Source organism: Triturus cristatus, chromosome 10 (genome assembly GCF_964204655.1).
Source record: "Triturus cristatus chromosome 10, aTriCri1.1, whole genome shotgun sequence".
In the NCBI taxonomy this organism is placed as follows: Eukaryota; Metazoa; Chordata; class Amphibia; order Caudata; family Salamandridae; genus Triturus; species Triturus cristatus.
In genome coordinates, this window is record NC_140593.1 from 652,611,895 (window position 1) to 653,567,880 (window position 955,986).

The 955,986-nt window shown below is 46.7% G+C and overlaps 1 protein-coding gene and 1 non-coding gene across 3 annotated transcripts; both read left to right on the top strand.

Annotated features, from left to right (window-relative positions):
* Positions 1-154,534: 154,534 nt before the first annotated feature.
* On the top strand, positions 154,535-920,327 carry ROGDI (rogdi atypical leucine zipper). 2 transcript variants are annotated; one of them, XM_085632220.1, is made up of 15 exons: positions 154,535-154,939; positions 363,399-363,552; positions 374,639-374,780; positions 389,836-389,961; positions 487,510-487,654; positions 583,486-583,557; positions 656,963-657,045; positions 662,248-662,302; positions 662,419-662,499; positions 742,061-742,156; positions 758,988-759,086; positions 794,691-794,804; positions 855,379-855,428; positions 901,190-901,316; positions 919,275-920,327. In XM_085632220.1, the coding sequence occupies exons 5-15, from the start codon at positions 487,616-487,618 to the stop codon at positions 919,314-919,316; spliced, it is 858 nt and encodes a 285-aa protein (XP_085488346.1). In that variant the 5' UTR covers positions 154,535-154,939; positions 363,399-363,552; positions 374,639-374,780; positions 389,836-389,961; positions 487,510-487,615; the 3' UTR covers positions 919,317-920,327. The 2 variants fall into 2 exon arrangements, with proteins under 2 accessions (XP_085488346.1, XP_085488345.1); XM_085632219.1 differs by lacking the exons at positions 154,535-154,939; positions 363,399-363,552; positions 374,639-374,780; positions 389,836-389,961; positions 487,510-487,654 and adding an exon at positions 510,910-511,330.
* On the top strand, positions 228,152-228,274 carry LOC146789855 (U6atac minor spliceosomal RNA). Its single transcript, XR_014970307.1, has one exon. It is a non-coding gene; the product is annotated as a U6atac minor spliceosomal RNA (small nuclear RNA).
* Positions 920,328-955,986: the final 35,659 nt, after the last annotated feature.

A 955,986-nucleotide genomic window follows, 5' to 3' on the forward strand; every position in this document is an offset into this window, starting at 1 on the left:
CCGTTCCTCCCGTACTCCCGAATCCCCTTGGGCCACAGATCGTACATCCTCTTGTTCCGGTTTCTCTCCCTGCTGCGCCTTTCCAAGTCCCTCCTCAGCCTGTCATTCCTGTTGTTCCTGCTGCTGCGTCTACTTCCACTGTTTCCACCCCTATTGTTGCTACGCCTGCATCTTCTTCCTCTTCTCCTTCTGTTCGTAGTCGTCTCATGACTGCTGTTGCTTCTCTTTATTCTCCGCTTTTTGGGCCGATACTTGGCTCGACTCTTTCAGATGTCGCTCAAAGACGCAGTCAGCTTCCTGATGGTAGAGAACGTGAATCGTTGGTGAAAACGGCACGTAGATGGATTCGTAACCCTGTTAAATACACCCCGCGTGTAGTGTTTGAAACGTTTTCTCAGTTTAATGTGCCCACGCAGCGATTTGTGTTCGAAGAATTGTGTAAGTCATTGAAAGAGGAGTGGGACGATGATATAGCTGATGATATACCACCTGAGGTTTCCGAGCTACAGCTTCGGTTTGCCACGGGGGTAATCGTGGGTGACAAAGTTCGAGAGGCCCTAGAACGCTTGTTATCCTTTCGATGTACGGTGCAACCTCGTGCGTTGTTTAAGGACGCGACTGCGGACTGGATGGCACAACCTGGTCAATATCCCATGCGGGAAGTTCCCCCGGTATGGATGCCAGGTGATCCGGCTGCTAACCCTCCTGTCCCAGGCCATTTCCAGAGAGTGTGGATACACCTCCCTTGGAAACGATCGGAAGTTTTACAAGTGAAGCAATCCTTGCCTGATCCCCGTAAGAATCCTGCGGGTTATTACAAGGAGCTGTCCCAATTGGTGGATGCTACTGTCATGAATCTAGCCGATATTGACATGTTGTTTGGCAATGTGGTGCCTCAGCCGATTTGGGCGAAAATTCGTCACGAGAATCACGTAGCCGAGCTAGGCGGTGACTGGGCTGCCCTTACAGCGGCAGATGCCCGGCAGGTCGGTGGGGCTAAACCTGAACAGATTATTGTGGCTTTGCCTCAGAGGATAATTACCCTCATGAAAACACTTATGCCAGCGATGCGCATCAATTGGGACAAATTATCAGCGTGCAAACAAAAGAGGGATGAAAGCGTTTCTGATTTCTTTACGAGATTTGAGGAAGCGTTTGTTGATCATAGCGGTCAGGACATGGGTTCTGAGGGTGGTCAGCGGCTGTTCGTTGATAAGTTTGTATCGAACTTGTTGCCCGACCTTAGCAACAAGTTGAAGAATTCTGAGAGTTCGTGGGCGGTTTCTACTACTGCCCAAATATTGGCTACGGCCCAATATTACGAAAATAGAGAAAAGGAGGAAAGTGAACGCGCAGATACGAAAACGAAGGATCTTAAAACTAAGGTCTTATTGCAGCAAGCCTATCCTCCGCGTTCGAATTTCGGTGATACACAGCAGCTAAACAGATCACAACCACAGTTCTCCAGATCGCAGACGCGAAATGTTTCGCCCGCACCTCGCTTTGTGCTGGGATATAATCAATGCGCATATTGTCGTGGGGAGGGCCATCTGAAGTTCGATTGTCCGGTTCTCCGTGATAGGACCAATGGTGTGTCGGCTCGAGGAGGACGTAGTGGTCCTCAACAGGCTTCCCGTGGTAGGGGTCGCGGAGTTACCCAGAATCAGGCCGACCGCTTCGCCACGTCTTCGGACTCGCACAATTGTTTCGATCGGCGCGAACCATCGTCCGGTCGGTCTGCACAGTATCATGTGGATGATTGCTATGTTGAGTGTGATGTTGATGCGGATGGTATCTACTAGGACAGCCATGGACAAAGGAAGGGAGAAGTATCAGTTCCGGTTGATCAGAGAGGGCCTTATGTTGCAGTAGCCACTTTGGGCGTTGTTGAGCCTTTTCTGTTGGACACTGGTGCAGCAAAAAGTTCCATCATGCATTCGAAACTCCCTGGCGCGCCTTTGTCTGGCTTAACGAATGTTTCCGTTGGATTCTCTGGCGCCCCCGTTAGCAATCCAGTTTCTAGCCCTTTGCCCCTTACAATTGGGTCTCATGAGCTGGAAGCTCCTTTGATTTTGACTACTGGTTGTGGTGAGAATCTTTTGGGCTTAGATTTGTTGAAAAGGTTACATGCGACTTTGTACTGTTCTCCTACGGGTGTGGAGCCTACGTTGGGTAAAAGCGTGATTTCCCCTATGTATTTATCGATCGACAAGCTCCCGGCGGCATTGAGATCTCTTCCGGACTCTTTGTGGGCGACAGGTCCCAATGACGTGGGCCTGTTGGATATACCACCTTATGTTGTCCAACTGAAAGTTGGTGCGCGTTTGCCACGTATACCTCAGTATCGTATTTCCCTTGATGGTGAAAGAGCATTGTTAGCGATCATTTACGATCTGATCGGTAAAGATGTTATTGAGGAGACACGGGGTAATGTGTGCAATAGTCCCGTGTTGCCTATTCTGAAACGAACGGATCCCTCCAAACCTCCTGTGTACCGTCTAGTTATCGACTTACGGGAGGTGAATAAAGTCGTTGTTCCGCAGTTTCCTGTGGTGCCAGACATTACAGCTTTACTGACTCTGATTCCAGCCACTGCATCATGGTTCTCGGTGATCGATCTGAAGAATGCGTTCTTTAGCATTCCGATTGCTGAGGAAAGCAGAGATTTGTTCGGTTTCTCATTAGGTGGTCGCAGCTTCAGATTCAAGCGCGCACCACAGGGCTACTGTGAGAGTCCATCAATTTACAGCCAAGCTCTTAAGAGTCAACTTGATGCGTTTGTGTTACCGGCTGGTGCGGCCTTGATTCAGTACGTTGATGATCTATTGGTCGCTGCTGACACTGAACAGCTCTGTAGAGCCGCTACAGTGTCTCTGTTACAGCATCTCTGCGCATTACATCATAAAGTGTCACCTTCCAAACTGCAATATTGTTGTCAAGAAGTTACCTATCTCGGTCACTTATTGTCAAAGGCGGGAAGAAGGTTGACCCCTGAACGAATTGCAGCAATTGCTCGAATGACTGTGCCAACAACTCAGAGAGATGTGCGTGCCTTTCTAGGTATCACGTCATACTGCAGACAGTGGATTTCCGAACTTTTCACTGTTAGCGAAGCCATTGGTAGCTCTCACGTGCAAGGACGTTTCGACTCCTTTGCCTTGGACGGAGGAATGTCAGAAAAGTTTTTCTGAACTACGTGATGCGTTGTGTTCGGCTCCTGTGATTACAGCAAGCCATTCACATTATACGTCCATGAGAGGGACGGTTGTGCGTTGAGTGTTTTAACGCAACAATTTGGTGATAAGCAGCGTCCGTGTGCATATTTTTCCTCGACCTTAGACCCGGTAGCTAGAGCGTTGCCGAGTTGCTTGAGGGCGACAGTGGCAGCTGCGGCGTCTATTCGACAATCCGCAGGTCTGGTCATGGATAATACGCTCATAGTAATGGTTCCGCATGCAGTTGATACGCTCTTGAATCGGACAAAGACTCAACATCTGACGAGTGCAAGGTTGTCTGGGTACGAGCTGACCCTTTTGGCAAGTCATATACAGATCAAGCGTTGTAATGTACTGAATCCGGCGACATTGTTGCCGATTAATATGGAATCAGATGATGTGCTGCCACATGATTGTTATTTACGGACTGAGGAAGAAACAAAAGGTCGTGTGGACCTGAAAAACACTCCCTTGGCAGATCCCGATGGTACTTTGTATGTGGATGGTTCTTGCTTCAAATTGCCGAATGGCGATGTGACGACCGCGTATGCTGTGGTGACGTTGAGCACGGTTGTGGAAACTGCGAGATTGAACCAGAATTCCGCGCAAGCGGCAGAGTTAATTGCATTGACAAGAGCGTGTGTTCTGTCGAAAGGAAAGCGAGTGAATGTGTTTACTGACAGTCAGTATGCATTTGGTGTTGTGCATAACTTTGGAAGATTGTGGAGAGAAAGAGGATTTATGACATCGCATGGTACGAAGATCCAACACGGGCATCTCGTGAATGATCTTTTGGATGCACTTACGTTGCCTAAACAAGTGGCGATTGTTAAATGCAGTGCACATCGAAAAGTGACGGATGATGTTGGTCGTGGTAATGCATTTGCGGATGAAATCGCTAAGGAAACGGCTAAGAATATTGCGACTCGAATGTATGTTACGAGTTCAGTAAGGTGGCCGACGGAGACTGGTATGTGTGAAAATACCGTTGAGAGTGTGAAAGCAATTCAGAACGAAGCTACTGAAGCTGAAAAGACCAAGTGGAAAGAAAGTACAGGGAAATTGGATATGCATGGATGTTGGGTTGACCTGACGGAATGTCAGAGGTGGATGTTACCAGATGCGTATGTATTAGCTGTTGTGACGATGGCTCATGGGTTGTCACATATTAGTGCGAAAGGAATATGTAAGTTTTTGTCCCCTGTATGGAGGAATGAGGGTATTGCTAAGTGTGCCGAAAGAGTGGTTAAGAATTGTATGGTGTGTTTGATGCATAATCCCGGAAAAGGCACCCCCACTCCTCCTGGTCATTTTGCTCCTCCTGCTTGTCCCTTTGAGGTTATCCAGCTGGACTTTATCCATATGGAGAGATGCAATAACCTGAAGTATGTTTTGGTTGTGGTTTGCGCGTTCTCCAGATGGATTGAGGCCTATCCTCTTAAGGATAACACTGCCCTGTCCACAGCAAAAATCCTGCTGAAGGAATACTTTCCTCGGTACGGAATGCCACGGATTGTATGGTCGGATAATGGGAGTGAGTTTGTGGGAAGTGTAATGCAGAGTGTGTGTAAGGGCCTGGGAATTCGACAGAAATTCCACAGTGCTAATCATCCTCAGGCAGCGGGTTTGGTTGAAGGGTACAATGGTACCCTGAAGCTGAAACTCGCTAAGGTTCAAGCTACGACTGGTCTGTCATGGCCTGATGCCTTGCCTCTGGCTCTCCTATCGACCAGAGCAACCGTACACTCTCGAGTAGGGCTTAGCCCATATGAGATTGTGTTCGGTCGCCCTGCGAATATTTGGGGAGTCCCGAGGCCTAGGGCTTTTGATAGTCTTGAGTATCCAATGTTAATTGATTACTTGCATGATTTGACCACTAAACTACGGTTAATCCATCAACAGGTCCTTGAAGCTCTACCGGCGCAGACAGAGGGTCCTGGACACCAGCTCCGGCCAGGAGACTGGGTGGTTACCCGAAATTTTGGTCGAAAGCGTAACTTGGAGCCAAGATTCGTCGGACCCTATCAAGTCTTATTGACGACGAGGACAGCGGTTCGACTGGAGGGTCGGAAAAACTGGGTGCATGCCAGCCACACAAAGAAGGTACCGATCCCCTTACCAACTGACGGTTGGGTGAGGACTGGGATTTCGGCCTCAGAAACTGAGACTCCTTTGCACTTTGTGCCATTTAGTGACGCTCAACTTGTGGAGGAGGATTCGTCACTGCCAGATCCACATGTGGAGTCATCAGTAGTAGGGAACCCAAGGTCTGACTCGTTGTCCACTTCATCGAACACTGTTGCGTCAGCTGAACAATTGTTTGTAGAGCAAACTCGACCTGGAAGAAGTCGATACTTTCTTCGTTCAAGGACTAATAAAAAGTAACAGTACAGTGGTTTTTGACGTTACGAATATTATGAACGATTACATCCTTTCTTTTTGAGTTGTTTGTGCTTTTCCACTGCTAAGAGACTTGTAATAAATTTGAACGTTTCGTGGAAACCTCGCCATCCGGGTCACCGTAGGGCCGTGCGGGTACTCCTTTCTGTTTAGCAGGTTTCTGACGCTAGGTTGGTTACTTTTGTCGATCTCTGGGAACTCCTGGGGATTGATAATCGCTACTCAGAACGAAGTGCGTCAAGTACGTCACGGACGGTTTGTAGAGGATGGCATTCTCTAAGCTGGTGGTAGAAGAAAGGGTGTTGGCACAGAGATCAGAATTATGGAGGGTTGTACGAACAAAATGTTTTTTGTTTCAGGTGTTTCTACTGTTTCTGGCCTTGTCTACGTTATTGGTGGGTGGAGTGTATTTCGGAGTGCCGTTGTTCTTGCCTTCTGTTTCACCTACCTTTTCTCCTAACCTAAGTTCCCTCACCACTGTCTCCCCACATTCCTTTCATCCTTTGCCTCAACATGAGCAGGTTAGGCGTGCGGAATTCATGAATAATTCCTTTGTTCAACTTCTACATCAGCATCAGTTGGTGGTGAATACTACCAATTGTTGGGTATGTGGGTTAATGCCACACACCATGGATAGGGGTATTCCGTATTTGGTCCTTCCATACAGCTCCCAGGGTTCAGCTCGAGCATTCCAAACTATGTTCCGTAGTGCACTAGATTCCTACCCCAGTCGAGAGCCACGGTCTGTCAATTTTGGTCCTGGGCCGTACCACAAGCCTTTGGCGATAGCCATAGCAGATCTGGATAGAGATATTTTTGATGCATCACTCATTCCAGATGAAGAAGTGCAGGCCTATAAGGATCTGAGTGAGACTGAGTATAGTACGTCAGTGGGTGATAGACAGCTTAAGAGCTCGTCCCCAATATGGATTGTACCGCACCTTGGTAATTTCTGCTTGAAAGGTTTGGGTCGAAATCCAAGAGCACAACTTGGGAACAGTGCTTGCACTGATACGTATGTCCTACCGATGCTCTCCTCCCCTGTTTTTCTGACTGCTAAGGGCACCTATTTTGTATGTTATGAACGCGCGTATACATGGTTACCCCGCGACTTTTCGGGTACCTGTTATATTGCGAATCTTTTACCTCCGACTTTCACAGTTGCTTCGGACTACCACAAAACTAGAGTCGTGAGAGGCGTTATTAGCAAAGAGGACACTGCTGGTCAAGAAGCAGGAGACTTCTTTAAGGGTTTCTTGCCGTTTTGGGGACCTATGGTTAATAGTAGGAACCTAAGACAGTTGACCCGTGTGGTAGAGTCGACTGCTAATATTACTGCAAATGCCCTTGGTAATCTAACAGCTGAACTACAGGCGGATAGACTCATGACGTTGCAGAACCGTATGGTTCTAGACGTTGTTCTTGCAGATAGAGGGGGTGTGTGTAAAATTATCCACTCGAGTTGTTGCATTTTTATTCCTGACAATGCTCCAACTGTTTACCAAGCCATCTCGAAGTTGCACAAGATTTCCGAGTCCATACACGTGGACGAAGGTAATTGGACGCTCCTGGGATGGTTTTGGGGCCTGATGTCAACCTGGGGTTGGAAGATTCTAATGATCGTAGGGGCTGTTGTAACGATTCTGTTCACGTGTTGTCTTTGTGTACAGTGTGGTCCTGCCTTATGTGGCTTATGTGCTGCGACGTGTATAAGGCGGCCATCTGTTACCAAGGAGACGTTGATGAATAGGATGATGTTCCAGCAGCAGCTGAACGATCTGATGAATATTGATATAGATTCCGATCTTGACTAGTGCTTGCCTACATGAGGGCAAAAGGAGCGTCTGAGGTTCCGTATGAGACGGGACGGCACTTTTTGAGTGATGACGAATATGGATGAGTTTGGTATCCCCGAACCGCAAATGACGAGTATAGTGGGTGTACGCAGTTTCGCTATGCAGCCACGTATGGTTCGTTTCATTTTTGGGTTTGTTCACCCGAACCCTCGGGTTCCATTTTAGATACAGCATCCATTTTGTTTCTTGCCCTCAGGTAGCCAGCGAACGGGCTTTTTGTCCGCTTCGTGACCCTGGGACTTTCAAGCTTGCACGAAGGACACGTGTTTCTTTGAGGTGACTTTTACGATGAGGGAAATGACACGAGTAAGGCAGATGGCCCCGCTCAAGGCTCATCTTGCCGCTCCGGTCTATTGTTTCAGTCACGCATACATTAGACACGAGGTCTTTTGACCCTTCTATCGAGTTTCCTTTATTGCCCCTGACACTCTTTTCTAACCTGTTGTGTATTCTTGTCCTTCCCTTGCATCTGTTTTTCGTCCTTCCTCTTAATGTGTTTATGGTTAGGATGGAATGTGTTTATTGCGGAGGGAATATGTTTTTACAGTTGAGAACCGGCAAGACTGTTGTAATTATGTTCCGGCCTCCTGAAACATGAACACGACCCTTTTGAAGTTTATTGTGGGAACTGAGTTGTAACCTTTGTTCGCCATACTGTGCTATGGCAAAAACTTGTATAAAAGGAGCGATCCACTTCTACGAATTTGAAGCAGTCTCCGAGAACCTACACGTTGTGTACTTCTTGTGACCTCTGTATCCCTGCAGTAAATAAACGCTGATCTCTGACGTCGCTGGAAGTGTCCCGTGTCTCTGTGTTTGGTACGCCAGAACAGGTAACCCACGAAGGTTTCAGGTGTTGTTCCCTGGCACCGCTGGGTCTTAAGAATAACCCAGTCCTTCAGCGCTAAGGAATGCTGAACCATTTAGAGAGCAGGAAAATCGGGGGAGTGAAGAGATTTATAGTGGGAAGGCTTTTAGGAACAAAAAAGTTTTCAGCGCCTTTCGGAAGTAAGAGTATTCGGTGGAAGATCTGAGGTGAACTGGTAGAGAGTTCCAAAAAGAGGGGGCGAGTGTGGTCTGAACTGGGGTTGTGTGGTGAGCAAAATAACAATGGATTAAACCCAGATCTGTGACTGGGGGTGAATGTTTTGCCAATGTGCAACATTCCGTCCATCACCTTGTGTGTTTTGCTGACTTTCATACCTGGCTCTACCACCTGCCCCCCTACATTCCACACGAGTCAGGTATGGTCTGACCATGACCCTCAGACTGTCACATTACAACCACATTCAAATGCCCAGCAAGTGTCTCTCTGAATACCTCCTACCAAAGGTTATTAGACAAGCTTGATCAAAATGCTCTGCACGAGAACTTATTGGGGAAGAATCTATTCGTAACTGAGCAATTATCCATTAAGGGCACTTTGTTATTCATTAATTCTACCCTTTTGGCAGCCCCAAAACTCTAACCTGGCAGTCTCTTAAACTAGAACTCCAGGTGGAACGAATACAAACTCTGACAACCGCCATAATTGGTTTGGATGCAAAAATCGCACACCTGGAAACCAAGCTCAGTTCATTCCATCAAACAGACGGACTTACAACATGCTCCGGCGTGCCCAAAGGGGACACGCTCTGCACTCTTCCAAAACTACTTTCTATTCTGATAGACAATGTAAACCTCAACCACCTCACCAGTGCAGACTCCATAACAACAGATCCACCCGTGCCCCCACTTCTACAGAGAAGGGCCCCCTGCAGAGGGTTACATGTACAATAGCACAAGCAAATTAGGAAAGGCCTCTGTTTTTACTGCCGCCCTTTAGAGGCAACTGAACTGTCCGCCATCCCCTTATCTACCCGACAAAAGAAAAACACACAGAAGCTGATGCTTTTGGCATGCATAATTACAGCCTGCAATCCCATGCCTAAGATACATATTGAAGCGCCCCTCCAGCAACACTTGTCGCCCAAACTGTTTCCAAACTTCTGACAGCCTTAAACTCAGAACACATCTCAGCTGAGAAGTCACAGTCTCCAGGGGCAGGAAGTCCTACATTCAGCTGATCGCCTTGGCAGTACAGCAATTTGGCTTAACAAACGCATCCAGCCACATCAAAACTCCTTTACAAGCAGTGCTAAAATGAAAAATCCTGTGTCAGCCCAGTTAGGAACAACGCCCTCTGTAGCAAATGATCCCTCACAGTCATTTGAGACTGGCACAAATAAGCCTTCTGGCCAGCACGTGGCAACCCCTTCTTCAAGGGTATCTGCCAGCAACCAATTACAACGGTATAGTTGAATGAGTGTAACTCAACCTACAACGCTGCTGACATGAGTCCCTGAAACACCTCTCATGCGACATTGCACGTGCACACCAACGCAACCCTACAGAACTGTCATAACCAAACTGACCCTATTACCAATTCTTTAACTAATCTCTAAAGAGTGAGACACTCAAAACTTGACCCATCTGCAAAGGAGCCAGCTAACTTTCTGGATGACGATCAACTAACACCTGCAAAGTTATTCTTTACTCCAACATATACAACACATGGTCAGAACGACATCTTGAAGAGGGGCAACATTCTTCATCTTCTACAAAACGTCCCAACCCTGGCCATGCTCCAATCAAATGACAGTCTCAGAGTCCAGCTCCACAGACTTTCGTCAGTTAAGAACATCGAATCAATAATTGTAACTTGGAGATCCCTGCTAATGAAAAAAAAAAACAAGTTCTTAATGAAACAAAGGGGGATATGTACAAGAAAAATCTGGAGCACGGTGTTATGGCAAATTTGGCAACGCCGCGCTCCGACATTTTTAAAATGCTGGGATGCGCCGTATTTACAAAAATACGTTGCACCCTTATGTTACCCCTGGCGCTGGCACTAAAAAAGTTGCCTGCCGCTATCGCAGGCACCCTGCCGCCATGTTGCAATTGTGCCTGCGCCAGTGGCGTAGCTAGGGGGGGCGGTGGGGGCGGTCTGCCCCAGGCGGAACTATTTTTGGGGCGGACAAATGCATTCAGATAAGGCTCGGCTTGCTTTCGTGGACGTTCGGGGACGGGCAGAGAAGGAATCGGACTCGGGCAATGTCCTCTTCTTTTTTGTGCTGGCAGCTGTCCCCCCCCCCCCTCTCTTCCTATTATTCCCTCTCTTTCTGTCTTGCTCCTCACTTACTGAAAACCGTAACTTGAAGAAACGGTTCACAATCTCTCTTTCCTTCTTTCATTTAGTTGCTTCCCTGTGAAATGGATCCAAAAAAGAAAAACACTCTTGCGGGAAATGCCCTTTTTCTGACATTTTTGTATTCCAAAGTGCAGCGGGATGGAGAGAAATAGAAGGTTTTAAATATGAAAAATAAATACATAAATAAAGCTAGACAGAGTGGTTGCAAAGTGGCCAGGTTGGTTTTATTCACATCCAAACACATCAGCCTCACTTTACAGACTTTGCAGTGAAGCGCTACTTTTGTTTTCTAGTCTTTCTTTGAACAGCATTGTTGTCCCCAGGTGGGAAAGTGTACCATTCCTGGAGGGAATGCAATACCTGGTTGATGGGTGGATTGGAAAACAAAAGGTGTACCATGGCTCTGTGTTTATGGATGTGGTCTTTTTAAACCATACTGCTTACGTTTTGTAGGGATATAAGCAATGGAAATTGAATCGGTTCCCTTCAGGGCCCTGTAGTCATGTCCTTAACTTTTCAGGTAAAACCACTCCCTGATTGTGAGTGAGAGATCGTTAAGGTAACCATGTTGTTTCTGCTTACATTTCACATGCTTTACTTAATCTTGCATTCCCTATGAGTGTTTGCTTTTACTTTTTTTTTTTAGGCACCATATTACTCTTATCAAGTGCATAATTTGAATTGAGCCACATCCAAGTGTTTGTAGCGGGCACAATTAGGTTGTAGCTGAAGACAGTGCGTGTTTCTCTCAGTGGGGCAGTATGGTGTTCAGTGGGGGAGAGGATGTGGCACTATGTCCAGAGCTGTCGAATTTGGAACTGGGGAAGTGGGTTCAGCCTTCATGACCAGTCCACCAGACCACTCTACTGAGGGATCATATTCCCATGCTAGACCTTAGAAGGCCCCACTAGACCTTAGAAGGCTTGATGTCTTAGCACAAGCAGGTGTACCCTAGTGATGTCAATTGTGAGTTAACCTTGAAGGCCTGTCCACCACAATCCATACTGAAGTTCATCTCCAGTCTTGCGGGCAGGCCTACGAAGCAGCACACCCTAGAGCAACAGTGATCCAGTCACTGTGACTCTGTCACTGAGGTCACATTGAACCTTGAGCGGTGTGACCGCACTGGGTACCTATTTCGGGTGGGTGTGTAGTGTTTGCAAGTATAATATGGTTTAAAAAAAACTTACTGCCTCCTTCCTGGCCTCCATCAATTTTCAGAAACAATAAAAATGTCATGATAACTTCGGTGATTAATGTTCTTCCTAGAGAGAGATCTGAGTTTTGTCTAGTGGAAGGGTTGACTTCTGGAAAGGTAGCACAAAGGGTTAATGTGCCTGCTGCAAAGAACATGTACCATGCAGATCACAAAGTGCACTGCTTTAATGGGGGGACCGTGATGAATGGTCATTTGATGTCAGCTGTAGATGATGGATCCCTTAAAAGTGTCATGTATGTGCATGTTTGGATTGTGCTAAGGGGATTACCAGGTAATTGTTCACGCAGCTCTCTGATGGATGTCACATGCGGTTTTTCTGAGTCCCCAGATAGATCATGCAGTCTGTGTGTTCTCTTTAGTTCTGCCACTCACTGCCAGTCACTGGTGTATTCAACTGTGTAGCCTTGGACCGTGTCATGTATGTGCATGTAACTTGCATGATTGAGGTAACTATTATCGGCGATACTCCGTGTCTCTCGGTCCTCTTTCAAGTGTGTGCCGTCCTTTTTCCCCAGCAACCCCCCACCCCCCCAGGGGCAGCAACCTGAGGGATAGCCCCGGGCGCCACAAGCTCTAGCTAGGCCTCTGGCCTGCGCTGCAGGGGTGATTTTTTATGTGCAGGAAGGTCCCTTCCTGAACATAAACAATCATTCAGGGCGATTTGCTCTTTCGATGAGTTGCAGAATGCAGCATACATAGAAAGGGCAAAAAATGAAGAGAAATTAACCCCTTCTGTGCCCATGACGAGATGGTCTCGTCATGGAGCACAGTCGCGCTGTGCCCATGACGAGACCATCTCGTCATGGGACCCACCCTTGGGGGAAGCGCTGGCGCTCCCCCCGTGATTCCTCGATTTGTTTTTTTTTTACTGGGGAGGCAGGGGAAGACCTTCCCCTGCCTCCCCCCGCCGCTCGCGTCATCAATGACGTCAGCGCGCGAGCCGCGCTGACGTCACCGGAGGCTTCCCCTTTGCTCTCCGACGCGCAGGAAGCCATTTGCTTCCTGCGCGTCGGAGAGTAAAGGTCAGTTTTGGGGCTGGGGAGGGGGTATTATTGCATCGGTGGGTTAGGTAGGGTGGGGGCACAATGTTGGGGGGGTGGAAATGTTTTTTTGTAGACTCCGCTTTGTTCCTGCGCTTGGATCGTCAAGCGCAGGTGATTTTATGTGAAATTGTCGTTTTCTGTGTTAGGGGTGCTGCTAGCGTGGGATGGGGGTGGGGGGCGAATTAAAGTAAGCCTTTGGGGTTGCAAAGTGGCCAGATTGATTTTATGTGCATCCAAATACACCAGCATCACATAGTTTTCCAGTGTAGTGCTACTTTCGTTTTCTGGTCTTCCTTTGAACAGCATTGTTGTTCCCCGGGGGCAAAATAAAGTTAGACAGAGGGATTGCAAAGTGGCCAGATTGATTTATTTTACATCTTGTGATCGGTGGGTGCTGGTAGGGGGGTGGGGGGTGAAACAAAATAAGTCAGAGGGGTTGCAAAGTGCCCTGTTTTTTTTTTTTAGTATGCAAATACACCAGCCTCACAGAGTTTGCCAGTGAAGTGCTACTTTTGTTTACTCGTGTAACGTTGAAGAGTATTGTTGTTCCCAGGGGGGTGAAATAAAGTGAGACAGAGGGGTTGCAAAGTGGCCAGATTGATTTTATTTGCTTCCAAGTACACCAGCATCAGAGTTTGCCAGTGAAGTGCTACTTTCGCTTACTCGTCTAACTTTGAACAGCAATGTTGTTCCCAGGGGGGGCGAAATAAAGTAAGACAGAGGGGTTGCAAAGTGGCCAGATTTATTTTATTTGCTTCCAAGTACACCAGCATCAGAGTTTGCCAGTGAAGTGCGACTTTCGTTTTCTCGTCTAACTTTGAGCAGCATTGTTGTTGCCAGGGGGGGGCGAAATAAATTAAGACAGAGGGGTTGCAAAGTGGCCAGATTGATTTTATTTGCATCCAAGTACACCAGCATCAGAGTTTGCCAGTGAAGTGCTTCTTTCGTTTTCTTGTCTTCCTTTGAACAGTATTGTTGTTCCCAGGGGGGGCGAAATAAAGTAAGACAGAGGGGTTGCAAAGTGGCCAGATTGATTTTATTAGCATCCAAGTACACCAGCATCAGAGTTTGCCAGTGAAGTTCTACTTTCGTTTTCTCGTCTAACTTTGAACAGCATTGTTGTACCAAGGGGGGGGGGGCGAAAGAAAGTAAGACAGAGGGGTTGCAAAGTGGCCAGATTGATTTTTTTTGCATCCAAGTACACCAGCATCAGAGTTTGCCAGTGTATTGCTACTTTCGTTTTCTCGTCTTCCTTTGAACAGTATTGTTGTACCAAGGGGGGGGGGCGAAAGAAAGTAAGACAGAGGGGTTGCAAAGTGGCCAGATTGATTTTTTTTGCATCCAAGTACACCAGCATCAGAGTTTGCCAGTGAAGTTCTACTTTCGTTTTCTCGTCTAACTTTGAACAGCATTGTTGTACCAAGGGGGGGGCGAAAGAAAGTAAGACAGAGGGGTTGCAAAGTGGCCAGATTGATTTTTTTTGCATCCAGGTACACCAGCATCAGAGTTTGCCAGTGTATTGCTACTTTCGTTTTCTCGTCTTCCTTTGAACAGTATTGTTGTTCCCAGGGGGGGGCGAAATAAAGTAAGACAGAGGGGTTGCCAAGTGGCCAGATTGTTTTTATTTGCATCCAAGTACACCAGCATCAGAGTTTGCCAGTGAAGTGCTTCTTTCGTTTTCTCATCTAACTTTGAACAGCATTGTTGTTCCCAGGGGGGGCGAAATAAAGTAAGACAGAGGGGTTGCAAAGTGGCCAGATTGATTTCATTTGCATCCAAGTACACCAGCATCAGAGTTTGCTAGTGTATTGCTACTTTCGTTTTCTCGTCTTCCTTTGAACAGCATTGTTGTTTCCAGGGTGGGAGAGTGTACTATTTCTGGAGGTACTGCAATACCTGGTTGATGGGTGAATTGGAAAACACAATGTGCACCATGGTTCTGTGTTTATGGATGTGGTCTACCATACTGCTTATGTTTTGTAAGGATGTAAGCAATGGACAGTGAAACGGTTCCCTTCAGGGCCCTCTAGTCATGTCCATAACTTTTCCGGTGAAACCACTCGCTGATTTCTGAATAGTTAGTGAGAGATCGTTTAGGTAACCATGTTGTTTCTGCTTACATTTCACATGCTTTGCATTCCCTAGGAGTGTTTTTTTTTTTTAGGCAGCGTATTACTCTTATCAAGTGCATAATTTGAATTGAGCCACATCCAAGTGTTTATAGCGGGCACAATTAGGTTATAGCTGAAGGCAGTGCGAGTTTCTCTCAGTGGGCAAGTATGGTGTTCAGTGGGGATGTGGCACTATGGCCGGAGCTGTTGAATTTGGAAATGGGGAACCGGGTTCAGCATTCATGACCAGTCCATCACACCACTGTACTGAGGGAGCACCTTCCCATGCTACACCGTAGAAGGCCCCACTAGACCTTAGAAGGCTTGATGTCTTAGCACAAGCAGGTGTACTGTAGTGGTGTCAACTTACAAAAGAGTACAAAGTACAAGTAGAGGTATAAAAGTGCAATAAATGGCAGAAACGCAAAACACAGGAACACACTGGGTAGGCACTTCTACGGGCATGGAGAACAGAATTTCCTATAATGTAAAGACTTCCTTCACACAATAGAGAGGGTGTGAATTAAGTTTGGAAGTGTCTTTGCAGGAGGAGAACTTTGAGGTTAGTTTTGAAGGACTGGGAAGAGGGAGGGGGTGGTCCGGAGCTGAGGCTCAGTTCCAGATTCTCGCCGCGTTGCTTGTAAAGGATTGGGCCATCGATCTTTCCTTTTTGAAAGTGGGAGGGTCAAGCAATACATTTTGCGCAGTACGTGATGGTCTAGAGCATTATATGCATATGTTACAATAACGTTTTTTTTCTTCTTTTTATTCTAGTCTAAAGCTTTTCGACGGTGGCTGTTCTGCAGTTTTGTGTAGTTGCATTGTGTTGGTAAGAAATTTTTTGTTGTTGTATTTACACCAAATGAGTAATAATATAATGTCTGAATGAATTTTTTTGTAAGTGATGTCATAATGGCAGCATATTTAGTTAGTGGTTTGAGCATGAAATTCTTTGCGATGTGTTTTGCATAGTCTCATGTGTAATTGCTTTTCTCTTTCTTTTTTAGTGGGATATTGTTGATCCATACTGTGTCTGTACAGAGTTGGTGGTGGTGAGTAGTTTAGCTGCCTCTGGCAAGTGAGTGGTATTGTTTTGGAGTATATTTGAGTTTTTGATAAAGGGGCTTTTTGTTTATTACTTATTTTACAAAGAATTTGTTGTTGTTGACTTGTTTGACAAGTTACCTTTATTAGTAAGCAATATGGCTAGCCGTAGAATGACTGCTCAACAGGTGGTCGGTATGCTTCTTGAATCTTCCTCTGAGCATGATTATGAGACTGACAGTGCGTCTGAGGGAGAGGAGGGAGGGGAAGATTCTGGCAGTGAGTTTTCACTCAACATGGAATCATCGGATGATGAAGGTACTCTCAGTGCAGATGAAGGTACTCTTGGTGTGGATGAAGCAACTCTCAGTGCGGAGGAAGTGCCTTTCTTAGAGGAGGAAACTGCTGTGCCGATGGTGCAAGAGGCATCTGGATTGCAGTCTGAGGCTGCTAGGCTTCCTACTGGAAGTGCTGGACTTTGGGTTGATCCAAACATGGTGCAGCCGGTGTTGCCTGCCTTTAGCGGTGATGCAGGGTGTACAGTGAATTGTGAAAACTTTTTGCCTATACAGTTTTTTCAGTTGTTTATGGATGATGTATTTTTGGGTGAGATTGTTGAGCAGACGAATTTGTATGCTGAACAGTTTTTGAGGAACAACAGCGACAAACTTAGGCCCCAGTCTAGAGCTACCCGGTGGACTCCCACATATCTGGAAGAGATTAAGAAGTTTTTGGGTTTGACTTTATTGATGGGTGTGGTAAGGAAGCCAACCTTGGCTTCATATTGGTCTACTAGCCCCTTGTTGGCAACTGCCATATTTCGTGCAGTTATGACTCGTAATCGGTATTTACTTTTGCTACGTATGCTGCACTTTGTTGATAATTCTATGGCGTTGCCACGAGATCACCCTGACTGTGACCGTCTTTTTAAGATTCGGCCCTTTCTTGATCACTTTGTGGATCGATTTTCTGAGATCTATACTCCAGGGAAAGAAATATCTATTGATGAGTCTTTGGTCTTGTTCAAGGGCCGTTTGGTTTTTAGGCAGTACATCCCTAGCAAGAGGGCACGCTATGGAATTAAGCTGTATATGTTGTCTGAGAGTAGGACAGGATATGTTTTTAATTTTCATGTGTACACTGGTAGAGATTCTGCTATTGACCCCCCAGGTTGTCCGTCCACTTTTGGAGTTGCAGAGAAAATTGTGTGGGATCTTGCTAGGAGACTGTTTAACAGAGGCCACCATTTGTACCTTGATAACTTCTATACTGCTGTGCAATTATTTAAGGAATTGTATAAAGTGGACACTTTTGCATGTGGCACAATCCGCTCTAACCGTAAAGCTTATCCGAAAGAGCTTGTTTGCAAAAAACTTCAGAGGGGGCAGTGCAGTTCCTTGCGTAGTGATGAACTACTAGCTGTAAAATTTGTGGACAGGAGGGATGTGTACATGCTGACTACCATCCATGATGAGAGTACTTCACCTGTGACTGTTTGGGGTCAGGTTGCTGAAGTGCGCAAACCTGTGTGCATTCTAGACTACAATAAGCACATGGGTGGTGTTGACAGAGTAGATCAGAGGTTGGAACCTTACTCTGCTATTCGGAAGGCTTATGTTTGGTATAAGAAGTTGGCCATCCATTTCTTCGAATTACAATGTTCAATGCTTTTATTGTGTTCAAGGAGTGTTCTCCTGCGTCAAAGTTGACATTTCTTCAGTTTCAGCACTCTGTGATAGCTAGCCTTGTTGTTGTGGAACAGGCAAGTGTTCCTAGATTTGGAGTAGTGGAGGATGTGGTTCGATTGAAAGATCGCCACTTTCCTGATTTCATCCCTCCCACACCGGCAAAAGATTTTCCCACTAGGAGATGCAGAGTCTGTTGGCGAAGAGGTACGCGGAAGGAGATTCGTATGTATTACCCCAACTGTCCATCTAAACCTGGGCTGTGTGTCCCTGCTTGTTTTAGAGCGTACCATACGCAAAATAATTTTTGGGAGCATTCATGAGTGGTAAAGTTAACTGATTGGTTTGTATTCTTTGAAAAATTTGATTCTGTTTCAAGGTTGCCGTTAGTGCAATGTGTTTAGTTTCTGATTTTGTGTTTGTAGATTTGTATCTATTTGTGATTTGTTTGTGTTTCTATTTTTGTCTAAAAAAATCCTAAATGTGTTGGCAGTGTGTGTGGACTGGCACTTCTTTGGCGGTGTACGTAGAGTGGTGCTTGGCTGGCGGTGTGCATGGACTGGTGCTTGGCTGGTGGTGTGCGTGGACTAGTGCTTGGCTGGCGGTGTGCGTGGACTGGTGCTTGGCTGGCGGTGTGCGTGGACTGGTGCTTGGCTGGCGGTGTGCATGGACTGGTGCTTGGCTGGTGGTGTGCGTGGACTGGTGCTTGGCTGGCGGTGTGCGTGGACTGGTGCTTGGCTGGCGGTGTGCGTGGACTGGCGCTTGGCTGGCGGTGTGCGTGGACTGGTGCTTGGCTGGCGGTGTGCGTGGACTGGTGCTTGGCTGGCGGTGTGCGTGCACTGGCGATTAGCTGGTGGTGTGCCTGGACTGGCGCTTGGCTAGCGGTGTGCGTGGACTACTGTTTAGCTAGCGGTGTACGTGGACTGGTGCTCGGCTAGCAGTGTGCGTGGACTGGCGCTCGGCTGGCTGTGTGTGAGTAGTGACTTGCTGCTGGTCACTACACACACTGCTAGCTGAGTGCCACTCCACGCAATCCATCTGCTTGTGTAGTTGCTGCATCAGGAATGTGGGCGTGTGAAAGTGATGGGCCCTTGAATGGCGCTGTGTGCTGGTGTGAGTTTTGTTATGTGATGGGCCCGCGGCTGGCGGTGTGAATGGTTTTGTATGTCTCACGCGTATGAAAGGTGTATGAATGGCCTGTAAAGAGGTTGGTGCCTTGTCGTGGCTTTACAGCTCACGAGCTGTGAGTCAATGGTTCAGTTTCTCGCCCTTTCAATTATTAACAGTGCATTTCATTTTTGTGAAATCACTTGCTAATACAATTGTATATTCTGAACCATCACTCACCCTCGTGCCAAATCCAACCAGTATGTGTGTGTGCTTTAGGATTAGATGGCTGTGCAGTAATATTTGCCTTTCTGAAGCAGGGTGTACCTTGTCCCTTTTGTGAATTTTGTAATGTGTTGTTTTTGTGCCTGATGGTGCGAATGGTCTTGTGTGTATCACGTATGAAAGATGTGTGAATGGCCTGTAAAGCGGTTGGTGCCTTGTCGTGGCTTTACAGCTCACGAGCTGCGAGTCATTGGTTCAGTTTTTTCTCCATTGAATTATTGACAGTGCATTTCATTTTTGTGAAATCTCTTGTTAATAAAATTTAATGTACTGAACCATCACTCGCCCTCGTGCCAAATCCAACCAGTATGTGTGTGCGTTTGAGGAATAGGTGGCTGTGCAGGATTCTTTGTCTTTTTAGTTTCTCTGCCAAGGTGTATGTTCCATGTAAAAATAACCCACTAACTGTAGATATTGTCGTAAACCCATGGGAGTTCATGGTGATGTCTCTCTTGTGAATTACAGAAAGGTTTTTTATCCTCAATGTCCTGCAAACCTCAAAATGTCTGTCACATTGTCCATGCAATATTGTGCCGAAATTCTCACGTTGTAGAAACAATGTCAAAACGTTCTGGTTTTGCAAGGGGGTCAACTGTCTTTTTGGCCCGTGCTCGGCGGCCATCTAGGCAAACCTACCAAACCCATACATTTCTGAAAACTAGACACCCGGGGGCTTCCAGGGAGGTATGGCTTGCGTGGATCCCCCAACGTTTCCTTACCCAGAATCCCCTGCAAACCTCAATTTTAGCTGAAAAAAATCACTTTTTTCACACTTTTTTGTGTGGGAAAGTTGTGGCATCACCGGGCTCACTCAAATTTCACACCTCCCAGCGTTCCCCTGGGTCTCCCGGTAAAAATGGTGCCTCACTTGTGTGGGAGGCCCAAGTACCCGCGACAGGCAAGGACCCAAAACGTAGTGATGCGACATCAACATTGCCTATCTCAAAACCACCTGGTTTTGCAAGGGGGGTCTCTTGGGTTTTTGGCCCGGGGCACGGCGGCCATCTAGGGAAACCTACCAAACCCATACATTTCTGAAAACTAGACGCCCGGGGGCTTCCAGGGAGGTATGGCTTGCGTGGATCCCCCAACGTTTCCTTACCCAGAATCCCCTGCAAACCTCAATTTTAGCTGAAAAAATCACCTTTTTCACACTTTTTTGTGTGGGAAAGTTGTGGCATCACCGGGCTCACTCAAATTTCACACCTCCCAGCGTTCCCCTGGGTCTCCCGGTAAAAATGGTGCCTCACTTGTGTGGGAGGCCCAAGTACCCGCGACAGGCAAGGGCCCAAAACGTAGTGATGCGACATCAACATTGCCTATCTCAAAACCACCTGGTTTTGCAAGGGGGGTCTCTTGGGTTTTTGGCCCGGGGCACGGCGGCCATCTAGGGAAACCTACCAAACCCATACATTTCTGAAAACTAGACACCCGGGGGCTTCCAGGGAGGTATGGCTTGCGTGGATCCCCCAACGTTTCTTTACCCAGAATCCCCCGCAAACCTCAATTTTAGCTGAAAAAATCACTTTTTTCACACTTTTTTGTGTGGGAAAGTTGTGGCATCACCGGGCTCACTCAAATTTCACACCTCCCAGCGTTCCCCTGGGTCTCCCGGTAAAAATGGTGCCTCACTTGTGTGGGAGGCCCAAGTACCCGCGACAGGCAAGGGCCCAAAACGTAGTGATGCGACATCAGCATTGCCTATCTCAAAACCACCTGGTTTTGCAAGGGGGGTCTCTTGGGTTTTTGGCCCGGGGCACGGCGGCCATCTAGGGAAACCTACCAAACCCATACATTTCTGAAAACTAGACACCTGGGGGCTTCCAGGGAGGTATGGCTTGCGTGGATCCCCCAACGTTTCCTTACCCAGAATCCCCCGCAAACCTCAATTTTAGCTGAAAAAATCACTTTTTTCACACTTTTTTGTGTGGGAAAGTTGTGGCATCACCGGGCTCACTCAAATTTCACACCTCCCAGGGTTCCCCTGGGTCTCCCGGTAAAAATGGTGCCTCACTTGTGTGGGAGGCCCAAGTACCCGCGACAGGCAAGGGCCCAAAACGTAGTGATGCGACATCAGCATTGCCTATCTCAAAACCACCTGGTTTTGCAAGGGGGGTCTCTTGGGTTTTTGGCCCGGGGCACGGCGGCCATCTAGGGAAACCTACCAAACCCATACATTTCTGAAAACTAGACACCCGGGGGCTTCCAGGGAGGTATGGCTTGCGTGGATCCCCCAACGTTTCCTTATCCAGAATCCCCCGCAAACCTCAATTTTAGCTGAAAAAATCACTTTTTTCACACTTTTTTGTGTGGGAAAGTTGTGGCATCACCGGGCTCACTCAAATTTCACACCTCCCAGCGTTCCCCTGGGTCTCCCGGTAAAAATGGTGCCTCACTTGTGTGGGAGGCCCAAGTACCCGCGACAGGCAAGGGCCCAAAACGTAGTGATGCGACATCAGCATTGCCTATCTCAAAACCACCTGGTTTTGCAAGGGGGGTCTCTTGGGTTTTTGGCCCGGGGCACGGCGGCCATCTAGGGAAACCTACCAAACCCATACATTTCTGAAAACTAGACACCCGGGGGCTTCCAGGGAGGTATGGCTTGCGTGGATCCCCCAACGTTTCCTTACCCAGAATCCCCTGCAAACCTCAATTTTAGCTGAAAAAATCACCTTTTTCACACTTTTTTGTGTGGGAAAGTTGTGGCATCACCGGGCTCACTCAAATTTCACACCTCCCAGCGTTCCCCTGGGTCTCCCGGTAAAAATGGTGCCTCACTTGTGTGGGAGGCCCAAGTACCTGCGACAGGCAAGGGCCCAAAACGAAGTGATGCGACATCAACATTGCCTATCTCAAAACCACCTGGTTTTGCAAGGGGGGACTCTTGGGTTTATGGCCCGGGGCACGGCGGCCATCTAGGGAAACCTACCAAACCCATACATTTCTGAAAACTAGACACCCGGGGGCTTCCAGGGAGGTATGGCTTGCGTGGATCCCCCAACGTTTCCTTACCCAGAATCCCCTGCAAACCTCAATTTTAGCTGAAAAAATCACCTTTTTCACACTTTTTTGTGTGGGAAAGTTGTGGCATCACTGGGCTCACTCAAATTTCACACCTCCCAGCGTTCCCCTGGGTCTCCCGGTAAAAATGGTGCCTCACTTGTGTGGGAGGCCCAAGTACCCGCGACAGGCAAGGGCCCAAAACGTAGTGATGCGACATCAGCATTGCCTATCTCAAAACCACCTGGTTTTGCAAGGGGGGTCTCTTGGGTTTTTGGCCCGGGGCACGGCGGCCATCTAGGGAAACCTACCAAACCCATACATTTCTGAAAACTAGACACCTGGGGGCTTCCAGGGAGGTATGGCTTGCGTGGATCCCCCAACGTTTCCTTACCCAGAATCCCCCGCAAACCTCAATTTTAGCTGAAAAAATCACTTTTTTCACACTTTTTTGTGTGGGAAAGTTGTGGCATCACCGGGCTCACTCAAATTTCACACCTCCCAGGGTTCCCCTGGGTCTCCCGGTAAAAATGGTGCCTCACTTGTGTGGGAGGCCCAAGTACCCGCGACAGGCAAGGGCCCAAAACGTAGTGATGCGACATCAGCATTGCCTATCTCAAAACCACCTGGTTTTGCAAGGGGGGTCTCTTGGGTTTTTGGCCCGGGGCACGGCGGCCATCTAGGGAAACCTACCAAACCCATACATTTCTGAAAACTAGACACCCGGGGGCTTCCAGGGAGGTATGGCTTGCGTGGATCCCCCAACGTTTCCTTATCCAGAATCCCCCGCAAACCTCAATTTTAGCTGAAAAAATCACTTTTTTCACACTTTTTTGTGTGGGAAAGTTGTGGCATCACCGGGCTCACTCAAATTTCACACCTCCCAGCGTTCCCCTGGGTCTCCCGGTAAAAATGGTGCCTCACTTGTGTGGGAGGCCCAAGTACCCGCGACAGGCAAGGGCCCAAAACGTAGTGATGCGACATCAGCATTGCCTATCTCAAAACCACCTGGTTTTGCAAGGGGGGTCTCTTGGGTTTTTGGCCCGGGGCACGGCGGCCATCTAGGGAAACCTACCAAACCCATACATTTCTGAAAACTAGACACCCGGGGGCTTCCAGGGAGGTATGGCTTGCGTGGATCCCCCAACGTTTCCTTACCCAGAATCCCCTGCAAACCTCAATTTTAGCTGAAAAAATCACCTTTTTCACACTTTTTTGTGTGGGAAAGTTGTGGCATCACCGGGCTCACTCAAATTTCACACCTCCCAGCGTTCCCCTGGGTCTCCCGGTAAAAATGGTGCCTCACTTGTGTGGGAGGCCCAAGTACCTGCGACAGGCAAGGGCCCAAAACGAAGTGATGCGACATCAACATTGCCTATCTCAAAACCACCTGGTTTTGCAAGGGGGGACTCTTGGGTTTATGGCCCGGGGCACGGCGGCCATCTAGGGAAACCTACCAAACCCATACATTTCTGAAAACTAGACACCCGGGGGCTTCCAGGGAGGTATGGCTTGCGTGGATCCCCCAACGTTTCCTTACCCAGAATCCCCTGCAAACCTCAATTTTAGCTGAAAAAATCACCTTTTTCACACTTTTTTGTGTGGGAAAGTTGTGGCATCACTGGGCTCACTCAAATTTCACACCTCCCAGCGTTCCCCTGGGTCTCCCGGTAAAAATGGTGCCTCACTTGTGTGGGAGGCCCAAGTACCCGCGACAGGCAAGGGCCCAAAACGTAGTGATGCGACATTTGGGATAGGCAATGTTGATGTCGCATCACTACGTTTTGGGCCCTTGCCTGTCGCGGGTACTTGGGCCTCCCACACAAGTGAGGCACCATTTTTACCGGGAGACCCAGGGGAACGCTGGGAGGTGTGAAATTTGAGTGAGCCCGGTGATGCCACAACTGTCCCACACAAAAAAGTGTGAAAAAAGTGATTTTTTCAGCTAAAATTGAGGTTTGCAGGGGATTCTGGGTAAGGAAACGTTGGGGGATCCACGCAAGCCATACCTCCCTGGAAGCCCCCGGGTGTCTAGTTTTCAGAAATGTATGGGTTTGGTAGGTTTCCCTAGATGGCCGCCGTTCCCCGGGCCAAAAACCCAAGAGACCCCCCTTGCAAAACCAGGTGGTTTTGAGATAGGCAATGTTGATGTCGCATCACTACGTTTTGGGCCCTTGCCTGTCGCGGGTACTTGGGCCTCCCACACAAGTGAGGCACCATTTTTACCGGGAGACCCAGGGGAATGCTGGGAGGTGTGAAATTTGAGTGAGCCCGGTGATGCCACAACTTTCCCAAACAAAAAAGTGTGAAAAAGGTGATTTTTTCAGCTAAGATTGAGGTTTGCAGGGGATTCTGGGTAAGGAACCGTTGGGGGATCCACGCAAGCCATACCTCCCTGGAAGCTCCCGGGTGTCTAGTTTTCAGAAATGTATGAGTTTGGTAGGTTTCCCTAGATGGCCGCCGTGCCCCGGGCCAAAAACCCAAGAGACCCCCCTTGCAAAACCAGGTGGTTTTGAGATAGGCAATGTTGATGTCGCATCACTACGTTTTGGGCCCTTGCCTGTCGCGGGTACTTGGGCCTCCCACACAAGTGAGGCACCATTTTTACCGGGAGACGCAGGGGAACGCTGGGAGGTGTGAAATTTGAGTGAGCCCGGTGATGCCACAACTTTCCCACACAAAAAAGTGTGAAAAAAGTGATTTTTTCAGCTAAAATTGATGTTTGCAGGGGATTCTGGGAAAGGAAACGTTGGGGGATCCACGCAAGCCATACCTCCCTGGAAGCCCCCGGGTGTCTAGTTTTCAGAAATGTATGGGTTTGGTAGGTTTCCCTAGATGGCCGCCGTGCCCCGGGCCAAAAACCCAAGAGACCCCCCTTGCAAAACCAGGTGGTTTTGAGATAGGCAATGTTGATGTCGCATCACTACGTTTTGGGCCCTTGCCTGTCGCGGGTACTTGGGCCTCCCACACAAGTGAGGCACCATTTTTACCGGGAGACCCAGGGGAACGCTGGGAGGTGGGAAATTTGAGTGAGCCCGGTGATGCCACAACTTTCCCACACAAAAAAGTGTGAAAAAAGTGCTTTTTTTCAGGTAAATTTGAGGTTTGCGGGGGATTTTGGGTAAGGAAACGTTGGGGGATCCACGCAAGCCATACCTCCCTGGAAGCCCCCGGGTGTCTAGTTTTCAGAAATGTATGGGTTTGGTAGGTTTTCCTAGATGGCCGCCGTGCACCGGGCCAAAAACCCAAGAGACCCCCCTTGGAAAACCAGGTGGTTTTGAGATAGGCAATTTTGATGTCACCTCACTATGTTTTGCGCCGTTTCCTGTCGCGGGCACTAGGCCGACCCACACAAGTGAGGTACCGTTTTTCTCATAAGACTTTGAGGAACTCGGGGTGGGTGGAAATTTGTGGATCCACGCAGATTCCGGAACTTTCCACGACAGAAATGTGTGGAAAATGTGTTTTTTTTGACAATTTTTTAGGTTTGCAAGGGATTCTGGGTAACAGACACTGGTGGGAGGCAGTCAAGTCACCCCATCCTGGATTCCCCTGGGTGTCTAGTTTTCAAAAATGTATAGGTTTGCTAGGTTTCCCAAGGTGCCCGCAGAGCTAGGGTTCAAAAACTACAGCTAGTCATTTTTCCAAAAAAGGGTAATTCTTCACTGCGAAATTGAGGTGTGACCAGGTTGCGTTTTGCGCCGTTTCCTGTCGCGGGTACTAGGCCGACCCACACAAGTGAGGTACCGTTTTTCTTGTAAGACTTTGGGGAACGCGGGGTGGGTGGAAATTTGTGGATCCACGCAGATTCCGGAACTTTCCACAACAGAAATGTGGGGAAAATTTGGGTTTTTTTACAATTTTTTAGGTTTGCAAGGGATTCTGGGTAACAGACCATGGTGGGAGGCAGTCAAGTCACCCCATCCTGGATTCCCCCGGGTGTCTAGTTTTCAAAAATGTATAGGTTTGCTAGGTTTCCCAAGGTGCCCGCAGAGCTAGGGTTCAAAAACTACAGCTAGTCATTTTTCCAAAAAAGGGTCATTTTTCACTGCGAAATTGAGGTGTGACCAGGTTGCGTTTTGCGTCGTTTCCTGTCGCGGGCACTAGGCCGACCCACACAAGTGAGGTACCGTTTTTCTCGTAAGACTTTGGGGAACGCGGGGTGCGTGTAAATTTGTGGATCCACGCAGATTCCGGAACTTTCCACGACAGAAAGGTGGGGAAAATGTGTTTTTTTGGACAATTTTTTAGGTTTGCAAGGGATTCTGGGTAACAGACCCTGGTGGGAGGCACTCAAGTCACCCCATCCTGGATTCCCCTGGGTGTCTAGTTTTCAAAAATGTATAGGTTTGCTAGGTTTCCCAAGGTGCCCGCAGAGCTAGGGTTCAAAAACTACAGCTAGTCATTTTTCCAAAAAAGGGTCATTTTTCACTGCGAAATTGAGGTGTGACCAGGTTGCGTTTTGCGCCGTTTCCTGTCGCGGGCACTAGGCCGACCCACACAAGTGAGGTACCGTTTTTCTCGTAAGACTTTGGGGAACGCGGGGTGTGTGGAAATTTGTGGATCCACGCAGATTCCGGAACTTTCCACGACAGAAATGTGTGGAAAATGTGTTTTTTTTGACAATTTTTTAGGTTTGCAAGGGATTCTGGGTAACAGACCCTGGTGGGAGGCAGTCAAGTCACCCCATCCTGGATTCCCCTGGGTGTCTAGTTTTCAAAAATGTATAGGTTTGCTAGGTTTCCCAAGGTGCCCGCAGAGCTAGGGTTCAAAAACTAGAGCTAGGCACTTTGCAAAAAAAGGGTAATTTTGCATTGTGAAAATGTGGTGTGACCACGTTGCGTTTTGCGCCGTTTCCTGTCGTGGGCACTATTCCTACCCACACAAGTGAGGTACCATTTTTATCGGGAGACTTAGGGTAATTCAGATTTGTAAAGGAACTGTTATTATCTATTGACTTTCCATGCATTTCTGCTTTCCAAATGAAAGGTATTGTGTAAAAAAGAAGTCATTCTAAAAAATGACTGATAATTCTCATGCTAGTATGAGTATTCCCAATTTCAGAAATGTGCAAAAATCTACTGTTTCTAAACTCTATATTTTGTTCCCATTTCAGAAATACATAGGTGTCTTTCATACCGATTTTTCCATGTACACTTTTTTACAGAATAATTACTATATACTCGGTACATAATAAAAAACCATTGCAAGTTACAACTCAGTTTTTGGCTCTGGGTTCGTCGGGTTCTTGGTGAACCTACAAGTCCTATATATCCCCACAACCAGTAATGTCCAGCGGATGCAACGGTATATTGCTTTTAAAGAGCTGTCATAATAAGAAGAAGTTACAGGTGAAAACGTTGACACAAAAGGCTGTTTTTTTCAACTAAATTTCAATTTATCCTACATTTAACTGTTTGTTTCTATAAAAAAACCTTGATGGATCTACACAAATGACCCCTTGCTGAATTCAGAATGTTGTCTTCTTTTCGAAAATGTATAGCTTTCCAGGATCCACTATTGCTTTTGTACCCATTTCTGCCACTAACTGGAAGGAGGTCAAAAGCACAAAAAATTGCAAAAATAGGCTATGTCCCAGAAAAATGCCAAAACTGTGTAAAAAATGTTGGGTTTCTGACAAAAGTCAAGTATCCCCGAAAAGCTGGGAAAATGGTGATTTCAACCCCACAAACCCTTTTTTGATAACATTTGCAGGGAAAAACCCAGATGCTTTCATTTGCAGCCCGTTTTTCCAATTTTTCCAAAAAAAACCAAAATGTTGCTGTATTTTGGCTTTTTTCTGTGACCCCTCCAGGGGAATCCACAAACCCTGAGTACCTTTAGAATCCCCATGATGTTGGAAGAAAAGGACGCAAATTTGGCGTGGCTACCTAATGCGGTCAAAAAGTTACAGGGGCCTAAGCGCGCACTACCCCAAATAGCCAAAAAAAGGCCTGGCACAGGAGGGGGAAAAGGCCTGGCAGCGAAGGGGTTAATAATTTCTCGTCGTATTGCCTCCTAAGAGCAGGTTTTACCTGGCCTTAGATTTGGCTCTGCTCCAGCCTTATAAATCTGGGGCAACATCAAAAAGCAATGGGTGTAGCGGTGGAACGAACGCCCACAGGAACACTCATTGCATGCCCCTTTGCTGCTACAGCGGATTAAGCCACGTTAAGTGGCTTAGCGCCACTTTCTAAATATGAGGAATGGCGCAACTCTACCGGAGCATCAGAAAAGGTTACGCTCCGGTGGCGTTAGGGGCTTGTAAATATACCCTAAAATCCTTAGCATCATGGGGCATTGACATGCGACCAATGCAAATAGAAAAATATCCTCGTATTTTGATCAACAGCTATCTTTTCCCAAAACTCAAACCAAAATAAAGCATCTTAAGGGGCACAAAGGGGCCTTCAAACTCTAACCACTTCAGCAGCTTCAGGATACAAGTCTGCTCAGATAAAAGCCCGCAGGAGCAACGTGCAGTACTAGCCTTCTTAAATCCTATGCCAGAGCCAGACTGGAGTTGGATTGCTGCATCACTATCCGCGTATTCGAACCATTGCTCCTAGCAGCTTGCATAAAAACCTGCACACAGGGCCAACTTCTCACAAGTCCAATTTTACCATGATTTCTTAAAATGTAGTCGGCTTGAAGTGGACAATAATGCAAAATGAGCTACAAAGATTTTTTAAGGAAGCTGACCTTCCATGTCTTCAGGAAATGTGGGCCCTGGTGCAGATCCCAATCGCAGCCTTTTCCGGGCTACACAAACTTGACATTAAAACTAATCACTTCGGACGCCTGTCAGATCACCTGGCAATCTACACAGCCACAACCACTAACCTCCATACAACTGCGGTTGAATCAGATTGCCCATCAATCCTGGCAGCTGCTAGTAAGGGCTGCAATACCAACTCAAGGGTGATTTCAATTTTACTAATTAAATTGTATTTAAACATTCAGAGAATTAGCAGACCTATGCTTACCTTGTCTCTCTGCTTGGCACTTACTGATGTAGTCCGTACATGGTCCACCATTCAGATCACACTGCAGAGTAGTACCATGAGTCCAGCCTCTCTTCACTCGGAGACATAGCCGCTAGCATGGTTACAAATGCATGAACTCTTGTCTCTGAATCATAAAGACAGTAATACATTTACTTACAATCCCATACCTTAATTCAGGGGTATTTCCATGTCAGACTATACCTTCTAAAGTGCAGGCCTGCTGGCTAAATGGAAATCCATAATGGAAAATCATGAAAGCGACCACCATCCAGCGATAAAACAGTTTGACCTAGAGCATCCCACATGTCATTCCTTACACATATTAACCTGTTCGACACGTCGGACGACCGGGAGTCGTCCAACGCCACAGTGCTCTTGTGCGTCAGACGGCTCCCGACCGTATGTGCTCATGGCACTGGAAATCCCTCTGGTGCGGGCACCAGAGGGATTTCTTTCAGTCTAAAACATTCTCAGAGCTGGGTAAGGGCTTCCCCAGCTCCCAAGGCGGATCTGCACGCACATCACGCTGACGTAATTTCAATGAAACCGAAACTAAAATGAGCTGATCGGCTCATTTCAGTTTCACTGCCTACGTGCTGATGGGGCTATCTCAGCCCCTCAAGCACTTAGGCAGACGGGGGAGTTATCGCTGGAAAGGGGAGAATCTCCCCTTTCCAATGGTACCCCTCCCTAGTGAATCCATACTTGGGATCACCACAGGAGGGTGACCTTAAGCAGGGATCCACCCACTGGACACCAGGGAGGGGGGAGCCGCCCCATGGGCAAGGGCCTTTGCTCACCCCAATTTTTTGGAGGCCTATTCGGTCTTTCTGCTCCCCAGGCGGGCAGATAGCACACTATGCACCAGGGATTTAGTTTTAGAGCAAATTTAGGGGTGGGGGCTGCCCAAAATGGGCATGCCTATGCCCCCATCCCCATCTAAACAACCTCCACAGTCTTTGGGTTCTTTCCCCCGATCTGCCCCCCAGACACCAAGATTTAAAAAAAATAAATAAAAGAGGGGTGGGGGCTGTCCACATTGGAAAGACCATGCCCCCACCAAACATTGTTTAGAAACAGTCTTTCTGCCCCCCCTGGGGGGGCTGATCGGGGCAATAGCCCCTGATTTACCCCCAGTGGGGCAGAAGCACAATAGGCACCAGGGATTTTTATTTATGTACATTTAGGGGTGGGGCTGCCCAAAATGGGCATGCCAATGCCCTTACCCCCCTAATAAAATTGACACTGTATTTCTGTCCCCCTGGAAGGCCGATAGGGGCAATAGCCCCTGGTTTGCCCCCCCTGGGGGGGCAGGAAGCCCACTACGCACCAGGGATTATGTTTTGGTTCTATGGGTGGGGTCATTGGCCTACCCATTTTGGGAAGCCCCCACCCCTACTAATTGGACAGTCTATCTGCCCCCCTTGGGGGGGAAGCAGAAAGCACAATAGACAGCCAGGGACTATTTTTTTGTAGTTGAGGGGTGGAGGCTGCCCAGAATGGATATGCCAATGTCCCACCCCCTAAAACAATTGCCAGAGTCTGTCTGCCCCCCCCCCCCGGGAGGCAGATGGGGGCAATAGTCCCTTATCTGCCCCCTCTGGGGAGCAGCAAGCCCACTAGGCACCAGGTATTATGTGTTTTTTTATACATAGGGGTGGGGACAAAATGGGCATGCCAGTGGGCCTACCCCCAGAAATCAAGGGTCAAGGGTCTGCGACTGGGAAGGGCCAAAAACATAGAGATCCAGGAGATAACATAGCAATCTCTAAGCGCTATATATTTTTTTTAAATACATTTTTAGGCGATTCTGCATTAGACACCCACACAAATGAGGTATCATTGTTATCGGAAGACCAAGGGGGAACACTGTGTGGTAGGACATTTGTGCCGGCACGGTGATCCCACTCAGAAAATATGATTTTTTAGCTAAATTTGAGGTTTGCAAGGGATTCTGGGTAGGAAAACATTGGGGGATCCACACAAGTCACATCACCCTGGACTCCCCTGGATGTCTAGTTTTCAGAAATGTGTGGGTTTGATGGGCTTCCCTAGATGGCTGATGAGCCCGGGACCAAAAACACGCCAGTGCCCCTTTGCAAACCAGGTCATTTCGTGATTGATAATTTTGATGCTCCTACAATACGTTTTGGGCCCTTCCCTGCCTTGGGTACTTGGCCGACCCACACAAATGAGGTACCATTTTTATCAGGAATCCTGGGGGAACGCTGGGTGGTAGGAAATTTGTGTCAGCCGGTGATCCCAAAACTTTCCCACACAGAAATGTGAGAAAAATGTGATTTTTGTCAGCTAAATTTGAGGTTTGCAGGGAATTCTAGGTAGAAAAATGTTGGGGGATCCATTCAAGTCACACCTCCCTGGACGCCCCTGGGTGTCTAGTTTTCAGAAATGTGTGCAAATGATAGGTTTCCCTGGATGGCCGCCGAGACCAGAAATGCATGTGCCCCCCTTGCAAAACCAGTTTGTTTTGTGATAATTTTGATGTCTCCACAATGCGTTTTGGGCCCTTCCCTGCTGTGGGTACTTGGCCCACCCACACAAGTGAGGTACCATTTTTAGGTCGAGCCTAACATTGCAGCGCATGTGCTGCTCGCTTTGCGAGGCATGTTGTATTCGAGAATGTTTTAGAAGTGCAGTGGAAGCTCTGCCCATTTTTTTTATTGGCTGGTGTCATCGTCCATGGTAAATGCTGGCTTCCAATTGAAAATGAGGCTTCTTAGTCCCTCCTTGTTACCACCCTGTCTCCTTTTGTGACTGGCCATCAGGACTGGATCTTTTACTTGGGGCGTTATGCTGTCGACTTCAATTAGTCGGTAAGCACTTATTTTTTTCATTTGCGCAATGGCGATAGCTTGTTTAAAACTGAAACGGAGACTAAAACTATAGCCATAGGGTAACTTCGCCATCTGCTCTTCTTTGGGCTCATATGACAAGTTCCCTAGGCAGTTTGAGTTACTTTTCGGTGTTGAGTGGACTTCCATAATTTCCGACCATCCCTCTGAAGGCAGAAGCAACAGGTTTGTAGTATTTTAATAACATAGCCTTCTATGATGTTCACGGTTCCTTGACCCGTTGCAGCTAACAGTTAGGTGGTCATAGTAACATTCTGAGGAATAACAATTGCTCTGCTCTTCGTCTTCTTACTGTACGTTCTTCCGAGCCGTTCGTCTTTTCTGTAACTGACGCTTCCATGGTGAAACCAGGGAAATGTGTGGATAGAGCTGTTCTAGAGCCAGAGAACCAGGTCAGCAGAGCTGCGCTGTAGAGCCACAGAACCAGGTCAGCAGAGCTGCTCTAGACTCAGAGAACCAGGTAATCAGAGATGCTGTAGAGCCAGAGAACCAGGTCAGCAGAGCCGCTCTAGAGCCAGAGAACCAGGTCAGAAGAGACACTCTAGAGCCAGAGAACCAGGTCAGCAGAGCCGCTCTAGAGCCAGAGAACCAGGTCAGCAGAGTTTTTTTTTTTTTTTGTCCTCATACTACAGAAACATGCTCTTAATTCAGGAAGATTAAGCTTCTTAGACCGATATTGTAGCCCGAAGAGAAGGAACATCTACCCCCGGTCTCTTCTCATTGAAGGATGGGTAAATTTGGCCCCCGGGGGGTGTCTTCAAAAGGGGCTTATCGGATATGACCAAAGCTCCTCCTCGTTCAAAGGGAATTCACTCCTAGCTTTAGCTAGCTTCCCATCATCTCAGCCCCATGAGCAAGTTCATAATCATTGGATTTAGGAGTGTATAAATTATATTTCTTTACTTAAATAAATCCAATAATAAATGATGAGTAGCCAGATCTATGAAGGTCAAAAGATGGTAGAAAAAAGACCAATACACATTAAGTTAAAACCTATGGATTGTAAATATAAGTTGTAAACCAGTTATCACATAAATCCCAGAATTTAGTTTTTTTAACCCTCTTACTTGCTCGATCTAGAGTTGAAATACGCTGGACTGAGCTTATCCATTCCGATTTAGTAGGTGAAATAGGTAAGATCCACTTTATACAAATTTCCCTACGTGCCAGAAAGATCAGGACAAAAAGAAGTGCCTTCTGATTTCTTGATAGAGCCAGGTTATCTATCCCCCTTGGAATTACCCCACAAATGACAGTAGCTACTGTTAATCTAACCTCTTTCCCCATAATTTTAGAGATGATCTTACTCACATGTTCCCAAAAGAGCTCCAACGAAGGACACTGCCAGAACATATGTACCTCATTTACGTTGATTTCATCACACTTCGGGCACTTCTTTGTCGCTCTATTACCCAATTTAGAAAGTTTCAGTGGTGTCCAATAAGCCTTATGGACAGTAAAGAGATGATTTCTTTTTAGGGGGGCAGCTTTCACATATGACCAAAGAGTAGACATAGATACTTGCCCAAGAGTTTCGAGGTCCTCACTCGGCATGTCCTCCTTCCAGCTCTCTGCAAAATAATTCATTTTTTCCTCTCCAGTCTCGATCATTAGCCAGTACCATGCTGCTACTTCCTTTCGTGCTGGTCTTGTGCTGATTCCTTTGACCAGCTCTCCATTCCCAGCCTTTTCTTTACTTATTGATTTGGCCCAACTTAGAATTTGCAGATACTTAAATCTAGAAACAGAGTTATTGGTTAAAGTAGAGAAGCACTGCCAAGGGATTAACTCATTGTCCACTATTAGCTCTCCCCATCTTAGTATCCCAGCTCTACGAAGGGGGAGTGTGAGAGCGTCTTGTAGGCATGCCGGAGAATCCCAAATCGGCGTTTCTTCATTATAGTAGGGAATATCTAGTAGTGCTCTCACTTGAATCCATACTCTAATAGCTGCTTTAAGAATCTTCAATCTAACCTTTTTGAAGAATTTTGGATGTCCAAATTTTAAAAGAAAGAAGTCAGCTTGTATATTATGAGCAAGTGTTAAGGCTGTAAAGAGAGGTGAGTAGGTCTGACTATCGTTTAAAAGTTGGCGTGAGTTCTTAGGATGAAAAGTGCAATAGTAAAGGTATAAATCAGGAGTAGCTATACCACCCTTAGGTTTTTTCCTCCTAAGTTTTTTTGGGGAAATTCTAGGGTTTTTCCTACCCCATATAAAGGAGGAGAATAAGCCTTGTACCTTCTTAAACCAACTTTTAGAGAATTCTAAGGGAATAGTATCAAATAAAAAGGTAAATCTAGGTAAAATTGACATTTTCAGCAGGTTAGATCTGCCTACAATAGAGAGAGGGAGAAGATCCCATATCTGTAACTGCTGTCTTACACTTGCAACCGTTTTATCTAAATTTAACTGAGCTATCATATTTATGTTCTTTATAATTTGAAGCCCAAGGTATCTTATTTGGTGTTTTACAAAATCGCTTTTATAAGGGGAATTCCATATCATTAGCTCAGTTTTCTGCTGGTTTATGGAATATCCCGAGACTTTCCCAAAACTCTCCAACTGATCCCATATCTCAGGAAGTGCTTGTTCTAAATCTCCGGTCAGGACCATAAGGTCGTCTGCGTATAGACCTATTTTCCTTTCCCAACCCATACAACCAAAGGGGGGAATACTATGGCATGATCTGAATTTGCATGCCAATGGTTCGATGTACAAATTGAAGAGAAGGGGCGAAAGGGGGCAACCCTGTCTAGTCCCGTCGGAAATTTTAAATTGTTTTGTTAAGATCCCATTAACGAGAATCCTAGCAGACGGGCTATTGTAGAGAGCCTTTACTGCTGTTACAAAGATTTTTCCCAGATTGAAGCGTTGGATTGCTTCTATTAGAAAGGGCCAACTGACCCTATCAAAAGCTTTAGCAGCGTCAAATGTTAAAACTGCCAGTGGAATCTCATATAAATTTGCTAGATCTATTGCTCCAATAAGGTCTTGGGTTAATTCATACAGTTGTCTCCCCTTCATAAAGCCCCTTTGGTCGGGGTGTATTATGGAACCAGCAACTTTATCTAGCCTCTTAGTGAGGAGTTGGGTATAGAGTTTGTGGTCACTATTTAAAAGGGAAATAGGTCTATATGATTCACATAGTTGTGGAGTCTTATTAGGTTTTAAAATAATTGTAATCGTGGCCTCGTTCCAGGATGCCGGTAACTCCCGAGCCAGGGAAAACACTGAATTAAAAAATTGGAGTAAAAAAGGTGTTAACTCTTCTTTCAAAATTATATAAACTTCATTCGGGATGGCATCCGGGCCAGCTGCTTTCCCTTTTTTTAGGTTTTTGATAACCTGATTTGATTATTTAGACTATTGCTAACAACAGTCGAAAGAGTAGGGAGTTGAAGATCTCGGAAGAAAGCTTCTAAGCTTTCTTCACTCGGAGTTAAGTCTTCAGAATATAAATCTAGAAAGAAGCAGACGAAAGCTTCCTCAATCTCTGAGTCCTCTTCAATAATTGTCAAAGTACTTGAACATTTGAGGCTCTTCACCATATTTCGGACATAGTCTGATTTAGTTTTCCATGCTAGGAATCTACTACAACCCTCTCCATACTCATGTTGGGCAAGTTTACTTGCCTCCCATTTCTTTTTATGTATTGCCTCTAGGTGGTCTATTAACTCATTCTTGGCTAGAGATAGTTGTTGTATTCTATTTGGATCATTTGGCGCTCGTTTTAATGCTGTTATTTTTTGAGCGATTTTAGCTTCCATTACTTCAATATCCTCCCTTGCTTTCTTATTGTATGTTATAGAGAGAGAGGTCAATAAACCTCGTAAAAAGGCTTTACATGAATCCCAGACGATGTGATGGGCAGCTGAATTTACGTTAAATATAAAAACAAATCGAGATTTTGGTGTGACCCCTTCAGCTCTTTTAGACGTAGAATCATAATTAGGATTTAAAACTACGTTAAAGTCTCCTCCCATAATGATTCGATCATTTACATCTCCCAAATGGAGGAACAAAGACTGAAGATGAATTGGGTCGTCAGTGTTGGGGCCATAGTAACTGGCAAAACGTAAACCAAGTTGTATTAATTTTTGCCCTGGCAGTTACCCACCTACCATGAGTGTTTGCCGTTACATTCCCGATAACTGCTCGGGTATTTTTCTTAGAAATAATAGCTACACCTTTTGTCGGCGTCATTAGTGCTGAATAGAAACAGTGCTCTATTCATTTATGATCTTTAAGTATTCCAGCCCATTCTTCCTTAATAAGATGTGATTCCTGTATGAGTATGATGTCATGATTAGTGATACGCAAATATTCCAAAACTTTCTTCCTTCTAGCAAAAAACCTAAGCCCACATTCCAGGATAGAATTTTTAGGTTTTGTACTCTATCCATACTTATCCATACTTTATCGTAAGATCCATTAAGAGTATCTTCCTACCTACGATGTCGTGATTTCTAGAGCAGTATTTTGTAACTGAGAACGTTTTTTTTATATTTTTCTCCCATATGCTCCCCCACCCTGTGATAAGGATTTTTTTCTGAGTTTTGTGATTTATGTGCTTTCTCTTAAACCCCCCTCCCCTTCCCTCCCTGGGGAATCCTCCCTCAGCTCTAGAGACATATTAAGCCTCTTTCCAATGGGCTCACACCCTCCCCTGACAGATAGGATAAAATTTGTAACTTAGTCATTAATTGGACGAGCCTTTAATCTGATTAATCCAAGTGCTGACTTCCTTGGGGTCTCTAAAATTAAATATTTGTTCTCCCACATCACCTTCAGGGAGGCAAGGAATTGGAGCTTTGCAGTGGCTCCCAAGGCCTTCAGTACCTCTATCTGTTTTCCCAATTCCCACTGCCTCTCCTGTGTGGTGCGTGAGATATCCGATCTAATGCGGAAAGACCAATCCCCCTTGTTATAAACCCCCCTTTTTAACCCTTCTGAAAGAACCTTTTCTTTTATGGAATATGTTTTAAAGTTTACTAGTATTTTCTTGGGGTTTTTCCTTCCGGGCCTTTTAGTAAAGGGATCTCGGTGAATTCTTTGGATATCGCTTTCTAGAATCGACCTCCCAATCTCAGGGTGGAAGTCATTTAGGAGATCAGTTACAAAAGTTTTTATATCTCTTCCCTCAAGATCTTCTGGAATGTTTAGAATCCAAAGGTTATTCCTTCTAGCGTTGTTCTCTAAACTCTCCAGTTTGTCCGAGAATGCTCTTTCTTTCGATTTTAGTCTCTTGATCTCCACTATGTTTTCCTTAACCTGCCTTGAGAGGTCTTCAACTGTAGCTTCTACTACTTCCACTCTACCCATTATTTCGTTGATTCTTAATTCGAGCGACTCACAGGCCCCCTGGATCTTTTGCTGATTTCTTTCAGATGTCGTAAATTTTTCTCTCATCTCAGAGATCAGATTTAGGAGTAGATTCTCTGTGGTGGAACTAGGCCCTGTCACCTGTCCTCCTGCTCCTCCTCCCTGCTCGGTTAATTGATATGACAACTTATCTGGGGAAGTACTTCTAGCAGGGATTAGAATTGAACTGGAAGCAGAAGTGGAGTTGGAGCTAGCGCTAATAATTTCTAAATTTTGCTGCGCTATGTTTTGTTCTGCAATACTGATTCGTGGTGCTGCTGATGCGTCCTCCATTTCTGTTAAGCTAGAAAACCTTTTCTCCAGCCGAATCGTGTCGCTTCTCTGCTCCATGGCTCCCAAACCGCCGTTTAGTCTCTCATAATCGTAATTATGGGGGGGCCTGGGTAGTTTGGACTCGGGTCTGAGCTTGAACTTTAAAGTAAGTACGGAGAGATGGCGTAACCTGAGTACTCACTTGGTTAATTAGCTTGGGTTGATTATATTTTGTTTTTAAAGATTTTGTGGATTTTGTATTTTTTTTCTCTCTTACCTGAGGTCGAATAGTCGTTTTCTCCACTTGTAATATATTAAGTGGCGCTTCAATGCGGGGCAAGTCCTGCTCCCAAAGACCTCTACGACGCAGGGTATATCTATTGAGGGTGCTGCAATTACTCCTCCCTTCTGTACCTGCAGCCACAGAACTCCCTGAGGATTGTTGAGCACCAGGGGCACCAGGATTTTCACAACCGCTACCAGCTTCATTCCCTACATTCCCTCCCTCTAAGTGCAGCTCCCGTGCCCCCTTCTTCTTTTTTCTTACCGGGGTCATTTGCGAGGGGCACTGCTTCTCCTCAATGTCTTCCCTACCGTTTTCCGGAGCATTTACTTTTTCGCCGGCCGCCACCCCAGTTGAGGCCGTACAGGGGCTTCCGCATCCGGGAAAGCCAATCCTGGTGGCCGCGCGACGGCGCCTGGAAATACGCAACGCTGCCTCCGCCCAGATCCCACCTCTCAGCAGCGGATCGGCGTCTCCAACCACCGCGGCTACCGAGAAAATCATCGTAGCGGGAGCCGACCTAAGGCACACCAGGTAAATCAATCCGTAAACTTATTGCGCTTCACCCCCGAGTTCACCATTTCGAAGCTTTGCCCATCTATAATGCGATTTTTCCTTCCGTCAGGAGGGGGAGAGACCGCGACCGCCCGGCACTAACTAGCGGCCGCCATGTTCCCCAACCGCCTCATGCTTTCATGCGTCTCACATTCAAAGCACAATAGACAGCCAGGGACTATTTTTTTGTAGTTGAGGGGTGGAGGCTGCCCAGAATGGATATGCCAATGTCCCACCCCCTAAAACAATTGCCAGAGTCTGTCTGCCCCCCCCCCGGGAGGCAGATGGGGCAATAGTCCCTTATCTGCCCCCTCTGGGGAGCAGCAAGCCCACCAGGCACCAGGTATTATGTGTTTTTGTATACATAGGGGTGGGGGCTGCCCAAAATGGGCATGCCAGTGGGCCTCCCCCCAAAAATCAAGGGTCAAGGGCCTGCGACTGGGAAGGGCCAAAAACATAGAGATTCAGGAGATAACATAGCAAACTCTAAGCGCTATATATTTTTTTAAAATACATTTTTAGGCAATTCTGCATTAGACACCCACACAAATGAGGTATCATTTTTATCGGAAGACCAAGGGGAACACTGTGTGGTAGGACATTTTTGCCGGCACGGTGATTCCACTCAGAAATGTAAGGAAAATATGTTTTTTTAGCTAAATTTGAGGTTTGCAAGGGATTCTGGGTAGGAAAACATTGGGGGATCCACACAAGTCACACCACCCTGGACTCCCCTAGATGTCTAGTTTTCAGAAATGTGTGGGTTTGATGGGCTCCCTAGATGGCTGATGAGCCCGGGACCAAAAACACGCCAGTGCCCCTTTGCAAACCAGGTCATTTCATGATTGATAATTTTGATGCTCCCACAATACGTTTTGGGCCCTTCCCTGCCTTGGGTACTTGGCCGACCCACACAAGTGAGGTACAATTTTTATCAGGAATCCTGGGGGAATGCTGGGTGGTAGGAAATTTCGTGTCAGCCCAGTGATCCCAAGACTTTTCCACACAGAAATGTAAGAAAAATTAGATTTTTGTCAGCTAAATGGGAGGTTTGCAGGGGATTCTAGGCAGGAAAATGTTGGGGGATCCATGCAAGTCACACCTCCCTAGACGCCCCTGGGTGTCTAGTTTTCAGAAATGTGTGCAATTGATAGGTTTCCCTGGATGGCCGTCGAGCCCGAGACCAGGAACGCATGTGCCCCCCTTGCAAAACCAGGTTGTTTTGTGATAATTTTGATGTCTCCACAATGCGTTTTGGGCCCTTCCCTGCTGTGGGTACTTGGCCCGCCCACACATGTGAGGTACCATTTTTAGGTCGAGCCTAACATTGCAGCGCATGTGCTGCACGCTTTGCGAGGCATGTTGTATTTGAGTATGTTTTAGAAGTGCAGTGGAAGCTCTGCCCATATTTTTCATTGGCTGGTGTCATCGTCCATGGTAAATGCTGGCTTCCTATTGAAAATGAGGCTTCTTAGTCCCTCCTTATCAACACCCTGTCTCCTTTTGTGACTGCCCATCAGGACTGGATCTTTTACTTGGGGCGTTATACTGTCTCCTTCAATTTGTCGGTAAGCACTTTTTTTTTTCATTCGCGCAATGGCGATAGCTTGTTTAAAACTGAAACAGAGACTAAAACTAAAGCCTTAGGGTAACTTCGCCATCTGCTCTTCTTTGGGCTTGTATTACAAGTTCCCTAGGCAGTTTGAGTTACTTTTCGGAGGTGAGTGCACTTCCATCATTCCCAACCATCCCTCTGAAGGCAGAAGCAACAGGTTTGTAGTATTTTCATAACGTAACCTTCTATGATGTTCACAGTTCCTTGACCCGTTGCAGCTAAAAGTTAGGTGGTCATAGTAACATTCTGGTTGAAGCAGCAGCCTTAAAACTAAATCCACTAAATGCACGAGGAATAACAATTGCTCTGCTCTTCGTCTTCTTACTGTACGTTCTTCCGAGCCGTTCGTCTTCTCTGTAACTGATGCTTCCATGATGAAACCAGGGAAATGTGTGGATAGAGCTGTTCTAGAGCCACAGAACCAGGTCAGCAGAGCTGCTCTAGACTCAGAGAACCAGGTCAGAAGAGCCGCTCTAGAGCCAGAGAACCAGGTCAGCAGAGCCGCTCTAGAGCCAGAGAATCAGGTCAGCAGAGCTGCTGTAGAGCCAGAGAACCAGGTCATCAGAGCTGCTGTAGAGCCAGAGAACCAGGTCAGCAGAGCTGCTCTAGAGCCAGAGAACCAGGTCAGCAGAGCCACTCTAGAGCCAGAGAACTAGGTCAGCAGAGCTGTTGTAGAGCCAGAGATCCAGGTCCTCAGAGATGCTGTAGAACCAGAGAACCACGTCAGCAGAGCTGTTGTAGAGCCAGAGAACCAGGTCAGCAGAGCTGCTGTAGAGCCAGAGAACCAGGTGAGCAGAGCCGCTCTAGAGCCTGAGAACCAGGTCATCAGACCTGCTGTAGAGCCAGAGAACCAGGTCAGCAGAGACACTGTAGAGCCAGAGAACCAGGTCAGCAGAGCTGTTGTAGAGCCAGAGAACCAGGTCAGTAGAGCCAATCTAGAGCCAGAGAACCAGGTCAGCAAAGCTGTGGTAGAGCCAGAGAACCAGGTCAGCAGAGCTGCTATAGAGCCAGAGAACCAGGTCAGCAAGCTGCTGTAGAGCCAGAGAACCAGGTCAGCAGAGCTGCCTTAGAGCCAGAGAACCAGGTCAGCAGAGTCTCTCCAGAGCCTGAGAAGTAGGTCAGTAGATCTGCTCTAGTGCCAAAGAACCAGGTCAGCAGAGCTGTTCTAGAGCTAGAGAACCAGGTCAGCAGAGCTGCTCTAGAGACAGAGAACCAGGTCAGCAGAGCTGCTGTAGAGCCACAGAACCAGGTCAGCAGAGCTGCTCTAGAGCCAGAGAACCAGGTCATCAGAGCTGCTGTAGAGCCAGAGAACTAGGTCAGCAGAGCTGCTCTGGAGCCAGAGAACCAGGTCAGCAGACCCACTTTAGAGCCAGAGACCCAGGTCAGCAGAGCTGTAGTAGAGCCAGAGATCCAGGTCATCAGAGCTGCTGTAGAACCAGAGAACCAAGTCAGCAGAGCCAATCTAGAGCCAGAGAACCAGGTCAGCAGAGCTGTTGTAGAGCCAGAGAACCAGGACAGCAGAGCTGCTCTAGCCTCAGAGAACCAGGTAATCAGAGATGCTGTAGAGCCAGAGAACCAGGTCAGCAGAGCTGCTCTAGAGCCAGAGAACCAGGTCAGAAGAGGCCGCTCTAGAGCCAGAGATTCAGGTCAGCAGAGCCGCTCTAGGGCCAGAGAACCAGGTCAGCAGAGCTGCTCTAGAGCCAGAGAACCAGGTCATCAGAGCTGCTCTAGAGCCAGAGAACCAGGTCAACAGAGCCGGTCTAGAGCCGAAGAACCAGGTCAGGAGAGCTGCTCTAGAACCAGAGAACCATGTCAGCAGAGCCGCTCTAGAGCCAGAGAACCAGGTCAGCAGAGCTGCTGTAGAGCCCGAGAACCAGGTCAGCAGAGCCTCTCTAGAGCCAAAGAACCAGGTCATCAGAGCTGCTGTAGAGCCAGAGAACCAGGTCAGCAGAGCCACTGTAGAGCCAGAGAACCAGGTCAGCAGAGCTGTTGTAGAGCCAGAGAACCAGGTCATCAGAGCTGCCGTAGAACCAGAGAACCAAGTCAGTAGAGCCAATCCAGAGCCAGAGAACCAGGTCAGCAGAGCTGTGGTAGAGCCAGAGAACCAGGTCAGCAAGCTGCTGTAGAGCCAGAGAACCAAGTCAGCAGAGACAGAGAACCAGGTCAGCAGATCTGCCTTAGAGCCAGAGAACCAGCTCAGCAGAGTCTCTCCAGAGCATGAGAAGTAGGTCAGTAGATCTGCTCTTGTGCCAAAGAACCAGGTCAGCAGAGCTGCTCTAGAGCCAGAGAACCAGGTCAGCAGAGCTGCTGTAGAGCCAGAGAACCAGGTCATCAGAGCTGCTGTAGAGCCAGAGAACTAGGTCAACAGGGCTGCTCTAGAGCCAGAGAACCAGGTCAGTTGAGCCGCTCTAGAGCCAGAGAACCAGGAAAGGAGAGCTGCTCTAGAGCCAGAGAACCATGTCAGCAGAGCCGCTCTAGAGCCAGAGAACCAGGTCAGCAGAGCTGCTGTAGAGCCAGAGAACCAGGTCAGCAGAGCCGCTCTAGAGCCAGAGAACCAGGTCACAAGAGCTGCTGTAGAGACAGAGAACCAGGTCAGCAGAGCCAATCTAGAGCCAGAGAACCAGGTCAGCAGAGCTGTGGTAGAGCCAGAGAACCAGGTCAGCAGAGCTGCCGCAGAACCAGAGAACCAGGTCAGTAGAGCCAAGCTAGAGCCAGAGAACCAGGTCAGCAGAGCTGTGGTAGAGGCAGAGAACCAGGGCAGCAGGGCTGCTATAGAGCCAGAGAACCAGGTCAGCAAGCTGCTGAAGAGCCAGAGAACCAGGTCAGCAGAGACAGAGAATCAGGTCAGCAGAGCTGCCTTAGAGCCAGAGAACCAGCTCAGCAGAGTCTCTCCAGAGCCTGAGAAGTAGGTCAGTAGATCTGCTCTAGTGCCAAAGAACCAGGTCAGCAGAGCTGTTCTAGAGCCAGAAAACCAGGTCAGCAGAGCTGCTCTAGAGCCAGAGAACCAGGTCAGCAGAGCTGCTGTAGAGCCAGAGAACCAGGTCAGCAGAGCTGCTGTAGAGCCAGAGAACCAGGTCAGCAGAGCTGCTCTAGAGCCTGAGAACCAGGTCATCAGACCTGCTGTAGAGCCAGAAAACCAGGTCAGCAGAGACACTGTAGAGTCAGAGAACCAGGTCAGCAGAGCTGTTGTAGAGCCAGAGAACCAGGTCAGTAGAGCCAATCTAGAGCCAGAGAACCAGGTCAGCAAAGCTGTGGTAGAGCCAGAAAACCAGGTCAGCAGAGCTGCTCTAGAGCCAGAGAACCAGGTCAGCAAGCTGCTGTAGAGCCAGAGAACCAGGTCAGCAGAGCTGCCTTAGAGCCAGAGAACCAGGTCAGCAGAGTCTCTCCAGAGCCTGAGAAGTAGGTCAGTAGATCTGCTCTAGTGCCAAAGAACCAGGTCAGCAGAGCTGTTCTAGAGCTAGAGAACCAGGTCAGCAGAGCTGCTCTAGAGACAGAGAACCAGGTCAGCAGAGCTGCTGTAGAGCCACAGAACCAGGTCAGCAGAGCTGCTCTAGAGCCAGAGAACCAGGTCATCAGAGCTGCTGTAGAGCCAGAGAACTAGGTCAGCAGAGCTGCTCTGGAGCCAGAGAACCAGGTCAGCAGACCCACTTTAGAGCCAGAGACCCAGGTCAGCAGAGCTGTAGTAGAGCCAGAGATCCAGGTCATCAGAGCTGCTGTAGAACCAGAGAACCAAGTCAGCAGAGCCAATCTAGAGCCAGAGAACCAGGTCAGCAGAGCTGTTGTAGAGCCAGAGAACCAGGACAGCAGAGCTGCTCTAGCCTCAGAGAACCAGGTAATCAGAGATGCTGTAGAGCCAGAGAACCAGGTCAGCAGAGCTGCTCTAGAGCCAGAGAACCAGGTCAGAAGAGGCCGCTCTAGAGCCAGAGATTCAGGTCAGCAGAGCCGCTCTAGAGCCAGAGAACCAGGTCAGCAGAGCTGCTCTAGAGCCAGAGAACCAGGTCATCAGAGCTGCTCTAGAGCCAGAGAACCAGGTCAACAGAGCCGGTCTAGAGCCGAAGAACCAGGTCAGGAGAGCTGCTCTAGAACCAGAGAACCATGTCAGCAGAGCCGCTCTAGAGCCAGAGAACCAGGTCAGCAGAGCTGCTGTAGAGCCCGAGAACCAGGTCAGCAGAGCCTCTCTAGAGCCAAAGAACCAGGTCATCAGAGCTGCTGTAGAGCCAGAGAACCAGGTCAGCAGAGCCACTGTAGAGCCAGAGAACCAGGTCAGCAGAGCTGTTGTAGAGCCAGAGAACCAGGTCATCAGAGCTGCCGTAGAACCAGAGAACCAGGTCAGTAGAGCCAATCCAGAGCCAGAGAACCAGGTCAGCAGAGCTGTGGTAGAGCCAGAGAACCAGGTCAGCAAGCTGCTGTAGAGCCAGAGAACCAAGTCAGCAGAGACAGAGAACCAGGTCAGCAGATCTGCCTTAGAGCCAGAGAACCAGCTCAGCAGAGTCTCTCCAGAGCATGAGAAGTAGGTCAGTAGATCTGCTCTTGTGCCAAAGAACCAGGTCAGCAGAGCTGTTCTAGAGCCAGAGAACCAGGTCAGCAGAGCTGCTCTAGAGCCAGAGAACCAGGTCAGCAGAGCTGCTGTAGAGCCAGAGAACCAGGTCATCAGAGCTGCTGTAGAGCCAGAGAACTAGGTCAACAGGGCTGCTCTAGAGCCAGAGAACCAGGTCAGTTGAGCCGCTCTAGAGCCAGAGAACCAGGAAAGGAGAGCTGCTCTAGAGCCAGAGAACCATGTCAGCAGAGCCGCTATAGAGCCAGAGAACCAGGTCAGCAGAGCTGCTGTAGAGCCAGAGAACCAGGTCAGCAGAGCCGCTCTAGAGCCAGAGAACCAGGTCACAAGAGCTGCTGTAGAGACAGAGAACCAGGTCAGCAGAGCCAATCTAGAGCCAGAGAACCAGGTCAGCAGAGCTGTGGTAGAGCCAGAGAACCAGGTCAGCAGAGCTGCCGCAGAACCAGAGAACCAGGTCAGTAGAGCCAAGCTAGAGCCAGAGAACCAGGTCAGCAGAGCTGTGGTAGAGGCAGAGAACCAGGGCAGCAGGGCTGCTATAGAGCCAGAGAACCAGGTCAGCAAGCTGCTGAAGAGCCAGAGAACCAGGTCAGCAGAGACAGAGAATCAGGTCAGCAGAGCTGCCTTAGTGCCAAAGAAACAGGTCAGCAGAGCTGTTCTAGGGCCAGAAAACCAGGTCAGCAGAGCTGCTCTAGAGCCAGAGAACCAGGTCAGCAGAGCTGCTCTAGAGCCAGAGAACCAGGTCAGCAGAGCTGCTGTAGAGCCAGAGAACCAGGTCAGCAGAGCTGCTCTAGAGCAAGAGAACCAGGTCATCCGAGCTGCTGTAGAGCCAGAGAACTAGGTCAGCAGACCTGCTCTAGAGCCAGAGAACCAGGTCAGCAGAGCTGCTGTAGAGCCACAGAACCAGGTCAGCAGAGCTGCTCTAGAGCCAGAGAACTAGGTCAACAGGGCTGCTCTAGAGCCAGAGAACCAGGTCAGTTGAGCCGCTCTAGAGCCAGAGTCCCAGGTCAGGAGAGCTGCTCTAGAGCCAGAGAACCATGTCAGCAGAGTCGCTCTAGAGCCAGAGAACCAGGTCAGCAGAGCTGCTGTAGAGCCAGAGAACCAGGTCAGCAGAGCCGCTCTAGAGCCAGAGAACCAGGTCATCAGAGCTGCTGTAGAGCCAGAGAACCAGGTCAGCAGAGCTGTGGTAGAGCCGGAGAACCAGGGCAGCAGGGCTGCTATAGAGCCAGAGAACCAGGTCAGCAAGCTGCTGTAGAGCCAGAGAACCAGGTCAGCAGAGACAGAGAACCAGGTCAGCAGAGCTGCCTTAGAGCCAGAGAACCAGGTCAGCAGAGTCTCTCCAGAGCCTGAGAAGTAGGTCAGTAGATCTGCTCTAGTGCCAAAGAACCAGGTCAGCAGAGCTGTTCTAGAGCCAGAAAACCAGGTCAGCAGAGCTGCTCTAGAGCCAGAGAACCAGGTCAGCAGAGCTGCTGTAGAGCCAGAGAACCAGGTCAGCAGAGCTGCTCTAGAGCCAGAGAACCAGGTCATCAGAGCTGCTGTAGAGCCAGAGAACTAGGTCAGCAGTGCTGTTGTAGAGCCAGAGAACCAGGTCAGCAGAGCCAATCTAGAGCCAGAGAACCAGGTCAGCAGAGCTGTGGTAGAGCCAGAGAACCAGGTCAGCAGAGCTGCCGCAGAACCAGAGAACCAGGTCAGTAGAGCCAACCTAGAGCCAAAGAACTAGGTCAACAGGGCTGCTCTAGAGCCAGAGAACCAGGTCAGTTGAGCCGCTCTAGAGCCAAAGTCCCAGGTCAGGAGAGCTGCTCTAGAGCCAGAGAACCACGTCAGCAGAGCCGCTCTAGGGCCAGAGAACCAGGTCAGCAGAGCTGCTGTAGAGCCAGAGAATCAGGTCAGCAGAGCCGCTCTAGAGCCAGAGAACCAGGTCATCAGAGCTGCTGTAGAGCCAGAGAACCAGGTCAGCAGAGCCAATCTAGAGCCAGAGAACCAGGTCAGCAGAGCTGTGGTAGAGCCAGAGAACCAGGTCTGCAGAGCTGCAGCAGAACCAGAGAACCAGGTCAGAAGAGCCAACCTAGAGCCAGAGAACCAGGTCAGCAAGCTGCTGAAGAGCCAGAGAACCAGGTCAGCAGAGACAGAGAATCAGGTCAGCAGAGCTGCCTTAGAGCCAGAGAACCAGCTCAGCAGAGTCTCTCCAGAGCCTGAGAAGTAGGTCAGTAGATCTGCTCTAGTGCCAAAGAACCAGGTCAGCAGAGCTGTTCTAGAGCCAGAAAACCAGGTCAGCAGAGCTGCTCTAGAGCCAGAGAACCAGGTCAGCAGAGCTGCTCTAGAGCCAGAGAACCAGGTCAGCAGAGCTGCTGTAGAGCCAGAGAACCAGGTCAGCAGAGCTGCTCTAGAGCCTGAGAACCAGGTCATCAGACCTGCTGTAGAGCCAGAAAACCAGGTCAGCAGAGACACTGTAGAGTCAGAGAACCAGGTCAGCAGAGCTGTTGTAGAGCCAGAGAACCAGGTCAGTAGAGCCAATCTAGAGCCAGAGAACCAGGTCAGCAAAGCTGTGGTAGAGCCAGAGAACCAGGTCAGCAGAGCTGCTATAGAGCCAGAGAACCAGGTCAGCAAGCTGCTGTAGAGCCAGAGAACCAGGTCAGCAGAGCTGCCTTAGAGCCAGAGAACCAGGTCAGCAGAGTCTCTCCAGAGCCTGAGAAGTAGGTCAGTAGATCTGCTCTAGTGCCAAAGAACCAGGTCAGCAGAGCTGTTCTAGAGCTAGAGAACCAGGTCAGCAGAGCTGCTCTAGAGACAGAGAACCAGGTCAGCAGAGCTGCTGTAGAGCCACAGAACCAGGTCAGCAGAGCTGCTCTAGAGCCAGAGAACCAGGTCATCAGAGCTGCTGTAGAGCCAGAGAACTAGGTCAGCAGAGCTGCTCTGGAGCCAGAGAACCAGGTCAGCAGACCCACTTTAGAGCCAGAGACCCAGGTCAGCAGAGCTGTAGTAGAGCCAGAGATCCAGGTCATCAGAGCTGCTGTAGAACCAGAGAACCAAGTCAGCAGAGCCAATCTAGAGCCAGAGAACCAGGTCAGCAGAGCTGTTGTAGAGCCAGAGAACCAGGACAGCAGAGCTGCTCTAGCCTCAGAGAACCAGGTAATCAGAGATGCTGTAGAGCCAGAGAACCAGGTCAGCAGAGCTGCTCTAGAGCCAGAGAACCAGGTCAGAAGAGGCCGCTCTAGAGCCAGAGATTCAGGTCAGCAGAGCCGCTCTAGAGCCAGAGAACCAGGTCAGCAGAGCTGCTCTAGAGCCAGAGAACCAGGTCATCAGAGCTGCTCTAGAGCCAGAGAACCAGGTCAACAGAGCCGGTCTAGAGCCGAAGAACCAGGTCAGGAGAGCTGCTCTAGAACCAGAGAACCATGTCAGCAGAGCCGCTCTAGAGCCAGAGAACCAGGTCAGCAGAGCTGCTGTAGAGCCCGAGAACCAGGTCAGCAGAGCCTCTCTAGAGCCAAAGAACCAGGTCATCAGAGCTGCTGTAGAGCCAGAGAACCAGGTCAGCAGAGCCACTGTAGAGCCAGAGAACCAGGTCAGCAGAGCTGTTGTAGAGCCAGAGAACCAGGTCATCAGAGCTGCCGTAGAACCAGAGAACCAGGTCAGTAGAGCCAATCCAGAGCCAGAGAACCAGGTCAGCAGAGCTGTGGTAGAGCCAGAGAACCAGGTCAGCAAGCTGCTGTAGAGCCAGAGAACCAAGTCAGCAGAGACAGAGAACCAGGTCAGCAGATCTGCCTTAGAGCCAGAGAACCAGCTCAGCAGAGTCTCTCCAGAGCATGAGAAGTAGGTCAGTAGATCTGCTCTTGTGCCAAAGAACCAGGTCAGCAGAGCTGTTCTAGAGCCAGAGAACCAGGTCAGCAGAGCTGCTCTAGAGCCAGAGAACCAGGTCAGCAGAGCTGCTGTAGAGCCAGAGAACCAGGTCATCAGAGCTGCTGTAGAGCCAGAGAACTAGGTCAACAGGGCTGCTCTAGAGCCAGAGAACCAGGTCAGTTGAGCCGCTCTAGAGCCAGAGAACCAGGAAAGGAGAGCTGCTCTAGAGCCAGAGAACCATGTCAGCAGAGCCGCTATAGAGCCAGAGAACCAGGTCAGCAGAGCTGCTGTAGAGCCAGAGAACCAGGTCAGCAGAGCCGCTCTAGAGCCAGAGAACCAGGTCACAAGAGCTGCTGTAGAGACAGAGAACCAGGTCAGCAGAGCCAATCTAGAGCCAGAGAACCAGGTCAGCAGAGCTGTGGTAGAGCCAGAGAACCAGGTCAGCAGAGCTGCCGCAGAACCAGAGAACCAGGTCAGTAGAGCCAAGCTAGAGCCAGAGAACCAGGTCAGCAGAGCTGTGGTAGAGGCAGAGAACCAGGGCAGCAGGGCTGCTATAGAGCCAGAGAACCAGGTCAGCAAGCTGCTGAAGAGCCAGAGAACCAGGTCAGCAGAGACAGAGAATCAGGTCAGAAGAGCTGCCTTAGTGCCAAAGAACCAGGTCAGCAGAGCTGTTCTAGGGCCAGAAAACCAGGTCAGCAGAGCTGCTCTAGAGCCAGAGAACCAGGTCAGCAGAGCTGCTCTAGAGCCAGAGAACCAGGTCAGCAGAGCTGCTGTAGAGCCAGAGAACCAGGTCAGCAGAGCTGCTCTAGAGCAAGAGAACCAGGTCATCCGAGCTGCTGTAGAGCCAGAGAACTAGGTCAGCAGACCTGCTCTAGAGCCAGAGAACCAGGTCAGCAGAGCTGCTGTAGAGCCACAGAACCAGGTCAGCAGAGCTGCTCTAGAGCCAGAGAACTAGGTCAACAGGGCTGCTCTAGAGCCAGAGAACCAGGTCAGTTGAGCCGCTCTAGAGCCAGAGTCCCAGGTCAGGAGAGCTGCTCTAGAGCCAGAGAACCATGTCAGCAGAGTCGCTCTAGAGCCAGAGAACCAGGTCAGCAGAGCTGCTGTAGAGCCAGAGAACCAGGTCAGCAGAGCCGCTCTAGAGCCAGAGAACCAGGTCATCAGAGCTGCTGTAGAGCCAGAGAACCAGGTCAGCAGAGCTGTGGTAGAGCCGGAGAACCAGGGCAGCAGGGCTGCTATAGAGCCAGAGAACCAGGTCAGCAAGCTGCTGTAGAGCCAGAGAACCAGGTCAGCAGAGACAGAGAACCAGGTCAGCAGAGCTGCCTTAGAGCCAGAGAACCAGGTCAGCAGAGTCTCTCCAGAGCCTGAGAAGTAGGTCAGTAGATCTGCTCTAGTGCCAAAGAACCAGGTCAGCAGAGCTGTTCTAGAGCCAGAAAACCAGGTCAGCAGAGCTGCTCTAGAGCCAGAGAACCAGGTCAGCAGAGCTGCTGTAGAGCCAGAGAACCAGGTCAGCAGAGCTGCTCTAGAGCCAGAGAACCAGGTCATCAGAGCTGCTGTAGAGCCAGAGAACTAGGTCAGCAGTGCTGTTGTAGAGCCAGAGAACCAGGTCAGCAGAGCCAATCTAGAGCCAGAGAACCAGGTCAGCAGAGCTGTGGTAGAGCCAGAGAACCAGGTCAGCAGAGCTGCCGCAGAACCAGAGAACCAGGTCAGTAGAGCCAACCTAGAGCCAAAGAACTAGGTCAACAGGGCTGCTCTAGAGCCAGAGAACCAGGTCAGTTGAGCCGCTCTAGAGCCAAAGTCCCAGGTCAGGAGAGCTGCTCTAGAGCCAGAGAACCACGTCAGCAGAGCCGCTCTAGGGCCAGAGAACCAGGTCAGCAGAGCTGCTGTAGAGCCAGAGAAGCAGGTCAGCAGAGCCGCTCTAGAGCCAGAGAACCAGGTCATCAGAGCTGCTGTAGAGCCAGAGAACCAGGTCAGCAGAGCCAATCTAGAGCCAGAGAACCAGGTCAGCAGAGCTGTGGTAGAGCCAGAGAACCAGGTCTGCAGAGCTGCAGCAGAACCAGAGAACCAGGTCAGAAGAGCCAACCTAGAGCCAGAGAACCAGGTCAGAAGAGCTGTGGTAGAGCCAGAGAACCAGGTCAGCAGAAACAGAGAACCAGGGCAGCAGAGCTGTCTTAGAGCCAGAGAACCAGGTCAGCAGAGTCTCTCCAGAGCCTGAGTAGTAGGTCAGTAGATCTGCTCTAGTGCCAAAGAACCAGGTCAGCAGAGCTGTTCTAGAGCCAGAAAACCAGGTCAGCAGAGATGCTCTAGAGCCAGAAAACCAGGTAAGCAAAGCTGCTGTAGAGCCACAGAACCAGGTCAGCAGAGCTGCTCTAGAGCCAGAGAACCAGGTCATCAGAGCTGCTATAGAGCCAGAGAACTAGGTCAGCAGCGCTGGTCTAGAGCCAGAGAACCAGGTCAGCAGAGCCGCTCTAGAGCCATAGAACCAGGTCAGGAGAGTTGCTCTAGAGCCAGAGAACCAGGTCAGCAGAGCTGCTGTAGAGCCAGAGAACCAGGTCAGCAGAGCCGCTCTAGAGCCAGAGAACCAGGTCATCAGAGCTGCTGTAGAGCCAGAGAACCAGGTCAGCAGAGCCACTGTAGAGCCAGAGAACCAGGTCAGCAGAGCTGTTGTAGAGCCAGAGAACCAGGTCATCAGAGCTGCCGTAGAGCCAGAGAACCAGGTCAGCAGAACTGTGGTAGAGCCAGAGAACCAGGTTAGCAGAGCTTCTATAGAGCCAGAGAACCAGGTCAGCAAGTTGCTGTAGAGCCAGAGAACCAGGTCAGCAGAGACAGAGAACCAGGTCAGCAGAGCTGCCTTAGAGCCAGAGAACCAGGTCAGCAGAGTCTCTCCAGAGCCTGAGAAGTAGGTCAGTAGATCTGCTCTAGTGCCAAAGAACCAGGTCAGCAGAGCTGCTGTAGAGCCAGAGAACCAGGTCATCAGAGCTGCTGTAGAGCCAGAGAACCAGGTCAGCAGAGACAGAACCAGGTCAGCAAGCTGCTGTAGAGCCAGAGAACCAGGTCAGCAGAGACAGAACCAGGTCAGCAGAGCTGCCTTAGAGCCAGAGAACCAGGTCAGCAGAGTCTCTCCAGAGCCTGAGAAGTAGGTCAGTAGATCTGCTCTAGTGCCAAAGAACCAGGTCAGCAGAGCTTTTCTAGAGCCAGAGAACCAGGTCAGCAGAGCCAATCTAGAGCCAGAGAACCAGGTCAGCAGAGCTGCTGTAGAGCCAGAGAACCAGGTAAGCAGAGCTGCTCTAGAGCCAGAGAACCAGGTCATCAGAGCTGCTGTAGAGCCAGAGAACTAGGTAAGCAGAGCTGCTCAGGAGCCAGAGAACCAGGTCAGCAGAGCCACTTTAGAGCCAGAGAACCAGGTCAGCAGAGCTGTTGTAGAGCCAGAGATCCAGGTCATCAGAGCTGCTGTAGAACCAGAGAACCAGGTCAGCAGAGCCGATCTAGAGCCAGAGAACCAGGTCAGCAGAGCTGTTGTAGAGCCAGAGAACCAGGTCAGCAGAGCTGCTGTAGAGCAACAGAACCAGGTCAGCAGTGCTGCTCTAGCCTCAGAGAACCAGGTAATCAGAGATGCTGTAGAGCCAGAGAACCAGGTCAGCAGAGCTGCTCTAGAGCCAGAGAACCAGGTCAGCAGAGCCGCTCTAGAGCCAGAGAACCAGGTCAGCAGAGCCGCTCTAGAGCCAGAGAACCAGGTCAGCAGAGCTGCTCTAGAGCCAGAGAACCAGGTCATCAGAGCTGCTGTAGAGCCAGAGAACTAGGTCAGCAGGGCTGCTCTAGAGCCAGAGAACCAGGTCAACAGAGCCGGTCTAGAGCCAAAGAACCAGGTCAGGAGAGCTGCTCTAGAACCAGAGAACCATGTCAGCAGAGCCGCTCTAGACCAGAGAACCAGTTCAGCAGAGCCGCTCTAGAGCCAAAGAACCAGGTCATCATAGCTGCTGTAGAGCCAGAGAACCAGGTCAGCAGAGCTGCCTTAGAGCCAGAGAACCAGGTCAGCAGAGTCTCTCCAGAGCCTGAGAAGTAGGCCAGTAGATCTGCTCTAGTGCCAAAGAACCAGGTCAGCAGAGCTGCTGTAGAGCCAGAGAACCAGGTCATCAGAGCTGCTGTAGAGCCAGAGAACCAGGTTAGCAGAGACAGAACCAGGTCAGCAAGCTGCTGTAGAGCCAGAGAACCAGGTCAGCAGAGAAAGAACCAGGTCAGCAGAGCTGCCTTAGAGCCAGAGAACCAGGTCAGCAGAGTCTCTCCAGAGCCTGAGAAGTAGGTCAGTAGATCTGCTCTAGTGCCAAAGAACCAGGTCAGCAGAGCTGTTCTAGAGCCAGAGAACCAGGTCAGCGGAGCTGCTCTAGAGCCAGAGAACCAGGTCAGCAGAGCTGCTGTAGAGCCACAGAACCAGGTCAGCAGAGCTGCTCTAGAGCCAGAGAACCAGGTCATCAGAGCTGCTGTAGAGCCAGAGAACTAGGTCAGCAGAGCTGCTCTAGAGCCAGAGAACCAGGTCAGCAGAGCCACTCTAGAGCCAGAGAACCAGGTCAGCAGAGCTGTTGTAGAGCCAGAGATCCAGGTCATCAGAGCTGCTGTAGAACCAGAGAACCAGGCCAGCAGAGCCGATCTAGAGCCAGAGAACCAGGTCAGCAGAGCTGTTGTAGAGCCAGAGAACCAGGTCAGCAGAGCTGCTGTAGAGCAACAGAACCAGGTCAGCAGAGCTGCTCTAGCCTCAGAAAACCAGGTAATCAGAGATGCTGTAGAGCCAGAGAACCAGGTCAGCAGAGCTGCTCTAGAGACAGAGAATCAGGTCAGAAGAGTCGCTCTAGAGCCAGAGAACCAGGTCAGCAGAGCCGCTCTAGAGCCAGAGAACCAGGTCAGCAAGCTGCTGTAGAGCCAGAGAACCAGGTCAGCAGAAACAGAGAACCAGGTCAGCAGAGTCTCTCCAGAGCCTGAGAAGTAGGTCAGTAGATCTGCTCTAGTGCCAAAGAACCAGGTCAGCAGAGCTGTTCTAGAGCCAGAAAACCAGGTCAGCAGAGCTTCTCTAGAGCCAGAGAACCAGGTCAGCAAAGCTGCTGTAGAGCCACAGAACCAGGTCAGCAGAGCTGCTCTAGAGCCAGAGAACCAGGTCATCAGAGCTGCTGTAGAGCCAGAGAACTAGGTCAGCAGCGCTGGTCTAGAGCCAGAGAACCAGGTCAGCAGAGCCGCTCTAGAGCCATAGAACCAGGTCAGGAGAGTTGCTCTAGAGCCAGAGAACCAGGTCAGCAGAGCTGCTGTAGAGCCTGAGAACCAGGTCAGCAGAGCCGCTCTAGAGCCAGAGAACCAGGTCAGCAGAGCTGCTGTAGAGCCAGAGAACCAGGTCAGCAGAGCCACTGTAGAGCCAGAGAACCAGGTCAACAGAGCTGTTGTAGAGCCAGAGAACCAGGTCATCAGAGCTGCCGTAGAGCCAGAGAACCAGGTCAGCAGAACTGTGGTAGAGCCAGAGAACCAGGTTAGCAGAGCTTCTATAGAGCCAGAGAACAAGGTCAGCAAGTTGCTGTAGAGCCAGAGAACCAGGTCAGCAGAGACAGAGAACCAGGTCAGCAGAGCTGCCTTAGAGCCAGAGAACCAGGTCAGCAGAGTCTCTCCAGAGCCTGAGAAGTAGGTCAGTAGATCTGCTCTAGTGCCAAAGAACCAGGTCAGCAGAGCTGCTGTAGAGCCAGAGAACCAGGTCATCAGAGCTGCTGTAGAGCTAGAGAACCAGGTCAGCAGAGACAGAACCAGGTCAGCAGAGCTGCCTTAGAGCCAGTGAACCAGGTCAGCAGAGTCTCTCCAGAGCCTGAGAAGTAGGTCAGTAGATCTGCTCTAGTGCCAAAGAACCAGGTCAGCAGAGCTGTTCTAGAGCCAGAGAACCAGGTCAGCAGAGCTGCTCTAGAGCCAGAGAACCAGGTCAGCAGAGCTGCTGTAGAGCCACAGAACCAGGTCAGTAGAGCTGCTCTAGAGCCAGAGAACCAGGTCATCAGAGCTGCTGTAGAGCCAGAGAACTAGGTAAGCAGAGCTGCTCAGGAGCCAGAGAACCAGGTCAGCAGAGCCACTTTAGAGCCAGAGAACCAGGTTAGCAGAGCTGTTGTAGAGCCAGAGATCCAGGTCATCAGAGCTGCTGTAGAACCAGAGAACCAGGTCAGCAGAGCCGATCTAGAGCCAGAGAACCAGGTCAACAGAGCTGTTGTAGAGCCAGAGAACCAGGTCAGCAGAGCTGCTGTAGAGCAACAGAACCAGGTCAGCAGTGCTGCTCTAGCCTCAGAGAACCAGGTAATCAGAGATGCTGTAGAGCCAGAGAACCAGGTCAGCTCTCAGAGAACCAGGTCAGCAGAGCTGCTCTAGAGCCAGAGAACCAGGTCAGAAGAGCTGCTCTAGAGCCAGAGAACCAGGTCAGCAGAGCCGCTCTAGAGCCAGAGAACCAGGTCAGCAGAGCTGCTCTAGAGCCAGAGAACCAGGTCATCAGAGCTGCTGTAGAGCCAGAGAACTAGGTCAGCAGGGCTGCTCTAGAGCCAGAGAATCAGGTCAACAGAGCCAGTCTAGAGCCGAAGAACCAGGTCAGGAGAGCTGCTCTAGAACCAGAGAACCATGTCAGCAGAGCCGCTCTAGAGCCAGAGAACCAGTTCAGCAGAGCCGCTCTAGAGCCAAAGAACCAGGTCATCATAGCTGCTGTAGAGCCAGACAACCAGGTCAGCAGAGCTGCCTTAGAGCCAGAGAACCAGGTCAGCAGAGTCTCTCCAGAGCCTGAGAAGTAGGTCAGTAGATCTGCTCTAGTGCCAAAGAACCAGGTCAGCAGAGCTGCTGTAGAGCCAGAGAACCAGGTCATCAGAGCTGCTGTAGAGCCAGAGAACCAGGTCAGCAGAGACAGAACCAGGTCAGCAAGCTGCTGTAGAGCCAGAGAACCAGGTCAGCAGAGACAGAACCAGGTCAGCAGAGCTGCCTTAGAGCCAGAGAACCAGGTCAGCAGAGTCTCTCCAGAGCCTGAGAAGTAGGTCAGTAGATCTGCTCTAGAGCCAGAGAACCAGGTCATCAGAGCTGCTGTAGAGCCAGAGAACTAGGTCAGCAGAGCTGCTCTAGAGCCAGAGAACCAGGTCAGCAGAGCCACTCTAGAGCCAGAGAACCAGGTCAGCAGAGCTGTTGTAGAGCCAGAGATCCAGGTCATCAGAGCTGCTGTAGAACCAGAGAACCAGGTCAGAAGAGCCGATCTAGAGCCAGAGAACCAGGTCAGCAGAGCTGTTGTAGAGCCAGAGAACCAGGTCAGCAGAGCTGCTGTAGAGCAACAGAACCAGGTCAGCAGAGCTGCTCTAGCCTCAGAGAACCAGGTAATCAGAGATGCTGTAGAGCCAGAGAACCAGGTCAGCAGAGCTGCTCTAGAGCCAGAGAACCAGGTCAGAAGAGTCACTCTAGAGCCAGAGAACCAGGTCAGCAGAGCCGCTCTAGAGCCAGAGAACCAGGTCAGCAGAGCTGCTGTAGAGCCAGAGAACCAGGTCATCAGAGCTGCTGTAGAGCCAGAGAACTAGTTCAGCAGGGCTGCTCTAGAGCCAGAAAACCAGGTCAACAGAGCCGGTCTAGAGCCGAAGAACCAGGTCAGGAGAGCTGCTCTAGAACCAGAGAACCATGTCAGCAGAGCCGCTCTAGAGCCAGAGAACCAGGTCAGCAGAGCTGCTGTAGAGCCAGAGAACCAGGTCAGCAGAGCCGCTCTAGAGCCAAAGAACCAGGTCATCAGAGCTGCTGTAGAGCCAGAGAACCAGGTCAGCAGAGCCACTGTAGAGCCAGAGAACCAGGTCAGCAGAGCTGTTGTAGAGCCAGAGAACCAGGTCATCAGAGCTGCCGTAGAACCAGAGAACCAGGTCAGTAGAGCCAATCCAGAGCCAGAGAACCAGGTCAGCAGAGCTGTGGTAGAGCCAGAGAACCAGGTCAGCAAGCTGCTGTAGAGCCAGAGAACCAAGTCAGCAGAGACAGAGAACCAGGTCAGCAGAGCTGCCTTAGAGCCAGAGAACCAGCTCAGCAGAGTCTCTCCAGAGCATGAGAAGTAGGTCAGTAGATCTGCTCTAGTGCCAAAGAACCAGGTCAGCAGAGCTGTTCTAGAGCCAGAGAACCAGGTCAGCAGAGCTGCTCTAGAGCCAGAGAACCAGGTCAGCAGAGATGCTGTAGAGCCACAGAACCAGGTCAGCAGAGCTGCTCTAGAGCCAGAGAACCAGGTCATCAGAGCTGCTGTAGAACCAGAGAACTAGGTCAGCAGGGATGCTCTAGAGCCAGAGAACCAGGTCAGCAGAGCCGCTCTAGAGCCAGAGAACCATGTCAGCAGAGCCGCTCTAGAGCCAGAGAACCATGTCAGCAGAGCCGCTCTAGAGCCAGAGAACCAGGTCAGCAGAGCTGCTGTAGAGCCAGAGAACCAGGTCAGCAGAGCCGCTCTAGAGCCAGAGAACCAGGTCATCAGAGCTGCTGTAGAGCCAGAGAACCAGGTCAGCAGAGCCAATCTAGAGCCAGAGAACCAGGTCAGCAGAGGTGTGGTAGAACCAGAGAACCAGGTCAGCAGAGCTGCCGCAGAACCAGAGAACCAGGTCAGTAGAGCCAATCTAGAGCCAGAGAACCAGGTCAGCAGAGCTGTGGTAGAGCCAGAGAAGCAGGTCAGTAGAGCTGCTATAGAGCCAGAGAACCAGGTCAGCAAGGTGCTGTAGAGCCAGAGAACCAGGTCAGCAGAGATAGAGAACCAGGTCAGCAGAGCTGCCTTAGAGCCAGAGAACCAGGTCAGCAGAGTCTCTCCAGAGCCTGAGAAGTAGGTCAGTAGATCTGCTCTAGTGCCAAAGAACCAGGTCAGCAGAGCTGTTCTAGAGCCAGAGAACCAGGTCAGCAGAGCTGCTCTAGAGCCAGAGAACCAGGTCAGCAGAGCTGCTGTAGAGCCACAGAACCAGGTCAGCAGAGCTGCTCTAGAGCCAGAGAACCAGGTCATCAGAGCTGCCGTAGAGCCAGAGAACTAGGTCAGCAGCGCTGGTCTAGAGCCAGAGAACCAGGTCAGCAGAGCCGCTCTAGAGCCATAGACCCAGGTCAGGAGAGTTGCTCTAGAGCCAGAGAACCATGTCAGCAGAGCCGCTCTAGAGCCAGAGAACCAGGTCAGCAGAGCTGCTGTAGAGCCAGAGAACAAGGTCAGCAGAGCCGCTCTAGAGCCAGAGAACCAGGTCATCAGAGCTGCTGTAGAGCCAGAGAACCAGGTCAGCAGAGCCACTGTAGAGCCAGAGAACCAGGTCAGCAGAGCTGTTGTAGAGCCAGAGAACCAGGTCATCAGAGCTGCCGTAGAGCCAGAGAACAAGGTCAGCAGAGCCGTTGTAGAGCCAGAGAACCAGATCAGCAGTCACTCTAGGGTCTGAGAAGTAGGTCAGCAGAGCTGCTCTGGAGCCAGAGAACCAGGTCATTAGAGCTTCTGTAGAGCCAGAGAACCAGGTCAGAAGAGCTGCTCTAGAGCCAGAGAACCAGGTCAGCAGAGCTGCTGTAGAGCCAGAGAACCAGGTCAGCGGAGCCACTCTAAAGCCAGAGAAACAGGTCAGCAGAGCCGCTGTAGAGCCAGAGAACCAGGCCAGCAAGCTGCTGTAGAGCCAGAGAACTAGGTCAGCAGAGCTGCTGTAGAGCCAGAAAACCAGGTCAGGAGAGCTGCAGTAGAGCCAGAGAACCAGGTCAGCAGAATCGCTCTAGAGCCTGGGAGGTAGGCCAGCAGAACTGCTCTAGAGCCAGACAACCAGGCCAGCAGAGCCACTCTAGAGCCAGAGAACTAGGTCGGCAAGCTGCTGTAGAGCCAGAGAGCCAGGTCAGCAGAGCCGCTGTAGAGCCATAGAACGAGGTCAGCAGAGCTGCTGTAGAGCCAGTGAACCAGGTCGGCAGAGCTGTTGTGGAGTCTGAGACCCAGGTCAGGACAGGTGCTGCAGGGACTGGAGAGGTGCAAACATATTCAGATACATAAGAGGTGCAATGATGCAGCATAATATGGCACATTCCGTGGCAATATTTTGCTATTTTGTCATTTTACAACACAGTAGTACTGTCTGGACAAACGTTTCTCCTCATTAGCAGCACTCTAACACCTGAATACAGCCGTCCGCAACGAAATGGTGACAGTTAATCTTTGCAAAGGGTCTGTCCTACCAGGGGACCGCAGCTGATGCTTTTTAAAGCCTGTTTTGTTCCATCTGAGCTAGAATCAATGTTTGCAACTGATACAGAAGATCTGAATCATGCAGCAAGTGTGGAAAATATGTAAATACTCCGAGAAGGCGGAGGCCACAATATTGCGTTATTCCAGTGGTCCTGCCTATGAGCAAAGACTTTTAGTGTAATGGTCTGGATTTACTGACTGTGTTGTAAATCCATGGAACTGTCCCCCAGAAGAATATTTGGGCAATAAATAACCTCGAAGTACTGATTCTGTGGTACTGATAAAGTAAGGGTAAAAGTGGAGGCCATGCAAGGTCACTGAAGTCAGGAAGGAATGGGCAGTTCTGGACAGCATTGTCATTCTACAGGTAGGAATTCCCATGCAGGGCAGCGCCAAGTAGCTGGGATGAAACAAGAATTTGCAATGCAATCGGTCTCTCATTTACGTAAGTTGAAGCTATTGTCATTGTAAATGACAATGTCTTTTATTTATGTTTTAAAAATCAAAACACACATAAAAGGCATTGTTATTTACAATGCCAATAGCGAGACCTATTGCATTGCAAATGCTTGTTATCAGGAGACCTCGGGGATCGCTGGGTGTTGGTAAATATTTGTCGGCCCTGTGATCCCAAAACTTTCACACACAGAAATGTGAGAAAAATTTTATTTCTTCAGCTGAATTTGAGATTTACAGGGAATTCTGGTTAGGAAAACGTTGGGGGATCCACGCAAGTCACACCTCCCTGGACTTCCCCGGGTGTCTAGTTTTCATAAATGTCTGGGATCTGTTGGTTTCCCTAGATGGCCACCGAGCCTAGGATCAAAAACGCAGGTGAATCCGTTGCAAAACAAGGTCTATTTGTAATAAATCATTTTGAAGTCTTCACATTACATTTTGGGCCGGTTCCTGACATGGACACTAGGCCTACCCACACAATTGAGGTACCATTTTTATCGTGAGACTTTGGGGAATGCTGGGTGTGTAGAAGTTTCTGGATCCACGCAGATTCCAGAACTTTTCCTCACAGAAATGTGTGGAAAATGTGTTTTCTTTTTACAAAGTTTGAGGTTTGCAAGGGATTCTGAGTAACAGAACCTAGTGAGAGCCACACAGGTCACCCCATCCTTGATTCCTCTGGTTGTCTAGTTTTTAAAAAATTATAGGTTTTTTAGGTTTCCCTAGGTGCCAGCTGAGCTAGGGTTCAAAATCTACAGCTAGGCACATTGCAAGAAAAGATTTCATCTTCACTGGAAAAATGTGATGTGTCCATGTTGCGTTTTGGGATGTTTCCTGTCACAGGCACTAGGCCTACCCACACAAGTGAGGTACCATTTTTATTGGGAGACTTTGGGGAGTGCTGGGTGGGAGCAAGTGTGCGGATCCAAGCAGATTCCATATAAATGTAAGGAAAATGTTTTTTTTTTTTTTTTTACAAAGTTTGAGGTTTGCAAGGGATTCTAGGTATCAGAACCAGGTGAGAGCCACACAAGCCACCCATCCTGGATTCCCCTGGCTGTCTAGTTTTTTAAAATGTATCAGTTTGCTAGGTTTCCTTAGGTGCTGGAAGAGCTAGGTTCTAAAATCTACCGCTAGGCACATTGCGGTAAAAGGGTCAGTTTTCACTGTAAAAAATGTGATGCGTCCACATTGCGTTTTGAGCCGTTTCCTGTTGCGGGTACTGGTCTACCCACACATGGAGGTACCATTTTTCTAAGGAGACTTTGGGGAATGCTCCATGACTGGATGTGTGTGGCTACCCACAGGTTCCAGAACTTTCCATCACAGAAATGTGAGAAATTTTCTTTTTATTCCTTTTTTTTTTTTACAAAGTTAGAGGTTTGCAAGGGATTCTGAGTAACAAAACCTAGTGAGAGCTACACAAGTCACCCCATCCTGGATTCCCCTGGGTGTCTAGTTTTAAACAATCTATAGGTGTGCTAGGTTTCCCTAGGTACCGGCTAAGCTAGGGTCCAAAATCCACAGCTAGGCACATTGCAAAAAAATGGTCAGTTTTCACTGGAAAAATGCCCATGTTGCGTTTTGGGATATTTCCTGTCGCGGGCACTAGGCCTACCCCCACAAGTGAGGTACCATTTTATTGGGAGATTTTGGTAAATGCTGGGTGGGTGGAAGTTTGTGGATCCGCACAGATTCCAGAACTTTCCATCACAGAAATGTGAGGAAAATGTGTTTTTTTGACAAAGTTTGACGTTTTCAAGGGATTCTGGGTAACAGAACCTGGTGAGAGCCACACAAGTCACCCCATCCTGGATTCCAGTGGATGTCTAGTTTTCATAAATGTATAGGTTTGCTAGGTTTCCTAGGTGCCGTCGGAGCTAGGGTCCAAAATCTACAGCTAGTTGCATTGCAAACAAAGGGTCAGTTTTCACTGCAAAAATGTGATGTGTCCACATCGCGTTTTGGACCATTTCCTGTCGCGGGTACTAGGCCAACCCACGCAATTGAGGTACCATTTTTTTTTTTAAACAAATGTTATTTTGTCTATGATCATACATGGGGCAGAGCCCCTGGTTCCAGAAGGCAGCTGCCATAATATACATCTCAAAGCATTGTCATTGACCTTTAGTTTACATAGTCTTGGAATAAAGAATATACAAAACAAAGCTACATGAACATATTGACCCCCGCTTTGCACTGTTCCACTGCTGTGTCTCTTTTGCCACCACATCGTCCACTCCAATCTATGCGTCCCACAGCTATACGTTTGGTCCCTCGCCCAATGACCCCCTACATCAGAAAGGGCATAGACGCTTCCGCAGAAGGCACCGGCTCCAAATACAGACCCGGTAGTCCGGCCATCGTTTCCAGATCTTGGGGTGCTTTGGCGGGCATCTCCTGGCCTTAAATATTGATATCTCTAAATCCATACAAAACTCAAGTCCATTCTTCAATGCCGCTATAGAGGGTGGGGCCGACGCCTTCCACAATTTTGCAATATCTCTTTTAGCTAGATTCAGCCTCAACAGCAGCAAATGTGTTTTATAGATATTGCCTCCAATACCCTCAATGATATTCTGGATTACCAATCTTGGCGTGGCGGGGATCTCCCACCCCAGGACCTCTGTAAAGGCAATTCAGAACCCCCCGCCAGAACCTCGTGAGCGCTGTGCATTGCCAAACTGTGTGAATGAGGGATTCCCTGTCCCGACCACATCGCAGGCCCATCCGGGATGACACCAGGCCCGCCCTCCACAATCTCAATGAGGTGTAGTAAGCCTGGTGCAAGTATTTGAATTGGATAAGACGCAGCCGAGTTGCTATTGATGCCCCCTGGGGGGAGGCGAGTGCATCCGCCCAATCATCCCCATCTATTTGGCCGAGATCACGCACCCACGCTTCTCTAAGCTGGTCTAGTGTGGTAAAGCTATTTGTCACCAGTGTCTGATAGATTTTCGCAATCTTATGGTCACGTAGATCAACCATAAACACCTTTGCCAAGATGGGACTAAATTCGGGAGAGCCTCTATTCCCAAAATGCTAGGAGAGATGGCATGCCGAAATTGGAGGTACTTATAGAATTGAGTTTTAGGCATCTGGACGTCTCGCTGTAGATCCTGGAAGGATTTCAAGGTAGCACCTCGCATTACATCTCCTAGTGTAGAGATCCCTATGTTATCCCACCCGCGAAAGCCAGAGAGCGCAGCCAGTTGCGGCAGTCGACCATTATGCCACAGCGGGGTTTCCCATGTTAGCCTGCCCCACTACCCCATCTTATGTAGGGACTGTTTCCAAAGTCGGAACACCATCTGTGTGGCCGACGGCAGGGAATTGCGCTGGGGTGCCGAGTACAATATGGTATGGAGAGTGGATTCTCTCATGCGCCATCGCACCACCACATATGCGGGGTCTCGCCTATCCCCATACCACCATTCATTTTGAACTAACAGGTGGGACGCCATATTGTACGTTTGGATGTCCAATGTAGCTAAGCCCCCACAATACGTGGACTGAAAGTAAGTCCACAACGCGACTCTAGAAGCCCCCTCGCCCACAAAAACTGGTCCAATGCCCCATTGACGTGGCGAAACCAGGAAGGAAGGATCGGGTATGGGTAATCCTGCAGTTGGTAGAGCAGGTGTGGCAACGACACCATTTTAAATATGGCCGATCTACCATAAATGGATAGGGGCATGTGCACCCAGGCTTTCATTTCCTCCCATACCCGCGCCCATATCAGAGCAATATTTCTGCCCCATGCCACGCAGGGTGAATCAGACAAGAAGACTCCTAGGTACTTCACTGCCTCCGTCATTGTTTGAATCTGCGATGCCCAGGACCCTAGACAAAGGTGCCATTTTTATATGGAGACTTTGTGAAATGCTGGCAGGCTGAAAGTTTGTGGCTCCCCGCAGATTCCAGAACTTTCCATCACAGAAATGTGAGGAAAATGTGTTTTCTTTTTACAAAGTTTGAGGTTTGCAAGGGACACTGGGTAACAGAACCTAGTAAAAGCCACACAAGTCTAGTCTTCAAAAATGTATAGGTTTGCTAGGTTTCCATAGGTGCCGGCTGAGTTAGGGTCCAAAATCCACATCTAGGCACATTACAAAAAAGGGTCAGTTTTCAATGGAAAAATATGATGTGTCCATTTTGCATGTTGGGCCGTTTCCTGTTGTAGGCACTAGGCCTACCAATACAGGTGAGTTACCATTTTTACCGGGAGACTTAGCAGAATACAGAATCATAGAACAAGTGTTATTATCAATTGACTTTCTTTCCATTTCTGACTTCCAAATGTAAGACGATATGTAAAAAAGAAGTCATTTATCTTTATATTTTACCAAAAGAATTGCTATATACCCGGTATACAATAAAAAATCATTGCAAGACGCAGCTCAGTGAATGGCTCTGGGTACCTCGGGTTCTTGGTGAACCTACAAGTCATATATATCCCCACAACCAGAAGGGTCCACCAGACATAAAGGTGAATTGCTTTTAAAATCTGCCATACTTAGAAGAAGTTACAAGTGAAAATGTTGACACAAATGGCTGTTTCTTCCAACTCAATGTCAATATTTTTTTATTTCAATTGTTAATTTCTATAGAAAAACCTTGAAGGATCTACACTGGCTGAATTTAGATTTTTGTCTTCTTTTCAGAAATGTATAGTACTCCGGGATCCATTATTGCTTTCACACCCATTTCTACCACCAACTGGAAGGAGGTTGAAAGCACAAAAAATAGGAAAAACAGGCTATGCCCCAGTATAATTCCAAAACTGTGTAGAAAATGTCGGTTTTCTGACAAAACGTAATTGCCCACTCAGGTGTTTGTGAGGTACTAGGCGCTCATATAGTTATCCCATATAAGTACAGAAAATAAGGCTTTTGCATGCGGTGCATTCAAATATGGGACGTTACACCCTACTTCCCTTAATACAATCCTGGGATTGAATAACAATGTCTGACTTCATGAAGCACACGCAAATGCAAGTTAATCAGCACGATCTGATGAGGTGATACAATAAACATTAGAAAATTCTCATCTTGTCTTCTAGTATCGTTGGTTTTCTTTGCTTCAGTACACCTTCCTTTATCCAACACGTGTTTCATCGTCTTTGGGAGGCATCGCTACGACTGTGTCGGGCTAAAACAATACAAACATCATTATTGATATATGATATTTTGACACAGTATTCAAATAGAAGATTGCACTACAAACTTATTTACAGTTAGAACTGCTTAGAACACCATCACACTTGATGCGTGGATCTGTTGTGTTTACATAGTGGAGACCCATGCAAAAACATCTCAAATGATTGCAATAAATCTAGTTCCAAAATGTCAAAACATTTGTGCGGTAGCATGTCCGTTATCAGAAAAATATCAAGGCAAGCTTGATTAAGTGTGAATTTGATAGCCATGCATATGACAGCGATACATTTGCACGTCTCTATTGTACACACGTGAGGTGTAATGTTAAATAACACGATTGGATCAAGCCTCTGTTGTTCCTTATAGTCCAATAGGCAATGTGATGTTAGGGGCAACTTGTAATGTGAAAATACCATTTATAAAGTTTAATGTAGCTAGTGATACCGACAAGCCTCAGCAGTCAACCTATAATTGACAGATAAAAGTAAGGCTGTGGATTAAGAATAAGGTAAACATTGACCAAAAGTTAATAGAGGTAATGATTAGGTTTTTGTTTTCCCCAAAACGTACCTCCTGCAAGGTATGAATACGCTGACGTGGAAGGTTAATAATACTTGATAGGTGCAGATAGGTACATATTCTATAAGGAAAACAGGGGATATGTAGATCATGACAAAGGGGGGTTGCTATCAATCATTAGTCCCCACTATAAGGTAATGCCACTTACCTAGTCGTGTATAATCCAGTAAGTCACACTAGTCAAACTGCGGCATGGCAGCAATACCCGCCGTGTATTGAATATACAGTTGGGAGTAATACCTAGAATAAATAAGTCTTGTCTTATGATCGGCAGCTGTTTGGTAAAAGAAGTGGCATACATGTTCAGCCTCAAAATAAAGTGACCGCCAAGTGAAAGCACAACCGTTGGGTAATATCACTCACTCAATGGTATAAATTCCAAGAAGCAGCTCTACTAAATTTGTAGGTATGGCAGCTGAATCCACTGCCAATGATAAATATAATCAGGATTTTGTCCCTAAAACATAAAGATAAAAAATCAGATACTATCTAGATCGAAGGCTAAACCAGTCGAGTTGAGTGTTAGAAATCAGGCATAAAGTGCCCAACCCCATAATGACCCTGGAAACCACGTGTTGCGATATCATAAGCAGCTTACTTTAAGGAAGAATACCCCGCCTATGCATGCGTGTCTGCTGCCGTGTGAAGAGCCAGCGAGGATACCGGAATGCCCATTGTTATCGCGAGTGTAAGTGCTGACAGACTGCGACACTTGGCGGCCGTTTTAGTGGTCAAAAGCGGGTGCCATATTGTAACATGCAAATGGTAGGCGAAATGTAATCAATTGTCCCTAGTAGATAGAAATGTGTGTATGGATATTATAAATTCCACAGAATCAACCGAACCATGTATACCGATTCTTGCAACTATACACCACCTGCATAACCATGTACTCGGGACAGTGGCTTTTTTTTAGATTCCCTTGCGTTGTCTAAGTCGCAGTATTATTAAATACTACGTCAGGTTCCCAAAACCTGGTAATGTGCCAGTGCTATCTTTGGCGTATTATAAATGGAAGATAGGCAATAAAATACCCAGTTTCCATGGTAAAAATATAAATTAAATTAAATCATCCTTTTGTCCATTTGGTACATGAGTACCATGTTCCCAGAGTCATATTTGAGTCCGAGTATAATTGCGCTAGTCCTATATCTATATTTCAGTCCCCCTAAACGAAGTTAGCAACTCAACCGTATAATGAGGGCCAGTGTTGATATAGAATGCTTGTGTGTAGCGTAAATCTCAAAGGGGTAAAAACGTAATCTGTGCATTGAGGCCCCCAAAGTCATCAGTCAAATTATAGAAAAAAAGACAAAATATCTGAAAACCAAAAAAGCCTATAGAGGGAATATGGGCAAAGTATAAGATTTGTACCTCTAAAGGGATTACTATTACTCCAGTCTAAAGACCAGGCCATTTCCTGGAAACCAAATAATTACTGTCATTTAGGTCTATTTAAGCCAAGCCATTACTTTAAATCAAACTTCAGTGTCGATAGTAATAGCAAGATATGGGTTAGATTATGGGGAATCAGTCACCTAGAAAGTTTTGCAACTCATGGTCAATGTTTAGACCCTCCTCCACCGCTCTAAGGCACATAATCCACATAGCTTCATTCCTTCTTAGTCTCAATTCCCTATTACCTCCACAAAGATCTCTTGTAACATGTTCAATTCCATAAAAAGTGAAACTCTTGTTTGGTCCCTGTCCACTGCAACTGTGCGTGTGCACCGCTATTGGGTATCTCTCATTACCCTGTTTGAGGGCCTGCATATGTTCACTCACTCGTTCTTTGAGAGACCTAATAGTGCTCCCTACATATAGCTTTCCACATTTGCATACAATCACATACAGAACATATTTAGTATTACAGTTGGTATTGGTTTGAATTACATACTTATTGTGTACATCTGTTCCAAATTCATTGGTTTTTTTCCTGGGTCCATTTGCATATGCTGCAGTTGCCACATTTATAGAAACTCTGTGTATATTGTGACAACCACTGGTTCTGTGGTTTTTCAGTCAAGTAACTAGGGTCAGAATAGCGCTCAATGATTTTCCTTTGCGGAACGTAATGTCTGGCTTGTCGATATTGACTCCTCCAATGTCTTGTCAGCTTTTAAAATATGCCAATGTTTTTTCATGCTCCTGCGTATTACATCTGACATGTGTGAATAGTCCATGATCATTACAATGGGTGTTGCTAGATCATGTTTTGGTGGGGTGGGTCTCAATTGGTTGGTCCGTTTTATTTTCAGGGCCCTTTTCTTTGCCGTAGCTAAATCCCTAGCATGGTAGGCTCTTTGTGTGAACCGTGATTCCATGTCTTGCAGACAGTCCCAAAAACTAGAATCTTCACTACAGTTTCGTCTAGCCCGATCATTTCTCCATGAGGGATGGCTTTAATCTGGTGTCGGGGATGGGCGCTAGTTGCATGCAAAACTGAATTGCATGATGTTGGTTTGCGAAACATCTCACTCTGTATCTTATTGTCCTTGACATATAGTTTCACATCCAGAAATACCACCTCTGTCGTGCTGGAATGGGTAGTAAATCTAATATTGGCATTATTACTATTTAAGTAGTCACAAAATTCTTGTAGCCTGTGTTGTGAGTCTGTCCAGATCATAAAGCAGTCATCTATAAAGCGTCCCCAGTATAAAATGGATTCGCTCCATTGGGGTCCACCAGTGCCCCAGATCCACTCCTCCTCCAGCCACCCCATAAAGAGGTTGGCATACAAAGGAGAGAACCTGGAACTTATGGATATGCCCTGTACCTGTCTGTACCATTCATTCCTAAACAGGAAGTAGTCATTGTTCAGTATCAATTCTGTCATTGAATCAGCATTTCCGTGTGTTCCCACAGACTTGCTGACCTCCTGCCCAGAAAGTGTCGTAGTGCCTTTATGCCCAGTTCATTTTGAATACTTGTATAGAGTACTACCATGTCTAATATTACCATTAACATTCCTGGTTCCCAGCAGATGTCACTCAAAAGGTTCAATACTTGTCTTGTTTCTTTGATGTGGGAGGGTAAATTCATGACATAAGTCTACAAACTCTGAAAGATTCTCTGTCGAACCCTCAATGCCTGATAAAATGAGCCTCCCAGGTGGAAAAAGGAGACCCTTGTGAATCTTCGGAAGTGTGTAAAAGCAGGGGTACCCAGGATGATCTATCCTCAGATACATAAATTTATCCATGTCTAATAAACACTAGTCATGTCATATTTTCAACATTTTGTTAAGAACTTTAGTGAGTCTCAACATCGGCTTCGAAAGGATTTTTACATAACATTGTACATCCTGTAATTGAGAGTAAATTTCTTGGTCATAATCACAAAAGTTCATCATTAAATTATTGACCCCTTTGTTTGCCTCTTTGATAGTTATATTGCTGTTCTCTTGTAGCTGTTTAAGAGCCAGACGCTCATTATGACTCAAATTGTCCCTCCGATGTTTTGACGAATAGCTCCCTGCTCTTTTGCATGTATGTCTAGCTCCCTAATCACCAATCTGCGGAACACTTTTATATTATTGCTGCTCGACAAATTAGGTGACCAACGAGATTTGATTTTCAGACCACTGGTTATTGTAAGATCTGCTTGAATATCTAAATCCTCCAGTACCTTAGCTACTATGACAGGGTCCTCCTTTGAAACCGTGATGGAAAGGAGTGTCACTGTTTCATGAATGTCTTATATTGTTAATGGACTCAACACTACACTTGTTGATGAAAATGTTTGTGGTTTATTCTCTTGTGGGTTCTGTTAAGAAACATTTCTTTAACTTAAGTCTTCCAATAAGTTTTAACAAGTCAAATTTAATTCTGCAAATATTACCTTTACTTTCCGGACAGAAACCCATTCCCTTTTTCAGCAAAGAGATCATGTCACTTGCCAATATCTTGTCTGATAGATTCCCTACATTGACTTCACTTCCTGTGCTTAGTGTTAGGTTCTTTTGTCCCATGATCTGGATTTCATCCCTGACCACTCGCCTGGTGCTGCCTCCTCTTTCCCCCGCCTCGTTTTCTAGTGGTTTCTACCCCCCTGGTCTGTTCCCAATCTCCTCTTTTTATTCGTCTCACTTCCTGTAAAAAAGATGAGTTCCCCAAAGTGTGCATTTGTCTTGCTGATGTTCCTTCTCCTCCATCATTCTCACTGTCACTGGTGGGCACAACACTAAGTGAGGTGGAGCTAGAGCTGATTGAAATCGCCTCACTTGCTTTTTTGTCAAAATCTGTGTGAACTAAGTGGTCATACTTTTTAGAGAATGTAAATATTCTACCACTATTATAGTGTAACTCATCTCTTTTGAGTTTTCTGGCTTTTCTTTGTTTGATTTTGTTTTGGGGTTTGGATAAGATATTATTTAGAGTTTCAAAGTTCTTGCCAGTGGCTTCGAGTAGGTTCAGGGCTTTGATCTTATTCTTAAATTGTGTAATCTCAGCCTGAAGCTTGGTAACCATCCTGTCTGCGCTCTCCACTAGGATGTCTATCAGCTTCATAGAGCTCAAAATTAGTTATTTTTCTCATAGATTTAAGAGATCATCATCAAGATCATCATAGGTATGGATGAGCTGGGATCTTAGGACCCTCAGAATTCTTTGAATCTTAATATATTGTTTCAAGGTGGTATCATCCCACCACTTTGACATTTCATTTTTCTTCAGTCTCTCTAGTCTGATAAACTTCTCCCAAAGCCCTTCTTTTTGCGATAGGTTTCCACTTTTTACTGCTTCAACTATTGTGCTACCCTGACTCAAGTTGTCGAATAATTCCTCTGGTAGTCTGTCTCGATCTAAATTATTACTCAACTTGTAATCTAGCTACATATCTTTCGTTTTTATTTCTTATGTCTCTAGTACCGCCTGCCTCTCTTAAATCGTAATTGCTCAGTCGTATGTTTGTGAGGTACTAGGGGCTCATATAGTTATCCCGTATAAGTACAGAAAACAAGGCTTTTGACTGCGGTGCATTCAAATATGGGAAGATACACCCTACTGTGACAAGGTGGGTTGGTATATGCTGTCCACTAATGAAAGTGGGCACCTTGTACCAGGCCACACGACCCTTATGATTTCTGAGTTCAAAGATAACCTTATTGAAAGCTATCCTAGTGGTAGCTATGGAGAACAGCCTTCAGGATTAATCTTGAAGGAATGTAAAGCAGCTTGTTTTACCAGAATATCACCTCCTAAATGATTAAATGAAAGGAGAACCACACAGTGTTTATATAAAAATATGTATTAATTAACATAACACTCTCTACTAGTCTCTATACGGGACTAGGGCACAAAGCACACAATACTGAATCAATAGAACATTCTTAAATAGCGAAATACACAGCGGGCTCCAGGGGGAGACCAAACTATATACAAAAAAAATGGTATAACAACAACGACTTCAATAGACACAGTGCCTACAGCACGTAGAATCGCTGGGACCCCAAGGAACCACCCAGAGAAGTGACTCAGGAAGCCCACGGAGGATGGGTGCAGTGAGGAAACACAGACGCGTGGTCCGTACAACTCTATGGGAAAGTCGCGGTTGGAAATTTACAAGTTAAGGACACTTCTAAGAGGACTTCGAGCAAACCCTTTGGAACTTAGGAGGTTCTAAGGACAACCCATCAGTGAGTACCAAAGTACCCCTGTTACCTATCCCAGAGGAGCCGGGTGCATAGGGGCAAAGTGGTGTCGGAAACCTTCGTCATTTTCAATGGAGAGCTGCAAAGAAGTCCTGCTGCCCGGAGGGTGAAGAATGTCCGGTGGAATCCAAGCCTGTATTCTAGTTGAGAAGAACCTGAAAGCAGAGGGGACAGAGTCTGGGTCACTTCAGGTGACCAGGGGCTTGGTAGTCGAATGCCCACGGATGTCAAGTGCTTCAGGGATGAAGAAGGGTTCCTTGACTCTGCAGCCACGGGGACCAGGAGACGTCGAGGATGACCAAAGTCCGGAGGTGAGCTGTCCCACGAAAGATGTCGAGAGCTGAGGGGTCGATGTTCGGCTGGAGCACAAAAAATCCTTGGCAACTGCAATCCACGCGGTCAGAGGAAATGTGTTACGGTGTAGACTAGCAAGGTCCATGGGACTCTCCAAGCAATGGAGAGTCAGGGCACGTCTGGACCAACCAGGTAAGCCCAAGAATTAGCAAGGTGACCCTCGCCAGGACCCACAGGCCAATGGACCTCGGATCGCGAGGAGACCTCAAGAAAATCTGCAAAGCACTAGCCCACAGGACACTTGTGGAGTGAAGGCCGGAAATATTCGGTGCAAATACTGCTCGGGGTCAGGACTACACGGAGTCCAAAGCACAGGCTCAGGAATTGTCACTAAGCACATTCCCTTTGGAAAAGTACGAGATGCACAGGGGTTCGGGTTGCACGGTCCCCACAAGGGATATTAGTCTCAGAATAGCTGAGAGGGAAGATCGACCTCAGGGACCTTCGGGAACCCACCTCCTGTGTTGCTGAAATCTTCGGAGTCCTCAGGAGCTCGGGAGAAGCAAACCGGTCAGATGCGTTTTAGGTGCCTGCTTTTGCAGGGTAGTAACTCCTTTACTCCAAGGGAGATTCTTCAGTCGTCCAGCGTCGTGCAGGTGCTGGAGTGAGGTTTTCCCTAAGATTCGTATACCTCCTCCATTTTATCATTTTGCATTAAAACGAATAACTGATTACTATTAATAGTATTAATGGTTTGCTGTGTTTGATTAATCAACATTACTAATTAGAAAATACACGTGGGAATCGCATTTGCATGGCCAGATTGATATGTAAACTAATTTCGTATGCATACTAATGTCAGATATTTAGAATTTGCATGTTATATGTTGCTTTTGTGATGTGATTTGAGAATCGTGCTTTAAATTGTGAGTATAAAACCGCAATGCGTGTTGCTTTTTGCTAGATAAATACACACACATAGAGTGTTTAGTGAGGGAATAACATTTTAATAGTCACTTCCATGTATTAATTACGTTTTGTGTTTCCTTGCTTAAGTTGACCTTTCTGGAGTGGCCACAAAATGGCTGCTATCCCTATTTTGACGGACAGACGAGATACAGGAGTCACTGAGTGAAGTGCGCCTGCGCTAAAAGATGAGCAACAATAACCTCGTCCTGACCCCAGGCAGACTGTACTTGTGAAGGTCGCACCGGGAGGAGTGCCAATCCTCAGACAATGGACTTCCTTGAACTAAGAACTGTTATAATTGATGACACCATGGACACAAACCCGTATGGGAATCAACATGCCCTGAATGGACTAGTAACTGTTGCAAATTATTAATTAATTGAGAATTACATCTAATGAAACATTGAACGCATGAGACTCAGGAAGAATGATCCTGGTTCCAACAATCGGATTTGTTTAAAACATGTATTGTAACATTTTGTTGTTGATTTTACTATAAAAGAAGTAGACTAGAGAGGGTCTATATCTATCGCGCTTTAGCCTTTTTCCCTGATGTTATGCTGACGGAGAGGACGGTGACACTGCTGGACAGCTACTTGCCAGAGACTCGGATGGACTGATCAGATGCCCAGTTAATTTACGAACTGATTGATCGATTTATGGGCATAGAGACGAAAGATCTGAATTTGACATAGAGGACGCCATTTAGCCAGATTAGGTAAATATGCGAATCAAAATATTGAATGATTTATGATTTTCTTATGCTTTATTTAGATAAACATTTCAATTCATTTAAGAACTGTGTCGGGTTATTATTTGAAGTGTAATGATGTATATTGTTTAGAAGAATTAGGTGTCGCTTTTCCCAGCAACTCAGCTGATCCATGGCCTATCCATGGGAGGAATTGCTAGGTTCGAAGGTACTGAGACCCTGGTGAGGTAGGGAGGAATAGGTGAACTTGTCACTCATCAGGGGATTTGTACATTTATCTCCCATTTTCCAGCGCATGGAATAGAGAAAGGAAATTCCTCTCTCTCTCTCTCTCTCGAGGACCATTGATCTAAAGTAGAATGAATGATTGGTGTTATGGGCCACACCAGTGAATGAGTGAATGAATGTGGTTGAAGAGATCTGTGGTCTGTGACGTAGAAAGGGGATTTTGGTATTCAGCGCTGGAGCACAGGCAGTCGAAGTACTTGGTTTCTTCTTAGCAGAATCTTGTCCAGGTAAAATCTAAAATCCTGTGATCAGGTAACCCACTTTATACTCATGGGAAGGGGTTGGAAAGACTCTGTGGACCCTCCTAGTGGAGGGGCAGGACAGAGGGGTGGCTACACCCATGTCCTTTGTCAAGTTTCGCACCAGAGCAGGAGCAAATGGCTCCTGGAACTGGTTTGAGCTGGACTATGCACAGGGACACCAAATGTGCCCCCAGTGCAGACTTTCTGGCACTCTTAAGAGTGCACCCGCCCTAATACACTAAATCCTGTCTGGGAGGTGGTTACTAAGCAGCCGTTTTAAAGTTAGCATTTACCGCGAGGTTATAATGCACTTAAACATATATGTCTGGCTGCATCACAGACAACCCCGGAGAATGGTCTCCGAAGGCTGCAGAGGGGCCCTGCTCATGCAGGGGCACCTCTCATGTAAAACCCAAACCCAGCACCCTGCCTTCAGGATTGTTAAGGCCTGCCATAGGGGTGACAGATAGGTATTTTAGCGTAGTGATTTAAATATATATAGGGAACCTATATCTTAAGTAAGTTGTGGAAGCACAAGCTAACAGAGTCTGCTGTAGCAGGCTGGTCGTGTCAATTTGGATGGCCTCTCAGGGGTGGCACAATACATGCTTCAGCCCATGGGAGGCCTCTGGGGGTAAACAGGATATTTTTAGGGTTCAGGGTAGGTTAGGGTTTTGGGGTGCACAGGGTAATTTGAGGGTTCAGTGTGAGTTTAGGTTTTGGAGTGCTTGGGTATTTTTAGGGTTCAGGGTGGCTTTAGGTTTTGGGGTGCTGGGGTATTTTTAGGGGTCAGGGTGGGTTAGGGTTTAGGGGTGCAGGGGGGATTTTTAGGGTTCAGGGTGGGTTTGAGTTTTGGGGTGCACAGGGTAATTTTAGGGTATAGGGTGGGTTTGTGTTTTGGGGGTACTAGGGTATTTTTAGAGTGGGTTTGGGTTTTGAGGTGCTGGGGTATTTTTGGGGGTCAGGGTTGGTTAGGGTTTTGGGGTGCAGGGTGTATTTTAAGGGTGGGTTTGGGTTTTGGGGTGCTGGGGTATTTAGGTTTTGGGGTACTGGGGCATTTTTAGGGTTTAGGGTGGGTTTTGGAGTGCAGGGGGTATTTTTAGGGTTCAGGGTGGGTTTAGGTTTTGGGGTGCTGGGGTAGTTCTAGGGTTCAGGGTGGGTTTAGGTTTTGGGGTGCAGAGGGTATTTTTAGGGTTCAGGATGTGTTTGGGTTTTGAGATGCACAGGGTAATTTTAGGGTATAGGGTGGGTTCAGGTTTTGGTGTGCAGGGGTATTTTTAGGGTTCAGGGTTTGGGGTGCAGGGGGTATTTTAGGGTTCAGGGGTTTAGGTTTTGGGGTACTGGGGCATTTTTAGGGTTTAGGTTGGGTTTGGATTTTGGGGTGCAGGGGATATTTTTAGGGTTCACGGTGGGTTTAGGTTTTGGGTTGCTGGGGTATTTTTAGGGTTCATGGTGGGTTTGGGTTTTGGGGTGCGGGGGTATTTTTAGGGTTCAGGGTGAGTTTAGGTTTTAGGGTGCTGGGGTATTTTTAGGGTTCGGGGTTTGTTTGGGTTTTGGGGTACAGGGGTATTTTTAGGGATCATGGTGGGTTTGGGTTTTGGGGTGCACAGGGTCTTTTTAGGGTACAGGGTGGTTTTGGGGTGCCAAGGGTAATTTAAGATTTTAGTGGGTATGGGTATTGGGGTGGTATGTGTAATTTAACAATTTTGGGGGAGTTTAGCCATTGGGATACAAATGGACATTTATGGGTTTTAGGGGTTATTGTAAAATAATTAAATATATATGTATATATAATATTTATATAAATAAATAATATATATATATATATATATATATATATATATATATATATATATATATATATTATATTTATTACCTACTGGCGGTCGCCAGTAGGTAGATATATTTAGGACCTATTTTCCATAGGAAATCCGCAACATTCTATTTGGAATAACTTTGGCGCCGATTGACGAATCTTCGCAACATTTTCCAAACTTTTGGCCAGCTCCCGTCCGCTCCTATCCTGAAAGTTTCATGGTGATTCGACAAGCGGGGGCCGAGACAAAAAGGGGGGTCCCCAAACGCGTTTTACCCATGCATTTTCCCGTAGGACCTTTAGCCGCAGCTACAGCCCAAACTGCTGAACGGAATTACACCAAATATGGCAAAGAGGTAGTCTTCAGTTCAGACTCGTGCCTTTTGCTTAAATGGTGTAAATCCGTTCAGTAATTCCTGCGAAAATGAGAGTTAAAAGTACATATATATCTATGGCGTCGGAGGATCCGCGCACCCTCCCGTGCACGAGCTGTATTCTAATTGGCTGTCAACACTCCAAATCAGGAAGTGTTGGCAGCCATCTTGATGCCTCGGTAGAACCGAGGCACAAGAAACCTAAGAAACAAACGCGCAAAACGCGAAAAGGGGGCAGGGTAGAAACACCCTGACCCCCTAGGCCTGCTCAGGGGGTCTCACAAGGACCACCAGGGCCAAAAAAACAATTAAAAAAAAATCGCCGAGATTCGTGCACCCAGCACGAATTTCGTCCGAAAAAAAAAAAAAGAAGCGCGGGCTCCAGCGCTACATATGGTAATTTGCCCCCGGGGGGCCAAATCCCAGGGGCATATTTAAAAATTAAGTGTGGGGGGTCCCAATCCCCCCACACTGCCCCGGGGACCGCCACCCCCCGGGGCACCAACATAAAATAGGCGGGGGTACACGGCCCCCCCGCAGCCCCGGGGACCGCCACCCCCGGGGCTTCTTAAAAATGGGTGGGGGTGCTCTCAGGCCCCCCCCAGCCCTGGGGACCGCCAACCCCCGGGGCAACTTTAAAATAAGTGGGGGGGCTCTCAGGCCCCCCAGCCCTGGGGACCGCCACCCCCGGGGCAACTTTAAAATGTGGGAGGGGGGCCGCGCGGCCCCCCTCCTGGAGCCTTGAACAGGCCCTGGGGACCGCCACCCCCCAGGGCCGGCTCCTGCAGTGTCCCGGGACACTGCTACTTGCAATGGCAGGGCGGGGTTCCTCGCGACTCCCACCCTGCCATTGCAAACTGCTTTGTTTCAATGAAGCGAGAGCAGGGAAACCTGCTCTCGCTTCAATGAAGCAAAGCAGATTGCTTTTCCACATGGGGAGCAGCATGTTAGCTGCTCCCCATGTGGAAAAGCAATACCGGCTCCCGCAGGAGACGGGGAGCCGGCTGGGGACCGTGGGGGGATTGGGACCCCCCCACGGTCCCCAATGAGGTGGCCAGGCCCCAGGGGATGGGGTCCCCGTGGTCATAAGTGGCCCGGGAGGGGGGCCACGCGGCCCCCCTCCCCATTGATGAAAAAATAAAAAATCAATGGCCGGCACCGGGGGATGGGGTCCCCGGGGCCTTAAGTGGCCAGAGGAGAGGGGCTACGCAGCCCCCCTCCATAAAAAGATTTTAAAAGTTGGCCATGGGTCCCCGGGGGCCAGAATTGGCCCGAGATCGTCCCTAGGCCCTGCCCCCTCACAAGCACACTCTGCAAACGCGCCCTGTGGCGCTTTTTAAATTGGGGAATTGATTCCCATTCAATACTGGGGGTCCCTGGGGGCCAACTAGCACACCAGGTACCTCCAGTAAGCGCCACAGGGCTGCATTGCAGAGAGGTGTTCCAGGCCACGCCCCTTTTTACACCTCTCTGCAACGCAGCCTTGTGGCGCTTACTGGAGGTACCTGGTGGGATAGTTGGACCCTCAGTCTTCAAAGGGACTTAAGCCCCCAACTTAAAACGCGCCACGGGGCGCGTTTGCACATTGGTAAAGGTAGGGGGCGGGGCCTGAGGTGATATGTGTGCAAACACGCCCTGTGGCGTGTTTTAAGTTGGGGAATTAATTCCTCTTCAATCCTGAGTTCCCCTGAGGGCCAACTAGCCCACCAGGTACCTCCAGTAAGCGCCACGCATCTGCGTTGCAGAGTGTTGTAAAAAGGGGCGTGGCCTCTGAACACCTCTCTGCAACCCAGCTCCCTGGCGCATACTGGAGGTACCTGGTGGACTAGTTGGCCCCCAGGGGACCTCAGGATTGAGGAGGAATTAATTCCCCAACTTAAAACGCGCCACAGGGCGTGTTTGCACACATATCACCTCAGGCCCCGCCCCCTTCCTTCACCATTGTGCAAATATTCTTCTAAAATCAGCCGAACTACGAATTCCGATGTACTCACCTGTTATCATGAGAGAACCCAGTGCTGCATCTTTTAGCCGCGCACTGACCCTGGAAAGTAATTCTAAGCGTACTTACCAGTAACTTGTATTTCCTTCCATAGGAATCCATTGTGTGGTTTTCACCAGAAAAGTTTCTAAGTGTCTATTTTCACAAACTAAAAATATTCTGAAAAAATCGTCTGTATGACTTAAACACATTCTTTCAACTGTTTACAGGAGATTCACCAGTGCTGGATCCAGGATCCACCACTGAGTAAGAAAAAGTAACAATTACACTACCTACCTGATAAGTGAATTTTCTGCCATAGGATAACATTGGTGATTCTATGTGAAAACATTTATAAGTGTCAACTTTTAAAATACAATAATATTCCTTAAAAATCACCACTGTAACCAAAACGCTTTTACTCAACTGTTTACAGGAGATGTCCAAGAACTGAATCTAGGATCCAGTCCTGCGGTTAGAAAAGTAATCCATAAAGTAACTAATTGCATTTGACTAGAAATTCACATTGAGCTCAATGTTGCATTGTGTTTGAAATTGTGTTACCCATTGCAACAACTGTAACTACTGTACTTAGAAGTCTAATGCCTATTTGCAAAGTATTTGAACTAAAGTAATTCATTCTCAGAAAGTATATTTTGTATTGTAATGTATAATGTAATTATAATGTAATTTAAAAAAAAATCTAAAAATAAATAGTTTAAAAAATGTAGTAAATCAGTATCAAAAAAATCAGTATAACAATTAATACATTAAAAATTGTCATTTACAAAACCTTTGAAATTCACTGAAAAAAACCATAGGTTTCAGGCCTCATATAGTTAGGAATTAGCATTTAAAAAACCTTTGAAATTCACTGAAAAAACCATAGGTTTTAGGCCTGATATAGTTAGGAATTAGCATTTAAAAAACCTTTGAAATTCACTGGAAAAACCATTGGTTTCAGGCCTGATATAATTAGGAATTAGCATTTAAAAACGTTAGAAATTCACTGAAAAAACAATAGGTTTTAGGGGTGTTATAGTTAGCTGGACATTTCACTCGAACAAAACCATTGAAATTCCTCCGATATAGTTAGTTGTACTAACTACATCTCGCACGCCCGCAATCTACTGCTGATGATGTCACATATTACATCATTCATGCCCTCTCGGTCAGGAGCACCGCGTCTTTCAGCAAATCTTGTGGTGGAATACGAGGAGTACAAACGCGGTGCCCCCCCGAGCGAAAACTACAGCCATTAGGCTGTTATACTTGCGAGGGGAGAGAGGAGGTAGCGAGTGGCTGCCTGTTAAGGATACAGATAAGGGTGTGAGCCGGACCAACATATCCAAGAGAACTGTGGCAGTATACAGTCCAGCGCCAAGAACTTTGGGGCATCACTGGGTGTTTGGAAGTCCCCATCACTGTATGAGGTACCACGTTGGACTGCAAGTACCATCATGCAGTTCACCTGGAGTCCAGCAACATAATGATAACCACCTGTTTTAAGTAGGAGGAGCCGAGAGACTGCTTTTAAGGAGTGATCTCTGAGCCAAAGGTGAATCTACCAGCCTGTGAGACCGGCACTGATGACGGCCATTCCGGCTAGAAACGCGTCTGCCAAAGCGTTTCACGGACTGTAAAGCTAAAGCTGGGAATCTGCTCAATAAATCCATTTGTCTGTATCCGGAGCTGTGTCCCGCTTGCTTTTTAATTAAGGTGAGCATTGGTTGTATATATATATATATATATATATATATATATCAAGGATAGCTTCAAGCGCCCTTCCACCGAAGGTGATAAAGCAGAGGAACGTCACACCAGGAGAATGTACAAAGTTTTATTGTACACAAAAGCAAGACGACGCGTTTCGGCGTTAAGCCTTTTTCGAGTGAAATAAAATTGGCAAATTCCCTAAGAAATAGGCACCAGTGTTTTCAAAATAAAGAAAAACATAGAAGACATACTGCAATCACGTTGGCCAAAGTCCCAAAATAACATACAGGAGAGCTAAATCCCTCAGAGATTCTCTGGTCCATAGCTATCCTCAGGAAGCAGTGGGCCTCAATTGGCTAAATCCTCCCAATGGATTCACCACGTGTGGATCATGTAAGGCGTGCAAAAATGGGGTGAATCGTACAAAGTACAAAACAATAACTGGGGTAACCAAGAAAATCACAAATTATTAATTGCAACAGTGACTATACCATCTACGCTTTGGAATGCCCGTGCGGTTATTACTATATTGGTAGCACTAAGTCACCACTGAAAACACGTATTTTTCAGCATCTACGGGCAATAACTAATCGAGATAGGAATTACCCAGTAGCCCGACACTTTGCACACAAACACAATAGTGATAACAAACTATTGCGTTTTTTTGGTATTGACCGAATTTTGCCACATGTTCGGGGTGGAGATCGGGAGCGCAATTTGAGAATAAAGGAATCCAGATATATTATTGACTTAAACACAAAAACCCCAAATGGTCTAAACAGTGGGGAAGAATTGGCCACCCACATAGGTTGAATTTGATGTAGCAGCAGTATCTCGTTCTTCATATCAATATTAATTGCACTGAATCACTGATTTTAATTGGAATTAGTACAGGGCTAATTCCCCAGTTTTCCTTGTAGATCATCGCATGGAAACATTTATGACTATAAATCTCTTAACATAAAAGAAAAAGGGCCTCATGTAGGTGACATACTATTTACCGATTCATAAATACCGAATTTTACCGAATCGGTATTTATGAATCGGTAAATAGTATGTAGGTAAACATTCGGTAAAAATTACAGATTTGGTCAAATTCGGTAAATGAATACCGAATCCACAATACCGGCCGGAATCATGATTCGGTATTTACCGAATCGGTAAATACCGAAGTGGTATTTACCGATTCGGTAAATACCGAATCGGAGTTTACCGAATCGGTAATTCAAATATACATCACTTGATGAATCAGCCAATCCTGTGCAAGGCCAACCCCACCCAACCAGGAAGTGGCCACACCCAGGCAGGTGCACACAATCAACAGACTCTGGAGAGGCAGGTAGTGCAGAGCAGAGCAAGGGAGCCAGTGCCTGATTGTGAACCTCAAACTGACAATGTCCAGCCAGGAGACAGAGAGAGATGGAGGGGAAAAGAGGAGAAAACAAAAATTCAGCCCAAAGGAACTGCAGGTACTAGTGGAGGAGGTGGTCAAGCAGCACCAGAAGCTGTTCGGGAAGCAGTCCCTGCAAGTGCCTGAGTCCGAGAAAAGGAAGATCTGGCTGGGAATCCAGGTGCAGGTCAATGCAATTGGAGTGACCCCCGGGACATAGACATGCTGAAGAAGCGGTGGTACGACCTCCGTATCGTCACAAAGAGGAAGATGGGGGAACTGCAGAAAGAGGCCAGCCGGACAGGAGGGGGAAGGAACAGGGCACCTGCCCTGACAGAACTTGAGGAGCTGGTGGAGACAACAATTGAGCCCGAGAGTGTCGTGGGGATTGGGGATGCAGACAGCTCTGCCAGAGCCGCCACCAAACAAGGTAAGACGCATGCACAGCAATGTGGCCCCCCCTACCCCTATCCCAACTCCCCAAAAGGGCAATGAGAATCCCACTCCAGTACAGGTGTTAGTGCATACTAGCAATGCATTATGGGAGATGTAGTCCCTGAAACCCCAAACATGAGACGAATAGCACAGAACAACAAGGCATGTTACACACATTAGCGAGAAGCAGGCAGAGGATAATGAGAGAGTGTTTCAGAAATGTAGTGTGATGCTAGCAATGCTGTGCTTCAGGTACACTTAGCTGATGTTGCATTTCTGTCCACAGACGATACTTTGCGCAGAACTGCACATGAGAAGGGAGAGAGGGCACACCAGAAGGACAGCTCTGAGAAGGCCACCACCAGTTCTGGGCAGAGCTCAGCACCACAGCCGGCCTCACCACCACAGCCAGCATCGCCACCCCAGCCAGCATCGCCACTCCTGCTGGAGTCACCGGCATCATCACCACCTGCATTGCTCAGGTCGAGGAGGCGTGCTGCTGCCAGGTTCAATGTCTCGGAGTCCTCATCTGAAGACTCGAGGGGGGCGGAAACGTCCACTGTGCTCCTGGATGTTAGCCATGCCAGTGTGCCCTCCGCCTCTGAGGGAGCACACACAGGTGCCAGACGCCGCCGCAGGGCTCGGGTGCAAAGTCCACCTCCACAAGGTGAGAGCCATGGAGTCTTCTCAGGGCTTGAGGCCACCATGGTCAAAATACAGCGCCTACAAGCAAAGGCAATGATGTCGGTACAGCGCCAAATGCGGGGCCTCAATGCTACTTTTGTAAATATTGACAGGGGCATCAGCGCTATGGCTGAGGGAATGGTTGAGATGGCTGCGGGCATGCGGGACATGTCCCAGTCCGTCATGCTGCTGTGCTCGAAGATTGATGAGGACAGGGCAGCACGGCGCCGGGAATGTCAGAGAAAAGACCATCACACAAGGGCAGTGAACCGTCTGGCAACTGCCACTTCGCTGCTCTGCAGGCGCTCGGTGGCAATGCAGGAGGGCCTTGCGCACAGCAGCAATGACGTGTTCAGGGGGATGGTGAGGGTCACCAGTGCACTAGAAGTGCTGCTCACAAGCCAGTCTGCCACAACTGGTGCTGTGGATGCTGGGGACAGCGAAGAAACCACCAGCAGGAGCAGCATTACCCCCCCTGTCCCAGACACACGGAGGAGCAGCAGGAGGCATGGGGCTGCCACTGGTCCCACAGCCAGTGAGGACGCACACTCAATGGCATCCCGCACTGGAGTGCGTGGGCGCAGACACTAATGCTGCACACAATAGCATGAGACAATTGGGTGAAGTAACACTTGACTCACAAATAGTGATTGCACAATATTGATGGGACAGGTTTTCCTTTGTGTTGTGGCGTAGTGCCGCATGATTAAACTACGTCATGGCATCCAACTACTGGCTGTGTCCCCTTACTTCCTCAGAAATAGTTGTATGTGATCTCTGCCCGTCTCTCTCTCCCATCTGTTGCTGTTGCCACTCCTGCTGTGTTGGCCTCTGGCTGTGCAGACTCATCATCATTGTCCTCACAATCAGTTAGTTCCACCTCCGTACCTCTCTTCGTGGCAAGGTTGTGCAGCATTGCAATAGTCCAAACGTGCGCTCCACAACGTTGCGTGTTGATTTGTGTGCCACATTATATCGTCTTTCACTCAGGGTTGATGGGTGTAGATAGGGAGTGAGGATGAATGACCGCACAGCATATGCACTATCGCCTAGGTGAGTAAGAGAGTAGCATTAGTCACATGCCTCAATACACAATCATTTGCAATCAGTATTAGGGAGCGTCACAGTGTATTACCTAGCAGGTATCCTTCTCCGAATTCTCCGGCAACCAGTCGTGTGTAGATCCCACTGTTCTGGAAGATGAAGGAGTCGTGGGTGCTCCCTGGAAACTTAGCTACGATATCAGTGATTATGTTCCCTGCATCGCAGATTACCTGTACATTTATGGAGTGGGTGGACTTTCTGTTACTGTAGATGTGCTCAGTGGCTGCTGGTGGGCAGATTGGAATGTGTGTGCCATCAATACAGCCTATGACATGCGGGAACTGTGCCATCTGGTTAAAGTCTGTCTTGGTTTTCTGCAGTTCAGCCTGTGTGTTTGGGAAGCTGATGTAGTGTTGCATTCTCTGCATCATGGCATCCAGGAACTTCCTGAAGAAAAGGGACAGGCAACTCTGGGATACACCGCCTACCGCAGCTATGACCCCCTGGTAACTGCCAGATACAAGTAGATGTAGGCTACAGAGAACCTGCACATGTGGTGGTATGGCATGCGCCCTTGTTGTTGGCTGGTCCAGGAGTGGGTGCAGGTCCCTTATCAGGTCCATGATGGTTTGTGGGTGTAGCCTGTACCTTTCATGTATCTCAGCCTCAGTCTGTTGAAAGAGTGTGATGCGCTGTCTGTAAATGCGTTCCTCCCGTCTCCAAATCCTCAGACCTGCTGCCTGTAGACTTAGGCGCCTTGCAATCACATACAGAGCGGCCATGGTGTCCACGCTGTTGCATTTTGGGATTGCTTATATGCACTGTTGCTGATTACCACCTGCTTTCAATCTGTGTTAATTACCGACTCTTAAATACCGAATTTCATGGATTTCTTAAATACCGAATTTACCTACATCTCTTTTCTCGTTTTACCACTTCATATTTACCGAATCGGAAAATATGTATTCGGTAAATATGAATCGGTAATTTAGAATTCGGTAATTATGAATCGGTATTTACCGAAACCTTCTTTTTGGCCTCCTACATCTCAATTGACAAAATACCGGTCGGTAACGGGATATTTACCGAATTTCGGCCGTTACCGACCGGTATTTAGCTACCTACATATGGCATAGTATCTTTTCTTCGAAATCCCTTTTGCATATGGGGAATTGTCATTAGCGATAATGCCAATTATATAGCCTGTCCAGTTCCATTTATGAGCACCATCAGCACTTTTACAGTTTAGATATCACTTATTACACTTTAGGCGCACAAGTTTGAAGTGGCTGTCCCCCAGGACATTTAAGAGGACCAGTAGGCTAATATGAAATATGTATAGGTGATGATATGGTGGAGATGGCTGTTTACATGGTTTGCAGCGACAGGGTACATTACCCTTCAGTTTACTACTATTGTTGTAGGGATCTGAGCAACCAGTATATAGACAAGTAAGGGTACATTACCCACAATACATTGTCTTGACGTTTATGATTGTTATATGTTGCGTTGTGAATTTTAAAGAATGTATGACCTTTGTTGGCGTAATTGAAGATAGAATCCATGCTGACAGGGCAATATTCGCATATATGGTATTTTATCAGTAACTATGGCGAAGTAATGTCCAATATTTAATTCCTAACGCAAATCGTATATGGTCATTGATGATTATTACTGTTGCCTATACCCAGCATCTATGCCTTTATAAATGGAAAATGTCCAGATGAATGCATATTAACGGAGCGTTCGCAAACATAACTAATAACTTTATTGTATACACTGAGGCACAGACAAAATGTATATTGTTTGAAAAGTGCAATTCAGCATGATCCATTTTTTCAATTTTGTGTTATCTTAATTTCATGTTATTTTTTATTGTTATGTTTACACAAATAAGTATCGGAGACCAGTGAAATGAATTGGATTTATCGTTGACACTTAGTCTCGTTACTGATTGAAAGACCGAAGCTCCGTACGTGATTGCAGTATGTCTTCTATGTTTTTCTTTATTTTGAAAACACTGGTGCCTATTTCTTAGGGAATTTGCCAATTTTATTTCACTCGAAAAAGGCTTAACGCCGAAACGCGTCGTCTTGCTTTTGTGTACAATAAAACTTTGTACATTCTCCTGGTGTGCCGTTCCTCTGCTTTATCACCTTCGGTGGAAGGGCGCTTGAAGCTATCCTTGGTACATATTTCGGTTGCTGTAACCGCTGAATCGGCACCAACATCGTGGGACTGGTGAGCCGCTAAGCACAGCAGTTTATATATATATATATATATATATAAACTGTCCACTTCCTCAGTCCTCCGGGACACAAATGCGGCGGTGCACAAACAGGGTCCGAGGAAATCCTGTATTATAAACGTCTCACCATGTGTATCTCGTACACAAAGGCACTCCTCCCCAAGAACGACACAGCATATCCAAAGTTCCTTCACGAAAGTTTTAATGTGCTTTAAGCCAAAAGGTTTACCCAACGCGTTTCGACGAACATATCGTCTTGGTCACGGGTAAGTATCTGTTTGATTTCAACAGTTAAATACATTCACCACAAAAGAAAAGAGGCATCGGCACTACGCGCAAGTCTGGCGTACAATAACATAAAAAGAGGACTACAGTTTGTATATGTGCCTGGTTGATAGTTTGGCGGCCATCTTAGAATGGTAACACACTTTTGTGATGTTTACCTTAGAAGTTCAATCTCAATAAAGTTATACAGTTAACAGTGAACAGTGGCGAGAACAAAAAATGTTAATTCACATTTCTGCAAACATAGCAGTGTGAGCAATGTGCCAATAACAAACAAGTTTGCTTAATCCTCTATTCTTCTTTTTTTATATATCATTCACGCGACTATAAATTCATTAAACATTGTTCTCAAATTGCCTCAACATCGTATTGTAGGTCTAAAGCCTAAGAGTTCGCACAATCTCCACATCCTACCCAAGTGGGTGAAAATTCTGAAAAAAATGAAAAAATGAAAAGGTGTCCTATCCAAGTGGATGGCCTGACCAGATACCTGAAAGGAAAATATCCATGTAATAATCACTTTTCTGCACTGCATAATATGGTTATATTTTAAATTTACACAGTCAATTTGCATACTTGCTCTTGATTAATTGACAAGAGTCTAAGAACTATCATGAAATAAATCAACTTCAATATAGCAACATCTGTAAACACATTCAAGCCCAAGTGGGCCAGCAATTAATTCTATGCTTCTTGTTCTGACTCTTGTGATTATGCTTCTTTTTGTCACTTTCAATCTTGATCGTTGCCTCTTTCATCCTTTATTCTACATCTGGAATCACCTAAATATGGCAAGTGGAGATAGCAAACAAAACAAAAGTCAGACTAGTCCTCTTATATCAAAATTGTAGCGCCGATGCTATCCAACTAGAAAGGATTAATACAGATTAAATAGAAGAAAACATCAGAGCTAAATCACTGGTACAAAATTGTGTGCTGAACTTTCCGGCAGCCTAACTGGAGATAATGCCGTGAGGTTAAGAACATACGCTTGGAAATCAGAAAATAGAGACCTGATTATTTAGAATATAAAGCAGCAAAGTCTCACTTAAACCCATAAAGTTTCAAGGGGGAGTAATAGCGATCAAGACATTTGTCCCAGTTCTGAAATAAAAGCTTTCAATTTTATAGCCAAATTATGTTCAAGCTTAGTCACCCAAATGCCAAGACAATTCTTCTTCCGAATTTAAACCTGCTGGAATCTTAGTATCGAGTTCCATAATGTACCTAGACTCAAGTTGGCGTAATTTGCGAATTCTATCGCCACCTCTCATGGAGGGCAAGATTCGGTCTAAGACAAAAAATCTTAAAAGATTGCGATTACTTTTATGGAACTCTTCAAAGTGCCTGGCAATAGGGGACAATTTGTCCTTGTTTTGGATTGCCCTCATATGCTCCAAGATGCGTTTCTTAGCGGCAAACATAGTGCTGCCCACATATTTCTTGGGACAAGGGCATATCAACACATAGACACAATAATCTGACAAGCACGTCAGGTGTTTCTCAATGCGTCTATTGATGTCAGAAACTGGAAAATACACTGTTTTAACATTGGTACTGGTTTTGCATGCCTTGCACGACATGCATGTAAAAAAACCTTGAATATCCATATAAGATCCTCTTTTACCAGGTACCTCATTACTACATAGTCTGTCCTTTAGAGAATTAGCTTTTCTGTAGGTGACAATTGCAGCATCTCCCACAATATCCTCTAATGTAGGTTCAGTCTTCAAAATCCCCCAATGTCTATTTAGACATCTTCTTACATCATGAGAGCTAGAGTTAAAAGTCGAGATGAATCTAACACCCAAAATGAAAGCGACTGTATGACAAAAAGATTTGTTGAGAGAGGCTATAAATTAAATGTGATTCAAGATGCACTCTCAAAGGCAGAGCAGTTTACACAATCTGAACTATTGAAACCAAAGAATAAAGTGCAGGAGAATGATGTTCAGGCTGTGAGATTCATCTCGACTTTTAACTCTAGCTCTCATGATGTAAGAAGATGTCTAAATAGACATTGGGGGATTTTGAAGACTGAACCTACATTAGAGGATATTGTGGGAGATGCTGCAATTGTCACCTACAGAAAAGCTAATTCTCTAAAGGACAGACTATGTAGTAATGAGGTACCTGGTAAAAGAGGATCTTATATGGATATTCAAGGTTTTTTTACATGCATGTCGTGCAAGGCATGCAAAACCAGTACCAATGTTAAAACAGTGTATTTTCCAGTTTTTGACATCAATAGACGCATTGAGAAACACCTGACGTGCTTGTCAGATTATTGTGTCTATGTGTTGATATGCCCTTGTCCCAAGAAATATGTGGGCAGCACTATGTTTGCCGCTAAGAAACGCATCTTGGAGCATATGAGGGCAATCCAAAACAAGGACAAATTGTCCCCTATTGCCAGGCACTTTGAAGAGTTCCATAAAAGTAATCGCAATCTTTTAGGATTTTTTGTCTTAGACCGAATCTTGCCCTCCATGAGAGGTGGCGATAGAATTCGCAAATTACGCCAACTTGAGTCTAGGTACATTATGGAACTCGATACTAAGATTCCAGCAGGTTTAAATTCGGAAGAAGAATTGTCTTGGCATTTGGGTGACTAAGCTTGAACATAATTTGGCTATAAAATTGAAAGCTTTTATTTCAGAACTGGGACAAATGTCTTGATCGCTATTACTCCCCCTTGAAACTTTATGGGTTTAAGTGAGACTTTGCTGCTTTATATTCTAAATAATCAGGTCTCTATTTTCTGATTTCCAAGCGTATGTTCTTAACCTCACGGCATTATCTCCAGTTAGGCTGCCGGAAAGTTCAGCACACAATTTTGTACCAGTGATTTAGCTCTGATGTTTTCTTCTATTTAATCTGTATTAATCCTTTCTAGTTGGATAGCATCGGCGCTACAATTTTGATATAAGAGGACTAGTTTGATTGACTTTTGTTTTGTTTGCTATCTCCACTTGCCATATTTAGGTGATTCCAGATGTAGAATAAAGGATGAAAGAGGCAACGATCAAGATTGAAAGTGACAAAAAGAAGCATAATCACAAGAGTCAGAACAAGAAGCATAGAATTAATTGCTGGCCCACTTGGGCTTGATTGTGTTTACAGATGTTGCTATATTGAAGTTGATTTATTTCATGATAGTTCTTAGACTCTTGTCAATTAATCAAGAGCAAGTATGCAAATTGACTGTGTAAATTTAAAATATAACCATATTATGCAGTGCAGAAAAGTGATTATTACATGGATATTTTCCTTTCAGGTATCTGGTCAGGCCATCCACTTGGATAGGACACCTTTTCATTTTTTCATTTTTTTCAGAATTTTCACCCACTTGGGTAGGATGTGGAGATTGTGCGAACTCTTAGGCTTTAGACCTACAATACGATGTTGAGGCAATTTGAGAACAATGTTTAATGAATTTATAGTCGCGTGAATGATATATAAAAAAAGAAGAATAGAGGATTAAGCAAACTTGTTTGTTATTGGCACATTGCTCACACTGCTATGTTTGCAGAAATGTGAATTAACATTTTTTGTTCTCGCCACTGTTCACTGTTAACTGTATAACTTTATTGAGATTGAACTTCTAAGGTAAACATCACAAAAGTGTGTTACCATTCTAAGATGGCCGCCAAACTATCAACCAGGCACATATACAAACTGTAGTCCTCTTTTTATGTTATTGTACGCCAGACTTGCGCGTAGTGCCGATGCCTCTTTTCTTTTGTGGTGAATGTATTTAACTGTTGAAATCAAACAGATACTTACCCGTGACCAAGACGATATGTTCGTCGAAATGCGTTGGGTAAACCTTTTGGCTTAAAGCACATTAAAACTTTCGTGAAGGAACTTTGGATATGCTGTGTCGTTCTTGGGGAGGAGTGCCTTTGTGTACGAGATACACATGGTGAGACATATATATATATATATATATATATATATATATATATATATATTTAGCTTAACCACTTTTGCAGAGGTTATGCCTTCACCGCGCAAGCCTTTGCGTTGTAATGGCATGCGTGGTAAAGGCATATGCGGAGTGTAAGTTTGCGGGGTGATTGTCTTGCGTTGTAACATCACTTGCGTTGTAAAAAATGCGGGGTGATAGTATGCAGGGTGATGACTTGCGGACAAACAACATATATTCAAATTTAAGTACGGATGTTGGTGGAAATGCCTTTACGATAATCCCTCAGAACATAGGGCCAATACCGGTCACAGACATCCATTCTGCTGAAGGTGGTAACTTAGCCAATTATACTGAGAATAATCCAGGGGTCACATCACAGGAATTGTAGCGGAGAAATGTAGTACCCCCTGAATTAATAGAGGACAACCGCCCACTGGATCTAACAGACACACCAAATATTAAGGAAAATAGTACAACACCACATCTTCTGGGCTGTTAATTCTGGAACGTGGCCGGTCTCCGGAGCAAAATACAGACTCCAGAGTGGCTAGACTTCCTAGTGGATTATCCGATTATATGTGTACAAGAGACATGGGTTACAGAACCCATCCACATAAACGGATATAGAACCTATTTTACCTTAGCTGCCCCATCAAGATATGGTAGGGCGAAAGGGGGTCTGTGTACTTACATAGCTAATACGCTGCAATTCATAAATATTATGCCCAACGTAAAGAATTGCTTTTATCAAATAATGGTCTGCAAGACAAAAGGTGACGCAATAATGGTAATAATCAATTTTTATAATAATGCCACCACAGAACAAATCCTAAATGTTATCCAGGATCTAAATAATGATTTGGATGGTATAGTCAATACTAATAAAAAACACCCGACGATCTTGTGGGGTGGTGACTTTAATAAGCGCCAGTGTATGTCACACTCGAACAAACAGTGTGGTATGTCAGAGTTTGAGAGCGAGGACCAGTCTCATTTCATGCACAGTTTATATAGCAACAAGATTAATGAACTGTTGCTCAAATTTGATTTAACATTCGCCAATGAGATCGCAATCCCTAACGCCATCAGGAAGAAAACTTTTAAACCCTTCCACGCGCATGACGGAACCACGCCGTCATGAGCCACGGGCGGCGTGTGCTCATGACGGCGTGGTTCCGTCATGACACGGCCGCTTTGCCCATGCGGCACCGATTCGCCGCCTGTGTGGGGCGAAATAACAAGTGGGCGGAGTCGTGACAGAACCACGACGTCATGAGCACAGCTCGCCCGTGACTCATGACGGCGTGGTTCCGTCACGAGCATGGCAGCGCCGCACTCACCCCGCACCTCCAGGGTTGGTTTGATGTATCATGTACAAAAGCTCACAAGCTTCTGAGGGAGGCATTGCATAGAACACCAAGAAGCACTGACAAGATCCAGCACTGCAGAGTCCTGTATAAACAGGCATTGAAGAAAAGGAAAATGCAGTTAAGAGAGGCTGCCTGGTATACATTACAGCAGGCAAGCATCTGTAAAGATGAAAGAACCTTCTGGAAGATAATTAACTCATCCCAGTGGAGTACAGACATGGCCCCCAAAATCGAACTCGCAATCCTAGAAGATGAATGGATTAAGCACTTCTCAAACATCTGCTCTTTTCCCTCCCAGATAAATTTATATTATGTCTTTATGTGATTGTTTCAGCCCGAGTGAAGTTCCTTTTGCCCAAAAGAATGAAACGCATCAGTTTTTAAAATATTATTTTGAATAAAGAAGACTTACGGACTGATCTTGTTCTTCTGAATAATGTTTTTGGTGCACCTTCCTTTTCAACGAACTATTATATACCAGTTGCACCTATCAACGGCGGGTGCTGGAAGTAGTTGCACCGAACTTCACTACACAAAACATTTAGGATTTAAGTGCTTAACCTTGGTCGGCTGTTGTTTCTTTGTTTTTCTGTTCTCAAAGAAATGTGTTTTGTCCTGAAAGACCACGCACAATCTTGCTGGAAAGAGTAGATTGTACTGTAGATTGAGGGTGCAAAGTTTTTGTTTAACGTCTGTATAGGAATGTCTCTGTGTTGGAACATCCCTGGTATATTCTGGAAATATCATGATGGTGTGATTTTGGTAAGTTACAGTTTTCCGGACACAGGCTTGTTGCAGGATCAGATCTCCGTCTCTGAAGTCGAGGATCTTTGATATAATGGGTCGGTGTGGGGCACCTGGTGGAGGTTTTGGAGCCAGGGAGCGGTGTGCTCGTTCCACCGCAAACCAAGTAGAGAGCATGTCTTTGGGCGTCCATGATTTAATCCAATTTTTGATGAATGATTCCATTGGTCTGTGTTCTACGCTCTCTGGAAATTCCACCAAATGCAGATTGTTGCATTTGGATCTGTTTTCGGCATCTTCTGCCCTTCTGTGAATTTTTTTGGCTTGAGTTTGCAGGCTGGTCATCTGTTCCTTCAGACTTTTAACATCATCTTCGACAGACAACATGCGAGATTCGGTGATCCTGGCAGTTGCATTACGGAGGTCCTGCCGGAGCAGGGCAATATCGTCTCAAACCTCTCCAATCTTATTTTTGACCGAGATCTATGAGGCGGAGATGGCTTGCAGGATTGTGTTGAGGTTTCCACTCGCAGTGTGCCCTTCTGCTGCCTCGGAATGGGTCCATTAACCGTGTATGGGTCCATTTTAGTCTGTGTCACTGGTGGTTTTGAACCCGGGTCTTTCCCCATGGCCGGGAGGTCTGGGGAGGGCCGGCGGAAGGCAGTAGTATTGCTAATCATTAGATGGTCTCAGCAGGAGGGTATTTACTGGTTCGCAAAGGTGGTGTGTGTGTCCTCGTGGATCATGTGTGACTTCTCAGGGTGACGGGATCACTGCGTTCTTCCCGATTGGGATCGCAACGGTAATCAGGTTAGTTACCTGTGAGTAGAGGGGTACTCTTCTGATACGCAGCTATGTATTGGTCGGGGTGAGAGTCAGTCAGTTCCAATAGATGGTCAGTTTCGCCCAAGGACTGGGCGCTGTTTAGTGTTGTTGCATGGGAGAATGTGCTGTGTGATCAGGGGTGAAGTCAGGGTAAGCAATTGTTCCCTGCTCACCCACTGAGCAGGTGGTTCTGGTGGCTGTCAGTCACCTAGGTACTGAACCAGGTGCTTCCTTGTAGTGGTCAGATGGGAGGCGAGTGCTCACTTCCTCCTAGTGAATCGGTTTGCACACAGAGTTGCTGGGCCCAATCTCCTTGTGTTTGCTTTGTTCGCCCTAAGTTGGCAGGGTATGCCCAGATGTGGGTCCCTTGCTCACTTTGCCACTGGATTCAAGCTAGTTTGGCTGATGAAGGGTGTTACCCACAAACCGGTCCCAGAATGCTTGTTTCCGGTTCAGGGAAGACCTGGCTTGGCAGTTCGAGCTGGACAGTACCCATAAGGCACAGGGTCAAGACTGATTTACATATAGTTGGGTCTGAACTGAGGTGGCGAAGTGAGCTAAAGAATGATGATGGATTCAACCCAGATCTGTGACTGGGGGTGAGTGTTTGTAAAGTTTCAGCACTCCGTTCATCATCTCCTTGTGCTTGCTTTGTTCGCCCTAAGTTGGCAGGGTATGCCCAGATGTGGGTCCCTTGCTCACTTTGCCACTGGATTCAAGCTAGCCTGGCTGATGAAGGGTGTTATCAAGAAGCTGTAGAGGCACACACCTATTTAATAATATAAACTCCTTGCTAAATCAGCTTTTTAAATCTTGAAACACTGCGTGCTACAGTAGGTGGCACGTGCTGCCTGAGGTGTGCCTGTTCATGAACTATCAAGACTCACTGCGACTCATACCTCTGTGCTCTGTTGCAGAGAGTATAATTACCATAAATACAATAACAAATCTACACGAACAAAATTGTTCAGTAAATGAAAAAAAGCATTTATCTTAACAAGAAATTGCAAATGGTTTTACAACATATTTACATATTGTGTTGTTGAACATTCAATGTGCAGAACAAAAAATAAATGAGTTTAGTTCAAGTGATTCAAATCATTCCAAAAAGTTTAACATATTCAAATTGCAATAATTAGATTCAATACAATGGCTTTCGTAGTGCCCAATGCATTTCGGGCCGAAATTGGTCCTTCTTCAGGGACTGGAGCTCTATAAATATGAACAAAATGTAAATGGGTATGAACAAATATAGAAGGGAAATTAATCCCGAAATGCATTGGGTCATGCAAATAAAGTCGTGATATGCAGATTTACGCTGTCCTCCGATTTTTTAACACCATCATTCATGGACTAATGAGTATGATAAATCGAAGAGGAAGAATGCAAAGAATACAAAGTTTACGTGTAAAAAATAATGAAATACTATAAAGGTGGAATTGAAAATTTGATTTATTGGATTCATTCAATCCAGTAATTGGCTGTGCAGCAGGACAGGTTCCTAAAAGTGGTTCCTACGTGTTCAGTCTTGTTACATTGCGCAACGGGGACAGGGCGCACTCCGCGCTTGCACGCCTTACCTAGTTGAAATGTTAAGCAGAAGATTACAAAGTATGAAATAATACAGTGTGCATCTCACTACATATGTACTTTATTGAATGAACTCTTGTCCTCAATGTGAGATTGCACCCACTTTCAAATTCGGGAATCTGGAGAGCACCGGGAACTGTCAACATGATGATTATCACAGGAGGAGCGTTATCTGCTAAGAACGGCTTGCAAGGAAAATGGACTGTTAAACAGACTTTTTTTTTTTTTAAAAACAATATTCCTTTACTAGCGGATTTTAATGGTTGTCACATATTGCAAAGGGTGCACAGGGAATCATTCACTTCATTGTTCAAATGGACATAAAAACATAGTTTACGGGAGTGGGGAGAGATTTTTGTCAAAAACAGGATAACAAAAGAAAGGGCATTCTGGGAAAGGCAGTAGCAGTTTGACAGTGGGAACGTCACCGGGTACAATCCGTTCCGTAGCTTGGTCACCGCTCATGCACGTGTGCTGGACCGTTAGCGCTAATTGAAAGGGGAGGTACAAGTAGAAAGGAATGTTTGGCAGTGCTAGGAACTTTCTGGTACGAGCAAGGAAAGAGCTCCGGCTCAGCACTGAAATGACGTGACGTTGGGGGATTCATCTTGTGCAGACAGGATGCGAACTTGGAAGCTTGGCTTTCAATTAACCACACATATCACGGTAAATATTCATTTGGGCAAGCGCAGTGTGGAATGGTAGGGTTATAATGGTATGAGGAGGGGAAAGGTGTTTCAAAAGGGTTGCCCCACTAGTAGTGATTTGGGGTGGGGAAGCGGTTGTTTTGGAGGTGAGAGTGTGGGATTTGGCAAACAGTTAATAAACCTTTCTTTCTATAAATGAGGGAACGTAGGCTATGTACATAATTCACATGCATACAGTTTATGGTGAGCATCGTATTTAAGGAATATTGTAAAGTGACACTGTAGTAATTGTACACTTGTATTGCAGATACCCCTGAAGAAGGGAAATTAATCCCGAAATGCATTGGGTCATGCAAATAAAGTCGTGATATGCAGATTTACGCTGTCCTCCGATTTTTTAACACCATCATTCATGGACTAATGAGTATGATAAATCGAAGAGGAAGAATGCAAAGAATACAAAGTTTACGTGTAAAAAATAATGAAATACTATAAAGGTGGAATTGAAAATTTGATTTATTGGATTCATTCAATCCAGTAATTGGCTGTGCAGCAGGACAGGTTCCTAAAAGTGGTTCCTACGTGTTCAGTCTTGTTACATTGCGCAACGGGGACAGGGCGCACTCCGCGCTTGCACGCCTTACCTAGTTGAAATGTTAAGCAGAAGATTACAAAGTATGAAATAATACGGTGTGCATCTCACTACATATGTACTTTATTGAATGAACTCTTGTCCTCAATGTGAGATTGCACCCACTTTCAAATTCGGGAATCTGGAGAGCACCGGGAACTGTCAACATGATGATTATCACAGGAGGAGCGTTATCTGCTAAGAACGGCTTGCAAGGAAAATGGACTGTTAAACAGACTTTTTTTTTTTTTAAAAAACAATATTCCTTTACTAGCGGATTTTAATGGTTGTCACATATTGCAAAGGGTGCACAGGGAATCATTCACTTCATTGTTCAAATGGACATAAAAACATAGTTTACGGGAGTGGGGAGAGATTTTTGTCAAAAACAGGATAACAAAAGAAAGGGCATTCTGGGAAAGGCAGTAGCAGTTTGACAGTGGGAACGTCACCGGGTACAATCCGTTCCGTAGCTTGGTCACCGCTCATGCACGTGTGCTGGACCGTTAGCGCTAATTGAAAGGGGAGGTACAAGTAGAAAGGAATGTTTGGCAGTGCTAGGAACTTTCTGGTACGAGCAAGGAAAGAGCTCCGGCTCAGCACTGAAATGACGTGACGTTGGGGGATTCATCTTGTGCAGACAGGATGCGAACTTGGAAGCTTGGCTTTCAATTAACCACACATATCACGGTAAATATTCATTTGGGCAAGCGCAGTGTGGAATGGTAGGGATATAATGGTATGAGGAGGGGAAAGGTGTTTCAAAAGGGTTGCCCCACTAGTAGTGATTTGGGGTGGGGAAGCGGTTGTTTTGGAGGTGAGAGTGTGGGATTTGGCAAACAGTTAATAAACCTTTCTTTCTATAAATGAGGGAACGTAGGCTATGTACATAATTCACATGCATACAGTTTATGGTGAGCATCGTATTTAAGGAATATTGTAAAGTGACACTGTAGTAATTGTACACTTGTATTGCAGATACCCCTGAAGAAGGGAAATTAATCCCGAAATGCATTGGGTCATGCAAATAAAGTCGTGATATGCAGATTTACGCTGTCCTCCGATTTTTTAACACCATCATTCATGGACTAATGAGTATGATAAATCGAAGAGGAAGAATGCAAAGAATACAAAGTTTACGTGTAAAAAATAATGAAATACTATAAAGGTGGAATTGAAAATTTGATTTATTGGATTCATTCAATCCAGTAATTGGCTGTGCAGCAGGACAGGTTCCTAAAAGTGGTTCCTACGTGTTCAGTCTTGTTACATTGCGCAACGGGGACAGGGCGCACTCCGCGCTTGCACGCCTTACCTAGTTGAAATGTTAAGCAGAAGATTACAAAGTATGAAATAATACGGTGTGCATCTCACTACATATGTACTTTATCAAATATAGTATTTAACATATATAAGGCAAAAAAACATCAACATAAGCAAGGAAACAACCAAAAATGGTTAACCATAGAATCAATAAAGGTTTGTGGATCATGGTGAACCTTCAGGAGAAATACGAGAAAAGGAGAAAGACCCTCCACCTACATGTGTAAAACTCGAGTGAATACTCACTGAAAATCACTTTGAAAGCCACTTATCTACGAGGAAAGAACGAAAAATGGTGACACTAAACCATCATGCTGAAAAACAGACCAAACTGAGCTGACCTTCGTAATATGCAAACTCATACCTTCAGTCCCGATAAACCGGCTGAAACACCGTGGAGCAAATCAAACAAGAACCTACGAAATTAAACGAACATAGGCTCAAGCACCGAACTTGTGCATAATCACGGAAATAAATAGCGTATCAAGAACCAAGTAATTACCTTCTTAGAAGACTGACAGTCCACAACTTAAATATCTGCAATGTTACAGCCTCAGGACGTATCGATTGTACACAACGCCACAAGTGGAATGCTGAAATAAAAAAACGCGCCGAAAACGCGAATCTCAATCGACGTAAAGGAAATCAACAACTGACTTATTCAGTGCCCCCAAAAGCGGCCGCCATGTTAGAAATGCCCAGTAGATATCATACTCAGCACTCATACGATAAGGGGGGCTTGGGGGGGGTAGGCGACCGTAGGGAGTCCCCACCCCCGGGCAGTTTGGGAGGGGGCGTGTGGGGGGGGCGTGGCTGGCCTCGCGCGGCCTTTTTTCAAACTTGGGCTCCTTTATAGCCCAAATGTAGCCGGAATGTAGCCCAAACATAGCCCAGGTATAAATGCCTTGGGCGCCGGCTCCCGGCCACCATTTTAGGTTTGGTGACCTGGTGGCCGGGAGCTTGGCGAGTGGAGTGTTTTTTGTCAGGGTTTCTAGTGAAGAAATTGTCTTGTCTCAGCGTTGGCAGCCCACGATGCCGCGTGTACTTCACCGAAGCGCTCAAAGATGTCGGTGAGTGAGCGGGGCCGCTCGCGTTTGCGAAAGCCGGCCCCCGCTCGTTATGGCAAAATGCGTCAATCGGAGGTGTCAGAGGAGGCGGAGGGGGGGGGGTATTAGCGGAGAACACGGCTGGGCCTGGGGCGGGTTTCCCGTTATCTGCGGCGCGTTCCTTGTCATCGTCCGCGGTGGGGGGTAAGCGCGGGGGCGGGTGCGGCTCGAAGAGGCGCTCTTCGTCAATGCCGGAGGTTTCTTTATTGAGCGCGAGGGAGGGGGGACGCGCAGTGTGTGAAGCTCGGTCTGCCGGCTTAGGAATGGCATTGTTTTCAGAGCGCGGGGAAGTTTTGCATGTACGGCCAGCGGGGAGTGGAGCTGTGGATGGTCGTTTTCTCGAGAGGAGTTTAAGTAGGCGGGAGACAAGAGGAGAGTATGCAGGGGAACAGGTGGCAGGTGGTTTGGGTTTTGAAGGGACTCAGGAGGCGCACATGGTAGACGAGAGGCACCGGGTTCCAAGGGAGGCAGAGCCCAGTAGTTGTTGTTTTCTCCGGGTTCCTCTGTGGGGGCGCGTCTTTTTCTGTGGGGGCGAGCTCTTTAGGGGAAGGGGAATGGGCGCAAGTTGAGGGGTGGGGTTCTCAGCAGGGTTGGAGGTCTCATGGAGCACAGCGGGTTTTCGGAACGCCGCTATCTTCAGATGAGGGGGCTGGCGTTCATTGAGTAAGGAGGCTCTGGGGAGGGCTGGCGATAGGGGTGGCAGGGGCGAGGGTTGGTTTTTAGAGGGAGGGGATTCGGCTGGGGGGGGCCTGGAGGGAGAGGGCCTGGACATATTTCCTTCCTGGGCAGAAGGCGTTCGGGGCATTGATGGGGGGGATGCATCGGTTTTGTCAGGCTTTCGGAGGCAGGATGAGGTGGGGGCAGGTTCAGCGAGGGAGGTCTATGGGGCGAGTGGTCGCGAGCGGTTTGGGTCGGGAGTTTCGCGGGTTCATGAGGAATTTGGCGAGGGTCCTGCGTCTACTTTGGGACATGCTATGTTGGAGTGGAGTGGGGATGAGGAAGAGATGATTTCGCCATCTCATGTGGGGACGGGTTCAGTGGGTCTTTCTAGAGGTAATGTGTCAGGCGAGGGTTGTTGAGTGGTCTCGGGCCACAGGTGTCGGGTAGTTTACAAGTTCCCGGCACACCAGTCCAAATTTTCTCTTCACAGGTTAGGAAGGGTAGCAGAGCAGCGGACTCGGTAGGGCGAGGTGCGGCCCGTTATCGCCGAGGAGAAGGGAGGATGAGGCCTTGCGCGGCACATTCCGTACCGGCGGGGGATCCCGTCGCGGCCAGCTCACGAAGGTCTGGCGCGACCTCGCTGGCCCCAACGTCACGACGCTCTTCGCAGGGTAGGACGTGTAGCAGAGCAGCAGACTCGGTAGGGCGAGGTGCGGCCCATCATCGCCGAGGAGAAGGGAGGATGAGGCCTTGCGCGGCACATTCCGTACCGGCGGGGGATCCCGTCGCGGCCTCGCTGGCCCCAACGTCACGACGCTCCAGGTGGACGGAGTTTTCTAATAAGGTGGAATTTTATGTAAATCAGCGAAAGGGGGAGGACCTGCGTGTACAGTCGGCTCCCCCGCAAGGTTTTCTAAGGCCGTGGAGGCCGGTGGTATTAATGCAGGGTCTAGTAAGGCCCGTGTGGTGGATTTTGCTGAGGAGATTTTGCAAGTGGAAGAGCCACTCTTGCTTGATTATGAGGAGGACAGCCCCGAGGAAGGGGAAATACGGGGTTATGAAGGGGGGGGGGTCACTCTCATGTCTCTCGTAGTTTTTTACAGGTCTCAGGTGAGGCACCCATTCAACAGGCTGTGGTGGCGAAATCTAAGGGAGAACACGGCCCATCGGTGAGGGCTCATCCTCCAAGGGATTCTTCTGAGAGGTCGGCGAGGCGGCCGGAGTCGGTCCGCACACCCTCTTTAGAGCCAGGTGAGAGCGCTAAAGCACAGGCCAGACCTATTATGGTGTCTGTGGGGTCTGGAGTGGATGGGGGTGGGGGTGTGTCGGAGGGGAGGTTGTATAAAGGAAAGTATGTTAAAGATACAGGGGTTTGGCACGAGTACAGAGCAGAGGCGGGGGATTTTAAAGACAAACCACAGAGTAAAGAGTTAAAGATTAAAAAGCTTCCTTATATGGGGGTGACTAAGCCTCTGGGGGCCCACTTAATGTTAGCAACAAAGGAGCGTATATGGAAGGGCGATTATGTGGAGATCTTGAAGCTATTACACAGGGAGGTGAGGTCTAAGGAGGGTTCTCGGGAGGAGGTGTTCGAACTTGCTAAGTGCCCTAAGGTGCCGCTGACAATTGAGAATTGGACGGCGGCATTTCTAATATACGCCAGTGTGTCATTTGAGAAGTTTCCCGAGTGCTGCGTGGCCATATTCAAATATATGGATGTAATTCGGAAGGCCCAGATTACAGGTAGCGGGTACGCTTGGGCACAGTATAACGAGGAATTTAGGGCACGCATGGCTGGGGACTGAGAGGCGAAATGGGGTGAGTTAGATAATTATTTGTGGCAACATACCATGGGGGCCGCGCCAAGGGGGTAAGACTAATTTTACGGCTAGTGGTCTGCCTCTAGTTTACCGGCCCTTTCAGGGAATTCCCACCCGGGGTGGGGTGGGAGGCTCAGCCGCATCGCAGTCTGGAGTTGGGGCGTGTTGGGATTTTAACAAAGGCTTATGCACACGGGAATCTTGCTAATACCGACACGAGTGTTCCAAGTGCGGTAAGCGGCACCCTCTCGTCAACTGCTGGGGTGTTGGACCATCAGGTGGGCAGCAGGGGCACCAGGTGGGTGCAGGGATGTCTGGCAATGCGCAGCAGTCGCGGGGTGGACGGGGGGGCAGGGGCGCACAATGTTCTGGGCCAAAGGGCTCCTACGCCAATTAAATTGGCTCAGCGGGAGAAGGCATTGGAGGGCTACGGGGATCTGGTGGCAAAAAGAGACACTTCTGGATGGTTTTCAGTGGGGTTTTCATTTGGGGTACCACGGGCCCCGACTGAGGAGGTGGGCAGATAATTTGAAATCAGCTTCGGAGCACAAACTGGTGGTGCATGAGAAATTGAGTACAGAAGTGCAGGAGGGGAGGATGGCAGGCCCCTTTTGGAGAGTGGCCAGTTCAAAACTTGATCATTTCCCCCATTGGTGTGGTGCCCAAAAAAGAGGTTGGGCAGTTTCGGCTGATTCAACATTTGTCATGGCCTTAAGGGTCGTCAGTCAATGATTTTATCGATGAGGACGCTGCTTCGGTGTCATACTCCTCAGTTGACGTCGCCATGTCACTTGTAGTGACCACGGGCGCAGCTGCAGGCAGGGCACAGTGTGACATCAAATCGGCTTTTAGGTGCTCCCGGTTCAGCCGGACGATTGACCTTTGCTGGGGATTCAATTTGAAGGTAATGGTATGTAGACAAGGCCTTACCAATGGGTTGTTCGGTGTCATGTGCTCTGTTTGAACTTTTCAGCACTTTTTTGCAGTGGGTTTTTCACGATTCGCACTGGCCACACCTTGGTTACACATTAGCTGGATGACTTCTTTTCTGTGGGTTCCCCGGTTTCTTCGGAGTGCCAGCACGCTCTGGACTCTTTTCATGAGCTTATGGAAGAGCTGGGGGTGCCGTTAGCTCCGGAAAAGACAATGGGGCCTGATACGGTCATCTCCTTTCTGGGTATTGAGCTTGACTCAGTTACAATGCAAGCTCGTTTGCCGGAAGATAAGAAATTCAAAATGTTGGAGTTGCTGGACTCGATGTTGGGTAGGTGGAAAGTGACAGTGAAGGACATCCAGGTTTTGTTAGGCCATTTGAATTTCGCTTGCAGAGTTGTAAGGGCGGGTCGGACTTTTGGCAGGCGCTTGGGCCGGGCTTTGACAGGTCAGCATTTACCGCACCATCATGTGCGCTTGTCGGCTGGTGTGAAGGAGGACCTGCGGATGTGGTCCTTTTTCTTGCGCTCCTTTAACGGAGTACCACTGGCCAGGGACGAGGATGTGCAGTGGGATGTGCAAATGTTTTCGGATGCAGCAGGCAGTGATGGTTTTGGTATTTACTGGCAAGGACGATGGTGTGCAGAGAAATGGCCGCTGGGTTGGAGGAATGGAGGGCGGAGCATTACCTTTTTGGAATTTTTTCCACTACTTGTCGCTTTGACTATTTGGGGCAAGGAACTAGGACATAAGTCTCGTTCGCAGTGGAGGAGATTCCGTGGACTGGCCAAGGAGGCGGACGGGACACCGACCCCGATGCCGGAACACCTCTGGTCTGTCGGAAACGTAGGGTATTTCAACTGGTGGTAGGTTCTTTGTCTGCTTCCACGCGTGCTGCGTATGCTTTGGCGTGGAAGGAATTTTTGTCCTCAGGAGCTTGTAGGCGGGAGGAGTCGCGGCACAGTGCAGATGATGTAATTCAATTTATCCTGGACCTCATTGAGAGAGGTTTGTCTAGAGTCACCATTGCTGGGAAGCTGGCTGGGATTTCCTTTATGGGTAAGCTTGTTTGGGGTTATTCCCCTTCTGCTGGGGAAACCAGACGCGGGATGCTTGAGGGCTGGGCTGGGGAGCGGGGTGGAACCGTTATGTCCCGTTTACCCATTTCCTGGCAGACGTTAGCTCGTTTGTTGGCGGTTTTGCCTGCTGTTTGCAGGGAAGATTTTGAGGCTTCATTCTTTGCTAACCTTATGGTGTTCATGTTGTTTGGGGCTTGTCGGGTTTCTGAGCTCCTCGGGCCTAAGGTAAAGCAGGGCATTTGTTGGCAGGACGTTTTCTTTTTGGACACAGGTGTGCACATTTGGCTGGCCAAGTCAAAAAACGGATCAGAGGGGTGTCGGGAAGGGGGTATGGTTGGAAGCAGCAACCCCCAGTGGTACTTGCCCGCTGCGTTTGGCGAAGCAATGGAAGACACTATCAGGGGGAGATGGGGGCGGCTTGGATTTTACACATATGAATGGGTCACACGCCACTGACTATCAGCTACGTATGGTTTTACGTAAGGGGTTACAGCACATGGGTTTGGACGGGGCCCAGTTTGGGACTCACTCTTTTAGGATTGGGGCAGCGACTGAAGCGCATAACCGTGGTTGGTCTCAGGGTGATATCATGCGCTTAGGGCGTTGGTCATCAGACTGTTTTCGCAAATATGTGAGAGCAAAGGCAACAGTGGCGCATGCGTCCACCTCTTTGGTATGAGTCTCATTCTTTTTTCTTTTCAGGTTCGGTGGCTGGACCCCACTCTACGGAATTGACGGTGTGGATTGTGGGGCATTCCTTCGTCAAGCGGGCACTTTTACAAGCGTGCAAAGTTATTTTGGGGGAAGTTTGGGGTTCAATGACAGCCTGTTTCGGTTTGATCTGGAGAGGGAAAGGGGGTATGCTTTGGAAGGAGCTTATTCCAAGTTTAAATAAGGCCTTGGTGCGGGGACAATGCCCGGATATCCTTTTGAGACATTTGGGGGAGACCGAGCTTTGTAGTGTGAAAGGGGTGGTCTTATTGCGCGCCAAGAAAAGGGATTTGGCTTTGTTGAGGGAGCGCTGGTCGGGTTGCCATGTGCTGTGGTCGGAATTGGTCCCGCGGAGGGTGTGGAGAGGGGCTTTGAATCCCAGAGCTATTCACAGGGCTCGGAGGAAGGTGAATGCAGAGATTTCCCGGTTTTGCCGTGGTTTGGGTTTCGGGAGAGTGACACACAAGGATATTCGTTTTGAGACGGTAGAGTTTTTTCGGGGTGACGGGGTGCATTGGTCTAGGTTGGGCATGGACCTTTATTTGTTGGAAATTAGGGAGGTTTTGTCTCGGTGTATGAACGTGCGGAGTCATGCTCGAGGGGTTTAAAGCTCTCTGTTGAGGGGGGGGCAGAAAGAGGGGTAGGTGGTGGTTGCCCCCCCCTCTTTCTGGGTGGCGGGGGTTATGGTGAATTTTGGACAGTTTTACCGGAGGTTGGTGGAGTTATGTTGTTGAGTTGGGTTATCGACAGGGAAAGGATAGGTTGGTAAGTTTAGTTCGTTTCCACAGTTTGGGGGCCGATAGCTGTAAAGGGGCAGGCAGGGGAGTTTGGTTAACGGAAGGTTTGTATTTAGAGATTGTTGGGGGGGTTTATACAGGAATGTAATGTTTGATATTGTTGTAATGTTGTAATGTGCGGGCTCGAGGGAATTTAGGGGAGGGGGCGGGGGGCGGGGATAGGTATGTTATATTTAGTGAGGTCTAGTTTTGGAAGGCGTTCGGCCAAGGTTTTTAATTGTAATGTGCACCTGTTTCCAATAAAGCGGCCTTTTACACACAATACTTGGTCAGTGGCCTGCTTCCCCCCCTCACCCCTCCCTCCCAAGGGGGGCTTGGGGGGGGTAGGCGACCGTAGGGAGTCCCCACCCCCGGGCAGTTTGGGAGGGGGCGTGTGGGGGGGGCGTGGCTGGCCTCGCGCGACCTTTTTTCAAACTTGGGCTCCTTTATAGCCCAAATGTAGCCGGAATGTAGCCCAAACATAGCCCAGGTATAAATGCCTTGGGCGCCTGCTCCCGGCCACCATTTTAGGTTTGGTGACCTGGTGGCCGGGAGCTTGGCGAGTGGAGTGTTTTTTGTCCCCACCCTTCCCTCCCACAAAAAACACTTTTTCTTATTTTGGCACTCTTTTCCTTGGTTTAAAATTTTTAGTTTAATTTTTTCCTCCTTTTTCCTTTTTGTATTTTTCGGGCGGTTTTTCTTGGGACAGGTGTGCAGGGGGTTTTCAATGCTTGTATTTTTGTCGCTTGGAACAGGTGCTGTGCGGGGGTTATGGTGAATTTTGGACAGTTTTACCGGAGGTTGGTGGAGTTATGTTGTTGAGTTGGGTTATCGACAGGGAAAGGATAGGTTGGTAAGTTTAGTTCGTTTCCACAGTTTGGGGGCCGATAGCTGTAAAGGGGCAGGCAGGGGAGTTTGGTTAACGGAAGGTTTGTATTTAGAGATTGTTGGGGGGGTTTATTCAGGAATGTAATGTTTGATATTGTTGTAATGTTGTAATGTGCGGGCTCGAGGGAATTTAGGGGAGGGGGCGGGGGGCGGGGATAGGTATGTTATATTTAGTGAGGTCTAGTTTTGGAAGGCGTTCGGCCAAGGTTTTTAATTGTAATGTGCACCTGTTTCCAATAAAGCGGCCTTTTACACACAATACTTGGTCAGTGGCCTGCTTCCCCCCCTCACCCCTCCCTCCCAAACGGAACTGCTCAAACGCATATCACCGAAAGAACGACGTGTAACACCCAAAGATCAGAAAGAAATACTAATACCAAACGAAATGCAAAACCCTCGCCACAATAAGAACTCATTAATAATACAAAGACTTAAACCTGATGAAATCAGACATGAAACTTGTGACCAGAAAAAAGTGTTGGAAACATAAGAAGAAAAATAGCAAAGAAACAGTGAAAAAAGAGAATACCATGATCGCATTCAAATGTGTACAGTCATAACAATATATGCAGGTATACAAGCCATGCACAAACAATTAGTGCAGTACCAAACAGTATATGAAGTGTTATAAATAGCATGAAAAATCAATTTTGTCATTCATTCCTTTGTCTACCAGAGTATCAAGGCGCCTAATCCAAAAAGTTTCCCTTTGTAAAAGGGATCTTGTAAGATCCATGTCAGGGTAATGTATAACTCTTTCTAGAACTGTGAATTTCATTTGGGCTATACTGTGCCTTTCTCTAACCAGTGTGCTGCTAGACTACTATTCTTGTTTTGAGTTCTGATTGTACTTTTATGTTCAGATATACGAGTTTTAATTTTACGCTCAGTTTTACCAACATATAACTTGCCACAAGGGCATTTAATGTAATAAATCAATGTGGTAGAATTACAATCTGAATTGTGAAATAGGTTGATCGTTTCTCCTGTACGAGGATGGTGCAAGACATTGCCCGTGATTACATTATTACAGTGTACACAATTAGAACACTTACTCATGCCTTTGAAGGCAACCTTGGAAGTTTTAGTTGGAGTACTGATGATCTCTTTCAAATTTGTTGATCTGGTAATGCGGTCATGGTATTCTCTTTTTTCACTGTTTCTTTACTATTTTTCTTCTTATGTTTCCAACACTTTTTTCTGGTCACGAGTTTCATGTCTGATTTCATCAGGTTTAAGTCTTTGTATTATTAATGAGTTCTTATTGTAGCGATGGTTTTGCATTTCGTTTGGTATTAGTATTTCTTTCTGTTCTTTGGGTTTTACACGTCGTTCTTTCGGTGATATGCGTTTGAGCAGTTCCGTTTATCGTATGAGCGCTGAGTATGCTATCTACTGGGCATTTCTAACATGGCGGTCGCTTTTGCGGGCACTGAATAAGTCCGTTGTTGATTTTCTTTACGTCGGTTGCGATTCGCGTTTTCAGCGCGTTTTTTTATTTCAGCATTCCACTTGTGGCGTTGTGTACACTCGATACGTCCTGAGGCTGTAACATTGCAGATATTTAAGTTGTGGACTGTCGGTCTTCTAAGAAGGTAATTACTTGGTTCTTGATATGCTATTTTTTCCCGTGATCATGCACAAGTTCGGTGCTTGAGCCTATGTTCGTTCTATTTCGTAGGTTCTTGTTTGATTGGCTCCACGGCGTTTCAGCCGGTTTATCGGGACCAGGCGCGGTGCGTCCATTGGGGCGTGGTGGCGTAGCCCCCCCGCCCGCGCCTCGCGCCCGCAGCTCCCTCCTCTGTGAATGTCAGTCAGCATGACGTCGGACCGTGGGCGGTCCGGCGTCATGTTGACTGACATCATTGTCAGACGCATTTGGGAAAGGCAGCACAAGTGCGCATGAGTGGGCATGGAGCTTAATTTTTACTCCGTGCCCAGTCATGCGTACTTGTGTTTTGCTGCCTTGCGCATGCCCATTAGGAGCCCCTCGGTCTCCTAATGGGCAGGCGGCGGGCGAGGAGTAGGCTGTGCCGTCAGCAAATCCTGGCGCTGCTGCAGCGCCAGGATTGACTGAGGGCCGGGTTGCCAGTCACTTGCGTCACGTGGACGTGGTGTTCCGGACCGTTTGAAGGGGCAGAGAGGCGCCAACGCGGGCCAGGAGAAGAGGCGGTCACCGGTCTGGTAAGTGTTTTTTAATTTTAGGGTGGTTTGGCTGGGTTGGGGTTGGTCAGGTTTGGCTGGATAATCTGGCCGGGTTGGCGCCTCGGCAGTGCTGGGCTTGCTTGCAGTTTTGCTGGTACTAGTAATAGGTTAGTAAAATTAAGGTCGGGTGAAAGTTTGACCTTTTATTAGATTACGATTTGGTATTGTTTGCTGAACGGTTGACTGAACTCTGGCTTCTCTCAAGATTACATTTTGGTAACGGCTGCAGTGCTTGTTCTCCTGCTTCATCCCCAAATTACAGGTTCGCTTTCGCCCTGGTAATCCACCATTGATGTTACCGGCAACATTTATTGTGGCTTTGGTTCCCTGTGGCCTACCACTACGAAGTTGATAAGCTTAAACACCAAAATCTACTTTTCTAAGATAAATTCAATGTTTATGCAACAAAATAAAATCGCGTTTGTTTTTTATATCTTTAGCATACATTTGACAATTTCCTTTGAAAAAGCTATGGTGAATCAATGCCCTGGAGTATGCAGATGTGTGAGTGACGAGATTGCACCATTTCACCTGTGGCTACCCTCTCACCTCCACTGCCCATTGCCCTTCCCCTTCAGGGTTTCGTTTTGCTATTCATGCTCACTCACGCACAGGCGGAGTTAGAGCTACCTTCTGGGGAGTGGGAAATCTTTAGACATAGTCGATCAACACCTGCGAAGCCTGTCATATAGCACTACAGCCACATATATGGTGCCACAGTGCTTTACCGCACAGTTCTAGAACTGAGGTTCAACACCTAAGGGGAGTTGCAGTGTAAAGCAGCCAAACGGACAGAAATGAATTTCTGGCAGAGAATGCGACGGCTAGTTTTTAGAGGGTTTAAACTGAAGACTTGGTAGGTGAGAAAGCGATTGGCAACAGGATCGGGAGGAAGTAGCCATTCATCCAGAACCGCACCTTCCTAGCACGCATTATAAAATTAAAAAACAAATGCACAGTCTCACCTCGCCTCATTCATAGAATAAGCAGGTTGTAAAGAGGGATGTCAAGTCAGCCTCCAGAAGCAGATTCACGGTCCCTCTCGCTGCCTCAGACCCCCGGCCATCTCACGCTTGATGGTTATGATTTGCGATGGTATGTTCTGGTATTTTTAACAATTTCGTGCATTATGTACTCATGGAAGTTGAATTTAGCCATAATTTCAAAATCTGATATGAATCCAACCTTCATGGACCAACATTGGACATCACTGCCAGAAAGGGCCTCTGTGGTGGTCTGGTAACAATGGCCCCTTTCAATATACATTGGCTATGAGCATGTGCGTTGTCAGACTCTCTCTCGTCGTGGTGATGCCTGGGGATGCCATTGGGCCACGTACAGGCCTTCAGACTCTATGTTAACTAGATTTTCATTTCTGTGAGGAGGTTGTTTTTGATGCTATGAATGAATTCACAAATGTCCAGAAAGCAACCAGCAGCTACTTGTAAAGTGTTCATTAGCTTTCACACTAATTTGTTTTTCGGTATATAGTTCTCTGATGAAACAGTGTGCATCTTTGAGTGCAGTGCAGCGAAGGGTGAGTGATGTCTGTGTGCGTGCAGGTTGAGCAGTGTGCCTGTATGAGTCCAGGGTGAGTTATGTGGATGGGTGAATGCAGACTTAGTGAACCCCCTGTAGGTTGTTCCGGCTCGCTCGCTACGCTCGCTCGCCACAGTGCAGTATTTACGCCTCACCACTTTCAAATGTCACCAGCCGCCACTGATCGGGACTGAAGGTATGAGTTTGCAAATTACGAAGGTCAGCTCAGTTTGGTCTGTTTTTCAGCATGATGGTTTAGTGTCACCATTTTTCATTTTTCCTCATAGATAAGTGGCTTTCAAAGTGATTTTCAGTGAGTATTCACTCGAGTTTTACACATGTAGGTGGAGGGTCTTTCTCCTTTTCTCATATTTCTCCTGAAGGTTCACCATGATCCACAAACCTTTATTGATTCTGTGGTTAACCATTTTTGGTTGTTTCCTTGCTTGTGTTGATGTTTTTTGCCTTATGTATGTTAAATACTATATTTGTTCATACCCATTTACATTTTATTCATATTTATAGAGCTCCATCCCCTGAAGAAGGGACAATTTCGGCCGAAATGCATTGGGCACTACGAAAGCCATTGGATAGAAACTAATTATTGCAATTTGAATATGTTAAACTTTCTGGAATGATTTGAATCACTTGAACTAAGCTAATTTATTTTTTGTTCTACACATTGAATGTTCAACAACACACTATGTAAATATGTTGTAAAGCAATTTGCAATTTCTTGTTAAAATAAATGTTTTTTTTCATTTACTGAACAATTTTGTTTGTGTAGATTTGTTATTGCATTTATGGTAATTACACCCTCTGCAACAGTGCACAGAGGTATGAGTCGTGGTGAAGGGTGTTACCCAGAAACCGGTCCCAGGAAGCTTGATTACGGTTCAGGGAAGACCTGGCTTGGCAGTTCGGGCTGGACTGTACCCATGAGGCACAGGGTCAAGCCTAATTTGCATATAGCTGGGTCTGTACTGAGTTGGCGAAGTGAACTAAAGAATGATGATGGATTTAACCGAGATCTGTGACTGAGGGTGAGTGTCTTTAAAGTTTCAACGCTCCGTCCATCATCTCCTTGTGTTTGCTGGGTCCCAGGAGCCCACCACTGCACGACTTCACAGCCGGTTCTGATGAATACAGGCCCCAGCTAGGCCCGCAGGACACAAGGGTTCGCTCTCCTGTAATGGAATCTATAAGGAAGTTGGCACGGAAACTGCAAAGTACAAAGACAGCATTTATTAACCCTTAAGGGTGGTCCTACAATCCACACAACACTCTTCAGTATTGCATAGAGTAGCACAAAGAACTTACGTACATGGTCCCCTTTTATACACAATAGAGGGGCTCATAAGTGGGTGGATACAACATGAGGCCGAAGAACATTACCATTTATGGTCATTTTCGATACTGAATCAATATGTGGGCGGAGCTAACACACTCCTTGAGCCCGCGAAAACATGGTCAAGCAAGGCTAACTGATAACAGATGTGGTCAAGTCTGGGCATGTGCCAGATGGACAAAGGAGCTATTTATAGACTGTTACTAGGCAGATTACAGGAGCAACTAACACAGAGGTTGGACTCTTCTCGTGGGGAACACGTGGAAGCATGACAATACAAAATGGAGTCCGAACTTCGGTCAACATAATCGGAGAAAACATGATCTAAGTAAGGGAATTAATGTCTTTAGTAAATGCTTAATCACATCATTGTTTCAATTTACAACAGACGACCCTTTCAGCATTTACTGAAGACATCCGGTCTGTTAGAATAATCATCATATATCAATTGTCATCATTTCTTCAACTTCTTTAGCTAGACGTTTCTGGTGAGCAACATTGGCAATAGTTTTCTTATCAGGGATACAAAATGATACACATAATGAGCAGAGTAAGGGACCACATTGAACGCAGATACAGCACGAAAACAGAACCGCTACAATAATGCAGAGACCAGTTAGAACCTTCCATCCCCAGGCAGTAATTAATGCCCAGAACCATCCAGAAAAGGACCAAGTGCCGTTTTCTGTATGGATCTCAGCTGCAATTTTATGCAGTTTATTGATGGCATTATAAACTGATGGCGTATGATCAGGGATAAACACACAACAGCTACTTCCGATAATTTTACATGCTCCTCCTCTGTCAGCTAGCATAACGTCTAATACCATACGATTCTGCAATGCAACAATTCTAGTAATTTGCAATTCCTCCATAAGATTCCCAAGAGCAGCAGCAGTCTGATTTGTCACAGCCTCTACCACTCTTGTTAATCTTCGAATCTTCCTACTATTCAGGGCAGCTCCAACAAAGAAAAACAGTCCTAAGTTAAAATCAATATACTGCTGCAGACTGGTATCAGTCTGATCTACATCGTCAATTGATAAAGTACGTTTATACCTATTTACAGTCACATTATTCAATAATTTCAGATCCTTATGATAAGATGCGGGAGCTAGAAATACGGGAGGTAATAGAAATGATACATAGCATACCCCAGACCACCCAGCCGGCAGACGGTAATAACCTTTATTTCCACACACAAAGTACGTATTATGGGAGGCTAGAAAGGTACTATTGTTCAACCCATCAATGTTCAGGACAGTAATACAATCACTAACACCAACAGGGATAAAACCCACACTCTGGACACACAGGTCCGCTTGAGCTTGTGCTACTTGAATCACAAATTTGTCCTTTCCCACAGTGTCTCTTGTGTTCGTGAAGATGTAGGGAATGGATTCATTGTCTGGTCGGTACTCTTCCCACTCCCAAATTGTCCCATTCGCTTGTGGATACCCATTTTTGTCTTGATGGCATTCTTTATTGAGTCTGAAGAGCAATCGTCCCACTGTCGGTTTCCGAGTAGCAAAAAGCAAAGTATACCATGCTCTACAAGAGCCATTATGAGAGAAAGGAAGTGGTATAAATGGCGTTCCTCCTTTCTTCTGATGAGCTGGCATCATCCCACATATCCAACAGTTCGTAGCATTCGTAGCAACGTGGGTATGATGCAGCATCTGGATGAAAGTGTTATTCAAGTAAGACTGTCGATGCTTCAACTCTTGATACGGTAATGTATAAAAGTAGTGCTCCTCAGGCACCGGAGTTGTCAACACAAGAATCTTCCGAGCTGGTGTTACATCCTCCACGAACCATGTGGTTATCCCAACAATGGCTACTGTCAACATGAACCCTAATGCACAAAGGATTTTCTTTTTCTCCATGTCAAAGTTAAAAAAAAAAAAACCCAATATCTTCCTGAAACTAAAAGTCTGTCAGAACTCTTCCCCTTGGGCAGCGGTTGATTTCTTCACCAGCGGGCCAAGACGGGTGTCGCTACACTAATACAGGGCTGATCCCCCCCCCTTGCCTCATCGGCTCTCCGTTTCACTAACCCAAGGGCCGTTCTGACAGTATGTCCCGGTACTGGAAAACTCACTTCCTTGGTCGAAGATGATATCGCCTTCCTCCAGGAGTCGCGTGGTCCGGAAAGAGCTCCTCAGTGGCGTTTGGCTCCGCAGCACGGCCTGTCTCTGCAGCCAAGATTTCTCGTTGATCGGTCAGCACGGCAGGTTCCACCAACCCGGGCGGCACCTTCCTACAATGCAGGGAGTGGATCCAATTCTTCCGGTTGGAGACTCACACAGCCGTCCTCGTTGCGAGGAGGACCTGCTCAGGACCCACCCATCTCGGTTCCAAGCTGTTTGTTCTGTCAAATATTTTCACCATCACGTGGTCACCAGGTCGGAGACCATGTCCTTCACCGGTAGACCGATCAGGGAGCGCCTCTCGGACCTGTTGATGAATAGAAACCAAGTTATCCGTTAACTGTGCCAGATAATCGTTCATCATTACACAAGGTACATCATACACAGCCTTAGGTTTTGGTGGACCCCAAATATTCATTGGGCGTCCGAAAACAATTTCGTACGGTGTAAGGCCAGTTCGAGAGTGTGGTACCGATCTAATTGACAATAACGCCAGCGGTAGAGCATCTGGCCAAGTCAAAGACGTCGAAGCTTGAATTTTAGCGATCTTGAGCTTCAGTGTACCATTATACTTCTCGACTAGTCCTGCAGACTGAGGGTGGAATACCGCGTGAAACTTCTGGGTGATGCCCAGGCCCTTCAAGACATACTTTATAACATCCGCTACAAAGTGAGGCCCATTATCACTCCACAGAAGTCTGCAGACGCCATATCGAGGGAAGAACTCTTTCAGCAGCAGCTTCGCAGTAGTCATTGCAGTATTGTCTTTCGTAGGGTACGCTTCAACCCATTTGCTGAAAGCGCAGACCACTACTAGAACATACTTCAGATTGTTACAGCGCTCAAGCTGAATGTAATCCATCTGCAAAACCTCAAAGGGTGCAGTAGGTGTCACAAATCCTCCTGCCGGAGTTCGAGTACCCTTTCCTGGGTTATACCTCAGGCAGATCATACAGGTCTGCACCACCCTCTTTGCTGTGCTAGCAATCTCTGGATGCTCCCAGACTTGGGTAAGCAATTTCACAATTGCGGAAGCTCCAACATGTGCTAGCCCATGTGCCATCTGAACCATAGGTTGTACAAAAGCCGTGGGTAATTTCCATCTATCCATCTGCTTATTTCTCCAGCAGCCCTCGTCATCCAGTTCTCCCTCACTAGCCCATTGTTCCCGCTCTTTGTCAGAAGCGGTCCTCTGCATTTCTCGCACTTCCTCCTTCGCATCATGCCATCTTTCCACCTGTGACTTTACTACATACATGGCAGTAGTACCGGGCTGCATCGCAGTCTCCCGTGCTACTCGATCTGCTAACGCATTCCCTTCTCCAACTTTATCAACTACTTTCCTATGGGCGCTACACTTAACGATGGCAATTTTCTTTGGGTACGTCAATGCGGTTAAAAGATTGTGAACTAACTCTCCATGCATTATCTGTACTCCATGTGACGTTAAAAACCCTCTCTCCTTCCAGAGTAGGCCGAAGTCATGCGCTACTCCGAAGGCATAGCGGCTATCTGTATAAACATTCACACATAATCCTGTACTGAGCTCACATGCTCGTGTTAATGCTATCAGTTCCGCTGCTTGAGCTGATTTCTGTGGTATGCGTGCTGTCTCCACTATCGTTTGCAATGTGGTAATCGCATACGCTGCTGAAGTCGTACCATCTGGTAGCTTCAGGCATGATCCATCCACCCACAGTTCTCCATCTACATCTGGAAAGGGCGTATCCTGGAGATCAATACGACCCTTTGTTTGTTCCTCAGTCACGAGAATACAATCATGTGCTTTCCGCGCCTCAGGCTGGGTTTCGGGGTATGGCAACAATGTTGCCGGGTTTAACGTTACGCACTTTTTCAACGTAATATGAGGAGCCAAAAGCGTCAATTCATATCCCGTTAAACGGGCGCTGGTCAAATGCTGCGTCTTCGTTTGATTGAGCAGGGCATCGACAGCATGGGGGACTAATACCAACAACTTATGAGATAACACAATTCCCTCACTTTGGCGTATTGACGCCGCAACCGAGCGAAAACACCCTGGTAATGCTCGGGCGACAGGATCAAGTACAGCCGAAAAATATGCACAAGGGCGCTGCTTATCGCCGTGCATCTGCACTAAAACTGACAATGCACATCCATCTTTCTCATGCACATACAACGAAAAGGGTTTTGCATAATCAGGGGTCCCTAACACTGGTGCTGAACAAAGGGCCTGTCGTAGTTGCTGAAAAGCAGTATCACACTCATCTGGCCAAGGGATTGGGATAGGCGTGTCCTTAGTCAAGAGGGCTAACAATGGCTTGGCTATGTGCGAAAACCCCAATATCCACTGTCTACAAAAAGAAACAAGACCCAAAAATGCACGCACGTCCTTCTGCGTGGACGGTCTCGGTGTGTCCAAAATTACTTGGATACGATCCGGTGTGAGTGCACGTCCCTCCTTAGACAAAAGGTGACCCAAATAAGTCACCTTTGGTCTACAGAATTGCAATTTCTTCCTAGATACCTTATGATTGTGGGATGCTAAAAAGGAAAGTAAGGATAACGTACTTTTTTCACACAACTCCAGGGTGTCAGCCGCCAGCAAGATGTCATCGACATATTGAATGAGGGCGACCCCCTCGAGCAGAGCAAAGGAATCCAATTGTCGTTTCAAAGCCTGACTGTAAATGCTAGGGCTTTCTGTGTAGCCCTGGGGGATCCTACAAAAACGATAAGATCTATTATTTAATGTAAACCCAAAAAGATATCGGCTATCAGGGTGAATGGGAATGGAAAAAAAGGCATTCTTCAAATCGATCACGGAGAACATAGTCGCCGTAGGCGGTACCAAAGTAAGCAACGTCGTGATATCGGAAACCACTGGGTATTGAGGTATCACAATCTTGTTCACTTCTCTCAAATCAATTATAAACCGATAAACTCTGGCATCCGTATCCTTTTTCAGTATAGGAAGAATCGGACTGTTACAAATGTTGTAGGGGACTTCCTCCACTACCCCTACCGCTATCAAATCCTGCACTATCTGTATGAGAGCCTCCTCGCCCTCCTGGGAAATACGGTACTGTGGGAGGCGTGGTAACACCGCCCCCTCCTGGACGCTAATGTGGACCGGTGGAATCACCATTTGTCCCACATCAGTATCCGAAGTTGCCCATAAAGCACGAGGGAGGGTAGCTAACAGCGCATCCTCTAACATCGCACACATCCGTTCAGATCGGGGGTAATTGTCATTCAATATTACCCGCACACCAGCAGGGGAGCAGCGGATCGTAGCCCTAAAATGCTTTAACATATCAAGACCCATAATGTTGTCCGGCGTGTACGGGGCAAGCAGAAACGGACAGGGTGCAGAAAAAGAATCAACCTTAAACATGAGGGGCTGCGAAAGAGGGCTTCGGGAGAGTGTACCGTCAAACCCTACCGATGTGACCATTAAGCCGGATGGGGGAGCCCCCGGAACCAATTGCTTAGACAGTGCACTACGTGTCGCTCCTGTATCCACTAGGAACTGATCAGTAGAGCCCAAAACCTCAGCCGATACATAAGGACCCTTCTGATCGACCGGCACCTCAACTGATTCTAACCCCCATCCAACGCATCCCTATGCATGCTGAGAGTCATGGTACCCCGACCGGTCAATCCCCGACACTTGATACTGATGCTGACGATCGAAAACATTTGATCTGTCTCGGCGCTGCCCAGCAGAATCAAAACGAGCCTGTTCGTTAGAATTCCCTCGAAAGTTCGAGAAACCCCCTCTACCTCGCGGGCCACCGTGGGTATGCCCCTGACGCGATGCATGCAACACCGGGCAGTCCCTAGCCCAATGACCCGATTGCTTACAATACGCACATTGGTTCCTATTTAAATCAGATCGGCCCGAGGGAGGACCATAAGATCCTCCCCTGCCTCCATTACTACCCCGTCGGGGCGGGCCATAGACTTGTGCCAACATCACCTTTGTTTTCAAATCTTTCGATTTCTTTTCCTCCTGGCCCTTTGCTTCTTGCTCCTGACGCTCATAATACTGGGCGATAGTCAGGAGGGCTGTCGGTGTAGCGGAAGACCAAGAACTCTCACTCGCTTTCAAACGGGCCGCAACTGCCGGCAGCAGATTAGCCACATATTTATCCGCAAAAAGGTGGCGGCCCGTATCGTCAGTAAGCGACTGGCCACTAAAATCATGAAACGTCTCCTCAAAGCGCGTAAAGAAGTCCGCAACTGACTCATCAACTTTCTGTTTACATGCTGCTAACATATTCCAGTCAATCTTTTTAGGGGGGATAATTGTCTTCAACTTAGCCACAATAGCGGCAGGGAGATCTAAAATACTCTGGGGCGGTTTCTGCGCGGGCTTCCGCTCCCTATCCTCATCCTCAAGGTCAGACCACCGGGCCTTAAAGGCAGCTATATCATCTACCTTTCGGACAGATCGCCACATATCCGGTGGTAGAATAAGGCCAAAGAACAGGTCTATATCTGCTAAAGTCATAACGCAAGAATTCAAGGTCCCCTCGACTTCTTCGTAAAAGGCCGCTGGATTCTTGCGGGGGTCAGGCAGCGCATTCTTTAATGCCATAACATCAGCTCTATGCCACGGAGTATAAACCCAATTATACACAAAATATCCCTTAGCATCGGCGGAGGTAATGTCCGAGCTAGTCCCCGCTCCTTTAGGAGGAACATACAAAGGCGCCGCCTCGCGCATTGGCTTAGCATGCACTAGATCGCTCTTATCTGATTGAGAGGTGGATGAGTGGCCTTCTGCGGTACACGAATCCGACTGCGTCTCCTCCCCTGCTCGTTGGCGCGCTTTTTCTTTATGGGCCAGCACCGCGTCCCGCAAGGCGAATAGCCGCCGAGCCGTATCAGGAGCCTTAGAGGGAGAAAAAACACCATCATGCAATGCTTTAGCATCCGATGTCACTTCTTCAGGCTCAAAGACACTAGAATATTTCCGGAAAGCAGCAATCACTTCCTCAGCGAAATGACTCAGAAAATACAATCTCTCTCTATCCTGCCACGACCCCCAAGTATGGAACAATTCATCCACTGACACCTTGCCCTTAAGTGCACGGAAGGAAATTTGCCGAAGCTCAGCCATGTGCTCAGCCGATAACATGGACCGCGTATCTACCTTACCCGTACCCGGGACAGAATCTTGTGGCCTCGGAGCAGATGCGCCAACATAAGGGGGCGGAGAGCGATCTAGTAAATAAAAATCATCATCAAGATTATTAAGGACAGGATAAAGTGGCTGCCGAACAGCATATTGACCCGAGACTTGCAGCCTACGCTCTTTCTCTTGTCTCTCCGTTTGTTCTTTGTCCTCCCGACGCCTCGCTTCCTGTGCTCGCACATGATCATTCTTCCGTTGTTCTTTATCAAACAGCGCTTTCTCACGCTTCTCTCGCTCACGCACCTCCTTCACCCACAACCGCACACACTCAAACATATCCTGACGAGCACGCCGCTTACACATACACTGTTCCACATACTCAATCTTACGTATATCAAACGATCCATACAAAGGCCATCGTAACTCAGGATCTTTTTTAGTATATTTCCTCCATACTGTGCTGTACATTATGGAAGAAAGACCATGCTTCACATACATATCCCTATTAGGAGTCCCCTCTGGGGGAGCTGGAGCAGATTCCTCGAGGTTCAACCGGTTTCCAAAACAGCAACACCACTTACGGAGTGCGCTAAAAGCAGGCATGCTCAGGAATAATGCAAAATATGCAATATTATAGAGAAAATGGAACTTAATCGTTGCGCCGTTCAAAGTTACACAGCTCCGGAGAAATCTCTCCACATTACCTGCCTATATGTGTTGCAACGCATATATTTTCACAAAGACAAATACAAAATATGACTAGTCACCACAAATCAAACTCAAATAGCCGGACCAGGCTTCAAAAACTCGGAGCAAGTACCGTACACCGGTTCTTACCAATCAAGAGTCCAGATTCCAACTGCCAAGCTCCACAATCGCCCAAACGGCTTTCACGGCAGGACCGACAGAAGAGGTCTCAGTCGAGGACCGGCGCCACCCAGACGGTCAGCTCGGAAGGGAAGGAAGAAAAACCTCGGGATGCCAGGGCTAAGACGCCGCTGGCAGTGATCACGTCCCCGGCCAAGTTCCTCACCTTCGTCGCGACCAGTCCTTCGAGCATCCGAGTCGCCGATGAGCCCCACGTGACGGGCGCCAATTGATGAATACAGGCCCCAGCTAGGCCCGCAGGACACAAGGGTTCGCTCTCCTGTAATGGAATCTATAAGGAAGTTGGCACGGAAACTGCAAAGTACAAAGACAGCATTTATTAACCCTTAAGGGTGTTCCTACAATCCACACAACACTCTTCAGTATTGCATAGAGTAGCACAAAGAACTTACGTACATGGTCCCCTTTTATACACAATAGAGGGGCTCATAAGTGGGTGGATACAACATGAGGCCGAAGAACATTACCATTTATGGTCATTTTCGATACTGAATCAATATGTGGGCGGAGCTAACACACTCCTTGAGCCCGCGAAAACATGGTCAAGCAAGGCTAACTGATAACAGATGTGGTCAAGTCTGGGCATGTGCCAGATGGACAAAGGAGCTATTTATAGACTGTTACTAGGCAGATTACAGGAGCAACTAACACAGAGGTTGGACTCTTCTCGTGGGGAACACGTGGAAGCATGACAATACAAAATGGAGTCCGAACTTCGGTCAACATAATCGGAGAAAACATGATCTAAGTAAGGGAATTAATGTCTTTAGTAAATGCTTAATCACATCATTGTTTCAATTTACAACAGGTCCCTCCACCCGTGGGGGTCTGGGTGCCGCTCCCCCATCGGGATCACAGCGGCAGCTAGGAAAGTCTTACTGCGGCCAGGGGCGTTCTATTTCGCAGTACAGCTATGCCTCAGCTAGGACGGTGGGAAGTCAGTTCTGCCACTCTGGAGTTTGCCCAGGGCTCAGCGTGTACCTCACTTGCTGCATGCAGGGCTCTGCCAAGGGCTCAGGGGCAGGGTCGGTAAGTATCTTTCCGTCCTGGTGGGTGGACCAAGTCCAGTACCGCAGGGTCCAACAGGGCAGGAGGGGGGTCCCAGAAATCCACCACTGCGTGATCTCGCAGTTGACCCCTCCGCCTGTGATCGTCCAGGTGTTGCCATGCCAGGCTGCTCAAGAGGTCTGGCTGTTTGCTCACCCCTCAATAGAGTTGGAGGCCCAAGGACCGGCCACGCGCTGGGCCAGTGTCTATTTAGTAGCAGCGGGGGGAGAGGGAGGGCCTCCCAACAAGGCTCAGCAAAACGAGCGAGGGGCCTAGGCCCAGGGCCGCAGCAGCGCAGGGCAGGGGCACCTCGGGTTAATCAGGGGCTTCACCATGTGTCTTTTGAACTGCGGGGTGCAGTAATGACTCAGAGCACCCCTGGGAGTCCTGCAGGTGAAACCTTCGCTGTTCCATTATAGCAGTCGATCCACCTCGCCTTGGTCCCCCTCCGCTACAAGTCGGGAGGGAGGATTTAATATAGGGCAGGTCTCCTCTCCCTTATGCGCCACAGCCTCCCGCACTCACCAGGCCTCAGGAGGTCCGGGCATCAGGTGCTCTTCTCGCAGCGGTGGACCCACATGTCACACGCTCACAGGGCCGGCCGGAGGGCCACCACTAGCCTAACACCTCACCCAAGCCCGTAGCGTTCTCGGCTGGAGCCGGGAGGCAGCCTCCCGCCCGCAGGATTTCAGTGCCAGAAGGGGGGGAGGGGGGAGGGGGGGGGGGACCCAGTCAATGGCTCCCCACTGCCCGAAACAGCAGCCGGTCCCCCAGCCTTCGTCTTGCACGCCAGCCAGGCGCAGTCACTGCAGGCTTAAGTTTGTTTACCAGCTCCGGAGGCCCGGTCGGGGGGAGGAAGGCCTCACCTCAGGCCGCACGCCATATCTACCCCCTGTGCGCAGCAGGGAAACAGGGTCTCCACACAGTCTCACGGTCCAGCACCTGGCCCACGTTCAGTGAGTCACTCGGCACCCCTGCCCGTCAGCAGGCCACAGTATAGGGTGCACCCGACGCGCCGCAGGAATATTTCTGTCACCAGTCCCCCTGCCTCTAGGCACAGGTCATGGCCTCGGTGCGCAAGGAATGGGCGACACCATTTTGACCTCGGCTCCACCCGGAGACCTGGGTGTGAAGCCGGCCACCGCTCCCGTTTCATCAGTATTTCCTGCCACTGGTGGGCAGCCCGGGTCTTAGTAGAGTGCTGACGATGATTTAGGGGAATGGATGGTTGCCAATGGTGGCGGATTCTGAAGCGGATGACGGAGGGGTCCGGAGCACTCTTAGAGTGCGACCGCCATCTTGATGCTCCAAGCCACGCCCCAATATATGGCATTTTAGAACCCTTCCTGGGCTTGCGAGTTCGCTCTCCCATACCAATTCTTGGCCCCCCCTCTATTTCCTTCCCTTCTTCTCACATACTTCGAAGGACACAAGGTTATAGTAAAAGAAAAGGTTGCAGTTTATTGCATATCACATAAAGCATGGATCAACATCTCACAACGTTCATGGTTAGTCATACACGACTTATGTTTTTTTTCATAATTTTGCATCTCTTGGTAATCATGTCCCACTTGTCCTGTTTCATTCTAGCAGACAGCCTAACTCCTGAGCAGAGGTCAGTTTCGCAGGTATATCAGTGATTATGGATTCTAGGCTTTTCTTGCTACTGACCTCGTGGACGGCCGTTGGACCTGGCCCGGGCTGCAAGTGCCGTTCCGCTTGGCATGTCCTCCTTCTGACCCTTCCCTGCTCCTCCATACCCCTGCAATGTGGCATTCCAAGGCCACTGTTCGGGCAGCCCTCCCTTCTGGCAGTCCTTGCATGCTGTCATCAGTCCACCTGTGCCCCTGCCATGAGGCATCCCAAGAGCACCGCTTGAGCACCTCTTCTATCTAATTTTTTTTTTTATAAATCTTTTTATTAAACAGACTCGACAGTAGGTACAGTGTCTAATTCGATGCCATCTCCAGTCCATTTCTCCCGTAGTGACAGTAAGGGGTCATCCATATTGTTAATGAGTTTCGATAGGTAAGGGAAATTGCCTTTTCGGGTAGGTGACCATCTAATAGTCTGTCCTCTAGTGGGGAGCTATCTGGTGGATAGGTGTTACCATGCAACGCTGTCTGTAGTGCGTGCCTGACTTGGAGGTATCGGAAACGCTCTGCATCCATCAGGGAATATTGATTTTGGAGAGTCTCGAAAGGCTTCACGCCCTCTGTGTTCCATAGGTCCCTAATGTGGGAGATGCCAATCAGGTTCCACTTGTCAAAACCCTTGGAGATTCCCAAGTGTCCTAGCTTTTGTGAGTTCCATAAGGGAGTGGTGAGGGTCAACCTATTGCTCCAGCCGAGTGATTTTGTTGCGGCGTGCCATATTTTAACTGTGTGGCTGGTAGGACCAGTAAGTGGGTATCTGTCTGGTTTGGAGTATAATGCACGGGTGTAGGTACCGTTCGGAAGAAACCAACGGTCCATATTGAATCCCGGGTCGTCAGGGCGGCCGTAGATGCAATGGTTTATTGCCGTAAGGTGCGCTGCCCAGTAATATTTTTTAATGTCGGGTAGTCCGATACCACCATCATACCAGCTGAGAGTAAGTTTTTGTAAGGCAATACGCGGTCTTACACCCCATAGAAGGTCCCGCTGGAGCCCTTCAATCTCCTTAAAGTACGAGTTTGGGACAGGATCGGGCAAGTTTTGTAGGGCATATAGGAAACTGGGTAGGGACATCATTTTAAAAAGGGTCGCCTTGCCCAATAGGGAGAGCAGGAGTGTCTTCCAATTTGTTTGAGTCTCTGCAGGGGGGGAACAAGGTTACGGGCGTATCTGACTGAGGGGTCGGGTCGGGAGTTCGGAAACTATCGGTATAGTGCAGTCCCTGGGTAGCGGAGGAGGGCCCCCACAGAGGACATATAGGAGAGATTTTTGCCAGTTGAAACGGAATCCAGAATATCTACCAAAAATGTCTAGGAGGTTGAAAACGGCAATCAGGGATCTCTTGGGGGATGTGAGATACAGAAGGATTTCATCCGCATACAAAGATATACGGTCTTCCCAGTCTGCCAACCATCGCATCTCTCAAATCATTACATCCTTAAGGATCCATGCTGCAAGGGGTTCGAGGACCAAAGCAAATAGTAAAAGGGAGAGGGGACATCCCTGGCGGGTTCCCCGGCTAAGAACGAATGTCTCCGATTATTTTATTGTTTACGACTACTTGGGCCATAGGCGCGCTGTATAGTAGCCGCACCCACCAGCTGAAAGCCGGTCCAAATCCCAGTTTTGCAAGTACGGCAAAAAGATAAGACCATTCAAGTGTATCAAATGCCATAGTGGCATCTAGGGAGACTATGACTGCATCTTCACGTGCAGTTGATGCCCTTCCCACGACCCCGTGCACTCTGCGCAAATTCAGAGCAGTGTTCCTCCTCGGCATAAACCCCGATTGATCAGGATGCACTAAATCCCCTATTACCTTGATTAGTCTATTGGCAAGCACTTTAGCTAGGATTTTGGGTTCCGCATTCAGCAATGAAAGTGGCGGTAGGAGGCGCAATCTGTATTGGGTTTTTCTGTCTTTGTAAATTGTAACAATGGTGGCAATTCTTTGATCAAGGGGCAGTAATCCTTGTTCAAGGCTGTCTTCATACATGGATTTCAAATACGGGGCTAATTTGTCAGGACGGAGCTTATACAGTTCAATTGGGATTCCATTTGGGCCAAGGGCCTTACCCGGGTGAAGCGCTCGTATTGCGATTGCTATTTCGTCAGTGGGAAGGGCACTATCCATAAATGTTCGGTCAGCGTCCAAGAGTGTAGGAAGGGAGATATCTCTAATACGGTCTGAGAAATCAGGTTCTGTATAAGGTGCCACCGAGCTATAGACTGTGTGGAAATGGGTTGCAAGGTGATAATCATGTCTTCGGGGTCCGTTATGGGGGACCTGTCAGTGTCTCTGAGTTCTGGAACGAGCCTACTAGCATGCTCTGTTTTATCAAGCCAGGCAATTAATTTCCCAGCTTTTTCCCCCCAGTCATAGATCCGGCCCAGTTTGTCCTGCCCCCAAATTTTAGCACGGTCGGTGACCAGAGCTCAGTATTAGTCCTGGCATAAGCGAAGTGAGTGAAGTGCTTCAGGAGTGGCATTAGAGTTCACGTCTTGTTCAAGACAGTAAATCTCTTGTTCCACATCTGAGATGTCTTTTATCTTGTCCTTTTTTGATCCTGCTATGAGGGAGAGGGCTTGACCCCGGACCACAGTTTTAAAGTGTCGGGTTGTCAGCGGCACAAGGTAATTAGGAGAGCCACTAACCTGTGAAAACAGCCAGCAGGGACGATCGCAGTGGAGAGGGGCCTCCCTATTCGCCCTGATACTGCCTCCCACCCAGGAATGGTCACTGGTATGGAAGGAAGCACCGTGGGGAACAGGGAAGAGAGAGCAACTCGGGTAACAGCGGATGTGGGTGTCGGGCGAAGTTCTCGTTCCACACGGCTGGGAGTAACTGCGGAGGGATTAAAACAGGAGCATAAATATGTTGTTTGGAATGAACATGACCAAGACAGTACAGTATTAGCAGTGGTTAATCCTCCTACTCACAAGCCTGTCGTGCTGGTACGCTATTGCGTAGTGGTCTCCACGCTTCCCTGTGACTTCTCAGCGCCCCAATGTCTGGGATGAGAGTCAAGGTGGTGGACTGTGGATTACGATGTCTCGAGCGTGTACTCAACAGGGTCGTGAAGCTAGGCAAAGTAATAGACAAGTGAGCGTCAATAAGGGCGTAGGTAAACACGCACTTAGCGCCCCTTACCTGTCACCGTTGGCCGTAGTCGAGTCTGCGTCTGTGAGTACGGCTTGGGATAGGTCCGTATACCGAAGCGGGTAGGAAAGCGTCCGCCTTCGGTACACCTGGGTCACGCTGCCGACAGCTCCTGCGGGAAGGAAAGCGTCCGCGCTGCGACAGGGGCTTAAATGCAGATGGCGGGAAGCGCCGCTGGTCCTAGCGGGAAGGCAAGCGTCCGCGGTGGGCTGAGGTCCCAATGGTAACACGGGGTCTGTGGAGGTTCTTAGCGGGAAGGCAAGCGTCCGCGGTGGGCTGAGGTCCCACTGGTAACACTGGGTCTGTGGCCGCTCCTAGCGGGAAGGCAAGCGTCCGCGGTGGGCTGGGAATCCTCGGCGAAGGGAAACTGCAACGAAGCCTCGTAGCAGTCTTCTGGTTCCGGTCGGATTGTCAAGCACTCACCTGGTTCCAAGGTGGAGCTTATATAGGGGCGGGATTCTTCCTGGTTCCCGCTCTTATCCCGGCCCTGCCCCGCGGTGTTATGGGAGTTGTAGTGCGGGTGTGTGTGCACTACTCCCGGCGTCTCTGGAGGATCGCTACAGAACCCCCTCTCAAGGACCGCCGACTCGGCGGGCGACCAGGTTTACCAGGATTGTGTCTATGGAACCGGTCTAGCAATTCAGGGCATCGGAGATTCTGTATGGGTTCCCAGGTTCTGTCTTCCACCCCGTATCCCTTCCATTCAACCAGATATTGCACTCTCCCTCTCACCAATCTGGAATCAAATATCTGGTGGACCTCAAACTCTTCTTGGCCATCGATATCTATGGGTGGAGGTTTATCTGGCAACCTCATGGCAGTGGGGCAGGGTTGGAGCAAGGACACATGAAACACAGGGTGTATGTGCCATGCCTCGGGTAAGGTCAATCTCATGGCAACGGGATTTATGACTTTCTCAATAGAGTAGGGACCGATGTATTTGGGTTTGAGTTTTCCCACTCCCTTTAAGTGTAAGTTTTTTGTGGCCAACCATACCCTGTCTCCTACTTGATACTCAGGTTCTCTTGTTCTCTTTGTGTCAGCATAGCGTTTTTGTGCTGCTTGAGCTGCGACGAGATGCTGTTTGGCGTCTAGTAGAACCGCCTTCAGGTGTTCATGATGTTCCTTTATACTGGGAAGATTGGTGGTAACCGGCAATTCGAAAGGTAGCATGTTCGGATGGTATCCATAGAGACAAAAGAAAGGGGAGCATCCCAATGTTGCATGGTCCGCATTGTTGTATGCGAACTCCGCCGTCCACAATAATGTTCCCCAATGGGCTGTGTTTTGTATAGAAAAACACCGGAGATACTGTTCTAGAGTCTGGTTGAGGCGCTCCGTCTTTCCATCTGTTTGGGGATGGTAACTGGAGGAAAGGCGCGCTTCAATTCCCATTGTTGTGCATAAGGCTTTCCAGAAGCGGGAGGTAAATTGAGTTCCTCTGTCTGTGATGAAGACACTAGGTATACCATGAGGTCTCACTACATGCTGTAAGATCAAAAGAGCTAGTGCTGAGGAAGTAGGCAATCCTTTCACTGGTACAAAGTGGCCCATCTTAGTCAAATGGTCCACTATTACTAGTATCGTTGTGTATCCTTGACAGGGGGGCATCTCCACTATAAAATCCATTGACACTGTATGCCACGGTCTAGGAGGTATAGGGATTGTTTGAAGTAGGCCAGCGGGTTTTTCATGTCTCGCTTTTCCTTGGGCGCATACCGAACAGTTCTGGACATATTCCTTGGTATCTCCTTTCAGGGATTTCCACCAGAAGGCTCTTTCCACACAGCCGATTGTTTTATTGATTCCTAGATGTCCCCCCAGGTTGGAATCGTGTGCCCATTGCAATACTTGGCGCTGTAGGTCAGGGATGGGTACATACACGGCATGGAAGTGGTAGAGTAATCCACGGTTCATGGTTCTATGGTTTGGGTCTTCCTCAATCCATTCCTGCTCGTTTACGTCTCTTACTGCGGTTCTGATTTTGTCTATGAAGTCGGTTTTTGTTAGTAGGGCTACTGCCTGTTTCTGGAACACACCTTCCGCCAATATCGAAGGGATCTCGGAGACGTCCAAGGGTGTGTCACTATCTGTGTTCAGACTGCGTGAAAGGGCATCAGCCTTGCCGTTTTGAGGCCCTGGCCGGTATTTGATTACAAAGTCATAATCGGCAAAAAAGAGAGTCCAACGCAACTGACGGGGTGTGAGGGCCTTGGCGGTTTTCAAGAACAGCAGATTCTTGTGATCTGTGTAAATTTCGACTGTGTGATGGGCCCCTAGTAGATAATGCCTCCATTCCTCGCACGCCCTCTTTATTGCCAGCAACTCCTTGTCTGTGATAGAATAATTCACCTCACTGGGGGTGAGCTTTTTCGAGAAATACGCCACGGGATGTATTTGTCCGGATTGAGGATGTCTTTGGGATAACACTCCTCCAAGGGCGTAATGGGATGCGTCGGTTTCGACTATGAAGGGGAGTTGCGGGTCTGGGTGTCTCAGTATTGGGGCTTGTGTGAATCTTGTCTTGAGAAGTTGGAAAGCCTTTTCTGCCTCTTCGGTCCAGTCGAATGGAGTATTTTTTCTCAACAGACTTGAAATGGGATGTATTATTTTTGAGAAATCTTTAATAAACCTACGGTAGTAGTTTGCAAACCCCAAAAAGCTTTGTACTGCCTTAACGTGTTGGGGGGTTTGCCACTGGGTAATGGCTTCAATCTTTCCCGTTTCCATCTGGAATCCCTGGGCGTTGATGACATACCCTAAGAAGGCTACCTCTTGCACATGAAAAAAGCATTTCTCCAGTTTTGCGTAGAGCTCGTGAAGACGCAGTCTATTTAGGACGGTTTTCACGTGTTTCACATGATCTTGAAGACTCGATGAATAAATGAGTATATCATCTATGTAGACCACACATATGGTATCCAATAATCCCCTCAGCACTTCGTCCATGAAATATTGGAAAGCGGCAGGGGCGTTGCAGAGCCCAAAGGGCATTACTTTATACTCGAAGAGTCCGAACTTCGTTCGGAAGGCTGTTTTCCATTCATCCCCACTTTTGACTCTCACTAAATGATATGCGCCCCGGAGATCTAACTTATTGAAGTAACGAGCTCCCTTGAGCTGATCCAGTAAAACAGGAATCAATGGTATCGGGTATCTGTTCTTTACTGTTATACTGTTGATTGCTCGGTAATCTATGCAGGGTCTTAGCTCGTCGCAGTCCTTCTTCGGTATAAAAAAAAGTGGGGAAGAAGCAGGTGAAGAGGACGGGACAATGAATCCGGAGGCCAGATTCTCCTTCAAGTAATTTTGTAGATACAGTGTCTCGGGTTCGGTTAGTGCATATACTCTGCTACAAGGGATATGTGCTCCTGGTATCAAGTCGATACGACAGTCGTAGACTCTGTGGGGAGGAAGTCGTGTAGCCTTTTGTTTATCGAAGAGAGAACGATATTCTTCATACTCTTGTGGCAATGTGTTGTTGACGAGGGTCATCTCTTGTGTGTTGGCTATCGCTAGCAGGCATGCTTGAGTATCGGGGGAGCTGATTCCCGAGAAGGGGTCTTTATGACAGTTCTTGGAGCAGTATTCTGAATCCAGGGTCACTGTTCTCTCCCCCCATCTCACCGTGGGATCATGGAGGGTTAACCATGGCATACCAAGGATGAGGCGGAATTGCGGTGCATCTATTAAATCAAACTGTATATACTCGTGGTGCCAGGCGTTAAAACGCATCAATAGAGGCCCCGTATGGGATGTCACAGGGCCTGAGGTTAACGCAGATCCGTCGACCGCTTTCACGAATTCTGGTCTTTCCTTTTTCTCCCACGGCACGCCGATGCTCTTGGCATATCCTTGATCCATGTAATTTCCTGTAGCACCCGAATCCAATAGGGCATCCACCTCTCGAGGGTCGTTAGCGGAGATCCATAAGGTAACGTTTACACAGAGATGAGCCACCGATGGCTGCAAGGTATTTGCTAAGACGGTAGAGATCAAATTTCGTAGTTCACCCGACCCAGCGATCTCCTTCTGGCTCGGGCGCTTTAGTTTTCCGAAGGGTCTTGTATTCCCATCACGGATGGTTGTCTGGAAGAAGACGCCCGTTCGGGTAGCTGGGCTCTGGCTCTACATTCCCGAACGAAGTGTCCTCCTTTCCCGCAATAAAGGCACAATTTCATCTTGCGTCTTTTTTCCTTCTCTTCGGTGGTGAGGGGGCCTCTAATGCCTCCGATCTGCATGGGTTCTGTCCCTTCCACCGTTTTATGCGGTTCCTCCGTGCTTACTTTGGGTTTTGGGTACCACCCTCGAGGATCATTTTTACCCTTATCTCCCTTTCTTTCCTGCAACCTATGGTCCAATTGGACTGTGAGGTCGATCATGTCTTCACAGGTGGCGGGAAGTTGTACTACCTGTGCCAGTACGTCCTTTAGTTCCCCTCTCAGACCCTGATAGAACAGAGTGGTCCGCTTCTCTGGTGGCCAATCTGTTTCTACTACCAATCTATTAAAGGAAGTGATGTAGGACAATAAATCCTGCGATCCTTGCCGCAGGGTCAGCAATTCTCTGTCCAGGGACAACATGTGCGATTTGCGATCGAACAGTTTCCTCAGTGCCACACAAAAGTCAGGGAAGGAATGCAGCGTTGGATCATTTCGTTCCATTAACGGTATAGTCCAACTGGCAGCATTGCCTCCCATGTATGACATCATGAACGCCGTTTTAGCCACATCCGTTTGGAAGACTGCGGGTTTGCAGAGGAAATGGAGTCGGCATTGATTTAGGAATGTTTCAAATTTCTTCGGGTCTCCATGGAAGCGCTCTGGAGGTGCCAGGGGAATCCCCGTGTTTTGTATTACGTGTACTGTAGGGTTCGTGCCGGAGGAGGGAGAGGAGACAGGAGGTATCACAAAAAACCCACCCTCACTTGTTGTGGTGGTCACCGGGGTGGGGGCTGCCGCCCCTGGTGCAGGAAGGGTAGCCTCACGAATATAAGATCCTGTCCCGGGGCCCCTACGTGACAGCCCTGCTACCTCCCTTCGTAAGGTATTCATGTCTTTTCTTAGGTCTTGGTTTTCTACTCTAGCGGTATGTACTTCTTGCTGGAGTGCCGTAAGAGTCTCCAGCAATGAGGACAAAACCACATTGGTGTCCATCGTCCAGGCCGGTCCTTTTAACTTGGGCTTGACAATCTGTCGGGTTGTCAGCGGCACAAGGTAATTAGGAGAGCCACTAACCTGTGAAAACAGCCAGCATGGACGATCGCAGTGGAGAGGGGCCTCCCTATTCGCCCTGATACTGCCTCCCACCCAGGAATGGTCACTGGTATGGAAGGAAGCACCGTGGGGAACAGGGAAGATAGAGCAACTCGGGTAACAGCGGATGTGGGTGTCGGGCGAAGTTCTCGTTCCACACGGCTGGGAGTAACTGCGGAGGGATTAAAACAGGAGCATAAATATGTTGTTTGGAATGAACATGACCAAAACAGTACAGTATTAGCAGTGGTTAATCCTCCTACTCACAAGCCTGTCGTGCTGGTACGCTATTGCGTAGTGGTCTCCACGCTTCCCTGTGACTTCTCAGCGCCCCAATGTCTGGGATGAGAGTCAAGGTGGTGGACTGTGGATTACGATGTCTCGAGCGTGTACTCAACAGGGTCGTGAAGCTAGGCAAAGTAATAGACAAGTGAGCGTCAATAAGGGCGTAGGTAAACACGCACTTAGCGCCCCTTACCTGTCACCGTTGGCCGTAGTCGAGTCTGCGTCTGTGAGTACGGCTTGGGATAGGTCCGTATACCGAAGCGGGTAGGAAAGCGTCCGCCTTCGGTACACCTGGGTCACGCTGCCGACAGCTCCTGCGGGAAGGAAAGCGTCCGCGCTGCGACAGGGGCTTAAATGCAGATGGCGGGAAGCGCCGCTGGTCCTAGCGGGAAGGCAAGCGTCCGCGGTGGGCTGAGGTCCCAATGGTAACACGGGGTCTGTGGAGGTTCTTAGCGGGAAGGCAAGCGTCCGCGGTGGGCTGAGGTCCCACTGGTAACACTGGGTCTGTGGCCGCTCCTAGCGGGAAGGCAAGCGTCCGCGGTGGGCTGGGAATCCTCGGCGAAGGGAAACTGCAACGAAGCCTCGTAGCAGTCTTCTGGTTCCGGTCGGATTGTCAAGCACTCACCTGGTTCCAAGGTGGAGCTTATATAGGGGCGGGATTCTTCCTGGTTCCCGCTCTTATCCCGGCCCTGCCCCGCGGTGTTATGGGAGTTGTAGTGCGGGTGTGTGTGCACTACTCCCGGCGTCTCTGGAGGATCGCTACATAAAGGCTTCCCATAACACCTGAGGGGACTCAACGATGTGTTAATTTTCTAAGAAATAGTCGTCAATAGATTTATTAAGGTCTTTACGTATTTTGGGATTTTTGAGGTACCAGGGATTTATAGTGGCAATGCGCCCTAGTTGTGTATGATCAAGGACCATGTGGACCCATAGTGGGGAATGACCGGAAATACCTCTGGCCAGATGTCGGATCTCGTGGATGTCCGTGACTTGTGGAGCCGGGACAATTATGTAGTCAAGACGGGAGAGACTGTTATGCGCTCCGGAGTGGAAAGTGTGCTGAATCTTATCTGGATTGTAAGTCCTCCAACCGTCCACTAAACCCATCGCCTCTAAAAAACTGGAAAAAGAGTGAGTGGCCTGGGGTAGTGTGCGGGGGGGTGTCTGTCTAGCGAGCCTGACAAAACTGAGTTGAAGTCACCGCCGAGTACTAAGTGCCCATCAGGCAGTGTTAGGAGCATAGCACTAGGTCAGTGAATGTCACGGATTGTAGCCCTGGGGGTGCATATATCGACATGAAAGTAATGGTTCGGCCCTCCCAGGTGCCCGTAATCCCAGCATATCTCCCTCGGTCATCTACATAGGTGGATGTAATAGATAAGGGGAATGATTTTTTTTGCATTATGCCCGCCTCTCTTGAGTTGGACGCAAGGCCCGCGTGTGCCACCATTGAGTATCCCCATCTATGCATTGCTTTGCATACATTGCCTAGGAGGTGAGTTTCCTGGAGCAATACAATATCCGGCGATAGTCTCTTGATATATTGCAACACCACACTTCTCTTAATTTTGTCCCCCAACCTGTTAACATTCCAACTTAAGATTTTGACTTCTTTGTTCCGTTGTATACCTATTGACATGCATGTGGAGTGTGACAGTTTGCTTAGCAAACAGGGACTATGCCATCGACATAACGCAAAAAATAAGAAACAAGAAAAAACAACCCCCGCCCTGCTTCCCTGCACTCATGACTAAAAGAAGAACGTGGGGGGAGGCCTTAGTGCCCCATCAACCCCCCTTCCTACCGTTGTAGATTATAGATGCATTATAAAATAGAAAGCCAAAACACAGAATATTAGATACTTCAGTACTCTAGTGCACAGTCATGGGTCTTCGAGTGCAAGAGACTGCGAGCGGAGTCCAGCCTACAGAGAGAAAAGGAGGTCTGGAACCACCAAAAGCCATCCGAATAGAGTACATTTTCCGTATTCAATGGTCACTGGGGCTTCTTTCTGGTGATGTTCTCCAGCTGTCCAGCCAGTCAGATGCCTCCTCTGGCAGGTCGAAGAATCGGGTTTTCCCATCAACCTCGACGCGTAAACGCGCGGGGAAGAGCATGGCGTATTTAAGACCTTTTTCCCGCAACCTTCGTTTAACATCCAGGAATGAGCGTTGACGCATCTGCACTACTCGAGGGAAGTCTGGAAAAATGGTGATTTCTGAGTTGTCTAGCTGGACCGGAGGAGCGATCCTGGCAGCTTGGAGAATAGTGTCCCTGTTTCTATAGTTTAGCAACCGGGCCAGTATCAGGCGGGGTGAAGCTCCCGGCCTCGGACGGCCTCTGGGTACTCTATGCGCTCTTTCGATCACAAACAGCTTGGACAGTCCCTTCGGTTGTAATTTCGTCGTAATCAGGTTTTCAATGAACAGATCCACGGCGGGACCCTCCGATTTCTCCGGCACTCCAAGGACGCGGATGTTATTGCATCTTAAGCGCCCCTCATAGTCGTCCAGCTTATCTTCTGAGAATCTACGGAACGCTTGGAGCTCTTTGACGTCTGTCTGCAATTGTGAAGTGTCTTCCACAAGGCTGGCGGTGGTGAGTTCCAACTGTTTCACCTTTTCCCTGTTCTTGGTGAGGTCAGCCCTGATCAGTGTAACTTCAGAAGGTAGGGCGTCAATGGATGTGCGAACCCCGGTTATTGCTGCCATTAAGTCTTTCATTGTGGGTTCGGAGGGGTCCTGCTCTGCACCGCTGAGTTGTTTATCGCCTGCTCCCTTCCGCTCGGGTAAGTCCGCCTTCGGACAGGTGTAGCGAATCAGCCTGCTCTGTTGGGACGTCTTCGTGCCTTTTGCGTTGGACATGGTGAGGGCTTTGTTCGCGCGTTAGGCCTACGATGTGCTGACTGATGAGTACACTGGGTCAGAATCGCCGTCCCAAAGAAAAACTGGCACAGGACCATGAACAAATAGTCAACTTGAGGAGGGGCGCCCAGTACGCAGGCTGCAAATTAAGTACTCCAAACAGGCTCTCGCGGCGATCCACTCACTCCCTGCGAGTCGTGAAGACCTCCTCACGCTTGGACATCAGGCTCGGCGTGGCAGGCTATTGAAAGTTGCGTCACAGAATGTGAAGAGCACAAGAGCCATTGTCACTCCCTTCGGCGTAGGTCAGTTGCCGTAGCTCAGATGGAGGAGCTAGAAGAAGGCTAGGAAGGGAGTGGGGGGGGGGTCAGTGCAGGGGGACCCCAGCGGCTGGCACTGTCATAGCGCGAAGAGTGAGGGGCGCCCGGTGTGAGAGGTTTGCCTGATAAATGCTGTCCACTTGTTCTAGTGGGCACCTTGTATCAGTCCAAACAACCCCTTATGGTAAATTGCTTAAAGACAACCTTTATTGGAAGCTATCCTAGTGGTAGCTATGGAGAGCACCCTTCAGGCTAAGTCGTGAAGGAATGTAAAGCAGCTTGTTTTACCAGTCTATAATCTCTTGAATGATCAAATGAAAGGACAACCACACCAGGTATATATTTAAAATATATGTATATAAAATAAAACACACCCCTCTAGTCTCTTTATGAGACTGGAGTTCGAAGTACTTAATTTACAAGTTAGCAATCAACAGTAATAGCACAAATACACATTTGAGCCCTAGGGGCCTACCAAACATATACCAATAAAGTGGTATAAGAACCACGACTGAACTAGACACAAGGCCTAGAGCCTGTAGAATCGCTGGGACCCCAAGGAACCACCCAAGGTAGTGACACAGGGGACCCACGGGGGCCGGGGGCCGTATGTACACACAACCGCGGTTCCCGTTAGCTTCTATGGGCAATGTCGCGGTTGGAAATTTAAAGATTAGGGACACTTAGAATCGAGTAAGGACCAAACCCTTTTGGACTTAAGAAGTTCTAGGGCTAGCACCCACAGGAGCACCAGAGTACTTGAGTTACCTCACCCAGGGAAGCCGGGTGCATAGGTGTCTTTTGGTGTCGGGTCGTGTCGTTGATTGCAATGGAAGCCTGCAAAGAACTGCTGCTGCCGTGAAGAGGAGAAGTATCCGAAGAGATCCAAGCCTGGATCTAGGATGGAAGGAACCTGAAAGCAGAGGGGGCAGAGTCTGGGTCACTAGCCAGTGACCGAGGGCAGGATGGACCAATGCCCACAGATGTCGGGTGCTTCAGGTGAGTTGACAGGTGTCTTGACTCTTCAGCCACGAGGTCCAGGAGGCGTAGAGAAAGTCCACGAGCCGGATTAGAGCTGTCCCACGAAGTCTGTCGAGTGCTGCAGTGTCGGCGACCAGATTGGACCCAACAAGCCTTGGCAACGGCAAGTCTCGTTGAGACAGAAGAAGGACGTCGGTGCAGACCAGCAAGATCTGAGGGACTCACCCAGCGGGGGTAAGTCAGGGCACGTCTGGAGCAACCAGGAAAGCCCAAGCAGAAGAGGAGTCGCCTTCGTGGGGACCCACTAGACAATGGGCTAGCGATCACGAAGGAGCCTCGAGAGGTTGCACTGGAACCTGGCCCACGGATCACTCATGGAGTGGAGGCCAGAGATCTTCGGTGCAGTCTGTGCTCAAGGCTGGGGCTACTCGGAGCCCAAAGCAGAATTTCAGGAATTCACAAGAAGTCAATGTACCAGCAATAGTACGCGGTGTCCAGGGGTCCAGTTCCTCGTCACCCACGATAGCCACGGGCCTCAGCTTTGCTGTGGACTCAGTGTAGCCTCGGGGAAGTCAGGAAATCCACCTCTGGTGATGCAGAGACTTCGGCGTCCAGCGGGAGCTTCAGAATTGCAGACTGGACAGTTGCTTCTTTGGTGCCTGCCAAGCAGGGGAGAACTCCTTGAGCCCAAGGGAGATTTCTTCCATCTTCTAGTCGAAATAGAAAGTCGAAGGTCCAGGATATATATTGCAGAGTTTCGTTCAGGGTAATCTAAAGTCTCTAGGACTGGGTTCCCATACTTATACTAAGTTTGGGGGTTGGACATACTCTAGGGACCCACCTATGGGAGGGTTTGGAAAGAGGGGTGGTTACACCCATTTCCTTTGTCCAGTTTCCCGCCAGAGCAGGGGCAGGTAGCCCTTGCAACCGGTTTGAACTGTACTATGCACATGGATACCAAATGTGCTCCCAGTGCAGGACTTCAAAGCACCAGAGAGTGCTCCCGCCCAGCCCCAATACACATCTGCCTGTCTGGGAAGGCAGTTACACCTCCCTTCGACAGGAAACCTATTGTCCAAGCCTCCCCTGCCGGAGTTTCGGTCAGCAGCAGGAGGCCAGACCCGTGTCTGTGGCAGAGGCATCCATTTTGTGATGCTAGGGCTCAAAGTCCTACCGGGTTAGACCAGTGTGAACATGTCTCTCCCTCTAGAAGGGTGGAATGCTACCCCCGCCGCCAGAACTGGTGGGGGTAGTATTCCAAAGCGTTTGACACCAAACACGACATGTTTCCGTGCATCCATCCCAAAGTTAGCATTTACCGCGAGGTTATAATGCACTTAAAGAGTATATGGTCAGGCTGCACCACAAACAGCATCAGAGGAGATACTCCGAATGCTGCAGAGGGGCTTTGCTCATGCAGGGGCACCCTCTCACATAAAAACCAAGCACTCTGCCTTCAGGATTGTTAAGGCCTGCCATAGGAGTGACTTGTAGGTTTTATATGTGTGTGCAATGGTAGTTATGTAGGTAGCCTATACCACTGTAAGGGGTGCAAGCACACCCTTACCCAGGGTGCAGTAGCAGACCTGTGGTGCCATTTTGGAGTGCTTCCCAGGGGGGTCGCATAATACATGTTTCTGCCCCTGGTAGGCCTCTGTGGTACCTATGCCCTAGGTACATAGTATACCATATACTAGGGGCTTATACGGCACTCCAGAATCCAATTAGATATGTACCTAATGTACATGCAAACCATTTTAGAGAGGAAGCAGCTAGGCTGTGGTCCTGATTAGCAGGGCCACAGCCAGACTAAGGTCGAAAAACAGTGAAACACCAGCAAAAAGTGGGGGTACCCATGTGAAGCAGATCCTACTCTCCTACACCCGGTCTGTCAGCACAAGTGCAGGCTCCACTCGGAGTCCCCCATGGCCTGTACCGGGAGCTGTCCGCTTCGTTGGGAGAAGCGCAGGTCTCTGGAGCCCCAGGGTCAGGAGCTGCGAGCTTAACAATCTAGGCCCCTCACTTGAATTTCGCAGCTCTCCCGGGTTGATGCAAGGGCGGCCCGCCGGTCCTTTGAAGTTCCGCTATAGCAGATGCAGCCGCTCTGGGTGTCAGCCCGTGCAGATAAAGGCCCCCAGGCCGTGTGTACCACAGTCTCAGTCCGGGGTGAGTCCACTATCGCGGGGTTGCAGGGTCTGGCCGCTGATGGCCGTCCGAAGCTCGCTGGTCCGATGGTTGGGACCCGGCTCCGTCACGTCAGATCCAACTCATGGGCTGCAGTCCTCGATCCAGAGTGTGGGTCTGCAGCGCTGCGACTTTCAGAGGTATTTTTAGGTGTTTTTGAGCCTCTCGTTTGCGATCTGTGGCCCCCCGGGGATGGGGGAGGGGGGCCACGCCGACACCCTCGACATCAGCTACGGCAGGCGCAACCACTCGAGGCCCCGACTTTTCCTCGCCGCAGGCCCCGAAGCGCCGATCAGGATAACTTTGGCCCACGACATCCGATTTTGTTCAGGGCTGCAGCGTCGGACACCGCTTTTCCTCCGATTATCAAATTCGCACCTTTGAGTCGGATTTATGCGGTGGATTGATGGAATAGGAAAGGGGGGCTCCGGAGAAGCCCTAGCAAGCGGCCATGTTGGTTTGCCACGAAGCCACGCCCTCTCTATCTAATTTGAATCTTTTTGTGGGTACCATTCTGTGCTACCTCTGCTCCGTCCTTCCCATCTGACCGTACGTCTGCGACTACCATATTTTGGTGTGGGTGGGAATCAACGACGAAGTAAGTTACTTCTAGACAGAGTTGTTGAGGGAACCCCTGTCCCCTTCTTTAAAGTCTGTCCCTGGCTGCCCCCTTGGTCAACTATTGTGTGGCCACTCGGATTTAAATGACGTTCCCAATCCCGGCGCGGCATTTTTTTGCAGGCATTGCCCCCCCCCCCCCCCCCCGCGACTCCGATCCCGCTCCACAGCCGTGAGGGGTTCCCTGTGGGCCCTCATTGGTCAGCTGGGCCTCCCAGCCCACACTACAACCCCTCCCAGACTTGCAAGATCGCACTCCCTTACCAATTCTTGGCCCCTCCTCTATTACCTTCCCTTCTTCCCACATACTTCGAAGGACACAAGGTTATGGTAAAAGAAAAGGCCGCAGTTTATTGCATATCACATAAAGCATGGATCAACATCTCACAACGTTCATGGTTGGTCATCCGCAACCCATGTTTTGTCATAATTTTGCATCTCTTGGTATTCATGTCCCACTTGTCCTGTTTCATTCTAGCAGACAGTCTAACTCTTGAGCAGAGGTCAGTTCCACAGGTATACCAGTGATTATGGATTCTAGGCTTCTCTTGCTACCGACCTCGTGGGCGGCCGTTAGACATGGCCCGGGCTGCACGTGCCGTCTGTTTGGCATGTCCTCCTGCTGACCCTTCTGTGCTCCTCCATACCCCTGTCGTGTGGCATACCAATGGGACTGTTCAGGCAGACCTCCACTTCTGGCTGTCCTTGCATGCTGTCATCAGCCCACCTGTGCCCCTGCCGTGAGGCATTCCAAGGGCACAGCTTGAGCACCTCTTCTATCTAATTTTAATCTTTTTGTGGGTACTATACTGTGCTACCTCTGCTCCATCCTTCCCCCCTGACCTTACGTGTGCGACTACCATATTTTGGTGTGAGTGGGTGGTAATCAACGACTAGGTTAGTTACTTCTGGACAGAGTTGTTGAGGGAACCCCTGTCCCCTTCTTTAAATTCTGTCCCTGGCCGCCCCCTTGGTCAACTATTGGATGGCCACTCGGATTCAAATGACGCGCCCAATCCCAGCACGGCTTTTTTTTGCGGGCTTTGCCCTCCGTGACTCCGTTCCCGCTCCACAGCCATGAGGGGTTCCCCGTGGGCCATCATTGGTCAGCTGGGCCTCCCGGCCCACACTACAACCCCTCTCAGGCTTGTGAGTTCGCTCTCCCTTACCAATTCTTGGCTCCTCCTCTATTATGCTACCTTCTTCCCACATATTTCGAAGGACACAAGGTTAGGGTAAAATAAAAGGCCGCAGTTTATTGCAAATCACATAAAGCATGGATCAACATCTCACAACGTTCATGGTTGGTCATCCGCGACCCATGTTTTGTCATAATTTTGCATTTCTTGATATTCATGTCCCACTTGTCCTGTTTCATTCTAGCAGACAGCCTAACTCTTGAGCAGTGGTCAGTTCCACAGGTATACCAGTGATTACGGATTCTAGGCTTCTCTTGCTACCGACCTCATGGGCGCCCGTTAGACCTGGCCCGGGCTGCAAGTGCTGTTCTGGTGCAGTTCGGGTTACTAAATCTCCCCCTGCTTCCACGGACGGAATGATTTCTCAGTAACACGCACATACACACATCACACGCTGGTGGGGCCCATAACACCAACATTCATTCTCTCAAACTATCCGTGCCTACAGGGGGATCTCAAATCCCAAACTACAGCTGTTCACTTGGATAGAGGAAACCCTTCTACTGAATCACCCTAACAGTTCCTCCATCCGGAGGTCGATTAGATCATTTAGTTGTTGTATAATTTGATGACGCGCTTAACTCTTAAATTAATCAATACACATTTCAAAGAAATAATCACACGACACAGTTCTTCAAATAATGATTTTTCTTTATCTAACTAAAATGCAGGTTAAATCCTAATAATGCAATATTATCTTTTGTCATATTTACCTATTCTGGCTAATTGTCGTTTTCTAAGACAGAACTGGTCCTCAGAAAGTTCATCAGAGTTCTAAAGTCCCCGTCCTCTTCCGTCAGCATAAGGATCTCTAGCGAAGGGCAGCAGCATAGAGTGTAGCGGGTAGAAGTAGTGTAGCCTATCCCTCTCTAGCCTACTAATATTTATACTAAAATTTACATATAACAGTAACATTTTCTTTATTCCCAGGCCACTGATTGGCTGAATTCGAATGCATCTCAATACATTAGGAAACATTTCCAATTTTTCTCATGTGGATGAAATCACAAAGAAGACGTATGGGAAAGACTAATCCCAGGTCAAAAATGTATCAGTTAGTTGAAAATAGGTTGAGTTCGGTAGTTCACTTTTCCCATTTGGCAACAATTGCTTCATGTTCAGGGACATTGGCACCTCGCCCAGGGTAGTCTTCATGGGCATGGTCTGACAGGTCACACAAGGGACACGAGCGAAGTCAGTGCAGGCGCCTTTCTCCATTGTTCAAATGATGAAGTCATGTACTTTAGTTAGGTTTCAGTCGGCGGCCATCTTTTGGTAGGCCAGAATAGTCAACTTTAAGCAAAGAAACACAAAATCGTAATTAATACATAGAAATTATTACAACAGTGTTATTCCCTTGCTAATACCCTTATGTGTATGCAATTATCTAGCCATATGCAACATTCAAAGCCGTTAATGCTGATTTATTTAAGCGCAAATCACATTAACACTGCCTAAGCAACACTTATCGTTTTAATATGCGTACAAACTTAGTTCACTTATTATTTTAGCCATGCAAATGCATTCCCACGTGTATTCTCTTGGTTAATAAGGTTGGTTTAGTACCATCACATCAATCAATTAATTATTAGAATTAATTATTAATCATTTTAATATAAACTTATATAAATGGATTAGGTATATAAAAAGAAAACCTTTTACCCGCTCCATCAATCCCCCCTTTGGTGATTTATCACCACAAACAAAACCCACAAAAATCAATTTATTTCCCCTCTTACGGAAATTCGAAATGTTTTCTTGCTCAATCAAAATTCTGTTTCCCTTTCATCTTCTCTTTTGGTTTTGTCATACATACTCTCCTTCCATTCTTCCAATTCTATTTCATTAAGATCTCTTTCTGGTTTCTTTTCCTTCTTTTTGTAAATTTCTCGTTTAACCTTCTTTTTATTTCTTCTATGTCTACAACACATACATCCTAATCTAAGTATTAATAATACGAAAATCACACAAGTTAATGGAAATAATATTTTCCCTATTATAGTACTACCTAATTTACCTAAGAAAGCTTTAATAGCAGCCATCTTATTACTAATTCTAGTCCAGATACCTTCAACCTCCAGTGGTTTTATTTCATCATGCAATTCTGTAATATTCTTTTTTTTTTTTTTTTTTTTTTTTTTTGAAGACCTTTATTGATAGAAAAAGGGCAAATACAAGTCAAACAAGGAGCCCGGGGGGGCTCACACATAAGGTACATTACAACTTACTGAAAACACAGAGGATATATTACAGAAGGACTGAGGTCAAGTTTTAAAAGTTTTCCTTGTAGGATAGACATAAGCAGGATCTCGTAGCACAACAAGTCAATACTGGTGTTAAACAATCTGGATAGATAATCTTATAGCAGTAGAAAACACCAGAGTCGCTACGTGGCACCCAGAAAGGAACGTCTGAACCCCAGGGAAGGAAAAAGGACAAAGAATAGAAGGCCCATAGAACAAAAAGAAAAAACAAAAAAGAAAGCAACCCCACCCCCCAAGTGCCCCCCACCCTGCACCCCTGCAGCTGGCTACGGCCTTTCCCCCCCTAGCAGTGTGCCTGTCGCCCAAGAAAAGGAGTCCCGAAATATAGAAAGTAAGAAAAAGAGAGAATCCGAAAACTCTTATAAAATTAAGAAAGGTGGGGAGGAGCCCACTATTCGTCCCCCAGCTCCGCCATCTCGCACCCATAATAGCAACAGTAGTCTAACACCCAATAGTAATAACATGCCCGGTATGACGAGAGAACTGGGGTCACAGCAGCAGCGCGCAGGGTAAGTAAGGCAGCAACACCCAACCGGAACATCCAAAATATCCACAAGGAATCTTCAAGCCATGATTGATAAGCGTAAGCCCCCGCAATAGTCTTCTAGCACCACCGATACATGTCCCGGTCACTCAGAGAAAACTAGTTCCCCAGCTGCCCTACCCACAAGAACGGTGCAAAACATTTATCAACGGAGGAGGGCCAACCCAAGAGAACAAAAGAAAAATCAACAGACGTGTATCCGGCCATCACCTCCCGGGCCCCCATGCAAACCATACCCAAAGTCCAGCGTTCTCGTCAGTCCAGCACAGTCCCAGGAATGTAGTTACCGGTATCAGGGCAAGAAAAAGACAAACTCAACCCTGACCCCTACGTGCCAGTGCGCCAGCATAATGCAGTTGCGGCGTAGTCCCGCAGAGTAGGAAGAGCAGCCGATGTGAACACCCAGAGAGATGGCAACAGCCAGTAATCGCCATCCAAAGCAGGACAGTGTTATCCCCAAGAGTGCAGTACGGGTAGGCATACAGTGATAGTCCACCAAAAGTGGGCAACTCACTCCCGGGCAACATGTGCAGAGTAAGCAGAGCGATCTTGTCAGCAATACCCGCTGGCGGTGGTAGTCCTGGCATCCGACGGCGAACCTCTAGGTTCCGTCCAAAGATAGAATGCACTGTGTCCTCCATAGGTGCGACAGTCCGAGCGGCGGTGATGGTAAGTTCACTCACAATCAGTTCCTCTACGTCTCCCCGGAGAGGCTGCACACGACTGCCGAGTCCTGGGCTCGGCGATCCGCTCCGCGCACAGCCGCCCGTCCGGTCAGCCAAGGAGAGAACGGGCACGGCGTCGTCTAGCCGGCGCTCCAGGTCACGGGCGTTGGAACAGAAAGCGGCTCGCATAGCAGCCAAAGCTTCCAGGACGTCGCCGATACTCACGGGCATAGCGTGAGAGGATGAGATGCCAGCTCCCTGTTCCCGGAATCCGCAAGCGTGTGGCGACCCTCGAGCCCAGTCTTTAGCGTACATGTCCCGGCGTCGTTTAGGAGGTCAGCTCCCAGAGAGGCAGCGCCAAACCACAGGGACAGGGCAGTAACCCCCAGCCCAGCGCCACGCACAGGGACAGCACAGGGACGGTCCAACCAGGCGCCGTGTATAAGCGCCGATCACTCAATAAAGATGGCCCCTTCCATTACACTTCGTAGCGAGAGATCAAAGGGGAACTTCCAACAGGGGGGATACATTTGTTGCATCGGTGGTGGTAAAGCAGCGTAGCGCCAAAAGAAACTGTTGCGCTACTTCTGGGAATCTCGGTGGCCTACCGCGTCTCGCCGGCGGTTTTGGATTCTCCTGTAATGGCCGCTGTTGTTGCCCTCCAGCCGGACGCCGCCGAGAACAAAGGACCGGACCCACTCCGTAGGCGTCTGCGGGAATTCAGGGCATTTCTTCACCCCCGGTGCAGGAGGGACGACGGGGAGCCCACCATCGGATGCAGCGTCGCCTCCCCTACCCGTTACCGCACAACAAGCACGATTCAGCAATCAGGAGAGGAAGCGGTACGGGAGGGAAGCGGACGAGTCGGCGGAGCCGAGGGCTCAGGCGGCCATCTCTGTTGCCGGCTAGGCTCCTCCCTCTGTAATATTCTTAAGATAGACTTTTAGATCTCTGCTTTCAGCAGGAATGTAAGTACAACAATGTTGAACTTTCAGCATTCCACAGACTCCACCCTCCTTTGCCAATAAGATATCAAGGGCAAGTCGATTTTGCATAATCATAGCACGCATAGCAACCAGTTCAGTGTTTACCAAAAGAAATCCTCCAGCGGTGCTTGTTGACAAGCGATCCACTATGGTTGACAATTTCCAAATATTATTTGCATTCAAAGATATTCCCACTGCTGGTATCAAGGCTCCAAAAATATCACCTACAATTTCTAACCAGGTTTCTCTTCTGCTACGCATTAGTAGGTTATTTGGTCCACTATTTTCTACTCTATCCATGTGAAAGATCTTTGGAAAGACCAGGCCAACATAACATGTGCCATACCAATGGTCGGGCAACCTGTAATAAGCCTTGTTCCCACAAATATAGTACAGTCCAGGGAAAACTGGATCTTCTCCGCCTCTAAATCCCCATCCAGATGCAATGAAATATGTATCATGACACTCACTTGTCCCTATATAATAATAATCATATTGGGATCTTTCTCTCATAATGCATAATTTGCCCTTCTGTGGTGAATCTATAGCTATTGTTGGTCTAGCATCACCTTTTGTCGCCTTTTTCCCATCTATTTCCCAAGTGTTTTCCCCTCCTTTATGTCCTTCTGCATTCTTGTGTATTTTCAAACTCCTCTCTTCAACCATATCCAAAAATGTTTTCTCCTCTGTTATCAAACTGCAAGTTAAATTGTTCTTAAAAATATATTCTAAAGTTAGTTCTTTAGTTTCTATAAAAATCTCACCTAATACATTAGCAGCTTTAGCTGGATTTAATTCACTATTCATGGGCAATTGTCCAAGAATGTTATCTATATTAGACAGATTATACTCTAATTTCCCTACTTGATAAAATATACTAGTTAAAACGCTACATGTTATTCCATAAGTTGCTGGGAGGTGATGATAAGTCACCCCTTCTGAAACAGAGGCAGGTAATTGCATACATACATAGCAATCCCTTACGTCCATTGTTTTTACATATTCATACAATAATTTTGAAAAAACATTGCTAGAAAAATCAGTTATAGACCTATCCTTGTGCATGTGCTCAGTGCTTGTTTTAACTGGAATTACTTTTTGTGAACTCTTCACTATGTTAGTCATATTCTCTGTATGTCCTTCTAATGTATCTAAAGTTACTTTGAAAGAGATCAAAAGAGCGAGTACGCTCCAAAGAAGCATTAATAGTCCTGTACAACAACAACATGTCTTGCACCATCTTCTCCTAAAGGTACATCTACTCTTGTTATCATCTATGTTAGCCATCTTGTTAAAATTAACCTTGTCTTTTGACTTAGCCTCTTCTACTCCACCTCTTGTAGCTCTCCTACAAGAGCTAGAACCTTATCAGGTGATCCAAATACTTCAATTTCTTATTCAATCCTTTATATTTCTATAAGGATCTGTTTGAAATTACTCAGCTTGGCCTCTCGTCGTTTTTCACTTCTTTCTCGTCATCTACATACAGAATTACCTGATCTTCCGCTTCTTCTCCGATATCGGATAAGATAATTCTCAGGATTTCCTCTGTTTCTTCTTCCTTTACCACTCTCAGTAAAGTCTCCTCTGGATTTCCTTGACTATCTGCCTCTCCTCCTTGTTCAGGCAGTGCCACATACGTCCATTCAGGTGACTTATACTTCTGGTTTGGTTTTCTCAATCGTTTGTTTGCTTCAGACACTTCCGTCTCTCCCTCTTTTTCTTTGTGCTGACTGGTTACTTCATTCACTTGTTCAGCTTCTGAGGGTTTGACTCGTGTCAATCGATATCTCAGTCTCTTAATTTTGTTTGGCCAAAGATCTCCTTTAGCATTTCTTCTTGTTTTGCCGTCTTTACTGTTTCTTTCCTCAATCCAAGTTCTCTTTCTTAGAACTCGACCCTCTGGTATTTCAGTTTCACTGTCTTCAGATTCTGACTCATTTGGTTTTTCTTTTTCAACAGTCTCTTTTTCCACCTCTTGTGTTGGCCCTACTTCTGTCCCTCCGCGGGTCTCCGGCACGCAATCTTCCTGCTGACTACTTGTCCCTTCACCTAGCTGTGTGTTGCAGTTCCCTACACCTCCTCGGGGTTTTTCCGCAATCTGTCCCTTTCTTTCTGTGACTGTCCCTTCTTCTCCTTCCAATATTTTCTCAGGTGGTACTTCTTCTACTCTCTCATTTGGTGTAAATGTCACTTCTGACTGGACATTCTTTTCTTTTCTTTTCTTCTTTCTGTGTTCACCACTGGCGTTTTGTTCACCTCCAGAATCTGAACCATCTGAAATCTGCAATCTTTTCCTCAGAATTTCTTCTCTTGGAGTCTGGACTAGTCTTGGCTCATTTTCCCCCCTTTCAGGATTTTCTCTTGACTTTATATTCTCATTGCCTGACTCATCACTTGATTCTGATTCATCAAAATATTCTTTTCCAATGCTATCTGCTAGATTTGGAACTCTCAAAGTGTGACTCGCATGTATCCAATTTTTCAATCCAGCACACTTCACAGCAGTTGTTGTGGTCAAGATGACTTGCCTTGGCCTTCCCCACCTCGGAACCAAGCAATTTCTTCTTCTGTGGACTTTTATTCTCACCCAGTCCCCTGAGCTCAAATCATGGGCTGGTTTCTTTTCGAGTGTGGTGGCATCCGCTCCAACCTGGTGAAACACAGAATGGACTGCGTCAGCCAGGCCTTTACAGTAATCCAAAATCATGTCATCAGTTATAGTCATCAGCTTGTTGACGGGTACAAACACGTGTCTCATGGCGCGTCCCACGATGATTTCGTGGGGACTTAAACCTGTAGTTCTGTCTGGAGTAGACCTAATGGTCATCAAAACTAGAGGCAAGACATCAGGCCATTTCATTCCTGTGGCTAAACACATCTTCCCTATTCTGTTTTTGATGGTACCATTCATTTGCTCGACCACACCGGAAGCCTCTGGTCGGTAGGCACAATGCAGTTTTTGTTGTACACCCAATGCTTCACAAATCAATTTCATGATCTCATTGTAAAAGTGTCCTCCTCTGTCTGATTCTATGGTTATTGGGAACCCGTACCTTGGGATGAATTCCCTCAACAAGAGCTTGGCCACTGTGATTCCATCATTTCTTCTGGTTGGGTATGCTTCCACCTACCTAGAGAACAGACAGACTACCACCAAAACATACCTCAGCTTGTTATAAGGGGGCATTTCAATGAAATCTACTTGCATTCTGGTGAAAGGTCCTCCCTCCCGGCCTATGGTGCCTAGACTCACCACAGTTTTCCTTCCAGGATTGTACTGCTGACATATCAGGCATCTTTGACAGAGACTTTCTGCTATCAACCTGAATTTTGCATTGTACCAGGTCTGCTTAAAAGCCCTTATCATGGCATCCCTTCCCAGATGTCCTTGGCCATAATACATCCGTGCCATAGTTGACATCATGCTATCAGGTATTACTGGTGTTCCATCCCGATAGACCCACACATGATCTTTTTCCCTGGGTGCACAACCTGCTTTTACCCACTGCGTCATTTCTTCATCACCTGCTTCATCCTGCAACTGTCTCACTTCATCCCATGTTCCCACAACGTTAGCAAACATTATGGAGCAAGAAGACATTTCCCTTTCCTTTGACCGATTGATAGAATATTGGTTTCGGGCACAATACTGAGCCATGTCATTCGCAAAACGATTCCCGGTAGTGATGTAATCACTTCCTTGACCATGAGCAGCACATTTTACCACAGCCAGTTTTTTGGGCATTTGTATTGCCTCAAGCAATTTTCCAACCACTTCTGCATTCCTTATGGGAGTTCCACTTGAGGTTAGGAAACCTCTCTGTAGCCACAATTGGCCAAAGTCGTGGACAACTCCAAAGCCATACTGGCTATCAGTCATCACAGTTACTCTCACATTCCTCCCAATTTTGCAGGCCTTGGTCAATGCCACTATTTCTGCTACTTGAGCGGATTTAACTCCTTTCAAGAGTGATGCTTCTATAACTGCTGAAACTGTGCATACTGCATATGCTGCACTCAACACTCCTTCATCTGTTCTCAGACAAGATCCATCCTCAAAGAATACATAGTCACTTTCTGGCAGTGGCGGATCTCTTATGTCAGGTCGAGGTTTCGTACAGTAGTCAAGCACATCCAGACAATCATGATCAACGTCCTCTCTTACCTCCACTCTCTCTGCATCAGGCAAAAGTGTAGCTGGATTCACATTCACACATCTTTCCAGACTCAAATTGGTTGCACCTAGAATGACCTTCTCATACTTAGTCAGCCGACTATGTGACATGAACTGTGTTCGACTCCTGGTTAAAAGGATCGCCACACTGTGAGGTACAAACACTCTTACTGGATACCCCATCACGATTCCCTCACTCTGCTCTAGGCTTCGGCATGTAGCCGCTACTGCTTTCAGACATCCTGGCAGACCTATCGCCACTGGATCTAACATTGACGAGAAATATGCCACTGGTCTCCTTTGCCTTCCATGTTTCTGTATTAACACTGAGAGTGCACATCCGTTTCTCTCACTGCAGTATAGTTCAAACTCTTTCTCATAGTCTGGCATCCCCAGAGCTGGGGCTTCACAAAGACTGTTCTTCAGCTGTCTGAATGCTGCCAATTCTTCTTTGTTCAGTTCAAGAGGGTCTTTAACCTCACTTTTTGTCAATTTCATCAATGGTTTGGCAATCAGGGAAAAGTTACTTATCCACTGACGACAGTAACCAACCATTCCTAGGAACATTCTCACTTCTCTTTGGGTCATTGGAGCTCTCATTACTCTAATGATTCTGATCCTGTCTATGGTTACTTTTCTCAGCCCTTTTTCGATGGTATGACCCAAATATTGTACTTCTTTTTTACAGTATTGCAATTTTGTCGGAGATACCTTCAGTCCTCCATCTGCCAAATGATTCAGCAAAGCTGTGGTGTCTGTTTCACAGGCTTCGCGTGTCTTTGACGCCACTAATAGTTCGTCAATATATTGGACCAAAACTGAATTCTCGGGCATGTTAAGACTTTCCAGAGATTTCTTTAGCAACTGATTGAAAATGGAGGGGCTCTCTGTGTACCCCTGTGGGATTCGGCACCATGTCAAAATACGCTCTCCAAACCGAAATGCAAAAAGCGGCTGGCTGTTATGATGCAACGGAATGGAGAAGAAAGCATGACACAAATCAATTACTGTGTACCATTCTGCATCATGAGGAATCTGATACAAAATTACCGAGGGATTTGGATCAATGGGACAACATGACACAACAATCTTGTTAATCTTTCTCAAATCTTGCACAATCCTGAACTTCCCACTCGGCTTTTTCAGTCCCATTATAGGCGAGTTACATGGACTGCTCAATATTTCTCTTAACACTCATTGCTGGATCATTTTCTCAATCAAAGGGGTTATTCCTGAAATTATTTCGGGTGTCAGTCTGTATTGTGGAATGTTTGGGTAAACTGCTCCTTCCTTTACAGCGATTCTCACTGGGTCTACGTTTCTCATCAGGCCTACATCTTCTCCAGTGAAATCCCAGACTGCTGCCTTCACTGTCTGTTTCAATTCTGGGGGCAATTCATCTGGATTGAATATTGCATAGGTTCCAGCAACCTCACTCTCTCTGTTAGCTATAGTCATTTTATACAGAACATCCTCATCTGGTGTTTCAAAGGCTATTCCGTCTGGTGTACAGAATATGGTGTAATTCATTTTGCACAACAAATCTCTACCTAGCAAATTCACAGGACTGGTGTCACACACCACAAATCGGTGCATATCTGCAAATTTCCCTATTGTAACCTTTACCGGTTCAGTAAGGTACGTTCTAATCTGGGTGTTTGATACACCAACTACTTGGATTGTTTCATCCGAAAGAGGAAGATTTTTCACGTCTGCTGATCTGACAGTAGATCGCGTAGCTCCAGTGTCTACTAGAAAAGTAATATTTTCATCATTAACTTTCCCATCCACAAATGGTCCAGTCTGATCTATTTCTAGAGATGCGCCAAGTACGCACCCTGCTTCCTCTTTTCGGCACCGTCAATAAATCTCTTCTGACTCACTCTCGTCATTTTGCAGCCAATATTGTGACACAGCGCTCGCGCATTGCGGTTTGTTTACCTGTTCTTCATTGTAGAATCCGTCTCCTTACTATATCTCTGGGTATTCCGGCTCTGCGGTAAGGGCGGTTTTGGCACCTGATTCTGTGGATTAACAGCCTTCTGCTGTTGCGGCGGTGGGCCACTCCCCTCACACTGCACCTGTGGATTCAATGATGGATTTTCATTATTAGTACCTGGTGGATATTTACACTCGGATTTCCAGTGCCCTAACCTTCCGCAATTGTGGCATGGAAACTTCTTTTTAGCTTCTTCTATATTTCCCTTCCCTTTTCCTGGGCCAAATCTTGGTTTAATACCTGGATTATTAGCTTGTTCGACCAGCTGAGCTTCCTGTCTCTCTGCAACTTTCACTTGAGCCCACATTGCCTTTTCTTTTAGTTTTCGCTGCTTTGCCTCAATCTCATCACTAAAGTATTTTGCATGCCTTAGGATCTCATCTATTTTCTTGCTCATCCAGTCAACGGTGTGCTGCTTAATCATGTCCCCAATTTCGGGACGCAGACCATGCACAAATATGTACACAAAATGACTCAGGTCCTTCTCTCCCAGACTGTCATCCCCACTGAACTGTTTGAAAGCTAAAATTAGCCTCTCATAGTATGCGTGGACTGACTCCTTCGCTTCTTGATGTGTTCGATCTATTTTAACCCAGTCTGTTTCTTTTGGAGGCACTTTGTTTTTCAAGAACACCATGACCTGTTCATATTTCTTCATTACCTCTGGGTCTGGGGCTCCTGTTTTGGGATCTCTCGGGTACTCTTTAGTTGGCCAATCTATGACTATCTTGCATTCTGCCCACAAGTCTGCTGGCACTATTATATCAAACAGACTATTCAGATCGATCCACAGCACTTTTGACAATTTAACAAATCTGTCTACCTGTCGGTACCATTCGACCGGCTTTTCTCGTAATCGAGGGAAGTCATTTGTAAATGACAAAATGTCCTGTCTGGTCCATGCGACATGCACATATCCCCCTCCTGGAATCTCTCTCATGGGGAACTCTGTCACCACCTTCTCCTTTTCTCTCACAGGAAACGCTGGAAATGTTCTGTCTGAGGTGTCATCCCGCTTCCTATACCACCTGCTTTTCCATTTGTCCACATCTCCCCATTTCCTCAATACTGTGATTATGTCCCTAATCTGCCCTATTCGTCCTGCAGTGTTCAGATTCTCGATATCTTTTTCTGTGAAATCCACTCGGTATGGTTTCTATAAAGCTTTTACCTTGTCCATGTCAATTCCCATTTCACTTGCTATTTCTGCTAGTCTGTCATGTAAATTCTTTGCTCTCCAAGTGACACTTTTGCACAAAAACAATAGTTCCTCAGCCTGGTAATTTTTCAGCTTTTCTGTGGGGATGGTCCCTACTATCAATTCTTCTAACACCATCCGTAATTTTGCCACATCAATGGTATGGGATTCTTTCTCTTTACCCTGCAAGCCCTTCAGCCATTCGCTCAATTCGTCGGTAGTTATACCCACTGATTTTTCTACATTTCCTGGTTCTGTCAGTCTCTGTGGTTCTAATATTGATCCTCCTATCATTCTGCTTCTCTCTACAGTATCAGGACAATAGAATGGGTTATTTGACACATGTAATTCACCTTCACTCATAGTATGTCTCCAGGAATTCTCTTTTGCTCTCATCAGGGGCTGTTCTGTCTGTCTATTGTTCACATACGGGGCTGTTAGTCCGTGCTCACTGTCTTTCTGCTTCTCAAAAATAGGCATAACAGGACCTATGGTCACCGGGACAGTAACTGCTTCTAGATTTTTCGTCAATTCTCTTATTTTCTCTGTCAGCTCTAATGTGGTTTTTGCTAGTTCCCTGGAATTTTCACTCTCTACCCTATTTTCCTTTCCCTGTTCCCTAAGAGAATTCCTTCTCTTTACCTCCGGAGTCACATCTTCTGTCTTAATGATTCTCAGAGTCTCCCTCACTGGTGTATCTGCGGTTGGCGTTTCTGATTCCTGCCTATACGGAGGTGGGCTTTTGTAAAACATATCATCTAAGACATCGTCATCCGTTTCGTTTGCCCCATACCTCCGGGTTTGTACATGGTTTTTCTTTTCTAGGCATTTCCATCCCTCACTTTCCCCTGCAGTTCTCACTGGAAACAATCCTTCAGTCATACTTGCGTCTCGCCACCTTCTCATTCGGTCACAGTGAGTTTCGCGATCATTTGGCCGTCTGAACATGTATCGATACCTACTGCCATTTCTCTGTTTTTCTCGCTCATGCATCTCATCTTCCCACTCTGTCAATGCCTCAAACTGCGTAGGCCTAGGTCGCGGATCTGAGCTCATCATCCTCTCCCGTAAGTTCCTTAATATTGCCTAATTAAAGGAACCATCCTCTGGAAACACTAAAACTCCATCTTCCTTTGTATACTTTGCCCAATTGTCTAACCAGATGCAAGTATGGTACCCATATTTCGCAACCATGAAGGATGCGGGGGGTTTTGCTGGAGGAAGTAACTGTCCTTCCCTAGTCACAATCTCTTTGTCTTTCACGAACCAATTTCTTAACTTACTGAACAAAGACTTTTTCTTTTTCTCGGGTGAATGATAATACATCTTCCTTTCTTTCGTGAACCCTTTAGTCTTTTCTGCAACTGTACGATCTTTAGTCCAATAGCAACGCGACTCTTACTCACGCACCAATCCTGGCGCGTCTACGTCACTGTCACAATCTCCAATCCTTGCGCGACTCACACTAACGCACCAATCCTGGAGCATCTTCGTCACTGTCACAACCTTCAATCCCTGCGCGACTCACACTAACGCACCAATCCTGGAGCGTCTACGTCACTGACTAGCTGTCCAATTCCAGCGCGGTCCTCCTGACGTCTGCAGTCGCTGCAGCAGCTCCTGCTCCTGACTCCTGTCTCCAGTCCACCCCTCCTTTACAAAACTACTCCGTAGACTTTGTTTCAATTTTACAATACTGGTTAGTTACAACGTACAAACATCTCCATTGTCTGCTCCGCTAACCACAGAATAGCAAAAGACCTTTCCCACGAGAATCCTGTTTTCCCGAGAGCAGCGCTTACCTCTGCCCTACTACAGAATTATCACGTCCGTTGGCAAAGTAGTGCATCCCTCTACTTCACCCTTCTATCAAGCATCAATTAACTGTTTTCTCCAGAATTAAGATACGTAGTTGGAAACACAATGCTCCTGAGAAATAAATCCAGAGTTCCGCAATTAACCCGAATGCTATTTCATTCACGCACTTACACGCAAGAAAATATAGTTCATTCACACAGAATCCTGTCTTTTCCGAGAACAGCGAACAGTCTGTCCTACTACAGAATTATAACATACGTTAACAAAGCAGCGCTTACCTCTACTTTGTCCTCCTAACAAGCTCAGAGAACACCTGCTATCTTTTCAGGGATAAGCGTTATCGGTATGCCAAGTGGTTTCCTGGTACCTAAGACCAAAATTTCACAGATAACCCTTTGCTATCATTCACACCTTTCTCACACAGAAAATATCACTAATGGCAACACTCGGCGATGCTACCGAATCGAACCCAGACAATGCGCCGTGCAACTTCAATTGTCACACGTTTCTCCCATGTACCTACGGGCAACCACAATTCCGTCTTTCCCGAGAGCAGCACTTACCTCTGCTCTACTACAGAACTGTCATCAATTCCCGACTTCCTACCTCCCAGAAGCCGTACAGACAACATAAAACTCAATACGACTTCAGCATATAGTGTTAGTACATTCATCAATACCAATCAATAATCGATAAGCTATATACATGCCAAAATCATCAAACCAAAACAATAAAAACCATCTCTAGCTACCAGAAATACTGGTGCAGTTCGGGTTACTAAATCTCCCCCTGCTTCCACGGACGGAATGATTTCTCAGTCACACGCACATACACACATCACACGCTGGTGGGGCCCATAACACCAACATTCATTCTCTCAAACTATCCGTGCCTACAGGGGGATCTCAAATCCCGAACTACAGCTGTTCACTTGGATAGATGAAACCCTTCTACTGAATTACCCTAACAGTTCCTCCATCCGGAGGTCGATTAGATCATTTAGTGTTGTATAATTTGATGACGCGCTTAACTCTTAAATTAATCAATACACATTTCAAAGAAATAATCACCGACACAGTTCTTCAAATAATGATTTTTCTTTATCTAATTAAAATGCAGGTTAAATCCTAATAATGCAATATTATCTTTTGTCATATTTACCTATTCTGGCTAATTGTCGCTTTCTAAGTCAGAACTGGTCCTCAGAAAGTTCATCAGAGTTCTAAAGTCCCCGTCCTCTTCCGTCAGCATAAGGATCTCTAGCGAAGGGCAGCAGCATAGAGTGTAGCGGGCAGAAGTAGTGTAGCCTTTCCCTCTCTAGACTACTAATATTTATACTAAAATTTACATATAACAGGAACATTTTCTTTATTCCCAGGCCACTGATTGGCTGAATTCGAATGCATCTCAATACATTAGGAAACATTTCCAATTTTTCTCATGTGGATGAAATCACAAAGAAGACGTATGGGAAAGACTAATCCCAGGTCAAAAATGTATCAGTTCATTGAAAATAGGTTGAGTTTGGTAGTTCACTTTTCCCATTTGGCAACAATTGCTTCAAGTTCAGGGACATTGGCACCTCGCCCAGGGTAGTCTTCATGGGCATGGTCTGACAGGTCACACAAGGGACACGAGCGAAGTCAGTGCAGGCGCCTTTCTCCATTGTTCAAATGATGAAGTCATGTACTTTAGTTAGGTTTCAGTCGGCAGCCATCTATTGGTAGGCCAGAATAGTCAACTTTAAGCAAAGAAACACAAAATCGTAATTAATACATAGAAATTATTAAAACAGTGTACAAACTTAGTTCACTTATTATTTTAGTCATGCAAATGCATTCCCACGTGTATTCTCTTGGTTAATAAGGTTGGTTTAGTACCATCACATCAATCAATTAATTATTAGAATTAATTATTAATCATTTTAATATAAACTTATATAAATGGATTGGGTATATAAAAAGAAAACCTTTTACCCGCTCCATCAGTCCCACTTGGCATGTCCTCCTGCTGACCCGTCCCTGCTCTTCCATACCCCTGCCGTATGTTATCCCAAGGGCACTGTCCGGGCCGCCCTCCACTTATGGCTGTCCTTGAGTGCTGTCATCAGCCCACCTGTGCCCCTGCCATGAGGCATCCCAAGGGCACAGCCTGAGCACCTCCTCTATCTAATTTTAATCTTTTTGTGGGTACCATTCTGTGCTACCTCGACCATGCTGCCAGTGGTTTCCCGATCTGTGGCAGCTCCCCCTTTACTTTGCTCCCTTTCGAGAAACCCAGTTGCTCCAGGACCCCAACTATGTTCAACCGGAACATATCCATTCCTACCCCTGTCAGATGTACCCCATCCTCTCCGTAATACCCTGGTGCCCTAAGATTATTCAGCCCAAGTCTCACGAAGTCCCAGCCGTATGCCCTACATATTTTTGCCGTTGAGTCCTTGCAGGCCACGTCCATCGTCGCGCCCACGTGACGTATGAATGCCCCACTATCCACACCACACGTTGCTTCCCAATCGGACGGTATCTGTTTGCCATTTTTGGGGCTAGCACGTTGTCCACCAGTGCCCTTGAGTCCATGATTTCCCACATTTGCCTGGGCATCGCTGTCATGTTCCGTTCAGCTTCTGGACTGGTGCCAGCTCCTGAATCTGTCCCCTGGAAACGCTATTTAGTTGTCCAGCCCTGGAATGTGTTGCGCCCTTACTGCTATGTTCGCCCCCAGCTGGATACCCACCAACGCCCTTAGCAGCCGTAATACCCCCGGGCATTTCACATATCCTGTGTTTATAGCCTGGATTACCGCATGATTGCCTTACCACAGCGTGATTTTTCTGTTTGCAAGCCTGTTTTCCCAGATGGTGAAGGCCACTATGATTGGAAAGAGTTCCAGAAACGTAAAGTTTTTTGTGAGCCCTATGCTACACCAGCTCGGGCCAGCATGCCGCTGTCCATGCGTTGCCCACGATTGCCCCATATCCATACCCGCCCGCGACATCTGTGAACAGCTACAGCTGTCCAGATGTCACCACAGTGCCCTCCACGAGTCTCCCATTTAACCCTGCCAGGAAGGTGTCTCATTGTCCCAGGTCCGCCTTCACCCCTTGCATGATGCAAACCCTGTTGTGCTTTTGTATCAATCCTGTCTTCAGCCATGCCAATCTTCTGGCAAATGACCGACTGGCTGGGATCACCCTGCTGGCAAACTTTAGTTTTCCCATCAGTTGCTGTACTTCTGTCAATGTTTCTTTTTTCTTGTGTCGGAGCTGCTTTTTGGCCGGTCCACCACCAGCCCCATCGCCCATGTGCTGCTCAACCCATGGCTTTCCTTTCCGGGCAATCAGGGCCCTGGATGTGGCCAACATTGCCTCCAAGTCGTCATCCATTGCTGGCTAGGCATTTCCTGTCTTTCCCTTGCCTGGCCTTAACTGTTCGTCATCCTCCTGGAACCGCGCCGGGCGTCGCCTGTCTCTTTTTGTCATCCTGCTGGTTGGTTTTTGTACCGGCTGTTGTTGCTGTCTGGCTGAAGTGTTTGCCACTCCCTGGCCTCCCCCTGCTGCTCCGACTTCTTTAACACTGGGCTACAAGTTGCAAACCTGAGACTGTGCCAGAAAATCATGGACAACTGGTCACCCTGAATAAGAGCGGAAATTCGAATTCCTCCTGAAAATTTTCAATGTTGTGCAATTCCAATGGCACGTGTGGCTCCACGGTGCGGAAGTGCTCACAGTGTTTCACAAGCTGTAGTGTTGGCCGGCAAGGGCAGCTGACCAACGGGGCAATCCTTAAATTAAGTTGGGGCTGCTGCTGTGTCTTGTTGCGGCAGGCAGGAACATCTGTTCCGATGCTCGTCCCTTCAGATGGGCACCAGGAATCCCTCTGTGCAGCTGTTGGGGCCGTTTTCCGGCTGTATGGTGCCTGTGGGGCCTGCTACCTGCAGTGAATGGGCCTCTCCGCTTTATCATGCCAGCTTTGTCATGCCAGCCCCACCTCCAGTTTGTTCCCCACGAGCGTTCGTGCCCGGGCCCTTGCTTCTGGCCGTCCACTTGCCGGCGTGCGCTAACAAGGAGAGTTCCCGGCATTGGATGGGGTTGCTCGCAGGCACAGGTCTCCCGGTCCCCGGGGAGGCACTCGCTTTACTACTTGACCACCACGAGGATTTGCTCTCCGCTCTGCTCTGAGGCCAACACCGGCACGCCTCCTTGCTTCCTCCTCATTTCCGTTGCCCTCTCTGCCGGACGCCGAGTTCGTGGAACTGGTCTGCCCCAGGCAAACCCACACCTCAGTGTCGGCGGGCCTGGGATGAAGTCAGACGGGCCCAGGATGCAGTCGTCGGGGTTCCGGTGAATAATGACGACGGCAGGAACCAATGCAGCGGGCATCCACAAACTCCCAGCACGACGAGGAATCAACAACGAGGTTAGTTACTTCCGGACAGAGTTGTTGACAGAACCCCTGTCCCCTTCGTTAAACTCTGTCCCTGGCCACGACTTTGGTCAACTATTGGGTGGCCACTTGGATACAAATGACACGCCCAATCCCAGGACGGCATTCTTTCGCTGGCTTTGCCCCCTGTGACTCCATTCCCGCTCCGCAGCCGTGAGGGGCTCCCCGTGGGCCCCCATTGGTCAGCGGCGCCTCCTGGCCCATGCTACAACTGTGTGTGTTTTTTTTTTTTAGAAGTGGGATTTCATTTTTTATATGTGCATGCATGTAGTCTTATGGTTATTCTTGTATTGTGCGTATATGGAGATTTTAGGGATTTATTATCAAAATTAAATCTTTATGAACTAAAAGAGAAAAACAGCTCAAGCAAGTGACTACGACAAAAAAGCTGGACCCTACAATTGCTTGTCGTCGCCTCTGCCCACACAACGCTCATGCACATTTCCTGTAGCACGCCTTGTCCAGAAGTTTTATCACCACAATGACCTGCAAGAGGCAGTAGGAAACCAACGGCACTGCACATGTAGTGAATGCTGATGGGCAAACCACTAGCCAACCACCTGACCTGAGGCGAAGCAACAATTGTTTACAGTGGTATTATTTACAACACAATTTTCGGGGTAAAAAGGTAAATCTGAAGATGAATCAGTTCAAAAACAAAAAAAAATCACTCAATACAAAATAGGAGAGAAAACAGGGAATGTGTAACAATGGAATATTTCAATATAGACAGGGTGCAGAGTGCTCCCGTAATTGTACAGTGATATATTATGGAGTCAAAAAAGTCTATGTACAAAACAGGGTAAGAGGCTAAATCAAGACCAGTGATGATCACAAGTGAGTTGTGCCAGAAGATCAATTGCACCGAAAAGTGCAGTTTTTAGGTCGAGCCTGGGCAGCGCATGCACTGCTCTGCGAGGCATGCTGTAGTCGAGTATGGACTTGAAGCTCCTCCCACTCTCCGCCCCTATTTTTCATTGGTTTGTGTCATTGGCCTTTGTAAATGGTGGCTTCTGATTCGTTATTAGGCTTGCAAGTCCCTCCTTAGTACCTCCTTATCTTCATTTGTAACATCCCATGAGGACTGGCCCTTTTACTTCTGTTATTACACGGTATGTCTTATTTAGCCTTTAAGCACTATTTTCTTGAATGAGTTTCTCCTACTGCAAGCACAACATTTTCCTGCAACATTCAGCATGCCATGCGCGCTTTTACTTTCAAGCAGCCCAGGGCAATGGCAGCCGCTTCTTTGAAATGAAATGGATCTTGCATTTACAATGGCAATGTCTTTTATTTATATGTTAATTATCAAAACAGATAAATAAAAGGCATTGTCATGTACAATGCTAATAGCTTAAACTCTTGCAAATGCGAGAACTATTGCATTGCAAATGCTTGTTTGTAATATCAACCATAGAGGACAGAAAGGTAAGTGAACAGAACGAGCAAAGAAACCCGTCTCTTCCCACATAGTAGCTTTGCTTCTGTCATCATCAGTTGTATTGATCTCTTCTCTGGGACCTCCTCACAAGGATGAAACCAAGGTCATCATGGATGGGGGATGGGCATTTTAGATTTATCCGAGGATGGGTTTTATTCTCTTTGTTAAAATGTGTTGAACGAAATGTATTTTAAGTTGTGAAAAATAAAGCAAAACTTTCAAATTTGCTCAGTTCTAAGTGTCTTTAACACGGCCATTAACTACGTAGTCAACATGTATGTGGCACAAAGTGTGTGATGTGGCACAAAGACCTTTGTGCATGTAATGTCCTTCCCCGCGGGTAGCCTGCATCGGGTTCTCCTTTTGCTCGCGAGGAGGGACGTGAGTACAGAAAGTGGTTTAATGATACTGAAAATAGACAACAGCCACCGTTACTTTAGGCAGCAGCCATATTTACTCTAAAATGGCCGCTGCAACAAGTAAATGCTGCACTTTCAGGCCTCGAGGATAACAAGACCAAGGCACGCAAACAATCTGGAGATTAATATCATGTGAGTAGCACAGAGAGCTAACATTTATGCGACGTGTAATTGAAAGCATGTGGGTGAGGCTGCGCATCCGCTGAGTGACTGTGGCCTACATACAGCAACGCCATGAATAGAAGATTAATCTGTTAATTGTGCTGCTCGCGCGTTAAACATGGAGCAGAATAATTTAATTTAGGGTAGTTGGCTCTATGGCCCTACGCCAACTGGCAGTTTATCTTTTCATTAACCACTTTACCAGGGCTATAGGCTTTAAGTAGGCCGGCAGTTGTTTAAAGGGTCCTAGAAACGGGTCTCTATTGGGCTCTGATTTGTGCCCTGGCACAGGCGGTCCGTTTTAGTTCGGACAGCAGTGACCGCGGCACATCTATGTGCGCGTGCTCACACTGCTCACTGCTGAAGTTACGGCATGACGTCATGCCAGGTGAGCGATTTAGGGGAAGGGAAATCCTTTAAAGAGAGTTATTTTCTCTCTAGATTTCCCTTCTCTTTTTGAAACTCAGGAGCACCAATGTTGTCCTGGTGTCACCAGGGCTTTAAGTGGAAGCCTTTTCAGTATTATATACAAACCATAGTTGCTGCTTATTTATCTTATGCAACTACCAACCATTGACAAAGCCAATATTCCTAACTCGTTGTAGCTATGATGTTACTTGTTGTATCATATATCTGGATGTAATGACGGAAACAGCAAAATATAAGTCGGGCGGCACACTATGCTAAGCACACAGCCGATATCGGCAACCCCCAGCTTAGCATCAATAGTCGTGCTGTGCAAAATAAACAGTCCACACAAGTTTTGTTAGGAAAACAGTTTTCTGCAGGTTTATTACGTACAAGCAGTATGACAACATGGTGGGTTAACTTACGGGCGATTCAAGGGCAGGCAGCGGTGACCAACCTAGGCTGCCCTGCCCGCCTGATAAGCCAAACTGCACCGTGGCCAACCCAATTGGTGCTACCATTTATGTGGGGGTTATCCCCCTTACATACCATGGATCCCTAGTCCATCACTTTTACTCATGCTTTTTTAGGGGCAGAGCATATCCAGGCAAGCCCCCAGCTGCTCAGGCTTACAACCGCCCGAAGGACTTGCGGGGCACTGTTGTTTTTAACCAGGGTCCTGCCGTAAAGACTCTTGGGATTTTGGCATAATGCACTCTTATTGTGCGCCTGAAAGGGTACCCCTCGTACCAATCAGCCTCCGGATCACCCTGTAACTCCACCTGCAACACAAATGTATACATTAATACGTTCAATTCGTTAGTCAGCCTTACCGCTGGTATGCAGGGTAAGCGGATGGGAGGGTGACAGCATGTCCAGCGGGGGACAAACAGGGTGGCCAGAAGGTGGGGGAAGGTATAGGTACCTGGCCCCAGCCCACTGCACACCAGAAATGATGCCACAGAGGCGCCGGATGTAGTGGAGATTCCCAGAGTAGGCGCTCCCTGCAACAGGGCAATGTGCAGTGCCTAATGTGGCACTAATTGGGCCGCCCCGGGCAGCCGCATAGTGCTGATATCGGCAACCCCCCAGCTTAGTAATAATAGTCGCGCTGCGCAAAATAAACAGTCCGCACAAGTTTTTTGGGGAGAACAGTTTGCTGCAGGTTTATTACATCAATAACAAAAAAGGAGCAATTCCAGAAACGGATTACTGTTGTGAAAATTCCTTTTTAAAAGAACCCTCACTCACGAACCTAGTTGGTGACATGCTTCATCATATGATTCCTACCCGAGGGGCAGAGTGCCTCTCGGGTGTGCTACAACGCCTTATTACAGCGGACCGTTTTTTTTGTGCAACGTGAATAGTGATTTTTAAATTATCTCTATGCACCCAAGGAATTTAATAGTGGGGTTACAGGACAAGATTAAAAACGAAGGCGGATGTTTCTATATGGTTAGATTGACCAAAGACATCCGTGTTATAAAAGTGACAGGGTCTACATGTTTCAGCCTTCATGCGCAAGATCGCAAGGCTTTCTTCATGACCGGTGTGAGTGATTGGGTGTGCACACGCTAAGGTGCACCCTCTTTTTTTTTACGGGCCTAGCCGCCAACTTACGTTTTTTTCTCGTACTCATTGAGTTTCTGGAAGACAAAAACATACTGCATGAGATATGGTATATTTCACAAGATTATCACGGATGTTTATACAGTAATCCCACACAACAGTGTAATAGGGTGATATAGATCCACATGTCTGGATCAGCACTGACTTGCTGCACTCACCCTTTGCGCTACATCCGTATGTCAGGCATACGGCATGTGCATGCTTACACCCACATAAGTGTAATACTGCTGCATGAATAATTACACTTTCTGCAATTGCACCTTTTTTGTTATTGATATAAATTCTTGGGGGATCAGAAGCGGTTCTTTCCTCCCTCCTCTCTTCTTGTTTTTGAGCAGGTTTATTACATACAAGGAGTATGCCAACGTGGTGTGTTAACTTACTTACGGGCGATCCAAGGGCAGGCAGCGGTGACTAACCTAAGCTGCCCTGCCCACCTGATGAGCCAAACTGCATCGTGGCCAACCCACTTGGTGCTACCATTTATGTGAGGGCTATACCCCTTACATACCATGGACCCCTAGTCCATCATTTTTACTCACGCATTTTTAGGGGCTGAGTGTATCCAGGCAAGCCCACAGTTGCTCAGGTTTACAACCGCCCAAAGGATTAACGGGGCCTTGCCTTAAAGACTCCAGGGATTTTGGCATAATGCACCCTTATTGTGCTCCTGAAAGGGTACCCCTCGTACCAATCAGCCTCCGGATCAACTCCACCAAAGCCCTGGATGTGGCCGCCATCATATCTGGACCCCCCACCATGGCAGGCTCCATAACCTCCTGCAACGTGTGGTTACCTGTCCTTCTAGCTGGACAATTTCCATCTACCTCTGACCTGTTACCAGTCCTCCAGCTGGACAATTCCCATCTCCCTCTGCAGGTGTTCCCCGTCCCTATCGGGGAACCTTGTGGTGTATGCACTAAAGAGACCATGCCTTATTTACCAGGCCCTTGTTATTGTATTTGATTTTAAATAAGAGGTGAACCAAGCCCTCCAGCTTGGTGGGCTTGTGCATGGCTTATTTACCCTTTCGTAAGCAAGTTTGAGGGCCTTCATTTGAATTGGTAACTACTGTCCTCTGTTTTAACTACAGCTTTAATTACTCAACGTAAGCATGTTCAATGCGCCCCCCCGGAATTGGGAATAACTGTACTCTACTTTGACCACAATTCAGGGGGACATCTCTATGGTGCCCTCTGTGCCAGTAAGAGCCTACTTGTTAGGTGTTGCCGGGTCGTGCGTTTACCCATCACCGCCCAGTCCCTGATTTCAGGATACGCTTGAAAACATGTTGGAGTTTGCCTCCCAGGCCAACTGTGTATTTATTAATAAGTTATTGTGTGTGGCCAACACCATACCCTTATCTTTGCCTGCTGGTCTCCTCCAGTATGGGAGTACAATGCCGGCAAGAATTCGTGCCCCCTAGGGAATGTAAAACTATTGCTCTCACATAACCATAGTTCTGTCTGATGTAATCCATAGTGTTTAGGTAGTTGGGGGACGGAGAGTAAAGGGATTTGTGTGTGATGCAGGCCAGTTTGTCAATACACCTCCCTTCCATGGGAAGCCAGTTGAGGGAATTGAGAGCTGTTGTGATGTGTTCAAATCTTTTTACCCCAGATATGAGTCAAGCGGCCATGTTCAGCACTGCCCTTAGCGGGGCTAGGTGAGCTTTTGGAGTCCCTGTTAGGATGGCATTCCCTTAGTCAATTTTAGAGAGAACTAGGGATTTAACTATTGTCTTGAGATCCTCATGGGGAAGAAAAGGTTTCAATTTCTTTAGGTGTTTTAGTAAGCAAAGCGCACCCTATGCAGAGTTTTTGATGTGGGCCTCCACTGATAAGTTCTTGTCAAGGGTAATGCTTAGCGACTTAACTGAGTCGGATAGGACGAGGGGGCAGTTTTGGGCATCCAGATTCTTGGGCCACTCTTGGATTGGACGGTGGTTACTTTTTGGAGTGAAGAGAATCAATTCTGTTTTATCTGGGTTGAGCTTTAAGTGGTTAGCGTTGAACCAAGTTTGGATCTCAGTTAGAGTGACAATGAGGTGTCGGATGTCGTGGGGTGATTTGATTTTGTAATAGATTTGGGTGTCGTCTGCCTAAAGGTGGTAATTCACTCTTGCTTTTTTCAAGTTGATTGTGAGGGACTCAATGAAGAGATTGAAGAGGGAGGGGGAGAGGATCTAGCCTTCCCGGACCCCTAGTGTGACTTTTGTTGGCTTCGAGAGACAGGAGTTGATGTTGGATTGGTAAGCACTTCTTTACACCCCTACATGGTTATTCCCAAATAGGGGTTCAACTGATAACCGTGTGCCACACCAGCAAGTGGGAAATTTACCTGCTCCTTCTAACTTTGAATGCAAGCTGTGTTCTGGTAATTGTCAGCATTTGTGCTACAAACCCTTTTTTCTTCACCCTATTGGAGTCACAGCACATACTCTTTTGGAATGACAACTTTGCGCAACCCACCTATTTAAAACCCACTCTGTTTGTGCATTCCTAGCCTGTACCCTTCTGCCCAAGTATGGGCAAATGTACGCCTAAAGCATTGCGCCTACACTTCCCTTATTCTGCTTCATTTCATGTCCAAAGTGCATGTCAACCCCTCACAGTCTGATTGCTATATTTAGAGGCAGTGTTGTCATGCTGATGCCCCCACTCTAGCTCATGCCGTCCACTTACCAACTTCTGTTAATGCATACCAGGGAGCAGACAAGTGGGTGGGAACTGGAGAACAATATGTACCAATACCAGCCCTTTCTTGAATCATGGGAATGCCAAATATTCTTATTTCCTTGTAGCCTTTTTGTGCTCTTACTCATTGTGTCCCCAACTCTAGGAACCACAGAACACTTGTTAGATGCCAATTTTCACAACCTGCCATGGCTATAGGGCGGGTTAAATTTAACTTAACTGAAGCAACCTGTAATATTCCCTTGTTTATAGCGTGCACCTACTTTGCTAAATTGACCAAACCTTGCACATACAGTTTTATTGCTAAACTATGGCGAACAAGTTAATGGAGTCAAATCTAGTTTCACTGAGTGTCTGTCCCTTATGCATCTGCCAGTAAGTACCTTGATCTGTTTTGGCTGTGTTAAAATGGTTGCTTGCATCACACTCCACCATACAGAACTGTGCTAATTCTCTTGCTGTCTTCACTGCTGTGAGCTTGGTACATTCACAGGTGTTTCTTTACCTTTTCCATTTCTGACTGTAGAACGTAACAAGATTGCAAGCAACCATCCCATACAACTAAAATTACACGTTTTCTGACAGGGGCCCAGGCCTCGTCTTCGCCCTCTGTGAGGTGATCCTGACTGCTATGCCAAGCGTCAATGGGGCCTCGGCAATCACTTGTACCCGTCCATCCTATGATACACCCGCTATGATAACTAATCTGCTCCCTATACATGGTACTTTGTAGTAAATCAATGATGGCAACAGCAAGGCCTTTACTGGGCTTTAACCCTGTTGCTTAATCCAGGAATTGTACCTAGATCAAAGGTTTTCCCCTAAAATTAATTGCCATCCACCAGAATCAAAGGCCTGCCTGTTTACTGGTTTTATGTTTATGTTATGTTATGTTATAGGTTTGTTGAGCGCGACAGCTGCCCCAGCAACGGGGCGTCCCGGCGCTAAGAACCATAGCACAACCTACTGGGGGGGGGGGGGGGGTAGGGAGAGTAGAGACTACATGAGAGGGAAGAGGTGAGTTTTTATTGCTTTGCGAAAAGCGGACAGATTGTCAAGGCGGCGGATGTGTAGGGGCAGGGAATTCCATAATTTTGCTCCCAACAGTCTGAAGGAACGACCCCCGATACGGCAGAACTTCGTGCGGGGGACCACTACTAAGTGTTGGCCCATGGAGCGAAGATTGCGTTGGGGGGTGTAAGGTGTTAGCAGCGATCGGAGGAGTTCGGGGCCATCAGTTTTAAGGATTTTGAAAGCAATGGTAAGTGCCTTAAATTGAATGCGGGCTTCCACCGGGAGCCAGTGGAGTCTTTGTAAGATGGCTCTAGCAGAGCACCTTCTGGGAAGGCCTACAATTGCCCTGGCCGCTGAATTCTGAATTCGCTGAAACCTGGTTGTTTCGGCTTTGTTAGCGCCTAATAATAGGACGCTCGCATAGTCCAACCGGGCAAGGATGGTGGATTGGACAATGAGCTGCCGTGTTTTGGAGTCAAAGAAGCCTAGAATGGGATTAAGGCTTCTCAGCAGCCCAATGCATGTGGCTGCTACTTTTTTAGTGTGAGTTTGGTAGTTCAGCGAGGAATCTAGCCAAACTCCTAGGTTTTTGACCAGAGATTTGGGAGGGGGGATGGGGCCCAATAAGGGGGGCCACCAGTGATCATTCCAACAACTGGTGTTCTTGCCCAGAAGTAGCACCTCGGTTTTCCCTGCATTCAGTTGTAGGCAGTTTGCAGTCATCCAGTTGGCGATTGCGGCCAACCCATCCCTAAATCTTGTGGCAGAGACCGAGGGCATATCAGTAAGGGTGATTACCAGCTGTGTGTCGTCGGCGTACGACACCAACGTGAGATCCCATTCTTTAGCCACTGCCGCAAGGGGCTGCATATACAAATTAAAAAGGGATGGACTGAGGGCAGAGCCCTGCGGGACTCCTTGGCCGATAGCATGTGATTGGGAGATAAAAGGGGGGGCTGACACGCGAAAGGATCTGCTCGTGAGGAACGATCGGAACCACTCGAGTGCCAGATCACTGGTCCCAATGCTTTCTAGGCGACTCAGTAGGATATTATGGGAGACCGTGTCAAAGGCTGCGCTGAGATCGAGCAATATCAGCGCAGCACTCTGACCGGTGTCCATAATCCTCCGGAGGTGTTCAGTGGTGGACAGAAGGGCGGACTCCGTACTATGTCCAGGCCTAAACCCGTGTTGGGAGGGGTCCAAGATGTTATTTTTGGCCATATGGTCAGTGAGTACGGTGTTCGCATGGGCTTCTGCTAATTTGGACACCCAAGGGAGCAGAGAGACGGGCCTGTAGTTCTCCGGCTTTGTGGGGTCTAGATTGGGTTTTTTAATAATGGGAGTGACACAGGCCTGTTTCCAACATATGGGTACTGTAGCCGATGAGAAGGAGAGATTAAGGAGCGTGGCCAAAGAGGGAAGAAAGAAGTCCAGAGCTCCTAGAAAATGGGCTGGTCTCATGGGATCTGAAGGGGCACCGTTTTTCACTTTTCTGCAGAATTTAGCTAGGTCTTCAAGAGTGATAGCTGGCAGATAGGTGAGCCTGGGACCTTTAAATGAGAAATTGGGGGAGCTAGTGTGGTCAGAAGGGATATGTGAAAAGGTGTTGTAGATCTTCCTCACCTTTTCTGTAAAGAAAGTGGCGAGGTCCTCGCATTGCTGAGTGGAGGAAATACACGAGGCAAGGTTGCCACTGTTTTGTAGTTTTTGGACCAGTTTAAAAATTGTTTTCGTGGGGTTGGAGCTGGAGTAAATTTCCTTGGCATAGAAGGATGCGCGAGCAGTGCGTATAGCTTTATGATATGACTTGAGTGTGGCCAAATAAAGAGTTTTGTCCTTGTCCCTATAGTCTTTCCTCCAATGACGTTCCGCTCTTTTGCATTCTTTTCTAAGAATTTTCAAGTTCTCGTTATACCATGGGTTAGAGGGGGTGCTCCGTCCTCTAGTCCATTTGGCAGGTATGATAGTGTCGAGTCCTTTGGTGACCCAATCCTGGAAGGCGGCATATGATGTGTTAATGTCATTTGTGATTTCAAAGTTGGGTTCTCCTAAACTGGCAGGAAAATCCATATTCTGGAGTTTGTGCCAGGGCCGTTTAAGACAGGAGGCGGACGACGCCCTGTTAGATTGGATAGCGGCCGGTATCACAAATGTGACAAGGAAGTGGTCAGTCCATCCCATGGGTTTAGGAGGATCTGCTCTGGCTTCCGGAATATTAGTGAAAACCGGGTCGAGTAGGTGACCAGCAGAGTGAGTAGGGAATTGTATCAGAGGGGTCAGCTGCAAGGCAGTCAGGTCCGCTAGGAGATTACTGATGGTTGGATCCGAGATGGAATCGAAATGGAGGTTTAAGTCCCCCAGGATCGTGAAATTAGCGGAGCGTGCAACCAGAGCATGGGCTATCTCTAGGAAATCCTCTGTGAATTTAGAGGTGGGCCCCTGGGGTCTATAGATAAAAAGGCCAGAGAAGGAAAAATGAGGGCTAGTGGTGATTTTAACACGTGCGCACTCGCAGCCCGTAATATCTTCCTTTACAAATGAACAAGTGTATGATGTTCTATAGATGGCGGCAATGCCGCCACCCCTAGAGTCTCTATTAATGGCGGACATAGAGAATCCATCTGGTAGCGTAAGATTCGGGATGCTAGTTAGTTCATCCTTGAGCCAGGTTTCACTCATGAACAGTATGTCTGGGTTCTCGTCTGTCAATAACGTAAATACCTCAGAATGGTGCTTTACCAGGGACCTGACATTAAGCTGAGAGATTGTGAGCGAGGAGTGGTTCCTTCTGGTGGCTCTGTGTCGGGGCAGTCTTGGTTCAGATATAATTAAGTTACAGGAATTGCACTGAAGAGCAGTCTGACCAATGCAGCCCTCTAGCTTGTGACAGCGTAGGCGCGGGTTAAGTGCTAGGAGATGATTTTTATCATAACAGTGTGCCGTCCGAGTTTTCTGAGCAGGGGGACTGGCGAGAGGCGATGACTTGGCGATGACGGGCGCAGACGGGCTTGCCTTAGGCGCGCCTTCGGCGCGCAGACGGCACGCCCGCTGCGCCCGTCCGCTGCGCGTACGGTAAAGACACATACTTTTATGGGAAGGGAGGAAAGGGGCGTGGCCTCCAAGGGGGCGTGGCCTATCTGCACGCCGGTAATGGCGCCGTGGTTGTTTGGGAGTCCGCTGACAGCGCAGGGGCAGCTGTGCGGTGTGCTTTTAGGACCAAGTCCTGTGAAGCCTGGGTGAGTCAGTGCTTATAAAATCAACAATTTATCCACAGGTGACACACAAATATTTAAAAACAGATTAGCGGCAATCTCCCGGCTTTCCGCCTCAGGAGGTTAGTAGGTTCTGGCAGGCGACGCTAGTATTCAGCGTTATATACCTGCTCGGGAAGGGGGTGTGGCCTCCAAGGGGGCGTGGCCTATCTGCACGCCGGTAATGGCGCCTTGTTTGTTTGGGAGTCCGCTGACAGCGCAGGGGCAGCTGTGCGGTGTGCTTTTAGGACCAAGTCCTGTGAAGCCTGGGTGAGTCAGTGCTTATAAAATCAACAATTTATCCACAGGTGACACACAAATATTTAAAAACAGATTAGCGGCAATCTCCCGGCTTTCCGCCTCAGGAGGTTAGTAGGTTCTGGCAGGCGACGCTAGTATTCAGCGTTATATACCTGCTCGGGAAGGGGGCGTGGCCTCCAAGGGGGCGTGGCCTATCTGCACGCCGGTAATGGCGCCGTGGTTGTTTGGGAGTCCGCTGACAGCACAGGGGCAGCTGTGCGGTGTGCTTTTAGGACCAAGTCCTGTGAAGCCTGGGTGAGTCAGTACTTATAAAATCAACAATTTATCCACAGGTGACACACAAATATTTAAAAACAGATTAGCGGCAATCTCCCGGCTTTCCGCCTCAGGAGGTTAGTAAGTTTTGCCACCTAGTACCATTCTGGTTGGTGATACGGAACCTTCTACCCAGCATAAGCTGACAGTCTCGCGTTGTCATTGCCACTACACCACCTGTGCCCCTTGTAATCATCCCCCAGTGCAGTAGTCATTTGGCTAAAAGCCAAGGGGGACCTTGGAATGCTCTGTAACCCTCATTTCCTCTGCATGAAGGGCACGCACCATTCGACATACACACACAGCTTGTCCAGCGGGGGACAAAGAGGGTGGCCAGAGGGTGGGGGCAGGTATAGGTACCTGGCCCCAGTCCACTGCGCACCGTAAATGACGCCACCGAGGTGCTGGATGTAAGAGGGACTCCCAGAGTAGGGGGTCCCTTCAACAGGGTGCGGTGCGGTGCCTAATGCGACACTAAGGGCGCCGCCCTCTTACAGGGCCCATTGTGTGCGCCGCGGGCAGCCGCAGATTTTTAGCTTATGTGTTTTTAAGCTACAACCTTAATTACATCGGACACACCCCTTATAGAGACCCCCTAGTTTTTTTAAACCACTTAAAGCCCTGCACTTTACCCTGCAAGTGTTTTATTATAATTCTTTGGGCCATAGCATCATCACAGTGCATACTCTGCCAAGCAGTTTTGGCACACATGGATGATCACTGGAAGGGTTTGAGGCACACTCACTGGCACTATGGCACACTCATAGGCAGTACGAGGAGCTGGGGTTACATTAACAAAGTGGGGAGCGAGTTGCCTGTGCCTAGCCAGATAGTGTGAGAGTTTCAGGTGTATAAGTGAAAGGCAAAGGGATCTTGGTGCACTGAGACAGCGCAGAGCAGCTGCCCATGGTCAGAATAACAAGCATGGGGCACACAGACATACAGCATAACTGGCCACCTGCACAGATATCTTGGAAAGCTTGGTCCATATGGTCAGGCAGTGTGAGGAGCTTGGGACACATGGATTGGCAGTGGGAGCTTGTGATGCATGGACAGTCAGTGTGAGGAGCTTGTGACGCATTGACAGGCAGTGTGAGGAGCTTGGGGTACATGGACAGGCAGTATGAGGAGCTTGTGATGCATGGACAGGCAGTGTGAGGAGCTTGGGGCACATGGACAGGCAGTGAGAGAAGATTGGGGCACATGGGTAGGCGGTGTAAGTAGCTTGAGGCACATGGAGAGGCAGTGTGAGGAACTAGGGGCGCATGGACAGGCAGTGTGAGAAGCTTGGGGCACCTGGACTAGCAGTGTGAGGAGCTTGGGGCACATGGACAGGCAGTGTGAGGAGCTTGTGATGCAAGGAGAGGCAATGTGAGGAGTTTGGGGTACATGGCAGATAGTGTGAGGAGCTTGGGGCAATGGGCAGGCAATGTGAGGAGCTTTGGGCATATGGACAGGCAGTGTGAAGAGCTTGGGGAGCATGGACTGGCAGTGTGAGGAGCTTGAGGCGCATGGACTGGCATTGTGAGGATCTTGGGGCACATGGCAGATAGTGTGAGGAGTTTGGGGCACATGGACAGGCAGTGTGAGGAGCTTGAGGTACATGGACAGGCAGTGTGAAGAGTTTGGGGCGCATGGACAGGCTGTGTAAAGAGCTTGGGGCACAAGGACAGGTAGTGTGAGGAGCTTGAGGCACATGGACTGACAACAATGCTCCTGCATTTCCAAAAAGCCTTTGGGCCTGTCTATTCGGCTCATAGTATTTGGGATCCATCGACATCCGTGGAATTTAATTGGGGGTACAGGCACGCGCACAATAAAAATGGGGAGTGTGAGAGGAGAGGAAGATAGCCCACCAAAAGCATTTAATTGAGTGAAGATGTGGAGAAAGGCGGTTAAAGTGTGAGGGTTTGACGAAGATGGTTTATCTCTAAGCTACGTCTCTTCTTTGAATTTTTAGTGGGTAAATAAGATAGGATGGCAGTGAAACAGGCTGGAAATGACTACTTTTAGTGTCAGGAGGTATGCCCAAACATTTTGGCTTTCCTGTGTGCTGACTTCCCTGTGCCTTCCACCCCAGACTGCCAAATAAATGGCTTTTCATTGGTGCTCCTGTAGGTCTCTATTTCAGAATGTATGGTATATCTTTAGATTGTTAAATTGCTTTTCATTGATTTATACGTCTATAAGATCCATAACATGGTACACTAAGAAAATCCTATAATAAACAAGAGGATGGGAGCTGGAGGTTACTAGGAGAGTAATAAAAAAAGGCACGAAAGTTCCTGGTGTGCTCATTAAAGTTCAAGTTATTGGGATGGGTGCTAAGAGTATCTTTCGCCTGTACGTGATATTATATCATTTAATTTGAAAAATGCTGTTTTGCATGCCAAAAAGTGCCCAAACAAAAATATTTGCCAAGACAATCTGCACACTTCGTTGTCTTGCTCAAACTGACTCTGAAAATAACATGTTTTTCAGAAGCACAACCTGCTAATAATACACAGGAAGATACTTGTCAGTGTGCTTAAAGTGCTGAACCTAGCTTTCAAGAATGGTTCTTCAGGGTATTTGCAGATAGTGTTTGGTGACATGGGAAGCATTGGCAGATTTGTTCATTACTGTAACAGGGTGTGGGAAGGGTACGTTGTCAAGACCTGGGTAAGGAGTAGAGGGTGAGAAGAAGGTATTGTCAAGAGTATGGGCTTTCAGTTGCAAGCAGTAAGCTTTGAAATGCTGGTTTGCACTCCAAGCACCGGGTACTTAAGGTTGGTTTGTGTGTATGTGGGTGCGTGTGTGTGGGCATTTCATGTAAGACTTCTTTTTTAAGTTTAAAAGAAAACCTTTATTGAAATAGAAATACAACAGAGCATATACAGTCAATTAAAGCTTAAATGCAATTATTAACAATGAATTGACTAGTATTACAATAAAAAATCTGGGAAATCGAAAGGGTTGCATATATGGGATAGGTTACAACAAATCTCAAGAGAAAGAGAAACAAAAGGGTGAATAATGTTATAATAATATAATGTTAATAACAAAGGAGTAGGAGAGTACAATACATATTCAAATTATCCATATTGTAAGAAGTAATAGCTGTAGTATGGAATTTGGGAAAGAAAAATAGAAACAAAATGAAACATATAAAATAATTAATGGTGGTTTGGGAACTTCTTCCACCAAAGGGTGATGTAGGGTAAACGTTCGAGCAGAAGCATCTAAGAAAATAGTTATAGGGGATCACATGCATTCTCTTTTAAGCAGTAGAGCTAGAGGAGAGACGTATGCACGATCAGGTCGGTGATTATAGCAGACACTATACCACCAAACTTGAAAATAAAGTTGTGTGGATTGTTTCACATTTTGTGTTATTTGCTGGAGAGCAACTGCAATTAATAAATCTACAATGGAAGTGTTAGATGTAAGGGATTGCCATCAGTCAGAGAGTGTACCTAGAAAAATACTCATGGGAGAAAATGGAAATTGGGTGTGAAAAATGATATTAATTTGAGACCATACCTTCAACTAGAACTGATGAGTATAGGGACATGAAAAAAAGCATATGAAAAAAATCAGCATTTAAAGCATTACATGACCAACAATTTGTGGTGACTTTAGACTTAAATTTATGCAAAAAAAATGGATAATCATAAGTCGATTGTATAGAAAAAAAAAGGTTTGAGTAGTACTAGCCGATCTTGAAGTCCTACAAATTTTTTACTTCAGCTTATCCCAAACCTCAGTGGACCACGAGGTATGGAAATCTTGTTCCCATTGTAATTCAATGTTAGTCTTATTTCTGTGATTTGGAATTTTATTGAGGAATTTGTAAATAGACGATGCACTCGATTGGGCACTTAATAAAGGAAGAATATTGTTTTGAGATAATGAAGAGGGAAAAATCGAAGATAATGAAGACGAGGAGGATATGGTTTGAAGTAAAATCTCACATTTTTCAGAGTATGATTTGGGTAACTTATAAAGTAATTGTGCTTCAGGAAAGGAAAGAAATGTGTAATTTGAATAAAGTTAATGAACCCAGAGCAAACCTTTATCCTGCCAAGTTTTCCAGTAAATGGATTTATGATTGATTTTTATTAGATGATTATGCCAGATTGAAGAGTTAAGAAATCGGTCACTGTCAGATAGGGTGAGTGACAAGTGTTGAGTGAAAGAGTTTGTGGGGAGTTTTATGTATAGGTGAGGATAGGTAGTGTATCTTATGAGTGAAAGAAAGAGATTCTTGGAATAAAGAAGGAGAGAGAAAAGAAAGTTAAATTTCTTTCCAGAGTGGAGAGAGGTCCATGACTTGATGTAAACATTTAGAAAGCTGTTTAAGGAGAAAGGCATTATGATAAGATTGAAAATCTGGAAAATGTACACCCCCATATGATTTATTCCGTTTAAGCCTGACTAGGGACATACATGATTTGTTTTTATTCCATAAAAAAGAAGATAAAATAGAATAAATTATTTTGAAGAAATATGCGGGAATAGTAAGAGGAATGGCGGAAATAGTATAAAAGACAACAGGGGCAAGCATCATTTTAAAAGTGTCAAATCTACCCACAATGATAGATATAGAGGGTGCCATTTAGAAATGGAGTTAGTGTGGCTAGAACTTGAGTCATATTTAAAGATAAAGTATGTTTTATAGATGGAGCAAACCAAAGTTCTAAGTACTTACATTTCTGGGAATTCCATGTCAAATTGGTAAGAGTAAAATCATAATTAAAGCAGAGAAGATTTAACCCCACAGCGTTCCCCTCAGTCTCCCGAGTAAAATGATAGCTCACTTGTGTGGGTGTCCAATGCGGAATTGGCTAAAAACGTATTAAAAAATATATTTTGCGCCTAGAATTCTCAGTGCTATACTTTTAATCCCTAACAGGCACATGCATCAAGCCAAAATGTGGTCGCAAAATTAGCAATTAGCAATTTGCGAGCTCATTGTAGCGTTTCCCAATGCATCAACCAAATAACCTATAATCACAAAAATACCGACTCGCAAATACCGGGAATCCAGAAATAGCGAATCCTTATCAGCGAAAATATTAAAAGCGTGAGCAAATAAAGAATCGCAATAATTAATCGCTAAACGATGCATCAAAAATCGCAAATAGCGATTTTACCAAAAATCGCAGTTTTGCAAGTGCAGATTAAGGAGAATCAGAAGCCGGTGGTAAAAATTTTTTTATTATTGTTTCACTACAGCTGATAAGCTGGTGAGGGGTATTGCAACTGACCAATGAGTCCATAGAGGACGCACACAATGGCGGCACACTACGTGTTTGTGAGGAGGATGAGGATCCATGCAGCAGGCCAGAGCAGAAGGAGATTCCAGGAGAGGATATTCTGCCTGTGCATCACTCTGTTGTGACAAACTGATGAGGACATATATGATTAGTACAGGATCAACGCTGCCATGAAACTTTACCTCATAGCTGAATTTGAAACACTAATGTAGCGCAAGACACGTAGGACCCATGCCATCCCTCCCCATGTCCAGGTGTAATGTTGCCTGCACCTACTTGCATCAGGAGGTTTCCAGGGGGTAGTGGCAGTAGCGGGAGGGGTATCACAAGGCTCCCTCTCACGTTTCTTTAGATCCTTCCTGGCTGCCATGATGACTCTGATCCACAACCAAATCAGCCTCCCCACAACCCAAAGGGAATTGAACCCACCCAAACTCCATTCATATCGAATTGCACAGTTCCCTAATGTGATACGATGCATAGATTGAACCCACGAGCCATATGTCCACCAGCATTCAATGAGTAGATCTTCCGTAACCGGAAATCGTATCACTCCATCAATGTCCAAGCAATGTGAATAACATCATGACCGACATCGTAGCGCAATATCCTGGGAGCATCCATGATTCATACATCTTCTGATACATTGGCATACACACACACCTGCTCTGGGGGGGATATGGCGAGGGACACCTGCTAGGTCAGACAATATACTTATGCACACAAAATCATTCTGTAATGGCAATGCATACCTGACACAAACACATTCCACATTACCCTGTAGGTGACAGTGCATACACCGTGAGGAACTATATCATGACTCCATAGTTGAACCCAGGCTCCCAACAGGAGCAGCGGTACAACGCAGCACACACCAGGACAGGTTATGTGATTGAACAGACATTTGGATAGCTCAAGAGTCGCCTCCACATCCTGCACAGACCTGGTGGTGCGATGCAGTACCAGCCGGTGACCTGCTGTAGGATAGTGGCAGCATGTGCAATGTAGCACAACATAGCTACCACGAGACGCATACCCATAGATGCCTACGGCACTGCGGATAACCAGCCCCCTGTACACCCACGACACCCGCATCCTGCAAGCTCAGCGGAGGGGCAGTGGAAACGTGCACACGTCACCCAACATCACTTCAAAGGAACGTAATCATGAGACAGAAACTATCATTCTTTACATGCAAAGTTTTTATTTGCACGTGAACATGGACTGTTGTGTGTCTAAACATACACGTAGCTTAAGGGTACATTCACGGCATGTACCAAGGCACTAATCAAATAAGGATTCGGACTTCATTACCAGTCCCTCTGTATGTCCTGACCATGGCTAATTGTCCGGAGGTATGTGTGTGCTCAGCGCTTCCTCCCATGCACACCGAGGCGTCTTTCGCCTGCATCGCCACTCATTGGTGCAAGTGTAGGTGTCGAACGACGTGTACTACACCTCCTGTCAGTGCTGACTGGCGCAGACATGCTGCTCAGGCTGGATGCCCCCTCACTCCCCTCATCTCCAGTGGCATTGCTGAGGCCACCTGCACCAGCCTGGAGCTGTTCAACAGCAGTGGTAACTTGGCCAAGGGCCCTGGCCACGTCCCCACAACAATGCCTCATGTCAATCTGCATTGCCACCGATCTCCGTGACAGCAGTGCAGTAGCGTTGCACAACTTATTGTTGGATCTTGTATATCCAGCCAGGCGCGCCATGAATTGGCGATGCCTCATCCTCTCGGTGTTGTGTCCCTCCTGCATCACACGCACGAGCTCGTGCAATGTGGCGTTGGTGTTCCTGTTGCCTTCCACAACTGCTTGAGTGAGTTTACTCACGCGATCTGCCATGGTGGAGAAGTTCTTGTTTAATTTAGACATTTGCAGGTTGATGGCTCCCATGTGTCGTGCCTGCTGGCGCTGCACCCTCATCATCTGCAACTCGACACCTCCCCAGACATTTGGAGTCGATGCCTCCTGTGCTGATATGTGGCCCCTTGCCCTGCGTCTTCGCGTCATCTGGACCGGTGTCTGCGGTGTGGTGGACCTGACACTAGGCAGGCTTTGTGCAGGTGCCCTTTCAGGTTCCGGAATGCTCTCCATTGGCTGAAGGGGAGGGACTGTAGCCCTGCGTCTTGTGGGTGCCTGGGATGTGCTGGGAGGTGTGACTGGTATGGCAACGGCAGTCTCTGCAGTGGTCTGTGTGCTCTCCCTGCATTCGCTCTCATCAGTGTCTCCTTCCTCTGCACCTGTGGTGTGAAACAGTGCAAGATTAATATTTGTGTGGGCTAATGTTTTGCAACATGGTGATTTTGTTAGCTCTTACGTTCTCACTGTCTGTAATCACTGTCTGTAAAGCTTTTTTGGCACAATGGCCACACAAAGTTCAATGTGACTCACTAATTGGTTCAGGGGACTACGAATCCCATGATGCATTAGTAGCTATATATGAACTGTGGCCTGGGGTTGATTACAGCTGCTTGCCTTCTTATTACTGTATGGGCGCTATTATTATTTGCATTGATGGGTATATTATAGTGCCTCTTACCTTGTGTACTGCAGGCTGCGCCGCATGTATCCATCTGCGTCACTCCCACTGCAGCTTCTGGCAGGATTGTGCCCTCCACCAGGTCCTCCAGGGCTGCGTTGTACGGGACTGTTGAGGGTCCTCCTCCAGTGCTCTTTGCCTCCTTCAGCCTCTGTGCAATTCGCTCCTTGTCACGGCTCCGCAGATCATACCAGCGTTTTTTTAACTCTTCAATGCCTGGGTGTGTCACACCCACAGCATTGACTTTTGTTTTTATCGGGTTCCAGATGCGTCTTTTCTCAGCCTCTGGGACTTTTAGCGAGAGCTTCCCAAAGAGCTTGTCATGGCTCTTTACAACCTCTTCAATGAGGTACTCGAGTTCCCTCTCACTGAATTTGATCTTTCTTTTTCTGGCCCCTGCCCCCTCCTCTGCTCATGTGTGGGCCATTTCTGGTTTTAGCAGTGGTCTGGATGCCAAGTCTTCCTTTGCACAGCTCTCCAAAGGCACTCTGCTTCCTGCTCTGGCTTCCTATGGGCACAGACTGCAACATGGGAAGAGTTACTTCCTGGTTGTGAGGTCCTCATGCTGATCCCAATGCGACTCGGTAAAATTGCGATCTTGCAATTAGCGATTTCGCTAATAGCGCGCAATTTGTGTGTTTTCAGCGATTAGCGATTTTCTTGGTTTTCTCGCTATTGCGTTTAGCGATTTTTTGCGAATCGGTAATTTTTCGGTATCTGCGTCATGCATAGGAGATACCAAATCCTTATTTGCGATTCCTTAAAAATCGCAATTAAGGACTCACTATTTCTTAGCTTGATGCATGTGCCTGTAAGATTTTGGCTCTTCCCAGTCACAGACCCTTGCCCCAACCACACAAGTTAGGTATCATTTTACTTGGGAGAATGAGGGGAATGCTGTGGGGTAGGATATTTGTGCCGGCACGGTGATTCTGCGCAAAAATATGTGAACAATGTTTTTTTCTGCTAAATTTGGGGTTTGCAGGGGACTCTGGGCAGGAAAACGTTGAGGGATCCACGCAAGCCATACCTCGCTGGACTGCCCCAGGTGTCTAGTTTTCAGAAATATGGGAGTTTGGTAGTTTCCCAATATGGCCGCCGAGCTCGGGGCCAAAAACCCAGGTGACCCTCCCTTGCAAAACCAGGTTGTTTTGTGATAGGTAATTTTGATGTCTCCTCAATACGTTTTGGGCCCTTGCCTGTCGCAGGTACTCGACTCATCCACGCGAGTGAGGTACCATTTTTATCGGGAGATCTGGGGGAACGCTGGGGGGGGGTAGAACATTTGTGGATCCATGCAGATTACAGAACTTTTCCAAACAGAAATTTGAGGCAAATGTGATTTTTTCCAGCTAAATTTCAGGTTTGCAGGGTATTCTGGGTAGGAAAACATTGGGAGGGTCCATGCAAGCCATACCTCGTTGGACTCCCGCAGGTGTCTAGTTTTCAGAAATGTGTGGGCTTGGTAGGTTTCCCAAGATGGTCGCCGAGCCCTCAAGTGGTACATTGTTTTAAAAATACGTTATTAGCCAATTCTGCATTGGACACCCACACAAGTGAGGTATCATTTTACTCGGGAGACTGAGGGGAACTCTGTGGGGTAAGACATTTGTGCCAGCACTGTGATTCCATACAAAAATATGTGGAAAATTTGAGGTTTGCAGGGGATTCTGGGTAGGAAAACGTTGGGGGATCCACGCAAGCCATACCTCACTGGACTCCCCCGGGTGTCTAGTTGTCATACATTTGTGGGTTTGGTAGTTTCCCAAAATGGCCACCAAGTCCGGGGCCAAAAACCCAGCTGACCCCCTTGCAAAACCAGGTTGTTTTGTGATAGGTCATTTTGAAACCTCCTCAGTACGTTTTGGGTCCTTGTCTGCCGCGGGTACTGGACCCACCCATGCGAGTGAGTTACCATTTTTATGGGGAGACCTGGGGGAAAGCTGGGTGGTAGGAAATTTGTGGATCCATGCAGATTCCTGAACTTTCCCTCACAGAAATTTGAATTATTATTATTTTTTTTTCCCAGCTAAATTTGAGGTTTGCAGGGGATTCTGGGTAGGAAACCTTTGGGGGGTCCACACAAGCCATACCTCGCTGGACTCTCCTGGGTGTCTAGTTTTTAGAAATGTGTGGGTTTGGTAGGTTTCCCAAAATGGCCGCTAAGCCTGGGGCCCAAAACTCATGGGACACCCCCCCCTTGCAAAACCAGGTTGTTTTTGCGATAGGTCTCCTCAATACGTTTTGGGTCCTTGCCTGTTTTGGGTACTTGACCCACCCACACAAGTGAGGTACCATTTTTCTCAGAAGACTTTGGGAAATGTGGTGTGGGTGGAAATTTGTGGATCCACGTAGATTCCAGAACTTTCCACCACAAAAAATGTTAGGAAAATATTTTTTTTGTTTGACAAAGTTTGAGGTTTGCAAGGCATTCTGAAAGTTAGACACCCAGGGAAATCCAGGATGGGGTGACTTGTCTGGTTTTCACCAGGTTCTGATACCCAGAATCCCTTGCAAACCTCAAAATTTGGGAAAAAAACACATTTTCCTCACATTTCTGTGGTGGAAAGTTCTGGAATCAGTGAGGATCTACAAAATTCCACCCACCCGCATTCCCCAAAGTCTTCCGAGAAAATGGTACCTCACTTGTGTGGGTAGGTCTAGTGCCTGCAACATGAGCCGTTTCCTGTCGCGGGCACTAGGCTTACCCACACAAGTGAGGTACCATTTTTCTCGGAAGACTTTGGGGAATGTGGGGTGGGTGGAATGTTGTGGAGCTGCGCAGATTCCAGAACTTTCCACCACAAAAAATGTTAGGAAAATATTTTTTTTGTTTTACAAAGTTTGAGGTTTGCAAGGCATTCTGGGTAACAGAACCTGGTGAGAGCCAGACAAGTTACCCCATCCTGGATTACCCTGGGTGTCTAGTTTAAAAAAATGTATAGGTTTGCTGGGTTTCTCCAGGTGCCAGCAGAGCTAGGGTTCAAAATCTACAGCTAGGCACTTTGGGAAAAAAGGGTCAGTTTTCCCTATGAAAATGTGGTGTGTCCACGTTGTGTTTTGGGCTGTTTCCTATCGCTGGCACTTGGCGTACCCACATAAGTGAGGTACCCTTTTTCTCGTAAGACTTTGGGGAATGCGGAGAGGGTGGAATTTTGTGGATCCACGCAAATTCCAGAATTTTCCACCACAGAAATGTGAGGAAAATGTGGCTTTTTTGACACATTTTGAAGTTTGCAAGGGATTTTGGGTAGCAGAACCTGGTGAAAGCCAGACAAGTTACCCCATCCTGGATTCCCCAGGGTGTCTAGTTTTGAAAACTGTATAGGTTTGCTAGGTTTCCCTAGGTGCCGGCAGAGCTAGGGTTCAAAATCAACAGCTAGGCACTTTGCAAAAAAAGGGTCAGTTTTGACTGTGAAAATGTGGTGTGTCCACGTTGCGTTTTGGGCCGTTTCCTGGCATGGCCCCTACGCCTACCCACACAAGTGAGGTATAATTTTTATAGGGAGACTTAGGGAAGCACAAAATTGTAGAGCAACTGTTATTACCTATTGACTTTCAATGCATCTCTGCCTTCCACATGTAAGACAATGTGTAAACAAGAAGTCACTTTGAAAAAAAAATAATATATATATATATACCAAAATTGACAAATCTTAAATCAATGGTCTATCAATAGGCAATATATGTATTAACAAGGCGCAACATGGATAATACCCACTAGAGGGATGATGACGCCTCCTTTCAGCAAGCTTTTCTGCCATAAGCCCTTGTGATAAGAGCCTGCTCATAACATTATTAGCGGGACAAGATAAACCATGCACTGTAATCCAATATAACATGAGGGTGCTGAAATGAATGGATTACCCCCTTTTCTCATTGTTAGGACTTCTAACATATTAACATATATACCCACTGGAGGGGAGCAAAGTTGATCCATCGTAGAATCGTCGAAATATGTCGTTTGAGCTTCTACACGATTATCAAATCAAGGTTAAAATTTATTATGTGGGATAGAGTGTTATATATGATTTTGTCAATGACCACCTTCCCTTCTTTTTCTTCTTTATGAATTTGAATTTCATTTAGAATTTTTAACAACTTACACATGTGTTAATTCAATGCACTACATTGACCAGAATGCTTTGCAACTATGGAAACAGGAAGTAATTGCAATAATAGAAATAAATGATGTCTGGTCATGCCCGGTTGTTACCCGTGATCAAGGTTCGAGTTGCGAACCGAAATGCATTGGGCATAGCTTTGTTTTGCTCATGAATATGAATTAAAAGCAACTTCAAAAGCAACAGATTCCGAGTGAGTGCGTGTTCATCTTGACTTCTGGGCACAAAAGTCACCTGCTTTCATATTTACCGGCTGCTCTGCCGTACGAACTTCGCACCGTGCCACAAGAGGAGCGCCGACATTCAGAAGAGGGCACCACAGGATTTACGTTAAAGGAATAGTCGGCAGCCACCACGCATTGAACACTGAGAGATGTGGAAAGGAGAAACTTTGCACGCGAACCTCTGAAACAGAAGGTGGATACCTTACCTTGCAGCCGGAGGGACGCAGGATACGTTGAAACCTGACTGTTAGAGGTAAGAATACGCGGCAATATTGTATCTTTCACCAATGTTCTCTAGATACAGTGCTCATGGCGGGTTATGGAGCTCTCAGTAATCTAATCCGTGTAAGAGTTACTTTGTCTAAACGCTACAGCAAAATTTAACCAAGTCGCGTAATTGTCTATGCGCTACTGATATAACACGGTTCATTTCAGACTGTAAATCTTAGCAGAAACAGACTCTTAGACTTACAGGTTACAAGCGAAAAAGTTTTCCTAATCAAGAAAAGTCAAGCAATTTTCAGATTTCACTCTGCTATTCATGTCTGTATGAGAGAGAACTCAGAATCTAACTCATAATAGTGCAAAGAAAAGGAGAACTTCAATATATCTCTTTTGAAATAAAGCGAACAAATAAGCAACACATTAGCTATGGAAAGAAGAGAAGCCAAATGTAATGCTGAAGTGGCTCAAGTATTTGAAACCATTCCAACTTCATACCAGTCAAAAGGCAAACCCATTGTCAATGCTCTGAACGACAATAAAGAAGCTCTCAGATATTGGGAGAGACTAGCCAGAAAAGAAATCAACAAATGGTGGGAATTGATCACTTTAAAAAAATACGTGGAGGTAAAAAGAATTCCCCGAGGACTACGCCTGACACTCATGCCCAGTCATCAAGACACTAGTGGAGAGCTACTGCAAGAATGGGGCGAACATCTTCTGGGCTCCTCAATGGGTCTAATAACAATCCTCATCAAACACACAGAAAAAGTACTTAATGATACACAAAAAGAATTAAGTGAGATAGAAGAATCCTTGGAAAAACTTACCTTATCTGAAGAACATCAAAAACTGAAAGAAGAAATGACTAAAAATTTTGAAAAACACGAAGAGCGCGTGAAACAACGCAAGCAATTCAAATTCCAGAGGGATAAACTTGATTTCGAGGAGGGGCGCATTTTCACTTTCGCTAGAAAGTTTGAGCAACAAAGAAGCAAAGAACAGCTGGAAACTGCCAGTGCACAATTTTCTAGCTATGAATCTCTAACAAGCACGGATCTAAGTGAAAATGAAAGCACCAACGTCCCCCAACAAACCCCAACAATTAACAACAAAATTCCTTTTTTAATGAGAATGTGCCTGGCCCTGCAACAACAAAATTGGGAAAAGATAAAACCATTGGGCCGGGGAAGAGGAAGAGGAAGGGGAAGAGGACAGGGCAGAGGAGGAAGAGGCAAACAAGGAGAGGCCAAAGAGGGCAAGGAAGGCAACAATGCATCAACGGAGACCCGGGGCAGGACAAAACGCACCAAGTAATAAGAGATCAGGAAGAAAAAGATAAGAGAGGTGACTCCCAAGAACTGAATGTCATGAATCTCTCAAAACGACAACTCACGGACTCAGAAGAACAATTACTAAAGAAAGGTCTCAACTTTTGTCCTAATATACATCTAGACATCGCACAAACACGTATTGATCTTTACAAATATATCCGCAAAATCAAATTGGTTAAAATCTCTGCGGAAAAGACACCATTGAAAAAAGATAAAATCACAACTACTTTCAATAGTGAACTACTTGCAGAAGATGAAAAAGCCTTGGAAACTCTCATAACCATGGGAGAAGTGGAGCCAGCAGATCATCGAGATAGTCTTGGTGCATTACTACCATCTTTAGGAGCAGGGGTGAATGGTAAAAAACCGAAATCTTATTATTACCCCACCTTACCACCAGGCAATAAGATTGATCTGTTCCACGAAACAATCATACATGACTTATATCATCTTAACCAACGTAAAGTCAAGGACAATTTATTGTTCCTTGAAAGAAAGGCTTTAAAAGACCTCCAACAGGATCCCACAATCGAAATAAAACCCGCTGACAAAGGCGGCAATGTGGTAATCCAAAATAAAGAAGACTACATATGGGAAGCTAACAACCAGCTACAAGATGAGTCGTGTTACAAAGAATTAAATTCTAATCCAACTAAAGAAATTAAAAAGACTATAAATAAACATCTTAATGACTGGCTTGCAAAGGGTCTGATAGACGAAGAAGAGAGAAAATATTTAACAGTCGCAAATCCGATCGAAGCCACGATCTATTTCTTACCAAAAGTACACAAACGTCTAATCAAACCACCGGGCAGACCCATCATTTCTGCGAATGGCTCAATAATGGAACCTATGTCAAATTACATCGATCATTTCTTAGCTCCCATGGTAAAAGATCTCACCTCCTATTTGCGAGACACAACAGACCTACTTCAAAAACTTGAAGGGATACCTTGGAACCAAAGATACAAGCTTGTTTCAATGGATGTAGTCTCACTATACACCAGTATAGAAGATCAAATAGGTTTAAAAGCGTGTAGTTTTTTTCTGGGAAAAAGGAACATCCAATACAAACAACATAACACCATGTTGCTGCAAATGATAACCTTATGTCTACAAAACAATATTTTCATCTTCAATAAAAAACATTACCGACAAATGAAAGGTACAGCCATGGGCTTTTCTTTTTCTCCAAACTTTGCAAATCTCGTGATGGGATGGTATGAACAAAAAATAGCATGGAACTGTGAAAATGACAAATATGTACAAAAAATCATTGCATGGTGGCGTTTTATTGACGACCTTTTTATAATATGGGATGGCACAGATGAAGAATTTGCAGCATATTTCCAAATTTTAAACAACAATGAGACCAAATTACAATTCACTTATGAGATTAGTTCCAATAAAATCTCGTTTCTGGACATTGAAATATACGTGCAAGATAACACACTACAAACCACCCTATTCAGGAAACAAACAGCCACCAATTCAGTTCTCCATGCATGCAGTTTTCATCCCACTAACCAAAAATGGAATATACCCTACGGAGAATTCCTAAGGTTGCGTAGGAACTGCTCGGCGGACAATGAATTTGAAAACCACAGCAGAGCGATGAAAATCAGATTTGAAAAAAGAAATTACCCTGGCAAAATAATTAAGAAAAGCTTAATGAAGGCGAAATTGAGAAATCAAACTGAAATACTAAAGAATAAACAAAAAGAAAACAAAGAGGATTTCACGAAAATACGATTAATAACCACCTACTCAACTGAAACCAGTGATCTGTTCCACATACTTAAAAAGCATTGGGGTATTCTGAAATTAGACACTACCATTTCAAGCCTTATAGGGGACCATCCCAACGTTACATACAGGAGAGCGCCTAACCTGGGTGACAAACTAACCCGCAGTCACTTCAAGTTAAAACCACAGAGACCATGGACTGATATTGAAGGCTTCTGGCCATGCAAAAACTGCAAAGCCTGCAAAATCGCAATTTCAAAAAAGGAGGTTGAAATCAGAAAAAGCGTAAAATGGAAGATCAAACAACATATCTCCTGCAAAAGCAAATATGTGGTATACATAGTGGAGTGCCCATGCAATTTAAAGTACATAGGCAGCACTATTTGTGAAATCAAAAAACGCATCTTAGAACACATTAGAGCCACTGTAAATTTGGATCGCTCTAATGCAATCGCTAAGCACATGGAAAGAATGCACGAGAGCAAATGGGAACTGCTGAGATTCTACGCAATTGAACAAGTACCCAACTTAGAACGAGGAGGTAATCGAGAAAAACTTCTTCGACAAAAAGAATCAAAGCACATTGTATTGTTCAGAACTTTGACCCCTTATGGTTTAAATCAGGATGAGGAACTTTTTGTACACTTGTAAATTTCAGCACATATGATTTTTTGGACATTAACCTTGCTTTTAAACAATTCTGATGTACAAATTGTTAAAATGTCACTAACGATCATTCTAATTTGATACAGGGCTTACCAAAATTGACAAATCTTAAATCAATGGTCTGTCAATAGGCAATATATGTATTAACAAGGCGCAACATGGATAATACCCACTAGAGGGATGATGACGCCTCCTTTCAGCAAGCTTTTCTGCCATAAGCCCTTGTGATAAGAGCCTGCTCATAACATTATTAGCGGGACAAGATAAACCATGCACCGTAATCCAATATAACATGAGGGTGCTGAAATGAATGGATTACCCCCTTTTCACATTGTTAGGACTTCTAACATATTAACATATATACCCACTGGAGGGGAGCAAAGTTGATCTATCGTCGAATCGTCGAAATATGTCGTTTGAGCTTCTACACGATTATCAAATCAAGGTTAAAATTTATTATTTGGGATAGAGTGTTATATGATTTTGTCAATGACCACCTTCCCTTCTTTTTCTTCTTTATGAATTTGAATTTCATTTAGAATTTTTAACAACTTACACATGTGTTAATTGAATGCAGTACATTGACCAGAATGGTTTGCAACTATGGAAACAGGAAGTAATTGCAATAATAGAAATAAATGATGTCTGGTCATGCCCGGTTGTTACCCGTGATCAAGGTTCGAGTTGCGAACCGAAAAGCGTTGGGCATAGCTTTGTTTTGCTCATGAATATGAATTAAAAGCAACTTCAAAAGCAACAGATTCCGAGTGAGTGCGTGTTCATCTTGACTTCTGGGCACAGAAGTCACCTGCTTATATATATATATATATATATATATCCCCAATTTCACTCGCGTTGCTCTGCCTCTTAATGGCGGCGGGCTCCGGTGAGGTAGCGAACCTCAATATCACTCCAATTCATGCGATTTGTTTCTATCACAGAAACCGAGCCCAGATCCGTATGTGTGGTTGAAAAGATTTATTATCGTTACATGGCAAACAAAAGCCCGACGCGTTTCGGAGCAGCCGCTCCTTTGTCACGGGTCAATAAACGATTGTTTGTTTAAAGTATAAATAAAGTGTTTCACATCACATGACATAACATAAAGGTAGGACTACTGCGCCACATCGGGATCTTTGTGAGAATGGCGGCCATTTTAGAGTGGTACTTTTGAATCATAAAATATTCATTACATTGTTATATTTAAACACTGCACAATAATTAATGTTCAAACAATTAAACATTGTCAATGCTATGTTCCCAAAATTATACCAACATTATGTTTTCACAATTTGTGAGAGAAAATCATGCCCCAGTGGGCTGTTGCTCAATATCCCAACATTACATTATTTCTTGGAACAAAACCATAAACTTAAATAAACGCCCCAGTGGGCCAATATTCAGTATTGCGGCGTTTCAATGTATAACATACATGTCAAATACCCTTAATTCATGTCCCGCCAAATATCTATTTACATCATGCCCTAGTGGGCTATATACTTTAGATATCACTAGCTTTTTGCTTTCATCCTCATCATCTGATGATGGCGTCTCCATCTCCTACAACATAAAAAACAATTCTGATCAAAATCACTTTCTGACTGGTTAAAATACAAACTTATTCAGGATTTACACGGTTCATTTAGCAGGGTTACAGATTGTATGTACAGATTATTGTCTAACCTAAGTGGACAGACAGTTCCTCGTCTTTATTTAATCCCGTCGGATGCATTGTCTCATAAATAGATATTTGGCGGGACATGAATTAAGGGTATTTGACATGTATGTTATACATTGAAACGCCGCAATACTGAATATTGGCCCACTGGGGCGTTTATTTAAGTTTATGGTTTTGTTCCAAGAAATAATGTAATGTTGGGATATTGAGCAACAGCCCACTGGGGCATGATTTTCTCTCACAAATTGTGAAAACATAATGTTGGTATAATTTTGGGAACATAGCATTGACAATGTTTAATTGTTTGAACATTAATTATTGTGCAGTGTTTAAATATAACAATGTAATGAATATTTTATGATTCAAAAGTACCACTCTAAAATGGCCGCCATTCTCACAAAGATCCCGATGTGGCGCAGTAGTCCTACCTTTATGTTATGTCATGTGATGTGAAACACTTTATTTATACTTTAAACAAACAATCGTTTATTGACCCGTGACAAAGGAGCGGCTGCTCCGAAACGCGTCGGGCTTTTGTTTGCCATGTAACGATAATAAATCTTTTCAACCACACATACGGATCTGGGCTCGGTTTCTGTGATAGAAACAAATCGCATGAATTGGAGTGATATTGAGGTTCGCTACCTCACCGGAGCCCGCCGCCATTAAGAGGCAGAGCAACGCGAGTGAAATTGGGGATTTTTTGAAAAACTCTGCCCGCAACCGCGGTCCGGTAAACAACAGTGGTGACACTACGTGGATCAAGGGGCGTTCTTCGGGAGAGCAAAGGCTGGCGAGGTCGGAGGACCGGTAACGAGTGTTTGTCATCCCGGAAGCCTTCTGGAAGTCCAATTGTCGGAATTGTGAGTAACGCGGACAGCGGCGTGCAGGCGGAACCGGTGTGACTCAAGCGGAGTTGCAACCGAGGAAAGTGTGGTTGGCGCGAATATTCATTTGGCGCACAGAGTCAGATTAGTAATTAGCCGACTCCATATCAGCATTATGTTATCGGCGAACAGGGAAGCAACACGGAGACAAGCAGCGGAGCTTCTATTCATCCCCAAAGACACTAATACAGTAGCGGAGGATGGGAGAAGCAACAGTACAGTAAGCGAATCCCAAAGTAAAAAAGTTCTTTGGGATAAACTATGGAAGGCGGCAAAACTCGAACAAGTAAAATGGTGGGAAGCTACTGCGCTTCAAAAATACGTAGATGTTGAAATGGTCCCAAGAGGTTTAAGAATCTTCATCACACCCACCTTTAACGACCCTGACCCTGAACTAATAGAGGAATGGGCCTTAAATAATCATACTTGCTCCACTGTCATGCTGAGGTTACTAATTAAATATGCCAACAAAGAAACTCAGAGGCTGGCAATAGAAATAGACAAACTAACAGTGCTACTTAAACAAAAATGTACCGAAAGTGAATTCGAACTAGACATGAAGAAATTGAATCTCAGATTAGAGAAAGCTGAAGAGGAAATCAAGCTTAAAAAACAAAGAAAATTCCACCGTGATCAACAAGATTATGATCTAGGACAGATTTTCACTTTCGGGAAACGATTTGATTATCTAAGAGAGAATACTCAGAAGGAGGTGCAAAGAGAAGCGCAAAGAGATGTGCAAGATATAGTTACGTCTAAACCAGCAACAAGTCAAGCTACAGTGGAACTAACGAATGCTACAAATGGAGTTACAGATAATACAACAGTTGTAAATGGAACTATAGATGAAGAAACGGAGCCAATCACACCAGAAAATGTACAAGTGGAACGAGTTGAAAAGAATGGAGTAAAATCCAAAATTTTAAAGGAATTCGACCTAATGGCCTACGCGCGGCAAGGACTTGGAAGTCCAGGACCCCACGAGAACAAAGGTCGTGGTCGAGGCGCCAGAGGAGGAAAAAGGCAAGGCGCAAAAAAGCCGGGGAGAGTGGATTTCTTCGAGGGAATGAGAACACGAGGAAAGTCCACCAACAAATAGAAGATCAACTGACTGTGGTAAATTTATCAGACTTTTCACTTACTGTTGATCAAGTAAATATTTTGTCCCTGGGTTTAACATTCTGTCCCACTAAAAGGTTTGATTATACGCAAGGAAGAATTGATTTGTTCCATTTCACTAGAAAGTTGCGACTCAAAAAATGGTATGAACACAAAACCTATTTAGAACGTGTAGCAACCACTGAAAGCTCTTGTTTAACTATAGAGGATTTGGAGACATTAGAAACCATGCATGAACTAGGGGGCAATGATGAAGATGATACAAATGTACTAATTATGGACCGCAGCAGTGACAGTGGTTTTAAACCGAAATCAATTTTTTTACCACAAATTCACTGCGATGCAATTGAAATATTTGAGAAGGGTGTGAAAGAAGAATTAAAAAAGTTAGGTAAGAGTAAAAATAACATAAGATTGAATCTCACTTCACAACAACTGGTGGCCATACAAGAATTACAGGAGAACAAATCTATTGTAATTAAGAAATCCGACAAAGGCGGAAATGTTGTTGTATGGCCACTACAGATGTATCTTGATGAAGGGACTAGGCAGTTAGATGATGAGAATAACTATGCGAAATCGAACAGAATATGCTATGAGGAAAGCAATGAACAGTACAGAAATAATTTGGTGAAATGGAAAAATGAACAATTGTTATCCGAAGATGAATTTAAATTTCTGTTCTGTGAATATCCCAAATTGCCAGTTATGTATCTCTTACCGAAATTACATAAAGATGCTAAAAAACCTCCGGGAAGACCTATTGTCTCCTCAATAGGAAGTCTATATGAAAATACTTCTAAATATATAGACTTCTTCCTAAGATCATATGTCCAATCCTTACCTGCTTATGTGCGGGATACGGGTGACTTCCTAAGGTTGATCAAAGATGTGGTATGGGAACCAGACATGTTATTAATGACATTAGACGTCAACAGTCTCTATACATGTATCCCCCATGACTTGGGTATGGAGGCCAGTAGACATTTTTTGAAATCTCGTAATTTGATGTATTTTAATCATACTGAAATGTTGCTCTGTATGATGAAAGCATGTCTAACCAACAATTTTTTCTTGTTCAATCATGTCATCTTTCGCCAAACCCAGGGAACGGCGATGGGAACCTGCTTTGCCCCCAGTTACGCGGGTTTGTACCTGGGCTGGTGGGAGGAGCAGGTGGCCAGTAAGATCACGGCCTTTACCCATAACGTCGTTCTCTGGGCAAGGTACATCGATGATGTGTTTTGTATTTGGAAGGGCTCTGAGAGGCAAGCAGAGGAATTTGTGGAGTCCTTAAATAATAATGACTTAAATCTGAAGTTCTCCAGTACTATTCATGAAATGAGAATAGAATTTTTGGATGTCGAATTAAGAGTAGAGGACAACAAATTAGAAAGCAGACTATTCAGGAAGAAAACGTCCGGTAATAGTCTGTTGCATGCTGAGAGCTGCCACCCTAGGAATTTGATCAACAGTATCCCGTACGGGGAACTATTGAGAGCCAGGAGAAATTGCAGTGTAGATAGTGATTTTTTGGAAGAAAGGAAAACTATGATATCTCGATTCAAAGAGAGAGGATACTCTAATAAGACAATAAATCAGGCATGTGATAAAATCCAATTGATAAATAGGATTGATTTATTGCAAAACACAAAGGAAGAAGAAAATCAAGAACTACCCTTACGATTCATAACTACATACAATAACCAACATTGGGAAGTCAGGCGTTGCCTTAAGAAATTTTGGAATGTGCTGGGTACAGACAAAACTCTGAAAAAATACTCAGGCGACAATCCTAAAATCACTTTCAGGAAATGTACCTCGCTAGGAGATAGACTGTGCAGTAGTTCTATTCCCACAACAACTAAGAGTCATGAAATAAAGGGGTTTTTTACATGTAGATCATGTAAGGCATGTGAATACAGCACCAACATTAAAGAAATCGAGTTATCTAAAAATCAGAAGCCATTTACCATTAATCAACATCTCACGTGCAAATCTGACTACTGTGTATATGCGCTTGTATGTCCCTGTCCACTTATTTATATTGGGAGTACTATTCACCAAGTCAAAAAACGGATTTTAGAACACCGAAGAGCTATCATTCATGAGGATAAACAATATCCGATAGCCCGGCATTTTAAGGAGAGACACAATAAAAATGTGAATCTGCTGAAATACTGTGCTCTGAAAAGAATCCCTATTTCACAAAGAGGTGGGAACAGGATTAAGGAATTAAGACGATTAGAATCTAGAATGATTATCAGATATGAGACAATGCATCCGACGGGATTAAATAAAGACGAGGAACTGTCTGTCCACTTAGGTTAGACAATAATCTGTACATACAATCTGTAACCCTGCTAAATGAACCGTGTAAATCCTGAATAAGTTTGTATTTTAACCAGTCAGAAAGTGATTTTGATCAGAATTGTTTTTTATGTTGTAGGAGACGGAGACGCCATCATCAGATGATGAGGATGAAAGCAAAAAGCTAGTGATATCTAAAGTATATAGCCCACTAGGGCATGATGTAAATAGATATTTGGCGGGACATGAATTAAGGGTATTTGACATGTATGTTATACATTGAAACGCCGCAATACTGAATATTGGCCCACTGGGGCGTTTATTTAAGTTTATGGTTTTGTTCCAAGAAATAATGTAATGTTGGGATATTGAGCAACAGCCCACTGGGGCATGATTTTCTCTCACAAATTGTGAAAACATAATGTTGGTATAATTTTGGGAACATAGCATTGACAATGTTTAATTGTTTGAACATTAATTATTGTGCAGTGTTTAAATATAACAATGTAATGAATATTTTATGATTCAAAAGTACCACTCTAAAATGGCCGCCATTCTCACAAAGATCCGGATGTGGCGCAGTAGTCCTACCTTTATGTTATGTCATGTGATGTGAAACACTTTATTTATACTTTAAACAAACAATCGTTTATTGACCCGTGACAAAGGAGCGGCTGCTCCGAAACGCGTCGGGCTTTTGTTTGCCATGTAACGATAATAAATCTTTTCAACCACACATACGGATCTGGGCTCGGTTTCTGTGATAGAAACAAATCGCATGAATTGGAGTGATATATATATATATATATTTGGCTCCAAAACTCTCGTGCAAATTTCATCAACATAAATGTAGGACTACTTATCCACATGTCAAGGAAAAACGAATCTCCATTTTGGAATGGTTAAATGAAATGCATTTCTAGCAAAAATAACCACATCACTTCATGAAGCTAAACAATGACTTGATCCATGGAGTGTTGTACTGATCTACATTCGTTGCGAACCATTGGTAAATATACAACATATTTTCTATTACCTTGTGGTTTTTAGCAATTGATTATTTCTATCCTTCAATCAATTCGCCAACATTGTCCTTGTACAATTCTGCCCCAGTGGGCTAAGATCAAAACACTCCCATCTATTTAATCACATAATTGGTTGCATTCTGTTCAAATTAAACAGATATCTAGTAAATAGTCTCCTTAGCATCACAGTGGTGTTAAACGCTCTGATGCACTTCTTCAACCTGACAAGCTGATAATTCCGTCTCCTACGAAAAATTTAAAATAGTGCAATGAATATTGCATTCATTCCAAAAAGTCTTTATTCGATTTTCATCATAAAAGACATACTATACATAATAAAATTCATATAAAATAGTTATATCATACATAACAAGAAATGTGTACATAATAAAACCAATAAAAAATTATTAAATATACATATTATTGAAACACAATGACAGTACATAGTAGATAAATGTAATAAACACATAGGTGCCAATTACGATCCGGTAAAAAATTTCCCCGTACGACTCGTATCCGGTCTTTTTACCGTACGAATCGTACAAGTGGCGTACAAACTGCCAATTACGATTCGCATGGGAAAAAGACCATACGAATCGCATTGGGAATCATTCCCCACACGTCCTCGGGTCGGAAAAAGTGTCCGACACGTCCTCGGACGAATCACCGTACAAATGTGAAAAGTGAAGTCCGACCGCGGAATCACGATCCATCCCGTGCGTCAGAAGTTACAACCGTATGGAAAAAACACCGTCTGCACCGAACACCCATAGCAACCATGGAGACATGTGCCCGCATACGCGCCGACCCCCCCCAGCCCCCGTACGTACGCGCCGACATCCCCCCAGCCCCCGTACGTACGTGTCGAACCCCCCGTGTATGTACACCCGTGTACGTGTCCTACCCCCGTGTATGTACACCCCTGTACGTGTCGTACCCCCCGTGTATGTACACCCGTGTACGTGTCCTACCCCTCTGTGTATGTACACCCCTGTACGTGTTGTACCCCTCCGTGTATGTACACCCCTGTACGTGTCGTACCCCCCGTGTATGTACACCTGTGTATGTGTCCTACCCCCGTGTATGTACACCCGTGTACGTGTCCTACCCCCGTGTATGTACACCCCTGTACGTGTCGTACCCCTCCGTCTATGTACACCCCTGTACGTGTCGTACCCCCGTGTATGTACACCCCTGTACGTGTCCTCCACCCCGTGTATGTACACCCGTGTACGTGTCGTACCCCCCGTGTATGTACACCCCTGTATGTGTCGTACCCCTCCGTGTATGTACACCCATGTACGTGTCCTACCCCCCGTGTATGTACACCCGTGTACATTAGAGTCGTACCCCCACCCGTGTATGTACACCCGTGTACGTGTCGTACCCCCCGTGTACGTGTCGTACCCCTCCGTGTATGTACACCCGTGTACGTGTCCTACCCCTCCGTGTATGTACACCCCTGTACGTGTCGTACCTCCGTGTATGTACACCCCTGTACGTGTCCTACCCCCGTGTATGTACACCCGTGTACGTGTCGTACCCCCCCTGTATGTACACCCCTGTACGTGTCGTACCTCCCGTGTATGTACACCCCTGTACGTGTCGTACCTCCCGTGTATGTACACCCCTGTACGTGTCCTACCCCCCGTGTATGTACACCCGTGTACGTGGCCTACCCCCGTGTATGTACACCCATGTACGTGTCCTACCCCTCCGTGTATGTACACCCCTGTATGTGTCGTACCCCTCCGTATATGTACACCCCTGTACGTGTTGTACCCCCCGTGTATGTACACCCGTGTACGTGTCCTACCCCCGTGTATGTACACCTGTGTACGTGTCCTACCCCCGTGTATGTACACCCCTGTACGTGTCGTACTCCTCCGTGTATGTACACCCCTGTACGTGTCGTACCCCTCCGTGTATGTACACCCCTGTACGTGTCGTACCCCCGTGTATGTACACCCCTGTACGTGTCCTACACCCCGTGTATGTACACCCGTGTACGTGTCGTACCCCCGTGTATGTACACCCCTGTACGTGTCGTACCCCTCCGTGTATGTACACCCATGTACGTGTCCTACCCCCCGTGTATGTACACCCGTGTACATTAGAGTCGTACCCCCACCCTTGTATGTACACCCGTGTACGTGTCGTACCCCCCGTGTATGTACACCCGTGTACGTGTCGTACCTCTCCGTGTATGTACACCCGTGTACGTGTCCTACCCCTCCGTGTATGTACACCCCTGTACGTGTCGTACCCCCGTGTATGTACACCCCTGTACGTGTCCTACCCCCGTGTATGTACACCCGTGTACGTGTCGTACCCCCCCTGTACGTACACCCCTGTACGTGTCGTACCTCCCGTGTATGTACACCCCTGTACGTGTCGTACACCTCCGTGTATGTACACCCCTGTACGTGTCCTACCCCCCGTGTATGTACACCCGTGTACATGTCCTACCCCCGTGTATGTACACCCATGTACGTGTCCTACCCCGTGTATGTACACCCGTGTACGTGTCGTACCCCTCCGTGTATGTACACCCCTGTACGTGTCGTACCCCTCCGTGTATGTACACCCCTGTATGTGTCGTGCCCCTCCGTGTATGTACACCCCTGTACGTGTCGTACCCCCGTGTATGTACACCCCTGTACGTGTCCTACCCCCGTGTATGTACACCTGTGTACGTGTCGTACCCCCCGTGTATGTACACCCCTGTATGTGTCGTACCCCTCCGTGTATGTACACCCGTGTACGTGTCCTACCCCCCGTGTATGTACACCCGTGTACATTAGAGTCATACCCCCACCCGTGTATGTACACCCGTGTACGTGTCCTATCCCCGTGTATGTACACCCGTGTACGTGTCCTACCCCCCGTGTATGTACACCCCTGTACGTGTCGTATCCCTCCGTGTATGTACACCCCTGTACGTGTCGTACCCCTCCGTGTATGTACACCCCTGTACGTGTCGTACCCCTCTCTTGATGTACACCCCTGTACGTGTCGTACCCCCCGTGTATGTACACCCCTGTACGTGTCCTACCCCCCGTGTATGTACACCCGTGTACGTGTCGTACCCCCGTGTATGTACACCCCTGTACGTGTCGTACCCCTCCGTGTATGTACACCCGTGTACGTGTCCTACCCCCGTGTATGTACACCCGTGTACATTAGAGTCGTACCCCCACCCGTGTATGTACACCCCTGTACGTGTCGTACCCCTCCGTGTATGTACACCCCTGTACGTTAGAGTCGTACTCCCACCACAACATCCTAGGTACGGAGCGCACACCAGGCCCCAACATCACAACCGCATGTACCAGTCGTACCAAGCCACACACAAGGACAGCACTGTACAACAAAATGGCCCATGTACACCCCGTACACACGCTAAAAACGCACGTACACAACCAGGACAAACCAAAACAACACAAGAATACACCATTCGAATGGCACAAAGCCACTAAACATGTCCAACAACCACTAAAACAACACATTCACTGACCTGCAACTGCCAAAAACAAACAGAGGCCCAAAACACCACCACTCCTTATAACACACCCACCCAAACTTCAAACACAGCCACACCCACCAATGGACCAATAAAAAGGGCCCACACACACAAACCATGAGCCTTTGCAACAGACTCACTGCTGCCAGACCCCACAGACAACCTACAGCACCATACTACAAGCTTTACCACACCTTACACTTGCACACCTTCACACACACACCTTCACAAACACCCCCTCATCACATTCACACACACACCTGCACAACCACACCCACACACCCACAACCATCCACACACCCCCCCCACCATCCACACCCACACCCCTCACCATGCCCACTAACAAGAATCCAAAGTTCAGTAACCGAGAGTTGGAGGTCCTTATCGATGAAATCCTCAGAGTCGAGCCACACCTCTTTGGAACATTGGTCAGACAGACCACCATTTCAGCAAAAACAGCCATGTGGCAGACCATCGTCGATGCTGTGAATGCTGTTGCGGACACCAGAAGGAACAAGCAGGAATGCCAAGCCAGGTGGTACGATCTGCAGAGGAGGGTCCGAGCCAAGATGACGGATGAACACAACCAGGCCAACGTCACTGGAGGAGGGCCGTCCCGCAGACCCGTTCACTACCATCCCTGGGAGGAGAGGGTGATGGCCATACTGCCGGTGGAGGCAGTCGAACGATTAGGAGGACTCCGAGACCCGGGTGAGTACACAAACAACGCACCTCACATGGGGGGAACGTCATGCACAACCAAACTCACAAACAGGCACGCAACCACCCCAAGCTATCGCATGACTCAACCACACTCCATGAACACGCACATGCCACTGGCGCCACCATGCCCCATGCACCCAGCTGGACAATGTCAAGTCACAGGCCACAGAAGACACCAACACATGACACGATAAGCCGGATGGTGGGAGGGTGGGCCCCAAAAATCACATAGTGCAACTCAGAAGCAGACAACAATGCCCTCTGCCCATATGGCCTAGGTCACAGCCAGACAAACAGTGTGTCCCCACACAGGAAAGACTCGCCAGCAAATGGCGGACGCCTTGCATTAACACATGGGGGTGAAGGCACTGTTTTGCACATGACAGCAGCTAATGAACAGCCAACACTGTGAAAGAGTGGCAGCACACACCACCACAGCAGCAGCGCAGACACAGACACTACACCCAATGGGTGCCTGGAGATCAGAAACAAACTCACATCAACAAGCCAAGGGCCATTCAAAGATCTGCTAACAGTGTGCGCCCAGGAAGCTGGGCTGAGGTGACAGAGGGTGACACACAGAGGGAGGGAGAGGGGGAGAGAGAGGGAGGGAGACACAGGGAGACGGACAGAGGGAGGAGGCTGACACACAGAGGGAGGGAGAGGGGGACAGAGAGGGAGGGAGAGTGGGACAGAGAGGGAGGGAGACACAGGGAGACGGACAGAGGGAGGAGGCTGACACACAGAGGGAGGGAGAGGGGGACAGAGAGGGAGGGAGAGGGGGACAGAGAGGGAGGGAGACACGGGAAGATGGACAGAGGGAGGAGGCTGACACACAGAGGGAGGGAGAGGGGGACAGAGATGGAGGGAGAGGGGGACAGAGAGGGAGGGAGAGGGGGACAGAGAGGGAGGGAGACACAGGGAGAGCAAATCAGCCTTGTGGTGTGTGGGAATGTCTGCTTGTCAGCAGGTGGACTGCGTGCATGTAGACAAGGGTGGCCAGTGCCAGCACCCCCCCTCTCCTCCATGGCAAAACACATGGCCATGTCACAACCTGTGAACGAGCACAACGACAGCTACCTGCATCATTGAAGTGTGTGGAACAACTTCATGTGCCCACGTACAGTGCAACACGGAAGGCCCCAATGCACGGCTCGCCACACCTGCCCACTCCACTGCTGACTGCAGTCACACTTGACGCAGCAAGTAAGACTGTGCCACACATAGTTAAAGTCGCCAAAGCTGTGCCCAAGGGACACACCCATGCACAAGTGCACTGTGAGTGGAATGCAAGACAGATCCAAATTCCCAGAGGAAATGTGCCAACTTTGAAACTAATGAAACATGGATGTTGCATGGAACAAAATTAACATTGTCTCTCTCACACACAGGTCAACCTCGTGGTTCACCCCCCAACACTGGGGGGGAAGACTCACAGGACCCGGCTCTGCGGGAGGCCGATCCCACCGGCAGCGACGACTCTCACCACTCTGTGGACGACCCCGACCAACCTGGCCCCTCTGGTGTCCAACGACCTGCAGCACCTGCGTCAGGTACAACGGGGCCAACCACCACCCCCACTCCTGCCATATCCCAGGAGACACCCAGGATCCCTGCCCCACCACCACAAAGCAGCCAGTCTGTCCAGGAGGGACAAGGTTCTCCGGGCACCCAGGAGGAGGCAGGCAACACCGCAAATGCCATCCCTCAGGGGTCCCGGAGACGGCGGAGGCGCCAGCCTGACCAGTTGGCTGGGGAACCGGTATATTCCCATGTCCGAAACATCCTGGACACATACCGGCAGGACACCACGGGCATGGCCCAGGTTGTGTCCACCCTCAACGATATGAAGGGGACCCTCGATGAGATCAAGACCCAGCAGGCCCAGCAACATGCGGAGCAACATGCCTGTCTACTGCAACACCAACGGAGGATGGAGGACAGACAGGCTGAGCTCGTGACGGTGTTCACGGGAATTCACACTACACTCCGTCGGATGGCCGACAACATGGGCAACCCTCCCTGTGCCAGAAGGCGTAGAACATCACCACCCACAGGGAGGGAGGAGGAGGAGGAAACATCCGATGGAGCATCCCAAACATCGTCACGGCCTGCTTCTGAGGGTCACCGCAGGAGGGCGGGTCGTCCACGGAAAAGACCGTGAGGGTCGGCGCTACATCACCATCTCCCAGGACACCTGGCCTGGCCCACTGGAGCAACAGCATCACAGCATCAAAAGACATTCTCTGCCACATGGCCTTGCTGGTCACTGTCTGACCAATGTTGACAAAGACTGTGGCATGGACTCTGAGGATTTCCAATGGCAAGGACACCAACTCCCCTACTGAACTTTGGATTCCAAACTCCCGGAAAGCCCCTCACGTCATACCCCCCCCCCCCCCCCCACTACGATAAAAAGTCACACCATGAAGAGAAGATGCCTGCTGGTTGCATTATTACCTTACATATGTCTTGTAAAGTCTAAACATGCCTGAGTTCTCTTTTGACTTCAACCATCCACACCCTGGGGCCTGAGTCTGGCACAGGACACACAGGTCACAGTGTATTAGGCAAGACAGACATGGAGCACCATACACACCCGTGATGGGCCCAACCAGCTGAGGGGGTGGCCGCACAACCGTGCCGACAGACATATTGAGTACAGCGACAGCCATGCGCAGAGGTCAGGGATCATGTGGAGTGTCCTGTGGGGCACCCAGGTATGTGTGGACAGGTGGCAGAACCATGTCCTGCAAGCTTGAGTCAGGTGGATGCAGAGAATGGTGGCCTGGCCAACATTGGATGCATGGGGATGGCACATGTCACAATACCCACACAGTCATGGACATCATGCACAATACAGAGTCTAATCCCACAGAAACAGCTTGCATCTTGCTACTCTACACATAGACACATAGCCACTATCACTGCAAACCATGCCAGACATGCCGGATGCACCGTGGCAACACACCAGCATTGACTGAGAAGAGGCACCTTAGAGGCTTAGGGACACCTTTATTAGTCATGTATTCGGGATTGCAGAGGCAACTCGGAGTACACATGAACGGGTCATGTGGAGTAACATGTGGGTCCAACACTGGAACCCCCCTTCTGCAGCCCAAATGCGTGATAGCCATGGAACTGGCACACAAGTGTCGGCTAACAGCTAAACACCCCCTGCTGCTCACGGAGAGGCTGCCATACACCATTGATCCTCTGATGTGGAAGTCCCACACCATGTCAAGCCAATGCAAACCGTATGTGTCCGAGGGCAGTGTTACACACATTGATGCCATCATCACAATCCACTATCCCATCACAGATGCCTGTCAACTAGTCTGACCATCTATTCAGGTGTACCCAACTGCATGTCATGTGTACCATGGTGATGCAACATGTCTGCAGAGGAACCAAACATCGACAAGGGCAGTGTGCATACATCGTGAACAACTGCCACACCCAATACACCCCTGATGCATCCCTTACCCTAAGGAGACTTCCAAACGTGTCCGTGCCTGTAACGCTGAGTCAGCACACGATGACGTGTCCATGAGGAATAGCAGTGCCACAACAATGCAAGCAGCAGACGGCATGCGCAAGTACCTGGGGAAGAGAGACACACAAGAAGTCAGCCACAAAAAGCACAGCCACTTGCATGTTCATTTACTCGACACATGTATGGATGACAACATGATAGGTCACAATTATGACTGAGGAAATACAACCATCACTGGCACCATCACTCCAGTGACACACCCACACACACCTCTGACTCACGTGCCATACATGCATGTGGAGACACACATCACAACACATGCCACACGGGGACCAATGCGTGCACACTCAGACACTGGTACTCACCACTAAGCAAAGAAGTCGCGTATGAGCCGAGTCCGGATGTCCTCTTGCGGCTCCACATCCTCCACATCACTAGCCCCATTGCCAAGACCTTCGTCCTCCACGGGTGGATGGTCCTCGTCATCTTGATCCAGGATGAGTGGCACAGCTTTCTCAACTGCCATGTTGTGCAGCATGCAGCAGACCATGAAGATTTTGCAGACCTTCGCCGGGGCATATGGGAGGGCGCCGCCGGTCTTGTGTAGGCACCTGAATCGGCTCTTCAGGAGGCCAAACGTCCTCTCTATCACTCGCCTTGTCCGGCCATGGGCGGTGTTGTAGCGGAGCTGGGCCGGCGTGATGGGGTTTCGGAGAGGTGTGATCAGCTATGGCATGTTGGGATAGCCAGCGTCCCCTACATGGAAAGCACATGGACATAAGCAGGACAGGAGAAGCGGGCGTGCTGGAAGTGTAAGCAAAATACAGGACAGACAGACTGTACCCACCAACAACACATGCTCGTTCGTTGCGCAGCTGCGTCATCATTTCAGGCACCCTGCTACGCCTCATGATGTAGTCATCGTGTGCTGATCCTGGAAAACGAGCACAGACATGTGAAATCACCATGTTGGACAGACACACCACAAGGGCATTGATGGAGTGGTAGTGCTTGCGATTCCGGTACGCTACCTCCTGTGCCTGTGGTGGTACCAAAGCAACATGTGTCCCATCTATGGACCCAATGACATGGGGCATCCCTTCCAGGGCATAGAATCCATGCTTGACCCCAGTCAACATTTCAGGGGTAGGAAAATGGATGAAGTCATCCAGGTGAATCAACATGGCCTCTAAGAAATCATGCAGCACACGGCAGAACATGCTCTGGGACATGCCACCAACATGAGCTATGGTATTTTGAAAGGTACCCGTGGCTAGAAAATGTAGGGCTGCCATTACCTTCAGCTTGGGTGTCAGTGCCGTAGGATACCTGTGCAGCGGTTGCAGGTGTGGTGCCAGTCTCGCCGTCAAATCCAGAATCAACCATTGGGGGAAGCGGTAGCACCGGATACAGTCATTCTCCCGCATGGCAGCCAAGTCCGGAATTGCTCGGGGAAGAGGCGGCGCTCTGCAGTAATTTGGAAGTGACAAGGAAGAGTGAGTGCACCACAACAACAATTTATATGTACTGAGCACATGTTAATCTGTCTATACACATATGCTACATACGGAGTCAGGTATGTGCCACATGCCCTAGACACGTATGGCTGCCAGGTGACACTCCTACCAAGACCCAGCTACACACGGAGATTCTGAACCTCCACATGCCATGGCATGGGAGTAGCTGTGTCCCAGTGCAAGTGAACAGCCAGACGCAACACAGGAGTGACATACATCCACACATCAGCAGAAGTAGGATGTCGATTGCAGAGACTGGTAGCGGAACACTAGAGCCACGGGTCACATGACATTACACTAGGACAGCCCACACACCTTGCCATGAAGGTGTACATGTCATGACTCACCACACATTCATAGAGAGGATGCAGACATGTCCTTGTTACGCTACTCCGTGTCCCATGCATACATATGCAACTCACATCCGATACCACATGTGGCATGGTGTGCGGAACAGTGTGCAATGTCAATCTACACACAGACACATGTTGGTTGCTGCAACAGCTGCAGCTTTTGAGGGTGCTCCAACATCAACCTAATGGGAACCCCCCACACATACATGACATAGTCACATCGTGCACCGTGGGTAGTGACATGTCAGGTGTGGTAACCCCTGTACCGGGCATCAGGGGACACTTCCGTGTGTTGGTGTCCGTGCCATGGCAGTGACGCTCAACCCAAGTGTGCAGTACGACATGCACACATGTCAAAGGAGTCAAGGGCATGCCTGGCACACATTGCACCATCACACATTACATCTGTACACATCTCATCATACATCTGGTGCCTTCTCGACTCAGGAGTAATGTGCCACATCACAGCCTGTCACACCTGTGCCCCACACATGTAGTACTGCCCAGACAATGCCTTGATGTCCATCCATGGACAAGTATGTCCGCCCTATTCCTTCCTGTGTGCTGCCTGTCACCACTGTGATGTGTGAATACCACCGTACTGCTGCTAAGAGGGCCTGTGTACGTTCCCATATCACTATGGGAGTGCTGCCGTATGTGTACCCATAGTGATGGTGAGCGTACAGGCATGTGTACGGGCAGTAAGTACGCATACGCAAGAACACCCATAGTGGTACGGCCCGTACACGCATGCGTACGTTCACTATCACTATGGGTGTCCTCGCGTATGCGTACTCGCAGTGGTACGGCCCGTACACACGCCTGTACGCTCACTATCACTATGGGTGTCCTCGCGTATGCGTACTCGTAGTGGTACGGCCCGTACACACGCCTGTACGCTCACTATCACTACGAGTACGCATACGCGAGAACACCCATGGTGATAGTGAGCGTACAGGCGTGTGTACGGTCCGTCTCACTATGGGTGTCCTCGCATATGCGTACTCGCAGTGGTACGGCCCGTACACACGCCTGTACGTTCACTATCACTACGAGTACGCATACGCGAGAACACCCATAGTGGTACGGCCCGTACACACGCCTGTACATTCACTATCACTACGAGTACGCATACGCGAGAACACCCATAGTGAGACGGACCGTACACACGCCTGTACGTTCACTATCACTACGAGTACGCATACGCGAGAACACCCATAGTGGTACGGACCGTACGCACGCCTGTACGTTCACTATCACTACGAGTACGCATACGCGAGAACACCCATAGTGGTACGGACCGTACACACGCCTGTACGTTCACCATCACCATGGGTGTTCTCGCGTATGCGTACTCGTAGTGATAGTGAACGTACAGGCGTGTGTACGGGCCGTTACACTATGGGTGTTCTCGCGTATGCGTACTCGTAGTGATAGTGAACGTACAGGCGTGTGTACGGTCCGTACCAGTACGAGTACTCATACGCGAGGACACCCATAGTGATAGTGAACGTACGCACGTGTGTACGGGCCGTTGCTATGCATTTGGGGTGCCCTAGGGGCCCGGAACGCACCGTACCTGTGGGTGAAGCTTAATTTTACATAGGGGACACATGAGGGACAATTGTTAAGGCCTACATGCATGCTGGTTGTCATGGAGACCAAGTTTTAAGTTTGATTTTGTTCTGGAAGGTGCACAGCAGAAGTCAGTTGGAATGAATCAACTTTGTTGCAATGTGTTTGTGGGTTTGACATCATGCTGAAGAAAAAAACACAATAAGAACCCACTGACTGTGCTAGGTTTGAAGGGATTGAAGGAAACATAGGATGCAAATGTGAGTGACCAATCACTCTGTACTCCTGTGCATGAAACAGGCCAGCAAGGCAGATATAAGGCAGCCATGTCCCATGAGGGAGCACTTGCCTGCACATCTTTGGATTTGACGACCCAGCTGCTACTACTGATTCCCTGGAACCATGTCAAGGTCTGTGGAGAGGTCACAGCCTTTCACCCTGGAGGAGAACCTGGCTTTGCTGGATGTGATCCTCCCACAGTACCCCCTGCTGTATGGGCGACCAGGGTATCAGGTGAGTGCAGAGTCTACTAGCACAGACTGTGTCCCTTGTTTGTGACTGTGACTTCTGGCATTGTGTCCAGGTGTGACACATATGCTATGTACTGTAGGGGGGGTCCCAGGGGGGGGAATGCCTGATGTCTCCCAGCCAGTGCATGCTGTGGTGCATGTCTGCCGTCCTCACTTGCATTGTGTTTACTGTGACAATCACTGCATGGTGCATGCCACATTCTGCCTGTCTTATCCTCCTGGGAATGTAGCCTCTACAGTCCTCATGTGATTATGTGGTCAGCCCAGTGTGACAGGTGACTGTACAGATGTGTGTTTGTTCAGTGTACCTGTGCTGAGAGTGTCCACATGATGTGTTCGTACCCTGGACATCGGTGTGTGTGTAAGTCCCCTGTCATGTGGGTGGGTGCATATGTGGAGTGTAGCACCCGGGCTGCATGAGGGATGGATATACCCTGCCCATCTGATGTGAGCAGGGAGCAGTGCTGTGTGTCTGACGTGCAGAGCCAGCCCCACACCTGTGAGCCCCCCCCGTCTAGTGGCACATGTGCAGAGTGAGGTTTGTCGCTGCATTTGGCAATGGCAGGTGAATGTCCTGTGCCTGTGTGTGTCTGTGTACTCTGCTGCGGTAGCGTCAGTGGCCTGTGGCATGTGACTGCTTAGAGGTGCTGCACATTATCCTGGTGTAGCTTGTGATGCACAGTGTGAGCCTGGATCATTGATTGTGTAGTTGCCCTCATTCCACCTGTGTCCTTTCAATGGCACGTACTGCTTTTGCCCTTCCCCAGAGGATCATGTCCCTATGACAAAGGTGCAATGCGTTGGATGCATACTATGCCTTGTTGTAAACAGCAAATTTGTTCTCATATGTGTCTCTGTGACATGTTGCAGGTGTATTGATGTAGTGTCACTTGTTCATCCTCACAGGTAGGCGCCTCTGCCAAGGAGCAGATCTGGCTGACCGCCGTCAGTGCCGTGAGGAGTGCGGATGGTCGGAAGCGGCGCCTGTCCCAGGTGAGGAAACGCTGGCAGGATATCCGGTGCCGGACGCGGAGGATCGCACGGGTCCTGCTGGGGGGCTCACCTGAGAGCCATAAGAACCGCGGGCGCCGCTGTCTCTCCCACATCCACAAGCGTGTGCTGGCGGTGGTATTTCCCGACTTGGACAGGCGCTTACAGGAGATGCAGCAGCAGGAAGGGGGTAGGTACATGTGTGTTTGTTGTGTTTCACCAGCATTTGTAAGTGCACTGTTCCATGGATGCACTGCCAGGGTTTAATGGTGCTGTGCAGATCCTGTTACCCACAGTATTGCAGTGCTCTCCTGCCTCCCTTCCCCTCCTTGCAATGTGTTCCCTGGTCTGTGTGAAGTCACTCCGTCACAAGGTTATGTAGCCTGGCACCTTCTCCACATGTACAATGCCTGCAGCATCATGTGTGGGGGTGGTGTGTAACAGGTTTTGGGACCTTGCCTGTGCCCTGTCCAGTTCTGATCTTGTGGGTTCCATGTCAGTTGGCACTAATGATGAGTCCAGACATGGGAGTTAGTCTCTCAAGTGTGAGGCCTTACAGCACGCATGCCCTATGTGGTGGCCTGTGACATGATGTGCATGAGTGTGTGGTACGCATAGTGCGGGGATGGTAGCGTGTGTTGCAGTCATTCCCATTCAGGAGCATGGAGTTGTGTGGCCACTACTGTCCCCAGGGGCATATTTTCCTAGGTATCATGTGTGTAATCCAAATATGTTGACAATCTCTGTGTCTACAGCATAGGTTGTGCTCTGTGCCATTGTCCCCTAGCCAAATGTATATTGACGTGAAATGTGGTACAAGTGTCCACTGTACAGCCTGACCTGATTTTCCTTGTTCATACTCACGGTGGACATTGCCTGTGTGTCTTGTTACAATCATCTGATGATGCCCATTTGTACATGATTATTTGGACAGGCGCACCTGGGTATTTTGTGTGCAACCTTGATTTGTTGCATCCCATGTGTATTTCACCCAGACTAAGGGATGTAAGTGCTTCCTGTGTCTCCAAATAATAGTCTCATGTAGGTGGTGGGTGGTGCGGGCATGGCCTTCATGTCACAACCTGATATCTCCTTGCTAGGACTGGCCAGTGTGTGATGTTTGTCTGGACATGCACTCAAGGTGCAGTGGGCCAGTCATGGTGGGCATGTTTTCAGTATAACCTATGCTGCATGTGCCTCTTGTTCCTGGATATGGTCCCTGCTCATCCCTATTTCCTGCCACGCTGTGTGGTGCAGATGCAGTGCTGGATTGTCCCCAGGGCCTTGCTCCTCAGTCAAAATTTCATTCCATCTCATTTGCTATTGTGTCATGCTCTCCATAGTTTTAGGTGGCATGGTGGGTCAAACAACTGTGTCTTGCATGCCCTACATATGTACCTTGTTTTGTAGATGTAACTCTTCTTTTGTTTCAGGCTATGCACTGTGACCTATGTAGATTGGTCTCATGTGACATATGTATACAGGTGTATGATTAATTTCTGTCTCTTCACCCTGCCCACAGCATCGTCGGGGGACACGGAGGGAGACATGGGCACAGACGGAGCAGAGGGACCGAGCACCAGTGTCAGCGGTGACATCGGGGCTGGCACATCAAGTGGGACTGAGGTGGAGGAGAGTGAAGCCGGGGACCTGTCGACTGGCACAACGGAGTATGAAGCTGACGGGTTCGAGGATGATCTCTCCGAGTGGGCGGCGGCTGCACCGGCAGCTGACAGCGGCACGACATCTCGCCCCGCCCCCTCCATTGCCATCAGCCGCCTCCCACTTGCTCGTGTCCCTTCCCAACGTGCCCGGTCACCACATGTCTCCTTCCTGCCAGGCACCGCATCCCCTGCCCCTGTCTCCACTGCTGCCGCCAATGCCGAGTCTGTGGACATCCAGCGGCAGTTGCAGGTTGGTCAGGCTGCGATCCTTAATGTCCTCCATGGCCACAGCCAAGTGCTGCACAACATGGAGGTATACTTGGAGGGCATTCATTCATCGCAGGCTGACCAACGCAGCTTGCTGAGGTCGATAGACTCGACACTGACTGCAGCAGTGGGTCTTCTGCAGCGCTACGTCCCACCCCCTACCCCTGCCCCATCCACACTTCCCACTCCCATGCCTGTCCCACGTACACCCAGACGTCAGCATGCACCCACCACAACACACACAGGCACCACACCAGCAGGGAAGGTCCACCGCACACCTCCTGACACGCACACACAGGGTGAAGTAGGCACACCCACTGGGTCGGGGGGCAAACGTGTGACACGCAGCCAGAGTGGGAGTCCGCATTCCACCCAATCCACTCCCTCCAAATCCCCTCCCCTCAGCTCTCCTGGCCACATCTCCCCCAAAGACTCCTTCATGGCCGCTCTGTCCCTGAGCCCCACAGTGACGCCACCACGCAAGCGGTCAAGGAAGTCCTCGGTCAGGGTGGTTGATTCCCCCCCCCTGTCTACACCCTCCCCCAGTGGCGCTGCGACCCATCCCTCTGACCCCCCCCCTCCTTGGGGCCTGTGGTTCCTTCGGGTGCAGGGGATTCCCTGGAGGACCTTGCTAAGGTGTGCAGCGAGCTCCTGGCCTCCACCTTTGGCCCTGCCCCACCCCCTGTGGTGGAGTCCTCCATCCCTGCACCCACAACGCCTACCCTTCACCCTCCTGTCCCTGCGGTGCCTGTTTCTTCCCCCCCACATGATGCCCTCACCCCTGTGGAAGACGACGGAATGTAACTGTGCAGGCAAGCTAGGGGACACGCATCCCACTGTGTCCCCCATCCAGCTGTGACTTCTGGACTGCCCTATGGGCTTTGTAAATATTGAACTTTATACGAACATACAATTTTTGATCATGCTGATTAAAGCCATTTTTGTTTCCTTTGAACACTACTGCTTTTCTGATATGGCTGTTGGTGGGGCTGCTACATGATTTTGGGTGGTGATCATGTGTTGGTTGTGTGGGAAATGTAGTAGTGTGCTGGTCATAGGGGGGACCCTGGGATCTGTGTGCCATCACACGGTGTTAGCTAGGTTTCTGTGTTCATGTAAGCAGTTGCTGCATGGTGAAATTGTCCAAAGGTGTATTCCTTCCTCTGTGTACCCTGACATCTTCCCTGCAGGGTGTTCCCAATATTTAGCACAGAGCTGTGTGTACATTAGCTGGGTGTGTGGCGGACTCCTTCTACTTTGCACATGCATGCTGAGCGATGTCTCCACCTGCATCATTCGTGGCATTCTTGATAGTCATTGTACTTGTGTATGTGGACTATTGACATGACTTCATGTGTACATGTTTTCTTTTCTGCGCTATGCATGCGTATACTCCCAGCCTCGCACACATGTGGTACATGTACTGCAGGGTCTTTGTGCACCTGACTGAAATTTGTGGGCATGGTATCTGTGGCTACTCCACCCTTTGCGTTACATGGGAACTGCTGTAAGTGTTAGGCACACACCCCTCCTGCGTCTGGGCACTGCTGGGAGGACTCTGCACCCACCCCTTCTGCGTCTGGGCACTGCTGGGAGTGATAGGCACCCACTCCTCCTGTGTCTGGGCACTGCTGGGAGGACTCTGCACACACCCCTCCTGTGTCTGGGCACTGCTGGGAGTGATAGGCACACACCCCTCCTGACTCTGGGCACTGCTGGGAGTGATAGGCACACACCCCTCCTGTGTCTGGGCACTGCTGGGAGGACTCTGCACACACCCCTCCTGTGTCTGGGCACTGCTGGGAGTGATAGGCACCCACCCCTCCTGTCTCTGGGCACTGCTGGGAGGACTCTGCACCCACCCCTCCTATGTCTGGGCACTGCTGGGAGTGATAGGCACCCACCCCTCCTGTCTCTGGGCACTGCTGGGAGTGATAGGCACCCACCCCTCCTGTCTCTGGGCACTGCTGGGAGTGATAGGCACCCACCCCTCCTATGTCTGGGCACTGCTGGGAGGACTCTGCACCCACCCCTCCTGTTTCTGGGCACTGCTGGGAGGACTCTGCACACACCCCTCCTGTGTCTGGGCACTGCTGGGAGGACTCTGCACCCACCCCTCCTGCGTCTGGGCACTGATGGGAGTGATAGGCACCCACTCCTCCTGTGTCTGGGCACTGCTGGGAGGACTCTGCACACACCCCTCCTGTGTCTGGGCACTGCTGGGAGTGATAGGCACACACCCCTCCTGACTCTGGGCACTGCTGGGAGGGATAGGCACACACCCCTCCTGACTCTGGGCACTGCTGGGAGTGATAGGCACACACCCCTCCTGTGTCTGGGCACTGCTGGGAGTGATAGGCACCCACCCCTCCTGTCTCTGGGCACTGCTGGGAGGACTCTGCACCCACCCCTCCTATGTCTGGGCACTGCTGGGAGTGATAGGCACCCACCCCTCCTGTCTCTGGGCACTGCTGGGAGTGATAGGCACCCACCCCTCCTGTCTCTGGGCACTGCTGGGAGTGATAGGCTCCCACCCCTCCTATGTCTGGGCACTGCTGGGAGTACTCTGCACCCACCCCTCCTGTGTCTGGGCACTGCTGGGAGGACTCTGCACACACCCCTCCTGTGTCTGGGCACTGCTGGGAGTGATAGGCACCCACCCCTCCTATGTCTGGGCACTGCTGGGAGGACTCTGCACCCACCCCTCCTGTGTCTGGGCACTGCTGGGAGGACTCTGCACACACCCCTCCTGTGTCTGGGCACTGCTGGGAGGACTCTGCACACACCCCTCCTGTGTCTGGGCACTGCTGGGAGGACTCTGCTGTGGAAATTTAGCTTGCAAACTGAACATTATCTGCGCCATCTTGTCTCTCCCCAGCGCGACACACAGGAAAGCGCACGGCAGCCATTTTAGGCACCCTGGTCTCTCCCTGCTCATTGCCGATCGCCAGCGCGTTCCCCTGGCGCTGCAAGCATCCCCCGCGCACCGGCCACCCCCGCTCTCTCATACACAGGCCATAAACCCTCTCCTTCTGCGCGACCCTGCCATAGAACCACATCCCACGCCTGACCGACATCCCATACATGGTCATGCATCTCTTTGATAACCCCCTTCCTCTGCGCCCCATTGTCCGAACCGATCCCAGGCCATCACCTAGCCCTGCGGATGCAGTTTATTACCCCTACTGTAAGGGAAACACCCCACATCAAAGGGATTACAGTAGATCAAAGCCCCTACCCCCTGAGACCCGGCCGGTCACACACATCCCCGGGAATTGGCGGAATGTCCAGCTGTGTGATAGCCATCTCCTACTGTGGATGGGGTGGGGACTTCCACTGTAGATATGTGTGGGAACGAGCTCGAAGTGGGGATTCCGAGGATGTTCTTTCATGTTCCAAAATAATCTCAAGAATGTGCCATGTATGATAAACCTGCAATAAAGTCATAAACCTGTGTATAAGAGGCCAGGCCTCAGAGAAGCAGTTAGAGCACCTCGTGACGATACCTTGCTGTCTGATCTGATGTGGTCTGCTCCGACGGAATAAAAACTTTGTTTCCTGCCTTCCAGTCTCCGGCGCCTGCCTCTTTCATTGGTAAATTATCGAATGGTATGAGAGGCGATTACCGCCGGGCAATACTTGAAGGGTTATCGACTGAAACTGCCGCTACCATTTAACAATTGGCGTCCCAAGCGTGGGGCCCATCAGAGACACGTGGATCCAGTGGGAGAGGTCCTGACGACAGAGTGAACGACTGCAACGATCGGGAGAGCTCCTGCCCGATAGACCCTCGTCTGGCAGCCGATTATCCGAACTTCACTGGTTCCGAGCAGACCTCTCTCGAGTGATCTACGGTCCTGACTGGGAACCATCAGGAGTGCCGCGGCAAATACGGAGAGTAGAGGACGATCGGGCGCTGGAGGCGGAAGACGAGAAACTGTCCACGCGGTCCGGGTAAGGTCGTGATACACGACAAATTGCGAAATAATTGATTGATTGTTTGAAGTTTTGAAATACTAGTATTGCTCATTGATTGTTCTCTTTGAGATATTCGCTGTCTACAAACAGGGAGGAGTAGAAATACTCTCTCTCTCTCCCTTTGCAGATAGTGAAGGGTAGGTAACGCAGACTTTTGTCCCCGTTGTAACCCGTCGTGCCTATCTTTATCTCCCCACTGATTGATTGTCCGAACATTGATTGTTTTGAAGAATAGTGCTCTTTGAGATATTCTCTGTTTGCAAATAACGTAGAATAGAAATATTCTGTCTAGTCTTTGCAAATAGTGAAGGGTAGGTAACGCAGACTTTTGTCCCCGTTGAAACCCGTCGTGCCTATCTTTATCTCCCCATTGATTGATTGATTGATTGATTGTCCGAACACTAGTTGGTCGATATTGGTTCTTTGGAGGTATTCTCTGCTTACAAATAACGAGGAATAGAGATATTCTGTCTAGTCTTTGCAAGCAGTGAAAAGATAGGTAGTGCTGACTTTTGTCCCCGTTGAAACCCGTCATGCCTATCTTCTCCCCACTGATTGGTAGTTGGTTCTGCCCGGACCGCTTATTAGAGGTGAACCATCCAGCTCCACTGGAAGGCACCCCTAATAAGGACATGTTCACTAAATATGGACTAGTCGCCGTAGCTTATAGCAAGCTATGGCATAAATATACAAGGAAGGACCCCGAGAGTCAGTGGCCACTGATGGGATCCTTCGATGACCATAAGATAGAAATGCTAGAAATAGCTCTGCGTAGTAATAAAACGACGCCTACTATGCTCGACAGTATCGGCATGTGGCGCAAAGAAGCAACGCAACGGAAAAAGAGGGAAGAAGTAAAAGCAGAAAAGGAATTACGAAAGGCAGCTCACCTTGCCGCTAGAAAGTTAGAAGAAGAAATAATGGAGAGAAGGGAAACTAAACTAAGACAGGAGCCCGAAACATCAGGCCAGTACGCTGTTAGGACCCCCTCTATGCTCTACCCTGAGTTGTCCTCTAAGCAACGAACGAATGACGAATTACTATTAGGTCCCCCGATCATTTACATGCCCCCTCCATACGCACCCTCCCAATCGATAGTGCAACACCCACAACCCCTAAACACGAGCGAAAGCAGTACAGGGGCCTCGGTCCTCACGGCCTCCGCGCCGGCCGAGCCTCTTGTACTGAACACAACGTCGGCAATAACGTTGGATGACCCTGAGATGAGAAAGAAAGATTCCACCAGAATGAATCGACTGACAAGGGAGGAACGAGCAGGAATCGACAAGATAGTAGGGACACTGGTGGAGCGAAAGGAAAGTGAGGAGTATATAACAGACGTGTATAACTCAAATGCCGACAGCCGCAGACGACACTTTGTCGTGCGACTCTGTTATCACGCCCTGAATACATATGAGGATAGGTACCACGATAAAGGTCCCGAAGGCTTAGCGGCCCTATATAGGAAGGTAGACATTGGGGAAGAAGGAGAGGGCGATGTGATGAACCTCTTCACTCGTACACTCGAGGTCTATCGACACCTTAAAGAACACGGACAGACAACCAAAGCAGAAACCCCCATAGCGACTAAGCCCCAGGAAGGAAGGACTGATACCATGATGCCCATCAAAGAGGCCGCCCCCTACTGGGTCCCCCCACGAGGTCAGGGAACACATGACGACATCAACCACCAAGATGCGAAGGGGAGGGTTGTATATAATTGGGTCTACCAGCCATGGGACCGACAAGATATTTTGACCTTTAGAAAAACTCTACCCGACTTAAGAAAGAACCCGACTGCCTTCTACACCGAACTGGGTACAGCCTTAGGTTCAACAATAATGACTTTAGCAGATATCGACTTGTTCTTCGGGCTATGTCTGCCGGCTGATGTGTGGAAACAAATCCGGAAAGTTGACCATGCTGAGCCGTTTCGATATACCTGGGTACAACTCGATACCATAGATAAACAGCGAGAACTGGGACAGAAACCCCCGAAAGCCATATTGGAGCTCCCAGACAAGATTGTACAGAAGTTGAAGACTCTAATCCCAGAAAGAAAAGTAGACTGGTCGATAGTGACGGCTTGTCGCCAGAAACCCCAGGAGGATGTGTCTGAATACTTCTCCCGATTCGAGACTGTGTTTTCCGATTATAGTGGCCAGGACATGACCACTGCAACCGGACATCACCTCTTTGTCCAGAATTATGTGAAAGGTCTGTCACAAGAAGTCTCCCAGAAGCTACAGACCAGCGAGAGTAGTTGGGCAGCCTCCAAACCCGCAGCAATCCTCCAGATGGCCCAATACTACGAAAACCAAAAGAATGAGAACGATAGGGCGTCAGAGAGGAAGAAAAAGGAACTGAAGGAGAGGGTAATGATAGCTCAGTTGCAAGGGGTGACTATAGGAAGGGAACCACCGAAAGGGAATTACCAACCAACCGCCCCTAGAAAGCTACCCCCTAGAGACCATACACCTGCACCCTACAACGGACGGAGAGACTTAGATGGGAACCAATGTGCGTTCTGTAGAGGGTTCGGACACTGGAAATCCCAGTGCCCGGTCCTTCTGGAATTGAACAAAAATAGGGACCCTAGAGACACAGCATATGACCCCAGAAATAGAGGACAGGGATGAGGGTACACGAACGACGCCATCAACGACAGGCCAGGCAGACCAAACACCTTTGATCGCCCCCGGCAAAACCAGTGTCAGCAGTCCGACTACGAAAGCACCCATGACTTCGCATAGGACCGCCAGGGGCAAGGGAGGGATCCAGTCGAACTCCGTGTTGACCAGCAAGGTCCTTACGTCACCGCTAAGGTCTTGGGCACAAAATCCCCATTCCTGGTAGATACTGGGGCGACACGTAGTGCATTATCTAAACGACTGATTACTAGGGCACCCTTGTCTGGCTCACACGTAACCTCAATAGGCTTCGATGGAACGCCCTCCACTAACCCCTTATCAGCACCAATCTCCTTTGACGTAGAAGATAACGCCACTGACACGACCTTTCTGCTCTCCTCCAACACCCCCGATGCTATTATGGGACTTGATTTGCTAAAACATTTTCGAGCTACCATCAGATGCTCCCCAGACGGAGTTCGAGTCATCCTGCACGATAACCCAGATCTGTTCAAACCCTGTCACACACGGCGTATGCTCTCTATAACCGATGCTGACCTATCCCTACTCGACACATTACCTTCACATCTATGGGCTAAAACTGACTCAGATGTAGGGCGCATGGTGATCGACCCAGTACACATAACCGTCCGACCGGACGCAGTGCTCCCAAAGCTTCCACAGTATCGGATATCGCCCGAAGGCGAGAAGGCATTGGTGGAAATCATCGAGTCCCTAGTCGATGCAGGAGTGGTAGAAGAAGTAGTCAGTAATGTTTGCAACAGCCCTATCCTACCCATTGTAAAGAAGCAAGGCGAGGGAGATGAGAAAGCATACCGCTTTATTGTTGACTTACGAGAAGTTAACAAAGTAGTCATGCCTCAGTACCCCGTGGTCTCAGACATCACCACCATCCTCACCCTGATTCCATCCACTGCCACCACCTTTACCGTTATTGATCTCAAGAACGCATTCTTTTCCATCCCCATCCACCCAGACAGCCGCTACCTGTTCGGCTTCACTTTAAAAGCCCGTTCGTACAGATTCTGTAGGGCACCCCAAGGCTACACTGAGAGTCCCAGCATTTATAGCCAAGCCCTCAAGAGGCAACTAGATGCAGTCCAACTACCCGATGGAGTGGTGTTAATACAGTACGTCGATGACATTCTTTTGGCGGCCGACACCACTCCACTTGCCGTCACAGCCACCATTCACCTCCTCCACTTCCTCGCGGAGAACGGTCACAAGGTCTCCAGGAAGAAATTGCAATTCTGCCAACCCCAAGTAACATATCTAGGCCACCTACTATCCAAAGACGGGAGAAAACTTACCCCTGACCGAATTCAGACCATCCTAGAAACCCCTGTTCCCAAAACTCAGAAGCAAGTGCGGTCCCTAGTAGGCCTCACCTCCTTTTGTCGACAATGGTTGCCAAACTTCAGTCTCATCGTAAAACCTCTGCTTTCCCTGCTGGCTAAAGATGTCCCCTTCCCCCTCCCCTGGACACCCGAATGCCAATCCTTCTTCAAAGAATTACGAGACGCCCTCTGCTCGGCCCCAGTCCTAGGAACCCCAGACTACACTAAACCTTTCTCCCTCTACACCCACGAAAGGGAGGGATGTGCGCTGTCTGTCCTAACCCAGTCCATAGGCCCTAAACAACGCCCTTGTGCCTACTTCTCTGCCACTCTTGACCCCGTAGCCAGAGCTTTGCCCGCCTGCCTTCGAGCAGTAGCCACCGCTGCTGTCTCCATCCGACAAAGTGAGGGGATCGTGCTCTCGAACCCCCTCACAGTATTGGTACCCCAAGCAATTGAACACCTCCACAGACTTTCCGCAGAGGTTCATCAGGAGCAAGAAGAATGGTCACTGGGGAGTTGGTTTTGGGACACTATTAGAAATTGGGGATGGAGGCTGTTCTCATTTATCCTAATACCAATTGTGATACTATGTGGATGCTGCTTGGGGATTCAGTGTCTGCCACCTTTATGCTCGCTTTTTATGAACTGCATCTGCCCTAAGACTTTGAACTTTGAAGAGGAACGAATGAAAGCTCTGTATGAGATGGAAGTTCGTAGTATTATGGGGATAGATCCAAACTAGACAAGCTGGCGAGACATGTTAAAAGGGAGGACTGTGGAAATTTAGCTTGCAAACTGAACATTATCTGCGCCATCTTGTCTCTCCCCAGCGCGACACACAGGAAAGCGCACGGCAGCCATTTTAGGCACCCTGGTCTCTCCCTGCTCATTGCCGATCGCCAGCGCGTTCCCCTGGCGCTGCAAGCATCCCCCGCGCGCCGGCCACCCCCGCTCTCTCATACACGGGCCATAAACCCTCTCCTTCTGCGCGACCCTGCCATAGAACCACATCCCACGCCTGACCGACATCCCATACATGGTCATGCATCTCTTTGATAACCCCCTTCCTCTGCGCCCCATTGTCCGAACCGATCCCAGGCCATCACCTAGCCCTGCGGATGCAGTTTATTACCCCTACTGTAAGGGAAACACCCCACATCAAAGGGATTACAGTAGATCAAAGCCCCTACCCCCTGAGACCCGGCCGGTCACACACATCCCCGGGAATTGGCGGAATGTCCAGCTGTGTGATAGCCATCTCCTACTGTGGATGGGGTGGGGACTTCCACTGTAGATATGTGTGGGAACGAGCTCAAAGTGGGGATTCCGAGGATGTTCTTTCATGTTCCAAAATAATCTCAAGAATGTGCCATGTATGATAAACCTGCAATAAAGTCATAAACCTGTGTATAAGAGGCCAGGCCTCAGAGATGCAGTTAGAGCACCTCGTGACGATACCTTGCTGTCTGATCTGATGTGTTCTGCTCCGACGGAATAAAAACTTCGTGGACCTTAAAGCGGCCTTCGATTTGGTTCCCAGGGGGCAGTTATGGAAAAGGTTGAGGGATATGGGTGCCCCTGGGGACATCTGCCATCAATTGATTAGGCTACACGAGGGTAACTATGCAAGAGTAAGGTGGGGGCCAAATGGAGAGCTATCGGAGAGAATAAATATAAAGAGAGGTGTCCGACAAGGTTGTGTTTTGGCACCAACTCTTTTCTCTCTCTACGTAAATGACATCCCTGAAACCCTCTTGGGCTGCGAGCATGACTCTCCCAAGTTGTGTGGTCAAGCCGTTCCGGCATTATTATTTGCGGATGACACGATTTTAATCTCCCAGACACCTAATGGTCTACAAAATCTTTTGAATAAATTTCGGGACTACTGCTTGGATAAAAACCTTGAAATTAATGCTTCTAAAACGAAAGTTATGGCGATTAATCCCCACAGAGGGTTTAACAAAGTCTTTAATGTAAATAAGGAAAAGATTGAACAAGTGAACAATTTTAAATATTTGGGTATCACCCTTGACACTAAAATGAACTGGAAACCGCAAATAGAAAAATCGAGGTTAACATTAATACAAAATAAAGCCCCTATAATCAGGAAGTTTAAAAGTAGCCCTATTAAAGCAATATCACCTGCTATTGAACTTTTTAAATATAAAGTTCAATCAGCTACCCTATATGGGGCAGAACTATGGGGCCATGTACCACGAGATTCTTTTTCAGTCCAAGAAAACAGTTTTTTCAGGCAACTCTTAGCGATCCCGGGCTGTACCCCTCTTGTCCCGTTATTTTGGGATTTGAATATACGTCACTTGGACGATCAAGCTCATTTACGCCCATTACTGTACTGGGTGCGCCTGTGGTCAACTGATGAGCTTGCAGACTACAGAGACGCACTGAAGGAAATAATCCAAATAAAGAATGCTACTCAGTTGGTTTGGTTAGCGTATATTGAAAACTGGTTCACAAAGCTGGGCTTACGCAACTTTTGGACAGATCCGGATTCACTAACCAATTCCTCTAAAAAATTGTTGAAGGACACATATTGGGACTATATTAATAACTCTGTATTACATAACCCCAAACTTGGACCACTGACCCTTAAATTTTTAAATTTTAAATGTGAAAGCAAATTCGAAAATTATATGGATGAAATTGAACCCCCTTTGGCTAAATCACTGTATTTAAAGTATCGCTATGGTATTTTGCAACTCAGTTCTAGAACATCAAAATGGGCGCCCAATAATAATAATAATAAATCTGACCTGTGCAAATTGTGCAATATGGAGGCAAAGGAGGATGAGACCCATGTTCTTTTTATATGCCCTGCATATATGCGGCCAAGGATAAAATGGATCAAACCTATTTGTCTAAACTTGGGTCTTCGTCGTGTCCAGGATGGGGAAAGAATATTTAAGGGCGACTCATCACAGAGGATAGTATTTAGCCTGAGTCGTTTTTTATTTAGTGTTGCGATAATTAGGAAAAGGAATGGTCAAAAAATGTAATGGTATCTTCACTAAGCCTGGTTCTTAAAAATTTTTTAAAAAACTTTTAATTCCTATTTTAAAAGGTTGGTAAACCAACAGTGTGTATAAATTAATATTTTAAAATTTTTTTTATATTGTATTTATGTATGGATTATTTGTACCCACCAGAAATGCTGCACTTTGTCATAATGATTGTTTTTTATTGTACGGTACTCTTTTATGGTTATTATAACCGAAATAAAGAATTGAAAAAAAAAAAAAAAAAAAAAAAACTTTGTTTCCTGCCTCCCAGTCTCCGGCGCCTGCCTCTTTCATTGGTAAATTATCGAATGGTATGAGAGGCGATTACCGCCGGGCAATACTTGAAGGGTTATCGACTGAAACTGCCGCTACCATTTAACACTGCACACACCCCTCCTGTGTCTGGGCACTGCTGGGAGGACTCTGCACCCACCCCTCCTGTGTCTGGGCACTGCTGGGAGTGATAGGCACACACCCCTCCTGACTCTGGGCACTGCTGGGAGTGATAGGCACACACCCCTCCTGTGTCTGGGCACTGCTGGGAGGACTCTGCACACACCCCTCCTGTGTCTGGGCACTGCTGGGAGTGATAGGCACCCACCCCTCCTGTCTCTGGCCACAGCTGGGAGGACTCTGCACCCACCCCTCCTATGTCTGGGCACTGCTGGGAGTGATAGGCACCCGCCCCTCCTGTCTCTGGGCACTGCTGGGAGTGATAGGCACCCACCCCTCCTGACTCTGGGCACTGCTGGGAGTGATAGGCACACACCCCTCCTATTTAACAATATGTCAGCTTAGTCCATACACGTGTGTGGGTTCGCTCCATGGGGGTACGGGTCGTACTTACACTGTTGGGGTGGGGGGTACGCTCCATACGTACGCGGGTGAGGGTACGGGTCGTACTTACACTGTTGGGGTGGGAGGTACGCTCCATATGTACGCGGGTGAGGGTACGGGTCGTACTTACACTGTTGGGGTGGGGGGTACGCTCCATACGTACGCGGGTGGGGGTACGGGTCGTACTTACACTGTTGGGGTGGTGGGTACGCTCCATACGTACGCGGGTGAGGGTACGGGTCGTACTTACACTGTTGGGGTGGAGGTACGCTCCATACGTACGCGGGTGGGGGTACGGGTCGTACTTACACTGTTGGGGTGGGGGGTACGCTCCAAACGTACGCGGGTGAGGGTACGGGTAGTACTTACACTGTTGGGGTGGGGGTACGCTCCATACGTACGCGGGTGAGGGTACGGGTCGTACTTACACTGTTGGGGTGGGACGTATACGTACGCGGGTGAGGGTACGGGTCGTACTTACACTGTTGGGGTTGGGGGTACGCTCCATGCATACGGTGGTGGGGGTACAGTACGTACATATCCGTAACCACGCTATGTGATGCTTGTGCGACCCGTACCCAGGCCTTTGCCACGTGGGTACAGCCGTCCCGCCATTGTTGGGGTGACGTAGGTGTGGGCGTGGTACGACTCGTACCCACGCTCTTAAGGCGTGGGTACGGGACGTACCTGTATAGTTGTGTTGCCGGTTCGCGTCGTGAGGCACTTCCTTTGTGGCGGACGCTGGCTTTGCTGGACACGCCCCCACCCCCTCGTGGTGACCAGGGCATGGGGGTCAGGTATGTCCAGGGCATGTGTGCTGTGTGACATTGGTGGTGGTTTTGTGGCCTGCCCCTGGTCCTGCCCCCCCCCCCTTTCCCCCCCTCCCTTAGTTGTTCTGACCTTCTGCGGCGTCTGCGTCGTAACCTGTAGAGGAGGTCGACTGCTATGAGGGCCGGGATGACACGTAGGTTCGGGTCCATGTCTGTCCGTCGCGTACAGGTACTCCTTGTTCGCGTCGTCCTAATTTCCCGGCAGTTTTTGGCAGCCGGAAAATATTCACCGTGCGGGATGATGTCGGTGCGAATCGTAATTCCTGGTTCGTGAATGGCAGGCTGCGTGCGTCCCGACGTCACGTCGGCACTTTCCCGGATCGCATTTGTATGTTTCTTTTCGTCGGTCGGGGTTTTGTACGATTCGTACGGAAATGGTGTTTCCGTGCGAATCGTAATTCCATGTTTGTACATTTTAACGACCGGGTACGCGTCAGACGGTGAATTTGCTCTGTCCGACGGTTCGTACCCGGTTTTTACAGGATCGTGATCGGCACCATAGTACCTAACCCTATAACCATAAAAATAACAGTTGTTAAAATCAACAGAATGACATATGTGACACAAAGTTAGATTTTAGCCTTCCGAGACCTAAGAATCCAAGCCCAACTGACAAATTTTGCAACACCTATAACCACAGGTTTTGAAGTGTCGGATTTCAAAATTCTACTAGCTACCTGTGCAGAACGAGTTCTCATTAGTCGACATACGGGACGGAGCCATACACGCCGTGGAAATAGATATGCTGGACAACAGAAAGGAAAATGATCCATGATTTCTATCTAGTCCACACAAAAGGGGCACTTATCACTACCAAGAAGACTCCAGATTTTTGTTAGCCCTCGCAATGGTAGGGAGCCCACTCTAAACTGGTGATACAGTTTACGATCATGTTGCTTCGTAATAGTGTCCCAATATCCTTCATAGGTGGACTCATCCTTAAGAGCAAGGAACGTTACTGTCATAGAACTACCCGTAAGGGAAGCAAATCACTTGGCCTTAATCCTGCACCATAAGCATCCCTGAGAACAATTTTCGAAGGGAAAACAGCTGTGTCCGGGTTTGCCCAAAGATTTCACAGACAACGCCAAAACGTGAGGGGTCTATACCTTACCAAGTCCTCAATAGGCTGGAAACCTAAATCATATAATAATGGAATACAAGGTGTTGATTGAGGAAGCCCTATTGCGGACCTAAGAAATTTATTCTGTGCGATCTTTAATTTAGACAAATTGCTAACTCCCCACAATTCAGCACCGTACATAATGGCAGGGAGAATCTTGGAACCATAAATCTTCATCAGGGGAGCTATAGGTTTGGTTAAAGAATAGCTATGCTCTTTCAACAAGGCTCCACCTAATTGGGCATGTTTAAGAACAAGGAGGTCTAACTGTTGTTTCCAACTAAAATTCTCGCTGAAAGTAACCCCCAGGTATGTAAACACAGCCGTTTGTTCCAAAATAGCACCTCCCATACGAACCTGCGCACTAACACGCCTTGGGCCACGGAAAACCATAAACTTAGTCTTCCCTACATTTATTTCCAACTCATGTTCACGGCAAAATAACTCAAAACGAGACAGGGCCAACTGCAGGCCCTGTCTTGTCTTGGAGATCAAGAGAGTATCGTCCGCGAACATGAGGAGGGGGATCTTCATACCAGCCAAAGTGGGAGCATCTGTCGGGTGATTAGAAAAATAACTTATAACCCTGTTAATGAACAACGAAAACAGGGTAGGGCAAAGCACACACCCTTGTCGAACTCCCTTTGATACCTTAAATCTTTCTGTCACCTCCCCTGGTTTACCCCAGTGGACACAGGCATACGTGTTATCGTGGATATTTACCAGGATCGACACCAACTCTTTAGGCATACCCATCTCCAAAAGAACTTCCCATAACTTAGCCCTTGGCACAAGATCGAATATTATATAGAGTGAAAAATACAAGAAACAAACAAACAAACCTTCCAATATACATGTTACCTATGCAGTAGAAGAGATCTGACCTGATTTGTAAAATAAAATAAAATAAAACTCTTAGACAACCTTAACCCAAATGGACCCACATCTCCTCATCCTTGTTTAATCCCTTAGGGTGTACTGTGTTGTATTTTATGATAAATTTGGATTCAAGACACCTCAGTTATTTTACTCTGTTCCCTCCTCTCTCTGGTTTTGGGATTCTATCCAAAGCACAGAATTGTGTTTTTATTGTGAAACTCTTTGAAGTGTCTTGCCACAGGGTATTGTTTATCCTCCTTAACAATTGCCGTAGTGTGTTCCAAGATACATTTTTTTACTGGATGAATAGTACTTCCTATATATACAAGTGAGCATGGACAGCTCAGTGCATATATACAAAAATCAGATTTACAAGTGAGAGGTTTGGTTTTCACAAATGGTTTCTGTTCTTTGGATAAAACAATTTCCAAGCATTTGGAACTATATCTGCAGGCTTTGCATGACCTACAAGGAAAAAAGCCCTGTACAGAATTGCAATCTCCCTCATCCTTAAGTGTGTTACTACACAAAACATCCTTTAATGCAGTGCATTTTCTATACGTTATTTGTGGTTGGGTACCTACGAATTTGCTTAATGATGTGTCTGTTCTTAACACATGCCAATATTTGCTTAAACTTCTTCTAACCTCCCACACTTCATTATTGTAGAAGGTTATGAATCTTAAGGGTTCTTCAACATTTTTATCAATTTTCTTAACTTTCAATGTGTCTGCTCTATCAATGGTCAAAACTTTTCTACAAGCTTGCTTGACCATTTTTTCAGAGTAGCCTCTAGCCAGAAATCTCTCTGTCATGTGTTCTACTTCCAATTTAAAGGTCTGATCTGAGCTGCAATTTCTTTTCGCCTGTAAAAGCTCACCGTAAGGGATGCTGTTGATCAGATTTTTCAGATGGCAGCTCCTAGCGTAGAGCAGACTGTTGCCTGCCGTTGATTTGCTAAACAGCCTGCTAGTTAATTTATTGTCAAGTACATCAATTTTAACATCCAAGAATTCAATACTTTCCTGGTGTACTGTACTGGTAAACTTCAAATTGTATTGATTGTTGTTTAATGTATCCACAAAGGGTGCTGCCTCTACTTCTGTTCCTTTCCATACACAGAACCCATCATCTATAACCTCACCCAGAGGACCACATTATGGGTGAAGGCCATGATGTTACTGGCCACCTGCTCCTCCCACCAGCCCAGGTAAAGACCTGTGTAACTGGGGGTGAAGCAAGTTCCCATCGCAGGCCCCCGGGTTTGGCAATAGATGACATGGTTGAAAAGAAAGTAGTTATTGGTCAGGCAAGTGTTCATCATAGCGAGCAGCATTTCAGTGTGTTTGAAATAGACTACATCTCTCTGTTTTAAAAAATTTTGGTTAGCTGCAATTCCCAAAGTATGTGGTATGCAGGTATTTACGCTATTGACATCTAAGGTCATCAACAACATTCCCTCAGTCCAATTGTCTTTCTCGATCACCGTCAGGAAATCCCTAGTGTCTTGTATAAAAGACGGAAGTGCCTGTACAAATGGGCGTAGAAAAAAATCAATATATTTTGTTTCTCATATGTACTGCCAATTAAGGACACAATTGGACACCCTGGTGGTACTTTGTTATCCTTATGTATTTTCGGCAATGGATACATTACCAGCAATTTGGGATGATCACACTTAAGATATTTATATTCATTATCTAATAACAGTTTTTTATTTTTCCACCTTAACAATTGGGAATAAAAGACCTCATTACTTTTCTCATAATTGATTCTATTACTCACATGATAACTTTCTGCGTATTCCAATTGTCGTTTTCCCTCATCCAAACACATCTGTTTCGGCCAAATAACAACATTCCCACCCTTGTCAGATTGTTTTATGACTATCTTTTTATCTTCCTGCAGTTCTTTAACTGCTATAGATTGTTTAAGGGTTAGATTGTTGCATGGTTTCACAGTACATTTTCCCAGTTTTTAAATTCAGAAATCACTTCCTTCTCAAAAACTTTGATTGCCTCAGAGAGAGGAGGGAACAGAGTAAAAGAACTGAGGTGTCTTGAATCCAAATGTATCATAAAATACGACATAGTACACCCTAAGGGTTTAAACCAGGATGAGGAGATGTGGGTCCATTTGGGTTAAGGTTGTTTTAGGGGCTTTATTTTATTTTATTTTACAAATCAGGTCAGATCTATTCTACTGCATAGGTAACATGTACATTGGAAGCTTTGTTTGTTTGTTTCTTGTATTTTTCACACTGTATAATATTCATTGCACTAGTTTAAATTTTTCGTAGGAGACGGAATTATCAGCTTGTCAGGTTGAAGAAGTGCATCAGAGCGTTTAACACCACTGTGGAAATTTTAAGCAATCTGACAGGATGCTAAGGAGACTATTTACTAGATATCTGTTTAATTTGAACAGAATGCAACCAATGATGTGATTAAATACATGGAGTGTTTTGATCTTATCCCACTGGGGCAGAATTGTACAAGGACAATTTTGGCGAATTGATTGAAGGATAGAAATAATCAATTGCTAAAACCCACTAGGTAATAGAAAATATGTTGTATATTTACCAATGGTTCGCAACGAATGTAGATCAGTTCAACACTCCATGGATCAAGTTATTGTTTAGTTTCATGAAGTCATGTGGTTATTTTTGCTAGAAATGTATTTCATTTAACCATTCCAAAATGGAGATTAGTTTTTCCTTGACTTGTGGATAAGTAGTCCTACATTTATTTTGATGAAATTTGCACTATATGTTTAGTGAATGGACAAACGTTTCTTTGACCCGTGACCAACGTGCTGCTGCACCGATACGCGTCGGGCGTTTTGCTTGCTTCATGTTTATTTAAATAAATACTCTCATGCTTGAAGAATCTGGGCTCGAGTTTAACTTTCGGTGGATGCACGAGAGTTTTGGAGACGAGTATTAAAGGTTCGCGACCTCACTCGAGCACGCCGTCATAAGCGACAGAGAGACCCGCGACTCTCTCGGTGGCTCTATATATATATATATATATATATATATATATATATATATATATCCCCACAACCAGAAGGGTCCATTGGATGTAACGGTATATTGCTTTCAAACATCTGTCATACTTAGTAGAAGTTACTGGTAAAAACGTTGGCACGAATGGCAGTTTTTTTAACTCATTTTCAATTCTTTCTATTTTCTACTGTTAGTTTCTTTACAAAAACCTTAAAGGATCTACACAAATGACCCCTTGCTGAATTCAAAATGTTGTCTACTTTTCAGAAATGTATAGCTTTCCAGGATCCATCATTGCTTTCATACCCATTTTTACAATTAACTGGAAGGAGGTTGAAAGCATAACAAATGCATTAATAGGCAATGTCCCAGAAAAATGCCAAAACTGTGAAAAAAAAATTGGTTTTCTGACAAAAGTCTGCTTGTTCCTGAAAGCTGTGAAGATGTTGACTTCAGCACCACAACCCCTTTGTTGATACCATTTGCAGGGAAAAAAACAGACACTTTCATCTGTAGCCCTTTTTAAAAAAAAAACAAATGTAGCTGTATTTTGGCTAATTTCTAGGTCCCCTCCAGGGGAATCAACAGACCCTGGGTACCTGTAAAATCCCCATGATGTTGGAAGAAAAGGACGCAAATTTGACGTGGATACCTTATGTGGTCAAAAAAATTACAGGGGCCTAAGGGCGAACTACCCCAAATAGCCAAAAAAAGGCTTAGCACATGGGAGGAAAGGTATAGCAGTGAAGGGGTTAAAGGAAGGATCTCACATTTATCATGATTCAATTCATAACCACAAAGTAAGGGAAAAGTATTAACTACCGCGGTGAATGCTGGTAGAGAAGATTCTGGATTAGATAGGTATAATAGGATATCATCTGCGCAGACACTCGATTTTATATGAGTTTTACCATGCTGAAAGCCATAAATATGTGAATTTTGTTTAATTTTAGCAAGAAAAGGTTCTAATGGAAGAATGAAAAGAAGTGGAGAGAGAGGACATCCTTGACGAACTCCTCTTTGCAAGGGTAAAAGAGTTGAAATAGAACCATTAGCGAAAATAAAAGCTTTGGGTGACGTGTATAATAAAGATATATCAGAGATAAACTTAGGACCGAAGCCAAACCAAGAAAGTGTATGAAAAATAAAAGACCGGTCCATAAGGTCGAAAGCTTTTTCTGCATCAAGAGAAATAGCTGCAAGTGATTGGCGATATTTATTGGACGTATGTAATATACTAAAGAAAACTCGGATATTGTCAGAAATAGTTCTACCTTTAATAAAAAAAAGGATTGTTCCTTGCAAATTATCGAAGGTAGAAATGGTTGTAATCGAAGTGCAAGAATTTTAGCAAAGACTTTATTGTCGGAGTTAATTAAAGATATTGGTCTATTATTTTTACAAAAATGAAGGTCCTTTCCCTCTTTAGGAATTAGACAGATAAGAGCTTCTTGGAAAGTACCACTGGAAACTTAAGATGAAATGAAATGTATAAATAAAGAATGAAGGTATGCAAGGAAAGTTTTAGAAAAGTGGAAGTAAAATTCAACAGGGAAACCATCCGGGCCAGGAGCCTTCCCTGTTTTAATGAGTTTTAGTGCATGAGAGATGTCTCTGATGGAGATATCTCTTTCTAACGATGAAAAGTCAAGATCAGTAGGAAAGTGTTTTTGCAGCGAGAGAGATAGTTTTGTATATCCATAGGGTTCGGAATGGTTTTGGGGTGTAGAGAGTAGTGTAATATTTTTTGAATTAATCTTGAATATCCAAATTTTTGACTACTGGAGTTGAGTTAGAATTTAAAACATAATCAATATTTGTATGTTCTTTCTTAATTTTAAGGTATGAGGCAAGGAGTTTGCCTGCTTCATTTTGGCCTCCATAATTATGGCCACTACCTCTAAGAAGGTAGGAATTAGCATTTTCTGTAGATAGCTTATTATATTTAAATTTTTCTACAATAAGATTATTGAGATCAGATTTCGAATTAGTGGGCGTATACAATGTTTCTAACAATTTGATGTTTTTAAGAATGTGAAGTGCTTTTGGGAGTTACATCTCTTCTTTCTAGCAACATAGGCTTTAAAGTATCCCACACAACAGGGAAAGAGGAAACGGAGGAGATGTTACGAGTAAAGTAGTCAATAATAAAAGTTTCATAGGTAGACGTAAAAGTTTGGTCAATTAATAAGGAGGTGCTAAAACGCCAACTTTTGTTGGTCATGGGAATCGGGACTAATTCTAAATGTACAATAAATGGAGCATGGTCATAAATTAATATAGAACCAATGTTTGCCTGTGATATGTGTTGTGAAAGTGGTTTAGAAACAAATAAATAATCTATACGAGATTGGGAGAGGTGAGTAGGTGAGAAAAAAGTATACTCGCGTAATTGCGGAGTACATAATCTCCAGGAATCAACGAGAGCTCTGTGAGTAATTAGGGTGGTAAAGTGTTGGTGCATTGGAGAAGGAACAAAAGATACTTTGGATGTGCGATCTATGTACGGGTCAACGACTAAATTACAGTCTCCACCCAAAACAACATATTGTATAGAGATAGACATCAACAGAGTAGATATAGCTGGCCAAAAATGATTATTGGGTTTTGTAGGAGCATTCACATTAAACAAAGAAATAGGTATATTATTGACTTTGAGATAAACAATCAACCATCGCCATTCATCATCTGAATCTTGAGATAGGTGATAAACATTAAGCTTTTTGTGACAAAGAATCATAACTCCATTTCTTTTGCCGGTACCAGGGGAAGAAAAAACATTCCCTACCCATTGACGCTTAAGCTTTAAAACTTCTGAAGCAACAAAGTGAGATTCTTGTAAAACTACAACATATGATTTAAGATTAGACAAATGGGTAAGAACTCTTTGCCTTTTAATAGGCGTAGCCAAACCTTTAACATTCCAGGAAACGATACGTAATGTAATTCATCAAAAAATAGCGAAGAAATGCAAAAAATGACAGCATAGTCATTAAAAAATTTGAAATAGACAGGATAGTAGGAAGTAAAACTCTCAGGCGGAAAGGAAGCGAGATAAGAAATAAAGGTAAAAGAAGAAGTGATAAAAGAAAATGAGAGAAAGACAGGAAAGATAGAAAGCGAAAGATAAATGGAAAGGAAAGAAAATAGATCCAAACAACAGATAAAATAAACAATGAAACATATCAAAGACTCAAACATGGGTGGACGGCGTTGAAGCCACAAGGAGGAGACGGAACAACCAGTCAACAACTCCTAGACAAGCAACGAGGAAGAGGGATAATCCAGATGGACAGTACAACGATGGGTGAAACAGAGAAATGACACCTGTTCTGTAAAAACATAAGGGAGAAGTGACAATTATTCGAAAACATGTTGTAGAAACAAATAAAAAAATAGCATAATTAATGTTTAACACAATAAAGAGAAAAAAATATTATCAAGTAGAAGATGATGATCTTGCAATTTCCATGGTCTCTTCTTTACAACTGTCAATGAATCGTTGAAGAATGTCTGGGTCCTCATAAGTAGTTGCCTTATTTCTAGAAGTCACCTTGAAAAGCCAGGGGTGAATTAAATCGAATCTGGCGTTTAAATCTCTTAGTGTTGCTCGTAAGGCTAAGAAGCTTTTCCTTCTATCTGCCGTGACTTTAAGTATAGTCTTGTGAGAAGAATAAGGGAGAGCCTTGCCAGGATATACTACATTTAGACTTAACTGCCTGCAAAACTTTCAACAAACCCGTATATTCAAGAAAGTACAAAATTACACCTCTTGGTTTGCGTGAGGACGTTGAAGCTTGAGGGGTATGGCTAAGTCTATGTGCTCGTTGTATATTTAATTGCGGTGATGTAGGAAAATCAAGGATCTGTAGAAGGAAGGTCTGAAAGAAAGAAATAGGATTGCCCTCCAATCCATCAGCTAGACCATAAATTAGCAGATTATTAAGTCTTCTTCGATGTACAAAGTGGTCACACTGGCTTGGGACTATGTAGAGCAGAATTCTTTCATGTAGTAGGCCCAACTCAACATCATATTTCAAGGTAGCCACCGTGTAAATGAGTCCAATTTTCATTAAATCTATGAGTCGTGTAATTGCCAAATGCACTTGACTATACTACAACTTCTCTAAACAACCTCTATTCTAGCTTTTCTTATTGGAATGTGTGTTCCTGGGAGTAAACAACAGGAATAACTCCCCTTACCACCTTCCTTGTGAGCAGCCTAAGCTTGAAGCATGCTTAATGCCTTCGTAAATAATGTAGCTGTGGGTCTCCAGAGCGAGAATGAACACAAACTCACCTGCCTCTTTAGGGAAAAAATATTAGCACATGCCTCAGGAGAAGCAAGAAAAAGACCACGAGAGGAGAGATAGTGCAGTGGTTAGCAGTCGTCGCGCTTTTCAGACAATAATGGATCATTTCACCGTTCACAACGAGAATAAATGGGGAATTCCTGATTTGTAACTAAATTAGTGCTTAATATGAGTCGGTGGTTTCCGGAGCTCGACCCCGGGAATTATCTCCAGTCTGTGGAGCGAGGAGGAACAAAAACAAAAGCATTAACAAACGATACAGCACTTATTTTATTTACAAATTAAGAACCGTTGCTAAGTACAAGCTGATAGGGTTTCAGTGCCTAGCTGTCTTAATACACGTCATAGTTTGCCACAACAGCAAGGCTGAGCAAGCTAGGAATTAGCAGTAAAACAACTGAACAACATATAAACTTGGAAGGTGTGCGGCCAGGACAGTAGTGTGCCATCGCATTGGTTATGCAAAAGGCCCCAGGACATGGTGTGGGGGGGAGTATTGCGAGATATGACGGCGTGCAGTTGTGGGGTGAAAAATTAGTTAGAGTAGCAATACTGATGTGAAGGTAAATGAGACGGTGGGAGAGATACCTGGGAAAGCAGCTCCGGAAGCCAGAATAATCCCGCGCGAATCACCGCATGAGAAGCAAGACTCAAGCCAGGTTTGGACTTTGCTGAATGACCAAGTGGATGTGAGAGGGAATGTGTGTTACTGGGAGTAAACAGAAAGAACTCCCCGTAGAGGCCTAAAGGACTACGTGCCTTGAAGAGTGTAATGCCTATCGTGCGAGAGTGCAAATGTTTGCAACAAGCCCCCTGCATACATTCTAATATTTCAAATATGATACATCTGTGATCGGACGGTGTTTGTTTTCGTAGTTGGACGCATGGAGCTCGGGCGCATTCCTAATGGAGGTGGTTCAGGGTAGGAGCGGTTAAATGAAAACGGACAAGCGATTAGTTTAATCTTTTTGCAGTGTGCTTCTACGTGTGAGGGGTCAACAACACCCAACCTGACAGCGCAGCAAAACAAACAAGCCGTCCACCATCCCTAAAGGGCTTTAAAACTCAATAACAAAAAATTAGCGGCTCTCTTCTACCTATGACTTACAAATCATAAATGACTTAACAATCTACAATTATAAATGTTAGCAATAAACACACATATACATGTGGGACTCATGGAGGGCTTTCGGTGTTACAATGGCGGTAATGCCGCTGACCGCGGCCCCCGCAGGGGGCCACTCGGCGGTCGGCGCCTTAGTGGCCCCGGGGCCCCGGTCACCCCTCCCCACTCCCTCCCTTGGGGGGGGGGGCAGGGACACAGACTGGTGCCCCCCTTCCGTGTCAGGGCCGGAAGTGACGCGCAATGCGCGTCACTTCCGGGCCCAGGTGTGAGGGGGAGGCTATTTAGCCTTCCCCCACCCTCACTGGCGACCTCTTTTGTCGCCCACCTCGCCTTTCGGACGGTCGCTGGCTGCTCGTCGCTGATTCCCGGGTTCCACGCCGCATCGGTCATCGTCGCTGCCCCCCTTTACCGGTGAGTCTTGTTGCTTCCGCTCCGCCCCGGCCCCGTCCCTGGGCAGTACCAGGTCGACGGGGCCCTGTGGCTTGGATGACCACGGGCGGAGGGGGCACAAGATCAAAGCGGGAGCCGAATTTGTATGTAGTGCGGCGTGGATTTGTGCGGCGATGAGCAGTATGTTTAAGCGCCTGCGGGCGCCCGTGGGGGAGTGAGAGCATTATTGTCGGGTGCGCCGTCGGAAGTTTCAGCGTGTAGGGCACGTTTGGTGCCGAGCGTTACGGTGGTTATGGTTAAGTCTTGGGCCTATTGTGTTGTACTAAAGGAGAGGAGGTTAGCACTCCCCTTGACAAGGATGGAAGAGGTCCCAGTGGCCTTGACTACGCATATACGGTTAGGCTCTGCCACTGACTTCGCTCCCCCCCCCGCTTTTGGCGTCCATGCTTTGGGGGTCGCGCTTATCTTTCTCTCGCTGGCGATCCCGGTTAATGAGTACACCCAGCAGCCCAGTGTATCGAGTCTCTGTTCATTAACTCCCCCCCGCACAAGTAGAGGTGTCAATTCCCATTGCCGGGGTGCGGGTAGATCTGGGGGAAGGTCCCTATGAGCGGTGAGTAAGGGGGGGGCCCTCAGGCTGGCTGAGGGCGGGGGATGCTGCTCCGCGAGCGCGGCCGTCTCGGGCGTGCCACCCTCGTGGTCGCCCCGGCATGCCTGCGCGATGTAGGTTTAAACCAAAGGCTTAAGTAACCGGGTTCTCTGGTGAGTGGAGGGCACACAGCCTGACGTTCCACACCACCTCCCTCCCTCTGTGAGGGGTTATGCAAGGCCCGGTGACAGTCGCTGGGCTGCCCTACCAAGCGCACACTCTCTCTGCACTTGCTGCCTCTATCTGTGGAATGCGTTCGATAAAGATATAATTTTGGCCTGGAAGCCTGCGCCATTCCGCAGCTGCGGGGAAGACGTGCCATGGGGGCCATGCGTCACGCGGCCTCCGGAGTCTTCGTCAAGCCCACCGAGCACGGCGAGGAGCTTGACAAACAGGAAAGTGTGAGAGAGAACGAGGGCACGCGACCGGGAAAGAAAATAATTACCAAGAATCCCACTGTGCAAATTAACATAGAAAAGGTGCTCTAAGTGAGAAACCTCTATTTTGTTGGTCGGCCAGCGCTCCGATTGTAACTGGCTGCTCTTAGACGCGCTGCGTCGCGTGGGGAATGCCCTTTTACACAGTGCTAACTGAAGTGCTGCTCTGTCAGTTCCCTGAGAGGTCCCGTCCATTACAATAAACGAAGCTCCGCAAACAACTCCTGCTTTGTTACCCTCGAATACGTGAAACCTGTTTCTGGTGAGCACAGAAGCATGCCAGCTTTTACAGTAACTCCTTCGGCAGAGGCATGCTAACAACTCTTCGAGCTGAAGTGCACTTTGAAGAGATGGCCTCTAACTGGATTTCCAGTGAAACGATTTATATTTAGTATTGCCTCTACATTTTATTTTGTTCCCTCGGCAATTACGAGGCCTCGCTGTATGTCAATTATTCTCGGGTGGTTGACTGTGATTCTGAACAAAACGCTTGATCTCCCCCCTGCCGACATTATTTTACAATGATAAACATAGTAGTTTACACCACGGCTCACGAGTTCTAACTGTTCCGCATCTCGTTGGTGCTCGTTTCATCATTCTCCGCGCGTGTTGCGCATCAGAAATGAAGGCTAGGCTGGGCTGGTGGACGCACTGAATAGTAAAATCATGATTTTCAAACTGGCTCAGTGCAACCGCATCTATGAGGCATCGGATTTACAAATAATCGCTAACGGTATCACAAGGGACGGGGCGGGCGCTCACCTTGCATCATGCTTCTGCAGGCAGTGTCCGCGATGGCGGAGATGTGCAGCGCCATCTCGTGGCGCTTTTCCCTTGCACATGTCCACAATCTCCTCAGAATAAATGGGTAAAATTCTTATATGGGTTGATGACTACGCAAAACAGGCCGGAGTAAGTCCGTGGCGCGAGGCGGGGCGCTGGGTCTCGAGTCTGCGCGGTGGCCCCGGACGATTCGCCTAGTCTCCCTGGGCCCGGCCATGTATGTGGTTGCGATGCTCTCTCGCGGCGCTCCGGTGCCTTCGGGAGTTCGTGCGGCGTCTCGGGGATACGGTGCTCGTGCGCTGCGCGACAGTGCCTTTTGCACGTGCCCAGATTCGCGCGCATCAGACGATTCTGGACATTACGACACCCCCCTACACCTCTAGCTGGCCTACCATTCAAGGGGCAAAACATATACATACCCAGATGCAGGCATTCGCGCTTCCATGTTTGTTTGGCCTCGCGACTTTTGGGGCCGGCAGGTTTGACGTGGTGGCCTTTCAGCTCCATACGCTGTGCTGGGGGAAGCGCCCCACTAAAGCGCTCCAATACCTTCGGGTCGAGTTCGCGCTATATAAATAGGCAACAATTTTCACAACCTTTCAAAGAGGTGCAGTTCTCGTCCAAGGGAAAGTTCACTGGCTTGGGAGTGTGGTTAGCATGGTTGACTCAAGCGAGTGGGACAGGTACACAAAGTTGTGGCTATAAAAGATAGCCTGGTTTAGTTGTGTATTCCGTGATCAAATCACGTAATCGCCGCGACGAGGATGTGCCCACCTCCTGTGATCTTGGGCTAATCACTTGGCAGATGGCAGGCTCTAGTTCATATCACAGCGCCGCAGTTTGAGTTCGAGGAAAGTTCATGCATTGTTCACATTACGCGATTACGGCCATTACTAAACCCCCCGCACCTCCATGGATAATCTGGTGCGGTGCTCGCGTGATGCGGTACGGGAAGCGTGTAATTTGGTACGATTCTCTTAAGCACCCCCTGCTTAAAGGTGTAATGTAATTACGGTGCTCATGATGGCGGTGGACCTCGCGCACGTTAGTTGATATGGGAGCGGCTGGCCAATAAGCCACGCACCCGGCGCACGGTGGGAGCGGGCATGAGCGTGCGTGGGTCCTGGGCCCTGGGACGCTTGCTCGCAAGGTCGCAGGTTCAAGTTACATTGATTCTGTTTCCGTTGGCGTACCTTTCGTGGCGTACCCCTCACCCCCCACGCATCTTAGGTTTCGGGGGTCTCATGGGCTCGGTTTAAGTCACCCCCTGCTCACGCGTCGCACGCGGGAGCTATAGTGCGGTGTAAAGATCAATTACCGTCCGGCAGAGCACACATTTTAGTGATCGCGTGTCCGTCGGCCTTTCGTCCGCGGGGCATACTTCGCAATGGCGGTCGGCCTCGCGAGCAAAGTATATTAAGGGGGGTGCGGCCGGCTAAGAAGCTGCATACCCTGTGCCGTGGGAGCCGGTAGGAGACTAGCGTGGGTTCACGGCCCCAAAACACCAGCACTGCACGGCTGGGAGCTGCCTGGGTCCCCGCTGATCGCGGGAGGTGCAACACATGTGGCGCTCCCTGGTTAAGGTTATCGCCCCCCTCCCGTCGGCTACGCTGCCGTTGAGGGTGGGGGGGCATGTAGTGGGCTGCGTGCGGCAGACGCAATGGACCTGGCACGGGGATCGTTTAGTATGATACGAATCTTGTAAGCTGCTTGAATGTGTAATGTAAATAAGGTGCTCAGGTAAGGCGCTCCAACACCTTCAGCTTGCGCTATATAATTATGCAACATGTATTGCTGGCTTCCTATAAGGCAGATAAATGATACAAGTGCATGCAATTTTCACATACGCGATTACGGGCATTAATAAACCCCCCCGCACCCCAATGGAGAATCTGGTGCGGTACTCGCGCGGTTCGGTCGGGGAGCGGGTAATATGGTATGAATGTCGTAAACACCCCCTGCCTGAAGAGGTAATATAAATACGGTGCTCATGTTAAAGTGCTCCAATGCCTTCCGGTCAAGTTCGCGCGATATAACTATTCATCATGTAATTGCAGGCTTCCTATAAGGCGGATACATGATACCAAGAAATGCACTGTCCACATCACGCGATTACGGGTACTACTAATCCCCCCCCGCTCCTCAAGGGTTAATCTGGTGCGGTGCTCGTGTGGCCGGGCACGGCGATCGTGTTATATGGTACGAATCCCCTATTCTCCCCGTGCCGGCTTGTGTAAGTACGGTGCTCATATACAGCGCTTCAATACCTTTGGCGTCGAGTTTGCGCGACACAAATATGCAACATGTATGTGCTGGCTTCCTATAAGGCAGATACTTGATACAAGTGCAGGCATTGTTCACAAAATTTGCACCAATACCTTCCGGTCGAGCGCGCGCTAGATAAATAGGCAACATGTGGTGGCTGGCTTCCTATGATGCAGACACATGATACAGGTACATGTATTACTCACAAGAAGTTGCTCGTGCCCACATTCGCGCGCATTAGGCGATCCCGGGCATTACGACTCCTCCTGCACCTGAACGGGTTATTTGGTCGGTGCTTGTGTCCGGCGCTCTAATAATTTGGTGCGCAGTACGGTTTGAGCTAACCACTAATCGACCGTGCCCGAATAAGGTATGTAAATACGGGGCTCATGTACTGCACTCCCAACACCTTCGGGCGGGTCACGCGGTGACTCTGGCCAGATAATTATTATCCACGTGCCTGATGATGTAGGTATATACGGTGCTCATGAACGGCGCGCCATTTCCTTCCGGGTCGAGTTCGCGCGACATATAAGTGCTAATTACAGTAAGGGTCGCGCAGTCCGATCCTGACCACACGTGACCACGTGTCGCTCGTCTCCAACCTTTTGCTGAAAGGGGGCTTGGGTCGCTTGTCATTGTTGTTGTCTCGATACCCACCCCCATTGCTTACGGCCTCGCCCTCCCAGGTGCATCAGTCCTTGGGCAGGGCGGACCAGTGTGGGGATAGTCCTAACGTAGAACTGTCATTGCCATGTTAGTAACAGTTAAACACGGGTCGCTGCCGACAGTCTAAAAGAGGTATGCTTAAGCCCGCAACTTGGCCCCGCCAACATGCTTATGTGGGCCGCCTTCAACGGTCACTGATATGGGGAACTCACACATATCTAACTGTAACCCTGGGAGCACACGCGTTGCCCTAACTCTGTGGCCCTCCCAGAAGGGAGCCGGGTAGCAAAACAAGTGAATAGGCTCCTTAGGCGGGCCTCTGGCCTTCAGCTGGGTGTAATCACCATCAATTGGAGATAGGCCCAGGCAAATGTTAAGTAAAACCCTTCTCGTCATAATAGTCAAAGCGGGCAGGCCCAGGATTGTGAATAGGTGTAACCTTCCCGCTGGGGGGCGAATAGTTATTGCACATCTTCACAGGCCCCTTTATTTCAACAGACCCTATCCGATTAGGATAGCGTCTAGGGATTGGGGACATAGATGGGGCCATCTTCAACTCCAGGAGCTATAGCTCACTGGTAAGTCTTGGGCCTGTGGTTATAAGGGATCTCACAGGGTTTGAGTCCCGCGAGCACTGTCAAACTGTCATGAGGTGGCAGAATGTCAAACTCTTCTGTCTGCAGGGATGGTTCCCTTCCAGCTAGTTGCAGGAAGCCCTAGATAGGAGAGGTGCAGGTAAGAGCTAGGTTGGTGGGGGGCCCTGGCTGCGACGGTTAGCCGCCTCCAGGGCTGTGGCGGAGTTACAGGGCGATCTGGAAGCAGGCAGGTACAAAGGGTACCTCTGCGCGGCACCACGTGGTGCCTGAGCCAAAACGAGGAGCCTCCAGAGAGGTCCCGGAAGCCGGTCGGCGCCCCGCTAGTCCTGCGGGCGGTTGTGGGCCTGAACAACCGGGGGCTTGCTATGCGACGCTCCGCCCCGAGAGGGGGGGTGTGAGTAGAATTTCAACGGCACGTGATCGTAAAAGAATCACTGGGGGGCAGCACTTGCGGGTCGTTCCCGCGCTGCCCGGCTCATCAGGCGGGCAGGTGAAGTAGATGGTCGCCTGCCCTTGGATCGCCCGTAAGATAACCCACCCATTACATATACTGGAATTATGTAATAAACCTGCAGCATTTGTTACCCACTTACAACTGTTTCTTGTGTTTTCATTGGGTAACCTAATTTGGGGGAGGGGGGAAAGCGGGGTGCCCCTGGGGGTACTATGCCGCTGACCGCGGCCCCCGCAGGGGGCCACTCGGCGGTCGGCGCCTTAGTGGCCCCGGGGCCCCGGTCACCCCTCCCCACTCCCTCCCTTCGGGGGGGGGGGCAGGGACACAGACTGGTGCCCCCCTTCCGTGTCAGGGCCGGAAGTGACGCGCAATGCGCGTCACTTCCGGGCCCAGGTGTGAGGGGGAGGCTATTTAGCCTTCCCCCACCCTCACTGGCGACCTCTTTTGTCGCCCACCTCGCCTTTCCCTCCCTACCGCTTACCCGGCGTAGGCGTGGTTGGGGGGGGGGTTTCCTGAGCGTTGTAATGTATTCCTTTTCGTTGCAGGCGGAGTTACAGGGCGATCTGGAAGCAGGCCGGTACAAAGGGTACCTCTGCGCGGCACCACGTGGTGCCTGAGCCAAAACGAGGAGCCTCCAGAGAGGTCCCGGAAGCCGGTCGGCGCCCTGCTAGTCCTGCGGGCGGTTGTGGGCCTGAACAACCGGGGGCTTGCTATGCGACGCTCCGCCCCGAGAGGGGGGGTGTGAGTAGAATTTCAACGGCACGTGATCGTAAAAGAATCACTGGGGGGCAGCACTTGCGGGTCGTTCCCGCGCTGCCCGGCTCATCAGGCGGGCAGGTGAAGTAGATGGTCGCCTGCCCTTGGATCGCCCGTAAGATAACCCACCCATTACATATACTGGAATTATGTAATAAACCTGCAGCATTTGTTACCCACTTACAACTGTTTCTTGTGTTTTCATTGGGTAACCTAATTTGGGGGAGGGGGGAAAGCGGGGTGCCCCTGGGGGTACTATAGAGCATGAAGGTCAGAGGGTTGAATTAGAGATATGGGTAAATATTCAACTGTCTTGGATGATACGATTTCTCTATTTGACGCACTTGGTAATCTTGTCTAATATCCTCATCCGCTCCATTGTCCTCGTTTTCCCCCCGGCTTTTTATTGAGAACGGTGGGAGACGACAAACACCTGTCATTAGACTATGTGTTTATGCTGCCCACGGACAATGACGGCGCACTGGCCCCCAGTGACCTCCCACCCACCCCCAATTTCGGCCAGCATGACAAGTGGTTGCAGGGTTCGTGGGGCAGGGGGAGGCGGGACGGGGTTAATTAAAATAAAAAAAGTACCTTCCCCCGGGTCCCGCGCTGCCGCCTCGGCTCTTTGCCAGGTCCGACGTTTTCCTGCTGCTCTCCTGAACAGGAAGCAGCCACAGGCAGCCTCCCACCCCTCCCCTAAGCCAATCACAACGCTGCTGCAATAGCAGCGTTGTTATTGGTGCGGTCAGCGCCTAGCGGGCGCTCAATGGGGAGGCCATTTTCTCTATGTAGGCTGCATGCAGCCTACATAGAGAAACGGGAGAGTGCACATGACTGGTTTGGTCGGCCCCAGAGGGCCGGCCAAACAGTCAGGGCTCACAGCATTTGGCTAGCTGCGCCTCCCCGACCCGCCCACCTGCCCGCCCCCAACCAGGCATACCTTTCTGCTTTTGCGCAGCACGAGAAGCAGAAACATAAAATGGTAGTTTTACCATTTTATGTTTCTGCTTCTCGCACCCTAATGGAGGAGCCGCCACTGGCATTAAAATGCATTTTTACAAAGACAATTTGAATACCAATACCTTATCTAATAAGGAAAGATCAAATGTAAATAAACCCATAAGAGAAAAAACCTAATGCCATCTGAACAATTCCAAGTGGGAGGGCTCCAGGCCCAGATGGGTTCCCGATTAGTTTTTATAAAATCATGCTAGACAAAATCTTCTCCCTGCTTGAGGCCACACTTAACCACTTTGCCAGCACTGGTAAGGCTTCAGGCACGATAGCTGAGGCAACAATAGTCGTAATCCAGAAAGAAGGTACAGACTACTCTGATCCAAAAAACTTCAGGTCAATCTTTTTAATTCTCTTCAATTAATATGGGAGTTCAAATCTATACAAAAGTTTAGCAAACATTCTTGAAACTCATTGTCGCTAAGCTGGTTCAGAAATCGCAGACTGGCTCCTTGAAAGGCAGGCTTGTGAGTGACACCTGCACATTATGCCACATCGTTGAAAAAGCTCATTTTGCTTCTCTCCTGCAGAGGCAATTGCGCTTGACGCAGAGAAAGCCATTGGCAAGGTAACTTGGCCTTTGAAGCCCATGGCGAGAGTCCGAATGGGATGGTTTGTATCGGAGGCATTCTCACTACATAGGGGCACAAGACAGGGTTGTCCGCTGTCCCCTCTGTTATTTGCTCTTGCGATGGAGCCACTGGCGTGTTGCCTCTGGACAAAGCTGCAAGGCCATGGCATCAAGATAGGCCAAACGGAACACATAGTCTCAACGTTTGCGGATGACGCCTTAGTCTATTTGCGACGCCCTTCCCTATCGGTTTCCCTACTGATCCAGGCATTGGGGAGGTTTGAGGAGGCGTCTGGTTTACGTATTAACAAACAAAAAGTGCAGTTGTATCCAATAGGACAGAAGGGAGTAGAGATTCCCAGTCCTTGGATCTGGAACTCCCGTGGGAAATGGATTTGTTGCGATATCTTGGGATCCGAGTGGCCAGAGAAAAATATACTTTCTACGAACTCAATATTGGTAGGATAATAAAGGGCCTTCAGGGGAGTATAAAGTTTTGGAACACCCTAAAATTATCCCTGTTGGGGAAAATTGCTTTATTTAAACTGGTGATACTACCTAGGTGTTTGTATACAATGCAGGGTTCCTTCTATGAAATACCACATAGGGTATTCAAGGATTCATATCCAGCTGCAATGGAACAGAAAAAGGTGCAGGGTCAGATTGGAGGTGATGAAAAGACAGTGGGGCAAACGGGATCTCGAAATTCCGGATCTAGAGTTATATTACCTAGTATCTCAATTGCAACATGGTTGGATACTGATCTCTCCTTGAGGACTCCTATGGTAGGAAACAGTTGGTGGTGCTCCTCAGGATAGATAAGAAGCGGGAGGGGGCATATCCCCCTGTAATCAGGCTTATGGGCATCATCTGGGATAGAATGACTAAACACCTCATTAAACGGGTACCCTATGCACCAGAGGCGGATATTTGGGTTGTGGCACAGTTTCCTCACATAGAGCATGATATGTCCATCGAAAAATGGAAAGAAGGGGGCTGTTTGATGTTCTCCGACCTTTCCCAGGGAATAGGTTCATTACTTACCAAGACGCAGTCGCCACATTTGAATTAAAGAAGGGTCAATTCCCACAATATGCCAAAATGGCAGCCACAGCCCACAGTCTCTGGCCGACGTTCCCGGAGGCTCCTAACCATACACAGACATTGGTCACCATAATCGCAATGGCGGGTGGGTGAAAATTTGTATCCCACTTATATAGGGCACTCAGGGAGGATAAACCGATTAGGCCTCTAAAAGTAGAAGAAAAATGGCAAGCGATCAGTGACCACATGATATTGACAAGAGACTGGGAAAAGATCCACGAAAGTATCCGCAAAGGTTTGATCTGTAATAGATTCAAACAAATACAATATAAGATAGTACCTATGACCTATCTTTCGCCCAAGAGGTTTCGCGCTATCAATTCATCTAGAGACCCCAAATGCCCTCGTTGCCAGCAGGCACAGGCCGATTTCCTCCATATGGTTTGGCATTGCCAAGTAATACAAAGTTATTGGGCTGAGATTCTGGAACAACAGCATCGAATTACGGGATGGACAATGGCCTCAGAGATACAGACGTGCCTCCTTGACTTGATCCCTAAAAACCCCAAACGTAAAACTACTAGGCAGTTCTTGGTATTAGGTCTTATGATAGCCAAGAGGAGATTAGCGATCCACTGGATGTCCCCGCAGGGTCCGCAGGTGGGAAAATGGAAGAAAGATTTAAAAGAATGGGCAATGGTGGAAGAACATCATATGAGGAAAACCAGGAGGGATGATAAGCTTCCAGAAGTGCTGTTGGCCTGTGGGGCAATCATACGAGAAATAGAAGAGATAAGCGAGGCGACCTCACAGACTCTAACTGTCCCGGGAAGGAAGAACACCACAATGCGATGGCTAGTCGTAGTCAGGAAACAAGGGCAATAGAAAACTAATTAGCTACGTTAGATATGGAGATAAGATATCATTTAGCGGAACTGGTAATTTGAGGGGGGGGGAGGTTACGAGGGTTAATAAGTTAATTGAATAAGGTAATCTGTTCATCAATTGTTATCTTTGATGGGGAAAAACTGTCAACATAAGTTTTCTGAACATTATATTAGTAGAACCATGCTGAGATAAACTGTATGAAGGATGTAAAGTGTATATTGCACTGGTTATATTGAACAATAAAGAATTGTTTTTTTTAAAGGTGGCTTGGCCTTACTGAGAAGCAGTCTTACTGCACTATGACGTAGGCCCAACTACATAAGTTTGATTATGGTTCTGTATGGCAAACCGACAGCCAGGGTGAGATTCAACACATCTCTTTTGGAAGTCTTTCCTCACCGACCGGGCACTCAACAGGGGTGTCCTCTCTCCTTGTAATTGTTTCTTCTGGTCATCGACCATCTGCTACACTACTGAGTACTTCAAAAGACATAATACATATCACTTTTAAATCCTTCCAACTTAAAACAGCGGTCTATGCTGATGACATTTTCTATTCTTGGAAAATGCTAATTCGGCCCTTCCAGCAGAACTAAATAATATACAGTGTTTTCTGCCATTTCAGGTTACAGCCTGAATAGAGGCAAAACTTAAGTCCTTCCACTAAATGTACACTGCCTCCCAAAATGTGGAGGTGATTCAGACTTGCACTGGTAACCCAAATTAATTGGGTTTCCTGGTGTCTGCTTTTCCAATTACCTAGCATCTTCAGTAAAATACAGGAAAACAGAAACCTGGAGAAGATTACATTCTTATTGGACTCTTGGTCCCCTACACATATATCGTGGTGGGACAGATTGGAATCCTTAAAAATGATGATCTCAGCACTGATCAATTTTATTTCTGGCATAATATCTGTTCACTTATTGATCCAAATGTTCTCGGTATACAAAATCACTTCTTTTTTGTGGAACAGTGAAAGGGCTAAAGTTAGAGAGTTCGACCTTGCAGCTGGGGAACTGGGTTCAAGTCTCAGTAGGGACGTTCAACATCCGGTCATTCTGAGCAAATCACGTAATCTCCCCGTGCCTAACAAAATGAATGTGTCCTTCTGTAATGCAACTAGTGCTTATGTAAAGCGCTCTGATTCCTTCGGGTCAAGTTCACGCTATAGAACCCCCCACCCCAAAAAAAAACCTAAGAATAAATCATAAAGCTCAAGCGTATAACCTCCCTAATTGGTTCAATTACCAAATTCCCTATCTCGCCTCTCAGGGAGTTCAATGGTGTCTTGATAACCTTAATACCCAACCCTACTAGTGCTGTATTGAAAAAGAACTAGCCTCTCCCCATAATATAATTGCAACAATAACGAAGCCCCAATACAAACTTCTACACACGAAATACATTTTAATGAACAAAACCAAAGCAATTCCTTCCTAGACAAAAAAGTGTCCACTCATATCTTAAATTCCAACCTACTATGATTCTGGACCAGCAAAAAGATGAACATTGGCTTATCAGCTGTAGATGGGCTCAGGTGAGCGGAAAGGGGTATCCCACTAGTCGGGGATCTTTATTCCACTATCATTCACTGAAATTTAGTAATGTAAAAAGTTTACCAATCTAGACTCCTACAGATTCTCAAAATGTAAGATGACGATATCCAAAATCATCCCTCTTAAAGATCCGGAGATGGGGTCCCTACTATTGAAATGGCTCAAATCAGGTCACACCACTTCAAAAATGTACAACCTATTAAATTTGCAGACAAACAAACTACTGTCTTCCTTCTCAATCAAGTGGGAAAAACATTTCAGAAACCTTAATAGGGCACCAGCAGATGAAAAAACGTAGTCAATCATATCCATCAGCTCTCAAACACAAAACAATGTGTTCCCGGGCACAGTTCAAAACTTTCATGCTCCATCTGACTTATTGGATTCCGAGCAGACTAGCCTAACCTAACATAATTGCATCCAACACTTTTGTTAGAATTGCAAAGAAGGACCAGGAGACACTGAACGCATGTTTTTCAGCTGTAGACTAATGAAAGACTATTGGGATAATGTGACTAATATTTTTAACCTATCTATTATTGGAAATGTCCCTACAATTATATAGAACCCACTAGAATCCACAATTTCTCTTTCACTGAATTGTTTAGAGTATGCTTTACTTGAAGTCCTGTTAGCTATTGCTGTCAAACAGACTAGATTGGATCTTGGCCAATGATATTTCGTTCCACATGTGGTGTGCTGCGGTCAACTACATGTACAGTTTTCACATCAGACAAAGCCCACCTCAGACTTCTAACAGGATATCTACTAAAGTTTAGCAACCACTGGAGAGATTCATTGAGTTGGTGGCCTCACATAGCCTTCCCCCCATCACGTGTCCTCGTCAGGATCATATGAACGTCAAAGGTTTTTTGTTTCTTATGTTAAACCGTGATTGGCACAGCTATCTGACAATGCTACCCTCCCCCACCCGCTTTGCTATGTCTGCCCTCTGTTTTCTCTCCTGTTCTTTTCTTCTCCCATCTTTCCGTGGTCTTTATTGCCGTTTTGGTTATGGGTGTTATTGAGCCACTCTACACATATAATCATATCATACTCCCATGTATCATCACTCGTCACTATGCTATTGTAACAAGCACCACACGCTGTCCACAACCGCTTGTCTAATAATAAATTAAACAATCTTTCTTCTATTGAATACCGAATAGGTTACAATGTAACTTTTTCAGGAATATTGAAAATTATCTAACTCAACCCCTACTTCCTTTGTTGTTTTGTTTGTACAGAAACTAAACAAAGCACATTGAACTAAAGAAAATGCATTCTTAAATTTTTAGTGAAGGCAGAAAATGTCCGTTGGAAATGTTATGAAGGATGATTTTTGTAACAAGGTGACAAGGCTGGTAAGCCTGTGATTTGGGTCTTCGAGGAAATGAGAACCTCCCACTTCTGATGTAGGGGTCCTGGCCAACAGGGGCTGTTCAACTTAGCAGAATACATCACAGTGTCCTGGCACAGATGGCTTACTGTTTTGACACTGCTGTTGGTGTACCAAAACAGATACTCCAGATTCCCAATGGTGCCTGACAGATCCTCTACTTCTAGCATCACCAGCATCTTTGATAAGCATGCATTAATATATCGAAAGGACAATAGATTACTTGGTCTCACTCCTCCCAGTGACTATCCATGACACAAATTAGCTAGTAAGTCCATCATGCAACTCTAAAGCGGTCTGAAATAGCAACAGTGCATCAACAGGTGGAAAATATGTAGGAGGGATTTAGCTCTTGGCAGCACTGCTGGTAGGCAACTGGTATTCTCCATCACCACACCTGAAGGAGGTGACTGGAGCTTCCTATAGGGAAGAGAATAGAGGTAATATGGTATGGTGTACCTCCAGGGTAGTTTGTAAAACGTACCCTACTCTGGTGTTGGATGAATGTGGTGTGAGTGTACCTCAACTCAGAGTTCAAAACCTTTGAATGGGCAAGAGGATTGAATAAGGACCTGGTGAGGTACCTGCAGGGAAAACGTCACAATTCTGATAAAAAGCGATATCTTCGGCAATATGTTTGTAGAGCTAGATAAGCAAAAAGTAGATTAGAGCAAGTGATGAGAAATAAATATGAAAAAACTGTGCGCACTGCAACCAATAAATATTTCAATGCTTCTGAAGTGTTTTCATATTGCGAGGATCCCGGGGTAATAGAACAGGAAGGAGCCACAGATGAGAACTTACCATAAATTCTATGTCAGGACCGGAGGCGAGCATTATATATAACTTTCTTCACTTTTTATTATTCATCAGACTCAAAGTTAAACAGAAAAAACATCCAACATTACAGAACCCATGAGTGCAAGGGATAGTGTCCATGACAACCATTACCCATAGTAATATTGTCCGTAACTGTCATACAAGTCCCTGCTGCAAGCAGTCCTTTCTCTTTCTTTGCTGCTGCATCAGTTAAGTCCTTCAGTCCCTTAACTGTCGGGTTGTGTGGTTATTTGGGGAGATATTGAGCACTTGTTGACTGAGATTTGTTGACATTATTGTGTTGCTAACAGTTCGCCATACAGCGATTTTCTCTGCACAACAGGCTTTGGTCCGAGCACATTCTAGTACCACGCGTGTCCGTTAGGGGCACTGTTTTACGCTGTCTACAGCCTCAGTGAGGAACATTGAGGCCTGTGCAGCAGCGAGTTTGATTTTACTGTGCTCAGGGGCGGCCTTAGGCATGTGCAAGCTGTGCACCTGCACAGGGCCACCAAACCCCAGGGGCCACCACGAGGAATCAGATACAATACATATTCGTGGCGGCCCCTGGCAGGGATTTGGCGCATGAACGACTGAGGCGTGCTAAATCCAATGTGATGCATGCTGAATGGTTGTTCTTCTACTCTTTTCCTTTCTAACCCAGTCTCGTCTTTGTGTGGGGTCGACCTTGTTTCGGGCTCTTCTGGTAGGTCTTGTGCTTGTTTAGAACTTTTTTTCCAGGATAATCGAGCTTGTTTTAATAGTCCAGATCTGGCACCTCCGGAGGCTCGCATGCGCAGTGCCCGCGAGTCCTGTAGCGAAGGGGTTACAGAAGCACCACGCATCACTGGCGGCAGGAGGGGTGGCAGCACCCGTGCCCGGCGTGCAGCGAGCAGCACCGAGACCGGCCGAGGCCATGCAGCGGCGCGCCTAGAGACCCTGGGCAAGAAAGGCCGCCTTGCAGAGGATAGCATTCCAGTGTGCAACCTTTGGTGCCAGCTGCGAGGTGAGCAGCCCGAGGGTCAGGGCATGGGGAGGGGGAGTGAGGAGGTCAGTGTGTGCCACTGCAGAGTGAACCCGAGGGAAGGTGAGCCATTGGACGAGAGTGTGGGGAGCCCTGGGGAGGAGGGCAGATCAGGCGTAGGAATGTATCACAGCCCGTGGGGGTGAGGAGCCGGGGGTGTGGGGAAGGTTGGGTGAGGATGTTATTGTAGATGGTGTGTGCTTTGGGTCTGGGTGGAGGTAAGCCATGTGAGGTGGCGAGCTGGAGGTATTCTGGTGGTCATGGGAAGGGAGGGCATGATGAATCGTGAGAGAGAGCCTCTCTCTCATTATTCATCTCTGAGAGGGCGCGGGTCGGAGAGGTGGTCAACGGCGCCAGGGGTAGGGAGTGGTACAGATCGGCGCTGTATGTTGAGGGAAGAGTGAGTCAGGAGTGCAGGGGCGGTGTTTACTTGTGGCTGAGGGGAGGCATGGTGACTTTTGGAGGTGTAACTTGGGAGGCACGGTCGTATTGGGGGGAAGAGGAGAGCAGGGTACGAGGTGTTAGACGTAATGTTAAGGATTCATTAAAATGATTACAATTACTTATCAACAATCATGAAAACAGAGTATGAAGCTGATACTTGTGATCTAATGAGTGGATCTGCCTGCACAAATCTTTTAAAACATTGAGTGTTCGAATGTACTTGGCATTTGGATATGTCTGTTTATATGGTGTTGAGGCAGACATGAAATGCAAGCACCTATGGATGGACGCCTGGAATAGGATGGCAGTGCCTACCCATGTTAACTCAATCTAATGCCCTTTTGCAGAGACCTTGGTAGGAGACTGGCTTCTTGATAATTTCTTTAATTACATTCCAGTGCTTGTCATGTGACTAGCAGAGAAAACTAGTTTAACTAGTCCTCAGTTTGCAATTGGTGAAGCAGCCTTCTCTGTCCATACTAGGGGCATAGTTACCATTGGTTCAGCAAGTACAGTGGTACTGAGACCCAAAACCCTCAGGGGCCCATTGAACCCTGATAATTGCTATATTTAAACTTCCTGAGCAGCAGCCAAAGGGGCCATTTTCCTTGCTTATGCCACGGCCCATGGGGTCGTTGGTACGCTGTGCTAGTGATTCGTACGTCTGCTTGAAAGTTGTCTCCTGACTGGATGTTCCTTGCACATTAATTTTGCTTCAGTGAACCTCTAGTGCCTTTTCATAGCCTTAGGACTCACTGCAATTAATCCTTGTTTAATAAGTGCTCTGAAAGCGAGCAGAACTGGTTGCTGGAATATGGCACTATACAAGAAACCTTAATTAAATATATTGTATTTTGTCTTTTGACAATGTGGTAAAGTGGACGAGTCTTTGGTTACCTGTAGGCTGTCTTCAGGATCAGTTAGTGACGTACTGAGACAGGTCTCTGTGTGCCATGATTTCAAGGTAGCTTACTCTCTTCCTGCTAAGGTCACTTCCCAAATAGATCATGAACTATTCTCCAGGCTCTACTGTTCTCAGTGGACTGAGAAAACAGACCTTGTATGCCAAGTCACATGATCTACCCTATAGTTTTATAACACTCTTCAAATAAACCTTCCATATGTGGCTAGTCCTCATAATGTGTCATACATGTAGTGGGAAGGGTAATTACTATCAATCAGTCAGGGTTTGTAAAGCTCAGCTGCTTCACACATAAGGGTCTCGAGGCGGTGTGGGATTCATGCTGCTGGATCATGCTGCTTGTTGGTTGAACAGCGAGGTCTTGTGGTCCTTCCTGAACTGCTGGGGCGATGGTGAGGCTCTAAGGTGCAGGGGGAGGGTTTTCAGGTCTTCACTGCCATGTGGGAGAAGTAGCGGCCTCCACTGTTTTATCAGCGGCTGCATTGGGTGGCTGCTAGGGAGATGGTTCTGGAACATATTTTCCTGGTAGGTTGGTGGAAATTCACTCGTTCATTAAGGTATGCTGGTCCTTCATTGTGTAGTCCAGGGAAGACATGGCTTGGCAGTTTGGGCTGGACTGTTCCCATGAGGCACAGGGTCAAGGCTGATTTGCATATGGCCATGTCTGAACTGGGGTGGTGTGGTGAGCAAAAAAAACGATGGATTTAGGCCCAGATCTCTGTACTGGGGTGAATGTATGACATTGTTCTGCATTCTGTCCATCAACTGTTGTTTTTGCAAGAAAATAAAAATGACACATCAAAATCTTTCAGCAGCCGCCACTGCTGATTGTCTTCTTTTTTTCCCTACCCACTGCTAGCCTCGCCCGCTGCATTGCAAGCAAAATGAAGAGAATTAGAGTACACAAATCTGGTTATTCGAAACGAAAGAGAAAGGTGGCTCAGCAGGCTTTCGTAGTGTCACAGGAAGGAGCAATCCTGAACTTTATCACCCAAGGGAAACCTAAAGATGGAGAATCCTCTGGCCAGAGTACTGCTGATGCATTCGGTAAAACAGGCGCTGACGACCATACAAACAATGATGATATCCATGAGCAGAATGATACTCATGAGCAGACCAATGAAAATGAATAAGGTGACTCTGAAATTGATACAAACATGCAGCAATTACCAACTCAGGATGAGGATTATTACAAAAGACCCTCAGACAGAGAAACTGAAACATCATTCATCGGTCCATCAACATCTGGCATTCTGAAGGAGGTTCAGAGTTTACAGACGGATGATGCTGGTATTGAAAAGGAAGCCAAAGAGCAAGACCATGTTACAGACCCGTGTTCTGAATATGATTTATGTGATTGGAGGGATCCTGCTTTGTGGCCGAACTCTCTTACGGACGCGCAACGTGTTTTTCTTGTTGAAAGGGGTCCTTCCAGAGACCCAGATTCTAAAACAAAGTATCCAAGTGATGAGCACTCAAAAAGTAAACGTCGTTTTTCTGTTACCATGTTACTGGTCATCTAACGCCTTTTCTGGACGTTTTGTTAAAACACCTTCCTGAGCTCCGCCCCGCCCGGACCCCCTCTTCCGGGGCCCCCTACCTGCGCTTCCTGCACAGGGCCACCATGAGCCTAGAGCCGCCCCTGCTGTGCTCCGCAGACTTGCATCGCACGTTAACGAGCTGCGGTGTGTGTCAGCTGCTCAAATACATAGCGCCCGACCGCTGGGCTTCCCCCTCTCTATCAGCCCTTGCATGACACCCCTGCGGGGGTAAGAATCTAAGGCCCTTCCTAGGCCATTTGACAGAGTATTTTGGCTGTTTTCTGACTGTCATCGAGCACCTGCGAGGGAGCTGCCCTTGGAAATACTTACAGGGCGTTTTTTCATTGAGTATTGGTGCTCACACCCCCTGATTTATATGGCATTCTTCAGGGACCACGACTAATTACCTGAGCTGGCCTCTGAGGAGTAATGGCCCCCACACGCTGCTTCCCTGCAGAGGTGGACAGCTTCCTTTCCCAAGCTATAACTAATGCGCTGTCACTCCTGCAAGAAAGCGTGGACAAGTTGACTTACCAGACCTCGAGCGGCTCTGGGATCTTCGGGGACCCAGGGGCAGGGCCTAGCAGTCTTACTGCAGAGAACACCCAGAAGACCCTGAAACGTGATGCAGGGCACCTGGAAGGCTTCGATCGACTGAGAGAAGCCTTCCGTAACAGTGTGCACACGTTATGAACTGTACCCTCTTGAGAGGAAGACTTACCTGGGGCAATTGGTTACCTGGTCACACCAAACTTTGACCCTGAGGAAGGGTTACTCGATATGGGGGGCGGAGGAAGGGATGGGTGACGCAGGCTATGCCAGGTCCCCTGACAATGGACAGTATTCTGGGAGGTCATGGCGCCCCAGTTCAAATGCCTCTGGATCCTTTGAAGGGGATCCCTCCCCGACAGAAATGTTAGAATTGAATGGGATCTACCACCCAAGGTCCTCAGAGTGATACCCAGATCCGTAGGTGGTGGATTATGTAGCCAGCAAAATCCGCCAGCCCTTGGTTTGAGGCAGTCTTCTGACAAAGTGCCCTAGACCAACTTTGGGGGAAAAGTGGCAGCCACCCCTAACATAGACCCTCAACTCTGCACGTTCTTCACAAAGTGTATGAAAGACCCCAAGAAGGGAATTTACTGCTCATGGAGAGTGTGTCAGGACAAATTACTGAATGCGGTAGGTCCACTGATGAAAATAGCAGAACTGGCAGAGCTGTTGAGACAATCTGGGAACCCCTTCCCCAAGGATATAGTGGCAGGCTAGGTTCAGAGGGTGATATGCCTGTTGGGCAACGCCAACTGTGCCCTGTCGGCAGAGAGACGAAGTTCCCTACTAATCAAAGTAGACCCAAAATTGGGGGAACTGTCGTCATCAGAAGCAGGAGCAGTGGCTAAAGGCAATTTGTTTGGAGAACACTTTGTAAAAGAACTGGGGAAAGTCGTTGCCACCTTCCGGGTGGAGGACAAAGCACTGTCATTGGTAAGAAACTTTTTTCCGGGGAGGTTTTCATCAGAGCCGGAAGAGGCAGGGGTCACTCCTACGGCCGCTCTTTCCAAACAGGCCCCCACATAGGTCATGCCCGCTGCGACAACTGCTGGAGCGACGGCCGGCAGGGGACCTTTTACCCCAACCGGGCTGGCAGAAAGGGCAGAGCCAACCATGCCAGAGGGGGGCTAATGCTCCCGTAGGTTTCAACGGTAAGCAGTATCTTTTCTTTCCCTTAAAAGGCTAAGGGGGGGCTGAGACTCTTTGCACACTAGTGGGCATAAATCACTATGGACCCATGGATCCTACAGAGAGTACAGGGATACCAAATAGAGATCTATGGAACTCTGGTTCATGTGGCCAGATCACGCCCCCTAGTTTTCCCCCAACAAAATATGGTGCTGATAGAGGTGGAAGTACAGGATCTGCTTGCCAAAGGAGCAATCCAGGGGTCAGTATTACACCCTCAGGGTTTTCTCAGCAACTTTTTTTAGTAAGGTTTTCTCAGCGACCTCTTTTTACTAGAAACGAAAGACAAGGGCTTTCACTCCATGATTAACCTAAGAAGTTTCAAGGAGTGGCTGGTTTACCGTCACTTCAAGATTGAGGGCATCACCTCCTCAGACATCTCTTACTACAGGATGACTAGATGGTGCGTCTAAATCTCAAGGACACGTACCTCATGGTCCCTATCTTTCCCACTCGTTGCCATTTTCTACAATTCGAGTGGAGGGACCAGATTTTCCAATTCCTATCTCTCTCTTTCAGTCTGTCCTCGGCACCTAGGTGCTTCACAAAACTCCTGCCAGTGTTGGAGACAATGACGACAAAGTGCATCGGGCTGATTATATACCTCAACATCATCCTCCTGATGTACTAGTTACACTCAATTGTGGTGTCACATTTGAACATGACTATTGCGCTTCTTCAGAATCTGGGTTTCATCATCAGCTCGCTGAAATCAGAGTTGACTCCGTCGCAGACGATTAATTTGCTGGTGTTTCTCATAGACTCCACCACAGCCACGCTGAGCCTTCCGGTTTTGAAGTTCCACAAGATGTGGAAGGAACTGGCCATGGTACTGAGAAAAGGAAGAATCTCCCTCAAACAATTGGCCAGGATAGTTGGCTTATTGTCTTCTTCGATTAAAGCCATATTTCTAGGCCCACTACATTACAGGGTATTACAACTTTTGAAAGCGATTTTCACAAGAGTAGCAATAGTAATCCTTGATGTGCACTATCTAAAATCCCACTATATCACCAGATAATGTGCCAACTCCTAGAGTTCCGACTGCTCCCAGAACTCAATCTCAAGCAAAAGTTTTTCCTAGGAGGGCAACAATGTGTCCTTATTCTGTTTTACTGGCCATTCAATTTTGTAGCTGTAATCACTCTTATTTCCAATCCTATAAACAGTATTTATTTTCTTTTTCCTTATGATAAATCATGAAACATTGAAAATGCATATGAAGATCCTTTATTCAATTCCAAACATCACTTTTTGGCAGTCCCAGGCAACACGATTCATCCCTTATACAGACTTCATCAGGGCCTTTAAAAATGTTTGTACATATACAAGAATCGGTGCTTTGCATACGTTAAAATTGATTTTACAGTTTTTTATGTGGTACATTTTTAATTTTTTTGTTATTTTAAAGTTTTAAATAAAAATAATTCATACTTTGGAAATGAGTAAACAACTACATTTCTGTGCCAATTGATCCGAGATTACCCAGTGTAAACACTGTTGCTATTACCTATCTGTATGGAACGGATTTTTATCAATTTCACCCCACCCGCTTAATTTGAGTGATTACAGCTGCTTGGTTCATCTATTCTTTTTTCACTTGGGCATGATTCTTCTATTCTACATGAAAAAATATATATATATGTATGTATATATATATATATATATATATGTATATATTATCTACTGGTGGTCGCCAGTAGATAGTTATAGTTAGGACCGTGTTTCCATAGGAAATCTGAAAATTCTATTTTGAATAACTTTGGCGCCAGTTGGCGGATCCTCGCGAAATTTTCAAAACTAATGGGGCGCTCCGCTCAGCTCCTACCCTGGAAGTCTCGGGGTGATTCGTCAAGCGGGGCTGAGAAAAAAGGGGACCTTTAGTCGAAGGTACAGCCCGAACGGCTGAACAGATTTACTTGAAATTTGGCAAAGAGGTAGTCCTCAGGTCAGGGATGTGCCTTTTGCATATATGGTGTCAATCTGTTCAGTAGTTCCTGAGAAAATTGCAGTTAAAAGTGCATAAATATCTATAGCCGCGCACGGTAACGTGCGCGAGCGTAATTCTGATTGGTGGTTACATGTCAGTCAACATTCGAATCGGTCGAAATCAGGAAGTGTCGGCCGCCATTTTGTGTGTTGTGTGTGTCACAGGGAAAAAGAAAGGTGGAGAACGTGAAAAGGGGGCAGGGTAGAGAGTTCCTGACCCCCTAGCCTTTGTCAGGGGGTCTCTGAAGGACCCCGAAGGGTGAAAAAAACATTTTATTTTTTTTCAAAAAATCGCGGGGTGCGTACATGGTGCGCGCACCCCCCAGCCACCATTTTGAGTTTTAGAGGCAGAAGAGAGTTAAACACACAAGTGGAGAACGTTAAAAGGGGGCAGGGTAGAGAGTTCCTGACCCCCTAGGCCTTCTCAGGGGGACCATGAAAGACCCCTTAGGTCACAAAAAAAAAAAAATTTTTAAAGTATCGCGGGGTTTAGATATTGGTTGGCTCTAAAAAGAGCCGTTGTGTTCATTGAGTGTTTTTTTGTACCTACAAGTAAGTACCGATGCAGAGTCTAAAGTTCAAGAGGAAGACTCTGTTGCCTTCATCTGTGAAATGTACACCGTCTCTGCTATAAATGCCTTGCATGTTGTAACGCAAGTTGTTGTGGTGTATAGAACCCATACCATAGTCTCTGAGGAAAGCAGAAACAGACTTATTGACGTGCTTTCTTGCTTTGTCAATCTGCGGACAATATTGGTTGGACCAGTTCCACTTTTGCCTTTGGCATATATTAGAATATACAAAGGTAGTTTGTGGAAAAAGTGACATCAATTGCACAAAGGTGTCCTTAACTAGCATTTCCAGACCTACCCCAGTTAAAGTGCCTAGGTCATTTCCACCACAGTGCACAATTATAAGGTCAGGCTGTGGGAGATGTAGAAAGGATTTCACCAAAGGCATTAATTGGTGACACTTTAACCCTCTCTGACCAATCCATTTAATGTCTACATTTGGCAAAGCAAGGTCTTTCACAATACCTCTTTTTTCTGCATACTTTTCACTCCAGAAGACATAGCTATGACCTACAATCCACACTGTGAACATCTTTCAAGGAGATCTGGATGCACTCAGAAGGTGTCTTTCAGTAGAATGGCAATATGAAAAGAAAGATAGTTGTAAAATGGAGGCTTACATACTTTTTTTTTTAATAAAAAGAACTCATTGGCTGTTTCAGACCATTCAACACTAAAAACTAGGCTGTATGTTTAAATTTTTAAAAGCATGTTTTGTATTGGTTCTGAAAAATGTGTTCCCACAGAACATTACTTTGGATTTGCTGTTAGGTTTGAAAAGTCAAGCACTCTTGCTCTTTGGATTAGAAACATTGTGTGCTGAACTTCTGACCTCTCTGCTCACACCAGTGTTCCATGACCTGTTGCTATGGTAGCAGGCAGAAGTCATGTTGGGGGTAGGGATCATTTGGAAAGGGTTGAAATTTGCAACCAATAGAAATGTGTGTTTCCATTTGAAAAAATGTGGGAAGCACTGTGATTTGAAGTTAACATGTATATGTGTGAAAAAAGAGAGGGAAAGATTGCCATTTACTGGTTCTGGTGAGAGGTATACAGCTCAGAGATTCTGGCTCTGATAATCTGCTGTGTGAGTCCCACATTTCTTTCTCAACTAACTACTTTTAAAGGTGAGTTATGAATTTGAGAGGGTATGTGGTGCATTTTGATATAAATATTAGAAATGTGATTCTTGTTTTAAAGTTGTGTTTTACATTTTATGTTTTGGAAGATATTTAACTGCCTTGAACTTGTAAGATATTATAGAGTATGTCTTCACCATAAGTTAAGGTGTACTGGTATCACCCAGGAATACTGTTTTCTGCCTAGAATCACACCACGAGTCTGTGTGCACAAAGGAATTGTTGTCAGAGATTTAATTTGTGTTGCTCTTGTTCTGTAAGACTTGCATTTGTAGAAAAGGGGCAGCTTGTTTTCTTGAAGTGTGATGGCTAGCATTCAGCACAAATCAATATCTCACAAATGAGAGGCAAATGCTAACACATTTGAAATCAACATGGTAGATTTTCCTTCCACTCCTGCAATGGGTGAGGTAGTTCCTACATGTTCAAAACTCCAATTAACCCTTACCCCACATGTACTCTTACATTCATCTCTGCAGTTTTCATGCAGTTGTGCAAGCGTCCATGCAGATCTCTCTTGCACCTGACAATACACAGTCTCCAGAAGCACGCTCTTAGCACACAGGCAGCTGCTTCTCCTGCACTCCCATGCTAAGTATTCAGCACTGTGTGGTATTTTAGATAGTAGTGTGTAACGCTACCACATTCAACATCACCAAGGCTCATTTCCTTTGCTCTAGTCTAATCACTCACCCAGGTTCCACATGTTCATGGTCTCAAGTAGCTGTTAGGACATGTGCTCTTTTCTGCCTCTCTAAACTATAAGGAAAATGTGTCAGGCTTTTACTGTAATTATCACTTGCAAAACCACAGTAGTAAATGTGCTTTGAAATTGCCAATCAAATATCGTTTTCTGCCTAGAATCACACCATGAGTCTGTGTGCACACAGGAATTGTTGTCAGAGATTTAATTTGTGTTGCTCTTGTTCTGTAAGACTTGCACTCGTAGGAAAGGGGCAGCTTGTTTTCTTCAACTGTGATGGTTAGCATACAGCACACATCACTATCTCACAGATGAAAGGCAAATGCAAACACATTTGAAAACAACAGGGTAGATTTTCCTTCCACTCCTGCAATGGGTGAGGTAGTTCCTACATGTTCAAAACTCCAATTAACCCTTACCATACATGTACTCTTACATACATCTCTGCAGTCTTCATGCAGTTGTGCAAGCGTCCATGCAGATCTCTCTTGCACCTGACAATACACAGTCTCCAGAAGCACGCTCTTAGCACACAGGCAGCTGCTTCTCCTTCACTCCCATGCTAAGTATTCAGCACTGTGTGGTATTTTAGATAGTAGTGTGTAATGCTACCACATTCAACATCACCAAGGCTCATTTCCTTTGCTCTAGTCTAATCACTCACCCAGATTCCACATGTTAATGGTCTCAAGTAGCTGTTAGGACATGTGCTCTTTTCTGCCTCTCTAAACTATAAGGAAAATGTGTCAGGCTGTTACAGTAATTATCACTTGCAAAACCACAGTAGTAAATGTGCTTTGAAATTGCCAATCAAATATCGTTTTCTGCCTAGAATCACACCATGAGTCTGTGTGCACAAAGGAATTGTTGTCAGAGATTTAATTTGTGTTGGTCTGGTTCTGTAAGACTTGCATTCGTAGAAAAGGGGCAGCTTGTTTTCCTGAACTGTGATTGCTAGCATTCAGCACAAATCAATATCTCACAAATGAGAGGCGAATGCTAACATATTTGAAAACAACAGGGTAGATTTTCCTTCCACTCCTGCAATGGGTGAGGTAGTTCCTACATGTTCAAAACTCCAATTAACCCTTAGCCCACATGTACTCTTACATACATCTCTGCAGTCTTCATGCAGTTGTGCAAGCGTCCATGCAGATCTCTCTTGCACCTGACAATACACAGTCTCCAGAAGCACGCTCTTAGCACACAGGCAGCTGCTTCTCCTGCACTCCCATGCTAAGTATTCAGCACTGTGTGGTATTTTAGATAGTAGTGTGTAACGCTACCACATTCAACATCACCAAGGCTCATTTCCTTTGCTCTAGTCTAATCACTCACCCAGGTTCCACATGTTATTGGTCTCAAGTAGCTGTTAGGACATGTGCTCTTTTCTGCCTCTCTAAACTATAAGGAAAATGTGTCAGGCTGTTACAGTAATTATCACTTGCAAAACCACAGTAGTAAATGTGCTTTGAAATTGGCAATCAAATATCGTTTTCTGCCTAGAATCACACCATGAGTCTGTGTGCACAAAGGAATTGTTGTCAGAGATTTAATTTGTGTTGGTCTGGTTCTGTAAGACTTGCATTCGTAGGAAAGGGGCAGCTTGTTTTCTTGAACTGTGATGGCTAGCATTCAGCACAAATCAATATCTCACAAATGAGAGGCAAATGCTAACACATTTGAAAACAACAGGGTCGATTTTCTTTACACTCCTGCAATGGGTGAGGTAGATCCTACATGTTCAAAACTCCAATTAACCCTTACCCCACATGTACTCTTACACACATCTCTGCAGTCTTCATGCAGTTGTGCAAGCGTCCATGCAGATCTCTCTTGCACCTGACAATACACAGTCTCCAGAAGCACGCTCTTAGCACACAGGCAGCTGCTTCTCCTGCACTCCCATGCTAAGTATTCAGCACTGTGTGGTATTTTAGATAGTAATGTGTAACGCTACCACATTCAACATCACCAAGGCTCATTTCCTTTGCTCTAGTCTAATCACTCACCCAGGTTCCACATGCTCATGGTCTCAAGTAGCTGTTAGGACATGTGCTCTTTTCTGCGTTTCTAAACTATAAGGAAAATGTGTCAGGCTGTTACAGTAATTATCATTTGCTCTACCACAGTAGTAAATGTGCTTTGAAATTGCCAATCAAATATCGTTTTCTGCCTAGAATCACACCATGAGTCTGTGTGCACAAAGGAATTGTTGTCAGAGATTTAATTCGTATTGGTCTGGGTCTGTAAGACTTGCATTCGTAGGAAAGGGGCAGCTTGTTTTCTTGAACTGTGATGGCTAGCATTCAGCACAAATCAATATCTCACAAATGAGAGGCAAATGCTAACACATTTGAAATCAACATGGTAGATTTTCCTTCCACTCCTGCAATGGGTGAGGTAGTTCCTACATGTTCAAAACTCCAATTAACCCTTACCCCACATGTACTCTTACATTCATCTCTGCAGTTTTCATGCAGTTGTGCAAGCGTCCATGCAGATCTCTCTTGCACCTGACAATACACAGTCTCCAGAAGCACGCTCTTAGCACACAGGCAGCTGCTTCTCCTGCACTCCCATGCTAAGTATTCAGCACTGTGTGGTATTTTAGATAGTAGTGTGTAACGCTACCACATTCAACATCACCAAGGCTCATTTCCTTTGCTCTAGTCTAATCACTCACCCAGGTTCCACATGTTCATGGTCTCAAGTAGCTGTTAGGACATGTGCTCTTTTCTGCCTCTCTAAACTATAAGGAAAATGTGTCAGGCTGTTACAGTAATTATCACTTGCAAAACCACAGTAGTAAATGTGCTTTGAAATTGCCAATCAAATATCGTTTTCTGCCTAAAATCACACCATGAGTCTGTGTGCACAAAGGAATTGTTGTCAGAGATTTAATTTGTGTTGGTCTGGTTCTGTAAGACTTGTATTCGTAGAAAAGGGGCAGCTTGTTTTCTTGAACTGTGATGGCTAGCATTCAGCACAAATCAATATCTCACAAATGAGAGGCAAATGCTAACACATTTGAAATCAACATGGTAGATTTTCCTTCCACTCCTGCAATGGGTGAGGTAGTTCCTACATGTTCAAAACTCCAATTAACCCTTACCCCACATGTACTCTTACATTCATCTCTGCAGTTTTCATGCAGTTGTGCAAGCGTCCATGCAGATCTCTCTTGCACCTGACAATACCCAGTCTCCAGAAGCACGCTCTTAGCACACAGGCAGCTGCTTCTCCTGCACTCCCATGCTAAGTATTCAGCACTGTGTGGTATTTTAGATAGTAGTGTGTAACGCTACCACATTCAACATCACCAAGGCTCATTTCCTTTGCTCTAGTCTAATCACTCACCCAGGTTCCACATGTTCATGGTCTCAAGTAGCTGTTAGGACATGTGCTCTTTTCTGCCTCTCTAAACTATAAGGAAAATGTGTCAGGCTGTTACAGTAATTATCACTTGCAAAACCACAGTAGTAAATGTGCTTTGAAATTGCCAATCAAATATCGTTTTCTGCCTAGAATCACACCATGAGTCTGTGTGCACAAAGGAATTGTTGTCAGAGATTTAATTTGTGTTGGTCTGGTTCTGTAAGACTTGCATTCGTAGAAAAGGGGCAGCTTGTTTTCTTGAACTGTGATGGCTAGCATTCAGCACAAATCAATATCTCACAAATGAGAGGCAAATGCTAACACATTTGAAAACAACAGGGTAGATTTTCTTTACACTCCTGCAATGGGTGAGGTAGATCCTACATGTTCAAAACTCCAATTAACCCTTACCCCACATGTACTCTTACATGCATCTCTGCAGTCTTCATGCAGTTGTGCAAGCGTCCATGCAGATCTCTCTTGCACCTGACAATACACAGTCTCCAGAAGCACGCTCTTAGCACACAGGCAGCTGCTTCTCCTGCACTCCCATGCTAAGTATTCAGCACTGTGTGGTATTTTAGATAGTAGTGTGTAACGCTACCACATTCAACATCACCAAGGCTCATTTCCTTTGCTCTAGTCTAATCACTCACCCAGGTTCCACATGCTCATGGTCTGAGTAGCTGTTAGGACATGTGCTCTTTTCTGCCTCTCTAAACTATAAGGAAAATGTGTTAGGCTGTTACAGTAATTATCACTTGCAAAACCACAGTAGTAAATGTGCTTTGAAATTGCCAATCAAATATCGTTTTCTGCCTAGAATCACACCATGAGTCTGTGTGCACAAAGGAATTGTTCTCAGAGATTTAATTTGTGTTGTTCTGGTTCTGTAAGACTTGCATTTGTAGGAAAGGGGTAGCTTGTTTTCTTGAACTGTGATGGCTAGCATTCAGCACAAATCAATATCTCACAAATGAGAGGTGAATGCTAACACATTTGAAAACAACAGGGTAGATTTTCCTTCCACTCCTGCAATGGGTGAGGTAGTTCCTACATGTTCAAAACTCCAATTAACCCTTAGCCCACATGTACTCTTACATACATCTCTGCAGTCTTCATGCAGTTGTGCAAGCGTCCATGCAGATCTCTCTTGCACCTGACAATACACAGTCTCCAGAAGCACGCTCTTAGCACACAGGCAGCTGCTTCTCCTGCACTCCCATGCTAAGTATTCAGCACTGTGTGGTATTTTAGATAGTAGTGTGTAACGCTACCACATTCAACATCACCAAGGCTCATTTCCTTTGCTCTAGTCTAATCACTCACCCAGGTTCCACATGTTATTGGTCTCAAGTAGCTGTTAGGACATGTGCTCTTTTCTGCCTCTCTAAACTATAAGGAAAATGTGTCAGGCTGTTACAGTAATTATCACTTGCAAAACCACAGTAGTAAATGTGCTTTGAAATTGGCAATCAAATATCGTTTTCTGCCTAGAATCACACCATGAGTCTGTGTGCACAAAGGAATTGTTGTCAGAGATTTAATTTGTGTTGGTCTGGTTCTGTAAGACTTGCATTCGTAGGAAAGGGGCAGCTTGTTTTCTTGAACTGTGATGGCTAGCATTCAGCACAAATCAATATCTCACAAATGAGAGGCAAATGCTAACACATTTGAAAACAACAGGGTCGATTTTCTTTACACTCCTGCAATGGGTGAGGTAGATCCTACATGTTCAAAACTCCAATTAACCCTTACCCCACATGTACTCTTACACACATCTCTGCAGTCTTCATGCAGTTGTGCAAGCGTCCATGCAGATCTCTCTTGCACCTGACAATACACAGTCTCCAGAAGCACGCTCTTAGCACACAGGCAGCTGCTTCTCCTGCACTCCCATGCTAAGTATTCAGCACTGTGTGGTATTTTAGATAGTAATGTGTAACGCTACCACATTCAACATCAACAAGGCTCATTTCCTTTGCTCTAGTCTAATCACTCACCCAGGTTCCACATGCTCATGGTCTCAAGTAGCTGTTAGGACATGTGCTCTTTTCTGCGTTTCTAAACTATAAGGAAAATGTGTCAGGCTGTTACAGTAATTATCATTTGCTCTACCACAGTAGTAAATGTGCTTTCAAATTGCCAATCAAATATCGTTTTCTGCCTAGAATCACACCATGAGTCTGTGTGCACAAAGGAATTGTTGTCAGAGATTTAATTCGTATTGGTCTGGGTCTGTAAGACTTGCATTCGTAGGAAAGGGGCAGCTTGTTTTCTTGAACTGTGATGGCTAGCATTCAGCACAAATCAATATCTCACAAATGAGAGGCAAATGCTAACACATTTGAAATCAACATGGTAGATTTTCCTTCCACTCCTGCAATGGGTGAGGTAGTTCCTACATGTTCAAAACTCCAATTAACCCTTACCCCACATGTACTCTTACATTCATCTCTGCAGTTTTCATGCAGTTGTGCAAGCGTCCATGCAGATCTCTCTTGCACCTGACAATACACAGTCTCCAGAAGCACGCTCTTAGCACACAGGCAGCTGCTTCTCCTGCACTCCCATGCTAAGTATTCAGCACTGTGTGGTATTTTAGATAGTAGTGTGTAACGCTACCACATTCAACATCACCAAGGCTCATTTCCTTTGCTCTAGTCTAATCACTCACCCAGGTTCCACATGTTCATGGTCTCAAGTAGCTGTTAGGACATGTGCTCTTTTCTGCCTCTCTAAACTATAAGGAAAATGTGTCAGGCTGTTACAGTAATTATCACTTGCAAAACCACAGTAGTAAATGTGCTTTGAAATTGCCAATCAAATATCGTTTTCTGCCTAGAATCACACCATGAGTCTGTGTGCACAAAGGAATTGTTGTCAGAGATTTAATTTGTGTTGGTCTGGTTCTGTAAGACTTGTATTCGTAGAAAAGGGGCAGCTTGTTTTCTTGAACTGTGATGGCTAGCATTCAGCACAAATCAATATCTCACAAATGAGAGGCAAATGCTAACACATTTGAAATCAACATGGTAGATTTTCCTTCCACTCCTGCAATGGGTGAGGTAGTTCCTACATGTTCAAAACTCCAATTAACCCTTACCCCACATGTACTCTTACATTCATCTCTGCAGTTTTCATGCAGTTGTGCAAGCGTCCATGCAGATCTCTCTTGCACCTGACAATACCCAGTCTCCAGAAGCACGCTCTTAGCACACAGGCAGCTGCTTCTCCTGCACTCCCATGCTAAGTATTCAGCACTGTGTGGTATTTTAGATAGTAGTGTGTAACGCTACCACATTCAACATCACCAAGGCTCATTTCCTTTGCTCTAGTCTAATCACTCACCCAGGTTCCACATGTTCATGGTCTCAAGTAGCTGTTAGGACATGTGCTCTTTTCTGCCTCTCTAAACTATAAGGAAAATGTGTCAGGCTGTTACAGTAATTATCACTTGCAAAACCACAGTAGTAAATGTGCTTTGAAATTGCCAATCAAATATCGTTTTCTGCCTAGAATCACACCATGAGTCTGTGTGCACAAAGGAATTGTTGTCAGAGATTTAATTTGTGTTGGTCTGGTTCTGTAAGACTTGCATTCGTAGAAAAGGGGCAGCTTGTTTTCTTGAACTGTGATGGCTAGCATTCAGCACAAATCAATATCTCACAAATGAGAGGCAAATGCTAACACATTTGAAAACAACAGGGTAGATTTTCTTTACACTCCTGCAATGGGTGAGGTAGATCCTACATGTTCAAAACTCCAATTAACCCTTACCCCACATGTACTCTTACATGCATCTCTGCAGTCTTCATGCAGTTGTGCAAGCGTCCATGCAGATCTCTCTTGCACCTGACAATACACAGTCTCCAGAAGCACGCTCTTAGCACACAGGCAGCTGCTTCTCCTGCACTCCCATGCTAAGTATTCAGCACTGTGTGGTATTTTAGATAGTAGTGTGTAACGCTACCACATTCAACATCACCAAGGCTCATTTCCTTTGCTCTAGTCTAATCACTCACCCAGGTTCCACATGCTCATGGTCTGAGTAGCTGTTAGGACATGTGCTCTTTTCTGCCTCTCTAAACTATAAGGAAAATGTGTTAGGCTGTTACAGTAATTATCACTTGCAAAACCACAGTAGTAAATGTGCTTTGAAATTGCCAATCAAATATCGTTTTCTGCCTAGAATCACACCATGAGTCTGTGTGCACAAAGGAATTGTTCTCAGAGATTTAATTTGTGTTGTTCTGGTTCTGTAAGACTTGCATTTGTAGGAAAGGGGTAGCTTGTTTTCTTGAACTGTGATGGCTAGCATTCAGCACAAATCAATATCTCACAAATGAGAGGCGAATGCTAACACATTTGAAAACAACAGGGTAGATTTTCCTTCCACTCCTGCAATGGGTGAGGTAGTTCCTACATGTTCAAAACTCCAATTAACCCTTATCCCACATGTACTCTTACATACATCTCTGCAGTCTTCATGCAGTTGTGCAAGCGTCCATGCAGATCTCTCTTGCACCGGACAATACACAGTCTCCAGAAGCACGCTCTTAGCACACAGGCAGCTGCTTCTCCTGCACTCCCATGCTAAGTATTCAGCACTGTGTGGTATTTTAGATAGTAGTGTGTAACGCTACCACATTCAACATCACCAAGGCTCATTTCCTTTGCTCTAGTCTAATCACTCACCCAGGTTCCACATGTTAATGGTCTCAAGTAGCTGTTAGGACATGTGCTCTTTTCTGCGTCTCTAAACTAGAAGGAAAATGTGTCAGGCTGTTACAGTAATTATCATTTGCTCTACCACAGTAGTAAATGTGCTTTGAAATTGCCAATCAAATATCGTTTTCTGCCTAGAATCACACCATGAGTCTGTGTGCACAAAGGAATTGTTGTCAGAGATTTAATTCGTATTGGTCTGGTTCTGTAAGACTTGCATTCGTAGGAAAGGGGCAGCTTGTTTTCTTGAACTGTGATGGCTAGCATTCAGCACAAATCAATATCTTACAAATGAGAGGCAAATGCTAACACATTTGAAAACAACAGGGTAGATTTTCCTTACACTCCTGCAATGAGTGAGGTAGATCCTACATGTTCAAAACTCCAATTAACCCTTACCCCACATGTACTCTTACATACATCTCTGCAGTCTTCATGCAGTTGTGCAAGCGTCCATGCAGATCTCTCTTGCACCTGACAATACACAGTCTCCAGAAGCACGCTCTTAGCACACAGGCAGCTGCTTCTCCTGCACTCCCATGCTAAGTATTCAGCACTGTTGGTATTTTAGATAGTAGTGTGTAACGCTACCACATTCAACATCACCAAGGCTCATTTCCTTTGCTCTAGTCTAATCACTCACCCAGGTTCCACATGCTCATGGTCTCAAGTAGCTGTTAGGACATGTGCTCTTTTCTGCCTCTCTAAACTATAAGGAAAATGTGTCAGGCTGTTACAGTAATTATCACTTGCAAAACCACAGTAGTAAATGTGCTTTGAAATTGCCAATCAAATATCGTTTTCTGCCTAGAATCACACCATGAGTCTGTGTGCACAAAGGAATTGTTGTCAGAGATTTAATTCGTGGTGGTCTGGTTCTGTAAGACTTGCATTCGTAGGAAAGGGGCAGCTTGTTTTCTTGAACTGTGATGGCTAGCATTCAGCACAAATCAATATCTCACAAATGAGAGGCAAATGCTAACACATTTGAAATCAAAATGGTAGATTTTCCTTCCACTCCTGCCATGGGTGAGGTAGATCCTATATGTTCAAAACTCCAATTAACCGTTACCACACATGTACTCTTACATACACCTGTGCAGTCTTCATGCAGTTGTGCAAGCGTCCATGCAGATCTCTCTTGCACCTGACAATACACAGTCTCCAGAAGTACGCTCTTAGCACACAGCCAGCTGCTTCTCCTGCACTCTCATGCTTACTATTCAGCACTGTGTGGTATTTCAGATAGCAGTAAGTAACGCTTACACAATCAATATCACTAAGGCTCATTTCCTTTGCTGTAGTCTCATCACTCACCCAGGTTACACATGCTCATAGTCTCAAGTAGCTGGTAGGACATGTGCTCTTTTCTGCTTCTCTAAACTATAAGGAAAATGTGTCAGGCTGTTACAGTAATTATCACTTGCTCTACCACAGTAGTAAATGTGCTTTGAAATTGCCAATCAAATATCGTTTTCTGCCTAGAATCACACCATGAGTCTGTGTGCACACAGGAATTGTTGTCAGAGATTTAATTCGTGTTGCTCTTGTTCTGTAAGACTTGCACTCGTAGGAAAGGGGCAGCTTGTTTTCTTCAACTGTGATGGTTAGCATACAGCACACATCACTATCTCACAGATGAAAGGCAAATGCAAACACATTTGAAAACAACAGGGTAGATTTACCTTCCACTCCTGCAATGGGTGAGGTAGTTCCTACATGTTCAAAACTGCAATTAACCCTTACCATACATGTACTCTTACATACATCTCTGCAGTCTTCATGCAGTTGTGCAAGCGTCCATGCAGATCTCTCTTGCACCTGTCAATACACAGTCTCCAGAAAGCACGCTCTTAGCACACAGGCAGCTGCTTCTCCTGCACTCCCATGCTAAGTATTCAGCACTGAGTGGTATTTTAGATAGTAGTGTGTAACGCTACCACATTCAACATCACCAAGGCTCATTTCCTTTGCTCTAGTCTAATCACTCACCCAGGTTCCACATGCTCATGGTCTCAAGTAGCTGTTAGGACATGTGCTCTTTTCTGCCTCTCTAAACTATAAGGAAAATGTGTCAGGCTGTTACAGTAATTATCACTTGCAAAACCACAGTAGTAAATGTGCTTTGAAATTGCCAATCAAATATCGTTTTCTGACTAGAATCTCACCATGAGTCTGTGTGCACACAGGAATTGTTGTCAGAGATTTAATTTGTGTAGCTTTTATTGTGTAAGACTTGCAGTCGTAGGAAAGGGACAGCTCATATGATAGGATTTGAAAAGCTCCTAAAAAAATAAATATAGTAATATAGTTAAATTACATAAAGGTATTTTTTTTTTAGTTTCTTTCAGGTTTTGCAGAACAACACTGAAATAAATTAAAGGCCGAGCCAGCCAAGATGGCGGACTCCTATCCTTGAAGCTCCTGCCCGGCGGCCCGTAAACCCCACGATCCTACCTGCCCCGGGCGTCCATCGCCCCTGAAAAGGAGTGCACCGGACCCGGTGATCATCGGGGACCCCTCCGACCCGCAACCAGCTCCCCGAGACACCAGCGGGAGCAACGCGGGGAACCCCGGGCGCGGACACGGACGAGCCGCGTTCAAAATGGCGGCCATGAAGGAGCGGAGCAGCGACGGGACAGCGGTGTGTCGGCGCCCCAGACGGCGCGCTTGACCCAGTAGCAGCGGCCCGTGAGAGTGCCTGGGAGAAGCGCGACAGAGACGGGGCCCCGGGGGACGGCCTGGGTGCTCCGGCGGCTCGAGGGGCGATCGGACGGGAAAGCGCGCCCCCTGCCCTCCACCCCCGGTGACCGCGGACAGACGACAGAAGCAGAAGCAACCGGGCGGGAATCGCGTCACAGAGAGGACAGCCAGAAGACACGACCCGCACATCAGGTGAGCCCCCGATTGGGGCGAGGGATGCGTGGTGACTCCTGGGCCCCCACCCCCCCCCCACATACTGTCGCAGGGAGAGGATTGACATAACACCCGACGGGGGTGTGGGGTGCAGCCCGCAGTCCGTGAGGGCCCGGGCCGAGAGTCCCTAGCCGCAGCCGCGGTGGGCGTCTGGGCGACAGAAGAGGTGTGGAGCCCCAGACGAGGTCGCTGCAGACGGTGGGGAGTGCGCCGTCTCTCGCCTGGCATAGTCGTACGCACCCCCCTGGAGTTGGGGAGACAGTCGGACCAGAGGGCAGAGGAGGTGTGCGAGGCCAGCGACGTAGGCACCACGAAACTAGACGATCCGAGTGGGTCCTGCTAACAGACGAAAAGGCGACCGGGGGGACTCTCTGAGCCCTCAGGAGAAGGGTTCACTGGGATTGGGGCCCCACGAAGTGGATACGCACACATCCAGAACGGGCCGACGGCCGCTGCCGCGAACCGGAAGGGGCGCAGACGGCGCGCTTGCTGCCAAGTCAGCGGGACGAAGCCGGATGAGGGCTGATCCTTGAAGAGTCACACCGGCGGGCAGAGCGCGCCTGCCGGACCAGCTAGTGTGTGGCCACCAGTGAACGATCCCCGAAGAGTCGCACCAGCGGGAAGAACGCGCCTACCGGACCAGCTCGTGTGTCCACCAGCGCACAGAAGAGCCCATAGCCGCGGTGAGGGACCCCCCCCCCTACGATGGGTCGCCAGAAATCGGCGGGGGCGCCACCGGCCTCTCACCAGTCCAGGACGACCGAATCGATGTCGGCGAAGCCTCCCCGTTGCCCCGGGCCGATCGAAGAGGACCCCACGACCAGAAAACTAGACCAGGTCCTGGCAGCCATAGAACACTCTCGAGTGACAATGGAAGGGAGATTCGGCGAGTTGTCATCAGACCTGGGCCTCCTCCGCGACGACCACAGGAAACTGGCGGACAAAGTGGCACAAAGCGCGCACCGTCTCCAGATACTGGAACCGCAGATACAAAAGCAAGACAACACGCTCCAGGACCTACTGACACGGATAAGGACGCTGGAGAACAAGACAGACGACCTAGAAGGGCGTTCCCGACGGAGCAATATCCGAATCATGAACCTGCCGGAGGGAATCGAAGGGCCCGACCCGGTCAAATACATCTCTGACTGGATCGCCACATTCACGCCAGCAGATGCTCTTACCGCATTTTTTTCCGTGGAGAGGGCCCACAGAGTGCCAACCCGCAGACCACAGCCGGGCATGCCCCCTCGTCCTTTCCTGCTCAAACTCCTGCACTATCAGGACCGCGACGCCATCCTGCGGGCGGCCAGGCAACGGGGACGGCTACAACTAGAGGACAAGCAAGTCATGCTGTTCCCGGACTACTCCCGTGCGGTCCAGTTACAACGGGCCACCTTCCTGGCAGTAAAGCGGACCCTGCGCTCGAAAAACATACAATATGCGCTTCTCTTCCCAGCCCGCCTCAAGGTCATCTATGGAGGCGAGACGCACTTCTTCACAGACCCGGGGGACGCGGCGACATGGGCGGAACAGCACGCACAGCACCCCGGACATGACCCCGGCTCTCGCCCGAAGACTACGCCCGGGCGCTCAGGCCGCCGGACCCGAAGGGTCTCCTCCACGCCGACTAGCAGGCGCACAGGAAATACCACCGCCAGCTCCCCGGACCTAGCACAGATTATTGCGGAGCGTCGGAGGGCTCTCCAAGCGGTAGCCACACTGAGTCCCCACGACAGAGGATCGGACTCGGAACGTGGCCCTCACATCTTTAGCTCAGACGACGAAAAGAGCGCAACGCCAGGATCACGAGAGGGCTCGGTGACACCCCCTGTGGTGACCCCCCAGACTGCGGACACGCTCATCTGACAAGTAACCCACGGATAGAATCAGCATCACATTGAGCACGCCCGGCCGCGCAAACCACAAAGAACAGACTAACCGCTGAGCCCGACATCGGGCAGGACATTTATAGTCATCAACGATGTACGGGCCGCCACCAGAGCGGGAGTCGGCGGCCATCGGATCCACCACCCCCGTGGTTACGAACTAAAGTCACGCCAAAGCTACCAGTTTGGGCACATCGCCCTGCGCGATGCGCCCCCAGTATTGGGACTGTTTCCCACAGTTGTTGCAGTTCACCTCCCCATCCTTTGTATTCCTTCCCGGTCATTCCCAGTGCAGGCATGGCGATCTCCACAGACGATACAGTACACGGACAGACGGTAGGTGGCGGGAGAGAGGGCGGGTACGGCAACGGAGAGACCCGTGACGCATCAAGGACATATCATTATGACATCCCACAACATTCCTCACAACTCTCCTAACACGGACATAAAATTCCTGACACTTAACGTTAGGGGAATGCACACTGCCCGCAAGCGCTATTCAGTCTATGCATACATTAAGAGACAGAAGGCCCAGGTAGCACTCTTACAAGAAACGCATCTGACGGCAGGGGAGGCAGACAGACTACAGAGAAAATGGCGAGGCATTATATGCGCCACGACCTACTCCGCATTTGCTAGGGGCGCGCTAGTATGGATCAGGCCGGGGGTGCCATTTAAAGAGCAGAGCAGACTGGTGGACAGAGAGGGCCGCTACGCGATACTGACGGGACTGTTAGAGGGCCAGCAACTACTGATAGGGAGTCTCTACGCCCCCAACACAGAACAGGAGAGTTATTGGGACAAACTCACACGCATGTTGGCCCATCACACTTCGACCCCGTGGCTCCTGGGAGGGGATTATAATTGCACCCTGGATCCACACCTAGACCGTTCACACCCCCCCCAAGCCCGCTCCTCCGCATACAAGCAAGCCACAGCCCTCCGCAGCTGGGTAGACAAATGGGGACTAGCAGACATTTGGAGAACTCGCCATCCCACCACAAAACTGTACTCCTTCCATTCGGTCCCCCACGATTTACGGGTCAGGCTGGATAGATTCCTATGCTCCACGTCGCTCCTACCCTCAGTTCGGGAGTCGGACTACCTAGGCAGAGTGATCTCGGACCACGATGCGCACACGGCGGTCCTCCGATGGAGACCCCCTCACCCCCCGATTCCAACGTGGAGGATGCCCCGGGAATGTCTCACAGACCCGGTATTCCACCGAACCTTAGAGGACTTCATGCAGGGCCATTTTCGACGAAACGACAACACGGCATCTACGCGCTCGCTGGAATGGGATGCATTCAAGGTCTGTGCCAGGGGCCACTGCATTCAACAGGTAGTGGGAGTCAGGAGAGTGCTCGACAGGGCACTGCTGGGGGCGGAGACCCGGCTCACGGAACACTCGAAGAGGGTGGACCGCGGTGATGCCACGGAGGCGCAACTGTCAGAGGCCAAATCCTCCCACTCAATAGCGCTGAGAGATCTGCGCAAATATAATTTTCGGGCGTACGCAACGCGAACACACAAGGAGGGAAATAGGACGGGGGCCCTCCTGGCTTGGTTGGCTCGGCAAGATACAGCGCCGCGCCCGATCACGGAACTCCAAGCCCCAGATGGGCAACTTAAATATTCGCAGACAGATATCCTCCACGCATACTATGCGGCCCTGTACCGAGCCCCGCGGACCGGACCCACGGGAGACCTTGCCGGTTTCCTAGGTGGGGCGTCCCTGCCCAAGATCCCCCCCGCGCTCGGGAAGGACCTGGACGGGAAACTTAAGCCGGTCGACGTGAAGCAAGCAATCAAAGCCCTGGCGCGCGGGAAGGCACCGGGCATGGACGGACTCCCGATCGAGTACTACCACACATTCGCGGCACTATTGGCGCCACGGCTGGTCTCCATATACGAAGAGGCAGTGACCCACAGAATGCTCCCGGCCTCGATGCGGGCGTCGATCCTGGTGACCTTCTTAAAGCCGTACAGAGATCCCGTACTCCCGACATCCTACCGGCCAATAACGCTCCTGAACACGGACTGTAAGATTCTAGGGAAAATCTTAGCGGACCGCTACAGCCAAGTCCTTCCCACACTGGTGCACACGGACCAGTGCGGCTTCGTTCCCCGGCGTAACACCTCACATAACTTGCGCCGTTTTTTCCACGTTCAGGATCAGGCGAAAGGACGATTTCCCAGAGCGGCATGCCTGGTCCTGGACCTGGAGAAGGCGTTTGATACCCTGCAGTGGTGGTATCTATTTGAGGTCTTGCAGCAGATCGGTGTTGGTCCCACGTTGCTAGCCTATACTCGACTCCTGTACGGAGGCCTCACCTCCAGGGTGAGACTTGGCAAACTTATATCGGCGCCATTCCCAGTGACCCGTAGAACCAAGCAAGGGTGCCCCCTCTCTCCTCTCCTCTTCGCCCTGGCGATGGAGCCCCTGGCCATACGACTGCGACGGGAGGGGGAGACATGGGGGATACCCATAGCGGACGTCACCCATTGTGTGTCACTATATGCGGATGATCTCCTGATATATGTCCGCGACATCACAGCCGATCTCACACCCATCTGGACGACACTCCGGGAGTACGAAGGGCTATCGGGGCTCCGGGTCAACTGGGAGAAATCGTCCATCTTCCCTCTGGGCGTCCAGACGGAACCCCTAGAGATAACCCTGGGCGATCAGACGCTGGGATGGGATGGAACGGCCCCCAGATACCTGGGAGTGCGCCTATATCATTCCCCCGGTGACCTCTTCGAGGGGAACCACCGAAGAGCACTGACGAGCCTACGATCGGCGGTAGGGTTTTGGAAGACATTGCCACTAGCTCCCATAGGACGTGTCGCTCTGGCAAAAATGATTATGGTCCCAAGACTGCTCTACTTCTTCACAAACCTCCCTATTGTCCCGCCGCGATCCTTCTTTCGGGAATTGGACTCGCTGTTGATGGCTCTGATATGGGGGGGCGGCCGACACCGAGTAGCGCTGCGCACACTGTACCTCCCCACGACGGCCGGGGGCCTGGGGGCGCCCTCCTTCGAATCGTACTTCCTCGCGGCACAGCTCCAGTGGCTGTCCCACTGGACGGCGGAGAGACAAGTGGGGGAGACGATCACGGAGAGAGGCAAACTGCCTATGCCTGAGATCCGCCGACTGCTCCTGCCGGGCTCCAAACCGACACGCACGCATCCACTCCAGGTCGCCATCGCCCGCAGATGCATGATGAGGGTTCATCGCATGTCAACGGGCAAGCCACTATACTCCCCCCTGCTCCCCCTGGTGGGCTTCCCCCGACGGAACGGATGCTTCACCGCGAGGGCCCTCCAAGTGTGGACAGATCATGGGATCACGGAAATGGAGGCGTTGTTCCAAGAGGGGCAACTGAGGACATTTGAGCAATTGATGGAGTGGCACGATCTCCCCCAGGGGCAATTTCTGACACACAGACAGCTGCTGATGAGTGGCGACCGTTTCTGGCGCGCGTGCAATGGGGAACCCCCGACACACCCGGTGCTACACACGGTGCTGCGTATGGGAGCAGGCAGCCATCTCATTACCTGGCTCTATAAAGCGATCCGGGAGCTCACAGACACCACCCTGGACAAACTGCGGGAGACGTGGGAAGACGATGCAGGCAGGGCATTCCATGATGCGGAGTGGCGCAAAGCCCTGGAGTCACCGAAAAAAGTGTCCAGGAACGCGCGCTTTAAAAATATTCAATTTAATATCCTACATCGGGCGTACCTTACCCCAGCCAAACTCCACCGATTTTACCCCGATACACAATTCGAATGTCCCCGCTGCCACCAGGCAGACGCCGACTTCAAACATATGTTTTGGGTCTGCCCAGCCGTACAACGTTTCTGGGGCGGTGTACACCGAGCCGTTCGAGCCGCGACCGAACTCCAGTCCACCCCCACATGGGAGGAATGTGCTCTGGGGATCGCCCCGAAGAGGAAATCCGCGAAAGTACAGCGGAAATTCACCTCCTTGGCCCATCTCCTCGCGAAGAGAAACATCGCAATGCATTGGAGGGCCCCAGAGGGGCCGTCTGGCCCGGCATGGGTGGGCGCGGTACTCAAGTGGGGAGCGGCGGAGGAGGAACTGCTACGAGAGGAGGAAGCGAAGGGCGCCCGCAAACACCCGATATCCATGGAGTGGGCACAACTCCTCATCCTGTTTAAGCAAGCAGACAATACAGGGGACACCCCAGACACGTCACAGCCCTCTCCCCGCACCCCGGCGACCCCCCCCGACCGCCCCGGATCAACGGAGGACACAAACAACCCATAGGAAAGACAACATACCCAGCAGCGAAGGCATGTACAGACCCGGTCCCCCGGCTGGGCGTTAAATGGCAATCCGACCACCCGCCCCCTCCCTTCCCCCCTGGGGAGCCTTAAAGCACACCGCATACACCTACCACCAACCCGTACATACTGTGTCATAGGAGCACCTCGCCCGCCGGCCTCACATCCCCCCTCCCCCCCTTCCACACTTCACGCACTTCCTCCCTTCCTCCCATAACATACCCAGTTTCGGGGGCCCCCCCCTACCCCAGGGCCCTTTCCAAACAGCCTCACAGGCGTAGATGGTCCCAGTTGGTGGTTTACATTCTGTTGTTCTAGTTACACGACATGCTAGGGAATGTGAGACAAGAGGAGACGCTAGATAGACCGTGATGGGAAGATAAATTCACCCCTGATCGAGACGGCAGATATAGACACGACCAGGGCGTTAGACAGGGAGACCAGATGATACCGGCACAGGGGAGGACAGATCTCTCGAACCATCGGGGAAGACCCGATGGCTAATGGACTACAGCTTCCACACACTATGTCTTTCCCAATGACCCAGAATGTTACAATACAGCGATTCAGACTCATATCTGTGAATGTTTCATATGATGTAATATATGCAAAACCCTAATAAAAACATGTCAAAAAAAAAAAAAAAACACTGAAATAAATTAAAGATGCCTATAAAATCAAGAAAGAGAAAAGAACAGCAACAACATCTATATTTGAAGACAACTGGACAACAAAAATTAGTTGAAGAACCTCATGTTGGAAAAAAGAAAAAGTCTTCTTGTAAGCAGACTAAGGATTTTATAAAAAATATCCTCAAGCAAAGAAAAAATGTAAAAAATATATCCACTGCAAATAGTGTTTCAAGTAGAAAACAACAAGACAATCGACAGAATATACTAAATGCTAATGTACAATCAGAAGTAAGAAAGAATGACTTAAAAAGAAAAATAGATTTTAAAAACATTCGTAGAAAAATGTTTCAGAGAAGAGTGATGTTCAATTTGCTAAAGGATGTGAAAAAATATAGGAAGAAAGCCAAATTTTATAAGAAAAAGAAACATATTGAATCAATTGTTGCAAAGGCTTTGGAATTAAAAAGAAAACTATTCATTTTAATTTTGAACAGGATCCGTACATCAGATAAATTAGTGAATGTAATGAAGTCAAAAAGAAAAAGAGAAGTGAAAAAAAAAACTTTTGTAAAGTGTACTTAGGAGAATAGAAGCATAGTTCAAGTACTGAACCATTTTTTAATGAAGAGAGTTATCTTCAAAGTAATAGTTTGCTGCATGCAGTTGACACCAGTGGTCGAGCATATGAAGTTAAGGATGGTTGTGTAATGGAAAAGGAGAAAATGGTTCCAAGAAATGAGGAAGAAGTGTTAGCTGATGAGGTTATGGGGAGATGTCCTAAAGCTCCAGTGTACACTTGGAATTGTAGTAGTATTTGTACTGTACGACAGGAATCTATTGATAAATTACTTGACTTTCTAAGAGAATATAGTAAAAAAAAGTGTTAAACAGAAGATTAAGGTGCTTCAAAGACTAGATCCATGCAGAGTGAGAGAGAATTCTGGTTTGCAAGGACATTCTCTGGCTTGTCTTTCTAGGAAAGTTTGTCAAAGTGTTTTTCACCATTTTAGGATGCTGGCAGTTCATCATACTGAAATGAGAAAATTTGTGAGAAGATTGTATTTTGCTAAAAGTCCAGCACTAAAGTTAAATGAGTTGAATAGTGCTCCGTTCCGTGGATCTGTATCAGATGTGAAGAAGGTTTGTGAGGATATTGAGTTTTGTTACTTTGGTCCAGAGCAAGAAAGTGCAGGAAATGACACAGTTATTGAAGAAAATGTGGAAGAGAATGTAGAACTCACTGTTAGTAAAAACTTTGAAGATCAAATGACAAAATTTGCTATCATCTCTAATGAAAGACCAAATATTACTTGTATTTGTTGCCAGAGAAGCCATTATAAAACTCAAACAAGGAATGTTGATCTCTATAAAAAAGTGAAAAAGAAAATAATTCTAAGTGGAAGGATTTTGCTACATATTTATTTCTGGAAAATTGTTTTGATTTGGGTGAAGATCAGCGTGTTTGTAAATACTGTTATAACAAGTTAGAAGAAAATAAAATGCCAGCTAGAGCTGTACATAATAATTTAGAATTGGTTGACATTCTTGCAGAACTTAGTGATTTAAATACGTATGAGTCTATACTCATTCAATGTGTCCATCAGTTTCAGACTATAGTTCGTATGGAGCCCAAAACAGGTAAATTACCTCCTTCAGATTTACAAAGAGGTTTAAAAGGAAGAGTTGTCTATTTGCCATTAGATTTGAAAAAACATATTGAAACAATTGATGCAGATAGTTTGGAAACTGAACCATTAGTTATTCTGGTTAATGGTGTACCTACAAAGAATAAGAAAATTTGGCAGGAGCTGGTAAATGTACGAAAAGTACAAAGAGCAAATTTATATTTGAAAAGAAATAATAAATGGTATGAATCAATTTATATGGATGAAGATGAAGAAGTTTTACTAGCAGACACAGGAATACCAACTGGGCAAATTGAAAAAAGTGGATAAATCAAAAGAAGAAGAAATTTATGAACATTTCAGCATACATCCTCTTCATTCTAAAGAAGTTATGGGAAACACTATTGATCTGTTTCAGATGAAAAAAGCAAAAGGAACTCCCGTGAGTGTATGGGAGGAGAGCTTGGAAGCTCGTTGTTTCCCCCAGCTGATTCCTGCAGGAAAAGGTGGACGATATGATGAACGTCCAGTACAGATTCCTGCTTCTGAGTATTGGACTACAAGATTATATGCAGAAGATCCAAGATTTCGTCAAAGTATTCCTTATTTGTTCCATCTTTTATTTGAAAGTGACTTGTCTGCACTATCTCATGCAGTAAATCACATTTTAAAAACTGGAGTACATCTACATAATGTGTCTGCAAAGGATTTTCTGAACAAAGTGCAACAGCGAGATGATCTTTTGGAATCTCAATTGATTAATCTGATGGCTTGTCAGCGTGGAACTAATGAATATTGGTACCGACGCCATGGAGAATTGAAATGTATGTTACGGAATTTAGGAACTCCTACATGGTTCCTTACCCTAAGCTGTGCTGAGTACGCTTGGGATGATTTACTGGATTTTCTTCGAGAGGCAAATTCAAATATTGAAAATATCCAATACAAGACAGCAGGAGAATTGTGCTCATTGGATCCGGTTAATGTTGGCAGATATTTCAATCATAGATTTGAGGCTATGATGTCCTTCATCTGCAATAAAAAAAATCCACCTCTTGGAGAAGTTGTGGATTTCTTTTGGAGAAAAGAGTACCAAGCAAGAGGTGCTCCTCATATTCATATGCTGTTGTGGATCAAGGATGCCCCAAAATTTGGAACATATTCTGATGATGCAGTTTTATCTTTCATTGAAGGATATGCAACATGTGCTATACCTAAAAGCACAGAAGAAAAAAACTTAAAAGAGCAAGTTTTACGTTTTCAAAATCATCGGTCTGGAAAATACTGTCGATGAAAGTACAAGAGTAAAGATAAATTCTACACAAAATGTCGATTTGGATTTCAACGACCTGTTCTTTCAAAAGGAAGAGTAAACAGTTTTATGTCAGCTGTGCGACATACTATTACAAGAAAATCGCCTAAAAATACCTACAACCTAAGAAGAAAAGAAGGGTCAAAATATATAAATGACTACAACCCAGTCATTTTATCCATGTGGAATGCTAACATGGATATTCAGTATGTAGCTGACAATTCTATTGCTGTTGCTCGGTATGTCACATTTTACATCACTAAATCTGAGAAAACGGAATTGAAAGAAATGTGGGAAGAGATTTCTCACGAGAAGACTGTCAGTAAAAAGCTATACAGTTTCAGTTTAAAGATGTTATCGCATCGAGAAATTGGGTCATACGAATGCTCAGATAGGTTATCATCTGCAAGTCTGTACTCCAAATCCAGAAGAATAAATTGGGTAAGTTTAGGCCTTGCAGGAATGCGAAATCGGGTATTGAAATCTATTCGAGAAATTGAATATTTAGCAGAGTACGAACCAGAAAGTACAGACATTTTAAGAACAAACATGTTGGACACATATTACCCAAAGAGAAGTCATCATCTTGAGAACATGTGTCTCTATGAAGTGCTGCAGAACTACATTTTTAAACGGAATACCACAGAAGACATCAACAATGGAAAATATAAAGTCATTGGTGAGGAAGGATGTTTGGTAAAACAAACAAAAGGAAGTTTGATTAATCACAGAAAGCTGAGTTGCGACACTACTGACAAGAAGGAATTTTACTACTTAGCACTTTTACAGTAGGTTTAAACCATGGCGTTCAGAGGATGAATTACTTGGACATTTTCAAAGCTATGAAGATTCCTTTAATGCATGCAAAGATACCATAGAATGCAGTACTTTCACAACTTATGTACAAATATTAAATGAAGAAATTGAACAAGAAGCAACAATTGCAGCTGAAGTAGCTAGAGACAGTTCTCAAGACAGTCAAAGTTCTGGGACGCTCAGTCAAGATCCTCTAGGACAACCAATCGTAGAAAATGAAGCTGCAATAGCCATGACTGAAGTGGAAACAGCTATGAATCAAGCTCAGGAAGATTTAAGAAACTTACCAAATTTGGAACAACAACTGAATGATGAACAACAACAAATTTATGTGGAAGTCACAAAACAAATTGATCATGGATTACTACATGAAAATAAAGAGTGCTCATGCACATCATTTGGACCAATCAGAATGTATGAGTGGACAAGCTGGAACTGGAAAAAGTTTCTTAATTAAAGTAATTAGAAGCTACCTACAGAAAAAAACTGATTCAACTTTGTCTTGTGTTGTTACTGCTCCAACTGTGTTAGCAGCATATAACATAAAAGGAATTACCCTCCATCGTTTGCTAATGTTACCAGTAGAGCATGAGAACAAAATACAATACCACAAGCTAACAGGAGAAGCATGTTTTGAAGTTTCAAGAGTATTGAAAAAAATTAAAGTTCTCATTATTGATGAGGTAAGCATGGTATGAAACTTAATGCTTGCCTTTGTGCATTTAAGAATGCAGCAAATTCTAAAGACAGACTATGACCTGCTATTTTTAGGAAAACATGTTATAGTTTTTGGGGATCTACTGCAGCTCACTCCAGTTAAAGGACAACCAGTATTTCATACTCTTACACATGAAGACACGAAAAAGTCGTAAGGAAGTATAGGTAATGTGAATATTTGGACATACTTTGAGTACAAAGAACTCATTACCAATATGCGGCAAGCAAATGATGATGATTATGCAAGTATTCTCAAAGATATCAGAATTGGACTACTCACAGAATATGGCAGAAAAGTTTTACAGAGTCGATTGCTATGTAATTTGTTTCCAACAGAACAAATAGTTCCAGAGAAAATATACAAGAAAATTGCAGGAAAAAATACTGTAATCTGCTTAATGCCAACACTACATGAATGCTCTATATTCAATCAAGAACTTTTGAAATTGGAAAATTAAGAGATTATAAAACTGGAAGCTGTGGATAAAATACAGCATGAAGGAATAACTATTATATTGACAAGCAAATTGACAACTAAATTGGATTCTCTAGAGAAAAACATACCAAACAGCTGGTTTAGAAAAGAATCTTTATGTATGTATGAACTGTCGAGTAATTTTAAGACGTAATTTGGATGTAGAAAAAGGTTTAGTGAATGGAGCTATGGGTAAAGTTGTGGGTTTTGTTAATTACCAGAAAAAAGATGGAATTGAATTTTTAAAAATACAATTTGATCAGATTGAAGAGTTTAAAGACATTAGTCGTTGTTCAGTTCGTTTCTTGCTTGTGAAAGACTTATATGTACGTAGGAAGCAGTTTCCGTTTTCTCTAGCATATGCTGTAACTATTCACAAATCTCAAGGATTAACTGTAGATAGTGCTTTTGTAAACATTGGATCTAGTGTGTTTAAAGAAGGTATGGCATATGTTGCTTTGTCACGCGTGAAAAAAATATCTGGTTTATTCATGATAGACTTTGATGAGTCAAAAGGTAGTGCTGATGCAAACTGTGTAAAGGAGTATAATAGATTAAGAAGAAGCTATGCTCCTCATTTAGGTCAGTATCCTGTGTTTGAAAAACGTGTTGTTTGTCGGAAAAGGAGAATTGAAAATATCTGTAATGAGGATGTACAGAAGAGTAAACAAATAGAGACTGATGTGATTGCAAGCAAAAAGAAAAAGGACAATGCTGAAGAGGTTGTTGGTTGTCATTTTGAAAGTAGCTCTGGTGTCAACTGCTACGCTAATGTAGTGCTGAATGTTGTATTTTATCTTGAAAGTTTGAAAGAGCAGATAATACTAAATCATGAAAAAAGATTCTGTTCTCTGCTGAGTTTCCTTTATGAGAATTGATAAAACGAAAATAGAAAGTGCTTCTGATGTTAGAAATCTTTTAGATGTATGTTCTGGATGTACACAGTTTACTCAAAATGTCCAGCAAGATGCACAGGAATTCTTAATGTATATGCTTATGGTACTGGAAGATGAAGGGGTAGAAATAGAAAATATGTTTGGTCTCTCTTATAAATGGGAACATAGTTGTGAAAACTGTTTGAACACATGCAGCTCTAATGTTGATTCTGAAAGGTTCATATATTTAACATTACCAGAGAGCAAATCAGTGACTTTTAGTACATTAGGTAAAGATGCAAATCACAACATGGAATGTTCTCAATGTAAATCAGAAATGTTATCAACGTTATTTTTAAAGAAATATGGACAGTATGTAATTTTAATGATGCAATGTTGTAGAGCTGATGGAACAAAATTGGACACTTTAATAAAGAAGTTTACAGGAAATCAATTATCAATATCAGGAAAGACTTTTGTTGCAGTTGCAATAATTTTCCATGATGGACCTTGTATAACTTCTGGTCATTACACAGTTTATCTAAAATGTGAAAAAGGCTGGACACTGTATAATGATTCACAATTGATTTTCAAGCAACGTTTGCCTGCAGAATTACCAAATTCCTACTTAATTTTTCTAAAACCAAAATTTTAGATACAAATTGCAGCATCTGAAGAAACCATTATTTCGATTTTATTGGATTACCATCGGATATTTCACCAAAAAAGAATTTAAAAAATACCATTTGGCCTCATGGAAAGGTAACTGTTTCTATTGTGGACTTCTTTGACAGATATTATTTTGGTGCATGTGCTTAAGCAACAAGATTTACAGACGATATTTATTGCAAATAGTTATTGTTCTTAGAAGATATTTTTAATATATATGTTACATTTCTATCAATGTATGTTTTACTGAGGATAGATTCAGGGCTTTTTTTAAACAATCTTTCAGATTGTTAATTTTTTTGCCCGCTGTTAAGTGATGAATGCAATTGATATCACTATTTTCAGTGAAATTCAATATATCCTGAAAACAGCAAAAAAAGGGCAAAAAATTACTTTGTTAAATATGAAAATATGTGTACTGTATTCTAAAATGTATTGTTAAATATTAATACTTTTTTTCTTTTTTTTCAGATCGAGAAAGAAAATTGAGGAAATTTAATCCTTTTTTCTAACAATTAAAAAATGTTTTATTTCTAATTAAGTTATTTTGTTGGTCAGGTAAGTTTACAATATCTGTATTTCTCACCCCTTCACTTTCATGCTCCCTTTTCTTCACTTCTACTCATTCTGCTTTTCTCATTCCCCTTCTTCTTCCTCTACTGCTCTTTCGTAACTCCCTCACTCCTTCTCTACTACTCCCCTAGGTTTACTGCCTCCATCACTATTTTTTCAACCATGTTTCTCACCCTGTTTCCATATGTCTCAGTCATTCTAACTGCCTTACTCCTTCTCAGTTCCTTGCTCTCTGTCTCTGTTTCTGTCTCTCTCCCTTTTTCTGTCTTACCTTAATTGATTTCCTGTAAACTTCTTTATTAAAGTGTCCAATTTTGTTCCATCAGCTCTACAACGTTGCATCATTAAAATTACATACTGTCCATATTTCTTTAAAAATAACGTTGATAATATTTCTGATTTATATTGAGAACAATCCATGTTGTGATTTGCATCTTTAACATCTCTGTTTCTACCACTTCTCCTCTCTCCATCACTCATTTTCCATCTATGTTAATTTTTTAACCTTCTCCGTCATTCTCCTTCCCTCACCTTCCCTAACTGTCACTATCCTTTACTCATAGTCACTCCTATTCTCCTACTTCACTTCCTCCTGTCTGTATCTCACACCCCTTCATCTTTTCGCATTCTTTCCTTCACTCTCCCTCACTCTCCTTTGCCCATTGAAATCCTGACTCCCTTTCTCTCACTTGAGTTTCCTAAATCCTTCCATCCCCTCACTCCCCATCTCTCACTTTCCCTTACCCCCTTTTCTAATCCTCATACCCCTTATCTCACCATCACTCCACTTCTCTTACTTTCAATCCCTTTACCCTGCTGTACTTCATCCGCTTCATCTGTTACTCCCTTTTCCTATCTCCGTCCCTTACTCCCCTTTTCTCACTCCCCCTCCATCACTCTCCATTACTCACTGCCATTCCCTTACTCATTTACTCTTCTTACCTGTATCCTCTACCCTTAGTCCTTTTGTTGCAGTCAGTCTTTCACATCCCTTTCATGACTGATCATAATTTCCTTTTCTCACTCATTCTGTCTGTCCTTTCCTCCTCTTCACTCAGTCATTTCAATCATTCTTGTATACACTACACATTCATTCAATCAAAATAAAAAACAGTATATTAAGAATATAGCTCTTTTTGGAGAAGCGAAGTGAGTTCTTAAAAGAACAGTTTTTTTGTCTTTTTTTGGTTTATATTTTTTTTTTAGTTTTCAAACTGTTTCTTTTTTTTGGGGGGATTTTTTTACAGCACCAAAACAAAACTGGGAATCAAAAAACTGCTCAACAGGAACAAAAAAAAAAAAAAAAAAATTATGACCTGGAGTATGTGTGCTGCTGTATACGGTTTTCAATTAAATTTATGCTACTCTCTCCGTAGCAAATTACCTCATTGCACATATTGCAATGAATGTGCACTTTTTGGAACAGGCGCCGGATGTCAAGAGGCCTGGTGCATGGTGAATCTGCAGCCGCAGATGATGTACTCGGCTGAGAAGGTCCAGGTGGAGGGTTCTCCCTTAGGGCTCTTGTGGTTTCACGAGCAAACCGAATTGGATGCATTGATTTAAAATGCCTGAGCATGCAATAAATGCTGAAGGAGTATTTTTTGGCCGGATCCCCTCTAGACAGGACACTTCCGCAAATTGTACAAGTGACCTTTGGCGCATTCACTTTTTTTGCCCGTCTGGAAAAGTGAAATAATTCCAAATGAAAGAGTGCTTCTGTTTGCTCTTTCTTGGTGGTTCTTGAAAGGTCTCCTCACTGTCTGAAGATGACTGGTGTTCTGCCATTTCACTGGTGTAGCTCTTCAGCAACCTTCTCTCAGGAAATTAGTAGAAAAAGTGAGGGGAGTGGGTGTGGTGTTTGAAGATTCAGAAACAGAAACTAATATGAACCAATGAAAAGTGTTGTTTTGTAATCACATGACTTGCCATGCGCGCATCGTACGCGCAGGGAGCACGCACGCATGCATGCGCACTCCGGTACGTGCACCGTACGCGCACGGTGCACGCACGCATACGCATACGGAGCACGCGCGTAGGGTCTACGCGTGCATGCGCGTATGGAGCGCGCGCGAATGGAGCACGCACAACGTACGCATGCGCACTCGGAGCGTGCACCGTACGCGCACGGTGCACGCACGCATACTCGTACCGAGCACGCGCGTAGGGTCTATGCGCGCATCCGCGTACGGAGCACGCACGAACGGAGCACGCACAACGTACGCATGCGCACTCGGAGCACGCAGGTGCGCGCACCACACGCGCACGGTGCACGCACGCATGCGCGTACGAAGCACGCGTGTAGGGAGCATGCGCGTAGGGAGCACACGCGCACGGAGCACGCACTACGTACGCAGGCGCACGTGACCATGTCATGAGTGATGTAATATGTGCCGTCATCAGCAGTGGATTGCGGGCGCGCGAGTTATAGTTAGCTGAACTAACTATAACGGGGGAATTTCATTGGTTTTTTACGAGTGAAATGTCCAGCTAACTATAACATGTGTGAAACCTATGGTTTTTTCAGTGAATATATATATATATATATATATATATATATATATACATACATACACATGCAGGAGGACCAAATCCTTAGTTACAAATATCTGAGGCTCCATATCCTACATTGACATTTTTTCAATCTTGATCACTTATCATCTTTGTTCTCACTGCCAAGAAACATTTTAATTTTAATTTTTTATTTATTTTAATTTTTGCATTCACACCAACAGAACACCATCCCACACGAAGACTCATGTGTTCCAATTTCTGGCACTCATGCTGCTAGCTCTAAGACTTTCATGCAAATATGAGTGCGAGATTATTGTGCTTGCAATAAATCTTCTACATAAGTAATTTGCACCTTATGTTTGACGTGTGTCAAATTTTCCATAATTACTGCATTTGCGTACTTGCTACAATTTTCGTTTATATTCAGGCATATCCACTTCATTGACTTGCTCAATGTCAGTTATTCATCTCATCTATTTTTTAGCGTAAGCCAAAGCTTTCAAAATATTTGTTTGGATTTGCGTGCTTTCAACTATTCCCCTCACTTCTCCTTTCATACCGCTAAATTTAACATAACAAGCACCCCATGAACATGCTAAATGTCAATTGTTCATCACACTTTTTGTTTGGCGTGCACACATTTTTTAAATTTGCTGCATTCGCATACTGACAACAATTCACCCTGTGTTGGGCGCGTCACTTTCTTCACAATAAGCACCTCATTAACGTGCTCAATGTTAGTTATTCAACATACCTCCTATTTTATGTGTGCTAAAGTTATCGGAATCTCTGCATTTCAGTACTGACTGAAATTCTCCTCATTTTTCCTTTCATACCTCGGTATTTAACTTAACAAACATCTCATGCATGTATTCAACAACAGTTACTTCTCACATCTGTTGTTTTGGCAAGTGTCTAGGTTTAAAAAGTCTCCAAATCGCCCTGGAGTGCGGAAATCAGCTAGCATCAAGTTAACCCATTCTTTATTCACAATCAACAACATATGGACGTACCAAGTTTCAGTCAATTGCTACTCTCCTTTTGTGCCCCATAGTTATCACCAAGCGTCCTTATTCTTACCCCTTCTCTTCCTACCTAAACATTCATACTCCAATCTCTGTTTAGACCTGCTCCCCTCCCTCTCTTAGCGTCTGCTTTTTGGGGGGGGTTATTGAACATTTTGTAAAATCAACAGAAAACCACAGGCCGTACAAGACAAATCGATACATGCAGCTTGTAAACTCCACTTCAGATGTGTAATCTCGTACGCACAAAAGGTAGGGGGAGAGAAAAAGGAAGGAAAGAAAAATAAAGGAGAGGAGAGGTGAAGGAAGGGAGGGAGGTGAAGAAATGAAAAGGGAGAGGCAAAAAGGGACAACAACCCCAATAATGGGGAGAAACTAGTGCAGCAGCTAATTTACGTTTATTTACAAGCTAAGCTTACGTCAGTTACAGCATTTATCAGAGAAAGTTGACATTAGATGGAACAACCGATTCATGAACAAAGTGTATTGTTGCACAAAAGGGAACGCTATCATAACAGCGGATTACAGTATGGTGGCATGGTGATCAGGGCCAACATGAGCTAGTTCCTAGTGGAACCCTAAGGCTCGGTTGTGTGATCATCTAGTGAACTTTGAGCTCAAATCCAGTCTTGAAAGACACCCCAAATGTCCCAGGATCTAGAGGCTACTGTTGCCGATCCGCCACGCTGACTGCTAGCTCAATCTACGGGAGCGACGAGGAATTCCCCGCACTCCTAAGGCACCACTATGGGAGAGCTGTGTGCAATGGAATGCTCACCCCCAGTGGAACCCACGGAGATGTGGGGTCGGTAAGACGAAGGCAGCTGTGTGGAACCCCCAGTTGGTTGTTGGCCGCAGGCACAGAAAGGGACAACCTACAGAAAGATCAAGGAAGACAATGTTAATTAACCTTGCCCCCCTCCCCTAGTTCAAGATACACAAGAGATTTTCAAGTGCAAACGTTATGTATGACACACCACACTAGGTCTCTTACCAACTGAACATCTCCTATTGCCGTAAGAAGATCTGAAGGACTCAGCAGGATGGCAGGTAACACGCTTAGGACCCAAAGCGTCAAAACAGGATAGGTCTCTTCCAACACAGAACACACAAGGTGACTGACACTATCACCTAGGCAATACTACAAACTGATAGGGAGCAAAGCAGTTCTAACCCTTAGCAAGGAAGGAAGGGATTGGGGACTAGAGAAGACTCCCTAAATGGCAAGAACGATTAGAGAACTCTAGTCTCTAGCTACACTCCAAGGGCTTCTAATAGCGCGGCCGCGCATGAACTAACTTTTGCTATACAGGGGAGTCTGCGATAGATGCAACAATGTATCTAGCAAAAGCGATACAAGGCGAAGCACTCGCGAAGGGAATCTAGAGGGGTAGTCGTGCACACGGGTATGTGGGGAAACACAGTAGCGCCCACGAGATTAATATCAGCCCTACAGCGAGTGCCGGGAATAATGCTGCACAGGCGTGCGGAGATCGTCACAGAGCAGGAAGCGGGTACGGAAACACACGGTAGAAAGAAAACACTCAGCGCCTTCTCTACCGATACTGAATACTCCGCAATCCTCGTTACAAGGGGAACGTCTCACCAGCCTTTAGACCAGAGTTGGTGCAACAAACACAGAGGGATCTAGTAGGAAACGCCGTTTGCACAGATACCGTCGTCGTTAACCTAACGGGCACAGCAAACGCTGAAACAGGAAACAAAGGGGCGTGGACCAGGGTTCAAGAATCCAGAAGCCAAGCACCGGATTCGAGGATAACCTGGGTCTATATAGGAGGTATCAGGGGAAGACTCCACCTCCTTAAGGGACCGTGTACAAAGTGTGTCAACAGAATGCAAGCATGAAAATCTCTATGCCATAGTCGAAACCCCCTTAACGACTGCGCAAGGGATCTGACCCCTAACAGCTACCTGTATCAGCTCCCAGAGTGTATTAAGCTGTTCTTGACAGTATGTCATGTCAGTAACCCAAGATTTGGTCTTCAGGACCTCTGCCCTTCTCCAGGTCATGGCCACCCGTCTCTTCGCCAGCAACAGTAACAATGCAAGCAGGCGTCTAGACTCAACAGTGGTGTCTTTTGTGTACCCTAAAATACCCAGAAGTGGTGATGGCTCCAGCCTCGATTCTAATATCTCGTTAATTAAAGTGAAAATTTCTACCCAGTATTGTGCTAACTTAGGACAGTGCCAAGCTATGTGGAGGAAGGAGGCCTGGGGTGAGCTGTATCTCCAGCACCTAGCTCCTAGCATCTTCGCGTATCCCCATCTGAAAAAGCTGTGCTGGCGTCCTCTAATACCTATGTAGGAGTTTAAAGTGAATTAATCTGAGTTTGTAGTTCGGGGACAGCATCTTCCACTGTTCCTCAGTAAGGGACGTGGGTAACTCTTCATTCCAACCCTCAAAAGACTTGGGACGAATGATCGGGGAGGTGAGTTGCATAGTTGTATAATCTTGTAATTAGCTTACGCTGGGATGTATTGTTTAGTACCTGTTCTAGGGCTGTTACAGTGGGTGGAGGGGCAGGGAAGGAGCTATGCAGCTTGCGACAATTGGCCCTGATCCGATAATATAGGAATAGGTCAGAGAAATGCACTGTGTTGTCTCCGGGTTGCCTCCGGAGGGGAGATAAATGTATTTCTGGGGTAAAGATCGGCAAAGGTCCTCCAGCCGAGCTTGTCAGCACGCACTATCTCGCCAGGGTCTACCATTGCCGGTATCTGGGGGTTACATGCGATAGAGGCGGAGGGGGCATATAACAGCAGACCGTCCCAGGCCCACCGGAGCGTCTCGGTAGTGTCTATTTCGTTTCTGGGTCTTTTAAATTTAGAGAAGACTGCAACATTTAGTGAAATGGGCGCTGTTCTGTCTAGTTCGATAGCTATATGCGGCAGAAATGGGGTGGGGAATATCCAGTAATTTAGGAACTGTCTTAGCGTCTGCTTGACATGCTTGGGACTCCTGTAATGGCATCCAAATCGCTCGAATAACCCTGCCTCCTTAGAATTCCTTATATAGGCTTTCAATTAGTTTGATCAGTTTCACCAGTCACGGAGCCTAGTCCCTTCCCAATTTTCTCTCTAACGTGGGAGCCATCTCAACCTGCCTTCCCGGCTGTTAAATTTGTGCGTTCTAAATGTATTCTTCATATATATTTCCTAATTCCTACCTTTTAAATCTACGTTTCAAATTTACCGAAATTTACCAAAACGTTCCTCGGCTCATCTATTAAAATTACATATCGTTTGTAATCTCCAAAAAGTTACAATATCACGGGTAGTTTCTGGGCGCCATTTTGTGTTTATGTCTCCCCTAAATATGTATGAAGCCAATTTATTTCTACATAGATGGCTAATAACAGTTCCTCAAGCACCGTCCATTATAAAAATATACCCATTGATTCCCAATTTATCCGAGCGTCTTCAGTTCATCCATTGGAATTACCCATTGCTTGCAATCTCCGATATATTATCATCTATTGGGTAGTTTTAGGCACCATCCTGTGTTTACGTCGCCCCTCGATGTGTCTAAAACCAATTTATTTCCACGTACATGCCTTATATTTGTTCTTAAAGAACCGTCCATTACAGGAATATGCCTACTAATTAACTTTTAATGTCCAATTAGGTTATTGTAAACCCTGTGCTTCGAGTGGATGTTATCATCATCATTCCCTTTTTTTGTCTATCCCTTGAATGAATTCTGCTTGTCTTCTAGAGCCTGGTCAGCCCCATTCATATTTTATCATTAATTTCCTGTATGAATTTAAATAATTTGTTGTCCATTGTCTATAGTTGATGACACTTATTAAAAACAATTAAACAAATTAAATAATTTTTTATGCCCAGTCATTCTTATCCCTAAATTATCATTTTATGAGATTAATTATACTTGTTAAGATGAATTACCTTATATCGGGTGACACTCCTTAATAAAACATTACTATCCACCCCACGTCAAAGGTGGCGTGTTCCCCCTTCCCCTTCAATATAGACTTACAATTTCTAGTGTACATTGCATGATAAAATTACCGACAGTGGGAGACATAATGTTGCATCCACTCCAATACTATTACTCAACGGGTCTAAAATGCCCCAGTTTCCTGCCCTAATGTTTCCTCCTTTTTATTCAATTCTTTCTATATTTGAGGAGAATGAGATACTTATTCCAAAATGTAATAAGCCATCTTCCATTGGCCATTCCTTTCCTCTCTGAAATTCAATCATCTACTTTCTTTCTCATGATGTAAATGTGACTATGGGTATTCTTCCATCATCAGTTTTCCTTCGAGGCCACCCCAGTCCTTCTACATCATCCATTTACACTCTAACTGTGTAAGCATCCCTTTAGGCAAGTCCTACTTCTTATCTTGTATTCCGTATTTCCCTTAAGAGGGGGTGCACACTCTCAAATTGCTGGTATCTGACATTGACACTGTATTCTTCCGTTATTGCACCTCCTTACTTTGTACACTACCAGGACCTACATTTTTGGGCCTAAACTTTGTCATTATTCAACCTTACGGACTGTTGTGATCCCAAGGCGCAATGCAATGTACATCATCCTGACCTTCATGCGAGCATGACTCTGTTAATACCTATAGGAAATAATGTAGTTTCTGTTCTGTTTTTAAATCCTCCTCTACAGACCTCAATCTTGCTATCCATTTTGCTTCCTCCTGTCTGAGTATCAGTTCTCAATCTCCCCCCTTGGTCTAGGGTTGATCTTTTGGATCCCATGGAAGGTGAAGCCAAGGTCCATGGGGTGATTCTCTCTAATATGCTGGAAAATTGGGCTTTTGTTGTCTCTGTTTTTTACACCTCTCTGATGTTCCTGAATTCATAGTTTCAACATCCACATAGATTTGTTGACAGTTGCACACTGTTATATAGATCACATGTGTACTATTACAGTTTATTAATTCATTAATGTAGTACTTTCTTACTAAGTTATAACTGAAAGATTTGTTTACCCCATTCAACAAACGTTACATTTGGAACATATGTAATTTCCCTTGGGTTGTTTAGGTAACCAATCTCAGCTACGGTTCCTGAATGGGGGCTTGTAACTGTGTGTAACCAGGCTCTTAACAGTGGCCCCTCTTCTGTAGGTCACCCATGGTTTTTCTGTTATCCAGTTTGCCAGACCTGGTACTCCATGAAGCAGACCCCAGTGTTTTAAGAATTCTATTCTCAGCATGTTCTAGGACCTTCTCACTGTAGCCTCTGCTTTGTAATCTTTTTTGCAAACCATACAGTTCATTCTTTATTCACTGTGTCCAGTGCAATTCTGCCTTATTCTCACCATTTCCCTGTATGGTATGCTGTCGATCACATGTATGGGGTGTGCACTCTCTGCTCTCTGTATACTGTTTGTAGCCTTGGCTTTGCGACAGAGTTTGCTACAAATTTTCCCTTTCCCTGTAAACAGTTCTACATCCAGGAAGGTGACGGACCATTTGTCATGTGTCATGGATTTTCATTCAGGTATGCAAAGTACTCCTTCCATTCAACATGTGATCGGGTCCAGATCAACAAGATATCATCTTTGAACCTCCCCCGAAATAACACATTTGGTGTCCATTTTTTGGCCGATGAGGCCCAGACGTGCACTCTCTCAAACCACCCCATGAAGAGGTTTGCATAGGAGGGAGCAAATCTGGACCCCATTGCAGTCTCTTGCAGTTGCTGGAACCATTCCCCATTGAACATGCCACATCCTTAGTGGTTAGTAAGCTTTAAAAATGCATAATCTTCACCTCCGGTCATGACATAAAATGAGAAGTTTCCTAGCACAAGTAAAGGAAAGTTTTGATTCTATTAAGGACGCTAAGGCGAGGATTATCCCACTCAAGTCATATTGTTATATGCCTACCCCCTGAGATGTTTGGATTGCAGGGATTATATCATATCCTGTGTATGACAGATTAAACCATATCAATTGCGCATAACAGGAAGTATCACATATCCTATGCTGTTATCGTATTCAAGATATTTCTTACGATGTCGTTAGTAAATTTGTTTACTGAGTGCTTTATTACCAGATAGGGTTCTTGGTAAGTTACTAGAGGCTTGATAGTATGTCAAGATATTACGTTGTGTTTCCTTATCAGGGAAGTTCAAAGATGTTTTTTGGAATCACAGATCATGTAATGCAACTGATTACTGTATTGGCCTTGTTATGAGTTCTTAATACAATAGTACATACTTAATGGTTATGTTTCATTCTTCGGTTCTGATTGCAAGGCAGAACCTGCTGTTTGAACTTAACTTCCTATCAGTGAACAAGATGAAGGACTGCGTGTGGCAGGGGTTTATATAACAGAAAGGGACAGTGGTTGTCATGGACACTATCCCTTGGACTCATGGATTTGTAGTGTTGGATGTTATTTTATTTTTAACTTTGAATCTGGTGAATAATAAAAAATTAAGAAAGTTGTGCATAATCCTCGCCTCAGCGTCCTTTATAGAATTGAAATTTTCCTTTGCGTGAGCTAGGAAATTTCTTATTCCACGGTAGTCTAAGCGGGATCCCACACCTACAATACAAGAAGAAGTAAAAACGAGTGAAACAAAGAAAGTAAACAGGCAGGAAGTAACAAAAGACACAAAAACAAAGAAAGGACTATATTCCCAACAGGAAGAAGACCGAGTCAGTGAAAGAGAGGGAGGATTACAAAAGGAGGAGGAGCCAGAAGGCTCAAGGAGCTCGGAAGACATGAAAGAGACAGTAAAAGTCCTAATTGAAGGGGAAACTGTGGTGCAAAGGAGAAGACGGACAGAAGAACAGGAGACTGTTATATTTGCTGAGGGTCTCCAGAGTGCAGGCATCTCCTGAGAGGCCCTCGGTCATGCCGCAATCCTTAAGGAGCGCCCAGGTTTGTGCAAGGGTAGAGGGCATGGACTGGGGAAAACCGCATAAACAATTAATAGTAAAGTCTATATGGAGAGCGGGAAAGAAAACATGTATATAGTAAGCAAAAGGACTCTAGGGAGAGTCGGCAAATGGGGAGACCCGTGACCAAGCAGGAACAAGGGTTACTCTAAAAGCAAAGAAAAAACCCGAATAAAATAAGGAATAAATTAAACAAAACCTGTAAAGACGATTTCAGTTGGATTGTGTTTTCTTGTTTGTGTTTGTTTGATGAGTTCTTTAGGTTTCTTCCACTTGCTCCTCACGAAATTGCTGTGAAATTCCCTTCATGGCAGAAAGAGAACCAAAAAACCCCGCTTTGCCAGGATCAGTAAAACAGTAACTCTGCCATCAAACCCCAGAAGGAAAGAGAGTCTTAAAAGAGCAAGTAACAAAGAAACAAGACGAAGAAAAGAGAAGTTACAGAAAGAGGCTGAAGAAATAGAACAAAAATGCTGTTACCTGTGATTTACTTTCTCTTTCTGAGGGACTCCGGACAGGACTCTTCCATCTAAATGGAAAGACCAGAGGGAAATTGAATGACAGTGTGATTATGAGTCCTTTTTCGGACGAACTTCACGACACCCTGCTAAAAAGGAGGAATTAAGAGGCTTAGGGCCTTTTTGCGGGTTTGGGAATCCTCCTGTCAGCCCACCACCACCACCACCACAGGAGAATCTCCAAGTCCGTAGTGCGCCCGTCTGCTAGATTACAAGTGTAATTCATGGCAGATGCGCGATGCTACTACGGTCTCACAGCAGGGGCCTGTTAGGCTCATAGGAGAGCCTAACCTGTAGTTCACCATTTCGAGAATGCCAACTGCATGTTCCTGCACGGTGTGGCATGCACCATGTTGTGCATGCCACACTGTGTAGGAACAGGGGTGCAATTCCAGGGGGGTATCAGGGGGGTTGGCTCTCCGTCACACTTATTTGGTCAGGCTCGCAACTATGAAATGGGCGGTGGACAGGCAACTATTAATATCCTCAGAAGTGCTGCAGCGGCGCCGCTAGCATATTACTGCTCCTGACCGCTGCGCTATCGCTGGATCCCCGGCAGACAGGGCAGTCCTGTGGCAGTTTGACCGCCACACTCAGAATACCGCAGACAGGCCTGCAGTGGTGGTCGGACTTCCACAGCGTGGTCTTCGTAATAAGCCCCTTAATATTACTGTGAAAGGTGTTACATAAGTAAAATGCATATCATAATTATAATTCTACTAAAGAGGGTTCTGTGTCATCCGTTGATACCCAACCCACACAGCCAACACAAATAACTAGCGGAAACTATAATAACCCTACTCTTTCTGATGTTTCAATGCATTGTATTATTTTTACTTATAGTTTCTATTGAGCACAATCTGCCTTTGACATGGCATCACTGTGCTTTTGGTAGGCCAGGTAGGTCTTTCCAAATGGTTTTGAGGTTTCAACAGCATACTAGAGTCCGATTTGGGTTGTGAAGATATGCATTTAGTTAAGGCAAAGGAGAGTGTCTGTGTTAGGTACGTGTGTCATCCTCATTGAGTTGTAGGTATGAAAGAGGAGGCCACAGAGATGTACCTGGGAATAAGGAAATATAAGTCAATCTGCCACTAGGTACCATATCAGAAAGCAAATAAAGATACATTGACTACATAATCATACATAATCAATACGTATAAACAGTAATCCAATTCCTACACATTCAGTTCAAACGAAAATTCATTAAATCAATGTATTATTCATTAATGTGATTCAATGTAGTGCTAAAAAAGTGATATCACTGTGCAACAAGTTTGAGAAAAGTCAAATGTGTGTATACAGTATACAGTAAAATAGTTGACTCAAGACACACGGATGTACAGAAAAGAGAATAGTCAAGGAGACTAACTGTACCAAAGTAGACTACGTTTCTACCTTTTATATAAATTGAAGGTCTCCATCAGTACTGATAGAGATATTAGCACAAAGAAAGAATAGGCCAGGGGAAAAACATTTCTAGGTGAATCAGGTAGTGTTGTGGAGGAGAATGAAGTGTGGGGCACAGAGGCCGATCAGTTGAGAAGGGCTGCTACCAGGCGTTACTGGTATGCTAACTATTCACAAAGTCCAGAAGACTGGTCTTAGAGTAAAGGCCTGCATGTAGAACAATAGTAGGGAAGTGAGTCTCAAAAGACTGAAAATGGGGTGGTGGAGATGATTCCAGGGCAGCAGCACCAAGAAACCAATTAGTGCTCAAAAGGTGTAGGCAAAGGAATTATGCCAAAATGAAAAATCCAGGACACACCTAAGCATAACCAGTAATTAGATGTGCTTGGGGACTTGGAATCTACAACAATTGCGTGCTTCCAAGTCCAAATAAATCAAGACATGGTCTGGCGTCCCCACGAAGCAAATATCAAAGGTGCAGGACGTCTGGGGAAACAATGACTGGGTAGAAGAAAAACTAATCGGCTGCCCTCTGGCCTGAGTGAATCAGAATAATACCATAATCATCATTAGGCATCTGACATGCTCTACCAGGTCACTTACATGTCTTTCCATTAGGTACACCTGGACTTTGCTCAACAGATGTGTTAGGTTGCACACTGAAGCATGTGTGGTTGAGCACCCTAACATCCAGTCAGTTGCATATTTGGGCAGTGTTGCATTTATGTTCAGACTTCTTTCTTTGTATCCTATTGTACAACTGTATGTGGTGTCTCTTTGAAACAGTATTGTGTGTATGGTGATACTCAAGTATGTTGTGTATCTGAACTGTGTTGTCTGTGAGTAGTGTTCTGTTTAACATGTACTGTGGCATGTTGCGCAAAAGGTGTTAGATGTGCCTAGTGTGCTTTTTGGAGCACACCAATACCCATCAAGTGTCATATCTGTGCTCTATGTGAGGACTGTGCAATGTTCTGTTTCATATTCCTGTTAGGGGTTGAGCATGTTACAAAAGACATGCTATTTGTTATGAGTACTGTTGTGGATAATTGATACCCAACTTATTGGCATATCTTTTGGGGCTCTGTATGTATGTGCCAGGGTTGACCTAATGTTTCCTATTGAGGGTGATATAAACAGACATAAAACCTTTGACGGTCTGGAAGAGACAACAGAAAACTCACGACATGACTTCTAAGGAAACTGTCGGACACGCTATGGGCCCAGAGCTGGTGAGCAGGATCAATGGTGCTTGCCTCTGCTGTGATCCACTGCTGCGGCTGGAGTGGAGGGTACAATTTCTGTGGGTGGCAGCTTGCATGGATCCAGTGATCCTCTGAACCCTCAAATCTAGGGTAGCCGAGAGCTGGAGTCCATGAGTAGCCGTTTGACTGAGCGCTTTGTTAGCAGTTTTCTCAAAAGCTGGGTCATACTCTGATGTTCCATGGAGTTAACTTTTGTCATCTGTCCCATAAGGCTCGCTGTCTTCTTGTATTCCCCCAGGCTTCCTTCGCACTGTGCAGCTCACTAACTGATTTCTGAGGTTCCCACAGATCCAGAAAATGTTGATGTTCAGGTGAAGTCACTGGACTGATTAATTTTTAAATTTTGCTTAACTCCTTAAGTGCTTAGTCTGCCCCCCATCCCCCCCGCCCAGAGTACAGCCCTTTTGTAGGTCAAAGCCTACCAGACAGCACTGCTGTTTTGTTTGCTAACGACATCTTGAGGGATATTCGAAAAGCTAACCTGAGAATACATTCCGCCCATTAGTTACCATTGGCTTTGTGGTTTGTAACTCACAACTGCTGGGTCTATTTGTGTTAAGCTGTACAGCTTGTGGTCGTCCCTATCTGCAGTGCTTTTCCACCAGTACTGGATTTCTGTAAACACGACTTTAATCCCTTTGCTTCTAGACCCCCACGTGTTAAGCTTTTTCTTTGGCTATTTGGAGTAGTTCACGCTTAGGCCTCTGTAACGTTTTGTCCACATAAGGTATCCACGTCAAATTTGCATCCTTTTTTTCAACACGCTGAGGATTCTAAAGGTACCCGGGGCTTGTCGATTCCCCTGAAGGGGAAACAGAAACTAGCCAGAATACAGCTAATTTAAAGAAAAAAAGAATGTAAATGGGTAAAAAGTGCAGCAGAAGAAAGCATCTGTTTTTTCCCCTGCAATTGGTTTCAACAAAGAGTTTGTGGTGCTGACATCACCATCTACTCAGCTTTCAGGGACAGGCAGACTTTTGTCAGAAAACCAAAATATTCTGCACAGTTTTGGCATTTTACTGGGACATTGCCTATGTTTGCTATTTTTTGTACTTTAAACCTCCTTCCAGTTAGTGGTAGAAATGAGTATGAAAGCAATAATGGATCCCAGAAAGCTATACATTTCTCAAAAGTAGGCTCAATTCTGAATTCAGCAAGTGGTCAGATCCTTCAAAGTTTTTTTTATACAAACGAACAGTTGAAAATAGAAAATGTTGAAATTGAGTTGAAAAAAACAGCCATTTGTGCCAACTTTTTCACAAGTAACGTAAGTAACGTAAGTATGGCATATTTTTGAAAGCAATACACTGTTACGTCCGCTGGAGGGGGCGGCGAAGATGGGCTGATAGTTCTTGAGGTTGGTGGGGTCAGCTGTGGGCTTCTTGAGCAGGGGTCTGACTTCTGCGCACTTCCAGTTGTCTGGGAAGTTGCCTGTTTTGAAGGTGGTGTTGATGGTACATTGTAGTTTGGGCGCGATGGCGGCTGCGGCTCTGTGGTAGATGTGAGGGGGGCAGGGGTCGGTGGGGGCCCCCGAGTGGATGCTTTTCATGGTCAAGGCGGTGTTTTTGGCCGTGATCGGTGTCCAGTTGGAGATGGTGGGCTGGTTGGTGTTTCTGGGGGACGGGGGGGCCGTCTGTGGTGCCTGGTGTATGGTCGATGAAGTTGTCGTAGAGGTTTTTGATCTTGAGGTGGAAATAGGTTCCAAGCTTGTCGCAGAGGTCTTGGGATGGGGTGATGTCTGGGGCTTCGCTGCGTGAGTTGGTGAGCTCTTGAATGACACTGAAAAGTTCCTTGGAGTTGGTGGAGTTGGCCAGGATTTTGTTGCGGATGAAGTTCCTCTTGGTGGCTCTGATCTGGTTGTGGTAGTCGGTCATCACGTCCTTGTAGGTGGTGTGGTTTTCGGTAGTCTTGGTGTTTCTCCTGGCGTCTGCAGGTGCGTCTGGCTTCTTGGAGAGCGGTGGTGAACCAGGTGGCTTTCCTGGGGCTTTGTCTGTCAGTGTTGCATAGCGGAGCGAGCACAGTTGGAGATCCAGGTGTGGAGTTCTCTGGCTGCGTCGTTTGCGTCGGGTGCCAAGGTGTGGTTGTCTCGGGTGAGGTGGAGTTAAGTTGCTCGTCGGTAACCTTGCTCCAGTTCCTTCGTGGTGGGCGTGGGGCTGGTTTGAGTGCTTTGGGTTTGTTGCTGGCGAAGTGTACGCAGTGGTGGTTGGTCCATGGCGGCTGCATTGTGTGGCTGAATTGGACGCTGTTTCCTGCCGCGAAGATGGGGTCGAAGGTGTGTCCTCTGTGGTTCGGTGAGTTGACGAGTTGTTTAAGTCCGATGCTGGCGAGGTTGTCACGAAGATTAGTGGAGTTGGGGTCACTGGGGTTGTCGAGGTGGAAGTTCAGGTCTCCAATAAGTATGTAGTTTATTGAGGCGATGGCGTGGGGTGTGATGAAGTCGGTGATGGTGGTGGCAAAGGGTGTTCAGGGGCCGGGGGTTCTGTAGACTAGGGTTCCTCAGAGTGTGGCTTTGGGGGTGGTCTGGATCTGGAAGAGCAGGTGTTCGGCAGAGGGGAAGGTTTCGCTGGAGGTGGTGAGGCGGAGGGTGCTCTTGTGGGCGATGGCGAGGCCCCCTACTGGGTGGTTGGGGCGGTCTTTCCCCTGGATCTTGTATCCGACTGGGATGGCGGGGCTGATGTCAGGGCGGAGGATGCGTTGGTCCAGGTCTCTAGGAAGAAGGCGATGTCGGCCGAGAGAGAATTGAGTAGGTTCCAGATTTCCATGGTGTGCTTGTGTATGGAGCGTACGTTGAGGAGGATGCATTTTAGGGTGTCGCCAGGGCTGGCGTCGGCGGTGTTGGAGGCTGGGGTGACGGTGAGGGTCTGGCAGCAGTGGAGGCAGGAGAACTGGCCATGGGTCATGTTCGGCGAGGCCTGTTGGCATTCTCTAAGTCTTCCAGGATTGAGTGCGAGGAGGGTGGTGGTGTCATAGCGATGGGTAGTGGGAGGTCCAGGCGTTGGCGACGGTCAGGTCGCGTACGCCGGCGGTGTGCCCGCTGCGCGCGACCGCGCAGCGCCTGCCATAAAGTAGGGGAGGGGGAGAGGCTGGGAGGCGGGACTGGGGGAATTCCGAGGGGGAATCCCGGGGGGGAGGGGCAGCAGGCGCAGCAGCGGTGAAAGGCAAAAGAAACAGGCAGGCACGAGAAAATAAAGACAGTGGTGGAATTAGAGCAAGACACAGATGGGCACAATAACAGTGGCACAACAGGGAAAAATTAAGAAAAAAAACGGTTGAGAAAGGTTACGTGGTTGCAGGCAGTCTGGTCCCAGTTGGAGAGGACAGCAAGCGCAGCTCCAGACGCGACCTACCAAGGAGGAGGTCGGGTCTGGAGGCAGGAGACGGCACAGCGGAGCTGCGGGGAGAGAGTGCACCTAGACCGAGGGTCGAAGGTCTTACTCCCAGAGCCAATAACTGAGCTGGTCTTGCAAAGGGTTTTCATTCTGTACCGGGTATATAACAATTCCTTTGGTAAAATATAAAGAGTGAAAAAATAGGTACCAAGGAAACCTATATATTTACTAAATGGGAACAAAAGATAGAGTTTTGAAGCAATGGTTATTTGCACATCTCCAAAATTGGGGGTAACATACAAGCATGTAAATTAGAAGTAATTTTTCAAAATGGTTTATTTTTTACAAATTGTCTTACATTTGGAAAGAAGAAATACAAAGAAAGCTAATAGGTAATAATACTTGTTCTACTATCTTGTGTTCCCCTAAGTCTACTGATTAAAATGGTACCTCACTTGGGTTGGTAGGCCTGGTGCCAGTGACAGGAATCGTCCCAAAACCAGAATCCCCTGCAAACCTCAAATTGAGGTGAAAAAAAATCTCATTATTCTCTCATTTCTGTGTGGAAAAGTTGTGGGATCACTGGGCTGACACAAATTTCCTTCCACCCAGCATTCCTCCAGGTCTCCCAACAAAAATGATACCCCATACAAGCATGTGAATAAGAGGTCTTTTTTCAAAATGACTTCTTTTTTACAAATTGTCTTACATTTGGAAACACTTGTTCTACTATCTTGTGTTCCCCTAAGTCTCCTGATAAAAATGGTATCTCACTTGTGTGGGTAGGCCTGGTGCCGGTGACAGAAAACGTCCCAAAACGCAACGTGGACACATCACATTTTTCCACGGAAAACTGACCCTTTTTTTGCAATGTGCCTAGCTGGGGATTTGGGACCCTAGCTCAGACGGCACCTAGGGAAACCTAGCAAACATATACATTTTTGAAAACTAGACATCCAGGGGAATGTATTTTTGTGTGACTTGTGTGGCTCTCACCAGGTTCTGTTACCCAGAATCCCTTGCAAACCTTAAACTTTGCCAAACAAAACACATTTTCCTCACATTTCTGTAATGGTAGGTTCTGGAATCTGTGGGCAGCAACAAACTTCAACCCACCCAGCATTTCCTCAAGTCTCTTGATAAAAAGGAAACCTCACTTGTGCGGGTGGGCCAAGTACCCGCGGCAGGGAAGGGCCCAAAACATATTGATTGTGGAGACATCAAAATTACCTATCACAAAATTACCAGGTTTTGCAAGGGGGTCAACTGAGTTTCTGGTTCTGGGATCGGCGGTCATCTAGAGAAAGCTACCTAACCCAGACATTTCTAAAAATCAGACAGCCAGGGAGTCCAGGGAGGTATTGCCTGCATGGATCTCCCAACGTCTTCCTACTCAGAATCCCCTGCAAACCTCAAATTGAGCTGAAAAAACTTTATTTATTCTCACATTTCTGTGTGGAAAAGTTGAGGGATCACTGGGCTGACCCAAATTTCCTACCACCCACCATTCCCACAGGTCTCTCAATAAAAATGGTACCTCACTTGTGTGGGTAGGCCAAGTATCTGCAGCAGGAAAAGGCCCAAAACGTTGTCGCAGCCTTGAATCCTCAGGGTCGTATGTTGCTCGTTATGGTCCACCTCTTGATACCACCACGGTCTGATTTAGCACACAGACTCCATGGAGTGATCAAGCGGGGAAGGGAAGGATGGGAACAGCGGGGAGGGAGACCTGTAAGGAAGCAACACCAATTTACACACTGATATCAAACACAGCCTGAATTCAACTACGTTTCACCAGTATCTCCTCTCTTGTTCTATCTACCTGAAAGGGAAAAAGGCGTGGGTTTTCGTAGTCAGCACATAGAGATTATCAGGTCGCAGTTCATATCTAAGGGTATGGAAGAAATAGGTTAATACCTGTATTATCCAGTTACCTGTACTTCTCCGCACCTCATTATTACCTACCCATGGATATGCTGTGCTGAATGTTTACAGGGGTGCAGAGCTGACTTTAGGGATCTCAGGTTCCCCTGTAATAAACAATACAAGAAGGCCCCCACAGGCTTGGGAGCGTGAATATACTGTACACAGTAAAACGATACACTCAAAGGTTGGGGCGAACCCACACCCCCTTTCCACTTTGTTCAAGCGTGGGCTCTTTGCCAGGTTTGCCAAGGTCTGATGCTTCTCAGAAATATAGAATACCGGGTTCTGATACTTCTCAGAATCCTAGAACACCAACAGCCATTGTGGCGCAGTTCCGCAAGCACGTAAGCACCATACACAGACTGTTTGTGCAATTGTTATGTATCTTACTTTCTTCAGGGTAAGATTTGGGGTAAATGTAACCAGGGTTGCACCCCCTTACAATGGTTCAAGATATTAGGAAGAGCGCCCCGGAGGTCACCGTAAAGTCAGGCGGGAGTATTTGATTCATACTCTCCCACCCTTCCGCTTGGTGAGCTCCCACAACTGGGCCTTTCCGCTCTCCCGCAAGGTCCCAATACCGGATGACCAGCCAACGGGAGTAGCGGTAAATATGACACAGTCTCCAAAGTTTGCCGCTGCTGCTGAGCGTACGAGGAACAAAGATTACTCAAGAGGCGGTGCGTCAGCACCCTTACCAGACCGTCGGGGGATCCGAAGCTCAGCAGGCAAAGTAACCGGCATCCGCGGCTTTCTCCTCCGCGTATAAGAATGTTCTTCCGGGTACGTGATGACGTCGACGACTCGATCGGCGCAGGGAATCATGGGTGTTGTAGTTCCGCTGCAAGCCGGCTTCGTCATTGTCTTCCCCGGTGACCTCTGACAAACGTATTGTGGAGACATCAAAATTACCCATCACAAAACAACCTAGGTTTGCAAGGGGGTCACCTGTGTTTTTGGTCCCGGGCTCGACAGCCATCTACGGTAACCTACCTAACCCAAAAGGAGGGTACGGAGTTCCTATGTGATGTATTAATCACTCGAAAGGGGAGGGTTTTAAAAGTACTACAGGTAGTGAGGAGGGGGATACCTCCTGTCGGAACTAGGGCCCTCACACACCGAGCAAGCTAGGTGTCATGCTTCATCATATGGGCCTGCTCCTCGTCAAGCCGGCGCTGCAATGCCCGATGGGCACCCTTAAAGGGGCTCTTATTCGGAGATCTTCTGTTCCTCGCCGTATGGGTGCCGTGGGTGTGGAGTGCCTACGTGAGTGTAGATGTGAAGAGTGGTGATAAAACAGGTAAGGGAGGGAGTCCTCTATGGTATTATTGAACATTCTCGACATGAAGGTACAGATTCACAAAATCAGTAAAGGGGTTTACAGTGAATTGAAATCTACATACAGATATAACAGCATAGTTCATTGTAAATCACGGGGACGGGGCATCATCATCACCGGTATCACGGGGAGGGGTACATATATCGCCACGGTATGCATTCCAGGGGGCCCAGACCCTAGACCATTTGCGGGGCCATCCACGGGCCACATAAACTGTTCTCTATGGTAATTTTTATTCTGTGAGGGACCCAACCTGGTTAAAAGTCAATAGGGAGGGGTGGCTCTTTTGTTATATTGTGACAAAAAATGCCCTCTACTCCCAGATGGTCAACATGTTTCTCGCCCTCGAGGTGATCACTGGCGATTCTTCAGGACCGAGTGAAATTAAAGAACTATCTACACATGAATGGCAAGGTGCAACGCTACCTACCACTAGTTGTACCCCTGGGGCATTACCCTTGGGGAATGAGGCAACCTGTAGTACAATCGAGAACACAACAGTCTGTGTAGGTTTCACATAAGACAATGGTGATGTGGTGTGTTCAAGTTACTTAATTTAAAAAAAAGAATGCTGATCATGCATTACATTCTAGAGCATTTTGTGACTTTCATTAGAAGACCCCTTTAGTTATCTGAGCACAAGTGAGTGGAGTGTAGACTCACCTAGTTAGATATCGAGTGCTGCCTCATCAGTTGCAGAGTGTAAAAGACACAGTCAGTGGTGTCTCTGCAATTGTGAAAATGACACATATCACACTCTCAGGGGTTAGTATCCTGATTTTTTGCACAATGTCTCTGTCAAGTAATAAAACAAGTATAAAGGATCCTGGACAGTCCGGGTGTAGCCTAAGTGGGTGCCATTACACCCTCTCGAAACTTCCTATTAAAAGAGACTGCCGTGGTCACAGTCCGTAAGCCAAGGGCGAAGTACTAGACGCACCACAGCATTAACGGATAATGGAGGCCATGGTGGTAAACGCCGCGTACAAGCTCCCCAAGGTCCCGGCTGCGTGTAAGGCAGGTTCTTGGGAAGTTTTTAGGTAAAAGTGGCAGGCTCCACAGGCAGGCACAAATCAGATACTGGCATCGGTATCCCTTACCTATGTATGTCGCAGTTGACATGCAGAGCCTCCAACCAGTAGTGCTAACTCACCTGCTCCCATTAGGAGCCAGCCGGCAGACCTACCCCGCTCCGCTGCATCCAGGAAGGTGTTTCATCCCGGTACTTGGCAGCGTTAAATACCTTCTGTGTTTGCAGCAGAGGCGTGCGCGGGAAAGCCGAGAGGCTATAGGTCCTATTAATGCGTGTCATGTGATGGTGTAACGTGCTCGTGTAACTGTGTAAACACGGCGGCCATCTTGGAGTGTACTAGCAGGATGGTCCTATAGTCCGTGAGAGTGTGTCACGGATCTTAATTCCAACTAATATATTACTGATGCACTATAAAGCCAAAAATTGTTACAATGTAGGTTGGAATTCATAAGGAATTTTTAAAAAAGACCATGGCGTGTGTGTTATGCCAAGGTTAGAAAATTAAATTAAAATACATTTAAAAAATGAAAGTAGCCCGTGTGATTTTATTGAGCTAGTCAGACAAAGTTAATAGATGTCGGCTCAATGACATGTTCAATTCTAATGGGCTGGGAGATGTAGGGCCCGTGTGGTTGGGGTCTACAAGTGTATTCAAAGGCGCGCGGTTAAAGGGCGCCAGTGGGTTGGATTCCATATGGTAACCTCTGGATCCAGGCTTTAGATAGTGCAGACCCGAATTCAGTTATGACTGAAGAGGTCACCATTAATGGTGATTTTGTGGCCAGATGGGGTCATCACCTGAGTATGGAGTGTAGGGGTTACATATTTTTATGTCGCTCTAATCTCAGCGGGTGCTCACAGTAAGGATTGGCGGATTGTCAATCAATAATTCAGGGTGCGCCAAGGGATTTCATCATTAAGGCCACAGTAAGCTGAGTCCAAACGATAAACCCATCTCTGCTCCATCCTGAAAAGAGCTGTTTGTGTTCTCTGTTGGTGTGCTTCTAGCACCACCCAGCTCAAACTCTCAGGAGGATGTCAGTTTTCCGAGAAGTGGATGTGGAGTTTCGTGTTTGTCTTCAGGCAGCGAATATTACTTTTATGCTCTGTTATCCTAGTTTTAATGGTTCTCATGGTCATCCCTATATATTTTTTCTCACATGGGCATGTCAACAGGTATATGCAACGTGTCGTATTGCAATTAGTATGTTTTGTGATTCTCCATGTGAACCTCTCAGAGATTTTCAATTCTTTAGTTGGTTTTGTCTCCGGGCAAACAGCACACGACCCACGAGGAAAATGTCCTTTGATCGGTGGAAGGTCCCATTAATGTCTTTGGCTAGTAGTGGGTTTGTTTTTGGGTCTTGTGTGTATCAACACGTCTTTCAGATTGTTTGTTCTCTTGAACGCAAATCTTGGTTTAGGAATTTCAAGGTCCTCAGTATTTAAAATACCCCAATGTTTGTTCACGGCTTTCTTAATCAAGTTCGATCTGGGTGTGTAGGTAGTCACACAGGTGAGGACATTGTCAGATTCCTCTCTTTTTACCTCTAAGAGGGTCTCACGGTGATTATTTTGGGCACATTTCATACATGTCCTGACTTGTTTTTTATGGTATTCTCTTTTCAGTAAGTTTGTAGACAATAGTTCAGCTTCAGTTTTGTAGTCATGTGTTAAACTAAATAACTGTGAGACCCTCTTAGAGATTGGCCTTCATAAGGGGCCGACACAAGTATAAGAAAATAATGAGGGGGTGATCCTTGCCCAAGTGATCTTCCCTATGCATTTAAAAAAAAAAACCTGGGTCTAGTGGGGTTTCCTGCCCCCCTGGGGGCAGAAAGGTGAAAAAAAGGCTGATCTGTCCCGGAGGAGGGGGGTGGGGGGGGGGGGGGTGGGGGGTAAACAGCAGACAGAAAGTTGCCCCCTTTGGAAGCAACCCTTGCCCAAGGGGTCGCTTTCATTAGCAAAAGAAATAGATCACTGGTGCCTAGTGGGGTTTTCTGCCCCCCCAGGAGCTGACAGGCCAAACAAACTGGCCAATCTGTTCCTGGGGGGCCAGACACCAGCAGAGAGTAATTTTCCCCTTTTGGAAGCGACTCTTGTCTAAGGGGTGGCTTCCATCTGTAAAGAAAATTAATCCCTGGTGCCTAGTGGAGTTTTCTGTCCCCCCCCCACCCAAGGCAGAAAGCCCCCAAAAATGAGCCGATCAGTCCTGGGGGGGGGCAGAAACCATCAGAGAAACAATTACCCCCTCTGGAAGCGACCCTCGCCCATGGGGTCGCTTCCATCTAGAAAAAAAGAATCCCTGGTGCCTAGTGGGGTTTTCTGCCCCTCCCCCGGGGGGGCAGAAAATAGATACAATTAAATTACCCTCACTGGAGGAAACAGTTGCCCAAGGGATTGCTTCCATTTCAACAACAAAAAAATCCCTGATGCATAGGGGGGCATTCTGCTACACGATCACAACCCGTACACGATCGTGCAGTAGGAATGCCCTGCAAAGAGACATCAGGGGAGAGGAAAAACTCTTTCCTCTCCCCGATAACCTCGATGCACATAGAAACTCCTACCTGCTTCCAGCGTGTCCGGCTACTTCTGATGACGTTGGCATGCGTTGTGCTCGCTGACGTCACAGGATTGCCAGGGAGGTGGGTTGGATGTCATCAGAAACTCTTTCGCTGCCTTCCCTGTTTGGGGGGTGTAGCTGGGCTGCACATGGGGGGAGCACCAGCGCTTCCCCCATGGGTGGGTGTCATGACGGAACAGTTCCATCATGAGCACATGCCCACCGTGGCTCATGATGGAACCGTTCCGTGATGAGCATAGAAGGGGTTAAATCATGTTCTTATCTTGCCATGTTTGATGTGTATTCAAAGACAGTGGTCAAATGTCAGGCTCTGTCTTCCAGGGAGCTTGGTGTTTACTTTTCTTTCTTTGACTTTAAAGCGAGAGGATTTATGTGGCATTCATGCTGGCTACTGTGGGTTCGCTTGAGGAAGGCTGTACAATGCTTTTTTTTCTAGCACACTAAAACATTTAAATGTCTGTAAATTACCTGTGCTGATATTTCAGAATATATCCAAACTAGAAAAGCACAATTAAAGCACATTTTTTGGTAAATCTGAAGTGTTGTGATCAGAACAAATCAATACACTAAGTGATAACATTTCCACTCATTATTATTTGTGTGCTGAATACTTTGACTAGTAAAACTGTATGTGTGTAAAATGTAATTGTCATTTAAATTCAAGATGTGTTGTCTGTAAAGGCAATTTTCTACCATGCCATGCATACTTCACATTGCCCTACTCCGCTCTGCACCACTCCATACCACTATAGTCTACTCTGCACCACTTTACACTGCATCACTGCACTCTAGTCTACACCACTCAACTCTATGCCAATGCACTCTGCCCCACACTACTATACACCAATGCACTCTACACCACTCCAATACTCCACTCCACAACACTGCACTCTATGCCATTGCACTCTACACCATTGCACGCTACTCTGTACCACTTCACTGTACACCAGAGCACTCTATGCCAATCCACTCTACGCCATTCTAATCTAATCTGCACTCTGCACCACTTTACTGTGCACCACTCCACTCTACTCCGAAGCAATCTCCTTCCTGTCACTCCACTCTGCGCGACTCCACACTGCGCCACTCCACTGTGCACCATCGCACTCTTTTGCCAACGCACTCTACACCACTCTAATAAAAACAAATGCACTATATACCACTGTACTCTATGCCAATCTACTCTGCACCACTGCACTCTACTCCACTATACTCTATAAAACTTTATGCCACTGCACTCTATGCCATTGTACTCTGTCACTGCACTTTGTTCTACTCTGCACCACTGTGCTCTACGCCACTACTCTCTATGACACTCTACTCGACACCACTCTATACCACTGCACTCCAAGCCAATGCACTCTACACCACGGCACTCCACTCTTCACCACTCTACTGTGTGACACTCTACGCCAAAGCGCTCAATTGCTATTGCACTCTACACCACTAAACTCTATCCTCTACACTCCACTTTACTCTGCACCTCTTCACTCTATGCCACTGTTCACTACACCACCGCACTCTATGCCACTGCACTCTCCTCCACGCCATTTTATTGTACTGTATGTCAATGCGCTGCACACCACTACACTCTACGCTACTCTACTCTGAATCGCTCCACTCTACACCATGGCACTCTACCCCAATGTGCTCTAAGCCACTCTAATCTACTGTGCACCATTGCACTCTGCGACACTGCACTATACGCCACTGCACTCTAATCTGAAGCAATCTACTCTACACCACTGCATTCTACACCATTCTATCCCACTCTTCGCCATTCCACTCTATGCCACTGTATTCTACCCTGCACCACTCCACTCCACTCTATTCTATGCCGCTGTACTCTATGCCACTGCACTCTACACCACTTTACTCAAAAACAATACACTCTAGGCCACGGCACTCTATGCTAATCTACTCTTGACTACTGCACTTCACACCACTATACTCAACACTAGGCCACTGCACTCTACACCATTGCACTCTACATCACTTACTCTGCACCACTCTATGCCACTGCACTTTAGACCACTATACTGTACACTACTGCACTCTACAACACTCTACTGTGCAACAGTGCACTCTCTGCCACTCTACTCTACATCACTCTACTCTACCCCACTCTACCCCACTCTACTGCACTCTAAGCCACTGTACTCTACGCCACTGTAATCTATTGTGTACCACTGCACTCTACCCCACTTCACTCTATGCCCCTCCACTCTACTCTGCACCATTCTACCATATACGAGTGCACTATACCCTGCTCTACTATGCATCACTGCACTCTTTGCCATTGCACTCCACACCACTCCAGTCTAGGACACTCCACTCTATTCTGCACTGCTCCACTCTACGCCACTCCACGTGACTCTACTCTGCAGCACTGCACTCTATGCCACTCCACTCCACTCTGAGCCTCTGCACTCTACACCACTGCACTCTACTCTGCACCACTCTACTCTACGTCACTGCGCTCTACGCCACTCTAGTCTAAACCATTGCACTCTACGCCAATGCACTTAACACCACTTTACTCAAAACCAATACACTCTATGACACTGCACTCTACCCCAACTATTCTACATCGCTGCACTCTGTGCCACTATACGCTGCAACACTCTTTGCCACTGCACTCTATGTCACGCTACTCTACTATGTACCACTGTACTATACACCTCTGCACTACTCTACTCTGCACCATTGCACTCTACCACGCTCTATTCTGAGAGACTGCACTCTTCACCACTGAACAGCAAGCCACTCTACTCTGCACCACTGTACTCTTTGCCACTGCACAGAACACCACTCTACACTGCTCTACGTCACTGCAGTCTACGCCACTCTATCCTGCTCTTCACCACTCCATGCCACTGCACTCTACTCCGCACCACTCAATTCAATGCCACTTTACTGCACTCTATACCAATGCACTCTACACCACTAAACTCTGCATCACTCCTCACCACTCTAATCTATTCAGCACCCCTGCACTCCACTGCACTCTACACCACTCTACTCCACTGCACTCTACACAATTCTACACCTCTGCCCTCTACCCTGCACCACTCCACTCTATGCCACTTCACTCTACTCTGAAACAATCCACTCTACACCACTGCACTCTACACCAATGCACTCAACACCACTTTACTCAAAATTAATGCACTCTACACCAATCTCGTCTGCACCACTGTACTTTACGCCACTTCACTCTAAGCCACTCTATGACACTCTACTCTATGAAGTTCTACTCCACTCTGACACTCTACTACAGCCTATGCCACTGTACAACACTACTCTACTTTGCGACGCTCTATGCACCTCCCTCTATGCCACTCCATTTCACGCAATTCTATGACACACTACTCAACTCTACGCCACTCCACTTCACTCTCTTCTATGCCACTCCACACTACAACACCCTCCTCCACTCTGCCATTCAGCTCTCCTACACTACTCCACTCTATGCCACTCCACTCTACGACAATCTACTCCGCTCTACGCAACTCTACTCTACAACACTCTATTCTACGCAAGGTAGAGTGGCAGAGAGTGTATTGTTGCAGAGTAGAGTGTTGCAGAGTGCATTGGTGTAGAGTATAGTTACATAGAGTGCATTGGTGTAGAGTGCAGTTGCGTAGAGTTGTGCAGAGTAAAGTGACAGAGTGCAATGTTGTAGAGTGGCGTTGCGTAGAGTAGAGTGTTGCAGAGTAGAGTATAGTGGCGTAAAGTGCAGTGGTCTAGAGTAGATTAGCGTAGAGTGCAGTAGCGTAGAGTGTACTGGTTTTGAGTTAAGTGGTGTAGGTGCTAAGATGGACTGTTCTCTCTCAGTATTCAGCACTTGTAGTCTTTGTTCTTATTATGTTCCCCCTTTTTCCTTCCCACATCGAGCCTCTCTAGTGTTTAATAAGATGGATTGGCCAAAAGTTCAATGGTTGCTTCCGGTCTCCTATTTTTGCGAGTATTTTTCATCTATCTCTCACCATTTTCCAGTCTATATATTTATTACTATTTCAATTTTAATTTTCCGTCACCTTCCCAAGCCTTCTTCTCTTTCTTCAACTTTTGTCTTCTATGGGAGTGCCTGCGTCGTTCAGCCCAGCTTCCTACTGTGCACCACTCTTTGTCTGCCTTCCTGCAGCGTCTCTCCAACCGCCAGCCTCAGGAGCTAGGCCACCTGACCGTGACCCACAGCTCGACGAATGTCCCTATTCGGGCTCCCTGGGAACCTCCTCCCTTCTCACCTTGTGCCACATAGGTACTTGTCTCTTTTCCTCCCCAGAAGGAGTCTTCTCTGATCTTCACTCCACCCACCTCTTGCACCAGGTCTCCGGGAGTGCATAGCTGGCAAGTTTTCAGACTGCTCATTTGTGATATTTCCATGGCTTCAGTGTGCATGTGAGTGACATTCCATTGCCAAATGTGTGACAGGTCAAGCGACATGTTAACACAAGTAAACTATGAAGTCTATTAAAACAGACAAACAATGTAAATTGCAGCCTTTTGAGCAATATGAAGCTAGGGAAAAGATCTGTTTCTTGGCTAAAATGCACCATGTGAAATCCCGACTTTCCAACTTCAGTAAACAGTGTGATCCTAAGCAAATATTTTATTTCACTGTTCCTCGTTTTTCTCCATGATCACATATTCAAGCACTTTCAAATATGTGAGTTCATGATTTGCTCTGTACTAAAACATTATTGTGTTTTATTTAATGGAATACATTTTTGCTCCATCTATAATAAAAATGTAGGCCACTTACAGAGTGTACATGAGAAGTCTCCTTTCCAAGTATTAGACTTTTATGACCGCTAAAGGACGAATTTGACAAAGGATTGTAGCAGCCAGCCAAGGGGCAGAGCACAGCTTCCTCATGTGGATAAAGACCAAAGGAGTCTGAAATGTTTATGACTGAAAAAGAGGAAGGGGGTTGTAAATAGCATTGGCTTTATTATGCGGTAAATTTGCACAATACATTTTGGGTCTATTAAAATAACAAGAGTTTTTTATAATATGTGAAAGGAAACTGCTGCTATTGATTCGTATGTAAGATGAATTGGAATTTTATATTGTTTTATTCTTTTATTTGTGTTTTTATGATCTTATCTATTTGATATAATACAGAAAGAATTGATTGATTGATTGATTGATTGATTGGATGCTGTGTCACATTGGGAGATAAGCATTTATACAGATGACACGCTTTCAGTTTGTTCTAAACTTGTTCATTGAGGCGAGGGACTAGATCCCTCAGGGCTCTTTTGGTGGCTGCAATGCAAAGATGTCCTTCATGGCGAGCTCAATGACTTGTTGTCTCAGGCTCTCAGGTATGACGATTCCTTCTGAAGTGATGGATAATTTATTGTGTACATTTTTTAATTTCTAATTATCAACATAATTAGCAAATGGTCTAACACTTTTCTTCCACAAGTGAGTTTACATAATGAGCTTGTTCTTGTCTGTGTTAATAGCAGCAATGATCTGTTCAAGTGATAGAGCTGCTAGTGTACTAGACATCACAGTAATGTTAACATACTCCTCAGCCACTTTGGATGTTGAACTGTGACGCGGTAGCGGCCCTCGTGAAAAGTAATCAGCAGGGTTATGATCTTTCCCCGGCTTGTGTACAGTTTCATAATCATATTCTTTTAGTTACAATCCCCTCCTCTCAATGCGAGGAGTCATCTTTGTCTTCAGGTTTCCAAAGATAATGAGCAGTGTATGATGATCTGTGATAATGATTAAATATTTTTCATACAGAAACACATGAAAATGTTCGCAGGCCCACACCACAACCATACTCTCCATCTCTGGCTGAGAATAGGAACGTTCAGTTTCAGACAGACTTTGATTGGCATAGGCCACAATGTGTCTTTGAGCATTTGAATTGTGTTCAGCAAGAATAGCTCCCTGCCCCACTGGGCTCACATCTACTGTAATCTCAGTATGTCATTTGGGGTCAAAGTAGGCCATTTCAGTTGCATTTTCAATTGCATATTTTATTCTTTTAAAACTTTGATCACATTCAGGGGTCCATTGGAATGTGACATTTTGCTTTGTCAAGTCTCTCAATGGAGCACTCACTGTAGCAAAGTCACAAATATCCCTTGAGCAATAACTGGCCATGCCTAAGAAGGATCGCAGCATAGTTACATCTTGTGGGGGGCAAGTAGATGACAGTGCTTGCACCGTATCTGGATCAAGAGTCATTCTTCCCTCTGAGCATATGTGCTCAAAGAACTTGAGTTTGCTCTTGTGAAACTCACACTTTGCTGCAGTTAGAGACAGACCTACATCAGCAATTAACTGGCACACTTGTGTAAGAGCTTTGTCGTATTTCTTTTGAGTTGTCCCAAATGCTAATATGTTATCACTGTAATTGAAAGCATGTGTAACAGGTTGAATTATTTGGCGTATAACATCTTGAAATATTTCTGCAGCCGAAAATATGCCAAAATCTAGTCTTTTGTATCTGAACAAAACCCACATGAGTTGAAAAAATTAGTAATGTACCTGCAGTTCTCCTCTAGCTTGAGTTGATGGTATCTCTGGTTCAAATCAAGATGGGAGAAGACGATGGCTCCATTCCAGTGGTGTAACGAAACTTGAGGGGGGCCCCCAATGCCCCGGACCACAGTGCCGGAGGGGGCACCTGGAGCTCAGGGGACCCCCCTGCCCCGCGGGGACTGCGGGGGCTATCGTTATGCCACTTACCCATAGGGAATCTGTATCTGTATATGATAATCTGATGTGACACATCTCAAATCAAACCAGCTTCCCCAGAAGAATGGGCATATAACAGTAGAAGACACATATTAAAGAAAGGTCCTAAAACAGCAAAAAACGCAAACTGCAGGATGCTTCTTTGAATGCCAACCTATGAAAGTACCTACAAACTTTATCAGAATTTCACAAAAGGGTAAAGTTACTAGTTGATCCCCTGTCACAAAGCACACGATGCACCTGTAGTGTATACAGATCATTTTTTTCAGCGTCAATTGAGGTGATAAAAAAAAACGCTAGGAATTGCTTAGGTTGTTAAATCAAACAGTAAAGGTGGAAAACTGCATTCCTGGTTAAATGGAGTGACCTTCCAAAAATGTATCGAAAGCCTGAGCCATCTTTAAACAAGCAGTATGCGATGCCGGCTGTAAGAGCGCTAGAGGACGTAACCTGGCTCAGGGGCACAGCTATCATTGGTGGCGCAGATGCAGTGGAACTAGTGCCCAGGGGTGTGAGGGCCCCACTGCACTATACAATGGCTGCATTTGACTACTCAACCTGTAAGCAAGAGGATGGTTTTCCTTACTTGCATTAGGGCCATATGCACCCTTGCTACGCACTGACCACCTGTGTCATTAATGCGACAGTTCGAATGAAATCTCCTGGCAGTTGCTTATCTATTTTCTTAATTGAGTCACGTCTTGGTATGCAGGACATTCAAAGATCTCAGAGTCGGTAGCTGATGAACATCATGTTTTAACAAGTCCAATTAATTACACCCGTATTTTAATATGAAAGCTAGACAAATAAATCTGAGGTGTATAACTATTCATTTTAAAAGCATTTAATTAGAAACGTGTTTTACAAACAAAAAACATAAAACAACTGGTCCTACAGAGCATGGTTGTTCGCACTTAATCTTCAAACTAACAAAAACCAGCGCCGCCTGTCACGTGGGCGTTCTGCGTGCTTATTTCTGGAAACTGACACAGTCAATTCATCAACGGAGCCTCTTTGATAAGTAAATCACTGTCTTCGTCGATGGCCCAAGCTAAACAGTTAGCGTACACGCAACAGTGCTTGATTTGTAAAATATTAAGTCCAGGAGCCCACACCCATTTCTCCCAGCTCCATCCACTTCCTCCACTGGCTCCACCCACTTACTCTATTGGCCCCACCCACATCCTCAACTGGCACTGCTGAAAGCCAGATGTAATTACCCGATCTGAATTTCAGCAAGGGAGACTTCTATCTTTGTAACCTGTACCATTCTGTTTACATCTAGCGCTTTGATGGCAGTTCATAGCTCACTGTGCTAGATCATGACTTTATCTTATTAATTGCACAGTAACAAAAGGGTCTCTGTGACATAAGCAGCATTCCACTGAGTTATCTTGGCACATTTATTGTTGCCTGAAAACTGTTGGATATACAAGGAACTCTGCAGTGCTTTAAAAGTGCTGCACTGCTATTAAAGTGGCACCCCAGCCATCCACCCTCCCGGTATGGCTTGACCGACCTTGATGTAGATCATGTATTAAGGACAGATGGAGGTCTGTGCTAAAGGGAACAGGGCAGTCTTTACATTACGGGCAAGTAGCTCACTCTTTGTAGCAAAGAGTAGTCTGCCACCATTCGGTATAATGGAAAAGCAGCACAATGTGTGCAGTAAGGACACTTGACACCATCTCTGCATTTGAGGAAGGTGGGTGGCCTCTGTGTTAAGGGCAGGCCGCACATGCCCCTTTCCAAGAGCTCCTCTTATAACCCTCACTGCTCTACGGTGTCTCACACGCCTTCGTCCTCTGTAACCACAAGGGCCTCGGGACCCTCGCTCGTCCACAGACCCAGACTTCTCCAATAACCTGCACCCCCACTCCCTGACAATGCAGCCCCAGAGACCCTGTTACTTTGATTTTCCCCTTTACAGCCGGCTACTGTGTCCGCCGTACTGACTGCAGCCTTGGCCCATTAACTCTCAATGGTCACAGGCACTTTGGAAACGTAATACAAGTACTGCATAGTCAAATCAATTGACACTGTCATACAGATATTGTTTACTTACAATTTGTAAAACAGTAAGTGCCAAGGCTCAAAGTTTTACTTAGAAGAGAATGGCCAGTGCTGCTGAATGTCAGCGTGCAGAATGCCAAGTTTACCAGGGTCGGACTAGCCTACAGGGCAAGTAGGTAGTGACCGATGGGCTGGTAAGACAGGTCAGTGTGTGGCCCATTTATTTTGGCTGTTTGTGGAGTGTTTTATGGTCTACTGGGCTGGATTTTTCCTGTTGATGTCCCTGGTATTGAAACAAACATCATGTGCAGCAAGCTCAAATCCATGCAAAATGACATAGCTTGAAAAGTACTTATATAACTTTTTTTTACAAGTTCAAAGCTGAATATGAAGGCTGCATACTCTTGAATCCATCGTATACCTTTTTAATCCACCCCCAAAACACTCCCTAGCACTTTTTCCTCACTCTTGCAGGTTCCTTCTCATCCCTGCTTTTTTCCCCTTGTCACAGTTTTTCTGTCTTGTTCCATTTTGATCTATAACAAAATCTTTCGATTTGCATGCAGGGCAGTCCACCTTAGGGAAAATAACATTTTAAAGTGCAACACATTTGATAGACTGTTACCTGAGGCACAATATATCCAACAGTCAGTGCTCCTCAATCAAGTTTGACAACCGGAGGCCCGGAAAGTCTGCACTTCTTACACTGGGTTTGCAAACAAAATTTGTTTAGTACGTATCAGCCATGACTTTATACACAGATCTGTTGTTGCTGCGTTCTACCTATCTGCGCAGCCCGAGTCAGGCTGCATGACATGTGGCTTTATTCAGCCTCAGGAAGACTTGTGGTTCCGTGGCCCAGCTTGACTGTTCTCCTCACACATCCCCATCTGGGCCTGAGGCAGTGAAAGTTGGCTTTTGCTTTCTGCATAATAAGGGTTTCGAGTGAGGTGAAACAAAACCCTTGTAGCTTAGCAGGGAAAATAACATTTTAGCCAGGCATTAACCGTAGGGCTCTCTAACTAATATTTGAGGTTAATGACCTTGCAGTAGGGTTCTGCCAATCCTATGTAACATGAGGTGACGTCCTGTAGTCCTGTCACTGAGGACTCGCCCCCTGATGAGGCACATAACATCAGTATTGAGTTTTGTAACCACAGATGTAATACCAGACTGACTCTATCCCAGCTCTTCTAGCCTTTCAGAGGCTTGTTGGGAAGGTGTCATATATCCCCGGGTGGGCGACTGCCTCGAGATGACAGAGGGGAAAGCAGACAGAAAGGAGGGTGTGCGGAGAACATTACCAACAAAATAAGCGCACGTCTCTTCGATTCAAACTCAAGAGAGGGGGCGAGCAGCTAGTGCCCACGGCTGGCGCCTGCTAGAGGACCATGTAGTGTTATTGTTTCAGTGCAGAGGTGGTGTACGAGGAGAGACTTAAAACGGAGGGAGGGCCGAATAAATAATACACACAATGTGCAAAAGAACTCTGTGACTGTCCTGGGAATTTCCAAGCGAATATATGGGGAGTCCCCACCTACTACACAATGATGCGACATGCAACGTAGCGTACATTTGACATTCCATACTTGCTTCGCCTTCACAGTTCACAAACACTACTACTAGCACCATGTTACAAAATCGCTACTTACTGGGAATGCCTTTTAGTTTTAATTATTCTGAGGCCTGCTGCAAAATACGCTGCTTTCTTCATGTCATCGGTTGAAAAGAGCTGCGGCTGCGCAGTAGGCTTGGGCGGGCGTGGCGAAAATACTGATCCCATTGGACGACTCAGGACACACACTTGCTGATTTGCCAAGTAGGGACGGAGCGGGCTAATAATATAGTTTGTAAGCGGTCATCATTGGTAGCGCTTGATTGGAGTGACCTCTAATTTACAATGAGGCAGGGACCCTGGCAGTTTCTGAGTGTGTGCCTCATAAGGCGGTCCAAGTTGTAATAGTTTACACACAATCACGTGCAAGATCAGCTCTTCCCCGGTGAGACCCGAGTCAATTTAATGAGCAGCCAATATCGAGTGTAGAGCCAGCCCTGAAAATGAAGTGCCGGTGCTGCTTAGCACCGGAAAACACAGGCACAAATTAAGCACTGACATGCAGGAACTCCGAGCAGCCACAGAGTACTGTGCTGAGGGCCCCCCTGCTGCTCGGGCCCCCCGCACTGCGGGGGCCTGTGTTACGCCCCTGCTCCATTCAATTGCATGATCATGTTTGCTAGGTGAAGACCAGAATGTCTTTCGCTCTCAATTGCTTTATTGGCCTGGCACATATCAACAGAAATGTGCACGGCACCTCCACTGTCCTTTTTTTGGCTCTACAACTATGGGCATTGGACCAGTTGAGCATTCAATGATGTCATGTTTCAGAAGTGTCTCTAGTTCTTTATTGACAGCTTCTTGTAAATGAAATACGATTCTACAGTGTCGTTGACCAACAGGGAGAATGTTCTCATTGAGATGAAGTTGCACTTTCAGCATTTTGAGTCTTCCTAAACCATGAAACAACAATGGGAACTTACTGACAATCTCAGAATAAGTGCGAAGGTTGTAATTGAGTGATATCAGTCCCATGTCAGCAGCGGTGTCAAAGCTGAGTAGACAGGTACAGGATGAAGCTCCTTGAAGTACATGGATTGGCGCTTGTACTGACGTTTTTGTTGCATGGTTGCTATGAATGATACTTGGCTTTGCAGTGGTTTGGAAGCAACCCTTGTGCCTGATGGAGTGAGGCTAGGCACATGAGACAAACTTTCCCACTGCCATGATGTTCATTGAAGCACCACTGTCTATGATGAAATTTACTCGTTGATCATTCACTTTCAGTGTGATTTTGGGACAGCATCCAAATGAAATTTGTCATTTTGTTTGATGAGTTTCTTATGAATTGTATTGAGCAGCTATTCCTACATGTGCACGTTGTTCCTTGGTAGCTACCATTAACGCACCCCATCTTCTTCATTGACACTGGATTCTGATGAGCTTGACAACGAGTGGTCTGGTCTTGTTTCCATTTGTTGTAGCTGATGTTGCTTTTTGGTTTTGTGGGTGTGGCAAAAGAATGCTTCTGGAAGGTTTGGGCGTCCATTTTTCCCTTCCCTCATGGTGCATTTAAATTTTCTTTTGCTCTGCTGACTGTTATGAAGTGGTTTTCTTTCCCACAACCTTTACACGTCAGTCCTATGGCTGGGCTATTACCTTTGTGGGGGTATGAAAATCTACATCGGAAGCATAATTCTGATTTCTTTAAAGATGTCAACTTACTTGCATCTTGTTTTCGCTGATGCTTACTTTTCATGGTCAGGGACGATTCATGTTGGGCTGTTCCTGCTTCCATTTCAGCATCTTCACGATCTGTTCGCTCTTCAGCTATCGCAGCCGTTAGCAGTTTCTCCAGACTCTGTTTCTCCCAACATACGTCTTCTAAATAAGTCGAAAAGTCAGCCATCAATAATTCTGAGTTGCATGGCTTCTTCAATTGTGAAATCACAGAACTTGCAATGTTTAATGAGTATCTCAATTCTTTCAATAAACCTACCCATTGTTTCATTAACCTGTTGTCATGCTTGGCTGAAGATTTATATACCTAGTCAATGTTCTGCATCGGGTTGAACTTAGCTTCCAACGCTTCTTTTATCTTTTGGTATGATTTGACTTCAGCCGGCGAGACTTTCTTTATCACTTCCTTCACCCCATCACCAGCAAGGTTTTTTAAGTATTTAAAGATTTCTTATTGTCTTCTTCTAGTGCATCTATGAAGTCATTGAATGTTTTGATCCATGCAGCCCATCTGGCACCACTGTTCTGCTTCTTCGCCGTGTTGAATGGCGGTGGTGGTTTCAGAAACACAGCAACATTGTATTTTGTGCTTCCCTCTGTCGCCATTGGAAGTATATGCTGTTCGGGCAGTGTTCATTGCACTGGATGCCACCAGCAACGTTTGCACACATCAGCCCCTCACCTGGACACCAGGCCGTATGGCCTTCACTCGCTTGTGCTGGTAAGTAGATTTCTGCTTTCGTAACAGGTTGTCACCACCTTTAGTGTTTGCTTTGCATGGATGATGGCTCTGTGATCTGGCGCAGCATAGTGATGCTTCCTTTGGCCTTATCAGCAGATTTTTGTGGGCTTTTCTACTGTGCTCCTCTGTTAGGTCTTCAACTTCTCCCAGAGACATGTATAGGCTGGAGTAGCACATTGACTCAACACACGCTAATCTCAGACTGCTTTGCATCGATCTGGGGTGCATGAGGCACACATGAGCAGTTTGCTACATAACTGTAAACTCTCAGGGAGAGCAGTCCTGTTCCTTCGGAGCATGCATCCCATACTTGCCTCCAGTTATCGCGTCCTCCCCAGTCCAAAAGTACGTAAATGAAACATGCCACACATGGAGCTCTGTAACAGACGTCTTTATTCTTCAGCATACGAACGCACAACTCCCTTATGGTAGGCATTATGTCATCATTTTAATAGCCACACCTTAACACCTCCCAGCAGCTGACGTAATAACTGTTTGAAGTCCTCTCAGAACTGCGAAGGTCCTAATGCTCACAACATCAAGATTCTTCAGAAATCACACCATCACGCTAAGAAAACCTCAGGCAATTCCGAGGGGCAGAGAAGAGCTGTAAATGAGTGAAAATGCATTTCAATGCGCTGATGCGAGAGCCAGCATTGAAATGTGTTAGTGTCACTTGTGATGCCTGCCACTTTGCAGGGCTGGTACTGATTGTCACATCCCTCAACCCCATTATTTTTTTTCATTGCTGCTTCAAGGCCCTGTGTTGGTTAGGAAGGGAGCTCTCACCTCGGGTCCTGTTGTACTTGATTCGGCCTAATTCAGGGCAGCAGCCCAAGCCTCAACATGGAGCATTTAAAGCGTAAGGCTCTGCCTTGTCATTGCTCTCCTCTGCCTCAGGGCCTATTTCCCTGCCTGCAGTTTCGACTTTGCTGTCTTTTTTGGCTCCTGGAAGGTCTAATGTCAAGGTTGGAGCATGGATTAAGCATTTAAGCATACATGTCAACAGGTCCCACTTTTTTTTTGTACCAAAATTGGTTTTATTTTAAGTGTTTCCTGCCTTAAATTGCCTCTCATTCAATATAAGCCAGTGGGGAAAATTAATTTTCCCGATTTCTTTTTCAAAATCTCCCACTTTGAAAATGTTGTCAAAGGAGTTAAAGTCTGGCTGAATGGGGCGTGGTGCAACCTCACAGAGTTGCCCCTGCCATCTTTAGGAAGCTCTCTCTGCCCCCAGGGCTCAGAATTTAACATAGGTTATATCTGAGCTCAAAGTGCGTTTTTCTTAGGGCACTGATGCATACATATCGTATTGCTTTGAAGACTCTTTCAAGTGTTAAGGAACATCCGGAGGAAGTCACAGTCTCTTAGATGTCAGATGCCACGAGTCAGCATAAACGAAAGGGAAGTCACAGTGAGTAGTGTGCGGGAATGCATGCTGACCAAGTGATGTTTGGTCATCCTTTAGTGATGTGAGCATTCAGGACAATCAGAAGATCATGATTGGAAAGTGCAACAGGCAGAGAGTTGCACTGGCCTGGATGACAGTGCAGGTGTGCAGGGAAGACACTGTTTCTTCACAGCTTTCGTTCATCATTTAGGGAATGGACGAGACTCACATGGGTGACTTGCCACCACACAGGGTGACACTTACAAAGTCATACACTGGTTTCACGTTTGTGAGGTGCAAGGGACTTATAGCGGTGACAGGCAACCTCAAGGGCTGCCACTCGCAAAACCATGCATTCGTGTCTTGTCTACTGGATGAAGGGACTCACAACAGTGATGCACCATGTCATGGGGTGCCCCTTGAATAGCTGGTCACACATTAGCCTTGTAACTCAGTTGTGCAGGTTCTAACAGGACGCCTGCCTCTTGTCCTGTTCGTCACACTTGGAGTGCCTTGTTGAGAGGGTTGCTTGGCTCTTCAGCTTCAGGCAGGGCCAGACAATACAATGTCTTACACGGATTCCTTCACCGGCACTCATTGCAGCGCAGGCACATGGAATCAGTGTCTTGCTGTGCAAAGCAGGTTCTCAGCAGGCGTTAGCAGTATAGTTCGCCTTTGCTGTCCTAGGGATTGAGTCTCAACAGCCTATAGGAAGACAGCGATGGATACAGGGTGTAGTAAGTACGCTGGATTGGAGGGTGCAAACTATATAAAATGTCTTTGTTCTATCAGGCATGTCAGTGGTCCTGCTGCTTTATGGGCATAATGAGGTGCAGTTGGGTTAAATGTAGTAACCTCTGGCATATGTAAGAATGATAAATTGGTCAAAACAATTGACTAATTTACAGAGAAGTGGGAAATTTTAATGAGATGAAAATACCATTGAATATGCTGGCTTGTGTTCTATTAAAGCTTTTATGAGAATATACCGAACATGGGAGATAACTAAATAAAACATTCTGGTTCTGTTGAAAGAAATAGAGGTATCTCAAATGGGGTGTTATTAATGGATTCTTTTGAACCAATACATAGTGTGAACAAATACTTGTATGCAAAAAAATAAATGTCATGGGTTAGATGTAGGAATATCGTATGCAGAAATACTGTCTGACATAAACATTGCTCTAAATGGCGGTTACCAAAATATAATCCGATTGGGTGCAGATTTCAAATATGAAATTCAATGAGCCAATATTTTTGTAATCAATATTTATGAACACAGAATTTATGTTAGACAATATTCTGTCAATTATATTCTAATACTGTAAATTGGCACAGTGCAGTGAACAGCAGGACTAAGTAGTTCAGTTTCAACTTCATCAATTTGTTGGGATTTTGTTTCATGGTCTGCAGAAATAAATTTATGCTTGATAGGACTTCCTAAACCCAGCGCACTCAGGTTAGTTTGCATAATTGTTCTTTTTCGTCATCAATAAATCTTTATTTTGGCACTTGGCCATAAGAGAATAAATAAAAACACAATACAATAAATAAAAGAAAAAAACAAATTACCTAGAATTCCAAATCATGAAGTTATCCAGCCTAGCTTGTAGCAAGGAACTTTACATACATTGTTTCATACTGCCTAGCAATCAAACGTACATAAAAAATTACATACAGATTAAAATCAATCAAGGCTTGAAAACACCATGCTCATTAAATAGCAATAAAATCGGGGGTAACTCGAGATAAAAACTGCACCCACTAACTTAATACGTTTTTCTGTCTATACCTCCACATATGCATCAGAAATTGAGAGACAGAGAACACAATACTTTGACTGGTGTTGCTTCCTAAAATTCTAGATACAGTCCTGTAGTTCCTTGTCTACAGGTTTTGGCAAACAGATAAAATCCACTTATTTCTGATTGCTTGATAACCTGGGCAAAAAAATATAACATGCTCAACCGTCTCATCAACCTGACGGCAAAAAGGACAGGTGCCATCACCATCACTGGGGTGATTGTTCCATTTGACTGTAAAACCTCATAGGGGAAGAATCCCTAAGCGGAATTTAATATATAGGGTCTTTGTACAGTAATCCGCTTTAAATTCTAAAATGGAATCAGTGAGCGATGCTGCCCTTAGAAAACATAAGGCTTGGTTATCTATCGCTAGTAGGCACTTTTTAATTCAGATTTGGGGACTGACCCAGCATCGCCAGGGGGGGACCACAGATTGGAATACCCCATCCAACCCAAAAGAATGTTAAATTCTGCATAGTTATTCTTCCCTTCTCTAACTTGGGGACAAGGAATTACAGGGTTGCATTTGGAATTTTAGGAAGCAATACCAGTCAATTTATTGTGGTCTCTGGGGGCTACTAGTGATCCCAGCAGAAACATGGCCACCTTCTGGTGAGGCTCTGCAGGCAAAACAGTAAATCTGTCAACTATCCAGCATAATGGACTGGCATCGACATACCACAGATGCACAGAGGGCATCCAGATACAACCAGGAACCCGACTGATACCGCCTGGGGCAGGCAGACTGCACAGAACAGGCTGGGGACGGCGATAGGCGTGTGTCCATAGAGCGAAGACGTGGCCTTGCTGAGGCTTAAGACATGGCCGCGTACCCTGCATGAAGGATGTGATGGACCGGTCCACATTCGCCGTGTATGAGGGCGGCTGAGCGCCCCCCGGAGAAACAGTGGGCTGTGCCTGTGCTGCTAGACTGTGGCCTGAAGAAGAACGGTGCTGTGGTGCGGAGGAGCGTCTGAAGTCAGAAGACTGCCTGGGGCTCTGCGAAAGAGACCTGCCCACCCGCACAGCAGCTGCCGTGGACCGCAGCTGAAGGTAGGAGGGTTGAGGGGCTGCCGATGACACGCAAAGGAGGGCATAGAGTAACCTCGCCTGATCGATGAGACTGCTTGCATAGCGTGGTGAGCAGCGACTGTGAGAAGGTGCAGTGGCGGAGACACAAACAGGGCAGTGCAGGCCTCCTGGGCGAGCAAAATTCGGGGCCTAGAGTTGCAGAGTACCGCGATAGCCATCATTCAGGCAAGACCACTGACCGCTCTCGGCAGAGGCAGATAGGCTCGCACAAAAGGGAGCATTCGAACGGGACATGGAGGTGTGTAGCCCACAAACCCATAGCCTGTACTCCCTACAATCAACAAGCACGTCTCCACAGAGACTGGTGCGGCGCAGGGTGGTGGTCCGGCCGGCTGCCCAGAAATTAGATCATGAAGAGAAATTGGGTGCACAGGTCCCTGCAGATGCTGCACCAGCCATAATCTAGCTTTTGGGCTGGGCCAGGGCGTGCCATTAATAAGGTATACTCAGAGAATGAGCCCACCGGGGGGAGGTAAGCCCTGGCAACCTTACTCCTTGCGACTGGCCGGGAGCCAGGAAGGAACCTGCAGGACCAGTGAGAGGCTCTCTGAACGTTGCCATCTGCAGAGCTGAGTGTGGGAGGGTGCCCAAGCTCAGAAGCCCTCAGGGAGCGCAGAAAAATCACTCCACTGAGGAGAGAGGCAAGCTGAGAGAATGGGGAAATCGGATAACCGCCAATCGAAACTGGTCTTTGAGCAGCGGAAGCTTCCCAAAGGCCCGACAACTATGGAAGACAGCCAGCAGGAAACTGATTTGGGTGGCGCAACTCCCCCTGAACCGGACATTTTCAAAATGTTCAGGGATCTCAAACAGTCCCTCACAGTGATTGATAATAAAATGTACTCTCTAGCAGATAGATTTGACCGTCTAAAGGTGAAGGTGGCGAGCCACGACAAATGTACTGGGCAGGTCAAAACCGCACCTTTACACTGGAAGATGAGAGTGGAGCAACGCAGGAAATACTTCTCAGTATGGAAAAGGTGTTGGAGGTGATCAGAAATAAGAACAAGGACCTCAAAGCCAGATTCCCCGCAACAACTTGCAGATTTTGGGAGTGCCGGAATCCACTGCAATGGCCCAAGTGGAAGACTATGTAGAGGGAATGCTGAGAGCGCTTTGGGGACCCGCTTTCACCAGTGTGCATCTTAGAAAGAGCGCACAGATTGCTGGGCCCTAGACCACCGCCGGGCGTGCCTATCTGACCAATTATCGTACGCCTATTAAACTATTGGGACAGAGACACGGTCCTAAGGATAGCAAGAGACCAGCAAAATGTTGTGTACTAAGGGATGACTGTATCCTTTTATCCCGATTTCACTTTAGCGGTGCAGGCAGCCAGAAGAGACTTTCTAGCAATCAAACACTCCTTAACAAAACTTGACGTCATGTACTCCCTACTATACCCGGCTAAACTGTGCATATTCCATGCAGGAAGGACCTTGTGCAGCCAAATTTGTGAAAGATCTTCGTCCAGCTAAGCAGACTTCACAATCTGATAAGGACTCGGAGGAGAGGAGCTGCATCAATGATATTGACTGAACTTGAGGGACACCACCGCCCAGTACATGGTTGCTTGAGCCAGATCCTTCATGGCAATAAGAATTGAACTGTGGAAATTTAACTACCCTCTCTATTCATCTAAATGTTTGTTAATGCTTGTTGATGCCGCTTATTTGGCAATAAAGTGTACTCGTTTACGTGCGCAAGCTGTGTCCATCCACCCAGCTACTACCAGTTGGGATTCCCCGGGCATCTAGTTGTTTCCCCTCTTGGGATGATTCCCTTTTTCAGTAAGATCAAAGGCCTTAGTTGGCACTATGGGACATTGAGGGATGTAATTCAGCCTGTTTTGGGGGGCTGGAATGGGAGGGGGGTGGGTGTTAGTAGAGGGGTTTTTTATGTTGTTAAGCTTTCAATGTGAAATTCCCTCTTTCCCTTCTTCCCTCTCCCCCTGGCCGGCCTTCGTACCATCCTGCAGAGGGCCCTCCCAACTGAGGGAAAGTGTACGACGCTGACAGACCATACGCAGGACCAAACGAGATGTCTAGACTAAAATGCATTACATTGAATGTGCGAGGCCTGAATGGTAAGCGCAAAGTGAAGTTTGTCGCCGCACAGCTAAACCGCCAAGGGCCAGACATATGTTTTCTGTAAGAATCACACCTAACAGAGCACAAGCGCGAGCGCCTGTGCACAGGGTGAATAGGCGAAAAGCATACAGCGTGCTACACGAATTACGCGCGGGGTGGCCATTCTCATTAGGAAGGGACTACACTGACACACACATATGGCCATATGCGACAAGTAGGGAAGATACGTGATGCTGGCGGGCTCATTGGGGGACTCCCCACCAGATTGATCTCTATATATGGCCCCAATGCAGATGAGCCGGAATTCTTTGCAGAAATCTGGAGACTAGCAGACACTCTCGGCCTGGGCGCGATACTATAGGGGGGAGACTATAACGTAATACTTGATTCTAGCAAAGACAGATCGGACAACTCCCGCCATCCTCATTCTAGAGCAGCAGCACAACTGCATTCTATTATGGTTGATAACAACCTGGTGGACACCTGGCGGTGCAGGAACCCAAACAGTAAACAAGGCACTTGCGTGTCCTCGACTGGGCTCACCTGGTCGAGCATTGACTACTGGCTGACATCCCGCGATGCGACGGCCTGGATCGTTGAGCGGCTCACCTGCCCGGACCCTCTCTGACCTCTCCCCGGTTCTGATCACACTGGACCTCCCTGAGTACCCTACCAGGGCTTTTAGCTGGATGCTCCCGCCTGGAGCTTTACACAACCAGGTGTTCTGGGAGACCATTTGAAAAGCTATTGTTGAATACTCTGCGCTTAACAAGGACACGGTCGACTCTCCCTCAACCTTATAGGAAGCGTTCAAAACCATCATACAAGGGGAATGCATCACCAAGCAGGCCGGAGTCTTGCGCTCGCTGCAAGGGGACCTTAAGCGACTCGAAAAAGAAATACTGGGCTTAGAACAAGATTTTTTTCAATACTAAAAGTGAGGACTCTTTACCTCCAATTAGAGTGAAAATAGGCGGTTTCGAGAAGGCAGCCAAACATGAAACCCATTATCTCGGCAGGGAAACTAGGGCCCGGAAATATGGAGAGGGTGACCGGGCGGGCAAGACCCTGGCGGGCCTCCTTTGGAGTTATGCACATCTCAGAATGATCTTGTTGTGGGACAGGCAGCTGTTCAAGCTGAAATTATCTCTTACTATTCATCCTTATATAGTACACAACAAAAGATGTTTCCCCCAGCCCTAGAGGAATTCTTTGACTCTATACAACTGTTGTGGCTGGAAGGCAGAAATAGATCCTACTTGGATGAGCCTTTCATGGAGGAGGAGATGGTTAGCATTATTCAGGCTCTGCCAGGTGATAAAACTCTGGGCCTCGATGGCCTTTCAGCTGCATTTTATAAGGCATATGCGACATAAGTGCCCCACAAATCATAAACATGTAGTAAGAGTCCCTGGAGCGGGGGACGCTCCCTCCTTCCCTTCAAAAGGCACACAACTGCATCAAGGGCCTGCGAATAAGCACACAAATGCGCACAAATACACCATCCCGTAAGTAACATAGGAGGAGTCAGGAATAAGCAAGGTATGCAGCAGTCCCCCAACACTAAATTTTTGTTGCAATGACCCCGATATCATTGACAATAACAAAGGACGATACCCCTCAATCAGCACTCTACTTGTCACTCCTCCTCCGGCTCGCCAGATTCCTTCCCAACTAAGTATTGCAGATATAAGCTTCAAAAGCCTTTAGGGTGACACTGCGGGGAAGAAGTTCATTATACACGGCAGATTGTATATTGCAGTATAGCATGTCCGAGTTCCCATCATGGATAATTGGTGTGGGGCCCCTAGCCCCAGGGAATTGCAACCCCACGCTTGGCCCATAGCAGTCCTATAGCAACCAGTTTCCTGCAATCGCCTGAATATCTCTGTCATATCCCAGTAGTGTGACTAAAGGGCTGGGCGTTAGGCGTTGCCCCACGATCTCGCTTAGCACCAAAAATACTATCTCTCAAAAGGCGTAAATCTTAGGGCAGACCCACGCCATGTGTAGAAATCCAGCGTCCGGCTCAGCTTATCTGTCACATATAGCATTCTCCCTCAGCCCATATTGCGCTAGCCTTCGAGGGGTGTAATACAATCTATTCATATATTTAAATTGAATCAATCGGTGCCTACCGTTCAGTGACACCCACTTCGTAGCCTCGCAACAGTGCACCCAGCACCTGTCGTCTATAACTGTATCCAGGTCGCCTTGCACTCAATCCTGGCTCTACGAGTGTGAAGTTTCCGAGGGTCCTGGGCCAAGGAATATAGAACTGTGATAAGTTTGCCAGTGTTTTAGCTTTAATAATATAAGAGAGAGCTGGGAACTCCATCCGTTCCTGCATGTCCTCCACCAGCAGCTGACACCATGCATGTCGAACTCTAATATAGTGGAACTTATCCAATGACGAGGAGCCATACAAGCCCGCTGTGCAGTCCCCCCTACCTCGCAGTTCCCCATCCTGGTAAAAATCGCCCACCGTACGAATGCCTATGTGTGCCATGGCGTTGAGGACTGCCCGCTCTCCGCACGTCAGGAGCCAACTGCTCCCCAATTGTAAGTCAAGTAGTCTGTCCCATGCTTGTATTGTGGAATTCAGTGAATCAATAAACCCTTGTCTGCGGGCTGGAGGAGTAAATAGAATCTGTGGAAGCGTCAAAGGGCCTGCTGTGCTCCGCTCCAGTAACAAATGTGGCAAATCGTGAGGGCCATGCAGCAAGCTATATGCATGCGAAGCCTGTGCAACCCTATAGTTAAGTTCTAAGTCTGGTGCCCCCAAGCCACCCGCAGCATAGGGAAGTGTCAGTGTGTCCCATTTGACCATTGACAGCTTCCCGGCCCAGGCCAGTCTAATCAATAATTTGTGAAGAACCCCAAAGAGAGAGCACGGGAGCGTGATCGGGATATTCAGAAATAGGAAGAGGAACCTAGACAAAATAACCATCTTCATTAACGAAATGTGGCCTATCAAAGATAGAGGTAATTTGCTCCACTTGTTGCTGTCATCCTCTAGTTTAGAAATAGCCTTCCCATAATTCTCAGCTATGACAACTGCTGAGTCAGCATTTGTTTGAACCCCCAGGTAACGGATTGGGTCTGTGGTCCACTGCATGGGGAAGTCTAATGCGTCTGGGGCAGTTACCGGGGTAAGAGGGAACACCAACGATTCGATTCAATTAATACGTAGTCCTGACATACTCACAAATTATACCACCTCTGCAAGGACTGGATTAAGGTTCTGCCCTGGGTCTCGGACATGTAGCATGGTGTCGTTTGCGTAGGCAGATATTATTAACTGATGTCCCAGATACCCCAGTCCCCTGTGTGAGTGATAATCCCACAACACGCAAGCAAGGGGCTCAGCAACCAGGGTATATAGGAGTGGGGACAATGGGCAACCCTGCCTAGTACCTCTGGTTATGTGTATAGGAACCATGACGTCCCTGCCATGCTTGACCCGTGCAGTGGGTTGTGCTTACAAGGTCATCACCAACTGAAGGAAAACATCTCCTACCCCAATTATCTGCAAGACACACTTCATGAAGGCCCACTCTACAGAATCAAAAGCCTTCTCTGCATCTAAAAATACCGCTGCTGCTTTGATCCCCGGATCTATCCTCTGAATAGTACCAAATATGGTATGTAAATTAGAAGTAAGGCTAAGCCCTGGGACAAACCCCGACTGTTCTGGGCAAACCACTATTGGAAGCAGTGGGGTCAGTCGATTTGCTAGAATTTTGGCATATATCTTGGTGTCTACATTTATAGGAGACAATGGTCTATACGAGGAGCAGGACTCAGCGGGCTTCTCGGGTTTCAGCAACATAATGATCAACGCTTCTCTAATGGAAGGAGGCATAATGCCGCTTGAGCCACATGTTCACACAGAGTCATGAGGTGTGGAACCACCAGGTCTTGAAAGGTTTTATAGAAGAGGACAGTAAGCCCGTCCATACCAGGAGCATTACAGAGTTGCAGGAAATTGATAGCCGCCCTAACTTCACCTGGTGTAAGAGGAGAAATGAGAAACTCTCTGTGCGGGTTCGATAACCAGGTCATTTGGATGTGTTACAAATAATCACGTATAGCATCATCCTCCGGGGAGGTCTGTGAGATGTATAATTGCAAGTAATATCTATGGAATCGATTTGCTATTTCTTGACTGCAGTGCAATAACTAACCACCCTCATCGAGTATTTTGGAAATAGTGTCCACTTCGCACTTAGGGTGCATCAGTGCTGCGAGCGTTGCCCCTGGACGATCTCCCTTACCATAAACCCTGACCATGGCATACTTGCCCAGATGTTTAACCTCCCTGTCAGCTGTGTACTGGAACTCCTCTAGGGCGGCCTTAATGTTGCCCAAAATATTGATGTCCCTTGTCTCCTGAAACTTTTGTTCTAGCAATGAAATATCCTGCTTTAGGTTTTTAGCAGATGGGAGGCAAGATGGCCGCGGACGAGATGAGCTGAGCAGTCGCTACTGACCTCCCCTCTTGGCAGTAAACGGAAGATGATGATGCATTGGTTAATGTAATCAGACCCTGATGGCTTTTTTCTATACATGGTACAAAGATTTGCATTCTCCGGTCCGGACTCTTACTGAAACACCTAACCTAACGGAACTGACTCGATTAAGGGAGAGCTTTGCGAGGCTGTGGAGCGCATGCTGGAGGTATTGCTGTAAGCTAAAATTACGGAAGCCACACTTGTATAACATGCCACCTCGTATTGCCAAAGCTGACAAGGCGAGAGAGAAAACAAAAGATCAGACACCCTTCTCAAAAGATGCAGCGGGGGAAACGACGGCGCATATCAGAGAGCTAGGGGCTACTCGGAAGATAATGCCTCCACAGCGGTTAAAGAAGACTGAGTCAAGGAGAGCTGAGAAGCCCGCTACGATCACCCCGTCTGAGTCAGGCAGCCTGTTAGACGCAAAGTTACAGAAATCGGGAAAACTTGACGAGGGGATAGGAAGATCCAAACACAGCAGCGATCTCGGCGAGCTCGGGGACGCTGGAGGCGCGTCAGGTACGGACGCTCCAGTTGCTCAGCAACAGCAGAACCAGCAGCTCAGCAATACTGACGGAATCCAGGAGCTGTCGGGTCCTCGTACAGAACCCGCCTCTGCCTCTGCCTCTGCTTCTGCAAGGGTTTCTCCCCCGCTGAACACCAAGGTCTCACAGTCAGGTAAAGCTACCTCGGGGGGAACACGGAGTGTAGATGTAGAGATGATGGAGGCAATTACGATGCTCGAGACAGAGCTAAGAGACTCTAAGGCCCCTAATCCTTTTGAGTCCGTGAAGGCGCCGCTGCCCATCGGCGGAAACTCTTTGTGCCTCACACCAGAGGCAAGGCAACTGGATTACAAGGAGTTGGCGCCATTGAGGGGAAAAGGCGATGTGGGGTCGGGGGATGGCGAGAGGTTTTTCTCCCTTAACGAAGATTCGGACTCACAATCATTCCTTCCGAGCGAGGACCTCACAGAGGAGGATGAGGAAGACGAAGATAACGATCTGGAAGAGGTCTCAGTATCTGACTCCAGCTCCTCTGGGGGCGATATTGGCCAGAATGCAGGTAACGACTCAACTACGAGGAAGAGACAAGTAAAGTTAAAATCAAATACCCAGCAGCTTGGCTCGCTGGGGGGGGCCGAGAGAGGATTGCTGTGGGACTATTCAGGAACCTCTCAGACATATCAGGAGGATGAAGTCAATGAGCCTTTGAGACAGAATGCTCCTTTTGACACCCTGCTTAATATGTTAAAACAAACAGAAGCTAGAGTTGTTAGCCGTAAAGCGAGGCAAGACGCAAAAAAGATCCAATCTTCATTGAGGAAAACTAATAAGCTGTATGGCGAGTTGGTTGGCAGAGTTACGGAGGTGGAGGAGCGTACGAGTAAGCTCGAAGATGACTGTAGCAGCTGGCAGACTTTCAAGACAGTTCAGGAAAAGGCGACAGAGGACTTGCATTGGAAAATGGAGGACTTTGAAAATCGCCAAAGGCGAAACAATGTCAGAATTCTGGGGGTGGCTGAAGGGATCGAAGGTCAAGACATAATGCGCTTTGTGGTTAATCTACTTAGAGGGGCGTTCCCGGAGTCTCAGTGGCAGTGGGACAGAGAGGTCCAGAGGGCGCATAGGTTTCCTCTTACGCCCAAAAAGGGGTACGGGGCAGATGGCGGAGGAAAAGCGGATTATCCAAGAGCTATTTTAGTCTAGTTTGGGAATTTTCTTCTTAGACAGGAAGTTATTGAAAAGGCAAGGCCTAATAATAAGAGATCATTTGATGGCGTCACATTTTTTGCTAGGCCAGATTTCTGCCACGTGACGGTTGAACGAAGGTGGAGGTTGAGGCAGTTGAGCCCAAATTTCCAGGCATTACGTTCAGAAGCTTATTTATTGTTCCCCGCCAAGCTGAAAGTAATTACTCAAGGTAGAGTCAGGATGTTCTTTTCTGAGGTCAAAGCCCAGCAATTCATGGACGAGTTGAAAAAACAGGGTACATAATATCTTTACCTGATTTGTTGGTTCTCAATGTAAGCTGATGTGCTTAGAAACTCTATTCATAGTCTCAGGGGGTATTAGTTAGCTAGAACTAGCATTAGTTTGGAGATGAAGTGGGGAGAGGGGTACGACTACAGCCGCTCAGAACCGGCTACATATAGGTCTCATTGACCTATTTGCCTGTTCAGGGGAGGGTGGGGGGGTGAAGGGAAGGGAAGGGAGGGGGGGTCCTTTCTGGGTAAAATTTTGTATTTTTGATGGTTTGATAATGCACATTTTTTTGCACAGACACATTCTTATGTTTACCACACTCTTGTGGGTAGCATGGTACACACAAAGTAGGTGTAGCAGACAGTATCAAGGGGTGATATTTCGATGTATGTATTGGTTGTTAATAGTATGGCGGTCTAGGAGTAGGAATTCCGGTGATCTCCTGTAATGCCTTGCAAGATTGCTTCAATAAATGTTTGTGGGTTGAATAATCCTGGGAAAAGAGTGAAAGTGGCAGGGTTGCTGAGTTCTTTGCAGCTGGATTTGGTTTGTCTTCAGGAAACCCACATTGAAGCCACACAGATGTATTTGTTAAAGCAGCTGGGGTATGAAGTATTAGCAGCAAGTAAACAAGGGACTAGAACAAGGGGCGTAGCAATATTAGGAAGGAAAAGGGACTTGGTGGTGCATCGGAAAAAAGAGGACCAATGGGGTAGGTGGGTGATGGTAGAGCTGAGCTTCAAAGGGGTACGGATGACATTAGCTACAGTATATGGTTCTACGGAAGATGATCCTGATGTCTGGCAGTTTCTGGACATCGAACTGGCACAGTGGCCAGAACCAATTATCTGCTGTGGGGATTTTAACATTCACGCTCCAAATAGCTCCTTTTTAGAACCCGGGGGACGGTATCTAGGGAGAAAGAGGAAGACATTTAAAGCCCTATCTAATATGGTTCTACACAACTCCCTTACCGATCCATGGATAAAGTTGCATCCCCTTAAAGATGGTAGCACCTATTTTTCGGCCCCGCATAAAGTATTGGTCAGGCTGGATTACTTTCTAGTTTCTAATTCCCTAATCTCTCATGTAAAAATCGAGAAACAACCTAGAATTATTTCAGACCACAGCCCCCTAGTTTTAACATTAAATACTACACAGATAAGTGTTATAAAAACTCAGTGGACTTTTGAGCGTATATTGCTAAGGGATGTTGCATATCAGAAACAAATGGAATCATGGATAAAGCTATACTGGGAGATTAACAGAGATACTGCCCCTCCTGGCGTGGTTTGGGATTGCTTTAAGGCTGGGGTCAGAGGAGAAACACTGAGTTATGTGTTGGCTAAACGGAAAAGTGAAAGAAGACACCTGGAGGATATAAGGGTTAGATTACTGGCAGCGGAAGACAATCTTGCTAGAGCTATAATACAGGGGCTTCCACTTGAGACATATCTAGCTAGTATTACTATCCTTAAATGGGATGCCACTGAAGGCATTAGCTCAAAAGCCGCTGAAAAGTACTTAGCGCATAAACAAGACTCATACGAGCTGAGCGAGAGAGTTGGACACATCCTCGCTGTCAGAACTAGACAGCGCATAGCCATGGCTGACATTAAGGAAATCCAAGATAGTCAGGGCAACTTAGTCACTGATCCCGACCTTGTTAGGGAGGAGTTTCGGAAATTTTATGCTAATCTCTACACTGGGGAAGAGGGGAGTACGTCACTAGAGATGGAAATGGATCGGTATCTTAGGGACATTACAGCTCCCTTCTTGTCATCACAAGCCAGAGAGGAGCTCGATGCTCCATTTCATCTAGATGAATTTAAGGGATCTTTGGGCGGTCTGCCCTCGGGAAAAGCTGCTGGGCCAGATCAAATCCCGGTTGAATTCTATAAACTGTTCCAGGATATTATAGCGGTAGATATGCTTAACGTTATGATCCATACACAGCGGGGGGGGGTCACCTCCAGAGTCCTGGGGAATGGCAGATATCATAGTTATTCCTAAAAAAGGTAAACCCCCAATACTCCCAGGATCATATAGACCCATTACTCTTATGAATTCTGACATAAAAATTTACTCCAAAATGCTGGCGATGAGGCTTGGAGGTAACATAGAGCAGCTAGTAAGTTCCTCGCAGCATGGTTTTATACCAGGTAAGGGAACCACTCAGCATGTCAGGACGGCCATTACAATGTTTGATGCCGCAGGGTCCCTGGGTGACCCTATCGCAGCACTGTTTCTAGATGCCGAAAAGGCCTTTGATAGGGTCGCCTAGGGATTTTTGTGGGCAGTTCTGAAATGGTGTGGTATTGGAGATGGCTTCATAACTGCTCTCCAAGCTCTATACGTAGGTCCAACAGCCAAAATTAGAGTAAACAGGGGCCATTCAGACACAGTGGTAATCTCTAGGGGTACGAGACAGGGATGTCCCTCATCTCCCCTGCTCTTCGCACTATTTCTTGAGCCTTTTTTACGAAGGTTGGAGAGAAACAATAAAATCTCCCCAATGGTCTTAAATGGCCGAGTAATCAAAATCTTGGCATACGCATATGACGTCGCCATACTCACTTCGAACCCGGATTTAGCTATCGGCGAGGTTGAAAGGGAAGTTGGCATATTTGGGCAATTTTCGGGCTATAGGTTGAACAGGTCTAAGACCCAGATAGTTAAGAATAAACATGTTTTTTGTACTGATACTAGAGTTGCCCTTTCCGCTATCTATCTTGGGATAGTAATAACTCCAAACTTGGATACTCTCGTTGAGTTAAATATAAGCCCTCTGGTTGATAAAGTAAAAATAGACCTAGAGAGAATCAACAATCTACATCTCTCGCTAGTCGGATGCACCAACGTACTTAAAATGAGCATTCTACCAAAGTTTCTCTACCTATTCAGGGCAATTCCGCTAATTTTTTAAACTAAGTGGTTCAATATTTTGGAAAGTACCTTTAATAAATTTATATGGAGCCACGGGAAAACTCGTAGGGCCTATAGATTTATGACTCTACCGAGAGATAGAGGTGGATGGGGAGCCCCGGATTTCAGACTATATTATTTAGCATCTGCTCTTCAATATATGCAGGGGTTAATCGGAGGAGAGGGACATCTTCAGAAAGTTACTTCCTCATCTACAGATATCTATGCAATTTTATTAGGACAAGAGACAGAAAATTGCTTCTTATATTATACTGATCTTGCGCATTTAAGAGGGAAGCAGTTTAGGGCTCTTAACGCAGCTATACATATCTGGAAGGTTTTTCAGAAGCGGATGGGACTTGGCCGATTTAATAGATATGTCAGATTATACAATAATAAGCTGTTTCCCTCGGAAATTTTTTCAGACTCAGTTATGGCCACATGGAATCAAAAAGGAATTGTACAAATTGGGGATCTAAGAGACTCTGAGGGAGTGGTACAGTTTGAAGTTCTTGTAAATAAGTATGACCTGTCTAGAAAAGATTTTTTTAAATACTTACAGGTTAGAAGTTTTCTTGGAGATAAACGTGGTGGTATAGTAGGATATAACACCAATGACTTCATGGAGATATTAATTAACGGTGGTCTACATACAATCAGGTCAGCGTATGCATTATTAACTAAAACTAAAGTAGATGATCTGGATAAACATAGTCGCAAGTGGGCTGAGAAACTTGGAGGAGAAACTGAGGACTTTCAGGAGTCGCTCGAACTGGGCTGTACCATCCTACGTTCTGCTCCTCTACAATCCCAACATTATAAAACCTTATTCTCGCTATATCATACACCTGCTAGAATCGCCAAATGAGGGGGCAGAGCTGCGATAAACTGCCCTCGCTGCAACGCATCTGAGGCTGATATAATCCATATGTTTGCTACTTGCCCCCAACTACACACCCTTCTTCGGGATATAGAGAATTTCTTGGATAGGGCACTTGGGATACAGATAGCCCTCTCTCCCTGTTGGATTTTGCTTGGAATAGGCCACGATGGAATTAGTAACGAAGTTAAGGAGTTTGTCTTTATGACAATGGCGGTATTCAGATTAATTATAGCTAGGGCCTGGTTAGATAAAACTCCTCCTTTAATGCAAGTATGGCTAGCAAATCTTATTGCGACATTTAATCTGGAAAAACCTATATATGCAAAAAAGGGTAGAGCAGGGAAGGCTCTGGGTAAAAGAATTTGGGAACCGCTAGCAAGGTGGAGAGAGGGGATAGGGTAAACTGGTAGTATGTAAACCATTACTCGGTTTTGATTTGGTTAGCTGGATTACATTTTGCTTAAAAAGTAGGAAATGGTTATGTTGTACTATTGTTTATCTGCATATATTATGTATAAAATGTGCACTGTTTATTGAGAAAATATTAAAAAGAATAAAAAAAAAAAAAAAAAGAAATATTCTGCTTTAGTGTGGTCAGACTGTTCCTTAGTGATCTGAGTACCCCCGAATGTCTAGCCATGACCATACACTGAATATACAATTTAAAGGCCTCCCAGATGGTAGAGAAGCTATCAACTGACCCCATGTTTGCCTCGAAGTATGTTTCTAAATTAGTGGAGATTTCTGTCACAAACACAGGATCGAGAAGGGATTAGGGCAGAAACCTCCAAAGGATTTGGCCCATCAGGCCCACAGACGCTAGCCAGTAGTCGATTCTCGTGTGAGTGTCATGCGGCGCAGAGTAGTGAGTAAGGCCAGCAATATCGAGGGAGAGGTGCCTCCAGACACTCGTCAGTTTGAAGCCCTCGAAGAGACCTACGATCACGCCGGCCGCCGCCAAGCTGCGACGCGGTGGACCCTTTGAGTGGTCCTTATTAGGACCCAAAATACAATTGAAGTCCCCGCCCACTTGTTGTAAATTAAGGCAGAATGTGATTAAGCATTTACTGAAAACATTAGTGTTTCCCTTTGTTTTCGTGTTTTCCTCATTATGTTGGCCGAGGTCCGGACTCCATTTTGTATTGACATGCTGCCATGTGCTCACCACGAGGAGAGTCCGACCTCTGTGTTAGTTGCTCTTGTAATCTGCCTAGCAACAGTTATAAATAGCTCTCTTGTCCATCTGGCGCATGCCCAGACTTGACCACATCTGTTATAATTAGCTTTGCTTGACCATGTGTTTTCGCGGGCTCAAGGAGTGTGTTAGCTCCGCCCATGTATTGATTTGGTATCGAGAATGACCCTAAATGGTAATGTTCTTCGACTTCATGTGGTATCCACCCACTCATGAGCCCCTCTGTTGTGTATAAAAGGGGACTGTGTACGCAAGTTCTTTGTGCTACTCCTTGCAATACTGAAGAGTGTTGTGTGGATTGTAGGACCACCCTTAAGGGTTAATAAACGTTGTTTTTGTACTTTGCAGTTTCCGTGCCAACTTCCTTATAGATTTCGTTACAGGAGAGCGAACCCTTGTCTCTTGCGGGCCTAGCTGGGGCTTGTATTCATCAATTGGCGCCCGTCACGTGGGGCTCATCGGCGACTCGGATGCTCGAAGGACTGGTCGCGACGAAGGTGAGGAGTTTGGCCGGGGACGTGATCACTGCCAGCGGCGTCTTAGCCCTGGCATCCCGAGGTTTTTCTTCCTTCCCTTCCGAGCTGACCATCTGGGTGGCGCCGGTCATCGACTGAGACCTCTTCTGTCGGTCCTGCCGTGAGAGCCGTTTGGGCGATTGTGGAGCTTGGCAGTTGGAACCTGGACTCTTGATTGGTAAGAACCGTTGTACGGTACTTGCTCCGAGTTTTGAAGCCTGGTCTGGCTATTTGAGTTTGATTGATGGTGACTAGTCATATTTTGAATTTGTCTTTGTGAAAAATATATGCGTTGCAACACATATAGGCAGGTAATGTGGAGAAATTTCTCCGGAGCTGTGTAAACTTGGAACGGCGCAACGATTAAGTGCCATTTTTCTTGATAATACTGCATATTTTGCATTATTTCTAGCATGCCTGCTTTTAGCGCACTCCGTAAGTGGTGCTGCTGTTTGGATAACCGGTTGAACCTCGAGGAATCTGCTCCAGCTCCCCCAGAGGGGACTCCTAATAGGGATATGTACGTGAAGCATGGTCTTTCTTCCATAATGTACAGCACGTTGTGGAGGAAATATACCAAGAAGGATCCTGAGTTGCGATGGCCTTTGTATGGATCGTTTGATATACGTAAGATTGAGTATGTGGAACAGTGTATGTGTAAGCGACGTGCTCGTCAGGATATGTTTGAGTGTGTGCGATTATGGGTGAAGGAAGTGCGTGAGCGAGAGAAACGTGAGAAAGCGCTGTTTGATAAGGAGCAACGAAAGAATGATCATGTGCGAGCGCAGGAAGCGAAGCATCGGGAGGACAAAGAGCAAACGGACAGACAAGAGAAAGAGCGTAGGCTGCAAGTTTCGGGTCAATATGTTGTTCGCCAGCCGCTTTATCCTGTCCTTAATAATCCTGATGATGATTTTTATTTGCTAGATCGCTCTCCGCCCCCTTATGTTGGCGCATCCGCTCCGCGGCCGCAAGATTCTGACCCGGCTTCGGGTAAGGTAGACACACGGTCCATGCTGCCGGCCGAGCAAATGGCTGAGCTTCGGCAAATTTCCTTCCGTGCGCTTAAAGGCAAGGTATCCATGGAGGAATTATTTCAAATTTGGGGGCCATGGCAGGAGAGAGATAAAGTGTATTTTCTGGGTCATTTCGCGGATGAAGTGATTAATGCTTTCCGAAAATATTCTCATGTTTTTGAGCCTGACGAAGTGTCTTCGGATGCCAGAGCAATACGTAACGGTGCTTTTTCTCCCTCTAAGGCTCCTGAGGCGGCTCGGCGGCTGTTCGCCTTGCGGGACGAGGTGCTGGCCCTTCGAGAGAAAGCACGCCAACGAGCGGAGGAGGAGAAGCGGTCGGATTCAGTTGCGGCAGGGGGCCACCCATCCACCTCCCAGTCAGATAAGGATAATGTAGTGCATGCTAAACCGATGCGAGAGGCGGCACCTTTGTATGTTCCTCCTAAGGGAGCAGGGACTAGCTCGGATGTTAACTCCGCCGATGCAAGGGGATATTTTGTATATAATTGGGTTTATACTCCATGGCATAGGGCCGATGTTATGGCATTAAAGAATGCGCTGCCTGACCCCCGCAAGAATCCAGCGGCCTTCTATGAAGAAGTCGAGGGGGCCTTGAATTCTTGCATTATGACCTTAGCGGATATAGATCTGTTCTTTGGCCTTATTCTACCACCGGACACGTGGCGGTCTGTCCGAAAGGTGGATGATGCAGTTGCTTTTAAGGCCCGGTGGTCTGAGCTTGAGGATGAGGATAGGGAACGGAAGCCCGCACAGAAACCACCCCAGAATATTCTAGATCTCCCTGCTGCTATTGTGGCTAAATTGAAAACAATAATCCCCCCTAAAAAGATTGACTGGAATATGTTAGCGGCATGTAAGCAGAAAGTTGATGAGTCAGTCGCAGATTTCTTCACGCGCTTCGAAGAAACGTTCCATGACTTTAGTGGCCAGTCGCTTACCGACGACACAGGCCGCCACCTTTTCGCGGACAAATATGTGGCCAATCTGCTGCCGGCAGTTGCGGCCCGGTTAAAAGCGAGTGAGAGTTCTTGGTCCTCCGCGACACCGACGGCCCTTCTGACCATCGCTCAGTATTATGAGCGTCAGGAGCACGAGGCGAAGGGCCAGGAGGAGAAGAAATCGAAAGATCTCAAAACCAAAGTGATGTTAGCACAAGTATATGGCCCGCCCCGCCGGGGTAATAATAGTAGGGGAAGGGGTGGATCTTATGGTCCCCCTTCGGGCCGATCGGATTTGAATAGGAACCAATGTGCGTACTGTAAGCAGTTGGGCCATTGGGCCAGGGGGTGCCCAGCATTGCGTGCTTCGCGTCAGGGGCACACTCCGGGTGGCCAGAGAGGTAGAGGGGGCTTCTCGAACTTTAGAGGGAATTCTAACGATAATGTCCGTTTCGACACTGCTGGCCAGCACCGAGATAGCTCAAACGTTTTCGATCGTCAGCATCAGTATCATGTATCGGACATCGATCACTCGGGATATCATGATTCTCAGCATGCATAGGAATGCGTAGGATGGGGGTCCGAATCAGTTGAGGTGCCGGTCGATCAGACGGGTCCTTATGTATCGGCTGAGGTTTTAGGTTCTACTGATCAGTTCCTAGTGGATACAGGAGCGACACGTAGTGCATTGTCTAGGTACTTGGTTCCGGGGGCTCCCCCATCCGGCTCAATAGTTACATCGGTAGGGTTTGACGGTACACTTTCCCGAAGCCCTCTTTCACAGCCCCTTGCGTTTAAAGTTGATTGTTTTTCTGCGCCTTGTCCGTTTCTGCTTGCCCCGTACACACCGGATAACATTATGGGCCTTGATATGTTAAAACACTTTAGGGCTACGATTCGCTGTTCCCCTGAGGGTGTGAGGGTGATTCTAAATGACAACTACCCCCGATCTGGGCGGATGTGTACGATCTCAGAGGATGCGTTGTTGGCTACCCTCCCCCAAGCTTTATGGGCGACTTCAGACACAGATGTCGGACAAATGGTGATTCCTCCGGTCCACATTAGTGTCCAGGAGGGGGCGGTGCTACCACGCCTCCCACAGTATCGTATTTCCCAGGAGGGCGAGGAAGCTCTCATACAGATTGTGCAGGATTTGATCGCAGTAGGAGTAGTGGAAGAAGTTCCCTATAATATCTGTAACAGTCCGATTCTCCCTATTCTGAAAAAGGACACGGATGCAAAGGTCTATCGGTTCATAATTGATTTGAGGGAGGTAAACAAGATCGTGATACCTCAGTACCCGGTGGTTTCCGATATCACGACGTTGCTTACCTTGGTCCCGCCTACGGCGACCGTGTTCTCAGTGATTGATTTGAAAAATGCCTTCTTTTCTATTCCCATTCACCCTGATAGCCGATTTCTTTTTGGGTTCACACTAAACAATAGATCTTATCGTTTTTGTAGAATTCCCCAGGGCTACACAGAAAGCCCTAGTATCTATAGTCAGGCTTTGAAGCGACAGTTGGATTCCTTTGTTTTACTCGAGGGGGTCGCCCTCATTCAATATGTCGATGACATCTTGTTGGCGGCTGACACCCTGGAGTTGTGCGAGAAAAGCACGCTATCCCTACTTTCCTTTTTAGCCTCCCACAATCACAAGGTCTCTAGGAAGAAATTGCAATTCTGTAGACCAAAGGTGACTTATTTGGGTCACCTTTTGTCTAAGGAGGGGCGTGCACTCACACCAGATCGTATCCAAGTAATCTTGGACACACCGAGGCCATCCACGCAGAAGGATGTGCGTGCATTTTTGGGCCTCGTTTCTTTTTGTAGACAGTGGATACTGGGGTTTTCACACACGGCTAAGCCATTACTAGCCCTCTTGACAAAAGATACGCCTATCCCAATCCCTTGGTCAGATGAGTGTGATGCTGCTTTTCAGCAATTGCGACGGGCCCTTTGTTCAGCACCAGTGTTAGGGACCCCTGATTATGCAAAACCCTTTTCGTTGTATGTGCATGAGAAAGATGGATGTGCATTATCAGTTTTAGTACAGATGCATGGTGATAAGCAGCGCCCTTGTGCATACTTTTCGGCTGTACTTGATCCTGTCGCCCGAGCATTGCCGGGGTGTTTTCGCTCGGTTGCGGCGACAGCTGTGTCAATACGGCAGAGTGAAGGAATTGTATTGTCCCATAAACTGTTGGTGTTAGTTCCCCACGCTGTTGATGCCCTGCTTAATCAAACAAAGACGCAGCATTTGACCAGTGCCCGTTTAACGGGATATGAGTTGACGCTTTTAGCTCCTCACATTACGTTAAAAAGGTGCGTGACATTAAATCCGGCCACATTGTTGCCATACCCCGAGACACAGCCTGAGGCACAGAAAGCGCATGATTGTATTCTTGTGACTGAGGAACAAACAAAGGGTCGTATTGATCTCCAGGATACGCCCTTTTCAGAGGTAGATGGAGAGTTGTGGGTAGATGGATCATGCCTGAAGCTACCAGATGGTACGACTTCAGCAGCATATGCAATTACCACGTTACAGACGATAGTGGAAACAGCACGCATACCACAGAAATCAGCCCAAGCAGCGGAACTGATAGCGTTAACACGAGCGTGTGAGCTTAGTACAGGATTGTGTGTGAATGTTTACACAGACAGCCGCTATGCCTTCGGAGTAGCGCATGATTTCGGCCTACTCTGGAAGGAGAGAGGGTTTCTAACGTCACATGGGGTGCAGATAATGCATGGGGAGTTAGTCCACAATCTTTTAACTGCATTGACATACCCAAAGAAAATTGCCATTGTTAAGTGTAGCGCCCATAGGAAAGTAGTTGATAAGGTTGGAGAAGGGAATGCGTTAGCGGATCGAGTAGCACGGGAGACTGCGATGCAGCCCGGTACTACTGCCATGTATGTAGTGAAGTCACAGGTGGAGAGATGGCATGATGCGAAGGAGGAAGTGCGAGAAATACAAAAGACCGCTTCTGACAAAGAGCGGGAACAATGGGCTAGCGAAGGAGAACTGGATGACGAGGGTTGCTGGAGAAATAAGCAGATGGATAGATGGAAATTACCCACGGCTTTTGTACAACCTATGGTCCAGATGGCACATGGGCTAGCACATGTTGGAGCTTCCGCAATTGTGAAATTGCTTACCCAAGTCTGGGAGCATCCAGAGATTGCTAGCACGGCAAAGAGGGTGGTGCAGACCTGTATGATCTGTCTGAAGTATAACCCAGGGAAAGGCACGCGAACTCCAGCAGGAGGATTTGCGACACCCACTGCACCCTTTGAGGTTCTGCAGATGGATTACATCCAGCTTGAGCGCTGTAACAATTTGAAGTATGTTCTAGTAGTGGTTTGCGCCTTTAGTAAATGGGTCGAGGCGTACCCTGCGAAAGACAATACTGCAATGACTACAGCGAAGCTATTGCTGAAAGAGTTTTTCCCCCGATACGGCGTCTGTAGACTTCTGTGGAGTGATAATGGCCCTCACTTTGTAGCAGATGTTATAAAGTATGTCTTGAAGGGCCTAGGCATCACCCAGAAGTTCCACGCCGTGTTCCACCCTCAGTCTGCAGGACTAGTCGAGAAGTATAATGGTACGCTGAAGCTTAAGATCGCCAAAATTCAAGCTTCAACGTCTTTGACTTGGCCAGACGCTTTGCCACTGGCGTTATTGTCAATTAGGTCGGTGCCACACTCCCGAACCGGCCTTACACCCTATGAGATTGTATTTGGACGCCCAATGAATATTTGGGGTCCACCAAGACCTAAGGCTGTGTATGATGTACCTTGTGTGATGATGAGTGATTATCTGGCACAGTTAACGGATAACTTGGTTTCTATTCATCAACAGGTCCGAGAGGCGCTCCCTGATCGGTCTACCGGTGAAGGACATGGTCTCCGGCCTGGGGATCATGTCATGCTGAAGGTTTTCGACAGAACGAACAGTTTGGAGCCGAGATGGGTCGGACCTGAGCAAGTTCTTCTTGCAACGAGGACGGCTGTGCGAGTCTCGAACAGGAAGAATTGGATCCATTCCTTGCACTGTCGAAAGGTACCGCCCGGATTGGTGGAATCTGCCGTGCTGACCGATCAACGAGACATCCTAGCAGCAGAGACAGGCCGTGCTGCAGAGCCAAACGACACTGAGGAGCTCTTTTCGGACCACACGACTTCTGGAGGAAGGCGATATCATCTGCGACCAAGGAAGTGAGGTTTCCAGTACTGGGACATACTGTCAGAACGGCCCTTGGGTTAGTGAAACGGAGAGCCGATGAGGCAAGGGGGGGGGATCAGCCCTGCATTAGTGTAGCGACACCCGTCTTGGCCCGCTGGTGAAGAAATCAACCGCTGCCCAAGGGGAAGAGTTCTGACAGACTTTTAGTTTCAGGAAGATACCAGGGTATTGTTTCCTTTGACATGGAGAAGAAGAAAATTCTTTGTGCATTGGGGTTCATGCTAACAGTAGCTATCGTTGGTATAACCACATGGTTTGTGGAGGAGGCAACTCCTGCCCGAGAGACACTTGTGTTGACGACTCCAGTGCCTGCGGAGCACTACTTTTACACATTGCCATACCAAGAGTTGAAGCATCGACAATCCTATTTGAATAACACTTTCATTCAGATGCTGCATCACACCCACGTTGCTACGAACGCTACGAACTGTTGGATATGTGGGATGATGCCAGCCCATCAGAAGAAAGGAGGTACGCCATTCATACCCCTTCCTTTCTCTCACAATGGCTCTTGTAGAGCATGGTACACTCTGTTGTTTGCCACTCGAAAACCGACAGTGGGACGATTGCTTTTCAGACTTAATAAAGAATGCCATCAGGACAAGAATGGATATCCACAAGCGAATGGGACAATTTGGGAATGGGAAGAGTACCGACCGGACAATGAATCCATTCCCTATATCTTCACGAATACCAGAGACACTGTGGGGAAGGAAAAATTTGTAATCCAAGTGGCACAAGCCCAAGCGGACCTGTGCGTCCAGAGTGTGGGTTTTATCCCTGTTGGTGTCAGTGATTGTATAACCGTATTAAACATCGATGGGCTGAACAACAGCACCTTCCTAGCATCCCATAATACCTATTTTGTATGTGGAAATAAAGGTTATTACCGTTTGCCGGCTGGGTGGTCTGGGGTATGCTATGTATCATTCCTATTACCTCCTGTATTTCTAGCACCCGCGTCATATCATAAGGATTTGAAATTGCTGAATAATGTGACTGTAAATAGATATAAACGTACTCTATCTATTAATGAGGTGGATCAAACTGATACCAGCTTGCAACAGTATATTGATTTCAATTTAGGACTGTTTTTCTTCGTTGGAGCTGCTCTGAATAGTAGGAAGATCCGAAGATTAACAAGAGTGGTAGAAGCTGTGACTAATCAGACTGCTGCTGCTCTTGGGAACCTTACGGAAGAATTACAGATTACCAGGATTGTTGCATTACAGAATCGTATGGTATTGGATGTAATGCTAGCAGATCGAGGAGGAGCCTGTAAAATTATTGGAAGTAGCTGCTGTGTGTTCATTCCTGATCATACGCCATCCGTTTATAACGCCATTAATAAGCTGCATAAAATAGCAGCTGAAATCCACACAGAAAACGGCACTTGGTCCTTTTCTGGATGGTTTTGGGCGTTGGTTACTGCCTGGGGATGGAAGGTCTTAACTGGTCTCTGCATTATTGTAGCAATTCTGTTCCTTCTCTGTATGTGTATTCAATGTGGACCATTGTGCTGTTCCGTATGCATTTCATTTTGCATTCCAGATAAGAAAGCTATTGCCGATGTTGCCCGCCAGAAGGGTCTAGCTAAAGAGGTTAAAGGAATGATGATAATTGACATATACGATGATTATTCTTGGAAACCGGATGTCTTCAGTAAATGCTGACAGGTCGTCTGTTGTAAATTAAGGCAGAATGTGATTAAGCATTTACTGAAAACATTAGTGTTTCCCTTTGTTTTCGTGTTTTCCTCATTATGTTGGCCGAGGTCCGGACTCCATTTTGTATTGACATGCTGCCATGTGCTCACCACGAGGAGAGTCCGACCTCTGTGTTAGTTGCTCTTGTAATCTGCCTAGCAACAGTTATAAATAGCTCTCTTGTCCATCTGGCGCATGCCCAGACTTGACCACATCTGTTATAATTAGCTTTGCTTGACCATGTGTTTTCGCGGGCTCAAGGAGTGTGTTAGCTCCGCCCATGTATTGATTTGGTATCGAGAATGACCCTAAATGGTAATGTTCTTCGACTTCATGTGGTATCCACCCACTCATGAGCCCCTCTGTTGTGTATAAAAGGGGACTGTGTACGCAAGTTCTTTGTGCTACTCCTTGCAATACTGAAGAGTGTTGTGTGGATTGTAGGACCACCCTTAAGGGTTAATAAACGTTGTTTTTGTACTTTGCAGTTTCCGTGCCAACTTCCTTATAGATTTCGTTACAGGAGAGCGAACCCTTGTCTCTTGCGGGCCTAGCTGGGGCTTGTATTCATCACACTACTATTGAGGAGCCCCTGTAGCAGAGCAGACTACTACCCAAGCCATGATAAAATTGTGGGTCCTCATAGTTAGGCCCATATATGTTTACAAGTGTCAAGGCCTTCTTTCTGGCACCGTATAATAACATACCTGCCGTGAGGGTCAATTTCAAGTGCCTGCACTGCAATACCCGACATCGGTCTCACTCAAGTCAAGACTCCCCTAGCATGCGACATAAATCCTGCTGCAGAAACCCTTCCCTGAAACATTTTGTGCGCCAACATACTGCTATGTGGGGACAAGTGAGACTCCTGCAGCAGCACGACGTCTGTTTGGTGCCGTTTCATGTACACAAATACCTTCCTGATCTTCCTATGATCAAAAAGCCCCCTAATATTCCATGTTAGGATAGGTACTGCGCTACCCATGGTCAATGGAAGTGAAAGCGACTGCGCATCATAGCCCTTCCTGCAATATGCTCAGCATTATTGGCCCCAGCAAGCATGTATACATCTAGAAGCTCTCTGCTATTCTAGTGGATGTCTCGCCTTCCTCCCACTAACCCCCACACTCACAATATGCCAACCCCAACCGTGCAAGCAGTTCATCCCTCCAGAAATCAGTAACCCCGGGGACCGCCATCCCACTGCATGAATCCCACATTGGACTAGTGTCTCTGTTGGGAGATTGTCACTCACAGTTCCTGGGTTGATATACTGGGCTGCCGCTTGTGAGGCAACCACTCGCCAGGTCTGTCCCCGGCCCGAGCAGATTCCCTACAAACCATCTTGGATCCGCCTTTTGGAGTTCTGCCGACTGGAGAGTCTCATCTTCACTGCCCAGCCCAGTGACATTTTGGGAGCCAGCAGTGTTCCTTCGCTTGAGAAATTGCAGCACTTGGGAGGGATCAGTGAAGATGTGTGTTTTGCCATTCGCCGTGACCCGCAGCTTTGCCGGACACAGCATGTTGTATTCTAAATGCAGTTTGCGTAGTTTCCTCTTAGCAGGTGCAAACAATCTGTGTGCTTCCTGGACCTAAGGCATAAAGTCCAGGTATAGGGACATCACTGTCCCCTCATATTGCAATTTATGCAATTCTCTGGATTTTCAGAGAGTGCTATTGCGGTCCCTGTAATTGAGAAGTCTCGCTATAATGAGGCACGCCGGGGCCCCCGGGACCGGCCTGGATGCCAGCGACCGGTGTGCTCTTTCCACCACTAAAATCACAGTGAAACAATCTGCTCCCAGCAGCATGGTAAGGAGATGCTCCACAATTAGCTCCATATTGGGGATGTTCGTGGGCTCCGCAACTCCCACAATCTGCAAGTTGTTCTGCCAGAAGCGGGCTTTCAAATCCTCCGCCCTGGTCTGAACCACCTGGAGCTGCTTCTCAACGGCTGCCTGAGTTCTAGAAGCTGTATTTAGGATATCTTCCGCCTCTGATACACACTGTTCGACGCAGTCAAGCCTACCCGCTTGCTTGTCTAATCTTTCTGACGTCCTGTCCATTCTGAATGAGAGGGCATTTATCCTACCATCTACCTTGTTTAGACTGCATTGCATAGTAGTCAGCAGCCGCTTGATATCCATGTCAGGGGCGGCATCGCTGACTTCAGAGCCCGATTCTGAAAGGTTCTTATCGTGTTCCTGCTGACTTTGAGATTTCCCGGGCTCAAATAGTAGCTTTGATTGCGATTTGTCAGACTTCCCCATTTTTGAAGAATGCCACCAGCGCCTCAACCCACTGAAGACAGCTCCTAAGCGTAGGGCAGGATCACTATGGCCACAGCACCAGTGCAATGTAAAGGACCCCAAGTGCATTTGATTCAGTGCATTCTCTATGCGGCTATTGGACTGCCAGATGAGCAGTGCCCAGGGACCCACGTTCCAACAAGCAAATACGGAGGGTCACCCCTCCAACAGAGCACAGCAATTGTTATCAGCACACCTGAGACGCCCCCCGCACCGGACACAATGGTGGGGCCTTCTATTCGCAGGGGTAGCCTTTGACCTTCCAGTCACCAGGTACTGCTCAGTCCCACCGCTCCAGCATTCTCCCAGGTGCTGCCTCCAGATCCAGATTGCGGTGTGTAAAGTGGGGAGGGGGCTGAGGCTGCGGACGCACCAACCTTCAACTACACTGTCGTCTTCAGCAGGGGGCTGACACACTTCAACAGCTGCCGGAGCCTGCCCGGCACCTTGCCCGATTCCTCGGGCGCGCACTGGTCAGAGCACTGGGAGGCAGAAGTGCCCCCCCTGTTACCCACAGCAGCTATCCGTGGAGCGCCGCAGAACAGCTCAAGCCGCCGCCCCAGAGGCCCCAGCATAACCGCCCAAGCAGCTGGCCCATCCGGGATCAGGGCCCGAGCCCAGGCTGCAGCGCCCCCTCCAGTCAGAGCGCTGTGTCTCAAGTAAGAGCCAAATCCGTGAGAAATCACAGGCACCAGTGGTGGTCCGCGATGGTTACAGTGGGAGCGCGCCCTAATCCAGGAGTCACCGCACCAGTGGGGGCAGCGCAGCCAGCCACCTCAGCACCACACTGGAGCCCCAGCCGCCGTCTGCACGGTGTCGCGCACCAGCCAAGGTGGTCAATTCCACTAGCACCGCTACTGATCTCCACACCTCAGCAAGTTATCGAGCCGGAGGGTCCACAATGTCCCACGATGGCAGTCCAGGGCAGGCAGGCCCCCGACCCTGGGCTCAGCGCCCCAGATCCACGACCAAGGCTCGGTATGCAGCCACGCCAGTAGGCAGGAAAGCCAGGCCACACCCAGACCCGATACAGTCTCCGATCACAGCTCAGCGCTCCAGGGCACCAGGGAACCAGCGGCTACCCCATTTGAATCTACCTCTGTTCTGAGGGCACCCGTTATATATGAAGATATTGAAGGATAATGAGCCAGTTACGGCGGAGCTGCACTAGAACACAGCAATCTTGAAGCCAGGCAAGCTCCACCCCCCTGGCTTTCTAGAATACTTCTCAACTGGGCAAAGTCTGTAATGTTCCTGCTGACAGAGACCACAGTGAAATTCCAATCGAAGTTCCCACTGCAATGGACGGAGGGCTCTGTGAAGTACCTGGGTATCCGGTTAAGTTACAACATTGACAAATTATGGCGCTCTAATTATGGTCGACTTATGGCTGGACAACCGTTTAAAAGGGTGATTGAGGCTGCTACTATAACTGACTGTCTACCTCGCCATCGCAAAAATAGTAGTCTTATCCAAATTCCTCTAGATTTTCACCAATCTCCCGCTCCCACTTAACAACAGTTTCCGGCAAAGACTGCGATCCAATATGATCTCATTGGCATGGGCTGGGAAACAACCCAGAGTCTTCTGGGAAACCCTCACATTACCTTTTGAGCAAGGTGGTACGGGCACACCCTACTTTGACCTTTATTATTGCTGTGCTCAAGCACAGTTTGGATTTCACTGGGTGTTCCCTACGCAGTTCATGGCTCACCCTGTGCCTGAACATGACCGAGCATCACCACACCCTATGCATATGGCACTATACAGAGCGCAGTTCTGGCCGTGCTCCGGGGTGGATACAGTGGGATGCACGGTGTGGGCATGGCACGGGCTACGCTGTCAGGCGCTGCTGAAGGCACTATATTCCCCCATTTGTCCCTCTGCCCCAGCACGCCGCATTACCCCCCCTTTGCGGAGGCAGGTCTCTGCGCCCAACTGAAGAAACTCCAGCTACACGAGATGGGAGACACGTTCCCAGAGGGGAACTGCGTACAGCTTCATCAGGTGCAGGGGGAAGAGCTGACTGCATTAGAACAAATGACCTATTAGCAGTTGCAAGCGGTGCTGCGCGCCTATTCTACTTCCTTCCCTTCTGCTCCACCCACGTTACACACATTAGAGCGCTTTTTAAAGGACCCCTCCCTTCGCAGATTGATTACACAGCTATACTCTTATTTACAGCACACAGCGCCCATATGCATTCTGGGAGCCCAGCAGGAATGGAATATTGATCATACTGGAACAGTGGAATTTTGGCTAAGCACAGGCAAGACAATTGCCCCCCAATTATCGGCTCCACCTTATTCACTTTAAATATCTACATAGACTGAATAGGTCACCTGAATGGCTTTATAAAATTGATCTGAAGGAGGATGCGGGCTGCCAGCGTTGCAGGTGCTCTGACTTGACCTTCCTTCATCTCACATGGAAATGCCCAGGCATTCACTAATACTGGGCAACCATCTTTGAGGCCATCAATAAGATGGTTGACAGTCGAAGAGAGCGATCCCCCCTAGTCGTGCTGCTGGGATATGTGAAGGGTCTGCCGACAGACAGTAGACAACAGGCTGCCATGCTTCTGTTGCTTGCCAATAGACGTGTTACGATGTGCTAGGGTGGACGCCGGGTTCCATATCGAGAGGACTGGCTGAAGTATGCGGTGTTCTGCCAGGGGCAGCTGTCAGACTACTGGGATCTTATGCCTACCTAGTCCCTGCCCAGAGACATATGGGAACCACTGCAGGCTTACTTGCGGGTTACGCGCGGAGGTAGGGGCCCCCACTGGTATTGCACTGGACACATAGACTGGACAATAATCTAGATTAATGCACTGCACATCTGACATGACGAGAAGAGACCGGCCAACACCCCCTCCCCACTGCCGCCTTGCCCCCTCCCTTTGTTATTCTAGGTTATATACTCCATCTCTGTGGTGCATCAGACAGTCATGCACGTGAGCATTTGTTAGTGCTATGTTCCTGTTCTGGTCTGAGACTGGAAAGGTTCCGACTGTAGAATGCATGACTTTCAAAATGTGCTCCCTTTCACCAACTCCCAGGTTCCTGGAAACACACGATATGTATGCTATCTATGTCTGCTACGCTGTACCCATAGATATGCTTAATAAAAAAAGAATTTAAATTTTAAAGAAAATGTATTGTGTTCTCTATCTCAATTTCTGATGCATATGTGGATACATAGACAGAAAAACTTATTAAGATAGTGGGTTCAGTTTTTATCTTGAGTTGCCGCAGTTTTTTTTGCTATTTAATGAGCATGGTGTTTTTAAGCCTTGGTTGATTTTAATCTGTGTGTCATTAGGTCTCGCATAGGGCAGCGCATGCGCTGCCTCTACGAGGCATTAAGTAATCAGCATTGCTAGTTAAACTCCACCCATTGCATTTCTCTTTACTTCCTCACTTACCATTGGTGAAATCGGTCATTGCTCTTCTTAACGTGCTCTTTGTTGGCTGGTGGTCCGTCACGTCATTTCCGTTTTCTTCCGTTTCTGGCGGAAGCAGCATCGATCAACTACTGTTAAATTGCGCGGAAGGGAGGCATCTTTAAATGTAGGCACTACTTTTTTTTTTTCCCATGGCGCCTGGTTCGCGCCCCTCGCTCCTTGTTGTTCTCAGTAGGCTGAGGTCTTCCAGCCTGTACAGGGACCCGCGCCGGCTCGGCTCCTCCAGCCGCCTACTCTTGTTACACAGCCAGTCGCCATGACCCCTCCCACTCCCTAAGCAAGGAGGTGGATACGGGAGGCCGTGCGCCTTTCATATTTTCTGCACAGCTGTGCTTGATTACTTCGAGCTGCGTCTACATTCTGCACAGCGATGCTTGATTTCTTTGCGCCGCGTCCACACCAGGAGGTAAACTGCTGACACATCAGAGGAGACAATGGGGCTGCCGGCAGAAGCACGGGGCTTTGCTTAGTGTTTGGGGAGGGGAGAGCCCGTGTTGCTGGGCTGGAGGGGAAGCAGTGAGAAGGGCGAGCAGCGACAGCATTGCTAGAGCGCGACATGGGCTAGCCACTTCCTACAGTGTGTTGATCCGATTCCACCTTCACCCTGGGCTGGTCCTGCTGCCATCTTGGAATGGGATAGTCACTTTCCTTTGGTAACAAAAAAAGTCCCCTTTCTATGCCCATGTATCCGTTTCCTGTTCGGCTGCTTCAGACACATGGAACAGAGTTGAACACGGGCTTTGCGGCCGCCGGTTCTGGTCAGTATTTGACTCGTCTTTCAGTCTCTGATCCATCCCACCTAGTGTGTACTTCCTCTCGAAGAGCAGCAATGAAGCTCTGAGTCCGAAGCAGTTTTGGGGTTCTTCCAACCGAATCCGCTGCAGCCTTGGGACTCTTCTAACCCCGGTAGCACCAAGGTCCGATCTACCTGCCCCCCCTACAGCCTCAGTGCCCCTCTAACCTCTGCCCCGCCTTCCCTTCCCTTCCGCCTGCCACTCCTGCACCCTCCTAGCCCTCCATGCCCCCAGTTAGCCTTTGAAACCCCTTTCCAGCCTCAGTCCTCCGCTCACCCTTCTACTGTCCCTGTGGTCTGCTGAGCCCCTTCCAAACCCAGGGTCCCCCTGGCCATCAGGGACTTAGAGGTGTGAAGTGTGTTACACTGTTACACAGAGCTTTGTTATCTCTCCTGTCAGTCTTAACTAACCGGGTTCTAGTGCTCTCTTACTTTTGACCGGTTTCCGGTTGCTGCCTTCTAAAATATCAATTTCAGCGGGAGCCTCAGAGCTGCCAAGAGTTTTCATAGCATACATGAAACCTTCAATTACTTTTCACGTTTAAATAATCAACAGTACGTTTAATCCAGCGTTCATACACCTGCAGTGACTCCCCTTTATAGGTTTAGGCCTACAAATCCCGGCATGCAGTGCTGTGTTGGATAAAGAACTAGTATAGATTGAAGCTGTCCTGTATGATCTTGGCCACAGTAGGTATGGAGGTACTGAACGAGTGGCCAGGTTTTTGGTGCATTTCGCACGAGGTGTGCCGAATTGGAAGACTAAGCAACCTCGGAAATGGCACACTCAAGGCATTGTGTGGATTGGAAATGTGCGTAACACAGAAGCTGGAGAGCATGGCTTGGTTTTTATTTTTGGAAATGTTTTACGGAGTCCGGAACAGGAACGGGCACGGTTCTTTGGCAACTGTTCATGTCAAAGTAAGAAGATCCGGGGCTAGGCACTTGAATAATGGGTGTTACAGGGGCCATACGGTGTAGGGAAAAAGCAGATCTCTCTACCCAGTCTTACATTTATGAAAGTCATCAACAATAAGCATTCTAAAATGTTGCTTTGTTTGATGTTGTCAGCTGGGGGTTTGAATGATGTTGTGACGTCATTCACTCAGGGCTTCATTTGAGCTTGTGGTGTCCTGTGCAGGGCACCATCTCTTAATTGTCAACATCGGCGCTCATAGCACAAACTCGACCCAAAGATATTGGAGCGCTTTGCACGAGCACCAGTTGAGGACACATTAATGTTTTTGGAGGCACAGGGAGAGTAAGTGATTTTCTCAGAATCACAGGACGTTGAGCCTACGCCAAGACTCAAACCTGGTTCCCCAGCTCTAAATTCGGCAGCTCTGGCCGTTACGCTAAATCCTCACCTCACTTATAGGGTTTCATGGTTAATAGTTCTATTATAGGCGGCTCTAATAGGGGCAATGGGCTGGTGCAAACTGCCTCCTGACGAGAGCCCTGGCACATATTTTTTCACACATTAACCACTACATTCACTGGAAGGCCACTCAGTGTTAGTTTTACTGCCTACTAGAATGATGAAACGTTGATCCATGCTAACAGCATTTGTAGTTGAAGGTGCACAGAAATACCTGCAACGTGCTTGGCCTGTCAAGTTATTTAAGCAGTTACATTTCCGCTTTAGCTCTGGTACTACTGCCTTGTTATATTAATCTTGTTTATGTTTTACCTTTGTTCCAGTACTGATTCAGGTACTGTTAGATCAAATGGTACCCCTACCACTCTTCCGGTGCTGTTGGGTACTGTTTTGATACTGCCACTGTTTGCATTTATAACAGTCCTGGCAGTGTTAGATCATGGTCCCTAGCTTATCAGGTTCTGTTCCAGTTCTGACACAGGTCCATTGTTACCCATGGTTACTGTTCGATTTCTTTGCAGTTTGCTACTCTCCAGTTTTGTTCCTGTTCTATGGTTTTTCTCGTTCTTTTGCCTTCCTTGCAGTCTTTGGCCCTGTTCCAGTTCAGCTTTCTGTTCTGTCCATGCCTCCTAGTAAAGCTATAGAAATTCTGTTGTGTGCAATACTTTTTATGAGCTTCTATTTTAGCAGGGGTACTTTAATAATTCACCCAAACAGCCAGAATGGGATAGTATACTGTTGTACCTTCTATCCTAGACTATTTGGGAAAACTGTGGTTTTTGTTAATGTGATTACACACTATGTATGTTGTGTTCGGTCAGTACAAGGATTAAGATGGGGCCAGCCGCAATGAGGTTCGAGCTAAAGTGACTCATCTCCACAGTGTCCTGAAGCAGTATCCACAGCAGTAGACATAACAGCAATCCCAACAGCAGTGTGTGATTTCTGGGTATATGCTGGGCAGTTTGTAGCGAGTAGGCCATTGGTCACTTTTTCCCACTCATCATTGCACCTGGCTCCAAAGGTCTCACTTTTTTGATTCCTTCTGTCCAATCAGGGTGAAGCTAAAGCCAGCAGAGCAGGGTGTCCCCACACCTTTTCCCACATTCAGTAGCCCATCACGGCAAACAAAGTTAGTCTAAGCATGTAATTTCACACGGTGCAATTCTTTTCTTGGCCAGTATTTTTCCCAATGTAGAACATTTTGTGCCTGTGCGGCCCTTTGTTAGGTCTTACCTAACAGCGAGCACATGCACTGTTGCTGCGGGGGGTATTGTATAAAGTAAATACTTAAACCCACCCATTACTTACCATTTGATGGCTTTTCTTTCTTTTTTTTTAACACCCAAAGACACAGATCTGGAGCTGGGCTCCTACCTATTTGTTTTTTTTCGACACCAAAAAAGCTAAGCTATTCACACGGTTCCGCGCTACACAATTCAACTGCACACCTTTCCAATCCACACCACATAATTCGACACCAAACCACATAACTCAACTCAACAACCCAATTATACAACACACCACATACATCAAAAACACAGCACATAATTCCACATCATGCCACAAAATTCAACAGCACACCACATAATTAACTACATACCCCTCTAGAAAATAAAATACCATCCCACACAATCCCACTCCATAACACACATTCCCCCTCCAAATAATTCCAGTACACTCAATACCACATAGTTAATATCCACATAATTACACTGCACACCATGCCATACAATTCCACTACACAAATCCACACCACACCATTCAACGCCACACAAATCCACAACTAACAATTCCGATCCAACCCACATAATTCCACTACACACCACATACACTCCATAAGACATGGGTAAAAGACACTGTCATTTACAACATCAATAGCTCTAACACAAGCAAATGCGAGACCTATAGCATTTCCAATGCTTGTTTTTTATGTGCATTTGATTTCTAGGCAGTATGAAACGATTTATGTAAAGTGTCTTGCTAAAAGCTAGGCTGGATTAATTCATGATTTGATATTCTGTGTAATTTGTTTTATTCTTTTATTCATTGTATCATGTTTTAATTTATTCTCTTATGGCCAAGTGCTGAAATAAAGATGTATTGATAATAAGAACAATAATGCAGTCTAACCTGAAAGCACTGGGTTTTGGAAGTTCTAGCAAGCATCAATTTATTTCTGCAGCACATGAAACAAAATCACAACAAATTGATGAAGTTGAAACTGAACTACCGAGTCCTGCTGTTCACTGTACTGTGACAATTTATAATATTACAATATTGTTAACAGAATATTGTCTAACATAAATTCTGTGTCCTTAAACATTGATTACAAAAATATTGGCTCATTGAAGTTCATAACTGAAATCTACACCCAATGGGACTATATTTTTGTACCCACTATTTAGAGCAATGTTTCTTTCAGACTGTATTCCTCAATACAATATTCCTACATCTAACTTGTGACATTTATTTTTTGTATACGTGTATTTGTTCACACTCGGTATTAGTTCAAAAGTAACCATTAATAACACCCCATTTGAGATACCTCTATTTCTTTCAACAGAACCAGAACTTTTTATTTAGTTATCTCCCATGTTTGGTATATTCTCATAAAAGCTTTAATGGTATTTTCATCTTATTAAAAATGCACACCTCTCTGCAAATTAGTCAATTGTTTTGACCAATGTATCATGCTTACATTATACATTATATTTGACCCAACTGCACCTCATTATGCCCACAAGGCAGCAGGACCACTGACATGCCTGATAGAACAAGGACATTTGATACCGTTTGCACCCTCCAATCCAGCAATACTTACTACACCCTGTATCCATCGCTGTCTTCCTATAGGCTGTTGAGACTCAATCACTAGGACAGCAAAGGCCAACTATTCTGCTAACACCTGCTGAGAACCTGCTTTGCACAGCAAGACTCTGATTCCATGTGCCTGCGCTGCAATGAGGTACTTAGTGCCGGTGAAGAAAACAGTGTAAGACATTGTATTGCCTAGCCCTGCCTGAAGCTGAAGACCCAAGCAACCCTCTCAACAAGGCACTCCAAGTGTGACGAACAGGACGAGAGGCAGGCGGCCTGTTAGAACCTGCACAACTCAGTTACAAGGCTAATGTGTGACCAACTATTCATGTGAGTCTTGTGCACTCCCTAAATCAGGGATACTCATAGTACGGCCCGCGGGCCGCCAGCGGCCCGGAAAGCCTTTCTTGGCTGCCCGCGGACCTTGCAGACATCGTACCCAGACATGCCAACCCTCCCGATTCAGACGGGAGACTACCGATTTCAAGGCTAGTCTCCCGCCTCCCAATTCCTGCAAGCAAAAACCCGATTCCTCGGGGGGGTTTCAGCTGACAGGGCTTGTATTGTGTAGAGTGCTAATTCTTCCAGCAATAATCAGAGTGGCGATGCAGGGGCTCTAGAAAGGGTGAAAAAGCAAAACAAAGCCTCATCAACAAGCGAATGGTCTTTTAAAGACCCGTGAAGTACTCAGGGGTGGCTGTGTGTGTACCTGGAAGCTGTTTCAGCCCGCCGGGCTGCCACGGTGGGGAGGGGGGGTTGTATGCACTACCAGCAACCTGCCAGGCCAGTGCACAACACTTGCATCACCCTCTCTCTGACTGCCACTGCGCTCAATGGTTCTGAAAGGTAAGGAAAAAAACGTGCATTTTGCGTTTGAAATGTCCGATCCTGCAGCAGCACAGTTCCAACGCCCATACATGATAGTAACTCGATTCAAGGCCCCATTCTCCCGATTTTTTATTTATTTATTTATTTATTTAAATCTCCCACTTTGCTCTTCTGAAATGTTGGCATGTATGATCGTACCGGTGGTTTTTTATTAACAGTGTCAGCAAACACAGACTGCTCTGTGGGGGCCTGGGGATTCAAGCGATAGTCCGGGTGGAGCTGCTGGGGCGCCAAGAGGTGAAACCAACCAAGCCTCGTTAGGGAGGGAGACGGAGGAGGGAGGGAGACGGAGGAGGGAGGGAGACGGAGGACAGAGGGAGAGGGAGGGAGACGGAGGACGGAGGGAGACGGAGAGAGACGGAGAGGGAAGGAGAGGGAGAGAGGAGGGAGAGCGAGAGAGGGATGGAGGGAGACGGAGGAGGGAGGGAGACGGAGAGAGACGGAGAGGGAAGGAGAGGGAGAGAGGGAGGGATAGAGAGAGAGGGAGGGAGGGAGACGGAGGAGGGAGGGACACGGAGGAGGGAGGGAGACAGAGGAGGGAGGGAGACGGAGGACAGAGGGAGAGGGAGGGAGACGGAGGACGGAGGGAGACGGAGGACGGAGGGAGACGGAAAGAGACGGAGAGGGAAGGAGAGGGATGGAGAGGGAGAGAGAGGGGGAGGTGGACAGAGAGGGAGGGAGACAGAGAGAGTGGGAGACAGATGTTTTGAAAGGTTTTTTTTTTTTACTCTAGCTCCGCCCCCCACTGATCCCGCCCCCACTGACTCCACCCCTACCAGTGCGGCCCGCGGCAACTAACCACACTGTAATTTTGGCCCCGACAGAAAGTTTGTGAGCACCCCTGCCCTAAATGATGAACGAAAGCTGTAAAGAAACACTGTCTCCCCTACACACCTGCAGCTGTCATCCAGGCCAGTGCAGCTCTCTGCCTGTTGCACTTTCCGATCATGATCTTCTGGTGGTCCTGAATGCTCACATCACTAAAGGCCGACCAAACATCACTTGGTCTGTATGCATTCCTGCACACTACTTACTGTGACTCCCTTTCACTATCTTGACTCGTGGCTTCTGACATCTAAGAGGCTGTGACTTCCTCCAGAAGTTCCTTAACACTCGAAAGAGTCTTCAAAGCAAAAGGATATGTACGCATCAGTGCCCCAAGAAAAACACACTTTGAGCTCAATTAAATTCTGGGCACTGGGGGAAGAGAGAGCTTCCCAAAGATGGCGGGGGCAACTCTGTGAGGTTGCACCATGCCCCATTCAGCCAGACATTAACCCCTATGACAACATTTTCAAACTGAGAAGTGGGAGATTTTGAAAAAGAAATCCGGAAAATGTATTTTGCCCACTGGCTTATATCGAATGAGAGAAGAAAGAGCGATTCCCTTGACTTAACAATTTCAATTTCAGTGGATACTATTAATTTAATAGAGAAATTGAATACTGGATCAATGGTTCTATGTTATCACAATATTTTATTTAAAAATATATATATATATATATTGTGTTCGATTGTTTACCAAACACATACAATAAAATACAATCTCATAAAGAATTATCACAATATATAAAAAACATTCGTTCACAAAAACAATCTACATTTCATATTAAACAACAATGTAAATGTGTAATACATCACAATTATGACCAACATAATAGAGACAGACATGTACGTAAGACAAAAAAAGGGTTACTGTTCTTTACGGATACACATCCAATTGGACTTCAAAACATAGCTCCTTAATACGTTGATATAATCAGTATTTAATTTCTCTATGTTGGTCCTTGGATTGTGCCTTCAAAAGCGTCGACACGTTTCGATGGCCTATTCGTACCATCTTTATCAAGACACCAATTTGTCTATCTCCTGTGTTCAGTCCTAAATAAGACAAACATACATGGTCATATATAGTCTAAATTTCTATATATAATGCTCTTATTCTGACATTTATTCAGACTACTGTCAGTTAGCAGTAATGAAAAGGGGGTTATCTATGACATACTATTTCCCAACACAATAGAGTTCTAGTTACTTTGAGGAAAAATATAAAAGACTGCTCCATTTCCTATGATTGTATCTGATGTATTGCCTTGCCTTTATTGTATATCTCTTAATAAGGAGTATTTCTTATGGGCTCTTTAGAGGTTCCCATGCTGACCGCTATTAACCAATTTTATCTCGTTGCCCCAATTGTCACCCGCTTTATTCGTCCATTACTGTGCTGGAATACTATTTCTGCCTCCACAATTATAACAATAATTTATCTAAATGCCAACGTATTTGTGTTTATTCTAAGGTTGGTAAATCTCACCTCTGTTTCTTTTAAAATCAGGATTTGATTGTAATCTTTCGTTTGGCAGCTATTCAATTTTCAGCAATTATTGGTTCGATGACCTGTCTTTGGCTACTTGTGACCACCTCCTTTCTCATATGTCTGGATGAAAAAAAGGTGAAAAACGACTTTCAAATTTGACTGTGTGTTATTTGATGGTTTATTTAGTCCCCTATTTTTATCTACTTGGCAATCTAGTATCTAGTATTAATTACCTTTAGTGTCCTCTTATTCTTACTCCTTCTTATCTTCTTATATTCAGTGTTTCGAAGACTGAAAGGTTCCGCGCACTATGAGGCTTTCGTTACACTCTTTTAGTCAGGCGGATCTAACAATATAAACATAAGCTCGTTTTTAGGAACGAGGGAGACCAACAACCTCCTTTGGATGTATGTCCCCTCTGTGAAGTTACTAATTATAATGTAATTCCTGCATTGCTATTCTTACCTATATTAAAAAGACATCTGGTCCAGAGAGCGGGCGTCGGATTTAAAATTGGTCCTCTATTTACCGATGTTCTCTTATACCTTATCCTTCATTCCTTTCTTCTTATATTCCGTTTTCGGAGAATGAAAGGTTCCGCACACTGTGAGGCTTTCGTTACTCTCTCTTAATCAGGCGGATCTGATTAGATAAACATAAGACAGTTTTTAGCAACGTGGGAGACCAACATTCTCCCTTCGACGTAGTTACCCTCCTCTCTAAGATTACTGTTTACAATGTGGTTCCCACACCGCTATCCTTACCTCAATTTTGATGTATTCTAGTCCAGAGAACGGGCGTCGGGTTTAAAATTCGCTCTTTCTTCTCTGGTTATAAGAACCTCATTTCCCTTGATAATTTTAAGGGGTCCCTCTTATTTTTTTCACTTATATCGAATGAGAGTCAATTTTATTTGGTAAACACTTAAAATAAAGCAATTTTTGGCTTAAAAAAATGGCGAATCTACCGTCTAAATATGGCTGTTGACATGTATGCTTAATCCATGCTCTAACCTCAACATCAGACCTTCCAGGAGACAAAAAAGATAGCAAAGTCGAAACTGCAGGCAGCGAAATAGGCCCTGAGGCAGAGAAGAGAAATGACAAGGCCGGGTCTTGCGCTTTACATGCCCCATGTTGAGGCTTAGGCTGCTGCAGCGAGGCAGACCAAATGAAAAACAACTGGACTCGAGATGAAAGCCCCTTCCTAACCAACACAAGGCCTTCAAGCAACAAAGATAAAAAAAGACTGAGGTGGAGGAATGCGACAATCAGCACCAGCCCTGCCAAGTGCCAGGCATCACAAGTGACACTAACACCTTTTAATGCATCACCGCATTGAAATGCATTGTCACTGATTTACAGCTCCTCTCTGCTCCTCGGAATTGCCTGAGGTTTTTTTAGCGTGATTGTGTGATTTCTGAAGAGTCTTGATGTTCTGAGCATTAGGACCTTCCCAGTTCTGAGAGGACTTCAAACAGGGATTAGGTAAGCTGCTGGGAGGTGTTAAGGTGTGGCTATTAACCCCTTTTATGCATCAGACGCGGGGGAGACGCCTGACGCATGAGTGCTAATGTGCGTCAGATGGCTCCCGCGCGTTTGACGCCATGGCACAGGGAATCCCTCTGGTGGATTCCCTTTACCCCCCAACAGCCTCGGGAGCTGGGGAAGAACTTCCCCAGCTCCTGAGGTCCCTTCCCTCCCTGGTTTCCCTGAAATGACGATCAGCGCGCACGTCGCGCTGACGTTATTTCAGTGAAACTGAAATGAGCCAAGAGGCTCATTTCAGTTTCACTTTCTGCATGCTCAGGGGGCTATCCCAGCCCCCTGAACTCGTAGAAAGTCAAGAGAGGTATTTTTGGAAAGGGGAGAATCTCCCCTTTCCAATGGTACCCCTCCCCAGGAGGGCGATCCCCAAGCAGGGATCCACCCACTAGGCACCAGGGAGGGGGGAGCAGCCCCTTTGGCAAGGATCTTTGCTCCCCCCAATAAAATTGGCTAAATTCAGTCTTTCTGCCCCACCTGGGGGGGCTGATGTGAGCGGTAGCCCCCAATCTGTCCCCCAGGAGGGGCAGAAAGCCCACTAGACGGCAGGGATTTTTTTTTGGCAATTTCAATTATGGAAGGGGCTGCCCAAAATGGGCATGCCAATGCCCCCCACCCCTGCCAAAATACAGCCTTTCTGCCCCCCGGGGGGGGGGGCAGAAAACCCACTAGAAACCAGGTATTTTTTTTGGCAAGTACAATTAGAGGTGAGGGCTGCCCAAAATGGGCATGCCAATGCCCCCAGCCCCTACAAAAAATACAGCCTTTCGGCTCCCCCTGGGAGGTAGATAGGGGCAGTAGCCCCCAATCTGCCCCTCGGGGGGGGCAAAAAACCCACTAGATGCCAGTGATTTCTTTTTTGTTCAATTTGAGTTAGGGTGGGGCCTGCATGCCAATGCCGCCCCCCCCCCACAAAAATTGGGACAGAAAGCCCACTAGAAACCAGGGATTTTTTTGGCCATGTACAGTTAGGAGTGGGACCTACCCAAAATGGCCATGCCAGTGCCCCCACCCTCTCCCACAAAAATTACAGTCTTTCTGGGGGGCAGAAAGCCAACTAGAAAGCAGGGATTTGTTTTGTATTCACGTAGGGGTGGGGGATGCCGAAAATGGGCATGACAATACTCTCACCCCCCCAGAGAAATTCCAGCCCTGGGGGGGGCAGAAAGCCCACTAGGCGCCAGCAATTATGCTGGCTTTTTTTATGCATGGGGTGGGGGTTGCCCAGAATGCCCAGAATGGGCATACCAATGCCCCCACCCCCCAAAAAATAGCCACAGTCTTACTGCCCCCTTATGGGGCATATCAGGGCAAACTCCCACCCCCCCGATTCCCCCTAAGGCGGCAGAAAGCCCACTAGGCACAGACTTTTTTTAGCAATGTGCCTATCTGTGGATTTTGGGCCCTAGCGCAGTCGGCACATAGGGAAACCTAGCAAACCTGTACATTTTTGAAAACTAGACACCATGGGGAATCCAGGATGGGGTGACTTGTCTGGCTCTCAACACGGTCTGTTACACAGAATCCCTTGCAAACCTCAAACTTTGTAAAAAAAAAACCACCTTTTCCTCACATTTTTGTGGTGGAAAGTTCTGGAATCTGCATGGATCCACAAAATTCTACCCACCCCGCATTCCCAAAAGTCTTCTGAGCAAAACGGTACCTCACTTGTTCGGGTAGGCCTTCTTTCCGCGACAGGAAATAGCCCAAAATGCAATGTGGACACACCACATTTTCTCAGTGAAAACACCCTTTTTTTTGCAAAGTACTTACCTGTAGATTTTGAACCCTAGCTCTGCCGGCACCTAGGGAAAACCAGCACACCTATACATTTTTGAAAACTAGACACCCAGGGAATATAGGATGGGGTGACTTGTCTGGCTCTCACCAGGTTCTGTTACCCAGAATCCCTCGGAAACCTCAAACTTTGTAAAAGAAAAAACAAATTTTCCTCATATTTTTGTGGTGGAATGTTCTGGAATCTGCACGGATCCACAACATTCCACCCACCCCGCATTCCCCAAAGTCTTCAGAGAAAAATGGTACCTCACTTGTGTGGGTATGCCTAGTGCCCGCGACAGGAAACGGCTCATGTCGCAGGCACTAGGCCTACCCACACAAGTGAGGTGGAATTTTGTAGAGCCACACTGATTCCAGAACTTTCCACCACAGAAATGTGAGAAAAATGTGTTTTTTTCACAAATGTTGAGGTTTGCAAGGGATTCTGGGTATCAGAACCTGGTGAAAACCAGACAAGTCACCCCACCCTGGATTTCCCTGGGTGTCTAGTTTTAAAAAATGTATAGGTTTGCTACGTTTCCCTAGGTACCAGCAGAGCTAGGGTTCAAAATCTACAGCTAGCCACTTTGCAAAAAAAGGGTCAGTTTTCACTGAGAAAATGTGGTGTGTCCATGTTGCGTTTTGGGCCGTTTCCTGTCGCGGGCACTAGGCCTACCCACACAAGTGAGGTACAATTTTCTCAGAAGAGTTTGGGGAATGCACTGCTTTTTAACCATGCCAATTTGGACAAGTGAATAAAAAGGGTTTTGTACCTAATTAGGTAGTTTTAACATCACTTTTGGACTTTCAAATACACCCAGCGCTGCACCCTCACTACACCTAGTTCTCACATATGGGATTTTAGCATTCTCTAACAACATAGGATATTTGACAAAACATCTCCAGAGCTCCTACCTCACAGTGAGGGAGTTGTAGCCCTCAGTGGAACTAGGTTTTTCCACTGGGAGGAGAAGCCCATATGATGAAGCATGTCACCTATGGTGGGTGAGGGCATTCGTCCTGAAAGGGATTGCTCCCCAGAGGGGCTTTTTTGAGAGACACATTTTCACTACACTTTTGAGAGACCCGAGAAGTATTGTGTTTTGATTATTGTCGATGGGGAATCACTTCTTGCAGGTCTATAAATATTTTCCCTTGGACCCTCCCTCTACATTCTCTTTGTGCTTTGGTTGATGATTAAGTGCCAGTGCTAAGCACCAGAAACAACCGGCTCAAATTAAGCACTGCTTAAGAGTCATACTATTGCCTGAAAACCATCAGCTGAATTGAGGGACACATTTATGACCCTGCAATGATGTAGGGATTTCACTAAATTGCATTAGATGGGGCTGTGACTAAGATGGTGATCTGCTAGCATATATCTCCTATTTCTACTCCCAGCCCAGGCCTTCATTAGCGACTTCAAGCCCACTTTCTGAGCCTTGGATAGCAGCAATACACAAGAGGCCTTATATTTATGAGAGGGTTGCATAACGTTTGGACCACACAATGTGTTTCATGCATGACGCAAACTTCCAAGTCAGATCTTTGAAGGCACGCAAAGCCACTTTACGTGGCTGTGAGAGGCTTCAATAACCTGGAGTAGCACAATTTGCTGCGCTTTGTTACTCTGCCCTGGGTATGCGTTTTATGTGCGTTGCGTGGGTGTTCCCAATCATCTACCACGGATTTTGATGCATCACCAGATTTACAAGAAATTGTAAACCTGGTGTTAGACCTGTCACGCTTAGGGTAGTCGTCCCCATCTTTTTGCCTGCTTTCCTCCAATTTGTGCTTTATCTTTTTGTTGGCCTTAGGACTCTGAGCACTTTACCACTGATAACCAGTGTTAAAGTGTATGTGCTTCCCGCCTAAACATGGTGACATTGGTGTATAACAGATTGGCATATTTAGTTCACCTGTAAGTACCTAGTAAAGTGGTTACCAGATACCCAGGGCCTGTAATCTAAATACTATTTGTGAGCCTGCAGAACTAGTTGTGCCACCCACACAAGTAACCTTTCAAACCTGTCTCAGGTCTGAGATTACAGGGCCTGTGTGTGCAGTTTACTGCCACTTCGCCTTTCATTTACAACCACTTGCCAAGCCTTAAACTCCCTTTTTATTCACATAGGTCACCCATAAGTAAGCCCTAGATAGCCCTAAGGGCAGGGTGCTGTGTAAGTAAAAGGTAGGAAATTTAATTTTAAGTGTTATATGTCCTGGCATTGACAACCAGCTAAATTAATTTTTCACTACTGTGAGGCCTTCTCCTCTCATAGGATAGCATTGGAAATTCCATAAAACACTTTTAAGCTCTAATTTATGATTAGATAGGAGTAGCTAAATTATTTCTAGTATATTTGGAATGGTAATGATAAATCCTCGTTAGTGGTAAAGGTGGATTTAACATTACTATTTTAGAAATACCACTTTTAGAAATAGGACATTTTTCTGCTCTTAACTTAACTCTGTTTGCCTTCAGCCTGTCTCCAATACATGTCTGGAGTGGGTGACAGCTAGGCTTTGTGCATTCCCTCTAGACAGCCACACCACAATTACAGAAAGGGTGGGTGTGACAAAGGACTCATCTTCATTCATCTGCATTCTGATAGCATTCCTGAGCAGGAAGGAGGAGCTGACACTTACATCTGAATTAGTTGTGTCCTGTCCTCACACAAAGGATATATTACCCCCACAGATAGCCTGTCAGACAGGGCTGGGATGAAAGGGGACCTGTGCACGTCAAGGAGCTGCTTTCAAGTCACCCCCCAATTCAAAGGCACATTTGGGTATAAGGACTGGGGCTCTGACCTCACCAAACAGTACACTACTGGACCTATGAAGAACTCTGCCAGGAGTAAAGACTGCCGTGCTACAAGGACTGCCACTCTGCTTGACTGTGTGTTCCAAGTAACTGCTTCACTGCTGTGCTGAGCTGCCCCTGCTGATCTCTGCCCTGCTGAGGACAAGGACTGAGCCCATCTCACTTGAACCCAAATTGACACCAAGGGCTTGCCGGCTTGCCTCCTGTTTTCGCAAGTCTAAGGGTCATAAAAGACTTCCTACAACTCTGCTGGTTCTGGTGGACTCTGCCATCTGTGAGTTCTTCCCTTGCCTGAGGTGCCCCCTCTAGTCCTGGGCCTCAGGAGTGGGTTCTTGCAGCTGTCAGTACCCAGAGACAATCCCTCTGAGGACCATGACTGCACCTGCAATGGCAAAGGCCCTGATGGGGATTTTTACATGAGTGGGTTTCCCCAAGGAAGTTGTGTCTGACAGGGGCACAAACGTCATGTCTGCATACATGCAGTCAATGTGGAAAAAGTGTGGGGTAACATGCAAGTTCTCCGCTCCTTATCATCCACAAACCAATGGGATTGTTGAGAGATTCAACATGATGATGAAAGGCATGATTAGAGGCCTACCTGAGGCCCGAGGAAGAAGTGTGACATTCTCTTACCATGCCTGTTGTTTGCCTACAGAGAGGTATCACAGAAGGGAGTGGGCTTTAGCCGCTTTGAGCTTCTGTACAGGCACCCTGTTAGAGGACCGCTGAGTCTCGTGATGGAGTGGTGGGAGCAAGCTCCCAGGAAGACTCTCCGGGATGTAGTGAGCTAAATGTTGGTTTTCAGAAGCCAAATGGCTAAGTTGTGGAAGTAAGCTTCTGACATCTTGGAAGCCAGTCGGGCTGTGAAGAAAGAGTGGCATGACCAAAATTCTACCAATGGAATTACATCTTGGGCAGAAAGTGTGGGTGATGGAAACTATGGAACCCAGGACCCTGTAGGACCATTGAACTGGGCCCTACAAGGTGATTGAAAGAAGGCTAAGCCACCTACCTGGTGGACCTCAAGACCCCAGATAACCCCACAGGGTGTTTCTCAGCTATCACCTCAAACCCTACTTTGAGAGGTCTGATATCACCATGCTCTTTGTGACAGTTGAAGAAGAGGAAGAGGAAAGTGAACCTCTCCCTGAGCTGTTGGACTCCAAGGAAAAGGATGGGTCTGTGGAAGGAGTAATCCTTTCCCCTACTCTGACTCCTGAGCAGCAGAGGGACTGTCACCAAATGTTTGGACAGTGCTCCTCTCTGTTCTTCCTTATTCCAGGAACTACCCACCTGTGTACTCATGATGTTAAAAGGAGACAACCTCCCTGTTAAAAATAAGTCTTACAGGTTGTCGGATAAGTTGAGGGCAGCTCGCCCTAACAGAAGGTGCCAAGGAGAGGTCAGCCTTCTCTACTCCAGAGGGCCACTATCAGTTTAGAGTGATATCGTTTGGACTCAAGAATGCCCCTGCCAACTTCCAGGGGTTGGTGGACCAGGTTCTTACTGGTATGGAGGCCTTCTCAGCTGCTTATCTGGATGACATAGCTGTCTTCAGAAGCAGTTGGAAGGACCACCTTTTTCACCTCTAGGAATGCTTCAGGCTCTGCAACAGGCAGGCCTCACTATCAAGGCCAGTGAGTGCCAGATAGGGCAGGGATCTGTGGTGTACTTGGGACACCTGGTAGGCAGGGGTAAGGTGCAGCCTCTCCAGGCCAAAATGGAGACTATCATGGCCTGGGAGCCCTCCAAAACCCAGACTGAGGTCAGAGCATTCTTGGGCATCACGGGGTACACCTGGAGGTTTGTCAAGGGATATGGCACTGTTGTTGCCCCATTACAGAGGTGACTTCTAAGAAGCAGCCCAGAAATGTGATTTGGACAAAGGCATGCCAAACTGCATTTGACTCCCTGAAACATGCTATATGCACAGCCACTGTGCTCAGGGCCCCTGACTTCTCCAGGGAGTTTATCATTCAAACAGATACCTCTGAACATAGCATAGGGGCAGTATTAACACAGCTAAATTAAGAGGGCCTGGACCAACCTGTAGCATTCATCTCCAGGAGGGTACTCCGCAGGGAACAAAGGTGGAATGCTATAGAAAGAGAAGCTTTTGCTGTAGCCTGGACAGTGAAGAAATTGAGGCCATACCTGTTTGGCAATCACTTCCTGATTCAGACTGACCACAGGCCCCTCAGGTGGCTCATGCAAATGAGGGGTGAGAATCCAAAATTGTTGAGGTGATCCATTTCTCTACAGGGTATGCACTTCAGGGTGGGACACAGACCAGGAGTAGACCATACCAATGCTGATGGTCTGTCTAGGTTTTTCTGCCTTAGTGATGAGAACTCACCTGGAGGCTGGGTAGATCTCCACGCTTTCAGCTGGGGGGACACGTGCTAGACCTGTCATACTTAAGTTGGTCTTCCCCCAACTTTTTACCTGCTTATCTCAACTTTGTGCTCTATCTTTTTGTTGGCCTTAGGACTTTCTGCACTTTACCACTGCTAACCAGTGGTAAAGTGCATGTGTTTCTCCCCTAAACATTGTGACAATGGTGCATACCTTATTGGCATATTTAGTTCACCTATAAATGTCACAAAATCACCCACCTGTTCTCTGGTTTGTTCCAAAATCACCAGAAAGACAAGGATGGAAAACACTTGCCGTCTCGGTAGACTCCCGGGGGAGGGGGGAATTGGGATGAGACAAAGAAATAAACACACTGGATTCCAGCGGACTGACTTGTCGCTTGGATCGTGAAGAGCGTCTCTCTTTTCAGGTGAAGTGGTAATGGGCTTTGGTTTTCTGCTTGTATGTGCATCTAGTTTTGGTAATTGTACCTATCAAGAAAGAAAATAACAAATGCAATGTGTTAGCACTATCTCGGGATTCTACCTATTACTATTACTCTTGCTCAACTACAACGAACCAGATTTTTCTGAATGCCCCACATCACTTCTTTAGAGCAAAACATCTTCTCTTGCTTTTCTCAATTAGGTATACCTTCACAGAATGTCACAAAGATACAACATAATCTCACTTATGTCATCACTTTCAAGTTGTTACTTTTCTTACATATGAAGTTCACTTAAATTTCACATACCTGATTTATTCTCACTTTGCTTCCCAAAAGGATTCTCAAAACTAAAGCAAGAAACAACAACAAAAATACAACAGGTGCACCAATAGTCTGCGTTAGATTTAACGACTAATTATCACTGATATTACTGTTTTCCTTTTCTTTGCTCAGTAATTACACAATAGTTTTTTCAATGATATAACCAAGAGTTCTGATTCCTATCAGTCTTCTTAGCAGACCCAAAGAATCTCTGTTCATTCGTTTTTTCTATCAACAAAAATATTTAAACCTTGTGAAGATCTCACAGAGCTTTTTTCGAAATGTTCTCAGTTGCATTTGCAGGTTAAGAAGTATGTCAAGACTATAAATGAGTTTTTTAATTCTTACCGGAAAGTTTGTATTAATGTGCACACTTTAACATTCTAGTGAAGCGTTGCCTGGCAACTCTTCTGTTGACCGTCTTTCTTTTCTTTTCTTTTCTGCAGGAGAATCGGACGAGTTATTCGGGGAAGCCAGAAATGCAGAGGCCGGAAGGAGCGCCTGAAAAACATCTCTGGATACTGCCAGTCGGGTGAAGAAAGCCGGGTGAAGAAAACCGGGTGAAGAGCTGCGGAAGATTCGCCACCGGTCCGGAGTCAGGTAGGTGTTCTGTCACGAAGCGAAGCATCGGTAGCCTAGCGGGTGGGGTTTAAATATCTTTGGGGATCGGTTTTCTCTCATGTGTGCACGTGAAAGCAACGTGAGTTTTGGGTCTTTCACAAATACTTCAAGTGTGCAAATCAAAACGGTTTGCACGTGCAAGACGCCTACAGAGCTAATTACTCATTTGCCTAATGCTCTCATTTGCCTAATGTTCTTGAATGTCGTTTTATGGAGGAAAGTGTTAACATAATCAACCATTGGTTCCAATAATTCTCCAAACAAGCATTGGCCTCAGCAAATTCCATGACTGTACAACATGTCAACTGGTTAAACAAAAATACAACATAACACCAGCCCTTGCATATTACCTTTCAATCATTGCTGAGTTTAGTTATCTCGTGACAGTCCCTCCCCCCTTCACCAAGGTCTTCTTAAGGGACGGGGTTTTTCCGGATGCAAGGCATGGAAGGATCTAACCGACCTCGGGGCATGTACATGAGTTTCTGGTTCCTAAGATCTTTCTGACACATCATAACCCTTCCAATCAATCAAATAATGTAACCGACCACGTATGCGTTTTGCATCAATAATACGATTAACTTCATATTCAATATGATCTCCTACTACAATTGGTGGAGGTGGATTGTCTTTTCGTTTGGACGGATCATGTGGTTTAAGGAGGGATACATGAAATACCGGGTGAATGACATATTCTGTGGGCAAGGTTAATCTCATTGAAACTGGATTCAAGACTTTGTTAATGGGAAAGGGACCAATGAACCTAGGTTTTAGTTTCTTGGGACCGTCAATCTGAATATTTCTGGTTGATAACCAGACGAGATCTCCTACTTTATATGGTGGTGCTGGTGTTCTGTGTTTATCAACTGATAATTTGACCCTTAGTTTATTCTTGGCTAAACTACTCTTAGCTTGTTCTTGGTATTCCCGTAACTTTGTTAACCTTTCGGTCACTGCAGGCATTGTACTTATTAGTTCTGGAAGAATGGTAGTAATAGATCGTGGATGCAAACCAGTCGTAAAAAAGAAAGGGGAACAACCTAAAGCCGAGTGATAGCTATTATTGTATGAAAACTCGGCTAATTGTAGGACCTCACCCCACTGAGCTGATATAGTGGAAGTTAGACATCGTAAACTTTGTTCAAGGTGTTGGTTTACTTTTTCTGTCTGCCCGTCAGTCTGTGGATGAAAAGCAGAGGAAAGTGCTATTTCAATTCTAAATGCTTGCACAACTGACTCCAGAATATTTAAACAAATTGGGGGCCCCGGTCGGGAATTATCTTACTGGGAAGCCCATGTAGTTTTACAGTATGCTTAATGAAAATATCACTAAATTCTCCCTGGAATACCCCAAGAAGGTATCTAGAAATGCACGCTTTAAAAATATACAATTCTACATACTCCATAGAGCGTATCTGACACCAGCACGCCTTCAGCGATTCTATCCAGAGACGCAGTTTCTTTGCCCCAGATGCCAATTACAGGACGCAGATTTCTATCACATGTTCTGGAGTTGCCCCACAATCCGATCATTTTGGCAACACATTCACGCCTCCCTAAGGGACCTCACAGGACTCACATACATGAATACATGGGAGGCCAGTGCAATAGGTATCTTCCGAAAACAAAAACAATATAAGGTGCATACTCGATTTATTTCACTAGCCGTGTTGCTAGCTAAGCGGAGTGTGGCCTTGCAAGGCATTCTCCCACTGGTCCCCCGCTCGCGGCTTGGGTGGGAGCAACACACAAATGGGCTGCAGCGGAGGAGGAAGCACTGCGGGAGGAGGAGGTGAGAGGGTTACGCAAGCACCCTATTTCAATGGAATGGGCCCTGTTACTACATCGCTTTAAGCAATTGACTCCTAGTGAGGACTCAGGCGGCGACATACATACACCAACGATCCCGCAATCACAGGTTCAGACCCTAACCGACCATGCCAGACCCTCTCCGGTGGCGTGATCAAACCACCGGCAGTACAATCGCACACAACGTCACTTTCGCCGATCGAACTTGAGAGTTAGACCGACCGCAATCCATCGACACGACACACCCACACACCTATTCCGACGTCCGACTGGGAGGCCCGGGCATAAAATTCCATGACCATCCCCCAGTTCTTTTTATGTTATACCCCAGTTCACATGATATGCACATAATAAGAGACCATAGGGTTCACAAATTACCTTTTGATCAACCCCTCTTTCTATGATTAGTGATATATGATGGCATGAGCTGTAATATGCAATTCAATGGATCGTATCCCTTTTCCTGTTATTTGTCACGATAACCTATAAATGTCAATAAAAATATGTTACAAAAAAAAAAGAAAATATCACTAAATTCTGTTGCAGTTGATAGTTTTTGTAAGGGAATAAAGTGTCCCATTTTTGATAATAAATCTACTACAACTAAAATTGTTGTGAAGGTGTTAGATGTGGGTAAGTCTGTAATGAAGTCCAAACTTATTGTATGCCAGGGAAATGGGGGTATAGGCAATGGTTGTAAAAGGCCTGTGCGTGATGAATGTAAGGACTTTTGTTGTGCACAGACTGGTCATGCTTTTACATATTGTTGGACATCCTGTTTGATATTCTTCCACCAGAAATGTCGCTGACATAATTCTAAGGTTTTGTTGACTCCAGGATGACCTGCTGTACTTAAATCATGATTCCAATTTAAGACCTGTTGTCGCCATTCTTCTTGAGGAATGAATAGCTTATCCTTGTGAAAGAAATAACCCTCAAGTATGGTGTTTTGTTTCTGAGCTAGCCATTGCTGTTCATTAAGTGTCTTGACACCCAACTTAACTTGATCTAGAAAGGTATCTGCTTGTGTGACTGCCACTATTTTTTCCGATGGAATTATATTTTGTAAAGTTTTTGTTTCATTCATGTCTTTTCCACAAACTAATCTAGACAAGGTGTCCAACAGGAGTTGTTTTTGTCCAGGACGGTATGTTATGATGAATTCGAACTCACTAAAAAAAAGTAACCAGTGCATCTGCCTAGGAGTTAGTGCCTTAACTGTACTAAAAAACTGGAGATTCTTGTGATCAGAAAATATGGTAATAGTGTGCTTGGCACCCAATAGATGATGTCTCCATTCAAGAAACACTGCCTTAATTGCCAATAACTAACGTTCTGCTATAGTATAATTCTGTTCAGCTGTTAACAGTGTGTGTGAGTAAAAGGCAATTTGGTGTGAGTGCCCAGTTGCAGCATCTTTTTGCATTAGTACGCCTCCCAACGCAGTTTGGGAAGCGTCAGCCTCGATAAAAAATGGCTTATCTGGATCTAGGTGAATCAGAATGGGTGCTGATGTAAATGCTTGTTTTAATTTTTCAAAAGCCTTTTCTGCGTCTTGGTTCCATTGAAATTTCTGACCCTTACGAAGTAATTGAGTGATAGGTGTCACTATCTCTGAAAACTTAGATATGAAACGTCTATAAAAATTGGCAAAACCTAGCACTCGCTGAGTGTCTTTTACAGAAGAGGAATTGGGCCAATTTAATATTGCTTCAACCTTTTATGGCTCCATGATTATTCCTTCAGGAGAAAGCCAATATCCTAAAAATTCGACTTTCTTGGAGTTGAACACACACTTTTCAAGTTTCACATATAATGAATTGTCTCTTAATCTTTGTAAAACTGAGCGATCATGTTTCGTATGCTCTTTCTCAGTTTTGGAGATGACCAGTATGTCGTCAATATACACAATGATGCAGATATCGAGTAAATCATGAAGAACATCATTAATGAAATACTGAAACGCTGCCGGACCATGACAGAGACCGAATGGCATTACAGTATATTCAAATAGATCGTATTTCGTGCGAAAAGCAGTCTTCCATTCGTCTCCTTCTTTAATACACACAAGATGGTACGTGCCCCGTAGATTTAATTTTGTGTAGATACTTGATCCTTTGATTTGGTTTAACAAGACTGGAATTAAGGTTAACGGGTAGCGATTTTTAATTGTTGCGTTGATAACCGCGCGGTAATCAATGCACACTCTCAGATCGCCAGACTTTTTAGCTACAAAGAAGAGTGGCGAAGAGACAGGTGAAGTAGAGTGTCTTATAAAACCAATCTCCAACATTTCGTCTAAGTAGGTTCTCAAATATTGATTTTCAGGTTCACTTAGGGCGTATATCCTACTACAGGGTAAGACTGCACCAGGAATTAAGTCTATCCTGCAGTCATATACTCTGTGTGGGGGTAACTTAGTTGCTTGGACAGGATCAAATACATCGGCATAATCTTGATATTGACTAGGCAACTGTGGTGAGTCTTGTTGTGGAGCAGCACAGAACAAAGGGGTTATATGATCCTGGGTTTCTGAATAACAATGGTTTCTATAATATGGGGAGTCTAAAGTGACTGTTCTCTTAATCCAATCTATTTTCGTATTATGTAACTCTAACCAAGGAACTTCCAGTATGACACCAAAAGTGGGTGTATCAATCAGATCAAACACTGTTTCTTCAGTGTGTCCATTTTCTCCAACTATGGTCAACGGCTTGGTATGAAACGTAATTAATCCTGAAAATAAAGCAGAACCGCCAACGGCCCTGACTGGCTCTGGTTCGGATTTTGGGACTTGAGTTATGCCTAATTTGCTGGCCAATTCTAAATCAAAGAAATTGCTGGTAGCCCCGGAATCAATAAAAACCGCTAAACTGTGTCTTTGTTGGGTTGTTAAGATAAAGGTTAGTCTAATTGTAAAGTGTTTCAGAGTACGATTAATAACACTAGTGGCATACTGTGAGATCTGTACTGAAGTTGTTCTCGAAGAAACAATCTGTTCTTTCTCCGAGAAGTCTAGTTTTCCGACTCACTGGTTGTCTTGTTTGTTAGGGCTATTGCTTACTTTTTGTTGGTTTTATTTGGACAATCTTTGGTAAAATGACCAGCCTTGCCACAGTAAAGGCACAAATTGCCCTTACGCCTGCGCTCTTTTTCTTCTATAGAAAGTGGTCCTTTCAGGCCACCTATCGGCATTGGTTCAACATGTGTGTTTTTATCTTCTGTTTCTTTTTTTTCAGCTCTAAAATGTAAAGTTCTAAAATCTCTTTTGGTCTTTCGCTTTTTCGCTCCCCTAATCTGTGATCTAATTTAACCACTAGATCTAAAAATTCTGCATAGTCCTCAGGCAGATTAACAATATGTGCCAGAGAATCCTTTAATTCATCTCTATGGCCTCGATAGAACAAAGATATCCTTTTCTCCTCGGGCCAGTGTGTTTCTGATAATACTCTGTTGAAATTGGTTGCATAGGTTATCAAATCTTTTGACCCTTCGCGTAAATTTAGAAGCTCATTATCAGAAGCTTGAATAAAAACATGCTTAGCAAATAAACTGGACATTGCAGTTTTAAAAGCAGCTAAATTGTGTAACAAAGGATCGTTTGTGTCTACTAAAGGCATAGCCCAGTTGGCCGCTACTCCTCCTAAATAAGAAATGATAATTCTTGGAATGGTCTGTGGTGAAAACCTGAGTTTTGCACAAAAAATGCAATTGACATTGACTCATAAAAGTGGTATAATGATTACTATCTCCTGTGAATCGTTCCGGATTTGCCAAAGGTACTGGGGTAAGAGTTACTACAGTGAATTGCAAGTTTTGATTAGTGTTGGAGCCTGATGAACTAGGAGACATAAAAGACGCTGGACCAAACTTAGCGAGAGCAACGATGGACTTATGTTCACCTGGTTGTGGGTCTCTCCAACTAGTGAATCCTGTTCTGGTCCTATCTAGTTCTTGCATTTCTTCGGACAACTTACGGATTAAAATGGTCAATTGAGACAAATCCATGTTATCCTGCCCAAGGTCCATAATTGCAGAATCAAAGAAGGAACAAAGGGTGTAGTGTTGGCTTCGCTTTCTGTCACGAAATCACCCACCTGTTCTGTGGTTTGTTCGCTCCTTGATGCTGTTGCTTTTTTCCAACTCCCCTGAAAATCACCAGAAAGACAAGGATAGAAAACACTTGCTGTCCCGGTAGACTCCCAGGGGAGGGGGGAATTGGGATGAGAGACAAAGAAAAAGACACACTGGAATCCAGCCGACTGACTTGTCGCTTGGATCATAAAGAGCGTCTCTCTTTTCAGGTGAAGTGGTACTGGGCTTCAGTTTTCTGATTGTATGTGCATGTAGTTTTGGTAATTGTACCTATCAAGAATGCAATCTGTAAGCACTATCTTGGGATTCTACGTATTACTATTACTCTTGCTCAACTACAACATACCCGATTTTTCTGAATGCCCCACATCACTTCTTTAGATCAAAACATCTTCTCTTGCTTTTGAGTTGTTACTTTTCTTACATATGAAGTTCACTTAAATTTCACATACCTGATTTATTTTCACTTTGCTTCCCAAAAGGATTCTCAAAACTCAAGAAAGAAACAACAGCAACAAAAAATACAACAGGTGCTCCAATAGTCTACGTTAGTTCTAACGACTAATTATCACTGATGTTACTGTTTTCCTTTTCTTTGCTCAGCAATTACACAATAGTTTTTCAATGATATAACCAAGAGTTCTGTTTCCTTTCAGTCTTCTTAGCAGACCCAAAGAAATGCACATTAAATCTCTGTTCATTCGTTTTTTCTATCAACAAAAATACCTTGTGAAGATCTCACAGAGCTTTTCTCCAAATGTTCTCAGTTGCATTTGCAGGTCAAGAAGTCTGTCATCGAGTATAAATGAGTGTAGTGTCCTAGCATGGACACGTTCTAGTGTTCAGAAGTGTATGTTCTACACTTTACACCCACCCACCACCTACGTCACTGGGTCAGGTGACTAGGCTAATAAAAGGGCCGAGCGCACGTGCTCGTGGCCAGTTAACCCACCATCTAAGTATGTGTCTGCGTCAGTCATTTCTAGCATGAGGGCCTAGGGCCCCAACACCACAATGGCGATGAGGGTTGTGAGCCCCAGCGTGCCGCAGCAGCCCTTCCGTTCGTGAGGGGGAGAGGAGTGCTCCCACTAAGGTCACCCCCCTCTAGAAGAAGGCGCGACGCGCCGAGAAGACAGCCGGGTGAGTCGGAGCCCACAGCACCGCCGTGGGCGTGCACAGTGCCCCTGAGTGGAAGCGTGGCAGTCGGGTGCCCACCCCGACCTGCCGCTGTGCTGAGAAGCGCCCAGAAGGAGAAGTGCGAGCCGTGCGGAGCCCACCCGCATCGGCCGCGACGCCGTCGTTCTGCAGGCGGAGGCCGGGTGCCCACCCCGACCCTGCCGCCGTGCCTGGAGGTGCCCGGAAGTAATGGCAAGCCGAACGGTGCCCACCCGCATCGGCTGCGACCCCGCTAGAGGCGTGTAACACGCGGTGCCCACCCGCGGAAAGAAGGAGGCCCGCCAACTGCAAGTAAAAGCGGAGCCCACCCGCGTGAAAAGCCCAGCCGGGCATAAGGTGAGCCCTGGATGGAGCGCCGGACCAATTGAAGCGGACGGGAGCCTACCCCGCCGCGATAGCAAAGCGCCACCAGCAGCCCCCCCCCCCCGCGCGGTCCGTGACGATATGAGACCTGCTGCGGGGGCGGGACGACCAGAAAGTAATAGCGGAGCCCACCCGCGACGGTGAACAGGAGCGGCACAAGCAGCACCCCCCCCCACGCGGTCCGTGATGCTAGGTGACCGGCTGCGGGGGCGGGACGAAGAGAAAATGGAAAGCGGAGCCCACCCGCAGTATGAGCAGGTACCTGCCTCCCCTATTCTAATGCACCGCCCGGAATAGCAGCAGCACCACTCTCCCCCGCCCCGGCCAGCGAGCGAATGAAGGAGCTGCCGTGGGCGGGAAGAGCAGGAGGAGAACAGCGCCGGCACCCGGGGAGCACTCCCGAGCGAGGGGACAAGGACATCGAGCCCCGGTGGTGCCTGCAGACGGGTGCCCTGATCGATGCCCGACAACCGTCGATTAGGCGCCTGAAAGCGCAGATGCAGGGCAGCGCGGTGAAGCGCAAGGTGCCCCAGGCGAGAGCAACCGAGTGCTCTGGAATCGAGGGGACTGCCAGGGGTAGAAGGGATTACCTGTGCACCCGGAGGAAGTGACCCCCCACCGCCTATCTCACACACAGAGAACTGCCTCGCCCACTGAAGTGCCTGTGCCCCCTGCACCTCAATAAACAAGTGCCCATAGAAAGATGCCTCATCCTCTCTGCAATGCCTGTGCCCCCTGCCTTTTAAATAAATAAAAGTAAGGAAAAAGACTTACCTGCTGCCACGTGTCCTGGACTCCACTGCTCTGCTCCAACTCCAGCCCCATCTGGACTCCACTGGTCTGCCTGGCTCCAGCTCCCCTCCAGCCCTCTACACTCTACCGGAGCCTGGGGAAATGGTGGAAAGGAAAACAAGGCATAGAGTTCTGGCAGTACAGAAGGTAGCTGCTGAAGCCAAAGAAAAGCAACACTGCCACCCAGTGGCCACTGGTGGTACTGCAGCACAAAGAAACCAACAAGCCTACAGCAAGCCAAGGAAGTCCAGCAGCTACAGGAGACCGACGGAAAGGGAGAAGAGGCAGCAAGGCAAGTACCGCAAGGTCTGACGGAGGCGCGATGGTGAGCGCACGGGAGTGCGACGGAGGCGCACAGGAATGTGCCTGAAGCGCAGGAACGCGACAGAAGCACAGGAAGAAGAGAAGGTGTGCCACAGGGATGCAGCGCTATCCCACAGCAAGGAGGAAGAAAGAAGAACGGTGTCGAGCCGCATCCACCCCAGCGAGGACTGCGCTGTTGCCGCATCAAGTGGAGCGAACCCTCGAGAGAACAAACGGACTCAGCGCAGAGGTACCCCGGACGCGGACAGTACACTGCAGCGCCTACACAAGAGGAACCCACTGAAGAGGATGGGCGCAGCAAGGATCCAACACTGGCGGGCAAGGATGCCGAGCCCCACCCAGTGGCGCCAAGAAGCCACCACATCAAGTAATCATGATACTAGGAGCAACGCTACACTGAAGATGTACCACGACGGTACGAAGAGTAGCACGCACCAGCGCCTGACAAGGCAGCGGACAAAGGTAGTCACACGACGTGACGCACCTCGTGAAGACGACCAGCCAAACGGTCGCACCACAAAGGCCCAGCCGACCTGCCAAACGGTCGCACCACAAAGGCCAAGCCGACCTGCCAAACGGTCGCACCACAAAGGTCAAGCCGACCAGCCAAATGGTCGCACCACAAAGGCCAAGCCGACCTGCCACATGGTCGCACCAAAGAAGCCGACTCGCCAGGAGTTGCACAAAGAGGTCTGACGCAAGACCGAAGATATCCTGCCAGTGATCGGCAGCGCGGACCGTCAAGTGGTCCAAGAAGCTCAAGAAGAACCAAAGCAACTGGTGAAAGGGAGAAGACCGAAGCGGACCATGAGCATGGCCCCACGAACTTCAACCGAAGTAACTGGTGACAAGGTGAAGATGAAGAGAAGGTCACGACCCTAACTCGGAATGCTGAGGAAGATGAAGAGAGTGTTCTCGGACGAGTACAAGACCAGGGGGAACACGTGCAGAGTGCGCGCGCTGCATGGAGAAGCCTGGCCAGATAAGAGGAGAACAGAAACGGTCCAGAGTAGGTCGTGAAGCGAAGAGATGAAGAGACCAGAGTGGCACGTCCGCCACTAAGAAGAAAGAAGACATCGCAGTGGCACGTTTGCCACTACAAGAAAAGAAGATGTCTGAGTGGCACGTTTGCCACTACAAGAAAAAAAGATCTGAGTGGCACGGTTGCCACTGTAAGAAGGAGAAGAAGTCAGAGTGACATGACATCCTCACGGAGAAAGAAATAGAGGACAGAGAGAAGAGTGTGGCAAGACTACTCACACCTCAAAGACAAGGAAGGTGACAAGCGTCAGAACACAGTGCGCAAGTCCTGAAGAACACCCGTGGCACGGAGAAAAGACCATCTGTTTGATGATGCTTTCAGCACACCTGGGATCTGCAGAGGTGAGCAGGCCGGACCATTCGAAACACCCACCTTTGGGGTTACACGGACACTGGTCAATGCCAGCCGTGGTGACTCAGGGGCAAAGGCCTCAGGGATGCCGGTGAGAGAGAGTATCCCCGCGACGAGAGATGGTCATCAGCCGCCCTTCAGCAAAGGTCTCAGCAGGATGAAGACTTTGCGTGCTAAAGACAGGAGCCAACAGCCACCCTCCAGGTCTGACTGCGGCATCTGAGGTGAGACCTGCCGTCTCCTCCGCACCCGTACTTATCGGCATGGGAGTAACACGATACAGGACACTGAACCCAGGCCAGATCTGAGGAAGAGGGCCTCAAGGATATCCCGTGGCAGGGGAACACCTGTGAGAGGGGCATCCTGGTGAGAGGGGTGTCTTGCGAATAACCCGTCTTTCTGCAAAACAGAACACACGCCACCGATAAAGAAAAGGACTGGACTAAAAAGATAAATGGCAACATCTAGCGCTGAACCAAAAGAACTCAACAACTGCGTTTGTCGCCAAGAAAGTAAAGCGAAGAAAGACTGTGAGAGCAACTTCAAGGCAGAGCCGTCAAACAGACTAACTCCATCGAGCACCCATGACTGGTGCCACAGTGAACTGGTGATTGTCCGCGACAGGAAGAACATCGTCCGCGACAGGAAGAACATCGTCTGTGACTCCAGGCTGCTGAAGCGTGAGCGACTCTGCAGAAGTTTAGTCACTGTATTACATCTGTATATATATGTCTTTTCTCCCCTAGGTTGGACATTTGACTCTGGGTTTTTGTTATTAAAAATTGGGAGGAATGTAGTGTCCTAGCATGGACACGTTCTAGTGTTCAGAAGTGTATGTTCTACACTTTACACCCACCCACCACCTACGTCACTGGGTCAGGTGACTAGGCTAATAAAAGGGCCGAGCGCACGTGCTCGTGGCCAGTTAACCCACCATCTAAGTATGTGTCTGCGTCAGTCATTTCTAGCATGAGGGCCTAGGGCCCCAACACCACAAATGAGTTTTTTAATTCTTACCGGAAAGTCTGTATTAATGTGCTTGCTTTAACGTTCTAGTGAAGCGTTGCCTGGCAACTCTTTGGTTGACCGTCTTTCTTTTATTTTCTGCGGGAGAATTGGATGAGTTATTCGGGGAAGCCGGAAATGCGGAGGCCAGAAGGAGCGCCTGAAAAACAACTCCGGATACTGCCAGAGACGTCGGGTGAAGAAAGCCAGGTGAAGAGCTGCGGAAGATTCACCACCGGTCCTGAGTCAGGTAGGTGTTCTGTCAAGAAGCGAAGCATCGGTAGCCTAGCGGGTGGGGTTTAAATATCTTTGGGGATCGGTTTTCTCTACCGTGTGCACGTGATAGCAACGTGAGTTCTGGGTCTTTCACAAATACTTCACGTGTGCAAATCAAAACGGTTTGCACGTGCAAGACGCCTGCAGAGCTACTCATTTGCCTAATGCTCTCATTTGCCTAATGTTCTTGAATGTCGTTTTATGGAGGGAAAGTGTTAACATAATCAACCATTGGTTCCAATAATTCTCCAAACAAGCATTGGCCTCAGCAAGTTCCATGACTGTACAACATGGCAACTGGTTAAACAAAAATACAACATAATACCAGCCCTTGCATATTACTTTTCTATCATTGCTGAGTTTAGATGTCTTGTGACAATAAGTCCCTTGTAAAGTGGTATACCATATTCCCAGGGCCTGTAATCTAAATGCTACTAGTGGGCCTACAGCACTGGTTGTGCCATCCACACTAGTAGCCTTTCAAACCTGTCTCAGGCCTGCCATTGCAGGGCCTGTGTTTGCAGTTTACTGCCACTTTGACTTGGCAGTTAAAACAATTTGCCAAGTCTTAACCTCCCCTTTTATTATACATTGGTCACCCATAAGGTAGGCCCTAGGTAGCCCGAAGGGCAGGGTGCTGCCTAAGTAAAAGGTATTGGCAAACAGCTATATTAATTTTTCACTACTGTGAGGCCTACTTCTCCCATGGGGTAGCATTGGGAAGTTCTTAAAACACTTTTACGCTATAATTCCTGATTAGAAAAGAGTAGCTAAATATGTTTCGTATATTTGGAATGGTAATGATAAATCCTCTTTAGTGGTAAAGATGGATTTGACATTACTATTTTAGATATGCCACGTTTAGAAAGTCGACCATTCTCTGCTCCTAAATTAGCTCTGTGTGCCGGCAGCCTGTCTCCAATACAGGTCTGGGGTGGTGACAGCAACACTTTGTGCATTCCCTCTAGACAGCCACAAACACAAGAAGAGTGAGTGTGACAGAGGATTCATCTGCATTCATCTTCCTTATGATTGCCTTCTTTGGCAGGAAGGAGGAGAGAGAGCTGACACTTAGATCTGAATAGACTTGTTCTGTCCCCATACAAAGGACGTAGTACTCCCCACAGATAGCCCGGCAGACAGGGCTGTGAAGAAAGTGGACCTGTGCACTTCAAGGAGCTGCTTTTAAGTCAGCCCCCACTTCAAAGGCACCTTTGGGTATACGTACTGGGGCTCTGACCCTATGAAGACAGTACACTACTGAACCTATGAAGAACTCTCCCAGGAGTAAGGACTGCTGTGCTACAAGTATTGCCACTTTGCTTGACTGACTGTTCCAAGGAACTACTTCACTGCTCCGCTAAGCTTCCCCTGCTGCATCCTGATCTCTGGCCTGCCGAGGACAAGGTCTCGGGGTCATAAGAGACGTTCAACAATTCTTCTGGTGCTGCTGGACTCTGCTATCTGTGAGTCCTACCCTTGCCTGAGGTGCCCCTTCCTGTCCTGGGCCTCAGAAGTGGGTTCCTGCAGCCTTTCCTACAACGACGTCAATGCAGCAGTGACTTTGCGCCGATCGGAACAGACGCATCGCCTTCAACGCTGAAGCAGCGGCGGCTCTATGACAGTGATTCGACACCAACAGACAGTGCCGCTCTACATTGATGCAGTGCCTGCAGCATGAAAGGGTTCGACACTGAAGCTTCCAATGACGGCGCTAGCCTCCATCCACGGATCAATAACGACACAGCGCCTCCTCGACTCCTCCCCTCTAGTCTTCTACGTCAATGATTTGCTCCATCCAAAGTACTTTGTCTGTTGGACCCGTTTAAGTCCTGTAGCCGGCCTGCCCTCCATTGTAGTCGGCCTGAACTTTGAATTTATCCCGGTCTAGCGCGCCCTCAAGTAACCTTTTAGCGCTATTGACTTCTAAACACTATTTTTGTTTATTCTTTCAAAATTCATAACTCTGATTCTACTTGTTGGAATATTGTCATTTTGATCTTGTTTTACTCACATAAATATTCTCTATTGTTCTGTGGAGTCTTTTGTGGTGTATTCATTGTGTTACTGTGTGTGTTGCACAAATACTTTACATATTGCCTCTTAAGGCAAGCCTGCCTGCTCTATGCCAAGCTACAAGAGGAAGCGTACAGGTTAAATTGTGTATATTGCTTACCCTGACCAGGAGTGACTGTGGTCCCTGCTTGGACAGGGTGCTAACCTCTGCCAACCAGAGACCCGATTTCTAACACCTGGGAATGCTCCAAAAATGTACACCTTTGCAGGAGAGGTGTGACGAGGAGAAATATCTCTATTTCTCCTAGTTTCTTCCTCCTCCTATGAGTGCTGCATTCTGCAGCACACATATAAGGAATATGCCTCTCATGATTGGTTTTGAGCAGGAAAGTGCCCCTTTCTGCACAAAACAATCCTGCATGCAGCACAGGCACCATTGAAACATGGTGCAAGGGTGTCTATGTTGGCGCTAGGCTGCCAAAAGGAGACCAGCAAATGGGAAATGACAGGAATGCACCATATTGCTTTAAATACGGCACATTCCTGCTCTTTCCCTGTCATGCAGTGCAGCGCAGCAAGGTGACTTGCTGCTCTGCACTGAATGATTTACTCATAGATGAGACCCAGAGGCTATAGGGAGATGTACACTCCTCATGGTGGTCAAGGCGGGAAGCAACTGAAAGAACGGATGCACCTGATTGATGGCTGCATAGCAGCCACCGGTGAAATATCAAGATGTACTGGTGCCGGGTGTTCCCAAGTCAGGGCCCAGCACTAGCAGGCCTGTAGCTCAGACACATGAGACAGAGCAGCGAGGAACCTGACAATGAGATGAAGCCCCCCCCCCCCGAGGATGCCTTGTCTGGATCAGCTGGCTCCGAGGATAGCATTACACCAGGTGCTCAGTGCTTGGGAGCTAGCCAAGAATTTCATCTGGTGGGCGCAGACCCAAAAAGACAGATGGGGAATGGCTTGTTATAGTACCTGGGCTGAAGTGATGAGGAAATGGCATTGGGTGCCCATGGTGAGTCGTGGGGAATGACTACGGGCCATGCCTGCCTGAACACTGATGAAATCAGCAACTATAGCACTTAGGGCATAATAAGGAATAAATGGCAGACTGAGACGCATACATGCCTAGAAGGATCAGGCCCGCCCATAATCTTTTTAAACCTGATAGAGAGAGCACAACAGGCATACCAAAGGGATCTATTGGTATTTGCCTTGAGGGGGTCCCTGATTAACAGTGGATAGCAGGCAACTGGAGGCTCATCACGCCAGGTCAAAGCACTCTTACTCATAAGATAGCTCGCAATTACTGAGGAATAGGGTTACATAATCCCCTCACCACCTTTCTCACTCCCCCATTGATATGAGACTGCCTGTGATGCATGAACACACTGCACTGAGAAAATATGGGGAGTGATGCTCGGTTTGGGATTCCTCACAGGGATTCAGACCTGCACAGTTCAATACATATTGCCCCTGGCCTCTGGCCAGGGTGTGAGCTTCTAACAGCACAAAGGCCTACATAGTTCTCTTATCATCCTCCTGACTAGAAATAGGAGAGCCAGTGGTAAAACTCCTCGCTGAAGACATCATGGCTTCGGAAAAACAGAAGAAGGAAACTAATATCTGCGATATGCTGACTAGGGCAGTGCTGACTAAACCATACTAAGGCCTGAATGAAACTTCAATGCCATACAGCATGGAGGGAAGTATACAAAAATGTGATAGGTGGAATGCTTGAATTTATCTCAGTCACTGGTAATTACTCATCTGCGTCTCAGTCCATCATTATTTTATACACTATGTGTTAGACCTGTCAGCCCTTTGGGTGGTCCCTCCTCATCATTATTTATTTTGTCCCACTTTTGCCTCAAACCCTGTTTGAATTTTTCCTTTTTGGGAACCACCAGACTTTTTCGTGTTGCTGCAGATTCAGGGAGCCATTTTAGCTACCCCTGAAACTTCTGTCTGAGGGCCTGAAGCACAAAATGGTGGCCACCTGTGACATCACCAGCATCCACTGGAACCTACCAGCACCTTCCAGAACATTCCAGAACTCTGTGACAGTTGGAGGCGGTTTAGAATGTTGGGAGGTTAAGACAGAGTGTTGGCAGTTGGAGCTGGCAGTTGGCACCTGACTGGTGAAGAGAGAGCAGCACAACAGTGAAGGAGGAAGGAGTGAAGCAGCAGGGGTGGAAACTTGTGCCTGGAGTGGGGTCCATAAACCCACCCTTGATACTAGTCCCTACTGATGGATCCCAGCCTGTAGCCCTGTGTGGGAAGAAGCCAGAAAAACTCATCCTAAGGACCTGGACAGCAGGAACAGGCCTTAGAAGCAGAAAGCAGCAAGATCCTGACCTGGAAACTGGTTTCCCTGGAGTCCGGCGTCGAGTAGCCTAAGACCTGGAGCCCGAGGTGGAGAAGCGACGCTGACTGAAGAAGCAGACGTCGTACCCGGAGCCGCCTGAGGTCGTGAGAGGGCGCCGACGGAGGTCGTGAGGAATACCAAAGGTCGAGGAGGAAGTTAACCGAGGTCGAGTGAGCGGCGTCATCGGAGGAGTGAAGTCCGCCCTCCGGAGTCGTCGGAGACCGAGGTGAAGTGTACCGGAGGTCAGGAGTGAGGATCGCACTCCGGAGTCGCCCGGAACCTGAGAGGAGGAGCACCGGAGGTCGGGGGTGAGGATCGCACCCCGGAGTCGCCGGAAGTCGACATCGAGGCCAGGCCGGCCGACGTCATCGAAGCCGAGAGCGCCATCGGACCGGAGCCGCCCGAAGTCGACATCGAGTAGAGACTGCCCGACGCCGTCGAATCGGAGGTCGAGATCGAACCGAGGCCGCCGACATCGGACCGGAACCGCCTACCGGCGTCGTCTAGAACTGACATTGTGCCGAGGCCGCCGAGACCGAACCGGAACCGCCTCACGGCATCGACACGACTCCAGCGGCGTCGGAACATCAGAAAAAGGGCAGTAAGTGGAGTAGAGGGCGCCTAAGGCCCTGTGGAGACCTGAGAGACTGCTCTAAGGGGCTAGGGAGGTGCTGGAACCAACCTGACTGTGCCAGGGGTGAATTGGGACTAACCTAGAGAGGTTGTGTGGAGAGAGAAAGCCAGGGCACTGGTATTCCCCCCTTGATCTACCTCAGTTTAGGCCTCAGCCTTGTCCCAGCCAGGGAGTAGAACCCCTCAAGCCTTCCACAACCCTACAAGCTGTGCCTGGGCCAAATCAGCCCTTAGGAATTGAAAAGTGATCTGATTACATGAGTGCTGCTGTATACTTTTAATTATTTATTGGGGGCACTGTATTTATTGTGTTTAACCTATTTATTGCTTCACTATATTTATTGGTCCACAGGACTTGTTGGTGTACAATATTTATTGGTTCAGTATTTATTGCCTCAGAATATTTAATTGCCTGTATTACCTGCACTTATATTTATGTCCCTTGTATTTATGATCATCCCTATTTATTGAATCTCCAGACAGTATTTATTTGACCTGCACTATTTAAATTTGTATATTGTGATTGTCTTATTTATTTTTCCAATCAGCAACTAAGAGAAAAAGATAAAGAAGAATATTTTCATAATTTTTACGGTGTAGAGTCGTTTTTGGAACGGATGCACGCATGGTTATTGTATGGGTATATTGTATGCTTAGCACGGTGCCTGTTTCCTGACCACTCGAGCCAAGCTACCACAGTGTGTTCGGGGAGTCCATCACCACCCTGCGGAGTGGGAGTGGGCTGTTTCCAACATAAATTGGTGTTCAGTGGTGGGATAGAGCTGTGCCTACGTATACTCAACAATAACTGTGGGTAGTCCATAGGCCTACACCGGGAGTTTTCTCAAGAGCGGCCTTCCTAATTGTGGGTTTTTGTTCTTTCCAAATTTACTCTGGTGGTGGGAGGAGGTATTATTAAAGGTACCCCCCTGCATTGTTACTACACAAAACCTGTCCTCTAACCTGAGTGGGCAAGATGGAGTTTGTACTAGAAAATCTAGAAACGTACACTGTGGCCCAACTCAGGGAGTTTTGCCAGCGGGAGGGGGTGTACTGCCCCCCAGGAGCAAAGAAGGGTGCACTCCAAACCAGCTTAAGGGCTTGGGGGGAGGCACGCAGGGAAAGCAAGGCTGAGGAGGAAGACAGGGATGGAGAGCCTGACCCCGAGGGGGCTGAGATGTACCAACCTGAGGTGGGGAACCTGTCAGCAGGGCCCAGAACCATTTCTAGGAAGGGCAGCAGTGCCTCTAGCGGTGGCTTGTCTGAAGTGGAGCTAACAGACCGGAGGGAGAAAAGACAGCTCACATGGGACTTAGCAAGGCTGGAAAAGGAGAAGGAGGAGCAGAGGATGGCCCATGAATTGCGACTGAAAGAAATAGATCTTCAGATCTTGAGAATCGGGGCACAACCTGTTCCTAATGGTGGCAGCCAAACCCAAGAGATCACCAGGGAATCTAAACCATACCTGCCAAAGGACATAGTAGCTAGCTATGGAGTGGGCGACGATATCGCCAAGTGGCTAGCGGCCTATGAGGTCTCGCTGAGGGCCCATGGGGTTCCAGAGAAGTACTGGGGAGGGGGATTGTACAAGTACATGCCTCCAGCTGGTAGGGATGCTTTATTGGCCCTCGAAGAGGATGAGCAGACCCACTACCCCACCATGAAACTGGCGCTCATCAGAAAGTTTGGACTAACACCTGAAAAGTACCGACAGAAGTTCAGGGGTAGTCACAAGCTGGGCACGCAGAATTGGGTGGACTTCCTGGACTATGCGAAGAAGGCACTGGAAGGTTGGATTCAGGGCAGTGAAGTGAGGAACTACGAGGAGTTGTTTGACCTAGTACTGAAGGAACACCTGCTCGAGAAATGTTTCCCTGAACTGCGGCAACACCTGGTGGATAGCAAGCTGACCGGTCCCCGGAAGCTTGCTGAGGAGGCGGACATTTGGGCTAGTACCCGGGTGTTCACAAGGGGGACTGGAGGGGATACTCAAAAGGCCGGACAGGGCGCCCCCCAGAAGAAAGAGGGAGGGGAAAAGAAAAAGGAGTTCTCCAAAGGCCCCCAAAATAACTTCCAAGGGAAGGGAACAGGATTCACCTCTAAGGCTAACCCACCCAGAAACCCTAATCCTGGCCAGAGTCAGCAGCCAAGGGTTGTCCATTGCTACGAGTGCGGTGGCGTTGGACACTATAAAGGAGATCCGAAGTGCCAGAAACGACCACCCCCTCCCACTGGAGGAAAGACCCCCGGAGTAGCTAGTGCAGTGCTCGGGGAGGAGATGCCCTTAACTAAGGGAAGGGAGTGGGCGGGTGTCACTTTAGTGTCCCTGGGAGAACGGGAGATGGTTCCTAAGATCCAGGTGCCCGCAAATACCGCAAAGTATGGGCAGTGGGTCACCATCAACGGCCAAAGAGGGGAGGCTCTGAGAGACACAGGAGCCAGTATGACTATGGTGCGTAGTCAACTGGTGTCTCCAGAGCAGGTAATTCCCGATGTACTCCACCCAGCCGCGATGGCTGACGGCAGAACAGGTCACTATCCCGTGGCCGAGGTTCCCTTTGAATGGGGGGGGGTTGCAGGTTCACTTCGAGTTGCCGTAAGCCCTGCCGTGCCAGTCGATTGTCTGCTGGGGAATGATATGGAGCACAACGCTTGGAAGGAGGTGGAATACCGGACTCACACCGAGATGCTGGGTACACCTGACTGGGCCTGTGTTAGCACAAGGTCCGCGACTACCCGAAGAGGGAGTTCATTTCGGCTGGAGCCTGGAACAAAGGCCCAGCCAGCTGCCAGTCAAGGGAAGAACCGAGGACAGGAGGAGCCTGCCTCGGCGTCTCCACCCCGTAGGACGGATAGGCCACCGGAGGTGGTGGACCAGGAGTCTGCGGAGGGGGACGTTACCAACCTGGAGGACCTACCCATCCCGGCCGAGTGGCACGTGGAGGGAGGCCCGTCCAGGGAGGAATTCTGCCAGGGCCAGAGGGAGTGCCCTACCCTTGAGGGGCTGAGGCGACAGGCCGAAGCCCAGGCAGCAGGGAACGTTGAAGGGAACTACAGTGTTTACTGGGAGGATGGCCTCCTCTACAGTGAACCCAAGGCACCCCTACATGGATCGTCACGAGCCTTGGTAGTTCCTCAACGTTATCGAGCCTTCCTTCTGGAGTTGGCTCACGAGATACCATTGGCAGGACACCTGGGACAAGACAAGACCTTCGCCCGTCTTGTCCCACACTTTTATTGGCCTCAGATGAAAGTGTCGTCCGATACCTACTGCCGGACATGTGTGTCTTGCCAAGCCAGTGGGAAAACAGGGGTGAAGCTGAAAGCTCCCCTGGAACCACTTCCTGTCGTTAGCACCCCCTTTGAAAGGGTGGGCATCGACATTGTGGGTCCGTTAGATCCGCCAACATCAGCTGGTCACAGGTTTATCCTGGTCCTGGTGGATCATGCCACACGGTACCCAGAGGCAATACCTCTGAGGACCATAACAGCACCTGTGGTGGCTAGGGCCCTGATGGGAATCTTTACCCGAGTGGGTTTTCCCAAGGAAGTTGTGTCCGACAGGGGGACCAACTTCATGTCAGCGTATATGCGGGCAATGTGGAAGGAGTGTGGAGTGACCTACCGGTTCACCACTCCTTACCACCCCCAGACCAATGGTCTGGTGGAGAGGTTTAACAAAACCTTGAAGGGCATGATCAGAAGTCTGCCTGAAAGCCTGCGGAGGAAATGGGACGTCCTCCTACCCTGTTTACTTTTTTCCTACAGGGAAGTGCCACAGAAGGGAGTGGGCTTCAGCCCCTTCGAGCTTCTGTATAGGCACCCTGTACGTGGACCTCTCAACCTGGTGAGAGACGGATGGGAAAAAACTCCCAGAAAGCTTCCCCAGGATGTGGTGAGCTACATGCTGGCCTTCCGGAGCCAAATGGCTAAGTTGTGGAAGCAAGCTTCTGACAACTTGGAAGCCAGCCAAGCAGTAATGAAGGCGTGGTATGACCACAATGCTCACCCGGTGGAGTTGGAGCCTGGCCAGAAAGTGTGGGTGATCGAACCGGGAGAGCTTAGTGCCCTCCAGGATCGCTGGTCAGGACCCTTTGAGGTGTTGGAGAAGAAGGGTAAGGCTACCTACTTGGTGGACCTGAAGACCCCTCGTCAGCCCCTGCGGGTGCTGCATGCCAACCGCCTCAAACCCCACCACGAGAGGCCCGAAGTCATCTTGATGATGGTGACTGACGGAGGAGAGGACGTGGAAAGCGAGCCTCTCCCTGATCTGTTTGCGTCTCAAGAAAAGGATGGGTCGGTGGAGGGAGTGATTCTCTCCCCATCTCTAACTCCTGAACAGCAGGAGGACTGCCGCCAGGTCCTGGGGCAGTACTCTTCGTTGTTCTCCCTTGTCCCGGGTAGGACTCACCTGTGCGTCCATGACGTGGACACAGGAGACAGCCCACCTGTGAAGTCCAAGATCTACCGGATGTCAGACAAGGTGAAGGCCAGCATTCATAGTGAAGTCACTAAGATGCTGGAGCTAGGAGTGATTGAACCTTCTAGCAGCCCCTGGTCTAGTCCGGTGGTGTTAGTACCGAAAGCTGCACCACCGGGTGCCCAACCAGAACTGAGGTTCTGTGTGGACTACCGGGGACTGAATTCAGTGACAAAAACTGATGCTCATCCGATCCCTAGGGCGGATGAATTGATTGACCGGCTGGGAGCTGCCCAATATCTAAGTACCTTTGACCTTACTTCAGGGTACTGGCAGATCTCTTTGACTGATGGAGCAAGGGAAAGGTCAGCCTTCTCCACGCCCAATGGCCACTACCAGTTCTGTGTGATGCCCTTTGGGCTCAAGAACGCACCTGCCACGTTTCAGCGCCTGGTAAACCAGATCCTCACCGGAATGGAGAGTTTCTCTGCTGCTTATCTGGATGATATAGCCGTCTTCAGTAACAGCTGGGAGGATCACTTGCGTCACCTGCAAGCTGTTCTCCAGGCCCTGAGACAAGCTGGATTGACGATCAAGGCCAGCAAGTGCCAGATCGGGCAGGGGTCGGTAGTGTACCTTGGACACTTGGTGGGTAGGGGAGCGGTGCAACCCCTCCAGGCGAAGATCGAGGCCATCATGGCCTGGGAACCCCCCAAGACACAGACTGAGGTCCGAGCATTTTTGGGCCTCACGGGATACTACCGCCGCTTCGTGAAGGGGTACGGTACCATCGTAACCCCCCTCACGGAGCTCACGTCCAAGAAACAACCTCGACGGGTAGTCTGGACGGAGGCTTGTCAGCAAGCCTTTGAGAGATTGAAGAAAGCCATGTGCGAGGCCCCGGTCTTAAGGGCCCCAGACTTTTCCAAGAAGTTCATTGTCCAGACAGATGCATCAGAACATGGCATTGGGGCAGTGTTATCGCAACTCAACGAAGAGGGTCTGGATCAACCCGTGGTCTTCCTATCCCGGAGATTACTTCCCAGGGAACAGAAGTGGAGTGCAATAGAGCGTGAAGCCTTTGCAGTGGTATGGGCTCTGAAGAAGTTGCGGCCATACCTGTTTGGCTCGCACTTCCTAGCTCAGACCGACCACAGACCCCTTCGTTGGCTGATGCAAATGAAGGGGGAGAATCCCAAGTTGTTGAGGTGGTCTATTTCCCTACAGGGGATGGACTTTCAGGTGGAACATCGGCCTGGAGTGGACCACGCCAATGCAGACGGTCTCTCAAGGTATTTCCGCCTTAGTGATGAGAACTCCCAAGGGGTTGGGTAGCTCTCCCCACTTTCAGCTGGGGGGACGCGTGTTAGACCTGTCAGCCATTTGGGTGGTCCCTCCTCATCATTATTTATTTTGTCCCACTTTTGCCTCAAACCCTGTTTGAATTTTTCCTTTTTGGGAACCACCAGACTTTTTCGTGTTGCTGCAGATTCAGGGAGCCATTTTAGCTACCCCTGAAACTTCTGTCTGAGGGCCTGAAGCACAAAATGGTGGCCACCTGTGACATCACCAGCATCCACTGGAACCTACCAGCACCTTCCAGAACATTCCAGAACTCTGTGACAGTTGGAGGCGGTTTAGAATGTTGGGAGGTTAAGACAGAGTGTTGGCAGTTGGAGCTGGCAGTTGGCACCTGACTGGTGAAGAGAGAGCAGCACAACAGTGAAGGAGGAAGGAGTGAAGCTCAGGGGTGGAAACTTGTGCCTGGAGTGGGGTCCATAAACCCACCCTTGATACTAGTCCCTACTGATGGATCCCAGCCTGTAGCCCTGTGTGGGAAGAAGCCAGAAAAACTCATCCTAAGGACCTGGACAGCAGGAACAGGCCTTAGAAGCAGAAAGCAGCAAGATCCTGACCTGGAAACTGGTTTCCCTGGAGTCCGGCGTCGAGTAGCCTAAGACCTGGAGCCCGAGGTGGAGAAGCGACGCTGACTGAAGAAGCAGACGTCGTACCCGGAGCCGCCTGAGGTCGTGAGAGGGCGCCGACGGAGGTCGTGAGGAATACCAAAGGTCGAGGAGGAAGTTAACCGAGGTCGAGTGAGCGGCGTCATCGGAGGAGTGAAGTCCGCCCTCCGGAGTCGTCGGAGACCGAGGTGAAGTGTACCGGAGGTCGGGAGTGAGGATCGCACTCCGGAGTCGCCCGGAACCTGAGAGGAGGAGCACCGGAGGTCGGGGGTGAGGATCGCACCCCGGAGTCGCCGGAAGTCGACATCGAGGCCAGGCCGGCCGACGTCATCGAAGCCGAGAGCGCCATCGGACCGGAGCCGCCCGAAGTCGACATCGAGTAGAGACTGCCCGACGCCGTCGAATCGGAGGTCGAGATCGAACCGAGGCCGCCGACATCGGACCGGAACCGCCTACCGGCGTCGTCTAGAACTGACATTGTGCCGAGGCCGCCGAGACCGAACCGGAACCGCCTCACGGCATCGACACGACTCCAGCGGCGTCGGAACATCAGAAAAAGGGCAGTAAGTGGAGTAGAGGGCGCCTAAGGCCCTGTGGAGACCTGAGAGACTGCTCTAAGGGGCTAGGGAGGTGCTGGAACCAACCTGACTGTGCCAGGGGTGAATTGGGACTAACCTAGAGAGGTTGTGTGGAGAGAGAAAGCCAGGGCACTGGTATTCCCCCCTTGATCTACCTCAGTTTAGGCCTCAGCCTTGTCCCAGCCAGGGAGTAGAACCCCTCAAGCCTTCCACAACCCTACAAGCTGTGCCTGGGCCAAATCAGCCCTTAGGAATTGAAAAGTGATCTGATTACATGAGTGCTGCTGTATACTTTTAATTATTTATTGGGGGCACTGTATTTATTGTGTTTAACCTATTTATTGCTTCACTATATTTATTGGTCCACAGGACTTGTTGGTGTACAATATTTATTGGTTCAGTATTTATTGCCTCAGAATATTTAATTGCCTGTATTACCTGCACTTATATTTATGTCCCTTGTATTTATGATCATCCCTATTTATTGAATCTCCAGACAGTATTTATTTGACCTGCACTATTTAAATTTGTATATTGTGATTGTCTTATTTATTTTTCCAATCAGCAACTAAGAGAAAAAGATAAAGAAGAATATTTTCATAATTTTTACGGTGTAGAGTCGTTTTTGGAACGGATGCACGCATGGTTATTGTATGGGTATATTGTATGCTTAGCACGGTGCCTGTTTCCTGACCACTCGAGCCAAGCTACCACAGTGTGTTCGGGGAGTCCATCACCACCCTGCGGAGTGGGAGTGGGCTGTTTCCAACACTATGCCATTTCAGATTTGCCCCAGCGATATGCAAATCAGTCTTGACCCTTCTCCAATGGGAACAGTCCAGCTCAATCTGCAAGGCCAGGTACTTCCTCAACAGGAACACAAGCAAACAAATACCAAATTCAGCCTGATTGGGGCTCTTCAGTGGCCTGTAGCTTGATCCTAGGTCGTCACTGAGTAAAGAGCCACGTACTCACTGTGCTACTCAGTATAAGAAAGGTATAGCAAAAATATGATTTGCTGTTCTAAGAGGCAGCCCGTACAGATGCTGTCCCCACACTACTGTTTTAGATAAAGTTACACTTTGAAATATTACTGCTGCCTTGTTTTATTCAATTTTAGGCTTCTACACTGTGTCTCTGGAACCAAGCTACACCTGACTCACAATCCCCAAATAAGCAAAACCATTCTTGGGTATATTGTGTTCCAATGAAGGGAGGATCTGGTCTGGCAGTACAAGCTGGACTTTTCCTATAGGAGCAAAGTCAAGACTGATTTGCATATGACTGGATTCAAATTGGAGTGGCATAGTGGGTAAAATAATGATGGTTAGAATGCTACCCCAAGCAATTGCTAGTGGTAACTCTTATTAAAAGCATTCCTCCCATTACCTTTTGTGTGTTTGATGTAATGCCCTAAGAAGTAATAGAATGCCCAGACATGGGTCCGGTGCACACTGTGCCACTGGAACCAACAAACTACAGCCAAATGATGAGCCTCAATCAGGGCAAAACCAGTCTTGGGTTGCCCAGGTTTTGGTTAGGGAGGACTGATCCTGCCAGTAGTGGTTGGACTACTTTTGGGGCAGGGATTATCTGAAAAGACGCAAGTGATGAGGCAATTGCTTAAGAAAGGCGCTCTGTTTAAGTGGTCAGATGAATGTGAAACAGAATGTTTGGGGACCAAGAAATGTTTGCAAGAGGCACCGAATGTGCAAGCTTTAGCCCCTGGCAAAAATATATATATATATATTGCTACAGATGCAAGCATGAAAGGGATTGGGGCGGTTCTTATGTAGAAGCCAGAAGATAAGGCTGTCACGGTTGAATTTGCAAGTCAGTCATTGAAGGATACTGAAGCCAATTATTCAGCTATAGATAGAGTTGCACTTGCTGTACATTTGGTCCTTACAGAAATGTAGGAATTGTGTTTGGGGTGAATTTTTTGAAGTGAAGACTACTCACAAGCCATTATAAGAGATTTGTATGAATAAGGGGTTTGATGTGGTGTCTTCCAGAATAGGATGATGGGTAATTGACCTAATTTTTCATCTGAGGTGCAATATATTCCTTGTGCATGCAACCATGCTACGGATTGTTTGTCAATATTGGTTAGTAGTAAAGTGAAAGATGGTGATGAATTGGATGGTTTCATGGATGTGAATGTGTGTGTTGTTACTGAAGGAGTGTTTTCAGAAGTGGAATAGAAGGAATAGATAGGTAAGGATAGTGTAATGACAAGATTAATGATCAAATTAAAAAATGGATGGAGCAAAAGTTGGAAGGAAAAAGATGAAAATGTGAAACCATCCTGGAATGTCCAGGAGGAACTAAGTGAGAGGAATGGTTTATTGTTCAGGTGATCATGATTCATTACTCCTGAAAGTCTCAGGCACTGACTTGCTTATTTGGCACACACAGGACATCTGGGAATTGTTAAGACAAAAGAGTGGATCAGGCAGGATTTTTGGTGGCCTGGTTTGGACGTTGTGGTGGAGAAAATAGTATGAGTCTGTGTTGAATGCTAGAATAGTGAAAAAGTATTGAAGCTTAAAAGACCACTGATGCAGAAAAGCCAGTTGCTGGAGGCTCCTTGGGAGGAGATCGCAATTATTAACATGAGCCCGATACAAGGGAAACATGCTACTCCATATGTGATTGTACGTATTGACTTCTTTTCAAAGTTACCTGAGGTCAAATGTGAGTTGGACATTTCTTCTAAGAGTATGATAATATTTTTGGAGATTTCTTTTTTCTGAAGGAAGGGTATCCCAAATCTTTACTGTCTGAAAATGGGGTACAATTTTGTTCAAAAGAAATTGAGACATTCCCGAATAGACCTATAGTTTTCCATAAGAAATGTGCACTGTACCACCCAGAGACAAATAGTGTAGCTGAGCGCTTTAACCCAACCTTGAGAGAGGGTATTTAAATTGCATGTGTGAATAACATATCATTGAAAGATATATTTAAGAGGAGAAGTTTTGCATATCGTATGTGTTGTCATGCTTTAACTGGGCGTTTCCCCTTTGAGTTGTTTATAGGAAGGAAAACCAACACATATGTATCATCACGGTGGATGATGTGGAGAAAGGATATGTTGAAAAACCTGAATGAGGTGGTTTTGAAGGAAAAAGAAAATAAATCTCAAGACAAAGGATAAAAAAGAGGTATGACATAGAAAAGGATACTGGTGTGCCAAGAGTGGAGATAGGAGACTGGGTAAAAGTGAAGACACCAGTAGGCCATGCGTCATGGTCCAAATTCTCTAAACTAATGCAAGCGGTGAAGTTATTTAAGGACACAGTCAAAACAAATGACAACAGAGTATGGAATTTTAGTAGGATTTCTAAGTGTCGAGAACAAAGTGTGAATCCGCCAAATGGTAGTAAGGGTATTACTGCTTTGTTGAGTGATGAAACATGCCATGAGGCCTGTTAGGAGGGCTCTGATAAAAGAAGTAAAAGAAAAACAAGACTCCTGCTTATCTGAAAGATTTTATTCAAGGTTAATTTTCCATAGGGTAATAGTTTAATGGGGTTCATGTAGAGTTTAGTAAATGTTACGTGTTCCACTATGTTAATGTGAGAATATGTTCTTTGTTTATTTTAAGTTTAATCTGCTTGGATGAATCAATGTATTAGTAGTTTCATTGTACCAATGTAACTGATGGGTGAATCATTATATTAGTAGTTTCATTCTACAAATGTGACAGATATTTATATATTAATTTGGGGTTTGTTATTTAAAATGTTAAAGAAAGGGGGATATGATGTTATAAGTAATAGAAGCTTGAGGGTAACTAGAACCTTGGAGGTGTGAGATTTCAAGAGATGTCAGTTATCAGAGAGAAGCAGTGGATGAGGTCTGTTGAATAAAGATCTAACTGGCTGAATGACTATTGAAGTGGATTCATCTAATTTCACAGACCCCTTAGGTCAATGAATATCTGACTTTTTAAATTGTATGCTCCAATGACAGTATATTTGGCTGCCCAACTGCGAATGCTACTCAGCGGCCCAATGAGATTGGCTAGCATGGTGGATGGCTAACACGCCAGAACCTGAGACTAGAGACACAACACACCAGGACTTTTGCTCTTCATCGAGGGGTAACAGACCCCATCAACAAGCACTGCCAGCCCTCTAGAAGGGACTTCCGCCACCGGAAATCTCTGCACACAGAGCCACTGCATCAGAGAAGAAAGGGGGCGGGTCTGCCCTTCATCCGCATGCTTATTGTGCCTCGGTCTTCCCGCAGTGTGGGACATGGGTTGGACAAGGCGAGCTGGGTCCCATGTCTTGGCCCTGAGGCCCACCTTCAGAGTCTACAGAGGCTGCACCCTGAACCAAAAACCTGTTCACCCAAGAAAATATGTGGTACTATTCTTTTTTTTTACTATTGTCTTCTATTGATGAACAAGAAGTGCAATACGATGATTTTGTGTAGATTTGTATTTGATAACTGAACTGAATGGCGTGATCTCTGAAGAACCGGAAAAAAAAGTAAAGCAAGGAGTTCACCATGCAAGTAAATCTAGCTAAGTGTGAAAGTGCCAGTCACCTTCAGGCAAAATCACCCCTCTACCCCCAAACATTGTAAATCATCAAAATCAAGTTTACAAATTAGTTGAACACCCACACTGTCTGCCACCAAAAGAATCATCTATCATCCCTCACAGTCACTTAATAATATATCACTCATTGGTGCAATAGTTACCTGTCCAATCCAAGCATGGTTGTACACAATTGTTGTATTGTATCTCCTCTTTTGCCATGAAAGCAACACATTGGCAGTCTTGTAAATTAAATTATCATTATTGGGTCAGCCCTGCTAGGGTATGAAAAAAAGAAGGGCAGGCTTGGGACCTGAGGCAGGCATTGTCTCCCATGTCCTTGAAGGGAATAGGGAGGCTTCTTCACTGCACACTGATCCAGCTCCAATCCGGCCATAATAATAATAAATCCAGAATCCATGTGCTTAACTGGTGGGGCTACATAAGTCAGACACAAAATAATGTAATATTCCTCTAGCTATAACCATTCTTTTTTGGCAAAGCATTTTGATGATAATCTGAAAGTATTATGGCAGTCTACTCAGTCAGGAAAATAGAGTTTCTGCTCAAACACAGGGGGTTCACTCAGAAGTTGATCAGCTGATGCACTTGAGTCTGACCAATCACCCTCATTCTTCTCCTCCTGTGATGTTTCATGAACAGTTTAATTGTGTGGTATGAAGTGTTAGTTCCTTTTAATCATGGTTAATCTCTCCACGTGTTGAGGCAAGAGACTGGTCCTTCTAACTGTGACAACTGCAGCAGATGCACTGAACACACGCTCAGTAGACACACTGGCTACCGGACGAGCCAGATACTTTATTGCCAGTCTGCTGAGCTCTGGCCATTGGCACATCTTCCCATACCATTAGACCAATGAATTTTGAGCCACATAACCCTCTTTTAGGTCATCCAGACAGTCTTGTTACAGCCTTTGAATGGTCATTGGTGCTGCTAATTGCTCGACCTTTTTTGCCTTCACCTCTGCAGTTGACTTAAGCCCTGCCAAGTGAAACCAAGCCATTGCAGAGGTTGGGTCCAATTCTTCTGTTGCTGTTGTTGCCGGTGGTCTTGTTGCTGGTGTTGGTTGCTGTGAGACAACAGCACTGCCCTCTCTGGAGGATGTGCAGCCACAGAAGCTAGCAACTGACGGGGGTCAGAAGCAGGGTGCCGGGAGAAGGGGCGAGAACTGCATGCCCCAGATTGCCCCGCTCTCATCCTCCTCTTTGTTTGTGCAAATAGGCACTTATTTCCAGCACCTGGGCCCCCACCGCACGGGACATGCGTGGGATGTACCCAGGCACGGCATGGGCGAAGACCACGCCAAAAGTTTGGTTTGTTGGCCCCTGTAAGGCATTCCTGGGATATTTTTGCTATGAAGACAAACATTTCAGCCAATTATCAAGTGAAACAGTGAGACAGAAAGTGGCCTACTGTGCATAAGAGTTTCTCATATTTTGTTGGTGTCCTGATAAAACCAGTAACCAATTGCTAGTAGCAATATGGGTAAGCATAAGGTTGGAGGTGCTAAGATACCAGTAGAGACAAGTACAATTCCTAAGCAGACCTCTATAGACTAATTTTTATTGTGCGCCATGGGAGTTATATCTAAAGAAATAGATCTAGCAGAGTGGCGCCTGTCTCTGAGTACGACTGGGCCGAATAGCCCAGACGAATGTGTGGCACTTACCGATAAACAGGAAACGGAGTTGTTTAAGAGCAGGAGCATAAAACACTGGATCTACTGGACCTATTAAGAACCTGGAGGGTCTTACTGTTTATCAATCACCCACCGTGCCTGGGACAGTGGTACCTTCGTCTCCTCTATGCCTGGCTTCCATGGCTTCAGCCCGCCTACCTGCAGCCAAACGCAAAAGGAAGTCACGGATTGATGTAACTGTTAATTTGAGCTCCACTGATCTACTTGTTCTACAGGGAGCTGCTGATCACTTTAACCCTATGGACAAACCCTCTTGGACCCTTTTCTGGAATAAATTGACAGTTATTATACATTATTTATTACTGGCTCTTAAAGAAAAACGGGGGAGGTTGGAGGGGGAAATGAAAAATGTTACTTCCTTTTGTAATAAATTACCTAATGTGCATAGAGTAAGGGTTGAGGAGTCACAGCCATTAAAATCTAGGCAGATAAACGTTGCAAAAAAACCTCTCCCCCTTCTGATGCTGTGGTTCACCCCAGTGCTCGTACTGTCTTACATCAGACCTTGGCGAGCAGTGTGGATGGTAATGTGCAAGGGGCTAATAATGTGCTCCCCACACAGACACCCATTATGGGCCAACTTTACCAGAATCAAACGGATATACATCCATACTATAAAAACATGCCCTCTCAGGAGTTAGTAACTATTAATCGTCCACCGCTTGTTGCCTTTATGTGGCAGTCTGGGCTAATGTTCTCCCATTGAAACCAGGGGCTAGGGAGACCCCAAAATCCCTAAAAAATAAGGTTGTTCCCTGGCTTAGTTCCAATCGTTTGTTTCCGCCTGCCAGAGTACATCAAATTCTATTTACAAGGAGAATGGGATGGATAGGGCCTCTAAAGAAGAATTTTGAGTGTGACTGCGTAGTAATTAACTTCCAAAACCCCAGTATTGCTTGAGATATACATACAAAGGCAGTATTACCATAATTGGCAGTTTGAAATATGGCCTTACTCCCATTGGTGTTCTTCTTTTGACAATTACAGAGTTCTGGCCATTTCCATAATGGTGCACGAAATTTGCAGACATAGCGGGGGTGTCGAGGTTCATTCTATCTTATTGTCCTGACCTAGAAGTGTCCAATAGATTCCATGCACTGAGATCCCTAGAAGACAATGACTGATTTAGCTGTGGTAGATATCATGTTGGGGGTTCTGTGATTTATTGTAATGCGGGCACCTTTACGGGTCAGAAGAATAATATGTCCCCCAAAACTCCTGCATGTATTTCTGGGCTGGCAACGGACCACAGGCTGGTTGTATTTAGGTTCAATAATTTTAATTGTAATTACCAATCTATCCCTAGTAGCCCACACACCTTTGTTCATACAATGGATCCTATAGGTCAGTATCTTGAGGGAAGCTATAGGTTTATAACATGGAATGTGAGTGGGCTATTGAATATGATAGGAAATGCCGATTGGACTAATATATCTGGTTTTAATATTATATGTATGCATGAAACCCGGTGTAGGAGCCCAGTATATGTAGAAGGGTTCTCGTCACATTTTCTAGAAGCTATAGTGTTTCAAGCTGGGCAGGCAAAAGGGGGGCTTCAGATTCTCATCTCTGTGAGAAGTTGGCCTGGTATATGCTGTCCACTAGTTATAGTGGGCACCTTGCACAAGTCCAAACGACCCTTATTGATGATTAGGTTAAAGACAACCTTTATTGAAAGCTATCCTAGTGATAGCTATGGAGAGCAGCCTTCAGGCTAAGTCCCGAAGGAATGTAAAGCAGCTTGGTTTACCAGATTATAACCAAATGAAAGGAGAACCACACAAGGTATATATAACATATATGTATGTATTACTAAACACTCTCTACTAACCTCTTTATGAGATTATAGAACAAGGCACACAATATTAAAGCACTAGAGCGACATTAAATAGCGCAAAACACAGTGGGCTCCATGGGGAGACCAAACCATATACTAGGAAAGTGGTATAACAACCACGACTTGACTAGACACAGTGCCTAGAGCATGTACAATCGCTGGGACCCCAAGAAACCACCCAAGGTAGTGACATACGAGACTCACGGGGGACGCGTGCAGTGTGCGAACACAGGCGCGAGCTCTGTACAATCCTATGGGAAAGTTGTGGTTGGAATTCTATAGTTTAAGGACACTCAGGAGAAAACTTCAAGCAAACCCTTTGGAACATAGAAGGTTCTAAGGCCAGCACCCTTGAGAGTACTGAGGTACCAGTGTTTCTTATCCTAGGAGAGCCGGGTGCATAGGGGTCAAGTGGTGTCCAAAACGCTCGTTGATTTCAATGGCGTGATGCGAAGAAGTGCTGCTGCCGGGAAGATGAGAAGTGTCCAGTGTGATCCAAGCCTGGATCAGAGCTGAGAAGAACCTGAATGCAGAGGGGACAGAGTCTGGGTCACTTCACAGTGACCAGGGGCACGATAGATAAATGCTCACCAATGTTGGGTGTTTCAGGTGAGAAGAGGTGAAGCTTGACTCTGCAGCCACGGGGACCAGGAGATGTCGACGACAACCAAAGTCCGCAGGTGAGCTGTCCCACGAAGGATGTCGAGTGCTGGGGGGTCAGTGTCCGGATTGAACACCAACAAGCCTTGGCAACTGCAACTCATGCGGTCAGAGAAAAGATGCTTTGGTGAGGACCAGCAAGGTCCTGGGGAATCCCCAAGCGATGGAGAGTCAGGGCACATCTGACACAACTGGGAAAGCCCACTGAAAGTTAAAGTTCCCTTCTCAGGGACCCACAGGTCGACGGAACAAAGATCGCGAAGGGACCTCGAGCTGAATCACAAAATACCAGCCCATGGAACACTCGTCGAGTGTAGGCCGGAAATCTTCAGTGGAAATACTGCTCGGGGTCTGGACTACAAGTAGCCCAAAGCACAGCCTCAGGGGTTGCCAAAAAGCATATGCTGCTGTAAATGCACATGGTGCCCAAGGGTTCGGGTTGCACGGTCCCCACAAGGGATGTGGATCTCAGAATTGCTGAGAGCACGGATCAACCTCAGAGACCACAGGAACCCATCGCCTGTGTTGCAGAAATCTTCGCAGTCCTTCAGGAGCTGCGCAGATGCAAACCAGTCAGATGTGTTTAAGGTGCCTACCTTGCAGGGGAGTAACTCCTTTACTCCAAGGGAAATTTTTCAGTCATCCAGCGTAGTGTAGATAGTCGAAGTACTTGGTTTTTGTAACAGAGTTTCGTCCAGGTAAATCCAAAGTCCTGTAACCTGGGGTTCCCACTTTATACCCAGGTAAGGGGTGGGACAAACTCTAGAGACCCACCTATGGGAGGGTCAAGACAGAGGTGTGGCTACACCCATGTCCTTTGTTCAGTTTCACACCAGAGCAGGGGCTGATAGCCCCTGCAACCAGTTTGAGCTGGACTATGCACAGGGACACCAAATGTGCCCCTAGTGCAGACATCAAAGCACTCTCAGAGTGCACCCACCCAGCCCCAATACACTAAAGCCTGTCTGGGAGGTGGTCACACCTCCCTGTGACAGGAAACCTATTGTCCAGCCGTCCCCTGCCAGAGTTTTGTCCAGCAGCAGGAGGGCAGACTCGTGTCTGTGGCTGGCAGCATCCATTTTGTGAAGCAAGGGTCTGTGAAGCTGGTACCGGGTGTACCGGTGTTGTCATATTTCTCCCTCTAATAGGGTGGAATCATACCTCCCACACCAGTTACTGGTGTGGAGGTATGATTCCAAGGTGTTTGACACCAAACACAACATGTTTCCATGGAGCCGTTTTAAAGTTAGTATTTACCACGAGGTTATAATGCACCTAAATATATATGGTTGGCTGCAACACAAACAACCCTGGAATATAGGTTCTGAAGGCTGCAGAGGGGCTCTGCTCATGCAGGTGCACCCTCTTACATAAAACCCAGCACCCTGCCTTCAGGATTGATAAGGATTGCCATAAGGGTGAGTGACAGGTTTGTATGTGCAGTGAACCTATATCTAAGTAAGGGGTGCAGGCACCACCTTACACATGCTGCTGTAGCAGACCTGTTGTGTCATTTTGAATGGCCTCCCAGGGGTGGCATAATACATGATGTAGGCCCTGAGAGGCCTCTTGGGTACCTATGCCCTAGGTACATAGTATACCATATACTAGGGACTTATAAGGGTACAGTACAAAAGGGGGTGGTGATGGACGGAGTATCAGAACCAATCAAACACTCACACCCAGTCAACAGATCTGGGTTTGATCCATCACCGTTCTTTAGCCCACTCTGCCACCCCAGTTCAGACATGGCCATATGCAAATCAGTCTGACCCTGTGCCTCATGGGAACAGTCCAGACCGAACTGCCAAGCCATGCCTTCCCTAGACCGGAAACAAGCTTCCTAGGACCGGTTTCTGGCATTTCAGCCGTCTTCAGCCAGGCTTGCTTAAATCCAGTGGCAAAGTGAGCAAGGGACTCATGTCTGAGCATACCCTGCCAACTTATGGCAAACAAAGCAGTACAAAAGGGGGTGGTGATGGACGGAGCATCAGAACCAATCAAACACTCACACCCAGTCAACAGATCTGGGTTTGATCCATCACCGTTCTTTAGCCCACTCTGCCACCCCAGTTCAGACATGGCCATATGCAAATCAGTCTGACCCTGTGCCTCATGGGAACAATCCAGCCCGAACTGCCAAGCCATGCCTTCCCGAGACCGGAAACAAGCTTCCTAGGACCGGTTTCTGGCATTTCAGCCGTTTTCAGCCAGGCTTGCTTGAATCCAGTGGCAAAGTGAGCAAGGGACTCACGTCTGAGCATACCCTGCCAACTTATGGCAAACAAAGCAGTACAAAAGGGGGTGGTGATGGACGGAGCATCAGAACCAATCAAACACTCACACCCAGTCAACAGATCTGGGTTTGATCCATCACCGTTCTTTAGCCCACTCTGCCACCCCAGTTCAGACATGGCCATATGCAAATCAGTCTGACCCTGTGCCTCATGGGAACAGTCCAGCCCGAACTGCCAAACCATGCCTTCCCTAGACCGGAAACAAGCTTCCTAGGACCAGTTTCTGGCACATCAGCCGTCTTCAGCCAGGCTTGCTTGAATCCAGTGGCAAAGTGAGCAAGGGACTCACGTCTGAGCATACCCTGCCAACTTATGGCAAACAAAGCAGTACAAAAGGGGGTGGTGATGGACGGAGCATCAGAACCAATCAAACACTCACACCCAGTCAACAGATCTGGATTTGATCCATCACCGTTCTATTGCCCACTCTGCCACCCCAGTTCAGACATGGCCATATGCAAATCAATCTGACCCTGTGGCACATGGGAACAGTCCAGCCCGAACTGCCAAGCCATGCCTTCCCTAGACCGGAAACAAGCTTCCTAGGACCGGTTTCTGGCACTGATTTGCATATGGCCATGTCTGAACTGGGGTGGTGTGGTGTTCAAAATAACGATGGATTAAACCCAGATCTGTGACTGGGGGTGAATGTTTGCCAATGTGCAACATTCCGTCCATCATCTTGTGTGTTTTGCTGTTCGCCCTGTGTGGGAAGGGTATGCCCAGACGTGGGTCCCGTGCTCACTACGCCACTGGAGTCAAGCTATCCTGGCTGAAGAGGGGTGAAACCCTGAAACCGGTCTTAGGATGCTTGATTCCGGTCCCAGAAAGACATGGCTTGGCAGTTCGGGCTGGACTGTTCCCATGAGGCACAGGGTCAAGACTGATTTGCATATGGCCATGTCTGAACTGGGGTGGTGTGGTGAGCAAAATAACGATGGATTAAACCCAGATCTGTGACTGGGGGTGAATGTTTTGCCAATGTGCAACATTCCGTCCATCATCTTGTGTGTGTCAGGTTTGTCAGACTGTCAGTCGCACACAATTAGAGAGCACCACTGACCTGTTGTCTTGATCTCAGCGGGGACGATGATTGCAGATAATATCCCCAATTCCCCAGAGTGCAACCCCGGCAGGAGACTGGAAACTCAACTGCCGGAGACTGGACCCAGCGGAAAGGAAGAACAAAAAACACAAGGGACTGGGAGTAGGAGAATCCCTTCGGAGCAGTGGCTGGGAGGTAGGGAGTTCCTGGGAGGCTTGCAACCTGCAGGGATGAGAAAGCGAGAGTCAAGGATGTAGTGATAATCTCGACACTCAAGTACTGAAACTTCACGCTCCCTAGCTTATACCCACCTGTTACGACACAGTAGGTGCGGGTATCAAACGAGAGAAAATTAGTCCCTTCGTGCTATTCTCCCTGCATTGTCTCGTAGTAGCTCTGGAAACTACTCTCCGGCGTAGTGAAGGAGTTTGCTTACAGAGTATTTCAAAACAGAGACTTTTTCCTATGATAATCACAAGTACTTGGTAGCTCCTCCCATCGGAATAACAGAATGCCTTCCCCACAGTGCCTCAGGAAAATGGTAGGCTAGTACTGCTCACAATGTCTCGATTAGTACTGCCAGGGGGAGTGTTTCGTCACACTCAAATGCGTCAGTTCACGAGGACGGGGAAGTATTCTAGACTCCGGTCCCACTATAATTAAGGGGTGCCAAGAAAGAAGCGTACGAGTTCTGGGCGCTTCTAAAGAACACTGATAACAGATAATCCAACTGCACGGATCAGCACGCCTGTGCCTGTCTCTGTGCTACTAGAAAATAAAGCAGGATGCGGACATAGAGAGGAACTCCCGGGCGTCTCTCCCGGGTTACCTGGTCTGTTCCGCGGGTTTCTTCGTCTTGTCTCGTCTCTTCTCTCGTCGGGGCCTTCTGGGGAATAGGGAACTCGACACTGGATGAACTGCTGAAAATTCTTCCAGCGGAAGTGCTTATGTAGCGTCTTCCGGGGATTGCGCCCCAGGGCATGTAGGGAAGTGTAGTTTCCTATTTGTTTGTACTGTTGGAGCCTGGAACGGGGCTCTTGCGCTCCACGCTGTTGGGCCGCTGTTTGCGCTATCGCGCGGGTGATCGCTACAGTACCCCTTCTCAAGGACCGACGACTCGGCGGTCGTCCAGGTTTACCTGGGTGTCCCTCATGAAACTGCTCCAACAACTCCGGGCAATGTAGATTTTCCTCAGGTTCCCATGTCCTATCTTCCACCCCAAACCCCTTCCAGTCAACCAGAGATTGAACTCGTCCCCGCACTAGCCGGGAATCGAGAATCTCCTGTACCTCATACTCTTCCTGCCCATCTATGTCTAGAGGCTGCGGTTTTTTCGGTAAACGGGCACTGATTGGACATGGCTGGAGTAGGGATACATGGAAGACAGGGTGGATTTTCCAGGAACTAGGCAATGATAGTCGCATAGCCACTGGGTTGATAATCTCCTCAATACTATAGGGACCTACGTATCTTGGTTTTAATTTATCAACCCCCTTTAAATGTAGATTTTTTGTAGAGAGCCATACTTTGTCCCCACTTGATACTCAGGCTCTTTGTTTCTTTTCCTGTCTGCATAGGTCTTTTGTATTGCTTGTGCCGTTGCTAGACTCTGTTTGACTTCTAGTAAGACAGCCCTGAGGTGCGCATGGTGCTCGTGGATGCTGGGTATAGGGGAGTGAACCGGCCATTCAAACGGGAGCATGTTGGGGTGATACCCATAAGTGCAATAAAACAGAGAGCAGCCTAGTGTGGCATGTGTAGCATTATTATAGGCAAATTCTGCTAGCCATCACAAGGTGGGCCAGTGTATGGGGTTTTGCAGAGTAAAGCAGCGTAGGTATTGTTCAAGGGTTTGATTCAGGCTTTCAGTTTTTCCATCTGTTTGGGGGTGGTAACTGGAGGAGAGTCGTGCCTCGATGTGAAGAGTTTTGCAGAGGGATGTCCAGAAGCGCGACGTGAACTGTGTACCCCTATCTGTAATCAAGACGTTTGGGATTCCATGGGCACGGACCACATGTTGGAGGAAAACTAAAGCGAGCTCTGCTGATGTGGGTAGCCTTCTTAGTGATATGAAATGGCCCATTTTCATTAAGTGATCAACCAACACTAGTATTACTGTTTTACCTTCACAGGGGGGCATTTCTACTATAAAGTCCATGGATATGGTGTGCCATGGCCGTGGGGGAGTGGGTAAAGATTGTAGGAGGCCCACTGGTTTTGTATGAATGGCTTTTCCCTGCATACAGATTGCACAGTCCTTGATGTAGTCCTTAACATCCTTCCGCAGTCCGGGTCACCAAAAGGAGCGTTCTGCACAGGCAATAGTCTTATGGATCCCTAGGTGTCCTCCTAAAACCGAATCGTGGCTCCACGTCAAGACTTGTTGTTGCTGGGTTGTGTGTGGTATATACAGTGCATGATAGTGATAGGCTAACCCATCCACTTCTGACCGGTGCTCTGGTTCTTCTTTGATCCAGGCCTGTATGTCCAGGTCCGTTGAGGTTACTCTCACATCCTCTAGAAAGTCTTGGGAGGTTATTAGAGCGATGGCATTTCTGGGTGGTTGGGCTTCGGTAAGTATAAGCGGTGGATTCTGCGGGGTTAAGGAGGTATCGTTCTCCCATTCACCTCTACGAGAAAGGGCATCCGCCTTCCCGTTTTGAGGTCCTGGTCGGTATTTGATGACAAAATCATAATCTGAAAAGAATAAGGTCCATCGCAACTGACGGTGTGTCAGCGCCTTAGCGCTTTTCAAAAACAGTAGGTTTCTATGGTCTGTGTAGATTTCCACGGTGTGCAAGGCTCCTAAAAGGTAGTGTCGCCATTCTTCGCACGCCCTCTTGATGGCTAGTAATTCCTTGTCGGAAATGGTGTAGTTATGTTATGTTATGTTACGGTTATTTATTGTGCGCACAGATACTCCAGCCAAGGAGCGTCCTGGCGCAGAGACAAGGAAGCACGTAACATAACCACAAGCTAAAAACAGATACTAAAAGAGGGCTAAAACAAGAAGGTTTTTATAGCCCTCCGAAAGGTCAAAAGGTCCTCCAACATGCGGATCTCAACAGGCAGGGAGTTCCATGCTGACGCAGCCATAACCCTGAACGAGCGGCCTCCCATGCGGCTAAGCCTGAATCTGGGAACCACCGCAAGGGCCAGACCCTGAGAGCGAAGGCTGCGGGCAGGAACATAGAACGACAGACAGCTCGACAAGATCTCCGGACCTGTGCCTCGCAAGATTTTAAAAGCAAGACACAGTACCTTGAAGAGGATGCGCTTCCTGACCGGAAGCCAGTGTAGGGAGCGAAGGACACCTGTCACCGAGCAGAATCTGGGCAGGCCCACGATCGCCCTTGCCGCAGCATTCTGAACCCGTTGTAGACGGGTTAGTTCAGACTGATTAGCCCCAGCCAGGAGAGAACTGGCGTAATCCAGGCGAGAGATGATGGTAGCCTGGATCACCAGTTGCCTGGTCGGGGCATCAAAGAACTTGAGAACAGGTCTCAAACCCCTCAGAAGACCGAAACAACAGGCCGCGTTTTTTTTAGTGTGGCCAACAAAGGAGAGGCCTGCATCCAGCCATACCCCCAGATTTTTCACTTCCGATACCGGGATCGGAGTAGGACCCAACTCTAGAGGCCACCAGTGGTCGCCCCACAGCTCCACACCCTTCCCGACGACCATCACCTCTGTTTTACTGGCGTTAAGCTGAAGGCAGTTGCCTGTCAGCCAGCTAGCCACCGCCTTCAGTCCGGACTGAAACCTGGGGGCCTCAATCTCCGCATCCCCGCTGAGAGTAACCGCCAGCTGAGTGTCGTCGGCATATGAGACTAAAGTAAGGCCCCACTGCCTCGCGACATCTGCCAGCGGTCTCACGTAAAGATTGAACAACGTGGGACTCAGCGAGGACCCTTGCGGAACCCCCATGGCCAGTGGTTGGTAGTTGGACTTGAAGGGAGGGATGGCAACACAGAAGGAACGGTCATCTAAAAAGGAGCGGAACCATTGCAACACCCGACCGCCAATACCAGTCTCCTCGAGCCGACGCAGGAGGATGCTGTGATCTACCGTATCAAAGGCGGCGCTAAGATCTAACAAAATAAGCGCCGCCGTTTGACCAGCGTCCGACATTGCCCGGAGATGTTCCACCATCACAAGTAACGCAGTTTCCGTACTGTGCCCAGCACGTAATCCGTTTTGTGAGGGGTCGAGGGCATTGGTCCGAGTCAGATGTTCAGACAGGGCCAGGTTCACATGGGCCTCCGTGATCTTGGCTGGCCAGGGCAACAACGAAATGGGGCGATAGCTTTCAGGCTTAGAAGGGTCCAGGGTGGGCTTTTTAATAATCGGGGACACCACAGCTTGTTTCCACTTAGATGGAACAGTTCCCGTTTCCAAGGAAAGGTTGACCAAGGAGCATACAGCTGTACGCCCCATGAAAGCTTGATCTCGGAAGAGAGTAGGCCTTACTGGATCAGATGGGGACCCAGATTTGACTTGCAACGCAAGTTTATCAAAACCATCCAAGGTAAGGGAGGGAAAAACAAGCAAGGTAGTCTGGTGATGAACCCCAATTATACTTTCCTCAGTGGACCCTATGCTAGGGAATGTCCTATATATAGCTTGGACCTTCCCCAAGAAGTAAGATGCAAGGGATTCACAGTGGGAAAGGGAGCTTACGGTCGTAGAGGTAGTCCGCTTTGCTGTAAGATCTTTTACGGCCTTAAAGATAGCTTTGGACGGATTCGGACTGTTCCGGAATTCGATGGCATAAAAAGCCGCACGGGCTCGGCAGATAGCTCGATGGTAGAGCTTAACGGACTTGGCATATGCAGCTTTTAGCTCAGCCCCATAGGTTTTCCTCCAAGCCCTCTCTGCTCGTCTACAGGCTCCCTTTAGGGCCCGGAGAGTGTCATCGTACCAGGGACTCGACTCTCTGGAATTGATTTTAGTTGACACAATAGGTACCAGAGAGTCCAAGGCCCTAGTTATCCAAGAACAGAAGAGGTCATACCCCCTTTCCACATCCGTCAAAGGGCCCAGCGGCTCCTCTAATAGAAGACGATGTAAGTCCTCTAACCGAAGCTTTTTCCATGCCCTCTTCAGAACCCTTCTGGCCGAAGAGATGAAAGGAGTGGCCGAGACCGGGCAAAGGACGGACACCAAGAAGTGGTCCGTCCATTCCACCGGAGAGACAGACTTAATTTGAATCCCCACCACTAGTTGATCTCACTGGGTGTAAGTTTCTTGGAATAAAACGCGACAGGGTGGTGCTGTCCGTTTTCAGGATGTCGTTGTGATAGTACCCCTCCCAGAGCGTGCTGTGATGCGTCTGTTTCGAGAACAAACGGGAGTTGTGGGTCCGGATGGCGCAGGATGGGGGCATGAGTGAATTTATCCTTCAATATCTGGAATGAGCGAGCTGCTTCCTCTCCCCACTCGAACGGGACGTTTTTCCGCAACAGTTGGGAGATAGGGCGTATTATCTTTGAAAAGTCCTGAATAAACCGCCGATAAAAATTGCCAAAACCGAGAAAGCTTTGCACAGCCTTGACGTTCTGCGGGGTTTTCCACTGGGTGATGGCTTCCACCTTACTCGTTTCCATTTGGAAACCCTGGGAATTGATGATGTAGCCCAAAAACGCAACCTCCTGAACATGAAAGAGGCATTTTTCGAGTTTGGCGTACAAAGAATGTCGTTGCAGTCGCTCTAAGATGGCTTGTACGTGGGTGATGTGTTCTTGAAGAGTAGTGGAATAGATTAAAATATCATCAATGTATACCACACAAAAGACATCCAGATATCCACGCAGCACCTCATCCATGAAGAATTGGAAGGCCGCCGAGGCGTTGCAGAGCCCGAAAGGCATCACTCGATATTCGAACAGACTGAACTTAGTTCGGAAAGCGGTCTTCCACTCGTCGCCTTTTCGGACTCGTACGAGATGATATGCTCCCCGGAGGTCGAGCTTGGTGAAGTATCGTGCTCCTTTTAATTGATCCAAAAGTACCGGTATGAGGGGAAGAGGGTAACGTTTTTTTATAGTGATCCTGTTGAGGGCGCGGTAGTCGATACATGTCCTCAATTCTTCGCAGTCCTTCTTCGGTATGAAGAAAGGGGGAGAGGAGGCCAGTGAGGAAGAGTGTCTGATAAATCCGGAAGCCATATTGTCTTCTAGGTATTTCTTTAGGTATAGCGTTTCAGGTTCCGTCAAGGCGTACACTCGGCTGCAAGGGATGTTTGCTCCTGCGATAAGCTCCATCCGGCAGTCATACTCCCGATGAGGAGGCAATCTGGTCGCCTTTTGTTTATCAAATATCTCGTGATACTCTCGATATTGAACAGGCAGGGTGATGGTACAGCAGTAACTCTCTTGAGTACAGACTGCAGCTAAGTGCGTGGCTGGCATTTCCTCGTGTTCCGTACCTTCTTCTTGGTGTTTACAATGTTCTTGGCAATAGACCGAAGCCATAGTAACTGTGCGATCTGTCCAGCTGATTACGGGGTCGTGTAACGTCAACCAGGGCATTCCCAGGATGAGCCGGAACTGGGGAGCATCGATAAGGTCGAATTGGATACGTTCGTGATGATCAGGACCCACCGCCATGTGAAGAGCCCGAGTCCGGTACTTCACTGGCCCAGAAGAGAGGGTCGTCCCATCAACAGCTTTTACAAGTTCAGGGATCTCTTTCTTTTCGCAGGGTAGTCCAAGTCGGCGGGCATTTTCCTGATCAATATAATTGCCCGTTGCTCCTGAGTCCAACAGGGCATCCACTTCTAACACATCCCGGGAAGTGAGCCACAGAGACACTCCAATATTCAGATGAGCCACAGCAGGTTGCAGGGTATTTGCTAATACGGAGGAGATCATCTCACTTGACCTACCCAAATCAGAGACCTCATCCTGACTTGGGCTTATTAGTTTTCCGCCGGCTCTTCTCGTCTTGATGTGGCTTGTACCCGGGAAATAGAAGGCCGGCTGCTTACCGGAGTTCGGGCCCGGCATTCTCTAATGAAGTGCCCTCCTTTTCCGCAATAAAGACACAACTTCATCCTTCGGCGTTTGTCTCTTTCTTCGGAAGTAAGAGGACCTCGGATTCCCCCCAACTGCATCGGCTCTGGTCTTTCGACTGTTTTTGGTTGTTCTCCCACCGAGTCCTTTGGTCGATGGTAAGAAAACCTAGTTTCGCTTCGGTTCTTGTCACCTTTTCTCTCCAGAAGGCGATGGTCCAGCTGTACGGTTAGGTCTATAAGTTCTTCACATGTTTGCGGCAGTTGCACCACATGGGCGAGAACGTCTTTGAGTTCTCCCCTCAGTCCTTGATAGAACAGGGTGATCCTTTTTTCAGGGGGCCACTCCGTTTCCACTACCAACCGATTGAAGGTGGTAATGTACGTCAGCAAGTCTTGGGATCCCTGTCTCAAGGTGAGTAGTTCCCGATCCAATGACAGCATGTGGGACTTCCGATCGAACATGGTGCAAAACCGGATCGTTTCTTTCCATTAAGGGAATGGTCCAACTGGCGGCGTTACCCCCATGTAGGACATCATGAATGCCGTCTTTGCGGCTTCTCCTTGAAACACGGCTGGTTTCCATAAAAAATGCAGTCTGCATTGGTTCAGGAAGGTTTCGAACTTCTTGGGGTCCCCAAAAAGTGCTCTGGGGGGGCTAAAGGGATACCTGTGTTTTGTGATACATGGACCGTGGGCACCGTGTCTGTGGTTGTGGGGGGATATGTGGTGGCCGTGAAAAACCCCCCTCCGGGGGTAACGGGATTTACTTGAGATGTAGCTGACCCAGGAGGAGGTAGAGTAGCTGGCTTTATGTACGAACCTTCCCCCTGACCCCTACACGTAAGACCCGCCACCTCCCTACGTAACAAGCTCACCTCTCTCTGTACGTTCTGGTTCTCTAACCGTGTGGTCTGCACCTCCTGCTGCAGAGCTGTCAGGCTTTCCAACAACGAGGTCAGCACCACGTTAGTATCCATCGTCCAGGCTGGGTGCAAACGTGGGCTTGTCAATCTGTCAGGTTTGTCAGACTGTCAGTCGCACACAATTAGAGAGCACCACTGACCTGTTGTCTTGATCTCAGCGGGGACAATGATTGCAGATAATATCCCCAATTCCCCAGAGTGCAACCCCGGCAGGAGACTGGAAACTCAACTGCCGGAGACTGGACCCAGGGGAAAGGAAGAACAAAAAACACAAGGGACTGGGAGTAGGAAAATCCCTTCGGAGCAGTGGCTGGGAGGTAGGGAGTTCCTGGGAGGCTTGCAACCTGCAGGGACGAGAAAGCGAGAGTCAAGGATGTAGTGATAATCTCGACACTCAAGTACTGAAACTTCACGCTCCCTAGCTTATACCCACCTGTTACGACACAGTAGGTGCGGGTATCAAACGAGAGAAAATTAGTCCCTTCGTGCTATTCTACCTGCATTGTCTCGTAGTAGCTCTGGAAACTACTCTCCGGCGTAGTGAAGGAGTTTGCTTACAGAGTATATCAAAACAGAGACTTTTACCTATGATAATCACAAGTACTTGGTAGCTCCTCCCATCGGAATAACAGAATGCCTTCCCCACAGTGCCTCAGGAAAATGGTAGGCTAGTACTGCTCACAATGTCTCGATTAGTACTGCCAGGGGGAGTGTTTCGTCACACTCAAATGCGTCAGTTCACGAGGACGGGGAAGTATTCTAGACTCCGGTCCCACTATAATTAAGGGGTGCCAAGAAAGAAGCGTACGAGTTCTGGGTGCTTCTAAAGAACACTGATAACAGATAATCCAACTGCACGGATCAGCACGCCTGTGCCGGTCTCTGTGCTACTAGAAAATAAAGCAGTATGCGGACATAGAGAGGAACTCCCGGGCGTCTCTCCCGGGTTACCTGGTCTGTTCCGCGGGTTTCTTCGTCTCGTCTCTTCTCTCGTCGTGGCCTTCTGGGGAATATGGGTCTCGACACTGGACGAACTGCTGAAAATTCTTCAAGCTGAAATCCGGCGGGGAACACCGTCCGCCATTATTCTTCAGCGAATACGATTGACAAGCACCTTCCGCTTCCAGCGGAAGTGCTTATGTAGCGTCTTCTGGGGATTGTGCCCCAGGGCATGTAGGGAAGTGTAGTTTGTTATTTGTTTGTACTGTTGGAGCCTGGAACGGGGCTCTTGCGCTCCATGCTGTTGGGCCGCTGTTTGTGCTATCGCGCGGGTGATCGCTACAGTGTGTTTTACTTATAAGGGTACCCCAGAATCCATTCTGGAGTGTACCTAAAGTACATGCAATCAATTTAGAGGGGAAAGCAGCTAGGCTGATGTCCTGGATAGCAGGATCCCAGCCAGTCTAAGTCGAAAACAGTGAAACATCAGCAAAAAGTGGGGGTAACTATAAGAAGCAGATCCTACTCTCCTACAATCTCTAATAAATTCTCTGTGAATGTTAAGAAGACCTCATCAGTGGGCTCACATTCTCAATTATTTTGGTTGGAAAAAAGGGAGGGAAAGATCTGGTAATAGTAACATTTTATCACAATTTTTTGATACTACACATTGCAGAGTACCTATGGCACTCGAAGTCTTATTAGGTCCCATCCATAAGAATTTTGTATTATTGTGGGCAGATGATTTTGATATTCATTCTTGTGCATTATCTGCTACTCAGGCATGTAGTCACATTTAGCAGAATGGGGTGGGAAATTACAATTTTTTGCGATAATAAATATGGGGAAGGATTGATTTCTATTATTTCCAAATATAATTTACAGCTACTGAGGTGTGGCTGCGACACAAATGAGTGCTTGGGGACGGGACCCTGGACCAGACGGGGCACTGGTAGATGTTTTAAAATCTGCTACTGAACTCTGAGGGCCTATCCTAACTAGGGTGTTTAATGTAGCCATTGTATCTATGATTCCACCTTCCTGGGGCACCCCTATTATTGTACCCATATATAACAAGCATTTGCAATGCAATAGGTCTCGCATTTAATAGAGTTTGAGCTATTGGCATTGTAGATTACAATGCCTTTTATTAATGTGTTGGTTTTTTAAACAAATAAATAAAAGGCATTGTCATTTACAATGCAAATAGCATAAACTCTCGCAAATGCGAGGCCTATTGCATTGTAAATGCTTGATACATTTCCAGTGAGGCCAACATTAAACACAAAAGATGACCACAGCAGCATACGTAGTGAATATGGGTTAAATACGGATTCACTACCTATGATCCTGCAGCCATCTTCTGTGTTTACTGCCGGCCTCTGTGACCTTACACATGGCAAAGTCGGAAAGCTTCCTAAAAGGTCCTTTAAAAGTCAGCTGTAGGCGCTTTCACAGCTGACTTTTAAAGGACCTTTTGGGAAGCTTCCTGTTTCGTGTTGCCAATGACCACATCCTCTTCTCCCGCAGCCTCTACTCCACCCACAGAGACCGAGACACACACATACAGACACAGAGAGACACACACACAGAGGCACACAGAGACAGAGAGACACACACAGAGACAGAGAGAGACAAACACACACACACACACACAGAGACACACAGAGAGACACAGAGACAGACACACACACACACAGACACCCACGGAGACAGAGACTGAGACAGAGAGACACAGAGACAGAGACACACAGAGACTGAGACACACAGAGATGGAGAGACACACACAGAGACAGAGAGAAACACACACAGAGACTTAGAGACACACACAGAGACACAGAGACATGACACACACACGCACATGCACACAGAGAGACAGACACACAGACAGAGAAACACATACACACACAGAGACACACACACAGAGACAGACAAAGACAGACAGACGTGTGTGTGTGTGCTGGGTCTGGTGGCTCAGTGGACTAATGCGTCCGCTGCAGGGGCCTGTGTTCAACCTCATGATCACGTTTTTTATTTACTCTTTACTCTAGCCCCACGACCCTGCCCCCACAGGTGCGGCCCTCGGCTACAAACCACACTGTAAATTTGTCCCTCGAGAGAAAGTTTGGGAGTACCCATGCCTTAGCTAGTCGCTCCCTTAAAAATGGCCCTCAAAAACAATGCACACGCGTCATCGGAAAGTGATTTCATCAGTTGAGGCTAATACCGGCTTCCCAGCACCCTTTAGATGTGCAGATTGACCAGTTGCCACATTTGCATTTCTTCCGGCAAGGAGGCACCCTGGCAAGATGGGTTGTTCAGCTGTCTGCACATCCCTTTGTTTCACAATACAGGAGACTCCATGGCTTACAATAAGCTGAAGTATTTCAACTGTCCCAGGATGGTCGTCTTTTCACACAAAGTAGGGAACTGTTTTTCAAAAATTCAAAAAGTATGGGCATGTCGTGCCCCTCCGACCCCCCATCCCCCTCACTTTGGCCACTGACAGTAAACATTCTTTAGCTATACAAGACCACGGGAAAAAGTCAACGTGTCACCTTCCGCCCAGTCCTTCACAGAAATTCCACAATATAGTCAGCGGATTTGGAGTTCTTCTGCATTTATAAAATAGCTCTTCCTTGCCATTCCCGTTCCTTGTAGCAACTTCTCACCTCCAAGTCACAAGAGCCATTTAGCCTTTATCTACGGTGCATTCTTTAATTGCCTTTGCCTGGCTAAAGACGATAGCAATCCCAGAGCGGATTTGTGGCAGGCTGTTTCTTTCCACAGCCCTTGACAATGTGTGCTGAGGGCTGCTCATCGACTTTAGTGCTCCATCATGTGCCTTGTTTGCTGCCCATCGACTTTAGTGCTTCATCATGTGCCTTGTTTGCTGCCCATCGACTTCAGTGCTCCATCATGTGCCTTGTTTGCTGCCCTTCGACTTTAGTGCTCGATCATGTGCCTTGTTTTCACAAGTGTAATGTTTAAAGCTCATTGTAATTTTTAAGGGAACACACGCGCTATATCCCGTCATGTTGTGTCACCAATATTTTCATGTGTCAGAGCCATTGGTCCTACCAATACGACAGTAACAGATTTGTGTCCAAAATATTTGAAAACATATTTGAATATGTCTGTCATAAAAAAAGTCAACCTTATTCCTATTTATGAGCAGTAATTTGCGCGGGGGTGGATCTTAGCACAATACTGGTTCATATAGTGTAACTCTTTCTTACACTGATGCCGGTGGTATTTAAACCAATTACGTTTTGTGGCTTTTAAAAAAAAAAAAAAATTTGCACAACAAATAAAAAAGAATAAATTGGGTCGACAGGTTTTAATGCAGACAAGTTGAAATATCGCTGGGAAAAATCTCATAGTGCCATAGGCATACCCCGACAAATTCAAAATGATGTCAACATAGAACGTTTTTTTTGCAATAACATACAGAACTCTGGCCCTACTTACTTTTTTTTAACATGTCTTTATTAGCAATTGACATAAAAGGGGGTACGAGAACAGCTCGGGCATCACGTAACCACATAGGGCATCAACGTGCCCGGTACATCATCCCGCTTAATGAAATAAAACACAATCTGTGCAGGCCGAGGCAATTAAGTACACACAAACAGAAAGCGGAGGGCAGCAGCATTAGGAATAGTAACTCTCTTGTAAGTACACACTGAAGCTTGCTCGCAAAGCAAGTGCCCCCCCTTGGCAGCCTGAAATACTCAGAAGGATCATTAAAAGAACTACAGTACTGCAGAATACCATGGTAGAAACAACGATTTCTTGGGGAATTTACAAGATTTAGGAGTAACAAAAACAACACAAAGGAATGAGTGGTATTGCTTGCAGAGGTGGTGAAAGTATTGTTAGGAGAAGATCCCTTCATTAGCATCCTGACCCCATGCTCACCTTCGCAGAGTCTATAGGGTACACAGCGCTTTTTGCACAATAACCTAGAACACTTATCTAGAGTGACATGCACCCGGATCTGCTTGAGCCTCCCAGGGTGTTCTCCGACAGGCGGCTATAGATGAAAGCTGCAGCCATCTTAACATTGTAAAGCCTGTGGTGAACTGCAACGTATTATGGGCAGCGCATCCTCCTCCACTCTGGCAGACTCGGACAGGTTCACACAGGCGTGGAGGAGGGGGCGTGATGCCTTCAAGAAGCCTTGTACAGATAAAGAAGTTCTGTTCATCAATAACTAAACAAGAAAAAAAAAATCCACAAAACGAGGTAAAGGGAAAAGGAGTAAAAAATGTAACAGTCACACTGCACTACACTGCAGTTGCTTAGATGCACGTTACCGTAAGGGCAAAGGGAAGACAAACACCGACAAGTCGCACTGCAATTCCAACCGGGAGGATCGTTATCAGATGCACGCACTGTAGTTGCGATCGCGACGATTGTTACCAGATGCAGAAGCACGTCCCCGTAAAGGAAAGAGAGAATGAATGAGGGGCCATCAAATGATGTATTGTTTAGTATGAAAACTAGAATATCCTAGGAACGATACTATGAATTAGATGAAAATATGGTAGAAGGCTAAGTTGAAAGTCGATGGTCAGTTGAAGCAAAGAACTACACATGAGGGCGCTTCCGGCACACAACAGAAGGAATAGTGTGACTGCATTGTCCATAGTGGCGAAATTTAAAAGTACGCACCTTCAGCTGTTTGCACGCTTTTTGCAGCAGCTCTGCCAAGTTTCTGCTTGCCAAATCATACTTCTGCGGTTTGTTTAAAGCCCTGACCTAGCTGGAGCACGTGAATGATTGTAAGGGAGGGGGAGAGATGAAGAGCAGAGAATGAGGTGGAGGTGCAGGGAAGAGACACAAGAATGAAATTAAAACTAGCGCGGCGCTCTTAAAAAGGGGCGCTGCGCTGCTAAAGTATAGCCACAATATTAAAAACTCCACAGGATTTACTTCCCGCCACATCACGAGAGCTGCCTGGGCACAAACTTACTTATTTTCCCAAGTCTCTGCTCCAGGTATGCTTCATTGAAAAGGCTCACAATGTTCAGCCTTTTACTACAAGCACCCTTGACAAAGATGGGCGGAAAGTGGGCGGAGCTTCCCCCACTATAGTGTATACAGCATCTCTCATCGAGACAGCGCATGAGCTGCCTAGGCGAAACCTAAAAAGGGGGATAAAGCAGGCTCCAAAAACTACTGCCCTATTTCCCTCCTGGACTCTTCAGTGAAAGTAATGAGTAGAGTTTTACTAACAAGGCTGGAGGAATGGGCACAAGAGCAATCTATTTTATCCCTTGTACAGGAAATACAGGAAATATACTAGGGCCATGGCAGGCAACCTATATCTAAGCTTTGCTGATTTAAGTAGCGCCTTTGATTTGGTTGACCAGAATCTACTTTGGGCAACACTGATTTCCCTTGGTGCACCTAGACAACTATTGGGTTTCTCTCCCGCCTTTATGAGAATTTACCTAGCCAAGTTTGCTTTGGCCACCAAGGAGAATGTTTGACTAAATTCAAAGTGGGGCGAGGGATTCGAACGAGGTTGTGTGCAAGCCCCATTACTTTTTTCTCTTTTTATTAATGAGGTGGATAATCACCTGCAGTCTCTGCAAGTTGACGTTCCTCGGGCAGCTAGATGCCATATACCAGTATTGTTATATTCTGACAATGCTGTTCTACTTGGCAGGATACCGGTGGGCTTGCAGAGACTGATGAGTGCCTTTGGAGAATTTATTGCCTCCAGGAAAATGGTGATAAATAAATCCAAAACTTTTACCATAGTCTGTGGGCCAAAGCAGAAGGCATGTAGAACACCAATTGTTTCAGTGAATTTGTTTTGTTATTTGGGAATTTTATTTGCAGTTAATGGTTCCTGGTCACAACATGTTTCGAATACCAAAGCTAAAATGAGTAGGGTTTCGCAGGGGATTTTTAAATTTTCCTTTAAATTGGGTAGTCGACCTATTAAAGAAATTACCACAATATACAAAGCAAAAGGAGTGACTAGTGCCTCATATAGGGCAGGCATCTGGGGTTATGCTCCTGGTACCACTTTGCAGGAATAGCTTTTTAAAATGGCTTTTATGTTTACCCTCTTCTGCTTCAAATACAATTTAATATCAAGAGGTTGTCTTGCAGTTTTTAGAAGATCTTCTTCTGGTGAGACCTTTGTTATTATGGTTTTCACTTTGGAAAAAAAAGAAACTGGTTTCACCAGAATAATTATTTTCAGATCGTCTTGCCTTGGATAATGCTTTAAGTATTGCTTTGCTATCGTATATTAATTCTTTCCTTGGTAGGTTGTTTAATCTGTCTTTTGGTCAGATCCTACCCAGGTATTATCACTAACTGAGAGGATGATTAAAGACACCTGGTTTTACAGTATAGACTGGATCAGCGACTGGCAGGCGATAGAAAAAAATCGTCCATCATTTTTTAAAAGTCTTTGGACCTGGAGGAGAGAGGGAATAGTAATCTATCGTATGTGACAAATATGCAGCATTGCTTTGTGTTGGTAAGATTGAGATGTGGTATCGTGCACCATCTAGTTGCCTTTCCAAATATGTAGACCTGTCCTTCAGATGTGGCATTTTGCTCCTGTGATGGTCAAAGTAAGCAAATCACATTGCACTTTTTACTGTTTTGTAAATTTTACCAGAATCTAAGGTGTTTCTATCTTAAACCTATGTGTGTTGAACAGAATATTAGATTATATAAAGCTGCTATGAAATTCCTGGTGGCATTAAGTGAACCTTCTGTGTGTTATAATGTTGCCTCTTTTATCGTGAAAGCCAATAATGTGAGGAAAAGTATCATGTTATAGTATAGCTAATGAATTATATTACCATGTTTGTATGTACTGCACACAATTGGATTTTTTGTATGCAACTAGATATCGAGATGTTTTAATGTGTTTTATGTACGCTCTATCATTTATGCACTTTTATGGCTGTTCATTATAGCCAAATAAAGTTTTATGATGATGATGAGTCTGAGCAATCGCCCTCATCCGCCTCCTCCTGTGATGTTTCAGAAACAGTGCATTTGTGTGGTATGAAGTGTTTGTTCATTTTAATCATGGTATCTCTCCACGTTTGCGGGCAAGAGACTGGTCCTTTTAACTGTGACAACCACAGCAGCTGCACTGAACCATCGCTCAGCAGACACACTGGCTACCGGACAAGCCAGATACTTTATTGCCAGCCTACTGAGCTCTGGCCATTGGCAGATCTTAACATACCATTAAACCAATGGGTTTTGAGCCACTTAAATCTCTTTTGGTTCATTTAGACAGTCTTGGAACATTCCCTGAATGGGCATTGGTGCTGCCACTTGCTTGACCTCTTTTGCCTTCGTCTTTTCACTTGACTTAAGCCCTGCCATTTGAAATCAAGCCATTGCAGAGGTTGGGTCAAATTCTTCAGATGCTGCCGTTGCCGGTGTTCTTGTTGCTGGTGTTGGCTGCTGTGAGACAACATCACTTCCCTCTCTGGAGGTTGAAAGTTGCCTGCCAGAACTTCTCCTTAGGACTCTAACTTCTAGACGTTCTTCTTCTAGGTCTCTTGCTTGCTCAACAATTCATGTCTTGTATAGTGAAACATCCACTTCTGAAAAATATATATATTACCTACTAAAGGTAGTTATAGTTTGGACCATGTTTCCATAGAATAAGTGTATTTTGACTTGCTGTAAGTCTCGTGCATGGAAGGTTTCGGGGTGATCCGTCAAGCGGGGGCAGAGAAAAGGGGGGGTATGAAAAAAGTGTGTTTCCCATGTTAATTCCCATAGGAGGTTTAGACACGACTGCAGCCATAACTGCTGGACGGAATTACACCAAATTTGGCAGCCAGCTAGCTTTTGGTCCATAGATTGTGTGTTTTGTTATTTGGTTTAAAACCGTTCATTAGTTGTTGAGACATTTGAGGAAAACCAAAAAATGTTATCTGTGATCGCTGGAAAATTTGTGACAATTTCGCAATTAATGGCGAGTGGTCAAAGGTCTTATTTATGATTTCAGTGCCATGCCTGGGGGAATGGGGAGGGAGCGATTTGGGGGGATGGGTGGGGGGGTTAGTGGAGGTTACATATGCAGGGTCACCATGTTGGCAGGAAGGCTCACAGAGGGGCCTACTAAGCACTGCGGGATCCTGAACTGAGGGTGGGCACGGGTTCAAGTTGTGCATGCCTATATTCTCCCTAAAGATGGACTGGCAGTTGACTCTAAAGGATTGTTATGTATTGTTGTGAACCTCTGTGCTCCATACTGAGAAGGACATCATGCTGACCATGTGGCCCTGCGGGCTGTTTTCACGGCCTTATTGAAAAATAATAACATTTGTTTAAAAAAAAAAAGACTGGTCAAAGGTCTTCGGCAGGGTAATCGGACTCCCTTGCTATGCTATGCATTCATATCATGCAAAAAAGGAAAAACATTCCTACTAGTACCATGTCCAATTAGACGTAAACCTTTAGGATTAAACAAAACCCAAGGCATAATAATCATCAGCATTGGTAACATAACCCATGGTGGACAATGAAACATATAATCCATATTGTGACTGGTATGTAGGGTATGTCATAACCACAGGAAACAACCCTACTCAAAGGGAATAATACACTTTAAAATCATATCATCAAATTTAAATCATCACCACTAAGTGGACACTGCTATCAATACAAACTCTATCAATAGTGCCTAGATATAAGTGTCAATTACCTAAGACATCAGTCATACACTGGAACCATTAACATTACATGCTAGAATTACCATATGCTGATGGTCTTTTTGTGGTATGGAATAACACACTTACCTGAGTCATATTAAACCACTGGCTTCATGGTTCAGTGTGGGGGAACACCTCCTCTGTAGTCCCACTCTAACAATCTGTTTGATAAATACATCCTGATGGACAAAGAAAGACACATTAAAACAGCATACTATCACTAGTTGGCACATAGTAGGAATGCACCCTTTCATTATAGTCATTTAGTGTAATTGTCTGTACTTTCATCACCCAAAGTATTCATCAATTCATCCTTGATGGTCTGAAATATTTATATGTGAATTTCGTGATCAAGCTCTTTACTGATTTCTCTCAACATCTTTAGCAGAGTAACACCATGGTACCGATCTTACAGACATACATATAAGACAGAGACATACAGGAGACATATTCTTTGCCCATTGTGTGGTTCCAGCTAAGTCACTCCAACACTCGATGATTGGCGGGAACAGAGTTTTTTCAAGCTTTTACCAATATTTGCCCCATGTATTATGAAGGACAATAGCAGTAGAGTACCTTCTGTTAGCCTTCAATACTAAGGCTAATTAGTTAAAGAAAATGTGGTTACCCTACACGTGCACCATTAGACCATTGATACTGGCAGACCCGTTGATATAACCCAAGCGGTGTCTCTCGGGGTTCAGGCATATACACATGTAAGATATAGAGACAGAAAGGCAACATCCTCTTTGCTGTTTGCATGGTCACAACCTGATTCCATGACCGGTGGGCTCAGAGTTATATGGCTTTGATATAATGCTCCAGGTATAATGGCAGACAAGTGTGGTGAGGTATAGCTCCATAACCCTTGACAATAAGACTCATTAGTCAGATACATGCATGTACTGTATACATGTGGCGTAGCTATACCATATGTGCTGGCTCACCCGCAGGGCCGGCTTTAGGGCGGTGCGACCGGTGCCACCGCACCGGGTGCTGGCTTCCTGGGGGCGCGTGTTTGAAAGTTTATTATGCTTTTGAAGCACCTGCTGCAGCGTCCACCTCCCCCTCCCCCGCAATTACCAGGCCTCACATAAATGTCAAGATAACTTGTGTGATTAATTATCTTCCTGAAGAGAAATCAGTATTTTGTATAGCTGAGGTTTTGATTTAGGTGAAGTTAGTGCAGGGGGTTAATATGCCTGCTGCAAAGAACGTGTACCAAGTAGATTACAGAGTGGGTAGGATGTAAACAGATCAGCAGGTTACTGCTTTCTAAAGAGACATCCTTTTGTTACTTGAAATTTATAACTTAAAGTCCTAATATAGAATAGTGAGCTATTAACTTTCATCCTAGAACTGCATACACACCGCAAAGTATACATTATTAGAACATTGATTAATGTTGCAAAAAGGGTTAATTTGGCTAGAAATCGATTCTTATTATTAAAGAAAACTCCCAACTATGCTGTTTCATTTTCACCTCGGAGTTTGTGCTTCTCCACACCAAGCACTATACTGCCTACCAGTATGGATGACATGTGACTCCTACACTTAGAGTCCTTTGGCTTATGTAACATTTCCTATACACTGATTTACACACGTATGATTGATTGTCTCTGTGTAATGTGTGTGTGATGCAAAGTGCTCGGACCCCCTACACTGGTATGAGTGGCACTATAACTAATTCAATGCATCTGAGAGAGTGTGATTATGGTCACTGTTAAAGGGTGCTAGCGAGAGATACCCGTGGTGGTGGAGGTGGTCATTGGGGGGGCGCCAACAAACCCTGTCGCACAGGGCGCCACCAGCACTAAAACCGGCCCTGCTCACCCGTGTTGCAGCATTCACAAGTTGACCTAGATAAACTCCGATCTGCTTTTGACGGGTGTCACCAACAAGACACACACAGACACGCACTTACTTCATCAAGAAGCTGGCGAACCCTCTGCACCTAGCGCAAGCCCCCGTCCACTGCCGTATTGTAGATCTCTGTGCATTGTAAGGGCCTCATTAAAATAGTGGAAGCCCTGATCACGTGAGGCCACGTACGGGATTCCTCTCAATCATGTGCAGCTCGCATCCCAGCTGTGGCACGAGTGTTGCATGAACCCATAGTCCAATTTGGGAGCCAAGCCCCCACTCGTACAGGCTCCTTTCCTTGTTATATGTGTACGATGCTTTCCTCGATCCTACTGATCCTACTGCTACCACAGCGACGCCTGCAGCTGCGTTGCTATCTTTGTAGCAATAGCAGTGCTGTGAGGTGTTGGTTTTAATAATCCTTAGCTCCATCCATCACAGAGACATCATAGAGACATGACCTACGAGCATCAGCACAATGAGAGGTGTGCACCTTTCCGCACATGCTCAAGCCTACCGTCTCTGACACGCCCCCACTCCTCGATGAGGTTGGACAGCTGGGCTAGATAAAACCCAATGTTTGGCAGGACACTGACGATCATCAATCATTTTGGTGATTCTCCGATTGGGAGTGCGCCTGTATGCCGCTCTAGCCGCTTTATTCTTTCCCCACAGGGGCCTTTGCTTGCATTAATACAGGTAAAATTGCCTACGAGGAAATATTTATATCAAGCATAAATGGTCCTTATCTCCTTGTGGTTTACTGTTTCCCAGCCTGAACCCTTTCTTATTATTTCAGGGTCAGTCCCTTGGGTATAATAATTTCATTTATCCTTTTGCATAGTGGCGAATGCTAACCATTGCGTTTTTGTTCACCTCCTTGCATGGCCCCAGGTATGTGACTATATCCCTACATAAAACACACCTTACCAATACAATCTTGTAGTGAGCCTGACATCATGTACATTTCCGACAGAGGCTTATCTATTGTCTGGCCTCTTTCAGTCTCATGGAGTCCTAGAGCTACATCCTGCACCCAGACACCTTCAAAGAAGAGGGGCAGTATATATTGTTAGTTGTTCACTCACATAGCCACCTATGATTATACTACCTACAGTAGCTAACCCTGCTCATATTATTGCCCCCCCCAGGTTATCATCAGTTCTGAAGAGACCCTCACATCTGGCACAGGGTTGAAACACCATCAACACCAATATAGAAAGACCTTGTACGCAAATCCTCACACTGTGGGAACTGCCCAGTGTTGTGTTACATTATATGCTAATTGGGCTAACTTGTAAATATCAATTTACCATTGACCCTCACTATTTTGTCACCTATTTCTTCTATGGTTATGGTTTTCTACTTGGGGCTTCTCTTAAAAAACATTTTCACTGGTCACTACACTACGCTATTTGCTTATGCATTTTTGTTATTGCTTAAACCTTTGATTTAATGTTAATCTGGATGGATTGAACCTAATTATGTGATACTGGCTTCTTTACCTTTGAAAGCGATTGACTCACTACAGATATATTCTGCCTTTTAATCAAAATTGGGTCTTAAGACAAATTCTAGACAGTTATCTGCTGCCGTATTTGCATTTTTTCTAAACATGAGTTCCATGTGAATGCATGTTCCAAGTTCAATACTTTATACACATGTTTAAATGGACATTTGGGTAGCTCTTGTTATTCTTTACTGATAAGGGAGAATGAGGGCAAATTATTTAAAAGAACAAGACAGAGCACAGGAAGGGGGTGGAGGCAGATGGCTGAATGTGGTTGAATAGATGTGAAGTGAATTGAATGCTAGCCTTCGGATTGATCATTCCCTAACTTTCCTAAAAGTAGCATGTCACAGACCGGGCTCAACCCTTAAAAAAAGCAAAAATAAAGATTTATTAGATAAGCATGAAATAAAGATGCATTAGAAGCCTTTATTGCACCATGTCTGTATACTGAATCCACTGATCCAAATCTGAAAGTGATTCAGTTAACAGAACTGAGCTGTCTCTATTCATTCTTATAGAGCTGCTATGCAGGTAGGATTGCACCTTCAACAATGCAAGTGCCTTCAAGATGCATTGTCACAAGAGCAGCTGTACGCACATGGACACTGTAATACGGTGTCCCTAACAGCCGAGACTTCCAAGATGGCACCTGTGGACCACCGCGCAGAGCTGGAAGGTGACGCACCAGCAGGAAGGAGAGACCAGTTCGAGGCATCAGGGCGGGCACAAGAGGAGCGGCAAGAGGAGCAGGAGAGGCGAGAGGAGCAGCAGCGATGAGAGGAGCAGTAGCGGCGAGAGGAGCAGGAGAGGCAAGAGGAGCAGGAGCGGCGAGAGGAGCAGGAGCGTCTGGCAACCGAAGGAAGCGACCGGGTGGAGAGAAGACGAAAGCAACGCAAGTCACTGCCTAGAGGCAATGCAAATGTATCCTGTGGGCCCCTGGAGAGAGAGGACACATTGAGACCCTTTTCTGCGAACCAGGAGTGCCACAGTTCCAGGCAAATGCCATTGCTCATGGTTGTTAAGAAGTGGTGGGGGAGTGGGAAGAAGTAGTGCATACCTCATCCCTAAGGCAGCACTTCCTTTTCACTACCCCCTCTTTTCCACTCACACCTGGTGGAGGCACAGGAGCTTGGTAGTTGGAGGAACAAACTCTGCCCCCCCCCCCCCAGGCCGAGTTAATTGGTCTATTTTGTTAAGTTTTTTTTCTTTTTGAGCACTACTTTACTCTGGGGGCAGCAGACAGACCGCCCATTAGAACTGGGTGAACCTACGCCTCGTAGTCCTTGAACCAAGATTGGAAAGAACCGGATGGACTGACTTTTCTCTTGGTTTATGTTGTCAGAAAACTGTATTCAAACAACCGTTTTCCCCTTTACCTGATTCATACCATTAAACCCTCGACAAATCTAATAAAAGACTGTGACCTTATATGTGAGTAGAACAGCTCCTTGACCACCTCAACTGCCTCTATATATAACCGACACATTTGTAGTTCATTTCATGCATGTACACTGAACGCCTATTTTTAAGAACTAACTGTAGGAAAGTAGGATCTGCTTCTTATGGTTACCCCCACTTTGTGCTTGATGTTGCACTGTTTTTGACTAGTCTGACTGGGATCCTGCTTATCAGGACCCCAGTCTATCTGCTTTCTCCCTTAAACTTAAATTGTCATGCATGTACCTTGGTACATTCCAGATTGGAAACTGGGGTACCCTTATCAGTCCCTAGTATATGGTACCCATGTACCTAGGGCATATCTACCCCAGAGGCCTCCGAGGAATTGGCAGTAATCAGCGTTGTGGACAGCGCTCAGCTCAAGTCACGCTCGAGTCTGCTCAGCTGCCTAACACCGGACCTACCCCAGCGTTCCATCCCCGGAAATCATTCACCGGAGTTCGTTGCCCCGACCTCGGATTTAATCCTGCTGAGCGCTGTCCACAATGCTGATTACTGCCAATTCCTCCTTCATTGAGTCGTTCCATTATTCTTCTACTGACGCACAGACGCCTCCGTTTCTCTAAGACTGAGCCAGCGTAATTTTTCTCCCTCCACTAGACCAGAAGTACCTATTGATTCATGTGTAACCTTAGTCCTGATGATGATCTCAAGTTAACGAGATCGAAATGCCGTTGACTCTACAACGCCATTTGCGGCATTGAAACGGGTCATGCCCTAATCATGAAAATAATGTTTGTAATGATCAACGTTTTGTAAATACTTTGTTTGACCCTTATTATTCATTTATCCTGCGCCGACTCACGTTGCTCCCTTACCTTTGTGTCACTGCGCCGTTTCACTCAATACTACACCCCCAGTGCTCACATGGTTGTTATGGTTACTGTAATTTAGTTGTGTTCTGTACTTCTATCTACAAATAACAACCTTTACCCTTGCCTTGGTCTTCCTTGTTTTGTCCTGTTCGCTATGATTAGTTCCAAATTCCTAACGGTCCCTCTACATGATTGACCAGTTGAGACATTGTTTTTTTGCTATTATACTTGCCCGGACTTTACTGGGATAACGGTTCTACTCCTGTTTTTGTTTTCCTCCTAATTAGTGGACAGCATATATCAGGCCAACTTCCCACATTGATGTGCAGTGGTTGGGATCCAAGCCTGCATTGTTTTACTAGATATATCTCGTTGTATTGATTAACTGAAAACCACTAAAGTACTCAGGGACATATAATACTTAAAGATTAGAAAAAGTAAGTTCTACTGAATTTAGGGTTGGGTAAGTTAAAGGTCTAGCACACCCCTTCTCTAACCTAAGAGAGTTTAGTTCCCACAAGGGTAGGTAGGCGCATACACCACACCACACTAGTTATGTCTTCTAAAGGAGAAGCCAGTGGCTCTGTACCATCTAGGTACAATGGTCTTACATTTCAGGAATTGAAAGCCGTGTGTTTCTAGGAAGCTGAAGACAGGAAGAAATGCCAACACCCAACGTCTCATTGAGGTGTTACTCCTTGATGACCTTAGGAAGACCCCAGGGTCAGATGAGGTAGAAAGAGTAGGTGGGGCAGGGAATGAGGACAGGTCAGGAGGTGAAACCTTTTTTGATCTAGACTCAAACCCTGGCCAGGAGGATCAAGATGATTCCCACCTGGACAACTTAGATCTTCAGGAAGAGGGTGGAGAAGGCACCAGTGGCCCTCTCTTTACTCCTCCTGGAACAGTGCAGAGTTTACCAAGGAGATCTAGATCTCCCTCTGCAGAATCTGACCATTCAGGACATTCTATAGGGACCTCCATATCTCATAAGAGAGATATCGTTTATGAAAGACAGTGTCAATTTCTAGTGCTTGAGAAAGTCAAGCTTAGGCTCAGGCAAGAGCAATTGGCCCTAGATAAGGAATCCTTAGAACTCCAGAAAGCCAGAAAGAAATTGAGACTAGAGTCCCATTGTGGCAGGAACAGTGTCTCTAGGGTTAAGGAGTATACTTATGACCGTAGGAACCTGAGCAAGATAGTTCCCCACTACCATGGTGGGGATGACATCCACAAATGGATAATTGCTTTAGAAAAGTCCTCTAAGGGACAGAGGGTCCCTCAAGAGTAGAGGGCAGCTATCTTGTGGCTCCCTTTTGCTGACAAAGGTAGAGATAAGCTCCTCACTGTTAGAGAAAAGGATGCTGACAACTATTCACTCCTGAAGAGTGCTCTCGTTGATGGGTTTGGCTTAACCACTGAACAGTACAGGATTAAGTTGAGAGACACCAAGAAGACACAGAGTCAGGACTGGGTAGACTTTGTAGATTGTGCTACTAAGGCTTTGGAAGGCTGGTTACTTGGCAACAAAGTGAATGATTTCAAGGAATTGTACAATTTGATTATGAGAGAGCAGATCCTTAATAATTGCCAAAATCCGTTGTTGCATCAGTACTTGGTTGACTCTGATCTGACTTCTTCCCAAGAACTAGGAAAAAAGGCAGATCGGTGGGTCAGAACCAGGGTGAAGCAGAAAAACCAGACCACAGGTGGTGACCAAAAGAAGCAAGATGCTAAACCTACAGATAGGGGTATGGAGAAGGGTAAAGACCTGAAGTCTTCATCAGGACCCCAAAAACCTGCATCCGGAAGGGAGTCACAGTCTAACAAATGTAAAGGCAGAAAGAAACCTTGGTGCTTCCTGTGTAAGGAGAAAACCCATTGGACAAAAGATGCCAATTGTCCAAGGGCCACGGATCCTCCTACCACCACCACAGCCCCTAAGGCAACTGTCCCCCTAGTTCATCTCAAAGTGGTGATAAAGGGAACAAGGGTATAGTAGGGTTAACCCTGGGATCTGAGATAGGTTCTGGCCTAGTCAGAAGTCCAGCTCAGGCTGTTTTTGTCTGTGATGGATGGAGGCATAGATATTGCCTCCTTATTTGTGAGCCCCAGTAATCTGGGCAAAAACAGACAACAGCCTTTGGTCAATGGTAAGGAGGCCATGGGATATAGGGACACAGGAGCAAGTGTCACAATGGTGACAAAAGATCTTGTAGACCCTAACCAGATCATACTTGGTGAAATGTACCAAGTGACCGATGCTAGCAATATCAGGACAGACCATTCCTTGGCAGTTGTTAATTTCAGCTGGGGGGGGGGGTAACTGGCCCTAAGAAGGTTGTGGTTAGCTCAGACCTCCCTGTGGAATGCTTGTTGGGCTGAAGTGGAACTCAGGATACTTGCAGCTATGTTGGGCATCTCTGCAGATGTGTTTGCTTTAGCAGGACACTTAGGCCAAAGTAAGACTTGGGACAGGCTTGTCCCTCACTTTCACTGGCCTCACGTGTCAGAGGACACAAATAAGTTTTGTCGCTCCTGTACCACCTGTCAAGCCAGTGGTAAGGCAGGTGGTACCACAAAGCCCCCCCTGATACCACTAACTGTGGTGGGGGTTCCCTTTGAGAAGGTTGGGATTGACATAATTGGTCCCATGGATCCTCCAACTGCATCTGGGCACAGATATATCCTACTGGTGGTGGACCATGCCACTAGGTACCCAGAAGCAATACCCCTTAGAACCATCACAGCTCCTGTGGTGGCCAGGGCCCTCGTTGGATTTTTTTTCCAGCGTGGGTTTCCATCCCTAAGGAGGTCTTAACTGACAGAGGTGCAAACTTCATGTCTAGTTATATCACTGCTATGTAGAAGGAGTGTGGAGTAAATTACAAATTTACCCCACCCTATCAACCACAATGCAATGGGTTAGTTGAAAGGTTCAACAAAACCCTGAAGGGTATGATCGTGGGCCTCCCAGAAAAGCTTAGGCGAAAATTGGATGTCCTGTTGCCCTGCCTTCTCTTTGCCTACAGAGAGGTTCCTCAGAAGGGGGTTGGCTACAGCCCTTTTGAACTTCTGTTTGGACATCCAGTTAGAGGTCCCTTGTATTTAGTGAAGGAGAGATGGGAGTTACTTCTCAAACCACTTAAACAAGACATAGTGGACTATGTACTTGGTCTCCGCTCCAGGATGGGTGAGTATATGAAGAAGGCAAGCAAAAACCTTGAGGCTAGCCAAGAATTACAGAAAGCTTGGCATGACCAACACAGTGCTGACTGTGTACCAGCCTGGACAGAAGGTATGGGTGTTGGAGCCTGTGGCCCGAGCAGCTATCCAGGACAAGTGGAGTGGGCCCCATACCATTCTTGAGCAGAAGGGAGAGGTCATCTACCTGGTGGACCTTGGAACTCCCAGGAGCCCCTACAGGGTGCTCCATGTGAACAGACTCAGGCCATATGTTGACAGGGCAGACATGGGCTTGCTCATGGCTACTGATGAGGGACAGGAGGAATAGAGTGACCCACTCCCTGACCTCCTCTCACAGAACCCTGATGAAGGCTCAGTAGATGGTGTAGCCTGGGCAGGCAGCCTCACTGAGCAGCAACAGACTGATTGTAGAAAGGTCCTCAATCAGTACAGATATATGTGTTTCCTGACTCTTAGTCAGACCACTTGGTGTACCCATGAAGTGGACACAGGTCAAAGTCTGCCTGTTAAAAATAAGATTTACAAGCAACCTGACCATTTCAGGGACTGCATCAGGACTGATGTCCAAAAAATGATGGAAGTGGGAGTGATTGAACCCTCAGATAGCTCTAGGTCTAGTCCAGTGGTCCTGGTACCTAAACCTCATACCCAGGGTGGTAAGAGAGAAATGAGGTTTTGTGTGGACTACAGGGGGCTCAATGCAGTCACTGGGGCTGATGCTCACCCTGTTCCTAGGGCAGATGAGCTCATTGATACTTTGTGTCAAGAATTCCTGTCATACAAGGGAAACACGCCCTTATGTAAACAGGAGAGCTGTTACATAACTCAAGGGAAACACGCCCTTATGTAAACAGGAGAGCTGTTACATAACTCAAGGGAAACACGCCCTTATGTAAACAGGAGAGCTGTTACATAACTCAAGGGAAACACGCCCTTATGTAAACAGGAGAGCTGTTACATAACTCAAGGAAAACACGCCCTATAAAGGGAGGAACCGGGAGGTACAAGGCTGTCGGATATTGTGTTTACACCGACGTACCTGCTTCGTGAAGAGCAGTGTTCCGGAGTGGTGCTCCAGTAAGGCAAGAACGAAGGTAGGTCGAGTCGTTACTCCCTGGGCCGTGTCTTGCCCCATCGTCACCTGTGAAGGACCCGGAAGCTCTACCGGTCAACCATTGAGCTTCGCTTTTTGACTCGGCTGAGTCCAAGCGCAGTGGCGCTTTTGCTGGTTGGAGTCGTAACTCCCAGCCCGACCAGAGACACAGGGACTGCCAGCTGTAACGCACACCAGGAGGTGTTTGCCGCGTTACAGACTCGGAAGTCCACAGGATCGATCGAGCGGCTGCTCTCGGTTCAGTCTTCTTGCTTGTGATTGGGGTATCGGTGACGCATCACCAGGAGGTGACTCCGCGTCCCGGTGCAGTCTGAGGAAGAGGTTGAGCGGCTGCTCCCTTCAGGTAGAGACCCCGGCTGGGTGTTTCCCTGACTCCTCGATTCTCCCCAACACTCTTCGTGCCCCTCACAGCCTACCGATTGACATTGTCGGCCATTTCATTTCTGCCCTCTGTTGGCATACGCCGGGATCGGCGTATATGCAGAGGACGGTTAGGACCATCCGTGCTGTGGGCTGGTAACGTACTTAGCCTGGAGGATTCCAGTGACTATAACTTTTGTTTGTTCTTTGTATTTTATTTGCCTTCATTAAAAGAACTAACCCTTCACAAGTGGTTGCGTCCTCATTGTCGTGTCTGTTAAACGATCCTGAGACGTTCAGGGCGTTACAAAATATCCGACCTTAATAACACTAACTGTCTCCCGGTCGATAACAGACATGGCAACACTTGATGATGTGCTGGCTGCTTTAGCGGCCATGCAAGTTGAAGTGGCTGCCTCTAGGCAAGAAACAGCCGATGTAAAAGCCAGACTGGATGCTATCCAATTGGACCCGCTCACGCCCAGCACCTCCCTCACGAACCAGACCCCTGCGGTAGTAGTGGAAATGCCGGTAGCCATCCCCTTGGCAACACCAGAGAGGTACAGTGGGGATCCTAACACAGTGCAGGTATTCCTCACACAAGTGGCGCTACATTTATCGTGCAAACCAAAGGCGTTCCCCACGAGTCAGGCTCGTGTGGCTTTCCTTATATCCTATTTGGCTGGAAACGCGGCACAATGGGCAGTACCTCTGGTGAGCAGGGACGACCCCCTCTTATGTGATTGGGGTGCTTTTCGCGAGGAATTCCTGAAGGTATTCGACAGAAGGGCTGACTTGTACACGGCGGACCGTGAAATGCTTGAGTTGAGACAGGGATCCAACGACCTGGTGCAGTATCTCAACGCGTTCCGAAGGCTGGTTGCGGAAACCAAGTGGCCTGTTGCTAAACAGACGGCGCTCTTCCATCAAGGGATGTGCGATGAGCTCAAGGACGCCGTGGCTCATATTGACCCTCAACCCAAGACATGTGAGGGCCTTATCAACCTGGTATTACGGCTGGAACATAGGCTAAGTGAAAGAAAGGGGGATCATGGGAGAAAAGGAAAATCCCTTCCATCCTATGTGACGGTGGGAAGTCCTGAAACTTCCACCGCATCCAAGGGAGAACCCATGGACATCAGCGCAATACGAGCGAGCCTCACAGCCACGGAGAAAGAGTCACGCCGTAAACAAGGATTGTGCCTATATTGTGGCAAAAAAGGCCACTACGTACGTGAATGCCCTGCCAAACCGAAGATGTCACGTTATCGGGCCAACCGGTCGGTAACAGCCGTGGTGGACATACCGGCGGAAAACTAGAGGACTCCAAGACCAGAGAAGGGGCATCTCGGAGTCACTCATCCATCCCTTCACTTTCCAACTCGGTCACTAAGGGACAACGACACCTGTTTATCACGGTGCACGTGGGAGTGCATGACCAGTGGATACCCGTTGTGGCCATGGTGGATTCAGGGGCCACTGGCATGTTTATGGACCACAACGAGGCATGCAGGCTAGGGCTAGTGCTTCTTCCCAAAGCAGTACCCGAAGACGTCTATGCGGTAGACGGAAGGCGATTGGTGACGGGGCCCATCGGACAGCACACGGGGGTCCTTCCGATGAGATATGGGAGGAACCATTTGGAACAAATCGATTTTAACATCATCCGAGCGCCCCAATATGGCGTCATATTGGGATTGCCGTGGCTACAGAAACACAACCCCTTTGTGGATTGGCCAACACATCGCATCGAAATGACGTCACCGTATTGCATCCTGCATTGTGGAATAAGAACGGAATCCCTTGACGCAGATGAGAGCGGGAGTCAGACGGTGGCTACAGCGGCAGAAAAAGATGTGGCTCTCCCCCAGGCTTATCACAGTTTTGAGGATGTATTTGATGAGGTGAAGGCGGAAGTGCTACCACCACATAGACAGTTTGACTGCCAGATCGACCTGGTGCCAGGGGCCAGCGTTCCCAGCGGCAGGCTGTATGCCCTGACGGAGCCTGAAAACGTGCATCTCCGGGGGTACCTGGATAAACTCCTCAAGCTAGGATTCATCCGCCCGTCCAAGTCTCCGGCCGCCTCGCCACTCTTCTTCATCCCGAAGGCTAATGGGGAGCTGAGAGCCTGTGTGGACTTTAGGGCATTGAATGCGATAACCATAAAAAATCGGTACCCCTTGCCTCTCATCAGTGTACTTCTGGAACAGGTCAAGAAAGCTCGTATCTACACCAAGTTGGATTTGAAAGGGGCATACCATCTGGTGCGCATGAGGGACGGAGACGAGTGGAAGACCGCCTTTAAGACCAGGTTCGGCCTTTTTGAGTACCTCGTCATGCCGTTCGGTCTGTGCAACGCCCCGGCAGCCTTTCAGTACTTTTTGAATGAGGTATTCAGAGAGGAGTTGGATATCTACGTGGTCGTATATATCGACGACATCCTCATCTATTCGTCCAGTGTGGAGGAGCACGTACACCACGTCAAAGCTGTGCTCCAAAAGCTGAGGGAAAACATGCTGTTTTGTAAACTCAGCAAGTGTGACTTCCACGTCACATCCGTGGAATTCCTCGGAGTGATGCTGAGTCCAGAGGGACAGGAGATGGCAGAACGAAAGATCAAGGCGGTGAAAGAATGGCCGGTGCCCCAAAGCGTGAAGGACGTCCAAAGTTTCATTGGCTTCGCCAACTTTTACAGGCGGTTTATAGATGGATTTTCAGGAGTGGTGGCCCCAATCACACAGCTACTGAGGAAGTCCAAGGAGTTTGTCTGGTCCCCTGAAGCGAACAAAGCCTTTGAGGCCCTGAAAAGCGCCTTTGGTAAGGCGCCGGTGTTGGCTCACCCCGATCCGGATCTCCCCTACGTGGTGGAAGCGGACGCGTCGGATGTGGCGCTGGGGGCTATCTTGTCCCAACGCAACCACGACACAGGGGTGCTTCATCCCGTTGCGTACATGTCCCGCAAACTCAACGACGCCGAACGCAACTACCATATTGCGGAGAAGGAGCTTCTCGCAATCAAGGACGCCTTCACCGAATGGAGGCATTGGTTGATGGGGGCAAGACATGTGGTATCGGTGTACACGGACCATCGGAACCTACAGTTCATGACGGCCACTAGACACCTTTCTCCCAGGCAGCTGCGGTGGATGATCTTCTTTGCGGGGTTCAACTTCCGCATCACATATCGGCCGGGGACGGAAAACCGGAAGGCGGACGCCCTGTCCCGTCAATCTGCAGTTAAGGAACCATTGCCTGCAACCGAGCGTTCCATCATTTCCCCGAGGATGGTATTGGGGGTTATCCAACCGGATACTTTCCTGAGGGGAATAAAGAGAGGGATCAGGTCATTCGCATGGCGGAGGTGGCTCCTCAGTCACAGAGAATGGCAGCTGAAGGACGGGATACCCCTGAAGGGCAGGTGCCTATTGATACCCACGCCTAGGCTAAGGAAACAAGCATTCATCTGGTGCCATGACTCTCCATGCGCAGGTCATTTGGGCTTTGAAAAAACGGTGGCTAGCATGGGACGGCATTTCTGGTGGCCAACCATGAGAGTGGATGTCAGGAGGTGGGGACAGGAGTGTCCTACGTGTGCTACCATGAAGGCCGACCATGGCCGAACCCAAGGGCTCTTACATCCACTTCCGACCCCGGATAGACCATGGGATAGAATATCACTGGACTTCGTGGTGGGCCTACCGGTAGACCAGGGGATGACGGCAATACTGGTGGTGGTGGATTACTTGACGAAAATGGGGCACTTCATCCCCTGCAAGAGAGTCCCTACGGCCGGCGAATTGGCGTCACTACTCCTAAAGAATGTGGTACGACTGCATGGATTACCTGGGGTGATCGTGTCGGACCGGGGGTCGCAGTTTACTGCGCAATTCTGGAAGACTTGGTGCACTGCGCTGCATGTTAAGACCGCCCTGTCCACCAGCTACCACCCTCAAACGGACGGCCAAACCGAGCGCCTGAACCAAACGCTCAAACAGTATCTGCGATGTTTTGTGGACCAGGGCAGGGAAGAATGGGTCGACTTGCTATGGGTTGCAGAGATAGCCTATAACAACGCCACTCACAGCTCCACACAGTCATCTCCGTTCTATAGCAACTATGGCCAACATCCCAGGTTCTTGCCATTTCTACATCCGTTCAGAGAGGACAGGATTCCCGCCACAGCGGACAGGGTGGCACACATAAAAGACACGTTGATGCGCTCAAGGGCTGTCCTAATAGAGGCCAAGAGAAGATACAAGGCTGCGGCAGATAGGAAGAGAAGGCCCGGGCCACTGTACCGCACTGGAGACTACGTCTGGATATCCACAAGAAACATGAGGTTTCGAAAGAACAGTGTGTTCCATCCCAAGTACATGGGCCCCTATCGAATTACCAAGTGTATGGGTCCCGTGAACGTGAAGGTGTGCTTGCCCCAGTCATTGCGGATACACCCTGTCTTTCATGTATCATTGCTCAAACCAGCACCCTCCAAGCCGTCTGGGACACCTAGGCCGGTATGCGTGGAGTCGGAGGTGGAGTATGAAGTGTCGGGCATACGGGCGTCCAAATGGCGCAGGGGGAAGCTGTGGTACCTGGTTGCGTGGAAAGGCTATGGCCCGGAGGAGCATTCATGGGAACCGGCTGAAGGGGTTCATGCTCCGCGCTTGGTCTCCTTGTTCCATCGGCGTTTTCCTGCCAGCGCTGGACCCGTGGGGAGCCGCTGAGAGGGAGGATGTACTGTCAAGAATTCCTGTCATACAAGGGAAACACGCCCTTATGTAAACAGGAGAGCTGTTACATAACTCAAGGGAAACACGCCCTTATGTAAACAGGAGAGCTGTTACATAACTCAAGGGAAACACGCCCTTATGTAAACAGGAGAGCTGTTACATAACTCAAGGGAAACACGCCCTTATGTAAACAGGAGAGCTGTTACATAACTCAAGGAAAACACGCCCTATAAAGGGAGGAACCGGGAGGTACAAGGCTGTCGGATATTGTGTTTACACCGACGTACCTGCTTCGTGAAGAGCAGTGTTCCGGAGTGGTGCTCCAGTAAGGCAAGAACGGAGGTAGGTCGAGTCGTTACTCCCTGGGCCGTGTCTTGCCCCATCGTCACCTGTGAAGGACCCGGAAGCTCTACCGGTCAACCATTGAGCTTCGCTTTTTGACTCGGCTGAGTCCAAGCGCAGTGGCGCTTTTGCTGGTTGGAGTCGTAACTCCCAGCCCGACCAGAGACACAGGGACTGCCAGCTGTAACGCACACCAGGAGGTGTTTGCCGCGTTACAGACTCGGAAGTCCACAGGATCGATCGAGCGGCTGCTCTCGGTTCAGTCTTCTTGCTTGTGATTGGGGTATCGGTGACGCATCACCAGGAGGTGACTCCGCGTCCCGGTGCAGTCTGAGGAAGAGGTTGAGCGGCTGCTCCCTTCAGGTAGAGACCCCGGCTGGGTGTTTCCCTGACTCCTCGATTCTCCCCAACACTCTTTGTGCCCCTCACAGCCTACCGATTGACATTGTCGGCCATTTCATTTCTGCCCTCTGTTGGCATACGCCGGGATCGGCGTATATGCAGAGGACGGTTAGGACCATCCGTGCTGTGGGCTGGTAACGTACTTAGCCTGGAGGATTCCAGTGACTATAACTTTTGTTTGTTCTTTGTATTTTATTTGCCTTCATTAAAAGAACTAACCCTTCACAAGTGGTTGCGTCCTCATTGTCGTGTCTGTTAAACGATCCTGAGACGTTCAGGGCGTTACACTTTGACCTCAGCCGAGTTCTTGAGTACATTTGACCTCACTGCTGGTTATTGGCAAATCAGACTAGCGGAGGATGCCAAACCAAAAACTGAATTTTCAACCCCTGGTGAGCAGTATCAATTTATTGTGATGCCCTTTGGCTTGAAGAATGCACCTGCCACATTTGAAAGGTTGGTGAATAAGGTTCTCACAGACCTGGAAGACTACAGTGCAGCTTATCTAGATGATATTGCTGTCTTTAGTTCCACCTGGGAGGATCACCTGGTCCACCTGAGAAATGTTCTGGAGGCCCTACAGAAAGCAGGCCTCACTATCAAGGCCACCAAGTGCCAGATAGGGCAGAGTAAGGTTGTGTACCTGGGCCACCGTGTTGGTGGAGGCCAGGTTCAACCATTGCAGAGCACAATCCAGACCATCATGGACTGGGTTGCTCCAACTACCCAGACGCAGGTCAGAGCTTTCTTGGGCCTGACTGGGTATTACAGGAGGTTTGTCAAGGGATATGGATCTATAGTGACCCCCTTGAATGACCTGACCTCTAAAAGAATGCCTAAGAAAGTTCAGTGGACTGTTAGCCGTCAGAAGGCACATGATGACCTGAAGCAGGCCATGTGCACTGTTCCCATTCTGCAAACTCCTGACTGTTCCAAACAATTCATTGTTCAAACTGATGCATCTGAGTTGGGGCTGGGGCTGTGTTATCACACTGAAAGAAGAGGGTCAGGATCAGCCAGTAGCTTTTATAAGCAGAAGGCTGACCCCCAGAGAGAAACGTTGGTCAGCTATTGAGAGGGAAGCCTTTGCTGTGGTGTGGGCTCTGAAGAAGCTGGGGCCATACTTGTTTGGCACTCACTTCATTGTTCAGACAGACCATAAGCCCCTCTTATGGCTAAAACAGATGAAGGGTGAAAACCCCAAACTTTTGAGGTGGTCCATTACTCTACAGGGGATGGACTATATAGTGGAACATAGACCTGGGAGTAACCATGCCAAAGCAGATGGACTCCCCAGATATGTCCACTTAGAAAATGAAGACTCAACTGGTCAAGGTTAGTCTCATGTCCTTTCATTTGGGAGGTAGTGTAGGAAAGTAGGATCCGCTTCTTATGGTTACCCCCACTTGTTGCTTTATGTTGCACTGTTTTAGACTAGTCTGACTGGGATCCTGCTAATCAGGACCCCAGCCTATCTGCTTTCTCCCTTAAATTGTCATGCATGTACTTTGGTACACTCCAGATTGGATACTGGGGTATCCTAGTATATGGTACCCATGTACCCAGGGCATAGGTACCCCAGAGGCCTCCCATGGGCTGAAGCGTGTATTATGCCACCCCTGAGAGGCCATGCAAAATGGAACTACAGGTCTGCTACTGCAACCTGTGTAAGATGGTGCGTGCACCACTTACTTTAGATATAGGTTCACTATATCTATAGGTCACTACAGTTAAAACTTATAGGTCACCCCTATAGCAGGCCTTATCAATCCTGAAGGCAGGGTGCTTGGTTTTAGTGAGAGGGTGCCCCTGCATGAGCAGAGCCTCTCTGCAGCCTTCGGAGACCATTCTCCCATGTTGTCTGTGACTCAGGCGGACATATAGGTAGAGGTGCATTATAACCTTGCGGTAAACGCTATGTCGAAAACGGCTGCATAGAAACATATTGTGTTTGGTATCAAACACCTTAGAATCATACCTCTACACAGGTAACGGGTGTGGGAGCTATGATTCCACTTTTCTGAAACGAGCTTCGTGGGGTCACTGGTCTATCCGGTGCCAGCCTTCTCGACCTGGTCAGCACAAAATGGATGCTGCTGACCAGAGACACATTTCTGCCCTCCTGCTGCTGAGCCAAGCTCGAGCAGAGGAAGGCAGCACAATAGGCATCCTGTCTCAGGGAGGTGTGACTACCTCCCAGACAGGATTTAGTGTATTGGGGCCGGGTGGGTGCACTCTGAGAGTGCCTGAAAGTCTGCACTTGGGGCACATTTGGTGTCCCTGTGCATAGTCCAGCTCAAACCACTGACCTCCGCTCTGGACTCCGACTGGGCCCGACTTCGTCTCCCTCTCTGTCCAAAGCTTTGTCTGCACCCAAGCTCCATACAGGCTCCGTGCAGGACCTGTGGTGCACTAAGGACAACTGAAGAATTTACCTTGGAGTGAAGGAGTCACTCCCCTGCATTTGCAGGCACCTTAACGCAACTGACCGGTCTGCTGCTCCTGAGCTCCTGCAGACTCCAAAGATTTCAGCAACACAGGAGGTGGGTTTTCGAAGGTCCCTGAGGTCGATCTGCCCTCTCAGCAAGTTTGAGGCCAGTATCCCTCATGGAGACTGCATAGTCTGAACCCCCTGTGCACCGTGTCCATTTGCAGTTGCATATGCCTGTTGGCGATTCCCGAGCTTGTGCATTGGACTCCGTGTACTCCTGACCCTGAGCAGTATTTGCACCAAAGAACTCCGGCCTCCTCGCACCGAGTGGTCCGTGGGCTGGTACTTTGCAATCTGGCTCGAGGTCCTCTCGCGACTCCTGGTCATTCAGCCTGTGGGTCCTCCTGAGGGTCATCTTGATTTCTATTGGCCTTTCCTGGTTGCTCCAGGCGTGCCCTGACTCCCCATTCTTTGGTGAGTGCCCTGGACCTTGCTGGTCCATACCGTAACCTGCTTGACCTTTATTTGGGTTGCTTTTGCCAAGGCTTGTTGGTGCTCCAGCCGGACACCGACCCCTCAGCACTCGACATCCTTCGTGGGACAGCTCTCCTGATTTTCACTGACATCTCCTGGTCCTCGAGGCTGCAGAGTCAAGCTACCCTTCCTCGCACCTGAAGCACCCGACATCGGTGGACCTTCGTCTACCGAGCACCTGGTCACTCTGAGGTGACCCAGACACTGTCCCCTCTGCTTTCAGGTTCCTTCCTTCCAGAATCCAGACTTAGATTCCACCGGAACCTTTTCACCTTCACGGCAGCAGTACTTCTTCACAGCCCTCCATTGAGAACGACTGCGGTTTCTGACTCCACTCCAGACCTATGCACCCGTCTCCTCTGGGATAGGTAACTCGGGTACTATGGTATCCATGGGTGGGGTGACTCTCCAACCTCTTAAGTTCCAAAGGGTTTGCTCGAAGTCCTCCTAGAATGGTCCTTCAACTTTAAAACTGTAACCGCGACTTCCCCATAGAATTGTACGGAGCCCGCGGTCGTGTTAGCACACTGCATCCGTCCTCTGTGGGGTCCCTATCTACTCACCTTGGTGGATCTTGGGGTCCCAGTGATTCTACGGGCTCTACTTGTCTTGACCCGAGTCGTGGCTGTTATACCACTATTTGTGTGTATGGTTTGGTCTCCCCCTGGAGCCCACTGTGTATTGTGCTACTTACAACTGTTCTATTGATTTCGTATTGTGTGCTTTGTGTTCCATCCTCGTGTAGAGGATACTAGAGAGTGTTATATTAATAAATACATATTCTTATATAACTACTGTGTGGTTCTCCTTTCATTTAGTCAATATAGGAGGTGATATTCTGGTAAAACAATCTGCTTTACATTCCTTCAAGATTAAGCCTGAAGGCTGCTCTCCACAGCTGCCACTAGGAGAGCTTTCTAAAGTTTATCTTTGACCTCATACATCATAAGGGTCGTTTGGACTGGTGCAAGTTGCTCACTTTAATTAGTGGACAGCATATACCAGGCCAACTTCTCACACTAACCTGTTGTATGATAGACTTTACCCTTCGGATTTCAAACAAGCTCCAATTCCTTTATCTGTCTGCAATTCTGTCTTTTTGTGTTGGTGATACCTAATGGGATCCGTTTGTCTTATCTAAGTTGAGGAAAAGTAGGTCGCACACCGCTCGTCACACCAGCAAGTTGCCCCAAAGGACTGTGGGAAATGTAGTGGCGACGGCGGGTACGCCTATGCCACAAAAAGTAAATAGAACAGTATGTGTATGCGTTAGCCATCCCTGGACACGTGTTTCGAGGTAGTTGCCTCTCGTCAGCAGGGAGCAGGTCAGTGTAAAGGGGTGCCATGTGGACTGCCAAATGTAATTAAAAGCAGGTCAAGTACCTCTCCTGGCGCGCAGGTGCAGACTCAAGGCTCGTCAGCCCGTTGGCTTAAGGAAGCCGTTTAAATTGAGGAAAAGTAGGTCGCACACCGCTCGTCACACCAGCAAGTTGCCCCAAAGGACTGTGGGAAATGTAGTGGCGACGGCGGGTACGCCTATGCCACAAAAAGTAAATAGAACAGTATGTGTATGCGTTAGCCATCCCTGGACACGTGTTTCGAGGTAGTTGCCTCTCGTCAGCAGGGTGCAGGTCAGTGTAAAGGGGTGCCGCGTGGACTGCCAAATGTAATTAAAAGCAGGTCAAGTACCTCTCCTGGCGCGCAGGTGCAGACTCAAGGCTCGTCAGCCCGTTGGCTTAAGGAAGCCGTTTAAATTGAGGAAAAGTAGGTCGCACACCGCTCGTCACACCAGCAAGTTGCCCCAAAGGACTATGGGAAATGTAGTGGCGACGGCGGGTACGCCTATGCCACAAAAAGTAAATAGAACAGTATGTGTATGCGTTAGCCATCCCTGGACACGTGTTTCGAGGTAGTTGCCTCTCGTCAGCAGGGAGCAGGTCAGTGTAAAGGGGTGCCGCGTGGACTGCCAAATGTAATTAAAAGCAGGTCAAGTACCTCTCCTGGCGCGCAGGTGCAGACTCAAGGCTCGTCAGCCCGTTGGCTTAAGGAAGCCGTTTAAATTGAGGAAAAGTAGGTCGCACACCGCTCGTCACACCAGCAAGTTGCCCCAAAGGACTGTGGGAAATGTAGTGGCGACGGCGGGTACGCCTATGCCACAAAAAGTAAATAGAACAGTATGTGTATGCGTTAGCCATCCCTGGACACGTGTTTCGAGGTAGTTGCCTCTCGTCAGCAGGGAGCAGGTCAGTGTAAAGGGGTGCCGCGTGGACTGCCAAATGTAATTAAAAGCAGGTCAAGTACCTCTCCTGGCGCGCAGGTGCAGACTCAAGGCTCGTCAGCCCGTTGGCTTAAGGAAGCCGTTTAAATTGAGGAAAAGTAGGTCGCACACCGCTCGTCACACCAGCAAGTTGCCCCAAAGGACTGTGGGAAATGTAGTGGCGACGGCGGGTACGCCTATGCCACAAAAAGTAAATAGAACAGTATGTGTATGCGTTAGCCATCCCTGGACACGTGTTTCGAGGTAGTTGCCTCTCGTCAGCAGGTCAGTGTAAAGGGGTGCCGCGTGGACTGCCAAATGTAATTAAAAGCAGGTCAAGTACCTCTCCTGGCGCGCAGGTGCAGACTCAAGGCTCGTCAGCCCGTTGGCTTAAGGAAGCCGTTTAAATTGAGGAAAAGTAGGTCGCACACCGCTCGTCACACCAGCAAGTTGCCCCAAAGGACTGTGGGAAATGTAGTGGCGACGGCGGGTACGCCTATGCCACAAAAAGTAAATAGAACAGTATGTGTATGCGTTAGCCATCCCTGGACACGTGTTTCGAGGTAGTTGCCTCTCGTCAGCAGGGTGCAGGTCAGTGTAAAGGGGTGCCGCGTGGACTGCCAAATGTAATTAAAAGCAGGTCAAGTACCTCTCCTGGCGCGCAGGTGCAGACTCAAGGCTCGTCAGCCCGTTGGCTTAAGGAAGCCGTTTAAATTGAGGAAAAGTAGGTCGCACACCGCTCGTCACACCAGCAAGTTGCCCCAAAGGACTGTGGGAAATGTAGTGGCGACGGCGGGTACGCCTATGCCACAAAAAGTAAATAGAACAGTATGTGTATGCGTTAGCCATCCCTGGACACGTGTTTCGAGGTAGTTGCCTCTCGTCAGCAGGGAGCAGGTCAGTGTAAAGGGGTGCCGCGTGGACTGCCAAATGTAATTAAAAGCAGGTCAAGTACCTCTCCTGGCGCGCAGGTGCAGACTCAAGGCTCGTCAGCCCGTTGGCTTAAGGAAGCCGTTTAAATTGAGGAAAAGTAGGTCGCACACCGCTCGTCACACCAGCAAGTTGCCCCAAAGGACTGTGGGAAATGTAGTGGCGACGGCGGGTACGCCTATGCCACAAAAAGTAAATAGAACAGTATGTGTATGCGTTAGCCATCCCTGGACACGTGTTTCGAGGTAGTTGCCTCTCGTCAGCAGGGAGCAGGTCAGTGTAAAGGGGTGCCGCGTGGACTGCCAAATGTAATTAAAAGCAGGTCAAGTACCTCTCCTGGCTCGCAGGTGCAGACTCAAGGCTCGTCAGCCCGTTGGCTTAAGGAAGCCGTTTAAATTGAGGAAAAGTAGGTCGCACACCGCTCGTCACACCAGCAAGTTGCCCCAAAGGACTGTGGGAAATGTAGTGGCGACGGCGGGTACGCCTATGCCACAAAAAGTAAATAGAACAGTATGTGTATGCGTTAGCCATCCCTGGACACGTGTTTCGAGGTAGTTGCCTCTCGTCAGCAGGGAGCAGGTCAGTGTAAAGGGGTGCCGCGTGGACTGCCAAATGTAATTAAAAGCAGGTCAAGTACCTCTCCTGGCGCGCAGGTGCAGACTCAAGGCTCGTCAGCCCGTTGGCTTAAGGAAGCCGTTTAAATTGAGGAAAAGTAGGTCGCACACCGCTCGTCACACCAGCAAGTTGCCCCAAAGGACTGTGGGAAATGTAGTGGCGACGGCGGGTACGTCTATGCCACAAAATGTAAATAGAACAGTATGTGTATGCGTTAGCCATCCCTGGACACGTGTTTCGAGGTAGTTGCCTCTCGTCAGCAGGGAGCAGGTCAGTGTAAAGGGGTGCCGCGTGGACTGCCAAATGTAATTAAAAGCAGGTCAAGTACCTCTCCTGGCGCGCAGGTGCAGACTCAAGGCTCGTCAGCCCGTTGGCTTAAGGAAGCCGTTTAAATTGAGGAAAAGTAGGTCGCACACCGCTCGTCACACCAGCAAGTTGCCCCAAAGGACTGTGGGAAATGTAGTGGCGACGGCGGGTACGCCTATGCCACAAAAAGTAAATAGAACAGTATGTGTATGCGTTAGCCATCCCTGGACACGTGTTTCGAGGTAGTTGCCTCTCGTCAGCAGGGAGCAGGTCAGTGTAAAGGGGTGCCGCGTGGACTGCCAAATGTAATTAAAAGCAGGTCAAGTACCTCTCCTGGCGCGCAGGTGCAGACTCAAGGCTCGTCAGCCCGTGACGAGCAGTGTGCGACCAACTTTTGCATAATTTATTACGGCTCCCTTGAGCCAACGGGCTGACGAGCCTTGGATCTGCACCTGCGCGCCATGAGAGGTACTTGACCTGTTTTTATTACATTTTGGCAGTCCACACGGCACCCCTTTACACTGACCTGCTCCCTGCTGACGAGAGGCAACTACCTCGAAACACGTGTCCAGGGATGGCTAATGCAACACATACTGTTCTTTTTACACATCGTGGCATAGGCGTACCCGCCGTCGCCACTACATTTACCACAGTCCTTTGGGGCAACTTGCTGGTGTGACGAGCAGTGTGCGACCAACTTTTGCATAATTTATTACGGCTCCCTTGAGCCAACGGGCTGACGAGCCTTGGATCTGCACCTGCGCGCCATGAGAGGTACTTGACCTGTTTTTATTACATTTTGGCAGTCCACACGGCACCCCTTTACACTGACCTGCTCCCTGCTGACGAGAGGCAACTACCTCGAAACACGTGTCCAGGGATGCCTAATGCAACACATACTGTTCTTTTTACACATCGTGGCATAGGCGTACCCGCCGTCGCCACTACATTTACCACAGTCCTTTGGGGCAACTTGCTGGTGTGACGAGCAGTGTGCGACCAACTTTTGCATAATTTATTACGGCTCCCTTGAGCCAACGGGCTGACGAGCCTTGGATCTGCACCTGCGCGCCATGAGAGGTACTTGACCTGTTTTTATTACATTTTGGCAGTCCACACGGCACCCCTTTACACTGACCTGCTCCCTGCTGACGAGAGGCAACTACCTCGAAACACGTGTCCAGGGATGGCTAATGCAACACATACTGTTCTTTTTACACATCGTGGCATAGGCGTACCCGCCGTCGCCACTACATTTACCACAGTCCTTTGGGGCAACTTGCTGGTGTGACGAGCAGTGTGCGACCAACTTTTGCATAATTTATTACGGCTCCCTTGAGCCAACGGGCTGACGAGCCTTGGATCTGCACCTGCGCGCCATGAGAGGTACTTGACCTGTTTTTATTACATTTTGGCAGTCCACACGGCACCCCTTTACACTGACCTGCTCCCTGCTGACGAGAGGCAACTACCTCGAAACACGTGTCCAGGGATGGCTAATGCAACACATACTGTTCTTTTTACACATCGTGGCATAGGCGTACCCGCCGTCGCCACTACATTTACCACAGTCCTTTGGGGCAACTTGCTGGTGTGACGAGCAGTGTGCGACCAACTTTTGCATAATTTGTCTTATCTAAGTGTTCATATATTGCTGCAATGCATTCAATAAAACACAGGTACATGGAGTCTATGAGCAAACAATATTTACACCCTAGTTAGAGAAATTGTGTAATCACAGTGCCTGAAAGGTTAATTCACACAGTTATTCACGAGTGCATTGATGATTCCTGCGCTAGCAGGTAGGAGGAAGAGGGTCCCAGAAATCATCATGATTTAGGGTGGAATCCCTCAACGTATATTTCTGGCTGGTCTCAGCAATATTTCATATCCTGAAGCCAGTCTGCAAGCTTCAGCGCCGTTCTACTCATTCAAAACATTGCCACTCACCTTTTGGCCAAAAGCAAAGTCATTCTGACAAAGTGTCGAACAAGCCCTAAAAACTTTTGTCCATGTTTACTTCTGTTAGCACTCACCTCTGTGTAAATTTCAGGGACCATAAAGCACTATTGGATGGATTAAATTTCAAAACTGAGATTGGTCAACAAAACAATACATTAAATAAATGCGAAGCACTTTAGGCTCCAGAAGGAAACCATAAAGGTTTATTGAATAGTTTACACAAAGCAAAAATCAGATTAGTATTGATTAATAATCAAAATGGGAATGCATCAAATAATCTGAGGCTCAAATCAAGTCAATGTTTTAAAAATCAGATGATGAACCAGTATAGGGTCACCTCAAAAGGAAACAGCAAAGTAAAGTCAGTTCTTTCTCTGAGAAAGTACTCTAAATATCCTACTCTGCTCTGCTGTAAGCTGTATGAAAAACAGTCTGAACACTAATCTATACTGCACAAATTTAACAATTAGAAAAAGCTGATGAGAGGCACAACACAAAATCAACAGGTTATAGTGTACACAACGCAAAGTACAGTCTTCAGATGTGGTCATGTGGCAACTGACCATTTGAGGTGGACAATATGACCTTAGTTTACTGTTGGTGACAAGCCTAGGTGGTGCTGTTGACTCTAACCCTGCTGCCCCTCTGCCTTTGTTGAAACAAATTTAACAATTCTAACATTTTACACACACACATGCAGTTCTCATGAGACTATCCAATCAGGTTAAAGCAAGATGATACAGTTATATGCTTGTTCTTTTCTTAGGACTCCTCACAATTCAAGCTTCTCCCAGCATCCTTTAGACTCGGCCTATACTCTGCAGGTGTCTTCATGAATGTGTTACACATTTAAACATTTCGGGGCAGATTTACAAGAAAGTGATGCATATGTAGAGATGCGTCACTTTCTCTGCGCCACCCTGAGAACCCTTGTGCTACCATGGATGTGCCGTATTTACACTACTGCGCACCATGGCGCAAGGATTTACAGATGCATTGAAATTCTGACGCATCTGTTGGTGCAAAAGTCACGCATTGGTGGAGTCGTGTTGCAAGCACGACACAACTCCAGCAATGCATGGGGAGGCCTATCCTTATTGTGCTGCGTCACTCCTTATGCCTGCTCTAAGCAGGTGTAAGGTTTTGACGTAGAGGCATCCTAGAAGTGGTGCAGTGAAATCTTGTAGATGTCACTGCGTCACTTCAATGAGGCTTTTATGTGTGGGAACGCCAACCCTGCATACATTATACCTGATGCAGGTATAATGTGACATAGGGCTTTACAACGTGACGCATCTCCCTAGATGTGTCACGTTGTTAATAGGCCACATTTTTATGCCGCTGCTGTATCACAAAAAGTGATGCAACGGCTGCACAAAAATTACGCAAGGGGCTTGTGAATCTGCCCCTTCCTGATCATCACAAAGAACAGAAAACAATTTTTTACATGGGAAAGAAGGCAAAATAATGTTATGTTCCTTAATTAGGCCTTCAGCTCACCTAGAAATAAAATGTTCATGTGTTACAAAGCAACAATGGCAAACAACAGTAGCCATTTTAAAGTTTAGCCCACCTTATCTATATAGTAAGTATAAATGTGATTTACATGCTTCCTCTTCTACAAATAGCAAATGGGTGGCTACTTGTTATTGTTGGGCTAATAAAAAACATTTAATGAAAAACAATCTTCACCAATTCCCCATCTGGTGATTCTAAAAATCATCACAAATCACACTTTCTCTAACTGAATTCCTCAATTACATAGAAGTTGTTGATTTTTTGCAGCTTGCTTCTGGAGTCCTCCAACCCTTTAAGCTCACAATACACTTTAGACCACATGTATGACCGTCAGGTTTTCTGACTCACAAATTGAAATCTTGTTGCTGACAGCTCCTTTTCTCCACTACAGCTTTGTCCACCCTTTGCCGTATTCATTTTGATCTGCCTTATAAAGAGAAATAGGCATATTGCACAAATCAAAATTTTAGTATTGGGGTTAATAAAGTTTTAAGAATTCCTCTACCAGTACTACTAAACTACTTGCCAATCTTTGAAAATCCTTTCCCTGTTGCATCCCAGGCGCCTGTCCCCCTTAAATCCTTCACCTTGAGAGAGACATCTGTCATGTTAATTATTAACTTGTTAATCTGATTACTTTTATCAGGTATATAAGTACAACATTTCTGAATGTGAAGCATGTGGCACACTCTGCCCTCCTTAGCTACTAAGATCTCTAAAGCAAGCCTATTCTGCAATACCATAGCTCTTATGCTGTAAGCCCTGTTTCAGTTCCGATGACTCCATTGTTATAAAGCTAGCTGACAAAGGAGGAGCCATCGTGATCCTCCCTAGAGATATGTACCAGGGTGAGTGAATGAAACTTCTAAATGATACACGACATTACAAACGACTGAGTAGGGATCCAACCAACAAAATACGAGAAGAAGTAACCTTCTCAATGAATGAGGGGCTAGAGAAAGGTTGTATTACAAAACATGATGCAGATTTCCTTATTCAAAAAGAGCCATACACACCCTATTTCTATATTTTACCCAAAGTGCATAAACAAAATTTGCCGCCGCCAGGCCCATAGTTCTAGGAATTGGTTCCCTCCTTGAACCCTTCTCACAACTTTGTGATTTTTTTCTAAGACCCCTTGTGAAAAAAATGCAGACATACTTGCAGGACACTAAGGATGTTCTCAATCTGATAAAAGACTGTCCTTTTGACACTTCTAAAGAACAACTCCTTAGCTTCGATGTTGAATTGCTTTACACAAATATCGCCAAGAAGCGACACTAGAGGTAGTGGATGAAATCCTCAGTACCATTAAATGGAATTCCATCACCACTCAGCAGCGTTACCATCTCCCACGCCTGGAGGCGTTTTAATATCGGCTCCACTCCCCGCGTCGCGCGGGCAAAGGGTGGGCCGTCAGAGGCCGAAGGAGGCTGGGCTGGGCCACTTGCTGTTCATTTTCTGCTAGCTGTACTGTTCTGGTGGGCTGGCTTTGATATTTGTTGCTGTTGCTGTAGCCAAGCCCGCTAGCTGTAATTTTGTAATTCTGTGGTATACTCAAAATGATCAAACGGAAAACTGGGGATAAGGTGGTGGGCACTTTGGATGCTTTTCTAACACGGGCCGAATCCCTGCTGGTCCACGAAATTGAGGCTACCGAGCGGAGACTTTCCTTAGATCCTAGGTTGTTAGGGGGGGGTTTATACCTCCTGCCCCCTTATATGTCCCTAGTTCACCACCTAATGTAACTGATCCCATCGACCAGCCCCGGACTCCTACTCACAGTCTGGTCCCTATGCCCACTGAGTATCCCTCCACCTCTGCTACCCAGAGTATTCTGGGTAGTCCTGTTAGGGTTAAGACCAGAGGGATGAAAGCGGTGGGTAGAACTGCTAAGGATACACAGAACAAATTAAAGAAGGGACGTAGTACAACTAAAACTAAACCTATTCTTGCTAAAGTCCCGATTGAGGCTTCTGCTTGTGGTAGTTCCAACTCTTTAACTAAAGATAATCATACTAGTGTCCCCCCAGCAACAAGTTGCTCTTTGAGCAAAAGGGATTTTATTAACCTATTGGAGGAAAATCTAGCAATTATTCTCGAGCCGTTTTATAAACGCTTGGATTCGGTTGACCAAAGGCTAGCCAAGATGGAGGTGGCACTAGATCGAGTTACCTCAGAAACCAGAGTACAGCCCCAAGCTACAGCAGGGACATCTCTGGTTACGGTAGGTGACATCCGCAGTGAACAGACCGGTGCCACGAGCTATTCTAAAAAACTGGAGGATGTGACAAGGAAAGTGGGGAACGCAAGGACCACCGTGCCAATAGAAAGAACTAACGTAGAGGCAACTACCAACCAAATATCTTCGGCTCTCAAGAGTCCCCGTGGGCAGGCTGTTAATAACAATACAGGTGATCATCTGAAGCATCCCTTCCTTCATCTGCCCCCACAAGCGACTCCTTATACCATTATCCTGGCAAACGTTCCCCCCCAACCAGCGGGCTCACAAGAGCATTGGTCATCTCTTAGAAATAAGGCCCTACACTATTTGAACAAAAGGACTGGCATCGGGGAAAGATTGTACATGGACTTCAAAATGGTTAGACGGATTGACTGGGTTGGCCACTCTGACAAAATCTTAGCAGGGGATTGTGTGGTTTTAAGCTTCAGGTCGCCAGGGTTGGTTAGCCATATTCTTGAGATTGCTGCCACTGCCCCTAATGATTGGTTGTCCATTAGTATACTACCACTAGGTTATTTCTATAAACAGGATATGGCACCGAGAACTAGAGGCGTTCGATCCTACAAGGGAGATGACCACAGACCAGACCCCACAATCGAGCTTAATAATCGCTTTGAGGTCCTGTCTTCTTTAGAAGATATAGATTGACAGGGGTCGGGTGGCTCAGGGAATCTTGTGGAGGGTGCTATCGGAATTAATGTAGGGCCCTCTGTAGCCCACCAAGCTAATTTATCAGAGCTCGACGCCCAAATTCGGATTTCCACCCCGTCCACAATGAAACCTGGTAGCCCCTTAGTAGAGCCAACAGTCCCCCTTGGATGCCCGTTAAACTCAAGATTGAGGAAACCCATGGCTATTGCCTCTTGGAACATTGCTGGGCTGGATACTAAGGCTGGCCTAGCAGATTGGTCATCATTAATCAACGAAGTTGACATCTGGGCATTCCAAGAAACTTGGGCAGTGGAGAATATCTTTCATGCAGGCTACCTAAATTTCTCGAAACCTGCAATCAGGGGACACAGGGGGAGACCGGTGGGGGGCTTGACATTCTGGGTTAGGCAAGCTATGGGGGTTACAGCAGATGAGATTCCCCTTGATAACCCGGACATTTTGGCAATTAAAGTTAGATTTCAGAGTGGCCCCAACTTATTTTTGCTTAACATATATGCTAGGGGCCAAGTGGGTGGAAAGAGTTCACAGGTCATAACAGCACTGGAGACCTTTTTAGCTGAAGGCCCCTTTAACAACAATCTGATTATTATGGGGGATTTTAATACCTGTTTTGAACCCCTGGATAGCGATGATGGTAGACTTAGCGAGGAGGAGGACGCTTTCTGGGGTGTGCCCCAGTTGGACTTACAACCCATAAAGAAATGGACTGAGGTAGTGCTCCAGGTAAAAGGGTTGTGCTTGGAATGGGGCCTTAGAGCTGCCAATGGTAGGACCAAGTCTGATGCTCTGGGTGCTGCGACTTTTGATAACGGGCGATCCAAAAGTAGGATCGATCACATCTTGGTAAACCTGGAAATTTGGCACATTGTGCTAGATATGGTAGTACAAACTCGCACTGAAAGCGACCACAACCCTCTGATTCTCACCTTGGACATTCAAGGCTTTAGTCCCACGGCCGTTGGGAATACAGCAAGTTGTGGTGCCCCGTTAATAATGGGTAATGACTTTAGAAGGGTCAAATGGGCTAAGGTGGCACTCGATGAGACAAAGGTGTTAGAAATTAGGGCCCTGGTAGCAAGGGCACTAGGAGATATAAATGAGTGTAGTTCACAGGAAATCCTCAATGTTAAATTGCCTTTGATTCATACCGAGCTCACCAGTAGGCTGAAGAGCTTTTTTATTAATTCAAAGCCTATGAGGGTTAACCAAAAATTTGAACCTAATTCTTGGTACAATGAGCTATGTAGGTCTACTCATAAAGCCCTTCTGACCGCCATTAAATCTAGGAACCACCCCATAATTGAACAGGCTCGAATCTTGTATAAATCTACCCTAAGGCAGGCTAAAAGAGAGTGGGACGAGGAACATTGGAAGGACCTGCTGAAAGCTTGCAAAGGCAGGAATATGACCCAATTTTGGGATTTAATAAAGTGGGGGAATGGGCACAGGTCAATAACCCCAAATAATAACATGGACCCCCACCATTGGGTTGCCCACTTTGAAGCCCAATACCAGCAGGGCACACAGCGGGTGTCCTTTGTCCCACCCATGTCCATTGATGCTCCCTTACGGTTCAGTACTAAGGAGGTTGAAGTGGTTCTGAAGAATATACCGAGTGGCAAAGCACCCGGTCCTGACTGTATCCCAGCGGATTTATTTAGGCAGGATGGTGACCTTTGGGTCCCATATATAACCAATCTGATGAACTCATTGACGGGGGGAACCCCATTTCCCCACTCTTGGTCCGGTGCGGAAATAATCCCGATATTTCAAAAGGGGGATCGGTCTGCACCGGGCAATTATAGGCCAATTAGTCTTATCGATGCCTTGCAAAAGATCATTGCCCGTGTCATTCTAGGAAGAATCCAAAGCTGGATGGAGGAAAATAATATATTATCTAATCTTCAAGTAGGGTTCCGGGTCCATATGGGAACACTGGACCAGGTTTTTAGGTTGGTTTTACTTTACTGGAAGGAGGTCCTTTTGGGTAAGGGGCTTATTTTTGCAGCCTTTGTGGATTTAAAATCTGCATTTGACCTTGTCCCCAGATCTAAACTTTGGGATGTTTTACTAAGGTTAGGGATGCGCAAGGAATTAGTGGACTTCGTGATCAAGCTTCACAGCTCCAACTATGCTCAGGTTCGTTGGGGGAAACCAGGAGAGGTCACCGAAAGATTCAAAGTAGAGAAAGGAGTCCGCCAAGGGTGCGTCCTGGCCCCAACACTGTTTTCCTTGTTTATAAACGGGGTTGTCCAGTACTTCGACGATTACCTGACGATTCCTCGGACCTGTCTATTCTCGCCTCGGTGCCTATTCTAATCACGGGCCCCACGCTGCAACTCTGGGCAATAGCTTGCTTAGCCTCCACACCGGCCCCAACAGCGCTAAGGATGCCTGGCTTCACCCTGGGGGTGCCCAGGAGTGGACACTTCACAGGGAAAGCCAGGAGGGGTTCCACAGCGGTATGAGTATCAGCGCCAGGAAACCGCAAAGGCGACACCGCAAGGTGGCCGTCTGGTGACAGTGCGCTCTATAAGTACCTTGACATTTACATTTACATTACCCCACCGATGCTCCAAAGCTGGTAGGCCAAAAGGTGCCCCTGCTCATGTTCGCTGATGATACCCTGATATTATCTAAAACTCAGCAGGGTTTGCAGCGGGCCCTATCTCGTTTTGAGGCCTTTTGCAGCGAACATGAGCTAGAGGTTAATGTGGAGAAAACTAAATTTATGGTACTCCATGGGGCAGGTGCTGTTTCGGCAAACGTTTTTATGTGTGGGAAGCTATTGGAGCAGGCCAAGGTATTTACTTACCTTGGCATTACCTTTGGCGAAAAGTTGAGTTGGACTCCCCAGGTGAAGCTCCTAGCTTTGAAACATTCACAGCTAGCAGGAGCCCTTTTAAGGGAGCATAGGCTCTCACAAACAAAGCCATTGGCTCCAGCTGTTACGCTGTACTCCCTGAAAATAGTCCCTGCTATTTTATACGGTGCTGAGATCTGGGGTTGTAGTAATTTGTCTGATTTAGCCCTGGCCCAAAACATATTTTTTAAGATCACTTGTGGGCCTTCCACGATCGACCCCACGAATCCCCCTTCTGTTTGATCTTGGCTGTAATCCCATTGAGGACATTGCACAGCTTAGAATGTTGCTCTTTTGGAGAAGGCTGTGGTCTACCCCCGAATTACATCATTTCGCAAAGGCTTTGCTTGAGGTAAGGGGGTTGGACACCTTAAACAAGATCATTTGGTTAAAAACTATCAAAACCCTTCTTAGTGACATGGGAATGAGGGATTTGTGGGTATCCCCGGAAGCGGCTGTTTTTCCAACTAAAACAGAATTTAGAGTTGCATACTGGAGCTTAGTAAAATCTAGGAGACACTCTACTCTGGTAGGCTCCCCATTGACTAGAGATTTCTGGGATTTTAAAGATGAACCATTCCTCGAATCCTACTGGGACCTAATTACCAAACCTAAAGATCGTAGGTTGTATCACCAGTTTAGGGTTGAAACGCTCCCACTTAGGAAATTTACCAGCAAATGGAAATCTGGTAAGGGAGACAGATGTCCATTTTGTCCTAAGTGTATAGAAAATGTAAGCCACTTTCTCTACGTTTGTCCAGCTTATCATTTGGCTAGGAGCACATGGCTCAAACCTTTGAGCAGAACTCTTGGTACAACTTCTGCTCTGACTGCCAAAAGGTTACTGAAAATTGGTGACAACGAAACAATTATCGTAGGGGTAGCCAAATTCCTTAGCTGGTCCTGGGCTATTCGCGAAAGAAATGGTGGACCATAGCAACTTGTTAATTTTATTCTTTTAGAAGGAATTTTAATGGTCATTTTAAAATTTTAAAATGTATTGTATGGTTGTATAAGATCTTATTTGTTGTGATTTCCAATCTACGGCTGTGGTTTTTCACATTGTTTTATTATCTGTATATATATGTCTTTTAAGATGAATAATCGAAATAAAGACTTCTTTGAATTGAATTGGAATTCCATCACCACTCGGAATTTTGTGCTGGATCTGGCACACTTGGCACTCACACAAAACTTTTTCAAATTTGAGGGACAACACTACTTACAAGTACATGGCACTTCAATGGGGAGCATTTTTGCCTCCATCCTTGCCTGCTTGTATGTCCATGCTTTCGAAGCAAAACATATCCAAAGCGATCTGAATCCCTTGAACAACAGTATACGTCTATGTAACTGTTATATTGATGATGTGCTGGTGATATGGAAGGGCACAGCAGTGGAAGCCTTTACCTTTGCCAACTGGTTAAAAGCCCTTGATCCACACTTACGATTTACCATGTAAATAGCAGGTAATTGTTAGACCTGACATCCTTGGCGTGGGTTTTTCCCCTATCTTTTGCCTCTGCTACCTGGATTTTTGATGCTGTGCTGGATTTCGTTTTTGCTGGTTTAGATGCTTTGGACACTCTGCCACTGCTAATCAGTGCCAGAGTGTAAGTGCTCCCTGTGTAAAATATCATATTGATTGGATGTACCTGATTGGCATATCTGTATCACCATGAAGTCCCTAGTAAAGCGCACTGTGTGTGCCAGGGCTGGTGATGACAGATGCTACTAGTGGGTCTGCAGCGCTGATTGCGCCACCCACCTGTGTAGCCCTAAAATGGTGTCTCAGGCCTGCCACCGCAGGCCTGCCTGCAGTCCCCGGACTGCCATGTCCTCCTGGCCAGTGTCCACACTGACCGGGCCTAACCCTTCCCTTTTTATACACGTCAGTCATCCCTATGGAAGGCCCAAGGTACCCCCCTGGGCAGGGTGCAGTGTATGTAAAAGGTAGCGCATGTACTAGTGCAGGTATCATGCTCTGGTAGTGAACAGCGGCCATTTTGTGTGTTCACTGCTGCAAGGTTATCTTGCTCCATAGGCTAACATGGGGGAGGCTGGTGCCAATGGCTATCAGCCTATCTTCTCATAGGAACAAGATAAGACATGTTTGATATCCCTGAGCTCAGCATTTAATAACACATCTTTTAGGAGAGGTTGTTTTTAAATCCTGAGTTGGAGAATAGTACTTTTTAGAGAGTAGCTGTTCTCTTGTCTGACCCTTCTGTGTGCCTGGGCATGCTTGTGGATTGACTGTCTGGCTTGAGAATGACAGGGGCTGGGGATCCCCAAGGAGGTTGGCTGAGTCAGCCCTTTGCTGAATGGCGACATTTGCAAGTAGAGTGGAGGGAGGAGATAGCACCTGGGAGTGAATAGGGCTGTGCCTGCCTGCCACACTGCTGGCTCCACCTCCTGCTGGGCGGCTGACGACTCTGCCCCTCACTCTGAAAAGAAAGCAGAAGCCAGGAAAACAAAGTGCTCCAGCAACACCCAGAACTGGATCAGACCGGGCTCAGGACCCACTTGCACAAAGACTTCAAAGACTTTTAGGGGTATAAGTACAAGACCCCTGACAACAGATTTTTAGATTCTACAATCAAGAGGAACCTCTGCCAGAAGAAGTACCGCTGAGGAACTGAAGGAAGATTGCCTTGCTGTGTGCTCTAAGGGCTGACCTGTTCTGCTGTTCAACTGAAGGAGAGAAGAAGGGCTTGCTGTGTGCTGTGCCCCTGCCTGCTTGCACTACCAAGACTTTCTGTGTGCTGTGTCTGAAACTGAATCTCCAAGGGCCTGAGAAGAGCTGGCCTCCTGTCCTGGAACCCAGGGTAAAAAGGTTCCCAAGAAACTGAACTAAGCTATCAAGATTGTGCTGCACCGGCCTGGAGTGGGAAGTTGCCTGCAGCTGCTAAAATCCCTGTGGCCGTGAGGGTTTTGCACTGCCAGAGGGCCGCACATCGCCCCGCAATCTCGCCGTACCTTGCCGAGGCTCCCGAAGCGAAGATCGAGACCCGCTACCCTCTCATTGGTTGAGAGGATCGAGCCCCCTCACTAACGCCGCGCTGGGATTGGTCAGTGACCTTAGGACGTCCCGAGAAGCCGGCAGAGTGGTGCCCGAGTCATCTGCGTGACCAGTCTTCATTGAAGGAGCAGCGAGTGTATCCAGCGTGCCCCCAGCCTGTAAACCCAAGAAGAGAAGGGCCGCACTGCCTTCCCGCCGCTCGTTGGATTGTCGAGAGCGGGCGGAAGGGCGGACGTGACCGGCCGGGGCCGCCAAGGAAAGATCTGCCCACGCTGAGGCTGCAGCATAACGCGCACGGTGAGACGAGCTGACTGGATATTACAGCCCTGCTGTAGTACCCCCTACGATAGCGAGTAGAGACTTGAGACTGTTCTTAACATAGAAGAAACTTCCTAGTAACCTAGTGCAACCATTAAGTTCGTGTGCAACATATCCTGTAAGTGATCATATTTTCCCCTGCTACACTATATAAAGATATATTTTTGATATATACCTGTGTGGTCTACCTTTGTGGTGTACGAGGGGGGGGTCATTGTGGGGATTGAGTGCAAATACGTAACACATTGCCTTGGGGATAAGCCTGACTGCTCGAGCCAAGCTACCTAGAGGGTGAGCAGGGGTTATCTACCGTGTGTGTCCCTGTACCCTGACTAGAAGCAAGGGTCCCTATTTGGTCTAAGGTACTTACCTCTGCCAACTAGAGACCCCCAGATCTAACATTGGTGGTCAGCGGTGCGGATTAGAACCAGTATTTGCACTTGACCTGCAGTGATTCTTTGTACATCACTAGTCTAGTTAGCAGTTGCATTGCACAAAGTTTTTGAAACCTATTTTTTTGGAAGACCTAGGAAGCATCATGTCTCTGAATGGAGTAGGCGAGGAGGTGGAATTGCAATTTGAAGTAGAAAAGTTGCTCACATACAAGAAGGATCAACTAATGCAATTCTGCAAACAGCTTAGATGCCCAGTGAAGGGCAGCGCTAACAAGGCAGAGCTACAGAAAGCTCTAAGGGCCTGGTGGGAGGCCAAAAATGGTGTGACAGAAGAAGCTACTGGAGAGGATGGTACACCGGAGCACGGATTTGGATCCGATGATTTGCCAGTAAATAGGCCAGCGTCTAGGGCTGGCAGCACCCATTCCAGTAGGGGCCTTTCTCCAGAGGAACTGGAGGAAAATCAGAGGATTAGGGCCCATGAGATTGAACTTTTTAAGCTCAAAGCTCAAGCAGAAGAGAGGAAACTGCGCCTTGACAGTGAAAAGAAGGTGGAGGAGAGGAGGAATGCTCTCGCTTTGGAAGAGAGAAAACTCCAGTTGGCTCATGAGTTGAGCATGAGGGAGCTGGACATTAAAGCTAAACAGGTGGAGTCCAGTCCGAATGGTGGCAGCGCACAACCAGTACAGGCGGGTAAAGTATACATACCGAAAGATTTGGTGCAGAATTATCAGAGGGGTGAGGATATCTATGCATGGTTTAGATCCTACGAGCTTGCCTTGAAGATGAATGAAGTGCCTGAGAAGAGTTGGGGAGCAGGTTTGTGGAAGCATTTTGAGGCCTCTGGGAGGGATGTCTTAGCACCCTTAGAAGCAGCAGGTACCTTAACCTACCCCACTATGAAGGAGGCCTTATGCCTCAGGTATGGGCTTACACCAGAACAGTACCGCCAGAAGTTTAGGAACTTCAAGAAACTTGATTCAAGTACTTGGGTGGAGTGTGTGAGTGTGTACACGCGTGCACTGGAAGTTTGGATAAAGGGCAGCAAAGTTACTGATTATGTGGGGTTGTGTCACTTGATTAGTTGGGAGCACTTGAGTAGTCTATGTGTTCCAGAGCTGCGCCAGCATCTTTTAGACAGCAAGTTAACTGATCCCAGTGAGCTTGCCAAGGAGGCAGACCGCTGGACTAGCATCAGGGTCAACAAAGGGGTGGTAAGTATCCCAGCCAAGGGTGGACAGGGTCCCCAGCAGAAAGGTGGGGAGGACAAGGGTAACAATAAGGAGTTCTCTAAAGGGCCCCAAAACAGTTCCCAGGAAAAGGAGTCCCAAGCCCCCAAGCCTAAGAAGTCTTGGCCCCATAAGGGCAGACAGGATAACAGACCACCGCCTACTTGCTATGCTTGTAGGGAAGTGGGGCACATCGCCCCTAAATGTCCCTAGAAACCCCCAGCACCAGCTGCTGCTCCAGTCCCAGGGTTAGCTAGTGTAGCTTTGGGAGGGGATTTGATTTCCAGTGGGGAAGAGGGATTAGCTATGATGACCCTTGTCTCTTTAGGAGACCAAGAGATGGTCCAGGATACCTTGATACCCGCTAACACTAAAAAATACGGGCAAAAGGTGACCATCAATGGGAGGGAGATAGAGGCTCTGAGAGACACTGGGGCTAGCGTGACATCTGTCAGGTGTCAGTGGGTGTCTGAAGAGCAAGTCATTCCCAATGTGCTCCGCCCCGTAGTGGCAGCTGACACTTCAGTGCGCCTCTGCAAGATGGCGCGTGTTCCCTTTACATGGGGGGGGAGTCTCTGGTACCTTGGAAGTCTGTGTCAGTGATGCCTTGCCAGTAGATTGTCTGTTGGGTAACGACCTGGAGAGTTCTCCATGGAAGGACGTAGAGCACAGAACTCACTTGGAAATGTTAGGACTGCCAGCGTGGATCTGTGTATCCACACGTGCCATGACAGCCAGTAAGGGTGGATTAGTGGAACTGGAGCCTGGAACAAAGGCCCAGGAACCTGCCAGGAGAGGAAGAGGCAGAGGGCGCGGGAAACCGGCCCCCACTGTTCCCACGGTCCAGGAGGAAGCAGAACCTGAGGGGGATGCCCTGGAACCTACAGGGGAACAGGTGGCCGAACTGGGGGAATTGCCTGAGCTGACCCATTGGCAGCAAGAGGGTGGTCCCTCCAGGGAGGAATTCTGCCAGGCTCAGAAGGAGTGCCCTTCTCTCATTGGTGTGCGGCAGCAGGCTGCAGACCAGGCAGCGGGCCTAGGGTCCAAGGAACATTTGATTTACTGGGAGGACGACTTACTTTATAGTGAGCCTAAGTTTGCTGAGCCCGGTGCAGCCCGTGTGCTGGTGGTACCCAAGCGCTTCAGGAACTTCTTACTGGGTCTGGCTCATGACGTGCCTCTCGCAGGACATCTGGGGCAAGACAAGACCTATCACAGGCTTGTCACCCACTTTTACTGGCCCCAGATGAAGAAGCACGTCAGTACCTTTTGTAAGTCTTGCCAAACATGCCAAGCCAGTGGTAAGAGTGGAGGAAAGTGCGTGGCACCCCTCCAACCTTTTCCTGTGGTGAGCACCCCTTTTGAGCGGGTGGGCATTGATATCGTAGGGCCCCTGGACCCCAAGACTGCCTTAGGCAACAGGTTCATCCTGGTCTTGGTGGACCACGCCACCCGGTACCCGGAAGCAGTCCCTCTCAGGACAATCACAGCCCCCGTGGTGGGCCGTGCATTGATGGGGATCTTTTCCCGCGTGGGGTTCCCCAGAGAGGTGGTCTCCGACCGGGGTACCAACTTCATCTCTAGGTACATGAAGTCTCTGTGGGAGGAGTGTGGGGTAACTTATAAGTTCACCACTCCTTACCACCCTCAAGGAAATGGGTTGGTTGAAAGGTTCAACCGCACCCAGAAAGGTATGATTATGGGCCTAGCGGAGCCCATGAGACGGAAGTGGGACGTCTTGTTACCATGCCTGTTGTTTGCCTACAGGGAGGTGCCTCAGAAGTCCTTAGGGTTCAGCCCCTTTGAACTGCTGTATGGCCACCCTGTTAGAGGACCTCTCACACTGGTGAAGGAGGGGTGGGAGAAATCCCGTGGGAAAACCCCCCAGGATGTGTTCAGCTATGTGCTGGCCATCCGCAACCAGACACAGCGCTTCAGGAAGCTCGCTCAAGAGAACCTAGAAGCCAGCCAGGAGGAGATGAAAAAATGGTACGACCAGAATACCACTCTGGTAGAGTTTCATCCTGGGCAGAAAGTGTGGGTTATGGCACCGGTGGAGCCTTGTGCGCTCCGCGACAAGTGGACCGGGCCATACGAGGTGGTAGAGCGCAAGAGTGAGGTGACCTACCTGATCAACATGAAGACTCCTAGGCAGCCCCTGAGAGTCCTGCATGTGAACCGCCTCAAGCCCCACTTTGAGAGGTCTGAAGTGACAATGCTCATGGCTACAGCTGATGGTGGGGAAGAGGATAGTGATCCTCTCCCTGACCTCCTGGCAACCAAGGAGCAAGACGGGTCAGTGGATGGTGTGGTCCTCTCGCCCACCCTGACCCCAGAACAGCAGAGAGACTGTCGCCAGGTGTTGGGTCAGTTCGCCTCCCTGTTCTCCCTGACCCCAGGTGTCACCAATTGGTGCGTCCATGATGTGGACACTGGAGATAGTCTACCTGTGAAACAGAAGTTTTACAAAGTAGCTGACTGTTATAATCTTATTGTCATTGTATAGTTGGTATGTCAGGGCCAGCATCAAGGAAGAAGTTTCCAAGATGTTGGCGTTAGGGGTGATTGAGCCCTCAAGCAGTCCCTGGGCTAGCCCAGTGGTCCTAGTTCCGAAGAAAGCTGCTACACCCGGTGACCCGCCAGAACTTCGGTTTTGCGTGGACTACCGTGGGCTCAATGCGGTCGCCAAGACGGACGCATACTCCATCCCCAGAGCTGATGAGCTTGTGGATCAGTTGGGAGCTGCCAGGTATCTCAGCACCCTTGATTTGACTTCGGGGTACTGGCAGATTGCCTTAACTGAGGGGGCAAAGGAGAGGTCGGCATTTTCAACACCAGAGGGGCATTTCCAGTTTCGCGTCATGCCCTTTGGATTGAAAAATGCCCCTGCCACCTTCCAGAGACTGGTCAACCGGGTACTGACCGGGCTGGAGCAATTCAGCGCCGCATACTTGGATGACATTGCGGTGTTCAGCTCCACTTGGGAGGAACACTTGCAACACCTCTGTGAAGTGTTGAGGGCTCTGCAAAAGGCAGGCCTCACTATCAAGGCCAGTAAGTGCCAGATAGGGCAGGGATCAGTGGTGTATTTGGGACACCAGGTGGGGAGCGGCCAGGTGGCGCCCCTACAGGCGAAGATTGATACCATTCTGGCTTGGGAACCCCCCAAGACCCAGACAGAGGTGAGAGCCTTTCTAGGACTCACCGGGTATTACAGACGGTTCATTAAGGGATACGGCACCATTGTTGCCCCCTTGACAGAACTAACCTCTAGAAATCAGCCCAGGAAAGTGAATTGGACTGAGGCCTGTCAAACTGCTTTTGATGCCCTGAAAACTGCAATGTGCACAGCACCAGTGCTTAAGGCACCTGACTTTTCCAGTGAGTTCATAGTGCAAACAGACGCTTCAGAGCAAGGTGTGGGAGCAGTACTCTCACAGATGGACGACGAGGGCGGGGACCAACCTGTAGCTTTCATTAGTAGGAGGCTACTCCCCAGGGAACAGAGGTGGAGTGCTATTGAAAGGGAAGCATTTGCTGTGGTCTGGGCCCTGAAGAAGCTGAGGCCCTACCTGTTTGGGACTCACTTCCGTGTTCAGACCGACCACAGGCCCCTCAGATGGTTAATGCAGATGAGGGGTGAGAATCCAAAACTGTTGAGGTGGTCCATCTCCCTACAGGGAATGGACTTCACGGTGGAACACCGTCCCGGTACAGAACACGCCAATGCTGATGGTCTGTCCAGGTTTTTCTGCCTTAGTGATGAGAACTCCCAAGAGGGTGGGTAGTTCTCCCCACTTTCAGCTGGAGGGGACACGTGTTAGACCTGACATCCTTGGCATGGGTTTTTCCCCTATCTTTTGCCTCTGCTACCTGGATTTTTTATGCTGTGCTGGATTTCGTTTTTGCTGGTTTAGATGCTTTGGACACACTGCCACTGCTAATCAGTGCCAGAGTGTAAGTGCTCCCTGTGTAAAATATCATATTGATTGGATGTACCTGATTGGCATATCTGTATCACCATGAAGTCCCTAGTAAAGTGCACTGTGTGTACCAGGGCTGGTGATGACAGATGCTACTAGTGGGTCTGCAGCGCTGATTGCGCCACCCACCTGTGTAGCCCTAAAATGGTGTCTCAGGCCTGCCACCGCAGGCCTGCCTGCAGTCCCCGGACTGCCATGTCCTCCTGGCCAGTGTCCACACTGACCGGGCCTAACCCTTCCCTTTTTATACACGTCAGTCATCCCTATGGAAGGCCCAAGGTACCCCCCTGGGCAGGGTGCAGTGTATGTAAAAGGTAGCGCATGTACTAGTGCAGGTATCATGCTCTGGTAGTGAACAGCGGCCATTTTGTGTGTTCACTGCTGCAAGGTTATCTTGCTCCATAGGCTAACATGGGGGAGGCTGGTGCCAATGGCTATCAGCCTATCTTCTCATAGGAACAAGATAAGACATGAGTGTTTGATATCCCTGAGCTCAGCATTTAATAACACATCTTTTAGGAGAGGTTGTTGTTAAATCCTGAGTTGGAGAATAGTACTTTTTAGAGAGTAGCTGTTCTCTTGTCTGACCCTTCTGTGTGCCTGGGCATGCTTGTGGATTGACTGTCTGGCTTGAGAGTGACAGGGGCTGGGGATCCCCCAGGAGGTTGGCTGAGTCAGCCCTTTGCTGAATGGCGACATTTGCAAGTAGAGTGGAGGGAGGAGATAGCACCTGGGAGTGAATAGGGCTGTGCCTGCCTGCCACACTGCTGGCTCCACCTCCTGCTGGGCGGCTGACGACTCTGCCCCTCACTCTGGAAAGAAAGCAGAAGCCAGGAAAACAAAGTGCTCCAGCAACACCCAGAACTGGATCAGACCGGGCTCAGGACCCACTTGCACAAAGACTTCAAAGACTTTTAGGGGTATAAGTACAAGACCCCTGACAACAGATTTTTAGATTCTACAATCAAGAAAAACCTCTGCCAGAAGAAGGACCGCTGAGGAACTGAAGGAAGATTGCCTTGCTGTGTGCTCTAAGGGCTGACCTGTTCTGCTGTTCAACTGAAGGAGAGAAGAAGGGCTTGCTGTGTGCTGTGCCCCTGCCTGCTTGCACTACCAAGACTTTGCTGTGTGCTGTGTCTGAAACTGAATCTCCAAGGGCCTGAGAAGAGCTGGCCTCCTGTCCTGGAACCCAGGGTTAAAAGGTTCCCAAGAAAGTGAACTAAGCTATCAAGATTGTGCTGCACCGGCCTGGAGTGGGAAGTTGCCTGCAGCTGCTAAAATCCCTGTTGCCGTGAGGGTTTTGCACTGCCAGAGGGCCGCACATCGCCCCGCAATCTCGCCGTACCTTGCCGAGGCTCCCGAAGCGAAGATCGAGCCCACTACCCTCTCATTGGTTGAGAGGATCGAGCCCCTTCACTAACGCCGCGCTGGGATTGGTCAGTGACCTTAGGACGTCCCGAGAAGCCGGCAGAGTGGTGCCCGAGTCATCTGCGTGACCAGTCTTCATTGAAGGAGCAGCGAGTGTATCCAGCGTGCCCCCAGCCTGTAAACCCAAGAAGAGAAGGGCCGCACTGCCTTCCCGCCGCTCGTTGGATTGTCGAGAGCGGGCGGAAGGGCGGACGTGACCGGCCGGGGCCGCCAAGGAAAGATCTGCCCACGCTGAGGCTGCAGCCTAACGCGCACGGTGAGACGAGCTGACTGGATATTACAGCCCTGCTGTAGTACCCCCTACGATAGCGAGTAGAGACTTGAGACTGTTCTTAACATAGAAGAAACTTCCTAGTAACCTAGTGCAACCATTAAGTTTGTGTGCAACATATCCTGTAAGTGATCATATTTTCCCCTGCTACACTATATAAAGATATATTTTTGATATATACCTGTGTGGTCTACCTTTGTGGTGTACGAGGGGGGGGTCATTGTGGGGATTGAGTGCAAATACGTAACACATTGCCTTGGGGATAAGCCTGACTGCTCGAGCCAAGCTACCTAGAGGGTGAGCAGGGGTTATCTACCGTGTGTGTCCCTGTACCCTGACTAGAAGCAAGGGTCCCTATTTGGTCTAAGGTACTTACCTCTGCCAACTAGAGACCCCCAGATCTAAAAGTAATGAACTTCGTTTCTTGGACCTGCTGATAAAACCAAGCAATGGGTAACTTACGAATGAAGTCTATTATAAATAGGGATCCTGGTTTTATGGTATTTATTTCTTTGACATTTCCGTCTGTATTTATCCATATTTATTTTTGGGGCATTTTATCTGCATTTATCCATATTTATTTTTGCCACAAGCAAAAGACGACGCTACAGCTAGTATTTTTCCACATTTATTTAAATTGACAATGCACACATGCGCTCGGGTTTATATTGGTCAACACTATACATTCATCTGAAATCTTTGCCATTTGCAGAATGTCCCAAATATGCTTAAAAGTGCTATCACAAGCCATTTGTCTCAGAGCCTTGCAGTTTCTGTCATAGGCAGAGTGCCACATCCGCTCCCTCGCTGAACACCATAGTGCCCCACTGAGAGAAATTCACACTGCCTTCAACTACAATCCAATTTGAACTGCTATAAACAACTGGATGCGACTCAATTCAAATTACGCACTAGGCAAGAGCAATATGCTCCCTAAAGGAAACAGTAACACCACCCTGGAAAAAGCAAACATTCATAGGGAATGAAAGATTAAATAATGGAATATAAGCAGGAACAACATGGTGAACTTAACGCTTTTACACTCACTATTCAGAAATCACTGAGTGCTTATGCCAGAAAACTGCAGGGCACAGAAAGGACCCATTTCAATGTCCACTGCTTATATGCTTACAAAACGTAAACAGTATTGTTTAAAAAGACCACATTCGTGAACACAAAGCCGCCGTACACATTTTGTTTTCCAATCCACCCATCAACCAGGTATTGCTGTACCTCCAGGTTTGGCGCACTTCCCCACCGGGGGAAAACAGTGCTTCACTGGCAAACTCGGTAAAGTGACACTAATGTTTTTGGGGTTTGAATAAAACCGATCCGGCCACTTTCAGAACACTCCGTCTTGCTTTATTTAGTTATTGATTTTTCATATTTTGAACCTTTTATTTCTGTGGCTGCACTTTGGAATAGAAAAATGTCAAAACGGCATTTCCATCAAAAGTGGCTTTCTTTTTTGCATCCATTTCACAGGGGAACAAATGAACGTCACGAAGAAAAAGAGGTTGAGAACCGTTTCTTGAGTCACGGTTTTCGGTAAGTGAGGAGGAGTTAGACAGAGAGGGAATAGGAGTAAGAAAGAGAGGGGGGGGGGCAGCTGCCAGCGGCAGAGCAGAAGCGGACACCTTCCTTGTCTTGTCTGGGCAGGAAGCAAGAGACGGAGACCTTTTCCTTCTCTGCTCCCCGCCCGTCCCCGAACAGCCACTAATGCCGAGCCTTCTCTGCAGGCCTTGGCTTGAATATTGTAAAACCCAGTCTGCGAGGAAAAGACGGGTGCTGGTGCAATCGGCAGAGGCTAAGGGTGAAAGAACATCAAAGACTCATTAACAAGGAAACGGTCTTTCAAAGACCTGTGAAGTACTCGGGTGCGGCTGACTGTGTGCCCGGGAAGCTGTCTCAGCCCGGGCTGACACCTCATAACCCTCTAAGGAGGGGGAGACACCAGATGGTCAATGACAAAATGTACGAGTATTTTCCCGTTTTTATATATAAATACAGATAAAGGAAATCTTGTTTTCCATCTGTATTTATATGTAAAAATCAGTTTAAACGGAAAACCGGGAGCCCTAATTATAAACCAACGGACCGTAATAACCTTTTACGCTTTGAAAGTTTCCACCCCTGCAGCTTGCAAGAAAACCTACCAGTGGGACAATGTCTCCGATTATGACGTAGCTGCATGGAGATAGTAGCCTATAGGAGACACGCAAACAAATTGCATAAAAACTCTTTGAAAAAACCTATCCAGCAAGAATTGTAAAAGTGACTGACAAAATGTCTCTCAATAACAATAGAGACCAACTGCTGAAATTACATAAACGAGAATACCAAGATCAGTTAATATGTGTCTCAACCTATAACACATTATCAAACACCTTCCAGAAGATAATAAAGAACAACTGGAAAATACTACTCACTGGGGGTCTTAAGATAGAGAGGCCCATGTTCTCGTTCAAGAAAGGAACAAGTATAAAAGACCTACTAGTACGTACACGCTCCAAAAGGATTGCTGTAACCCACTGTTTCCCAAACTGTGGTCCGGGGACCCCCAGGGGTCCCTGACACTTTCCCAGGGGGTCCGCAGGCAGCAGTTTGAAAAGCACTGCAATTGTATAATTAGCAGTTTTCCAGCAACAATAAAAGTGTCAAGATAACACCAGTGATTAATGTACCTGCTGGAGAGAGATGAGTTTTGTCCTGTGGCAGCTTTGAGTTATCTAATGTAGCACAGAGGGTTAATATGCCTATTGCAAAGAATGTGTACAATGCATTTTAAATACAGTATTTTATGTGCATAGGTGAGTGGGTTACTGCTTTTGTCACAAAGATTATTTTGTTACTGTGCAGTACATAAGTGACAACTATAATCTAGCACAGTGACCTATAAACTGTCATCAAAGAGCTGCTTGCAAACTGCATGGTACAAGTTAGTAATTTATGTTTTTACCCTGTCTTTCATTATCCCGATGCTGCTAAAAAGGTTTACCAGGGTGGAAATACATTTTTATTGTTAAAGTCAATGCTAACCACTGTCTTATGTTCTGAATCCCAAGTTTTTTGTGCTTCTCCAGACCAAGCACTCTTTAAAAATGTCTACCAGTATAAATGACATGTGAATCCTCACCTTGTAGTCCCCTTTGCCTTATGTAACATTTTCTATACACTGAGTTACACTTATGATTATTTGTCTCTATATGTGTGTGATGTAAAGTGATAAACGTGTTGTAGACTGCACCATTGTTTCCTAAATTTCTTTGGGTGTAGAGCCTCCCAAAGCCCCCTTTGTAGTGGTCAGGCACACTCAATGCACTTGGTGTGCACCGTATGGGGACTGGTCTGAAAACATTTGCCAGGGCTGCTTTGGGATCCCAGTCTGGCCCTGGCAGGAGTAGGAGCCTCGTACTGCGAAATAAAACCAACCATTTAAAAGTTAGTCACAGAGATGCAGCACCAACCTTCCCATAAAAATTTTAGTTTTTTGCAAATTCTTTCAATATAAAATACTAAGGGGGATATTTACAAAAGAAGTGGTGGAGCGTGTCGTTAGCCTCTGTGGCATAACGACACGTGCCGCCACTTCAGAAACGCTACGCTGCACCATATTTACAAGAATATAGTGCAGACCTACATTTCGCCCTGTGCTGGTGCTATACTTAGCAGTGTAGCGCCAATGCAGGCACCCTTGCAACACAGTGCAAGGGTGTCTGCAAGAAGGGGAAGATTGTTTATGTAAAGGAAGGTCCCCCCCTTCCTGCACATAAACAATCTTGAAATTAGGTTTTGTCACTTGTATGTGTGCTGCTTAATGCAGCACACATGGAAGTTACAAAATGCCATTTTTTTTAATGATTGTTTATGTGCAGGAAGGGTCACCTTTCTGAACATAAATAATGTGAGGCGTTTTGGTTTTTCCATGTGTGCTGCACAAGGCAGTACACATGGAAAAAGCAAACATGAGGAGAGATAAAGCATTCCTCCTCGTTTCGCCAAGTTAAGATCTGGTTTTCCCTGGTGTTAATTTTGTCGCTGCCTTCTATTTACGCTGCCCCTGTGAATAGGGGGCAGCATCAAAATCAATGGGTTTTGCGGTGGAACACCCACTGCAAAACCCACAATCCACCCCTTTCACGCTAACCATTGCGCGAAAGAGGGCCTTATTTACAAGGCAGCGTTAAGCCATGTTAAGTGGCTTACCGCTGCCTTGTAAGAACGTTGCATAAAGTGATGTTTCCATGGTGGTAGGGGTTTGTAAATATGCTCCTAAAGTCCTTAGTAATTCGAGTATTTGTTTTGTGTGCACACATGTTTCTTTTTTTCAAATTACTGTTTCAACGTTTGAAATTTAAATCATGCAAATTGCTTGGGGGTCCCCGACTTCCAGTGGTGACTCAGTGGGGTCCTCAGGAGTCAAAAGTTTGGGAACCACTGCTGTAACCAATACATAGTCTACCCTATGGAACCTTCCACCACCGTCCGGACACTCACTGTGTGGCAAGTGTAGGGTGGGCCCCCTAACCAAGAGAGTGAAAGAGGTAAACATAGGCCTTAGGACACCTTGGAAGTTAAAGACCTTTACGAATAGCAATTCGAAAAATGTTGTCTACGTAATCAAATGCCCGTGTAACCTCTTCTATGTAGGAAAAACATCAAGACAAGTCTGTACAAGAATAACAGACACGGAAGTACTATCCGGTGTGAAAAAGAGGCCACAAAATTAACACCACACTACATTGAGAAGGGCCACAGTGATGTTGAGTTAGAATGGGTTGTACTTGAAAAACTTACACAAACCGGCCCAGACATGAGCGGACCTCTACTTCGATACGAACAAAGATGGGTTCAGGTTATGTACAGACTTATATGGACTGAACGATGACATTCAGTGGGGCTGCTTGCATACATGATATTGAACCAGAAAGGTGATTACCTGCAAGACTACTTTGACACTGTCTGATTAAATCAGATGAAGTGGTAATCCAGTTAACCACCTTTTTGGGGTCTAAGGTTAATAATATACCTGTTATACTAAAGAAATCAGGGTGGGTTCCATAGACATAAGACAAACATAAGGAGCTAATATCACCCCACTCTTAGGTTTTTTATATGATGATCAGTTGCACAGATAATGAAGAGTGTAATAGCTATGGTACATTAGTAATGTCTAATGGTGTATGTTTTTCTCTATTATATTTTTACAAGTGAAACAACCTCCATTGTTAATACTCTTTCCCCGGTAGTGTGATACTATGAAGCTGGTATTCCCTAAATTTAAGGGTAAGGAATTTTTAGGTTAAAATAGACATTATGGAAATTCCACTATGTTACAGACTAAGAATATTGTCCCGGACAGGCCTGTGGCCATGACACTAAAGTTCACATAGAATTCTCCATATTCTGGAGATTTTTGTTTTTGAGCACTTATAAAACCACAACCTTGGATGTTTATCCTAGATATTATGGTTCAGTCTGGTTTCAATCCTAGATTTTATGAATAATGATTTCTCCTTTTGTTTCTCTCCTTTATCTTTTCTAATACATGTTTTATACTTCTACTCAACAAACAGGTAGGACAGATAGTAAGGGCCTATTTAGGCACCTCACAAGGTAGATTGTACTAGTCTTAAAATAGGATTAGTTAACACATATACTACCAGGAGGGATCCACATGCCATGACGAATGCCCGAGACCGTGTAGGCTGATTACCAATGGGCAGAAACATGTTGACAGGTGAGGGATGGGCGTGAGTCATTATACTCCTAGACACTCATCTAATCCATTGTTTTAATTTTACCTAGTGTCCCAGTCATTAAAGGTAATCCCCAGGGCACACTAAGGCATTTTTAAAGTTTTCCATCTGGATCCCCTTCCCCTGTGGTGTTGTCTAGTAAGATGTATGCAAGAATTCCCTCCTGGTGGAACTGTCCTACCAGGGTGGGGAGAGGATTCCTATGATGAAGAATGACACCAAAGGTGTGTGAGGTTTCCTCTTCCATTAAGGAGGACTTCCCATAAATTGGAATCTAAGTTTTTGTGTTGTAGGAAACAAAAAATCTTGTAGTATCCACTTACACAGCCTTTTGTTCTTTGATATTTGTCACTGTACTATTGTGTTTTGACAGTTTTGTGAAGGGACGTATGGTGCCATACCCTTCTCCTCTCCCCTTTTGTATTCTCTCTTAATTCCAGTTAAAACACCTGATGTTTTAGTATCCAAACGATCAACTAAAGTAGACAGCTTTCTGATCTTCAAATCATTTAAAGCTACTGCTACTGAAGGTGTTATAGTGCCTAATATATCTCCTACTATTTGTGAAGCACTGCGCTTAGCTTTTTGAGGAGCCAATCATTTATGTCATCTACATGATACACTTTTAGAAACACTAAAGCTAAAGACCAACCACCTACCCCATTATTCTGAAGCTGAAAATAATAGTTCTTTCCACACACATAATAGGTTCCTTCCATGACAGAAATATTAAGAAACACTTCTGTGACCACAACTGCCTGAAGGTGTGGACCATGTCAAAACTATACTGATTGTTGGTGTGAATGGTGAGACTCAAATTATTGAAAATGCTCTAGTCAATTTTACTCAGTTCAGCCACTGGTGCTAAACTCTTGTTGCACAAATAAAAGGCTTCCAGAACACCATATCTGGTGCACACAGCATATAAGGCTTTCAACATTCCTTGTCCATCTCTTAAACAAGAGCCATGAACAAACAAGGTAAAATCAGATTCTTCTAGGGGAACATATCGAATGTCAGGTCTTGGCTTGGTGCATAACTCAGTGACATCAAGAAAGTTGTGGTTCACAATATAATTGTCTGAAATGCCCTTTGGGAGGGCAAAAAAGTAGCAGGATTTGAAAAGCTGCCCCGCCTGAGGGAGCCATCTTCTGCTACCAAAATCACTTGTTCATGTTTAGTGAGCCTGTTGACTGTTGATTTGAGTGTGGGTTAGTAAGATCTCAACTGAGTGTGGAACCATCACAAAAATTGATTAACCCATAACTATGCCTTCACACCGTTGGTTAATTAACACCCACTGCGGCTACGACTTTTAGGCATCCGGGAAGCAGCACAGCCACTGGATTAAGTGTAGCAGAGAAATAAGTCACTGGTCGATTTGCTTCCTTGTGGGTCTGTGTCAGAGACAGTGCCACCTTTCTTTGTCATAGCAATAAAGTACAAAGTCCTTTTTGTAATCTGGCATTCCTAGTTTTTCTCTGAGCTCTAGGAAAACCCTCATACATTTGCTGTCCCAGGATAGCGGATCACTCACTTCATTGTGTGTATGTCTCTGTAGAGGCTGAGTTACTAGGGAAAAGTTGGGCAACTGTCGCAAGTGGATTCCCATCATTCCCAGGAACATTCTGACTTTTCTCTGTGTCGTAGGGGGATTTATTCTTAAGATTGTAGAGATACGTTCTTGGGACACTTCCCTAGCTCCTTTATCAATGTGATGTCCCAAACACTGAACCTCCCTCTGACAGCAGTGTAATTTTGTAGGGAACACCTCGTGTCTATTCTCTGCAAGGTGACTCAGCAAAGAAATTGTATCTTACTTGTAGGCCTCTCAAGTTCTAGATGGCACCAGTAGGGTGTCTATATACTGCACTCGAATCGAGAAAGCATCATCCATCTGCACAGGAAATCAAATTACTGCATTTCCCATGATCCATCTGCACAAGAAGTGACATCTTGGGTTTCCCTCTAAAAAAGTATTTCAAAGAAAAAACTAAGCAAGAGGACATCATTCCCTGTCATCCATATGCACAGGAAGTGACATCACTGCACTTCTCATCATCCATTTTCACATCCAAGTTTAACAGCAAGATCAGCAAGTAAAGGGTCTCTGTCCGGCTTTGGTATCATGGCCACCACTGCCTCATGCATGGAGGCCGGTAAAGAATGAATCTCCAATCCTTCATTATAGACCTCCAAAAGGCAGTCAACCAGCAGAAGGGCAAACCTTTGATAAAACTCTGCTCTTTCCCAGCTTGAGATGCCGATTGGCAGCAAGGAGCTTCTCCCTAGTAATCTGAGTGCTCAACGCGTCAGTCGGCTCCGGTTCTAATCTGGGGAGTGCAACAGAGGTCAGGAAGTCCTGCTCAGGTTCCCATGGGGGGACCCCTGATTCGTATTAACGTCAGCAAGATGCGCAGCCAGGAAGTCAATAATCGCAAATTGCGTATACACTATCTCCCCATTACTACCCTGAAGATGTATTATAGGTGGGGTAGGCAATTCCCATTTTACAAGCTGGGCTAGCAAAGCTCCCGTTCTGTACCATGTGCAGGTACTGTCGTTATGTGGTATATGTAAAGTTTTCTAGTCTACACCAGTCCTCCATCAGGGTCTCCCAGGCAGCGCACCACTTCTCCATAAGATGGGATGCCGTGGGAAGTTACACCTCCAATTTGCCCAACTTTTGTTACTGTTTTTATGTCTTTTTCCAACTGTTACCGTACACCAGAAGATGTTTTTATACGCACCCCCCTAAAAGCAGACACCCAATTTTCTTCAAAGTAACGTGACAAAGTGTCCGAGACGTAGCTGCAAAAGGGGGGGGGGGAAATCAGTCAGCGCCTCTGCTCTAAGGCGCAAGAGGGGTATTCGCGGGCGCTCAGGCCCCCCCCCCCCCCGCCCCTCCACGACTCGGCAAGTCAGGGAAATGGTCTGAGAGGTATCTGGGTAAATAGATAACCCCCTCCACCTCAGAGGAGGGTTCAGTGGAGAATACATAGTAGTCCAGGCGGCTAAAAGTCCCAGACACCGGGGTATGACATGAAAATAATATCTTTGCAGGATAGCGGTCTCTTCACACATTGCATAACTACATGCCACTCAGGATATCCCTTAGGGTCCCAGTCATGCGGGGTTTAGTGTGTGCTCAAGGGGGCTTGTGATTCAACATGGACACAGTTAGTGTCACCTTCCAATATTATCGCTTCACCGAAATAGGGAGTCGCCGCTGCTATCACAGCAGGAAAGAAGGCAGGGCAGTCAATGTTGGGGGAATACACGTTAATAATACAGCTCTCCTTCCCCTCCCAACTTTCCATGCAGAATAACATATCTCCCCTTGGGATCCGTCACATGGTGTAAATATTGAAAGGGAACCCCCGGAGCCACCCATTTAAGGACCTCACGTGCAAAGCCTGAATAGGAGGTGGCTAAGAGCTGCAGCCGTGGCCGCTGCAAGTAAGAGTGGTGGGGCAGTGGGGGGGATTTCGAGAGACAATCATGAGGGATATTTAATTATTTCTTTAATTTTCCCTTGTGGTCGTCTCTCGAAATCCCCCCTACCTGGCCCCACCGAGGCTGCAGAGCTGCCCTCTACATCGCTGCCGCAAACATGCTAATGAGTCCCCCCTATATATGCGTTTCCTGTACGCATGCCACTGCCACCCTGTAACGTTTCAGATAAGCAAACACCCGTCTGTGTTTTTTAAAGGCAGCTATGCCACTGACCATCTAGGTGATTAACTTTGTTATAGACGCAGCCATGAGATGCAGAATACTCTCAAACCACTCCAGCTCAGTCACACTACCCTGCTCAACCCCATTATCCATTGGGACGTTTCTAGCAATGCAAACATAGTTCTTAGACACGGAGGCAACGATAACAACCCAAACCATATTACAACAAGTCCATTATGTTTAAGGCTTCCAGTTTGACAGATTTTAACAGATAATTTCTGTCATACACAGAGGATGGTTAACACTAACCTTACAGCCGGGTACAGCAGGAACGATGGATGACGAGAGTTAATCCCTTCCACTATAGAGGACTGTCCAGGAGTAGATATATTGTACACGCCTCAGACAGCCCTTCCAGAGGGGAAAGGGAAAAAAGGGACAAAGGAAACAATAACGTTGCCGCAGTAAGGCCCAGAATAGGGATGTCATCAGAAGATGTAGACCTCTCTCTTCTATAACTCACCCAAACTGCCCGGTAAGTGGGAACACAATAGACACGTTAGCTTTCTCCCCCTTCCCATCTGTAAGGCCCCTATACCCCCCAAGTGTCATGTACTTACTACTATGCTAGCGGTGCTTCTCCTATGAAAAAAGGCACAACAGAGAAAAATAAAGAAAACAAAAAGAACATCACAGTCTTGGATCTGAACGAGGTACTTATCTTACTGCAGATAATCCTCTTTTGCTGAGTTCTCCAGCTCGTGCTTGTGGTCCGAAATGGAACTGCTCCCCTGAGATGTTGCAGAGAACTGAAGGAACCACCTTTCCCTGTAACGGCTGTGGGAACACACAATAGCCCACGACGTCTCCGTGAAGATGAACACTGTAAATCCCAAAAATAAAGAAGGCGCTGCACAGGCGGCGAGCCTCCTCCTCGTAGTTTCCGAGGAAGGCTTGCCGTGGTTGCAGAAATGCAGTAACCGCCTTTCCCTGTGCCGGCGGAGGAACACGCAATTGTCCCAGGCGTCTTCCTGACGGTGGACGCTTTCGAATCCCAACAACAACGAAGGTGCGGCACAGTCGTCGGGTGGCTGTAGGGTCTTTCGTTGTCCGTGTACTCCTCTCTAAGCGCGCTTGAGCCTGGAAACCATCCGAACTGCTTTGCTCCAAACACACTTCCTGGCACGGCCCCGGGTTCCCAGTGCGGCTTCAGGAATTTCCGAAACACCGCTCCTGGGCGGAGAACAGTCTGCGCATAGCGGGATACACAACGGGGAGTCTCTGATGATGATGGCGGCTACCTTCCTTCAGATAGCGGCCGTAAAACCAATCACCAACGTAATGGACGAGTTCAGGTACGGCAAGGCTCGCAGGGACCGGGGATTAGCTCGAGTGACAAGCCTCGAGTTCTCTGAAGGTGGAGCTTAAATACTCGGTTCCACTGGCGGTCTCAAGGGATTGTGGGTGTTGTGGTTCACGGCTGTGTAGTTCTCTCATGCGTGTACTAGCGACCCCAGCCTGGCCATGACAGTACCCCCTCTCCTTGACCGACGCCTCAGCGGACCTCCAGGCTTGGTGGGGAAGTGTACATGGTAACGTCTTAGAAGGCCGGGGCAGTGTAGATTAGCCACCGGCTCCCAAGAGCGCTCCTCTGGGCCATACCCTTTCCACTGAGGTAGTGTAACCGCCCTCTAATGTATTTGGAATCTACAATGCTCTGTACTTCGTATTCCTCGTCTCCATCTATGTCTACAGGTGGTGGTCTTACGGGTAAACGTGTACCCTGCAGGCAGGGTTTCAAGAGGGAAACGTGAAACACTGGGTGGATGCGCCAAGCAGGAGGGAGTTTTATTTTGAGGGCGACAGGGTTTATGATTTTCTCTATCAGATAGGGCCCCACATACTTAGGCTGCAACCTGTGGCTTCCCTTGAGTCTTAAGTGTTTAGTGCTAAGCCACACCCTTTCTCCTATTTTATAGGGAGGTTCTTCTGTTCTCTTTTTATCTGCCTGTGACTTGTCTCGTGTGCGTGCTTCTTCTAGGTGTGTTTTGGCCTTATGCAATACTTGTTTTAAATGTGCGTGGTGTTCTTGGATTGATGGATGAGTAGAGGCCACAGGACTTTCAAAAGGCAAAATATTGGGATGGAAGCCATAAAAAGGGGAGCATCCCAGGGTTGAGTGATCAGCGTTATTGTAGGCGAACTCAGCTGTCCACAAGAGCCTACTCCAGTCTCCTTCCTGTAATAACGAGAAACATCTCAGATATTGCTCCAAGGTTTGATTTAGTCTTTAGGTCTTCCCGTCTGTCTGAGGGTGATAGGTTGTCGATAGGCGTGCATCGATCTTCATGACCCCACACAACGCTTTCCAGAATTTGGAGGTGAATTGGGTTCCTCTGTCCGTGATGAGGACCGATGGGATTCCATGTAGTCTCACTATATGCTGCAAGAAGACCGTGGCCAACTCTGCAGAGGTGGGTAACTTGGTAAGAGCAACGAAATGACCCATTTTAGTCAGATGATCCACTACCACTAGTACGGTGTCATAACCGGAGCTAGGGGGCATTTCCACGATGAAGTCCATGGACACCGTGTGCCAAGGCGCTGGAGGCGTGGGTATAGGCCGGAGTAAGCCACTGGGTCGTTGCTGTTTGGTCTTGGCTTGGGTGCAAACGGAACATTCCGCTATGTATTGTGCAATATCTCTCCGAAAGGACCCCCATCAAAAGTAACGAGTCAAGGTTTGCAATGTTTTATGAATACCCATGTGTCCTCCTAAGGTTGTGTCGTGGATCCATTGTAGGACTTGATGCTGAAGAGGACCCTCTGGAATATACAATCTGTCATCATGGAACAGCAATCCCTCTTTTACGGAACGGTGTAATGCTTCCTCCTGGACCCAAGCGTCTTTATCGATACCAGTGATTTGTTTCTTGACTTCAGTCAGGAAGTCGTGAGAGGTGGTTACCGCCGCTGCCTCCACGGGAAAGGAAGCCTTCTGTAGTATGCAGGGGGGTGCTTCTGTATTCTCCTTGTTATCCTCCGGAATGGGGAATGGCCTTGAGAGTGCGTCTGCCTTCCCATTTTGTGGCCCTGGTCGATACTTGATCACAAAGTCATAGTCTGCAAAGAACAAGGACCATCTTAGTTGCCGGGGTGTTAGTGCTTGAGCGCTCTTTAGGAATAATAGGTTACGATGATCTGTATAGATTTCCACAGTGTGCTTGGCCCCCAGGAGGTGGTGTCTCCATCCCTCACAGGAGCGTTTGATGGCTAACAGCTCCTTATCAGCGGTGCTGTAATTTACCTCACAACTAGTCATCTTCTTTGAGAAAAAGGCTACTGGATGCAACTGGCCAGTGTCTGGGTGCCTTTGTGAAAGGATTCCCCCTAGGGCGTAATAAGAGGCATCTGTCTCGAGTACAAATGGTTGAGATGCGTCGGGATGTCTCAGCACTGGAGCACTGGTGAAACAAGATTTTAACTTCTGGCAGGCATTCTTGGCTGCCTCAGTCCACTCGAAAACGGCTCCTTTCCGGAGAAGAAGTGTTAGGGATTGAATAATACAGGCGAAGTTCCATATAAAACGTCTATAAAAGTTTGCAAACCCCAAGAAACTTTGCAGGGCCTTCACACCGGAAGGCGGTTTTCAGTACAGGATGGCTTGCGTTTTATTTTTGTCCATATAGAGCCCATTGGGGCCTATAACGTAACCCAAGAACTCCACTTCCGAGACATGAAAGAAACATTTTTCCAGTTTTGCATAAAGCGAATGTTGCTGCAGTCGTTCCAGTACTGCAGATACGTGTGGGATGTGTTCTTCCATTGACGTGGAGTATACAAGGATATCGTCAATATACACGATGCAGGATACGTTCAATAATCCTCTTAATACCTCATCCATGAAGTATTGGAATGCGGCAGGGGCGTTGCATAGCCCAAAGGGCATCACCTGATACTCGTATAGCCCAAATTTGGTCCGGAAGGCTGTCTTCCATTCATCCCCCTGCCGCACTCTCGCCAGATGATACGCACCGTGGAGGTCTAACTTGGTAAAGACGGTAGCCCCCTTCAATTCGTCCAACAAAACGGGTATTAATGGCAGAGGGTACCTGTTCTTTTTGGTTACTCGATTGAGAGCCCGGTAATCTATACAAGCCCTCAGACCTCCTTCACATTTCGGTATAAAAAAAAGAGGAGAGGAGGCCGGGGAAGAGGAAGAGGAAGGACGTATAAAGCCGTTAGCCAGCAGTTTCTCCAAATACTGTTGTAAGTAAGTGGTTTCTGCTTCTGTTAGGGTGTAAATGCGGCTGCACGGAATGCTGGCTCCTGGTTCTAGGTTTATTACGCAATCATATGCTCTGTGTGGTGGCAGCTTACTTGCTTCCTGCTCGCTGAATACTGAGTGGTATGCCTGATATTTGGGTGGCAGCTACTGGCTAGCAATTCTGCAGGGTTCATTGGTTGTGGGGCTTCTTGTAGCTTTCCTAGCGTGCAATGTTCTTTGCAGTAGGCGGAATTCAGCGTAACCGTTCGTGCTGCCCATTGCGCCAAAGAATCATGTAGAGTGAGCCATGGCATGCCCAGTATGAAAGTGAAATGGGGGGCGTCTATCAAGTCGAAGTGAATGTATTCATAATGATGTAAGCCCACCTGCATCTGGATTTGTTGGGTATGATAACGTATAGGACCTGAGGTGAGTTCTGTGCCGCCCACGGCTTTTACTGGTTCTGGGACGCTTTTCTTAATACAGGGTATGCCTAGTTCCTGTGCGTAGCGGCGGTCAATAAAGTTACCCGTAGCCCCTGAATCTAGCAAGGCATGCACAAGCACAGACCTGGCCTCGGGTATCTCCAATGTGACACACACATTCATATGTGAATTCTGAACGGTGTTTACCACCGCAGAACAGACCTCTTCCTCCTGAGGCCTCAAACAAGGGGTCTGTGTCTTGCTTGGGCATTCTAGTTTTCCGAGTTATCTAGGAAGTAATCCACCACGGGCACTTTCTGTGTTCCCCGAAAGTCTTTGGTAGGCACCCTCGTTTTCGCCTTACAGTCCTTTATGAAGTGCCCTGGTTTTCCGCAATACATGCAGAGCCGTTGTTTCCTCCTCCGCTCTCGTTCGTCTGTGCTTAGAGGTCCTCGTATGCTGCTCACCTGCATGGGTTCTGTTCCCTCTGCACCCGTAGCGGGCAATTCAGCACTTGCTCTTGGATGAGGGGTTACATATCTGGTTTCGAGACGCGTTTTGTCTCCTCTCCTTTCCTGTAGCCTATGATCTAGTTGCACGGTGAGGTCTATAAGTTCATCGCAGGAGGATGGCATGTGCACCACCTGTGCCAAAACATCTTTCAATTCGCTTCTCAATTCCTGATAATATAGTGAAGTACGTTTTTCCATAGGCCAGTCAGTCTCGGCTATGAGTCTATTGAAAGTCATAATATAGGACAACAAGTCCTGGTTGCCTTGCTTGAGGGTTATTAATTCCCTGTCTAGGGAGAGCAGATGCGCCTTCCTATCGAAAAGTTTGTGCATTTCCTCGCAAAAGGTGTCAAAATTACGCAAGGCGGGATTGTCTCTTTCTATGAGGGGAAAAGACCAGCTGGCTGCGTTACCCCCCAGATAGGACATCACAAAGGCAGTTTTAGCTTGGTCAGTGGGAAACACTGCTGGTTTGCACATAAAGTGCAGCTTACACTGTCCTAAAAAGATACCAAATTTCTTTGGGTCCCCAAATAATCTTTCAGGAGGGGCTAGGGGGAGCTGTGCGGGCTGTATGACCTGAATGGTGGAGGGACTTGTGCCACTTCCCAATGCCTGTGTTGCTTGTCCAGCATTTGTCTCCTGAGAAGCAGGAGGGGGTAGCGTCCAGTTTCTAATATACTGAGACCCTCGTGTTCCCATGGGACTAGAGCGAGACAACCCTGCTACCTCATGTCTCATAGTACTCATCTTGTTTCTCAATTCTAAGTTCTCGCCTCTGAAGGCATCCACCTCTAGTCTTAAGGGTGTTAACGTTTCCAACACCGACATGAGGACGGTATTAGTATCCTTCGTTCGGGTCGTAGGTTACCGTGGGCTTGTAACTCTGTCATACACAGAGGATGGTTAACACTAACCTTACAGCCGAGTACAGCAGGAACGATGGATGACGAGAGTTAATCCCTTCCACTAGAGAGGACTGTCCAGGAGTAGATATATTGTACACGCCTCAGACAGCCCTTCCAGAGGGGAAAGGGAAACAAGCATTTACAATGCAACGGTCTCGGCATTGTTAAAGTTAGATCTATTGGCATTGCTCATGACATTATTTTTGTTTATGTTTTCGTTTTTAAAACATTTAAAGAAACGGCATTGTTATTTACAATGTCAATAGCTTAATCACTCTCAAAATCGAGACCTATTGCATTTGCAGCCACACACAGAGCCACACACACAAAGCCACCCACACACACAGAGCCACCCACAGAGCCACTCACATAGAGCAACCCACACTCAAATAGAGCCACCCACAGAGCCACCTACACACACACACGCAGAAGCCCACTGACCTATTTACATTATGTACACTTTGTGATCTGCATGGTACATGTTCTTTGCTGCAGGCACATTAACCCTATGTGCTACCTTTCCAGGAGTCAAAACTTCCACTAGACAAAACTCCGATCTCTCTCTAGGAAGAACATTAAACCCCAAAGACAAAAATGATTTTCTTTTTTGGATCCATTTCACAGGGGAGCAAATAAAAGAAAGTAGAGGAAAGAGAGTGAGAACCCCATCTTGAAGTCAAGGTATTCGGTAAGAGAAGAACTGCTAGAATGAAAGAGAGGGAGGAATGAAAGAGTGGGGGTGGGGCAGCTGAGGCGTCAGAGCAGAAGCGGACACTGTATTTTCCTTCTCTAAGTAAGAAGGAAAAGACAGAGTCCTGTTACTTCTCTGTCGCCCGTCCTCGAACGCCAGGAAACGCTGAGCTTGAGGGGTGAGGAGGAGGGGAAAGAGTGGGGGGAGTCCTAGTGACTGACATGCACGTGTCACTCCTGCGCAGGTGTCACTATCACACAATCATAGTGTAAGAGATACGTGCTCGCATGTTGTGTGTACTTTTCTGTCCATAATGTAATGTATGCATCTATACATATACATACCTATCACTATTGTAGATATCGCTTGCATGCCAATCTAGGCATGTGTTAGGCATTCGTGTGCACCATATCATTCGAAAACCTGTTTCTCTTCTTGGCATATGTGCAGTAATATTTCTGTAGTTCATGCGCATGCCTTTCACGTGTGCATCTCAGCTACGTTGCATCGTACTATAGAGTTTATATAGCGCTGCATACCACTGACCAGGCTTGTTCCTGGGACTGTCCCTTGTATATGTGTTGGTAATCCACACACATGCCCTTGTGCTTCCAGTCGCATGTGCATGTCCGTCCCGTGGCACAGACACACCCGTAAGCATGTCCTCATGTGCTTGATGTTCTCATAGTCGGGCGTTTCACTTAATAATTATTTGTGTCATGTCTTACTGTGGGTCTTGTATTGTTCTGCCTTTATATGTATGTATATTTGCCCCTGCCCCGCGTGTTAGTGTGAGTCTATGATCCCTGCATATTTGTGTCATTGTGCATCTTTGCGTGTCAGTAACGTATATATATATATATATATATATATATACCTGTCCTTTGCGAAGTACTTGGGTTATTCTAATGCCTATATGTTTTACCAATGTTCGTCTGTGCCTGGCGCCTATACCCGTGGCACGCATGCAGGTTTCATTCATAGACTGTATTTGTTATGACTTATTCCGCCCATCACTCGCTCCTATAGATGCACGCCCGGGACTCCTACAATTAAGCTGTTTGCTGCTATAGGGCGTGCTACTACAGCCAGTGTGGGGGGGCGGTGGAGGGGGTGGATTCTGGGTGGGAGGGGGCTGTGGGGGGTTGTGGTGAGACACGCGACTCCGGTGCTTATGGCAGCCGGTGAGGCCATTTTGATGAGCAGCTGCTGTCAGCATGACATGACCCCTGCTCCTCCCGCACACAGGCCAACAATAGGGCTCATACCTGCAATGGTCAGGCTCCAAGTGTAGAACTCCATTGTGTCGTTCATCTTCTGACTCAGGAGCTCCAGCATCTTTCCCGGGTAGCCCAGGCCCAGCAGCGCCATCATCGGATCTGTGCCGCACCTCGTACTGCAGGGAGCGGGACAAACCCCGAGCCCTGAACCACGGTGTTACAACGCGCTCTGCAGACACACTGTGTGGTCTGCAGAGGAGACCGCACAGCCGCTGCACCTCGCCCCTTCCCGTCTGAGGATTCGGATGGTGGCTCCCACACTGAGGAGCGGGCGCCTAACATCCCATAGCAGCCGCACGGGGAGCTTAGTAACGGCAGCCGCACCGCACATAGGCTCCATCGTGTCGTTCATCCTCTGACTCAGGAGCTCCAGCATCTTTCCCGGGTAGCCCAGGCCCAGCAACGCCATCATCGGATCTGTGCCGCACCTCGTACTGCAGAGAGCGGGACAAACCCCGAGCCCTGAACCACGGTGTTACAACGCGCTCTGCAGACACACTGTGTGGTCTGCAGAGGAGACCGCGCAGCCGCTGCACCTCGCCTCTTCCCGTCTGAGGATTCGGATGGTGGCTCCCACACTGAGGAGCGGGCGCCTAGCAGCCCATAGCAGACGCACGGGGAGCTTAGTAACGGCAGCCGCACCGCACATAGGAAACGCCGAGCCGAGCCTTGCAGCAAGGAAGAGGCAACCCCACGTCCCGCTCCCTTCCGACCGCGCAAAAGATGGCCGAACCTTCCGATGTAAAAAAAACCAAACACGCCCACCACGTGTAAAAGGGGCGGAAAGGGGAGGGGCTTCGAAAAAGAGAAAGAAACGAAAAAACGCCCCCGAATCTGAAAAAGACAGGGCTTGTTTGGAGAGACAAAGCTCTTCTCCAATGGCTGACCGGCATTTAAGACGCCAGCCAATGGAGAAGAGGGAAGAAGAGGGGCGGGCTCAAGCCCCACTTCTGAAAATCATTAAATCTCGCGAGCGAGACTGCGCAAGCGCAGCCTTCGCTGGCCGAGACCTAAAAAGGGACAAAGGAAACAATAATGTTGCCGCAGTAAGGCCCAGAATAGGGATGTCATCAGAAGATGTAGACCTCTCTCTTCTATAACTCACCCCAACTGCCCTGTAAGTGGGAACACAATAGGCACGTTAGCTTTCTCCCCCTTCCCATCTGTAAGGCCCCTATACCCCCTAAGTGTAATGTACTTACTACAATGCTAGCGGTGCTTCTCCTATGAAAAAAGGCACAACAGAGAAAAATAAAGAAAACAAAAAGAACATCACAGTCTTGGATCTGAACGAGGTACTTATCTTACTGCTGATAATCCTCTTTTGCTGAGTTCTCCAGCTCGTGCTTGTGGTCCGAAATGGAACTGCTCCCCTGAGATGTTGCAGAGAACTGAAGGAACCACCTTTCCATGTAACGGCTGTGGGAACACACAATAGCCCACGACGTCTCCGTGAAGATTGCCACTGTAATCCCAAAAATAAAGAAGGCGCTGCACAGGCGGCGAGCCTCCTCCTCGTAGTTTCCGAGGAAGGCTTGCCGTGGTTGCAGAAATGCAGGAACTGCCTTTCCCTGTGCCGGCGGAGGAACACGCAATTGTCCCATGCATCTTCCTGACGGTGGACGCTTTCGAATCCCAACAACAACGAAGGTGCGGCACAGTCGTCGGGTGGCTGTAGGGTCTTTCGTTGTCCGTGTACTCCTCTCTAAGCGCGCTTGAGCCTGGAAACCATCCGAGCTGCTTTGCTCCGAACAGACTTCCTGGCACGCCCCCGGGGTTCCCAGTGCGGCTTCTGGAAGTTCCGAAACACCGCTCCTGGGCGGAGAACAGTCTGCGCATAGCGGGATACACAACGGGGAGTATCTGATGATGATGGCGGCTACCTTCCTTCAGATAGCGGCCGTAAAACCAATCACCAACGTAATGGACGAGTTCAGGTACGGCAAGGCTCGCAGGGACCGGGGATTAGCTCGAATGACAAGCCTCGAGTTCTCTGAAGGTGGAGCTTAAATACTCAGTTCCACTGGCGGTCTCAAGGGATTGTGGGTGTTGTGGTTCACGGCTGTGTAGTTCTCTCATGCGTGTACTAGCGACCCCAGCCTGGCCATGACAATTACAGACAGAATACAGACTATTTCCTGTCTATATTTATTTTCAAAAGTGGAAAATACAGAAAATTGTGCTTCTTCTGAGTGACTCTTCTTGTTGTCCTTCATGAATTCCAGACTAACTGCTAAGTAGATAGACATGTATTAGTATATAATGCTAATATTTACCTGTTTGAGTTTTTTTTCTTATATGTGCCTGCTTAATTTGCTAAAACTCGACAGGCATCAAAGTATGAGTGCATGTTCATCAATTAAATAAATGTGGAAATATACTATTTTACGTCTCAGTTTATTCTCAAAACATAAAATAAATATGGATAAATACCAATAAAATGGCCCAAAAATCAAAACAGACGGAAATCTTTAAAAAAATAAATACTATAAAACTGGGAGCCATAATTATGTTTTAACCCAACAAAATCCCTTGGACAGTACCACCAACCCTTCCAGTCTAGCATCGGATAAGGTAAGGATTCGCAAGTGCTGCCCCATAGCGCAACCAAATCCCGAACAAAATAGAAGAACAAAAAAAGACATTGCCATATTCCTCATTCCGTTTTATGTTTCTGGTCTTTCTTCTAGTATGAGTGTTATAACAGTTCCTAAACATGTGTGCAGCACTAGTGCCTGGACAGCTGGTAGGGTGCGAGGCCGAGACCTCCAGCCCGCCACTCGGATGCCAACCTCTGGGGGGAAGCCCCCCGTCAACAGTGATCAAGTATATGTTGCAGGAATAACCCCAGCCTATAGTACCTTATACAAACATCTCCCCCCAGTAAGCATTTCCAGCGCTTCCCCACACTGTCACCAGGACCCATCATCCCACTTATCTGTTCCAACCAGGCATGTCCATGTTTCTCTTTTCCAATCCTTAAATAGCACCATTTTCATTTGGACTCTGGTCTATCACTTGACCTTGGGATGCCCTATCCGAATCAGGCACAGCCCCTGAGGCCTGCAACGTCCCATCAGGTAAGACTGGGATCCGTCCCGGACTCCCAGTCTTACCACTGGATTTCCACTGATTTGGTCGCTTCCAATCGCGGGCGGATCTGCCCGATGTCTACGATCGAGATGACTCTGTCCTCAGGAGTCCAACCATTCACTTGCCTCCGCAGCTGACAAGAACAGGTTTCTATATTGCATTCAACTCATAGTTTAGCTGGGAAGAGGAGGCTGTACTTGAGATTAAGGTCCCGGAGGTGACATTTTACCTCAAGGAACGTTTTCCTTTGGTCTTGACCTTGCAACGTGTATTCAGGGTAGATTGAAATTGGGTGACCCTCAAACAGCAAAGGCCCTCTGGTACAGGTAGCTTTCAGGATACCGTCCCATTAATTGAAAAGACGGGCAATAATAGCACTTAGGGGTGCGCCAGGTTTAGGGGACGAGTGCTCTGAGTGCTCTCTCAATGGCAAATAATTTTGAGAGCCTCTTGGGGGCCAGGACGGTTACAATCCAGTCTTCTAAAAATAACTCGGCTGAAGGCCCTCTGCTTTCTCACGGAAGCCTACAAAATGCAGATTATTCCTACGCAACCTCCCTTTAGAGTCCTCTACCTGGTCATCTAGTCACACCACCTGTTGCTGGAGACTGAGGACAGTGTTTCGGAGAGAGTGGACTTCTGTTTGTAAGTTATATTTTGTTCAGTAGTGGTCACCCGGTCCGATACTTTACGTAGGTCACATCTCAGCAAGTTGACCTCGATAGCAACAGACTCAATCTAAGGGACCATCTCATCCTGCATAGTTTGGATCACCACCCGTACATCTACCAGAGAGGGGGCCGTATCCCCATTCCGCTGTATCTCCTCACCACGGTCAGTCATAGTTGTCTCCTGTGATGCCCATAAATATATTAACAGCACAAAAGTCATTACAAAAGTGGACAAAATACTAATGTTGATGGACCTAACAACGCCCTTTGGGTCCAATTATGGTGTGCAAATGACTTTACAGGTCTTTCTCAATGAGGAGATTACTTCATATATATGCTACTATGAGAGGCATAGAAACTGAGCTTGTATGTCAAAAGAGAAGTAAAGGTGAAGTTAGCAGAGGTGAATTATGAGGTCGTGTGGAAATGTAAGCATAGAAGACTCATTGTTGTTTTCTTAATACATTGTTCACAAGGCTGCTCGAAACATGCTGTAAATAATCCACCCGCCACAACAATCTGAGCAACGCTATCAGGTTGTTTGAAGAGAAAACTACAGTTTGGGCAGTTGGGCGAAGTTTCCACTGGTCCCTGGTGGCTTCGCTGTATGGAAACATCAAGTTTCCCGAGTGAAAATCAACAGAGACCACAATTGTGCCATTGGTGGTTCCAGTGAGGTATGGAGCCTCACATCTAGGCGGCCATCTTAACTGGTGCTCTAACCACACCCCCTCACTGTCAAGTGCTAATGCGGGCTGGAAGCATAGGTGCTCACTAAAGTTCACAATGGGAGAACCTCTCAAGTCACAGTTTGGGGACAGATAGTGAAGTCCACAAGTCTACCTGTGTACTTGATTACAAATAGTACATGGGTGGAGTGGATAAAAATGACCAAGTCCTTCAGCCATATAATGCGAGTTGTAAAACTCACACATGGTATAAGAAGTTGGCTATTCATGTGATCCAATTGCCAACATACAATGCGTATGTGTGTCTATCGGCAGACCAAAACAGGAAGACTGATGTCCTTCTGTGACTTTCAATTGTCTGCTATTGAAAGTTTTACTGTTGTAGAAGCAGTAGCCTCTACTTCGTCTGTCGTGGAACAAGTTGCAAGGCTACAGAATCACCACTTTGCTGACCGTATTCCTGCAACAAAGCAAAAGAGTCGCTGATATCGCCGATGCAGAGTTTGTGCACGGCAAGGAAAAAGGCAGGAGAGTAGATATTATTGTCTCTAGTGTCAATCTCAGCCTGGCCTGTGTTTGCCAACCTGCTTCACCTTGTACCACACAACAGTGAAGTTCTGTGAAACTTACTGAAGTGGAGCACATAGATTAGGAGTTACTATTTGTTCCTGAATGGTCATGGATACATAACCTTCCATGGGCCATTACATGAGAAGCTGTGTAGCCTTGGAAATTATTCTATCTAATTTAGAAAGAAGAACTCTAATCCAAGACTTTCTATTTCAAAATTAGATTTGATCCACCATGTATTTACTGACTCCAGTAAGAAGGCACTGTTAGGGGACGTCGTCCTGACAGCCTGACGGAAGATACCTGGGGAGGAAAAAGGAAAGAGAAGAGTGACTGTTTGGAACCTCATGGAATGTCAACACCCTTTCTGTTCTGAAATATTGCTTTATATTATTACAATAAAACTACACCAAGATTGAGCGATACAGCAAGCCTCCTAGATTCTGGTTCCACCTTTCCCTCCAACAGGCACACATTGGTCTTGCTTTTGTCTATTTGTCACCTTCATCTCCCATCAAAAATGTGGTGAAAATTCTGTCCACTGTAGTACAAGTGCATTTCAGTGAGTGCACTACCCATTATGGTCAACAGGGCATGCGTCATGTTTTGACTGAGAACCCTGTCCACCAAATCCTAAGGTCCTTAGTCTTTCCAGAAGTGCTCTTTAGGGAATTTATGGTCTGATTTACATTTTGGCAGATGGGATAATCCATCACAAACAACGGATAACGTGTCCTCCGAATCACAAGTGCCATAGGATTTTATACTTCGTCATAAAGTATAAAGGTCATGTTTGTGATGGAGTAACCCTATCCGGTGAAATCAAAATCAGAACCTTAGTATAGTCTTCCCCAGAATGTTTAACCCCTTTTTCAAAGGTAGATTTGCTAAAACGGTCTAAGGAATGGGCCAAAAATTCATCCTCCGACACCCTCCAACTTACTTCTACACACTGGAAGGGGTTGGATTTAGTGAGCTGAAGGTGCATGAAAGAAAAGATTCTCTGAGCCTAATTAGGCTTCCACTGTGAGGCTTTAGTAAAGGTGCACATGGCACCCTGGCAGTATTAGACTGTAGGTGAGATGGACTTGAACAGGTAGTGAAACCATTACCTAGATTTTTTTCACAGAAATCTTAAGTAGGTAGAAGCAGATGTTCATGGTTGAAGGGACACTGCTCAAGGAACTGACCCAACCGCAGCTAGAAATGTGTGTGTAGTGATGATTGGGTGGCTGTTGGCTGGTCGAAAGAGTGGCGGTTGGCTGGAGCAATGTCTGGCTGCTAGCTGGTGAAATCTGTGGCTGGCAGAATGTATGGCTATCGATTGGTGGAATGTGTGGTTGTTGGTTGGCGGATAGTGTGGCTGTCAGATGATTAAATTTGTTGGAGTCAGCTGGTGTAAAGTGTGACTGTCGGCTGGCGTAATGTGTAGCTATTAGTTGGCAGAATGTGTGGCTGTAGGGCGGTAGAATGTGTGGCTGTTAGCTGGTGGAATTTGTGGCTGTTGGATGGTGGGGTGTGTGTATTGGTGTGAAAGAGGTGTGTTTGTATATTAGGTTGGTTGATGAGTGACTGACTGGCAGTGTGATTGGTGTTTTAGTCCAGTTGGCGTATGAATGTGATGGGTGCTTGAATGGTGGTGGTTTGCGGATGTCAGTGTTGGGTCTGTTGCAGGCAGTATAAATGGCTTTGTGTGGCTCGTATGAAAAGCGTGTGAATGGACCATAAAGCGGTTGGTGCCTTGACGCAACTTTACAGCTCACTAACACCAAGTGATGGATTTAATAGTCAGATACTGTTATTAGTGTTGACGCTATTACTGCTGGTAGTGCCAAAAACAACCGGTATGAATTTGTGCTTGAGTTGTGGATAGACTCATAAGGAGCATTTACAGTCCAGCACATTTCTGAGAATTAGATAACTGGGGGGAGTCCAGGGTGGCCTGTCTCTTGTGGGTTGCATAGTTTTCTTACCCCCCAATGGCCTGCAAGCCTCAAACTTAGCCAAACAATACACGTTTTCCTTATTTTTCTGTGAGACACATTTTAGGATTCTGAGGGGAGCCACAAATCACCTACCTCCGAGCATTCCTGCAAGTCTTCTGATACACATGGTACCTCACTTGTGTGGGTAGGCCTAGTGCCCACAATAGGAAAGGGCCCACAACACAACATGGACACGTCTCATTTTTCCACTGAAAACTGACCATTTTTTTAATGCAATGTGGTTTTACTGTGGGTTTTAAGCCCTAGTTTAGCAGGCACCTAAGGAAACCTAGCAAGCCTGCACAGTTTTGATAACTAGGCACCTACGGTAATCCAGGGTGGAGAGACTTGCATGGATCTGAATAGATAATTTTACCCAGAAGCCCATGCAAACCTCAAACTCTGGCAAAACCCCATAATTTCCTCACATTTCTGTGACAAAGTTTTCGAATCTGCGGGGACCTACAAATTTCCTACCACCCAGAGTGTCTCCATTTGTATGGGTGGTTCGAGAGACCGCCACACAAAAGGCCGTAAAGCACTTGTTGAGAGATGAGCATTCGGGACAGCTACGGTATTTAGGGCCAAGCAATCAGGATATCTGTGGTATTTAGGGCTGTGCTGTGGCGACACCCATGAAAACCTACCAGCCACAGATTTTGGGGGAAAACTAGGCAACCAGGGGATTCCAGGGTGGTGTGCCTTCCGTGAATCCTACAAGATTTTCTTACCCACAATACCCTGCAAACCACAAACTTTGGGTGGTAGGAATTTTATGGATTCCTCCTGATTCAGACGTTTCCATCACAAACTGTAAGATTTTCAAGTCATGTTGTTTACCTCTTTGAAAAGTGCTAAAAAACATAACAGTATTTTTGATTCAGCTCTCCATGTTCTTGAAAGCTGGGAAGATGGTGACTTTAGCAAAGCAATCCTTTTGTTGATGCCATTTTAGACAAGCATTGGCAACACCAATTTGTCTCGCCTATGCAAGAGCTATTAGCTTTACCAATATGTTTTAGCAATGTTGTACACCAGCGTGGCTGCTGTTCAGCATGGCTAACAGTTAGTGGGATTAAGAAGAGTGTTGTAAAGTGGAGTCTTATTGAGTAGCGCACAGTAGAGCATAGTGACGTGGAGTAAACTGGTGTGCCATGCAGGGGCATGGAGTGATGTAGAGTGCTGTGTAGTGTCATGGAGATAGTAGAGTGTTGTGCAGTGGAAGTGCGTGGAGTAGAGTGTCAGAGTGGAGCACAGTGCTGTAGAGTGGAATGGCTTAGAGTGTCTTGAAGTGGTGTAGAATGGAGTGGCGTAGATGGTGTTGCTTTGAGTGGAGTGGAGATTGAGTGGCGTAGAGCAGAGTGAAGTGGTATAGAGTGGAATGGAGTACCGTAGAGTGGAGTAATGGAGTGGAGTGGAATAGAGTGTAGTAATGTGTCATAACAGAGTGGAGCAAAGTAGCATTGAGTGGCATAGAGGGAGTTGAGTCGAGCGTTGTAGAGTGGAGTAATGTAGTAGAGTGGCATACAGTGGAGTAGAGTGTTGTAGAGTGGAGTGGCATAGAGTGTAGTAGAGTATCAGAGTGGCATATTGTAGAGTGTAGTGTCATAGAGTAGCCTAGCATGAGGTGGTTAAAGTACAGTGGTACTAAGTAGATTGGTGTGGAGTGAAGTGACGTAGAGTGCATTGGCGTAGAGTAGATATTTTCAGAGTAGAGTGAAGTGGCGTAGAGTGGAGTGGTGCAGGGTAGACTGGAGTGATGCAAGGTAAAGTGCAGTGGCATACAGTAGTGGGGTACAGTCCACTGGAGTGCAGTGGCACAGAGAGCAATGTTGCAGAGCAAAGTGACGTACAGTGGAATGGTGCAAAGTAGAGTGGAGTGGCCTAGACTGGATTTGTGTAGAGTGCAGTGGTGAAGAGTGCAGTTGTAGACAGTAGAGCGGGTTAAAGTGCACTGACAAAGTAGAGTGGTGCACTGTAGAGAGGCGCAGAGTGACATGGCAAAGAGTGCAATGTTATAGAGTGCAGAGGTGCACAGTAATTGGAGTGGCATAGAGTGTAGTGGTGTAGAGTCAAATGGCGCAGAGTGCATTGGCGTACAGTGCATTGGCATAAAGTAGAGAGGTGCAGTCACGCAGATTAGAGTGGCGTACAGTTCAGTGGCGGAGAGAGCAGTAGTAGAGTGCTGTAGAGTGTAGTGGTGTGGAGTAGAGTGGCATAGAGTGCATTGCTGTAGAGTGCAGTGGAGTAGAGTGGGTCAGAGAAAAGTGACGTAGAGTGCAATGGTATTGAGTAGTGTGGCGTAGAGTGCAGTGGCTTAAAGTACAGTGCTGCATAGTTGCGAACATTGCAGTTGTGCAGAGTAGATTGACGTAGAGTGCAGTCCCGGAGAGTGTTTTGGTAAGTGGAGTAAGTGAGTAAAGTGGTGTAGAGTGCATTGGTGTGGAGTGCAGTGGCATAGAGTTCGGCGGCGTAAAATAAAGTGGAGTGGAGTGGTACTGAGTGGAATAGAATGGCATAGACTGCAGTGGTGTAGAGAAGATTGTTTCAGAGTAGAGTGCAGGGCATAGAGTGCAGTGGTACACATTTCTGAATGGCAATGCCCCGTTTCAACCGTAATACTACTCAACAGACTGATAGTACACCAATAGAAGTCCATAATCCTTTCAGTGTATTACAAGAGAATATGGAAGAGGTTGTTAATGATCCTGTTGCGCCAAGTGGTGCTTCTCCTAACATGCTTCGCTCAACTTCTTAGTCAAGCACTAAGATACCCTCTGCACCTTATTCTTCTGGCAAACGATTAAAGACAAATTCTCCCTCACCTACTAACTCTTCTTCCTCAGTATCCATGGAACTTTTACTAGAAGAGATTTGTTCCTTTAAACCTTACATGGCAGAAACCAATTCTCGACTCCAGAGTCTTGAGGATAAATGGCTGCATACTGAACAAAAAGTCGAGGAACTTGAACAACAAATGGATTCTGTTCTGGCAATTACTGATCAAGTCCCTTGCATACACAGAGAAGTACAACAACTTAAACAGCAAATTGAGAATTTGGAAAATCGAAATAGGCTTAATAATCTACGCATTTATGGCCTTGCTGAAGGACTTGAAGGTTCAGATCTTCTATCATTTTTTTAACCTTTCTGCCAACGTTACTTGGTTTTCCTGAGCAATCTCCACTGAATATTCAACTAGCTTACCGCTTGAGGCAAAGTCCTCGTTTTTCCTCAGCAGCTTCCGCCCACACGAAACCTAGAGGAGTCATTTTTTATTTTTTAGAATATACGGAGCTACTCAAAGTCCTCCACGCCGCCAAATAAAAAGGGAAAATTTCCTGGAATGGTTCTAATCTTTTCTTCGCCCAGGATTATGCTAAGGCAACTGCGGATCGTCGAAAGAAATTCCTTGACATGAGACCTGCTCTTCGCTACCTGAACTCTAGATATGGCTTATTTCATCCGTGTTTGTTCAAGGTGACTTACAACAACAAAACGACAAATTATGAAGACCCAGCTCTCCTCCAGCACTTTTTGAACACTTGCAGAGATTAATCCATGGACATTCCTCGGCCATAAATACTTTTTGACTATTTAAATCTGTTTGTGATTAATTGTTTTTTGTCCCCATTTCTGATGCATTTTGTTTTGTCATAATGTACTTTGTTAACATTTTTTTTCTTCTTTTTTTATTAGATGCCGTCTTGTGGTCCTTCGAGTTTCTGTTCCTCCGTTGTTCCTGGAGGGTATTCCCAGTCCGTCTTCCCTCCTGGAGACTTTTGTTCGGTGTGCTGCCCTCCCTATGTGGCCTCGACCTCCCCGCTCTCATTGTCTACATGTGGTATGTCCTCTGTTTTATTTGATTTGTTTTTCTGTTCTTTGCCCTGTCCTCCCTGTTTCCTTACTCTTTCCTTTTCCTATTATTCTCCTTCTACTTACTTCATGATATCTATTTTCTTATTCCCTTTTCTCCCGTTCTAGCCTTGAATATACACTTCTATCTTTCTTTCCCTATCTTTTTTCTCTCTCTTAATAATAGTTTTAAGATTTTCACTGTTTGCTTAGAGTTTGTTCATGTAAAATTTATTGGTTACTTTCAGAGTTATTACATGGAATGTTTAGGGGATAAATAATCCTATTAAAAGACAACGGGTGTTAACCCACTTAGCCAAATTAAAAACAGACATTGCATTGATTCAAGAAACCCATTTATCTGCCACTGAAGCGTCTAAATTGAAAAGATGTTGGGTAGGCAATGTTTTTTCTTCCCCGGGTCTTGGTAAGAAAAATGGAGTTTCTATTCTGTGTCACAAGAAATTTCAGATTTCAGTAATTCATCAAGAATTAGACTTAGATGGTCGTTGGGTAATTCTTAAACTTCTTATTAATCAAATACCTATAGTTCTTTTCAATGTATATGCAGCAGTTAATGTTGACAATGTGTTCTGGACTCATATTTCTGAAAAACTTTGTTTATTTGATGATGAATACATTGTTTTTGGTGGAGATTGTAATCAAGTTCTAGATCCCTTATTAGACAGACATTCCTCAGTGAGCTTTGTTAACACTAAAATGCACACACAATTTACTTCTGCTATACAATGTAAATCGTTAACTGACATATGGAGACTTTGCAATCCTGATCTTCGAGAATACAGTTTCTATTCCCCTCCTCACCACTCACAATCCCGAATTGACTATCTTTTTCTTAGTAAATCCCTATCCCAACTAGTCTTACACTCTGATATTGGATCTATTTTAATTTCAGATCATGCCCCAGTATCTGTTGAGTTTGATTTACTTCTCTTATTTCAACATGCTGGTAGATGGCATTTCAATAATACCTTGCTGTCTGACCCTAATTTTTCAAGCCAATTCAACGCGTTTATGTCAGAGTTCTTTTCTTTGAATTCTACTCCAAATACCTCTCCTGTGATGATCTGGGACTCTTTCAAAGCTGCTGCCAGGGGTTCCATAATGAACTTTGTTTCTAAGAAAAAGAGGGCTTTTGAGGTCCAATCTCCCCTTTTACTTGCCAAGATCAAGCAACTTGAACTCACTTATTATAACTCAAATACTGAATCATCCTTAAAAATTCTTATTGATGCCAAAATCACTTTCAATAAGATAGCTACAGAAGCTGCATCATCCTATCTCTTAAGAAGTAGTTCCTGTTGTTATGGGGGCCAAAACAAAATGGGAAAATTATTAGCGAATTACTTGAAAATAAGACGAGATCGAACTAGGGTAGAGTCCATACGGGATAATACTGGTAATTCATTTTTTAAAGAGGGTGATATTTTAAATCAATTTGTCTCCTTCTAAAAAACTTTATATACTCCTGAACATCAACCATCCCCCATGATTTGTCTTCTTATTTTCAATCTATTGAACCCCCCTCCTCCCTTCATATTGATTTTGCTTCTCTGGATAAGGATATTACTCTAGCAGAAATTACACTTGCAGTCTCGGTATTAAAAAGAGGGAAAGCTCCTGGTCCTGACGGATTTACTATTGAATTCTATGCTTTCTTGCCTCTTTACTTCTTCCAAAACTATTAAATCTTTTTAACTCTTTTATTGCAGCTGGCTCCTCATGTGGAACTTTTCAAGAAGCCATGATTTGTTTAATCCCTAAAGATAATAAAGATCCATCCCTTTGCAAGAATTATCGTCCAATTTCTTTAGTTAATCTTGACTATAAAATCTTTGCAAAAATCCTTGCTCTTCGTATTGACCCTATTTTACCCTATCTTATTGGTTCGGAACAATCGGGTTTCGTAAAAGGTAAGTTATCTTCTGATAACTCCAGAGTCTTCTTTAACATCCTTAATAAAGCCTCCTCTCTAGATTATCCCATTGCAGCTATAGCTTTAGATGGAGAAAAAGCTTTTGACAGAATTGGATGGGATTTTATGTTTAAAGCCTTAGATTGGATAGGTTTACCTCCCAAACTAATCTTTTTTATTTCCTTATTATATTCTGGCCCTAAAGCATCTATTTTCATTAACGGTAAGACTTCAGATTATTTTCCATTTTTTAGAGGAGTACGGCAAGGTTGTCCACTATCTCCTCTCTTATTTATAATTGCATTGGAACCTTTTTTAACCAAGATCAGACAGGATCCTCAGATCTGTCAGCCCTTTGGGTGGTCCCTCCTCATCATTATTTATTTTGTCCCACTTTTGCCTCAAACCCTGTTTGAATTTTTCCTTTTTGGGAACCACCAGACTTTTTCGTGTTGCTGCAGATTCAGGGAGCCATTTTAGCTACCCCTGAAACTTCTGTCTGAGGGCCTGGAGCACAAAATGGTGGCCATCTGTGACATCACCAGCATCCACTGGAACCTACCAGCACCTTCCAGAACATTCCAGAACCCTGTGACAGTTGGAGGCGGTTTAGAATGTTGGGAAGCTAAGACAGAGAGTTGGCAGTTGGAGCTGGCAGTTGGCACCTGACTGGTGAAGAGTGAGCAGCAGAAATCTGAAGGAGGAAGGAGTGAGGCAGCAGGGGTGGAAACTTGTGCCTGGAGTGGGGTCCATAAACCCACCCTTGATACTAGTCCCTACTGACTGAGCCCAGCCTGGAGCCCTGTGTGGGAAGAAGTCAGAAACACCATCCTAAGGACCTGGACAGCAGGAACAGGCCTTAGAAACAGAGAACAGCAAGATCCTGACCTAGAAACTGGTTTCCCTGGAGTCCGACGTCGAGTAGCCTGAGACCTGGAGCCCGAGGTGGAGAAGCGGCGCTGACTGGAAAAGCAGACGTCGTACCCGGAGCCGCCAGAGGTCGAGAGAGGGCGCCGTCAGAGGTCGTGAGGAGTACCAGAGGTCGAGGAGGAAGTCACCCGAGGTCGAGTGAGCGGCGTCATCGGAGGAGTGAAGTCCGCCCTCCGGAGTCGTCGGAGACCGAGGTGAGGTGTACCGGAGGTCGGGAGTGAGGATCGCACTCCGGAGTCGCCGGAACCTGTGAGAATCGTGCCGGAGGTCGGGAGTGGAGGTCGCACTCCGGAGTCGCCGGAAACCTAAGGAGAGGAGCACCGGAGGTCGGGAGTGAGAATCGCACTCCGGAGCCGCCGGAAGTCGACATCGAGTCAAGGCCGGCCGACGTCATCGAAGTTGAGGTCGCCATCGGACCGGAGCCGCCCGAAGTCGACATCGAGTAAAGACTGCCCGACGCCATCGAATCGGAGGTCGAGATCGAACCGAGGCCGCCGACATCGAAACCGGAACCGCCTCACGGCGTCGACACGACTCCAGCGGCGTCGGAGCATCAGAAAAAGGGCAGTAAGTGGAGTAGAGGGCGCCTAAGGCCCTGTGGAGACCTGAGAGACTGCTCTAAGGGGCTAGGGAGGTGCTGGAACCAACCTGACTGTGCCAGGGGTGAGCTGGGACTAATCTAGAGAAGTTGTGTGGAGGGAGAGAGCCAGGTCTCTGGTATTCCCCCCTTGATCTACCTCAGTTTAGGCCTCAGCCTTGTCCAAGCCAGGGAGTAGACACCCCCAAGCCTTCCACATCCCCACAAGCTGTGCCTGGGCCAAATCAGCCCTTAGGAATTCAAAAGTGATCTGATTCTATGAGTGTCACTGTCAGCTTTTAAGTATTTATTAGGGGCACTGTATTTATTGTATTTAACCTATTTATTGCTTCACTGTATTTATTGGTCCACAGTATTTATTGATGCACAATATTTATTGGTTTACAGTATTTATTGCCTCAGAATATTTAATTGCCTGTATGTATTGCACTTATATTTATGCCTTCTTTATTTATGATCACCCCTATTTATTGAATCATTCAGCCAGTATTTATTTGTCCTGCACTGTCTAAAAAGTTTGTATATTGTGATTGTTATTTATTTTATCCAATCAGCAACTAAGAGAAAAAGAAGATAAAGAAAGATATTTTCATAATTTTTACGGTGTAGAGTCGTTTTTGGAACGGATGCACGCATGGTTATTGTATGGGTATGTCGTATGCTTAGCACGGAGCCTGATTCCTGACCACTCGAGCCAAGCTACCACAGTGTGTCCGGAAGACCACCACCACCCTTTCAGAGTGGGAGTGTGGTTTTCCAACATTAATTGGTGTTCAGCGGTGGGATAGAGCTGTGCATACGTATACTCAACCATAACTGTGGGTAGTCCATAGGCCTACACCGGGAGTTTTCTCAAAGCGGCCTTCCTAATTGTGGGTTTTTGTTTTTTCCAAATTTACTCTGGTGGTGGGAGGAGGTATTATTAAAGGTACCCCCCTGCATAGTTACTGCACAAAACCTGTCCTCTAACCTGAGTGGGCGAGATGGAGTTTGTACTAGAAAATCTAGAAACGTACACTGTGGCCCAACTCAGGGAGTTTTGCCAGCGGGAGGGGGTGTACTGTCCCCCAGGAGCAAAGAAGGGTGCACTCCAAACCAGCTTAAGGGCTTGGGGGGAGGCACGACGGGAAAGCAAGGCTGAGGAGGAAGACAGGGATGGAGAGCCTGACACCGAGGGGGCTGAGATGTACCAACCTGAGGTGGGGAACCTGTCAGCGGGGCCCAGAACCATTTCCAGGAAGGGCAGCAGTGCCTCTAGCGGTGGCTTGTCTGAAGTGGAGTTAACAGACCGGAGGGAGAAAAGACAGCTCACATGGGACTTAGCAAGGCTGGAGAAGGAGAAGGAGGAGCAGAGGATGGCCCATGAATTACGACTGAAAGAAATAGATCTTCAGATCCTGAGAATCGGGGCACAACCTGTTCCTAATGGTGGCAGCCAAACCCAAGAGATCACCAGGGAACCTAAACCCTACCTGCCAAAGGACATAGTAGCTAGCTATGGGGTGGGTGATGATATCGCCAAGTGGCTAGCGGCCTATGAGGTCTCGTTAAGGGCCCATGGGGTTCCAGAGAAGTACTGGGGAGGGGGATTGTACAAGTACATGCCTCCAGCTGGTAGGGATGCTTTATTGGCCCTCGAAGAGGATGAGCAGACCCACTACCCCACCATGAAACTGGCGCTCATAAGGAAGTTTGGACTAACACCCGAAAAGTACAGACAGAAGTTCAGGGGTAGTCACAAACTGGGCACACAGAATTGGGTGGACTTCCTGGACTATGCAAAGAAGGCACTGGAAGGTTGGATTCAGGGCAGTGAAGTGAGGAACTACGAGGGGTTGTTTGACCTAGTACTGAAGGAACACCTGCTCGAGAAATGTTTCCCTGAACTGCGGCAACACCTGGTGGATAGCAAGCTGACCAGTCCCCGGAAGCTTGCTGAGGAGGCGGACATTTGGGCTAGTACCCGGGTGTCCACAAGGGGGACTGGAGGGGATACTCAAAAGGCCGGACAGGGCGCCCCCCAGAAGAAAGAGGGAGGGGAAAAGAAAAAGGAGTTCTCCAAAGGCCCCCAAAATAACTTCCAAGGGAAGGGAACAGGATTCACCCCTAGGGCTAACCCACCCAGAAACCCTAATCCTGGCCAGAGTCAGCAGCCAAGGGTTGTCCATTGCTATGAGTGCGGTGGCGTTGGACACTATAAAGGAGATCCGAAGTGCTTGAAACGACCACCCCCTCCCACTGGAGGAAAGACCCCCGGAGTAGCTAGTGTAGTGCTCGGGGAGGAGATGCCCTTAACTAAGGGAAGGGAGTGGGCGGGTGTCACTTTAGTGTCCCTGGGAGAACGGGAGATGGTTCCCAAGATCCAGGTGCCCGCAAATACCGCAAAGTATGGGCAGTGGGTCACCATCAACGGCCAAAGAGGGGAGGCTCTGAGAGACACAGGAGCCAGTATGACTATGGTGCGTAGCCAACTGGTGTCTCCAGAGCAGGTAATTCCCGATGTACTCCACCCAGCCGCGATGGCTGACGGCAGAACAGGCCACTATCCAGTGGCCGAGGTTCCCTTTGAATGGGGGGGGGTTGCAGGTTCACTTCGAGTTGCCGTAAGCCCTGCCGTGCCAGTCGATTGTCTGTTGGGGAATGACATGGAGCACAACGCTTGGAAGGAGGTGGAATACCGGACTCACACCGAGATGCTGGGTACACCTGATTGGGCCTGTGTTAGCACAAGGTCCGCGACTACCCGAAGAGGGAGTTCATTTCGGCTGGAGCCTGGAACAAAGGCCCAGCCAGCTGCCGGTCAAGGGAAGAACCGAGGACAGGAGGAGCCTGCCTCGGCGTCCACACCCCGTAGGACGGATAGGCCACCGGAGGTGGTGGACCAGGAGTCTGCGGTGGGGGACGTTACCAACCTGGAGGACCTACCCATCCCGGCCGAGTGGCACGTGGAGGGAGGCCCGTCCAGGGAGGAATTCTGCCAGGGCCAGAGGGAGTGCCCTACCCTTGAGGGGCTGAGGCGACAGGCCGAAGCCCAGGCAGCAGGGAACGTTGAAGGGAACTACAGTGTTTACTGGGAGGATGGCCTCCTCTACAGTGAACCCAAGGCACCCCTACACGGATCGTCACAAGCCTTGGTAGTCCCTCAACGTTATCGAGCCTTCCTTCTGGAGTTGGCTCACGAGATACCATTGGCAGGACACCTGGGGCAAGACAAGACCTTCGCCCGTCTTGTCCCACACTTTTATTGGCCTCAGATGAAAGTGTCGTCCGATACCTACTGCCGGACATGTGTGTCTTGCCAAGCCAGTGGGAAAACAGGGGTGAAGCTGAAAGCTCCCCTGAAACCACTTCCTGTCGTTAGCACCCCCTTTGAAAGGGTGGGCATCGACATTGTGGGTCCATTAGATCCGCCGACTACAGCTGGTCACAGGTTTATCCTGGTTTTGGTGGATCATGCCACACGGTACCCAGAGGCAATACCTCTGAGGACCATAACAGCACCTGTTGTGGCTAGGGCCCTGATGGGAATCTTTACCCGAGTGGGTTTTCCCAAGGAAGTTGTGTCCGACAGGGGGACCAACTTCATGTCAGCGTACATGCGGGCCATGTGGAAGGAGTGTGGAGTGACATACCGGTTCACCACTCCTTACCACCCCCAGACAAATGGTCTGGTGGAGAGGTTTAACAAAACCTTGAAGGGCATGATCAGAAGTCTGCCTGAAAGCCTGCGGAGGAAATGGGACGTCCTCCTGCCCTGTTTACTCTTTTCTTACAGGGAAGTGCCACAGAAGGGAGTGGGCTTCAGCCCCTTCGAGCTTCTGTATGGGCACCCTGTACGTGGACCTCTCAACCTGGTGAGAGACGGATGGGAAAGAACTCCCAGAAAGCTTCCCCAGGATGTGGTGAGCTACATGCTGGCCTTCCGGAGCCAAATGGCTAAGTTGTGGAAGCAAGCTTCTGACAACTTGGAAGCCAGCCAAGCAGTGATGAAGGCGTGGTATGACCACAATGCTCACCCGGTGGAGTTGGAGCCTGGCCAGAAGGTGTGGGTGATCGAACCAGGAGAGCTTAGTGCCCTCCAGGATCGCTGGTCAGGACCCTTTGAGGTGTTGGAGAAGAAGGGTAAGGCTACCTACTTGGTGGACCTGAAGACCCCTCGTCAGCCCCTGCGGGTGCTGCATGCCAACCGCCTCAAACCCCACCACGAGAGGCCCGAAGTCATCTTGATGATGGTGACTGACGGAGGAGAGGACGTGGAAAGCGAGCCTCTCCCTGATCTGTTTGCGTCTCAAGAAAAGGATGGGTCGGTGGAGGGAGTGATTCTCTCCCCATCTCTAACTCCTGAACAGCAGGAGGACTGTCGCCAGGTCCTGGGGCAGTACTCTTCGTTGTTCTCCCTTGTCCCGGGTAGGACTCACCTGTGCGTCCATGACGTGGACACAGGAGACAGCCCACCTGTGAAGTCCAAGATCTACCGGATGTCAGACAAGGTGAAGGCCAGCATTCATAGTGAAGTCACTAAGATGCTGGAGCTAGGAGTGATCGAACCTTCTAGCAGCCCCTGGTCCAGTCCGGTGGTGTTAGTACCAAAAGCTGCACCACCGGGTGCCCAACCAGAACTGAGGTTCTGTGTGGACTATCGGGGACTGAATTCAGTGACCAAAACTGATGCTCATCCGATCCCTAGGGCGGATGAATTGATTGACCGGCTGGGAGCTGCCCAATATCTAAGTACCTTTGACCTTACTTCTGGGTACTGGCAGATCTCTTTGACTGATGGAGCAAGGGAAAGGTCAGCCTTCTCCACGCCCAATGGCCACTACCAGTTCTGTGTGATGCCCTTTGGGCTCAAGAACGCACCTGCCACGTTTCAGCGCCTGGTAAAGCAGATCCTCACCGGAATGGAGAGTTTCTCTGCTGCTTATCTGGATGACATAGCCGTCTTCAGTAACAGCTGGGAGGATCACTTGCGTCACCTGCAAGCTGTTCTCCAGGCCCTGAGACAAGCTGGATTGACGATCAAGGCCAGCAAGTGCCAGATCGGGCAGGGGTCGGTAGTGTACCTTGGACACTTGGTGGGTAGGGGAGCGGTGCAACCCCTCCAGGCGAAGATCGAGGCCATCATGGCCTGGGAACCCCCCAAGACACAGACTGAGGTCCGAGCATTTTTGGGCCTCACGGGATACTACCGCCGCTTCGTGAAGGGGTACGGTACCATCGTAGCCCCCCCTCACGGAGCTCACGTCCAAGAAACAACCTCGACGGGTAGTCTGGACGGAGGCTTGTCAGCAAGCCTTTGAGAGATTGAAGAAAGCCATGTGCGAGGCCCCGGTCTTAAAGGCCCCAGACTTTTCCAAGGAGTTCATTGTCCAGACAGATGCATCAGAACATGGCATTGGGGCAGTGTTATCGCAACTCAACGAAGAGGGTCTGGATCAACCCGTGGTCTTCCTATCCCGGAGACTACTTCCCAGGGAACAGAAGTGGAGTGCAATAGAGCGTGAAGCCTTTGCAGTGGTATGGGCTCTGAAGAAGTTGCGGCCATACCTGTTTGGCTCGCACTTCCTAGTTCAGACCGACCACAGACCCCTTCGTTGGCTGATGCAAATGAAGGGGGAGAATCCCAAGTTGTTGAGGTGGTCTATTTCCCTACAGGGAATGGACTTTCAGGTGGAACATCGGCCTGGAGTGGACCACGCCAATGCAGACGGTCTCTCAAGGTATTTCCGCCTTAGTGATGAGAACTCCCAAGGGGTTGGGTAGCTCTCCCCACTTTCAGCTGGGGGGGACGCGTGTTAGACCTGTCAGCCCTTTGGGTGGTCCCTCCTCATCATTATTTATTTTGTCCCACTTTTGCCTCAAACCCTGTTTGAATTTTTCCTTTTTGGGAACCACCAGACTTTTTCGTGTTGCTGCAGATTCAGGGAGCCATTTTAGCTACCCCTGAAACTTCTGTCTGAGGGCCTGGAGCACAAAATGGTGGCCACCTGTGACATCACCAGCATCCACTGGAACCTACCAGCACCTTCCAGAACATTCCAGAACCCTGTGACAGTTGGAGGCGGTTTAGAATGTTGGGAAGCTAAGACAGAGAGTTGGCAGTTGGAGCTGGCAGTTGGCACCTGACTGGTGAAGAGTGAGCAGCAGAAACCTGAAGGAGGAAGGAGTGAGGCAGCAGGGGTGGAAACTTGTGCCTGGAGTGGGGTCCATAAACCCACCCTTGATACTAGTCCCTACTGACTGAGCCCAGCCTGGAGCCCTGTGTGGGAAGAAGTCAGAAACACCATCCTAAGGACCTGGACAGCAGGAACAGGCCTTAGAAACAGAGAACAGCAAGATCCTGACCTGGAAACTGGTTTCCCTGGAGTCCGACGTCGAGTAGCCTGAGACCTGGAGCCCGAGGTGGAGAAGCGGCGCTGACTGGAAAAGCAGACGTCGTACCCGGAGCCGCCAGAGGTCGAGAGAGGGCGCCGTCAGAGGTCGTGAGGAGTACCAGAGGTCGAGGAGGAAGTCACCCGAGGTCGAGTGAGCGGCGTCATCGGAGGAGTGAAGTCCGCCCTCCGGAGTCGTCGGAGACCGAGGTGAGGTGTACCGGAGGTCGGGAGTGAGGATCGCACTCCGGAGTCGCCGGAACCTGTGAGAATCGTGCCGGAGGTCGGGAGTGGAGGTCGCACTCCGGAGTCGCCGGAAACCTAAGGAGAGGAGCACCGGAGGTCGGGAGTGAGGATCGCACTCCGGAGCCGCCGGAAGTCGACATCGAGTCAAGGCCGGCCGACGTCATCGAAGTTGAGGTCGCCATCGGACCGGAGCCGCCCGAAGTCGACATCGAGTAAAGACTGCCCGACGCCATCGAATCGGAGGTCGAGATCGAACCGAGGCCGCCGACATCGAAACCGGAACCGCCTCACGGCGTCGACACGACTCCAGCGGCGTCGGAGCATCAGAAAAAGGGCAGTAAGTGGAGTAGAGGGCGCCTAAGGCCCTGTGGAGACCTGAGAGACTGCTCTAAGGGGCTAGGGAGGTGCTGGAACCAACCTGACTGTGCCAGGGGTGAGCTGGGACTAATCTAGAGAAGATGTGTGGAGGGAGAGAGCCAGGTCTCTGGTATTCCCCCCTTGATCTACCTCAGTTTAGGCCTCAGCCTTGTCCAAGCCAGGGAGTAGACACCCCCAAGCCTTCCACATCCCCACAAGCTGTGCCTGGGCCAAATCAGCCCTTAGGAATTCAAAAGTGATCTGATTCTATGAGTGTCACTGTCAGCTTTTAAGTATTTATTAGGGGCACTGTATTTATTGTATTTAACCTATTTATTGCTTCACTGTATTTATTGGTCCACAGTATTTATTGATGCACAATATTTATTGGTTTACAGTATTTATTGCCTCAGAATATTTAATTGCCTGTATGTATTGCACTTATATTTATGCCTTCTTTATTTATGATCACCCCTATTTATTGAATCATTCAGCCAGTATTTATTTGTCCTGCACTGTCTAAAAAGTTTGTATATTGTGATTGTTATTTATTTTATCCAATCAGCAACTAAGAGAAAAAGAAGATAAAGAAAGATATTTTCATAATTTTTACGGTGTAGAGTCGTTTTTGGAACGGATGCACGCATGGTTATTGTATGGGTATGTCGTATGCTTAGCACGGAGCCTGATTCCTGACCACTCGAGCCAAGCTACCACAGTGTGTCCGGAAGACCACCACCACCCTTTCAGAGTGGGAGTGTGGTTTTCCAACAGTACTGCTCATGTCAAATTGTTCCCATATGCAGATGACATTCTTTTATATTGTTCCAATCCGGTCTCATCTATTCCCTCTTTCCTCAATCAGGTAGACTCCTTTTCCCAACTATCCGGATATCATCTTAATTCGGACAAATGCGAAATCCTACCCCTCAACAGGACGTGCCTTAAGCATGATTTTGAACCTACTGGCTTTTCTTGGCAGTCTTCTAAAATAAAATATTTAGGTCTATGGATTCCTCAAGCATTTCTGAAACTTTGAAGTTAAATTTTGACTCTTATCAAAACCTTGTCTAATACTATTGACCGTTGGCACCCACTTTTTCTCTCTTGGTGGGGCAGATTAGATTCCATCAAAATGATGCTTTCCCCTTTGATTTTGTACATTTTGTCCATGATCCCTTTACATATACCCGGCTTATATTTTAAGAAAATTGACTCCCTGTTAACAAAGTTTCTCTAGAAAGGTAAATCACCACGCATCGCCCTATCTTCTTTGAAAGCAGATAAATCCTCTGGTGGTCTTAAATTTCCCGATTTTAAATCATACCACTACGCATTTTCTTTAAAACAATCGTCTTGTTGGCTTTCCAATGATCAATGTATTCACCCTCCAGTTTTAATCACTATGGAAAAATGTCTTTTATCCCCATTTTACTTTCAAGAGTCTCTTGCTTTTACCAACAATACTCCTTCCTTCCGCTCCCTTGTCATCTCTCATACACGTAATCTTCTCATACCTCTCCTACCTTCCTCACATCCTTCATTTTCTTCCCTAGATCAACAGTCCATTTGGCATAATACTTTATTACGTATAACAAAACGCACCATATATTGGAAATCTTGGAGGCTTAAGGGATTGTATTGGATCTCTCAATTATTATTAGATAAGGTACCCTTATCCCTTTCTGATCTTCAAAAGAAATTTTCATTACTGACATCTTTTAAAGTGCAACATGCTCTCCTACCCCCCTAACTTACTCAATATCTTAATTCTCTAGGATCTGCTCCTAACTTACTTTCCAAATGTTTCACTATTTTTCCCTTATTGACTTCTTCTCCTTCAGCTCTCTTTATATAAAACTTTATTTCTCTCTTCAGATAGAGACAAGACGAAGGCTGAATTGACTTGGGAAAAGGACTTAACAGACTGCTGGTCAACCCTTATTTGGGATAAATTATGGCTTAAACTTCATAAAACCTCCCGAGCTTCTAACATTTCTCAAACCCTTTATTTTGTTTACCAACACCTCTTATTCACCCCTACTAAATTGGCTTCTTTCTCCCCGGATTCATCACCCACCTGTTGGTCATGTCCCTGCACACATGCAGACCTGAAAAATATGCTTTTTGAATGTCCTCCTATTTCTCGTTTTTGGTTTTTAGTTTGGTCCCAAATTAACAAAATCTTTAAAACTAGTGTCCCTTTCTCTCTTTCTACCATTTTCTTAGGATCCCTATCTCCTCAATGACCCCAATCTCCACTGAATTTCAAATTAATAGATTTATTACCAGCAGTGGCCCTCCATTTAATAATGTCCAATTGGAAACAGGCAGACAAGGTCACTTTTAGAGCTTGGTGGAATGCCGTCTGTTTTAATCACAGACTAGATACTAATTACGTTACTCCTATCTCTTTATCTATAAAAAGAGACCTAGTGTGGCTTCCTTTGACTACTTACCTAACCTCGGTTGCTCCTTCTTCCACCACAACACAGATTAACAAGGCAGATGAAGTCCGTAAACCTCCTTGATAAAATGTATTGTCTTTTTTGTTTTCTTCTTTTCTATCTCATCATATTGCCCCTAACGTTGTATTTCGTATTTGCAATACGAGGCTTTTATGCTTAAATTGATTTTTCTTACACTCAGTGAACTCTATGTAATTGTTATTTCTTGTTGTTTTTAGAGTTATTTCTTGTTGTTTTTAGAGATATAAAGTTTCAGATATATTCCTTTTCTCCTTTCCTTCTCCTTCCCCCCTTCTTTCACTTTGTTGCATACAATATGTTCTTTGATAACGATAATGTTTTTGGTTCCTTTTCTCCTCTTGTATTTATAATCCAATGGAGATATATTGTATTTCTTATTTCATGTTATTTTCCATATTGTTTTATTGCACAATAAACTTCAAACTTTAAAAAAAGAGAAAGAAAAGTAAACATCAAGCTCCATGGAATACGGAGCCTGACATTTCACCTCTGTCTTTAAATGCACAGCAAATGTGACAAGATGAAAACAAGAATTAGAGGCCTGTTTACAGGATGAATACAGTAAACATGGTTTGGGCAATAGAAGGGACGAACTCGAGCTGGACAGTCTAAAACAAATAGAGCCTGCAAATAGAAATCAAGCAAAAAGCCTGCAAATAGAAATCAAGCAAATGTGTGTTACAAACCACAAAGCCAATGGAAAACAATAGGCGGAACGCATTCCATGTAAGCTTTCCAAATGTCCCCAAGATGTTGTTAGCATGCTATTCGTCCTAAAAAACACAACAACAAAGAAACCAGGGGCGTAACACAGGCCCCCGCAGCCCCCGCGTTGCGGGGGGGCCTGAGCTCCAGGGGCCCCCTCGGCACACAGTACGTTTGCAGACAGCAGGGTCTTTCTGTAACGTACTTTTAAAATAACTCCCACTGGCGCGTACGTGAAGAAATTTTGCGCAGCACGCAGCTGCGTGGTTTTCAGCATCAGGGTGAGGCATAGGGTGGGCAAGGGTGGGCCAGTATTGACATGCGCAGCCGCAGCGTAGCGTAACCTGCACGTCAGGCGGCCGGTGGGTCCCAGGCAGTGAGACCGAAACCATAATTTAAGAATTGATGCTCGTGGTCTTCTGCAGCCCGCCCCTACCTGCCACCGAAGCTGCAGGCCTCAGGTGAGCCAGTCGGAAGGGACCCGGGGGCAGTGTTTATGGTAACGAGGTGACTGGCCTCTGTATACAATCAGGCGGGCAACTAGAGCCAAATTTCGGGGGGGGCTGAAAAAGATTTCGGGGGGGCTAAGTCTCCCGGCCATAGGCAGAGTGGCTGTAAGAAAGGGCGAAAGCACAACAAAAGCCTCATTAACGAGTAAATGGTCTTTTAAAGACCCGTGAAGTACTCTGGTGCAGCTGCAATTAGAGGGACGCCAGCCCGCGAGGCTGTCTCAGCCGGGCTGTCACACACGACGGGGGGGGCTGAAGCCCGGTGAGCCCAATGGGTGTTGCGCGCCTGTATACAATAATGTCTCTGTGCTCTGAAACCGTCCCATGCCCAGCGCAGCCCCAGCAAGGGGGAGAAGGGGGAGTCAGACACTACATCAGGACGGACATTACTCTGCTTAATCAAACTGATCTCATGGAGATAAGCATCCAATTTTTGTTTAATTTTCACTATTCAACTAACAACTAATTGTTTCAATTAAATCTCCATGCTTTCAGGAAATCCTCACAGTGTTTCTATCAGTAGCTTCGAGGGTTCTTTGAGGAGTCCGGTGGGCACGAGGCTGTAGTGTATATAAAAACTAATGTTCAATTGAGAGAGGCTACTGCGGTGCGTGAGGGGCAATTGATAATAGCATCCATGGTTTCCAGAGTCGAATAGAAACACTATCCCTTGCGAACCTTGGGGCCCCACCCTGAGACAGTCAGTAATCCCGCTTCTGCAAACCCCAGGGATTAGCACGTCTGCAACGCTCATTGTGCTCATGTGTTTATGATAACAAGGGGAGCATATCCCTATAGCGGACATCCTTCAACATCCTGCCTGGCCATCTGGCCCTTCAAAAGTCTTCCAATGCCTCCTCTGTCAGTGTATGAGGGGATAAAACCCGCAAATGTCAGACCAGGAACCTGCCAGCGTCACTGCACATGGACTGATTTGCATGTGGTTGGTCCTTGACTGTAAAGGACCATCTAAAAAACGGTGCCAAGACATGTCATCAGTGGTTCACATTAATTTAAACATTTCAACCCACCATATTTTTGATACATGAATCACCTTCAGCGGGGTTCCGTGTCCAGGGATAGTGCTAAAATCTGGTCTCGGGTTGCTTGTGTTTCTGTTCAGAGAGGGCGTGACATTGATGTTTTGGGATGAGTGTCTCCTTTGGCTGGGTCTGGCTGACGGGGTGCCACTTCCCCTAGCGACTACCCTCAATCAGCTCCTTGAGAGGAGGCTTCCTTATTGGTGGAAGTTTATTACTTCTAGGGTTCACAGAGACGCTTTGAAGGATCACGGTCCAACATCAGTGCACCAGCGATGCATCAGTTCAGTAAAACCCTGGTCCAACATCAGTGCACCAGCAATGCATCAGTTCAGTAAAACCCTGGTCCAACATCAGTGCACCGGCGATGCATCAGTTCAGTAAAACCCTGGTCCAACATCAGTGCACCGGCGATGCATCAGTTCAGTAAAACCCTGGTCCAACATCAGTGCACCAGCGATGCATCAGTTCAGTAAAACCCTGGTCCAACATCAGTGCACCAGCAATGCATCAGTTCAGTAAAACCCTGATCCAACATCAGTGCACCGGTGATGCATCAGTTCAGTAAAACCCTGGTCCAACATCAGTGCACCGGCGATGCATCAGTTCAGTAAAACCCTGGTCCAACATCAGTGCATGAGCGATGCATCAGTTCAGTAAAACCCTGGTCCAACATCAGTGCACCATCGATGCATCAGTTCAGTAAAACCCTGGTCCAACATCAGTGCACCAGCAATGCATCAGTTCAGTAAAACCCTGGTCCAACATCAGTGCACCGGCGATGCATCAGTTCAGTAAAACCCTGGTCCAACATCAGTGCACCGGCAATGCATCAGTTCAGTAAAACCCTGGTCCAACATCAGTGCATGAGCGATGCATCAGTTCAGTAAAACCCTGGTCCAACATCAGTGCACCATCGATGCATCAGTTCAGTAAAACCCTGGTCCAACATCAGTGCACCAGCGATGCATCAGTTCAGTAAAACCCTGGTCCAACATCAGTGCATGAGCGATGCATCAGTTCAGTAAAACCCTGGTCCAACATCAGTGCACCGGTGATGCATCAGTTCAGTAAAACCCTGGTCCAACATCAGTGCACCAGCGATGCATCAGTTCAGTAAAACCCTGGTCCAACATCAGTGCACCGGCGATGCATCAGTTCAGTAAAACCCTTGTCCAACATTAGTGCATGAGCGATACATCAGTTCAGTAAAACCCTGGTCCAACATCAGTGCACCGGCGATGCATCAGTTCAGTAAAACCCTAGTCCAACATCAGTGCATGAGCCATGCATCAGTTCAGTAAAACCTTGGTCCAACATCAGTGCACCAGCGATGCATCAGTTCAGTAAAACCCTGGTCCAACATCAGTGCATGAGCGATGCATCAGTAAAACCTTGGTCCAACATCAGTGCACCAGCGATGCATCAGTTCAGTAAAACCCTGGTCCAACATCAGTGCATGAGCGATGCATCAGTTCAGTAAAACCCTGGTCCAACATCAGTGCACCGGCGATGCATCAGTTCAGTAAAACCCTGGTCCAACATCAGTGCACCGGCGATGCATCAGTTCAGTAAAACCCTGGTCCAACATCAGTGCATGAGCGATGCATCAGTTCAGTAAAACCCTGGTCCAACATCAGTGCACCAGCGATGCATCAGTTCAGTAAAACCCTGGTCCAACATCAGTGCACCAGCGATGCATCAGTCCAGTAAAACCCTCGTCCAACCTCAGTGCATGAGCGATGCATCAGTTCAGTAAAACCCTGGTCCAACATCAATGCACCGGCGATGCATCAGTTCAGTAAAACCCTGGTCCAACATCAGTGCACCAGCGATGCATCAGTTCAGTAAAACCCTGGTCCAACATCAGTGCATGAGCCATGCATCAGTTCAGTAAAACCCTGGTCCAACATCAGTGCACCAGCGATGCATCAGTTCAGTAAAACCCTGGTCCCACATCAGTGCATGAGCGATGCATCAGTTCAGTAAAACTCTGGTCCAACATCAGTGCACCAGCGATGCATCAGTTCAGTAAAACCCTGGTCCAACATCAGTGCACCAGCAATGCATCAGTTCAGTAAAACCCTGGTCCAACATCAGTGCATCAGCGATGCATCAGTTCAGTAAAACCCTGGTCCAACATCAGTGCACCGGCGATGCATCAGTTCAGTAAAACCCTGGTCCAACATCAGTGCACCGGCGATGCATCAGTTCAGTAAAACCCTGGTCCAACATCAGTGCACCAGCGATGCATCAGTTCAGTAAAACCCTGGTCCAACATCAGTGCACCAGCGATGCATCAGTTCAGTAAAACCCTGGTCCAACATCAGTGCACCAGCGATGCATCAGTTCAGTAAAACCCTCGTCCAACCTCAGTGCATGAGCGATGCATCAGTTCAGTAAAACCCTGGTCCAACATCAATGCACCGGCGATGCATCAGTTCAGTAAAACCCTGGTTCAACATCAGTGCACCAGCGATGCATCAGTTCAGTAAAACCCTGGTCCAACATCAGTGCATGAGCCATGCATCAGTTCAGTAAAACCCTGGTCCAACATCAGTGCACCAGCGATGCATCAGTTCAGTAAAACCCTGGTCCAACATCAGTGCATGAGCGATGCATCAGTTCAGTAAAACCCTGGTCCAACATCAGTGCACCAGCGATGCATCAGTTCAGTAAAACCCTGGTCCAACATCAGTGCACCAGCAATGCATCAGTTCAGTAAAACCCTGGTCCAACATCAGTGCACCAGAGATGCATCAGTTCAGTAAAACCCTGGTCCAACATCAGTGCACCGGCGATGCATCAGTTCAGTAAAACCCTGGTCCAACATCAGTGCATGAGCGATGCATCAGTTCAGTAAAACCCTGGTCCAACATCAGTGCACCAGCGATGCATCAGTTCAGTAAAACCCTGGTCCAACATCAGTGCATGAGCGATGCATCAGTTCAGTAAAACCTTGGTCCAACATCAGTGCACCGGCGATGCATCTGTTCAGTAAAACCCTGGTCCAACATCAGTGCATGAGCGATGCATCAGTTCAGTAAAACCCTGGTCCAACATCAGTGCACCAGCGATGCATCAGTTCAGTAAAACCCTGGTCCAACATCAGCGCACCAGCGATGCATCAGTTCAGTAAAACCCTGGTCCAATATCAGCGCACCAGCGATGCATCAGTTCAGTAAAACCCTGGTCCAACATCAGTGCACCAGCGATGCATCAGTTCATTAAAACCCTGGTCCAACATCAGTGCATGAGCGATGCATCAGTTCAGTAAAACCCTGGTCCAACATCAGTGCATGAGCGATGCATCAGTTCAGTAAAACCCTGGTCCAACATCAGTGCACCAGCGATGCATCAGTTCAGTAGGAAGGACTTGTGCAGCACTGAAACCCTTGTCCAATAGCAAAACATCACTGCATCTGTGATGCATCAGTTCAATAGAAAGGCCTGGTACATCAGTGGCATTCTGGTCCAACTAAAATGCATCTGTGCATGAGCAATGCATCAGTTCAGTAGCAAGGCCTGGTTCAACAGTGAAACGCTGGTCCAACAGCAATCCACCAGCGTTGCATGAGTTCAGTAGTGAGGTCTGGTACAGCAGTAAAACCCAGGTCCAACAGCAACGCACCAGCGATGCATGAGTTCAGTAGTGAGGTCTGGTACAGCAGTAAAACCCTGGTCCAACAGCAAGGCACCAGCGATGCATGAGTTCAGTAGTGAGGTCTGGTACTGCAGTAAAACCCTGGTCCAACATGAGTGCACCAGCGATGCATCAGAGGTCTGGTACAGCAGTAAAGCCCAGGTCCAGCAGCAGAAGCCCAGTGATAGCAATGACAAGATGCAGCATTGCATGAGTGATGCACTGGTGCAGCAGGCATTCACAAATGCAACAGCGATGCTCTGGTGCAACATTGATGCATAGGTGCAGCACTGGTGCGCAGGGACAGCAGTTATGTACCAGTTCACGCTAGCATTGCTTCAGGACCTACAGGTCCTGCAGGGATACAAAGGTTCTGCAGTAATGTGAAAGAGCAGAAACGATATGCAGATTAGTAAGAATTCACAGGTGCAGTGATGATGCTGATCTACAGCACTAATGTCCAAGTTTAGCAGTGCAGTTCAGCTGAAGATATGACATACAACTGCAGCGGTAACAGCCTGGTGCACATTTGCAGCTGTGATGTCCATGTACATGAGCCATTCCCCGGAGAAGCAGCAATGTGAAGATGCAGCCGTAGTGCCCAGTACACCAGTCGCACGGTGATGCAGCAGTCACGCCTTGCACAGTAGCGATGCTTCAGTGGCGCACAGGTGCACAGGTGCTGCGAAAAATCCTCACTACTTCCAGGATTCAGAGGCAGGTCATTTTTGCTTTGGTAAAACAGTAGTACCTCAAAGATGCAGCAATTCTTTGACACAGATGCAATGCCCTGATGCACCATTGATGGTGCAGGCACAGTAGTGAAGCTTAATGCAGCAGTGGCCCACAGGTAAAGCAGCACTACAAAGATGCAGGATTTACACACAGGAAGATGTGATCCCGACATGCAGTACAGGTGTCCTGGTGCAGCGGTGACGCACAGATGAACCGGTGGCGCCATGGTGCATGAAGGACATAGAGGTAAATCTTTGATGCCCTTGTGCAGCAGGAACCCTCAGTCGAAGCAGTGATGTCCTTTTGTGGCAGGGGCACACAAGTGAAACAGTGATGCCCTGGTGCCCATTGACAGACAGATGCGAAGCAGTGACACCGTGCTGCAGCAGTGACACACAGGTGATGCAGCGATAGTCTGTGCAACAGAGACGCACTGGTAAAACAGTGACACCCTGGTGCAGCAGTGAGAAACAGGTGATGCAGCGATAGTCTGTGCAACAGAGACACACTGGTAAAACAGTGATGCCCTGGTGCAGCAGCAGGAAAAAGGTAGGAAGCAGTGACGCCCTGGTGCAGCAATGATATACAAGTGAGAAGCAGCGATGCCCTGGTGGAGCAGTGAGGCATAGGTGAAGCGGCGATGCCCTAGGCTTGGCCACACAGGTAAACGGGTGAGAAGCAAATATTTACTTCTGCAGCAGCAGTGTGGTTCAGCAGCAGTGTACAGTTGAGAAGCACCGATGCTCTGGGCAGCAGTCCAGTCTTGTACAGGTGAGAAACAGTAATTCCCTAGTGCAGCAGTGGTGTACAGGTGAGAAGCAGTAATTCCCTAGTGCAGCAGTGGTGTACAGGTGAGAAGCGGTAATTCCCTAGTGCAGCAGTGGTGTAAAGGTGAGAAGCGGTAATTCCCTAGTGCAGCAGTGGTGAACAGGTGAGAAGCGGAAATTCCCTTTTGCAGCAGCGTAGTGCAGGTGAGAAGCAGTAATTCCCTAGTGCAGCAGTGGTGTGCAGGTGAGAAGCAGTAATTCCCTAGTGCAGCAGTGGTGTGCAGTGAGAAGCAGTAATTCGCTAGTTCAGCAGTGGTGTGCAGGTGAGAAGCAGTAATTCCCTAGTGCAGCAGTGGTGTGCAGGTGAGAAGCTGTGATGCCTTGTTGCAGCTGTGGTATTAAGGCGAGAAGGTAGTGCCCTTGTGCAGCAGCAGCATACAGGTGAGAAGCAGTGATTCCTTGGTGAGCAGCAGCATACAGTTGAGAAGTAGAGATGCCCCGTTGCAGCAATGAGACAAAGGTGAGGCAGCAGTGCCCTGGGCAGCAGCAATTTACAGATAAGAAGCAGGGATGTCCTGGTGCAGCAGTGGTGTAAAGGTGAGAAGCAATGTTTCCTGGTGCAGCAGCAGTATACAGGTGGAAAGCAGTAATGTTCTGGTGCAGCAGTGGTATACAGGTGAGAAGCAGAGATATCCTTGTGCAGCTGCTGTGTAAAGATGAGAAGCAGGGATGCCCTGGAGCAGTGGCAGTTTAAAGGTGAGAAGCAATGAAGCCCTGGTGCAGCATCAGTTTAAACGTCAGAAGCAGTGATGCCCTGATTCAGCAGCGGTGTAAAAGTAAGAAGCAGTGATGCCCTGTTGCAGCGGTGGTTTAAAGGTAAGAAGCAGTGATGCCCTGCTGCAGCGGTGGTTTAAAGGGGAGAAGCAGTGATGCCCTGTGGCAGCAGCAGTATATAGGTGAGAAGTAGTGATGCCCTGGTGCAGCAGCGGTATATAGGTAAGAAGTAGTGATGCCCTGGTGCAGCAGCGGTAAAAAGGTGAGAAGCAGCGATGCACCGGTGCAGCAGCGGCTTAAAGGTGAGAAGCAGTGATGCTCTGTTGAAGCAGTGGTTTAAAGGTGAGAAGCAGTGATGCCCTGGTGCAGCAGCGGTTTAAAGGTGAGAATCAGTGATGCTGTGGTGAAGCAGCAGTTTAAAGCTGAGAAACAGTGATGCCCTGATGCAGCAGTGATTTAAAGCAGACAAAACAATGATGTCTAGGTGCAGCAGCAGCGTAAAGGTGAGAAGCAGTGATGCTCCTGGAGACTCCCCACTGAAGCTACATCGCTTCCGATGCCAAAACAGCACTCTGCACCCGGCCGCCCCAGAGCCGCTGAGGGTGCATCTCTTGTGCTTGCCTAAACCCCCATTTGCCCTGAGCTTAAGTCCAGGAGCTTTGCTCCCACAACCCAGTGGCCTGCTCGTCAGCAGCCACCAACTGGAGGCCCCCTATCCCCCATTGGATAACATTGGGCCTCAGCACTCTGCACCCGGCCACCCTTGTACTGCTGAGGGTGCAACAAGAGTGCATCCTTGACCCAGGGGGACCACTGAGTCTAACCCCAGAATACCAACTCCCACAACAAAGTACTTACCTTTGAACTGTTAACACTATTTTCCTCCATAGGATACCATTGACTGTTTTTCTATGAAACGTTTCTAAAAGTGTGGCAATGGGAAATCTAAAGAAATTCTTCAAAATTGTGCGAACTAGCAAAAACGATTTTACTGACCTGTTTTCAAGAAATGTTCCAGTGTAGTATCCAGGTATACTATACTGTGTAAGAAAAGTAATCTCAAAAGTAACTTACCTGTAATTTACCTAAAAAGCCCATTCAAAGTATATGTACTGTATTCTACAAAGCATTGCATTTCTCAGTGACAATACTGTAAGTCAAAACAAAGTGCATATACAATTTCAATTCAAACTATTTACAAACTTCATTACTACTGTCTAGTATTTATTGCTTACCTGTGCCAGGCTTGCTTGGTTCTAGAAAATAAAAGAACTAAAATAATATTTTTATACAAAACAATTGGTCTGAAGTTCAGTCTTTGAGTGTGTGAAATCACATGCTGACTGAGTGTGTACAACAAATGCTTAACACTGTCCTCTGATAAATCCTTACTGCTCGACCACACTACCACAAATAGAGAGTAAGGTGCTATCTAACTTTACCTGTGCCTACCTTGGGAGTTCCACTGGACTCTGTGTACACTATACCTCACTTTGGTATAGTCTATACAGAGCCAGCTTCCTACATGGCCTCTCCATCCAAATCAGCCATAGCTTAGAGTGTAAGAAAACAGCAGTGAAGGGCCTGCATTGTGCCAGCAGAAGCATTTAGAAATGCTTGGGTTCCTGCTGGAAGTATAGTGTCACAAGAAGAGACGAGGTAACCAGGCACTACTGGAATGAGGCCATGTCTGGCTCCAAGGTCAGAGACCAAGGAGCAGCCACCGTAAAGGAGAGGGTAGCAGGAGCACCAGCCAGTGGCCTAACATAGGCACCCGTCACGTGGGGGGGGGGGGGGGACGACTCCAAGGGCCCTATCAGCACAATACCCTGGCTGTAGAGCTCCTGATTGAGTCCGGAGGGGCCCCTTCCACGTATCCTGCAGGGGGGCCGCCTCAAGTTTCGTTACGTCACTGAAAGAAACGTTATGTTTTTGCAGAGCACTTTTTAGATATTTATCACATAAAACTCAAAATGTAGCCTCCAAGTAAATCCACAAACCCCACAAAAAGAAGTTAAAACCGCTGTACCGTGCATAGAAATACAAGGTTGTACCCAATCGCGTGGAAGCTTGTTGCATCGCTTTGTTATGTGACGTCTTCGGGGTATCTTCCAATAACGTGACAACGGGTGGGCGTAGCTTCTATGCAGAGTAGTATTTCTTTATACTTGTACACTGCGTGGGGTGGAGGGTGATGCAGAACGTCTTTGTGTGTGCGTTTAAGTGCTTACCAATGTTATGGTTACATGTCGTGTGAGCGAAAGTAGTTCTTAACTAAGAAGACTGGCGAGCGTTTCTTCAGTTAGTAGAGATGTTGTGGGCGGGGCAACTGACAGGTTAATGTGACCCGAGCATGGTCTACGAGTGACAAGAGTTCTGCCCTATAGTGTTGGAGCTGGGCGCTGCTCTCTCTCGTGCAAAGGCGGGGCTGGTTAGTGGGCGGATTTGCTTGTCTGGCGGCTGCTGCAGCTGACTGTATTCAGTCAGTTTGTCTCAGGCTGTCATTGACGCTGGACAATGGCTTCCCTTGCGGCTTCAGCGACCGGCACTGAGCGGAGTGTTCTGGTAAGCGTGCGAGGGGATGTGACTCTTCTCCCTCAAACTATACTATTAATTCATTGCATCCGTGTACTATTTTTCTCCAACCCAGCAGCCTATTCTATCCTAGGAACTGTCTATTATTGTGGTAACAGCCATTCCGAAGAATCTGTCCCTTGCGTGGTGCAACCCCCACCCCCTCTGCCCCGCCCCTAAACTGTGACCACACGCCGTGGAACAGCCCACGTTCCCAGCACCTTTCCCCAAGCCCTGTATCACATCCCCAGGTAGCTCCCACTCCTGCTGATCACAGCTGCCTCTTCATATTCACACATTCAGGTGACGTCTTCCTCAGTTACAGCTCTCCCAATAAAGTGTCTCATCATTGTGATAAAATAGGCCGCCAATAGGCATGTTGAACATTAACCACCTTCCCCAGTTTGTCACGGACACGGTCCCTATAGCGGGCTAGAATGCCACCGCCGCATTAATATTTGTTGGATGAATACTTCACTGTGCTTCTCATCCTCACTTAGAGGATAGCAACAGCTTTTACATTATGTTTATCATCCACCTCAAAAGCAGCACGCCTCCATGGACTTCACCAGGGTTACCTTCTCTGCAAACCTGTGACACGGTATTGAAATGTTGCAAATTCGATTCGCTTCAGTGAGATTATCCTCTTGACTATCGGACTTCACCATAATTCATGAGCCACCATGTTGGTACATTTCAATTGATTAGGATACCTATAGTTATTCATACCAGAAAGAGGCACGGTCAACAACAGCCATGCCAGCACCAGTGTAATTGAAAGGGGTGACGTATATGAATTCATAATCCCCCCCCCCCTTCCCAGGATAGGTCCGAGTGGGGGAATATGTACCAGACTTTAACAAAAAAAATATAGCGTCCCTCCTATGGACTGTTTCACCCCTGACCCTGATTAGATTCCAACTGTGTGGAAAATGCTGGTGATTCTGACCTGTCTCGCCCCCCCTTTATTCTCCTGTCTCTTCCTTGGACAGGCCTCCAGCCCTTTTACCTGAAGCAGTCTTGTGTACATAGTTATACAAGATACTGTCACCTCTTCTTGTGGGCATGGTGCTTCTAGGGTTTTCTTAGTGTAGTACAAGACCACGTTCCCTACATAATTCGCAATACTGTGTAGAACGCTAATGGGCAGAATTACATGAGTGTCTATTTGCATCCACCCACTGCCTTGCCTTATCCCCGCCAACCACTGCCTATTATACAGGTTTTTCATTAGGATGCCCTTAAGGGTTCACAAATTGTAGCTTGAAGATATACAGAATGCATGGAATAATTCTAAACTGTGAGTATCTTATTGATATAACTCAAAATTTCTGAACAGTGCTTGTGATTTAAACGTGTTTGCCTGAATAGTGAGTCCACATATTTTAATCACACAATTCTGACCACCCTATTTGAAAATTGTTAAGGTTTTATTTCTAGTGGCAGACAAACGTATTCTTCTTCCACCCCACATTTCTCGGTCCATCCCTTGAGGATATTAACATCACCACTGTAAAATTCTTACAAGTTTTAGTGCCTCAATATAGCAATAAGTAGCTGAAGGTAACCACCAATTGTTTGAGAATATTCTGGCTCTGTGTTTTGCTCAGAGCGAAAATATTTTAGTAACTTTTTTTATCTAGAAAAAGACTTTTGTCAAGCTGTAAAGTATGAAGCGGATGAAAGGTCTGGTAAGTGTGGCAAATTAATAATTACGCGGAACGGTCACACAGATAACTCACAGTGGAAATATGGAAATTAATCTTATGGTAATGCTTAGCAGGTTAGACTTTCGAAAGCTAGCTGCTAGTTTTCTGGTATTGCTAGCGGTCAAAGTGGGCAGTGTGTATTGGAAACTACATTTCTAACCTTTTTTGATTTTATCAAAACGGTTTCCGTAAGGTTTGTTAAAACAATTACTGTTTCAGATTGTATGATACCAGTCATGGAGGAGGTCTTCTGTACTGTCAAGAGAGTGAAGAAACAGACATCTAAAGAATAAGAAAGCCTTTTCCCCAGGGTGCCTGTTATATCAAAGATATGAACATGGGTGCAGTTGGTTAATCAGAACATTTCAAGGCTTCTTGGGAGCCAATATAGGCTTTACCTGATGGCATCATTTGAAGCTTCATGGTGATACTTATTCTTTTTAAGAGGCACTGTAAGGGTGATACCAGTTCTGGAATGCATCTTTTCAGCGGAAACCTAGAAAAATTTTGCAATAGACACAGTCTAAAAACATTGAATTTTTGCACATTTTGCATCAGCCTCTTTAGTACTGTTTGCAGCCTATCTTTTATAGTGTGTGTATTATATATTTTTTCAGCCGTAGCAGCCTATCACATGGCTTGTCATTTTTTTAAAAACTAATAACTTAGTTATCCACAATGCTTTCTGTCACAGGTTGGGATGTTATAGCACCTAAATATACATGTCACTATTCCCAGGGCTTTAAGTGGGCCGGATCCTGCTGGGTCTCAGATCCACCAGTCATTTAAAAACGGACTTTAAATGGGTGCCTATCGAGCCCTATATTCAAGTGCTTAACCATACAGGAAATTGTTTAAAAAAAAAAAAAAAAAAGAAACCTGAATTGCCCTCATTAAAACATAAACTTATTCAAACTTTATCCTCTTGGACACAAAATTACAATAGCCCACAAATTTTTGGTGGTGCAGCTATATGTCCTCTGCTCCAGAACACCCCAGTAGAAACTGTAAATGGTGCTGTATACAGACTAACCATATACATTTCTAGGGAAAATCCTAAAGAAATGTATCATGATTAAAGCTTCCGATTTTCTGTTTTTACAGATAAATACAAACAGAAAACAATGTGTTTCCTTTCTGTATTTATTTTTAAAAGAGGAAAAATGCTGAAAATGGTGCTTCTGGTTAGAGACTCTCCATGCTGTATTTTATGAATTCCAGGCAAAAGCTGAGAAGATAGCATGGAGTGTGAAAAAACAGGATGAGATTTCCTTAAATACAGGCATATATTAACATATATTTGTAGTATAACGCTAATATGCACCTGTGAGTGTAGTATTTTGCTATACGCAGCTGCATAATTTGCTACAATGTGTAGGCATCCATGAACGAGTGCATGTCCAAGAGTTGAATGAACATGGAAATATAAAATTTTACTGCTCAATTTATTCTCAAAATAGATATGGATAACTACACATAAGACGGCCAAACAATAAATATGGATAAATACAGTGGGAAAGGTTAAAAAAATAAATACCAGAAAACTGGGAGCCTTATCTTGTTTCACAATGTTTTAACTTGGAATATTTATTATTCAACTATTTTAAACGTAGGTCGTTTCCATCCAAAATAATTTGATCATTGAACATATGAAGAAAAGAAGTAAGCAATGTTAATTCACATTTTTAGGAAATCATGACCACGTTGCTCCTGTCATAATCACGGTGTACTTCATGCTCCGCTCCAATACATTTTGGCAAAGGTGTTCCCTTCAGGGAGAAAGGAACTCCATCAACATATATAAGGTTACATAATGAAATTTACCTCACGGTCGCCAAATAGACAGGTTCACAAGTGTGACCAATACTATCACCCAAAAATAAACTAATACCAATCTGCTATGATCTTCAGCAATAAAAAAAACAAAAAAAAACGCTCTGCGTAACTGCTAATGTGGCAAATCCCAAACCATGCATTTAAAAACTGTCCCCACGTAAAAAAGACATATATCGGAGGCAAGTTTAGTGAGTCTGCTGACAGAAACCGGGGGTGGAGCTGTCCATAATAATCCATTTCAGACAAAGGCAACAACCAAACAGACAAATCCAAAATAGTGTAACGTGAAAGGGCTTGGAACGCTTGGTGAATTTGGGTTTCCGAGCGGAGTCCTATATGATTTTATTCACAGTCTTTCATGTTACATTAGTATAGAGTGGCGTGGAGCTGCGTGGAGTAGCTTTGTGTGGAGTGCTGTAGACTGCTATATTGTAGAGTGGTGTAGCGTAGCTTGCCATGGAGAGATGTAGAATAGAGTGGAATAGAGTAACGTAGAGTGGCGTAGAGTAGTACTGTTGTAGGTGTAAGTAACCAAAGCGTCAATAGAAATGGCAGATTGGGTGCAACGTAAATAGGCAGCTGTATGCTTGTGTTAAAAGTAGGAAAGCACACTGCACATCCAGGAATAATACCGAAACGCTTATAGAATAAAAAGTATTGTGTTGCAAAAGGACAAGAAATAACAAAGACTAGGAAGAACACATACTTGATCCATGCTCCAGGGAGGTGCTAAGATCAGAAAGGAAGGGAAGCCTACAGGAGCTAAGCAATTGAAAAATTGCAAATGAGAGTGATCATGAAAACTAATAGTATGCTGTGGAGGAGTTATAATCACACTGAATTGTAAATTACATGTCTTGCAGCATAGTTTATGCAGTGTCTAGGCGACACTTAAAAAATGCCTCAGCAAACATGTTGGTCTTCAGTTTTTTCCTAAAGCTAGTTACAAAGGGTTATAATCTAAAGTCTGTCAGCAGTGTATCCCAAGTTAGAGAGGCAAGCGCCAAGAAGGAACATCTGCCCAAGTAGAGAGGGTGCACATTTTCGGAGGGTCTTGTTATTATCCGAGCTCTCTGATAGAATTATATGACTGACGGTCAGACCAGGCAAGCTCTTTTAATTCTAATGCCGTTTGCCATTTGTAGCCAGTGCAATGATCTATGTGCTCAGGAAAATTGGTATTTTACTTAGGCCGGGAGTGGATTTACTGCCTGTGTTTTCAAATTGCTGCAGTTGTTCCTCCAAAGATAGCGGTAATCTGTAGTGGTAAGCATTAAAATAAGAGTTTCAAAGTCTGTGCTATATCTAGACCCAGGTTAATACCTTGATACAAAGTGATACAAAGCTATCCTCACTTGCTGCTCTTCCCTGTTACCCCAGTCAGCCTGGTGTGGCTATCTATTTAGAGCCCTTTCTAAAGCTGGAGAAGAGTTCTTAATGCTGCGCTGCAATGACCCCTTGTAGGACTCTACCACAGTCTTCTTTACTTTCGTTCATGGCTTTTTGTTAGCCCACCATAGGCTTTGCTAACTGAGGCACTCTTGGGAGCCATAGCCTTCATAGCAATGCAGATGGTATGTACATGCCTCCTGAGAGACTGGTTCACTTGAGGACAGTAAGCAAGTCTGCAAAGAGAAGGTGTCGAACTGGTCAGCCTTGTCTTATGCAAGTAAATAATGCTCAACAGAAAGTGATAGGTGGACATGGATGACCAAAGACCTTCTAACCCTTGGGATTCCCTCTTAGTAGCATTATACTCTGTTCTCTTTAGCTTGTCAGTGTTTACAGAAGGGTGGAAGTCTTATTCAATTTTACCTTGGCTCTTCCACATGGGACCAGACCAAAAATGTAAAATGCTGAGATTGCAACACATTCTTTTAACATGTTGGCATTGAGTAGTGCAGCCAATAGATGTAGAAGGTGTATTGCATGCAAGCAGTGTTGGATGAAATGGGCACAAGTGTCAAAGTTAATTACTCCTTCCTTCTGCTGTAAATTCCTGACTCTTGTCCAGGAGTTCTGCCATGCATGCTGTGAATGCATGGTTTATGTGAATGTATCAGCTGCAAATTAATGCTTTGGCATGCTCTCTTTTTCCAATGAGCACTTCAGTAAATGCCGTAATGCTCTTCCTGCTGTCTAATTCTTATATTCCCACTTTTTCTTGCTGTTGTTTATACCGCAAACTCGGCCCAAGTGCATTGGATCGCTTTACATGAGCACCAGTTACATTACACAAGGTTAGATTCATATTATTTTGTAGGCATGGGGAAATGAAGCGATTTGCCCAGAATCATAGGCTGTTGAGCCAACGACGCAACTCCAACCTGGTTTCCTCTCTCCAAAGACAGCAGGTCTAGATGTAAGTTCATATCCTCTACTGCATCTTGCCTTTTTCTGCCTACATCTTCCCCTTCCAGTCCATGTTCTTGAATCAGGCATAGCCTGTTGTGATTTTTCTTGAACCATGCTGGCAAAATATGCTACCTTTACCTGTTAGCTGAAGGCAAGTCAGTGAGACATTAAGGGGCTCCCTTGGCTGCTTGTGCCCGTGCTGGGGCCTGACCTGGACGGCTGTGGCTGCGATAGGATGCTTCAGGTGTAAAAAGACACCTCTGAATCGTACTGTAGAACAGAGCAGGGGGAGACTTGCTTTGTTCCCTTCCCTAATACATCCCTTGCAGGGTCTCAATCTAACAAGAAATGAGATCAGGACCCTGTGACAAAACTGCAAAAGCTTATTAATCTGAACTATGTCTTGGAACACCATGAGAGACAAGAATCCGCTGGGAGTGCTGTTGAGCAAGAGGAGTGGTGACAACAGCTCACTAGAACTGTAAGGAAATCAGTGTAGTGATAGCAGACCTTCCAAGCCCCTTTTACTAGCTCCTTAGCTTTGAACCTCCACGTGAATTGCCTTGTGTGTGTGTGTGTGTGTGATTGCGCCACAATATCTGGTGCTTCTGGTTTGTGGTTAGCTAGGGTCCTAGCTAGATGTTTTACATCTATTGCCCAGGCATTTAACCCCACCATCACCAACCAGTAGTCTAGGTGGCACTAAGATGAGTGCACATATGAGTTGAAATTGCCCTCACGTCTGTCTGGGTTCCTTACACGCCACAGGTCCAACATACCAAATTCTTCCAGTCCGTCCCTTATGACTCAGGCTGACTGCTGAGTCTGCCCTCCACTCTGTGATGACCCATCTCATAGGGGCTCTATTTCTGCCCCGCCCCACCCCATATTACTTCTGACATCGGTAGGGATCATAATTTGTTCCATATGTTAATGTAAAATTCAGGGTCATCTGTATGCAGCCCACAAACATTCACAAGAGTGACCAAGGACCCGCACAGGTTACCTTGTATTATGGCAACTCTACCCTGATCGTATGTAGCCGAATAGGCAGTAGCAAAGGGGACACCTTTTTTTAATTAAAGTCTGCACCCCCCATGAGTACGATGAGTAGGAGAAGGCCAGCTGAACCGCCGCCCATCTCATATCTATGGTGCCTCCTTCTGCTTCGTCAAGTGCGTCTCCTAGAGAATGGTCTAAGTATGCCTTTACCTGTCACGTCTTACGGTAGTCAATGAGCCCCCTCCCATTCCAGGTCATGAGTGAAATTGTACTTAACGTTTGGGGTCCATCTCTTCCCGTCATGCAAGAGAGATGTCATTCTAATTACCCTCAGCATGTGCGTGTCAACCGCTTTAAGCACTATTGTGCTGAGGCAATAACAATCCCTTACTCCTCCCATCAACCCACTTAGGCATCCCAATCATGCAAAAGACACATTCCCCTGAAAAGTGTCGCAGCAAATTGCAATTGACATCCCATAACAATGAAAATACAGTCATCTTACTTATCATCATCATTCGGGGTGCACTGTCTTGGGGGTTGCCAAAGTCCCAGTACCCCTCCAATATTACGGAGGTGGCCGAGCAGATATATGCCCGCCATCCTACAGCGGCTCTAGTAGTGGTTGGGAGATGCATGTTCACTCAGTCATTCACCCAGCGTTAATGTGGTATAGCTCTTCTAGGTTAATTGTCTGGGTCCTTTTCAAGTTAGACTTCCATTCTTCTTTTACATGCCTTCTGCATCACCATCTGCCACCTGTGGATAATGCCTCTGCTTTGTAATCGCCTTCAGATAGTCTTTAGCAGACTTTGGAGTTGCACAGATGTTTTATTGCCCTCCATGGTCAACGCAAAGGCGCGCAGGATAAAGAATTGCATACAGAATTCCGGCTTTTTGGAGTTGACGTTTAATGGGCAAACATTCCCTCCTCGCTGCCTGCACCATAGCGGTGAAGTCTGGGGAGAATGATACCTGGTATCCTTGATTATTAAGTTCCTTCTTCTCCTGTGCTAATCTGAGCACTGCATTGCGGTTGCAGTAATTGAGCAAATGGGCAATAATGGGGCACGGAGTAGACCCTGGTGGCGGCTGTGCCACCAGAGACCTGTGAGCCTATTCTACCACCAGTATGTTAGACATTTTCTTGTCCGACTAGTGTGGTGAGCATATATTCAACAAAAAGTTCTATCCGACCTGTGATGGCAGACACTGGAATACCGGTGATACACAGGTTATTACGCCTTGAGTCCACTTCTAAATCTTCATTCTTTGCTTGGATTACCGCCAAAACTTTTTCCATATCGAAACATTGTGCATTCACAGTTTGAAGCTCCTCTTCCGCCGTAGATATCTGTTGCTCAGCCTCCGTGAGCCTGGATTATTGCTTATCCAGCGTGGCATAAATTCTTATGTTTAGAGAGTCTATTTTCCTATCTATTGTTTGGAGGCTTTGTTGCATAGCATGCAATTTTGCCTTTAGAGTGGACGTACCTTGTGCTTCAACTTCTTGAGCGGAGTCTTTTTGTGGGTTCTGTGAGGTCCTTTCAGTCCTCCTGGCTTAGAACGTGAGGTGCATTTGGGTTTTATCCGCTTTCCCCAAACTGCGTTCCTGGCTGCGTCACCAACTGTGCTGCCGCCGCACCCTCAGAAGTTTCTAGAACTGGGTCCCAGCAGTTGAGTTGCAGTTTATGTACCTGGTGGTGCTTGTCACCTTCAAAGGCAGTGTATTCTCACTGCTCACGTTTCCTGCAGGAGAGTGCTGGGTTGATCTTTGGCACTTAACCAGGATCTACTGCTTCTTAGGTTTGTAAACAATGTGTATGTATCTCTAGTCCATGCACTTCCCAGCTCTCCAGTGCACCCTACTCTTCTCAAAGCAGCCTACGTTGTCGTGTTGTACTTCGCAGTCAGGGGGCAATAGAGCAGTGACGCAGCGAAGCACCACCATCCATTAATGCCGCAGCTGTATGTTCTCACCCTATGCCTAGGTCTGCAGAGGTTGCAGACACTCGCGGCAGTGCAGAACTGTTGAAGTCCTACATCTTTGACATACGTGAAAGTGAATGGGATTGGGTGGCCTAGAAAGAACCTCTCAGCCAGCCCACAAATGCCATTAGGGCAGGGCGCGGTGATGTTCTCCTCCCGCAGAGCAGCTAATTGAAGACGACTGCAATTGCAGGCATTATGGCCGCTTATGGTCTGGGTTGCTCATAGCAGCCTAGGGGCGTAGATGGAGTCAATATGGAAACAGACAATGACAGAGAAGTTGGAACAAACCAGGATCTCTTTGGCCCATGAGTATCCATGGGTAAATGATTAGACAAATTGGATATGGAGCACATCAGTACTTCCAGTGCACTTCTTCCACTGCTTTAGCCTCCTTACACACTAGTCTTGAGACATCTACCACAACTCCTCTGACTCAGACCCTCATACAACCAATATGATATCACTCCGTGGTGGGCAGCAAGATTTCAGATCAGAATCAAATAGTGACACATAACTCCTCTGACTCAGACCCTCATACAACCAATATGATATCACTCAGTGGTGGGCAGCAAGATTTCAGATCAGAATCAAATAGATATCCTCGATGTATACCTTTGTCCTCTGACGGTATTGTATTCACTGTTGCAATATGCTACTGGCAGACATTTCTCATACTTGGGCAAATGGGGCTAGGTGCGGAGTTGCATGTACACATAAGGTGTACAACCTTAACTTTGTAGAAGTTGTTAATATTATTGGTCTGTTAGGTGACATACTTCCTGGGTAGATGTACAGGGTAGGGTAGTTGTGTTTTTTGTTGTCGTTTTTTTGTCAATTTTCGAGGCTTCAGTTTTCTCACCACCGCAGATCAGATCAGGTTGATTAATTCAACCTTTAGCACAGTCATTTAGCACAAATAGTGGTGAGTAACACTGAGCCGACAAAATACTGTGACTTCTCTTGGAATGTAAACTCCACAAATAATGCAATAAATGAGGAGCTGTGTTGCAATACATTTAACACTGTTCCCCAGAGATCATTCTATTACAAACACGTACCTCCTAGGCACTGATTGCAGCTTACTGTGGAGATGTAAATATTCCAGTGTTTATACCCAGTCTTCAATAAGAGCCATAGAAGAATGGCCGTTCTATTAAATAAATCCTTCCCAATCACGATCCCTAGAGTAAATACAGATACTCTAGGACAATGCATCATAGTAACTGGCCCTTTTGACGGTACTTCCTGGACGTTCCTTAGTGAGTACTCCCCATCAGCCCTAACTGATAGTACACTTAACCAACCTTCTCAGTGACACCCCACAAGGGAATATAATCATTGTGGTGTTTTCCAATCTATTATGAATCCTGATTAGGATTCTTGGAGTCCTAAAACAAAGGGTGGCCCATAAATCAGATGCCCTGTCAGGCTAGATTGCCCTGCTGGAACTGTGTGATGTTTGGAGTACGTAGCACCTGAGAGAGACTACACAAGTCCTTTACTCACCTAGATCACTTTTCCTCCCTGCACAGACATGAATGGATGATGGGGACCCAGATACTTCCTCCGAGTATCTCGGGCCATAGTAAGGCATGTTCATTACCTCCTATGGCATTTGAAAGTCTCATGGATGACAGATGCAGATTTCTCAATACACCTGTAGAAATGAATAAAAGCAGATTTCCAACAAAAATTGGGATCAGTTGCTGCTGTTGCAGTACTGTGGGAAGCCCTTAAGGCAACCCTTTGTGTGAAAGCTAAGACTTTTCTATGCAATTTGTCATAGAAAAGGGAGAAGACCATCCACCATAGAGACAGAAGTCCTTGCCCTAGAATAGAAAGTCACTTCCTCCCAAGATGAATCAACAAAAATTCACGTGAGACAACTTGCTTGTAGACGCAGCTATACTTCCATGTTGCCCTTGCAACATCACACCTATGGGTTAGGGAACAAAGTGGGGAAATCGCTATACTGGCTCACCAACTGCGAGGCTACATCCAGGATTATTCTGTCAGAATATGACCCTTTGGGTCGTCAAGTGCAGGTGTAGCTTTCATCTTTGCTGATTGCAACAAAACCCTATGTATAGCACGGCCCCGTTCGGAGGTAGAATCTGTTAAATCCATACTACTAGAACTCTCAGCATGAGCTCTGTCAAATCCCTAGCACAAACATTTAGATCTTCTCATACACCCTGTTGAAGTTCTTGACGCAATAAGTAGGATGCAGTCGGGCAAGACTCCTTGCCCAAACAGCTTTCCTATTAAATTCTTTAAGAAATGTAAAACCCTCCTGATGCCTCATCTTTTAGATGTATTCAGTGATGCACCTCCGAAAGGCTTCCTCCCACTAGACTGGAGAGGCAGTACTGTTTTGCCCCTGTTAAAATCCAGCAAGGTCCTGCAGTAATGTTCGTCATATCGCCCAAAATCCCTTATAAATTCAGAACCAAAATTGTAGCACAATGTCCTCGCCAACCAGTTAATGTGTCATAACCTCCCTGCACCAACATACCAACATTAAAATGGTTTTATTTCATGGCCCCAGCAGTAGGCACTGTCTTAGATGATTGCAACTTGCCCTATCCCGACCACACATATTCTCTGGCCCTAGCACATTTTTAGTAGATTTTGAATAAACCATTGACTCTATTAGTAGGAAATTGCTCATACAGGACCTTGAGAAGGGTGCCTTGGCCCTAGACTTCTCTCCTACATACCAGTTCTGTACCACTCTCCCTGGGTTTAAGTTAGAATTAATATTGTGCTCTCCAAACCTTTCTCTATTGAGAGGAACACCTGATTGTTCCCTTTCGCTGTTGTTGTTTGCACTGGCCATTGAGCTCCTGGCAGAAAGGATTGGGTGTGATGACCTGGTCTGAGCTTCCATTGAAATAGAGATATGGAGGACCACATTGCTTTATGTATATGATATGTTTTTTATGTGGCTCCCCTGATGGACAAGGCAGAATCTAATGGAGATACCCTACATGGTGATAAATCTGGGTTTAGGATTAACTGGGATAACTATACCCTAGTCCTAGTCCAAGGAGGTTCTAAAGCTACTAATTGGCAAACTGCACTGCAGATCTAGACCAACTACAGCAAATATCAAGGTGACTGCACTGAAATTAAGCCTAAATGGCACTGGGATTTAAACATGACCCATTTTGCTAGAAGGGATGCAGGAAGACTTAGAAAGATGGAACATCTTTCCTTTCAAAATCTTTAAAAAGAATAGCATTATTTAAATTGATTACACTTGCAGGGCTGCTATATTCCCATCGAACTACCCGTACAACATTTACCACAGGTTCTTTGTGTCTGTATACTCTGATGGCCGCCATTAAATGGGAGTCGGCCATCAGCCTAGGATATCCAATCAGTCTGACTGAAGCTTTGACCTCCCTGACTTGCAACCTTAATGTTGGGTATTCCAGCTTACTATGATCAATAACTTGGCAACAAGGAAGAGATGCTGACAGATTGGAAGTATACCCGCTCTGAAGGGGTTCTTTTACGACTCCACAATGCCCATGACATTGCCCACAGTAACTGTACTGTAAATAACCCTGGGCGTAGGACTACGCTACGCTTGCGTAATTTACTCAACTACGCGCTACGTGAATTGCACATAGCACAGTGCAAAAACACGTAGCGTAGCGGGCATTTTTCGCTTACTCGCGGTCCTCAACATCAAGTTGGCGACCGCGAGCGAGCAAAATGACATCCCGGCGAGACTTTTTCCTCGTTCGCGATCAGCAGCATCAAGTTGATGATCACGAGCGTGGAAAATAAACCTTCCGGGGAGATTATCAACACAGGGAGGTCAGGTTTCTCATTGCGAGTGGTCGTGTATGCTCGCGATGAGAAACTACCAGTCCGCGTTTAGAAAACTGCCGCTGGAGTACAAATTTACTTGAGCGGCAGAAAACGACCACTTGCACTGTGCAAGATGCCGTTTGCAATGATTGCACAGTACGGACAAGCATCCGGCACTGTGCAATCAGTGCGAACAGCATTTTCCCTACCGCACTACGCAGCTCACGTAGCTTGCGAAGTGCACTTCAAGTAGCGCTACTACGCAAACTACGCCCAGGGTCAACTGTAAATCCTCAGGCAACCTTATCTACTGATTCACACGTGTAGATTTACATAATTAACAGAGCTCATGAACACAGTGAATTAGCAAAAATACGAAAGTGTTATCAATATTTAAGTATTGTCCGCACATGTAACATGTACATAAATATAAAAATATACAGCTCTAAAAACACATAAGTCAATCACATCTATCATAACCCATACATGAACATGGATCTCATTTGATAAATAATGCAAAATCCTCAGTAATTGGGTCTACGTCTTGATAATGACCCTTCAAATGTGCATTGACATGATTGTTGAGATTCAATTTATAACTGAAAATCCAAACTCCTGATACCAACAACAGTTGATAAATCTGATGCAACTGGAGTGCATGATGCATTTCGCGTTTGTCTCCAATATCCTGGCGACTTTCAGCACATCTCTCTTTGTGCGTTCCAGCTCACAGGCCTTCATCAGGAGAGCCATATTTCCATGATTTGAATGATACCTCATCCTGTTTCCTGCTTTTTTGACTGCTAAAATGGCAGCGTAGTACCAGTCTTGTCCACAGTAACCACATCCTCTTTCACATGTTGGCGAAGTATTGAAAAAAATAGGCTGGAATAATAAACTCAGGTGGAAATCACTATTCTGGCAGGGTATGTGGTTGGCTGATACAGCAGATTGTACAGCACTAGGATGTGGTATCTCAAAGCTGGGAGATTTTTGGGAGGGACAATACATGAAGTCTTTTTAACTGTTATAAGGGGATTATGCTTTTTAATACAATTTCCAATTTTACAGCTACCTGCAGCTGCGACATGCCCTGGACTGCCTAGAATTACACTCCATCTCTGGTAATAAACTCTTCAGACCACCTAGGACAGCTTTGCTTTCTCACAGTGTGACTCTGGGCCCGTAGATGAAGGCGAATGGAGGGAAGCTAAGATGCCCTCGAGTACTGCTAATCTGTCTCCGATTACGATGAGTTCAATTTAAATACCTCTGTAAAATGTACTACATACCAGAAGAGCCAGTCTACTCCTCCTATGGGCCCCGGAGTGGCGGCTGTAGCCCTTCTGTATGGTGGATGCCCAGTGAGCACTGGTTGCGAGAACCCCATATCCTATATAGAATCCTGGAATGGCATCTACCTGAACTCAGTGCTTCCAGGACTTGTAGAGGAACTGGGTGGTACATAGGGCTCCCGTACCTAGTTGGGCCTGGGTCTTCTCATTGCTATGTGGAACACTGTATGATACTGGGACAGGGTAAAGGGATGCCCCTAGAAGTACAACAAAACACAGGGCCTTGTTGGGCACACTTTCAAACCCATAGTGAGGTGCTCACCACCTTCATAACTACATTGACACGTAGGAGCAGAATCATACCCCAATATTTAAGACACACCAGAATTTCAGATCACCCACAATTTACCAAAGACTGTTCTTCCCCTAGTTGATCGTACATGAAAAGTCACCCTCCCCAACATCAATTTAGCAGAGTAGTGTACACCTACAGCATGTGGCCTGTTGGCTCACAGAGTCGGATAATTGGGAGAAGTGGCTTCTGGGGGACTGAGTTTGGGGCGGACACCCTGCTCCAGCTCCTGATGCATGGGTGGGCAGATCGGGACTTCCGATGCCATAACTGGTTACCCTTACTGCAGGGATCTGGGAAAAAGTGCTCCAGAGAGTACTTCGTAGGGCTTCCTTCAGTAGGGAACTGAAGCTATGGGATCTGGCGCTGTTCCAATGTATTGATTCCACCATGTCCATGGAACTGTGGCTGGAGGGTAAATGTCTGGATGTAGGTGACCTTTTCCCTGGAGACACCTTTATATAATTTCAAGAGGCACAGGACTGTTTCTTCATTATGCTATTCTGGAGAGCGTGGCAAACGACCTCCGGGTGGATTTCCCAGTGGCCCCTTGGCGCTACTCATTGGATGAGGAGAGGGGCGCTGTTAGATGGTGGCCTGGTATATGCTGTCCACTAATTAAATTGGGCACCTTGTACCAGTTCATTCGACCCTTATGATGTATGAGGTCAAAGATAACCTTATTGAAAGCTATCCTAGTGGTAGCTTTGGAGAGCAGCCTTCATGCTTGATCTTGAAGGAATTTAAAGCAGCTTATTTTACCAGAATATCACCCCCTAAATGACTAAATGAAAGGAGAACCACACAGTGTTTTTATAAAAATATGTATTATTAATATAACACTCTCTACTAGTCTCTATACGAGACTATGGCACAAAGCACCACAATACTGAATCATTAGAACATTCATAAATAGACAGCGGGCTCCAGGGAGAGACCGACCCATATACTAAAAAAATGGTATAACAACAACGACTTAACTAGACACAGTGCCTAGAGCACATAGAATCGCTGGGACCCCAATGAACCACCCAGAGGAGTGACACAGGGAGCCACGGAGGACGGGTGCAGTGAGGAAACCGACGCATGCTCCGTACAACTCTTTGGGAAAGTCGCGGTTGCAAATTTACAAGTTAAGGACACTTTTAAGAGGACTTCGAGCAAACCCTTTGGAACTTAGGAGCTTCTAAGGCCAACCCACCAGCGAGTACCGAAGTATCCCAGAGGAGCTGGGTGCATAGGGGTCAAGTGGTGTTGGAAACCTTTGTCGTTTTCAATGTTTAGCTGCAAAGAAGTCCTGCTGCCAGGAGGGCGAAGAATGTCCGGTGGAATCCAAACCTGGATTCGAGGCGAGAAGAACCTGAAAGCAGAGGGGACAGAGTATGGGTCACTTCAGGTGACCAGGGGCTCGGTAGTCGAATGCTCACCGATGTCGAGTGCTTCAGGAGTGAAGAAGGGTTGCTTGACTCTGCAGCTAAGGATACCAGGAGATGTCCAGGATGACCAGGATAAGGAGGTGAGCTGTCCCACGAAGGATGTAGAGTGCTGAGGGGTCGATGTCTGGTTGGAGCACCAACAAGCCTTGGCAAATGTAACCCACGCAGTCAGAGAAAACAGGTTACGATGTGGGCCAGCACGGTCCAGGGGACTCTCCAAGCAATGGAGAGTCAGGGCATGATTGGAGCAACCAGGAAAGCCCAAGAACAAACCTGGTGACCCTCGCCAGTACCCACGGGCCAACGGACCTGGGCTCGTGAGAAGACCTCAAGCATGTTTGCAAAGTACCAGCCCACAGGAAGCTCGAGGAGTGGGGGCCTGGAAATCTTCTGTGCAAATACTGCTCGGGGTCAGGACTACACGGAGTCCAATGTACAAGCTCTGGAATTGTCACTAAGCATATGCAACTGCAAATGTACGCAGTGCACAGGGGTTTGGGTTGCACAGTCCCCATGAGGTATTCTGGTCTCGCAATCGCTGAGAGGGCAGATCAACCTCAGGGACCTTCAGAAACCCACCTTCTGTGTTGCTGAAATCTTCGGAGTCCTCAGGAGCTTGGGAGAAACAAACCGGTCCGATGCGTTTAGGTGCTTGCTTTTGCAGGGGACTAACTCCTTTACTCCAAGGGAGATTCTTCAGTCGTCCAGCATCATGCAGGCAGTCGAAGTACTTGTTTTTTTCTTAGCAGTATCTTGTCCATGTAATATCTAAAGTCCTGTAGTCAGGTAACCCTCTTTATACCCATTGGAAGGGTTGGAAAGATTCTGTGGACCCTCCTAGGGGAGGGGCAGGACAGAGGGCTGGCTACACCCATGACCTTTGTCCAGTTTCCCACCAGAGCAGGTGCTAATGGTTCCCAGAACTGGTTTGAGCTGGACTATGCACAGGAACACCAAATGTGCCCCCAGTGTAGACTTTCTGGCACTCTGAGTGCATCCACCCGGCCCCAGTACACTAAATCCTGTCTGGGAGGTGGTCACACCTCCCTGTGACAGGATGCCTATTGTCAGGCCTTCCTCTGCTCGAGCTTAGCTCAGGAGCAGGAGAGAAGAATCGTGTCTGTGGCTGGCAGCATTCATTTTCTGCTGCCCAGGTAGAGAAAGCTGGTACCGAGTATACCGGTGACCAACATATGTCCCTTTGGAAGGGTGGAATCGTACCTCCACACCAGTTACTGGTGTGGAGGTATGATTCCAAGGTGTTTGACACCAATTACAACATGTTTCTAAGCTGCCATGTTTAGCATTTACAGCGAGGTTATAATGCACTTAAACATATATGTCTGGCTGCATCACAGATAACCCCGGATAATGGTCTCCGAAGGATACAGAGGGGCTCTCCTCATGCAGGGGCACCCTCTCACGTAAAACCCAGCACCCTGTCTTCAGTATTGTTAAGGCCTGCCATAGGGGTGACTGATAGGTATTAAAGTGTAGTGATTTAGATAGATATAGTGAACCCATATCTTAAGTAAATGGTGCAAGCACCAGCTTACCCAGTCTGCTTTAAAAGGCTTGTCATGTCAATTTGGATGGCCTCTCAGGGGTGACCTAATGCATGCTTCATCCCATGGGAGGCCTCTGGGGAAGCTATGCCCTTGGTACATGGTGTACCATATACTAGGGACTGATTAGGTACACTCCAGATTGGATTCTGGGGTACCCTTAAATACATGCATATCAATTTAAGGGAGAAAGCAGATAGACTGGGGTCCTGGATAGCAGGATCCCAGTCAGACTAGTCAAAAACCAGCAAACACCAGGAAAAAAAGTGGGGGTAACATGCAGTCAGAACCTTCCTTCCTACAGGCGCCATCTCATTACCCATTTCTACAAAGCCATTAGGAGTGATATGCAATGCCCATAGTTCCCTGCACAGATGGCCTGGGAAGGGGAAATCGGAGCGCCCATCTCTGATACGGACTGGGAGACGACGTTGAACCTTGTTCGTACTGTATCCTGTAACGACTGGTATTACCTCTTGCATTTCCATTTTCTACACTGTACATATGTCACCCCGTATAACCTCAATGAAATAGACCAGCAAGGAATTCTGCCTGTGCGCTTTGTGAAGTGGTCGGGGCTACCATACACTTGGCCTGTGAGTGTGGTCCCGTTCAGTCCTACTGGACACTTGTGATACCCTGCATAGAAGCGGCCACTGGGATTAGTGTCCATTGACCCTACTCACTGGTCTCCTGGGAGTAGTGGTGCATCCTAGGAGTCGTAAAATCCCCTATAGGCTAGCTCAGCTGGCTTTACTGTTAGCGAAAAGGCGTGTGACTGTTGCATGAATGGGGGGTGCAGGCTCTGGTGATGACTCGTTGGCTGAGACACCTGATGGAGTGGGGAGCTACGGATGAATAACATATGCACCTATAATGCAATGATGAGTGGGCGTCTGAGGCTACAATGCAATGAGCCCAATTGTTGGGTATGTTCCACAGTGATGGGGATCAACCCATGGAGGAAGAGTCAGAAATCAGGGACTGAAGGGTACTTGAAATATTGTCTTTGTTCGTTTTTGACGACCAAGTGAGCATTACTATGTTATTGTGTGATATATGGCTCAATGACTTGGTGTTATTTCATGGTGTCTTGGAATATCTTTAGACCTACAATTATTTTCACATGTGCATTTCATTTCTCACTGAATTGTATGTGTCTTTATTATTTGTCAGATAATGTATCCGTTACAAAATTCCCGATATGCACTGCGTGTTCGCTGTTGAAGGAAAATTCAATAAAATACAGTTTAAAAATATTTTAAATTAACAGAGTAGCAAAATAAATCATTAAGACCACTCAATTTAGTTCTGGATCAGAGGAAAAGTTAAAGGGTTATATTCTAGTAAGCACCCTAGTAGAATTGGAAAGTCTTCTAAAAAATCTCTGGCTCAAACCCAAATCAAGGGATTCCTATACATAATTCTGGCATAGCAAATTGAGAAAAGAGCAGACTCTTTGTGGCATGATCACAAGTAACAACTCTCTTGGTAAATCACAAAAATACAATTCACTACCTAAAAACATAAGCACAATCCCATTCTAAACAAGCATCCAGCATCTTGCTTGTTTGTGTGGAAGAGAGAAGTTCTTTGTTGGAAGCCCATCCCCAAACATGGATAAACATGGATATAATTTTAGTATACTCTCTAAAACAAGACTAAAAACAATTATGGTATTTGGTCAAATAAAAAGTACTATTAACTTTGAATTTCTATAACCTCAAGTCATTTTTTAAACACAAGGATAACTTAAAGGAAATAGGCTAAAAAAGGATAAACCATGGAAAGAAAAAACATTGACAAAATAAAGTATTGTCCCCCCAGCCCTAGCTCTGAAGTACACTTGTGTTTACTGCAAAAAGAACAATTGATGGACGAAATGCTGAACACTCGCCCCTAGTCGGAGATCTGGGCCTAAATCTATTGTTTTGTAGCTCACCTTGCCATTCCAGTTTAGACCCAGCCATATGCAAATCAGTCTCAATCCTGCACCCCTTGGGAACAGTCCAGTCCGAACTGCAAGACCCGGTCCTGCCTGGACAGGAAACAAGAATCTTGGGACTGGTTTCGGGGTGTCACCCCTCATCAGCCAGCCAGGCTGGCTTGATTCCAGTGGCATGGTGAGCACAGGACCCACTTAGGGTGACGGATGCAAACATTGATGGACGGAATGCTGAACAATGTCAAACATTCACTCCCGATACAGATGCACACGCGATGAGCCAATATACCGTCACATTGCTAGTGAGCCAATGACTGGATTGGGCTGATCCATCGCCCCATGCTGCATGCTGTGGTAAATAGAAGCATAATATGCAAGACAGCTTAACAGACCCATGGACATAAGTGATGATCTAAAGCCCCTTTACATATGTGTTGTGTGAATATACAATTTTTTAATAAATCTTTTTATCGATTTTATAGATCAACTACACAATACAAGTCAGACGTATAAACTCACTCCCCAGCACAATGAGAATGTCCACAGTTAATTGGGAAGCCACGGGCCACATCTGTAATAGGAGTACAAGTATACTGGTGACAACCAGGCAAGCGATCAACAAAGTAGAGAGAGCACCTACATTAGAGACTTTCAGTTGAATGGTCCCGCAATTGAGTGCATATCCTGATATGTTTCTTCTGCACCCCAGGGGCCTTATGCAACGATTCTAGCACAGAAATCCATGACCCTATTCCATTACTCCATAGCAAGAGGTTTCCCCTTTCGCCAGCGGTGTTGTAAATTCCTTTTAGCAATCCAGAAGGCAATGGCAATGAGAATTCAGATGTGCTTAAGAGCAACCAAATGATACATCATTCCCCACATCGTTACTCTGGGGTCTAAAACCAATGACCTCCCCCACTGTACGACACACCCTGCACCAGTATTCTTCGCACCTTTTGGCATTTTTTTTTTGCTTTCCCCATTTTCCATAGACATAGGTATTATAATAGTACCTGAGCAAGTATTTAAAGTGAATAAGACACAGGCAGGCATTTATGGCTAGCCCCGCTGAGTCATCTTCACCTTGATCCAATCGTTGTCCAGTTCACCAAAGTCAAGTTGCCACATTTCCCTCTGTTTCAAAGTGGGTTCAGGGGAGTTGACAGCTAGGGAACAATATAGCTGCGCTATTTCTTTCTCTAGATAGTCACTAGTTAATTTGTCCTCTAAGGGACTAAATTTAGAGAGTGCTATCAATGTACCCTCGTAACTCTCAAGTGTATGCCGCAATTGGAGGTATCTGAGAAATTGGGTTTTGTGTAGTTGAAAATCTGTGACCATCTCCTTGCCACACTCTGCCCAGCGAGGAGATGCCGGTCATGTCCCATTGCGAGAAGCCTGCCAGCTCCACCGTCTCGGTGAGTCAAGTGCCTCGCCATAGCGGAGTAATCGCAGAGGGTTTTGCATACCATTGAATGTTCTTAAGCAACTCTTGCAAGCATAACAGCTGGATTCTAGTGGCTGCCCGTAACGTTTTAGGGATTACCTTGCCATATAGTATGTGAAATAAATCAAATTTGTCTAGGAGGTCCAATTCTAACCTAGTCATGGGGTCTTTTCTGTCCCCGAATATCCAATCATTAATGGGATGAGCTGAGACGCCCTGTAATGTAGCTGACCATCTATAACTCCCAGCCCTCCATCTCAAGAGTCTTGTCTACACTTCATGAAGGAGACCCCCAGGACCACCCCGCCCCATAGGAAACCACTAATCTGAGATTGTAAATCTGTGAAGAAGATTGGTGGGAGTATAAAGAATGCTGGACTAGAAGATCATTTTAAATAGTGCACACCAACTCTTCATTGTGAGGGGGAAGAGAGGTCCAGGAAGCAAGCTTCCTCTTCTATTTGTCTAACAGAGGAACTATATTCTATACCAACCCTCTTTTTGGCTTGCCGTAATTTCCATAAACAAGTACTTGAAATGGACCCTTGTGATCTAACTGGGTGTTGAGGCCGAGAGTGAAATCCAGGTCACCAATTTTGCGCATATATGTATTTCTCAAAGTTTAATTGAAAGCCATAGGTCATGCCATATATTCGGAGTATATCCATGAGGTGGGGGATCGAGGTCTCTGGTCTTTAAACGTACAACAATATATCATCCGCATATTGCGAAATTCTGTCCTTGCCCCTGTTTGTATTGTGGACTCCCTCTAGCTGGGCATCTATACGTATCCATGGAGTGAGGGGCTCAACCACAATCGCGAACAGCAAAGGAGAGAGAGGGCACTCCTGGTGCATATCATTTCCCGCTCCAAATGGTGATTCATAATTCAGTTCACTCTAACCTGTGCTCATAGCTCCACATTAAAGACCTCAACAAATCTGCAAAGGTGCCCCTCCCCTCCCCAAATTAATTTTTTCTACCATCTGATGGAGGCAAACCCCTTGTCCATGTCCAGCGTCAGCAGTGCACAGTCCACTAGGTTCTTATGTGCCCACACAAGGACCAAATGGAGCCAGTCGGGCAGTGTTTTGGTGCTGCGACTGAGAATTAACCTATTCTGGAGAGTGTCCATTTTCAAGGGCGTGAATGTGAAACAAGGGGCTCATCAAGGCCCCCATTTTTGCCACACACCACGGTGAAACAACAAATTCTCCTCCAGGCTGTTCCCTACACCTTGGAACTGCTTCTTACGCGTATGAGAAGTTTCATTGCCACACTAGACTGTACATTTCTTGCTTCGCTCCATGGTTCTTTACAGTTTACATGAGAAGTCCCCCAAATGCTGCTTTTTGACAACAGAACAATATACCAGCTACGACTTCCTTATGGTTTATCCTTCTGTACCCTTATGCCTTGAAAAATTCACTACGTGACGAAACACGTGTCGGCTGTTATTCAATATCTAGAACTGAAGAACGTGAATTTTGTGAAACATAAATGTATGAATCAACGCATCCTCACAATAAAGAACCATCGCATTTCTACATAAGTCCTGACTGTCTGGACTTCATTCAGTTTACGTTATTACTAATTGAGTGCTTTGGTTTTCCTTGTTTTTAAACCATTCTGGTCATTGTGAAACAAATAGTTCACCACCCCAGAAAGGAGATTTGTGACTATTTTAGATTCAATGTTAGTGAGTGATATAGGAGTAGGCGTGCAAAGGCTTTTTAGATTTAAGGATAACTGCAATAGTAGCTCCACGTAGGTCGTATGGTAGAACTCCATCCTTGAATTCTCCCTCAAACAGACCTCAAATGTGGGTGGCCAGTAAGGAAGTGCACTCTTTAACTGTACATTTTAAAATATCAAAAAAGCACATGAATTAGGTTTGCTTGCCAAGGCCTCAAACCAATTTAGCAAACGAGATCAAAAGGAGGAAAGGCTCACTCAAACCAATGAGAGAACACGATAGAGCAATCGGGATGCCAAACAATTAAATGGCACTAATCCTGATAGCTTTCTAACTTAGCTATTCTAGTTCCAGTTTGGACGCATCATACTGGAGAACTCTCCAAAGGCACCATTTACTGCATTGATATTTTATGGTTTGCTTAATAAATAGTTTCTGTCCTGATGCCGACTCTTTGACTTACTGGGATTAAAATGCCATTGATGCTTCTGGCATTTGAGAAGGGTTTAAAACTCTCAAATTTCCAATTGGTTTTGGATCTACGCATTATCTTGAAAGTATATTATTCCAATGGCCGCTTTTGTTTGCTTTTAACGCACTATACATAACTGAATGTGTTTTTGAAGTGTTATGAATGGAGCACAAAGTACTGATACATATTCTTTGTTTGGTTCATGTTTTCTTTTTGTTTTTTGCAATAATAATTTACTATGCTTTTTTTTTTTTTTATTAATGTGTGGGCACTTTATTTTTATTTTTGTGACGTCTATTTTTTGTGACGTTTATGTGCTTTTCATCGATTGATTTTGTATGTATAATTTCCTACCTGGAACCATTGTTGCTTCTATGGATAATGTGAGTCGTAGGCGCAGGACGGTTGCACTGCAAATCGATCACGTCATTGAATTCCCTTCCCATGATCGCTGTGCCTGGAAGCGAGTCTGCTAATAGTTGGGTAAGAATGGCTAGGGTCGACTTCTGTGGAGTTGGAGGGTCATAGACACTGACAAGTGTCCTGGGTTGTCCTGCTATTGAGCATATTACAGCCAAATATCGGCCCAAATCATCAGTATGCACGGAGCTCCGCACTAGGGGAAATAATTTCTTTGAGAAGAATCCTTACTCCCTTGGAGTCTCAACTGAAAAGAAAGACATTTTAAGTTCACATGAAGCAATCCATATAAGTCAGAAAACGTGAGGGAAATAGGGAAAAGAAGGAAGGAAGCGCGCAGAAGGCACCAAGTAAAAGACAAGTGCTCGCATCCATCTCAGTCCTCCAAATAACAGTACACATGTCCCCTCCCATGCAGTGGGTCACAGTAGGCAGTTTGTAGTCCTGTGGGAGTGCGAACCCAGAGGTGGGAGACAAGAGGTTGGTGTACTCCAGTAGCCAGTAAGGACAAGACATAGCCTCCTTGTCGGTGGCAGACCTGGGCGCTCTTCACAGCGTCTCTGATAAAGTAGATGTGGCGGTCTCCAGTCCACTCAATTGTGGTTCCACATCCTGGTCTGAAGGGATACCCCTAGACTATCTTATCACTCTTACTTACCATCCCTTGCTTGAGACGTATGAGATCGCGGTCTTTGGCTTCTATGCGTTCTCTCCACCATGGCTACCTCTGCACTGAAAAAAGAATTTGGATGCCGATTTATCCCCGCCAGGTTCTGCGTGAAGGGTATGTCATTCTTGCACCCAGGCCCAGGCTTGTTCCAGAGAGCCAAAGAAATGTGCCTTTTTGTTGAAGAGAACCTTCAGTTTTGCTGGATGCAGCCATATATGGAGTAGACCCATGGTGCTTAGCTTTTGTGTCAGCAAGTTAAAAAGTACAGAGATGCTGCTGGACACTGCAAGTTTAATTCGTAAAGAGAAGGGTTTTATGTGAGTCGAATGTAAGTTCTTGACACCAATGTGGCACCTTTATAATGGTGTCTCCGTTCCAGTAGTTAAGAAAAAAGGAAATCTACTTTTTTTTTTTTTTTTTTTTTTTTTTACTTTTATATAACGCAAACTTGACCCAAAGGTATTGGGGTACTGGTCATGCGTGCCAGTTACGTTACACAAGGTCACATTTATATTTTAGGCACGGGGAGATTCAGTCAGTGATTTGCCCAGAATCCTAGGATGTTCAGCCGATGCTGAGACTTGAACCTGGTTTCCCTGTTCCAAAGTCGGCAGTTCTAACCATAACGCCACATCTGCTCAACAATGCATGTGCAAGGAGAGGAGTCTTACGGGGGCCATGCCCCAGTTCCTGGTGTGCTTGTTCTATTAAAGAGCAATGCAAAAAATTGTGTGTCGGGCAACTGAGTTTTAAGCCATTCCTACAAAAATGTTTTGGGGTTGTCCTTCTACCTGCTAATAAAACCCAGCAAGTTGAAGGCTGTTGCGCCTCGTTCTTCCCTCCGCGTCCTCCGCACATGTGCAAAGTTTGTGAGTTATTGCTTTTAATTTCTGAACAGTCTTTTTGAGGCCTGTAATATGCCTCATGCTTCAGTGACCCTCCCTGCCATGTTCTGTAAGTCGTGTCACCTCAGCACCCACCGACCATGTTGGTGTCTCCAGGGCCTGCCTAGTGGCTGCGACAGCCTGTAGGATGACCGTAGTAGCCTCAGCAAGTTCACGGGGTGTCTCGGTAGATCCACTCGCTTCACGCATCACGTGAGTAGGTGGGTTGTGGTACGTAGTGATAGGCTGAGTAAACCTATGTAATTTCCCCTGTTTTGGAGTTGCCGCAGACCACCACATGTCATGGTGAAATGTCAGCAGCTAGGCGCCATCCAGCTAACCAGTAAGGTAAGAGTCTCTCTAGTCCGTGTAGGGCAAAGCAAGACAGCTGCCTCTTTAGCTGGCCCCACTGGTCTGTCACACCGAATCGAAAGTGAAATCCTCAGTGACCCACCAGTCCTGGGCAGCATGAGCGGTGGCCGCAGTGGCACAGCTTGCTGGGTGCAGGCCTCTCCTCGCTTGCGGCAAAGACATTGCCCTCCGAGGCTCCACGTGAGATGATGCACAGCAGGGCCACCCGGGATTGAAAAGGAACATCGTCCTGTATGTACAGGCTCCAGCAGGCCTCTGCCTTTCTAGCAGTGGTGGGGGAGGGCCCAACTCCAGCCCTCTCTCAGGGTGGAATGCGTGGCTGACAGTCCCTCTGCAGGTGCAGACCATCTGATCAACATGGGACTCTCTGCCCTCCCGGTCTCCAAGACGGCAGATTAGTCATATGCCGGCTGCGACCACCTCGGGCCCATGGCTCTGCCCCACCCAGTTGGCAAGTCTGCCCTTAGCCCCAGGGGGAGAGTGGCCAACTCACCATTCAGCTTACCAGCAAACGGGGCTCAATGAAGCACCAGACACCGTCCGCAGCTCCTCCCCTAGTTGAATCTGGCCGTGCTCGCAGATATGTAGGCCAAGCGGACATCAGGCCCAATCTGGTGGGGATCTGCCTGACTGACCAAGGATCCTCAAGTCAGAAGTTTCAGCTGCCACGGGTGGCAGGCGATCCCCCCCTCTGTCCTCCCGACACCAATTACGGCTGCCTCATTGGAGGCTGGTAGGAATCTGCAGGATTAACAAGCAAGGGCACCCAGAGCCCTAATAAACAGTAGATAAACCATGCCCCCAATATCTATATATCTAGCACTTTTTTTTTTTAAAGACATGAGGCTGACAGTACAGTTAAAACTGTCTGATCCCAGACCTAAAAATGACCCCTCGGTTTTGTAAATCGTAAAGCTGGTTTGCCCCATACTCGGATTTAAGTAAACCTGAACTCCACTGGGTCCAGTGTACTGATTTTACCCATTCTAACTAGTAATCCAAGAACAGATATCATAACAATAAACCTCAGGAGGGTTACTTATACCTTTTTGTTTGAGTTTTTCGGAAATGGGTAAATCTATATCTCATATGGGTGCATTGACCGAAGTAGTTTAAGGGAGGAGAGACGCATGTTAGCATCTGGGCTACACTATCGCTCATTCAGAGGGTAATCGCGGAGATTGAAATGTGTGGCATTAAGCTCATTAGGGACATCCCTCTCACTTAGGGGTGCTACAGCGTAATGGTGGATGGCCACGTCACCTACAGGGGTACATTGAAGTGGACAGCCCCTTAGTGTTTCCCCACTGCCTGGGGGATAGTATCTTTTCAATACATCACTGTGATTCTGGATGGCGTGATATTGGTTTCAGAATGGGTGTTGGTGGTTAGTCGTAAAAGGTGCTAAGCACTTGTATCATCCGTAAGTTAACCCTACCTGTGTCTTGCATAAAGAAAGCATGAATTACAGTTTTTCCCAACAAATAACGTGTGGTCGGTTTTGTGAGATGCAAACTGTGTGTCGGTTACAAAAGCAAGAATGTCAAATAACAGAAGGGCTAGGGATGGAAACGCTAGGTGGGTGACAACATGACCTGCAGGGGGACATTAAAGGGGACACCCCCTTAGTGTTTCCCCACTGCCTGGGGAATAGTATCGTTTCAGTAGCCACCTGGCTAAGCAAGGTAGCCATGGCCAACACGAGATCTCAGCTCCTGAACCTGGGCAGATGTTGTCATTTCCGGCCCGGGTGGGGGGGTTGGGGGGGGGGTCTGCTCTCCCTCTTATTGTTGTTAGCAGAAGAGGAATTAACCACCCACCCGGTATGCACTGGCATGTGAAGTAAGAACAACCAGTTGCTCTACAGCGTCACAAGCGGAGTTACTGGGCGATGCTTATGCAAAAAGTGAATAATGCCCCAAAAGATGGAGCTGGGGCCGCAAGCTATGATATTCTTAGCCTATTAGGGGCCATGAGAAGAATGCGACTGTGATTCAGTTATCCTGCAAGCGACAGTTGACACCGGGAGGCTGGCCGTAATTTGCTCTGGGGTGACATGAGTGCAGCAACTCTAAAATTGAGCGGGCCGCAGCCCCAATGCAAAATGTAGAGCACCTGATGGCAAATGATACATCGCTGGGATTCCCGTGACATGATGGCTGTCAGCAGTTCGTCTTAGACGGCGCTGAGCACTTGGATCACCCATAAATTAACCCTGCCCGTGTCTTGCATAAAGAAAGTATGAATTAACTTGCGCAGTTTTTCCATACAGTGTGTGGCTTGTTTTGTGAAATGCAAACTGCGCGTCTTTTACAAAAGTAAGAATGTCGAAAAACAGGGCTAGGGCGGATGAGGAAGTTCAACGAAGTTGCTTTCCAGCTCGGGCCCCATGCAAATGCCTCACTAAAAAGCGATCTGCAACTCTGTTTGTCTGAGTCTTAGCCTGGCCATAGACAAACAGTTGGAGGTCGGGATCCCAGTTAGATCCCAACACCGTGTTACGGACTCAGACGCCCATCCAAGCAAAGCCATCAAGACACCTGGCGTCACCTCGCGAGTTGTTCAACAATTCATTGCGATTTTACGCAGTTACGCTGTTTAGGGTCTGTGTGCGTGCCGTGTAATAATGACGTGAATATCTCTCTATAGTTGTCATTACAGAAAACAACATTTATGTGGCATTTACTGACGTGTTCATTACCTAAAGGATCCAGATATAACCGCATTAGTCTAAAGATTGGGGGGAAAACGGCAACGTTTTAAACTTCTGCATAGCCGGTTATGTACAACTCTGATGCAGTGCATAAATCACTGAGCTATATTGACGTGATCAGACCTGTAGGTAACGCAGTGATCTCTACAACAAAAGCATTACCTCACTCAGCTGTCTACATATCCAATAGGAAATAGTGTTGTGCATGGTGCACTCTGCGCTGCAATTGGCTCATTAACCCTCTGCGCTATTTTATATTGAGTCAAGCGTGACTGGATTGCGCAGTGGGCTCTCCACAATAGTTCTCTCCCGCCACGGTGAAGTAGGGCTTAGCGGGAGCCTCCGTTCACTGACACGTGCGGATGTTTCTTCTCTTCCTCTGTGGTCTCGTGAGTTTATTTTCAAGTACAAATGTCTCGGTGCAGCTCGTCGTGGTTCACCTTTCTCCCGTTAGTGGCTCAATCCTTTGCAGTTCTGGCAAGGGAACAGGTTGAGACTGTTTGTCGTTCCTCTCTGAACGCTTGTTGTGTAAATAGTGGTGTGTTTATCCAACATCGAGATATTTATGCAGAATGACCCCGGCGGACCTGTAATGGTTAAGCGGGGATCTCCATTTAGCGTCTCAAGGCTTCTGAAATGCACTGTTGGTGCTGTGCACTGTCTCTTACCAGGAATTCGTTTGCTGAGTTTTTGTGCTGCGGGCAAACTTGCCTCTGTAATGTGAATCGCACAAGGACAATTGCAAGTGACTATTTTTACAATACAGAAAATAATGCAGAGGTTTGGTATGTTCTTAAGTGCTCCAAGTTTTCATACACGAGATACAAAAATAGAATGACGTGCTCAGGCATATTGAAGTGGGTCAAGTGATGAAGCTGGAGTTACATTATGCTGCTTCTGGTAAAGATTTCAGGTCTGGCAGAGGGCACTGGAGCCTTGACACTTACGCCCTAATCACTGCTCCTACCATTGCATGCCAGCACCGATTTCACACTCTGTAGGAAAGTGCTCCTTTTGGCATGGTTACCCCCACTTTTTGCTTGACTCTGATGCATCTTTGAGTGTGCACTGGGTTCCTGCTAACCAGGTTCCCAGTGCCTGTGTTCTTTCCCAAAACTGTACCTTTGTTTCCACAATTGGCACACCTCTGGCACGCATGTAAGTCCCTTGTAAAAAGTACCAGTGGTACCAAGGGCCTTGTGTCCAAAGAAGGTCTCTGATGGCTGCAGCATGTATTGTGCCACCCTAAGAGATCCCTCACTAAACACGTGCACACTGCCACTACAGCCTGTGTGTTTTGGCGCAAATAAAAGTGAAGAGTCGACCTGGCACACATGCCTGTGTGCCAGGCCTACCAGCACTGCAAGAAGCATAGGCAAGTCACCCCTACAGCAGGCCTTACAGCTCTAAGGTGGAGTACACTATATCTCTTGTGAGGGTAGAACTGCATGAGCAGATATGCCCCTATAGTGTCTACGTCCATTCTTTGACATTATAAGTGCACAGTGAAGCCATACTGAGTACATGGGTGGAAGCTTGTCGTCCTAAGGTCCACAGCTCCGTGATGGCTTCACCGAATTCCAAAATGTTTGTATCAAACATCTCAGATTAATGAGCCCACCTGATGCCATTAATAAATGCACTCAGAGGGTACTCCAGAGGTGCCCCCTGAACACCTTCCAACCCACTAGTGTGTGTCTGACTGATTTGCACCAGCCTGCCACTTTTAGACATGTTTCTAACACCCTAAGGTGGGATCCTATTCCTCTTGTGGGGCAGAAACTAAGCCTCCTCTGGGTGGAGGTGCTTCCCATCTGCCCCCAAGTAGGAACAGCATAGCAAGGCGGTGAGCCTCAAATGCTTCCTTCCTTTTGTTATGCCCTCCAGGGCCTCTCCAGCTAGTAGAGATGCCTAACCCCGACCAAGCCCCACTTTTGGTACAAGGTCAGCCGGAAAATTTGTAAGTAGGGGAAGTGTCCCTTCACAGCCAGGACCACTCCTAAGGTGCCCTGAGCTGAATTGACCCCCCCCCCTCCTTTAAATATTCTCCATATTGTTTGAGGATTCTAGCCACTGGGGTTAGGGGTATGCCCCCTCCCTAGAGAGATGGACATACAAAGGGTGTAGTCACCCTAAAGGTAAGTAGCCCATTGGGTACAACTACCTTTTTATTTTTGTAACGCCCGTAAATTGAGTATTTAGGGGCATGCCTAAACCGTAATCCTCAGATTACCGACAACCTACGAAGAAGAGGACAAAAAAGAGCCATGCAGCAGCGAAGACTGAAGACACCAACTGACTTTCCCCCAGCTAGATCTGCCTGTCTACAGCCCTTAAAGGCCCTGCTACAGAAGAGCAACTCGTCCCACAGCCCAGCAACCCCCAGAACCCTTGGAGGACTGCCTCCCTTCTAAAAAGACTCCTGATCTCCCATGGACAGCGGACCTGTCCAGAAGAAAACCAAGTAAAGACCAAAGCTCTGCCTGTGGAACTGGAAGTCGACCACCTCTGCACCCAACGCCCACAGCCTGAGTCCATGAAGCCCACCAGTCAAGAAAAGGTTCCCCAGCGATCCTGGGCAAGAGTCTCTCGTGGGTTGACCCCTGCTGGCTTCCATGTCGACGCCTGCAGCCTCTGCAGGACAACCAACCCCCCCCCCCCCACAACTGCCAGCATATTGGTAAGCTGACTTCCAATGCCAAAGGACACCCCTGCATCCGGAGCCCCTGGGGAGATCTACTGATGTTGTCCCGACACTCCAGCACATCCCAACATATACCTGTACTGCTGTAGGATTCTTTCATCCAGACTCCTGGCCTGAGCTTTCTTCCAAGTTCGAGATTCCCCATTGACTTGCATTGGGCGCCTAATATTGTGTTGGCACTCTCCACCCGGCGGCCCTGTGCTGCTGGTGGTGTAAGTTTGGTGCTGCCTTGTAGCCTCCTGTGCCTACCTTAACCCGCAGAGACTGGGTTCCAAAGCCTTGCAACTCACCTGCAAGTAGTACCACTTAATTTGTCCTCTTACTCCATTTGATAACATTGGTACCAGATACCGAGTTTGACCTCTGCACCCAGCCGCCCCTCTGCGCTGGTGGTGCACTAAGATCTCTTTCCTGAACCGTGCGTGGTACTGATTCTTCATCCAAAAGCTTAATTTCGTAAATCGTTTACTTACCTACAAATTGCAGATTGTGATTCCTCCCTTAGGATAACATTGTATTGATTGAAAAATGCAGTGTCCACTTTTGGTATTAAAAAAGAGTGATAATGCAAAACGTAATTTACTGCAACAAAGTATCTTTACTTCAATTAAATATACTAAAAGTTCAGAGGGCTATGGGATGGGAGGGAGTCATCACACGGGCGACGCCGCTCTGGGATACTAACAAGCTAGGGAGGCTCAAGAACACGAAGGGCTTCCGACAATGGGACCTGATAGGTATTTCGAGGGTGGGGGACCTGTGGAAAAAGGGGGAGATCATCACATTCACGCAGCTGCAAGAGAGCTATGGCCTGGCGGACTCGGAGCACTACAGATACTTACAGATAAGGCACGCATTGACGGCACGCATACCCCAAGGCACAAAATTGCCTGAATCCTCTCCACTAGAGGATAGGCTCCTTACTGATTATATGGCTAAGAAAGCCATATCATTCACTTACAAAAAAATCATAAATAACCAGCCAGATCCTACGCAAACTCTAAAAGCTAGATGGGAGACTGACGTGGGGGAGTTGGATGAGGCGGATTGGCAGGAAGCGTTAGCGTCCCCCAGGGAGGTGGCGATTTCGGCCCGATTTAAACTGGTACAACTTAAGATACTGCATCGTACCTATTACACGAGGACGCTACTACACAAATTACACAGAGCCGATACGCCGCTTTGCGTTAGACAGTGCGGGGAACAGGGCACGTTCTGGCATATACTATGGGAATGTGTCGCCATCCAGAACTATTGGAAAGCAACAATACGCACAATGGCGCAGGTGATGGGAGTGACCCTGATTCCCGATCCACGGGGTTGCATCCTGAATGTCTGGGAGGCAGCGGACATCACTCAGACAGTACAAACATGGGTGGCTCTAGGGGTGGCCTTAGCAAAAAGGGATATAGCGCAGCACTGGGGAGCCAGGCAAGCCCCGACACTCAGGAAATGGTGCAGTGGTATGGACGAACTGATAGTAACCGAAAGAGCAGTCTACGTGCATAGAGGCTGCCCCAAAAAATGGACCAAGATATGGGGAAAGTGGAATGTATATCGGGGCAACATCTGCGATTCCCCCACAGGACGACTCACAATCAGACACTTCCGACTAGTAGGGGAGCACGCGGAGGGATTGGGGAAGGAGATGAGGGAGTGTTGAAGGAGACAGGTGTCAAGATAATGAAGAACCCGACAGGGGTCTCTCCTGTTGATTACGATTGTATTCACAAAAGCTGTAATGTACGTTGTGAAACACGATATGGTAATGCAGTAAAGGTTGTAAGTAAAAAGGTTAATAAAAAGATTACAAAAAAAAAAATATACTAAAAGTAAAATTTTTGAAAACCATTGGTCTCTGATTTAGTCATTGAGTGTGTTTAATCCTTTATTGCCTGTGTGTACAACAAATGCTTAGCACTACCCTCTGATAAGCCTAACTGCTCGCCCACTATACCACAAAAGGGAGTATTAGTATTCTCTACTTTAGCCGCTGTAAAGCCACTAGACTCTGTGCATACTATACCTTACTTTGGTATAGTATATACAGATCCAACTTCCTACAATGTCCACCAGGGAGAACTGCTTGTTTTTCATTAGTCAATCCTCACTTATTTACATCTATTTCAGGATTTTGGGGTTTAATAGCTATACTTAAACAAGCATTGGCATAGCCAATAGGTCTCGCTTTTGGGACCTTATAAATATTTAGTTTTGCAGCACAATATCCTTGGTGCAACAACATCAGCTGTTGCATGGCTAAACCTTGTGCCTTATAAGTGTTTAGCCATACAACAGTTAATGTTGTTGCACCAAGGATATTGTGCTGGATAACTAAACACTTATAAGGTCTCAAAGGTGAGACCTATTGGCTATGCCAATGCTTGTTTAGTGATGTCGTGCAGCATTGATAAAGAGGAACACCCCATTTAAAAAAAAAAAAAAAAAGTGCTATTATGCAGTCGCAGCAGCTGTGTTTTTTTTGTAGGTAAAAGCACAACACATGAACGCACCTACAGCGTGCGTGTGAAGTTTTTATTTTTTTTTTTTATTTACTGATCAAAGTTGTACTGGTAAATAAAGAAAAATAAAGCAGTGCCTAAACGCGTTTTTAAGGCGGGTGGAGGGAAATAACGAAAGCAGGGCTCAGAAGCAACACGGAGAGTACTGGTGCGGGAAAGAACACAGAGGATGGCGGCTGGACAAGAAGGGCGAGAGAGAGCAACGTGGAGCACGTGAGAACAGAAGCACACAGGAAAAAACTACAGTAGTGCTAGGCCCTAAACTGGCATGCCAAGCAGAGCGAACATGCAAGACGTACTCACATATTGTGACTATTCACAGCAGTGTTTCGGTACCCCACGAGACAGCAGTGAAGGTGTTCAGATTAGGCAAGACCACAGTGCAGCTTGGCCTACAGCATTTGTGAAGAGCTTACCTACTGTAGTAAATCCCAACAAGACCCGCGGCCGCGAGATGCGCTCTGTGGTGGGGGAGGGGCGTTAAAGCGTGAGCAAAACATGAAGCGTAGATGTCTTGTAACTTTCCATGCTGAAGCAGCACAATGCGTGAAAGTTGCCGCATTCCAGCCATAAGAGGTTGCAGCATAGCACTGAGAAGTATGTTCATACCGGCATGAAGAGAGGATAAAGACTGAGAAGGACATTGATGGTTACTTAAAGCAGCTAATAAATGGGCAGGAGTGCTTTAACTGATCAGATAAGTACCAGTGGCAGAAGAGTAATAGACCGAGTTAAGATTGTTCAAAGTGGAAAGACTACAGTAGTGCTAGGCCCTGAACTGGCATGCCAAGCAGAGCGAGCATGCAGGACTTACTCGCGAACATATTGTGACTGTTCACAGCAGTGTTTCGGTACTCCACGAGACAGCAGTGAAAGTGTTCAGATTAGGCAAGACCAAAGTGCAGCTTAGCCTACAGAATTCCTGAAGAGCTGACGTACTGTAGTAAATCCCAACCAGACCCGTGGCCGAGAGACGCGCTCTGTTGAGGGGAAGGAGAAGAGGCATTGAAGCACAAGCAAAACAAAGAGGCGATGCACGTGCGCTTGGGCGAGCGAGAGGAAAGCCAGATGGTGCCTCTGCTCGTAACTGTGCGCATACCCGCACGCTCTATGCCACACAAAGCTGTGGTCAGCATTTTAAAGCCCACTCACTAAATGTCTCGCCAGAGCAGCGCATGCGCTGGCTCAGGCGAGACCTAAAAATCTGGTTATGGAGAAAGCAGTAGGACCAAGTAAACAAGCTCCAGACAAGCAGACATCTGAGCAAGCAATCAAAACACCTGGCGTTGCTTCCCATGTTTTTTTAAACATGAACTACGATTTGGAAAAGGTTTTTACTTGTGCGTAGAGTGGATTGGCATAGAAATGAAGTAGAGCAGTGGCATGGAGTAGAATAGTTTAGTGGAGTAGCGTAGAGTGTTGTGGATTATCATAGGGTGGAATAGAGTGGAGTTGTGTAGAGTGCAGTAAAGTGTCGTACATTATAGTGGAGTAGCATAAAGTGTCGTGGAGTGGAGTAGGCATGGTGTGGTAGCACACTACCATTAGAGAACACATTTTCAATAGAAATTACCATAACATTTGCACAGACATTCAGTTTTACTGATAAAACTATACAACGCACAAGCAATGGGTGGAAATTGACATCACCTAGTGTATTAATTTTGTTTTGATCGTATTAGCATGTTTCCCCTGCACGTAAAAAAAAGTTACATTTGTACTTTCATAATTCTGAAATATTTGTACAGTTCATTTACTTGCATTTACAGTTTTCTGTGTACTAGAAAAAAGTAACATCTTACATATAGCCTTTCCTTTCACACCCCCAGTACCAAACAACATTGCCACATAAATCCTCTCACTTTGCTTTCAGAGAAAGAAAAGTAAATACCAGGCTCCCTCGGAAGACAGAGCCTAACATTTGACTCCAGTCTTTCACTGTTCAGCAAATGTGACAAGATAAAGGCCTGTTTATTGACCATTTGCTTCTAAACCCCAGCATGTTTATTTTGTGGGTGCTTCAGTATCTCCCACCTCCCTACTTCAGCGGCTGTGGCATGGATGTGAAATTGAGGAATGTTGTTTAAGTTGTGCACAAACCAAAGTTAACAAGCTCGTAAACAGAATATTGTGCCTCGCAGGCATGCAAGATTGATGAACTTGTACTGGCAGAGATAAGTAGAATCAGGTTCAAAGATAGGAGGCAGGAAACCTTTACATAGAAATACAGCACATTTTCTGTTTCCTGAACTAGCATAAAAGGGACAAAACTGAAAAAACATGCACTTTCGTGGAGTGCCTCACGAAAAAGAAAAAAAGAGTTCCCAGAAAGAGAGTACTCATGAAAGAATACAAGGAGCTAGTCAGAGGTGGTAAACAAGCTGTGCTTCACGGGAGACAGACCACCAAATAAAGGCAACAAGTAGAAAGCAAGCAAATGTGAGTTACAAAACCAATGGTAAGCAGTAGGCAGAAGGTCTCCCTAGGGAAGCTTTCAGCATGTCCCAAAAATGTCTTTGCACAGTTTGATAAGCTTCACCTATATGAAAAATATAGCAGCAAGCACTGGTCTGTCTCTCTGCTCAGGATCACATGGAACATCCACTTTTGAGAAGTTTGTACTGATATCAAGGTATGAACATGTGAGTGTAAAAATACAGTCAAGTCCTGTGATGAGATATGTAGTGCTGAAGCGGGCAGTAAACAGTTTGGAACTAGCATTGAGGCTGTAATAGGACACAGAGCAACGGTTGTTTGGAGAGTTCTTGCTGTGATGCTAATTTCATTGCATGTTAACTGCAGTTATCTACTGCTGCTTTTCCAGCTAATTTATGAGGCAAAGAGAAAGAGGTGCCTCCATGCTTATCATATGTTTATACATCAAATGGAATCCTTCTGGGAGCTGTCGTCCGCTCTTCTGTGGTTGGTTGTTTTGTGCTAGAATGGGAGGGAAAATCCAGCATATGGAGATAGTGGTGAAAAAGGCAGAAATTCACCTAGATGTATAAAGAGATGAGTTGCTGACTCGATTACAGCTGATTAAGAGCCAATCATGGAAAAGTAGTGCTTGTAATGAGTTAGCATGTTAAAGCAAGTGTAGTGTATCCTTTTGGCTTGTGTGCTGCTGGAAGGTCTTTTGGAGGGTTTTTTGTCTCTCGGGTTGATAAAGGTGGAAGAATTCAGCATTAATGAATCCAGGAGTTTGTTTGGGGGTGTGAGTGTCATTTGCACCAAGACCTCTCAACATCAAGAGTTAGTTAGGGGTGGTGGGAAGCACACCAGAGAAACAGAGCGTGGGTGGGCATTTTGGGGGAGCCCACGGGAGAGGAGAGCGCTGTAAAACAAATACACTCTCATGGAGTGCTTAAGCACAATGAAAAAAGTAGTTTCTAAAAGTGAGCAGTGGAAGGATAGCTAGAGTCCAGCCAGTCAGAGAGATTGTAAAGGGGGTATGCTCCAGGGGAATGACAAACACAAGATATAAAGCTAGGAAAAGAAAGCCATTGAGTAAGAAGCAAGCAAATGAGTGACAATACTGCCAACTAAAGTTAATCATCGGCTGGGCTATAAGCCCTTGTTCGTTCATAGGTCTTTTGCAAGAAGCTGCTTTTGCTGTCTGATAGGCTGGTTCTTAAATTCAAATGAACATGGGGATGTAGAACGACCACCTGAAACTTGTACCTGGGCTGTCTAGGCCATGGACTTATTAGCATCTGGGTTACTGTGAGTACTGAAGTTGAGCAGTTTTGTTGATGATCTTCCTAGGACCAGTCGTCCTGTCAGTCTGGAATTTTCCTGGTGGGCTGCAGGACTGCTTTCTGAGCTCAATGGGGTCCCATGGCCCCACATGACGTATCCATCCAACACACACCCACTCCCACCTTCTCCTCCCCTCTGCCTCTCGTAGGGCCTCTTGCAAATTCGTTTTTTTTTTTATTAAACATTTTTGACAGTGGTGTCGACTTCCAAATTATCTTCAAGGACTTGAGGCATGAGCTTTTGAAGAAGATTGCAGTGTGAAAAACCACTGCAAAGATGGAAGTGGTAATGTAGTTAAAGACTCCGCATGCTGTACCATAGATACTGCGCACCATAGATTCCAATATCAAACGTCGAGACCCTGGAAGGAGGGGTGCTGGCGGTACATTTTGGTGTAAAAAGAAGGGCAGCTTCCCTAGTGAATCATATGAGAGGGCAAGCACTTGGAGGTGGTCCCCCGCCATCATCATCATCATCATCACTCTTATGGGATGGGCAGTTTGTCATTACCTACGTTTCGGAGGAGCCAGAAAATGATGGCTCCACATGGTAGGCTATCCTCCTCTGCTACTGCTCTTCCCCTGGCACTGAAAGGGATGTCTGGCTTGTCGCCCTAGGGCTGTGGCCTCTCAAAGTCGACAGAGAGCCCACAGCCCCCAACAGCATTCTCCAGGTCTGGTATAGAACATCAGGGTAAACCTCTTTGATATCCGTAAAGGACAGCCCATTGTCTCCGATGTTGTTCTCAGTTTACCCTTCACAGTCAACAAACTTTGTGTCCTGTCAAGGTCTGTTAGAGTAGTATCATTTTACCATTTCATACTTGGACTAAAATGAATATGACGTTGGGCACTTTGAATCTCTGCTTTGAAAGAATCCCGAAAGGTAACTGAAGAGCTCTCTAGTGACCTTAGCCCTGCATTCTGCCTCGATTGTGTCGACCGTACAAGCTAAATTACCTTCATCAAAGTCTGCCTAATTCTTGCAGCTTTGAGTTTGAACAAGGGGTTAATTGACATTTATCAATTATTTCGGGAGAATTCCTATAGGAACCCATGCGTCTCCCATTAATTTAAACAAAACTGCAAGTTTCAAGACCACAAAGCTGCTCTTTAGTTTGCGACTTGCACATTAGAAATGTAAAAATGTGTATGATGATATTTAATGTATGTATGCTGCCCCAGTCTTGCGACGTCTATCAGACAGTTCTTAAAACCACCTCAGTGGTGCTCATTTTACTCCACTCCGAAGGATAAAGGTTTAGCGGAGGTGCTAGAACGCATCCAAGGGGTAGATGAGCTAAGAAGCAGCTTCTCTAAAGGCAGCTTCTGATTAGGACCCGGGCCGGGGAAGGCAAAGCCGGACCCGATGGAGGCCTGGGTAGAACGCCGGCCGGCGGCGGGACCCCCCCCACGCCACGCCTCCCGCAAGTAGAAAACCCGGGGAGGGCATGGATAGGCCCACAAACAAAGAAAGCTCCCCCCCCCCCCCAATCAGGGGGCGAGAAAGATAGGCAAGGGGGAGGTTAAGAAGGGCCAACGGCCCGGGAAACCACATTTCAAATTTCCCCCCCCGCAAAAGAAGAGCTGACACGAGGAACCTAGTAGAGAACAAAATTACTAGGAGATAGATGAAAGGCTCGCATGGTGTCCTTGGGATGACTCACGGCAGGGGCACTGGGGGAGCCATTGGGCGGCGTGCCGCCAGAGAAAGAACAAGGATGACACTCCTGCAGTACCCCGGGGATGCCTTACGGCAGGGGTACAGACGGAGAAGATGACGAGGACCCAGCCGCAAGAAAATAGAGTAGATGCTCAAGTAAGGTCCTTGGGATGCCAAACGGCAGAGACCGCTGGGAGAAGGGAGGGCCCCGAAAGGATACAGGACGAGCGGGACGGCACTTGCAGCCCCGGCATGCCCAGAAAGGGACCCCCTCCAAATCGGTAGCAAGTTGAAGCCTAGACCCGTGAATCGAAACACAGGGATTGGGGCCCCTCTCTCCTCTCCCAGGCAATTGAGGCGGCTGGGTCCAGAATGCGAATAGAGAAAATGATGAACAATAGATAAAAATGAAACATGGTCATTGAAGGACTATAATAAGACCATGAGTGTTGAAATTTGAAATATGAAGATTTCCTGTTACCAAAATGTTTGTTGTGAAAATATAACTGCGACCTTTTCAGGCACCAAGAAGTGGTCAAGTACTAATTAAGGGAAAAGCGCGCAGCGATGGCAACAAACATGGGGGAGCGGGGAGGGAGTGCTCGCCGCCTGGACGGGGTTAAGTCTGGTGATGATGACTGGGATGTCTTTGTGGAGTCGGCTAAATTATGCAGCAAGAATAGATAAATTATAGGGCACGTTCAGTGGCAGTATTTCTGTATTTGTCACCTTTAGCACACATTGATACAAAAAACATTCCTTCTAGACAAAGGCTTCTTTCTTCAGATCTCAGTCGGGTCAAGCCATAAACCTTCTAAAAAAAAACACTTTGAAAAATGTGAAACAGCACTCCTAATCCATTCAAACTTTACATGTCAAAATACAAAAGAAAGTAGTGCAGCATTTTCGGAGTCATTTGATAAAAAGATCTGCAGACAGATTGCTCCACCCTGTTACAAATAACAATCTGCTCTGGAATAATTTAAGAGAAATTACATGAGGTGAATAGTTTAAAACTATGATGAATACTAGCTCATTAGTCGATTGTCAGACCAACAACCGTCACCATACTAAAAGAGATCATCTCTTGCCCTGTTTTGAATGAGTCTCATCGAAGCTTCACTTGCTCAGAACTACTCCACTGTCGGTAAATAGGTCTGGTCAGCCCAATTTTAGAAAGCCGATGATGATCCAGACGATCTAAATAAATCTAATCCAATATCTATTCATGTTATTTACAAAAATCATAGAAAGCTGCGGATAAATGATTCATACAGGACAATGACCTTTTCATATGATCTGCAGTTTGGTTTTAGTGCTGCATGTAGGAAAGAAACAGCTAAGTTCCAATTTATTGATGAATTGCTCAGCTTATTGGACAAAGGTGAATTGTCTACTAATTTTACTTGATTCTTCATCAGTGTTTGATATGGTGGATTCCACCACCCCTCTAAACACACTCGAGGTAAGAATGTGTGTGAATTGCACAGTTCAGAAATTATCTTTTTCATACCGTTAGATTTGATACCAACAAATACATTTAGGAATAATCTCTCTTTAATCCCCCCCCCCCCCTCACCCCCCTCCCCTTCCCCTTCGCTCCAGACCAGGGAGTGCCACAAGGTTCAATCCTATCCCCAACTCTGCATACTCTGAATTTAGGAACTCTGACCAGTCTTCTAATACAATCTAATATGGGTATACCTAAAAGTCTACTCCAATAAGAACATACTTATTTAGGGCTTTTTAAGGCTCTTTTGCTTAACACGTTCTCTTCAGAAGCATGAATCTCAGGTCTTTGACCTTCTGCAAGACTCTCTCCCCGACTTAATGTTTCTAACTGAAACTTGGTTGACTACATTTTCTAATCCCACTATTGCCTCAGCTATACCACCTGGGTACAAGGTGCTCAGGAAAAACCGTCCTGTTGAGAAAGGGGGTGTGTGTATGGCTATTATTTTTCAACAAGAATTTGATTGTAACTTAGAGGATACAAAATGTCTTGGTTTCCGCTGCACTTTATCTTCTCACTAATCCCTTGCCGGTGCCCTAATATACAGGCCTCCTGGAGCGGCCGGCACCTTTTTGTGATCACTTACTGAGGTGATTGCACCCCAGGCCCTCGGATACAGCCACTTTCTTGGTTTAGGTGATCTAAATCTGCATATGGATAAACCTATGGAGTCAGATGTCATCTCCCTTACAGAGACTCTTTAAGCGCTCAATCTAGTATCCACAGTTTGGGTCACACCCTAGACCAATTATTTTCAAATGTAGAGCTGGAGGTTGATCACCCTCTACCCCGGTCTGGTTAGACCATTCTTAGGGTTCGCAGCTGTTGGACTGTCGGCCAGGATCTACCTAATAGGGTGGAAAAAAGGTACAGAGCCCTTCAGACTTTTACTGTCCGCTCTGGGGGATGCCCTCAAATCCTCTGTCCCTCCTTTACCAGAGAACCCAGATGGGGACATGCTTCAACTTGAATCCTGGCTGAGGCAGAACTCCCATGAATTAGCCCTGCTGACAAAATGCACTACCGTGAAGGCTAGGCCCTCAGCCCCCTGGTTCAATGATCTTTTGAGAACTAGCAAAAGGGTATGCAAACGCTTGGAAAGGAAGTGGCGGAAAAACTATAATCCTGAGGATAGATTGGAGTATAAGGCGGCATTGAAAAATTACTATACTAAAGTCAGTGTTGTCAAGAAGAGCTATCTGGAAGATAAAATTGAGACTTCCAACAATAAGGAAAAAGATTTTTTTAAATCGTGAAAACATTTGCTACTCCAAAGGCCGTCATCCGTGATCTCCCGCGTTCTGCAGAATGGACTAACTATTTAGCAACGTTCTTCCATGAAGATATCGTGACCATTCAGAACTCTTTCTTAAGGGGGCCTCCTGATGACCATGCACACTTGCTTGTCCCTGCTAGGGAGCTGCCATCCGGTGAAATCCCCTTGCTATTACGCAGCCTGAGGTATCCCTGGATATCATGAAGGGTCTTAAGTCAGGCTCTCTTGCTGACCCTTGTCTAGCAAAAGTGTTGGCCTCTGTTGCCACGGTCATAAATCCAGTGGTAAATAAGGTTCTTAATTCCTCTCTCTCAGCCGGCTAAATGCCTTCCATCTGGAAGCTCGTGAAAATTCCTCAGCTGCCGTAGAAACCGTCAGCAGATCCGAATGTGCTTGCTAATTACAGGCCCATATCTCTTACCGTCTTTCTCTAAGGTGTTGGAGAAATATGTGAATAGAGTGATTTCTGAATTTCTGACTATGTGGAAAAATAATATTCTTTTGCACATTAGTCAGTCAGGTTTTAGGGCTAACTATAGCACTGAAACAGCTCTTCTGGAGGTGACGGGTTATATCAAAGAGAAGTTTGATCAGGGAGTAGAGCCATTCTAATTCTATTGGACCGGTCGGCGGCCTTTGACACAGTCCCCCATGACAGGATCCTGGATAGGTTGAGAGAACTTGGAATAGGCGGATCTGCATTTGAATGGTTGACTTCCTTTCTTGAGGACAGAAGTCAGGAAGTTCGGACTCCTCCCTTTGCATCCTCCATTCCTATTTTGAAAGTGGGGGTCCCACAGGTATCTTTATTGAGCCCCACTCTTTTCAATCGTTATATGTTGCCCCTTGCACCACTAGTGGAAGCATATGGGGCAAAAATAATTTCATACGCTGATGATGCCCAGCTGATTTCCGACTGTGATAAGGGAGCCGACTTTGAGGTTGATTAGATCAGATTTTGCCTCACTATGGTGTTCAGTTGGCTCAGGCGGAACCAATTGAAATGTAATTCAGAGAAGTCAGAGGTCCTCTTTTTTGAGATCCCGCTCTCAGAAGAGTGGAGACGTTGGTGGCCTGAGGATATGTCTCCTCCACTCTTGGCACAAACCACAGTAAGAAATCTGGGCATCTATGTTGATAGTGTTCTCTCGATGAGATCACTAGTCCAGTCAGTAGTAGGCAACTGCTTTAGCCTATTACGAATGTTGTGGACATTTTTTCCACTACTTTCATTGGATACCAGGAAAACCATGGTCTAGGCCTTGGTTACTTCCAGACTGGACTATGCCAATGTCCTGTACCTAGGCCTCCCAGAGTCTTCTCCGCTGCTTGCAGGTGGTTCAAAATGCTGCTGCCAGACTGTAACTTATGCTTAAGCCAAGGACTCATGTCCCCATACCTGAAGGCATTACACTGGCTTCCTATGAGAAAGAGGATCAGATTTAATGGAAAAGAGGGTGAAGAACTAAAACAAACAACTATGAAGAATATGTTCTGTGGACTGTCTGCCACTCTGCTTGGGGTAAATGCTCACTTCACCCAGCAGGTAGATTACTTCCAAGAAAATATCGACCTTTGTAAGAAAATATTGCTAGTTTGCGTAGAAAAATTACACTAGTGTGGAAATATAGGAACAATGAGAGACACCGCAAACTGTGGCCAGCAATCAGAATCTACATTAGGCTATGCTCCCTAATAAAAACTTTGCACTTCCTTGAAATGTTACACTGTCAGCGTGATGCAATGGAGAATGCCTACTTGGTTTCAGTAACGCTGAACTAGGGCTCACCACCTCACTGTAACTTCCACCCTAAAGGAGCCAGCTATATGTAAGCACGTTATCTTTCATTTTATACATAGCCTACCTTTGAGTTACATCAGCCTGCCAGACATAAAAGCATCATACCAGAAAAGATACCTTGCATTATTGTGTTACAATACTCTACATCACAAACTCTGAAGCATTGCTGCTGTAGGTTGGGGTGATAAGGGTAAAGAACAAGACCAACCATACTCGCGTAGGTTAGCAACTTGGCATATGGCCATATCCAGCAATCTCAAATTTATAGAGCTATAAAAAACAACTGGTCTTCCTTTCAAGGAAAGCGGCTCCAACATTTAGTGACCAGAACTGGTGAATAAAGCACATCATTTTAAATGTTTGGAAATCATTTTTTGTTGCATTGATTTAAATACTTCTGCACAAAACAAAAATATCTGGGTCATGGAGGAGAAAACAGGATTATGCGACACAGTCCCTATTTGAAGGGGATAATGCACATTTGTAGCGATTGCTTTTGTTTTTATACTCCTTGCGACATAGTGCGTCTGCCACAGGTTCCCTAGGGCTAGCTGTGAGTGCCCTACGGAATTTGTGATTGGCTTCGGTGCACTCATGGTCAAACCACCTGGGGTTGGAGGAGGATTTCCGTAGGGCATGGGTATTCACAAACATTTTCCCAGTTTCCACATATTTGGTCTTTGATGTGACAGTGGGCTGCATTGGTACCAGCAAGGTGGTGGTTGGGGTTTTGGGAGTGGTTTGTGATAAGGTGGGTGTAAGGGAAGCTAGGCATATACATCTAGTGTCTGAATTACAGTGTGAAACCATAAACTTTGGATGAATCCCGGCTTTTCCACTTAACCAAACTGTGCGAGCCTAGGTAGTTATCTTATTTCACTTTCCCTCCTTTTTCTTCATTAGCACATAAGGACTACAAAATACATGCCTTCATTATGTGTGCTGTAGAAAGCCTTCTCCAGTGTTTGATTTAATAAACTATATGTTGTTAATGCATAAAAGAAACCCCAGCCCCCAAAAGGTGCACATGACAACTGACTTGCCTCTTCGTACACTTTTGGCATTATTAGAGTTCAGTGAAGAATGAATGTTTCTCAATTCATGTTTGAAAACTATCACTTAAAAAATACTTTGAAGTTGTGTAGGACACCCTAGCTAGTTCTTTTCTTTAATTTTAATTAACCTTTAAATAAACGCTTGCCCGTTTATTTAACATTTTTTATGTTTGTGCTGAGTCGAGTAAACATTAGCCCAGTACTTATCTTGACCAGGGGGCCGCATGTATAGGTCAGGAGGGCTGCATGCGGCCCATGGGCCGTACTTTGAGACACAATAAATGTATTGCTTGTGAGGAGTTGGCCTGGTATATGCTGACCACAAATTAATGTGGGCACATTGTACCAGTCCAAACAACCCTTGTTGATGATTAGGTTAAAGATCACCTTTATTGAAAGCTATCCTAGTGGTAGCTATGGAGAGCAGCCTTCAGGCTAAGTCTTGAAGGAATGTAAAGCAGCTTGTTTTACCAGATCAGAACCTCCTGAATGACCAAATGTATTTATTACTAAACACTCTCTACTAACCTCTTTATCCGCTTCGGTGCTCATGACGAGCCCAGCTCAACATGAGGCATAGTGGAGCTGTGCTCATGGCGAGCTGGGCATGTCATAACCGTCGCGGCCCGCCCACGCGCGGTTGATTCCCTGCCTGTACGGGAGAATCAATCAGTGGGCGGGGTCGTGGCAAGCTGGGCTTGTCACAAGCACAGCGCCGCCACCGCGGCCACCTCCCTCGCCCCCCCCCCCTGCGTGGGAGGGGTTATGAGATTAGAGAACAAAGCACACAATATTAAATCACTAGAACGACAGTAAATAGCACAATACACTGAGGGATCCAGGGGGAGACCGAACCATATACTAAAAGTGTTATAACAACCATGACTAGACACAGTGCCTAGAGCGCTTAGAATCTCTGGTACCCCAAGGAACCACCCAAAGTAGTGACACAGGAGACCCACGGAGGACGGGTGCAGTGTGTGAACACAGATGCGAGCTCCATACAATCCTATGAGAAAGTCGCGGTTGGAATTTTAAAGATTAGGGACACTTCGGAGAGGACTCTAAGCAAACCCAGTTAAACATAGAAGGTTCCAAGGCCAGCACCCTTGAGAGTACTGAGGTACCCGTGTTACCCATCCCAGAGGAGCCGGGTGCATAGGGGTCAAGTGATGTTGGGAACCTTCGTCGTTTTGAATGGCGTGATGCAGAAAAGTGCTGCTGCCGGGAAGATGAAATGTCCGGTGGGATCCAAGCCTGGATCCTAGGTGAGAAGAACCTGAAAGCAGAGGGGACAGAGTCCGGGTCACTTCACAGTGACCAGGGGCACGATAGACTAATGCTCACCGATGTCTGGTGCTTCAGGGGAGAAGAGGTGAAGCTTGACTACAGCCACGGGGACCAGGAGACGACGACCAAAAACCGGAGGTGAGCTGTCCCACGAAGGATGTCGAGTGTTGGGGGGGGGGGGGGGGTCAGTGTCCGGATTGAACACCAACAAGCCTTGGCAACTGCAACCCACGCGGGCAGAGGAAAGATGCTTCGGTGAGGACCAGCAAGGTCCTGGGGACTCTTCAAGCTATGGAGAGTCAGGGCACGTCTGGAGCAACCAGGATAGCCCATGGAAAGTCAAAGTTTCCTTCACAGGAACCCACAGGCCAACGGACCAGGGATCGCGAAAGGACCTCGAGCTGAATCACGAAATACCAGTCCACAGAACACTGGTGGAGTGTAGGCTGGAAATCTTCGGTGGAATTACTGCTCGGGGTCAGGACTACATGTAGCCCAAAGCACAGCCTCAGGGATCGCAAAAAGCATATGCTGCTGCAAAAGTACACGGTGCACAGGGATTCGGGCCTCAGAATTGCTGAGAGGGCAGATCAACCTCCGAGACCTCGGGAACCCACCTCCTGTGTTCAAGAAATCTTCGGAGTCCTCAGGAGCTCGGGAGATGCAAACCGGTCAGATGCGTTTTAGGTGTCTGCCTTGCATGGGAGTAACTCCTTTACTCCAAGGGAGATTCTTCAGTCGTCCAGCGTCGGGTAGATCGTTGAAGTACTGGGTTTCTGTAGCAGAGTTTAGTCTAGGTAAAATCTAAAGTCCTGTAGTCAGGGGTTCCTACTTTATACCCAAGGAAGGCGTGGGACAAACTCTGGGGACCCACCTATTGGAGGGTCAGGACAGAGGGGTGGCTACATCCATGTCCTTTGTCCAGTTTCGCGCCAGAGCAGGAGCAAATGGCTCCTGCAACCGGTTTGAGCTGGTCTTGCATAGGGACACCAAATGTCCCCCAGTGCAGACTTCAAAGCACTCTGAGAGTGCTCCCACCCAGCCCCAATACACTGAAGCCTGTCTGGGAGGTGGTCACACCTCCCTGTGACAGGAAACCTATTGTCAAAACTTCCCCTGTTTGAGCTTGGCTCAGCAGCAGGAGGGCAGACTCTAATCTGTGGCTGGCAGCATCCATTTTGTGATGCCCAGGTCGAGAAAGCTGGTACCAGGTGTACCGGTGTTTCAGATAAGTCCCTCTAGAAGGGTAGAATCATACCTCCCCCGCCAGTTACTGGTGGGGAGGTATGATTTCAAGGTGTTTGACATCAAACACGACATGTTTCTATGCAGCCGTTTTAAAGTTAGCATTTACCGCGAGGTTATAATGCACTTAAATATATATGGTTGTATGCATCACAAACAACCCCATAAAATAGGTTCCCAAGGCTGCAGAGGGGCTCTGCTCATGCAGGTGCACCCTCTCACATAAAACCCAGCACCCTGCCTTCAGGATTTATAAGGCCTGCCATAGGGGTGACTGATAGGTTTTATATGTGCAGTGATATAGAATAGATCTAGTGAATCTATATCTAAGTAAGGGGTGGATGCACCACCTTACACAGGCTGCTGTAGCAGACCTGTGGTGTCATTTTTGAATGGCCTCTCAGGGGTGGCACAATACATGCTGCAGCCCCTGGGAGGCCTCTGGTGTACCTAGGCCCTGGGTATATAGTATACCATATACTACGGACTTATAAGGGTAACCCAGAATCCAATCTGGAGTGCACCTAAAGTACACGCAATCAATTTAGAGGAGAAAGCAGCTAGACTGGGGTCCTGGATAGGAAGATCCCAGTCAGACAAAGTCGAAAACAGTGTTACATCAGCAAAAAGTGGGGCTAACTATAAGAAACAGTTACAAGGCTGCAAATTCAACTGCAATACCTAGCTTAATTACCCACCTGCTATCGCACTCTTCTCTCCTTCCCCCCCCCCCAATCTAGGAGTGGTTATCATGGGTATAGCTCTGCTACTCTAATGCAGTCACAGGCACACTTGCATTTCATTGGGTCTCTACTCGCTCAGAGTTTCTTGTAGTTCAGTTCTTCTTACCAAAATTAAAGGGATTGCGATTTCTACTGCAGAAAATAGTCTGTGCAGCTAGTTTAGCCTTTTGTGTGAGGCCCTGTTACCACCTCACACTGTAGTGGTCAGCAAGGTGCTGTTGGGCGCTCTTTCGGCTGGTGCACTCAGCAGCATCTCAGCTGCTGAGGTAACACGGTGGGGGTTTCACTTGGGACTGGAACTGGGGCGGGGGAGCAGCATGGCAGACCTGCTCAGCTGGTGTCCACCCCGGCAAATATGGTCTCCAGGCTATGGTCCGACAGGGGTTTGTTGCGACCTCTGGGCCTTGTAACACAGGGCATGAGGTGGAGGGAGGTGGTGCTTCTTTGGGTAGTTGCGGCCTCTCATTTGGTGACAATGGCATTTGCTCTTTGTGATTCTCTGGGATGTTTGCCTCTGCAGCAGCAAGCTTTCAGACTCTTCCTGAAGGGTTGGCACTCTTTCCTTCTCTGAGCAAACTGGAGGCTTCTGGTGCTAGGCAGACCTTCAGTTTCTCCAACAAGGGTACTCTTAAGGTACTCTGCCGAGCTCTCCTTTCCTTGGTCAAGCAGAAATTTCAACAGGAACCGTATATTTATATCCATTTTCCAAAATGGGGATGTGGATCAACTGTTGTGGATTTCAGAAATGATTTTGCTTAGTTTCCTTTCAAATGTAATTTTTTTGGCAGTTCTTCAGACACGGCTTTGTGCAACATGATGGCTCTCTCATAGTACATAGCAGTGGGGCAGGTTCCAAGCAGGTGGCATTCAAAACAAGAGCACAATGAAGTGTGAGATCTTTGAACCCGACTGTCATCAGCTTTCTAGAAGTAATCCGTGACGGGCAAAAGGACAAGCTCTTCCTAGAAACCTCCTCTCCCTGAACAGCAGACACTGCAGTCCCACTCCTCACTCTCACCGTCTACGAAATAGCAGTGTTCACGAAGAATGGATCCGCAGCCCTTTTGCTCACAAGGTTCTCATTGAATTTGAAAGGTTAATCCTGACTCTCCCTCCCTTCTTTCACTGTCTGTGTCTTCACTCTCCAGTGACAGAGGAATGCAGGCAGTAAAATTCCACTGCCTGGGGAAGCTGTACTCCTGCCCCATCGTGTGCCATGCTAACTAAGGGGCATCCAAAATGAATCCCATTGGTCCCATTACTCACTCGTACCTCACACGTTCCTACTACCACACATGTGCTACACACTCACTATACATACACATACTCTGCTTGTTCAACAAATGCCAGTATGAGATTTGGGGTTCACATAACAGCAGAACTTTACACGAGGGGTCAGTAAACTCAGTTCTCTGACAAAGAGAAAATGCTATGATCACACTAAAGAGTGACAAAACATGGTATGCTGTCACTACGGTTATATGGGATGCACCCATAGCAGGGTGGGCCATTGCCCCCTGTGAGCACATTCTTGATATGCCCCTCTAGGTCACAGAACAGGTTTTGGACCTCACATTACCAGGGACAGGCCTAGGCCTCTGAGCACATGCTGGGTTAGTATTACAACCGGGCCAAAATAAATAATCACTTCTTTTAAACTGATATCCTGAGTAGGGGTACACATGCATTTACCTTGCAGGGGACATTACAGCCCCAACAAATGGTCTTTTGTGAGGTTTGGCAAGATTTCCGGTATAAAGATGACGTTCTTTTTAAATCTTATCTGGCAAATAGGTCAAGGGTAGATATGCAGTAAATAGGAATGTTTGGTGTTGGAATGGTAAAAAAAGTTACCCATTCAAGGGCCAGATGTACTATATTATTTTGCGGTTGCACTCTCTGTTATGCAAAATCCTAAGGTGGTGGGCCTTAAAATGCCATTTAAAGATGTACTAAATCCCTTCTGCTATTCGTTCCAAATCGCAATTAGATGTATCAATAGTTTGCAGCCGCAACTGCTGTCGCAAGCCATTGTAATGTTTCTGGCTCCTCCAAGGAAGTGGGAACCGATTTGAAGAAGGGAAGATGTGCCCATGAGATGGTTTTGGGGGTAGAGACTGTTGTCTGCCCTTCTCCGATATCTTCCTAAACAGGAAGCATTTGTAATATTTAACACAGCATTAGTTCCTTTATCCATCATTGGCTGCTTAATAAAATATCAAAAACGTTTGGGAAGGCAAACTCCGGGAAGGTGGTCTGTTCCTTGCAGGCCACCATCAATGTGTTTGTAGCCAATAGCAAGGGGCTATGCATTTTAACATGTGAAATTAATATTAATTAGCCAGGTCATTGTGTTTACCTCCCCCCGCCACAACTTGACTTTTTCAACACGACTTCTAAGTACAGAGATCGCATTTGTAAAATAAGATACAGGGTGCTAATAGGTGTACAGTTTGGGACCACTTTTTCCGATCGGTCTTTGTCCTCCTGGGCCTCTCTTCACTGTTACAGAACACCCATACTCCTCCTCTTGACCTCTCTTCTCCTTCTGGTCTCATCTACTTCATCTTGCAGAGAAACTCTAACCTTTTCTCTGCAACAGGCCCCGAGTCTCACTCCTGTGCCCTTCACTTGAGCACCCTTCTTCAGCAGAATCAGCTAGCGGCTCCCATTTGCAGTCAGTTTGGCTCTGGTTGCAACATGCGTTGTTCACTGGCTAATGGTACTGCATAGCTCTTGTAATTGTGCACGCCTGCTTGTGAGTGTAGTCTGCCTCCAGGGCGGGGAGAGGACTGCGTTGTTTATTACTAATGGAGTGACACATCCCATGTCATTATGACACCTTGATTACTACACTGTACTTGAGCCGCCACAGATACTTCTCGCGCTGGCTGAACTTGAGTTCTTCTAGCCCCCATCTGCGCCCACAGCCTTTGAATGTCTTTACCCCTGTGTTTTAGTGATAATCCCAGGCCATCAAAATTCATTGCAATTTCTGAACCCATCTCCTTGTGAAAGGCGATAATCATCCTGCACTCCAAGATGGGATTGTTAGGATTATTGCCACTAGCTGGATCTCTTCCACAATCAAAACGTCTGTCTCTGGAGTCAGTTTCTTCACCTCCCAACCATAACAATGCCATGGTGCCAACAAACAGTACTCGGGTGTATGCATGGGATGGGTCGAGCCCCTTCGCCTTTTTCTGCTCCTTGGTAAGGTAATGTATGCAGCAGAAGGATAAGCTAGCAGAAGAGTTGTTGATTAAAAGGGCCGTTGGCCACTTTGGTTTGTGCATTGTCAGCAGGATCAGGATATCTTGATGAAGAGATTTGTGCCTTTACTATTTTCCTGGTTTCTCCAATGCCCAGATTTTTTTTTAATGTGATTTCACAGATGTCTTTACATGTAGAACTCGGTTTGCTTCAAAGTCTCTGGGTCATGTGAAAGCCAAGGATCCAAACAAAAGATTGTGGAGTTTTTATGTTTTTTGGGACCTTGAGCTCTGTGCATTCCTGTTTTGTATTGCACACCTTCATTTTTTTGTTCGTTTAAACTCGTATTTTTGGGAATGTTAATTCTCGAGGACTAGATCTTTCATAAATTCACATGCTTGACCTTTTCCCCATGTTTACGTTTGGAATCACCTCATCACGACTCAAACACTGGTCAGTGATGTGGTGAGACTTTGAGGTCCAATCCCACACACGGTTTTCCATAACTTCAGATTTTCTACCATGTCAGTGAATGGATGGAATGCATAGGAGTCCTGCTTTTAAGATCAGTTTTGAAGGCTTCTGCAACAGATAAGACTTTACTTTTGCCTGATCTCCTCTGAGATTCCATGTCCACCTCTGGCAGGAGATAGATAAATGTTTATTTTCTTATTTTTGGGTGGTTATCTCCCAATTGTGTGTTGTTTTCTGCCTACATCATGGGTGACTCTTCAGCTAAAACCAATCGCTGTTTACATCCTGTCAGTTAGTCAAAATAAGTGTTGTATGGACGACCTCCATTTACTGGCTTTGTCCAGACCTTTAGCCACACAAACGTGATATATGCCAAATGTTTACCTTTTAGGCTCCCAAATATAGATAGCAGAGGTGGAGGCCTGATTCACTAAGGTAACTTACACTTTTGGGCAAGTTGATACTTGATGAACTCCAAATGTAAGTTACTATTGATAAAAAAAAAACTGTATAAAATCCAGCACTACACATTGCCAGCCACTGGTACTGCAACAACCTCCTATAGAAAAGAATGGAGGTAGTGAATTAAAACAAACCACAATAGGAGCCATGTTAAATTCAATGAAATTATTTAAAATGGTTTTAAAGATATAAATGAATGTTCAAAATATATAACAATAGTACCTAGGTTTTAAAAATATTTTATAATTAATCATTTGAAAGTAAAAAATAATGAAACGATCTATTTTTTTTTAAAAAATGTAATTCATTTTATAAATGACTTGCATTTTAATTTAAAAGCAAGTTCTTTACGAGGGATTTAAAAAAAAAAATTATACTTCAAAAAACAATTTTAATTGAATATATTTCCATTAGAGTTTTAATTCAAAATTAATTTAATGTTGCAGCATTTAAAATGTTGTTCTACACTTAAAAAAAAAATATGTACAATCAATATTTAGCATAAACATTTTTAATATGTATTTTTTTTAGAGTTAAATACGTGTGTGTGGTTTTTTAGATTACACTTTTTCCCTATTCTTTCCCATAAGGAGATTCTGTAGTCAGGCAGAGATCTACACATGAGAAAATATAGTAAAGGTGATATAACTCGGGGGAGGGGGGGGGGGTCTCTGTATTCCGCTTCAGTCTCCAAACAATTAATCTCCAATGTTTTCACAAGCTTTGGTAGTTAGGTCTGACAACAGCAACAAAGTACCTTGATTGCCTCGCAAGGACGCAGTGAACCACAAGGAACCGTATACTCTATACTTCAAAAGAGTCGCTGACATTTCCAAACACCATCATATGAACAAACACACAATCCGTCCAAAGTAGCAAAGAAATAAGTTGGACCAGTCCTTTGAAAAACATCAGCGACCACAGTAGTCTGCTTCTTCTAAAACTGGCTACTCCGAACCTATTAGGAATGTGAATACCCTGTTAGGATGCAGTTCATGACCTAGTCAACACAACAGCCCCTCCGAGACCAAAACAAGCCGACCTAAAACAGAGGCTTCCCAAATTCAATAATAAATTATTCAAACTAAGATGATTTTGTACACCGTAGAAAGGAATAGCGTGCCACTAAACCACGTTGTGGTAAATCTAGACCATTCTTCGCTAGAAAGAAATACAGAGAACCAATTCAAGAGTATAAAACTAACAATATTTGTAGGAAGCTGGCTCTATATATGGTATACCACTAAGTGGTTATACAGTGCACAGAGTCCAGAGATTCCCCCAGAAGTGTACAGGACTTAATGTAACCCCAAAGTTGTTATTAGTGGTAGTGTGGGCGAGAAGCCTTCGGCCTAACACAGGTGTATAAGACATTTATTGCACACACATTGACCAATAACTGACACATGACTCAAAAAGGTGATCCACACCAATGCTATAAAAATAATCTTTGTTTGAGTTTCATTTTAAGACCAAGATCTTTGCAAAAAGGTAAGTACGTTTTTCAGGAAAAATACTTTAGTCTAGTCTTTTAAAAGTCAGCAGTGCAATTTTCAAACAATTCAGTGTTGTCCTATGGAGGAAAACAACAATGCTGTTTTATGGTTAAGTACCCAGCTTACAGTTCCAGTCTTCGAGATTTAAGGTCAGCAGAGGGCAAGGTTCAGGTAAGCACAAAGTCTGCGGCACAGCAGTGGGCGGGTGCAGAGTTGAGATTTGCAGAAGGGCCCAATGCGTTTCAAAGAGACTGGGGGTGCTTGTAGGCATGCTGCTTGCAGGTAAGTAAATCGGTTGCAGGGGCTAAGCTTCAGGGGTTACAGCAAGCACGGGGGAGGCACAAGGAAGCACCAAACATACACCACCAGTGGCACAGGGGCGGCTGTGTGCAGGTTGCAAATACAGCATTGGGTGCCCAGTGCTTGTCAATCAATTGAGAAACGTGGTTGAACAAACAGGCTGGAGACATCGAACCGGAGGCTGCATGAAGGAAACCAGCGACAGTAGAGGTAAGTTGGGGCATTGGGGGGCGTAGGGTCACAGTCAGTCGAGCTCCCCTTGGTTCAGAGGCTTCAGGCAGGGGTGTCCTCTGACATCGGATTTTCACAGTTCCTGAGCAGCGGGGGGGGGGGGGGGGAGGGCAAGGTGTGTGTGTGTCGGTGTGTGTCCGTCCTTTGGATTCACCCCGCAGGTGTCGTCATGGAGTCCAGGAGAGGATCATCCAATGCTGGATTTGGACTCCGGGTCGCTGAGTAACATTTTCTGGATCGGTTGGCCACCTGAATACAAGCCAGAAGCGTCTGGTACAGAGTGGTCAAGGAGCTTGGATCCGGAGGCACCAGAGTCTTTGGCTGTTTTCTTCATGGACAGAGCTGCTGTCCTCTGGAGTTCTGGTCTTCTTCAGAGGCAGGCAGTCTTCCCAAGGTTTGTGGAGGTCGCTGACTGCTGGACAGGCGTTGTTTCTTCGCAGGAATTTTGAGAGCTGCAGACAGGCCGGTAGAGCTGGGGCCAAGTCAGTAAACTTCTTCATTCTTCTTCTACAAGGCGTCTTCTTCATCCTTTTCCTTCTTGGGTCGACTGGAACTAGTTTAAGGGTCTGGGAGAGCCACCTAAATACTAAATTTACGGGTGTTTGTATATGGTGCTTCATTTTGGTGCAATTATGTAACCTGTCTTTTCAGGTTTTTGGAAAAGAAAAAAAATCACGGATATTTAATGGAGTATCACGTAGGGCCAATGGGAGCCTTACCTGGGGTGACTGAACCCTCAATGATGCTACCCTCTTGTGGGAGGGGGCATAGTCCTACCCCTGATTAGAGGGTCCTCCCATCTTCATGTTGGCGGGGACTGAAAGGTGTACTTCACTTCGCCTACTTCACCGTAGGGGTGTAGTTGGCAGAGGGGGGCACACCGCCTATTCTTCCTAGGTTTTCCTGCCCAAAGTGGGGGTGTAAATGAGGGGTTGCCATCTTCTGCAAGTGGCAGAGGCTGGGCGTCTCATTACAAAAGCGGCAGGCCTTTTCAGCTCCCCTTTCGAATTCTGTGTCCATCCTGGAGGAGGAGGTGTGACACCTGTCCAGGATGGGCTTTGTTTCTGGTTACGGAGAGCAGAGGGTCTCGACCCAGGGGGTCCAGAAACATGTCTGGTGGTGGCAGGCTGCCTAAAGCTAGTCAGTGGCCACACCATGGTTGGTAGCTTTTCAGGGGGCACCTCTGAGAAGCCTTCTGCGTACATGTTTCAATAAATCCCACCATGACATCAATGTGGGTTTATTGAGAGGAGTAGTTTGGCACAAAACACTCCTGGGTTCAGAGAATCCATGACAGTGCTGGGGAACTCTAGTTCCCAGCCCATGTACTCGATCTGGCTTCTCTGGCACTTACAATATCTAAGAATGGACTTCAGTATTGTTGGTGAATATCTACTCATGTAGATATGCCCACACCTGGGATATAGTGCACCTTGCCTTAGGGTTGTAAGGTCTGCTAGACGGTTGACATACCTATACCTTAGGCAGTGCTATGTTGACTGTTGTTTTGTCTGCACCAGGCCATGCATGCTGCAGTGGCAGTCTGTATGGCCTAGGCGATGGGTTCCCTAGTGGACCCTCTTCAGTGCCAATGCCCTAGGTACCCAGGTACCATTTACTTGGGACTTAACAGGGGCCTGAAGGGCCAATTGTGGAACATTTTTAGGGAAGAGGCACTGGCACAGGGGACCTGGTTGGCAGGGACCCTGTGCACTCTAATCAAAACCACATCAAATACCAGGAAAAAAGTGGGGGCTAACCATGTCAAAAGAGGCACTTTCTTACAATAGTCAAGAAGAGAATTCAAGGACAATGGATCCTGACAGATCATACTTAAATGTATTCAAGAGAACATTGCATCAAGAGGTTAACACCTCTTATCACATCTCGAAAAATGCAATTAATGTCTTACATTATTCAATTATTGAACAATAACAAACCATAACATCCACAAAAACTCATTGCCAGTGCTTCTTAGCCCAGCAACACAGAACACTTGCGCATCCTTTTCAACTATTTTGTTAGACGTCTGAAAATTGTGAAATACCTCTGACCCACCTAGTATTATAACAATAAGCTTCTGCCAAACTTCATTAAAGCTAACTTTCAGCAGCTAGAAATGACTTATGGTCTACTGATTTATTGCATACCAAGACAAGAAGAGTTCCCAAACCACCCGAAAACTGGTCAGATCTCTCCAATATTAGAGATTAGATTCAAACATTCTAACTAACTACAAACTGATCTCTAATTCACTGTGGTTAAGTAGGACAATTGAGACAAATGTTTCTCTTTAGTTATCAACTTGCATAAATGAAAACTATCTGTTGGAAGAACACAAGTTTGGCTCTCTTAGTGGTTAATGCCCAGAAATGACAACTTTAGAAATTTTACATGACATCTTTCGGATACTGTACAAAATGTAACCTTGTCTTTTCATTTTGCTCAATCTGTTGACAGCTTTTGAACGTTTATCCCCTTAAGCTCCTTAACACGTTGGAAAATCATGTCGGCCTCAGAAAACGAGCCTTAAGTAACTTCATCTCCTTTATGAAACTACACTAGTTGTGAAAATTGGCATCATACCTCAAACCGATGTTCTGTGTTGTGTGGAGTTCTTTAAGGCTGCATTCTGTGACCTACACTATTCCGTTTGTATTTTGATTAGCTTAGCGCACATTTAGAAGAATCTGAAATCAAAATGCACCCATTTGTGGATAACTCACAACTAATACCAAAATATCACTTCATTGTATTAAGGCCTAACCCTCCACACTTCCCTAAAACACCTTCAAATCTATTTTAAAAATCAATTTAAAAAAAAATGTATTAAGAAAAACAAACTCGACATACAGCACGTTCTATGTTTATCCATTCCCGATAACAATTCTGTCCACGGTGCAAAGCTTAGGAGAAGCCAGTACATTCCCATAGAACTGAGTCTTGTGCAATTTATATTCCTGTTGCAAATCGTGATGGGTTTTAGCTGTGTGCCCTGCCAGATGTCTCCCACCCATGTGTTTCCAATAAGATCCCATTTAGAGAATCCCTCCAGCCTCATACAGCGTTGGAGCCATCTCCCATGCCACATGGGTGTCTACAATGTTATTTTTCACTCCTACCGCGTCCATTTCGACAACGCCCATCTAGCCATCAACTCCACCCTGGTAGCCTTTGGGAGGTCCCTGGGGATAGCCTTGACTTAGAGCATATCCAGAATCCTGTCCCTACCCATCAGGGATATTTCAAGACAAAAGGCAGGTTTAGAGACCCCCCCCCCCCCCAACACACACACACACACACACCCCCACGCAGCCAGTCATTCAGTATCCGCACCTAGGCGAGGTAGTATAGATCTATATTAGCCATATTCATACCGCCATGTGCATAGACTGTGAACATTTGCTGAGCTCGATATGTGGAGGCTTCAACAGCCACATAAACAGTCTAGTCTTATTAAGTAGGTTGTGGAACCTGGACCAGAGCATGACTAGGGAGAAACTCTGCAGAGCGTATAGCAAGCGCAGGGGTACCATCTTTAAAAAAAAAAAAAAAAAAAGAATAAATCCCCCTTTCCAGGGCATTCAGTGGGAGGGAGGCCCGTTTAGCAAAGTCTTGCTTCATGTGGAGCATTATCAGGTTGAGTTTCAATGTTCACGTGAGGTTGGGTTCAAAGGTATGTAGACTCCTTGATATTTGAAGTTTAGGTATCTTACTGGCAGGTGTGCTTGCCAGTCTATCTCCCATGTAGCCCTGCAGTAGCACCTAGAGTGATTTGGACCAGTTCACTTAGAGCCCAGATGCAACTCTGTAGAGCCCCAATATATGCACCAGTCTGGGCCCCATAAGAGATGGTCTGGCAAGGAATAGTAGTAATTCATCGGCGTTTAAGGCTATCTGGTCCTCTCTTACCACCCTCCAGTCAAAAATCCAGTCTTGTGCTTTTCAGCGGATCCATACCTCCAGCATCTCTATCTCTAATGCAAAGAGGAGAGGCGATGACTGGCACCACTGTCTCGTGCTCTGTTGGATGGGGAACCGGGGGTAGAGTACACCATACTTGGGCTTGTGGGTGAGCATATTGAATACGGCTGTAGGATAGGAAATTCAGGCCAAATCCCATCTTCAAGGGAACCTCTCATAGTAAGTTCAGGTCGAGAGAATATAAAGCCTTTTCAAAATCAATAAGTAATCAGGCTGTGGGGTCTGCTAAGGGGTGCGTATGTGCTAAGGCAAATCACACCCTTCTGATGCAGTGCCTTGCTCTGCGATTTAATATAAATGCAACAATATCTCAGCTGGATTCATTGAAACTGTTTAAATTTTGTATATATAAAATATTACAACAAGGAAAGGAAACGAGAGGCTTCAAAACATTTTCTGAATGTGCCCTTGAGCATCATATATTTCAAGAAGACAAAAAAGTATTATTATATACACAACAGTTGTAACAGCACTGTTTAGGCATAAATGCCAAGGCTACCCAAAAAAAAAAACAGTGTACATAGTGCTCGTGATAAAAAAGTGACGGCGCATGTGACAACGTGAAAGGAAACCACAGCTTGTGGCGCAGAGAACAATACACAATATATATACAAGATTAAAAGGTTCATACAAGAATTACTTTCAATGCATCAATTGTTATTTACAATGTTTTTGAACCAAGATTCAAAAAGCGCCTAAAGCGTATGTAAGCTGATAGGTAAGGGTCGACGGCGTTTCGATCCTATTAATTTCGGATCATCTTCAGGACCAGGGTGGCCTAGTTGAAAAGAGTGCTGTGTGAATAAAAAGAAAGTATGAGGGCGGCAACAGAGAAATGGAAAAAGGGCAAGGGGAGAGGGGGGGGTGGGGGGTTGTTGTGAGAAGGGCCGAGGGGTGGGGGGAGGGAGAGATACAACTCAATAAATAAGAAGGGGGAGCTATATACCTGTGTTGCACGATGATTAAAAATTGGCGCAGGACGTCTGAGAAACCAATTTCGTAGTAGAGGTAATGATTAGTTAAGCGCTAGAGTTAAGCAGCCAGATCAATCTGCAACAAGGTAAAAAATTGCTATCACTAAATGCGGACAAAACCGGAGAGACGAATAGGGGAAGAAAAAAGGAAGGGGAAGGGCGAGGGAGGGTGGTGAGGGACCGTGGTGGGAGACAAAGATAATGGAAAGGAATGGAAACCTCATGCCAATCAATACCCTCCAAGTGTAAGGGGTGCAGGGGAGGGAAATACCAAACAAATCAACTCACCGGCCAACGGCCGTGCGAGGGGTTGAATAGGTAACAAGGATTCAATCCCGAGTAGTTATCAGGAGCCAGGCGATATCTGTTCGGGGCAAAAGAATGTCAGAAAAAAGGGCCCCCCCCCTCCCTCGGCCCTTCTCACAACAACCCCCCATCCTCCCCCCCCCCCTCTCCCCTTGCCCTTTTTCCATTTCTCTGTTGCCGCCCTCATACTTTCTTTTTATTCACACAGCACTCTTTTCAACTAGGCCACCCTGGTCCTGAAGATGATCCGAAATTAATAGGATCGAAACACCGTCGACCCTTACCCATCAGCTTACATACGCTTTAGGCGCTTTTTGAATCTTGGTTCAAAAACATTGTAAATAACAATTGATGCATTGAAAGTAATTCTTGTATGAACCTTTTAATCTTGTATATATATTGTGTATTGTTCTCTGCGCCACAAGCTGTGATTTCCTTTCATGTTGTCACATGCGCCGTCACTTTTTTATCACGAGCACTGTTTTTTTTGGGTAGCCTTGGCATTTATGCCTAAACAGTGCTGTTACAACTTTTGTGTATATAATAATAATTTGTTGCCTTCTTGAAATATATGATGCTCAAGGGCACATTCAGAAAATGTTTTGAAGCCTCTCGTTTCCTTTCCTTGTTGTAATATTTTATATATACAAAATTTAAACCGTTTCAATGAATCCAGCTGAGATATTGTTGCATTTATATTGTGTTCACCCAGATCTCGGCCTGGTTTATGGGTTGTTCTCCTGTGGTTTTTCTATATTGCTCTGCGATTTGGCATAAAGCCACACTGATGGGCATGGACCAGGTTATGGATCACACAAAGACGTCTGGGTAAAAAAGGGTTTGTGGTTGTTTTAACTCTTTCCGTTCTGTTAGGGTTTGTTTGAGAGTGGCACATCCAGCATCCATGGGGAGGCAGGTTCCCGTTCGGGGCTCATGTTTCCTGTGTAGAAGGAGCGGTAATATTCTGCGAAAGCCATCACAGTTTCCTCCCTCTCCGAAACCAGATCGCCCTGTACAGTAATATTTGCGGTTACCAGTCTTGAAGCTTCCTCTTTGGTAGTCAACCAGTACAGGAGCTTGCTGGACTTATCGCCCCACTCATAAACCCTTCTATTGGACACCATTCAATGTTGACATGCCTCTTTTAGGCAGAGTTGCCCCAGAGAAGGCCTGTCTACTTCTTGTTGGTGAGACAGACCTATGTCTTTCCGAATATGGGGTTACTGTTCCAGTGCGTGGATAGGAGTTTTAAGCTTCGGAATTTGATCATTTTTACTCTCTGTCCAGTCTTTTTAAAAAAGCTTGTTCTAATCCTGTCAGGGCAGCCTTTCAGGCCACCCACACTATATTCGGTGAGTTTACGAAATCTTTGTTTATGTTCAAATCGAACTTCTGCTCTTCTGCCAGGAATGAACAAACTGTTTGTCCACTAGGTACCAGGCGTCAAGCTGCTAAATTGGCCAGTGAGGGCTCTCTCCTGTTCCGAAATGGAGCGTAACTAGTGCATGATCAGATTTGTGGCATATAAGCGGCTGATGTTTGTGTGACATCCAGTGTCGGTAGCACCAGCATGTCTTTTTGGGACATGGTTTAGTGGGCTAATGATAAATGTGTGTAAGCTTGTGAATGTAGTGTCATACTCCCCAGGCATCCCAAAGGCCGAGGCCCACTGACCAGTTCACCAAGTGCCCTCAACTGCTGCAGTCAGCGGGCCCAACCCTTGTTGAATCACTAGTTTGTTGCATGTCATCATTGAAGTCTCCCCCAATAATCCTAGTCCCTTGTGGAAAGTCGAGAACAATCTTCTGTAGGGTCTCTAGTGTGGATTTGGCTAGGCGTGGGGCAGTGGCGGTTTCTCTGTGTGGGTGTCGGGGCTCCGCCCCAGGTAATTTCCCAGTTAATTAATTTAACAAGTTTCCTTTGATTTAAAAAAAAAAAAAATACCAGTACGTTTCTTTTTTATTAAGAAAATAAAAAAACGCAAAGAAAAAGAACACATCGCCGCAAACTTTAACATGGGGCACTGTCGTCAGTCTGCTGCCTCCCACTGTCAATACCCCCGCGCTGCACCACCTGCTATGTCTTTGCCGGCTGAGAACCTCACAGCCCTGAAGGCTGTGACGCCATCAGCAGGCAAAGACATAGCCTGGAGGCCCAGTCTCCACCCCCTGATGGCGTGGAGATTAAGTTAGCCCCGGGCGTTTTTTACACAAGCCCGGGATTGCTAACATCTCCACGTCAATCAGAGAGTGGAGGAGACAGGAGAGTGTGAGATTCACCCCCACCCCCTCCCAACTCGTCACAGGGCGTGGTGAGAAGTGAACCACCTGTCCCTGTGACGAGTGGATAGGACCCTCTGCGCAGACTCGGAGTAGTTCTTCCCGCGCATGTAGCAGCAGCCGCCATTTTCGGGACGGACTGTGTCGTGTCAGGAGCGGTGGAGACTGACTAGTGAGTCAAGGTCGGGGCCTTTGAAAAAAGAAAGCGGACCGGTCGTGCTCTGTAGCAGCAGCCAGCCTAGTCCACCATCCATCCATTTGGTTGCACTTGCAGGAGGTTGCTGTCAGGAGGACCGAGAGTGAGACGTGTGTGAACTCGGGCAGGTAGGGCCTACCGGACCGTTCTCTAGACTCCCATATGTGGACGCCATGGCTCGTGCTAATGACATCAGAGATTAATCTAAGCCTACCCTAGGGGAGCAGGGCGGAAGAACCAGCACAGAGCATACGAATCACCGCGGGGTATGAGAAGGAGACTGTGAGCGATGCTAGCACGCTGCATTACAGAGACATTTATGAGGCCTTCCTTCCCGCGCGAAACGTAATTAAATACAGCTGCGAGGTTTCGCTAGCATGGAATCCAGCCTAATTGAGGGTTCTCACTGGTAACCTACAGTAACATTCTATACATTTTTGTTTAGGGAGTATTTTAACGTTTGTATGAGGCATATTATGTTACATTTGTTTCCAGGAATTTAGACATAAGTATGTTGTGAGCAGTAACATATTGTATTTCACAAGTAGCGCGTTTGTGTGCATGTTTGCTTTTCAACCCTCCTCCTTCGCTTGAGTGTCTGTTTTTTGGTCGCGTTCCGTTGGAAGCCTCGGTAATCTTTTTAAGTCTGGCAAAACAAGTCGGTTTCTATGGGTGAGCCTAGGGGCATTGTCGTTATCGGTATGAAGTGACTTGGCGGCTGCCTTGACTCCTAAAGCAAATTGATACATCTAGATGTGACATCGTTTAGAATTCAACTAGGAGTCCTACAAGAGTAACATAAAACAGAGCCGGACTCAGACAGAAAATTGGGCGGGGCACCAAAAACAAAGTAGTCCTTTCTAGCGAATCCGATATCTAAAAAAAAAGTAGTCCACATTTGCAACTGAAGCCAGTTTTGAACTTGTAGCTGTATATGTGTTTTTCCAAGATATCTGTAATTGCATTCACATGTGCTTGCTGCAGGCAATGTTTGTGGTATTACCAAATAACAATTCAGCCACAAGACTATTAAAACAGGCAACCCACAAACAGCCAATGAAACGGCCAGCCCATCTGGCGCTGACAGAGTTCGCTATAGGCCAGTCCGACTGTGACATACAATGAAACCCACACTGGAACTTTTAGATGCATCAAAACCTTTTACAATCAGGTTTTAAATCCATTCATGCTGTGGTAGGAATGTACATCTGTGTTTGGGTCCCATAGCCTTCACAAACGTTCTTGAAATAATTGTTTTACAAGATATTGCAATCCAAAGCAACTTGAATTGAAGTCTGTTTAGTAGAGATGGCCCATTTCTGTTCATTACACATTGTTTTAGACCACTGTCTGCGGTGAGCATGAGCATTGATTCACTAAAATGTCTGGGGTAACGGAAGTGATATCATATACCCTTTGACCCTAATGATGTCAAAGGAAGTGACAACACAGGACCTTTGACTCTGAATCTTCCTAGGGAGTGATGTCACATGACATTAATCCTGATGACATCACATTAATTAACATTTCTGAAATTCCAAAATATTTGCATGATTAATGTAACAACACACCACAAACAAATGTCTGTTTTGACTGTCATCTATATAAAGGTGTGGACATGATATGTCAAGAGAGCAGGCACCTGAATTGTAGTAATCAGGTGGGTGTTTCTCTCCTTTTGAGAAACATTGGAAAAAATGGGCACTAATAGTGAATTTTAAAGCACAATTTTCACATAATTTTAAACTTTCTCCCATAGTAGCCTGTGAAATTAAATTTTAGAAATGTAGGCTATTGCATTGTTGTGCCTGTTTTAAGACCACTTATTGCACACCTACATGATTTTCGATGAGTTTCCATTTTGTGAACCTGTGCTGTAAATACAAACCTTTTTTCTTCGTCATCTACCCTTCTGCGTGCAATCATTCCACTTGGTCAGTAGGCAGATCCAACCTATTTATGCAACATTGTTAAAATTAATTGTGGTTTATTGCAATTTAGAATGGTTTATTCATGAGGCCTTGGAACTGATGATAGTTTTAGGGGAGGCAGTGGCCTGTTTCTGTTAAGCACAATGGCTTCCGAAAGTCTTGAAAATCCACCATTTGGCTGCTAATTTTTCAAAATTTTCTCGGGGGGGGAACCCCCCCGAACCCTCCGTAGGTGGTTCGGGCTCGCTCGCTGCGCTCGCTCGCGCGCCTTTCGACACCAAAAATTTTCAGCCCCACCACTTTAAAATCTCACCAGCCGCCACTGGCGTGGGGGAACATAAACCAAGGCCAAATTGACGTGCTGGCCTTATAGGAAATCCTCTGTAACCATATATCTCTCCACAGGATCACTTGGTTTCTGGGAAACAACCATGGAGAAGGATTTATGTAATAGAATTGCGACCCTCCTGTAGCCCCCCGTATGCACTGAATGATATCCTGTCATACCTGAAGCCGGCCAGCATGGGGCATTGTCAAGAAGAACACGGACGGGGACTGCGTACCACACGATCGGGGGCTCGACCCTCTATTGTTGAAGAGAAAGGATCCGGCATCCGTAGGGTTAACAAATTCCTCACACCCTCTCCTCTGCAGGATGATGCGGAAAGCGTCGAGGCCGACGACCAATCGGGGACAAGGGAGGCGTGGAAATATTACTCCCCATGAGAAGACTGGGTGAACCCGGAAGCCATCGAGTACGGAGGAAAAGCAGGAAGAAACCAGGACGCTGGGCCACCCTGTGGAGCTGGACGAGGAAACCCAGAGGACCGACCACATCTCCAACGCTGCCAAAGAACCGGAGATGTGGAGTGAGGACTGGTGGATGCCCCCGGGAAACGCGAGTTTGCCGCCGTAACTCTGGAGAGTTACGGCTGTGGCGGGGAGTACAACAGTAACCGGGGGTATTAAGCGGGAGAAAAGGGGAGGGGGTGAACGTTGGGTTGAAAGTGAGACAGACCCAGGCGGGGTGTTGAGCTGTAGCAAAACTGTTCCGGCCTATGCCTATAATTTCATTTGACTTTGTTTGCTTTGTTGCCTCTCGAGCTTTACGGGCTGCTTCTTATTTCCCTTCTATATGCATTGAGTTTTGCTAAATATTGATGCGGCACAGACCCTCAACCCCCAAGCCTACCACAATTCTTAGATTTAAAGGAAACGCTCATATTTTTCACTCAGTTTCTTCTTTCTTCGACCCGTTCTATCCCTGCACTCCCCTCCCTCACGCGTCCCACCGTCCTCTCTACTGTACAGCACTCTGAGCACTCAGAACGGTGAAAAGTGTCAGGAGGTGCTCTATAGAACAGCAAACTTACCACCACTTGTTTCTTGTTTTCCTTTGAGTATCCTGGGGAATCACCAGTGGACCTGGAAGAATCCAATATCTGAAGACAAAGGCCCTCTACTCACGACGAACCAACCATATCCACATCTGGAAGGACTGTATCACAGACTTAAAACTCCAGCCGCAAATCAAACGTTTTTTCTTTGTTTCGTTTTTTTTTTTTTCAATCACCTAGGTGTCTATACTGTGAACTGCAATAAACACCTTATCACAATTGCACACCCAATACGCCCTCCTAGCTTTCATTTCCAACCATCCCTCCGACAGGCATCTAGTGCTCAGCAAATGGGTTTCCTGAAACAGAAGATCCGCTGGGCCTTGATGCTTTGCATAATGGAGTACTGCCCAGCACTTAATCCAGTTGTTCAGACCATTAACATTCTAGGTCATAAGCTGAAACTCGTACATTAGAGATATGGACCTAAGTAAATAAGGATGTTGGCAATGTAAGAGGCATTAACATTTTTACCATCGATGTGTGCATGAATCTTTTGAGACCTCTACAGTGGAAAGACACTTCACAATGTAGCTGAATGTGTGGCGAAGAGAGCTGCCCTGTGAGAACAAAGAAAAAAGAGAGCACAACAATAAACTCTGAACACCTTCCCCCAAACACCCCACTCCCCCCCCCTTCCACCCCTCGCCCACACACTTCCACCTCAGAAGTCTGTACCCCCTCACTCAACAGGTTGAAACTATGTGTTCAGTCTTATCCCACCCCCCTATGTCTCCATTCCTCATATAAGCAATGACCATGTGATCAGGAGATTGTGTTGCTGGCTCCTTAGAAAACCAGGAAAGCAAAAATGCTGTCACTGAGAGGGAACTTGTGTGTTTTCCTGACCGTTTCAACCCTGTTCATGTTCACTGGTTTCCTACTCTGTCCAGTGCCCTTCCCCATGCAGGGTTGGAACAAAATCTCTATCTGTCCCTGACTTAGTGGGATCAATCTGGGGTGTTGCTGGGCGAGTTTCCTCTGCTCCGTGCTCCTCCACGGCTGCAGGGTTTGTAGGACTGGCCCCTGCATTTTTGGGCGCTTAGGTTCAAGAACGCCATCCAAACTTGGAATCGGATTACATGTGATTGAGATCTTTTAGTAGGTGATTCCCAAGCGGCCTCTAGGGAATCAAAGAAAAAAGATTTCGAGTTGTGCGTCCTCTTCAATTTTGTGGAGTAGAGGAGCATATATTGCAATTTCATGCTTCCCAGTTTTTGCTTGAATGCTTGGTAGGACCACCATCTTTTCTGCACCTGGGTTAGATAATCTGGGAAGATCATGATACATGTTGAGTGAAACGTTAAGTCACTTGCTACTCGAGCGTCCTGCAGGATAGCGTTTCGGTATTTAAAGTTTAATATTCTAATTATCATGGAATGCAGAGGGCCACGAGGCAGAGGTTTGAGTGCTAGTGAGCGGTGGGCTCGCTTTGTGACAAAAACAGGAGAAAGCTGGTCTTGGGTATCCAGGATGGTCTCCAGCATTTTATGATTTCCCAAGGATCTGAGCCCTCTGCCCCCTCCGGGAGCCCAACCAGAGACAGACTGTTGCAGCGGGCCTTGTTTTCTGCATTCTCTGCTCCATCTGCCAGTATGTTTAGTGGTCTTAGAGGGGTGGAGGACACTGGACTTAAGTTTGTTGACTTTGTCTTCAAGCTCAGAGATGTAGGCCTCAGTCTAACTCATGTTAGCCCATATTGTGAGTGTCTTGACTGACCAAAGTGACCTCCACACCGAGCTCCCTGATTTTGGATTTCCAAGGTAGCTTGGGAAGGATGGATAGCTTACAGTATTACCCTTGCCTCTGAAGTTCGGGAGGTTGACACAGGTGCACCTCGTTTTCAGGAGGCTGTATTTGTCGATTTTTGGGCTGAGCTTGGGAGGAGCTGGGTTTGTTGCTCCCCATGGCCTTTGTGTGGAGTACAGGGTGATGCAATAGTTTAAATGTGAATTGCTTCACCAGCCCCTTTGCACCGCTGCTGTTGAAGTGCATGGTCCAGTCTGTATGGGACGTGTTGTCTTATCTCATCTATTTCTCATCGGATCGGTCCAGGGCTGGTACATTAGTGAACAGTTGGATCCTCTCCACCCCTCCCTCCCCCCAGCTAGGCAGAAGCAGGGTCTCCAGTAGTTGGCCAGCAAGTTTGAGATGGATTGTGGGTACTCACCACTGCCTCCTCAGATTAGTGACATGGCCCTGTCCCATTCGGACTACAACAGGAGCTGTCACCAGGTCTTTGTAGTTCCTATAGGTCTCTGGGCCCACTTTGAAGGGAACCAGGTCCACTGCCTTTGTTGAAGACTCTCCGTGACTTCCAATCAACTGTCACCTCACTCTGTGTCTGCCGTGTGGCCTCGCTGAGTGACTGGCTCACTTAATGGCAGGGCATCCCCAGCTAGGGGCATCCCTCGGCTAGCGCTCCTCCACAATTAACGTCTGGCAAGGCACCAGTCCACAGCCATTCAGCGGGAGCCATACACTCAACGGCCTCATTATCTCTTGGCATGTTAGATGCATAGGCTGGGGATGCAAACCAAGTGATCTTCACTGTGGTGGTCCTCCACGGCAGCCTGTTACTTCTGGCGATTTCCCCCCACCCCCCTCTCCCCCCCCCCCCCCCCCCCCCCAACCCACCACTGCGAGCTTGGTGACTACCGGTCCCGAGGGTTGGTTTGGTGCTGTCTCCGCCTGCTCCCCAGATGCTCTGGCAGGTCTACGGACCCCTGGGTACAACACAGCCGACTCAGGACTCTGTCACAAGCCATACCTGGGCTGTTAGTAGCTTGTAATCAAAGCCTCCATCTTGTCACCGCTGCTGCCTGTCTATTCTCTGCTTTTATTGGGCCTGAAGCGACCTTCCTCTCACTCCTGATTGGGCCCCCTGGTGGGTCCCGCCCAACCTGCGCAGGTTCCCGTGAAGAATGTCTCTAGTATTGAGCCAGCAACCAGGATGGAGGACGATTTAGGGACTGGGGTAACAGAAACTTGGTCGGAGCCATCCACCATCTTGGCCGGCTAGGCTATGCCCCGGCAGACCATTAGTTAATGCTGACCCCCACAAAAGACAAAGTTTTACCCTCTTCTTTACTAAAGGGAAAGACAAATTTAACTTCAAACTTCTTGATCAAGTTAAATTCGGTTTTCCTCCCTCTTTTTCTTCAGAAGGAAAATTCGTAAGTTCCACTCAGTAGAGGACTGTATTGCACATACTTAATGCAAACCGAAATCTACCTTCTTTCGCTAAATAAAAGTGTTCGTTAGTTAATCGTGTGGATACAGATCAGAGTTTCCCGTTTGGGGAGCAAATAGCCCATTTCAGAAGGTATCATAGGCCTTTTAGCCAAATATGCTTTGTAAATAGTGCAGAGACCATTTCTCATGGGCCGCTGGCTCAGAGCCAGCAAGGGAAAAATAAAACGATATCTTAGTATTGTTTAATTTTTCATTTACCGTCTTTGAGCCAGCTTGTGCAGGGAGGGCCGGCCATGGGAAGGGGGGGGGCGGGGGTATCGAGTGCTACGTGCTCGTTTAAGTGCGCATGTGTATTTGGCCAGCCATCTCAGGCCGGCTAAACACACATGCCTAATTAGGTTTCTCCAGCCCTGCTGCATTGAGCAGCCGGGCTGGAGAAACCCCACAGACTCCATGACCTGCCATTTATACTGGAAAATAGAAGAATGCTTTGAGTGCATTTCTCATTTCCTATACAGGTGGTGATCAAAGAGTCAAATTTCTCCCAAAGACCAATTAAATAGGGACTGTTTCACACCTATTAACTGGTGGCCAAACTAACTTTAATATGGGAACTAAATATGCCATTGTGTGCTGAAAAGAAAATCCCATAAGAACCAGTCTACAAGATGTCCCTGTAGCACCTTTCGTAAAGTGCCTCTGCCACTGACAGTCTCCACAAGTGGGGTTGCAGAGTGGCAAGTATTGTTTGATTTATGAGCCTTAACAGACTTTCTGCAACGCTAAAGTAATCTTGTGGACAAATACACACTTCATTCAGAAAGTACTACTTTTTCACGGCAAACATCGGGGTTTTTGTACCCACATTTTTACAACTCTCGTACCAGATGGGTTTTAGTTTTTTGTAGGGGAAAGTGTCTTGTGGGCTATAGGAAAAACTTAAATTGGGCTTAGTGCCCACTGGCTTTTTTTTTTACCTTTTGGTTGGCTTTGTCCCTCTCATTTGCTTGCTTTTTAGTCAGTGGTGGACCTTCAATCAAACAAGGTATTGTATAGCGTGGCAAATCACCTTTGAGGGTCTCAAGGTGCTGGAGTTGCTAGCTGCTTCACAGAGAAAGCAGTGAAAAACAAGACAAAAGCAGGAGAAAGTACTAAAAGGGGAATGGAAGTCCAAAACAGTAAAAATAAAAACTAGGAGAAAGCACTCAGAAAAACGGGGGAGAAGAAGGAGAAAGCAGCACAATATGACGTGTAAGCAGGAAAAGCACACAGAAAAACTGGGGGGGGGGGGAGGACGGAGAAAGCAGTAAAATATTAGGCAAAAGCTGGAAAATAACTAAAAAAAACAGGTTGGGGGAGGAGAAAGGAGCAAAACAAGACTAGGCAATATCAGGAGAAAGCTGTCGGATAACCTGGGAGGAAGCAGGGCAGGGCAGGGCAGCAGCACATCGAGAGCTAGGCCTGGGTCCTGCTGTGTTGTTGGGTTTGTCCCTTCCCTGAAGCATTGCCCGTTTACAATACTTTTGCTTCTCTTACTTTTATCCTGCCACTGCTCACATTTATGGAACTACTTTTTTATTTTTTACTGAGCACTCCATGAGAGGGCTTGTGATTCTGGTTTTCTCGCTTGTCCTGCCTCCCCTTTCCTATAATACCTGCCTCCATTGTTTCCCTTTCACAAGCCCATTAAACCACTCTGCCATTGCTTCCCCATCCCTTGAAGTCCATAAAAAAAAAAGAAAAAAAAAAAAAGAAATACTTTTCATTTCTACTAATAGGGGGCTTAGTATCTGCCATTTGCTACCAAATACAAAAATCGCTTTTACTTGCTTCTGTTGCTCCCTAACTTTATTGCTTTCCCCATCCGCTCTGCCTGTTGTGCATCTGCTCCTCTCCCTCGCTGTACTAAAAAAGAAAAAAAAATTGTTTTTTTGGAGGGTTTCGCAGCTCTTACTTGCGGTTTGCTACTCTGCAGTGTGAACAGTTCTTTTGCTCTTCGTGTTTTGTTTTTTCTTCAATTTTTCATTTTTGTTTGTTTGTAGTTCCTTCTTTTAAATAAATTGTTTACTGATCCAGGTGGCACCTGCCACTTTGGTGAGGTAAAAAAACAAAAAAGAACGCTTGTGCATCATTCTTTGGCGCAAGCATGCATCGTGATGCATAACCGTGGATCCGCACGCATGTGCTCAAATATGGAAGGATGTGGCCGTCAGCGGTGCAGAGTATTTGCACCTCTTCTATTTTCCCTTTTTCATTGATGCTGCACATGATCTGCTTTTTTCAATATTGCACAGTAATGGCAAAAAAATGGCCAAGCCAATAGGTCAACTAGGTGAGACCTATTGGCTTTGCTAATGTTTGTTTTTCTGAGCCATCTACTAAGTCAGAAAGATCACTTTATTCCTTAGATTCAAACCGTATCTAAACTGATATTTGGCTAAAACTAAGAATTTCTGTAAATCATATGTTATTGTTTGCTCCGTTATCCTTTGCTGCTGCTTCAAATTGTCACACTACCGAAAGCTTGTATAAAATGATGTCACAAAAAGCAGGTGCACCTCTAAGCTGGAGGGTGGGAATGAATTCCACCGGGAAAATGGAAGACATGGAAGACTTGTGCCTTAGATGGACATTTGTAAGGTGGCCACCTTGGGTACAATGCACACCTTACCAAATCACTACTGCTGGGGCTTCCAGGTGAAAATAGAGATTATGTTGAGAAAGGCGGTGTTCCAGAACCTTCTGAGATGAGGCGAGGCTCCTTATTTTGTTCCCTTCCTTGGATAGAAGTTTTACTCCCTTGCAGGGCATTTCAAACATATGAATCCATGAAAGATCCAGTGCTGTAGATAAAAGCTACTTACCTGTAACTATAGCTTTCCAGGTTTGATGGCTTTCATAGATTCACATGGGGCCCTTCCTCCTCCCTTCATTAATGGGGCTCATCCTTGAACCTTCAACCTGAAGTAGTATAAGCCTTTGTTCAGAGCAGAGCTTAAAGTATCTCTATGTCAATTGATATAGTTTGTGTCCTCTAATGAGATAGATAGGCCTATATTCTTGCAATGTTAACCTGGATGTTGACTATCACTGCTATTCAACATCATTACCAAGGATTTCTGGCCTAATAACTGAAAATAATTCAAGCGTGTGACTCTCTGAGGGGTTACCAAAGGTGGAGAACTGTTACAGAAAAAAAACCTTATTTCCTCCCGTTGCGTGCGGGTTGGGTCACGGAAGTCTTCCCTCCTGATGTTCCTGGATATCTTCAGTGCGCTCTCCCTCTGTGGTTCTCCATAGCCAGTATTGCAGGTTGCTATATTTCCTCCCTGCTGTGGGCTTGGACTGGTAACTTAGAAGCCACAGTCTAGCTCCCTCCAGGGAGGTGCCTTGGGGTAGCAACAGACAGTCAAGGGACCGATCCATTTGTCATGAACTACTCACCTGGTTAAGTGGGTCCAGATTCATGAGTATGTCTCCTGTTTCCTGGGAGGGGTTTGAGGGTTTCAACTCTCTGTGCCCCTATGATGGACTTTGTCTCCGGTTTTCCTCAACTTTCTCGGTAAGGGCCTTCAACTCTTAGTTTCTTGGAGCAAGAGTGATGGGCCAGAGTGTCCACTCTTCGTTCTTTCTATGAAGCCAAATGTCCCTGTCAGTGTTCCCCTCCATAACCCCTTCTCTGCTCCACAGTAGAGTGTTGGGCTCCAGCTCTGTGGCTTCCACTGCTTTCAACCTGGGATTTCCTGGCCACTGTGCTGCACTCCCGTCTTTCCTCGGTCTCAGGGCTGACATATGATCATTGCTTTGCTCAGTCTGTTTTTGAGGAGAATACTCTTCATAAACCGACGTTTGGGCCTCGATCATCTCTTCCAGCGATAGCGGCATCAGATCTGTGGGCCTACGGCAGCACTCCTCTGTGCATGTGGGACAGCGGGCACGTTTAACACGGGGAAGAAATGCTAGGGAAGAGCCAAAGAGGCCCTTGAAGGCGGGGTGGGGTATACAGCCCTGTGACCAGGTGACAGAAAAAAGGTGCTTGGGTGTAATGTGGGTTAAATCTGAACCTTAGTGCTCCATTTCTGTGGTGTGGGTGTAATATGAATCGTGTTCTTACATTACCGTTCATCCTTACTCTCCCGTTTGTGTTTTTAGGAGGAGGAGTTCAAGTGGCTGTTGCGTGAAGAGGTGCATGTTGTCTTGAAGCAGTTACAGGAGATTCTGAAGGTAAGTAGCTGTTCAGTCATTCCCAGGTAGCTTTGGTCCCTAATAGTGCAGTATCCACTGTTTGCTTCTTGTCCTTCAGAGGGACGAGCAATGATTGTTGTGTACATAGATTATAATCGTTTGTTCTGTAATCCCCATATAAACGGCAGTCTCTTCATTTCTTTGCAATAGATGGGATTCTGCAATTCCTAAATAAAAGGCAGTCTATAATTTTTTTGTAATCGGCGACTAGTGACGCACTCAGTAGCCGATTTTTATATATTTTCTTTAAATAAAGGCATCTGAACTCTACTGTTATAAATTATTACAGTTGGGTTCTAACATCACAATACCTGCTGCCAGACAGTGTGACGTAGCCGCGGTCTTCTCCTCTATTTTTTAGCTTACAATGACCAGCAGAGAGAACAGGTTTATTTTTGCACTCATTAGATAGAGAAGGTAGAATCTTTGTGCATGTTTCTACACATTCCAAGCTACAGTAGTTTTTAAAAAAAATTGATTCTGTTGAACTGTTACTAATATCTGTTTGCAGCAAATGCCTAACCGATTTTTATGTGTTTAATTTTTCACCAGAGGTTTTATTTTTATTCTTCATGTTTGCAAACGTGCTCGCTCTTTCAAGAAAGAGCTACGTTCCAAAGGTTTAAGTGGTTTGTGGGAAAGGTGATGGTGTGACCACCAATCAGGATTCGTAAAGCACGGCAAATCACCCGTGAGAGTCTTAAGACACTGGAGTTGCTAGCTGCTTTGCACTGCTCTGTTCATTCAGACAGCCAGGTCTAGAGTGCTTTCCTGAATTCCTTTCCTTTCCACGTATTATACGGGATAAAGTCTCCCACTTACCTGGCGTACACAAGGATATTGCAAGTTACCTCAGAGTTCCATAACTTTATAAAGGAGCTCCACATTTGGGTTTGTTCCTCTATATGGTTATTAAACTCTTCAGTGACTTGCAATATCCTTTAAAGGTATGGCATGGAGTACTTTATCCCCTGTGTATCATTTTCAGCAACTAGTTAGTCATCAAAATAGGGGGGTAGTTCTTTATGCCGGGTGGTCAAAGGGGAGGGACCACATGGCTAGTACTGCTGTCGCGGGGAGACCTGAAGTTCAAATCTTGATGCCCTCACACACCTGTAAGGGTGTAATGCTTCATCATTGGGTCCTCCTCGTCTGGCTGATGCTGCAATGCCTGACGGGCCTTGGGGCTCTTTGTCGGAAGTCTTTTGATCCGAAAACGCTGTTTAAGTGAATGCATGTGAGGGGGCTATGCGAGGGTGTGTCAAGTGAAAAGTGAGAAATGTCTAAAATAGACTCTGGTACCCTCAAAACGATTTTTATAGGGTAGGGGGGTAACAGGACTAGATAATAACAGTGTTGCTATTGTGTGGTCTCATTGTACCTAGATAGCTGTTAGCAAAGTGGGGTCGACATGTTTCATGCCTAGATTGCCCAAAGGATCAGACGGCACTTCATCAGGACCAAAGATAGTGAATTAGCGCCCCCTTAGAGGCATGAAACCTCCTTTCTAATAAAGGATGACCGCTCAATGTATATGATACTTCACCTGGATGGTCACCGCACAACAATTCCACCTAGAAGAGAAAGAGACAAAAGGTGGAAAAGCATAAGCAATGAATTTAAAACCAGTAACCGATGTTCACAGTGTAAATATAGCAGTTAATTTTGGAATGCACTCAGAAGTAATGGTGTGCGCCTGCAAGGCTAGAAGGTGAGATGAGTTTCTTAAAACAAAAACGAATGAGCAGGCACTCTGTTTTAAAACACATGAAGGCACACTGGAATAATGTCAGGGGCTTGACAATCTATGTCTAGAAGAGTTTGGTTTAATCAACAGACATTCACATGTTTCGTTCGCCATCAGACATACTCGCGTGGTGTAACGTAGAGCACATTCAAGTCTTTTATCAACTTACCCCAAGGTGAGCAGAACAATGCTCCGTAGGCAAATTGTAGGCTCCCAGACAAACTGCGAGATACCTTGATTGGAAAGGAAAGAAAAGGTGACCAAGGCCATCATTTAAAAAGTACACAGGCAGAAACCACACAAATGAATATGCAGTGCTCAGTGCCAGCCCCCATTGTGTGGATTCACAAAATTGTGCTGTGTGGTTAAGGATACAAATGGACCCCTGTTTCTCCAGATTACTGCTCGCCATTAAGAGAACTTAATGGTAGCAATAGAAGGGCATCTTAGCTGGGCTTGATGATACTCGTCCTGCAGAAGACTGGTAGCCCCCAGTCTAAGTCTACGTGCAGTACGGCATAAGCATTAGAGGCACATGGCACCCTTGGCTGTTAAAGGACACTCCTGAGCGCTAAGCTTAAGCCATTTATAAAATAATTGCAGCTGATACTGCTAGCGTCCGTAAGCCTTATGGGCTCCAGGACACCATGGCTGTTAATACACACTTTGGGCAATCTAGGCATGAAACTTGGCAACCTCACTTTGCTAACAGCTATCTAGATACATTGAGAGCACGTGATAGCACCACTGTTTTTATCTAGTCCTGGTACCCTTACCCTATAAAAAAAAAAGATTTTAGTGCACCAGAGTCTATTTGAGACATTCCTCACTTTTAGCTTGACAGACCTTCGCATTGCACCCTCACATGCATTCACCTAAATGGCGTTTTCGGATCAGAAGACCTCATCCGACAAAGAGACCCCAGGCCCCATCAGGCATTGCAGAGCCAGACGAGGAGCGCCCAATCATGAATCATGACACCCTAACAGGTGTGTGAGGGCATCAAGATTTGACCTTTAGGTCTCCCTGCGACAGCAGTACTAGCCACGTGGTCCCACCCCTTATGATCACCTGGCCTATGAGGAACTACCCCTATTCTGATGTCTTGCTAGTTCACCTCTGGCAGGAGCATAGGTGTAGGACCTCTATAAACATTGAGCTCTTCATTCCCCCTTTTTATTAAAAAAATAATTTTTAGCAACGTCATCATTCCTGTCTCTGGGTACTGCACTTACAGTTATTATAAATCAAATAACCAATACTCCTTTAATCAGCACAGAAAGATAAAATGCTCAGTTGAACTGTCAGGATATTACCCGTAGAACCTTAAAAACAAGAATTTTAGGCCTTTGACCTGTCCTCTTCTACATCACACTTGCAGATGTCTAATAACTATTAAATCCCTAAATAGGAATTTCTCCTACAGATGCTAAGCTTTCTCTAAAACCTGTTATGTTTACATAGACAGTAACACAGTATGTTCATAGGATATCGTAGAAGGATCATTATTGGTAGGGAAGTGCTTGAATATTCCTGGTTTCCCTGTTGTATATTTTGAGTTCAGGTCACATTCACTAATATCTGAAAAGATTATGCTTTTATTGTACTTTATATAATATAAGTGTTGGAGAAACTTGCACAATACTGTTGGCCTCCTAGCAGAAACATACTTCGGTCTTTCTGGTGTCGAATGTGTGTACCACAGAACGTGCCATGCTGACGTCTGCTCCTCAACCCCTTGTAATAAAACCGATGGAGCAGACACTGGAACAGGTTATTCAGCATCACATTGAGAACCATATGTCTTCCAAGCCAAACATTCCTTGACATTCGGCGACTACCAGCATTAAGAAAGTTTCCAAATCTATTGATACTGGAAAAGACATTCTTTTGAGTGAGAGTAGGCTCCGACTATTCCAAGGACGGCCTTTCGCCAACTGAAGCGTTCTGGTTAAGGAAAATTAAGTAAGCTTTATAGCACTTTTGAGTGTTAGAACCCCTTGCCCTCTTGTCATTTCTGAGTAGAAGGACTTTCCTTCCAGAATGTTGACGCCCTTTGCCACATTGAAGGATGTATTGTTGCTTGTACTGAAGGCGAGCGTCTCTTAACTGAGGTGCAATAGTAACATCCCTATCTTTATGTTGTTGATGAGCATACTGATTGGGAAGAGACTTGGTTTGCTATGTACCATCCTATAGATTTTCTTGCATTAGTTTCATTCTTCACTTTGATTTTTTGCTCTCAAGTTGGACCGAGTCCTAAAGTAACACTATTATTAGCAGTGATTACTTGCTACAGTGACATTCATAAGATGACTTGTTGTAAGTTGGTCCTTTGGTGCTGGCAGATATTGTCTTCTAATTTGCAGGTTCTCTGTTGCTGAAAATATCTGATTTAATTTGTATGACTTGCAGGAGCACAGGAATTTTTTTCCCCTCTGTAAAGGAGTGAGTGTCTTCACCAAAACACAAGGAGTCATCCTCCTCTGAAAGATGAACCCTAAAGAGATCAGATGATGATGGCTTTTGGTAAACTGCTGTATGAACCCAATTCATCTGGCGTGTAAAATTCAGAGCGGCTATGATTTCTAATTCATAGAGAGTGGGTCATCATTGCAAATGAGTGCTTCCTATTCCTCACGACCACAAGAGATTGCTTATGTTTCCGCGAGGGGTGTCCTGTCATGTGCTCAGTGGCAGCTGTGTGTTGAGTCGGCTACTTACTGTTTTTTTTATCTAGTGAATTGGGTCAGTTGTGAGCAAAGTTTCTGTTTTTTTATCAGGAACCTTCTATAATCAAGGGCACCTCTTTTGGTTTCTTGAAAGTACTTTCAGATGGAAATCCAGGGCACGGTAGTTCAGATTTTGATTGACAGCACTGCCTCATGTCTTGAGCAAACAGAACGTGGTCAGTATTGGTAGCATGTGTTGGCTACAGATACACATGCTATGCACACCCCTACCATCTAGTGTTGGGCCTGGACTCTGCAAGTTGTTTTTCTGGAGGTAGTTTTAAGAAAGAAGCATGAACCATCGACTTCATGCATCGTGTCCCTTCCTCTTTTCTAGGTATTGTGCATTTTCAATGGCTCCTTTGTTAAATTATTTTTTCCGCCATCAGACTCAGATGGACTGCGTCCGAGCCCTACAGTTTTGACGTCCACAAAGCCTAGGGACAAAAAAAAGAGATCCATGCAATCGTAGATGGATAAAGAATAACAACAACACACGACTATGCTACACTTTGGAATAGTGTACAGAGGGAGCGCTCGCACTAGTGTTTCATGTCGACACGGCCCACACCCATCAAATGCTCATCTCTGGGTAATGGAGGCGAAAAAAGAAAGCTTATTTCGACTGTGCCCTCAGTGCATGGCCAAATATGCCTATTTGGACACTTGTATGGTCTGTAACCTGTTTTTATCTCCAGACTTCAAGAAACTGCGCAGCGTGCAACCACTACAAGACGAGATTAATGCTTAGCGCATACCATGGCGATGGCAACAGCGGCGGATTTCTCGCATGAAGAATCACACAGGGAGAGCAAGCTCGACACTGAGACAACAATACAAGGTGAGGTCGTCATCGCCAGCCTCCACTGTGTTGCCTCCGACGAATCCAGTGAGGAAGAAAAGTCAGAGGTGCAGGTCGAGGATCCCATGCCAAAGACTCCGGTACCTGGGTCGGGACCGAAAACGAAGACACAATGGGCGCGAGTACTATTAGCTCACCCGTGCACCGCAATGTCAATGGGGGCTTTGCAATTTACACCACAAAAACAGCAGCCTTTTCACCGCTACCACAGGAGAGGGGCCTCCAAAACTGCCACCACAGTGGGCCCCTCATACCAACGTCAGCAACAATATCATCGACAGGCTGATGAGATTATACAAGTGGCAGCAAATCTAGAAGAAAGGATATAGGCACACTCTCAAAGGGAACCTCTACCACCAAACAGTGACTCCCCAAGACTCGATTTCCCGATTTTTTTTTTTTTTTTCCCCCCATCCCCCCCCCCCCCGATCACAAACGACCTGTCAGTGGGAGTCTACAACAATTCCATCAGTTGTGGCCAGAAATAACATCGGATCAATGGGTGTTAGACATAGTCCGTTAGGGATATTGCCTAGAACTAAAACAACAACCACCAAATATCCCACCAAAAAGACACTTGCTCAATCGACAGCTTCTACATCTTCTATAAGAAGTAAAAGCATTACTATAAAAGGAGGCCATATAACCTGTACCAATTAAACATCACAACAGGGGAGTGGATTCCCTCTACTTCCTAATACACAAAAAGGTTGGGTCACCAAAAGGTTGGGTCACTACGTCCCATACTGGACTTATGCCCTCTCAATCAGTACATTATATCAATACACTTCCACATGGTAACACTTCAGGATGTGATACCATTACTACAGAAAGGTGACTTCATGATTGCATTAGATCTGAGGGATGCATACTCTCATATCCCAATTTACTTAGCCCATCTGGAATGTCTCTGGTTTTTGGTTAAATGAACGTTCTTATCAATTTACAGTACTACCATTCGTGGTAACAGCCCTGCGAGTATTCATAAAATGTCTAGCTGTAGTAGCTGTGAAACTAAGAAGGGAAAACATACATGCGTTTCCCTATCTCGACGACTGTCTGATCAAGAATCACGGCAAACCAAAATGTCTGAAGGACACACAAAACACCATTCACCTATTACACCAATTGGGGTTCGTAATCAATGCCACCAAGTCTCATAAACAACCGTTCCAAAAACAGCTGTATCTTGGAGCCATTACAGCAAAAGCATACCCAAATCCACTGAGGGTTTCCTAATCTCCAGAACCTCCTGGCTCTTAACAGTCAAAACAGTGATGTGCCTTCTAGGTATGATGGCCTCTTGCCTAGTGAGTTTCACATGCAAGACTACATGTGAGACCCCTACAGGAGTGTTTAGCATCACAATGGTCCCAGGTGGGAGGGCAACATAGAGGATCTATTGGTGGTTTCACCCAAGATCCAACAGGCACTATAATGGTGTAACTCCAAAAACACACAAATGGGAAGAGCCTTCAGGGACCCAATCCCGCAGATAACCATTAAATCGGATGCATCACTCATGGGTTGGGGTGCTTATATGGACAACATTTGTGGTACAGGGGCATCGGTCTCTACAACAACTGACATTGCACATCAATATGTTAGAGCTGATAGCCATTTAATTGGCTCTCGAAGTGTTCCTACCCAAAATACTAGGAAAAATGTCCTTCTACGAACAGAAAATAAGACCGCAGTGTACTACATTCAGAAACAAGAATGGGCCCATTCAGTGCAACTATCTCAACTAGCACAAGTGATCTGGAAATGGGCCAACAGTCTCCCTCCTAGCACAGTACATACCAGGAGTGGACAACTCTCTAGCAGACCTAGTAAGCAGAACGCAACAGCAGGTACACAAGTGGGAAATCCACACTCCGACACTACAAACTTACTTCCAACTGTGGGAAACACAATCTATAGATCTCTTCGCTACCGAAGAAAACGCAAAATGCCAGGACTTCGCCTCTAGACACCCACAATCCAAGGGCAATGCTCTATGGATAAACTGGCCAGGGTTCTTTGCGTACGCATTTCCACCTCTCTTACTCCATTCCTTTGCGTGGTCAGGAAACTCAGACTACACTAACTATGATACTCCTAGCTCCAACATGGACACTACAACCTTGGTACGCAACTCTGCTGGAGCAGAAGCAATGTACAGAAGCAAAAATATATGTGAAAACACAGTCACAGAGATTGTAGATAGAGTTGGGTGGGCACGTGGTTCTGGGAAAAGCAGTTAGTTATTTTTCAGAATGTAGGGATGCTAATGGAATATGGCATGTGAGCAGTTGAGTAGTATGGTGGAGCAGAGTTTTATAAGACGTTTCAAAATTTACCTTGTGCTTTTTTTTGGGGGGGGGGGTAAAACAACCCATCTAACTTAATGGAAGTTAATTGTGGTAGGTGATTGTTTTGGCAGGTTGAATAATATCTGGGTTACCTTGCTGCATGGTGATTAAGCATGTAAGAGAAAGCTAACAAGTAAACATTTTACGTATTTAGCTTACTCATTGCCAGAATATTGATCATTTACTAGGCTGCCTGCGAGGGAAAATGCTAGGCAGAGTACAAACTCAATCATTTCACATTCAAAATAGCTGGCAGTTACCATTCTGTGTAGTGTTGGTGATTTTGTGGCTCTCTCAGTGCAGTAGCATGCTTGCTTCAGGAATGTATTGCCAGCTTAGCTTCTGATTTTCACATCAGGTTATTTAATGTGCTGTTATCACTGATTCCCAATTAAAAGTACATAAATATGCTAAATGTTAGAATTGCTATATGGGATCAAGGACCTCAGATGACACAATTGCAGTTTTAGGTCTTTTTCACTTCACAGGAGCATCAATCCTATTACTAAATCGACTATTCCACGCTACATGGCAGTGTATTCATCTGGGTTATTCATTCAGTCCTCAATGAATAGTCATTTGGCAGGTTCGTCCCTTCAAAAACTCCCACTAGACGGAGATTATTCTGACGTGATCTGTTTTCGTCATCCCTGGCACGCCTATGGAGGTTGGTCGTGTGGGATAAAAGCTGCTTGACTTGCTCCTTCAAATGTGACACGTCATCCTCCACTTCCGACAGTCTGGATTCGGCCTCTTTTATTCGGGCAGTGGCATTACAAAGATCCTGGCGGCGGAGGGCCATATCCACCCGAACCTCCCCTATCTTGGTCTCCACAGAGTCCTGGGAGGCCTTTATAGCTTGCAGGATCATAGCTAGGTCTCCTTCTGGGTGAGTGATCGAATTCGGCAAAGTCTACCCATGGCTGGGCCCACTGTTAACATACTATTCCATGCAGGTGTGGGTTGGCGGCTGCTTCGCCCCTCTCTCTTTCTCCATGGCAGTGCTGTGTTGGAGGAGACTGTGTGTGGATTCGTAGCGAATGCTCGTTACCAAGATCCCAGTTCCCCAAATATCCAGAGTGGTGGGAATAGCCTTTCAGCTCTCATCCTCGGTGGTGCTTGATCGGAATCGTTCAATCATGTCAACATCATGACCCTCGGGGATCCTCCACAGGGGACTACATCAGGGTGGGGCTCAGAGGGCCCTCGTTCATATTCTGGGGATGTTCCAGGGAATGTTGGCTTAGTCTTCTATTTCTTGCTCCGTATTCGCGATGGCTGGCGAGATTGCCTCATTTCGCTGTCTACCTCTGACTGTGCCTACACTGCACAGAAACTGATGCAACCTGTCAAACTGGCTTCCTCCTGGCCCAGGCAGGGAGACTACCTCTCCCCCCCCCCCCCCCTTACCCCTCCTCAAGAAGCATCCGGAGCACCACCACACTTTTCCGGGACCCCAAATTCCTATAGGAGCTGTTGCTCAACCTGGTTCTTGTTTTGACGCCTTAGGGCCCGGACCATGTACCCGTCATCCGGGAACCAGCAAGGGCATCGCAGCCGTACACGCCCAATGACAGGGCTGCAAAGGCAAGTCAATTTGTCCGTCCAGACCATAGGCTCATGGTATCTGAATCTCTAGGTCCATCCGCGTGCGTTAGCACCCCTCTGGTAGGACTTCAGTACAGGTGGCACTCCCTGTCTCAGGATTGAGAGGGCTATGAGGGGGCCTAGTCTCCTCCCTCCCCCATGGCCGCCTCGTCGAGTCACAGGTCCCACGTGCAGTCTTCATTGTGCCAGGGGGAGGAGAGAGGGGAGGCGCGGGCAAGGTGGACCCCTTCCGGAGGGTGTCAGACATATGTCTTTGGTATCACTCCCCCGCACTACATGCTTGAAAGATGGGGGAGCCCAGCGTTGTGTCACAATCACTGCACAGGTCTTTAATCCCTCAGGTTTAGCCCACCCAGCAACTCTCTGCTCAGTACCTTGCTTCGGCCTTGGCTTGTGGGGGGCAAGCTGGTTCCCTTTTGGGCTCCGCTGCCATCCATAACCTGCCAGCCCTGTGGAGGCTCTAAGAGAAGCGTGCACCCTTGCCTCAGGCCCACACCAGAAAGGATCTCGAGGCCTCTGGGACTCGTTGGCCTGGAAGAATTCTGGTGGTAGTGACGTCAGTTCCAGCCTACCAGCCGCTGAACCTCCTGCACCAGCCCACCTGCTTCACATGGCACACGTCTCTAAAGGGGGAGGGGCGGGCCGCCGATGCGCCGTCCTTCTGATCGCAGGCCTGAATGTCTTTACTGGCATCCCTCACAGGTGGTAGGAGGAAGCAGGATCAGTCAGTTGTTACCTCGTCTCTCACAGATGCTGCTCTAGGCTGGGCCACCACCTCTCAAATAGCGGCCGCCACCTTGCGATGCCCTGCCGCTCGCAGGCTGAGTGTCACTACTGCATCTCCCCTTATCGGGCAGAGGGAAGGAAGTGGGCCACCCCTGCACTGCTAGCCGGTCCGGCTGCCCGGCGGTCCTAAGCCGGTAAGTCACCTCAAGTTGTTGGTGCTTTCAGTCAGGCTCACTGCCTCTCACTCGAAACATTGCTTGACCACAAAACAGGTCCATGGCACTTGGTCCCTTTTGTGTCGTCCTGCCGATCACAGGCCGAATGTCTTTACTGGTGCCCCTCACCGGGGATAGGAGGAAGCAGGATCAGCCAGCTGTTACCTCGTCTCTCGCGGATGCTGCTCTAGGCTGGGCCCACTATCTCTCCTATGGCGTCTGCCATCTTTCGACGTTCTGCTGATCACAGCCCGAGTGTCACTACTGCCCCCCACTGGGGACGGAAGGAGGCAGGAGGGCTGGCACTGCACTGCTAGCTGGTCTGCAGCCTGGCAGTCCCCAGCCGGTATTTCACCTCACACCCTTGGTGCTTTCAGTCCGGCTAACCGCCTCTCTTGCGACACCTTGCCCGACCACAGGACAGGTCTGCGGCACTTCATCCCTCTCGGGCCGTCCTCAGGGCTTCAGGCGCCACCAACCATGTATGACCACACCACAGGGGCCTCTGCGATTCCCAACGAAACCCAAGTGCTCCCTGTAGTCTGCAATCCGCAGACCTCTCGGTCTCGGGTTATGCCGCCGCCTTCTTGTTGCTGCCCGAGCACTACTGTGGATCCGTGTTACCGGCGTCTGTAGCCCAGCTAGGAGCACCCCTATGATTCGGACGCTTTGCAGGTGTGACCAATTTGTTTGGGGTGCTATGTATAGGTTTTTGTCCCTAGAGGAGTACGAAGATGTGAGCGGATGACAGAGGGGTCCGCAGCATTCTTAGAGTGCAACCGCAATCTTGACGCTCGAAACCACGCCCAAATGTTTTGTTTTAGCTGACATTTTCACAGTGTGTTAGCCACATTGTGCGAGAGACATAAAAGGGAGCGAACAGGAGAAGAAAAAGAGGGCGTAAGTTGCAAAGTAGTTACTCATTCAGTTCAGTGCATGTGCTCTAGTGAAGACGAATATGGAAGATGGAAAGATAAATTCCAACTGCTATTGATATCCGAACATTTATCTGCACAGGACGTGACATCACTCCTCACCCTCCAAGGACCTACTTAATGGCTGTCACAGCGTTGACGTAAGAGCTAAAGGCAAGCCCGTCTGCGCCTGAACTGTGCCCAGCACCTGGGTCCCTCCTCGTCCTTCCACTACCATGCTGCAACCCTCTGTTGCCTCAACCCCGGCCGCAGCTCAACACGCTGCTGCCTTTGCCACACAACACTGAGGGAGCATTCCCCTGTGCCTCCGACAAGTTTTTGTGCACACTGCACTCTCTGAAACTCGCCCAATCCTGTAACCACCCACACAACACTCCACACTCTCATGCATGCTCCTCAACACCTGCTTTCTCACCAAACACACCACAGATCTGGGACCTGCTGTACATCAATTCCCCTGGTATACTTTTTCTCACGGAAACCTGGCGGATCCCTTCATCGGCACCTGACATCGCTAAAGCCATCCCCACTGGATACAAGATTGCCAGGCAAGACAGATTTGACAAACCCGGAGGCAGTATTCTCGTCACCCACAATAACACCATCAGCTGCACCACTTCCATAGATACATCATCCTCCAACATCAAACACCTGTTGTTCAAGCTCCACATCACCGCCACCTTTCCCCTTTGTGGCACCCTCATTATAAGACCACTGGGTCATGCATCAACTTCAACAACCCCATAACGGATTACAGCACATCACTCGCCCTCAATGCAAGCAATTGCATCCTACACTGAGATCTGAACTACCACCTGGAATACCACGCTGGCCCCAACTCAAAACCACTCATTGAAGACCTTGAAAGCCTGGGTCTCACCCAGCAGGTAAAGGGACTTACATATTTTGCCGCACACCACCTGGATTTTCAGCAACTTTGGTAACATTCTATTTGACTATCTCACACAAGTTCCCTGGACAGATCACGCCCTCATCCAGTTCAGTATCCCTGTCCTGGTCCAAAAAATACACCCCACCAGCAGACCAGCCTGAGGTAACTGGGACAAAATCACTGAAGAGGTCTGGAACACTGCTCTCAACAGCCACCAACCCAAATACAGCATCGGCCTCTTCAAAGACATCAAGAATTTCAACAGATGGATCAACTCCTGTGCCGACTCGCTGGCCTCCTCAAACTCCGCAATGCAACAAGATCCAAACCCCAGGCCAGTTGGTACATGGAGGAACTTAGAGTAATGAAACACCACTGCAAATAACTGGCACAAAAATGGAGAATAAGCCAGGACAATGCAGACAGGAGCACGTTCAAATCCACCCTGAGATGTTAGCACCAAACGATCTGGACCATCAAATGTACTGCTCTGGTCGGCATCGATGCCAGCACCAACAGAAGCAGCGCAATCTTCGCCATTGTGAAAGATTTCACTTCACCAGCAGCTGCCTCCAACTCCATCACTCTTGCAGGACCTCTGCAATAATCTCTCTCAATTCTTCAGCAAGACAATCCATGCCCTTTATAGCAACCTCAGCCCACAACCAGACCAAATAAACCTTGACAAACACCTCCTACTTTCTCCAAAGAACCAATGCTAACCATACGCTATCACCCCAGAAGGAACTGCATATCTACGCATTCGTAATGCATATAGGACTTCAGGCAAGGTTCTAGTTTTCATATTACTGCAGAACTTTACACGAGAGAGGTCAGTAAACCGTGCTCTTAGTGACACAGGGGAAAGCTCTTGTCACACTATAGCTTCAAAAGCATGATACGCTTCCACTACAGCTTTGTTGTAAACCTAGGATGTTAACAGTAGTCCACTCCCTGCTATAAGGGTACGCTTGGTGCTCTCCTCTAGGTCATGGAACAAAACAGTTGTTGAAATCAGTTTATTTTGTGGGAAAGATGCTTTCAAGCCAGGTGGTTCCAGAAGGATCTTCTACTTATGGTAAAACAGTGGATGACGGAACCTAGGAAACAAAGGAGAACTTATGTCTGTGAGCTACTTTTGCAGGTCAGTATCACTTCCCCAAAAAATATCTTGATCCACGTGAGTATTTGCACCATTGTCTCATGCGGATAATTACTGCTAGTGTTCAGCAGAAAAAAGAGAACTGGACAGTGCTCCTCTGTATGCAGGGAAAGGGGAGGGATATGCCGAACACGATGCGCCATGTGTGCATGGTACCAGTGCATAAAGTTTTGGATTACGTTTTTGAGCATTGTAACTTGCACATGAGTAATAGGGGAGAGCCTTCAACCTTCACCTTGGGAATTAATTGCCACAAAAGTAACCTGATCCTTAAAAAAAGCTTCTTGTTTATATCCTACTACAGCATGCATTCAATTTTTTAATATGCTGCTGTAAAATTAACTGCTGTAAAATGTTTCAGAGGTTTCGAGGGTTTATATGAATCGAGTACATGCTGAATTATAAATCCGTTAAGAAATCAGCAGAGGCCATGCTTAATCATTCATTTATTACATAGTGCTTACATATAGCAGGATATCTATCGAATTGAAAGTTTTTGTTAATCTTCTAATAGCCCTTCCACCAAAGTGTTTCTAATAATAATTAGAAATGGTATTATAAGTAAAGGTGCAAAAAGAACGGGGGAAAAGTAGAAATGTCAGAAAGAGTACTGACAAGAAAGGAAACTATAGTTATGCTTGGAACAGCATTTAAGTAACAGTTGAGTCTCTAAACTACTCTACAGTGAGGGGGTAAGGCCAAAAAATGGCGGTAGGTTCACACACCACCAATTAACTGGTACCTGTATTAGGAAAACCGGGACAGCTTTATTTGGTAACCGACCTGGTTTATAAATGTTTGATTACTTAAAATCATTACATATAATAAAAACAAATGCCTTCAAACCCCCCCAATTAATTCCTAAACTCAGTCCTATGACATTTGTGACTCCATATCCGTCCAACAGGCAAATTGCAAGTACTTAGTGCCTGATTATGTTTAGTGGATCAGTCCTAATCAGAATCTGTTCGAGCATTTCCCTTGTTACACCTAGTTCCCCTTGGAGTCCATGATCCACCAAAGCATAAGATTCATATTTCACAGTTCCCTTATTGCATCATTCCCTTATTGCGCTTGACCCACCCAAATAACCCTAATGACGTAAATTGGCCTGAAGCAACATCAGATACCCATAGTTGTGAAGAACATTCCCCAGAGTATAATCCACTTAGACATTTCGCACTTTTTTTTTTTTTTTTACTTTGTTTTTCATTACGTTCCATAAAACAAAAGCAAATGGACAATCCAATACAGTTATCTTTGGTAGGTACATCATAGGTATCGTGTCATTCTGCATAGTTGACAATGTAATGGATATAGTCATCTCGAAACTCCAGCCATGGATATAATATACAGTACTATACATGACCATGTTTGGCAATCAATGTGTCCCGCGTCTGAATGCTCCTCTCATGTATGTCAATACATCCAGAGTCTGGTCTGACATCTGCAAGAATCCTAATCCACACTCAACAGAACATGCTGCTTGGATAAAAAATACGGTGTAGCGAAAATCAGCAGTGTCATATAAAGCTTCCTTTTACTTGTCCAGGTGCATTTCACATAAACTATCCTATACCCGCTGGTACAATCTCCGAACTAGATTGGGAGGAAGAAGAGTTGCGCAAATTATCAAGATATGTCTTGTATGGGCCCCAGATATCCTTAGGGCGGGCAGTGTTGGGCATTAGGCTAGAGTAGATCTTGCTGTGTGTATTACAATGTGCTAAGCTATTCAACCAGCCTTGTAGCGTGGGAGAAACTTTGCTGCCTCAATGTAATGCTATCTCACGTTTTTGCTAAGAGAAGGCCATGAGAAGCAAGCTTCTCACTGTTTTGGGAAAATTAATTGTGTAACCCATCAACGCCACTTCCGGTATAAGGACAAGTGGGAGCCCAAGAATGTCCCCTAATGTTTTGTGCACCTGTGCCCAATAGGAATGTATGTGTGGGCATGTCCAGGTCAGGTGAGCACAATCTGCATGCTGGGCGCCACATTTCCGGCATCTGTGTGGCCTATCTGGGTCAATTTTATGCAATTTGGCAGGTGTCATGTAGATTCTTCGGAGAAATTTAAAGTGTAATAATTTATGGTGACTATTTAAGGAAATGGCCTTTGTGACTTTGCAGCAGGCAGTCTGCTAGTCGTCCAAAATCGGACTTCCTAAATCTGCCTCCTACTCCGCTCTAAGTTTATCATCCACGATAGGGTCCTGTGCTATGCATAGCTTATAAAGTTTGGAAATTATGTGTGTACCACTCTTATTCTCTATCAGGAGAGACAGTGGTTTGAAGGAGACGGGCTCCAGCGGGAAGCCAACGATCGTGGCTCTTAACGCCGAGTGTAGTCTCTTGAGAACGAATTTATCCATGAACGTGGCCTCTTGGAAGAGGGCGTCCTCAGTAGCTGAGAGAACTTTCCCGCCCGGGTACAGATCACCTACCGAGCTGATGTCAAATTTAGTGAGTGTGCCTCTCCCCTGTTATGGGAAGCCAACGAGCATTCGGCAGTGGAAGGGCAGAGGAATAAAGAACTGCAGTGCCGGTGTAGCGGACCAGCCTGTTCCAGGCCCAGCTGGTAGTAGACACAGTTTGTATGTCTACTGGACTCCTGGGTTCGCCCCTGGGTAAAACAGCAGCTAATCTCTCAGGAAGGACGAAGTCGGCCTCTGACTGCAGAAATGGGATCCTCAATCTGGGTGGTACCAGGCAAAGGCATAACTGCCCTGCGCCACTAGATAGTATAAATAAGTCTGGCACCCCAAATCCTCCTCTATCATATGGTAAGGTAAGTATCTTCCATCATACGCGTGGACTCCCGCCTCCCCACACAAGCCGGAGAAGATGAGAATGCAATGTGCTGAAGAAACTGTGCGTGAGGGGTATGGGAATATTATTAAAAAGATATAAAAATGTAGGTAAGACCATCATTTTAATTATGGCGATTCTGCCTGCCATGGACAAAGGGAGTCGTAACCATTTCTCCACCTGGGTCTCCAGTCTCGCAACCGCTGCACCGTAATTAAGGCGCATAATCTGGTCTTGATCTAAATGGACATGAATGCCCAGATATTTGACAGAATCCAAACACCATTCCAGTGGGAACTCACATTCCCAAGGAATCGTGCTGCTTGTCAATGGAAAAAGAATCGATTTGTGCCAATTAATACCCAACCCAGAGTGTTGTCCAAATCGAAGCTTTTCACGGATGAGGGGGACTAGGTTCAGTTGTGGTTCTCTGACATAAAGAATAGTATCGTCCGCGTATAATGAAACCAGCAGAGGACCTGTTCGAAATTGCAGTCCTCTATGGAGATGACGTTCCTAAAAATGTCGTATCAGGGGGTCCATGGCCAGAATGAATAGAAGGGGCGACAGAGGACATCCCTGACACGTACCTCGGGTTCGTAGATACGGTGAAGGCGATCGTCCAGGCCGCACACTAGCACAGACTCTTGGGCTCTGTTATATGCACTGGCGATTTCCACTGCAGTATCAAGGGTTAAATTAGCCTGTTGGCGTACCCACTTTTGAATGGGTGGATGGAGCGAGGTCCGGTATTGCTCCAAATATATTTTGGCCATAATCCCATCCTTATCTGTGGTGGCTAATTTTAACCAGCGATCAGCCATATCTTTTACCCTGAAGTACAAAGCTCTGGGTGTCTCTTGGGGACCTTCCTTCATTTGTCTCAGTTTCAGCCTGTAGGTTTCATCATCCACGCCTAACCTCTCCATAATGCATCGTTTTATGTCTACATAGGGTACCACCCCTTAAACGGTAGCTGCCTGGTAGGCTGCCGGTAAATCCCCGGACAGGAGAGGTCCTAAGTATTGGCCCCACTTCTCAACCGGCCAAGAGGCCGCATTTGCCATCCGTTCAAAATTGTTAAAGAAATATCAGGAACTTCCCCACTCACATATCGTTGTAGAACAACGGAGGCAGGGTGGTGGGACCTCTCTGAAGTCCCAGGGCCTCGGTGATTTTATCCATGGCTGCTCCATGGGTTTGACTCTGTCCCGCGATTGCTTGTTGTAACTTGCCCCCATCTTCTTCGACCACGGTCCGGAAGCGTTCCATCACATTCCCCAGATGTTCCTGGTTTTCCGCCATTTTTGCTAGGGACGCCTCCATGTTGCCTTTCAATCCCACTTCTGACACCACTTGTGGGAGCGCAGGTTTGATAAACAGGCGAGGAGGCTGAATATTTTTTTTTGTAACATGTTTTTATTGGCATTTTCAGGTTCATTGCAATATAGATCAGATAAATCATTCAATCCATGAGATTGCTTATTACAGTATCCAATATCCCCCATAATTAATCATGTGTACAATGGTTGCTGGATACACAAGTTGTAAACCCTATGGGTCCTGGTAGTGAATATGCCACGTGAACTGGGGTAAAATACAGGAAGAACTAGGGGTTGGGTATGGAAAATCGCGTCCGGGCTCTCTTATCTACCACTGGGTTAAGCGTGTGTGTGTGTACCATGTCAATATCTTACAGCTGAGCTGACGTTTACACCAGGCCGGCAGAAGTGCCGACACACGTCACGAGGTTGCTCGCGACGCAATCTGGCCCCCAGAGTAGGGAGGGTTTAGTCGATGACTGACGAAGGCTGTGTTGGTAAGGCTGTTCGTGTAGGTGTGCCCCCGTGTGAGTCCTCGCCAGGGGTCAATTGCTTAGCGAGGAGGCTGAATATATGTTCCAAAAGGACGAGTTTTATTAGAGAAAATAGAACTGGTGGGTTGTTCGGTTGGTGTTTCTTCTTGCTCCTCTCTGGATTGGGCTGGACTTGACGGGGTTGTAGAGGTTGATGTTCCAGGCTCCTCCTCTTCAGTACAAAGGTGTTTTCCCCGGAGGCTCATAAGAGAGGAAAAAGGGAGCCGTCAGTTTATTGTTCTAAATTCTTTAGTGTCAAGTACCCGTCACCACACCTGGAAGTGCTTTTATAAACTAGGGCTTGAGGTCGTTTTCCTTGTGCTGGGTTTTCCCTGGGAAGTCTATTAATGCCTTAACGGAAGCGCAGTGGGAAATTAAAGTAGTTTATATGTCACGCTAAATCCTGCTGTTTAAGGAGGTTGTGCTATCCAAACAATAAGTCATGCTCATGCTACGGGAAGCTCACGCTATGGAGGCACGCTAAATAAAGAAATTTGAGACACGCTAATAACAGAGGCGCGCGAGAAAAAAACCTAAAGCATGCTAGAGAGAATAAGTCTCCCTAGTATCATGAGGCATGCCAACGAAGTGAAGTGCGCTAGAAAAATAGATCCTGTAAGGGAAATGCAACTTATGCACGGAACATGATTACATGGGCGCGCAACATACACATGGGCGTTTAGAGAGATAGAAACCCCGCTATCCGTGCCCTTTTCCGTGCTCACCGACCGCCTCCCTCGAATCCTCCCCCTGGTCCCTCGAGACGCTACCACTCACCGGTCATGCCGCAACTCTCCTGAGTTGCGGCCGCTCTCCAGCATCCTCTGGCGGACACCACCACTCTTCACACCAGCGTTCGTCCGTTTCCTCGTCTCCGTCTTCAAGCTTTCTCCAGGCGTTCTCTCGTCGTGTCCATCTTCTCTCGTCGGTCTCTCTTCTTCCCTCGGTTCCATTCTTGTAATCTCCATGTTACCGATCTCTGCTGATTCCACTTTGACTTCCGCCCTTTTCATTGGGCGGCTGCCAAACCTTCCGGAGTTATACCCGCCTACTTCCGGGGTCACGTCTGCGTCTCTCTGTGAAGAGACATGAGAGGGGAATGGGTCTCGTAGTCCGTTATGGCCCCTCCTACGTCGATCGGTGGAAGAAGTATGGGTCCTACAAGGAAGATCATCCCATGGCGTTATCCAGGTGGGCCCCTCGGGCATTTCCTCACATGCCCGAATAGTGCGTGTAAGTGGTTGCGGTAGGATTGCGCCTTCGCCAAATATCCGTTAATGAAAACTGGTCACATAGGTCTCTAACTGCACGCCACGCTTTAGGTTTTGTGTCGGAAGCAGTGGATGTACTATCCAGGTCTGTGTTCAATGTGAGATTGAAATCCCCCCCCCCATCATAATCCGAGTCGGATCTAGTTTAGAAAGTTGGCTGTGGATTGCATGAAAAAATTTCGGGGAGTCAGTGTTGGGGGCGTAGACACACATCAAAGTGACCCTGTGACCCATCAGAGACCCCACTACACGGGTATTTCTACCTTTTCTATGACCTGTTGGCAACTAAAAGGGACTCTCTTGTGTATCAGAACAGCCGTGCCTCTAGCATAATTACTAAAGTTGGGGAAATATCGATGCGCCCCTCCAACTAGAGGCGAAGCGAGCCGTATCCGAAACTGGTAAGTGTGTTTCTTGTAAGAAAGCGACATCTGTTATGTCTATCTAGATAATGCACTACCTGACGCCGTTTATGCTGCTTATTAAGACCTCTGATATTCCAAGAGCACAGGGACAAATTAGAGGGACCTGTATTTAGACCTGACTGTGCCATTTGTGAACTTTAAAAAATCTGATGTGGACGAACAGCAGCTGGAAAACAATAAACAGATACAAAGGACACTCCTTATGATAATCAAGAAGAAAAACATTTAACCCTGCCCTGACCCCCCCCCTCCCCCCCCCAGCCTTGCTATAAAAGAGGCATGGCCAACCCCAACCTGTAAGCAAAAAACAGCGTACCAATCAGTATTACAGTGCAATAGCCCAACATGTTATAGGTACATCAAAATCAACCAACACAAACCCATGGTATCCACCTAGGGGGGTGACAACGCCACATCAGCCGACCAACTGTGCAATATATTAGAAAGCAAAGCATAATGTGTCCCCATAAATGTCAAGAGTCAAAAAAGGAGGAAAATGCATAACTATGTCACCCAGTACCGGAGCCAGAAAACAGTTCCAAACTTGCAACGGAGCCGCTGTGTGGGAGAGACTGGTCGTCCCTATCATCCTGTGACTGGTTATTGAGTTTATATGTGCAACAGAATTCTTGGACCTCAGTAGGATTGTCAAAAAGCCGTACCTGGCCTCCGGCCTCCACCCCAAGCCGTGCAGGATATAGCATGCCGTATTTGAGTCCAAGGTTCCGGAGGGTAGCCTTCACCCCGGTGAACTTGCGTCTGGCCTCCTGCACCATCACTGTGAAGTCTGGGTATAGAGCAATCTTCGTGCCCTGTCAGATAGTGTCCCCACATTCCCTGGCTAGGCGCATAGCTGTGTCCCTATCGCCAAAGTTCATAATACGGACAATCAGCAGGCGAGGCGAGAGGCACGGGGTCGGTCGAGGTCCCAGGGTGCGGTGGGCCCTCTCTACCATAAAGCCCGGCATGAAAGCATCCCTTCCAAACATATCAGTCAGCAAAGTCTCAAGAAAGAGGTCCAGTCGGCCCGTCGCTGTAGACTCCGAGACCCCAAGAATACGCACATTATTGCGGCTACTGCGTGCTTCAAGGTCCTCATTTTTTATAGCCACCTCCTTTAAAATGCGCTCCAGCCGGTCTAATCGTGTAGTAGCCTGTGCCGTTCTATCCTCGATGTCAGAGATCCGCGCTTCCGCCACGTCGAGACGTCTACCGTGGGCCTGGATCTTGGCACCCATCGATTCGAGCGTTTTGTCTAAACGATTGTCCAGGTATCTGAAACCGGCTTTCATCTCCTGTAGCCAATTGGCAGGTGGGGCCGGGGGGGGCTGCGTCGGGCACAGAATTCTCAGCTTGCACAGCCATGTTCGGGCTCTCCTCCGTGGACTTCTCCACTGCCCTCTCAAACTGCAGTGTCCTTTGCTTAGAGTCCTTGCGACCCATGCCCCTGATATATTGAGGGACCTCATAGCCGCCGCTGTCTTCTTGGGGATGGCACTGTTCATGCACTGGGTGGTGAGGCAAGGAGTTGTCCGATGGGCAATACAGCACACCGTTACGACCCAAAGCCCCACCCAGGTTAAAGCGGTGTAAAATTATGTCTAGAACCACCCAACTGCACAAATCAGGACTCTGATGGTGGTCAGAGAGATGTCCTCACCGAGCTAGTGGACATGGGAGCGCCACACCAGTGCTCTCTGATCAAGCCGTGCAACGCGGTGAGAGGTGGGCCGCCCCGCACATTTATTAGCATTTCAAATAGCACCAGCAATCAACCAAGCAAAGGGGTGCCAGCCAGCCAGCGGGGTGAATCTTATCGGGCTAGGAAACACACAGGCTTCCATGAGCGCTGAGTCTGCCTCAATTACGACGACAGCAGAGGCCAGGGCACACTCTCCTCAAGCGCCACAGTGCCCACTTCTAGTCTGGCCCAAGGGGCCGGGGCCCGCACGGGAGACACTCTGGGCACCGGGGGCAACCGGCAACCTCACGCTCAACCCCTCCCAGCAACTCATGCGCTGCCTCCCTTATGGCCGCAACAATGACCAACACACTGGAGGGAGCTTCGGGGGGGCGGGAGACAGCGCGGCGGCAACTTCGCGTCTGAGCCAGTCAGGCCTTGCCTCCGCCCAAGCGCCCGTAATTAAGAAGTGCGGAAGGGAGGGGGGAATGCCTCACCGGTACCTGGGCACTCACCGTCATCGAGGGTCCCTGCTCAGGGTGAAAAGCCGCTCCAGCAACGTCAGCTGCTGGGCTCCGTCGCAAGCGTTAGGCCGCCATTTTCCTTTTTTCCTCCGGACCAGCAGTCACTGTCGTTTAGGGGCTGATTCGTGTGCCCCGCGTCGCTGAGAAGCCTCGCGCCGTCCTCCGTGCAGGCTCATGGGTGCATCGGTGCATTCGCCTCCCCTATAATCATGCTGGATACGGGGAAAACGCCTTCAACGTTGGTCGGCTAGAGGAGCTTCAACGCCGCGCTGCCATTTCGGTCCGCGGCTTGGCCACACCCCATAACATTTTGCACTATTAAATTGAAATCATTGCAAGATTCAACAATTTAAAAAAAAAACATTTTTTGCCATGTAGATATCTGTAAAATGTGGAAGAGTATGTCGATTAGTTAAATAGATATATGTGAAATATTTAACAGTACATGAATTAGTCAGGCCACAATTAAATTTCAATCTTTACAAGGTTAAAAATTAAAAAATAATTTTTGCCTACCAGATATCTGTGAAATGTGGAAGAGTATATAGATTAGTAGATCAATCATAAATCTTTATTTGGATTGTTAAAATCCATCAAAGAAATGGAACATACAGATAACTTTCATGTATTACAATTCTCAAAATAGCCTTAAGTTCAGCCTTAGCATCATATCCTTATTAAGTCAGGACAATTATACAATACGAGCAAGGTCAAATTATGTTCTATAGTGCAAATGAACGTAGATATAAAAAAATGGTGTGAAAATATAAATTAAAAAAAAAAGGTAAAAGCTCGTATTTGGAGCCTTCGTCTTTTCATTCTAATGTCATGCCTGCATTAACAACAACAATCTATTAAGAGACTGATCCATACTATGCGATTAAAAACAACAAACATGAATGTTTTAAACTGCACAAGGGTATACATAAAATATTTTAAAACACAATTAGACTAATATATAATTAAGTATAATGGGAGAGGTACATCACATGTATAATTCACGCTAATATAAAATAGACTTTAAAAACATTCCACTGTACTCAAGATGTAAAGAAATGTAACCAGAAAGTTATTTTAGATTTGACGGGTTGGATGTTTGAGACCAAGACTCGTTACTCCATTAATCTATCTCGCATGTTATACTATCTAAGTACGTCAAAGATTTCCTTCTTATTATTGCAAACATAATGTAGGTCGAAACAGCATAACAGATGACATCAGTCTCAAGTTTACGTAGAAAGCTAAAGGCGTTCTGATGGTAAATACATTTCTCTGATAAAGACGGTGCAGCAAACGCTTTTTAATATCTTTGTAAAACCTACAAAACGATATAAATGTAGTGTAGATTGGGTGGCTTTCCCATCGCATGGGCATTTAGGTAAATTTGTAGTTCATGGCTTTGTTTTTGGGAATGCTACTAAGTAATGTAAAATGCCCTACTGCAGTCTAGCAAGATATAATATGTTCTCTATATTTGTTATGTTTATCAGATATCCATGTAAACCTTGTTGTATGGGACCTGTCCAGTATCTTAATACAGTCAATTTTAAACGTTATCTTTTTTCTTTGACATTTTCTGATTTAAATCATTTTCAGCTCTTTTTTACTGAGCCGCAAAATATTAGTGGGACTCTCGATAGTAATATTTTCATCAATTTCTTTTAATAGACGATTACCATATATCAGCCAGGGGATCTTATCGTAGTGCTCAAGTGTGAAACTGACTTTAATGACTTCCTTAGTAAATTTAGTTCCTGTCTTACCCAAGATATTATACCAGCTAGTGATCACACTTAGCTGGATTGCTTCTTCGAGATGAGGTATATCTTATTCTTTGTTTTTTTTTTTGAAAATTCTTTTTATTGGCATTTTGAGGTTTAAACGTACATACAGCGTGTGTCGCAGAGAGAGTTGTGGTACATAGGTATTAGAGTAGACCTCTGTCAACATAAGGAGTACATCAATATCTTGTTCAGTGAGGATGTGGTCTGTGTTGTAGCAGAGCATTGCCATAGAGGGGAACTGGGGAAGAACTGAACTGGGGTATGCCATGGGGTGTGTAGTGTTAGAGTGGGCGTACGCGACGGGTCCATTATTGCCTACTCGACAGTGCAGTTGCTGATCGCTCAGGGGGAGGCGGGTGTGTAGAGTGATGTGGGGGGCCGTTGAGTGTGATAGAGTGACGAAGACGGACCCGACTGGTCCGGTGATGGCACAGGGGGTAGTGGTGGAAGATCCACTGTCTCAGGGGCCTGTATAGCAGAAGGCTGTACCGTGTTGGGGGTCTGGATGGCAGTGGCTGTGGCTTCCGGGGTCTGGGATTGTCTGAATTGGTACAATAGGAGCGCCCATTCCAGGGAAATAGGGGTTTTGCGGATACCTTTGGCTTCTTCCGCACGGATTACCTCTTCCTCAGCAGCTGCCCATTTAAGAACCGCTCCTGCCCATGCCGCCAGCGGGGGGCCCGATGGATCACGCCAGTGCATGGCTATACAGCGCTTGGCCAGCAAGTGAGCTAGGGATACAAAGCGCATTGGTATTTTGTGTCGTTTCCTCCGTCCCAGTATGCCCAATGCACAGCCCTCCCAGGTGGTCAGGTGGGTCAACCCGGTAAGCTCCTTGAGTGTTGAATGGATAGATGACCAATAGGTCTGAATGCCCGGACACGTCCAGAACATGTGATAAAAGTCAGCGTCTCCAGCTGGGCAACGAGGGCAGAGGAAGATCGTGTCGGGGTAAAAGCGTTGGAGGCGTGCTGGTGGTAGGTAGGCCCTGTGTAGGATATGGTACTGTATGTTCTTGAACCGGGCATTCCTGGAGACTTTTTTGGGGAATTCTATTGCTCTTTCCCATTCGCTATCGTGGAAAGGTCGACCAATTTCCTCCTCCCAGAGGGTCCGTAGGGGTCCTAGGAGCGGGGGTGTCAGTTCCCTGATCGACTTGTATAACCATGTAGTGTGGTGGCGCCCCGGCCCCATTCGTAGTATGGCGTGGAGAACCGGGTGTGTGGGGGGTTCACCCAGGGTGAGGTCGGCGTATGGCCGGTAGTGGCTGAGGAGTTGGCGATGACGCAAGAATTGGCCGGGGGGCAGGTCACACTCATCCATGAGTTGCCGGTACGACCGCAGCTGTCCGTCGTCGAACAGTACTTCCGCTTCGGTGATGTCCCTTGCCGTCCATTCCCGCAGCATGGCGGAAGTAAAGAACCCTCCCTGTCTGGGCCAGCCGACCAGCGGTAGCAATGGTGTGTACGGAGGGCAATCTGGCGCCATGCGGTGTATACGTTGTACGCACTTCCGGGCTATGTCTACTTGTAGGGGGTATGTCCGTGTGGGGCGAGACCCCGGTATAAGTAGGCGGCGTAACTCCGGTATGGGTATGTTACCTGCGGCAGTACATGTTTCGAGTGTGCATCTGTCCGCAGTCCAATAGGAGAGCCACTGGAGCTGTGATGCCAGGAAGTAGGCTTCGAATGATGGTGCGCCGAGCCCCCCTTGTGTCGTGGGTAATTGCAGTTTGGCTAGCGCGATTCTATGCCGTCCCTTGGCCCATATGAGAGATCTGAGGAGCGTGTCTAAGTCCTTGAAGAAGGAGTGGGGCGGGATTACTGGGAGGTTGGTGAAATGGTATAAGAGCCGCGGGACCAGGATCATCTTAGCCAAGGCGACCCGGCCTATCGGGGCCAATGGGAGGTTCCGCCAAAACCCGATGGAGGATCGTATCCCTGCGAGTACCCTGCGGTGGTTGCCCTCGTAGAGGTCGGCTGGGGAGTGGTATAACCTGATTCCGAGGTATCGGGGACCCTCTGCCGCCCAGTGTAGTTTCTGGCCACCGATCCGTACATCCTGGGGAGATACGTCTGGGTGGAGGGGGTACACCATCGATTTGTCCCAATTCACTTTCAGGCCCGAGGCCTCTGTGAATTCCGCCAGGGCGGTCTCTAATGTGGTGAGATCCGCTGTCACGTATGTATATGAGGAGGTCGTCGGCGTACATGGACACGCAGTGCGTTGCGTCCGCTAGTGGAATGCCCCAGTCTTGCCCGTCCCGACGAAGTCGGATAGCCAAGGGTTCCACCGCGAGCGCAAATAATAAAGGCGAGAGGGGGCATCCTTGGCGTGTGCCTCGATGTATTTCAAATTCCGGGGAGATGTAGCGACCAAGACGAACCCGAGACGTGAGGTTAGTATATAACAGGCGCGTGTAGGCGAGAAGCGTGGGACCCAGCCCTGTCCGTTCGAGAACGGCAAAAAGGAACTGCCATGTAAGAGTATCAAACGCCTTCTCGAGGTACAAAATTAAACACGCCGCCCGAGGGAATCGACCGCCCAGCTGATCCTGGATGTGAAAGAGGCGCCGAATGTTGTGAGAAGTATTCCTCCCTGGGACAAAACCACATTGGTCCGGATGTACCAGCGAGCGGAGAATTTGTGAGTATCTATCCGCTAAGATTTTCCCCAGGATTTTACAGTCGGCTGTCAGTAGCGTGATGGGGCGATAAGAGGCCAGGAGTTGGGGGTCCCGGTCGGGTTTCGGGAACGTCACTATCACCGACGCTCTCATAGAGCCGGGTAGCTCACCGATCCTGAGTGCCGCGTCCAGTACCGTGAGGAAACGGGGAGTCAACAGAGAGGCGAAGGTGGAGTAGTATTCGAGCGGAAACCCATCCAGACCTGGGGCCTTGCCTCGGGCCAGGGCCCTTACCGCGCTGGTAATCTCCGTGGCTTTTATTTTAGCGTCCAGCCCTGTCTTGTCCTCAGTAGAGATCTGAGGGAGGGGCAGAGGGTCCAGGAAGTGGCCGACGGCCCCTGGGTCGAGAGATGAGGGGACCGTGTATACCGCTGAATAGTGTTGGTAAAATGCCTGAAGGATCTCGTCTTGGGATTGCACCAGGGATCCTTGGGGATTTATAATTGCAGTGATGGGCCGAACCTCCGTGTCTTGTTTAGCGAGCCATGCCAGGAGTGTGCCCGTTTTATCACGGTCCTTGTGCATGCGGGTAGCGTACGTCCGGAAGTTGTGACGTCGAAGATCTGTGCACGCCGTTTGATATGCCGATTTGGCTTGGGCGACTTGGATCGTTGTCACTACCGATTGGTCTGCGGCTTTGGTAGCCGTGGCCAGTCGCTGTTCCGCCACTTTTAGGGCGTGTTCTAACATGTGTCTCATCCCGACCCGCTGTTTAATACAGTCCCCACGGGCCACCACCTTGAAGCCGTCCCACTCGACCAGGGTTGACGACGCAGTCCCCGCGTTATGAGTAAAATAGTCTGAAATGCTTTGTTGGTGGTCATGTGTGAAGACCTGGTCTGTGAGGCATTTCCCGTGAGAGACGCCATGTGGGGACGGGGGGGTGCGGGGGTCTCCATTGGAGGCAAAGGAGATGTGCATCGTGATCGGATACAACTCTGCCTAGATAGTCCGAGTGGCATACTTGCGGGAGAAGCGTAGCGGAGCATAGGAAGCGGTCAAGCCGAACTCGTAGATTGTGTGGGATGGAGTGGAAAGAGTAGATGCGGGCCTGAGGGTGGTGTGATCTCCATGCGTCTGTGAGCGACCAGTGCGCCACCCATGTTTTAAAGCGTTCGATTTGTCTGAGGATGGGGGAGTGCGGGGGTGGGGGATGTGAGCGGTCCAGTCTCGGGTCCAGGATACAGTTAAAGTCCCCGCCTAAGATCCAGGGTACATGGGTGAATTGGGCCAGGGAGTGTGTAAGCCGGTCCCAGAATTTATCCTGGTCTACGTTCGGGGCATATATACTTCCCAAGAGGGCAGCCCTGCCATCCAAAACCCCCTCCAGCAAGGCGAATCTACCTTCAGCGTCCACCACCCGTCTAAGTTCCCGGAATGGGGTCCCTGGGCGAATCCATATCAGTGCCCCCCGGGCGAATGAGGAGTAGGTCGTGGCGCAGATTAGGCCGCGCCATTTTGCTCGCAATTTGCCCACTTCAGTCGAGTTAAGATGGGTTTCCTGTAGATAGAGGATGGATGCCTTCTGTCGCTTCGCGTAGGCGTATATCGCATAGCGCTTACGTGGGGTGTGTAGGCCGCGTGTGTTGAGCGTGAGTATGTTTATGTCTGCAGTGCTCGGCAGCTGTGCCATGGGTGTGTGCGTCTGTGTGCGGGTCGGCCAAGGCTCCCGACAGGTAGATTATGTCGTAGCCCTCTGAGAAAGCGCTGCGCCTGTGAAGAGTAGGTAGGTGGGAAGCCCGCCCAAGCGGAGAGTCTGTAACGTGAGGCCCCATGGCAGGGTGGGACGAATTTGAACTGGGGTGTTGATAACGTGTGGGGGTGCGGGAAACTGTCCCAATACCGAGGACTCATCGTTTAGGAAACGAAGCGTCCAAACTTCCTCCCGTAATACGAGGGGGGATAACTGCTCTATATGAGGGGGGTGACGGTATGCATATGCGAAGCTACCCGTTAAGTGGGCATGTAGAAGGAGCAATGCGCGTCGTGTGCAGGGTGTCAGCCTCTGGGTGTGAGTTCGTGTGCATCAGACAGACATATATGCAAGGATACAGTGCGGCATTCCGTATGCCTGAGTTGCCTCAGGGCCCGGTAGGAGAGGTCAGTCCGTCCAGCATTCCATCCGCAGTTTGCGGGGTGGCGTGGGGGAGCACCGCCAGGTCCATCCCAGAGACGGTGCCGTCGCTGTCGTTTTCGCCTTCTGACGAGAACAGGTGTGGGGGTCGATCTATGAGTTCCGAGGGCGGTGTAGAGCGCCGATCAATTGCTGCTTGTAGAGCCCCGCGTCGTTCACGCATAATCTGCTCGAGGTCGGGTGAATCGTGGGAGCTGCTTGTGGGCCTGGATTCAATATGGTGAAGCTTCTTGGGGCGTTTCCGGGTGCGGAAGGTCTTGAGAGGCGAGCCCCTTTGGGGATGAGGAGTGGGCGCCCGTGAACAGTGCTGATCCGCCCAGTCCTGTGCAGCCTCCACGGATGTAAAAAAGAGAGAGGACCCGTTGTGGATGATCTTGAGACGGGCGGGGAACAGTAGGGCGTATTGAATCTTATTGTCTCGTAGTCTCCGCTTTACGTCCAGGAAGGAGGATCGCTGCTGTTGTACGGCACGAGCATAATCCGGAAAGATCATTATCTGGTGGTTTTCCACCCGTAGTGGCGCCGCCAATCTCGCCGCTCGGAGCACCGCATCCCGATCTCGAAAGTGGAGGAACTTCGCCAGGAGTGGCCGGGGCGCTGCGCCGGGCGGGGGCCTCTGGGCCGGAACCCGGTGTGCCCGCTCGATGGAGAAGAACGCTGTCCGGTCCGAGGGCATAGTAAAGGATTTCAGCCATGTGTCCATGTAGTCTATGGGATTTCCTGCCTCGATACCTTCCGGGAGCCCCAGCACCCTGATATTACAGCGTCTTGAGCGACCTTCCAAGTCGGTAGCGCGCTCCTCCACCGCGGTCAGACGGGTAAGGACCCCCTGGAGTGTCGTCTGATGTTCCTTCAGCTTTGGCTGTATTTCCGCCATCGTCCGTTCCTCCGTGTGTACCCGGTCGGCCAATTTCCGGTGGTCATCGCGGAGCAGGTTTACATCCGTCGCTAGGGTACCTAGCCTTTCCTCCATGGACAGACGGGATAGTTCAATGGCGGCCAGGACCTTGTCCAGGATTGAGAGGTCCGTGGAGGACGCCGTGCTGGGAGACCAGGTCGAGGTCTTGGGCATGTTCTCTGGAGCCGTCTCCGGGACCGCCTGGTGCGGCGCGAGCTTTGATTTCCCCATCCTGTCTTCTCCTAGGGTGGACAAAGGGCCGGCAGCGCCGGCCAGGCCTCCAAAGCCTGCCGCGGCGCCTGGGGTCCGTGGGAGGAGGAAGGGTACGGTGATAAAGGACCACGAAGGCGCGGCTAATCGAGCCGGTGTCCCGGGGCTCTCTCCACTGGCAGGACGCCGGGGGCCCCCAGCGGCAGACCGCAGCAACCCCCCGCGCGGCACCCCCAATTGCCTACCCTCTGTGCAGGTAGCTCGCTTGCATCCGATGACGTGGGTGGGGGATCACGTTCGGCGTCTCCAGGGCTCGGCTGCACCCTCCGCCGGACCCCCGGGCGGTCCCTGCAGCCACCACCTCAACCAAGTCTCGTCCAGAGGCCCGCAGCAGAGGCGAAGACCCCGCAGCACTCCAGGAAGTAGTCCGTGAGGCCTGTGGCGTGGAGAGCTTAAAGGGCGCTTGGTGTCTTGGGCGCCGGGTGTTGGGCTGGTCACCGCCTTGTGCCGGTGCAGCTCGTCGCGTCGATCTCCTCCGATCTCCAAGGCCCCCGGGACCCCTGGGGGCCCTCAGGTGGTCTGCGCTGGAGAGATGGCGGAGAGGCCGGCCGGGCCGCCGTCGTGACAGTCACTAAGGCGAGGGGCTCACCGGCGGCGCAGGGGAGTTGCTAGTGTCCCTGTAGCGGCCATGTTGAAGTCAGGCAGGTAGCGTGTGTCAGGGAGTCCCCGGGTCGCGCTGCTCTCGCCGGATCCCAGCGCCACCTCTCCGCCTCCTCAATAATCAGGTATGGAGGGTACCTGGGGTCCCCGGTGGCGACGTCGATGTCCAATCCCGGTTCACTGCGGGCACCCGGGAGTCAAGATGGCGGGTCGGTATGTGGCCGCGACGAACATCTGCTCCAGAGCGCTCCGGTCCGCAATCCCCAGAGGTGCTGCCAGCTGCTCCCGTCCGAGCCGCCGCGCGAGGAGAACGCACCGCGCCGCCGTCCTCAGCGCCCCGCTCCGTCCCCGTCTCCTTTATGGAAGCCCCGGCGCCATCTTGGGTCACGGGCTGCGGCACTGGCAGCTCCGTCCGGAGGAAGCCTCGACACTACCGCTCCTGACGTGTTCAGGCGCCCAGCGGGACTGCTCTGCCATGCAGGTGTCGTCCGGTGGTCTCTGGGCTGACGATCGCCCGTTTCAACGCTCCGAGACGCTATGAATTGGCGCCCTGGTCACGGAGCCTCAGCATTGCATTACCGCCATCGTGGCTGGCTTGGCCACGCCCCGTATATCTTATTCTTTGTTGGTGATGTTAGTTGATACTGAACTGGGGACTGCCAGGAATCTACATAAAAAGGAATTTTCCTGCGTTTGCAATATTGTGTTCTCTGCTGTGCAAGGTTGCCCCGTATCTGGCACTAAGAATGCCTTTACTCTTGTATAGCTTCATCATTTCTCTTACTGGTTTGCTTCCGATCTTTTTTGCCAATCTAAACAGAGCTTCAATTGTCCTTATGAATTTTCGTTTTACATATGTTAATTGGGGGCCCGAGAAGCCTGCTTGTGAGAAGAGTATGCCCAGGTAAGATACTTTTTGAGTTTCCTCTGAATTATGTCCTCTCACATAGTGGGTCTTTTTTACTGTCTTTCCCCTTTCCACAGACAGTTACAAAGTTTTTTGTCAAATTTAATTTCAGGTCTTTCTCCTCCATATATGTAACAGATTTATTGATCAGCTGTTATAGACTGTTGGCGGTTCGAGATATCAACTCAACATTATCTGCATATAGGAGCACGGGGCTCCAACCAGGGCCAACTCTTGGTACATCGGCATCCCCCTGTTAATATTCTGTCTACCCTGTTTACATATAACGTGAATAGAAAGTGGGCAAGGACGCAGCCTTGCTTAATGCCTCTGATGACCCTGAAACTTGGGGTACATTCCACATTTAGACCAAAGCGTACTTGTGCTGTCAGGAAAGCGTACATTTGGTTCAGGTGTGATATCTCTTCTGAGGAGCCCATTTCTGTCATGGCCTGCCATAGCTTCGGATGGTTAACTAGATCAAAAGCGCTTCTTAGATCAGCGAAGCCGACATGAATATGATCCTGCTTCACTAGAGTATATTTACTGATGAGGAGATTAAGGTTAAAGTACTGCTCCACAGTACTGATATGCCTTCTGAACCCGTACTGGGAATCTGTCAAAACATGATTTTCTGTTGCTCAGGTGTCTAATCTTTCCAACACTATTCTAATCATTAATTTGTCTGATGAGTCCAGAAGGGAAATCGGCTGGTTGCATTTTGCATCTCCTCTGTGCCCTTTTCAAATATTAGAGCAATTAAACTGTCTGTCCATGTAGATGGGATACACCATTGTGCAGCAGCATTGCGTACTTGTATCAAAATTGGGGCCCGTAATATTGTACAGGATTTAAATGCATCTACTGGGACCCTGTCGGGCAGGGATATTTCCCACTTGCAGATTTTTTTAGGGGCAGAAATAACCTCTTCTAGGTAAACCGTTTGTAGTGGCACTTACTTTGTAGTGTGTGCATCACCTGCAGAGGTGGCCACGCTTTCGTTGTTTGGATTACAAATACTTCCAAAGTGGCTTATCAAATCCGCCGGGGAAACTAATACCTTCACCTTTTGGGCAAAATTATCTTAAAGAATTGGGTGTTTAGGGTTTTCCAGAAGAGCACATAGATTCTAGTTTGAGCTGCCTTTTCCAAACTGACCCAAGCTTGTTCTTGTAGTTCCTTCTTCCTCAGACCTACCCGTTCTGTGGTTGTCGAGTTGATGCAGCGTCACAAAACCCTTTGGTCATGGGACGTTTGCCAGGGGCTTATACAAGAAACCAAAGAGTACAACAGAAATATCTTCCCCTCTGGGCTATTCTGTGTGTTGTCGACAATGAATATTAAAAAGAGACTTTACCACGGCTGGGTTTTGAACGTTTACAACAATACAGTCACATGACCTTATTTTCATGAGTGCCTGACCCAGTTTACCCTCCTGACCATAATTATTTCATGGTACACAACGTTGGTGTTACAAATGTGATCCAACATCCAACGGACAACTTTATTTCTCAGGTTAATCCAGTTTTCTTTGGTATGTGGCTCTAGTTTAGGAACTTCCTTCAGGACACTGATGTAGGGAGTGGCATCGGGCAATAAATGTAGGGTGTCTGAGGCAAGTGCCAGAGTTCCTGTACTATCATTACCCTGTAGACATGCAGTATTTACCTCCTGATCTATTGATGATGTATTGGGGGGCCCTCCTGGATATCACTACTGGTGTGTGCACTTGGTAGCCTAGATGGTCGAGGCATATGGGTGGGCTTTTTGGTGCAGAGTGTTCCCTTATTTACTGTGGTAGCGTTCAATTCTGTATGTGCAATAGCTCCGTTCTGGATTGTGGTAGGAATATTTTTAACCATGTTCTCAAGCACTAAAACTCTCCATTTGATTTCCAATATTTTCAAGTTTATTGTGTACTTTTTGTATCAGTAACTCCAGGTTCTTGGCTGTGAATGCATCCTGGTCTTTTGTGTTCCCCTTGTAGTTGTCACCTTTTTGGATTGTACTGGCGTTTCGGGCACTAATTGTCTTCTTAGGAATAATACTCCGAGTTACCTCTGGGTGGGTTATTTTTTTTTTCTGGTGGCGATTTCGGGTCTTGTTTAAGCAAGAGTTCAATAATTTCCAGGGGCTTATTAGAGACACAGGAGCCTGGTTGATCCTCAATGGGCGAATATTCAGTTTGGGTGCATCGGTAAGATTTAAGGACTTGATAATGGATGGGATTATTTCTCCTGTGACTTCCACTTTGACACTACATAGGGTCTTGTTTTCAGCCTGTTTAGTCATGGTCAGTTTTATTCTACATTAATTTTCTATCGGGCCCACAGTGTCTGTTAAGTAGTTAGTTATAGTATTAGTAGAGTTTAAGCTCTTCAAACCTTTCCCCGCAGGGGCCTTGGGTGAGTTTCCATATAACCATTTTGGGATGGTATATGAAGTCTTTATCCTTAAAATTAAGCAGAAGAGACTTCTTACCTCAGTCCTATGCCAGGAGTCTGAGTCAAGAAGTTGGGCCCTGCCTGGCCTCGATCGGCTGAACAACAGGTCCGCTCTTGACCGTGTCTTTGCCCGGGTGCGTCCCATGCCATGAGAAGCTGAATGCGCTTTTAGTGTGTTATCAGGTGCATGCCCCTCCTCCTTAGTTCACTGCCGCCCCAGACATCGCTTGATGATAACAGCAACTGTGTAACAAAGCAGTAGCAAAATTTGTGACCCTCGCTGCGGGGAGCTAAATGCACTTTTAGCACGTTATCCGGTGCATGCCTCTCCACTGTGATTCATTGGTTTCTGGGAGATGAAGTCCCAACCCAGACAGGGATTGATGATAGCAGCAACAAAGCACTAGCAAAACTGGCATCCCCGCTGATAATTAGTAAAACCCATATCTGTAAACTATTGAAAAATATATCAATTAGCCAGGGCATAGAGTAAGATGCAATTTTATTAGACAAGTGGAAATACTACTTCATTAGGTCCTGGGTAGTGGAAATCCCACCTTCGCCCTAAGTATAAGGTCTGCTTTTATAAAAAATTTAGTAAATGACTTTTGCAATTTATCCAGGGGAGTAAAGCAGTCTAAAATTTGTCTGCATGATCGTGTGCCCCAGATGTTAAAAGGTGCTCTTAGAAGAGCCGAACTTTTGATTAAAAGTTTAGGGCAACTGCATAAAAGTTGGATCAAGCCTTCAACACCTATGCCACATAGACAGGAAGTTGTGCCCTCATGCCAAAGCCAGCAGTTGTAGGTAAAAGAAGTCCAACTGTAACCACAGAAGTAGGTTACAACAAGGTGGTTTATTGTTACAGAAGATGAAGATGGTAAATAAGATGGTAAGTAGATAGCTGAATACCCCACCAAGAGCAGCCTCCCTGCTGCTCAGCCTGCACACACCAACTGACATACAGCACAACGCCATGCACTCTGACATCACCACACACTCAGCATTCCACTCATCACCAAGCACTCCAGCACTCATCCTGGTTGAGCAGTAGGGAAGATGTACCTAAGGGAACGAGAGGCGACCATTAAATCACAACATATCCCTTTTCTTTACAGAAACAAAAGACCGAAGTAATGCAAAGAACAAAGGTAAAACTTTTAACCAGATGAAGGCAAAAACGATAAACGTTACATGCACAAATGTGGAAATGTAAATTCAACAAACTGAAAATGCAACAAATATAAACGGTTGCAAAAATCATTAAATACGTTAGCATCACCAAATAAAAGACATCATACTCAAAATGTCCTAAATGCAATAAAACATGAAATGAATTGGTAGAGCGTTCTTTTTTTTTTTTTTGTTTTTTTTTTTTTTAGGTTTGATTTTATTAAGGAGAAAAACAAGAAAATAACAGCAATAATATGAATATAAGTAATCCTATTTAACAAGAAAGTGAATAAAAGAATGCACAAAATGCAAAGAGATAGAACGATATAGCTGTATAACAAAGAAAACTTTCTCATTAAAAAAACTATAACGAGAGAAAGGCAAAGAAACAAGGTAAGTGATATAAAGCAATTAAGCAACATGTAAATTGTAAGAGTTATAAAACATTATAAGGTGCAATTTAAATTGTGTGAATTATATAACATTGTAAGCATAACAATAAAACTGGAGATCTTAAACATGGTAGTAAAACATTTGGAAATAAAGAACCAAGTAGTCATCTGTGAGAGTGAAGGCAAGGACAGAAAACTTAAAGTGGCTTTCGTACAGCATCTGATTCATTTTTAGAAACCGCATTAGAAGAGGCAACTTGGGATAAATACGTTGTTAAGGGAAACCATAGAAGATCTCTTTTAATTGCCAAAGATATGGGAGAGACATAATTAGTATCCAACCGATGGAAAACACACAGCATTCCACCAGGATCTGAAGGTTACTTTATCAGCTTGCTTCCAATTTGAAGTTATTAAATTAAATGCAATAGCTAGTAATAGATCTAATAGTTTAAAACGTAATGAAGATTAAAACGTAATGAAGATTGAGGCCATTGGAGGGATAAAGTACCTAAAAATATGTTTGTGAAAGAAAAAGCGATCTGAACCTTAAAAAGTGTTTTGATTTGAGACCAGATTAATTGCCAAAATTGATATATTGGGGGATAGTCAAAGAGCATATGTTTTAAGTCTGCAGCAGGACAGGGGCAGGACCAGCAATTAGGGGATGATTGTGGAGAGAAGGACGCAATGGACACTTGTGAGAAAAGTATTTGGTGATAAATAAAAAATAGGGTCTGTGTGGTATTATCAGCGTGAGACGTTTTATGAAGTTTGGACCATATTTTATCCCAAGTAGTAATTGGCCTATTTTGTGATAAAATCTTTTTCCCATGTGTTCTGCTTGGGTTTTCGGATCAGATAGAACCCGCTCATCAGAGCCTCACTAACCCAGCCAGAACGTTACCCCCTCCCTAGAACCTATTTACAATAGTGCAACCACATATATCTCCCACCTAAGGACAGGGAATTCCTACTATACATACCAAGACCTCTTCTAATCGGCGGCCTCGCGATCCCATACGGATCCAGACCTCTCTGCCCATACGACAGTATCACAAGTGGCGGCCTCGCGATCCCACACGAATCCAGACCTCTCTACCCAGACGGCAGTCTCAGCACAATCGGCGGCCTCGCGATCCCATACGAATCCAGACCTCTCTGCCCATACGACAGTATCACAAGTGGCGGCCTCGCGATTCCATACGAATCCAGACCTCTCTACCCAGACGGCAGTCTCAGCACAATCGGCGGCCTCGCGATCCCCTACGAATCCAGACCTCTCTGCCCATACGACAGTATCACAAGTGGCGGCCTCGCGATCCCACACGAATCCAGACCTCTCTACCCAGACGGCAGTCTCAGCACAAGTGGCGGCCTCGCGATTCCCTACGAATCCAGACCTCTCTGCCCATACGACAGTATCACAAGTGGCGGCCTCGCGATCCCACACGAATCCAGACCTCTCTACCCAGACGGCAGTCTCAGCACAAGTGGCGGCCTCGCGATTCCATACGAATCCAGACCTCTCTACCCAGAACGGCAGTCTCAGCACAATCGGCGGCCTCGCGATCCCCTACGAATCCAGACCTCTCTACCCAGACGGCAGTCTCAGCACAGTCGGCGGCCTCGCGATCCCCTACGAATCCAGACCTCTCTGCCCATACGACAGTATCACAAGTGGCGGCCTCGCGATCCTATACGAATCCAGACCTCTCTACCTAGACGGCAGTCTCATACGACAGTTCATCCTATGATCACCATAACATACAAAAAGGGAATCAGTCTCACTATTCATCAGATCACACAAGGATTGCCAGTTCGAGCATAGCCTGTTCTCAGGTTCGAGGGGCTCCTCTTTCCCTTATTCAGTTACCACTTACCTGATCAGGGTTAACATCTGTTCATGTAGCCGCAGCTGACTAGAAGAATAGGCTACCCTCTCATACAAGAACACGCAGCACATGTTGGTTCACTACAAACTGGGTACTTTATTACTCATTACATACACAATCACATAACATTACGATATAACACATAACCTGCAAAGAAAAGTGAAAGATTAAGTTGTACACTCTAATAAGAAAGGGTCGACATCACCTTAGTAGTATGTAGCCTGCACTCAGTGGTCATCTAGGTTCCCTTCTCGTCTGTGCCTCGGCTCGCCTGGAATCACCCTTCTCCGAGTCACTGGGACCTCTTCCTTATCGGCTACTCTCTCCTCTCTGGCTATTCTGCTAGGAGAGCATCTGTCTCTCGGTTCTTCTCCGCCTTCAAGATGGCGTCTGTCTTCCCTGGAATAAGTAGTAGCTTTTCTGCTAACGGCTAGATGCCGCCTACGGACTGAACATGTAACTGCCTCAGACTTTCACTAATATAGAGGTGCGTTTCCTCATGGAAAATTCCGGCCCGTAACCTGCCGCCCACCAAATTCTTGTACCTCCCCGTACCAAGGACACGTTCCCAGCCGGCCGGCCTGATGTAGTGTCTTCGGCATGAAGAAAAATACAATCCTTCGATAAGGACCGGCCTGAACCGGTTCTCTCCAAGCGAATAACACCTCATAACTAAAACATTACATTTGACCTAGAAGCATCCCAAGCTGCCGGAGCAGAAAGAAAGATGGAGTCTCTCCCGTTTGAGGCCTACCAGGCCTGAATTCAGCACAGCTCCATGAAATACCCTCACTACAGGACAGGTTATCCCTAATACTAACGAATCTATCCCCTAGGCTATGTGTGCAAGCCCTGATCTATGGGGAAGAGCACAGAATCATGTCGAAGTGCCTAGTAAATAGGCTCCATTCACTACTCTAACCCTTAGACTTGAATGATAAGAGACTGAAGTCACATTCCATCATTGTGCCTCACAAGAAGGCCGGGAAAAATCGAGCAGAACACCATGCCAGTTCAACTTTTTATTTTTGCCGTTCACAAGGAAATTGCAGTGATTTATAAATATTGGATGCTGAAGGGGAATTTTCTAGGATTGAGAATAAGTGCCTGTAATTTGCGGGAAAATCAGCAGTAGTTGGTAAGTTGTGAAGAAATTGGATAAGAGAAGGAAGGAGAAGATTATATTGTAATCTAGAGGAAGAAGGTAAAGAAAATTTAGATTGGAGGTCAGAGAAAGTAAGGGGTTGATTATCAGATAGAAGCTAGGATATCCAACGTATACCTCTAGAGTGCCAAATTTTCCAGTAAAGGGGATTATTACGAATCCGTAATGAGTTATACCAAATATATTGTCGAAGAAGGGAACTAGTAAAGGGATATGAAGAGGGCAGAAACGGGTTCAAAAGTTTATGAGAGTGAGAAATGACAGGGGAACGCAAAAAGGCAGTGTTAGTAGTGAAAGATAAGATCTTTTGGAATTCAAAAGGGGCAATAAGGAAACTTCCCATCTTTAACCAGGGGATAAAAAGGAAGATCCGTAAATAACCACTTAGCGGCTTGCTTAAGGGAAAAAGCGGAATGATAAGTTTTAAAATCGGGGGAGTTAAGACCTCAGTTAGGCCTATCCTTCTTTAAAGAAGACAAAGCTATACGCAAAGGTTTACCTTCCCATAAGAGTTTGCTCAAAGTGGAATCAATTTTCTTAAAACAGTATTGAGGAATGTGAATAGGAATCATAGAAATAATAAATAAGATAAGAGGGGAAAGCATAATTTTGAGTGAATGCAATCGACCCCACCAAGATAGGAAAAGGGGTTGCCATCGATCAATAGTATCATTTAATTTTTTTATAATATATTCAAAGTTTCATTTGAATGTTCACAATAATGAAGGTGCAAACAACAGGCCTAGATATTTTATTTTAATTGGCTGCCAAGAGAAGCCAGATTGTTCAAACAGGTGTTTTTGACAGAAAATATTTAAAGCGAAACTTCGGATTTATCAGTGTTTAAACGGTATCCTGAGTGCTTAGAAAAAGAATACCTGCTGAAGAGAAGTTTCAGTGTTCTAAAAATATAAAAGAATATCATCAGCATATACTGACATTTTAGCCTGATGAGGACCAAATTGAAATCCTGTAATATGATCGTCCCGTCTAATTTTACTTAAAAAGGCTCTAATGCAATGACAAATAATAATGGAGATAAAGGGCATCCCCGTCGTACTCCTCTACTTGATGGAAAATAATCAGAAGCTTTACCATTAACAAAAATCGAAGCATGAGGACTTGAGTATAATAAGGAAATGAGAGCAATTAGTTTAGGGGGAAAACCTGCCCATTTCAGAGCATGGAACATAAACTCCCAACCAATCCTATCAATCCAATCCTATCAAATGCTTTTTCAGCATCTAGGGTGATTGCAGCCAAAGGGTGGTCTAAGGAAGAGGCTTTGCTTAAAACGTTAAAGAAAACCTGAGTATTGTCAGCCAATTGTCCTTTAACAAAACCTGCTTGTTCAGGGCCAATAAGGTTGGGCAGAATGGTGTCCATACGAAGTGCCAAAATCTTGTAATCTGTATTCACTAAAGATATAGGTCTGTAGTTCTTACAGATAGTAGAATCCTTATCCTCCTTGGGAATTAAGCATATCAATAATTCTTGAAACGTACCACTAGAAGAACCATTATATACAAAAGATTGGAATAGAAGTAAAAGATTGGGCAAAAGGAGTTTCGCAAAATGAGCATAGAACTCAATGGTAAAACCATCAGGCCCAGGTGCTTTCCCATGTCGTAAGACTGAGATAGCATCAGAGATATCCGCTAAAGAAATATCAGTACCCAAAGATTCAAAATCAATGTGATTGGATGTAGGAGAGGGAATTGAACTAAAATAGGAAAGAAGGTCAGCCATATCTGGTGATGATTCAGGAGTATAAAGGTTCTTATAGAAGGAGACAAATTTTGTTTAAAATGTCCTTATCTTTGAAAATGGAAATACCAGCCGGACCTTGTAGAGATTTAATTTTTGTTCTTTTTTTCCTCACTTTTAAGTAGTTAGCCAATAGTTTCCCCAATTTATTTTGGCCACCATAATAACGAGAACTACTTTTCAGTAGATAATTGGAAGCTGCATTAATGGACAATTTGTTAAAAGTAAATTTAGCGTCAATGAGGTTCTTCAGCGAGGATTCACTATAAGAATGATAATGTGTATTCTAATTGTTTAATTTTATCAAGTAGTTGAGAGGATTGGGCTTCTATGGATTTTTTTTATTTTTTGTGATACAATATTTATAATAAAACCTCTGGCAGCACCTTTAAAAGAACCCCATACCATCTCAAAAGGGTAATCCGGGGTAGTGTTGGTGGAGAAAAAGAATTTAAATTTTGACAAAAAATAGGGTCCAGGAGTAGGGAATTGTTAAAACGCCATCTTCCTGAGTGAGGAGTGACGGGGATAAGATCTATATCTACCAAAACAGGAGCATGGTCAGAGATGAGGATTGAACCAATTTCAGATTGAATGGCATGCTGGGCCAGGGATTTGCTTAGGAAAAGGTAATCAATACAGGATTGAGAATGGTGGGCAGCAGAATAAAAACTATTCTCTAAGGTCAGGATGACAGTCGCCAACTGTCAACCAGCGCTTTGCATCTAACAGTGGAGGCAAACTGTGAATGCATTTTAGATGGAACATATTTAACTTTAGAATTCCTGTCTGAAATGGGGTCAAGGATTTGATTACAATCACCACCAAATTCAATGTAATTATCATCATATGTAAGTAGTTTGTCAGATATTTTAGTCCAGAAAACTTTATCCACCGAAGTAGGTCCATATACATTAAAAATAACTAACGGAATCTTATCAATAAGAAGCTTAACAATAACCCAGCAACCTTCAGCATCAGCGTCCTGGTGAACCACGGAAACATGCAATTTCTTATGACATAGAATCAAGACTCCATTTTTCTTACCCAACGCTGGAGAATTGAACACGTGACCCACCCAGCATCTCTTCAATTTGGAGTCTTCAATGTCAGATATGAGATTCTTGGAGCAAAGCAATATCAGTTTTTAATTTTGCTAGATTGGAAAGTACCCGTTACCTTTTTAATAGGATTGTTTGGTCCCTTAACATTCCAGGTAGTGATCTGGAATGCAATTTAATGAGAAAAGTGTGATTAAACAGCATGCTTACAGAATTAAGAATTACATCTGTTTGGGATGAGTATAGAGAAAAGATATGAAATAAATGAAGTTATTGTGATAAAAAGGGAGATATATGAAATGAAACAGTAGAAAACAAAAAAAGAGAAAAAAGGAGTAAAAAAGAATCTTTACAAGAAATAAACTGATACAAAAGAGATGAGATGAAGAACAAAAAGACAGTACAAGTCATACAAATGACGACTGAAGGACATACCTACAAATACAAGACGAAAACGGGTAATGACCACACCAGAAGATGACGTCGACAGCATCGGAGCCACACCGAACTCCTGAGGGGTCGTAATCAAATACTTCAAGATAAAGGGAGACCATACGGGTGAATGGGTATGTAAGAAACAGAAAACCCGTATTATGAGAGAAAACAGCAGTATAAGAAGCTAAACATTAGAAAGAGAGATAAGAGAAGAATAAACGGAAGGGATAAGCATCAAGACATTGAGAAGATAAGTAAGACAAAACTAGCATATAATCAAAACATGAGAACATCTACACATGACAGAGAATAAGTAATAATCATGGGGGAGTTTAAATGTCCATGACTGAAGCTCCATGATGATGGAGGAACTCTTGTAATGCCGCTGGATCCTCAAAAGTTGTAGTCTTATCTTTGTAAGTGACCTTAAAAATACAAGGATGCAGAAGACCAAATTTGGCATTGATAGCTTGTAGTTGAGGACTTAAGTCAAGAATTTTTTTCCGATGATCTGCCATAACTTTAGCCACATCCGGAGATAAAAAGAGACGATGACCTTCCCAAATAATTTGCTTTTTGTACTTGACAGCAGACAAGACAAGAAGAAGGTCAGTATATTGCAGAATAGCATAATGACACCACAAGGTTTTATAGAGATTTGTGGACCAAGTCTGTGTGCACTTTGAAGGTTAAGAGGAGTAGTAGTAGATCGGTCCAAGATCTTGAGCAGGAAAGACTGAAAAAAGGCAGTTGGATTGGACTATAAATTCTAAGATTATTTCTGCGATTTCGATTTTCCAAAGCATCAGCTTGTTTTTTAAGAATGAAAATTTCAGACTCCAGATGTGAAATAAGAGAACATGAACTTTGAAGAGACTCTGTTGTCTGTTCCCCAATAAGTACTTGTGAGTCCAATAAAGACCATTTGTCATTCAAAAGCTGTAGAGTTTTGTTGGTTTCCTCCATGAAAGGTCTTAAAGCACGAATTTCCTCAAGTATTAAGTCCATGGAGGTCGAAGATGAATTTTCTGGAGGAGGAGGATCTTTCTTCTGCCGTTTAGTAGAAATCGCAGGTAATTTGCTTGAAGACTGTGTTTTAGGAATGGTGCCCGACGGATGGTCAGATTTTGAAGAAGACGTGTCATCCATGTCGTAGGAATTGAAGTCTGAGATTGGGCACTTCGCTTTAGAAGGAGTAGAAAGCTTAAGGTTCCTCAGTCTTCCCATAAAGTGACGTTGGAGTTTAGTGAGCAAAATACTGAACCAAACTCTTAAAGTATACTTCCTTAAATTGTCAAAGACACTACAAAAAGAAAGTCAAGGCAATAAAGGAAGCACAAGGAAAATCATCGATGACTTGAAGAAAATAATTCAAAGCATAGCGAGAAGGGTCCAATGTAACTAGGTAAAAGTAGAACTCCTCAGAATAATCGTAGTGTGATTGATTCAAGGAGAGCAGAGAAAAGTCACACCAACAGGAGTAGTCGAGTGAGAACCAGCCATATCAAGAGGAAAGGTCACCTCACAAAGGCAAGTCAATGAGAAATGGTAGAAGAAAAGGAGCAAAAAAGCAGAACAGAGTCTCCTAGGATATGAAAAACCAGTTGTATATTAAAGCAAATCATTATTAAAAACATTTTGGAGGCTGAAAAATTGAGCACGCCGAGGCTTCAAGAAAAAACGTTGCAATAATGAGGAGAAACTAAGATGGCGGCCGTTTTCAGTGAAACGAGCCGCGACAGCAAAACGTTGTTGAAAAAACACTCCGAAACGGTGTTTGTGAAGTTAGAGGGCTCACCGCTGTGTTGTAGTGCCTGAATCTCACATCGTTGGGGCAAAAAGAGGGCAATAGCTCCTAGGGAAACCTCAGACGGGAGACGGTGGCGCGTAGCTCCGCAGCTATGCGGCCATCTTGTTTGGCGTCGTAGCCACGCCCCGGTAGAACATTCTTGAAGTCATAAAACCTTACATTATGAAAATGCGTTAAATCATGAAAGAAGACATAAATGTAATAAAAGATGAAAATAATTGATGGAACATTCCTGAAGTCATAAAAGCATTAAATTATGAAAATACACTAAATCACGAAAAGAATTACCTTGAAATCACCCTCACCATCCACTTTCCTCACAGAAGAAAAGATGCAAGCCCACCGCACACTATACTGTACGCATGACATGAACTACCGTCACAGGCAACACATGTATGCACTCCTATAAACCTGGCAGGACCTAAAGTCTCAGGTAAAAACACACTACTCTGTAAACTCTAGGGCGAGCAACCCTATAACGCATACACTACACTGTAAACCTGACTAGACAAAATGTCTCCGGCAAAGCACACATTACTCAGGAAACTCCAGGACAACCAACCCTATAACTCAAAAACTGGGCTGTAGACCGGACAAAACATAAAGTCTCAGGCAAAACACCTCAGAGTACACAAAACCCTTCATGCAGCACAAAGATAAATAACCCTATAACTCAGTACCAAGAACACAACATTACCATGCAGTACCAGGGAACAAGACCCTTAGCACACTGAAAATCAGCACCCAAACATAGTAAAATACCAGTAAACCCGAAAACAAATAAGGTCTGACTAAATTCCATAGCATAAATAACAGCACCCTTAACAGTAAGTCAAGAAAATTAGTACAGCATATAACCATATATAAGTGCTTAGTAATGCAGAAACGTATGAAAGTTTTCCATTTTTTAACTGTGCCATAATGGTGAAAACATTGAAGAAAACATCAGGAAAGAATGTTCACCAACAGTCCCAGCAGAAGGATGTAAAAGTAGATGCAGGACTTGATATGACATAATACATTTAGAGCTAAAAAAGGAGTGAACATACCCAGCAAGAACTCCCACAAATGTGGAGAGCTCAAAAACACCCCCTTCTGTTGTACCAAAGCACTTGCTCTAAACAACAAATAATCAAAAACATATATTACCAACAACAACAAAACAACCCTACAGTTCTAAATAAAATCATGTTGGATTGTAAATAAACGGCAGCTGGGAACACACATTTTCAAAGTCCTCTTCAGCAATACCGTGTGCAAGAGCATAGCATGCTACGACTAATACGGAATTCAACAAAGCCATAAGAGAATCATCTGCACCTCTGGCTTGCATTTCAAAAATTCCAGTTTGTAGAGCGGCTTCCTCTAAATATACTTCATACGGAGCGACAGCATGATAAACGGAGAGAGCCACAGTCTGAGCGATGCCGATGAAACAGCTGACTGACCTAAGTTGGGAGAAGAATATCATCGCTATGTCTAGAAACAAGGAGGGCGGCACGCAGAGATGAAAAGCGTAGGGTGGCTCACGGCAGGTGGGTGCTCCCACAGAACCGCAGAGCAATACAACGTCAAAGTAAAGCTCGCAATCAACAATGGCAGGTGAAAACCTCACAGGAGCTTCACGCTACACCACACTAAGGTATGGTGTGCGCGCTCTGGCCAAAATCACGCGGACTGTGACATATTCAAATGCCGCATGAGATAACGGCAAACAGCAATCCTCAAACACAGTGAAAGAGCTACTCACCAAAAAAGGAAAGAGAGTGGAATCTCCCTTTGCCACACCATCACTAATCCAAATGGCTTACTATGCTGAAGTGAGTCCACATCAATATCTTCACGCCGTGGCAGAGATTTGCCAGACTATATAGATGAGTTGTATGAAGTCTTGCCAGTCACTGTGAAGAATAAAAATCACGCTCTGACAGTAACTGCAGGTCGCTGCACAAATAAGGATGCACATAAGCTCCCAATGTCCATGTTCCTAGATTCAAGAAAGGTCAAACACTCAAAACAGACTGTACAGGTAGTAAAGCTCCCTGGTGGGGTTAACAAGAGCATTCTTTTCCTTCAACTTATAAGCTTCTTTAGGACAAGTTTATTTAGATATTTCCAGTAGTGCAGTTCATTAACCGTTTTGTTAGGTTTCAGGTTTCCACAGCAGTTTCAAATGTAGTTCAAATTCCAACACACACACGTTCTTGTTTCAAATCGTCGCCGAAATGTTATAGGAAAAAGAAGTCCAAATGTCGCCACAGTAGTAGGTTACAAAAAGGTGGTTTATTGTTCCAGTTACAGAAGATGAAAATGGTAAATAAGATAGTAAGTAGATAGCTGATAACCCCACCAGGAACTGCCTCCTTGCAGCTCAGCTTGCGCACACCAGCTGACACTCAGCACATCACCAGGCACCCATGCACTCTGACATCACCACATGCTCAGCATTCCACTCATCACCAAGCACTCCAGCACTCATCCTGGCTGAGCATTAGCGAAGATGTAGCTTAGGGAACGAGAGGCGACAATTAAGTCACAACACCAGGGTTAAGTGTGCAGCTGTGCATGTAGTTGGGCAAAGCAGAACCCCGTACATTTCCTCTTCAAAGGCTGGTTCCACTCCGCAGAGAAATAGCTCTGTGGTTTTAGGGTTTTATAGTCCTTTAAAATCATCCAGCCATGTGATCTTTTGGCTAGTAAATCTTAATCCTCAACTACTGATTGCTTCCTCACTAACCAATTTATAGTTTTTTTTTAAACTGCAGGTCGATGTTAAGATCCCATAGTGATCGTACTTCAAGAGTGGTAATTGTCGATTCTAAATAAAGCAGAGCAGAGACACTTTAATTTCCAGAAAGCTCTAGCCTTAAGATTTTACTTAATGCGTCGTCAGGCAATGCTCTTAGTTTGTGCCAAGCTTTAAAATATGCCCCCATCCTTGCAATTGAATGGTTTGTCAGCCCAAATTCTAAACGAAATTGGGCTGGGGAGGCGTTGACTGGTAAGCTGAAGAGATTCCTATAGATTTTTGAGATGTCTATGTCAAGGAAAGCTGCATCTCTCCTCCTGCGGCGGGCTTCGCTGCCATAAGTCATTGTTGGTAACGATTTGTCAGTGATAAACTTTAAACAGGGGATCAAGGCTGGGGCCAACCAGGGAGCTTTTTAAAGTTAAAAAAAAGCAGTTAGTGAAGTTCTACTTTTCAACTTTAATTCCTGTTTATGATGAAAAATGTTCCACTATCATCAAATAAAAAACCAAGTTATTTATACTCCTTGGCATAGTCCAGCTGCTGATTTCATAGGTATGCAGTACAGTTGTACCGCCTGCGGTTACCTATCTTCATAATCATAGTTTTTTTACTATTCATTTCCATACTATTCTTTATTGCATATCGTGAGAGTTCATTGAGACGTTTAGGCCAATTTTTGTTTGGCTGATTAGTACGATATCATCCAAATATAAAAGAATTGAGATTGTCTCATCTGCGCTAACTAAATCAAGAAACTTTGACAAAACGACCAGAAATAAGTTAAATATTCGTCCAGCGCACAACCTTGTTTCAACTATCCAGGAGTGTACATTTTCCTCTACAGTGTAGAGCCATCACCAATTTATATTCTTGTCCATGTGCCTGTGTAGAGGAGTTGTTTAACTTTTAATAGTGCCGAATGTACACCCCAAAATGATTGTTTCGCCGAAAGAAGGTTGTAACGAACGTATTCTAAAGCTGGCCTAAAATCAACATGTTAGAGAAAGTGATTTTTGTTTTATCAAATAAAAGAGAAAGTTCCAGAATGTTGGTTGTGGCTCGCTGCTCGGGTAAAACTTGTTTGATTTTGTGGTATAATTTTTTCCTTGGCTGACCATTTTATGAATTTGTTTAAGAGCAGCCCAACAAAATACTTGGCCTCATTGTCGAAGGGAGAAATTAGCCTCTAACGTTCTGGACACTACAGTCTCCTCCTTTGTAAATTGGGGTAATCGCTGATCCTCGCCACAAGTCGGGATTACTTGTGACTCCAAGGCACTGTTAAATACTAAAGTCATTGGTCAAAAGGCACGGTTAACTTTAAACAGTGCTTGCGGAATGCCAGTAGGGCCAGAGGCGCACGATAGCGTCGACCAGCCTGAATTTTATTAAACTTGCTTTTCGATAAATGATAAACTTTCTTCCAAAACAACGATTTCCTACACTGAAAGGGTGAGTAAAGCAAAAGGTTAGAGCCCTGGCAGTTGCAGACCTCCCAGTTTCAAACACTGAGTTATCTGTGCTTGGACAGAAAATGTAATTTTAAATAATGTGCCCAGCTGAATTCTGAAGTGGTCGAGTTGTTGATCTATTAGGGGATCTATTCAGGCTGTTTAGCAATGTCCAAAAGTCCCTAGAGTTTACTTCCTGCTGAGGAATAGAGCCTTGGTCCAAAATGCCTGTTCTGAGGAACATCTTTACTCTCATGTTTTTTATACGACTTTTTTTACATTTTCTAAATTTCCCAGACTACATTGATTGTTTGGGGCTCGCCTCAGTAAACGCAAGGCTTTGTTTAACTTATTTTTTTAGCAGTCCCTGCTGTTGGGGAGAGGCTAATTTTTTCCCACTCTTAAGCAAAGGTTGCTGGTTTATATTGCCTTCCATGATTATATGGCGACTAAAAATATAACGGGGTGTTCATGAAGAGTTCTCAGTTAGTAATCGGGCATTGATCATTAATATTTCACCAATTGTAGGATGCGTACTGCAAAAATTCTATTATTTTGATAGTACACTCAGTCCATCCAATCCCCCTGAGTTTGATTGTCTCAGGTTACTACGCAGAGTATTTGTGGGTTTAAGCTTGAGACAAGTAGTAGCTACATCAATGACCTTCAGGTGATGGTCACTTTCCAAGTTGTCATCTATTCGAAATGTATCTATTACGGCAAAAAGGGATACCAATGCCAGTGGGAAATCAATATTAGAGCTTGTAGTCAATGTGTGATAGGTCCATGCCGGTGGTTGATCAGTGTGGAATCACCCATTTAAGATTCTTCTTAGACCGAGTGCCTCAGCTTCCTTCGTAATAGATTACCTCTTGAAGTCCCTGCGCCTTGTTTGGAATGCACCTAAAGAAATCTTGTTGAAGTGAGAAGTCTTCTCCTTCCAAAAATGGCATCCGGTTCCTATTTAAGTCCCCTTTTACAATGATGTTGGCTGCAGATAACATTTTGTAAGCAGATTGATCAAGTTAACTGAAAAGGATTTTCTTGAGTTTTTATCTGGCTGTACATATATGTTAATGAGTAGCAACGAGTGGTCGGCCTCAGAATTCCAATTTTTTTTGTAGAACAGTTGGCTTTTGAGCATCTTTATTTTCAATATGCTAAATATCTATTTTTAATGAAGCAGCTATATAAACGTGCTAAACTCCCCGTGGGATTACCGTACCTCTTTATATTTGTGGCTGCATTGAAGAAGCGTAGGAAGCATTCAAGGGGGGGGGGGGGGGCAGCCTCAACCAATTCTCCTGCAAGATAATTTTGTGAAAGGAACTATGATAGCTTACTGTTGTATCTTATATTGTTCCTTCCATTTGGTTCTTCCCTTCTTACCCTGCTTAGAACGCTCCTAGAATGTTCACAGGATTCTAACCTGCACTACCACTGCGAACTGTCAAGCTTCTCTGTCCGTTATGGATGTCGGTGAGGTATTCCATCGCTGCAAATCACGCCAATCAGGAGATAGAATCAAAGTGCCATCGATCTTAACGCCCTCTGTTTGGAGCATGGCCTCAGAGCAACCAATGGTAGATCTAATTCAGACCAATTGGGGGCCCACACGTTCAACAGAGTAGGGCATTCCTCACGGATTGACTACATTCTGCTGAACTATTGTTTGTGGCCTCATTTGCTGGATATGGCGGTCTTGCCGTCCATTGACAGCGATCATAACCCGCTGTCCCTGTCCTTGTCCCCTCTGTGGTTGGGACACTCCCCACCCCCAATTCCACACGTGTGGAGAACTACACATGAAGTGTGTCCCTCTAAATGTGGTAGGCGCCTGAAATGGAATAATATTGTTGGTAATGAGGGAAAGATCTTGGAGATAAATTCTATAATGGCAATTATCCCTCCACGTTTAGACTCTCCCTCTATCAGTGCGCAGGAGGTTTCCACACTGTTTGCCCAAACCACGCACGCATTGGGCGAACTGTTTTTAGCCAACAATGCGGGAAAAGGGTTAATAAAAAGTGGCACGAAGGGTAATGCTGGGTGGTTTTCACTTGCTTGTCGAGACGCCAAAAGGGAATTAATTAAGGCGGTGAAATCTAAGAATAGAGCCCTGATCAGTGTCGCAAGGGGCACCCAAAGGAGGGTCATAAATAAGGCTAAGGCAGAATGGGAGAACCAGTTTTGGTACGACCTGAAGGCCGCTAGCCTAAGGAAGGACTCGAAGGGTTTTTGGGACCTACTAAGAGCTAGGGATAAACCCGTGGATTCATTAATTACATGTAATATACCAGAGGGCGTGTGGTTTGACCACTTCTCCCAGCTCTATACAGTGGTCCCGGGTATGGGGGCAAGTTTGCCAGAACAGTATCCTTCAGTATCCTGTGAGTTTAACGATGAGCACCTGTTCACAGTTAAGGAAGTGGTAGGGGCGATTAAATGCCTTGTCCCCAACAAAGCAGCAGGCCCGGATGGCTTACCAGGGGATTTGCTACGCATCAACCCGGTGGAGTGGGGAAAACTCATCGCTGCCCTACTGAATGCTAGTTTTGATGGGGCAACTTTCCCGGGCTCATGGAAAGGTGCTGAAGTCGTACCAATCTTCAAAAAAGGGAGCCGGACCGACCCAGCTAATTACCGACCCATAAGCCTTTTAGACTCCTCGCAGAAAGTGTCGGGAAAAGTGGTTCTGGGTAGGGTATTACACTGGGTCGAGGAAAAAGGCATTCTCTCTGACCTTCAGGCCGGATTTAGATCAGGTATGGGGACGATAGAACAATCTTTCCGTCTTTTGATGCTTTACTGGAAAGTGGTTGTACTGGGCAAAGGCAGCCTGTATCTTGCCTTTATAGATCTGCGGACTGCCTTTGACCTGGTCCCACGCAGCCAACTCTGGAGTGTGCTTAATGACCATGGCATCCCACCATACCTACTAAGCCTATTGGTAAAATTGCATGCCGATAATTTTGCACAGTTCAGGTGGGGTAATCAGGGAAAACAAACAGCTTGAATACCTGTAAATAGAGGGGTACGCCAGGGATGTGTCCTAGCCCCCACTCTGTTTTCATTGTATGTAAATGGAGTGGTGGAGCATCTGCTGAAAGTTCCAGCGGACGCACCATCCCTGGCTGGTAGTAGAATACCTACCCTTCTATTTGCAGATGATACCCTCCTGATCTCTAAAACCCCGGTCGGCCTGCAGAGCCTGTTAACTAATTTCAAATCCTTCTGTGATACAAGGGGGTTAGTTATTAACACAGAGAAAACCAAGTACCTGGTTCTTAACCCACCGAAAAAGATAGCCAATCCACCGACCCTAGACTCTGTTTCCCTCGAGAGGGTTACTGAGTTCGATTACCTCGGCATTCGCCTCTGTGATTCGATGAGCTGGAAATGCCACTTCCAAAAGATGTTGCTGACTCACAAGAGGGTGGTGGGCGTTCTCCTTAAGGAACAACGTGCATCAACCCTGAAACCTATTGCACCCATACTAGATATCTACAGGGCAAGGGGTTTTAATGCAGCACTATACGGGGCCGAACTCTGGGGGGTACACAAGGCTGAACAGATATCCCGCTCAGAAAGCAAATTCCTCAAGGATTTAATGGGGCTCCCCTATAGTACCCCAACCCTCCCACTGCTTTTAGATATGGGTAATCGATCAATTAGTGATCAGGCTAGGCTTCGCCCTCTTCTATTATGGGCGAGAATTTGGAGAGTCCCAGAAATGTCCTGCTACGCAGATGGCTTAACCAACGTGTTGGGGTCACCCGGCTGGTCCAAGATCCATTGGTTGAGGGAAGTCAAGCGTCTTCTCGTCAACTTAGGCCTTGGCGATGCCTGGGACAATAGAACTACCCCCCCAAGTCTGTCCTGAAGAAAATATACTGGAGTTGGGTAGCTGATGGCAGAACTAGCAATGCCAACTTGTGCAGGACCACCTTGGACTTCCTTTTGGTAAAAGACATGCCTTTTGGCGAACCATATCTGGATATTATTACAAAGCGTAGGGATAGGGCTCTGTACTTCCAATTTAGGATAGGCCTACTCCCCGTCGGGGAACTAACCTCTAGGTGGAAGGCCCCGGCCCAAACAATTTCTTCCTGCCCATTCTGTGAGAACAGGATAGAGTCAGTCCCGCATTTGTTCTTTGTATGTCCGGCCTACATAGCTCCCCGCAACAGATGGTTAAAACCATTATGTAGAGAACTTGGAACAAGGTATTACAAGGAGGCCCTACGTATACTGAAAACCGATCCTCGGACCCTTTTTACTTGCGGTTTAGCCAAGTTCCTAGGATGGGCTTGGCGCATTAGATCAGCTAGGCTTTTGTATCTTGTTTAATCTGCATTTTAAAATAATTTTATTTAATTTATTGGGGCCATTTGTAGTATGAATTGTATGGCTATTTTCTAGGTATTGGCTCCTTTTACTGTTTTATTGTTCTTATGTCTATGTACTGCTTTTTAAGATATTTTTTATATCGAAATAAAGCCTAATGATGGATTGGATTGGATGTCCGTTGTTTAATACCCATGCTAATAAAACGATGCGCGATTACAACTTTATCTTGAAATATTTCACTGGTGACGAGCTGTTGGGCGGAGGACAACACACTGACATCCCCTCCGGACGATACCAGATCTTAAGAGTACGTTTAGAAGACGTTCAGGTGTAAATTGATAGTTTTACGTGAAGGAAAACTACAAGTAAGCCTTTTGAATTTATTCGGACAAAGAGTACGCAGAGCAGCTGTCTCATGACAGGAATGGTACACGTTTAAAAAAACACTAAGAAGCAACAATAGTGGAAGTGAGTACCTTTAATGTTCGCATTTGGTTGCTGTTGCTCTCCTCACGTAACCTAGAGGAAGCGGTTTCCGATGGATGGAAGGTCTTTTCACTGGTAGCTGACTACGTGTGTCAATTTGGTAGGCAGGCGTTGAGACGATATCTGCCGACTCTGTGAGGAATTTTTAACCGGCTTTCAGCTGTCAGCCTGGAGCGCACAGTAACCCATGCTCATGCGCGGATCTGGAAAGAAATTAATCAAACCGGCCTTCAAGCTGGTCTGGTCGGGTACTGTAAAGAAGGAAATTGACATTTCCTTATCGTTGTGGAAGAGGGAGCCGGCTCTACATTTCTGCCCTGTGGAGACTTCAAGAATTACGAGTGCAGCCGTACACACTTATTTCTGAAGGAGCTGCAAGAGGAGTTTGCTGCTCAGCCATTAAGCACTGGCAGTAAGTTCTAAGGTGACTTGTTAACTATTTGTGAACAGCCTGCAAGTATTTTATTTTACAGGTTTAGACTTTTTTTTTTCTTTTTTCTGTGAAACGCCACGTGAGTGCAATTTCATATTACTCAGAGAGGAGTTTTCAAAGTACAAGTGCCCTTCTGAAGTGCCACAGTGAAGATTTTCTGACGAGTGAAGTTGAAGAACTTGCATAACTTTAAAATAGAGCACATTTTATATAAGAAGTTTTCATAGTAATTATCGTGGTATCACATGTGAGACATACTTTGTGTTGTGGAAATTTCCAGCAGTTAAGAATAGTTTTCCACATACATGAAGGGAGGGCACAGCTGGAAATTTTGAACTTCATTAGTATTTGTGTTATATTTATCATACTGTGCAGGAAACCTCTTATTTAAACTTAGAGATTGTAGTATTAAGTGCCATTGCAAGTGTGAATTGTCAATACCCTTTATTTACAGGTAACCTATTCAATAGTTCCAGCTAATTCCTTGCACACAGTTCATAAACACATGTCAGCGTCCAGTATGAATCAACTACCACCATTTCTGTCCGAAACAGGGGAACCAGTAGTACCATGGAAAGAGTGGAGGAAAACTTTTGAATCTTACTTGATTGCCATTGGTGCTAGTGGTTTCTCAGCATTAAGGAGGCATCATATCCTCTTACATAACCTGGGGGCAGAAGGGCGGAAAATGTTTGACAGCCTTCCAGATTTAGAAGAAGAAGAAGAGGTGGGAATAGAAGAAAGAGATGTGTATGATTGTAGCATCAAAAAATTGGAAATCCAATTTGCAGACAAGATTAACTTAGTTTTGGAGAGACCTGCATTTTTTGGAATAGTTCAAGGTAAGAATGAAAGGGTGGGAAATTACATAGCCAGTTTAAGGGGATTAGCCAATACATGTGAATTTAATGAATTTACTGAGTCTTTGATCCGTGACCAATTGGTACGATGCACAAACAACAAAAATATTCATGAGAAATTATTAATTGGTAATCCAGATTTGAAAACTGCTATGTACATTGCTAAAAGTGTTCGAACGCAAAATGACAACAGTGAGGTCAGTAAAGAACTCAGAAATGTGTGTGCTATCAGGGGGGCTAGGTGGAAAGAGTTAACAACAATTAAGTTTAATAAAGAGATAGTGGTTACGGAGAATAGATTAAGATGCTTCAGATGTGGCAGTAGTGAGCACTTAGCCAATAATGTAAATTGTCTAGCGAGAACATCCATGTGCCGCAATTGTAATCGTAAGGGTCATTTTACACGTGCTTGCAAAGACATATCTAGCAAAACGGTAAATGTTATTGAGACTAATGAAGACTTCAGAAGCAAATACGTGTTACAAGTAGACGTGAAAGAGAATTGTAATGTTCATAAAATTGTGAAATTGGGTTGGATGGGCATAAACTAAAGGTATATGCAGACTCATGTTCACGGTTCACTTTTTTTAACAGTGAAACTTTTAATGCAAATTTTAAGGAGGGGGAGATACCTCTTGAGAGACAAGATGTAGTCCCTGTGGGATATAACAAAGATCCCATTCCCCTAGAATGTGTAGCCACGATTAAGATCACATTTAAAGATAGGAGTACGGTAGGCAAAGTCTACATAGCAAAGAATGGTGCAGACTTGCTAGGACGGGCTCATCAAAGAGATTTAGGGATGAAACTTGACCCTTCAGCAGAATACCCTGTGATGCTGGTAGAGAGAACAGTCTATGGAATGGAGGTTTTTGAGGAGTCCCCTGATGTGTTTACCGATAAACTTGGTTGTTTAAAAAAGTACCAGCACAGAATTAAGTTGAAAGAAGGAGCTAAACCAGTGGCACATAAATGTAGGAATATTTCCCTTATGATGAAAGAACCTTTGAGACTGGTGTTAGACAAATTGTTAACTCGGGGAGTTATTGAACCAGTGGAATGTGCAGAATGGTTTGCACCCATTGTTATTACTTCCAAGGCCAATACAAAAAACATCAGGCTATGTATTGACCTGAGAGAATTAAACAATAACATGTGGATTGACAGGCATCCTTTGCCGAACATAAATGAGATGTTAAACCAAATTAGTGAGGCAGAGGTTTTCACCGTGATAGATTTATCTGCCGCATACCATCAGGTGAAGCTACATTCCTCGAGCAAAGCTCTAACCACCTTTATCACGCTGTTTGGAGCATTTAGATTCTGTAGGATGCCTTTTGGTTTAACCTTCGCATTGACGGTTTTCCAGAGAGCTATGCAAAACATCTTGGAAGAAATGGAACATGTATTGTGCTTCCCAGATGCTTATTTATGGAAAGAACGAAAATTAACTCAATGGAACCTTACGTAGGGTACTTACTTGGTTAAGAGATGCTGGACTCACGTTAAGAAAAAAAAATGTCAAGTAGGAGTTCATTCTGTTACTTACTTAGGACATTTTATGTCCAGGGAAGGAATTAAGCCCAAAGTTGATTTGGTTGATGCCATTAGATTACTTCTTCCTTAGTGTTCAGTTTGGGAGCTAAAGTCCTTCCTTGGATTGTCAGAATATTATTCTAAATGTATTAAAAATTTTGCTGACATTACTTATCCTTTGAGGAGCCTATTGAAGACAGGAGTCAACTTTGAGTGGGATGAATACTGTTCTGAAGCGTTTAGAAAATTGAAGCACCACATTGCCAATGCACCATTTTTATGATGTTTTGATCCCAGCAAGCGTACCATTATTACAACTGATGCTAGCTCGAAAGGTATTGGAGCCACTGTCAGCCAAATAACAGAAGGGGAGGAGAGAGTTGTAGCTTTTGCGTCTAGAGCTTTGACGGATGCAGAATCCTGTTATTCATTTGTTGAAAGAGAAGCACTTGCGTGCTATTTGGCAGTGTTACATTTCCAAGTGTTCGTTTGAGGCATTCCTTTCACCATAAGGACAGATCACAAGCCTTTGGTAAGGGCATTCTCCTCAAAGAACATAGAAAGAACGACACCAAGAATATCAAAGTGGTTTCTAGGTCTTGAAGGGTATCATTTTGCGATCGTATACATACCCGGACTATTAAACCAAGCAGCTGATTGCTTGTCTAGATTACCTATGAAACACAGTGAACCAGAGAGTAATTTTAGTGATGAAACAGTAGTGGCAATTGTAACTGAAGGTATAAGCAGGAATGGGAAGAGGCCTTGCGTAATGATATCCTATTTCCCAGAGTAAAGCAACTTTTAATGAATGGATGGCCTACCAAGTGCTCAGAACTCAAGAATGGTGAGGAGGTGTTTTGGGGAGTCAGAAATTAATTGTACTTCCGTGAGCAGAATCTTTACAGGGAGAGCAAACTTGTACCTCCCGAGAGTTTGAGGGAGAAAATTGTATTTTTGACCCACAAAGGCCATTTAGGTTGCAGCATTGCAAAGAGCAAGATTCGACTGAATTACTGGTGACCAACCATGGACACCATGGTTGAGAGGAATTGAAGACAGTGTGTGCTATGCGCTGTGAGTGACAAGAGTAAACATGTGAGTAAGGGACAAATATCAGCGGTAGAGGTTCCATCTGTTCCTTGGAACAAATTAGCTATGAACATTATTGGACCGCTAAACGTAAAGGGATTAGGTGGTGGATTAATTCTCGCTCTTGTGGACTACCATTCTAAGTGGATAATATCACCACCAACACTGTAATTGCATTTTTACAAGAAGTTTTTCATACTGAAGGAGTACCCCAAACTTTAGCTACGGACAATGGTGTCCAATTCACTTCTACATTATTGAAAGAGTTTTACATCAATTCTCTGTTAATCATTTACAAACTGCATTGTATTGTCCAAGGGCCAATGGTTTGGTTGAACGCATCAGCCGCATGATTAAGGACTGTGTTCAACTCCATGTACGCAGTGGAACCGATATAAAAAATTAAAAAAAACCCTTGATGAAATGGTCTGGTCTTACCTAGTCACCCCTCTATTCAAGTCCCTCAAAGGTGACGTGGTAAGTAATGACAGGATTGTAAATGATAACAGTGAAGGTGTATCTGAAAACATCTGTGAACAAAGTGCCGATGTAAACAACAATGTTGTCATTCCCAACACCAGGGAGTCTTTGAGAAATGCTCACTCCAAACCTGGTTGGCATAGAGACTATGTTATGTATTAACAGTGCTCTTTCTGCTTCTTTTTCGCATCTTCCATTTTCCCTACCCCTAGGGAAGGAGAGGTGTTGTATCTTATATTGTTCCTTCCATTTGGTTCTTCCCTCCACCCCTCCTTGCCCTGCTTAGAACGCACCTAGAATGTTCAAAAGATTCTAACCTGCACTCCCACTGCGAACTGTCAAACTTCTCTTTGGGTAATGGATGTCGGTTGTTTAATACCCATGCTAATAAAACGATGCGTGATTACAACGTTATCTTGAATTATTTCACTTACTAAATTCGGATCATTGATTTTGTTCTCTATACCATTAATGTTCCAGGAGCAGAGACTCAGTCAGCCCCCAGTGATTGAGCATTAAATGAGTGCCTCGAATGCCGTGGCTTACTAGAAATGATGAAGTACAGGTTAAATCTGACTTCTTGGATTTAGGCAAGTCAGTTATAAAGTTGAGGTGTACGCGTCTGTGCTTCTGCTCATCAAATATGCTGCTTCTTGGATGTTTGAGGACTGAGTACACTTGTTTACTCGTTTTCTCTCTGTTCACCTCTATATACTCTGTCTATTCCAGAGGTGGTCTGGAGTAAGGATTCGGCATATGCAAGAAACAGCAATATCCCACTTTGCAAAAGATTCTTTTTCCTGCAATATTAATCTGCTGTAGAGTTGGAGGACCAGGTTACTAGAGAGTGCTACCTTGCAATTCCTCCCTATGTGAGTTAGCAATTCAGTGGCCCCTTGTCAAAGTACTGCAATGAGAAAGGTTAGTGAGGGTGTGCAAGAACTTTAATATGTTACCACAATTTAAAATATCACACCTCCCAATAGAAGGATAACCAGGACGAAAGATTGTGCACCTACTACCTGAATTGTCATCCAAGGTAGCCAAATTTCAGATACTTTTCTCTATGCATCCGGATTTACCAAGTGACTTAGACTGTAAAGAGTGATCGCCCGGAGTAACACCCGTGGTGGTGATGCTTGTTCCTGATTTTTCACAAGTCGCTTTTCTCTTTGGAGGTTAGAATCTGTATCCAGGTCAAATGCAGTTGTTAATTGGACAGAAGCCTCATCTGTTCGGTCAAAGTTCACCCTATCCCCTCTTTAATTGGAGTTTGAGGGCCAGTAGCTTGTTGTGTGTGAGACCGGTTTTCCTGGAGGTAGGGAGACGAAAATATTTTTTTATTTGTCTCTAGCCATACATAGCTTTTTTTCTTTGCCTTTTTGTTGGTGAGATACTGGTTTAACAATTCAGTGCTGCGGATTCGCCAGCACACTGTTTCCGAGTTAGTATTTTGTTTGGTTTTAATGTTGCTGACTTAGTTGTAGGCAGTGCCAAGGGAGAGTCAACGAGTGAGCAGTCACCCTGACTAACATGGACTATACTGGCCCACTATGTTACCTGATCAAGATGAGGTTTTGTGGCCTTTGTTGCTTTCAGATTCTTGAGACCTTGAGTGACATTTATAGAACAGTAATTGTATTTGATTTCTTGTATTAAGGTGTCCCATACCTGCAGAAGAGTACTTATTGTACCAATAATTGGTGCACAAAGGCACTCCGTTTGCTGTAGTGCAAAGCAATCTTGTGCCCTTTGTATCAGACTATTCAAATCAGTTGGTTACCGGTCAATTCCGGATACAAACATTGTAAGTGTGGTAAATAAGGCCACCTGCAGGTCAATTTGTTTAGGTTGATAACTCAGGGCATCCACAGTTAGCCGAGATGTCCTTAAAAGGGACTCCCACGGGGTGTGGCCAAGATGGCGGTACGAGCGGACGCGTAGAGTCGGAGCTCCCGCCGACGGCCTGTGGCAGCACCGGCCTTTTGGCCGTCATAGCACCAGCCGACCCTCACTGTGGGGCCGGGTGAGATCCAGTATCGCAGAGCTGCCGATTTGGAACACTGGTGGTGAGCGGGCACGCTCCGTGTCAGCAGCGCCGGTGGTGGAGCGAGGTGAGGCCTGCGGTGGAAGGTTGCGCGCCGCGCGGCCTACGCGACGTACGGCCTGCCTGGTTGCCGGCCGGGGCGGCGTTCGCCCGCCGAGTTGGTGGCCTTGCTGGAGTGGTTTGGCAGCGGCGGAGCAGAGGCGCCGCACCAGGCGGATGAAAGACGGGCCCGGTGTGACCAAGATGACCGGGAGCCGGTCTGCCAGCGGTGGAGCGGACTCTGCTGGCGCCTGATATAGCAGGAGGCGCGGCTGCCTACGGAGCGAGCTGAGGCTGGAGGGCGGTGGATGGCTGTCCTGTGGGCCCAGTAAGCGGAGTGGGTGGTGCACGGGCCCCCTGGATTCGGCAGACCTGCGGCGGCGGTTGCCCAACAGGACGGGGGGGGGCCCCCTCCTGGGTCATTGGTGGGAAGAGGAGTCCCCACAGAGGCTGCCAGCAGGGAGGACTGAGAGGCTGTCGTGGTCTGAATGTGTGGGACACAAGAGAGCTCTGTTGGAAAGGCGTTCGCCGGAGGGGGGTTCGATGCCCGTCTTGCCCACCCCTTTGACCCACCTCTCCCACGTAGGCCGAACCAGGCGCGCACACCCTGAGCTAACACTACGAACAGAGTGACACCACACGTATTCTTTGTAGGACGATAGGTTCTTTTATCGATGGTTTCAAGGGATCTTTATGATCCAAGGTGCAAGCAGTACAGCAGTGGCACAAGGTACCACAAATCGGTCGTGGGGAATGGGGGTAGCGGGACAGTCTTTAGAGATAGTGTCTCTGCGAAGTACCCTGCGGATAGCTCACAATGCTCGAGCTGGAGGGTGTCGTGTCTCTGGGCGATCTCTTACCGAGTCGTCGTCAAGGAGAGCGCCGCGAGTCTCTCAGCAGGCACAGGTGGTCGGAGTTCGGGAGCCGCGATTCCGTCTGCAAGGCTCAGATGGTTCAATAGCGAGAGGCCGCGAGTCACTCAGCAGGCCCAGGTGACTTCAGCGTTCAGGAGCCGCGACAGCGTCAGCAGGCTCGGATGGTTCCAGGTCTTCTCTGCATTCGTTCCTCCGGCACCCCTTGTTATACTCCGCTTGCTCTTTGAAGTCCGGAGTCCTCGCAGAGGGGGGACTGGGGTGACGGAGGGGGTTCGGCGGGATTTCCTGCCGCTCACTTCTTTGGTCTTTTAAGGTGGGTCTGGGAGGGACCCCAGACGCTCGGCAGGGGAGGCGCCTGCTCCCCAGGGGCCTGGTGGCCGATCGAGTCTTCCCGGGGAAGGAGACCCGAGGTGTGACTGGGCTGGCGCCTCTGGGTCTGGCTCGAGGGTTCCCGCTCCCTTGGTCGGACATGCGTGGTAGGGTGTCGAGTCTGTCAGGGCTCTGGCCGGCCCTCGGATCTGGGTGGCTGGGGCGGCCGGAGTCGGAGATGTCGTGTCTTGAGGGTGGTTGCAGGTTGGCTGGATGATTGGGAGGGCAACGCCGTGAGGCCGGTCTCACACGCGTCCCCCCCCCAGCTGAAAGGCGTGGAGAACTACCCATCCACTGGGGGGTTCTCCTCGCCGAAGCGGAAGAACCGGGACAGGCCGTCGGCGTTGGCATGATCCGTCCCGGGGCGATGTTCGACAGTGAACTCCATCCCTTGGAGAGAGATGGACCATCGTAGTAGCTTGGGGTTCTCCCCCCTCATCTGCATTAGCCACCGCAATGGCCGGTGGTCGGTCTGTACTCGGAAATGGGTTCCGAACAAGTAGGGCCGTAGTTTCTTGAGTGCCCAGACCACGGCGAAGGTCTCTCGTTCTATAGTACTCCAACGCTGCTCTCGCGGCAGCAGCCTTCGGCTGATGAAGGCTATGGGCTGATCGATGCCCTTGTCGTTGAACTGCGAGAGGACGGCCCCGATGCCGTGTTCGGATGCGTCGGTCTGGACCACAAACTCTTGGGAGTAGTCGGGGGCCTTGAGTACGGGGGCGGTGCACATGGCGGTTTTCAAGGCGTCGAACGCCTGCTGGCACTGGGGGGTCCACTGCACCTTCTTCGGGAGCTTTTTGGAGGTCAACTCCGTGAGGGGCCCCGCGAGGCTACCATAGTTTTTAATGAACCTCCGGTAGTACCCTGTAAGGCCCAGGAAGGCCCGGACCTCCGTCTGCGTGGTGGGGGGCTCCCAGGACTTGATGGCGTCGATCTTCGGTTGGAGGGGGGCGACCTGGCCGCTGCCCACCTGATGCCCCAGGTAGACCACGGAGCCTTGCCCGAGCTGGCATTTGCTGGCTTTCACGGTTAGTCCGGCTTGGCGCAGGGCCATTAGTACTTGCCGGAGGTGCTGGAGATGCTCGTGCCATTGAGAGCTGAATACGGCGATGTCGTCAAGGTACGCTGCGCTGAACTCCTCGAGTCCGGCCAGGACCTTGTTCACCAACCGCTGGAACGTGGCTGGGGCGTTGTTCATCCCGAACGGCATGACCCTGAAGCGGTAGTGTCCATCTGGTGTGGAGAAGGCGGAGCGTTCTTTCGCTCCCTCCGTGAGAGCAATCTGCCAGTATCCGCAGGTCAGGTCGAAAGTGCTGAGGAACCGGGCGGCCCCAAGGCGGTCGATGAGCTCGTCGGCGCGGGGAATAGGGTGAGCGTCTGCTCGGGTGACCGCATTGAGCCCCCGGTAGTCCACACAGAATCTTAGTTCGGGGGCGACCCCAGGGGAAGCCGCTTTCGGGACCAGAACCACCGGGCTGGCCCAGGGGCTGTCGGAGGGTTCGATTACTCCAAGGGTGAGCATCTTCTGTACCTCGGTCTTGATGCAGGTGCGGACCCGGTCAGGCACCCGGTAGGCTCGGTGTCTCACAGGCGGGCTGTCGCCGGTGTCCACATCGTGGACACACCAGTCGGTGACCCTTGGAATGAGGGAGAAGAGGTCTGCGAATTGTCTGAGCAGCTGGCGACAGTCGTCGGACTGTTGGGGAGTGAGGGTGGTTGAAAGTCTCACTCCCTCCACGGAACCATCCAGGTCTTTAGCGCACAGGGGGTCGGGCAGGGGTTCGGTGTCTTCTTCCGCCCCATCATCGGTGGCCAGTAGCAAACTTAATTCCGTTCTCACAAAGTGGGGCTTGAGACGGTTCACGTGGAGGACCCGGAGGGGGTTCTGTGGGGACTGTACATCGATCAGGTACGTGACCTGACTCTTCCGCTCGATCACCTTGAAGGGACCAGTCCATTTGTCTTGTAGGGCGCAGGGCTTCACCGGGGCCATGACCCAAACCTGCTGGCCCGGCTGGAACTCGACCAGGGTTGCGTTCTGGTCATACCAGCGCTTCATTTCTTCTTGGCTGGCCTCGAGGTTAGGCTCTGCGAGTTCTCTGAACTTCCTCGTCTGGTTGCGGAGCGCCAGGATGTAGCGGAACACATCAGGGGGTGTCCCCCGGGGGCTTGTCTCCCAGCCCTCTTTGACCAGGCTCAGGGGCCCTCGGACGGGGTGTCCGTATAGCAGTTCGAAGGGGCTGAACCCCAGAGACTTTTGGGGAACTTCTCGGTACGCGAACAGGAGGCAAGGGAGGAGGACGTCCCATCTCCGGCGCAGGGGCTCTTCGAGGCCCAGGATCATTCCCTTCAGGGTTCGGTTGAAGCGTTCCACTAGGCCGTTGCCCTGGGGGTGGTAGGGGGTCGTGAACTTATATGTGACTCCGCACTGCTGCCACAGGGACTTCATGTAGCGGGATATGAAGTTAGTTCCGCGATCACTCACAACCTCGCGGGGAAATCCGACACGGGAGAAGATCCCCCATGAGAGCCCGGCCCACCACGGGAGCCGTCACGGTGCGGAGGGGAATGGCCTCGGGGTAGCGGGTGGCATGGTCCACCAGGACAAGGATGAAGCGGTGGCCCTGGGCGGTCTTTGGATCCAGGGGTCCCACGATGTCGATGCCGACCCGCTCGAACGGGGTACTCACAACGGGGAACGGTTGTAAGGGAGCTTTGCGTTTTCCGCCACTCTTCCCACTGCCCTGGCACGTGAGGCAGGATTTGCAGTGTACTTCTACATTCGCTCGCATCTTGGGCCAATAGAAGTGGGTAACCAATCGCTGATATGTTTTGTCTTGGCCTAAGTGTCCTGCCAAGGGTACATCGTGGGCCAGGCCCAGGAGGAGGCTTCGGAAACGCAGGGGTACCACCAGTACTCGGGCTGCGCCTAGCTCGGCTGACTTTTGTTCGCTGTATAGGAGGCCATTGTCCCAATAGATCCAATGGGTTCCGGTTCGGTCACCGGCGGCCTGGGCTTCGGCTTGTTGTCTGAGGGAGGGGCAGGTGGCCTGTTCCTGGCGGAACTCTTCACGGGAGGGCCCTCCCTCACAGCGCCATTGGGCCATCTCGGGCAGTTCTCCGAGCTCAGTCAGTGCCTCAGGGGCGGACAGTTCCGGCCCCTCTCCCGGGTCCGTGGCTTCTCCTCCGTCCAAAGGAGGGTTGTCCGGCTCTGGTAGGGCGTCCCGGTCCTCAGGGACAGTGTTCGGGGCGCGGCCCTCACTACCCGCGGCGAGAGGCAATCGCGCGGTCATGGAGCGCGTGGTGGCGCAGACCCATTCTGGTAGACCCATCATCTCGAGATGGGCTCTTCGTTCCACTTGCCCCCACGGGGAACTCTCCAGGTCGTTGCCCAGGAGGCAGTCTACGGGCTGTGATGTTCGGACCGCTACCTTCAATTCTCCGGAGACCCCTCCCCACTCGAAAGGCACCAGCGCCATCTGGCAGAGGCTCTCAGAATTGTCGGAGGATATGACCGGACAGAGGGCACCGGTTAGGATCTGGTCTTCTGAGATTAGGCTGCGGTGGACCGCGGTGACACTCGCCCCGGTGTCGCGGAGGCCTTCGACTCGGTGTCCGTTGATGGTCACCTGCTGTCGGTATTTCTTTGTGTTGGCGGGCAAGGGTGTCCTGGGGAACCATCTCTCGATCACCAAGGGAGACCAGGGCCATGGCCGCTGGTTCCCATTCTTCGGAGTCCTCCATCTCTTCCCCCAGAGCCACGGAGGCCATCTGCCGGGCCGGGGGGTTGGTCGTTGCGGTTCGCTGATACTGGGGACACTGGGGGTCATTGGCGTAGTGTCCGGGCTGTTGGCAGCGGAAGCAGGTGATCCTAGCTCGTGGACCTAGCCGTCCTGGGGCTCCGGTGCTGGCTGGGGACGGGGCTGAACCTGCCGCTGGTGGGCTGCTGGGGGGGCTGTGTGAGGACCCCCCGGGGAAGTCTCTTGGTCGGCCGTGGTTTCCTCCGCCCCTCTGGCGGGGGGGGCCTTGACTGTGGCGGCCGTAGTCCCCCACGGGGCCCCGGGTGGCCCGGGTGTTCACCCAACGATCAGCCTCAGCGGCCAGCTTCCGAGGGTCGGTGAGTTTACTGTCCAGGAGATGTTGGCGCAGTTCTACAAAGCAATTGGCCGCTAAATGTTCCCAGGCAATCAGATCAAACAGTTCTTCGAAGGTGGAGACCTTGCTGCCCTTGATCCACCCGTCCAAGGCTCGGCTGTAAAAGTTCACGTATTCTACCCACGTGGTGCCCGGTATCTTCTTGCAATCTCGGAACCGTTGTCGGTACATTTCGGGGGTGAGTCCATACCGGCCCACGAGGGCTTCCTTCATGTGGCTGTAGGAGTTCATGACCGTGGAGGGCAGATCTAGCAGGGTGTCTCTTCCTTCGCTTAAGAACCGGCCCCATAGGCCAGCCCCCCAATCCTTCTGAGGGACTCGGTGAGAGGTCATGGCGACTTCGTAGGCCTTAAACCACTGCTGGATATCGTCATTTTTGTAATACTCTTTTACCACATCCTTGGGGATGTGGACTTTGGTTTCCCCGGTGGGAGCGGACGGTGGATTCCCGGGCGGCTGTGACTTTTCGTTTTTAGCCCGCCACTCGATCTCCTTCAGGCTGCGTTCATGTTCTAGCTGGAGTTTTTTTCCGTCGTGCTCTCTTTGGCGTCTCTTCTCCTCGAGTTCCCCTTGTAGCCGTAACTGCTCGACGGCCAACTTTTTCTCTGCCAGTTTTATTTCTCCCTCGATTTTTAGCTTTGCCAGTTCAAGTTCGTGGTTGCGGCTTCTCTCTCGGTCCGCTAGCTCCTCGGGGGACAGGTTCCCCTCTGGCCCGTTGTTTCTCACCGGGATGCTTGGTGGTTCATGGGCAGAGTCTCCTTCCGTTTGGGTCGGGGGCGCCCCCGTCTCGACCCAGGTTTTCAGTACTTTTTGGAAGTCTTCCTTCGTGCTTAATCCGGTGGTAGCGATGCCAAGGTCCTTGCAAAACTGTTTTAATTCTCTATGCGTGTAATAGTCCAATTGATCCTCTCGGAACGGTGAGCTTATTTCGGTACCTGCGGCACCCAGGGAGGTTTCTCCTTCCATCACTGTTTGGTAGTGCGTCAGTCGTTCACTGCACGCTCTCTTTCGGTGTCGGTTCGGATCGCGTCGTCTGCCACCAAATGTTGGAAAGGCGTTCGCCGGAGGGGGGTTCGATGCCCGTCTTGCCCACCCCTTTGACCCACCTCTCCCACGTAGGCCGAACCAGGCGCGCACACCCTGAGCTAACACTACGAACAGAGTGACACCACACGTATTCTTTGTAGGACGATAGGTTCTTTTATCGATGGTTTCAAGGGATCTTTATGATCCAAGGTGCAAGCAGTACAGCAGTGGCACAAGGTACCACAAATCGGTCGTGGGGAATGGGGGTAGCGGGACAGTCTTTAGAGATAGTGTCTCTGCGAAGTACCCTGCGGATAGCTCACAATCCTCGAGCTGGAGGGTGTCGTGTCTCTGGGCGATCTCTTACCGAGTCGTCCTCAAGGAGAGCGCCGCGAGTCTCTCAGCAGGCACAGGTGGTCGGAGTTCGGGAGCCGCGATTCCGTCAGCAAGGCTCAGATGGTTCAATAGCTGGGGGCCGCGAGTCACTCAGCAGGCACAGGTGGTTCAGTGTTCGGGAGCCGCGACCTCGTCAGCAGGGCTCAGATGGTTCAATAGCGAGAGGCCGCGAGTCACTCAGCAGGCCCAGGTGACTTCAGCGTTCAGGAGCCGCGACAGCGTCAGCAGGCTCGGATGGTTCCAGGTCTTCTCTGCATTTGTTCCTCCGGCACCCCTTGTTATACTCCGCTTGCTCTTTGAAGTCCGGAGTCCTCGCAGAGGGGGGACTGGGGTGACGGAGGGGGTTCGGCGGGATTTCCTGCCGCTCACTTCTTTGGTCTTTTCAGGTGGGTCTGGGAGGGACCCCAGACGCTCGGCAGGGGAGGCGCCTGCTCCCCAGGGGCCTGGTGGCCGATCGAGTCTTCCCGGGGAAGGAGACCCGAGGTGTGACTGGGCTGGCGCCTCTGGGTCTGGCTCGAGGGTTCCCGCTCCCTTGGTCGGACATGCGTGGTAGGGTGTCGAGTCTGTCAGGGCTCTGGCCGGCCCTCGGATCTGGGTGGCTGGGGCGGCCGGAGTCGGAGATGTCGTGTCTTGAGGGTAATTGCAGGTTGGCTGGATGATTGGGAGGGCAACGCCGTGAGGCCGGTCTCACAAGCTCCTTCTGGGAAAGTGAGGGAGGCAACGCTGGAGGCCTGAGGCGGCTCCCGAGTGGGCCGCCATCTTAGAGATCAAGAGGGAAATGGTGGCCTGAAAATCTTCCTGCGGACTGGCTGTTGTACCTGGAGGTCGAGCCCGCAGTTACTGCAGCGCAGATGTGTATCTCGGGAGCCTTCAGCACTGCTTGGAGGGGGTCATCCAGGAGTGAACGGCGGAGAGGACTGGTCTCGGGCGTCCTTGGCTTGCAGGATCCCCGGCTCCCTTGGCGACGGTGGAGGACTGAGGGACACCAGTGAGTGCCGGCTTTGCCGCTCTAGCGAGCTTCCGCGATGCGACCACTGGCGCGCTACCCACGCCGCGGGTGGGGGGCTTGGTGCGGAGACTGGTCCGAGAGTGGAGGAAGTGTGTGCCTTCCTGAACGGTGGAACCCTGCGGCCGCTTGCCGGGGGGGGGGGGTGGGGTGCCCAGCACATAATCTGGGGCGACCCCTGGGGGCTTGACCCACGAAGGTGCTGAGTGGGGTGCACACACCCTATGGAATAACACCAGGAATAGCCGCCGCTCTGCTTGTCGTATGCGTACATCCCGGTGTGTACTTGAGGCTGTGATCCACCGGGGACACGTGGCTCCCGGATACGGGGCGGAAGCGGGAGGCGCCCTTTGACAGCAGCTGGTGACCCTGTGAGGGAGTCGAGGAGACGATCCGCGCACCGCAGTTGGGAGGAATTGGCAGAGTGCAGGGGTGCGCGGAGAGGCCTGCCACGGGTGATGTGCGCCTGGTGCTTCTGCGGCTACTGGCCAAGGAGACACAGCCAGACGACGCGCCTGCCTGAGACCGGGGACGGCGTAGCAAGGCGGGAGATCCTAACGCCTGGGGGCCCTCTCGGCTTGGAGTGCGGCACGCTATGGTCCCTCCTAAAGGGTTTAAAGACAAAACTTTGAAGGACCTGTTTGCGAAGGTGCAGGCGAATCAGTGCTCTGATGATATGGCGACTGGCGGGGTTCGCCCAGCTGCAGAGAAGGGTGAGGGTACAGAACCAATTACCAAGGCCTTCCTGGAGTTCATGTTCACTGCTTTGAGGGCCGATATTCCTACTCTGAAACAGGAGTTCTCGGCGGAACTCAGAGAGGTTCGCCGAGATGTGGACAGCTTGGGAGAGAGGGTGGCGGAGCTGGAGGGCAAAAGCGACGGCTGGGATATGGAGCTGGCGGCACTGCAACAGGAGGTCCTCAGGATCCACGATCAGCAGGTAGACCTACAAACACATGTGGAAGACTTGGAGAACCGGTCCCGGCGCCACAATATTCGGATCGGATATGCCAGAGAGCTCTTTAATCATATTCTGGGCAGGCCACTTGAGACGGAGCTGCGGATTGACTGTGCCCACAGGGTGGGACCCCCGCGGGCGCCACCCTCTTCGACCCCCCCCCCGGACATATTGGTGTGTGTCCCAAGACTATCGCATCAAAGAGGATATAATGAGAATGGCCCGCCAGATGCATCCAAAGTGTTGTTTCGCGACCAATGGCCGGTTTTGTTCCAGGACCTCTCTGCCCTCACCCTTCACAAACATAAGACCTTTAAGCCCATTACCGCGCATCTTAAGCAACGTAAGATTCCATATAGTTGGGGCCACCCTTTCCGCTTGGTGTTTCGGATTGACAATACGCTTTACAAATTACGCTCCCTAGCCGAGGCTGGCCGATTGCTGGGAGTGGAATTACCAGCGGTGGATAGCGACGACGACAATCACCCACCGGAGGTCAATGATTCGAAGCCGCAATCGCGTCAGCAGGGCCGTCGACGGCGGCCTAGGAAACCCCCAATAGCGGAAATACTCAAAGGCCAGCAGGCGGCTCTCGAGTCTGTCTGCGGATCTGGCTGGCTCTCAGCATGGCTGACCCCAGCAGCAGCGAGGGTCTGGCTAAGTGACTGTCACGTGCATGGGTCGCTGGTGGGAGGGGGCGTCTCACAGTGAGCCACTTTCTCCATGCTACCAACCTTCCGTTCACCGCGAGGTGGAGGACAATGGGAACTGCTATACCCTTTTTCTTGGTTGGGTTTATTGTTTCTGTATGTGGGGACTTGGTTGGGGGGGGGATTCAGGGTTCCATGTCCACCTTGGGGGAGAGGGGGGCCCACAGGGGCTTCCACAGCTGACAATAAGCGAGCGACCCTCACCTCCCTCACTTCTCCTAGGAGAGCTTATGGGCCCCGCTTGAGCTGCCTGGTTCCGCGAGACACCACGAATGCCGGCTTCCACACTTAAAATACTAACTCTCAATGTGCGGGGTCTCAATAACCCCGTTAAACGCAGGGCGGTTTTATTGTGTCTGGAAATCTCCCAGGCCGATCTATGCCTGTTACAGGAAACGCATCTACTAGCTAGGGATTGTTACCGGCTCCGTTCACGGAAATTCCCGACACAATTCTTTTCCTCCGGCCCGACTAAGTTTGCGGGGGTGGCGATATTAGTGGCGCAGCGATTTAAGGGGGAGGTTCTGCAGAAGGCGGCAGAAATAAGGGGTCGGCTGCTAGTCTATAGGTTTGCCTTGGGCACCGCGACCTTCACCTTGGGCTCCATCTACGTCCCCCACACCATCAGTCTGTATGCGGACGATGTGTTGCTCTCACTAGCCAGCCCGCGCACAGCGTTGCCGGCGTGCCTCGCGGTTCTGGACACTTTTGCGCAGGCTGCGGGGTTTAAGGTCAATACCGACAAATCTTGATCTCTCCCTGCACCGATCCACTCGGGAATATCTACAGGGTCTGCTACCTATTCAGTGGGCTCAGGAAACGATTCCCTATTTGGGGATTCAGTTGGCGTCCGCTCTTCCGCAAGTTGTTGCCATCAATTATGCCTCCCTGCGCCGGAAGATCCGCTGGGAACTCGGCCGCTGGAAACATAGTCCCCTTTCGTGGCTAGGCAGAATTACAGCGGTCAAGATGACCATTTTGCCTCAAATCCTCTATCTCTTTCGTACTATTTCCCTACATCCGCCCGCGGGCTGCCTACAGCAGACCCAATCTGAACTTGCCCAGTTCATATAGCAGGGCAGGAAGCCGCGCATGAAGCTGGCCCTGTCTACTCTGCCCTCGGAGGGAGGTGGCTTGGGAATTCCCGATTTACAGCTTTACTATCAGGCTGCCCAGCTGCGACATTTGGTCGAATGGAGTCGTTGGGAATCAGAAACATTGGTTGTTTCAAGACCAAGCGATAGCAGCACGACCTTTACAGGAGATCCTGTTTCTCCGCAAGCACCATAGGCCCCTAAACCTGTACGCCTCGTTTATCACCCGTGTTCCTCTCGAAGTGTCTGACCGCACTAACATTAAGCATGATTTCACTACCTTTCCCTCCCCGCTAACACCTTTGCTGGACAATCCAGACTTTGCTCCCGGAATGGACCAGATGGCCTTTGCAGGATGGAAACCGGCGGGATGCCGCTTTCTGTACCATTTATATGGAGCGGATGGCGTCATCCCCTTTGAGCACTTTAAACAGGAATACGGGCTGCCGGAATCGGAGAGGCTCCGGTACTTACAGGCTCGGCATTGGGCGCTGGATGAGCGAGTCCGTCCGAAGGCTGATCGGCGTTCTTCCCCTTACGAGCGTTGGCTTCTCACGCGCACGTCTGACAAACACGTACTATCGGATTCATACAAGATGCTCCAGACTAGACTTACATATATTTATAACCCTGGCAGGGTGCGTTGGGAGAAGGAGCTCGGCAGGACACTTGGCAACAAGGAGTGGGAGGGTATCTATTATAGAGCCCGGCATTCAGCCTATCACATGGGGCTTACAGAGACCCTCACGAAGGTGGTAACATATTGGTATTACACCCCAGAGCGTCAACACTTAATGGACCACACAAGGGAGGCGCGGTGCTGGAGGGGGTGCGACCAGACAGGCACATTGGTGCACTTGTTGTGGTAGTGTGAGCTTATTCAGACCTATTAGTCGCGGGTGCTTGATGAGGTGGATAAACATTTCAATACAGAGGTACCCCGTTTCCCGGTGTACATCTTGCTTGGTCTATCAAACCCATTGACTTACCCGCTTCGAGCACGCAGGGGACGGCAACTAGCAATAGCACTGGGGTCGGCGAAACAGAACATACTTTCTCATTGGTGCACCCCTACCGTTCCGACTTTCACGGGATGGTTGCACCGCTTGTGGTATGTCCTCGGGATGGAGAAACTTACACTGACAATAGCGGGTGAGGGTTCCAAGCTTAGAGAGTTGTGGCAGCCATTTCTAGCATTGTTGGCAACTGAATTCCGAGAAGTCACTTGCCCACGCTATCTACGATTACTACGCCTAGCGGACACACCGGGGACGGCGGGGTGAGGGAGTCCTGTTAGGGGGTCAGGAGAGCTATAGGGTGGACATGGATGGAACGGGGGGGGGGGTTGGGGGGAAATTGGGGAAGGGGGGGGGGGGGGGAAGTTATTTGTGCTTGTTTTTCCCTTCCCTTGTTAGGGTGTATTAGCCCCTATTCGACTTAGGGTGGTTGATTTTCGCAGGAGTAGGCCTGTCATCGGACCCACGCTTCCAAGCTGGCTTGTTCAGTTGAGGGCCTTATGTCAGCGGGGTACGGATAGCTCCCGGGCCCGCATGATCTGGCATATGCTTTGCCTTATTTGCCCTTTTTGAAAATCCAAGAAAGATCTATATCTCACTATGGAGCGTCCTTCAGAGCCGCTGGATTTTAGCGGGCCATTTTTCTGGGTCAGGGACGCACTGCATCCTGAACGTTTGGCACGCCTGTTTAGGCTAACACTTGTTACTATGACTCCCTGCCTATATTTTTCAGACGCGGCCGGCCCGGAAGGGTTGTAGGCGACATGCTGTGTTTAAATTGGACATGTTCGAACTGATGTTGTTTGCTTTGCCTTTCTGATACGCTAAATCTGTAGCACGCCGGCCCGTTGGGTTGTAGGCGCTGAGCTCTTGTATCACCGCTGATGTTCTTTCTTTCAATAAAACAGATTTAAAACTAAAAAAAAGTGACTCCCACAGATCATTTACAGTGGCAGATCGATTTCTCTCTGCAGTTTGGAGATCAAGATGTAGCTTATGATCTGCATCAGTCAATTTTGAAAGTGTAGCCTCCAGCTTCCTGGCCCCAAGGTCTTGCTTGTAGTGCTTAGAAGAGGACAGGAGCGGGTGTGTGAGAAGCACATCTTGAGAAATAGTCTAGTGGAGATTTTTAACAGTTGTAAGTCTAGCGGAGCATTTATGCCTGTTTTCGGGTGGAGAGTGTGTCCATTGTGGTTCAAGATCACATACCAAATCAGACATTAAGTTATGAGTGACTTTTGGAGACCAGAAGCGTTCTTGTTAATCATTTGCTGTCTTAGTCCCCCTCCTGCTGCCAGTCCTCCACACACGCTTGTTCTGAGACCATTTGAGGGTATGGACTCTGACCTGCCCTGAGGCTGTATCTGTTTCTGTTGTTTCCTTTAAATCTTCAGCAACTTTGTTGTCAGTCTTGGAGTGGGATCAATTCAACGGGGCAGGTTACCTTTCAACGACTTATTTTTGGCCAGCGTTGCTTCTTAAAGTTATGAAATCGGAGAAATGTAAACGTGCTTGTTGGAGTTGCGAGCATGCCTGCTGCACTACACCACTCACTGTCCCCACTATAGCTTAAGTTGGAGGCTGAGCAAACGGAAGGGGAGACCAGAGCAGAGGGGACCATGACGTGTTCCAGAGTTAAGATGTTGCGCTAATTAACTCTGAATAGTACACAGGTCCCCACAGTGCATCTGGGTTCACCTTAAGTTTCATACCTTCTTTTTCAGTACTTTGAGTATTAGGTACGGGCTTTAGGGAGATGTGGGTTGAGAGCCCCTGAAGTTCCTCTATCGAGGAGAATATTGCTTCACCAGGATCCTTTAAAAAGCTACATTTGTCAGGGTCCTTTGCACATTTTTCAAACATCTTAGCCAGGGATGAAATCAGGCTTTGCCCACCTTGTGCAGTTTTAGATTTTATGTTTTTAATGTAGGAAGTGATTGAGCCCTGGTCTCATGTTCCTAGGAAGTAGTTTTCCCAGGGCGTATTACCTTGGGTAGCTTGACTGATGTATTGAAATTGTTTGTGTTGAACCCTCCGTGAGAGATAGAAAATAGCCAGATCCACAAACTACGCTGCAGCCTAAGGCCTTACCCTGCCTGTGTGCCAAGTAGAAGATCAGTCCACACTTCCCATTTGTATCCTGCTGCCCAAGGCCCCAACAGATGAGGCAGCATCCTGAATCGAGGTATGACACAGTCCTCAAGGAGCCAAGGTTCGGCAGTGGCTGCATCAGCAGCAACCCCCTACATCTACACTTTATGATGAACCAGAAGGGAGACTTTAGTTGCCAGTGAAAGGAAGGGTAGGGACTCGACTTTGCCATTGATACCTTGGGGGCCTCTTGATATGGAAGTCCGAGACCAGACGGCGCCATGCCAGTCCAGTACCAGAACACATGCCACACATGCCAGACACCACCACAGACGCATGCAGCTGTCCTGGCTGAGCTGCCTGTGACAATCTGCCTATCAAACCACAAACCTTCAACCACCAGCAAACACGTTTCAGGGCTTGCAGGAGAACTTGCCGAATGATACTATCCTAGAATCCCCCCCCTTTTTTTTTTTTTACTCCTAAATGTATGTTTGTCGCATTTAGAAATTTAGGTGACCTTGGAGATGACAATAAAGAGTGAAAAATATGTTGCACCTTAATTATATTCTATACCTTCTGTTTTAATGTTTTGTGCTGCATGTTTTAAAAGTGTGGTTGGGGAAGATCATTTTGGTGCCAGATGCCAGCGAGATAAGGTGATAGAGCAGAGTGACCTTCTGTCTACTTTCAGATACTCAAATCCCCAAGGAAGCCATTTTAACCTCTCACCTTTTCAGGATCAATAAATTGTGTCTGAGCTCTGGTAGGAAATACTAGCCTGTTGTGAGCTTAGTAAAGCGCCATGATACCTGCTCAGGTGCGCTCCGCGATGTATAAGCCAAGATATTATTGTAAGCAGCTGTCAGAACTGACTGTCTGTAGATGGATTGACTCGATCATGTGGAAACCAAATTAATGTATTTTGCTTTGTTTCTTGGCAGGAAGCATCTCGGCGTTTTACGTTGCCATCAGGAGCATCTGAAGGACCAAGCAAGCAGGAAAACTTTATATTGGGTAGCTCCACGTGAGTATCCCGGCCCAATAAGCCAATTTCCTAAACCCCTCCCAGGTGGCGAGTTGGCCCTCCCCCTCCCATAGTCCTTTTCCAACTGCACCCTTTATCATGGACAACTTGCTTGGTGCCAAAGGTCGCTGTTTATTAAAACACGTAAACATTTTATACATTTTGTTTCTCATGGTGATACACAACATTTTTGTTGCATTGTCTTAACGATTTGCCATCGTGGCCCATTCAGTCCATTTGGTTAATATCTGCTTTTCAGACAGATCACTTTCTGGAGGAGACCCCAATACCACGGCTACTGTTGCCAAGGGGTTAGGCTACAACTTGCTACCGACTTGGTGGGTGTCCGTCCGGACTTGCCTGGGCTGCAAGTGTCGTCCCACTTGCCTTAAGTGCCGACTTGGCCCCTTCCTGCTCTTCCGGGGGTGCGCAATCTGCGCAGGCCTAAACATTGCAGCTGGCACCAAGTACTGCGCAGCTGTGAAGGTCAGGGGCAAAGGAGTGCATCCCACTCCTAACTCAGACATGTCCCCCAGATAAAGAAAGGCCTAAACACTGCAGCTGCCCACTACTTGCTGGGCAGCTGTAAATATCAAATATGGCCTGGCACCACTGTGCCCTTTGATTCAATGTGCCAACGTTGGAGTCACACGGGGCTCTAAAACAATCAAGGCCACAACTGGAGCAACCACGGGCCCCTCTGGCCCTTAAAACAAATATGCCCCCTTCGTTAGAGCCACCTAGGCTCTAAGAATAACTATGCCACACGGGGCTCTGTAAACAAATAATGAACAGGCACCATTCTGGCTGGGGACCCCCACTGTGGCCCTTTCAATAAAATTACCCCACCGGTGCAGCTGCCCTCTGCAAGCGGGGCAGCTGTAGTCATTGCACAGCGGGGAAGCACTGGCCCCTTAAACAATAGCAAGGCCCCTCGTTGGAGTGGCCCGCTGCCATCTGGGGCCGCTCTGACTCCGTACAACCACCGTCAGTGTCCCGCGATCGGCCCAAACATTGTGCACCCTGGAGCCCCCACTCACCATACTGGTCTGGGGAGGCGCTCGTCGTTAGGCCAGACACTGTTGGCAGCAGGCGGGGCTCTCTCTGGAGGCTGGACTCTCACCGTCTCATCCTGGCTTCACCTGGGCCCCCCCTCATGGGACGTGGGACTTCCTCATGGAGCCTGCGAGGGTCCGTCCAGATCTCTGCCGGCGGGGCGGGGACTTCCTCTCCTCGCTCCGCTCCTGTCCCAGGCAGAATGTGCCTGACTTACGGCCTCGATCGGGCCGGCGGCAGTGGTATCTTCTCCGGCGAACTGAGGGGTAGGCTCCCTCTTTAAGTAGGCGCATGCTGGGTGGGCACCCGTCAAGAAAAAACACATGGAAGCTGGGTGGGCACCCGCATTATAACTCCCTCATAAAGCGGGGTGGGCTCCCGTTTCGGCTGGCAAAACGCGGGGGAATCCCTACGCCGGGGGATTCCCTCCTGCACAGGCAGATTTGCGCTGCGGAGCCCTCGCGCTCCTTTTGCCTGGGGGCCATGCAGTTAAAGAGCCCCTCCTTAGGACAATTACAACGCTTTGCTGTAATGGAAATAAAGCGCTCCCAGGGCGCTAGGTCAGCAAACAAAAAGGTCCTGTAGGAAGAAGAAATAAGTCCCAAATGTCCTTAAGGCATCCAGGGGCAAGGCAGGGCCCAGGGAGGCAAGCTCTCATGGCAGCACCCCCCCTGGGCCCCAGCAGCAGCCCGCCCCAGCAGAAACAGCAACCAAGAACTCAATTTTATGGGGACACAGCCCCTGTATTTATATTAGTAACCCCCCCCCCCCGTCTCCTGGAGCCACCCACACCTCTCAGCTCCTGTCAATCACAAGCCAGACATGCAATTCGCATCAGGCTGGCAGACACACTGTACACAGAAATGCCAACTTCTAAAAGTGGCATTTCTCCACCAGTCACCATAAATCTGCGCACACCATTGCGCAGTATTTATCCTCACGAGTTCATACATACCAAACTCGCCCCTGCAATCCTTTCATACCAGGAATTACCAGGGACACACATATCCCCCATGCATTCCTATGGGAGGGCAGGCCAGTCTCACCACACATACACAGAGAGCGCACGCACTTTACACTGGACCACAGTGCTAAAGTGCTCAGAGGCCTAAAATCACCAACACCAGGTTACAGAAAAAGGCTAGGAGAACGCAAAAGGTTTCGGGGTGAACCTGCCAAAAGGGCCAAGTCCAACAGTCTGGCTTTGCCTTCCCTGTCCCGGTCTCCTTTGCATACAAGCAACTAACAAACCTCTTACTCTTCTGAAATGACTAAAACCCCACCTCTCATTTCTCTCCAAAGTAATTCCTCACAAAAGCATGAGGCAGTTTATGGTTGTCAAACCACAGTTCCCCCCCAACTGTACTTGATTTCCTTCTTTCACCACCACCACCTGTGAGCATCGACCCCTGCACATGCGGTATCTGAGAGCACCGCTAATCGCAGCTTCAACATTTGCCGCACACTCTGTGTCTGTGTACATTCTACCGGCGAGCAGAGTCTAATATGCTATCTATTATTATTTTGCGTGCCATGATTATAGAGCGGCAAAGCCCCTCTAGTCCCTCAAAAGTGGTAATTGATAGCTTATTATACTCTTCTTATATGGCTGTATGAATAATGCCACGGATTGTTTTTAAATTAATTTGTTTAAAAGGGTGTTTAATTAAGGTAAGATAACGACTGTATTCTTTGTTTTTTCCTTGTATAAAATAACTGGAACAAGCAATCTGTCAGGCAGTGGCAGTGTTTTTCTCATATCTGTTTCAAAATACTATAGTACTAAACTAGAATTTAAACTTTGCATTCTTGTAATATATCCGATGCAGTTCATAACTCGCACAACAGCCACACAAACCAAAATTCTCATTCCAAATGTATTATCCGCAAATGAACGCTTTTTTGATTGCCACTCCCTCTGATTTAAGTCTGCACCACTTGACAAATGTACATGAAACTCTAAATAGCAAGAGTAAGCTATGACTCGCAGAAACTGACGTGTGGAGTGTGCAAAAGGTTCAAAATATGCTTTTATGTGTTTCTGCATGTCTTTATTTCTCCTTTGGCTGGTATGTATGTATGTATAGATATACTTGTATAGCGCAATGACTGTCACCCAAAGGGCATCCTGGCGCTTAGACTGATGGTGAAAGAAGCCTGCATGAAAAGAAACGATCCACTGTATAAGAAAAATTACGCCGCTCTTGGAAAAAGGTGAGTTTTCAGGGCTTTTTTGAAGGAGGGGAAATCTCCCGTACTCCTCAGTGCAAACGGCTGAGAGTTCCACAGCGTTGCTGCTGTGAATCGAAAGGACCTGCTTCCCTAACGAGTCCTTAAGATTTTTGGAACTACAACCAAACATGCCGTGGCGGAGCGGAGAGACCTACGCGGGACATACCACGAGAACATATTCTGTAAGGGAAAAGGGCCTTGTTCATGAAGAGCTTTAAACACCAAGCAGAGGGCTTTAAATTCAATCCGCTGAGGGACAGGTAACCAGTGGAGGTCCCTGAGCGCAGTAGTGGAGGAGTCCGCGCGCCGGCGTGACAGAGCCAGTTTAGCCGCCAGATTCTGCACGCGTTGAAGTTTACCCACCAGGGTCACCGGGGCTCCCAGAAGTAGTGCGTTACAGTAGTCAAGTCTACTTAGGATGGTACTCCGCACTACCTCTGGTCTTGCCTGCGCTGGGAGAAAAGGCAAGATTTTCCTTAACGTGCGAAGCAAAGCCATGCACGTGGCCACTGTTTTTATTAACAGAAACATCCAGTTGAAGGTTGGAGCCAAAATAGACTCCCAAGTTCCGCACACAATTTGTTGGTAAACTGGTGCCCTGGAAGGATGAAGGCCAGAAGTTCGATGGAAAAGGCCTTGGGGTGCTGCCAGATGGGCAGTATAGGACCTCAGTTTTTGAACTATTAAATTGCAGAGAGTTGTGGCACAGCCAGTCTGCCGTAGAGGTCATGCAGCGATGGAAAGTCTTTTGTGACACCGCCTCCTTACCCTCAAACGAGAAGATAAGTTGGGTGTCGTCCGCATAGTTAGTAACTGCAATGCCGAAAGATTTTATCAGCTTAATCAGGGGGCGGAGGTAAAGATTAAAAAGGATAGGGCTGATGGCTGACCCTTGAGGCACACCCTGACCAACGCTTCTGATGGTTGATTTGTACGGAGGAAGGGCCACTACCTGGTGTCTATTATCCAGATAAGACGTCAGCCAGTCCAGGGCCAAGCCAGTCACCCCCACTTCCTCCAGCCTCCTGAGTAAGATCACATGGCTGACCGTATCGAACGCGGCCGACATATCTAGCAGCACTAAAAAGGCTGCCCGACCTTGGTCGGCACGCGTCCTGAGGTCATCGAGCACGGTCACTAATGCTGACTCTGTCCCATGGGCTGGTCTAAATCCAAATTGAGCCACATCCAGACAGGCGTTACTCTCCAGATAGCAGGAAAGATGTTTTGTGGCCCATTTCTCCAAGATTTTGATTGGAAAGGGGAGAAGGGAAATGGGCCTATAATTGGCAGGGCAGGAAGGATCCAAGGTTTCCTTTTTGAGGAGAGGAGACACCACTGCCAACTTCCAGCAGTCCCGTACTCGCGCAGACCTGAGGGATTGGCAGCAGGTCGCGAATCCATTGCCGTTCATGTTGCTGGCTTCCCATGATGAGGGAACTCAAGGTAGTGCATTTGTTAATGGCCCAGATGCACTCTTGATGATCATGACAAAGCAAAAGACTACCACTCACATGCCGAGTAAAGTTGTTCTAAATGGCTTGATTCAGGAGTTTCACTCTCCACCCCACCCCCCTTCATTACTCACATGTTTATTCTCTGATCGCACACCCCTTTCTGCATCTCAACCGTCCACCCTGGACCTATGTGCATTTACTTCCTTCCTTCTACTTGCTAGGCTGTTCAGAATTACAATTTGAACTGTGCTCTGCTTCTGAAAGGTGATGACTTGCTCAGTCTTTGAAATATGAGTGAGTACTGCTGTCGGTCTGTTATGATTATACCTACACCTTGGGTTTTACACATCGCGATGCTCTTGGATGGAGATGTGTTGAGGATAGGGAAGACAGAGGTGTTGAAATTACGTTATGGACAACGATCCTAACTTCTGTTCTTCTGTTAATCTCGTTTTAGGGCTGATCTGGTTAAAGGAGTGTTGACCCTGCAGGGAGATGCGTTGTGTCAGGCTGTAAGTTCCTCTTTACCACTACCCTCAACATATTTGTCTATTTATGCAGCTATGTGGGGAGGTTTAGGGTGTAGATGCTTTACTGCTTCCACTAATTCATCCCTCTCTTGTAATAGGATGTGAACTTGAAAATGCCGCGAACTAACCAGGTGCTACACTTTGCCTTCCGTGATGACAAGCAGTGGAAAATGCAGCAGGTATGGCAAGTAGTGTGAGTAGGCTGGAGAGGAACTAATGGGAAGTAGCGATATGTGTTGTAGTACCTCAAGGGTCGGCTAAAGAGATTATCTCAGTGATCGTTTGGTAGTGGTTAAGGGCAGTACAGCTGGTCTACTTTCTTGTCCATACTCCCTCTAAGTAGTTACAAAGCAAGAAGTGCATGAACTGTAGATCATCTGGAATAAATTGCATTACCCTAAATACACACCCGATGTCAGTCTAGAACCTCTTCCCAACATAACCTATTCCTCAAGGAGGTTAGACTGGATATAAACAAGTAGCCTGAAACTTTATGGTGACAAAACTGAAGTACATGTGGTTAGTAATAACAGGTCAAGATTGCTGGAACTGTCATGGCCGGACCAACTTGGAAAAATACCTAAGCTTGCCCAGTCAGTAAAAAGCCTTGGTGTCTGGATAGATGACAAACTCACTAAGGAAACGCAGGGTCAGAAACTAGCTTTGTCCTGCTTTGGCATTCTGAGAGTCCTCCGAAATTTCTTACATATGTTACCACCATCCTCTACGAGGGTGGTGGTGCACAGCTTAATCAGACAGTGGAAGCTCCCTTATTTATAGAGTCCAAAATATGTGATAAAAAGACTTCAAGTAGTCCAGAATACAGCAGCCAAAATTCGTCACAAAATTCCTAAGCATCAATCAACCAGTCCAGCCCTAGCAACCCTGCACTGGCTGCTGGTTCAGAAAAGCAGTCAGTTCAATGTGCTTTGCATTGCCCATCGGGCCATCCATGGTAAAGGTCCACTCCTCATCCAGAAGCTTCATAGTCCCTATGCTCCAGGTTAGCCCCTTCGGTCCAGTAAGCTAGGATTTCTGATGGTACCCAAGGTGAAAAAAGCAAGAAGCAGAAGCCACTTTTTTGCATGTCTTGTTCCCAAGCTCTGGAACATCCTGTGCGCCGCCCTTCGATCCCAATAGTCAGAAATCTGCTTCAGAGAACTGCTCAAAACCCATCTCTTCTGAAGCTTGACTTCTATTCCAAAGCTCATGTAGGTACAACATTTTGAGGTTGCATTCAGCACTGTGTGGCCTGGACGTGTAGCTGCGCATTGTACAAAAACATACAAATTGAATTAAGAGTTCCACAGTCAGTACTAGAAGATCAGCATACCTGTAGAGACTTTAATCAGACAATGATCACCCAGACACTTTTTTAAATACTCGAAGATGCTACTAACTCCAAGGGGACAGGGATACTACCAGAAAACACAAGTGGGGCATTGGTACCAAATTGGGATCACACCAATTCCACAAAGGAGCAGGAATATTGGAATTTAGCTCTCCAATATGTCTGAGGGGGGGGGGAAGACTGTCTAGTGCCTGATGGTGAGTGTGTGTTGCAACCCATTTCTTTTCTCACTTTTTTCTCTGGTTGACTGGTAGACTTTCAGCCCCTTTTGGGAATAGCAGATGAGGGGTAAGCACCCTAATGTGCCTACCCAGGAGGCAGAAAGCTAACTAAGCCACAGGGGAAGCATTGGTTTAAAAAAAAGGTTATGCAGTGCGTTGCTGCCTCTCCTGACATTGGAAAGCTCCCCATTTGATGGACCCCAGGTAGTCTTTCTGCCCCTTCCTGAAACAAATTGGGGCGTTTACCGCCCATCTGACCACCCTAAGGGGGATTGAAGACCCACTAGACTACCAGATAAAACAATTAGAAAAGGGATAGGGTGTTGTGCCAGCCCATCTTGTCATCAAGCCCAACCCCAGTGTACTATCAGTCTTTTTGTATCTTGGGGCAAGGCAGAATGGCAGGCTTACTCCATCTCTGCCGGCCCATACGTTAAAACTGTCCAAATAAATCCAATTTTTCTCTGTCTTTGTCTTAGAAGATGTCTGCAGTATGTGGTCCCTAAGTCAGCCTCTACCCAGGCAACCCCACCAACCCTGGGTTATTTATGAAAACTAGGGACCAAAGCGCGTCCAGGATGGTGTGGCTTGTGCATGTCTCCCACATGGTATTACCCAGAATGCCATTTGAACATCTACACTGTGCTTAAAACACCAAATGTCGTCTTTGTGTGGGGGTGCAGCAACAATTGAGCCTGGAGTCATCCACAGACCCTCCCACAAAATTTCAGAAAGCTAGAGATTCAGGGCAGTTGTGTTTTGAATAGATCCCAGCAAGTTTTCTTACCCAGAATGCCTGACATGTTAAAATATTGATCAAAAGAATATTTTCCCCACATTTATGTGGCAGAAATCTCAGTCACTTCCAGACAATGACAAAAGTCTTACCATCCTGCATTCCCACATGTCTACTGAGAAAAATGGTACATCACGAATGGTTGGACCTAATGCATGTGACGGGAGTGGATCAAAACTATAAGCATGTGCCGATCATATCCATACTATTAAGTTATATGGTCCATGTACGGTTTGCAGTTGCAATCCAGGAAATTAGACTTATTTTGGGGTGCAACATTCTTCTTTTTATGTAACCTACAATTAAATTAGAATGTACCTTTCCATGCCACAGTGTAGTGCAGCGCCAATTCCTTAGGCAATAGCCTTAGCTTTGACATCCCCCAAATGGTAGGGCACAAAAGTAACTATGTTGTCATCGAAATTCTTTGGGAGGTGGCATTCCTGGATTTGTTAAAAGGGGAATGACTCTTGGCCAGAGTTTCTACCCGAAACATTACCAACCCAGCCTTCCTTTAGAAGAGGGATTGTCAGAGTTGTGGCTCTCCTGAGGGGATAGTGAAAGGAGGAAAGAAAAAGTAAGATGTGGGTCTGATACGAGAGGTATACATTCTGTGGTTGCCCCAAAACTGGATATACATCCACTGTGTGCGTTTTAGGTCTCTAGTTAAGTGAAGACTACATGACTTTATAACACAGAGTGGGAGGAAGGAGGAGAATAACTGTATAGTGCAGTAGTCAGTTTGAGGTGGTGGAATGAGGGGCACAACAGTCTCCACCTTGCGGGTGTAAGCCAGGGTCAGAGATTCAAAAACATGTATAGAAGTGGGGTCAGTGTAGTACCATATCTATACATCTAGTCGCTGGATCGGCGTAGAAAGTGTCCCAAAATCAAATATAGAATCTTCATCGTTGAGTCTTGAGCTTGTTCAATGGTCGATAGACAGATGCAGGTATGGTGGTTTTAGGTGTATTGCTTTGTGTTTTATGTTGGAAAGCAAGCAAATGGTGGTCTGACCATGTGACTGGAGTAATCGTTTGAAAAATAACTAGGTCTGGATTCTCAAAAATAACGTCTAGGATGTGTCCAGCTATGTATGTGGGTTTGCGGATGAACTGATGTAGGTTCAGCGTATCTAGGCCAGTGATGATTGTTTTTGGATGGGGCATATTGGGTTTGTCAAACCAAATGTTTCGGTTGAATATATAGGTTGGAGAGTAGTGTTATAGTGTTTGAAACTGTGTCTAGAAGTGTGTCTGGAAATGTTGCATTGCTAGGTGAGCTTTGTAAAGGAGTAGGAAGTTACAGGAGGAAGATGATGTAGCTGGGACTGGGAGAACCGCAAAGTGAAACTATGGCCCTGCAGCTGGAGTTCTGCCGAACTGGGAACAGGCCTACTGGGCTGGGTCAATCCCCTGCCTCTATTGAGCTGCCCATAGTGGGGCCGCACTGGACGGCTGGCCTTCAACAAGGAGGAGCCAGGACAGAGGGTGGATTACATCTCCCCCCGTACTGAGGAGAGAGCAGCTATCAAGGGGCTTCAATACTTGGTCATCTGAGCAGTGTGTCTTGGCAGCGGGAGCTGACTACATTGCGCCCTTTGGGGAGCAGGCGGATGGGCACTGCTTTGGTGAACACGAGGGGACACTTGCACCCATTGATCACTAGAACCCGCAGTGGGCTCCCCTGCTTTATGGACAGGCAAGTTGACATGGTGGTCAAACTTAAGGTGAACAGGCCTCCTCCCCTTCCTACAAAGGCATATAATTGATTACCTGCACAGAAGGAGGGTCCCTTTAGCCAACTTGAGACCACACTGGAAAAGCATTCAACCCAATTTGACAGAGTCCTGCAAGCTATCCTTGACACCAAGACTTTGATAGAAGCCAAGATAACATGATTACCCTGGAAAACAACTTACCTTTCGCTGACTACAGGAAGTTGACCAAGAGGGTGGACGATGCAGAAACTGCCCTCATCATGATATGCCCCACACTTCTTGAGGTGCTGTCTTAATTGCGAACCACGAAGCCCGATATACAGCCTTGCAATGGAGAGCAGAAGACAGGGAGAGGTGTTCATGACACATTAATGTGTGCTTCATAGGCTTCCTGGAGCGCTCTGAGGGACCAAATGTAGAGTTGTTCTTTGAGCAATGGTTGACGAACACTGTACTCATAGGGAAGGTCCCGAAATTATTTTCCATGGAAAGGGCACACCGAATACAGTGGCAGCCTCTATTACCGGGAGTGGCTCCACACCTGGTGATTTTTCAATTGTTGAAGTATGGAGACAGGGACCTCATTCTACAGCTCTCCTGGATAAAATGCCCATAGCAGTTCGAGGGAAGTGTGATTACAGCCTATCCAGACTACACAGCAGAAGTACAGTGGCGATGCAACTCTTGCGCAACGATCACCAGCAACTGAGGCTACGGGGCCTCAAATAAGCTCTCCCCTTTCCTACCAAGCTGATTGGTCGAGGACGAAACATCAGACTTCTTCCAGAGTTCAGAAGAAGCTTGGGCATGGCTGCACACAAATGGAATGAAGACCCCAGTGCTAACGGACCCATCCTACAGGGATAGGAAAAATGCATGACTAAACAGAGCTGCACCCGAAGGTCACGGAGCCTCCTCACTAATGAACAGCCAGCTAGAGAAAGAACACAAGTGGTGGCTGACTCATTGCAGCACAGCAAAGAACCCCTTTGCAGTCCTACCATCGGATCATGACTCGGACTCCGAAATAGGTACTTTGGATCTGGCGATATGGGAAACAGCGGGGACTGGACCCGACACCCCACCCAGCAGATGGCATTCTTTAATGATCAGTTAATATCACCGTAGATGGCTAGCAGACCTGGAGGCATTTAGGAGCTGGTGAGAAGGTACAGGTGGAGGATGAGGAGCCCGTTGCCAAGCCAGGGCCCACTCAACTGCCAGGAATCATGAATCGTGCTAAGCAGCCTCACCCTCCTCTTGTTTTTCCGAGATGGACATAAAGCCAACTCTTATGCATCTAGAACTCAAAATTCACATTTATGTTTAGCGGGACATAATGGGTGTAGCCAGCCTGTGAGTTCAGAGTGGTGTTCAAAACGTTATTTATTAGTTGGAGACAGCACCACATGATAGGCCGGTCTAAATCAGCACTGATTTACATGGAGAACCACACACTAGATACCATAGAGGGACTTGCAGTTCTCACCTAAAAAAAAAACCAACCGGGCACATGAAAAAGCACCTACAGCATTAACCCCCACAGGATCTACTAACCCTGAAGTGCGCAGAAATCCTTACAGATGCTATCAACCACACGAATCTCACCTATCGCGCCCTGACGTGGAATATAAGTGGTATGGCCACGCCAAGATAGAGGAGCAAGATGTACACGCATCTCCAGCGCTTATGAATACATATAGCAGGCCTGCAGGAAACTCACAAACACATCCTGAATTACAGAAGGTTTGCGCGCGCAATGGTGGGGGTGAGGGGTGACGCTCTATGCACCTCTTTCTCAGCCTTCGCAAGAGTTGTTCTAATCTGGATTGCCTCTGGAGTCCCGCTTACAATAGAGCACCACAAAATAGATCAAGAGGGGCGATACGTGGTTTCAGAGGAGAGGATCGACTAGACGGGGAACCACTGACACTCACAGCAGTCTACGCACCAAACATAAACCATTCTGAATTTGTAGATCAGCTGACCCTTGCCCTTTTGCATAACCCTCAGGCCCCATGCATCTGGTGACGAAATTTTAACAGTGTCCCAGATGTAAATTCTGATAGATCCACTCTTCCCCCCCCCCCCCCCCCCCCCGAGGGAACCACGTGCCGTAAACTCACACAGCACTTTCAACAATGGAGGGACAGCAGGCCTGTCCATAATGTGTGGTGTCTGCTACATCACAAGAACCGAGAATACTTGTTTATTTTCTGAAGCATGAAGTCCACACACGTCTCAACCTTTTTCTCTGCAGCAAAATGTTATGCCCACGACTTGGGGGTGGGGAGTATCTTGCACACACCATATTGTATCAATGTCTGCTGCGAATGGTATTGCAGTGGGGCAGAGACTGGCTGAAAATACCAGCATGGCGGCTGTGGGCGGAGGCACAACAGGACAATCCTTTCTGCAAGGCCATTGCAACACACACATTGCAATACGTTGTAACAAATTTGGACACAACCTCAATTTGGACAGGTGCGTGGGAGGCATTCAAGGTGGTCATACTGGACCACTGTATCAATACTGCCTGGGGCATCAGACACTATGCAGGATACTCCTAGACACTGAGCATGACCTGTGCCGCCTGGAAGCTCTTATACCCACGCAGTCCAATGGGTAAAACAACTGCGATCCCTAAGACTTGCACACTCAAAATAGATTCCCACATCGTAAAATTAGACTACAGGAAACATCTAGCCCACCAACATGGAGAAGGGGATCGTGCTGGCAAAATGCTGGCATGTCTGTTCCATGATGACGCAGGGCAGCTCTCAATTGGAACCATCAGAGCTCCAAACAGTACACAATATAACACACAGCACCGCTTTCGGTGATTACCATACCCGATTTGCTGTGAGTGACAGAACCAATAATGTCCAAATACAGGATTTATCGGAGATCGCCCTACCTCGACTCAACCATTGCAATGGGCTGACCTAGATGAGCCACTTCAAGTGGCCAATATTCGTGCAGTTATTGCCCAAATAGCAGATTTTAGAACTCCGGGAACAGTTGACTTCCACGTTGAGTACTATGGAACCTACTGCACACAGCTCATCCGGAAACTGCATGAAGTTTATGAAAAGGTGAAGGAGACCGGCTTCCTACTGGAGTACCTCTGCTACTACCCAAGGCGGTGTGAGATCCTCAAATGTTTGGTCCTTCAGATCACTCTTGCTCCTAAAGTAATAGGCATCAGGCTGCAGCTGATAATCAGCACGTTGGTCCACATGGTCTAGAATGGTTTCATACTGGCATGGTGCGCTTTTCTGAACATCAGTCTGTTATTGGTATTGATGAAGACCTGCACGAGTGCCCACGAGGGATGCCTAGCGGTGTCAATTGACACCAAAAAGGCATTCGACACCCTAGGATGGGGTGATCCTCAGGCAGTGCTAAAGAACATGGGAATGGGTCCAACGTTCCTCAAGTAGGTCAGGACACTCTATAGTCAAAAGGGGATGTGGGTGGTGTGTAGGGGGTTCATTTCCATCCAGTTTAGAATTTACAGAAGCACCAGACAGGGATGCCCGCTGTCCCCCATGATTTTTGCACTCACCATGGAGCCGTTGGCAGGTACGCTACGGATACAAGCCTTGCAACGGGGAGGGGGGGTGGCAGAAGGGGGGGTCCCCAGCTTTTAGTATGTGGCACATCATGCCACTGTGTGGATGAAACCCTGATCTACTTGTGAGATGCTCACACCTCCATTCCGACATAGTTTGCACCTCCATCCCGACATTGATGGGGCTGCTAGACCCGTTCGGAGAAATATTGGGTCTCAAAATAAACGGGACCAAGTCCTGCTTGTTTCCCTTAACTCAAGTGCCCATACAAGAGAGTATCCATGATTGCGACCAGACTCGCATAGAACTTTGATATGCTTAAATATCTGGGAGTTCACTTCTTGTACACAGACATAGACCTAATTGAAGGTAATCTGAATAGGACGATTAACGTACTCCGCTGCTCACTCCTCTTCTGGGTCTTTCTGCCACTGTCCCTACCAGGCTGGGTGGCAATTGCTAAAATGCTGGCATTACCATGTTTGCTATACTACTTTGTGGCTTTGCTGCTACTTGTTCCCCAACAGTTCTTTAATGGTCTCCTGTTAGACTTGATATGGGGAAAGGGGAGGAAGAGGATTGCACTGAATAAAAATGCAACACCCTGTGTTGGACAGGGGCTGGGTGCTTCTGATTACGAGTTTTAATATATAGCAGACACGCGCCTGAGGCCGGGAGATGCATCAAATGCTGAACGATCTGACATTCAAAGAATACTGAACTGTGAACACATCATTATTTGGGGGGGGGGGGAGCACTCTCACCTTATGCCCCTTCCCTCCCACTTTGGTCCCTGTCAGAAACAAGGAATGTCTTAATACATCATGATGCATATGCGTGATAAGAAGTAAGTGTACCCTGCGGACCTTTCAGGAGTGCAGTAACGCACATATCCTACAACCAGGTCCGTTTCTAATATACAATGCACTACAACACGCCATAGACACTCAGTGGGGGAGGGGATGCACAGAACCTCCCATGTTGACACTCCCACAAATTATACTCTCGCGTGGGTGCTCATGCAAGCCTATCACTATCCTATATGCCGCTCTCCCTTCACAGCGCTACATGACAGATGCCAGGGAATGTTAGACCACAGACCTACATTCACGACAAAAAATGAATACGCATCACTCAACACGTAAGAGATTTCCAGGAATGCCTGGTTTCAATATACTCCAATTCAACTGTTTGCACCTGGCCTACTCCACACTAAAGCGCACTCGCAGCATGTTCCTTGAGGTGTCCTCAGGCTATGCCAGATGACTGATGCAGGATTTTTCCTAATATTGTGGGACTGTCTAGCGATCCACATTAGCAGGGGCAAGAAGTGACTGGGGAGGTCTTCGACCTGGTGGGCTGCATCGTACCCCCTACACCGAAAAGCTGCTTGCTTGGTCTCCGACCCAACACCAAAGGGAACAAACACACACTCGGGTTTACAGACCTGGCCCTTGTACTTTTTGAAAGACCGATTTCAGTGTAATGGAAGGCGTGCACAGCACAGGACATGAAATGGTGGCCCCGAAGCCCTCTTGAAGTGGAACAAAGTGGAAACTGTTATGCTTTCCAAGACCCAATTTCAGGTTGGTGGGGGCCCATTCACAACCACTTGGTATATAGATGTCGTCAACCTCTAAGAAGAAAGTGGTGATAGACCGCCTTGAGCCCCAACACACCTGCCGCATAGACTTTGAGGATCGTTCTGACCATTAGCGGGGCAGTCTGAAATAAAATGAACTGGCAGCCAGAACCTGAGATAACAGTCTGAAATATCCATGGATGCCCTCGGTGAGAGAGCCAAAAAAAGGCTAGAGTATTGGCTCCAACTTCCGTTCTTGAGACTGGTCGGCACTGGAGACACCATTCAAGTCTTGAGAGAACTCAAAGTCGAAACACCAAGCCTTGCAGCCAAGAGAACACCAATCGTCTTCAGACCCAAAGTAGACCTCGATTCTTGCTATGAAGACGGAAGTTCAATCTGACTACAGACATCTCACCATATGCCTTGATCCTATAACAGGTTATATTGTTGCAAAGCCACCTTTAAGCGGCTATATGAAAGCGTAAATGAACATATGAGAATAATCCATGCTAAAGAAAAAAACAATTAGAAACCACATCTGCACCTGCAACAGCGGGTGTTGTGTTGCTCTCCATTCATTGTGGTTCTGATCGCGACACGCATGCTGAATATGATTAGCTGTGTGATTATCCAGGCATATGTTATCATCAAGATGACACCTGGCATGGCTACCAAGTGAACCCTTAAAGTGAGCTCACTCTCTGAACATAGCCAGTAAAAGCATCCTCACCATATGGCACATCCATATATCATTCGGTCTTAGTCAGGACAGTCAAGCAAAGCATCAGAAGGTCCCTAATCTGTGGATGAAGTGGAAGATCACTTCTTAATAGAGACCACCTCCCCCCAAAACCGTGTGTACTACACAGTTCCTGCCCAAGTTAAAAACTAAAGAATTCATGTGTACAATTTAACATTAAAAAAAACTCAAAATCTAGGGTTGTCACTCTTAAGAATTGAAAAGAAGTTCAAAACAGCTCCAGGGTCAGCTATACATATAGGGACATGTGCTACCTGACTCTCTGTAGTGCATAACAGAGAAACCAGCGTTAATGCAGGTAACAGGACACTCTTCACCACCAGATCAGGAAATCAAGCGCATTGGCAGAGCAGAAAAACGTGTCCTCGGCGCATCAACACAATGGCACACAGCCAGTCCACTGGTGCTTCTATCTCTCAGTGATGGACATCTGTGGGAGGAAATGGATTACATACTGCATTACCCTCCTGATGCTAAAAAAATAACTCTGGATGGCAGAATCATTTCTAATGCCCTCATTTTCTGTGCCGTAGATGCGGCCTATACGGCCTGAATGCAAGCATACATAAAATAAATATCTGATTACAGACTATAATTTTTAGCTGTAAAATAGGTCATCATGCAGAAGATAAATCAAAACAGCCAATTAAAAGCCAGGGAGTACTAAATACTCCCGTAGGCCACTAAAAAAAGTGATTAACAATGTTCCTAACCAATGGCTGGACAGTATTGAGCCAACTAAGCCAATGACTGATGGAAGCTGGACCAAAGCCCCTTAGATTATGTACAGAACAGAATGCACGTGCCATGAATAGTGCAAGTGCCATTACACATCAAACTCAAAAAAGGAAAACCGTTACCACTACTCTACGTCGCTGCATCCTACACTACTCTGCTCCACAGCACTCTATGCTACTCTACTCTTCTCCGCACCACTTTCCATCCACTTCACTTTATCTCCTGTGCCTTCCCCAACAACACATAATGCCATCTTAAAATAGCTGCAGGCTTGTCCAGCTCTCATCGCTGCACCCTGCTTTGTATTCTTTAAATATAGTGGCCGGTCTTGCTTTTGTTCTGTGCGTTGTGGCTCGCTTTGAAACATACTTTATCTTTCAGCAATGCGTTCATGAAACAGGCACCACGCTTTATTTTAATTATTACAACGTGGCATGCCAAGGAGTATCTTTAAACAAAGTGGCCGTGCTTTTCTTTTGTTGTGCACGGCGCATTTAAGTTCATACTTTCACTTTCATCGTGAAGCTCATAAACGTGCGCCATGCTTTAGTTGGTTTCGCCTGGTTTAGAACATTCCTTTTGGATCACTGCTTTTGCCCTTAGCAGTTAAAGAAATGATGATGCTAATTAGAAGTACTGCTTACAAAAAGTGCTTGAAGAATGTGCGCTACACAAATGTAAAGTGCACCATTTTGAGGGTGGGGGTCGGGGCGGCGTTGCTTGTGTTATTTCAAAATCTCATACATTTTCAGCCAAGAAGCCTGTTAGCAATGGGCGACGGGTCCCGGGCTGACACACAGCCGCATTATATACCCCCTCATTCTGACCTGTATTTAGAAAGCCCGGGGTGCAAAAGGCAGGCGCCTTTAATTTCATGGCCAGTACAATATTCCTCTGTCCTGACCCCGGACCGAGGGGGCAGCTGTGGGGGTATTACTGGAATGAAGAGCCGGTTGCAGACTTTCGCAAATTCTCCTCTGTGGCTTTTACCCGTGGGCCGGCTGGAGCTCTGATCGGAGGTTGAGAAGTTTCATGCAGCGAAAGGGGAAGTGCCCCAAAACGGAGAGGACAGGGTGAGGAGAGGTGAGGACACCAGAGCAGCAGCCGGACGCAGGGGGAGCGGACGAGCACACCACCGCCTTTCTCCGAGGCAGAGCAGAAATGCCTCGGAGAAACGCAGCGTCCTTTTCGGAATCGGGGGCGTGTTTGTCTTTTCTCTCCTCCAGCCATTGGCTGGAGGAGAGAATGAGACTTCTTGCAAAACACACGCCCCCCGATCCGAAAAGGACGGGGCGTAATCGGAGTGACTGACCTCTTCTCCAATGGCTGGCCAGCATTCAAGAGGCCAGCCAATGGAGAACAGGGGAGAAGAGGGGCGGTTTCAAGCCCCTCTTCTCCAAGTCATTAAAACTCCGACTTCCGGTTCTGCCTTTCGGCAGACCGGACGTCCTCGACCTAAAAAGGGCACGGATCCCACCAAAGCCATTTGCACTTTGCCTCATCAGCAGCAAAAGCAAGGCTTTGAGATTAGATCAGGAGGCACTCAGATTATAGTTCCTTCATATTTCCACATCCAAAATGTTGATTTTCATGAATCTTCTTTATTGAACACTTCTTTTAAAACCGTGCAGTCAGCATGTTTCATTCATAGCACTTCTTCAGGCCTGCAAATGACACTGATGTCTGTACAAGTATAAATATATATAAAAGAAAAATATTAACACCTTAACTCACAATGCAGTCAAAATATGTTGGGGGAAGGGAGATCTAAGGATGAACCCTATCACCAAGAACTACAAATAAATATGTAGAGAGAAATAAACTCCAGAGAATTATAGTACCAACATACATTTACAGTACAACAATATTGAAATGGAAGAGAACACATGCGTGTAGTATCTTTAATAATGTAACAAGATGGAGTATGTCAATCATGACCTGAGCACGACAAACGTGGTTCTCAGTGCTACTGGAAACAGGGGTGGCTCCTTGCTGTGGCGACGGAGCGTCGCCCCACTGCTGCTACCCAGCAGAGGCAACAGTGAAAAAGAAAAAGATAAAACGATTTCATTGCCATTTCCTTTTTAGCTGCTGCCTCTGTTAGGCAGCCGAGTTGCAGGGCGAGGCGGGGCTGTCCTCTTGACCTTCAGGAGGAGGAGTTGTGGGCACTACTAAGTGTGCATAATGGTTTGGCCGGCTGTTTTAGGCTGGCCAAAGCGTTGTGTGCTCTAAGCACCATTGTGCAGCCGGGTGGAGAAAAGCCACAGGCTCCCGGCAGGCCGGTCAGACCAATCCCAGCGCTGCTGTCATGCTGGGAATAGTATTTGGGCGCCTGCACAGTGTGTACCAGTCAGATCGGGAGAGGAGGAAGACTCTGCGTCAGGTAGGTCACAATTTATTTATTAACTTTTTTTATATATATTTACTTTAATATATTTGTGCCTCCCACCCCTTCTTGCCGCCTTACCACTTTGCATCGTGCTCAGCTGCCACTGCCTGGAAATGTCAGTTCATTCATGTGAGAAGCTGCCGCCACACCCAAATCTGCTTACACAACATCATGATCAATTATGGCATCCCAGTCCAAGGGAACACAATCTAGTCTTATGGTTACTGAGATTTTGCAATTTAAATATGCTTGAAACCTTCAGAAGAATATATGGAAATACTAAAGGCTAGAAAACCAGCAGCTAAGGCATTTTATGCAGATATGTGGAAAGTTTTCGTTTGTTGCTGTCGGAAGTTTAAACATGCAGCCTTTAAATGTTCATGTTAAATCTATTATTTATAACAATTAAATAGGTCAGGCATTGCCTACACATCAGTACGCTTATTCCTAGCGGCTGTATCTGAATAATTACAAAACCGACAACATCGGTCTATTTTTAAGATCCCATTTGCCAGAATCCTTCTTGGACGGTTTAAAGCAGATAATACGCCCTGTTTTACTGCCAATACCTTCATGAGATGTCGACCTTGTCCTTGCTTGACTTATGGGGTTGTAGCTCCTAGATTGAACAAGCCAGCTGCAGTTCCTTTCGTGGGAAGTGTTTTTTTTCTAGTAGCGATCATATCAGTCAGTAAGCTACAAGCTTCGTCAGTTGAATCTTTTGTAAGGTGCACAAAGAGATTTGTGTTTTCAACACGCTCTTGCTTCTTATAGAAGTTGGTGTTGCACTTTCATTGAAAAGCCATCTTTCTTGCAACAAACACTTGCGGGGACTGCTCTGTGTACTCTAGGTGTTAAGTCACTATGTACTATATTGACCCAACAGTTTACAAAATAAAACTTTGTTTTGTTCCATGTGCTCAACCACACCTAGATTCCAATTTCAAAAGGCACGTCTGGTCATGTGAACTCTAATTTGTATTCAAATAGGTTGAGCAAAAGCTTCATGTACATTAACAATCCCACCTAGAGCACATTCAGCTCATATTAAAGATGCTACAATTTCATACATGCCAAACCTGCTGCAAAAACCTGGTTCCTCGGGGGGGGGGGGGGGCCTTCAGATGGCAGGGGCAAAAACGTTCTGCTAACCAACCGAGCAAAGCATGGAGCCCGAGACCAGGTAGCCATCCCTTGCGTCTGAGGAGGCTGGAGGCCGCCATGATAGTTCAGGAAGCACGTGAGCATCACAAGGTCAGCAGTCTGCTGAGCCCTTCAATGTCATGTTGGAATGGGCCAACTGAGTTCAGATTTGGGGGGAGGGGGGGGTCTTCAGTTGGCAGGGGCAAAAACGTTCTGCTAACCAACCGAGCAAAGCATGGAGCCCGAGACCAGGTAGCCATCCCTTGCGTCTGAGGAGGCTGGAGGCCGCCATGATAGTTCAGGAAGCACCTGAGCATCACAAGGTCAGCAGTCTGCTGAGCCCTTCACTGTCATGTTGGAATGGGCCAATTGAGTTCAGATTTGGGGGTCTGAGTGGGGCCAGACTCAAGAATGGACACTTAAACGAGCCCTGCTTGAGATGGAGCCAAACTCAGATTAATTTCCAGCACACATTTCCCATCTTTTAAAATACCAACACAATTTTGACACATTTTGGTTGTTTTTTTTTTCATTTCTCTGCAGGAAAAGACACACACCCTTGATACTTTTAGAATCCCTAACATGTTGGGGAAAAAAACATTTTGCAGGGATATTTTCCGCGGACCTAAATTTATGATTGCTTATGCGCAAGCTGCTACCAATATCCAAAGAAGGTCCTAGCTGTGGGGGTTGGAGCAGGGGTGTGGGGTGTGGGTGGTGTCTTGACTGGTGGGGTAAGGAACCCCTAGCAGTCAAGTGTATCTATTTCAAAGTAGGCATGCTAGCTGCCTCCTCTGCAACTCACTCATCATTTCAAATATTTTTCAACGGATGAGTCATCTAAAAAATATTTAGAATTGGAAGGTACCATGATCAGTTTACCACTAATCGATCATAAACAATTTAGATGACATGTTCTTTTTCTTCCAATAACTTCAGATGCCAGTGATTAATAGACCTAAACCACTCTGGGAGATGCAGGAATCTCGGTTAGGAGCTACCAGTGGGCCCCCATGTGTATTCTGTTCATGCATTTAAGACATTTTCATACAGATCTCTTAAGTCTTAAATTGAGATTATAGGGTGGATTTGAAAGAATACACAGAATACACATGAGCATTACAAAATAGTCTGGGTCCACTCAAACCTTGATACTGCTTTCATGGAAAGGAACATTGGAAAAACATATTAATTGTAGAAAAAAACCTTTTTGGCAGTTCTCAAACATAAAATCATTCTCTAAAGTAGAATTGATTATACATAAAGGTGGAGTCTGCCAAGTGCCTCTGATGGTCGGATCGTAAAAAAAAAATCTACTGTGCATGGCAACTATAAGGCCTATTCTTGTAGTTCCAGTGTAATCCATTGGTATTGAAGAATATCTGAGGTGGGTACAGTTGTTTACAACTAATGTCCCCCCCCCCCCTGCCACAATGCTTTGCATTCCAGTTATGTAAACAAATAACTCCCTTTAGGCACTTGGCTTTAGGGGATGGTGAAGTCAAGCAGTGAAGACTTGCTGGAGTAGACAGTTGAGTTAGAGAATCAGTACAGCCTAACGCATTAAGTAACATGCAAACATGGCAAAAAACCACACCTGAAGTTACTTGCACTATTGAGGCTGGGATACGATCCTGACCTATTTAGTGTTACTTTGAATGAATGAGAAAATGTATTAAGCTCCAATAAATTCCCGAAGGCATCTTGGAGCTAAACGGGACAAGAAAGGATTTCCCTAATCTCCTATTTTCTGCACAAAAAGCACGTTTTCAAGGACATTCTAAAAGCAGAAAGGGAAAGATCTGGTTTGAGTTCCAACGGCATACTATTCCAGAGTAAGGCTGTTGATCTGAAGAAGCTTCTCCCACCCCAAGTGGTTCATCGAAAAGCAGGTACCACTACCACCAAGTTCTTGGCAGAGCCAGACCCAAAGATGTACCACCGCGGGTTGTTCTTAAAATAAGAGGTGCCTTCCTCACGAAGAGTCTTATAGGCCACGCATAGAGCCCTAAAGATAATCCGTTGCCTAACCGGCAGCCAATGAGGTTTACTGAGAAATGTAACTGATGAATCTCACACAGTTTGAGCTGCATGTACGAACAACTTACAAATAAAAGATCAGTGGGCACATGATTATGCAGCTCAGCACATAAATGTTTTAAATTCAAGGCAGTGCATTTGGCAATAAAAACTTGCCAGATTCAAGCGACAGGAAAGGTCGAGCCAATTCAGACAGAAAACACAACTGTGATGATTTACATAAATGTGTGGAATAAAATCATACGTACTCTGTAAACCAGCACAAGCTATTGGTAAGGGGTGCATTCAAAAACATATGTTTCTTTTGGCACTTTTCTTAGAAGAAGATGAAAACCGAGTCCGGTCGACTTAGCCGATATGCAGGTATTCATGACCACTGTCCTGAGGGAAAATCTGGTACGAACAATTTGTTTATGCTTGTCCACCTATCCCGCTGATACCTTTACTCATCGCCTAATGCAGGGAGGAACACTTGACAGTAGTACTAATAGTGCCTCAGTGGGCCAGTCAACAGTGGTCCTCGCATGTCATGAGAATGGGCAGGTGCAGATCACAGACCTTTCAAACTTCCAAAGATTTTAACAATACAAAAAGGAGAAATTGACTGCTCATTTCTGTGCAGTTTTAGCCTTTCATCATGGTTTGTCACATAGGAAGTAATCAAAGAGGGAAGAAATACAACCCCACACACATGCTGTGCAACAAAATGGCTTAGTTTTGTCAATTACTAGAAATGTATTGTTATAGTAGGAGACTTATCACACCGGGCAAACAATGTTAATTATTTAACGTAATTATTGTACTGTCTCTGCAAGCTATTGTTTGCATCACCAAGGGTCATTTCATCCGCAGAAGTGGATTGCCCAAGGAGAATGGCGATATTTTTTCTCACGCTTGAGTATGTATTAAAAAGTTTCTTGAGGAGGGGGAAATTAATTTACTCAACACACTATCCTTACACCAGTGTGGAACATAAACTTGTATTTTAACATTTGATATGGGCACTATTTGAACCAATGCACAAGACAATTCCAAAATACCGAACATTAAAGCCAACTTTGATAAATGCAATTACTGCTTTACATAGAGAGGGTTGACAAATTCGACTGTTCAGGAGCCATGTTTAGATATGTGTGAGCTTGAAGTAGTAATGAGACCCTCAAAATGTATTCCAAATGTGGTATCTCATTTTCATGTCAACCAGTCAATATCATTTCCATCGTTCACTTAGCTGCCTAACACACAGGCAATAAAAGGACCCTGCATTTTATAGATATTTTTAACTGTTTTTGTATTGGTTACATCCATTATACCACCAATAGCTGTGCATTGTTACATCAGCTTTTTCTTTCAGACAAAATGATAAGTTTAATGTTCTTATGCTTGTAATTGTGTAAATTGTATAATTTGTATGTGTGTGTTTGTGGTTGAATGATACAACCATGTATTGTTTTAAGTTAGTTAACATTGGCTGCTTTTATGATATGGGCAATGTGTGTAATATTTCTATGATTTATTTCTTGGAAAAAAAGTATTTTGGCTTGGATAAGATTTCTCAGTACATTTTCTAGCACAGTTTCAAATGAATGACTTAACACATTTTTTTATCTTTTTCATTACATAATGTGAGAGAAAAGGGTAAATGTCACGAGTCTGAGGAGAAAGAGAGAAGATAAACATATTTAGTGGTTTACAATGTTTTCTGTACTTGAACCAGCAATGGTATTGTTTAAACAAACCAACACTTTTTAACTCCGGATGACCATTCATTCACAAGTGTCATGTTTAGTAGTACGTTAACTACTGCAGCATATTAACTTATTTTACAGCTAAGACAAGTGTTAGGTTTGCCAGTTGATATATTACATTTTAAACATCGACTATTCAAAGAGCCACACTTGTACTATAGTTACATTGGGGTCCGATTCCGGTTTTAATTTTAGTAGTACCTTTAGATCAAATTACGATATGCCCCTAGCAGCTTAAAGAATTGTGGGTGTTATGAACTTTAATGTGTGGACATCTGCTTCCGTTTGCATTGATGTAGTTTCGAATGTCCTTTGCTACTTCATCCGATAAATGCGCTATCTATATTTAGGTCTCGCCTGAGACTGCACATAGGCTTACAATTGTCTACTTTTTCTTTTAAAAACAACTCGAAAATGGGGCTTTTAGCCTACCCATTACTTACCAATAGTCGAATACATTGTCACGCTTATTTTCTTCATTTTCATTTGTGAGTGCGTGTCTGCGCTTGCAGACTTCACTTCGGCTCTGTGTTTGTTTTCTTCCCTGGAACATGGACCAAGTGCTGATTTATTTCTTGATTAGTGTTCTTCCGCGCTGCTTGCAGTCGGATTAAGGTGTTTTTTTATGCGAGTGTTTATTTTATTTCTATGTTTTTTTTACACACTCATAAGCTGCCCTATCACCCTCACCTGCCTCTGACCTCTGACCTCTACCCACCGAACCCTGAAGTCAACCTTACCTCCCTTTAAATCTACCTATCCCTCAACTCTAAAAATAGTTCTCTGAAAGAGACAATTAGTTATAGATTCCTTACCTTAGAATTACCCCCAGGGGTTAGACTGGATCCGTAAAGTTTTTCGTCAGCAGTACCCCTGCGCATCTAAAGGTGGCATTGGTCGACTCCGCATTCGTCGTTTGCGTCGTGGTCGCCGGGATGACGTTGCTGTAGCTACTTAGACGCCGCCCTCGTGCGCTGACCTCAGTTCTTTCTTTTTCCGTGACAGCCAGCACAGATCTGGAGAAAGCGGTACCTCCATTCTCTTTTTGGCTGACTTTTTGACTACTTTTTGCGACGCCGTTTTTGCGTGTTCGACTCCTTGTGCACATCAGGGATGCCCTGTTTTAAGGCTTATGGTTCCTGTAGCCGGCTGATGTTGGTGACGGTTCCGCACCGCGTGTGCCTGTTTTGCCTGGAGCGAGACCACGACCCCAAGTCGTGCTCTGACTGCCGGACCATGAATCTGAAGTCTTTGCGGGAGCGGTCCCGAAAGCTTCTCGAGACCCGGCAGTCTGCTTCGCGCCTCCTCAAGTAAGTCGCAGCACAAGGAGAAGTCGAATAAGCATAGTCGCTCTTCGACTTCTCCCTGTCGGTCGGCAGAGTTGACGAGAGATGTGGGTGGTGCCCCTCCTGTTGCTCCGCGTGCAGAGCCTGAAGGGTCAACTCCTAGTTTCCCTCTCTTCCCGGGACCTGGAGCTACCCCTGCCCAGCTTCGCACCTTCTATGAAGCGATGCATGTCATCTTTGGGCAGCCCGACTCTGCCAGCGCGCCTTCGGGCCCCGCAGTTTCAGCTGGGGGCCATGGGCCTTCGACGCCAGCGGCTCCGGCACCACAAGGTCCTCTTGGATCCAGGCCTGGATCCAGGTCAACGCCGGTCGACCTGATTACACCTTCCCTGGCGTTGATTCCAGCGGCACCACGTCCACACCAAACCCTCCTAGTCTGACCTACTGGGGCCACCATTCACCAGTGGGCGGCAGGATTCGCCATCACCTCCCTCAGTGGCGCACCATTACGTCAGACAGGTGGGTTATGCATATAGTCTGAAGGGGCTAATCCCTCCCCTTTTGAGAGTTTCTCTCCCCCCCCCCCCCCCCCCGCTATGCCACCTCAGTACCATCGCATGTCGGAGGATCATATGGCCCTTCTCCAACAGGAATTTATGGCTCTCTTGGCCAAGGGAGCCATCGAGCGAGTTCCTGCCCCAGAAGTAAGACGTGATTGCTATTCCCGCTACTTTCTGGTGCGCAAGAAGGACAAAGACCTGCGTCCTATCTTGGATCTTGGGAACGTCAACCGCTTCCGGAAGGAGAAGTTCAAAATGTTTACGCTAGCTCAGGCCCTGGAGACCGGATGGTAGCGTTGGACTTGCAGGGCGCTTACTTTCACATCCCCGTCCTGTCGGCCCACCGGTGTTACCTGCGGTTCATGGTAGGCCACAAGCACTTTCAGTTCACAGTGCTCCCCTTTGGCCTTACCAGTGCCCCATGGGTGTTCACGAAAGTGACGGCGGTGGTCGCAGCTCATCTGCACAGTTCAGGGGTTCCAGTCATCCCCTATCTCGTCGACTGGCTGTTGAAGGCGGGCTTGCCCCAGGATGTCGTCGCCCACCTCCAGACTGTGGCCGATCTCCTGCATCCACTGGGGTTCTCCATCAATGTGCCGAAGTCGTACCTGACTCCCTCTCAAAAGCTCCTTTTATCGGAGCGGTTCTGGACAGGACGCAGTTTCGGATATATCCTCCCGAACAGCGAGTCCGGGATATTCGGGCTATAGTTCCAATCTTTCAGGCTCTCTCGGGTTTCGGTCAGGATGACCCTCAGGCTACTGGGCCTCATGGCCTACTGCATCCTGCTGGTGGACCATACCAGATGGCATATGTGGGCTCTGCAGTGAGACATGAAGTTTCAGTGGGCACAACATCAGGGGAACCTGTCCGATTGCGTCCCGATCTCGATGGGCACTGCACTCCAACTGCAGCGGTGGCTAACGAGCCAGGATTGGGTCGACGGAAGATACCTCTCCCTTCCCCAACCAGAGGCCTCTGGTCGCCGGCGGAGTCTGATACCCACATCAACCTTCTGGAGCTTCAGGCGATTCGTCTTGCACTCAATGCATTCCTTCCCTCAGTCTGGGGAAGAGTAGTGCAGGTGTTCACAGACAACACCACCGACATGTGGTACTGCAACAAGCAAGGCGGGATGGGGTCGTGGACCCTATGTCAAGAGGCCCTCTGCCTCTGGACATTGCTGGAACGTCAGGGCATATCCCTGGTGGTTCAACATCTGGCAGGTTCACTGAACGCCAGGGCAGACAAATTCAGCCGCAAGTGCTTGATGGATCACGAATGGCGTCTTCACTCGGAGGTGGTGCAAGGTCTATTTCAACGGTGGGGGATGAGCCTTGGTTAGATTTTTTCGCCACCGAAGAGAGCACGCGATGTCAGCAATTCTGCGCGTTGGAATTTCCAAGGCGGCACTTGCTTGGCAACGGATTTCGTCACGAATAGAGTTGCGGTCTTCTATACGCCTTTCCGCCCAGAGTGCTGAAGATCAAGTGTGACCGGGCCAAAGTCATTCTGGTGGCTTGGGATTGGGCACGTAGAGTCTGGTATTCCAAGCTATTACACATGGCCATTGATCCTCTGATCCGACTGCCTTTATGGGAGAAACGTTTGTCGTAGCAACAGAAGACGGTCCTCCACCTGAACCTGTCCAGCCTCCACCTCCTTGCATGGAGATTTAGCGGCGACAGTTGACAGCTTTGGACCTACCTCCCGAAGTCTCTGATGTTATCTTGGCAGCCAGGCATCTCTCCACTAAGACAGTATACGCCTGCAAATGGAACAAATTTGTGGCATGGTGCGCAGCAAAGGCTGTGGATCCCCTTTCCGCCCCTCTCTCCGCCTCTCTTTCTGAGGTTCTCTTGTTCCTCCTTTAATTGGCCCAGCAGGGCTCTGCTCTGGGCACTCTTAAGGACTATCTCTCAGCCATTTCAGCCTTAATTAGGCTGCCTGATCATCCTTCTCTTTTCAAGTCCCCTGTTGTAAATCGCTTCCTTAAGGGCATTACTCATCTTTTTCCTCCTGTTCCCTTCATAATTCCCCAGTGGGACTTGAACTTAGTTCTTACATATCTTATGTGCGCTCCCATTGAGCCGCTACATAACTGTCCTCTCAGGCTTCTGACTTTTAAAACTGCCTTTCTGATGGCCATCACCTCTGCGCGCAGGGTGAGTGAGCTCCAAGCTCTTTCTTCAAAGCCTCCTTTTCTGGTTGGTCATCCGGACAAGGCCGTCTCAGAACCCGTCCTTCGTTCCTTCCCAAAGTGGTTACTTCTTTCCACATTGGACAGACCATCACTTTGCCCACCTTCTTTCCGCCTCAGCATCATTCCAAAGAAAAAGAGAGGCTCCACCGTCTGGTTCCAAAACGTGCGCTTTAATTTTATTTGGAGCGAGAAAGCAAAAGACATACAATTGATGGACGGAATGTAGAACAAATCAAACATTCACCCCCAGTCAAGAGATCTGGGTTAAATCCATCATTATTTTGCTCACCATGCCACCCCAGTTTAGACCTGGCCATATGCATATCAGTCTTGACCCTGTGCCTCCTGAGAACAGTCCAGCCCGAACTGCCAAGCTAGGTCCTCCCTGGACCGGAAACAAGCATCCTAGGACCAGTTTCGGGGTTTCGCCCCTCTTCAGCCAGGATAGCTTGATTCCAGTGGCACAGTGAGCCCATGACCCACGTCTGGGCATATCTGGCACACTTAGCGCGAGAAAGCAAAAGACAGACAATTGATGGACAGAATGCAGAACAAATCAAACATTCACCCCCAGTCAAGAGATCTAGGTTAAATCCATCATTCTTTTGCTCACCATGCCACCCCAGTTTCACTGTGCCACTGGATTCAAGCTAGCCTGGCTGAAGGAGGGTGACATACCCTGAAACCGGTCCCAGGATGCTTGTTTCCGGTCCAGGGAGGACCTGGCCTGGCAGTTCGGTCTGGACTGTTCCCATGGGGCACAGGGTCAAGACTGATTTGTATATGGCTGGGTCCAAACTGAGGTGGCGTACTGGGCAAAAGAACGATGGATTTAACCCAGATCTTTTGACTGGGGGCGAATGTTTGCATTGTCAGCATTCCGTCAATCATTTGTTTGCTGCAACACTTCATTTTCTTTGGATCGCACAAAGCAATTCTGGGTGGATGACCAGCTCTTTGTTGGCTACGTGGGTGCCAAAAAAGGTTGGGCCGTGCACAAAGAGACCATCTCTAGATGGGTCGTTTTGTAAATCAAAGCTTGTTATACCTTGGCAGAGAAGGAGCCTCCAGTGGGGTTACGCACCCATTCCACCAGGGCGACTGCGGCTACCACTGCTTTGGGACGTGGAGTCCCCCTTAATGACATCTGTCAGGCAGCAATGTGGGCATCGCAGCACACGTTCACAAAACACTACTGCGTGGACAGCAAAGTCCAGAGAGACTGCTTCTTTGGCCGTTCTGTTCTCCAGGACCTTCTGGTGTGAACTTGGTTCGCAGACCCACCTCCGGGGTTGGTATTGTTATCTATTCTAAGGTAAGGAATCTATAACTAACTGTTTCTTTCAGATGAACAAGTTACTTACCTTCGGTAACAATATTTCTGGAAGACATAGATTAGTTATAGATTCCTTGCCGTCCCACCCATCCTCCCTGTTATGCGAACTGATTTCTAGGGTTAAGGACTCCCTTTCAGGGCCCTAGTTTTGTGCACCAGTGGTCAGTGTCTTGCATGACTCTGCACTTCTGGCGTGGAATGTCGTGTACAGAACTGATGCCAGTGCGCGAGGGCGGCGTCTAAGTAGCTACCGCAACATCATCCCGGCGACCACGATGCCAATGACGAATGTGGAGCCGACAGCGCGCAGGGTTACTACTGCCGAAAAACTTTCCGGATCCAGTCTGACGCCTGGGGGTAATTCTAAGGAAAAGAATCTATAACTAATCTATGTATCGTTACCAAAGGTAAGTAACTTGTTCTTTTCAACTAACATAAAAAGTATGTAATTTAAAAAAACAAACAACAACGTGCCTGAGTGGTAAAGACTGCGGGGTAGAGGCTGTGAGGTAAAGGTTGTTTTCCTTCAGGCAAGGTTCATGTTTGAGGGCTCTGTCAGTTATTTTATGCTCGTTCATATGTTTGGCGTTCACCTCTGCCACAGTTTGCCCTTGTTACTCCAATACCCTATACTTTAGGTCTTTCCTGAGGCAGCACATGCGCTGTCTCTTGCAAGACATTTTGTTTACTTAGGGAGCTTAGAGTCCACCGTTGCTTAGCATTGCTTGGCTTCATGGTCCCTCTCATTTCTTTTCTTCTCGTTAGTCTGCGTGTGCTGGCTTTACTTCATCTCTGTGTTTATCCCTACCCGGAAGCATGGCCCCAGTACTGCTTTCCTCCCATTCGCTTTCCACTGCTCGCTTTTTTCAGAGGTACTTTTCTGCCTTTTAATTGCACCACCTGTCTCCCTCTCCCCTCCTGGATTATTGTCCTGCCTCCCACACCCTCCTCCTGTGTTGTTGCTTGTCTGGTCCTTTCCTCCCCTGTTGTTGCTTGCCCCATTCACTCGCCACCACCTTGTCCCTCTTCGTTGCTTGCCCTCTCCTGGTCTTTAAGGAAAAACAAGCACCCAAAAGGCATGCCAACAGATGTCAAGACACCAGAAAGATTCAAACGGTACTGCACTCCCTGCTCTGCATGGCATTTTGATGCTCTTTTCACATGGGGCCAAAACAGCGAGCTTTAGATCTGATGTAAGATAATTAGTTTTTATTTTGTGAAGGCAGAAAATAATCCCATACTAAGAAAATGGTCACTACCCCTTGCTGACAGCACTTTTTCCCCTCTAACTTTCAGCCATGCTGCACAGCAGCTGAGCTGCTGTTCAACTTGGCTAAAAGAAATTGACAAAGCGAGTCACTCTCCCATACGCTAGACCAGTTGGTTTTTGCCAGTGTCTGAACGAGGGCGCTTGTGATGAACACCAGTTCATTGCTATTGAACACTTCGTAATGATGAGCATTAAATCAATAAATGTATTGGTGATGTTTGTTTCCCCCCCCCCCCCACACTTTGGGGCATTTAAAATTAACTAGCAGGCAGTGTGTAGGTGTTCAAAGTTTATCATGCTCCAGTGTACCTTGTAAAATGCTAATGATATGTTTCCAGTAAATATTTATGATTGGGCAGCCCCAAGGCGTATGGTAGTTTCTGTTCAGCGAAAGCTTCTAGGGCATGAAATAGCTCTGCGATTATGTATTTATAGATAGGTTTAGGCGCAAGGTATTCTATTTGTGTGACATTAAATTGAATGTAATTTAGCCTCACATATCTAGATACCCTTTTGTTATACTCCAATATACAGTTACTATCCTTATCAGCTAGATTCTCTTTTCAATCTGTTCTCAACTTAATCTTTAGTTAAGGCATGTCTATTTTGGGTAATGATCTCCATACTTTGTACAACCATTTGACTAGGTGCAGACTGTCTCCATATATATTACTTGAAGTACAGTGTGTTGATGGCTGTACATTTTCCTTAACTCATTGTGTTCTCATTACTATGACAAATGATCTGTAGGTTAGGAATGGGCCTCATAAAAGCCCAGTGAGTTGCTGTAACAATTTTAGACTCCATGTGACTAAGTATGCTCCAATCCAGCATCTTCAGAAGTCATGATACCAACCCATTGTGATATATTGTCATCATAAACAGTAGCATTTGTTTTTACAAGCCTCTCTAAATGGCTGTATTCACTTTGTTTTTGAAACAATTCGTAGCCAGAACTCTAGATATTGGTTGAACGTAACCCCAAATGTTACCCCGTATCTCAGATGGCAACCCAGGAGAGTTTTATTTGATTAGTCATCCCAGACGTGCTCCATGCAGAAGGATATGGTAAATCACTTACCTGAGGTATATTATACTACAGGCTTCATGATACATTGAGGGTGGGTGGGGCTCGGTGCTGCCTTTGTAGTCACACACTAATGATAAAAGACAATTAGCCCAGAGGGGCGTACCAGCGCAATCACACCAATAACACTGTATCAATCCTTTAGTGACATTCACATGCATTTATTGAAAGAATTAGAATATTAATGACCCAGTCATGCCTGTCTCATAGTCATTCACCTTAGTATGAATTCAAGGTGTGTGTGTATCATGTGTCATGCTCATAGCTTCTATATATATCCCGAACATGCTGGGTGTATGCGTGTTCACTTCCCTCTTATTTCCCAGTGCTACCGTCATACACACGTGACATATTACATTAAACTGCTGCCATGTCAGCCTCGGTAGTTAATGCCATATGCTTCTTGGTTTTATCCAGTCTGTTTTTCCAAATTGAAGACCCACACGGGGAGTTGTTTCTGTAGTTTTTCACTCGCCATGTTGACATGATTGGGACTTCTGGCTCCGTAGTCCAATACACCACCAATCTGGTATTGTTAGTTAATGCCAGTATGGTCTAATCGAGTCTACTTGCCAAGTACAATGCCCCCGGGGACATATAGTTCTGTGGTTGTTTTAATTTTAACTCCCCATCTCAGTGTCATTAGATATTGCAGTGTACGAACAGTTGCTTCCGTAGTTTCATATTCGCCTTATAGGCGTCAATAGGATAGGTGGCTCCATGATCTAAAACCCATGTAGGTATCATTAATTAATGCCAATATGGTTGAATCCAACCTGCTTCCTAAATAAAGCCCCCCGCGGGCAAATAAGTCTGTAGTCATTTATTACCCCTGCCCATATCAAAGATATTGCTGTGTGCGTGCTAATGGAGGTTGAGCTTATGTAAGCATGCAGGGCTCAGGCAGGCCGTAATTGGATTGCCCCGCATCACTGGTGTAGCGAAACTCCAGGGGGCCTCCCTGCAAGGCACGTGGAGGGCCCCCCTCCGGGCACAATCAGGAGCTCTGCAGCCAGAGTGCTTTGCTGAGGGGGCCCCCTGGAGCTTGGGCCCCCACCCCTGCACCGCAGGGGCTGCGGGGGCCTGTGTTACGCTCCTGCCCCGCATACACTTACTTAGTCAGAAGAACTGTGCTCCCTCTACACCTATGGGAGCCTCCTTTAATGCCGCATACCGGGAGATGGGCCGAAGTGCTTCTTCAATAGCCCGTAAATGACCGACGTATACGTCATGACTTCATCCATGCTGGCCCGGGAATGCTGGGGCTGTCTGCCACTAGTCCAACTCGATCTTACAAGTTGTAATTTGCCGTATTTCATTACCCAACTGTTAATACCTCATGAGCAGATATCCAAATATCCAACCTGTCCATTTATTCAGTTTGGAAAGCCGGATTTGATAAATCTGCTCCTAGTCATCAAATAAAATAGCCCTTTAGGTCTATTATTGCCCTGGCATTCAGACGCCACGATATTAAATCATAAAATTGCTCTGGACGCTTACTGGTATAGGGTAAGGAGGGTTGTTTTTTTGTTATTCTTGATATAAGAAGCTGCTGTTGCTCACCAGGAGAGCCCTCCTATATTTTCGTGGGGATGTTGCATCTTGACCGACCCCGCATTGTGACTGTCGCATTATCTGACTGTCAAGAAAATGGAATTGATCCTAGATTTGGGAGCACTGTACTTCATTATTGAGACCCCTGCTTGATGTTCCCAAACTGTAAATCTATCTTTGTTGTGCTGCTGAACAGGATGTTTGTGTTATTGTTAGTTGATGTCACTTGCTCTATAATGGACCATTGAAAATCTTTGTCCCCATTGTTCTCGTTAAAGTGTCTCATCAACTTGGTTGAGCTCTTCTAACATCTAAATGTGAAGGGATGTTCGTTGATCCCAGTTTTTATTTGTCTAGTGGTCATTTCCACATATCTTTGTAGGTCAGTAGATAAACAACATTTTTGGAGTCACAATTGGTAAACTTTTGCTGCACCCATGGGGTCTTTTAACCCAGGTCAAACTGTTTAGATATTTTTGTGAGCTTACATACACTACAGTGCCCACAAGGGCATTATATTGGTTGGGAAGTAGCCTTGAGAAGTCAGAAAGCAAGGCAGCAGCAGTGCAGACGCTTACAATGTCTTACATGTTAGAGAACAGCGCTGGGTGTTTCGCCTTGGGACATGGAAAAACGGATTGAACGATGATATCCCATGGCTACAAATGAAGTAACTTCCCTTAGCGCTCACTAAAACATACACTTTAACAGTACCCATTATAAAGACAAAAACACAAACAATAGACACAGTAATACATGTGAATAGAGCTATATGTAGTTTCCCTTACTCCCTAAAACTAGAATCATCTTGATCAGCAATCATGCGGTAGCTGTAAAATCAACTTGTGTACTAATTGTGGGTTTAACCACACCGTCACCTTGACTGTAAACAATCTGGGTTTGTTTTTCTCTTCCTTTCTTCTGTGTAAATACTCGAAACTGCTCCCGTCATGAAATAAAACTCATGAGCAGGGCACATGTTCCCCATATTTCTATATAACGTGTCTACACACGTTAAATCACTCCCTTGTGTCTCCAGAAACTATGGCAGGCGCTTTCATTGGACCACAGCTGGTCCCGCCCCACCCCAGGCAATCATCTGAGGTAATGACGGGACACAGGAAGCGGCGTGTCATAGAGCAGCGCCATGTGCTGACACCCCCCCACGAGGGTCAGGCAACAAACAGGCAACGTGCAGTCCTTTCTGCATGCTTCGCTCAGGACACAGGAAATGCAGCATCATCACTGTGCGCCACGCTCACCTGAAACCCATATCGCATGCCACGATCCCACCCAACAGTATAAAAGCTTGCTGCGCACTACACTTGATGTCACCGGGGAGGAGGCTGGACGCATGCAGCACTAGGTTTTCTAGCGGGGAGTACGCCTTGAACTGTAAGTCGTTGTTCTGATTTCTTCTTCCAACAGGTTGAAACTATAGTAGACCAAGCACGCCCTGACGTTTTTTTCTGCTAACTAATTCAGTATCTTTGATATACCTTCCCAACCAGTCTGGTTTTTAACCCTTTTGTCTTCATCCTTTATCGTCTCCCACCAGAATGTGGCCACAAGGATTTCCCCCCTACCCCTCCCATGGGGCAAATAGGTTTTTCCAATAGGGTAAGACTTCTATATTTGTTTCACATGAATGTCAGAGTGAACACAGATGCCTGACACTCATATACATTTTTCACCTTTTTCACTTTTGGAGAGAGCAGTAAGTATGGAGCGTGACTGTGACACATCAAGGTCTACCGAATGACAACCATTTTGAGTATTATATGTTTGTCTCACCCCCTCTCTCTTACAGGTTTCTCTAAACAGGTGGCAGCTGGCTATAGGCCTACGCCCCTAGTGGTAAGATTGGAGCCCAATATTTAAGGTCCTGACGAATGCCACGTACCCAAGTGGACAATACAGGCAGAAACATGTTGACCCCCTATTAACAATCACTGATTCACAGCGGCGACGGGATGATAAGGTCCCCACTCACCGCACTTATATATTTTAATCCCACATAGTAACCCCATAGAATAAAAATTGTTCAGGTATACTATGATGGTTTTTAAATTCACTCACTCCTTTTTAGGTCTCGCCTGACCCAGCGCATGCGCTGGTCTGGCGAGACTTATTGAGAGGGCTCCAAAAAGTGCTACCAGGCCAGCCTAGAGGTACAGTGCATGTGCGCGGGAGCGCGCGCCGCGCTTTACCGCTATTACTTTCACTTCCGCGGCCGTACGGCCGCTTTGATGTTTGATCGTGATCGCGATTGCGATCACTTTCACTTTCGCGGCCGCATGGCCGCTTTGCATAGCCAATAGGTCTCGCTTTTGGGACCTTATAAGTATTTAGTTATGCAACTGTTGCATAGCTAAACACTTATAAGGTCCCAAAGGCGAGACCTATTGGCTATGCCAATGCTTGTTTTGTTTGGGCCCCCACTTAGTTTAGAAGTGCCATCCCTGTCTTCAGGTGTATGCCCGCCCTCTATCAAACGCGGTTTTTAGAGGGCGAGGACTGGCAGATGATGAAGCATTACACCTGGTGGTGTGTGATGCCAGTCCGTCAATTTTTGTGATTTGCCCCCACTAAATTGGGCATCTCTTAGACACAACTAGGGACGGTCCTTTCTGTGGTTCATATCTTTGGTTGGAGGCTGACCGTTCTCTAGTGCCCTAACGCCTCTAGTTCCCTCCCCGGGCCAGACCCTGGGTGTAACTGTGGTTCTTTTCCCAGGACTTGAGAGATGCCAGTGGACTGGTCACCTCCCCAGATACTGGCGTGATCTCTCCTTTTACTATGGCTACAGAGGAGGGAACTTCTTTTACTATGGTAGTGAGAAGTGTGGTGAAAGTCCTGGATCTTAGCCTGCCCTCAAAGCTAGTGTTGACAGAGGTGTGTCAACCGGGAGGTACCCCCTCGGAACCACTTCTCCCATTTAATGAAGCCCTTACGGATGTCCTGCTTGCGAACTGGTCCAAACCCTGCCCAGGGGTTCTTGTGAACAGGACAATTGCCCGCCACCATCGCCCTGTCCCGGGGACCCAATGTTCTCATTCAACGCCCTATCCCAGAGACCTTGGTGGTCCAAGCCTCCATCTGTCCCTTAAACCCTGGTGCATTACCTACCACTCCACTGGATAGGGATTCGAAGAGACTGGACACCTTAGGCAAGAAAATGTTTTTTCCACCAGCCGTCGCATGCGGTCAGTGAGCACCATGTGCCTTTAGGCAGTTACTCCCATGCAGTGTGCGATTCGATTGCACAGGTGCTGCCCATGTTCCAGGAGGAGTCCCAGGCCATAGCAGACGGGAGAGATGCAGCTAAATTCAAGACCAGATGAAAACTGGGCATGACCAACTCGCTAGGCAGAGATGTTTCAGCATCGGTGGCTTTACGGCTCCACGATTGGCTGAGAATGACTGGCTTTTCTGGGGATGTCCGATCATCACTTAGGGCATGCCCCTTGATGGCTCCTGTATCTTTGGAGATAAGGTGGACTCCGGGCTGGAGCGCTTCAAGGATAGCAGTGCTACGGCCAGATCCCTAAACCTTTCCATGGCCCATCGCCAACCCCAGTTCACCTTTTGCTCCTTTCATAGCCAAAGAAGGGACTTCCACCCGCGTTTATACCCACCTAGCCACCACGGTGTATAAGCTTCCCAGCCCATGCGTGGCCGAGGATGCAGTACCCACGGACCCCGTAGGTCCGGTAGCTAGAAGTTAGTTCAGTCCAACCCTCTTCCCCCCCCCCCCTCCCCCGCTCCTCCTAGCAGCCACAGCCTCCAGGCCTCTTTAGTTTGCCTTCCAACAATCATGGGAAGCCAGTGGGTAACAGGATACACCATCACCTGCACCATTGGAGGCTAACATCAGACCAATGGGTCCTCCAGATTGTCCGACAGTGCTACTCCCTCCGATTCACGACTACTCCACGCATGCCACCTACTTGCGAGAGGCTCACAGAGGACCAGCTCTCCTCACTCCGCCAGGAAGTGGTGTCTCTCTTGGCCATAGAAAGGGTGCTGACGGCAGAAGTAGGTTGTAACGGTTATTCCTGCTACTATGCTACCCAAGAAGGACGGAGGCCTTCGTCCTATCCTAGACCTGCGCCTTTTCAATTTCTTCCTCAAAAAGGAGAATTTCAAAAGGCTCAAGCCCGCTCAAGTCCGGTGTGCCCTGTATCCGGCAGACTGGATGGTAGCGTTAGACTTACAGGACACATATTTCCACATTACGTCCTGCCTGCGCACAGATGTTACGTGTGTGTGTCACGGTGGACCTTAAGCACTTTCAGTTCACCATGCTCCATTTTGGCCTTACTAGTGCCCTTCGGGTGTTCACTAAGGTGATGGTGATGGTTGCAGCTCCTCTTTGGAGATCGTGGGTACCAGTCTTTCCCTCTCATGACAACTGGCTGTTGAAGGCGGAGTCGCCTCTAGGCTACAGTGAATCTCTTGCACTCACTAGTGTTCACTATCAACATGCCGAAGTTACACCTGACTCCCCCCTCAGATGCTTTCTTTTATCTGAGCTGTTCTGGACACTGTGCACTTTCGGGCTTGTCTTGAATGGCGAGTACTGGATATCTGATACAGATATATAGCGCAGTTTCCTTACCTTTGAATTTCCCAGGCATCAGACTAGACCCAGAAGATTTTTCTTTGAGCAATACCCCTGTGTGCAGGTAGGTGGCGTCGGTTGGCTCCAACTAACATCGGCGTCATCTGCTCCGTGATGTCTGCGTCACCTATATAGGCACCACTTCGGCTCACTGACGTCTGTTCTTTTCTTTCTGCACCAGTCAAGCACTGATCCGTGAAGAGAGCTACCGTCTGTCACTTTGACAGAATTTTTCGACCTTTTGTTGACCCCCTTTTTTGGTGTAGGATGTTCACTAGGAAGACATTGGGGTTCAAGCCGTGCAACGCCTGTCATCGCGCCATGTCAGTGTCAGACCCTCATTTGGTCTGCCTGTGGTGTCTGGAGCGTGACCACAACTCCAAGTTGTGGTCCAACTGCCAGGACATGGCACGAAGGATTTAAGGGAGTGGTCCCTCTGGTAAGAAGCACAAAAACCACAAGAAGTCGAAGCGTGCTTTAATTTCTCCATGGCCCAAAGCAACAGAGGAATCTGTGTTCAAGGCCTCATTCTCCGGAGCCTGGGCTGACTCCTCACCTCCCCACTTTTCCAGGAGCTGGAGAGACCCCCGCTCAAATTAAAGAATTCTATCAGCCCATGCGCCTCAGTTTTCACCGCCCTGAACCATCCAGCACTCCTTTGAGCCCCGCAGTGCCCCGCCTGGCTTCACATTGCAGTTCAGACCTGGGTGCCGATGGCCCCTCATGGAGCCGGACCACACCGGTCGTACCACTGCAGCCTTCCCCGTTGCCGATGCTCCAGGTGCCCACCGCCGGAGTCACCGACACATGTAATGGCACCTACAGGACCAACAGGTCCTAGTTCGTTTCCTGAGCCTGATTCTGGAGGGCTAGGATTGGGAGAAGAATGGGAGGGGTCACTGGACCCTTTAGAAAAACAGCTTTATAAACAGGATATGGTCTGGTATGAGGAATTGGGGAAGCTAGCAGACAGGAAACTTCTCCAGATAGTGACTTGCTTTCTAGCCCTGACTGAGTCTTCTGGCCTCATGGCCTCCTGCATCCTCCTAGCGACACATGGCAGATGGCATATGCAGGCTCTGCCGCGGGACATGAAGTTCTAGTGGGCACCGCATCAGGGGAATCGTGATTGGGTCAGAGGCAGACCCTTCTCCCTTCCCCAACCAGATCTCGCACTAATGACTGATGCGTCACTTCTGGGATGGGGTGGCCATCTTGGAGAGGTGGTGATCAGAGAACTCTGGCCTCCAGCGGAATCCGGCCTGAACATCAACATGCTGAAGCTCCGAGTGATCGACTTTGATGTTGGAAGCCTTTGTACCCTCCATCAAAGGAATAGTTAGTTCAAGTGTTCACAGACAGCACCACCGCCATGTGATACTGCAGCAAACAGGGCAGAGTGGGGTTGTGGAGACTCTATCAAGAGACCCTGCTTCTCTGGATATGGCTGGGACAGCAGGCATATCCCTGGTGGTTCAACACCTGGCGGGTTCCCTGAACACTAGAGCAGACTAACTCAGCCTTCGATGTCTGGCAGATCATGAGTAACATCTCCATATGTAGGTGGCGCAAGGTCTCTTTCAGCATTGGGCTGAGTCTTGGTTAGATCTGTTCGCCTCCGCAGAGAACACGTAATGCCAGCAGTTTTGCACACTGGAGTTTCCAAGGCGGCTCTCGCTCTGAGACACGTTTCCTCTCGAGTGGAGATCAGGCCTCCTGTATGCCTTTCTGCCCACACCACTCCTGCCCAAAGTTCTTAAGAAGATCAGAAATGTAAAGGCCCAAGTCATCCCGGACAGGGCACGGAGAGTTTGGTATCCCGAGCGTCTGCAAATGATCATCGAACTTCCAATCAGCCTGCCCCTTCGGGAGGATCTTCTTTTGCAGCAGCAGGGAAGGGTTCTCCACCTGAACCTGTCAACTCTATACCTTCTTTCGTGTAGATTGAGCAGCAGCAGGTGATAGCCTTTGACCTTCCTCTTGAAGTTTGTAATGTTATTCTGGCAGCCAGGCGTTCCTCCACTAAGACAGAATACGCCTGCTAGTGGAATACATTTGTAATGTACCATATAGAGAAGTCTATCAACCCACTTTCTGCTTCCCTTTCTGATGTTTTACTTTTTATTTTGACCCTTGCCCCGCAGGGCTCTGCTTTATGCTCCATGAAAGGGCATTTGTCTGCTTTTCTGAGGCTGCCAGACCAACCCTCTTCATTTAAGTCACTCATTGTACATAGATTCCTAAAAGGCCTTGTACATATGTTTCCACATTCCCCCTTCATTATGCCTCAGTGGGGCCTTAATTTGGTTCTCACCTTCCTTATGTGTGTTCATTTCGAGCCACTGTACAATTTCTTCTTCCGGCTGCTCACAATAAAAACAGCATTTTTAGTGGCAATCCCTTCTACCAGGAGGGTGCGAGATGCATGCTCTATTGTCCAAGCCTCCTTTTTTGACGATATTCCCTGACAAGTTGGTTCTTTGCACTAGAGCCTTTTTTCCGCCTGAAATGGGCAACACCTTTCCATGTAGGAAAATGTTACCTTGCCCTTTTTCTATGCTCCTCCACATCCCTCTAAGGAAGAGGAGTGACTCTGGACCCAAAAAGAGCTTTGCCATTCTACCTTGATCGCACAAGAGTTCCGGTGGATGACCAACTCTTTGTGTGGTATGCTGTTGCGAGAAAAGATGGGGCGGTGAAGAAAAGGACTGTTTCTATAGGTTCTCCACCTGAACCTGTCAACCCATCTCCGTTATGCATGGAGAATAAGCGGCGACAGTTGACCGCTTTTAACTTCGTCCGAAGTCTGCAGTGTTATCTTGGCAGCTAGGCGTCCCGCCTCAAGACAGTTTATGCCTGCCGCTGGGGCAAGTTGGTGGCATGGTGTGCAGAAACGCAAGTTGACCCTCATTCTGCTCCCCTTACTCAGCTCCTTCTGCTTATTCTTTTTCTTGCCCTGCACAGCTCTGCTTGGGGCACCTCAAAAGGCGATCTGAGTGCCATCTCAGTCTTTCTGTGGATGCCTGTTCAGCCATCCGTACTCAAATCCCCTGTTGTAATTAGGTTTTTGAAAGGTCTCCAACATGTTTTCTCCTTCACCCTTTATCATGCCTCAGTGGGACCTCAATTTCATACTGACACTTCTGATGTGCCCTCGCTTTGAGCCGCTACATAATTGTCCTCTATTGCTCCTTACCATCAAGACGGCCTTCCTAGTGGCGACAACATATGCCCGGACGGGCAATTAGCTTCAGGCTTTGTCTAAGCCACCATACTGCTGGTTCTTCGCACTAGAGCTTTGTTTCTGCTGAAAGTTATTACTTCCTTTCATGTAGGCCAGCCCATCACCCTGCCTACCTTTTATGCTCTGCCACACCCATCTAAGGAAGAGGAGCGACTCCGTCGACTGGACCCAAAAAATGGGTTGTCCTTCTACCTTGACCGTACGAAAGATTTCCGGGTGAGCAACTCTTTGTGGGGTATGTCAAAGTCCAGAAGGGGAAGGCTGGCAATGGATAGGTGCATGGGTGCCGAAATTGTCTTTCTAGCGCGGGGATGCCGACAGAAACACAGAAGAATTTGATCCCGCTGGGCGACATAAAGGTGCATCGACTTACCCCCATTACCACACTCAGACTTTCATAATCCCACTGGGTAATGTATGGGTCCTATTCAGATTTCATAGTCAGACAAAATTGATCACTAACAGACATGTCTTTAGCAACGCGCAATTACAAATATTTAGGAGTGTTTGGTGTAGTTTTTTACTCATCAAGTTGTTATGGATCGATAAAATCAGGTACTCTGTGTTTTGCATTATATGTAATGTATTTGTTGGGCCCTGCCCATTCTGAACCTTTAAAAACGAATAAAATTAGTTGTGAAAGAAGGGGAAGGCTGCGCAGCCACTGACCATATATTGATGGATTATCCTCTGCATTAAAATCTGCTACACACTGGGTAAGAGGCAACCCACTGAGGGTTTTCGTGCTCATTCCACCAGAGCTAAAACTGCGACCACTGCGTTTGCATGCGAAGTTCCGGTCCTGGATATCTGCCAGTCAGCAATGTGGGCTTCTCTGCACACGTTAGCCAAACACTTCTGCCTGGACAGTCAGGTCTGTCAGGATGGGCATTTTGCCCGTTCGGGCCTGCAGGATATTCTAGTGTGAATTTGTTCCACAGACCCACCTCTGGGGAGGGATTGCTTGGATATCTACTCTAAGGTAAGGAATCTGTGGCTAGAAGTCTCTATCAGAATAACTTTGGTAACACCTTATCTGGGAGAGACTATCTAGCCACAGATTTGTTACCGATCCACCCATCCTCCCGAAAATTTGGATAGATTTCTATGGTCAAGACTGTTCCTGTTCAGAGCCCTAGTCTTCCACACCAGTGGTCGGTGCTATTCATGGCTCTGCGCTCCTGGCATGGAAGATTGTGCAAAGAAACTGGTGGTGGCACGCTGTGGTGGCGTGCATATAGGCACTGCGTACATCACTTTCGGCATGGATGCAAACAAGACGCAGAGCTAAACAATGCCATCTATGGGCGCGCAGGAGGTACTGCTCACGAAAAAAATTCCGGATTGAGTCTGACGCCTGGGGATAATTGAATGGTAAGGAATCTTTGGATAGATAGAATCTCTACCAGATAAGGCATTACCAAATGTAAGTAGCTTGTTCTTCACAAGCACCAGCATAGACATCAAGAACAGATGGAGACTTTAAGAGTGCATTACACAGTTGAACATCTGAAGTCACCAAAACCGCTCACCATTAAGGAATATGCCTACCATTGTCTCCATGTTTTCACATGTTTATGCGGGCAACTTCTGTAAATCGGGGCCTCCATTTTAGCACATCTGCCCATGGCAGTTCTCCAGTCTGACAACTTGGCCAGGAGCATTTCTTTTCAGCATTGGGCGGTATCTTTTTGCCAAGAGCCTGGCAAGGCCCACCATTGTTGTCTCGCGGCGTTTGTCTTCTCCAGAATCCCTAATAAAGCAAATCTGGGAGTCAGACTGAGGGAAGTCTCAAGCACCCTAGTCAGTACCGTTTCTGTGAGTTCTCACCATAGCACAGAAGTCTGTTTTTGGTTTGAAGCACTATTAATAGTCTAGTAACGCAATGCTGCAAGTATGCTAAATAAGGCGGGTGAATAATGTGTATGTAAGTAGTGTAGTTGGATTATCCGCTGCCGCAATGAAGTTGCGCAGGTCGAGCGAGCCATTTGGCATCTCTCCAGTCAGCCTCTTCCAGTGCGCTTACTCACCTTTCCCATTTGTGTTTAAGGCACGTAAATTTGTCTAGTGAATTAATGATTTGTAAATCTTGGAGGCTCCTTCCTTCCCCAAAGGACTGATCAGAGGTCTGGTCGCAATGGGGCTACGTTCTTGTGTATTGTTTAAATCTGTGTGATAAGCTGCAAGTACGTGCCTGAGCTGCAAATACTTGTGAAATTGCATATTGGAAATGGCGAAAAGAGACTAACTTCTGAAATAATTTCTCCATTGCCCCTCTCCAGACATCCGCCAAATATGTGATATTGAATTCTGTAAATCTTGGTGAAACCTTCAGGTGGTGAGGCGTGGCATAGCATGTTATCCTTCCAAAGGGGCCTGAGTTGTGTGGGTTTTATCACAGCTGATCATTCGTATCACCTTACTACAGATCTGGAAAACCACTCTGGTGGGTACTAGAAGGTTGTGAGATATAGTGTACTAGAAGGTTGTGAGATATAGTGTGAAGAATATTGTCAAGAAGCAGGTGGGCGGGTTCTTCTTTGTAAGCCAGATTCCCACCAGCACTTGTTGAGCCAGTCCATGATCACCAGTAGATGTGGCGCCCAGTAAAAGAGCTGGATGTTGGCCATGCTGAGCTCCCTACATGTCGGTTGGTAACATTTGTCCAGAGCAATGTGGGATGGGTACCCTGCCCTGAGGAAAAATCTAATTGTTGCAGTCAGACCTCGAAACCAGGAAGATGGAATCGGCAAGGGAAAGTTATGTAAGGCGTAGAGAAATCGAGGTACGATCTTCATTTGAAAGAGGGTGATTCTTCCAAGGATCTGAAGTGGAAGGTTAGCCCATTGCTGAAAGTCCCCTTTCATGCGTGATACCAGAGTCCCCAGGTTAAGGTTCTATGTCGGACATTATTTTATACATACATATTCACTCAAGTACCGAATACTGAGCTACCGTATCGGGATCGACACCCACCAAGTGTTAACTTCTGCGTCTCTACAGAACTGAGCCATTATAGACCTAGACCAGTTAGTTCAGAGTCCTGAGGCTTCCCCATACAGGTCAAGGATACAGAGTACGTGTGGTCCAGTGTTTCTGGGTTGGGCAAGATATTGTTTTACATATTTTTACATATTCACCAAACCTTTTATTTCTCTAGAGAATCCCTGTAATCCGGGACGGCAGTCTAGTGGCGTGCTCCTGGCTACTATAAAATCTGATGTGGATGTGCAGCGTCTGCACACACATGTCACCAGGAGCCAGTTTCCCTGCCTTTTCTGGAACAGAGAGTGAGTCTACTAGCAGACTTACTTATACTGCTGTTGAATTGCATAGGCTAGGGCATTCTTATGTGGCCAATTGTTGCAAAGCCTTTCTTAAGTTCTTGGAAGGTCTTGCTGGTTTGGGTTGCAAATGGCAAGGCTGCGATGATATTTCTAAAATAATATAGGCTGAGGCGAAATCAATGTCTTTCCCTGAGATGTCTTCATCTGCTGACTCCTTTTTGCACAATGCTGTTCCCAGTATCCTTAGGTCCTCGGCGTCAGTTGAACTCAATTGTTTCTTATTAAATTTTAGGTCACTGCCCAAACCTGTGGTAGAACTTTGGAACTTGCTATACTCCTCTGCGCCTCAAATAGGATTTTCTAACTGAAACATGGTTACATTTTACTGTGCTAACTATCATCGCAACAGCCTTCCCTGACAACTATCGCATGTTAAGGCTTGATAGAGAAGGCAGGTCAGGGGGAGGTATTGCAATTGTTTTGAAAGATACTGTTAAAATGTTGCTATTGGACTGTTATCTCCGATTGGACAGATTTCTGTGTTTTTTAAATTGGAGGTCTCCCTCTAATTACTGTGTGTGTGGGGCCTTAATTTATCTGCCACCTGGTTAAAAAAAAAAAAAGTAATTACTCATCAGCTTATGGAATTTAGTGCACCCCATGACTTGTCCTCCCAGCAGTTCTTATTGTGGGGAGATTTCAATTATCATGGGGAAAACCTTCAAGACTTGGAGGTCTCGCACCTTAAGATTGATCTGGCTGCAATTGGCCTAACTCAAAGTATTATCGGCCCCACTCATGTTGCTGGGCATACTTTGGCTTTGATTTTTACTAATTCTATTTTGCTGACTTGTGATAGCCCTCCACAGCTTATTTGGTTGAATCATGCCATCATCCGTTTTCAGATTCCTCATTTAAATAGGCCTAACACTGTAAATCGTGCTGAGTCTAAGATGACCAGACAATGAAGGAAGATTTTGCTTGATTCTTTTGGAGAGGTGTATAATCCCTCCCTCTCCTTTTTGGCTAAGGTGACAAATGTAGATGCAGGGTTGTCAGATTATCAGAACTCATTAATGCTTGCATTTGTAAACTAGCACCTCTCAAATCTTGCTTTAAAAAGCGACATGGCGCACATGCCCGTGGTTTACATCAGAATTGCACGTGGAAAAACCTTATGTAAACCGCTGGAAGGATGATGGTGTCACACAAAAACTCAGCTTCCAAAGAATCTTATAGGACGGCTTTGACCAGCTTTTATTGCAATTTTAAGAGCTAGAAAGCTCTATATAACTAACCAAATCACTACAGCAGGCAATTTCTCTAAAGAACTGTTTAAAGTTCTAAATTCTTTTATTAATCCTCTAGCTTGTACTCCAAGCATACGGCATCTCAAGCCTTATACAAATCTCTAGCCAACCATTTTGAAGAGATAATGAACATGATTTATGAGAACTTATCGGACGTAAAGTCACAGACAACTGAGGAACCGGATCTTGATAGTTCTAATACCAGATGTACGCCTTGTCTTGAGCATTTTACTATTTTTACGATAGAATACATCCAGGCGGCTCTTGCTCGGGTGAGATTTGGGTTTCCTCAAGACATTTGTCCACCAAGGATATTAGCCTCTCTCTCTCTGAAATACTTGCACCTACAGTAGGCACTTTGTTTTGTCTATAACTTGCTGCACAGGTGATCCCCCCCATACAAAAGAAACTTAATGTGGCGCCGAACAATTTAACTTCCGCCCTTTTTCACTGCTTCCCCCTATTGGTTAAGTTGCTGGAAGGCCAGATAAACAGATAACTTATGGCTTACTTGGAATCAAATCACCTCTTAGATCCTTTACAACCAGGGTTTCGACCATTTCATAGCTCTGAAACTACTTTAGTGGCTGTCACTGATCACATTAGATTTGATTTAGACACTAACAATTACATTATGTTAGTATTACTCAATTTATCTGCAGCTTATGATACGGTGTAACACTCTTGCCTACTGCGGAGGGTAAGGGAGTGTGGCATTTGTGGTCTAGCTTTGGGATGATTCAAGGACTTCCCTACTAATAGAACACAGACCATTACTTTGGTTTATTTTAGATCTCACACTGTACTATTGGATATGGGTGTCCCTCAGAGCTCATGTTTGAGTCCCACGTTATTTAATAACTATGTGGCCCTCCTGGCAAAGATAGTGAAATCATATGGCCTGGAATTGTACTCTTATGTGGACAATACACAGCTTTTGATTTCCTTTGACTGCGAGTCTAGTATAGTAAAGAAAGCTATGTGGCTGGTCTGAGAGCTACAGTGGCCTGGATGACGGAGCACTGTCTTCCGCTAAATGCAGATAAATCCGATATTATGCTATTTGGAAAGGCCCCTAACATATGGGCTTCTAATTGGTGGCCAGTGGAACTCTGCATAGCTCCAACTCCAAAAATGGTTGTTAGGAATCTTGGAGTGTACCTAGACCAATCTCTTTCTCTGAAAGATCATGTCTGTAACATCTCGGGACTCTGTTTCCACCTGTTATGCCTGTTAAGACTGGCTTTTCCGCTTCTTCCTCCTTCAGCAAGGAAAATATGAGTTGCTCGGATTACAGCAATGCTTTCTTTGCCTCCATAAATGTGTCCTTGTTAACAAAACTACAGGTGGTACAAAATACTGCAGCCCACCTTATTTATAATGCTCCTGCGAGGTCTTCATTTTCTCCCCTTCTATACTCCATAAACTGGTAACCTGTTCGCAAGAGAATCATCTTTAACATTTGCTGTTTTACCCACAATACCCTTATAGCTAAAGGGCCTCGTTATCTAGCTTCGAAGCTCACCCTTTGCAGTCCTGAAAAAGTTCTAGGATCATGAGATGTTGCTAACAATCCCTCAAATTAAAAAGTCTTGCTCAGGGGTAGTGTGTGCTCTTATCTGGCTCCTTTTTACTCGAATGCCCTTCCAGTTCACACACTTCTCTGCGTGGATCATCTCAAATTTAGGAAGGTACTCAAAACTGAATTGTTTTAGGGAATGTTCTATGACTACTGTTTGTTGTCGGGAAGGCTTCTGCACGAGATACCCCTTCAGGGGTGAGTTGTGCGCATTATAAATAACTGTAACATAACAATATTAATATTGTAACCACCATACTTAGTTATAAAGATTTGCAGCATTTTTCTGCTATTTGCCATGTTTCATCTATGAAAAAGTCTAATAAAATTTTAACTGCTAATTTTGCGGCACATAATCAACAAAACGGCACATTCACTTCATGTCTTTCAAGAAGGACATCCTAGTATCTTTGACTGGATATCTAAGGTAAAAAAACATACTTTAACTATGGACATTTTGCAGAGTTCACAAATTCAGTTAAAATACAAGTTTAGTATTTAATCAAGGAGATATTCTGCAATTATTGTTTCAGCTTTTTAATCAGTTAATGCTCATGGAGGTTCTTAAAAAATGAATGGATATGTCAATTTTTTACTTCGGCATCTGATTGCTTGGATTACTAGAAATCTACCTGAAATGGCCATTCAGAAGCTACTTATTTGTTGTTAGGCACTCTTAGTCTCTTTGGTCTTTTAACTTTCAGCAGTTCAATATTACGGTCATCTTGCTCTATTTGCTCTTACTTGTTCTTCAATTGTATTGGTCTTTCTTCAATTTTGTTTTCTCCTTTTTTTTTTTTCCCCCTTTTTCTACAGCTTTTGGCCACTCTGCCTCACAATACCCTATTCCACTTCAAGTGCTTACAACTGATTTGTGATTCACAGTACAAAATTTCCTCTTTGTTTTTTGACCACTGCTGGTACGCTTACTCCCTTTCAACAGGTTGAAGACTGTTTTTGATTTGATTAACTTCACCACTTGTAGCAAGTCAAAACTCATAAGGGGATTGGGAGATATGGAGCTTTAATCTTGATCTCAGTTTCTTTCTCTGATCTTGAGACTATTCATTGTCTTCTCTTTGATATTGCCCTGTAATTCTATTGCTTGATCTGACTGGTTTTGTTGATGCTAATTTTTTAAAGCCTGTCTTGTTGTTCCACTCCCTCTGTATCCATGCATCAGACTAGAGTTCGATTCGGTAAATCAGTGGCAGTTGTCACAACTTGATAATCAGCTTGCCTCACTCTTTGCGTGCTACGTCTGACTCCACTCTGGCAATCCAACATACTTCACAGCAATGGTGGTCATAAGGATCACTCAAAGTGGGCCCTTCCAGCGAGGCTCTAGACCAGTCTTGCGAACAGCTTTTTCAACAAATTCCGGTCACCAGAGTTGAGACTATGGTACTGTTTCTGTACTGCTGATTTTGTCGCCAAGTCAGCCTGAACAGTGGAAGAATGTGCTACGTAGCTCTGTAACATTCACATAGTCGTGGTCAAACCTCTCTTCCTTATCATGGTATGGAACAGGCGAAATTATTGTGGGATTCCAAACATTGCATTGTCTTTTGGAAATTTGTTCAGCTGCCAAGTTTACTTGTAAATCGTTCGTCAAACAGCTGTTTATCTTACGTTGAGTTCAAGTAAGAGTCCACAAAATCTCAACTGCATGAGGAACCATCATAATGAGTGTATAACCCATCACAATTCCTTTGCTCTGTTAGATTCCAACATCGGCTGCTGCAACCGACTTCAGACATGTGGGAAGTGTCGCGGACATTGGATCCAGTGAGGCCGAAATGTAGGTCACTGGTTGCTTCTCTCCTCCATGAGTTTGTTCTAACACAGATAAATGTGCACCCTTCACGTATTGACAGAACATAAAAAAGTCCTTCTCAAAAGTCTGGCATTCCAAGAGCTGGTGGACTACAGAGTTTGTCTCTGAACTCTAGGAAAACTTGACATTCCAAGGTACCAGTTCACTTACATCAGTGTGAGTAAGCCAATGTAGAGGCTTTGCCACAGGCAAAAGTTAAGAATTAACTGTCAACAGTAGCTAACCATTCTCAGAAACATCCTCACTTATCTTTGTGTTGTAGGAGGCTTCATTCTCAGAATTGTAAAGATGCGTTCTTTGGACACGTTTATCACTTCCTTTTCAATGTGATGTCCCTAATATATGACCCCTCTCTGACAATATTGCAGTTTGGAGACACCTTATGCCCATTTTCTGTGAGGTAATTCAACAAGGCAGTTGTCTAATCTGCAACCCAACCTTGTCTTGGACACAATCAACAGATCATCGATATATTGGATAGCACTGAAATCCATCGGAAATGTAAAATCTTCAGGTTTCTCTTCAGTATCTGATAAAAGATTACATGACGTTCTATATACCTCTTAGGAACCCTACACCAAACTAAAATTGTGTTGAAAAATGTAAATGTACAAAGAAATTGACTGTCCTCATGTAGGGTATCGGAGAAGGTTACTTGGTACAAGCCTATGACTGTGAACCATTCCACATCTTCTAGAATTTGAAAAAAGTTTTAAGCAAGATTTAGTACCGCAGGACAACATGGGATTACAATGTTGTTAATTTTTCCAAGAGCCTAAACTGTTCTCCCATTTTTACTTCCTTTAAAATACTGTGGGCTATCATGTGTTAAGTCACTGACCTCATTCCTGACACTTCCTCTTGAGTAAGCTTATATTTGCCCTTTCAAGGATAAACTGCATTTGGTTTAACATTTATTGTCACTGGCTCTTTATCTTTTATCAGCCCAATTTCTTTACCTATCCCAAACTTAACCTCTTACTGTGCATTTTAACTCGGGAATCAAGCCTTCATTTATCAAGACAGAGAAGAAATGGACATCTGACTCTTTTGAATTTATATTGAAGTCAGCGTCTTCGTCTTGGTTCTGAATTGCCACTCCATCCAGTGTGCAGAAAATAATGCAATTAATCTTGCACAAAAGCTCTCTTCCCAACAAATAAACGGGACTGGTCACATATTATGAATTAATGTTTATCTGCAATTGGACCTATCTTTACTGGAACATTCACAAACGTAATTAGTAATTTACGTATTGAATATGCCTACAACTTGGATTTCTTTTCCTCAGCAGGGTAGGGTTGGAACCTCTGCCAGATGAATCATGGAGCAGGTAGGTTCTGTAGCTATCAAAAATAATACTGGGTGGCCGTTCACTTAACCTATATATTGGCCACTCTGGTCTACCCCTAGCCCTGCATCAGGCATGCAACCCTCCTCCCCTCTCAGGCGCCGTTATTGTGATTGGTTACATCCAAGCCCAGTAGGACTTTCTAAGGTTTTATTGTATTTCAAGTGGCAATCAGGAGTAAAATAGGGCTCACTCCACGTACATTTATAGTGCTAGAGGCACTCTTATGGTTTGAAACCACGTGATGACCTTTGACTACCATCGTTTTAATTGACTTTGGTGTGTTATTTGGTGTGTTATTTTATCCTAGCCTGAATGTACGACATCCTGCACATGCTTTTTTCCCTTGATGGTTTCTTTTGTGTAATCTTGCAGTCTTAAAATGGGAGCTGTCACAATAGAACAGCCTTGCCAAGAACAGAGAGAGACCGAGACGGAGACAGACCGAGAGAGAGACAGAGAGAGAGAGAGGAAAAAAAACACACACACACAAACAAGAACTTTTTGGTTTTAAAGTGAAAGGTTATGAGCAGTGGTGCATAAATGTGCATTGTGTTGTACATTGGGCAGTATTATGAAGTTCTTACTATTGGCTTTGACATGACCTCATGACATCCTGACTCGGTTTAGATAGAGCTTTCTGCACGCAGAGTCCTACAGGGCATTGCAAGTTGTTTGGGTTAATCACGTTCAAGGTTGTTTTGTTTTTGGAGAAGCAATAGTTTAATGTACCAAAGGCTTTCGTAAGCTTCTTTAAGATAAAGGCTGGAACGTGTGAGAATGCAGAAGGAACGTGGGAAATCTTTTTGTCCTGGAAGGCTTGCATGGAAGGTGGCCAATTCCAGTAAGTTTCCTTGGCGTGGAAGGAAAGACTCTCGAACCCTCTTGTGTGTTTTGAGACTGTAAAGCTGAGGGTTGTTGACTTAGAGATTTTGGAATCTGAATGAAGATGGACGCGTCTACTTCGGTACAGCGGAACCCTGGTTGCTGAGGCTCTTAACCCCTGCTGTAAATCCCCCGGTCTGGAGTGGGCTAAGATGCAGCGTTTGCGCCAGGTGAAATGTTTGAGTTTTGATTATTGCCATTGTGATGTGTGGCCAGTGGCTGTGATCATTTGAGGTGTTTTCTTTGTGATGTGTGAGAGTCAGAGTGCATATCCAAAGTATTCATTTGATGTATTTAGTGTATATATCTTTCTGATATTTTGCAGGACGTCTAGTAAGATTTGCAGCTTGTTTATTCATTATTATAATTCATGCATTTAACTGTTACATTTACCAAGTGTTATTATTGCTTGCATCAGTGGCGGCTGGTGACATTTGAAAGTGGTAGGGCGTAAAATTTTTGTCATAATGCACCGCAGCGAGCAAGCGTAGCGAGTGAGCCGGAACAACCTACCGCGCACTGCAACGGGATATTAAGCGCTACGTGAGTGACACAATACGCTACCTTATCTCTTCCTATCCATCACTAACCCATCTCTCCTCTGCTTCCTTCCCTCCCGCGGTGTTGTCGCACCTCTTTGTCATTGTGCCTCTCTAGCCTCCCCCGACCCTCTCATCTCCCTCTCTCAACGCCCTTCTCCCACCCTTCACTCTTCTCATTCACCCCTTCTCACCCATCCATCGCTTTATGTCACTCCTGACTCACTTTTAACCTTTCCTCTCAATGTTCCATGGCGTTCTCCGTTTCAAGCTACTGTTTAGTTTCTTCCCTCTTTCTCTGCCCCTGTCCACCCTCCTCTTTGTCTTTCCCTTTTCCATTTGACCCCCGTCTAGTTTTTATTCTCCTCTATCCATGTTGTCCCTTCCTGCTCACCCCTGTGTCACTTTTCCCCTCTCCAAATGTAACTCTTACCTCTGTGCCCGTCCCACACAAGCGGTTATTCGCCCACAGTCCACTGCGCCAGAGCCTCAGAGGTGCCATACCATGGTACCGGGCGCCATCAACTTACATATTACTTTCTCACAAACGCACGTCTTAAGCGCAGTAACCCCACGTGCTGCCTCCTCCTTAAGGCAAAGCGCACAAACCACCATAAAGCTACTACTCCCCCCACACTACACGCAGAGACACTGCACTGGTCACTATTATATGGATATGGATTACAAATATGGATTATTATTATAAATCCCCGTCACCACAGAACTCAAGTGCGAAGGTCCACACGTGGGCAGCTCATCAAATCCGCGTTTCTTTCTATGTATTCTGGGACTGGTAGTGGCCCTGTACCTCTAATTAACTGGGACTACAAATCCCAGAATAAAAAGACTAAATTAAAACTGTGTGCGCGCCTAGAAATGTGAAACTTGTCAGCTCCGCAATCTTCCACCATGAAAGACACATGACCCTGACCCCCCTCCCGCTCCCCAACACCCCCCACCCCTGCCTTCCGTGGAGGACCTTTGCATCAGCCACCTTAACCCTCACACACTTTCTCCCTATACTCATCCTCACCTCGCCAGAGAAACTATTCAACGTCTCTTCAACAAAGACAGGAGCAGGCAGACAATAGGACGCTTGAAGAGGAGCAGGCACACAGGAGAAGTGTGAGGGATGCGAGACGTGCATAATTTACTGTGACACAGTCATTGCAAATTTACAATGAAACGCACACTTCACATACCAAATCTCGGTATGAATCTCAAATGCAATACCGATATAAACACTGGACGCACAGGCGATCAGCTGATCAAAATGCCAAACACGTTTGTCTCCCTATCGACTATCAAATGGTATATATTTGATCCTGGTGCAGTTAGTGAAAAGTAGTGCACAGCATACTATGAAAAGTCACGTGGCAAAAGTTAGCACATATCTAAATCAAAACAATCCAGGATGCCATACACACGCCAGATAACATTTCAACACAATAAAATGCCATTTACAATTAATTGGGCGATACTGTGGGATTTCACTGCTTTGAGTAGTTTTGGAAGTAGCAGTCCGAACATATTTCAGAATATTTAAAATACAGAGACAGTCAAATATTAAGTGAAGAATCCAAAAATTAATCCACGCCAATACTTACAATAACGGGCAAATGTGACGTTATTCACTCAAAAAAAGATATTGCTTCTGACTGAGCAGCACGCATATGATAAAATCACGCTTTTCATTTCAGTAAATTTATCACTGAAAACCTTAAATAATTTCTAGTATCACCACCATACGAGTGAATACATAAATGGTGGTACTTTTGCCACATCGTGTGAAGAGTAAATCAAAACTGCAGCATTAACCCCTCACTTTTTAACTCTCGCACCGCAGGCAAGCCCAGCAGCCTTTCACCGTGAAAGGCTGGTAAGAGGAGTGCTAGTAAGTGTGTGGGATCTCCGAGTGCTGAGAGGAGAGCAGGTGGTGAAGGGCAGCACTGAAGCAGATCTTGGAACAGATGGGGGGGGGGGGGGGCAGAGGGACCCAAGTCTGCAACGCATCCCCCTCCACCCAAGCCGTGGGGCTTTGCAGTGCATCCCCAGGGGGTTTGGATAGAGGAGCTCTTGCCTTTTCAGCAAACTCTGAGACTTGCACACTTGTGTGCACCGGCAGAAATCAAACGCCTCACCCCTCTGTGCAGACAGACAAGCCTCACAAAAACAGCCCCGGCACTCCAGCGATCAGCGCAAGGCTGGAGACATTTATAGAGGCACGACATCTTCTATTTTATTTTTCAGACACGCTTTTCGTGCACTTTTGTGTCCCACTTGTGCCCATGTTTTAAAAGCTTTGCTGAACATCTTTCACTGTCAGCTCACTTTCCATAAGAGCAGTAAGAAATGCAAACTTAGATGCTATCTGGTTTGGCTGTTTGAGACCCAAAAAGGAATTTTTCTGCGTTCTCCCAAATAGTGGCTTCGAAGGAACGTCGACCAAAACGTAGGCAGATAAGCCAAGAGGCATATCAGATAGCTGGCCAGACGGCTGGCCTGGAGACTGGAGCAGAGAGTCCGATTCAAGCTTCGAATCCTGACTCTAACCCTGACGGCCCCGGTGACCTTGGTCAAAGCACTTACACTCATCACCTTTGAACGTTCTAGAGGGCTCCGCCAACCTGCAGGTCACTGAAAAGTACTCCAGTAGCGCCACGTTATACAAGCCCCATAGACCACACAATGCTTCTTTTAATACATAAGCTGACCTCTGGGCCCACTCACACACCTGGACGTACTGTTGATCCGATATTTGTCATCTCTGTGAGTTAGACCTATACCGTCACTGGACAGTCCACTGTGTGTCACAATTCAAACTCTCCATCACATATTTGTGCCTGGTTAAACAGTGCTTTGAGAAGTTGGTTTGTCATCTTTTCCTGGAATCATTATGTATCAAACCATTGCTAAAAAGCACCTCTGTCTCTGGAAGATTTAAATACCTTCCAACCCACGTATCTACTGCCATACCTCAGGAAATTGGTTGAGAACCTCGTTTTAAGCTAACTGCAGGAAAATACAGAAATGGCTGGCATACTTAATACCAGCGGCGGCCGGCATCCTCGAGGGAGGGGGTGGGGGCCGCGGGTGGGGATTAAAACAATTAAAAATAAAACATACGTACCTGAGTGTGTTGGGTACCTCACCGCCTCGGCTCCTGGCCGGTCACGCTGTACTGGTGCAGCGGCGGTTGGGTCCACGTGTTCCTGCTGCAGGAACAGGAAGTAGCCAGCAGGCAGCTTCCTCCTCATCGCAAGTCAATCGCTGCGCAGGCGCAGGCGCAGCAGGAGAGCGCCCCAGCCGGGACATTTTCTCTGCATAGAGAAATAGTGTGTGTGGGCGGTCCTACGCGAGGGCAGGGGGGAGTGGCTTACCCACACTGTTGTGGGTACTGACTGTTTGGTCGGCTCAGGGCCGACGGCCAAACAGTCAGTATCTACAACAGTGGGTAAGCCACTCCCCCCCTGCCCTCGAGCACGACCGCCCACCCTCCCGCCCCCAACCAAGCACAGAGGCACTTCTGCTTTCTCGCAATGCGAGAAGGCAGAAACATAAATGGTCGTTTTTACCATTTATGTTTCTGCCTTCTCGCACCGCGAGAAAGCAGTGGGGCAACGCCCCAACGCCCTAATGGGGGAGCCGCCACTGGCTTGCATATAAATATATCGCTGTATAAATTTGAATGCTATTCATTTAACATCTGGGAAAGCCTTTCTGTTAGAGAGCACTGCATAAATAAAACCCCAAGGCTCATTCTAAAAAGAGTCTTTGATGTTTTTCATTTTATGAAGTGAAACCCCTTTCTAGGTGTTGTTGTGTTTTATGTCTCCTGCTTCGTCGTGTTTGGGCCAACGTGTGGGAGTCGTTTTTTTGAGGGCGAAGCAAGACCATTTTTATTCAAATCCATAAAGTCTCGGTACTCCAAGAGAAAGGAATGGTTGCCTATCATTCCTTAGTAGGACGAAAACTCCCAAAATTAGCAGAATTAATCCTAGAACAGACCTAATATCCAGTTATCCAAGGAAAACTCGGTACTGTAAGTGTTCTGAAGTCTACTTTGGTTTTTCCATTCTAGCCAACACATGTTTTGTCATAGGTTGACTTCATCAGGGCTAGAAAATTATAAAACACAAATCACTGTATATTTCACTTCATAAGTTCTAAAATTGGTTACGTACAAAACACAAAAATCCATTTTCACCCTTATTGAGAGTGACCTTACCAATACCTTTTTCATACTATGATACATGATACATCCATAACATATTGTGTTTTGCCTGTATTTTATGATATCTAAAGCCAAATTCAACCCCCCCCCTATTGACATACATTATATACTATAAGTATCAACATTCAAACTGAATTCATCACAAACTCACCCAAAACAAAGTTTTAATCAACCTCACATCCAAATATAATATCAAATATTGCAATATATCCGTATTATCTGAAACCAAATAAGCAATACATTTATTGGTCACCCACAAATGAATCTCGTCCATTCCTCTTTTACATTGTCATGTATACCCCTATTTACATACATTATCGAATCCACACAACAGTAACGATTCCAAACAGGTGAACTTTTACTTAGTAGCTTGCTCCTGTCTCTTCGACTCCAGGATCTTAGTATTCTATCATAATACCTGTACCTGACGTACATAAACATGTCCCCAGAAACGGCATAATTATTCTGTGTAAGGGTCATCACTTTTTTCATCCTTGGCCAACAGCCCGCTGTGCATGATCGCATTTGTTTGGAAAAACATTTATGATTGTTTTCAAAACATATCGATTCTAGAAGAAACCCTGAAGTTACCACTCTAGTACATAAGACCCTTATTTCCCCATGCAAATTAGAGGAGAATTCCTTCCAAGCTGACACAGGGTCCTGCATGCTGAATCTTCGACACACAGCGGTCTGACATCCATTGTGGGGTGGCATCCTCGAAGCAGAGATGGGTCCTTCATTCTCAACCATCAGGTGATGAGGCTGGTTCTTCCCTAGGGGTTTATTGGCTAGATATACACATATACATGCTACACATACATATCTAGGCTAGGTACATTTAGGAAAATTACTTGGGGCGCGCATTTTAGGAATATGTAAGTGCTACTGTTTTTATCTGAACTGCTTATATTCATCTTATTGGCACGAAGGTAGAAATCTTCTATTTTACTATATTGGTACTTGCAATCTTTCATATGCTTCTGTCTCCTGATTGTCGCAGCAAATATGTTTTACACAAGACTGACGCCGTACCAATAAAATACTTATTGAAACGTCCTAATCGCCACCCTGTGTATTATCTGAGAATAAATGAGCATATGTGACTGAGCGAAAAGTACTGTACTGTTTTTCACGATCCCGGAGGAATCATGATTGTCTGGTTCAGTGGTTGCCTGAAACTACCTACACCACTGTAAGATACAGGGGGTGGTAGTGGCACTCTAGGTCTAGCTGGTCTAACGTTTGACATATCCTGTGGGGTTGTCCGAAAGCGGGTGGGACACCAAGCCCTCCGTTTAGGTCATCCAAAACGCGCAGGTCCTGGGGATTCCTAGGAACTACACAACATGGCGCCGCCAACATAGATTTTGTTCTTATATTAAGAGTGAAAATATGAGTAGTTCAGTCGTGCTTTCTCAGAAAGCCCTACTCACACTTTTTCAGAGACGTCTGAGGTGGTAAGGGAAACCTGCCTCAGCTGAGCAGATACACCCTGTGTATTGGCTGAAGGTTTAACAAGCTTGTAAGGATAAAAGGTTCCCCACATTTTGTAAAATCCTTAGTCACTAAAACTTTTTCTTCTCCTGAGAATGACTGAGTCCACCAGTGGTGGTTCGGGCTCAGGGTAAGACAAATTTGCAAATGCTCTTATCAAAGAGAACTGCAGACATGCAGTAACTAGAACGTTGTTAGAACACGGAGTACCAGCAACAGGTGGCTGTGTTACCTTCGTGATTGAGGCACACTAGGTGTTCGGATCAGAGGTATTTTATTCCTGGGTTCAGTTCCCACCTGCAGATCCACAGACTAAATTGTTTCACTCATAGTTTAACCATCGGAAGAATACATTCCATACGAAGGCATTGAAATCTTGTTAACTTACCAGCAACACAGTAACTGGTTAAAGGCGCCCTCCCACACACCTGTCGTAAGACTCGGTCCACTAAGCATAGAAGGAGCGACCTGGCCGGTCTTGGCGACACACACTCCACACCCAGAGATAGATACACTACCAGTGGACGATGTCGATACAATATATAAAGACATAGTCTGGCTATACAGACCCATTGTGCAGTTCGTTATGCGAACATTAACAATCAGACCACACCGACCATTAACCCACAGACTCTAAAATCAGTGATAAGAGCAACACCTTCCAAACTGGAGCAAATTCCGTTCTGGATAGCACAACAAATTGCATAGCTGGAAGCAGTATTTCCCTATACAGGTCCGCAGGAAAAACATAGAATGCTAACCATTTGCTTGCCAATCGGGATGGTTCCCTCGATTGAGGATTTTACAACTTGGGGGAAAAAACTTTACTGCCGTATACATTACCCCTTCCGTAGCAGTCGTTCCAGAGGTATTGAAAAAAATATAGAATGAGTACGGGGCTGGACCTGTCCTGGACTTGGGGATCAAACTGATGGGTAATTTTGCCCAAGTCTGTGCAATCAGGATGAGCCACATAAACGGGGAGGCAGGAGCAGTGGCCATGCACAGCTGCCTAAGGGAAATAGCACCTATAAATAAGGAACAAGAATAATCAAAGATTATCGAAAAAACCTATGCTGTATTAGGTAGAGATAATTTGGGAACCAAAGCAGGGAAGCCACAAATTGCGGGTAGTCCCGACTAGGACAACTCGAAGCAACCACCCACTTCTTGATGAGAGAACAAACCATCTAAAAATAGCAATGCAGAAAAGAATTCACGATCAAGGGGTGGGTCTCCCCAAATGGAGTCCTCTGAAAAGAGCTTTAACCTTAGGAATCATGATAATATTAGGAAACCTGACCGGTATCCGGACAATGTGACCCGTTCCTTATCTTCCTTTCAGGGTTCATCAAAAAACACGGAGAGGGACGAGCGAGCAGAACAAAAGCAGTAAGAGCGGCCACAAACAAAACTGAAAACACATTGAAATTCAGATTACATTATCAAACAGGAAGAACAACCTTAAAGCAAAACCTCAATTCAAAAAGAAGAAAGTAGCTGGCTTGAAAATTAGACGTGCCAAGGTTACTGAGGACTCCGCTTCTGAATGGGGAATGGGCTCTGACGATGTTAGACAGTGCATCAGAAGTAACAATAGCTTGCCAGAATCTGAAGGATTTTCTGGTGACATCAGTATTGAATGAACACATCACAGTGGAAACACCTGATACAAGAGTTAGTGTCCCACGTCAATTACACAAAATTACACTCCAAATAGAGGGAGATATTTCAAGAAAGGTTAAAGGTTTCTTTTGGGAGAACTTAACATATGGATATAACGTACTGCTAGCAGAAAAAGATTGTCCGCCTGAGTTTGTGATGGGATTGCCCAAAGGGGGAAGCGTCATTTTGCCTGCTTTCTCCGACCTCGTTCGAAAATCTATAAAACATTAATATGCACAGAAGTGGCGCTAGCGCTAGCTCCAGCGTTATTCCCATTAAAATCTACTCCAAATCCTCAGAGCAATACCCTATAATAAATGGGTGCAAAAAGACAGGTCAAAGAAATCTGAGACCAACTTGAAAACCAAGGTGTGATTGAGACTTGCACCTCCCCCATGAACAATCCTTTGTTTCCAGTTATAAAACCTTACTAAGCATATTGGCTAGTTTTAGATTACCGACATTTAAACATATGCACCCAAGCATTTGCAGTTCAAAATGTATATAGTGCCGCATTAATGAATAACATTGTGCGGAAGAAAAACAAAACGACATTAGATATCTCGAATGGATTCTTCTGCCAAAATATAGCTCCAGAAAGCAGATATTTGACAGCATTTTCTGCCCTCTGCACTCAGCGCAATGTTTGTCATTTGCCCCAGCGGTTTAAAAACAGCCCAGGGCTATTCTCGGCAAGAGTGTCAGAATTATTACAAACATGCGACGAGGAGGCAGTGTCCTATGTAGATGACATCTGTCTGATGGACGATGAGTTACTTGAACACTTGAGCAGGTTGAACAACATAATTGTCGGATTCGCCAATTTGAGCTACAAATTTAATTTCAAGAAATCTAAAATTGCCCTTCTCAATGTCCTATTTTTGGGATATGAGCTATCAAGTGAAGGAAAGAGCTTGGCAGCCAACTTTTCAGAAAAGTGTGTGCTGTTTCAACCTCCAAAGACTCTCAAAGGTTTGCAATCCATATTCGGATTTCTAAATGTTGGCAGAACGTACATTCTGGATTACGTGGAAAGAGTAAAACCCTTCTACGACTTAATCAGACCTGATTTCACACCACATCAGTGGACACAGCAACATACAGATACTCTCCGTTCAGTTTAGGCTGACATGATAGCATCCAAACATTTGCACACACGTGTGAATTCTACAAACCTGATGATCCGGGTGGTCCAGGGTTTATCAGGATATACATTTATTACTTTCAATGAAGGTGAGACAGTCCCAATTGCATACAAATCACATTTATACACAAATGCTGAAATGCGATTTACGGCAACTGAAAAAATATTGACCGCAGTACGGACTGCTGTAGTGAGAGAATGAGCACTAGCACAGGGGAAACGCAATATCGTTGTAACCCGGGTACTGACTTTAGATGCTGTTACCAAAGTGAGCATTCCAAATGCAAAAGCACTGCATCTGCGATGGATACAATGGGCTACTTCTCTCACTGCAACAGATGTAGATTACAAATACGATTCTACATTAAAAACACAAGCGTTCCTGCAGTACGAACAAGAATACCCTCTCCCGAATGAAATATTGCCTCTAGAGAAATATGAATACATCATTTATACTGTTGGTTCTGCTCAGCCTGCCATAGGAAGTAAACAACAGTAAAGCGCAGCAGCTGCTATAGTGAAGGGACTTATGCGGGACGGTAAATTCCATCGCAGCAATATGACTACGTAATCTCTAGGAGATTGTACAGCACAGTTGACAGAGCTGATAGCTCTAATACTACCACTACAATATACGGATCGGGAATTCCCCACACTAATATTGTGCGATTCGTTTTATTGTGTACAGTCCTATATCTTCTTTCCTGGGGCCAGAATGGGATTAGAGATTCCTATGGTTGCACAATTAAGCATAAATTGTTATGGGAACAAATGGCAAAGCTGAAAGCATGCTTGCCATGGGCTCAATTTATTCACACGTTGAGTCATCAGCGTGTTGGCATACACGTTGAAGGGAATTCACTGGCTGATGAAGCCGTCAAAGCGACAGTACGAACTGTTGCCATTGCTGCTATCACTCGTTCTAGCATGAGGATAGACTGAGACCTACTGATAGCTATCAACGCCTCAAAGAACCGCTCTGCCTTCCCGAATGGCTTTCCACTCAAATATTCCTATAAATTGGATGCGCAAAACACACCGTATGCTCAAAGGCCAGGAGTGGGGGATAGAGTTATACCAAACATGGATCGCAGATTAGGTTTAATTCTAGCTGCACACGAGGGTCTGGGCTCAGCACAAGCAGGAGTCACTGCTACAATTTCGTTACTGAAGCGGCGATTCTGGTGGCAAGTTTGTCTAAACAAACAAAGCCTTACGTTTTGAAGTGCGACATCTGCCAGCAGATAAAAGGTTCCACCGTACCATGGCCACCACAAACACCATTACTCATTTCAGACAGACCTCCCACATGTGTCTATTTGGATCACTGCTGCCCCTTAAATTCAGGCAGGGCTTACAAGTACATCTTTGGGGCAGTAGATTCATGCTCTAGATTTCTACAGGGTTTGGCCTCAGCGCTCGGCTGAGGCTCAAAATGTTATAAAGGATTTGCAAGTCTTCATCGTAGCATACGCAATTGGCACGTTACATTCTGACCATGGCCCTGCGTTTAGCTCTCAGGTTTACAAGGAAGCCATGGAAAGAATGGGTGTGGCCTTGCGGTACTCCTCCCCCTTCCATCCCGAGGGAAATTGTGTGGTGTAGAGAAAAAACCGGGATCTAAATCAATCCTGAACAGCAAGGGTATTAGGTGCGGCCGGTAGTTGGGTCAATCACCTATTTGGGGTCCAGAGGGCACTAACAAAATGCCAAGAAAATCCTTGGGATGACGTACCCCCTATGAGATCCTGTTTGGAACGTAGGTACCTGACCTTGATTGTGCCAGCACCATTTGAATTGAATGATCATTTGGCAGTTTTACAGGAACGCAATGAATTCCGGGCATTACAAAGCAACGTCCAAGTAAAACGCACCACCACTGGGGAAGTGAAAACCCTACCGGCAAGACCTGTATTGGTCCCGAAGATTGGGGTCCTGGTCAGAGCAAAGATCATGGACAGGGAGGAGTTTGGGCCATCTTACAGAACACCTGTACCTGTCCTGGTGGTTCAAGGAACAAGAGCAGTACTTCATCCGCCTCTTGCCGCAAAAAAGAAAGAGGATTTGTCTCCATTGATCTGATCAAACCACACTATGTGGACGATCCTCAACAGTAGCCACGTGGAATCCTGAGTAGCCACAGATCTCCTCTCGCTACTATACAGGAAGTTCAGATGGAAAGACTAATAACGTTTCAAGATTAACCTGCGCAAAATGCAGGAGTATCTAATAACAGAGTACGAATTACACCTGTTGAAATAGAACAACATCCAAATGAAATTGAAACAACAAATTGCAATTTGGCCCAATAATGAAGTTTACATCAATGTGCCTTCACAAGAAGCAACTGCCAGTTCTACAAACACTGCTGAGCTCCCAAAGATGCTTCGAAGGCAAACTTATCTTGCTACTTGAAAGACTCCCCAGCTGCAGTGATTCATCCAGTTTTTGAGTTATTTTCGAATGAGAGTTATTTAATGCTGAATGATAAAGGCTGTTGCGGGATGGCGCCAGGCATCGCATATCTAGTCACAGGAAACCTGAGGGTTGTTTGTTGTAGCCAAGTATTGTTTCCCTCAGCTCGCATAGTTCGTTGAATGTTTCCTGTATAAGGTTTGATTCGCTGAGCAGACTGAAAGCCATGTTTTAACAAAATGTGGCCGTAACTTCAGCCCAAGAGACTTTTGATCGCCAGGTTGCAAGGTCTTCAGCAGAGATACAGGCCCTGGTCCGTACGAAATTCCCGATCCATTTCAGGGAAATGGTTCATAATAATTTTAACATGTATGACTCGATTGGGATTGTAGACTTACTTAAGAATCTTGGATCAGGTCTCTTAACCTCCTTTCAGACCATCTTCGGAGTAATGCCAGCTTTCATACACTCTGTACTTGGAAGTGTTTTTGGAGGGCTTCCTTTGGTCCTTCTGTCTGTGGCAGGCATCCTGATTTTAATCCTATTGATTCGCAATGGAAGTCTCAATCCTTCAAGACATGGAGAGAACACTGCTGGAACGATGTTGTGAGCGTATGGTGTTCTACCAGACTACGTCTCGGCTTCGAGAGCTTAGTGAGCATTGTTTCCTGTCATTTAGAGCAGTCTGACTAAACTGTGTCTTACCTGTGTTCCGTTACCTCTTCCGGCGGATTCGGATGCATGTTGGATCTTTGTCTGATACTTCTATCGGTTGCGCCACCCAACATAGACGTGCTACTGGAGCCCTTGCAGGCCCACATGTACAGTTGTCCACAGCGTATTGCCATGTTGATGACCGCATTTGTAGAGCCTCAAAGGGATGCTTCAGCTCCTGTTGGAAGGGAAATCGGCTCTGCACCAGAGGTACAGGCCTCGGTTTCAGGCGTGCAAGCATCTTATTCTTCCCCAGCGGCTGCTGTGGGAACCAGAGATGACCATCTTTGCTCACTCGACATTATATTGGAAGTGCTGGAGGGATTGCCACTTGCGGATTCAATGTTCAGCGATGTTGAGTCCTCTGGACAGGATTCATAAACAATCTGGCCTTTACTGTGCTGGGAACTGTTCAGCATCTTTTAAACATTTACAACATCGAAGGTCGAAACTGACTTTGTTTTACTTTTTCCTTCTCTGCTCTGACTGAGTGTAATGGCTTTCAAGGTGCTCAGTGTAATAATAACTACATATACAAATTTAGAGGACCTTTTGAACGCTTTTATGGAAAAATGACTTTTCTTTTATGGACATTATTTCATGCTTTTTAAAGTGCTTTTAGTATTTTTATTGTAAATTATTTTTATTCTTTTTAATGGCTTTAGCTTTATCATTATCTAGCTGACCCTGTTGACCATTTGATGAGGAGTGGGTGTCATGTCCTTTAGGCTAGTCCTGTCATGTATACCCTTATTTACATACATTGTCCCATCCACACGATAATAACGATTCCAAATAGGTAACCTTTTACTAGTAGGTAGCTCCTGTCTCTTCGACACCAGGCTCTTAGTATTCTACCATCATCCCTGTACCTGATGTACATAAACATGTCCCCAGGCACAGCATAATTATTCTGTAAAAGTGTCACCACTTTTTTTCATCCTTAGCCACCAGCCCACTGTGCATGATCACATTTGTTTGGAAAAACATTTGATTGTTTTCGAAACATTTGATTGTTTTAAAAACATATCGATTCTAGAAGAAACCCTGGAATGACAACTCTAGCATACAAGACCCTTATTTCCCCCTGCAAATTAGAGGAGAATTCTTTCCAAGCTGACATGGGGTCCTGTATGCTGAATCTACAACACGCAGCAGTCTGACATCCCTTGTGGGATGTCATCCTTGAATAAGAGATGGGGTCCTTCATTCTCAACCATCCGGTGAGGCGGCTGGTTCTTCCCTAGGGGTCTCTTGGCTACAAATATGCTTATACATGCTACATATCTATTCTAGCTACATTTAGGAAAATTACTTGGGGCGCATTTTAGGAATATGCAAGTGCTACTGTTTTTATCTGAACTGCTTACGTTCCTCTTATTAGCACTATGGTAGAAATGTATCTACTATTTTGCTATATTGGTACATGCAATCTCTCTCGTAGGCTTCTGTCTCCTGATTGTTGCAGCAAATATGTTTTACACAAGACTGACACTGGACCAATACTTATTGAAACGTCCTAATTGCCACCTTGTGTATTTTCTGAGAATAAGTGAGCACGAGTGACTGAATGAAAAGTACTGTACTGTTTTCCACGATCCCTGAGGAATCCAGGTTGTCCTGTTCATTGGTTCCCCAAAACTACCTACACCACTGTAAGATACAAGGGGGTGGTAGTGGCACTGTAGGTCTAATGGCTGAAATATCCTGTAGGGGTGTCCGGAAGCAGTTGGGACACTAAGCTCTCTGTTTAGGTCATCCAAAATGTGCAGATCCTGGGGTTTTCTTGGAACTACACAACAAAACTTTTTCTTATGCAGGATCATTGTTGAGATATTAACTATATCAATAATCACTCAGAAAATATTACAACTCATGATTTGTATTAAGATATTTCTCAACAGCCTTTAAGCTCATTATCCAAAGTGCCTCAGCCCTACTTAACTTCAATTCTCGCTACACCCCCCCCCCCCTCCCTCCGCCAGGTTAGACCCAATATATCAATTACTTGAAAGTTGAAATGGGGAGTTTTAGTCAGACATGATGCCAGGACCACCACCATGGGTAATCTCAAATTACCCATTTTTACAAGTCTTGTATATTCAGATACTCTTTCACGTAGTGTTCTGAGTGTGCTACCTACAAACTGTACATCCCCCCACATTTGAGGAAACCTTTGATTATTGCATTAAACCAAGTAGTGGTCATATTATTGTTCTTAGGATAACTGGGACTCAATATATTAGTAACCGTTTTACCTCGTTGAAAAGTCATACTCTGGTATTGAGTAATACACTCACTTGTCAATTTATCGTGTCAAAATATGCCAGTGTTTGTGCAGAATATGGCTAAGTCTTCCAGTGTCTTTCTCCAGTATTGAATCTTTCATAGATTCACACGCTTGTAACATCCCCGTCGTCATGGTGGGAGTCTCACGGTAACAGAATGACCACAGCAGTATAAGAAAACTGCATAGCAAAATCCCATAGGGAATCATCTTATTTGGTAACCAAATCTCATCATTATGTGGTCCAAAACTCAGCCAATCGGCTGCTAGCCCTGCCCTCACACTCCCCAGCAGAGCCTTCCTGCCTCAGATTTCCAACCGCCTTCGTGTGAAGAGGAGTCTCCCTGAGCCTTGCTCAGTTTTTCTGTTCCAGTGTGAACTTTTGACCCCTGGTTCATCTAAATTACCTTCTTCTTGCTGGTTTAAGGTATTGTGCTTCATCTTTACTTCTTCAATATGGCTGAAAGCTCTAAGAAGAGGCTTTTCAGGCCCTGCAGATCCTGTGGAAAGCCTAGATTATTCTCTGAGGACCCACATAAGGACTGTTTATATTGCTTGCACCCTAAACATGTGCCTAAGGACTGTAAACATTGCAGAACCTTTTCTGCGAAGACCCTGCGTGACAGGGAGGCACGTCTTCTGCTGTGGCTTCAGAAAAAGAAGGTCACTTCAGACTCTGACTCTGAGGAGGATTCAAAGTCTACAAAGAAGAGAAAATCTTCAACTTTGGAGGATGTTTCAGAGGTAAAAAAGCAAAAGACGAAAGACAAAGGAGCTCCTGCGTCTTCTTTACCTCATACTCCTCTTAAGAAATCTAAGGAGTCAAGAGAAATTTCCTCAGCCCCGTCGACGAAGATTAGAGCGTCGCCGGCGCTTATTACTTTGAAACCGTAGACTACGTCGACGACAACTCCGTCGACGACGACCATATCGACGACGACTCCGTCGACGACCACCATATCGACGACGACAGCGGCATCGACAACGACGAACACCTCGTCGTCGAAAAAACACCCGTTGACGATTCCGTCGACGGCCACAATACCTTCGTCGACGAAGACTTCGTCGTCGACGACTACGGTGTCGACGATAATACAGATTACTCCGTCGACGAGGTCGACGACGGTTCCGTCGACGGGAGCTTTCAAATCCCCTAAGGTGAAGAAAATAACATTGAAGTCTATGGCGTTGTCGACGGGCTCGTCGACGAAGCAGACTAAGTCTACGGATTTTACAGCGTGGACGAAAATTTCTCCGCTTCCGCCCTCAAATTTACTAGATTTACAGTCCGATGATGAGGACTCTTCAGGAGTGGCTTATAGTCCTTCCCAACTTCGCATAAAGAGTCAGGAAACAGATGAGGAAGAATTCCACGAGGTGCAAGAAGTCTTCTCATTTCAGGACCGTCCACCGAGAGATTCACAGAGGTATGAATCTTTTCAGGAGTCTTATGCCTACGAGGAGGAGGAAGAGCCTCAGCATACTTCGAGAGAGGACTCCATTTCCATGCCAGTGTCCTTGGTGACTGACTTGCGCCTCATGATCAACGATTACTATCGCCGGTTCCCGGATGCAAACTCTCAAACGCCACAGACGGTGGAGAAGCCGGCACAGGTACGACCACCTCACTCGTCTCCCAAAACTTCCACTCAGAAAATCCGATCTCCACCGATTATGACTATCAGAGATGACCTAGAGGACAGTGATCCCGATCAACTAGAAGAAGGAGAACTCCTTCAAGATAAGCAGGGTGACGATGAATGGGATCAATATATTCTCCCAACTACGCCGTCGACATCTCCAACACCTGCAAACTCTCGGCCACAAGATATAGGCGGATTCCATGACATCATGGAGAAAGCATCAAAGCGTTTTGATCTTCCTATTCCTGTTCAGGAAGCTGAATGTTTTCTTTATGACTTTAAGGAGGAGTCACGCAAGTCTATGCGATCCATTCCAATAATCGACCATATTTGGGAAGAGGGCTTGAAGATAATGAAGAACCCAGCTTCGGTGCCTGCTTCAGTACCTAGAATAGACAAAAAATATAGGGCACCGGAATCGTCTCCGGCCTGTTTGATTGGTCATCCTCGACCAGACTCGGTGGTGACGCAGGCCGCCCAACGAAACTCAAAGAATCCGGTTTCAACATCAATGGTTCCCCCGGACAAGGATGGAAGAAGAATGGACGGTGCAGGGAAGCGCTTTGCAGTAATGGCAGCGTCCTCAATAAAGGCCTCTAATGCATTAGCCCTCATCAGCAGATTTAACCGGCAGATGTGGTGCGATATAGCTCCCTTGCTTTCCCATGTTCCAGACGATAAAAAAGAGGAAGCGGCTGCTATACTTCAGGATGGGGCTAGGGCAGCATCTGAGTCCATTGACATCGCTATGGATTTGTCCTCAGTGGCTTTTCGTCAGATGGCAGGTGCAGTAGCCCTGCGGAGACAAGGATGGTTGAAGGCCACCTCCTTCAGACCGGAGGTACAGGCCAAGATAGTGGACATTCCTTTTGATGGAGAGAACCTGTTCGGGAAGCACGTCGATGAGGCCCTCCAAAGCATTAAAACGGACACAGATACAGCGCGGGCGCTGGGATCTCTACAACAGGGCAGGTTTCAGTCCTTCCGGAGGAGAGGATCCCGAGGACAATTTACACAACGATCCTCGTTCCAGTCGAACAGGTATCAGCCATACCAGCAGCAGGGTTCTCGACAGTACTCGAGCAATCAACAATATCGACCTTCGAATAACTATCAACAACAGTCCAGAGCAAGGTCTTCTACGAGAGGGAAGTCCCAGCAGTCCAACCGACGTCAATGACTTCTCCAACACATCCGCCACTTGCCCAACAAGCAGCGCCCATTACCTGACTCCATTTTACCCAGCTTGGCTGTCAATAACATCGGACAGATGGGTTTTAGATGTAATTCAACATGGCCATACTCTGGAATTCGTAGAAAAGCCTCCAATTCAGCCTCCTATTCGCAGGAGACCAGAACATCTATCAGCCCTCAAAGCGGAAGTGATGGCCTTATTGCAAAAGGAGGCGATAGAGGAAGTTCCGCATCTTCAACGCGGGAAAGGCTATTACTCGCATTTCTTTCTCATAAAAAAGGACACATCAAAATGGAGGCAGATAATGGACCTCAGAGTTCTCAACAAATTTATTCAAAAGAAATCATTCTGGATGTTATCCCTGCAGGAAATTCTTCTCCTAATTGGCAGAGGAGAATGTTTGGCGTCCCTGGACCTCTTAGATGCTTATTTTCACGTCCCAATCCACGTAAGACACAGAAAATTTCTACGCTTCATGGTGGCGGAGCGCCATTACCAATTCAAGGTCTTACCTTTCGGGCTAAAGTCGGCACCGAGAACCCTTACAAAATTTATGGCGCCAATTGCGGCCCACCTACGTCTCCAAGGTCACCAGATCTTCCCTTATCTGGACGATTGGCTTATCAAGGGAAGTTCGTTCAGAGATACCCTTCGCTCCCTTCATGTTTGCATGGAGCTTTTCGATCAGCTGGGTCTCAGAGTCCACCTAGAGAAATCACATCCCAGACCAGCGCAGTCCATTCAATTTCTGGGTGCTCTAATCTGCACGGAGGAGGCCAAAGCTTACCCGTCAGAGGAGCGTATTCAAAAGATCATACGGATGTCAACACAATTGCAAAGAAAAAAGTCCGTTTCAGTGAGGATTTACAAGTCATTGCTGGGAATGATGTCCTCTTGTATCCCCCTACTCCCAAATTGCAGGTTCCGCATGAGACCTACACAAGAACTGCTAGACGAGCAATGGCTTCAGTCGCAGGGATCCTTCGACGATCAAATAATAATCACCCCTCGGATCAGAGACGCCCTGTCATGGTGGAAAATCAGGGATCATTTGGAGGAAGGACTCACCTTCGAAATTCAAACCTACAATTTCGTAATGATGACGGATGCTTCTCTCCAAGGGTGAGGAGCGCATCTCCAGGAGCTCGAAATTCAGGGTCACTGGTCAAAGTACGAAACGCAGCTCCACATCAACTTGCTAGAGCTGAGGGCTGTGTTTTTGGGACTCAAAGCTTTCCTTCCCAGAATTCGCGGATCTACGGTTCTGGTGAAGACGGACAGCTCAACTTCTATGTTTTACCTGCTAAAACAAGGGGGCACAAAGTCGAAACTTCTGTCACAAGAAGCACAGGCCATTTGGAACGTATCACTGCAAGTGCAGCATATTGCAGGAGTGGACAACATAAGGGCGGATATTTTGAGCAGATCTCCCGAAATCTCTCACGAGTGGGAACTACATCAGAAGCACCTCTCCAAAGTTTTCAAAGTATGGGGCACGCCAAGGCTAGACTTATTCGCGGACCGCCACAATTCAAAATGCAAGAACTTTGCAAGCAGGTTTCCGCAGAAGGGATCGTGGGGCAATGCGCTACAGATGTGCTGGACAGGAATGTTTGCATATGCGTTTCCCCCGTTTCCTCTGATATTGAGAGTCTTAAGGAAAATGAAATCAGAGCCGTGTCATCTGATTCTGATTGCACCAGCATGGCCGAGACAAGCATGGTTCTCCGAACTTCTCAGGCTATCGATTACACCAAGGATACAGTTCCCGTTAACACAGGATCTGATAACTATGCACAATGGCCAGATACTGCATCCAAATTTGAAATCGCTCAGCTTGTCAGCATGGAACCTCACAAGCATGAATTCCACCTCTTAAAGATCCCTCAGGACTGCAAAGACATTCTGTCACGATCCCGGGCAGTCTCCACAAACATAACATATACGGTGAAATGGAAAAGGTTCTGTCACTGGTGCGTAGCTAACAATTTGCATCCATTTCGGGTCTCGTCTGCCCAGATTCTTCCATATCTGTTGACATTGGCCAAATCCGGACTCTCTCATATGTCCATAAAAGTACATCTGGCCGCGATTTCAAGGTACACAAGAGTTCCTGGCCGTCCCTCTCTTTGGTCCCAAAGAGTCATTAAGGAATTCCTCAGAGGGCTCTTCAGAATGTTCCCTCCTGTTCAAAGACCAATTGTTCCTTGGCAACTGAATACAGTTCTTACGCAGTTGATGAAGCCGCCCTTTGAACCCATCCATAAGGCGGAATTGCAGTTTGTCTCATGGAAGACAGCGTTATTGTTAGCACTTACATCGGCAAGAAGGGTCAGCGAGATTCAGGCCTTCTCAATCGCAGAACCATTCCTACAATTCAGGCAGGACAGAGTGATTCTCAGGACGAATCCCAAATTTATTCCTAAAGTCCCCTCCAGCTTTCACCTGAATGAACCAGTAGTTTTGCCTACATTTTTTAAGGACCCGTCAACAGCGGCGGAAAGAGCGTTGCACTCTTTAGACATCAAACGATGTCTCAAATTCTATATCGACAAGACCCAAGCATTCAGAAAAACAAATCAGCTTTTCGTAGCCTTTGCCGGCCCCAGGAAAGGGGTGGCACTTTCCAGAGCCAGTATCTCGAGATGGATATCGTCAGCAATATCCTTGTGTCATACCAAAGCTGGAAGGCCTTTGCAAACCAAAGTACGTGCACACTCAACGAGGAAGATGGCAACTTCTACGGCCCTATTTGCGGGAGTGCCATTGCCAGACATTTGTAGAGCTGCGACATGGAAGAATGCGCACACCTTTACTAGACATTATTGTCTGGACGCAGCGTGGAAAAAGGATGCAGCAGTGGGACAAGCAGTTCTACGGCACCTATTTCATTAAGGTATTTATCATGGATTATAACAATGTATATGTACAGATATATGTATGGTTACACAAATTTTCAAATACTGCAATGTATGTTAACATCCTACCCAAAAGAGCAGAGCCCACGTTTATTGGGGGGTTCTAGCCTGGAAATGCAGTTTGGGATAAGTACTGCTTACTATTCTGATACAAGCATGTGAATCTATGAAAGATTCAATACTGGAGAAAGAACTAGTTACTTACCTGTACACTATGGTTCTCCAGTATTATCTTTCATAGATTCACATGCGGCCCGCCCACCTCCCCATTTCTCAGGCAGAACCTCATTGTCTCTAAGAGTATTCTAGTCTCACACTCGGGGCTGGAAATCTGAGGCAGGAAGGCTCTGCTGGGGAGTGTGAGGGCAGGGCTAGCAGCCGATTGGCTGAGTTTTGGACCACATAATGATGAGATTTGGTTACCAAATAAGATGATTCCCTATGGGATTTTGCTATGCAGTTTTCTTATACTGCTGTGGTCATTCTGTTACCGTGAGACTCCCACCATGACGACGGGGAAGATACAAGCATGTGAATCTATGAAAGATAATACTGGAGAACCATAGTGTACAGGTAAGTAACTAGTTCTTTCCTATACATAGTAATCATCCGGAGCACATTTTTGTTTGTTTTGCGGGTATTGTTACAGTTTATGCTAACATTTCAATTCCCCCCCTTCTTTTTACTTGCTGATTTTATCAACCTTTGATCATACCCTCTAACCAGAAATATGCATTATCCATAATTTCCTTGTCCACACTACAGTTTCTTCTTGTTCAAGTCATTTTCCCAAATGGAATTGCTTTGATTTGTGATTGTGAATGTGAACTTGAAGCATGTAAATTTGCATAGCAAGAGGTTTTTTTTCCCCAAAACATCCTACACTTTTGATCCTGTACATATGGCTCTACATCCACAAATGTCATCTTGGTCTTTCTATAAGTCAAAGTGAATCCCCTATTGTAACTGTTCTGATTCCAGTGTGCAAAAACAAATCCAAAAGTTCCTTCTCACTCCCCTTCCCAATCATTGATATGTTGTCTATAAATCTCCCCCAGTATTGTATCTTGTCACACCAGACTTGCTGAACTTGGAACCACCCCATTAAGAGGCTTGCGTATGAAGGAGCACATTTGCAACCCATTGCAGTCCCTTGAACCTGATGGTGCCATACATCATTATGCCAAAAAACGTTATTCTCCAAAATAACTTTAGTCCTACCTACTGACTTCTCTGTATGCTCCATAGAATTGACTGGTTTCCTTTTTAGAAAATGACTCTATGCATATAATCCTCATGAGTAATATTGGTTTAGAGTGAAACTACTTCTAGTGTCACTAATGTCATATCACCCCCTACACACTCACTCACTCACTCTCACTATATCACTCATTAAATTCACTACGTTTAGTATCTTGGATGTATGATGGTACGTTTCTTACTGTAGGTCTTAAGAACATATCAACATATGCAGATAAACTTTGCGTTGTTGAGCCTATTCTTGATTTAATTGGTCTACCAGGTGGGATTTGTTGTTCCTTGTGTATTTTAGGTAACGTATAAACATGGATAGCTACAATTATCAAGTTTTAAATACAAGTACTCATCATTATTGAGTAAACCTTCATCAAACCAAATTATCACTTTCTTAGCATTTGGAATAGGGTTAGCATTCACTTTACTGCAGCAAGTTTTATCTGAAAGTTGTCAATATTTCATAATCCTTCCTATTCATTACCACAATGATTCCACCCGTGTCTGCTTCTCTAATTATCACACTTTCATCTTGTTTCAGATCCCTTAATGCCATATGTTCATGTTTGTTTACATTTTTATATCTCCCCATACCTTTCCTATTTCTATCCTCAATCCAATCTAAGTCAAGATAGACTGCTGTAGAGAAAAGATCCAGATTGTTCCCACTTGGCATCTGTGGTGTGAATCTAGATTTTTGTTTCAAACCACTACAAACATTAGAACTCACTTTGATAATGAGTCTGTCCCAATCCAGCTACATGAGGTTGATCCTACAAGCTGAAACACTTCTTCAATTTAAAATTCTGAACAAATTAGAACAGATCAATTTTAATCTGATAATTATCACAAACTTTTATCGGGAATAATCCCATACCTTTACGCCAAACTGAAATCATTTAATTAGTTAACACTTTATCAGACAAATTGATTACTGACGCATCCTACTCCTGAGAAATATCAGTTCCACTTCATTTTGAATTAACATAATATATTCTCATTGTTTGCCTCTGTTCCCGAGGCCTTGTTAGGATGCCTTTTCTTTCCTTTGGTTGTCTCCTTTCTTTTCTTGCTTCTTGTCCTTTTGGTAAACTTAGGGTTTGTGAATCTGTATTTATACTTCTGTTCCCTATGCGAATCCTTTTAACTTACTCAGGAAAAACTCACATGTGCACTGATTCCATTCTAACTACCTTCCAGCGGATCACTTTGCTCCTCCCCCTCCGTACTATAGTAAATACTAGAAGAGGAATCTGCAGGTTTTTCCAGAACTCTATTTCTGTCAGAAGCCAAATTTGTAGTTTTGATCAAATTATCAAATCTTTTTGCAAACGTGAATACACTTCCACCTCAGAAATCCTGATCATCGTGCCTCCGTTTTCTGGCCTTGCACTCTTTTATCTCCTCTTGAGGGAGTTCTAACACCAGTTGTAGAATGTTATAGTTTATTCTTGGTGGGTTCTGGTGGATATAGAGCCGTAATTTTTTTAATCTCTTACTGTAATTGAGATACTTTCCTAATAACAGAATGAACTTTCAAGATTTTCATCAGATTATTTAATGAGTTAGTCAATTCTTGTTCCCATTCTCACATTAAATCTTCATCCAAATTATCATATTTTGTATATAGTAGGGATCTTAGACGTCTGGGGATTCGTCTATTCTTAATATATTGTTTCATTGTTACTCCATACCACCATTTAGACTTCTCTGCCTTTTTCAAGCTTTTTAGGTTTATAAATTTGTCTTTAAAACCTTCCTACGAATTGATATTCTGAGCCCTAATTTTCCCTACTGTCACTCCTGCATAAAGATCTCTAAAAAGGTCTTCTGCAATTATTTCCCTTTCTTCAATAAAATTCCATATCTGAACAAAAATCCAAAAGTGCGATACAGTAGATCAAACAAACCTATGATGCTGCACACTCCTAAACTACATTACATTGCAAGTGGCAACCAGGAGAAAAATAGGGTGCACTCTACATAAAGTTTTAACAATTATATGCATCCATAAAGTCCTGGTGCTCCAAGAGGATAGAATGGTTGCCTATCATTCCTTAGTAGGAAGAAAACTCCCAATATTAGCACAATTCCTTGCCGAGCACTGTCAATACCCAGTTGTCCAAAGAAAACTCAGTACTGAAAATGTTCGGAAGTCTTTATTTTTCCATTCTAGCCAATATGTGTTTCATCATATATTGATCTTATCAGGGCTAGAAAATTCTATAACACAAATCACTGTACATTCAACTTCGTGAATTCAAAAATTGGTTTTATAAAAGGCATGAAAACGGAACACCCCTCATTTCACTCTAATTGAGTGACCTTATCTAAGAATACAAATTTCAAAGGGATAATGATTTTTTTTTTTTTATTAAAGCAAAAAGCCTTAGGAGATTCTGCATCTGGAGATTAAGAACAGAGTATCTTCGCCCACAGGTAAACTCAAGCATGAGGAAGGATACCTTATATGGCAAAACTTCCAAGAAGCTTAAAGATCATAAAAGAAATCAGCAGATGCTTAAAAATCTGTGAAAAAAAGGGATTCAGTCTCTCCTTCGTCTCTAAAACGTCCTGAAAAGACTACATCTGAGATGGCTATTCCCTTCAAGGAATACTCTTCTCAGAAAACACTGTTGACGACTGACTCGCCACCGAAAAGCAGACTGTTTACGGTTGTCATGTGGATGAACACAACTATGGCTTGGGCCACAGCCCACAGTCCCTAGCTCTTTCTCTAAAAATGTAACACGCGAGCTAGAAATCTGAGCTGTAGTGGCCCTACAGAGAAAGAGTGCTCGGGGAGCTGCGCTCTGATTGATTGAAGTTTGATTCTTGCAAAACAATGTGAATTGGTGAACAATGCCACTTGATTTTACTGTTGGTTTCAATGCTTATCTATGCACCACTTGTAATCATTACTTTGGGACTCCCACCATAACGACTGGGAAGATTCAAGCATGTGAATCTATGAAAGATATTAATACTGGAGATCCACAGTGTACAGGTCAGTAACTTGTTTTTTGTTTTTTTACCAAACCTCCTTCTGTTCCACAGATCAAAGCCTCATGAGCCAACCCCTCACAACCTCATACATTTTTCATGATGTCAGAAACTGACTACAAATCTTACAATTCACTGTTCAACATACAATATTATACTCTCAATGTCACACTCTACCTGTACTTATAACCCTATTTATACTTGCTTCTTTATTCAAGGACCAGCTTCAGAAACACCGGATCAATCCAAACAAGACCATTGGAATTTGGGAATACAGACTAACTCGGGCGCATTTTTTGGTTCTAATCTGTAACATCAAGATTGTCTGAACCATCTAGTTCCAGTTTCTACATTTCCAGATCCAGTTTCAAAACATCTGCAGATACCAAATTTGATGGCACTTTCTTTTTCTGTTAAAGTAAAGTGCTTCTGAAGGACTGGGAGCGATGTTAATCCCCAAGGATGTTGTTACTTCTCAACAGGATAAATTAAACGCAGAAGTAATAATAAGAGTTAGAAATAGGTCAGTTAGTCGTTTACACCAATAAATAGCATAAAGCTCAGAATACATTGCAGGAAATATTCTGACAGAACTAGATACAGTTCAGCTCTGGTGAATAAATCAAATCCCTAACTCAGAGGCCAGACCAGCGTGGTGCTGCATCCTAAAATAGAAGGGGAAAAAAGAAGCCCTCCACCCCCAAGAAGAGACTTCTTTTAGAATGCGTTACACAATGGAAGCCATACATTTAGCTAAATGATGGGAGAGTCGCACAGTTTGACCCCATCGCATTAAAGAGAGGACAATATCGTTTCTGAACTCACCCACTGAGAATTATCTCAGATTCACAGAATGTAGTTTTAGCCTTTCTCATCCCTGGTTCCCTTTGGACTACTTAGTTGTTGATGCAAATGTAATTACTTAATATACAAGGATAAGTCTCAGATGAAGAATCACTTCATGGTCCTAATAGGAGAGGCCTTAAGTAAATTTACGGTCAGTGCAGCAGTGGGCTATAGAACTCTTGAAGGAAATAAACCTCATTCTGTACATGAAAGTGACATTACATCTCAAAACATTGTTTACAAAGTTGCTTGTGCATGACTCATCTACACGTAGGGTGAGACAGAGGCGAAAAGATGACTACGTGCTTAGAGATGGTTGCAAGTAGTACCTGACCTTTTGAAATAGAGACCTTTATTATCAACATTAGGATAAGCCCAGTTCTCCAGCATTGAATCTTTCATAGATTCACATGCTTGAATCTTCCCCGTCATCATGGTGGGAGTCTGACGGTAATTAGAAATATAGCAGTATTAGAAGAAACATTTCTGTAAGCCCCATGTAAAGGGGACTCCATTTTGTTACCTATCATCCTCTTTATAAGGTCCAAATGACAGCCAATGAGACGCCAGCCCTTAGGACCACAATCCCCTGCAGATCCATCCAACCTCAGATTTCTACTGCACGTCGTGTGAGAAGGAGTCTCCCTGAGCTCTGCTCAGTTTTCTCTCAACAAGTGAACTTTTGACCCTGCTTGTTTCCACTTCAGACCTCTCTTCAGGAAGAGGTATTGTCTTTTCTTCAAATTGGGAAAAATGTCTGAGGGATCTATAAAGAGAATATTTAGACCCTGCAGATCCTGTGGGAAGGCTAGATTATTTTCTGAGGACCCCCACAGTCTCTACTGTTTACATCCTAAGAATGTTCCTAAAGATTGTAAGCATTGCAGGACTTTCTCTGCGAAAACTTTAAAAGACAGAGAGGCACGTTTAGTTCTGTAGCTACAGAAGAAAAAATCCAGATAAGAGTCTAGATCAGATATTGAGGAGGTTCATTCTACGCCTGAACGCAAAAGAAAGCTGTAGCCTGCTTCCACTAAATCTGAGACCAAGAAGCCTAAAGTCTCTAAGACTAAGGACATTTTACCAGCCTCTTTGCCATCTGTGAGCACATCGATTAGGAAGCCTACTTCATCTTCCTCAGTGCCTCATACGCCACAAAAAACTTCTGTGGAAAAAAAAGACCCCGTCGACGGCTACAGCGTTGACGAAAACAGCAAAAGCGTCGACCGTCAGCCCCTCCCTGATAGTAATATCAACGCTGACGACGACGGCATTGTCGACGACTGGGATTACAACGCTTACCACGTCGACTGCCGCTTCGAAGACGACATCGATGACTAAAACGTCATTGACCATGAAGACACCATCGTCGACTAAACGAACTTCGTCGATGACGACAACCCCATGGACGGCTGTTTTCAAATGGCCAACAATGAAACACTTGTCGACGACTATAATGATAAAAAGGAAGACACCGTTGACTATCTCATCGGATGCAAAACAGTTTCCCATGACGCCGGAATCAGGAAGGAGGTCATCTGAGTTGATAACCTGGAGTAAATTTTCACAGCTTCCACCCTCTCATTTATTAGAATTACAGGAATCTGAGGAGGAAGGCCCGTATAGGCCTGCTCATAGTCCATCACAACTCAAAGTGAAATGCCAAGACACAGATAATGAAGAAGAAGATCAAGAAAATTCAGAGTATTTTGAGATGGAGTTCCCTTTTGACGATCGTCCACCTCCAAAATCACACAGATCTGAATCCTTTCAGGAAAGCTATGATTTTGAGGAGGAAGAGGATACTATTCCGCCACCACTGGAAGATACCAGATCATTTCCAATTTTATTGATTTCAGACCTGAGACACATGATAGGCGACTATTACAAGAGGTTCCCAGAAGCTAATGATCCAGCACCTTACACTCCGAGCAGGCAGCACCTTCATTAGAAGTTTCACAGCCGCCACAGATTATGCAGAAGACATTACCTCCAACAGTGATGGCCATCAGAGATGACTATATAGAAAGCGATGTGGAGGACCAGCCGGAAGAGGGAGTGCTGACTCAAGAGGAGGTGCCTGTGGGCGACGAACGGGACGACTACATTGCGCCATCTTTACCTTCTCCCACACCATCCCCAGCGAACTCGCCGCCGGAAGAAATAGGAGGGTTTCACGAACTACTGGAGAGAGCATCTACGAGGTTCGACTTCCCTCTTACCGTAAAACAGGCTTACTGTTTCCTTTATGATTTTAAGGATTCCACTAGAAAATCAATCCGAGCCATCCCAAGAGTGAACCATATATGGGGAAAAAGGGATAAAGATTATGAAGAGCCCCGCTTCAGTGCCGGCAGCAGTACCAAGAATGGAGAAAAAAATATAAGGCTCCAGATCGTCTCCAGCATGTTTAATTAGCCACCTGAGACCGGAATCAGTGGTCATGCAAGCAGCCCAAAGACGCTCAAGAAACCCATCAGCTGCATTCTCAGCTCCTCCTAATAAAGAGGGTAGAAGACTGGATAGTACAGGGAAACGCTTTGCTGTAATGGCGGCCACGTCTATCAAAGCTTCAAATACTGTAGCTATTTTAGGTGTTACGACCGACAAATGTGGTCAGATTTAGCACCCTTTTTAGACCATTCACCAGTAGATAAATAAGGAAGAGTCACTGCAAATCTTACAAGAAGGAGCTAGGGCAGCCTCAGATATCATAGATATCTTCGGTGGCTTTCCGGCAGATGGCAGGGGCCATAGCTCTTCACAGACAAGGCTGGCTGAAAGCTACATCCTTCCGTCCGGAAATACAAACTAAAATCGTCGATATGCCCTTTGATGGTGAGAATCAAGGCTGACAAGGACACAGCACGCTCTCTGGGGTCATTGCAACAGCAGCGATATCAATCCTTTCGAGGCTTAAAGTGGAAGAGGCCAATACCAGCAAAGGAGGGCTTTTCAATCCTATTGATAATTCTATTAGCATCAAGGGCATCGCCAATAGGCAAATCAGCAGCAATATCGATCACATAATGTACCATATCATCAACAGTCGGCCAGAAGAAGCCCTCCAGCACAATGAAAGTCGCAAGACAATGGTAGACGACAGTGACACTTTTAGAGCACCGCCCATCTCGCTCTGGCTCAAACCTCATCAAACCCACTACCTCTCTCGATATTACCAACAATGGTTAGCAATAACAAAGAACAAATGGGTGCTAAATATAGTTCATCTGTGGTAAATATTTCGTTACCGGTACTATTTTTTATGCGGTAAAATCTATCAAGAATAACTCAGTAAATATAAGAGGCAGAATCCGTGGTAGTAGAGGTTTAAAAATGCTTTATTCCTATACAAAGGAAGACAATTCGAATTGTGGGCCTTCTGTTCCATCACCACGAAAGTTTAGGAAGGAAGGGCGCATATATTATTGACAGTTAAGCAGTTTTATAGAAAATACATTACAGTGAAACAGATGTAAGAGGCGTAACAGCTGATAAAAGGTGCATACGTAGTTAATAGAGGGCGTAATTCAAGAAACGTCACTAAACATGATGTCACAAGTGGGTGGATCCATAAAAGAATCCTGCAATGTCAGCAGAAATGTTTGGCAAAGATGCGCACGCAGCCGCATGACGTGTGATTGACGTGCAACTAGAGAGTGAAGGGGACTTGACATTTAGTTCTACGTGTGGAGACAGAAGTCTGGGGTTATGTCAACCTAATCCCATATCATATCTAATATCCTATATTTAAAGAACTGTGTTATCCAAAAAGAGAGGTCTCTTAGGATAGAATCTTATTCTATACTGACTATACTGACTGTTAGTGCGTGTACAAGCGTCTAAGTGTCTACACTAGATGCGAGGGGGTAGGAATATTCCATGGTAACGGGGCTATGAATTACTTGCATGAGGACAGCGAGGCCTGGCCCCTTTGCACGGTAGCTGGAGGAATGTTTACCTAAACTGCTAGACAGGAATGCATCGGATGAGGAGCGAAAGAGATAATCTCGAAGGTGAAATACAGTTTTTGGCAGGCGACAGGCTGGATCAGGCACCGTTAGCCGCGCAAGGAGTAAGACAAAGTTCATGGTCACATATGCAGGCTCAGACTGGAGCTTTCAGAGGCAGAAGGCAGGAAAAGGCTTGATGACAGAATTCGGGCTTACTCGCCTGAATCTGTGAAATGTGGAAAGTGAACCACATAAAGTCGGTGGCCTTTCATACTTAGGAATGGAATATCTGACCCATTCATGGCGGATCTGAAAGAGGACATGTTGACGGTGGACGCACATATGTTTGCGTCTTCAGAACTGGAGCAGGAGGGAACATACATGTACGTATAGCATGCACATGGAGCCGTTGGGGTCTACGATAGGGGACATAACTGATCACAAAATTCATATTTCCTCACATCAGGGACAAACCTTAAAGTTCATTTAAAAACCCCTGAGTCAACCTCCCATCCACAAGAAACATCATCATCTGAAATTGCTAAAGAGGAAGATTACAGATCTCCTTTTGAAAGGAGCAATAGTGGAGGTCCCTCATCAACATCAAGGAAAAGGTTTCTACTCCCATTTTTTCCTAATAAAGAAAAAAGAAGGTACCAAATGGAAGCAGGTGATGGATTTAATGGGTTTGAACAAATACATAAAGAAACAGCTCTTCAGAATGCTATCGCTACAAGAAATTCTTCTAATGTTAAACAAGGAAGACTTTATGATATCATTAGATCTCTTAGATGCATACTTCCACGTTCCCATTCACATCAAACATCGAAGGTATCTCAGGTTAGAGGTGGCGGGGTGCCACTGTCAGTTCAAGGTGTTGCCCTTTGGTCTGCGGTCAGCGCCGAGGGTGTTCACAAAATGTAGGGCGCAAGTGGCGGCGTTTCTGAGACAACAGGGACACCAGGTCTATCCGTATTTAGACGACTGGCTAGTAAAAGGTCCTACTTATCGCTCCGCTCAAAGCTCATTAACGTCTTGTCGTTGGCTATTCAAAACCCTAGGTCGTTAAGGGTCAATGTGGAAAAATCTTCACTGGTACCATCTCAAACTCTGCAGTGTCTGGGAGCAGTGCTGAACACAAGAGAGGCAAAGGCATACCCATCAGAGGAACGCATTAAAAAATTCTGAAACTCGCGTCTCAGATCAAAAGAAAAAGTATGTTTCAGTGAGAATGTACAAATCTTTCATGGGGATGCTCTTATCTTCCATTCCTCTAATTCCAAAGTGTCGCCTGCATATGCGGCCACTTCAACAACAAATCGATCTGCAATGGGTACAGACTCGAGGATCATTGGAGGATCCTGTTTTTATCACTCCACAAATAAGGGAAGCTCTGTCATGGTGGGGAGTAAGAACGAACCTTTTAACAGGACTACTTTTCGAGCCTCAATCTCCCAGTTTCATAATGACAATGGACGCATCCCTACAGGGATGGAGAGCGCACTTGCAGGACCTGGAAATTCAAGGTCATTGGAACTCTCCGGAAGCGTTGATGCAAATCACCCTGCTGGAAAGCTATGTATTTAGGCCTAAAAGCAGTTCTCCCCAGAATCCAAAATTCCCCAGTTCTGGTGAGAGCAGACAACACTACCGCTATGTTTTAACTGTTCAAGCAGGGAGGAACAAAGTCTCAACCTTATCCGCTCAAGCTCAAGAAATTTGGCAGTGGCTTCTGAAGCACAATATCTCACTACAGGTGCAGCATGTTCCGGTAATTTACAACACATGGGCAGACTTCCTAAGCAGATCCTCAAACCTCTGCCACGAATGGGAGTTGGATCACCATCGAATCCGTCAGATATTCGATCAGTGGGGACCTCCAAGTCTAGACCTTTTTGCAACAAGAGAAAATAAGACATGCAAAAGGTTTGCAAGCAGATTCCCTCAGAAGGGGTCATGGAGGAATGCTCTTCAACTCGGATGGACAGGGATGTTCACATACGCTTTTCCACCATTTCCCCTAATTCCAAAAGTTCTACGCAAAATGAAACTAGAACCGTGTCATCTGATCCTTATAGCACCAGCATGGCCGAGACCGTTCTGGTTCACAGAACTCCTCAAGATGTCAATATCACCTCATATCCCTTTCCCACCTGTACACGATCTGATACCAATGAATGGAGGACAAGTAGTGCACCCACAGATACGCTCTCTGAATTTGTCGGCCTGGAACCTCATGACCGAGCATTTCAGTTCATGAACATTTCTCAAGATAGCCGAGATATCCTCATTCACTCAAGGGCAATTGCCACCAATAAAACGTATGCAGCTAAATGGAAAAGGTTCTGCCAGGGGTGCTTAGATAACGCTTTACATTCTCTATTGTCAAAACCCGAGCAAATACTACCATATTTACTACATCTAGCTAGAACAGGATTAGCTCACTCGTCTATTAAAGTACATCTAGCTGCAATCTCAAGATACCGCAGACGACCTGGGAAGGTTTCTCTTTGGTCTACCAGAGTAATGAAAGAATTTATAAAAGGACTCTTTAGAGTTTTTCCACCACTAAAACGTCCAGCAACTCAATACGGTTCCATCACAGCCGATGAAAGCTCCTTTCGAGTCCAGTATCCATAAGACTAACTGAAGTGTGTGTCCTCAAACTGCAATATTGCTAGCCCTAACTTCGGCCAGGAGAATAAGTGAAAAACAAACTTTTTCAATTTCTGAACCCTTTATGCAATTCAAGAGGGATAAGGTGATACTGAGAACAAATCCAATGTTCATCCCTAAGGTCCCAACTTCATTCCATCTCAATGAACCTATTGTTCTACCGACATACTTTCAGGAACCATCGTCTCGAGCCAAAAGATCTCTTCACACGCTAGATGTCAGACGCTGCTTAAGATTTTATATTGATAGAACAAAGAGATTCTGAAAGTCAAATCAGTTACTCATTGCTTTACTCCTCCCAGGAAGGGGTATGCTTTATCAAGCAACAGTTTATCCAGATGTATTTCGTCAACAATTGCCTTTTGTCACGAGAAGGCAGGAAGACTTCTGACTTCAAGGGTGTCCGCCCATTCGACAAGGAAGGTAGCTACTTCTACTGCATTGTTCGCGGGAATGTCGCTCCCGGACATATGTAGGGCGACGACATGGACAAATGTCCTCACCTTTACCAGACACTACTGTTTGGATACAGCATGGAAAGGAGATTCAGCGGTGGGACAGGCTGTGCTCTGCCAACTATTTCGCTAAGGTATTCTTAAAGAATTGTATAAAGTTATATACATAAATGTGCGTTATCATCCTATGAGTATGTTATATATTCATATATATAGTTGATCTTTGATGTTCTGACTTTCAAAACACAAATAGATGTCTGGATTTTTTCCAACAGAAGCAGATGTAAGTTTTTTCCATGGCCCATAAGGGCTAAAAAGGTTCTGCTCTTAAAACGCCTATTAGAAAAAGTGTGTACTGCTTACTATTCTGATTCAAGCAAGTAAATCTATGAAAGATTCAATTCTGGAGAAAAAAACAAGTTACTTACCTGTACACTGTTGGTCTCCAGTATTATTATCTTTCATAGATTCACATGCGGCCTGCCCACCTCCTCGTTTTAAGGCAAACCACTTTAACTTCAGGATGGGAAGCTCACTCTACACTTGTGCTCGATATCTGAGGTAGGATGGCTTCTCAGGGGATTGTGGTCCTAAGGGCTGGCGTCTCATTGGCTGTCATTTGGATCTTATAAAGAAGACGATAGGTAACAAAATGGAGTCCCCTTTACATGGGGCTTACAGAAATGTTTCTTCTTATACTGCTATATTTCTAATTACTGTGCTACTCCCACCATGATGGGGAAAATTCAAGCATGTGAATCTATGAAAGATATCAATACTGGAGAACCACAGTGTACAGGCAAGTAACTAACTTGTTTTTTATCAACATAATGACCTTGTCACAACTGCATTTTATTTGCATTGTGTTGATACTAGTATGCATGTGGTTAAAAGAACAATTTTCAGCACCAGCCCTCCCAAGATTCATTTGTGATGCGCTGCTCCGGGTCAGGTTTTTACTTTAAATTCTGGGAGCAATAGTCTTATTTATTTCATTATAAAATAGGACTGCAAGTCCCGGAATTCAAAGAAAAACCTCGACTGAAGCAGCACGTCACACATGGACCTGGCAAACTTGGCAGCTATGCAACACTACTATATAATCTCTGCACAGCAAGTGATTTGTGACTAGATTCACACTGCAAAAGGATTTAGGTACTTAAAACAGTATTTTTTGTAGCCGGAATCTCTTCTAGATATGCATGTTACTTTCCAAACTCCCTGCAAAGGAGGGGAAGTTGGTGCAGAGCACATGTAAATAACAGAATGACTGTAAAAAAAGAAATCATCTGAAGACTGCAATTACGTACTGTGGGCTTATGCTCAGAGAGAGTCCAACTGAGTCAAAATGACTCCACTTTCTGTTAGTGTCCATAACAGAACTGGGGTTACTAATGTTGCTGGACCTGACCACCAAATGACAGATTTATGCACAAAACATAAATCAAAAATCGTTTAAAGTTTTAAAACTATTGTTCGAGGTAACAAACTAGTTTCTTGTCGTTGGGACTCGTATTAAAGCTGATGAAGATGCCATATGGAGGTGTGGAGGGAGGGCGCTCTTGGGCTTGCAAGTATGGCATGTTGGTGTTGTACATATTCCTTCCTGGTTTGGAATTTTGTTACTTCAGACTCTCTTCAAGACCTGCACTAAAATTAAGATGGTAATGATTATATAGATAAAAATGTTAATGAACCCAAATTTATGAACTTGTTTTTATTGTTTATAAGTCAGCAGATATTACTTTATGGGGTGATTGAGCACTGTTTTCCATGCTGATATTTCTTTTTGCTAATTTTCTTATTTGTCCTGTGATTAGATTCAAGATGCAAGAAACCATGTGAATCAAGCAATGTACCTTCTAGCAAACCGAGATGAAAATTACAAGTTTCAAACTGGGGCAGAAGTTCTCAAGGTGAGTGGCTTCCAGGATGTGATGAAAAGGCATTTGGTATTTGTTGCATTGTTGCTACGAATTTGATAACAAGTTTTAGTCTGTGTGAAAGTCAAGTTTACGCCAGCAATCATCTGTTGCAGGCTCCAGGTGTTGCCTGCATCTGTTGCTCTTTCTAGTACAGCTTCCTAAGGTTTCAGATTGATGTCCTTTAAAATAATAAAGCATTGATTCCTTAGGTAGAGTTTAAACTTGTCCCAGAGTCCAGTGACAGATCTCATGCATGATCTAATTTTCAGGTCGAGCCTGGGAGGATGCGCTGTTCTGCAAGGCATGCTGTATTCCGGTATGGACTTGAAGCTCTGCCCATTCTCCGCCCATATTTTTCATTGGCTTGCATCATTGTTCTTTGTAAACTGTGGCTTCTCATTTGTTAATAGGCTTAGTAGTTTCTCCTTAGTATGGCCTTGTCTCATTTTGTAACCTCCTATCAGGTCACCCCCTGTTACCTGTGTTACTTGGTAGGCTTTAATTACAGCCTCCAAGCACTATTTGGTTAAATGGTTTGACACACTCCCCCCTCAACGCTTTATTTTTTTTCTTAGCACGCCATGCTGATGCAGTGGTGGCCCTGCCTTTAGTTTGTTGTTTGTGGCCTTGACGCGGCCACTTGTTTTTAGTTCTCCCCTGAGACAGTGCATGCTGTCTCTTCGAGACATTTAGTAAGTGGCTTTTAAAAGTGCCACCAGAGGCTTTTGGTGGCCTAAAGCCTGAGTGAGCGTGCACGCCTGCAGCTGCCATCTGCCTTTCGGTCTCCTCCTCCACCCCCTTGCTGTCTGCTCTCACTCCCCCCTCCCTTCTCCCCCCTTCTCCTCGTTAGCTTGTTATCAGTTCTGTTTCGGCTTAGCTTGCTTCTTTTAAGTACTGGTTTTCCCTTTGACGTTGCTCTGTTGGGTCGTGCCCTTCCTCCGCTGTCATAAAAAATACCTTTGACGCCTATGTTTGTGCTGTGGGAATTGGAAACCCGTAATGTTTCTCACTAGCAGGTACCAGTTATTTAGAACCCAACTTTCACTGCAAGGCCAGGGCTTTTGTCAATGTCTTCGTTTTGGAGTATCTCAGTTAAATAGATACCATTGTATTACGGAATGGAACGGCATTTGTCGAATGTAATATTTTTTTAAACATCAAGCATTCAAGAATATCCCCATGCTCCGATTACGTTACCTATTACAGTTTACCACGGGCTCTATTTTATAGTGATGTAGTTCTAATTATGCCCTACAGCTACTGCGAATGTATTAAAATCAATCATTCCTCTGAATTTCCCTTGAAACAATTCAGGTTCTAACATTTAAATTGCTAGTCAACTCACGGATGCACCCCAGGTTATGCTACACAGTTAAATGTTGACATATAATATGCCTCGGGCGTTTGTTTCCAGGCACCATCTCGAAATAAGAGCCGTCAGTCAGAGGACTCTATGGTCTTTCTAAAGGTAAAACGGATGTGAACATTACTGTTGTAATGGATGAATAGTCCGTATTCTGATGGTATCTTCATGTAGTTTATTAGGTAACCAATAAATGAAGTAAGGTACAGATGAAGGAAGAAACAAAACCCAGAAAACAAGTAAGAAAGAAAACCCCAACAGGAGCAGCCTGCTTGCTGCTCAGCCCTACTCTCAACTGACTCATGCACGCATACAACACTCTGACATCATACACTCATACTAACATTCTACACCGTTGTAGAGGTGTGGGATTAACAGCACGCAGACCAGGACGTTTAACGTAAGGTTTTATTGTGGAAGTTACACGTCTAAATTTGCTAGGCAGTCTCTCTTCCTTCTTTGCTGGCTCCGTGGTTGCGACGTTGGTGTTGGTCCCCTCTTCGGCTATGGGAGCGTTCTCCGCTGGCAGTCCGGTACTCCAGGACCCACAGAACGTATGTGAAGGAAGGGAGAAAAGGACCGTTAGGACTTTACTCTGGGATGTGAAGACAGCCTAACACCGGGACCGGGAGTGAGGACACACCTACTCTTGTGTTTCAGTGCGGTACAGTTAACTCAGTGTCACGTGTGATTAGTGCAGGGGTAGGGAAACAGAGAAGGGGAACACGGCGGTCTAAACGCTCTTTCGCCAGCCCATCAAGCCCCTGACCCGCTCCCGTACCTGGGGTAGCCACCCTCCTCCGGGAGAGTGGCAGGGCGCTGCGTGAGTACGTTGGCCTCCTGGCTTTCCTCTAGGGTCCGTCGGGTAGTTCTCGTCAGGTTGCTCCACTGGGTCGTCTCCTCCGCTCTCCGATGTCCGTCTCCGTACTTCGCCTCCCGGAATCCACTCGTCGGTGATGTCACACGCCGAGGTCTGGTCTTCCGTCCCAATATCCAATCCCGTACGACCACGTGATGATGGGGGCGTGGCGTCCGCGAAAAGGCAGGGCTGCTTAAAGGGACCCGTCTCGTAATCCTTATCCACTTCTGTATGCTCGCGCATACCCCAATCGTCCTGCGGGTGTGTAAAAGAAGAAGATAGTGGGGGTGTAGGTAGCCACCAGTCCTGGTTATCCCGTACCTCCTCCTGAGAAGCCGTGACCCGTTTACAACCATACACTGGCTGAGCAGCAAGCTGGAAGCAGACACCACACTTCTCCCCCCCCCCCCTTTAATAAAACGCCAAAAAACGAAAATGCAAAGAATAAGCATAATAGCGACATTAAAGGGAAGAAGCAAACAGTCTGAATGTCAATAAAGAAAAGTAACTAAAAGAGAACATATTGCAATTATTATGATAGAGGATTCTGCAATAAAACAATGGAATTAATAAGCAGACTAACGATGAGAAGATAAACACTAAAATAAGGAAGAAAAGTGGAAATGCAAACCTCGACAAGGAATAACAGGAATATCCAAATAACACACACCCATCTTCCCCCTTTAATAGAACGACAAAGAAATCCTGTGTAGGAAGAGCAAAAGAAGAGGAAAAGTAGGAAATGTCAACAAGCTAAGGAGAACTAACAAAATACGGAAGGACAACAATACCGTAGCAATAGAAATGAAACACACATAGCAAAAAGGAATTGACGCTCCAAATCGCCACCTAACATACTAGTTGGCCATACCAGAATGAAGATGGCAAGAAGAAACAGCAAAAGAAAACAGACAGTGCAAGTCAAAGACAAGAAAAACACTCTCAAATGAATAAGAGATGTATAAGGAAAACTCATTTGGAATTAGAAAATACACATGAGAATAGTAAAATAGTAAAGCGATACAATGTAAAATCAACGTACAGGTACCATGTAAGATGAAAATACAGAGTGTCATAGATACCAAGCACAAAAATATGTAGATAAGATACCAAAATTAACAAACATAAGCTATTACAACACAATTACATACATAACATATGCCCTAAAGTAAGGCACAGTAAGGAAATGCAACGTAAAGCAATGTAACCACTAATGTATGTAAGAAACATTGTGAATGACAATCACGAAGGATAAGGAACATGTAAAATAAGGTAACCCTTGGATAACATAGTAAGTGACCTGACGAGTCGCGAAACATGGCAAGGTAACATACCATAAAGGATAGAAGAGTTGGTGACCTGGCAAGACACGTAACATAGAAATGTAACATACTATGATAACTAAAACTGGTGACCTGACAAGTCACGTAACATAGGAGCAAAATCACTCTTAGATCTCAATATGAAATTCCCTATGGAATTTTTAAACCTATAAACGTTGCAATACAACTATGATAAAAACACTCTAGACTCTCCCAACAAGAATTGAGAAGTATACAGCCAGTAGGCTATTAAAACAAAAGCGCTAAACCCTGGAAATACTGGTCCAAAGAATGACTGTAAAGTAAGGTAAACAGCCATTAGGTTATTAAACAGATGCTCTAAACCCTGCAAATACTGGTCCTCTGAGGTACTGAACAAAATGTAAAATAAGTACTAACAATAGTTAACAAAAAATGTCAGCGTAAAATGCGAGAACAAGGAAATGCATGTTGTCAAAATGGTTTATAACTGAAATGAAAAGCATTTTAAACTTTAAACAATGTTCCAATAAAATAATAGGATAAAACAAGTAAAGTGCAAGCAATAACACTTATGGCAAGATATCAATATGCATAGTAAAAAAGAAAAAAAACAGGTGCAGGCACCGGTGAGCGATTTCTCACCCGAGCTAAATCATTGTCCCAAGAAAATAATAAAATAAAATAAAAGAAGTGGTCACCGTGGTCATGCTCAACCTTGGAAATGCGAAAACAGTACCTTAGTAGTAGATTAAAGATAGCAAATGTCCTCAAGTCACACTGGATGTTGTAGATCTCTTCAAATAATCGATAAAAAGGAAGTTCCTTAGACGAGACGGATGGAGACATTGCAGCACGCAGGGGCACCTGAGCCAGGACAGGACAACTGATCCAGAAGAGGTCACGAAAATTGTAGCTGCGAAATAAAGTTGATCCAGAAGGCTCATAGGCATGCAGAAGCACGAGCGGGATGACGGTGAGAGTCTCATAATTCGTCCAGTTGAAAATACGAAACAGGAAGAGAACCAGAGCGTGGTTGGCATTTGGAAGCGTTCACCGGGAAACAACTAAAGAAATGATGGCTGCCAGCCACAAGATGGTGGCACGTTTTCTGCATCGTGCCGGGTGGCTCACAGCACACTGAGGCAGCTGGGAGACTCTCAACAGGAGGAAAGAGAAAGAACGTCATGGTGCGCACATCGTGCGAACACCAGAGGTGAGTGGAACGCGCCGGATGGGTATTTCAAACTGCGGTGCGGCAGTTTATTTTCCAAGTGGCGCAGTGATCAATAAAGACAAAAACGAAAATACATAAATTGAAAGCACAACAAAATACCTCCTTTTGATGGCTTCGCCCTAGCGCTGTGGGTATTAAAACAGCACTGTTAACACAGCTCCTTTGAAGTGGAAACCAAATCAGCAGGCGAAACCAAAATCTGAAGGACTGGCGTTAAGGGTAGCCCGCATCGGAATGGGCCTCCTCCCAATACTTCTAGAAAGGCAGGAAAGCCGGAGATAGGGCAAGTAGATAACAAGGGAGACGGAAGCAGGACATCAGGGACAGTCCATTTTTGCGTAATGCCAAATGGGGTCGCAGAACATTGAATTAGGTGGCAGCGATTTCCACTTACACTGCCGCCATCAGTTTAGTTAATGGCTCCAAGAAAGTACATAAAGGTCCTCAAAATGCTCGCAATGAAGAAAAGTGAAGACTCATTTACAGATCCAATTAGGTTAGAAGGACATCAGCAAATACAGCAGGGACTGGCATGTAGGTGTTGAGGGCGACCGGTGGAAGGTCACTGTTGGGGATCGTAAGATGGTGCCAGTTAGCTTTAAAGTTCATATGTAGTTACAAGATCATACCTTGTAGTTGCTTCGTTTTTCAAAGTTCAGAAGTCCTTGAGAAAACAGATGTAGGTTCTTCAGATCGTCGCCAGTGTTGTAATGGATGAATAGTCCGTATTCTGATGGTATCTTCATGTAGTTTATTAGGTAACAAATAAATGAAGTAAGGTACAGATGAAGGAAGAAACAAAACCCAGAAAACAAGTAAGAAAGAAAACCTCAACAGGAGCAGCCTGCTTGCTGCTCAGCCCTACTCTCAACTGACTCATGCACGCATACAACACTTTATGACATCATACACTCATACTAACATTCTACACCATACACTGGCTGAGCAGCAAGCTGGAAGCAGACACCACACTTTCTATGATCTTTCTAAAGGTAAAACGGATGTGAACATTACCGCGAACTTCCCACTGTCTTCAGTGTTAATAATCATTAACTGCAAACTACAACAGCACACATGAAATAGGCATCACGAACAAAGGAACAGTCAGTCCGCAGAAACGCAGCTGTGTTGTGGCTTAAGCTTTTGCAGTGTAGTGTTTTGTGATAGGTTAGGATGAAATGAATAGATATCATAAATCTGTATTAACCATCTGACTCATTTGTTCTGCCGTATATCTGAGAGACTACAGCGTTGGGCTTAAATTGTGCACCCCTCTGAGGTGTTTTACCTGAGCAGCGGAGAGCTCCGTGTGGCAGGAACACGAGCAGTTATTAAAGTTAGCAGTCACTTTTAATTTGATTACTTTTCTAGATCTGGATTCAGTAGTACAATACCAAACAAGTAATTGCAATACAATAGGTCTCGCATTTACACGAGTTTAAGCTATTAGCATTGTAAATGACAATGCCTTTAATTTATGTTTTAAATACCATAACGTACATAAAAGGCATTGCCATTTACAATGCCAATAGCTAAAACTCTCGTAAATGCGAGACCTATTGCATTGCAAATGCTTGTTTTTCTTACTATTTGATCAGTTTTTGGTTTAGAAGCGCTTTCACTTTCATATCGGCCACGCCTCTTTAGACAATTACATAAGGCAAATTTGGAATAGGGAGGCAGTAGAATACACTGGTAATAGTCTGATCACTCTGCTGGATCCTAAACATCCCCAATATACCCCTTTCATTGCACTGTTGGTATTGGCCTCTGTATGGACCAAGATAAACTATGATATTGCGTGGCTGGCGTCCACATCCCTAGGGAGCCATATGAGTGGTCGCGATGGGCAGCAGGTGAGGCCACCCTGCCTTGTGGAACCTCCACCGTACTGCGGGGTAGGTGGCCAGGCGGGAGTGGTCACGGGCGGCTTGGTGCTCCGTAGGGTAGGCCACCTCTCACATGATGTCTTTTATGTGTAATATTGTGGCGCTTGGGGGAAGGGTCGAACATAAGCAAAGGGGTATGATGTCCGGGGCGCAGATTTTATTGATAGCACCTAATTTGTGCCCTATATTCCAGTAGTTATGTTCCATGTTTTCTTTTATCCTTCAACGGATGTGCTTGTTCACAGTAAAGGTGCTCGCCTCGCACGGGAGGTTCATTTATGGGGATTAGGACTCAGCGCTCTGTGGCAACCCAAGCAAAGGTATATGGCGTCGCGGGTGATTGTTTAATAGGAACGCAGCGATTTTACAGCTCATCTGTGTGCGGGGGGATCCGCTCGGCGCGTCTGGTTTTTCCAAACTGCAACACGGCATCAATAAGGGCCCTTCCGTTTCTGGTGCTTTGCATCAGGGGTACGATCTTTTGGGGTTTTGTTGCTCGAACTGGTGCAATTTCTTATATTTATGTCTCCTTGGCTTGATTATGCTCGCGATAAGTGTCACTCATAGTTTGGTAACTATCACTCTTTACTCTGTTCGCGAAAACGTCACACATAGCAATCTAAACCTTTGGCAGTATTGTTCAATGTGTTTTGACCCAAGTCTGGTGCCATCCATATTCGAACCAGATCCTCTATGGGTATGTTGAAAAACTTCAGTCACATCATGCAGCAAGTCGGGTGATTCGGGTCTCGGCCGCGTGCATGCGGTTATCCCATAGGGCCTAATCTTCACCTACTGGTCAGACTGCTGAGTATTTGTCCACTCAGCAGCGGTCTGTTGGGAATGTCTGAGAATCTTTCAGACATGGTGAGGGAGGACAGGTTCGCGAACTGAACCCCTGGATATGGTCTTGAGCCTTATTTATTACATCGTTTTCTTATTTCCGGGTATATTTCTACCTTGGGTACTGTCGCTACACGTGTCTCTGCGTTACAGCTTTTATTAAAGCACAATTATTATGTGGTGTGCAGTTGATAGGCTGTATACATTAGTGTCATAAGGAAAGGTTGTTTCTGATGTCCCCTTCCCTTCATAAGAGCTTGTATGTATGTGTGACATACCGTCCAATTTCCGTGACACTATAAGTATTTTCCAATCAAGAGTAGAATTATTGAGCAGGGATGAGCGTACAAATGGATTTTTGTGGATGTTATTTGGATACCTGCATGCTAGCGTCATATCAAATTACATTCATGAATCGTGAGGTGTTGCTAGTTTTGATGACATCAGTAGGCTTGATGAAAGGGAAGCCTGGCAAGTAAATAAAATGTAAGAAGAGGGCACGTCCGCGCTGGAATGCCAGGGGCGGTGTTGGAACTGGGCAGGCGATGCAGCGCGATTATTGGAGGGTGCAGGGACGATCATGCCGTCAACCAGGTCCCGGGGTCACCACGTCGCAGTGTTGATTGCGCAACAGGGGTGATGAGTGAGGCTCGCCAGTCATTGCTTTTTTGAGCGGTAGCTGACTTCACGTTATCGGGGCATTATGTTATACAAATTGCAGGAACAATCGTTGTTTGCTTCATTTTCTTGTCCCTTACATGTCTGCAAGAGGCGCACCGCGGCAACATGGCTCAAGACAGGTTGAGGACTGGTGCCAGCTGGCATAGTGGCGGCGTTCTATGACAGTATGGTAACTAGGTGAGAGGTGTATGCAGTCGCCGCTGTGGGGTGCCTAGTTTGCTACTATGGGTGTGCGGTTTGAATAGTATATTTACACTGCCTCTGGGATAAGCCCTGAGGCTCTGGCTAGCGACCTAGGGGGTGAGTAGGAGTTAGCTGTAAGGTGTACTCTCTTTTCCTGACTTGTTGGGGGTCGGCCAGGCTCAGGTGCAGACCTTAGCCAACCAGAACTCCACTTTTTACATTGGTAGCGAATGCCTAGGAGTTGTTCGCAGTCCATTTGCAACCGCCTCACAGGGTGAATGTTTTAGGCCACATGGCTTGTGAAGGGCTCTTGTGGTGGAGACTGGTTCTAGAGTTAACGTCGTACTAGTGGGTCTTGTGCTCTCATCGCACGGTTAAGTGCCGGTCATGAGCTGATTTTATCAGGGTTAGCTGGCTGGGGGTGCCGATGCATCAGAAGCACTGAGCAGCTTTCAGCCAAGAGGGTATGGTTGATATCTGATGCAAGGGGCATCTGTTAGATCAGAGCTGTACTCCATTGTACCGCCTCCGGTGCTTTGAGGTCTGTTGCCACCGCCGTTTCAATGGAAGCCATTGGCTAGCGGGTTGCTCTGAGTGGAGTATTTGCAGGCTTTATCAACGCTATCCGCTACCAGTTCAAACGTGCATCTTTTACTAATTTATACAATGCAGAGCACAAGCACCAATTCCCAGGCTCCTGCAGTAGGTGCGTAATAAGTTCGTAGCAACCTGGCAAGGGGACTGTGCCATGTGTGGTGGGTAGCTTGTCCTTTGGTTTGGGCATGAGCGCGGCCTGTCCTTTCGCCGAGGGGCGGCGGAGTTGGTGGCCTGTGCTCCCAGCAGTACTGTTTACTGAATTCGGGTTGACCACATTGGCAATCTTTCGTTGTTTGTGGCAGGTCACCTTATTTGGGGTTAGAGGTCCACCGGTCTATGGGCCGGCCAGTGTGTCTTCCTGCACTCAGGGCGGTGAGCAATAACTTTGGGTGTTGTGGTGTCTATGGTAAGTTCTGGGCAGGGAGACTCGGGTCTGTCCACACCCTTTGGTCGACCAGGACAGCCCGCACAATCTCTTTCAGCTAGGATCTTTTCAGGGATGGGTCATAGGATTAAAAACGTGTCAGCAGGGACAATGCAAACCCTAGTCACCCTGGCACTGGTATTCTAGATTCCTGCAAGTTGAATTTAGGGTTATGATATAGAATGTATCATTAAGATGGGCCCAGTGCGGGCACGCCATGGTCTATTATTCCGTGGCTGTAATTTCGGCCACATCAGGGTGGGCTAGTGCATAACAGCGACATGTAACATGTAAGTCTCTGTGGCGGGGCGAATAAAGGATGCTTGGTCTGCACGCAGTGGCAGGCGATTTCTTTGGGGGCTTAGCCCTGCAGGCTACATGGCGCCCTGGTTTTTGACAGATTACGATACGCAGTGATATGTGTGGCAGGCATGTGCCTAGAGATGGGTCTTCCGAGACATCTATACCTGGTTTCGTTCCGAGCTACTGAGTGGTGGCATAACACTCTGGAGTGGGAGGTGGTCAGCCGGTTGGCAGGCCTTTTAGATGTAGGTTTTTAGCTCGGGCATGTCCAAGTAAGGGTTAGGTGCCAGAAGGCGGCCCAGGGCTACAATTTCAGGCCTGTGGAGCAGCAGAAAAGTAAGGAGCTTGGATTCGACCTCTTGTTTAGAAAGGGTAGGCGGCACCCACCAGTGCCTTGTTTTCGGCGCCGAGGTCTGCCCTTAGAGTGAGAAGTGGTTTTGGGCCATGGAAGTGATCTTGAGGGCCCGCACCTAACCCCGTGCAGCATGGGTTAGGTTCAGAGACGGACATGGCCACTGATTATCAGAAAGTGGCAGGGCTACTCGGAACCAAGATAAAGGGACACAGAGTTCTGGCAGGACTTCTTGTCTGGGTTATGCAGGTGGATCTGCTAACAGCTTGGACTTTACATGTGTCCAGGCATTGTCTGTGCACACCCATAAGTTTTCCAGGTAATAGGAGCAGTGAGTACCGGTGCATCTAAGCTCAAGAATGAGTTGGCTTTTATCTCTGTATTGGACTTGCTGCGCTTCTATGACGGGGGTTTGAATGCGAGGCTATGTCCCCGGAACAGTCTGCTTGCATTTTAGTTTTAACAATGTGATTGGTCTTCCAATCTCTGGACGTTTTGCAGTTAAGTCCACTGGGAGTTTCTAGAGGATGCAACAGCGAGGTGAAGAGGCCTACCTTGGTGGGGGGCCCTGGCTGTGACGGTGGCCACACCCAGAGCTGTGGCGGAGTTACAGGGCGATCCAGAGGCTGTAAGGACAGAAGGGTACCCTCTGCACGAGCACAGTAAGGGTGCTAAAGCCATATATCCCCAGGGAGGTCCTCGCGTTGGACCCTGGAGGAGCGACGGCGCCCCGTTAGTCCTGCGGGCGGTTGTGGACCTGAGCAACCGGGGGTTGCCTCAACGCTCCGCCCCTCTTAGGGGGGGGGCGTGAGTAAGGGGGTGGGCTGGTGGTCCACCGGTGGGAGGGGCTATCCCCTCCCCCAAATCTAACAAACACCGGTTGGCTAGGGCCATGGTGAATTTTGGCTCATCAGGTGGGCAGGCGGTGAGGGGCTGCCTGCCCTGGGATCGCCCGTAAGATAACCCACCATGTTGGCATATTTGTTATGCAAATAAACCTGCAGCAATTTTCTCCACTAAGAATGTGTCTTGTCTGATTATTTCTCTAAGATGTTGCTGTGGGAGGGATGGGGAGTGTTGCCGATATTGGCACTATGCTTGTCTAAAGAAAGGTGCGCAGCTGCTATTAAAGTGAAGCTAAGGCATGGGGCACTTGTACAAAAAAATACTTTTGTTTGTCAACTTGACAAACATGTTTTTTGTTGTAAATGCGGCCTATGCCGTGCTTTCACTTTAATGGCGGCCTCGCCCCTTTTCTTTAGAGGAGCCGGTTCTAAAGAATTAGGCGTGGCCGCCATTAATGTGAAAGCGCTTGTAAACCAAAAACTGATCAAATAGTAAGAAAAACAAGCATTTGCAATGCAATAGGTCTCGCATTTACGAGAGTTTAAGGTATTGGCTTTGCCATTTACAATGCCAATAGCTCAAACTTGTAAATGCGAGATCTATTCCGTTGAAAATGCTTGTACTCTACTTGTGCGTCAATCGCCTACAGCAGGGACACCGGAGACTGAAGCTCTGCTTCTGCTGCCGCCTGCCTGTACAGGTGCCGGTCTGGTGTCTTTTTGTAGCGCCTACTGTTGGCATTGTTAGCTCATTGATGAAAGAGACATGCGATGAGTTAAAAGGGGTGTTCACAGAATCATACATGGTGGTCAAATGGGGATACAGAGTACTGCACTTAATTAATTCAAAATGGAGTACCAGCACTTCTCAGCAGGGTCTCAGTACTTTTAAAGGGAGTATAGCTACTGCACAGTACCAGACTGGTGCTGTGGGATGGTGCGTACTCTTGTTTCTACATTTCAGTTTGAAGCACTGGTCTTACTCCAGGGTGTGAACCGGAGCAGAGGGGTGACATGGCGGAAGACCACGAGGTAGCTCAGTTGGGTAGCATCCTTGCTACTGGTGTTGGTGAGACATTGAGGTCACTGGTTTAAATTCTCGGGGCTAGCTCACCTTTGTATCGTACATTAGTCAACACAAGGAGTGCTATTCATTTGGGTTGCAATGACACCTTCTAAAATGTGTGATCCATGCTGCTTTCACATGTGCATGCAGTCTTCCTTCCTCTGCAAAATATCTACACATCTTTTCTTTACAAGTTCAAAACTGCCCTGATATGCAACCCAGTGCCACTTTTATTTTGGTGCCGTGCCAGGGCATCATTTCTGTCCCATCCCGACACTGTAGCTGTGTATTTATGTAGCGTGTGAATGTATGTGAGGGCGGGGTCTGCCTCGGGTGTGCCACAAGGCAGTCTTAATCGCCCTTTCGCACACATGCTTGGTCATGTCCGCTCTGTTACTTGGCTGTGGGAGACTTAAATGTAATCAGCAGGCAATTAACGCAATTACCCGCAGAGTGAGCCACCCGGCCTTTCCAGGGAGCTGGAGCCCGGCTTTGCAGCAACAGGCTCTTGGAAGGCGTTTACTTGTATTGATCAGTGACTGGGTGCAAAGTGGGGCATTATTATAATAACGCGTCGTTGAGGTTGGTGTATCTTTAAGTTTAAAGGCTTGTATAGCAGTTACCTTCATATCCCACTCGCTTGTATCTTTACAAGCAGTAGCCAGATTCTAAAATGTTGTTAGAATACAGGCAGAACACTGCTTCGTTTGAAGCTGCCTTTCACTTTTGGACGTTGTGGGTGTTACTGTGCATCACTGCAATTAAACGTTTCTCGTTACATGCAGCCGCATTTCAGTTCTGTGTCCTTGTGTACTGTGTAGATGGTACACTTTAGGGTAGGCGTTATTTTTTTATAAATTTTCAGGTGTTGCATCCCTTCTTCCTCAGCATGCTTGGCTGGCAGAATCTTATTTATTAATTATAGTTGAGCTTTTTTCTTTCAGTTAAACAATGAAGTGACATTCGGACAGCCTAGATTCAGGATGCTGCCTCCCTGCCAACATTTTAGGCATCCCTGTTTTTTAAAGTCCGGAACATTCTGTTAAAACCGCTGTTTAGCTGAGATGTAAGGTATCACTTCTCACTAAATAGACTGAATTGTGATGTTCATGTGCTTAATGCAGCCAAGGGCCTTCTGAATCAATGTAAATAATTGCAGTGCATACTACCTAATGTTCTATATGCGATTTGCCTTCAACTAGCAATTACCATTGGATCATTGTGTGCTGCCTCACTCTAAAGCCTGTCTAAAACAAGCCCTTGCAATGCAATAGGTCGAGCTGTTGGCATTACATTATTATTTGCGACGCCAATAGCTCAAATATTCAGCAATGAGAGACCTATTGCATTGCAATTGCTTGTTTGCTTTCTTTCCCTGCCTCCCACAACCTTGCTGTTGTACATATGTATTTACCTTTCAAAAAAAATGTAACTAATGGGGAATGACATAGAAAATCCTAAATTACACTGCAACACCGGGGTGTCCCGGACATCCCACAGATTCGATTAGCGGTAAACTAATCCATTTATTCCGCACTGGGTACCCTCTGAACGTATATGTAGTGTACAGTACATTGGTGCTGCAAAGAATGTTTTGTTCTAAAATGGATTCCATCTACAAATTAAAGATTCAACAAATGGGGGCTTCATTTGTCCCAACCTGCTTCGTATGTTCCTTGCCGAATGTGAAAATGTGGCGTTTAAGCTTTCCTTTTGTAAGGGTCACACATGGAAGTACCAGAAAAGAATTGTACTTTGTTCTCGGTTTCTACTGTAACACTAAGCCAGACTCCTTCATTATCCTTCCAATTAGCCTTTCTAATCCGTTTTCCATTTTTTCTTTTTAAACGTGTGTTTCAGTATGGCCACTCAGTTCTGGAGTGCAATCACATGCTGGGGTTTATTATTGTTTCTTGTTATTGCACCTTCTCTATAGTCTTCCTCCTTTGTCACGTTGGAGAGGGCTATTGTTGGTGTCTTTCTCTGCCAAGTTGAGGCCTGGGATAGTGCCTAGTGTTGGGATGGTTACTTCTATGAATTGTTTTGTGCATGGCATTGCCGGATGGGCTGAGAACTGATGTTTTCTCCATCACAATTGCCTCTGTCTGTTTGGTAGGTAATCTGTATAGTGAATGCTTTTCTTGGCACCTGTGTTTCGCTAGAATCGTCTTTGGTCTTGTTTCTACACGGTCTCTGTGTCTCATTGGAAGTTGCAATTTTTTGTGGGTATGTGCATTTGAAAGAGGAGCTGCCTGTTTTTGAATTTTCCAAGTGTGATTTGCAGGAGACCGAGTATGGGTTGTGCGATTGCTGTGCTAGTCGTGCGGTGAGGATGGGCTGTACATCTGTTGTGTTATGTTTCCTTTGTGTGTATGTGATATTGTCTCAGGAAGGATGGAAGGGGTGTGGTAACCTGTGTGTGTGTGTGTGTTCCCTCAGTGTGTATTTATTCGTCATGACGGTTACAGGTAGATAAATAGAATTTTGTGCTTTGTTTGAGTGAGTGATGTAGTGTTTTGCAATGCACTAGGTCTGGCAGTTGAATACATGTGTGCCCTGTCAGTTGCTGGCAGATGTCAGAGCCTGTGTTGAGATGATCGCAGCACCTGGTGAGACTAGTATATTCTATCTCATGTTATAACCTAGAACGGGGAGTAGAGATTCTTTTTGTGGAACTTGCTTGGAATTCATTTCTTTTCAACGTATATCCGCTTTAATCTGGATAGCCTAGTTATGTCTGGTAATCTCTGTCTGCCCGAGTTACCACTTTTGTCAGTTTACTGTTACAGTGAGTAGTGCCCGCAAAGAGTTCCACGACGACAATAATGTGTAATAGCACTTCGAAGTATTCAAAGGAGTGATGGATGGAATGCTTGATGTGTTCTCAGCCACTGGTAATTACTTGGGCCGCATCCCAGAGCATCATTATTTAGCACACCATGTCACCTCAGTTTGGACCCAGACAAATGCAAATCGGTCTTGACCCTGCTCCAATAGAAACAGTACAGCCTGAACTGCCAGGCCAGGGCCTCCCTGAACCGGAACACAATCAACCCAAGGCCAATGGCATCCTTATTAGGGCCCATCAGAGGGTAGACTTTGTTCCAGTGGCTCACTGTGCACGCTTGGTTCTAGTGCTTTCTTTACAACAGTCGTAGCCTTCAAATTTGACCAGTTAGCTGGTTCTTTTAGAGGTGTTCTAGTAGTCTGAGGTATCCTGGTGTGACTCGCCAAATTGAGTGATGCTAGTGCAAGGCAGGAATGAATACTGCACTTGGTTGCACTTTTCTTGCTATTCTTGATTATCAGGGGTCTAAAGATCACTATTCTCGATGACGCCGCTACCTTGCTGTGAAACATTTGCTTAACATTTTCCTTTATTTGTAATGGTTGTTTTTTCACTGCATATGTGAAGTTGACCTTGGCTGTGATGTTTTGGCACGATGTGCAATCTGCAAAAACGGAGACTTAAATTTGAACAAATGCAAAAATACACAATGTCTCCCTCAGTCGGTAGAGAGCCATTATCAATGCATTATATGGTATTCTTTTCACTGGTCATTTATTTTTGCTTTGCCGTGTGAAAGGGAAAATGCCAAAATGGCCTTTACTCTGTCTGTGGCCCACGTCAACTTCTCACGATCAATTTAATTTACATTGATTTCTACATGTACCATTTATGTTGGGCAAGCGAATAGGCCTGAGTTGGAATTGAGCACGCTATCCATGCCTTTTTGATTTGCCAATGTTTGTTTTATGTTTACTAGTGCCTGTTACTGCCCCTTTCTGCTATCTATACATTTTCTTTGTAATGTTTATCTAGTATGGACCTAGCCTCAACGTGCAAGGGTGTGTCCCACAATGCATAAGGGGGAGTCCGTCAGCTCAATAAGTTTCATTCACATGGTACATAACAAAACTGATAAGTTCAGTTCAATTTTATGTAGTCCACAAGTTGATATTTTAAATTGCTCAGTATTTGACAGTGGAGCTACAGATTGAGTCGAATTTTGAGCAGTGGATATGGATCTAGTAAAAAAAAAAACATCCAGAAGAGATACTGAGGGTTTTAGTGCAACTACATTATTTGAATTATGGAGTTTTAGTCTTGCAATGGTGTGGCTGTCATTTTTTCAGGGCTGACCAGAAGGGTACTCTGATTTCTTGTAGAGAATTAATTTTTTGTGATGCAGAAAAGTCGATTGAGGTACAAACTACAATGGGAAGCAAGTGCAGACTCCCTTAGAAAAGGGAAATGTGTTTACATTTTCTTTGGCTTTTGATTGGGCAGGCAATATCATTGGAAACTGGCTTTACTGGTGCCACAGCGGGGCGTTTAGAGCCCAGTTAGGAGAGTCTTGCACACAGCAGTGTGGAACAAGACTAGAAACTGTATGATAAAAGCAGAAGATGGCATTGAGAAGGAAGGCTTTAATTTGTAGAGGAGACTCCACTGAAGCCTTTCTCCCCTGCGCTTGTTAAAGGAGTGTGACTGGAGGTCGTGTTGGTGGGATGTGCGGTGGAATTGAGAGCACTTGTGCAAAAGTTGAGATGTGATGTGCTCCAATGTACCTCCAATTCCAACATCCAGGATTGAATTTTTGGTTTATTCATTGGCTTCTCCTTCAAGGAGAACAAATTCTTTCTTGGACTGGGTATGTTTATGATATACAGTGAACAATCTAGATTTGTATGTGGTTAAGGCTCAACCTCAGTCGTTGATTAGTAGGGGATGGGTGACTACTGTGGTGGATAAACCAACAGGGTCATAACCCCGATTGTGTGCCCTGCAGTACATGGGGCTAAAAAAGAGTGCTTGCAACTGCCATGAATCTTTCTTTTTCTCCCATACTTATGGAGGTTTATTTTAAATCCCTAGTTGATGGATGCTGTGATGCTGCAACTGACCAGAGCTCGGAATCGCCTTACTACACCAGCCACTTTGACTCTTCCGGAGATTGCCTCAAGTAGCTTGACGGTAAACATTAACCAAATGAGATTATGGCTTATGCCTTATGTGATGCTTTGTAACATGGAAACTGCGCGGGAACCTCTGTATAAGCATGGTTTACTCTACCCTGTGGAGTGCCTTTTTTATTGTACCCCAGAACATTTTAGAGATCCTCGTTACCCTATTCCCTTCTGCAGTTTTTGAGGCCCCACCCCTTTTTCTTTTTATTGAGGTAGGTTGGACTGTAATGTTTTGGGAGTTTGGTGGCCATTGTGCTACCCTAGTGCCATTAACTTGCATAGAGGACAATAATAGCACCCTCAGATGAAATAATATTTTGGTCATTCTGTTAAACTAAAACTGCAATATAGAGCATTTTATATTTGTGTTGGTTAAACTATGTAAGTTGATGCATCATTTTCCAAATTTATTTCCCTGTGCACCTATCTTAGCATAGCAAGTGCACAATGAGACACTGGTGTGGGATTACCTCTACTGCTTTTTCACAATTGTTTCTTTAATCAAATAACAATAATTTGAATGCCACCTCCCTTGTCAAGTTGAGAATCATGAAACCCTTAAATTGTAAACCTTCTACATAGCCATGTTTTTTAAGCCTTTTTTTAATTATATTTTGTGTATAGGTTACAATCATCATGCATCGCTCAGACATTGCACAGGATTATTAGAACATCTTGAATTCTTAGGATTTTTATTTTGAAGGTTCAGCAGAGGTTAACAATCAAACTATTAAGTGAACATATACACACATGGGTCCTATCTTGGTTTTTAGCCTTCAACAGTTTATTTAGGACTGTGTGGGTAGAGTAGGTTGTGACCGTCTGGGCCCAGCCACAAGTAGATCAGCCGTTGGCTTCTGGGGCTAGTTGGTATCTACCCATGTGTTGGCTTCGCTACCATCTCTGTAGACCATGTGGACGTTGCAGTCTGGTTTCGGGGTCTATTCGGATAGTGTATCATTGATTGTAGGGTCTCACTCCATGTGTCGAAAGAGGTTGCCGGCGCACCCTGCTCCCTCCGGAGGGCTTCCTTCTCGGTCCTTGTCCAGTACTTCACTTCTGCTATCCACCTGTCATAGGTCAGGACTTGTGCTGATTTCCAGGTCTTGGCGATCTGTTCCCTGGCCAAGGCTAGGGCTAAATCCATTCCTTTTTCCACCACTTTGTTTGGTTTTGGTCTGTTGAACCCTGCCATCAAGCAGAACTCTGTCGCCTCCTGTGTACTGTCTTGAGTCCCCTCCCTAAAGCTTTGACAATATTAGCACAGTATGGTTGCAGCCCGGGGCAGCGCCAGCTCTAAACCATATGCAGAAACCTAGCTAACTGTATCAAGCCTTTTGGGCAGTATCTAGGCTCACACCCATTCATATTGCCAAATTACTTTGGTGTAAGATATGTTTGATGAAAGAAATTAACTTGTGTGAACTTTAGCCATGTGTTACATGACACTTTTCAGGTGTATTCATAAAATCCGATCCCACTCCTCATCTATGATTATATGCCCGAAGTGTGCTTCCCAGTTCGCTTTGGACTCAAGTGATTGACTTCGTACCATGGCATTGAGCGGCTTATTTAGCCATGTAATAAGTTACCACGTATGTTGAAAGTTGTTCAGGAGAGAGGTCGTAGTCCTCCATTAGTTGGTCCATAGTCCGGGGCTCTCCGTTTTGGTAGTAGTCCCCTACCAAAGCATTGCCCAATTCATTGCATTGTGTTAGATGTGTGGCATTGAAAAGTGAATAATTAATTATTCCCACCTTGTGAGAGGCCTACCAGTGGTATTGCCGGCAGGTACAGGGGATAGTGTGCCATCAGTTTAATAAATGTCCTCCTGCACCTCAGCGCTATGAACTATGTCGGAGCAGTCTGTGGTACTGATGCTTGTTCCATCAAGAGGGCTACCAGTGCTCCCTGATTGAGGTCAACACCTATCTGCCCCAGCTCACCATCATGCCAGTGGGCTATCCACCAAAGCTGTGCCACTAGATGTTAGAGGTTGAAATCTGGACATTAAGGCCCCCAGAAGGGATTGTGGATTTAATCGTATCCAGAGCGAGACTCTTCTTCCCCATGTCACCTCCCGGAGCAGAGAGTCCAGCTGTCCAAACCAGTGCCGGGGAACCCATACCAGCAAGTTGAGAAAAAGATCGAGGAGTCTGGGCAAGGAAGACTATCATTTTTGTCACTGTTATCCTTACCATAATCACGAACTGGAGCGATCTCAAGAATGTTACCAATCCCATCAGCACAGGAAATTACATCATGTACCCTGCATTCCTCCCAGGACCTACTTAATGGCAGCGGCAACACCGACGCACCACTGGCGCACCAAAGTCAAGCCTGTCTGCTTACATTTGTACCTGGATCACACCCAGCGCCAGGAACCCTGGTTCTATCACTGCCCACCTATACTCTGCAGCACTCCTTAGGTCAATAGACCTCAGAAGCCATTCCCCAAACCCATGTAAAAACAAACTACCCCCTCAAATCCTCCTCCCAACACGCATGCCACACAAGCACCAACAACGCCTACACCCCCGCACTACACCACACGCCACAGTAAACCCACACGTCAGCTCCCACTTACATGCATACCTCTCAACATACGATCACTCAGCAAGCACACAATCAAAATATGGGACCTGCTGAGTAGCTATGTGCCCAATATCCTCTTTACCACAGACAACTGGCTCAACCCCGCATTGGCTCCTGATATCACCACGGCAATCCCAGCTGGCTATAAGATCGCTTTACAGGACCGCCTTCACAAGCCGGGTGGAGGACTCGCTATCACCTACAAGAAGTCCAGAGAATGCCACCCCATTCATGGAACACCTGCACTTTAAACTGGTTTAGTGCCGAGGACGTAACGGTTACGCTCTCTGCACACAACCCTGAAATCCCTCTGCTGTTAACAGCAGAGGGATTTCCTTTTTTGTTTTTCAGCCTCAGGAGCTGGGGAAGAGCTTCCCCAACCTCCTGAGGCATCTTTTTTGACAATGTAATGGCAATCAGCACGCATGGCGCTCTGATGTCATTACATTGAAAGTGATATGAACCGATTGGCTCATTTCACTTTCACTGCTTCTGTGCATGCGGGGCTATATCAGACCCGAGCACCGAAGCGCATGGGAGAGGTAGGCATTGGAAAAGGGAGAATCTCCCCTTTCCAATGGTACCTTTCCCTAGTGGATACCTGCATGGGGATTGCCACAGGTGGGTGATCGCTGAAACAGGAGTCTACCATTAAACACCAGGGAGGGGGTAGTGGCCTCTTGGGCAAGGGCTTCCTCCCTCCCTCCCTCCCTCCCCTTCGGCAAAATGTTAGGATAAACTGAGCCTTTCTGTCCCCCTTCTCTTGGGACTCTAAGTCCACTAGGAATCCAGGGACTATTTTGTTTGTAGTTCTGTGGTAAATAATTTAATTACCGGAACTGAATTTGATACGGAATCTTAGTAAAATAGCTCAGTAAAATAAGAGGCAGAATCCGTGGTATAAGAGGTTTCAGAATGGGCTTTATTCCAATGGACGATTCGAATCGTGGCCTCCAAGTTCCATCACCACGGGGGTTCAGGAAGTGGAGTACAATACTTTATTGATAAGTAATCATTTTTATAGAACAGACATTACAATGAAACCAATGTAAGAGGCGTAACAATTGATAGCAAAGATAACATTTCACATGCGTAGCTGAAAGAGGCGTAATTGGGAGTAACAAGGAAACGTCATTGGTTGTGATGTCACATGTGGGTGGACCTATGAAATAATTTCGCAATGTCAGCAGAAATACTTGGCAGAGATGCGCGCGCAGCAGCATGACGTGTGATTGACGTGCAACTAGGGGGTGAAGGGGACTTGACATTTAGCTCTACATGTGGAGACAAGAAGTCTGGGGGGTCAAGTCAACCTAATCCCAAATCATATCTAACATCCTATGTTTAAAGAACTATGTTATCCACAAAGGAAGGACTTTTGGACAAAATCTATTCTATACTGACTGTGTGTGCGTGCACAAGCGTCTAAGTGTCTACATGAGATGCAAGGGCAGAAACCTTCCATGGTAACGGGGCTATGAATTACTTGCATGAGGACAGAGAAGCCGGGCCCTTTGCTCAATAGCTAAAGGAAATGTTTACTTAAACTACTAGACAGGAATGCATCGGCTGAGGAGCGAAACAGATAACTTGAAGGTGAAATACAGTTTTTGGCAGGCAGACAGACCGGCCGAGGCAAGCACCGTTAGCCGCACAGGGAGTAGGACAAAGTTCATGGATACAGATGTGAGCTCAGACTGGAGCTGTCAGAGGCAGAAAGCAGGGAAAGGCTTGATGGCAGAATCAGGGCCTACTCGCCTGAACTGCAAAAATGGAGTAACTGAGCCATATAAAGTCGGTGGCCTTTCGTACTTAGGAGTCGAATATCCAGCCCATTCATGGCGGATCTGAAAGAGGACATGTTGACGGTGGACGCACATGTATTTGCGTCTTCATAACTGGAACTGGAGGGAACATACATGTACTTGTAACATGCACATAGAACCGTTGGGGTCCAAGATAGGGGACATAACTGACCAGAAAAATCCATATTTCCACATTCCCTCCTTGTCCCCTACTTGCCCATCAAGAGATATCAATCTTCATCAATCCATTGATCTGTTCATATAGCATCATTTGTTCTTCTTTTTTTCTTCTGGGACGAACGAAATCTTGGTGGTGGAATACACGATGTGGCACACAGACCACAAATCGCTGGTCCACATTGCAGGCATAAGCAGCAACTGAATAGTATAAGAAGGCCAATACCTAGGAAGGATAGAACTCTCCATCCCCAGGCTGATAACACGCTCCAAAACCACCCGGACCAAGTCCAAGTGCCTGGATTCTGGTGTATCTGGCTCACAATCTTATGAAGGCGGGTTATAGCTTTATATACAGATGGCGAATTTTCTGGTATGAATACGCAGCAGCTTGATCCGATGACCCTACAAGCTCCGCCCCTATCGGCCAGGATGACGTCAAGAACAAGACGATTTTGAAGAACAACAATCCTCATCGCAGACTGCTCCTCTGTTAAGTTGCCTAGGGCGGAAATAGTTTCATTCACTACGGCTTCAAGAGTCCTAGTTAATCTACGTATTAGCTTACTATTGGTAACTGTACCTATATAGGGAAAGAGCCCTTTATTAAAATCTACATACTTTTCCCATGCCGTCTCAGTGTAATCGACAATTGGGAGATCTCTCCGTTCTCTATTGTGTACTAAATGAATATTTCTGTGATAATCAGGAGGAGCTAGGAAAACAGGTGGCAAAAGGAATGCAATGTAGCAGGTACCATCCCAATCTAGAGGCAGACGCATATATGCAGCCTGACCACATATGAAGTAGGAATGGCGGGAAGCTCTAAACGAAGACTTGCCTTGATCACTGAATTCTATTACAGTAGTGCATCTACTATGGCCCATATGTATGGAACCATTCTTTCTTACACACAATTCACCCTTAGCTGGGAACACTGACATGGCAGGCAGAATTGGTGCAACTTCGGATTCGACATTCAGGATCATGAGATTAAGTGTAAAATTACCTAATCCATATACTTCATTTTCTAGATCAGTTCCTGTTCTCTTGGGACGACCCTCCTTGTCGGGGTAGCAGACTTTGAGTAAAACTAAGTTCAGATTTCCCCATACCCAATTGTCTTGATAAACTGCTGTATTTGAATCTAAGGAATTAATTAAACTAAACCATGCTCCACATGAGCCATTGTGTGTAAACGGATATGGAAAGAGGGGCAGAACTCCCTTATAATTCTGATAGGGAGGGAGTCGACCACATATCCAACAATTGGTAGCATTACTAGTCTGATGGGAATGATGTAACATACTAATGAAAGTGTTATTGCGCAGCGCAAATCTATAGGACAATTAATGCGGGGGTAGGTCACTAAAAGAATGTTCAGCAGTAACATTATAGACATGTTTAGAAATAGGATAATATATGTGCAACAATATACTTGCAGTTATTATTATAAGACTCAAGAAAAACAAAATTAATAACGTCACTATACAATGACTACGCAGTGATTTACAGTACGCATGTCGTTTCAACATTTTTCGAGTTTTTTCTCTATTCAGGTCTAAGGGATACATGTCAGAGACAAATTCAACCGCTTCACCTTGGAGAGGACTTAAACAATCAAATTGTCTGACTTATTAGACCTGAGTTTTAATTTATATTGTTCCGGGCTACTAAGTTCAACCAAAGGAAGCTTTGAGTCAATGGGTGAAGACACACGAGGTGTGGCATTTACATCCGATGGTAGTCCATGAAATTTCTTGATATGACTTGAATGTATCCAGCCTTTTCTGCCCTCGATCTACACGGCTGTCCTTGTGGTGAGCAGGACCAATTGCGGCGACTTCCACCTAGGATCCAGCTGAGTCTTCCGATCAAAGTTCCTCACTAAAACGAGATCCCCCGGAATTACGTCATGGGGTTTCACCTCAGTGTTGTCAGGAAAGGCTGCAGCTACCTGTGAACGACAAGATTGTAGTGCAGACATCAAGGAAGCCAAGTAATCTGTCAGCATATTACAGTCAACATCAGTTATTTTACGGGGTATAGGCGTCCCCCACATATTCGGTGGTCTTCCAAAGATCACCTCATAAGGGGATAGCCCTGTTTGAGAGTGTGCTACCATTCTCATGTAAAAGAGTGCAACTGGTAAAGCTACTACCCAGTCAACACCTTTCTCTCTACATATTTTGGACAATCTGATTTTCAAAGTTTGATTATGTCGTTCCACGAGACCTGCTGCCTCGGGGTGTCGGACACAATGAAACTTCCACTGATATCCTAGCAGAAGTGAAACATGTTTCATCAGTTCGGATGAGAACGGCTGGCCGTTATCTGAATAGATAACACGTGGTAAACCGTACCGTGGGAAGAATTCTCGAACTAGCTGCTTGGCAGTAGTCGGGGCAGTGTAATCTGATACTGGGTACGCTTCGGTCCAGCGGGAAAGAGCGCAGACAACTACGAGAACATATTTGAATCCTCGACATCGTTCCATCTGGATATAATCCATCTGAAGGGCTTCAAAAGGGTGATCAGGAGGCTGAAATCCACCCTGCTCTACGGGGATGCTTTTACCTGGGTTAAACTGACAACATATCATACAGGTACGGACTTTTTGCTTAGCTGCTGCTCGTAAATGTTTGTTGAACCAAATGTGTTGAATGCTGTCTAGCATAGCTTTCTCTCCTAGATGCGCTGGACTGTGTATTGTATTTATGATAGCTTGGACCATAGAGTCAGGAAGAAACCATACAGATTTCTCCTTCGTCATCCATCCCTGGTCCGTTTGGATCCCTCCTAATTCCGTCCATTTCTTTATTTCGTCTGGTGTAGCATGTGTCTGTATGTCAATTATATCAAGAGCGGGATCCTTAATCGTCATACAATGTGTTGGTGTCTGGACTATTGTCTTTGTCATGTCGGATGTGCGAGTTTGCGCAGTCTGTTTAGCTGTTCTGTCAGCTAAATCATTGCCTTGAGAAATGATATCAGTAACTTTCGTATGAGGTTTGCATTTCATAATCGATATTGCAGTGGGTAAATGTATTGCATCTAACAGAGCATGAATGAGGGATCCGTGCTGAATGTGGGCACCGTGAGAAGTTAAATAACCTCTCTCTCGCCACAGCACGCCGAAGTCATGTACAACTCCGAATGCATAACGTGAGTCAGTGTATATGTTGACTTTCTTATTTGTGGCTTGGATACAGGCTTGTGTCAGAGCAATAAGCTCTGCTGCTTGAGCTGACAAGGTATTTATACAGTTTGTTTCAATGACTTCAGTATCTGTCGTGACTGCATATGCGGCCACTAAATCTCCTGTACTTGTTCTCATACATGAACCATCTACATACAACGTCAGGTCTGGATCTAACAATGGAACATCTGTCAAATCTTGTCTGGGTTTCGTCGTTATTGTAATAACTTCAATACAATCATGAGCTAGTGGGTCTGTTCCGATTACAGGTAAAAGTGTGGCAGGATTCAATGTATTACAGCGTCTGATTTCTATGTGTGGCTGAAACAATGTTAGTTCGTACCCTGTAAGTCTTGCTATGGTCAAGTGTTGTGTTTGCGTTCGGTTCACAAGAACCTCTACTGCATGCGGTACTTGTACTGTCAATGGATGTCCTAACACTATGGCATCGCTTTGTCTTATTGCTAGAGCTGTTGCTGCCACTGATTTCAGGCACGCAGGCAAAGCCTGGGCTACGGGATCTAATGTACTAGAGAAATAGGCACATGGTTTGCGTGATCCTGCTTGTTCCTGAGTGAGTACGGACAAGGCAGTACTTTCGCGTTCTGTAACGAAGAGTGTAAAATGTTTTCTGTAACATGGTGTTGCTAAAACAGGTGCTTGACATAGAGCTTTCTTTAAGCTTTCAAAAGCTAGTGTGTGTTCCTGAGTCCAAGGGAGGACAGTCGATGTGGCCGCCTCCTGTGTTGTCAACTGAATGAGTGGTTTTGCTAAAAATGCATATTGAGGGATCCACTGCCTACAATATGAAGTGAGGCCTATAAAAGCCCGCACCTCCTTTTGTGTCTTGGGTATTGGCATGTTAGCAATTAACTGAATGCGATCGGGTGTAAGCTGCCTTCCCTCCTTGGACAGCGAGTGACCAAGATAAACAACTCGCTGGACACAGAATTGCAGCTTAGAAGGGGACACCTTGTGCCCTTTTTCGGCTAGAAATTGTAAAACCATCAGAGATGCTTTTTCACATTCCGGTTCGCTTCGGGCGGTGATCAGCAGATCATCCACATACTGGAGCAGTTCAGTGTTAACTGGCATGTGTATACTGTCAAGTTCTCGTTTCAGTGCTTGGCTATAGATGCTGGGGCTTTCTGTAAATCCTTGAGGTGCGCGTGTGAATTTAAAACTTCGTCCATTTAAACTAAATCCGAACAAGTATTGGCTCTCCGGATCTATTGGGACGCTGAAAAAAGCATTCTTGAGATCAATTACAGTAAAGAATGTTGCGTTCGAATCAATGGCTGTCAGTAATGACGAGATATCGGGGACCACAGGGAATTGTGGCACAATGCATTTGTTTAATTCGCGCAGATCAATAACCAATCGATATACTGGCGGGGCCTTTGGATCAGTTCGTTTAAGAATCGGAATTATCGGGGAATTACATACATTGGAGTCGGTTTCCACAACCACTCCTTGGGCAATGAGCTCGTCAATGATTTGCAGCAAAGCCACTACAGCATCTGGTGGTAGCTTGTATTGTCGTATTCGTGGTAGTACCACTCCTGCCTTTAGTGTGACTCGATATGGTGTAATGTTCATGCAACCAACATCAGTAGGGCCTTGTGCCCATAAATGTGTGGGTAAAGTCTGTAGTCGGTGATCCATGTCTCGGGATACATAGTGACCTTTGAAATCACGCAAAAATAATCTTACTCCTTCCGGAGAACAACATATTATCGCTCCTAGAGCTTTCAATGTTTTTATACCTAACAAGTTTTCTGGACATGATTTAGTAAGCAATAAATCTGTAGTTCGTGTCAAGGGTCCGATCGTAAGTGGAAGAGGCTGTGATACTTCATTAACAATAGGTTTTCCTGAAAAACCAAGGGATATATTCTGTGAGCCTGAGAGGGGTGCCTCCGGAACTTCACTACGTTTTATTGTTGTTCGACTTGCCCCTGTATCAAGTAAAAATTTTCTATCTTGACCCAATAATTCACTGTGCACATAAGGTCCTTCTTGATCTACAGGGACCTCGATAAGGGGTAAATCAACTTCCCTCTCTAGGCTGGTTCATGCGTATCGTTGATACTCAGGATATTCATACTGTGCGGCCTGATACATTTGTCGTGTCGTGGTTTGTGTGGCAGCAACAGGCAGCGCTGGTGCAGCTGGCACAAACTGTATAGACTGTTGCGGAGCTGGCATGGACTGTTGCGGAGCTGGCATGGACTGTGCATGCTGCGGGGCTCCTTGTTCATTCTGATCCTGTCTGGGTGGCCGTGGCCTTTCCTTTGCAATACCTACGGCGATATTACGTTTCAGGACTGGACAATCGTGTACATAATGACCTGGCTGTTTACAATAATTGCATGTCCCTTTTACAGGAACTGCTGAATCTCCGGAATGTGTCACACCCTTTTTGTGACCGTCTGTTGGAACTGTCTGGGAGACTAACATTTTCATTTTTGTGTCTTTCATACGTCTTTGTTCATGTTCTTGTTCTTCTCTAATTCTATTGTGATGATACTGTAACATTTGTAACATTTGTGACGGGGTGTTACCTTGCCAGGTACTTTCGAACTTCAATACTCTATTCTTCACTTGGGGCAAGGAATTTTCAACTAATTTCGTCACAAACAGATGTGGATATGACTCACTACTTGCTTTTATGCCACTATTTATACCAAAACATTTCTCGAATCGGGCATAGAAATCACTAGTGTCTTCATCTTGCTTTTGTTTACAGGCTGAGATTGCACCCCAGTCTTCCTTTTTCGTAGTTAATAAACGTGGCAGTACCTGTACTAGTAAACCTGGTAGTGCTTTAACTTTATCCCCGAGCCCTGCTCCTGCAGTTCGGGCCTTTTCTTCTGCTTCTAATGCTGTCCAGTCTATCTTTTGGTCTCCCACTTCCCACTCTTTTTCCTTAAGTTTTTCATAAATGCCAGCAGGCATTAATACCTTTAATATTGTCATAATGTCAGGATAGGTATATTCTCCCATGAGTAACATGTCTTTAATTTCTCGGTGGAAACCCGCTGGGTCTTTGTCATGACTGGGTACTACTTTCTTCATTTCTAACAATTCTATTTTAGATATGGGCGTATATACAAATACGCGTTTAAACTCATTGTCTTCGCCTTTTATTGGGTGCACTTCTCGCAAGGGATTCTGTCTATCTATGTAATACGGCGTTCTTTCTTTGATGGGCAATGAGACATGTTCTGGGCATACAAAAAGAATGTACTGCTTTCTGGATTCTAGTATTTCTCTAATTAACTTAGTACCTGAACCTCTCCATCTATTTGTGAGTAATTCAGTCAATATTTCAGGTAAAGGACCAGGATCGGAATGTTGGTTTTTATATCAGATAAGGAGTTGTTGAATCATATAAATCCCAGCTAAACGCTGTTCATCTGGGCTGAGGTTCAAAAACGTGTGTGCTACTGTTTCATCACCATATTTTCCGGGACTGTCAATCCAGTGAACGGCTGATCTGGCTAATTCTTGTTCATCCATAGAATCGAGTAGGTGATAACCCCTTCGTTCTCGGAGTAGTTTGTCAGCGGTTTGGAACGAATGTTCGGGAGACCTTATATTTATTATAGGTGTTGGATAAGTCCGGTTATTATCTGGACAAATCGGACGTATTGGATCAGTGAAACATCTAGTATTATTATCTATCTCCTTGTTCTAATTTTACTCGTGTACCTTCTTCAATTAACAGATTTTCTCGAACTTTATTTGAATTTTCCTTACTTTTCTCTTCCTGTCTACGTGCTTTTTCTGTACGTCTATACGATTCTTTACGCCATAATTCAATGGCGTCTTTCTGTGACTGTCTAGCTTTCCTTTTCCATAACTCTTCCTCTACTTTCACGATGCACTCTGCATCCCAGGTCCAAGCTGCGGGCCACCTGTGACTTTCTGGTAGTTCCTTGGTGTAGTCCGCCCATAAATCAAGAAATAATATGGCGTCTAAGCCATGTTTGAGATACATAAAGTGCCCTGGAGTGTCCCTAGGAGGAATAGGAACAGCTTCTTCGAGTACCCCTCTTCTAGTTGTGATCTGTCTTAATTTCGAAAAGAGCGGCATACTGACAACTGATCTGATACTTATTCTTAAACACACTTAATACAAAGCACAATAATGAACAGTCATTCATACCACAATATGCAGAACGTATTTAAAACATTTAACATTTAATATTTAATGAACAACAATGATGGCCGTTCACTAAGCATAATACTCGATACTAATTAGATAATTCTGACTTCATATACTAGACATACTCGATATACTGCTAAACAGTACATATACACTGCTGAAACAGTGCAGACCGGATTTGTGTACCCAAATCCGTCTTGACCGGCACAACCTATGTGCACGTCAGAACGCCTCCCCAGCAATGGTACTCACCGGGTAGCTCGGAACGGAAGGCCTCGGAACGGAACTGAACTTGAACTGGACTCGACTCGAAAACTTCGGCACTTCGGATCATCGGAAACTTCGGAACTTGGTGGGCCTCTGTATACCTCGGATCTTGCTCTCTCAGCTAGGCTCTGGTTGGGATACTTCGCACTTCTCACCGCCTCGTCTGGGTGTTGATCGCAGCCTCAGTCGCCCCCGCTTGACCGGAGGGAGATACAGGAAATCCTGCTGGTACGCGTTGTTGTCCGTCCAGCTGTGGCAGGAGACCGGGCCTGCAACGCACCACCGGCGCGTGAGATGAGAAAGTGTCCCTATTCGGGCGCCATTCATGTGGTAAATAATTTAATTACCGGAACTGAATTTGATACGGAATCTTAGTAAAATAGCTCAGTAAAATAAGAGGCAGAATCCGTGGTATAAGAGGTTTCAGAATGGGCTTTATTCCAATGGACGAGTCGAATCGTGGCCTCCAAGTTCCATCACCACGGGGGTTCAGGAAGTGGAGTACAATACTTTATTGATAAGTAATCATTTTTATAGAACAGACATTACAATGAAACCAATGTAAGAGGCGTAACAATTGATAGCAAACATAACATTTCACATGCGTAGCTGAAAGAGGCGTAATTGGGAGTAACAAGGAAACGTCATTGGTTGTGATGTCACATGTGGGTGGACCTATGAAATAATTTCGCAATGTCAGCAGAAATACTTGGCAGAATTGCGCGCGCAGCAGCATGACGTGTGATTGACGTGCAACTAGGGGGTGAAGGGGACTTGACATTTAGCTCTACATGTGGAGACAAGAAGTCTGGGGGGTCAAGTCAACCTAATCCCAAATCATATCTAACATCCTATGTTTAAAGAACTATGTTATCCACAAAGGAAGGACTTTTGGACAAAATCTATTCTATACTGACTGTGTGTGCGTGCACAAGCGTCTAAGTGTCTACATGAGATGCAAGGGCAGAAACCTTCCATGGTAACGGGGCTATGAATTACTTGCATGAGGACAGAGAAGCCGGGCCCTTTGCTCAATAGCTAAAGGAAATGTTTACTTAAACTACTAGACAGGAATGCATCGGCTGAGGAGCGAAACAGATAACTTGAAGGTGAAATACAGTTTTTGGCAGGCAGACAGACCGGCCGAGGCAAGCACCGTTAGCCGCACAGGGAGTAGGACAAAGTTCATGGATACAGATGTGAGCTCAGACTGGAGCTGTCAGAGGCAGAAAGCAGGGAAAGGCTTGATGGCAGAATCAGGGCCTACTCGCCTGAACTGCAAAAATGGAGTAACTGAGCCATATAAAGTCGGTGGCCTTTCGTACTTAGGAGTCGAATATCCAGCCCATTCATGGCGGATCTGAAAGAGGACATGTTGACGGTGGACGCACATGTATTTGCGTCTTCATAACTGGAACTGGAGGGAACATACATGTACTTGTAACATGCACATAGAACCGTTGGGGTCCAAGATAGGGGACATAACTGACCAGAAAAATCCATATTTCCACAGTTCAGTGGTGGTGGCTGCCCAGAATGGGCATGTCTATGCCCCCACCCCAATAAAATAGCCAAGGTCTTTCTGTCACCCCTGGGGTGCAGAAGGGGGCAATAGCACCTGATCTGCCTCCTGGGGGTGAGAAAGCCTATTAAGCACCAGAGTCTTTTTTTTTTTTACAGATTTGGGTGGAGGCTGCTCCGAATGGGCATGCCGATACCCCCTCAAAAATAAATTGGCACAATCTTTTTGCCCTCCTTGTGAGAGGGGGGGGGGGTCATATGGAGGTAATAGTCCCTGATCTGCTTCCATGGAGGGCAGCAAGCCCACTAGGCACCAGGGACTATCGTTCAATAGTGTAATGCCCCCACTCCCCCTAAAAGAAATGGGCACAGTCTTTCTCCAGAATGGGCATGTCTAAGCCCCCACCTCAAAAAAATAGCAAAGGTCTTTCTGTCACCCCAGGGGGGTAGATGGGGGCAATGGCACCTAATCTGCTCCCCAGGGAGTCACAAAGCCTATTTAGCACCAGGGAGTCTTTTTTGTTAGTCCGAGTAGGGATAGAGGCTGCTCTGAGTGGGCATGCCAGTGCCAATACCCCCTCAAAAACAAATGGGCATATGAAGGTAATAGCCCCGGATCTGCTTCCACAGGGAGGGGGTGGGGGGGGGGGGGAGAGAAAGCCCACTATGCACCAGGGATATTTTTATGGACATGGCAAGGGTTGCTCAGATCAAGATGGGCAGAAAACCACTAGGCACTAGTGATAGTTTGCGTGTGTGTGAACTGGAGTTTGGCTGATGGTCTCCTTGTTCTGGCGTATGGCTGGCTGCGTGGACTGTCATTTTGCTGGTGGTGTGTGTGGACTTGCCCTTGTCTGGCAGTGTGTATGGACTGTCACTAGGCTAGCGGTGTGCGTGGATGGTGCTCGACTGGCAGTGTACATGGATGGCACTTGGCTGGCGGTGTGCATGGATGGTGCTTGGTGTGCCGGGACTGTCACTCGGCTGGTGGTGTGCATGGACTGGTGCTTGTCTGGCGGTGTGGCTTGCGTAGATCCCCCAGCGTTTTTATTTCCCAAAAACCCCTACAAACTTCAAATGTAGATAAAAAGGCAATCTTTCCTCACATTTCTGTGTGGAAAAGTTGTAAGATCACTGCACCTGAGCAAATTTCCGACCACCCAGCGTTCCCCTCAGTCTCCGAATACAAATGATACCTCACTTGTGTGGATGCCCAAAGCAGAGTCAGCCTGAAAACATATAAAATGAAAACAGAGGGGTGAACCATAGTGGGTCCAAAAGGGCAGGGGTTTTTTAATGTAAGTTTTTAGGCTGACTCTGCTTTGGGCACTAACACAAGTGAGGTATCATTTTTATCGGGTGATGAGGTAAACGCTGGGTGGTGGGAAATTAGTGCCGGCCCGGTGATCCCACAACTTTCCCACACAGAAATGTGAGGACATTTATACCTTTTTGCTAAATATGAAGTTTGCAAGGGATTCTGGGTAAGAAAACGTTGGGGGATCCAAGCAAGCCATACCTCCCTGGACTCTTCCAGGTGTCTAGTTTTCAGAAATGTCTGGATTCCCCTAGATGGAAGCCGAGCTCGGGACCAATAAACACAAGTGCTCCCCTATCTATCGTAAAACAACCTGTTTTTGCAGGGGTGGGGCACCTTTGAACAGTTCCTGTTGAAAGCAAAAAAATGGTATGGGGGGAAGGGATTAAGCTGCAAATCTCAGAAAACTTGAGTCTGAGCGAAACTCTCGCCTACCGACCACCCAGACTATGAGCCACGTTCACCAATTTCATCACCAACTTCATCGCTTCTCTCACCTTCAACTCGAGAGCCTACATTCTCCTCGGTGATCTCAACTTTCACCTGGGAGACTGAAACGACCTCTGCTCTAAAGCACTCCTTGAAAGCTTGTACAATATCGGACTCACCCAGCTTGTTCCAAAACCAACAGACTGGACCCCATCTTTACCACAAGCAGCATTATCAAATACAACTCCGCCACACCGGTCACATGGACCGACCACTCCATCATCCACTTCCAAATCAGCACACCTCAACTCAACACCCTGTTAGAACTAGGGTTTGTGGTTGTCCGAGTATGCATCCTGTGCAAGCAGGAACCACCATTTTAGTAAGGGTAAGGTAGATACACATTAAAAGATAACCTGTGGTCACCCTCTTGTAGCTTGCGTTGAGCAGTCCGGTTTATCTAAAGAGGCAATGTGTAAGGTATTTGTGCAAAACTCTCTCTCCCTCCCCTCAAAACAACAAAAATCCCAAAATTTGAACAGGCGTTCTGAGTTTTCAAATAATAAATAAAAAAATAGTGCTTAGAAGCAAATAGCTCTTAGGGGGTTACTCGAGGTTTTGCTGGACTGGGGTGAATCTAAAGTTCAGGCCTACAGCAATGGAGGGATGGCTGGCTACAGGGCTCACGCAGGTTCCGCTTAAAAAGTACCTTGGATGGAACAATTCGAAGACTCGATGCGTAGGATCCAATGCACACAGGCGATGGAGGTGATGATGAACCCTTTTACAGTGCAAGCGCTGCATAGTAATTGAGTCGCGCAGTCTTGTCGAAACGATGTTGTCGATCATCTCCTGTGTAGGCATCTAAGGGCAATGCTTTGGTTCCAATTTCCACAAAAGCGTCACTGCATCAATTTTGATGGTTCTGGACAGCAGAAGTCACCTTTCAAGGGCCCAGGAGTGGATTGGCACCACTTGGGAGGGCAGGACTCGCAGATGGCAGACTTCAAGTTCTGTTGCAAGGTTGAAGAAAGTCTTTGATGGCCCTGAGACTTCAGAACAAGGGGTAAGCCAGCAAGCGGTTGGAGTCACTCTGGGTTTCAGTAAGATGGGTCTAGTCCTAGTCCTCAGCAGGGCAGCAATCGGCAGGCAGCAGGACAGCATAGCACAGCAGAAAATCAGTTGTTCCAAAACTGCAGTCAAGCTGAGTGGCAAACCTTGGAGCACAACTGTCTACTCGTGGCAGAGTTCTTCACTGGTCCAGTAGTGTACTGCCTTAGTAGGGTTAGTGCCCCAGTACTTGTACCCAGTTGGGCCTTTGAAGTTGAGGTAACTTCAAAGAAGGGTCTTTGAAGTGCACACAGGCTCATTCTTCCCAGCTCTGGGTCTTTACTATCAGTAGGGGGTAATCAGCCCCTTGTGTGGGAAACAAGACACTGCCTATTCAGGTGCATGTGTCTGCTCCCCCCCTCTCTTCCTGCCCACGAAGAGCTACCAGAATGCAGATAAATGCAGATGAGTTCTGTCACACCTACCCTTCCTGTGTTTGTGGCTGTCTAGAGGGAATGCACAAAGTGTAGCCGTCATCCACCCCAGACCTGTATTGGAGACAAGATGCAGGTACACTAGGTTAAGAGCAAAGAATTGTCCACTTTCTAAAAGTGGCACATCTTAAATAGTAAATTACAATCTAACTTTACCATTAAAGAGTGTTTATCATTACCATTTTAAAGATCTAAAACATGAATGCAGCTACTCCTTTTCTGGTCTGGAATTACAGCTTAAAAGTGTATTAAGGAATTCCCAATGTTGGCCTATGAGAGGGGTAGACCTCACAGTAGTGGAAAACGAATTTAGCTGTTTGTCATTACCAGTACATGCAAAACCTAAAAGTAAATGTCCTGTCTTTTACTTGCACAACACCCTGCCCTACGGGCTACCTAGGCCCCACCTTAGAGGTGACTTATGTGTAATAAAAGGGGAATTTAAAGCTTGGCCAAGGGTTTTATTACCAAGTCAAAGTGGCAGTAAACTGCACACACAGGCATCATATTGGCAGGCCTGAGACCGTTTTGAAAGGCTACCTCTATGGGTGGCACAATCAGTGTTGCAAGCCCACTAGTACCATTTAATGTACAGACCCTGGGTATATAGTATACCGCTTTACAAGGGACTTACAGGTAAATTAAATATGCCAATCATGTGCACACCAAATACACACATGTTTAGGAAAGAAGCACATGCACTTTAGCACTGGTCAGCAGTAGTAAAGTGCTCAGAGCCCTAAGGCCAACAAAAGGATTCAGCAAAACGTGTAGGCAAAAGGTTTGGGGAAGACCACTATAAGGATGACATGTCTAACACATCCCTACCAGGTTCAGCATTCCAAGCCGCAGCTGTTGCAAAATCACAGAAGCAGAGTGGCTCGGCGCCGTCAGTACAGATCAGCCTAGCCCCACAGACAACCTCAACAACGACATCACAAGTGGATCAAGAACTGCACAGACTCCATTGCACCCATCAAAGTTGCACCCATCAAAGTTAACAAGCATAGTAGAGCATACAAGCAGGCCAATTAGTACACTCCAGAGGACCCCTGAGACACCAAAACAACACTGTAAAAAGCTAGAAAGGAAATGGGGAGCCAGCCATGACACCACTGACAGAACTACCTACAAGGCTGCACTCACACTCTATCATCAGCATATGAGAGACACTAAGGAAAAATCACTAATGGACTGCATCAGAGGAAGCAGCAATAGCTGCAAGGAGATCATCTTGATCGTTAAGGATTTCACCTCACCTTGAGCCACTGCCACCAACATCACTGCCTCCCTACAACTCAGTGACAACCTATACAACTTCTTTCACAGCAAACCTCTACAACAACTTTGCACACCAACCCAAACCCAGAGAACTTGCTGCTAACCTACCCACCACCAACCCGGATGGCCACCTGACCGAATAGACAACCCTCACCAGAAATGACACAGCAACAATCAGGCGCCCATTCACTCAGGGGCCCCAACTGACCCATACCCCCTACAACATCTACGACCTTGGAACATCACCAATCAGCACCACCCTGACCCACATCATCAACAACTCCATCATGTCTGCCACTTTTCCCAGATGAATGGAAACTTGCAGAAAACAACGCAATCCTCAAGAAGTCCACATCCGCCCAAATCAACTGACTAAATTATGACCCATCTCCCGGCTTCCCTTTCCAGCCAAAGTGATTGAGAAGGCCATCAACAAGCAACTCACAGCCCATGTCGACCTTCACCATCTTCTAGACAATACTCGATCAGGATTCAGAAAGAACCACAGAACCGGAACAGCACTAATCGTAACCATCAATGATATTCTAATCATCCTGTACTGAGGAGAAACAACTGCCCTCATCCTGCTCGACCACTGTGCAGCCTTCGACACTGTCTCCCACAACACCTTTATTAGAAGACTCCATGAGATTGTCAAAGAAGGATCTCAAATGGTCCTTCCTCACTGGAAGAACCCAAAGGGTCAGGCTTCCACCCTTCACATCCGAGGTCAAGTAATTGATATGCGGAGTCCCACAGGATTCCCCCTCGGCTCCACCCTTTTCAACATATACATGGCACCGCTCGCCAACATCATCAGATCACAAGACATCACTGCATCTGCTTTGCCAATGACACCCAACTCATCCTCTCCCTGACAAACAAAACAATCAGTGCAAACTAACTTGACCAACTGCATGACCATGGTAGCAAACTGGATGCGAACTAACTGCCTGCAGCTCATAACTGACAAGACTGAAGTACTGGTCTTCGGCAACAAAACCTCCCCATGGGGCTCCATCTGGTGGCCTTCAGAGCTTGGACCACCACCCACACCCACAGACCATGCAAGAAATCTAGGGATAATCCTAGAAACAAGCTAAACATGACTGCTCAAGTCAATGCAGTGTGGTCCTCCTGCTTCCACATATTGCTCATACTGCAAAACATCTTCAGATGGTTGCCTCACAACACCAGACAGACAGTTGCACAAGTACTCCGTACCATCAGACTGGAATATGGCAACACACTCTCTATGACGGAATCGCCAAACAACTCCTTAAGACTCCAGATCATCCAAAACACCTCTGCAAGACTCTTACTCGACCTCCCACACCTCACCGACATCACACCGTATCTCAGGAAGCTTCACTGGCTCCTCATTCACAAGCGGAGCCAATTCAGACTTCTCCCACACACTCATACAAAGCCCTACACAACACAGGACCAGAATATCTGAACAGCTGCATACACTTTCACCAACCCACCAGAAACCTACGCTCTGCCTCACTCTCACTTGCAAACATTCACCGCATCCACAAAAGCAAAGCTGGAGATTGCTCATTCTCCTACATTGCACCTAAGACATGCAAGGACCTCCCTCACCACATCAGCCTTACTTCTTGAGTTCCGCAAGAAGCTGAAGACCAGGCTCTTCGTATAAGCACCTTGCTGACCACAAACGTGCACACTTGCCCAAGCGGCTGGATACCCTCTTGGGTGATTACTGCGCTATACAAATCAATATAACGTAACGTAACTTAAGTGCCTGAAACACCACTCCCAGATTCTCTTCAAAGAAGTCCACTGGGTTATGGTAAATATGGACACTTAGGTGTTTGAAAGTGTGGGGAGACCACATCATTCCTATCCTCTGTGTTTGCACCTCGCCCTCTGGGTTCACAGGAAATATGCACGTTTTAGAGTTCTTCACCTTAAGCCCAGAGATTGTACCAAATTTGCTGAGTAACATTTGTATCTGGGTTAAATCCTGGTCCCCATGCCATAAAATAAAATGTCATCAACTTAGAGGGATATAATGTGGATGTCATCCATTGTGCAATGTCTCTGTTGGTACACTCCGCCCGGGCTGCTGGTGCCAGAGGTTCTATCGCAATAGTGAAAAACAGCATCGATAGTGGGCAGTCTTGTATGGTGTCATGTTGAATTGATTACTGGGGGGAGACGCGGTCTCTTGTCTTAATCTGCACATAGGGTTTGGTATAGAGTTTTGTGATCCATCTGGACCATCCCTATCCCAAGCCCATAAGGTCATGGTGGCCTCCAGGAAGCTCCACTGCACTGTATCAAACATATTCTCTAGATCCATTGAATCTACCATCTCTTGCTGGAAATGGTCATCCCTGGTTTTGTCCAATATCCTGTCTTAGGTTATGCTAGGTATTCTGCATCTGTAGAAACCCATTCTGATCACTAGTACTCAGTGTTGTCATGTGAGGGTACAGGCATGTTGCAAACATCTTGCTGAGGATTTTAAAATGGCTATTCCGCATGGACAGTGGTCGGTAGGAGCTTGCAGTCTCCTGAGTTAACCCGGCTTCAGCAGGGGTACCATCAAAGCCTTTCATATTGTCCCCAGGAGCTCTCTCTTCTGGGAAATTTAAGATCTCTGCTCTCAGGCCCATCCTGAAGTACACAAATAAGATCTTTGTGAAGCTACGGCTTATGCATCTCAAGTTAGATTCTAATCTGGGTTACATAACAAAAATGTCATGTGCGGGTGATTGTGGCATTGTCAGCTGCTGTTTTTCTCCCACTTGCTGCACATGAGACCTGAAGGTGGTTAAAACTATTGCTCATCACCTGGCACAATCCCCTGCAGGGTCCTAATAATCTCTCTACTGCCTTGCTACGCAGGAGACGCACAAAGGTAATCATACCAGACAATTGTGAAGGCATGTATCACTTTTCATACAGCTTTCGATATCAATATATGGGGGCACTCTAGGCTGATAATCACAATGCCAATGTGGCATGCTCAGTCTTGTACCCCACAAATGGGAGACCCATATGTTTGGGTATAGCGTCATTTGGTGACTAGTGGGGCAACCATAGTGTTTTTCCAATTAATGTATTTTTCTCCATCTGTAGAGGAAAATCCTTAATTTCTTCAGTATTTGATCTTTCATTGATGCACATGCTAGAATCATCCCTGTTGTCGAGCTACATTACAATAGTAGTTTCATGTTAAACATAGCCCTACAGCTATAACAATAGCTCTTTAGTAGCCCAGGTACATCATTTTAAATAAACCAAACTTAAACCAATCAATCAATCTGAAGATCACACCCTGAGAGACAAACATCCTTCAGATTTCTACCATCCTATGTTAAGAGAGTCTCCCTGAGCTCTGCTCAATTCTCCTCAGATAAGCTGGTTTTGCTTACGTTTAGTTCTTACTGGTTTGTTATCTGTAGGTTCCGAAGAGGTATTCAACCTCTGACATAGTCAGCATGCAAGATACTACCAGAAAAATCCCTTTTTAGACCCTGTGTCTCTTGTGGCAAAAGTAGACTATATTCAGATGATCCTCATAATGACAATATATATTGCATCCACCCATTTTACAAGCCTAAATAAAGACCGCAAGATATGCAGAAAGTTTTCTGGAAAACATTAAAGGATAGGGAGGCAAGGCTCTTGTTATAGCTTTAAAAAGCCTGGGAGGTAGGTGCCTCAGGTGAGGAATCAAGCTTTTCAGTTCCAAGAGCAGAAGATCGAACTATTTCAAAGCAAGCTGTGATGGGATCCAAGCAGCCCCGCAAATCTCCTGAGAACTCAAAAGCACAAGAAGCTTAAACTAGAACTATTTTCAGGAAGGAAACCACATACTCACTTAAAAAGCTCCATCTCAAAGAGCGTGGGTAAGATGATGGAGTCGGTGGATGCACGGCTTTGCCTAATCTGCGTTATTTCTTTAATTCCGTGGCGCATTCCACACAGGCAGTGCCTGTTTTTCTCTGCTGCAGGGACCTGCTGAAAGCTGGTGGAATTTCAGCCCGGTGTGGGCCTCGGGCAGAGGTTTATCTTGGAGTCTGTACTCGGTGAACTTGCCCGGCACTGTGTACAGAGCGTGCTGGTAGGGCTGAGCTAAGCTTGTAATGGCCTGACGCAGGCAGAGGCCCAGGTGGTTACAGTGGTAGTTTACGGAGAACATCTAGAACACAAAAGGTGAGTGCTGGGCCCAGAGACTTGGTGGCGTGGTGGTTCAGCGGAACGGTGGTGCTGCGGCTGGGACTGCGGGCCTCGGTGTGGATAATAAAGCAGTGCCTCATGAACGCTGTTAGATTCCTCGTCTGCTAGAGCGGTAACTGAGCATGGATTGAGCCCCCTCGCCCAATCACGGCGAGTCAGCATACGCCCCATGCTTACTAATGCACTTTGGTCAGCCATACATGTGAGCAATGTTCAGTCGAAGTATTTTTCTCTGTGTGCGTCATCGAAGGGTCTCTATCCACTGCAGCCAAGACTTGCAACACTTCAATGCGCAAGCAAACGCAGGCCATGCGCTACAAGATCAAAGATATGTTTAAAAAGCACTGGCTGACTAATGTGGTGAAATAGAGCTACTGCAGCACCTTGAATAGGGAAGAACATCAGCCTGCTAAAACTGTGGCAAAGACTGAGTCTACACCTAGCGTTCACAATTAGAGGTGGGTGAGCCACCCAAGCTCCCTCTGGCTCATCTCGAGTTCATCTGGGACATCCAGGCCCAAAATGAACCAAGCCTTCTTGTGACCACTGACTGCCTTCCATACTATTACCTCATGCTCCCAGACCCATCCATCTCTACTCCTGCAGCACAGGTGCTGCCCTGCCCTCTGCTGTGCTGTGCAGAGAGGCCGTAGTGAACACCTGCGGAAGTGCTTTGAAAGTGCTTGGATAGGGGCGTTATCGTAATGATAATTCAAACAGTCTCTCTCTGAGCACCTTTCTAGTCTCTACAGGATCCACATGTACTGCTGTTCCTCGTCCCGAGATGGTAATACATATGCAAAAGGCCTCTGATGGGATCTTTGTCAAAGGCTGCTTCGGCCGCAGCTGCACCTCTGCACTTCACCTGTGTGGGTGCGAAAACGTGTAAACGTTGAATTATTGGAACCTACAGGTCTTTGCCTTGCTAATACGTGTAATTGCCTTCACTCTGGTGCGGAGTCTCTCAACATTAATGACTTGTGTTGACATCTTCTGGCATGTGGACACATTCGTGAGACCATGTGTCTGCTCAGTCAGTGTTGAGTCTGCATTCTCGCAACAAGTGCACATGTAGTATGGTTGTACGTGTATTTGTGTACCACCAAGTATGTGCAGAGTTTGTGTGAAAGTTGTAGATCACTCACTCCAGAGAAAAGGCATAGGATGAAGGTTTTAGTATTTGTGGTCTTCAGGTAATTCTACAAATCACACCAAAAGGGCTGATGGTGACACATGCCTTTTCTTTAGGGTGATGCAACCAAAAGGCGCACCAGGTTTCCTTTAGTCTTTGCCTGTCGCTGCTTTGGTTTCCTTTAGTATTTGCCTGTCACTGCTTTGGTTTCCTTTAGTCTTTGCCTGTTGCTGCTTTCACTGCCTCATTTCCTTCATCACATTTAACATCAGCTTAAAGTACATAATTTCAGGATGTGCACTTTAAACAATGCTGTCTTATGTTGACATTTTAAATTGTCCCCAGGGTGACATCAAGAGATGATTGAGGGCCTGTTCGTCACCATGGAGGTCAGAGTTCATACTTTAAAACCTGCCTCACAGAAAAGTGGGAACAGTCTTCAGCAGACTTGCTCTGCAAAAGAGAGACCACGCTGCTTAAAGAAGGAATAGCTTCACGGAGAAGAAAAAAAAGCACTCCGCTGAAAAGCTGTCTTTTTAGGTCTCGCAGACCTAGCACTGGAGCGCACATGCGCTCCTTGCTCTGCGAGACATATTGGGGTAGAAGAGATTTTAGTAAAGGACTCGAAGCCCCACCTATCATTATGACTGGCTAACGTCATCACTTATGTTAAACGCAAGCATCTGATTCAGGATCAGGGTTTATTGTTACCGCCCTGTCTCCATTCAGCTACGCCCATCCGTATTTGATCTTTTACTGGTGGCAAAATACAAGGTGGCTTTATCTGTGGAGTATGCACTATTTTATTTCATTCGTCTTTTTCTAAGGCAGCCGCGTGATCATTTTTTGCATCGCGCTTTCACTAAAGTGAAAGCACGATGCAAATATAAACAAGCAGCTGCTTTTGTTTCATTAAAGTGAAAGCGCGATGGAGCCCTGTGGTTGTACCGCTTAGTCTGGTCGCCGTGTACTTTTAAGACCACTCATTGCAAGCCCTTTGGTAAATGCGTGCACACACAGCGCTCTCGCCTATAGACTACAGGGCTGAATACCCAGGCAGAGCTTCCACCAGCCTTTAAATTACATGCCTGCCGGGCAGCGCTGCAGGTCCAGACTGCTTCTTCGGGGCAGAGTGAGCTTCCAGAGGCGACTGCCTTTGGCGCAGAGCTCCCCACAACGCAAAACCAATTTTGATTAATAAAAGAGCCATTTCAATCTAAGAACAATCTTTTCATGTGTTTTCTTTTCATTTAAGGCCAGCATGTCAGTAACCATGTAGTTTTAGACACTAGGTCAACATCCTCCCCATGTGTTATTTTTTTACTAAGATCTGACAGTATTTCAGAAACACGCGTCACGCTAGCTGGTTGTGTCCGCCCCAGCTGTTCTTCGGGACCCAGCCGCCACGGGTTTCATTCCTTCCCAGAGGCCGTAGCCGACTTTCCTCCCATCTCTGCTGCCAGGTATAAGCTTCCTCTCACTCCGAGCCGTAGAACCCACAACTCTGCTCCCTTCCGGAGCTGGGATCCACGGCTCTGCTGCCTGCTGGCCCTAGCCCACTGTTCCTACTGCTGGCCAGAGATATAGAAAATGGCCGCTTAGAAGAGTGCGGTTTCCTGCCTGTTCTGCCGCCCGGCCTGCCTGCGCTTGTGTGATGGGAAGCAAGGGGATTCAGGGGGGGGTCAGTAACCCCCCTATACCGCTTCCAAAGGAAGGTGTACCCCATCTAAGATTTCTCTAAAAATGACTCCATGGGTCCCCACCAAGAAACAGGAAAAATACGGTGTGGGTGAGTAAGAACACCAGTTCATTCGTTTGCTTTTCCGGTTTTTCTTTGCTTTTTTACATTAATTTTTTGGGGGGAGTGCTTGCTTCAGGTTATTGGGAGACCAGGCAGTGTGTCACTATACTCGGGAGCTGCTGCTGGCGCCGTCAGGCTTCATTCGCATAAAACATATGTCCGGGAGGTTTCGCGCGTGTTTATCATTGAATCACAACAATAAAATAAAAGCAGTTACTCACCAGCAAACATTTGCCCTGATTTCCAGATTCAGGAAGTGTCTCTATTTTTGTACTATTTTTAAAAAACAAATCTGCATTACTTTGTTTTAAAACACAGGTCTTCACAATCACAAAATTTAAACAAAAAAGTAAATATTGGTGGTGGCTGTTGGGGCGAACTTGCCTTAGTGCCTTTTCAGAGCATGATCCCTGGTATGGGTGCACCATGCTCTCTTAAACTTTAGTGACGGGGGTGTGTTTACATTCTCATGCTACAAACATGCACGGTCAAACGCCAGTGTTGTGGGGCTAGCGCACTGTTATTGTACAGCGTGTGTAGGGATGCCTAACAATCACACAAGCTGCACCTCTCAAAGAAAGAAGAGGAATAATTAATCGGAGCTCTTTCCAAGGCCATACGTGTGTAGGTCTTCCAGGACAATATTCTTTTGTTGCTTTGCATTCTGTGGATTGTAGTCCTGATTTTATAATGCTCTAGATAGAACCACAGGCCCCAGAATACAATGCAAAAAACCTTCGCTGGATGAGCTATTTATGCATGTATACGGTAAAGGTTATGCTTTCAAGGCAGTTTCTACTTGGCATGATAAGAGACTGAGTAGGAAATGTTTGGGGACATTTGAGGAAGATAAAGCGCCTAGTCTTCTGAAATTGAAAACAGTTCTTAAATAACAGTCTATGTTGAATTAGACATTATCCTTCCCTCCTGATCCAAATCAAAACAGATGGTTTTAAGCCGAAACGGAGTATTATTTACTTGTTTGCAATTTGTGAAGCACTAAGAGCTTTGCCATGTAACACGACTAACCTAAGCTACGTTTTTCCCCTTATCCTATCTCCCTGCATTCTTTCTTCCCAAAACACCACCGAAACGAAGTTTAGATATTAATCCACTTGTGAGCTTTCTGAGACTGGAATCAATCCTTACATGACTTTAAGCTATTGGCATTGTAAATGTCTTTTATTTATGTTGTTTAAAAACAAAACCTTTAAGAAAAGGCATTATCATTAAGGATGCCAATAACTCAAACTCACATAAATGCAATACAATATGTCTTCCCATTTACAAGAGCTTAAAATATTAGCATAGTAAATAACAATGCATTTTATTGATATTTTACAAATAAAAACAGAAATAAAAGACAATGTCATTTACAATGCCAATTGCTTTTTAAAACTAAAACAAAAATAAAAGGCATTGTTATTAGCAAAGTCAATAGCTCAAACAAGCCTAAATGCGAGACCTATTGCATTGCAAATGCTTGTTTAATTAGCTAGTGTGAAAAGACGGCTTTTCACCAGAGTGAGGTGGATGATTACCTTGCTCTGTGGTTGCCTGCACGCTTCTAGAGGGACCGTGGGTGCAGTGGCGTAACAAAACTTGGATTCCCCCCCCCCCCCCCATGTTACACCACGGCACGGTTGAAAGCTGCCAGCCTGAACTCAGCATGTGAGGCATGTGTACACAAGGAGTGTGCCTGCTTCCCACTGCAGCTGACCAAACGGAGCCCCGGTATAAAACTCTGAATAACTCTGGTCCTCTGCCGCCTTACATAGGGAGGTTGACTAGCAAGGCTGTCCCACCCCCCTCCCCCGCATCACTGTCTGCAGGCCTGGTTGGGGCACTGTTGCTACATATTCAAGAGTATTAGAGGCAGCCGTCCCCTTGGATTTCAGTATGAGGACCTTGGGGTGAATTGAAAACACCTGAGCACCGTGTCTGGCAGGGTTACCTGATGAATTCAACCCCCTCTTGCCATTGACTGTGGCTCAAGGCCCTCTGTTACCGCCTTCTCGTGGAAATGGAGGTTGTTCCCGGTCAGATTTTCGTACAAAGCCAAATCACAGGTGAGGTTCCACATGTCCCCAAAGATGAAAGCAGCAAGAACATCCTCCTTGCATACCTGGATAGGCTAGTCATCTCTGCTGATTCTACTCCTTCCTTCTCTTATGAAAGGTTCTTAAAGCTCCTGACTCTTTTGAAGTTAAAACTTTGCGTCATTACTAAGATTTCTTCTTTCTGCAGGTCATTTCCATCTAATGGTGTACCTTTTCTTCTCTCTGAAGTTGATCCTACACGTGGCATGAGTGGACTAGGCGTTTGCCTCATAGTTTCTACTTTTCGTAGATGTCTTTTATTCTTTTCTTACTGGATTGTTGGTCTTCTAGGGCGCAACTCTTTTAGTCATATACCTTACTCTAGTTGTTGTAGTTAAGTTCGCACTTTGCGAGCTGTGGTCCCTAGATGGCATATACATATTGCTGTTGAATTTATATAACTTTTGGATTCTTTAATTAAGGAATCCTTTCGAATTCCCCAGTTTCAGTATGAGGGATTTTTTTCTACATCATCTGTCAATGGGTCTCTATACATATTGTAAGATTACATACTAACCTTGGGTTTCGTTAAGATTCAAGGTTTCTTTTTTATATTTTACATCTTATTCAACTTTATACTCTATTGCTTGCTGATGCTTTCTCAGGCCGTTTGCATTATGCTAATGTTAAGGATGACTGTTGTTTTCTTAGTGGGTTTGATGGTCTTTAAGGTTTCCATACTATTATATCAGCATTGTCTGACTGATTATTCGGCTGTACTTTATTTCTATGTGTTATATTTTCTTTTGTCTATACATAGGTGGTTATTTATTTACACCTATGTCAGTGTATTTCTTGGAGCTATCCTAGCGGTCTTTCTATTATGTCTCTAGGGACATGACTGCTTCTATGCCCCTAGTTGCTGTTGGGTCTGGGATCTTAGTGGACTAGGTGTCCATTGTAGGGGCCTATGTTTAACCTTATGGTGACAGGTTCATATTTCGGCGACTTGGCCTTTCTTCATTCTGAGGTCGATAACTTGCGTACCTTTCAGTTGAGTAACTTTAAACATCTGTTTTTCAGCGCCATGATACCCTTGTGGTGAAAGTGCGCTTTACGACTACAAATGTTATGTATATTGTATTTGACTCTTTTTTTTATTTTTTATATAGAGCTTTGGTTATACTTTTCCACAAGTGATGGACCTGTCTTGCTGTTTCAGTGCAGGTCTGACTCAGTAGAATTCTTATGGCACAGAGGTTTTCCTCCGTGACTACACCTGCTGTTCTTTGTCTCACAAGTATCGAACAAGCCGTTCGAGTCTGGAAATGTGCGACAATAGCTTTATTTTTTAGAGTTGGTTGGCAAGTTATCCTACTATTATGGGTAACGTTCTTCCCATGCCTTCTATGTTTTTATGACCTTTCTTACTGCAGTTCCTTCCGCCGTGCTTATGCGGTGAGCATGCATGGATTCGGACCCCCTTAAGGATGAGAGTACTTTTCTATTCATCTTGTTGATAGTATTCAGCAAATGTGACTGTAAAGGCTGTGGCCGTCTGACACTATTCCGTCCCCAGTCTTAATCAAGTGGATGATCCTGGCGGCTACCTCTCTCCTCGCCAGCCAGTAAAGAAGTTTGCAGACTTGTTCCTCCCTGCTCTCGTAGACCATTATTTTCGATGCTAGCCAACATTGGCGGGCTTCATCAACGAATAATTGTCAAAGGGCATTCTCACTAATGCCAGTTGGTGGCGTTAGGAGTCAGTCATGTTCGCGTAACCAGTGCATTCTACTTTAAGGATGATGGATTCCAGTTTGGTTATTTGTTGACGTTTGGCTCAATCTTTCACTTTCAAGTGGGACCGCACCAGTCCTCAAAGTATGGCTTTGCTAGCCAACCACAGTGTGCCTGGGGAGTTCACAGTGCCCTGATTTAGGTCATAGTCTCCTGTTTTCTAAGCAAGGATGTCCCAGAGCTCACCTTGCTGCAGGTGCCAAGCGTTCAGCCGCCACATTGGGCTAGAGCCTGTTTGTTGCCGGCCAAAGGTGAGGGCCACTTGGGCATGATCTGAAATACCTCTTTGTAGTATTTGCAAGCCTGTGGTATATGCGCAGTCAGAGGCTTGGAGTAGTATTAGATGCTTGAGTCCTGGGGTTCCATGCTCTCCAAGCATCCCACGAACCAGGTCTTCAGTCCAACTCTGCAACCCTTCTCTCCCTGTCATGGGTGGTGCTAAGACCCATGGATTCAGACAATGGGAACATGAGATCATTTAAATCCCCTCCAATAAAGGTGGTCCCTTGGAGTAGTTGGAAGATAATTGTCTGCAAGTCGTCCATGGTGTGGTGTGTCAAGGTGGGAGGGACATTTTGCTAATAAAGTGGTATGTGGGGGCTTTTAGGGTGTCCTCAACTTCCACATAGTGTCCCATGGGTTCTAAGGGCACATGTGATTCAACCAACCGTAAGGATTTGTGTAGGAGCACTGCTGTTGCTCTGGACCCCTGTGTGTATCCTGCATGATAAATGCACGGGAAAAGAGGCAGCCTGGCTCGTGCACAGGGTTGGCTAGTAATGATGTTAGGTGCTGTAGAAGTAGAGTGCAAGCCCCATGTGTGTAGTGGCCAATGTGGTGTTATGTAGAACAGAAAAACATAAAGAACTGTAACTCAGGGAAGCCTAACCTGGCTCCCCCAGGAAACATTTCTACCCCCCCCCCACCAACGTCCTTCGACCCCACGCTCCCCTCCCCCTCCTTCAGAAACATTTGTCATCCTCTCTTCAAAAACAGTTAAAACAAATGTTGGTTTAGACCCAAGAGATTGATCCCTGTGTAGGTCCGTGCCGGCCTGCTGTAAATGTATGAGATATTGGTGCTGTCTGGGTTCATTATGCTGGATATTGAGGGAGGCTTCACGCCATGTCTCTCTTGTCCACTGTCAGTTCTCGGGCCATGGGCTGGTAACTGCCACAGTGAATGTCCTCACATATGCCAGGGCCTGGACCCCGAGTGGTATTCGTCTGTTTCAGAGTGAGAGTCTATAATCTATTCTCTGTGGTCTGTTCTCTGTGGTTTCTGGCTCTTGGCAGGGATCCCGGTGCGCCGTCTCTGGGTGTGGGACCCTCAAGAGAGTGACCTCCAGGCGGGAGGTGGGTTGTTCTTCAGAGTTCGTTGTTCCATTGTCCATTAACTTGCTGACTCGGGGGATGTAAAAAATGATGGTATTGAAGTCATGAATGATCTTGAGTTGTGCAGGGAACATCAGCATGTACTGCAGATTGATTGCCCGGAGTTTCGCGGTAACTTTATTTTAGGTTTTCCAGGCTTTTTGAACATGGCGGGTGTAGTCTGGGAAAATCATGATACATTGAGATTGATTATTGGGGTTCCCAGTTTTACAAGCTTCCTGAAGGATCTTGTCTCGGTCTTTGTAATGTATGATCTTTGCAATGATTGGGCAAGGAGGGAGTTTAGGTGCCAGGAACTCTCCACCACAAAGCAGGAGGACAATTGGGGTGTGGGCACCCAAGAGGCAATCCATTTCTTTAGGAAAATTTCCGAGGTTGAGCTTTCTGGGAAATCCATGAAACAAAGATTACAGTGCTGGGCCCGGTTTGTGGCATCCTCTGAGTGTCCCTTTAGGAGTTTAGATATAGCTGTCAATTTGGAGACAGTGGATTGAGTTCACTCAGGTTATCGTCCAGTGCTGAGACCCAGCCTTCGGCCTCAGTGACCCTGTCTGCGACACCACAACATTTTTAGCGCAAGAGAGATTCCACCTCACGGATTTTAAATTTGAGCGCAGTGCAGGAGGCCTGACTCGCCAGAAAGATGGCCCAGGTGTCTTCTGTCAAGGAGGATGCTGGTGGGGTGGTTGCGGGGTGTTGGGGCCCACGAGCTTTGGATGTGGTGGGCTGTATACTTGTCAATCTTGTGTTGCCCTTTGGATTTGTGGGTTTGTCGCGGCCCATGACTGAGCGCCATGATCCGGTTCGTTCGCCTGGTGAGAAAACTGGGTCAGACCAAGTGATTGCCTTACCAGGACCGGTAGAACATTCTGTGAATACTGGCTCCCCCGCATTATCTGTGGAGGTTAGCAGCACTTCACCCACTGCACCACTCCCAAGCAGAGGCAAGCCAGTGCTGGGGTAGAGTGTGCTTGCTGCAGTAGTTCCTGGGCAAGGAGGGTAGAAAGATGATATCTGATGGTGGAGAGGAGCAGGTTGGCACTGTTCAGGCATGGGGGAGAGTTACATGTCAATACAAGCCCACCCTCCCGGTTCAGGCGGGAGACTACAGATTTCAAGGCTAGTCTCCCGCCTCCCGATTCATGCATGCAAAAATCCAATTCCTCTACGTACTTCAGACTGCAGGGACCGGTCTTGTGTGACTCTGACCATGCACTGCCATTAACCTGCTCCTGCAGGCAAGAGCACAAACTTTGTCACGCCCTCTGCCTACCGGAGTGATTTCTCTGTGCTCCTGACAGGCAAAGAAAAAAATGTATATTTGCATTTGATATCTGCTTCTGTAGCAGCACACTTTCAATTCCCATAATGCCATTAGACCTGATGCAGGCCTCAACAGACGTTAATGGGAGAAATACATGCTCCCGATTATTTTAAAGAAAATCTCCCACTTTACTTTTCCAAAATGTTGGAACATATGCGTGCCTCAAATTCCCCTGCAGTGAGGGTCTGTGTGGGACAGTGCCCCCCCATCCCATTGTCCCAGGCCACAGTGGTTGCAGGCTGTCGCTGCCTCGGCGGCCCACGCAGAAGGCTGCGCTACTCTGAAAAGGCTCCACTCTGCGCACCCGCGGCCACCGGCCCAGCCTCACCACTTTGAGACCTGAAGGGGGTCTCCTTGTCTGTCTCTTGGTGGGCAGTGATCAGCTCCTGATGCATGCACTACTGTGATAGTCTTTAGAGCCGCGTCGCCACCATCTTTGATGCAGGTCTCTGTCTGGTCGACTCCTATTTTGTCTGCAATGGATATCCTCCCTGGGAAGCGGCGATATTCCCCCCAGGTTCCTCGATCTGCGCAGATAGGGGTGGTGGTGGGGGGCCTCCCAGGCCGCCGATTCCCCATCACCCCACCGGTAACCGTCACTGGCGTTGGCAGTCGGGAGCTCTAACGGTGAACAACCACCATCTTCGGCTGCTAGGCCACACCCAACAGTATGGAACTTTAAATGGCACTTAATAACTTTCATTTTCAGGCATCACTTTATTATAGGGAAGTAAAATATTCTACACTTTCAGTGTAAATCTACAAAGAAAACCAGAAAATTTCAGTCACATTACTTGGAGTTCGGCGACCAGTAGCTGCTGGGCTCTATTTTGGAAATAGTGGATGGCTGGGACGTCAGTTCATCCTGCATGTCTCCTGCTGCATGGTTAGGTTTAAGGAGGGGAACCTATAATTCTACAAATCACTGGTTACGGTCACAATTTTCCAGTGGTGGTGGGCACCCGCATTTCAGAGACTCCCAGAGTGGACCCTGGAGTGTCCACTATCCTGTTGGCTAGTTGCCTGGATGAGTGGCCATCATCAGGGCTTTAAATGGCAGTAGCTCTGGTACTGCTCTAGCTAGTTGATTTCTTCTCCAGACAATGAAACTGTATCCCAGACCAGAGTCCTATGTCCATATTTCTCAGAATCTCTAGTACTTGCCACAGTGGTTTGCACAGCCACCATACAGGTACTGAGACGGTTCAGTATGGAGCAGCCTTGCCCTTTTCAGTGCTTGATGGGGCTAGAACAGCTCCTCCATCTAGTTTTTGCTAATTTTTCCTGAGCAACTGGCTGGGGAGCCATGTGGCTTTTGAGCACTTTTAGTCTTGTCAAGATTCCCTTTTGAAATGCGTATTCCAGTTCCTTGTGTATGCTAGTAAGTTTTTATTTCCAATCCAGCAACACCACACCTCTATAGATTGACCAAACTTATGCTGAGTCTGACAGGAGAATTACAACTCTCCGAGTTCCTGGCTAGCCAGTCAGGGAGATTATATGCTTTGAATTTCTGGGTGCTCATCCAATCCAGGAGTCAAGGCTTTTAGTGTGATATTTTCGTCAGGTGGTTATGCAACCTTGTTGGTCCTTCCTGAGACTAGTTTTAGCTGCTCAGGTAGATGTGGAATAGTTTCAGGAAGGAGGTCTTCTCACAAGGGAATGATGACCACATAGGAAATGGGTAGAGGGTAAGGTTTCACTCTGGCAGGGGAGCTATGACTGTCAAAGGCATCTGGTGGGCTGCCTTACTTTACCCATCAAAGACAAATTGTTCTAGAGGTGGAGACAGGAGCTGTGTGCATTCAGAATCCAGTGTCTGAGAGAGATTTTGGCAAGCAAGCTCCAAGGTGAGTATTCTAATGGACCTTAAATTTCGTTACACATGTGAGAACAGACAAACACATGCACAAACCCCTCATTCCCTCACACTATGGTGTGCTCCCATGATCAATAGCAAATGTCCTTACATTATGTAATTATTAGGATTTTTAGTAAATAGGATAGCCTATACCCATTTAATTCGCTAGTCAATGCTTTTTAACAAAAATAAGATTGTTGGGAGCAAGAAAGTTGGAAATTATGCAATTGAAAGCTTACTTTTGATTTCTTTTCAGTTTTATATAGCATGAACTTGGCCAGAGGTCATAAGAGCCCTTTACAAGCGACCAGATTAAGTTGCATGTTTTTTAGACATGCAGATTAAGTGATTTGCCCAAACTCACGGGATGTAGAGCCTTATTATTGTTAATTTATATCTTCACTTGGTACTTAATTTCTTGATGAAGTGAGCATGTTGCATATGTATGTATATTTTATGGTATTGCTTAAATAAAAAAAACTGAATTTGAATAAATCTGCTCACAGCAAAGTCTCTCCAGCTAGGGTAGCTACTCGCACACAATTCTCAGATCAAAAAGTCTGCAATCCATTCCCATTCCACACAGGCGTCACTCCAATACAGGAAAAAGGATCGACAACCACCCATGAGCAAATCCTGTTGTATAGATGTTGAAAGCAGCCACATACAAACCTGGTCAAAATCTTTGAAAGCATTACAGCCAAGATAGGCCTCTTGGGTGAAGGTCAGATGAACTCTGCTCAAAGCATGTGCATCTATGGATCATCCAGTGCCTGAAAGAAAGATTACTTGCAGTAGTTGTCCTTATACATATGTGTCCTACTGAATGTGTATTCTCCCCCTTTCAGAATGAGATGCCATACCATGTGTTCCTGTTCTGCTCAAAATGGAAACTAAAATGACGCTGGTAGAAAACAAACCTAGGAGTTTTTAACAACTGACCCAAACCTATGGCTTCCTGGAATAGGATCGAGAAGTTTACTTAACATTTTTTGCAATTATATTATTATGCTTTTGAAAAAATGTCACCGGAATGATGACCCCATCCCCCGTCCATCATACTTCTTATAAGAGGGATAAAGGGAAATAGCCATTCATTTCACAGCTGGGCAGCATAGTAACCTTTATGCTCCGTAAAGCCAGGCTTGCTACAGTTCAAGTATGGAAATCTCCCCGCCCTCTATTGCAGTTATGCAGGAGTAAGATGTGACAGTTGTGTACCATGGAAAAGCTAATAGCTATGGTCCATGACCATTTTAAGAATATAAACATATCTGGACTTGCTTTGTAACTTAGTCGAACTGTTCTCTCTCGATGGCTGAATACAAATTTTGAAATGCGCTATATACCTCTGGCTTTCTCGCACTTTCCCTACCCTATATCTTTTCCCTACATCCTTGAAAAATTGCAAAACCGAAGTTTAAAAAAAGTAGTGCGTGATAAATGTTCTGATTCTCACCTCTTTTCCTTACTGACACTCCTCCTCCCTAAAGCATTGAGAGATTTTTAACAGCAATGGAGCTGGGAAATATCTGTAAACTTGTAGAACTGTTTTCATAAGGTAGTAAAAATGTGAGTACTTCAGATTTTTCTTGTAACTAAAAACTGGTTTACCTGGAAACTCTTCTTGGTTTCTGTGGGAATGCTATCAGTTTGCTTTTCTTCTGAATTGAACAGTCAGTTATGGTGCACTGGTGTTGATAGCCTGTTTGACTAAGTTTTGTTTGGTTCCTTTCTTAAGAAAATGTTTACTCCTGCACTGCCTGGAGATGTCCTTGTGAACTTCTACATCAACCTGAACAAACTTTGCCTGCTTGTCTATCAGCTTCATGCTCTACAGCCTAACTCCACCAAGGTATTGTCTGCTGCTTCTTTCTAGAACACGCACCTGTCTCTTACCTTACACACATGCTGCCTGCTGTTCTCTCATCGTCTGCCTCAGTTTTCATATTAGCCTTATTCTGTATTTTTTTAGGTTGTGGTGTATCCGTAGAAAATGAAATTAGGTTTCTCATGATAACTGAATGAGCAATAATATATTGAGCTTACCAACCTCAGCATGATATAAAAGTCACTGACTTAGTCAGCCAAGGCTTTTTTTGTCATATCCCCAGTTGCTGCAGTAAAGTTCAAATGCTTTGTTTTGTCAAAATATCTTGTGAATTTTGCCTAGAAAATTATCAAGATCAACATCTGTCCCACATTTCTGTAAAAATGACTTGAAAGAAAGGGCAATTGCAGTTACTTTATTAAGCATGCTCGGGAAGGTGCTACCTTCATCCACTTTGCCTTCATAAGAAGCTGGACTGTGCCTGCTAGATGGATCCCCACCAAATTCTCAGGAAGACCTGCCCTGTGCCAGGCTGACTAGAAGATCCACGTGCGCAACCTCCTGGTCATGAGAGTGCCATCTAAGCCATGTTGTCGCCTGTTGTAGAGTGGTTGACATGCACATTTCCTGACTATTCTGTGACTGTAGGTTATTAGTATACCTTCCTTTCAGGCACCAGTGCACCTAGGAGGCAGTTCTTAACACCGCTGGTTAAGGGTACGGAGGAGGCCACCTAGGTTCTGCAACAATTTGAATAAACTTTATGGTTTTGGAAATATTGCTAGATGAATTGGCTTTTAGACTCCTAGCTCTAAAAGACCTCCTTGAACGTTTCGGCATTAATGGCACAGTCTTTTCCTGGTTCACATCCTACTTCCAACATAGAGCCCAACAAATCAAAATTCAAAACAGCCTCTCCAGGCCAACCCCTTTCTCCCTTGGTGTTCCTCAAGGATCCATCCTCTCCCCCGCCCTTTTCAACCTCTTTATGGAACCCCTGACCATCATACTCAAACAAGCAAATATCAACTAACACCTATACGCTGACGACACACAACTGTACTATAAAATAAAGTCCCATGCCGATATCCTTCACCTTAACACTACGCTTACCAAGATCCAGTCCTGGTTCCATAATAACCATCTTAAACTAAATCCTAACAAAACTGAGATCATTCTCTTCTCTCCCAAAAACAACCCTCTCCCCATCCAAACATGGATCGCTGACCTTAATGCCCTAAACTGTTCTTTCTCCCTTGCCGAATCTGTCAAATCACTGGGCATAACCATCACCAATAAACTCACACTCAACTCCCATATAAAGAACTCAGCAAAAAGTGCACTTTTCACACTGACATCTTAAAAAAATCAAACCCTTCATACCAGCTGATGACTTCAAACTAATTATCCAATCTCTGGTCCTATCCAAAATTGATTACGGAAATGCCCTTCTCTCCGGTACTCCCAAAATCCACCTTGCCCCCATCAAATCCGTCCTTAACCTCGCAGTAAGACTGACAACCAACTGCAACTGCCTCGACCGCATCTCCCCTGCCCTCAAGGCCCTCAAATGGCTCCCCATCGAAGGCAGATCCTCCTACAAAATTGCATGTATCGCACACAAAGCCCTCTATCAGAATGCTCCAACCTACCTCTCAACCAAACTCAAAAGAGCTGGCAGTGCCCGCATGCTGAGAAGCTCCAACACTCTTCTTCTCATTCCCCCTCTTCAAAAAAAACAAAAAAAAAAACGCCTCGAAATCCCACTCCTTCTCCGGCAAGGCCCCAACCATTTGGAACGCCCTTCCCAAAGACCTCCGCTGCAACCCCTCCTACGACCGCTTCAAAAGAAACCTCAAAATACACCTTCTCAATAAATTATTGGGGTAATCACTCCCCTGATCTCCGCTCACCATACCCTCCCTCCTTACTATGTGACATAAGTCCCCCCAGGTATACTGTTATATCACTACTTATAACTTCATTCTGGTCCTCTCATTTTGTTTCCTGTTTACAATTTACGCAATCTGCCAAATATGTAATCTTAATTCTTCCTTTTATTTATATAACATTGTGTTTAATTGCTTTATCTATTGCTATTGTTGTGTCCAAGTTTTTATTTCTCATAACCGTTGTAAAGCGCTCTGATACCCTCGGGTGTAGCTAGCGCTATATAAAACCTTTTCAAATAAATAAATAAACAAGTCCAGTTTTCCATCTGGGATCTGTAGATTTCCCATAAATAAGGTAACCTATGAACAACCAGCCAGGAACAGTGTCACCGGCACATTACCACTGGGAGCACCAGAGACTTTCCTGGTCAAGGGCCTGGTTGATTGGGTGGAGGTTTTGTGGGATGTGCATTTTTAGGATCGCACATTAACTTTTATAACAGCGTTGGTACCAGTGTGGTTACCAGTGTCTGTATCGGTGCCAGAATTGGGTCAAGAGTCCCTGCACCTGTATCCCTAGTACTTCTTTTTGACCCATTTGCAAAGGTAGCTTTTATCCCTTGGGATAACATTGGTATCAGGGCCATTGTTATCACAATTTTCGAGGCTACCAAGAGGTGTATTTTGGTACAAGAAGATGCTAGCATCTTCTGGTTTTTGTGTATATCTTCTTTTTTATTTGAACTACTTACATTAATGAGCGTTCTTTGTTTCACTGGCTACCTTACAAGTCGCCTTTCATAGAAAAAAGCTGTATTGTACGTTGTTACTGTCAGAATATTCCAATTGATGCAGACTATTTTCAAATTTTAGATTGATAAGTATTGAGTAATGGAAAGTATCGTTGTCTTTTATAAGGATAATTTAAAGCTTATGGGTACCCGCTATTTAATTGGTCTGTGCTGCAAGCTTCCTACTGTGAACTTAAAACTTGAGCTAGACTGCATCAACAAACGTTGATGGCATATAACAGTTTCTATATTCTGCTATTTTAAATGACAAGTTATCTGTTATTTTTATTTACACACAAAATCATGTCTTTCCTGTTTAGGAGCTTTATTGATAGTCAAAAGCTTGGGATACAAGGCATACTTTGATCTAGGAAAGTATTTTTTTTTTTTAAACTTTATTTTCCAGTTTTATCGTACAGTAAGAGGTAAACAATGTCAGTGTGGTACATTGTCAGGCGTTTCATCACATAGCAATAATATGCAAATCACAATATTAGGCAACACAATTGGTAGACTGATCCAAATAGTAAAAGAATTTAGCATACTCCAAGGCCCTGGTTCGTCCTATCTGAGATCTACCAGCACGTCAATTAGTCATGTTATGCAGTATTTACCCATCACATCGTCCGTTACAACCAATGATGCGTGCACACAATAGAAAGGTGAGTTGAGGGCAAATTGAATAACCGGAATCACATGCCAATGCTATAGCCCATCACCCCACCCAGTACTATGCCGCACTCGATCTGTGTGGCGGAATCCCGACACCTCTCAGCAATATTTGCCCTATATGGGCCCCATATATCTTTGGGGAGTGAGGAGCTAGGCATTAGGGAAGCATAAGTTTCGCTATTTACATTACAATATGCCAGGCTACGCATCCAGGCCTGTAAGGTGGGAGCAGTTCCCTTACCCCATACTAGCGCTATCTCCCGCTTAGCTAACAGGAACCCAAGTGCGGCAAACCCCCTGACCTTCTTGGGAAAGTTAACCGTGTATTCCAGGAGAGCTATTTCCGGTGTGGGGATCAGCAACAGTGAAGAAATTTCACCTAATGTAGCATGCAGCTGTTCCCAATACGGCTGTAGTTTAGGACAAGTCTATGTAAGATGGGCAAAGTCCGCATGAGGGGCAGAACATTTCCAACAATGGTGTGGCCTGGAAGGGTCTATTTTGTGCGAACAGTCTGGGGTGTGGTATAGTCTGCGGAGGAATTTGAAATTAATTAGTTTGTGTCTACTGTTTAGGGATACTTCTTTTGTAACCTTGCAGCATTTTTCCCATTGGTCATCCGATATTGGCCGGCCTAGATCCCGTTCCCAAGCAGTGCGTACTTTAACATCAGTAAGTGGACGAGCATTAGTGCAGGACCTGTACATTTTAGAAATGAGGTGAGTACCCGTCTTGCTCTCAATTATCAGCGTTAATGGGGCAGCTGGCTCCGGCGCAATCAGATATGTAGGGAGTGCGGCTCGCAAGATAGTGCACGCGTCGCATTACAAAGGTATCCATGAATGAACTGTCTTGAAACCAACCGGGCGTCCTCCGTCATAGAAAAGACATGATCATTTGGGAATAGATCGCCTATCTTTTTAATATCAAATTTGGCCAACGTACGTTGTACCAGTGTTTCTCCCGTGATGGGGAGCCATGAAGTATTTGGGAGCGGCAAAGCCGGTGAGTACAATAAGTCTAGACCCAGCAATCTCCGTAGCTTATCCCATGCCCAGCTAGTGGTGAACACAGTCTGTATGTCAATTGGGTCTCTAGGGAAACCCTTGGGAAGTACAGTGGACCGCTTCTGAGGAAGCACTAAGTCTGCCTCTGGTCTCAGGAAAGGAACCCATGCGCCTGGGTGGTACCAAGCATATGCATATCTGCACTGTGCAGTTAAATAGTATAAATACAAATCAGGAACGCCGAAACCTCCCCTTTCATACGGAGGAGTAAAAATCTGCCAGTTAACCCGAGGTCGCCCCCCCCCAGACCAATCTTAGAAGAAGTTGCCGTAACTGAAAGAAAAAGGACTGAGTGAGGGGAATGGGAATATTATTAAAAAGATATAAAAATGTAGGAAGTACTATCATTTTTAGGCTAAGCTTTTATCCAACGTTTCGAATCTGCCGTCCAAGGCCTTGAAACCTGCCTTCATTTCCTGGAGCATTGCCGCAGATAGTACCGGCAGGTCTTCCGAATCCTCGGCCCCACGGGCGCCGTCCGCCATGTCTGTAGGGTCGTCAGTAGTGTTGTCTGCAACTTTCCCAAAGGGTAGGGTCCTTTGCTTAGGATCTTTGCGGCCCATGCCGCAGGCTGTGGAAAGAGCTCCACTGGAAGAGGTACGGTGGGGCAGGTGCAAAGGCAGGGACCAAAGGTGTAGCAAATGCTTCACTGCGGATGGACAGTCAAGGATAGAAGCAGAGGCTGCGGCCTTGGTGTCCAATACAATAAACCCAATATGGAAGGAGAGGCAGCATGGATCCTGCACGTGATAGACTGCAGTGCGGACTCCCAATGCGGGACTAGAGCCATCAGGACCATGTTATTGCAGAATGCCTGACCCCCAAAACAGTAAGGGCCATGAGTGAAGCGATGCAAGGGAGACCAATGTGAGAAGAGAGTGCCTAGGTTCAACGTGATTCGAAGAAGCCTGCAAGTGTTATGCACCCAGAAGCGCCACGCTATATACTCTGGATCTGTGACACGGAAGCACCCCTAGGGAAGAGTTCCTATCGTGTCCTCCGGGGTATGGAAGTATCTGGATTATGAGGCTCACATAGAGGAAGAAGTGTCACAAAACTATAGGTAAGCTGGCCCAGGGAGACGTGTAGTACACTTATAGCCAGATGAGTTCACTGCCAATGATGTCTGGGCGAGGTATCCATGGATATCCACACTGGCCCACAGTCAGGTGATTAGCACAGCGCTCTCAGCCATTCGAAAGATGAATCAGCCCTGCGAGAAACCACCGGGCCTCTCCCAACGTCTTGACAGGGATCCCGGCAGCGATGGACACACAGGACCCGAGGGGGGAGGAGCCGCACAGCAGGGCCAACCGCCACACCAGTGCCGCTCACGGAACCCAATCAGGCTGCCCCCGCATGCACACTGCACCCCCCACGGCACTCGGGGGACCGGAAGGCCCTCTCCCCGACTCGGTGCCCCTGCGGAGCGCTAACGGTCTGATCGAGGCGCGCACTACTCGCGCAACACTCGCTGCCTGATTTGAAGTGTGCCTACGGGGGGGAGGGGGGCAGCCCAGCCGCTATGTAGCAGACAACGGCATCGGAACACCGACCGGCGGCCCCCGCTCACCTCCTATCTCAGCTGCACCACTCCGCCACAGCGACTTCAGCAGGGCCTCGGGCCGCGATTCTCGGAGCTCATAGGCTCCACATGCTGCATGTGGAGCCGCGCAGGATCGGGACATCGCCGAGGCTACAGAAAGGGATTGCTGGAGTCCTCCACACTTCGTCGCAGCAGTGGTGGGCTTTCCGTGTAGTTAACTTCAGAACTTCATGGTGTAAATTGGAAATGAGCAAGTCCGACAGACGGAGCTTCAAGAACGAGCGGCCATCTTGGACGCTTGCATGGCCACGCCCAAAAAAAGACTTAGTATTTTTCTGTGTGTCTCATGGTGAGGTACACATTTGGGACCAAGAAGATGCAGGACACCATTGAGCCTAGGATAGACCATATCTGCCTTATTTTTGAATGGGCTGTATTCTTCAGATTGCTAAATTCCTGAAGGATAAATAATAGTCTCTCATCCAAAAGAATCACTCTTGTGTTTATAGTATCCAAAACTTAAAGCCTTGATCAGCCAATCCTTAAGGTAGGTCCTAGATCAAGATGTGCTGCAATAATTGCCAGGCATTTTGAAAACATCCTGGTTGCAGGATTCAAACCAAACTGATGGACTTTGTATTGGCAATGGTCACTTTCCACTGTAAATCTCAGGAAATTATGATGTTTCTTGGCTGACTGGTTTGTGAAATTACACACCTTGCAGATCTACACCACATAGCCATTTCCCCTGATCTGATGGAGGTGAGAGTATATCTTATGCAGCACCAACATCCTGAGCTTCTTTTTGCAAATCTGCTTTTCTTTTCTGGATTCAAATACTGTATATTATTCCACCATCTAGTGGTTGACTCCTCTTTTAGTTTTTTCTCCCTTTATTTTTTGTTGGGCGTTGTAGAAAAGTGGAACCTTTCTTGCTTAGATACACCTACTTTTGGCCGATGTCAGTGTGTTTTGAATGCAGATCACTGGGATCTTGCTAACCAGGACCCCAGTGGCAGTGCTCTCTACTCTAAATTGAACTCAGTGCACAGTGCCTTATCATAGGAGGACACTATATTGAGCCAGCCACCCATGGGAGCCCATGCAAACTGTGTCTGCAGAGCTGCCATTGCAGTCTGCGTAAAAATGATGCTTGCACCTTTCACTTTGGATGCAAGGTTTCCCTTATATCCCGGTCACTGCACTTTAAACCCAAGTGACCCCGAACGTAGGCCCTTCAGTCCAAGGGCAGGGTGCAAGTTCCAAGTGTGTGGGTACCCATGCACAAGATGGGGTACCCTTACAAACTCCGAGCTCCATTCTCTAGGGCTTTGTAAGTGCACGACAGCCATTATAAGGTATATAGTGAACACTGGCAAGTCAAGAAGTCCAACTTCATAATGGCTGCCCTAAACTTGGTCATGTTTGGTATCAAACATGTTTGAATCATGCAACTACACCGATTCTAGTGAGACATGATACCATGTACAGTGCGGCTCCCTAGAGGACTCCCCAATAGCTACCTGTGTAGCCTTACAGTGTCTGTCTGCTGGCCCGCGCTTCTGCCGACCCTAGACTGTGTTCTGCCCCACTGCTGATGAGCTTAAACAAAGCCAAACAAAGGATTATCTGCAAAGGAGGGGTGTGACTACCTCTCCTTTAGAATTAGGTAGGATGGGGCGCTTTCTAGTGCCACCAGACTGCAATGAAGGGCACATTCAGTGCCCTCCTTGCATTAACCAGTTTTGCCCAGTACAGGTGCCTTTGGCTCCCGCTCTGGTGTAAAACTACACAGTGGGCAGGGGAGTGTCCACCCCTCTGTCCAGCTCCTCCCTAGGGAGGTGCCTACAGCTCCTTCAGGTGGCCACTTGATTCTGCCATGTAGAATCTTGGCCCCTGGGAGCTAAACCAGCTGAGTAGCGCCCATGACCCCTTCTGATAGGTGTGTCTCCACAGACGAGGTCCCCCCCCCCCCCCCCTTAGGGTTACTTAAGGGCTCCCCTTAGGGTAGGCCCTTAGCTTTGTCCCAACAGCAACTTCAAGATCTGACTGCCTGTCGTCTGAAGACTGTTTAAAGACTCTTTTGATGGTGGACACTAGAACTCTGCTGTTCTTAAAGCCAAGATCTATGACCAGACTGCTTTCCATGGGAAGATTCCTGCTTCATCTTCATCCCGGTGCTTCAAGTTCTGCAACTCTGATGTCGTGAATCTGCCGAGACACCAAGGCATCAGCCTGCATCCCAGCCAGAAGGAATATCCCTTAGAGTGAAGGAGTCACTTCCCTGCATCCACAGGCACCTCTACGTCGACAACAGGTTTTCTGATCCTGTTTTCCCATGGACAAAGCCTGGGTCTGCAACACAGGTGGTAGTTTGTTGGTTCTCCAGAGGCCTGACCAGTCTTCCCTGCAACTTGGGCGACCGTAATCCCTCACCAGCCGTTGTGAACTGCCTCCCTATGCACCGCGTCGGTTTGCCGTTGCCAAGGCTTTTTGGCTCTCTCCACGAAAGATCTTCAAGCTCCAAGAATCCTCACCTCCAGCATTGCACAGCTCCAAGAACAACGTCCTCCCTGCGACTCCCTGTGCCTGCTGCCAGTGGGTCCTCAAGGAAGCTCCATCGATCCCTGATGGCTCTCCTCCGTGCTGAGGGCTGGCTCTGACTTTCCCTTGCTAGGTTAGTCCTACAGACCTTCCTGGTCTGAAACGCAGCATCTTCTTCTGCGTGCCGTTGTTTGCATTTCCCAAGGCTCGTTAGTGGTCCTGCTGGCTACTGACCTTCCTGCACTTGAGTGGTGTGGGACATTTCATGAACTGCTCCTGTGCTCCTGCATCATGTCCTGGGCTCCATAGCTGCTGGTACAACCTCACCGTGCTACAGCAATAACCTCCAACAAGGGCTGGTAACGTGCTCCTGTGCCTCCTGGTCACCCCTGGGTGGTTTGGATTCTGCCCCCTCTGTTGTCAGGTTCTTCTCGTCTGGACTCCACATCTTGGTTCCACAGCCCTGCTCTACAAGACTCTGTAGCTGTTGATCTACCACAAACCTCCATTGGCATCCTCGGGCAGTTTTGACAACACTTCATCCCTATGCACCTCGGATCCCTGGTGTATCCACGGGTGGGATGGCTATCCAACCTTGCTTGATCCAAGCAGTTACTTCAGGGTCCTTTGGAAAGGGTCCTAGAACTGTAAAAATCCAACCGTGATTTACCCTGTGTTATCCCATGGACGTTTGACCTGGTGTAACCACTCTTCACCCAGGAGCCTTGGGGTCCCTGGCTCTCTCCTTGAGTGGTTCCGTGCTTCCCCTGGGGTCCTCCATCCTTTGGTTTTAGTCCTGTTTTGGTACTTACCACACATTCCACTATTTTAGTACATTGTTTGCCCCCCCGGTTGGGCCTTATGTGTTTTTCTATGCTACTTACGTATTTCTGGCGTATTTCTTGTGTGTAGTTAATATCTCTGAGTAGGAGATATGCCAAGTTAGTGTCTAGTGTGTGTTAATAAATACAAAGTATTTTTGTACACATCTGGTGTGGCTGTTTCTTGTGTAAAAAGCTAGCTGACTGAGGGACCTAAACACCATCATTAAGTGTTGCCTGGACTCAGTGCACAGTGCCTTATCATAGGCGGACACTATATTGAGCCAGCCTCCTACAGGCATTATTGGTTACCATCTGTTAATAAAACATCTGCCAGAACAGTACCAAAAGAGAGTATGCTCCCTCATAGAAGAAGGAAAGAGCATAGCCAACGCATCTTGAAATCAGCCATAGAAGCCGCGAGCAGGCATCTGGTGACTAGAACAACATTAAGGAGTCACACCTGGCTGTGAGTGTTTAGGTTTTAAAAATGAATTCCAGGCAAACATAATCTACACACCATTCAGTGGGGATCAACTCTTTGGCAGTGCAGTGGATGGCACAGTGCAACAACTAAAGAAGGATAACGAGCCAACAAAGTCCATGGGGCTTTACAGTTAAGGGGCCACCAGAGGCGGGAAACTGCCCCCACCAGAAGACAGAAAGGGGGATATTTCAGCCCACCACTTCACATCAACCGTTCTAACAAGCAGGCCAGACACAGAGGACAACACAACAGTGGCAATATCAGGCACCACAAAGACAGTCATTTAGTGGCTAAGCAAAAGGTAGGAACAACTTTTCAGAAGAACAGGCCCGCAAATAAGTAGGGCCCTTTCTCTAGGAGTGGAGAGAGCTCACATCGGACACATAGATTCTTAACCTCATCCAACATGGCTATTGCATAGAACTACTAAAATACCACCTGAGACCGGGACTAAAGGAGAGATCACGTGCAGGAGAGGATAGATTATATCTACGACTGGAGTTGAAAGAGCCGGTGCAGAAACAGGCACTAGAAAGAATACCTCCAAAGGGGACCATTCGGGGAAACTGCTTAATATACTTCCTGGTTCTTGAACCAGACAAGTCACCATGATCAATACTAGATCTCCGCTTCTTAAACGAATTCATCTGATATACTTCTAGCCACGCCACAGATTACTTACTTTAGAATTATCCCCAGGCATCAGACTAGATCTTGAAATTTTTCGTGAGCAGTACCCCTGCGTGCCGTTAGTTGGCGTGGTCAGCTCCTCCTGGCTTCGTCAGCGCCGGAAGTGATGTTCGCAGTACCTATATTGGCCCCACCCTGGCATGCTGACGTCAGTTCTTTACTTTCTGCGCCAGCCACCACTGATCCAGGAAGAGCTAACCCTTAGTAATTTTTTGACTCGTTTTTTTTTAGAGGTTTTCCTCCTAATGTGGCAGTGATGTCCTCAAAGAAGAGCCACTTCAAGCCCTGTGGCTCCTGTCACCTACAGATGTCAGTGACTGACCTGCACTTTGTATGTCTTTTGTGCCTTGAGCGGGATCACAACCTAAAGGCCTGCTCCAACTGCCGCACCATGCAACCGAAGGCCTTAAGGGAGTGGTCCCTCAAGCTTATGGCGGCTCAACATGCGACAACCTGACAATCACTGTCCCAATCGAGAGGAAGGTCCTGGGAGCAGTTGCGGCGCCGTAAGTCACCTTATTCCAAGTAACACAAGAAGTCGAAGCATGCTTCGACTTCACCTCTTCTATCAGCCAACAAAACGAGGAAACACTGCCACTCGAGGTCTGGTTCCACGTTGAGCCAGCGTCTGGGTTGGCTCCACGCCACTCTGAGTTTACAGGAGCCGGAGCGACCCCCACCCAATTGAGAGAGTTGTATGAGGCCATGCACCTGATTTTTGGACAACCCGTTCCCTCCAGTGTGCCTTCGGGCCTGCAGGTTCAGAAGGGGCCCCTATTGGATCCATGCCGCCGGCTCTGTCACCAGTCGAGTCCCAAGGACCCAGAGATGGACCTAGATCGGCACTGTTCATACCACCCCGGCCCTCCCCAAAACTGATCCCGAGGCCGATGCCTCCAGCGCCCACTGGTGGCGCCATCCCCATTCTCATTCTCATCCCCAACTCTGACACGGAGCCAGAGAAGTGTCGTCTGACTCCAGCCCCAACTGGAGCCATGCCTTCCAGGCCAGAGCCTGAGCCCTATTTTTAGAGGCTAGAACTCTGGGAGTATTGGGAGGGGTCGCTGGACCCTGAAGAATACCAGCCTTCTGAAGAACTGGACTGGGCTGAGGATCTGAGTGAAGTCAGTGGGCTGGATACCTCTCCAGGTACTTGCATGCTTTCTCCCCCTACCATGGCTACAGAGGATGGAGCTTCATTTGCAATGGTTGTGCAGAGAGCAGCTGAGGTCCTGGACCTTGCCTTGCCCTCGGTGGCAATCAAGGCTAATGTTTTGACGGAAGTGCTTCAGGCGGGAGTGTCCTCATCAAAGCCACTTCTAGATTTAAATTAGGCCGTTACTGATGTTGCTTGGGACTTGCTCCAAGCCCAGCACAGGGGCTTCTGTGAGCAGGACAATTGCTCGCTGCCACCACCCAGCTTCAGGGGACCCAAAATTTCTCACCAACACCCTACCCTGGAGAGATTGGTGGTCCAAGCCTCCACGTACGTAATTACTGGCGCATTCCCTACCACACCCCTGGACAGCGAATTCAAGAGGCTGGACAGTCTTGGAAAGATGTTTTCTTCCATCAGCCTGGCACTGCAGTCCTTGGACACTGCATGCCTTTTGGGCCGCTATGCCTACTCTCTTGTGGAATACGGTTGCGCAGGTGCTGCCAACTGTCCCGGAGGAGGCCTGGGCTGTGCTCTCCCAAGCTATTGCCATTGGGAGGGATGCAGCGAAGGTCACCATCCATTGTGGACTCCATGCCAAGACTCACTAGATAGAATGGTTTTGTTGACTGTGGCACTGTGATGCCATGCCTGGCTGAGGGCGAATGTCTTGTCAGGGGATGTCCAGTCCTCGCTCATAGACATGCCCTTTGATGGCTCCTGTCTCTTCGGAGACCAGGCGGATTCGGCGCTGGAGCACTTTAAAGACCGCAGGGCTACGGCTGGTTCCTTGGGTCTTTTTATGGTCCCCTCGTCACCCTGAATCGTCCTTTAGCTCATGTGTTGGTCACAGAAGGGGTGTGCAACTAAATCATTAACCGCCCAGCCATTGCAGAGTGCAAGTTTCCCAGCCTCTGCGCAAACTCTGTTCCTACCGGCCCAGTGGGTTGGCTGGCCAGCAGTCTGGTCAGTTCGCCAACCTCCCTGCAGCCCAGCATCCAAACCCTCCTATTCTACCCACTTATCATGGGTACCCAGTCGGCAGCAGGATTCGCCATCACATGCCCTGCTCGCAGTCCATAACATCGGACAGGTGGGTTTTTTCAGATTGTCCGAAGGGCTACTCAGTACCCTGTGAGACCACGCCCCCACCAGGCCACCTACTTATGACAGTCTGACGGAGGACCACCTATCGCTTTTCCGCGAGTAAGTGATGGCTTTTTCTGCCTCCTACAGTTGTCACCTGTAGTTCACAGTGGGCCATGGGCACTTTCAGTGTGCTGTGCTCCCTTTTGGCCTCACCAGTGATCCTTGGGTGTTTACCCAAGTGATGGCGGTGGTTGCATCTCATCTGCGGAGATCAGAGGTGCGAGTCTTCCCCCATCTTGACGAAAAGCTGTTTAAGGCTAGCTCGCCCCAGGCTGTCCACTCCCACCTCCGGCGGACCACCTGCATCCACTGGGGTTCATTATCAACATGTCGAAGTCTCTGCAGTGGGACCTGAAGTTGCAATGGACACAGCATCAGGAGAATTTCTCCAACATGGAACAGATCTCGGAGGAAACTGCAGTGGTGTTTTACGAACTGCGATTGAGTTCAGCAGCAAACCCCTCTCTCTTCCCCAACCAGATCTGACAGTAGTGACAGATGCTTCACATCTGGGATGTGGTGGCCATCTGGGAGAGGTGGAGAACGGAGGACTCTGGTTACAGTGGAATGCGGACTCCACATAAACCTGTTGGAGCTCGGAGTACTTAGATTGGCATTGAATGCCTTTTTACCCTTAACCAGGGAAGGCTTGTGCAAATATTCACATACAACTTCACCGCCATGTGGTACTGCAACAAGCAGGGCAGAGTGGGGTAAGGGACCCTTTGTTAAGCCAAGAGGCCCTGCCTCTCTGGACAAAGAGGGAACAGCAGGGCATAACCCTGATGGTTCAACATCTGGTGGGTTCTTTGAATGCCAGAGTAGACAAACTCAGCAGTAGATGCTTAGAAGATCACGAATGGCATCTCCATCCAGAGGTTGTGCAAGGTCTCTCAGCAATGGGGAGAGCCTTGGTTGGATCGGATTGCCACAGACGAGGCTGCCCCTTCAGGAGGATCTTCTGTCGCAGCACCAGGGGACGGTTCTCCACCCGAATCGGTCAAAGGTCTGCCTTATTGCGTGGAGATTGAGCGAGGACAGTTGATGGCCTTTGACCTGCCGCCCAAAGTCTGTAATGCTATCTTGGAAGCCAGACATCCCTCTACCAAGATGGTTTATGCCTGCTGTTGGGCTAAATTTGTGGCATGTTATTCACAAAGAAAAAACTATCCCCTTTCTGCCCCCCTTTCTCTGGTGCTCCTGTTCGTTCTTTCCCGTGCCTAGCAGGGCTCTGCTCTGGGCACTGTTAAAGGATACCCATCTGCAATCTGTACCTTTCTTCGGTTGCATGACCAACCTTCCCTTTTCCAGTCCCCTATTGTACATAGGTTTTTGAAAGGTTTGCAACATATGTTATCCAGTATTAGGGTATCTTTCATAGATTCACATGCCTGAATCATTCCCCGTCGTCGGGAATGGGAGTCACCGGTAAATAACAAAGTAATGTCCAGAAGACATAAGACAGCAATAGGCCTCAGAGGCCTTAGCTTAGTAAGCTATCCACGTCCTTATGTAAAACAGGACCAAATTTTGGCCAGAGCCAATCAGCTAACACCACCCTCTAGAACCTTCCTGGTAGGAGCTCTAGTCCCTCAGATTTTCTACCGCACGTCGTGCTAAGGGAGTCTCCACTGAGCTCTGCTCATTTCTTCGGATTTGACAGTATTTCTTCTCAACTTTCTGGATTTTCAGCATGGCTGATACACCTAAGAAGGGTTTATTCAGGCCCTGCGCCTCTTGCGGAAAGAAGAGGCTACATATCGACGACCAACACAAGGACTGCTTGTATTGCCTCTATCCCAGTCACAGTTCTAAGGACTGCAAGGTATGTCGGACTTTCTCTTCTAAGACCTTGAAAGACCGAGAGGGGCGCCTTTTAATCTGGCTGCAAAGGCTAAAGGACAAGGAGGATGTGGTGTCCTCTGAGGAGAGTGAGAGTTCCTCAGTTGCGTCTCACTCCTCATGTAAAAGACCAAGGGTGGCATCGCCGGGCCCTTCGTCGCAGCCACCTCAAAAGAAGACGCAGAAAAAGTCTTCAGAGGTCCAGGATTCGCCTGTTCCAGGGAGCTCGTCTCCTAAGGTGATGCCCCACACCTTCAAAAAGCCTATTGCCACCTCGTCGACGACAACAATGTCGACAGTAGCGTCGACGAGAAAATCTCCTTCGACAGCGATTTCAGTTACATCGTCGACGACGACTCTATCGACGATGACATCCCATTCCATGTCCTCGACGACGACAACTCCATCGTCGACGGCAGGCAAGACAATCCCGTCGACGTTAGCCATAAAAAAGTCGTCGTCGAGTAAGCTGTCGACGGGAGGGTCGACGACGACACCGTCGACGAGAGCTTCATCGTCGACGACAACATCGTCGACGAAGCTACCAACGACGAAGACACCGTCGACGACGAGGGTACCGTCGACGAGAATATCACCGTCGACGCCATCGTCTGCGCAATCGTCGACGTCATCGTCGACGAGGAGACCGTCCTCGTCGTTGACGACGACCCCGACGACGATCCCGTCGACGGCATTGATACCTGTAACGTCGGTTACAGCTATACCATCGAGCCCCTTGAGGGGTATGGACACGGACGACCAGAGTAGATTTGTGCATGTACAAATAACCAAGCGTGCATTAACTCCGGCCCTCACTTCGCCCTGTAAGGTCTCAACCTTGCCTCCCACTCGCCTCTTTGAAGAGGAGGATTCGGACGACGCTAGTCTCTTTCCTGCGGCGACTAGTCCATCACAGCTCCATGTAAAGTACCAGGATGTCTCGGATTACGAAGAAAATCCCCAGGATTATGAGGAGCTTCCTCATCAAGAATACATGCCGCCTTCACCTTCCATGGTGTGTCTACCGGCAGCCTTGGTCACAGACCTTCAGCTCTTAATAACGGACTATAAGCAGCGTTTTCCGACTCCGGCACCTCCACCGATGCCTGTGGGGCCTTCCACTACACGGCCACGACCGCCTCCACTGCTTTTGGAGAGGACGGCACTTCCGCCTCGGCCCACCACGGACGACGAGGAGGAGGAGGAGGAACCTGAGGAAGGAGAACTCCAGGACGTCCAATCCCAACAAGATGAATGGGACGATTACATCCTTCCGGCTCCTGTTTCGCCTGTCCCTACCACAGCCGACTCACCGCCCGACGACATCGGCGGTTTCCACAACATCATTGAAAGAGCGGCCCAGCGCTTCCAGATCCCGATGCCTTCGCATCAACAAGACTGTTTCTTATATGACTTTAAGGAACCCTTCAAGAAGTCCGTCCGGGCAATTCCGATAATTGATTATATTTGGGACCAGGGCATAAAGATAATGCAGAACCCTTCATCAGTGCCACCGGTTCTACCACGCCTGGACAAGAAATATAAAGCTCCGGACACTGCTCCGGTTTGTCTTACAGGCCATCCAAAGCCGGACTCGGTTATCACTCAGGCTGTGCAGAGGAGGTCAAACAACCCAGCTGCGCTGTTGACAGCTCCGCCGGATAAAGAAGGGCGACGTATGGATAACATAGGGAAACGTTTCTCCTCTATGTCAGCCTTGACAGTGCGTGCCTCCAACGCTACTGCACTATTGGGACGGTACAACCGACAAATGTGGGCGGACATTGCCCCATATCTAGCGGATTTGCCTTCTGACTTAAAAGAAGAGGCAAGGAAGATTCTGTTGGAGGGTGAACGATCTGCCACGGAACTGATAGACTGTGCAATGGATATTGCTTCCACAGGTTTTAGACAGCTGGCTGGTGCGGCTGTACTCCGGCGCCAGGGTTGGCTCAAGGCAACTTCTTTCAGGCCGGAGGTCCAGACAAAAGTCCTGGACATGCCTTATGATGGCCAGCTTCTATTCGGTTCTCTTATTGACAAGGCATTGCAAGGTATCAAAAAAGATACAGATACTGCCAGAGCCCTGGGGTCTCTGCAATCTCGGAACCCTTCCTTTCGTGGGTCAAGAGGAAGAGGTCAGACTTCCTCCAGAGGAGACTTTCAACAGCGTTCCTCTTTCTCCTCTTCCCAGCAGTACCGTCCACAATCTCAGCAGCGACAACAGTCGTCTTACCACAAAACTTCCTTTCGTAACAGAGGAGGAAGACAAAAGGGTGCCGCGCGGCGGCAATGACTTCCAGATGCAGCCGGTCTCAAACTTGTCTCCACCCTACAAGATTGGCGAAAAAATCTCCCATTTTTTAAAAAATTGGCAAACGATAACTACGGACCGATGGGTCCTCCAATTAATACAATTCGGCCATTCCCTGGAATTCATACAAATTCCTCCTCAAACTCCTCCCCGCCAAAGGGCTCACAAAAACCTACGCCCATTACTCCAAGAAATAAAGATTATGCTTCTAAAGGGAGCTATAGAGAAAGTTCCCCTAAGCCAACGAGGGAAAGGGTTCTACTCCCATTTCTTTCTCATCCGAAAGAAAGAGAAAAAATGGAGACCCATATTGGACCTCAGAAATCTCAACAAATTTCTGAATGATTACCATACAGGAGGTTTTGCATTTACTCAACGCAAACGACTACATGGTGTCGGTGGACCTTCAAGACGCCTATTTTCATGTCCCAATACACCGCAACCACAAGAAGTTCCTGCGTTTCATGGTGGCGGGCAGGCATTACCAGTTTCGGGTTCTGCCATTTGGGGTCAAATCGGCGCCACTCATTTTCACGAAATGCCTAGCACCAGGGGCGGCGTACCTACGCCGTTTCCACCACCAAGTCTTCCCGTATTTAGACGACTGGCTTATCAAGTCCCCATCACAAGAAGGCGTGATAAGATCTTCCAACGCTTGTCTGACACTCTTCGAGTCACTGGGGCTCACTCTCAACCACGACAAATCTGTCCTGCAACCATCCCAATGCATGCAATTTTTGGGAGCCACACTAGACACCATCCACAGGAAAGCATTGCCGTCACAGGAACGCCAGGACAAGCTTCAATCTCTGGCACTCCAGGTAATGACAAGAAAGACCCTGTCGGTGCGCCTCTTCAAATCCCTCCTCGGGATGATGTCCTCCTGCATTCTATTAATCCCACATTGCCGCTTACGGATGCGACCCCTACAAGAGGCTCTGTCGAACCAGTGGATCCAGTGTACAGGGTCTTTCGACGACGTCATCCAAGTAACCCCGGCGATCAAACAGGCTCTGCAATGGTGGGTTCGCCCCAAGAACCTTTCGCAAGGCTTGCCTTTCTTGATTCCTGCTACTCCTCATATAATCACCACGGACGCCTCCTTAGAAGCCTGGGGAGCTTTCCTTCAGGAGCTACAGATAAGCGGAAAGTGGTCCCTTTCAGAGAAAATGCTTCATATCAACCTTTTAGAGCTCCGAGCAGTCTACCTAGCTCTAGTGGCTTTCCTCCCGAGGATAAAGAACTCAGTAGTGCTTGTCCGGACAGACAACACCACGACAATGCACTACCTGAACAAGCAGGGAGGGACTCGTTCACTGACGCTTTCGCGCGAATCGCAGAAAATCTGGAACTGGCTGCTCCGCCACAACATCTCTCTCCGAGCAGATTATGTTCCAGGCACCCACAACGTGTTGGCAGATTATCTAAGCAGGAGGCAGGCAGCGTGCCACGAGTGGGAACTGGATCAGCAGGTCCTCAACAATATCTTCGCCCAATGGGGCACACCTCAGCTGGACCTATTCGCCACCCAACGCAACGCCAAATGCCAATACTTTGCAAGCTGGCATCCCCAACCAGGATCCCTGGGGAATGCCTTTTCGATAGCATGGTGCAATGTCTTTGCATACGCCTTTCCGCCATTTCCCCTGATCCCCAGGGTACTACGGAAGATGAAGGCGGAACCTTGCACTTTGATATTGATAGCCCCAGCTTGGCCACGCCAACACTGGTTCTCGGAACTTCACCTCCTCTCTCAGGAACCTCCGATCAGGCTGAAAACGTTTCCATCTCTTCTGACGCTCAGCGATCAGCAGATTCAACATCCGGATCTAGCCTCTCTCAGGTTATCAGCTTGGCTCCTGAGTTCAGAGAGTTTCGGGGCCTAGACATTCCTCCAGACTGCAGACGAATTCTAGCTCGGGCTCGAGCAGATAGTACCAACAAGACCTACTCACTCAAGTGGAAAAGATTCTGCATCTGGTGTAAGACGAATAAGTTGCATCCTTTCTCTTCCACCCCAGGACAAGTCTTACCCTACCTTTTACATCTGGCAGAATCTGGTCTTGCTCATGCCTCCATTAAAGTTCACCTAGCTGCAATCTCACGTTTCAGAAGATCTTCTTCCGGCCCCTCTTTATGGTCTCATAGACTCATAAAGCAATTCATGAAAGGACTGTTTCGCACATTCCCTCCAGTAAAGCCTGTTCCACCGGCCTGGCACCTTAACATAGTTCTAGCTCAACTAATGAAGCACCCGTTTGAGCCCATCCACAGAGCTGACCTTAAATTTGTTTCCTGGAAGGTGGCACTTCTACTAGCTCTTACCTCGGCGAGGCGAGTGGGAGAGCTCCAAGCGTTCTCTATCCAGGACCCATTCCTGCAATTCAAAAAGGATAGAGTCCTTCTCCGCACAAATCCAGCTTTCATTCCCAAGGTTCCATCTCACTTCCACCTCAACGAACCTATTGTTTTACAATCATTCTTCCCAAATCCACAGACCGTGGCGGAACGAACTCTACATTCACTAGACATTCAACGTTGCTTGAAATTTTACATTGAGAGAACGAAATCTTTTCGTAAATCAAATCAGCTATTCATAGCCTACAGCAGACCTCGAAGAGGGCTTCCGCTCACAAAACAGAGCATTTCCCGCTGGATTTCTTCGGCCATTTCTTTCTGTCACCAACAGGCAGGACGTCCGTTGAGAACAACGGTCCGTGCCCACTCCACAAGGGCCATGTCTACTTCCATGGCTCTTTTTGCTGGGGTGCCCATTGTGGACATTTGTAGAGCGGCCACATGGAAGACGCCGCATACCTTCACCAAGCATTACTGCCTGGATGCGGAGATCATGAAGGATGCATCAGTGGGTCAAGCGGTACTACGTCATCTTTTTAAATAGAGGTGAGCCCTTTCTTTCATCCCACCATCCTGAGTTTATGCACATTTCGCACTATAATGTATGCATTACTTATTCATTGCTTTACAGTAGCACTGTTGTTTATCTCAGATAGATGTGGTTATCTAATACCTGTATGTTATCCATATCTTTCGAAATGTGCTTTTTTCACTGCTTGCTACTCTGATTCAGGCATGTGAATCTATGAAAGATATCCTAATACTGGATAAGGAACGCGTTACTTACCTGTAACTGCGGTTATCCAGTATTGGTATCTTTCATAGATTCACATGCAACCCACCCGCCTCCCCTCGAAGGGCTCTCTCGGATCTCTCAGTATACAGCTGCTTAGCACTGTGCTCACGAAAATCTGAGGGACTAGAGCTCCTACCAGGAAGGTTCTAGAGGGTGGTGTTAGCTGATTGGCTCTGGCCAAAATTTGGTCCTTTTTTACATAAGGACGTGGATAGCTTACTAAGCTAAGGCCTCTGAGGCCTATGGCTGTCTTATGTCTTCTGGACATTACTTTGTTATTTACCGGTGACTCCCATTCCCGACGACGGGGAATGATTCAGGCATGTGAATCTATGAAAGATACCAATACTGGATAACCGCAGTTACAGGTAAGTAACGCGTTCCTTCCCTCCAACTCCCTTTGTCATGCCCTAGTGGGATCTCTCTCATCCTCACCTTCCTTATGTGCGCTCCCTTTGAGCTTCTGCACAATTGTCCGCTCTTGCTCCTTGACTGCCTTTCTTTGCATTATAACATCTGCCCAGAAGGTCAGTGAGCCTCAGGTCTTGTCATCCAAGCCTCCTTATGTAAACATCTACCCAGACAAACTGGTGCTTCGTACAAGGGCTTCCTTTCTTCCAAATAGTGGTAACTACTTTTAATGTAATCCAAACCATCACTCTGCCTACTTTTTACGCTCCTCCTCATTCCTCAAAGAAAGAGGAACAACTCCACCGACTGTACCCAAAGAGTATTGTCGTTTACCTTGACCGCACACGTGAGTTCCGGGTAGGTGACCAAATCTTCATGGGGTATTTCGGAGCGAAGAAGGCCAAGGCTGTGCAGAAGTGGACCATCTCCAGGTGGATTCCTGCTCTGCATTAGAATCTGCTACACATTGGGGAAGAAGCAACCCCCAGAGGGTTTGCATGCTCATTCCACCGGAGCTAAAGCTGCAACCACTTCGTTAACTCACGAAGTTCCGGTCCGGGATATCTGCCAGGCAGCACAGTGGGCCTCATTGCACACGTTCACCAAACATTACTGTCTGGACAGTCGGGTCTGTAGAGATGGGCATTTTGCCTGTTCGGTCTTTCACTTCCTTGTGTGAATTGGTCAGCAGACCCTCCGGAGAGGTATTGCTTCTGATCTATTCTAAGGTAAGGAATCTGCGGATAGAACTCTATCAGTTGAAAAAGTTACTCCCCTTTGGTAATGCCTTATCTGGTGGAGACTGTCTTGCTGCAGATTCCTTACCGACCCACCCATCCTCCCCGCTCTGTGAACGAATTTCTAGGGACAGAGTTTTTCTCCTTTCAGGGCCCTAGTTTTCCACACCAGTGGAAAGTGTACTTTGTGGCTCTGTGCTTCTGGTGTGGAAAGTCGCCGAAAGTAACTGACATCAGCATGCCTGGGTGGCTCCTACATAGGCTCCACCAATGCCAACGACACCATGTGGAGCCGAACGACAGCACCTACTGTCGTGCAGGGGTACTGCTTACAAAACCTTTCCGGATCCAGTCTCACCCCTGGGGATAATTCTACGGTAAGAAATCTGCAGCTAGATAGTCCGTACCAGATGAAGTGTTACAGAAAGTAAGTCACTTGTTCATTAAGACACACAAATTCAAGATGACAACATTGCAGTAAGTCATCCCAGGACTCAAAAAGGCGGATTGTATGCCATCCATAGACCTAAAAGATTCCTGCTTACACATCCCCATGACCCGTGGTCACAAGAAGTTCTTATGCTTCGTAGTGGACAGAACACACTACCATTTCAGAGTACTGTCCTTTGGAATAAAATCAGCACCCAGAGTATGGACAAAATGCTTGATTGCTGTAACGGCACACTTGAAGAAACCAAATACAAGTGTAGACCTACCTGGATGATTGGCTGGTAAAGGGAAGCTTGTTTTTAAGTGTGCAAGCAGCATCACAATGTTGATGGAGACATTTCATAGAACATTTTTCTCTATAAATACAAAAAAGTAATCACCTGCGCCAGAAAGGGGAAACTCTTTCTAAGCACAAGAATCAATACTACACAAGCCAAACCATTTCCCTGCAATAATGCAGCAAGCTCACAGTTACCTCAAGGGTCAGTCTCTGGCAGTGAGGACAGTGGGAAAGATGGTAATCATGATAGCTTCCTGCATCCCACAAAAAAATCATATGCAAGGCTACAAATGAGACCAATTAAGGAATAGATCCAGAGCCAATGTGTTATATCCTGCTTAGGTGTTTCTCCTATGTTACCTGGCTCCTAGCTGCTCAGCCAGTGTGAGTGTTCTGAGTGGAATGTTGGTGTGATGGAGATGATTGGAATGTTTGGGCGCCTGTGTGGTGAGGTGTGACAGTTGTAGTATGGGCTGCTTTACATGGATGCTAACCTGTAACTAAGACTTAATAAAGAATCTTCGAAGCTACTTCTCGGCTGCTTGTCGTACATCACAACACAATGGTCACAGGGAACGGGGAGTTGGGAGGATCTAGTGGTTGTCATGCAGAAAGTACAAGAGGAAATAGCATGGTGGAACTAAGAACATAAAAGTGGGGAGACCCTTCATACTACCAACTCGTAGAGTGAGTATCACCACAGACTCCACTCATACGGGGTTGGGAGCACACATGGGGAACCTCAGCATCAGAGGAGTCAGGAAAGCAACAAACTGCATAAACATACTGGAACTAAACATAGTGTTCCAAGACCTAAAGGTATTCTAAACACTAGTATGTGGAAAATCGATACAAACGCAGATGGACAACACAACAACAATGTTCTACCTCAGCAAACTTAGAGGTTCAAGGTCGTTCACACTAAGAAAACGAGTGCAGGAAATGTGGAAGTGGGCCATTCAAAGAAGGACAACCTTAACAGCAATACACCTGCCAGGAGTGGACAAACTGACCAGACAAGCAGCCTTCTCACATGAATAGGAACTAAATCAGTTGGTTTTCGAGTGTGTTCCAGAAGTGGGGGACATCGCAGGTGGACCTGTTCACAAAACCACATAATGCAAAACGCCAAAGCTTCGCCTCCAGGCACCCACATCACCACTCCCTGGGAATGTACTGTTGATAGACTGGTCAGGGAAATATACATACACTTTTTTGCCAATCCCACTGATGCCACGAGTGATCAACAAATGCAGACAGTTGTGGATGATGCTAACCCAGAAAACACCCTCCAATGGGCGAGACAAACATGGTGTTCAAGGCATGTGTGGCTGTAGATACACATGCTTTGCATACGTCCGCCATCTAGTGTTGGGTCCAGATGTGTGCAAGTTGTTTTTCTTCGAAAAAAGTATTTCACTTCACGATACATTGACTCCTCCTCTTGGTGATAATGTGCATGGGCATTGACTCCATTGTTAGATTGCTTTCTTTCTGCCCTCTGGTTCAGACGTGTTGTGTAGTGCTCTGGTTCAAGACTGTCTCTGGCTCTTTTCAGTTCGCTGGTCATTTCCATCCTTGTCGGTAGTGTTTCGGTTGCGTTTCCCATCATCGCATACAGAAAAACAAAAAACTTTCACCCATCGATTCAACGTGCTCCAATCGCGGCCTTGTCCGTTCGGCCTACTCTTTATTTCATCGGCTTTGACCAAGAAGGTGCTGCTAAAGGAACAAACTCCATTTTGCTTCTACCCCAGGTGCCACACGAAGTACCAGAGAACCGACCTCCATCATGTTTGCAACTTACACATGGCTCTGGACCATCAGGAAGCGGACTGTGAGGCTTGTTGATCCTTTTGATCGAAAAAGACATTGCTTGACCGTCTTGCGCGTGGCAAAGAGATGCAGCGCAGAGATATAGAAAAAAACACCTGAAATCTTCGCATAGAATGTCGAAGAGGAAGAGTGTAATAAGGCCTCTGCTGCGAAGGAAGAGGCCTTTTCCATCCATGACTCTAGGTCTAGCTCTGACTCCGACCTTGACTTAAGTCTCCAGATGCAAGATCTTACTTTGGGGCAGTGTACGGTGAGTACCCATGCCCCTGTTCCACCCCCAAGAAACACTCTGTTTCGACCGAATATACGGCTCCTGGGCCACCACTGGCAGGCAGCGATGGTAGGCACCAACCATCTGCTTCGGATGCTCTCAGGCTCTGCACCGAAAGCAAATCCTAAACTACTACTTCCTGCACCGAACTGTCTCTTGGGTTCCGAGCAGCCCGCTTCCAGAAGCATCGGCTCCAACCACCTCTGCTCCGAAATTGAAACTTGTTTTGGCACAAAAAACTTCAGCTTCGGCATCCGAGTTGCCTCTGAAACCAATCCTCCAAATCCGGAGCTGCTCGATCTGAAGCTTAAAAAACTACATATACAGCTCACACTAGCCGAATTTTAGCTCAGACTGTGCACTTGATGTCCAACTCATCTAAGCACCAGCTTTCTTTTGCAGAGGCAACACATGTACCAATGCCTTCTAAAAAGGAAGACATTGCCACCAGCCCTCTGCATCCTCCTCTTCCTCCCCCCTTCCTTTCCTCCCCCCTCAACCACCTCCTCCACCCTCTTCACCACCAACTCCATCACAGCATTCACATGGTGAACCAGAAGACATTGTACCACGGGGGTCTCCACATCTCCCACTGATGATCATGGAAGAGGCGATGAATCATATCCACAGCTACAAATTCTTGGGATAATAATGGCATTGATTCCCCCAGGTGATACTGACCCAGAGCTCTACACAGCCAGACCACCATCTCCTGATGATGCTTCATCTTTTGAAGACCTCATTACTAGGGCAGCAGCATATTTCCAGGTCCCCATACACAAAGACCCTATTTAGGGCAATTTTCTTTTCAAAATATTGTCCAGCATGCATAGATGGTGTCAATATCTTCTCATGCTTAGGGCATGTTGCGACATTATGACCACATTTTTAAAGAACCAGTGCGGGCATCTATATTTATACCCAGGGTCGACAAGAAATATGCAATATTTACATCAAGGGTCAGCTTTCCCCAGACTCATTAGTTGTATCCAATGCCCTAAAAGGGCCAAATCACAATCATCAGCAGATTTTCCTCCACCTGATAAGAAATTCAAACTTATTGGGTGGCAGCATAATCCTCCAATCACTGGTGAGTCTCTAGCACCAAATCCTTGTTAGCAAGATATGACGGGGCACATTGGGACTAGATGGAGGAGCTCGTCCAACACATCCCTGAGAAGTATAAAAAATAGGAGACTTGATATTGTGAATGAGGGAAAGTAAATCTTTAACAATTCAATCAGGTGAGCCCTAGACTCAGCCGACATAGCAGCCAGGGGCATCAATACAGGTGTATTGTTGTGTAGACATTCTTGGTTACATATATCTGGCTTCAAGCCCAAGGTGCAATGAACAGTATTAAATGTGTCTTTTGATAAAGAGCAACTCTTTAGGTCCTCAGGTGGACCAAGCATTGGAGAAAATGAAAAAGGACAACCAAGTAGCTAAATCTATGAGAATGCTCCAAACTCGTCCTTTGTGTGGCTTCTATCGGCGTCCCTCATAGAAATAAGCCGCCAGAAACTACACCATCTGATGCCTTTACCTCCTCATTTAGGCAGTAAGAAACCTCCCCCTCGAGGGCATACTACAAAGGCATTTATATGGGGGAAATAATTTAATGGGTCACTGTAGGTGTGCCTCAACACTCTCTGCTCCCTCTTCTTCCTGACAATTTAACACTTGTCGGGGGCTGACTGCATTTCTTCCCCACTTGGAAAACTAGAACATCAGATCAGTGGGTGTTGGACATTATTCGACATGGTTATTGTCTGGAGCTGCACGAATATCTGGCGCGCCAATGGTCTCAATCACAGGGTCAGCTGCAAGATCTAGTTTTGGTAGACAGCCGCACTCCTCGATCTCTTCAGTGGTGGAATACACAAACCTGTTAAAGGGGTGGCCATTTTTCAACCCTGTTCCCCAGGTTATTTTCAAAGCGGATGCATCCTTTGCAGGTTGGGGTGCCCACCTTCAGGATCTCACAGTTCAGGGCCTCTGAGATATCAATCACCAGGGTCTCCACATCAACTACCTCGACCTTCTAGCTGTTCACATAACATTGAAAGAATTTCTAACTCGCCTGGCTGGCAAGGTTGTCTTAGTCCAGATGGACAACATGGCAACCATGTACTATTTACAAAAACAGGGGGATACACTCTCCATAGTTATCACATCTTATCTCTGGCGATTTGGCGTTAGGCAGTACATCACAACATCCATCTGCTGATGCTGCACCTCCCAGGAATGGATCCTCAGCAAGATGCGACATGTCCACTAGTGGGAACTCCACCCACAAGTCCTCCTCCCATCCATTCAGAAGTGGGGGTTTCCACAGATAGACCTGTTTTCAACTGCAAACAAAGCAAAATGCCCAAACCATTATACAAAGGCAATGCACTATGGATGAACTGGTCAGGGATATTAGCCTATGCTTTTCACCTCTCCCTCTTCTTTAGTTTGTGGCTCAGAGGCTCAGGCAAATATCTATCATCCTCATTCTAATAGTTCCCACTGGGGCTTGCCAACCATGGTTCACTACACTGCTCGAACTCTATTTAGTTCCCCACGAGAAGCTTCCCCTCAACCCTGACCTTCTCACTCAGAGCCAAGGAGAAATCGGGCACCCAAATCCAAAGGAGCTCAAACTTGCAATTTGGCTCCTGAGAACATAGAATTTGGTTACCTTAATCTACCCCCAGATTGTATGACCATTCTTAAAGAAGCTCGTAGACCTACAACTAGAGCATTTAGGCAGCGAAGTTAAAAAGATTTTTCTAATGTTGCAGTAAACGAATGAATCCATTTGATGCAACTGTGACAAGGAAAACGGGAGAGTTATCACCCCATGGATGAGCCGGACAGCGGAGTCTGTTTCCGTCACAGAGAATGGTAACGGGTCTAACCTTTCAATATGCAAAAGAGAATATGTAGCATCTTTCATGGACATAAACTGTTGTTTTGTTGTCAAGTTAAATGGTAAAAATAACGATGACACGTTCAAGTAATCCCCATGGAACTTTACTTCTCTTCAGAGTCTGTAAAGTCCATGCAAATTGCATAACTGAACGCAATTGATTCTGACAATGATACAGAACAGAAACATCCTCTTGCACGATGTCAACAATAGACGAAACAATATTGTCCAATGTGTAAATGCGGGAAGAAAGGTTGTCAATACTGTTATCAACAACAGCAAGCACTTTTTCAAGATTAGCCTGATCTTTTGCCCTTAAACGTGAAGCTGCTTCAATTTGAGTTAGTTTCCAGATTTCATTGTAAGTTGCATATATAAATCTTTTTGTTCTAGGACCAGCGAGTCACTTTATAAAATCTGTCAAATCAATGTCACCTGATAATAACGCCAAATGTTGTTTAACTGAAGCTAGTGACGAGTGTTGTAACCAATTTTGACAACGGTTCCCTACCGAATAGGTGGTAATGGAATGGGTGGTAGAAAAACGAGGATCAGGCCTATCCTGTGCGTAACCAGGAGCCTTGGCGAGGAAACGAAGTTGGCAAGCATCTGAACTAGTCTGCCAAACCAACCAACCTACGGGGTCCAGACTAGACCGATTAAGGGTGTCATTTTTAAAAAGTGATTGTAATTTGTCCATGAAATAGTTAGTAAAACTGCTCCAGTTCTCATAAGCAGCCAGAGCAGATATAGCAGGGCCATTCATTTTTTTTTTTAGAAGTTGCCAAACCAAAACAGGTAGTTTGATCAATTGAGTCATTTAAAAATAAAATCTGTGTTGGTATGAGGCAGGCCCGGTGTAATGCCTCTGTGCATCGCACTTGCCAAGAATTTGAACCCCAGACAGATTTAAGATCAATTGTTGACTTCCACAGCTCATAGCCCCAACTGTTAAATCATCTATAAAGAATTTAGAATATAATAATTTAGTATGGGTGAGCATCACCTTAGAATAAGAGGAAACATTTAATTTAAAATAGAACGAACCAGGGTTTGATGTGTCAAAATCGGTAAAATAGGTGAATTTTTTTCAAAAACGTTTTAGAGCTGCCTCCCAAAGGAGCTGGGCAATGTTACCATTGTGTACAGTTAAAAACATTTGTAAATGTATTAGCTTTATGCAGATGATGACCATAGTGCTGGAAGCAAACAAATCAGCATAATTTGCAGTATTCAAATACAAATCTTCAGCATCAAAAGCAGTATAATATTTCAAATCTACGAACAAGGATTGCACGGCCTGTACGTCCTAATCATCAGATCTTATGTTATGTTTCACAACATCACCCATTGAAACACGAAGTACATTAGGGACATTAATTATCTCTGTAGGGCCATGGATTTGAAAATCCACAGCATCCCAAACAATGCCGTCGATTACTGGCCAGGCAGCGATGTTGACAAAAGTCTGGTCTCTTTTCATGATGTGTGAAGAGTGCAGAGCGAAAGTTCCATCAACCAGTTTAACAGCAAAGCGTTCAGAAAGATAGTGGCCATTGATCAGAAGAAAAAAGAATGTCACAAAACCAATGGACATGAACAAAAAATTTGCGATTAGCACCAACCAGATGTAAGTCCAAGGTGGAATCAAATAAGTTGGTTTAAACCAGGCAACAAAAATGGAAAATTTAGAAGGGGCCTGTGATGCTGTGGAAAGTGAGTCAAAGGAAAACTTGATTCATTAATGGCCTCAGGTCGCAAGCCAGGTAATGACACTGTAGTTTGATATGCATATTCAGTTTCTTCATTATCTGTAACAGCAAGGGATTGTTAACAGAATCCATCTCAATGGCGCTGTCATCCTGCGCGGTGTTAGAAGCGGTCAAACCTGGATCTATAGTTACTTTTGTTGTAGACACCGCTGGTGTGATGCTATTCAGGATCAGCCAGATGTTGTAGATTGACATTGTCAACTGAGATGTATCTGTTGTCTTTTCGACCAGGAAGTGATGGTAAAATGACTGTACGAGTACCCTGCACTCCAAGCACTGGGACCGGTGCTCGATAAGAGGGGCCAAACTCTTTCCTGTTCTCCACCCTCTCTCGGACCAGGTCTCCAATTTTTGGTAGACAGCAGACTACTGGAATCTGCAGCGCAGCATCAGTGGGTGAGGGCAAATGTTCATTGGCAAGGCTGTCACAGGTCTCTTGTAGTTTCTGTAATACAGCACAATGATTATCTACGTCAAAGGATGCGGCAGACGCAGCAATGTCTGGACCATCAAGGTCAGGCACAAACATTTTCATGCCGAAGAGCATTTCGTATGGGGTCTGCCCACCCAGAGATCTTCTAGGGAGATTTAGTGCACGTTGTACGCTATACAAATGGGCGAACTAGTTCTGCCAGTACCTATGACCCTAGCTGTCAAGGGTTGTTTTAAGTCACGGTTAATTCATTCCACAACCGAATTGCACTCAGGCCTGTATGGAGACGAAAATTTGACCTGCACCCCCATAAAACCGCATGGTATCCTTGTACGCCTTAGAGGGGAACGTGGGACCCTGGTCCGAATGGAAAGTGCCACATGCAAAAATTCCCATAAAGACGCACAAATCCCTGATGACAGTTCGGGCGTCTGCACTGCGTTGTGGAAAAACCCATAGAAAGCGTGTGCACGAATCAACTGCAACGAAGATGAACTTGTAGGCAGTATCTGAAGAAAAAGGACCGCAGTGATCTAAATAAACACAACCGAAAAGTTTATTAGAAATGCATAGCTGTGTTAGTGGTGGGCGCGTTGCCGTGGACAATTTAATCTGCTGCAAATGTCACAAGAATGCACGTAATTACGGGTTTGTTTATATAAGCCGTGCCACCAGTAACCCTGCTGCATGATCAAAACAGTCGCAGACACTCCAGCATGCGCTGAGGCCATTCCTTCGTGTGCAGCTGTTATCAGTGCAGGCTTGCGGTCCGCGTTGGGAATCAACCTGTCACCAACGTCGTTAATTCTCACGTAAGGAACATTATCAGGACTTAAATGATAACAGTATTTGGAAGGGAAATCTTGCAGATAATTTTTACCCCTCTCAGTAGCAGCTATTGCTGCCAAAATGTCATTATCAATCGTATTCATTGATCTTGTAACTGCTGCAACTGAACACGTGGCTACTGCTGATTTGGCAGCTTCATCTGCCCAACTGTTGCCAACTGCGTGTACTCCTACACGCTGATGACCAAGAGTATGAATTACTTGTGTGAGAGGCAGACGGTCTTTAAGCTCTGCGACTCAAACCCAAAGCATTTTAGGTTTAATTGCGCTGCCCTTAGAATCATGATAGTCATTTTGTGACCAAAAGATTAAGTTGTCATTGAAAGACTGAACACAGTAGTAAGAATCGCTTACAATTAAAGTAGTCACTTTTGGATCTGCAAACTCCAGAGCTAGTGCCAAAGCGCGCAATTCGGCTAATTGTGCGGTACAGTCACCTAGTGCCTGTGTATGGACCACATTGGACTTGAACTCTCTGTTCACTATGGCACCTGCCACTATAGCGCAGGCCACCGAGTAAGAATGTTTAGGTTCGGTTGCTGGTTGAGCGGAACCGTCCGTATAAATGATACATTGTTACTGCTCAAGTGGGCGCATTGACAGAGGAGGAGGATGAATGAGTAAACTCATACTGCAAAAACTCCTGCGTCCGCAAAGAAGAGTCAAAAATAAAGGTGACATCTGGAGAGGTCAATGATGTGACCCACTGTTTCCAACGGGGATGCAAAGCCTTTGAGTTTGGTACACTCGCCTTTGTCACCGCTTCAAGAGCGGGACATGGTGTCACAACCAAAATCCGTTTCCCTTGAGCCAGTGCGCGTTCCTTTAGGATCGCCATCTGGACAGCTGTAAAAACTTTCTCAATATTGAAAAACCTCAATTCTGCTGAAGCGTACAAATGCGACTTGTAAGCAATAGGCAGTGTCTCCTTCATTAAACGTCAAGTACGTGAAACCCACATGTCCTGGGACTATTCTTATCACCAGGTTAGTATGGTCATCACGAGTCAATAAGAATTTTGATTCAATAAGATCAGACTGCAAAGATTGTAGTATAGCGGAATGTTCCGGAAGCCAGCAGGACTTTGAAAAAGAGGGTTGTATCAAAGCATACAAGGGCTTGATACGCTGGGCATAATCGGGGATGCAAGTCCTACCGAAATTAAAAAAATCCCAGTAAAGACTGTAATTTTTTCAGTGTAGACGGATGGCGCAAACGTGCGCATTTTTCCAAGAAGTGAGGCACTAAGCCTCTTCCTTCGTTATTGAGCACGTAGCCCGACAAAAAACAATGTGTACTCTGCAATGTGTAATTTAGCAAAGATACATTTGTAACCTTGGTCCGCAAACAATACTATGATGCAATCCACGTGACAAAGATGCGTCCATAATTCGTCATCTGTCACATAAATGTCATCAATGTACGAGTAAGCGTCTTCGTCTATGCTGTCTAACAAAGAGACAACACGGGCGGCGAAAACACCAGGGCTATTTTTGTAGCCTATTGCCAAACGTTTTTTGCTTTTTTTTGTTTTCCGCCCGCAGTGAAGGCGGTCCATTGACTGCTTTCAGGTGATGGTTTGTGCGTGGAAAAGCCGTTGGAAATGTCAAGTGTCGTTTTATATTTTTTATGAACCAGACTGTCGACTAACGCTGAACTATGGGTATGCACCGCATAAGTCCGACAATGTGAGGACAAATGTCGGCAATCCAAAACCAAGCAGTACGACCCATCGGACTTAGCTACTCTATTTAGAGGGTTATTCATTGGCGACACACGTCTCAAGTACTCCCTGATACTCTAGTTGATCTAGAATATCGGCTACGGGAGCCTTAGACTCCCGTCGGAGGGGATATTGAGGTTGTGGCTGTGGCATAGACCGTAATGGTATCTCATGCAGGGGAGAATCTTTATCCCAGCCTACTTGATTTCGGTACACAGCTGGTGCAAGCACCAAAGCCCACTCCTCTGCAAAAGCCATAGCTTGCTCCTTGGCTAAGTTATGTGAAAAACTGGGGAGTATTACCTCCTTTCCACGGGGAGCGGCTAGATCAAAAGGCGGCAGCCAATCTTTTTCTGCCAAAAGTATATCATACGATGGAGTTAGATTTTCCCAAAAAATCCCTTTTATTACACGTTGTATGTCACCTTCAATGAGAAGAACTATGTCATATAATCTGTCGGAGGGAGTCACTCGGGTGTCAGCTGTCTCAACTGTGATGAAAGTTTCAGTTGCTGTCGCCTCCAGAAATGGACGCAGTGCTTGCCGCACTATGGTAACTTCCGCTGCGCTGTCTAGCAGCGTTACTGCCCATGTTAGGTTCTGGAGCCGGGTTCTCACCGTCTGTGGCATATCTCGCTGTTAATGCAGCAACTTTCTTTTTCTGAAAAAGCGAGCGCTGAGGAGGAAAATCGTCCTGTTTCCCTTTGCCGTCAGCCAGGCGGGGCACCTCAACCTCTGCCGCGATCCTGGCTTTCCCCTCCACCGGCTGGTGAGCCCGATGTTGCCTGTGAAGAACGTGGAGAACGCTAATCAGTAACCTGAAACCTGTCCAGAGACCTAATTCTCGCGCGGTCGCGCAAATCATAAGTGCGCTCAGAAGGTTCGGGAACCGGTGATGCTGCACGCCACCCCTGTGTCTGTTGTCGCTTCCCCTGTTTCTTATTTTTCCAATTCTTTTTAGGAAAATTGGGACGGTCGTCTTTAGCAGACTGAGCTGTCTGTGTCTACTGTTGTGCAGATATTCTAGCGAAAGGCTTAACACCCAAACTATTGCGCGCAATTGTTCTATAAGCTTCTGCAATCATTTTTGGTAATTTCTCCTCATCCCGGACAAGGCGCAAAGCATTAGATACTTGAAAGTTGACAGCATCTCCCTTGAAGTTCGCAAGGATCAGATCAGCAACTACATCAAACACTCCGACCAACCTCATCCCTAGCTCCACAGCCGCCTCTGGTCCGTGTTCATCCTGAACACGTTTAATCACGGAGGGAAGCACAGTCATAGATGGTGTCCCGAAACATTTCGCATACACCGCCGCGAACACTTTACCCCTATTTTCACAATCAGTGACTTCGGGTATTAAGTCTTTCTTCAAACTAATAGTAAGAATCCTGTGTTTCTCCACAGGAGTTGTATTTGGAAATACTGCTTCCAGCTGGTCAAATTTCTCCACAAGCCAGTAAGGTAAAACTTCCTTATTCTGTGGACGCGTGCACATAACCGAATTAACCATAGCTGGACTAATAGTTAGTCCAGCAGGTCCAGCTGGCTGCGCAGCAACCCCAGGTGCTCCCACCTGAAGATTGCGTGAGACGTATTGTACTAGAGCCCTGTGCACCGCAATCAAGGAGGTGTGTAAGACGCGTAACTCGTCTACAGTGGCCACTAGATAACGTGGATGTGGTGTGTACTCGGCCAAAACTGGCCAAGTGGCCCCGGAATCGACAAAGGGCCTAACCGGACCAGGGTCACGATGTGGGGTAGGGCGACATTAAACCAAATATGGTGTTGCCATGCTGAAATCGGAACCTCCAGAGTTGTATATGGCCGATACGCTATAGGGATTGCAGTGGGAGAGTATTATGGAACAAGTCATCATCTCCATCCACTGCCGGAAACATGATCCAAGAATAAAAAACCTCAAATGGCTGAGCCGGAGCAGCTCCTACCACAAAAATGAGTGAGACACCCACGTTGGGCACTCCAAAAGCAGTCAAATGATGACGGAGCGCCCTACGGCTATGTGCCGAAATATCCACCTCTGCCATATCAAGGTAAAGAAGAACAACCTAAATGCGTGGCAGCACAATATATAAGTAACTCAAAAAGGACTGTAAAACCTTTTTATGAATCAAGCTTGAAGAAAAACCGATAAAAACATCAATATAGGTAGGTTATGCTGTCATAGCTGTTTACCGGAAAACAGAAGCAAGGGTATCGTGGACAAGCACAAGTGCTACTGAAGTGTCTCGTATGTAAGAACCAGACCAAACGTTAAGTGGGCAATGTTGCAGGGATTCTGCACATATACAGAACTATGCGCAGGAAACCAGGACCTCAGTGTGTAGTGGTGTACCAAAATACCCACCTCGGTACCCAGATCCCCTATCCGACTAGCTACAGTGTCTCATTCGTTCTCCGTGCTACAGCTAAGCTACCAATGATTAGACATCCTAGAACATGCTACTCCCTTCCTCTCAGGATACGTGGGAACAAGAACACTCTTTCGTTCAAACTCTCGTACTTGTCCACAACATGAGTAAATGGAGTCGAAGTATAGTTTGAAAAGTTTTTTAACTAACGTGCTCTATAATGCTGTACACACGCCAATACTAGCAGCAAAATGCATAGGATAAAACAAATCTGCATAGTTACAATTCCATATAGAACAAAAGGGGAAATCATTATTATAGTGATGGTATAAGCAGGCCTATAGCGCCTTTCCACCCTCCCCGTACTAGAAGCTAGTTTATTATAATTATAGAAGACCTCCAGGCTTTGTTAGGGGGACCCCATACCTCCGAGTTCAGATGCAGGAATTTACATCTCCGGAAAAGCCCAGCTCTTCTATCCTGGAAAACGTTTTCTCCAAGTGTATTAACATGCATGCACAGCAATATTAACAGCACCAGATTTCCAGGGTTGCAGCTGTGTTCCATGTTATGGCTGGGGATGTGAGTCTGACCAAAGCAATTCAACTGAGCTCATGGTTTTTTGACCTTGAACATGCTGTGCAGACGAGGAGCAGTGTTCAACTAAATACATGAAATACAGACAGTTCTCATGTGAAAGCGAGCGAGCAAAGTGTTTAGTAGAAATGTGCCATGTAGTAACGTGAGCAAAAGCGGCAAAATGGCGTCCAACTTATGCTAACTTAACAATGTCTGCAGGTGTGTCCTTATCCTCACTACAGTTTGCTACCTCCTTCATTTGAAGACCTCTGGCCTAGTTTCCACTTCCATACGTCTACCTTTAGCTGTAGTTGCTGCCCAAGTAAAAAATCAGGCAACATTTATTCTTGTTCAAGGTTCCAGTTATTAAGGCATTTGTGGAAGGCCTTAAGAGTATTTCCACCTAGAGTCCCACCTGCACCTGCATGGAATCTCAATATTGTACTTACCAGACTTTTAGGTCCACCATTTGAACTATTGCATAACTGTTCCTTGCACTTCTTGTCTTGGAAAGCTGCTTTTTTAGTGGCCATTACCTCACTTAGACGTGTCCGTGGACTCCAGGCATTAACCTTGGAAGAACCTTTCATCCAGCAGCACAGAGATAGTATGGTCCTTGGAACCAACCCAAAATTCCTTCCAAAAGTGATGTCATCTTTCCACCTCAATCGGTCAGTTGATTTATCGGTTTCCTTTCCACAACTAGATTGTTACGGAAAGAGCTCTTCATACCCTAGATGTCAAAAGATCTCTAATTTATTACGTTGACAGAACTAAAGAGTTCCGTAAAACTAAACGACTCTTTGTAGCCTTTTCACCCCCCCCCCACACACACGAAAGTCCATATCTAAAACATGAATTTCTAGATGTATAATTAAATGCTTTCAGACATGTTATGCCAAAGCTAAAAATACTTTGCCTACACCCCCCAGGGCACACTACTCGTAAAAAGGGCCTTCCTTGGCTTTCTTGGGCAGTATCCCATTAGCTGATATTTGTAAGGCAGCTACATGATCTACAACACACACTTTCACTAAACATTATTATGTGGGTGGTTTAGCACGCCAACAAGCCATTGTAGGGCAGGCAGCGATACATACTCTTTCAAACAACTGCAACGCCCACAGGCTAGGCACCGCTTTTGGAGAGGACCTGCTTTACAGTCTATGCAGAGCATCTGTATCTACAGCTACACATGCCCTGAACGGGATATGTTACTTACCTTGTAAGCATCTGTTTCTGGCATGTAGTTCTGTAGATTCAAATGCGCCCACCCTCCTCCCCGGACACCTGTGGCCCTTTCAGTTCCTTTATTCTATTTCATTTGCATGGATATTTCTTTACTTATACTTACTCCCACTCCATTCTCACCCTCCTGTGGAAAAGCAATTTAACAATGAAGTTGATGTCCATGTGTATTATCAAGAGGATGAGTCGCTTTGTCTTGCGACTCAAAAGTCTTTATCGAAGAAAAACAACTTTCACACATCCGGACTCAACACAAGATGGCGGAAGTATGCAGAGCATGTGAATCTACAGCACTACATGTCACAAACAGAAGCTCACAGGGTAAGTAACATATCCCTTTCTGAACTAATTGAGATGGTACAGAGCAACATGCAGACTGCTAGTACCACACAAGCTGCTATCCATGTATTTGGGGAGAGTTCTCCACTCAGAACCTAACACCCTGAGCTTGGCAACATGGATTCTTGGGATATGGAATTCAGACATGGGAGTCTTCTGGAGAGGGCAATGGAAGTCCTAAGGGAAACAAGAAAGCCAGCTACGAGGAAGTGATACATGGCCAAATGGGAGAGGTACAAAAGTTGGTGCCAGAAATCTGGCCTGTTTCAAAACAGGACGCAGGGCACCAGTCATCAGATAACTAACGCACCTACTGGCCAATAAACTGATCTATGCTTCCTTGAAGGTGCACTTGGCAATGATAGTGGCCCACACAAGCAAACATTTTTTTTACTACAATGGTTGTCAAACTGTTCCTAAAAGGGACAAAGAGAATGGCCCCACCAAGATGACAGCTTACACCTATGTGGAACCTAAATGTAGTGTAAACTCAACTGATCTAAGACCCCTTCGAACCACTCCAGGACAAACCTCCAATTTGTCACACTGAAAACAGCTTTCCTAATGACAATCTCATCAATACACAGGTTAAGTGAAATATAATTGCAAATACACAAGGACAGGGTAGTCATGAGAACGAACCCTCACTTCCTACCAAAGATCCTATCACAGTTCCACGTAAACCAAGCTATCCAACTACCAAGTTTCTTCCAGGAACCAAAGACCTGAGCCGAAAGAGCCCTGCATCTGCTGGACATATGAATAGCAATAATGTACTACCTAGAGAGAACAAAACTAGTTATGTATCCTTAACAGACAAAAACAGAGAAGTGCCAGTAACTAAGGGAACTATCTCCAGGTGGATAGCCCAGACAATACAAATGTTTCACAAGAAAGCTGGCATACAGATGGAAACAAGTCCCCTGGCACTCCATGTTAAAGAAGAAAACAAACCCTAGGCTTCCTGGCAAATGTTTCTTTAAGTGACATGCATGGCAGCTACCTGGTCATCCGTGCAGACATTCGCAAAGCACTACTGCGTAGATATCCAGGTGAATAGAGAATCACAAGTGGGACAGAGTACTAAAACGTTGGTTTGCAAGTTCAAGCTCATTTCAAATCCAACCTCCACAGTAAACTCAGACACTGCTACAAAGTCAATGCACAGCATGTGAATCCAAAAAAGATTAATCTACAAAATAAAATGGTTGCTTACCGGTAGAACTAGTTTTGCAGCTTGAAGAATTTTCTGGATTTACATAGGACCCAACCACTTCCCCAGGAAATGAGGCAAAACAAAGGAAACCAGGATAAGAGTAAAATGCAAGACAAAACTTGAAACCATGAGAAGCCCATGTGAAGTAGACGGAGTACATAAATCGCTGGGAAAAAAGAATCTGAAGATTGCGAAACCTAACAGCAATATAAAAAAAGGTATTTGCAATGTAATAGATCTCACATTTGGGAGAATTATAGCTATTTGGTGTGGAATTATGTGGTGTGGATTGTATTTGTGTAGTGGAATTACGTGGCATGGTGAATAGATGGAGTGAGAGCTGCACAGAATAGATGGAAAGGAAGACAGAGAGGGATAGGTAGTCTATGCAGGAAGTGGTGAATGAACTCTAGAAAGAGTGTGAGAGAGATGAAGAAGGGGAGAGCAGGCCACAGAGGCATAAAGCGGGAGTACGCAAAAGACATCTGAAGATGAGGAGGAAAGCATGGGTTTGAGGGACGGAAACCTTGAAAAGGCACAGGAAAGAAACTGCTTAGTATGTGTGAGGCAGTATAGATAGGAGATAGGGAGTGTGAGAGAGGCATGAGAGGGGCAGTGGGATTGCAAGATGAGGGGGTAGTGGCAGTGTGGTGGAGAGTTGATAGGGTTGGTGGAAGTGGAAGGGAGAGATGTGTTGCATTGGAATTGTTTGTTGTGGAATTGTGTGGTGTGAAGTTTTGTAGTGGTAATAAGTGGTATGTCAGTGACATACCTTTGAATGTTGTTTCCTAGAATGACTACTTATCCATGCTCAAAATGGCGAGGGAGAAAGGGAGGCTGCTGAAATCACACTGGCCAGGTTACTGCAAAAACCTTGAAGGTATATCAGTGTGCACCTCCCTACATAAAGTTCACAAGTGACTCTTTATAAAACAAAATACCTTATTCTCTTCCAGGGGATCCTCATCAATAGTCGTACGCATTAGAATATTCCCGCCCATGCGCGGGACCCCGGAAACACTATATTATATGTGCCCCACATATAAATATCCATATATATATCCATATATATATATATATATATCTATATATATATAAAAAAGCAATTGCAGCCTAACCAACATCAGAGCTGAAACATGCTGTAATGAATTTCCACTAGACATATAAAACATGCATTAGAAACAGGAGAAACAACCGTAAAAAATTGCTTAGAAACTGTTTTAATGCTCAGTATACAGTAGAAATTCTCATAAACCACTGAAAGCATAGTAAGCTCCCAGGCTGCATTGCAAATACCCAGTCTAACAAGACTGAAAAGCTAACCTGTAGCTGCATAGCAATAAACTGACACCGTGCCTTTAAGGCACACCTAACCCCCCAGCTTCCCATCATGCCTCAGGGGTGGCAGTTAGCTCAGTTGTTCTTTCCGGCTCCTTCTGGAAGGACCCTGGCAACACAGCTCCACTTTTTTTCTGCTTTCTTCAGAAAATCATTTCACTTTTAACAACTTTTTATACCTTACTTCGACGTTTTCTATCTGTTCAAGTAAGAAGCTGTCTTTTTTTGACAGATTTAGGCATTTTTTAATACCTAAAATGCCATCCCTTTTTGACCCTTGCCCTTCTTGTGGCAAAAAGAAGGCAAAGACTGATTCCCATAGGGTCTGTATCCTATGTTTGCCGGAGGACCATGATCCTAAGACCTGTCCTCACTGCCAGAACCTGGCCAAACGAACTTTGAAAGACAGGGAAAGGATTCGCATTTATGGCCTGGCGAATCCATCTAGAGGAAGATCTCCGGTCAAGAAGGGCTCCAAGAGGTCCAGGACGCCTTCTAGAAGTAAGTCCTTGCGTCCCTCTCCTTCAGCGTCGGGCTCGGTGCTGAAAAAAGACCTTCAGATGGGACATATCTCCTCAAAAAGACCCTCGACAGCGGGCTCGCCGTCGAGGAAAGGTACGTCGTCGACGTTGAAGAGTCGTCCGCCATCGTCAACCCGGCGACTATCGGCATCCAGAGACAAGTCCCCTCCGCCGTCGTCAACCCGGCGACGTTCGGCGTCGAGAGATGAGAACCCTCCGCCGGCGTCAACCAGGCGACGCTCGGCGTCGAGAGATAAGACCCCTCCGCCGGCGTCAACCAGGCAACGCTCGGCGTCGAAGAGTATCACCCCTCCGTCGTCGAGGGCGGACTCTCTCCCATCGTCGCAGTTCCATCAGCGGTCGACGTCGAGAGTGAAGAAGACTCCTCCGCCGTTGTCAACCAGGCGACGATCGGTGTCTAGGTTGAGGTCGCCGTCGTTGTCTCGACGGCGTTCGGCTTCGAGGGCGAGAACTACCCCTCAGCCGTCGTCGCGCAGACTGTCGGCGTCGAGAATGGGCACTGCTCCGCCGTCGTCGACTCGGCGTTCGACGTCGAGGGAGAGGGTCCCTCCTTCGTCGGCTTTGCATCGCCGTTCGCCGTCGAGGCACCATTCTTCGCCTACCTCTGATCGGCACAGATCTCCGTCGCCAAGGCGTTCGACGTTGAGCAGACGGGAGGCCCGGCATGCACACAGATCGGTGTCAAGAGCACGGTCAACGTCGAGACAAGCCTCCGTAAGGTCTGGGGACTCCGTGGTACTGGTGACGGAGTCAGCTTCGCACCATTCATCCTCACACTCATCCAGGAGGGCTTCTCCGAGGTCAGTGACTCCTCAAAGCCGTCCCAAGGATACTGGCCGGTCCCGCAGGTCTCCTTCAAGACCACATGAGACCACTTCGGCGGTTCAGCTGTCGCCCGAATGGCTGCGACCCATGCATCACTGGCGGGATTTAGGGGCTACTAGGAGGATGCGAGAATATGCCGGTCTGCACCATAGGTCTCCTCTCCAGAGGCTGGTGGAAGAAGTGGACAGGGGGAGTCCGCCTAGACGAGCACGTGAGAGGTCACCGGTGAGACCGCGCTCTAGATCGCGCTCCCCCAGGCGAGATGAACGTGCTGGGAGATCCAGGGGTCGAGATGATCGTGCGGAGACATCCAGGGATCATCGGCGGAGTAGGAGAACCCCGTCTACTTCTTCAACTTCATCCACCCGGTCCTCGAGGCGGGATTACTCCCCCACACTCTCGGACAGCCCGGTATCCAGGGTCTCGCCGATTGATGATATCAATACGTATCATGAGGTCCTACAAAGAGGTGTGCAGAAACTCAACATTCAAGTGTCAGTCCCCCAGGTCACAACAACTGTGATTTTTGAGACTCTTTCACCAGAAGTCAGCGTCTCGCCCTCTGCTTCCCTTGGTTGCGGGGATCCTCGAACCTGTTATGGACACCTTTTTAACTCCTTCAACCATCAAGGCGGTGCCTGCTCGCATCCAAAAAAAGTATAAGCCGGCTGCCTCTGATCCGGTGTTTGTCAAGTCGGACCCTCCGGCGGACTCTGTGATAGTAGCAGCAGCGAGGAAGACTCTCACAGTATCGGCATCTTCCTCTGTCCCTCCTGACAGAGAGTAGATCTCAGGACTCATGGGGTCGCAAAGCTTGTACGTCAGCGGCTGCATCCCTGAAGGTCTCCAGCGCGGCGGCGCTCCTGGGCCGTTACGATAGGGCCCTCTGGGACTCTTTGGACCGTTTTAAAGCCAAGCTTCCAAAGGAGGACCAAAAAGACTTCGACGAAATTATCACCGAGGGATCTCTGGTGGCTAATCAGTCAATCAGCATGGCAGCGGATGGGGCATTACTGGCAGCTCATTCGTATGGGGTGTGCGCCAGAAGATCGTCCTGGTTGAAACTGACCGGGCTGAAGCCAGATGCTCAACAGAGAATATTAAACCTCCCATTCTCTGGCTCTTCTCTGTTCGGCACGCATGCGGATGAGAAAATGACCCGCATGAAAACTGAGCTGGACACTCTCAAGGCGGTTGGGCTGGAGAAGAAGAAAGAGTTTCGGCACCGCTACAGACCCAACCAACGCAAAGGGCCTCAACAGAGGGTTCAAACCCCTCAGTGGACCCAGAGCAAAGCGCAGGGAAGATCGCAGTTTCGAGGAGGAAAGGCCAGCAGAGGTAGAGGAGGCCACCAGCAGCAGTCCTCTACCACAGCGAAGGCAGGCGGAAAGTCATGAACAGTGGCTTCCTCTGCTGCCGTTGCCCACTCCAGTGGGAGGAAGTGCTTCACAACATCTGGCAGAGTGGGTCAGCATCACAAAAGATCGCTGGGTGCTGAATATACTGCGCAATGGATATGCGCTACGTTTCCGTGCGCTCCCAAAAGACATTCCACCAAAACAGTCAAGTCATCATCAATTATTACTGCTCCGAAAGGAGGTAAGGACCCTTCTCCAAAAGCAGGCTATAGAAAGGGTTCCTCCGTCTCAAATTGGCAAGGGAGTATACTCCCGGTACTTTCTGGTCCCCAAAAAAGATCAGGAGCACAAATTTCGGCCAATTCTGGACCTTCGCCTTCTGAACAAGGTCATAGTCAAAGAGAAGTTTCGCATGTTGGCACTTCATCAGATATGTCCACATCTGCAAGTGGGGGATTGGATGTGTTCAGTGGACCTCCAAGATGCGTACTTCCATATTTCCATAGCAAAACGTCATCGCAGGTACCTGCGGTTTGTAGTTGGCCGCAAGCATTATCAATACAAGGTCCTGCCCTTTGGTCTCAAGTCGGCTCCGCGAGTCTTCACCAAATGCATGGCAGTGGTGGCGGCTGCCCTCCACAGAAGAGGTCTCTTCGGCTATCCATACTTGGACGACTGGCTGCTGAAAGGTCCATCCCAGCTGCAGGTGAGGCACGACTTCCAGATATGTCTTGCAACAGTTGCACGATCTCGGCCTTCATGTCAACATGGAGAAGTCAGCGCAGCAGCCCACCCAAACCATTCACTACCTTGGCTCCGTTCTGGACACAAGCGTGGGAAGAGCGTATCCTTCGGAGGAGAGACTGTCCTCAATGAAACGGAAGTGCGGCCTCCTGCTCCAGGTACAGAAACCGTCGGTCCGACAGGTGGCATCCCTGCAGGGTTCCATGGCGTCCTGCATCTTTCTTATCCCCAACGCAAGGCTGCGGATGCGGCCTTTGCAACAAACTCTGGAGGACCAGTGGGATCAGTCAACAGGTCACTGGGAAGATCGGATATGTCTCTCCCAGGCGGCGAGATCCTTTCTCACATGGTGGACTCAGCAGCGGAATCTGATGGTGGGAGTCCCTTTTCACCAGCCACTTCCAGTGCAATCGGTGGTGACAGACGCGTCTCTACAAGGCTGGGGGGCACACATGGGGTGCCTTCAGATACAAGGGCGGTGGTCGGCGAAAGAACAGACCTACCACATCAATATGCTGGAGCTCCGAGCAGTCCACCTTTAAGCTTTCCTACCGGCAATCGAGTCCAATTCGGTCCTGGTCCAGACCGACAACGCAACGACCATATTCTACCTGAACAAGCAGGGCGGAACTCGGTCACGTCCTCTCTCCCTGGAGTCTCAGGCGATCTGGCACTGGCTTCTCGCCCGGAACCTCTCGGTAGTGGCAGTGCACCTTCCAGGAGAGCTCAACATCAAGGCAGACGCACTCAGCAGGCACTTCGAAGATCAGCCAGACTGGGTGCTGCACGACGAGGTGGTGGCGGACCTTTTATATCGTTGGGGTCGTCGGGAGATAGATCTCTTCGCAGACGACGAAAACACAAAATGCCACGCCTTCGCGTCCAGATTCCACCGTCCAGGGACAAGGGGGAATGCGCTTTTGATGGACTGGTCAGGGACATATGCCTACGCCTTTCCTCCTCTGCCCCTGATCCCCAAGGTGGTGTCCAAACTTCTCAGATCCAGCATGACGATGCTTCTGATCGCTCCAGACTGGCCACTGCAGTGGTGGTACCCGGACCTTCTTCATCTGTCGGTACTTCCACACAGGAGACTGCCTTGCGGGCCGGACCTGCTGACCAAGATGGGCGGGAGGATTCTGCATCCCAACCTTCCCTCACTGAACTTGACAGAATGGCTCCTGAGGTCCTGCAGTACGGACATTTGAATCTGCCTCCTGATTGTATGCATATTTTGAAAGAAGCAAAACGACCCGCCACGAGAGCGTCATATGCGTTCAAGTGGAAAAGGTTTTTTCTTTGGTGTAGGGAAAATCACCTTGATCCTACAAAGGGTCAGGAAGATGTAATTCTCCCTTATCTTCTATACCTAGCTAGATCAGGTTTAAAGTATGCTTCTATCAGGGTCCATTTGTCTGCCATTACGGCATACAGAAAATCACCTAGGCAGCCCTCTTTTTTCCAGATGCAGGTGGTCAAGGACTTCTTCAGGCGTTGAAAAAGGTGTATCCCCCGGTTAGAAACCCTTCTCCTCCGTGGGAGTTGAACCTGGTGTTATCCAAATTGATGGGCCCACCGTTTGAGCCCATCCACAGAGCTTCCTTGCAGCATTTGTCTTGGAAGGTTGTTTTTCTGGTAGCCATTACATCAGCGCGCAGAGTAAGCGAGATCCAAGCTCTGTGTATCAAAGAGCCTTACACTGTTTTTCACCATAACAGAGTGGTCTTGAGGGCGCATCCATCTTTTCTCCCTAAGGTAGTGTCTGATTTTCATATCAATCAGTCCATTTCCCTTCCATCCTTCTTTCCAAATCCTGCGACCCTGGCTGAGCGGTCGCTCCATTCCTTGGACCTTAAGAGGGTACTTAAATTCTATTTAGAAAGTACCAAAGGCATACGAAAATCGGACCAGTTATTTGTCAATTATGGCGCCATGAGAACAGGCTTCCCAGCCGCTAAGAGATCCATTTCGAGATGGATTGTGTCCTGCATTACCTTAGCTTACCAGCTGGCGAAAAGGCCTTTACCGTTAACCCCAAAGGCTCATTCCACTAGGAGGAAAGCGGCCACAGTTGCTTTCTTGCATGACGTCCCTATGTCAGAGATCTGCAAGGCAGCCACCTGGAAATCAGTTCATACCTTTACGAGGCACTACTGCCTAGAATCTGATTCCAGGGCTGATGCTCAAGTAGGCCAGGCCTCCTTGAGGAATCTGTTTGGATAGTTTTTTTTACTCTATCCGAGCTCGGTTGGTTAAGCTTTCTGATCACATTTCTATGTTCTCCTTTGCCCGCAGGGAGATGAGGTGAGGCTCGCTATTCTATTCTAATGCTTATGACTATTGATGAGGATCCCCTGGAAGAGAAGGAGTAGTTACTTACCTGTAATCCTAGTTCTCTTCCAGGGGTATCCTCATCAAAGTCATAAGCAACCCTCCCGCCTCCCCGGGCAAAGGATAGTTATCTTTTACAGATGTGGTCATCTCTTTGTGCCATGGCTTTTTCAGTCTCTGCAAAGAACAACTGAGCTAACTGCCACCCCTGAGGCATGATGGGAAGCTGGGGGGTTAGGTGTGCCTTAAAGGCACGATGTCAGTTTATTGCTATGCAGCTACAGGTTAGCTTTTCAGTCTTGTTAGACTGGGTATTTGCAATGCAGCCTGGGAGCTTAGTATGCTTTCAGTGGTTTATGAGAATTTCTACTGTATACTGAGCATTAAAACCGTTTCTAAGCACTTTTTTATGGTTGTTTCTCCTGTTTCTAATGCATGTTTTATGTGTTTAGTGGAAATTCCTTACAGCATGTTTCAGCTCTGATGTTGGTTAGGCTGCAATTGCTTGTTTTTATATATATATATATATATGTATATATATGGATATTCTCTCTCTTTGATAGCTTTATTTCGGTCGTTGACCATAAAAGCACAGGTAAAATATGTACATACAAGATAAAACATAAATAATTATTCATACAAGTAAAAAGTTATTAAACAGCAGTTATCAAAGATGAAATTTACACATCATTAATTTAATTAATAAGGGCGGACCTCCTCCGCCACATACTATGTAAAAAACGGGAAACAGTAAACACAATTGGGGGTGAGGTATCATAGCGTAATATCCTGCATGCTTGTGCACAGTGTTTTAAGCCTAAGTTTCTACATAGTGGCACAAGCCAGGATCTGCGTATTTCTTTGTAAGCAGGACAGAAGAATAAAATGTGGGCTAAATCTTCTTTAGTTTCGTTGCAACCCGGGCAAAGTCCCTCACTTCGCCCTGCCCATTTGCAGGTCAGGTCCCCGTTTGGAAGGCAGCCATACCTTAGCTGAATATATAACTTTTTAGCAATCGGGGGCTGAATTTGGTCTAGGAACTCCTCCCTGCTGGGTACCATCTTAACTTGCAAGAAGTCTGTGGTCAGCCTACCCATGAACTGTGAGCGGTATAACAGAGCTAGTTTATACTGTCTGAGTAAAACTAGCAACTCCTTCTTCTGTACCGTTATACAGCTCACCCCTGGGGTCTCCCAGAGTTGCGGCAGGCCTATCTTATGTATTAAGGCTTTGAGATGGGATAGCCAGTGTATGTTTTTAGCCTTCAATTGGTCCCAGATTGCTAAGAATTCAGCTCTATAGTCGTTGAGCTCGGGCGCTGTCCATAACCTTCTCCAATATAGAAGGGGTCGGTTTGATAAGAATTCAGAGATGGGTTCCAGATCTAGGTCTAATCTCATAGGTATAAGAGGTGTACTCTGGGGGAGCCCTAGCAGATTTCTAGCGAATATATGTTCGGCCTTTGAGAGGGGTGATACACGAGTGTGGCCCCAAAGTTCTGCGCCGTATGTAGCGGCAGGTCTGGCTTGAACCCTGTACATTTCGAGGGCTGGAGAAACTGGTTTAAATTGTGTTTTCCTATGGAACTTACTAATGCCACCCGCTATCTGCGTTAACTTTAAGGCAGATTTGGCCACCTGGGGGCCCCAGCCGAAATCTTCGGTCAGGGTGACACCCAGCTAAACAAAAGTTCTGACCCTTTCAAGCGGGATGCCGTTCAAAGATGGGCAGGGGCGGGTGCGCTTTGGTGGGCCGAAAATCATATACTTTGTCTTATCTAAGTTAATTTCAAGACCCCTCAGAGCGCAGAATGTTACAAATCCATCCAAAACCCTCTGGATGCCTGTTGATGTTCGCGATAACAGCAGAGTGTCATCCGCGAACATCAGAGCAGGCACCCGCCCAGTTGACAAGCGAGGGGCATCATTGTTTCTGACCGCATCCAGGTCACCAACCAAGCCATTTATGTAAAGGCTGAAGAGTGTGGGCGCCAGAGCGCAACCCTGGCGTACTCCTCTGGTGACTGGGAAAGGGTCCGATAAATCACCGTTCTTCCCACAGCGTACCTGGGCATAGTTCCCTTTATGAAAACGCTTTAAAACTTCTAGTAGGTATGGTGGGAGCTTTAGGTCTTCCAATACCCTCCATAGGTTTTCCCTGGGCACAAGGTCAAAAGCGGCCCGTAGGTCTACGAATACCAGGTATAAGCTGCCACCCTCCAATATTACCGTCTTCCAGTACAGAACCTGTAATCTAAAAAGCTGGTCTAAGGTCGAAATCCCGGCTCTGAACCCAGCTTGGAGAGTGGTTAATATTTTATTTTCTTCTGCCCATTCTAGAATTCTATCCAAGATGATCCGACCCATAAGTTTCTGTGAGGTATCCAGGAGGCTTATCGGTCTGTAGTTTGAGGGGGCTAAGGGGGAACCTTTTTTGAATATAGGGACAATTTCAGCCCCAGCCCATGTGTCTGGGATATTAGTTCCCTGTAGCACTGCATTAAACAGTGCAGCTAAATAGGGTGCCCAGATTCTAGGTTGGGAATGGAAAAGATCACCGGGCACTTTATCCAGACCGGGTGCTTTATTAAGGGGCTGCCTGGCGATGGCGTGCTCTACTTCCTTAATTGATATCCTAGCAGTGTTTTCAGAAACTACCCCAGCCCTAGTACCTGATTGGTCCGTGTGTTCCGCAAATGTCATAGACCCTCGTGTTCTGGACTCACACTGTAAGTCCGGATTCGGCGTCATACAAATAGAACCATCCGGTTGGAATGCCCTCTCACCAACTGGGTGCACCAATGTTACCCCCGAGGTAGAACTATATAGGGTCGCAAAATGTGCTTCCCACACTACGGGGGCAATATTTGGCAAAAAAGGTTCAGCGCTATTTCTCATAGTATTATTCACTAGAGCCCAGAAAAGTTTGGCGTCCTTCAGCATCAGGGCATTCCTCAATTTTCCCCATGTATCCTCTTCCCAGTCCATCCGACTTCTATGTAGTTCCTCCTTATATGCCTTCCTAAGGGTTCTAATATCCAACTTATTTTTTAGCTTGATTGCTGTTAAAAGTTCCTTTCGTAATTTCCTACAAACAGTGTTATACCAGGGATGGCTATTCGGTACACACCTCTTGGTACGAATTACAGGATGGAAAACATCAGCCAGTGCCATGACTAGTTGTTTATGGATATCCAGTATTTGTGCATGCTCTTTTCCCTCAGCCATATGGGCTATAAACGGCGTGGCCATTTGGTAAATTTTAGCGAGTTGTAAGGGTGACTCTACCAAATGTGGCCATTTCACCCGCCTTCTGTTATTAGTTAATACGAGGGGATGGGTTACTAAAGTAGGGTTGGTCTCACTATTTTTCAGGCCAAAGGACCCTGGCTTCAGGGTTAGGATCAGTGCGTTGTGGTCACTGTCCTGTCTTTTCTCAATTCTGAAGTCCAGCAACTTGTCCCAATTTTTGGCCTCAATCATTACATAATCAATGATGGAGACTCTGTTGGATCGATTAAATGTTCCAGTTGCTGGGCGGTCAGAGTCCAATCTCCCGTTGCATGCCCGCAGAGACATTGCAAGGGAGAAGGATTTTATTTGTAGTGCCAAAGGTGTCCAGGCTCTTACAGGTACAGTGTCAGGAGCTGGGATATGCCACAGCTCATCTACTTCATCCTGATCACCCAACTCAGCTTCACCCAGCGGTTCAAACTGGCAATTAAAGTCCCCTCCAATAACTAAGGCAATAGAGGGATCGAGCCCTGAAATAAATGAGGCCAGATCACCAAATACGGTTGATTCTTTGCCGCTTTTGGTGGGCCTTGAGTATACATTTATTATTGCTACTGGAGGATTACCTGGGGGTTTTAAAAGAACGCACTGGAAGTCCAGGGATTTTGTTGGTATTTGGGTGGCCTGAATTCCCAAGTGTGTGGCTATCCAGATTGATAGTCCACCAGAAGGCCGGCCTTTGCCTGCGAATGACGCCAAGATGTCATAAGTGGCAAAGGTCGTACTAACACTATTTTCAAGTGCCCAAGTCTCCTGCATTAGGCAGATGTCAAATTTGGCCATAAATCCTACCCACTCTGGGGTGGGCAGTTTGTTTTTGATACCAGCTATATTCCATGAGACCAATTGTATACAGCATTGATTCGGGCCATCAGAGCCCTTAATAGCCCCGGTATTAGCATTAATTACCCTTTCCTTAGATCTCTGTTCGGGTGGTAAGGTGGCTGTCTGGTCTTCTTGCAGTATTTTCTCTACCGTAGCCTCTGCCCAGGTAGGAGTCTCGTTAATGGCGTGGGAATTTGAGTTTACTTCTGGAGTGAGTCAATCCACCTCCTCCAAAACACTGAATCTATTCCAGTGTGACTGTATCGGGAAAAGAAAAGGGTGGGTGGGCCTGCTTTCCCTGTATGACCCTCTATTTTCCGGGGTATAGGGTAGGCGATAATAACCTCTATTTGCTGGCCTAACTCTTTGCCAGAGTGGTTCCAAGCTAGGAGTGGGGTAAAAGTGTGAGAGGTGCAGTGCAGATATTTGGGTGTTTTGTATGTAGGCCTCGGTGCTGCATATATATTGCACAGCACTGGTGTCCCTAAAATTTAAGATTATCGTATCCCCTGCTATAGTCTTTGGATTCCTCCCGATCCAGCCCACTCTTCTGGCGAGAAGGATTTCACCTGAGATATTAGTTGGTAGGGGCCTGTTAACCGTTAGCCATTGGATGCACTTATTTTTGAGCTCATCCTCCCTTTCTCTTTTTCCCTCACTTAAGGGTGGTACTCCCACAAGTACTACAACAAATGGCAGGGCTTCTGGGGGTAAATTTATTGTTAGCAGCTGGTAGGAGCTAGTTCTTGTCATCGTGTCGTTTCCCATAGGTATAATGGTTTTGGGCCCCTGGCTAACTTCCTTCAACTTTGTCACAGCTTTATCAGCTGTGTTTGTCAGAGTTACTGTGGGTAGGGTGCTATTGCTCTGGGGACCAGGGATTGGCGCGGTGTGGGATGGAACAGAAGTTAAACTTTGGGTATCTATGCTTGGACCCGTATCACTACTCTGTATTAGGTGTTTATTGCTTCCGACATTTGGGTGACAAGAGGTTTTACATAATTCCGCTTCCACAGTGATGGGTCCCATACTTTTAAGGGGGTTAGCTATCCCTGTTTTACCTCCCCCTTTGGCATTCATTGCAGAAATAAGTTTATCGATTTTTGACACCAATGGCTTTAGTTGTGTTGTTATTATCCTCTCTAAGGACGTTTGTAAATCCGTGACCATACTAGCAACCCAGCAAGGTATCCCTGTCATAGAATCGGGGAGACTATTAGAAGGGGTCACCAAATCATGGTTTGCGTGGTTGTATTTGCTCGACCTACTAGTGTTGCATTTCTTCTTAGTTCTGGGACAGGATTTTCGTGTGTCTAGCTTTTTCCCTGCAACAGCGGAAAGGATTGTGGAAGTGGGTCCACTGTGAGGCTCTTTGTCATTTTCTACAGGTAGCTGACTACAAGGCAGGTCTATATATGAAGATGTCATGCATAAGCTGGCTCCCAACACCTCATTCATAGTAATGGAAGTATCCATTTCCTGTACTGGGATACATAAGGATGGAGTAATAGAGAGCCTTCTCTCTGTGTTCTCAATGGCGGTGGCCACAACCCCAATGGTCTGCTGTAACATTTTATCTATAGCAGTCAAAGTTGGTAGGGGCTGGGGTTCCACGGTCAGTAGTCTGGTATGTGACCGTGTGGCAGGGGATTTAGTATTAGTTTTTTTACCCCGTTTCATCATTTCGTTAAGTGCTGTGGACTATTAATACAGTGCAAGCTGGTAGCAGGTCTAGCACTAACAGAGAGTAAGCTGAATAATACCACAGAGGGGAATGGATAACCTCAGTACTAATCGTGGATGCCAATACAATATGCTAATTGGAATATTTCACTGCCTTACACACTATGGAGTAAGTCATATAGTCCAGCAAGAGTCAATCGGGAACAAAAGTACTGACCAAGAGTTGTGGCCCTGCCCGGCCTCGATCAGCCCCGGATGGCCACAGACGGTCCCGCCCTTGTCCCGGGCTTCTCCCGGCGCCGCCCGCGCGCGTCCGCGAGGCGGAGGGAGTTGCCTTCCTTTGTATGCCTCCAGGCGCGGGAACCGGGTGGTGGGCGGTGATGCAGGGCTTGCTGGGGGATGTAGTCCGGCCCTCTTCGCGGCCGCGCAGCGGCAGCGGCACGGCGGCGGGGGCAGCCCAGACGCAGCACTCAGCACTCTCCGGCAAAGCGGCAGGGCAGGCAGGGCAGCAAGGCGATGGCAGGCGCAAGGGAATCCTCCCCAACAGGACTTCACAGCAGGCAAGTGTTTCCCGCTCCCCGAAGGGAGCTGCCTTCCTTTGTACGCCTCCAGGCGCGGGAACCGGGTGGTGGGCGGTGATGCAGGGCTTGCTGGGGGATGTAGTCCGGCCCTCTTCGCGGCCGCGCAGCGGCACGGCGGCGGGGGCAGCCCAGACGCAGCACTCAGCACTCTCCGGCAAAGCGGCAGGGCAGGCAGGGCAGCAAGGCGATGGCAGGCGCAAGGGAATCCTCCCCAACAGGACTTCACAGCAGGCAAGTGTTTATATGTGGGGCACATATAATATAGTGTTTCCGGGGTCCCGCGCATGGGTGGGAGTATTCTAATGCTTATGACTTTGATGAGGATACCCCTGGAAGAGAACTAGGATTACAGGTAAGTAACTAATCCTTTACGCTCTTGGTCATAATCTCTTGTATTCTGGTGTTCTGTGATAATCTGTTTTATTTATGGCAAACCTCTCTCACTACCTGAATGCATTAGATTGTTTGGAAAAAAGACAAGTCTTCAAAACTGCTTCCTTGGTTTAACCTGGAAACATCTGGTAGCTCTATTGATACATAACCACTTGAATATACATAATATACACTTCATTATCTAACATCGATACCATCCTAAAAACGCACAAAATCAAACAAATAATGCAGTGACCCCCATGGCCATCCATAGCACTGTACAACATAACCATTATTGTCTACTACTCATACCTCACACTCCTAACATTTGTACCTTGGGTTTTTCAAAGAAACCAGTACTTCCTTCCAGCCACCTTCCAATAGGAAACTGCGCACTAGTCCCTTCTGGACTGTGGTTGGTTGGACTTTGACTACAAGGGCCTGTGAAGTATGAAAAGAATCATGTACAGCGCTAGACCTTGGGGCCAGGTTTGCGCTATACAGAACTGCAGAACAAAAAAGCAAACCGGCGGAAAGGCAGCACTTAAATTGAGGGCTGCAGAATAACACATTTGTTTTGTTTACAATATTAAAACAGAATGAGTCTATTCATAGGGCAGTGGGGAGCTTTACACATAACCATTCAAGTACAATAGAACATCGCACAACATTAACTTTCAACAGTATTCTAGGGAAGTCAGAACAGCTGCGGACAATCTAGTAGGTGGAATTACGATAGGAAAAAGTCTGAATAGGAGGATTTTTTCGGACGGTAAGATGTTTTGATAGGGTTCTTTTGAATTGTATTATCTGGTTCCAAAGTACGGTGTCTAGGCAGGAAAAGGGTCCATCAAAGTTCCCCCAAAGTTTCTGTCTGAGTGTACAATAATATCAAGATGGAATTCGACGGTAGCAAGGACTTTTATGATTGCTGTGGTTGATCAGCAGTAGATGAATCCTCTTTGACTGTACTTAGCATTAGGAGGTGCAGAACAATTCCCTGCCCATCTACAGCAAGGCAATAGGTGCGGATAATGAGGTGAGGTGGCTTTGGCAATTTACTTGGGCAGCTTGGTTAAGGCGATTGGTAGTCCTGAGATAAGAGGTGAAAATGTCCCAAATTGAGAGTTCATTGGTGAAATGGTGTAATGCCAGAAGAGAGAGGCCCAGACAGACTTCTCTATGCCAAAAGGCAGAGGGTGGCCGTAGAGCGAAGGGGACTTCAGTACACTAAGAAGTATTGAATGGCTAAGTAAGAAGTAACCTAGAAGAGTTCAGTGCATTGGATGCCCAGCGTAGTCTCAGATAACTGTAGAGAACCATTTGCATTAAATGAGGGAGGAGTCAAGGAGAAAGCAAGGAAGACAAGTGGTTGTAATGGAGATGTGGTGGAGAAGTTTGAGATGTAAATGAGCACAGTTTCAGTGAAGTAAAATCTGTGAAGGACTGACTCCAGTGGTTTATAGCTATTACTGTTGGAGGGGGTGACGATAAGCCAGTTCATTGTAAGGAAGAGGGGTACAAGGATGGGGAATGGCATACAGTGAGGAATGGGAAAAGGCATACAGTGAGGAATGGGAAAAATGCTTATGATTCACCTTTTTGTAGAGAAGGAGGTTGCAAAGTGATTGGGGGATGCGGCGATTGTGTGCGGGACTCAGTGAGGAGCACATAGAGGATCCTAATAGCACAAATTGGTAGAGAGAGAGATAGAGACAGAGAGACACGAGGACAGTGTTTGGGAAGCATATTTGGTTCCAAATGCATTGCATTGAAGCTGTAGTGCAGGTGTTCAGTTATGTATGTGTGATTTGCGAAATCTAGGGGCAAGGTTTAGAATATGAAATTAGCACAAACTTCAGTACCTAAAGTTCACAGATGAAGCCATGGATGTTTTAGCTTAGGCACTGGAACAGGGTCTACCGACCAGCAGCCAGAAGGTGGTGGTTTGGGGGGGGGGGGGGGGGGGTGGTATGTGCCCGGGTCTGCTGATCAACTGCCAAAAAGGGAGGGTGTGGGACAGGGTTTGCCGACAAGTGGCCAGGGCAGGGATGCGATCTGCACACTTGGCCACAGTGGCTGCTCGCACACAGTCTGCCCCTAGGTGCATCTGTCTCTGACTGCTGCACACCTTTGCATTTTTGTTGAGCGGTTCGTCCTCTGTGGCTGCCTGGATGCCGTAGGCCAGGAAGCAGTGGATTGCACCGATCCACAGCAACATCGAGAAACCCCTGAACAGCTGCCTGGCAGAACTTCACTCACTCTTGGGTGGTTGGGGGTGGCGTGAGCATATTGGGTACATTGCGGGCCAGGATCTCTGCAGCACTGGTGGTCATCAGACCCTAGCCAGAAAGGAGGCAGGTTCAGCAACAAATATAAGGAAAAGCTCAGACAGATCGAGGTGCAAAGTGCAAAACAAGCAGGAACCATTATCCACTTAGAAACAACGCTTTTTGAAGGATACTGACCAAACGCCAGTCAAAAGCTGGAGGTGGGCTGTAAGCTCACAGAGTGAATACACATGTCATGAGATACAGCTCCTAGGCTCTACCTAATAAAAAGAGGCCTTGTTAATAAGGAAAAACATGGGTGCATGGCCTAGCCACCAAGGAAGATGGCCGCATGAGTGACTTGCTCCAACAGTTGGCCCCGTCCAGACGGCATCCTGGTGCCCCATTTGGGCACTCTTGAGTCCGGGTGCAGATTGTGGAAATGCAGAGGCATGCAGTGCAGAGCAAGGGGGACATAAGGGCAAATGAAGCGTGGCGGCCGTCGCGCTGAGCATCCTCAAAGTTAAAATAAATTAAAATAACATTGCACGAAGCATGTGTATAAATTAAAGGAACATTGCCTCCGTGAAGCGTGTTCCACGAGGGAAATGCTAGATTACATTTAAGTGTGGTAGCCATGAATCGAGCGCCATGCTTAGTGGGAAATGCTTCTCTAAATGTAAAAAATTGTTCCAAAAACATGAAATCTAATGGCGCGAGTGGAAGAGCAAATTCTGCATCAATACTTGATGGGAGTTAACAATTGAGAAAAAGGAGGGAGAAGCAGGAGCAATGTTTTTTTTTTAAGGACACTGACACAAGCTAATCAAAAGCTGGAGGTGGCTATAAGCCCACAGACTGAATACAGCATGTCTCGAGAGACAGGGCATGCACTGTCTAGGCTCGACCTAAGAAGGAATAGAAGACTACAAGAGGAGAGTCCCTGACCAAACTACTAGATGGCAGAATAATGCACAGCATGTGAATCCAGAAAATTCTTCAAACTACTCATATCGGTAAGTAACCATTTCATTCATGGCCGTCTTGAGGCGTAGAATGCGCCTGAACTCATTCTTTAGTCTCTTTTCCTTCACTAGAAAGTACGAAGAGTAAGGAATTGTTTCTTAGTTATAATCCTAGTTCTCCTTGAGAGGAATCTCTAGTGAAATCCTTAGTACTGACTAGTCCTGTCCACTTCTGGGGATCCCAGGGCTCTTTTTCCAAAGACACAATGTCTGCAGTACAAGTAACTAAATGTATAATTTAGCAGCTTAAAAACTAGCTATAGTACAAATTACATTAATTTATTTTAAAAGATGAAAGAAATTAAATAACTCTTTGAAGGTCACTAAAAGAGGGAAAAGTGACATTTTAAAACATTCTTTCTAAACCCTTTTCATTAGCTTGTAAAGTGAATGGTTGGTAAGGATAGGCCAGTGTAACTTTATCGGCTGCAGCAATGATAGAATGATAATAGAACACTGCACCTTTGAGGGCCCCCTGACCTCCAATGTCCCATCATGCTCTGTAGGTGGGAATTAACTTAACTTTGTTCTTTAAGAGGTAGTAAGTAACATTTTAGTATAATCTAATTTCATCTATTCCATCAGAGAGGAGGGAGGGTTGCTTATAATTTCAGTGGTGATACTCCTGGATGAGGACTAGGATTACAGGCAAGAAACCATTCCTTCTCCTTTAGGGGATTTTTATTGCTAATCATAAGCACTGAAAAGAATGGCAAGCTTATTGCTTACACCGCGGGGAAAGAGTTAAAGGGGATAAAACTAAGCAAAGAGATTCCTCAAAGAGGCTTGCCCTAATTTATGTATCTGCTGTAGTATCTGAATCAAGACAATAGTGTATTTTTCAAAGTGCGAACAGATCTTCACAGTGGTGCCTTTCTTTTCTCAGAGATTGGAATATTTCTCAGAAAATGCAACAGTAGCCACTTCTTTTGCCAGGACAAAAGCCCATTCAACCAGAAGTAAACATTTTGTTAGCTTTCGGATAGCACAGGAGTAGGCAAGAGTTTGCATCTAGAGCGGGATTGTTTTGACATGGTAAACGCTGTCCGCAATGTTTCATAGTTAACAATCAGTTGTCTCGACTTTCTCAAGTCTTTACCATGAAATTTCAAGACTACTTTAGGGAGGAATTTGGGTGGAGTTCTTGCTATTACCCTATTACTGTGAAAAACTGTAAGGTTTATAGGAACATAGAGCTTGAATTTTGCTTTTTGAATGCAGAGGTTATAGCGAATAGGAAAGAGGCTTTCCATGATAGATGTTCAGTGGAAGCCAAATGTTCAAAAGGAGGGCCCATGATCAAGTGAAAGAACACTATTCAACTCCTATGAAGGGTGAGGTCTCTGGATGGGGGTAAACTTTCTGAATGCCTTCTTGAAAATCCTGAACTACAAGGATTTCAAAAAGAAATTGTGAAGGATATTTTTTGTAGGCCTTGATTGCTGAAAGGTGGACTTTAATAATGGAAAATGGCAGCTTTGCCTTCGCCAAACAAAGTAGATATGGGAGAACTGATTCTTTGTGTCAGGTGATAAGATCAAAACAACTGAAATTAACTTATACATGCATATAGACACATGAGAGTAAACTTTTAGTAGCAGTCATACTCCCGCCCCCCACTATATATACACACCCATATGTACAGCAATATTCACATGTACACATGTATCTTGTGGTGAAATACACAATGATTGTTTAATGGATCTGTTAATAACATGAAGCATAGTTCAGTGTACAAATACATGTTTAACAACAATCATCTCAATGCCCTGAGAAGGATAGTTTGCATGTCTTAGTATACATGGACTGTCAAAATATATATTCAATAAAACTTTATTTGGTTCATTACTTTGATAAATCACAAAAGCACGCATCTTAAACATTTCGTAAGTGCAGTAGATCAAGACTTACTTCCCTTTTAGTGACTACTCGTCTTGAAATAAGGGAAATATATTCTTATATAAAATACATATGAGTTAAAATAAGTCTCGTTGGTGTTTAAAACTACTCTTTTCTTTAATTGCAATGTTAGTTTAAACGAGTAAAAATTATGAGAAAACATCAATCACTATCTTATCAATTAATGTCATCTTCAATGCCTGAAAGTACACCATGCTAATTCCCGGTTATAAAATGGGATTTCCAACTGTATTGCAGACAAGTGGAGGAAAACTTAAATCAGAATTTTTACTTTTGTCCTCGTGTAAGATCCAAAGTGCCAAGTATGGTTGGTAAGTGAGGCAATATCCATCTACCTGCAGCCCTTTCCTAATTCTTAATACATATATGAAGTATTTTTCTTAAGCATAGCTGACCCTAATGTCATCCATAGCCTTTCAAAATTGGTCAGCTTTTTGATAATAGTGCGGGCCTTCATGTAAGAAAAGATGCTTTAAGTACTTTTTCCTACACTCCACATAGAATTTACAAAAGATGGATTATGCATTGTTGATTGTGGAGAGAGATTGCCACACGGACGTTTCATGGAATTATCAGCCCACTTTGTACCCATCGGAACAGCCGCCATGTTGTATATTATGGAGAAGCGGAATCTTGTCAAGAGAAATCTATTTTGGACATTTTGTACCCAGCCAAGTTAATTCTGTAAGCCTTGTTGCCTATGATGTGATATGTATGCCCTTACTATGCTTTTAGCCTCCTCCCTGACTTTAGTTGCATCCAAGCACTCATCCCATGCAAACTTCTTCCAATGTAGTTTTAGGGTAGTCTAAAATATTTTCTGGTTTCTCCCACAAATTCATATCCTTGCCTTCTAGAAGTTGTAAGCTCTTCTTAACGTAGGATATCCACAATATTTTGCTTGTTCTAATGCCTTGCAGTCCCTAAGTATTTCTAGGGTCAGTTGATGCCTCTTGTTTTGTCCAGACATCACCGGTTTGGACTCTATAATATCCATATGGGCTGGAGGCCCACCTCCATGGGTCCACTTTTTAGCAGGATCTTATTTTCTCCAAGGCCACAGACACCTGCTCCACAAATTGCGGCAGATACCGTCTTGGCATTGTAGAGGGTTAACATTTCTAACATTGTTTTTTTGCTTAGTTGCGTGGCAAATCTAAATATCCACTTGTTATTCCTGGAAATATTAGCCACACAAGCCTCTTTATGCGCATCCCATCCCCCATTATCAGAAAAACTCATCCCTAGGTAGCAGAATTTCTTTGTACTTGCGATCTTATTACCTTTTAAGAAGGGTTATGTTTACCTTTTTTACTGTGATATGACATAGTGAATATTTTCTCCTGATTTATCTTCAAATCAAAACATTGCATACAATCATTAAGAGACTCAATAAGAACCTACAGATTTGCTGGGTTTTAGGGCCAAAAGAACAGCATCATATGCTTATAGTTGAATCGGTTATTGTCACGATCCTACTCTCAGGGTGTCGGCTCAGAGTGTCTGCAAGCGCTCATCTATTCCAATTGATGTATAGTGAGAAGAAGCAGGGAGCTAACCTGCACCCCTCTTGTGCCTCTGCGTATCCTAAATGATCTGGTTAATTCATCTTGCATTCCATATCGTATTCTTGCGATTAAGTTACTATATATATCGGCAAGTAATGAAATGATTTCTTTCGGGCCCTAAGGCAATCATACACTTCCATAATGTTTCATGGTTCACCAAATCGAAGGCACTGCTTAGGTCCTTGAAACACATATATAGGTTGCCTGCTCTAGCCTTTAAGTACTTCCCCATTAAGAGATTTAGAGTACGGCATTGTTCCGCAGTCCCGAAGCCCCCTTTCAATCCTTACTATGCTCATGATAGAATGCTATTTTCCTCTGCACAGTCCTCTAATTAGTCTAAAAGGACCCTCCCTAAAATTTTAGCTGCAGTATTGAAAAGTGAAATGGGTCTGTAACATTTGCAGATCTTGTTTAGAGCCCTTTTTAAGAGTAGGGTAATTACAAATTCAGACCATGCAGCTGGTACCCTGCCTGAGCCAGCTGTGTTAGAAAAATTAGTAAGTAGAGGGGTCCAAAGGTCTAGGAGGTATTTATACACATCAATAGGAACTCCATCCGCGCCGGGTGCTTTGTCCAACGCAGATTTAGATAATGCCCTTTAAATATCCTCTGAGGTAAAATTAATATCAAATTCAGTTATATCTGTTAATGTCCCTTCCTTTTGAACGAACTCTGTAGAGGGTGTAAAATTAGAAAGGAAGGGATCCACCCTAACATCTGCCGATATTGAAAGGGCATAGTTGTCTTTGAGTAAAGGGGTGTCAATAGTCTTCCAGGATAGTGTTATCCTCAGTTTTGGTGGCCTGCACTAGAGTTTCACAATCGATCTCTTGGTGAGCTTTCTTTCAGGCTTCAATAGCCGATTTATAGCGTGTTCTACTGTTTAGACTCGCTACTCAATGCCTCGGGTACGTGTGCAGCTGCTTAATTAGATCTCTTCTTGGTTTAGTGCAATTATGATCGAACCATCCCTTGGGCCCTTGTCTAGTGCCTTTAGTGACTTTACTCAGGCACTGATTTATGGAGTTTGAGATCATATTATGTGCGTCAATAATTAGAGCATGCTCCGTATCTCCTTCCAAATAAGTTAAGAAATTATCTTTATCCTCCTTTATTAACTCTGACTTTAAGGCAGTAGGATTGACAGCTGTCCATTTGGTTCTTATGGTATTTTGCCCACCCGGTTTGATTTTTGATATTTTTGCCGGACAATCACACATGGAGCAATGCAACTGTATTGTTGGGATTAAAAGGTAATGCTCACTAACACAGTTATTCCTAACCTCTAAATCAATTATAATCACCCTGTAATTTCTGGAGAGCAATATATGATCATTATTACTCTGCCCCCTGATCCCAATGAGAGGCATCATAGTGGGAATGATTAAAATCATCCATGTCTTCTTCAGAGGTATCAATTAAACCACATAACTTGTTCAGAGCTACAGTGTATTTAGATATGTTGAAATCTCATGTCCATATCACAAACACATCCTTTACCTTGTCTGAGTGGAATCTCTTTATTGCAGTATGCAGGCCTTCTACAACCTTGGCCCTTTAGCTATCAAATATGTTATTATAATTTATTACCAGAATATCTAAATTTGTATCCAAACCTAATAAGACAAGCTGTCATTTGAGATGTCATCAGTGATGTCACTGACTTTGTCATGAGTGATGTAATATGTGAGATCATAAACAGTGCATTGTGGGCCGTAAGTTATATTTAGCTCTGGTAACTATAACTGCTGAATTTGGATGGTTTTGTGCGTGTAAATTCTGGGCCTGTAACCTTTGGATTTTTTAAATGTACTTTTAAGGCTTTTGAAATTTATTTCCTAACTACACATCCCTTTAACCTTTATTTTTTAAGTAAATTCCTAAGATTTTTTTAAAATGTATTTCCTAACTGTAATTTGTAACCTTAGAGGATGGGTATGTGAGTGGCTGTATGTGTCGGTGAGTGGGTGGTGCATTTGCTGAATGGGACTAGAAGTGGATGTGTAGTGGTTTTGTGGGTGTGTGAGTGGCTGTATGGGTCTGAGTGGCTCAATGGGTGAGTGTAAATGGATATGTCAGTGGTTGCATAGGTTTGTGAGTAGGTGTGAGAGTGCCTGTTTGGGTCTCTGAGTGGGTGTGTGAGTGTCTGTGTGAGCCTGAATGAGTCTGTGGGTCTGCAAGTGGTTGATTGAGTGTTTGTGTGAGGCTGTGTGGATTTGTGAGTGTCTGTATGGTTCTGTGAGTGTGTGTGTCTTATCTGTAAATGTTCTTGTTTTAGCTTATTACATTTTTTCCTTTCCTAATTTTGTTGCTGCACCGTATCTTTTTGTTATTAATTTCTTTTTAATTGTATCTTTTTCAGAACTTCCGGCCTGCTGGTGGCTCCATCCTACACCATCCCGGAGCCATGTTGTGAGTATTATAAAATGTTTTGTTTAAATATATATATGCCTCAGTGAAAGCAATCTAACAGCAAATCTCATAAATGGATTTCTAAATCAATGCTTCAAACATATTTCTTGGGAAGTAGTGTTAAAGTACGTCGGTCTCTTTTGCTCCGAGGACCCACTAACCCCTACTGGCAACTGTTTTAAAATAGGTATTGTCAGTAGACATGTACCCATCTCCTTTTAATGTGATACTTGGTTCTTCTCATTCCAACGTTGGTGGACAGGAAATAATTCCACTGCTCATTTGTGATGGTGATGTCATTAGTTACACTGTTTTTTTTACGGTGCCTGCTCGAATGACTGCGTGGTTTACAGGAAACTGCTTGTGGATATAAGCACCCCTAAAGGCTTGTGTCTGCTGCTTCAGAAATTGTTTGGTTTCTGCCAAACCCTGTGCTTATCACAAACCGCTCTCACATGAAAAGTCTCCAGCACAAGACAAACAAGTTATCCAGTTTTAGGGTATCTTTTATAGATTCACATGCTTGAATCATTCCCTGTCATCAAGGTGAGAATCGCGCAGTATGTAAAACTACTATAGGCTATAATGGCACTAGAACATAATAGCCTAACAATCTACATTTTTAAAAATTTTTTATAAAGGACTAAACTTCAGATACAACCAATCAGTAGCTAGCACCATCTAGAACATTCCCAAGAGAAGCTGAGTCTCTCAGATTTTCACTGCACGTTGTGTGTGAAGGGAGTCTCCCTGAGCTCTGCTCAGTTGTCTTCTTCAAACTACTTGTACAGCTTTAGATCTGCTTCTTCTACTATATATGACAGGAAAGCCCTTTTCCATCCCTGCAAGACCTGTGGGAAGGAAAGAGTTCCTGTGGATGACCCACATAAGGACTGCATCTATTACATCCATCCCCAGCACAAGGTAAAACAGTGTAAGATCTGTCACACTTTTCCCCCTAAAACTTTAAGGGATAGAGAGAGTAGGCTACTTTTTAGACTTCAGAAAACAAAGTCACTCAAGCCCTCTTCAGAGAAGGACAGCAACACTTCTGCCGGGTCACACATTGGGCATTAGACTCCAATAGGGAGAACCCAAAAAGGCCACCGGACCTGGCTCAATGTCAGTACAAATATCAGGCGGTTGTTAAGAATTAAGAGTAACAATTTTGAAAGTTGAAGTGTTTTTTAGGATATACTTATATACAGGTGCTCCAGGTGGGATAGTGCTCAAGGAAGTGCTCATTGTGAGGGTTTGGAAGTGTGGAAAAGGGGTGTTTAAAAAATACTTAGTGTTTTTTAAAAGAAGACCTGTCTGATAGCCTGCGCGGTCATAATCAATTGGAAATACATTATATAATAGATACAGTAACAAAATTACTGTTATCTAAGTTGTGCAACATAATCAGTACAGGCATTAAATTACAGTTGACGCTTCGACCCAATCAATAACCAAAGTTGCATTAAGTCCTTAAACCGGAGTCCTCTTCGGGACGAAGGGAGACACCATAAATCCAACCATGCAATTGGTAGAATGACAATATAAACATGGGCCCATAGGCTCCTATGTCAGAGGGGTTAGAAGACACAGTTCAGTCCCATCTGTGGAACTAATTTAGTAGAAGAAAGTAAGGACGCTGCGTGCTGTCGTTTATTTAATTAGTCCCTCTCAAGAAAAGAGAGAGGGACCCAAACACCAAAGGAGAAGAGTACCAGAATAGACCTTAGTCAGAAAGAACCCCCTTTGGGTAAATTCCACATGCACTAATCCACACTTTCAATAGGAACCTTATGTCACCAATATAAAGACCATGAACAAAGAGATAAATGAATCAAGTAACAAATACAATTATATAGTATTTTAAATTAATACATTTACATGTGTCTGTGAGGCTGGGTGTGCAGCGGGCCGGAAAAGCAAGCGAGGAGGCCGTATGTAGTGTGCTATAGTAGGGATTTATTGAAGAGTCACAAAGGTAGAACACAAGGTAAACAAGGAGGACGTCCGGGTGCTGGATCCACTCTAGGCCGGCGATGCTGGTTGCGGTCTTCGGCGGCTCCAATGGAGGTTTCGGCGACGTGGAGAATCCACGGAGGGCAGGGAGCAAGAAGAGAAACAAAAGGGACCGTTAGTCCTATCCTTTTCGGAGGATCATTGCTCCCGTCACCGTCACCCGGGTGTGTGGGGAAGGGGCGGAAAAACGAGACAGTGAGGAAAGGAAGGGACCGGGGGAAAGGAATACGGGGCGGAAAAAAGAAAGGGTGTTCGGTCGGGACGTGAAGGACGAGGCAGGGCACACAGTGCAGTGCTATACAGTTATAATACAGTGCAGGGAACGTAATGCTAAAGAGAAGGGGAATGTATACAAGGACTATACAGGGGACTCCTAGTGAGTAAACTAGTGAGGTTAAAGGCACTCACGCGGTCCGCCGTAACTCTCCCGTTGAGTTACGGCCGCTCTACAGCCACCTCCTGTGGACTCCACCACTCTTCGGTCCACACGTCTGCTTCAGTCGTCTGCTCTCCGTCTCTTGCCTCTTCTCCTTCGCGTCCTCCAGTCCGAGGTTCCTGCCACAAATCTCCGACCCTTCGCACTTCCGGGTTCTCCTTTTTATCCGGTGCTGTCGCTGCCATAGGGGCGGAGCTTCCGGAGTCCGCGATATTTGAGGCTGTCTGACCCGATGTTCTGGTTGGGCTCTGTGGGGAAAGGAAGGGTGTGATTTTCCGGTGTTTTGCTGGCGTCTCAGGTCGAGTCCTTATGGGGGCATTATGAAGCCGGGGATACAGTCCCGGGGCTGGCGAAGGAGGTAAATTCGGGGAAAGACGGTGTTCCGGTTGGGGTTGTCGGGGCGCCGTTTCACATCCCCTTCCCCTAGCTGTCCTTCCTGTAGGGGCGGGAGACGTAGGGTATCTCGAAAGGAAATCTGCGTTGCCCTGTTCGGACCCCTTCCTATGTTTGGTGGTGAAGCGGAAGGGCTGTAGGGAGAGAAACCATCGGAGGACTCTGTCGTTCTGGCCTTTGTTCCGGGCCATCCACTCCAGAGGGGCGTGATCCGTGTAGAGGACAAAATCTCTGCCCTCCAGATAATAGCGGAGATGGTCCACTGCCCACTTGATGGCCAGGGCTTCCTTCTCCACCACGGCGTAGTGTTTTTCACGGGGGAACAATTTGCGGCTGACAAACAAAATAGGCCTTTCATTATCTAGGGAATCCTTCTGGGATAGCACCGCCCCTAACCCATGATCAGAGGCGTCTGTTTGTAGGATAAAAGGCCGGCAGAAGTCGGGGGGTACCAAGACAGGACTGGAGGTCAAGGCTTCCTTCAAGTCCGTAAAGGCTTGCCAGGCTTCAGGAGAGGGGTTCCGTAGCTTCTCCTCGGATCGGTTTGATTTTGTTAGCAGGTCCGTCAGGGCTGCTGCTCTTTGGGAAAAGTTTGGTACAAAGCGTCGATAATATCCGAGAAGTCCTAGGAAGGCTCGGAGGTCTTTTTTTGTGTGGGGGAAGGGAAGGGATCGAATAGCGGCTGTTTTGTTTTCTTGGGGTCTTATTAAGCCATCCCCCAGAAGGTACCCCAGGTATTTAACGGTTCTCGCCGCCAGGGTTGTTTTGGCGGGGTTGATGGCGAACCCAAAAGACCCTAGAGAGGAGACGACGTCAAAAAGATGTTTCAAATGTTGGGGCCAGCTGTCACTGAAGATGATGATGTCATCCAAATAGGCCCCAGCATACTGTGCGTGGGGTCGTAAAACCTGATTCATAGCGCGCTGAAAGGTGGCGGGGGCGCCATGTAGACCAAAGGGCATAACCAAAAACTGGTACAACCCCTCAGGGGTGGAAAAGGCGGTCTTCTTTTTATCCTGTTCCCTGAGGGGGATTTGCCAATACCCTTTGCATAGGTCCAAGGTCGATATGTACTTTGCTTTGCCTATCCTTTCAATCATTTCATCCACCCGGGGTAAGGGGTAGCTGTCGAAGGTAGAGACCTTGTTGACCTCTCTAAAGTCAATACAAAAACGGACCGATCCATCTGGTTTTGGCACAAGGACGATTGGAGAATTCCAGTCACTCACTGAGGGTTCTATGATTCCCATTTTCTGCATGTCTGCTATCTCTTGTCGTATGACCTCTCGGCGTGCTTCGGGAAGTCTATAGGGCCTTAAGCGGACTATTTTTCCTGGCATGGTCTCTATCGCATGTTCGGTGATGTTGGTTCGGCCAGGAGAGGAGGAGAAGACCGCTTTCAGGGGTGTCAGACAATCCCGTAATTCCTGGGTCTGTACCGGAGCCAGTTCCGGATCTACACAGGAGTCAAAAGAGAGAAGTCGGGGATCGGGGTTTCCGTATAGAACGGGACGGGGTCCTTCCCATTTTTTTAGCAGGTTTACATGGTATATTTGGGAGGTACCACGGGTAGGGTCTATCTCTACCTCATAGGTAACCGGGGTCACCTGTCGGAGGATGGTGTACGGCCCTTGCCACTGTCCAAGAAGTTTTTGGTCTGATGAGGGCATCATGAGGAGTACCAAGTCGTTGACAGCGAAGACGCGGGACCTGGTACCCTTATCATACTGCTTCTTTTGGTTATCTTGAGCGTTCTCGAGGTTCTGTCTCACTATGTCCCGGACCATAGAGAGGTGGGTTTTCAGGTTCTCAAGGTATTCTGGAAGGGGACGGGTGCGATCCGGTTCAGCCTCCCAGGCCTCCTGTGCCATGTCTAGCAGGGTACGCGGGGGACGCCCGTACAGTAACTCATACGGTGAGTAACCGGTGCTGCTCTGGGGCTTGCAGCGGATGGCGAAGAGGGCCAAGGGCAGCATGTCCTCCCACCTTTTGGCTTCTAGGCCCAAGAGCTTCTTGAGGGTCTGTTTGAGGGTGGCGTTGTAACGCTCCACCAATCCGTCCGTCTGCGGATGATAAGCAGACGTACGGATCTGTTTAATTCCCAGTTCAGCGCACACTCGCTTCATCAAGGCAGAAACGAAAGGTGTGCCCTGATCGGTTAGGATTTCCCGGGGAAACCCTACCCGGGAAAACAGGGAGATCAGGGCTTTGGCTATCGTTTGGGTAGTGGGTTGTCTCAGGGGTATGGCTTCAGGAAAGCGGGTGGCGTAGTCCACTACGACCAGGGCATAGCGACACCCGCTACGGGAGGGCAAGAGTGGTCCTATAATGTCCATCCCTATTCGGCTAAAGGGGACGTCTATGAGAGGGAGGGGTTGCAGTGGCACCCTGGGAGGTCTATGTCGGCTGTTTTTCTGGCATATGATGCATTCCTGACAATAGTTTTTGGTCCTTTGGTACACCCCGGGCCAATAGAATTTCTCTAAAATGGTTTGACTGGTTTTGACGTCGCCAAAATGACCCCCCAGAAGGTGGCTGTGGGCAAGGAAAAGGACTTTGTCCTGGAAGGGACCCGGGACAAGCAACTGGGCGTTCTGTTGGGGCCCACCTTTTCTGTACAGCAGCCCGTTTTTTTTAAAGAAATAGGGACCTACTTGCAAGGGTTCTTCGTGGTCGAGGGCCCTTCCCCAGGCTTCCTGAAGAAGGGGATCCTCCTGTTGGGCTGCTCGGAATTCCCTGTCCGTCTGCCACGGGTGGTCATCAGTAAAGGCGGGATACGCGCTGACGTATTCTTTCCTCTCTTTTCTTTTCTGGCTTCTGGTTTTGTGGGTTTTTGGAACCGTTGCAGGGTAGGTCTGGCCTGGATAAGGAGCGTCCTTCCACCACTGAGACAGGGAGTCGGAGGTGTCCTGGAGAAGCGTAGGCAGTCCTGGATAGTCACTCCCCAGAATGGCTTGTTCGGGGAGAGCGGGGACCAGACCAATAGTGAGGGAGCTCCCGGGGTCGTACCGGTGCTGGATCCGCACCTGGGTAGTGGGGTACTGTTTAGTGTCCCCATGGACACACTGTATGGCAACCACCCCCGTAGGACGGACGGGATGTCCCAGATCTTGAGGTCTCAGGACGCTCTGACGGCAGCCGCTATCGGCAAGGGCCATGAGTTGTTGACCATCGATAGAGACCGGACAATGGAAGACTGGTGGTGTGGTGTCCGGAGGGGTGCAGAGATAGTTCCGGACAAGCCCGACCTCCATAGGTTCTTCCTTCTGCGGGCACATCCGGGCAATGTGACCGAAACCGCCACAGGCATAGCACTGAGGTCCTGGATTAGGGGGACGGACCACAACCGGGGAGGGATACAGGGGGGTTGGTTCTGGTCTTCGGAGGAGAAGGGGCCGGAGAGGCCGTGATGGTCCAGCGTTCGGGGTACGGTGCGGATGCTCCTCTTTGCCCCGCTGGAGTTCCTGTGCCCGGCTGAAGGCCGAGGCTATCTCAACGGCGGTTTCTAGGGTGAGTCTGGAATGTTGTCTCACCCACCGCTGGGTGGCAGGATATAAAGAGTTCAGGAACTGTTCCAAATAGATTTTCTCCAGTATCTCGTCTTTTGTAGAGTTTTCCGACCGGAGCCATCGGTTTGCAAGATCCCTAATTCGGAATGAGAGGGCCCTGGGATTCTCTTGTGGCCTCTCTTTCGCCTGGCGTAGCTTTACTCTATACGTGTCATCGTCGATCCCAAGTCGTTCCAACACACATCTTTTGATATCTGCATACGGGGTGGTGCCCTGTATGTTGGCCTGTTGGTATGCGGCTTGTAGATCGCCTGTGAGAAGGGGTCCCAGGTATTGCCCCCAACGGTCCGTTGGCCAGTTGGCTGCTTGGGCAAGACGTTCAAAGTTAGTAAAGAAGTAGTCCGGGTCTTCCCCCGGGACATACTTCTGCAGTACCACCGAAGGGAGGGAGGCTAGTGGTCTCTGCAGACCCAGGACCGTTGTTAGCTTCTCCAGGGTCTCTCCGTGGGTGGTCCCTTGACCCTTCAAGACATCGTGAAGTTGGCCCCTGTCGTCTTCAGCCGTTTTTAGGAACTGCTCCATCAGTTTGGCAAACTGTTCCTGAGACTCCGCCATCTTCTTGACAACGGCCTCCATGCTTCCGGCTGATCCCACTTCTGACACCAAATGTGAGGCTGGGTGTGCAGCGGGCCGGAAAAGCAAGCGAGGAGGCCGTATGTAGTGTGCTATAGTAGGGATTTATTGAAGAGTCACAAAGGTAGAACACAAGGTAAACAAGGAGGACGTCCGGGTGCTGGATCCACTCTAGGCCGGCGATGCTGGTTGCGGTCTTCGGCGGCTCCAATGGAGGTTTCGGCGACGTGGAGAATCCACGGAGGGCAGGGAGCAAGAAGAGAAACAAAAGGGACCGTTAGTCCTATCCTTTTCGGAGGATCATTGCTCCCGTCACCGTCACCCGGGTGTGTGGGGAAGGGGCGGAAAAACGAGACAGTGAGGAAAGGAAGGGACCGGGGGAAAGGAATACGGGGCGGAAAAAAGAAAGGGTGTTCGGTCGGGACGTGAAGGACGAGGCAGGGCACACAGTGCAGTGCTATACAGTTATAATACAGTGCAGGGAACGTAATGCTAAAGAGAAGGGGAATGTATACAAGGACTATACAGGGGACTCCTAGTGAGTAAACTAGTGAGGTTAAAGGCACTCACGCGGTCCGCCGTAACTCTCCCGTTGAGTTACGGCCGCTCTACAGCCACCTCCTGTGGACTCCACCACTCTTCGGTCCACACGTCTGCTTCAGTCGTCTGCTCTCCGTCTCTTGCCTCTTCTCCTTCGCGTCCTCCAGTCCGAGGTTCCTGCCACAAATCTCCGACCCTTCGCACTTCCGGGTTCTCCTTTTTATCCGGTGCTGTCGCTGCCATAGGGGCGGAGCTTCCGGAGTCCGCGATATTTGAGGCTGTCTGACCCGATGTTCTGGTTGGGCTCTGTGGGGAAAGGAAGGGTGTGATTTTCCGGTGTTTTGCTGGCGTCTCAGGTCGAGTCCTTATGGGGGCATTATGAAGCCGGGGATACAGTCCCGGGGCTGGCGAAGGAGGTAAATTCGGGGAAAGACGGTGTTCCGGTTGGGGTTGTCGGGGCGCCGTTTCACAGTGTCGCAATATACATTTACTGTAAATAAAATATACATTGAAAATTCTTCATAAAAAAAATTAAAAAAACATATGGAGACCAATATGGTTAATACTGTTAAAAAGCATACATAATTAATAATGACTCATATCAGCAGCAATAAAGATGGGAGAACAAGCAGGAAAATAATTCCTAATCACGGAAAGAGTTACTAAATCTCACATAGATCAATTGTTATATTGTAAAAGAAATTATGAATCTTAACAGTTGTCCACACAGATTCTCAGTAGGCTTTCCTTTATCAGTTATCCCATCTTTATTGCTGCTGCTATGAGTCCAATTCTGTATGCTTTTGGTGTCAGCAGAACACCTTGCATCTGTTCCACTTTTCTCCAGAGCAGATCTTACCAGATCTGCTCTCACTGGCCAATCTGGCCACAGTTCCACTCTGCTGTGTGTTTGTATTGTGTTAGGTGTATATGTGCATGAGTTATAGTTAGGACCAAAGTTTCCATAGGGAAAACTTTTTTATTTTGCCAATAATTTTGGCGCCGCTTGACTTCTCTCCACAAAAATTTCACAAAACGTCTCCTTTTTGATTCAGATGCTGTGTTGAAAGTTGCGGGGTGATCAGTCAGAGGGGGCAAGAAAAGAGGGGGGTCCCAAAACATGTTTTTCCCATGTTAGGTCTATGGGGATTTTTCTGCTACAGCCCGAACTGCTGAATGGAATTACACCAAATTTAACAGAATGCTAGATGTTGGTCCAGAAAGCATGATTTTTGTGATTTGGTGTCAATCCGTTCAGTAGTTTCAGAGAAATTAAAGTTTAAAAACTATAGATTTCTGGGGACGCGTGTCTTTGTAGTGGACTCGTGGATCCTATTAAATTTGATTGGCTGCCAACACTTCAACCACTTCATGCCGAGTTCCAGAAAAAAGTTAAAAATAAAGAAAAATGGGCAGGGTAGGAATACCCTGACTCCCCAGACATGGTGGGTGGGGGGTGTTTAAAAGCTTTTTTTATTTTGCCACGGACTCGCAGGTGGACCCCTGGCAAAATGTTTTTAAAAGGATGCAAGCTGCTTCTAGTCTTTTTTTCTAAAGCCCTCAGGTGGACTAAATACCGGGGGCATACGGGTAAACAAAGAGTGGGGCTCATGGGGCACCCTCTCCTAGCTTTATTAAGCTTCGAGGATCGTCACCTCCCCAGGGCCCTCAGCACTAAAAATGCAGGGGACGCACGGCACCCCCACTGCCCAGAGGCCCGCCACCTTCCCGGGGCACATATATTATTTAATCAAAATCAATGGGGGACCACCACCTCCCCAGGGCAGTAATAATTTGCGGGGGAGCCACGTGGCTGCCCCAGGGACGGTCACCTCCGCGGGGCACTGTAATCTACAAATACAGGGGTGCTGTTCATTCTCCCCCTGCGTGCTGCCCCGGGGACCGCCACCTTCCCGGGGCTCAATAACATATTTGCGGGGGTAGGGGGGCTCGCCCAGCCTCCCAGCTCCCCTGGGGACTGCCACCTTCCTGGGGCTACAGTGAAATAATGGAGGGGGTCTGTTGCGGACCCCCGGCCCTGGGGACTGCCACCTCCCCAGGGCAAATTCAAAGTAAGGAGTGGGGCTGCACAGCCCCTTCCTGGGACTCTAGCTGGCCCTGAGGACTGCCACCCTCCAGGGGTTCCCAACCCGTGATATTGCAGTTTGCTATGCCTTGACGGAAGCCGTAGCAAACTCTCTGCTTTCAGCATTCAAGAGCAGAAAATGCTCTCACTTGCTGAAAGCAGAGTATGTCTGTTTCCCTGTCGGCTGTGAAGCGAGCAGGGAAACAGATATTGCTTTGGGATCCAGGGAGCTGCATGTTAGCACCTCCCTGGATCTCCAAGAAATGAAGGATCCCGCAGGAGGTGGGGAGCCGGCAGGAACCGCAGAGGCCTTCTGTCCCCCCCCCCCCTCTCCTCCGGCGCAGTCCCCAACGATGTGGCCAGGCCTTGGGTTGGGGTCCATATCGGCCCGAGGAGGGGAGGTAGTGCGCTGTCCCCTCATTTTTCAAAAATAAAGACTTGGCCCTCCGGGTGGGGCCCCCAGGGCCGATATTTGCCTGGGAGGGGTGCCGTGCAGTCCCCTCCCATTTAAAAAAATATATATATATTTATATATCTCCCACATGTGACCCCCCTCCCTTCCTAAAAAGGCCAGAGTCCCCATCCCCTTTCTCCACCACTCTGCAAATGCTCCTCCTGGAGCACTTCTTGTTGGAGGTGAAGTTCCCTTGGCTGCTTAGGGTCCGACAGTACCTCCTGCTAACCCCAGTAAGTCCCACAAGCGGGATTGCTGAGAACTGGTTGGAGGCCGCACCCCCTTTCTCCAACACTCTGCAAATGTGTCTCTCGGCTCACTGCTGGGGGGTGGTGAGGTCCACTTGCTTGGTGGACTTCTTCCCCCAAGCAGCAGTGCGCCAGGAATCGCGTTTGCAGAGTGGTGGAGAAATGGGGCGTGGCTTCCTATGAGGTCTCAGCAATCCTGCTGTGTAGGACTTACTGGAGGTAACAGGAGGGGTAGTTGGCCCTCAAGGGCGTCCTTGGGGGACAACAACCCCTCCTGTTATTCTTACACAGCTAGTCACTGATTCATAGATCAACACACACATCCACTCACTCAGCCTTACAGTCACTCACAGTGTCAGTCATCCATATTTAGTGACACACCTACTCACCCATACAGTCACACAGCCACCTACCCATACAGCTGCACACACACACACACACTCACTCAGTCACTGACACAAGAACACACCCACACAGTCACTCACATACTCCATCACTCTCCTATTCTGCCTTTCACATACCCTGTTACCCACCCATATACCACTGACACATGCACTCGCTCAACGACACAGCCATACACACACTCACTCAGCCATATAGTCCCTCGCATACACACACCCTCTCTAACCCTTAGAGCCATTGACTCACCGACTCACTCACTCATCCATACAGGTGATCACACGCACCCCCATCCACTCAGACACCCATAGAGGTACTCAGACAACCAATCATTCACCCATACAGAAACTCAAGTACCTACTCACACACCCATACAACCACTAAGACATTAACTGCCAGATACAGACATTCACACAACCAGTCACACATAAATTATCTGAGGCACCTAATCACTCACGCAGTTAGTCATGCATCCACTGAATCATCCAATCAGAAGATATATATATGTATATGTGTGTGTATATGTATATGTGTGTATATGTATATGTGTGTATATGTATATGTGTGTATATATATATGTGTGTATATATATGTGTGTGTATATATATGTATGTGTGTGTATATATATGTATGTGTATGTATGTATGTGTATGTATGTATGTATGTATGTATGTATGTATGTATATATATATATATATATATATATATATATATATATTACCGACTGGCGGTTGCCAGTAGGTAGTTATAATTAGGACCACGTTTCCATAGGAAATCCGCAACATTCTATTTTGAATAACTTTGGCGCCGGTCGACGAATCCTCGCGAATTTTTCAAAATAGGTGGGGCGCTACGCTCCGCTCCTGCCCTGAAAGTCTCGGGGGGATTCGTCAAGCGGGGGCTGAGATAAAAGGGGGGTCCCAAAACGCGTTTTTCCCATGCATTTTTCCATAGGACCTTTAGACAGGGCTACAGCCCGAACGGCTGAACAGAATTACTAGAAATTTGGCAGAGAGGTAGTCCTCAGGTCAAGGAAGTGCCTTTTGTAGGTTTGGTGTAAATCTGTTCAGTAGATTCTGAGAAAATAGCCTTTAAATCAATATATATATCAGACCCAGCTTACGGTACGCTTACCGTACGCGTACGGTGGCGTGCGCGAGCGCGATTCTGATTGGCTCTTAGATCTTAGTAAACATTCGAATCGGCCGAAACCAGGAAGCGGCGGCCGCCATTTTCTCTCTCGCACTGAGAGTGATTTTTAAAATATAAAGCCCAAAAACATGTAAAGGGGCTGTTTAGACAGCTCCCACACACATAGCCATGTTGAGGGAGTCCCCAAAGATCCCCCAAGGGCAAAAACTGAATTTTTATTTTTTCGGTAATTTCGCCGATTACGCTTACCGTACGCGTAAGCAATCTTCTGCTGATGACATATGTGTCTTTATGAAGAAAAAATATTTGTAATATATGTATAGCTAAAAATGTATGGAAGAAGACATGGGCAAATAAGTGTCTAAATACAGTATTAGCATCAGCAGAGGATTGCGGTCGCGTGAGTTATAGTTGCCTGCACTAACTATAACGGGGGAATTTCATTGGTTTTTTATCAGTAAAATTTCCGCTAACTATAACATGTGTGAAACCTATGGTTTTTTCAGTGAATATATATATATATATGATGCTCCGAGTTGCCCACAAGCGACGCGCACTCTGGATGCGATGAATCTCGCTTCCCCCAAGGAGCCAGACGTGATTTCAAGCCCCACGGCCCGCTTGCATGTGCGGTGTTGCGCTGTCCACGGTTGGGCTACCGTGAAAATATTCTGCTCCAAGTTGCCCATTCAGCGAAGCGCACTCCTCAGGCCTCAACACACAGTGGGATGTAGCCGACGCGTTTCGGATAGTATTCCTTCTTCATAGGCTGGTTTACCAAGTGCACAGCGTTTCTTGCCACACCTTAATACCACTTTCTGCCTTCTGATAGGCTGATAGGCTTGCTCCAATGAACTTTCTCCAAGGACTTATGGGAGTTGTAGTGCAGTTCATTCTACCCAAATGGGTGCTGTGTGCATAGGGTCCCCAAATCAAACCCTCAAATGGGCCCCATCGTGTGCTGGGTCTCTATTGCTGGGTATTGCTTCTCCCAGGGTGCCTGACGTGATTCCAAGCCCCTCAAACCGCTGTTATCCAGTATTAGGGGTGTCTTTCATAGATTCACATGCCTGAATCATTCCCCGTCGTCGAGACGGGAGCCTCCGGTACATAAAAAAGTAATGTCCTATAGACATACATAGAGAAAAATAGGCCTAAGGGCCTCCCCTTAGCAGCCTATCCTAGTCCTTATGTAAAAAGGACCAAACTCTTAGAGTCAGCCAATCAGCTATCACCTCCCTCTAGAACCTTCCTGGCAGGAGCCTCAGTCCCTCAGATTTTCTACCGCACGTTGTGCTAGGGAGTCTCCAACCTGAGTTCTCCTCAGGATTTCTTTCAAGCCAGATTGTTCACTTTTTTGGTGACTTTCTTCTTCAAGGACTTCAACGCTGACTACTTCAGGCCTCTTATTGCTGCAGTGAGTGTTTATTTAATCTACAACTCCTGGCATGTCTGAATCACAGAAGAAAGCCCTTTTCAGGGCTTGCTCTTCATGTGGGAAGAAGAGGCTTCATGTGGACGACAAGCATGACCTATGCTTGTATTGCCTTTATCCGGACCACGTCCCTAAGGACTGTAAAATATGTAGGTCTTTCCCACATAAGACCTTGAGAGACAGGGAGGGTCGCCTGCTTATCTGGCTGGACAGGCTCAAGGACAGAGTGTGGTGTCCTCAGAGGCAAGCTTTTCCGGAACCTCTGAAGTCTCCCTGAAGAGGCCGAGAGTGACATCTCCTGGCCCCTCAGACGCACCTCCTATGAAGACACACAAGAAGTCTTCAGAGGCAAGATCTTCAAAATCTTCTGTGTCTGACAAGGACTCTCTCACTTTCAAGAAGCCTACTCTGTCGGCCACAAAAATTGCGACACCTTCCTCGGCGCAAAAAAGGCCATCAGGACATGTCTCCACAGCGACGACGACCGTGTCCACATCCACAGCGGCGTCATCATCGTCAGCAGGTACTCCTATCTCGTCTATTATACTGTTAAAACCGTCATCGACGTCTAAGTCATCGTCGACGACGAAGATTGTCCCGTCGACGACGACCTCGTCGATGAGGAGCCCACCGTCGACGGAAGAGTCGACGACGAGGATGTCGATGACGAGTGCGTCGACGACGAAGGCGTCGGCGACTAAGGCGTCGACGACGTCTGAATCGTCTACGACCGCATCGTCGACGAAGACATCGTCGACGAGGAAAATATCGTCGACGGGGACACCGTTGGTGACAGCCATACCGTCGACGACGGGGTCGTCGACGGGAACGTCGTCGTCGTCCATGAGTCGGAAAACATCAGGGGTTTCTGTACAAGGATCTGCTCCTGGCAAACTGTCCAGACCACAGATTACACCGGAAACGTCATCTCCAAGTAAGGTGCAAACCAATCTGCCTATGGAGATTCTGCAGAGTGAAGAGTCTGAAGAGGAGCTCTTTCAACAGGCTACTTCCCCTTCTGAACTGTATGTCAAATGTCAAAGCACGGACGAGGAGCAGGAAGATATAAGCGCGCAGGAGCGCCCCGTCCACGAACAGGTTCGCACGGAGGTCACTCCGATGGTATGCCTTCCTCTGTCAATAGTTCAGGACCTCAAGTTCCTTATCAGGGACTACAAACAACGTTTCCCGGAATCACCGGCGCTGGATACAGGGGTCCCAGTGCCAACTACAAACCCACCAACGACAGCCCCAAGGCAATCACGGCCGGTTACGCAGGTCTGCCACGAGAAACCGCCACCTCAGGTGATAGAGTCATCGGATGAGGAGGCTGAGGAGATGGAGGAAGGAGAGGTCCAGGGAGACCAGTCGGACCAGGATGAGGAGGAGTATGTGGCATCCTCACCACCTTCCCCACAACCGCGCCAAGCTGATTCACCGCCAGTGGATATTGGTGGTTTTCATAAGGTAGTTGAACGGGCCGCGGCACGGTTCCATATGGTCATGGAGTCGACGGAGACGGAGTGCTTCCTGCATGACTTTAAGGAGCAGACGAAGAAGACGACGAAATCGATCCCTATCATCGACTTTCTCTGGGACCAGGGAAAGAAGCTAATGCTGACGCCGGCTTCCGTTCCTGCGGTGGTTCCACGCCTGGATAAGAAGTATAAGGCTCCGTCCACGGCACCAGCTTGCCTGACTGGCCACCCGAAACTGGATTCGGTCGTGACCCAAGCGGCCCAGAAAAATTCTCGAAATCCCTCCTCGCCTCTGTCAGCACCACCGGACAAGGAGGGCAGGAAGTTGGACACAATTGGCAAGAGGTTTTCAACCACTTCGGCAATGACCATCAAGGTGGCCAATTCCATAGCCCTCATTGGGCGTTATAACCGCCAACTTTGGGAGGATATAGCCCCATATTTAGCAGAACTTCCGAGCACAGTTCAGGAGGAGGTGAAGGCACTACTTTCCGAGGGCCAGACCTCTGCGGCGAGATCATCGATTGCGCCATAGACGTGGCCATGACAGGCTTTCGTCAACTGGCTGGGGCTGCGGTCCTGCGCCGCCAAGGATGGCTGAAGGCAACATCGTTCAGGCAAGAAGTGCAGACGAAGGTGCTGGATATGCCCTTCGACGGACAACATCTATTTGGAGATAAAATTGACGAGGCGCTCCAAGCTCTTAAGAAGGACACTGACACGGCTAGAGCGCTTGGAACCTTGCAGGCAAGGAATCAGTCCTTTCGGGGCAACAAATCTAGAGGCCAGTCCTCCTACAGAGGATCCTTCCAGAATAGGTCCTCGTATTCCTTCCAGAATAAGACCCAGTACCAGCAAAAGCAGCAACAAGGTCGGCAGTCGTCTTATGGAAGATCTAACTTCAGGGGTAAAAACCAAAAGAGGGGCACCGGCGGACGCCAGTGACCAGTTACTCCAGCCAGTCCAGCTACCATCTTCTTCTTCACAAATTGGAGGAAAATTGACCCATTTCCCGAAAAATTGGCGCATCATCACCTCAGATCGCTGGGTGCTCCAACTCCTCAGATTCGGCCATTCCCTAGAATTTACCACCATCCCGCCTGCAACCCCTCCCCGCAGGTTCCCACACAGGCATCTACGGCTGCTGCTCCGGGAAATATCGGAGATGTTGAGGAAAGGAGCGATCGAGCGAGTTCCATCGGCTCAGAGGGAGAAAGGATTCTACTCCCGCTTCTTTCTGATACGCAAGAAAGAAAAGAAGTGGAGGCCCATTCTAGATCTCAGGGCACTCAACTCTTTCCTGAAGAGTCAGTCGTTCAGGATGGTGACGCTCCAAGAAATCCTAGGCATTCTAGAGGAAGGGGATTTCATGACATCCTTAGATCTTCAGGATGCCTACTATCACATCCCGATACTCGGGGGGGCACAAAAAGTTTCTCCGTTTCGAGGTGGCAGGACAGCACTACCAATTCAAGGTCCTACCGTTTGGCCTCAAATCCGCTCCGCGGATTTTCACCAAGTGCCTTTCTCCTGTGGCAGCTTTCCTACGTCAAATGGGTCACCAAGTTTTCCCCTACCTCGACGACTGGCTGGTCAAGGCGCCCACGGCTGTAGGCGCAACCAAATCCTCCAACGCTTGTACCAATCTTTTCCAACATCTAGGATTGACTCTCAATCTTCAGAAATCACATATGTCCCCAACAAGAATCATCACCTTCCTCGGGGCGACCTTGAATACGGAATGCGCAAGAGCATTTCCTTCAGACGAAAGAAAAAACAAGATCATATCGCTGGCCACGGCGGTGGCATCAAGGAAATCCCTAAGAGTTCGCACCTTCAAATCACTCCTGGGAATGATGTCTTCTTGTATACTACTCATCCCTCACTGCAGGCTTCGGATGCGTCCATTGCAGGAAGCTCTCACGAACCAGTGGACTCAGAGTACAGGTTCGTTCGAGGACATTGTGAGCATAACACTGCGAATATCCAAGAGCCTCGAGTGGTGGAAGGATTACAGAAACCTGTCGAGGGGACTGCCGTTCCTGCTTCCAGCAGCGCCACTTGTGATCACCACCGATGCATCTCTAGCGGGCTGGGGAGCTGTCCTTCAGGACCTCAGAGTAAGTGGCAAATGGTCAGATCAGGAGCAACGCCTCCATATCAATCTGCTGGAGTTGAGGGCTGTGTACCTAGCGCTGCAAGCCTTTTTACCACGCATCCAGAACTCACAGGTGCTCGTCAGAACGGACAACACCACGACGATGCACTACCTAAACAAACAGGGAGGAACGCGTTCGCTCACTCTATCGTGCGAATCGCAAAAGATCTGGAACTGGCTTGTTCTCCATGGGATCACCCTCAGGGCGGACTATGTCCCGGGAAAGGACAACACCATTGCGGACGCCCTAAGCAGGCAGAAATCCCTCTCCCACGAATGGGAGCTCGACGAGAGTGCACTGACACACGTATTCTCAGAATGGGGAGTCCCAGGAATCGACCTGTTCGCCACCAGGGAGAACGCCAAATGCCCAAGCTACGCAAGCTGGCATCCCCAACCGGACTCGCTCGGAAATGCCTTTTCCATAGGCTGGTTCAGCGTATTTGCGTACGCTTTTCCACCGTTCCCGATGATTCCCAGGGTCCTCAGGAAGATGAAGGCGGAGCCCTGTACCCTGATCCTGATTGCCCCGTACTGGCCGAGGCAGCACTGGTTCTCAGACCTTCATCGCCTATCCATCAGGACACCGATTCGTCTAACACAGCACCCGAACCTGCTGACAATGTCCAATGGGCAGGTGCAATACCCGAACCTGCAATCGCTCAGGTTATCGGCCTGGCTCCTGAGCACAGAGAGTTCTGCCATTTGAACATCCCGCAGGAATGCAGGGACGTGCTAGCAAAAGCAAGGGCGGACAGTACCAACAAAACCTACTCTCTCAAATGGAAACGCTTCTGCGTATGGTGCTCGGAGAAGGGCCTGAGACCACTTCATATCACGCCTGAACAGATATTGCCATATCTCCTGCTCTTGGCACAGTCCGGATTAGCGCATGCATCCATAAAGGTGCATCTGGCGGCAATTTCACGTTTTACCAGGACTTCCAAAGGCCCGTCTCTCTGGTCCAGTAGACTTATCAAACAGTTCCTTAAGGGTCTATATAGGTCCTTTCCAAGACCTCGACGGGTCCCACCGACATGGCACCTCAACTTGGTCCTTAACCAACTCATGAAGCACCCCTTTGAGCCCATTCATCGAGCTTCCATCAAGTACATCTCATGGAAAACGGCTCTGTTACTCGCTCTAACATCTGCCAGGAGAGTCGGCGAGTTGCAAGCTCTCTCCATTCAGGAGCCCTTCATGCAGTTCAAACAGGACAGGGTGGTGCTGAGGACAAATCCCAAGTTCATACCGAAAGTGCCTTCAGAGTTTCACCTCAACGAGCCGGTGGTCCTACGTTCCTTCTTCGCTAATCCTACCACGGCAGCAGAAAGGACGCTCCACTCTCTGGATCTCAAACGGTGTCTTAAGTTTTATATAGACAGGACAAAAACCTTCAGAAAGTCATCGCAGTTATTTGTGGCCTACAGCAGGCCAAGGTTGGGTATGCTTCTAACAAAACAGAGCATTTCAAGGTGGATCTCTTCTGCAATAGCATTCTGCCATGAAGGGGCCGGACGGCCTTTGAGAGACAGGGTGGAAGCACACTCCACCAGAGCGATGTCCACATCAGCAGCGCTGTTCGCTGGAGTGCCGATTTTGGACATCTGTAGAGCGGCGACGTGGAAGTCACCGCACACCTTCTCCAGACACTACTGCCTTGATGCCGAACTTACGAAGGATGCGGCAGTGGGCCAGGCGGTGCTTCGCCATCTATTCCAGTGAGGTGAGCCTTCCAACATCCCGCCATCCTGGTATGCACATTCTTTACTGATTTACTGTTTTGATGTATGCCAATGTTTCAAACTGTTATGATAATAGTGTATTATCTCAAATATCTTTTATCTCAAATATCTTTATGGCATGTTACATCAGAAATGTGCATAATGTATTGCTAACTACTCTGATTCAGGCATGTGAATCTATGAAAGACACCCCTAATACTGGATAAGAAACGCGTTACTTACCTGTAACAGCAGTTATCCAGTATTGGTGTCTTTCATAGATTCACATGCAACCCTCCCGCCTCCCCTGGAAGGACTCGCGTCTCTCTCTAACTGTGTTACGCCTACCTAGCTTGGTGCGTACAAAAATCTGAGGGACTGAGGCTCCTGTCAGGAAGGTTCTAGAGGGAGGTGATAGCTGATTGGCTGGCTCTAAGAGTTTGGTCCTTTTTACATAAGGACTAGGATAGGCTGCTAAGGGGAGGCCCTTAGGCCTATTTTTCTCTATGTATGTCTATAGGACATTACTTTTTTATGTACCGGAGGCTCCCGTCTCGACGACGGGGAATGATTCAGGCATGTGAATCTATGAAAGACACCAATACTGGATAACTGCTGTTACAGGTAAGTAACGCGTTTCTTATGATGCGGTGGTGCGCATTCCACGGCTGGGCTGCCGTGAAAACATGATGCTCCGAGTTGCCCACAAGCGACGCGCACTCTGGATGCGATGAAGGCAAACCCTATATATATATATCTATATCTATATCTATATCTATCCTACTGGCGGTCGCCAGTAGGTAGTTATAGTTAGGACCACGTTTCCATAGGAAATCTGCAACATTCTATTTGGAATAACTTTTGCGCCGGTCGACGAATCCTCGCGAAATTTTCAAAATAGGTGGGGCGCTACGCTCCGCTCCTTCCCTGAAAGTCTCGGGGGGGATTCGTCAAGTGGGGGCTGAGAAAAAAGGGGGGTCCCAAAACGCGTTTTTCCCATGCATTTTTCCATAGGACCTTTAGACACAGCTACAGCCCGAACGGCTGAACAGAGTTCCTTGAAATTTGGCAGAGAGGTAGTCTACAGGTCAAGGAAGTGCCTTTTGTAGGTTTGGTGTAAATCTGTTCAGTAGATTCTGAGAAAATAGCCTTTAAATCAATATATATATCTGAGCCAGCTTACGGTGCGCTTACCGTACGCGTACGGTGACGTGCGCGAGCGCGATTCTGATTGGCTGTTAGATCTTAGTAAACATTCGAATCGGTCGAAACCAGGAAGCGGCGGCCGCCATTTTCTCTCTCACACTCTAAAGCGGAGAGGAAAAACAAAGGCAAGAAACATGTAAAGGGACTGTTTTAACCTTATACTAAAATAGTGGTATAACAACCACGACTTGGGTCAAGACAAGGCCTAGAGCACGTAGAGTCGCTGGGACCCCGAGGAACCACCCAAGGTGAGTAGATAGGGACCCCACGAAGGACGGGTGCAGTGTGCTAACACGACCGCGGGCTCCGTACAATTCTATGAGGCAGTCGCGGTTGCAATTTTACAGTTTAAGGACCCTTCTAGGAGGACTTTGAGGAAACCCTTTGGAACTTAAGAGGTTGGAGAGCAACCCCACCCGTGGATACCGTAGTACCAGAGTTACCTATCCCAGAGGAGCATATGTCTGGGGTGGTGTCAGAAACCGTCATTGTTCTAAATGGAGGGCTGCAAAGAAGTACTGCTGCCGTGAAGGTGAAGAGGGTCCAGTGGAATCCAAGCCTGGATTCTGGAAGGAAGGAACCTGAAAGCAGAGGGGACAGAGTCTGGGTCACTTCAGAGTGACCAGGGACTCGGTAGATGAATGCCCACCGATGTCTGGTGCTTCAGGTGCGAAGAAGGGATGCTTTACTCTGCAGCCGCGTGGACCAGGAGACGTCGTCGACGACCAGGAACCAGATGCGAGCTGTCCCACGAAGGATGTAGATTGCTCGGGGGTCAGTGTCCGGCGTGAACACCAACAAGCCTTGGCAAAAGCAACCCACGTAGGAAAATCAAGCAGTTACGGTAAGGACCAGCAAGGTCCTAGGGACTCTCCAAGCAATGAAGAGTCAGGGCACGTCTGGACCAACCAGGAAAGCCCAATAGAAATCAAGATGACCCTCGAGGACTCACAGGCCGAATGACCAGGAGTCGCGAGGGCACCTTGAGCAAGATTACAAAGTATCAGTCCACGGAGCACTTGGTGCGAGGAGGCCGGAGTTCTTTGGTGCAAATACTGCTCAGGGTCAGGACTACACGGAGTCCAATGCACAAGCTCGGTAATCACCAACAAGCATATGCAACTGCAAATGTAAGGCGGTGCACAGGGGTTCGGGTTATGCAGTCCCCACGAGGGATACTGGCCTCAAACTTACTGCGAGGGCAGATCAACCTCCGGGACCTTCAAAAACCCACCTCCTGTGTTACTGAAATCTTCGTAGTCCGCAGACCGGTCAGTTGCGTTGAGGTACCTGCTATTGACTCCTTCAATCCAAGGGAGATTCTTCGGTTGTCCTTAGTGCACCACAGGTCCTGCACGTAGCCTGTATGGAGCAAGCAACAAAACACCAATGGGTTTGGCCCTAATCAGTAAGGCTGAGCCCTTAAACAACAAAAACACTAGAAGTGCCAATACTGATAATCCTTTTCAATAGGTTTTACCACGGCGTATGAACATTCATCAACAGCAGCCGGAACTATTCAATAGTTTTTATGTTAGAAAATTCATTTCATTTCTATTGTTTTCTTTTATTTATATATAATAATATATATCTCACATTTGGATAAATACGTACAACATTACAGGGACACAACCAACTTTCAGTGAACATGGAAAAACACAAAAAGACAAATTAACCACAAACTGGATTCATCTCACCATTCTCACTCACAAAATGTTCCAGCATACACAAACAACTAGAGCCAGATTTCGGGTGGTCTACTAAAAATTTCGGAGGGGGCTGACTCTTCCAGCAATATGCAGAGTGGAGATGCATGGGCTCTAAGAAGTAGTGAAAAACAATAAAGCCTCATTAACAATCAAATGGTCTTTTAAAGACCTGTGAAGTACTCTGGTGCAGCTGTGTGTGTGTGCGCCCGAGAAGCTGTCTCAGCTCGGGCTGCCACATACAAAGGGGGGGGCTAAGCCCTTTGAACCCAATGGGCATTGCGCGCCTGAGTGTAACAATTTAAAGGAGAAAGCAGATAGACTGGGGTCCTGATTAGCAGGATCCCAGTCAGACTAGTCAAAAACACTGCAACATCAAGCAAAAAATGGGGGTAACCATAAGAAGCAGATCCTGCACAGTTACCGGATGATGTCATCAGTGATGTCATTTGAGATGTCATCAGTGATCTCACTGACCTTGTCATGCGTGATGTAATATGTAAGGTCATAAGTGCATTGCGGGGGCACAAATTATAGTTGGCTCAGCTTACTACAACTGCTGGTTTTGTACGAGTGAAACCTGAGCCTAACTATAACGTCCCTGTAACCTTTGTTTTTTTTCTGTGAAAATATATATATATATATATATCTATCTATCTATCTATCAAAAGACTCACGAACTCCCGCAACCTTCTTACGGCGATGAAAGAGAGACGGACCCAAAGGTATCAGGCAAGATGTTTAATCGACCTTCTCCTCACAAAACAATGACGCGTTTCGGGCTACAGAAGCCCTTGTTCACATTTTTTCAGTGTATATATATATATATATATATATATATATAAAGTAATTCCCCAAACGAATCTCAAATGACGTGCGCTCTCAGGAAAAATCAGGTCCACATCTCGATAGATAGCAAGTTGTTTGATTCACACAACGCGCTTCAACTTCTTCCGCAGTCTTGATCACGTGTAAACGTGCACCACATGTGGTAGGTTTATAAAAGAAAAACATGGTAACAATAGAAAACGGTTGTGTACATATTGGAATGTGATTGAGACATACAAATAACATCTTCAAAACCAAGTACTGCACAAACATGGACATATTCAGAGAATAAGAAGTAAAGTACCAATTCTAATTCCCACAGTATTAACAAATGCTTGTAATAGCTGTGGCCAGGTCGAGCTATGTGTCATAGTAAATGAACACCCATCGCTACTGTCAGACGAGGTGCTATCAGTATAACCACCCCCAGACCGCACTCGGTGAATGGTGTAAATTAAATTCAACGTACATGACAGCCTTCCTAGTGACCCCTGATACAAAAATAATCGCTGCACCAAGTGGCTAGCAAAATGTTTAACAAAATGTCTAACACAATATCAATATGCAAGGAAACGCGGTAACGTAAATCCCTGTATGTACGCTGCATAATGATATCTAGTCACACTAGACTGTCATACCTCTTGGAAAATGCAAAATTGCATAAATGGCAAGTGCCTGGATAAAACCAGAGGGAAGAGCAGAGTTGGAAACAGAGTGACCTGGCTCATGTAGTTAACTAAAAAAATTATCCAATATACAAGGATACGCGTTAACGTGAATCCCTGTATGTACGTTGCATACTGATATCTAGTCACACTAGATTATCATACCTCTTGGAAAACGAAAAGTTGCATAAATGGCAAGTGCCTGAATGGAACCGGAGGGAACGAAAAAAGGGTTGGAAACCGAGTGACCTGGCTCATGTAGTTAATTTAAAAATCTCTCTTTTCTTTATATTTGCCTTTATAATGTTAGGACCGTGCTGCTTAGTACTTTATATTTTTTCATGGTGCCACTCGAGGCACGTGCCAACACCAAGAGCTCCCTTTTTTACTTACCAACATGGGTCATTTTTTTTTAATTAACTTTGAAAATAAAGAAATTTGGAAAACCGCCTTCTGTGAGTGCGACTTTATTCTCCCCAAAAAGGATTGTGTTTTAAATAATTGATGGCTTGGCTCTGCCTAGAGGTGGTTCGCACAGGTTTGATGCGCCGTGGGTTTTCAGCAATCGTGAACCAAAGAGGAGGATAGATATATATTTACTGAAAAAAACATAGGTTTCATGCACGTTATAGTTAGGAATTGGCATTTAAAAAAACCTTAGGAATTCACTGAAAAAACCATAGGTTTCAGGGGCGTTCTAGTTAGCTGGACATTTCCCTCGTACAAAACCCTAGAAATTCACCTGTTATAGTTAGTTCAGCTAACTATAACTCGCGCCCCCGCAATGCACTGCTGATGATGTCACATATTACATCACTCATGACATGGTCAGTGACCACTCATGACATCTCAAATGACATCACTGATGACATCACTGATGACGTCATCCAGTGAGTCTGTGTTTCTCTAAAATGTAAATATGTTTAATATATATAGGGAAAGGGCTGTGGAAGAATGAGTGGGTGTATAAGTATGTGAATGGATGATTTAGTAGGTGCGTGACTGACTATTTAAGTGAGTCATTAAACGTATCTTACTGCAGACTAGTGACTAAACTGTGTGAATATGTGTATCTGCCTATCTGTTGGTGTATAAGTGGCTGCATGGTTTTGTGAATAGCTATATGAGTGTCTATATGGGTTATTGATTGGTTGTCTGAGTATCTGTATGGGTGCCTGAGTGTTTGTGTGGGTAGGGTGTGTATGACTCTGTGCATAGATGTGTGAGTGGGTGATTCTATGGTGCATGGTTTTAAGAGTGCATATGTGATGGACTGTATGGGTGGGTGACTGTGTGTATGGTTGTGTTAGTGATTGAATGTATATCTCAGTGGTACATGTGCCAGTAACTACATATGTGAAAGGCAGCGTATATGTGTGTGTAAGAGTATATAACTGGCTGTATGTGAGAGTGTGTGATTGTGACAGTGGCTGTATGGATGAGTGTGTGTTTGTATCAGTAATTGTATAACAGCGTCAGAATATGGTAGTGTTATTATGAGTAAGTGAACTTGTGTGTGTATATCTGTATAGGTGAGTTAATTGGAGTGTGATTAATTATTTGCATGACTGACTAGGTGTGTGAGTACGTCTATGGATGATTAGCGGTGTCTGAGTGTCTATATAGGTGTATAATTGCATATGATAGTCCTGTACTGAGTGAGTGTAAATATGTGTGACTGTACAGGTGGTTGAGTGGAGGTGTGTGTAGACTTAAGAGTCAATGAGTTATTGGTATTGGAGTATCTATGGTTTTGAGAATGGCCATCTGAAATTTTGAGTCGGTATATCAAAGGTTATATTAGGGTGTGAGAAGATGCACTAATTTATCACATGGATGACATCATCCGTGATCTATCTATCTATGTTTACAAGGTCTCGAGCCAGAGCAAAGTGTCTCAACTCAACACCTCTCATATTGGAGAGGCAAGTCGTAGTGCCAATATTACGATAGTACATAGAACTAATATCAGAATTTTTATATCTATCTTTTGTGTTAAAATCGCCTCAGATCATAATGCTACGTTCCGACTGAGCAGAATTAAAATTGGACATAAGTTTGCCAGTGATACTAAAAGTCTGAAAATTCCTATTTGACAGAACTAGAAAAATCTTTATTATAGAATTTAATAAAATAAAATTTAAAATGATGAGACCCACTCGTATCCAACACCCGGACCTCAGAAAGCTGGGCTTCAAGGAAATATTTTGTCCTTCACTACAAGTTTTAACCATATTGGCAAACCTCCCTTTGGTCACCCCGATGTAGAAGGAATAGCAGGGATAGAAAAACATGAATAACCACTGAAAACCATTGGAGTTATATCCCAGGTTTCTTGCAAGATAATAAAATCAAACTGTTCAACTAGGGAAAGCCAATCTCTCATTACTAATTTGCTATTAATTCCCTGCAATATTCCAGGACATGAAAGTAAACTTAGTCAAACATCCCCTGGGCTTAATACTATGTACAAAACTGATCAGGTGACGGCACCGCTGTTCTAGCAGGGAATAAAATACCTGAAGAACAATATTGTGTAGTGTCTCCCCTGGACATAGAAGACAAAACATCATTATTAGCAGCTTTAAACTCCAACTAGTGTTGACCACCCCTGCAGTGAGCAAACTCAACATCAGGCGCAGCTATAAGTCAATCACACTCCTCCATCCTCTCCAGGGATGCAAATTTGTTGCTAAGAGCAACCCCGGAAAAACTGAAATTATAATGCGCCAAATTGGATCTCAAAACAGGAGCGGGAACTGAACCAGAAACAAAAAGCAGCCTAATGGTATGGTATTTATAGAAATAGCCCAATGGAAGGGCGTGTATCTGAGAGAACCCAGAAAAAAAAGTTTTGGATGGGTTAAAAGACTACAAACAACATTTGGAGCTCTAAAATGTACAATTATATAGTCACCAGGTAATGTTTTTGGAGATGAGCAGATCCAGTCAAACCTTTCTAGCCATTAAAATGTGAGCCGAAAAAGAGAGCTCAAATCCCATATCCTTAGTTAACCAGTGGAGGACCTTAAGAATCAACTGGGTCAGTAAACTCGTTTTGAACCAATTGGAGTCTGGGAACGTTAGCCTATATTAAAACATAAGGCTGAGGGAGGCAAATTCAGTACCAAGTCCTTCCCGCAAGGATGCATACATCGCCTGTCCGATTGCTCAGGATGGATAGGAAGAGCATGCTCCTCCTGCACGATGGACTCTGGTTTGTTAAACATGGCTGCCTGCAAGGGGGGCGGGGAGGGGGGGTTTACAATAGGTGTATATACAGGGGCTGATAATGTCTGACTTGTCGGGCCACAAAAGAAAGAGTATTGCTATCCCTGACTTTGGGGACCACAAACTGCATTAGAAAGTGCTGTATTAGTGTTTTTACACGTTACTAGCAACTTCAAGGTTCGCTAATACTGGGAGAGTAGCTGAAGATACAAGGGGCTGATGCCTGTAAATTGACAGTAGACAATGTGGCCAAACTTGCTTCTGTACTGTCAAGACGATCTAGCTGAGGTTTTAGGTGAATTTTTAATATGGTTTCAAACTTGATACTTATTTCAACATAATTGTTCGGTGCAGGATCAACAGCCCCAGTGTCATGTGTGGCTTTAATCGCCTTGGGACCAGGTGGTGCCTTCCTTCTCACAGTCCCTCCTTTCTTCTTTTTAACAGGAAGTTAATTAAATAAAGTGTCTACGTGATTAGTGCAAACATTGTCCATACTCTCCAGGTGTGCAGAATCATTAGTAAAAGGGATACTGTCCCCCGGAGTTTTAAGTTGAGCACATACAGGCAAATCTCCCCTCCCCTCTCCAATGAAAGCTTCCTTTCAGTCAGTTCAATTTCCTAAGGAAAGCACCCCTGCTGTCTGCGTCAAAAAGGAGTCAATAGTAGCAATTGTTATCCGCAGTAGTACTACTCATGATTTTCCTTTTGAACACAATAAAGGGCAACATCAGGTCATATAGTACAGATTAATGGAACCAAGAAAGGTGCTTCGTTCCAACCTCTTCCTGACGCAGACGGGTCCACTCTTTGCAAAGTCTTCGCCCGGGCCTGTCCCGCACTGCAGGACAGAGGCACTGACTTCAAGTGCTGAACGCGCTTTCACTGAAGGTGTGGCGGCTTCTGCCTCAATTAATAATGGTGACCGTAGTCCTGGGCTCATGGTACGTTTGCTCCCCACGCTGCAAGACAGAGGTGCTGATTTTAAGTGCTGGACGCGCTTTCACTGCATGTGTGGCATGGCAGCTTTTGCCGCAATTAATAAATGTGCCTGTAGTCCTGGGCTAACGGTGATTTGCTCCCTACGCTGTGGAACGGGGTGCTGGTTTTAAGCACTGGATGCACTTTTTCTGCAGGTGTGGCTGCTCCTGCCACAATGAATAGTTGTCACCGTAGTCCTGTGGTGGTTGTTCACTCATTTCATTCAGATTTGGATCACAATAACAAGTATGATGTTCAAGATCCTTATTTTGAGCCTGCACCACCTGGGAATCGGATTGACACCTGCAGCGATTATCAGGTTGAGCACAAGATTCTATTAACCTGGAGCCATATCCGGTTAAGCGCTCACCTCTGGGTGACATTGCTGCGTACCTTGCAGTGGAACAAAGAGCTGCTGAACACCATAAAGCTTCACTCCATAAACTGGAGAAAGACAATAGAATCCCAATAGGAACACTATCCATCATTGAGAGGATGGTGCAACATTTGCCACGGCTGAAAAGTAAGACAATGTGTGCCACAGTAAACTTTAAAGAGCCTGTAAACGTTTATTTGGATACACCAAGGATAGAGTAAAAAATAGTAGCCTCTTCCTGGTGATCCACATTACATCAGTGGGCAAGTTCCATGGGAGTCTTCAGTTGTCACAGCCAAGAAAAGAACTGCTGCCCCAGGCTACAGAAGCTACCCCACTTCTTGTCAAGGAAAGGAAAGACTGCCATCTCTTGGAAGCTCGTCACAGTGAGTGCATCAGCCCGGTGGAAGATATTTAATGTTGTTGGGCTCCGATCCACAAATGAATGGCTGCTACTGGGAGAAGATGGAGCAGCTGGTAAAACACCTCCAGAGGCATACTGTAAACGAGGGAAAGAGTTCAAGAAGGCAAAATGGAATCAAATGCCAATATTCAGTGCCCCGTGCTCCACCAACACAGCCTCCAGTGAAGTCAGAATGAGTATTCTCACCACCACCATGTGTCGCTTAGAAGTCCTGACTTCCCCTTAACGTACACCACCACGTCATTAATTTGCCATTTACTAGAGAACATCCCTTTGGACCTCAGATGGATAACCTGCTGGAACAGATAAAACCGAACAGGGACCCTGCTGAGGCCATTGAAGTGCTTCATACGCAAAACTGGCTTTTGGAAACCACAAGCTTGAGGGGAAGCCAAAGCTGCAAATACAACTCAGCATGAAGGTTTCCAGCAGCAGTCCTTTCAAAAGGTTCTGCCCTCCAAGTTCTACAGCTGAGGTATCAACTGTGGCAGCAGCTGAGACCAGTGTAGTGACCGCTCATGCAAGGGTGCCCCCGCCTCCAACCAGAGACCTGCCCTTCTTTCCACCCGATTACACAACATCTGTTGGTAGAGACTGTGGTTATACCATCCACAAATTGAAGCAAATAACCCCAAACAAAAGGGTCCTATCTGTTATTCCGCAAGGATACTCGCAAACCTAACCACCTCAACAACAAGAAGTGTGTCAACAACATCTAAGAGGTGAGGAAGTTGCAGAAAATAACCTTGACTCTCATGTTGGGGGTGGCAGCCATGATTTCAGTGATTATGAAAACATCAGTCCATCCGCATGAGAAACCACTTATCAGACCAAACCAACATCAGGGTCACGTCCGACCTCTAGACCTCAGGCAAATGAATCTAAAAATTTGGCATCTGAAGACTTAGTTTGACTGTCTGCAACTCTCTGAATAGTGTTTGCAAATCCTGTGTGAGGCACGCACAGTTACTACATAAGCCTGCTGTGCTGCAAAGATTTGCCCACTATCTATTTATTATTAGTCACATGTGTTAGGCACATGAATCATCCCTACAGGGATCTCTAGGGGCTGTTGCAGTGTGGGCATACAGAGGGATTAGACTACTGAGAGAAAAGCCAGGTTTTCAGGAGTTTTTTTTATGTGGTGAAGTCCGTACATGCTTGAATAGATAAAGGTAACCTATTCCAGTGGTAGGGGGCCAGGAATGAGAAGGCGCCGCCTCCGTGCCTCGTTGTTCTGATGCGTTTTGGGCCTAGAAGCAATTTATCTACTGTTTAAATAAACAATATAATAACTAAAAGCATTGGTGCAGGGTGTAATGTTTTGCTATTGAATACACCGCCAGAAAGCAGGATTAGCATTCACTTCTGTTATGTTTTGCAGACAGATTTGGTTCTGCCAATGTAATAGCTATTTATTGCATTTGCAAAACCTCACTTAAAAATGCCATCTCCAACGGGGTCATTGCAAGATAGTTAATTGTATTCTAAAGTAAATGTGCACTGCAAGCATTCCCTAGGGCACATTCCAACAGAAAAAAGGGTGCAACTAAGGCCTTCTTAGTAAACATCCTATGGCAGACATGTGTAAAGTTGCTCAACACCACACGTTTACCAAGCATTGCTGTGCGAACATTCAAGTTCCCCCCAGAAGCTTTAGTAGGCCAAACTAAAGACTGTGTCAGGCTTCAGCATCATCTGCTCGCTAGTCCCTGGGAGGCAACTGCTTTACAATCTATGCAGCTCTTGTGATCTGCATCAGCACACACTACAAATGAACAAATGGCACCCTGTAACTTTCTGTTTGTAGCTTGTAATCCTGCAGAAACACTTGTGCCCTCCTGAAGCAGTCCATGATCTACAATGTTTATCATCAATCCCATATTCACTTTGCACTATATAAATATCTGTGTCTAGCCATACCACACTCCATTTACGTCACTCATCTACTGGGGAAAACAATTTGACTGAAGACTTTTCCAAAGAAGAACAAATTGCAAATGCTGGCACCCCACACTAGATGGCAAGAGTATGAACAGCTACTAATACATAGTTGGAGGGTGAGAAACATTTTTCTTCTTGAACAATGTCATCTACAATATAAAGATAGCATGCATAGAGATGTGAAAGCCTGTTAGCTATGCTCCTGGTTTAGGTTTTTTGCCATACACTAGAGGGCATAGTTAATGCTTCTGTTTAAGATTTATAATCAAGCTTATCTGATAGAGACATCTAGCTACAGATTCCTTATCTTAGAAATCCTCCCCAGGCACTAGACTGGATCTGGACATTTTTTCAGTAGTACCTCTGCGTGTTGGTAGAGAGTGTCTGTAGATGGCATCGAGTGACTCTGCAGCGACTCCTGGATGTGTCGTCAATGAAGTCCATATAGGCCCTCCCTGACACGCTGACATCAGTTCCTTCTTTTCCTTGATAACATAGTTTCTCTTGTAGTTTTTGACTCCTTGATGTTTTTCAACCATGGAGCAGTGTGCCTTTTTTCCCCTCTTCTTCAATGTTCTCAGAGTTTAAGTCTTGTGAGTCCTGTGGACGACAAATGTCTGCCACAGATGTTCACTCGGTTTGCATGTGGTGTCTGGGTAAGCACCACGACTTTGACTAGTGTGACTCTGGTCAACAACTCTGACCAAAAACATGCAGGGAACATCGCATGAAGCTCCTGGTGGCGCAGATGTCAGTCTCCGAAGTCTACTCATTCTAGGGACCATTCCTGCGGATGTCATTCACCTTCGACATCCAGAGGTAAGACTCTGCGCCGGCGGTCAAAGTTGCAGCACCTCCCACCTTTGCCTACCGCTGCTCCCCACTCTTCTGTTGAAGTGCCTAGGCATGAGTCTGCCCCGTGTCTCCCCACCTACTCTGGGGCCAGAGCGTCTTTGACCCAGAGGAGACAATAGTCTCAATCTCTTCTTTCTATTCTTGGGTCATCACCTCCTTCTGGAGTGCCCTCTGGTCGCACAGAAATGCATAAGGTCGTGCCTGTGACTCAGCCGGCAGGTTCTCCCTCGGCTTCAGGTAGGCCTCTGGTGTCTGACACCTCAGCGGTGCCGGTTCACAGCCCATCGTGACTCCCACCTTTTGGCTCCTGCTTCTGGTCTGCCTACTCCAATGTCAGTGTTGAGCTGGTCTGCTGCTGGCTCCCGTACTGGTGCTGTTGACATCCATCGACGTTCCTTCCGGCGTCAAGGCATTGCCCTCTCTGCGCAGACCAGCTTCTGTCACGGTGTCAGATGCAGCGCCAAAGGAGCCGTCCTTCCCAGATTTATTCCCTCTGGTTTTTCCCCCTGAGGATCATGGCTGTGGAAGTACTACAGACTGTGTGGTGGGTCCCCCTCCAATTTTGGACACATTACCATCCCCTATCCAGTCGAGCTGGTTACTTGACTTGGGTGACGCCAGTGGCTTAGAATCTTCGCCAGCTTCAAGCCTACTGTCTCCTCCTGGTTTGGCTACAGAGGCGAGTTCCACGCTGGCCGACATGCTCAGTCGAGTATCAGTTGCCCTGGATTTGCAACTCCCTTTGGTGGAATTGTCAACAAACCCCTTAATTGGTGTTCTACACCCTACCCATTCTAATGTTGAGCCTCTACTTCCTTATAGTGCCTGTCTTTTTTATATCCTTTTGGGTACTTGGACCAAACCTGAAACAGGGCTCCCTGTGGATCTCCCGGCCCTGGAGAATCCCTCCTGTCTTCATAGACATCCCTCTACTAAAAGCTTTGTGGTTCAGGCTGCTTTAGCCACTCAAAATATGAATTTTCTTCCCCCGTCTCTCAAAGGGAGACCAGGAAATATGACACTTGCGGTAGACATATTTTCTCTTTTTCTAGCACTGCCTTGCGCCTTTGGAACACTTCTTGTGTGCTTGCCCGCTTCTCCCACGGATGTATGACGATACATCGACGGCCCTTTCAACGCGGTCTGTTAGATCATGGTTTTCACTACGCAAGTCGTTACATCGACTTGCACTGGAGGGGCGCTGGACTTTGGAATAGTGTGAATTACTATTCCAACTCCAGTCTACATACAGTAGGGAAGGTGTTGGAAACAGTAATTTACACTATTCCTTAGTCTACAGCACCCTCCAGTGCAAGTCGATGTAACGACTTGCATAGTGAAAACCACGATGTAATAGTACCACGTTGAAATGGATGCGGGGTAAACAATGTCTCCCTCTTCCACGCCTTGTGGGACTCTGTGGAGTGCCTCTTGCCCTCCCTTCCAGAGGAAGCCCGGAATGCTCTTGTTCCTCTGGTACAAGATGGGCAACAAACTGCTATCCTTAGCATCTGCTGTGGCATGGATATCACCGATTCTGTTGGTAGGGCTATGTCCTCTTCCATCGCTCTCTGTCAGCGCGCATGGTTGTGTACTTTTAGATTTTTTCAGTCTGTGCAAACTACTTAGATTGACATGCCTTCTGATGGCACCTCCCTTTTTGGTGTGCATGCTGACTCTGCTTTATGCCGGTTCAGGGATAGTCATGGTGGTAAGGAGTCTTAACTCTGTGGTACTAAGGTTGTCGGGACAGTTTGTTTCCCCTTGTTTTGACTCTTGTCCGCCTTCATAAGGCAGAGTACTCTCTCCCTTCCAGGGTTACACCCGGTGAGATGTTCCTGCTTTCTGCTTTTCTTCTCATTTATGCTGTCAGTGACCGTTTTCGTTTCCAGCCATCTGGACATATTTTGCTTTGCAGTCTTGTGGGTGGATGATCTTTTTTATTTTTTGATAACCAATTTTATTGATTTTGAAGGAAGTAAAGAAAAATACAAACAAACAATGTGGGAGGCTGATCTTACAGCTTTTTTACCGTTTGAGTTGTCCTACTCAACTACTTACTCTGTGGCTGGTATTCTATTTATATGGTGTTGATGCACTATAGCCTTGTCCCCTGTTTTTGGGGACCTTATTTTGTATGCCTTAGAGGCATTTTGTGAGCTATCTTTCCACTTAGTGTCCCTTATAGGGACTTCGTTTTCATCTTTTCTCTGCCCCTCCAGATAAGCGACACTAACACCACAAGCATGCACACTCTTGGCCTGGTTTACTTTCATTTTGGTCTTCAATCCTCTTCGATGTGGACCTTCTTTGTTCTGTTTTACTCTGTGGGACACATGGATTGTCTCCTATGCATATTGGGTTCCTATTGGTTCAGGCCTGGGTTCCAAGACTCCACTTCCATAATGCCCTTGTGGTATCGGCATCTTTTTGCCATATTATGTAGAATTGCACCTAGGCACTGCTTTCTTGTGTTGCCCTTTTCTAACTTATCGTGCTCCTGAGGCTATTTATTTTCAGCAGTCTGGTGTTCTTGTTTGGCTTTTACCCTTCCAGTGTTCTACCTACCTGCTTTTGGTACAGCCGCTGCTGTTGCCTCCTGCGAGGGTTGGTTTTATACATATCTGCCATGGCACCGTGGCGTAGCTGTTCTTTCAGTTCTCTTCACCTGGGACACCAGTCCCCTTGATTGTTTAGATCCTTGTCTGATATCCTTTTTCACAAGAGGCTGGGTTTCCCTTTTTTTCCTGTACCTTCCTCCCTCCACTCCTGCCTTCGTAGCGCCCCCCTTTTTCTATGGGAGAGGTTCCATTTAACCCCCTTCTTTGGTGGGGTTATTTAATTATTTTTTGCGCATATTCTATCTTTCCTTAAGTTTCCATGAAGCATTGGTCCTGTTTCTTACCTGTTTCTCCTGCTTCCATAAGTTGGAAAATGTGTGATTGTCAACCAAGTGTCTTGCCCTAAGTTCCGTAAGCCCTTCTTTTCCCCTGGCGGTCTTTTACTTCTTCTTCTTTTTCATGTTTGAACTTTCCACTTACTGTTTATTCTTTGCTTCTCCTGCTACCTGCTGGCCTCCTTCCTTAGTCTGTGGCGTTGGTTCTTGGACAGTTGCGCTTGTTTTCCTATAGCAGGCAATGCTTTCTACTTCCTACTCTTATGTGGCACTGTGTTGCGGTTTCCCAGCTTGTCTTTCTGACTCCACCTCAGTTACTGTTGTAACCTCTTCTTTATGACGGTAGGATGTATGATCTCGGCCCTTCCTTAGTTACCTCTGTTTTTGGAGTGTCCTTTGTTCCTCCACTTCTTATCCTCTCACTCACTGGCGGAGGACATGGGTTCGCTTCGGAGGAGTAGGTATACTTTTGCTATACCCTGTATAGCTTGTGTGTCTACAGGAATTTCTATTTAAAAAAAATTTAGATGCATATTTATCCTTATTTACATTTATCTTTGGATCGCTCTGCATATAAATACCTATCTCTTGCATGGATATCTTGTAGATGTCTTTTAATTCAGATATATAGTATGTGTGTGTGTTTTGCACATATAGTCGTCTAGCCTTCGATGCGCTGTACGGCACTGAATTTTACCTACACCCTTGTTGGTGGCCTGGTTCAACCTTCTTGGTTGTACTTGTCTGTTTCCTTCTCTTCAATGAACATCTGTTACATTGTTATGGAGGTTACCTTCTATATCTATCAAGCCTCTCAGTATAAGAGCAGTTTCCTTTACCGTTAATGTTTTTTTAGCGATACTCTTCAGCATTCAAGGTTCTCTTTTCTCCATTATTCTATGATTGGAGGTCCCTTTTTCGAAATCTGTTTCTCAGGATAGTTTTCTTTTTTGTGTTTAAATCGTTTTTATTAACTTTTTCTTTTGTTTGTTTTTGCACATTGGTCAATAAAACATAGTCAGATTAGCACTCATGTAACAGATGAGAAAGGAGCAGTGTACAGCTGAGTTGATAGCTACATGACAATGAAGCATTCAGTGTGCGGTAATTACGTCAAAGCTTGCGGCAATATCTCAGGAAAGACAGAGTGGTGTTGACAAGTCTCAGCATCGAGTAATATGCGAGTAAGGTAGGAGCAGTGCAGTTCCAACGTAACCGGGGACATAGGGCACAACAAAAATGAGGGCAACAAAAGCGAACGAAGGATAGGATAGAGTCGCGCAAGACCTGCCGCCATAGTTACATTTGCTGGAGGACCTCAAACTCCCCTAAGGCTCAGCGGCAGCGGGGTGTCACGACAGAAGGGTAATTGCAGTCTGGGTATTGGTGACAGACCTGAGTTGCGTCGGTGGTGGGGGGGGCACCCTGAGTAGTAGCCCTCTGTGATGCAGGCAGGGATCCCGTGTCTGTCTGCCCCCGAAAGCTTGGAGACCATTGCATCCCACTGAGGGTCCAGGGGGAATATACAAATGCCAAGCAGACCTTCTCTGCGCAGCACCGCACTCTCCGCCCTCGCCCAATTGGAGAAGGACCGGTACCAAGCAAGAGGGTGAAGTGGTAGGGGGGATTTCCAGCACATGGTGAGCAGGCGCTTGGCTGTTATTCGGCCTAGGTCAAGAAACCGTGTGGCAGCTCTATATTTCTTGTTCCTGATAAAGAGGTGCAGTATATGAGCCTCCTATGTCGGGGGAATGGTGCGGGCTGTGCAGCCTATGAGAGTGGTTGTCACGGTGCGCCAGTAGTCAGGACCGAGCATCCCCAAAGCATATGTATCAAGTCGGCATCCAATTGTCGGCAGCGGGGGCAAGCCGCATCTATGCGGAGGAAGTACCTGTTTATTTGGGCTGGGGTAACGTAGGCCTGGTGCAGTATGAGAAATTGTATCTGTCGGAACCGTTGATTCCGTGGGATGCGGGTCGGACCGCTACGGGCAGCTAGCCATTCCCTATCAGTAAACGCTCTACTCAGGGCCCCCTCCCAGTGAAGCTGAAGACGAGTGAGTCTGCTTCCGTATGTTGAAGTGAGGATGCGAACCAGCGCGTAAGGTGTTTCCACCTCCCCATCACGTGATGGTACTGCAAGGTATGATTTATGGGCGGCTCCTGGGCTAGCGCACCCCATTTGGACTCTAATGAGGCTATGAGTGCTCTGTGTAATGAGAACTACCCTGGAGGTATATTTTCTCCTACTATGAGGTCCTGGAATGGAATAAGAGTGCCTTCTTGAAAGAGGTCCCCCACGTCTTGTACCCCCTCTGAGGTCTATTGATGTAACTCCGCTGCCGTCGTGTAGGTGTCCCCCTGTGGAGTTCCCAAAAGGGGGACGGCAGATGCGTATGGAATGGTGGCTCTAGTGAGGAAAAGGCACCTGCGAAAGATCTCAGGATAGTTTTCTTGACAATCAGTGGATGCTCTTATTCGTTGTGTGTGTCACACGCGGTGTATGCTCCTGCCATTGGTTTTAGCCAGGACTCTATGGACTATTGTCCTTGGTCCCTTTGCATCCCCGAGCATTGGCTGCATTTCTCTTTGGGGCTGCCTCTTTTACTGGTTCTATACCGTGTTTCTCTCGGTGTTGGTCCTTTGGTGAGCATCTTTGCGGCACCTTTCATTTTTTGGATAGTCTGGTCCCTTTTATCTTTTGGACCGGCTTCTTCTATTTGGGGATCTTTGGTGAGGTCGGTTCACAGCCCCGCCTCTAAGGATGGTATTTGTTAGGTATCAGATTCTAAGACAAGGTATCTGAGGCTAGATGGCTCTATCAGCTGGACAAGTTACTTACCTTCGGTAACGCCTTATCTAGTAGAGACAGGATCTAGCCACAGATTCCTTATCAACCCACCCATCCTCCCCAGTCTGCGAACTGGGGGCCCTGTGGTTTCCTAGATCCCCTCTTTGCAATCTATGGTAGTTCTTTCAATCTGTACTTGTTGATATTATAATGTTCGAGGCATATGAGCTGCAGATTACACACTTGTGCATAGATCGCCATCTGGTGTTGGGCCCGGATGTTTGCAGTTGTTTTTCCTCTTGGAAAGTCTTTGGAAGTCACGAGGTCGGTGACTCCTCATTTGGATCGTATTGCGCATGGGCTTCGGCTCCATCCTCAGATTGTTTTTTTCCGCCATCGGGCTCGGATGTGATCTTCGCGCTCCGGTTCTGAAAAGCTTCCAGTTCAACGATCGACGCGCAATCCTCACACCAACTCGCTGTATTGTTTTCGATCGCGATCTCCCCACTCGACGCGCCTCTCATCGGCAAAAACCTTCAATTCCGGTCGTCGACGGCGGCCTTCGGGCCTACCCAAGCTCCGGTCCTGGCTAATGGAAAGGACTCCCTTCAAGAAGTACCCTCGATGTGGGTCCAAGTTCCCCCACACCGATCTCCACGAAGTGTGCAATCTCTGCCTCTCCGCTGAACACGAGGCTCGAGATTGTCCGGCGTGCAAGTCCTTCCGGTCCAAAAAAACCATTCGAGACCAAAGGGCTAGAAGAACCATGGCACACTCGTCGACGATGATTCTGGACGACATCTTCGGGGAAGGCGCCGACGCTCCAGAAGAACACCACACCGACGAGGGACTCGTCAGCGCCTCCAAAGCCGACGATTCAGATGTGGAGGACATCTCTCCGGCACAGAGGGTCGTGAGTACTAATCTACCCCCACCCCCCACCCCCCACATCCTCGCCGGCACTGAAAAAGGCTTTGGTCATGCCTTTGCCTCCGGGCCTAAGCAAGACCAAAGACATTGCTTCCCATACCGCACCTTTGGGCCCGGTAAAGAAGCCGATTTAAGCCTTCCGGCGGCTCGGGCCAGCCCACCGTCGGTGCCGATAAACACTCTTCGACACCGAAAAAGAAAATGGCCTCCGCTTCGACACCGAGCCCCGCACAGAAACACTCGGTGTCGAGAACCAGCTCCTCGGTGCAGACACCATCTTCGGCACCGACAAAAGCACACAAGGCCACAGGCACCGACACTTCGAAGCCAAAATCCACCTCGGCGCCGACCAAACAATCAGACTTTTCCAAGCATAGTTCCAAACAACGAACCAGCGCGGCTAAATCCAAAAAACCAACGGCCCGACGCCCTCGGCGCTGACGGACCAACCAACATCACCAGAACTTTTTACACCGGATCCATTACAAAAAACACTAACCAAGGATCCTAAAACTGGACATTTGATGCTCTCCATCAAAAAGAGACAGCTGGATAAACCTGCTACGCCTCCACCTCCAAAGAGGAAGGACTCTGCTACCTCTCCTTTCAGAATACCTTCCCCACCTCCACCGCCTCCTCCACCTTCCCCTCCTCCACCGTCTCCGCCCCCACCTCATCATTCCCCAACACCCTCTCCGGATGATGATGATGATCAAGGGGATCCATATGATGACATAGGAGACGTGCCCCAAGATTTACCTACAGGGGACTCCACTCCCACAGGCTCCCCAGACCCATGGGACGATAATAATATACCTGACATCCCTAACGTCCCACAGGATGATCTCTACCCTTCCAGACCTTCCCCACCAGAGGACTCACTGGGGTTCAACCATCTACTACAAAGGGCGGCACACTATCACGGGGTAGATCTCCATACCGACCCCACGGAGGAGGATTTCCTCCTCGTTACGTTTGACACCCCACATAGGACTACCTCCATATTGCCTATGCTCAAGGGAGTTATAAAACATGCGCCAGAGGTCTTTAAAGACCCAGTCAGAGCCAGGGTCATTAACCCGCGCATTGAAAATAAATATTAATCTGCCCCTATAGATCCCTCCTACATCAGAGGGCCAGCACCACTAGATTCTCTGGTAGTGTCCACAGCACGTAAAAGGGCCAACTCCCAAGCGTCAGGCGAAGCACCACCACCTGACAAAGAGTCTAAACTCTTGGACGCATCAGGCAAGCGTACTGCATCCCACGCTGCCAACATATGGCGTATAGCTAATACACAAGCGCTACTAGCCAGGTATGACAGGGCCCATTATGACGAATTAGAAGCCATAATGCAACATCTCCCTGATAAATACAAACCTAGGGCCAACGAGCTAATTCAGGAGGGCAAAACCATTACAAATACCTCCATACGTTGTGCCCTAGATGCAGCAGACACAGCCTCCAGGGCCATCAATACTCTTCCTTTCGGAGCACATCCAGAGGCTACTCCTCCGACACCGCTTCCACTTCATATACGGCCCCTACCCAGTCCACCTTTACAAGGGGCTACCAAAGAGGCGGCTACAGGGGCAACAATAACAAAGGCAGAGGCAAAACAAACACCGCCCGCTCTGCCACTGCACCTACCCAATGACTTCCCTCCACTCCCCCCAGACCATCCCACTCCGGTCGGGGGCAGACTCCAAAATGTCCTCCCTGTCTGGGCCACCATCACCTCAGACAAATGGGTAACACAAATAATTCGGTCAGGCTACTGCCTAGAACTAATATCTACCCCCCCAAACATTCCACCCAGACAACGCCCAATGTCACAAGAACATCTAACACTACTAAAGCAGGAGGTAATCTCCCTCCTACAGAAAAGGGTGATAGAACACGTTCCTACCAACCAACAAAATATGGGGGTCTACTCCCTATATTTTCTCATATCAAAAAGGGACGAGACTCCGCGGCCCATCCTAGACCTCAGGCCCCTAAACAAATACATACACTCAGACCATTTTCACATGGTAACGCTTCAGCGGGTACTTCCACTGCTTTCCCAAAACGACTTCCTGACCACTTTAGACCTAAAAGATGCTTATTTCCACATTCCAGTGCACAACGCTCACAGGAAGTTCCTCAGATTCGTAGTGGACGGCCAACACTACCAATTCAAAGTACTCCCATTCGGAGTCAGAACAGCACCACGTGTATTCACCAAGTGCCTAGCAGTAGTGGCAGCACACCTCAGGAGACAACACATCCATGTCTTCCCATACCTAGACGACTGGCTAATAAAAGCCAGTTCATACAGCCAGTGTGTACAACACACGCATGCCACTACCCAGCTACTTCACCAACTGGGCTTCACAGTAAACCACGCAAAGTCCCATCTACAACCATCCCACATAAAACAATACCTCGGTGCCACCATAGACACCTCAAAAGCGCTAGCCTACCCCAATCCTGCCAGGATTACAAGCATTCAGGCTCTATGCGCAAAATTCATGGCACAACACTCCCTTCCAGCTCGAGTGTTTATGCAAGTAATAGGATGATGGCCTCTTGCATCTTCATAGTACCTCACGCAAGACTCCAGATGCGCCCTCTCAAAGAGTGCTTAGCGTGCCAATGGAACCAGGCCCAGTTTCAATTAACAGATCTGGTGTTGGTAGACGGTCGCACCCATCGCTCTCTGCAGTGGTGGACCACCACAAACATTTCCACAGGTCGACCGTTCCTGGACCCGGTTCCCCAGATAGTACTAACCACAGATGCATCGCTCTCTGGCTGGGGAGCTCATCTATTACATCTCACCGTGCAGGGCACATGGACACCTCAACAAAAGTTACTCCACATCAACCATCTGGAGTTACTAGCGATCTTCTTAGCCCTAAAATCTTTTCAAACACAGATTTCAGGCAAGGCAGTCTTAATCCGCACAGACAACATGACAGCCATGTACTATATTAAAAAACAAGGCGGCACACACTCTCCACAGCTCTCTCAGCTAGCACAGAGCATATGGAGATGGGCAATACCCCAGAAAATCTTTCTCTTAGCTCAGCATGTCCCAGGAGTCCAAAACACTATGGCAGATCTGCTCAGCAGACAAACGCAACAAATCCACGAGTGGGAACTCCACCCACAAGTTCTACACCCGTACTTTCAGATGTGGGGGCATCCACAGATAGACCTCTTCGCCACCCACGAAAACACCAAATGCCCAAGCTTCGCTGCCAGATATCCACACCCATTGTCCAAAGGAAATGCGATATGGATGAACTGGTCAAGCAGATTTGCATACGCTTTTCCGCCTCTCCCACTCATTCCACTAGTGGTGCGCAAACTACAGCAACACTCCCTCACACTAATCCTAGTAGCTCCAACTTGGGCCAGACAACCGTGGTACACCACACTGCTGGAACTATCTGTAGTACCGCACCAAAAATTACGCCTCTCTCCACACCTCTTAACCCAGAACCATGGAGAGATCAGACACCCGGACCCAGCTCAGCTCAACCTTGCTCCTGAAGTCCTAGAATTCGGTTATCTAAATCTTCCCCCTGACTGTATGAACGTCATCAAGGAAGCTAGGCGACCCACCACTAGAGCGTGCTACGCCGCCAAGTGGAAACGTTTTGTTGTCTATTGTCACAACAACACCATCAATCCCCTAGACGTCTCCATTCAACACATCATAGGCTACTTACTCCACCTACAAAGGTGTAATCTAGCCTATACGTCCATTCGCCTGCACCTCGCAGCTATAGAAACTTACCTACAAAACAGGCAACATCTATCACTCTTTAGAGTACCTGCCATTAAAGCCTTCATGGAAGGCCTTAAAAGAATAATTCCCCCCAGAGTGCCACCCTCACCTGTGTGGAACCTAAATATCGTTCTCACCAGACGGATGTATGACGTTACAACGCATACTTTTACAACGCATGCACTTACAACGCAATTTTTACAACGCAAAATCCACTACAACGCATTCCATTACATCGCATGACACTACAACGCATTTTTAAAAACTACCTTTACAACACATTCCATTACAACGCATACTACCTTTACAACGCATACCATTACAACGCATAATATTACATTGCATTTAAGGTAAGTATTGGATAGTATAGGGGTAAAAATTACTATTCTAACTCCAGGGCGTGCAACAGTAGGGTAAGTGTTGGATAGTATAGGGGTAAAAATTACTATTCTAACTCCAGGGGGTGCAACAGTAGGGTAAGTGTTGGATAGTATAGGGGTAAAAATTACTATTCTAACTCCATGGGGTGCAACAGTAGGGTAAGTGTTGGATAGTATAGGGGTAAAAATTACTATTCTAACTCCAGGGGGTGCAACAGTAGGGTAAGTGTTGGATAGTATAGGGGTAAAAACTACTATTCTAACTCCAGGGGGTGCAACAGTAGGGTAAGTGTTGGATAGTATAGGGGTAAAAATTACTATTCTAACTCCAGGGGGTGCAACAGTAGGGTAAGTGTTGGATAGTATAGGGGTAAAAATTACTATTCTAACTCCAGGGGGTGCAACAGTAGGGTAAGTGTTGGATAGTATAGGGGTAAAAATTACTATTCTAACTCCAGGGGGTGCAACAGTAGGGTAAGTGTTGGTTAGTCTAGTGTAATATTATGCGTTGTAATGGTATGCGTTGTAAAGGTAGTATGCGATGTAATGGAATGCGTTGTAGTGGATATTGCGTTGTAAAAATTGCGTTGTAAGTGTAGTGCGTTGTAAAAGTTGCGTTGTAAAGGTTGTTCCCCTCACCAGACTAATGGGGCCTCCCTTCGAACCATTGCACAAATGTGAACTCCAATTTTTAACCTGGAAAACTGCTTTTCTCGTAGTCATCACTTCCCTCAGAAGGGTCAGTGAGATACAAGCATTTACCATTGAAGAACCTTTTCTACAAATGCACCATAACAAAGTTGTTCTCCGTACCAACCCAAAATTCCTCCCTAAAGTCATTTCTCCTTTTCACCTAAACCAATCTGTAGAACTACCTGTATTCTTCTCGCAACCACAAACTGTTGCAGAAAGAGCTCTCCACACACTAGATGTCAAACGAGCCTTACTCTGCTACATCGAGAGAACACAACCTTTCCGCAAGACCAAACAACTGTTTGTCTCTTTCTCTCCACCACACAAGGGCAACCCCACAAGGGCAACCCCATCTCCAAGTCGGGGATAGCTAGGTGGATTGTCAAATGCATTCAGATTTGCTACCACAAAGCAAAACGAACGCTATCCGTTCCCCCTAAAGCCCATTCTACACGTAAAATAGGGGCTTCAATGGCTTTTCTAGGAAACATCCCATTAGATGATATCTGCAAAGCAGCTACATGGTCAACACCGCACACTTTCACTAAACACTATTGTGTAGATGTGCAAACTAAGCAACAGGCTAGTGTGGGCCAGGCTGTACTCAAAACATTATTTCAAACCACTGCAACAGATACGGGTGGTCGCCGCTAAGGGTGGGTACTGCTATATAATCTATGCACAAGTGTGTAATCTGCAGCTCATATGCCTCGAACGGAATATGCTACTTACCAGTATGCATCTGTTCTTGGCATGTAGAGCTGCAGATCTACACATGCCCATCCCGCCTCCCCGGCTACCTTTATCTGTTCCAGTTTATCTTATTTAGATTCAACACACATGGGCATCTTAACTGTTTATTACTACGCTTCATCATTTCCCTGCTGGCGAAAAACAATCTTAGGATGGAGCCGAAGCCCATGCGCAATACGATCCAAAGGAGGAGTCCCCGACCTCGTGACTTCCAAAGACTTTCCAAGAGGAAAAACAACTGCAAACATCCGGGCTCAACACCAGATGGCGATCTATGCACAAGTGTGTAGATCTTCAGCTCTACATGCCAAGAACAGATGCATACTGGTAAGTAGCATATTCCTTTTACTTTTAGGCACACTGTTTACCGATACTGGCTCCGCGTTGTTGGCATGGAAATGGTCACAAACTGATGTCAGCACGTCTGGGGAGAGCTAATATGGACTGGGAGTCAATGTCACTATGGAGTGGCTTGACACCCTCTACCAATGTGCACTGGTACTGCTGAAAAACTGTCTGAATCTACTCTGGCGCTTGGAAAGGATTCTAGGATAAGGAAACTACGGCTAAATCCTCTCTCTATCTGATGAGACATTACCAAAGGTAAGTAACTTGTCCAGTTAGCAACTATTTCTCCAAGGGGTTTGTTATTTCCTTCAATCAGAGTTTCAAATGTTAAAGTTAGGAATGTAGAAAAGCGACAATTATAGACAAATTTGTCAAGCTCAACATGCTACTGAAATGCTAGTTAAAGTAGCAGGATGCCATATTTCGCCTGTTCTTCCTCCATGCGCAATAGTGCATTTTCAGTAGAACATTAACAATTCATAAATCGTATTGTCTCTTGAATATATACTTTATATCCCCAACATCTGGAGACCTCGGTGACAAAACAGAAAGCCAGTTGAATGACCGGAGATACTGCTGTAACAGATCTGTCATGTTGCATCTTCTGCCTTGACTTATGAAAGCTGTGATTCTAAGATGTTAAATCTAGCTTGGATAGGAGTTATACACTGTCCACTTTCATGTGTTTGGTGGAGAATATGTGCAATGTTATTTTGTTATAAATTTCAGATTGTCAAAACCTACCAAGGATAGCTGTTGGTCTACTTTTTAGCTCTTTTTCTCTCCTGATGCTGTGACTAAAGTTTTTCTGCAGCCATAATCATCTTGTCAGACATGCTAATGGCCTTCATGGAATATTCAATAAATGTGTACTTTGGACTCCAAAGGTATACAGATTTTTATTGTATGGGTACTGAAAATAAAATTATCACTGCATAAGAGAAATATAACACAGTGACTGGTCTTTTTACGGAGATGTGAATAAAAATAGCGAGAATCAAATTCATTTTGGAACATATTAAGAATGTTTTAAGGGAAATTGCCTCAAAAATAATAAGCCTGAAGTATTTCTCTCACTTGCCTGATGTTTGGTTTTTTGCTCACTATCGGGTCTGATTTTCTGTTACAACAGTATCCAAAGATAGTTGTTACAACCCTTCTTTAAGAGTAAACATTTCAAATGTCTAGGGCCAGGTCCCTATACAGGCAAGATGGTGTAACAAAGTAGGCTTCTATTATAGTCGATATCAGTTGTAACTAATTGAGATCATGCCAGTTTTTTCTCCCAGGTGTTGTATTTATTACGTGACTGCAGCATCAGGAATTCTAGAGCATGCAGTCTCTAGACTGGTATAAGTCACCTTGCTATCGGCAAGGATAATAATGTAAAGCTTCATGAGTTGGACAATATGGGATACATAACAACCAGATTTAGAGGCTCAGTGAAATCCTCTTAACATTAGCTATTTTTATGAACTCCAGGGTTTGTCCTCAATGCTTTTCTTTAAAAGAACAATGGAATCGCATCCTAAAGAGTTGCAGATACTCTGGACATCTATATGTTTATTTTAGGTTTCCTATCTTTATGGTTCTTCCACCTTCTTTGGTGAAGGGTTAAGCTTGCTCTTCTGTTCAGTGTTTATGAACATTGTAACATGGGTTCTCTAGAATTGGTATCTTCGTTAAATTCATCAACAACCTTCTGCCTTCCTGATGAAGCCAAAGGAAGGAAAGTCACTTGACAGATAGCATTCTGCTACTCTCACTGAACTGTCAAAATGAAAGTAGGTGTCTAATGGGCAGCAAGTCATGCTGGGACAGTGTTGCCTCTTGACAGGCTTAAAGGATTAGTGTCCTTAGATCAACCTTTTGAAGATTGATATTTCTGCCACATATTAGCTTCTTTCTATTTAGGGACCAATCCTATCTCAGGCTATTTACATCATTTCTGTAGTCTCTGGGAAAGTTCTGCTTTTGATGCAGGGTCATATCTTCTTTCATAAAAGTTGTGTAAAGTCACAGATCTTGTGAATTATGCATAGGCAAAGTGCTGGAGTAAAAACTTTTTTCTCTCTATTGTAAAAGTTTTCTGGGACCCTGTGCAATATTCAGTGTTTATGAATGTAATGAAGATCCCCATGTTAAAAAAAACAACTTGTTACAGGTAGGTAACGTTTTCATACATGACAATGTACAGGCTGTACCACATCCTCAAATGCTTCAATTCAAGAAGCAATTGTTCAGGTTAAAACTGTAAATACATTTTGTTCTAATGTTACTCAGTGTACTTACCTTTATATTATGGTATTTTTCTTTTAGCGAGTTTGGTGGTCAGAGATTTGAAATCATCCACGTCCATAAGGTGGAGTGTGTGGTACCCTGGCTGAATGACGCCCTGGTGTTCTTCACTGTTGCCCTTCAGCTTTGCCAGCAGATGAAAGATAAGGTACACTTTAGGGTCGCTTTATAAAGTTGATATGTTAAAGGCTGGAAAAAAAGGCAGTTGTATCTGTAGACCTTGCTTTGTCTTCTCAGGTCACTGCAAATTCAGTCTTTTGTTTGATTGTAAAAAAAAAATTGTAAATGCTTACTGTGTTTAGTTGTGAGTTGCAAGATGTGGTGGAGAGAATTTGAACAATGACTACGATGTTGGTGATGAGATTGGACAGCTATACCTTGAAGATAATTAGTACAAGGACCTGCAGTGAGCTAGTGGCCTTGATATCTCCTCTGAGTCAGGGCTTCTTTCACCACCCTGGTCCTGCCACTGAGGAAATTGCTGATTACACCATGGGGATGCGTAGGGTGGCCGAAGCCCTTGGCTTCCAGTTCCCCAACTTGGAGATCAAGCCCAATGTCCCGCCAATAGTCCTTCAGCCGAGGCAAACATCCATTGAGCCCTTCTTGCCTTATAAAGAGGCACTAACAAATACCTTTTTGGGGGCATGGGCCAAACCTTGCTCTTGCCACCTGGTCAACTGTTAGATCCACCGCCCTGCCCACAGCGACCCTGTGTTTTTATCTCAGCACCCCTTCCTTCAAAGCTTGCTGGTACAGGCGCCTACAAGCAGGACAAACCTCAACTCATTTCCAACTATTCCCATCAAATAGGGAGTCAAAACGGGTGGAGACATATGGAAAGCGTATTTTTATCCTACCAGCTTAGCTCTTGGATCAGCGTCAATGAATGCCAGCTGCCCCCTGGGGTGCTATTCTCAGGTCCTTTGGGTTTCAGTGGCCCAAGTCCTCCCAGGTGTTCCTGAAGATCTCGGACTGTCCTCTTCCAGTCTATATAGGACAATCATGACGCAGCCATGTTCACAATTTGTTATGGCTTAAACACTACCATTTCCATCAAACAGGCCATGGCCACGCATGGCTATGGTATTCCATTTTTTCAGGTGTTGTACAGTCGTCCCTCATGGACATGTCTTTTGAAGGGACTCACCTGATTGTGAGACCTGGCGATCGATTCTGGGTTGGAGTGACCATCTGGGAGAGGTGGAGATCACAGGCTTCTGGTCTTCAGCGGATTACCGCTGCATATCAACCTTCTGGAGCTGAAGGCCATCCACTTGGCGTTGAAAGCCTTCCTCCCATCTGTCAAGAGGAGGCTGGTACAGGTGCTCGCGGACAACACCACATGGTACTGCAACAAACAGGGCAGGGTGGGGGTCACTAACCCAGTGATAGGAGGCCCTGTGCCTCTGGAAATGGTTGGACCTCTAGGGAATCGTCCTGGTGGTAAACCACCTGGCTAGATTGTTGAATGCCAGACCAGACAAGATCAGCCACCTGTGCCCAGTGGATCGTGAGCGTCAAATGCACCTAGAGGTGACACAAGGTCTCTTCTGGCGAATGGGAAAAACCGTGGTTGATTCTGTTCGGCACAGCACAGAAGGTGCCATCTCTGCATTTATGTGCGTTGGAGTGTCTAAGGTGTCTCTCGCTCGGAGACTCGTTTTGCCTCAATGGAACTTGGAGTCCTGTGTGCCTTTTCCCTGAAAATACTCCTACTTGGAGTTCTCAAAAATATCAGGCCTGGCCGAGCCCAACTCATCTTAGTGACCCTCAATTGGGCATGGAGTGTAAGGTAGCGAGAACTCCTGGACTCTAGCATCTGTCCTCCTATCAGGCTGCCCCACCGGGATAATCTGTTGTCACAGCTGCAGGGTTCTGCACTCATGCCTTCACAATCTCTACCATCATGCTTGGAGATTGAACAGCAACAGCTGAATGCCTTTGACCTTCTTCCTGAGGTGGTTGATGTCATCTTGGCAGCTTGGTGCTTCTCAACAAAAACTGTGTACTCATATCATTGGGATAATGTTGTGCGTTGGTGTGGTTTTTGGCAGATAGATCCTTCCAGGCAAAATTGTCTGCCATCTTTTACCCCCCTAGCCTGGCAAGGCTCAGGGCACATGTAAAGGCTCTTTTTGCCTTTTTGAAGTTGCCAGATAAGCCCTCATTGTTTATGTCTCCAATTGTTTTGTGCTTTTTGAAAGGGCTTAAAATTATTTTAGTCTCTCTCCCTTTGCTATGCCACAGTGGGACCTTAACTTGGTCCTCACATTTCTGATATGAACTCCCTTTGAGTCGCTTCACAGCTGTCTCTTGAGGCTTCTTACCCTCAAGACATTGTTCCTCAGAACCATAACATCAGTGCTGCATATGAGTGAGCTTCAAGCTCTCTGTCTTAACCCGCCGTACACCACCTTCTTTCCAGATAAGTTGATTTTGCGGACCCAGGCATCTTTCTTGCCCAAAGATTTGATGCCGCTTCATGACATCAAAACATCACCTTGCCATTGTTCTATTGTATGTTTCGCCCCTCTGAGGAGAGACTCCATTGTTTGGATTCCTAGAGGGCTTCAGCCTTTTATATTGATCGTACCAAAGAATACTGAGTAGACAATCAACTCTTTTTGGGGTCCTCTGGAGTGAAAAAGGCAAGACTGTGCAGAAGAGGACCATCACTTGATGGATCGTGCTTTTTATTCAGATCTGCCACACATTGACCAAAAAGCAACCTCCAGAAGGACTGTGTGTTCATTCTACTTGGGTCAAAGCTGCTACCACTGCATTGGCATGAGTGTCCCTTTCCTAGATATTTGCCAAGTGGCTACATGGGTGTCTCTCCAGACGTTCATATAGCACTATTGTCTGGATCGTCGGGTTCTTAGAGGGGGACCTTTTGACCGCTTGCAGGACTTTCTGGTTTGAGTCAATTTCCAGACCCGCCTCGGAATAGGTACTGCTTTGGCATCTATTTGAAAGTTGAAGACCCTGTGGCTGGAAGTCTCCATCAGAAGAATAAGTTAATTACCTTTGGTACCGCTCTTTCTGTTAGAGACCCTATTTAACCGCAGATTTCTCATCAACCCTCCTATCAACCCCATTCTGTGATTGTAGTCTATCTATTAATAAGATGCTAAGTCTAGGAATCTGTACATTGGCCAACCAGTTTACTATAAGGGCTCTGCGTATGGGTGCGCGAACAGTTTAGAAAGCAATTGACAACCATATGTAGGAGTGGCGCCTATAAGGCCTTTGTGCACCATTTCTGGAGTGGTACAGCATCATTGCGAAGCCGCACGACGCTACTTCCTTGTGCCCAGGTGTGCTGCTGAAAAGTTTTTTGATCCAATCCTACACCTGGGTAATATTAAAAAGGTGAGGTATCTGCAGCCAGATGGTATCTACCAGAAAGAAGGTTACAGAAGGTAAGTAACTTGTTCTTTATTCATCTCTAATGATATGGTTTCATGTGGAGCTGGTTACGTAGTTGATTGGAATAAACCACGTTCTGTGATGGCTGGCATTGACATAGGAAGTGGATGGAGGGGGTGAGGGGAACTGTGGCTTGAGCTAACATATGTTTTCTATGTGCTGCTTTGACTATGTGACAATTCAGCTGTAGAATATCCCCTGAAAGTGAGTTTGGCGCTACATAAACTCTTAACTTTACATAATAAACAAACATACTAGCCTTATCTGTGCAGCCACACAGTTTGATGCCTCGTACTGGTCCGAAGAGACTCCAGGCAGACAGAATAGTAATAGTGAACTGAAGTATGCGATGTGTTTCCAGCTATTGTGGCTTGTGAGATATTTGGCTTGCTCACATAGCAAGAGGTTGCAGTCCCCTAAGCATCAGCTTAGTTTAGGCATTACGAAGTGTAAGGTAAAGCTGCACTTTTTCACCATTTAAGAAAAATCATAACACTCACTCGCTAACTGTAAGCGGTCACAGAGCCATTCATGTGTCGAAGGCTCCATCGATGCCGACAACTCCTTTAGTACCAGTGAGCTAAAAGACTCCGTTGTCAAAAAAAAAGTTTGCTTCCCAAAGCCCTGTTCTTTGCTGGATTTGAGGAATCGGAGCAGCCCATTGTGCAGGATCTACAGGAAGAGCTTGACTCTCACCTGAATCAGTTTTTCATCCACCCACGGATCTGCAAGATTATCACCAAGCCTCCTCCAAAAATCCAGGAAAATATTTCTCACAAGAGGAAACAGACTTTCGAGGAGGAGCTTTACTTGAAGCCAACCCCTCCATCCAAAATCCGAAAGCATCAGGACAGGGGTGCTAGTCCTCTACCACCTAAACTACGACATCAGTCTCCTCCATCATTCCCCACTCATCCTCTTCCCTACCTCCACAGAGTACCCCTCCTCATTCAGCAGAGAGTTCTCCACATTCATGATGTGGGGGGTCCCTCCAACTCATTTTATCCCTACAAGGCCTAGTACATGGAATACCTGCTCTGAATATTTGTCAGGCTGCTGTGGGGACGTCGTTGGTATGCACATTCACCAAGCACTATTGCCATGAGAGCAGGTCTGTCGAAAGGGGCATTTTGCTTGCTTGGTCAGCAGAACTTTTTAGTCTTAATCAGTTCACAGACCCACCACCTGGGGAGATACTGCCAAGGCATCTATTCACAGCTTGGGGAATCTGCCATTAGAAGTATCCTTCGGAAGAACATTGCTACTTGGTACATGAGAAGAACATGTTACTTACCTTCGGTAAAGATCTTTCAGGTGGATACTCTATTCAACAGCGAATTCGCCACCAACCGTCCTACCTCCACGTTCTTTGAAGTGGACTCTTTCCATCTAAAGGTCTTCTGAAAGGTAGATATGTTTCAGACACTTTGAGATGATAAAAGTGTTCCAGAGCTTCTTATTTAGGCTAATACTCCTTTAAGTTTGGTTTGAATTCAATATTTTGTCCATTACAGGTATTGTGAGTTGTTCACTCAGAAATGCTGACACGTTTTGGCAAACAGTTTTTTCAAGCTCCTCATTCATGAAGAAATACTTCTGATAACTTTAATACAAATGAGTCTTCCATTCTTACACTCTTGAGTTCGGCTTATTGCAGACCGATATTTCCTAACCTCTGCAAATGGTGTGATAGCTTTACGTTTAACAGTCCATACTACTTCTCCTGGGAGCCCTACCTAATCTCTGGTCTGTGCGTGCTCTAATATTAGTGTGTGGCTTTAGAGCGTGCTCTGTTAACTAGGGTCTTTTCTTTGAGGAAGCTGTAGTGACTGCTGGGGACGTTTGTGATGTATTTTCTGGATCCCAGAATAATTAGCTGGACAAAGAGGTATCTGAATGCATTTAGCATATATCAGGAATTGAAGAAGTTATTCAGTTTCATGTGCCAGTGTGCACTTGTAAATGTTAAACAACCAGGGTGAATCACATTCTGAGGTATGCAGCACGCTACTCTCCTTGTGATTTGGTTTACTCTTATCTGGTTTGCTGCCTGCCGTTTTGTAAAATGTTTTTTCTGTACCAATGAACCCTGTCCCTTTCCTCAGCCTTTTAAGTAGTCTCTCTTCATCTCCAGTATCTTGGTTGCCAAGAGGTCTCTGTATATCAGACCTGTGTGGTAGCCATTGTCCAGGCAGAAGAGTAAGTGCTTTCTTTTGTTTTGCTAGTACACTGTATGGTCTTCTCTTGAGGAGGAGTCCTGACTGGCAGCCGTTGGAGAAGATTGATGTCTTCATCAGCAATGAACTTCCTCATGTCAGAACGGAAGTCAGACTGCAGTTACGATAAGGATAATTGCTAACAGATGCACGTCTCTGTAAACAGGGGCCGCTACACAGTGTGATGGCCAAACTAAATACTCACTAAGTGAAATCGCCACAAGGAGAGAAGGGAGGGACGTTTACAACCCAACACCAATACAAAGGCTAAATTTTTGAATGGCACAGCCAACAGCCAATAAAAAGCAGTTAATTTTTTAATACACATAGAATGCAATACAACATGTCTTGCAGACAGCGCAAGCGCTGTCTAGGCTCGACCTAAAAAGGGAGATGCCTCAACCCCCTCCAACTATAGCCCAATCAGCTTGATCGATAATTTGCAAAAGATTTTTGCGAGGTAAGTCCTAGATAAACTCCAAGCTTGGATAGATGACAATGCGATCTTGTCTTCCTGTCAAGCGGACTTTCGAATCAAGATAAGTACATGTACCAGGCCTTCAGATTCACTTTACTCATGTGGAAGAACGTGTTGTTTAAGAAACAAACATTATATGTAGCATTCGCTGATCTGAGGGCTGCTTTTGATCTTGTGCCCCGCAAAATGTTATGGAGAGTTATGCTAGATTTAGGTGCTTCAACTAATCTGGTAAACCTGATAGCAAGATTGCACAAATACAATTATGCCCAGGTACAATGGGAGAAATATGGCAAACTAACAGCTAAGATTTCAATACGGTGTGGGGTGCGTCAAGGGGGCGTACTCTCACTTTGTGTTCCCTGTTCATTAACAAAGTGGCCAATAGGCTTATGGGCTGCAGGAATGATTCTCCCATCTTGAATAATAAGAAAGTGCTGATCCTGCCCTAGATGATTCCCTACTCATCTCCACAACACCATTGGGCCTACAAAATTTAGTAGATACATTTTTGGTTTTCTGGAAGAAAAGGGATTTGGAACTCAATGTTGCGAAAATGGTCTTTGGGAAGAGGAAGGGAAAAAACATGAACGGTCCGGACCACAGCTGAACCACTTGAGGGTAAAAAGCTTTGACTACCTGGTAATAAGGTTAACTGACTCACTTGGATGGGAGCAGCAATTAGACAAAAGTTACCTTACCCTATGCCATAGGTCAAAGTCAATATTGAGGTTCTTCAAACAGTCACAAATTCGGCCACTAACCCCAGCACTAGAGGTCCACCGTGCAAAAGCCCAAAGTGGCGCATTGTATGGAGCTGAGATATGGGGTTACACAAATGGCCATAAATAATGGTACGTGAAAACATCTTTGTCAGGTCACTTGTTTCAGTACCTATTACCACCCCTCTGACCCCATTATTCCTCGATTTCGGTATGAAGAGAATGGGGGATTTGGCCTCGCTTAAACCTTTAATGTACTGGCTGCGCTTTTGGACAAAACCCCAGCTAATAGATTTCTGCAATTCACTACGGGAGATCCTGGCAATTAGTTCTGCAAAAAAACTACAGTGGTTTAAACACATTGCAAATTGGTGTAGACTATTGGAAATGCCGAACTTGTGGGATCATCCGGAGGGGGTGAGCAAAGACAAATTACCTAGAGTAAAGGCGAAGTACTGGGCGTACGTGGCAGAGCATTATGCAGTGAGAAAGGCCAATGGTCATTTAACAACACAGTTCTTGAACTTTAAACTCTTCCCTAGGTTTGAATTCTATTTGGATTTGATTTCTCCACCACTCGCCAAAAGCTCATTTGTTAAGTCTCGGCTGGGTAGCTAATTTTTAAAGCTTTTGAACAGCCGGGTTGTTGACCTAACATCAGAATAATGTCCTGCATGTGGTCGAGCACAAGAATCCGAGGAACACATTTTGTTTTTCTTTCTCACCAGATCTGCAGGAGGTGGATATGACCAATATGTTTAAATCTAGGAGTTAGACAATATTGGGTTGCTTATAGAATTTTGAAGAGCGATACGTCTGATCCAATATCCGATTTTTATTTTACTTCTGGATCAGGCTACAGAAGTCTGTAACCCAGGTCGTTTAGGCCGGTCATGTGCTTCATGTACTAAACCCTGCCATCCTAATTATGGACCCAAAGGATGCTGTGGAAGTTATGTCTTGGAAAAAAAGGTGAATTGTGTTTTGTATTTTAGATCATATTTCTTAATATTCTAACATGATTTTGAACATATTTTACCATTCCTGCCACATATGCCCAGCTTTGAAACCTTAGATCATTGTATAATGGGGAATGTCAACAGCTTAAAGGTTTGTTGGTACAGGTCATTAAGGCTAGGAATGTAGGCCAAATTCGAAACTGTAGGATGGCCTACAAAAAGTACCTGGGTATTGCTAAAAGGGCCAGGGTCGATCAGAGGTGGCAGGATCTCTTAGATGCTTCTTCAGTCAGGTATTCTAATGAACTCTGGGCCTTAGTATCGAAGGGTGGCAATTCTGCCACCTTGGAACCCAAAATTATGTCTCTCCATTGGACTGGTTTGATTATATTAGGAACCTCTTGTTATGATGATACTACAAATAGGGATGAGGACTTATCTTTGTCACCCTTTCCCTTGGACAATGCTGCACCTACGTTTGAAATGTCTGACATATCAACCTCCATTAGGATTATATCAAGGGGTAGGGCTGCCGGCCCTGACTGCATTCCAGCTCTTCTCTTTCGCTCCAACATTGAAGAATGGTCTAAATACATTCTCTACCTCACCAATGTTATTGAGAGGGGAGCCCCGATTTCTGACTCCTGGCAGGATCAGTAGTTACATATTTTTTTTTAATGGTTATAAGTCCCACCCAGGTAATTATAGGCCGATTAGCCTTCTAGACCATATTCATTAGACTTTTAGTCGTTGTGTACTATACAAGATCCAGGAGTAGATGGCTGCAAACAATATTTTAAGACCCTTCTAGGCTAGGTTCCAGAAAAAGTGTCAACCATCGACCAGATCTTTTACTTGTTAATGTATTGGACGGTTGTAGTAGATGGGGGCAACCTTTATGTTGCCTTTGTTGATTTGAAATCTGCTTTTGATTTTGTTCCCCATTCCAAAATATGGCAGGGGCTTAGCAATATTGGTATACTTAATTTGTTTACATGAAAAGAACTTTGCTAGAATTTGGTGGGGCACGCAGAATGAGATGACCGAGAAGGTTGCGGTTTCTAGAGGTGTCCGTCAAGGTTGCGTGCTGGCCCCCCCTCTGTTTTCATTTTTCCCCCATCTTGGCTTAGGTGAAAACCCAATTCTGCTTTTTGCAGATGACACTTTGCTGATTTCCAAGACCTTGAGTGGACTACAAAAACGTTTGAAACACTTTGGTTAGTTATGTCATCCTCGGGGTTGGAAATTGCGATTCTCCTATTAACTTGAACAGAGAATCTGGATTTCATTAAAGACACGGAGGCTAACATTATGCATAATCTTGCAGTCACAAGCAGCCGCACTACATCATAAATAAAACAGTTCTAGAATGGAATGAACAGGTGGTATGAAAGGCATGTGCACCAAACAGACAGCCTCTTTTAAATGTGGGCAAATAACGAAAGTTCCAAAAGGTCCGGTATCAACTTGTTCTTGAGAATGAAGAATTCAAAGAATTCAGAAGGGAGTAACAAAGAGAGGAGAGGATGAATCAAGGATGATGAGAAGAATCCCTTAGGAGGAACTGTCTGAAAGGAAAGAGGAACATGTTAAGGACTGAAGATAGCAGAGCACAGAAAAAATCGGAGCATGTAGAAAAAGGCAATAATCAAATAAAGCATTCGATAATAATCGGAGCATGTTAGAATAAAGCAATAATCAATAAAGCATATGATAATAAAACATCCAATAATAAATTATGGAAAAAGAAGACCGCCCAAGGGAGGGACGGGTGGGATAATGTTAGCCTCCGTGTCTTTAATGAAATCCAGATTCTCTTGTCAAGTTAATAGGAGAATCGCAATTTCATTACAAGGCCGGAGGCTACATTATGCATGTTGGTAGCCATGTAGGACAACATCAGACATGTGCTCAATAGGTTTGCAGTAATGTTGAGCAAATGTGGATGCGTTGGACCAGTCCGCTGCTTTGAGAATATCATCCAATTTACCACCAGACTAGAATGGACTTGAAATTTAGTTAAATCAACGCCAGCTAGGCTCATAGCGGACTTCACCCATCTGGCACTGGAGGTAGAGGAAATGGGTTTGAATGGTTTGACAAAAGAAATAAGCAGTTGATTAGCGTTATGAGGGCGAAGATCATTCATTCTACTGTCATATTCCTTCATACAGTCTACAACACAAAGTTTTTTAAACATGTTGAAAGGAGGGGAAAAAATAGAATCTGACAGTTTTCATTCTTCTAAAGATTTCAAATTTAACACCAAACATATCATAAGATCTATAAGATATATCAAGACATTTAATATCAGAAACTCTACGGCAGGAAATTAAACACAAGAGAGTTGCAAGTTTAATAGAAAGACATTTCCTAGTCCCACATGGATTGATATTTAGCTCTAGGAGGCCTCTTCAGCCTAATACTGTTCATGACTCTACAAACAATAACATTTTTACCTACCGTCTTACCATTGATAAGAGAATGGCCAGCAGAGAAAGCTGATCTATAACAATTAATAGATCTATAGGAAAGACCCAAATCGAATTGTTAAACAAGAAAATTAACTACGTGTACGATAGGGGCCTCCACGGGATCCAAGTCCCTCTCCAGGCACCCACAAAACCATTTTCTCCAAATGTTGTTGTACCTATAATGTGTTCCTGGTGCCCAAGATTCTCCGAGGAGAGTTGCAGCTGATGTTGAAAGGCCAGAGAGCTCATTGGATTTCCTGACACCTTCCAGGCAAGAAGGTTCAAATTTCCTGAAAGATTAGGTGGTGATCTTCTCCGTCTGCGTTTGTAACCAGACCCTTGACTGCAGGAATGAGGAAAGGAATGCTGTAAGCCAATTCCAGAGTCATTGGGAACCAGGCCTGTGAAGGCCAAAAGGGGGTTATCAGGACAAGGAAACATTGGTCTTGTCTGACCTTCTGAAGAACCCTCTGAATCATGGCGAAGGGGGGAAGGCGTAACCCCGAAGGTCTGACCAGACCTGGAGAAAGGTGTTCACTGCAAGAGCGCCCGGATCCGGCATCCAGCTGAAGTATTTTTCCAACTGGAAAGTTAACCTGCTCGCAATAAGGTCCACATCCAGTGGCCCCCAAATGTGATTTAGAGCGTTGAAGACATTCGTGACGAGTTCCCAATCGCTGAAGTCCAAGAGGAACCTCGAGTTCCAATCCATGGAAATATTTGATTTTCTGGGGTGAAACTCTGCCCGCAGAGCGATCTTGTGTTCTAGGCAAAACATCCAGAGCCTCTTGGCTAAATCGGAGAGGTCTGCTGATCTGGTCCCGCCTAGGCGGTTGATATAAGAAACTACGGAGATGTTGTCCATCTTCAGGATAACAGATCTTCCTTGAAGGGAGTGTCTGAAGCTCATTAGAGCTTAAAGGCCTGCCGTAAGCTCCTAATAGTTTGTTATGTGAGGTCTCTGCAATAGACCATACACCACCGGTGTTTTGGTCGAGAAGGCGAGCACCCCAGCCATGGAGACTCTCATCTGATTCCAGAATGAACTCCGGAGTCGAGCCAAAGATTGCTTTGCCATTCCAGGCATCCAAAGTCTCCAGCCACCAAGACAGTTCCGACCTGGCTTACTGGTCTAAGGTTACAAGGTCTCCATACCACAGGCCAGATCTGAGAGCCTTCCCTTTTATTCTCCGAAGAGCACGGTAGTTGAGAGGTCCCGGGAAGATGGCTTGAATGGAAGATGTGAGGAGGCCTAAAAGTCTGGCTAATTCTCTCAGAGATAGAGAATCTTGTTTTAAAACAAACCTGATCTCTTTGCGGATTTTGGCAAAAAAAATTGCGGGAAGTAAAAGAAGACATTTTACGGTGTCCACTGTAAAGCCGAGGAACTCCAGGGATCTTGAGGGGGCAAGGATTGCTTTTTCCCGGTTTATAATAAAGCCTAGACTCTATATGAGGTCCATTGCAATCCTCAGGTCTTTGAGGATCTGCAAGTAGAGTTGGGACATAATGAGAATATCGTCCAAATAAATAATCAAGCAAATACCTCTTTCCCTCAAAAGAAAGGCGATAATCCTCATAATCTTGGTGAAACACCAGGGGGCAGAAGAAAGCCCGAAAGGTAGGGCTTGAAATTGAAAGAGACTATTGTTCCAAGCGAACTGAAGAAAGGGCTGGTTTTCCTTGGCCATTGGAATGGTTAAATATGCGTCTTTCAGATCCACTTTGACCAACCAGTCTCCCTCTAGAAGTAGGTCTCTCAGGAGGTGGATGCCCTCCATTTTGAAATGCTTGTGGACCAGATACTTGTTTAATTCTCGTAGATTTATGACTGGCCTCCAGCCTTTCTCCTTTTTTTTTTTTTGAACGAGAAAGAGTGTGCTTACAAACTTCCTTAAAAACCAAGGAACCTCTAAGATCACGCCCTTTTGAAGCATGGAGGAAATTTCTTGTACAATTTTTTGTTGATCCTCTGAAAGAGTGAAAACTCTCGGGAGAGATGTTTGTGTAGGAGTGTTGATAAAATCTATTCTGAAACCCCGAACAGTCTCCAAAACCCAGGGGTCTTGAGTTAAACTTTCCCATATGTTGTAAAAGAATTGTAGCCTGCCCCCTACCTTTGGAGGGAAAGAAGAAGTAGGAAAAGGAGTACTTACTTTGAGTATTGGAGTTGTTAGGCATGCCGCGGGACCTGGATCCTCTGTACCGTGAGCCTCTCCCTCTTTGGGGGTAGAATTGAGGATTGGAAGAACCCTCTTCCAGAGCCTCTGAATCTTGAAAAGGGCCTTTGGAAGCTTCGGCCAGAAGAAAGGCCCCTTCTTCCAGCCCGGCCAAAAAGGTTTGAATTAAAAATAAGTTTCATATTATTTGGGGCTTTATCCAGGGCGGTGAAGGTGGAGACATATCTACCAATGGACTTTATCATATTTTCACCAAAAAGGAGTCCCTTAGGGTTTAATGATGGTTCCTTTTCGGCCATGCCGCCCAATTTGGGATTAATTTTAGTGAGAAGGGCTCTCCTTCTTTCGATATTAATGCTAGAGTTAGCATTGCCGAGGAGCATTAACGCCCTTTGGCTCCAGCCTCTGACCAGGTCAGTGTCAAGAGGAGTATCGTTGATGTGAGATTCTTCTGCTGCATCTAAGATTCTGATTATGGGACCCAGGATGTCGAGGAGGCGATCCTGGCAGCCCTTCAGTTACTTCTCGACATAAACTTAATTAAGTCAGGGTCAAGGTTGGGGGTCTGACAGACCTTGTCTTGAATTGATGGTCTAGGACACTCGGGCCTTAGGGTACTACAAGTTTGCCTTTCCAGGACCTTTCTGAGACATTTTTTTATTAATTTCGCCACATGCTCTTGGGGGAACCATTCTGACCTTCTAGGATGGGAGATATTAAGTGGTGAAAACATTTCCTCGCCCAAAGGGTCCAGGATGACATTCTTAGATGAGGAAGGCGAGTCATCATTAAGTTCATTATTGAAATCAAGGTCCTAAACGTCTTCCAAATCAAGGACAAATTCTTCGGAAGGATTAGGGAAAATATCCTCAATTTCAGAATCAGAGTCTGCAATGTAATGAGCACACCGATCATTTGTGCCGCTAGGGACACCCAAGTAAGAGGTGCCACGAGGGACACCTGAGTAATTTGTGCCGCTATGGATACCCGAGTAAATTGTGCCGCTAGGGACACCTTTCAAATTTGAGGTGCGAGGACCTCCCAGAATGTTTGAGGTGCTACGACCTCTCAAGTCATTTGAGGTGCTAGAACCTCTCATGGTGCTCTTAAGACAAGGCTCGGTATAATTAGATTTTTGTTTTTTTTTCCCTGGTTAATAACTGGGAGGTTGTGTGTAGTTGGCCCCTCAGGGGGCTCGTCCTGAAAGGGGAGGGGTCTTTTAGAGGACATAACCTCGTTAAATGTATCTAATATACAAGACCTCATTTCCTTTTGAATAAACTTTTTAAAAGACTTGTTGTTCTAATTAGGAGAGCCAGCTGCAGCATCATCTGAATCAATATCTGACATTATGTTATGAGATTGGTCAGATAAAGGTAAATTATAAAGAGATTAAAAATAAAATGCTGAGCTTTAAAATAAAATGAAACTCTCCCTTAATCCTTTTTTTTTTTTTTGATTAGTCAGGGTTAGTTATTTTGGGGAAACAAACGAAGATCCGCGACCAACGCGGAGATAAGGCAGTGAAGAGATGCCGAAAAACTCGATCTCCGCAATTACGAGTGTTGAGTGCGGACCCGCCCGAGAACGACTTACACGATGGTCAGATCTGTAAGGGGAAGGGCAGGAGGGCTTGAAGACCAAAATTTGGAATTCAAGGAGAGGAGGAGGGGAAAAGGAGGGGGAGGAAGCCTTTTCAAACTGAGCATATGCCAAAGGTAATCAAAGTATTTGAGAACTTGACATTGCAATCAATACCAATCTAAGAATTACTATCAAAAGAGACATTTGGTAAAGTAGAACAGAGTAATAGTAAAGGTAACTTATCTGCTTGAGAGCCGCATTTAAAAGAGGCTGTCTGTTTGGTGCACATGTCTTTCATACCATCTGTTCATTCCATTCTAGAACTGTTTTATTTATGATGTAGTGCGGCTGCTTGTGACTGCATTAAAAGATTATGCATAATGTAGCCTCCGGTCTTGTAATGAAATCAATAATACAAAAAACCAAGCTGATGTTTTTTAACCTTCACAAGTCATTCAAAGGGAAGTTGACATCTGATGGTATTCCTCTGGAGATGGTGGATTCCTTTGCATGTTTGGGTGTCATTTTGGCTGACAATATGTCCTAGAAGCCTCACATTACTAAGGCGTGGTTTGGTATATACAGATAGTGGGGGCCATTTCTAAAGCACATCAAGTGTCCTTTAATAAACCGATAGCACCGGTCCTTAAGATTTATGAGGCAAAGGCACTGGGCTCGGCTCTTTATGGGGCAGAGCTATGGGGAATCGTTAAGACTGATAGGCTAATCAGATCCACGAACAAGTTCCTGGGAGCCATTGCTCACTTACCATCTAGTACTCCGTAATACCCTTTGACACTGGAAATGGGTGTAAAAAGAGTGGAGGCTAAATGTAGATTGCCCCCGCTGTAGTTTTGGAGGTGCCTCTGGCCCCCCCTGAGCTAACTCATTATACCGCAGCTCTGCGGGATGTTATTAAAACCTACAGTTTTCATAAAATTCTCTGGCACTGCCAAATTAAGCAGTCACTTTAATTCTGTTGGTCTGGCTGATTTATGGGAGAACCCTTTGGGGTCCCATTCCCTCTAAAGAAATTGTGAATCGTTTTCCCATGGCGACGGTTCGAGTTAATGGCTATACCTCCTCCCGATTCCCTATAGGGAGGGGCACCAGGCAGGGGTGCCCCCTTTCGCCCCTCCTATTTGCACTCTATATGGAACCTTTAGCTCTTCGGGTCCGGCGGCATCCCCTCATCACTGGGATTAAATTTGGAGGGGACATTCACACCATTAGTCTCTACGTGGATGATATTTTGCTCTCCCTATCCGATCCCATACCGGCTCTACGCGCCCTCTTTATCGAGCTGCATGGCTTTGCACAGGGGTCGGGGTTTAAAATCAATCTCGAAAATCCGTTGCGCTTAACATCTCACTCTCCCCGCACACTCTGGCCTACATTCAGGAAGAGCACACTCTGAGTTGGGCATCTACCTCGGTCCCCTATCTAGGAATCCACCTTGCCCCTACCCTTCAAGCCACTGCGGACATTAATTATTCTAATCTCCGCTCCCACATACGTACAGATTTGAATAGATGGAAAACTTCCACGATCTCCTGGCTGGGCAGAATTGCGGCCGTCAAGATGACGGTCCTTCCGCAGATCTTATACCTCTTTCAGACCCTCCCCCTTCACCCCCCGCCAGGTTGGATCCAACAGACTCAGGCGGACCTAGCGCGCTTTATCTGGCAAGGCCGCAAACCCCGATTCCGCCATGCGGTGGCGGCTCTCCCACCGGAAAGGGGTGGGGTGGGGGTACCCGACCTTCACCTTTATTTCCATGCTTCACAGCTTAGGTACTTAGTGGAATGGCACCAACTGGAATCGGAGAAGCACTGGCTGTTCCAGGACCAAGCGGTGGCAGCCAGGCCGCTGCAGGGCATTCCCTTCCTTCGTAAACAGCATAGGCCTCTCAATCTTTATGCTTCCTATATCACAAGCACGATCCTGGACTCTTGGGATCGCACTAACATTGCTCACCAACTGACTTCCTTCCCGTCACCTCTCACCCCAATCTTTGACAATCCAGAGTTTCATCCGGGCGCAGACGCCCAGGCCTTTCGCGCCTGGCGCACCTCCTCTTGCAGATCCTTGGGTCACCTATTTGACTTCGACGGCATAATTAAATTTCCGCAGCTCAGGTAACACTATGGCCTTCCGGAATCAGAGCGCTTGCCTTATTTGCAGGTCAGACACTGAGCCCTCCACCCGCATGTCAGACCGCCGGCGCAGCGTCTCCTGACCCCTTATGAAAAATGGCTGGTAACGCGCACGTCCGATAAGAAAATAATCTCTGACCTCTACAAAATGCTTCTGGATACTACCACACACACATACAATGCAGGTCGGGCTCGTTGGGAAAAGGACCTAGGCAGATCCCTAAGCCATAAGGAGTGGGAAGGCATTTATTATAGAGCACGGTACTCCGCATATTACATGGGGCTCACAGAGACTCTGACTAAAATTGCCACTTACTGGTACTATACGCCAGAGCGCTTGCATCGCTTTGATCCTCGCCGGAGCGCGCTGTGTTGGAGGGGGTGCGGAGGGGTGGGCACTCTGGAACATGTTCTCTGGAGTTGTACCTGTTTACAGCCCTATTGGTCCCAAGTTCTGGACGAAATAGACTTACACTTTGAGACGCAGCTCCCGCGATTCCCCACGTATGTTCTTCTGGGCTTGCCCAGCCCCCTGACATACCCCCTCAAATCCCGGAGGGGCAGGTTGATTGCCATTGCGTTAGGCGCAGCGACACAAAACATACTGGTGCACTGGCGCTCTGCCCAGCTCCCCAAACACTCTGGATGGCTCCAGAGACTATGGATGGTGTTAGGCATGGAGAAACTTACTCTTACTTTAGCTGGTAGAGGGTCCGAGTTTTCAGAGTTATGGAGGCCCTTTCTCACTCTATTGGTGTCCGAGTTTCGTGAGTTAACCTGTCCCTGCTACCTTCGGCTGTTGCATTTGGCAGACACACAGATCCCAAGTGTTCCTCCCTAGAATCACCGCAAGCGGCGGCGTTGACCCTTAGACGTTGTCATCACCCACCCGGTTGAAGTGGACGAGGGAAGGTGAGGGGGGAGGTACTGTTGGGGTTCGATTCATTTCGTTATGTGTTTTGTCTTTTTTTTTTTTTTTATTATTGAGACTCGCTCCATGTTTATTGCCTTTAAGTGATGGCAAGCCGGGCAATTTAGTTGCCTCATTGTTATTGTGCCTCTGGAGTAGAGGGTGTTGTTCTTACTGTTTTTCTGCAATTAATAAACAGATTTAAACCATAAAGAAATTGTAAAAAAGCTTTACTGGTCAAAAACCATGTCTGATGAAGCCCACAAGGCTGCTAGTGCTACCCTTACAGGTGAGTTCCTCAATTGTAAATCATTCTCTGCTTATGAACACTTCTGGGACACTATTAAAGTGCTGTTGGATCTAAAGTTGTATTTTCAGTTCAGAGTGGGCACTTTACTGTTAAAATCATTTACCTCAAAATGGGGAGCATTCGATTCTACGATTTGCCCTGTGTGCAACCGTATGAGGGAAACTTCTCCGTGTTATTTTTGCTTGTCCTACATATTTCTGACTGGTGCAAGTATGCAGAATATTAGGTACCGGAAGCCATAGCACCGCTCTCCGTAGTTTCAGATCCGATTGACGGCCTCTATATGCTTGTGTTGTTGCCAAGTATTTGGGAGCTATGTGGCCTTTCCCTGCAACAATGGCAATTAACTTGTTTAACTTGTTTTATGTCTCGTGTACTGTACTACATAGTGAAAACGTCTGCGTTTGCCTGACCTTGTGATGTTTTTATATGAACGTATTTAAATTATGTATTTTAAATTAATGCCACGTTTGCACTGTATGTATTCATGTATTTTAAAGTATTTGCACGTACTTTTATGGCTTTTGACAACCAAATTAAAGTTATTTGACTGAATACTTATACTGAGTTAAAACATCTGGGGAGTGCATTTTTAGTTGCTAATTGGCAATATGAATCCACAAATGAATGTATAAGGTGCACAGCAATGCACAGAGTAGTAAGGGTTGGTCTTCTCTCATTGTAGATTTCCGTGTTCTCCAGTTACTGGAACTACAGGCCGTACTGAGGCCCGGCTACGCATGTTGCACCGAGCTCCGGGCTCTGCCTTCAACCCTCGCGAGACCTCGTAGAAGCAGCGCCTGTTCCAAGCTTGAGACCCGAATGTAGCCGTAAAACCGCCCTCCGGATCGTGGTGTTCGCTAGCGCGGTTTCCTCACTCCTCCACAGGAAGCACTAGGGCTCCTCGGGAAAGCCCTGCGGGGGCATGGTCTCCCCTGAACGGAAGACTTCCACTCCGGGCCGATAACTTGAGTGTTTTTGTTTTATTTATTTAGGATTTTAACCTTTGCATGAACTCCTGTGTTCCAGGTAAAGGGAAAGTGATGTTGATAAATATATTGCTAATAAACTTGTACAGTTTGCACATTCCATGAAAAATGATGGTCACACTACAGGCAGATAAGCTAAAGCAGTCCCATGCGTTTTCCTTCCCTAGGTCTTTCCAAATTGCTTTCGTTTATTTCATCATTTTTTATCTCTAGGGATATGAAGGGGAGATATTTAGTTTACTGACAGAACATATATTGTGATGTGCAACGTCAGGAGCATCCATTACAAGGCTCAGGGACCAGTACTGCCCGGATGTAAAGAAATGGAGTCTGCTTTTTCCACTCCACTCTCCTGCCTTACCCACAGCATTGGCTGGCGCAGCAGAGGGGCGATTAGGGTTTTTGTTTCATTCTTAATTCCGGTTCTTTGTAGTGGGGTACTCCATTCATTCTTTGGGTAAGGTCATTCCACATTCCGATGTCGTTTCCTTTCCACGGCCGTGGGCTTACTTGATAACCTCTCCATTATACGTCTCATTCCGTTTTCTACATTCTTGCAGATCAAAGGGAAACAAACCTCACTAAACACACAAACACGCACACCAACACACACACACACACCACCGTCTTTCCGTCTTCCATTCAGTACATGCACAAAAACAACCTTGAAGAATTTATGCATTCTGTCAATTTGAAGCCAATAGAGATCAAGGTGTTTTTTTGTGAAATAAACGTAATTGATATCAAAAGCCTGTGTGTTTGAGTTTTTTCTAATAATAAATGTAGGTAGGAGTTCGATATTTTTTTAACTGACTTTTTGCCACAACAAATAGCCAACAGATTGCCTCCACCTCGCAGACTAGTCCAGTTTGAAAACTGTGGGCACTCGTTTGTCTTGTAGGTGGGAGGCTCAAAAGCTTGCAGTGGGATCTAGAGGATTCATTGATGGACATTGTTACTATCACTCCCAGCAGACTGACCAATCATTGAATGTGTGTGGAATCTGAACTTATAAGTTCCTCTCACTACACATCATGGAGGAGACTTGAAACTTTATGGAGCTTATGCTACTGTGCAGAACTAACACACAAGTGCATACAATATAGCAGGTTTCAAGAGTGGTGAATTTTCATTAAAGAAAAATTACGGATGTACCTCGGAAGGATTCACAATGACTCGTTTGAATTGAGAGATTCTTTCAAACATTTCACAGGTTCAGTCTTGGTTCATGGCGAGAGATATAGGTATCCACAACTGTGTAAGTAGTGTAAGAACAAATAAGCACACATGTAACCCTGTTTTCTTCCTGTTTTCTTCTGCTCATGCCCGGGTGTTTTGGTGGCCAACTACCGGGTATACATTTAACTCTGTGTATAAATGAGTCATTCACCACCAGGGTACGCGAGTCTCCAGGCAGTACAAGTATGGCTTAATGGTAGAAAATGTCTTTTTTTTTCACCCATCTCCCCCATACATCCTCCAACATGGATCACATTTCTTTGCACATTCTACCGACTAGCTCTCCTGTGTCTCAGAAAGCTCTTTCCCTCATCATTGCAAAGCACTGAACCTATATTGTGACACTACGTCCCTTTTCTTACCCTTCTCAGTGCTGTTCTGTGCCTGCCTTTTGATCTGGCCAAGATAACAAATGGCAACTAAGCGGGTTATATTAGGGCTAACAAGCAGTATAGATACTTAATTGAGTCTTGTGCCTATGCATGATTCTCCAGTATTTGGGGTGTCTTTCATAGATTCACATGCCTGAATCATTCCCCGCCGTCGGAGTGGGAGTCCCACGGTACATAGAAAAGCAATAATTATGCATATAACAACCAAAAAACCCTGGTAACCTAAACCAGGAAGTAAAGTAGCCTAAGCTACAAGGAAAAAACTTCCACAGCTATGACTATCACAGTCATTATATCCAGTCCAAACTACAGCCAATCAGGCGACAGCACCCACCAGAATGTTCTCCTCAGAGGCTCAGGCTCTCAGATTTTCTACCGCACGTCGTGTGAAGGGAATCTCCCTGAGCTCTGCTCAGTACTTCAAGTTTTTTCTGCTGTTTCTTCAACTTCTAGGATGTCCACTACAAAAAGATCCCTCTTCAGACCTTGTGAGTCCTGCAGGAAGCATCGGCTTTTTTCTGAAGACCCTCACAAAAAATGTATTTTTGCCTCTATCCTGATCATGAGGTGAAGGAGTGTAAGATATGCCGGACTTTCCCTCAGAAAACCCTCAGGGATAGAGAAGGACGCCTTCTTCTGTGGCTGCAGAGGCTCAAGGATAAAGACGCTCCTTTGTCAGAGATAGAAAGTGCCTCCTCTATCTCTTCCAGGAAAAGGGTGGCTGAAGAAGAGTTTTCTTCTACTGGGGCGAAGGTGTTGAGGAGAGCCCAGTCTGTTAAGGGCCCGGGTCAGTCTTCGTCTTCATCTAGGAAGACGTCTCCACCTTCAGGAACCAAGCCCTCTACGCCCCCGAGGAAATCAGGAAACACTCTACCAGCTAAAAGTTTTCCTGACAGGAATTTACCTCAGGTGAGGTTGCCGTCGTCGACGTCGACGGCAGTGGCGTCGACGGTTGTTATCATCGACACGGTTTCAACGTCGACGATTACATTCTCGACGCCAAGACCTGCAATGATAATGACATCAGCTTCGTCTCCGTCGACGCTGGTCTCGGTGAGTGTTAAACCCATCTCGTCGACGAAGGAGGTGTTATCGCTCGTCTCCGCTCCGTCGACGGTAAGAACCAATAAAGTCACTCCGTCTACGAGGACTTCCTCGTCGGCGACTGCTCCGTATTGCGGTACCGTCGACAGTTGCCCCGTCGACGAAGACTGGCTCGTCGACGAAGATTCATGCGTCGGCGAAGATGGACTCGTCGACGACCTCGTCGACGAAAGCATCGTCGGCGCCCTCGTCGGCGAAGATTGCCTCGTCGTCGACGCCCTCGTCGACGAAGATTGCCTCGTCGACGGCTACCGTCTCGTCGACAAACTGCCTCGTCGTCTAAAATGGCTTCTACGTCAGGAACACCACCGTCGTCGGTTCCATCGACGCGATTGTCACCACCTCCTTTGTCTACCTGCATGGATATGCAGGTATGGACTGCGACTCCGTCGTCTGCCGTATCTGATCAAAGGGCAACGGCGACTACACTTCTTCAGCGCCGAGGATCGTCTTTGGGAGCTATTTCGCCTCTACAGTTGCCGGCGCAACTTTTACAATCGGAGGAGGATGAGGATGACGACTCCGGAGAGGATGAGAGATTTCGGACTGCAAGGAGTCCATCGGAGCTTCTCATCAAATATCAAGATGATGATGATGACCAGGACGAAGATCCCAATACGGAACCACAGCCGACACCTCCTGCACCGGTACCGTCTGGTCAAATGCCATTAGAACTGCTTGATAATCTGCAGTATATGTTGCAGGATTATTATAGGCGTTTCCCGCCTTCGGAAGCGGCGGAATCTCTTCCGTCGACACCTATGCCAAGAGTGCAGTTGTCGTCTTTTCAGTCTCCAAGACCACCTTCTCCGTTGCCATCTCGTCAATCACAGGCTACTGCCGATGAATGGGAGGAAGGAGAGGTAGATGATCAATCTATCCTGTCTGGGTGGGATAATTATCAGGTGCAAACTCCTTCTCCAAGTGCTCCGGCTCCGGTGGACTCTTCCCCCGGTGGACATCGGGAATTTCCATTCACTTATGGAGAGAGCGACCAAGAGATTCCTGATCCCCATGGAAACAAAGGAGGATGACTGCTTCCTGTATGATTTTAAAGACCAACCAAGGAAGCAGGTTCGGGCAATTCCAATCATTGACTTCATTTGGAAGGAGGGATTAAGACTAATGGCTACTCCAAACTCTCTTCCAGCAGTGTTACCACGGCTGCACAAGAAATATAAAGCCCCAAGTAACTCACCAGCATGCCTTATTGGTCAACCTAAGGCAGACTCTGTTATAGCTCAAGCGGCTCAGAGACGGGCTAGAAATCCATCAACGCCCATATCAGCTCCACCTGATAGAGATGGTAGAAGATTGGACGCAATAGGAAAGCAGGTTTCCACGTTGGCAGCAACCACAGTTCGGGCTGCAAACTCCCTGGCTATTTTAGGGAGATACGACCGCCAGATGTGGTCCGACATCTCTCCTTTCCTCGATATGTTACTGGAGCCTTCAAAATCCAAGGCCTTAAAGATCTTGCAGGAAGGGGAGTATGCATCAGCGGAGATCATTGATGCAGCAGTGGATGTGGCATCAACTGGGTTAGGCAGTTGGCGGGAGCTGCAGTGCTAAGGAGGCAGGGTTGGCTAAGGTCAACATCTTTTCGCCAGGAGGTGCAGTCTAAGATCATAGACATGCCATTTGATGGTGAGTCCTTATTCGGTTCACATGTGGATGAAGCACTACAGGCGATTAAGAAGGATACGGAGACGGCGAGGTCCCTGGGTAGTTTGCAATTCCGGAAGTCTTCCTTCCGTGGGGCCAGAGGACGTGGATCCTTCTCTAACAGGGGAGGTTATAATCAACAGCGTTCCTTTCAAACCTCACAAACTGGCCAAAGATTTCAGAATTATCACCAGCAATATTACGGACAGCGAAGTCAACCATATTCGCAGTCTCGAAGGAAACAATCCTTTCGTGGACGAGAGTCCAGTAAGAAGCAATGAGTTCTGCCACCTGCCACCATCTCTACCGTTACCACGTACAAAAATTGGAGGTCAAATATCCCACTTCTATTCAAATTGGTCCAAGATTACCACAGACAAGTGGGTGTTAGATATAATATCCAGAGGCCATGCTCTGGAATTCTCGACCTTCGCGCTCTCAACAAGTTTTTAAAGAAAATGTCTTTCCGGATGTTAACGCTCCAAGAAATTCTACAGTTGCTTTCGATGGGGGACTACATGGCCACCCTCGACCTACAGGACGCTTATTTTCATGTACCAATCCTACCCAGGCACAGAAAATTTCTACGGTTCAGAGTGGCTGGCAGGGATTTTCAATTCAGAGTCCTCCCATTTGGACTCCGTTCTGCACCCAGAGTCTTCACAAAGGTCATAGCGCCAGTGACTGCGCATCTCCGTCTGCAGGGAGTTAAAATATTTCCGTACCTGGACGACTGCCTTATCAAGGCGAGTTCCGCCAAGGTAGCATCCGAACATGTTCAAAAATGCATCGTACTCTTTCAGTCCCTGGATCTTTCCACAAATCTAGAGAAATCACATCTAACTCCTTCGCAAAGAAGAACGTTCCTCGGAGCGACATTGGATACGAATCTGTCCAAGGCCTTTGTGTCAAAAGAAAGGCAAATCAAGATATGCAACCTTGCGCGCTCACTACTATCAAAAGAGTGCGTTTCAGTCAGAGTGTACAAATCCTTCCTAGGGATGATTTCTTCTTGCATTCATCTCATTCCCAACTGCTGATACAGAATGAGACCGTTGCAAGAGGAGCTCAATCTGCAATGGCTTCAGATCACAGGATCATTCGAGGATATCATTCACATCACCTCACGAATGTGGGACGCCTTTCAGTGGTGGGGTCAGAGGAACCACTTGAAAGAGGGCTGTCCATTTCTGGTCGAAATGCCGGATTTCACAATCCCCACAGATGCATCCCTCGAGGGTTGGGGAGCGCACCTTCAAGGAATGACAATCAATGGCAGGTGGACTCTAGAACAAAGAAAGTGGCATATCAACCTGCTAGAGCTGCGAGCCATATTCTTGGCTTTAAAGTCCTTCCAAGCCATCATCAGAGGAGCATGCATACTAGTAAGAACAGACAATACGACAAGTATGCATTACTTGAACAAACAAGGCGGGACGAGGTCAGCCCTCCTATCTCAGCAAGCGCAAGAGATTTGGGATTGGGCGATTCGCCACAAGATCAACCTCAAAGCCATTCACGTCCCAGGAATCACGAATGTTCTGGCGGATTCCCTCAGCAGAACCACAACGTCGAATCACGAATGGGAGCTACACCAACCATTCCTGGACGGAGTATTTCACGAATGGGGGCATCCCGATCTAGACCTCTTTGCAACCAGCCAGAACCGCAAATGCCCATTCTTTGCAAGTTGGGTTCCCCACAAAGACTCGCTGGGAAATGCCTTTTCGATGAATTGGTCGCAAATATATGCCTACGCTTTTCCACTGATCCCGTTGGTTCCACGAGTTCTGCGCAAGATCAAACAGCCATGCCGCATGATTTTAATTGCTCCCAGGTGGCCCCGCCAGTACTGGTTTACAGAACTTCTCCTCCTCTCGGAGGCCGAGCCCATACAGTTTCGACCAATTCATCTGAAGGGTCATCTTCTGACCCTTCAGAACGGCCAAATTTGTCATCCGGACCCAGCATCGCTGAGATTAGCGGCATGGCTCCTCAACAACTTGAATTTGCACACCTAGATATCCCTCCAGGCTGTCAAGGGGTTTTGGCCAATGCTCGAGCACCCGCAACTGTTAAAACTTACAAACTAAAGTGGAAGAGGTTTTGCATGTGGTGTCAATCTGTTAATCTCCATCCTATCCACGCAAGACCAGAACAAATTCTGCCTTTCTTTCTACAGTTGGCGAGGTCCGGTCTTTCCCATTCTACTCTGAAGGTGTTCTTGGCTGCAATTTCAAGGTTTCGGCAGGATGGTATTAACTCTCTCTATTCCAATAGAGTCATCCAACAATTTTTTAAAGGGTTATTTAGGATGTTCCCGCCTTTTCGGCGTCCACCTCCTTCTTGACACCTTAATATAGTACTTTCACAACTAATGCGGCATCCTTTCGAGCCCATCCACAAGGTGGATCTAAAGTTCCTTTCTTGGAAGGTTGCCTTATTATTGGCTCTAACTTCAACCAGAAGGGTTAGTGACCTCCAAGCGTTCACTGTTCATCCACCCTTTCTGCAATTCACATCTCAGTCTGTGGTGCTGCGCACTAATCCAAAGTTTATGCCAAAGGTTCCGACAAATTTCCATCTTAATGAACCCATAGTTTTGAAAACATTCTTCCCAAATCCGCTAACAGCTGCAGAAAGGGCCTTACACTCCCTAGACATCAAAAGGTGTCTAAAGTTTTACTTACAGTGGACAGCATTACTGCGCAAATCGGACCAGCTCTTGGTAGCATATGGTAAACCGTGCCAAGGCCATTCAGTATCAAAGCCAACCATAGCTCGTTGGATCTCGGCTGCAATTTGTTTATGCCATGACCAAGCTGGAAGACCATTGCAAGCGACCCCAAGAGCACACTCTACGAGAGCAATCTCTTCGTCTACAGCTCTTTTTGCCGGTGTGCCTCTTCATCAGATCTGTAAAGCGGCAACATGGTCCAGCTGCCATACGTTTGCCAGACACTACTGTTTGGGAGCTGCAAGTGATGCCGATGGATCAGTGGGACAAGCTGTTCTACGCAATCTTTTCAAATAAGGTGAGCCTCTGTTCTCCCTCCTCCACTATGCTTTTATAAGATGCTTTTTTCCATACTATTTCTATCTTGAAATTGTTTTGCATATGTTGAAGCATGCATGTATTTCTCTATGGTTATACTGTTTCATAATGTATATGGTCTATGATACAAAGTGGCGTCTTATGAGCATAAGGTTATGTACTGCTATCTACTCTGATTCAGGCATGTGAATCTATGAAAGACACCCCAAATACTGGAGAAGAACAATAGTTACTTACCTGTAATCTGTGGTTCTCCAGTATTGGTGTCTTTCATAGATTCACATGCAACCCGCCCACCTCCCCTCAGAGGCTTTTTAGGCTATTATGTATTGCTTCACTCCTGTGCGAGAAAATCTGAGAGCCTGAGCCTCTGAGGAGAACATTCTGGTGGGTGCTGTCGCCTGATTGGCTGCAGTTTGGACTGGATATAATGACTGTGATAGTCATAGCTGTGGAAGTTTTTTCCTTGTAGCTTAGGCTACTTTACTTCCTGGTTCAGGTTACCAGGGTTTTTTGGTTGTTATATGCATAATTATTGCTTTGCTATGTACGGTGGGACTCCCACTCCGACGACGGGGAATGATTCAGGCATTTGAATCTATGAAAGACACCAATACTGGAGAACCACAGATTACAAGTAAGTAACTATTGTTCATCTCTTCAATCACCTGGCCTGATAGATAACATCAGTCTGCATTGCAATTTCAGCATTTTGGTATGAACTCTGAATACAAATTACCAATTGTGAGAGGGGAGTGTGGTATAAAATACTAATCGGGCACCCATATAGTAGTGCCACAATACAAAACCTATGTTGAATTTAATTATACTGAATTCAGAAAGGCGTCTGTGGTTTGACACTCCACTAGCTACGCTCATTTGTAGCCTGCTGATATGTATCTGTATACCACCAAAAATCTAATTCTGGAGTTTGACTCCATCTTACTTTTGATACACAGGGCATAATATTCCAAAGGAAACCTGGGTAAAACAGGAAGCAGTGAATAAATATTTTCTAAAAATGTGAAACACATCTAGATCCCTTATGAAATAATTCTGACTGATAAATGGGTATTGATACAAGTTTATAGCAAAATGCCAGGGCTTATGACCCGTGCTGCGTACCGTTTGTCTAAAGTAACAACATTGTGGATGACTCAATAATGGTAAGATATGCAATGATTCTAAATCAATGGATAAATGTATGGCAATTAAATCTATTCAATGTTAAATAGTAAAGTGGAATCTTGTCTGGCTTTAACAATAATAAAAAGTAAATCTTGTGGTTGTTTTGATTCGTAATGAGTTGGACAATGTATATTGTCATGTCTTTCTCCTTGCTCATGCGCTTCACTAGCACACTGCTCACTCCTAATTAATTTGCTTATAGCATGCACTTCCAACTAATCTTATGTAAGCACTCCCAATTAGAGAGACAAAGTCATTTGACCACAATCACAAATTTGGTCAAGGGAGGAAGTTGTCAACCAGACACAGTTCTCAAGTTGCTGAGGTCTTCAACTTGGTCATAAGACCACTCCTCTTTGTCGCCTTTTCTCCTCATTCTATTTTGCATGAGGAAGTCAAAAGTGTAATTAAATTCTCTGGTGTGTGCTTTGCAGAGCGGAAGTGAACTGGTATCTAGACAGTTCCTCCAGGCATGTTATTTTGAAGAACACTGCCTCTCTGACCAGTATGCTTATTTCTGATAGATACTTCTACTAGCAAATTCCTCACTTTTTGAATATTCCCCAGGCATCCGACTGGATCTGGAAACATTTCAGCGATACCTCTGTGTGCCGGTAGGTGGTATGTGGCTCTGCTGCAGATCAGGGCATACAAATTCTCCCTACTTCCACGGATAGAGTAATTTCACAGATACACGCACATACACTCATCACACGCTTGGGCCCATTCCACTAACATACGCTCGATTACTCTATCAGCGCTAAACATGGGGAGAGAAAACTCCTAAACACCCTGTATCTACAGTAAGGTCAATGCTATCAGATTGTTACTGTCCTGAGTCATGATTTAAACAACAATAATCACATTAGAGTATTCAATAAACGACAAGAAATAACCACCAACACTGTAATTCATAAATGGTATTTTATCTAAAATTAGTTCAAATGAAAGTCAATCAATAGCAAAATCATTAATCTCATAGTTACCTATTCTAGCTAAATGTCATAAATGGGTCAGGACAGGTCTCTCAGTAAAGTCTCCCGAGTCGCCGCCCTCACAGCATCAATCCTCACCAACGCAGGTTTGGGAAGAAGTGGCCTTAGACCCTCCCTAGTCTAACAATATTTATAATAGAACTTGCAAAATAAAGCAACATAAAAAATTCTAAATGTTCATTGAATCACCAAGCGAAACGAGCAGGAAAGGATGTTGCATCGCAACATTTGTAAAAACCTCCGCTCAGAAAAATCACAAAAATAAAAAGACGGAAGAAGGAAACTCGAGTTTTGCAAAAGAATACATTTCCTCGGAACCATAGCGAAGCCACCGCTGTAATCGCAAAGTTCATTGTGGCTTTCTTTTCCTCCAAGGACAGTTGGAAGCTTGCCTGGAGTCGCTGTCATCACGGAAATTTTCAAAACTCCAGCAGAAGCCATGGTCAGGTGACTTTCAACCATGTTCAGCAAGGCCTTCTGACATATTCACATTCACTCGAGTGCAGGCTGTAAACGGCAGCCATCTTGTTTTAGGCCAAAACAGACCATCTTAATTAAAAGAGACACAAAACAACGTTACCACAGCATAATGATAAAACAGTGTTAATCCCCACTAATACCCTTATGTGTATGTAATTATCTAGCCTTTTGCAACACAATAAAGCATTAGTACACGTTATTTCAAAAGCGTTTTGTGCTTTAAAACAAATAGCACTTAGCAACATTTATTTAATTAAACCTGCACATTATTATTGAGCAACATATATGCATTCCCACGTGTAGTTTTTCTCTTGTTAGTTGTATTGATTAGCCAAAGTTTCTCACAAAACCAATAATTATCGATTACAGATTAATAATTTTAGTTATGACATATAGACAAAACCGGAGCTTAAAACTCGATAAATTTTCAACCGAAAACCCTGCTCCAGCAGCTCTGCACTCATTCCTTTCCAGAAGTGACTCACAAACGAATATAGGCACTACTCGCTAACTTCATTTCTTTCTACTGCCCCAAATGCGGATCTGGAGCTACCTTTTGCCTCTTAATGAAATATTTCTCTCTTACAAAGCGTTGAAAAAAAATGTAGTGTCCAAGGGAAAATGTCACCTCCCAAGACTACAGGCTTTAAGCCATGTAGAGACTGTGGCAAGCACATGTCTGTGACAGATCCCAATCCGGTGTGCCTGGAATCGAAACACAACTCGAAGGCCTACAATGAATGTGCCTTGATCTGATCTGGATTTACTGGCCCTACTCCTCCTAGTGCCATCAGATTTGGCACGGAGAGTGTGTTATCGGGAACTCCTGGCCATGAGCATCTGTCTTCCAATCAGGCTGCCACCTCAGGAGGATCATCTGTCACAGCAGCAGGGCAGGGTCTTGCATGCGCAGTCTTTACCTCCATGCTTTTAGACTGAGCAGCGACGTTTCACTGTATTTGTTCTCCCTCCCAAGGTGTAGATGTCATTTTGGCAGCCAGGTGTCCCTAGACAAAATCTATATATGCCTGCCATTGGGACAAGCGTGTGGCTTGATGCAGTGCTCGGCAAATTGACCAGCTTCAAGTCAAGCTAGCTAAAGTGTTGGTTTTTGTGTTGTCCCTAGCCGAACAAGGACTTCCTTTGGCCATAGAAAAGGATAACTTGCTCTTCTGACTTTTTTTTTTATAGTTGGCAGATCAGCCCTCTTTGCTTAAAGTACCCATTGTGATCTGTTTTTTCAGAAGTTTGCAAAGTTGGTTTCCAACCTCTTCCTTATTACATCTCAGTGGGACCTTAATTAAGTCATCACCTTCCTGATGTTCACTCCTTTTGAAGCAAAGCACAGCTGTTCATTCTAGCTTCTCACTCTTGATACAGTATATCATTGGAGTGGTGGGTGAGCGAGCAGCAAGCCCTCTCTGTCAGACACTACTTTCTTCCCAGACAAGCTGGTTCTGAGAACCTGAGCTTCCATTATTTTGAAAGTGGTGACTCCTTTTTTACGTCGGGCAAAGCATCACCCTGCTGGCAATTTTCGCTCCTACTCTACCCTTTAAGGATGAGGAGGGACTAAATTGGCTGGATCCAAAAGGGCTCCACGCATTTACATCCATGGTATTAGGGAACATCGTGTGGACGATCAGCTCTTTGTGGGATTCGTTGGAGCAAAGAGGGGCAAGGCAGTGCAGAAGAGAACCATCTCTCAGTGAATTGTGCTCTGTATTCCAATCTGCTATGCATTGGGCAAGAAACACCTGCAGAAGGATTGCGGGCTCCTTCCATGATAGCCAAGACTGTTAACACTCTGTTGGCATGGGCTGTGCTTGTGCTAGACATTTGCCAGGCTGCTACATGGACATCACACTACACATTTACAAAGCACTACTCTCTGGACAGCCAGCTCAGTCAAGATGGACATTCTGCCTATTTGGTTCTGCCGGACCTTTTGGTTTGACGCAGTTCAGAGACTCACCACCTAGACGTACTACTTTGGTATTTATTCAAAAAGTGAGGAATCTGTGGTTAGAAGTATCTGTCAGAAGTTACATAACTTTTGTAACACTCTTTCTGATAGACCCTCTATCTAACTGCAAAATCGTCACTCACCCTCCCATCGCCCCTTTGTGCGAACTCCACTATTTTGCACCTAAAAAGGTCATCTGCACACTGGCCAAGGCAATTTGCTGTCGGCTCTGTGTTTGGGGAAGCGGACAGCTTAGAAAGCGACTGATGTCAAACCGTGAAAGTGGTATCTATATTCAGTTCTGTTATGCGTCTTTCCTGGAGCTGATTGACATCTGTGCAGAGCTGCACAATGCCACCGACCAGCGCACAAAAACACTGCTGAATACTCTGAATCCAGCCTTATACCTGAGATATATTCAAAAGGTAAGGAATTTGTGGTTAGATAGGATATCTACCAGAAAGTGTCACAGAAGAGAAATAACTTGTTCGTTCAGAGTACATGATGCTTTCATTACACCCAGTTGAGTGAAACTGGGCAGTTTCGACCTTTGCGAAGTTGTCCAAAGGTTCTTAATTTTTCCCAGTTTTCTGCAAGTTAAGTATTGGGACTGAGGGTGAGTGCCTGAAAAGTTTCCGTACTCCATCCATCATCTCCTTGTGTTTGCTTTGTTTGCCCTAAGTTGGCAAGGGTATGCCCAACCGTGGGTCCATTGCTCACTTTGCCACTGGACTCAGGCTAGCCTGGCTGATGAAGGGTGTTACCCAGAAACCGGTCCCAAGATGCTTGTTTCCGGTTCAGGAAAGACCTGGCTTGGCAGTTCCCATGAGGCACAGGGTCAAGACTGATTTGCATATAGCTGGGTCTGAACTGAGGTGGCGAAGTGAGCTAAAGAATGATGATGTATTCAACCCTGATCTGTGACTGGGGGTGAGTGTCTGAAAAGTTTCAGCGCTCCGTCCATCTCCTTTTGTTTGCTAAGTAGAAACTCCAACCTGCCCCAAAATGACGGTTTCCTGCTCAGGATGTCCAGGGGTGTGACATCCATCCCTGGCCATTTCCTTGTCAGCTAGTTAAGAAGTTCTTTTAGGTGCCAGTGAGAGACATCTCTTAACCTACGTTGATTACATTGGCTTATGGAATCTGCTTCATTAACTGGCCATACACCGCCTGCTTAGTCCTCAGTGTGGAAAAAGCTTTTGACACATTACATTGGGAATCCATTTTTATGTGTTGCATACATGGGCTTTGGTGAGAAACGCAACTGTACACTAACCGAGCGCCAGAGTCCAGGTCGGTCACCTTATTTCTGAATCTATCAACGTTAGGGAGGCATGCACCAGTGTTGCTCACTCTTCACCCCCCTCCTGTTAGTGCTGGTGATGGCACCATTAGCAATCAGTCTTCGCCAGCTGGGTGATGAGTGCGGTATTCTGCTTGATGGAGAGACGCACATAGCGTCTCTTTATGCTGATAATGTTTTGGTGTACAACAGGGATATCCGCAGCAATGTGTCGCCATTGACACAGCTACTGAGCTCCTTTAAAATGTCCACTGGGCTCAGGGTGAACTGGACCTAGTCCTGCCTCTTCGTGCAATCCCCCCCCCCTCCCCACCAAGATGCTCTGTGCATGATGGGGTCACAGACTTCCACCATATCAAATGGGAGCCTACCACTTTCTGATTCCTATGCGTTAATACGTACCACTCCACCAAAGACTTGATTGACAGCAACGTGATGAGAGCATCATCATCACTCCCAGATTTAATTCTGGATAATGCTTCCCCTGTCAGTACCAGGTAGAGTTATCCCTACAAAATGATAATGCCTGCCTGTCTCCAGCTAAGCTTCTTCCATACTCTAGATAGCAAGATGGGTGCTTTTATATAGAGAAACAGCAGACGTGGGGTTTCTTCGGGGAATTTGAAGCTCCCTATGAATCACGGATGCCTGGGAGCCCCAGATTTTGAACCCTGATATTTGGCTGCCCCGCTACAATCACTCAGCAACTGGCTAGCTGCTCTTCATTTATCGGAGGTGATTAGAGCAGACAGAGTGAAAGAACTATTCACTCTGCACTCTGTCATGCCTAAGCCTTCTAACAGACTTGTAGGGAAGGCTCATGTTCGCTTCCGCTGGGCGTTGTACTTCTCCCCACGGATTATCCCATATGCCCTGGAAATACAACTGAAGTGTATCCATTATTTCAGATCAGATCGATCTGTTAGCGCAGCTCAAGCCTGGGAAAAGTTGGGGATTACTTTCCTGGACAACCTCTTCCAAGACGGGGTGCTTATTCAGTTTGAACGCATATCCAAACATTTTGGACTTCCACCAGGGCAATTTCTCCTTCATGAACGTCTCGCTCCCACTCACCTCCACAACAGACACAGAACCTCCTCCTAACTCCTTGGTGCAGACCTTAATTTCCATAGGTACAGGATGTAAAATATATGGTGACTTTAGACCTAAGGTCTTATGAGTCTTCCTCCCGAACAGCTCCCAAGTTAATGCAAGTGACCCCACTCAGAACCTGGAGTTTGATCCTGTGTAGCGCTTGCTATCAAATGCCCCTTCTCCGTTGTACTACTGACTGCATAAATGTGTGTGTGACCTGAAGTTAATGAGTTTAAGTCAGCCTTCCATACTTTTGGGATTGGTTAAATTGTTATTTTCAGTGCTTAGCAATGACAAAACTTGCGTAAGTGGCAAATGAAAAGTTACAATTGAAAGGATCAAAATAAAATGTAACTTAATTCTGGGAAAGACCTGTCCACCCCTTCCCCCGCAGAATATTTAGCTGCAAATTGGAGTCCCTGATTTTGCAGTGTATGACGGATAGCAGGTTAGTCTGCAGTGCTTTTGAGGCATTATGGAAGAATGTCAGGTATGGGGATGTGATGTGTGGAAATAGGGTAGATTGCCATTTTTTTTAATGCATACTTCTAATAGCAGATCCCTTACCTTGTGAATATCACGAGGCACCAAACTGAATCCAGAGAATTTTCTCAGCAATTCCCTCCCTGGTAGGTGGCATCTTGTGGCTTGCATCTGATCAGTCCCACCACGGAAGTGACTACCGCCAGGGGGGCATTGTCAAATACCCCCGACAAATAATTTTACAGATTTTAAAAGTCTCTCAGTGCATATGGACACTTCTAGGACTACCTTACAGTACCACTGGATAGAAAATTATGTTTCCAGTTTAGAGTAGGCATATTGCTGCTTTTACCTAAAAAATGGACATCTTTTAATTTCCCGGTTTGTCATATGCAACCACTCGAGGGGAACTGCACCCTGTGTTCTCTTTGCCTGTCCTGCCTGTGTCTGTTCTTATTGGCTTTCACCTTTATGTTAAGAACTAAGCACAGCAGCCATAGTATTGCCCTTCGTATACTCAGATCAATTTGCTAGCCTGTTTATACATGCACTGTAGCAAAGTTTTTGGGGGCAATGTGGTTGACCCACTGACGGGCCCGTTCTTCATGTATGTGAATTGCTTTTTAATTATTTTTATTCCTCAATGTATTATGTGATTTCTCTTTGATTTTAATGCTGACTATATATTTTATGAATTGTTAAACCAGAATTCTCTGCATTGTTATGTTTGTATATGCTTTTGGCTTTGATAGCCAAAATAAAGTTTTATTGACTTGACTACCGCCACCTCCTCATGCTGGCATCAGTTCTTGAGTTTGCTCCCTTGATTTCTGTCAGGTCTAACAGACTAAATTCAATATTTTTCAAAGTTTTTCCTTTGTGCAAGAGACATGTTTTCCCCTAAAACTACAAGGTTTAAGCCTTGTAAAGATTGCCACAAGCAGAAGTCCGTAATGGAGCCTAACAAGGTCTGCCTCTGATGTTTTGGGTCCTCTTACGATTTGGTGTCGTGTGACAAATGTGCTCATATAAATCCGAAGGCCACCTGGGATGGAGAGGTCCAAGTATACATTGCAGAGCATCGCCGAAAGATTTGGTCCTACTTAAAGACAGACATGTTCTTGAAGTAGCTCCTACGAACGTTGTTCTTCCTGATTGAAGTCATCAGGTAAGTCAAAGAAGAAGCATAAGAAGTCAAAGTTCGGCACCCCTTGTCTTGCCACTCCCATCATGAGAAGTTGTGCAGCCTCCAGGGTACCTCCAAGTCACAGTCTGTCTTAAACCTCAAAAATGATCTCTGCTGTGATCTAGCCTAAGTTTCTGGGTCCGTCTGCAGCAGTTCCAGACCTTCATAGAGGCAAATCTCAAATTTTCTACATTTGAGACTCCACGTACGGTGCCACGACCGATGCTGGGGCCCTGAGCATCAATGCTGACAGCGATACCAGAGGAAGAACCAGTAGTCCTTTTGGACTCCAAAGCAAATCCGCAGTGACCTCCTTTAAAGTCACACATCCCTCCTTTAGCTTATTCGGATTCAGAGACACTTCCTTTAAATTATTTGTTCCTGGACCAAATATGATGACTCCAATGACACCTTGCAACTGTACATGAGCAAAAACTTATTTTTGGACCTCCAGAAGGCCAGTGGTCTTGACACTTCACCGTACACTTGTCCTCCTACTGAAGAGTCTGCCTTTGAAATGGTCATAAGGAGAACAGCGGAGGGTTTAGACCTACAATTACCTACTATGAAGGTCAAGATGAATGTCCTAACCAAGGTCCTTCAGCCAAGGCAGACATCACAGCAATCCCTCCTGCCTTTCAGTGAAGCGTTAACAGTCACACTGCTGGGCACCTGGGCAAAACCACGATCTGGTCGACCAGTCAACAGGAAAATAGCCAGGAGGCATAGACTTGCTCTAAGAGACCTAGCTATCTCTTCACTATCCAACACCAGAGAGCCTAGCAGTCCAAGCCTCCACCAACAGGGTCAACCCTAACACGTTTCTGACCACCCTGCCAGACACAGAGTAGAAATCTATGGAGGTAGTTGCCAAACACATGCTCTCCTCAGCCAGCCTACCCTCAGGTCTGTTAACTCCAGGTGCTTCACGTGTGTTGTGGGACATAATGGCTAAAATTTGCCAGTGGTCTGAGATGACCTTCTGACCAAGCTACAACAAATAATAAAGGATGGTCAGGACACCACAAAATAAGTAATCTGTTGGGGCCTGGATTCTACTGACTACTTGGGTAGGTCAGTCAGTTCCAGCAGTGTGCTTCAGTGGCACGCTTTCATTCATTGTACTCCATTTTCCAGCGATGTACAATAGTCCCTAATGGACATGCCATTTGATGGTACCTGAGTCTTCCGAGGCAAGTTGGACTGTGCTCTGGGATGCTTTGAGAGCAAGGCAACAACATGCTGCTTCGGACTAGTACTGCCTACCTGGTAGCTATCACAACAATTTCTCACCTTTCAAGGCTTCGGAAGCGGGTTCCAGCATAGACTACAACAAACTTTGCCACAGCAATAGCAGACATCCCTGCCCTTTTGAGGCATAGATCAGGGATATGGCTACCAGCATCTAGGCCCCAAGGGCAGCAGACTACCCAGTCCTCTGCCTTTCCTGCCGCAAAACTACGCAGGCACTTGGTATGTCGGATCATCTGTCACCACCATGGATGGCAAAGTAGCAAAGCAGAAAGATGGGTACACCAAATTGTTCAAAATATATACAACTTCCTTTTCCTCTCCATCTCTCCGAATATGCCTCCTACACCAGAAAGACTACTGGAGGACCACTTGTTCATTCTGCGAGGTGAAGCTCAGATTCTTTTGGATAAGGGAGCCATAGAGAGAGTGCTGGCATCAGAAGTTGGTATTGGTTTTTACTATAGTTACTTTCTGGTGCCGAAGGAAGACACCGTACCATCCTTAATTTTCATCCTCTGAATTTCTTCCTCAGGAAGGAAAAGTTCAGAATGCACCTGGGTCCAAGGTTTGTCTGCCTTGAATCCAGAAGACTGGATGGTGGTGTTGGATATGCAGGACACTTATTTCCACACCTCCATCCTGCAGTCTCGCAGGCACTACATGTTGTTTCAGGTAGGCTACAAGCACTTTCAGTTCTCAGTGCTCCCCTTAGGCTTTACCAGTACACCTCAAGGGTTCATTAAAGTGATGGTGGAGGTCACTGCACATCTTCATTGGTTGAGAATACCAGTATTCCCATACCTCAATGACCAGTTGCTGAAGGCGGACTCGCCTCAAACTGCCGTAGATCACCTCCAGATGATGACCAATCTGTTGACATGACTGGGATTTCTCATCAATGTGCCGAAATCACACCTGACTTCTTTGCAAAGACTCCCTTTTATCGGAGCCATCCTGGGAATGGTGCTATTCTGAGCCTTCTCTCTACCTTGAGTCCAGGTCTTTTGGGCTATGATCCCAATTATTCAACCCTTGGCCTGGGTCTCGGTGAGAGTGGCTCTGCGCTTCTTGGCCTTTTGACCTCTTGCATCTTGCTTGTGGACCCCACCAGGTGGCATATGCAAGCTCTGCAATGTAATCTGAAGTCTCAGTGGGCTCAGCACCAAGAGAACTTTTCGGATTCCATCCAGTTTTCAGAGGAGCCTGCAAAAACTCTGCTGCGGTGGCTGCTGGACCACAAGTGTTCTGATGGCACATTCCTCTCCCTACCCCATCAGAGCTAATAATTGTGACTGATACATCAGTGCTGCGTTAGGTAGATCATTTGGGAGAAGTGATGATCAGAGGACTCTGGCGGGAACCTGCCTCTACATCAACCTGTTGAGGTAGTGGGTGATTTATTTGGTACTGAAAGCTTTATTACCATCCATCAAGGGGGAATGCGAGCAGGTTCTCACAAACACCACTTCTGTGTGTGCTGCAACAAGTTATGCTGAGTGGAGTCATGGGTCCTGTCCCCGAGCCCTGTGCCTCTGGAATTTGCTGATTCAGGTCATCTCATTGGTTTTGTAGCACCTGGCAAGTTCTTTAAGCACCAGGGTGGACGAACTCAGCTGGTGTTGCCTAGCGGATCACAAATGGTGGCTGCACTCCGAGTTGGCAGAGGGAGTCTTCCAGCATTTGGGAGAAACCTGGCTTGATCTTTTTGCCACCGCAGAGAACACGTAGTTCCTAAGGCTTTTTTCACTCGGACACCTTTCGCCTGGATTGGAGCCTGTGACTCTTGTATGCCTCTCCTGCCGAAATGTCTGAAGATCGTCATCAGCAGCAACCAAGCCCAAGGCATCAAAGTGACTCCAGATTGGGTGAGGAGAGTGTGGTACCCGTAATTTCTGGCCAATATTATTAGTCTCCATTCTGGCTGCCCTTTCGGTAGGTGCTCCTTTCACATCTGCAGGGCAGAAACCTGCACCTAAGCCTGCACAACTTACATCTCCACGCTTTAAGATTGATTAGAGACAGTTTATGGCTGATTTTCCTTCCAAAGTAGTGAACGTCAAATTGGCAGCCTGTCGTCCCTCAACTAAGGCGATCTCTGTATAACACTGGGAAAAGTTTGTTAGTAGATGTTCTTCCTGGCGTCTCCAAAATTTGCAAGTCCAATTGTCTTATATACTACACTTTTGTTTTTATCATTGAACCAGCAAGGCCTATCTATTTGTGGGCCCTGTCACACTTCATACCTGATTAGTCATCCTTATTCAAATGACTTGTTGGGCTTTTCCTATAAGGGCTGTCTCACATGTTCCCACCAACATCATTTGTGTTTTCCCGGTGGGACCTCAATCTGGTTGTCATGTCCCTAAAATGTCCTCCATTTGAGCCAATACATAGCTGGCCTCTTCCAATTGCTTACTTTGAAGTTCATGTTTCTCATTGCGCTATCAGCTCATCTCACAAGTAATTTGCAAGTTCTGCCTAGCAACCATATACAACCTTCTTCTTACATAAGCTGGTGCTAAGAGCAAAAGCAGCGATCCTTCTGAAAACGATCATGCCTTTCCACATACAGCAGTCTGTTATCCTGCCAGCTTTCCTCGCCCCTCTTCGAGCCAAAGAAGAACAGGGACTTAATCACCTAGACCCAAAGAGAGCTCTGGGCTTTTAGGTTGATCATATCAAGATCGTCGGGTGGACTATAAGCTCTTTGTGGTATTCTCAAGACGGGAAAATCTATGCAAAAGCTCTAGATGGATTGTCCTGCACTTTAAAATCTGCTTTGGGTTGGTCAATAAAGTCAAAGGCCTACATGCTCATTCTACAAAAGCAAAGGCTGTTACCACTGCACTGGCACGTGGTGTGCCAGTCTTGGACATCTCCCAGGCAACAATGAGGGTGTCAGTCCATATGCTCATGAAGCTCTACTGCTTAGACAGCCTACTCCGGTGGGAGGGGCACTTTGTTTATTATGTCATGCAGGATTTCCTGCTGTGAGTCTTTACACAGACCTACCACCTGGGGGAGCGGTTTGCTACTTGAGCATCTATTTACAAGGTGAGGAATCTGCAGTTAGAAGTACTCATCAGAAGAACAAGTTATTTACCTTTGTCAATGTTCTTTCTAGTAAATACTCTTTCTAACCACAGATTCCTCAACGACCTCTCCTCCTCCCCGTTCTGCAAAATCGACTCTGTTAGTCCATATAATAATAAAATTCCATCTTCGAGGTCTGCACACTGTCATAATCGGAGTACTAGAGATACAAGCCTGATGGCTCGGATAGATAGCAGGAAGGAACTGATGTCAGCACCTCAAGGTGGCGGCTATGTAGGGGCTCCAATGTAACTTCCAGGGCAGAACAGATTCAACAGTGAGCCGCATGACGCCACCTACCCTACACATTAGGGAATTGCTGAGAAAATTCTTCAGCTCCAATCTTGCAACTGACTATTCACGAGGTGAGGAATCCACAGTTAAAGTTTCCCTCAGAAAGAGCGTTACTGGAGATCAGAAGCTTGTTCTTCAGGATTTTTTTTATTCATGAACCAGATATGAAACTGTCTGGAGGTGGAAGGAGGCAGGACAATCAAGACCGGCATTCTCTGGTTGGGAGGATATTCTGTAAGTTGCAGGTTAGAATGACAACTGGGTACCGTCTGTGTTCTGGGTTGGGGCTGTAATGTGGTACTATTTAGGGCTGAGGGACAGACAGGACACTGAGTAAAGAATTAGGTTATTGAGGGTGTTCCCACTGCTAGGGAAAGGGGCAGCATGATGCCAGGCATTGGCCTGCTTGGAAGGTGGGTGAAACTGGGTGCAGCCTGCCTAGAATATGGACAATGTTTGGTCCAGGCTTTAGACTGTTAACCAAACAGGGATTTATGACTGAATCTACTCCTTGTTTAATTTTGAAGATTTTTATTTGAAAATGCAATAAAACTGGACACTAGTCACCACTTGATGTGGACACTGAAACTTTGAAGGAACCCCGAACTGCAGCACTGATTCAATCGGGTTGGGATTCTAGTTAGGATGGTAGGTTTTCAAGTCTGACACTTTTTAATGTTTTAATAATCTTTATTGAAAACTACACAATGTAAACCACACTGAATACATACCATATAAGATAGTAGAGACATCCCTGACACGCAGAACTGATGATTATGATAGCAACATGCCTAGACATGGTACACTAGCAGAAATGTGCATACAAGCCTTCATGCAACCGGCCATCGCCCAAACTGCTCTGATGGTACTTCAGAGGGGAGGGGGTTTGTTATGAGTTAACTAAAGTTTTAATCTTCCGAAACGCAAGAGTAAGCAATGGGTATATATGATTATTATGGGAAGACCAGAATGATTAATGTAGAGCTTGCAGAATGTCAATCAACAATAGCATTAAACCTACTAATCTACGAAGCAGACCTAAGATCTCGATGTACGAGATGCTACAAACTATACAGTAGATGGAACTTCACTATGTTCTAGCATATGTATCGGTACTGTAAGAATTGCAAAAATTAATAAAATGTTTTTTTTTAAAATACGTACTATATAAGATCCGCTGAATCAGACTACCCACTGTAATCAATAAAGTTGCACTACAATTTGAGCTCCTTCGCATTCCAGAGATAGGATCTCTAAGGCACTGGTCTGAAATGGAGAAATGAAGGGGGGCAAAAGATTTTTTTTTTTTTAAGGAAGTGAGGTTGTACGGCAATCAAGAAAATCGCTTTCTGAACAACTTCCCTCTCAATAAAGAAAATCAACCTCAGACCAACAAAAAGTAGACACAACCTGAGTAACCACATTCATCCCCTCTGATGGATTCCTCTTCACCTCTCCCGCCTCCCCAACCAAAACGAAGGATCTAGCTGTATAATAATTGAACACACAACATATTTCCTTATAATACACTTTAAGCTTGGGCTCCCAGGCTCACTAACTTCATCATACTTGGTCTTTAACAGGGGTTGCAGGGATTAATTGCTCACCTTTTATTTGACTACTTTAAATCCGCTATTTCCTAGAGCCCCCCTCTAAGGTGACTACCTTTCCTCCCCTATCTCTAAGTTTTCTCCTCTAATCGGGACTACTTCACCTCCTCCCTCTGATCGCTACCCACATTAGGGCCCAATCCACCTATTGCTCCCTCCCCTGACCTCCTTGTGCAATCAGTTCTGAATTCTGAATGTTTTTACTATGACAAACGCCAATACCTTCGCGTTGTGGAAAGTTAAGGAAGTTCGTGAAGCCCTTGGATTCCTCTAGGGCCTTCAGCTCTTCCTTTTTGGATGAGTTGGTCTTCTCAGACTGCAAGGGCCTTCGGCTGATGACTCACTGAATCTTTAGTTCCATTCCTACTGTTTCACTTTAAGTGCTCTCCTTTTATCTGCCTTCTTTCCCCCTCTATTTCAAAGTGCCCCCCTCTTCTGGTACTTGCTTTCCTCCCACTTTCTCTAAGTGCTCTCCTCAAAACCGACCTTCTTCACCTTCTCCCTTAGATTTCTACACACATCATGGCCCAACACACCTATCCCTCCCATGACCTCCTAGCCCAAGAAGGTCTGAACTCTTTTAAGATTATCTACCCCTCCAAACTGTCGAAGAATGCGAAAAATAACTTCAAACACAATCTCCTCAAATGCTGGTCCGAAACGCTTATATCGGACACTTATAACTCCTCCAAGGGCACTGTGGTGACGGACCTCATTTTCTACACTAACAGAAGAGCCCTGTGAAGAAGGTCTCTAACGTCTGAACTTCGCTCCCAACAGTTGACCAAAACACCACACGGTTTTCGTTTAACTACACTACCCTCCCCTGCCCTTAAGGCAGATCTAACCGTCTCCCTATACAATAATAGAAACATACTTATTCAAGCCTCAGACCTGAACCTCAAGCACTTTGACTATCTTTTTGAGGATTAAGAACACACTTAATAACTTTAACCCGACCTCTCTCCAGCAGAGATTTCTACCCACAATAGCTGATCCCTCTGTGCCTTACGCCTCTTCATCCCCCAGTTCTGTGCCCCCATCTGTGCCTATCCATCGCAGTTCTCTCTAACAACACTGAGGATGTGTATATAACCCACACCCTTAACCAGGACAACCCTATTATTCCTCACGTGGGCTATGGTAGGTCCAACTTGAGTGCCTTCCACCAAGCTGTTGTCCCCAGTTCTGCTCCTCCTCTCCAACTTCTTCAGTCAAATCTCACATCACCTTTGTAACCCTCTGTTCGCTCCAACATCAGGGGGCTGGGCACTACACCAACACTAACAACCATGATAACATTGCTATTCTACCCCTAGACACAGGTTCTACCAACTCAAGGGCTTTGGATCTATATGCTGTGTCCAGTCCTGCGACCTGTAACCCACACACACCCTCATCCTCCTATTGTGCTACCCCCTAGTGCCCCTGTTAAATCCACCTTGCTCACTTCTTATCCCACTCCAGGATCTGCTCAGCTCCCCCTTGCACCTAATCTTAAGCTCCATCATGCTAGCCCTTGTGCCTTCGAGGACAGCTAGACCATTCTCGAGCAGGACTCTATCTCCCCTTGTAACTGTGATAAGGGACTTAATCTACCATCTAATACCCCTCTCACATTTGGGTTAGACCCATTGGCTCATCTTGGATCAGCGAAAGAGGGCATTAACCAGCCTTGCCTTGAGGAGAAGATTGCTGGCCTCAAGCAGGATCTCCTTGCTGTCAAAGAAATCATGCAGACCCTACTACAGTTACCCATGAAGATGGGGTAGATTTGGAATACACACCCCAGAATACTGATATATACAATCCACCGAAAATGTTCTACACTGTTAACAATCGATTCCCTTTCCACTCCCCTCTTAGCACCTGCTGGAGTTCTAGGCCTCTACCTAACCCATCATTCTAGATCCCGAAGACTCCAGCCTCAGCTATCGGATGAGGACATTCTCGCTGAGTTATTCTCGGGCACTGGCTCGAAGACTTTCTCCTCCTCTTACTCTACTCTCAACATCCCTACCAACCCCTCGGACCCTGACAGGGAACCAAGTGTCAACCACAGATCGGTTAACAAGGAAAACCTACTTCAAATAACTACCTCTCATCATGAAGTGATCTCTACCAACCATCACATCAAATCGATGCTTCTCAACTGAAGAGCGGCTGTGAAACATGCAGCTGATATTTCAGAACTCATCATTTCGCAAGACTTGGACTTACTGATTATCACTGAAGCCTGGCTCAATGATGCCTCCTTCCCGGTTCTCGACTTCTTAATCCCCCCTGATTACTCTATTATCAGACACGGTCGACTTATTAAAAAGGGGAAGGCATTGCATTAATTCATCTTTCCAACCTCACCGTAAAGCAATAGCAATGCGCTGTGCTGTCATCCTGTGAGCAACTGGTCACCGAAATATGGAATAAAGGCCAAGAAGACCTGTGTGCTTCACTCGATTGATCATCCACAGGGTAATAATCTGATCTTTATAGAGCAAATCACGGCGGTCATTAGCTCAAGCTTGGACCAACTCTGCCGTATCTTCCTCTGAGACTTTAACCTACACTAGAATGACACAAATGATCCTTTAGTCTGCTCCTTTAAGGCTTTCCTCTCGATCTTAACTTCTCACAGGTCTGTAATGGTCCTACCTACAACAAAGGCGCCATTCTCGACCTTCTCATTGCCAAAGACAATAGCATACAACTGGGTGACATCCTACCCTGTGACTGGTCGGATCATCATCAAAATTCCTTCCACATCTTAGAAACGGTCATGTGTAGACAGGGCCTACCTCTGAAGCGAAACAACTGACGCGCAATATGAGAGACCTCAACATTAACACTCTAACTTCAGTCACCAATATTAAACTTCAGCCCCCTCCCAACATGACCAACCTTGACGATCTCTCTGATCACTACATTAACACTAGGGCTAACATTCTGGATACTATTGCACTGAAGCAACTCAAAAGGATTCCAGTCAAACAATCCAAACCTTGGTTTAATGGTGCCCTAAATGATGTGCGACCCAATCTTAGACTATCGGAGTGGCTTTGGAGAAACACGCCCTCCACCACAAATCTCACTCCGCTAAGGAAGGTGAGAGGTATCTATAACAAACACATCCGCATTGCTAAAACAGACCACTTCAGGGCTCAGCTGGATGGCGCTAAAAATAGACCCAAGAAGCTCTTTGAAATCCTCAAGCAACAAGCTAACCACTCTCCCAATCCGATCTCAATTCACACCTCCTTGCTCCCTATGGGGAGGATTTCACAGTTCACTTCTATGAAGAAACACGGAAAATTGAGCTGGAGCTTCTACCTGCCACCCCTATTTTGAGGCCTCTGTACCTCACCGCAGCTTCATCTGATTTTGCAGAACCCTCAACAATATCCTCGCCCATTGGTTGTTCTCTCAAAAATGACGCATCTTGAAATTTCTTTCTCCTTCCAGATATCTCGGAGCTTCTACACAACATGGCGTCCCTTAAACCCTCCAACCATTTCAGAGATCCTCTACCTGCTAAGGTAAGGATCCCTGATTACCTCAAGGCGAGGCATGTTACTCCCATTCCTAAGAAGTCCAACTCAGATTTATCCGATCCTAACAACTTCCGACCTATCACCAGCATCATGACTAGCTAAATTGCTCAAAAAATGCGTCGACTCACAGCTATGCAACACATAGAGAAATATCAACTCCTTGACCCTTACCCGTCGGCTTTAAGAACAGGGCACACTACTGAAACGGCACTAACTCACATTGGGGATGATGCTTTGAGATCCCTTGATCATAATGTCCCTTGCCTTCTGATCCTTCTTGACCTGTCCACAGCATTTGATGCCATCAAACATGAAAACCTGATTGCACTTCTTCAACATAGGATGGGTCTCACTGGCACGGTCCTAAATTGGTTTGCCTTTTTCTTTTGACCCGAGTTGTCTGGCTTGGAAGACCCTGGTGTGGGATCTTGACATAGACTTAGTAGTTCGGGTGAGGCGCATTTTTAAGTGCGGCATGTCCCATGTGACAGATTTATCTCTTCTGGTGCCTGTGACCATGGTTCCTTTTCTGTCCATTATCTGCAAGAGTGCAACGGCAAATGTTGTGTCAGCCTTCTGCCATTGTTGTTCCCGGACCACTCCCCAGTCTCCTTTTCCCAGTGGCGTGTTCCTTACTTTTCTCTTGGTGTTCGCATAGGCTTTCATCTTTTCCTTCTTGGTAGGATTGGTGATTCGTAGTTTGTGGATGTCTGCCTGTCGTTCTACTGGCCAGTGGGGAAGCTTTGTGTGGACTGTCTGGCCAAACAGGAGTGTGGCACGGCTCAATCCTGTTGTGGAGAGAAGGTGGTTAGTTAGGCTCCCATAACTTGACACAGAGCCCGGTTGACTTTTATCCCTTCAGCATGTGCCCTCTAGACAGTTCTTTTAAGAGTGCCCATGAATCGTTCAATCACTCCATTTTCCTGAGGCCATAGTGGAGTGATGCGTCTGTGCTCCACACCCAGGTGGATCAGAAACTCCTTGAACTCTCTGTTAGTGAAAGATGGTCTGTCGTCTGACTTCAGGACCTTAGGGATGTCCCATGTCGCAAGCATGTAATTGAGTGCTTTTTAGGTCTCGTCTGAGCCAGCGCATGCGCTGTCTCAGGCGAGACATTTTGTATACGGAACTTCAAAGTGCTACCAGCGCTGGCCTAACGCTTGCGTTCACGTGAGCGTGCACGCGCGCAGCCACCGATCACTGCTACGTGCGCACAACTCGCGTGCTTACCACACAGCGCATCCCGTCCTCGCGATCGCGATCACTTTCAACTTTGATCGCGATTACTTTCGCTTTCATGGCCGCGAGGCTGTTACTTTTACGGCCGTGCGGCCAATGCTTATGAAACTAGACAAATCACTGTTCATACCAAATTACATAAATATGTGAAAATATGAAAAAAGCTTTATTTTCAACAATTCTATCTCTAGGATGTTGGCAACTACTAAAATCAAAATACATTACTAGCCAAACCTATGTGCTTTTTTTCCCCATTTGATTTATTTGTGATACAACGGATACTACTTTGATGTCTGACCCAAAGAAAACTTTATTTTGGCACTATTGCTATAGGCCATAAAAGTGCATACAATTTATAAAAAGAACATTCAATTAAAATAACAGTAAATATGCAATCACTCTGCACCCAATAGAGTTAAGTGCGTCAACAGCGACATTCTTTCTCTCCAATAGGGATTGAACAATAAAACAGCACGTCAGATAACAATTAACGTTTAAAAACACACCCCAGGTACATACAGAACTTCAGTCTCAGCACAAACTCTTCCTGATACGGTTGCATTACAGATATATGATGCAACGCTAAAGCATATAATGGGGGATTCCAAAGCACATAAAAAACGCATAGCCGTCTTATGGTCCCTAATATTGTGCGTAATAAATAAGGGTTTTAAAAATTGCTTCCTTGAATTATCATAAAACCAACAAAAAAGCAAATAAACATTGGCATAGCCAATAGGTCTCGCCTTTGGGACTTTATAAGTATTTAGTTATGCAGCACAATATCCTTGGTGCAACAACATCCACTTTTGCATGGCTAAACACTTATAAGGTCCCAAAGGCAAGACCTATTGGCTATGCCAATGCTTGTGTTACCTTGGCGCGTACCCTCTGGACGAGTTGGTTTTGACCAATGAAAAAAGGGAGTATTCGTGCACTAGGACTAGCAAGTATTTGCCATTGTAAGAGGACTGAAGTCGACCGCCACACGTTCCCACACGTTTTCCGTGAGGTCTGACAATGTTAGCGATTCATGGCTGGTGTTAGACAGGCCCAAATGTGACAGGTTTCCAGCTCGTTTTCTACTCTCTCATCTTGCTTTGGAAATATCCGTTCTCGTAAGGCTCATTTTGTGGCCAGGATGCCATGGTCTCCTTTATGAGGCAGTTCAATGGCCCTCTGTCATAGGCCTGTGGGAAGCGCAATTCCCAATCCTCTGAGAATTATACGGCCGTTCCTCTTGGATGTTGTGGAACATTGCTGTGTCATCTGTCTCTTCTCGTTTGTTTTGGTTTAGCATGCCACATTTTTATGTGGATGATTCATTTGATTTAGGATAATTTCTCATCAATTTGACTGGTGGCAGCAATTTGGAGAATGGAGAGAGCCAGGATAGTGCTCAAGTGTAGTACGAAATGGATGTATTCTTCGCTAATGATGTTTTTGACATTGTTGTTTGCAGCGGGACCCTGGAAAGATGATAGTTATTTTCCTTCCCCGGTTTGTGGACAATGGTGTAGTGGTATTCTTGTAGTTGCAATACCCATCATTCAATCACGGGAGCATTTTTCCTTTGGAGTTGCCAAAGAAGGATAGGAGTGTTTGGTGATCCGTGCCGAATATGAAGTGCTTTCTGTAGATGAAGATGAGAAAGTGTTTGCACGTCCAAACAGCCACAAAACTTTTCTTTGGTTGTCAATAGGCACTTTCAATATCATAGAGGGTTCTGCTGTTGTGTTTGACTGTCTCTGAGCCCCTGACTGCCCACTTTGTTGCGCCAGAATCGAAGCAAGCCCCAATGGGCTGGCTTCCACCGTGACTTCAGCGTTTAGGTCAAGGTTGAGGTATGCCATAACTGTGGCAGTTTGAATGGCAATTTTTATGGTTTTGAAACTACTCTCACATCCTGATGATCACTGGAATTCGATCTTCTATTTTCAGGGCATGCAGCAGCGCGCTTAGGATTTCATAATTGCAGATGTACCAACACCGAGCCAGTTGAAAAGGTCACTCACCTCGGTTTGGGCACAGGCAAAAGGTGCCTGAAGGCGCAGAATAATCTAATTTGCAGACTGCTAAACAGCCGGTCACTGGTAAAACACCATACGGAAATCACACTACTGATCGAAGATCTGAAGCTCGATGCACTATTCCTTACGGAAACCTGGATCAGAGCTGATTCAGTAGTGGAGATTGGCCTTGCCTGTCCCGCGGGCTTTAAAATCTTACATAAACCCAGGAATGGGGGCAAAGGAGGCGGGGTGGGCCTGATTTATAGGGAGGAACCTCCGCTACTCATCAGGGAGGTCACATACTTGATCTCCTCTTTGCAATTGAGCCTGAGGTAGAACTTCTAAATATTTCACCCCAAATCTGGACAGATCACTACCTTATTCACTTCAAAATACAGTTAGTCGACCTTCCAGCCCAAGCTAAAACCGAAGTGCTGTATCGGAATGGGAGAGACTGGACTAAACTAGCAAGGACGGGCACTCTCTGAATTCCCCCCACAGTAAGCTTATTTCAAGCTTCCAGTACGGTGGAGGCGAACTATAATGTCTATCATGAGTTCATCACCGCCGATCTAGACCGTTTAATCCCCATGAAAAAGATGAAAATCAGGAATAAAACCTCAGCGCCCTGGTACGATGAAGACATGAGAATGTTAAGACAACACTGCAGAAGGGCCGAAAGGAAATGGAGGAAGGGATACTTAGACAGGGACGAGCTCACGCTAAAATCAGCACAGAGCAGTTACAAGTTGCTCATTGCGGAGCGTAAGGCCAACTTCTATGCCGACTCTATAGTGCAAGCATCAAATGGGGTTAAGGAACTTTTTAAAATTGTAAGAACCATTTCGGCCCCGCGCTGCCTAGAGAATAAAGTAGTAGCCTCACAAAAGCTGTGCAACGAGATTGCCATTCATTTCAAGGATAAAGTGGCTAAGATAGTCGATCTTTTTAAGGGCAACAAAGTAACCAGTCAGGATTTAGATAAGGAGGCGACCAGGGAGAGGCCGACCCGCCATTGCTCCCTTGCTTCTTTTCCCACTCTCACGGATCTGTTGTTCGATACGACAGCTCACAGTATTTCCTCCGGTTCCCCCCTTGACCCCCTGCCTCAGAAGGCGTGGAAGACCTATGGCCGCCTGACCTTCCCCTGGTTGCGCCAGATTTGCAACCAGTCCCTGGAAGTGGGTCTGGTCCCAGAGGGTTGGAAACGGGCGATGGTCTCACCCCTCATCAAAAAACCTACCCTGGATCCTACCAACCCGGCAAACTTCCGACCTATCTCTCTCCTTCCTTTTCCTATTAAAATTCTAGAAAAGGTCGTGAGCAGGTCCCTCTCCGACTACTAAGAGGAATACCATCTGTTGGACAGGGACCAGTTTGGCTTCCGTCCCGGACACGGAACGGAGTCAGCTCTGGTCACCATGCTGGACAACATGCGAATGCGGGCTGACAACGGGAGCACCGCTGTTCTAGTGCTCCTGGATATGTCAGCCGCATTTGATACAGTCAGTCATTCAATCCTGCTGGAGCGTCTGGAGGAGTTTGGTCGGGCACTACAGTGGATCCGCTCCTATCTGGCGGGAAGACACCAAGTGGTGACTCTGGGGCCTTTTTCCTCTGAAAAAACCCCCGTAGCCTTTGGAGTGCCGCAGGGCTCCAGCATCGGCCCCATACTATTTAATATATATCTACAGCTGCTGTTTGCGATCATCAAGGAGTCTGCGTGGATTTGACATGGTGGACGTGGTGCTTCTTGGTGTTCTGATCTGTGGCTGTAAGGCCTTTTGCTGCCCTTCTGCTCTCTGTGATTTGTGGTCAGACTTCTCCCTTTTATTTTGCACTCTACAGAATTTAAGTGATTTTCCTTACAGCAGTTTTGGCATGTTTGTCCACACGCAGGGCATTTACCTTCATCGGGAAACTGAAGACCACACCGATAGCATGACTTTGTCCTTTATGTGGTCCTGTGCTTGCATTCTCGTGAACCATATTGCAGGTGCTTCTCATAGCAAATCCTGTCTCAAAGTGCGTGGTGCCCGCTTCCAGGGCAGTCACCTGACGTTCTGCTCGCTCCTCTGGTGACCACTAGCATCTTCTCGCAACAGTGGGTGTCTGAGTATTCGCTCCTTAACGAGTCAGACAGACAGCCATCTATTATCCCGTATCCCAAGGCACATGGCTTCCTCAACATTAAAATTAGTAAAATGACAGTGTTTAATGAGTATCTCTATCCTTTCTATAAATGTGTCCATTGATTCTCCAGGCTGTTGTCGCAGCTTGTGAAAAAAAATGTACCTTTCATAATCAGCGTTTGGTGACGGGTCAAATTTCTTTGCGAGAGCTTCCTTGACCTTTTGATATGAATTAGTATCCTCACTTGCAAGCTTCTTCAGAGCTTCATTGACTCCCTCGCCTATCAGATTCTTGAGATACATAACAATCTTGGCATTGTCCTCTTTCCCAGGCAGACAACCCGGCTTCAATGTGTGGTTTCTTGGCCATGTCAAATGGAGGGGGTGGCTTCAAGAAGGCAGCAGCAGCATCATACTTGGCCCCACCGTCCTGCGCCATGGTGTAGAGTAGGTACACGTGGCCTTGGTGGTGATGTGCATGAAGAGGGGCCCACTGGGCCTCTGATGGGTGAAGAGATAGCAGGTGCACTCGATATTGGCTCTGTTGGGAACTCACAGATTCCCATGGCAGGAAAACGAAGAAAAAGCTGTGGTGTAATCTCCAGATTAATTTTTACTGTTCTTTTTTCTTCTTTAGTTTGTCTTTGTTTGTTTTTCTTTGTCTTTTAAGTTCAGGCCATGAGCAGCAGGGGCAAACGAGGTGCCCGTGTGACCTCGGGGCAATCAGTAGGGAGGCCGGCAGGGCCCACACATGCAGCAGGAGCTGCAAGAGGAGCTGTAAAGCTGGAGGGCAGGTGGGCAAACAGTGGTGTGTGTTGATCAAGCAGGCCAGCAGTGCATGGGTGTCCTGTTGCAGCAACGTTCGTCTGTGATGGGAACTACTTGGGTCTACCATCCCTGAAACCTAAAATCCCCTACTACCCTATAACACTACCCTTCCCTGAACTGTACACACCAGTTACTACCCCTTAATGCTACACATTACACATATAATGTTAATGTCTGACCACTTAAATAACTAGTCAAGTCAATACTTTTATTTGATTTAGTTAAAAATTGTAAAGATTGTAACAGCACGTTATACACTGATTTAAAAATGGTGGTTTAAGAGATGGCAATCCTCATCAACAGTTGAAAGAAAAAAATATTAACTATATAATCAGTGCAATTTAAAAATGCTGGGATATTAATTGAGGAGAAATCAGAAAATTGTGCAGGAGCGGGTGAGGAGAGACCAGTCAGTATTGTAAGAGGCACTCAAGTTGATTCTTGTGTATTATCTAGTTCTTTGGCTGCCATTTCTCAAAACGTAATGGCTTTGCAGGACAGTTGGATTGACAAACATCCAAGGCATTCAATGACAGCTGCTCTGCATGTCCTTAATTGGTTATTTCTGAAAATCTCGCAAAGGACAGTTTTTCAAGCTTCTAGAAGCGAGGGGCCAGATGCATAGGAGGTGTAATAATGTCTCTTCTCCCTGTCCACACAATCGGCATTCTTTCGTCGGCCATATATACTTCCATTTCGGGGTCAAGTCCTTCGTGGGGAAGTGCCCCAACCGTAGCATCGTCAGATAATGCTTTTTGTGATGTGCAAAGTGTTCTGACAGATATTGTTGTGGTTTCAGCATCTGATAAGATTGAATCACTGCCCATGCGTGCTTTTTTTTTTGTTGCAAAGGCAGTTGTGTCCATTAACAAAGAAATTCGTTTGGTTGCAATGTTCACAACACTTTTGAACACGGAGTAGGAGGTGATTGTGTGCCAGGCCTCTTCGAGGTGTAGGTCTGCGATTGATTCTTTTAATACGGTGACGATGGAATTATTTTGCCTCGCTTGCTGTTCAATTTCTGCCCAGCAAGAGTGGGCTAAGGTATTTTCCTCCGTTTGCCTCATCCGCCAGTAATATTTGGCCACCGCTCCTTGTCGGGCTGGTTTCTGGTTTTTAAGCCCATATTCCAGTTGAATCTGTGACTGGGAGATGTGCCTGGGGATTGAGAACAGACTCTTAAAGAGACTCGACTGGGCTTGATTTAAGGGGGCTGCATATTTTGTGTTCATCAATTCTGACCCGTATGATCTAATTGGAATACATTTTGGTGCAATTACCTTTACAGTGACCAGTTGAACAGCCTTTTAACTTCCTCTCTAGAGTTTAAAGGCGTAGTGGAGTTGTTTTGCTTTCATTTTTCTTTGGTCCAGCTGGTGGTTAAAGTTGAGATTGTGATCAAGTTGGAACGCAAGATATTTGTACGAATTCACCTGGCATATTGGTTTGTCGTCTAGCTTCCAGATGAATTTACCTTTTGACCCTGTTTTCCGATGTTTAGAAAAACATAGCACCTTAATTTTCTTGAGATTTATTGTTAATTGAGCTGTGATCGTGTATGCTCCTAGTTGGGTCATTGAACACTGCAGACCTATCGGTGTTTGTGATAGAAGAACAATGTCGTCTGCATATTGGAGGCTGGTGATTGGCGTGTTACTCAGTTTTGGGGGTCAGTTCGAACTTGTTGGAGATGTTTCTCAAGGTCGGCAGTGTAGATTTTAAATAGACAGGGGGCCAACACGCACCCCTGTTTTAGTCCGTGTTTGATTGGAATCTTGCTTGTTATACTGCGCCCGTCTCCTATCCTTACTTGTACCCACGTGTCTGAGTATAGGTTGATTATCGCCTCCAGAAGTTTGGTCGGTGCCCCCTCAATTTAGCATTTTGGCCTATAGTCTTGCTCTTGGTACTTTATCGAACGCTGCTTTAAGATCGATGAAGCACACATACAGAGTGCGTGATTTTGCGTATGCTTGTTTGGCTAGGAGTGTAACCGCGGAAATGTTGGTAAGGGTGCCCATTCCAGTCCGAAATCCGGTTTGCGTGTTTGGCATCAGATTTGTACGGCTCTCCCAATTCTCTAGATCTACCAGCAGATTCGAAGCATAAATCTTGGCCTCAACGTCAATTAGTGCTATCATTCAATAGTTAGCAGGGTCCGAGCGTGAACCTGATTTGTATATGGGGTTTAAGATGCTTCCTCGCCAGGAGTCAGGGATTGTGCCTGATGCTAGCACGTGTGTGAAGAGCGGAGTGAGGATACCAGACCAAAACGAGGGGTCATTCCGAAATAATGCATTTGGCAGACCGTTGGGCCCTGGAGCTCCCTCAGGCCTTAGGTTTCTTATGATGTTGAGGACCTGCTCTTGTGAAATCTCCGGGGTGAAATCTGATAATTCTAACTTTACTGTGGCGTGGACTATTCCTGCATTAACCCCTTCGATGCTGCGCAGATTCCGCCGCTGTGCTGACGGAATCTTGCGCGGGCGTGGTCATGACGGAATGGTTCCGTCATGAGCACAGCTCAACCGTGGGTCATGACGGAACCATTCCGTCATGAGCACCGAAGGGGTTAAAGACTCCATAATGTGCGATGTCAATAGGTGGAATAGCATTGTATGTATGTTCAATATGCGCTCTCCAGGTATCCTCCATTATTTCTGAGTTGAAATGGCGGTTCTTGCCATTTGATAACTGGTTGATGACTTCCCAGAAGAGCTTGCAGTCTTTGTTTGCTGGCATGGTGGAGTTTTGCCCAGAGAAGATCTCTAAAGTCTTTCTTGGCTGCATTGATATCCCTTTTTAGATTTTTTTTCTTGATTTTGATATTAAGGAAAGAATATCCTGTGAAGAATCTGAACCTCGGGTTCGTAGTTGTCTTAGATGCTTATTCAGTTGATTTTTTTTATTTCCTTAGTTTGTTAATGAACCACGCTGCCCCCACTGATCTTCCTGCTTTGCGGCCGTTGCATTGTTTTGTGAATTCCTTATTTAGATCATGAGTGAAGGATACCCAGACCTTTATAAGTGATGGTTCGACTTTAAACCTCTCCAAGCGAGCAGTGCATGTGGCCATAATATCGCCAATATTTTCCCTTTTCCAAGTGAGTCGTTTCAGGTTATAGCATTGTGTTTGTAGGGACATTGCTTTGTCTGTTGTTAAATTTGCCGTACTTATGAGCAAAGAGAAGGTTTGGGGATGGTGGTCACTTTCTGTCCTCTCTTTAATTTGGAAATTTGAGATGTATGGGAGAATGTCCTGATCTGTTAGTGTGTAATCAATGGTTGATCCTGTTTTTTGCGTGACCCTGGTGTTTGCTGGGAGACACCCCGGCGAGACTCGTCCGTTTAGTACGCACATTGACTGTTCTTCCAGCAGGGATGCCCCATCTGTTACCGTGAGTATCACCTCGTATGCTGGATCGAGTATGGCCTATTGATCTTTCTTTGCTGCCATGTAATAGGTTCATGTTGAAATCTCCTGACAGTATGATGTTGGCATGCGGGTGAGCAAGTTTGAGGGTGGTTAGTATTGCTGTTAAAGTCTCGATACTTGATCTCTTTTGTTTAGGTGATGGGTGGATGTAGACGTCCAATATTAGCAGGCTAAAGAAGGGTGAGGCCACTAATTTGATGCATGACATCCAAGTTGAGTCGAGATCTACTTCAGAAACTTGCCATGAGATGTAAGTCGAGACAAAGATGGAGAGGCCTCCTTTTGGTCTTCCGTATTTCGATTCTCTTCTTGCCGGATTTAGATATTCTTTATATCCCACAATTGGTGAAGGGTTTGTCTGCCATGTCTCTTGGAAGAGAAAACGGTCCGACTGTTCGATGAATTTCATGAAGTCAGGATCTTCTAATTTTGTGCTTAGGCCATTGACATTCCAGGAGCAGATGTTACAGCCATTGTCTGGTTTCATTGCTCTGGTTGAATTTGTTCATGCCATTCCGTTGATGGTTCCGTTTATGTTTGACTGCCTATGACCAGTGTGCTTGACTGCTTCGGGGTGAGCGAAGGTGATGGTGATTTTCCTTCCGGTTTGGGCTGTGCTCTTTGTTGTGCTGTATTCATCCAGGCCTTTCGAGCCTCTCCGCATGCTCTCTGGTGGGTTTGGTTATTGTAGCGGGCTTGGATAGCGGGGAGGGGGGGGGCTATCTTTTTTATTTCTATGCCCCATTTTGCAAATGACTCCTGCTGCCGCCAGATCTGCTCGATGATAGAATTGTCAGAGAAAGTTTCTGTA

Coding starts and splice junctions, on each gene's coding strand:
- ROGDI (XM_085632219.1), top strand. CDS start 511,283: ATGGCTTCCCTTGCGGCTTCAGCGACCGGCACTGAGCGGAGTGTTCTG. Junction 511,331..583,485: donor GCACTGAGCGGAGTGTTCTG/GTAAGCGTGCGA, acceptor TTGTGTTTTTAG/GAGGAGGAGTTCAAGTGGCT. Junction 855,429..901,189: donor CACCATCCCGGAGCCATGTT/GTGAGTATTATA, acceptor TTTTTCTTTTAG/CGAGTTTGGTGGTCAGAGAT.